The sequence below is a fragment of the Vicugna pacos genome, chromosome 3 (genome assembly GCF_048564905.1).
Source record: "Vicugna pacos chromosome 3, VicPac4, whole genome shotgun sequence".
NCBI lineage: Eukaryota > Metazoa > Chordata > Mammalia > Artiodactyla > Camelidae > Vicugna > Vicugna pacos.
The window spans coordinates 16,898,786-17,966,379 of NC_132989.1; the positions used below are offsets into that span (position 1 = coordinate 16,898,786).

General features: G+C 41.3%; 6 protein-coding genes, 2 long non-coding RNA genes and 3 other non-coding genes across 37 annotated transcripts; 6 read left to right on the top strand and 5 right to left on the bottom strand.

The window, feature by feature from the left end:
* The first annotated feature begins 74,252 nt into the window (after window positions 1-74,252).
* On the top strand, window positions 74,253-177,306 carry DPYSL3 (dihydropyrimidinase like 3). Of its 2 annotated transcripts, none has more exons than XM_015239425.3 (14): window positions 74,253-74,903; window positions 145,859-145,947; window positions 150,696-150,880; window positions 153,329-153,493; window positions 155,609-155,670; window positions 156,580-156,660; window positions 160,398-160,466; window positions 163,923-164,043; window positions 167,886-168,042; window positions 168,729-168,870; window positions 170,063-170,233; window positions 171,469-171,648; window positions 174,990-175,152; window positions 176,558-177,306. In XM_015239425.3, the coding sequence occupies exons 1-14, from the start codon at window positions 74,523-74,525 to the stop codon at window positions 176,644-176,646; spliced, it is 2,055 nt and encodes a 684-aa protein (XP_015094911.2). In that variant the 5' UTR covers window positions 74,253-74,522; the 3' UTR covers window positions 176,647-177,306. The 2 variants fall into 2 exon arrangements, with proteins under 2 accessions (XP_015094911.2, XP_006204542.1); XM_006204480.4 differs by lacking the exon at window positions 74,253-74,903 and adding an exon at window positions 119,162-119,398.
* TRNAV-AAC (transfer RNA valine (anticodon AAC)) lies at window positions 134,284-134,356 on the bottom strand. Its single transcript has one exon. It is a non-coding gene; the product is annotated as a tRNA-Val (tRNA).
* Window positions 177,307-183,297: 5,991 nt separating the features above from the next.
* On the bottom strand, window positions 183,298-294,162 carry STK32A (serine/threonine kinase 32A). The gene is made up of 12 exons (XM_072955474.1): window positions 294,085-294,162; window positions 265,653-265,708; window positions 264,440-264,591; window positions 239,779-239,952; window positions 219,473-219,510; window positions 210,508-210,597; window positions 202,035-202,132; window positions 195,990-196,106; window positions 193,551-193,676; window positions 192,088-192,216; window positions 186,311-186,375; window positions 183,298-185,939 (listed from the first exon to the last, which is right to left on the bottom strand). The coding sequence occupies exons 1-12, from the start codon at window positions 294,134-294,136 to the stop codon at window positions 185,846-185,848; spliced, it is 1,191 nt and encodes a 396-aa protein (XP_072811575.1). The 5' UTR covers window positions 294,137-294,162; the 3' UTR covers window positions 183,298-185,845.
* Window positions 210,668-829,955, top strand: PPP2R2B (protein phosphatase 2 regulatory subunit Bbeta). Of its 17 annotated transcripts, none has more exons than XR_012067318.1 (14): window positions 210,668-210,803; window positions 217,957-218,026; window positions 332,584-332,669; window positions 403,022-403,099; window positions 569,632-569,825; window positions 731,957-732,054; window positions 734,944-735,109; window positions 740,857-740,969; window positions 778,699-778,876; window positions 791,645-791,809; window positions 820,030-820,199; window positions 820,801-820,931; window positions 822,642-822,928; window positions 827,036-827,123. XR_012067318.1 is itself a non-coding variant. In XM_072955312.1 (13 exons), the coding sequence occupies exons 2-13, from the start codon at window positions 218,018-218,020 to the stop codon at window positions 829,513-829,515; spliced, it is 1,629 nt and encodes a 542-aa protein (XP_072811413.1). In that variant the 5' UTR covers window positions 210,676-210,803; window positions 217,957-218,017; the 3' UTR covers window positions 829,516-829,955. The 17 variants fall into 17 exon arrangements, 14 of the variants coding, with proteins under 14 accessions (XP_072811413.1, XP_072811431.1, XP_006204546.1 ...); XR_012067317.1 differs by having other exon boundaries at window positions 822,642-822,856; window positions 827,036-827,122; XR_012067336.1 differs by lacking the exon at window positions 820,801-820,931 and having other exon boundaries at window positions 210,674-210,803; window positions 822,642-822,856; window positions 827,036-827,122.
* TRNAD-AUC (transfer RNA aspartic acid (anticodon AUC)) lies at window positions 232,438-232,510 on the top strand. Its single transcript has one exon. It is a non-coding gene; the product is annotated as a tRNA-Asp (tRNA).
* Window positions 525,693-526,391, top strand: LOC140691614 (uncharacterized). Its single transcript, XR_012067365.1, has 3 exons — window positions 525,693-525,862; window positions 526,029-526,167; window positions 526,285-526,391. It is a non-coding gene; the product is annotated as an uncharacterized lncRNA (long non-coding RNA).
* Window positions 645,973-651,385, top strand: LOC140691609 (uncharacterized). Its single transcript, XR_012067364.1, has 3 exons — window positions 645,973-646,090; window positions 649,877-650,051; window positions 650,985-651,385. It is a non-coding gene; the product is annotated as an uncharacterized lncRNA (long non-coding RNA).
* Window positions 829,956-890,402: 60,447 nt separating the features above from the next.
* Window positions 890,403-896,524, top strand: GPR151 (G protein-coupled receptor 151). 2 transcript variants are annotated; one of them, XM_072955440.1, is made up of 3 exons: window positions 890,403-890,983; window positions 895,181-895,310; window positions 895,530-896,524. In XM_072955440.1, exons 1-3 carry the CDS (start codon window positions 890,957-890,959, stop codon window positions 896,486-896,488), a joined length of 1,116 nt encoding a protein of 371 aa, XP_072811541.1. In that variant the 5' UTR covers window positions 890,403-890,956; the 3' UTR covers window positions 896,489-896,524. The 2 variants fall into 2 exon arrangements, with proteins under 2 accessions (XP_072811541.1, XP_006204549.3); XM_006204487.3 differs by having other exon boundaries at window positions 895,181-896,524.
* Window positions 896,525-899,557: 3,033 nt separating this feature from the next.
* Window positions 899,558-956,938, bottom strand: TCERG1 (transcription elongation regulator 1). Of its 9 annotated transcripts, XR_004186951.2 has the most exons (25): window positions 956,830-956,938; window positions 950,912-951,137; window positions 948,501-948,653; window positions 947,052-947,457; window positions 946,636-946,755; window positions 942,495-942,737; window positions 938,197-938,259; window positions 936,832-937,032; window positions 935,984-936,096; window positions 935,194-935,282; window positions 925,207-925,367; window positions 924,130-924,186; window positions 923,919-923,985; window positions 922,774-922,824; window positions 921,266-921,401; window positions 920,357-920,446; window positions 915,065-915,183; window positions 911,018-911,168; window positions 906,676-906,840; window positions 906,228-906,410; window positions 904,105-904,284; window positions 903,334-903,417; window positions 901,803-901,903; window positions 900,895-900,988; window positions 900,494-900,627 (listed from the first exon to the last, which is right to left on the bottom strand). XR_004186951.2 is itself a non-coding variant. In XM_031671697.2 (24 exons), the coding sequence occupies exons 1-24, from the start codon at window positions 956,886-956,888 to the stop codon at window positions 900,426-900,428; spliced, it is 3,420 nt and encodes a 1,139-aa protein (XP_031527557.1). In that variant the 5' UTR covers window positions 956,889-956,938; the 3' UTR covers window positions 899,558-900,425. The 9 variants fall into 9 exon arrangements, 8 of the variants coding, with proteins under 8 accessions (XP_031527557.1, XP_031527570.1, XP_031527563.1 ...); XM_031671697.2 differs by lacking the exon at window positions 900,895-900,988 and having other exon boundaries at window positions 899,558-900,627; XM_031671710.2 differs by lacking the exons at window positions 900,895-900,988; window positions 946,636-946,755 and having other exon boundaries at window positions 899,558-900,627.
* A 9,767-nt stretch (window positions 956,939-966,705) lies between these two features.
* On the bottom strand, window positions 966,706-966,813 carry LOC116277929 (U6 spliceosomal RNA). Its single transcript, XR_004187361.1, has one exon. It is a non-coding gene; the product is annotated as a U6 spliceosomal RNA (small nuclear RNA).
* A 59,616-nt stretch (window positions 966,814-1,026,429) lies between these two features.
* On the bottom strand, window positions 1,026,430-1,027,903 carry POU4F3 (POU class 4 homeobox 3). Its single transcript, XM_006204490.4, has 2 exons — window positions 1,027,702-1,027,903; window positions 1,026,430-1,027,378 (listed from the first exon to the last, which is right to left on the bottom strand). The coding sequence occupies exons 1-2, from the start codon at window positions 1,027,819-1,027,821 to the stop codon at window positions 1,026,482-1,026,484; spliced, it is 1,017 nt and encodes a 338-aa protein (XP_006204552.1). The 5' UTR covers window positions 1,027,822-1,027,903; the 3' UTR covers window positions 1,026,430-1,026,481.
* Between the last annotated feature and the right edge of the window lie 39,691 nt (window positions 1,027,904-1,067,594).

The window sequence follows — 1,067,594 nt, forward strand, 5'->3', positions numbered from 1 at the left end:
GTCCTACCGGGGAATAAGGTTTTACTGAGACCCAGTTGAGGAGAAGGCGTATGGGGAACGAGGACCAGTGAAGACAAGCTGACTGCCAGCGCCAGGCACACAGGGGTGTGCTCGTAAGCAGGCTCTGGGAAGAGAGAGAGAGCCTTGGTTTACACTCTGCAGATTTCTCTGGGGCAAATGCTTCCACCGTGGTTGATTTCAAGCTACCAATGACAAAATTCCTGAATGTTTAACAGTTGGCCTTCAGGTCTGGTACAAGCCAGCTCAAGTGCATCCTTACCAGTAGTTTTGGAAGGATGAGGTAACTTTCTGCCAATTGGCTACCCTATGAGTGACAGATAATGTGACTTTTCGAAATAGGTATGTGTTTATCCCTATAAAGTGCAATGTGCTCCGTGCCCCACCCCCACCACTCTAACAGCAGTGCTCACTGAGGAGTATGTAAAGACGGAGTGTTAGTGTTACCGAGTTCAAACTGCTGGCTTGCACAACAGGCCAATAAATCAGGAGACGAGGTATTGGGGCAAGGAATAACGACTTTGTTTGGAAAGCCAGCAGACCAAAAAGCCAGCAGACTGAAAAGGTGGCAGAATAATGTCCTAGAGAACCGTCTTCCCCAAGTCAGATTTCAGGTTCCTTTTATTTTAAAAGCGGAGGCGGGGTGGTTGGTTGTTGCAAACTTCTTGGCTTCAGAATCCTTTGTTCTTGCAGCTCTCCACCTAGGTCAGGTCAGGATGTGCCTATAAACCTCCAGCAAGACAAAGGTTGTCCTCTGTTCTGCAACTCTTTATCTCTATGTGAATGGAAAAGTGTTAATACCCTTAAAGATCAGGGCCTTGAGAATGGGCTGTCTTGTTTATTTCAAGCTCTAGGCAATATTCTTTTACAAAAGGTGCAGAACCAGCATGACTAAGCACAGGAAACAGCGCAGGGTTAGAGCTAAAGGAACATATCTAATATGGAGCCAGGTTTTTCTTCCCTCTTCCATCACCACAAATCAACACACGTGAACACTGGTGAAATCTGAATCAAGTCTGCAGTTGGTGTTGTACCAATGTCACTGTCCTGGCCTTGTCATCGTGCTGCAGTCATAAGTTGTTGCCATAGGGAGAAACTACATGGGACTCTGTACTATTTTCCCAACTGTGTTTATAATTATTTTAAAAGTAAAAATTGGGGGAAACCCTCAAAAATATAGGAAAATGTAGAGACCACAGTAAAAATTTCCCCCAGATCATACCACACAGAATGAATCATCAGTATCATTAGGTGGCCGTCATCTTAGACATCTTTCTTTGTGCATACACAGATGAAAGGAGAGGGGCTGAGGTTACTTTTAGGGAGATGGCGTTCTATAGGAGATCCTATTTAAATAATTTCATTATACTTGAATATAACAAAAGAAACTGATGTTCAACTATAAGAATTGGTGAACTTCAAATAGGTTTGTTGTTACCACGCATGCACACGTGCGCACACACGCGCAACAAACACACACACAAAATGAAGTATCACATTTCTTAAATGACCAGACCAGAGCCTGTGGGACCATTTCTTTGGCCCTAAAATTAAGGCCCTTAAAATTATAAGTTGAGTTCATCTATTTCCTGTTCCCAAAGATCATACCACTAAGAAAGGAGGCGTGGAGAAAGCCAGCCCACTACGGTTTCAAAAAAGAATGCAGAAATCCTGAGCATTAACCCTTCAGGACATCTTAGAGCCTTGACCAACAACTCTGCTTTTGTACTCAACTCCCTGCTTTGCTTCACAGCTGAAGTTGTGGCCAATCGCTTCCCTATGGACCCTGATACAGTAGCACAACACTAATGAAAAATAACAAAAAAAAATTGATATTGATACTTTGCCAGTTCACCTTGCTGTGTATTTCAATGAAATAACACAATCACCCTCAGATGTAGCAAATTTTACAATTTTTAAATCTCAGCCCAGTTTTTACCTCCTTTGAATGTCACATCAACTGTATACAACAGTCCAGGCTAGGATTTTACCCCCATTTTACAAGTGGTAACAGGGAGGCTCACAGAAGGTGAGCAACTTGCCTACAGTCCTAGGGAGTAAGTGGAAGGACCGTGGGGTTTTACAGATTCCTGGACTTTTTCCCTTTCTATCACAAGTGAATGGAAGCCTAGTATCACTTTAGGACACTTAAAACCCCCAAGTGGTGAATGTAAATTAATAGTTTGTAATGCACTCAGGAAATTGAAGAGTAAAAGAAATTGAAATCTTCTCCACTATCCCCCATCCCCCCAAAATATGTCAAACCTACTAAGAGGTTGGTAGGATTTTTTAAAGTCAGTGGTATGACATTAATAGCTAATGATTATCCCATCTTACAGTGCAGGATCCAAGGGAGTAGGACACAGGGCAGATAAGATTTTATTTTGGATAGAGAAAATAATAGTAGGTGATGCTTTAAATGTGCCATGGCGCTGTGCTATGTAGCTGTTTGTACAATCCAGTAGTCATAACCTCCATTGAGGTAGACATAATTGTTATGTCAATTTTGCAAAAGAAGAAACTGAAGTTGGAAGAGATCAAGCAGGGAGGAAGTAACAAAGGACCCGGGATTAGATCCCGTGTTCATCTGATGCACAATCTTGCATGTTTAACCAGAGTGAGGCTATTCTCTACCCTGGAGGATAGAGGGAGACCAGACGAACAAAATCCAGGACTAATTAAAAGTACATCTGAAAAACTAGGGGGGGCGGGGGGACCTGAAACAGTAAAGTTGACCTTTAGGATTGTCACATGCTCTAGGCCCCTTTCCCTCATTCCCCTTCTCCCTACAGTTACCCAAAGCCACTGCGTTATCTCCTCTTGTCCAGGTCTCAAGTGGCTCTCTAAAAAGTGTCTGGATCTCATTTAAGATCAAGGACAAGTGACTCTCCTTAGCTTTAAAAGTCCTTGCTCCTGAAGCTTTAGATCAACATTAGCTAATCCTTTGGAAGCTTAAATAGCTTAGTTCTCAGGAACTGGAGTTTGGGGACACAAAAAAAAGTTCTAAAAAAATACGGCATACAGTCAATTGATTTTGATAAGAGTGCCAAGACAATTTAAATAGAGGAGAAATAGTCTTTCTAACAAATGGTGCTGGTACAACTGGATATCTACATGTAAGAGAAAGAATCTGGACCCCTACTTCACACCAGATACAAAAATTAAAATGTATTGTAGGCCTAAATGTAAGTATAAAGCTCTTAGAGAAAAGCTGTAACTCTTCATGCTCTTGGATTAGGCCATGTTTTCTTAGATACGACAACAAAAGCACAAGCAACAAAAGAAAAAATAATTAAACTGGACATGATCAAAATTAAAAACTTTTGTACTTCTAAAGACTGTCTCAGCATAGAAAACAAGTTTACGGTTACCAGGGAGAAAGAGGGGTGAGGAGGGATAAATTGGGAGTTCGGGACTTGTACACACTATATACAAAATAGATAAACAACAAGGTCCAACACAGGGGACTATATTCAATACCTTGTAATGCCCTATAATAAAAAAAGAATATGAAAAGGAATGTGTATATATATATGTATAAATGACTCACTGTGATGTACACCAGAAACTAACACAATATTGTACATCGACTGTACTTCAATTTTAAAAAAAGGCAGTCTCAAGAAAGTAAAAAGACAACCCACAGAATAAGAAAATTTGGAAAATCAGATATCTGGTAAGAGATCTGTGTCTAAAATATAAAAACAGATCTTTCAAGCTCAATAGTAAAAAGCAAATAACCAGTTAAGCAGTAAGCAAGGTATCAAAATAGGTCACTAAAGGAGATATACAAATGGCCAACAAAGACATGCAAAGATGCTCACCATCATTAGACATCAGGGAATTGCAGATCACAGTTAAGATACCACTTCACACCCATAGGATGACACTAATCAAAAAGAAAGGTACCAATAACTGCCGGCAAGGATATAGAGAAATCGGACCCCTCATACGCTGCTGGTGGGAATGGGAAGTGGTGCTGCCATTCTGAAAGACAGTCTGCAGTCCCTCGAATGGTTAAACACACAGCTACCATGTGACCTAGCAATTAGCCCCCTTGGTGCACGCCAGGGAGAACTGATAACATGTCCACACAAAAACTTGCGCACAAACGTTCATAGCAGCATGATTAATCATAGCCCAAAAGTGAAACCACCCAAATATCCATCACCTGATAAATGGATAAATAAAAACGTGGTTTAGCCGTACGTTGGAGCCTTATTTGACAATAATGAAGTAACAATAGATGCTACAGTGTGGATGGAACTTGAAAACTTTATGCCTAGGGAAAGACGCAGGTCACAAAGGGCTACCTATTGTCTGATGCCACTTATATAAAAAGTCCAGAATAGGGGAGGGTATAGCTCAAATGGTAAAGCACATGCTTAGTATGCATGAGGTCCTGGGTTCGATCCCCAGCACCTCTGCCAAAAAAAAAAAAGTTAAAACCCTAATAATAAATAAATAGGCCTATTGACCTCCCCTCCAAAGAAAGTAAGAAAAAAAAAATCCAGAATAGGCGAATCTACTGAGATAGTAAATAGATCAGTGGTAGTCTGGAGCTGGGATGGGGTAGAAGAGGAATGTTATAGCTGAGGGATAAGAAATTTGTTCAGGGGTATTAAAAATACTCTAAAATTGTTGTGATGGATGTAGTACTCTGTGAGCAAACTAAGAGCTACTGAATTGCACACTTTAAAAGGGAATTATGTGGTAAGTGAGTTACACCCCAATAAGGCTATTTAAATATGGCAATGCAGCTGATGGGAATACAAATTAAGACTATGATAAGATGTTACTAAAAACCTAACAGAACAGTTAAAATAAAAAACAGTGACAATATCAAATGCTGTCAAGGATGTGGAGAAACTGGATCTCTCATCAGTTGCAGGTAGAGATGTAAAATAGTGCAGCTGCTCGGGAAAATACTTAGGTGCTTTCTTAAAAGAAAACTGTGCATACACTTACCACGCAACCTACCACACTCCTGGGCATTAACCTCTTAGAAATGAAAACCTATGTCCAAATGAATCCCATACATTATTGTTCACAGCAGCTTTATTTGTAACTTCAAAAAACTGAAATAATCGAAATGTCTTTTCAAAAGGACAATTGCTTAAACAAAATTGTGGTACAACCATACCCTAGAGTATTACTCAGCAATAAAAAGTAATGAACTACTGATCCATGTGACTTGGGTGGATCTTAAGGGATTATGTTGAGTGAAAAGAGCCAGTCTTAAGAGGTCACCTTCTATGTGATTCCATGTCTGCAACATTCTCAGAATGTCAAAGTTACAGAGATGGAGAACAAATTAGTGGTTGGCAGGGGTCAGGGATGGTGGAAGAGAAAAATAGGTGTGGCTAAAAAGGGGTAACATGAGGAAAATCTTTGCGGTGATAGAATAGCTCTGTTTCTTGGGTCTGGGAGTGGTTACAGTAACTTATGCATGTAACAAAATGACATAGAACTGGACATACTTTGTACCAGCATCAGTTTCCTGGTTTTGATGTAGCATTATACTTCAGTATAAGATGTAAGAGCTTACATTGGATGTAATCATTGGAGAAGACTGGGTGAAGTATACACAGGAAGCTGTCAGTACTATCTTTGTAACTTCCTGTAGATCTATAATTATTCCAAAATAGGTTAAATATATGGATGGATGGATGAATAGATGTACATTTGTATCTATCTATGACAGTATAAACACATGGCCATAAATATACATATTTATCTATGACAGTGCAGCTAGCAGATACTCAATAAGTCTTAACTAAATTATTTCTTGAGGGGCTATGTATAAATGTACAGGAAATGCAAGAAAATTCATTAAAATTAGGCACATTACTCCTCACTCCTCTCAGACAACAACACCTAAGATTAAAAACCAAGAGAAATGAGTCTTCTGGAGAAGTTATAACACTTTCCACGCCTCGTCTACACTGGAAATGTGTGCAAATCAGTGATAAACATGACCCACTCACAAAATTTTGCCTGCTTCTAAATGTCCACTCTACCAGCGGATTTTCGTTTCTGAAGCTGTCGAAGTCACGGCTCTGATCCCTCAATCTGGAGGAAATGCCGTGTTGCAAGAAGTCATGACTTCATTTCCTTCCAGAGCAAGATTTCCCCTTGCAGGTTTTCGCACATGTGAAATTCCCTCATCTTTTACTCCACGGGGCAGCTGGTTCCCAGCCTTGGAGTAAATTCAAACGTCGTGGTTCAGAACATGCCAGCAGCTGCCAGAATGATTCTAATCTTTCAGTTCCTGGACTGTTGTGAGAAAGGGTTTTTGGCCAAGGTAACCAGAGACTGACTCCACTTCTCAGCACACACCAGACAGCCTGGGTGGAGGGCTTCCCCTTGGGAGCCTGGCTCCGCTGCCCTTCCATGCAAACTCCTTTCCCGAGGTCTCAGCTGCATGACCCTCATCCCTCACTGGTCATGCCCCTACCCAGCAGGGGTGAAGCAAAGCTCTGTGCACTAGGTGGCCAGACCCAAACCCCTACTCCATTCCTAAGGGTGCCAGGGTCCCACCAGGCCAGGATGGACTCAATAAGGATGCCCTCCCCACCCTGGAACCCACCTCTGATCATCTTCTCACCTCTGATTACAATCCTTCAAGTGTCCCACCCAACTCTGAACCCACCACCAAGCTTCCTGCTACGTTGTTATATCTATTTCTCATCTCCCACAAAGTCTCATACAACTCACATCACCACCCAATTACTATTGTTAACATTATTATTGACCGTCGCTGTTTCACAAAAGCTTACTATGAATTCCAGGGCTTTACATACAGTATTTAATTTAGTCATGACAACAACCATAAATGTTAGACACAATTAGTTTCTCAACTTGCCAAAAAACTTAAAAGAACATTGGCCACAACAGAGGTCTGAATATTTCCAAAGTCCTCGCTTTTACTGTTGCCCCGCTAGGTCTCCCTGCAGTACTGAAGGACGTGTCTTTCCATGGTCCACACTGTGACCTTCAGAGTATGAGACACCTGGGCTTGAACGCCACCCGGTGACTCTTGATCAGTGGCCCTTGCACGGCACGTGGCCGTCTGACCCCACGCCCTCATTTGTGAAAATGGAGGAGGAAAAGAAGACGTGCCTCACTCAACTGTTGTGTGAATTAAATGAGATAGTAATGGATGAAAAGAGCTCAGCGTGGTACCTGACAAGCAGTGGACCCCAGTGGACGTTCTCTCAAGTGAATTAAGGAATGAGCCTGAGGCAACTGGCGTGAACAGGGGAGAAAAGAGACAGAGGATGCCAGTGACGCACAGGAGATCAGTCATATTTGGCTTTGTGACAATGGCCAGAGACACTTGGATGAGGAATTCCCCTGGCTTTCTCCCAGGTCTCTGGGCTGTTGCCGTCTGTAGAGGTTCAGTGCTAATGAGGCCGCACCCACAAAGGCCAGGCCCTTGGGAGCCATTCACTTTGCTTCTATAGGCACCAGTGACATGTGTAAGGCAGCTATTCAAAAACACTGTTTTTGAGACGGTCTTAGCCAAAAATGTTCTATCTGAAGATCTATCTCTCTCTCCCTACTGCTAGACAAAGAGGAAAATGCATATGAAAGCAAAATTTATGGGAACACTGACTCACATCTGTATTGAGTCCAGTGTTTCTGTATCATCAGCACATCAGTGCTGGGACTTTGAGATTCTTCCTACTAATAAAATGGGGGGGGGCGGGAAATAGGGAGAAACCTCAGAAAGGTATTTGGTAAAATAAAGAAGATTTTAAACCACAGAGTAGAAAGAATTTATCTCCATTTTTTAATTGTATAAGCTGTAATACTCACAGCACTTAGCTTGTTTTTCTTTTTCTACTGTGTACCCCTGATGACTTTGTCATGGAACTAACCCTCAGTATGCAGGCAGATATTTAGGAATAACTTCAGTATATCATTTGCTTCATGAAAACCAAGAAACATCCTTGTTATTCTCCGTTTACAGAGGAATAAAATAAGGAACACTTAAGGGAAAGAGATTTTCCAAAGACACAGTGCATTAGACTGAGTGGGGGGGACTCAGGAAGTTCTCCTGATGCAGTGCCAGCAACCTGTGAGATACTAAGTAATTCACAAAAGTTTAGTCACAGCGAACTTTAGGTTACAGGTTAGATCGCTGTAAATACATTAAAAAAAATGGAAATTTCCATCAGCTATCTTTTGGGTTTTTCCACTCCCCTCAAAAGCAAATTACACATCTACATAAATCTAAAACTGCAGTTACTGATTTATCATAAGGATATTAATCTATATATTGCATGTACATATATATATTCTCTCAAATTGAGAGACCATAGCTTCACCATTCTCTTTCTCTGTTTTCCTCCCCTCCTTTCCTCTTTTCCAGCATCTAACACATACTCCCTACATTCTCAGTCCTTACCCAACACCCTGACCTTTAATGCACTCTGTTAACTACAGTACGAAAGAATTGGCGTAAATTAAGTTTTATAAGTTTTTAGAAACAAGTGGATAATAAAACATCTTCAAAACTCAGCTAATTTTTTAAGACCCCCACCTTTTTGGGGGAAGGAGGAGATTATTAGTTTTATTTATTTTTTTAATGATACTGGGAATTGAGCCCAGGACCTTGTGCACATTAAGCATGCACTCTACCATTGAGCTATGCCCTCCCAATTCCCATCCCCCAGAAGCTCAGCTAATTAAAAGCCACTTACACTTTGCTGCAAAGATATTTCCCCCAGAGAGATGGCTGCCTCGTTCAACCTGCTAAGACGACTCAGCTCCTGAGTCTTCAGAATTCCTGCCCTTTCAAGCCACTACTTTAGAGCAATGCCTGCTGTCACCATAATTGTTGCAAAGAAACTTTTTTGGATGGACTAGACATCCTGCTGGCAAACACTTGAGCTGACATCACACATCTGAGTGAGCCAGCTCACAGCCAGCTGCACTCTTGGGAATAATCTGAGAGCAGAGCTCCCAAGTCAAGTCCCTTGGGCCTCCATCCTTCAGGATATGCATGCGTGCACCCTTCCGTTGCCTCACTCCAAACAACAGCCAGCAGCAGCGATGGAAACAACAACCAATGCTTCATATTCAAATGTATCTGGTTAACGCTGAAAGATGTGAATTTCACATCGGCCTGCTCAGAGCCTTTATCCTAATATACATCATGAATTTCCAAATATGCTGATTTTTTTCAAATATATTTGACCCAAGTACCTCTCTTTATAGGATTCAGGGAGGTAACTTACAAAAAAATTTTTTTTGGACTACTGTCTGTGGAAATGTGGTTTGGGAAATTATGTTCAAGCGTCAATGTGTTAAACCAGTGTAGCTTACTTGAAACTTTACAGATGTGTAAATTGTTTCACTAACTTTGTACCCTAGAGTGAGAAGATAAATTGCAGATGCCTTTATTCTCCAAAACCCCTGAATCCCTGGACTTGGGCCTGAAACATTCTATAATTTTTCTCCTTTCCAGGACCCAAGGCCACCTCCCTCCATAAATCTATCCCCAGCTATAATTATAAAAGTCAGAGTTTCATAAAAAGCACAAAATGTTCCAATAAGCCTGCTGCATGCAATACTTCATTTACTCTTCTGGCTGGTCAGCGCTGTGAAATAACTATAATTATTGTTCCCATTTACAGATGAGGGCTCTAAGTCTGATAGGTGAAGGCATTTTCAGATCAGTTTTTTGAACCGAGGCACATTGTAGAGCCGGGATCGTCTACACATGTTCCAATGAGGCGGGCAGCCCCATAAAAAGACCCACAAGATCCCTAGGCAGGGCCGCTGCTCTCCTCCCAGCACTGTCCGGTTCCCTGGCCCATAGGCTTTATCTCACTTTTTTGACTCTAAAGCGGCTAACTTACACCTAGAATTCTATTGGTTCCCTGAGCTCACTTCTGATTGGTTATTTCCTTCACTCCTGATTGGCTATTACTCTCACTTCTGATTGGTCCACTTCCCTAACTTCTGATTGGTCCATTTGTAGTACTTCATTTGCATGGAGCTCACTCCTGATTGGTCTATTTCTACAAAGCTTGTTCCTGGTTGGTCAATTTCTGTTATACTTTATTTGCATATGATGTTGCAAAGTGTAAAACTGGCAGCCTATAAAAGGCCTGTGTAAACCTAGAGACGGGTTTCAGAGCTTGCAGCATTAACTCTTCTAGGCTTGCTGCCGTAATAAACCCAAGTTCTCCAACTTTCCTGAGTGCTGCTTGGTTTCTCACCCGGATCCAGATTGCCGTTACAACTGAGCTGTAACACCGAGCAGTAACACGTTTTTGCGCAACATTTTTGGAGATCCCAGTGAGATTCCAACCATGCCGGCCCCCTTGAGCTGCTGGGACGGCAGAGCAAACTGCCTGGAGGTCAGAAGCTCTGAGAGCGAACGAGGAGGTGCACCACCCGACAATATTCTGTGTCCTCCTTGGTGGAGGTGATTCAGTCCTCCGGGTGGCTGTGCCCCAACCAGACTCAGTGGAGGGACAGACCAACTCACCAAGCAACATGGCGGAATACGGTAGGAGCCCCGGGAAGCGTCCATAGTTAGGTTAGGGTAATCAGGTTCTGTCCAAGTGGACAGAAGAGGAGTCTGATACCTTTTCCAGGCTCCCTGCCAGATGGTAGTCTGACGGGGAGATCTGGTTATGCTCCCCACCCGACGGTAGTTCAACAGGGAGAGCTGGTTAGATTATGTTAAATAAGGGACGCCCTGGTGATAGGGAGGGAATGTGCAAATAACCTCTTATGTGTTTGTGTGTGTGTGTGTGTGTGCGGCCTGAAAAGCATGCGATCAGGCTTGAGTTTGTAGCTCCACGGCATTCTGCTATGGAGTTGGAGTGAGTCCCAACCTGCGGTTCTGTGGTGACCTCATATGGCTCATGGCGGTATCGGCCCCTCGGGGTATTGATCAGAGTCAGCAGTTTATACTGACCCGCCAAAGCTAAGAGGCACCTTCGTCCCCGCGAGGGGAGCGGCCAGGCGGACGCAGCAAAAACCCTCCCTTTGTCTCGTTTGCGACACCGGCACAGGGTGGCTATACAGGGAGGGAAAGGGACATAGAACAGCCTGTGAGTAAATGACCCCTGTGCCCTTAGGGACTAAGATGAGACTACATTAAAGAGGTTGACACAACCTTGTCACCAGTCCCCCAGAATATCCTGTCGTGATTAATCAGCCTCAATATACTTCTCTATCTAAAATTAAGACCACAAGACCTGAACCAGAGGGAGCCAACCCAGGACTGGCTGGAGCTCTCTTTTGAGGCCCCCCTTATTTTGGTTCATTTATTCTACCACCAGCTAGCCATCCTAGCCTCATATTTTGTCAATTCAGGCTATAAAAAGACTATACAGGGACCCCTGGAGCTCATCCAGGCCTGAGGGAGTCTCAGGGGGTTGCCTGCCTAATGTGGAAACCCCAACTCATTGGCAACACTTGCAGCCAAGCAGATGTTAGGCCCAGTGAGGCAGCCAGCTTTTTGAGCACTCCACTGTTTTGAGGAGTGGGACGAAGATACTGGGGTCACAGTCAGTTCTCAGTGCTAGAAGCAGACCCACACCTATAGGCCATAAAATCTGTCGGCTAATAGTAATGGGATCCTCAAAATCAAAGCCGATAGTTCTGGACTGCATGATTAAAAATTTTAAAAAGGGTTTCTCAGGAAACTATGGAATTAAATTGACACCACAAAAATTGCGCACGTTGTGCGAGTCAGAGTGGCCCACCTTTGGAGTGGGATGGCCCCCAGAAGGTACACTAGACCTGTCAGCTGTCTGGGCTATACACTGGATAATCACCACGCCCCCAGGGCACCGTGACCAATTCCCATATATTGATTCTTGGCTAACAAGCGCCCAAACCTTGTCTCCATGGGTCCGGGTTTATGCGAATGGACAGGGACAATATAAGATCCTCATGGTCCCGACGTTAAAGCTGAAAAGAGACAGAACGAGGCCAGTCCTTTGGGGCAACCCTGAAGAACTGCCAATGCTGCCCCTGCCAAAGGTTTCTTCTGCTTCTGCGGCTCCACCACAGCTGCCTCTACCAGACGGTCCACCACTGCCTGTGCCGCCATGGTGGCCCCGGACTCTTAGGCTAGAGCCCAAGGGGTGGAAACACCGTTCAGCCCCACGGGCCGCCCAGCCAGCGGCCACTCTCCAGAGGCCTCTCTGGGAAACCCAAGTTCCCCAACACGTTAACGGCCAAGAGCCCAAGGGGAGGAAACTCCATTCAGTCTTGCAGGTCGCCCAGCCCGGCGGCCACCCTCCGGATGCCTTTCCAGGAGACCCAAGAGCCCCAACAAGTTAACAATGGTGGCCCCATACAGCCTGGCCACTCCATCCTGTACTACCAGCCTTTCAGTACAACGGATCTCCTAAACTGGCGACACCACACTCCACCGTATTCAGAAAAACCCCAGGCAATGATTGACCTCCTAGAGTCCATCTTCCAGACCCACAGGCTGACTTGGGGTGACATTCAACAGCTGCTCCTGACACTCTTCAATTCTAAAGAAAGAAAGCAGATCATAACAAACTAGAAAATGGCTACAAGAGGAGGCCCAGAGGAAACCATCAATGTGGAGGAATGGGCCCGGAATGCAGCCCCAGACACAAGACCAGAATGGAACTCTAACTCCCAAGCCGAACGGGAGGCTCTGCGGACGTATCGGAGGGCCCTTCTACATGGGTTGCAAGCCGCGGCAAAGAAACTAACCAACGTGTCTACGACCACCGTGATGCAAAAGCCAGACAAGCCCCCCATGTACTATGGTGAGAGGCAATTTGGGAGCCCACAGGCATGTTAATCAACCACTATAAAGGACACCATAAAGGGAAATGACCCCATAAACAAAAAACCAACCAGCAGATCAAGCTACACACAAAGCGGCAAGTGAATCGGCCCATGCCCGAGATCTTGGGGCCATCCCAAAGGTTTGAGCAGCACCCAAACCCAAACTGCTGCCAACATCTCCAGCATACAGCTACGAGGAAAACTCCTGGGCAAAAGCTAAAGGAGGATCCGGCGGAAAGGAAGGATGGTGGGTGATGCCTGACAAACGGATATATATACCTGAACGATTAGCCCACCAGATGGTCCTTCAACAACATGAGCTCACCCACCTGGGAAAGACTGCATTAGAGGCCCTGCTGGAATGGTACTGTCTGATTCCTCAACTTCCATCCCTCTGTGCCTCTGTCTCAGCGCTGCCTCATATGTGCTCAGCATAATGCACAATGGGGGTCAACTGGGCCAAGAGAAATCCAGTACTATGGCCAGGCTCCTTTTAAAGATATGGAAATGGGGCTCAGCAGAGGATACAACTACTTGCTGGTTTTTATCTGCACCTTTTCAGGATGGGCGGAAGCATACATACCCAACGCGGACTGAGGAAACAAGAGAAGTAACAAAGGCCTTACTCAGACACATTACTCCCAGATTTGGGCTGCCATTAACCATAGTGTCAGACAATGGGCCCACATTCATAACAAAAATAGTACAAAAGTGGCAAAAAGAGTAAACATCTGCTGGAATCTACATGAAGCCTACAGACCCCGGCATTCAGGAAGAATAGAACGCATGGGCCAGACCCTAGAAAATGAGATGATAAGGCTCGGTTGAGAAACTCATTTACCTTGGACTGACACTCTGCCCATGGCTCTCTTGTGGATACTCTATGCCCCTTGGTCAGAGAATGGATTTTCCCCTTTTGAAATCTTATATGGGACACCCCCTCCCTTGATATTACTAGGAGAAAAAGAGAGGTGGGAAGCTAAGAACTTCATAAACAAATGCATGGTCTCGAAAAAACTGTGGAGAGTCCATAGGTGGGTAACGGACAGGATCCCAGTCTCACTGGGAACAATGTTACACCCATATGAGCTGAAAGATCAACTCTGGATAAAAGATTGGAGAAAGGAGCCCCTCGAACCCACTTGGAGGGGCCCCTACACAATTAAACTAACCATCCCAACAGCTCTTAAAGTTGCAGGTATCGCCCCGTGGATTCATCACACCAGAGTAAAGAGAAGCACCACCACGAGACGAGGACGTCTGGTGAATCAACCAGGACCTCAAGGAGCCACTTGGAATCGGAGCCAGAAACGCCCGCCTCACCTGCCAGAGAGCACCAAGCCTTGCTCTAGCCACGCCCGGAAGATGGCTAGTCAACGCACGGCGGAAGCCTGAGGAACCACCAGTCAAGACGTAAAAAGAGCTGCTGCCCTTAATTTTATTATTGAGTATTGTTACTTTATTACTAGTTGTAGGACTGATAGCCACCGCACCCCAGGATTGGAACACAGGCCAGAAACTAATACCAGCTGTACTCTCTCTCTCTACAACAGAAAACCTAATGGTCAGTGTCTGCTAATAGGAACCATACCTCCCTGTTAAAAATGATGAAACCCCAAATCCTTCGTCTGCTTATAAAAGTAGTTGCTGACGTATCTCTTTCCATGACGGGGGTTCCAATGAGACCCATTCACCAAATTGCATTTGACAAGGACCTACTCCCCAGGAAAAATCCCTGGCCCACACGCTCAGAGCCCTTCTATAGACCTAGCAAGGATTGGGAAAAGAAAAGTAGACCTAGACCTAGGTCCATGCTCTATAACCAGGACCCCCAATTAAGTCCGTTAATAAACAAGGTCCATCACCTTCTTAATGCTAGTAACCCAAAACTAGCAAGTGATTGCTGGCTCTGCCTGCATCCCGGCCCCCTCCAGCATGTAGCCAGCTCAATAGGTCTCTCAGATCTAACCAAATTTAATAGCCTCTGCAGATGTAAGCCCCAAGTCAGTTAATGTACAGCTGGCCCATATGACTCCTGACTGCATCTACAACTTGGAGACAAAACATTCTGTAGGAAATCTGGCCACTGCCCAGTGTGCCCAAACCCATAACTGCACAACTGTTTATGGTTGTATGCCTGCCAAACTCTGGTGCACACCAAGCCCAGGAACCTTTTTTGTATGCAGGGCACACACCTGCCGGTGCTGCCAGCCAGTTGGACAGGTACTTGCACATTGGCCTTCCTTACCCCTCAGATGGACATAATACCTAATAACTAGAGCCTTCCTGTACTCCTGATGGCCCATACTCGATCAAAAAGGGCCATCCAGTTAATACCACTACTCATTGGGCTAGGAATAGCAACTGGAGTAGGGACAGGAATAGCAGGAATAGCCTCATCATCCTACTATTACCAGCAGTTATGTGCTGAGGTCATTGAAGGTTTAAAACAAGTGGCTGAGTCCTTAATGACTCTACAAAACCAGTTTGGACTCCCTAGCAGCAGTCGTCCTACAGAACAGGAGGGGTTTAGACTTGCTCACCGCTGAAAAGGGGGAACTCTGTCTCTTCCTAAATGAGGAATGCTGTTTCTATGTAAATCAATCAGGAATTGTCAGAAATATGGTCCAAAAACTATGAGGTTGGGCTAAACGCAGAAACCAGGAATTAGCAAACTCCTGGGCACAATGGAATAACCTCTGGAGTTGGGCCTCCTGGCTCCTCCTCCTAGTAGGTCCCCTCCTTATGATCCTTCTAGCACTGCTGTTTGGTCCCTGCATCCTTAGCCTCATGACCCGTTTCATTAGCTCACGAATAGAGTCACTGAGACTACAGCTACTAGTTAGTACAGGCCCCTGGACCAGGAAGAACCCAATGATGAATAAGGGACACCACTATAAGTTTGGTGCTCACTACAGATGTTAAAGAGAGCATCAAAAGCGGGGAATGAGGCAGGAAGCCCCATAAAAAGGCCCGAAGGACCCCTAGGCAGGGCCACTGTTCTCCTCCCAGCACCGTCCGGTTCCCTGGCCCAGCGGCTTTATTTCACTTTTTTGACTCTAAAGCAGCTAACTTACACCTAGAATTCTATTGGTTTCCTGAGCTCACTTCTGATTGGTTATTTCCTTCACTCCTGATTGGTCCACTTCCCTAACCTCTGATTGGTCCATTTGTAGTACTTCATTTGCATGGAGCTCACTCCTGATTGGTCTGTTTCTACAAAGCTTGTTCCTGGTTGGTAAACTTCTGTTATACTTTATTTGCATATGATGTTGCAAAGTGTAAAACTGGCAGCCTATAAAAGGCCTGTGTAAACTTATAGATGGGGTCCAGAGCTTGAAGTGTTATCTGCTCTGGGCCTGCTGGCATAATAAACCTGAGTTCTCCAACTCTCCGAGTGCTGCTTGGTCTCTTGCCCGGATCCAGGTTGCTGTCACAGCTGAGCTGTAACACTGAACTGTAACACCGAGCTGTAACACATTTTTCCGCAACACCTTCTCGGCTGTGTGCATCCTAGTGCCTGCAATGACTCTTTGTCATACCTGACCTTGTTAAAAACAAAAACAAAAAACCTGCACATCACTCTTTCCACCCCTGCGCACCTCCCCCATCCAGTGCCTTAGGAACATGTTGGGTGTTTCATCATCACTTTTGTATTTGAATAGAGACAGAAAGCAGCTAAAAGGATCAAGACATCTGCCGAGGGGCAAAGGGGACTGACTGGCTGTCCCTTCCCAGACAAAGGCTGTGTCCCTCTCATTCCTTTGTGAGCTGCTCCACACTTGAGGGATCCTCAGGGAACACAAAAGACTTGGGAAAAGGGAAGAGCAGTCCAGCTGACTGATAAAAAGCCTCCTCTGTGTCCTGTCCCCTTGACTCGGACCCCAGTGAATGCCATTTGTTTAAATAATGATGAGAACATAATAGATACAATGAGGTTGCCAAGAGCCCATCTATTCAGCCTCTACTTGGCTAAAGGGGAAAGAAAAAAAGAGAGAGAAAGAAAAAAAAATCCTCCCTGATGTGGCTATGACATGGTTCACTGGGCTCAGATTTCTCAAAACTGGAATTGAAGCTGGAATCCCAAGATCTATCAGTTCCAAGGAACAAAGAAATTGGCGGACAAACAGGACCTCCCTCCTACCTCAAAGCAAAAGTTGGGGGAGAGGGCTGCTAACTAACTTAGTTATAATTGTCAGAGCAGCAGATCTCAGTGATGCTCCCTTCCTGATAACCCCCGTGCTCGGGGCAGGGTGGGTAATGGGTGATGCGTTTTGTATGGCAGAAGTAGACAGGGGTAAGGAACGCAACCTTTGGTGCTGTTAGATTCAAGTTGGAAGCCTAGCTCTTTCTTGCTTAGATCATGTGATTTGATCAAGTTCCTATTCTCTGAGACTTTGTTGAAAAGAGTGGAGAAAATATAGCTACCAAGTTTTATGAAAATTCAATGATTTACTCTGTCTCCAGTTGGTTGGGATGGAACAATTTTGCTTCTTTCTGGGAGCACAGCACCCACCATCGGAACCATGGATGCTGTATTGCACTCTTGCCGTCTCTACTGTCACCCCACAGCCCAATACTCACCTCCCTGAGTCACATGCCACATAAAAATTTTAAAAAGGAGCATGTAGGGCTTAAAACCCAGTAGAGTAGAAAATAAATAAAATAGAGATGCTGGTGAAGCCGTTATGTTTTGAGCTAAAGTGAGTCCAGAACATTATCCTCACAATTCCCAGAAACCTCATGTAATCTTCAATGTAATCTTCATCCATTTTACATAGATTTTCATTTTCTTTAAACTCAATCTCCTCAATCTGGTTCCTAATTAACTTGTTATTCTCCAAAATATCTTTTTTTTTTTTTTTTTTTTTTTTTTTTTTTTGGTTAGCTTCTCCTCTACTGTTCCTGCGGGGAGGAAAGAGAATTTTCCCTCTTCCCTTCTAGGTTCTTAGATGAGACAAATTAACAAGAGAAAAACAAATAGAAGTTTAATAATACGTAGACCTCCTGTACATATGGCAGATACCCAGGAAAACAGAGGAACTCCCCTAATGGCCCATGACACCACCTTAAATACCTTCAGCTAAAGACAAAAGAAAGATGCTGTCGGGGACGGGGTGGGGTGCATTTAGGGAAGGTTTCCAGGCAAAGCACAGTAAGCAAGGGAATGGTGGTCATGCAGATTTAAGTCCAGGCGTTTTCCACTGATAAAGAGTTTCTAGAGATTTAATCATTCTCCTCTTCCTGATACAGAGAGAGAGAGACACTTACCAGTGGAGATTTCCCTATGAATTTCTCTTAAAAAGGGTAACATCTACTTGGTTTTCAGAAATTCTCCTGCATCTGCAGCTTTTCAAAAATGATCAACCCCAAATAATCAATATGCCAAAGAGATGTATTTCGAGGTGGCTGTGTTTTTCTCCCATTCTTCACTCCCTTCTCTTTTCACTGGTGCACTACCTCCTTTCTGTGTTAGTGGACTCTATTTCTATCAGAAACATACACAAATTATTAAAAAAAAAAAGGATTTTAGGGATCTCATGTGTATTTAAGTGAACCCTGCACCCTCACCCCCAACACACACACATGCACATACAAAAAATTATGTAAAATCAGGAATCAGAGGGGGAAAAAAATCACCAGGTCACAACAAAGAAACCAGCCATCCTCTGCCCCTCCCCCACCGCTGTGGGTTTGCAGAGAAAGATTTGCAACCCTTACACTAAAAAGCTGGGGAGTGTGTTAGGCTCCACGGGAATAAACAAGAAAACAGCAATGGAGTGAATTAGACATAACAACCTGAAAAACTCAAATAGAGGACACCATTTGCTCCTAAAATATCTGGACACGTAAGGCTAGGAAATTTTACCTTGGCCTGATTTGGTCAATTAATTAAACAATTTTAGTTTATCTTTTTCTTTGCCTAACTTACAACTATCCCCAGGCTAAGCCCACCCAGGGTGGTACTTCAAAATAATGGAATCCCCCAATTTTTGATCTCAGTATGAGGCCTTCAGGGCTTAATCACTGGAGTCCAGAATCAAACAGCACTTCAGAATCTGCTCTGTCAGTTTTTATACAAAGAACTTCCTGAGACACAGGCAGGTACCCGACTGACTCAGCCTGGTATCTACCCCCACAACCCCCCCCCCCACGGAACTAGACCAACAACCCTTCAAGGGGCTCCCAGTGAAGGTGGGGCAGCCATTGTTCCTCTGCTCCTAGCTTTGCAAGGGAAGCCACAATGAGTGATTAAGGGTCTGTCCTTGTTGAAAAAGTTATTATAAAGGATTACAAGATGATATAGCTGGCAAGTACCTCAGCTGAAAAGAGGTACAAAAATCTAATTCTATACCCTGTTTTTGAATGCCAATTTAAAAAATTAATATAATAATGATTATGTAAGAAAAATATAAGGTCCTACCAGACTCCTAGAAATGCATATGAAGATACAAACTAGAAAGCCAAGAATTCCTAAGGAAAGGGATGTGAGGGGGTCCAGAGGGGAAGATACTGGAGGGAAAAGAAGTTGAAGCCAGCAGGAGGGGGAGTCCTTGGAAAAGGAGCCTTGGGAAAGAGAAAGAACATGTCTGGCACCTAGGCAGACAACATAGAAAAAGAACAGACATGGGGAAAGTGGATTGGGGAAATGTATTTGAGATGCTAGTGTATTTGTAAAAGAAATGAATCAACCTTCCAGCTGCTGATGAGTGAGCAAGACTGCTGGGGGATCCGATCTCATTTGAGTTATAGATCCTTTTTTGTTGAAGACTTTGAAAAGGCAAAAATGAATCCATTCATCTTTCTAACTTCATTTCCTGGGTCTTCTTGAAGCACAAGAAGCCATGTCATGAACATTCTGTGCTATTTTGATAGCAGTGGAAAGGGGACTAGGGGACATGAAATAAGAGCGGTTGCTTCTCCTCTTAACTAGCTTTTCCTTGATGATCTGATACCAATTCAGCTATACTTCTGTATAACTATACGCACATATCGCTATTCCACACAACTGTAAATACGAATTTTGTACTAAGCATTTTCAGATTTGTACGATCTCTTCTTTATATAAAAGAACTTCTTTATATATAGAAGCTTCTTTATATATAGAAACATACACACAAGCCACGGCCAAGATTTGAAGACATGTTTTTGACTCCTAGATTGAAATCTTTTCCGTTGCACCTATGTGGTTCTCATAGTGTGGACCACAGACCACCAATTTCAGCATCAGCGGGAAGCACAGTAGAAATGCAGAATCTCAAGTCCTTCTCCAGGCCTCCGGGATCAGAAACTGTTTTACCAGAATCTGCAGGTGATCTACACGCACACTTGAAGTTTGAGAAGCTGACATTCCACCATACCCACTCCTCCAAGTAGAGGGCATTCGTGTCTAGCTATGGCATTATTCTGGATATAAAATAGCTGAGAAAAGTTCTGTACACAGTTTGAAAATTCTATGCCGTTAAGACGCCATATGGGATTAAAATGTAAGCTACAAAGCAGGGTGTACAGAATAATTTAATTTTAAAATAAATTTCATATAAATAGGCATGTATATCTATGCAGAGACTAAAGACTGGAAAAATTTAGGTGAAAATGTTCTCTCTGGTGATGGAAATATGGGCAATTTTTTCTTTTCTTTTTTTTTTAAGGTTACTTTGAGAAATACCTTCTAATTTTTAAAAGTTAGTTTTTGGTGATTTTCACTGAATCCAGTCAGCTAAGGGAAGAGAAAAGTAAGGCACAGAAAAGTCACAAATGAGCATAAAAGAGTCCAATGGACTGCCACTACTATTGATGAAAAATTAATCAGTCAATCTAAGAAAGAAGTGGAAGATTTTATTCAAGTCAAATTTGAGAGTTTTAACCCAGGAGGAGCCTCTCAGAAATCTCTGAGAACTGTTCCGCCAGATAGAAGTAAAGGCAAAGTTACATAAGTTTTTTGAGACAGAGGACTGTCCATCAAACGAGGTGTTATTGACAGTTTACATAATCCAGATCTAAGCCTCATCCTAGTGGGTCATGTGATTCTTTACAAGGTCAAGAAGGAGTGCTCTGTCTTAAGGAGTTGTCTTGTTGATGGTAGGAGAATGTTGCTCTTTATGGTTGAGCTGGTATTTCTGCCAGTGGGAGAGGTTCGGTGCATAATGCAGATAACACGATGCACAGTGCGGGGAGAGAGGACACCAAATTGCAGAGAAATCTTTTTATATTTACTTGTCTTGCCATAAAACACGAGTTTTATTTCACACCAGTGAAGTTTTCTAGGATTAAACCCACCAAGCACAGGGGCTCACAAGCATTCTGATGTATCAACCTCCTGCAGCCAATCCACTCCCCACCAGGGAGGGGCTCATGCTTCTGCCCCGCAAGGGGCAGCCCTGCGTAGGTTTCCTAGAGTCTGTTCTTCTCCCCCACAGTGTGAATAATCAGGCATTATGTTAGCCATAACTCATCCAAAACCCAGAGTATGAAAAATTCTGGGCACGTTAACAACAACAAATACTATAAACATAAAGAGATAATATTTTATAAATAGAGGCAAAATCCCCAAATAAACAGAAAAGGAACAGAACACCAACCACCCACATTGTTCAGCCAAAGAATTCTTAACTACAATGGGATCTTGTCTGTGGAGGGTGGGGAAGATGGGAAGCATCAACACGTGAAAGACACTGGACCCAGGTCAGATTGCTGAAGGAAAGGTCGAGTTCTGCTTCCTTCTAGCTGCTTAACCTGGGACAAGTCCCTTAATTCCAGGTCCTCTCTTTTCATACCATGGTCAGCTTCCCAATCCTCCATGTAGAGGATTTACTGAGAGCTTCGATAACTGTCAAGTGTATAAATGTGAGACTTGCCCTGTCGTGCTGGTCTAAGGAAAACCACACACCTGTGTGTCTCCTCCACTCTCACTTCCCTTCTGCAACGCTGTTTCACTTTCAACACCAGACATGTGAGTTTTCCATACACAAAGCAATTCTGTAACCCCAGCTGGCTGTCCTACAATGTAATTCAGTTCTGACTCTGTCTAGTGGGGAGAGTGTCAGATCCCCCAAGTGAAGGGCTCAGTCCCACAAGACAGCCCTCCACCTCCCCTCACTTCCAATGTGAATCTCATGTCCCAGGTTTCCACCTGTACTTCTTTTTTTTTTTTTTAATTTAAGTACAGTCAGTTACAATGTGTCGATTTCTGGTATACAACCCAGTATCCCAGTCATGTGTATACATACATATATTCATTTTCATATTCTTTTTTATTAAAGGTTATTACAAGATATTGAATATAGTTCCCTGTGCTATATAGCAGAAACTTATTTTAAATCTATTTTTATATATAGTGGCTAACATTTGTAAATTTCAAACCCCCAAATTTATCCCTTCCCACCCTCTTTCCCTAGTAACCATAAGATTGTTTACTGTGTCTGTCTGTTTTGTAGATAAGTTCATAGTGTCCTTTCTTTCTTTCTTTTTTTTTAGATTACACATGTAAGTGATATCACACGGTATTTTTCTCTCTCTTTCTGACTTACTTCACTTAGAATGACGATCTCGAGGTCCATCCATGTTGCTGCAAGTGGCATTATTTTATTCTTTTTTATGGCTGAGTAGTATTCCATTGTAAAAATATACCACAACTTCTTTATCCAGTCATCTGCTGATGAACATTTAGGTTGTTTCCATTTCTTGGCTGTTGTTATATAGTGCTGCTATGAACATTGGGGTGCATGTATCTTTTTGAATTAGAGTTCTCTCTGGATTAGAGTTCCCAGAAGTGGGATTGCTGGATCATATGGTAAGTCTATTTTTAGTTTTTTGAGGAATCTCCGTACTGTATTCCATAATGGCTGCACCAAACTACATTCTCACCAGCAGTGTAGGAGGGTTCCCTATTCTCCACATCCTCTCCAGCATTTATTTGTGGACTTTTGAATGATGACCATTCTGACTGGTGTGAGGTGATACCTCATTGTAGTTTGGATTTGCATTTCTCTGATAATTAGCAATATTGAGCATTTTTTCATATGCCTATTGGCCGTTTGTATGTTTTCATTGGAGAATTGCTTGTTTAGGTCTTCTGCCCATTTTTTGATTGGGTTTTTTTGTTGTTGTTTTTGTTGTTGTTATTAAGTTGTATGAGCTGTTTATATATTCTGGAAATTAAGCCTTTGTCAGTTGCATCATTTACAAATATTTTTCTCTCATTCCATAAGTTGGTGTTTTGTTTTGCTTATGGTTTCCTTTGCTGTGCAAAAGCTTATAAGTTTAATTAGGTCCCATTTGTTTATTTTTGCTCTCATTTCTATTGCCTGGGTAGACTGCCCTAGGAGAACATTGCTAAGATTTATGTCAGAGAATATTTTGCCTATATTTTCTTATAGGAGCTTTATTGTGTCTTGTCTTATACATAAGTCTTTAAGCCATTTTGAGTTTATTTTTGTGTATGGTGTGAGGGAGTGTTCTAACTTCACTGATTTACATGCAGTTGTCCAATTTTCCCAACACCATTTGCTGAAGAGATTGTCTTTTCTCAATTGTATGTTCTTGCCTCCTTTGTTGAAGATTAATTGACTATAGGTCTGTGGGTTTATTTTTGGGCTGTCTATTCTGTTCCATTGATCCATGTGTCTGTTTTTCCACCTCTACTTCTGACCTAGGGGCTATGAATCTGAGGTCCCCATGACCCCTCCCTGGGCTCAATTTATTTGCCAGAGCAGCTCACGGAACACAGGAAGTTGTTCACTTACTAGACTACTAGCTTATTATGGAAGGGTATGTCTCAGGAACAGCCAGATAGAAGAGATGCACAAGGCAGGTTGCATGGAAAGGGTTGTGGAGCTTCTGTGCATCCCCTCCCCTCTCCTACCACCTCCAAAAAGCTCATCAGATCTTGCTGTTCGAGAATTTTTAGAGAACTTCTGTCTCCAGCCCTCTCCCCTTCCCAGAGATCAATGAGTGGGACTCAAATTTCCAACCCTCTATCACTTGGTCTTTCTGGTGACCTATCAGGAGATTCTGCTGGGACCCATGCTAAATCACCTCATTAGCATAAAGCTAGGTGTGATTGAAAGGGCTTTTCTAAGATACTCTTAGAAAATTACAAGGGTTTTAGGAGGTTGGTGCCAAGAACTTGGCACAAAGATTCAATATATGTCTTGTTATACCACGGCTGGTTAGTCACCGTTTACTCCACTAAATCGACTCTTTGCCCTTCTCTGAGCTAGTCTGTGCCTTGAGAGGCTGGTGTCTCTGGGCTGTGTTGTCCAGACTCCCTTGCCCACTGGCTTCTGTTGGATTTGGCCCATGGCAAGGAGCAAGAAGAGATTAGAGAGAGGAGGAGGCAGAGGTGAGGGTATTTACTCTCTCACTCCTGCTCCCTTCTTGTCAGATACCTATGTCACCTTAAAGAATCCTCAGGAGCATCAAGCCATCATCTCTACTGTGCAGTGCTGCAGGCTGGAAGGCATTCTCCAGATTTTGAAGGGGTTTTGTGCTAATCATTGAGTAGTTAGTCTCTTATTCACCTTGCTGCCAAACGCTGAGCAGATAAGCCTCAGAACCTTAGGACAGGGAGCAGTTTGGGGCATAATTAAGCCAAGTAGTTCCCAGTCTACGAGTGACAGTCCCCCAGTATCCAAGGAGCTCTGGAAGAGAACACCCAACATGTGCACTTATCTCTGGCATTGTCATCAGTGTCACATACAAAAACTCTGTTGTTTTCCAAATGAGGGTGGATAGAATCATGACAAAATACCAAACCTTGTAAAGGCAGGACTGAACTTACAGGGGCTTGGAAATGATCACACATTCTCAGTGTGATTAAAAGTATAGTTACCATCATGGAGGACCTTTTTTAATATCAAAATTTTGGAAATAAATTCATCTAAGCTCACTTCCAAGGAATTCACTCTTTCTGTCATTTTGATTTATCATTTTAGGTAAGTTATTTTTCCTTCCATTGATTTATTCCACAAAACCTACCTGAACTCTTCATATATGTTCAGCATTGAAATAAACATTTGGATTCTTTCAAAAAGTGAAAGGACAAACAGCGCCTCATGGACCCTATGTTCTAGTGTAGGGACACTCATGAGCAAATTATTCTCCAAATATTTCCTTAAATTACGTTTGTGGCATATGCTTATAGTGAGACATATCAAGGGACGTTGCCCAGTCTCAAGTGTCAGGAAAACCTTCCCTACGGAAGAGCTATTTAAGCTGAGACTTGTTAATACTCTTGAAGGAAACCACTTTGCCCCACTTTGCCCTTCGTTAAGTCTGTGACCAGCCCATGGGACCTATCTGGCACTGTGTACACTGTGCAGCAACTCCCCAGTGACTTGTCCTTGCACTTGGGCTGGAAAGAACTTTAAAATGAGCACTTAAAAAATGTTATTGAAGTACAGTTGGTGTACAATGTGATATAAGCTTCAGATGTGTGACATAGTGATTCACGATTTTTGAAGGTTATACTCCATTTATAGTCATTATAAAATATTGGCTATATTCCCTGTGTTGTACAAATTATATATCCTTGTAAATGACTTATTTTATACATAGTAGTTTGTACCTTTTAATTCCCTACCCCCAATTTGCCCCCACCCCCTGCTGGTAACCACTAGTTTGTTCTCTGTATTGGTGAGTCTCTTTCTTTTTTGTTATATTCACTAGTTAGTTTTATTTTTTAGATTCCACATTTAAGTGAGATCATACAGTATTGTCTTTCTCTGTCTGACTTATTTCGTTAAGCATATTACCCTCCAAGTCCATTCATGTTGTTTCAGATGCCAAAATTCCATTCTTTATTATGGCTGAGTAGTACTCCACTGTGTGTGTGTATGTGTGTGTGTGTGTGTGTGTACACCACATCTTCCTTATCCATTCATCTGTTCAAAAAATAAGCACTTTTAAATTATCATATTCGTTTGCACTCCTGTTACAGAGGGGCATTCTGCTTCTTGCCATGCATATATTTGAAGATGCTCATTTTTAAGACCCCTCATGGGAGATTGCAAAAGAGGATGGTTAAGCAGAAGTCTTATCATTGTGATTTGATAGCATTTTTCTTTCCTATTAAAAAATTAACTTGGAGCAGTTGGCAAGTGTGCATATATTTGTTTACCTTAAAAATGGTTCTGTGTTACGTTAAATAATATATTAGCCTTTGAATCTCAGGATAGTTTCCTCAGAGTTTTCAGTGCAGATACATGATGTTGATTCAGAATCTGGTTCTGGCATGTACTGTGGAGATGATGATTTTTACAAAGTCATCACAGACTGGGAGAAAGGGAGCTCTCACTCTGTTAAAGACAGGGTTGTCAAAGCTCTGAGATTTGAACTTAATTTTGCACTGGACTTTAAATAATTCCTGAAGTCCTCTAACGTTTGAGAAAAAGAAAGTGATGCATAGACAACTGTCTAGTCTCTGCTATTTCCGAAGGCCAGTGGCCTTTCTTGTTACCGCTCAAATCATAGCACACATAACACCACAATCATCAGTGGGCCTCCACACCAGGGAAGTGTCCTCATTTATGAAATTAGGATAATACTAATACTTACCTTCTATGCTTGCTGGGAGGTTTAAGTGAGGCAATGCCAGTAACAGACTTACCGCAATAGCTTGCACACAGCAACAGTGAAAAAGTGCTGGCTGTCATGATTAGCACTGTTACTGTGCTAGTTAGAGAGGGGGCCGTGTCCTCACCCTCACACTCTTAGCATCCACGACAGTGTCGGGCAACCAGAAGATGCTCACAATTTGTGGAATGAATAAAGATATAATTAAAGATCTAGGATGCCCAGAGTTTAGAATCCGGAAATGTCCCTATTGGTTTTTTGCTGCTTACGTCAAGAAACCCAGTTAGGGAACATGACCTCACTACGACCCTGAGAAAAGTGAAAAATGCAGTGGTTTTATCCTGAACAACAATAGAAAGAATGTGTTTCTAATTAAGGGGAAAAAAAGAAAAAGAAAAAAGAAAACTTGACCACTAGCTTCCAAATGCTGGCTTCTGGAAAGAAAGTAGAAAACTCCAAATCTAAATAAAAATCTTCAGCTTCTCCAAGACCCATGCTCAGGGCCATATCAGCTAATGCTCCGGGGGGGAGTAATTTCCATCCGCCAATGAAATTAGCTTCCCTTTGTAAATCCCCTTTTATAGGCAGAATTCCTTTTCGATTTCCTTGTGGTTTTATTCCACTTTGCGGGCTGCTTGCAATATTCCAGTTGGAGGGAGCAAAAGGGAGAGAGGGGGCAAAATGCAGGGTGAGTTCCTCCAAATGTCAGTCTGGGTGGTGCCAAGACAGCTGGGCCCGAAAACCCGCACCCTGGGAGGGGCACTGGTGTGGTAGGGAAGGATGTGAGCTCAGCCTCATCTGGTTTCTTTTAATGCTCGCAGCAAAGGGCCTGCGTTATTGCATTCTTTCTCGATGTCTTACATAAAATCAGATTATTAAGTGCAGAGACAGTCAACTGTTCTCTGTCCTCCTGGCTAGTGGTTTAGCATCACCATGGCAACATCAATAAACAGAGAAGTAAATTAACCTCTGAAGAAGTCTGCCAGCTTGACCGTCCAGATTGCTCTTACTTTCCCTTCTTCAATGCACACACACAGACACACACAGACACACTCACACATACTGTCGTGCAATTGTTATTTTTCTGGTTAAATTCATGTGCCGTTGGACCCAATGGTGACAAGACCAAGATCCAGCTTGGTTCCTGTCAGCCTTCTGTTTAAAAAAAAAAAAAACCTTCAGTTCCTTCCTGTTACCTGCAGAATTAAGTCTGATTCCTTTGCACGGTGTTCAAAGTTCTTGATCTGTTTCAGAGCCACATGTCTGCAATGATTTGTCAATGGCCCCCCTAAACCATTCAAGGAGAAAAAGGTCTGCCTTTCTTGTAAGACTCTTGCCTGGCTTGGCACTTCCACCCATGCCTCCGGCGACCATCTCAGTATCACCAAGGCAACCTTCACATCCACCTCCAACACTGAATCTGAAACTCCCCGTCCTCTCTGTTTCACCTGCCGCCAGCCCGGACCAAGCCATCCCAGGTCCAACCTGGGTGACCTGTGCAGGACTGGCCTCATCCCTCCTTCTCCGGTCCTGCACCATCTGTTTTTGACCCAGCCGTCAGAATGATCTTTTAACACATAAATTGTATTAATTCACTCTCCTGCTCAAAGCTCTTCAGTGACTTCCCTCGCCCAAAGATTAAGTCCAAAGGCCTTACGATGCCCCCTGGGTCCTGTGTGACCTGGCCTGTCCCTGTTCATGGGACAGCCTGCCTCCATCCCTGGTGCTTACCCACCAGAATCACTGGCCTAATTTCCGTTAGTCAAACATGCAAGCGCCTCCCTGCTTTCAGCCTTTGCGTTTTCTCTGAGTCTAGAACCCTTTCCTCTGATCATTATGGGGTTGGCGCCTTCTATTGCCGTTCAGTTCTCAGTTTAAATGTTTTCTTCTTAGAGAACATTTTGATCACCCTATTCACAGTCACCCTCCATCCCTCCTCAACACTATTAAATTGTTGTATTTTGTTTCCTTGATACCACGTAGCCCTATCTTGTGTTATCTTGCTTATTAACTTGATACATTAATTGATAAATCATTGTGTCTTTCTGTTAGAGTGGAAGTAGGGGGACTCTTTGCTCACCACAGAATCCCCAGCCCCTAGTAAATTGCCTGGCACCCAAAAGACCGGCAATAAATCTTTTTTGAGTGAATCAAGAAGTAAGCCTCGTTTCTCAAGACCCAGTTTGTATGTGACCTTCCTTGGGAAGCCTTTCTTACCCACTACTAGCAACATCCTCTCCCGCCCACAAGTATCCCCTACGCGGCATCCATCTCCTCCTTTCTTTTAGGGGAGTGATTTGTACAGCAGCTATTTCTTCTCTATTAAACTGCAGCTTCTTAAAGACCATCTGACTTGTTTTTTATAACTTACCACACCCATCCTTTTACATCAGAGGTGCTCAGTAAATGAACGTAAGTGTTTTGCTTCTTAACCTGGCCATCACCCCACAGGCACAGGCCTGGTTCTGTGCTGGCCCCCGGCTACATGTTGAAGCAGATAATGTTGATTTCTTGGCTACTAATTATAGCAGACACTTTCAGTGACCTCGGCCCACAGCAGCCGTGTGAGCTGGTGAGGACAGGTCTTCGTAAGCTGAAGCGTAATGGCCCGTGTCCCCAGGTGGGTACCACACACGAGCCTCCTTCGAAGTCCAGCAGGCTGTTGGAGAGCTGTCACGGGAGAGCTGTCACCCCCACCAACCAGTGGAGACAGAAACTGGGAGTAAGCGCCTCACTCTCCTGTTCTTCGTGTGGGCCATTTGGGGAGACACTCTAAATAGTTTCCAGATGTCCTGGCAGAACCAGGCCTCTGTCATGTTTGCAGTACCCTCCATAATACACTTTTAGACTGCATTTTTATCCTTTCTTGTGTCAATCTCCCTCTCCCCTCATTCCTGCTTCCTGAGACCACCTTCCAAATAAACTCTCTGTAAATAAGTTCTTGCCACAGGCTCTGCTTCAAAGGAACTCAAAATGAAACATTAACTTTTCCTCTAAGAGTTTCCTTTGTTTCAACAGTGGTGTGGAAAAAACTGAATAGCCACATGGAAAATGATGAAGTTGGACCCTTACATCATACAAAGATGAACTCAAAATGGATCAAAAACCTAAACATAAGAGCTAAAACTATAGCACTCTTAGTAGAAAACACAGGGGAAGGCATCATGACATTGGCTCTGGAAATGATTTCTTGGATATAACACTGGAAGAACAGGCAATGAAAGAAAAAATAGATAAAATGGACTGCACAAAATTTTAAACTTTCATGCATCAAAGGACTCTATTAACAGAGTAAAAATACATCCCAGGGAGTAGGAGAAAATATTTGCAAATCATGTATCTGATAAGGTGTTAATATCTGGAATATATAAAGAACTCCTGCAACTCAGCAACAACAAAAACCAAACAATGCAATTCAAAAATGAGCAAAGGATCTGATAGCCATTTCTCTATAGAAGATACACAGATGGCCAACAAGCAGGCAAAAAGATGATGCAACATCACTAATCATTAGGGAGATGCAAATCAAAGCCATAATGAGATACCACTTCACATCCACTGGGATGGCTATCAAAAACCCAGATTATAACAAGTGTTAGCAAGGATGTAGAGAAATTGGAACCCTTGTGCATTGCTGGTAGGAATGTAAAATGGTTCGGCCTTTATGGAAATCAGTACAGCAGTTCCTCAAAAAACTGAATGTAGAATTACCATATAATCCAGCCATTCCACTTACGGGTATCTACTAAAAAGAACCAAAAGTAGGGTCTCAGACAGATACTTGCATGCATAGCAGCATTATTCACAATAGCCCAAAGGAAAAAGCCACCCAAGTGTCTACTGACGGATGATTGAATAAACAAAATGTAGTGTATACACGTAATGGAATATTATCCAGCCTTAAAAAGGAGAGCAATTCTGGCACATGGCGCAACATGGAAGAATTTCAATGACATTGCTAAGTAAAATAAACCAGTCACAAAAGAACAAATACTGTATGGTTCCACTTACACTGTGGACTGAGAGTAGTCAAAATCACAGAGACAAAAAGTACAACGGTGGTTGCCAGGGGCTGGAGTAGGTGTGGGAGCTGCTGTTTAATGGGGACAGAATGTCAGTTTGGGAGGATGAAAAATTCTGGAGATGGATGGTCATGATTGCGCAACAACGTGAGTGTGTTTAATGCTCCTGAACTGTACACTTAAAAATGATTAAACTGGTAAAAACAAACAAAACAAACAAACAAAACCCCCAAAACCCCAAACTCCTTTGCTGCAAATTATAGAGACAGAAAGTAGGTTACTGGTTGCCTGCACCTGCAGGGAGGGTTGGGGAAAATAGGGAGTAAATACTAATAATGGGTGAAAGGTTTCTTTTGAGGGTCATGAAAATGTTCTAAAATTGACAGTAGTGATGGTTGCACAACTCTGTGAAACACTAAAAGCTATTGGATTGTATGCTTGAAATGGGGGAATGATGTGATATGACAATTATATCTCAGTAAGGTTGTTGTATGTTAAAAAAAAGAAACCTCCCTTGCCATTTGACAACCCTTCTACTTAGGTGTCTCATAACGATCTTGGTCATCCATCACATGCCTCCTCTTCACATCCAAAAATTCAAATGTCTTTCTTCTCCATCAAAATTAACTATGCTGCCTTTCCTTTTCATCCTGCTGTCTAAAAATAATATGATACAGGTTTATGTTTTCTAAAAGCCCTAATGAGTTCCTATGAATAAACACACTTGATAAAGAGCCTCTGAGACTGAAAAGTTTGAACTAATGTGGAAAGTCCAGGAAACCTGGCAGAGCGAGGAGAATATATTTAGTTAGGTGTCACAGCAAACACACTAAGGCTGCCCATGATCGCTTCTCTTTTTGTTGCCAGGAGGAATAGAAACTATCGGTCACAGGGCTAAGCCTTCAGGTTCCAGAAAGGAAAAAGAGAGAAAATGGAACAGAGCTTCCCAGCAGCCTGAGTCACCGGACTCGGCGTTACAGTGGTGTTCCAGATCACTGTGGGTCCCCCAAAGATAAAATCCTAGGAGTCACTGAAGAGCTCGAGATTAGAAGGGGCAATCTGGGCTCTAGGGCAGCCCTGCTCTATGTCAAAGATAAAGCCAGACACTAGTTAAAGTGGTAAGGACAGATTTTTAGTCCTAGTGTCCTACTGCAAATGGGAAGAGGCCCGTGTGAACTGACCTCTACTTGATTCGGACAGAAGTGACTGGGTGTTTTAAAGGGAGAATGAAGGCTTAGGGAGTGTGGTGAGCAGAGGCTCAGGAGAGCCAGGGAAGTGAAAAATTACAAAAGCTGGGAAGGGAGGGGCGGTCCATGTGAAGCCACCTGGTTTGTTGACTAACGCTGCTACCGAAGTTGGGCTCCTCACCTCCCACCGAGGCTGGGAGACGGGGTCCTCTCCTCAGGTGTTGGTGGAACAAACAGTGAATTCTTTTGGCAGCCTGATTTTTCTCAGGTGGGCACTTAAAGGGGGTTAGGGTCATCCTAAGAGTGAGGCTTTGAGCTGGGAGATGTCAGCATTTTGTCCATGTTTTTATAGGCCAAGGTTGAGACCTAGTGATGAGACGTCAGAGACTTGGCTAGAGTTTGGTCAAGGAGGCAATCTGTCATCTGTCACTTAGGAGCTGTGTGATCCTGGGTGAGTCACATATTGTCTCTGACCCCTAGTTGTTAAGACCAAAATCGAATTCTTCTAGGCCCGGTACTGGTACCAATACCACACCCCTACCATAGACTCCTCTTGTCCTGCAAGGGAGCGGACTTGGATTTGAGTCTCATTTCAGTACTTCTTAGCTTTCCATCTTGAACAAGTCATGCAGCCACAGTGTTCACGAATGACCTTAAATGACGACCAATGACCTTTACGAAGACTAAAATCTCTGACTCCTGCTTCACTACATTTCCTTGAATATTCCAAAGGTGTGTATAATGTTACTTGGGACTTTTACTATTTTGTGAGGTAAAGTGAAAAAATTTTAAGTGCTCAAATGTTCTTCAGTTGAGGACTGTTAAGTTAACCACACACTCAAACCTTGGCATCCTAAGCAAAAATTTAAACATAGATCTTTATAATAGACTTAGAGCAAAGGCCGAGAAACACAAAGTAGGGGAGAAAATCAAGCTATAGAAAAGAATTATTAATTAGATCTCACTTCAATTTTTATTAAATACAAAACATATAAATAGGTAATATATGAATATGTACACAGACATGTTTTGTGTGTATAGAAGTAAAAGCTTGGTAGAATTCACACCAAACACTAATATACCTGGACTGTAGACTACTGTGTGTGTGTTATATGAGTGAATGTGGGTCTTGGGAAGTAAATGACAAATTAAATTTAAGATTAGAATCCATCAGTGAGGACACCACTTTTCCTTTCATAATTTAGTTAATTTTTGCCAGACAACTGTGCGAAGTATTTTATATTTAGTAACTCATTTAATCATCCAAACAACCTGAAAGGTGATTATTATTAATACAATTATTATTATTCCCATTTTATTTATTTATTTATTTATTTATTCCCATTTTAAAGATTAGGAAAACGAGGCACAGAGAGGTTAAGAAATTTGCTCAGTATCACACTATTTTAAAGTGCCAAAGTCAAGATTCTACCTGTGGCACTGACTTCAGGGTTTTTCCTCTTTAATCGGTATTTTACTTCCTAGCTAATTGACATAAAAATATAAAATAAATGCTTATCAGAAGAGCAATCTCTAATTTGAAAATGGTTCTTGTGCCCTCATCAAAAGGCCACCATTTACAGATTTCTCCATTCTCCATTTAATATGGGGAAATATTTCCAATATAGGAATGTGCATAGGTCTCTTGTATCATTTTAATACCCATCACTAATATTTGTTCTTACTAACACATAGTTTAAAATCTTCAAATTATCCCTTTGATTTCCATGCCTTTGTATAAATAGTCAACAAACTGAGTGAGGGGGAAATCCCAGTATCTGAAATTCGGAAAAGTGTTGCTCCCCACTTGCTTCAGCATATTGCCCCTGCCTCTAATCTGAGGAAGAGCAAATGTCTGTAGATAAATCCATAAGCCAGAAAACTCATTGTCTGAGAGTAAAAATGAAAAAGACTGAAAATTTTTTCAACTGCTTGAAGACAAAAAGAGTAGTTTAATTAGAATACAATTTCTTGGTTATCCAGCATGCACCGAATAGAAATCGTTCTGAAAGATGACAGGAAAATGTCAGCTCTCTTTGGGCCAATCCACTCCACTTTCTCAGCAAAGAGCATGGAGTTAGCCATTGAAAGGAAAGAGGGAATGGGGACTCAAACATAACTCTCCACCCCTGCCCCCAACACACACACAGACACACACAGACACACACAGACATGGTATATAGCCATCACATAAAATGAACAAGGAAGCTCACTCAGCCGCTTGTCCGCAATCCTTTATTGCATGACATCAACCAGTTTGAAATTCTCACATCCCCCTTTTGTGAAATCACATCCTTCCTACTTCATCTCTCACAGGAAACAATTGCAAAGCATCAATTCTTTGTTGAGTGCTCTGAACATGAAGGATTTATAGGTAGAAGACACGATAAAGGCAAAGTAATACCCTGGGGCCAGTGATGCAGGTAGGCTTCTCTTCTTTTTCCTTTTCCTCTTTCTGCTCCATATGAACCTTGACCCCCTGCCTCTCCCACTTCCCTGGTCTCATTGCTTTGGAAGCTACCTGTTTCACAGTCACATTCCCTGTTCTGTGTTTAATCAGACAGGTTTCCTAGCATCTGAAAATGACAGAAACTACTTTTGTTTCCACCATTTAAACTATTTTTTGTTTCCATCATTTTGATGTAGGAGGGGGTGGGAGAGGTATGGCCCATTTCATAGCAGAAGGGAACAGAATTCCATCCTGCCCAGGGGCAGAGACCGTGAGTCAGTCTCCAGAACCATCTACTCTTCTTTCTGGGGCTAGAGCTAGAAAATGTCTTCCAGGCTACCTTGTGGTTAGTGTCATTGGTTCATAAAAAGCTCCCAGCTCTCATGCTTCCCCTGACTTGATGCTAAAAAATGACAGCAATCAGAGAAGCTAGACGTTGAAGGTAGCAGGGGCATGGAATGGAAGGAACCTGCATCACCCTGTGCAGGAGAGTTACTGTCCAGTCAGAAACACTTACTGTGGGTTTTATGTGGACAAGAAATCAGCTTCTCTTGTATTTGAGCCATTACGCATTTTGCAGTGTGTTTGTTACAACACCTATTTTTGCCTAACTAATACAAGTTTTCTTCCACTTAAAGAAAGACTGATATGAAGAGGCCATGGCTAAGATTCTGATCAGGTTAACAGAAGACTATGATGTCAGCAGGACCCCACAATCATCCATTGTGGTTGGGAAAATGAAGGCCTCTAGATCAAGAGACAGACTGAAAGACCAAGAAATCAAATCAAAAGAACTAAATAGTTCTATATCCAGAAGAAGACTTGTTAAAGTTTTCTAGAGTAATCCAAGAGTGGTGAAAAGGCTCAGAAATGCACATATAGGGCTTGAATATATAGACTGGAGGGATGAAAGGTAAATGTTAAAGAGAGGATGAAATGGAAAAAATAAAATGGCAGCAGTGTGAGGACCTGCAGAGAAGTTGGCCAGTGACCGTTGCTAGCAGTCTGACTGGCAATAGGATTTTAGGAACATGAGAACCTTGCATTACATTTTATATCATCAGCTTTGTTACATGACATAATTCTCTTTAACTAATATGATATATTTCCTTATATTGGCATATTTTTTAAAAATCAAGGAAAATATGCTGTAGGTACATCTGGGTCAAACCTAGCCTACCGGAGAATAGAGTAGATAGAAAGGTAAGAGTGACAGTAACAATTCATCAAAAGCCAGCAATGTGAGAAAGCAATGAATAGGAAAATATGTAAGCCTCCAAGAACTTTTAAGGTTAACGGGAGAATGCTGGATTTCCTACTATTTGTGGATATGTAGTAATGCAAATTATACTTTAACAGTGGCTCTGAAGTTGGACTCCCTGTGATTTAACCCAAGTCTCAACAGTTACTAACTGTGCCTCTTTGGACAAGTTAATTAATTTCTCTGGGCCCTATAAAAAGAGGCTAATACTAGACCCTGTCTCATAGTGGTGTTATGAGGGATAAATCAATAAATTGATGTTCAGAGGAATAAATCAATAGAACCTGGCATATAGTAAGCCTTCAGCATATTTAAACTATTATTATTGTCATTATTTTTACTATTACATCTGGAAGATAATATAGGGGAGTCAGGAATTGGGGATGATCAAAGATTTTAGAGTATCTATTTTTAAGAAGTGATTTATAGCAAGTGACATTTATGTCCAACTGTTATGAGTATGAAATTAGTTGGCAAAGAAAAAAATGATTGCATAAAGAAACATTATTAAAATAAGGTTATTTCCTGCCAAAATGGCTAACATTAAAAAGATTGACCTTTTTTTTGCTCTTATTTTTTTACTGAAGTGTAGTCAATTTACAATGTTAGTTTCAAGTGTATAGCAAAGTGATTCAGTTATACATATACATACATACATATATGTATTTTCCATTTTTTTCCATTATGGCTCATTACAAGAAGTTGAATATAGTTCCCTGTGCTATACAGTTGGTCCTTGTTGTTTATCTGTTTTATAAATAATAATGTGTATCTGTTAATCCCAAACTTCTAAGAATTTACCATTTTTTAATTCAAACTGAAGTTCTTATCTAGTGCCAGAAGGAGTAAAAATGGGTACAACTACATTGAAATGGCTTAGTATCATCCATTAATATTGAGCAGACACAAACCTGTGGTCCAGCAATTCACTACTAGATGTATTCCCAGTAGAAATCTATGTGTCTGGTCACTAAAAACTCCATAGAAGGAGGTTTACCGCAGCATCATTCTCGGTAGCCTCAAACTGGAAACAACCCCAATGTCCATCAAGAGCAGATTGGATAAATAAATTTATACCATGTAATACTACAAAGACATAATAATAATAAATGAATTCCTGCTACATACAAAAACATGGGCAATCTTCCCAAAATAAAGTTAAGAGAAAAAAGGCAGGATTAGATAATTTGAATGAATGAATGAATGAATGGTTTGAAATGAATGGTTCATTTATATGCAATGAATATACAGAGTTAAGCATATACAGTGTTATGACTATATAATGAATACATAGTGTTGAATACTGTATAGTGAGATGAATGTATAGTGTTAGATGTCTGGGTAGTAATGACCCTGAAGAGGCAGGGGTAATGACTGGGAAAGGACACAAGCAAGATTTTTTAGCAACGTTCTAGTTTTTTCCATGGGAAGTGGCTATTCAGGCATGTTCACTTTGCCATAATTCTGCAAACTACACACTTATGATTTGTGCTCTGTTATACTTCAGTGAGAATTTTTTAAAAAGAGGACCCTTGATAAGGTTGGATTCAGGGTCAGTCCCCAACAAGATCCAAGATGGGATTTGCTCTCTGTTTCCAGGATCGCAAACTTTCAGTCTCCATTATTGTTGGAGACGAAACCATAGAAAAGACTATGGCCTTACCACAAAATAATCTAAAAACAATGACGTTTCTTAAAGGCACTAAGCAGTAAACCACATATTACGCTCAGTTCCCCCACAAGCTAATAATTCCATATAACGCTTAAAGAAGCGAAAAAAAGTTCTTCCATTTCCACAAACCTATTTGTCTTACCATTTCCCTTGCTCTGCACAGTGGGAATTTTCTTTTTTCTTTGTTTTTGAATTGGCTAGAACCAATTTGGAATGCATTTGAATAGATTCTTACCAAAAAAAGTGATTTGTGAATTTTTCTATTAAAAAAAGTTTCAAGTTCAGTCACCCAGTCATTCCTACATTTGGGGATACCATTTTGTCCCTCAAAGTATTTCATCATAAATTTAATATTCAGAACTCCCAATTAAAAAGACCCCTCATTTTCATCACTACTTAACACTTGTAGTTATGTAGTTAGTGTGTGTTTGCTTAAATTTCTGTCTCACATACGAGATCATCCACTTCATTGAGACAGAGATTAAATCTTTTTTGGCTCTTTTTTTATATATTCAGGATCTAGAAGATATAGGAATAAAATAAATGACTAAATATTTGTATGAGTTACCAATGTCAATATGTTTCCAAACATTTTTAAGGGAGCAGCCACAAATCTGCAGATCCCGATATATCAAGTATATAAAAGTTAGGGTGCCAGATTGTCTTCAGGTATCTCTATACAGTCCTAAGGATCCTCATAGCAGAGTATGAAGACAATATGAGGACCTAGATAAATAACTGTACTGTTTTCTATGCTGGGTAGAACTCTTCATGTATTCAGCTAGCGGGAAATTTTGTGGATGAATCTAGCAGAACTGCAATACACAAGAGCAAAGCAAAGAGACACTGGACCACTGTGAAGCCATTATCATTAACCTCATCAGTCAACCCAAGCCTATTATTTCGTGTGGACTCTCCCTTTCCATCATTCAGCAATTTGTTCACCCGTGTGAAGCTGTCAAGTAGAATAGTGAAAATAGATCTTTATTTCCCGAACAATTACTCTGTGCTTGTGCTGTGCTAAGCACTTGACAAGCATGATGTTAGGTAATCCTACTTATTATTACCATTTTGTAGCTGAAAGAAGTTGAGGCTAGAACATATTTAAAAACTGGACACAAATCAAATATCTGCTAAATTGGGATTTGAATCAAATTATTGGTTCACTCATTGATTCAGCAAATATACATTTTTGAGTGTCTGCTTTGTTAGATCTGATTCCTATTTATCCCTAAACAACTTCCATATACCACCACCAGCTAAATGCCTATTGCAAAGATGCCCCACATCTTCCCCAAATCCATGTATTCATTTTCTTTTTTACCACGAGTGAGAAGTCTTTTAGCTTACTATTTTAAAAAAATTATCATTAATATTACTCTGAATGACAGTCAATATCAGTCAAAGGAAGGTATGTTTGCCTTGTATGCTATGCATCCTAATTCTACTCCTGAGAAGGTCTATAAGGAGCTAGCCCCATCCTCCCAGGAAAGAGCAGGAATGATGGTCACCTTGACCATGGCCTTGAACATGAAGCTTAATGGAGTAGAGACTGGACAATGAACAGAATGATAAAAGAGAAATTAAACACAGTAGACTCCCAGGCATCTGTCTGTGGTTAACTCTATGGAAAACAAAAAGTGATTCAGGGAGAAATATAAAGAATCTTTTCCATCTTACCATCTACATTCCATGTGAGCCTCTCATCAGCTTATAGTCCAGATGTTCCTTTTCTGAACTTAGATTGTACTTACATTCCTATTCAGAGGACCATTTTTATTTGAAAATCTCCAAGGCTTTTTCCCCAGAATCAGATGGAAAAAGCAAGACAATATAAAATGAAGAGATTATATCAACCAACTCTACAAGAATCCTATTTAGAATCCTCCTCCAAACCAGGCTTTTTTTCCTTATTGGGCCATGTGGTTAGTTAATTAGGAAGAATGATGTTTCTGTTATTTTGTTTTTTGACTTAGAGAATTCACAGATATACATAGAATTGACTGGGATTTGGTTTTGGGACATACACTGTGTAGTGGGGTAAAATTAGCCCAGAGAGATCATTTCAAGGCTTCTAAAGAAAATGTCAGAATAGTGACTTGGATAGGGAGATTGGCTTCTCCAGGAAATGTAGCTCTAATCTCAAGGGTGATGTCTAAGAGCTGAGAAGAGGTGAGAGACTCACATTAGTTCTCAGTAAACTTCTGAGTCCACACAAGGACCTCAGTGGTTGTATATGACTGCTCCTTCTTGTGGTTTGTATAGTGTCCGATGTATAATGCATGCATTTTCTGCTTTTTTGCATGTGATTCTTCATAGGAAGAAGCTAATGAACTTAATACTATGAGATATTTACTCAGAATTACTAGAAGTGATAATATACTATGTAGAAAATCAATATGAAAAGCAGGCAAAATAACATCACTGTAAAATTGATGCTCTCCTATATGAATTCATTCATTCATTCACTCAATAAATTCAACAAATATTTATTGGGTCTCTAGACATGTGCCCAGCACTGTTTAAGGCTTTGGGCTTATAGTAATAATTTTTAAACAGGACAAAACCTTTACCTTCCTGGGGAAGACAAATAAAATTAATAAGTATATTAAATTACATGAGAGAAGGTATTAATCACAATAAAGTAAAATAAAGACAGGAATGGGGTTAGGGAATGAAGTGGGAATGATATAATTTTAAATAGGGAGGTCAAAAAAAGCCTTATTAAGAAGATTGACTGTATTAGTCAAGGTACTCTGGGGAAACATAACCATAGGATATAGATACATAGAAACAGATTTATTATAAGAGATTGGCTCACACATTTATGGGGGCTGAGAAGTCCCAATATCTGCCATCTGTCAGCGGCAGGTTGGGGAAGACCGGTGGCAGAGTTCCAGTCCAAAGTCAAAGGACTGAGAACCAGGAGCACCAGAGTCCTAGAACAGGAGAAGGTGGATGTCTGATCTCAAGCGGAGACGAAATTTATCCTTCTTTCTCCTTTGTATGCTATTCAAGTCCTCAACAGATTGGAGGATGCCTACGGACATTGGTAAAGGTGATCTTTTTTACTCAGTCTACTGATTCAAATGCTAATATCTTCCAGAAACATCCTAACAGACACACCCAAAAATAGTGTTTTGCCAGCTATCTGAGCATCCCTGAGATTTATCAGTTTGACATAAAATTAACCATCACAGTGACATTTGAAAGGCTTGAAGTTGAGTGAAGAAACCATAAAGACAGCTAGAAAAAGAGTGCACCAGGCTGAGCCAATGTCAAGTTCAAAGCCCTGAGATAGAGGCATGCTTGTTGTTTTGGAAGGGACAAGACCACTGTGGCTAGAACAAAGCCAGAAGGGGAAAGTTGTAGGAAGTAGACTCAGAAAGTAGTAAGAAGCCACACAATTTGCTGATATTTGTCCTAGTTTGAGCAGAAAGACATTCAAAATATCATAAATCAGCAGTGTACATATCCAAAGCTATTTGCTTAGGTCAGTTATCAAAAAATAGATACTATTTGATTAATAAGTAAACAGTAATTTTTAAAAATTAAAGATCCACTCCTTGCAAAAATATTTATGAGCCCAGAAAACTCGATGGAGGGAGTATATTTGAATTAGTTTATGACAACATAGAAAGTCAGGGAGAATTCAGAAAACAAATGTAGGACTTTTGATTACACCATCTGAGATACTCATAGATGTATCTCTATATTGCAGAAGCAACGTCTTGTTGAAGGGGTATCTGAGAAAGGATTTCTCTACCATAAGTAATCAAAATGCAATTCAAAATTGGTTTAACTAACAAAGGAGGTGTCTTGCCTTGTATAACTAGAATGTTCAAAGTTAGCAATGGCCTCAGGATTGATTTAATTCAGCAACTCCACAATGTCACCAAGGACTCATGTTTCCATCAGTGTACTTGGCCTTCCATATTGACAATATTATCCTGAGAACGGCCATCCTCATGAAAAAAAAGGCCGCAGCAGTGCCAGATTTCATATCCTCATGCCATACCGTCAGAAGGTGGGAAGAGATGCTTTTTAGACACTCTCTTAGAAGAATGAGGGAGTTTCAGAATTACTCAGCAAAGATTTTCCTTCTGTTTCATTGACCTAAACTGGGTCAAAAGTACATTCCTCATCTAAACCTTCAGCTAGATGAATTGCATGCACCGATGTCAAAGAACTGGGTTGTGATGATTTATTCATTCACTCATTCAGCAAAAATTTATTTAATTGAAGTTTAGTTGATTTACAATGTTGTGTCAGTTTCTAGTGTACAGCATAGTGATTCAGTCATATATATGTACATATTCTTTTTCATTATAAGTTATTACAAGATATTGAGTGTAGTTTCCTGTGTTATACAGTAGGACGTTGTCACTTATCTATTTTATGTATAGTAGTGTGTAAGTTTGATATATAGTAGTTTGTATCTGCTAATTCCAAACTTATAATTTATCCCTTCCTCCTTTCCCCTTTGGTAACCATAAGTTTCTTTTCTATGTTTATGAATCTGTTTCTGTTTTGTAAATAAGTTCATTTGTATCGGTTTTTTTTGTTTCACATATAAGTGATATCATACAATATTTGTCTTTCTCTTTCTGACTTATTTCACTTAGTATGATAATCTCTAGATCCATCCATGTTGCTGCAAGTGGTATTACTTCATTTTTATGGCTGAGTAGTATTTCATTATATATATATATATATATATTCTATTGTGTGCCAGGCATTGCTCTAAGTGCTTTGAATATGGTGATAATCAAAATAAAGATTCATATTATCATGTAGGGGAGACAGACATTAACATAATAAATGAGTGAATTATATAAAAGTTCTGACGGTGATAAATACTATGGAATAAATGGGGGGAAGGCAGGGGAAAAAGAATTGGAATATTAGAAGTTGAAAGAGATGGTTTCAATTGTAAAATGAGGTGGTTAGCACAGGATTCTTTAGGAAGATGGCATCTGAACAAAGCCTTCAAGGAGAGGAGGAAGTTAACTATCAGATTACCTTCAGGAAAAGCATTCCAGGTAGAATCATTAGCCAATGCAAAGACCCTAAGACAAGAGCTCACATAGCACGTTCAAAGAACAGCAGTGAGGCCAGTGGTGTGAGGGAAGGATCAGAGGCAAGATGAGGTCAGAGACCATGGAATCTGATCCTGCAAGTCTTGTGAGCCCTTGTAAAGTCTTGACTGGCTTGACTATTATTTGGAGTGAAAGGGAGGGTCACTGTAGATCTTTTCAGCAGAAAATTACATGATCTGACTTGTTTTAAAAGGAACCAACTGTTTGATGAATTATGAATGGACTCCAGAGGGACAAGAGCTGAAATAGAGGGTCCACTTAGGAGCCTACTGAAGTAATGCAGGGGCTGCTCAGATGAGGGTAGTAGCAGGAAGTTGTGAAAAGGAGTCAGATTCAGGATATGTTCTGACGGTTGAGCTAACAAGAGTTTCTGCTGGGTTGGATATAGGGTATGAAGACAGGCAGGAGTGAGAGATGATTCTAAGCTTTTGGGTCTCAGCAACTGGAAAAATAGTGTTAGCAATGAATGAGGAAGAGAAGGCTCTAGGAGGAGCAAGATTTCAGTGGAAGATCAGGAATTCAGTTTTGACACCTCAGTTTAAGATGATAAGAGGGTAGCTGAATATAGAAGTCTATAGATTATAAGAGTATACTGAACTGGAATAAAAACTAGGGAGTCCTCAGCCTGTGGGTATTATGAGATCATCAGAGAAGTGAGAGATCTGGCTGGGAGGTCAAGTAAGATTACAACTGAGTATGGAGCATTGGGTTTAGCAATATGGAGATTATTGGTGATCATGAGAAGAGGAGTTTTAATGGAGTGATAGAGAGGAAAAGATGTGATAGAAAGTTTACAAAGAAAGCCTGTATCACTTCCTTCCTCCTTGTATGGGAAAATTGTTCTCACATCAAGAAGGAAGTCTAATACTCCTCTCTTTGAATTTTTGTGACTTTGACCAATAGACGTAATGTCCTGGGAAATTACAGTGTACCCAGGCTTATTCAATACTTCTGTTTGGAATGTTCCTGCTTGGAACCCAGTGGCCATAGTGAGAGGAACCCAAGCCACATGGAGAGGCTGTATCTTGACATTCCAGCTGATGGTCCCCGTTGATAGTCAGGGTCAATGGTCAGCTCTGCAAATGAGGCATCGTAGATGTTCAACCCAGTCCGTCTGTTAGGTGACTCCTGCCTCAGCCACTAACTGAGTACAACCATGTTGTGGGTTGGGTTCCCCAGGAAGTAGATTCTGAGGCAGAGAAGTTTCCCTAGGGAGTGCTTTGGGGATGTATACCTATAGAATGTATGGAAGGCAAAAGTGGGAAGCAGATTGACGGAGAAATGAAGTTCCTAAGCAACCCCATCAGAACCTCAACTGACGCTTTTAGGGAATTCTGAGGATGGGATGATTCCTTGTATCTGTTCCAAGTAGTGATAAAAGAGTTGTGCTTTATATGCCCTGTATTAATTGGTCCTTGGATACGGGCTACCCTGGGAAGGGTGTGAGACCTTGGGTGAGGTGACTCTCATGAACTGAGGCTTTCCCTGAAAAAGACCAACAGCTGAGGGCTGTCAGCCACACTCCCAGCAACTGCTGTAATGGGTCCTTCATTTCTGAAGCCAGATCTGATTGACATTGTAGGGATCATGACAAACTTCTTGATAGATCCCAAGGGAGAGCTGCCCAGCTGAGCCCAGTCAACCACAGAATCATGGGAGGTGACAATAAATTGTTGTGTTAAACAAGTCAGAGTCTGGGGATGAGAGCTGGTTAAGCAGTCGTGGATAACCAGAAGGGAAGGTGAAACAAGGCCTGAGCTTTGGAGCATCTCGACGTTAGGAGTCCGGAGAGAGGAGGGGGAGCCAGCAGAAAGTCAGAGGAGTTACCAGCAAAGTAGGGGATAAAGCCATCTGTTGTGGCAGACTTGGCCCCATAGACCCTCATTCCATCCCTCAGCCTCTTCCTCTTGGATCTGTATGGCAGTGGCACTGATCGCTGCAAGCTGGTTTTCCAAGATTCTCATGTTAGTTGTTTTCTGGCTGGGATTAGTTTGTGAAGGGCACTGATGGGAAATTGGAGGGAGGGAGAAAAGGGAAACCAGGTATTTTCTTTCTTTCTCTGATTGTGGCTGTATCTCTTTCCTGGCCCCGGCTTCCACCAGACAAATCCTCCATGTTTCTAGCTTCTGCTGGATCCCTCCAGCCCATGGACTTGTCCCTCCTCTTTGTTCCTCCAGCCTAGCTTGATACTGTGTTTCTGCCGTTGCCAGTCTCTGGCTTTCTCACTTTCTCCTGTTTGACTTTTTAACTCTTTTGTCACCTGTGTCATCAAGGCCCTGAATTAAATTCCTCTTGTCAAATACCAAGAATAATTTGCATATTCTTGATTGGATCCTGACTTGATTTGGTCCTGAAAGCCAAGTGAAGAAAGTCTGTCAAAAAGGAAGGAGTAATTAACTCTGCGATATGCTGCCGAGAGGTCAAGGAAGCTGAGGGCTGAGAACGGATGATTAGATTTCACAAAACGGAGATCACTGGTGACATAACCAGGGGAGTTTCAATAGCGTGGTTGGCAAGAAAAAGATCACTTAGGTTAAATAAGGGACCACTTCTGCAGCTGTGGTAGGGCCAGTCCCCCACAGGACCATCATAGGGAGGACAGAGAATGGATGGGGGGAAATAACTACAGTATCTACTCTCACCAAGGGCGAGGCAGAAGGCTGAGACCACAAGAGGGAATTCATCTCTGTGGAAAGAGCCAGCAACCAAAGTCAGGACCTTCCAGCAAATAAACTCAAGGACTCAGGTGCATGACAAAAATACATGCCAAAGCAGGAAGGTAAAGTCACATAAGGAAAATCCAGAAATTCTGGTTAAAGCACCAGAAAAATTCAGGATCCCTTTGGGGAACAGTGACTTTCAGCTTTCCAAACTTCATTTTTGGAATTGGACAAACCAATTAACAGTATACTGTGGGTGAATTTATTGTAGGAAGTTGTGTAAGTTGATAAAATATGTTTATCTGCAAAACTTCAGAATACAACATTTTTGAGTAGGGATTTCACTTGAGTGAAGCTTATCTGAAGAAATAATCCAAAAAAAGGAAAATGTTTAGGCGTAAAGATGAATACTGAACTAATATTTATTAGAATAGAAAAGTTGGAAGCATAGTTGTTTAGGAATCTGGGAATATGTAGTTCAACTATAGAGCACCCACTCAGAAGACTCATATGAAAACCATTAAAAGTTATGGTTCTACACATAAAAAATACAGATAATTTAATGCTCAGCTTTTAGGATGAAGGATGCAGCATTTATATGCAGAGCATAATTATAACTAAGTGAAAATATGCTAACACGTAGCAATGTGAGGATGGTGAGACCCTCGGTCAGCTTTCTACTCTCTTATGCTTTATTCATTGACCATATATAATTTTTTAATAGTGGGAAAAAAACTCTTTAAAAATAAAAAAATTTCAAGCGATATTAGACAGATAATTTTCTTTGAAGAAATTCTGTGTTTAGGAGACACAATAGAGATGGTTTCTTTTATTCTTAGGATAGACCATATTTTAGTTTATCAGAGCCTTAATCTGAGTTCCATTTTCTTTGGTTTCTGGTGATCAGAACAATATTTAACTTGTGTCAAAGCTGCCTCCCTTTCAGCCTTTTATATCCCATTACTGAAGTGTTTAATTCACTTGTCATATCATAATACTTGAACTGACAAAATTGCTTATATGCAAATGTCATAGCCAACTGCTGCAAGTTTCTGGGATCCTAATTACATAGATGAAAGCTTATGTTGCATGCAAATGGATTGAAAACCTTCACAGAGAGAGGAATAAGAAAAAAATATGCTGTAATAAAAATATCTTTAACACAATCTTTAGGAGAAAAAAATGGGGGATTGAATCCGAGATGAAATTATGTCTTTCAAATATATTACAAGCTCTCGGTCTCAAATTTGAAAGTTTCTGTCCACAAATCTCCCCATCCAGAACCAACACCCTTTTCAAACCACTCTGTTATTTCAAAACCTAAATGGATAGCTTACGAGTTATGCTTTCTTTGTATTGTTGGAGAGTGTATGCCAACAAAAGATAAGGGAGCTCTCAGACATTAAGCTCAGAAGAATGTCAATGTCAACCAGTACAGTACTTCCAGCAAACCCCAGGAACAAAGAAATATTTGGGATTCCATTGGAAATGAAGAGAATCAGACAGTTCTTTTTGCTTCTTGCTTCTTCTTAATGTTAACCAAGAAGCATTAACCAACATTATCTGCTTGGCTTTGATCATAACAACAAAACATTCCAGATATCTTATGCAGACAAGGAGTAGAGGTCTAAACTTCAGTTCCTCTTACATTCCTCAAATTATTTTAAAAGATGAATAAACAGTGGATATGTTGTTTTGATAACCCAAGAGATTCTAATCAGGTATATGAACTTTTTTCTCCAAAATTTAGTGTTTTTCTTTCCCTCAGGTCAGACACTATGTTTTTTCCCACTCAAAATTGTTCAGATTCCTCCTCACCCACTAATAGGTTAATGACCAGCCTAATCCATTCAAGTTTCAACAGTATCTTCAGTCAAAAACAGGGAATTGTATAGCATAGCTTTAAAAGCATAGACCTATGGGTCAAATTTCCTGGATTCAGATCCAGCCTTTACCACTTACTAGTTGAGTGGCCTTAGGCAAGGGCCTAACCTCTTTGAGAATCATGGCTTCATTCCTGAAATAAGGATAACATGAGTATCTTTCTTCAAGGAATATTGTGAGACTAAATGAATGAATACATTTAGAGTGGCCCTTGGTGCATGGTATGTACTTAATAAAGCATTAGCTGTAATTATAATCAGCAACCTTTGTGTCCGGCTCCAGGAAATTCTTTGGAGATGATTATACCCACCCTTCAAGATAATGTGGTGGGACTGATAATTAATCTCTCTAGCTCATTTAAGTGAACATCTGGTAAAGTTTTCATTCCAAACAGTATCATTTGGAATGACTCGGCCAGACCATGACTAAATAAGGCAAACATTCTCTAATTCTACTGTATTGCTGACCAGAAATGTTTTTCCCCCTCTGCTTAGAGCCAGAGACAATGTTGAGACACGGTGGTAATTCATTTCATTTTACAGACAAGGGAGTGGTTAAGCTAAATACATGGAATCCAACTACAAATATCTGGGTAAAATATTTTTTTAAGAGCAGACAATTACAACACCATTCTTATTCTCTGGGAATGTAACCACCAAATCCTGGTTATTTTGTGTAATAATTTCCCTCTTACAGAGAGAAAAGAAGGAGCCAATATAACTGATTAACAAACAGCAATCTTCATCAAAGTTGCACGCTGCTTTGTAAAATGTAATACTTTGTCCACAAAACCTTTGTGCCCCAAGGATTCTAAAAATAGCAAAGACCTCTTTACTCCATAAGAATAAGAGAGATGCAAAGATCTTTGAGGTTGTCTTTCGTTCAACCACCACAGTTAAGACTGATAATTTTAAGAGTGAAGCAGAAAACTGACTTATTTAAGGCTGTGTGGCAAATTTAGCACAAATCTGGAACTAGGACTAGATCACCTAACTCCTAAAGTAGAACCTTTCACACCTTTCCCATGCTTCCCCAAACTCCACTGCCTGCGATTATGAATGAGAGGGTCTGGGCACCTTCACTTCCGGAGAGATATCAGTGTAGGTTTCCTCCTTCTATTGTGTTTTTTGCAAGTTGCAGCCGAAGTTCTTTTCCATCCTGACCACCTGCACACCCTATGTAGCATTTTGGCACTTTAAGTTGTGGGTGTGCCAAAAAAAAATTCCAGTAAGTGATCAACATACATTGTACCTGGGATGATTCTAATGATCTATTATTGAAGACACAAAATAGATCGGGTCCTGGGCTAAATGCTTCATAGGGACGACTTGGTTGACTTCTCACAAGAACCTTATGATATAGTTAATATTATTAACACTCTTTGACAGATGAGAAGATTGAGACTTAGCAAAGTTAAGTCAGTTGCATAAAGTCACCCGAGTGTAAAGTATCAGAGTCTATCCACTTTGATAATCTTACCCCTCAAGCTTGTAGGTAAGTTTTTTTTTTTTTTTCTGTTTTGGGACTATCACTGCCATCCACACATCTATCACTGTCTGATTGTTCTATTTCTTGCTTTAGGTTCGTATGCGTGTGCTCTAGATTTGTTGGCTTAATGCTGTTTTTTCCAGTATCTTGTTTATCTAACAAGAACTTAGACAATAGTTAGGTGTCTGGCATTGTTCTCACATATATATTTACTTCATCTTTACTGCAACCAAGTGAGTTTGGTAAAATTAGTATCTTCATTTTATAGGCAAGGAAACTCAGGCATGTGTGTAACTTGCCCAAGGTCACACAGCTAGTAAATGACAGATTGGACCATAAATTTGCATTATTTAATGTTATACTTTTTTCTCTTATTTTCTTTTTTTTTTCAAGAGCGTATTCTCAAAAGAAAATTTTAAGTAGAAATGTTCTGATAGAAGGAAGATTGGGTTGGCCCAGATTTCCCCTCAACTCTCATCCCATAGTCATCTTCGGGATATACCAAGGATCAGAATCTGAAAACCACTGCTTTAGACTGTAAATCATTTTTTCTTCCTTAGTTATTTCACATAATTATTATCTGTTCTCAACCCAAAAGAATTGTGTTGCCACAAGCAATAACTTGCGGGTGATGTTGCAACCATTTAAAAAGTGATCTTCATAAGGGCTAAGTAATAACATGGCCAGGTGGCTATACTGCAATATTGAATGGAGCAAAGGAACACAGAGAGCAGGCATTATGTGGTCATAGCTGTATAAAAATCCACGTGTCTGTACGCCTTTGAGAGGCTGTGTTAGAGTAGTGGGGTTATGGGTGATGTTTTTCTTGTTCAAGTTTCATCTGAAGCTATTCTACCACCGAAATGAAAAATGACCCCAGCAACATACCAAAACAAAGAAATATTCCTGAGAAAGGACATACCCTTTAACCTAAAGGAAAGACTTAGTTGTAGATGAACTATCAGGATAGCCACTTTTCTCCAGATTATGTTTTTGGGATATCTGTCTCATAATGCTTACTAGCATTTGGCAGATTATGTTAAGGGTGTTGCTCTGGAAAGTTAGTCAAGAGACTGACAAATTGAATTGCGCCCATCCTCTTTAAATAGAATGTAGCTATTAAAATTATTATTCACAGTGAGTATGTTATGGCATAGAAGCATGTTCAGGTTACATAAAAAGCAATATAATGTTTAAAAGGAAAGCAAAATATATTGTGTGTACAGTGTGATGACAATTATAATAAGGAATAATTTAGAAAAGAAAAACACCAAAATATTAAGACTGAGTTGGAGAGAAAGCAGTTGGATCATTTTCCCCCTTTCTTTTTATTTTTCTGTATTTTCCAAATGTTTTATAATAAACACAAACTATATTATAATGTAAAAGTATAAACTGAAGTTTTAAGAAGAATTAAGAACCTGAAGTAAAAAGCAAGAGACTCAGCATCTTATTTGAGGATTCTGAGAGTAGCAGAAATTGTTCACAGTTCCATTTCCCATTTACCCGTCCATGAGGGATGAGAGACTGCAGACACTGGAAGATCATTCAGTCTAAATGTAGCCCTCAGATTTCTCAAAACCGCATGAATAGCTCGTATTTTGCTCTCTGGGGTCTTAGACAAAAGTCAGGTTTCAAAAGCTCATGCACCTTGTGAAATTTTAGGAAAGGGCCTCTTCTCCAAGAAGCCATTTGTTTTTCCTTTTAAATACAGCTCAACTTCAAAGATATTACAAAAATTAGAAAAAGAAAATATTATATTGATTGCATTTTCCATTTGAGACCAATAGAAACACTTCTGTTTAGGAAAAACCTGCACCATCTCAGAAACTCGCAAACCTGGCTGGTTACCAGAACCACATGCGAAGCTTTACATCTAATAGCAGGTGATGGGGCTCGCAGGAGACTGCGACTCAGTAGACAAGGGATGGGGGTCCTCTCTGGTTTGTTTACGCAAACACCTGTAACTAAGCTAAAATATATTATCTTCATATGACCAGCCACATTCTCATTTTCTCTGGGGTGTTCTGATTTTAGCCCTGAATACCTGCATCCCAGGAAGTTCCTCAGTGCTGAGCAAACAGAGCCAGTTGGTCACCCTAAATCATCTTTGCAGACTCCTAACCAGGACATACCTTTGAATCATTTTTAGTCATCGTGCAAACACAGAGAAATGAAGAACAGAAAGAGTGGAGTGAAATCTTTGAAACGTACAACTCATCTTTCTCAGACTTGAAGCCATCAAAATGGTCACATTGGAAAAAAGTAAAACCACTTAGTTTTTTAATCTTCTAGCTTCTTGGATGTTTCTCTTTCCCAATGAACATTTTATTTAAGAGACCATGATGGGGGTTCTTAGCTGTTATGACTCTATTTTAAAATGCCTCTTAGGAAAAAGCCGAAAGAATGACAGTTTTATCCAAAATGTAGGTCCAGTCCTCAACCATCATGGATAAACATTGCCTTTATTTTTGTTTCTTTCTTTTTTTTTTCTTTTTGGAGTTCCAATGGTAAGATAATGAGCTCAAACATTAACTAAAGGGCTTTCTTTCAAAGTTTGAACTGGAATTAAAGCGTCTGGGTCACTTGTTTCATCTGTTGAAGTTGGAATGGGTTGGTATATAAATTCTTGCACTGTGTTACCCTCTTCAGCCTTTGTTCAATAACAATCTAGTTGGAGGTGTAGAGTAAGATCTCTTGAGCATCAACAATGGGAGGAGTGATGTGTGTTATCATTAGAGATTCATTCTATTATGAGAAGCACACACTGAACCATGAGAAATCACACGACTTTAAACAAGCCGCTTATAAATGTAGTAAAGAGTGACTTTTACCCTTTCCGCATCAAATCACAGTGTGGAGGCAAAAAGACCAGTTATTGTTCAATCATTGTCCCAAATAAAGAGACACTATTTTCCTAGGAAAAGCAAAACCCTGTTATTCTTACCTTTCTCAACTCTTTGTCAAAGAGAAGGAAATTATATGGATGTTCTAAAAGATATGATTTCCTAACAAGCCCTATTGACATTCATCCCCAGTGCAGAATCTTGGGGAAAGTGGGCTTATAAAATTTTAATAGCTTTGGCTGTGCTTTCAAGTGTCTTATTTACTTTAACAACAGACTTCCTAACCAAGATCCCAGAGCAAGGAATCTGTTGCTGAATCAGTCTGTCATCGAGCTGGGGCCGAGGAAAATCTGAGGGATGGCAATGCTTTGGTGGCCAGCGCACAGTCAGCAGGCAGTGCTGTGTAGTGGCTTTGCATACCAGTGATCGTGTTCAAATCCAGGCTTTCCCTCTTACTAGCTCTGCAACCGCAGGCAAGATGTTTTACCTTTAAGCCTCCGTCCCCATCTATAAAATGGAGCAAAAATTCTAGCCGCAGAGAGCTTTTTTGCAGCTTGAGTGAAATAAGCAAGGCAGCAAACACAGAGTGGGATGTGAGGTGTGTGCTGGGTGAGTGCTGGTGGCTGATGTAATTCTGTCTCTCTCATGCTCTGTGTTCCAGCCACGTGTGGTAGATTAGTTCCTACAATGAACATATTCAGTCTCGCCTGTAGACCTTCACAGATGTCCTTGCACCTGCAGAAGCTCCCCAGCCCCTCACCTTACTAATTTCATCATCCTTCCTGCTCAGTTACTGGGGGAAGCCTTCCCCACTCACCTAAACCACAGGCTGGCAGGCATAACATTTTCCTGAACTCTCCCTTTGTTTGTCAGAGCTGTCCCATAATAAGCACTTAACAAATGATAATTATTTACTAACATCATTCTTGTTGAGAAACTTACTGTCAGAAATCAAATAAATGGCAGGGGGAGGGGAAACAGCTTTACAAAAGTAATGAATTCTCCCACCTCTTGTGGCAGGTAACCAGGTTACAGCAGAAGGTATCACGTAGCATTTGCCAAACTTCAGTCATTCTTATGCTAACATCAGGGTGTCTACCATATCTCTGCAATATTCATACTCTGCCCAGAATTTTCTTTATATTGGTTCATTTTTTTGTTGTTGTTTAGGTTGATTTGTTTTGAAGAAATATTAAATCACAACCCTTAATGAGAAACTAGTCTTTGGGAACAACCTACCTATTTCATCTCTCTCCTTTTCCACATCAGGGGACTGAGACCTGGAGAAGGGAAGGAACTTTCCTCCAGTCTTTTGCCAAGTATGTCTCAATGGCATGTCAATGGAGAGAATTCAGATTTCCCACTTTTTCACCCGCATCCTTTACAGTATTCCCCGCTGCCTCGTGGGAGTTTCATTCTGGACAAGTCCTGTTTTTGTGTGCGTGACACATTTGGAAGGGACTGGCAGAACAATCCATACTTATTTTTGCTCATTTATAAAGCTAACTAAGGAACCACACTGGTGGTAGCTGTTGCTGGTATAAAATAACGCCCTAACCCAATGGAGTCATTTATGTTTCAGAAACCATGACTGACCGGCGACTTCCTAGCTCTTAAGATCCGCTCCAGTAGCTTCTCCCTACTTTACCAACAAGTAAAAACAATAAAGTTAATTTGAACAAACTTCATCATTGCAGTAACAGTATTGTAATGGAAAAGCTGTTTCTTCTTTATAAAAAGCTTTATTGAGATTAACTCACATTTCATACAATTGAATTACACTATTCAGTGTTTTTAGTGTGTTCCCAGGGTTGTGCAATCATCACCAAAATATAATTTTAAGTTTTTCCCCCCTGAAAGAAACCAACATCCATTACTAGACAATCTCCATCGCCCCACCTTCCCGCTCCCCAGTCCCCTGAACACTAAGTCATCACTAATCTGCTTAATCTACTTCCTGTCTCCATGGATTTGCCTGGACTTTTCATATAAGTGGTATCATATAATACATGGTCTTCTGTGACTGGCTTCTTTCACTTCACATAATGTTTTCAAGGTTAGTCATGCTGTTGCATATATCAGCACTCCATTTATTTTTATAGCCAAATAATAGTCCAATGTATGAATATCCATTCATTAGTTGTTGGACATTTGGGTTTTCCACTTTACGGTATTTATGAATAATGCTGCTATAAATAGCCACGTACAAGTTTTTGTGTGGATGTATGTTTTCATTTCTCTTGGGTGTGGAATCACTGGGTCATGTGGCAGTTCTGTGTAAAGCTATTGTTCTGCCTGCCCCAAATCCTTGACTCTTCCTTCTAGTAACAGTCTTTCCCACTTTCCATTTTGCTGTGTAATTTCTCCTACTTCGGCTACAGTCTTGGTGGAACTGTTGTTAATCAGCTCATCAGAACCTGCCCTGGCCAAGGGGGGAGCATGTGATCCAAGTCCTGTCAATCAGATGCCCTCTCCCTGAAATTTCGTTCTTTGGCAGAAGGACAGTGAGGCTGAGAAAGGGAGGAACTCATTCATCACTGTCCATTCACCTACTACATCACATTCTACCATCTGAATCTCAGGGCTGTATTTATGCTTCAACTTTTTCTTCAAGTATCATATTATACCGAACCCTTCCAAAAAAATTCCTTGATTTTTTTTCCTCTTAAGCAGGTCAAAGGTAGCTTTGTTGCTTGCATCTACCTTTAGCCACATTTTGAATACTTTCTTTGGATAAATAAAAATACATACCTATTTCTTACCCCAAACTAGTCTTTCTTTTGATGCTACACTTGACTCAGTTGACTAACTCAAGTCTTTCCCCCTACCCCAGTCCATCATCCAAGAGGGAAAGGAAGAACACTCTCCATTATATGCCCTGATCCCCAAAATGTGGAATTCAAACAAGTCCTTGAATTCGCCCTGTGTTTCAAAGACAAAAATGCTTATACCAGAGCTACCAGCAGTGGTTTCTTCTTTCTTGGTCAAGTTATAATCTCAGGCTTTCACAGAAGTCTGGTCCCTGCTCTTTCATGTATGTAAGGAGGATGCAGTTAAGACAAGTTAAAGGTTTTGCATACCTTTATCCTGAATTAAACCACAGGCCCACAGAAGGATTCTTCAAATCCAGAGAATAGGTCCTGAACTCTTCTTTCCAACTGTGAAAGATAAAATGCATGTGTAATTAAAGAAATGATTTTGTCCCTGCTATTGCAATAAGGAAAATGTGCATTAATGAAGAGCATCTCAAAGGAAAGGACAGGGACCTGTGGTTTATAGAGGGAAGTAGACAAGGCATCATGTGGCAGAGTGGAGATGGGCGATAACTGAGTCATATGGGAAGGGTTGTCCTTTGAGTTTAGATTTTCCTGATACAGTAAAGCTAAGGAACACTTAGGTGAAATTCAGTGTAGTTCCTTCCTTCCTTCCTTCCTTCCTTCCATTTCTTTTTTCTTCTTTCTATATTTTTGTTCACTCAGGAAAAGTATCTACCTTTATGCTGGGACTAGGGCTCTGGGCTTAAGACAGAGGATCCTGCTCTTAGGTTCCTGTGAAAGGAAACAGCTTAGTAGGTGTCTTGACCTGCATAGGCCGAGGAAGCACTTGGTTTTGAGGCAGATTCTCTTCCTCCTACTGCCTCATTCTCATCATTCGCCTTCCCATGTCACCTCCTCCTCTTGGTTTCTATGCCTTGGATCAAGATGCCATTCTATCTAGATAGCACATCCACATTTCCCTACTACCTCTCAGGTCAGTCTAAATGCCTTTTCCACCCAGGAATTTTTCTAGATTTCAAATGAAGTACATGAGTTGGCTTTGATGGTTTCTACCAAGCCTCATGGCATTTCTTATAGAGGATCTACTTTTTCTTAGTTTTATGGAAGGTGGTATCTAAAAGTAGCTTCAGGGTAACCTCCAGTCCCCTCTTCCCCCTGAATTGCCTCTCCTAAATGCCTCACACAGAAATTCTAACAGGTTCCTGGAGCTGAATGACTCTCCCTCTTTTATTTATATTCTTTAACCATCTGCCTTACTGAAATCATTTGTAAATATCAGCTCCGGTAGTATGTATCATGTGTCTTTCTCCCAGAATGCCTTTCACACCTATTGGGTGTAAGTCTTCCTGGGTTTGAGGAGCAAAAGTGAACTACTTATTACAGGGAAAAACTGCGCCTCAGTGGAAAACTATACCTTGTCTACAGCACATATTTCCAGTGTTGTCTTACTCTGGTTCTATGGGAGTTACTGTTCTGAAAGCTGTGAATAACTGATAGCAAGGTAAAAGAATTCTTGTCTATAGACATGCAAATTATATCCAGTGGAGGAAGTCCAACGGACTCTCCTCCCCCAATGTGGAAGAGTTCTGTTTAGCCTCCACTTTACATTCATTTGAATATTTCTCATCTATAAGTGTGCTTTTTTTCTTTTTTTTAGTGGTGCTTTTAACACATCTCAGGTTTCCTCTTTAATGAATTAATACAATTTTTGACATGTGTTCATATTTAGATCTATATGAGAGTCATAATTTTACCTTTTTTTGAAAATTATATTTTACCAAGATTGAGTGCAGTAAATTGCTCAGATCATCCAGGTTCATTGAAGAAATGAGTTCAGGGGAAACACAGTGTAGTAGTTAAGAATATAGGATTTGCAGTTAGACTCCCTGGATTCAAGGTGTACCCAGATCTACCACTTTTTTTTTTCCCCTAAGCTCTGTGACCCTAGATATGCTGCTTAACTTCTCTGTGCCTCAGCAAACATAACAGTACTTGTATAAGATTGTAAGGATTACATGAGCTCCTCAAACAATGTGTGGCATATAGTAAGGACTCAGTAAATACCAGCTTTTAATACTATGATTTAATAAGGAGACATGTAAGTAGATTCTGGGCCCCAGTAAATCTTATCAGGTTAAAAACAGCAAAAATTTTCCAATCACATGTCTCAGGTATCACAGTCACAGTTCCACGTGTAGCAGGACAAGTTGAGGTGACAGAAAGAGGTAGAATCAAACACACTTGAGCTATCATCTGCCACCTTGTCCCACTTTACAAATGCAAATAAGGCATTAAAATGTTAGCCCTGGGATTTTCAAAACAAAGCCTCTTGGTTGACAGACAATAGGCCCTTCCTGTTTCTCTCTCTCTCACCTTTAGACACCACCTCTGACACCCTCCCAGGATTTCTTACCCATCTCCCCTCTGACTCAAAATAGGAAATGGGCTGGGGCACAATGATCAGGGTTATTTCTGTCTCAGGAGACCCATTTTCAAGGTACCAATTTAGAAACCCTTCCTAGCCAATTCCTGCTAATGTATTTTCTGAGACACGTTGGGGTCCTCTGTGACCTTACATTTTACCATCTCCGTTTCTGGCCAGATGATAACAAAGCTTCTTTGTAAGTATCTCTGATTGGCTGTCAGAAGGACAGAGATTAAAAAAGAAGATAAAGAACCCAGAAATGGTAAGGTAGGAAGAGGAAGTATCAGACTGAACTGGAAAGCAGCCTTTATCTGCACACACATGGCAATTTGTGAACTACACTCAGGAGGAACAAATTTTATCTCAGGTAAACAATCAGAGTGCATTTTGGTTCGGTTTCTTGTTTGTTTTAGGAGGAAAGTTTTTTTTTAGCTGCTTTTGTTTTATCAGTATCAGAACAAATTTTTGAAGATTTTGATGCATAGTTTCAGTTTGAAGTGTCTGCTTTTCCACTATGTGATCATCTCCATAAATAAAAGGTGAAAACCACATCGATTCTTTTTCTTCAAGTGTCAAGATTCTTAATTATGAATTCATAGGCCCTTGAGAGGTCAAAATAGGTGAACATTTGAAACATATATATTTTAATAAATTCTTCTGGGGGCTTTACTTTTGTTAGCTATTTGAAAGGGCTAAAGATTAACCCAAATTTATGACTCACTGATTTAGTGAATTTTTTAAAAGATGGAGTAATGTTATCCTTTCTTCCAGTCAGTAGGCAAAAAGGACAGGCAAGTGAAGAAGGGATTTTGACTCAGCCTTTGTTTCATCTCTCCTCCAAGGCCAGCACTTGGCTTTGAGTGAATGTAATTCAGGGACACAGAGAGGGATTGCAGAAAGCCACAGAGTATGTGATCATTGCAATTTCACAGACTAGCAGGAGACCACTTTTCAAAATTCTCATCTATTCCATGCCATCAAAAAATAAAGAGAATTGGGTTCATCTTTCATTTGGAGAAGTAAGCCTTCAAGGTCAACTAGTTTAGTGAAGTGGACCAAGTTCATTCCAGTGTCAGATAACGTTCTGACTTTTTAGAATGTTTGGAGGGATTTGTTCTCTGATGAGGGTGAAAAGTCACCACATTAAGGCTATCAATGACTCATTGCAAAGGTCAGGGGGGAGAGACTATTCTCTGCCCCTAGCACAGCATAAATGGTTGAATTCATTCTCCCAGTTTCCAACCTGCTTCTGAAATGTCCTGGACTAGAGAAAGCAGAGGGGAACAGGGGATGGGAGAGTTTATTTATTGCTCAGTTTTGTTCCTCAGTAGACAGCACAGCCATATTGAAAAATTTTTTAATCATGTATTTATCAAGACTCAAAAAAGGAAGTTGCTTTTGATGAAGGAATTTCATATTTAGGAATCGTTTACCTCTGAACAGCATCTTTAGAAGTAGACCTGGGCCATCATTAGCTTTAAAAAGTTCTCCAAGTGATTCTAATGTGAAGCCAGAATTGAGAGTCATTGGTTAGAGTCAGAAAAATCTGGTTTTTCACACCGTTTTACTATACATCACTTCAGACTCAAAGCCTGTTTCCTTATCTCTACAGTGGGGACAGGCAACAAATAATATATTAGACTACAATAAATATGGAAAAAGGGGAAAAAAGAAGGGCACACTCTTAAAATGATATGTTAATCCTTTCCCATCCCACAATAGACACTCTCCTCCACAGAGTTATAAAAGTGACAAATGTCTCATTACCATATTCAAATGTAATGAATTTTAAATGACTGGGCTTTTTAAGGTGATTAATTCTGACCAAGCACTTTTTCCTCTTGTCTGAGAGAATAATAATCATTAATTTACAGTAAGCAGGTGATTCACAGTCTACTCACACACAAGAGATTTCCTGGCCAGAGCCAGTGGGGAAGATCAAGCCATCTTGGCTGGCTGCCTGTCCTTCCATGGGATTATTATTAAGATGAAGTGTATGCCCAGCTGAGACAGTTGTCCTAATCACCATGCATCTTCTGAGGATGTTCCCCGATCCCTGCCACATGTCCTTTGTCTCCTTTCTAATAACACGAGCAACCATTTTGGAGAGCTTTCTCCCTGCCAGTCAATTTGTGCTAATGATTTTATGTACAGTATTGCATTTAACCCTCAAAACAGCTTTGTGAATGAAGTCTATTATCTCCATCTTACAGACGAGGAAATAGGCTTAGAAAGGTTAAAAACATGCCCATGGGCACAGAGCTAATATTGAACACACAGATTTGAATTCAAGTCTATCTGGCTCTTAACCGTTACCCTAAATTTCTTCTTGGCCCAGCCAGATTCTGCCTTTTGTTCTAGCTCAAATCAGAAAACAAATAACGTATCCATCTCAGAAAACCAATATTTAGTGTTTTTGTTACTATAATAACTAGCATTTTTGAAGGCTTACCAGGCATCAGGTACTTTCTGTGCCTTCAGCTTTCTATTCAGCCACCTCTTCTAGACTTTCTACACAAATTCTTAAATTTGTAAACTAATGAATTTTTTTACACATTGAAAATTATGTACATGCACTTACATATGTATACCATGTCTACTCACTTTATTTCTCACCCTCTTTGCTACCTTCTTCTGCTCATAGGAAACTATCTGCACTTCCAAGAACCAGCCATGCTATCTCCTGCCTGTGGGGTTTTGCATACAGTCTTCTGCAGCATGCTCCTTCAAGTTCACTTTCCTGCTCCTTACTCATTCTTTCTTTTTTTTTTTTTTTTTTGAGCAAAGGTAGATTTATTCAGAGAGATACATTGAAAGGCAAGAGAAAGGCCACGAGGTGTAGGGATTGGGTGCTCAGATTAAAAGTAAGTATACATTCCATAGTCAGAATGTGGGCCATCTCCGAAGAGAGACAGAGAAAGAGAGAGGGCCTCATTCCTTAGATCTTGGTTTCCCACACCCTCCAGAGATGGCTTTATGTGCCCCATGTCCGAGCTGATCTTTTTGGTAGCACTAGCGTCATATTTTCATATCCTTTATTCAAAATTTATGTCTTCTCTGTGATGTTGGGAGCTCCTATACCACAATGATTGATTCACCAGCTGTTCTTAGCAAAATGCCTGCATATTGTAGAAACTTGGGATTTTTTTTTTTTAAATAAGGGAATTCCAATTTCTGTAATCTGGGCGGCACCACATGCCACATTTCAGAACCTTGCATTGCCAGCCTTCGTGAAGTGTAACTAAAAGCTATTTGGTACAGCACAGCAGGAACATGTAGACCTATTTTACTTGATCAATGACTTTCTCTTTTCTTTTTCAATTATTAGCTTTTCCTGGGCCATTCTCAAACTTTGCATTTAAATTTTTTTTAATTTTTATTTTACTTTCACTTTTATTTATTTATTTTTGTTTTTTGTTTTGGTGGGGAGGTAATTAGGTTTATTTATTTATTTATTTGATGGCGGTCCTGGGGATGGAAGCCAGGACATCATGCATGCTAAGCACACACTCTACGACTAAGCTATACCTTCTCCCCTCAAACTTCGCATTTGACAGACATAGACACATTAGCTAAAATCAGTTTGTTGCAGATTTAGAAATAGGACTAGGGAGCCATTGGAGTAATTAAATTACTAGCCTCATCCAAACTTCTTTTGGTCCTTCTTGATACATGGAACACAAGTTCAGTTCTTTGGAGTTAATGTTAAAATTTAAAGCAGAGTATTTTGGCTTATAAAAAATAGCAAAGTCAAAACAGGATGCTGTACCATAGTGTACAAGATCTTTTTAAGCACCCTTTATAAAGTAAAAAACAATCTAGAACCAGTCAGAGCATTCTAGTGTAGGTTAGAAAAGTCCCAAGTTGCATGACTTGCAATCAGTATGACCTATCACCATTTAGAACAGAGAATCCTGAGCGTTCTGGGGATTTGCTCTTTGGAAAATTCCATCAGTCACCAAACTGTATTCAGGTGTGTGAACTGCCCTTGAAAGGACCTATGAGGTGTGGTGCTGAAAGAACAGTTCCTAGGGAAGCCTTTTCACCTACACCAGCACAGACAGGGAAGTGTGACCTGGCGATCTCCTCCAAGTTAGGAAGCACCAGCAACATGAAACAGAGAAAGAGCTTCAGTAGAGATGGTTTCCAATTAGAGATAACAAAGGATACTGTTTCTTAGAATGTGCCCTGACTGAGAGCCACCTGCCACAGAAATACCTGGGAGATGCATGCAGATTTCTTGACTATATTCAGACTTTTGCTTATCTGTTGTCAAACTGCTGTTTAAAAAAGCTGCACCTACAAATATCCCCAGAAGTGATGAAAACATATTTTACTATGTATTTATCAGCCTGAACTCACTAGAGATCAAAGGTTGACAGAATTTTGCTGTAAAGGGCCAGATAAATACTTTCAGTTTTGTGAACTGAGCAGTCCCTGTTGCAATGATTCACCTCTGCAGCTGCAGTGGGAAAGCAGCCATAGGCAATACGTAAACAAATGAGCATGACTGTTTTCCAATAATACTTAATTTATGGACTTTAAAAATTGAAACATATAATTTTCACATGTCATAAAATATTTTCTGGGTTTTTTCCAGCTTATTTTATTTTTTTATTAAGATAAAAAAATCACAAAACATAAAATTCACCATTTACCCATTTTAAAGTGTATAATTCAGTACTTTTTAGTATATGTATTCACAATGGTGTGCAACCATGACCATGATGGAGTATTTTTTTTTTAATTGAGGTACAATTGGCATATAACACTATATTAGTTTCAGGTGCACAACAAAATGATTTGGCATTTGTATACATTGTGAAACAATCACCACAATTCTAGTTATGAATATCCATCACTGTATGTAGTTACCAATTTTTTCTTTTTTTCTTGTGCTTAGAACTTATAAGATTTACTGTCTTAGTTTTTTTACCCCAAGTATTTAAAAATGGAGAAAACATTCTTAACTTGCATGCCACAGAAAAATAGAAATTGAGTTGGATTTGGCCCACAGTCTGCAATTTGCTGACCACTAAGATGGGTGTCATTAAGTTGGCCATAGTAATAATCACAGAAATTACTTTTGGATTGCACTTAACTTTCACAACATGGATAAAAGATAAAACTTCTGAATCTTCCCCTATGCACTTCCACCATTCCCTTCTAAAAGAAGAGAAGAAACTTTTATTTCAACTTAATGGAAAAAGCCCTGCAAGGGTTATCACCTGCAGAGGAGCTGGGAGACTTAGCCATGTGCACATAAATGAAGTTCTCAAGTCTCCAACTTCAGACCACTTCTGAGCCTCATCATGAGAACTTCTGAGGCCACCTAGAGTCGAAGGGGGCTGCTGATTCTGCAGTAGAAGCAGCTGATGGAGGCTGCCTAGCTGGGATAATCATCTTACTGTGACCACATAGGCAAGAGTCTGCCACTGATCTGCCTCACAGGATTTGGCTTCTCCAGCTCAAATATTCGTGGAGGTTCTTATCCAACTAATAACTCATGGAGATATTCCCTAAGACTTTCTCCCTAAACTTAATATAAATTTCCATTTCACATACACTTCTACAACTATACCATTTGATCCTTACAGCAATCTTGCTGGAACCTTATAGCAACTTTGCAAAATAGATAAGTCTGTTAGGTTTACTGTCCTATTGTGCAAATTGTAAAGATTCAGGCTCTTTGCCTAAGAGCACTCTATTAGTAACTGACGCCGCCTGAAGTAGAATCCCGATTCCCTAATGTGCTCTTCCCACCGCTTCACAAGGACTCTCAAAAAATCCTGCTCAACACAGACGTTTTATTTAATTCAGTATATGTTTTGTTGTCTGTTACTAGGCAAAATGTACTATCATTTTGTGCATTTGTGCTGATGCCTTGAATATTATAGGGCAACATTCTTTTGTTAAAATATAATTTTGAATTATGCGGTCATATCCATGTCCCTATAACCATCCTCAAATATTATACATATAGATATTTGAAACTTTGAACTTATTTTGATTCTTCGATATTTTGGTGCTTAGTGTAGTCTCAAGCAGTAAGTGCTAAGTAGGGAAAGAAGTTGTATAGACATGTAAGAAATGGCTAGGCTGGCCCACTTTTCAACAACTTTCCCAATGGAATAAGAGTATTATTATGAAATCCTCACCTATTAAAGATTCTGGCCTATGTGTCTTTGTGGCAAGTAGAATTCTAAGGTGGCCCCCAACTGTCCTGCTACCCTGGTTGTATACACTTCTCTCAGTTATTTAATCAAACATTAATCTAGGTGCTGCTCTGAAAAGCTTTTGCAGATGCAATTAAGACCATTAATCAACTGATTTTAAATTAGGGAAATTATCCTGGGTGGGCCTTGCCTAATCAGGTGACACTTGGGGAGAAAAAAAATAAGTCAGAAACTGAAAGCAACAGAGATTCTCCTGCTGATCTTGAAGTTGCACATAGCCATGTTGTGAACTGCCTGGGAAGGGGATCACATGGTAAGGACATTAGGGTGGGCTCTAGGGGCTTGGAGTGGTCCCTGGGTGATAGTCAGCCTGGCTGGTGGACATGTAACTGCAAAGAACTGAACTCTGCCACCAGTCAATGAGCTTGGAAGGAGACCCCAAGACTGAGATGCGATCTCAGCCTTATCTGACACATTGAGTTCAACTTGGTGAGACCTGAGCAGAGGTCCCAGCTAACCTCTCCCCAGGTTCCTGACCCTTGAAAACTCTGAGATTAAAAAAAAAGTGTTGTTTAAGCTGCTAAATTTGTGGTAATTTGTTATAGAGCAATGGAAAACAAATACACTCTCATACAGAGAGAATTAAATGTTTCTTCAGGTGCCCATATGTATTATTTACTCTGTTATTTCACCCCCTGCCCTGCTCCCCAGTTAGACAGAATTCTGCTTATCTCATCAGCCACAGATCTAAGCTTTGCTATTGAATCACTGGTTTTCCCACAACTGTTCTCCCTTGACAACAAGAGTTCAACTCTCATCTTAAGCACACTGCAGACTCACTTAAAAACTCTCCCTTTCCGTGGTGGAAATTTGTCTCCCAATTCTAAATCTTTCTCCAAACCCTCCTTACACTCCACATTGAGATTTACTGCTCCAGCCTTCTCTTCACCTCCCAAACCACTCAGCAAGGGATGGGAAATCCATATAGTGGGAGCTGGAGGAGTTATCCTTGTCAGGAGAATTTCAGTGCTTTCCTGCAAAAGCATTGAAGTCTTCGGTAGTAGAACAGAAGTGCTAAAAAGGCTTTCAGACAGCAATATGAAGACAGGAAAAATTTCGGTAAAGGGCACATGCAGAAGTGACGGTGACATCTGAAATCATTCCTAGGAACTCATGGCTATCGGTAAGGTTAATATTGCAAAGCAGGTAGGGCACAATGCACACTTATTTTCCTAATCAAAAAGTTTCTCCCCTTTTATTCAGGGTCCCCCACATTCAAGCCCTGTCCAATCTTCCTGGACTTACCCATTACTAGCCTGCAGGCCCTGTGCTCTCCAGCCAAGCAGGACTGCTCACTGCTCTCCCCCGTTTCTCAGTCTGCCAGGAATGACCTCACCCATCGTCAAAATCCCACTCACTCTTTGTGACTTGCGGTTTGCTTTTCAGAAGGATTTTGCTGATCTGTCATTCTCTTTTCCTCTTATGACACTTACTACAATCTAAGCAGCATTATATTTGAATACTTGTCTTATCTCCTGTACTATAAACTCCCACAACACCTTGAATATTCCCTGGCACAAAATAAGTACTCAATAAATATGTAATGAATTGAATTAATTAAAGAGACTGTTTCTCTTTTGTCACTCCAGAGGGTTCTCCTCGTCCCTTAGCTGAGGGAGAGTGGACTCGACTCAGATATTGTCTCCCCTGCATATTTTAGGACAACAAACAGAACAGATCTTTGGATTAAAAAAAAAAAAGAATGAATAGGCTAATTCAAGAATTCACAGTGTTTTACAAGAACAGATTTCAAAGTGGTTTCTTAGATATTATCCAATGTCTTCAAAGGTAAAAAAACAACAAGCAAGCTTAATTTCTGTACCAACAGGCATACTAGAATTTGGGAAAGAGTACACAAAGGTCTACAGAAATAGTTATATTTCTAATAAAATTGAATCTGCCTTCCCCATGGGGAGTTTTCATTTATGCCTTGTCCTGAATTAAAGACTTCTCAGGATCCAGATGTAAAAATCACTGGTAAAAATCCAAATGGTGAAATTAATCATCATTATATGATTTAAGCTTGTATTTTAATTACTGATTATTGAATTTTTCAGAAGTAATTATGTGCTTGCCTGCCAATGTCAAAAATTATATCTGTAACAGAATAATCCAGCTAACAGTATTGCATCCTCACTGTATTTTGTTTCAAGAGTAATTCCCAAGGTCTACATCCCCTGGACTTACCACAATACTGTAGATGTTTTATAAATCCTATCCAAATCTTGAGTCACTCAAGTTTTTTAATTCAATAATGAATTTTAAGTAAAAATTAAGCCATAAAATAATTATATTAAAGATAAAACACTTCATTAGGTAATTAATCTACTACTATAATTTTTGTGTGGTATTTGACCTCCAACTTTCTTTTGAAAACCTTCTAATTTATGTACTCAAAAAATATATGTTTTTAAGAATTTAGGTTAGCCCATCTTGATATACTCCAGTTATTCCTAGAAAATCAGTCAATCTTATTGCAAAAGACTGAAATATATATTTTTGTAGGTGTAAATTTTATAGCCAAAAAGTTCTTTCTGATACAACTAATGATTTTGTACTATATTATTTGAGTGTAAAGTCATATTGAATAGTTTTTGAAAAGAAATAAACACTTTAGCAAGTTAACATTGTATTTTAAATGTTATAATTCCTAGTAACTAGCCCACATTAAGAAGTATTTAAAAAGTTGTTAGACATCATATAGTCATAACTAAGTAAATTTTAATAGGAACTCTGCTTTAAAATAACAGTCTTTAAAAACTTCTGTATCATTATTTTTAGCATATTTTTATATAAAAAGTTTCACATACACATCTGACTATATCTTTGGTCTGAGATAGCTTTGGAAACCAATGTCTGAGAGGTTTTAGGATTAGAATAGGAAGTAATCTGACTTAGTTTCCCAAAATATATTTGCACTTCAGTTATGACTCAGAGTGATTAGTAATTATTAGCTAGATTTTACATACAGTTCCATCTATAATTAAAAAACAAAAATTAGATATCCTTAGCTCAACACTTGTTTATTTGTTTATCGATTGAATTGCAGAAACTGGCACCAGGCATTGAAGAAAAGAAAACAACAACATTTGTAGAGAACAGTTACAGCTTTGTATGTCACACCTCCTTTTTTTTTTTTTTTAACACCACAGCCTTTTATTCCCATTTTGTTGATGAGGGAACAGAAATAGAGCATTTATGCAATTCCCCCAAATTCTCTGAGCCCATGGTGGACCCGTGATTGTGGTCTGGTTTTGTTGACTACAAATCCCAAGCCTTTGTCAAACATATCACACCCAACGTGAATACTCTGTTATTTCTTCATCAGAAATGGAAATTGGAGCTACACAATTAAATTAATTATCTCTCTACAATGTTTTCCTTCATGTTTCCAATATAAATCACTCTAAGAACTTGAAGCATTGAAGGGATCCTGTTTCCTATCCATTCATCTTAATTATGAAAGATCTGGAAGAATAAGGCATTCCAGGGAGCTGCCTAAACAAGGAGATATTTATTAACTGAAAAATGAAATCAGACAACAGCCGTGGGATAAGAAGGCATCTCTGATGCATTTGTGTTTTCTGAGTCTATATGTAGCTGTAAAATTCTCAATGAAAGAACTATTCACTGTGTTTCCAATTTTTCTCTCCTGTATCTCTGAGTGTATCTGTCATTCATACTCTTGCCTGTCAGCTATTTATGTTGGAGCCAGGATGTTCCCTAGTCTTGTGGAGCCAGCAAATTTCTGTCTGGACTGAAAGGAGCTTCTCTTTTTAGACTGTCATTTTATTTGACTATCTTTCTTTGTACATTACTTAGTTTAGGCTCAAGGGAAAGCTGAAATAAAGTCATCTTTTTATGTGGTAAACGTACATTTCATGTCTGGTGTCCTTGAGCCACTCAAGGTATGATAATATTTCCAATAAGAGCAAAATGGTTGTTTTTTGAGCCTGTTTCTAACAGAGTTAGTATTGATTGTTTCAGAAACCCAGCCATCTGAAGACACCCACCTTCTGTTAGTTTGAGCTGAGTATTTTCTGCCCTCATACATGAATTCTGATCGCCTTTATTTTAGCAGAAGATACCCTAATGTTATTCTACAAGCCTTGGTTTTCTAGGAGTGAGGGGCTTCTGTCTACTATCCCTGACCAATGGGTACTTTTGAAAGAAAGTAATTAAACTAAGACAGTATAAGACAGTAGTTTCTTTGATAAGAAAAAGAGTTTAAAAAAATTTATTTTTGGTTGGGGGAAGTAATGAGGTTTTTTGTTGTTTTTTAATGGCAGTACTGGGGATTGAACCTGGGACCTCATGCATGCTAAGCATGTGCTCTACCACAGAGCTATACCCTCCCCCACATAAGCCTTAATTAAAGGATCAGGTTCCAACAGATAGCAGACCCTAGGAGAGTATGAGAGATTAGTAGAGATCAGTGGTTCTTTTTCTGTTGGAGGAAGAGACACCTAGGGCACTGCGACTCCATTATGGTTTATTGCTTAAAAAATGTAATTAAAATATGATGAAAAGTTAGCATTTATAAATTCTAGACAGTGAGTACATAGGCACTTGTTAAACTACCTTCTGCTTTTCTGTAGTTTTGAAATATTCATTGAAAAGGAAGGGAGGGAGGGAGAGAGAAACAAAGGATTCATTCCTGTTACATTTTTCTCTGCATGGCAAAAGGTAAGGGAGGATTATTTTCATTCTAAGTAATCAGAATAAGATTGTTACAACAATAATGTAAAACCAAAGAGATTCCTTTCATAAATGAGCAAAAAAACAGAAAGAATAACTGGGAAAACAATAAAATAAGTACATTTTTTAAAACCTTGGAAACACATGATGAAGCATTGTGGCTGGTTTTACCCAGGCTGGACAGGTTCTAAGTTTTGTCTGTTTGTTTTTTTCTGTCTCATCCTTTAACTGGATTTTATGTCTGGCCCAGACTTCGAGATTTTCATTGAGAGGATTAAGTTGTACCTGTGGGCCCTCATCAAGAAAGCCAGAGCATTAGAACATTTGAAGTGAGCTCTGTTTCATCATCTTAGTCAGCAGCTACTTCCATATGTCTCCTTCACACTTAAGGCAGAAGAAAAGTCTGCGATTGAAAATGACTTTCAAGTGTTTGAGAGCAGTAATTTTGAGAGCAGTAACATCACAGAGAGATGCTTTATGTCTAAAATGGGGAAGGGAACCCCAACAACTCCCCACAAGTGAGGTGATTATGTCTTGTCTTATTAACTAATCCTTTGGTGGAAAGGATTTGCCTGGAGGACACTTTATAAAGCCCTCATTTCATGCCCTCATCATTTTCTCATCATTTTCTCACTTAGCTATCCAACTGCTGGGAAGCTTTGCATGAGGTGACAACTTGACTCTGATGAGGAACCTAATTTTCCTTTATTTTTGGTTTTCATCTTAGATAATAGGTCTTCATAACAGAGTGCTAACCGCTTTGTTCGAAAATTCTCCATCAGCAATTGTCAACATGCTCAATATGTGCATTTTCATCCAAAATAACATCCTGGACACACATTTAAAAATAACAAACTATAGTTATAAAAAGTTAACTCACTTATTATAGAGATTTTGAGATTTTGGAAAATAGAGAAATGTTTGAAAGAAGAAACTAAAAGGTACTTGATCCTGCAACTTATCCTTTATTAATATTTTTACATATATCCTTATAGTTTTCCCCTAAACGTATAGATTCATGAAATATCAAGAATTTTTTTTTTTGGATACAGTTGGGATTACTAAAAATACTTTATAAGCTGGCTTTAACATGAATACTTTGGTCATCAAATATTGAGGTGAAACTGAATTGTGATCTGTCAGGAAAATTTTTAGAGTGTGATGGAGTTATATTGGAAATTGCAGTCATTTTTAGACATATATACAGACATTATTACAGTGTCAATTTGTTCCTTAAAACCCTGCAAAGCTAAAGTTACAGGGCATGGTCAAGCTCATTATTACAAACTCTCTGTGATATAACTGATATATCTAAATATACTCTGAGGAGTCTGTTTCTGTTTTGTAAATAAGTTCATTTGTCTTTTTTTATATTCCACATATAAGTAATATCATATGGTATTATTATTTCTCTTTCTGGCTTACATCACTTAGAATGACAATCTCCAGGTCCACCTATGTTGCCACAAATGGCATTATTTTATTCTTTTTTATGGCTGAGTAGTATTCCGTTGTATAAATATACCACAGCTTTATCCAGCTATCTGTTGATGAACATTTAGGTTGTTCCATGTCTTGGCTATTGTAAATGGTGCTGCTATGAACATTGGGGTGCATGTGTCTTTTCAAATTAAAGTTTTCTCTGTATATATGCTCAGGAGTGGGATTGCTGGATCATATAGTAAATCTATTTTTAGTTTTTTGAGGAATCTCCATGCTGTTTTCCATACTGGCTACACCAAACTACATTCCCACCAACAGTGTGGGAGGGTTCCCTTTTCTCTACACCCTCCCCAGCATTTATCATTTGCGGACTTTTGAATGATGGCCATTCTGACTGGCGTGAGATGATACCTCACTGTAGTTTGATTTGCATTTCTCTGATAATTAATGATATTGATCATTTTTTCATGTGCCTATTGGCCATTTGTATGTCTTTACGGGAGAACTGCTTCTTGTAGGTCTTCGGCCCATTTTTGGATTGGGTTTTTTTAGTTTGTTTATTTGTTATTAAGTTGTATAAGCTGTTTATATACTCTGGAAATTAAGCCTTGTCAGTCTCATCTTTTGCAAATATTTTCTGTCATTCTGTAGGTTTTGTTTTGCTTATGGTTTCCCTTATTGTGCAAAAGCTTATAAGTTTAATTAGGTCCCATTTGTTTGTTTTTGCTTTTATTTCCATTGCCTGGGTAAGCTGCCCTAGGAGAACACTGCTAAGATTTATGTCAGATAATGTTTTGCCTGTGTTTTCTTCTAAGAGGTTTACAGTGTCTTGTCTAATGTTTAAGGCAACAAACTTATGGTTACCAGTGGGGGAAGGGGATGGGAAGGGATAAATTGGGAGTTCGAGATTTGCAGATACTAACTACTATATATAAAATAGATAAACAATGAGTTTATACTGTATAGCACAGGAAACTATATTCAGTCTCTTGTAGTAACCTATAATGAAAAAGAATATAAATACAAATATATGTATATATTTGTATGACTGAACTATTATGCTGTACACCAGAAATTAACACAACATTGGAAACTGACCATATTTCAGTTAAAAATAAAATAAAATAAATATACTCTGAGAAAATGGTAGACTGATGGTTATTGAGCACCTACTGTGTGTCAGGCAGAGTGTTGAATATTTTGCAAAGATTGTCCCATTCATATACTGCATTTATTGGGTGAAAAATGAGATGTCTAACGTGTGTACTTACAAAGTAGGGAAGAGATAATGTAAGCTCAAAATCCTGCACTTCAAAGAAGGAAAAGACAGAGGGTGGATTTTGATCAGAAATACTTAAATTCACCATTGAGTCAAGATAAACTGCATAACTCCTCTATTTCCTCCTTGTTTTGAGCATGGAGGCACAGCCTTAGTGAGTATTCAAACTTTATCTTCTGTTGGGTAGATTTTTGCCTTATAAGAATGCAGTGCAATGTACTTTGCATAAGGGAGAGCCTGGGCGCTGCCATATTGGGGTTCCTCTGCGCATGCTTACTGCTGAGGAGTTTCTGCCTTCCTCTTTCTTATCAGTAGGTAATAGAAGACGCCTCTGGAGTACATTTCCCTAAAGTTATGATCGGATATGCACTGGGCTCACAACACAAGCCATCTCAATGCAAAGTGGCAAGTCATTTGCTACAGAGTTACAGGAAATGCAAATTTGACCTGGTGTGTGACAAGTTGAAAACTCTATTTTGTTGCTCATGTTATAGAAACAGCACACGGTTTTGGATAACTTTTTCACTGGGAGGTGGCCTAAGGTGGCCATAGACATCATGCTGCTCTTATGTTTGTGACTGTCCTAAGATATCCTCTGCCTTAGTGGGGAGAGAGGTGAGAAAATCAGCATGTGTTGATGGAAGTAATGCCTTTGCTAGGAGGACACTAGTAGGAAATTTCCTTTTTAAATTAATTAAATTTTTAAAATTGAATTATTGTCATTTGACAATGTTGTGTTAATTTCTGGAGTACTGTATAGTGATTCATATATATATATATATATATATATATATATTCCTTTTCATATTCTTTTCCATTATAAGCCATTACAAGGCATTGAATAGAGCTCCCTATGCTATACAGTAGGACCTTGTTGTTTATCTATTTTATACATAAAGTATAAAGTTAGTATCTGAAAATAAAGTAGGACCTTGTTGTTTATCTATTTTATACATAAAGTATAAAGTTAGTATCTGAAAATCCCAAACTCCCAATTTATCCCTTCACCCACCCCTTTCCTCACAGGTAACCTTAAATTTGTTTTCTATGTCTTATGAATAAATAACTTCATTTATGTCATTTTTTTAGATTATGTCATTTTTTAGATTCCACATATAAGTGATATCATATGGTATTTTTCTTTCTCTTTCTGGCTTACTTCACCTCGTATGACAATATCCAGGTCCATCCATGTTGCTGCAAATGGCATTATTTTCTTTATTATGGTATTCCATTGTGTGTGTGTGTGTATATATATACATACACACATATATAAAACAACTTCTTTATCCAATCATCTGTCTATGGACATCTAAGTTGCTTGGTAGGATACTTCTTTATGTTTGTATTTACCTTAAAGTTAACCTCTGCCCGAGAACAGCTGGAGGCACTTAGAATAATCTCCTTTGTTAACACCTTACTTTCGGTCTCCCCTTATGTTATCTCTTTGGAGCCTTAAAGCAGAAGTCTGTCGAGGGGCATTTTTTAAGATCAGTGGCTCTGAATTAGCTAGTAGAGGATTTAAATTCTAACTTGGAGTGCCAGCTGTGATACTTTGGGCAAGGAACTTAACTTGCCTAGGCCTCGTTTTCTCCACTGGTAAAATGAGACAAATAATCACACCCAGTTTATGGGGTTGTCATGAAGGCTAAGGCAGTGCAGATGGAATTTGCAGGACAAAGTCTTACTCAAGGAATGAAGTTCTTAGTAATCCTGTTAGGTGGGTCAGACAAATACGAAGGAGAAAGACATCCAGAAGTTAATAAGTAAGTTGCCTGGCCCAAGTAAACATGGTTGTAGAGCTGGAGTCAGATCAGCCATTCCCGTTTCAGTCTTTGTTGAAAGGCTGCTGTGCTTTCTTCATCAAACACATGGGTGTCTATGCAGCTGTTGACTCTTAAACATGATGTTTTGTTAACAAATATAATTACTAAGCATCTACAGTGTAACAGAGTGGTGATGCAATGTGGCTGTACCAGCCGGGCTCCTCTATACTTGCGCGCCCACATGCGGGAGCACATACAAGCCTGCATCTTTGGTCAGAATGTGCTCCTCTCAAAGGAACCCTTGGACTCTTTGCACGTATCTTGCTTCTAGTTATGATTCTGTCATAAGTTGGGCGTTTACTCAGAGCCTCAGCTTCTTTGCTAGGAAAATAATGGTACCTGACTTGTAGTGTTTTTTTAAGATTAATCAAGACACTGTATGGAAGTCCTTAGCACTGAGCCTGGCACAGAATAAAATCCTAAGAAGTCTCAGGGAATATCTTTATTGTTGCCCTTGCTGATGGTGCCGGGGCCAGTGGTATTTACAGAAAGTCAAAGGGGGAAAGACTTGAAGTCTTTCCTGACCAGTCATTAAAAAGTGGGCTATCTTATTTTCTTCATAGCTCTTGTGACTATCTGACTTGACCTATCTTATTTACTGTCCGTTCCCGTCCCACCTAGAATTATGTTCTGCAGAGGAGGGAACGTACGACAGTGATGGCCATATATAGCAAATGTCCCCCTAACAGTCTATAAATGATTAATGAGTGGAGGAGAGGTTAAGAGCAATGGGAAAGAGGAGGGAAGAACCTAGAGGAGCAAACAGAGAGGGAATGGCCTGTTTTACTGTCTTCTCACATGAATTTCTGGGTCCATCCCCAACCAGCATTGGTTTAAAAGGAGCAGCTGCCCAGAGGAAGTCAGCTTAAGAAATCACGAGTAATTTTGATAGAGCACAGACAGTTTTGCAAGTGCCTTTCTCGTCACTGGGATTAAGTATAACTTGTGTCAATATTCTTGTCTTTGTCAGGTCAGCTTCCATCCCTCAAACCTCAAGGCTGTCACAGGCCTGTCACTGAGATCCCATTTTCCAATAGCAATTCCCCCCCAAACTGGAGTTCAGAGTTTCAGTTCATCAACTTCGGTGCAGATGCCTTCAGAGAATGTGTCTGTGTGCACAGAGAAGCCAGCTCCGGGGCATTAAAGGAATTCATACATATGTGTGAAACAGTTACACTAATGAGTGGCACACAGCAACCTCACTATAAATGTTTCCTGTTGTCACTGTTATTACTATGATTGTTATCCCTTCATTCAAAAAGGATTTCTGGACTAACTTATATGTCTCTAGATGTTCTAGACTCAAGATATTCAAGGGTAAACTCAGCAGACCAGGTACCTGCCTTCATGGAGCTTATGCAGTAGGGAATTCAGAAAATGTAGTTGAGTATGTCTGTTGGGCAGACCAGTGAATGACTGGGCTACCTCAATGGGTGATTGTAGACTATACTTTCTGTGGTGGGGACATGTCCCCATCTGCCTTGGTTACCACTCCAGTATCTCCTGAAGAGCACAGTAGGCACCCAGTTCGTGTTGGATATCTAAATAAATGCATGAGTGAATTTCCGAGAGGGGTGGGTTTAAGGTGGGCATCACAGGTTCTGGGTTTAGGCTGTGTGTGCAAATGCGACACAGGCCCTGCACTTTGCGAACTCTGTTTACGAGGCAAAGTCCGGCTTCGAGTGTATGTGGCTGGATGTGGGGAAGAGGATGAGGTAGTGAGAGCATGCCTATGCATGTGGAAAACCTGTGTGTGTGTCAGGCAACAGGAAAGGCAAAGTCTTTGGTTGTACATTTTGGAGGTAAATCTGGACTTGTGTGTGTGGCCATGTGTAGGGTTCTGACCTCAGTATGTCAGGCATCAGCCAGGGGGTTGTTGTATGAGGACAGGGTATTAAAGAGTACTTTGCAAGGCCTGTCTGTGATCTGCAATGTAATTGTGTATGAGGCAACTGTGTATACGTATGAAGGGTGGGTAAAAAGCAAAGTCTAGGGTGGTATACAGGAAGTAAGAGTGGGTTTAAGTGTGTGAGTCAATTATAGGCTTTTGCGATGGTCAGTGAAGTAAGAGGGTGTGTGTGTGTGTGTGTGTAAACCAATAATCCAGGAGTTCATTATGTGAGGGTGCAGGTTTGCGAGGCAGATTCTAGAACGGGGAGCAACTGTGAGACAATTCTAAGATTAAGATGAGACAAGTCTGGGATTATGGGTAAACAAAGTCTAGGACTGTGAGTCTGGTAAATCTGAGTGAGTGAGTGAGTGAGTGAGTGAGTGAGTGTGTGTGTGTGTGTGTGTGTGTGTGTGTGTGTGTGTGTGTGTGTTGTTATAAATCAGGACGGACTTGGCTTTGAAATCAACCCACCTGAGCGAACAAGGTTTCCATGCCTGAGCAGGGCAGAGAGATTTGTGTTCGTGAGGCCAACTCGGGAGTTGGTGTGGGGAAAGCAGGCTTTGTGCGCACGTGTGAGTGAGGCAAGTTCTCTGAGTGTGAATTGGGGGTTGTTGGGCAAGCGGGAAGAGTGTGTGTGTGTGTGTGTGTGTGCGCGCGCGCGCGCGCGGCGGCGGCGCCAAGTTGGATTTCTCCTTTGATGGGCAACAGGGATGCGTGATCGCGGCAGGACACCTTAGGGTCCGGGCGCGCTGGGTGGTGCGGCCCGCGGGGCGGGCGGAACTCGCCGCCGCTCCGGCCCCTGCGCCGCGCTCGCTGGCTGGGGGCTCGCCGGGACTGGCAGGAACCGGAGCAGCACTGCCGCCTCTGGCGCGAAGGCTCAGGCGCCTCCTCCCGCCCCAGTCACTGTGGCTCGGCGCGCGCTGCCGGCAGCTGCCCTTTCCGCCTCTCGGGAAGAGGACCCGCGGGCCGCGGTCGCGATCCAAGCATGGCCTCGGGCCGCAGAGGCTGGGACAGCTCCCACGAAGATGATCTGCCCGTGTACCTGGCCCGGCCGGGCACCACCGACCAGGTCCCGCGGCAGAAGTACGGCGGCATGTTCTGCAACGTGGAGGGCGCTTTCGAGAGCAAGACGCTGGATTTCGATGCCCTGAGCGTGGGGCAGCGGGGCGCGAAGACTCCCCGGAGCAGCCAGGGCAGCGGCCGCGGCTCGGGGGGCCGCCCCGGGGCGGAGGGGGACACCCCACGCCGGGGCCCAGGCCGGGAGGAGAGCCGGGAGCCCGCGCCCGCGTCGCCCGCGCCCGCCGGCGTGGAGATCCGGAGCGCCACCGGCAAGGAGGTTTTGCAGAACCTCGGGCCCAAGGACAAGGTAAGGGGGCTCGGGTACCCTTCTCCGCCTGCCCTCGGTCCCTTCCCAGCCCGGGGCCCTGTGGCCCGGGCACAACTTTCTCCCGCTCACTTTGCACGGGGATGGAGGACTAGGGGGAGGAAAAGGGAACCCTCCGCTGAGTGCAGAGACCTCCCAGCCCAGAGCTGCATGCCTGCAGCATCTTCGTGCGTGCGGGACCAGGGTGCCTGGGTCCCCCCGCCTCCCTGCCGCACCCCCGGGCCATCGATTCTGAGTGGGTGTGTCAAAGCCGCTAGCCCAGGAACACTGAGTGATTTCCAGCCCTTCTCTCAGTCTGAGTATCTGCCAGCACGATTGTCTTGGTCTCCCCTCTGACCCTAGATTAAATCTCAACTTGGGTCAAGGGGGCAGAGGGCTAACTGGTGCTGGAAAATGGGGTCATTTCCATAGTACCCGGATGAAAGTGCAGGCTGGGCCGTCTCACTCTTCAAACGTCAGGTCTGCCCCTGAAACTTTTGGGTGTGGAGCCAGTAGACTAAACACCCGAATCTCCATGCCTCTCTTCTGTCCTAGGTCAACATTTCACATCTGTGTTTGTAAAATGTATATTTGTGTAGGTAGTTTGGCCCCATACTGGGTACCACGGGGATCCTGCCATCTCTGGAAGAGTATTGTTGTATTTTTGAAAACTGGGGAGCGTATTAAGCGTGCACATTACACTCGCACGAGCTACAAGTTCCCTGCTGCTCTTCCATGTGCCAAAGCCAATTTCTTCTGTATGTATGTTTTTGAGAAACTCATGTCATATTGAGCTGACTTAAGATGTGGCACTGAAATCCAGCTTGCCCTCATTTATTTGTTTATTTCATAGAACATGGAGACCATAGTTCAGAAAATTTAGGGCCTGGGCAGGGTTGGAGTATTAAGAGTTCAAACGGTCGCTTTTGAGTTGGGGAACAGTAGTAATTAGATACCTCACCCTTGTCTAGATAATGACTGCAAAATCTATCTGCATATATTATACTAATATATTATGAATACTACTGCTAATAATATTATGAATGATAACCTGAAATGGAAATGTTTGCCTCAGAGCAATTACAGTTAAAGCTTCCCTTTAGATGTTTTTCCATTAAAATGCAATGAGCCAATCAAAGGACAGCACATCTCTGCACTGTTTGATTTTTGGAAGTTTTTTTTTTTAAACAAAGCTTTCTTTAACTATTGATGACAACAGGAAAAGGACTGAAATTAGTACTGTTTAAAGGTGCGTGGGGGAACTTGGTCAGTGTGCCCTAGAGTCACTGATTTAGTTTGTGATTTTCACATCATCCTTAGAGTATGGGATTCCTCTAGGCCCTGCTCAAATACCCTTTTAGGGAATACTGCTGATATTTTGGAAAGGATTTCCAAACTGAAGAATGGCCTTAGGGAAAGGTTATTGGTTCTCTTTAGGTCTGACATTGATAAGTATTGAAATGTTCCCTTCCTGACTCTCAGGGGTGGGAGAAGAGATGGAAAAGGTCGGTAACAATTGCTGTGAGTCAGTGCTATTCCCTTTGCTGGAACACCCCTGATGTAAGCCAGATAATATGCCTGCTTTGCAAGATTTAAGAATGGTAACTAGAGAAAGGGAAAATGTTCCTCCTTTAAACCCAACAATTCTCTCGTTTTCCTTCCTTTTGCAAACCCTATACTTTGGGCTCCTAATTGAAAAATAATAATATAACGTAAGCATCAGCAGGATTTCTGGTGCTACATGGTTATTTCTAAGTTCGGGCTTGCTGTTGGCTTCATTCAGGCCATGTTATTTTCTCTAATTTGGTTGACTCATGCTGTTAGAAGAGACAGCTGAGGTTATCAACTTCTGAACTTGATTATCCTTGAGAATAAGGATGTGTGTTCAGATTTATCTTTGTGGCTGAAATGCCTAGTGTGTTGGAGGTGCTGGATGAAAGTTTGATACATTAAACCTCCTTAATGAAGCCATCTCTTTTGCTACATAGATGCAAAATCATCATTTGGCCTCTGTTTAAACATTGCCACTTTCAGGGAGCTCACTACTTCAGGAAGCAATTTTGGATGACTTTCCGTTAAAAAAAAATTAAATAAAGCCCAAATCTGTTTGCCTATAATTTCTATAAACTGTTCTTAGTTCTGACCACTGGAAATATATGAATAACTATGTTTCCTTACTCTGAGTTATTTTAATGAGTTTCAGCACGTGGGCTTGTGAATTTGTCAGAAAAGGTGAGGTAATGCCACAGTAACAAACAGTCCCCAAATCTCAATGGCTTAATCAAACAATAACAGTTAATTTTTTGCTCCTGCTTCTTGTCCATCATGGATCTGCAGGGCAGCTCTGCTCATCATTTTCCCTCAGAGACTTAGATTGATGGAGATTCCATGTCCTCACATCCATGGTGGGAACAGCATGTGGCGAATTGCACACAGACTCCTAAACTCCCACACTAGTCATGAGTATGATTTATGCTCATATTTCATGGGCCAGAGCCAATCATTAGTCCATGTCCAACTTTAGAAAAATTGAGAGAGTGCAGTCTTACTGTGATCGTGTAAGACAGTGGTTAGAAATATTTGAGAAATAGCTTTAATATCTCTCCCAGATCTGGGGATGGATTACTGGGATGAAAACTGGCTCAACTCTTACAGATTATAGACCATAAATGTGTAACTGATTCTCTGCACCTCAGTTTTCTCTTTTGCAAAATGCAGATAACAGTGACTACTTTGCACAGGGTACTCAATACATGTTAGTTATTATTACTCTTTGATTTTTACTGCCCTTCATATGTTTCAGGGCAATTATCACATTCTCCCTAAAATTCTCCTTTTTAGCCTTATTCCTAGCTTCTTCAGCTCTGCCTTGTATGAGCCTTTAGCCATTTGGGTTTCCTTTTCAGGTTATACTATATTTTGTAAATATCCTTCTGAAAATGTGGTGCCCAGAACTGAAAACAGTGTTAGAGATGAGATATAGCTGTGGCAAAGCGCATTAGGCTAGTTACTTTCTGTGATTTTTATACAACTATGCTTCTGTAGTAAAGATTACAGATAATAATTCAGCAATCCATGTCCTGCTATTGTCTCCATAGTAAACTTCATGTCATTCAAGCCTTTAGAAACTTTCCCACATAAGTCAGGATATCTACATACTATGCTGGTACCATTGAACTTAAAACAAAACCAAAAGGAAAAAAAAATACTTTAACTGTAAGATTCTATTTTTTGTCCTTCTATAATATTCCTTACCATCTTAGCTCATCTTTCTATTATCATGATAATGTTGAAGCTTAATTCTGTGATACAATGTCCCTTACTCCAGCTTTGGACTGTCTGCAGATTTGATAATAAGTATCTCTTTTTGAGCACTTTCCTTGTTCCTGACATAAATATATATATATATATATTTTTTTTTTCCTTTTTTTCTCTCACAGAAAATGATTTTAAGGAAATTGAAACCCAGGGAATCTAAGTGTTTAGCCCCAAATCACATGGACAGTAAGTGGGGAGGCAGAATTCAAACTGATTTTTGTGATTCCAGAGGCCATCCTTTTTCTAAACCGGGAGGTTACTTCATTATTTTAATTCAGTGAGCCTGACCATTGTCTGTTCCTGACATATTACTATAATGTAGAGCAAGGACAGATCTTCCCTCCACACCTAAGAGAACTTCCTCCTCTCCCTGCCAGCCCTTTATTCAGGATGCTTGGTGATCAGTTTTGCTCAGTCTTTAAGAACAGTTGCTACAAAATCCTTATTCTTCCAATTTGATTCCAAAGCTATCAAAAGAGTTGTTTTAAATATCATGATACAATTAAAATATGCTTTGTCTCTAGCATACCTAGTTATTAATTCCCACCTTAAGAAAATGAATTTAGTTAATAAGCGAATAAATTGTGAAGGGGTTAAATAACAAAAGTGTTGGCACAATAAAAATGTAAAAAAAAGTCACTGAATTATCTTCCAAATGCCAAGTGCCAAGTTTGAGGTGTCACTGGGTGTGGTTGAGGTATCTATTGTGGTTCTGGACCTATTTGTAAACACCTTGTTAAATGACGTATTTACTTCTTTTTTTCTCATGATAGGCACTCATATTGCCAAAGTTCTCCACACAACTTTTTGTTTATAATGTTTTGACAGTCAGTACATAAAAAAGCAATTGTAAGTGAAAAGTAAATATTTTTTCACCATTTGTGGAGCTGGTTTCCATGCATGCAGAATTTTTCCAGCAGAGAGGAAATTACTAAAGGGAAGAGAATTATGATATGTGGTCTGCCAAGAGCAAATAATTCTGCAAAGACTCTATCATCCAGTGAAAACAAAGTAATGACATCATGATTACATGGGTCCATTGATAACTGCCTTTCAGGAGCTGGAGATCATCTCTAGTTCCCTGTTTCTCACATGGGCCACTTCTGTGCAAGATGTTTCTGTGTGAAATCAGCAGGGCTTCTGGGTCTTGGAGGAGAGAATTTGAAACAGATGAGATGTGGCTCTTACCTTTTTACCGTTTGCCATTAGTCTTTTTTTTTTTTTTTTGTCCTAGGCGATGATTTTCAAAACGATTCAGAGAAATCAAAATTTTTCTCCTTACCCCAGACAAGAGAAGACAGCTGGCGTTAGATTCTAGGCTTGTAAAAGCCTCTCTAGTCATCAGAATCCAAACCCCACAGTGTCAGTGAATTTTATAAGGCTGCTCTGACAAACTAAAGTGTGCACTCAGGCTAGGAGAAAACAACTCTTACTTACCTGGCCCTTGGGCCACACTTGAATCTGGGAGTATATTTACTTAGCCAAACTTGGAAGTGTTTGAAACCATTCAGAACTTTAGTTTGACAGGAGGCATTTGAGGAACATAAAAAAAAAAAAATGTGCCTTCTAAGTAATGCTGTGATTGGCAGAGTTCCCTCCAAGTAATGGTCCCTGGAGACAGGGTTTTTGCTGACAGCTCTTGTAAGTAATGTTTTAGAAGGCTGGAGGACGGTCTGTGATGCTTTTCTGAGTGATTTCTGTAGCTGATTCTCTGTATGATTAGGGTCCACTGGGCATTATCCCTACAAATAATGTTCCTATGAGACAGTGGATAACGCTCCCTAGGAAGAGGAGATCTGGCCGAGGAGAATGCAATCCGTAACTGGAAGTTCAGCCCTCCTTTTGCAAGAGGAGGTCGAAGGTCCATTTGGGTGGGGAAGCACTTTTTAAAAATTAAACTTTTAGGGAAATGTAACGTTAAAATGTATCTGCACTCTTTACATGGACTCACATAGCACTCAAAACACTGTTCTACTCTGTCAAAACACAGAGATGAGGCAGAAAAAAAGACAAGTGGATAAAGCATTAGCTTCCTTTAACCAGCTAGATCTAAATTGTAGGCAAGTTATCTCTTTTCTGAGTTTTAGTTTCCTCTTTTCTAAAATGAAGGGGCTGGACCAGATGGTCACTGCTGTGGTGGTCTGTAAGCTTTTCTGATGGTACACCTTCATGCAAAAATTTTTTGAGCATGCTCCCTTTCTATATATGTGTATATATACATATATGTACACAGCACATGTATAATTACATATATGTATTTTTACATAATATGTGCGTATATATACATACATCTGTGTGTATATATATGTATATACATACATATGTATACACATGCACATATATAAAAATTACATATATAAATGATGTAATATCCTATGACATTATAAAATACAAAGAAAAAGTACAAATTAGAAAAGAAGCAATATCATCATGAATACAAATATAAATCCTACTTTTTTTTTCTTGTATCCTGGTGGCACATCCCGCCAACCTAGTTGGTGAGTGCTTGTATTTCTAGGATCTTTGGAACAAAGCCACACCAGTCAGTGGTTCTAATATTATAGCCACTAATGAGTTCATTGTCAGTCTGAGTTCCTCATGGACATACCCACCTTTATGGACTGGTGTCTAAGAGAAAAGTTCAGAACTGTTCAAGGCTTGTGAGGAGGCTGCAGACTGGATGCTAGTTAGTGCTCAGTGTTTTCCTTCCAGATGTATATGTGGGTTTGGGCCAGTGAAGTGTGGACAACAATGGTCCCCATAAAGATAATGAGGAGTCCCCAAATCTCCCTTCATGCACTAATTTTCTCTTTTCCCTTTTATTCAAAAATATTTACTAAGCACCAACTATGTAGGCACACAAAGACTCATATTGAAGGAACAAAGGTGAACCCAATAGATAAGCATTAGGGAAACATAAACTGCCTTTCTTTGTAATTTTTCAGAGAAAATGGCCATTAACACAACAGTGTATTTTTTTACTCCAAAATAGAAGTGGGAATATTCAGTATTCTCTGTTTTTAAACTGTTTTTTCCCCACCACTTTTAAAAACATTTAATAAACTGTATTTCTGAGAGCAGTTTTAGGTTCGTAGCATAACTGAGTGGAAAGTACAGAGATTTCCCACGTATTTCCCACCTCCACGCTTGCATAGCCTCCTCCATTATCAGCATCCTCCACCGGAGTGGTGCTTTGTCACAATTGGTGAACCTGCGTTGGCACATTGTTACCCAAAGTCCAGAGTTTACACTAGGGTTCAGTCTTGGTGTTATACATGCTGTGGACTTTGACAAATGTATGATGACACGTATCCACCATTATAGTATCATACAGAGAGTATTTTCACTGCCCTGAAAATCCTTTGTGCTTTGCGTATTCATCCCTCCCTTTCTTCTGACACCCGGCATCTACACATCTTAGTACTGCTCTACAGTTTTGCCTTTTCCAGGAATCGTATTATATCTAACCTTTTCCAGGAATCGTATAATATCTAACCTTTTCCAGGAATCATGTAATATCTAACCTTTTCAGAGGGCCTTCTTTTACTCAGTAATATGCATTTGGTGAACCAAATACATCTTTTCATAGTTTAATAACTCATTTCTTTTTAGCACTGAATATTCCAGCGTCTAGATTGACTACAGTTTTTTTGTCCATTCACTTACTAAAGGACATTTTGATTGCGTCCAAGTTTTGGCAATTACGACTAAAGCTGTTGTAAACATTCATTTACAGCTTTTTTTTGTGACCATAAATTTGCAGTTTGTTTGGATAAGTTGAGTGTGATTGCTGGATCGTATGTTAAGGGTATGTTTGGTTTTGTAAGAAATCTCCATACTGTCTTCCAAAGTGGCTGTAACATTTTGCATTCCCAGCCTCAGTGAGTGAGTTTCTGTTGCTCTACATCCTCACCAGCATTTGGTGTTGTCATTGTTTCAGATTTTGGCCGTTCTAATAGTGTGTAGTGGTATCTCATTGTTGCTTTAATTTGCAATTCCCTAATGACATACAGTGTTGGACATGTTTTCATATGCTTACTTGTCATCTGTATGTCTCCTTGTGAGGTGTCTGTTCAGGTCTTTTGCCCATTTTTAGGTTGGGTTGTTCATTTTTTTATTGTTTGTTGTTTTAAGAATTCTTCCTTTGTATATTTTGGATAACAATCCTTTATCACATGTGTCTCTTGCAAGTATTTTCTCCCAGTCTGTGCCTTGTCCTTTGATTCTCTTGACTTTTTTTTTTTTTTGTGGAGAAGTCTTTAATTTTAATCAAGTCCAGCTTACCCATTATTTCTGTCATGAATTGTACCTTTGATGTTGTACCCAACAAGTCATTGCCATACCCAAGGTCATCTAGGTTTTCTTCTATCTTATCTTCTAAGGGTATATAGTTTTGCATTTTACATTTAAGTTTGTGATCCATTTTGAGTTAAATTTTGTGACAGATGTAAGATCTGGATTCATTTTGTTGCATGTGGATATCTGGTTGTTCCAGCACCATTTGTTCAAAAAAACTGTCTTTGCTCCATTGTATTGCCTTTGCTCCTTTGTTGAAGATCAGCTGACTATATTTATATGGGTCTATTTCTAGGCTCTCTGTTCTGATCCATTAATCTATTTGTTTATCCATTTACCAAAACCATACTGTCTTGATAACGGAAGCTTTGTATTAAATCTTGAACCTGGATCGTGTTCGTTCCTTAGAGTTTCTCACCATTAGGTCTTCAGATTGTCCATTGCTTCTTGTGTGAGTTTTAACAGATTGTGTCTTTCAAAGAATTAGTCCATTTCATTTGGGTTATCAAATTTATGGGAATAGAGTTTTTTGTAATATTCCTTTATTATCCTTTTAATGTACATGGGATCTCTAGTGATGTCCCTTCTCTTATTTCTGATATAAATAATTCATGTCTTCTCTTTTTTTCTTAGTTATCCTGCCTAGATGCTTATCAATTTTACTGATCTTTTTGAAAAACCAGCTTTTGGTTTAATTTTCTTTATTGCTTTTTTCTTTTTAATTTAATTGATTTAGGTTCTAATTTTTATTTTATCTTTTCTTTCACTTACTTTGGATCTAGTTTGTCTTCCTTTTCTAGTTTCCTAAGGTGGAAGCTTAGACTGTTGATTTTAGATCTTTCTTCTTTTCTAATATATACATTCAATGTTATAAGTTTTCCTCTGAACATTCCTTTAATTGCATCCCACAGATTTTGATATGTTGTCTTTTCACTTTTATTTAGATCAAAATATTTTAAAATTTCTTTGGAGATTTCTTTTTTGACCCATGTGTTATTTAGAAGGATGTTGTTTAACCTCCAAGTATTCTGGAGATTTTCCAGCTATCTTCCTCTTTCTGATTTCTAGTTTAATTCTTTTTGTGGTCTGAGAACAGATATTAATGTGATTTCTTTTCTTTTAAATTTGTTAAAGCATGTTTTATAGCCAAGAATATGATCTATCTTGGTGAATGTTCTATGTGAGCTTGAGAAGAATGTATAGTCTTCTGTTGTTGGATGAAACAGTCTGTAGATACCAGTTATGTCTACTTTATTGATAGTGCTGTTGAATTTAACTATGTCATTATTTTCTGCCTGCTGGATTTGTCCATTTTTGATAGAAGGATATTAAAATCTCCGAGTATAATAGAGGATTTATCTGTTTCTCTAATTCTATCACGTTTTGCCTAAAATATTCTATTTTTAGGCACATATACATTAAGAATTATTGTGCCTTCCTGGAGAATTGACCCTTTTATCACTATGTAATGCCCTTCTTAATTACTGATAACTTTTCTACTTTGAAGTCTGCTCTATCTGAAATTAATACAGCTACTCCTGCTTTCTTTTAATTGGTGTTAACATGGTATGTTTTTCTCCATCCACTTTTAGTTTATATGTACCCTTATATCTAAAGTTGGTTTCTTGTAGACAGCATATAGCTGGGTTATATTTTTTTTATCAACTCTGACAGTCTCTGTCTTTTAATTGGTACATTTATTTAGACCATTGATATTCAAAGTGATTATTGATATATTGGGTTAATATTTACTCAATTTGTTAATGTTTTCTACTTGTTGTTCTTGTTCTTTGTTCTTATTTTTGTCTTCCTTTCTTTTCCTGCCTTTTTTGATTTTATTTGAGCATTTTATATGATTCCATTTTCTCTCCTTTCTTAGCATATCAACTGTACTTCTTTTGTACTTTTTTATTGTTTGCCCTAGATTTTGTGATATGCATTTACAACTAGTCCAAGTCTGCTTTTCGAATAACACTGTACTGCTTCATAAGTAGTGCAAGTCCCGTATAATAACAAAATAGTCCCAATTCCTCCCTCCTGTCCCTTGTATCATTGTTATTATTCACTTCACTTATGTATAAGCCTAAATAAGTAAAGAAATAATTGACTGCATTTTTCCTATTATTATTTTGAACAAACTGTGAGCATATTAGGTCAATTAAAAATAAGACAATTAAGTTTATTTTATCTTCACTTGATCCTTATCTAGTGTTCTTCCCTTCTTTATGTAGATCCGAATTTCTGACATATATCATTTTCCTTCTCTCTGAAGAACTTTTAACATTTCTCAGAAGGCAGATCTGCTGCCAACAAATTCCCTCAATTTTCCTTTGTCTGAGGAAGTTTTTATTTCTCCTTCACTTTTGAAGGATATTTCACAAGGTCAGAGTTGTAGGCTGTTTTGTTTTTTTCCCCTCTCAACACTTTAAATATTGTACTCCATTCTCTTCTTGCTTCCTTTGTTTCTGAGAAGTCTGATGTAACTCTTACCTTTGTACCTCTATAGGTAAGGTGTTTCTCCTCTCTTCAGCTTCTTTCAAGATTTTTTTCCTTTATCTCAACTTTGAATATGATATGCTTAGCTGTAGGGGTTTTGTTGTTGTTTGTTTTTGGCTTAGCATTCTGTGAGCTTCCTGGATTTGTGGTTTGATGTCTAACCTTAATTTGGGGGAAATTCTCAGTCATTCTTTTTTTTAAAAATTGAGGTATAGGCAGCTTACAATGCTGTGTCAGTTTCTTGTATACAGCATAATAGTTCAGTCATATATATATATACACAAGTATATTCATTTTCTTATTCTTTTTCATTATAGGTTATTACAAGATACTGAGTAGAGTTCCCTGTGCTATGCAGTAGAAACTTGTTTATCTGTTTTACATGAAGAAAATAGTATCGGCAAATCTCGAACTCACAATTTATCAGTCGTTATTTCTTTAAATATTGCTTCTGTTTCTTTTCCTCCTGATAGTCCCATGTGTGCACATTACACTTTTTGTAGTTGTCCCAAAGTTCTTGGATATTCTGTTTTTTTTCCAGTCTTTTTTTCTCTTTTCTCACTTTTGGAAGTTTCTTTTATTGTAAATGCAAATTCAGAGCTGCTTTCCTCGGTTGCATCTAGTCTGCTAAGGAGCCCATCAAAGGCATTCTTCATTTCTGTTACAATGTTTTTGATCTCTAGCATTTTTCTGATTTATTTGTTAGGATTTCCGTCTCTCTGCTTACATTGTCTATCTGTTCTTGCATGTTTCTGCTTTTTCCATTGAAACCCTTAACGTATTAATCATAGTTTTTCTAAAACCCCGGTCTGATAATTCCAACATTCCTGCTGTATCTGACTCTGTTTCTGATGCTCATTCAAATCTCTTCACACTGTGGTTTTTTTTTTTTTACCTTTCAGTATGCCTTGTTATTTTTTGTTGAAAGCTAGACACAATGTACTGAGCAAAAGGAGCTCCAGTAAACAGACCTTTATTAACTTGGGGGTAAGATGTGGACAGAGGGGAAGCATTCTGTAGTGCTATGATTAGGTCCCAGTCTTCGGGTAAATCTGTGCCTCTAAACTGTGAACTTCACCAACATCTCAGTCCTTCCTTGACACCCACTAGGATGTTTGGAGGGGGCTGGAGTTGTGTATTTTCCTTCTAGAGGTGGCTAGTGCAGGGTATTGCCTCCTCTCCACCCCCCCATGTAGGTTAGGCTCTGATGAAACCCCAGCAGGTTGGGCTCTGGTAAAATGGTTTCTTCTGAAGGCTGGCCTCTTTAAGAAGAACAGAGGCCCTGATGTGTTTCACAATGGTTCCTCTTCCCCTCTCGCTGCCAGAAGCAGCAGAGGATTTTTCCCTGATGTTCCCTGTGAGGACCAGGTAGGGCTCTTGGAGCTAAAAGGTGCAGAACTATGAGGGCCCTCTGATAACTGGGTAAGTGAGCTCCCCTGGGGCGTTTACCTCTCATCGTCCACGCTGCGCCTCCAGCTACTGTCAGTCCCAGTTCAGGCTTTCCTGCCCCAGCACTGGTTCCTGTGGGAACAAACGTTTGCTTCCGATTTTCTGTTCAGGTTGGTTGTGATTCTTCTCTGTATTCACTTGTCTGTTTCTCCACTTTGGGGGGTAGTGGTTTTCCCTGTGTCCTCTCCGTTCTCCTGGGTCTCAGAGTTGTTGGTTTGCTCAGCTTTTTACTTGTGGTTAGGATGGCGTGGAGACTTCTTAGCTCCTTACGTGATAGACCAGGAACCCTAAACTATTCTATTAAACTTAAATTACTATGGCATCTTTAGAGCACCAACAGTTTTCCAAAATATAATTTACAATAGCTGTCTAGTACTCTGTTGTGAGACACCACCCATTTAATAATGTACTCCCTTTAATTGGGCATTTATTTTACTTTTACTTCCTCTTCTTCTGCTGTTGTAAATAAGGAAGGGGTAGACCTCCTTCTAGCCAAATCTTTTTGTGTATTCATTTCGTTACCATTTCTCAGTGGAAAATTCCCAGCAATGGCCACCTGTGATTGGTCATTTTCAAGCTGCAGGAACACTGAGCGTGGGATGGTTGTTTCCTACGTGAAGCTTCACAGGCAGGGCTCTACAGTGCGTAAAGCCAGGGAAGTGTTTTGTGTAAATTTTATAAGAAAGATGGGTACAGCCTGGACCATATTGCTCAACAGCAGATGAGATTAAGGGGCTGCAAGAGTCCAGTAAATGGGGACAAGAAAAAAGACATGGGAAGAAGAAGATTTTAAGCCTTAACTGGAGAGAAAAACATAGGAAGCAAGATAAATTTGTAAAAAGAAATCCGCTAAAAGAACAGATTTTTTTTTTTTCTCTACCAAAGTAATTCCCACCATAATAATCTCTGGGAATTTTACTTTTCCTTGGGTTTAGGTGCACAAATACTAATTTCAAGATGTGTTCTAATGAAAAGACCCATCTGTGGAGTACCACCTTATGCAAGGCACTGCTGTCTCTAATCCTCACAATAACTCTTCATAATAGGTATGAAATCTGCAGAGTCTGGAAGAGAGACTGAATCTCAGAGCAGGTACGTGACTTCCTATAATCAGGCAACTGAAAATGGACAGTCAGGATTTAAGCTCTAGGAGTAGGATGGTCTGATTGCTTTTTATATACTACTTTGCTGTTCTCCTTACATGCAGTGGCAGGTAAACTTTGGTACTGAGTGTCCAGAGCCTAGAACTGGCTTGGCTGAGAGGATTATCTAAAAGAAAAGGTCTTCTGGGAGGTGAAGGGATGAGGCTTCCAGAATTAAAATAGGAAAGCAGAGTTTGGTCAAGTCCAAAAGCGAACTCAGTGGCTAAAACAGAAAATATTGGAAAATAGGAGGCCCTGGAAAGGGACAGGAAATAGAGCAAGGGAAGGAAAAAATAGAAAGGGACGCTGGTAGTTGTCATGAAATACCTCAAATGCTTGATAATTATTAGTATTGGGTGCTGTGGCTTGCTAGTTGGTTGACCTGATTTAAAGGCATCTGCTAAGGGCAGATGGTTTTCAAAGGATGGTGACTGAAATGGAGCTCAGATCCAGGCCTGCAGGACCCTAGAGCCCACACACCACTGTTAAAGACAGTCTCTTTGGAGGGCAGAATCACTTGGTTTATTTCCAAGAAGCTAGACTATGTCCATAGAGAAAATATACAGTGCTTACATGGAATTGAAAGTGGGCAGGGGAGGGGCTGTTTTCCTTTGACTCCATCCTGTCACGTAGAAATAAATAAAGCCAATGAAATGGAAAGTTGTGTGATAAATGGATACTGAGTGAGGCGGAAAAAAAATACAGTTGATGGATAATGGTATCTCACACAGTTGGTAAGAAGGGAAAACCTTCCCAGAGAGATAGGAAGCCAGTGAGATTACAGGTGAGGAGTGGGGAGTTTCAAGTGAAAGTGATTTGAAATGAAGGCAGTATCTGGCAATGCTTGCTTTTGGCTAAGAGTTTGCAAATAAAGGCTGAGGCATCCCTCAGTTGTCTACAGCAGGAGTCTGTAAAAGTCCGGATAGTAAATATCTTAGACTTTTCAGGCTATAAGGTATCTGTTCCAAGTACTAAACGCCATACAACCAAGCCATCCATAGTCCATATGTAAATGAATGGGTGTGGCTGTGTGCCAGTAAAACCTTATTTGCAAAATCGGGTGGTGCCCTGGATTTGATCCAAGAGCAAGAATTTGCTGATCCCTGATCTTGAATACAAGAAAAGGGGCAGGTGTGTGTGTGCGCGCATGTGTGTTTGCATGTGTGATAGAATGGCAGAGTGAGTCATGGCCACTTGTCAATATGAAAAGATTTAGAATTTGATGTAGATATGGGAACTATGCAAGATAATCTAAAAGGCTCAGAAACTCCCCTCCCCTTTTCAGGAAGTCTGAGGTTGGAGGAGGATGTTAAAAGTAAATTCATATATGGCAATGAAGGGGTGAACAATGCAAGGTATTTTAGAGAATGAAATAAGAAGTGGAGGCAAGGCTTTGTCAGGAACAGAGACTGGGGAAAGGGGGAGGTTGCCGAGGGTAACCTGGATGTGACAATGGGAAAGAAAGAAAGAAAGGCAGTCCGAGCCATTAGGAAAGAGGAGGTCAAGCTTTGCTGGGGTGCTAAGATAAAGGAGAGGTGCCAAGACAGCAAAGAGCTTGGAGCTACAAAGAGGAGAGGGGACAGTGGACAAGACTTCTTGGCGATGTTACCAGAACATGACACTATTAAGTGAACAGGGAGAAGGCAAAGCTCACTCACTCTTAAGACATGTCAACAGATTAAAAATGAGGAGCTTTGAGAGCTAACATATTGGCTTGTCCAATAAAAGTGCGATTAGGAATTTTCAGAGGAAGGGTGTGATTGGGCGGGCGTTTATTACCTTTTGGAAGATGCGTGCTCACTGTTCAGGAAATCTGACTTCTGGGTGGGGAGCTCAGCTGTGGCTAGTTCCACTGGAGGGAGAGTCGGTGGCTTTCCACTCACTCTTTCCTTCATTGATTCTTTCATCCTTTCACGGGTCCAACAGATATTTACTGAGAGTCCACCATGAGCCTCTTCAGGGTCACCAGCAATCAGGGAGATCTGTTGGGTACGTGAAGGGATATCGTTGTGGACAAAGGGATGGCAGCTTCAAAAGTGAGTGCTCAGAAGAAGGCACAGGTTGTGCATTAGACCAGAGGAGGGAGAGGGCAGGAGATGGCTTTTCATGGAAAGATTTCTCCATCCCAAGACAGGTCCATCCAACTAGAGGGCAGGGTCTCAGAGGCAGAAGCAGTTTCAATGATCATTTTGTCTCTTTCGCTTTATAAATAGGAAAATTGAGACCTCAAGAGGGGATTAAGGATGAAAAATAAAATTTATTGAGTGCTTATTTTATGCCAGGCACCGTTTTTTTAAAACAGTAGTTAAGATATACAAAACATAAAGTTTACCATTTTTAACCATTTTAAAGTGCATTTCTGTGGTAGTAAGTACATTTACAATGTTGTACAATCATCACCACTATCGAGGTCTAAATCATTTCATCCCCCTAAAGGGAAACTCTGTCCCCTTAAGCAGTCACCACCTCCCCAACCCCCACTCCCTCCAGACCTTGGCAACCACTAATCTGCTTTCTGTCTGTGTAGATTTGCCTATTCTGGACATTTCATAGAATTGGAGGCCCTTTGGGTCTGGCTTCTTTCACTGAGTGTGTTTCCAGGGCTCATCTGTGTTGGAGCCTCCATCAGTACTCTTTTCTTTCTGTGGCTGTATCCTGTTCCCTTGTATGGATATACTGCACTTTGTTTTTTTTATCCACCAGCTGATGGACATTTGGGTTGTTTCGACTTTTTGGCTGTTGTGACCAGTGCTGTGCCAGGCACTTTGTAAAACACTTCGCACTTAGTAATTTAATTCTCTTCACAGAAACCTCGGAGGCAGGTTTTCTAATGACAGCTATTTTACAAGTGAGGAAAGAGAGATCAGGTCGTGTGCCCGAGTCACACACTTAGAAGAAGGGGGTTCGGAGGGTGGAAGTAAAACCCAGATTTCCTGTTTCCCTGGCCAGCGCTCTTCCCACGCTGCCCACGAGCTCAGCTGCAAGGGCAGGACCTGCCGCGTGCTCCTGAGGACACTGCCTCCCTGTCCATCATAGTCACGTGGGCTCAGTTTATTTGCTATAAATGAGGTGCATTAGACTCCTCTGCTGAAAAATACACAGAAAACGAAGGGAGGACTAGAGATCATTTATAAGAAGTCATTCTTTACTTTAATATTAACTATATAGGACAATTGATTCAATAGCAGGACATAAATAATTTATGGCCTATTCAAAGGGCAGAATACATAGCGCCATTAAGAACAATACCGTGGAAGCCTGCTGGCGTGAGAAAGTGTTCCTGGTTCCTCAGCCCTCTGAAGGAAGGCACTGTCTACTCCTTGGGTAGGAAGACAGGCTCACAGAGGTTCCATAACCTGCAGGAGCTCAAACAGCTTGCAAAGCCAGAATTCTGTCTAAATCCTCAAACCCACCCTCTCAGCCACAACAAAAAAATTAAACAGAAATTTAGCAAAATCTTAGCCATGGGAGAGTGGATTATACTTGTATTTTAGTCTATTTTTTCAGAACACTTTCCACATTGCCTCCTGGGACCCCGCATTGCTTTTGAAATTGAATGAGAGCATCCTGCTCAAGTCAACCTCAAATCAACCTCTTTTACTAAGTAAAAGATGGAACCTCTCATGGAAGAAAATTAGGGGCCCCAACAAAAGCGAGGGATCTCGGTGCTGGCGAGAAACCCTCAGTGGAGGTCCTGTTGTATGGTTGCTTTATCTTCTCCACATTGGGAAACTATTAGTGGATGCTGACCACTCCTTTTTCCTAAATAAGCATTTCTATGTCCCCATTCCTTGCAAAGCTCTTCTGATGATTTGAGAAGCCGTTAATAAACCACACCAAATCATCCACTGTTGTCACCTGGTCTTGGGTGCCATGGTGGAAATTGGAAGCATTCAGTTTCTTAAGTTACGGCCCTCAGTTCTCTAACCTTGATCTAAAATTAAAAAAAATTTTTTTTTCAGAATTATTTTTCTTGTGGTGAGAACTTTTTAAGATTTTTGTCTTAGCAACTTTGAAATCTACAATGTAGTATTATTAACTGTAGTCACCATGCTGTACATTACATCCTCAGAACCTGTTTGTTTTATAAGTGGGAGAAGTTTGTACCTTTTGACCCCCCTTCACCCACTCCTCCCACCCCCATAACCACCAGTTTCTGAATCTATGAGCTTCCCCCCCTTTTTTTTTTTAGATTCCTTGTATAAATGAGATTCTCATTTCTAGTTCCTGCCAGTGAGCACTTGCGCGGGGCCTGATTTTTATCTTCTCTGTGTCATCTCCACACAGGATTTGAGAAATAACCTTTCTTCACATTGTTAATACAAGAACAATATTAGTTTGTTACTGTTTGTTACTGTGGGTAGGAACCATGTTAGGAAAAACTAGTTATTGTTGCTAAGGACTTAGGTTGTTGATACTTAATTCCAAATTTCCCCTTTCAAGTCCCGTCTCTCAGTCAGTCAGCAGTGATGTGTCTCTACAATAGCTACAATATTGTCATCATTTCCATAGAAACCGTCCATAAAGCTGCAAACACTGGATTACCGCCTCCCTGCAGGCAGAGGCAGGAAGGCCAGATGGTCTGTGAAGGGGAAAAGGCCCTCGATGGGACATAAATCACTTGATGCGGGGGTTGTGAGGGGGAAGGTGGGGGGATGGGTGGGGCTTGACAAAGGGGGAGGGGGTGGGGGAGGAAACCACCTTAGGAGGAAGACTGTGTTGGGTGCAGTCTTTGCCACCGGGTGAAATTCCCAAATGAAGTGGCCAGCCGTGTGGGCTTCTTTCCAAGGCCGGTGTCTGGGCCTGGTTATTTGCTTGTAACCAGACGCTAAGGAAGCTGGAGACAGAGATTTCTTCCTGTGTGGGCTGCTGACTTCCCTGGTCGACAGCCACAGACAGACAAACATAAGGCCCTGGTCAGCTCCTATGTGTATGAAGATAGGGATCCTGTACTTCTGTGATGCGTAATGCCATCACAGTGTGCCAGGCTGGACCCTTCATAGGGATCTCTCTTTGGACCTTCACGGCATCACGAAGGGGATGATATTATTATTCCTATTTTACAGGTGGGGTAACTGGGCTTCTCTCACTCCCTCTCCTTCAGATCTCAGCTTCATCTTGAGGGTTTCTAGGGACCTTTCATGAGCCCTTGAAACCAGATGAGGTACACCTGTATGCTCCCTAATGCACCTCTATTTGATCCTTATCAGTCTGTGTTATAAATTCTTATTTACTCCTTTCCCACTAGCCTGGAATCCTTGAGGGCAAGGCCCTTCCACAGTGATTGTCTCATAATTGGTGCTCAATACGTATTTTTGAATGAATGAATGAGATAGTTTCAGTAACTTAATCAAAATTTGTCTTTTTTACATTTGTATACCTGGCAATTAGTGCAGTCCCTCATTTGTAATAAAACCTCATTAAATATTTGAATGAAATGGTGAATAAATGAACATCAGCTAACTCTTTACACAGTGTCTCCAGGAGTCACACCAAGCTTTTCTGACTTCAGGTGCTGTGTTGCGTTAGCTGATAGAAGAGGTCATTGTCGTGTTAGGCCAGGCAATTCAAAGTGCTTGACTTCCTGCCAGCATCCTGGTCCTGTCTGCTTTTAGAAGCTCATCTTATTATATAACAGCTCTTACACTTATTTGAAGCCACCCTCAGCCTGGTGGAAAGAACATTTGTCTGACCGCCAAGAGACCAAGGGTGAGACATGGTTCTCCATTACTTACTGTATAAATTTGGCCAAATCCCTTGGCCTTTCTGGGCCTTAGTTCCTCTATTTTTAAAATAAAATGTTAGTTTGAGTTAAATTTGAGATTTTCTAGTAGCATACCTCTTCTTTTAGGGGAAAAAAAAGTAATCTTATCCATAAACCCAATGAAAGTGGAGCCGCATGGATAGAGGCCTTCCCCAGCTTCAGTGGGAGGTCTGTCCCACCTCCCCTCTGGGCAGCCTCTGAGGAAGGTCACTGGGCAATGAAGTCTCTGGTCAACACAGGTAGGGACCCACAAGAATAGATTATGTTCAGGGCTCCTCTCCTTCTGAAGTTCAAGAATTCTAGAAATACGGGCACTGAGCCCCACAATCTATGTAGTCAGTCCTGGGCCGATGGTATGTCCCATCTGTCCTTACCAATAGGCTGATGGTATGTCCCACCTGTCCTTACCAATAGGCCTTGTGTTGGAGACTTGGGGGTCTTGACTTCTGATTTTTGGACCCGTAACTGCCACTGCCCCAAAGGGTATTACCATTGAGCAAATCAGTTCATGTCTCTGAGCCAGTTTCCTTCACTACACATTGGGGCAGGTATTCCTTCATGGTTGGGTTTTATGAGACTTACAGTGACAACTACCATTTACTGTGTAAATGACGAAGTTCTCAGCAAATTTTGTTGGGAGAGGCGACGCACCGTGGGCTTTGAGTATCCCTGCGTGTTCTTGCTAGTTATCCCCCAAATGCAAGGCTCTGAGGGCTCTTTACTGGGATCATTTCTCATGGTTATGTTTTCAGAGCGCGAGCTTGGGACATGAGGTAACGTTTCCCCCAGACAAAGAGTAGTCTGACTTCAGCTTCTTGTAAAAGTGGTGAATCCCCCAAGCACAGTGTTCTCCACAGCACAGCCCACTGTGTGTGCAGGCATCCGTGATGGGCTGTCTGCATTGTCCCTCTGAGGCTTGGGAGGCGTGAGCCATCAATGAAAACCAACATGAAACTGGCTAATGCTTTTGTTATGAGTAATAACGTCTTTGTCTCTGACCCAGGAGTCTCCTGTCTTCTGCCAGCGTGCATGAAACAGTAACAAGCCAACTTGTTAGTTGTGAGCAGGACAAACTCTCAGACCCTACACAGTTCTTGACATGTTATATATGTATTATATGACATTCATTAAATGATCACCATAGCCATATGCAGTGGGTAGTCTGAGTAATCACAGTTCATAGATAACAAAACGAAGTTTCACAACAAAGTTCAGTAACTCTCCAGAGATCATACAGCTATTTCATGGCAGGACCAAGGTTAAACTAATGTCTGCCTTACTCCAAAGGCAGTTACATTACATTAACTGTAATGTACTTCCTTTCTGAATCATATGATATGAATCATATGAAGTAATGGCTATGAAATCCCTCCCCAATGCTCAAGGATTATATACATATGTTATTATTATTATTAATGAAAATATAATGATGATGTGAGCACTAAGAAATTGATTCATTTCAACACATTTGTATTGATTATCTCCTATGGCCCCAGTTTCCCGTATCAGATAAAGCCGCCTATTTAACTTTTGGGGGTTTTTTGGGGGGTGAGGGTAAGGTAATTAGGTTTGTTTATTTGTTTACTTAAATGGAGGTACTGGGGATTGAACCCAGGACATTGTGCGTGCTAAGCATGCCCTCTACCACTGAGCTACACCCTCCCCCACTAAGCCACCTATAAACTTCTGTGGAGAACCTGGGGTTAGTAATCACCATGCTGCTTACTAGCTGTGTGACATTGGACAGATAGTCCACATCTTTTTTTCAGTCATAAAGATAGACACCATCATAGCTACTTCAGAAAGGAGGGATTTAATACAGAGAATTGAGTATACACGTGTTGGAAGCCGCCAGAGCAAAAAGGAACATAGCAGTTAATTTAGAGATAGTGGAAGTACCAGCCACCCAAGGCTGAGGGAACAGAGAGGTAGGGCTGCCCAGATGGCGGTGCTCACAGCTGCTCCCCTGCAGGGCTGGCACTCAGAGTTCCGAGGAGGGATCTCCCCTTGGCTGCTCCCGATGCCCTTGAGAGGGTGTGGCAGCACACACTACTGTGTATAAAATAGACAAACAAAAAGTCCTACTGTATAGCACAGAGAACTATATTCAATATCTTATAATAACCTATATGGAAAAGAACCTGGAAAAAAATGTATATGTGTAACTGAATTACTTTGCTGTACCCCTGAGACATAAGTCAACTGTACTTCAATACAAAAATTCTAAGCAAACAAAGAAAAGTGAGAGAAGCCGGAGGTTGCAGACTGCGGCTACGGGAGGGATGCTGCAGGGAAAGAGAAGCAGGAAAGAAGTTCTGTTTCCCTCTTCTTGGCTTTCGCTTTTCCATTTTCTGCCTTCTGTTTTTTTAATTTAATAGGAAACTAGCTGGTTACGGGTCTGGGTGATGCAGTTTGCCGAGGTCTGGCTGCGTAGAGATTAGAGGGTACAGACTGTGAAAGGATGGACTTGGGGCCGAGGAACAGCAGGCAAGTAGCAGACACAGTTGCCGTCCCTGGGTCCCCTGTCTGTAAAATGGGGATGATGTCTGCCTCACTGTATTCCTTTGGCGGATTAAAGGAAATAACCACTCAATTGCTTGAGACTGATTGCTAGTGCCCAATAAGTGTAAGCTTTTACTGCTCTGATTATGCTAAGCTTGCTTGAGGAATAATCTGCCACCTTTGCCTGTGTTCCAGGGGGTCTTGGGTGTTGTGCTTGCTTCAGGGATTATCAGGCCAGCTGGGAAGCTGACTTTCCTAAACCCCATGTAGAGAACAGGCTTCAGAACTCAGCAGTTGCCCTTGAGAGTCAAGATGGGAACCCTCTCCCCAGAGGCATTTAATTAGCTGCTTGTCAGAATGGTGTTGAGAGATGCAGTGGCTGTCTGAGATCGGATCTGTGGTTGCTCTGATGTGGGTTTCTCAGTTTCCTTCATTTGTCATCCTGCTTCCTCTCTTTCTCAACATAAAGGCCCCCTCGCCTTTCACTTCTCTCTCTTTCAACCCTTGCTTCAGACAAGATAAAATGTCCTTGGCTGAGGCAGCAAGATTTGCACGCCACCCAGCTCCTCCTCTGTGCTTGAGCTTCCTGCTGGAGCAGCCTCTCACAGTGTACCGCCTGCTCAAGTTTCAGCAACATAGCCTGGTAATTAGGGATTTCGATTGTGGAGTAGAAACAACCAGTGTGCAAATCCCTGCACTATGTTTCATTAACTCTCTGACCGTGGGCAGATCACCTCTCTGAGCCTCAGTTTCCTCATCTGAGATGAGCGTGGGAATTGTATATATATGTCATGGGGTCGTTGGAAAAATCAAAGAAGGTAGTTTGTGTAAAACCCTAAACCCAGCGTGCCTCACGTTTCACAAATCCTTAGTATACGGTAACTATTGTGACTGCCTATCTGCGCTTTTTTTTTCCTTTTATAAATTCCTGAAATACTCAGAGTTGAATTTATTTAATCCACAAAGGTTTGTTGGTCACCTGTGAGGTGCCAGATACTGTGCAGATAATTTGGCGATCCAGAAATGAGCAAGATGCAAACCTGACTTGGTGAAAATAGAATAGAGTTCTGCCTTTAAGGTGCAAACATTTTGGGAAGTGGTGGGGAGAGGGGTTGGTCATGTTCACAACACACTTGCAGTACAGGGTGATCAGTGTTACAGTCGGGATATGCATATGGGGCCACAGGGGCTAAGAGACAGGTGGGAGACTGAACCTGGACTTGGGGGATAGGGAAGGCTTCCCATGGTCCCAGGGCACACTTGTGTTATCCTGGCCAAATATGCATGTATGGTACAGTGATAGGAAATTTATGGGGTGTGTATGTGTGTGTGTTGGTGGAAGGACCAGGCGTTGGGGTCATGGGGTGTTTCCAGGCCACTGATCTGTAAAAGAGAAAGCATAGCATGCATAAGAACTGGAAATCCTGTAGATAGTAGGGGAATCAATTTGGCAAAAGTCAGTGTCAGAGAGGTCTGCCAGGGCCAAATTACACAGAACCTTACAGAGCATGTGCCGGACCACAGATCCTGGGAGCCTTCTTGCATTCTCTTTTCTGCCTCCTTTCCAAAATTGCCATCTGTGTCTCAGACCACACTTAAATCTTATGACCTTTGTCTAACCAACAATCAGTTATCTTCTTTCTTACTAAGACAGTCCTAATGTTGTTGAGGGGGACAGTGTGCCCAGCTTGGAAAATCTCCATTTTCCAGCCTCCCTTACAGATGGAGATACACATAGCTGAATGTTAGTCCTCACTAACACTGCTGTGTACAACCTGGAGATACAATGAAAATAAAAAGTCAGAGTGTGTATTAAAAAGATCTGTGACCCTCTTCTAACAGACCAGTAATTAAAGAAGAAACATTTGAAACTTTGAGAGATGCGCTATCTTACAGAGTGCATAACCCAGGATAAATCCTTTATGAAAAACATTTTTATAAGAGCAGTAATTAAAACGGGAGCTCAAAATGGTAGGACACAAGAGACATGAATTCTGGTTCCAGCTCTAAAAAGTCTAATTGTGATTCTGAATGAGCCAGTAACTGTCAAATAATACAATTCCCTAGGAAGGTGGAAATAAAGTCTCTCCTGCAGTATTATGGTGAAGATCAGAAGAAACATGGTAATAATAATATCACTAGCTAATATTCATTGAGTGTTTCCTGTATTTCAGGCAGTGTTCTAAGCATATTAATGTATCATTTCACTTAAAACAGAACATTATAATAATCTATGAATGCTACCATTTTATAGATACATGAAATGAGGCAGAGAGACTGAATCACTTGCCCAAGTCAGAGAGCTTCTAGTGGGAGGGGTCAGGGTTAGAATCTCTGCCATCTGACTCCAGAGCCCGAGAGACATCACATTCTTAAGACTAATCTCATCGTGTGGTAGAGATTTTGAAAAGCTGTGTACTACATACAAAAGGAAGATTGTTATCACTTCCACAAGTGACTTGCATGGATCACTGAGGCTCAGAATAGATAAAATATGCTAAAACTCATCTTGTACTGGGTGGTGCTCGATATTTCTTTCAAGATGCCAGGGGTCTTTCAAAATCTGACATAGTTTTAGAATCAAAGTTGTCTTGTAGACCATCTTTCTTTCCCTCTGCTTGCCTTTAACATCTTTGACTTTGAGTTCTGCAATTTTAGTAAGAGTGTTTCTTAGAACACAACATATTTTTTGAATCTGAGAATTCACATGTTCCGACAATTCCAGAAATGTCTTAGCCATTATTTTTGGAGTATAGCCTCTCTCCATTCCCTCCCCTTTTATATCTGGAATGCCTGTTAATTATGGGGAGCCATCTCATTCATGTCTAGGTCTCTTAACCTGTCTATTGTATTTTCCATTTCTTTTCTTTCTTCACAGTTAGAGTTATTTGATCACATATACATTCTCACAAGCTTCCTCTTCAGATGTATTTAATGTGTGTCTAACTGTCCATTAAGTGTTTAATTTCACTGGCTGTTTTTTTCATTTCCAAAAGGTATATTCCCTTCCCCCTTCTTAAAATCTGCATTTTCTGTTTGGATAATGTCTGATTCTGTTCCTGTAGTTAACTATTATTTTTTACTGAGAACTTCATCATCTTAAACATACTGATTTTCATTGTATCTGATTATTCTATTGTATGAAGTTTTCAGGGAACTTACTATACTTATTGTGTCTTCTCAGTCTTGCTCATGGTAGATTATGTTCTTAATGTGTTTTGTAATTTCTAATTGTGAGCTCATGTTAGGTGATGTTTTTCTGGAAGAGCCTACTGAACCTGGGTCCAGGGTATCTCTTTTGAGTGGATTTGCTTTTGCCAGATGCCTCAGTGCTTTCTTTGCCATGATCATTTTTAATGTTAATACCCCACGTTTAAGAATTCCTCTGATTTAAAATAAAATCTAAACCTGTGTGAAGATCCTCTCATTGTTTCAAATTCTAATGAGGTTTGCCTTTCAATACCCCATCGAGAGAATGGGCCAAGGCAAAAAAGCTCTCTGTCATCATCCTTTATTAATAAAAAGATTTTCCTAGTTTACTTTTTTCATGGCAGAACCAAAATTTTTGTGGGGCCTCGGTTCCAATCTCTCCCTCTTTGGTGAGGACCAAACAGACTCCTTTCTTATCGTCCCAGAGCTTTAAAATCCAACCCCTTGGTTACCAAGATGGGCAAATTCCCATAAGGCAGCCAACATGTCAGCTCTTCTGCTTATTTCTGTTTGCAGTTCCTATGTTTTTGCCCCTAACTGTGCATTTATATATTTTATATTGGAAAGGTTAGGTTATCTCATCTACTGTATTGCTGTCCTCATCATTATGAACATCATTATAAACCAATTATTTTATGGTTTTAAAAAACTGTCCTTTGACTTGACCCTGGATAACTGAAAGTTTATATTAATTCTGATAAAATCAATTTATTTCTTCTTTTGTTACGTGATTGAGGGACTCATTGGTGTTAGGGATTAATTTTCTGTGCTAAAATTATAGATTAATTCAAATCCTTAATTTAATTTTGAATTTCAAGATGGGATTTATGACCACGTGTAGCTGTATCAGTTCCAGCTGTATCCCACCACTCACTTGGTTCTATGAGCTTGGTCAAGTAACAGAGATTCATTGTGTCTCCTTTTTGTCTTTGTGAAAAGGGCCATAATAATAGTATTAATCTCAGCAGCTTGTTATGAGAATTACGTAACGGATGTAAAACATTTAGAAAAAGTCTTGGGACGTAGCACTTAGTAATTGCACTTGTCATTGTTCTTACTGTTACTATCTGTAGAAGCGGTATAGTAATCATATAGTCATTTCTGAGGATGTGTTCATTGGTGCTACTTTGTGTTCACGCTACTTTGTGTTCATGGCTTTAATCCAAGTAAATTAACTTCAGATTTTTTTCACTCTGATTTTCCTGTCTAAAACCTTTAGGAGTGTTTTCAAGAGTTTGAGTCATCATTCTCATTATGGTAACATGTTAAGGCAATCCTTGATGTGGGATTTCTTCTATAGTTTCTAATTACTTAGATCTTTCCACCCTTCCTAAGGAATCTTGTACTTATTCTTTAATTTAGCTTGTATTTCTGAACTAGCTTTGAGGCTCTGCTTTGTTCCAGATGTTCTTTCCATTCTGTTTAATAATTTTTTCCATTTTGAGCCATTTATTTTGTGAGTTAGGTCTTTCTGGCTAGTCGTTAACAATAATGATCAAGTTGCATCAATCCTAAGAATTATCTCAAAAATATACATGCAAGCTTTCAGGTAAGAGTATCTCCTTCAGAACTCATTTTGACTTCCCTTTTGAAATGCCATTATTTTAACTTTATCTCTTGAAATGATTATAGGTTCACCGGAAGTTGCAAAAAATGGTACATAGAGTTCTTTGAATGAAGTTCTTTTGCTCAGCTTTCATCAGTGGTCACACCTTATATAACAGAAGTGCAATACCAAAACCAGAAAACTAACATTGGTGCAGTAATGTTCACTAGGTGGTAGGGACTCATTCACATTTCACTGTGTGTGTGTGTGTGTGGTTCTATGCAGTTTTTACTCCATGCACATTCATATAATTATCATGATGCATAATACAGAATTGTTCCGTCACTACAAAGGAACTCCCTCTGTATTGTCTACCTACCTCATTCCTGTCCCCTGGCATCCACCAATCTATTTTCTAACTCTGTAGTTTTGTCATTTTGAGGATGTATTGCATAGTATGTCATTTTATGAAATTATTTTTGTTCATTAGTTAGAATGCCCTTAAGATCCATCCTAGTTTTTCATCTATCAATAATTTGACCCTTTTTATTGATGTGTAGTATTGAATCATGTGGATGTACCAGGCTTTATTTATCCCTTCACTTATTGAAGGACATTTGGGTTGTTTCTACGTTTTGGCTATGAGGACTAGAACTGCTATGAACATTCCCATACAAGTTTTTGTAGGAACATTGTTTTCATTTTTTTAGGATAAATGCCCAAGAGGACAATTGCCAAGTTGAATAGTTAATGCATGCTTAGTTTTTTTTTAATTGAAATATAATTGACATACAATGTGATGTTAATACGTATGTAGTCTTTTAGGAAACTGCCATATTAGTTCCTGGAGTAACTGTACATTCCAGTAACAGTGTATGAGAGGACTCCCACTTCTGATACAATGATATTTGCTCCTTTAAGAAACCTCTGAAAATCCAGATTTTAAAAAATAAAGGACTTTTCTGGTGGTGAAAACGTTCTCCATTTAGATTGGGGTAATGGATGTTCAACTCAATATACTAAAATATACTAAAAACCCCACTGAATTGGATACCTAATTTTTTTTATTCAAGTATAGTCAGTTTACAATGTTGTGTCAGTTTCTGGTGTCAAGCATGTTTCAGTCATACATATATGCATATACATGTATTCCTTTTCCTATTCTTTTTCATTAGAGGTTACTACAAGATATTGAATATAGTTCCCTGTGCTATACAGTATAAGCTTGTTTGAATTGGGTACTTTAAATGGTGAACTTCATGGTGTATGAGTTATATCTCAATGAAGATGATAAAAAAAATAAAAGGGTATTACAAAAAGAGTTCTAATTATATTACAAAAAAATCTTACCCCTTCACTAAATTTCTAGCACTTAATAAGAATTTACCAAGTGGCAGGCATTACATGTAATGCTTTACAGTATCTACATCAACTCCTGACCCGTCTACTATGTCACTTAACCATTGCCAACATCTGCATCCTTTTCTGTAGTAAAATTACCTCCCTTTGTGAGGTTTAAATGAAATAATGCATATAAAAGGATTTAGAATGCTGCCTGTCTACTATCATCATCCTCATTATTAAATTCATGAAAAGACATTTTCCTCTTAGCAGTTCATGACTGCCCGGTAACAGTGTTACGAGAAAGTGAACCATGTGTATGAATAAAAGATGACATATTTTCCCATTGTATGTCCAGGAGGGCAAGGGAAACAGCTGACACTTAATGATCACCCACTCTGCAGCAGTCACTGTGTTTACTAGTCACTGTTCTGCACATTTAATCCAAACATTGCTCTGTGACAGCAGTAGTACTGTCCCCACATAATAGAAGAGGAAACAATGCAAGAAGCTTAAGAAAAATTTCCAGTTTTATAGATTTCCCAGTCTCATAAAAGCAAGTATTTGATGTAACCAGGTTAGAAAACCTGGTCTGTGTCCCAAGTTCATGTTTTTCTATTTTTCCAGATAAAAGGAATTGACATAAATTAGACTTTTCTTCCAACACTGCAATTAACTGAGGGTATTGAAGTCCTTGTAGCTTTTTCTCTCCTCTTTATACAGAAACTAATATTTAGCGTGTCTGAGGTTGTAGGTCTTTAAAATATTTAAAATACATTTTTGGAAGAAATTTGAAGGTCTTTATGAGAGTTCAGAAAGAGCCCCAAGGTTTCATTTAACCTGAATTCCCAACTTTTTTTTTTGGAGCTTGAATCAAAGTGAGAATGTGAAAAAGCAGAACTGCTGGTGGGAAAGCCCATGGTCAGAAACACTAAGAAGAAGTGAGATTCCAAAGAGGCAAAGCACCCCCTACCCACTTAATTAAAAAACAAAAAAAGGAATTCCAAGCTAAGAAGGGAAGAAAATTGTTTGCAATAATATGGCAGCGAAACCCTTTCTCGGGGTTATTCACTCATGGATTAGTCTTTGTGTCCTTTCTCTTTCTTCTCCAAACTCCTTTCTCTTTAGAAACTGCCAAGTGTTGTAATGGAAGCAAAGACAGGGACTGTCATGTCAGCCAGTTTATGGAGGAAAAACAACAGAGAGAAGCTGCTTCTTTGTAGTGAGCCTCAAAGACTGTGCCTTAGGTTTTTGGAGGAACTTGGCTGCAGGTTTCTACTGGAAAGAAACAAGGATTTGGAATTTCACTTGGAAAACTTAGGTCTTCTTGATTTCTGGATCAACACAGGAGTGGAATCCCAGTGAGCGCTCTTGCATTAATGTGAGACAGATCTTTGGATAAGAACCCACTGATTGATTCCCAGGGCTTTAAGTGTCCAGCTTCATGTGCTGGCATATTACAGCTTATTTTATTTTCCTTTATTTTATTTATTTTTGTATGAGCAGGAGAAACAAAATCTGGTTCCCGTATGATTGAAAAAACAAAACCGAACAGTCTTGGGTTGGGTTAGGAAGTTCTCTGAACCATGAAAGATGACCTCAAAACTGGCTGAAAAACCCAACAAGAATGAAAAATAGCATGTTGTGATTTCCAGAAGGATGCTGGCGAGATCGACCTCAGACGCATTTCATTTTGCATTGTTATTAATGGCTTGGGAAAAGGCTGTAAACCCATTATGGCAATTGTATCTGCAGATGAGGGTAAATGGAATGGCGTTATAGACACTAGTGAGGAAGAGACATAGTACAGAGCAACCTAGAGAGATTAGAAATTTGGACAGGAAATGAACAAATGAGATCAGCCTGGGAAAGTAGGAACATGCATCTGGAGAAATAAATAATTTGAAAAACAGAGAGGTACTTAAGGGAAGGGTCATGCTTGGAAAGCAACAATGGTAAATAGGCTTTTGAGCAGATATCAGTCTTGGGTGTTTGTGACATGATGGAAAAATAATACTAAGGTCTGGTGTTTAGATGGCCTTTTGGAGTGTATTCTTTTCAGACAAGGGCATTTCCATTATCTCATTTGACCATTGGCCCAGAGAGGTTGAAAGCAAATAATTTATTCTCCATTAAAGAGATAAGGACAGGTTAGGTGAATTGCTTAAGGTCAAACAATTGGTTCATAGGATAAACTCTGCTAAGACTTGGATCTCTTGACTCCCTTATTTTTTTTCTCTTTTCACTACTACACCTTGTCATTATGTTTTGGATCTCAGAATAGTAATTGCGTCTGGTTCAGTAGTCTACTCATCTCTCTCTGATACTGTGCACAATTTTATTTCACCTGAGACTGAGCTTTGATCAGGGCATGAACCCCACCTTCCCCCCCACCCCTGTATTTCTGGGATGAAGGAGGCAGTCTGTAATGGATGGTGGATCTCTGGATTAGGATCTCTAAGGGTGTCACAACTTGAGGATTAGGGGTAGGCAAACCAGATGCCTTCTCTAGTATCATGTGTTTCAGCTGTAGGACTGTGTGGGTTGATTGCTTATGGTCTCATGGAACTGCTCTCTTTGAAGATCAAAAAAAAAAAAAAAAAGAATGAAGCTAGTGCAAATAGACAATCAAAGACAGAGACCCAGAAGCCTGAGAGCTGGCAGGGGAAGGGGAGACATCTCGGCACAATTATGTGTGACACACGGACTGTGAACACTTATTAGCATATGGCGAGCAGGCTGATTTATGTTGTCAAGAATCACCTTTGCAAAACTTACCTCCATCTCGTCTCTTTGAGTGCCTATCTTAATGACTATCATTTTTTTCTTTCCCTTGGTAGAGCTGTGTGAGTTTCAGGGCATCCTCATCTGCCCTTTTATGTGGGCTTCAGGCAGGAATTACAAGATGTCTTTTGCGGTTCTGCCAAGGTCACAACGGCCCCCTTTTCTCTGAGTAGCGCCTCTGTATCTGCATGCATGGGCTCCTTGCAGCCATGTTTATGTCCTGATTCCTCCATCCCTTCTTCAAGGGTTATTGGATTGTAGGGTAACAGTGGACTCAAACAGAGCCAGCTCTTTCCAGTTGGGAGTTGGAACCAAGAGATACTCCTTTTATTCTCTCGATGTGATGAGAACAAAGAAATACGGAGTGACCAAATGTTTAGAAAAAATATGTAGGTAATGTAAATAGAGGCTAGTGAATGACCATGACTCCCCAGGAGGTGAAAGAGACAGCAGCTGACATATCTCGATTCCAGCCTGGCTGGATGCTTACACATGAGTCTTTTTAATACAGTACCCACCCCCACCCCCCCACCCCTGCCCACCAGCTTTTAAAAATTGTTTTGCTAAGATTGTCTTTAACTTCTAGACAAGATGTTTTCACCAAGGGTCAACTGAATTGATACCCTGTTAACATGCAAATGAGCCTACCCAAAACGTTCTCCACCGCAGCCAACCTGTTGGCCCTTCAGGATTCTGCTCCAAGTAGGGTTTATATTTGGTTTGAGTTCGTGCATGTATGTGTGTGTGCATGCATGTATATAGGTAGGTTGGTATGTATTCATCTGAGGCAATTATCTAAGACACATCTCGAGTGCCTTTACCTGTGTGCTAGGTCCCGTGCTGGCAGTGGGGATACGGTAGTGAATAGTCAGAGCCCTGCCCTCAAGGAGCCCTACCCTCATCCTTTTGAGAATCTGAAGATGAAGATGGCCAAGAAAACAGGTAGTCGTTACACAGACTGTCAGCGCAGTGCTGGAAGTTGGCAGAGGCTCAGGGAAGCACCGGGGGTCCCTGGATAGGTGTCAGGGAAAACTTTCTGGAAGAGAGAGTGCCTGAACTGAGTCTTTGAGGAGTGTTTGGAGATTCCCAAGTTAAGAGGGACGATGATTTCAGGGGGAAGGTACAACACGAACAAGCACTTGGAGGCAAGAAACAACATGATGTGAGAGGAACTCCTGGTTCCTAGGGTCACGGGAACATAAAGTACATCTGGAGTGAGGGGAGATGAAGCCACAGAGATGAGCAGAGAGGCCACATGTGGGGAGTTTTGTTCATCATATGAGGAATCTTAGGCTTTAACCTGAGGGTGCTGGGGAGTGGTTGGAGACTCCCACACAGGTAAATGAGGAAGTGATGTTTCAGATGAGACCAGAATAATGATAAGGGCCCAGACTGGTTGAGGTTGATCCAGGCAGAGGGAGCAGACAGTGCAAAAGCACAAGATCTGTAAGGCTCTGGTTTCTGGTTAAAGACCAGGTGAAGCGAGGTATCACCAGCCGAGCTACTAAACGTGGGAGACAGTGCAGAAGGTTCTGGAATCTATGTTGAGTGTTCCTGTCTCTCTAGGAATCAGATCGTAAGACGTAGTAACATGCAGAAGGTTTTCTGTGGGTCGCTCTTGAGATCAGCACCAGTGGACGGGAAGGGAAAGGAAGGAGAGGAAGCAGAACTGGGTGGAGGGAGAATGCAGCCCCAGCCGCTGACCCTGCCGGGAGGTCTGCAGACAGGATAAACCTTCAGCTCTGACCTGAGTGGGACTAAGAGGGCCAGGCCTCAACTCTTCATTGGTTTCATTGGATGTGGGCCACCCTGCAAAGCAGTGCCATCTTGGGCAAGGTGGACCACCTCAGCTGCAGCCACGTGCAAAGGGGGCTGACAAATGAGAGATTCTGCTGGGGCCCTCGAGTAGCTGGGATCATAAGCCCTTTACTCCCGAAGGGGGATCTGGGTGGTCACCACAGGGTCCACTGCAGTGGGGTGGGGGTGCCTGTGGCTCACTCAGGTGGAGACGCCCTCTATGCTGTTGGATGAATGAGCTTGCAGCTGAGACAAGCGGTCTGTCCTGAGATAAGGGTTGGGACGCAGTATCACATCAATGATGAGAATGCTTGACCTTTATGGAGTCATGCACCCTTTTTTGAGAATCTGAAGAAAACTAGAGATTCACCCTCCCCAGGAAAAAATGTGCCCAAATAATTATACACCCACAGAATTTGTTCGGCTTTCTTTGGACTGGGTTCACTCCCTAACACTCTGCATCCTGGGCAACATCATGCAATGTTTTAATTGATCAGATTAATCAGTCCAGTGTCTTGGAGCATTCACAGGCTATTAGATACTGTCCCTTACTTCACCTAATCCTCTTTCCATTAAGTTAACCATATCGCCCCATTTTACAGAGGAGGAGACTGAGTTTAGATGAACTTGTCCAGGGCACTATTGTTAGTGGGCACCACATGGCTTAGAACTGCAGTCTGTGTGACAAGCAGAGTTGGATTCCATTTCTGAGCTCTCTAGAGGGCTCTCTGTGTGCCCACTTGGGCACACTCAGGGTAACAGTGATTCTTGCCAAGCGGAGAGAAAAGCCAGCGGCCCCAGGGACCAGTCAAGCAGGTTTCTGGATACCAACCTCCAGCAGCCATCAAGGTACAGAGACTGACTGTTGGGGAAGGAGAATACACTGCTGGCATCAGGCAGACGGCTCCAGAGTGCAGGGTGGGGGGCCGCTGGCCAAGGCTTCCAGGGTCAAGTTAGCTTGAGGATGGCCCAATGGTCAGAGGAGTTTTGGTGGGGGCGGTGGGGGGAGCACTGCCAGTCCCTCGCTCTGTCCCTGATGATGGGCAGTTGGCTGCCTCAGATATTTTTCTCTTGTGTGGATGTTGTCATGGAGAATAGAGAGCCTCCCTGTGTTCTCAAGTTCATTGGCTACTTAGTTTCTATCTTACTTGAAAAAAAACGTCATATGAGTGTTATTAGCTCTGTCCTTCCAAGAGTCTTTACCACCTTTTTATACTAGTGAATGAGATGTCAGTTAGCAAGACCATAGTAAATTTGTCATCAAAGAGTTAACGAGTCAAATCAGCCTTCTGTGGCAAACATAGTTTCTACCCTTATCTGAGTAGGATCTTTAAGGCAAACTTTGTGTCCTTGTCCCTTAAATCTACTCCTACAGGTGATTTCCAGGGCTCCTGTTTGGAAAAAGAAAGTGGTCCCCATTTTAACTAGTTTTAATTAAAGCTGAGTCAGAGATGTGTGGGTGTTTATAATAATTGTTTTCCATAGTGGCATTAGCTTAAAACTCTCACTATAAGGGAACCACTGTTCTATTAACCATGTTGTTATATGTTATTTTTCGTCATGCAGCAGAGACTCCCCATGAAATGCACAAACCCAGCAGGTGTCAATAACAAAATGTGTTATCTCTGTCCTGAGCAATACTTGGAGTTTTTGGAGGTCACTGTCAATTATTTGTGGCTATGAAGTGATGAAAACAGCACTTGGTTAGTCTTAAAACTATGCATTAATTAATTATGCGTATCTTTTTGGAAGATGCTCAGTATCCCGTACTCTTAAGTCCAGAAAGTCCTTATCTGCTTTGGTAGGTGATCACAGCAGGGAGGCAGGATTAGGATTTGACTGAGTCCTTGGTTGGTCAGGGGTTCTCCTCGTTTTATCCTCACTGTTACAGGACCTAATTCTTCTAATCACGCTATGCAGTAATGACACACATCAGCAACTCCTTTCAAATGAATCAGTTCCTCTTTGTCCTCTGACCCGTTCTTTCACGTTTGTGTCAGCATATCCAGTCACCTGTTTTGCTGACCCATTTTACAGATGAGGCAAGCTCAGGTTTTCAGGCTCATTCCAAAGTCAACTTATTTGAAATGTATTTGGAAAATCCAAGTTTTCCTCTATTTTAGTCTCAGGTTCCTGCCTCTTATGTTCACTGTCTCCAACAAAACAAAACAAAACAAACAAAACAAAACAAAACCAAACCATGAGTACCTGGACCTTCAACAGTAACCAGGTGTTCTACCTGGGGCCAGGTCAGTGATGCTGGGCATCTCAAGGTCTGAAATCCAGCATTTCTCTTGGGATCAGTGCGCACAGGTGACTCATCCTACAAAGAAGTGCTCCTTTGTTGACATACCAGTGATGTGAGAGAAGCCTGTTTCCACTCCCCGCTCCTGAGGGAGTTTGCTCAGGGACACCTGGGACTAGACCCTCAGGCATATGTCTCTGCCATTCCTCCTTCTCTGAAACAACAGCGAGCCAGCCAGAGGCTGATGGGGCCCTACGGCCCCAGAGCATTTGCTCTGGAAATGCTCTGGCTCCGAGTACAGGAAACGGGAGGGAAAAAACACAAAAGACTTGCAGCCAGAGTCCCTTCCTGGAGACGAATGGGAAACCTGGAAAATATAAACTGAGGTTGCAGCCTTGCACTTGGGGGTTGGCTTGTTATTTTGAGCCTCCATCCAAGAGTGAGTCTCACATCCCCCCTCTGGGGGGTGAACTGCTGCTCTGGACCCAGAGAGGTCTGAATCCAATCACATGTGTTTCCATTCAGCCCAAAGGTGAAGCTGACTGCACTTAACCAGAGATCCAGCAGCTCCAGCCCACACTCTCAAACTGGCTTTTAATACAGGGTCAGGCTGTTCTGAGATTCAACCCTGTGCTTTAGGGCCCAGTGGGGGCGGGCTGGGGAGGAGGTTATAGTTCCCTGGAGATAACTCACTGCTCTCTCAGTTCCGAATAGGCACCAAAGTCGGCTTCGAGATACAGAATTTCTAATGCCTGAATAATTCAGTCTCCAAGTGGTCTGATATAAGAAATTCAGGTGACTGTAAGCCACGCAGGTGGCCTAAAAACATGGAAGCCGACGCTATGTGAAGGAAGAGGGGGCAGCAGAAATTATGGTTCATTGGGAAATACATGTTCTGTCCAGTAACTCTAGCTGGTGGGCACCAAGGTGTATCTATGAGCCTAGACTTGTCAAGTTTTCCAATTTTAAAGAAATCTAAATTTGAGTATGCAATCTATACATTTAAAAATCTTGCCTAAATAAAAAAAAGTCACCCCATATAGATATAAAGGAGCCTCACTGTTGCAGGTTGGGATTCCTGAAAAGCAGATGCCGAGAAGAATAAGATGCAAGAAATTTATTAGGGGGTGTTCTTAGGATCGACATCGGGGGAAGGGAAAGGAAGGGAAGGACTGTTGGTTCCTTGCATAGCCTCTATGCCTGTCACCATGTCGTGTCGACTCCATCCAGATGCCTACTCTGCCAACATTGGGGTGGGTGATGATGGAGGGTGGCTGAAGTCAGCTGCCTGAGTCATTTTGTCTACCTCTTTGTTAAGTGCCTCTCCTGCGATGGTTGCTCTCTGGAGGGTATCAAGCTATAATATCTTCATTCTTTATGCCCACTCCCGTAGGTCTGCCATGTTCTTCTAGCTAAGCTCTCCTTTCCCTTAGCCTTTCATCTTTCTCCTTACTGCCAAGAACACTTCAACACTATATATAACCTTGAGCCACGTTTCTTTCAAAGTGGATGCTGAAGTGCATTGTTTGAAGCTCTGGCCAGTTGGGAAGAGATCTGTTGACCGTTGTCTTTCAGTGCCACCCCTGAGTGGGACTGTCAAGTGCTCACGGCCTATTTTCAGGTTGATCTATAGACCAAGCCAACCCAACCGGAAGTTAGGCTTCGGTGTTTTCCTCCTCCGTCAGCTGAGCACAGGTGTACACTCACAGAAGGGAACTGGAGCAGCAGTAGTGCATGACGTGGGAGATCGGAGCGCCCCTTTGGGTAGTTTACTTATGCCTTGCAGCCCTTCTCATGGTTGATTGGTGCTTGGCCCAACTGATCTTATGACTCGGTGGGTCTGACAGAACCCAGCTGATGATGGACGTGTCTGGCTGCTTGGACGCTTCATGACGCTGGTCAGGCCTTCCATCTCTCCCAGGGTCCAGCAGCACTCAAGGACCTGTTTTTCAAATAGTGCCTAATTCTTTGGCTCTGGAGCCCCAGGAGTGTAAACTGTGGTACTCCTGGTGGGACTTCACGACCTTCCCGTGGTGACTTTTCCCACCACAGATACTTCCATTGCTGTAGCATCTATTGGGTCTTTGGGCTAAAGGGGCAGGGCTGTTTATGCTGCATCCTGGATCTGCTGCAAAGCCCTTTCCTGTTCCAGTCACCACTCAGAACTGACAGCCTTTCATGTATAAATGTTGTAAAAGTATTTCCAGATACGGATAAGTTGTCTCTAAAGTCTGATGGACCTCCCAGGCTTTATGCTTCCTTCTTTGCAAGGGATTTGCCCCATGCAATAATCTGTCCTTTACTTGAGAGGCAGTGTTGTGACCTGCTCATAGCCTCTGGACTTTTAAAATTTTACAGGTGTCAGGCCCCTGCATCTTTGTAGACTTTATTTTCTACTCTTAAAAAGTTCATGTATCCTTCATTAATGCTCTAGGGTTCATGGGTCCCACCAAAGCCTTCAATATGCTTGGCACTTCATGCTCATTTTGTCAGATTTGTATGATGTCACCAAAAGAATGTCCTAATGGGATGTTCTTCAAGATGTCGGGACAGTCTAGATCTTTTGAGACAATATTGTGATGGAAGGATAGTAATTGCCTCCACCTGATTTCTGCCACCTGCCTTTTGTTTCAGAGTCCTCGATGAGCCTTGTTCTATGGCTTACTTTCTATCATTAATCTTGACCTAAAAAAAAGCTTACATAATAGTTGCTAAATTTATGCATGCATCATCGAATAAATGAATGAAATAAAATTTCATCATTTGTGAATTTATACGAAGTTCAGTCCTCATCACTCCTCAAAAAGCATCCAATTTCAGCTCCCTGGTTTTCTTTAATGGGTATTTCAACTGAATGGCACATACAAAAATGGTTTTAGTCAGAAAGGGAGCTAGTCCTGTAGGGAATTGAATGAACATAAGACTCTACCCACAGCTGACCCTAAATACTGCAAATCAAAATGTTTTACCCTGGAATGCCTTCTTTCCCAATTTCATGCACACCCATAGCTGTGGGAACCTGGGATTTGTTGCTGGAAAGTGGCACGCAGCAAGAACTTTGGGAAGGCAAAGCCCTCTAAAAATTTCTGAAGTTTAAATAAATGAATCAGATTGTAATATCTCTGTGATCTTCAAGGCAAAATGGTCACGATTTCTTTCTATGTTAGTGTGAATGTAACGTCACCTGTGTGTCTAACATGTGCTGGGAGACGGAGATAAACACACAGTAATCCATCCCTGCCTCCCATCCTTACTGCCTAACCCCAGCCAGCGTGGCCATTCCTGGGGTTTTGGAATGAGCTGCCATCAGAGCTTTTGGAGAAGGTCAGAGGCTTTCAGAATCGTCCTCCACTGAGGAAATGCATGAGAAACTCCATGCAGCAAGAAGCAGGTTTGCATACCTTGCTCATGCTGATAGAAGTTTGATTTGAGAATAAGCTGTGGGAATACTTTTCTGTGGCTCTCAATTTTTTTTTATTTTTTTTTTCTTTTTGGCTTATGTGTTTCGAGGATAGGATTGTTTGTCAGGTTATTTCTGTGTATCTAATATGTAAACGTCTAATAATAGCAGGTGAATCACCGCTTTGATTTTCGTTCTGTGATACTGGAAGTATACGACTAAGATTTCCTTTGTTTGAAAGGTAGGTAAAATGAATGGACCCAAATGACTTATGGGCAGTTCTGAGATTACATGTTTATTCATTCATATTAGAACAGCCTATATATTTCACAAAGGCCTGGTATGTGGCTTTTGCCCTTGCAAAATGCTTCTGTATTTCTTTGGGGTCTGTGTTTTTCTTCATCCTTCAAATCAGGATCAGGGGGAAATGCTTCCCCATATTAATTTAGCAAAATATAAATTTGTTTTTTAAAAAGTAGAACATATTTTTAATAGTCAAAACTGTGTAAATGGCTAAGCACTTATTTTAGATGTTTCGAAGGTTACAAGGAAGACAGAATATTCTTGGCTTTCCCCTCTATTCAATTTTTTCCCCCATTGATGCTACTCTATTCCAAGCCTTATGAAAGAGCTGGAGACGACTGAGATGAATAAGACATGGTCCCTGACACACACGAGTTCAGCAAATAATTATCAGAACATTAAAAATAACAGTAGAAATAGCTGCCATCTAGTTAACTTACTTTGTGCTAAGAGCTTTATATGAATAATCTTACTTAATCGTCCATATATTCGCTGTCCTTTCGTCCCCTATATGTCTCTGCCCTCCCTTCTGTCTTAGTCAGCTTAGATCCCATGCTTTAGCCTCAACTCCCTTGGGTTTCTTTCTCCCTTCTCAGCACTCACCTAGCGAAACCCTTGTTAAATTCCACACGCTGCCTCCTCCCTGCTGCATGTGTGCGTAGAACAGCCACAGCCAGGCTTACGGGGCGCTCTTTAAATTCATGACCACGATCTACAGGGAATCTTTGGGGTTGCCAGGTAATCACACCGTATTTCTCTAGTCTCTTTGCTCTCTTAAAAAATGATTTCATTCCAACTCCTCCCTCCTCTAACTTCTGACACCTTCTCTCCCAGACTGTCGTAGCTAATGGCAGAGAAAACAGACATAGTCAGAAGAGAGCTTTGGTAAACTTCCTCCATGAAATTTCCTGGTCTCCGTGCCAACATACTCTTCCCCTGAGTTCCTTGGGGAGGAACGGTCCTTGCTCCTTGCTAAGGGCAAGCCCTCTGTTTGAACACTAGGTGTCACCTGTGTTGTCTATTCAAGAACCATACCCCAATTGTCCCATTTCTCTCCTGCAGTGTGAAGTTTCCTCTTCTTACTGAATCAGCCCGTTGGCATAAACCATACCGTTTCTCTCATAGATTCCACTTTCTCAGCTAGTTCCTGCTGTGTATCCTCTTCCCCGTCTACCGTAAAATCCCTTGAAAGAGTTGCTGTACTAGGTGTTTCCAAATTCCACTACGATTTTCTCTTGGAAACACTCCAATCAGATTTCACCCCCCACAGCTTCATTAAGACGGCTCTAGTGCTCATACCCATGTAGTAGCTACTCAGGAAATATTACTGGAATAATTTAATACTTGTACAGAAAAAAACAGCCACTGTACGGTGGGCATGAAGATAGTCATTTTATAGGTGCTCTGTTCAAGGTCCTCAGTGATTTCACGCCCTGATGAATTCTCAGTTCCCACCGTCCTGAACCTTTGAACAGCATGTAACAAAGTGAACCCTTTCTCTTCCTGGAAATCATTCCATTTCTTGATCTTCACAACACTATGCTTTCATAGCGTCCCCACACTCTCACTGACTACTGTCTCTGCGGCTTTGTCCAGTGGCTTCTTTCCCCTCAGGATACTTAGAGTCACCTCGCAGCTCCATCTCGACTCACTTCCTTGGTCAGTCAACCAGCATTGCTACTTTAAACCATACCAGCAGGCTGACAACCTCCAAATTTGTGTCTCTGGCCAGCTCTCCCCTTAGCTGCCTAACCTCACGTATCTACCTCCTTGTGCAGCACTTCACTTGGATGTTTAATAGGAAATGTCCACAAACATATTCCTTACTTCCCCCCCAAATTCCCTTTCTCCTACAGTTTTCCTTATCTCACCTTCGTCTATTGAGTTGCTTAGTGTAATCTCTGATTCCTCTTTTTTCTGATAGCCCAGTCAAATCCATCAGCAAAGATTGTTGGCTTTACCTTGAATGATAGACAACATCTGACCATTTCTTACTGCTTCCACGGTTACCGTTTGGTCCCAGTGACCACCATCTCACCTGGCCTTCTGTGACCCCGATATGGAAAATTCCAGCCCATTCCTCAAGACACTGGAATGACTCTGACTTTCCCTGCCCCATCCCTGCTTTATTTATCCCCAGTTCACGTGCCATTATATACTTAATTTTTCACTCTTGATTTCTGCCTTCCTTAGAACGAAAGCTTCAAAAGGGCAGGGGTTTCATCTGTTTTATTCAAATATTTGTATCCCTAGTGCCTAGATACCCATAATAGGCACTCAATAAATATTAGTTGAGTGAATTAATAAACCATCACAAAAACACTGTAAAGTAGGTAGTAAGATGTTCATTTTAGAGATGAAATAACCAAGGCTCAGAAAGCTGAAATAATCTGTGGAAGGTCATGGGAGTAGGAAATGGATAATGGGAATGTGGACTGAGGTCCCTATACTCCAAGGTCCAGATCTTTAAACAGAACACCATTCTGGGTTCTAGTCCACAGTTTTTCTTCTGAACACAATTATCTTTTTTTTTTTTTAAGAAATTCTTTAACACAAGGCTCTTATCTTCTCTTACGCTTGGATGGCAGCTCCTTTCAAAGTCACAGCTCTCTAATCACTGCTCAGGTACCAAATCTATTCTCCTGAGCTATTCTTGAGTCCATTTGTTGCCTTGGAATTGTGACTGGATCATGTTAGTAAAGTGATTCCTCACCATCTTGAATTCACTTGCTCTGAAACCTAGAATCACAAAACTCTAAGAAGCCTTAGAGAATCAAATACAGATTTTTTTAAAAAAATGATGATAATGATTATTTATTTTTAATTGAAGTATAGTCAGTTACAATATGTCAATTTCTGGTGTACAGCATAATGTCCCAGTCATGCATGTACATACACATATTTGTTTTCATATTTTCTTTCATTAACGTTATTAGAAGATACTGAATAGTTTCCTGTGCTATACAGAAGAAATTTTTTAATCTATTTTTTATATAGTAGTTAATATTTGCAAATCTTGAACTCCCAAATTTATCCCTTCCCACCCCTTTTCCCCCAGTAACCATATGATTGTTTACTATGTCTGCGAATCTGTTTCTGTTTTATAGATGAGTTAGATATTCTTGATTCTGGATTCTAATCACATGCCCTTTAATTACAGGAAGGTTCTTATTCCCTCTATTTACTCTTTCTTCAGACACAGTTTAAAATGCTCTTCCATTCACTCACCTAATAATTATTGACCAACTTCTATGGGCAAAACCCTGTTTCACACACTCAGGACATGGGAGTAGATAAAACAGACACATTCCTTGCCCTCAAGGAGCTTAGATTCTAGTGATGAGGAGGATAATAGTAATAAATCAATGTGCCATGTGGTGAAAAGGACTATGAAGATAAATAAAACAAAGAAGGGGGCCTAACAAGTGATAGATGGTGCTCTTCTGTTTTTTGTTTGTTTTGGGGGGATTATGTTTGTTTGTTTGTTCAGTGGAGGCACTGGAGATTGAACCCAGGACCTCATGCATGCTAGGCATGTGCTCTCCCACTGAGCTATACGCTTCCCCCCAGATGGTACTCTTCTGAATAAGTGTATAAAGGAAACTCCTTAAGATCTGGGATATTATTATTGTTGTTATTATTATTCAGCTCTGTAGCACTAGTACTTAGAAAAATAAGAAGTACACACAGGCTAAATACCGTGTGAATATTGTGAGAATGAATGAATGAACGAATGACTGATGGCAAAGAAGAGAGCCCGATTAGGAGGCTACTGCAGTGGTCTGGGGAGTAGCGGTTGGTGTCTAGACACAGAGAGAAGCTTTCCAGATGAAGACAAGGGGTCACAGTGTGGTTGTATTTAAAAGACAGAACCAGTAGTAGTTCCTGACAGATGGGATACGGAGTGCAAACTGGATTAGATTGAAGGAGGTAAGGCCAGGTTTGGATACTGCCAAACCTGTGGCCTGAGGAACTAGAATACAGTAGCCTTGACCGAGGTGTGGAGGTCTATGGATGTGGTAGATTTGGTAGCCAAAATTAATTTTCTTTGGGACCATAAATTAAATCTCTGTGTGTCTCCCTGTCCCTCTCTCATAGTTTCCTGAGATACCCAAAGCCAAGTATTGCCGTGTATCCAAGGAAAACCATTCAGAGTCATTCTACTGTGGAAAACAGCCATGCTGGTTTCACTCCTCACTCTCTTGGCCAGACACAGAGGCATCCTGTGTCGAACACTGCCTTTCTTCTTATTCCTTGAATAAGAAAGGCACAGCCAAGGAAGGCTTTTTTTCCTTCAGACTCTTCTTAGACACTTGATTTTGATTTAAGAAAGAGAAAGATAATTGAAGTGGATGAAAGAGGGGAGAATGGTGTTTGTCGGGCATTTCTGCTGATGGCAACAGCTTGAACCGATTAGCTGGTTATTATGCATTCCTGTGCAGGGCTTCTCACAGCAGTCTGATCCAGAGAAACACATCACAAGTCCTATTCTGCATGGCTTCTTGCATGCAAAACTGACCTCAAAGAGATTAACCGAGTCTTGTAATTTGAAACAGTAGACACACAAAATCATCAAGTAATCAAAAATATGGTATAAACCTATTTAGTAGGCAGTGTTCTGGATTATAATGACAGTAATAGCGGAAGATCATTAGGATGCAAGAAAGACAAAAACCAAAGGACAAACCCATGAAATGCAAAAAAAGAAGGCAGTAGTATTTCTTTAGGATGTAAATGTTCCCTACATATTTTTGCTTTTCTTAAGGAGAACTTGTAAGAGTCCTTCAAACAAGTTTGGGAAAGTAAAATCTATGGGAAGGATTCAGAGAGACCTCTGCAGTGTTGCATAGTATGTAGTTAATTCTCTTTTTACTCAGTTCTAAATATAATCCTGCTCATTTGCATGCCAATCCCCAGAATGCTTTGTAATTTCACAGCTCTTGGCCAGTGCTCTTAAAGCACTTATGCTTTTAAGAACAAAGCGAAATGCTTAGGGCGTGCCTTTGATTTAGTCTTTTTTCCCCCTGTGCTTTTTGCAAACGTACAGGGAGGTGACCTCTGCTTGGCATTCATCCTCCAAGCCACAGTATCACAGAAATGAAGTGGAGAATGCTGTGGGCTTTTCCTGTGAAGACTGCATTTCAGTCCAGTTACCCATGAATAACCGGCTGCTTGGATTAACTCACTTGAGCAGGAGTGTTTAGGGGGGCCTAGCCTGCCCTTTGCTTATGTGACCAGGCTGGTTCATTTCAGGTTTAAGGAATGCCCAAGCTGGAGTGTTCTGAACCCTCTTTCTGTGGCTGCTTTATATAGCTTCTCTATTGCAAAGGAAGCCTTCAAGTTAATGAAAAGATGTCCCGAAGTGTGATCAGTGGCCTGCGTTATAGAAACGTGAATTCAAGATCTCTAACACAGACCTAGTCATGCTCAGTGACATCTACAGAATTTATCTTAGGGGAGGATTCGCTCCACAGGGGGTGGTGTGGTCACTGGAGACTTGTCCTGAGAGGTTTGTATAATTTTGCATGGCAAGCCATTTTCGTTGTCATTGCTGTTATTCAACTGGTGTATTTGGGATTTTTTTTTCCAGGAGTATTAAGGAAGGTCCCCCATCCGACCATAGCCACAGTGGCTCCTTGGCCGTTTAATTGAAGCTGGTAGCAAAAAGCTAGTATGTTCCAGCGCCGAAAGGTCACGTTTTTGCTCCTAATGGCATACTGACCTTTGTCTATCAGCCCTACCTGAAGTAAACTGGGGGCTGTGAACAGCGCACATCGGACCCCTCACAACATCCACGGCTGCGCAGTAGCCGGCCAGGGCTTTTGCTTTTTCACTGCAGGTGTTTTCTACTCTTTACTTACCGAGCAGTGTTAACGCTCGTTCTTCGATTCTGAGAGCCAGGCAGTGAAGTTCCTTTAAAACACATTATTTTGAGAATTATTTTTACAGTACAGAGAACGGTTGATATTAGCGGACACCGGGCCCCCTTGCAGTCCTCCGAGAGTGAGTGGGTTGTTTCTCATTTTCTGACCCGCATTTTCATGGTCTCAGGCTCGCAGCGGCCGGCCAGGCTGCCCAAAGTCTGACCCGTCCTCGGCTTTCTAAGGGATCGCGCCGGCTGTTTATACATCCGGCGACCAGCCGAGGCGGCGCCCAGGCTGCTCTTAACAAAGGCGGCGGCCGCCGCATCCAGCCCGCGCGGTGGCCCAGGAGAGCGCGTTCCGGGAGGGAAATCCGGAGCGGACTCCTTCCCCAAATCAGGGGAGGGAAGGTGGCAAATCCGACCTAGGGCTTCTCGGAGACGTGGGCGCTTTCCTGGGCTTGGCCCCCGGGGCCAAGAGGGCGACGCTGGTGCTTCTCTCCGGACACCGGGGACTGCAGCATCCCCGCCCCGAACAGTCCCTCGCGCCCCCTGGTGGCGGTGGAACGACCTGGCTCCGCCGCACTCGCAAGTCACCAAAAAAAAAAAAAAAGGAAAAAAAAAAGTGGGTGAGGCAGATGCAAAGAGGAAAATCAATAGGGATAAGAGAGAAGAGGGAGGAGTCGCGGATCAGCCATTCTTGTCTTACGGGGTCCCAGCTGGCAGCGCAAGAGAAAAAAAAAAGCTCGGGCGTGAACGCGAGTGGAGGAGGGTGTGTGCGACGGGGGGGTCGGGGGGTGAAAGGGGGACCAGGGAGATTTACTATTGTCTCTGGCAGCCGCCGCCGGAGCCCGGGAGGGGGGCGGAGGCGAGAGGAGGCGGCGGTCGCGGCCAGCGCACCATTCGCTCCACCTGATCTCGGGGCGCTGTGCGCTGAGGAAGGCGCGGGCGAGAGGGAGCAGAAGAAGGAGGGAGGGAGGCAGCTGCTGCAGCCACCGCCGCCACCATGTCCTACCAAGGCAAGAAGAACATCCCGCGGATCACGGTGAGTCGGGCGTCGCTGCCTCTGGGTCTCGATAGCTTGCTTGCTGCGGGCTGTGCCGCGGGCGGGGGCGGCTTGGATCCCGCCCGCTTCCCCAGGCGGGTCCCCGGAGATGGACGAGGACCCCGGGTCCAGGGGGGTGGAGAGCGGCGGTCAGTCCAGCCGGCGCGGCGGGGCGCCACCCAGACCGATCGACCCTGGCGTTTGGGGAAAACAAAACAAAGAGGAAACCCAAACAGTGACGCGGAGAACTTTGGATTATTTATCTTCCTTTTCCACCTCCCCGTAGTTCACAAATAACGCAGGGCTCTTGGCCCTCCCCGGACCCCCGCGCCACCTGGGGTGTGCGTGTGTGCTGCCCCAGGCGAGGTGTGCTTTTTGTAGAAGATTCCTTTTTGCCTGGCAGGGTATACAGAGGTGACACCTTTCCCTAGGGGTACTTGGTAGCCCGACCGCGCCCCTCTGCGAGCTCCAGTCCCGTGGATCTGCTCCCGGCGCCACGAGGGTGATGGGTTCCTGGACCATCCATCCTCACCTTGGCCCCCTCTTGCTTGCATTTACCCCAGTTCATATTTCTGTGCGTCATACTCGGGACTGGGCAGCTAACGTGGCTGTAGTGAGAATGACCAACTTTTTTTGCCCTCGATGCGTTTCACATTTCTGTTGTCATTTCTCCCCCTCATCCCAAGAAAAGCCTGGGTTTTTAGAGCAGATTTTAGTTGGCGGTGCCCGGCGCACGCTGTGTGCATGCCGTGTCTAACTGCCATTGTGTGCAAAACCGAGCCCCCTGCGGGTGTCAGATGCGCTGGGCGGGCGCCTAGGGCGGGGCGGAGAGGGGACAAGCCATTATCAGGTACAGAAGCCGCATCTTCGCGGGCATCCAGCAAGCAGCTCTCGTGGCAAAATACTGCGCCCGGGTCCGGGATTCCTCCCGGATGTACTGAAATGATGCCCCGAATGGGAGGGACAGAGGACAGGCTGAAATGGGCTTTTTTTTTTTTTTTAAAGGGCAAAGCAACACAACAAAACCACTGACATTTGTTGGCCGAGCACGAAGCAGTGCTGTTGTGCTTTGTAGTGAATGGTGTGTGTGTGTAGTGGGGGAATGGGTGGCTACTCCATCTTTGCAAGACGAACAAAGAAAGTGATCAGCTGGCCCCTGGGAGGCTCCGCAGCTGCCCTAAGAGCAGCGCTGTACCTGCAACTGTAGTCCATTTGCCCGAATCCACTAGGTTTTGCTGTGGGTGTGAGTCTGTTGGCACTTGTTCTGTTAGGCTTAAAACAACCTGTGTACATTTGCAGTTGCTCTTCAGGACCTTCTCCTCTGTAGGCAGGAGGAAGCAATTCTTGCCTCTAGTGCACTTTATTGTCAATTGGTTTATTTTTACTGTAGCATCTTGCCTTTTTCATGCACCTGAGCTTCTCCTGACACAAATGCGCCCCACCCCCACCTGCAGTCCACCTGGTCCCCAGGGGAATAGAATTGGAATGAGTAGGGATCCTTTTGCCAGGTAGAGGCATTGGGTTTAAACCTGTCCTCCTTTATCACTACCTGATATCGTTGACTTTACATTATTATGAAGACATAGTGGGTCTTTTATAATTCACAGTATTTTCTTAGTGCCAGTTGTCTTTGCAAAGAGCTGTGGATCATGTTTTTTTTTTAAGGCTGATTGGGACAAACCTCAGCTTTTGTACTTATTTCCCGGAGGAGGGATGAACCTCAGCTCTCATGCTGTTTCTTGTGGAAGGTATGCTGCATATATGTGTTTGCTTTACATCCAGTGTACATTTGCCAGTTCTGTTTGGGAGAAGCAGAGAATAGATTATTTTTCTCTTCCCAGTCTGGAGACTACAATGGTTTTTCTTAAGGATTCAGCCTCTGATACAGTATTGAGGGCCACGCCCATCCTTATAGGTATCTCTTAAGCCACCTTTAAGGAAAGATACAGAAATTTAGCCTTTATGGTAACTGTCTCAGAAGCCCCAGTAAATGTGGCTGTGCCCTAATCCCAGGGCCAGGTTTGCAGGGGGTTCCCTTTTGTTCCTGCCTGGATGCTCTTCCCTGGGGTGCGCCCTTCATTTTCAGTGTGGCTTCCATCCTTTCTCTGTGTGTGGGGCGTGGTGCTGCATAGCAGCCTCTGCCTTGAGGGAGGCTGTGTCTCCTGCAGCTGTGATAGAAATGGATAGTGGTTGTGAATTTCTTCAAGCCAGCCTGCCTTGCATTCATTGTTGAGAGGGATGTGGGATAGTGGAGGCAGAGGGGTACGGCAGGAGGCGGGTGTTGGTCTTTGGGGGCGAGGAATCCATTTGTAGATTTTTCTCACGCTTTGTGTTTGTATTTCCATGAACAAGGATTCTAGTTTAGAACAAAATATCGTTGTAATTTTTGAACACTTGCATATCTATAGATGATTACGGTTATCTACAGACTACAAGGGGTGAGATACCTTTCCTCGATATAGGTAAAAACATAAAAATGTGGACACAGATTTACATATATAGAAAATATGGTTAATGATTTAAATATAACATATATCCCCTACTGTCAATTCTAGTGCCTTTATAAAAATGGTAAGATTATAGAATTGGAGTTGTTACTTCTCTATATTCTTTTCTGTGAAGGCTGCCCCACCCAGTAGCTAAAATGTCACTGTAATCTGAGGACTGATGGGGGCAGTCTTTCTTGCTGAATACCTTTGCCTTTGCAGGCACCGCCCTCTCCCACAATTTGGGGGACACAGTAATATTTTGTTTGTTTGCTGTCTTTTTTTGCTTTTCCTTCCACCTCTTTTTGCTGCTCTCCTGAGAGTGAAACCTTCCTACTACCCCCTCCTACCCCCTCCTACCCCATGTTTCTTGGTTTCCTGGAAGGGAGTATTTCTCTGTCGCTGGTAGGATTGGCTGGGGCTTTCCCTGGGAGTAGTTCAAGTCTCAGATCTCATTGTTGCTTCTCAGGTCATTTACCTGTATGAGCTGCCTGTCCAAGCCCAGCACCAGCTTATGCTTCTAAATGTCAAGAGACGGCAGCTGGGGTGGTCCAGCCAATCAGAGCAGGGACCTGGTGTGGTCACCCTCCTCCGTCTCCTCTGTCCAGCACAGTGCCTGGTACATAGATGCCTAATGAGGATGTTAAATCAATAAAGGAATGAAAAATTGTTCCTAAAGAGAACAGCTCGCAGCTGCTGAGTGTTTTATTTTGTGTCGGGTATTGTGCTATGTGCCTTACGAGCGTTGTCTCATTAAATCCTCAGATCAACACTGTCTGAGAGTTATCCCAATTGTATAGATTTTGTTTTTCTCTGCCTGGGGTCAGAGATATAATTAGTGTCAGAAGCAGGACTCAAATCCACGCACCTGACCGAAATCCAAACGCACATCCCTCATCACCACCCCCTCTTGGTGGCTCTGCTCCTACCATCGTGATGTTAGCCGGGCAAATGGTTTAGAGGAAAGACTCACACTGTCTCTATTTTTTGTAGGACCTGTGAAACTTGTTCTTCCTGCCACTTTTTTTCTTTTTGTTTTTTGAATAATGATGGTCAACTGCGTAATATTTTTTGACTGCCTCCCTGATAATTTAAACTTTTATTTCATTCTAGGTAATATTATTGAAGAAAATCATGGTTTAATTGTGGAGGATAGCTTTACTCTAGCATACATCAATTTAAAGACATTAATGGTAAAATGAAATTGTTCATCTTTACACCTTCTAAAATCATCTCAGGCATCCCCCCACCCCCCAAGTGGTGCACAGACCTCAGGAGTCAGTGATTCTTTGAGACTGGACTTCTGTGGGCATCAGGGATTTGATATGTGGATGGTTTGGTCTGATCTAGCCTCAGGAAATCCTTCTCTCTCTGGGTTTCTGTTGGAATCATTTGTTTGTTTCCAGATCTCCGGGCCAAGAGATTCCATAACATGGTCTGCCTTACTTTTTATGCTGAATAAACTAAGCAACAATTTGGGGGATGGTAGTTCATCATCTCAGCTCTGCAGGTGGAAAGTTTGGGTAGTTACACTCATTGTTTTCCTCTGAAGTAAGCTGCAGCTTAAACCTGCAAGGGAGGGTAGAGGTCTCACACTCAGGTTCTAGTGCTTGGCTTGTATTCTTTTATGAGGGTCTCTGCAAAAACCCACTTTATAGTTAAGGACATTGAGACATAGGCAGTTGAAGTCAGTTAGCCAGAGTTACACAGCGAGAATTTCGGGCAGAGCTGCAAATCACACCCATGTCTTGTCTGACTTCACAGCCTCAGCTGCCTCCCAGATGCACCTGCAGTGGAGATTTTGAAAGGTGTGGATAAAGACCTCCAGAATTCCCTCTAGGAGACAAATCATGGAGAACTGACTTTTTGTGACTACTAACTGGATTGCTGTAAATACTGTCTTGCAGCTAATGCATTTTTGCTGCATTGGAGGTTGTGGTGTATGTGTGTGATGTTTGAGAATTGCTGGAAGATACATCCTCGGTCTGGAACATAACCTGGAGAGTTGGGTCCAGGGGACATAGTCGGGATGCTGTGATCTCATTTGAAGGATGTGATTGTGGGCTTTGTGGATGCCCTGGGAATTTTTTATTGGGGAGGGGACATGCAGGAGCCACATGAACTGGAAGAACACTCAGATCTCTGCGCAGTTGAGCACGGGGCCTTGAACTAGACTAGGTCCTGAGGAAGGGATGAGTGCAACTCCATCCCTGGATCTGTGCCCTCCTTTTGCTTCAGTAGGCATCACTATGGACTGGGGACAAATATTAGGAGATGGAGGACTAGAGCTGGGGACACCAAAAGAAGAGATGTCACCCAAAGCCCCCTCTCTCCGTGTAAGGCATCGTGGAAGGGAAATTTCAGAGAAAAGACAAAAGAAAAAAATATCAAAGGAATGGGAAGCATCTTAGATATCTGATCATGGAAAATCTCAGCGCAAGCCCTGCCTGGGGTGTTCATTCATTATACTTTGAACAGGGATGTGGTTGGTGATTCCCAGCCAGGTGATTCCCCTTTCTCAAACACTAGCAAACTGCCTCAAGTGGATAAGGAACTCTGACTAGCAGTAGCTAAGACGGAGCCAGCTGGGCACGTGAGGGAATTCTGGAGAAATAGATTTCCTGAGAGAATTCAAGTCGATGTGATAGAACTGTCAGTTTATAAATAAAAATTCTCCCTCCTTATCTCACCGGGCTACTGAAAGGCTCAAATGAGGTAGGACTGCGGACAGTGGTCTCTGAACTCCAGATGTATTCAGGATAGGAAACAGTGATTTATTTATAAAATCTTCACTATTTTGGAGTGTGGAAATGAATAAAGGAGGGCTTGATGAAGGTCTGGAGTAGAAAGAGACTACTTAGGAATCAATTTTTTAATGCATATTTTCAAAAGCCAACAAAAATGAACACAGTGTTATATTAAAAACCCTTCTTTGTTTCCTGCTTTAGTTATGTTACCGTGTTGCTCAGACTCATGCCTGTCATTCATGTCTGACAGGCCCACAGAGGCCTTTTGGTCTCTTTGATACAGAGACTCTTCCAACCTAAATAAAGGACACTTTCCTTATTTAGTTCAACTATATTGCTTTCAGCCCTGTTCAGCTTCTGGCCTAGACTGATGTGGGTTTTGGATACCCTTTCTAGCAATTTTTTCACAACTCCCTGTTGAATGGCTTTTTCTCTGTCCTTTCTGCTCAGTTGCAAAAAAATAAAATTAAACTTGAAAAAGAACCAAAAAACTCTTTGGATCCTAAAGGGCTCTCTGTTCTTTACCCACTGACATATTTTGTAGAAATACTGATATCTGCTTATTACATTTGAAAATTTACAAAATGTTTACAACATAAGTAGGTAAGTGCGCTTCTCTTTGACTAAATCAATGCTTCTAATCTCAAGGGGACTGGAAATGTGAATATGCCATCACCTCCCGGGATGGATGCTAATGGGAGGACTGGACTGCCCCCTGGCCACTCCCTCTTCAAATCAGTCCTCTTTTTACCTTTCCCCTCCCATTTTCTGCAGCCAGAAGGAAACCAGTGAGAAAGACCCTGGGCAACCCAGAGAAATAGGCTCCTCTGTTTTCAGACTCTTCTGCTGTGAAATCCTTTTCATCAAATTCAGTATGTATCTATTTCAATATATGAAATAGACTAAAAAAATGTGATGAAATAGGATGGGCTCCTCAGCTTGGCCTCTTCTTTGGCCCTAGTCTGTGTGTGGAATACAGTTCTCTTGAGGAACATTTCTTCTGTTAACTAGATTATAGGGGACCCCATGCTTAGAGAGATGGGACTAAACGTAGTGGAGCTATTATTTATCGCTACCATTTATTGAGAGCCTTGGCACAAATGGCATAGGTTCTCTCATTTGACTGACAACAACTCCAAGAGCTACAGTGACTAACTGTCATTTTACATCCTGGCTAGAGGTTCAGAGAGATTAAGTAACTTGACTAAAGTCACACAGCTGCAAAAGCAAGATCCTGGGATTGATCCCTCCAGATATGAGTTAATTTCACAGGTAGGAAAGCAGTAATTCCTTATCCACAGGTGACTGTCCCCACCCCCTCACCTCCAGCTAGCCACACCTCACACATGGGGCCAGTGTTCATAGGCTGGAAAGAGTGGGAATGGTCAGGCCAAACCTGTCCCATCCCCAGTGGAACAACTGAGTGCATGTCCTCCACATCGCGGTTCATGCCTTGCCTTGCCAGCTGTCTTAGCTGGCTCCTGGCTCTTACCCAGGAGCATGTTTGAGTGCAGGGTGGAAGCTCAGATGCTGTTTTTTGGCCTTGCATAAGTTCGGATCTGGCCCGGAGCCCCTTCTCACTCTCTGTCCCTGTCCTCTGCCCAGATGTAGAAGGAGCCAGGCTCTCTGTTCTCGTTCAGCCAAGCAGAGAAACCCAGGATACACCCAGCACTCTAAGCCAGATGGGGGAGCTCCACTCTAGAAGGGTCCAGGAGCCTGTGGGGACATCCAGGATTCAAGGGCACGTTTCTCTTGGCTAAATTAGTCTTTTTCTTTTTAGTTCCTATGGAAGTGCTGGACACTGAGCTATGGAGGATATGGAGGATAAAGTGAGATTTTATTTTTAAAGAGAGGGGTTCCTCTGCCTAGTAGAGCAAAGGCGCCCCCTTGTTTTGTGATGCAGGGAAAGGAAGAGAGCCCTGGATGGAGTGTCGGCACATTGTGGTCCAGGCCTGCCCTTGCTTCTAATTTATGTGTGACTCTGGGCAAACCCTTAACATCCCTCTCCGATTCTGCATCAGATGAGGGCATTGAACTGGATGATCCCCAAGTCCCTGCCAGTGCAAATGATCCTGTGAGCCTTTATTTTGCCTTCTGTTTTCTCCTGAGATCATAGTCAGCCCTCTACACTTGGTTCCAGATCCACAGAGAGGAGTTCTAATCCCTTCCCGGGATGGAAGAGAGCATAGTGAGGACATGGATGAGGGCAGTAGTTGTTGGCTTAAACGCAGCAGGACTGGCCCACATCTGTGTTGGATAGAACGGTCTTTGGTTGTTTTTTCACCTTTAAAATCCCAGGCTTTTTCTCATTCAGAGAGTAGACTTGATTAAGACTCATTCAGAGAGTAGACTCTGTCCAAGGGAGCAGCAGGATAATGATGATTGATAGGTCTTTTTCTTAGCAGAGCTTGAGTATTAATTCAAAAGAGTATTATTAAACTGGTATCGTGATTCATTTGCTGGCGCATACATTGTCTCTTCTGGATAAAGCTACCATTGAGAAGGGCACAAAGGCGACAATTGCCCTGAGTCTAGACTGGTCAGACCAACACGCAAAGCACCAGGGAGCAGCTCCGAGTCTACATATGGCCCCCAAGCTCTTGTCACTTGCTCTTGCCAATATCTGAAATGCAATGGCTCCCATCCAATGGGAATAACCTCCCCTCAAAGGCCAAATAATGCCACGGACACTCCATGAGGTAGGGATGGTTTTTTTTTCTGTCATTATCACTGATCTCCAGCACTGTGTCTTTGGCATCTTTGGCAGGCACACATGAAGCTCTCTGTAAATGTTTGTTGAATGGATGGATGCATTGATTTAACACTTACTTTGCAGAGATAATTTCAAGCGAGAAGATGATCAGAATGCACATGTATTTTTGCTTGTACATCATCTTCCCTTTCGCTGACAACTTTCTAGAATATTAGCTTTGAAGAGATAAGGCATGTCTCTAAGAACCCAGCACAAGCTCTCCGGGCTGAGAGAAATACAACAGCACTTGAGCAGAACGAGGAGCATTAACTGTGGTCCAGGATCTGAGTGGGGGCAATGTACTAGGGAGTCCATCCATCCCTTGTACTTCTTTCTTCTCAGGCCCCTCTTCCTCTCCTTCCAATTCCGCATCTGGCCTCATTCTCAGCCTGTTTCGGGGGCTACCTGGGTACTTCTTACTTGCAGACAGACCTGTTGTTTCTCTTACTGAAAATGATTTAAAAGAATTAATATAGACCTTTGTGTCTTCTTTCAAAGAGGAAAAATTACACGACAGTTTGAACCAGGATCTAACCTAGATCTTTCTGCCTTTGCGGGAACCCACAGGTCATTCCAGGTGTCAGCAGCCAGTAGACAGGTTGGTCTGCGTTCATGCAGCAAACCCCACCTTTCAGAAGGTTTGGCCAAGGAGCAGCCTGTAGTTCTTTGTCATTCCTCAGGCTGGGTTGGCCATTTTTGAATGGAATGTTTTTATGATTGTGTGTATGTGTTTTCAGTTATAAAAAAAAAAAAGTGATGATTGTAGAAAAATTTACCAAAAAGCCAACAAAACAAGGAAAGTAAAAATAAGCGCCCATGAAATTTTTTCAGCTGATAGGCATTGGAAAGTTTGACTACATCTATCTAGAGTTTTTTCTTACTACTGTGTATGTTGTTTATTAAAATGGTCCCCCATATTTGCTGTTTTATATTCCACAATGTATTATGACATCTTTCCCCGTTTTAAATTTTCTTTCAGAACATAATTTGAAATACCTACATATTACCCCAGTGCTTCAAAAAAATCCCATTTTGCTTGAATTTTTTGGTTGTTCGTGATATTAACAGTACAAATGAGATGGTAGGTTTGTTTTCAGTTTGGCTGGTTTTTTTTAACTGAAGTTAAATTACATTAAATTAAATTTAGCTACCCCAGGGTGAGGAGTTGAGTAACTTGCCCCAAAACTGCTCAGTTTTTGAGTCTTGGACTCTGATTTGAGTCCTAGTGTCTTTTTAAAAAAGTTACTTTTATTTATTTGGGGGAGGGTGGTAATGAGGTTTATTTATTTTAATGGAGGCACTGGGGGTTGAACCCAGGACCTTGTGCATACTAGGCAGGCACTCTACCACCAAGCTATACCCTCCCCTTAGCGTCCTGGTGTCTTTAATCTTACTTTTATATTCTTGTCATCACTCCACTAGCTCCAGCAGTTCTGCTGTTTTCCTGGGAAAATTCTACTTTCCCTCTTTGTTTTCTTCTGCTCTCAAGTGAGCACCTTTGTTTTCTCCCCGCCACCCTTGCTTGCCTCCCTGTCTTGCTGAGGCTGTTGCCATCTGTGAGGTGCACAGTGTCTTAGGACTGAAAGCTACACAGCTGGAGAGGAAATATGCCCGCTCCTCCCTCCACCTTCCCCATGCCCTTAATGACTTAACCTATAAGCTTGGGAGCTGGTTTTAATTTTGCATTTTCTGTGTGTATATGTGTTTCTTTTAAAAAAACTTCTCCCCCTTAATTCTTTCAAGGATACCTTTATTTGAAATTGTACCCTCTTTCCTTCCAAGCCAGTCCCTGCCCCAAATCTTGATGAGATTACTTTGTTTGAGGATATTGCTAAATTCATAGCGAGGTTTCTGGTTTAGCCGAATAAATTGGTTTAAATTATGGCCTTACAGAGAGAGAGGGCTTTAAACAACTTGAATAGTTTTCAAGCAATTGACCATAAGCCTCTGCTTCTAGAAAATTCATTCTAGGTTTATTCATACGGAGAAGGTATGATTTTGTTTTGCTGTGTTTTGTTTTGATTTTGGTTACTTCATTGCACACTCGGTCTCAGATTCTTTGATGTGAGAAATCATGGGGAAAACTTAGCTTTGCTTGGTTAAGGGCAGGATGAGAAATAAGGGGTCCATTATTCCAAGCCTCTCATTTTAATGATTAAGAAAATGTGGGCCAGAAAGGGCAGATAATTTGCCCAAGGTCACGCAGCAAATTCTTTTTTTAAAAAAAGAGGCAAAGGACTCATTTCCCTTGCTCTGGTTCAGTGCTAGTCTCACCTTTTTTTTTTTTTTTTTTTTTTTTTTTTTTTTGTAGGGGAGAATGTGAGGGGGAGTGTGTTATGGGCAGATTTGTCCACTCAAAATGCATGTTTCGAGGTCCCCCCAGGATCTCAGCAGGTGACTATATTTAGGGGTAGGGTTTTTAAAGAGGTGATTAAGTTGAATGAAGCCATTAGAGTGGGCCCTGATCCAGTTTCAGCCTCTGGAACTGTGAAAAAATAAATTTCTGTTGTTTAAGTCACCCAATCTCTGACACTTTGGTATGGCAGCCTTAGCAAACTAACACCAGAGGAAGGTAAGAACAAAGACATTCAAAATTCAGAACTTCAAACTTGGGAAGTTGTCCATGAACTGAAATGGGAAACCCAGATAATTATTACTACTTCTAAGAAATAATGCTGTGCCAAAGCCCATACTAACTTGATTTGGAATCATAGTTTTGTATGTGGCATCTCATTTCACGCTTGTAACATGCCTGAAGTATAGTTATTATTAGCTCCACTTTGCAGATGAGGAAGCAGGCTCAGAAAGTTAACTCATCGAAAGTTACATATTTATGGGCTAAGTGATTGAGTTAGGTCCAAATTCATCTCTTTGTCTGACTTTAAAACTGTCACTACACTGAAGTCAACCCACACTGTTTAGTAACCATTGTTACCGAGTTGCTTAAAGTTAGGAAGAGAAAAAAATGTCCTCTGAAGTCTCAGTGGCCTGGAATCCACTTAAATGATTGAACAGGAACTATTTGGCCCCTGATTTTAGGATAAAAATAGAGATCTGGAAAGTCTGAAAAGATAGTGAAGGTATTCGAGTTTCACTACAAAGGTTTCCCAGTGGCTTATACCTTCACACGTCAAAATGGACAGCTTCACATAATGAAGAATTAACAGTCATTAGTGATGGACCCCAGGCCCCCAGGAAATCTGAGCTGTCGGAGGAGAGTCAGTTACCCACAGCAGGTCACGCTTGCTGAAGCAGGAAACCAGAGCCGGACCTCTGCAACATGAGTGGATGTGGAAGCTCTCTGTGCCGGAGTTTTACAAATAGCTATTTTAGAAGTATTTGTAACAGTAAGACCTGATAAATATGCAATAGCCAAAAAAAAAAAGTCAAATGAGCTTGAGCTGCTGGTAAAACCTCTTGCTACGAGAGAGGAAATAGGAGGTGCTGTAGATGTTGACTGTGGGGGGCTCTGTTGCACCTGCGTCCTCCGTGTTTGAGGACCGTGTGGTCTGTCATCGCTTAAATGTATGAGTTCAACCTACTTGGACTTCATTAGTAAGAAGACACAAGCAGGTTGAGAGGTGGCTGGGCTTTGTCCTCAGCAGATGGTGGGGTTAAGGCCCAGCTCAGTGTGTGCTAGCTGTGCAACTGTGTGGGCTCTGCCTTTAGAATAGACTCTTAATCCAGCCACTTGTCACCATTTTTCACCCCTGCCACCACCACCTGAGCTCGACCCTCTATCACCTAACTGCATGAACCCAGCAACGGTCTCAGTGCTTCCACTTTGCCAACCATAAGGTCATTTCTCCATGCATAAGCTGAGTGATCCTTTAAAAATGTAAATTAGGTCAAGTCACTCCCCAGCTCAAAAATTGTTGCACTTGGGATGAAACCCAGACCACAGTGCTCAAGGGTCCCCATGGCCTGGCCCTGACTGTCTGTCTGGACTCCAGTCCTGCCACTGCCCCCCAGTGACTTGGCGTCAGCCGACCTCCCTTCTTGCTCTCCCTTGAACCTGACATGTTCATCTCCAGCTCAGAGCTTCGGTACTTGGGGTGCCTTGGAATAGGGAGCCTTGGAATAGGGAGCGGTCGTTTCTTTACCTGCGGAGCTCAGTTCAGCTGACAGCTTCCTAGATGTGCCTTCTTTGAAAACCTAATCGGAAGCAGTCCCTGACCCTCTTCTAAGCCTCCACCATCCCCTCACCCTCTTTCTAAATGTCACTCATCATTGTTGGAACAACTCTACCAATTTAGTGACTGACTTATTCTTTGCTGTTTCAACTCCTACAGTTGCAGTGGCAGGAAATCTGTTTTGTTTATTCTTGTATCCCTAGGACTGTGAATGGGAGGCATTTACAAATGTTAAATGAAGGAATGAATGGATGAATAAATAAACAAATGAAAAGGCGTGCTGTCCCTTTACTTTATTTTTGATTTCTTTTTTGTTTGTTTTTGCTTTGGGGGGGAGGTAATTAGGTTTACTTATTTATTTTAATGGAGGCACTGGGGATTGAACCCAGGACCTCCTGCGTGCTAAGCACACTACCCCTTGAGCTATACCTCCCCCGTTTACTTTAAACTAATGTGCTTACCCTGGGCTAAGTGGTCTGGAGAGAACAGGTGTCAAGGAAACTGCGTTATCAGAAGGCTTCTAAACTCTCTGCCCTATGGTGATAGGGACTATGTCTGTCTCCTTCTCCCCTGTGTCACCGCGACCAAGCTCAGTCTAACTTCACGTGAATGAAATGATCAATGGAAGATGAAAAGACTTGGGGTAACAGACACAAGCGATAGCACATAGATGAACACCTGCTGCATCTGAGGTGACTTCTAACTTGTTTGCTCTTTTTTTAGACACAATTTAACACGTGTCACCATGCACATCTTAGTCTGGTATGCAGCAAACCCCTGTAATTGTCAACTTTAGTAGCCCCGGCACTTTTGGAAACGTTTCTAAGCAGAGACATGTCGTAAAAGAATGGGCTACTTTGAAACTATTCCAAAAGATTATTCTCCTGGTGTTAGAATCATAGAATGGGAAATAGTGATCCTTGGGAAGGGAAGAGTGTAACTCATGACTTTGTAGGTAGGGATGAAGTCCGTGGGCCTTCAGGCACAGAGAATCGATCCCTGTGGTGTGGGCATGACATTTGTGAATAGAAAGCAGTCTTGAATATATTCCAGGAGGTGTCTATTGGGTGAAGCCTTCGATCTTTGTTGAAGGTGAAGAAACGTTTTGTTAGAGGATTAATGCCCCTGCCTCCACTAGTCTCATTTCTGAGTTCTATAATTTTTAAGAGGTGTCTCAGTTGGATTTATTTCAAGGGTTCATTTCACTCAAAGTCTCCCTAATCTGAAGTCCTTGTTCTCAGAGCACCTACAGTTTTCTCTGTCAGTTAACTTGGAGAAGTTTGGGGCCTAAGAGTCAAAAATTGTCACTGCTTTAGTAACCACCTGTCTATCAAATGGAAGCAGAGGTGTGGATATGCAGGTTCCTAGGCAGATAGAAGGCTGGGACCCAGAGAATCCGTCATTACCGTTATCTGCTTCTTGTGTCAAGAAAGAGGCAGAAGAAAGAGAATTCCCCATATTCCTTCTTAAGAATTATGTCTGGGTTCTTCTGGAAAGGGAGTTAAGGCACATATGTAAACCGAAAAGAAATGAAAAATCAAGCTACTTTTCAAAATAGAGGAGAGAGTTGGTAGGTGTCCTAGTGAAAGGCGCTGAGAAGATGTGAGTCTGATTTTAAAGACGTGCATTTCTTGAGCACCTCCTATGCACCAGAGTTTGGGCTTTCTCCTGACCACGGTCCTTTGGGGCTGGTGCCGTTTTCCTCATTTTATAGCTAAGTGTGTGATGCCAAAGCCCTTCTCTTTTTCACCATCCCAGCTGGCTGCTCTGGCACTGATTCACCACTTGGATCCTTTAGCTGCAAAGAGACTGATGAGGCCCTTTTGCTCATTGTCCTGGACAGACCCAACCTCTGATGTCTGGACTCCATGGAAGAGCAAACTGGGGCCATCTCTGCTCTTTGAAATGGTCCCTTCCTCCCATGCTGTCTCTCCAAGAGCCCTTTCCGCAGCCTTGTGGTGTGAGCTGGAACATGGCAGCTGCATGTTCTCAACACGTCCACCACGGGCCAGTTTTAGGAAGCTGCAGAAACCAGTGGTTGTGTGCTGAGAACCGCAAACCCTGGGCAGCCCCTGCCAGTTTTCAAAGTATAAGGTCAGACTTGGAGCAGAATCCCTGTGGCCTCCACAAATAGATGGGGAGCAATTGCCTGTCATTTGAAGGTGCCGCTCACACATTCCAAGACCCAAGCCCTCATTCCTCCTCTGGGAATTGCATTCTGGCTGGCTTTCAGATTTAGTGAAAGAGTTTCTTGTTTCTGAGAAGCAAGGGGGTGGGAATTCACTAGGCTTCCCTGTCATTCGAAAGGCCCAGCCAAGCCAGCTGCCAGGCACAAGTGAGCAAAGAAGATAGCTACTTCTGAAAGAGGGGCATGGGTCCCACTCAGTGGACAGCAGCACAGAGAGGTGAAGTATCTTGCCCGTGGTCACAGAGCTATGACCAGAATCCAGGTCCCTCCTATTCTTCGTTGCCTTTCATTTGGTATATCCATCTCAGTGTGGCCTTAATTCAGCTCCATCCATCAGCATCTGACCATTCTCTCAATCACAGGCCCCCATTTCTATCTATGTGCTGTGTGGCTAACCAGCACCTCAAAATTCTTATTCATACTCACACCCCAACTTTGTGACTCACCTTTCTGTCTTCCTTTTTTTTTTTAGTACTTCTATTTCTTTTTTTATAATATCACTGTATTTTAATTTTATTTATTACTATTTTGGGGGGGTGGGGGAGATAATTAGGTTTATTTACTTACATATTTATTTGATGGAGATACTTGGAATTGAACCCAGGACCTCGTGCGTGTTAGGCACACACTCTACCACTGAGCTATACCCTCCCCTTCTTTCTTTTTTTATTTTTTAAAAATTGAAGTATAATTGATTTACAATGTCGTGTTAGTTTCAGATGTACACACACATATATAACTATTCTTTTTCAGATTCTTTTTTACTGTAAGTTATTACAAGGTATTGAATATAGTTCCCTGTGCTGTAAGTAGGTCCTTGTTGTTTATCTGTTTTATATATAGTACTGTTTATCTGTTAATCCCAAACTCCTAAATTATCCCTCCCCTCCTTCCCCTTTAGTAACCATAAGTTAGTTTTTTATGTCTATGAGTCTCTTTCTGTTTTGTAAATAAGTTCATTTGTGTCTTTTTTTTTTTTTTAGATTCCGTATGTAAGTGATATCATATGATACTTGCCTTTGTCTGACTTGCTTCACTTTGTGTGATAATCTCTGAGTCCATCCATCTGTTCTCTATTTTTGTTAATGGGTCCTTCCTGGCCATCCTGCCTGGAAGCCGCGTTCACCTTTGGCACGTCCCTTTCTGTTCCCCCGCAGTTTCCCTCGGCTGTGCGCCATACACATTCTAATCCACACTCTTGCTGTCACCTGGCCCAGAGCAGTCTCCTTATTGTTCTTTTCCTTTTTTCAAAAAAAATTCTTTATTAAATCTCTTTTAAAAGTTATGAAATGGCATATGCATTGTGCAACTAGCAAAATAATAGGTACATAAATTAATTAAGGAAATAAGAAATACAGGAGACAGAGACAGAGGTCAAGTCCTCATCCCTCCTCCCTCTACCTCCCTCCTTCCTGCCTCACCGCATGTTGATAATTTGGTGCACATTCTTCCGGACCTTTCTCCTGCGCACACAAAAACAGAATAGACCTATTTGCATATAGTATTTTTCGTTTGCTTTTCCAAGAATAGTGTCGTGTTTTGCACATTGGTCTGCACTTTACTTATTTTATCTATTTCAGTTTTACATGTTCAAGATACAGCTTTAATCTGTGTCAAAGGTAGCTGCACAGTAATCCATAGTGTGGCTGTATTGTAGTTAATTAAATCCTGTCCTGTGTTTGGATATTCAGGGACTGGGCTAGACATTTTCTGTTTGCCTCTCCAGACACCCTCTCCATGTTTTTCTGCCCCCCTCCATACCCTGGACCTGTCTGGGCTGCACTGATACATCCTTTGCCCTTGGGCTCCTGGCTGGATTTAGTTCACGTGGCACCACTAGGAGATTGGAGGGAGGGTGGGCAGTGAAGTCAGGGTCTCCCCCCACCCCTGATTCCTTTCTGCTGGGTTACAGTGGAGTGGCTGCGTGCCTCTGCTGGAGGTCCCAGGTCCTGGCAAGGCGCCCTCTCCACTCAGCTGCCCTCTTCAGCCTCCTTGAGCCCAGAGGTGGGATGGCTCCCTGCTGTTCAGTGGGGCCTGGATGCTGTGCATCCATTTAATCTCTCTAAATCCTGCCCACGCTTTGTTAAATAATCCCTTTGTTAAACTCTCTTTAATAATCCAGTCTGAGGATTCCATCTGTCTCCTGGCATCTTCAGCTGTAAAGGTTGTTTCTTTTTTTTTTTCCCCTGCCACTTGTTACTACGTTCTGACCCCTTCTGTCCTTTATCTCCAGCGTGACCATTCTGTTAGCTTTGTATTTTTTTTTTAAACCTGGAGATTGTATTTCACTTATTTCCTTAAAATCCTTCCAGAGCTCCCCAGGACCCTTGGGGTAAAGGGCAAACCCGATAACTAGCCATTGTTTGCATCCCCTGTTCCAGGATCTTAAGCATAAGGGACCCCACCCATTTCCAAAGTTTCCCCCTGAAATGCATTTCTTGAATTGGTATATTTAGTTTTCCCAGTGACTGATTATGTGATGCCAGACCCTGTGCCAACCCCCTTAAGCTTCCATGTCTTCTTCAACTTATGGGGGATAATAGCAGATAATTCATTTCATTGAGGGGTTAATAGAACAGAATGTACGTAAAGCTTCTAAGGAGTTTCTGGCATGTAAGAAACATTCAGTAAATGCCAGTTATGAAAGAATGGCTCCCCACTCTCATCAGAATTGCCTTTGACCATACCTGTCTGTCCAGGTCAGCCGTTTTCTCAAGACCCACCTTGACGAATCTCTGTAGACCCTTTGATTTCTACCAGAGAATTTTCCTCCCATTTCTCTCTCTCTTAATTAATAAACTTTGCTTTTCAGAGCACTTTTAGATTTACAGAAAAATTGAGCAGAAAGCACTGAGAGCCCCCGTACGCTCACTCCCTTCACCCTAAACTTTCCTCTTTTATTAACATGTTGGTGTGCTAGACATTTGTTACAACTGATGTACCCACATCGATAGGTTATTAACAGGAAGTCCACAGTTTTACATTAAGATTTGCTTTTCTTTTGGTCACTTCTTTGAGTTTTGACTAGTGCATAATGCCTTGTATCCCCCATTAGAGTATCTTATGAAATCATTTCACTGCCCTGAAAACCCTCAGTGCTCTGACTGTTGGCCTATTCACCCCCAACTCCCCACCTCCCCAGACCACTGATCACTTTACGTCAATAATTTTACCCTCTCTTTCTACTTCACCTTACTCTTTGTGTTCATGGCTTATTTTTCCTACTGTTATCTTCGCGTTCACCGAACATCTCCACAGCCAGCAGTCACACAAGAGTACCTTTCAGCAATGAATTATTAAACCTCTTCATCCCTAGACTCAAAGCCTGGTTGAAATTTCAGGCACTCCTTTTAATGAAATGGGCTCTGGGCTTTTGCACAGGCTGTTGGGCTAATGGGACACAGGATCCCTGTAGAACGTAGCTGGACCCAGTTTCCTAGTCTGTGTGTGGACAGAGAGCTTTCACCCACAGCACATGAAACTGGGGCCTAAAAGGAACAATGCAAAACAAAACCAAAACCCCCAAATAATAGAACACAAACCTGTTATATAAATCCAGACCAAAGATGGCCATGAATCAGATCGCTAAAGCACTGACTTTTCTTCAGTCTACGTTCTGATTCACACTCTGGCTCTGAGCAACACACTTCTCAGGCACCCTGTATATAACAGTAATAGCTCCCTTACATTGGTACTGCAATTTGGATTCACCTTTAATGGGACATCTATGTAATCAGAGCGATGAAGTGGAGGTGGGAGCACGATAGTGGAATTAGCAGTGGTAGTGATATTTGTCATGCCTGCCACTTAGGGAGCTTTTTCTAAGTGCCCAAGCCTGCATCCTGCTCTTTAATTCTCACAGTAGCCCTGAGAGGTAGGCGTTATTTTCTGTACTTTACAGACACATGAATGGGTCTTTCTAGAGAGCTATACCTTCACTCAGCTGAGGAAGCTGAGGCCCAGAGATGGATCAAGTCACTTGCCCAAAATCACACCGTTAAGTGAGCAGCAGAGATGCCGATGCAGCTCTGACTTCCAGACTCCCTTGGGCGGTACCTAAATTCTGAATGGCTGAATGTGGAAACATGGTAGTAAATGCAACTAAATTTTTAAGCTGTGATACGAAAGACATAGTTAGTTCTCTTACTTTTTCCAGGACTATAAACATCATATTCTTTCAATCAGTATGGAAACTTAAAATAAATGTAGCCCAAATAGCAGAGGCAGAGGCCTGTCCCCTTGTCCTGTGAAGCATAGTTCACATCCATGTCCCATCCTAAGGTGGTGGAAATCCACAGTCCCTCCCAGTGTTTTCCGGAATGGTTGTGGGCCCCAGCCTGCTTTGAACCTTGAACTCTCAGCCATGCCTCACCTTGCTTGGTTCTGCTTTGCCAACTTAGGTTGAAAACTTGACCTATTTTTCTTGACTCACTGCCCCCATCAAAAAAAAAAAAATTTATGGCTGGTTTCCATTCAAGCAGCCACTTTTCCATTTTTCCCTCCTGAGAGCCCAGTTAAAGATGTAGCCAGTGTTTTTCTGTTACCCAGATTTGGCACTTCCTATTTAAAAAAATTTTTTAACAACTTTATTGTGACGTAATTTATGTGCAGTAAACTACACATATTTCAGATGTACAATTTGATGAATTTTGATAGATGTAGACACCCATGAAACCACCACCACAATCAACATAGCTAACATTTCCATCACTGCCCAAGTGGTACAAATTTCGAATTCCCAATTTATCCCTTCCCATCTCCTTTACCCGCTGGTAACCATAAATTTGTTCTCTATGACTGTAAGTCTATTTCTATTTTGTAAATAAGTTCATTTGTGTCTTTTTTTTTTGATTCTACATATAAGTGATATCATATGGTATTTTTCTTTCTTTTTCTGGCTTACTTTACTTAGAATGACAATCTTCAGGTTCATCCACGTTGCTGCAAATGGTATTATTTTATTTTTTATGGCTGAGTAGTATTCCATTATACACGCACGCGCACACACACAGGTACACATATATACACACGCACACACCCATCCATCTTCTTTATCCAGTCATGTATTGATGGACATTTATGTTGTTTCCATGTCCTATTTGCTGATCAGGCATCTGTGCTCTCACACTAGACTTACCGCGATCTGCCTCCCTCCCCCACATCCCCAGCCTTCTGACCCAGTGATTCTCCATGATCCCCAGTGACTTCCTCCCTCACTGTGTTGCCCAGTACCTGGGAGGTCCCTGTGCCTCTGCTTGGGGCCCTGTTCTTACTTCTGACAAGCCCGGATCAGCCCCTGTTGGCCCGGGTCAGCCCATGTTTCAAGTGCAGGGTTGCTCTTCCTGCTGCTACGTTAGCTCATTCTAGGTGGTTCTGGAAGGCGGCACTAAATGACACTGAACCACAGTGTGAAGACTTTGGTCCCCTTTGTAATTCTTTTTCTAACCTTCTGAAGAGATCCAGGAAGAAGTCTCAGGGTGGTGCTGCTCTGTCTTGAACACCCCCTGACGCTTGGTAATCTTCTTTCTAACAGAGGTAGCAGATCTGGGCTCATCTTTCAGAACCCATCCTTCGGAGGGCAGCAAAATGTAGCCAGAATTTCATGATGTTTTTACTGTATTCATTCCTAGGTTTAGTGTCTGGTTTTGGTAAGTGACACTGGCTTAGAATTAATGGGAGTGAGACAGCGTTTGCCCTTAAAATACATCTATGTAAGGATAATATTAAATAAATAGCAGTACAGGTTGTGTCAGGATATGTCTAAGATCATGGAAATAGGGTAATAGTGACTGAGGCTTGGGCTTCACTGGCCCAGCTGACCTTCCTGCTTGAGGGTGGGGTGTGGCTCTGTGGCTCCTTCTGGCTGACCCACCCGTCCCGTCCCCACCATCTGGTTCCCAGCCTGTGTATCCATTTATGCTTATCTGTGTCTGGAACCCTGTAGAAGATTGGGAGCCGGTTATCGGGGCCTGGGGATTAAGATGCCATCCACACTTCATGCCCCTACTCCAGTCTCACCCTGGGCAGGCCACATGGCTTGTCTGGCCCTTTGATAATTACATCTTCAGAACGGTTAACGTGAGGTTCTGCTGTGGAGGGGGATGCACACGGTGGGCTTTGATGTTCCCGTGCAGAAGACTGAGCAGCCCCCCTGCCCTGCTTAATACTCTCCTTGGCTCCTGCTTTCTCTGCGTTACTGCTTCTCCCACCTCGTGTTCTGTCCTTCCAGAGCCAAACCAAACTCACTAACGAAAGGGAACACAGTGCTTGCCATTTGAGGTGAATTCTGCTTAGGGGGCTGTGTTTTGAAGGGCATGCCCCAGGTTAACCTGCGTGGTGCACGCTAGATCGTCAGCCTGGGTGATGAGAGGAAGGAGAAACGTCTTTGAGACTCATCTGTAGCCATTCAGGGGCTCGGGAACAGCCACCCTGTACAACAATGCCTGGTTTCAGTAAAGACTCAGAGCCAAGATGCTGTGTTGCTCTTGGAGAAGTCTTATTGTCTCCCTGACCTGAACTCTTTCTCTCTGTCTCAACGGCCCATTTGTCGTTGAGGAGCCTAAAAACATCCATGCATTGGGCAGGGAGAGTGAGTTTGGGGGCAGGTTTAAGCCCTCGCCACCCATTCCCCATTTCTGCAGGAAAAGACCAAGTAGATGGTTATCTCCTCTCAGAGGGTTATTTCCAGAGGAAGGATGACCTGGGGGGCCCTGGGAACTTGCCCAGTGGGAGTGGGTTTAAAAGGAGAAGTCTTGGCTCTACTCTCAGCTGCTGGTGGCTGGAGCTGAGAGCCGTTGCCGAGGGTTGGCTGGGGACCGGCGTCTCTGGAATTCCCTTTATGATGAGGTCTGTTCAACTTTGATTAATATAAGTGTTCAACTTCCAGAATTTAAGTTCAGTCATGATGGTCCAGAGAATAATCACGATGCTGGCTCATGGGAACTAAGCATGTCTAGTTTGCCCAGCAGAATTCAGCCCTTTACATACAGGTTCCCCGTAATCCTAACCAGCACCCTGAGAGAAAGATGTCATTGTCCCCCATGTCACAGATAGAGTGGCTGAAGTCACTTGTCCAAACACAGGTAGTGTTAATGCCAGAATTCAAGCTCGTGTTTGTGCGTCTCACCCAAGGTTGCATACTTAACAGCAGCAGTGGCGTGAGAACACTGGTCTCCGCAGAACCTACTCGGTACCTTTTCCCAAACACCACGCTGCGTCCACTGGGACTCTCTTAGAGAGCCTGCTCTCTCTCTTTCAGTGATGCTGCTTTGGGGAAGAAAACAACAAAGTTCCATCCATGTAGTCTGTCCATCCTGATGTATTCTTAAGAGCGGGAGTGTTTTTAGGGAGCCAAATCTAATTACCCAGATGGGATGTCTTTTAAATAACCACCTGTGCCTTCATCTGGATTTTTAAAAGGGTGTGGAGTCCCCACTGAGGGTCCGAGTCTCTGCTTTGTGATTTGAACACAGGTAATAAAAATTTGGTTTTGGAAGACGCCTTCTCCAGTGTGTATCCTCTTTTTTCTCTTCCTAGGATTAGAGTTCTTATTCTGAGCTGCTGGGATGTCTGCAGAGTATAAACAGATGTACCTTAAGTACTGTTCTGGGGCTGAGTTTATTGGCTGGGAAGAAACCCCTGGAGGACTCTGGTTTCTCTGGGAGCCATAGTCTTGTTAGCTCAGGTAGACGGAGGGGATAATTTGAATTCTGGAAGGTGAAAACTAGGTGAGGAAGACTAACCTGGGAACCAGCATCTCCAACAGGCTTGGGTTCCACATTCCGTCCTTTCATTCTCTAGTCTAGTTTGAATCACAGCTGTTCTTAACAGCATCCCTTGTTACAAGTTTATTTCTTCCTCCCTCTTCTCCCCCCATCTCTGTCTCCATCTTTTCTCCCTCTCTTCCGTCCTTCCTTTCCTTTGTTTCTCTCTGTCTCTCTTCTCTTTTTTCTCCCAAACTCCTCATTTTTTATAGTTGATTTTTCTGATTATTTACCATACTCTAGTGGAGGAAAAAAGGTTGGTATTCAGCAAACTTCAAGGACCCCTGCTACCCTGGACTGCAGATCTGGTCCCTTTGTGAGCGGCATTAACACATTCAGGCCATAAGGGGTGGGTCCAATGCACCAGTTTTGTTAATAGTGGCTTACAAGTTATTGGATTCCTAAAGTTATCTACCGCAGAGAACTGGTCAGCAGTTTCAGCACTGGGACTGTCAGATTCAGTGTCCAACAGAGAGGAGAGCCCTGTCAGAAAGAGCCACTTGGCATAAGGTTCAGGGTCTGTTGCTACTGTGGCCTCAGGTGGAAATCAGTCTGGTGCCAAGAGGTAGATGCCACCAGACTGCCAAGATCTAGATTTAATTCCAACTGGAACTGATGTCCTCTGTCACTTGGAGGAAGTCATCTGTCTCTGTGTACATCTCGCCCTTTGGAAAATGGGAGCAGTAGTCCCTGTCTAGTATGTTTCTTACTTTAAGGCTTTTCACAAAAATTTAAAGTACTGTAAATGAGTAGAATAAATCTAACTAATATTTAGAGGTGTTTACTACACGTTAGTGTGTTAGCTATTGTATAGACACGTGTCTGCATGCTCATTTTCCCCTCTTCATCCCTTGCATTTATTCCTGGCAGCCACCCTGTGAGGTGAGCTCGGTGTTATTATCTACTCCGAGGTAATAAAAAAAAAAGTGAAGTTCTGAGAGGTTAAGTCCTAAGTCAAGATCACACACCTGGTTAAGGGTTCTGCATGATTCTCCCAGTAGTGGGAGGACCTGGCTGGACCCAAGCTTGCCAGCTGGTACGCCTGGCACCCCGCCAAGGCTGCAAGACGGGGTTGTACCCAGCCGTGGTGGCTGTGCAGGACCTCAGGCAGCCAGAGCCCTTGACCTGTGGCTTCAGGCTCTGGATATCTTCATCTTGGGCTCCATATGCCCTCCAGATTATCCCCGTGTGCTCTGGAAGTACCGTTGTTCTTTACATACATCATTGCATGACAGGCATGGTAAGCTCCAGTCTAGACCACTTCACCTCCTCCGGCATCCTCTCACGGGTACCTGGCGGCTTCAGCTGCCGAGAACAGAAAGCAAAGAGCCCCACACAGCCACAGTCTCTGACCTTCCTAACTTTGTTGAGGGTGACTTGTAACTGGAGCTGTCAGATTTCTTCCTCTTGTTGGTGTTTGACTGTACGTAGCACGTGTTACTCGCTCAGGCTGGTCCATGACTTCACAGACAGGCATGTCCCGGCATGAGGGAGGTCCAGTTTTATGTGGCCTGGGACTGGTCAGCCGTTGAGTCATTCTTCAACACCCAGTCCAAGACTTGCCTTTCAGATGCTTCTGTGTCTGATGACAGTTTGCCTAAACTGCCCTGTGTAGTGGCAACCACATGCCTGGAAGGAGTTAAAATGGATAAGAAGCACTTTTATTAACCACTTTAACGTAAGTAAGGGGGACAGGCTGAGGGCTCTTAGGAGCAGCATTTGCTTGAACTCTGTGAGTCGTGGTTTTGAAATCTCTGCTCTGCTGACGAAAGCAAATAATAATATTAATACCGTAGTCCATAGAGTGGGGGTCTTATTCCCAACTCTGAAATCTCGTCCAAGCCTCTACTTCATCTGTGTGCTCCATTTGTTCAGATTTCTGATGATGGAGCCAGAGAACTTTATTGAATTCGCATCTGAACAATTTTGAATAACGCCACCTCAATGATGTTCATTCCACTTGGTTACCTCTTACTATCCCCCCAGTGTACCTGGGGCCTGAGGTAGCTTTTGCCCCTTTGCTGACATTTGGTGCTTCTTGAGGGAAGTGATGCTCCACTGTGGCTCAGGTTTGGATGTCCCTGAGTAAGAGGCTGGTCGTATTTCAGAGCTGGGCTCAGTTCAGGCAGTAACTGGCCCGTTTCCAGAACCCAGCTTACGTCAGTTCTTCGCTAGAAAGGTAACGAACATCAGGAGAGCACTGAGCTCTGAGAGGGAACTCTTCCAGTGACCAAGATTGTTAAGATTATGAAGCTCCTGCCGGAGACGCTTCTGTCGCCTTCACAAACTGTGTCTGGGGCAGTGGTCCCTGGTGCTGGTCTGTGACTTGGTGCTGGGCTGGCTGATGGCTGCATAAGAGCCATTTAAAGAGCTTAGAAAATACACATTTGTTGGCCTACAGCAAGGCCTGGGAATCTGTATTTTTCTCATATGGCCCCCGAGTTTGGGAAGCATAGTCCTAGGACAGCCTCATATAATTTTGCAATTACTTTAAAAATGGTAGATTACAGTAGCCTTCAATTAAAAATTGTTTTTTCCTCAGAAGTCCAATTTTCTGACATATGATATTCTGACTTAGGTGGCCTTTCTATCACATTGTTATAATACAACCTCCTATGTCCCTCCCTTCACCCATGCATTTGGCCAATGTTTAACAGCTGTCTAAGACAGACCACAGGAACTAAGGTAAAAAAAAGATCCAAAGACATAAAAAAGAATGAAATAATGCCATTTTCAGCAACATGGATGGATCTAGAGATTATCATATTAAGTGAAGTAAATCAAAGACAAATATGGTATCACTTATATGTGGAATCTAAAAAAATAAAAAAGATACAAATGAACTTAGGTACAAATTGGAAATAGACTCACAGACAGAGAAAACAAACTATGATTACCAAAGAGGAAAGGGCAGGGAGGGATAAAGTAGGAGTTTGGGATTAACAGATATACATGACTGTATATAAAGTAGATAGAAAACAAGGACCTACTATACAGCACAGGGAACTATATTCAGTACCTTGTAATAACCTGTAATGGAAAAGAATCTGAAAAAGAATATATATATGTATTACTGAATCACTTTACTGTACACCTGAACTAACACAACATTGTAAGTGAACTTCACTTCAATAAAAATTTTTTAAAATGGGGAAAAAAGATCTAAAGACACATGGCTCTAAGGCTAAAGTATTCTGTGGTCTAGCCAGGAGACAGCTGAACAGTCAGCCAGCTACTGTAGAACAGTGTAATGACCTACCCTGCAGTGGGAGCAGGTGGAATTTGCTGGAAAGTCAGGTAGTTTGCCTCCCAGGGGGCAAACCCTTTGCCTGAAGCTTGCCAGAGGAGGGGATGGTTGTCAGATGCCAGGGGAACCTAGGAGAAGGCAGAGAGAACAGCTTTGTAGAGGTCAGTGGAGCAGCTGATATGTGGCAAGAGCTATGTTTCTTAGTTTTGCCACCGTATAAAATCCGAGGCAGTAAGTGACAGAAGCCGGGATGGACATACTGATGGAGGCCACCTCATGAGGGGCTGGGAGACCACGTGAGGTGGGAGTTTGTATCTGATCTCATTAGCACATCTTCTTTGCCACGTATGTGGGTTTTTTTCTAAACACCTCATGGAGCTGTATTTTTTAAAAAAATCCTACCCCCTGACAATACAGCATGATGAAATTTCTTATTCTTATGCAATACCTTGGAAGCAACGAGACTAAGTGGTAATTGGCTATATCCCCAGTGGAGTCTTAGCTTCAATTCTCATTTTTCGTGCCCTGTTCATGCTCTTTGATTTCTGAAGCCAGAAGTTAGCCTGTATGTGGGGCTTCCTTCCCCATAAAACCTAGGTTCCTTTTCAAAGCCCTACTTCACCAATGTCATCTCATGCCTCTTCCCTCCTTGGCCTCTAAGCTCCCTCCGCACTGATCTTTCTCAGGCTTACGAAGAAACAAATCTTCTTCCCACCTCAGGGCCTTTGCAGAAGCAAGAGGTGAAATTCCAGGATAATTTGAATTAGGGGCAAACAAGAAAAACTGGGTCCTCAACAGATACACTCAGCTCAAAACTGAGTGCCCAGAGCACACAGACGTCTTAAGAAAATGGTTGCTGCTAAACTTCTAAAACAGTGACCTGAGGGGTAAGGTATAGCTCAAGTGGTAGAGCGCATGCTTAGCATGCATGGGGTCCTGGGTTCAATCCCCAGTACCTCCTCCAAAAATTAAATAAACCTAATTACCCCCTACCCATGAAGATAAAATAAAAAAATAAATAAAATGATATGATAGTAAATAAATAAAATGTTAAAAAATAAAATAAATAAAGCAATGACTTGGGAGAACCTCGGTGACCACTCTTCTGGCTGTGAGAATGACTCCTGTTTTCCTTCTTTTCTAGAGTGACCGTCTTCTGATCAAGGGAGGCAGAATCGTCAACGATGATCAGTCCTTCTATGCTGATATTTACATGGAAGATGGCTTAATAAAGTACGTATATAGAACCCTTGATTTTATATTTTGGATCTTCCTTAGAGGCTCAGAAAGAAACTTGTTTCTCTTTTGCTGACAAGACCATTGTTTCTATATATCTTATTTCTCCTTCTCCTTAAAAATGAGTCTTTATCTTAGCCCTTCAGTCTAGATGCACAGCATCCCTTAAAGTGGGAGCTAGACTTAGTTCACTTGGATTGCCTGAATGGAGTGAAAAAATCTCAATTCAGTCCCCCAAACGATGCTAAGGGCCAGCTGCGTTGATGGGCACTCTGTGCGTCCTGGAAAAGTGGGAGATGTGACCTTAAGGCTACTGAGAAATGTCCACAGAATACCGTACCCTAAAAATAGACGGCCTAGCGTGGTAGGTACCAGAGGAATTCTAAGAGTTCTAATTAGGATAAGTGATTTAGGAGTATGCAGAAAGGAGAAATCCCTTCGGAGGAAGGTTTTGGGGTGGAGAGGGTATTTCAGCCGAACTTTGACTTGGGGAGGACTTCGATGGGCAGAGCACAGCTAGGATATACCTTCCAGGTAAGATTTCCAATTAGGAAATATAATTGGAATTATATTCCAATGTAATTTTGTTATAATTATATATAAAATATATTTACATATATTATATTTATATATTGTATTAATTATAGTTATATAATTAATTATAATTATACAATTATAGTTATTGGAGTATAATTATATTGGGTGTATATAGGGATATATAATTACTTTACAAAATGGTTTGCTATTGGATGCCTGTAAGCAGCATAGATAGGTAGGCTTCCTTACATCGTGAACTGTAAGAAAAGGTTTGATTTACACATAGCCCTTCATCACATAAAGCAGGGGCCTTCCCCATCCTGATAAGATAGTGTGTAAGACTGGTATATCCAACCCACTCTAATCACCATCCCCAGCCTTGTTCCATTTTGTTTTGATATTAATCCACTTCATTGGCTAGCTTAAAGTTCTGGTGATAGGCAGTTGCTTACTTGTCTTTGAAAACTTGGCTTAAATATAACTTTCTGCGGGTGCTCATTCCTTGCTAGCCCCCAAATCTAGGCTAGCTTCCCCTTTGGTGAGCTTTCAAAACACCCTGTGCTTTTATCAATCATAGCAATTCGGACACTATTTGGTGCCCTGGGGAGCAAGGACCGTCTCTTGTTCTTCCCCTCATCTGCAGTGCTTAACCTAGTACTGAGCATCAAGAGACTTGTGTCAGAGCTGCGTTTTATTGAGTGTATAGTATGTGCTGGGTACTGGTAAATGTTTTACATGCGCTGTCTCATTTAATCTGCCAGCCGTCCTAGGAAGTAAGCACTCTGATTACCCTCTTTTCAGAGGAGGGTAGAGGGGAAGAGGAACAGAAAGTAAATAACTTGCTAAAGGTCGACATTTTAATCAAATACATTGAATGAATGAGTGAGTGAGTGAATGAACAAACAAATGCAAGAATGAAGATATCCATGTTTAGTTCCCTTGCCGATTTGCATAAATACTTTTTTCATATTAGAAGTAAGAAATAAGGTAAGTGATAAGAGTGCATGCACGAAGTCTAGGGTTCAATCCCCAGTGCTGCCATTGAAAAAAAACCAAGAAGTAGGAAAAATGAAAATATCACACAAGCCAACTAATATAAAACAATACTTTCTTCAAAGTAGAAGCCACAATTAATTTTATTTTTTTTCTTTTATGAAAAAGTAATTGTAACTTTTATGTAACTTTTATGAAAAAGTAACAGTCTGCTCTCTTTGGAGGCAGTACATTCCTTCATTTAGACATCTTCAGAGTTAGGAAAAAAATTAATACCTAAAGCTTCTTCCTCATTCCAGAGTTCACGTCAGGCATCACCAACTGATCCTAGCACTTTGCACAGCTGAGCCTTAAATACAGGCTCAGAGTCCGTCTTCATGCAGTGATTCGGGCACCTACCACCACAGTTGAATATGTACGCTGAATCTTCTTTGCCGTCTCTGTTAAAACAGACTGGAAGGCTACTTGCCTAGGATGTTATAGAAGGAATTTAACCATCAGATGCGTGTGTCGGTAGTGGAGAGAAGGGTATATAAATTTACACGATCTTCGTCTAATCCTATAATTTTATATGTCTCCAGCAACATTCTTAACTCACGGAGCATAAACATAGAAATAATTTCCTCCAGTTTTTACAGAGCCGTTTGCCTGTGAGTGTTTATGGGACGCCTGCTGTGTGCACCGCATTTGTCCTCAGGCATTGGACGCACACTACGTCATGTGCTGTGGGGGATATCACTGGGACCCAAATCACTGTGCTCTCTCCCCCCAGGACTTTGCAGTCTTTTAGGCGAACTGAGAGATCTGTCCATGCAAAGCACGTGGCATTACCAGATAGTATCAGTATCGACTATTGAATTAGTAGAATAGGTGAGGTCCAGAGGAAGGAGAGGGCTATTTGAGATTAGGATGGTTATTAATTATAATAGCTGGTGTTTATTGACTTTTTATGTGCCTAATAATGTTCTCTAGGCTTAACACATAGTAACATTTAATCTACACAACAGAGGTATGCAGGAGGCATTTTTATTACATTTTACAGATGAAGGAATTGAGACATGGTGAGGTTAAGTAACTCGGCTGAAGTCACAGAGCTAGTCATTAGCAGAGCCAGGATTTTGAATCCAGACAGCCCACATCCAGGGCAGAGCCACACTCTCAATTATTAGACCTGGCTGTCAGTAGAAACTTGACCAAGGAGGGGAGCTGGAAGCTAAGCCTTCAAGGATTAATGTGACGTTGGTTGGGTCAGTGGGGAAAAGGGGGAAGGCATTTCTATTTCAGACGGGATATTATACTAGTTGTAACTGGGTGGAAAGGCACATACACAGACACACGCAAGCCAGGCAACCCTTCAAGCCCTTGGTTCTCAGTTTCCCTCGGAGGTGAATCAGTGAGGGAGGAAAGTGGAACGCACCGGCCAGGAGCTGGGCTAGGTGGAGTTACAGTCAAGGCTGCGTTTCTTCCCACAGTGTGTTTTGAACTGTGGTGGTTTTGGAATGGCCCAGGCGTGGTGTGGTAAGGTAGAGCTCTTAGAGACGTCAGGGAAGCTTACTGTTAGTTGTGGAACTTGGATTTGTCAGGCCGGGGTAGACTTCTTACTGCCCCATGAGAGTATCTTTCTTGGCTGGGTATGAACAAAAGGGAGTGTTCATGCCCCTGGCAGTGGGGTACAGGTATCCCCAAGGCAGGAGATGTTTCATGAGAACGTAGAGCCTTATGAATCGTAAGTCTACCTGGAATTCACTGGATGTTTAAATCAAGGGTGTGAAATTGCATATCAAACAAGCAGCACTGGGTGGTCTGTGAGGTGACACTGTACTAGGGGTAGTTATATTTATCCTTTGCCCCATGTAGTGTGCCCTTGGCATGGTCACCAGCTTCCTGCCCACCCCAGTCTCCTCCTTTCTTCCTCCCTGCGATGCTCTGAAGCTTCCTGGGTGAAGCTGTGTCTGGTGGACTTTGTCATAATTACCTTCCTTGGCTTTAAGCTTCCACCAAGATACTGACCAGACAAAAGCAACTGGTGTGGGCATCTGCATCTTTGACATCCTGTTTAAGAATCTGCCTTCGGCTGTGACTGATGGACAAACTATCAGGGAAGGATGGAACTGGGAGTGAAGACTGAGGTGCGAAATCCCCCAGACAGATTCCTTTTGTTGTTAGGAGCAAGATGAACCCACCTAGAGGTGAGCCAGGTTCACACGCCTGTTCTTGTAAAATTCATTACCTCCTTCAGTCTCTCCTAGCAGGTCATTATTTTACTCTCTTTCAGTTCTATTGCAGATGTTCTTCCTCACTCTTGAATAAAGAACAAAATGCAAAAGATAATAAAAATACTTATTAAAAATATTAATTACTACCCTGTGTTCTAGACACTGTCACACCACTGGGGTTACAGCACTCAGCCAGGACATATGGTCCCACCAAACAGATACCAGATTGTTTTGTGTCTGTAAAAGTTGGTTTCTGGGTGGACCTGGCGATTATCAGCCTAAGTGAAGTCAGTCAGTCAGAGAAAGACAAATATATGATATCACTTAAATGTGGAATCTTAAAAAAAAAAAAAGACAAATGAGCTTATTTACAAAACAGAAAGAGACTCACAGACATAGAAAACAAACTTATGGTTACCAAAGGTGAAAGGCAGGGAGGGATAAATTAGGAGTTTGGGATTAGCAGATGCACACTACTATATGCAGAACAGATAAACAATAAGGACCCACTGTATAGCATAGGGTATTATATTCAATATCTTGCAGTAAAAAATTGTTACCTTGTAGTAACCTATAATGAAAAAAAATGAAAACAAATATGTGTATGTATATGTATGACTGAAACATTACGCTGTGCACCAGAAATTGACACAGCATTGTAAACTGACTAGACTTCAATAAAAAATAAAATGTTAATAATACTCAGTGGAAGGGTTGAAAATACTGACATCAGAATGGAAAGCTGGGTAGCAAGTGGAAGAAAGTGTTAATAGGCTAAATGCTCATCTTTTAATACAGGAAATAAAAAAGTCTAAAGATTAAAAAAACCTGTTTTCTGTGATTGTATGTGTACCTGTCTTTATTTGTTTCTAGATTGCTAGGCTGCGAATCACTGGCAAAGATTGCTTTGATAAACACATTTAAAATCCTTATATTACTATGTTTGTCTTGGAAGTCTTTCGTTCCTTTAAATTGCCAGTCATTTCACTGTCTCACCAGACAAATTGGAGACAATCTGATTGTCCCTGGAGGAGTGAAGACCATCGAGGCCAATGGGAAGATGGTGATTCCTGGAGGCATGGACGTCCATACCCACTTCCAGATGCCGTACAAGGGAATGACCACAGTGGATGACTTCTTCCAGGGGACTAAGGCTGCCTTAGCCGGGGGCACCACCATGATCAGTAAGTCCCCCGACATTGCACACTCGTGTGAAGTGTGCGTGCGGTCTCACAAAGAGAATATTTAACTAACGAGTTGACCACAGTGCTCTCTGATGATAAGTGGTCCACTTCCCTCAGTTTCCTTTAGAGACTTTCTGGCTGATGGGACCCGGGACAAGCAGGTTAAAGTGAGGGCATTGGTGGCTCCTGTAACTGCACAGAGAGGTTCACGAGGCTTATGATCAAGAAGTCAGCTGCCCTCTCCTCTGCCTTGGAGCAGCGGCTGGGTGTGCTGTGGGCAGGAATCAGCATTTATCATCTCTGGGCCAGTCCCTGGGGAAAGTGGCCCTAAAAAGTTGTGGATCGTGGGCAAAAAGTTACTTCAGAACTTCCAGCTCGGGCCTGAGGCAGGAGGGGGCAGCGAGCGCAGACAGAGCACTGCGACTGGGGCTAGAAGCATCCGGGAGAGCATGAGGATGGACACTTGTGATTCTTGAGAACTCTTAGGAGGCTTCAGTGGCGGTTAGTGGTGTCTGATCTAGGCTGGTATTTTGACCAATTCATAGCTTTAAGATTAGGCAAGCTGTGAGGTTCTTTCCCTTATTTTGTTTTGTTTTTTTGGTGACTTTTGCAATTCCTAAGAACCCTAGGGAGTTACATGCCATTGGATTACTGACAGATAGCATTCCAGGGTGGTCCTTCCTGTCCCAGAGGAATCTGGATGAAATGGCTCCCATCCCAGCCCTGGCCCCCAGCTGGGTCAGCAGGAGCATTGCTGACCACCGTATACATCCACGCGAGGACTCAGAACAGCCTGAGCCATGGACTTATTGCTGTCTTTTGCTTCCTTTTGACGGGAGCACTGGCAGAGTAGGGCTAAGCTCACTGGATGTGGAAACCAGGACAATTGCATCAGGGCCATAAAAGGTGCAATTCTGGGAGACCAGAGCTTTTCTCTAGCCAGAGGGAGGGAGGGAGCCAGCTGACTTCTCAGCAGCCGCCTGCCCACGACAGCCCTGGTGTGGTTCCAGGCATCAGTAACACAGAGCCATGCCTCTGCTTTCCGATAAGTGCACTGGGGCTGCCGGTGCTCAAAGGCTGAGGAAATGAGTGGTCTTGGCCCGGCTTTCTGCTGTCTGGCCGAGGAGCTGGACCTGTTCCGGATCCCGGGCATGTGCGTTAGGCTTGGGCTTCTGTGCTAGGGAGGGAGCAGGAGGGAAGTCGGGGTTCCACGTGGCAAGATAAGGAAGGCATTCAGTGAGCCACAGAAGTGACATGTCCTTCAAAGATAATTTAAAAAAAACCCTAGCTACAGAAAAAGCAAAGAAAATACAGAAATCCCACCTCAATCTTATAGTTTGGCCATCAATTTTTTTTCTATTTAACATAATGAACATACTACCATTTTCACCAAATAACACGTCATGGACGTCTTTCCGTCATTTATTTTTATTCTACCAAATTCACAATGGACCCCTAACATCCGTTTTATGGAATTACCACAGCGTGTGTATGTGACCAAACTTCCCTGTTGTAAAAGACTGTGTTCTGGTTTTTCACTGACATAAGTATATAAATAGTGGCCAACATCTTGAGAATCCATATTTTGTATCCAGTCCTGTTTATGCTTTTAGAAAGAATTTGTAGGCATGAAAATATCAAACTATTTGATACACATTTCAAAATCGTCCAGGAAAGTTGTACCAATTCACACTTTCTCTCGACAGTGGCCATGGGGAACAGTGAAAGTGTAACTTTTGCCTTATCCTCCCCAACGCTGTTGGTGTAAATGTTATTATTTTTAAAAATATTATGCACCATTGCAGGTGCTGCAAGAGTAAGGTGGGGCCACAAAGAAACTGAATTCTTGATAAAACGTTTACGTGGAAATAAGATCTATGGGCCCAGGGTCAGAGTCAGTTAACTGATACCAGCTCTTTCCTCGGGCAGTAACCATGAGGATGTCACTCTCTCGTGCCCCTGATGTAACTTTAAAGCCCCTCCTTCTGCCCATAGAAGGGAGTCCGACTTCGGTCACCAGCAGTGACGCCCGTAGTACTGGTATTAATGGCACACGTAAATGCTCATCCATTGATAGCCAACGTTTATTGAGCACTTACTGTGTGTCAGGCATCAGGTGAAGCACTTTCCATGCATTTTCTCACGTAACCTCTTAACACACTAAGAGGGAAGACACTATTACTCCCCACCCCCACCCCACTTGGTGCCCATTTTAAGGATGAGAAAACCGAGGCTTTGAGAAGCTAGTAATTTGCCCAAGACCGCATAGCTGAGTGGCAGTTGAATCATCAGCAACCTTGAAACTGCCTGGGAACCCTTTCTAAGGTTAATCCTGTGCTCAGGAAAAAGATCCTTTGCCCTCGTAGCCGAGCAAGCAGGAGCAGACCTGTGCAGAGCACACCAAGGGCCGTGTCAGTGAGTCACCCGTGCGGGGCCTCTGTTGTGCAGTTGACCACGTGGTGCCCGAGCCCGAGTCCAGCCTGACGGAGGCCTACGAGAAGTGGCGGGAGTGGGCTGACGGCAAGAGCTGCTGTGACTACTCCTTGCATGTGGACATCACCCACTGGAATGACAGCGTCAAGCAGGAGGTGCAGAGCCTCATCAAGGACAGAGGTGAGCCTGGGCTGCCGTCGTCCCTTCCCCCTCGCTTGTCCTTCCTACACCATGCACTCATCCGGTCACTGCTCCTTGCTGGGAACCCAGGACCTGGGGTCCAGGTGCTTTATCTCTGTTTATGCCATCCTGCTCATTCCTACAGGGTCCCCGTGAGATAGGGCTATCCTCCTTCCAGATGGAGAACCTGGGGGCTCAGAATAAGTAACGCGGGATCGTGCAGCTAGGAAGCAGCAGGTCTACCCAGAGTCCCTGCCATACTGCCCAGTATCCAGGGGCAGCACTGAGCTCAGTAGAGGCTGACATGTCACACGAGGTCACACAGCTAGTACATGTGAGATGAGAAATTTCTAACCTCAATCATTTTCATTCCAAAGATCCAACCGTTGCTATTATGTGACAGTAGCATCCTCGGAAAAGCAGAAAACATTAGTGGGAACAAAGGTGTGTTGTACTCCGGCTAGGAGCTTAGAGTGTGTGTGTGTGTGTGTGTGTGTGTGTGTCCTCTCCCTGAGTACACAACTTAGGTTCCCGCTGTCTTTTTAGATTCTTCTCTGCTCTCCTTTCTATGTTCTGATCGTCAGCTATTTCTCTCTCTCTCTCTCTCACACACACACACAAACCCATATGTGCACCCAGACATGCGACATGCTCAGCATCCCAGGGCAGCCTGGGGGACTCAGGGAAGTATAAGGAATGGCTCCTGCCAAGTGTCCATGAAAGAAGGAATCAGGCCAGTGAAGAGCAACAGGATCAATGCCGCGAGACACAGAGTATTATTATAATAGGAATATTTTAAGACTAATTATGCTGTAATGCAAGTTCTAGTACTATGGTACAAGTACTAATACTATGATAATTATTATAATACTCCTTATTATAACACTAATTTTATAATACGATTATCAGAGAGCAGTCTCGTTCAAACACCAGGAGTGCAGTGGAGGCAAGGTGCTCAGGATCGGGGGGAGGGAGGATGACTTCCCAGAGGATGAATTCTCCTTCCCACCCTCCTCCACACCCCACAGGCTCTGCCCCGTCCTCCCTGATTCAGTGTGAGATTAACCCCTCCCTTCTTTCTTGTGTCCCCTCTCACACTGGGCACCTCAACTAGGGTAGAAAATTGAATGGCTCTAATATCCCTGCCCTTCCGAAGGGCCTGGGTCATTCCCCGGATGACACAGAGGCTCGGGGGAAGGGCGGTGTTGGGAACAGCTGCCCCAAGTTGAGCCTTTCTGGGTAAGGAAGTTCTCAAATTACCATCCGCTTTTGGCGTGGAAGCCTGTGGGCTGAGATGGCCCTAATGGTTGGAGACCAAAATTACCCTCCTTTCCTCAAAATGATCGTCTGTTCCCCTGTCCCACTGATTTCTGTAAATTACTCTGTTAATAGTATATTTGGGGGGAGAAAGTAAATGGCTTGTTCCTTATAACCCTGCTGACTTAGATATTTGAGCACAAGGTGAACCTTGACTTCTGCCCAGCAGCTCTGTTGCTTCCCCGAGGACAGAAGTTCGGTTTCAGTTCTCTCTCAGCCCCAACCCCCCGCCCAGGCCCAGTGTAGATAGCAGACGCTCACAAACTGTGACCCCCGGAGGTCAGCCTTGTGCCAGGCCCAGTGCTGAGAGCTCTACATGTGTTATCTCACTGAAGGTGTCCAACCACCTGACGAAGCAGGCTAGTGTTATTTTTCCATTTTACAGGTGGGGAAACTGAGGCTCATGAAGTTATGTGTTCTAAGCTTACTACCCTGGCATGGGGTGCCCCCCACTAGCCTGCACCCTGTGGGTACACGACACATGTGCTGGGGTGATTCTCGGTGCTGGGTCTTACCCTTAAGCAGTATTGAAGCTGGTTGGCCCTCTGGGATGGGGGATGGTGAAAGATGGGAGGCAGGAAAGAGAGGCAGAAGAAGAGACCATTCTGCTCTGACGTCGTGGGATTTGTCGATTTTACGGGGTGGAGGACGAAACAGAAAACCTCTCTTGGAGAGTGGGAAGCATCCGCATTGCATTGGGCGGGAGCCTGCGATGCACCGGGGCCCTGGGGGCGATGCAATAGGATAGGACGCAGCAGGGTGGTGATAATGTTGTCTTCCTTCCCGTCTCTCTCGCAGGAGTGAACTCCTTCATGGTTTACATGGCCTACAAGGATTTGTATCAGGTGTCCAACACAGAGGTAACGACCCTTCGCTGTGTGGTGTGGGGTATCTGGTTGGCTTTCCTCTTGTTTCCAGTGACCTTAGCTCTTTGAACCTGAGTCACGGTGGTGAGTGTGGGAGGCTGATGGGCAAGAGTGTTTCTTGAAGTCCTTGTGGTCCACACTACATTTTAAATAAGGGAACGGGCAGGGTGCCCATGGCAAGGCAGACGGGGAGCTAGAATTTCCACTGGAGCAGCTTTCTCAAAAGGACAAGAGGAAGGGCGTATCTAAATCTCCATCTGCTGTGCACGCTCCACATCCCTCGTGCACTCAGTCGGAGTGTGAGTGCTCAGCCTTATGGGATTGAGGTGGGTCTTCTGCCTTTTGGGGGAATCGTACCAGCTTGGCTCTGACTTACCCTACAGAATTCATGGGGTGTGTTTATTTTAGACAAATCTCATCTTTTTCAGAAGAAATAGAAAAAATTAATTCCCATAACTCCTGGCTAGGAGATAAAGGGATGTCTGCCTTAAGAGGCTAAGAGATGGAGGTTTCAGCTTTTGAGTGAGCTCATGGCCAGGCTGCAGTGGCTTTCAGCAGTATGTGTTAAGAAGGATTCTGAAGTTCTATCTGAGCTCACAGGGCAATAATTCCATTTCAAATGTGTGCAGGAGGCAGAGTAGAGGGCTCAGTAGTACTTTGTTAGCTGTGTGCCCTGTCTGCCGAGGAGACACGAGAGGGTCCTGATATAGACACTTTCCTAGGGTTCCTTTGCACTAGCACTCCACTCTGGTCCTAAATGTTTTAGTCTGTATTTCTGCCCTGGTCACTTATTTACTCTGGCCGATCCCATTTGTTTTAGTTCTGGCTCTAGTCATTGGCCCTTGCATGAGATTGCTAAAAGCACCGCGTTTTGTGAAGGTGACAGACTCATTTCTGTTTCAGCTCTATGAGATCTTCACCTGTCTGGGAGAGCTGGGAGCCATCGCTCAGGTGCACGCTGAGAATGGGGATATCATTGCCCAGGTAACACGGTGCAGCTCCCTGGAGTGCGCTCTGTGCTCGCGCGAGGGTCTGCATCCCATTTATTTTCTCATTTCTTCAGTGTTGCCGGGGTTCTCTGGATGTGCGAGGCCCCGTTATAAGTACTCTGTTAAAAACAGAACCTGCCTTCAAGGACCTCACAGTCTAGGAGGATGCAAAATGATGGCAAACAGAGACAAGCGAGGGAGAGAGGGAGGATGCTTTAAACGGAGCAGTCTGGCATTCTGGGGAGTCAGAAGAGGCATCTTGCAAAAGGAGGTTTTCAAACTGGGACATTTAGTGGGAGAGCATCGCTGATTCAGTTTTGAAAATGAATCTAAGCTACATGACATTCTCCGTCTTAAAGAAAAACCCTAAAGCGGCATTTCTTAGAAGCCAGAAATGTGACCCAGGACTGCGGAACTCCTGGCCTTAGGTAGTAAAGAATTCAGGTCTTGTGGGGATCAGACGTCCTGCTGGCTTCCTTGAAATCATGTTGAGAAACCTGAGGAAAGAGTGGTGACAGCGAGGGCCCCGAGGCCCAAATTGACTATTTATATGGAAGCAGAAAGCTCTTCTCTCTCCATCTCCTGAGTTGCTTAATGGACTAGGTGCGCAGATGTGTCTTCTCCAGGATTTGGTTTATCGCAGAAGCACGCAGGATTGGCCTCTGCTAGTAGGAGGCAGCCAGCAGAATGTCGGCTCTCTTAGTCCATTTGATGACATTCATAGCAAGAACCCGTTATTCATTCTTTCAATGAGTATTTCCTGAGCGCCTTGTGCCAGACACGAGGCTACAGAGGTACCCCAAAACAAGTGCTTTCCATGGCTCTCCAATACTCGGGATGTACCTTCATTGTAGAAGTTGTCCGGGGCTTGGCCAATGTGGTTGGCAGGGTTGTGGGTACGTGATGAGGCTGACCCTCATCTCAAACCCATCGGCTTCGAACCCCAGGTCTCATGTGGTGAGCCCTGACTGCGGTGAGCCAGGCCCTGGTCCAGGCTCTTGTGTGTTCCCATCTCTTCTTCACCCCGCCCTTTCGAGATGCCGCCCATCCTCCTCGGTTGATCCATGAGAACATCGAGGCTCTGAAGGATGAGGTCACTGGCCCAGGGATCACAGCCAGGACCTGGGAGAACAGGACCTTAGCGTCTAAGGTGATAGGTCTCCGTGGGCATCTTTACCCAGAGATGGTGCATCAAAGACCCTGGGCCCCGCCGGTTCAGCTGCGGGCTCCCGGAGAGGCGGTGCTCCAGCTGTGCAGCTCCAGCTGTTACAGGTTTTCAGACTCTAAATGTCGTCTCCCTAGTGGAGGAGGTGAGCTGAATGGCTGAATGTGCAGTTTCCGTGCGCTTATGACCAAGGAGGTTAATTAGTTAGGCCCCTGACAGCCTTCTCCCACGTCCAGATGATGAAATCATTTTCCAAAGAGGGTCCAAATGCCTTCCTCCCACGGGAGGCGTCCCAGTGGGGTGGAGCTGTCACTCCTCCGCTTTCTGCAAGGTTTCAGTGTAGCAGTCAGACGCCCTTGCCCTCCCTTCAGACGCCCTAACAGCCACACTGCCTGCATCCTCACCCTAGACTCTATGGAGGCCGCGGGCTCCAGCTCACAGCCCTTTTCCAGCTTCCTCTCCTGGCCCCTTAGGACCGAAGTGTATCTGGTTTTCCCCACTCCCAACCTCTCCCTACCTTGGAAAGCTCTGTTCTCAGGAAAAGAGTAAGAGCATTTTTCCATTTGGATGAGTTTCTTGTGTGTGTGTATTAAATTCAGCTCAGGCTGAAAGATTTTATCACCTTGTTTAAATGAAGGCAGGTGCTGTAACTTGGAGTTTCTTGATGCGCTTTATGCAGAGTGACTAAAGAGCGACAAGGGACATTTTCAAAAATTTCAAGCTGGCAGGGCAGTCTGATAGCACGGCATCTTTGGCCATTCATCTAACAGATAGCTACTGAGTGCCTATGCTGTGCTAAGCCTTGGAGAGGGGAGGTGAAAAAGATGGAGTTCTTTTCCTCATGGAGCAAACAGAATTGTGCCGTGACCCAAACTGATGGAAGTACAGTGGTGATCAGTGCTCACACCTCCCTTACCCATGTCACGGGGCATCTGTGGGTCTTTACTGCCCCATTCTTAATCTTCCAGCTGTAGGGACATCACAGCTTTGAGAACAGACCTTCCCAACATGAGCCGTGCACTAGAATCACCCATGGAGCTTAATGAACAATCCCTGAGCTTCTGCGAGTTCCGGAAATCCTGATTTGGGAGGTCAGAGTCGAGCTTGGTCAAGTGTACTTTGGAAAAGTTGCCCTGGTGACTTGAATGTGCTCGGAGACCCACTGCTCGAGTGAGTGTCATCCTGTGCGTGGTCCCTGCGCTTTTCAACAAGAGTGTCATGTCAGACAGAAGACACTTTAACTGAACACCAACCCTTGTGTGACTTCAGCTGGCAGTTCAGAGTGGAAACTTACCCGAGTTTGGAAGAAATTATATTTAATCCAAGCTTCGATACGTGGAGCAGGAGGAATGAAAAGTGGAGGCGCCTTGCTGGAAGTATCAGCCTTTTGTCAAGCTCTGTGGAGCTGAGGCAGTGACCATTCAGCTTCTCGTGGGTGCAGTACAGACGTCTTCCTCCCCCTCCTTTAAAAATTTACATAATTAAAAACAAACCAACAACAACAAAAGAGTTCCTCTTTTCCAGAGAATCCCTTCCTTTTGAAACATCTCATAGTTTCCCAAGTGAGACAAGGCCTGGTTCAGCTCACCCGCCTTCATCTCCAGAAACCCCGGCACGAGGTTCCTAAGAACTGTCCTCGCTGCTTGAGCGTGAAGCCTGCAGAACTGGAGATCTGGGACTGAGGACGTGTGCCAAGTCCCATTAGCCCCCGCGGGCGTTCCCAGCCCAGCCACCTGCTTCTTCCAGAAAGCTGGCCCGATCTGAGGAATTGAGCCATCAGCCTCGAGGAATTAGACAGATCACCACATCTGCAACCTAGTTACACAGAATTTGACCAAAGGGCTAACTCAGGTCATGCTGCTTAGAGGCCTTATTTAGTCTGGTTAAATCCTGAATCTACTTACTAAAGCCAGGCATTTACGGCATGAAAAAGCCTTGAGGGCCTTATTAAAATGCAGAATCCTAGAGTTTTGCCTTAAATATTCTAATTTGATAGGCCTGGATAGGGCCAGACATCACCACTGTTAGAAAAGCAGCCCAGGGGATTCAGATGCAGCCAGTGGATCAGACTTTGGGAAACAGAGTGGGAAACTGCAAGCTCTGTGAATTCCGGGGCCTCATTGCCCTAGTTCAAGTACTTAACCTAGGGCCCAGCAGGAAGCAGGTACTCAGTATGTTTTGTGGGATGAATGGGTTTTAAAATGTTTGAATGAACAAACAGATGAGTTAAGCAAGTGTACTTTCAGAAGTATCTGCCTCTGAAGGAAATGAAAAATGAGTGAACTGGTGTGACTTCTGATGTGGAATGTAGGAAAAAAATTGATATTCTGACAGAATGTCATCCTTTTAATAAAAAGCCACCCTTAAATGCTCCTTTCCTCTTTCAGTTAAGATTCTCCCCTGTTTTGCAATTCCAGATACAGGATTAACAAATGCGTTTGACATTCACATTTCATTCATTGTTTTTCCCCTTGAACACATCTTTAGATGAGAATATACCAGTGTGACTTTTCCAAACCTCAGTTGAGTTCATCTAAAAGCTCTTCTGTCTTCTTTTCTCATTCTAGGAGCAAACCCGGATGTTGGAAATGGGGATAACTGGCCCAGAAGGCCATGTGCTGAGCAGACCAGAGGAGGTAATTTGCAGGGGGCTGGGGTGGGGGAGGGGTGCAGGGCAAGAAGCTGTCGCGATGGGGGCGCTCTTGGTTCGCAGCATCTTCCAGGAGACCTCCGTTATCTCAGTCCTCAGCAGCCTGGCTTCCAGCCCACTGCTCATTTTACATCGCAGTGTTTGGGTTCAGCATCCCGTTTCTTGGCACACACATGCACAGCTTATGAACACACCTTGCTGCAAGGTGGTGGGACCCTTGGAATACCAGGCAGGCATTGGAACGTTTCTTCCAGAAGTCACATCTGATGGGCCCAACTGAAGGCCTCTGAAAAAATTAGAAAGAAATGGAAGGGAAATGCTTACTTCCGACCCCCAGTCTCTTTAAAGAGAATCCAAGTTGGAGGGCACTCCACACTTAGTAGGAGCGGTAAATATCTAAGTCCTTCTTTAGTCACCAGGAATCTCAGAGACATTCCTGTCTGTTCCCTTGATCCGTATGATATTTGAAGCCCTGCAAAATATCAGCCGTATCTCTGGGAGGCTGAATAGGTTTGTCATAGGCACGCCATCCACTGATTGGTGTGAGGTGACAGTGACACCCAGGTGTGGAAGTTTTGCCCACGTGTGAGATGAACGCTGGTGAGTATCTGTGCTGAGCAACTTAGGTACGAATGAACGGTCACTAGTGGCTGATGCCATGTGTCTGGGATGTCAGCAGCCTCGGCGGCTGGCACAGGCATAGAGCTGGGGGCCGGCTGCCCGCATGGCTGGGAGCACAGTGGCTTTGGGAGACCAGCCTGGGTCTGGCACCTGGAGCAAATTCCAGACCCTCCGTGCCAGCAAAGCGAACCCTTTCCTGTTCTCATCCCAAGCCCCACACTGTGCAGCAGGTAGAAGCAGCAGCCAGGACCAGAAACGACAGTCTTCCCGTTGCCCCCTCTGTGTTAGGATCTTGTTAAAAATGAAAACGTAATGTGCATAGAGAAAAGTCGTCCAACCATAAAGGCACAGTGACTTTCCCAAAGTAAGCACACTGTGTAACTAGTTCCCAGATGGAGAAACAGGACGTCGTCAGCACCCCACCACCCCAGACTCCATTGTGTTAAATGATGTTTTTTGTTGCTGGTTGAAATGATTTATCATTTTGTCCGCAAGGATACAGTCACAGCAGTCCTGCAAAGTCTGTCTCCTTAATGCCTTCCCTGGAATACTTGCTTCTACCCTGTACTGCGCTCATTGCATTTAGCAGAGAGAAACATTCTCCTTGCCCCAGTCTGGGTAGTGGGTGTTATTATGTGGAGCAGCTGGAGCTCAGAGGGATGAAGACACTGGCCCTCAGTTCGAAGGACTGGGAAGCTGTTTACCCGGTGTGAGTCTGCCAGGGTGATCAGCACTGTTTGTGAAACTTCTCTGAAATGCCGGTCACTGTAGAGATGTGCTGGCAAGATAGATTTCTTCGGTGGCAGCCAGGGGATTTCTGAGCAAAGTCTATTTTTGTCCCTTGGTTTGTTTTTCCAACCCCCCCACCCTACTCCTCCCTGTTCCCGTCTCCTTTTTAGTAGAAAGCCTCTCAGCTGCAGATCTCGACAACCCTGGAAGCCCTTTTGGGTGAAGTTGGAGGGTGATGTAACCTTCCAAAGATAGTCATGTTGTCAAGGTGCTTAAAACCCTGCAGGAGGTGGGGGCAGAATGAGATCAGACGGGCCAGGACTGTGGTCATGGGGGAGCTGGAGTGGTCAGCATAGGCATAAAAAGGGAGGAGTGGGCACAGGATGGGTAGCCCCTCTTGGGTTAAAGCACACCCAGATAGCATCCTGAGTGATGCTGTGCAGAGAGCTGAAGCAGAGGCATGGAGACGGCCACTGAGCATCTGGGTGCCTCAGGGAGGTGGCCTGCATTCACCTGTGCTCGGTCCAGGGTCTCACCACATGGAACATAGCACAACCTGAGGGACGTCTGCTGGACCAGCCCAGTTCTTAAGAGCCACACCCACCAAGGGCAGCGACTGGTTTGCGTTATACAAACATTGGGCATCTCTCTGCAAGCTGTTTTTGGTATTTTTAAAAGAGTTGGGCTGCATAGCTAACCCAGAGTGTCATACCCGTCCAAAAAGGAACTGTCGCTGATTGAAAGGAAAAATGCCAGCGTGTCTGCTTTGCGCTGACTAATTGGGGCTTTAGGTAGAAATGCAGGCTGTTTCCCTCTGGTCAGAAGCTGTCATCAGCAATAAGACTAGTAGCTAGCCTTCAAGGAACACTCGCCTTGTCCCGGGATGGGCTAATTGCCTTACAAGGATTAAGTCACTTAATCCTCTCAGTGGCCCTATGTGTCCGGTCCTGTTATTACCCTCACTTTACAGACAAGGAAACTAAGCCTTTGGGAGGTTGTGGAACATCTCTGAGATCACCCAGCTTTTAAGTGGCAGAACCAGAACTCAGACCCAGGTCATGAGCAAAGCTGAGCTTTAAGATCTTGCTTTGTTAATAAAGTAAATGAAAACTCATTATTTCTTTTAAAAAATTTTTTTATTGCAATGTAGTTTATTTACAATGTTGTGTTAGTTTCTGGTATACAGCATAGTGATTCAGTTATACATATATATTATTTTTCATATTCTTTTTCATTAAAGGCCATTACAAGGTATTGAATATAGTTCCCTGTGCTATACAGTGGGACCTTGTTGTTTATTTTGTATATAGTAGTTTGTATCTGCTGGTCCCAAACTCCTAATTTATCCCTCCCCTCTGCCCTTTCACCTTTGGTAACCATAAGTTTGTTCTCTATGTCTGTGAGTATGTTTCTGTTTTGTAAATAAGTTCACTTGTGTCATTTTTTTTTTAAGATTCCACATTCATTATTTCTTACTTATTAAGTTCATTGGGGTTGGTTAACATATTAAAAAACAGGCATTCCACACTAGGGAGGGCTGGGGGATATGGATAACAGAAGAAGTCTTTGTGCTGAGAAGTCTGGGAATTATTAGTGTAAGAAATGCCTGCTGGGACTAACCAAACACTGACCACCCATTGCTGCGGGAAAGGACCGAATGCCTAATTGCTTTTACCAGTTATTTTGTACATATTGGCATTGGGATTGTGTTTTGCCAGAGATTCTGTCCTGGACAGACTTGGGGGGCAAAGGCTTCCATCACCTGTAGCTTTTGTGATGATCACAGGGAAAGGAGCGAATAGACCAAGGGAAAACTAGCTACCTTGATGCAGTGCCCACTCTGGCCAGGCGCTGCTCCCCTACAGCAGTCCCCTGCTGCCCTCTCCTGATCTCCACTTCCCAGGTGAGGGGCAGAGGCACTGGGAAGCCAAGCAAAGCATCACAGCTGGAAAGCTGCAGATCTGAGCTCTGGATCCCGGGCGTCTAACTCCAGATCCTCTGTGCAGCACTGTGTTCTCAGTTTGTGGAGGCAGCAGGGTGGCATTCTGGGAGGCTCATGCTCCCCTTGACTCCCGGAGGCTTGTTTTTGCAGCTGGAAGCTGAGGCTGTGTTCCGTGCCATCACCATCGCCAGCCAAACCAACTGTCCTCTCTACGTCACGAAGGTCATGAGCAAGAGCGCGGCCGACCTCATCTCGCAAGCCAGGAAAAAAGGTGATTTGTGCGCCCAAGACTTTGGAGCCCCCATGTTTTTTTGGTTCCTCTCCTTGGCTGTCCTCTGTAAATGGTGCCTATTTTGCTCAATGGCTTGCACTCTGGGAAGCCCTTCATCTGTGTTAGCCCTTGGATCCTTTCTGCATCTTGTGGGGCCCTGGGATTTCCTCTAGTGGTCTTCCTGAGATGACACGGCTTGAATCAGTTCTTTGGTGACTTGGCACGTCTTTTTTTCCCTTTGTTTCATCTTACATTGTCAGTTCACATTATCTGAGCTTTCTAAATGGGCATGTTAGTCAGGATTTTATTGGCTGTAGCAATCAAAGATCCAACTCAAACTGACTTTAACAAACACGTAAATTATTGGTTGAAGGTGCTTCAGGTGTGGCTGGATCAAGGGGTCTAAACAATGATATTAGGGCTCCATCACTCTTACTCCTTTCTGGACTCTGCTTTCCTCTCTGTTGGCTTTATTGTCAGTTTGAATGGTGACAAGAATAAATGCCTAGAGCTCCTGTTGTCCCCCACATTTGGTAGGGGGCATTTTTTCCAACAGCTCAAGCAGAAGTCCCCAGGAGGGCTGTGATTGCCTTGGCTTGGGTCATGGGCGCCTCCCTGAACTAGTATCTGCTCTGTGGTGGAATTGATTGGCCAGGGTTGAGGGCAGGGTGCAGGGATGGGGTCCCACCCCTGAGCCACACAGGTTATTTCAGAAAAGGTGTTGAATGAGTCTTCCAAGGACAACCAGTGGCATGGCCTTCATGACCGAGGCTCTGTCCCCACAGTCTTCTGACTTCTGCGTCTTTCCTCCATTGCTGTTAACTCCGGCGTCCTTTACTCACCTCCTGCTCGGCGAAAGTTCACCCTCATTTCAAAGCTTTCTTTTCTGCTTTCCATTCTTGTCTTCCATGGCACACTCATGGGCTCCCTTGTGAACAGAACGTGGTGGAGACCCAGAGGTGCAAGGCTCTGTGTTTGGTTGGAAGAGAGGAGTGAGTGGGCTCGGCTGTCCGATTGTTACCACTGTGTGCAGGGGCAGAGGCCCAGGAGGAGTGATTCATTTACCACATTCAGAACTGGTCTGTAGAAGTCCACGTGTGACTGACTGGGGTGCCTAAAAATAGTTCCAGCTGACTGACCCCGAGTGTTCGGCTGCCTGGCCTCCTGGCAAAGGGGACCCTTTTCTTATGGGAGGGGAGTCTTCCTAATTATCCCAACAGGCTTGCTAGCTGGCCGATTCTGGGGCACCTCCTGCCTCACCCTGCTCCCAGTAAGCCTGCTGTCTTCTCTCAGCTTTTAAATGTCTCCACAAGACATGGTGTGGTTGCTCCACTGGGTGTGAGTCATCCCGAAAGAAGCAGGAAAGCAGCCCAGTGCTCCTTATCCGTTCTTGGAGAAGGGAAAAAAGAAAGAAAAACGGAAAAGGAAAAGGTCTCCCCATGACCACTGACCAGATTCACCCTCTGGTGCCTTCTGCTGATGGCTGCATCCTGCCTGGGACCCTTTCTCCAATGACCGGGGCTCAAAGATAGAGCACTTCGATTATATGCTGGGGTTTAAACTTCGTGTAGAAAGATTCCTCACCCCGAGCCTCCTGGCTCATGACTCTGGCACAGAGAACTGGTGCAGCTGTGTCTCCAGGGTGGAAAGGAGGCATTGTTTTAGTGATTTAAAAAAATAAACCAAAACAAGGGCTGCTGAGATCGAAGCCAGTAAACATCTCGAGAACTGTCATTCTCAGGCAAAGAGTCAGCGGCATTCAGAGCGGGAAGACAGAGTCTGGCGGGGTTTACTCTTCCCTCCTGACGAGGGTACCATTTCAGCCCCAGGTGTTTAATCCCCAGGTGTTCATTGGCACCTCTGCATGGCTGCTCAGAACCAGTCTCAGGAATTACAATTTACTGAGGACCAGCTGGACGTCCTGCACTGAGAGAGAATTTGTCCTTGTGTAGGATTCACCAAGAACCCTGAGAGGTTGGCATTTATTGTCACCATTTTTCAGATGAAGAAACTGAAGCCCGTCCTGCCCAGGATCTCCTGGCTGGGAGAGCTTGTATTCAAACCCAACTGTGTGATTACAGTCCTTGCCTATTCTAGTCCTCAATCTAAAGGTAGTCCGAAGGGAGAGTTCTTCCACTTTTAAGGTTGTATTTCTCTTACTAGTACCTGAGTGCTTGTTTTAACTTTCATTCTTCTTTTTAAATTGAAGTCTAGTCAGTTTACAGTGTTGTATCAGTTTCAGGTGTACAGTGTAATGTTTCAGTCACACATATACATGTATTCCTTTCTATATTCTTTTTCATTATAGGTTACTACAAGGTATTGAATATAGTTCCCTGTGCTGTACAGTTGAAACTTGTGTATCTGTTTTATATATAGTAGTTAATAGGGCCTAATTAAACTTGTAAGCTTTTGCACAGCAAAGGAATCTATAAACAGAACAAAAAGATAACCTGTGGAATGGAAGAAAATATTTGCAAATGATGGGACTGACAAGGGCTTAGTTTCCAGAATGTACAAACAACTCATACAAGTAAATAACAAAAAAGCAAACAACCCAATCCAAAAATGGGCAAAAGACCTAAATAAGCATTTCTCCAATGAAGACATACAAATGTCTTAACTTTTATGTCTTCATTTCTTTGTGCTCCCGTATGCTTTGGTTTGGTCAGTATTTTTGCAGAGCCCTGTATAGAACCTTTTCACTGTTGCTCCAAAGAGCAGGACTGTCCTATGTGAATCATTGCCGTTGCTTTCTTCTTTTGCCCAAGGCAGGCATTATAAATCAATTGCGAGTCTAATAGGGTGATCAGAAGCACGTGTAGAATTCTCCCTGACACAGAAATCCAGGCAACCAAAACCAACTAATTGGAGTTGAAACAAGCCAAATCCTGAAATCCTGGCCAGAAAGCCTTAAACTTTGTCCTCATGGGAGACTTGAATGGGGAAGAAAGCGGGCCAACCTGGAGAAGCCCAGGGCTGCCCCGGAATCTTCAGCCCAAGATTCTGGCCCAGAGAAGCTTGGTGCCAACCCACCTTCTGTGAGACAGCATTTGCCTTCTCTATCTCTATTCCTTCTTTAAGAAGCTCAGCTTAGATCAGTGTAGTTCCTAGTATCCTTCCTCCCCTCTCCTTGGGCATTTAAGCCCCTCATTCCAAACAGAGTCCAGGAAGCTAGCCTCATCTTTGCTGTGTCTCAGGTTGTTGGGTGTCCACGAGGAAATTACTCTTGGCCTTAGGTTAAGGAGTAACAAACATGATGGAAGAGGTCATGAGGCCTGTCATTGACAGGAACAGGTTTTACTTTGTGGAACCAAAGCATCTCCTTGCAGAGGCAGGATTTAACAGTTCCCAGTGACGTGGGCTCCTATAATGGGAAGGAGTGGGAAATGAAAGGAAATCACATTTATTTAGCATCTCTTTTGGGCCAGACACTTTGTATATGCCATATCCTCTCATTTTCACAAAGCTGAGAAGTAGAAGTCATCTTATTTCATCAGTTCCAGGACCAATTTATTCCACATTTTAACATTTTTGAAATGAGGATCAATCTTAAATCAAAGTATATATATTTTTCTTTTGCCTCAAATTTTAATTTGCCTCCAAATTTGACAGTGATGCTGCATCTTACAACCAGTGGCTTCTGCAGAATATAAAATTGTTCCCATTTCGCAGATAGAAAAGCAGAGGCTTAGAAAAGGTGGGAACATGGACTTGAACCCAGGCCTCCCTGACTCCAGAGCCACAGCCTTGAGTAGGCTCAGGGGCCATGAATATCTAAGCCAAGCCCAGGGCAGCACATATGTAATACAGACTCACTGGCTGTCTCCCACCCCTTCCAGGAAATGTGGTCTTTGGTGAGCCCATCACCGCCAGCCTTGGCACGGATGGAACCCATTACTGGAGCAAGAACTGGGCCAAGGCGGCTGCATTTGTGACGTCCCCACCTCTGAGTCCTGACCCGACCACTCCCGACTACATCAACTCCTTGCTGGCCAGGTTGGTGCAGAATGACAAACAGCGGGCATTGCGTGGAGATACCTTAGGGCCGATGAGACGAGGACTGGAGCCACTCATCCATCAGCTAGCTCAGTGTCTGCAGTGAGGGAGACGCATCGCCAGTTCCCTTGCAGTGCTGAGCACGGATAACTGGCTCTTCCCCGTCACATTATAAAAGATACTACAGTAATCATACTATTAATGGCAATATTAGTTAAGGCATACTGTGTGCCAAGCACTAGAGTGACATTCCACATGTGACCGCATTGTTCCTTGTAACAACTGTGAGTGAGGGACTATCACCATTTTACAGATTGAGCAACTGAGGGTCAGGGAGACGAAATCATTTGCCGAATTTTGACCAGCTGGTCATGACGACCCCTAACCAGAATTCGAGGGAGACGCATTCGCTGCTGCCCTCTGTGGATAAGTCCCGTCACTCATTTGGTTCCTTTTTATTTTGTTACACGAGATGATCTACTCCCACCCCCTCCTTTTCCAGATGGGGTCGCTGAGTCCCGGAGAGGGGAAGAGGTGCACCCAAGTTCACACAGTGGGCGAGAGGGAGAGGAAAGGTTCCTAGCTCAAGTCGTGGCACTTCACATGCTCACGCTAGACCCTCGGTCCTGCACCCCCGGGGGGACCTCTAGCCTCCCCGATCACATAGAGCTTTTCTCCTTTGCCAGTGGGGACCTGCAGCTCTCTGGGAGCGCCCACTGCACCTTCAGCACTGCCCAGAAAGCCATCGGGAAGGACAACTTCACAGCCATCCCCGAGGGCACCAATGGTGTGGAGGAGCGAATGTCTGTCATCTGGGACAAGGCGGTGGTAAGGATGGAGGTCATGGGAGGGCAGCCAAGGCCAGATCAGAGCCAGTGGGGGTGCTGGGCGTGCAGATGAGGCCTCATCCCTGCCGAGGTGTCTCTAGACCCCGGTGGCTCAGGTGGTTTGGGAGTTTACCTTGTCCAGTGATGAATTTGGAGGTCTGGGATTCTGAGGCGGCCTCCTCTAGATTGTTAAGGACTAGGAACTAGACACACAGAGCCGTCATCTGATGGCAAGAATGATCTGTACTTAGAATAATAGTGTATAAAATCTTTATGTTTGGAGGGTTTTATCATCTCTTTTGAAAAGGATGGCTATAAGCCTTTGAAATGAGAAGAGATATAAGACTAAAACTCAAGTCATCAGTGCACATGCACTGGAGTGTGTGATCATCCAGGCTGTACAAGTGATTATCTATCAGTGTCTTCTAGTAAAGCGGCCTGGTTTTCTTTTCTTCATCTACACAATGTAATCCACCAAGTTCCCCTTTTCTCCTTGGCTCCCAGGAAGCTGAAAACTAGATCTTACCCAAGCTTTCTGTTTTGAGAAGAGGGAAAGTATAACTGCTTTTGTCTCTTTTCTTACATACTTAGATTTTGCCATTTTTTACACTGTTACATATTTATGAATATATGTATGTATTTACCTTGGCACTATCTGGAACTGTTAAAAAATAATACATATTTTAAAATTACCAACGTGATACATGCTCAATAAAGAACATCTGGAAACCACAGAAAAGTATACACACAAAAGAAACAATGTCACGCATAATCCCAAACCCAGCTATAACCACTGTTACCATCTGGGTGAGGTTCTTCCATATTTATCCTGTGCGCATGCAAATACAAACACAGTTCCTAAAATATGGACCATGATCATATTTTACTATGATCTTTCTATAATCCTTTTTGAAATTAGAAGAGATAAGTAAGTAAGTAAATGTACGTACATTTCCTGGGAAAAAAAGGCATATTTCCAGAGCAGTAACTTCCAGCTTAAGCCATGCGTTTAACCATTTTGCCTGGGTGATCGCACCAGCTTGCTGATTCTGTAGCTTGCTGGGTGGCTTCTGTGCTCACCACCAGAGGTCACTCTGTATTTCTGGGCCTTTGTGTTCATCCGGCTCTGAGCTCAGAAGCCCTAGACTGATGATTGTGTGTATGTGTATGTGTGTGTGTGTGTGTTTCAACAGGCCACGGGAAAGATGGATGAAAACCAGTTTGTGGCCGTGACAAGCACAAATGCTGCCAAGATCTTCAACCTGTATCCCCGCAAGGGAAGAATATCTGTGGGTTCTGATAGTGACCTGGTGATCTGGGATCCAGATGCTGTCAAGATTGTCTCTGCCAAGAACCACCAGTCGGTAAGGCCTGAGCGGGCGGGCGTGGAGCCGAGCGGAGAATATGGGCAGGGAACGTGGTCAGGAGAGATGGGTGTTGCTGGTGAACAACAGTCAAGTAAGATGGTGTTGAATAGTCAGGCAAGGATGTGTTGTGATAACCAACCATCCCAAATTCCCAGTGACTTAAAACCTCAGCAGTTCATTTCTCTTTCCCAAAGGGGTGAGCAGAGGAGAGGGGCCCATCACAGTCACTCAGGGACGGGGGCTGATAGAAGCATCATCTCTACACGGGCTTCCATGACTGCTGAGGCCAAGGTTTCAGGACGTGGCCAGTAGTGCACTGGCTCCGAAAGTCTCCCGAGACGTCACTTCCTCTCACACTGCCTTGGCCAGAGCCAGCCCTGTCACCATACCTGACTCTAGGAGGGCAGGAAGCACACGGATACCTCATGCCTAGAAAGAGAAAGAATGCGGGAAAATGGCTAAGCATTTCTGATGACCTCCCCATGAGGAATTTTATGTGGAAGATGATAGTTCAAGTCCAGAAAGGGCTTAATAATACTTGTTAGTAAAAATAGTGTTTTTCAGACAGTTATGTTTCAGGCACTGTGCTTTTAATTCATTGAATCTTTGTAACAGCTTTCACCAGATAGACACAATTATTGTCCATTTTATAGATAAGGAAATGGAGATGCAGAGAGATGAAGTAGTTTATGCAGCCAGTAAGTGGTGAAGCTAGGATTCAAAGCCAGACAACTTGACTCCAAAGTGATGTCCTTAACCACTTTGCAGTAATGCCTTGCACTTACTGAATAAAAGAAGGAGGTTGGGAGAGAGCCCATTTGGGGTGGCAGTGGCCTTTGCTTAAACATTGTGTCATATCCCACTATTTAGCTTTGAGCTATTGAGGACTTGTGTCATGTGACCCATCCACCCAGTACAAGACACAAATACACCATCCCTGAGAGTTATCCAGCTTCTCTTTGAACACCGCTAGTGACAAAAATTCACTTCCACGTGAGGACCTTACTAAAGACTGGCTGATTGCCTTGGCTAGGAAGTCCGCTCTTAGCGAGCGCCTGTCTCCTGGGCCTCAACCTACTGAAAGATCGCAGATGCTCTGCAAGCGTTTGCTGGCTTACCTGGTGAATCAGTTCCCAGTGACGCTGAAGGCAGGATCCCAAGCATAGGAAACCGCCTGCCTCTTTCTCTCCCTACTACAACATCACGGACGCCTTCCCCTCGCCCGTGTCTAGGCTGCGGAGTATAACATCTTTGAAGGGATGGAGCTGCGCGGGGCTCCGCTGGTGGTCATCTGCCAGGGCAAGATCATGCTGGAGGACGGCAACCTGCACGTGACCCAGGGGGCCGGCCGCTTCATCCCCTGCAGCCCGTTCTCGGACTACGTCTACAAGCGCATTAAAGCCCGGAGGAAGGTGAGACGGAGGCAGGGCCCAGAGGTGGGGGGAGGGGCTTTGTGTCCCATCCTCCCAAAGAATTTCACAGCCGCCATCTCTCCTAGATGGATGATCACATGGATTTAATGGACTATAAAAAGGGGTTTCAAAAACCTTTTTGGCTAAAGAAGGATTTTTTTCAAATGATTTCCCATCATTTTTAGAGTGCTTTTTAAAATAATTGAACATTTTAATATTTCAAATAATGTCTGTATAGTTTTTTTTTAACGACATTACTCTTTAAGGCTTACAGTGAGAATCAGCACACCTGTCCCATCCCATGTGTGTCTGGTGTTGCTCCATCAGGGCAAATGTTTACAGCTCTTTTAGCCAATTCTGTGGTTCAGATAAAATCTTACTTATGCCCCTGATTTTACATATAAATAAATAGCTTCACACACACAGGTGTATATGTATATGTACATGTCTACCTCCCTGCCTCCCTCCACATTACAGACAGAGTAGCTCTAGTCTGATAGAGGGTTAAGACCCAGGACTCTGTCTTTTCAGCTCCCCCTCCCGTCCCCACAACCAATCTCCAGGTCACCTTCCCATAGGGAAGCCTTGGGGCTCCTCAGAGCAGGATTTGACCAGCCCTGGGGCTGTGGAATTTGAGTCCTGGTCCTGACCTCTTCAGTTAGAGGAGATACAGTCATCTGCGCACATGGGATGGAGGAGAGGGTGGGGAGAGGAGGAGGAAGGGGCTCACTTGGTAAGTCCCTGTGGGCCAGGCCAGAGGAAACAGCTCATGCCCACCTGTGTGCCTGGACCCACCCTAGTCCCCCTGCAGTGCACTTTCCCTGGGAATCGGTCTCTGAGAGGGAGATTTTCATGCAGGAGGGTCCCTGGGGATTGCTCAGGCTCACCCCTTGTGGCAAAATGAAGGAGGCAAGACAGGGCAGAGGGAGAAGTTGGGCTGGGATGCAGTTATAACGAAGGTCCCAGCTAGTCCTCAGCCGGCTGGTCCTTGAAAAGGGTCTGGGCTTTATCTTCACTCTTTCCTCCCAGACCCCAACCTCTACACTAGTCTTTGAATGTGGGCTAACCCCTGGCAGAGGGTAGGTTTTTGGGCCAGGCGGCTCTCTTCATCCCAAGGCAGTTCTTGGGTGGGACTCCACTGAGACTTTCCAACTGTCAGCCCTTTAGCAGCTGGGAGAAGGGGTCTTTGGATGGTGGTGATGGGGTTCGGGGTTGGGGACAGGAAGTGGGTGCACACTACACTATCCCTTAGAGAGAGGCTCACAGGCACTCAATGCATAAGTGCCCCGCCTGACTCCCAGACCCCAGTGAGCCCACTAAGTGGTCGTCTAGCCTAGGTGTGGACCTTTGCAACATGGGAGGGCCTCCCCATCTCATGAAGCAGCTACCCAGCCCTGCCCGTGAGAACCAACTTCTTTATTTTTGTCTCTTTGTTTTCAAATCTGATGGAAAGTGAACAGATAATCCAATCAGTTATAAAAGCCAAAGTGGAGGATTCAAGAATGATGATGGTGATATGAGCATACATTGAAACAAGTTATTCAGAATTCTGAGAAGCTAGATACTGTGGTGCAGATAGCCCCAGCATGATGTGATCGTGGTTGTCCAATGATTGAGCTCAGATCTTGGGAGTCCCTTATAATTCCAGATGTGGGGTTACGGAGGCAGTAGTTGAGAAGAAGCCAGAGAACCCATATCCCCCAGAGTTCAGTGGGGGATATCGGCCAAGTCCATAACCTCCAGAGGAGAGCGAACTTCATTCTACGGGGTCTACCTCCGTGAAGCCACTCAAGCCGCTCCCTTGTGCTCTGGGCACCTGCACAGCATGTGCTCAACCCCTCTCTGAGCAGCTGCATGTTCCCAAAGTCAGCTGTCCTTTAGTCTACATATCCCTGCGGCCTTCCGCTGTTCGTTCATGACAATGCTCTCAGTCCCTGCACCATCTTTGACTCTGTGTGTGATCATTTTAAAGGCAGGCCATGTGGATTCAAATTCCACACTCCCATTTTGGTCTAAGAGAGAAGAGAATGAAACTCAGACGTCCCATATATCAGCTCTTCATTTCCATTCATGTGGCTTAGCTTCTGGATCCCAAGAAATGCTGATGAAATACAGTTACTGGTCACAGTTGTGGGGGAGATACAGGTAGAGTCATCATCCCACCTTAATCATTAGCATCTGCAAATTTGATGAGCTTTGCCTCTGTGCCTGTACCTGAGTCACTGAGAGAGGAGAAGGAAGGCTCAGTGGCCGACTTCCCTGGAGCCTTACAGTGAGCCGTCCTGTGCTGTCAGGCTCCTCTGGTGGCGTGTGCTCCTGGCCCCACCCCTGGTGGAAGTTATGTACTGAACTTACCACTGCCTTGGGTGATCTTGCAGCATTTGTGTAATAGCCTGTGAGCCCCTTTAGGGGAAGCACCCTGTTCCGTGTGACCATAAGCTCTGGTCACACCAGGCCTGGCATAGAGCATGCGCTCGGGTAATGTTGCTGGCAGGCTCCTCGGTCCCAAGGCAAGTGCACAGCCACAGCTGGAGCCAGTGAGTCAGACCCACTGAATGAGGACACTCATTTTGAGGCTGCCAATTCTGATCTGTGCTGAGGAGCCCGAGTATGTAGCTCCCATGGGAGGGTATCCTTGCCAGCACTTAGAACCTCATCTCAGACTGCTACCCCTCCCACCCGCTATGCTCCAGCCACTCAGGTGGTTTTTCCATTTGGTTATGTTTAGTTGGTTTTGTTGATTTCCTCTGCTGGGAACACTGCCATCCACGCCACTCCTCTGCATCCCCCAGCCTCTTTCCTCCCTCCACCCCGGCCCCTCAGCAAGCTTCCTTGATCCTTAAGGTAGAAGCTCATCTGTTTAGAGAAGCCTTTACCTGCCACCTCCATTATCACTCTATCAACACCATACTTCATTTATTTTATATCACTTCTTTCCTTAAAATAACCTTTTTTCCAGTTTTATTGAGATATAACTGACATACAGCAGTGTGGAAGTTGGAGGTGTGCAGCATGATGATTTGACTTACATACATCATGGAATGATTACTGCATGAGTTCAGGGAACGTCTGTCATCTCACATAGATACATTAAGTAGAAAAAATATTTTCTTCCTTGTGATGAGAACTGTGAGAATTTACACGCTTAACAACTTTCATATGTAAGGCACAGCAATTTTAATTATCTTTATCATATTGTAACTTACGTCCCTAGGAAAAAGAACATAATCGTTGTTTTCTGTTTCCCACCACACACACTTAATTCCATGACACATCTGTGCTGCCTAGAGCAGACCCTTGACTGTTAAAGGAGTAAACAGTGCCGCCTTTCTCTGCCGCAGATGGCAGACCTGCACGCGGTGCCCAGGGGCATGTATGACGGGCCGGTGTTCGACCTGACCACCACGCCCAAGGGGGGCACCCCCGCCGGCTCCACCCGGGGCTCTCCCACACGGCCCACCCCGCCCGTGAGGAACCTCCATCAGTCGGGCTTTAGCCTGTCAGGTGAGTCGGACAAGCTGATGGTGACCTTAGTGAAAAGGAGGGGACAAGGAGGGAGGGGGAAGATCAGACGCTGCAGGCTGGTGGGGATCCCGGGAGATAACTGGGGCCACAAGCAGGAAGGTTTACAGAACCAAGGAGGAGCCCTGGTGAGAAAGTAAGCCAAGGTTCAGGTAGGTTAAAGATCAGGTTTAAATGCTGGTCAGTTCTGCTTAGAGATCAAACCAAACCTGGCAGAGGTAGGGTAGAGGTGGAGGGCGGGGTGGGGTGGGGTGGGGCAGGATGGGATGGTGTCCCTGTAAATCTAGCATGATTTTCTACATTAGACTGAGAGCTGTGCAGTATGTTGTGTTTCCTTTGCCCAGGTTAATAGCTCAGGTTATTTTTATGTTCAAATTGCAGTAGCTTCTTCTAGCCTAGGGTTTTAATTATATTCTCCCCTTCCTTGTTGTAATAATAATGCTAGCAGTATCTCCCATTGATGAACATTTACTGCGGGTTCACTGTATCATTAATGTTGTCTTTAAGAACTATCTGATGTGAATAGAAAATATTCAGTTGCTTCACAACCAGTCATCTTAAAACGGGGGGGAAAAGTGTAGGTTTGCATCTCTATGATCAAAATTTCAAAGTGAGGGAAACCAGTTGACAACAAGAGGAAGAGCTATGTAAAGGGGCAAAAACGGTGTTTGGGGGAGGGAAGAGAAGTAAGAAATGGGAGAAATAGGGAAGTAGGGAGGAAAAGACGTTATGGGGGACACAGTGGAGTGAGACAAAGGAAAAGTGCTAGAAGTTGAGGTGACGTCAGAGATCACGTAAGCCAGTTGCCAGAAATTTTTCAGTGTTGTTGCCTTTTGTCATTGCTCCCTGGCTACCCTAAACTTTTTTTTTTGGCTCCTTTCTGAAAGGACGTGAGCACATAGCAGTGGTTCCTTTTAGCTGTGGCCCCAGGCTGACGGTCATCACTCCAGTTTGTGAGACCCTGGGCAAGTTGCCAGACCTCCCACAGCCTCAGTCACCTGCTCTGCAAAATGGGGTAACACCAGTCCCTCCCGCAGAGCATGCTGATGAGGACTGAATGAGGTGATCTGAGAAGCACTTAAAACATTGCTCGTCACCATGAATGTGAGCTGCTATTTTTCATAGCGTTACTCTTTTTCTTATTATCATTGTGATGATGCCGAGAGTCTAGTGAAATCCAGCAAGAACCTGACTTTTCCTGGCAGAGTGTTGTTTTCAGGAGGGTGGGTATGGAAAGTCTGGAATACTGGGCAGACTGGAATGGGAGTTTCTTGGGAGATGAGCAAGGCACTTAATATCTCACACTCTTCAAATTAATCCAGTTTCTCTCTTGTCCACCCCACCCCCTCCTTTTTTTTCCTCCCTGGGAACTAACTGCCACCTGCAGGCACCCAAGTGGATGAAGGGGTCCGCTCGGCCAGCAAGCGCATCGTGGCGCCCCCCGGAGGCCGTTCAAACATCACATCCCTGAGTTAAGCGACCCCCCTCCCCAAAGAGAGGGGCAGAAGGAAGAAGAGATTCTTTTGAAGCCAAAATGGTACACCAATATTTAAGAAGGAAAGCGAATCCAAACAGTTTCGACCTAAAGAATCAACAAGCCTCAAGCCTTATGTTTCTCCAATGTTACGCTCGCTTGCCTAGCTTTACGAATATTGCTTTGTTTTCTGTTTATGCATAGCCTTGATTTGTTTGCCGCCCCTCCTCCCATTTACAATGCATGCAATCAGACAGGCCACTAAGGTAAAAGAGTCTGCTATATAGTGTTGAGAGCGTGTGTAGTGCTGCATCTTACGACAAGGGGACCGACGAAGCTGGGACGTCAGGAAAATGAACAAAGGGGATGCCGGTCATTTGGGGTGCGCGGGTGGTGGGAGCCGAGAACCAGGCGGAGCTCGGAGGGGCTAGGGTAGGGTGCGTGCGGGGGAGGCGGGTGGGTGAGCATAGGGGTCTCGTGTATTGTGTTGATGAAGTGCGTGTATTTCCACGGAAGATGGCCCCTCGGGGCAGCCGTCACGCCATCACGGTTCCCCCGGGGTCTGCGGAGAAGACGGGAGACCCTCGGGTTCCAGAATTCATCACGTCCCCTCCTAGTAGGTTTTATTCCGTGGAACATTTTATTAAAACACCAAAACCCAATCATTGCTTCCACCTGCTTGGTCTGCCGGTGGTGTTTGGTCGGGCCTCTTTTTCAGTGTTGCTTTCAAATACTTCTCTTTTCTTGGGTTGGGAAGGAAGAGGAGAGAGAGAAAGAACTTCCTCTTGCGCCTGCCATCCCTGCCTCTTCGGTGCTCTTAAAAGGCAGCAGCTGGGAGCACAGCGCGGGCCCTGGGGGAGGGGGAGGGCAGCCGCGCTTAAATGACGCCTCCCACCAAACGCGTGCTGGAGACCACCCTCACCTCGCCCTGCAAACCGAGACAGGCAGGCGCACTTGGTGTCACCGAGTTGGGGCTGGAGCTGAGAAAGGCTTCTCTTGCCATTGGTGAGTGATTCTCTCGATTTCCCAAGACCCAGGCGCCTCCATGATGAAATAGGATTTGTTGTTGTTCTTACTGTTGAAAATTTGTTTTCTCGCGTGTTCCCTAACTTGTATTATTAATAGGGAACCTCAGTTTATACGGGAGTCCAGCAGGGATGTGGGAAGGCCAGTCTGGAGCAGAGGGAGTACGTTCTGTGGCCGTGGTTCTGTTTCTCAATTCTGAACATGTTTCCCCTTCCCTTAGCATATCCTTTGGGAGAACTTTTTGTTTCAGTACCAGAATCTCCCCAAACCTCCAGGTGAGTGGAAGGGACGGGCAGCCTTCCCGACATGATGTGTAAAGGGCTTCAGCTTAAAGCGTTAGCATCCATCTTGTCTGTCAGGCCTGAATGTCCAATTCCGTGTACTACCACTTCTGAAAAGGCAGTTTTGGAGCAAGTTCTGTGAGCCTGGTGAGGATCTGAAGAGCCAGACGCCCATATGCAGGAAAAACATATTCAACCTGGGATCATACTTCTGAGCTCAGGGGATCCAGCTGGTGGATCCTGTAACCCTGTGTACTAAGTACTTTCAAGAAAAAAACAAGCCTGAAACACCTTTCAAGTGCTAAGGAGAAGCTGCTACCTCTGCAGGTTTTAGTAAGTTGAAGATCAGAGAAAAGGGAACACGTAGCTAGAAAGGAATTTGGGAATAGCCAGAATTTCCCTAGGAAGCTAATTTCTGTTCTAATCATGAAAATGATGATTTCCCCTCATAAAAGGAGTCTTGCTATTTTTAAGGCTTTTTCATGGTGCCTTTATTTTAAGGGGAACTTAAGTGAAGGGGAGGATGTTACTCTTGATTTATAAATGAAAGATTTGGGGGCCTATGAGTGACAGTTTTGCAGGCAGAGGGAGCTACCCAGATCCAAAGCACGTGTATATGTACCTCACTGGCTGGGCTGTGCTTCAGAATATGTTGCAGTACCAGCCATAACCACCAGAGGGAGGAGAAGGCACGTAAAGTACTCTTGTCCGAGCCCCCATCATCGCGTGTCGTCTGCTGCTCTTACCCAGCCCCCGAGTCCAGCTCATCTTCCCGTGACCTCTCTGCGCCGTGAAAATAAATGGGCCGCGCTTCACGACCACATTGGTTGCCCTTGGGACTTCTGAATGACACATTCAGCCAGAACTTTATATTCTACATGTTTTCCATGCTGTAGGGACAACCCCTACATGCCTTCATGATGGGCAACGTTACCCAGGAAGTCTCCCTTTCTTCGCTTACTGTTAGGAACTTTCTAAGCATGGAAGTTCCTGAGAATTTCAAGAAAACTCCCCCTGTTTTCTTGACTGTGATTTCTGGTTCCTTGTTACTTAAGTTAAAGTTTATATTCCAATGTGCCCTGTTCCGTGAGACCCATCAGAGAGCCCTAGACAAAGGGTTTAGGAAGAGACCGTGACGGCGAGTCACACACAGCCCTGTTGGAATTCCCTGGCATCTCCCCTGGCGGTAGGGGGGCGTGCCGCATCTTCCGTCAGCCCCGAGCTTCCTTCTGCTGTCTCATCTCTTGGCCTGGCCCCTCTCTGAATGCCCTGCCTTCCCCCCAACCTTCTCACGTCGTTCCAACCCCAGCTGGCAGTCACCTGGGAGGGCCACCGTCTTGGGTAGCTGAGAAGGTATTAGTTGAACTGTTCTATCAGCCACCCCACTTGAGATACTTCTAAGTTTTCTAGAGATGGTGGGATTGTAGTTATCCCCAAAATGGGTTTCCTCAAAGTCCAATCAGCCTATGGCCTTTTTCCTCATGACTCCACCCACAGAGTCATGCTCTGCTCCAAAGCCTCAGTCCCAAGCCTGGACTTGGTTCACCCTGAGGAAGCCCTTCCCAGCAGCTTCCTGCCACAAGCTTCCCAGGCCGTTCCCCTGGAGAACTCCAGCTCGAGTCCCCACGTCCACCTGGGCTGTCCCGGGCAGCCAGCATTCCTTGTAAGTTCCCTGCTTGGAGATGGTGTGTGGGTGTTCAGTCCTGTGTCTGGTGAATATGGACAGACGGTAATCTCCCCGTGATCTGTGGTAGCTGTGAGGCGGCTCTGAAGTGTGAAGAGCTCTTTGGTTTGAACCGTGAAAAAAACCTGTGTCTTGAGTTTAGCTGAGATTAAGAAGAAAAAAAAAAATTCATCAAGTGACTGTTACTGTAAACCTGGTTATTAAAATAACTATGAAACTGCAGCTGTCGTCCTCAAGCCTCCTTCCGTGTGTGACGTGCCCTTCTTCCTAAACTGTGACAGTTGCACGACAGGACTGACGGGGTTAGTAAGAGGGGCGGCTCTGATGCAAACAGTTACGCTCAGAAAATCTGGGGACTTTCTGTCTTTTCAGTTCAGCTTGAGTTTTGGCCTCAGAGTTAGATGACCATTTTTGAAACTGTGGGAAATAACTAAATTATTTTTAATGAGTCATCAAGTTTAGTATTGATGTAAAAAATGATTGCCATTTGGGATAAATCTAGTTGAGTACAGAACAGATCCTGAAGTCTTTGTTTGTTTTTGGTCATCTCCTTAAAGTGCTTTCTGCTTCTTCCTAAAAGCCTGGACTTTGGGAAAATTCAAACTAAGCATGTTCCAAAGTATATTCTTTAGCAGACTGTTTCCAAGCGGTCTAATGAGTGTGGAAAAGGATTATTTACTATGTCTGCTCCTCTGAGAGATTTAAAGTACATATTCTCAAGTTAAAGGATCTGTTTTGTAAGTCTTTCAATATTTGTCTAGCTCACAGTTCTCAAGCTTTTTTTGACTACTGAACCCTTCTGTATCATCTTTTAAACTTTCCACTAGACCTGTTAAGACTAAACCCTTTTGGGGTTAACACTCCTGGATCCAGTTACAGTTGATGTGGGACATTTTTCTTTGCAAATGTTAGACTCGTGTAGGCAAAGACAGTTTTTTGGAAAGGGTTTTTTAAAGTCTGGTGTTTTAAAGTCTGGTGTAACTGAGAACTTGAGGGATAGATTTGGGTAGACTTAAGCATAGCTGGATGGAGAACATTGTTTCTTTCCATCTCTGAGCCCTGCTTGCCTTTAGTAAGTGCCTCGTTCTTGGGAAGGCTCTTTCCAGGTAGGAGCAAAACTGGCCGTCAGCATCTCCAGGCTTGCATTTTACCTACTTAGCAACTTCAGGGGGAGAGAGGCTCCCTCAGCAGTGCCAGCCAGGGAGGCTGATTCTGATTGGTCCAGCTTGGTCACATGCTCACCACTGTCCTAGTCGCTGTGGCCCTGGAGATGGGGCTAATTGGCCACACCTGGGCACGTGCCCCACCCCTGAGCCACTGAACCACGTGGACTCTTAATGCAAATTAAGTCAATCTGTGATCCCAGCAGAAGAGGACGTGGATGCTGGGCAGGCGAAAAGAGCAGGTGGCCACGGCTCCAATCACAAGCCTGCAGGGCACGAGTGCTTTGCTCAGCCAAGTATCTGCATATAGTTTGGGGCAGGTGGAGAAGGGGAGCGGGGGTGGTCATTTCTGACAAATTGTTTTTCTGTGTGAACTCCCCTTGGTTTGGCAGCACAATGCTGTCAGTACAGGAGCACAGAAACCACCTCAGATGCTGCTCTGAGCATATAAAGAATTATTTCAGGTTGACACCAGTTTTGGTGATTAATAAGCTTTGGCCTGTGGTCTCATTTTGTGACTCAAACTTAGAATGGATGAAACACCTCTCCCTGCTCGTGACCAGGGTGGCAGCTGAGCCCTGCTTAGGATTAGCGTGGTGTAAAGGGCATGGTCAGTGCTTAACAAGAGCTCAGCCTGCAGGGCTCTCAAGGAGATGAAGCAGTTTTTAAGTTGGTGAAACTCACGTTGACTTTCACACTTCTGCGGACTGGAGGTATTCAGGGCTGAGTCACGGCAACCGGTGGGGAATGAGAACACGGAATAGGAACAACAAGGTCTGTCTGGTTTCAAAGAGCTTTTTGGATCAACATTGCTACCATCAAGCTATCACTCGGGGAACACCAGCCGTGAGCAGGAAATGGGATGACAGGGCCAAAGCAACCTGCAGAAACGAGATCACATCCTTAGGGCTGACATTCCTCAGAACAGAAAGAGGTCTAGAGGGCGCTGAGAACGTGACAGGACACTTAACGTGACCTGGACAACAAAACACTCAGCATGCAGGACTTCAGAGCCCCCAAGACCCACAAGTACCTATCACCAGAGTCAGCTGGCCTGCTGGCTGCTAAGCTACTGTGGGTCCGAGAGGTGGTGAGGTGGTTGGAAGTTCCCTCGATTCTCCCCTAAAGAAGTTGCTTCTGGCTGCGAGAGTACAGAGCTGTCGTTACCCTCCTGTCCCAGGATATGGGCCTTGGGACACCCACCTGCTGCTTGTGTGTGTGGGACAGGACCAAGACGTTGAGGGCTAGGAAAGCAGAGTGCTGCAAAATAGGTGCGTGGACTGCCGTGGCCTTCAGGTCATGGTGAGAGGGCAGATCCAGGATTCTGGGCTGTGCTTCCTGAGGTGTGAATACTAGAGGGGTCAGGATTTCAGTTTTCTTAGTTGTTTCAGCTGGACTGTGATGCACTGTGTTCTTCTAGAACATTTGACACCAGCTTGTCTCTGGTCTAGGAGAGTCTTCACAGCAGGAAGTGGTGACTTTGGGAACCCATAACCCTACCCCTAGGGGACACGATTACACACACACACACACACAAAGCTGACAAAGAAGGGTCAGTGGCTTACTGTGTACAGAAGACGCTTTAATACACGCAGGCGCAATGACAGCTCAGCAGAAGCACGTATTTCCCATCCAAGGGCTGCCCGTTCACAGCAGCACACATAACTGGAGTCTGGGTTTTTCACATCAGTTTTCTTTGTATGACACACTGAGATTGTAAGAAACAGGAATCACAGGCAGACAGTTTCTAGGAAACGGGGATTTGTGTCGACAGAATGCAAACACCAAAACAACTCAACTGTGTTCTTCGTGCTTTTCATTCAGCCTTTGAAGCATTAAAGCCGTCGCATTACTGCATCAGCCAAAAGCAGCAACACTAGTCCCTGTGAGCTCTGTGACCCCCTTTCTCCCTGTGTTAAATATTCATCCGTACAGTCTAGAAAAACCATGATGATAGTCTAGTTGTTTCTGTCCCATCAGAAGCAGCCTAACCACTCAGTAGTTAAATTACTCTAATTAACTGAGCAATGCTCTGCGCAGTTTGACATTGATTTCCTGCCCCAGCAATGCCCTCGGCTAAAACCAGTGCTGCCATCTGGGCTGGAGGCCATTAGCAAAGTATTACCTTCCATGGAGTTTGGGTCATGGTCAGGGTCCCGGGGCCGCCCCACCACCCATTTGCAGTCCCTGTGAACGCGCGGGGGTGGGCGGCCCCACTGCAGCGCCAGAGCATTTGAACCAGGAAGCTCCTGGTCTTCAAAACCTGCTCAGACTTTTCAGATGCTCCACACAGGTAAAGGAGGGAGCTGTGAGGAGAGAGAGTTTCCAGAAATACCAGACAAAAGGATGTAAGAACCACCCTATTTTCTAAAATTCTTAGCCCCGAGCCTTGGTTGTCACAAGCCTTGGTGAGTTATGTTCCACCAAGCAGGGTAGTAAACTTTAGCCCAAGTCACAGCATTAACCAAAGGATCTGATTTCGACGACTAGCAATCACAGTAAGGATTTAGGGATCCTTTTATTTTTTAGAAAACTTTTTTGTCCTGATGCCCAAAATGTCCAGTGGTGGGAGGTGCTTAGAATCAGCTGTTCTCCACCAACGGCTGTAATGCTGCGGCTTTTCTAACCTGAAACACATTGTGAGTCTGTGGTCTGATTAGGACTGGAAATCAGTCTTCTCTCTGAGGCTGTGCTCTGTCAGTGCACCCATGGTTCCTGAAAACCCGTAAAGGTGCCTTAGACACAGAAGCAGGTCATTGGAAGTAGAAACTAGGGATTCAACTTATAGAGGCTGTATTGGGTTCCTATCCCATTATAAACTCTGTAGATGTGGAACAGAGCAGAGGATTAACTCCCATCCCAATGGAGATCCTACCAATCCCGTTGCACTTGGGTGTTTCCTAAAGTCTCTCCTTTGGGATGATACATACAAGGTCATAGCAAGAGGAGGAGCCAGATGGCTGGAGCGATGAGTCAACAGCACATCAGAGCTTGAATTGAAACAAATGAAAGACGGAAGTTGGTAAACACGTAAGTGGCTGCTGACACTCCTGGTTACCAGCCTGGAGGAGGATCTGGTCACCTCCTTATAGCTCTTCTCAACCCATCCCTCCACTTTGGGAAATTGAGTCAGAGTATATACTGTTTGGAGGAAAATCAGCACAGACAAATAATGCAGGAGATATGTAGAGAAAAGGAATTAAACAACACAAGAGCTGCTGTTTACTTCTTAACAAAAATACGGTTACTCTTAAACAGGCACTGTTTCACAGCTCATCAAGGCCAGAAGCTCTGGGCCTATGAGTTGAGCAAGGAGAAAACCATAAATGCTGAGTTAAAGTTCCGCACTGGCTTTCTCCCCCTTTTTGGTTGCCCCACTGCAACCTCCCTTCTGGGAAAGTCCTTTGTAGCTGGCGGCCGTTTCTGTTACTTCTGCCCATTTCCACCTGGCTGGTTTCCCAACTGGGTGCCAGTCTGGTCTCCCGCGTTGCCAGCTGACTGCCATCTCGGTGAGGCCCATCCTCTGCATAAGTAAGGATGAGGTGCGGTGATCTGAGTGGCCAAGAGTCAGCCCCTCATTCTCCCCGTTCATTCTGGACCACTCGGCAGCGCCTGCAGGTTGCCAAGAAGAGTTTCTCTGCAAAGATCTGGGCATCAGGGGAGTGGAGTGAACATGCCTCACTTGGGTGAACTGAACTTTGTGTTCAGCAAATACATAAATAAAACAGAAAGAAAAAGAGTGAAATATCAAGCAGATTTTAAATAAGCAATCCTGCCCGCCACTCTCATCGTAAGTGCAAGTCAGTACTGCTGCTCCCTTAGTCAGCCTCCGTGACCTTGGACCTCTCAGAGGTGTGCGGACCCTGTGGTTCCAGGTGTGGGTCCAGTCTCTGTAAGTGTGTACAATCTCTTCATCATTTTAGTTCACCTGGAGTCAGCCAAAAATGAGACCAAACATTAAAGACAAAACGAACCCCCCAAAATGACCCATTTCATTAGCAAAGGGTCTCGTGATACTGGGCTTCTTTCAGAAAAGATACTCACTTTATGTTATGTATAATTAAAAGGATTTTTCAAGGGTAAATTTTACTATCATCCCGAATTCCCCTCATGCTCGAACTTCGGCTGTAACTCCCGCATAAGGTACACCCTCGGTGTACTACAGGGCGGCTGTGTTTTCAACGTGGCGATATTCTTTTCTGATGCTCTCCAGACACAGGTCTCTGACAGTCTTAAGGGGACAACTAGCTCTCAAGGAACATGCTTCTAGAAGAAGGCAAATAGTGTGCTAATAAATATTCCACAACTGGCTTGCTCAGAAGGGGAAAGAAAAAAGGCCCTGATTTGTAGCATGTCAGTTTCCGTGGTATAAGTACTTCCGCCGTCACCAATTTCAGCCTCCCCACTTCACATCCCTGTGCAGGGAATTGGAACAGATGTGCACGGCCGGCTCTTTATGAGCTGATACAAGCTGCTGTGGTGTCCTGACCCCAGCACACTACCGGAAGGTCCTCAAAAATCTGTGTCACTGCTAATCTCTCCTACTCATTTCTCCTTGAGTGGATTCCTTACTCCTGTTCAATTGGGTTTGGGGATTCTGATCTCTGTGAAGTTTTCTAGCTCTGAAGAGCCTCACCCCATCACCCACCTCTGTCCATTTGTCACAGTGTAATTCAAAGGAGTGGAAAAATAAATCTACATCCAAATCTTCCTTTCAAAATAAAAACAAAGGCTGTTGAGAAGAACAGGATGATGGGAGGAGAAGTCAGAGTCGAGCTCTAGTTTTAACCTCTCATGTCAGAGGAATAAACTGAAGCAGAGAAAGCAGTTCAGTGACTTGCTCAAGGTCACACAGTGGAGACACGAGTTCCCAGAAGCCCAGGGACTCGTCACTGTATCCCGCTGCCCCCTTCCAAAGGTATTCATTCAGTGTCTCAGGTGTGTGAGGTGTGGAGAGGTGAGAATCACTGTCAGCTCCTCCTGACATGGAAATCAGAAGCTCCTGGCCCAAGGTGCCAGGAAGTGTCCCAGGAAGAAGATGTTGACTTCACAGGTTGTTATTCCGGCTGTCCTCTTCCTGGGGGTCTTTGGTTTGTTCCAAGGCTACATTTGCTTGTCTTGTATTAAAATCCCTTTTTACTCTTAAAAGGAAAAAAAAAATAAGGTGGGTTTATTCACTGAAGTGAAAAAGATACAAGCTTTTGAAATGACAGCATTAAGCCCAGCAATTTATAAAGAGGCATGAGCCAGGGTAACCTTAAAAAACACTGACTTTAAATATTTGTAATTCCCCATTCTTCCGCCCTTCCCATCAACAGAAACCTGAAGCCAAGCTATTTTATCTGTTACAATTGTTGAAATCTCTTACAAGAAAAGGTTTCTGAATTTTCCAGATTTTCTGCATCATTTTTGTGATGAGAAAGAATAAAAAATATATTAAAGCTTTGCAAGTACAATCTGGCTGAAACACTCCATCATCGGCTGAGCAGCTCTTCTTCTGTGAGTTACTTACTTTTCTCTGTTGAAAATGATGAACTCCTTCTGGACAGACTCGAGGTGCTTTTGAAGAACGCACGTCTTCCAAGTGGACGTTGGAAAGAAAGAAAGCGGTATAGTTAGCAGGCCATAAAGATCGTCAAACAGCCAATAACCTATTGAATGTCTGTTAACTGAGTGGCCCAAATCGATGAAGACTAGTGTATCTTCAGTGTGGATTGTATCTGAAAGTTTACTGCAGGAGTGAGACCCCAACCAGATTAACAGAGGGGCAAATAATAGGAAAGAAGCAGAGGAGAAGATACGTCAGCTCTCTGCTCCCCACAATGAGGCAGCAAGGAAGACCTGGGTCAGGGCTTCTCAGCTTAACGTTTTTTAGCTGTTGAGCCCGAGAAGAAACCACAGCTTCAAGGCAGGTGGGGACCAGGGTTTACGGAGTTGGCCACCTACTTGCTTCTCATCTCCGGGCCCTCATGTGAAAGGTCTGGGCGTTCTGAAACCAAGTCCCCTAAAACCGAGTTCCCCTGCCAAGTTTATGGTTACCCTCTCTATCCAAACTTTAGTCCCTTTTCTTGTCCTGCCCCTGTTCCCCTCAGGATTGAGGGGTATCAAAGAGAAAGAGGGACTGAAACTGAGCAGGACCCTGTGGGGCTTTCCCAGGTCCAAAAGTCCCTCTGTGTCCCCAGTTTCTTGTTTGTAGACGAAAACAAAAAGGCTTTAGTCTCCTAGGTCTTCCTCAAATTCCAAAGGGCAGGCTTAAGCTGTTAACAGTTAGGGTGACAGAGTCACAGGACTCCTAGGTCCTCCTGCAAGGATACAGGTAACAATCTGATGCATATCTTTGAGTTGTTCTGCAGAAACTAAGACCCACCCCCCAACCAGTGGAGGATGGTGACTGTGTGCTGAGCACACGCGCTAGACCCCAGACTGGTTGGAAACAGAAAGTTGAGATCCCTGAAACTTCACTCTGTTATCTGACCACCAACCAATGAGAAGAAAGTCCAGGAGCTGATCATGCATCCACGACCCTCTCCCCTAACCCTGTCTTTAAACACTCTTGCCTGAACGCCATCAGGGAGCTTGGGTCTTTTGAGTACAAGTGGCCCGTTCTCCTTGCTTGGCCCGTGTATTAAACTTTCTCTGCTCCCAACTCTGATGCTTAGGTTGGTTTGGCTTCACCGTGCATCCAGCACCAAACTTGGGTTCAACAACAGTCCTACTTGGATTTAATGACTATCCTACAGACATGTCTTCACACTGAATTCGGCTGGAACGTTCCCCTCAACAGCTGCACTGGGGTCGATTAACTACACTTCAGTTGTGGGGAGCAGCCTTCTTCATCTGTGACTTTCTCACTGATTTGCAGAGCATTAGCTTGGACACTTCACTGCCTGGCTGTCAGTATCTTTTGATGACTTTTCTGTCATAATGAGAAAGTTTAACCTCAAAGAAAAAGGGTAACAATCATCAGGCCCAGGACAATGTCAGCCCAGACCAAGTGTTTGAAAAGTCTGCAACAGAAAACACCCAAATCACTTCTGATGAATGCCACTCTTCTCTGGGGGGAAAAATCATTCATTCATTTGGATTTTAAATCCAGGAATTTGAAAATCCTAAGTCCTCAAGTACTGGAGAGTTTTTTTTTTTCCTTTTCTGAACAAATATTTAAGGGACAGGAGAATAAAAAAAAGAGAAGGAATTTCAGAGAGGAGGGGAGGGGAGCAAAACAAAAGAGAGAAGGAAGACTCTACACCTCGCTCTTACCCCCAGCTGGGGTACTCGGAACCCTGAGCGTTTCCAGGATCAGCCACTGGGACATGAAGCTACGGGGTAAACACGATCTGATAGCTTCTTGGAGTAGCAACTTTACACCAAGATTTTAGAAAAAATATTATTTTCTTCTTTTGTTTCTATTTTTTTGTATCTAGAAAAAATATTTTTAACATTAAAATATTATACAAAAAACAAAATATACAATGTTTTAACATATATAATATTTTGTGTTTACATATTTTATATATTTATATATATTTATATATTTTATATACATGTATTTCTATACACATTGTATTTCTATACATTTTAGAAATACATAAAATATATGTATATAATATAAACATATATAAGTATATACATATATAAACATAAAATGTTATATAAACTATAACACGAAAAATATTTAAAATATTAATATTTAAAATATTTTAACATTAAAAATCACGATGATAGTCAAATAAAATGCAGATATCCACATGTGTTTTTTCCTGTATCACAGAACTCTGTTTTATTTAAACAAAGACGTGAAAGGCACACTCAGAGATGAGGCTGTGACACGGAACTGCAGACCCCATGAGCCCCGCCCCGGGCCCCAAAGGGCTCACAGGCAACATGTTCTGTTTCCTCTCCTTTGGGAGGAAAAATGTAAGCAGCACAGCTCCACGGACTAGTCAACAGGAGTAGCCAGAAACAGAGTGTGAGGGCAGGAGCGGGGAGCAAACAGGATGGGGGGACTAGTGGGTTGTCCGTGACCGAGAAGGGAAATGTTGGATAAAAATCTTAGAATGTGCGTCTCAGGGATGAGAGAGAAAATAGTGATCAGACTGGTATCAGTGGAGATGGATTCAGAAATGTCTGACGGGTTTAGAGCAGGTGGAGATCTCGGGAGGCAGAAACAGAGGACTTAGAGCATTTGCTCCCACAGCAGGCAGACTGGGTGGTGTGCCAGTCTTTTTGGTTCTTTAAAGGGGTTGACAAGCTGAGAGGGATTAAAGTGGAGAATATTCTGGAAGCAAAAAAACAACAGAGACGTCTACGGTGAGCATGAACAAAAGAAGAATGAAGTTAGAGGTCAGGGGGGAGGTGGAAACGTTAGCTATCTTGATTGTGGTGGTGGCTCCGTGGGTGTGTACATCTATCAAAATACATCCCATTGCACATCTGAAATATGTGTAGTTTGCCGTACAGGAATCATGCCATTAAAAAAAAAGGAGGAAGTAGGTTGGAAAAGTAAAACATAAAGCAGCTAAGTTTTGGCAGACATGTTACACGTTCTAATTGACTCAGATCAGTCTATGAAGTTAGTACCAATACTAACTCCGTTTTGTAACTGAGGAAACCAAGACACAGGGGGAAAGAACCTTAGCTTTTACTCGATTTAATCACATGCTGGATTCTACAGCTTTGGGTGGTAACCTGAGCGGCACACCTGAAGAACGCTTAAAAATCCTGCTGCCCAGGCCACACCCCCAGACTCAAATGAATGAATAAACATGATAATAATATAATCACTTGCTAAGACTGACCCTCACATTTTAAAATCCTTGAGTAGAGAGAAAGTGCTATTTTGAGATTCACCATCCTTCTGATGCTTCTTTGGGAGAAGACTAACTCTTTGTTTTGAAGCAAAATCCTTTTTATTTTTAAACTGAGGCTCTAAGATTAGGAGAAATTGGAGTAAAACGGTGGAATAGGCAGCTCTGGGCTCCCACCCCTCAAATGAAACAGACAAATTCAAGCAGAAACTGTCACAGCCAACATCGTCAGAACTCTGGAAAGCAATCAAAGGTTTATAGCAACCAAACAAACACTGAATCAAGAAAGAAACAACTTAAAAATGGTTATGCATATTTTACCATGATAAAAAAAGTTACAAACAAGATGAAACAAGCAAAAAGATTAAGAAGATGTAAACTCTGATTAAGGATGTAAAGACCTCTATATCATGGGCAGAGCTGCTGCTTGGCGAGTGATTCTGAAGTTGATATGAGACCTGGGAGGAAGAGGAAACTGCTTTTTTTCTTCTGCTTAGTATTAGAAAATGCTGGGGGTTCTGTACTGTGGGTCAGTGGCTCATGGCCTTTTCCAGCAGGGGAGGGAGTTTGCCCCACAACCGGGTGGCTGGGTGCAGGTTAGAACTAGGACGGTGGAGGACCAAAGGGAGACGTCCCATGGGTGGAACTTGATTTTGTAATTCTAAGAACAGCAATGACCAGTCGACCAGTTGACACTGTTTAGTTTTAAACTTTTCTTCTTTCAATGAATTGATCGAAGACTTGTTGAGCCTCTACTGTATTAGAGGCACTCTTGGGGTACCATGAAGGCAATGTGGGTAAGACGGATCTGGTCTTCACCCACAAGAAGCGTTCACTTCAGTGGGCCAGAAAAATAAACGTAAACAAACATATAAATAAAACATTTAAAAACCATGTTAATGTTGCAAAGGAATAAAAAATAAGGGCTGAGAAGGAGAAAGATGGTGAGGGGACCTCATCTTTGCTACATTTAAGGGTGGCATTTAAGGAAGGGAGGAAACCCCTAAGTGAAAATCCAAGAGGAGAACCTTACAGGAAAAGAGAACAAGTGCCCTGAAGAAGGACAAGACTTGCAGTGCTTGAGGGTCGGACACCTGCAGGGCCAGTGTGGCTGGAGAGATCTGAGTGAGTCAAGAATGGTCGAGTATAAGGATGGTGCCGGGAGAGGCAGACAGACCACATGGAACACGGTAGGCATGGCAAAAAGTTACAAATTGCTATCATCTCTAACACTTCAGAAAACTTACAACACAGACGATGTCTGTCTCTCCATGTGGGGGCCTGTTAGCAGAGGAGTGGGCACAGGCAAGCTCTCCAGGGGCATGGGCCTGGAGAAGCCAGTTGGTTATGATATGAAGAAGAACAGATCATTAGCAGGAAGAGAGTTGAAGCGAAAAACAACAGGCAAGAGGGGTCTGTGGCTCAGCTAAGCATTCCTCGGAGGGCCCTAGGAAACACTTATGGGTGGGAATCTGTCAAGAGGCCAGTTCTGTGGACAAGCAGGATGTGGACATTGGTTACTCGACCATTAAAGGGCACAGTGGCCCCTGAGGACTAGGGAAACCGGGGACAGTGAAGATACGCATTTGTTTGCACAGCTATTTTCATCACAAGAGTATGCGTTCTTCCAGAACAGAGATGTCACTGAATGCAGGAATTACATCGCAAATTTATCTATTTTCAGCGTTGAGCACACAATGTGGCAGATAACAGGGATTCAATCAAAGTAGCCTAAATAAATGTATGGAGGGAGGGAGGGATAGATGACCGTTCGTTGAGTGGGTACGGAGGTGGGTGGGTGGATGATGATGTGGATTAATGGATGACCATTAGCAGCCAAGTGGATATTTATTCCTTCACCATCATTATAATACATAGAACCACATGTGTAAAATCCTGCTGAGTCCCTGCGAGCTACTATACTAAAATCTGAGATCTTTAACTGATAGAGAATAATACTGTCAGTTACAAAATTAATTTGAATCAGCCTGAGATCCAGCAGTAGTGCTCAACCACATGGAATTCTGTGTTTTCTGTGAATAGATAGCACAAGATTTTGCTTCTGGCAAAGACCAGACACTCCCTCTAGGGCTGGCTGCTCCCCGTGACTCCTTGATGGGCGGGGGCCCAAAACACCCCTGCCTTGTACTCTGGGACCCGCCCACTGCCTGCCCTTCTAGGGGTGGTCACCTGGCCCAGGCTTGGCCAATTAGAATCTCTCCTAGGAGACGGCAAATTTTAAAGGGAGAGGACAACGAGTGAATCAAGTTAATGGCAGAGATCTGGGGGGGAAGGTTCAGGCTTGCAATGTTGCTGGAGGCCCACAGAGCTGCCCTTTCAGAAGCGGGGGTGTCCAACCCCTCCTCAGATTCCCAAAGCAGCAAAATCAAGGTGCTGGGATGACCTCCCACCAGAAGCTCCCCCAGTGAAATGCAGCGGCCATGAAGAGCCCCGGGACCCTGAGTCGGAGGGGACTGCTTACCTGGGAGGAGTCACATTTCCGCATCTCCTTCTCCTTCTTGGCCAGGCGCTTCTTCTTCTTGTGCAGAGGCTTGGACTCCAAAATCATTTCTTCGAGTTCAAAGGTGGGGTCGCAGTTCAGCCTGCCTTTCTGCAAGGAAGACAGGTTGGTTCGCTCTTTACATTCCTGCATCTTTCTAAAAATAAAACTCGACCGAGTATGGAGACTAACCCTGAGTCCCACGGGGGCAGTCCAAGAATAACAAGCTGGAATTCCCACTCAAAGTTTTTGATAATTTACTGCCAGCATTGTTTTTCATGTTCTTTGATTTTGTAATCTGTTTATTTTTCTGAACTCTCAAGGAGCCCTTCGTGAGTTAGAAAGAAGATCAAGTTATAATTACTTTTCTAAAGTTTGAACTTTGGGGCCATGTTTCTCCAAGTGGGTTCAACGGTGGATCAGAATCTCCCGAGTTGTTTGCCCAAATTCCCAGTTCCCCAACCAGACCTCCAGAATCAGTGCTTCCGAACACCAGGGCCAGGAGACTGCATGTTTAATATGCTCCCCAGATAATTCAGATTCACAAGTAAGTCAGAATCACACAGAAAAGGCCTCTTGAGGCTGCACTGATGGATGGCTCATTGCAGAGTGGCCAGGTAAGTCCCCCCCCGCTGTGCCACATGCTCACCCCTAATTCCTCCCCACTGCCTTCTCTCCACCTGTCACAGCATCTCCCTCTGCTCTTGGCACGTGAAGGATCACACCCACAGCAGACTCCTGGCTTGGGCTTAAGAACAGAAAACTGAATTGTCTAAGAGCTCATCATTCTGCCAGTCTTCCTACAACTGGACGCGTGGAATCAGGCTGTAGGGAGAGAGGAGCTAGAGGTCTCACTGGGCCCCTTGGAGGGAACTTCTGGATCTGGTTTTACCAGCGGGCTGCGGGAAGCCACGGATGTTTCTTGGCCAAGTACCTCCAGTGGGAATTACTTCCCTTTGGCTATTAGTCATAGTGAATATAGTTCCTGGCATAGACCTACCAGAGGTAGAGGGATGAATGGTAGAAATAAATACCTCACCCCAATCCCAACAGCATCCAGTCCTTGGATACTCCCAGGACTCCATGGATACCAATTTCTGCATCTTGGGAATCAGAGAAAACTTTTTTTGTAATTAACAGATTTCTGGAAATGACTATTTGTAGAATTAGGGCTTCTTTCCAATGAAAGTAAGCCGCAAAAGGTGTACGGAGCCAGAACTCCCAACACAGCCCTACACTAGAATCCCAGCTCGGCCACTTGATAGCTGGGTGACGTTTGGTGGCCAGTTTACCCTGTGTGTGCCTCAGTTTCCTCACCTGTAAAATGGGAATCCGGGCAGTCTTACAACACCTGCGTCCTTATCTAACGAGACCACGTGTATATCTGCAAACAGAGTAATATGCGTTGGATGCGAGCTACTATGGATTTCTTAGGGTTGACTTACGTTAGGAGTAAATCCTGGAATGAGCCTCTTCTGCAAAACTGCATCCCAGTTCACATCACTCATGTACGGGAAGTTCTGAATGTCAGACAAGTGAGAAAACCGTTGGTCTGGATTCAGTTCCAGAAGCTGCCGATGGAATACCAACATCAAGGTCATGAGGAAGGTCAAAAGTTGGAGGACAAAAAAATCTTACAGACTCCCTACAGATATTTTCAAGTGTAGGATTGGAGGATATAAGGCAGCATTCTCCTTCCCCAGCTGCATAAACAAGTTACACAGATGACAAGTGGCCAGAATGAACTGTAAGTTGGGTTTTGCAACGTGGTGAATGAAAACAGCTTGTCCTACTGAGTCCAACCTGCCTTTGTTTCCTGATTCCTCTACTTACTAATCATGGGCAGGTCTGTTCTCTATTTCACAAGGCTTGGCTAGGACTAAATGAGGCCATGTCCATAAAGTGATGAAGAGGTCTGTTGTTATTAGGTGGAAAATGTACATTCGTTTTTACAAATGAAATTCATTTCACACTAAAAATTGTAGCTGTTTTTACAGCTAATCAAAATATACTGGGGTTGACACGGATAAGATGTAACTAAGGTTATTGCTCTATTTCTGGGTTTTAGGAACTAGGATTAATTTTTTTTCCCCCTTAACCACCCCACAGCCCAGACCAATAGGATATATCACTCAAGTGGGAAATACTAGTTCCATTTGAGAATGGGCATAGGGGTGACAACTGTGGGTCATCAGGGTATATACTCTTGGGGGAAGAGGGTTGTGTTGGAACTAAGGAAAATTTGCTTATGGAAAATGACCCCCTATTCTTTATCCTTGATATCACCAATGGCAATACCTCTATTCCAAAACAGGACACTTGACCCACAGACAAGGGACACAGGCTTTGAATCCTTAGCCCCCAAAGCGTTTTTCTTTGACCGACAACAACCTGTGCAGATTTTCTCTCTTCAGAAAAAAGCCACGCCCATCTTCTTGGGCTCCTTATTCTTTCTTTCACATAATCGTTCAATACACATGACTGAGCTCTTGCTACCATTGTCCTTAATCATTCTGTTGAAACTTGAAAATTTGTTGGAAATGCTGGACCTCGTTAATTCAAATATCAAATGCTACCACCTGTCAGGCTCTGGGCTGGATGCTGAGGATACCTTGGTGAACAAGTCAGACGTGGGCCCTCCCCTGCGCAGCTTAGAGAACAACGGTCATTAGCCCAAGAACCACACACGTGCAATATAGAAGTTCAAACTGAAAAATACGATGAAGATTGCGCTACATGGGCTAACGAGAGAGGGAGGCTCCCCGAGGATGTGATATTTGAGCTGAGATCTAAAACTGTGTTTCTCAAACTATGCAGAAGGGCTAGTTATTTCTCTTTGTTTTGATTTCCAACCCACTGAAACTAATACATGGTCTTACTGTGCATAGCTAGTCTGGAACTCCACGCTGTGTGCAACTTGTTTTTGGGGTTTGACATCAACCTATATAGGCTTGTACCCTGTTCAAGGAGATGTGCTTTGAGGTCTCAGCAGCATCAAATTCTATAGAAGTTTTCTATGCTTCTCTCAATTCCTCTTCTGGCCATGGAGCTCTGGGAAGTAGTTTGTGGACCTGAACCAGTCAGTAAATCACACTGAATAGTACTGATCTAAGGGAGGGAGTTGGAAGAGCTGGAAGAGCTGGGGAATGGGAGCACTGTTTGAGGCAGAGAAACCAGCATGTGCAAAGGCCCTGTGGTGAGAGACTGATGAATGAAGGTGGGGTTGGGGAGGGGGAAGAGAAGAGGAAAAATAGGGCAAAGCAGTTTATTTATAGTCAAAGGGGGGACAAAAGTCCAAAATAAGACTTGACAGGTAGTTAGAACTTTTATACTATATAAATTATTTTGATCTGTATTCTAAGAACAACACAAAGACAATGAACTTTGCTTTGAACAGATCCCTGTGTTTATGGAGTGTGTAAAAGTGTGCAGGGGCAAACCAGTTATAAGGCAAGACTTGAATGCAGGAGGACTGGGACAGCAGCAGTGGAGATGGAGAGAAGTGACAATGTCAAAAGATATTTAAAAGGTCAGCTATGAACGTGGTGGTGAGGAATGGTTTCTGGCTCTGGCTTGTGTAAGTGAGTGGATGGAGAGGTCAGTCACCGAGAGAGGGAACACTGGAGAAAGTCCAGGAAATACAGAGAGTTCAAGAATTCCATTTTGGGCACGTGGAGTTTGAGATGTCTTTGGGACTTACAAAAGGACACAGGCGTTGCTTTAATGAAGTCATGCGTTTGAAAGCTGTTAGCGGCACAGCCCACTCTGGACACGTATATTATCATGACGGCTTCCAATATTGCACCTTAACTTCTAACCTCAAACCAGAGCACACGTGTCTGTATTTTAATCACTTCTTTTTGTCCTGCAATCTTCCTTCTTACCTTTTTAAGAAGTGACACCATTTCCTGTGACCAGGCAGAAGGGTAAGTCACAAGAGCCGTCTCAAACAGGTGTGCAATTTCCTTGCTGGAAGTGCTGGAGCGAATATGATATGGTCTCTTAAAGGGGAAAAGAAGTGAAAAGAAATAAGAGGCTTCATTTTCATAGGGGAAAAGAAAAAAAATTGTGCTTTGCAAATGTTTCCAAGCTGGTTTTCAACCAGTAAAATCTCAATATCATTTTCATTTTTTTCTCAAAGAACTATTCAATTTATTTAAACAAAAACAGTTCAGCCATTCGTCCCACCTCCCATCCCACCCCTCACCACGTTTCTGGCAACCACCAATCTGTTCTTGTTATCTATGAGCTTGTATTGATGGATTGTCAATATTTTCAAATTCCTTTCAGTTGATTGTGGTATTTGTGTTGCCATATGCGAATGCGGTCCACTGTTTCCAGACTTCCTACTTTATAAAAAGGGTACCAGGGATCTATAGTTTCTTGTGAAATCTCAGAATTTTAAAAGTTGGTAATTCCTCTGGGTCAAAGGAAGCATTCCTGTGGGCTAAATCCACCCTGAGATGCCAATTTGGAACTTTTTTGTAAGGTAACTTATATAAGTATTCATATAAAATATTGGATTAATGCTCAGTAAATGGAACTTTTTAAAAAGTGTTATTTAACTGTTGTTTATAAACAGATCCAGAGTTTTACCATATACACTTTTTTACTAAGTTTGGGATCGAAGGGTACCCAGAAAACTTTAAACTCAATCCAAAATGCTATAAATTCTCAGTTCTATGGAGTAGGGTGGAGAATTTTATGATGAGGCAAAAGTATTTTTATTTCTGAGAGAACCAGGTTCTTCTTTTAATTTTGGAGAAAAAGCAAAAAACAAACTGGTGGCTTTGTTATAGTTTTCACAGACATCCACTAGAGGGCAGCCTTTACCTATGTTAATTTGTATTTTCCTAAAGTACTCGCATTGGGATTGGCTCTCTGTATATGAACTGTGAACACAGTGCCACAGATTATTCCATACATTTTTGCCTGTGGGACCTAGCACCCAGTAAGCTCTCATTACGTGTTTGTTGAATGAACAAAATTTTAATATTAGATTAACCAACAATAAGACAGTTAACATGGATATGAGCATTTATCAAGAGCCTGGTTCTTTCAAGATATTTAATAAATGATTGTGGACCCATGAACTAAATTGGAAGAAATGGAGGAGTTACATTTTTTCCCTTGTTGTAAATCAGTATTAAAAGGTGATATAATGTAATTAAGTGTTTGAGCTCTGGAGGCAAAAGACTGAGTGCTAACCTGGGCCACTCCATTTGGTTTTTTGTTTGTTATCATTTTATTTTCTTTTTTCATTGAAATATAGTCAGTTTACAATGTTGTGTCAGTTTTTGATGTACAGCATAATGTTTCAGTCATACATATATGTACATATATTATTTTTCATTATAAGTTACTAACAAGATATTGAATATAGTTCCCTATGCTATACAGTAGAAATTGGGTGTTTATTTAATTTATAGATAGTAGTTAGTATCTGAAAATCTCAAACTCTCAATTTATCTCTTCCCACTTCCTTTCCCCCTGGTAACCATAAGTTTACTATGTCTGTGGGTCTGTTTCTGTTTTGTAGATGAGTTCATGAGTGTCTTCTTTTTTTAGATTCCACATATAAGTGATATCATATGATATTTTTCTTTCTGGTATTTCTTCACTTAGAATGCTGGGTCACTCAGTGTGAGTTTCAGTTCCTCCATCTGTAAGATGAAGCTACTTCATCTGTAAAAATAAACTGCCTTAGGAGATTATTGGGAAAATTAATGACACAATACATGTACAATTCTCAGTAGAGTGGCTAATATACTGGAGAGATTTTTATCATTATTGACAGAAGGGTAAAAATGATGGTGGATATAAATGTAAATAGCGAACAGCAAGATGAGTCATGAGTCAGGCTGATGTGAAGGAAGGCTTAACTCTGCACATAGTATGGCGGCAGCAGCTGCTCAGGGAACCAGGAAGTGCGAGAGGCTGACTCCCGAAAAAGGAGACTGGCCAAATTTCATTATTTTATGCAAGGTCTAAAATCACTCACCATATATTTACTTCCTTCAAGACCGAACGAAGGACCATAGTTAATTCATTTGTCTCAGTAACGATACAGGAGAAGTAACCCTCATAACTCGGCGTCCTAGGTGCACTGTCAGCATCCGCAGTGTTACTGACTGTTAGCTGGCTGAAGGGCGCCATGGGTCACCACGTGTGGTTCACTGCGTGTTTACCATTAAGAGCTGGGGCCGGTCTGGCACACTCAAGCTTCTGAGGTTATAGGCGAGGGCACACATTTTTTTTCTTTTTTTCAAATTTACTTCTTTAATTCCCAGATGTTTCTAAACCTGCCTCTGAGACATCTAAAAACACAAAATGCTTTGATAAACCACTAAATGAACTAATGAATGCCACAAGCAAATGGCTTCAGCATGTTGTATTTTTTTTCATTTACTTTAGAAGGCCATATGACTGAATTTAATATACATTTTAAATCCTCATGGTCTGTCAACTTGCTAAAAAATAGTCAAATTGCCTTTGTCCTGTGCAATAACTTATTTTTCTAGTTCTAAAATTTAAAATCTATGTTAAGTCATCTACAACCACAACTGTATATTTGTTCATTTACTGAATATTTATGGAATGCCTGCGACGGTCCAGTACCTCTGCTTGGCACTGAGGATGCAATGACGATAAGAGAGATGGAGCTTCTACACTGGTAGCACCTATAGTTCACTCAGTGAGACCGTGAATAGTTACAGAGACTGGACACGGACACACACACGCACGCATGGACTACATGCTATAAAGAAAAACCACAGTGTGCAGTGACAGGATATATCAAATAATTCTAGGGCAGTGTATACATGAAGAATGAGAATATAAAGAATAAACAAGGTGGAAAAAGTAAAATGTTAGCCAGGACAAAGTGAGGTGTTGTGGTAACAGCCTTATTTCAGGGGTACAGAAGCAAAAGAGTTGCACCTAAAGGTGTACAATTAGTGCAAAACGACATGTACCTATCAGAAGCTAATATGGATAATACAGAACTAGAGACGATGTGGACCTTGCCTTTACAGTGGCGATGAGTGCTGGGACAAGAGGGATGACAGCAGTGTCAGGGCTAAGGGACCCATTCATCAAGACCACGGCCAAGCTCAGAGACCACAGGGATGTTCCAGGCACATTTCCCTTGGAAGCATACATTTTTCTGTAAATTAACAATTTGTAAATGTGGAGGCAATTACTGTTTAGCACCCTTCTTCTGTAGTTTAGTTGTGCTGATGGTTGTAACTAAATACCTGCATTTCATTTCTTCTGATTGGCTATATTTTGAAACATAATTACGTGCAGCCTCGCTGGTGAGTTGTTGCTGGAATGTGTCAGAATTGATTTGCAGTGACTTGCTCCTCCATACTTTAAACCTGTATCTGTTAGGTACCCATTTAAAGTTAAATACTGTGGCTGATACTCAACTATATAAAACACTTGCTTCACCTTTAATAAATGCACAGTCTAGTAATACAAAGGAGAGAAAAACTTAAAAATTGATATACCTGGAAGAATTTACAAGGGTAATACATTTGCGAAATGGATTTAATCCTAAAAAATAAAATAGATTTAGGTATTCGATGTAGAAAGTTCTACATTTTATCTTAAGCGAAAAAGAAATCACAACAGAAAGGTAAAGCACACGTCTATTTTTTTCTAAAACAACAACAATAATACTATATATGTGCGTGTATGTGAAAATAGATATTCTCATAAAACAGAAGAGGTTCAGAAGTGAATACAGCAAGCTGTTCATTCTGGAATGATGAGACTGGAAGATCAAAGGAGGGATTAATTTCTTTTTTTTTTTAAACACAGGTTTGTTTGTTTTTATTTGCAGGGGGAGGTAACTAGGTCTACTTATTAATAATTTTTTTTTAATGGAGGTACTGGGGATTGAACCCAGGACCTCACACATGCTAAGCATGCACTCTACCACTTGAGCTATATCCTCCCCTGGGGTTTAATTTCTTAATTGAAAATTTTCTTTGCTTTAGAGGATATGGTTGATGTTGACCTTCATTTCCATGCTTTTCTATATTTCCCAATAATGTTAAATAAGGAAAGGTCTTAAGAGAGTGAAAGTACATAAATATTTGGAAGAGATACAGGTCACTTTAGCCAAGAGAGAGCAGAGAAAGTCTCTTTAGAGAAGGTGCTGTGTTATCCAATGCCATAAAGAACAGGGAGGGTTTGAGTCTGAGAAAGGCCCTTCCTGCAAAAGAAACTTGGGGTCATCTAAAAGTCTGTTTCTTCCTTAGAAATGATCAGTATCCATTAGACAGAAGGCTTCTGCAAAGCTCTACAATCAAGGCACATCCTTAACTTTATTCAAACTCAACGGAGCAATTTCCAAACTTATTCAAAGAATGATTCAAAAAAAAAAATAAAAGACCAGGGTTTATCTGGAAATACCTTTATAGGCAGAGGAACAAGAGGAGAGAAGCCCCTTGGGATGCCTTGAGAGAGGAGCAAGTGAGAGAGGCTGAAATGAGTTTGTCAGGAGTCAAGGTCATTCAGACTGAAGCAAAATCTGAAAAGTGAACCTGGTTCTAAAAGTCAAAGAATGCCAAGCTAAGGTATCTGAGGAGTGTGTGTAAGAATATGTGAGGCACTGGGGAGCGAAGCATTTTTTAAACATGAAAAGTTAGATCTGTGGTCTACAAAAAAGAATGTGCCCTTCCATGTTCACTGCAGCACTATTTACAACAAGCCAAGACACAGAAACGACCTAAATGTCCATCAACAGATGACTGGGCAAAGAAGACACACATATATACATATACACTTATATAGTACATGCTTACGTATTATATATGACATGTACATTTATACATAATATTATATGGATATATTGTAAGTGAATAATGGAATATTATATATAACATGTAACATATAATTTATATGAACAATGGAATATTATTCAGCCATAAGAAAAAAGGAAATCCTGCCATTTGCAACAAGATGAATGACCCTGAGGCCAATATGTGAAGTGAAATAAGTCAGACACAGGGAAGACAAATACTGCATGGTACCACTTCTATATGGAACCTTAAAAAAAGTGAAACTCAAAGAAGCAGAGAATAGAAAAGTGGTTGCCGGGGATTGGAGCTGGGGGAAATGCAAACACATTGGTAACAGGGCACAAACTTTCAGGTCTGAGATGAAGAAGGTCTGAGGATCTAAGTAGAACACAGTCATGGGAGTTGATAACGCTGAATTGATGAATGCATGTATAAATTCAGCAACCTAAGAGTAACTTTTCTTTACCTTTCCTAAGCAAAAGAAGAAAAGAAAAATGAATCTGACAAAGTTAACACGTTGTCAGTTACATCAAATCCCAGGGAACTACCATGGGGTCCAATAATATGGGAGGGAGAAAAAAAAAATTTCCTTCCAAAATTCTTCCCAGGCATTTTCTTAGTTTAAGAAGTGTTTCTTTTAAAAGGAAACTACTCTTACTTGCCGCTGAACCCAGAATCCAAGAGCCAAATGAAAGACAGGAATCCAAAAAGACAGGGCATGAATTGTGTTGTGTTAATAATTCACACTCGCCTTGGGGAAGTGTGTCTGAGTTAGAGTCCTGTACTGTGACTGCAAAATGATTTTCTTTAAACAAACAAATATATTTATACAGGATATGGGGGAGTGAGGTGTATTGATTTCCCCTCTCTGGGAGTTAATAATATCCCTATTGTTCATTTAATTTTATCTGCATAGTTTAATATCAACTCACATGTTTGGTCCCACATGTAGGAGGGTGAATTCATATGTGCAGAAATCCCAAAGGTGGTTACTAGCATCACTGGGCATTGCTGCTTTCCCCTCGCAAACTACTTGATTTTTAGCCAAAAAAAATCCATTTTCATTCTAAAAATGGAACTTGCTGGAAAAGTAACCAAAGAGAAGTGTAACTACCGTACCCGGCCTCTGAGCAGCTCGTACGCCGTCACTCCCAGTGACCACCAGTCAACAGCAAAGGAATAGCCCGCTTCTCTGCTGGAGCTGAACATCTCAGGTGCTGAAAAACACCGAAAGGTTAGGTCAGTTTTACTCCCGGAGACATTAACAAATCCATCTTCCCAACATGCTCCTCCAAAGGCAAACTACCCAGGTAAAGGGTATAAACACTTTCATGAGTGTTTGTCATCCATTGCTAGATTGCTCACTGCAGTCCCAAATTCCTCAATTTTCTAATCTCTCTCATTCATCGACCAGCACACAGGCGCAGGCAGGCGCAGGACTTCGTGGGCGAATTCTTCTCTTACTCAGACCATGCCCCTGTTAAAAAGCTGGATCCCATCAGGCCTCAAAGGGGTGGCTGACGCTGAAAGCAAGAAAGCTGAGAAGAGTTATTGGTTGTCTTGATTGGGAAGGGTTGTGGTAAGGATATTAAGTTGTGTTACTGCTGCGAACGGTGTGCAGAATTTGTCTCAAACTACACGGCACTGGCTTTCCAACTCAGAGTCATCAGTAAGAGGCGAGGGCAGCATTTGCAGCCTGCAAGGGGGGGTGCGGGAGGGGAGTGGAGGAGCGGGAGCTCCCACAGGGAGAAGGTGTCACATGAGCGGTGGCACTTGTACACCTTGTACCCTAGTCTTTGAATTGACTAGAATGAACAGACAATACTGAATCAATCAAGCACTGGTTGCAAACCTTAGCTCTGAAACCAGGCTGTCTGGGTTTGAAACCTGCCTTCACCACTTATTGTGACCTTAAATAAGTCAGTGGGCTGAGCTGGAGAATCTCCATCAGCAAAATCAGAATAAGAAGAAAGTGATCTTTACCGAGGTGAGAAATTCAATGAGAAAACGCATGCCAACGTCTCAGCACACTACCTGGCCCCCAGAAAGAACTCAAAAAATGAGGCATTCTTCTAGAAAGGCGAACATCCTTAATAATGAGAATTTGACTTAGCCAAAAGCTGCACACTTGACCCAAGACCCTGACAGTAAGGTGATGGCTCTAGACAAAGGAAATTGGTGTGTTGTGGCACCTGTCTACAGGTTTGCCCTGCCCAGAGCGCTCGATTTCTAAGCAAAATCCTGTGGGAAACTTCCAATTAGAGAGGTAGAATGTTGACATCTCAATGCCTAGGACTGACCCTGGCTGTCAAAGCCCGCTGTAGCAGAACTGAGTAGGCTTCGTTCCTGGTGAATTCACCTTTCTGCATCACTACACTCTTCCTACAAGTCACAACTCCCCATGCAATTTGTGAGGTAACGGCCCTGACCCCATGGTACGCCCACAGGCTGGACGGCGTGGACTCTACTTCTGCTTTCCCTTATCAGGATCTCACACTAAGTCATCTTACATCGTCTCTCCAGGGGACAGATGACAGATAACTCAGAGAAGCTGCAGAGAACTTTGAGAGATAAATAGACATAGTGCTAAAAGAATACCTAACAGAATCAACATTACCCTATAAAAGCTGTGTATTCTCGTCTTGGACCATCCTTGGAGTTTATATGAGTATAATCCTCTTCTACTTACTCTGTATTCCAGCATGAAGATGCTTGAATATGTATTCATTCACTCAACAAATATTCATGGTGTGCAAGCTACATTTTTGAAGAACATTAAGAAAAAAATATGATGGCAACATACAAAAGCGTAACAGATGGGCAATTCTTTGAGCTCCCAAAGAGCTGAAAAGCCAGAGCAGGGGGATGCTGAGGGCTTCCATCAACCCTGCAGGAGGACCCTTTGCTCCTGAGACGGTACAAATAGAAGTGGAGAGGGTCTGAGTTGCCTTCAAAAAAGCCATTGAGTATTTTGTTTGGTTTTGAAAGCATTTCTATACCTACATTCAGAAAAGTAAATAAAACATAAAAGAAGAATTTAGCAAGCAGTTATAAGCAATTGGCCACGTAACCTTACATAGGTCATGACATAGAATCTTGACCCCACCAGTGAGTGACCTGTCCTATTGACAATGACAGAAGTAACCACTACCCTGAATTTATGTTAGTAATTTTCTCCTTGCCTTTCTACATAGATTTGCTATCTATGTATACATTTCTAAGCAATACTTTAGTTTTGCCTGTTTTAGTAACTAGGTTACATATATATTATGTATGTATGTATATGTAACATCTATGTATGTCTGTATATATAATAGATGTGTATGTAACATATATGTACATGTATTTATGTATATAACATGGGTATGTGTGTGTGAAATCTCACTCCTTGTTTTCTTTAGTGTCTTGCTTTTCTTGTTCAGCATTATGTGTATAAAAATCTATCTAACTCACTGTACATCGTTGGTTCACATTCAAAGTTACAGGAATACACTGTAATTTACCTACTTTTCCCACTGTTAATAGCCACTTAAGTAATTTTCAGTTTGGAGAATTTTGAACCACATTCTCACGAACATTTCTGCACGTGTAAGACCTCTCTAGCCCACACCTCTGTAGGGTACATTTCTGGGAGGGGGAACACAGGGGATGGGCTGTGCATGTCCATACATACTAGATAATGCCCAGTGATTTACTGAGGTGGTTGCACCAATTAACACTGTGACCAGCAATGCGTGGGACTTGGTTTTGCTCCACCTCCTTATCCCTACTTGGTATTAACCAACCTTTAGACTTGCTAGTCTAGTGACGTAATGATCTCTTGTGTTTAAATTAGCATTCTCCTGATTGCTGATAAGCTTGCCCACATTTTAATATGTTTCTTAGCTATTTAGATTTCCATCATTTGGTTTTCAGATTTTAAAACAACTGGACGGTAGATTCTGGTCAGGACATAAAAAAAAAGGGTCCAAAAACTAATAGAGAAATGTAATACAATGGAAATAATTCCTGGAATTTACAAAAGTGATTCTAAATTTCATCCATAAAAATGTATGAATGAGAAAGGATTTCTTCAAAATAATAAAGGACTTGCATTCCATTTTTTAAACTCTATTATAAAGCTATAATAAATTAAGATTGGAAAGCCACATAATATAGATACTAGTTCATAAAAATACTTGGTTTATGAAGAACATATTTCAAATCAGCATGTTAAGGACCTTACTTGACACATGGTCGCAAAATAATTGTTTGATACTGTAACAACAATGAAATCAGATCCTTACCACATATCTTCAGTCAAGATAATATTAATAGCTGGATTAAGAAAAATTAAACTGTAACAATAAGAATATAGGTCACATATCTAAAATCTGGAGGTAAGAAGGTCTTGCTAAGAGTAGCATCAAAGGTAGAAACTATAAAGTAAAAAGACTAATGGTTTGATGTTAGGAACATAGTTCTTCATGTCAAAAATGCCAAAAAAAAGAACAACATCAACTAAAAAGTAGGAAATCATATTTACACAACATATATGATACATTAGAATTTAATATCCTTTATATCTAAAGGACAAGAATTATTTATGTAATCAATAAGAAATAGGAAAAGTGTATGAAGACCCCAATAGAAAAATGGGGAAAGAACAGGAACAGGCAATTTACAAAAGAACTGAAAAAATACAATTTTCATGTCGTAATGAGGTACCACCTTCACTTATCTTTTTGGGAAGATTGAGATATAATTGACAGTGCAGCCCTGGTGAGAATGCAAGGAAGTGGACATCCTCAGACACTTCCAGACCAAATGAGTAAAAATCCTTGCAAACTTGCAGGAGGGAAATGCATCAATGTATACATTCCCTTTGACCACTGAGGATTTATCACAGGAAACAAGTTGCAGTGCACATTTCTGATAACAGGATTTTTTATTTCAAATTTATTTATATTTCAAAGTGAGAAACAACCTAACATTCAACAATCAAGAATTGGTTCAATAGATTTTAATGCAGCCTTCTAACTTGGGAGCATGTGATCATTCAAAATGATAGTTAATATGTGGGCCTGGAAAAATAAGTAGTGTCCGTTGTCAAGACCCGGGCTCTGGTGTCAGAGAGAAGCGGTTTGGGTTCTGGCTGAGACATGCTAATTGACAGGAGGCAGAGAGGCAGCACAGCGGAGTGATGAGAATTAGACTCTGACCTGCCTCACAGAAGGGCCTTTAGCTTAAACAATGTAACACGTGTACTCAGAGCAGTGCTTGGCCCACAGGAAGAGCTCAGTGAATGTTGCCATTATGCGCCCTGAGCCATTGTCATCACCCACTATCAAAGTTCCAGACTTGAGATGTTTTACATTTGGATTTAACTTCGTGCTCTACCAGTTGCTTGCTGTGTGATTGTGACCGTGTCACTTTCCCTGTAGGCCTGCTTGTTTTTTAATCTATGAATAATAGAATAATAGTAAAACCTATTTCATAGGGTTGCTCTGAGAATTTATTAAATTTATTAAAAACTTAGCAAAGTGCTTGGGACAGCAGATGCTCACTGTATGATGCCTATTATTATTTTTATTTTTGGCTTTTTTTGGGGGGTAATTAGGCTTATTTATTTATTTAATGAAGACACTGGGGATTAAACCCAGGACCTCGTGCACGCTAAGCACACAGTCTACCACTGAGCTATCCCCTCCCCCCCGATGCCTATTCTTATTGTTATTATTACATTATAAAGTGAAAATTTAGGTTGCCAAAATACAGTATAGGTGGGGGGCAGGGTATAGCTCAAGTGGTAGAGTGCATGCTTAGCATGCATGAGGTCCTGGGTTCAATCCACAGTACCTCCTCTAAGAATAAATAAATAAATAAATAAGCCTAATTACCTCCTCCCAACAACAACAACAACAACAAAAAAATCCAGTATAATCTGACTTCTAAAAAATGTATATGTGTTTTTGTGTGTATAGAATAAAGCTCTTCCAGGAAACCATAAATATCTACAAGTAGAGAGATGACTTTCCCCTTCGCTTAGTGAGCATTTTACACATTTGTCCTAGTATATGTATTTGTTAGGTTTGGTTTCTAATTTGGAGAAGAATGTTTTCATTGGTTACGCTCTGAGCGATGTGGATAATATTCAGACAGACCAGGGGTAGGGAGAAGGAAGGACTGGAGTGTTTGGAAAGAGCGTGGAGGTAGAAGATTATGAATTAAAAAAAGCAAAACTTCCTTGTTGGGCGGCAGGTGCTTAAGAGCTGGTGGACAGTTCGTCTCCTGGCCAGGGCCTAGGGACTGCAGCATAAGGTGCTCAGCATCTTACATTAGAAGATGTTGATGTTCCTGTGATCTTCGTTCCATACTTCATCCTAGTTTTCTTTCTTTTTAGAATCTCTATTCCTTTCTGGTTAATTGCTAATTATATTCTATGGGAACACGATAAAATGGGTGCTGGGAATGTCTGTTAGATTTTACCAAGTTATTGGGTCCATAATTCTTAAGAAGAGAAAGCAAACTTTCCATCCATGATCTCTCTTAGAGAGCCTCCCATCGAAAAATCAAAGGCAAGGACAACTTCTGGATAAAGAGATAAGTGTTGATACTCAGGTATATGTTTGTTAATTAAAGAAGAAACATTTCTAATAGCTTGGCCTGCCTACATCAGCTTACAACCATTTAAGAACCACAAATAATTTTTTTTTAAATCTCTCTCTCTCTCTGTCAGGGAGTTCTAAAGACAGAAAGAGCTTGCTTTTTTTTTTTTATTTAAGTTTTTTAATAGAGGTACTAGGGATTGAACCCAGGACCTCTCATGCTCTACCACTAAGCTATACCCCACCTCACTGCCCAGAAAGAGCTTGCTTTAAATCTAGGCTTTTTCCATTATTAGCCATGTAATCTTGGGCAAATTGCTTTGCTTCTTATTTCCTTGTTCTAAAATGGTGATAATTATAGTCTGCCTTGCAGGCTTATTGAGAAAAAATAAATGAGTGAATGAACGTAAAACACTTAACATGTTGTCTGGTCCCTAGAAGGCTTTCAATAAATATTAGTCATTGTTATTATAAGGGTGAAGGTGGAGAGGTGCAGGGAACCTTGACTGGATTCCAATTTCCCAGCTCTATGTTGTGAAAAGGCTGGAAATGACAATTTTGAGGAGAATTAAATTATACAGATATTGTATTTAAAATCACTGTTGAGAGAAAAGAAAGATGGTCTTCCTTTACTCCTCTCACCATGGAAACCAGGCCTAGAAAACCCAGATGCACATTTTCTGATTTGGCTCCAAGAAAATAGCCCTTAATGTGGAAACCCAGGAAACCTGGGGAATCAACTCATCAGACCAGCAGGCTCAGAGATTCCTTTTTATCAGCTGAGCACCGTGGGTTTTAGGCAGAAAAATGGGCTGAATTATATGTGCCCATTATTTCTGAAGTAACAAAAGAGACTTTTCCCTCCCACTGATAATTGGAAGCCAGGACATTTGCAGTTGTTCAAATACCATATAAAATAAGGCTCATTTTTCCCCAGAGAAAGAAATCTTCTCTGGGGAAGTGAGGTGGCCCGGCATGGTGGGGTTCTCTTTTCCTTTCTCTCTTTAGTTCCACGAGGAAGAGAGCCACATATTAAAAGGAAGTGGCATTGCTCTTATCCTTAACTTCAAGCTCAAATACTTTGGCTGCAAATGGCATGCCATAGCTAGCAATTCGTTCCACCCCAGAGTTAATTCCACCGGTTTAACCAGCAACATCTCCCACTTTAAAGCATCTCAACTAATTAGGGTAAGAAGCCTGAACAGTTTTGACTTTTCTGTCATCCGCTAACAACTATGCAGTGTTTAGCTGCCCGTTTTTGCTGGGTACGGACAGGGCTCCTTTAATAATAACTCATTCTGTTGCCTAATACAGTTGAATCCCTTTTGCGTATTAAAACATTTACATATTTTAAAATTCAGCCCTGTGAAATATTAAAATGAGTCTCATATCTGAGTCAAAGCTTACCCACCCCGCCAGGCTGGATTCAGCCACCTTGGTGTCGGGATGGACGGCTGAAGTGGCTCTCACACCTCCTCCTCCATCTCAGGGAGAGCACTGTTTGATTTAGATTGTGGAAAGGGAATAGAAGAGGCAGAGGAATCCTAACACAGGTAACCTGCTTGGTCCCCGGGATGATCTCTCTCTAGTGGCTTCTGATAGCTCAAAGTTCATGGTCTGTGGACAAGGCTCACCCCTGCCTGCATATGTATAGAGCTTTCAAACCACCCTATGTTCGGGTGTCACCTCCAGAGAGTCTGATACAGCTGGGTTCTCTTAGGACTGGTGGTGTCGCCATTAGGTCACGCTGACGGGAGCCTCCCTCCCTCCCTTCCAGGCTGCACACCCCTAGGCAGTGGAGGGCCCGCTAGGAAGCTGGACCACACCCTCTGGCTAATCCGCCTCCCTCCAGCTTCCCGACACTCTCACGCACTGCTGCATATCTCTGCCCGCTACTGCCATGGTCCCCAGCAAGACCTGACTCCAAACTACCAACCCACTGTGGCCAACTCCGGCTCTGTGAGCCCAGGGAGCAGTCAGCAAACAAAGTGACGAAAGAATGGAACCCCAGGTGCTTCTCCTCACAGCCACGCCCAGACTCGACAGAGAATTCTCTTGAGCTCTGACTTACCTGCCTTAGGAACAGCCGGGGGGGGGGGGGGGGGGGAGGTACCCGGTGCCCCCAAAGGGCAAGGCTTCTCCCTTTATATCCCTGGGGTGGATGGGAGGTAGGGCTAGTTCTGCTACAATGATGTCTACTCAGAGTTGGCCGCCTTCAACAACAGAACTTAGGATTTGTATTACTTTGTGACTGTTAACACAATTGTGAGACCTACTTGACAATTTGGGCACCTAATGCTACCTTTCAGTCACCCTTTGGATAAGTTTCAAATCTTCAAGCAAAGTCCAGGTCCTCTTCTTTAAAAAGGATAATTCATAGGATTGTTGTGATAAACCTAAAACCAACATTGTAACTGGAAGGCACTTTGCGAACTTTATATAGCCCTGTGCATATTATGCAGTATTATGTAAATCACGGTTATGATAATACTAATGTCACTTATTACCATCTTTCTTATTGCTGCATCCTCTCTGTTTGATTCCATTTTGTTAAACTCGTTTTATTTAGAAAGTCAGCTCCTTAGGCTGGAGCCCCAGTCTGTTTTGCTCCCTGTAAGATCACCAACACCTGAAACAGTGCTGAGCACACAGAAGCAAGCAGTAGGTATTTACTGAATTAATTACTAATATTCTTCATCAGGAAGGAGGGAGTCCTTCCTGATGAGTCCTAAATAACTCATAGAATAGTGTTTTCACATGTAACCCAGGGCCCTCCCGAGTCAAGATCAGACTGGGTGCTTGGCTAAAAGGCGACTCCCAAGGCTCACGTGAGACCTGGGAAACCAGAAGCTGCGCAGGTAAAGTCAGAGGGGGCCTTATTTCTAGCTGCAGGTCCCTGCAGATGACCGGACCCGTTATCACAGTGCCCACAGCAATGAAAAGCAAACCCCTGCGCCGGGTCACGACGGCGGCTCGGGGTGGGGGCTGGGGGGAGGGGCGCCTACCCATGTACGGCTTGGTGCCGGCCACGGCGGTGATGCGCACGTCCGCGGGCAGCGTGGTGGCGACGTTGAAGTCCGTGACGTGCGCGTGCCCTGCAAGAGAGGAGGGCCACAGAGAAGTCAAGCCCCGCCCAGCCGCGCGGCGTGCCCTGCGCCTCCCCCCCAGCTTCTGGAAGCTTCGTCCGTCAGTTCTTGTGCGCACCCGGCAACCGGGTACACGCAGTTAAAAGCTCAATTATTGTATCCTCGAATAGTCTTAAACCAGCAACCCTCCAGCGGCCAGAACCTGACAGGAAAAGGTTAGTGTCTGGTTGTAAATTTGTAGTTAAGCCTCAGAAAGTTTTCACCTCGGTGGTGAAGAGCTTACGCTCTGGTAAATTCTACGTGGGCAATCTTTGTCTGTCGGCAGCATTTTAAGTTGCTGCAGCCTAGAGCTAGCTGAAGTGCCAACTTTCCAGGCACTTCTGACGGGATCCTTTTTTTTTAAAGAGACAGACGTTGTTAATACAAAGCGGACCCGAATACGGATACATATATTTATTTCTTTGCCAAGAAAGAGTTCTTTTTTCTCCTTGTTTTTCCTAAATATCATTAGTAGTTTTTTGTTTTTGTTTTTGTTTTTTTGTTTTTTGTTTTTTGTCTGAGAGTTCAGGTTGTCCCGCAGTGATGCCCAACAAAATAACGCATCAAGGGAAAGCAGCGGGGGCGGGGGCAGGGGGAAGTCAAGTTTTATTTTTAAAGAGGCTGTATGAATAAAGAGCCCTAGACTGGGAGCGAGGACACGTGGGTCGTGCCCGGAATTCTGCGCCTAATACACTGTAGATTTGAAGTCTCTCTACTGTGTTGAACCTGCGTTTCCCTAAAAAAAAAAAAAAAAAAAAAAAAAAAAGTGGACTAGCTGTCCTCTAGGATCTCTCCTCAGTTTTAAATATTCATGGCGACAAACACCGGGTCTCACACTTGATTTCATCAGGGCGCGCACCCTACAAGGTGTATGTATCAGGGTCCTTGGGTTTATAGCGAGGAGTGGGAAAAGGGCGGTGCCAGAAGCTCAGGCAGACCGGCCCGTCCTGTTAGCTGCTGGCACGAGGGTCACCTGTTTTGAGAGGATCTTGAAGTGCTGGCATTTCCATTTGCGTGCTTCTGTGGTTCTGATGAGCTATGGTGGTAACTGGAGAGGATGTCACCGGATTCTTTTTCCACGTCTCACAGTCCACCTCCCCCTCTGCCAACTTCACTACCTACTCCATGAGAGCACCCAGCTTGCTCTAACGGTAAATCTCACTGCTCTTCATCACCAGGGTTTTGTTTTGTGCAAAAGGTGTTTTGTTTTTATCAGATGACATTCTAATAAAGCAAAAGCAGCACTCACTGAGCTGAAAGATGAGGTATTCTTGCATAAATGGTACCAAAAGAGAGGATTTCAAGAACTCACCCTTTTGTAATATTGGTCGTCTCAGTTTTTTCTTTCTCTGTTTCTTCTCCCTGGGTCGCATCCAACGCACTGAATCAATGATTCACAAGGTTTGATACAAAATAGGTCAGCCTGGAGGTTTAGTGATTGAGAAGAGCCTGTTTTCTGGAGTCAGACTGCGTGGCTTCTAGCCCAGGTTCTACCCCTAACTAGCTGTGCCTCCTTCAGGTGACTTATTGTCTCTGTAAAGCTGGAATATAGGAATAGTCTTCTCATGAGGTTGTTGGGAGGATCAGATGAAATAAGGCTGTGGAAGACTTAGCATTTGGCAGGAAGTAAGTATCCAATTGTTTGGTATTTGTCATGATCAGAAACTCCAGTGTCATTTTGCAAAACACACCTGCCCGACTTGACTCTCCTGAGACGCCAGTGCAGTGGGACTGATAGGAGAGCCAGGCATCCACGTTAAAAACAGTAACAGGAAACTCCACCAGTAATTCAGATGGGCAGCCAGGCATGGGACCCTCTCCTTGAGCCTGGCAGGTGTTCTAAGCCGTCTCAGTCCTGAGATTGTCTGTGCTCGTGTAGCAGTAGAAGGACGAGGATGTTGTAGAGCCATTTGGTTTTCTCACTTTAGGCTAGCAAAGTAGTCCCTGTTTTATAGAAGACCTGTTTGTGGCTAAGTTTTCAGGGCTCAGCAGTAGCAGAGCTAGGATTAAGATGTAGAATTTGGTCCAGGACTTCTTTGGTGAGTGATCAATCTCCCCAAAACTTTTTGTGCTATATGAAGAGACCAAAGAGCTGAACAAACTAAAAGAACTACCTTCTGGTTGACTCAGGGTTTAGTTCTCCCGACAGAATGCATAGGAAATGATGGGAAAGAATTATTTAAGGGTCAGGATCTAGCAGAACCTCTAGCCTTGAGCCCTCAAGGTGAACAAGTAAAGCAGAGCTTCACGGAGCCGGTGGCCACCAGCCCAAAGTCTCAATTCCAAGTCCAGGATGCTGCCCTGCTTCCCTCTGCTCACCTTGAGGCTCTTTCTGCCAGGTTCCCTTCTGTGCCAGGTGGGAATGAATCTGAGAGCTGGCCCCCAAAGGAAGGTCTGGTGATTTTATTTATATATATATATATATATATATATATATATATATATATATATATATATATTTATTTATTTATTTATTTATTTATTTATTTATTTAATTGAGGTACAGTCAGTTTACAATATTGTGTCAATTTTTTGTGTACAGCATAATGCTTCAGTCATACATGAACATACATGTATTTATTTTCATATTTTTTACCAGAAGTTATTACAAGATATCAAATATATTTCCCTGCGCTATATAGCATGAACTTGTTGTTTATCATATATATATATACACACACATACATATATGTATGTTAGTATCTGCAAATCTCTAACTCCCAATTTATCCCCTCCCACCTCCCTCCCCCGCTGGTAACCACAAGTTTGTTCTCTGTGTCTGAGAGTCTATTTCTGTTTTGCAAATAAGTTTGTCTTTTTTTTTAGATTCCACATGTAAGTGATATCATATGGTATTTTCCTTTCTCTTTCTGGCTTGTTTCACTTAGAATGACAATCTCCAGGTCCATCCATGTTGCTGCAAATGGCATTATATTATTCTTTTTTATGGCTGAGTAGTATTCCATTGTATAAATATAAAACAACTTCTTTATCCAGTCAACTGTCGATGGACATGTAGGTTGCTTCCATGTCTTGGCTATTGTAAATAGTGCTGCTATGAACATTGAGGTGCACGTATCTTTTTGAATTAAGGTTCCCTCTGGATATATACTTAGGAATGGGATTGCTGGATCACATGGTAAGTCTGTTTTTAGTTTTCTGAGGACTCTCCATACTGTTTTCCATACTGGCTGCCTGAAACTACATTCCCACCAACAGTGTAGGAGGGTCCCCTTTTCTCCACACCCTCTCCAGCATTTATGGTTTGTGGACTTTAGAATGATGGCCATTCTGATTGGTGTGAGGTGATACTTCATTGTAGTTTTGATTTGCATTTCTCTGTTAACTAGTGATATTGAGCATTTTTTCATGTGCCTGTTGTCCATTTATATGTCTTCATTGGAGAATTGCTTGTTGTAGGTCCTCTGCCCATTTTTGTACTGGGTTGTTTGTTTTTTGTTATTAAGTTGTATGAGCTGTTTATATATTTTGGAAGTTAAACCTTTATCAGTCATATCACCTGCAAATGTTTTCTCCCATTCCATAGGTGGTTTTTTTTTGTTTTTCTTATGGTTTCCTTTGCTGTGCAAAAGCTTTTTAAGTTTAATTAGGTCCCATTTGTTTATTTTTGCTTTTTTTTCCTATCATTTGGGTAGACTGCCCTAGGAGAACATTGCTGAGATGTATGTCAGATAATGTTTTGCCTATGTTTTCTTCTAAGAGGTTTATAGTGTCTTGTCTTATGTTTAAGTCTTTAAGCCATTTTGAGTTTATTTTTGTATATGGTGTGAGAGACTGTTCTAACTTCATTGATTTACATGCAGCTGTCCAGTTTTCCCAACACCATTTTCTGAAGAGACTGTCTTTTACTCCATTGTATGTTCTTGTCTCCTTTGTTGAAGATTAGTTGACCAAAAGTTTGTAGATTTATTTCTGGGATCTCTATTCTGTTTCATTGATCCATATGTCTTCTTTTGTATCAGTGCCGTGCTGTTCTGTTTACAGTAGCTCTGTAGTATTGTGTGAAGTCTGGGAGGGTTATTCCTCCAGCTTCATTCTTTTTCTTCAGTAATGCTTTGGCAATTCTGGGTCTTTTGTGATTCCATATAAATTTTTGGATTATTTATTCTAGTTCTGTGAAAAATGTCCCAGGTAATTTGATAGGGATGGCATTAAATCTGTAGATTGCTTTGGGTAGTATGGCCATTTAAACAATATTAATTCTTCCAATTCAAGAACATGGGATATCTTTCCATTTCTATCTTTATTTTTTTCTTTTCCATTTCTTTAAGTCATCTTTAGTTTCCTTACTCAGTGTTTTGTCATTCTCCATGTATAAATCTTTCACTTCCTTGGTCAGATTTGTTCCAAAGAATTTAATTTTTTTGGATGCAATTTTAAAAAGGATTGTTTCTTTACTCTCCTTCTCTGATATTTCATTGTTAATGTAAAGAAATGCCATTGATTTCTGTATGTTCATCACGTATCCTACTACCTTGCCAAATTCTTTTCTCAGCTCTAGAAGTTTTTGCGTGGAGCCTTTAGGATTTTCTATATATAGTAGTATCATGCCATCCGCATATAATGGAAGGTCCCGTGATTTTAAAAGAAGACCTGACTTAGTCTTAGACCTGCTGATTGAGGGACCACTCTGGCCTCTTCCAGAAGCCCAGGTCCTGCGGGACCCTTAGAATGGAGTCTCTCAGCCTGGCACCACTGAGTTCTGGGAGCCAGTTGCACTTTGCTGTGAAGGCTGTCCTGTGCATCATGGATGCTTAGTTGCCTCCCTGGCCTCTACCCACTAGATGCCAAAGGCACTTCCTGCTCCTGGCTGGGACCCTGACAATCAAAAGTCTCTCCAGATATCTCTCCATGCCTGCGGGGAGAGGCAGTAGAGCAAAAGCATCCACAGTTAGAACCACTGCCTTACTGTGAAGTTTTTCAGGTACCAGGCTCAGAATGGCCTGACTGAGCACCCGAGGGGGTGATTTGCCTGTTCTTTCACCTCGGTACCCTGTGGTGCAGAATCACATTAAAAATCGGAGTTCATAGTATTGAGTCACTGAATTTAGTCATCATCTTGGTCATTATTTATCCTCTTTCTCACTGTGCCTGTATTTAGCCTGAGGATCCTTCTCAACACAGCACTCACAGACACCAACCAATTGGTTGGCATTGCCCCTAACTTTTCAGAATTTCCCGAACTCAAAAATGTTTAGATTCTGTGTGCCACTTTTTTTAGGATTCCTATTAAAAACGCATCTCCTTAGGCACTGAGGCTTATAAATCTAATTATCTGGGGATAGGGTACAGTGTTCTACTATTTGTGTGTGTGTGTGTGAGAGTGTGTGTATGGTTTTTAAGGTGCTACCCACTTGATTTTTAGGTACATTTTGGGACTCTGCAGGGGAGAAGCTGTTAAGGTAGCAGGCTTAGTTCTTCCTCACAACCCCCAAACTGAGTTTTTGCCCTTCTCTTGTTCCCTATGACTAGGGATGATATTAAGAAACCTAACTTATGGATTATGCATTAATTGTCATTCTCTCAGATATACCAGAGAGACATTATTGTTCCTTTGTCTGCAGCATTTATTTCCTGAACACTGTAGGGAAAACACAAGAATTTTAGATACTGAAACACTAATAGAATTGGATAGGGTACTTAAGTTGGTAGGATATGAAACATATGTATCAGGGTGGTTGGTTATGAGCCATCCAAGATCTAATGCCATCTTGGGCTCTGAACTAGTGCGTGAGACATTTGGGGAGAAAAGTAACAGGTATGCTTTAAATTAAAAACTTTTTTTAAGTCCAATTCTGATGTGTAAGAAATGTTCATTCACACCAGTGGAAGGAGTCTCCATTTACAGACGAATTTAGCTCCTTTAAATTTCCATCTTTTCTGATGAACACGAACCAATATGAATCAGTAAGAATAAAATAAAGTTTCTGCCTGTTAGTCATGGTGGTGAGTTAAAATATAAGTCACGTGGTGTCATACACAGCTCAGCTGGAGGAATGATTATAGGAGGCATATCAGAGATAAGCGATTATCCTTCACAGTTGCTAACTCCCCATGCAAGAGGAACATGTGATGGTCCGTAAGGTGTGAAATGTTATAAATGTGGACAGAGGAGACAAATGAGGCTTTCAAATATGAGACAGGGAAAATCGCACCAGAAAATACTCCAAGAGGCGGGCACTGGTTTCTGGTCTGTTGGCTTTTGCAGGAGCAGCTCTACACAATGAGCTGGGGAGTGGGGGCCACCAGGAATTTCTTCATTTAAAAGTAGTTAATTATGGTCCCTGAGCAATGCCTGAAAGTCTTAGCTTTTCAGAATCTGAATAAACAGAAAACAGATAACCTCAAGAAATGATCATCTCCAAAAAGGGTTCCCAGGACAATGCTTAGAGTGTGGCTCTCAGTCTTCTTTGCTTGTTTGATTCTATCTCATTCACATATCCAGTCCTTCCCAAAGCAATGTTTCTCTTCTTGGCTGGAGTGATTCTTCAGTTGAGTTTAGGATGGGAATAAAATACAGAAAAACCCACCCCTAAGTCATTGTCCAACCCCCCAAATTTAAGAGTGAAAAGGGTCTTTGTAAATGGTACAGCAGATAACAGGTGTAGACTGGGACTGGCCCCATAGGCAGACGGGAGAACAGTTCATTGTCCCTAAGCAACAGAGTCCCAGTCCAACCAAGAATAAAAGGCCCGGACAAGTGGACTTAGCCCCCTGCACGCATGAAGGAAAGGCAGAATGGGCTGCTGAAAGTGTAGCTGCCAGACAGTAAAGGGTCACACAAAATTTTTTAAACACAAGACCTAACAAGTAGACATACCATCTTTGGTATATCCCTTCTGGAATCAAAAGAATTCTTCAGTAAAGACAGGAAGGTCCCCAGCTTTCACCGATTCTATCTATCTGATACAGACAGAGTCACATAAAGCAAGGTGAAGTCGTCTAAGCTTCCCTCCGTGGGGCAGAAAGCCCCTGCTACCTCATGGGGTCACAGCAGTATTTAACTTTTATTGAGTAAGTTCCCTGTGCACATGGCAATTAAGCACTTTATGAATAGTATTTCAGTGTTTACAACAACCCTAAGAAATAAGAACTTTTGATCCCTGAAGAATCTAAGGAGCAGAGAAATTTTAGGCAATCTGCTAAGACTCTCAGAGCTGCTGAGTGAGCAAACTAGGTTTCGAGCTCAGGCAGTCTGTCTCCAGAACCCACGTTCTTATCGACGATATCCCCTAATTACTCTTTCCCAAGGGTAGTCTGAGGGTAGTTAAACTTGAAGATTAATTCATTTCTGAACCTTTCTCCTAGTTTACCATCACCAAGTTGACAAGAAAATGACAAGGAGAAAGAAGCTGAACAGGACGACCTCATGGTCAAGGTAAGATGAAACCAAGTTTGAGACCTGAAATGGAAGCACTGTTCCCTGGATGGAAGGTAAATCTTGAAAAGGTTTCGATTGACAAGACCTATATGTCTCCATTCAGGGCCCCAACAAATGATGGAGAAATATATTGGGCACAGAAGTGAGTGGTTGAGGGGGAAGCAGGGACAAGCTCGAACCAGGTCTGCCTGACCAGCCTGCGCCTTCACAAGGTTATGTGGGGTTTCTTTGCATCAGCAGGAGAGGGGATCCTGCTTCTTATTTGAGGCAGAGATTCCTGGTGTTTTGATGAAAGTCACCTTCATGATAAGTCTCACCACTGCCCACATTTCTGAGATTCAGAGAATCTGTTCCCCAGTGTCAGAAGCCGTAAAGGGAAGGAAGAAATAAGGCACTGGAAGAAAGTGGAAAAAATCTTTTTAGACAGCTCATAAATAAATGATGACCCTGAGCTCTGAAATCGGAGGTCACACGCAAACGTGTTTCTTAACCCTCTGAGCACATGTGGCAGTCTGGCAAGTCAGGTTTAAAATGCAACTAGGTAAATAAATAATGAGTGATGGATGGTCCATGGAGTTTCAGTCCCACTTGCAAATCCCTTTTGTAAAAGCAAAATGAATACAGAGCTTTGCAGATCTGGGACTCCCTCACCTAGTGGCTTTCTAAAAATCTTAACAAGGATCCTACTGCCTCTGTACCATTTATGCCATGCGGGCTGTGTGTCCTACAAGTCTGCTCTGAGGGACCAGTACATCCCAAATGTACATTAATATTAGGAAAAGATTATACATATTTAATCATTGTTGGTCAAAATTTGTTCTACAGGACATCTCCCATCAGTGTTTCTTGAACATTCATTTATCACCTTCATGGTCACTGCCATATCCGTCTGTCACTTTCATAGCTGGGTACCACAGATACTCTGATCTGCTTTATATGTGTCTTTGAATAAGCTGATTTTTTTTAAACGGAAAAAAATCTTTGAACAGAGACCTTGATCTCTCTTCTGTACATGAAAAACCAATTTGTCCTCACGAGTTGGAAAACATGAAAGTAGATGCAGTGAGAACAAAACAGTGTCATGAATCTCTAGGTAAATACTATTGCCTGCCAAATGCTCTAATCTTAAGGTTTGTTTCGTCTTTATGAAAAAAAAGGGAGATGATTGTTAGAGAGGTATTAAGTCAAATCAGCATCAAAAAACAAACAAAACTGGGGTGGTTTTCTTGAAAAATTCAGTAGGAGTGGAAGAAAATTGTATACTGTTTTAGTATGCCACTGCAGTGAGTGATTGTCCCTCCCACCATAAAATTGAGTTTGCACATATAATTCAACTGAATCGAGCAAGACACTTTTCCCACACGTAATACTCCTTTGCTGGGGAGAATCAGCTTGTTCCGCATGCATGTCATGTAGTTGATTGCAAACAAATCATTTACTTACCATGTTCATCAAGCAAAATGTTGTCAGGCTTCATATCCCTAAGGGAGTAAAAAGAAAGAAGAAAGTTGCTTATAATAAGATGAGAAAGAAACAAACAGAACTAAAGGAGAAAGGTGAACATGCTCAGAAATGGTAGCTCGGGTTGAAACTGTAGTAGCCCCACATTACTCACAGTCTCATTCACTTCTCACAATGAATTGACTAGATGCTTACCACTGATACCCTCAATTTCTAGATCAGAAAACCAAAGCTTAAAGAGGTTTAAGTAATTTAATTAAAGGTCACAGAGCTCACACATGGAAGAGCTGGGCTCTGAACCTGGGTCTCTCTGGGTTCCAAAGCTTAGTATCTTAATGTCTATAACATATTACACCCAAGAATGTAAATATTACATATGGCATATGGCATTTAAATTGTCGTAAGGTAATGGTACTAATCATATTTTCAGCTATGGAACTCTAGAGCTACACTGACGAAGTGAACTTAAAGACTATAACACGACGCAGAGGGGGAGAGGGTACAGCTCAAGTGGTAGAGCCCATGCTTAGCATGCACCAGGTTCTGGGTTCAATCCCCGGTACCTCCTCTAAACATACATACATACATAAATCAATCAATCAATCCTAATTACCCCCCCCAAATAATGAAAATAAATAAAAAAATGTTAAAAAGACTATAAAATGAGAAAGAAAATGTGATTGTATTTTAAACTTGCAGAGATAAGAATCTTTTCTAGGATATGCTATAATGTCTCTAGTTACTTAATAAATATTATTCCTGGGGATGTTAATTGAAGAACTTGGACCAATCTTCCATGCATTGGTGAGATCCTTAAATCCATAGGCGGGAACACAGTCTACCCTCTTCCAATGAAGGGAGTAGTTTGATGGTAAATACTTAGAGGTTTGATGGTAAATACTTGGAGGAATGGCCTGTAGAGTTTTAAAAGTTCTCGTGAAACAAATGTTACTGTAAGCAGTGCTCCGCGATCCAAGCACAGCACTGCAGTTTGTAACAGCCCTCACTCTCCCACTCTCCGGTTTTTACTGCCTTTCCCTAATGGACCGTTAAAACCCTTCAACCCAAATTCACAGAAACCATCAGGGAATAAGTTCTGAAATAGGTTTGGGAACACATTTTCAGCCTAGTCAGGTGGCTTTTATGTTGCTAGAATAAGGTGACCTTAGTCTTTGACATACCGAGGCCATCACAATCCTCTTTTTTTTGAAAGTATTAATGAATAACCAGCCTGTTACCTACAAAGAGAATCTATATGTCACATCCAACAGGCAGGTGTATGGGTGGTTCCATAGACTTTGAATATCTTCTCTGTTGGTTTATTAGGTTCTAAAAATTAGTTCTGGACTCATAAGTGGTCATCTGTAGCTGTGGCAAATGTTTCTCTGATTCAGTGTACAATTTGCTTAAAAATATAGAGTGCAAGGGGATTTTGAATTGCATGTTTCCATGGCTAACCACTTAATACTGCAGACTCCACCTCGACCCCATTGATGAATTTCATTATTTCAAAGATGATCAAGCCCAAACTCACTCATACAGAATAAAGGCCCTTTCCTAATCAGGCTCCTGTGCTTCAGCCACATGGAAGTGCACGGAGTCCCCTGAATGCTCCCTGCATCCCCTCAACTTCTGCTGTTCCTTTGCCTGAATCAGAGCCCTTCCACTACTGCTCCCAGAAAATGCAGATTCATCCCTCACCAATTAGCTCAGATGCCACGTCCTGCAGGGAGCCTTCCATGATCTTCCACTTCTGAGTTAATGGCCCCTCCTACGTGATTTGCATGGTAGACTTATTTCACCATAATATTTATCACACTTAACATTCATTTTTTCTCCAACTGGATCATAAACTTCTTGATGGCAGGGATGGTTTCTTTCTTTCTTTCTTTCTTTCTTTCTTTCTTTCTTTCTTTCTTTCTTTCTTTTTTTGCAATTTAAAAAAATTGAAGTATAGTCAGTTTGCAGTGTGGCAATTTTTGATGTACAGCATAATGTTTCAGTCATACATATACATATGTATATTAATTTTCATATTCTTTTTCATTGTAAGTTACTGCAAGATGTTGAATATAGTTCCCTGTGCTATCCAGAAGAAACTGGTTGTATATTTACTTTATATATAGTAGTTAGTATTTGTAAATCTCGAACTCCCAATTTATCCCTTCTCACCCCCATCCCCCTTGGTAACCATAAGTTTGTTGGTTTTTTGATTAATTTCTAAATCAGTATACAGCAGAGCACTCCAGTGCACCATCAAACACTTTCTGCGATTTAAAGCTCGAGGCAAACCAGGCATTAGGCTCTTGCCGCCTCTTTCAGACCTGCATCCAGTGAGCATCAGAGAGTGTTTGCCAGGTGAGGAGAAGGCTCCAAGGAGCCCTGCCAGGTGAGAAGGGACTTGGGTGTGGCAAGTTGAGCAGAATGATTTCCTGGCTTGAATGTATGAAGGCTTTTTGGGAAAAATGAATTGCTTTGAGCTTGGCACTTTACCAGCTTTCTATTAAATTCCTAGACATCATTTAAAAAATTTATTAAAGCCACGATGTATCATTATATCCACTACTTTCGTCAGAAACTCCCTCAAAGCTTAAAGAACAATACAGAGGTCAGGGAGGTAACACTTTAACAGGTGGTATGTTCTACTTTTCACTCTTCTGTTCATTTATTCTTCAAATATTTATCTACTTTAATAAGTCACTGTGTTATGATATAGGAAATATAAAGATGGATGAGATATAGTTCCCTCCGGGATGCAGAGGATAAGAAAGGTTCATAAGGAACCATGCCAAAAGGGTTTGAAATGGTAAAGGAGCATGTTTATTACTAAATTCAGAGAAAAGGATATGAGGAAAATCTCAGAAAATGTAAAAGAAAAAGTGGACTTTTAACAGAAAAATAAAGTGTATAAGCATAGATTGTAAGTGCATAGTTTCTCCAAAATGTAATGAGATACACTTTAAGTCACTACAGGGTGAACAGTAATATAGTAAGATTGTTTATTCATGTAGTAGGATAAAGGAAATGAAAATAAACCCAGGGGCTATATTAAAATTCCTGCTAGAACAAGTTGAGATTTTTTCTAGCTCAGAAATTGAGCATCACTTTCTCATCTTTTCTGTCTTCTCCAATAATCCTAAATTGTTTCCCTCATTTAAGGCAATCTCTAAGATGGTATCACTTGGTAGTCACCGAATCTGGATATGTTTAGATAATCACCTGGGGGAGCTTAGAACCACATGCACCCCAGCTGTTTCCTTAATCATTCCTTTGTCATCACTCCAGCCTACCCCCTGGCCAACACGACCTTCTGTCATACACCTTTGGTCACCAGCACTGACCCTGGAACTCTAGACTAACAATATATAACACTTCCTGCCTGATGTTCCCATCTGTATGTCTAACAGTCATGATAAATATAAATATAATATGTCCTAAAGAGAACCTTTACTATATCCATTACATCACGCATATACCAAAACCCTCTTATCTCAAAAGCCCCATGTGTGGTGCCAATATTCTACTGTAAAAGTGAAAATCTTGAGATAATTCTTATTTATTTTCTTTCTCTTAACTCGTAACACCAGTCCCACAGCAACTCTTGATAACTTTAAAATATAATGATTGAAAACAGTATGGTGGTTCCTCAAAAAAATTAAACATGAAATTAACACTTGATCCAGCAATTCCACCTCTGGGTATGTACCCAAAAGATGTGAAAGCAGGTATTTGTACACATGTGACACTACTATTTACAACAGCTCAGAGGTGGAAACCACTCAGGTAAACCATCGATGGATGAATGTGGTCTATACATACAATGGAATATTATTCAGCTTTAAAAAAGAATAAAATTCTAATACATTCTGCAACATGGATTAATCTTGAAGACATTATGCTAAATGAAATATGCCAGGCACAAAAGGGCACTTACTGCATGATTCTACTTACGAGGTTCTTAGAGTGGTCAAATTCACAGAGGCAGAAAATAGAATAGTGGTTACCAAGGGTTGGAAAGAGGGGAAGGATTGATGATTCATTGTTTAATGGATACAGAGTTTCAGTTTGGGATAATGAGAAAGTTCTGGAGATGGACAGTGGTGTTGGTTGCACAACAGTGTAAATGTACTTAATGTACTTTGTCACTTAAAAATGGATTATTTTACTACAGTAAAAAAAAATTATACACACACACACACACACACACACACACACACACACACACACACACACACACACACACACACACACACACACACACACACACACACACACACACACACACACACACACACACACACACACACACACACACACACACACACACACACTAGAATGACCACCTCCAATGCTACCACCATCATCTTTCAGTTGAAAGTTGAAACAGTAACCTTGTTCTTGCTTCTCCTGACAATCCATTATCCACATAGCACCCAGAGTGGTGTTTTTCATTACACACATCTTCCCTGCCTAATGTCCTCCATTGGCTCCCAACCCACATGGAATAAACTCCGAACTCTTTACCCCTGGCTTCGTATGACCCGCATGTGCTCTGGTCCTGCAGAGCCCTGAGCCACACCTCATAGTGTCCTCTCCCTGCCACCCACCATGCTCCAGCCACACTGGTCTTCTTCATCTCTTTTACATGCTGTCCCCGCTGCCTGCAGTCCTGTCCCCCTAGACCGTCACGTGGCTTGCTGCTTTGTGTCCTTCTGATCTCAGCTAACATGCCACGTCCTCCAGGTTCTTTCCTGACCACTCCATCTGGAGCGGCATCCCTCTCCACCCTCATTTCGTCACCTCCATCTTATTTTCAGTACAGCACTGTCATTACCTGTTTTCTTCTGCATTTGTTCATGATTTGTCTCCCTCACTCCCACCCCCACTCCATGTAAGTTCTCAGAGGAAGGACTGTACTTTTCTGTACTGTTCAGTGCTGGAGATCCCAGGTTCATCCAAGTGCCCAGAACAAAGTCAGTCCTTAAATAAATAAAAAAATTGTCAGAAAAATGAATGAATCTGGCCCATTGGCTTCTTAAACTTCGGGAATAATAACCCAAGTATTTCTTTTTTTTTTCTCCCAAAGAAGAAAAAATAAAAACAAAAGAACAACCACCGTAACACACCCTCCATCTGTGCCAGATGCTCTGTGGATGGTGGGCAGCTACAAAAACTGTCATTCTGGGGAGTGGTAAAGTGCTCCAGGAACATACACATTCTGTAGGAATCTTTCACTGCATCTTGATTTGATGAAACAGGAGAGGACAGGTCCTGCTGGATCAGCTGATGCCTACTGTGTAACTGCAAATAGCAGCGTGGAAATACAATGCTCCCTGTGGCAGGGTCCAAGGCAGAACCGATATATCTGTTCTCACTTGAATGACTTTAACAAGACATTAGCAGAACTTAATAGGCTAATTACATCCCTCTGTGTTCCTACCCTGGAATCAGGTTGCTCACCCTGTATTGTTGAGAAGAGGGGACAAGAAAATGAGTATATCCAAAACCAGCTCAACTCCTTCGAGGTCCCACAGCTTTCTGACACGTCCACAGTTTGGGTTTGGTTCTTTGCTACATAATGTTCTCCTAGATTGGGTCCTCTCCAAGTTCTGGAGAGGGGAAAAATATTATATGTATAATGTTTTATTTATATATATGTATTTATAGAATATTCCATAATATTGTATTTATTATCTGTATAATATATTAACTAGGGTATCACACAAAGCTGCTGGTCACACAAACAGACCTGCATTAAGAAAAGAGTGGGACAGCAGTGTGCGAGCATGATGGGAAATTCTAAGTAAAAGTACAGGAGGCAGAAGTAAAAAGCTGCCAGGGCTGAGGAGCAGGTAACATCCTCCAACTTTTCTGCCAACTGGATGCTGCTACTTTTTCTTTGTTTTGTTTTAAACCTGAGCTGTAACTGACCTAGTTTCAGGTGTATATCACCATGATTCAGGATTGTGTATTGTGATGTGTGTGTATATTGTGATGTGATCACCAGAGTAACTCTCGTTAGTGTCCATCACTGCACGTAGTTACAGATTTTTTTTTTCTTGTGATGAGAACGTTTAAGATCTACTCTTAGCAACTTTCTGGCCACTTCTTTTTTGTTGTCATTGTTCAACTCCTGCATTTCCCACAGTGTGTTCGAGGGAGTCTTAGTTACAGAAGCCATTACAAGGAAATGAAGTAAAGGGACCAAGGGCTTTTAGCTTGTGTGGATAAGGAAGACCTCCATGTTCGGGGGAAAAGACTGATCAGCAGTGCTTTCAAGGCCACACGAAGAGTTGGTTGAGGAGAGTCTGTAAAAATGCTTTCAAACTGCTGTCCTTCCCATGAGTCATGAGAATGGTTATAACTGCCATTTATTGTCCATGCTGTGGCAGGCACGTGACAGGCACTAGAGAGACAGCATCTCTCTTATCACTCACAGCAGCTCTGTAACTTAGATATTACACCCATTTTTACAGAGGAAGAAGGGGGAGCTCAGAGGTGGTCCAAGATGACAAGTAACAGACAGAGCCGGGATTACAAGCAAAGACTGCAAGGTGCAATCTTAGTTTATATCTCTAATGCTCATATCTTACTTCCTGTAAGGAGAGAGTATGTCCTCACATACCCAGGGGCCTTGGGTATGGTTGAAATTGGTCTGCAGCAAGTTTAATTTTTTCATAGTTTCTATTGTATATTTGAAAATCATGTAGATCTTACGCCCTGCTCTATAATATATCCATGACTCTTTTCATAGAAAAGTAAAATTCCACCTTTCTTCCTGTGGATAAATCTGTTGTTCTAGGAAGGTGAATCCCCAGCAGACACTCCAGTTTGAGAAGTATGCCTATATACCACCATCCTAGAAACTTGGGATTTTTAGCCATTTTGTAGTCTTTTGGAGGCAGAATGTTTAGATAAAAAGGCTTTCTGTCACATAGTTTAGTCCATGCTCATTCATTACCACTGTTTTCTTTAATTTGGATTCACCCAGCTGGAATCCTAGGTCACATTAATGCATTCTGCACCCAGGGAGGCAGGAACAGAGCATTCCAGACCCGAACCAAATCACTCAGAGACCAGCCTGAACTCGGGTCTCCTGGGCCTTCCACTCAACCCCCAGGAGGTTTTAAGTAAGGAGATGTACTAGTTAGAGGAGGGAAAAGAGTCCACAGAGTAAGAGGAACTAGAACAAAACCAGTTGTGATCTGTTGATGGTAACAGATAAAGTCAGGAAAGGGTCTTGTTTGTTCTGTTTTGTTTTCACTGATGAAACTTAAGGAAAGGGGTGGTAGCCAGTTAGAGGTGGAAAGTAATTGGTTTGATTTCATCCCAAGACCCCCAGACCTGAAGATATCCTCTCTAGCAGTAGGAATAATAAACTTGCCACTTGAAACAAATGAACAGTCTAAGGCACCAAGAGAATAAAAAATAAATCTGAAAGAACTTCTGAATCTTTCCAGAACCAACTGTGAACCCATTAGCTTTTGGAAAGTGGGAGAATGTATTCAGGCACTGTGCCTGGCCCTGCCCCACAAAAAGTCACAAAGTAAAACTAACTAGTGCATTCCCTAAGGTGGTTTGCTTTACTATCTTGTAAGTGGTAAAAACATAAAATAAAGTGGCAACACTGATTCTGTATCATGTGTCAGAAACCATGCTAAATGTTTTACAAGTATTATTTCATATAATTTTTCCCTTCTCACTGTCCCCCCCAAACCCCTTGGGAATATGTACTAGTACTACCAGATTTCCAAACAATGGAACTGAGCTCTAGAGAGACTGGGCAGCTTTCTAAGTCATGTAGCTCCTGAACAGTGGTCCCTGGCTTTTGAGCATGGGCTATGTGAATCCAGACCCTGGTTCTTAAGCCAGCAAGGGAGACATAGTGATGGGCTGCAGATAGATGAGTATGTGGTCATAAGGGTAAACAGAGGAAGGGGGCCAAACAGGGGAGACCAGATGTCACGGACCAGAACCCTGTAGGAAAACTCTTGGCAGATACTGCAGCCAAAGAGGGCTTGAGAAGGAATGTAAATGGCTCAGATGAGCAACACTGCAGTGTGGGATGGTTAGTTCAGGCTTGTGTTAATTAGTGTATTAGTTAGAGGTGACAGAAACCCTGACTTCCACTGGCTTAAGCGAAGAGTGTGAGAACACAAAGGGGAGCCCCAGACAGCTGTCAGCTGCTGCAAAGAGCCAGGCTTTGTTGAACATTGGCATTGGACAAGGTCACTCTGTGACTGTGATTGAAGGGAAAAACAGCCATGGATCATGGAACCATGTTTGAGCCCAAAAGCAAGAGCACTGTGCATACCCCAGACCGACCATACATCCCCTACCCTGGCCACCAGGAGTGACTGCTGTGTCTCTGCTGGTGACAGCTTTGCCTACTCCATTCCTCCTGCCTCCTAGATAAAAAACTACTAGGATGACCAGTCATAGAACTGCCCCTCTTTGTGATTGCACCTAAATATGAGGAAAATGATGCTTCCTCAAACCTTCTCCGAATCACCTATTACAGCCTCAATCCTATTCAAGCCATTCCTAATACTCTCTTCTGAGGTGCCCCACAGTTCCCCATGTATGCAGTCTTCCTTTTGGAACAAATGCCAACAAACCTAACTTTGTTGAACAACAAGTGTGATCTTGATGGTCTTTGGCAGCTGGGTATTAGCAAATGTTATGTCTTTCTCATAAATAGTCTGAGGGAAGTCCAGGGTCCATGAATTAGCTCCACACTATCATCAGAGACCCAGCCTCATTCTGTCTTTCCACTCTGCCAACTTAGTAATTTGGCTTGTTGTCTCATGGTCTCAGAATGGTTGCTTCAGCTCCAGACTTCACATATGCCTTTAGGGCAAGAAGAAGCTGAGACGGGCAGCAACAAATGGGTTTATAGTCTTATTAGGAGATCAAAAGCTTTTCTGAAGGCCCGTACAGTAGAATCCCCTTTAGTTCTCATTGGCCATACTGGCTCATGCCCCACTTTAAAGAATGTGTGAAGAGGGAACATCATGACCAATACAGGCCAGTCATCCCCTAACCTGGACTGAGCACAGTGCTATCAAATTGAGGTTCTAATACCAAGGAAGAAGGCAAGGCGAATTTCAGCATCTCCTATGGTTAGGCAGTATGAGAACTCAGTAAAGGGTAGAGACGCTGACACCAACATGACTGAACTCCAGGCTGGTCTTTTTTGACCCTTACTAAATTTCCCTGTGCCCCATTTTCCTCATTTGTCAGGTGGGGATGATTGTAGTAATACTTACCTCCTAGAGTTGCTGTGAAGAGTATATATAGTAATACTTGTAAAGTACTTAGAATGGTGCCTGGTGTACCTAACCAGTCAATTAATGATAGCGCTTACTAGTAAGAGTTAGCTTTACATATGGTATAGTTTGCTGTATTTTATTTAAGTATTATGGGCATATACAATATCCTCTACAAGTATATGTATGTACTTATGGGCAGTCAGAAGTGATATTCAAAATATTTGATAACCAGAACAGCACAGTCATCAGCTAATTAGAATGGACGCTGGTGGAGACGCAGGAACAGGACCTTGAGAGACCTCTGTTGGGCCAGGGAGTTAGCACTTTAGCTCTGGATCGAGGGACTTAGTGGGTGGGTGGGAGAGTAGAGGACAGGAGGAGCGGGTAGGGGGACAGGAAAGGGATTGGGTAGCAGGAAGGCTCTGGCAGCAACCCTTCATCAACCGATATGCTGAAACACAGGAAATTCTAGTATTTTTACAATGGGTATGGCTATACTAGTATATGGAGCTTGTGTATGCTAAAATGTATTGTATCATGTAGTGTGTGAGTGTGTGTGTGCGCGTGCGTGCACATGTTTGTATAGAACAGAGTTGCTAATAGTCTCAACCACAAATGGTCCTATCTAACCCCAGGCGTTACTAGGTTTAGTTGAAAAGCAGTAGGTCCTAGATGTAAAGAGAGTGGGCTTTGGAGTCAGATGGCCCAGTTTTAAATCTCAGCAGAGAATTTACTAGTTCTGGGACATCAGACAAATTATAACCTTGTATAATGTACATTGTGGTTGCCTCTGAACATGCATTCTTTATTCTTTGATTATTTCAAATTTTATTTGGGTGTTTAACCTCTCTGCCACACACACACCCACACACACACACACACACACACACACACACCCCTCCACTGTAATCCCTTTGTTTTTGGAAAATCTATCCCACCCTTGACTTAAAGGGAGGGTTCTGTGACTCACGCCTAACCTACTAAGAGTTATGCCACTCCACTGTCCCAGTTATTGGTTTGAAGATGGGCTGATAATCCAATTTAATAGGAAGAAGAGTTATGCTATGGGCTGAGGAAGAAGCTTCCTTGCTCTCCAGGAGTATCGTGATATACTGGATTTAAAGGAGTTAGCATAGATTTGTGGGCTGAGGTGTTGAATCAAGACAGCCTGCAGGTCTGGCATACATCTGGACTTTCAAGTGTCATAAAATAATAAATGCCCTTTATTTTGTCATCACATGTGAGTTAGGTTTTCTGTTGAGGCCCCCTCTGACTTAGTCCAGTGACTCGACCCCCTGAATCTATAAATTGAGGACCATAAAAGTAACACCTTTTTAGAGCTGTTGTGAAGATTTAGTAAGATGGTGCTTATAAAAACTTTAGTATCTGGCACATAATATTTGTTCAACTAACTTTCAGAAAATACTGAACTAATCGTTAGGAAGTGTCCAGTGCAGGAAGGGCTAGTTGGTGAGAAACTGATGTTAAACTGAGAAGAGTAAATGATGAACAGTTGTTTTCAACTACCACTGAACCTTTGCGAGGTAGTAACGATGATAGATTTCATTTAATGGAATGTGTGAGAAACCAGGATTAGCGCTTTACATACTTTATTCCATATTATCCTCAAAAACCCGATGAAGTAGGTACAGTGATTATCCCCTGTTTCACAGATGAGATCACTGAGGCACAGAGAGCTAAGGTAGCTATCCCACTGTCACCCATTATCATGAGAAGAGTCCGGTCTCCAATTCTTGTTTACCTGACACCAGAGTGATATTCAAAATATTTAACAGGGCACAAACACTGATTAATCAGAACAGGGCACTGACCAGTAAGAACCCTGGAGGCTACTGATAAATTACCAGTCAGACTACCAGTGGGTGATGACTAACAGAAGCCCCGTCTGACCTGAGGTCTTGCTTAGTCCAGCACCCATCAGTGGGCAGCAGTGGAACCACAAAGCTAATCAGGAGTCAGCAGAAGGAAGAACTTTCTAATAATTCGGCATGTCTGAAAATGAAATCGTCTACCTTGCATGGTAGTGAGTGTCCCATCCCTGAACTATTTAAAAGCTAGGAAGACATTTCCTTATTGGGGAGGTTGTGGAAGAAATTCTGCCTTTGGGTGGAGGTAGGACTTTACCGCTGAGTGAACCTTCACTCCAAACATCCCATGGTCTTATAACAGCCCGTAGTTGTTCTGCAACTGTCAGGAAGACAACAGTATGGCTGCTTTTTCTTAGCCATCTCTGATTTCCCAAGCACTATAATAGGAGCTTTTCGTATTTTTCCTTCTTGATTATATAGGACACTATTAAATTGATTTTAACGTTAAAGAAAGAAATCTCAGAGTCTAATTTGCCTAAAGTCCTGCAGCTAGCAAGTGGACAAAGCCCCACACTGAGCCCTGAGCTGACTAGTCCAAAGCCCCGCATCCTCTGTACTGTGTGGCACTCTGCTTTCTAACGAGAATATTGTTTTTTTCTGAATGGTTGTATTAGATGATAAGTATGTATACATATAAATAATACTATGTTCAATGACTAAACTTGAAAGAATGACCCTTCAGCTTTGTACTAAGATGTATGTTAGGCAAAGCAAAACTGAATTTGGACCAAGTCACCAGTTGCATATTAATGAAACTCTTTACCATATAGAAATTATTAAAAGCTCAGCACAGACTAGTTAAATGTTAATCTGCAGATGAGCAGCTCTTTGCCTTTTTCACCTGGCTTTTCACAAAAGGGTGCCCTTGTGTGAGCAGCACAATTTCAAAGCCCCTTTCGAGACTGCCTGACGCACAATACAGAGAAGGCAGAGTCTCCTGTTTTCACAATGTGTAATTCATGCTCATTCATTATTCTGTAGCTTGGGAGCAGGTGCTGAATAGAACACATCAACCTAATACCCTCATTACTACGCTGCCGTTTTGTTTTGGAGGCTCAAGTGGCCCTTCTGCTGTGGGAGTTGGAGAATATTTGCAAGGGCTTGTGATCTACTGAAGGGAAGATTTACCAAAACAAAAGGAAAGGGCGTTTTGTATCCACGCCACAGAAAATGGCAGCCTGAAGCCAAAATCTATTACCCCACTGCAATAAACAGAAAATATTATCAATACACTGAAAGGAACAAAGCCAGCAGCACGTGGAGCAGGGACAATGTAAGTAATCAGATAATCAGTCTACAATTATCTTTGGACTTTTAAGTTTCTCATAATGGACATGCTGCTTTGATAAATTGGAAAAGGTTTAACTTCCGTTAGAGATATTCAAGGGCAAAACAAAACACTTCGGACCAATGACACGTTATTAAAAAGCCACAGCTATCTGAACTGTCTCACCAAATCTGAAATATGAAAGTAAGCAGAGACACTCTGGGCAATGGAGAATAGGTTACCATATACTAAGGCTAACAGATTTGACTTTTTCAGCATAATTTAATAAAGAATTCTAACAAGTTTGTTATCTGGTCTCCCATCCCATAATGTGTTTGAAGCAGTGTGTCAGGAGTGAAGGCAGAGCTGCTCTGAGGAGCACGTGTTAGAGATGCAAAGAATGAAATTTTAGCACTGAAGAAAATTGTAAAAGCACACTGTATTAGTTTGCTAGGGCTGCTACAACAAAGTACCACAAACCAAGTGACTTAAAAAAAAACAACAACAGAAATCGGTGGGGGAGAGTAGAGCTCAGTGGTAGAGCACATGCTTATCATGCATGAGGTCCTAGGTTCAATCCCCAGTATTTCCACTAAAAATAAATGACTAGATAAACCTAATTACCTCCCCCTGATAAATAAGTAATTTAAAAGTAATTAATAATTAAAAGCCAGAAATGTATTGTTTCACGTTTCTGGAGGCTATAGGTCCAAAATCAAGGTGTTATCAGAGCCTTGCTCCTTTAGAAACCTGTAGGTGAGGCTCCTTCTTCTCTTCTGCCTTGCTAGTGTTGGTTTCCTGGCAATATTCAGCGTTCCTTGGCTTATAGACACATCACTGCAGTCCTCCGTCTTCACACGGAGTTATCTCTGTGTCTCTTCACATCATCATCCTACTGTGAATGTCTTTCTCTGTGTCCACATGTCCTCTCTTGGTAAGAACGTCAGCTACATTGGATTAGGACCCACTCTGATTAACTCATTTTTACTTGAGTACCTCTGTAAAGTCCCCGTTTCCTAATAAGGTCACGTTCTGAGATACTGGCGATTAGAACTTCAACATAATTTTTGAAGGGAACATAAAATTGAACCCATAACACATACCAACTAAAAATATATATCTAAACTAATGTTTGTTGCTCTTGGGTAAACAGCACTGAATAGCTCATCTGAACTTGAAGAAGTCTATTATTTTCAGAAGAATGAAACTCAGACTACCTATATTAAGAGGAAGATCTTTGAATCCTACTTTTGCATCTGGCCTTTATACTCAACTGTGTGGTACTGGGCAAGTTAGTTAAGCCTGTCATAGTATCACAGACTGTCAGGTTAGGCAGCGTGTGGGTAACGTTTACTAGCACAGTGCCTAGTTCTTGGCATATGTATAAGAATTGATACCTAGTCTTAAGTCATTAAGAAAATGAGATAGGTATGTACCCGTGGTATAAACTACCCGGTGAACAGAGAGGAATGAAACACCTTCAGCAGCTAGAAAAGCATCTCTCCAGATGGCTCATGCCCACAGCTTCAGAACGCTGGGCTGTCACTGTGTTGGCAAGTTCATTCATCAGAAGCTCCTCTGTCATGCAATGATCATTGACTAAAATGATTAGCTGCAGAAAGATCTTACTTTTTTCCTATGAATTATCATCCCAGGAAAATAAGATGGGACTTCCAAGGTGCTGCAGTGTGTATGAATCAGACGAAAAGGTGACATCTTAGCCTCGGAGGTCCCTGCCTGTAACAAACTGAAGACTTTGGTTGAAACGAAGAATTCTGGTTCACAACTGAGTTGCAAAAAGGCCTTGATTAGTAAATGTGTTAAAGGCTGTTTATCCCTCCTCACTGCCACATGCCCTTTAGACAGTTCATTTCAGTCATACAGCCTTCCTGGGGAGAAGTGGGTGTGTGGTCAAGAGCAGAGAAAGACGTTATACTTTGAAGAACATCATCCTAGCAGTGCTGACAGGAATCACCCTAGACTGTCAGGTATGAAAGAGCCATCCCTGTGCACTTGGTTAACCCTCCTCACCTCTTCCTTGACAGGGACGTTCAGGTCCCTATGTTTAAGGTCATAGAGGAAATTGATGAATGAAGCTGTCGTGAGTCTTACAGCCACAAGTCAATGAATTCTGCCAACATCCTGACTCAGCTTGGAAGTGGACCCCTGCCCAGTCCAGCCACCAGAACCCAAGTTATGGCCAGCACCTTGATTACAGCCTTTCTGAGAACCCAGCTAAGATGTGCTCAGACTCCTGACCTAAAGAAACTGTGAGGTAATCAACAGGTGTTATTTTAAATCATTCCATCTCTGGTGATTTGTTACGTGGCATAAAAATTAATATGGCATGGAGGAAAGGCAGCACATGGCCCCACACCATGGACACGCAATAGGAATGGGGTGGAATAAATTCAAAAGATGCTGAAGACATAATCCACAGCATCCTTTACCTTCCACACCCACCCAAGGATCATGTGTATATTCTGTCCTCATTCATTGGTTCAGTCACTGATTTATTCAGCAACCACTCTGGATTAGACTATGTGCTGGGAATTGGAACACGAGTGAGAAGTACTTTTCATCCAGCAGGGCTTCAATGTAGGAGGGAGAGACAGCCTTTTATAAAGGATGTTGTGATCCAGGAGCTACCATTAGAAGTATGATCAGGACCACTGTGAAGATGCACCGAGTGTGAGTGACATGTGTGTGTGTCTCAGGATACACACATTAACTGCTTGTTTTCTTCATAGTACATGCTGCAGAATTTACATGCCTTTTTTGGTCTAAGTGTTGAAATGTTTGCTTGATCCCCTTTCCCATTATATTATCAACTCTGGATGACAAGGAAGTGGTCTGTCCTTTCACCACTGAAGGTCAACACTGAGGACACTGTCTGGCAAACAGGTACATGAGACATGAGAAACAGCGTTTGAATGGATTCTTATGATAGAAGCATTATCCCTACTTTTTTCTTCACCATCAAGATGCTGATTTCTAGAAGAATGATAAAAACTCCTGGCAAGTAGCTACTTCGGTCCAAGAAGAGATGTGTGAAAACTAATTCCTTTGTGTATTTTACAGAGGCTCTGAGATGGACCCGGGTGTCAGTTACTGGTTTCTACGATTATAGCAAAGAAGACAAAGGTGATGAATAAAAATATCGTCCTACTGGTTTTTTTTTTTGACAATCATACATTTTCTTTTATTCCTACTTCAATATATCTGTAATCAGCAGGAGGTTAACTTTTGCAACTCGCTCTGCTGTGCTGCAATTATTTACACCAGTTGCCTAATTAGATTTTTTTCTTATTCCTGTAGGAATTTAGAAAGCAGTGAGTTAAGGCTTCATTAGAGTAGGGTAATTCTTAGAAGGAGAGAAAAGCAATCAAACATCCACTCAAATGGTATTTTGACCCAAGATGACTCTAGTATTTAAGTTTCCCAAACAATTCATCTCATTAGCTTAAATTCATCAGTGAGTCTTTAACATCGGACGAGGAATGAGTACAAATTTGTCTTTGGACTGTAGTAATTAACTTTCCACCACATTATTCACTGGAGAGACTTGCAATCAGCACAGAGTACTTGTCCCACAGGAAGAATTGTAATGTGTTTAATTTTCCTTATTTTTTTAAAAATAAAAGGAAATAATCACTGTATCCCTATTTTAAAATCTTCCTTCACTGATTTAATGTAAGCAAAGGGGAACATTAAACTAGAAACTGGCCATAATTTAGAAAATAAAGATGATTTTCAAGCTGTACTCACAGAAAAATGTTTGACTTCTTGTCTAATAAGAAAAATGTCTAATTACACAATTCAGAATGAATGGTTACTGTGCAATCCTGTATCTTTTCACAACTATAGAAAAGAAAGATTATAAAATTGAGGAAAATAACCTAAATAGTCAACATATTTAGGAAATTACCAAAAAAATTCAGGTCTGTGGATTAAAAAATTTCACAAACAAAATAAAACAAAGCCCCCTTTATGTCTCACTTAAAATTTATGGCAGAAATAGGATTTACGGTGTTTAAAAAATAAATAACTAAGCTAGACCTTGATGGCACGAAAGTCAACGTGAACAAAAAATTAAAAATCAAAGCCCATTCTGTGTAACCACAGGGAGACAAATGAATACTTTCATTCAGAGTACAGTTCCTCTTAAATGGACTAAACGCTCCTTCCTGCTTTGGTTATTAAAATCCCTTTTAAACACTCTGAGCTCTCAAGACACTTTGTTTTGTTACCCCAGACCATCTTCTCTTCTGAAGTACTTTAGTCTTTCTCACTCAATTCAGCTTCTAGTTGTAGGCTCTTCTGTCGTCTCTTGGTCCTGTGTACGTTGTTATCCCTCGTGCAGCCTGACAGTGGGTACCACGCCCTCCTCAGGGCCACAGCCTTGCTGAACATCAGCAGCGTGGAGACTGGCTAGAGCTCTGCATTTCCTTCACGTGATGCCTCACCTGCATGTTAGCCAAGTTACTTGCTGAACCGAAGTTTCATCCGATGTGAAATGGGGACAATCACACCATCAACCTCCTGGAGTTGTGCACAGACCAAGTGAAATAATTCACCACAAGTGCTCATGAGCAGAGTGCCTGGTGCCCAGGAGGGCCTCAGGAATGACCGACCATCACTGCTCCTGCTCCACGGATAATCTGGAGCCTTCTACCGTGTCCAGAGACAAAAATGTTATTTGAAGACTGAAATTAGAAAGTCACATATTTTATATCTGCACTTTTAGGAAGATGGTCTTTCCTTGCCTGAGGAATCTACTCTACTTAGTTGATTCTTTTTTGTTTTCAATCATATTTTAATACCTTGGAACTCAGGATGTGTCTGACAAGCCAGTCTTCTAAGTAGCTGAAAAATGTTTTGTTTTGTTATCTTAGATTCCATCAAACGCAGCGTGAATTTTGCAGATTCTTTTGAAGAAAGAGATTTAGGAAGAGCATGACAAGATTCAGAAGCCTCCACCTCTTCTTCTGTGCTTTTAACTCTGCCCCAGGAGACCCAGCCTCATACCACCACCATGATGATCCTTTAGGTGCTGCAGACAGAGGGACACTGCTTATTTCAGCTTGTACTTGTTTTTTTAAGCTATTTGATATCATTTCAGTTTGAAATCACTTCATACTGATATCTGATACTCCAAAGGCGGGAAGTCCTGCTTATTAGAGCTCTTTCACAATTAAGGCACCTGCTTGGTCACTACTGTCTTCAAAAGCCCTAATAAGATTGGTGTATGTCCTGATTTCCCCAAAACATTTATGAGTTTTGCCTTGTTGTCCCAGCATAATTATCAACAGCAACTCCTTTCATTCTTAGGAGTACCCTGGTTGGGGTGATAAATGATATGATTACCCAGTGTGAAGACCAAGGTAGGTCTAAAATGTATGGGTTTAATGCCCTGTATTTTAATTTTGTCTTTGCTGTTTGTAAACCTGGGCTTTTAGTCAATTAGTCATCCATGTGATTCAGGCAGTGTTCACTCCCTCAGATTTTTGCCTCATACTGGTTATACAGTCAGAAGTCAAACATACGTGGCCCTAATTCATGGAGTTTACAGCTTAGGAGAGCACACAGACATTAGGTAATTACACTCCAAAACATCATAACTCCTCAGGAGAGGTACAAGATGCTATGATTGCCTGTTAAAGCCCATAGGGAGGCAAGGTGGGACATACAGGCAGTAAAAATACATCTGGATTGTTCTGTGATCCTAAGAGGATGCCATCTCATTTTAACACAGCATTCGTAACATCACCGTTTGTTTGCCTCCCACTCAACTGCCATGGTGAGGAGACATGTCAGTATGAGGAGGCCCTCTGAAGATGGGCACTATGGAATACTGTGAGTGGGTACAAGGCGAGGAGCAGACGCTTAATCCTTGGTTTCTCACTGAAGTGGCAAAACCAGGATGGGAGCAAAAAACAGCAAGGGGGAGAAGGACAGAACAATGGCATTTGGTATTATTAAGTTCCTGGAGGGTGAAAACTGTATACAGTTTTCTATTTTGTTTTTTTTTTTTTGTTGTTGTTGTTGTTTTTCTGCCTTCTTGGAGCATGGTTCTAAGACACGGCAGAAATGCTAACAGCATCTTAACTTGTGATAACAGAGAAAATGAAGCTCAGAGAAAGAAGGCTCAGAACTCAGATTCAAACAGAAACAGGGGAAAATTTAAAGGTGCCCTCAGGCCATTCTGGCTTCTCATAGTCCCTGACTCCTTCTTCCTGACAGGCTCAACACCAGCAACCCGAACAGACTGGTTTGACAATGTCGGGGAGGATGGGGGTGAGCATGAAGACTTTGAGGGGACTGCGTAGGCTACAAATATGAAAAGTTTCTCCCCTGAAAGAACTCGGGGGACCAGAAAGACAAGATGGGAGAAAAATCTCTATATCAACGGGATTCCCAGTTATTGACAAAACACTAGGTGTGTAAATTTACTTCCAAGATCATATGTGATGAACTAGTCTGCTTTCCATTTATCCACTGCCTGAAGATGACATTTCCAATACAAATAAGCCCTTCCAAAGGTAGGAAATTAAATAATAATTACGGAAGTGCATAGCGCCAAGGCCAAAAGTGGGGGGGAAAAGAAAGAATGGCTCCATACAACCTGCACAGAGAATCTATAAAGTATGGTGCTAAATCTTCAACCACAGGCTCTGTACTAGTCCTGATAAATTCCAGAAAAATGTCACTAGTGGTGGGTAAATATTTTATCTAGCTAAATTTTTACGAAAGGAGACATAATCAAACTTAAAAACTCAGTAAATTCTTCAAGGATTAGAAATGACAGTGGCAGAGTCACACGTGTTGATTGTTCATCTAGTGTATCGTTAATTCGTGTACATATCTCATATCTGTACAGGGTAGTCTAGTAGACAGAGCTCTGACTTTAGGATTGGAGAGACTAAATCCTTGGCAAATCTTTGAGCCTCAGTTTTCTCATCTGTATAATGGGGATATTATAATGAAATGTGGAGTCTTCCTTGAGTTTTGAGAATTTAATAAGATAATATATGAGAGTACCTAGCAGTGCCTGGTATATATATAGAGAAAACCAGGTAAAGGATAGCTGCTTTGATGGTGATTAGGTTTGAAATTCTTATAAATAACCTAGATGATAATTTCATGTCTCCAAATCACAGTTACCACATATTTAATACTAGTCTAACTATACCTGCTCTGATCACTGACCACTTACTGTAGAGGTCAAGTGAGATATTATATAGGAAATCGCCATCAAAACTACCAATGTCTTCATAAATGTAAAGTATTAGCCTTTTCTCTCTAATGTCTGTCTAGGTTTAGAGCTACTATTGTTGTTTGTTTGTCTTTTACCCAAAGGCCCCTAGTGAAGGAGACACACTGCTTCTGCTGACTTCTGTTTGCAGCCCACACACTACAGGGACTTGATGTAGAGTGGGTAACAGACAGATGTCAGGACTCACATTTTCTCCCCTAAGAATTTTGTTCCTTTCCATTCTATTTCTTTCCCTCCAAGTACTTCCTCCATTTCTTTTAAAATTAATTCATTTAATATTTATTAAGTTCCTATATGGCCCCCTTTCTTCTCTTTGTCAAGGCTTAGTTATAAGACGGTACCAACGCTCATTGATTCTGGTCTTGTTGTTTTGCAGCTGTGATCTTGGGCAAATTAAACTCAATATACTCAATTGTTTTTTTTTCAAATATGCAAAGTGGGGATAGTAAACCTACCGTAAGGAACTACTGTAAGAATTAAGTGAAGATTAGATGTCCTGCTCAACAAGGACTTGTTGGATGCTGCAGGTTGTGAGTTCCATCCCTTGCATGTGGTCCAAGGCTGTCCCCTTGGACTTGACTGACCTGTGAATGATGCGCTGGCCCTGCAGGTAGTCCAGGGCCATGGCCAGCTCACAGATGAACAGCTTCACAGTGTCTTCCTGAAAGCGGACATTCTGCTGCAGGTGATAACGCAGGTCCCCGCCCAGCAGCAGGTCCACCACCATGAACATATCTTCCTCGTCTTGGAAGGAGTACCTAGAATGGAATTAGAAATGAAAGTGGGTTAAGTACATTTACACACTAAAGAGTCCTAGAGGCAAATGACACCTTACAGATCAGGGCAGAGCATCCCTGAGCTAAGAGGTCAGGCTTTGGGAGTACTGATCATCACGAGGTGTAGACCCTCAGTTTCCATGTGTGTAAAATGGGAATGATAACAATATCTTTCTTCCACACTGGATCACAGTAAAGATGAAACATGATGAGTATTATATTTAATGTTATTCCTGGCACAGAGCAAGCACTCGTTAACAGAGTTTGCAAAGCTATAAAGCCCAGGAACTAAAACCCCATTTACTCACTTATCATTCATGAGCCTATCCTAACTGTACTGTTGCAGGAGGTCTGTAAACTATGAATTATGAGGCCTCCCTGAACCATCTCATGCATATTTTCCCATACTAACAACTTCACTGTGCAGCAAGATTATAACAAACCATGACCCAAATTAATGATAAGAAGAGGATGTGAAAAGGGCAATGAAGAAGTAGATGGACAGTAAAAGGAAGGATTGCACCCAGTCTTTGGGATGAGGATGTGAGGGAAAGCTTTTTAGCAGAGGAGAAACCTGAGTTAAATTGTGAAAGATGGTGACAATAATCGTAACTACAAAATGAAGGTGACATTGCTGACTTTTCCCTTGAGTGACTCCCCCCGGGCAGGCTCTACACTGTCCAAGGGGACCACAGCCCACCCCACAATACTGCTCTTATGCTCCCGTTTTTACAAACGAGGAAATCAAAGCCCAGTGAAGTTTAAGTCATTTGTACAAGATCAGACACCTCACCAACGGTAGAGGTGAAGGGTTCTCCAGGTCCAAAAGCAAGATCCAAAAGAGGGAAACAGCATGGATTTTGCACAGGTGTGAGAAAGAACATAGTCTGGGTTCACTGGAATCACAGGTGTGATGGGAAAGCTTGAGGCTGGAGAGGAAGACTGAGGGAAGATCCCATGACAGGAACTTGTTCACGAGCCTGCAGATGTTGGAGAGACACGGCAGAGCTTTCAGCAGGACATATGCTCAGATTTGGGCTTCACACTTGAAGGAGCATGGGCTGGAGGGGTGGGAGGAGGAAATGAGATCCAGGTGGGCAGAACTGGTCTCTGTTGTTTGCAAAGAGCCTCCTTTAAAAATGTGTTCCTCTTACAATGATTTGTTTTCCTCAAAGCACCAGCATGATTTCTGGTCACAATAAGGCTCTCTGTATCAACACTGTTTTTGACGTATTTCTTTCTACATCACGTCACTGAGGTCACACATTGAAGTTTTATTTGAATCAAAAAATTAACAGCCTGCAAAGCAGTGGCCAGGTATGCAAACCAATTCCTAGGGACCAGTTCTTTGCTTAGGAAACAAATGTAGACTATCGATGGGAGAACTGTACTTAGTACATTTTCTTCTTTATAGCGATCGCTGTGCTAGGTAGAGGAGGAGAGGACTTGGAAACAAAAGAAGAGAAAGCCAATGAAGCATTAATCTGAAGCAGTAACATTCTAAGGAAGACTAGGTCCTTGCTGTCTGCTTGTTCAATAAATGAAGTTTTGTTTACCAGTGAAGACTGATTCATACAGAAGATACCAGAAATTACGTCCCTGGTGGGAATTTAGACAGAAACACAGGAAGTGCTTTGTAAAAATGTGAGAAGAGCATCTTTGGTACTGTCTTTTTTTTTTTTTTAATTGAAGTATAGTCAGTTACAATGTGTCAGTTTCTGGTGTGCAGCACAATGTTTCAGTCATATATGTACATACTGTATTGTCTTTTAGGAACTGAGATTCTGGGACTGGCTGATCATCTCTGTCATAGGTTTAAGGGGTACCAGGATAGATGCCTGGACCTGGGCTCTTTGGTTCACAGTCCTCCCAGCTGCACCACTACATGTTATACCTGTTGGGTTTTACAGGTCTTTCAGGAAGCAACAATGTGCTAATTAATATGTAATGCTGTCTGGGATCTATTGCACCACAGGCTGCCCTTAGCTAATAGAAACAATGATGACTCATGGAATGTGAAATGGGTCTCGTTGAGATAGCTGGCAAATGAGATGGGTGAGGACTGGGTACCGAAAGACGAGAGGATAGAGTACTAACCATAAACATAATTCTGTGCCATTGGAAACAGTGTAGGCAGACTGGGGTAGCATACAGAGCAGTGATCGGCTGCATTCAGCTCCCCACTGGAGGCAGGGTGGAGGTCAGGAACGTGGCGAAAGACCAGAGGACTCCTCTTCCATTACTTTGAACTCTTAAGTAGGGGACAGTGTTCTTATTAAATTCATCCTGAACGGACAGACATTTTTATTGTGGCTTGGGCTAAGCTGTTTTTTTTTTTTAAATTGAAGTATAGTCAGTTAACAGTGTGTCAATTCCTGGTGTACAGCACAATGTCCCAGTCATGCATATACATACATATATTTGTTTTCACATTCTTTTACATTAAAGCTTATTACAAGATATTGAATATAATTCCCTGTGCTATACAGAAGAAACTTGTTTCTTTTTTTAATCTATTTTGATATATAGTGGCTAACATGTAAATCTCAAACTCCCAAATTTATCCCTTCCCACCTCTTTCCCCCTGGTAACCATAAGATTGTTTGCTATGTCTGCGAGTCTCTTTCTGTTTTGTAGATAAGTTCATTAGTGTCCTCTTCTTTTCTTTTTTTAGATTCCCACATATGAGTGATATCATATGGTATTTTTCTTTCTCTTTCTTAGAATGACTATCTCCAGGTCCATCCATGTTGCTACAAATGGCATTATTTTATTCTTTTTTATGGGAATGGTAGTATTCCATTGTATAAACATATCACAGCTTCTTTATCCACTCATCTGTTGATGGACATTTAGGTTGCTTCCATGTCTTGGCTATGGTAAATTGTGCTCCTATGAACATTGGGGTGTTCCCTCTGGGTATATGCCCAGGAGTGGGATTGCTGGATCATATGGTAAGGCTATGTTTAGTCTTTTGAGGAATCTCCATACTGTTTTCCATAATGGCTGCATCAAACTACATTCCCACCAGCAGTGTAGGAGGGTTCCCTTTTCTCCACACCCTCTCCAGCATTTATCATTTATGGACTTTTTAATGATGGCAATTCTGACTGGTGTGAGGCGATCCCTCATTATAGTTTTGATTTGCATTTCTTTGATCATTAGCGATATTGAGCATTTTTTCATGTACCTTTTGGCCATTGGGCTAAGCTATTTTTATTCCAAGAACAGACTGGTAAAGTCTGCCAAGTTAATGACAATGACAGTGTTCGACCATGCGGGGGATTATTAATCAAAGAAAGAAGAAGCCCAGGCAAGAGGCAGCATGCTTCCCTTGCCCAGTATGATTAGACATTTATTTCACCCTGGAGCCAGGTTTGGCTGTTACAAATCATCCTTCTCTTTCAGCACATCAGATCAGAAGCCCTCTATTACAGATCCTATCCTCTCGGAGGGAGAGAAGATAAGTATTTTATTTCCAGACCTATATCCAGTAAAATATGTGGGCATCATACCGTTTGGTGATAACTAGGATATGAAGGTTCATAATCTGATTTTTTAAAAATAAAAAAGTAAGAGCTTCCCTAAACCTTGGCCATTTTGCATTTCCATTGCTTTTTTTTTTGTGATACTCTATCATGGCTTATTTATTTCTTCATTGACAGCTCCAAAATTATTAAGTCTGGTCCCAGTGCATGTGAAATGCATTGTAAAGTCTGCTCAGTAAGAGAAGATAAAAGTAACAGACAACCACCACCCTACCCACCCCCCATTCCATCCTGTTTGACCCAGATTATTGCCACAGACTATTTATAGCTCTCTCTGTGTAATCTTGGACCCTTCCAGTCCGTTCTACACACCAGGCATCTACAATGTGATTTTTATGTTTTCCAGCCTCATAAAAACCCTACACCTTTTTCCATGGTCTGCAGGACCCTGTGTGGTCTGGCCCAGTTTATTTTTCCAGACTTAGCTTGAAGATCTTTTCTTTCCATTTCTCAACTAGTAGTTCATGCCTCCTCCAGCCCTAGAAGATTGTGATGTGTATGGTGTGACCTGGGCCTGCACTCACAATGCTGTCTGCTTATTTTCTATTCAGCTTTCAGTCTCAGCCCAAGCGGCACTTCTCACAGAGACATTTCTAACACCCCATAGCGAATTAGGCCTCTCTGTTACACACCACGCCATATTCCTGTCCACACAGCTTAACAGAATTTGAAAGTGTTTTCCTTTTGGATAATATTTTCCTGTGGATTAACTGCTTTCCTTCGCACTCTGGCATCAGGATGCATGCCTGGTTTTACTCATCCTTGACTACCTGGATGCTGTAGACTCTACAAATAGTCATAGAAAAAGTGACAAATTCCTGAATGAACTAAAGAAAGGAAAGAGAAAGAGCAAGATGAAAACTCAAGTTTGGGTGGTCTGGTAGCCATTCCTTACGTTCTATTTTTAGAAATTAACATGATTACCAAATCAGTTCCGAGAAGTCACTCACCAGCTTAAAACTGTCTCATGAAGGCCACCCTGAGATAAATCTAAATCTGAGCGGAAGAGATCTAACATAATTTCCCATGAGTGTTTTCCAAAGTGTGGCTCATAACCCACCAACGTGTTGTGAAATCACCTTGCTTGGTTCCGACAAGCACTATTTTTGAAGAAATCAGATAGACTGAATAACAGAATAAATGCTATTAACATGGAAAGTTAAACATTGTTTTTGTGAGTATGAAGTGTGTTTCTGTGAATATATCTACTGGGTTGTGATTAGAAGTACATTTCTTCCTGTGGGTGACATGACATTAGGGGAACCTGCTGCCTATTCCAGAACTACTGTGTCAAATCCTCATTCAGACTTGACCTCAACAAGGGTCAGTTCTGATGTCTCCATCTAGCAAAGCACAGGAAGTGCATGGTGAGATTATTTATCACTTCTAAAAGCTCTCAGAATTTGGAGAAAAAGACACTGATTCATTAAAGGTGGAATCACTTTAAAAACATACTTAAGTAAAATACAAATGGAAAATGCATAGGCTTCAGATAAACCTGGGTTTAAATTATCACATGTGAATTTTGAGCAAGTCCCTTAAAGGAAACTGAAACTCAGAGAAGATATTTGTACATTGGAAATAGTTTAATGCACCATGAGGCAAAGGGTAAATTAAATATCATGTTTGCAAAGTAATTAACACAAGGCATGGCACTACAGCATAGTGGTCAGGAGCCTGACTACTTGTGTTCAAATCCCAACTCTGCCCGTTAATGTCTTCATAACATATATGCCCTCAGCATACCCACCTATAATGGTACATACCTCCTAGGGCTGTTGGGAAGATTAAATGAAGTTATCATACATAAAGTGCTTAAAACACTATGTGGAAGACAGCAAGTAATGGGTGTTAGCTATTATAATAACCTTTCTTCTTCCATCCATGAATGTAATATAGTCCTGGTAGTAAGCAGATTAATTTATTTTATGTAGTTCTTTCCTATTATTTTATATGAAGTAATTATATGAAGATATTTATTGTCCATGGTATAATCAACACGGTTCCCATTAATTGAGCTCTTACTATGTATCAGATACCATGCTAGGTCCTTTATGTGTATTATTGCATTAAATTGTTACTAAAAACCTGTGAGGTAAGTAATATCATTATCCTCATTTTTACTGATGATGGGAATTTAGGGTTAATCCTCAAAAAAAAAATAGCAAACCAAATCCATACGTATTTAAAAAATTATACACCATGACCAAGTGGGGTTAATATCTGAAAAATCAATTAATCTAGTACATCATATTGATAGAATAAAGGACAAAACATGATTATCTCAGTAGCAAAAGGAAAAACTTTTGACAAAATACAACACTTACTCATGATAAAAACTCTTAAACTTGGAATAGAAGGGAGCTTCCTCAGTCTGATAAAGGGTATCTGCAACAAAATCTGCAGTGAATATCATACTTTATAGGGAAAGATGAATACTTTCCCTCTAGGGTCAGAAACCAGAACATCTGCTCTCACTTCTATTTAATATAGTGCTGGAGAGCCTAGCCAGTGGAAGAAAGAAAGGACAAGTGGAAGGAAAGAAGGCCGGAAGGTGTGGCAGGCACACTGGAAAGGAAGAAGTAGAACCTCCTTTAATCACAGACAACCTGATTCTGCATATAGAAAATCAAAAAGGATCTACAAAAAACTATTAGAACTAATAAACAAGATAGCAAGGTTGTGGGATATAAGGTTGATATACAAAAATCAGTTGTATTTTTCTAATACAAGCAATAAATAATATGGAAATAAAATTAATAATACAATTGCATTCACAAAAGTTTCAAGAATTGTAAATACTTAGGAATCAATTTAGCAAAGAAAAGCAAGCCACAGAAAATTACGAAGCTTAGGGAGATTAAAAAAGATCTAAATAACTGGATAAACATTCCATGTTCATAGACTGAAAGACTCAAATATTGTCAAGATATCAATTATGCCCAAATTTATCAATAGTCAGTGCAATTCGTATTAAATTTCTAGCAGTTTCTTGTTTTTGAATGAATTGACATGCATCACTTAAAATGATAAAGAAATGCAGAACACCTAGAATAGTCAAAATAATTTTGAAGAAGAAAAAAATCAGAGGACTTTCACTTCCCAGCTTCTAAATGTACTATAAAGCTATAGTTATCAACACAGTTTGGTACTGGCATAAGGAAAGATGTATAGGTCAATGGAACAGAATTAAGAATTCAGAAATATATCTTTATGTTTATAGTCCATTGATTTTTGACTAAGGTGCCAGGAAAAGACAATTGGTTTAACAAATGGTGCCGGGATGATTAGATATTCCTTCCAAAAATGAAGAACTTTGACCTCCACACCATACAGAACAATGAACGCAAATGGATCACAGATTTAACAACAAAACTTTTAGAATAAAACATAGGGAAAAATTTTTAAGACGTTGGATTAAGCAGAATTTCCCTAGAAACAATACCAAATGCAAGGTCCATTAAAAGATTGAAAAATTAGACTTTATCCAAATTCAAAACCTTTCCACTTCAAAATACATCATAAGAAAATGAAAAGGCCAAAGCTCTAATCTGTTCTTAGAAACAATAATCAGTTCATATATGCAAACTAAAAAAAATGTACAGCAACTGTACATATGTATTTACATGTGATATAATGTGTATGTGCAGTTGAATTGTAATAATTCTACCTAATCAAACTGAGAAAGAAAAAGAAAGTGAAAAGGCAGGCAACAGACGAGGAGAAACTATTTGCAAAATATGTAACATATAGGATTATACCCAGAATTTACAAAGGACTACTACAACTTAACAATAAAATAACCCAAAAAAGTGGACAAAGATACGAAAAGACATTTCACTAAAGAAGATACATGGGAAAAGATGCCCATATCATTAGGCATTAGAGAAATGGAAATGAAAACCACAAATGTCACACTCCCCTGAATGGCTATAATACGTGAAACAGACAATAACAAATGTTGGCTCTGGGATGTGGACAAACAGGAACCCTCATAAATCGCTGGTGGGAGTGAACATGGTGCAGTCACTGTGGAAAACAGTTCGTGAGTCTCTCAAAAAGTTAAACATAAAATTACCGTATCACCCAGCAGTGCCGCTCTTAGGTATCTACTCAAGAGAAATAAAATCATATTTGCATGCAAAGACTGGTACACAGATATTTCTTGCAGCATTATTTGTAATCACCAAAAACTGGAGACAAGCTAAATGTCCATCAACTGGTAAACGGATGGACAAAATGTGGTATATCCATATAGTGACATACTATTCAGCACTAAAAAGGAAGGAATCGTAGCACATGCTACATGGATGAACTCCATAAACATGCTACATGAGAGAAGCCAGAAGCACTAGATTGCATACTTACAAAACTGTCAGAAAAGGCAAATTTATACTTTATATATATACACACACACATATATATATATTTTATTATATTATTTATTTTTATATTTATTTTATATTTATATTATATATTTATAAGTATTGTATAATATGTATTATATAAAACTATATTAAATATATATAATATATTATATATATATAAATCTACTGTAAATAGATTATCAATTGCCTGGGGCTCAGGATGGGAATGGAGATTAACTAAAATGGCACAAGGAATCTTACAGGGAGGATAAAAGTTTCTAAAATTGATTTATAGTGATGATGCATCACTTAGTAAAACTACTTAAAGGGATCACTAAATTGTACCCTTGAAATGGGTGAATTTTATGATGTGTAAAATACATCTCAATAAAATTATTGCAGAAAAAAGAGCATATTGATTAGGGAAAAAAGGGGTTATGGTGTAGAAAGGTTAAATATTTGCTCTAGAATCACATGTTAGGAAATTGTGGAGGCAGGATTGCATCTAAACCCACGCAGTTAATACACGTGCTATCTGCAGTTACCAGTAAAGTTCATGAGACAAAAAGCATCCAGTGAAAAATCGGCTGATACAATGGGAGTCCCTGTGTGTGTTATTTTTTGCTTTGACCTTGCTGCTTTTAATATTCTCTAAAAAAAAAATCTAAAGCTTATAATAAAATCCCGTCAGGGACTAGAATAATTATTTAAATGCCCTTCAGTTCAACTCTCAAAATTCAATTTGTATGCATCTTAGGTAGTCTCATTCCAATGGTGGGACATTTCCAATCTTCTGCTAGGGATCTCCATGGAAGTGTTAAAAACCAATGTTGTCCTGTGCACTGAGCTGATGGAACAGTTAACCTGTGTTTTCCAGACTCTGACCAGGGAGTGACCGCCGCAGGGTTTTCACAGGTTAAGAAAAGCATTAACCCTTGTGAGAAGAGACCCCTGAGGAATGGGCAAAGAGTGGGTTAGGCTACACTGTACCGTTTGATACATACCAATTTGAACTTTAAAACCTTTCTTTGGAGCAGTGGCCCAAATTGCTCCTCTTGTGGTTCTGCAGTAAGTTTCCAAAGTGTACCTAGTGTGAAATTCATAAAAAAATAAAACCAAACTAGTATTATTTTACCTAATGAATTTACCATGACAACCCAGAAAACCCAAGGTTTGCAAAAGTCAGATTTCAGTAGTTTATAAAAACCATTCCCAGTTGTTGTTGGTGTGTGTGTGTTTTAACTGAAATGCCATAGCATGCATGACAAACTGAGGTAAAAAAAAAAGGTTAATGGCTTGGATAACATTGGAAACAAGTTGAGACAAGAATCTAAGTTCTCTGTGCTATAAATTTGGAGGGAGGGAATTTACAGTCTAAACAAGCGTGTCTGACTCCTATTCACTAGCGTGTCAGAGGGAGAACATGTCCATCAAGGCTTGGCGAGAGCCACTGGTTGTGTGAACAAGGAGAACCCGGCACTCTCATACGCTCTGGATGGAAGGCAGTTTGGTGAAAGTGCCTTTGAGGACAATTTGGAAATGCCTTTTTAAAAAACATACGGCATGTGACCCTATAATTTCACCCCTAGAAACTTTCACCATGGATATACTTGGAAAATTGTATCAAGATGTACTTATAAGGATACTCATTGCATCATACAAAAATCAAAACAATCTGCATGCCTATCAACAGGCGAGCATGTGAATAAATTATGGTAAATTCATGTTCCTGATTATACAGGAATTTTCAAAAAATAAAGCAGATGTATATTCGGATATGAAAAGCTTTCCAAGGTGTTACATTATGAGACAAAATGAGGGAAAGGACAGTGTTTATACTGCAATATTCATTATAGTACACAGTATACATAAAAGGATATATTAAACATATACACATACAAGCACAAAAGGAAAAGAAACATTACACACACAGGGTGCTATGTGCATAACATTTTTCTAAAAATAAGATAACCAGTTCTCTAAATGGTAGGATTATAAGTCATTTTATTTTTATTTATATTTTTGTATTTAAAAGGCCTAGTAAATACAACAAGAATATTTCTTTCTACTCTGATAGACTTAATATATTCTGTCTCCTTCCAACAAGTAGTAAATAAGCCTAGAGCTCTAAAACACAGTGTAGTGAACAGATACAACAATACTGTATTATAATCAATACACTTGCCTCTTGGTTAGAATTTAATGAATCCAACCACTAAAAAAAGGATCGTTATGTAATGTGACAGAGGTGCTAATTATCACGATGACAACCCTATTATAATACATGTGTGTCAAATTAACATGCTTGCACCTTAAATTTACACAATGTTATATGTCACATATATTTCAATTTAAAAAAGAAAAATGATCCATGTTTTCCCATCAGGAAAGGAACTAACACAGATGAGTCAACATCTATAAACTATTTAAATCATCTAGACTACTAGTTTTCTTCCAAAACTCAATGTTTACAATTCCCTTACTGTTCTCTAAAACAGTTTGCTTTTATTTACCTATTTATTTATTTAATTTTATTTTGAGGGGGAGGTAATTAGATTTATTTATTTTTAGAGGAGGTACTGGGGATTGAACCCAGGACCTTGTGCATGCTAAGCATGCGCTCTACCACTTGAGCTGTACCCTCCCCCTAAAAATGTTTGCTCTTAAAAAAGGAACTTTTATAGAATATTTGGGTCCTCTAAATAGATTTAAAGAAGGTCCATATTTTGTCCCTGGTGTATGTGCCTTTAAAATCTTTTTTATTCTGTAGTTTCCCTGACCAACTTTTCTTTTATTCCTAGTAATTTTTTGTTGAAGAAACAAAAGCATTTTTCCTGTGGCACTTCCACAGTCTGACTTGTTGTTTGCATGCCTGGCATGGCTTTCTCTATGTTCCACAACACTCTGAATTTTGTGAAAATTGGCGGTTAGATTTTAAGTTTTACTCAGATTCAGTTTGATTTGGGGGAGGGAGGAAAGACTGCTTTACAGGTGGTGGTGTGTACTTTGATCAGGAGATATGTAATTAATAAGTCCATCTTTTCATGATATTTCAGCCACTAATCATCTGACTGTCTAGATCTAAAAATTCCTTTGGCGCTGTAATATTTGAATCCTACCATTTCTCATTTATATTTTACCTCGAGTACTTTTCATAAAGAGAAATTGGCTTTCACCAATTATTTCGTTACTTTGAGATACAGTTCATATAGGTTAGGTAAAACAAATACTTCGAAGTCTTTCTTTTACTTACAACTTTTCAAAATAGTTTGTTAGTTTCCTAGAATCCTCCCAACGCAATCAATAAGTTCTTTAAAAAAATCATAATGAACTCATGGGTTTCATGTCATCACCCTTAATGATGTTCATAATGTCCATTCTTTGGTCAGTAGGAATATAGCCAGTTTGGATCATACGTTATTTTGACATGACTCTAGTAGGTTTTGATAGCTTTATGACTTTCTGATATGAAAAGATATTCCTGGTTATCTTATACATTTCCTCCCCCAAACTATCTGAGTGACAGAAGTGTTTGTTGCAACTGGCTTATCATTGTTATTAGGTCTTTTCAATGGACAGAGCTGGGAATAGACATAGATATTTGACGTAAGTGTAGGCACAGTGTACACATACATACACAAATGACACAGAAGATAAATGCACCATAAATTCTTAATGATATTTTCAGTTTATATTCAAGACTATAGCAACTCTTAATCTCATCAGTATTATGCCAGTGCCTCTTACTCCTTACTGAAAATCCTGGTTGTCTTTTTTGTATTTCGGCCAGAATTACTTTGGGGTAGATTCCTAGAAGTGGATTTGCTAAGATAAAGATTTGTTAAAACAAAGGGTACAGGCATATGTAATTTGAGACTCTATATTGCCAAGTTTATCTCCATAGAGGGTGTTATCATTTTGAATTCCAACCAGGAATACATGAGAGCACCCATTTCCCCACGTTCTCTCTCTAGAATATGTTGTCAAACTTCCAGGCGTTTTCATCTTCTTCAGAAAAACCCAACAGTTGAGTAAGAAGATTTGAAACTTATAACGTGCTTTTTCTCTGTCTCATAAGTAGCCTTATAATATTCTCCAAGAGAAAAAAACACACCTTAAACGCCCCCAGCAAAACACACATAAATGACCTCGTCCACGCTTGTGTATCTTGTGTGTACAGTGCATCCAGGTTCAATATTCATACATCTAAAATTCATAAATGTGGAAAATCTAGAGTTTACATAGATCTTTTTGGCAGTGAATAGAATGGATTTGAGGGGCCTCCCATATAATAGTTATGAAACGTGTTCATTAAAGCTTCCTTTTTAGCCAGAAGAAACTTGTATGTACATCTCAGGAGACATGAAGTGTCTGTGTTCATTTCTCCTCTACTGTAATCTTTCCTGACCTCTTCTTGCCGAACATAACTTAAATGCTGTCCCTCTGTGCCCTTCCACAGCACCCAGCCAGTCCCTGTTATAGAACATTATAGAAACCTCACTAGAGAGAGTTGCATTGTATTATATTGTTCATACCAGTAACATTTTTGGCCTGAAGTCCTCATTTGACTGGACACTTTGGGGAACTTGTGCATTCTTACCCATCAGTAACTCCATTATACAGCTTGGTACATAATGGACACTTGTTTATTCAGTGGCCATTTCACAGCTATTTATTGTATATTTATTTACTTGTACAGGGTGCTGAGGCTAAAAGAGTAAACTAAGGAATATGGCTTCCTTCTTAAATCTAATCATCACAAACAAACATGTAGTTATAAAATGCCGTAAGGGCTGTATAAGAAAGGTGCAGGAGACCATCAGAGGGACCTAATTTGATCGCAGGGGGTCATACAAGCCTCAAAGACAGTAATACACTTGTCTGATTCAAACCATAAACTGTAACTTCACATAAACTGAACAAGAATACACAATTTACACAATGAAAAAGACTGGGGATGACTTTTACGCACCACCTGTAACAGGCTGCAGGTTATTTTCCCCACCTGCTGATGGAGTAGCTGATTTTCTTTTGACCTTTCTCTGGACTGAGCTTTGGATGCTTTTGTGATCTGTCAGCTCATCTGTGCTGTCTCTGGAGATGTTATGTATGAAGCTTCTCTAGGGAAGAGACGACTATTACGATTTTCTCCAGAGTCTCTTGAGATAGTTACCTCAGAGAATTAGACAGCCAGTAAACAGGCGATGGGGAAAAGGAGCAATTAAATCAGAATCTTACCCATAGAATTTATCAGGGGTCCAGAGGAAAAATGAACAATTTTGCACTTTGTGGGGATCATAGACCGCCTGCAGAGAGACAGTCTAAGTGAGATGACTTTGGGTCATTGATGGGGTCACAAATTGCCACTTGTGATTCAGAGAGTGGCTAGGCAGGCCCTGACGGGGCCGAGAGGGTTCCAGTTACACATTTTGATTGGCTAGAGGAAGAGTTCCCGCGGCACATGGCACTGTCTGCCCCTCTGCAACTCTAGCCAGAAAGGCAGTTTCTTTCCTTACTGATCTAGCTGCCCCGTCTCAGAATTCCAGGGCAGCGGGAGGACTTCCAGCACTGCTACCAAATACAGAGATTCTTACTTTGCCCTCTGTGCTCTTCTCCCAGTTTGGCCCTTTTTAATGCATCTGACTTCCCTTCACCTGACTAGTGTTTAAGCGTCAAACTAGACCAGCTGAATCTTCAGAAATGTTTTGATCTTTCCCACCTCTGCTCCCATCTCCTGAGGCTTTCCATCCATCTCTAATTCTGATACCCAGTACCTGGAACTCTCCTAGGAAAGCAGGAATAGGCATCATGTCATACTGTCAAACTGGAATATATTAAGTTAAAAGTGGTGATTTTGTTTCACTAAAACATTATAACTCATGAAGTTAAGTGGCTCCTTGAAATTTTTAAAATTGATTTTGCAATTGTGTATAAATTGTAAAGTTTGGTTTCAGATTTTTGGAAGTAATGACACATATATAAGTAACAGTAAAATAAAAGTTAACATTGATTATCTTAAATAATTGGTGGGGTGCAGAGGTGGGATTTAGAATCTAGATTTGCCATGACTTTCTGGTTCTGTAGTTTGGCAAGGAATCAAACCTCTCATCTTTTAGCCTACTTATCTTTATAAAGGGACCAATACTATTCCTATTTTATAGGAAGTAGCATTTGAAGATATATGAGATTATGCATGTAATATTTTAGCACAACAGCTAAAAAATAAACCCTCAAAAATACTAGCTTAGAGTGACCTCACGGATGTTAGATTTTCTTAGGATTCCCCTAGGAATCTACTTCTTGAGCCTACTTCCTCAAAATACACTTTTCAGTTCGTCAGATTTTGTCAGAGTGAGGGTATCTCTCCCAATGAAACATCAATCCTGATTAAACACACCTATATACTTTAAAACAGAAACAAAAACCAACCAATATCTATTAAGTACATGCTAAGGAGAAAAACACAAACAATGCTGATTGGATTCACTTTAAATTTAGGACCGCAAGTCTCAAATAGATATTTAGCAAGTCTAATTCTCATTCGCTATTAAAAATAGAGAATGATGACTCATGTCACAGAGGCAGTGGTACGAGACCTACTTCATCTGCCTACCTACAAATCCACCACCTTAGGGATATATACACTTACACACTCCGCCTTCCCTCCTGGTTCAGTGAGAGAAGTGTTCTGGCTCCTACCTAAGGGCAGCCCATTTGCGTGGGCTCTGAATCACATCCATCTCACCACCTCCAGTAGCTCGTTCCCCTACCTTCCCCTTTCTAGCCTGCAGTACCAGTTCCTTCCTGTTTGCTCATACTCTGCATGCAAACTCGTTTATGCACATTAAAAATATAAACATACACATAATAAAATAAATGTTTATAAATAAAAATATATTAAATTATAATTTAAAAATATATATTATAGTATTTAGTGGTATCTACAAAATAATAGAACATGACCAACTAGGGTTTATTTTAGGATCGAGGTTGTTTTAAGATTGGCAAATGAATGAATTTACTTCACTACATAACAGAAATGATCTCGATTAAAAAGAACACATTTGACAAAATTTAATAACCATTTGTGATAAAAACTTCTAGCAAACTCAGACTGAAAGAAAACTTTCTTACTGTCCTAATGGATATCTACAAAGAGTTTTCAGCAAGCATCATATGAAATCTTGAAATCCTGAAAACCTGCTCCATGAAATCAGGACAGACACACAAGGATGTCCACTATATGCAACATCGTTCTCAATGCAAATACAATAGGCAGGAAAATAAAAGGTAGGAAGCACTAAAACTGTCATTATTAGTTAATGACATGATTGTTAATATCGAAGATCCAAAAGAATCTACAGGCCACCTGGTAGAATGAATAAGATAATTTAGCAAGGTCACTGGACACAAAGTATTAAAAATCAATTGTATTTTGGTAAACAAGCAATAAACTACTAGAAAATTAAATCTGATAAACAATTACTATTTGTAATCATGTCAAAAACATTAAATACCTAGAAATAAATCTAAAGACAGACATGCTAGAGCTGTACACTAAAAACTGATACCAAAGAGAGAAATTAATGGATACTTTAATTATACATATGTGTATGATAAATTGGAAAGTTGAATAGTTAAAAAATATATTAATTCTCCTTGAATTAATCTATAATTTCAATGTCACCCAATATAAATACCAGTAGCTTTAAAATGCAAATGGACAAGCTGATTATGAAATTTATATGGAATTGAAAAGGGCCAACTATAAGATAATCAAGAATAATTATGTTTCTGAATTCTTTTACCAGTCTAAAGCTATAGAACTTAAAGTAGTGTGATAAATGTATAAAGGTACATAGTAGATCAATGGAACAAAGTCTAGAAACCCACATATATATGATGGCGTGAATAATAACGAATGTGTTATTGTGATTCAGTAAGGAAAGCATTAAAGATTCAGTAATGGTGTTGGGTTAATTAGGTATCCGTATGGGGGGAAAAATGAATCTTGACCCGGGATTATAGATCTAAATGTAAAAGCTGAAACCACAAAGCTGCTAAGAAACAGGATAGATATTTTGACCTTGGTATAGGCAAAGATTTCCTAAAGAGGCCACAGAAAGCACTACCCATAAAGGAAAAGATTGATAAGTTCTACCATACTTAATTTCGAGCTTTTTGATAATGGAGTTAAAAAGTTAAGCCACAGGTTGGGCAAATAATTTATATCCATTAAAAGACTTGTATACAGAATATGTAAAGAACTTCTATGGATCATTGAGGAAAGAAGGCAAACAATAGAAAGATGGACAAAAAACTAAAGCACTTCTCAAAAGAGGATTCCAAATGGCCAATAAGCATGTAAAAATGTGCCCAAACTCAAAGTGACCCAGGAAATCCAAACTAAAACCACAGGAGATACCATTACACATTTACTAGAACACCTACATGTAAAGAAACTGACAATATCAAATGTTAGTGAGGTTTTAGAGTAACTTTAATTCTTAAACATTGCTGATGTGAATATAAATTGGTACAGCTTCTTTGGAAAACTGTCAGCTAAACCTACATAAATCCTAGGATCCTGTGATTTAATTTCTAGTGTTATGCCCCCAAATATGTGTACTTTCGTTTACCAAAAGGTACAAACCAGAATGTTAATAGCCAGACTATCTGTAAAAGTCTCAAACTGGAAACAACGCAGATATCCCATTGATAGTGAGATATATAAGTAAATCATGGGATATTCATACAATGAAATGTGATAGACAAGTGGCAATATACTATTGCTACTTGTGACACTGTGAATTAATCTCAAAACAAACAAAAACATTTTGCATTCCACCATCCCAAAATAAAATGACTCAGTTCCTGTATTCTCATGAAGCCACTCCGTTGGTGTTTGGTACAATCGTTTGGAGTTGGCTCTTATCAAGGTCACAACATCTGTATCCTCCCAAGTAAATGGTCAGTTCTTTGTGTCCTTACTCCTGTCTTCTCCGCAGCGGTGGAAATGGTTCACATGCCTTTCTTTCTGAAACACTTTCTGTTCTAGATTTCAGGATGCCTCCCTCTCCTGATTTACCCCTAGCTTGAAGGCCAGCTTCCTGGCAGTTCCTTCTTTGTCTAATTTCCTAAGTTTTCCTCCTTTGTCAGAACAATTAAATGCTCTGTCTTTAGTCCCCAGCCTTTTGATCTCTCTAACCTCTTTCCAAAGATGCTCCCTCCAAGTCTCTGGTTTAAACAGCATCCATACACCAGTGATTCCCATACTCGTGGTGTTTTGGACTTCCCATTGGACTCTGGAACTTCTGATCTTCAGACTTAGCCCCAATTCAGCAGCTCTGTTTGGATGACTAAGATGTAACTCACAATTCATATAGCTAAAAGAGAGTTCTTGATTTTCATGACTCTGCTCCTCTTCAGATCTTCCTACCTCAGTGAATGCCACAATTATTCACCAAGTTGCTCCGGCCAACAATCTCAGAGTCATTATTTATTTCAGTCTTTCTTCTAGCCAAGGGGCAGGCATGTTTTCTGAGCAAGGCCAATTGGATTCTCTCCCAGGACTTTGAACCTTGAGTGGATAATGGAGGTTAAATAATTGTTTGGAGCTGATGCATCCCAGCCGAGACAGCCTTGAGAGCCTGTCCATTAGTTCCCGCTACCTAGAGTCCCAGAACTGCCTTTGTCGCTCACCTTCCTGACACCTACTTATTCCGCTTTACTTGTGTTACTCTGTAAACTACCCCATATCCTTCTAATAAGTTTTTTTTTCGCTTTAATTTTCTAATAGCAACTTGTGTTGTTTGCAATCAAGGAATCCTTTGTAATACTGATGAGTAAATGACTAAGTGAATGTCTACATTATACAGACCCAGTTTCCTGGCCATTAGTCCATCAGTCAGTCAGTCAACAACTATATGAAACAATTACTAGGCATTGGCCACACAATTACACTGTTCTCTGCTCAGGTCTTCTTTGGGGACTGCTCCCTTCTTCCCCACATATCCAAGTTCATCAGGGCCATACCCAAGGACAACTTCTTCCTAGGACAACACTGGTTAATTCAGGCTAACCTCAAGATCCCTAATTTAATCATCTCTTTCTAAGATAACAGAACTGAATACTAGTTAAAGTGGTAAGGACAGATTTTAGTCAGTAATATCCTATTACAGTAGGAAAGGAGTCCATAACAATTGAAATAGAGAAAAAAATTTTTAAACCAGAAGAGAGTAATTTGCAAATATTTTTAAAACCTAGATGAAATGGATACTTTCTTAGGGAAGTAAGAATTACCAGAAGTTATCTTACTTGTTTAAAAAGCTCAAGCAGACCAATTTCCATTGGATAAATAGAGGAATTTATTAAATAACTACCCCCAATAGAAGCACCATGGCAAGGAATGTTCACAGATGAATGACAGTAAATCGTTAAAGATTAGATTAGCTAATGCTCTAGAAATTATTCCAGTGCATTGAAAAGAAAAAAACAGATCTTCCAAAATTCTTTTTTTAAACTAAGTATAACACTGTCTAAAGCAGATAGAGTTAAAAAAATAAAAATAAAGACTACATAGAATGGAAAGAGTCTAAAAGTAGATGTATGTATGTATGTATGTAATGTATAACTCAATCACTTTCTGAACACTTGAAACTAATACTGTGAATCAGCTAGACGTCAATAAAAAATAAAATTAAAAAAAATAGGAAAAGAGCCAAGTGTGAACTGAACTCGATTTTGATTTGGACAGAAGTGACTGGGTACTCTAAAGGGAGAATCAGGGAGTAGGGAGGACAGAGAGCCCGGTGGAGGCTCAGGAGAGCCAGGGAAGTGGAAAATTACAAAAACCAGGAAGGAAGGGTTGGTTTGTTAACAAACTCGACAGAAGTTAGGCTCCTCCCTTCCCACTGGGGCCAGGAGACGGGGCCCTCTCCTTAGGTGTTGGTGGAACAAACAGTAAATTTTTCTGGCAGCCTTGAGTTTTCTCAGGCAAGCACTTTAAGGGGGTTAGGGTCATCCTAAGGATGGGTCTTGAGCTGTTAGGAACAGAGTTGGTGTTTTGTTCAAGTCTTCATAGGTCAAAGTTGAGGCCTAGTGGATAAGAGGGAGTTTGATCCTGGCTGGAGTTTGATCCAGAGCGAATCGTCATCACCAGGTGAACCCAATGCAATCACAAGAGGCCTTAAAAGATGGACGAGGAAGGCAGCGAGTCAGAGTCAGAGATCTTTGGAGACGCGAGGTTGCGGGTTTTGAAGACAGAGGACGGGGCCGGGAACCATGGCATGTGGGTGGCCAAGAAGCCGGAGAAGGTCAGGAAACCGTTTCTTCTCTAGAACTTCCAGGAGGAACACAGCCTTGCTGACAGCTGACAGTCACTGAGACTGATTGTGCACTTCTGACCTCCAGAAATGTAAGATATTACATTTGTGCTTTTAAAACATTTTTCATGCTCTTTTAATGAGGGAAAATTCATTTGCAGTGAAACGCACAGATATTAAGTCTATCATTTAAAAATTTTTGTACAAATACATACTCTCATATAAGAAGCACAATCAAGATGAAAGAATCTTTCGACTGCTCCAGACGTTCTCCACGTGCACCTTCTAGATAATCATTGCTGTGATTAGTTTTGCCTGTGAACTTCACCACAGGCTGATCATGCGGGGCAAAAGGAAAATAATGTCTTCATTACATTATGAAAGTAGCTTTACCATCAAGGACTTCATGTTGTTTTAAGCCAGTAAGTTTGTGGTGATTTGTTACAACAGCAACACGAAACTAGTAAGAGCAGTTATTTCTGAGTGATGGAATATGGTATTTATTATCTTCATTAGAACTTCCTGTATTTCCATATTTTATACAAAATAGGTATGTTATATTCAAAGAGTTTGTTTAAGTTAAAAAAAATTTAGAAGAAAAGACTTTCTAATGCCCCAGCCAGCTCAAGTCCAGGTGCACTTGTGCACTTTGGAATTTGAGAATTGCCTCTGGCTATGGGGGCAGAGGGGACATTCCATTTCTAGGCAGGGCCTCACTGAGTTGTTTCAAGCCGTCATTTATTAAACAGCTGCTGTGTGTGAGGTGCCTTATATACGTATTCTTATTCATAGTGGTTTCTTCTGCTACAGATACTGTTATTCCCAATTACAGATGAAGAAACCAAGAAAATTCACAATGTCACGTACTTAATTTGCAGTTACTTAGTGGTGAAACAGGGATTCAAACTCTGGTCCCTTTGATCTGGGGACCTGCACAGAACCTGGAACAGGTGTGATTAATTGAGTGTGCCAGAGGTGGCAGAGGTCTGAAGGGACAAGAGCCAAAAACCAGGCGCCAGAGCCTAGTCCCTCTGCTAATTCACTCAATTCATTCATTCATTCGTTCATTGATCTTGCACTTACTGTGTGCTGGGCACTGTTGTAGGAACTGGAGAATGAGGCGCTGAACACAAGGTAGAAACAAATCTGCCTCGTGGAGTTTGTATTCTTGTGGGATGTGGATGACAAACAAAATAAACTCCACTTCTTTAGATATTTTGTAAGGGAGTCTCATAAGATGTCCATGGTGGGGGCTGGGGGGAGGTCAAGTGTTGCAGGGAGAGCAGGGGATTTGAAGTCCGGATTCCGGGATTTGAAGTCCGGATTCCTCGATTTGCATGCTGGCTCTCCCAGTTCCTGGCTGTGAGACTCTGGGGAAATGGCTTAACCTCTCTCAGCCTCAGTTTCTTCAGGTGTAAAATGGGAAGAATAATCCTCATCCACCTAGGTCTTTGGGACAAATATGAGGTCATATATGTAAAACCCAAAGTAATAAAACCAGGAAGCTATTAGGGTTGATGCTGGGGTCTGAAGGCTACCCTAGTTCTCACAGTGTCTGATTCTGTGAAGAGATGCTGGCGCTCTGAGTCACAGATGATGGAGTTGCTTCCAGGGAACCCATTTATGGGGCTTTGTTCAGCCATCTGACAGGACTCCCTTTTCACACTCCCAGTACAAGTGGTCCTTTCCACTTGAAACAGACCATCTTGTCTTCTCATTTCTTGAAACCACATGCAGACCCTTGAGGTTGACAGGAACAAGAGAACGGGGGTGAGGAGAGCTCTGAGCTCAGAGGAGGAGCTGTGTGCAGCTGCAGGCTTAATCTCAATTAACAAAAGCCACCTGGGGACCTGGCTGGGCTGGGCAGGACCGGGGTGATTGGTTTGCAGGCTGAGGGTTGCCAGGGCTTTGTTCGAGGCCCCCAGGGAGGGGCTCACAGGAAGATTTTATTTGCTTTTCCTGGATGCCAGCCCTGTCAGGCAGCCTTCACTTTATACATGGCCTTTATCTGATGACTCTGTTCTCAGTAAGGCCAGGTCCATGGAGACTGGGGAGGTTGACATAATTCAGAATGTTCTTTAGCCTTAACACTGCTGCTCCCAGACTAGCAACCTTCCTTCCCTGAAACCCCTCAACATACACACCCCTCTTTGTACTTGGTCCCTTCTCAGTTTACATATTTATGTGCCATTGGACTAAAATCAGCCTCTCAGAGTTCATGATAATGTGGGACAGATCAGGGGCTTTGTTCCTGCTCATCACTGCAACCCCCTGGTACAAGTCTCTGGTACAATTAGGATCCCCAGATTGAGCAAATAAGAATATAAGATGTCCAGTTAAATGAGAAATTTGGCTAATGAGTAATTTTCAGTTAAAATATGTCCTGTGTGATACTTGACATATACTAAAAATCACTGGTTATTTTTCTGAAATTCACATCTTATTGTGCATCCTGTATTTTATCTGGTGACCCTAATTACAATTTGTTGATGATGCTCAGGATATGTATATGCAAATAAAGGAATGAATGGGGCTTACCCATAATCAAAATCAGAAACTAAGTGCAGACATTTTACCAGAAAATACACACTGTTAGGAGTGGTTGTTTTGAGGTGATAGGATTATTGGAGAATTTTCATTTTTCTGTATGATTGTGTTTTCCAAGTTGCAATGAGCAGGACAGTTTTCAAAGATCATGTGTATATGTATTTATATCAACATATACATATACCAATTCTCAACATGAGTGTAAAACCTGTTTGAAAGAGAAAATTTGTTTTTCTTCAACCAGAATTTTCTGAACACATCCCCAGGGGTTAGGAGCTTTTTGAGCATCCATTAGAAAATGATTGAAAGCAAAATTGAGAGACCTACGTAGCATATTAGTAAAATGAAGCACACAATGGGGTTACAGAGAAGTTGAAAAAAAAATAGTATTGCTCTTATGTTAATCAATGCTTCTTAAGAAAATCAGCTCCTGAAACTTTGGGGATGTAAAGATAAGTCTAGTTAAACCCAGGACACACAAATCGTGATTAAAATGAATGTAATATATTGGGGAGTCTTTTTTTCCCTTTGATTTGTATAGTCAGAGGGTGGAAAAAAAAAAAAAAAGAAAAGCTCTTATGGAGAATGAGTTAAAGACTCACCCCCTTCCCTCACCACACACACCACGTTCCAAGATGCCTTGGGACCAAGCACCACACAAACTTGTCTTTGGGTGTCCACACGGGCCATCAGTGATGGGCATGTTCAGAATGCTACACCTTAATGGAGCAAGGAAGCAAAAAACTACCGTTCGTGAGATGCTGACGATGGGCTGGTCACCAGGCAGAGCACTTAATCTCATTTGATTCACCAAAACCACTCAAGTTACACACAGTAACCCTACCTTACCATTTTTTAATCAATGTGACTTAAAAATTATAAAATTACTCATAGCCTCACCTCTCGAAGTGCTGCAAGGTGCTTAATAGTTGTGGAGAGTTACTTACATTTACTATGCTGTATGTACTAAGGCATTAATTAGAAGGAATAAAAGTGCTTTCTGAATTCTTGTATCTCAAGGTTTGAAAGACAAAAGGGATTTCTGCTGTATTTCTGGAATGCTCCCTTCCCAGTTTCGTGTTCTGAATGTGATGCTAGAATCTTGGGGGTGGACTTGTCTGTTCTCTCTCCTCTGTCAGTGGCACCAGGGTTCTACTGTAAGATTCAGTGTCAGAAGTGAGAAGGGCAGAAGAGGATGTATGTTGCGTTATCAGCAAGTCAGCATGCATGGGGGAAGGAATGCTGTCTGGAATGACACCACAAATAGCAAAACCTCTAAACTCTGGCCAGCTTAAAGTCTCATAACACTAATGTTATTTTTTTTTAAGGAGGGGAGAGGGAGGGGAATGGAATGAAACCAACTTTGCCTAATCAGCGATGAGAGACAAGCATGAAAGGGCAAAATGCAAAGTATGTCCTTCTGAAGGGTTCAAAGTCTTAAAAAAAGAAAATTAGTTGAACTTTTTTGTTTTTTAGTTGAACTTTTGAAGAAGGAAAATGTGACTCTGAACAAAGGGAAGATTATCATTCTCGGGGTGAAGAGAGGGGGGAAAAACAGCAATTTGATGATTGCTAAGGATGGGAAAGAAAGTGCTGCATCCATTTAACTCTTTACAAGGCAGCATTTTGAATAAGCCACTCTGAAATACTGATTAAATACACTGAGGCTGAGCCGAAATTAGCCTCCCATGTCTGAGTAGTGCATAAACTCTAATAGATCTATTTCCAAGTCACACAGAACCATCTTCTTCTCAATGGCGGCACAGAGTCTTTGAGTAAATTGTGTATTAAGTGAACTGTATTAATTAAAGAGGGAGGGAGACAGGTCTTATGCACTGATTCCTCCAGTGGAATCTGCCTAGACACACAGTGACATTTCAGTGATTTTTTTTTCCATTAGTATTCTCTGAATAAAGGCTTTTTTTCTCCCCTGTGCTAGTAAGTAAGAACTGTTTGGTATGCATATTTAAATAAGTCACAGTGAATTAGCTTTAAGAACTGGCTCTTAACATAATAGATGCATTAAAATGTAAAGCAAAATAAGTGAGTGCATAAAGACCTAAGAAAAGAGCTGAAAGTAATAGATAATGCAAGCTTCTCCACTATCTTCCAAGCCTTGGATTATGATAATGGCTTTGAGAGCAGATCCCAGTCATTTCACGTCTAGCTACTGACATAAATTAGCTCCAGTTGTGTTAAAACTTCGTTGGTGAGAAAGGCAGCAACGTGCCTTTTCCAACTCACAGGTGTACATTTGGTTCCTTAAGAAATACGCTGCCTGGAAACCAGGTTTGCTGCCAGTCATTTCAAGGAGAATGAACAACCTCATGTCTGCCAGCAATGCCATACTTGGCTCTCAAAGTCTCTGCCCCACAGTTAGTGAAGAAAAATGTCTAATGATGAGAAGACATCTGAACTCACTCGTCAGCCTATGTAATGACAGTGCTTTAAATACTGACCTCAAGAACAAGGGAGAAATAACGGCGGCTGAACTGAGCAGTGTGTATTGGCAACAATAAAATAATTTTGTTTTGTTATAAAGTCAAAGAAATCAAGAACAAAGTCCTGACGAAGAATGTAATGAGAGCCTTGCAGGTGCACAGGTAATCAGGATGTGTTGATGTAACAGGATTTGGGGCTGAAGGTAGGAGTGTCCCATTCAGGGTCCAGTAAAACCACTCACCACAAATTAACCAGGAAGGGATGCTCCAGGCCCTGCATGATCTGGAGCTCCTTGAAGACATTCCTCACTTCGTTGCGTTCCACGCACTTTTGTTTGTTCATGTATTTCATCGCATACATCTTCTTGGTATCGTTCTTCTGCACGATGCAGACCTGATGGAGCCAACCAGAGTGAGAAGGTGATTAGGGAGATGACGGATGATGGAGATAAGATAGAGCTAGACTCGTTCCTCAGCATAGTTTGGAGGCCTTATCACTTGCAAATTCCCTGATGTTCAAGTTGCCACTTAGCTTTGATTTCAGAGGAAAAAAATTCCGTTTTCTTCCCGTGCACTGGGTCAATTTCTAAATTTCTGCTTTCTCAAACAAGTATTCCTGTTTTTGCTTTTGGGGATTTTTGAGAGACAGCATTTTGGGGAAGACAGCTGCCTCAATGTCAGTGGTCTTCTAATGACAAAAGACATCCTTATTCTGCTTTCAGTGACTGAAATGGGCATAGCTCAACTGCCAAGCTGAACATTACTGTTCAGAGAAATTCTGTTGACAACCATGGGTGATACAACCAAAAAGAACTTGAAGCATTGGGGAAACTCTAAGCATGATGTCCATATTTCTGAAATGCTTTTAGAGGTTCACACAGTGTCTGATAAAGTCAACAGCAGATGATTCTAAAATGCAAGTTCCATGTGAAATGTGAAATAGTCTGTTAAAGCATGTCTCCACCAAGAAACTAACCATGAGGCTATGAATCGAGATTCTCATAAAAATTAGACTGGATATGTATATGTTTCATGGTAGGTTTTTTTAAAAAATAAAAATATAGTACAAGTGGGGAAAACACAGAAATCAGGTGGCCTCTTTGCCAAATGAAATGATGTAATTTATGCTGACAAGATAACTGATACTGAAGGTACTGGTACAATCTGAAAATGATGAAATCTTGCTCTTCTCATTAGTGTAGAGAAAGTCTGAAAGTCTAGTGAGTAAACTGATGGGACTTTGAGATAGTTCTGAGAACAGGATATGTTCACCATGTAGGTGCCTGTCACATATTTTCCGGAAACTGTGGTAATTATTTTCTAAAAATCCATGATGAAAACATCTCTGAATTATCATTTTGTGTGGTCCAGGTAATAAAATTATCTGAACACTCTTGGACTTTCTGTTCCCTGAGCTATTATACCCTGCTAGTCGTTAATCATTTGAGGTCTCACCTTCCCAAAACTGCCTTTTCCAATGGCTCGCAAAATTTCAAAGTGGTCGAAGTTGACTGTAAAACAAACAAAAAGAGCACTGTGAGTGATTCAACTGCTCTTCAGTAGCTCATAAGTAATAAAGACTGGGCTAAACTGAAGCACCTTGTTGAAAACAACATTCCAGGCTACCTTAAAATGCCCATTCGTTACTCCAATAGATATTTCTTGAACATTTATTATGTCTTAATCACACTGCTTAGTCCTGGGAGATACAGTGGTAACAGAGCAGAATTCAAATCTCTGCCTTTATGGAGCCTGCAGTCTAGTGAGGGCTTCGTAGAGAGATGCTCATGGATTCAGTAGTCGCAAAAGGAGTGTACAGTTAAACCTCTTGCTGAATGTTAAGAAGGAGACAAGTTGTGGGACTATAAGTCAGTGTAACAGGGGAGCTTCGCATAGGTGCTAAGGTCAGGAGGAGTGTCTCTGAACACAAAGGATTATGAAGAAAACTAGTCCTCTGTGCATTCAGTTCCACTAAGGATCCACACATTAAAAATCTTCTCCTTGCCTGTGTTCTCACTGCAACCATTCTTTCATATCTATGTGATTTCAGTTTTTCCAAGAAGGAAGCTATTACACCTAAGTTCCTAGAATGAGCAGATCCCCAAGGCACAGACATCTAACAGATGAGGATGAACATGAGTATAAAAGTCTACTGTATAAGCTGCATTTAAAATGAGATGATCTTACATCTGCCATTTAAATATTTCCCCTCCTAAACGTTAAGTGGAGAATAATCTACAAAAATATTGAATCATTGTGTTGTACACCTGAAAGTAATACAAGGTTGTAAATCAATAAAAAAAATAATAAAATTACTTTGCCACTCTTAGAAGTCAGAAGGAAGAGATGTTTAGTTTATAGATAGCAGGGTGTCCTGGGTCAGTGCTGATGAAATGCTTTTGGAGGAGAACAACAAAGTGTAGATTCTTCCAGACAGGTGGCAGTCTTTGGTTTCCTGCCCTGATGATCTGCAGAAAATGTCCCACTTTCTTTCTTGGCTTTTGAAATCAGTTCTGAGATGAGCAAAATTCCAAATGAGGGGTTTGAAGAATTTAATCAGAAAAGATTACAAAATACAAGAAGGTACCAGTCTTCTCTTTAAAAGACATATTTTGTCAATTTCAAGAATAATTAAATTAGCTCCTCTTGAAGGAAGGAGCACCTCTCATCTTCCAAGCTCTCTCAGGGTTGAAATGTTTTTATAATATGACTTAATCATCACTTCTGAACTTGCAAGTCACTTTATTTCGGCAAAAAACCCATTTAATCATGTGAGGCAGCATGTCTGTTACAAATAATCCTGGACTCAGCCTGAAAACAATGACAGGACTCTGACAAATAACAGATTCTCTGAGTCTCTGTTTTCTCCTCTATAAAAATGGGACTGACTCTGCTAGCTAAGAAAACACCTTTTTATCTAGGAAAATGCTGATCAAACAATCTACTTACTTAAGTTATTCACTTGACTAAATATATTATCTTCCCAGACTCCTTGAGTTGGGAGTTTTTTTGACCCACTAGATCATAAGCTTTCTGAGGGGAGAGATTACATACTGTTTTGTTCATCTGGTTTTCCTGGCAATTCAAAATCCCTGGCTTGAAGTAGTGGACAGCATCTCTGCATTTCTGAGAGAGCCGGCTACAGGGATTTACACATGACTGAGCCTCAGCAAATAAAGTAAACTGTAAAGATACAAAAGAATCTCCAAATAACCACTGCTTGTAAACATGAGCAGTGTGAGAATTTGGGTCTTGTAAGGAAGTGTTTTTCAAACTGAGTCAAGACCCATCGATAAGTTAATAAAATACATTGAGTGGTAATAAAAATCATTACAAAATTAAATGGAATAGAATGGACTAGAAAATGCCTCAACTGTAGTAACAGCAGCATTGCGCCTGAGACTTTTGTTTCGGTTTTATGTGTGTAGATAGATATGTACTATAGCACAAGATAATTTTGTTAGTGTTTATTTTACTGTGAATTGTGGTCAAAATACCTTAAACACTTTTATAAATTTTCTCTTAAGTTTCAGACTGACAGAACCAAAGCAATGATTTCCTCACACTCATTACACAAGGCTGAGTTTTGCATTATGTACTGTGCAAGTGTTACAGAAAAATGACCACGACAGTTGTAAATAGTGCTGCTGGTAATGGTGGAGCGTATGTGTCTTTTTGAAGTAATGTTTTTGTTTTTCTCAGGTATTTGCCCAGGAGTGGAATTGCTGGGCCATGTGGTGGTTCTGTTTTTGGGGTTTTGAGAAACCTCCGTATTGTTTTCCATGGTGGCTGCACCACTTTGCATTCCCACCAAGAGTGTACGGGGGTTCCCTTTTCTCCACATCCTTGCCAACATTGGTTATTTGTGTTCTTTCTGATGATGGCCATTCTGACAGGTGTGAGATGGTGTCTCATTGTGGTTTTGATTTGCATGTCCCTGATACTGGTGATGTTGAACAGCTTTTCATGTGCCTGTTGGCCATCTGCATTTCCTCGTTCGGAAAAATGTCTGTTCAGTTCTTCTGCCCATGTTTTGAATGGGTTGTTTGTTTAATTTTTAATTGAAGTACAGTTGATATAAAAAAAAAAGACCAAGATTTATTTGTGAGCCCAAGATTTTATCTTCAGCAAATCCAGTAACTCACAGTGATTTCTTCACTAGCAGCCTAGCCTAGAATGCTGTGATGACATTTTGAATCTCCCAGCATATAACAGGTAACCTAGAAGGCATGACATTCCGTTGTGATATTAATCCATTTCATGAACCATGTCCCTTTATAAGCCATTTTAAGCTTTAATGAAAATGATAAAGGATTAGATGCCAGGTTGCTGATAAATTTCTACTAGCAGAACTGCCTTTATTAATGTCAGGTAAGGTCCCAGAAAAGCGACAAGCCTCAAGTTTGAGAGATACCGCATCTTATTTGTGCCTTTATTTCTAGTCAGTCAAAGAAAGACTCTAGTCCAATGCCATGGTGGCTAAAGTCACTTCTCTGTATGATCATACAACCTGGAGAGAAAGCCAATGACAGATTGAAAGTGACTGGAAAATAAGCTCTTATTCCATCCTAATGGTCCTTTCTTAAATGTCCAACAACAGCATCACTAATCTGGAGGAAGGCTGATTGAAAAGGCAATCAAACCTCATAAATTCATACAAAATGAGAGAGAGAGCGATGAAGTCAGAACTGTGGAATATTTTGTCAACAGAAACGCGATGACATTATCAGCATATAGGATTTGCCTAAGGGGAGTATGAAATAGCTTTAAACCTTTGATCAACATATGCAGTATTAACCAGTAGATTACATATGGCCCACAAGCCAAAATGGGCCTGCCATCTGTTTTTGTACCTCCTAGGAGCTAAGACTGGCTATACATTTTTAAAGGATCGAAAAGGACAATAAAGAATGTGCAACAGAGGGGGAGGGTATAGTTCAGTGGTAGAACGTGTGCATAGCATGCACAAGATCCTGGGCTCAATCCCCAGTCCCTCCACTGAAATAAATAACTAAATAAAAAACTTAATTACCCCACCAAAATAAAAGTAAATTAAAAAATAAACAAATTTAAAAAATAAGCAACAGAGACTCTATGAAAACCTATAATATTTACCAGCTGGCCCTTTACAAAAAATTTGCCAAGCCCTGAGATTTGAGAGCACAATCTCTGGAGGCAGACTGCAGGGTTCCAAGCCCAGCTCCTACAATTCATGTCATGTAATCCTGGCAACTTTTACTTCTATGCTGTTTCTTCAGCTATAAAATAGGGATGAAAATAATATATACTACATAGGATTTGTAGGAAGATGAAATGAGTTAACATATGTAAAGTATTTAGGATATGAATTGGAACTAACTTCTTTGACCAGCACTACTGCCACAACCACTTCTTAGGGAATAGAGTAATTCAGAGCTCCCAGCAAGCACCACCGTGAGCCGCTGTCATCACACGTGGATATTAACAGGCAACACGGAGGGAAAGGGCAGCCACCAGTGTCCCTCCTACACGCCTGGGGCTTCAGAGTCTAGCGTGGTGCAAAGTTAACTTCTGCTGTGTTGTTTCCTGGTGTCTTTGTCATTGTCTCATGTTCTAAAACTTTCCTTCTGGTTCATGGAGAAGCTCTCTGGTGTCAAACATAGAAAGATCATCTGGGGACACTGTTAGACCTTGAGTTTTTGTCGGGTTTTGAAGGTAGTGGTTGAGTGTCAGGAAAGACAGAACCTGGTTCTCATGTTCACTGATGGGGCTGGCCAGGGGACGTGGCCTGTGGGAAAGCCAACGGGCAAAAACCGCTCATCCTCCCATACCTTCCTCATCTGCCTCCGAGTCTCCCTTCACACAGTCCTTCTCATCCCAGTCTTAGCCACCATCATGTCAGTATGGTACCCAAAAGGTTGCCGAGAGATGTATCAGATAAATAGGCTAAGTTGAATGAATCCTAATGTTATATCACATGGAATATTTTTTAAAACTAAATAACTTAAAAGGACTTTAGAGGTTTTCTTTTGGATGGGTGCCCATTCTCCCCTCATCAGCCACAGAAATTCTATCTGCATGAGGAGTCTGTTTATGTCTGTTTCCTTTTTATGTCTCATTGTATCCTCACAATAACCTTTAATAGCCTTTACAGATAGAAATGATTAGCTTCAGAGATTAAATAATTTGCCATGATTATAACTAGCATAATGACTATCTTACCTTGGGATTAGGTTCGTAAATCAGCAAGTAGGGCCAAACCTTGTACAGTCAAAACTATACATGTAAATCCTCTAAGAAGGCACCCCATTTGAAAACAGTCTGTCAGAAAGTTCAACACACTTTTGTTTCCCTCGTGTGAGTACCCAGTGAAACTCATAAATTGAATTTAGAGGCTGTCATATGAAAAACAAAAGCTTAAGCACTAAAGTCACCCTCAGCTCATTGGCGGGCTCAGGTTTATTAGTCATGTGGAAAGTCAGACCAGCTGCAGGGACAGTGGTTGTTGTGGCAAAGCTATGCCCAGCTCTTGTGTGGAGGAGTGGATAGAATCAATCCACCTTGATGTAAGTTCATCTACACCTTCCTGATCATGGACCCATACCCTAAATTGCTATCTTTTAAGTTGTTTTAAGGTTATTCTCATTGTATATCCACCAATCCCAGCGGGAGAGTCAGGGGAAGCAAGGTGGGACTTCTTGGTCTCTCCTTTAGAATCACTTGAGTCAAGTCAGGCTTTCCCAAGTCTTTCCCTAAACACAAGGATGCTGATAGTGGAATCCAGTGCTTTGTATTTCTTTTGTTCTGTTTCTCTTACCTTCTCCCCAGTCTCCACATTCTAGTCAATGAACAATGTTGAAGGGAAGGAAAAGGGGGAAACACTTTTTAGACTTGGGTATATCACCCTGACACTTGAAATTTGGGAGAAGAGCGTTCTAGAAAGTAAAACAGAAAATCCATTCTTTTTCCCATTTTTGAGGTAAAATATTTGGAAAATATTTTATTTTTTCCTTTAAAAAAAAAAAGGATTCCTGTCTTAGTACCAAATCATGAACATATGTGAGATTATTGAGAACTTCACTTCTTGATATTTCTGTAACCCTTCTGCTGATGAGTAAACAAGGACACCAGCAGTGCGACCTTAGATAAGTTACTCCCTCTTTTCAAATCACAAGGTCCTCATCTGTAAATGGAGCTAATTAAATTTGACTCACAGGTGGTTTTGCAGATGAGATGCTGTAAACCAGAAGTACAATGTCTGGCCCACTAAAAACTAAAAATTACACATGAGAAAAAGTATGATTATTCAGAGAAAAGTTTAAGTCTTCTTCCCATTCCAAATGTTTAGTTCTATTCCTAGAACTATTCCTGGAACCACTATTAACCAATTCTTGTGTATCCTTTAAGAGATTTTTTTTCTGCATGTGTATATTCCATTTTGACAGCAGTAACAACGTACTAGCCTTCCTGTAGGGATATAGATTTTAAGCCCTTTCTGCATAATATTGCTTCTGTCCTTTCATTGCCAGTACATACAGCTCTATATCTATTTTAAATAGTTCCTTTGTATTTCATTGTGTAAATATACCATAAAATATTTAGCCTACTGATGGACTTTCAAAGATGATTTAATTATCTGCTATTACCCTGAGACCACCACAAACATCCTTGGTCAGCTTAAGTGCATGTGTTGTAGGCTAACTTTATGAAAGCAGAACTGCTGGGACAAAGATTACATGAATTTTCCAATTTAATAGATATGGTAAAGAGCCCTCCAAAGATGTTGCGCCAAATCTCCTTTATCTGGTGATGTGTAAGAATGACATTTGTCCATCGCCCTGCCAACACTGTGACATCAGCTGTCCTTGATCTGACAAGTGAAAAAAATTCTGAATTCCCGATTTACTTTATATAGTTGACTCTTGAACAATGTGAGGGGTTACAGGTGCCAACCCTCCCCTCAGTCAAAAGTCCACATGTAATATGTAGTCTGCCTTCCATACTTGAGGTTCCTCATCTATGGATTCATCCAACGGCAGACAGTATACTACTGTAGTACGTATTCATTGGGGAAAAAAAATCTGCATATTTGTGGACCATACAATTACTGTTCAAAGGTCAACTGTGTTTCTTTAATAAATAAAGTCTTATATCTTTGTACATTTATTTTTTCGAAGAACTGCCTATTCATAAATTTGCCTGTTTTTAATGAGTTATTAGTCTTATTGATTCCCAAGTGCACCTAAAATGTTAAGTCAATTAAACCTTTAGTACATCTCAGTAATATTTTTCTAGGCTGTCCATTTGGCTTTTGACTTTAAAACATTTTTAACAACATAGAAAACTTAAGTATTAAATTCATATTTTATAAAGTCAAATTATATATAGTCAAATGTATAAATCTTTTCTATTTTGTCTCTGGGTTTATGTCTTTTTTAAAAAGGCTTTTTGTTTTTGGTTGAAAGCATGTACTTGGATTTTAAATTGATAGCTTCTGACATCTTTTATAATATAATCTTAGAGTAAATTATGTTGTATCTATTCAAGATACACAGAACAATAGAGTTTCCAGGTTCCAAAAATTCTAAAAAGTCCTGCTACTGCTTAAATTAAAAGGTAAAACAATCGATCATTTCCTTGTATGCAGTCATGCCAATGTGATTGTTAATAAGAGGATACTTTAAAACTTTTTTTAGATTTTTACACAATTTTAAAGTTCACCGCATTTATGGTTATTACAAAATATTGGCTCTATTCTCTATAGTGTACGATCCATCCTTGAGCCCCTCTTTCACCCAGTAGTTTGTACCTCCCACTCCCCCATCCCTGCATTGCCCCTTCTCCCTCTCCATCATTGGTAACCACTAGTTTGTTCTATCTGTGAATGTCTCTTTTATGTTCTATTCAATAAGTGGATACTTTTAAGTGCTTTGGGAGAGTATCCCCTTGAAGCAGGACCTCCATATCTTGCTGATGCTGACTATTTAGTAAACGCTTCACTTACATAGCACGACGTTAAATTCCAATGCGATTTGGTCCCAACTGATACCTTAAACACGTTTGCTGCTTAAATAGGACACTCCTCGGAGCTATGATTCTTTAAAGGCAAAGTCAATTCAACATGGAAACAGTAACTGCTTAGCTGGCCACGTGTCTCCCTTTTTCCCTCTAGTCCAAGAAGAGTGTGTTTTGTGTGTGTGTGTGTGTGTGTGTGTGTGTGTGTATGTGTATGTAATTTCCCACCACCTGTGCAGCAGAGTAGACACTCCAGTGGAGTAAACGTGCAATCAGACATTGCTCACTGAACTCGGTCTGTGTGAACTGACAACAACAAATTTCTACTAATTGCTCCTGCACTAACAGGAAGACATTAGGCTCAGTACTGGGGAGAAAGAAAGTCTAGGTTGCCTGCCTTCATGGGGCTTACAGTCTAGTAGGACAACAAAATAATTAATAATAGCTAATATCTAACCTTTTTTAAGGAATTGCAGGGATTATTGTAAGCACATTATATATATTACCTCAGTTTTTCATTAAGCCTATGAAGTAGTACGACTATTATTGCCATTTTTTTCAAGCTAAGTGAACTGCAGCCCAGAGTAATTAAGTAATTTTTCCAAGGCCACAGAGTAAGCAAGTGGCAGTGTGGTGGAGTCCAGGGCTGCCCTCAAATGCTGTTCTCCACTGCAGCCCATTAAAGGCAGATAATTGTGCCCAGAAAGCAGGACTCAAGTAAAGACCTGCCTTACAGCCACGTCCACATGTCTGTTTCCATTCTGTTTCATAGGAGCTTCTTACTCATGGATCCTGTCTTACAACACTGGTCTCACCAACCACTTGCGATCACTGCTGTCTGTTACTCAGCATATCCCCTACCTCTTGCCAGAAACCTTGATCTGAGAATGGGACTGTGACCCTAGCCATTCCAGTTTACATACTCTGCATGCTGGATTTTCTGACCTGGAAATGCATGCTTCCTCCTATCACAAAGCTTCCCAAACACGAGACTAGAACTGGCGAACGTGAAAAAAAAAAGCAAGTCGGTAGATCCCAGGAAATAAAGCCAACAAATGGAATAAAGTAGACTCACAAGATTGAAAAAGAGCCCTGAGGACATTAAAGTGTGTGGCTTTGTATCCACATAGGTCCTGTTTTGATTACTCTGCAGGCACCCTGATGTTCTTCCAATACACTTAAACATTTTTTTTACTTTCTTAGCAAAACTGATTCAAGTTCCAAATGACACAAGCACCACTGCTGGAGGGAGACCATCAGAGAGTCATGGGGATGGAGAGCAGGAACAGCCCACTTAGTCCGGGGAAAGCAGCACAACATCCTAGAGGTGATGAAAACCTGAGAAAAATGTTGCAAGGAACTTGCTCTTTCTAGTCTTTCTTATTTTTATCCCTGTATTGAATCAGGGTGTCAGAAAAATAATCTCCCAGGAAAAGACATGAAATGCACACATAAATATCTGCAATAGAAAGGAATATATGTACTAAGAGCCTCCATGTGATTCCCAAATGGGTCCGCCCATCAAAATCACACAAAGCACTCGTTTTAAAATGTAGATTCATGAGCCTCATCTGAATCAGACTCTGGAGGCTGGACCAAATAATCTGTATTTTAATCAGCCCCCTGGGGAATTTTGATGGAAACTGCCTGGTACCAGTCTGCAAGACTTTATTTATGAACCACTGCTTTGTACCCTAAAAGCCACAGGAGTTCTAAGGTGGGAGAAATCTCTTCTTACTGTAGAAGATAAAAGAGCTTCAAGGAAGAACAGCTATTTTATCTGGGCCTTGCAGGAAGGGTAGGAGTTCAACAGGTAACCAAGCAGAGGAGAACAGGGAGGATGTATTTACTGACTGAATCAAACCCTAGGGTGAAGAGGCTCTTAATAAATGTATGTCGATTATTTAATTTGATTTCAGTAGCCTTAAACCTCCCTTTCCACCTTAGCCTCCATCTCCATGAGTTTGAAGCAAATTCGTAATACTGTCTATAAATAATTAATAGCCCTCTGTTGCCTGTATCCCACATCTTAGGTCAAAGTTGATCATTAAACTAGTTGTCTATTATGTACATGCATGTAGAGGCACTGTCCAGGTATATAGTATATACATTATCTTATTTAACTGTCACCAAAATGCCATGAGGTGGTAATATTATGGCTATGTTGTGGATGAGTTATAGAGACCCACCAAAAAGGTTACATCTCTCAGGGGTGGAGCTTGGACTTGAAACTGACTTTATGTGGCTCCAAGTTGCTTGATTTTAATATTATGGAAGAGTGCTGGAAGTCTGCAGTACAATATTGTAGTTATGGGCATGAAGTTCTGGGTTTGGGTTTTGGTTGCACTACTTACTAGCTCTGGACTTTAAACTGGGGAAGCTCTCTGAGTTTAAATCTCTTCCTTTGTAACACTGACTACATTTAGCACCTCTTCTAAGGTTATGATGAGGACTAGGTGAAATAAGGCATATCAAAAGTGCGTATCAGGTGTTTTAAGCAGAGTAAGAGCCCAATGAAAGTACCATTAGAACTGTTTTTTCTATTGTTACTAGATGAGTCACTTTGGTATCAGCCAAGAACAATGCTTTTGTTGCCAAAACATTAGGCAAAATGATGTTGGGACATCACACAGGACAAAGAGTACCAAGAATACATCCTTTATGAAGGCAGACACTGGGTGCATCCTCTTCGTTATTGTACCTACATCGCCTGCAGTCATGCTGGGCGTGTAGCACATGCATAATAAATACTTTTTAAGTGGAGGAAGTACCATCACCAAAGTTTTACAGAATATGTATGGCTTTGGAGGAAAGATTTCAAAGATTTTTCTTCTCCGTGTTGATTTCCTAGCAAGTCATCATTTGTAATAGGTACCTCCTAAGAAATACGTTACCAACAACCTATTATCAAAAGGCTTCGTAATGAGCTTATCAATACAGAAGACTCCATTTGAATATTGACAACTTGAGGTCTCACTAAAGACCTTGGATTTACATCTAAAGCCCTCAAGGATTGACTTACTCATTCTTTGAGATCAGAAGTGTTGAAAACGGCTCCTTTTCCACTGCATCAACCTCACAACCAACGACTGTCCTAGGCAAGGACATGGATGAAAACCTCCCCCCACAACAGGAACTGAACGGTAATTAACGGCAGGAGTCAGAGGATATTTGCTTTGTTAGCACTGGGTGATCTTCAAACAGAAGTAAATGTGTCTCACTATGGCAACAGAAAGGTACCCACATTAAATTAGTCTTCCACGAACCTCATCATTCCTTCCATATACCTCCCACTGTCCCTTTGCCCATTTATTTTTAAGAATGGACATTGCATGATTTGCTAAGAATAGAAGGACAGAAAAAAATGGAAACTCTGGTTAAAAATACGGTTCTTCTGGTGGATTTAGCAGATTTTCATTGATGAGGTGAAGGTTTAGTCATCATGCTATTTTCCCAAGTGGAGGCAGTTACCAAGAAAAAGCTCACTTACACCTTTTTAAGAAAGTCACAGAAAAAAGGTAAAGAAGCTCCAGAAGCCATAGCAAGTCAAATCAACAAATATTTGTTGAGCACCTGCGTGCTCAGGACTGGGCTAGGCACTGATGGATAGATAAACGGAGCTTGGGACTAAGTCACAGCCTCAGGAAACTGAGTATGACTCATGCAGCTGTATTCGTGAGAACACAAAACCGGGACTGTCAGATGCCCTAGCCTCGTTCTTGTTCTATTTTGTTCTAGTGTAGGTATCTTTGGACTCCAGTCTTCAATCTTTCCGGAATGAGATGGGTATAAATAAATAAATAGGCAAATAAGGAGACAAATGTTAGTAATTAAGTGTTACATTTGGTAGAGCAAGAGGCTCTGTGGGGTCTCAGGGAGGAGAGCAAATATTGCAGCATGATAATTTTGCATCTTGGTTTTTAGTGAGGATTGAATGCTTTGATGAAAGATAAAAAAGATGATTTGAATCAGACAGAACTGCACTGGAATCCTAGCTGTCCCACTTACAAGATAAGTAGAATTAGGAAGTTTACCGGACTTTTCTGAGCTTCAGTCTCTTGTTCATAGTGAAGATTGTTTTTTGCTAAAAAAAAAAATTAATATGCTTTTCTCATGAAAAATGAAAGGAAAACAAAACTAGCTAAAGATCACCATGAATGAGTATTTTGATTAGTCTTCTGTCTCTTAGACATTTTTATTTTTATCAAAGTTAGGTGTCTGCATCTATCTACATTGATACACAATTTATCAGAGTTCTAAGAGGCTTTTTATCAAACACTGACATTAGTCCTATAATCCACTGACCTCACTCTTCAATCTCTCCTGGCTAAGAAACGAACACTTTTACCTCTTTGAATTAATAAATTTGGTAGTTTCCACCATATCGTCTAAATAGTATAATCTTGTTTTTTCTTGTCAGTTTTAGGCATTCCTTACTAAATTTCCAAGATGGCAGGTGGGCATTTAGCTCACTGTCTTGGTCTTTTGGTCTTAACCCCAACATGGTCCCATATTTCTAACGTAGCTGTGTTGGATATAATAATTTCAGTTAGGTCAGTATTCAATATTTTATTACTATGAATATGGAAATGGTATGCACACCTGACTTGTGTAGTGGACTATAATTAGTTTTCCTTTCTTGCACTTTTTATTTTTGCTTTTCTCTGGGGTTCATAATTGTCTTGTTGACATGTGCCTACTTTTCTGTATCCATTTTCCTAATTCAATCCCAAGAACATTTTTCTAGTTGCCTAAGTTCCCTTTCCACCTTCAAGTGCATCAGTCATGTTGCCATCTTCCTGAAAATGTCTTTACCGGAGCCCTCTGACCTCATCCAGTCTGGACTGTTGATCCTTTCTGCTTCATGGCTGTCTCTCTGGGGTTCTCCCTCCCCACGGTTCTGGGGATTTCCTTCACTCCTCTTCAATGATGGAGTCCCTGTCTGCTGCACGTACTGTCTCCCTCTTTTTTGTTCTACTCTCTTGTTTTTTGTGGCATGCATCCTACAACAGCTTTTTAAGAAAGACTGCATGCTATTTTCTTCTACTTTGTAAGAAAGATAGCATGCTATTCCATTCTACTGTCACTTAAGTGAAACTTTGGCTGAGTGTTGAGTTCTAGGTTAGAAATTATTTTCCCTCAAAATTTTGAGGCCTGGCTCTCCTTAATTTCTAGCATTTTGTGTTACTATTAAGAAATCTAAAGCTATTTGGATGCTAGACCCTCAGATGTAACAGTTCTCTTCTCTGGAACCTTGCAGGACTGTGTACTTACATTAAGTGTTTTGAAACTTCATGATTAGAAGGGCTTATTTTATTTGCTATGCTAAGTCCTTGACAGGCTCATTCAGTCTGGAAAAGTTCTGGACTTGTCTTTTTCCATTAAACTAAGTAGTGACTGTTTCCTCCCTTTTATTTTATTTTCTCTTCCTCTTTCCAAACCTCCTACTATTTAGAACCAGAACTCTTAGAGACTGACCTTTAAATTTTCATATATTTACCTTCTATTTTCTGTCTCTGTTTATTTGCTCATTATTCTGGGAAATTTCCTTAAATTTATCTCTAAACCATCTTTGGGGTTTTTCCACCCGTGCTTTAATTTTCTTTTCCTTACACCAATTTTTGGTCTCTGAATGTTGCTTTCTTGGTGTCCTTTTTTTCCATTCATAAAAATTTGGCTGCTATATAATAGATCTCTCTGATTAGTTTTCCTGAAGTTGTTTTTTCCCTGTTCATTTGCTTTAGGATCTGTCAGTCCTATTAGAAGCCTTTCCCACATGTCGGTTATCTGTTCATCCTTAAGTGGGGAGACCCAAACCCCTGTTGGGAAGCTCTGAAACAGGAGGGCAAATTTTGTCAACAGTAGGCTTCACTCTAGCGACCAATGGCTGGGATGTTGAGTTAGAAAACCTCCAATAAGATCTTTCTTCCTGGGTTGTTCATAGGCTCTAGAAAAAATTCCATCTGGAGTCTTGTCTGGAGAGTGAGGCCTCAGCTGGCAGTGTTAGCAGAGCTTAATGAAAAAACAGGCGGAGGGTCTGAGCACCCAGCGTGCATTCACTTATCCCATCCCTTCCTTCTCCACAAGGCACCGCCGCCCTCAGTGGGCCAGGTCTTTCCCATTAAGGGACCCTCCTCTCCTTGACAGAGCTGTAGCAGGTCATGACCAGCTTTTAAACAGATGTCCAAACAAGCCTCTTTATTTAACACTGCCCCCCCACCAACTTCTAGAGACACGCGACACTGCCACTTCCCAGGGGGCTGGAAGGAGAGGAATGCAATTCATTCACCATCTTTCCCTGGAAGCCTTGCTTCTGTTTTTTCTCTTTCATAGAAGAGACCTGATACTTACCCCACAGGTAGCTCTGTGAGATAAAAGTATAGCAGTAGTAGATTGAGAGTGTAGTAGGTGTTCAATAAACAAGATCTATTTTTGGTTTTTTTTTTTGGAAATGTACCAGTAGGAGTCACAGATAGCCATCAATTTATCATTTATTTGCTCTGTGATCTTGGCTAGTATTTGTTTAAACCATTTTTAGACTCGTATTTTCACCTAAATAAGGGATGGTAGCAGCTTTCTTATTTCTATCTGAGGATTACTTTAAGAGTCTAACTAGAAGAGGATGAGTAAATACCATGGCAGACAAAGCCGCCTCGGGCTGGAGCAGACAGAGATGGCTGAGGACTCAAGCTCAGCCTCTTCCTATGGGGTGAGCCGGGCAGGCTTTCTAATCTCCCGGAGTCTTCACTCTCTGCTCTGGAAATCAGTGTGGCCAATACCTTCCTCACGATTTGTGATGAGGGTCAAGAAAAGTGCCCCATTCTAAGAAGCCCTCCTGGAAGCACTGCTCTCTTCTTCCACCTGACATCCACCTGTCTCTCTGATTCAGTTTTAACTTTTCTGTGTTGACGGTTGCTTATAAACCTACCTCAAGGGTGCCATGAGTCACTAAATATGAATATAAGCACGTTCTTAAATTTGAGGGGACGACATGATCTCCCTGGCTGAATACATGAACTCTTTTTCTAAGGAAAACTCTTTTTCTACAAACTAATCTTGGTATAAATAACAAGGTTCCTTAGAATTCTATTCATAGACCCCATGTTAACAATTTGGGGTTAAAGATAAAACTCAGTGGTAGAGTGTGTGCTTAGTATTCGTGAGGTTCTAGGTTCAATCTCCAGTACCTCCATTAAAATAAATAAACTTAGTAACCCTCCCCCACAAAAACAAAAACAAAAACAAAAAAAGAGGAAACAATTTGATGTCTTCTAAGTGAAAGATGCTCTAAACCAGAATCCTAACAGAGAACCCTAAGTATAAGCCCCTTCCCAAATCAAATGATCATCTGATAGCACTTTTGAACACTCTATATGAAGCAATGTGCTAGGTGTTTCACTTGAATTATTTCATATAATTCTTATTAGCCCCAAAACAGAGTAAAACACTGAGACCTGAAGAGAGTAGGTAACTTGCTCAATGTCATAAAGCTACTAAAGGATGGAGTTGGCAATCAAACCAAGGGTATTGGTTAGGAATTGAGTGTCACTCCCAAAAGATACATAGAAGTCATAAGCCCTAGTACATTATGTAACTATTTGGGAATGATGCTGTTGCAGTTGTAATTAGTTAAGATGCAATTACTTGAGTAAGGTAAGCTAGGCCTCTAAACCAGTAAGACTGGTGCCCTTGTATCAAGAGAGAAGTTTGCGCAGACACAGAAGACCACGTGAAGACAGAGATTGGAGTGATGCTGCCACAAGCCAAGGAATGCCTGGGGTACCAGGAGCTGGAAGCGGGGAGGGAGATCCTCCCCTAGAGGACCCAGAGGGAGCATGGCCCTTCCAATGCCTTGACTTCAAATTCCTAACCTCCAGAACTGGGAAGATATCTCTTGTTTTAAGCTATCCAGTTTGTGGTACTTGTTACCACAGCCCTAGGAAACTAATTTGGAGTGTCTGATGCCAAAAACTAAACTTCCTGCTAGACACGTGCTTTCCACGTGTCAAAACCCAAGAATGGTTTGAGTGAGTGGCATTTTTAAAAAATGTGATGAAATGTTAAAAGACAGGAGAAAGATGGGCTAATTCTAAATCCAACTACATATTCCAAGAACTTGACGAGTAGATGGAAGTGTCCTCCTACTGTTCAAGAAGGATGTTTGAGAAGATTGTCAAGGCAGGCAAAAAAGCAGTTTTTAAAATCCTCAAAGAGAGGGTCCTCTGATTCCTTGGGATCTCCACTGGACCAAGCTCAGCATTCAGAGGAGGGAGATTAATAAGACGTACTTTTGCTGTGTGTTTTTTCTGTCCTTAATTGAATCTGCAGATGGTTGACATTGCTTGCTGTCTGCACATTTTGAACAAAAATAAAATGATAGAGCCTGGCCTTCTAAGCATCCACTCCAGTAAGGATAGGGCAAAAGCTCTAGTATGTCCAGCACTGATGTCTGGGCTAAGGACCCAGGAGTGGTCCTGACTTGAGCTATTAGCTGACTACAGGGTTCCTCTTTGAAGGGAATAGAAGCTTTATCCTCCACCATCATGTAAGGGTAAATGCAGCCCCATGTGGCAAATGCCTACAAAGGTTGTGCTCTACAAGTCATCTCTGAGCAAGTCCACTCCTAGGTCTATATACCAAAGAACTGACAGCAAGAACCCAAACAGGTGCTTGTACACCAGTGTTCACGCAGCATTATCCACCACAGCCCCAGGGTGGAAACAAGCTGTGTCCATCAATAAATGGATAAAAATGTGGTATATGTGTACAATGGAATAGTATACATCTATAAAAAAGAATGAAGTTCTGACACATAGCACAGACGAATCTTGAAGACACTGCTAAGTGAAGTAATCCAGACTTGAAACAAAAAACACTACATGAAAACACTTATATGAGGTGCCTGAAAGAGTCAAATTCACCAAGAAATAGAAAACAGATACCAGGGGCTCGTGGGAGGGGGAACTGAGGAGTTATTGTTTAATTACTGTGCTACTATTTGGGATGATTTATAAGTTCTGGAAATGAATAGTGGTGATAGTGGCACACGTCCGTGCACTTATTGCCACTTAATTGTACACTTAAAAATGTTTAAAATGATGACTTTTATATAACATATTTTTCTAAAGAAAATACTAAAAAAAAGAAAGTCACTTTTGAGCAAATGGTACAAAACTCTACAACTCATTCAAGTGACTTTATTTTTAATTAACAGTCATACTTTGGTTTATTTAGATGGGATTAATCCTAACTGCTTTGAATATTTTGTTGCTATGGTGATGATTTAATGCTCCAAAATAAGGAACATTTTCTCTTTTTTTTTTTGCACCCAAATATTTTTCAGGATTAAAAAGTTTTTAAACATCACAAAAATGCAACTGCAATCTAAGAGAACTTCAGTGTATTTTTAGCACTTAGGTATGTCTGGAACTGTATGTGTATTTAAATAAATTACAGTATGTTCAGGTTGTGTAGTATGTTCTGGTTGCACAGCCACTTAATTATACTTTCAAGAAATCAACAGACTTTTAAGAAATCGGAAAAAATTAACATGATATAAGTGAAAGTGAGTCTGCAAAGTATATAATGCATCATCTCAAATATATCAAATGCCTTTTATGCACAAAGGATATAAAAGTGAACAAACAGACAAAAATTCCTGTCCTCATGGAATTTACTTTCTAGTTAGGGGAAGACACAATTAACAAAGCAATTAAGTCAATTAAAACCAGAAATACAAAGAAAAATACAGTGGGTAAGAGAGAGGAGAGATTCCAGAATGAAGATGAGGGTTTCCCATAGAAACGCCTCTAAATATTAGCAGGAGTTAGCTGGGGGTTGAGGCATTGTGGGTAATTTTTTCTTCCTGATTTTATTTTCCAAGCTTTCCATAACTCAGGTGTACTACTTTTACCATTACAAAACTTGCATTTAAATATACATTTCCTAAAAAGAGCTGCAATATAGTTCACCTACCTTTATATTAGAAACCCCCACAAAATGTTCACCATAGGAATATGGGACCATAATTTTCAGTGGAAATCCACTGAAGAGAGCAAGCAAGCCAATTCTAATTCCCAGTTAGGAACATCAGACTACAAGAGAAATTCTTTTTAATGCTTCAGTCAAGCCTTAGTTTAGGACATTTTTTCCTATGTCCTTGGTATGTTATATCCTGGACAGAAAATGAAGTCGTCAAAGTGGCAATGACTTTAATATTTTATAAAAGTAAGTCAAAATGATCCTACAAGATACCATACAATTAAGTTGATCTAAAAAAGGTTGACGAGATGACCATGATGGTGAAACGGATCGTGAAAGACATGGATGCAGGTCATTGGAATTGTTGGCCTTGGAATCAGAATGAATAGAGGAAGACAAGCAAAGCTCAAGAGTAGTGCTGTACTGCGAAATTAACTCCAGAGAAGAAGAGGTGTTACATCCTGAACCCCTGACACTTCAGCAATAACGAGGCCTAAGGGAACGTGTGAGTTACAGCAGACGTGAAGATGAATGTCACTGAAGTGAAATGACTCAGCTCTCCGAGAGCAGGGTTCAGTGGTAGGCACGGGATGAGTGTCTGATGTATTCCCATTGAAAAGCAGTTCCCCTAGGTTTGTTTAATTTTATGAATTCATTCTGGTTGGCCATCCTGGGAGGACTTCTGTAACTGAATTAAATGAGGCTCAGTTTATATCAAGATTTAGTATCTAGCCATGTGGCTATCTGATTTCAGGTCAGTGGTTTAATTTTCCTGTGCCTCAGTCCTGCCATGCTTAAACTGCAGACTGATCTGATGATAAAGTCCATTATGGTTGTTGATCTCTGCTGCCACACCTAGTAAGAACCTTACATTTTCACATCACTTGCTTCCAAATTGAACTCCACAACATACTCAGTATCTGGATGGGAAGGTTGGGGTGAATGAGATCCCAGGAGACAGTGCCTGCTGGCCACCTACCAAACTGCCACCTGGGACAATGAGAGCCACCACCATGCTGCATCTGAGTATGTCATGGGGGTGCTCACCTCCAACCATCCCCCACATCAGCACCCAGATCTCTGTTGTCAATGAAAGGGAGGGGCTGGGAAACTCATCTAGAAGCCTTCTCAGGCAGGGGGCAATGTGTGAGGCGAGGCTCCAAGTCCTTGGGGCTGGAGGGGAGGGGAGGCTGCCTGCACTGGTCTCATGTAGGTAAAGCCAGTGCTAGTTCCTGGTCACATGATTTCATAATTTCTTCCCTTTATGTTGGTTAATTCGTATCAGCTTAGACTTGCTCTACTATCTCCTCTTCTAAAAAAAAATTCCTCCCTTCATATCGTACTCAGCTTCAGCTCTTGGCTCATTTCTCTGCTTCTCTTTAGACCAGACTTTTTGAAAGAGTTGTGTGTACTTATTGTGTCTACATCCTCCCCGCCTTTACTCTCCTAATTCCCCAGAGTCTGGCTCTTGCCTCCACATCCCGTCTTGAGCTGTCTTTGTCAGTCTCACCTCTATCCTTCTGATTGCCTGGTCCCACAGAAATTTCTCACTTTACTTAACCGTACAGGAGCATTCAACATAAATGACTACTTCCTCCTCCTTGAAATCGTCTTCTCTCTTAAATTTCAGGGCGAATGTTTTCCATTCCTCCTCCCTGGCTGTTCTGTCTTGATTTCCTTAGCTGATTGCTTTCCTCTGCCTGACTTCTAAATATTAGAGTTCGTCTCCTCCTCTGTTTTTACAGACTCTCCCAAGGCTGACTCATCAACCCCCATAAAATTAAAAACACCATCTTTAGATCTCTAACATAGACTTTTCCACTCATCTCTGGACTCACAGTCTCAGCCTCCTACTTGATGTCACCATTTTATGCAAAGTCATTGGATGCATCCAAACAAGAACTCTTGACTAGGCTTAAACATGGTCCCAACCCCCAATTATTTTATATTGAAAATACACGTTGAATAAACTCTCAGTTCTCCATCTCTATTCACTCTCTTAGCTCAGGTACCACCATCTTTCACCTCAAATGATTAAAACAGATCACCTCTTTTTTTCCTATCTCAGCTACATAAATGTCATCTACATCAGACTTATTAAAATTACCATTATATTTTGGGATTTTACAGTTCAGAAAATCCCATCCACCTAAAAAACAAAAAGCAAACAAAAACTAGGGGAGAAAAGGAAAACCAACACTGGGAACCTTTTACTTGCCAAGTAAGAGCATTAACACTGTGGTGGCGATGGTAACAGTAGTAATAATACTCATTGAGCAATTAGTATGTGCCAGACACTAGGCTAAATACTTGTTATGGATAATTTCTTTTTATTCCTACAAAAATAGTTGAGGTAGGTACTATTATTAGCCATCATTTATATATAAGAAAACTGGGGATCAGAGAGACAAATTACTTCTTGAAGTTCTCACTGTGGAAAAAAAAATTCTGTTTACACAGTCCTTAAATACTAGACACACAACAAGAAAGAAGGTGATCTTAGAATTAGAAATTTTACTGGCGTTAGCACTATAAGAAACTTATGTCACGACATTGTGAAATGACTAACTCAATAAAAAAATGTTAAAAGATGGAATTTGACACAACGTTGTAAAATGATTATAAATCAGTAAAAAATGTTAAGAAAAAAATGTTAAAAGAAAAAAAAAGAAACTTAGGACATTGCCCTCATTTTCCTCTTTTTACCATAGACTAAGAAAAACATTGCATCTGTCCACAGAGGGTGTCTAGAAGCCACTGACTGAACGTGTACCTCTGACACCATGATGTTAGTTAAGGTTGAAGGTCCACTCTAGAACATGGTGATCCACTGATGCAGAATTACTTAGCTGGCTCACTAGCCCTTTATCATCCCAAATGGGTGACAGCCAACGGTTGCCACTAATACATGTGGAGCTTGGCAGGGCCTTTAAGGATATATTTGAAACTTCTCCAGAGAAGGCCTCCAAGACCAATTGATGGCATCTGCCTGCATGGTCAGCACTTCCCTTTTATGAAACACGGTGCCCCAGGGAGTCTGGGATTTACTGACACTCATTATTGGTGCCAAGACCAAGCAGTGGGCATCAACAGCTTCTTTTACTGCTGCCTGGACCCCAATTCATGAATTTGCTCAGAAGTCAGAAATACACTAGCTATTTCTTTAGAACAAATCGTGAAGTAGAACAGTGGGGCAGGATGGGGGGATCAATACCCCCAGCCTCTCAGTTGACTAAATGCCCCCAAGAGGGAAAAAATTCTACATAATTACATTTCAAAAGAATTACCGGCTGTACCCGTTTAATGAAACCCAGTCTGTATGGTTAGCTAGTAACACATAATACAAAAATAATACATTTTATTCTCTAAAATGATTTATCAATCCAGGTACCTTAACTGACTCATTATGATGAACCAAGAGAGCAGGTGAAGACTGACTTCATTAAGCATCTACAGAGAACATTTGCAGATACTAACTACTATATATAAAATAGACAACAAGTTCATACTGTATAGCACAGGGAACTGTATTCAGTATCCAACTTATGGTGAAAAGGAATATGAAAACGAATATATGTATGTTCCTGTATGACTGAAGCACTGTGCTGTACACCAGAAATTGACACAACATTGTAAACTGACTATTCTTCAATAAAAATATTTTTAAAAAAAAACATCTACAAGAGAACAGATCGCAGTGTCCTTGCCAGTCCCTCACTCCCTTAAGGCTAGAGGGTTATGACCGAATACGTCAATAGCTTTGGATAGGACAAAAAGTACAGCAGGAGTGTTATTTAATAATCAGCAATTCCTTCACCATAATTTGTTCGTAAGATGCTCTTTGAGCTAAAATGTTCTTTATTTAAAAAAAATAAAGAAGAAACGAATTACCTCCAAATGTAATCCTACTTGGACTAGAAGTCTCCAACACATCCCACAATTAAACAGAGCTTCCTTCTGTTTTACTCATTCACCTGGGTAAACATGAACAGTGCTGCATGGGGAACTTGTGCTGGGGAGACCTTACAGAACAACATCATTCTTTAGCTGTAGAGAGTCTGCATGTCATAATCTGCAGCCATCAAATCGGGGAGGGGCAGTGGGATCCATGGGAGAAACAATGTTTCCAACAAAAAAAAAAGCAGATGTGTTCATGACCTTTTTGTTTCCGTAATTGAGATCCACAGAGTATTACGTGTTTCAAGGGATTAAAAGGTTTTCCACAAAACTGATGTAATTTTGAAATAAGTGAAAAATATCAGAATATTGAGATTTCAAGATTGTAGAACATTTCAGCTTTATCATGCTAATAAGCATTGTGAGTCTCCAAAGGCAGGATGGAACCTTGCTGAATTTGTTTGAGTAGATGCTCCTAAATGTATATTCATAACTCACTGCTCAAGAAACATGCAAATTGGAAGCACTAGCTTAGTCTGTGATGTCTTTTTTCTTTTATTTTTTTCACACTGTTCAAATTCACTTAATATTTGTTGAACTCTCTGCTTCACTTTTTTTCTTTTTCTTATTGAAGTATAGTTGGTTTACAACGTTGTGTTAATTTCTAGTATACAGCATAGTGATTCAGTTACACATACACATATGTATATATTCCTTTTCATATTCTTTTTCATTATAGGCTATTACAAGGTATAGAATATAGTTCCCTGTGCTATACAGTAGGACCTTGTTGTTTATCTGTTTTATATATAGTAGTTGTTAATCGTAAAACCCCAACTCCCAATTTCTTTCCACCCCCTCCTTTTCCCCACTGGTAACCATAAGTTTGTTCTCCATGTCTGTGAGTCTCTTTCTGTTTTGTGAATGAGTTCATTTGTGTCATTTTTTTTAGATTCCACATGTAAGTGATATTATATGGTATTTTTCTTTCTCTTTCTGGCTTACTTCACTTAGTATGACAGTCTTTTTCTTGGTTGTCTAGTTTGTTTCTCCCTGACTCTTCCAATCCCTTGGGATGGGGGAAATAAAGCCATCACAAGTTTTAAGTGTTTGTTGCTAGAAACTGGTGGATCTGAGGTTATTTATGACAAATACCTTAACTAAATGTTAGAACCATTCAAGATAACAACTTTTTTAAGAAGCCAATTCTCACTAGGGAAATTTTCATTTTGTTTTCCCAGTCATTTTAACACAAAAATAGTAAATAATAGAAAACAACTTTACTCAGGTTTGACGGGGGAAAGTCTGAAATTCATTGGTACCCGCTGGGTACCAATATACAGTGCTCGATAGACATTAAAATAACAAAGAAGAGTCTCAAAGTCCTTCATTGCTGGAATCAATTCAATCACCTCCTTCTTTCATTTGGGTTGCAAATCTGTGGCCAGAGTTTTTGGCCCAACATTTTGAAGGACCCATTCCATTGCCTCTGTCACCAAAGAAGATGTAGGAAAGCTGGAAGCAATCACATATCCTAGGAGACAAGTGTTGCCAAATGAAAGTAGAACATTGAGTTTTCAGCAAGTCCAAAGGACAATGTAATAATTGAGCTCTCTCTGCAAACTCAGGGCATGGACGCACTCTTTGTAGAGGCTTTTTACCCTAAGGCCAACTTTTCTTAGTGACAGTACGCCCGAAGAAAGCTGTCTCTTGGTTTAACTAAACCAGCTCTATCACCTCTGCAGTCTTTGTATATTCTTGGAAATACACACTACTTAGAATGATGGCAAGATCTTCTGTTGCCCAGACCCTGCATTATAAACAAATCTACTTTCCCCTATATTAAAGAATTTCTTTTTCTAAATCAGCCTGAAAAATTCAATGACTGGACTTTGAAAATGTTGATTTTTTGATAAAACAAGCAAAAAAAAAAAAAAAAGAATGAAACCTGAAGTACTGCATTCAGATAGAGGAAATAAAGCAGAGAGAATGAAAAAGAATTATAAACATTAAAAACAAGTATCACCTTCACTCCTTTGCTTTCAGAAAACTTACAATGTCTTTCTGTATCATTAATTATTTCTCAGAGTATCCACATGGTAGTTAGGTCTAGGGGGCAACTGTGTCTGTTGATAAAATGGGATTACTTACATAATCATTAGGGCTTTGGCTTCATCAGAAAAAATTAAGTTTATTGATTTTCAACCCAATGAGTTCTTGATTTTGCTTTAAAAAGTACAGTCACCCCAGGGGAGGATAAAAGAAAAAAACAGGTGAGATTATGTTTTTCAGAAGTCAAAATTTGGCTTCTTTTCAGAGTATTTGTATAGGTTTTCACAGAATCCATAAAATCTTCCATCTGTCAATCCAGCTCTATTGATAGAATTATGAATGGATCATTTTAACTATGGTGTCTACATAGTTGCATTTAATCAATTTTGTTTCTTCCAGAAGTTGAAGTACTTCAAAGAACTCATGCTCAGACTCTGATACTAGTAAATAATACTAAGTAGCATTAATTGGGTGGTTACTTTATATCAGACACCTTGCTAAGTGCTTTACTTGCATTATTTTATTTTATCCTTACAATGAACCAACAAATTATTCCCAATTAACTTGCATTTTACATATGAAGAAACAGGCTTACAGAGGTTTAATTACTTGTAAACAAAAGGTTGTTTTTTTTTCCAAATTAATTCACTAGTAATTATTTAGCTTTGGGGACTTTTTCCCATGGTATTTCAAATCCCTTTAGAACACTTTATAATTAGTCAGATCGACTTTGTGTTTGATGGTGGGTTGATCAGGCTATATCCTCTGATTTTTCTCATAGAAATACACAGACTGCCAGTCTGTGACACAGATGTGTATGTCTTTCCACTACCAGAGCCCAGGCCCGTTATTCGAGGTGGTCTCCCACTACTAAAACACAAAACATAATTAGGTAGAAGACAGTATAGTGGGTGATTCCTCAAAAAAATTAAGTATCAAATGATCCAGCAACTCTACTTCTAAGGATGTACTTGAAATAGTTTGAAAATAGGGACTGGGAACAGATACTATTACATCCATGTTCATAGCAGCATTATTTATGGTAGTCAAAAGGTAGAAACAACCTAATGTTCACTGATGAATGAAATAATAAAATGTGGTATATGCATACTGTGGAATATTATTCAGCCTGAAAAAGGAATGACATTTTGATATATGCTACAATATGTGAAGCTTGATAAGTGAAATAAGTCAGATATAAAAGGACAAAAATTATATGGCTCCATTTATGTAAGGTACCTAACATAGTCAAATTCGTAGAGGCAACAAGTTGAATGGTGGTTGCCAGGGGCTGGGGGGAAAAGGTAATTGGGGAGTTACTGTTTAATGGATACAAAATTTCCGTTTGGGAAGATTTAGAAGTTCTAGAGATGGATGGTGGTGATAGTTGCCCCCACAGGTGAATATACTCAATGCCACCAAACTGTACACTTAAAAATTGTTAAAATGATATTATGTACATTATACCAAAATAAAAAAGTAATTAGGACTGAGATTTGCACTAAAATATGAAAGCTAGACCCCGAACAATAGTATAATTTGAGATCTACTTTGTAAAAAATGACTCAACAGTAAATAAGCCTTATTCTGATCAGCAGTGCTTGTGAATCTTAAACTTGGTTTTCACTAAATAAAGGTCAGCATAAGTAACTAATAAAATGATTCTTTCAAGATCAGTATCAGATGGAACAACATGAAATACAAAGTGTCAGGATGAGTTCTAGCAAGAACAGTTTATCTCAAGGGACATCTGGTAACATCTTATTCCTTAATTACCTTCAAAGTGAACCAAAACTTTTTTTTTCCCCATGAGAAAGAAATCTTGAAATATTACTTGGGAACAGTAAGAATTTTCTCTCAAATCTGTATATTGGGAATAGAAAACACTTGGTAGGAAATTGTGAACACTGTTTCATCACATTGTGGGATTCTTTTCAGCAATATTTTCAAAATAATTAAATTGGTTCGTTTAAGTGCCCTAGATTCTGACCCAATTTAATTATTTATATAAAAATAGAGAGATGAAAAATGATATATAGGCATTAATGTTCTTGGATTAGTCAGTGCTTTTTGTTTCTTGGTTAGAAGTTTCACAATAATCAGAATTTTGCCTTGTGTTCAATCCAGAGCTATGAAAGGAGTCAAATCAACTTTGTAGGATTTCCTGGTTAAAAAATAAATAAATAAACGCCCAGGGTGTCATACTTTTCCTTCCCAAAATTCAATGATCTTGTAAACAAGTAAGTTAACATGGCAATTAAATATGCTCCCTTTTCATAATACACAAACGCATACTCATCAGAATGTGAAGATACAGGCAACTGGCCATTTCTGATTTTGTCACTATTTGGACTTTTTCCTGTGCTTGGACTACTCTGCCTGTGTTATTCCATGAGTGGCTTCCTCACATTTTTCAGGCTCCACCCCAGAGGTCACCTCTTCTGAAAGGCCAATCCTGGCCACACCCTATCAGAAGTGGTCTCCCCACCAGTAGTCACCCTGTCTGTCTGCATCAGATTGCTCAGAGCCATGGCCTTGGTGGCACTTTCACACTATCTGAAGTTGTCTGGTTTCTATATCTGTTAACTTGTTTACTGTTTGCTTTCTACCATTAGAACACGAGTTCCTCAAGGGCAGAGGAAGGGCCATCTTGTTTCTTCTTCTGTCCCTCAGCCTAGCAGAGTGACAGGCTCAGAGCAGGTGGTGCTCCCTTCCTACTTCTGCCTCACAGCGGTGTGTGTAAATGGACTCAGAGCCCCGCCCCCGGGAAGTGCAGGCACACTGCTGTGCCCAGCTCTTCTAAGGGTGCTGCTGTGGGCTCATCTCACTGGGCTGGGAGGCTGGACAGCAAAAAGTGGACACCTAGAGTGTTCAGAAAGACCCGCTTGCTTCTTAAGCCTAACTCCACCTCTGGCTTTCCCAGGTCGCTTAAAGGTACTTATGAAGTGGTAACTTATTTCCCATTTGCCATAATCCCTTGGGGCAGCTTACTCAGGCACTCCATGAGAACCAGGGTTGGCTGGATTAATGAAGATTTGGACATCTCTCTGTTTTCTCATCATCATGCTATTCGAAGACTGTAAAATGACACATGTCCCTAGCAAGTGACAAGCAAGAGGCTGGCCTCTCTTTCCTACTCTGTTCTCTGAGGACCAGCTTCATGGACAGCGTTAGTTCTGAATCCATAGGCAACAAAGTGAACCAAGCAAATGAAATCTAAGCCTTCTTGTCTTCCCATTATAGAGATGGAAAATTCAAGGAACATCACTGGTCTCTAGATCCTTGACTTTACAACTTGATAAAGCAAAAGCAAGGCAACAGATACAAGAGTGGGGAAAAGTTTTCTTAAGACCGTTTTCAAACTCTATAATTTCTATGCAATATTTTGTATAGGCAATAATGAGGCACCTTTAAATTGATAGTGAGTAGCTGGGAAAAAGGGATCTTGATTGATCAGATTTTTTTTTAAAGAGTCCAACCAAAGACTCAAAAACTAAGATCATAGCAGACTTCTATTTGCCCCCCCAACCACAGCAAATAGCTAATTCTCTCCTTCTTTTGTAAGAAAACAGAACTCCTTATTTAGAAGTTTCATGGCCACACAAGATAACTAAGTAAATTTCCCAGTCTCCTTTGTAACTTGATACTGCATGTGAATGAAGGTGACAAGCAACAGGCAGATCATGTGCTTAAAAGGAGGGGGCTCAGTCTCCCCTTTCTTCCCCCTCCCACTGGCTGGAATTTGGATGTGGTGGGGAGCCATCCAGAGGCGAGGGTGACAGCAGCACTCGAGGGATGGGAAGAGAAGGAAAGAAGCTCACTTGTCAGAGCCAGAGTCCCCAACCCTTCAGAGGCACATATCACCTGCATTACTTATACCGAAATTGTTACGTAAGAAAGGAAAACATGACCATCTTCCTAAAGCCTCTGTGATTTGTAGTTTCTGTTTCACCCAGCTTTCCTTTGATGTTTCAGATGGTGCTTTAAAATTTTTGCAAAGTGGCTTTAGGAGCTCACAATGATAAAACTTTTGAGTTGAACAAGACCTTCAAGGTTAGTACCCTATCCTCCCACTTTACTGATGAGGAAATTGAAGACAGAGTCCATCAGCTTTTTAAGCCTCACAGGTAGCTGGTAGTAGGGCTGGTGCCCAGATCTCCTGAATTTCAGCTTGTTGTTCTTCTCTCTTGTGGTCAATTAGCAGAACTCCCTGGAAATAACTCTAGGGGCTCCCTCTGGGGAGCCTGAACAACTTATTAGCTGGGAGGCAGGTTGTTTTACAAGATAGCCCATAAACAGCATATATATACAAGGCTGTTCACACTTCTGCTCTAGGAAGGAAGAGGGTCACGGGGAGGCCCATGCCCGGTTCTGTCAGGCCTCGTTCTGGGATGACAGGTGGGTCAGGAGGACCCAGGCCTGCACTTCTTTTCTTGCTGAGCCCGATCTGGAAAGTTTCCCTTTCCTCTGGTAAACCTGATTCCCTTTCCTGTGAACTTAGCGTTGTGGAATTTGTCTAGGACCCTGAAGCATGCCAGTCAGAAGCTCAGAAGGCACCAACTTGCATGACTCCACTCTATAATACTATGACTATCAATTACTGTTCACGTGCAAGTTGATAATACAAGAAAAATTTTTAGAACAACTAGCAGTAGGGGTAACTTCACCTGTCAAGAAAAGAGCACAAAGAACAAACAAATCACATAATTTCAAGGTCTTGTATCCACCAGGCATCCAACCACAGTTCCCTTTGGACAAAGGGCACTGGTACAGTTGTGATTATGAAAGCTGTCCAGGGTCCTGTTAAAGTGTAAGGTAAATCCAGCTCTTAGCATACAAGGTCCTCAGACCCCTGGAGTTCTACCTTTTTAAAGATCTTACTTTGCAATTTACTTACGAAGCTAGGAGCTTCTATTTGAATTCTGCAAATTTTACATTTATACACAATTATCACGTTTCTCACCATCCTCGTTTTCGTCAAACACCGGTGGTTTGCTTGAAGTGTTTGCTCCCATGGTCAAGTCTGCCCAGACCTCTTGGATCCTCCAGTTACATTTTCTAGGCAGAAACAGTCATCTTCACTCAAAAGAGGTCCAGAAACCTCAGCTGGATATCTAGGAGAGAAAAATAAATGGTATCCTTCTGATACACTGTATTCTACGTACCCTGATAACAGACGGTGGCCAAAAATTAACCTAATCTATACCACTGCAGTGGAATTCCTTTTTCTTGAAAACGGTAATTTCAGAAATAACAGAACATCAAGCATCTGGGAGAATGCACTGCATGGCCTCATCAGATGTGGACCTGGACTTACAAAGAAGGGGGAAAGCAAAATATCTTTCTAAGTATGAAGACAAGTTTAAAATGAGGTCAGCAATGCCTTATTTAACTATAAAATAAAAATAATATTTTATTGTGATGCTCCATATTTTTGAGATAATATGTAAATTTTAAACATCTTTTTAATGTGATATCAACAACTTAATTTTTTTCAATCATAAAAAGACATCTCTTCCCTCCTGCCCGGGAACAAGGTATGATGTTTGGGCTTCACCGCACCAGCAGGCTACTGAATTTCACAGAACACGTTTCTTTTTTTCCTTCCCCTGAACTCGAAGATCATAATGGTTGTTACCTCCAAGGCAATTAAATGTGATTTCATGAGACAAAATGTAAGATATTTTCACAGCATAAGTGCTCAGTAATTGTTGGCCACTCGGAAGCTCAAATTAAATGATGTATGTGAGAGCTAAAAAGCCCTGAAAATGTACATTGATGGCTTTGTCCATTTTTCAACATAATTATAAAGAACTTCACTTTCCCAGAAATTGATAAAGAGCAGTAGTATCCAGAGTTCTAGTTCTAAAACTGACAGTGATAATGGCTTTGGGCCAATTACTTCACCTCTTGTCTCTTAAATGGGAGAAACAACTCAGATGCCTGCAAGAGCCAGACAAAAATGCAAATCAGTGAGCTGGATCGGGGGAAGCCATTACTGCCTGGTGGGGACACTGGTGACCTGGTGGATCCAGCCTCCATCTAAAAGACATCACCGCCCTGGGATCTAAAAGATAGTTGGTAAGTGGAAACATGGTTCCAGGGGCTAGATCTTCAGATCTACCTCAAAAAGAGTAAAGATTCAGGTTTTATACAAAACAATGTTTCAAAATTCGTTTTAGCTATAAGGCTTGAGCAAGTCATATGCATGAGAGAAATACAACTCATGGCATATAGTTAATGAGACAGTCTGCATGAGGCAACTAGCACAATGCCTGGCACATAATTTGCAAAGAATTAGTATTAGTTACTGCTGTTTTTAATAGTGACAGCATTTCCTTAGTATGTATTGTTATTATTATTTTAATTTGACACCTGTTGATTTTCTCTTGGACTCTTTGCACATGAAAGAAATACAGATTAGAGTCAGAATTGAAAAAAGTTTCCAAGCAAATCTGGATTAAGGATGAGTTACTGAAAAGGAATTTGAGGAGCCCCTGAGCAAATCTAGAAGAAAACCTCCTCTTCCTATTAGGGAAAACGTAAGTGAAGCCTTCATTTGGGAGGCAGACTCATTAAGGAAATGCGACTTTTCCTACTGAAAGCCAACTGCTGGCAAAGTGCCTTCTGGACTTGCAGAAAAGAATCATTAAATGGAGAACAAAGACAGAGTCAGTAATTAGGAAGCAAGAGATTAAACGGTATGGGAGAAGGGAGGGAGCAGGGAGGGGCAGGTGGTAACAGGTGGCTGGAGGAAGCTGGAGGGGATGATGATGGAGATCATGACAGAAAGAACTCAGTTGTATCTCTGAGCTAAAAAACGAAGGGCTTTTAATTCCCACTCCTCAGGGGAGTGAGGAAGAAGCAGGTGGGATGCCATCAGTGTTCCATTGTGGGCCAGGGAGAAGCAAATGGAGGTGCCCTGTGTGTTTCCTTACTGCATTTAGAGTCCAGAATAAGCAGGGACTAGCGTAAGGGCTGAACCATGGATGACATTCGATAGACTTGGTCCTAAAGAGAACATCAATTTTAAGGAGCTGTCATTGTTAATACTGCATTCTCTAAATTTTGCGCCTAAAGCCTCAGTACATGTATTTTTCACACCACACCCCAATGCTGTCATTCTTACATTTTTCTTCACACTTCAGGCTTTTCTCAAGTAGCCCATCTTCCTGCAACACAAGATGTACCAAGCACTGACCTTGCAAATTGTCAAGTCAGAAAGAGAAAGAATATTATCACAATTTGCCATATTTCTGAGTTCCCTTCTGATGCAGATAGTTTTGTTCACCAAAGATCCAGTGATTTTTTTGGCGCAAAGAAAATGTGTAAACAGGGAACCACTTTTGTGTGTTTAGAGGAGGAGCAGGAGGAGTGGGCCATTGGGTGGTGGCTTTTCCAATGCACCTAATAAACCCAAAACAGTGTAGAATTGTCTTTTTTTTTCCCCTCCCCTTATGGGTAACTAAATGGTAACTCATATCCAGAAAGAAATCAACCTTTTTCTGGCAGCAAAATGGAGACAAACCTTTTCCATGCTACTGAATAGGGCCCAGAAGGGCTATAGGACCCCAGAGGGGCCATATCCTTTCCTGACCTCCTGATGTTAAGTCTGCAGTGCATCATTTTGAGATGTCAAGAGGACAGTCACCACCCATGGAAATGCACATCCTAAACAGAAAATAGAAGAGAAACAGCAGTGTGTCTTATAGGAACACAGGGCTTTTCAGATTCTGATCTGGCCACACACTGGATTATTCACTGCAGACAACAGTTGACCTTTGGCCTATACTTTTCGGGGCTATCAATACTTGAGATTATCCAGGCTGCTGAGGTGCCCTAGGTAAGGAGGTGTCTTCTGCAGGAACTGAAGAATCTATGCTGTGATGGAAGAAAGCTGTGACTTCTAACAGAGCTGTCTAGTTGTATTGCCACAGCATATGCACAGACATAACTTGTTTTGTTTGTATTTGAAAACTGTAACTACTCAAGCTGAGACAAATTTAGAAACTCAGGGGAAAAAAAAAACAAAGATCCTGAAAAGCACCCAAGTCAACACCCCTTGCAGTTAACTATTGTTTATATTTCTTCAGCTCTTGCTTCATCATTTTTATATACTAAAAACTGTGGGTAAATATAATTTCCACCTCAGTCCTCATGCCAAGTTAACTCCCCTTTCATACTTAACCTAAACAGCCACAATCATGAATCTGGTATACCTTTTACATTCCACTTTGGACAGTTTTACATATACAGCATGTGTTTTAAGATAAGCCACCTAAATGATACCATATTTTTCATCCTACTGTGAACATTTCTCATTATACTTCTGTGGTCTAGGCACGCTGATCTCTACTGCTTTTTAAGTGCTTTTTAAGTGCTGCATAGCAGTCCATTGTGTGAACCCATGGCAACTTTATTTGTGTAAACATGTTCAAATCCTTCAGCTTTGCTGGGGGGAAGGGAATCCTGGTGGAGATGAAGCCAACCATCAAAGGCAGCTGGGCTTGTTTAGAAGCTGGATAAGAGAAACAAGCAGAAACATCTCACGCGCTCATCTCCCCCCAGCAAATATTTGTTGAAGTCTGTCTGCGTCTGGAACTGAGTCAGAGGCTAGGGTGACAAAGTGAGGTACAAAATAGCGAAGAAGCTCGGAGTGGCCCAGCCCTATCAGGTCGTGGTGGGTTATCCTGATCGCTTGCCTTCGTCTTCTTTCTCTTCCCTTTTAACTTCCTAGCTTCCCAGCGGTGCCCTTAGAATGCACGGTTACTTAAAAGGAAGAGAATCTAGACCATCACTCACCTAGATCTTGGCGGTCCTTCCACGCCTTCCGAGAATGCTTCCACCCGGGGAGCAGGGGCTAACTGAGAAACTCCGAGAAAGGAGGAGTGAGCAGGGAAAGGCACCTACCTGGCAGGGCGCACTGCGATCGCGAGCGCGAGCGCTGGGCTGGGCTCGGCGGGGCGGGGGCGGGCGGGCACCTGCGGCTGCCGGTGGTTCCTAGTGCCGGCCAAGCGCGCGCAGCTACTCCGGGAGGGGCGGATCCCGGGCCGGGGCGGGGAGCAGGTCGCTTGCCGGCGTTCTCGGGCGCCCGGCTACTCACAATCGGCCAGGCAGCCGCCTGGGCTCCGCGCTCAGCCAGGGGAGGGCGAGGCCGGAGGACTGCTCTGCGAGCTGGCAGTGGGATCCCGCGACGCTTTGGCACGAGTCGGGGCCGCCAGGACGCAGTGCGCGCCCCAACTTCCCGGGCCGAGGTCTGGTTCCCCTTAAGTGACACCCTCCCCCCGCCCCCTCAAGATACCCAGGCGACACTGCTGCGGAGGATGGTGGCTTTGAAGGTGGCGGATACGAGCCTGCGGATCTTAGATGGGGAAAGGCGCGATTTTCTTTAAGACTTTCTGGGGGTGTTGCGGAGATCCAGTACAGGGCTGAGAATTTTATAGGTCCCTACATGAAGAATCATTTAACGGTTATGATTTTATAGATTCCCTCGTTTTACGGCTGGGGAAATTGAGACAGAGAAGAAGTATATCTACCCAGCATAACATCATTAATGAAGAGAACGGTTTCTTGACCCGGGTCTCCTGGCTCCCAGCCCCATCTTTAACATCAATCCCGCTGGAAGTTTCTTTGTTGTCTCCCACGGCAGCTCCCTTGTACTTCCCTTTGTAATAATACTCAATACGATTGAAATATTATGCTTTCCTTCTAACTTAAGAGTCACACACACCTAAGCATTCGGAGATTAGGTACATAGGCTGCTTACTGAAATGGTGAAGGTGTGTAATCTTGGGCAGTTGTGAGGCAGGGGAACTGAAGGGTGTAGGTCTAGTTTGGGAGTGGGGTAGGGACAGCTTCTACTCAACTCCAGCATTCTCCTGCGGCGTGGAAATGCCAGCTCCGCATTCCAAATATTCAGATTTTAAGAGAAGCTAGAAATGAGAACTCCTGCGTGAAATCTCCCATTATTTAGAAACACTGTCAAGTTTTTAAAATGTTAAAAAACTGTATTGATCCAACAAAATGCGTCTGTGGCAGACACGTCTTTTTCAGATTCCCACTTTTTTTTTAATTGAAGTATAGTCAGTTACAATACATCAATTTCTCGTGCGCAGCATAATGTCCCAGTCATGCGTGTATATACATATATTTGTTTTCATAAAGGGATATTACAAAATATTGAATATAGTTCCCTATGCTATTAAGAAGAAATTTTTTTGTTTTAATCTATTTATATATATATATAGTGGTTAACATTTGCAAATCTCAAACTTACAAATTTATCCTTTCCCATCCCCTTTCCCCTAATAACCATAAGACTGTTTATTGTGTATTCAAGTCTGCTTCTGTTTCGTAAGTGAGTTCATTAGTAGTGTTCTCATTTTTTTTTCTTTTTTTTTTTTTTTAAGATTCCACATGTGAGTGATATATGGTATTTTTTCTTTCTCTTTCTGGCTTACTTCACATAGAATGACAATCTCCAGGTACATCCATGTTGCTGCAAATGGCATTATTTTATTCTTTTTTAAAATCCCTGAGTAGTATTCCATTGTATAAATATAAAACAACCTCTTTATCTAGTCATCCATCACGGGACATGTAGGTTGCTTCCATGTCTTGGCTATTGTAAATAGTGCTGCTATGAACATTGGGGTGCACGCATCTTTTTGAATTAAGGTTCCCTCTGGATATATGTCCAGGAGTGGGATTGCTGGATCATATGGTAAGTATTTTTAGTCTTTTGAGGAATCTCCACACTGTTTTCCATAGTGGCTGCACCAAACTACATTCCCACCAACAGTGTAGGAGGGTTCCCTTTTCTCCACACCCTCTCTGGTATTTTATCGTTTGTGAACTTCTGAATGATGGCAATTCTGACTGGTGTGAGGTGATACCCCATTGTTGTTTTGATTTGCTTTCTCTGATAATTAGCAATATTGAGCCTTTTTTCATGTGCCTATTGTTCATTTGTATGTCTTCATTGGAGAATTGCTTGTTTAGGTCTTCTGCCCATTTTTGGATTGGGTTGTTTGTGTTTTTTTGTTAAGTTGTATGAGCTGTTTATATATTCTGGAAATTAACTTTGTCAGTTGCATCATTTGCAGATATTTTCTCTCATTCCATAGATTGTCGGACTTCCACTTTTTGATCTGTCTAGATAGGAAGTTGCACAGAATGCTGGAACCATTTTGGCTTTGGTCACCAGTTTTAGTATCAGCTTATAGGATGGTGTCTGATGCATCTTAAATATCTACTGTTATTATTGAAGGTGTCAGTGGTCACCTGATAGGCAAGAACCCCGTAATTTGCTAATTAAACAATTATTTCAGAGAACTTACCTTCTTTTATTGTGACCTAGCCCCTTTCCTCTTCTTTCTATTACTTCAGCCATGGGCTATCACTAACTATGGGCTAGTGGTGTGAAACTTGGAGTAACCTTGAATTTCAACTAATTCTCTCTTTCCTTTGGCATTTGGGGTCCTGAGGAAGGGATTTACTGAAAGCCACAGAGTGAGCTGGAGGCAAAACTCTGTAGAAACTTACCTTATGTTGCAGCTCCTTATGAAGAACCGTCTGAGAGAGGATCAGATGATATAAACGAACATTCAAAGAGGAATTTGGGTCAAGTTCCAAAAGAAGGCAACCAAATTAAAAAAAAAAAGAGCAAGAGAATTTTTAAGGCATTCCTTTTGGGGGAGAGGATATTATTTTTAAGGTACAAATCAGGCACCTGGCTGAAAATACATTATTTTTATAGAACATCTGGTAGTTTATAAAACTCTTTGTCTTCATGGCACTGGAGATGCACTACAAAATCACTGGGCTTGTATTATTATCTCCTCCTCTCCCCTAGGAGATAATGATATCCATTTAACACTAAGAAAACTGTAATTGCAAGTAAGTGGGCTGTGACTAGAATTAAAGTCTCCGGAAGCCTCCTTTTGGTCCCGGTTTGCATAAAGGGCTTTGGAATCAGGCAGCCTTTCACCCAAATGCCAGCTCCACCACTTAATATCTCTGAGATGTTGGCCAAGTCACTTAAAGGTCCTGAAACTCAACTTTCCAGTTTAGTAAAGGGGATAGTGGTCATTCCTATCCGCTCTGATGAATGGAGGATTAAATGAAATAACGTATATAATAATGCATTTGGTACAGTGCTAGGCAGCACAGAGTAAGTGCTCAGAAACTGGCAATCGTTAAGATAGTCATTTTAATTAGCAGGCTGCTAGGTTCTGTACCAGTGCTTCTCAGATATCTTCTACAAATCTTCTGTCAGTACAGTCACTTTTGCTTAAAATAAAACTAATCTGTCCTAATGTAAAGATTAGGCATACCATGGGTTTTATAGAACAAATAGTGATTCTAATTCCAGTATCATGTGTAGTCTATCAAATGCAGACCTATTTCAAAGAGCTGTTTGTTTTAACCTCCTATTTATTCATACTGTTGTTTATACTTTCCTGCTAATATTTATGTCTTAAACACAGCTGTTTAAGGAGACCGCCATAAAGCAGTCACTTGGGAGACTAACCAGGCTGGATACTTATGACAATCTCTGGAGCCCCCCAGCGGCGAGGAGAATGAAGTAACCAGTAAACCAGTGAGGAAGTTTTGCCCAGATAGATATCTAGAGTTTTAAAACATTTTGTTTTTATAAGTAATGGCTTGCAGCAGAAACATTAATACCACACCAATACAACCATGCCATTCTTGGCTTGATGCTGTATACTGGGTTCCACCACGTTGAGAATAAAGTGATGCTCTTTTCTGCAGTAGACAAAGCCTTATACTGTCCATTCCCTGCCAATTGGTCCAACTGCATCCAGGACCAGTGTTCCTCTGCCCACTCCACTCCAGCCGCCATGGCTTTCTGAAGATCATGCCGAACTTGTCCCCACCCCAGGATATTTGAACGGCTCTTGTTTATGCATGGACATGGTTCTAGACTTCTCATCATTCAGCTATCAGCTCATTTTCCTCTAGTTCAGAAAGATCTTTCCTCAGTTCCTTAGCTGAAGATGTTTCCCTGCTACTTCCTCCATTCTCCACTATACACATTAATTTCTTCTATCTTATTATTTATCATGAGCTGTAATTAATTGGCTTATGTAGGTTCTTTGCTTTCCCCCACTGAATGCAGGCTCCATGGGGGAAGGAATAATCTCTGTCTTGTCCACCATTAATATATCCAGTGCTGAACCAGTGTTTGGTAAATAGAAGTGTTTCATCAAATAAGTAAATGATTGTATATTTCCATCATTCTTTTCTTTCTTAGTTCAGGAGGAAAATACAAAAAGACATATTATACTTCAAAGCAGTAACCATTCCCATGATGTAAGTGGACATTTAGTGGGCAAAATTCAAAACATACAAAGACAAATAAGATATGTTCGCTGGACATGAGGGTTTTATGGTTTGATGGAGGTGGGACTACAGCCTAAGATTGATAGATACCCAGTGGAAGCCCCCTGGGAGCACTGGCTGAATCAGTTTCCTCTGCCTAAAGATGCCGGAAGTTTCAGTAATGTGTATTCATTGTCTTGAAGGATGAATGAGGGGGTCACTAAACAGAGAGCAAGGCCTCCCAGATCTGGAGACTGGAGTCATACAAAAACACTATATTTGGGGAGAACTATAAAATATTTACTGTGACTGGAGACTAAGGAGTACAGAGGGAGTGAGAGAGGATGGAAGAAAGAGCTGAAGAACCAAATATACTATGGAAAAGAGCTTGAAGTATAGACATAATGGCAGTGGGAGGCCCTCAGATCCATTAAGCAGGAAATGGACCTCCTTAGAGTCAAGTTTCAGTGAGATTCCTCTGCCCTCTCCACAAAAGACAAAGCTTTATTTTCTGTTGGCCTGGTATGCAAATTATTCTCACTTACTAAGAAGACGCATTCTCTCTTACAGCAGTAAGAAAATTCTCCTTACTTACAAAATAAATTGTTAGAACCCAGCACAATGTCTCAGATTCCATAAGTTCTCAAGTATGTGTTGAAATTCAGTTTCATGTTCAGGTTTACCTGGTTTGTCCACTTCGATCAATTTAATCACTGTTTGAAACTGTGTATGAAAACCTGAAGTTTTCTTTTAGCTATTATCTTGACAAAAACACTCCATTTTGTTCTTACTTTCATTAAATGATTGACATTTGCAGTTTCTAAACTGCCATTACAAATACTGTAACTTCAAGTTCACGATTTTTTTAACAACCCATTCCTGCAGGGTTTATCATTTGTCTACAGTAGGGGCAGCACCAGCCAGGAGCTGGAGACACGAAGATTAATAAACCAACCCCTGTTCTCAAAGAAGCAAGCATTCTAGTGAGTGCACAATGCGTATCACTCTGTCTTCACCACTCAGCCCTGTGATGTGACATAATTTAATTGCGAGGGAAGGAAACAAGACGTAATGGGAACATTTGATATCTCGTGTCCAAAACAAAAAGATAGACATAGTATCAAATTGTTCCCTCATCTATGCTTACTGGAAAATAATTAACTGAGAAAGAGAAATAGAGGAAAAATGGGTTGAGTGAAAGCACATAAGAAATGAGCAGTCGTGGTGCCAACTGTATATGTATATATATATATATACATCCATGTGCTTATTTATTCCAGAGCATTCACTGAGGCGTGTGTAATTTAATTGTTCTCAAGAAAACCCAGTAGAGCATCATTGGTGAGGAAAAATTTTCTTAGCATCAGGCAGACCTGGGTTTGTTTCCTGATTTTACCACCTAAAGCTTCACGCCCTTGTGAAGTCGTTTAGACTCAGAATCTTGTTTCTTGTTCTGTACAGTACAGATGCTTGTGGTACGTATCCCCAACCAGTATTGTGATGATTAAATGAGATAATACATGAAAACACTTATCACAATGCTTGATGCAGAGAGATACCTAATAATTGCATTATTATTATAATTGTCATTATTATTTTATTATTATACTGAATGTCTCTCTTTTGTATGAAAGGTATGAAAGAATGCCCATCTCACTGTACCATTGTCAGTACTGACCTAAGCTTAAGAGAAACCATTGTTGGGAGGCATGGTTACAACACTGAATGAAATAAGTATGTATGTTAAGGAGTTCATCATCTACTGAAAATTCAGGCAAACTAGCTGGCAATTTCAGTCCTGTGTACTAGGGCTGTGATAACAGAAGTTAGGGTGCTCTGTGAGCACATAAATGAAATGCATAAACTAGTCTAGAGGTGTCAGCAAAGGTGTCACAGGAAAATAGCATCCAAGCTCAGTCCTGGGTTAGATGTGCAAAGGGAAAGGGCAGAGAATGCTCCAGCCCAAGGGAGCAGCACGGGCAAAGCCGTGTAGACAAGAGAGAGCAGGTTGTGTTCAAGGAAACCAAGGAGGTTCAGTGTGGCCACGTTATGATGGAGGAAAACATTGTCCACAGAGGAAACAGCAAGTGCAGTATCCTGGATGTGACAGAGGCGATGTGTATGCCCATCCCTTTGTCTCATCTGTATGGCAAACCCATAAATTCTGGGTTGCTCTTTTCTGTTTTCAGAACAGAAAATAGAAACTCAAATGTTTTCAGTAAGTTTCCTAAACTCCCGGCTCTGGTTTACTGCAAAGTCAATATCCTTTTCAGTGTATTACAGGCTTCCTCTCTGAATGCTATGTGTGCCTGGGTGGATAAGTGTGTGTGTACGATACAATTTTGATCCCTCCTTCTATAGCAAAAATATAACAATCAAAAATGTAACCTTAAAGAGTTAGCTTTCCCATAAAGTTATTTTAAGGCCAGAAGATTTCAACCTGGTTTATCTGATGTCAGCCCCTCAAATTATTTAACGAAATGATCTGTGAATGACAGCTCACAGTATAAAAAGGATTTAATTTCTTCAACCATTTCTGTATATTACAAGGAAAGAAATCAGGAATTCACATCTTGACTTTGTTTTCTACTTCGGTAGTTTATACCTTTCCTATGAGAGATTGGAAGAGTTGCGAACATGAGGGGATGGAGGGAACTTATTCACCTACAAATAGTTTCATTTGACTCTTTAGGACCAGTTCCCTCCTCAGTCTTTAACTCTCAACACACACACACCCTACAGAGTCACATATTAGAATATCCAGGAGCATGTGGGGAACAGGCAGTAGACTTGGTGTTCGCCTTGATAACAAACTAGTAAGTGGTCACCTCCCGTCTCCCCTCTCCTCCCTTTCTCTTGGTGTTTTCCTATTAAGAGTGTCTTTGCAATGAGCTGTGACACAGAATGACACAGAAGTAACGGAAATACCATGGAGTTGTGCTCTGACTGTGGAAGATACATCTGATGAAATCATATGTCTCTTTTTAATGGCCTAGGGAGATTTTTAAAAATCTACAAGTGTATAAATACATATTTTTCATGTTTAGGATGAATGTTACATTTCACTGGAATAATGTATGTGTATTATCTTGGGATCTTTTCCCGAAATTTGTAGAGGTCTGGGGATAGTGTTTCCTCTCCCCCCAAAATTGCCCTCTTTAAACACCAGTATTTCTCAGTCTAACCTACCTGTCCTGTAGTTAGAGATATTTTGTCCCAGAGTTGTTGGGAATTTCTTGATTTTTGGAGACTATTTCTATAAAAAGTTTAGAAAAGAGAAAAAGGAAAAAATCCAGGGTTTCATTCAGACCAGGAAATAGTGAAATATCTTCAAGTGTCTCTGAAATTAGGGCTAAAATGCGGTCCTTTCCGCTCCCAAAGCACAGCCCCATTCAGTGCACATCCATGAAAACTTGCTGTGGTCCTCAGAGGCACTGTCTTGGTTTTCTGTAATTCTGTTTAATTCATCATTTTGTACATTTTTAGATATGGAAGTGATTTACATTTTAACAAGTTACGATACTGAACTACAAAAGAGGGATAGAAGAAAGAGAAATTGTGCATTTTGCTTTTTTTGTATCCCAAAGTAGGCCAGACTTCTGAATACAAGTTGTATTCATGAAGCACATTACTTCTGAGTCAAAATTGTGCTGTATCACTGGTCTACGTAATCATTTCAAAGATACTTCATCTTCATCTTAGGATGGATAGCCATCCTTTGGTGCGTGCTGTTAATAGTTTGGTTTCTATAGAGAATGGCTCAGGACCTAGGGAACGATGGTAAAGATTCAGCATTTTGAAAGGAGGCTGTTAAGAGAACTACATGGAGTACCTTGAAGGTAAATTACTAAAGCAATTTCAGTGTATTTCTCATAGTCAAAAATGCATCCTTTCCAAACGTGTCTGTAAATTGTTCAGATCAGCATGACACAAGTTCACAATGACTTATTTCAAGAAAATTCCAAGTGTGAAACACTGTCCTTTGATGTACTTAAAGTTCACATGATTTTAGCAGAAGTCCAAGAAAGGGTCTTACTGTCCTTTGTTGTGTTTCCCCTGTTCTAAGTAGCAAATAATAATAATAATAATAATAATAATAATAATAATAATAATAATAATAATGAAAGAAAAGAGAAATAGATTAAAACTACCACTACTGATAAATATTTATTAGCATTTTTAATATACCAAGCACTGAGGCCAACATTTTATTTGCATCCTGTCATTCAGTGCTAAAAATACCGATTTTCAGTCAAGAGGACTGGGGCTTAAAAGGGTCAGGGAGTTTTCCCAGAGTCACAGGATAGAAGCTCAGGTAGTCTGACTTCAAGATCTGGGCCTTTCACAATAGATTTTTCCTTCTGTTTGACACTCGCAAATCTGCAGTTAGCATACTGGAGGTCCCCTGTCATCTGAAACACCCCTTGGGTTTAGCTCTGCACCTGTGGAGACATCACTGACCCCAACCTGGGATTGGATTTTCCATCTATTAAACAAAGAGGTTGGACTGGGTGGTTTTTATGGTCTGTTCTAGTGCTGCTATGCTGCGACCAGGGAGCATGTCCTCTGACCTATGGTTAGAGCAACCTACTAACTCTATTCGCCGGGTAGAAAGGGATTGAAAGGGCCACTGAGATGTGTGACATCCAGTGCTGCTGTCAGGACAGTCTGGGGGCAGTCCTGGGCTGTGGGTCACCTACTGCAACGCCTGCTACTTTTACCTCAGTATTCTGGGCACAGCCGTTTATTGGAGAGTTCTTTGAACTCCTTTGACTGGGACTTCCTGTTTCTTAGATTAAACCTTTGAAAAACTGGAGCATAGAGTAGATTACTTGAAGGGACTTGGGCCTGATTTTTCCTCCCATGCATGCTATGCTTGAGTTGTTGGGATAGATTCAGCATCCTTTCCTTTTACTTCAAAATAGTGGGCTGGTTTATTTTGCAGATTTGCCTTTGCACGGTTACTTGAGGAATGCGTGTTGACAAGATTACAGCAGTAGCATTCCATTTGAAATGATAGCCACTGATGAAAGGGAATGGTTTTATAATAATGTTAACTTTGTTTTATTAAACAACTACTCCTCCAAAGGCACTTTGTGTGCACTAAATGAATTTTGACAACAGTGATCCCCGGTAGCTGTTATTATCCGCAGTTTAAGGACAAAGAACTTGAGAAGTTGAGCGACTAATTAAAATAAACCATAAAATCTAAACTGAGATTTGAACCCTTGCACACGCAAATTCAGAGTCTCTATTTTTCCCATACAAATGGTGACTTTGCTGTTCAGAGCAGTTATTTCTAGTTTATTTGAATATGAATGCCGTTATGTTCTTCAAGATTCCCAGTGAAATACATTTACATGTTCTTCTTGCTTCTTGCTTTCAAATCCTGACTTTCTTCCCATGCAGAATCGTGGGATCATTTCTCCAACAGATTAGAAGTAAATGTCTTATGCAGTGCTTTGTGAGTTCCCGGCTTTATTAGAACCGAGTTGTATTTCCAATTCTTGTGAGAGTAAACAAAGATGTATTTTTATCATTAGAATAAACAGACAATGTCAGTAAAAAGTAAAAACAAAAAAACGCTATTTCCATGGATGTAGGTAGTTTAGGCAACAAGAAAAACGTTTTAATGAATCCCAGCATTAAATAGAATGTACAGATTAAACTACAACTTTAAATAATATGAACTACAAAATGTGTCTGTTTAAATCCAGTGTATGAGTCTAGAAAATCCTTAGCTCTGTAAGTATAAAAAATAGAGGCAAATCTACTTCTTGAAATTTAATCGTTAATTAGCATTAACACTCTTTTTGCAGTGTCTACATAAATAAAACTCCAAAATTATGGGGTTATCACAATCATTCTATGCTTACTATGTGAGCGTAGTCCTCAAAAAAAAAATCTATGAATGAATAATTTCTCCTATTATAGTAATGCAGAATCTCAAGTTTAGCCAGATTAAATTCTGTGACCAGGAAATATGAGAGAAAGTATTAAGGCCATATTGGAACCTGAGTCAATCTGATATCACTCAGATATATTATCCCAGAATTATTCTAGAAATTTCTTTATTTTTGAATTATTTCTCTGGGATGTTATATTATACATCATAATAAGCCTAATTAACGAAGACAAGTTGCTACTTATGGCCATATTTAAATTATTCAACACATTTTAATGCATCCATTGTTAATCTAGAGCCCATAATATACGTGTGTAGTAATTGCAAACACCCACTCTCCTCTTAGGCAACTAATTTAGAGTTTGAAAAATGTGTCAATTATTCATTTAATTTTACTACCTTTATTTGATGATTATGGTAAATATGATTTCTTTTCTCAACTTCTTGCCTTTATTGAAAAGCCATCTTTCTTCCAACCATGATGAGTTAGGTTGAACTTTCCTGCAAAGGACAGTTTTCTTCTTAATTAATTAGGTAACTTTAACATTTTACTCTCACTAGACACTTAGTGTGTTTCCTCTACTGCCCAGTTATTTTCTTTCTTCGCCTTTGTTAGTTGTTCTTTTCCAGTAATAGGAACTGAATCTTATCCAAATACCAATGAGAGTTGAAGAGACTGCAAATTAAATTTGAGCTAATGAAATGTTTCTTTTCACATATATGGAGTAATTAACAGCTCCAAAATCCTTTAAAACAAGAAAAACATCATTTGTAAAGATTACGGAAAGCAATTAGGTTCCAAACTAATCAAATGTTGACTTATATCGATAGTCAATATTAAACAGTTTTCATTTGGCCTAAGCCAAAATTTAATCAGAAGCAAAATTCTAGTTAAGTTTGCATAATTTATTGCAGACTCAAAAACCTGTAAAAGCATGTGTAAGCATAATTAACCGATTAAAAAGGATTATCATACTAACATGAAATATAAGTATCAGAAATCATACTTTTATTTAGAGTAGTTTTCCTAATGATTCCTTCCTCCTATCCTATAAGGGAAGAAGGGACTTATTTTAGCTTCTGAAATAAAAGGTTAGAGAAGTTGTTACTTGTTTTTTATAACTTGAACCATGTAATTAGTAAATAGTGAACAATTTGAAAAATACAATAGAATGCATCTTACCAGGTTTCCCAGAGCATTCACTGAGCTTACTTCTTAGCTGGACTATGAAATTCTGACAAATTTCGTATTAAATTTACATTTCACTGATCTCTATCACAGAGCCCCTAATTCCAGGTCAAATTCCTCTCTGTAGTCCCCCCTAAATTCCTGGTTCTTTTTTACTTTTATGTTTGGCATTCCTTTCTTGTAATGAATTTTTAATAACAAATAATGAAAGGAATATAAAGTTCATGATAAAATTCACCTTTTAAAAGTGTCAGAAGATGAGTTTTCAACAAATACATATATTCATGTTGTGCTACTTGCCCTTATTACATAGATACCAATTCTCTTGACTTGGCGTTCGATCCACAATTTCCTCATCCCACTTTAGTTTGTGCTTTTTCTGTAAAGGATCAATTAGTAAATATTTTAGACTTTGTGAGGAGTACATTTTCTGACACAACTCTGTATAGTGTGATAACAGCCATAGACAATAGGCTATTTTCCAGTGAAACTTTATTTATGGACACAAATTTTAATTACATGATTTTTACATATTATAGAATATTATTATTATTTTATTTCTTTCCAATGATTAAAAAAATGTATAATCTATTTTTAGCTCATAGGCCGTACAAAAACGTGATGCGGTGGGTTTGATCCGTGGGCCTTAATTGGCTGACCTCTACTACCATCTAAAGGAACATAAAATCATAGAATTCAGTGTAAGGTCTAGAAAGCAGCTCATCTAATGCTTTATTTATTTTTTTTAATCATATACAGAAATGAAGCTCAAAAATAGTAAAGGAAACTAAGTGGTTAAAAAAATTGTGTGGAATATTAGTGATCTGCTTTGGTCAGTGGGTAGTGGCTGCCTGGAGTCTTGTGTTGGGAAGGACTCAGGTCCAGTCTGTGCCTCGTGGGAGGAAAATCATGTTGTGATTGATGGGTGATGTCTGCCTTGAGTGCTACAGTGGAATCACATCAAAGGAATATTCAGTGTATGCAAATTCGCCTGTTTGTGCTCTGCTAAAGAAGAGGGAGGAGAAGAGGGTGGGCCAAAGAGACAGAAGTCAGAATTGTGTGAATGAATGGTAACTTGAGAATGAGGATGAGAACAAATGAATGAACACTTGACACACCGCAGACTCTTCTGATTACCTTCCACTCAGTGAGTATATTCCTTGATGTGGGAGTAGGTGGATAGGAATTCCTTGTTCCCTCAGTCAGGAACATTACTCCATACAGAGATTCCAGGCTGTAAAATACTTTCTTTAAAAATTGCAACATGTTCCAGATGCAAGCCACCTACCTAATCTGGTGGTAGAAGAAAAAAGCAATATGTTTCAATAAGAGAGAAAATTTTGACCGTGGTGGATGTTTTGCAGCATGTTACGCTGAGTTCCAGCATGGAGTTTTCCCTAATGCAATTTTGATGTGATGCATTTTTTTGCCTTATGTAATGTACTTTAGAACTCATCCCTGTAGAAAGATGTGTCTCTACCGTAGGTCACAAATTTGAATTTCCCTACCAAGCCCAACATAACACTGGGCATTAAAAACTCAACTTTACTTAGTGCCCTCACCCACAGAGGTACAAGTGATAGGAGATGATTTCAAATGCTTAAGGAAGGATGCTGCATTGTCAAGTGTAGGAAAAACTGAATCAATGTATCCTATTCTTTTGAAGTTAAGAATGACTTTCTAGAATGGTGTCTTTACTCATTCCTTCTTCTTCTCAGGCTTTTATATCTGGGGTAAAGAAATAGCAGGGCCAGAGTTTGTTCTTTACCTTTCTCATAACTTTAATGGGAGATCAAACTATGAGTTTACCTTAGTCATTCAAGTGTCTGTTCTGACTGTTTACCCTTGCTGCCACCCTACAGGAGAAATGGGCTCAGAGAAACAGAAGTTCGTGCAATGATCCTGACCTCCAGCAATAAAAGCTCGGGTCCTTGCCCAGGGTCACCCTTGGTCTATGCCTGGTCGGCCGCCCATGAGCTTACTGACCACAATTTACATAATCATGAGTTACATCTGCCGTTTTCCCTTGCTCAGCACTGCTTCTGTTATGGGGGAAGTTGGTTACCAGGCAGAAAGGGGATGTATGTACACAAAGGCAAATAAGAATTCTAAATATCATTTCTTTCTTGGTTCCCAATTTATAGATATTTCTGTAAATCCTTTGAAAAGTACGGAAGTGGCATATTCTAAGTGCAAACTGGAATATTAATCAGGGATTAAAGCTACCTCGTTTCTATTCAGGCTCTGCCCTGTGTGCTGGTTACATCCAGCATCTCTTGTCTGCACATAAAGAGAGTACTGTACCTGCCTCTTTTGGCACAAGGGAGCTGTGAGGATAAATGATACACTGTGCTTCGGTGTAATTCCTTAGTTAATTGCATTGCTATGTAAAAATTATGATAATAAACATTATTGCTCAGACCATTATTTGTGGTTTATGACAGATAGGCTTATTTTCCCCCAATTAGTTCTAATTTTCCAGCAGATACCCTTTTTTTCTTACAGCCTATAACTGTTTGCTAAGTATACTCTTCCAAATTACTGGTTGGGCAAGAACAAAACATCCATTGCCCTTGCTGTATATTAACTAGATAATTGGCACAAATAATCTTTGTGTTATAAATAGTTCCCTTTCATCCCAGATGCAACTAGAAAGTCAAAGAAAATAATGTTATGGATGAAGAGAAGCATTCTTCCCATTTTCTGGAGTGAACACAGTGCTCCCAGTGTTCATTTTTTCTCCTTTCATGATTTCCACTGATACTGCCTAATTGTGCAGCCCTGATCGTTTTCCAAGAAGGCTTGCTAACATGTGAAGGATCATATTTTCTGTGATAAAGAGACATGACAGCTCTCTGTTACCAACCTAAAAATTAAATTATTTCTAATTTTGTTTTCTGGAAAGTTAATGCTATATAAGTCCAGGCAAATGTCTTTCTAAAATCTTAGGGCTTGTCTGTCTGTCTGTCTGTCTGTCTATCTTTGTTTCTTTTGTCTGTCTTTCTTTTATTTTTTGTTGAATTATAGTCAGTTTACAATGTTGTGTCATTTTCTGGCATACAGCGTAATGTTTCAGTCATACACACACAAACACACACACACACACCTTTTCATATTCTTTTTCATTATAGGTTACTACAGATATTGAATACAGTTCCCTATACTATACATACTGTTGGTGGGAATGTAGTTTGGTGTAGCCATTGTGGAAAACAGTATGGAGATTCCTCAAAAAAACTAAAAATAGAGTTACCATATGATCTAGCAGTCCTACTCCTGGGCATATATCCAGAAGGAACCTTTATTCAAAAAGATACATGTACCCCAATGTTCATAGCAGCACTACTTGTAACAGCTAAGACATAGAAACAACCTTAATGTCCATCAACAGATTACTGAATAAAAAAGTTGTGCTATATTTATACAATAGAACACTACTCAGCCATAAAAAAGAAAAAAATAATGCCAGTTTCAGCAACATGAATGGACATGGAGTTCATCATTCTAAGTGAAGCAAGCCAGGAAGAGAAATACAAATACCATATACTATCACTCATATATGGAATCTAAAAAAATCCACACAAACGAACTTACTTACAAAACAGAAACAGACTCACAGACATAGAAAACAAACTTTTGGTTACTGGGGGAAAGGGAGTGGGAAGGGATAAATTGGGAGTTTGAGATTTGCAGATACTAACTACTATATATAAAATAGATAAACAACAAGTTTTAAATCTTAATTTTAAGTTAGTTCTCATTTTTATTGTGGTAAATAATACATAATATGAGATCCACCCTCTTAACAAGTTTTAAGTGTATGGTACAGTATTAATAGCTGTAAGCATATGTCATACAGTGGATCTCTGGAACTCTCTCATCTTGCATGACTGAAACTGTACACATTGTACAGCAGCTCCCCATTTTCCCCTCTCAGCATTTGACAACCATCATTTTACTCCCTGTTTCTATGAGTTTAGCTTCTTTAGATACCTTATATTAGTGAAATCATGCACTATTTGTCCTGTCTTTATTTCACTTATCATAATGTTCTCGAAATTCACCTATTTTTTTTTAGTATATAACAGGGTTTCCTTTTTATGGCTGAATAATATGCCATTGTATGCATATTAAAAATATGCATTTTTAAAAATGCTTTTTAAAAAATCCATTCATCTGTCAGTGAACATTAGGTTCCATGCGTGTCTTGCCTATTGTGAATAACACTGCCATGAACATGAGAATGCAAATATCTCTTCAAGATCCTGATATTAACTCTTTTGCATAAATACCCAGAATCGGAATTGTTGAACTATATGGTAGTTCTTTTTTTAATTTTTTGAGGAAACATCATACCATTTTCCTCAGTGGATGCGCTATTTCACATTCCTACCAATAATGGAATTCCAGTTTTTCCACATCCTTGCCAAAACATGTTTCCTGGATTCTTTTGATAATGGCCATCCCAGCAGGTATGAAGTGATACCTCATTGTGGTTTTAATTTGCATTTTCCTGATGGTTAGTGATGTTGAGAGTCTTTTCATACACCTGCTGGCTATTTGTATGTCTTCTTTTGAGAAATATCTATTCAAGTCCTTTGACCATTTAAAAAATCAGGTTATTTGCTTTTTTGCTATTAAATTGGAAGAGTTCCTTCTATACTTTGTGTATTAACCCCTTATCAAACATATGGCTTGTAAATATTTTCTCCCATTCCATAGGTTGACTTTCACTCTATTAATTGTTTCCTTCTGTATATAGAAGCTTTATAGTTTGATGTAGTCCCACTTGCCTGTATTTTGCTTTTGTAGCTTGTGCTTTTGGTGTCATCAGTGAGAAATCATTGCCAAAACCAATTTCATTAAGCTTTTATACTATGTTTTTTTCTAGTTTTATAGTTTAAAATCTTACATTTAAGTTATTAATCTATTTTGAGTTGATTTTTGTATGTGATGTAGGGTAGTGGTACAGTTTTATTTTTTTGCATGCAAATATCCACTTTACTCAGTATCATTTGTTGAAGAGACCATATTTCCCCCATTATATAGTCTTGGCACCATTGTTGAAAATGGTTTGACCGTATATGCATGGATTTGTTTCTAGATTGTCTATTCTGTACCATCAATCTATGTATCTGCCTTTATGCTAGTACCACACCCTTTGGATTACTGTAGTGTTGTAATATGTTTTGAAATGAGGACGTGTGAGGCCTCCAGCTTTGTTCCTTCTCATTGTTTTGGCTACTCAGAATCCTTTGGGGTGACTTTTAGGATTGTTTTTTATATTTTTGTAAAAAATAGCATTGGAATTTTGATAGAGATTGCATTGAATCTGTAGGTAACGTTGGATAGTATGTCCATTTTAGCAATATTAAGTTTTCCAATCCATGTCAACATGAGATATCCTTCCATTTGTGTAATCTTTCATTTCTTTCAGCAATGTGTTGTAGTTTTCAGTGTATAAGTTTTGCCACTGTGGTTAGTTTATTCCCAAGTATTTTATTCTTTTTGATGTTATTATAAATAGGATTATTTTCCTTAACGTCCTTTTCAGATTGTTTGGTGGTGTTGCATAGAAGTGCAGCTGATTTTTGTATATTGTTTTTGTATCCTACAACTCTTCTTTTTTTAAATTCTAACAGCTTTTTTTTTAGTATATATAGAATTTTAGGGTTTTCTAACATATAAGATCATATCATCTGTGAACAGAGATAATTTTACTTCTTCATTTATGATTTGCATGCCTTTTGTTTTTCTTGACTAATTGCTCTGGTTAGTACTTCCAGTACTATGTTGAATAGAGGCAAGAGTGGGCATCCTTGTCTTTTTCCTGATCTTAAAGGAAAACTTCCAGTTTTTCACCATTGAATGTGATAGCTGTGGACTTTTCATGTGTGGACTTTATTATGTTGAGGTAATTTAATTCTATTTCTAGTGTCCTGAAATTTTTTTAAATTATGAAAGGGTGTTGAATTCTGTGGAATGCTTTTTCTGTATCCACTGAGATGATCATGTGATTTTTGTCCTTCCTTCTATTAATGTGGTGTTTCCTGTTGATTGCCTTGCATATGTTGAGCCATTGTTTCATCCCAAGGGTAAATTTCATTTGGTCATGGTGTAGGATTCTTTTAATGTACTGTTGTATTCTGTTTGCTAAGATTTTGTTGAGGATTTTTGCATCCTAATTCATCAGGAATATTGACCTGTAATTTTCTTTTCTTATAGTATATTCTTTTCTGGTTTGGCATCAAGGTAATGTTGACCTCATGAAACGAATTTGGAAGTGCTGAGAAGGATTGTCATTGGTTCTCTTTCAGTTTTTGAAAGAGTTGAGGATTGTTAATTCTTTAAATGTTTGATAGAATTTCCCCAGTGAAGTCATTTGGTCCTGGGCTTTTCTTTGTTAGGAGAGTTTTGATTACTGATTCAATATCCTTACTAGTTATAGGTGTGTTCACATTTTCTCTTTGTGATTCAGTCTTCATAGGTTGTATGTTTTTAGAAATTCATCCATTTCTTCTAGGCTTTCCAATTTGTTGGTATATAATTGTTCACAGTTGTCTTTTAATTTCTGTGGCATCTGTTGTAATGTCTCCTTTCTTATTTCTGATATTATTTTTTGAGTCTTGTTCCTTTTTTTCTTAGTCCAGCTAAGGATTTGTCAATTTTGTTGATATTAAAAAATAAAAACTCGTAGTTTTGCTGACTTCTTTTGTTGTTTTCCCATTCTCTGTTTCTCCTTTAATCTGTAATATTTTCTTTCTTCTGCTAGCTTTGGGCTACTGTTTTCTTCTTTTTCTCATTCCTTGAGGCATAAAGTTGGATAATTTATTTGAGATCTTTCTTCTTTTTTTAATTTAGGCATTTATTGTTATAAAATTCACTCTTGGTTCTGTTTTTGCAGCATCCCTTAAGTTTGGTATATTGAGTTTCTATTTTCATTTGTCTTAAGATATCTTCTAGTTTCTCTGTTGATTTCACTGGGAGACAACCACTGCCAGGGGTTCTCTTTACCCTCTCACATTAGCAAAGGGATCCTGATTGTTGTCTGACAGGTGTGTGATCCAGCTCTAGAATCTCACCTGAGAATCTGATTTCTTGGGCCAGTTCCAAGACCAACAGCCTAGCCTAGATTCCCCCCAAAATTGGAACACAAGACAAAGGCTTGCTTGCAGGCAGTTTATTTTGGGAAGTGATCTCAAGGGATAGGAAAAGGGGAGAGGAACACTTTGAAGACTAAAGCAGGGAAAAAAGAAAAGATAACAGAAGAGGGAGTTATTAAATTGGTCTTACTGTAGCCAACTGAGGTTGGACCTTGTAGGAACCCTCTCGGGAACCTGTAGAATATTCCTTAGATAGTTTACCCATGGACAGAGGAGAAAAGTATTTACTGTTACATGTTGCTTCAAGATATTATAATCCATAGTAATTTAAACTCCCCTTTAGATCATTCATTAAGAGTAGAGTCCTTTTTATTTTTTACATCCCCAACATCTACCTCAGTGCTTTGAACATAGAGGCTATTACTAAATACTTCTCGAATTCATCAGTGAGTGTGCTCTCCTCAGTAGTTACTCTGAGCAGCGGAGGGAGTTACTGAAATCTGCTGTGTACGCTGAGAGTTTTCCTTGAGCAAAAACTATGGCTACCAATTCTCTGAGTCCATTTAGATTGCTAAAATAAAATACCACAAACTGGGTGGCTTACAAACAATAGAAATTTATTGTTCATAGTCCTGGGAGCTGAGAAGTCCAACATTGAGGTGCCAGCATGCTCACCTTCTGGTGAGGGTCCTCTTTGTTGTTCACAGCCAGTGTCTTCTCCCTGTGTCCTCATATGGTGGGAGTGGCTTGAGAGCTCTCTGGAACCTCTTTTATAAGGGATTAATCCCATTCATGAAGTTCCACCCTCATGACTTAAAGACCCCTAAAAGGCCTTTCCTTCTAATACCATCATGCTGGACACTGGAATTTCAACATACTGATTTTGTAGGGGACACAAACATTCAGACCATAGCATTAACCTGTGTCTCCAAAAAAAGTGTCCAGCTTATTCTTTACCTCCTGACCAAGGCTACCACTGGTGGGATGGAAGTTTCAATGTCTTTCATACTTTTTAAAATCTGTGAATATGTATCATTATCTACAGTTCCTTGTTTGCCTTAAACACACACACACACACACACACAGTTTGCTCTAGAATTAGACTGCCTGGGTTTGATATATCTATATATATAGCTAATATTCTCTGTGTGGCTTTGGGCAAGTTGCTTAACCTCTCTGTTCCTCTGATTCTACACCTATAAAATGACAATAATTCTAATACCTGCCTCACAGGAGTGTTGGGAGAATTATAGGTGATTAACCATGTAACCTATTTTATAAATAGGTATCACCTCTGCAAATGAGGCATTTTGTTGATAATATGTACAAATAAAAGCACTGTTTGGGCAAGGGAAATATCTTCTGTGAATCTCACAGCTCCTGGCATCATCTCAGTAAACATTATCAGGAGCAATGTTGAAAGTCTTTTAACAATTGTCTGGCATGGGCATTGACCAGAGTGTCACTGGTCATTAACCATTATTATGGCCCTACTGGTAGGTACAGGCTGAACAGAAGCATGAAGCTCCCTCAGAACCTTCCCAAAATAGAGCGCTCCTTTGGTACTCTCCTGAGTCCAATCCCCATCTGCTAGTCTCCTGCATCCTAGGGTGGTCCAGGATTGCATGCCACTCTGTTCAGGCAGATTCAGATGGGAGGTAGGCTGCTGAGAGGTTAGTAACAGGTGAGGGGTAGTTGCTTCTGGGCAATAGTATGACTATGGTGAGGAGGGGCCCCCCATGCCACTCTTAGACATTCTTCCTGTGGTTTTAGAGAATTGGGTGTGCTCTGCTATTGAGATAACCTGCATCTCTTTGCCCACACCCATCACCAAAGCCACCTGGATTCTACTCTCCTCTCAGCTAATGGTGGGGCCCCAGCAAGCACAGGACCTTCCACATCCCAGTTGTGTAAGCGCCAAGTCTTATAGCACCAAGCTGTCAAACTCCTGCCATCAGTCTGCCTTTGCATGGCTGTCAGCTGAAGAGGAAAAGTTTCTTTCTTTTTTTTTTTTTTTAACTATTTGGAAGATGTTATAGTTTATTGTGGTATAGCCGATATATGGAAATGTGCCTATAGCAGACATTATTTCAAAAGTGAAGCAGTAATGAGAATTATCTTGTTAAAGAGGCCACTGCATGAGAATAATGTATTTCTTAAATTCAAAATGATAAATATGCTGTTATAAAAACCCTCTCGGTATATTTTAGGCATAAAAATAGGAAATGTTTCTTTTGGTTATTCAAAACAATGACTACAATGGAAAGCTTGTAGCCGCCTGGTTTCTGAAGAGCGGAGAACTTTTATCCACTGCCTCAGTTTATAAAACCAAATGGCTAAAGTATAATTAATTCCCACTCCATCACTGTGGGATAAATGGATGCTTTTGAAAAGAAAAAAGGCAAACTGTTTTACATGATCTTTTTGCATAACATAACCTTACAGGTTCTCATTCAACAAGTAAAAGTTGGAAATGTGACCTTATAAATGTGAATCCCCAAAGACTACTTGGGATCTGTGCTGCTGTATTTTTAAAAGCTTACTGCCTCGTGAGAGAATGAGACAAAGTGGAAAGAATGTGCAGTTTTAAGAGCTGATTTTGTCTCTGGACTGTGGCAAAGTCAGAAAAGCAGAGTCACCATTCTGAGACCATCTACTCCTTCCTCTGTGTCAAGATCTTCCTTGTATACTGTGTAGCCTCATGTACTGTGACACTCTTGAACATAGCGATGAAGGGGTTAGGGGCACATCAAAATGTATTCCCATCCCCGCTCCCACTCCTCAAATCATCTGAGTCAGCTCTGGAGTGGAAAAAATTCACCATTTTTTATCTCTGGGTGCTTTCTAGGCTCTGTTAGCTCTGTCTTTTTAGGCACAACTTCCCATTGTGGACAAAGAGCAAATGGAGCTACCAGAGGTGTTTGCAGTCCAGTTGTTTAAAGAGCATATCACAAAGCCCAAAATGTGGCCATTAGGGATTGGGGGGATGGAAAGCTGGATAGGGGACCTGGGAGATGCAGCCACAATTGGATACCCACATCTCTTTGTCCCATATATGGAGTATGTCAATCCTTCTATAGTAGAATGTGGCCCTTAGTAAAGTTATCCAGACTGGCTTCACAGTCTTTCTGACCAAGCCTGTGAGTTCTATAAATGAAAATTCCATCACTCTTTTGAAACGTTTAAGAAAAAAGTGATAAGGTTAAAAAACTTATTTTCATTATCACAATGTTTGTCAACAAAAGAAAGAGAAACTATTAGCATCTTTATACAAAATCAATTTTTGCAAATATTGGAATAATGAAAATTATATTTTTATCACATACTTGAGCAAATAGGTATTTTATTTTATTTTGAAAACTCAGATTAGACATCATCAAAAAGTCTTGATCAAGAATTGGGTCAGGCTGTTGTTTGGAAGTCTACAAATTGAATATTTACAATAATCTCTAATACTTTGTATTTTATTTTTATAATGATATAAATAATGTGTAATAAAATTTCCCAAGCACATAATCTCTTACATCTTTGAGTTAACTTCTACATTCTGTATAAATGTCTTGGATTAGCAGGTGCAAACTGCTATATATAAAGTAGATAAACAACAAGGTCCTACAGCATAGCACAGGGAACTATATTCAATACCTTATAATAGCCTATAATGGAAAAGAATATGAAAAAGAATCTGTATGTGTGTGTGTGTGTGGATGGATATATATATATATATATGACTGGATAACTATGCTGTACTAACACAACAGTGTGAATCAACTATACTTCAGTAGAAAAGTCTTCCTTTTCTATGTTCTGCCTTATAAGGTGGATTTGAAGCTTTTTGGAGAAAATTTATAAGAATATGCTTTGTGAATCACATTTTCTTGGTACACCTAGGGCGTATTATCTCCTCTTGTGTTACATTCCAAGGAGTTCTTTCCCTTTCCAACAGGCTAGTTCAGGCTCCAGATACTTCATCGATATTTTGCCCTATTGATTTCATACACAAACACACACACACACACACACACACACACACACACACACACACACACTTCTTATTCAAGATACCAAGGAAGCTGGAATATTTCAGAATTAAGTAAACAGAAGGTGGTTTCTATCCCCTGCCCCAAAAGACACAGTCCCCAAATTCCAGTCCCAAATTCTGAACAAATACAACTGCTCCATTGGTTAATAGCCCTTTTAAAACTTTATGTGGCCAACATACTCATTGAATTTTTTCTTTCTGTGACCATGCTTTGTTTTAGCATATAAGATCCCGGAGAGAGGAAGCATGTTTCAGAACCCTGGACAGACGTGTGCACTTGTTGGACGATGTAGATTTTAGCACTCCACCCCAACAGAGTCAGACAATTTACTATAGCTCTTCTGGGTCTTGACAAAGTAGGCAAGGACAGCAGAGCATCATAATCCTGATTTCCATTCAAAAAACGGGCATTAAAGACACTGAAGAGACAACATTTCATAATGGTTCTGTCCGTTCTACTTCTAAAATGTGTACTGAATCCATTCACTTCCCTCTAATTTCATTCTCTCCATCCTCTCTTGTGTAACCTCTGTCTAAGCCATCATCATCTGTCACCTGGACTGTGAAATAGTTACCTAACTAGTCTCCCTCTCTTGATTCATTACAATGTATTGCCCACCTAGCAGCCTGATCCTATGACTTCCCTGATTAGAGTCCATCAATAATTTCCTATCTCACTTGGATTGGAATCCAAACTCCTAACCATGGCTTACTGGGTCTGATGTGATCTGGCTCACTGATGTCATCTCCTGCCTGCTCCTCTGGGCTTACTGTGCTTCAGCCACCCTCTTACTGATCCCTGGGTCTGCCCAAGCTCCTCTATCCCAGCTTCTGTATTTGTGGTTTCTTCTGCCTAGGATCTCTTTCCTCAGATCTTCACATAGCCAGCTGCTTCTCACTCCTTAGCCCTCGACTCCCCTGGTTTGAAAGAACTTCCATGGCCATCGTGATTAAAGGAGCCTCCAGGAAAGACCCCATCAGTATCTATGGACTGGCTTTATTGCCGTCATAGCACCATGTTTAGCATTTGTTCAGGTTTGAAAATATCTTGCTTAACTTATTTGTTTCTGTGTGTATTTTCTGATTTTTCCAATGAAAGATGAACTCCTTCAGAACAGGCAACTTGTCTCCTTTTCGTGCCATCGAATCCCGGTAGGTATTAGAATACATGGCAAAGAGTAGTCAGTCAATAAGTGTTTGCTGAACAAAGGAATACACGAATGAATGCAATGGACTATATCAAGCCCTCTGAAATGGTCACAACAGGTTACTGGGTCAGAAGATCCTGCTGGGAAGGTAGAAAGTAAAGGAGTAGAAATTGCTAAAATTTAGGCTGTCAAGTGAAAAGGAGGTAAAGAAACATTTTCAGGTTTCCTTTACTAAGAGTCAAGCTAGGATTCAGATCTAAAACTGTCTGAGTCTAAAATGCATGGCCATTTTACTGCACAGCACTGGCTGTAACTGGCCAGGTTTCTTTCACTTAAGACATTCTCCAATGGCATAATGGTTAGTATTATGTAATTAAAAAAAAGTCATCAAGTCTCAACTGACTATTCCTGGTGTTTGAGAATCACATTCTTTCTTATAAATATTACTTTTCTTTCTCTGAAATGATTCCAAGTGACTTGGCCAGACCGTGGGTCAGCAGGATGCTGACTCCCTAATGAAATAAAGTTATACCTGCAGTAAATTTCCTCTCTTCTGGACCACAAAGACATGCAAAGAGAAGATGGGTTTTAAAAAAATGCAGTTGGTTGGAAATAAGAAATGAATTCTGGGAAACCCATCTAATTGCCTCATTGGAAACAATCCCAGATTTTTGAAAGTTACTCTTTAAAATAAGAGGAAGATGCTCTAAGAAATTAAGTGGCTGCATATGAACCATGTGATTTCACTGCTCATCTCAGGAATGATAGGCTGTGTTTTATAAGAGGTAAATTCTCTCCCTCCATCTAGTAAGTTCTCCACTCACCATCACAGTCAGGCAAGCCATGTATCAAAGTCTGCAAGTGAATCCACTTATTCTCTGGGCAAGGAATATCTCCATGTGTTTTACTGTTCACATTATGAGCTGTAGATGGTTCTGTCGTGCCAAATACAACTACTTCTTATATCATTTTATGAAATGAATTTCATTTCTCTTTGCTCCATGTCTCCAACCTTATTTCTCCTATCTAATCAGTTATGAAACTGAATCTTAGAGAAAAGTGACTTGTCCAAGATCCCATAGCTAACAGGTGTTAGAGCTGAGACTCAGTCCCATGTGGTGTGACTTTAGAACTCAAACTCTGAACAATTCCTTTATACTCCCTACTTTTAAGGAGCACTGGATTATGATGCCATGTCCTCACAATTGAAAAATACGCTGACTCTTTTTAAATGAGAAAAAAAATCTTACAGTCAGCTGGTTTAGTTAATTTGTTTTTCATTATAATGTTACTGTAAGTGAAAACATAAATTGGGGTATATGTTTCTAAGGCTTAGAGCTCATATTAAACTATAAAACCAAAATATATTTGGAAGTTAAACATAAAAAAGGAATGAAGCTAACACTACTCAAGTTAACACACTTTTATGGGGGATGTGAATCTTGCTTTACTGAAATTAAGCTGCCAGTCCCAGCAGGGAGATGGTAGTGATTCCATGGAGGGAATTTTTTTTGATGTGGCTTGCCTCCAGTGCTGTGGGCTGAGATGGTTCAATTCTGCCACCACTTTTCTCCACGAAAAATACCAAGACACCTTTGTTTGTGATGAGCATTTGGCTGGCATGTGGCTTGAGCTTGACGTTGACATACTGGCTCTTCCTCAGTTCTTTCCTGATTAGCCTGTGACAGTCACAGTAGTGCCACCAAGTACCAATGTGAACATAAGCACAGGGGTGAATGCAGGCACGGAAATCACGCAGCAGTGCTTGCTTAGGAAGTGGCCAACTGGACATTCAAGAAGTGCTGGTAGTCCATGTTTTAGAATATCAAAATAAACGCAAAGTTAAAAAAATTGAGTTGAATGTGAAAACCTAAAATTATGTCCCTGAACACCCCCAAGGGTCCGCAGATCCCAGTTTGAGTAATCATGTTTGCATTTCATCTGTTTGAGTTCAAATGATGACAGTGCCAACTCATTAGCTGTGTAAACCAGGTACACATTACATGATAGTCGAGCTCAGTTTCTCTATCTAGATCATGGGAATGGAAAGTGTGGTGCTGTTCTGCAGGTCTCATGAGTGTTAATGAGTACAATGCACATAGATTTCTCAACTCATAAGATAAAGGATAAGATCAAAGCTCTGTACACATTTCCTAATGTTGCTAATATGATTAGGTGATCCTGGTATATTGAGGAACGCAGGTATGTATACAAGTAACATGACCCAGAGAAAAATTGCTTTGTGTCTTCATAAGATACAAAGAGTACAAAAAGCACAGAGATAAGAGAGTGCAAAAAAAAAAAAAATACTCTCTTAGCATAGATAAGGCAGTGACCCTGGCAAATTCGCACAGTTGGTAGGTGACTAGGCTGGGATTCCAACCTGGATAGTCTGGCTCCGTGGGCTGTGCTTTTGAGTTCTTGAGAGAATTAAAATGAACAAGTTAAAGAGAGAGGGAACACTGGCCATCAGCAGAGCCAGTCCATCTGACTCTAAAATCCCCACACTTAACGCTGTGATCTCCTGCCTCCTGTAGCAAATGCCACAAAAGGCCGAACTTTAAAAAGGTCCATTCAGCCTTGGGGGCACTTCCCCACTCTCCCCGGCAAATACATCTGTTGCTCTGGGGTTCCCCCCACTTTGTACAGCATACATTTTAAGTTTTTTTTTTCTTTTGAATGAAAGATTCTTTAAAATCTATAGTGCTTTACAATTTTCAAGTTTTGCACACACGATTTCATATAATCCCATAAGAACCCTCTTTCCCCCACCCCTAGAGAGCCCCTTTCCTCTTCCCTCTCCTGACAGGTAACCACTAGTTTGTTCTTTACATCTGTGAGTTTGTTTCTTTTTGTTATATTCTCTGGTTTGTTGTATTTTTTTTTTTAGATTCCACATGCAAGTGCTGTCATATGTAGTATTTATCTTTCTCTGACTTATTTCACTTAGCATAATGCCTTCCAAGTTCATCCATGGTGCTGCAAATGGCAAAATTTCGTTCGTTTCTATGGCTGAGTAGAATTCTATTTTACATATATACCACATCTTCTTCATCTATTCATCTGTTGATGGACACTTAGGCTTTTTTTCCCCCCTCTCATTTCTTAAATTTAATCTAATAGTTTCAAGTTCGCTTTACATTTATCGGCATGAGAGCCGAGCAGACATTTTTACTACAATCCACCAGAGGGCAGTATGAGGCAGAGTTTGCTTCTGAAGACAAGTTTGTCTTTTGAGAACCCTAGCCACCTTACCTGGGGGCCTGGGATTCTGTTCTCCACCTTCATTTCTGTTTGGTTTTTGTATTGTTGGCTGTTTTTTTTTTTCCATTGTAAAATGCTTGGAGATGCCCTAGGTGTTCAGAACACTCCTTTTTTCAACTAGGTAGCATGGGGCTGTGGAAACAGTGCTGCATAGAATACCCCAGTGTTCTTTACTTGTGGTCCTGCTTTTGTGGTTCTCTGATCTTTGGAAATCACTTGGCTTCCTGGATCAGGTTCATTTACATAATGAGATGATGAAGTTGGATGAATTTTAAGGATCACTCCAACTCTCACATTCTACAATTTCTAATGAAGGTGCTACGAATCTTAACTTGTGCAAACAAGGGTGTGTAAGAAATGTCACATTTGTTGTTGTCATTGTTATTAATAAGTAGAATGTAATATGTTGAGTCTCTACCTTACTAGACTGATGAAAAATTCAATCTGTCATTACTAGGGCTCCCGTCAACTCTCACCAACCCCAACTGTCTAACAGTCCATGAGTGTTACAGCGCGTCCAAGGTCGGGGGGACCCTGCTCTTGGGGCTTCTGTTTACACTGGTCTCCTGGGGGCCAGCAACTGCTGCTTGTGTTTCTTGCTTACAGGACCCTGGTCTAGGCTGGTAGCCTAGTGCCCCACTTCTCTGGGTAGTCTCAGAGTCAGGAAGGCTCTGACCCCCAGTGGAAAAGATGTGTTAGACGTCGAAGCCTTTCTTTGGCTGCCCACAAAGGTACTTCCTTGCTCCTTTCTCCTGATCATCATTGCTTTTGTGAGCTCACATTTTCAATCCCAGGAGAGAGAAAGAGGAAGAGAGAGTGAGGAGGGATGGAGAAAAGGGGAGCTGTCCTGTGACCATCTCTGCTGGATCCCTGCAAAAATCCTAGGAAACAGAAGTGCAAAGGGCTCGGCTATCTTTATGGAGAGGAAGAGAGAAACCCTAGAACAAAACATGTGAATGTTTCACTAAATATTATTCTTCTACCCATAGGACCAGAGCCTTGAGGGTAGGAGGGGTAGTGTCTTGGGCTAGATTGTATTCTCAACAGTGCCAGAACTAAGCTTCTCAATACATATTGGGAGGTTAATTTTCTTCAGTCGGAAAGAGAAAAGGAAGAATGGGCAGGATTAGATTTTGAACCAAAATGGCAGGTATTTAAGCCAGTAGCAAGGCATGGCTGTGAATCCTGGATCCACAGCTCCCTGGCTGTGGGACCTTGAAGAATGCAGACTCCTCCTCCAACACAGAGGTGCACAAATTTTGCACCCAATTTAAAGGAATTGGTTGATTGCTTGAAACTGGCTTAATACCCCTGCCCTTGGGAGTGTCTGCAGATCCTTTCATGGGGTCCTGTAGCCACACTGGAGAAAGACCCGGGAATTCTATCCTCCTTGCTTGGGAAACTTCAGTTCTGTCCCTCTGTCTACCTGTTCAGATGTCTTGGCCTATTACCTGGTCCTCAGCTTGCTATAGGGCCCTGTGGATTGATACTCTACTGGACACTCTTCTTCCTGAAATCTCTCTTTTCTGTAGTCTTTTTCATCTCATGTGTTGCTCACTTTATAAACTGAGATCTTGTTCCAGGTTCAAAACCCTAAGCCAGATTCACAGCCCTAGACCCCAGACATGGTCCATTAAGTGTAACAAAGTTCTCTGGTACCCAAGTATCTGGACCACGTGCCTTCCATCAGCAGGGCACAGGGTTACCGCTGCCCCATCAACATCAGCATTCTGTCTCTACAGATTTCTCTTACTTGCCCTTCTTTTCTGCTGTTTTTCATTGTTTATTGTGTCATATGTTAATTTTGATAAAAATTCATGATGTGAAGTCTACCCTCAGCAAATTTTAAATGTATAGAACATTTTCTTGTGTTTTTATTGTGTATGTCCTGACTTTAGCATTTTAAAACAGGTTGATTCGGTTGCCTCTTCTGTGAGTGGCCTCTTGAAAAACTTTTGCCCACATTTCTGTTTTTTTTCCTCTTTTTATTAATTTGTAAGGGCTCGTTATATATCCTAGATATTAGCCCTATGTCAAATATACATGTGACAAACGTGTATTTCTAGTCTGCAGCTAAACTTTTCGTTTTGTTTATAGGACCTGTTGATAAAGTTTAATGCGATGAATCTGTCATTTTTTTTTCTTTTTGTGTTGTGCTTTTTGTATCTCGTTCAAGAAATCCTAAGCTGAAAAACAGGGTGGGGTCAAATTTTAAAGAGCTCTTGCTTACCTACCCCCCCCCAATGTCTAAGATCGCTTTTAAAATTTCAAAAATTGGCAATGTCCAACTTAAGGGTATCAGTTGGTTAAATGCCATTGATTTGACTAGTTGCTCATATGAAAGACAATAATGAGAGATTCCTACCTTACGTTATCCACAAATATCAATGCTAGGGACATAAAAACACCGTATGTTGAAAGAAAAACATTTGGAAAAATATATAGGAAAAAGAACTTCTTAAAAAGTGTTTCTTTCAAAATGCAGCCCCCAAGATTGCACCTGCAGTAAGCAAGATGTATTGCGGCAGAGACAGGTGACGGGAGTTGGCAGACACGTGGCTGTCTGTGCATCAGGGCCAGATGACAAAAGGTTTTGACACTAGACCATGAAGTTGGATTTTACCCGGAAGATAACAGACAGCTGTTGAGAGGTTTTTACAGAGGAGAGTCAGGTGTTCATCAGATTTGCCATTTAGAAAGACAGGTCTGGCAGGAAAAAGGTGTAGAAACTGGAAGAGGGAGAAAGAGGATGAAGGGAAAATGGTGAGAAGGCTGTAATCTAGGTGAGAACGATGGGGCCTTAAAATGGGGCAACAGCTGCTGTGTAGGTAAAATAAAGGGTGGATTTAAGAGTATTTAAGTAGATATATTTGTTGGGAGTTCATTCCTATAAACTAGCTTTTTCCTGACCATGAGGAATTGGCCACCTGGAAATACAGAATTGCTGGGGGTGGGGGCGGGCCACATATGGAGAAACCCAAGACCAGATATGAGGGCCAGTCCTGGGGTGAAGAAAACCCTTTCATTTCCTACCCTTTTAAGGAGTTGGAAGAAATGCCTTTCTTTTGTGGGTGCACACTTCTTTGACAACAGCTTTCTAATACTAAAAAGCAAGTTACTCGCTTTTGATAATATTTCTTATTCCAAGGAAAAGAAATGGAGGCTTCTACGGGGGCATTTCCCAGTGAAGGGAAAGATACTTCAAATTCAACAAAGCAAGATGAAACTTAGAACAAACCAAGTTGAAGGAATTATGCTTAATAAATGTTAAACTGTGAAACGCACTTTAGCTGTTCACCTGCAGTTCGTGACTTTCCTGAGTGGAAACAGAACCGAGTGCTCATTATCTGTGCTAGGAAATACCTCCCTATCCTTGCACTGCCCACAAAAGGCATGGAAGGTTAGTGCTTCAGGAAAGGTAACAGTGACAGGGTCAGGAGCACTGGAGGAGGATGCGTTTTCATGCACGTTAGTTGGATGAAATAGCATCGGTGACTTCTGTAGCATGGATGAATTGCAAACTGTATGTGCTAATTTGAATGACGATGTCCTAGAAATACTTACCCATGGGAAGGGTACAGGGCTGTCAAACTTCTCACAGAAACTATCAGGAACTTTAGGGGAATAACACAAATAATACTTATGAAGTTCTCAGCACTTTTGATGGTGTCTATATTGCTCACTGACCAAACTCCCCTATGGCTACTGTGGTTTCTAGCTTCATGTCCACATACCATGTCATCAGTATATACCTCATTGAACTAAATTTAGCTAAATTCTCTAGTCAGGGGAATGCATGTACTGCTTGCTTTAAGCTAAAGTTAACTGAAGGAATCACTGTGCCCGTGGCAACAGAGATTACTTTGATTTTGGCCGTCAGAATCCACTCTGGAACCTGGAGATAAAGTCAGCTTAGCTTCCAAATACAGGACTACCTGGGGAAGGGTTGTAATGGAATCATCATCTGAGTTCCGCTGTGAGCAGAGAATAGGGAGTATGTTATTACTCATCGCATTATAAACACAACTGGGAGAGGTTTGGCGTTTTCTAAAAGTTGCGATAAGGATAACTTAGCTGAAATATAAGTGCAAATTTGAATCCCCTTTGCTTTATCCTTTTCTTTTTTTTTTTAACATTTTTTATTGATTTATAATCATTTTACAATGTTGTGTCAAATTCCAGTGTTCAGCACAATTTTGCAGTCATTCATGGACATATACACACTCATTGTCACATTTTTTTCTTTGTGAGTTATCATAACGTTTTGTGTATATTTCCCTGTGCTATACAGTGTAATCTTGTTTATCTATTCTACAATTTTGAAATCCCAGTCTATCCCTTCCCACCCTCTACCCCCCTGGCAACCACAAGTCTGTATTCTCTGTCTATGAGTGTATTTCTGTCTCGTATTTACACTTTGTTTTTGTTTGTTTGTTTGTTTTTGTTTTTGTTTTTTAGATTCCACATATGAGTGATCTCATATGGTATTTTTCTTTCTCTTTCTGGCTTACTTCACTTAGAATGACATTCTCCAGGAGCACCCATGTTGCTGCAAATGGCATTATGTTGTCGGTTTTTATGGCTGAGTAGTATTCCGTTGTATAAATATACCACATCTTCTTTATCCAGTCACCTTTTGATGGACATTAAGGCTGTTTCCATGTTTTGGCTATTGTAAATAGTGCTGCTATGAACATTGGGGTGCAGGTGTCATCCTGAAGTAGGGTTCCTTCTGGATACAAGCCCCGGAGTGGGATTCCTGGGTCTTATGGTAAGTCTATTCCTAGTCTTTTGAGGACTCTCCACACTGTTTTCCATAGTGGCTGCACCAAACTGCATTCCCACCAGCAGTGTAGGAGTGTTCCCCTTTCTCCACAGCCTCTCCAGCATTTGTCATTTGTGGATTTTTGAATGACGGCCATTCTGACTGGTGTGAGGTGATACCTCATTGTTTTGATTTGCATTTCTCCGATAATTAGTGATATTGAGCATTTTTTCATGTGCCTTTTGATCATTTATATGTCTTCCTTGGAGAATTGCTTGTTTAGGTCTTCTGCCCATTTTTGGATTGGGTTGTGTATTTTTTTTCTTATTGAGTCATATGAGCTGCTTATATATTCTGGAGATCAAGCCTTTGTCGGTTTCATTTGCAAAAATTTTCTCCCATTCCATAGGTTGTCTTCTTGTTTTATTTCTGGTTTCCTTTGCTGTGCAGAAGCTTGTAAGTTTCATTAGGTCCCATTTATTTATTCTTGCTTTTATTTCTTCTAGGAGAAAATTTTTGAGATGTATGTCAGATAATGTTTTGCCTCTGTTTTCCTCTAGGAGGTTTATTGTATCTTGTCTTATGTTTAAGTCTTTGATCCATTTTGAGTTGATTTTTGTATATGGTGTAAGGGAGTGTTCTAGCTTCATTGTTTTACATGCTGCTGTCCAGTTTTCCCAACACCATTTGCTGAAGAGACTGTCTTTATTCCATTGTATATTCTTGCCTCCTTTGTCAAAGATTAGTTGACCCAAAGTTTGTGGGTTCATTTCTGGGCTCTCTGTTCTGTTCCATTGGTCTATATGTCTGTTTTGGTACCAATACCATGCTGTCTTGATGACTGTAGCTCTATAGTATTGTCTGAAGTCTTGGGAGAGTTATTCCTCTAGCCTCTTTCTTTCTCTTCAGTAATGCTTTGGCAATTCTAGGTCTTTGATGGTTCCATATAAGTTTTATTATGATTTGTTCTAGTTCTGTGAAATATGTCCTTAATTGGATAGGGATTGCATTAAATCTGTAGATTGCCTTGGGCAGTGTGACCATTTTAACAATATTGATTCTTCCAATCCAAGAACATGGAATATCTTTCCATTTTTTAAAGTCTTCTCTAATTTCCTTCATCAGTGGTTATAGTTTTCTGTGTGTCATTCTTTCACCTCCTTGGTTAGATTTATTCCCAGATATTTTATTACTTTGGGTGCTATTTTAAAGGGGATTGTTTCTTTACTTTCTTTTTCTGTTGATTTATCATTAGTGTAAAGAAATGCAACTGATTTTTGAACGTTAACTTTGTAACCTGCTACCTTGCTGAATTCTTCAATCAGCTCTAGTAGCTTTTGTGTGGACCTTTTAGGGTTTTCTATATATAGTAACATGTCGTCAGCATATAGTGACACTTTTACCTCTTCTTTTCCAATTTGGATCCCTTCTATTTCTTTCTCTTGCCTGATAGCTGTGGCTAGGACTTCCAGGACTATGTTGAATAGAAGTGGTGATAGTGGGCATCCTTGTCTTGTCCCAGATTTTAGTGGGAAGCTTTTGAGTTTTTCACTGTTGAGTACTATGCTGGCTGTAGGAACATAGATGCCAAAATCCTCACCAAAATTTTAGCAAATAGAATCCAACAACACATACAAAAGATTGTACATCATGATCAAGTGGGGTTCATCCCAGGGACACAAGGCTGGTTCAACATACACAAATCAATCAATGTAATACATCACATCAACAAGAGAAAGGACAAAAGCCACATGATCATCTCAATCAATGCAGAAAAAGCATTTGATAAAATTCAACACCCATTTATGATAAAAACTCTCGCCGAAGTGGGTATAGAGGGAACATATCTCAACATAATAAAAGCTATATATGCTTTATCCTTTTCAACATTCTTTGAATGTCATTTGAACCCACTGAGATTTTGAAGGGAGACAGTGTGATTCCCTTCCTTTTGTAGATGGAGAAAATGAGGAGGAAGAACTTAGAAGAAAGACTGTATTTTGGTTGTGAATCTATGAAAGCGACTGTGACCTAGTGCTCAGTGCATAGATTTTGAAGTCAGACAGCTTTGACAGTTTGGGCAAGTTATTTGATCTCTGAGACTCCATGACTTCATCAGTAAACAGGAATTAAAATATCCACCACTAAAGACTACAGGAGAAGAATTAAAAGGGATGATATTGGCGAAAGCATGGATTCACAGAATGGTTCTGAGGACAGGTGTGTAGAGGGGCTGAGCTCAGGCACGAGGTAGGTTACCTAGGTTCCCATCCCAGCTCCACCATCCACTAGTTGTCATGGCCTCGGTAAGCTGCTTTACTTCTCTCTGAGCTTCAGTTTCTTCGTCTACAGCATGAGGTTCATAAGATAGAATCGACTAGAGTTTCCAGGAGGATTAATTGAGATGGTGAATGTAAGGCATGTAACACAATATCCAGTGCAGGTGAGTGCCAACTAAGATGAGGCTGTGATGTTTTGAACATGTGTTAACAAGGACCCTTGATACCAGAGGTGTGGATGATCTGATGATCAGTGCCCCCTAATGTCTGAAAAATGCCCAACCAGCCCAACAGCTGTGCCTGTATCTCCAGGACCCTTTCCTCCACGTGCGTCATAACCCGGGAGGCTCCTACCTTTTTCTCGTAGGAGTCACATGGTGCAGGGAAACGTATAACATTTTCATTATTTCTGTTTTGTCACAGGCTGGGCTGGAGAGCAAGTTATGGTGTCGCTGCACACCCACATCTTACCGGCTGCTTGGAGGAGAGGAGGCATCTTCACTAAGGAGGTGAGTTAAAACTCCAGCACAAACTGTGCTTCCATTATATCCATTTCCCATGGTCGGGGGGGAGGCTGTGGTGCCATCTTTGTCCTTGTTTGAAAAAGAAAGTAGGATATTTGGTGTGAAACAGGCAGTGCAAAAAAAGGCATGTTTGACAGCTATTTCACACTGTTGGGAAAAGCCCTAGCTCTTCCCCAGAACCTGGAAGCCAGAGTGGAAATCATCTATATGTTTAAAATGTCAGAAAGCACTGAAAGTCAAATGCAGAATTTGTATGCCTAATTTATAGGCCTCTTTCACTTTTTTGGTCATTTGTTTTTAGTCAGTAAGCTCATGGAGGATTGGGGCATTGTCCTGTTTGAGAGTTATTTTCTCCACGAAGTCAAATAAAATATTGTATGAAGACGTGTTTTTCTGAAGCATTTTTCTGATTATATTTGCAGTTTAAAGACATTTCAGCACAAGTGCATAGATTGTTATGATTTACTGTTACTGTAACATTAAAAATGTTGATCAGTTAATCCAACAGATTCGTTAAGAGCTAATTATGCCCACTAGAAAAAAATGAAACAGAGAACAAAAATAAATAAGTTAAAAACAACGGTAAGCCAACAAGTGTTGTGGACTCTTGACATTACAGCATATATCTTTCCACTCTTTTACTTTGCATTTATGTTTTCATGAACATTAAGTTTTTATTTTAAACGGTTGTTGTGTATTGTGGGTATTTGTATGTATTTCACTCTGTTTACCTGTAATATATTCTAAACATCTCTCCATGATAGTATGAGATTTTTTCTCTCTTAAAAGTTATTAATTATTATGAAACATTTTGGACATACAGAGAATATTATAACAAACACTAAGGACCAACTACCACTTAAAAAAAAGTCATGACCAATTCAGTTGAATCTCTTTTCATACCTGCAAAGGTAACTTCAAATCAAATTTTGGGATTTATCATCTTCTTGAACTCTTTGTTCTTTTACGGAACATTTGTGTAGTTTTAGTACTTTTAGTACTGTTTCACTTAGTTTAAATTGTTGCCGTAGTGGTGTTAGATGGTGGTTTTTCTGTAACTTGCCTTATTTATTTCCTCAATATAATTTTTTTCAGATTCATCTATGTTGATACCTGTAACTCTGGTCATTTTTACTCCTGTATCACGTTCCATTTTTATAAATATGCCTCAAATTATTTGTTCATTCATCAGGTGATAGAGATGGTTATACATGTTCATAGGTGGGAAAGTAACCCTGTATAGCTAGAAATGGAATTGGAGGGGTATAGGGTATGAATAGCCTCAAATTAATTAGATGTCAAATTGTTCCCGAAGTGGGTGTATCAGTTTGTACCCATCAGCATGTAAAATATCCTAGTTCTTCAAATCTTCCCCAGCTCTTCAAATGTTTTTGCCTGTCATACAGGTGTGGAATGGTTTTCCATTGTGGTTTTAATGATCACTTTTATGATTATGGGTGAGAGGGAACAGATCTCATCTTTTTTTTGTCTATTTGAGATTCCTCTGTTGCATTGGCTTCGTATGTTTAATCAGTGTTTTAAATTAATTATTACTTATTTTATAGGTAGGTAGAAAATATATATCTGTGGGGGTGGATACACACATATCTGTATACATGTGTGCTAATCATTTGTGATATTATTCACAGAATCTTTGGTTTCTGATATGTATTGTGTCTGTTTTTGGTGTCTTTTGATTAACAGAAGCTGTTAATTTTAATATAGTTGAGTGTATTACTTTTTATTTATGCTTTTTGCGTTTTATACTTAATGAACACTTACTCCAGTGTCAGAAAGTTGGTTTGAGGGTTTGAGTATTCTTTTCAACATTTTGAGGTTTTTGCTTTTCACGTTTAGATCCCTTCCACACCAAGAAGTGATTTTTGGTTCAGTATGAAGTAAGTTTTTTTCCCCATATATGTCCCAGTACCATTTGTAGATAGCTTGTCATTTTCCCTCTGATCTTCAACCCTTCTCTGACTTAGATGGTTTCTGCATGTGCATGGATCTAGTTCTGAGCTCTCTCTCTATTTTGTTCCATTGGTCAATTTATCTAAATCTAACAATGCCATGTTATCTTAATTATGATAGCTTTATAATAAATTTTGATATCTCGTGGTAAAAATCTTCAACCTTGGCTTTCTCTAAAGCTCCCTGTGCTCTTCCTGGGCCTTTGCATTACACATTAAGTTTAAAACCGGCTTGTTAACATTCTGTGGAAAACCTATTAGTAATTTGAGTGGCATGAATTTATAAATTAATTTTAGAAGAATTGGCATCTTTACTATGTTGATTCTTAATTATTTCTCCATTTATTTAAATCTTATTTAATCTTTTAATAAAGTTTCATGATTTCTCTTTAGGAATCTTACATATTTTTTGTTAAATCTATTTTTAAAATAGTACATTGTACTACTAAAAATTACATTAGCTGATTTCTTATTTCTAGTTAAATAATGGGAATAAAATAATAATAAATAATAGAAATGCAACTGAACACTCTTCATTAACAAAATATTTTGTATATTATGTTTTTAATGTAGATAATCATGTCATATCTAAATAATGAGGATTTTGTTTCTTCTCTTTAATGTTAAGCATTATAAAAATAGATTTAGAGGCATGTCCTTAAACAAATTAAGGAAGTTCCCTTCTATTCTTTCTGTGCTAATTGCTTTATCATGAGTGGGTGTTGAATAAAATTTTGTTTAATACCTGATTTGGTGCATCTATTGAGATGAACTATGTTCTCTTTTAATCTCTTAATATTAGGAAATATATCAGTTTTCTAGTATTAAACTATTCCTACATTACTGGGAAAAACATACTTGGTCACAATAAGGCAGTAATTTTATGCAGTGCTGTGGTTATATAGAGCTAATATATTCTTAGGATATTTACATTTATATTCATAAGTTCACTTAGTTGTTAATTTTCCTTGTTCTCACTGTCCTCATCTCAAGTTTGTCTTAGCTTCGTGGAATGAGTTTGGAAGTGTTTTATGTTGTTCTGTTTTTCCTATTTTCTGGAAGTCTGACATTTTCTCTGTGTGTAGGGATAAATTTTTAGTTACTAGTGTAATTTCTTTAATGAGTAAAATCTCTTCACATTTTCTGTTTTCTTTAGAATTAGTTTTGGTAAGCTTTTTTCCCCTGGAAATATGATTTCTAAAATTTATTTAAAATGGACTTGTTATGATTTTTAAATTTAATTGTAGTCATAGGTTGTGTGGGCTCACGGTAACATTGTTTTCTGAATTCTTACATTTTGATGGTCATGTGCCTTTCTGTCCTCTGCTTTTATATTTGAAAGTTTGTTTGGCTGGATATAAAGTATTTGGTTCACATTTACTCCTTGAGTATCTTAAATATGTTACTCCATTTTCTTCTGTCATAAAACCTTGATATGGAGACTTCTGATGGTGATTTGATTTTATTTCCTTTATAGTGACTTTGTCTATTGTCTGTATGCCCAAATATTTTTTTCTTTTTTTTTTAAAGTCAATAATTCTGGCAAAAATACATCTTACTCACTAAACACAGAAAGAGCATTTAGCAAAATCCAATATCCTTTCATGATTAGAAAGCTCAACAAACCGGGAATAAAATAGAACTTCCTCACTCTGATAAAAGACATCTACAAAAACCCCAGAGCTAACATCATGCTTAATGGTGGAAGACAATTCTTTCCTCCTAAGACTGTTACGGAAATGACAGGCCAGCCAAGAAACAAGCACCACTCGGAGGGTTGGAGTACTCAGATTTATTACGCCAGCGGGCTCAGAGGGGCTTCTGCTCCTAAGCCCTGAGCACCTCCAAGACGTGCACCTGAGGTTTTATAGGGTTAAGTACAAGCTTGGGGTATTCGGCCAATAGGCATGCAATAGCTTTAGCAACATCATTATCACAAAAGTAGAGGCAGTGAGGCAGCAAACCAACATTTCAAGGCCAGATATGTCTCTTTGAAAATCCAGCTGGCTAGCAAAAACATGAACAGGGAATCAGCAAACCGACACTTATTAATTTAGATTTACGAGTTAGCCCAGTGGAACTCAGATCAGTAATCCGAGACTTGTTACACTTAGATTTGTGACTTAGCTTGTTAGCCCAGCTGGGCTTTTCCTTCACAAGACCAGAAACTAGTTAAAAATGACTATTCTCACAATTTCTGTTCATCATTGTCTTGGAGATTCTACTCAAAGCAATTAGGCAAGAAAAAGAAATAGAGACATTCAGATCGGAAAGGAAGAAGTAAAACTATGTCTATCTCAGATGACACAAACTTGTGGACAGTAGTCCCCCCTTATGCAGGGGGATACATTCCAAGACCCCCAGTGCAAATAATACTGCAGATACTACCAAACCCTATACATACTGTTTTTTCCTATACATATGTAACTATGATAAAGTTTAATTTATAAATTAGGCACAGTAAGGGATAAACAATAATAATCAATAATAAAACAGAACAATCCTAACAATATACTGTAATAAAAGTTATGTGATTGTGACCTCTCTCAAACTATCTTATCGTACAAATTTAATGTATTTTCCATCTTAATGCTTATCATGCACTGGGATTGTTACTTTTTCAGTCTGAGGTGGGAAAGCAAAACTAGCATGGATTTCTTTTTCCTTCTTTACTATTTCCTGTGTAGAAGTGTTCTTACCATACATGTTAGCAACTTCAGCATATCATTTTTTTTCTTATTAAGTCAACAACTTTCATCTTTTCCCTTAAAAAAAGCACTTTATGGCTTCCCTTTGGCATATCCGAATTGCCAGCATTATCACTCCTGTGCTTTAGGGTCATTATTAAGTGAAATAAGGGTTACTTGAACAGAAGCAATGCGACACCACAATCTGATAACCTAGATTGTAACTAAGTGACTAACCAGTGAGATATGCTGGACAAAGGCATGATTCATATCCCAGGTGGGATGAAGTGGGATGGTGCAAGATTTCATCACACTACTCAGAACAGTGTGCAATTTAAAACTTATAAATTATTTTTGGAATTTTCCATTTAATATTTTCAGACTGCGGTTGACTGCAGGGAACTAAAACTATGGGAAGTGAAACTGCAGAAAAGGGGGGACTACTGTATAGAAAATTCTGAAGAATCTGCTAGAAAGTTATTAGAAGCATTAACAAGCTCAGCAAGGTTGTAGGCTACAAGATCAATATACAGAAATTGATTGTATTTCTATAATTCCAGTGCATATTCCATAAGTGAAATTAAGAAAATAGTATCATTTACAGTAGTGTCAAAATTAATAAAATATTTAAGTATAATGTCAACAAAAGGAGTGCAAGAGTTGTACACTGAAAACTTTAAAACGCTGTTGAAGGAGATTAAAGATCTAAATAAATAGAAAAACATCCTATGTTCATGGATCAGGAGATACAATAGTATTAAGATGTTACTACTCTTGAACTCCCAGTCTGGAGTTCGAAATTTGTAGATACTGAAAGGGATATGTAGAATAGATAAACAAGATTATACTGTATAGCACAGGGAAATACATACAGGATCTTGTGGTAGCTCACAGCGAAAAAAAATGTGACAGTGAATATATGCATGTTCATGTATAACTGAAAAATTGTGCTCTACACTGGAAATCGACAACATCGTAAACTGACTATAACTCAATAAAAAAAAAAGATGTTACTACTCTCCCAATTAATCTAGACTCACTGCGATCCCTATAAAAATCCTAGCTGCCTTTTCCCCCCAGAATTTAACAAAGTTATCCTAAAATTCATATAAAAATAAAAGAGATTCAGAAACAGATAAAATAATGTTGAAAAAGAAGAATAAAGTTGGAGGATTTACACTTTCCAATTTCAAAACTTGCTACAAAGCAACAGTAATCAAAGCTGTGTGATCCTGGATTAAGGATAGATATAAATCAATGGGATTGAACTGAGAATCCAGAAATAAATTCTTACGTTTGTAATTGGTTGACTTTCAACAAGAGTGATCAGACAATTCAATGGGGAAAAGAATAGTCTTTTCAACAAATGATACTGGGACAAGTTGATAGCCACATGCAAAAGAATGAAAATGGACCCTTGCCACATACCACACACACACATAAACTCTAAATGGATCCCAGAAATAAACTTAAGCACTGAAAATAGGTAAATCTTGAAAGAAAATACAGAGGAAAATCTTCATGACATTGGGTTTGGTAATGATTTTTTGGCTATGACACTGGAAGCACACTGAACTGTACACTTTAAATGGATAAATGGATGATATATAAATTTTATTTGAATAAGGCTGTTAAAAAAGAAAGAATACATCTTGGTGATAATGATTCTAAGTTAATTTTGCCAGCTATGTAGTATATCCAGTTAACTTGTTTCCAGTAAATTTTCCCTGAATTGTAGCTCTCAGAAGTTGTTTTGAAAATGAAAATCTGAGAATGTAATATTAAAAGTAAAGAATACATTCAGATATAGGATCTATAGCTATTGTATTACTATAAATTACACATGGGACTTTATAAAGTAGGACTCTCTTAGTTGCAAAATATGGAAACAAGAGTAAAACTCACTTAAAAAATGAAACTTAAATAACATCCACAAGATGTATTTCTATTTTAAAGACAGCTGTAGCCAGGCATTCACATCTTATCATCAGTTACCTGTCTCTCGGCTCTGCTCTGTTTTCCTCTCTGGTCTTCCTTCTTGATCATTTCTTTGCGTGTTGTGGCCCTTGAGTGGTTTTTGATTTGAACTGTACTGACTCAGCAGCTTGATTGGAAAGAAAGCTTGTCGTTTTCAGATTTTCTACAAATCATAGGATTTATTCTGATTGAACCAGGCAGATATCCCTGGTCATTGCCTTGTTTAATGTGGACATGGCTAAACAGTGCTCTCATTGGTTGGACCAGTGTCACATGCTCACACACGGAGTAAAGTAAGGAAGGTCAGATCTCCAAGAAAGAAGGAAAAAGAAGTGTTGTCTTATCGTTAAAAATGGCCAAAAAATACTAGCTAGACAAAAGTAACCAGTGTCCACAAAAGGAAGTTCTGCTTATGCATCATTTGTGATCTTTCCAGCAACTTTCTGGGATAGACAGAATTATCATGTTGTCTTGTATGATACCATGGTCTTGAGGATCTTTGAAGAAATTGTTCTTAGAGCCTCCCAAGTGAGAAAATGTAGAGCTTAGACTAGATATTTTTTTTAGCAGCAAATTCCACTTGGCTTGGATAAATGGCTGCATAATAATTTTTAAAATTCCCTCGAGTCTGATTTTCTACAATTGTTCCCTGAATGCTTTTGGTAATTAACTAGATTTCCAGTTAGTCAGAGATTTCCAGACTCCCATGCTTGAAAACTGACACAGTCTTCACAACAGCGTTACCTTGGAGCTTCAGAAATCTGCCGTTCTCTGTCTCATGCTTGATTGAGCAAGAGCATGAAGCTGCTTGTTGGTCTTCCACACATCTGCTCCTTCCTGTGTCCGTGCCTTGGCCCAGGACGCGCCTTCTCACTGGGACGTCTCCTTATTAGTCTAACTACTACCCATTTTTGTAGATGCATTGCTGTTTCCTCCTGCAGAACCTCTAGGGTATAAGAATAGCCACCCCAGACAGGATTAAGTACCCACCTCCATAGGCCTCTCTGCAGGCTTCTGGCTTAACATCTACCATGAGCTGTTGACATTTCCTTTTTCCATCAGGCACTGAGTTTCTTGTGATAGGGTTGTAACTTCTTATTCAGTGAACTCCAAGATCCGTCACAATGCCTGTTACAGAACAGGCACTCAGATCCTTAGAAAATATATATTGAATAAATAAAAGACTAATTAAAGATAACAAGTCTTTATTGAGGGCCGGGAAAGTTAGATGATAAAAATAATTAGGTAGAAAACTATAAAGGATGTAGAGAGGATTGGCCTGATGAAACAGGTTCACAGAAAGGTGACTTGTTGATAAAATCTGGGAACAGTGATCCAAATAATAGGTAAAGGACAAACAACTAGGTGTCACTAGTATTTAAGTGGAGAAAGAAAGAAAAAATTCTAAATAAGTTTTTTTTTTTTTGACAGTCGAATGGCTTATCCATTTAGAATTTGTCAGGCAGAAAGCTATCACCAGAAGCTATTACATTTTTCTCAGTAAAAGGCTCACTTATCTTGTAAATAATGACAGCCTTTGTTTGAATAGCACTCTAACATTTGAAAAGCTCTCTGGCTATATAATCTAATTCTGTCATTGGGCAGCCATGTCCCGAGGACCTAGGAGAGACATTAGGTGACATAGAGAGGCAAACAAGACTTTGCCCCTGCCTTCAAGGAGCAAAGCCTAGCGACAGAGACCAAGGCACAGAGTTACAATACATCAGGAACAAAGCATTATTAAAGGGGTTATGCACTCAGCATGTGGCCCAAAGGAGGTGAGAACACTACTGTGTGCAGAGGAAAGCAGAAGATTCGCACTGGAGGTGTGTCTTCCAGGGAGAGTGGAGCTTGGGAGACAAAAAAGAGGTGAAGGATATATTCTAGACAGAGAAAGACACACCCAGGAAGGCCAGAATTGTCAAAATGATGGGACTGTGTTCAGAAACCAATAGAAAATGATTGTGGCTGCAAACCATTTGATACTCCTCTTATCCAGAGGTGCAGCCTTTGTCCCCTCCCCTTGAATCTGGGAAGCCCTGTAATCAACAGAATGCAAAAAAGTGACATTGCATGACTTCTGAGGCTCAGTTGGAAAGGTGATGCAGCTTCCCCCTTAGTGCTCAGATGCAGGTGCATGAAACCCTGAGCTCCCATGTAAGTCCATCCCCTTGGGGTTTCTCATGCCAAGGAAGCCATGTCTGGGCATTCAGTTGACAGCTGAGCCAAGTTCCCATCAGGCAGCATCAACAGGCGTCTTGTGAGGGAGCCATCTTGAACAGTCAGCCTAGGCGAGCCTTCAGAGGTCCACAGCCCCAGCCAGCATCTCACTACACCCACATGAGAGACCCCAGCAAGAATGGCCCAGCTGAGCCCTTTCTGATTTCCTGACCTCTAAAAAATCATGAATACAATAAAGTGGCAGTTTTAAGCCATTCAATTTTGGAACCTGAAGTAGGAGAGAAGTTCTTATGGGTGAGGGCAATAAAATAGGTGTTATTTATGCCAGCCTCCCATTATTTCAGTGATGGTGGGCTGATTTTTTCTGGATAACCCTATTGTTAAGTTGTGTATTTTGGGTGGGACCAGCCACAGCCCCAGCCTCATCAGCATTTCCATCCTAGTCACAGTGTCTAGTGAAGGGTTGGGCACACGATCCAAGGCAGACCATCGTGACTTTGCCTTGTGACTTCTGTTAGAGTTAATGAGAAGAAGATGCTCCCTTTCCAGGGGTTTGCTAAATCAGAACTAGTTAAGCCTAAACCTTCAGGGTCGGGCAGATTTGCTATGGAGTGGGAAGAGCCTGATCGTGAATAAAATCATGATGGAGAAAAGCAAAGCACAGGAGGAGGAGAAACAGCTTCCTAGTGAGACTGTTGGAGCCTTTGGACCCAGTCATACCTAGTCTTTTTAGTTTCATAAGCCAATAAGTTATCCTTTGTGATTAAGCCTACTGGAGAGGTACTTCTGCCACTTGGATCTAAAAGGCTCCTAACTATTACAGGTAGGTGAGATCACGGTCAGGCGGGAACTTGGTACCCTACGCTGGCAAATTTGTATTTTATTTTCTAAGTGATGGAGAGTCTTACAATGCTTTTAGTAAGGATCAATAAGATGAGGTGTACACTTTAACAAGATAACCAGCTGCCATGCAAAGAAAGGATGGATGGTGGTGCTAGGCTAGGAACAGGGAGACGGGTTAGAAGGACTTTCTATCAGTCTGGTGAGGACATTGTGATGCCTGAACTAACATAGCCGGTGGGAATGGAGACAAGGAGATTTGAGAGATACTTAACATATGAAGTCGATAGAATTCATAAACAGATTGAGTCTTGGAGTTAAGAAAGAGAAGAAAAAAGGATGAACTGTAGATTTGGGGCACATACACAGGTAGATTGTGTATCAATAATAAAGAATATTAGCTCCATTTTATGTCTGACACTGAGACCCAGAGAAGTTAGATGAGTTGTACACCTCAAGAGATGAAGCCAATCAAGCTTCCAGGCTTCAAGATTGCTGCCCCTTCACTTGTACAAGCCAGTTCCTGTGCTCAGGGTACCGTGGCCATTGCATTCTTAGGAAATAAGCAGAGAACCTGGAGCTGCCTGTTTTTCAGCCCATCAGCAGGAAGGCGATTTCCTTAATGACTTATCTGGGGCCTCGTGCAGCGTCTGTCTTGCTACCAAACAAAATCTGTGCAGCAGGGCATTTGCTCCCGCCCGGCTTCCATGGCTGATTTATCCATGTTCACGAAACATACAGCTGACTCTGTATTCCAAGTTCTGGAGCAGATTACAGACACAGAAGCCTGAAGGGAGAGGACATACATTCCCCGAGATGGACTCTAGATTTGTACTAAAGACCAAAAGGGTGTGATTTTTCAGTATGTACCCCAGAGAAGGAGAAAGGCAAGTGGTAAGGGGGAGATTGAATGGGAGTAAAGACCTCGTTGAGAAGAAAATTTGGAAGAAACGCTTGATGCATTTGGTTTAAAGGCAGGTATAAAGAGATCTTGAGCTTTATCGAAAGGGCAGCAGAGAAAAAAAGGAAGCAAGCTGAGTGCTGGATGCTGGTTCTTACAGTTTGCTTTGCTACTGGGTAGAGGGTGGTGGGGTGGTGTGAGGAGTGCAGGACCCCTGCCTTGAGCTGGGCTTCACACCTAAAGGGGAGGCTGGGTAGCATGCTGGTTACAGTTCAGACCCTACACTTGAACTTGACATGAATTCACCTTCCAGTCTGCACTTCATTGGGTGTATGAACTTAGGCAAGTGGCTTCATGTCTCTAAGGCTCATTTTCCTCATCTATAATATGTGGATAATAATAGTATAAATCTCAGGTGACCTGCCCAGGAGACATTATCCCCTGAGGACCCAGAGTAGGGAGGAAAAGATAAAAAAGGCACAAAAAATACTTTGCCTGATTCTTTGGCTAATAAATGTTAGCTATTAGGGTTGCAATCAGCATCTTTACTCTTTTGAATGATCTTAATAAATACACTTATGGCTTCCAAGAATGTAATTTTGTTTTTATTTCATGGATTCAGATAGTAATAATAAGCACCAGTAATATTAGTGTCATCCTCCCCAGAGGTCTGGCACATGGATCCTCTACTTTGGATCCATCTACTTTGTCTGCATCATAGAGGGGCTAAAACGTTCATGACTGTATTATCTATTCCCTTTGCACAAGAAGATTCCATTTGATTCAGTTTGTTTCTCTTGGATTCAATGACTCCAGTTCAATTCAGGCACAATGTTAGATGCCAGGGCGAGGACAAGGAACAAGCTCTGTGTTTTATCCTGTAGGAGCTCACAGTGCAACATGATTCCAGATCTTTAAGTGACAGAGAGCTGATCTCATGCTCTAATGCTCGGTCAAACGTGATTTATGCAACCCAGAACAGCTTGCTGTTTTGGGTCCGTGTTGAGCGTAATGTTTGGTTCTTAATTTTTGGGAGGAATTTATGAATCTGAGGGAGATCCAGTTGGATACAACTTCTGAAACCCATTCATGCACTCCGTTTACATTTCTGGGAGTCAGTCTTCACAATTTTAAACACTCTTAACAGACTTCGTATGCATTGGAAGAAGGTCTGCTTCTTTAGTTACGTTATGTTTTTTAAGTCCTTTGCTATCCTGGAGCTGCAGTGATCTCATCAGTTAATACTTTGCATGGGAAGATTGCTGTGTGTGTTAAATAAAATAATGACATGAATGTGCTTAGCTGTGTGCTTGTTACATGGACTCTGTACAGTGGATGCTTCTCCTCCATAAGCTTTTACTTAAAAATGTAATTATGAATGGGAAACTGCTGCTAAAATGATCAGTGTGTGTTTCATAGATGTTTGGCAGACAGGACAGCCAACATGATGTTCATTTGGAGAAGCAGTAACTGAGGCTCACAGAGATTTGATGGCTTGTTCAGCCGTCAAAGGACCTGAGGTGGAGTTTTCTCAGAGGACCTCTGAACAGAAGCACAGGTGTTACCAGCAGGCGGTGGCTGCAACAGCCCCAACAGCGCCCCCAGCAGTGCCCTCTGGCCGTCACTTGACCTGATGATTTTTATCAGATGAGAATACTGACATCCTGGACTTGAGAGAAGGCTGTACAAGATAGTGCATTTCAAGGCAGGAAGGAAGAGGCCCTGTATGAGACTGGGAGGACTCTGTGACAGTGAGGTCATGGGTCACAGGGAAAGATCAGAAGTGGGAAGGGTGCTTGTGGACTAATGGAAAGTCCTCAGCCTGAATCAGGTGAATTTGTGCTCTAATAGTCACTCCTTTACCTACTATTACCTGTTTAACTCCATGGAAGTAGCTTAATCTCTCTCAGCCTGTTTTTTTTTTTTTTGTTGTTGTTCTAAAATAGAAGAATAAAACCTTACTTAAACTTCATTGTTAGTAGAAACTGTGACATGTTTTGTAAAGGACCCACCTAGTCCGCTTCCTTAGGCGATGCTCAGTAAACCTAGTTATGGTTAATTACTCTTGTTTTTATTTTGAAGCAAGTCTCAGGTAAACATTTCACCTGTGGAAAAGATGCTAGACTGGGCATTACCCCATCTGGATGGGTTTATAACATTGCCAAAAATTAGGCAGCATTACAAAACTAGGGATAGTTTGACCAAGCCTGAACATCAGTCCATTACATTTTCTGCTGTTTTGAATGAAGAAGGTAATTGCAGTCCATCCCCAGTCCTATTTCAGTCTGGAACCAAGGCCGAGGTTTAAAATGAGAGACAGAAATAGGGCAGTTGGTGACTGAGCTTCAGAGACAGGGTAGAGGTCAGAAAAATCTGTTATAAATAAATCGGTAAAAAATGATCAGATTGAAGATGTGTTTTTACCTTTTGAAGCAGCTGCATTCTGGTTTGTCTGGAAGGTTCTAAATTATACATCTTAGATTGGAGGTAAGGGGACAATTGATTGGGAAACCCTTACTTCTATTCTCACTGAATATTATGTCCATCTTTCTGAGTAAGGAGTAGGGGACATTTGCTAAATTTCATTCTTACTGGGTTCTGGATACAACCAGCTGGATACCAGTCCAGTTGTGACTTTGCAGAAGCCACTTAAATACTCTGTGCTTCAATTTCCTCGTCTGTGAAATGGGGATACTAAAACAGTCATGTGTTTGTAGCCTGTTTGTGAGGATTACATGAAATCGCTTTGTAAAGCGCTTAGGCTGATTGATGTTTGACATTGAATACGCGCTTAGAAAATATTAGGTCACTTTTAAAAGTTACTGTCTCAGAATCACACTTTAGTGTAAGCCTGCGTAAAGTCCCCCATTGACTGTGTTGATTTATCTGCTTTCTGCTTCCCTGCCAAACATTTAAAATGAAAAGATGTAAGCTATGAAGACAGCTGCTGTCCACAGCAACTAGGCAAGGAAAAGCCGCTGTAGTGGCATGGCCTTTAGTGGGCAGGACTTCACAGCAGGACGCGGAGGATGGCAACCCTTGAGAAAATAGACTTAGGTGAGCGAAGTGGGCCCGGGGGCTTCTCAGTGGGAAGTTGACCTCACATGAGATCAGTGTTAGACCTCAGAGGCTGTAAAATCTGCTCTCTGCACCTTCTCCCTTCTTCTTTTTTTTTTAATTATTAAAGTGTAGTTGGTTTACAATGTTATGTTAATTTCTAGTGTACAGACAGCATAGTGATTCAGTTGAGTACACACACACAGACACATATACACATGACATAGCACTGCAGATGTCACCCTTGATCACTGGCTGAGATACTGCTTATCAAGTTCTCCATAGTAAGGTTACTCTTTTCTCCCCTTTTCATACCCTACTCTTTGGAAGGGAGTCACTAAGCATAGCCTACCCTTAGGGAATGGGAAAAACACCTTTTGTGATTAGCTGGTAATAGTAACAACAACAATAACATTTATGAACATGTATTACGGACTTGTTTAAAACTGTGTTCATCTTTCTTATGTATTAACTCCTTTCATCTTCACAACAGCAATGAGGGAGGAGAAAGCAAGGATCCGAGTGGGACCTACCCAATGTGACTCTGCTGGTCATTGCAAGGGCTTAGTCTCAACAGCAGGTGTCTTTGATCAGTTCCTTGCTGCCCACTAGGAGGACATTTAAGTGCTTCGCTATGATCTGTGCAGTCTGATATTTATGTTTTCTACCCAATAAATCAAAGAGTCTCACACCTAGCCATTTACTCACTCTTTCTAGGTTCCTGTGAGTGTTTGGCAAACATCCTTGTCCACGTTCCTGGCCTGTGGTGCCCATGCCAAGGCCTCTCAGATATTCGAGGGTGAGCCTTGCTTCTACTGTCCCCGGACCCATCCACATGGCTCAAAATTTAGCGTGGCCTTGCCTTTCAGCCAGGCTCTTCACAAAGGCTCATCCTTCCTTAAGTGTACACATTGCAACAGCATCGTCTTTTGTCAGCTTTTATCTTTCTTATATCTCTGGTGTCCTTTTGCAGTAAGGAATATTTGGCAGCTTTACTTTAAAAAAAAAAAAAGACTGACTCCCTTTCATCTAGAATGCTTTATTCTATCTAGTTCTAAAATCCCTTGAGAGTAAAAAGATAAGTTTTTCCTGTGAGAATGCTGCCATGAATGCTCCATCCTTGGAGACAAATCTTTGTGCGCGATTCATGACTTTCTGATTATCTTGTGTTTTTATTATCTGCTCCCCTGAACTTAACATGGGTCATTGAGAGTCAACTAGCAGCCTTAACTAAGGCCAAGACAATTGCTCACTGAAGAATAATGATTCTCCCTGTTCCAAGTTCAGAATCTTTTAGCGCCCCAAAGAACACATCCTCTCCACAAACTCACCTTGTGTTTTTATTATAAAATCTGAATTGGCGATGATGCTGGAGATGGCCAGGCACAGAGAGAGTAACAAAAATAGCCTGGGCCCTGAGATGAGACCCCTATCCTCAGTGCGGTGAAACTCGCCCTATGCCTTCCGTGAAGTTACCTCTCTTCCTGTGCCTGTCAGGTGTGGCACCTGACCCCTTCTTGGGAGAGAGAGGACAGCTATGAATGGAACCAGCTTTTCAAGGCCATATGTGGCCTTTTGGAGTGTTAACACTACAGAGGTGGAGCTAGCAGTTGTTGCTGTGCTCCACATGTTCAGTGACAGTTCAGATGGTTAAAAAGCAGAAAGCATGCTTCCGAAGGTGATAAGATGCCCTACTTTGGGGTAAAAGAGGGCTTAATCAATGACAGTCGCTTCCTTTTGACAATTACGGTTCATTTATTACTAGAATTATGTTTGGAGGTCTGACCCGGGTTATTGCATTGGGGCAGGATTTATCTTGCATTTCCCGGAAGACTAAGAAGTCTTGTAAAACGAGTGAAGCTCTCTGTTGAGCAAAGACCATGGGGCTCACAGATTCTTGCTGGGAAGTCGGAGCTGCCCAGCCCAAGCTGCCCTTAATTGCTCCAGCTACAAGAAGTGAAAGCTCCAGTTTCTAGGGAAATGAATGTTTAATGATAAGTAAAGTGCTCGAAAGAATTCAGGATGCAATAAATACTCCTTGGAGGCACGTTTTATGCCCCTGCCCCCACTGCATTTTTTTGCTTCTATTTCAGCACGAAGCCAGATGAACTGTTTGTTTGCTTTTTCCCTCTGAGGCATCTTTCATCTCTGGACTTTGCAGTCATTGGTTGAGTGAGAGGTTCTGATTTAGATACTTTCTGTTGGTTATTCTGCTGTGATTTCAGTCTTGACCAGATCTCATAATTCATGTGCGTCAGTCTGCTTCTGTAGACTACTCACTTACAATGATAACTGTGTCGTGCACTGATGACTTCACACTTGGACCACTCACTCACTTTACACACCTTAATGACGATTGTATGGTGTCCCAAAAGCCTCCAGAGAAAATGTACGGATTAAGGAAAGCTGAGCTGTGGAAGTTAGGAGGGAAATAGAAAGAAAGAGGAAAAATTGCTTTGCAATCTAGAGATCATGTTTTGAATCAACCCCCTGAGGGTTTAAAAACACAGACTTTGATTTTGTTTTTCTGAACAGCCTATTTCTTCTTTTTTTAAAAAACCGAAATATATTCAGTTACAATATGTCAATCTCTGGTGTACAGCCTAATGTCCCAGTCATGCATATACATACATATATTCATTTTCATATTCTTTTTCAATATCATATTGTAAAATATTGAATATAGTTCCCTGTGCTATACAGAAGAAATTTGTTTTTTTAAATCTATTTTTATATATAATGGTTAACATTTGCAAATCTCAAACTCCCAAATTTATCCCTTTCCACTGCCTTCTCCCCAGTAACCATAAGATTGTTTACTATGTCTGCGAGTCTGTTTCTGTTTTGTAATGAGTTCATTAGTGTCCTCTTTTTTCTTTTCTTTTTTTTTAGATTCCACATATAAGTGATATCATACAGTATTTTTCTTTCTCTTTCTGGGTTACTTCACTTAGAATGACGATCTCCTGGTCCATCCATGCTGTTGCAAATGGCATTATTTTATTCCTTTTTTTTAATCACTGAGTTGTATTCCATTGTATACATATACCACAGCTTCTTTATCCAGTCATCTGTCAATGGACATTTAGGTTGCTTCCATGTCTTGGCTACTGTAAATAGTGCTGCTGTGAACATTGGGGTGCATGTATCTTTTCAAATTTGAATAGCCTTCTTCCTAATCATTTACTGGTTAATCTCAAATGTTTATGGAAAGTCTACTTGTGATTGATGGAATATTTGGAGGAGGAATGACTTGCACAGGGTCTGACAAATCATCACATCCCAGAACACAAAACCATGGTTTCCAGAGGAACTGGGGCTGAGTGAGCCACTGCTACCCTGAAGCTGTAGGGCTGCATCAGTGAATGAAACCATCTTGCCCACCTGTGACAAGGATGCCATCTATAGAGGCATGCCTGGTGCCTGGAGTGTGGGCCTGGTCTTGAGGACGACAGACATTCAGACCCTAGCTTGGCCAATTTCTAACAGCAATCCTGAAATGTTGCCAAAGCTCTCTGAACTTCTATTAGATAACAAGGTTAACTTTCTATAGGCACTGTAAGTGGGTCACAGTCAAGTGTGACTTACAAGGAAAATCATGTGGATGAACTTTTGGGCTTCTGCTTCAGTGAATGGAGTATGAAATCAAAGGGGAAGGCCAGGATCTCTGGGGCAAAGCAGAATGGACATTTTCAAAGCTACAGGGAGATGGACAGAAGAGAGAGACTCAGCAGCAGGGCAGGCACGTAGAGAAAATTTGGAGAAACAATTGAAGTACTTAATGGTAGACTTAGTTTAAATTTTGTTGTATGGAATAGGGCACAGGCACTCTCCTCTGTTCTCTATGAAACCTTCGGTAAGACACCTATTAAGTACTAATGCTTTTGAAATTGAACATGTGTGTGTGTTAGTTAGGGAAGCACTGTTCTGAGATAGGCCAGGGTTTGAATCAACCCCCTGAGGGTTTTAAAACACAGACTTTGATTTTGTTTTTCTGAACAGCCTAATTCTTTCTTTTTTTCAATTGAAGTATAGTCAGTTACAATGTATCAATTTCTGGTTGCACAGCATAATGTCCCAGTCATGCATATATATACATATATTCATTTTCATATTCTTTTTCATTAAAGGTTTCATATTCTTTTTCATGCCAGGCAGGCATGAGGCGAGAGGAGTCAGCACACAGGAAGTCTGTCCATTTGCTGCGTGTATAATATGTGCTCTGACCCTGATACAGAGCAGCCAGTCGGGAGATGTTAGCCAATACTACTATCATGTTATATGTGTGGTCCATATGTGTGGTCCTGAGTCAAGAACTATTTAGGAACTGTAGAAATTCTGTGATTCTCTTTTTAAGAAATTTTGATAAATGATAAATCAAATATTTATCAAGTTTATCATGTGCCTGGCACTGTGTTAGATACAATAGTGGAGATAAATCAGTATCTGCTTCTACATCTGTCTATCTCCATAGTCACACTCTTACACACAAACCTTACTTCCCTTTAATGAATTGACAGCCTAGATGTAGAGAAGCTTATGCTACAAAGGAGAGGTAATGAAGAGCACATGAGGGATCTGTTAAGATCCATGGTGTCTCAGAAAGAGAGGAGTCTCTAGTGGTTTTTCTTCTCCATTGAGTTGGGGCAGCCTTCTGAAGGCTCTTCATTGCACATGGTAAAGCTACATTCCTTTCCATAGAACACAAGGTGTACGTGACCTGGGCCTTGGTGACCTTTATGACTTCATCTCCAAGCCTATTTCACTTCCTCCACTTCAGACACCCTGCTGTTCAGAAACAGAAACAGAGGAAATCCCACATTGCCTCTGCCTCAGGACCTTTGCACTTGCTGCTCCTTGCCTGGAGCACCTTGCTCTCCATATCTGAACAACTCACTCTCTCAATTCTTTCAGGGATCTACTCAAATGTTTGCTTTTCAGAGACCCCCTTCCTTGACCTGCATCAGCCATTGCTGTGTACAGACATCACACCTACATCAGCAGCCCTGAGCCCCATCTCTCTACACCTTCTCCTGCAATTTTCCTTCACAGTAGCTGGATCACATCATCATCTAAAGCCAGAAGACAGAAGGGAGGAGGGCAGTTATACATTTTTTTTTTCAAGGTGGAGTTTACCCAGAATTCTGCAGCAGATGTCTACACTTACCTCTATGGCCAAAAATCAAATTTTATCTCCCATGGCTAACCCTAGCTGCAAGAGAAGCTGCAAGAGTAACTATTTAACCTTTCTGCCTCAAATAGATATGAGCAAGGCACAAAGAGGTTTGAAATAGAAGTGATATGAGACAACCGATTTGGCCATCATGGTGAATACTATTTTTATAATCTGCATGTTGCAGATGAAGAAATGGAGGACTTAGCACGTGTTGCTTGTCTGCAGTCACACATGCAGCCATGGCCGAGCCGACACCTGCTGGTGTGTTCTGCCTCCTGAACCTAAGCTGGTCATTACTGCAGTGTGGATGCTATATAATCTCGCCAGTGATTAGCATTTATGCAAATTTTAAATGTCATAAAACTTTAATGTAAGTTCATTGTGTAGTCATTTCCATTGTAAAGGCAGATCCTTAAGAAAAAATTACATACTTGATTGGCTGATCAATGTTCCCCTCTACTGTCCATCCTTCACTAATTAGCTTAAAATTCGTGAAATAGAGATGTAGAGATGGTGAGAGAAATGAATCGTAATGAAAGATTATTGAGGGAGGATGGGAAGAAGGAAAGAGGGAAGAAGGGAAAGGGAGGGGGACAAGACCTAAGGAAGATGAATCAGTGAAGGAAAACTTCTGCTTGTCCAGGGTAATTTGCAAGCCAAAAAGCCACGAATTTCAGGTTCTCCTTTTTTTTTTTTTTTGAAAAAGGAGTAGTGAGGCACATTTCTTCAGCCTTATGCTCTTTTTTCACCCAGAGACTGGCATGAGGCATCAGCTAAGCGGTCAGGGCATCTCACCTCCCAGCCCAGTTACATCCATGGTTAGAACAGCACCAGGCTGCTGACACTGGCTGCTAACTTGGGGCTACTTTGGTAGAACTCTTTTCACTACCCATAGATTGTCTGAAAGATAGGACTCTAGCCAGGGTCAGGAATAATAATGAATAATGAATAATGAATAATGAAAAGAACACTGGAGCAAGTCTATTGGGACTTGAGTCCCAGCTCTGTCACTGTGACCTAAAATGAAAACAGAAACATAGGAAAAGACTCATTGTCTGGGCTTGAGTTTCTTCATCGACAAAATAATGGAATTAGGATGGATGATAGTCAAGATGCTTCCAGCTCTCCTGTTCTGTCAGTGTTTTGGAGCACGGGCAAAGGTCGAGTGTGGATCTGTTCATTTATTATGTGAAATTAGCAGAAGAAGGAGGACTAGGCACTGGGCAGATGAACGTAATAGATGATCGGCCATGTGGTCTGAGTCTGGCTCCTGGATAGGCATCTTTGGTTCATCAGTAAGAGCAAAAACTTCCATTGACTGAATATCCACCATGTGCTAGAGATTTTGTGGGATACACTGAGCCCATTTTTCTTTAATCTTCACAAATTAGATGTCTGCTGTCCACATTCTTCAGAGGAGCAAATGAGGTTAATTTACATGCATATGTCTACAAGGCATTAATCAGCAAGTCATTTCTTGGCAGCTCTGAACAGACCACTGCTTCCCACGCCCCCACCCTTCTCCCCAGGAAAGTCCTCTTTTAAAAGTGCTTTTCTTTGGTGTTGTACACTTAGAACATAAGGGTAGCATTTCTTGGGAGAATTGATGGCATTATTTCCTCAAGGAATAAAGTCACTGACACCAACTCTAATGTCTCTTTGTCCTGCGCCTATTTCTAAAAGCCCTCCGTGTCAGTATTTGTACAGACATATTACTGTTCCAATTTCCATACCATGTCATTCAATAAAGACCACAATAATAGCAGCTCCCTGAGGCAGGGGATAACTAGACATTTTACGATGTCGTCCCGGAGTAAAGCTCTATTAATACTGAAATCCACTTAATTGACGTTCAAATGCAGTTAAGTTAGCACAATATTTTCATAAACCACATGTAGTTCTCAGGTGCTTTGTCCAGGAGAGTGATTAACATCTGTATTTGTGGGCCTGGCAGCCCTCTCCCACTGCCTTCTGATTTGAGTTGGGAAAATACACTTTCATGTGCTCCTTGCCAATACAGGGCTGTCAGATGCATCCGGATTCCAAGCCTCGGCTGATATCAGCCTCTGTGGGTCTTCCTTACTCTTTTTATAGATCACAAGGATAGTGTTCTGTGCTGTTTCCATGGGTCTTAGACAGCTCACTGTTCTGCGCCAAGGCTGCCCTGTCCATTACTTTCCACTTTCTCATAGAACATGAAGAGACTGAAAAAGAATGGAATTGAATGCTAAACTCGCCAGTGATGTTGGCTCAGTGAACTGGCCCCGCTAAAGGGAAGCTCCTGCCAACCTGAATGACTTCTTGTTCCCGTATACCCCATTCAGCCTTGGTCTTTGCCTGTCATGATTTTCCCCCTTTTCACTGGAGACTTTGTTAAAAAGCAGATTCCTGAACCCGAGACATTCTGATACGGTAGGTCTGGGGCAGGGCTGAAGAATTTGCATCACTGACCAGCCGCCTGGTGGTGCTGCTGCTGCTGGCAGGTCATAAATTTGAGTAGTCTTGTTCTTGCATAGTTTATGATAAGTGTAATTAAAGTACCTGTGGAAGGCAAGTCTGGATTCTGATTTTAAGATGGGGATTTTATTTTACTATATTTTTTAATTGAAGTATAGTCGGTTTACAGTGTTGAGTTAATTGCTGATGTACAGCATAGTGATTCAGTCATACATACACATACATATATTCCTTTTCATATTCTTTTTTGTTAAAGACCATTATAAAGTATTGTCTTATACAGTAGGACTTATTTTACATATAGTAGTTAGGATCTGCAATTCCCAAACTCCCAACTTATTTCTCTAACTGCTCATCCCTCCTTGATAACCGTAAGTTTGTATTCTACGTCTGCAAGTCTGTTTCTGTTTTGTAAGTAAATTCATTTGTGTCACTTTTTTAGATTCCACATAGAAATGATATCATATGATATTTTTGTTTCTCTTTCTGGCTTACTTTACTTTAGTATGACAATCTCCAAGTCCATCCATGTTGTTGCAAATGGCATTGTTTTATTCTTTTTATGACTGAGTACTATTCCATTATATATCACTTCTTTATCCAGTCATCAGTCAGTGGACATGTAGATTGCTTTTGTGTCTTGGCTATTGTAAATAGTGCTGCTATGAACATTGGGGTGCATTGTATCTTTGAGAATTGCAGTTTCCTCCAGATACATGCCCAGGATTGGGATTGCTGGATCATATGGTAACTCTATTTTTAGTTTTTTAAGGAATCTCCATACTGTTTTCTGTAATGGCTGCACCAAACTACATTCCCACCAGCAGTATAGGAGGGTTCCCTCTTCTCCACATCCTCCCCAGCATTTATAAGATGAGGATATTATGAATGAGCTGAAACCACTCTTGAGGTGCAAATGAAAACTTTATGCACAAAGGCAAATATTCACTATATCACTTCCTCTTCTGCAGTAATTGCAAGTGAATTATGGACCATACAACATAAGGGAAAATGAAATTAAAAAGGAGTAATCCCAGAAGGCATCTCCAGAAAAATGGTGACATTGAGTTTCCATTTTGAAGGTTGCATAAGGGGCAGATGCCAAAGCCTACAAGTCTTACAAGGTGGGGGTTTAATATGACATCTCCACTCCTGTGATCTCCAAAGCGCTACAGCTTCAAACTAAGAGGAAATGAGAAATAAACCCACTGCTAGTGATGGAACAGCACTGAATGAAAGGAAAGAATAGAATGTACCAACATTTCTTCAAGATTTCGTAACTCTTAAAGTTGGTCCTCATGTAGGTTTGCAGCCAAATTCACATTGCCTGCTGGGCACAAAATACTTCCAAAGGAGAATGTGATTAAAGAAGTTCCATGGTCGGGAGGGGGAGCAGAGTATAGCTCAGTGGTGGAGTGCATGCGTAGCATGCATAAGGTCCTGGGTTCAGTCCCCAGTACCTTCATTAAAACAAACAAATAAATAAAGAAATCGTAATTACCCCCCAATAAACAAAGAAGTCCCAAGTTGTTAGTATCCCCTGGTGATTTCAAGAAGAACTTCAGTTTCTGAAGGAATGAGACCTTGAGCCAAGCTCTCCGAAAACTGCTACAACCAAATTTGCAAGGAACGTAAATTCACAGTCAACCATGCACATGCACACACATACACACATGCAGTACACATGGAAACAGACAACATGGAAAAGAACCAGAAGAAACAACAGGCAGGAAAATAATACTCAGAAAGGCCTATATGATTTTGGAATTATCGATCAGGCAGAGTAATAAAGAACTCTTTTTAATACTGTGAACAAAAAATATTGCAAGCCATATCAGTAAACAAAGAACACTGTGGCCATCAAGTCATCAGCCGCTACCCCAACCCCTGACGGTGAGCAGAGGGAACTCAGGATGCAGACAAGCAGGCAGCCTGTCCTCTGCAGCCACCTGCAATGGTGCACCTGAGGGATGTGAAAGAACTGGAAACTGACACTAGACAGCTAGGTGCCTATCAAAAGAATGATTTCAGTGAGCCCAGACCTTTGCACCTTCCCATGCATAGAAAAGTGCAAAATTCTTTAACTTGAGATATATGGCTTTCTTTAATTAACAGTAATCTTTTGATGTTCCAACTGCCTGGTCTTTGTTGTAAAAACTCCTGTACATCCTGGCTCCTCCCCTACCTCCTCAGAGCAGTCAGTCCCTCAGAGCAAACTGAGGCTGTCATCCCTGGCTCGAGGGGTTCAAGTTCTCAGAAATGTCTGCCGAATGAAATTTAACTCTCAGCTTTTAGGTTGTGCATTTTATTTCCATTGACAGGTTGTTTAAAGGAAAAATGCTTACATGAATCATCTCTGTATTTCCCTATTACTTGCATAATAATTACTTCAGCAGTATTAGTTGACTGAATGAAAAAAACCAGATAACTGCTTCTGTAACAGAGATCCTCAAAATTAAAGGTTTAAGGAGTGTTGGAAGACAGTAGTCAATTACATTCTCCTGGCAACAATCAGTTGGCATCAAGGAGTACCTTACCGCTAGGAGTTACCAGGTTAGTAATCCTATCCCTTCCCTGAGCGTGGTGGAGCAGCTCTTCTCGTTAAAAGGGTTAACCTTTCACAGAGTTAAATATTTAAGGGAGTTCTGAAGGATCTAGGCTCCTTGTTGGCCATGGGTACCTATCTTTTAATCCTAAAAACTTCCTTTAGAACTTGGAAATAAGCTGCTAAGTCACATGACTGTAGAAGGGCAGGAGTGGGTGGCTACCTAGGTATATAAGAAATCTGAAACTTTATGGTTGTTAAAAAAATACTTTTTTCCTGAAATTGAATTTAGAAATGAATTAGACTAAAGTCTTTAAATTTGGGATCCATCGACATTTGGAGGCCCATTACTGGATTTCAGGGAGTCTCTGAACTTAACGTATCATAAAATTTTGCATATTTCTGAGGAGGGGATTGGGAAATGTCATTACCTTCTCAAAAGGGCTTGTGACCTCAGAAAAGATTATAGAAAGTTTTTTTTTCCTTAATTTTCCACTTTTTGAAAAACTGGAGAAACTGAGAGCCAAAGAGTTAAAATGATTTGCCCAATATCACAATTTCACATGCACATTTGCATTTTGAGTGCCAGAGCACAAGTTTATCCATCTAAAATCCCACCTTTAGTTAAGGTACCCACAGAGTGGGTTCTGAGTATTTCTAATCGTGATTTCTCTCTCAACAAATGAGAACATCTCTGAAGTTTCCCAAGCTTCCTCAGTAACTTACCATCCTGAAACCTATTCATGTGAAACGTAATTTCCTTCTTTGCAAGGACGTGACTGCACAGATGCAGGTTTTCTCTACTATACTTGGAGTATTCTACTCCAGACCTCCAAGCCTGCACCCTGCAGAGATCGTAAATCTCTCCGCAAGCAGACACACACCTCTTTTGTCAATATTTGCATGGGGAATCAGAAGAAAGATTTAGCTTTGGCAATTTCTCCTAGTTGGTCAGACAACTCTGAAACACATATTGAGGCTGTTGAGAATTGAGAATTGTCTTTCCCAAAGAGTCATCAGTAGTAGGTTTTCCATTAGTATTAGAAAGACCTTAACAGATAAGCAGCTTTCCTACAGGTCTATTTGCAAGTGTGGTTTGGCAGAAAGAGCACAGATGAGGCCTTCCACTGGCTAGTTAGTGGTGGGACCTGAGTCAATCACTTAAGCTCTCAGTGTCTCATTTGTTAAATAAAATTGAATCACCTTTAAAGTAGATTAGGTATGGTTTTATGCAAACCCAGGCACTGGAAAAGATCCTTGTTTCATTGAATACCTGATGAAAAATGGCTTTGCTCCTAAAAGCCACGCTCTATGAAAAATGTATGTTTCATCGTGGTTTGCCCCCTAAGCGCTTAGAATTGCAATTGTAGAAATTAAACATTTATGCTTCGCTATAGAAGTGACACTCCTGCTTGTCTCACACGGGATTGCTGCAAGGCGGTGAGTAAGTGATAGTGTCTGAGTCTTTCCCCAGGCCAGGGCCAAGTTTTAGTTACTTTGATACGCAGGCTCTACCAGTTACTATTTGTGTGAGTTTGGCTGGTTTTTTGAGCCTCCCTGGGCATCACTTTCATGACCTGTAAAATAGGAATTGTCGTGGTACCAATCTCGTAGGTACCTGTGAAGATCAAATGAGCTCCTAAGTGTAATGTACTTAGAACCACCCTTTGCTGGTTAATCCTCCCTCAGAGGAACCGGGGACAGAAGGCCTCCTGAAAACTAACAGGGCAGCTCTGCTCTCAGCCTTGCCATCATCAGTGAGAAAGCTTTTGGCACAACTGCTGGGCAGAGCTGCTGGAAAGGGAGAAGAGGAACTTGATACATGGTCCCAAAGGGAAAGAGAAAATATCTCTGCGGTGTCTGCAGCCGCAAACTGGCGATGACGGGCGCTGGCAGAAGTCCACCCCCAACCCCAGGAAGACGTGTTGTGGCTTCTCGGGCTGTTTCTGCGAGCTGTCGGCAGAGGAGGTCTTTCTCAACCAAGACCTCCCCCTGATTCTCTACCTCTTGGGCCGGGGGCGAGGGAAGGAATTTATGATACCCTGATCACCTACAGGCTCCCTCATCAGTGATATAAACTTGGGCAAGTTCCTTTCAAATCTGTGTGCCTCACTCACCTTGAAACTGGAAGTAAAGATAGTACCTGCCTCGCAGCATTGCTGTGATGATGAAATGTGTTCATACCTGTCACGTGCTGATAACGGAGCCCGGGAACTGTAGCAGTAATACTGGTTATCACGAGTACTCTTCTGCTCAGGACATAAGATCTTTGGGCATCATTCGGGAACAAATGGGGATTGCACTATCTCTTACTGCAGAGTGGTTTTAATAGCTCGGACCTTGAAGTGAAAGCCCCAGATTCAGTCCCCGGCTCTTCTACTTACCAGTGAAATAACTCTGATCACGTGGATACCTTGTATGAGTTTGAGTGTCACCATCCTACGTTGACTAAGCAACCTGCTTCCCTTCCCCACAGGGCTCCTGTGAGTACCAAATAGGACAGTGGATGAGAGGTGCTTTCCAAACTGTGGAGGGTGAGGCTAGTGGTCTTGCTGTGCCCCAGAGAGTGGGGCCTCCTCCCAGTACTGCAGCCTGCCTATTCGGGGGGGATGCTGAGCTGGTGATTCAGAGAAGGAGCACCTCAGCCATCCCTCACAGCACTGTGAATGCTGAGGATTTACTCAGCTATGGGCTGGTGTCTTTGTCCCCCTTGTGGAGGCAGCAGGCAGTATTAACCAGGCTTTGGAGAGGGAGTATCATTTCCTTTAAAAAAGATCACTTGGCTGGTCTCGCAATCAGAGCTTGGATGGGCTTGGAGAACTGGAGTCTCTTTAGCAAAGCAAAAGATCGTATTAACTCTTACACTTGAACAACAATAACAATATCTGATTGATCTACACATAACTGTGGGTCAGGCACCCCTCTGGGTACTGAGGATTCAGCAGCCCCTGACTTCATGGGGCTCAGCTTCTCTTTAGAAACCCTTCACCTCAAAGCGGAAGAAAGTGAGGCCAGCGGCTCAAAGTGCAGGGACCTGGGAACATCATGTTTTGATTTTGCAGCTGAGCTCGGTCTGCAGCCCAGCATCTCACTTCCGCTCCAGGCTGGCTTCCCTAAGTCAGTGGACTGTGTTACAATCTCACAGACTGAGCAAATTACTCTTTTTTATTTTTCCCTCTGAAGTTACCTGTCAACTCCCAGCCTCAAAAGAATATGGTATACAGTGATGGTAGAGGACCAGATGCCTTTAAAAGGAAAATGGAATCATTATTTTACACTGAGCTTGCTTCTGTGTGCATTTTACTGACAGCATTATTTTTGCCACATTATTAACAAGAGAAAAGATGCCAGGGGCACAGCAGATAAAATGACTGGAAACTTACTCGGCATTGGGGGTGATGCCACAGCCTGTTGGGCCTCCTCTTTTGCTATTTTTCAGTTGCGTCTCTTCCTCTGGCTTGTTGTCATGTTTTTGAAAATTGCTAGACATTCAGAAGCTTTGAGAGGCTGCCTGTGCTACTTTCCATGGGAGGGGTGGTTCTCGGCCTGGACACGCTCTTGCCACTAAGGGAAATGAGATTCCCCAGGACAGGCACCAACTGTTCCTCTCACTTCTCCTTGGGCATCTTCGAAGGCCTTCAGCAAAGCACAGAACAAACAGAAAAAAATAAATCCACGTGGGACATTTTACTCCTTCAATTTTCATTCTTAACTTTGAAGTGTTTATTTACAAGGCATTTGTTTATGTTTGGATATCTCATTTGAAACCATTGCTCTGGGAAAGCCATTTCTCTTAGTAACAGCCACTATCATTGAATACTTTCTTCGGACCAGGGTGGTGGTCAGTGGTTTACCTGCATGAGCTCATTTAATACTCACAAGCTCCTAGGAGATAAACACTATTACCCCCATTTTACAGATAGGGAGATGGAGGCCCAGAGAGATTAAACCCTTGTCCAGTCTGCAGCTCAGTACATATCAGGCCAGCGGCTGGAATACAGATCTGCCAACTCCAGAGCCAGGATTCTTAATCACTAAGTGAGGGGCCACCCGACAGATTTCTCACTGCAGGCGGGGGGAGGCCCACAATAACAACAGTGTGACACATTAGCGAGGGCAAGGCCCCTGCGTGCAGCTTGTGCGTCGTGACTCAGCTCATTCTCTGAGTTCTTGTTCCATTCTGTTTCTCAAGTTCAGTTTTTCTAATGGAATGAATGTGTTCTGCAGTGAACCTGCATTAATTCTTCTTTCATGAGAAGCCCAGGCTGTACTAGTGAAATACAGCCTAAATATGAGACTGTTATACAGGGAATAATGACACTATCTCAAACTTCTTTATTTCTTCCAGTTTCTAGAGGGCCATGACATGTGCGCATGTAATCTTCCTGTATCTTCCTAAGAACCCACAGAGGTTGACAAAGGGAAGCTCTTTGTGGCTTCCCTCTGAGTCACTAGCTTAGGGATGTGTTTTGCAGGCAGGTGAGAACAAATGCAAATTACAGCTTTCCCACATCCCAGTATAGACCTTGAGTGAGTTACTTAACTTCCCAAGCTTCAGTTTCTTTATAGAATGGACATAATAATACCTTTTTGGCTAGGCAGCTTCTGTCATCCCCAATATTTGGTATAACCCTACTAAATAATAATAGTAATAATAATATAAAATTATTAGTTCTGTGTCTTCAAATAACAACAACAATAAAAATAATCAATGTCATTTTGAACATTTGCTAAAATCCAGTCTCTGAATTCAGTGTATAATTCTAGGAGATAAATTGTTGACTCTAAAGTGTAAGATAACTATCATAACAACTAACATTTACTAAGCCTCTACGTACTTAGGGATCTGAAAAAATAGGTCTATTTTTTATTTGTCTCTCTTTTTGATACCCATGGTAGGTACTTTCAGGAAGCAAAGCATGTGCATTCTATGCAACAGAATAAAATCCTACCATCTCCTGCCTCCAGCACTTTTTAACCACTTGGTTTTGACAGTTATTTAGCCATTAAGCTTGTTGTGGGGATTCAGAGAGAGAATGTATAGAAAGAGCTTGGCTCATAGGAATAAAAGCATAATGTTTTAAATGTTATTATCAGCGTCATTTTGTTATTATAATTATGAAAAAATGTTACGTGAAGTGGAAGGTCAAATTACTGAATTATACATGTTTGCACTCCCTCTTTGTCTCTGTAGATATAACTTAAAAAAAAAAAGAAAGAAAAGTAAAATGAAAATCATTTAAACTCGGCAAATGTCATTGTTTGGGTAGCATTAAACACCCCAAATACATCATGTTCTTCCCCCTTTTCTGCAGTTAAATCCTTTTTGGCTGCAGTACTCTGTATTCATGTTTAGGCTCACTCAGACTAAATTTGTTTCCACTGTGAATAGAATTAAATGACATGTTGAAAATTCTCTCATCTCTATTTTCCTTATTAGTTATATAACGTGACATTTTTAAAGAGTGAGGGCTGGGTTGTTTTTTTTTTAACTTTTCACTTTGTGCATTTCAAAATTAAGCAAACAGAATGGGAATTTTATGCCTCAACTATAAAAGCTTTAATGGCTCAGAATATGTATGAAATACTGGTAGTATGTCAGCAGCTCCAGGATTTTAAGTTCCATAAGGAAAGTCCTGAAAAAACCTCTCTTCCCTTTGTCTGGAGGCTGGTACAGTTTTCTGCATTCAGACGAGGCTTGATAAATGTTTAAATGCAGATTTTTAGCTGAATAACTGAATAAATAAAGGAACTCATCTCCATACTCAATAATGAGATCTTAGCACCTAGTTAGGCAGAGCTCTAAAAATTCCAGACTTACTGTGATTCTTTGCAGGAGCTGGACAGTGCAGGAGCAGGCTGGTTTATCGTCATTGTTAGCAACAAACAAAAAATAATAGGTATGTGTTGGAGCCCCTACTATGTGCCCAGTGTGTGCTAGAAGTGTTATATACATTACCTCATTTACTCCCCACCCACACTCTATGAGATTGTTATTACTGTATCCATTTTACAGCTGAGAAAACTAAGGCTCAAAGAGAAGTGGCTTCTATGGTTGCAGAAATGGTCAGGGATAGGACTAATGTTCTAAACCAGGTCTGCCTGACTTTGAAACCATGTTCTTTCTGGGAATGTCACAGCTTTTCTGCCTCTGTTGGCTGGACATTTTCTGCCCCGTTGTTGCATTCAGAACTGAAAATCTCTAGGAATGCAGAAAGGCTAAAAATACCCAACTGTTCTACTCTTTGACCTGCCTGGGGACTGCCTTCAGGGGTCTCAGCTAGCAATGAGTGCCAGAAAATATCATTAAACCCCCATCAGTCCCCTGAAACAGTCAAGCATGCAGACATATTTGATCTTTGAAAAGCTCCTTATAGATCTGAATGGAAAGGTATTTAATTTGCAAGTCCAGGCCTTGGTACATGAGATCAAAGAAAGAGGGAGTTCCCTGGTGGGTTTGAAGATGTAATAAATGCACATGGAGCCAAGTCTAGCTCCCTTCCCTTTGTCTTGCTTTATGGGTCAAGGATCAGTTTTACACAGACACATTGTGGAAACTCACACGGAAGGCATGGTCCATGAATGAGGTTGTTGATTTCTATGTGTGACCCACAGTGCCTTCTGCATTTTAATTAGGAAGTTGGGAACTTACGACCATTATTTCTTCCGCTGAGCTCTCCTTGCTTAAAGTTAATTAAGTTTGCAGCTCTCCAGATGCTCAGCTCCCAGTGCCCTGAGGAAGGGAAGCTGTCTGTGTGTGAAGGCCCCAGAGCTGACAGGAAGAGTCATCAGATTGTTATTCAGCTGCAGGAATGGCCTGGCCTCCTAAGACCTTGCCACTATCCCCACAGCGTGCCACTGAAGGTCCTCTAACTGCCAAGGACACAAAGACAGTAATTCTGTACTCTGGCCTTCCACAGAATGAGGCAGAGAACTGAGAGAGGCATTCTCTCTACATTTCACCACCCAGAGCCACACAGCTACAGCCTGAGTAACAAAACCTATGTGTGCTGAGCATTTATTCCATGTCAGGCAGTGTTTGATCTGGGAAATGTGTCATTCAATGAACTCACTGCATCCTTTCCACATTCCTGTGAGGTAGACTTTACAGTCATCCTCCTGCATACTTGAGAAAATGAGGCACAGAGAGGTTGGTAACTTGTCCGTGGTAACACAGCTAGTAAGACGTCTACTGATTGACCCAACCAACTGCCCGTCAACATCCCAAACTGCAGGAAACAAGCACACATGGAAACCCAAACCAGATCACCTCTCTCTTCTCCACTAGAGGCCTGTCCAAAGTTGAAAGAGGAAACCAAAGAAAGCTATCTGTGGAATTTTTCCTTTGCACTGATTAGGGAGTAAAGTAAACGAGGTATTTTTCCTTTATCCTTTTATCTGTAGAAACCTTCTGAAATTGGTTAGATCACCCCTCAGTAGATAAGTGCCTAAAATTAACCAAATGAAGAAAAAATTAAAATCATTGGGCTTAATCATTTTAAGTAAAATTGGGAACAAAATGAAAATGCTCACTATTATTTATTTAGCATCACTTTGAATGTGTTTTCTAGTGCAGACAGAATAACACAGAAACAATGGCTCTAAATGTTGAGAAAAATTTCCTGGCATGGTACAAGGTACGGTTGTCATTAAAATAATCAGTAGCCAGATAAATAAATATACAAAACCCAATAACTTTCATGTTAGAAGTAACCAAAAAAAAAAAAAACTTAAAAAATCCCGTTTATAATGATAAGAACAACAAAAAATAATGAGGGATAATCCTAATAAATGTATGGGCTATATTTGAATACAACTACATTAACTGTAGAAGACATTAAGAGTGAGCTGAAGTGTTTTGAGGTCAGAAATTTACTTTAAAATGTGTCAAAAATGAGATGGTTTGATGATAGGTAGGGGTTAGATGAGTGAAAGCAAGTATAATGTAAGGTTAACGGCCTGGGGAGGGGGTAGATGGATGTTTACTGTAAAGTTCTTTCAACTTCTGTGCTTTGAAAATTGTTATCATATTGGGAAACAAAACCTGATTTCGATTAGTGTTTAAATGTAGTAACAGCATTCCAGTCTCTGTCACTGTCATTGTTGACTTACCATTCTGTGCCTCAGTTTCACAGTGTAGAACTGGAGAATATTAACTACCGTCTGAGCCAGGAGTGTAAACTCTGCGACTACATGTGACACTCCAGGATCTGCTATACACTGACAATAAATGTCTTAAAGCCACTCAGTACGTTTTTACTTAAGAGAATTATAGGTTGTGGTAGAATAATTATCATAGATCCTTCAAGGCAACTCACCTCTTTTGTTTGATCTCTCAATTGGGGATAACAGCGTATACTCTGTGTCTGTGGGAGGAGGTGAGCTCCATGTCATCCTGGGCCGCCATCTTGATCTCCGCCCTGCCTGTATCTACATTTTAGGCTTTGTAAAAGTCAAATGTGCCTGGGTTTTTTTAAAAAAAATGCAGCTATGTAAATTCCAATGAATGAGAGATGGGAGAGACCAAGTTTCCTTAACTCTCTGTCCGGGAGACATTGATGTATATGTGCACACCAGAAGGGCACTACCCTCTCTTCCAGAGGAGGAAAAGATTATGCAAAAGTATGCTGATCAGGACAGCAAGGTTCTACCTAAGTCCTCTTTTCTTTAGGAGGTTAGTGTCACAGCAGGGACTTGCTGAGAAAGGGATAAGTTTCCTCTCCTGCATTTCCAGCGAGAAACAGTCATTCTGAGGAACAGCAATCTCTAACCATCTTTCCTTTGAGATCCTGGTTATCTACTTCTCCTGCGGTAAGGTCAGTGTGGCCATAGGCAGCCCTGATGAGGAGGGGAATGTAATCTCATTCTCACTTAAAGGCACTAAAATCCACAATATCACCAAGGAAGTTACCTGTTGATGCAATTTAGCATCCAGTCCTTTAACATCTATTCTCCAACAGTCACATCCATAAAGATTTTTTCTTGTAAAAAATCTTGTGGGTGGGCCACTTATTTGCAAGTGGTTGATCAGTTCATCAGATTGGATATAAGACATGGCAGCAGGTACCTCAGTCCCATGGATTTACCAAGTGGAGAATTAACAAAGCTTTCTAAGGCTATGGAAGCTTTCAAGAGTTTCATTCAAGGATGGCCAACTTGACCAGTGAAGGAAAAGAAATGTATCATTGTATATACAAAGCTAGCCAATTCTGTTCCTGTAAATGATACTGCCTTAAAGCATCAATTGTACTAAATTAACTTTACATGTGCTTATATCATCCATCTGTTTTAATTTCACTATAGGTTTCTTAAAGGAACAATGTTACTTTTGACCATAACAGATTAAAAAGTAACAGTGATATTTTTTCTCTTCTTCCCACTACAAAGGCTGCAAATCACAATTATGTGTATGGCTTTTGGACAAAGCAGTCATTTTTAGTTTAAAAACAGGGCCAACATCTATACCTAACATGTACTCTCAGAACAGAAGCTGACTGATGGCTAGACATAGAGTGAGTTTACCTGAGACACCAAGACTTTTCATATTCCAGGGATTCAGAGGAGAAGATGGCCCAGTGAAAGTTCTAGTGTAGATAACACTTCACTCTCAAATATTTTTTCAAAATTTATTGATTTTTCTTCATGATAATAAACTTCATTTTAATATCTGCTCTTAATAATTGGGATGTTTACAAACTCTAGCATTCATTATTCATTTAGTTATTTATTTTGCAAACATTTATTGATTGCTGCATACACTAAGCACTGTGCCAAGAAATGGGGATTTTAAAATGCATAAGACATCACTCCTATCCCCAAGGAGCTTATATTCCAGTTGGGGAGATGACACATAAATAGTTCATTATAATAAAATATGAGACTTGTAAATTTCATGTGGCATTTTATACATTTTAAAATGTTATGTGGGGAGAGGAGGGTATAGCTTAGTGGTAGAGCACATGCTTAGTGTATACAAGGTCCTGGATTCAATCTCCAATACCTCCATTAAAAAAAAGAAGAAGAAAGAATTAAAAATAAACAAAATAAAATATGTTATAAGGCAGCCAAGAAAGCAATTTCGTCTCATTTTATAAATTTATAACACCCTGAGGCTGCAGTTATGACTTCCCCAAAGTCACACAGCTAGTTAAGCTAAAACTGGAATCAAAACTCAGGCCTTTTCTTTGCTAACCCAGGCCTTTTTCTGTCAAAGCCTACTGTCTATATTTAGTGATTATGCTTATTGCTTTAGTTAACTTTGAATATCTACTTTATGCTTAAAAAGGAAGCCAAATCACTTCTGCTTCAAGAAAAAAGCTGACTTTCCTAATTGCAAACTTAACCAAGTACTAGAGTATACATGCCTTGTGCATAGATCATTACCAATTAAAATTTGTAGAAGCAGCTGATGTAGCTAATCTTGCAGGAAGTAATGTGGCAAAAATTAAAGCTTCCCTGCTCTGCATGTTCACATATATGCCTAGAAACGTAGCCAGTTTGTCTTGAAAGAGAAGATCCCACAGGATTTCTTATGTACTCAACGCTCTTATGAGTACATCCCCAGGGTAGAAACCTTCTGGGTTCAATCTTTAGATCTGAGGTTGGCAAGCGAAATCCTTCAGACCAAATCCCGCCCACCTCAACTTCTATAAACAAAGCTTTATTGCAGACAGCCATGTCCATTTGTGTATAAATTGCCGATGGCTGCTTTCATGCTTAAACAGCAGAGCTGAGTAATTGTGATAGAAGTCACATAGCCCGCAAAGCCGGAAATACTTACCATCTGGCCCAATACAGAAAAACTTTGTTAAGCCCTGCTCTAGAATAAAAAGTTTTTTCCACGTTCACACTGTACAGATGAGTGTAAACTGGTGCATACTTTCTAGAAAGCGATTTGATCATCTTTATTAAGAAAATAAAAATGTACGTGGTCTTTAATGCAATAACTTCCGTTCCACAACGCCCTGGTTGACCGGTGATAGGTGATGTAATTATCACTTAGAACTTCCTGCATGCTAGGCATGGTACTAAGCTCTTTACTGGCACAATTTCATTTTAGTCTCCCATTTTAGTATACCAATGAGAAAACTCAGTTTTAAAGAGTTTAGTTTCCCAAGGTCACATCATTAGTAAATTAGAGTATTTTGGCACCCTGATTTCAAAGCCAATTGATCTTTTTTTTTTAATTGAAGAGTAGTCGATTGACAATGTTTTGTTAGTTCCTGGTGTACAGCATGGTGATTTAGTCTCACACACACACACACACGCATATATTCTTTTTCATTATAGGCTACTATAAGATATTGAATATAGTTTCCTGTGCTATACAGTAGGACCTTCTTGTTTATCTATTTTATATATAGTAGTGTGTGTGTGCAAATCCCAAATTCCCAATTTATTCCCCCCTCCCTTCCCTCCAGGTAACTGACAGTTTGTTTTCTATGTCTGTGAGTCTGTTTTTGTTTTGTCAATAAGTTCATTTGTATCACTTTTTAGATTCCACATATAAGTGATATCATATGGTATTTGTCTTCCTCTTTCTGGCTTACTTTACTTACTATGATAATCTCTAGGTCCATCCATGTTGCTGCAAATGGCATTATTTCATTCCTTTTTATGCCTGAGTAGTATTCCATTGTGTATGTGTCACAACTTCTTTATCTAATCATCTGTTGATGGACATTTAGGTTGCTTGCATGTCTTGGCTATTGTAAATAGTGCTACTATTAACATTGGGGTGCATTTATCTTGTCAAATTAGAGTTTTCTCCAGATATATGCCCAGGAGTGGGATTGCTGAATCGTATAGTAACTATTTCTAGTTTTTAAAAGAATTATCATACTGTTCTGCATAGTGTAAAGCCAATTGATCTTAAACACTGTTTGTCACTGTCTATGGGTAAAAAAGAAGAGGTTTAATGATTATCTATTGCTATGTAACTAACAAGCCTGTATTCAGTGGTATAAATAACCATTTTATTGTGCTAATAATAACTTTATGGTTTGGGAGTGTGGGCAGAGTACAGTGGAAATGGCTCATCTCTGCTCTATAATGGCTTCAAAGCTTGGTTTCTCAAATGTCTGAAGATGTCTCAGAAGTCCTCAGTGTCTTGTTTCTTGCTGTTAGCTTGCTTCCTTGGTTTTATTCCACTTGCTTCTACTGGGGCTAAAATTTTCAAGAGGCATTATTCTTATGTTCAGTGCCTGAGCTGGTACTGCTGGGACATCTGGGGCTGGCTAAACATCTCCCTGTTTTCACACGGCCTCTCCATATGGCTAGCTTGGGCTAGCAGGGCAGTTTCAGGGTATTGAGATCTCTTACATGACTGCTGGGTTGCCCTAAAGTGAGTGTTCCAAGAGAATGGAAGTGGATTCTGCCAGTTTCTTACAGTTTGTGCCCAGAAACTGGTGCAGACTCATTTCCACTGTACTCTACTAATCAAAGCAGTCGTAGAGCCCGCCCAGATTCAGGGAGTTGGGGACAGTAGAGTCAAAGAATTGGCAATCATCCTTAATCCGTCACAGATTTTTCCAGAGAAAATACATTTTGAAAACATCGATTATATTACCACCTCAGGGTGATTTCCGATGTACTTATGTTTATTAAAGACTGTGAGAATTCCTGGATTGAACCAAACTACTTCCCACACACATTCAACCATAGAATATTATTTTTGCACTACAACTGTTAATATCCTACAGCACTCACTTTATGAAATATTTTTCTAAGGAAAGACTCTGAAATGGGATAGTCTTACGCACAAAGATCTTCTTTGCACTATTATTTGTGATATGTTAATGTTTACACAGCTCGATGTTAAATATCCGATATTAGAGAACTGGTTAGATAAATAATGTTTCTATAATAGGATATCTTACAGGCATTAGAATTATATTTACAGAGTCTGCCTATCTAAAATTATGTTTACATTGTAAAATGCTTATGCCCTATTTTGTTTGGTTTTGTTTTGTCTTAGCTCTTCATTTTAAGATCATGGTAGGCTCACATGTAGTTGTAAGAAATAGTACAGCAAGATCCTGTGCATCCTTTCCTCAGTTCCCTCAAGGGCACTGTTCTGCACAGCTGCAGTCCAATATCACAACCAAGAAACTGATATTGACACAATCCACTGACCTTATTCAGATTTTACCAGTTTTACATGCACATGTGTATGTGTGTGTTCAGTTCTAAGCAGTGTTGTAATATGTACTTCATGTAACCACCACCGTAGTCCATGTTCAGAGCATTTTCATCACAAGAATCCCTCATGCCACCCTTTTGCAGGCACAGGCACCTGCTTGCCCACTTCTCCTGATAATCACTGATGTGTTTTCCATCACTATCATTTTGTCATTTCAAGAATGTTATATGAATACATACAATATGTAACCTTTTAAGATTGGCTTTAATACTTTTACTTCAATTTTTTTATTGAGACAGTTGATTTGCAATGTTGTGTTAATTTCTGGTGTACAGCATAGTGATTCAGTTATATATATAATCTCTTCTATATTCTTTTTCATTATAGGTTATTGTAAGACAATGAGTATAGTTTCCTGTGTTATACAGTAGGACCTTGTTGTTTATCCATTTTACATATAGTAGTTTGTTTCTGCTAATCCCAGACTCCTAATTATCCCTCCCCCCTTTCCCCTTTGGTAACCATAATTTTGTTTTCTATGTCTGTGAGTCTGTTTCTGTTTTGTAAATAAGTTCACTTATGTCATTTTTTTGATTCCACATATAAGTGATTTCATACTGTATTTGTCTTTCTCTGCCTGACTTACTTCACTTAGAATAACAGTCTCTAAGTCCATCCATATTGCTGCACATAACATTATTTCATTCTTTTTTGTGGCCAAGTAGTATTTCATGATGTGGAATTTGAATTTATTTTACTTAGCATAATTTTATTGTAATTCATCCAAGTTTTACATATATAAATAGTTCTTCCTTTTCAGTGCTGATTAATATTCTGTGATGTAATATACCACAGTTTGTTTACCCATTCAGTCAGTGAAGAACATTGGGGTTATATCCAGCTTTGGGCTATTACAAATAAAGCTGCTGTGATGACTTTGGTACAGGTTTTTGTATAAATATAAGGTTTCATTTCTCTAGGATAAATACTCAGGAGTGGAGTTTTAGGTTGTATGGCTATAATTTTAAGTACAAAAAAACCCCAGCAGAATTGTATGTGAAATGTATATTAAAATATATATCAAAAAACTGGAAACAAATCTCTAAAATATTAACAATGGTTACTAATTGGTGAAAGATTTACAAATATTTTCAAAGCTTTTTTATATTTCTCTAATTTCCAAATTTTTCCTAATGAATATAAATTATTTTTAGACTTAAAAAAGTTTTTTTAAAGATAAGAAATGCACTTAAGAATGGAAGGAAATGTGCTAAAATACTTAAAGTAACTTTCTAAATAATGAGACTAGGCAATTTTCATCTTTAAAATGTTAAAGAATTTTCTGAAATTCGTTTGAGCATGTAGTACTCTTAAAATTAGGATATATGCTGTTTTAAATGGTGAAATTATTCTTGTGTACTATATTCAGATTTTAGTCTCCATTTTTCTATGGATGCATATTTGTGAATAGCGACTTTCAGTACCTGATACTTTTTTAAATGCTTATTTTATTTCCTGTTGCATCTTGAAATTTCTGTTTCGGTGGACATCTTGTGGTACCTGTTACTTTTCCTAAATTCTCCACATCAAGTCAAAAATCAACTTCAGATCTCTTGAAAAATTAATTACAGTTGTTTGGTCCAAGCTTCTGCCCCTTAACTTTGATTACAAAGTTTGAATCTTCCCAAAAGCTATAGTGGCACAATATTTTAGCACAGAGTGATGTCCTGCGTCTAATGGAATTAATCTAAAGAATAAATTAGGGGGAGGGTATAGCTTAGTGGCAGAGTGCATACCTAGCATGCACAAGGTCCTAGGTTCAATCCCTAGTACCTCCCTTTAAAAATATGTATATTAAATACATACATACATACATACGTACATATATACATACATACACATACCTAATTACTTCCCCCGCAACAACAAAAAGATTTTTAAAAATTTAAAAAAGGAAAAATCCAAAAATAAACAAGTAAATAAATAAATAAACAATAGGAAAAAAAAGGAATAAATTAACAGCTGGTAACTTCCTTTGGGTCTTTTTCTTTTTCTGCATCATTCCACCCTCCCCACTCCCCACCTGTTTCTCTTCTGTGATCATATAAACAGATATTTTCTCTGCTTAGGACCCTATCACCAAGCCATCTAGTGACTAATAATAATTTACTAGTCATCTTAAAGTAAAAATTCATCAAAGTTTGATGTTCCTGTGGCTGAGTTTCTAGAGTTGAGTTTTTTTTATCATATAAATAATTTTATCCACCAGAAATGTTAAATTTTGAAACACACCTTTGTTGAATCTTCAATAACGTGCTTTCTCCTGGCTTCCAACTTCATGAGGTAGAATTCATTCAAGATAGTTTACAGTGATTTGTGTGCTGAACATTATACAGTATACTGAACATGGGCTGTTTTCTCTTTAGGGGGAAAAAAAAGTGGAGCTCATGAGAATTGTCTTGGAAGGAATTTACAGGTACTCATTTATTCTTCCTCATCAGAGGACCCTGAACCATCTCTCCTTTGTAGTTAATGGAAGGGTGGTGAAGGCCAAGAGAGTTAAGTGGCTTCGACAGGGGGACAAGAAAGTCAGTGACTCTGAGTCTGTCCTTTCCAGTTCCCATGTTTGTGCTCAGATAGCCTGGTCCTTGAGGGAAAGTGAGAAAAGAATGAGCCCCCGCATTGTACCAATGACATCTGCTTAGAAAAAGCAACACTGAAGCTGGTTTAGTTTCTATTTTCCTCATGTAATTAACCCCTGGGCAGAGAGAGACCATCAGAATATCACTGAACTCTCACTGGGCCAACGGTGTAGAGTTGCTCAGAAGGTAAGATAAACTACTTTGCTCAACCAGTTTTCCAACTGATTCCGTCATCAGCAATTCAAAATTCTTTCCAAAACGGGTCATCTTTCGTAGTATGACTCCAGGGCCCAATTTGTAATTCCAGGGGCCAAAAGGTAAGAATTCAGCCTCATTAAGACATGCAATATTTTTGTCCCTGGTGCTTTTACCAAGAAACATTTCAAGGAAGGGAGTAAACAGCTAATGCTTGTGGAAAACTGAGTTGGCACAGGCTAGAGCTAATCAAACTGGTGAGTAACTTTGTGTTCCCACGTTTCAAATCCCATTTCAAATACGCATTCCCGGGGAAGGCGGCATTGTCCGAAGAACTGTGAAAATGTTAATGTGGTGTAGCCAGCACTGTTTTCTTCCCCCATCAGTGTATGTGTCATTCACTATCCCTGACTTTGTGGCCAAGAGAATGAATACATAATCTAAAAGAAGAGCCAGGTGTCACATGTGTTGTTTCTATGGCTCCTGAATACAGCTTTCTTCTGATCCCAAATTGAAATTTCCTTTGAAAATGATCCTTCCCCCATTTTTAGACTTGGTGTTTATTCCACACCTAGCCAAGGCATGGAGCATGTGACCTAAATCCACATCAGTCCGTGTGCCCCATTGCTTCGGGTAGTGACTGATTCAGTAATGAGCATAAGCCCTAATTAATGCTCACGAGACGCAATGACATTGTCATGGGAATCTTGAGAGAAGAACATCTTTCGCTTTCCGTTAGAAGGGAACAAGACACAAAGGCTGGAGCTGTGACAGCCATTTTGTGAGCAGTGGGACTGAGAATGGAGTAAATATTAAGAATGAGGTCAAGAAACAAAGTAAAACCCTATCCTGTTGGCATCATATGAGCCTTGAATCAAACCATTTCTAAAGGAGAACTACTCCTAGACTCCTCAGTTTTATGAGCTGATAATCCTTTTTCTTTCCTCTTTCTGAAGCCTTTTTTGAGAGGATTGCTATCATTTAAACCGAGTCTTGACCAATACACATAAGAACAAAGAGACCATGTGGCAAGTGCCATGGCAGATATGTGGACTAAGTAAAGCCAGAGTCCAGGAGACCAACGCTTACTTCAGCCCAAGTCATGTGGAAAGGGGACAGTGTTCTCTGGAGAGAGGGTGACACCAGTCCTTTGTGCACCTGTCATCCCTGAATTAATCTCCGCTTTGTAAGGATGTTGATTTCAAGAGAATCATTTTCACACTTTTAGGATCTGGCCACAAAGTATCCATCAGGCAGAAGGAAGAACAGATTAGGATCTAGTTTGGAGGCCTAATGCATAAAAATACATCAATCTCAAAATTTATATTGAATATCTACAATGGATTTTAATTGTGTTTAGAGCCAAGGCAGTTACAAAAGACAAGTGAGATCTTTATAAAAGCTTTTCCCTATCCAAAGTCCATTCCTCTTATTCCAGAATTTCTCTGGGGAAACCTTTTCTCCTCTTCACTTGGCTCAGGTGGTTGGATGGGGCTGACCACACATCTGCAGCTCCAGGGAGGTCATATGATGGAAGCCAGGCCAGTGCAGAGCCCTATCTCCTGGGATATCCGTGGGAGTGTCTGGAGAAAGGCAGCCTCTGTTCTCTGGACTTGGTGCTGTGAGGGTGTGAGCATGGTGCTTTCAATATGAGGGATGAGCCTCCAAGGAAACAGCAGAGATGGAAGCAGACCTGAGAGATGCAGAGACTGGACTCCAGCCCATGGATCCAGCTGTACTTGACCTAACCCTGGACGCTAGGCTACATGAGCAATCAAATACCTTTAATTCAGAATCTTAGTTTATCTAGTATCATCTTAATATATCAGTATTTGGGGGGTGCCTGCTATGTTTACTGTACTGAACTCTGACCGCAGGGAGCTTACTAATTGGGGAGATAAGTCTCACAAGGATGAAAGAATTCGAGCATATGATGATGGCTATTTCAGAGAAGGGAGACCTCAGTGTGAGCCAAAGGCTTTTGGAAGGAGTTGGGACCTGAGCTGAAATGTGAATTATGTGTCACCCATGCTTCGTTTTTCATGAAATGTGTCAGCAGACCATACTGGGCCTCGTTGACATGCATCTGTTTTAACAAATTAATGTTCCAATTCTCAAGCTACTCATTTGGCAGAAGGAACAATTTCATTCCCCGTTATAAGTGGAAGGAGCAAAAGAACACAAGAGAAAGGGAGGATGGAAAAGACATTTTTTAATTTATTTAAATGTGGTAGTTGTAGTGACAACATAGTTGTGACAGCAGTAGTGGAGGTAGGGGTAGGTGGAGGAGGAGGAGGAGGAGTAATGGTAGTAGAAATATGGTGATAGTGGCGGTAGCAGTAATAGTGTTGGTTTTTATTTATTCAGTTTGTACTATCTATCTGGTTGCATTGCCGATTGATATATAAATGCATTTCCTTACAGAATCCTCATAACAGCTCTAGGAAGTGGTTATCATTCATCATCTTCATTCTATAAATGGGGCCAAGATGTAGAGAGGTGAGGTGCTGGAATCAGGGTCACAGAGCCCAGATTTACGTCCCTGCCCATCTAACCTCAGAACGTGTGCATTTAACGACTAATCATTTCGCCCTGTTTCTAATCCTAAAGAGTGAAGTATGTGGCTTGATACCAATAAAGGTGCATAGAATATTTCAAACCTCAGCTTGGAACCAGTTGAGATGTCTTCTAAACGCCCCACCGGAGGCACCTGCTGGACCAGTCCGGGCGTTGGGGATATTGGGAGTAGATCCTGGGGATGAGTATCTGCTAGTGACAAGCAGATCAGTCTTCTTTAGAGGATGGAGCTTCCGCCTTAATTCCTTCATCTTAATGTGTGCATTGACTACTTGGTGAGAATTGTTTATATAAAAGAAGTTTGGGTACAAATGCCAGAGAAATGGCTCATCACTTCCCCCCCCCAAACATGATTGCTTGCTGGAGTGCCATTTTACATTTTACTTGGCAAATACACTTGGAACAGGGAAGTGGTGTTTTGAAAACATCTCTTACCAAACCATGTTTAGAAAATACGATTGAATTCCATCCTTTGGACTTTATTTTAGGTCGCCTGCTTATCCTACTTTACCAATTGCTTGGTTATTTTTAGGTTCTGAAGCCAGTGCCAGCATGTGACAAGTAAACTCAAGGAGAGTTTATTAAATTGGATTTGTAATTGCCCAGCAATCTCGGTGGTTGTCTCTTGAAATCAGCCTTAATACCGTCAGTAATGAGACTTGGGTCAGGGAATCTCTTTTTTCTGTTATTTCTCTAGATTGGTGATGGTGAGGTTTTTCATGTGACTGACACACCGTCTTTACCCCCTGGATCTCTACCCCACCTCAATGATATGGAAGATTTAGCCAAAGAGATACACTATTTCTAAGCCAAGGTGTCAGAGGAATACAATAGCAGGGAACATTTCAGGAAGTTAAAACAATCTGAGCAGAGGGCAAGGCTGGGAAGTGCATGACTGTCTGGGTCTGCAATTTATTGGCTTTGGATAACCTTGAGTCACATACTTAGCCTCTCTAAGCCTCAGTTTCCACTTCTTCATAAATGGGTATAACAGTACCTATCTCTTCGGATTTCTGTGAGGACTAAGTGAAATCATGCTTAGCGCACAGTAATTAGTGAAAATTAGTTGCTATCATCAACATTATTTTTTTAAATTTCAAGAACATGGAGCTGTGAACTTTTCAGCTCATCACTTGAGCTGAAAAGACGCTCCTTTTCCTTCTGCTCAGGCACTTGAAGGCCAGAGCCAACTGATGACTCAGTTGCTGTACCCAGCAGCGAAAACCTGGGAGGGGCAGAGACCAGAGAGTGACTGAGGGGTGAGCTAGGACTCTGGGGACAGGTGCCCACAATTGTGTGGATAATGGTAACAATGGAGGCAACAAAAGCCACCACCAGGAGAACGGCCCTGTTTTCTGCAGCCTGTGAACCCATGTGTCCTTGGTGGTGTTTCCTTTGACAGCCTTAAACTTTCAGGAGGCATCATCTTTTTTTTTTTTTGAAAGCAGACCAACTATAAATAATGAATAAGTGAATAAACAGTCCTCTGGGTACAGTGCCCAGCAGACAAGTCCTCAGCCAGTATCTTCAAGTTTTTTTTTTTAAAGGACTATTGCTATTAATCAGGAAGGTGCCGTGGACTGAATTATGTCCTCCCCTCCCCCCAAATTGCAGCAGTTGAAGCCCTAACTCCCAGTGTGATGGATTTGGAGGTGGGGCCTTTGGGAGGTAATTAGATTTAGAGTCAGCCATGAAGATGAGACCCTTGTGGTAGGATTAGTGTCCTTATGTAAGAAGAGACACCAGTGAGCCTGCACACCCTCTCTCTCCCCTCCATGTGAGGACACAGCAAGGAGGCGGCTGTCTACAAGCCACAAAGAGAGCCCTCACCAGAGTCTACCCATGCTGGCATCTGGATCGTGGACTTCTAGCCTCCAGAACTACAAAGAATACATTTCTGTTGCCAAGCTGCTCAGTCTCTGGTAATTTGTAACGGCAGCCCAAGCCAACCAGGATAGGAGGGTTCTCTGCAGTCACTGATGACAGACGTGCTCCCTTATGCGGGACAGAGGAGAGGGGACCTGGGGCATGAGGTGGCACACGAGCTGGCCCTGTGACAGTCGGAGGATGGTGGCAAAGACCCTGGAGTGCAAACAAGTTGCCCAGGTTCTGAGAGTCACTGGTCAGGTGGAGGGAGCTCTGGCTCTGAAGGGAAACTGACCTGAAGTGCACACTCTGACCGTCGGTCTCGGGGCCACGGGTAGTGTATCCACGTCTCTCCGAGACTCAGTTTCTTGATATTGTAGAGAAGGGTTAGGCGACTATATAGGCTAATAGCCTATATATTATAATAATAGGCTAATATTAAATGAGGCCTGCCACCTTCTATGTACTGTATAAATGTTCACTGTGCCCTTTTCATTTCTAATGGAAGATTTTATTTTTAAAGTGAGGAAAATGATGGGAAGAGGAAGGAAGAGAGCCTTAATGCCTTCTTTAATGAAAATCCCTCAGGTGGTAAATGCAGGGTTAGACACAAGGGCAGGCTCCTCAGACGTCAGAGCAACGGTTTCTGTGGGGAATTGTGTTCATTTTCAAGGGCTGAGATTAGTTGCTGACATACAGTGTTTGTCCACTAAATTATAGTGGCTACTATTATCTCTGTTGAATCAGTTGCAGTGATCTTTGTCACTGTTCCTTAGGACAGACCTGGGATTCCAGTCTGGGTCTCATTACAAGCTGTCATGGGTGGATGTGGGGCACCAATCAAGACCAAAGTATTTCCCAGGAAAATAGGTGCTTCTGCTTTCTCCAGGGTTGAAACAAACTCTTGCAAGAGATACTAGAGCAGTCAGTTAAGCCTCCTGGTCTTAGAATCAAGACTAGCAGCTACTTTTTGTGTGATCTGGTCAAGTCACTTCACCCCTTGGTGCCTGCTTCCTCATCGCAAAGTAGGCTTATGTGATGGTTCATTTTATAACACCTTGACTGGGCTAAGAGGAAGCTCAGGCTGCTGGTAAACATGGTTTCTGAGTGTGTCTATGAGGGCGGCTGTGGAAGAGAGTAGCACTGGAACCAGCGAAGTAAGAAAAGGAGACCACACTTCCCAGTGGGGCAGGCATTGTCCAGTCTGTTAGGCTGAGAGCCTGAACAGAATGAAAAGGCAGAGGAAGGGCCAGTTTGCTTTCTCTGCTTGAGTTGAGACCTCTGTCTTCTCCTAACGTACCCTCAGACATCATTGCCCCTGGTTCTGGGGCTTTCAGCTTCATACTGATAACTTACCCAGTGGGTGCCCTGATTCTCACCTGAATTACACCACCCGCTTTCCTGGGTCCCCACCCTGCAAACAGCAGGTTGTGGGACTTCTCAGCCTCTATAATCATGTGAGCTGATCCGTCTAATAAATCTCCTCTTACCTGTACCTCTATATATCCTATTGGTTCTGTTTCTCTGGAGAACCCTGGCAGCTTAATAATGAGTCCCCTCTTGGAGGTGGTTGTAGGAATTAAATAAGGCAATTCTTGTAAAACAGCCAGAATGGTGCCTGGTATACCGAGGACTCAATACTTGGTAGTTATTATTAACAGTGTTTATTATTGTTCTAGAAAGGTCTTTGACCCCTTTGGCTGACCCATTACACAGATGAGAAATATTTCAGCTCGGCACCTTCCAAGGTTGCCTTTGATTTCTGTTCTAGAACCCAAGGTCATGAAAACTGAGACACAATTTGCATGACCTCGGGTTATGCATTGTTTCCCTGAAGTGAGGCAGGGTGGCATCCAGGAGAGGGCAGCACAGGCTCCCTGCTCTTCCGCCCAGAGAGCTGTTTCCACCTTAAAAGTCTGAGAAGGGCCTGCAGCCTCCCCAGCCAACCTACACTCCCTGTTGGGCTGGGACACAACCAGATTCTGACTGAATTTGTGAAGAGTGGACTCCAAACTCCATGGGAAAATATCCTGTATGTCGACATATGGGGATATATAGGCACAGGGGTGCCTGTTGATGAATAGAAATGTGCACCAGAGATTTTGAAATTGCAGAAGTCTATGGATTGAACCAGAAAAGAGCTCAAACCTGTAGAACGCGGGGCCCTGAGCCACCATCACCTGGAGTTCAAGGCTGTCCATCTTTAGCTTTTATAACTGGAAACAGGTCTATTTGCTAGTGATTCATTCATAACAGCCATTTATTGTAATGCAGTAAATCACCATTTCTGGGGACTTTACTGGGTGGCAGGCACCAGGCTCAGTTCTGGACCCACATCACTCTTTCCTGTTCTCACCACTCTATGAATGAGTTGCTGTCATTATCTCCCAGTGGGGAGACCAGGAAACCAAGACTCAGAGACTAAATAATTTCTACTAAGTCACACGTACCACAAAAGTATGGCGAAGCCCAAAACTGAACCCAGGTTGTTTGGTTCCATACCTGTGAAACATTATAATTAGAAATTCCTCAGAAGATTTTCAAACACATGATTTTAAAAGTATGCTTTGTTTTAACATGATATTTCTTACCACATCCTTTTCCCCCAACTCCTGCAACACCTCTCATGTTTCTTCTGAAAGCCAGTGAATGGACTGGAGTCACCCAACAAAAATTTGCTGTATAGGCAAGCTTTGCCCAAACACATCTATTCCTGCCAGAGAAGGCTACCTGTGGTGCCAGTATCTAAGAAGGTATCATTTCTCTGCTTGGGCAAACTAATGGGAGCGTTGAGCAATTACCTGGAAAATGCAATCAATGCCAGCAGGCAGTAAGAATCATTTAAACCAATAAACTCTTTCCCTCAACTGCAAGGCTCAGGGTAGGGTTTTCTTGGCTTGTCTTTTTGTTTTGTTTCCCATTGGCTGAGCTTTCCAAATAATTGTTCCATCTGTCCACTTCACTTTGTCTGAGTAATCACAGCCCGGGGGGAGGTAGAAGTCAAATGTCAGACATGCTGGGAAAACTAATGTGTGGGAGGCTATGGGAAGAGAAATCATTGTCTGTTCTCCTTCCCTGCAGCTGGACCAGGGATCTGGAAGTCAATTATAAACACCAGTTGCCCCAGGGTGGCAGCTACAGTTTGGGAAGTGGGATTGGAGAGCGATTTGGAAGACCCCATTGTCCGGAGTGTTGGCTACCAGGATCGAAAGTGCTCAGTGATGAGGTTAACGAGAGCCATGAAAGTCAAGCCAGAGATGAAAAGTTGGGAGACAGAAAATAACGGCCAGAACCCGTGTGACAGCTTTTTCCTGTGTCGTTTACTCTGAGCTAGGCCCTTGACTGGACCTTCTATGTACTTGATTATTTTGATCCTCCCAACAGGTCTATTTCACAGATAAAGAAACTGAGGCCCAGAGAGGTCGACTAACTTGCCCAGGACCACACAGCTAGTAAATAGCAGAGCCAGGATTTGAGCTAAGTGAGTTTTAATCCAAAATCCCTTGCTCTTAGCCACTGCTCTTGGCTACTCTAAACTAGGGGTGCTATCAGAGGTAGAAATAGAGTCCTGGAGAGTACAAAAATAAGCCTAAATTATAAAAGCCTGGCTCCTGTTTCTTCTGCATCGATATTATACTACGTGCATTAGAAATAAAATGCTTAGAAGTAAAAACAGATTCAATTTTCATTTTACAAAAGGCACAGAGAGGTTAAGTAACTCACTGAGGCCACAAAGTAAATAGGTTAGTGAAGGATTTGAACCTGGGCTTCTGAACCCAATCAGGGACTGTGCTCTTCAGTATGTTAGGCAGACTTCTCCCTTCTTTCAGACTATTAACTTCCAAGTAAAAGACATGAGCTCTTTCTCTTATAAACTGTACCATATTTCTAAAGATGTTTAGCCACGAATTAAAGTATGTTTGCAAAAATGCTGTATTAGAGAAGGTTAAACAGATTGCTGAAATCTTAGACTTCTCCCAGAATCCAACCTGCTAATGCCCATTGTAAATATCCAAGACAGGGAAATCATAAGCAGAATGTCTCCAACTTATTTGACTATGGAACCGTCTTTTTTTTTCTCAGATAAAGGTTGGACAGTAGTTGGCCAGTGTGTCTGCCATAAATATGGCTTTGCTTCTATGCCTTTGCCTCTGTATAACAGGGTGGAGTTTTCTTAAAACACCAGCACTCACACTCTGCTGCCTAATACCCGAATCTTATGTCGGCTGAGCTGCCAAAGGGGAGCTGGTGAGATCTCTCCAAATCCCTGTCTTAGATGCAACCCATCCCCTTCTGGGTGCAGTGAGTTGCACAGAGATTGTTCTACTCTGATAAAATATTAATAGAAAATTATGACTTCATTTTTTGACCCATCTGTTGAAGGGTTCCTGAAAGGAAAAGTCAACGCAGAGAATTGCCTCTTAGTGGTGGAATTTTAAGCAGGAAGATCAGCTTGTACCTTGGGGAGTGGGGCTTCCTGTAAGGCAGCCTGTAACCTGCTCTGACTAGAGGTGAAACCAGCATGAGCATGACAGTTTCAGGGTGTGATGCTGGAGGTACAGGTTGTATGAGTAGGATGTTCTGGTGGGTTGGGTGAGACCTCAGAGGGATCTCAGAATAAATTTTCAAATTAACATGGGTGGGAAACTTAAAATAAGGTAGCCATAGTGCCATTTAAAATCAAGGAAATACATCTACAGGATTTCTTTTGTAAATATATTTTCTGGGAATTCTCCTTAATTTTATAATGAAATAACATCTGCATTCAAGAACCTGGAATTGCAGTGAAGCTGTGACCTCAGCCAGAGGGAAAGAGAAGACACAGACCCCTGTGGCACCCATGCAGGTGCCGTTCCGTGGGTGCAGTTTGGCTTTCTGATCTGGTCCAGGCAGACTGTGGAAGCAGAGATGCAGTTAGCCCAGTTCCTACCACAGGGAGTTGTTGGGAGGAACCCCAACTCCATACTTTGTCCATTCACCAGTTTGCTAGTTACCAAGTGCCAACAACAAGTCAGGTGTCATGCTTGGTGCTAAGTATAGAGTGGAAAGAGTTAGGCATAGTCACTGTGCTCAGGGGACCATACTCCAGGGCTGAAGATGGATGTCAATGAAATTCACACATCCTATTAATATGATAGTTTTGGCACAGAGGAAAGGGTCATAGTGAAGGCAGGTGATGGTCTATAATGCACATTTAATATCTAATAGGCATCAGAGCATCATGTAGACAAAACACCTCTCAACCCGCTCCTCCTCATCTCAAGTTCATGATAGCTCCATTTTCCCATCTTGGCATCACCCTTCACGCTGGCTTTCTTGCATACCTGACATCCAACACTCCTCATTCACTGCACTGCTACCATTCTCTTCTGTTTCTCACTTGACTATTGTAGTCTCTGCTTTCATTCTTGTTTCTTTTCTGTGCAGCAGCCGGGTTCTCTGGTGACTTCTCATTTCATTCAGAGTATAAGGTAAAAGTCCCTGCCATGTCCTAAGTGTTAAGCCCTGGTGATCTGCCCACCACCACCGCCTCTCTATCCTTGTTACCTGCCGCTCCCCTCCCTCCCCCTCTGTGACTGCACTCATTTCTGCAGTGGTCCCCAAACACAGAGCACTTGCCAGACTTAGGAATTTTGCAGAGGCTGTTCCCTCTCCCTGGAATGCCTTCTCCCAGTGTCTCACTCACTCATTCAGTTCTTTTAGATCTTTGTTCAAATGTCACTTTGTTAGAGGAGACTAATCTGACCTTCTTAGGTAAACTTGTGTCCCCTTTAGCTTCCTGTGCCCCTTAACCAGCTTCTTTGTGCTTCACAGAACTTATCATTACTTACTGTGTCATGTATTTATTTATTTCATGGTTGTCTCTCTTCACATCTCCTAGAATGCAAGTTTCATGAGACCCGCAGCCTTATTTTCCAAATCCCCATATATGCTTTGGACAGGGTTGGCCCTCAAGAAACATTTGTTGAACAATTTATTGAAAGAATAAATGATATAATAAGCACAGCATTCCACCAGCCCTGAAGCTTGGGGAAGGGGCCCAATTCCAACGATATTCGCCTCACTTGGTCTCTCCTGTCTCTGTAATCGCCCTTCCTGCTGTTTGTTTATCACACAACTTTGTGTATGTGTGTGCACAAAACTACAAGAGGCTGAGTTGCGTATGCCCTGCAAAGTGGCATTTCCCTTGGCAACTCCTCTCCCTGAGGAGGATGAATCTGCGTCTGGTTCAGTGGCGTTAGTTCCACAGTTGAGCCATGTGTGTCTGGTCATTCTGGGGTTCTTCCTACACCTGGCTGTTTAGGGAGACACTCTGTCCAGCATCCTGGGCTCCAGCTAGAGAAGAGGTCTTCCTGGGCGGGGGAACTGTGTGACCGAAAAAAAGCCTAAGAGGGGGGAAATTCAGAAAATCAAAAAGCAAGCTGGGGTGGAGGGTTTAGCTCAGTGGGTAGAGTATGTGCTCAACACGCAAGAAGTCCTGGGTTCAACCTCAGTACCTCTACTTAAAAAATAAATAGGTAAATAAACTCAGTTAACCCCCTAAAAAAACCCAAAACAAAACAAAAAAAAAAGATAAGAAAAAATAAAACAGTTAAAAAATTTTAAAAAGCGAACCAAAGCATTTCCTCTTTAATGCCCCTCTTGACTGCCACCTTTTGTACTTGATGTATGTGTAGAGTTTGAAAAAGAAGTCTGATTTTACTAATTGACTATTACTAATGGATACTTCATTTACCAGGGAACGCTGAGGTTCCTGTTAACCTGCAAGCTTCCCTCATACATGTAGGATCGAATTTAGGTCACAGAAATTCCATCTGCCTTTTACAACAGAGGCACCCAATGGAGATGTGATAAGCAGGGAGACTTGACTTCTGACTCCAGCTTTGCTAGTTATGAGCCCCTTCACTTCTCTGCTTTCATTTCTTTGCTTATAATCACTGAACCAATGGGGCTGTGGTGAGGACTCTGAGTCCTGCTTCTCTTGGTGGCCAGAGTACAGCAAAGCTGCAACAGACAGTAACTCTAGGGCTAAAGAACACGTCTAGTGTGCAAAGGGAATTTGGCATCATGTTCGTGCATTTCCGTATGTGTGTCCCTACTAGGTGGTACGTCTGTGGGTACACACATGTGGCAATTTGGAGCTTCAGTTGACAAGAAGCCCGTCAAGTTGGGAGTGCTTTGGTGGCTGTTGGGAGCTTGCTCTGTAATCCTGGAACACATTTAAAATGACCATCCCTTTCCATATTTTTCATGCCTACAGATTCGGAGGTTTTGCTTTCTATTTCCGTTTGCTGTCAGAGCATTGTTTTAGCTTCTAACTTGGCAAATTCTAATTGCTTCTGCTTTTTTTCCATAGCAAGGGAAAAAAAGGAATGTGGACAAAGAGGGTGAAGGACGAGGATAACAAATTCGGCTGTACCTGCTTAGCTGGCTGGATTTCCTTCCTTCTTGTTTTGATGTGGCGCTGTTTGATTTCCCTGTTTGCACATGTGCTCCTTCTTCCCATCCTGCCAACCTTTTGATCGTTTTCTTCCTTCAGCAAGAAAAAAACAAGCACCACCAAAACTTCATTTGTCATACAGTTTAATTGAATTTATGGCAGCTGTCACAAAATAAAATAAAAACCTCACAAATACGAATCCAGTGAATCCTAGGATTAGGTCACATCTGAAGTTTTAGAAAATTCTTCAAGGCATTTATTTGCAAATAGGACTCCATTTGCATATTTCATAAGCATAATACAAATGTATTATTTATCAGGTAGCCTAGGCATGCCTGTTCAAACGAATGGTTGCAAATTCCACCTTCATTTAAAAATCCTCATTGTAAATCCATTCGCCAGCTTGTAGGACAAATGGGCTTTTCAACCCTTCCTTTCCTGATTTATTCAAAATCCTCTAGCTGCCATGCTATGAGTGACCTTTCTTCGGGTTATAGGCCTGTGGATTTGAAGAGAATGGCTTCCAATATATAAAATTACAAAATACCAAATAATTTAAATGTCACCATTGCCCTTTCCCATTGAGCTACATCTTATCTGTCCTTTCCAAAGATGGGGCCCAAAGATGCTCTTGCAGGTCTTTAGGCAGAAGCCTGACCTCAAACTTAGGCAATTTCAGATGTCAGTAACTCTGGAGTTGGGTGTTTCATGCCTCCATAACTTGTCTAACCTTCATGTACTGAGAAGAAATTGAACTGGAGCCGGTGCTGGTTCCTGTTGGTCTCAGAGCCCATCAGCCAGAGAAAACCACCCCTCTCAGATCTGAGGCAATTGATGAGTGAATCATCTGTCCAGGAGAAAACAAAATTAAATAAGCAGGTCATGGTTTGGCTTCTTGCCACTAGTGCTTTATAATTCACCATCCATTTTAAGTGAAGCCAGTATGAGAGCTCCCCCCCCACTATGATTGCTATCTTTGGTGAAAAGTAATTACAGGCAGAAAAATACTGAAAATGGTAGAGTATTTGCTAAAACATCTCTCAGGGCTTCTTTGTGGCAAGTTGTTATTTATTCTTCAGGATACTGGAAGGCACTTTCTTCCTCATAGAGCCCCACAAGGTTCTCTGTATTACAGGGAGTGAGACACTGTGACAAAGAGCAAGTGGCCCTGGCTCCCTTCTGCTTGCCTGTCATATCGTGTATCTGAGTGCTGATTTTTATCCAGTGGAAACAGCTTCTGCCCTGGGATTAAAGAACTTCTCCTTCTAGTCTAATTTCTGATCACTTCCTGATCTTTTAATAAGTGCCAAGAGGTGCTCTAGGTTCTAAAGGTGAAAGGGTAAATAAGATAAAGGTCCTGCCCTTAAAGAATTCAGAGTCTACAAACAGTCTATAATGTAGTGCTGTGTGTGCTTTGATACTTGGCATTTTGGTTAAAGTTTAAAAGCAGTCAGTCAAAAGATATGTAAAATGTATTGTTCTGAACTGAATTACCTCTTAAAATCTAAAAATGACTGGTTTTTCTCATGGAAGAAGTAAAAATGATTGTGTAATTATGCAGAGATAACATCTTCTTTTTCCATTTGTGTGTGTGGGATGGGATTCAGGTGTCACTGAGTAAAGAGTGGCTTCCACAAATTAAAGTTGGGTGTTTTTTTTTTTTCCTGCCCTGAAAAGCCAGAGGCAGGCAGTTGTGTTGGTTCAGTGGCTTAAAGGTATCAGGGCCAAGGGTTCAGTGGTCCTTTTTTCTTGGAATGCCAGAAGACTGCAGTAGCTCCGGTCGTCACATATTATTTCAGAAAAGAAAAAGGGGAGCAGTGGTAAATGGGGGAAAGGTGGCATCTATATCATGAGACGAGAAATATTTCCAGATACTCCAAGAAGCATGTATGAGTCACATGGCCATGCCTCGCTGCAAGGGAGTAGTCTATGATTCCAAGTGGTTTTGTTTGTTTGTTTGTTTAACAGGGCAGTGTGTAGCAATGGACAAAATCAAGAATCTATTAGTGAGGTAGAAGGAAAGGAGGGATATTCCTAGGCAACCAGGAGTTTCTGACATATCATTTTCCATAAGTACAAAATAAAGAGAAAATGTGGAAGAGAGAATAATGAACTATCTGAGGAGACAGTATCTGCTGGAGGAGCTGGGTTTTGATGTAGAAACAATAATCTTATTAGAAGCCAGAACTGTATCAGAAATTGTTTTGATTATGTATATAATTTCAAAGTTAGTTTTATATGAGTAAATATTCTGGTCACCTGACTGGTATGATATAGTGAGAAAATACTCATTGTGTCTAGAGATGGTCTTCTATGGTGACTTACATTTCTACTTCCAGGAATCCTGTAAGAACTTTTTAAAGAATCTCTTGTAGTGCAATTGGTTATAAGCAATAAATAGTACCTCAGGGCCTAGAATGATTGATTTCACCGGTTAACACTGCCTTTTGCAGAAAACTTGGTCTGAGAGAGTGGTATGAAGGATAGATACATTAGAGAGGCCACAGGGGTGATGAGTGTCACAGTGGGAAGCCAGGAACTTCTTAGAGCAAGTCAGTATTTTCACTGGATGGAAACATAAGCAAGGAAAATAATTCTGGTAGTGCTTGAGGGCAAAGGGATGTAGAATGTAAACATAGCCTAGTGGGTTTCTTTTCCTTCCTTCCTTCCTTCCTTCCTTCCTTCCTTCCTTCCTTCCTTCCTTCCTTCCTTCATTCCTACTCCTTCCTTCCTTCCTTCCTTCTCCTTCCTTCCTCTCTTTCTTTCTTTTTCTTTCATCAAGGACTGATCCTATTCAATAAAATAGCTAATCCTTTAAAAATAGTAGAGAGAACAGACAAACTCAGTCCAGATATCAGTTCAGTGCTCTCTGCAGATCTACTGAAGTGAGATGTTCAAACTAGGAGAAGCACTTTAAAAAAAGTTGTTCAGTTTATTGGACTGCTGCTTCTGACCAAGATGGAATAACAGAGACTGGGTTCACCCTCATTTCTGCAACCAATAAGCAAAAGGGCACGATATGTGAAGCAATGATTTTTAAGACACCGAAGGACAATCATCTCTGAGAGACAGGGCAAAATGATGTCAGCCCCACAATTGCCCCAGCTTACAACCATGAGAGAGTTTCCAGACCATGGCGCAAAGAAGGGGAACTCAGGCAGATCCTAGAAGATTCTCTGAGTCGAGGAGATGGAGCTGAGAGTCAGACTGAGGAAGCTGAAGTTTGTAGGACAAGGAACTAGAGATAAGAGATCTGTTTAGAAAGAGAACTGCAGAAATTTTAGAGGCTCCACATCAGTTATTCAGCGGAGTAGTGATCAGTGTATACATGAAGAAACTACTGGGAGCCACCCAAGAAGGTTGGGATGAACAGCACCTGGTGCTCACACAGGGCCCATCCAGCGAACTGAAAAACTTCATCATTCATGGAACAAGTGTGTAAAGTACTCAGAAGGTTATAGCTTCAGGAGTGACAATAATTAGCCCTAGACTAAACTGAGCTGTGGTTCCACTTAATATATCTGAAGAGATCATACTATTTCCAAGTAACTTAACTGCCTCCCAGAAAAAAATCTGAAAGTATTCATAGGGAAACAAAAATATACAGTACTCAACAAGGTAAAATTCACAGTGTCTGTCATCCAGTAAAAAATTACTAGGCATGCAATGATCAAGGAGAATACAACTCATAACGAGGAGAAAAATTAATCATTTGTAACTAACCCAGAACTAACACAGATGTGATGATTAGCGGAGAAGGACATTAAAACAGTTATAACTCTATTACATGCATTCAAATATTAAGTTGAGATACGAAAGAAATAAAAATAGACTCAAATTGAACTAAATGGCAGATTAGACACTGCAGAAGAAAAAATGAGTAAGCTTTAAGACCCAGCAATAGAAAATATTCAAAATAAAATGGAGGGAAAATAAAGACTTTTAAAGGATGAACAAAGCACTGTTGCAGCTTCCAGTGGATTAATCTATATTTAGCTGGAGTCTCCAAAGGGGAAGGAATGGGGGCAGAAAAATTTCTTTGAAGAATTAATGGCTGAAATTTTTCCAAATTTGGTGAAAATTATAAATACACTGAGCCAAAAAATCTCATACCAACACACAATATAAACTGTTTAAACTATAAGAAAGAAAAAACTATTAAAGAAAAATTTTTAAAGCAGCCAGAAGAAAAAGGAGGCATTACATACAGAAGAACAAAAATAGAGATGACAGGAGATATTTTGTAGAAAATGATGCAGCATCATTTTTGAAGTCCAGAAAAGATGAATCTATGTCAACCTAGAGTTCTATACCCAGTGGAAAAAAATATGTTTAAAAACTTTTCAAACATACAAAAGCTACAATAATTCCTATCCAGCAGAACTGTGCTATAAGAAATGTTAAAGGAAGTTCTTTAGGCAGAAGGAAAATGATACCAGGTGTATAGGAAGGAATTTAGGGAACCAGAAACAGTAACCGTATGGCAAAACTGAAAGCTTTTTAATTATTAGTTAAGTTACTTTAAAAGAGAATTGACTAAATAAAATAATAACAATACAGTGTGATATTTGTAGCATGTAAAAGTCAAGTGTACAAGAACAATATCACAGAGACTGGGGGGAGAAATGGAAATATAACACAGGTGTACTTCATTTTATTGTGGCTGGCTTTATTGCATTTCACAGATACTGCATTCTTTTACAAATGGAAGGTTTATGGCAATTTTTTGTCAAGCAAGTCTGTCAGCACCATGTTTCCATAATGTTTAACAGCATTAGCTCACTTCCTGTCTCTGTGTCACATTTTGATATCTCTCACATAGTTAAATCTTTTTATTATTATATTTGTTATAATGATCTGTGATCAGTGATCTTTGATGTTACTACTATGACTTGCTGAAGGCTCAGATGATGGTTAGCATTTTTTAGCAATAAAATATTTTTTCATTAAGGCATGTACATTTTTTCAGACATAATGCTATTGCACACTTAAGAGACCACAGTATAGTGTAAACATAACTTTTGCATGCACTGGGAAACCAAACATTTATGTGACTTGCTTTATCGTGATATTCTCTTTATTGCATTGGTCTAGAAATGAACCTGCAGTATCTCCAGGGTATGCCTGTGTTGTAAGGTTTTTATGCTATATATGAAGTAGTATAAAATCACCAAAAGTCAGACTGTGGTAATTTAAAGATGTATATCATAAGTCCAATAGCAATCATTAAAACAACAAAACTAAAAAATATGAGAAGAGATAGACTGGGATTTCAAAATTGTAGAATAGATAAACAAGATTACACTGTATAACACAGGGAAATATATACAAGATCTTATGGTGGCTCACAGGGAAAAAAATATGACAATGATTATATACATGTTCATGTATAAAAATTGTGCTCTACACTGGAATTTGACACAACATTGTAAAATGAGTATAAATCAATAAAAATGTTTAAAAAAACTAAGAAATATGGCTCAATACTCAAAAATTAGATGAAATGAAGTCATAAAATACCCAATAAACCAAAAGAAGGCAGAAGTGGAAAAGGGGAACAAAAACACAGAAGAGACATATAGAAAACAATAATGTTACAGATTTCACCCTAACTATATCAATAAGCATAATGAATATAAACGTTATAAACACTCCAACTGAAAAGTAGAGATTTTCAGACTGGTAGGATTAAAAAAAAAAATCCAAATCTAACTAGATGCTTCCTACAAGAAACACAACTTTAGCTATAAAGACACAAATAGGTTTAAAGTTAAAGGGTAGGAAAATGTATACCACACTAACGCTAATCAAAAGAAAGCTAGAGTGACTATGTTAATATCAAAATCAATTTCAAAGCAAAGTATATACCAAGGATAAAGAAGGTCATCTTTAATGATAAAGGAATCAATTTATCAGAAAGAAATAACAGTCTTATATGTTAATGCGCATGACAACAGGTCTGCAAAAATTAAAAAAAAAAAGAAAGGAGCAAAAGACAAACCTACAATTATATGTGGAGATTTCAATTTCTCTCAGTAACTGATAGAGCAGAAAATCAGTAATGATACAGAAGACTTAAGCAGCACAATAAGCCAACTTGACTTAATTGACATTTATAGAACATTCCACTCAACAGCAGCAGAAAATACCTTCTTTTTCAGTGCACCTAGAACATTTAGCAAGTTAGGCTATAATCTTGGCTGTAAAATCAATCTCAATAAAATTAAAAGGATTTAAATCAAACAAAGAATGTTATGTTTGACAACAATGGAATTAAATTAGAAATCAATATGAAAAGATCTCTGGAAAATTCCTTCAGTATTTCAAAGCTGAATAGTACAAACCTAAACAAGTCAAAGGTCAAAAAATTAAAAAGGAAATCAAATTATTTTGAAATGAAAACACAACATATCAAAATTTGTGGGATGCCACAAAAGCAGTACTTATAAGAAAATCTATAGCACTAGACAGCTATATTAAGAAAAAGAGTCCCAAATCAATGACTTCAGCTTTCACTTCAAAAAACCAAAGAAGAAAATGAAATCCAAAGTAAGCAGAAAAAAAGGAAATAATGAAGATCAAAGATAAAACTCAATGAAATAGAACAGAAAAATAATACAGAAGGTCAGTAACACCAAAATCTTGTTTTGGGGGAAGATCTAGCCAGATTGATCGGGGGGAAAAAACCCCAACAACCAGAAGATGCAAAATATCATCAGGAATAAAAGAGGTACACCTCTACAGATTCTTCAGATATTAAAAGGATAATAAGAGAATATTGTGAACAACATTATGCCAATAAATTTGACAACTGAGATGAAATAGAAAAATTCCATGAAAGGACACCAAAGCCACTCAAGAAAAAAATAGATAACCTGGTTAACACTGTATCTACTAAAGAAATTGAATTTGTAATTAAAAACCACAGAAAACATCAAGCCCAGATGGCTTACTGGTAAGTTCTGCAACACTTTTCCAAAAAATTGAAGAGGAGTGAATAATTAATTCCCAACTCATTCTAATGAGGTCAGTAGTCCCTGATACAAATTTCTCTCATGAGTATAAATGCAAAAGTTATAAACACAATTTTTGCAATTAACATCTAAAAATATACAGAAAGATAATGTACCACAATCAAATGCAAGATTACTTTAACATTAAAGAAATCAATTAGTGTAATTCACCACATAAATAAAATATTGAAAGAAAAAATGGATCACCTAGTAGATGCAGAAAAAAAAAAAACGCTTGACAACATTTAACAAACATTCCTGATACAACCTCTCAGCAAACTAGAAATAGAATGAAACTTCCTTAACCTTAACAGATAAACCCATTAATGAAAAATCTACAGTTAACATCATACTAAATGGTGAAAAACTGAAAGGTTTTCCCCTAAGTTTAGGAACAAGACAAGCATGTCTAATTTCACTGCTTCTGTTAAAATTTTTATAAGAGGTTTTAGCCAGTGGAACAAGGTGAGAAAAATAAGATATAGATTACAAATAAGCACAGGAAAAGATACTTATTTAGGAAAATGCATATTTAAAACACAGTATGCCACTGTATTCCCAGTAGACTGCCGAAAATTAAAACATCTGCCTCTACAGTGGGCTGATGAGGATGTGGAAGGGCTAGAACTCTGGGTCATGTGGGTGATGGCAATCACTTTAGGAAAAAATCGCTTTAGATTGGCATTTCTTAACAATATTACCAATACACTTACCATAATAATGAACTATTCCATTCCTACGCATTTACCCAAGAGAAACAAAAGCACATGCAAATACGTGCACACGATTGTTTCTAGCAGCTTTATTTGTAATAACAAAAAATTGGAAACAACACAAATTCCAGTAATGGAAAACAAACTGTAGTATATCCATGTAATGGAATGCTAGTCAGCAATAAAAAGGAATGGACTATTGATACACACAAAGACATGGATTAATCTCAAAATAATTATGTTGAGTGAAGGAAGCCAGAAAAAAAAAAAGAATATGTACCATAGGGTTGCATTTATACAAGATTATAGAAAATGCAAACTAATGAATAGTGACAGTGAGCCGATCAGAGGTGCCTGAGATGGGGGGTGTGGGAAGCAAGAGCTGGAAAAAATGGTTACAGGGAAGCAGGAGAAATATTTGGGGGGTGTTGGCTAAGATTATTATATTGATTAAAGTGATATTTTAAGGTGTATACATGTCACAACTTATCAAATTCTATACTCTAAATATATCCTGTTTATTAAGTCAAGTATACCTCCAAAAGCTTTTTAAAAAGAGAGTAGAAAGGGCTACAGTAACCATCTATTAAAGCCTATTAAATACTATAAAACTATTACAAAATAATAATTGTATATAGATAGCAGATGAGCAAAATCTAATGCTTTGATCTATGCTATTTTTTAATCCTATTCCTGAATGGCATGCTAGGATGCAATCGGGAAGAAAGAACTGTATTCTCATTTTCTCAGTACCTAACACAAATATTTACATCTATCTTTTTAAGGATGTTAGGCATCTCCGTTTCCTTTGATTAGTAGAAGGGAGTGGGATTTCCATTCAGGCACTTTCCTTCTTGGGGAGTGTAAAAATGTCTTTCCTTTGTTCAGCAAATAAATTCTTAGGATGTAGGATCCAATGAACAATAAAGAATGAGTACCTCCAGGCTGTCACCAATAGACCAGGATTTCTCCCCCTCTTCCCTTCCTCTTTCGCACTGCAGATCACCTCGAGTCCCTGTAGATTCTGCCTTCTTAATAATCAGTCCAGTGTAGCCACTCTCTTCCACCTCCTTTCCTTCTCTCCCACCAGATGGACTATTTTGACAGTCAGTTTCACCAAGTATACATTTGCTTGATTGTCAATTGAAATCATTCAGTGAATTACACCCGGCAAAATCAACGCAATGATGGTTTCACTGTGATATCTCTACTGGTTGCTGCAGGAAGGGAAAAGTTGAAGTCAAACATCGGACGTATTTACCTTCACTGTTCCTGTTCTTCATGGGCTCACTGGCAGGTTGGGGACATTGAAGGGACCTAGCTTTACTAAACACAGCAGCAGTGGGCGGACATGGAGCTATATGTAAGGTGTGGAGGTAGCAAGTGAAAAATAAAAGCCTCTCTGCTATTTAAGTTTGGAGTCCCCTTGTTGTTAACTGTCTCTAAAGCAACCGAGTATATCCTTGAGATCTGTACTCTAGGTAGAAAGGTTTTTCCACCAAGTTGTGGTTGGTGTGTGAGGGAGATACCCACTCACACTGAGTGCCTTTCTTAAGTCACCCTGGTAGCCTCCTGACAACACACTCAGAGAGGGCTGCACAGCTGTAGGCTCTGTCCGTGTAGTTGAATACACATCTAGGGCCTGGGTCCTGGCCAGTTTCAAAATAGATTCCTCTCTGAGGGAAATTCTCTGGGCAAGGATCATCTCCCTCTCTTGTCTCTGTCTGTCTCTCTCCGCAGAAAGAAGCAGGCCGCTGATGCCAAGTCCATGAAAACAAATCTTTACAGTGGCCTCTCAATCAATAAGGAGCTTTATTTGCTGCATGTCACACCCTCTGTTCATTGTAGTCACGCAGCCGAGCTGGCACAGAAGAGACAGCACAAAGGCTGGCCTCGGCTCTGAAGGGCCCTGCTGGGGCGGCGCAGGAAGAGCTCTGGGATCTGGCTCTGATTCTACTGTGAACTCACTGTGTGGCTGTGCCCACTCTGGGCCTCAGTGTCTGCTGCTTTTAAGTGAGGCAGTTAGACCAAATGCTCTCCAAGGGCTGACCAAATTCAGAAATTAGCTATTACATGACCCTAGAAAGAAGACAAGTTGTACCAGCAGTGGGCTGACCTCCTGGCCTTCCAGTGAGTGAGACCCATGACCTTCCTGAGCCACAGTTGTGAGGAGAAAGGAATGAGCATCTTTGGGGATGTTTAGATACTGGATCTGCACCAGCTTCCTCATAGCGGATGTTGCTTATTGACAAAGTTACCATAGCAACTGGAGCATCATTTGGCACCAGGGTTTAGGAAAGTGGTTAAGGCATGCAATTTAAGAGAAATACATTTTCCTTTCTCACCCATGTCAACCTAATTCTCTCAGTCATCCACTTTAGCAGTTAAATCCACTTCCGTAAAGATCTTTCATTAAATTCAGACAGATATCTCACCAAACCATCACCATGAGAGGTAGCCTGGTGGTAAAAGAATATCTAGTATCAGAAATAAAATGGTCATCTCGGAGTCCTAGGTCTGCAACTAAAATAACTTTACTGTGTTGTGAGTTCTCTCCCTTCTTGGGGCCTTGCTTCCTAATCTATCAAATGGAAAGAATGGACCAAATATTATCTAAGGCATTGTTCATTTCAAATATTCTAGCCAGAAGTTTGCAAATTGGTGGCACAAAGATCATGTTCAGCATGCTGATGTGATGTGTTTGCCCCATGTTGGGTCAACCACACTTTGGATTGATTGACAGCATTTAACAAATTGGGAGTTTTCACATAATAGTCCAGATCTCTGACTCCTTCTGAAAAACAAACAAAAACTCAGCCAATCCAATAACATTGGGCTGAAAACCTCCATGGCAGCTCTCAGCTGGAGCCCCCTTCACACAAGGGTTGAGTCCTCCAGGCTTCACCATCCCCATCATTTCTGAGTAATCACCGACTCACGTCATGTATGAATTCCAGTGAGTATCTTACAACCAACCCAGCCTTTCTCAACCTAACTCATCAAGGCATTAGTGTTTTCAGCTGCTGTTTAGCTCTTTTAGGATAGAGATGGCATGATCCAAACTCTCTTTACATCACTAATGCCATCATTTGGCAATGATCTTGGTGGAAGACAGAAACTGGGTCCAATCAAAGACTGCCCTGAATGAGAAAACTGATAGTAACATTGGCTACCTTGACCTCTCATACTCATCAACTGATCTCACGGGCCTGGGCAACCACATCTATGGGTGATGATTGGAAATGTCACTGACATTGAATTGGTCACATGATCCTCTGATCTATGACTCTCAGCAAGTTAGTAATTCTCTTTGATTTGGTCTTTGAAAGTGTGAAATAAGTTGATTTACAATTAGCAAGCTTCCCTCTACAGCTAAAATTTCCTGAAGCAATATGAATCCCTATGCAAAGACCCATATTTACTTCTTCCTGAGTGTGTGTGTGTGTGTGTGTGTGTGTATGTGTGTGTATTTCAGAGTTGTAAGTGTCTTCTTATTTTAAAGTACATATTTTGTGGTCATTGGTGCAGTGTCGACACCTGGAGTCCTAAGTAGTGATATAGGAACAACACTAGGACAAAAATCAGGAAGACAGGCCTACCTATAGATATAAGGGGAGGCATTCCCTCCAACTCGTTTTACAGCGCAAACTCCCTCTACTTGGAAACTGGCTCTAGGAAACATGATGATAAACATGCTGATAAAACCCTGTAGCTGAAGTTCCCTAAGAGATGCAGTCCCAGATTCAACAGCAGAATTGGCAGTTTAGGGAGGGTCCGTGACAACTCACAAGGAACATTAAGAATTCATCAAAGAATGTCTGATGCTGAAACCCAAGGCCAGAGCTAGAAGCACCAGAAAGAATTAGCAACCAGTCTGTGCATATGGCCTTGATGCACTAGTAAATGCTGCCTCCCAGATGATAGTTTTATTGGGAAGTTTTCACCCTGTGTAGCCTTAGAGGAGACACAGTTACTTTAATAATTGATATCTAAAACTGTACTCCAGCTCAGCCTTTCAAACAAGGCACTAGTTCAAGTGGTGTAGCCTCTCTGGGACGAAGGGCCCTAACTATTAAATAGACAGGCTGACCTTGGGACACTGGGAGTGTTGCGATTTCATGGGCAGGCTGACTTGGGCACACTGGGAATCTTGAAATTCAGACATCCTGGGTGGAAGTCCCAGCTCTGCCACGTGTCCTAGGTGTGACCTTGGATAAGGAATCAAAACTTCCTGAGTCTCGGTTTCTTTGCCTGTACAATGGGGGTATGATGGTACCCTCCTCATAGACTTGTGTGAGAATGGAATAGTCTAAGTGGAATGCTTAGCACAGTGCCTACTTCATAGCAACTAACTGAAAATTTCTCAGCTAGTTAAAAGAGTTAACTAGTTAAAAAAGAAAATTTCTTTTTTAATATTATTGAACATTTTAGATTCTTTGCTGATCATCATGTTGAAGTTGCTTGACTGTGCTCAGCATTTTCAATATCCACAACTCTCAGAGATGGGTACTATAATTATTATTGCCATTTTTAAATGGGAAAACAGACTCCTCATGTTTGGGAACTTGTCTCAGGTCTGAACCCAACTCCAAATCACATCTAACTGCAAAGTGAGTGCTTCTAATGATGACCCTAAGCTACTTTCATAAAACATGCTGTCCACAACAGTGAGAAAAACAGATGGGTGACAGCTCTCCTCTCAAGTGGCTGAGTGAATGAGGGATTTCATGTAGGAGCTCAGGAGAAGTCTGTTGCTGACAATGCTACTTAGTTCTGTGTGTGTGTGTGTGTGTATGTGTGTGGAGGAATAGTTTACAATGTTGTGTTAATTTCTGGTGTACAGCACAATGCGTCAGTCATACAGAAACATACATATATTCATTTTCATGTTCTTTTTCACTGTAAGCTACTACAAGATATTGAATACAGTTCCCTGTGTTATACAGTATAAACTTGTTTATCTATTTTATATATATTAGTCAGTATCTGCAAATCTTGAATTCCCATTTTATCCCTTCCTACCCTCTTCCTCACTGGTAACCATAAGTTTGTTTTCTATGTTTGTGAGTCTATTTCTGTTTTGTAAATAAGTTCATTTTTCTTTTTTTTTCAATTCCATATATAAGTGATATCATATAGTACTTGTCTTTCTCTTTTTCGTTTACTTCACTTAGAATGCCATTCTCCAGGGCCATGCATGTTGCTGCAAATGGCGTTATTTTATCATTTTTATTGCTGAGTAGTATTCTGTTGTATAAATATACCACAGCTTCTTTATCCAGTCATCCTCAATGGACATTTAGGTTGTTTCCATGTATTGGCTATTGTAGATAGTGCTGCTATGAACATTGGGGTACAGGTGTCTTTCTGAACTAAGGTTTCCTCTGGATATATGCCCCAAAGTGGGATTGCTGGATCATGTGGTAAGTCTGTTTTTAGTCTTTTGAGGAATCTCCATACTGTTTTCCACCAAACTGCATTCCCACTAACAGTGTAGGAGGGTTCCCTTTTCTCCACAGCCTCTCCAGCATTTATCATTTGTGGACTTTTGAATGATGGCCATTCTGACTGGTGTGAGGTGGGTGATACCTCATTGTAGTTTCGATTTGCATTTCTCTGATATTTAGTGATATTGAGCATTTTTTCATGTCTCTATTGGTCATTTGTATGTCTTCATTGGATAATTGCTTGTTTAGGTCTTCTGTCCATTTTTGGGTTGGGTATTTTTTTTTTAAGTTGTATGAGCTGTTTATATATTCTGGAAGTCAAGCCCTTCTCAGTCTCATCTTCTGCAAATATTTTCTCCTGTTCTGTAGGTTGTTGTTTTGTTTTGCTTATGGTTTCCTTTGCTGTACAAAAGCTTTTTAAGTTTAATTAGTTCCCATTTGTTTTTTTTGCTTTTATTTCTATTGCTTGGGTAGACTGCCCTAGGAGAACATTGCTGAGATGTATATGAGATAATGTTTTGCCTATATTTTCTTCTAGGAGGTTTATTGTATCTTGTCTTATGTTTAAGTCTTTAAGCCATTTTAAGTTTATTTTTGTGTATGGTATGAGGGAGTGTTCCAACTTCATTGATTTACATGCAGCTGTCTAGTTTTCCCAGTACCAATTGCTGAAGAGACTGTCTTTATTCCATTGCATGTTCTTGCCTCCTTTGTCAAAGATTAATTGACCAAAAGTTTGTGGGTTCATTTCTGGGCTCTCTATTCTGTTCCATTGATCCATATGTCTATTTTTGTACCAATACCAAGCTGTTTTGATTATTGTAGCTCTGTAGTATTTTTAAACATTTTTTATTGATTTATAATCATTTTACAATGTTGTGTCAAATTCCAGTGTAGAGCACAATTTTTCAGTTATACATGAACATATACATACTCATTGTCACATTTTTTTTCCTCTGTGTGTGGCTCTGTAGTATTGTGTGAAGTCTGGGAGGGTTACTCCTCCAGCTTCATTCTTTTTCTTCAGTATTGCTTTGGCAATTCTGGGTCTTTTGTGATTCCATATAAATTTTGATGTGACTTGTTCTTATTCTGTGAAAAATGTCCTGGTAATTTGATAGGGATTGCATTAAATCTGTAGATTGCCTTGGGCAGTATGACCATTTTAACAATATTGATTCTTCCAATCCAAGAGCATGGGATATCTTTTCATTTCTTGAAGTCTTCTTTAATTTCCTTAATCAGTGTTTTGTAGTTCTCCATGTATAAGTCTTTCACCTGCTTGGCTAGATTTATTCCTAGGTATTTTATTACTTTGGGTGCTATTTTAAAAGGGATTGTTTCTTTACTTTCTTTCCCTGTTGATTCATCATTAGTGTAAAGAAATGCAACTGATTTTTGTACATTAATCTTGTATCCTGCTACCTTGCTGAATTCTTTTATTAGTTCTAGTAGTTTTCATGTGGAGATTTTAGAATTTTCTATATATAGTATCACGTCATCTGCATATAGTGACAATTTTACCTCTTTTCCAATTTGGATCCCTTTTGTTTCTTTTTCTTGCCTGATTGCTGTGGCTAGGACTTCCAAGACTATGTTGAATAGAAATGGTCAGAGTGGACAACTTTGTCTTGTCCCAGATTTCAGTGGGAAGAGTTTCAGTTTTTCACCATTGAGTACTATGCTGGCTGTAGGTTTGTCATAAATAGCTTTTATTATGTGGAGATATGTTCCCTCTATACCCACTTTGATAAGGGTTTTTTAAATCATAAGTGGGTGCTGAATTTTATCAGATGCTTTTTCTGCATCTATTGAGATGATCATGTAGTTTTTGTCCTCCCTTTTGTGGATGTGGTGTATCACATTGATTGATTTGCATGTGTTGAACAATCAAACCAAGAGCTGTTTTTCTGAAAGAATAAACAAAATTGACAAACCTCTGGCCAAGCTCACCAAGAAGAGAAAAGAGAGAGCAGAAACAAACAAAATACGAAAGGAAAATGGAGAAATCACACCAATACCACAGAAATACAAAATATCATATGAATACCATGAACAACTAGATGGAAACAAAATGGATAACCTAGAAGAAATGGACAAGTTTCTGGAAACATACAGTCCACCAAGACTGAATCAAGAAGAAATTGATCACTTGAACAAACCAATCACTAGAAATGAAATAGAATTAGCAATAAAAAAATCTCCCTACAAGCAAAAGTCCAGGACTGGATGGCTTCACAGGGGAATTCTGCCAAATATACAAAGAAGATCTCATACCAGTCCTTCTCAAACTCTTCTAGAAGATTGAAATGGCGGAAGTACTGCCAAACTCATTCAATGAAGCCACCATCACCCTGATATCAAAACTAGGCAGACACTATCAATAAAGAAAATTATAGGTCAATATCACTGATGAACATATATGCAAAAATCCTCAACAAAATATTAACAAACAGAATCCAACAGCACATAAAAAAGATCATACACCGTGATCAGGTTGGCTTCATCCCAGGAACACAAGGATGGTTGATTTTTTGTTTTTTTTTTAAATCTCTATTTTATTTCCTTCCTGATCTTTATTATTTCCTTCCTTCTGCTGACTTTTGGTTTTGTTTGCTCTTCTTTTCCTAATTCTTTTAGCTGACAGATTAGATTGTTTATTTGAGATTGTTCTTTTTTGAGCAAAGCCTGTATCACTATGAACTCCCTCTTAGGACTTCTTTTGCTGCATCCCATAGATTCTGTGTGGTTGTGTTTTCATTGTCATTTGTCTCAAAGTATTTTTAACTTCTTTTTTGATTTCATCATTGACCCATTGGTTTTTTAGTAGCATGTTGTTTAGTCTCCATGCTGTCATTTTTTTCCCTTTTGTTTTTCCTCTGCTTCTTCATTTTACTTATATCTCTCTGGCACTATGGATTGTGGAGTATCAGTATCTACTGTGGTTCTGAAGGGGTTTGTTTATCTAACACGGATGTGGAAATAAAACTAAAAAAAAAATATTTTAAAGAAAAAAGATTTGAAAACAGTATAATCAATAACAGAAGAGCGAAACAAAGAAAAATCAAATTGAGACAAATTTTTTAAAAATTAATAAACATTTTTAAAAAAGATTAAAAGCATTTTAAAAAATTAAAAATTAGAAAAGAAAAAAAAATGTGGATGTGTTCCCATGGAGACTGTGTGCTCTTAATAATTTTGTCCAAAGGTCTTTTTAAGTATGTGTGGTCGCGAAGTTTTCCTTCCATGTCTTTTGTCTGTTACCCCTTTGGTTGGGGGTGTGGCCAGTGTCATGGTGGCCAGAGCCTGCCCTGGCCATTGAGCGGGGCCTCATTTTTGTTCTGTGGTTGTTGCTGTTCCTGCTCTTGCCCTGCTGCGTGAACTCCGCTCGCTGGTTCCAGAGGCCGTTGGGTTGTGCCCCCAGTCTGTGCTGCTCCCAGTGCTGCTAGGCAGGCAGGTTGGGCCCCCTCCCTATGCTGCGTCCCTGCGCTGTGGTTGTGCACGATAGGTGGGCGGGTCCCTCCGCCCCTCCCGTGTTCAGTGCGGCTCTGCGCTCCACAGGCGGGCTCGGAGGAAATGGCCGCACCAACCCTCGCCCCTGCTCTGTGGCAGAACTCCGCTCCTGGTTCGTTTGTCTTAGAGGCTAGAGTTTACAGAGGCACCGTGGCAGAACATTCCCTTCTCCCTGGGGCTGTCAACAAACCTCAGTCCCGCCTGTGAGGTTGCGGAGCCCCAGGTACGCGTTCAGGTTTCCACCCCACCCCCGCCTGGGAGCCGCATGCCAGAGAGCATGGTGGCTGTGCCGAGCCCCGCCAGTAATGGCGCCGGGGGTCTGAGGAGACAAAGGCTACGGCGTCCCTCCGCCCAGGGCACACCAGCCGTGTTGCTTTGCTTTTTCTTTTGTACTTTATGGGGGCTGTTCTGCTCTGTATCCCCTCCCAGCCACGGCGCACAGTCCACCTCAGTCCCCCGAGGCTGTCTCAGTGCAGCTGCCCAGTCCTCCGCCCCCTCAGGCAGCCTGTCCCATCCCACCCCTGCCGGTTTGCATCCAGGGCTGGGGGTTGCAGGGACCATTGGTGCCCATTTAACTTAGTTCTGCCACTAAAGGGCTCTTCCGTACAGATGTGAACCTGAGGCTCCCCCTCTGTCCCGCTCGCTGGCCTCTCTGTTAGAGACGCGGAGACCCAGCACAGGAGCGCCATTCTTCCTTTGCCTGTCCCTCCCTGTGGGACCTATCCTGCACTAATTTCCTTTTTCTTCTTTCTTTTTTCCTTTTCTCTGACCAGATTTGTGGCGAATTTTGTCTTTTGAGGAAGGTGATGTTCTGTCAAAGTTCAGTAGGTGTTCTGAGTGGGTGGGTGGGTCCATGGATCTCACTCTGGGTGTATTCGTGGGAGAGGGTGAGCTGCGAGTGTCCTTCTACTCCGCCATCTTGGCCCCCAACCTTGTGTGTGTTTTTTAAAGGTCATTTAGTTTTGATATTTGACTTTTTCTGCTGATATAATTATTCTTAAATTGATAGCCTCTCTCGTAATTTGACTATGCAGTATTCCCCTTAATTGTAGAACCTAGTAGAATTGAAGGGAATATCCATGCTGTTGAGAAGTAAGCCATTACTGGAAATGGCACCTGCCACCTGGAAATGTTCTGGAAAGAGCCTCTTTGACTTGAATATATATCTCAACAAATGTATTCTGTATCTATTAGTATATACATGAGTATTAGATACATATGTTTGTAGGAACCAGAAGTCATAATAAGCCAGAAAATTTAACCCTATTCAAGGTCCAATTTGAATTTGAACAGAAATCCCCATAGAACAAAATAGGCCGTGTTTGTCAGAACTGACTCATCAACCCTGGATTAGCTGCCACCACCCCCACCCTCCTTCTCCAGCCACCACCCCCCCGCAGCCACCACCCCCAGCCCCTCTTCTCCAACCTTTTTTGCTTTCCACTTCTCTCCATTCAGCTCTGACTTTGGCAAGCAGTCAAGAAGGGAACAAGAGAGATGGAAGTTCTCTGAGCATCTGACCCCTTACTGGCTGTTCAGCCATGAAAACTTTGAAACTGGTTAAAAAAAAAGTTGCCTTTCTTTTCCTCTCTGCCCTCTTAACAAACTCCCTCTTTCTCCCCGCACCATCACAGAAGGAAAACAATGGAAAGCATTAGTGTTCCCATGAAAAGGGGCAGTCACACAGGGTGGGTGCTGTAACTGCTGGAGGACGCTGACAGGGGCCGAGAAGCGACAACTCCGATTGCTCCAGCTCGGGCTGGTCCTGGCATGATCAGATGGAGAAGACAGACCAGTGATTTGCAGCAGAACACTGTCCTTGCAGACCAGCCATCCTCCCGGACTCCCTAAGCTCTTCTCTCTGACAGAATGATACCCGGTGTGCAAGTCTCCTTTTAGAAATGCCTAGATAACACTCTGTTTTTCTTTCTGTGTTGGTCTTTTAAGGACAACTGGGAGCCTTACCTAACCGGAAGTGTCTCCTTGTGTCGCTTGCAGGACTGGGGGCTCTCACCCAGGACACACTATGGTGCTTCAGCCAAGTGAAGGGCACTATCGAGATTGGAGCCACGGAAGGTAGGAGAAAGCTCTGCTACCCACCCCTACCCTTTTCCTCGCCTTCCTGGGGTTTGTGCTGCTTCCAGATCAGAAATGTTCATCTTTGCATTCATGTAAGTCCCCACATATCCCTGAATAGCATTCTGAGCTAGAAATGGATTTAGTCATTTCTTTTAAGGCTTTTTGTTGTTGTTGTTGTTGAAGCTTTTTTTATTCCCACCAATGAGGCAGCACTGAAATGAACTTTTCAGTGAAACAGATTTGCAGAGAGAGGGGCGAAACTAGGCAAGTCTCGTTTCATGGTGGGGGGGGCGCTATCAGCTCTGCAGATTTCTGAAAGCAAACACTTCAAGATGGTCAGACATTAGTCTCATCCTTCTGTTCTGTGTGGAAGATGACTTGCCACTATCATGAAGCACATGAGGAAAAGGAAGCATTCAAATCTGACTTGAATATTAATTGTGGGTACACTGAGTCCCAATGCCAGCATGTAATTGTCTTTCTGGCTCTCAGGAGAGTGTGCTATTCCAGGCCCTTTACCTCCTCCTGAAGAACCTGTTTTTAATTCTCTTCATTTCTTTCCTTACAAGCCTGAGTGGGGAAACATCCCAAAGGATGTCTGCATTTCAAAATAGCTGAGTGATAGGCAATTAGAAGGAACTGGAATAGCACTTCTGGGCGTTTGAAATCAAGTTTTAGCTGTCTTAGTAGAATGCAGTCAGGGTTGCCAGAAACAGAGGTACTCAATTGGTAGTAGGGATAGACACCAGATGTGGTGTAAGGTCTAAAACTCATATCCGTGAATAAGGAAGTGAAACGTTGACAGAATGAACTTGAATGTGGAAACTAACATCCATGAATGCATGTGAACTTTTGGGTCATTCTATAGCAGTTTAATTCAGAGTGAAAAATTATTTAAGTAAAAATTATTTTGAGTACTTTGGAAGAGATATTTATCTACAACCTTGCTATAATTCATTTTTAGAAATTCAATATAATTAAAATGTAACATTTATTCTTTTTCCTTTCTGATTACTAAAACTTTGTTCTCAGTGTAGATAACTTTAAATATAACAAAAAAAATCAGAAAATAAATATTGTACATAATTCCACAGATCAGCGCCACTAAGTGTTTGTGGTATATTTTTCTAACCTCTTGACTATGTATATACTCATCAATTGATTCAATTAACAAACAAGATATTGTGAAGGGGACGGGTTAGTATATAATAAACAAAATCAACACAATATTTATTTTTACTAAAGTGGAGTCATAATGGAAATACTATTTTGTAAATAGATGTTTTCACCCAACCATATAGAGTGATCATCTTTCGTATTATGAACAGTAGGGATGCCCTAATTTACCCAAATTTTCAAGATTTATAATACCACTGTTATGGACATCCCTAAGAGCTGCTCTGTGTTTATTTAGGAAAAGCTATGTGGTAGAGTGATTAAGAGTGTATGTTCTACAATAAAATACCTGGTTCAGAATTTGGCCTCACTTCTCATTGGCACAAAGCAAGTTTCCTCAAATTTTTCATGATTTCATTTCCCGATATGTAAAAATGGGATAACAAAATTTACCCTGAGGAACTACTGTAGGAGTATAATTAGACATTTTAAACAACACAGCACATAGGAAATGTTCAATAATTATGATAAATTACTATGATTATATCATTAAGCTACATTCTCAAAAATAGAATTCCTTCATTAAGGTTTATAGAGCTATATTTTAAGATTTTTAAAACTGTTAAGTATCAGTAGGCCTTTAGAGGAACTAATGACTTACAAATCCACTATCAACACATACCAGTGCCCATTTTCCAAGCTCTCCAAATGAAAGCATTTAAAAATTTGATTTACTGTGTCCATTTCATTGACACTTTCTTCTTTTTAAAAATTGAGATATAACTGACATAGATTTGTAAGTTTAACCTGTCCAACCTGTTGATTTGATACATTTATATAACTGATACTTCTTTGACTACTCAAGTGCTCAGAGGATTTCAGGAAACAGAAATTATGAGACACTAAGAGGAAGGAAGTTGAAGTGATGGGAATAGTATGTGCAAAGGTCCTGAGGTTTATATGCTTAGAAAGAGGAAGGATTCTATTTTACTGGGGCATAGAGAACCTGCAGAATCAAAGTGAAAGATTAAACTGGAAAGGTAGGTGAGATCCAGGTTGTGGGTTGCTGGAGGGACAGTAAATGATACTCTATATCCTGTGCCACATGGTGCCACCTGGTATTGCTGAGGCTTGGAAAATTATTGCTGTGCTGCAAAGACCTAACTGAAGTCAGCTCTTTTCAGACAGTGGTGATGAAACTGAATTTTTGGTAAGGTATGAATAGCGCTCAAATTCATTTATTCACTCATTCATTCAAATATTTAATAGGTAATTATTGCATGGCTGCTGTGGGCCAGGTGAATGAGCTGCACGATGTAAAAAAAAATCATTTTATAATGAAAGACTTGGCCAATTAAAAAAGGTAGAAAAATAGAAGGTCACTTGTGGTTTTGATGAACAGTAAGAAAGATATAAGCAGGATGGCATGAGGGAGTTCCTGGAGGAGGTCACTTCACTGTGGGGCATTAGGGAAGGCCTCTCTGAGGAGGTGGCACCTGAGCCAAGGCCTGAAAGATGGACATGTTCCAGCATTCAAAGAACCATGCCTTGGTCATTATAGGTACTAATAAAACAAGTGCATGTACAGGCCCAGTGCCAGGACAAAAGGTGATGTTTTCAAAGCACATACAAGAGCCCATTGTGGCTAGAGTTGGTGGCAGCAAGCTGTGTCTGAAAAGAGGCAGAGAGGCAGGCAGGGGCTGGGTCAGGTAGAACCTTTGAGTCACGTCACAGAGGCTGGGCTTTATTTTGAGAATAGTGGAACACCTTACCATTGCAGGATTTTAAAGATGAAATTAACACTGTTGAAATAATTCTTATCAGAATTCTGATGAGAGGCAACGTGGCTTAATTAGAGGGGAGGAGTTGCAGATGAGGAGAAAAGAAGAGACTCAGGATATATTTGGAAGGAAAGGGACTGGATTTTAGGGAAGAGGTTAAGTGGAGAATTAAGACAGCTTCTAGATTTGGCCTTGAGCGATTGGGTAGTTTGTGGGCTGAGTTACAGAGACTGGGAAACCTGGCAAAGAGGCAGATTTGAGGATTCTGTCTCCCCTCCTGGGTTCAGTAGCTGGGTCTATGAAATAAACTGACATCTGGCAGATTAATGGAAGAAAATGTATATAGATGCATTAATTTTTAATATTATGGGCATGGAGGCCATGCAGGAAAAAAGTGAATACTCAAAAACAGTGAGATTTGAGAGCTTGCGTACAGCTTAATAGGGGAAGGGGAGGAAGGAAGGATACAAGCCTCTCATGTTTAGGAAAGATGAATAGGCCCTTAGAAGAAAAGCTGTAAGAGATGATAGTTTGTGACCAGGTTTGTCTGGGTGGGGTGTCTCCTTCTAGTCTTCTCTCCTGAGATGAGAGTTAATCTTCCCTGGTGGATGAAATTCCCAGGGAAGGGATTCATGGCCACTGAGTTCCATCTTTAGGCAGATAAGGGGGATTCAGAGAGAACTGCTCCGTGCATTTCCTATTGTTTCAAGTGTCTTCAGTTCAAAACAATATATACGAAGGCAGGATATTTTGGGGTAGTATGTCCTGAACTCCTTCAGGGACAAAACTCATGAGCTTCATTTTGAGCCTGTGTGTGAAATGGTTATAAGATATTCAGGTGTAGATACCAAGAAGGAAGTTGTGCCTATGAATGTGGCTTTTCAGAGAGAGAATGGGAGATAGAAATAGGAACTAAGGCAGCATTCGTGCATAGATGGCATTTGGAATCATTGGGCTGGATGGAATCATACACGTCTTGCAGACTGTGTTGACGAACAACTCATCGATGGACAGAAGTTTTCACTGTTCTGCTGGTGGTCAGGATGCCATCTAAGCATTGTTCACTTAGTCTGGTTCTGGGAAGATGCGTGCACTTTCAAAGATGCCCCATGTGCAATTCTTTTTTTTTTAACTTTTTTTATTGAGTTACAGTCATTTTAAAATGCTGTGTCAAATTCCAGTGTAGAGCACAATTTTTCAGTTACACATGAACATATATATAGTCATTGTCACATTTTTTTTCACTGTGAGCTACCACAAAATCTTGTATATATTTCCCTGTGCTATACAGTATAATCTTGTTTATCTATTCTACATATGCCTGTCAGTATCTACAAATTTGGAACTCCCAGTCTGTCCCTTCCCACCCCCCTCCCCCTTGGCAACCACAAGTTTGTATTCTATGTCTGTGAGTCTGTTTCTATTTTGTATTTATGTTCTTTTTTTTTCAGATTCCACATATGAGTGATCTCATATGGTATTTTTCTTTCTCTTTCTGGCTTACTTCACTTAGATTGACATTCTCCAGGGACATCCATGTTGCTGCAAATGGCGTTATGTTGTCATTTTTATGGCTGAATAATATTCCATTGTATAAATATACCACAGCTTCTTTATCCAGTCATCTGTTGATGGACATTTAGGCTGTTTCCGTGTCTTGGCTATTGTAAATAGTGCTGCTATGAACATTGAGGTACAGGTGTCTTTTTGAAGTAGGGTTCCTTCTGGCTGTATGCCCATGAGCAGGATGACTGGGTCATATGGTAAGTCTATTCCTAGTCTTTTGAGGAATCTCCGTACTGTTTTCCACAGTGGCTGCACCAGCCAGTGTAGGAGGGTTCCCACCAGCAGTGTAGGAGGGTTCCCTTTTCTCCACAGCCTCTCCAGCATTTGTCATTTGTGGACTCTTGAATGATGGCCATTCTGACTGGTGTGAGGTGATACCTCACTGTAGTTTTGATTTGCATTTCTCTGATAATTAGTGATATTGAGCATGTTTTCTTGTCCCATGTGCAATTCTTGTGTTTGACTCACCTGGCATGGCATTTCCTAGAATGCGTGATTTCATCTCACGAAGTTTTACACCATGTCATCATAGAACATACTAGAAATTGCCCACGCTAGACAGGACACAATTTCCTGAGATTTTGTGTGTGAGTCTGTGCATGAGAAGAAGTCAGAATTACCTGACTTTTTTTTTCCCCTAAGAGATAGCATATAACCATTTTCTTTCTGATACTATAATTCTAGGCTATTTTTGTTTCTCCTCCTGCAGTTCTTCAATATCTGTCAGTGTAGGTCACTTCATCTTATTCATGGGAAATAAATGTGATGTTTATTCTGTGCTGCTCCATGGGCATAATGTTCTTTCCTGCCCCTGCCTCTGAAAAGATGACTCACATGGAGGGAAGGAGGAGGCTGAGTCTATTGATTCAGTTTCCTAATGAGAGAAAAATATCACTTTGGCTGCTGATGTGAGATGCATTCAATCCACCCTAAACTAAGGACTGATGACTGTGAATACCTTCCTAGCAAAGAGCAGTCCTCTACCTACAGCATTTGCAGGAATATCAGATCTTTGCATTGATGTTTGAGAAATGTGGGAGTCGTAGAAAGGACTTTTCAGCTTCTTTTCAGTCATTATGAATCTTTGCTATCACCCAAAAAGAACAATACTGATTGCACTATCTCAAAGCAGTATAAAGACTATGACCTCATTTTATGGAATGACAAATAACCTTTCTCAGATGCTTATGCCACATAAACGGCACAGGGCAATTGTTACATCACCTCACATATCTGAGCCTAAAAGGTATAAAATGGAGCCCCGCTTGCCTGCTCTTCCCACTTCTGGATATAGGGTGCAGTGGTAGCTGTGATAAAAACTCCCCTTTCGGGAAAAAGAGCTCTCATTTTTGGACAGAGCTTTCTGAACCAACAACCTCAAGCCACCAACACGGGGCCATTAATTAGGCACTAATCTGGAGTCAGATTGTCTCTAATTTTAGGCTGGGCTCAGCTACCCAAGTTAGTGACCTTAAATGAATCACTGAATGATTTTCAAACCTTATTGTGCATGTGAATCATCTGAGGAGGGTGTTAAAATGCACATTCCCAGGTCCGACCCTTAGAGATTCTGGTTCAGAAAGTCTGGGGTGGAGTCAAACAGCTTGCAAATTTCACAGGCATCCCGAATAATTCTAACCTCAGTTGATCCAAGAGACACACTGAGAGATTCTGTTTGTTCTTTCCTGATATCAGAGGGCTATTGTGAGAGCAGAGAATATCAGAGCGCACTCTGAGCTTTTGAAAGGAAATCAGAATGCCAATAAATACGAGGTTGCTGTGCAGTCCCAGTTCTCTGCCCCAGGCACCGAAGGGAGTAAAAACCTCTCCTCTGTGTGTCAAAAGGAAGCCTGAATCTCCTCTCTGCATCCAGTCATCTACAAAGGGATTTCCTAAGCGACTGTACTTTGTTCTGGGCTCCAATCTGCTAGGAGCAAAATTGGTATGATTATGAACAAGTCGCCAGGAGATGAAAGCATTTTTCGCAGCTGTGATGGAGGATGTGTTGACGCAGGAGAGCTGTGGGCTTGCCATGCTCTGAAGGCAGCTTGGTGAGAAGTGGACTTGCTGGAAGCTTGCAGGGCTCTGGTGGGGGGAAGAAAAGCGGGTTCTCCACACAGCACTGAGGTCAAACATCCTGTTCCCTCTGAAGCATTAGGTAATTAAACATTGCCAAGCCAACAAGTGAGAAGAAGCTCCACAGCTGTCCACTTCACCCCTGCCCTAATGCCCGTCACTTTAAATGTGTTTAATCAACAAGCATTTATGGCACACCTACTGTGTGCCTGGCTGGGTGAGCAAGGCACCATTGCTCCCCTTGCTTAAGCAGTTTACACTCTTCCAAGAGCTATCAGCAAGGGGTTGTCCATTGCAATCCAGGATGAGTGTGAAAAGTGCTAGAAAAAAGCATAAGCCACCCAACTTAACCTCCAGTAGGGTGGCAGAGGGAGCCAGGAAGGATCGCTGGAGTAACTGGCAGCCAGTCTGAGACTCAAGGGCAGAATAGGAGTTAGACAGGCTTTTGAGACACATAGACCCAAGTTTTATTTAGGGTTCAGCTCTTCCTTTAGGCAGATTACTCATTGTCCCTGGACTATCTTGAGATCATGCTGAAGGGCTTACTTAATCAGATCTTTAAAAGTACTACATGATACCTGGCCATGGGAGAGTAGTAATAATAATTCTATTTAATCAGACCTCACTGGGCAAGATTCTGTAATAATAATGTTTGATATATTAATTTTTGCTAGAACAATAAGATGTGGGGCAACTTAACCTCATTTTACAGTGGAGGAAATTGAGGCTCAGAAAGTTTAACAACCTATCTCAGTAATACACCTGTATGACCTCAGAGTTTGTGTTCTTAACCAGGGTGGTAGAGCGAGCGCTCCTGGAAAGTCACCTGACACCTACTAGTGGCTCAGTGAATGCTTATTGAATGAATAAAGCCTTCAGGAAGTAGTAAATGTCAACAAACCAAAAGAAAAAAATCACTATTGCCATTAATACAACAATAACAGATATTTTAAGGAGAATAAGATAGTTCATTTAAGATAATCAATTATATCTAATTCAAAAAGACATATGCACCTGCACCCCAGTGTTCATAGCAGCACTATTTACAATATCCAAGACATGGAAGCAACCTACATGTCCATTGACAGATGACTGGATAAAGAAGCTGTGGCATATATATATAGTTGTATATATTATATATACCACAATATATATACATATATATATATATAAAAGAATACTACTCAGCCAGAAAGAGAGTGAAATAATGCCATTTGCAGCAACCTGGGTGGACCTGGAGATGATCATACTAAGTGAAATAAGTCAGAAAGAGAAAGACAAATACCATATGATATCACTTAGATGTGGAATCTAAAAAAATGACACAAATGACTTATTTACAAAGCAGAAACAGACTCACAGAGATAGTAAACAAACTTATGGTTACCAGTGGGGAAAGAAAGAGGGGGGGGTGGAGAGACAAATTAGGATTTTTGGATTTGCAGATAATAACTACTATATATAAAATAGGTAAACAACAAAGTCCTACTGTACATCACAGGGAAATGTATTCAACACCTTGTAATAGCCTATAATGAAAAAAATATGAAAAGAATATATATATATGTATATATAACTGAATCACACTATGCTGTACACCAGAAATTAGCACAACATTATAAACTACCATAAAAAAATCCATTATAGATAAATAGCACTTTTTGCATTTAACATATATGTGTCATTTTTTTTATAACACCCATCGGAATAGACTAGGTATTATGAACCCACATTGCAGGTATAAAAGAGATAGCATGGATGTTGCAGATAGTAGGTTATTCCTCATAGAGATGAAGAAATTAAGACAGACAGAGATAAATTTGAACTTTCCAAGGTCTCAGAGAGACCAGAAGGCGAACTTTTGAATCCTACACCAGCGATTTTTCTACTGCTCCTTTTCCACTACACAGCGTAGATTGATGTCTTTAGGGGTGGGGAGGCCTCTGTTCTAGAAGCACTGACTATGAATTTAAACACGGCTGACTGTCATGAAAATGCACAGCAGTGGTCATGTGGCGGCTCAAGGGAAATCCTTCACTCAGGACGCCTCCAGCTGCAACAGGAAAATTCATCTCCAAATATCTGGAACAGTAAAGGAATTATTATCTCTTTCTTAGTTCTGCAAATAGCTACTAAGTACCTACTGTGAAGGAGAGAGACAATAGATGAAATAATTAAGTGGACTATAAAATACAAGATTATAAGTGTAACTGAGGAAAGTAAAGCAACAGAGGGTCTCGGGTTATGGGTTTTCTCTTTCAAATAAGATGGTCAAGATGCCCAGGCAAAAGATAACATTTTAGCAATGATATGAAGAAGGTGAGAGATCAAAACATGTGGTTATCTGAGGAGGAAAGGTCCAGATGGAGGTAATGGTGGGTGCAAATGCCCTGAGGCAAGAGCTTACCTGGTATGTTCAAGACCTAGACGTGAAGCTGATGTGGCCAAAGTTGAGTGACCAAAGGGAAAAGTTGTGAGAAATGGAGACAGAAGGATGATGACAGGCAGATACGAACAGGAGCCTTAGAGACCGTTATAAAGACCTGACCTGCTGCCTGAATAGTCATTAAATGCTCTTTTTTAAAAATTGAAGTGTAATTGTTTTATAGTATTGTATTAGTCACTGGTGTGCAGCATAGTGATTCAATTATACAAACACACACACAGATGTATATATTCTTTTTCATATTTTTCAGAAAGCGGGGGAGGGATAAATTGAGAGTTCAGGATTAGCAGATACAAACTACTGTCTATAAAATAGATAAACAGCAAGGACCTACTATATAGCACAGGGAACTCTATTCAATATCTTGTAGTAACTTATAATGAAAAATAATATGAATGTTCTTTTTGATAGCAGGTCAATAATAAATGGTAAGGGACCAAGGTCAAAAGTAAAGAGCCCAGTTAAGCGGTAACCCAGTTTTTCACTTAATAAGTCCTGAGGCAGGGAGCCCCCAGAGCTGAATAATTCCCTGGCTGAAGTATAGCATGGAGGACTGAGATCCACTCCATCTTTCTGGTTTGCTGTCCTTGGAATGTCAGCTTCATCCCAAGACAACTGTAGGCATTCAGGGCATTATACTCAAACACAACAATATCCAGTGAAAAGACATTTTTTTAGAACAATTTTTTCCAGATATTCCCAAGCAATTTCTAATGATGTCCCCTTGGCCTCAGTCTGAGTCACAGGCCCAGTTCTAAACTAACACTGAGAAGGAGGATGGGATTAGCCCAGCTACCTTGCACAGATCAGGCTTGCATCTGAGCTTGGTAGAGGATGGTCCTCTCTGAGTAGAGGATGCCATAATAAAATCTGGGCTTTCCAGTGAGGAATAGGGGCACAATTCCAGGTAGTCCAACAACAGCGTTAACTACAGGAAGCAGAGGCAGATATGGCTTACCCAGTTCTGTTGCTACCACTGGGCAAAGGGTGAAGGTTTATTGGCTAGGTCTTTGGAGAACGTCTGACTCAGGGAATGCCAAATGCCCAGCTTCTTTAGGCTGACTGCCTTAAAGCTGGGGTCTGGGTGTGTGAGAAGATAATCTGTCTTTTGTTGTCTTCTTATGTTACTCATTAAGCAAACTCAGCATCAACCCACTTACTGCCTGTGTTATTTGTTAATAGAATTTAAAAGCTGAGAATAAATAATTAAGCACATGGACACTGTGGGGTGGTACCTGGTTTTGTACTTGAAGTTTCAAGTAAGCAGTATGCTTTTTTTCCCCAGTGTGTTTATTTTTAATTTATTAGGTTGAACTCTTTTTTTTAAGAGTGTAGCTACCTTTATAATCATATGTTTAGGGGTAAGAATATTGAATTTCATTCCTCCACTTATTTGGTAAATATTGGGCACTAGGTGTTGAAAACAGCAATTCTTAAAATAGCCAAGGTCTCTGGTGTTACAGAGCTCTCATTGTAGTGGGTGCGGCAGATAATTTAAAAAGCCAGCTTTCACAGACACAAGATAATTTCAGATGGTGACAAAGTCTAAAGAATAGAAAATGTAATGTGGTCATGGCTGCGTGAGGTGATAGGGGATGCTATATGAGATGGTTGTTCTGTGATGGCTTTTCTAAAGAGGTGGCATTTGCATTGAAATCTAAATAATGAGTAGAAGCCAGGTTCAAAAGACGTAGTGGAATACTGTTTAGACCCAGGAGTCATTGCAAAGGTCCTGAGGCAGTAGCAATCTTGACATGACCAGAAGGGAGACCAGGATGACTGGAGTGGTGAGTGGGGGAAGGATGAGTTGGCAGAGAGGAGCAGCATCAAGTTCAGGTGATGCCTTGCAACCCCTGGCAAATAATTTGTTTTATTCTGGATGCACTGGGAAGCCATTAGAGGATTTTAAGCATGGGAGTACCTTGACGTTTTAAGAAGTAATAAAATGGAGGAGTGGTGATTTGATACTCAAACCAACACCCTAGGGCATTTCACCCCAGTGGAGAACTTCAGTAACATAACCTTCCACAGAGTTGTAGTGTGAAAATTAAACCTCATCTTTAAACTCAGACTTTTTTGTTGTTGTTGCACACTTGTTTGTTTTGTTTTTGCTTTCAACCCGGAGGTCTTCATACCCACCTCGCATAGTAAAATGCTGCCTGTGGTCTAGAGCTCACTGTGGTATCTTTGCCCAGGACCACAATAGGAACTAGTAAAATTTTAGATCTAGTTGGTGCCTATGATTTAAACCTAGAAGTGAACACTCAAGTGAGTTAATAATGCTTATATATGTGGTGGTTCAGAGAGCAAGATGTTGAATTTGCTGTTACCAGTTGTGTACCCTTGAGCAGGTACTAAAAAGAATAGATCCTGTATCATGGGGATGCTGCAAGACTTAAATGAGATAATGCATGTTAGTTGTGAGCCCTGGAACCCACATTCAGCAGGAGCCCCATTAACTCTTTTTCATTTTTTGTTATAAAACACACTGGGCTCAGTCAACTCCACTTACTTCCTCCAAAGCCCACCCACACACCTTAGAGTCATCCTTGACTCTGCCTTCTTTACTTCCCTCAACGCACATGCTCATCTGTTCTCAGCCCTACATCACTCTTCCCCCTAAATATCTCAAATATAATCTCTGGGATCCTTTGACCTCTTTCCAACCCCATTGTCACTCTCCTCCTCTGGCTACCATCTTCTCTTCCCTAGATATGGAAGCAGCCTCCTTGGTTTTTCTGTAGCCTCCTTCTTAGCCACCTCCAGTCTGTTTTTCACCCTATGCCTCTGTTAGGTAGTTAGATAAGTGGGGGCACTGGGCAAACGGGTGGAGGGGAGGGAGGGTGGCCCAGAAGGTGGAGTAGTGCCCACCTCCAGCATAAAGGGGCTTTACTTCTAAATGAGTGCCAGCAAGAAACTGGTTAGAACCCGGCAGCCACGACTTCCCAGTAGCCGAAAGGACTTAACCAGGCACCACCCAATGCTCATTGTATTATAATTAACACTGAAGTTTAGCACCACCTCCATAGGTTTTTCTGTACACACCATGGGTGAGGACATGCGCAAAGGGATTAAACATGACTAAGCATTTCAGGGACAAGAGCCGTCAATCAATCAAGAGACCACCTCTAAGGGAGGGTGTAAGAGAAAGGGGAGATAGAAACCACCACTTTTCCTCCCTCGGATCAGTCTGCCTCCTGTTCTTAGAGGTGTACTTTTTCTTTTCTAAATAAATCTTTAAAAATCTTCCACTACACAATGTACCGTCTCCCAACTGCAAACTTATCTTTTGGGTATGACAGGAACTGGGGTCTTTACCTTTTGGGGTAACACCTCCCGTAGTGCTTCTCGTGGGCACGCATGTCACTTCCCTCCTAAAACCTTCCCTGGGCTCCATTGTTCTTAGGATACTTCTAGCCTCACTCCCTGTTTTCCTTCATGTCCCCTGTATACCTGATTCCCTCGCCTCCAGCATGACACACACGTTATTTTCTTTGCCAAAAATATTGTTCACCCTGTCTGTCCCTGGCAAACCCCTACTCATCACTCACATCTCAGCTTTGGTTTCACTTTTCCTAGTAAGCCTTCCCTTAGCCTGAACTCTCAGCCTCACTGCCCTTCTAAGAGGTCCTGGATGTTATCGATCATAACACTTGCATTATCATTGCCTTGCTCCTTGCGTACTCTCCTCCACTAGATCATAGTCTCCGTGAAGGCAGGGCCATATCAATGTGTCTGCTACAACTGTAAGGTGTATAAGCAACCCCAGTGCCCAGCACAGTGCCTGGCACATGCTGGCACATGTTGAATACATGTGCACATGAATGAATAAACATACTATCAAATACACGCACACATGAATGAATGAACACCAGCTTTCCAATCAGTAAAGACCAGTAGACAAAACTCTCAGAAAATTCATTCTAGTGACAAGAGTGATGTTTCTTACTACCAGTCCTACTCCCTGTCAGTAAAATTGGTGGCCAGAATTCCTTCAAACTTAAATAATTTACTGCAGAATAGAGCTGCCGTTTTTCAATGTGTCAGTATCAGTGGCTGCCTAAAGACCCAGGTTAGACCAAATGGCGACAGCATTATATTGTTAAATTGTCAAAACACTTTTACGTATATTGTTTCATGGGATTTACACACCAGATCTGTGGGAGAATGAGGTGAGGACACTGAGACATGAAGATGTAGTCAGAACCCAGTTCTCGTCTCTTCTAGTCAGAGTATTACTTGCCCACGTGATCTTGCCTTATATATGATTAATGTGATCATTACCCCAGCCCTGGTCGAGGCATATTACTGTGAAGCAGTGATTCTCCCTGTTGGGCAGGGGGGTTGCCCTCCAGGGGATATTCAGCAATGTCTGGAGACATTTTATTATCACCGCTGAGGTGGGGAGGGCTTGCTACTGGCATCTAGTGTATGGAGGCCAGGGATGCTGCTTAACATCCTACAATGCACAGGACAGAACAGCCCCACCACCCCAGCCCCACTCCCACCACCACCAAAGAGTTATCCAGCCCCAAATGTCAACAGTGCTGATGTTGAGAAACCCTGCTGTGTAGCAAAGCTCATAGACAGAAACAGAGATGAACAGTAGTGTGGAAATCTCTCCAAGTGTAGAGAGATCGGTGAGTGCACCACCTGTTTAAAGGCATGTAGTTTGAATGAGAACATAAAATACTCTGCCGGCCAAACAGAACGTTTCTGCAGGCTGTGCACTGTGTGCGCAGGGCGGACTCCCAGGGGGACGTCTTCGCTGAATGATCCTGTCTTGCTCTGTACCCCAAACGCCACAGGTAGAACCCTTCCCCTGCCGCCTCCTGAAAGATTTACAGTTATGGCCTCTCAGAGTCAAAGGAAAACTTGGGTTAAATGTGTTTTCCAGAGAAGGCATTAAACCTGATCACTCGAATGTCTTTTCTTGTATCTATAAAGGGTGGCCACAGGGTCGGAAAACTAAGATCTCACTGCCTGGATTCATGTGCTGGGTTGCCTTAAAGTTGTCTAACATTCTCATCCGTCCAACAGGAAATAGTGCTGCCTAGCCCTGGGAAATAAGACCAGATTGGATATCGGGGTTAGAGAAATCCTTCAGAAATACATTCTTATCTTTGCATATGGATTTCTTTTCATACTGTTCATGGTTTAATTAAAACCCAGAGCTGTGCAGGTGGAAAGCAAATGAGCAGTTCCTTTTGAGGAACTGGAAATGCATTCTGGATTTACTTTGGAATGTTCCTCCTTAAAAGGCTTTGAGACATTTTATAGACAGAATAATTGGGTTGTTCTTTGCCCAGATTGGACAAAGGAGGTTGAAGTCCACTGTTTCCAAATGGAGCTAATTAGTGCATAGCCTTAACATAGAATGGAATCTGTTTTATATATTTAAAACATATTTTATAATTCCATTAATCTGGAGTAAATAGGGGAAACAGTGAATTTGAGTTATGAGTCACTATATCTTTAAAAATGTTTAACATAATGTTATTTTCATGTTTATAAAGTAGCATTAAGAAATGTCTTATAATAGACTGACAAATAAATAGAAGTACTCACTATTCATCCCCCAAAGTAATTCTAGAATTTCCTTACTTTCATACTATTGCTCCAGTTATTACTTCCTATCAGAATGTTTTCTCACTCACATCTCCACAGATTTAAATTCTCCCTGTCCTTCAAAGTCTGTCTAAAATGCCACCACCTCCAGGAAGTCTTCTTGGAAGCTGATCCCATGTCCTGGTTAGGTGTGAGAGATTCCTACTCTGCACTGTATCTGTTACTCTCTTATGGCCTTTCTGTAATTTTTAATATATTTATATTTTTCATTTATTTCTTTATTTCTTACCTCCATACTCACCTTTACCCTCTGTGCCTCCTACTCCCACCGTCTTTGGCATCGTGCCTTAGAAAAAGCAAACCTTCAACATGTATTGACTCTCTGGGGGCATTGATGGGTAGGTGTGTGGATTTCGTTAGATTTCCCCCACATGACCATTAGCAAATTCTTCCTTTCAAATGGGTCAGAAGTAAACCTGACTGACCCTGATCACAAATTCAGAATAAGTAGACACAGAAGTTTAGTCTCATCCTAGAGGAGCTGTTCTACATTACACTACATGGGAGAGATTATCAAGATCATGCAGCCCAGGAAGCAGCATAGCATCTAGACGGTGAGGGGGTAGGAGTGAAAAATTAGCACTGGAATCTTAGCTCCTCCCTGTGCTTGCTTTTAGCAAGTTACTTAACATCTCTGTGCAAATTTCCTCATGTATAAACAGATAAAATAATAACATTTACTTTATTCCAAGTTTTTAAAGAGGATTAAATAAGATCTAGGTAATGTGGTTAGAAGAGTGGCTGGACCTAGTGAGAACTCAGATTTGATGGTGGTGGTGATTACGATTCTTAACATCATCTGTTAAAATCAAGTCATATTTCTGTGGCTTAGAATTATATATATATATATATAATATATATATATATAAGCTACTTGCTCTGATATCTCATAATAAATCAGGAGAGTTATTTGTCTCCTTTTTGTAGGTACTAAGTGAGAATTAGTATATAACATTTGGTGGGAATCGTACTTGGCTGTGTTATGCTTTTCATTCTGTGGTCTTTTCAATGAGAGCCAAAATCTTCTGTTGTAACTGACTGGATTTTTGTTTCTTTCTTTGCTACATGGTAGCATCTGCTCTGAATTGAGCCTGTCCTCCATCTTCAAAGTCCTCTTTAGTCTTACCTGTGTCTGCTTGGCTTTAGTCATATGCCAAGAGAGCTGGCTGAGCAACTGGTCCAGACTGCCAATCACAAATATGGATCCGGTCTCCCCTGACTTCTCAGCTGGGTCTGGGGATACCAACCTGTGCCCCCACCGAAGTGATAGTATCGCAGTGAATCAAACACTAAATAAATTACCACTTTAAAATAATCAGATAGTTTACATCATTAAATTAGAAAAGGAAATTGCTCTGAAGGTAAATTGCAGGCTACAGTGGGTAGATGAGAGGAGCAATACCATTTCTTGGCCAGCAACTTGTCTTTCAGGCCTTAGGTGAAATGTCACCTCCTCAGAGAAGCCTTCCCTGACCATCCAAGCAAAGCAGCCACTTTCTACCACATCCTCCATTTTATTTTCTTCAGTCTCCTTTTAAAAAAATGAAGTGTAATTGACATAAAAACATTATATTAGTTTCAAGTGTACAATATAATAATTCTGTTTTTATATATTGCAAAATGATCACCTCAGTAAATCCAGTTAACATCTGTCACCATACCTAGTGACAGTATTTTTTCTTATGATCAGAACTTTCGAGATCTACTCTCTGAGCAACTTTAAAATATACAGTACAGTCTTATTAACTATATTCACCATGCTTTACATTACATTTTTTTTTACATTAAAGTATAGTCAGTTTACAATGTGTCAATTTCTGGTGTACAGCATAATGTTTCAGTCATATTACATTACATCTTCATGACTTATGTATTTTATAACTGGAAAGTTGTACCCTTTAACCCGCTTCATCCAATTTGCCTACTCCCCACCCTCTGCCTCTGGCACCCACCAATCTGTTCTCTGTGTCTGTGAGCTTGGGGTGTGTTTTTTTCATTAGTTTGTTTTAGATTTCACCTGTGAGTGAGTTCCTATGGTATTTGACTTTCTCCGACTTATTTCACTTGGCATAATGCCCTCAAATTCCATCCATGTAGTCACAAATGACAAGATTGCCTTGTTTTTATAGATGAATAATATTCCCCTGTGTGTACACACATACACACACACACACACACCCCTTTTATTTACCCATTCATCCATCGATGGACACTTAGGTTGTTTCCATAGGTTGGCTATTATAAATAATGCTGCGGTAAACATGGGGGTGCGGATGTCTTTTTGAATTAGTGGTTTCATTTTCTTTGGATAAATACCTAGAATTGCTGGATCATTATTCTACTTTTCACCATCTGAAATAACCTTGTTGATACAATGTTTACTTGTTTATTGTCTCTCTCCTTCTTCTAAAATATAAACTCAATGAGCTAAACCTCAATATATTATTTACTGCAGTATCTCCAGTAACATCTAGACGCATGCCTAGTATTTAATAGCTGCTAAAAATATTACATTGTGTGAATGTGTGAGTGAACTAACCAAAAAGAGGTTCCTCTTCCTTCCAGATCAGATTATACCACGTTGTCAGTTTCACACACAGACTGGAGAGTGTGGGGAGGGTGATGGAAATTAGGTCAGAATTCTCTTTTTTGGTTTGACTCCATTCAATCCGGCACATATTTACCAAATTCCTATTATGCAGCAGGCATGAAATTCACCCTCAGGATTCAGCAGAGAAAAGTCAGAGTCCTGCCCTCCTGCCACTTAGCGCCTGGCAAGAGAGTTAGACACTTAACAACAGTTATCAAAGTAATTGAATAGCACTTACTTTGTGCCACATAGAATTCTAAGCACTTTCATGAGTTACCTCATTTAATCCTCAGCACAGACTTACGTGTTAGGAGTGATGATTATACCTTGAAGAAAAAGGCAGATATCTTATTTCTCTTGTTTACTGTTGATTCCTTAGCATCGTGTACAGTGCTTGGCAGAAGTAGATGCTCAACAAATATGATGAAAGATGAATGAATGGAGGGGTGGGTCTAGCTCAGTGGTAGAGCACATACTTAGCATGCACAAGGTCCTAGGTTCAATCCCCAGTACCTCCATTAAAAAAAATAATGAATGAGTGTTTTAAAAGAGGAGGATGTTATTGGAGAGTCTGTAGCAGGAGGATTTGATCCTGTCTGAGGCTTTAAGAAACCTTTCTTTGCTGATGTGACGTTTTATTTAAGACTTGAAAAATGCATAAGAATTTGCTCTGCTTTGACTTGAGGGTAAAAGTCTAGGCAGGCTCAGTCTGACTGATCTTAAATAAATGAATTTCCCCCCGCCACACCCCAGGGTTTAGTTTTCTTTTTAGCAAAATGATAGAGTGCAATGATGAAACTTCCCCAAAGGAGGCTGTAAAAACATGCTGAAAGAGAATGGTCAGGGTGGGCTTCCCACGAGAGTTGGGCTTCCACGAGAGACAGCAGCAGAAATGGCACCAGTGGGAACGGGCTGCTGGGAGGCCTGAGTCCATTGGCCCCAAGGCAAGGGCTCCAGCTGGGACTTGGCAGGACGAAAGTGATGGCTTCTGATCTCCCAGGAGGTCAGTCTAAAGAAAAGCTTGGGGCAGCTGGTCCAGAGTGCAGCACTCAACAGTCTCCCAGTGAATTAGTTTTTTTGCTGTTGGATGTCAGAACCTGGCAGGTGGAAGTCATCTGGGGCCTTTCTTGTCTCTGGGCCAGACTCCCGGCCCTTCTCACATGGCACCTAAAATGGGTCACCTTTATCTTTCCCTCCTCCTAGGCTTCTAGTTCCCCTTCAGAGACCTCTTTCTGCCCTTGGGCCCTCCCTCCAGGCACCTGGGCCATTGCCTTAGAGCCTCCCCCATCCTCATACAGATCTCATCCTCTCCTGGTAGCCCTGTTCTTATCTGTGATGACATTGGGTATATCAGAGTCTAGTTCCACTTACGGACTTAATGACTGCTAACTGTTCACTTGCTATGCCTTCAGTAAGGTAATTGCCTTTTTACAGGGATTTTTTGTAAACAACACCTAATGTGAAAGCATGGATTTTTTTTTTAAATTCTTATTCTTTGTTGAAGTGTAGTCGATTTACAATATTAGTTTCAGGTATATAGCTAAGTGATTCAGTTATACATACATACATGTATATATTTTCAGTTTCTTTTCCCTACGGCTCATTACAAGAAATTGAATATCGTTCCCTGAGCTATACAGTAGGTCCTTGCTGTTTATTTTATATATAATAGTATCTGCAAATACATTGACCTTTGGAGGCTCTATAATCCCAAAAAATCTTTTCAGAACCTCTTCCTGCTGTCACTCGTATAACACTGTATTATAACTGTTTATTAGTCCTTTTTTTTTTTCTGAAAAATGCGCTCCATTAGATTAGGGATGGTATCTTATAGCCTGAATTCCCATCACTCAGCCTAACACTTGATGTAACAATGCGAGGTAGCAACAAATTATTGGACAAAAATAAGACAAGTGATTTAAGACAAGAGTGTTAGAAAAACTTTCTGTTATCCTGACCCTTCAAGCCAAAGCATGAAATGAAGTACCTGACTCCAAAGCTTCTCCACGTGTGAAGAACGAATCACTTGGACTGTTAACTGTGCAGATTCCTTGGCTATCCCCAGGGAGTCTGAATCCATAGGCTTGAGGGCTGTGGAGTCTGCATTCTCCACTTGTGATCCTGGGGCAAAAACACTGCCTCTCCTCTGGGGGAGCTGTTTGTCTTCAGATAAACTATTATATCCTCTCAGCCTGTTTTCTGTAAAATGGGGTTGTTCAGAGAATCAAAGAGAAAAATAAATGTGAAAGCAATTGAACCATTTGTGTAGTGCAGTGCAAACCACCTGCACTGGAATCACCTGTCCAAGGAGATTTCAGATTTGTTCTTTCGCTCATCCTGCATATGGGTAGATAGGGTCCATACGTCTGGCACTCCATCATCATTTTTAATTGGGATTGGAGAAGACATTTTCAGTCATGGCAAAGAGGTACTGGCTGGTTTGCAGTGGCTTGTTTGGAACGTGGGTGCTAGTTACATTGTTCTTTTGTTTCTAATGGAGGAGGCAGGTTTTTGTTGTTTATTTAGTTCTTTGAGGGTAATTATGGGCAGTATTATCTGTGAGTATTTTTTAACCTAGGAAGAAATTGCTGAGTGCCTACCATTAACTCAGAAGATATTTACTAAGTGCCTACTGTTTATCTAATACTAAAATACGCAAAGTTGAAGCCCGTCTATACATGAATTCCATAATATCTTTGCTTGAATAGTGCATTCCAGCTTTATGATGGACTCTAGGTCACTTCATTTGTGCTGTTGAAGGACCTCCCCAAAAATAATTACAAAACATCTTTCAGAAGCTTTCTCTCATATATGTTGATTCATTCACTCATTCATTTGCTTACCCACTGAACTCATATTGATTGAGTACCTACTTTGTGCCAGGCACTGGGCGAGGCACTAGGGGTACAAAGATGAATTAGACATTGATATCTCCCTCAGGAAGTTTACAGTTTCATTGCTCAGACAAGATAAGTAAGTAGATAGAAGATACTGTAATTAAGGGCTGATACTACTGTTAGAGACAGTAGCAATTCAACTGATAAGACACTCATTCTAGGCACTGTGCTAAACCCTTCATATGAGCCGTCCTATTTTGCCCTCCCAATATCGTGTAAGGTTCTATCATTACCCTTTTATTATCCTTACTATATCTGTAATGAGGCTTAGAGATGCTAAGTTGCCCAAGGTCACACAGTAAATCAATATCAAAGGCAGGCTTAAACCCTGGCTGTTTAATTGTAGTACCACCCTCTTAACCACACCTGCCCTTTTGCTGCTCTGAAGTTGGCATATGGCCACAGAAGCTCAGAGAAGTCTAACAGCAACAGTAAGAACAGCCTTCGCGGTGACAGTTTATCAAGTGTCTATAATGTGCCAGGTACATCAAGTGCTTATTACCTCCCTTCATTCAAGAATACACGAAGAAAACCTTGTTCCCATTTTATAGATATACAAACTAAGGCCCACAGGTGTTAAAGTTGCGTTCACATCTCCCCAGCCAGTAAGTGAATGCCCTGGGCTTCCAACTTGGGTCAGATTGACCCCAAAGCCCATACTCCTTCCATTTTTACTCATACTGATTGGGGTTAGGTGTTCTTTGTCTCTCAGGAAGTTACTTCTGGATTTGCTCTTCTGTTGTGAGTTTGAGATTATCCACACAACCAATCTAGACCACTTAGACATTGTTTAAACAGCATCATACTTGGGATGGTCCAACCTTGCTGGGTCTCTGGGTTTAAGGAAGTGATGGGGTATATGATTATTGAAGGACAAATGTTCTGTCCCCACCAGTAAATTTTCATCATGTTGCAGTGGTCCTCAAGTCAGAGAGACAGCATGTTGGTGGAAGAGTGGGTTTACGTCACGGCCTGGACTGACACTACAGTCACTTTATGACTCTTAAGTCTTTGCTCACCTGGGCAGGCTGACACATCGTTCCCATGCTAAGTTAAGTATTTTCAAAAAGAGGAGAGTCCATCAAGGCTCAGAAATTATCCTATCAGATTTCAAGGCCACACTTTTATATTAAATCTTATTTTTAAAAATCTCACTCAGGGGAATATTGGTTTTCCTTTACCATTTAAATCATTTCCTTGTGCCTCTGAATATATCACAAAAAACATTCACCTCTTTCTCTTTATCATGTACAATAGGATACAGTCGTGTTTTTGACAGAAATGATAAATCCTGAACTGATGTCTTGTGCTTACCTTCCTGTGGTAAGGTTTCCAAAGTTATTACTATTTCATGGGTCAAAACCAAACCAGCTCCCTAGTCCAAAGTACTTTAACTTGTATTTGGCGATTGGCCGTATCCTTTAATATTCTCTCCCTCTCCGTCTCTTTCTCCCTGTCTCATTTGCAATCTCAGTGAGAGTTTTGGTAAAGTTGTATAATCCTTGGATCAACTTCCTTGTACCATGTTTTCATATGCCATCAGGGTACACAGGTCGGTGAAGGGCCAGTTCCCCTGGGTTTATCCTCTGTTCTCGTGTTGTGGCTTTAAATTTGTACAGCAAATAACTCAGAACCATGTTATTGCCTGGGTGTGAGTGCTGGCAGGGAAACACAGCCGTGGTAGTGCACAGAATCTGTCTGTGTTAGCCCTCTGTCACCGACGACTCAACCCAGCTTTCGGCTTCACCTAAATGATAAATGGTCCTATTGTTTGGGTTTCGTATTAAGAGAAAAAACGGGACTAAATCGAGATGAAGCAAGGACAGAGACCCATTTCATTGCACTGTACTTTAATATTCCTGAGACCCATGGCATTACGGGTGGCTTCTTTTAACAGCCGTCTCTCTCCAGGGCGGAACACTATGCTGTCTTTGTTTCATCTGATCTTTCAGCTAAATAAGAGATGGTCACTTATCCTCTCGACTCCCATATCCTGCTGTATTTCTGTTGCTAAAAGAGAAACTGACCACACGGGAAAAGGTAGAGGTTTCAGGCAGGGCATTTCAGCGTGTGTTTACAGGCAAGACTGACTTACTCAGCAAATCCTGCTCGGAGGAGCTGCAGCCAATGAAGAGGCTATATCCCGGCTTGCTTGGGGGCTTCTGAGTTTGAGCTGCATGCAGAAATGTAAGGCACTGCTTCCTGGCGCTGATGGCAAAATGGGACCCATCTCCAGTTATTCCTCGGGTTCCCTAGCTTTGCAGATCTGGGAGAGAGCCTCCCTTCACATACTGGTGATGTAGCCAGCTTTAAAGGCCGAGAGAATCCTCATGGATTCAGGAGACTGGTTTTTTATTTAGATTTTTTTTTCTTTTTTCATTTTTTTTGGAAGATGAAATGCTTCTCTCGTTACCTGCCTTACATCTTCAGACCTCCGAATACCATCCTCTCTTCCAGCTGCCACACGGAAGGTACAGATCAGAGAGGGAGAGTGTCTGGGTGGGTGGGAAAAAGTGGGCTGGTGTATGACTTCCCACAGGCTCTGCTGATACTGCCTTCTGTAGCTACTAGCTGACTGTCGTGCCTGGCAAAAGCTTGTATCTAACAGACTTAGATCTGCTTCTAAAATCAGTCTGTCTGCTACAAGGAAAGTATTTTCCCAAGAGCCAGATAATGTTGCAAAGGTGATCTCACAGCTGATACAGCTGATTAGAAAATAATTGGGAAATGTTTTGCCAATTTCCTCTGTTCTCTTTCACATGCAAACAAGTAATTGGAACTAATGTTAAGGACAAAAACATTTCTGTAGGTGCCATTACGTACATTTAGCCAAGCTCTCTGTTTTGTCATTGTCCTTTTAATAACTTGGTGCATGCCCAAGAAAGCAATTAGCAAAATAGAATGAGCTTCCTACATGACTGTGGAGTGTCGGGTGTTGAATTGGTCTGCTCAGAGTCTGTACTTGGGGTGCAGGGCTGGAAGACAACAGCTGACAGTCAGTGCTTGCTGGAAATGTGGTTTGTAGGGGGTCCTAAGTTGATGCCTTAAGGCGAGGATGAACTGAATCTTGTACCAACAGCTCCCCAGTTTCTGGTCCTTTCGGGGCCTCCTCTGCTGCCTTCTAACCTAGCGTGATGTGCATCCGTGTGCGGGGACTTTCTGTGTGCACGTGTGTGTGCCTTGTAAACATTCTTCAACTAAGCACTGCAGGTTTCAGCATTTCTACCATCAGTAGCTGGTTGTGCATCTTCTATGTGTGATATGCCTGTTTCTTTTGATCTGACACATCCTTGGAAAAGATCAATTTTAAGCAAAGCAACTGGCTGGCTGTTTGTCAGCCTCAGGGGTTGTCCTACAAGCGGTCCTTGAGGGAAGAGGGCAGGGGATGGTGAGGAACGGCAACTCTGCCTCAGGTCCGGACTGAGCTGGTCAGCAGTCTGTTCTGAAAACCCACCCCTGTGTCTAGTCCTCACAGGAGGAGCCTGGGGTTGGGGGCTGTGTCTATCAAATGAGAGAAACTGTATTTCACACATAAGGTGATTTTTAATCAGTACCCCCAGGAAAAGGGAGTAGAAATTTGGGATCACCTTTGCATTGAGAATGATGATATATTTTCCATAGACATTGATATTTCATCGATTTTTTTTCAACTGGATATTTTCTTTAAAATTTCATTGGTTGCTAAAGGAGATGGCTCATTGAAAAATCTTTCTTCCCTCGGAGAGAGAAACTAGCATGTTCCTATATATACTGCGGAGAGGTAAGGGGTAGCAGGGGTAGATGTCTCCGGGGGAGCTTTCCAAACACAAAAGACTTAAACTTACATGGAAAGCTGCCTGAATGTTTTCTGATTGGTCCTCTGTCCTCTCCTCCCATCTTAAACTTTGAGAACCCAAACATGTGGTCTGTTCAGTTGCTGTTTTGCCTATGAATCAACTAAAGATCCTGCCTCATATTGACAAAACACCACCATAACAGGAACTTTCTTGAACTCTTTTTAAATCAAATTTAAGTGATTTATTCCGTCAAAGTGGAACCCCCATTTTAATCATGTCAAAACAGACACTCTCTGAATCACCAATTATCATCTGATTTAGGGGAGGGGTAGGGAGGCGTGTCTGTAAATTTGTTGTAAACCTGTTAAAGACAGTGGGCGAGGATAAGAGCATGTGTCCAACATTAACGTCATGGAAGGGGCACTAGGGAACAGTTGAAAAGGCAGGAGTTAAATATCTAGCAACCAGGGCCAGGTCCCTTAATTGCTCTATGCTAAATTTCATCTCTAAAATGGAAACAAAAAGACCTACTCCCAGGATGTTGAGACTTAAAAGCGATAATTAAAGTTGTTCACAAAGCTTGCTACCTGATAAAGTCTGTCCATTTTTAAGTCCCAGTCCCCATGCACTTTCTTAGGTATTCAAGTCTTCTTTATTTGTTATACCATCTTAAGCAATGAGTGGTTTCCTCAAAACACATCTCAGTGTCACCAGAAACTTGTTACACTTATTTAGAGTTTGAGGAGAAAAAGAGGTCAGAATGAATCTGAGTTTGTGTTCTCCTTTTTATATGGTTAGCGGTCATATCACCCAGTAGTCTCTGTCCTGGAAACGTTATGGCTGGGGACTTCCTATTTTATTTAATTGAAAAAGTCGAGAATGAATAACTTGTGTACATCCCCGTGAGTGTCAGATAAATCCAAATGATTCAAACAATCCCCTTAAGAGGGATTCTAGGACAGCTTTAAGGGCTTTCACAGTGCCTGGGCTGCTTCGGGAACGGAACGATCCTACTGAGAAAACAAGCGTTGTCCTCCCAGCTTTGCCTTGACGTCGTTTTCTCAACGCAGGAGGATCCTTGAATCCCATCTCCACCACATGCCAACGAGGTGATGTTGGGTAGTTCCTTCACCTCTCTGAGCCTCAGTTTCCTTATTTGCGAAACATGCGAATAAATACATGTGCAGAACGCCATACACAGGGTGGTGACGAGGATGAGGATGAGGCTGCTAACCAGCCTTCACTTGTGTTTACTACGTCCGAGGCATTATCTAAGTGCACTGTATAGAGCAACACATTGCACACAGGGTAAATCAACAACATGTAGTCAACAAATATTAGTTCTTTTTCCCCTTGCTCTCTCGTTCTCTGCCTCCAAGCCTGTTTCTTCATCCATCACATAGAGATTGGGTCCTCCATACTGCAGCCAAAATGTTTGTTTGAAATAGGACACCACCACACTGCCTCCAACACAAACACACTGGCATTTAACCTCTCAACGGCTTCCCATGGCCTGTAAGGTCCTGCATATTCTGACCCCTGCCTGACTCTCCTGAGTGACCCCAGACACGCTTGATCCTGCCTGATCTCCAGCCACAGGCCTTGGGTTCCGCAATATTTTCTCTCTGACCACAAATTTTGGGGATGAGGCTCTCTCTCTCCCCTCTGCCCCATTCTTTGTTCATTCTAGCCTTCACCTCTTAGCTAAAGCTGAGAAGTCATCCTTGACCCTCAGCTGATGGTAGCTCTTGAAGAACTGGGTTTCTTCCCTTCAGAGCTCCCATCCTAGTTTGCCGTTATGAGCAGACTGGATGAAACTGTTTTGTTAGTATCTGGCTCCCTGTTGGACTGAAAGCTTCATGAGAGCAAGACTCCCATGTGGTTTTGCACTAGAACAAGACCAAGTGTGTAACGGGTACTCGATAAATTTTTATTGAATGAAAAGATGACAAACACCAAGGCTGTTGTATAGATACATCTTAAAAACATGCAAAAAACATTCTGCAAAGGATTAACTCTTATGTGAATGCTGGTTGTTTTAACTGTTGTGGGTTGGGGAGCTTTTGGTGGCCATGCTTGAGGGATCTGCTTTTATTACCATGGTCTAACTTGAAATAAGAGGTCACCAACAGAAAAAAAAAAAAAGAACAAGTAAATAATGTTGATGCACAAACAGGGTTTTGAGAAGACAGTTGGACTGTCTCCCTTCCTCTGCAGACCTCATTAAGGACCCTCCCCCCACAACCCATGCCCCCATAGAAAAGGATTCATCCAGCAAAATGGCTTCAGGACTAGAGGAACAAAAATCCCAATCCCAGACAAAAAGAAGTGATTCCAGATAGGATGAGAGAGGCAGTGAGGTATGAGGCACCTTGCCTGATGTTTCCGGATGGGCCTGGTCTGGCCCCTGATACAGGAGGGCTGTGTTTGTGTTATCTAACAAACGAGTGGAGGCACATCCTTTTCCTAAAGGGTAACGTGTCCTATCCCTGATTGTTTCCGTGCTACAAACTCTATTCATCCTTTATAACTCAGTTTGAGTCAAGTCTTTCTGGGAAGACTTGCTCCACAACTCCAAAGGTGGAGGTGTTGTTCTGAGTCACCTAAACCGCAGTTATAGTGGGAAGAAGACAGGAGAAGGGGACGCACCACAAAGCCTGTGGGTCACTGGCTGCGGCTCTGCAACCCCATTTGCCCATCACGCAGTCTCTTGTATTGGCTGCCATCATCTCCATGTTGCAGATTAGGAAACTGATGCACGCCTACTTCGCCAGAGCCAAGGTTTGTCAAGGGACAGAGCAGAGACCCCAGTCCAAACTGTCTGAGTCAAAATTCAGGGCTCCTGCCCTTTACCTTGTACATTTCCTTCTGAAGGTCAGTGTGAGACTAGCCTTCAGGTTATATTGAAACGGCCTATGTCCGTGTCCGTCTCCTGGTGGCCAGGAGCACCTTGGGCATGGGGATTCTGCCCTATTCATCTTCAGTCTCTGCAGCCTGTTAGGGCAGAGCTTGACTAGGTAGATGCTCAAGAAATTCTTCTTCAGTGAACAGGAGACTGAACAAACAAACTTGCTTATCTTCTTTCAACAACGCTTCTTCAAGAGGAAGAAACTCCTTGAAGCAGAATATCTTCCAAGGACATCCAAAAGCAGGACTGCTGGAAGTCTACACCCACACGCAGAGGGAAAGAATACACATTTTTCTAGCTCTTTACTTTCAGAAGTAAAACATGCCATGTTTTCTGTGTTTTCCGTGTGTGTGTGTGTGTGTGTGTGTGTGTGTGTGTGTGTGTATAGGGATGTAGGTACAGGTGCATATGTGTATTCCTCACAATCCTATGAGGTAAGTACTGTTACTATCCTCATGTATCAACATGAGGAAACTAGCACACAGATAAGTTAGGTAACTTCTCCAAGGTCACACAGCAGTTAAGTGCAAGGGCTAGGATTAGAATCCATGCAGTTTGGTTCCAAGGTACATGCTAAGAAAGGATTTATTGCTATATGTTACCTTTTTACATATCTATGGAATTCTTATATTTCTGTGTTTTAGGAATTCTCTTCTCAGCCCCTTTCACATATTTAGAACCAGCCCACTCTTTGGGTCCACATCAAATGCACTTCCACCCACAGCTTTCCCTGACTACTCATTTTCTCATTGTCACAAATACACACCTACATTTAAAGTCTTCCCCAAAGGAACATTGTGATTCTCTGTAATATAGAAATAACAGTACACCACCTGAAGGAGTTACTTTAAGGATTAAGTGACACAACATGTTACATGGTTTGACACTACTTAACATGTAAAATTTGTTTTACATTTTCATGTGCAATAGATGAACTGTCCCTGCTGTCACCTGAGGCCAACCTGCCCACCCACTGTGAGCTGGATCCCAGCCCTGACCCCTGCCCAGGCTCCCCCACTCCTGCCCTTGGCCCCTCTCCCTCCGTTATCACTATGTCTTTCATCTCTGCAGGATCATGTTTGGCCATCCACAACATGTTGTAAATCATCTCACTTTAAATACTCATCTCATGATCCCTCATCCCTCTCTAGCTACTGCCTCATTCCTCGCAGAAAAATGCCCTGAAGGAGTTCTCTACACTCAGTTGCCATGTCTTTTACTCCAATTTGCGCTTTCCATCCCTCCACCAAAATGGCTCTTGTGAGAATCACCAGTGACCCACTCACTGATGAACCCATTCACCCTCTCCAGGGCCTCCTCCTACAGCTCTCAGCAGTGTCGCCACAGGTCGCCACTACCTTCCTGAGAGAGTTTCTTGTCTTGGCTTCAAGGTCCACCCTTTCTATTTCCTTCTCCCTCACTGGCTAGTCCTTCTCAGACTCCCGTGCTAGTTCCTTATCATTTTCCCAAACCAGAAATATTGGAGTCCAGGACTCAGTCTTCACCTTAATTAGGTAACCTCACAGTCTTAAATATCATCTATTCAATTTCTATCTCTAGCTCCTAACTCTCCCTAAAATGCAGACTTGCACATCTAACTGCATTCATGATATTTCCACTTGGATGCATAATAGAGATCTTGAAACAGAACTCCTGATTGCCTCTCAAGAAAAACCTGTTTGTCCAGCATTCTTCTCCAGCTCAGTTAATGAGAACATCCTTCTCCTAGTAACTCGAGCCAAAAGCCTTGGGGTCATCTTGTATTTCCTTCTGTCTCTCATATCTTTCTTCTAATTCTCTAATAAATCCTCTGACCTTAAATGCTTAAAAATTATCCAGAATCCAATCACACCTTATCACACCCATCACTCAGCTGTTTCTTCATCAGAGGCCTTTCCTGGCCATCCTCTCTAAAATACATCTCTCTTACCCCAATGTTCATAGCAGCATTGTTTATAATTGCCAAGGTATGGAAGCAACATAAGTGTCCATCAATAGATGAGTGGATAAAGGATATGTGGTGTTTATATACAATAAAATACTATGCAGCCATAATAAAGAGTGAAATTTTGCCATTTGCAGCAACATGGATGGACTTGGAGGGTATTATGCTAAGCGAAATAAATCAGACAGAGAAAGACAAATACTATATGTTCACTTATATGTGGAACCTAAAAAATACAACCAACTAGTGAATATAACAAAAAAGAAACAGACTCATAGAGAACAGACTATAACTAGCAGTGGAGAGGGCAGGGGGAGGGGTAGCATGGAGGTAGCGGATTGAGAGGAACAAACTATTTTGTATGAAATAAGCTACACGGATATATTGTACAACACATGAGATACAGCCAGTATTTTATAATAACTATAAATGGAGCATAACCTTTAAAAATTGTGACTCACTATATTGTGACACCTCACTTGTACATCAACTAAACCTCAATAAAAAAGAAAAAATTACCATATAGACAAATGAGAAACAAATCACTCACACACGTTCCCTGTTACTGTTACCCTGCTTTATTTTTACTCCATAGCACTTAGCTTTTCCTGACATGTTATATATCCATTCACGTGTCACCTGTCTTTTCATGCTACAGAATGTCAGCTATATGAAAGCAGAGGCTTTCTCTGTTTTGTTCATTCCTGTCTCCTATACCTAGAACAGTTTCTAGCACATAGTAAGCCTGGCATCAATACGTGTTGACTGAACAAATGGATGTGAGTTAACATTTATATGAAGTCTCAGTGATTAAGTGGGAAGAAGCAGCTCTGACACCAGATGCACCTGAGTTCCAGTCTCAGCCCTGATAATTACCTGCTGGGTGACCTTCAGTTACTTACCTGGTATATTTCCTTCTCTAACAGTAATGTATCAGCATATTATTATGAAGGTGAAAAAATAATGTTGGTAAAACACCGAGCATGGTGCCTGTGAATATTCAGTGAATTGGGCTTCATACTATTATTGTTTGCATCCCCCACTGCATTTAACACAAGTCACCCATAGACGTTAATAGTTCCATGCTGATTGAGTTTTTTGCCTGCCTACATAGCTAGCATTGATTGTGGGTTTTTATATGCCAGACCTTGAGCTAAATGTTTTCTAGTTACTGCCTCACGTAAATCTCACAAAAGCATCGTAAGTATTGTTAAGTGTCCCAGTTTGACAGATGAGGAAACAAGGCACCGAACTGTACAGTAATTTACCCAAAACCACATGGCTAATATGTGGCAGATCAGGGTTTGCACCCAGACTGCCTGCCTTGTGTCTGGGCTCTTAGCTGCCCCATACTATTGCCTATAGTATTTCAGGCATTGTTCTCAGCACATGGAAACTCAAAAGATAGCAAAGATTCATCCCTATTTTAAGACACTGTGGTTTGGCAGGGGAGAGAAAGGCAGAGGCTCACAATTCTAATGGTAGGTTTTAACCCTGACTGGGCATGAGAATCAGCTGTGGCAGAAGCATGGGGGTTTCTCCACCACGGACTCCTTGGAAGTTGGCCCTAGGAATCCTGGGTTTTAAGGTTCTCCCAGATGAATCTTATGAGCAATCAGAGGCAGGAAGCTGAGTCTGTGATCAGCCACGGTCATGGCTGAGGAATGTAGTCAGAGCTCTAGAGCAGAGCTCTCGGAGAAGAGATTGATCCGTTGTAGGTCCCTTTGAAAGGACAGACTCAAATCCTGCAGCTAAGAAGATTTTGCTTTTCGTCAAGATGTCTGGCAGTTGAGTGGCTGTCCTGGGAAAACTCAAGGTCAGTGTCATTCATCCTTTTATATTTGCAGTGGGCCTCTACTGTGCGTTTGTCTGCTCCAAGGTAGCTATGAATTTGCTTCCAGATTTTTTTTATTCAAGTACCAGCTAACACATCTATCTAATACAGAAAAAGTCAATTTCTTGGGCTTCAGTTTTGTCATTTATAAAAAGGGAAATAAAAATTACTCACATACCAAGGAGTTGCTTTGGTGACTAAATATGATAATTTATCCAAAGTGTGAGTGTGGTACCCAGTACAATTTAACAGCTTGGCAAGAATTAACTGTTATTGTTATTAATATGATTCATATTAGTGGATGCCTCTGAAAACAACAAAGCAACTGTGTGCTTTGATACGATGTGGTGATGGAAAAAATCCTGGGCCAGCAGTCTGGACTAGGTTCTGGTCCTTTCTGATATTGGTGTCCTGGGGAAAATGGCTAATAAGCCCACTGTGCGTTGGAGTCAGGCGGCATTATAACAAAGTATGCTTGGTGGTGGTGTCAGATTAAGTGACAGGTGCTTTGTGAAGTAGGTCCCCCTCTTTAATCTTCTCATATCAAATCATTTCACAATGGTAACCACATTTTCAGGAGTTCCTAATAAAATCCATAAAGAATTCAACAATGGATGAGAAATAGGAAGGACAGAAAATAATGTTTAAATAAAAGCCAACGGGCTCCAGGCACTTCCCATGTATTGTTATCAGCTGGAGATAATTATCAAAACAATTCTGCATGGTAGTAGCTGCATCTTACAGGTGGTGTTGGAGGACTGGTGAGATGAAGTATTTGGAAAAGGCTTTGGCTTTGGAATCTGGTCAGCCAGAGTTCCAAACATGGCTTAAAGTGATTTGTCTTCTGAGTATCTGTTTTCTTGACTGGAGAATGGAAGTAAATAACACTTCCTTTTTGTGTTTGGTGTAGGGGTTAAAGGCACTGAGTGGCACATGCCTGGTAGCCATTTAATAGATGGTACTTGTACTGACTGTGACTGTATGTTTGTCCGGTTCTCACTAGTGGGAACGCTAAGCTGGTCTGATTGCAAACTCTGGGCTCCTTCCACTTCATCACGCTCCCATCAGAGAAAGCTTCCATTTCTCATTCTTTGATTCTTTGAACCTGCATCACCTTTACTGGTGCTTGCCTGTGACATATGCTGGTCAGTGTTGTTCTGATTTGTGTTTCTGAATCCATTGTTTGTCTTGTGGACGTGTGCTCCAAGGCAATGCCTTCATTTTGACTCAATTTTATAAATCTAATAGAAAAATCACCGGCGGTGAAATCATCACCATCGTTAGAGCGTCTGGCCCATTAGTTTTCTGAGTCATTGTTTCTTCGCTGGCAGATGGGGCTAAGAGAGAAGATGGGCTGAGAGGGCCAAGGCCTTTGTCTTCACAAAGGTCTGCAGTAGCAGTTAGTAGAAAGGCAAACAGGAGGCAAATAAATTCAGAGATGTGCGTGAAAGCCCAATCTGAATCCTCCTGTTGACGGGTGGGCATGTCACTTAACCTGAAAATTTTAGAATCAGATTCATTAGGCAGTGAACCTCCTTGCAAGAGACATTATTCATTTATTCATTGATTTATTTAAAAATCCAAACACACACTTAAAGACTATCTGTACTGTATGTCAGGTATTGGCTAGACAGTGGGTGTACTGGTGGTAAAAAGAGCTATGGTTCGTGCCCTGATGAAAGACAAATTAATCAAATGAATGTCACCTGTGGCCAGTGCTGCAGTGGTGGGGATATGGGATAAGGACAAGATCTAATAGGGATTTGTAAGGCACAGAAAGATCAGGACACTTTCCCAGAAGTGGTCACTTGAGCTGAGATCTGAAGAATGAGGAAAACTTAACTAGGCAGAATGAGAGAGAATTTTCCAGGCAAAGGGGAGAGCGTGTTTTCAAGGCCTTATCACCAGAGAGTCACAGTGAATATGAGGTCCTGAAGGAAGCCCACTGCAGCCGGAGCACAGAGACCAAGAAGGAATAGGGCGGAGATTGAGGTTATAGAGAGGTGTGACCGTGCATATCTCTGTGATGTGAATGATGGAGTTTGGTCTTGATCGAAAGAGCAAATGATCGAAGGGTATGAACTTGAGGGAAGAAACATGACCCTATTTTCAGCATGAGAAGATTGTTCTGATTGCTGTGAGGAGAATAGATGAGAGCTGTTAAGAGGACGTGGATGTATTTTAAGGAGCTGGCCACTCAAAACAGAGCTCGGTGGTCTCTCGAAGCAGCCCTTACTGTTGCAGTGCAGTAGACCTGTAGATGGTTCTGTTTCCACCCCCTAAATTCCTCCAGGTGTATTTGTGTCTTATTAAAACTGTCTCATGAACATGGAAAGCTGGCCATTGTCTTGACATCCAGACGAAGAAATTGTTATTCTCCATGAGTGATGGCAGCAGCATACTCTTCTGGGTTTTGAGGGGGCAGTAGACATTCCAGGCATTGAAAAATAGAGTGTGTTTGCTGTTCCAGATGCAGCACTGGCAAAGCATGTTGTTTAAAAGGAAGAGATAGGCTGTCTTAGGACAAAACCACTGAGAATGTTTTCATATCATGTTTATTCAGCAAGAAATAGCGGCTACATCCAAGCCTCTGGGCAGAATGGTTTACAGGCTCAGCTGTGCCTGTTCATGTATAAACAGCAGGGTGGCCCTCGCAGGGGACAGTTGGCCAAAAGTCAGTCTTATGAGCAAATGTTAAGAAGCCTTGACTGACCTTAGTTATTAATCCATCCTTTCATGGGCTTATAACCCAGATGATCGAATGTCTAGGCATGTGGGTGGGACCCCAAATGTGACATCCTGCCAGAGCCAAGCAGGTAGCATTAATCAAAGAGGATTGATATTGTCTATCTTGAAATGATGTGTTCCAGTCCTGCCTAAAGGCTACACAACTCAGACATAAATAAATACAGACACAAATAAATAATACATAAATACATACATGCATACTGAGCAAGGAAAACAAAGCCAGTGTCCAACGCAGGCCTTTACCTGTTTTCATCTCACTGAAAAGAGTCATAGGGTTTCTGTTTGAAACCCTCTGATCAGTCTGGCCCTTTGCAGTGTCCTTGAATCTTACCGCAGTACTCCCGACGAGCTTGCTTCCTGCCCAAGCTGGCCGTTTAACTTCAGGACAATGCTGACTATGCTTCCATCTTTAAGTTGAATGGAAATCTATTTGTTGAGAACCATCAGTACAATTCCAGAAGTGCACAAGGATGGTTTGCACGCCCTGTCCAGGCTAAAGATTTCAAGTTGCTTCAAGTAGCCTTCTGTGACTTCACCTACAATCAAGGGGACAATAAAGAACATTTAGGTGCTAGGCCCTTTTAATGTATTAGCTCATTTAGTTCCAATAACAATCCAGTGACAAGGAAATGTTCATTCTCCCCACTTTACAGACACACTCTGAGGCCCAGAAAAGTAAATCAAGTGCCCAAAGTTACACAGTTTATAAGCAGCAGAGGTAGGATTTGAACCCAGGGAAGCTCTGGAACCCAGAGCTTTGTTCTCCTCCCTCCAGTATGGAGGGAAAAGCACAGTTTGCTGTTACAATCTTGCCTCTGACTCTAAGTCCCATCATTTCCCATGGCTAGCTGACTGCTCTTAAGTCTCTGTTTGTTCACCCATAAGTTAAACCCTGCCTCAGTACTGCAGTGAGAGCATTATAAAATGATGTATGCAAAGCAGCACCATGCCTTGCGTGTCCTGGGCACTCATCAAAGGCTAATTGGATAAATAAAGATATGAATAAATAAATGAAGGCCTTCTGGGCCTGCCTTTCCAAGCAAAGCCTTTTTACTTGGCCCCAGTTCTCAAGCAAAATATCTATCTTATGTTGTCTTTGGGAGGTCAGCCAGGAGCAGGAAGTCACAGCATAAACAAAGCACAATAGCCTGGAATGAAAATAGAGGTATAATATATTATCCCCACACATCATTGCTCCCCTTCCACCAATCCAGACGAGCCTAGAAGTAAAGCAATCGAGCTACAAGACGGTGGCCATTCGAATTGTGTCATGTCTCTGTTCAAACCCCACCAATGAATGGTTTCCCATTTTATGCAGGAAAATTTTAAGCCCTTCCATGACCTACAAGGCCTGGGGGATCAGCGTCCCTAGTCTCTCTTGTCACTTTGCTCTTGACTCCACACCATCTACACTGGCCTCCTTGCTGGTCCTCAAGGACCAGGGTCTTTGTACTTGTCATTCCCTCTTACTGGAATATGTTCTTCCCCCAACCACACAATCCTTTCCCTTCTTTCTTTTAAGGCTTTGCACGAAAGTCATCCTTCAGGTAGGCCTTCCTGCCTACCTCACCTGACAAGGCATGCCTCCCCAGCACTTAACCTTCCTTTTAATTGGCAGATTTCCTCGCTGCTTCACTTGTCACCTGCTTGCATTTGTTTATCATCATTTCCCCTCGTTAGACTATCAGTTCCATGAGAGCAGGTGCTTTGAGCCTTTGCTCCCCATTGTAACTGGCATGCAGTCAGTGATGATAAAAATAATAAGTAAATGAAAACAAATGATGAATCATCATGGTTGGCGGCAAGAGCAGGCAAGTGGAGTGACCCGCAAGATGTGTGCCTTCCTTCCTCTAGGACAGTGGCTCTCAAATGCTAGCACACATAAGATGAACTAGAGTGCTTGGTTTCAAATGTATTTTGTGGGGGCTCACAGACTCTGCTAAAATTCTGACTCAGTACATCCAGAGTGGAGCCCAAGAACCTCCATTTTGAAGAAGCGCTCTAGCACCTGTTGAAGAAGGAACCTCAAGGGCAGTCCTTCAAGAAACACTGCCCTAGGATAACAGAAAGTAAAGAAGATATGAGCAACACTGCTGAAGGCTGCGTGGTTTCCTTCCTCTCTCCATATCAGCCCAAGTTGCGGAAACTAGATTTCAAGTCAGGGAGCAATGCTGGTCAAGAGGAAGGGGTAACAAAGGGCATTATTTCATTCTTTTTTATGACTAAGTAGTATTCCATTATATATAATATATATATTTTATGTATATATCTCACAACTTCTTCATCCAGTCATCTGTCGATGGACATGTAGGTTGCTTCCATGTCTTAGCTATTGTAAATAGTGCTGCTATGAACACTGGGGTGTGTGTATCTTTTCAAATTAGATATATGCCCAGGAGTAGGATTGCTGGGTCATATGGTAACTCTCTTTTTAGGTTTATTTAAGGGTTCTTGTAATAACCTATAATGAAAAAGAATATGAAAAATAATATATGTAAATATGTATAACTAAGCTGCACACCAGAAACTAACACAACATTGTAATTCAACTACACTTCAGTTCAAGAAAGAGAGAGAAAAGGGGGGTTAGGTGCACTGTTTATAAATTCCCTGATTCCACATCCCAGTTGGAAACTGCAGGGCTACAGGCCTGCAGGAGATGGATCTTAGAGGTGAACTCAGAAACAAAGGGGCAACACTCATTTCTTCCCTTGCCTGTGCACAGGGTGGTTTTCTGAATGGCTGCTGCAGCCTGTGAGTGGGACAGGGCACCACCTTGGTCCTGGTAATTTGAGTCAAACCAGATGGAGAACCAGAGCTGGCAGAGACAGGGAAGACCTTTTCACGGCCCTGCCTTCCATCTTGCAGAGATACGAAGTGAACTGCCCAAGAACACAGTGCTAATTAGTGTTAGAGCTGGGACTGAAACCCAGTCTGTGGCTTCACTGTGGTGTCTTGACCTCAGTGCCCCTTTGAAACTGACTTGACCCTTCCTAACAATCCTATGAATATGTTAGAATGATGGACTGACCCGAGTAGAGATTCTATATGGAAGAGGGGAAAAAAGCCCTGCAGGCTGCACTGTAAACAGCCTACTTCCTTTGGCACCACAGGCGTGTGTCTTGATAAGCCCTCAGGAGAGAACCAGCTTCGAGGTACTTTTAAATGGCTGAGCAAAGTATGTGTAATGGCCCTATTATTTTCCAGTTTTTAAAAGGAAGCTCATTTTCCTTTGAGATTGGCCCTATTTACACACAGAATCAGTTGAAAAGACTATTATCTGGTATTAAGCTTTCAAGAATATTCTCATAAGTGCTGTCTTACCCCCATTGTGTACCTAATAAGATAGCTCAGAACCATGTAATATGTGTTTCCCCAAATTGTGCCTCTTTAATGCCACTAAGCGATGAGCCAAACTTGACCAGGACTACGGGAGTGGGGGCAATGCCCAAACCAATTCTCCTCCAGTTCCTCCTACTCCAGTCTCAGACATGCCACTGCGCTAACTTGCATTTTTCTCTTCCCTGTCTAACTGACCCCAGCAAAGCTTACTGTACATGCTGGGAACAGCCTCCTCCAAATTCACTTCATTTGCACTCATTTCCAGTCTTCTCTTTAGAAATGGTATTTTTGGCTCCACTTCAGATATATACAAATTGAGATGATAAATGGGAATGATCCTCTAGGTGAAGCAGTGGCCAAGGCTTTAGTTACAATTTTCTACTGATCCTCAGACATGCTCTGGGCATCAAACAAAATTATTTATTTTTTGGTACTGCACTATATCAGCACAGACCTCAGTGAACTGATTAAAGTGTGAGCCTCCTGAGAATGCTCAACCTTCATTTAAAGAACCATGTCCCCAGCAGGACCTGATTTTACAACGTGGAAGAAAGATACTTCCTCTGTGTCTTTTAGCTGCTTAAAAGGTGGGCTCCCACACCTGGCAACTTAACTGAGTGAATAACTGAAATAAGGTATGTTCTCAGCAGCTGGAACAGTACCTGAGACTCAGCAGGAACTTGGTAAACATTTGTTCCATCCTGGTCTTTCACCTGCTTTGTCTGCAGAGACAACTGAGTGTTGGCTCATTTTCTGGTCCATTCATTAAATATTTCTTCGGTACCTAATACACGTTTGTTGTGGTTCCAAATCCTGAGTATCCAGGGGTGTAAAGACAGATGGATCCCTGCTCTTATGGACCTTAAATTCTGGTGGGGTAAGACAAATGATAAACCTTTATGAGCATTAGACCCAAAGTAAGATGGAAACCCAAACTAAACAAGATCAAACAAGGAGATGCAGATAAAATTTAAATGATGACTTTGCAGAGACCTAACTATAGAATACCCTCCAAATCAGTCTTCTGGAAAGTAAGCTTCATACCGGGTCTCCTTGGCAGCCCTCAGAGCATTCATAGCTCATGCTGGGTGCTTATTGGCAAGGATTTCTCAGGTCTCCAGTGCAATCTCTCCTTTGCCAGCTGGTTCTCTAATTCTGCATAGAATAGTGGACACATGTGGCCAGTGGCACGCTCTTACCTAGCAGTAAAGCCCTCTGGGGGAGCATTAATTCCTTCAGATGTTTTTAAAGCCTCTGTGTGGGACCAGGCAGGGATCAGGCTCTGGAGAAATTTCAAGAAGGAAACAAAGCAGCTGCTGCTCCTGGCCTCGTGGTGCTTCCATTCTAGCAGGGAAAACAGATAACCACAAGTAGACATCAGTAACCAGGAACTTTAACATAGTGACCAGGGCTGGGAAGAAAATACAAATAGGATAAATAGCATAGTGAGTAACCTGGGAACGCTGGCCTGATAGGAATAGGGTGGACAGAGAGGGTTTTATGGAAGAAAGACTTTGAGCTGAGGCATGACTGATGGCTCTTTGCCAGCCATGCAAACAGCCCAGGGAAGAGTCTTCCAGGCAGAGGGACTTGCAACTGCGAAGACATGGAGGTAGGAATAACTTGGGGGTCTTGGTGGAATATCATACCCTTTTGTGGTAGACTTTGTAGCTTTCTTTTTTAAATATATATATATATATGTAATTGAAGTATAGTCAGTTTGAAATGTGTCAATTTCTGGTGTACAGCATAATGCTTCAGTCATATATGAACATACATATTCTTTTTCACTATTAGTTACTACAAGATATTGAATATAAGTCCCTGTGCTATACAGTATGAACTTATTGTTTATCTATTATATATATATTAGCATCTGCAAATCTAGAACTCCCAGTCTATCCCATCCTACACCCTACCCCTCCACCCACCCCATAACCATAAGTTTGTTTTCTGTATCTGTGAGTCTGTTTCTGTTTCGTAAATAAGTTCATTTTTTTTTAGATTCCATATATAAGTGATATAATATGGTATTTTTCTTTCTTTCTGGCTTGCTTCACTTAGAATGACAATCTCTAAGTCCATCCATGATGCTGTAAATGGCATTATTTTATTCTTTTTTTATGACTGAGTAGTATTCTATTGTATAAATATACCACAGCTTCTTTATCCAATCATCTGTCGATGGACATTTTGGTTCCATGTCTTGGCTATTGTATATAGTGCTGCTGTGAACATTGGGGTGCATATATCTTTTTGAATTAAAGTTCCCTCTGGATATATGCCCAGGAGTGGGATTGCTGGATCATATGATATGTCTATTTTTAGTTTTTTAAGGAATCTCCATACTGTTTTCTATAATGGCTGCACCAAACTACATTCCCACCAGCAGTGTAGGAGGGTTCCCTTTTCTCCATAGCCTCTCCAGCATTTGTCAGTTGTAGACCTTTTAATGATGACTGGTGTGAGGTGATACCTCATTGTAGTTTTATTTGCAGTTCTCCACTGAAGACCTACAAATGGCCAACAGGCACATGAAAAAATGTTCAGTATCGCTAATTATTAGAGAAATGCAAGTTGAAGACTTTGTAGCTTTCTTTAAAAATAATCATCTCAAATACGTAAGTCCTATCATTCATTATATGTCTCAAAGAAGCATATACCAGTTTTTATACTGGTAGTTTAAAAACTTTGGATCCCAGATACAGTGTCCTTAACTCTACAAGGGAATAACTTAATCATTTCTCCTTGGAGTCAGGTGGCCTGGGTCCCGTACTGAAATTTGCATCTGCTAGCTGAGTGTCTTTCGGCAGCTTACTTAATCTTTCTGTGCCTTATTTGCCGTAAAAGGGGGATGAGAATAGTGCCTGTTGCATGGCAGTCTTCTGATAATAAATGAAGATAATGACCATAAAGTGCTTACCAGCCCATGGCAATTGCTCACAGCATGTTGGCTATTATAATCCCACCATCATTTCCTCTAGAAGTTCACTTTCTTGATCACTTTTGCCCTCTTTTTATTCCACCAGCCACTCATTGAATAGATTCCTGAACAATCCAGTGGAAGAAAATTTCCCCAAATTTTGATGACTTAGCACCATTGAAATCCTTGACTACTTTTCAGTGGTGAGGGCTGGCCTCGTGAAATCCTTCTTAAACTAATTCTAGACCCTAGATGATGCTTTCCTCAGGGAAGATAGTTGGGACCAAACTGCATCAATAGTGCTCTCCCATCATTCTTTTTCTCCTTGCCCTACTTTTTCTTAGCATGTATTGCCACCAGTCATAATATACATGTGTTTATTATGACACGCAACCTACGAGAGAGGAAGCTCTAAGGAAACAAAGACTTGTTTGACTTGTTCAAAGCACCATCCCCAGTTCCCTCTCACAGTGTTCAGACAGTAGCACTCAGTAACTGCTTGATGATTGAATTACATATCTACACACCCCTAGGAAAATACGATGGAGTGGGTTGCTAATGAGTCAAAGAGCCTTGCTTCCAAAAACAGCCCATATTTTGAATACAATCAGAGTTGCCAGCTTCTCAGTGACCCAGGAGAGCAATGATGCACTGGGAGGATCTGATCCAAATAATACAAAATATTACATTCATTTATTATTCATATATTCATTCGACAAACACTTACTAGGTCCTGACTTCGTGCCAGGATACTGGTACGCAATGGTAAATGAAACAGACATGGTCCCTGCCCTCAGGAGATTAGAGCCTTGTAATTAATCTTGCTAATTTTGATAAAAAGTATCTCACCACCAGTTTCAGCAATATCATATTTTCCTGTGAATCTGAAGATTAGAACTTAGAGAATAAAGTAAAACCTCCTGGCAGTGTGCCAGTGAGTGGGCAGTCGGGAAATGCTATTCCTGGCCTGAGTCGTCTCTCCTCACCCCACTCCTGGGGGCCTGGTGGTTTGCAGTGCTGTTGTCCAGATGTCATGCACGTACACTCCCCCGGTGGCACACAACGGTGTCTCAGCCTATACACACACGTGTACACACACACCACCCAGTGTCAAACTCTCAACTGCACCGTAAACCTGTCCTGAGGAACTAGAAATAAAATCCTAGGTGGCAGAAAGAGCATAAGGTAGGTGAGAATGAGGATTTGCCCATCCCAATACCTCTTTCTCCACGTAGTATCACACCCTCGATTTGCCAGCTGCTTGTTTGTGGGACAGACTAGATTGTGTTGAGGAAAAGTCGCTTTTAGAAAGGAGGCGAAGGCAACTACGTACAAGGAAGTTTCAGAGTGTGTGGGGGCAGGGAATCTAGTCTGTATGTATGATCTCCCAGATTCAAGCATGGCTTCCCATCCGACTTGCTTTTTGTCCGCAAGTTACTCTCTTGGAGCTCAGTTTCCCTTAGATAGTGGTGTCGAGAGTCACTCTGTCTTGAGCCTGGTCTGCTCTCGACACTGGGGTGCTATCTAAGTGAGCCTGTGGAATAGCCTCATGCATGGACCATTGATCTCCCAGACTCTTGTGTTGTGATGTAACTGTTTCTTACCTACGTCTATGTTTTTTTCCCCCAAAGAAACTGTAGGTTCCTTGAAGAGTTGTATTTTGCCATGTTTGGACTCTCACGTTAGACTGTCTGGGGTCACCTGACACTACTGCCCACTGACCTGAACAATTACTTAACCTCTCTGACATCTAGTCTGCTCATTTGTAAAACTGGGCTTATAATAATCCCTTCCTCAAAGGGTTGGTGTGAAATTAGGTGAGCTAATTCACAGAAAGTGCTTAGCAAAATTCCTGACACATTTAAATCATGTGATACTATTTGCCAGTGATCTCTTTAATATTTTGCACCCACCACTGGCTGATCTAGACACAAATTAATCCATCAGTAAATTGTTACTGATTCAAAAAACAGCCTTCCTAACGATATGATTGTATGACTGCATTTAATGGATTTGAGGCCAAGGCTGATTATCCTTTTTTATTATATTAAAAAATACCCCACATTTTATACCCTAAGGTATTAAATTAGAAAATAAAAATTCTTCCACCAGAAATTGACACAACACTGTAAACTGACTGTATTTCAATTTAAAAAAAGAAAGTTATGGTACAATCATTAAAAAAATTAAAATTCTAAGTAAAAATGTGTTGAACAAAAGCAACAATTAAAAAAAATGCTCTGCTAAGTGCATCAACATGATTCTAACTTCATGATGCCGAACAACCAGATAGAAAATTTAAATTTTAGCCAATTGCTTAGACATCTGAACTCTCCTTTTCCTTCAGTCTTCACCAAGACAGTTGAGGTTGTGTGGTCTTTTATCTTCCTGAGAGTTTCCTGAACTCTTTCTCTCTTCCTGGTCTCTTCCACTTCAGACTGTACACTTCTTGGTGGTACGTCAATGAGTTTCTGCTTCGCATATAATTTTGTTTCTTGGATAACAGAATGAACTGGTCAAGCTAAGCCCCAAGATTAATTGAGCGAACAGAGTCAGCCTTTCTGATTTTCCTGAACTCAAAGCCTTGAGTCCACTAATTAGAGTTGTTCTAGCAGAAGAGGATGGCTTTGGTTTGCTCTTCATTTGGGGGGTGATGCTAAATTAGCTGAGTTCAGAGTTTGCTATCAAAGTTTTATCTGATCATGTTGATATGAATCTCTCTCTCTCTCTCTCCACCCCACCCCCCACCCACCCCACCATCACTGATGATCGCAAGGACTGTAGAGGGAGTTGAGGGAAATAACAGTGATCCCAAATTTCTCCTTATACTGGTTTCTTGGTTCCTTAAATTTACTTGAGAAAGTAAAATAGAATATTGGTTAGTTTTGTGGCCTTGAGAAAGTAATGGAAACATGCCAAACTTCAGATTTATGAAGTACGGATTATATAATAGGATCTATTGCAGACGGTTGGTGTAATAAATGAGATAATCCAGCACACTGTCTGGCACCAATAAGAGATCAATAGATACTAAATCATTTTAATTACAAGAAGTTGGTAATAGTTCTGTAAAGAGGGAGGATAGGCCAGGGAGAAAATTATGGATTTTAAGCTTACTCCATTTCTTTTTTAAGTAAAGAAAGAATGAACAGAGACTTCCCAGATAGGAGACATTTTGAGCAGCAGTGGTATGAGAGACTGAGTTTCTCCTTTCAGTTTATTCATTCACTTATATGTTCCACAAATAAGTAATGAGCATCTATTGTGTGTTCTATATTGTTTTTGATGCTGGCAGAATGGTAGGGAACAAGATAATCAAAAGAAAAAAATTCAGTAAATAAGAGAAATTCATTTGGCTATCAGAACTGTGAAGGATATAATACAGGACAATGAGATAATGGAAAATGAAGTGGCCATGGATAGGATGGTTAGGGAAACTGGAGGCTTGAAAGCTATAAGGTCTTCAACCACAGAAAAACCAGGGAAGGGGAACTTCCAGACAGAGGGAACAGTAATTCAGAGTGGCCTTAAGCTTGCTATGTTATCATAAAGGAAGCAGGGCAGTGTGGCCAGAGCTTAGTTAGTAAAGCAGAGAGTGGAGAGACCCACAGTCATTATAGAGGAGGGCAGGGGCCAGACCATGTATGGCCTCAGAAGCTATGATGAAGAGCTTGGTTTTTTTTTTCAGGTGTAATAGGAAGCCTTGGGTGATTAAAAAGAGGACAGGGATGGGGGGAAGGTATAGCTCAAGTGGTTGAGCACATGCTTACCATGCACTAGGTCCTGGGTGCAATCCTCAGTATCTTCATTAAAAATAAACCTAATTACCCCCCCAAAAACCCTCTAAAATAATATGACAATAAATAAATAAAAATAATAAATAAAAATATTTGAAAAATTAAAAAAAATAAAAGAGCACAGGGATATATAATATTCTATGTTCTTTCTAAATACCACTTTGGCTACTGTGTGGAGAATCCAGGGAGGCTCTCACAGCTGACAGGAATGGGAGGAAGGAGGCTTGGATTAGGAGGCAGCAGAGGTAATGAAGAGCAAAGAATGGTTTGGGGTGAATGATTTTGGAGAGAGAGTTGATAGGGTTGCCGGTGGATTGGATAAGCAAGTGTGGTGTGAATGAGGGATATGAGTGATATCCCCAGAATGCAGGCTGACTTGCTGTGTAGGCTTACATGTAACCGAGAATGAGGGTGAAACCTCAAACCACCCACATCCCTCCCAACTCCACTCCAGCCAAATGTCATCTCAAGAAACAGAGGCACAGTCTTCTCACCTTCATTCCACAAATAGTCACTCAGTTCCTTTTACTACGCTCTGGAACAAAATATGGGTACTGGCCGAACAGTAGCAAGCAAAACAGACATACCTCTGTTCTAACGGGACTTATATTCCAACAAGAGGAAGCAGACTATAAATCATAAGTACACAGAATGATATATCGAACACCTAAAGCCTCTACTGATAAAAATAAGAGCAGAATGATGTGTTAGTACTTGCTGGGTTGCTACAGTACAATAGTTGTTTCAGGAGGGCCTGTATACAGACTTCTGTTTAAAGGGATTAACTGTGAGTTACGTATTACGTATTGATCAGGGGACATCAAATAGGTCACTGGATATCTGAGTCTGGAATATTAGCAAGAAAACAGAGTTAGAAGAAGAGGAGGTATTTAAAGCCATGAGCCTGGGTGATCATTAGAGGAAAATTAAAGCTTGTTCTCAATAGAATAGAAAGAGGCCCAAGATCAAGCCCTGGGAAGTTTCCAGTATTTATAGGTTGTACAGATGAAGAACCAGCAAAGGAGACTGGGGCATCCACACTTGAGGGTAAAAACAGGGAACTGTGGCATTTGAAGCAGATACGCTGAACCCTCTCCCCCTTTCTCTTCCACTAGCCCTTTATCCTCAAAGAATTTCAGATAATTACAACTTCTTTAACATATGTAATGGGATTTGGCTAGAGTCCAGCATTAAGACCCTGCTTCTCATTAATGTAGGGTGGTACCCCTTCAGTCAGGATTCATCTGGCCCAAGTCATCTAGATGAGTAATTGCTTTGCTGTTGGAGAAAAGTCAAAGCTCTGCATTGTGGAAACTCTCACATCAATTCTGATCTTCCTTCTTTTAAGCCAGCAGGCACTATGTCAGTGATGCTCTCCAGCACTGGCAGAGAGGTGCGCTCTGATATACAAACAATATTTAATTACTCCAAGCAGGCAACATAATGGGCTCTTTACTAGAGGAACACAAACAACAAGAGAAAGCTTCTGGGGACACTACAGCTCTAACCAATGTTGCATTTCTTGAAACAGCAGGCAGATGTTACAAGGATAACGAACAAGGAAGATAGTTTGGTGGGAGTTAAGGGGGAGCAGGGAGAAGCAAGGTAAATTCTGGGGCCATGTCATAGCAACAGATAAAAATCTTGGGCTAAGAGATTATAAAAAATTCAGTAACTCCAATTAAGAACTCGATCAATAGATTTAAGAGGTGTGATACTGGAGCAATAGAGAAGATTACTGACCAGGAAAGTAGGTCAGTAAAATATATCCACACTGAAACAATGAAGTGAAAAAGTATGAAGAATAAGAAAAGAGACTAAAAGTTACATGGAACATAATAAATAGGTCTAATATTTGTAACAGAAGTCCAAGAAGTAGAAGAAAGTGAGATAATGGGCAAAATCAATATTTGAGAAGATTCTGCTTGAAATTTTTCTAAAATTGATGAAAGTCTTTGGGCTACAGATTAAAGAAGTGCTATTAATGCCAAGGAAGATAAATAAAAAGAAAATCATGGTTAGGTCTGTCATAGTGTTTTACTGCTGAAAATTAAAGACAAAGAAAATCTTAAAAACAGAGACAAAACCATACTACCATTAAGAGAAAAGCAGTTGTACAGCTGAGTTTTCAACAGACAATATGGAATCCAGAGGACAATGGCATGACAACTTTAAAAATACTGAAAGAAAATACCACCACTATAGAATTCTATATCCTCTAAAAATGTCCTTCAAATGCAAAGGTAAAATAAAGACATTTTCAAATAAATAAAATATGGGATGATTTATTGTTAAGTAGACATGCATTTTAAAATTCAGAAGTTAATGAAGAACAATGAGAAATACCAGCTATTGAAAAAAATTTAAATAATAACTAGTTTTAAACATTTTAAGCATGAGCAGTTTAAAATACAGGCAAAGGTAACATAAAATGCAGAAGGGAGAGATGCACAGAGTAAGGAAATTAAAATGGTTAAGGGCTGAGCTTTGGAGGGGAAAGAGTAAAGCTCTTAACATAAATTATACTCTAATAATTATTAGGTGTATACTATAATCTGTAGTATAACCATTACTTTAAAAGGGTAAAATAATGTATAAGTAATAAGCTGAGAGAGGAGAAAATTTTAAAATTAAAAAATACACAGTTGATCCAAAAGAGGGCAAAAAAGGATAGAATGAAAAATACAGAGCAAGTGGGACAAGTAAAATACAAATAATCATGAGGTCAGTTAGTTACAGTAAATGGACTAAAAGCAAAGGTTCTCAGACTGAATTTTTAAAAACTGTATTGTAAATATAATAAAATCTCTTAGCAAATACACATAAAAGGGAACATTTTATCCTAATGAGGGGTATCCCAAAAACCCTATACCAAATGTCATACTCATTGGTGAAATGGTGAAAGTTTTTCTGGAGTTTGGAAATAATATAAAGACATCTTCTGTCACAACTTCCACTTGACATTGTGTTAGTTTCTAGTCAGGACAGTAAGGCAAGAGAAAGAAATAAACATGTAAGGATTGGAAAGAAGGCATAAAGTATCATAATTTGCCAATGACATAATTGTATAGGTAGGAAATACGAATTTATAGACTATTAGAATAGATTATTTCACAATGTTTTTAGCTACCTAGTTAACTTACAAAAATTAAGTTGTATCTCTACATAATAGAAACAAACATTTAGGATGACTTTTTTTAGATGGTATGATTTATAATAACAATAGAAACATCAAATATTTAGGATTAAATCTAAAGAAATACATTCAAAACATCAACAAAAACACTAAAACAATTTTTTCAATAGAAAGAAAAAAATGACAAATAATTAGAGATGTCATGTTCATAGGTTAGAATATTCAGCATTATAAAATTGCCAATTCTTCCCCAAATTGATCTACAGAGAATTCTAATCCTAATCAAAATTCCAGAATTGTTTTTGTGGAAATTAAAAAGTTGATTCAAAATTTATATGTAATTGCAAAGGACAAAAAAATGGCCAGTACATTTTAAAGGAGATTGGAGGAATTAACCAGGATTTAAGCCAGGAATTAGTCAAGATTTCTTACAAAGTTACAATAATTAAGATATTGGGCATTAGACATAACACACACACACACAAATAATAGGATATGAAGCCCAGAAACACACCCACATTTATGTGGACTTCCAATTTATGAAAAGGTGACACTGCAGGTCAGTAGAGAAAAGGTAGCCTTTTTAATAAGTAATATTGGAAAAATATGGTGTCTCTTCTGTGAAAAAAAGTCTGGCCCCTACTACATGTACTTAAAACAATTCCATAGGAATTGTTGGTCTAAATGTTTAAACTAAAATAGTAAATTTTTGGAAGATAACATTCATGACCATGGATAAGTAAAAACTTTTTAAATGGGACATAAAAAGTTATAACCATAAAGGAAATATTAACAAATTGGACTACTAAAATTTTGGACTACTAAAACTACAGTTTTCTATTCATCAAAAGAAAGGTTAAGAGACGGAAAAGGCAAATCACAGTGTGGGAAAATAGGTTAACAAAACATGTAACTAACAACAGACTCAAACCCAGATTATAAAGAACTACAAATAAATACAAAAACCTTCACAACTCGGGGGAAACATGGGCAAGAGACTTGAACATGCACTTCAAAAAATAGAATATACAAATGACCAAACAGCACGTGAAATGTGAAATGGCCAACAAGCACATGAAAATGTCCTCAATTCTATTAATTATCAGAGAAATGCACATTAAAACCACAGAAAACTATTACTACACGCTGACCAGAATGGCTAAAATGAAACACCCAGGGTGATTGTGAATGCAGTGGTACTGGAAATCTCATATACTGGTGGGAGTGTAAATTGTTACACCTACTTTGGAAAACTCTTTGGCAAATCCACTAATCCTGAAGATACACATACACCATGACCAAGCTATTCCACTGCTAAGAATATACTTGATAAAAATGCATGCAGATGTTCATCAAATACATGCACAAGAATGTGCACAGCTGTGCTATTCACGATAGCTGTTGGGTCATGTGGTAAGGGTATGCTTGATGTTATAAGAAATTGTAAACCTTTTTTTCCCAAAGTGAATACAAAGTGGTTGTGTCGTTGTACACTCCCACCAGTAGTATGTAAGAGTTCTTGTTGCTTCACATATTGGCCGACATTTGGAATTGCCACTTTTTAATTTTACACATTCTGGTGGGTGTGTAGTAGTGTCTTATGGTGGTTTTAATTTTCATTTTCATTTAATTTTCATTTTCTTAGTGGCTAAAGATGTTCGGCATTTATTCATGTGCCTACTGGCCATTTGCACATATTTGAGAAATACTTACTCAAATAGTTTGCCAATGTCAACAGCTTTATTGAGGTATAGTTGACATATAGTAAATTGTACATATTAAAAGATACAATTAGATAAGTTTTGATATATATATATATACCCATGAAACTGTCACCAATTAAGAGAATGAAGATATCTCTCACCCTTAATGTTTCCTTGTGCCCTTTCCTTCCCTTTCCCTGACTTAGATTAGTTTTCATTTTTTAGAATTTTATGCATGTAGAATCAGACAGTATGGGTTTTTCCTGGCTTTTGTCACTCAGCATGATCATTTTAAGAACTGTCCATGTTGCTGTCTGTATCAACAGTTCAGTCTTCTTACTGCCGAGAAGTGTTTCATTGTATGAACACTTTTATTTATCTATCTACCTGTTCATGGGCATTTGGATTATTTCAAGTTTGGGACTATGACAGATAAAGCAGCTGGGATTATTTATGAACAATCTTTATATGGAGATATTTTTTTCTCTGTAGTAAATACCTAGGAATGGGATGGCTGGATAAAATGACGGGAATATTTTAGGAAGTTGCAAATTGTTCTCTAAAATGGTTGTACGTTTTATAGTTCCACCAGCAATGTTTGAGTGATCCACTTCCTCCACATTCTTTCTGACATTTGGTAAAATCAGTCTTTTAATTTTAGTCATTCTAGTAGGTGTGTAATGGTATCTTATTGTGGATTTAATTATTTGCATTTCCCTAATGACTCATGAAGCTGGGCTTCTTTTCATGCTCTTGTCATCTGTTGTCTTCTTTGGTTAAGTGTCTGTTCAGACTTTTTGCCCATTTTTCATCAGGTTGTTTGCTTTCTTACAATTGAGTTCTGAGTTCTTTATTCTAGATACAATCCCTTATCAGATACATGATTTGCAAATATTTTCTCATAGCCTTTGGGTTTCCTCTTTTTCTTTCTTCATTCATATTGACTATTTTTAGCATAGTATCTCCTCTGTTGACATTAGCTATACCTTTCTGGTTTCTTTTATGGTTGCTCTAGAATTTATAATACGAATCCAGTTTATCACAGTCTGAGTGTTATACCACTTATGTGTAATATATACAGTATTATTCCTTTCCATTTCTGACCTTTATGCAAATATTTCTACATAGAATATATGTATACAAATATGTACATATGTACAATATATGTATTTATAACAAAATTCATTGTTATTCTTTTTTGTTTAATATGTCAAATGTTTGGTCTAGTAAGTTAAATTTTTTAAAAATATAAAATGGAAGAGAAGTCTTTTATAGTTATGCAACTCTGAGAAAGCCTTGGCCAGATGAGTGGGAGCCCCAGAGCAAAGGCTGTCAGGAACAGACAAATCTAGTACCCATGCCTCACTCAGTCATTGGTTTGGAGCATCCCAGGGGGAGCAGGGCCTCAGTGGTGATGCTGTGGTGAATCCTGAAGGTGTGGCAGCTGGAAGATGCAGCCGACTACACTCCTCACAGCTCATGTTCCCTGAAGGGAGAAATGAGCAGAGCCATCCCATAGCTGTCACACAGGATAATTGAACTTAGCATAGGAGGCTGAAGAAGGCTTCCCGAGGACATACTTAAAACAATGATTAACTGACTAACATCTTTCACATGCTACAATGGAAAGACTAGGTATTCAAGTCACATAATGAGAATATCTCTTAGACTAGTCATTAAGGCAAGGGTCACTTGCTTTATTTTGATGGTAGACCTTGGATTTAAAGCACTGTGTGATTTTAGCACATATCCTTGAAACTAATGAATAGATTAAAAAGCAAAGTAAAAATATTTAGTTAGCATTAGCTCTCACTTCTCCATGTTTCCATAGTTACATCATTTTAGTCATCATGAAAGCTAAAAATCTTCCATCTCTCACATCCCCATGTTGGTGGTAGAAACGTTTATGCATATATCTCATTCCAAAAAATATTTACTGAGCACCTAATACATTGCAAGCATTATCTTAGGAACTTTCTCTTGTTTTGGCCTAATAATTTCCTTTGAATCTTTTCTATTTGACTTTCCTTTCTTGACCTCAACAGATCACATTTGTATTTGCAAACAGCTACTGTTGTGAATAGCTTTGATTGTTGAACAGCAGTTATTTAAATGTTTATGGTCAATCTGTTCCAAAACAATATTGAAAGTAGCAGTGCACAGTTTAAGAAATACATAAAAATCAATGGAGTAAATTTATGTATCAGAAGATCTACATTTCTAACCACGTGCCAGATTTTCCATTTATAGTTCTTGCAAATGAAACAGTTTGGATAGTTATAAATACTGACCTCCTGAAACCTTTCTCTGTGAATTATGGTCTTGCATTAATAGACACAGAGCAGTATTTGATTTGTAGGCTGAACTATACAAAGCAAGAACTCAATGCTAATGCCTTGGATCATTCTAATTCATTTTAACTGGCCAAGAGGGAGATGGCAAAAAGTCTTTTATAACGTCATCACCTTCTGTTCTAAGCGTGCCCAGTGTCTGTCTTGACACCTTTTCTCCACAGTAGCTATACCTAGCATTGTGTCTGACACCAGGAGGACATCACTAAATATGTGTTTATAAATTTGATCGTCTGAAGCCAGCATTGAATGCTGCCTAATTCAACCTACCTTGGTTCTCTTCAAAGGGTCCCATGAGAAATGCAGCCTAATACAACAACAGTTACCACATTGCTGGTCTCAAATAATTTAGTTAACTAAGCTGTTTCTTTTTCATCATCATTTCAACATTTACTGTAGGGACTACATTTACTGTAGTTTCTAGAATCTAGAGACACATGGGATTTTTTGTTTAGAAGGCACTTTAGAGATAATATAATCCTGGGATGAAAAACGTAATTGATTTTATTTTTTTAAGCTCAGCAGGGAAAGTATTGTTTTCAATAAATGACATGTCTTAAAGGGAACAGAGGGCATGAGGATATTGAGTCCAGCTATCCATCCTGACACGCAGTCATCAATTTCAGCTCAGCACGTCTAAGCCAGGAAAACGCTGCCTTCAAAGAAGTTCATGTCATGACTGAATAATGGAAAGTACTGTATAATCAGCCAAAATCTTCACTTCTACAAACTTCTGCACTTTGATTCGAGTTCTGCCTTTTGGAGTCACACAAAATAAATCTACTCTTTCTTATTCTATATGATAGAGCTTCATACATCTGAACACAATTTTTCTGCACTTTTTCTTTTTGTTAGCTTCCAGTCTTTCAGCATCTTTGACATTCTTATTTATGATGCTGAAAGTTCTGAAATAGTAACAGCAAAGTGTGCGTGTGTATGTGTGTGTCCTAGATTATAATTAATTCCGGCCTGGAAGGCTTCCTTATATGAAAAGCAGCACTGTCCTGCCTTGACCGTATTCTAATTCATCTTGGGCTTTAATTTCCTCTTGAAGGCATTGGTGCTGCCTTTCCAGTTTGAAGATCCTTCCCCTTGATAGGACAGATGAGCCATGGAAATGCTAGATGCTTCTTCTCTCTCACTGTCATCTGCTAACATTACATCATCTTTTCCAAGCAGCAGGCTTAACCTTTTCTTGTGTGTTTTTCTCCAGGCTCCAAATTAATTTAAAATGCCTTTGCCGAATCTAAGACACCCTTTGTTCTGTATCTTATTTTATGTTGCAGTTGTGTTGGACGCTGTTGATCTGTCCCTGCTTCATGAAATACTCCACTCCTTCACCTTCAGCAGTTTACTTTCATTTGCTTCTCTTCCCTTTCTCTGTGCATTTTTCATGATTTCCTCTGTGGGCTCTTCTTCCTCTGCTTTGTATGCTGTGTTCACCAGGATTCTGGTCTGTACAAAAACTCTCCCCTTGAATGAGTCTGTGCACTCCCAGGGTTTAACCTCTCTGTATACTGATGACACTGAAACATTATCTCCGGCTCAGATTCCTTCCCTGTTTAAGACTCTTGAGCACTGAAGCTCTGGGGTGACTAAAAGCGAACTTATTCTCTTCTTCCCACATGCACAGCCCCTACTCTGCTCCTTCTCATCAATGGCCTTTCTCTGGTGATTGGCATCACCTTTTGAACATTTATCCAAATAGAAACCTAGGTTCCTCCTTCCTCTTATCCAGTTTGTGTGCCAGTCACCAAATCCTTTTGATTGTATTGCCTACGGTTCTTGATTTCATCCCTGTATTTCTATAGCCCTACTTCCCTGGTTAGGCATTTCATCTTTATAGCTTGGACCTTTTCAAGAGCCTCCTGGTCTGGTTTTGTACTGTTGTTATTTGTTTGTTTGTTGCTGTTTGTCTGTTTTGCTTTGATTCTGGTGTTCCTCAGGTCTAGCCTCTACCTGTAGCTGGAAAAATCTGTCTAAAACATAAGCCTGTTATATCCCTACCCCATCTAAAACCCTTCAGGTCTCCCCTTTCCCTGAAAAATTAAGGTCTAGAGCATGGCGCTTAGTTCCATGACTGGACCACAATTCTCTCTCCAGCTTTGTATTTTTCTAGTCTTTGCTCTGGAACAGAAGCTGTAATCATGCTGAAATGCTTGTAAAATCCAGCATATTGTCCTGCTATGTCAGGTCTTCTTACCTCTGTTTGTGCCACGTTTTTTTGCCTGGATAGAATGCCTATTCTACTTTTCATCTTTTGACTAATTTTGACTGATTGCTAATAGTTTAGCTCAGATATCATCTCTGCTAGGAAATTTTCCCCAAACAACACATAAGGACTGAATGTGCTCCAGTGGTCCCATAACACCCTGGGCTTGCCTCTGTTCTTTCACTTACTATGTATGTTGACTCCACATGCATCTGTATGTTACTGTCTCCTCTGTGGCAGGGACCACATCTTGTTGAACTTGATTTTTGTTCTTTAACTAGCTTCCTCAACTTTACATTTCCTTGGGCCTGTTTTAGAGTGATTTAGGGTTGATATTTTCTTAGCTAGTGAATTATTTTTGTACACTGGGAAATATGATAAGAAAACCTAATGCTAGTGATTTTCAAATTCTATGCTAACAATATCTAAGAACTAAAACACAGTCAGATAGGACTGGATTTACTTGCTAGAAGGGGATTGCCCCCTCAAAATGCAATGTTCTTTTTAGTGAGTATCTTTTCTTTAACTTAGAGGACAAAGTCATGATCTTGATTCTCAAATTTATTCTATAAATTTTTACTGAATTCCTAGGTGTGCATAGAGGTGAATTAGACATTTAATTTGATTTCAAAAAGCTTATAGTTGGGCAAAAAATGACACATTTCAAGGAAGAAATGGCGATGTTGGTGATGATGGTGACAATAAATAACATGTATTGAGATCAGACTTATTTGTACTGTCTTGTTTAACCTCATGGTTATATTGTAAGTAAGCTGCATTTTATGATGAGAGAATCAAAACCTAGAGAGTTAGGGAACTTGCTCAAGCCCACACTCGTAGATTCAAAACTCTTAGCCCTGTGCTAGTACTCTCTGCAGTACTGTGGTGTGTTGAGAAGGAGGGTCAGACAACGGTAAGACTCAGAGAAAAGTGAGACAGATGGCTTCCTGCTGGAGGGATCAGAGAAGGCTTCATGGGGAAGGTGATATTTGATCAAGGCCACTCATATTGAAACACAATTAAAATTTAGACGTTCAGAGAGGCAAGGAAAGAACATTCCAGGCAGGAAAAGCATACACATACCAACATAAACCCAGCAAAGCATAAACACAAACAGCAGTCACTAATGAGAACGTGGACTACTGGGAGTCTTCCTGGGTGCCTCCCTTTCTCTCAGAGTCACACCACATCCAGTGGTCAGCACATCTGAGCACCACCAACCAGCTCCATAGCTGGCACCCGGGACAAAGCTACCGCTCTCCTTACTGCAACAGCCTCCCATCCAAACTCCCTGCTATTGCCACTGTCCCATTAAGATGTTCTCCACACAGAAGCCAGAGTTCTCTAGAAATATAGGTCAGACCACAACACCCCTCTGCTCAGCACCCTACAGTGGCTCCCATCTCACTCAGAGAAAAAGCCCAAGTCCTTGCAATGCTCCTACGACCTCCTGGGACGCTGCTTCTACCCCCGCCCCTTCCCCAGCCCATTCCAGCCACTTGGCCTCTTTACTGGATGTGAAGTATGATAGCCATGCTCATGGCCTTTGATTTTCTTCTTCCTTGTGCCTCGAATGCTCCTACGCAAATTTCCACATGGCTCATTTTCTCACCTCCTTTATGTTTTCGTCCATAAGTTATTTTATCAGTAAGGCCTTTAACCACCACCCCATTTGAAACTGAAAATGCCCTCCTATTCCTACCCAGGGACTTTCTTTCTTCTTCAGGTTAGTTTTTGTCCATAACATTTAACACCTTCTAACAGACACACACATTTTATATATATATATATTTTACATATATATATATGTACATATATATACACACATTATATATAATATATAAAATCAAGTTTATCATTTTGTAACACACTGTATATACTATATATAATACTATATATGTATATCCTATATAACACAATATACCATATATAATATATAGATACACACACATACTATATATACCACATATGTGTACATACTATATACACACATATATTATGTAATATGTATACTATATATAATATATAATTAACAAACAATTCATATGTATACATATATGAGTTCATATGATTATATATATATACATTGTTTATTTGCTATTATCTGTCCTCTCCAGCTAGAAGACTTCCATGAGAGCAGAGATTTTTGTTTGGTTCACTGATGTTGCCCCAGTACAGAACACAGTGTCTGATATATAAAAGGTGCTTAAGGCATGTTTGTCAAATGAATGAACAAACATTCATCTCCAGATCCTCCTTTCTCCCATCAATTTTATTGGCTTTGGTGGGATTAATCTTCTTATATCATTGCCCTCTTCAAACATTCTCACTGGCTTTCTGTGGCTCTACAAGGAAGTTCACATTGCTCAGTACGAAAGGCATGACCTCCTACGAACTTTTCAATTTGAGTTTCCACTACTTTTTTTTTTTTGACAGATAAGTGAATACCCCTGCAAAGTGTGTGCTTATGAATGAATACATATCACATACCTTTGTAAAGACTTCACTTTACAAAGTGCTTTTTCGTCTCATTTTATGCTCACAACAATTCTCTATTAGGATGTCTATAATAAGTATTAAAAATGCATTAAATTACCTCCGAGTTCAATATCTTGAACCAAAAAAGTATATAAACAGACTTCAGAAAGTTAGAGAATAATTTCTTTAAAATAATTACATACTTGGGATAGTTGTTAAACTGGTGGTTGTGTCTACATATGCCAAATATCTGGATATAACCTAAAAAATTATCTGTACAAGACTAAAATCCGTTGGAAACATGTAGAGCAGTCCCTTCAGGTTTCCAGGTATTCTGAAATATTTGGTGTGGCTTGCATGTCTTAAAATATTTCTTCAGTTTTTTTTTCCCCCACTATTCATCTAAATGTATGAGTGGGATGTAGAAACTTCTACCACCAACTTTGATTTTTCCTCCTCCATTGTCATTCTTCCTCTGTTTTCCTTTAAAATCACACACAAGCATGTTGAATTCTAAGTTAAGTACTGGAAATTCACAACAAATAAGATATATTATCTACCTTCAATGAAATATTAATTATCTAAGGATCTGTCCCTTACCTCTTTTATAAAAGGATTTAAATAAAGTGTCTTACAGGCGTACACAATCAAAAAGTTAAGAATTAAATAAACAGAGCTAAGACTGAAAAATAAAGTTAGAAAAGTAATGTGAAGCCAGGAAGAGGATCAATATAAAAAATGCATCTCAAAACATTCCGTAAAATGTTCCCTTGGAGTTTTCTCCTAAGCAGGACAAGAGAGAAAACAGAACAGGAATCACTGCTATCAACAAGATTGAAGCTCACCAGTTGCTTAGAAGAAATACATTTTCTCCTGGTCCACAGTCATGGGGACAATTTCTCCAGTGGGTAATAAAGGTACACTGTAGATTTTCTGTCAAAAGCTTTCTGACAGCACTATTGCAATGGGTTTATAAGGATCATTCTTGTACTGTTTATTGGTTCAGGGCGATTGCATACCGAAGCACAGGACGGTAAAGAGGCCCAAACAGCGTGATCTAAGGATGCATCCCTTTGTAATCTGACTCATGAATATTTCTTCCCTTGCTTTCTGTGAGAATTGAGCCGCAAAAAATCAAGTTCAGTTCTCTGAGTAGAACCTAGGGTTCTGTTCTTTTGGTGATTGGTTGAAGTTTGACAATCAACCAGAGTTACTCTGACAGCCCACCAACAGAAACTGGAGTCGAGTGTCCCCTATGGAGGATCAGCAACTTACAAAGGGTGGTGTGAGGGCATGGAGAACTGGAGACTTGGGAGGTGTGCTCTGACAGCCTGCCAGGAACATCATGGGGACGTGGCGTGGGGGACTGAGGAAGGGCCCTTAGATGACACTGGAGCTAGATCTCGAAGGATGGATATGATTTGGGTATGGAGAAGCAGGGAAGGCCATTCCAGGTGGATAAACCACTTGATCGGTACAGGAAGGGAGTGGGTTTACATCGTATGTTGATAATCAGCAGAAAGTCCTGTTTGGTGAGGACAGATGGGGAGCCATAGCAGGTGGGAGGCAGGAGAAATTGTAGAGGCTCCAGCATGAAGCTCTCTGAATGGACACCGAGGGGCCTGAGTTTTCTCCTCTGTAACCCTCTCCCTTCACTTCCCTGGCTCTCTAAGGAAACCAGAGCCCTGGCCCCAGATCTGTAAATTGGGAGCCCTAATTTATTACCAAATTTGACAAGTATTCACAACATTTACAGAAATAATGACTTCCCTATCGAGAGCCAATGACTGTCAGTCTCTCCTTTCTACAAATATTTGTGTCCCATAACACAGTTGGGAGGGCTCTTGGACACTCTAGAAGCACCAGCCATTTATTTCATTGGTGTTCAATAAATAATGAATATTGATCCAATAGGTTTCTCTTGCTTTTTCTACAGACTTGCATTTGAGAGGCTGCATTTCATTATGCTAACCTTACGGGCTGTCCGTTTAGAGTAAAGGAAACGTAAACCCACAAGGGACAAATTGGAAAATTGCAAGGAACAAGTTATGTGACTTGATAAATAATATGAAGCTTTGGGGGAGAAAAAGAAAGTTTCTTCTCAGGTCTCAAACAAGTCAGAGTAAACCTAATCAGAAGGGACTCTTCTGAGGTGATTAGACCAAGAGGCATTTTTTGATGATACCAACTGCTAACAGCATTCAGCCCACATTATGTGCTTTATGTGTGTTACCTCAGTCAGTTACTGTAAACCTATGTGATCGGTATTATTATCTTGACTTTGTGTCTAAGGAAAAACAGAGGCCCAGAGAGGTTTAGCAATTTTCCCAAGGTCACACAGCTTGTAAATGGCAGAGCACAAGAACACAGGCATGAACAGTGGCATCTTGGCTCCAGAACAATTTCTCTTTACTGCCACCCCTACTGCCTCTCCATTTTGTGAAATGTTAGAGCTTGAAGGATCCTTGAAGTCATAGAGCTCAGTGGTTCTCTGCCTGTGGTTATTGGAATTAGAATCAAGTGAATTCACCTTAGATGCAAAATGTCAAGGGCCACCAAAAAAGAAATCAGTAATCCAAGAAATCATATTTAATGCAGTACTTTTTAAAAATCAAAAACTTATAATGAACAAAATACCAAAATGGGAATAAAAACAGGATCTCTGTCTGAAGTCAAGAATGGATCCCTGTTGGGTTCTCTCTCTCTCTGAATGGTACCTTCATTCCAGCCTGGCACCTGGAGCAGCCTCAGCAGCACCTGGGATGTTCTCAGCAATTCTGATTTTCAGGTGCCACCCGAGGTTTATTCAGTCAAACGCTTTGAGTGCAGGATCCCACCATCTGTGTTTTAACCAGACCCGCAGATGATGCTGATATGAGTTCAAGTTTGAGAACCACTGGTCCCATCCAGTGCCTTCACTTGACGGATGTGAGGAGGTTACTTGTTACTGCCAGAGCTTGTGACTTCTCTGTGAGTTTGAGGTCCTTCCTGTTCTACTGTATTGCTCCCCCGCCCCTTAACCAGGTGTGGTTGCCCACTTCCTAATCTGTTCTTGTAAATGGCCAAGCAGGATTTACGAGATTGCCAGGATTTCATTCTGTTTCTTCCTAGGAGGCAGATCAATTTCCAACCGAAGATCATGGTGTTCTCTGTTGATGGTGACGTACAATCAGATAGAGAAGGAACCACATAAGGTCCCCTGGGAAATTGTTTAGAGCAGTGGTTGTCAACCATGGAAGGATGTTAGAATCAGCCTAGGAGCTTGGGGAAAGTGCTAATGCCCAGACCTCACCCCAACCAAGTAAACTAGAATCTCCAGGGATAGGACTTGAGTACTAGTATTTTTTTTTAACTTTTGTGATTGTAATGTATGTCCAAGGTTGAGAACCACTGGGTTGGCAAAAGTGGGAGGAGCCAAGCCTGGTCCAAGGAGATGCTCAGTGTCACTCTTCACTAATCATAAACTCGACATCATCCTTACCACGTTCCTTGTCCTCATCCTCTAGATCGTTCCACTTCGGAATCCTGTCCATATGAACTACACTCGGCTCCTAATCCATCTGCTTCTCCATCCCAATAGCCATAGCTCAGAATCAACCCACTATTGTCTCTGGCCTCTGTACCGTACTTCCTGTCTGCCGTTGGGCACTTCTTCAATCTCTGCCCCACACTGGAAGCAGAGAAATCATTTTAAACCAATAATCTGACTACATAAGTTGCTCCCTCCCCCACTTTAAAATATCTCATGGCCTTCCATTGCTCTTAGGCTAAGACAGCCTTCTTAATGTGCCCACCATGGTTCTGGGTGGTCTTAGCCAGCCTATCAGTCTGCCATACTCTTGCTACATGTCCTGACATATGCTGTTCCCTCTGCCAGGGATGCTCTTTCCTCTCTGCCTTGTTAACCGCGAGACACTTAGATCTCAGCTGTGGTTTGATGTCTCAGGGAAACCTTCCGTGACCTCTCTGAAGAGGAAAAAATCCTCCTGTCATAATCTTTGTAATTGTGATTTTCCTCAAAGAACAGGCAGAGGGGGGTTGAAATTCACCTGGGATGAGCCCTCTCGTAAATTCTTATAGCATCCCCTGCTTCTCTATAACAAAAATAGCAGCGGCAATTTTACATTTATCCCTGTGGCCATTAAATTCACATATTTATCCTGTGATAGAATTGGTGAAGACAGGGGCCATATCTTCTTCGTTGTTCCATTGAGTCCACAGCAGCTAGCTGGTGCTGGGAACACAGCAGGTGTTCAGTAAACATTTGCTCAAAGAATGAATGGATAAGTGCCTAGAAACTGTGGCAGCCCTGAGTGAGTCATTTTATGGGCCTGCGGCATAGGAAAGAGCTCAGAAGCAGAGATTCATTTTTGATTTAGGCTCTCGTTCTTTTCAAGCCCCATTCCCTGTGAAAGGCATTTGGCTTCTTGGCATCAGTCTTTCTCGGAACAGTGTTGTGGGGAGGAAGGGAGGAGGATCAAACTAGGCTTGGAGGCATCCCTCAGGGTCAGTGGGTGATAGGGGAGGAAATGGGGAAGACCAAAGGAGCCAGAGCAGCGCACTCTCTCTTTGTCTATTTCTGGGTAACAAGAAAGAGTTTCATGCCTAAAAGAAAAATAGTTCAAAAACCACTGTGTTAGAGGGAATCTAAAAGCCCATCTGGCTGACAAGGAGGCTCAACTCACACAAAGTTCTGAGGAGGCAGAACAGCTGCTGCAGTCAGATTTCTGGTTTTCTAGAAGGCTGCAAATGGGCATGCCCATTCAGGTGGCTTTTCTTTTCAGGAAAAAAAAACCTTGGGAAAATGACACCAGCCAGCAGCCTCCATTGCATCTGCCCAAGCAAAATACGGTGACAGGCATAAAGATTGAGTCACCCCCCACTTCGGGGGCTGGCAATTTTGTAGGCTTCCCAGATTGTGGGCTCAATTAAGGGTGTTTACTGAGAGCACATTCCTGGGTAGGTGGCTCAGTGTCCCAGCTGCAAAGATGATTGAAACACCTGCTTCTTCACTGTGCTCACCTTGATCCCGAGAGGGCCTCTCCTTGGTGAAGTTCCCCTCCCTCCTCCTCATCTTAGGTCTTTAGGGAAAAACACAATCACAACAAAAGCAAATTTTCTTTTTGTATTAATTAAAATGCCTGTCTCAGGAATATGGTAGTATTTCCCCGAGGCCTTTGAATCAGGGAGGCAATGTGAAGGGGGAATTAAAGCTATTTTCTGCAGTAATGGGCCTTGCCTCCAGCCGTGTGGGTGGGGGAGGAGGAGGGAGGGAGGGAGGAGGCTGCAGCAGGAGATGGAGCTCTGACTCCCTCCCAGTTTCCCTGGAGTCCAAGCCAATTATCTGTTTACATTGGGAATTTCCTTTTAGATTGCATTTCAATCAAAGGTTATAGGGCTTTAAAAAAGAAAAAGAGTAGGTCTTGGAACCCACCCATCTAGATTATGCAAATAAAAATCCCGCACTTATTTGCCTTAATTACCTGACTGTTTTAGACCTAAGGCTCCTGAGTAATTTCTTTCTTCGTCCACAGAGATGTTGCTAGGTTTCACTGAAGTGTCTACTTAATCATAGAAATTAAATTCTATCCATTCTAAAAATTTTACCACATTGTATTACTGGGTTTGCCTTTAGCTCAAAATAATGAAACAAGGAGGATAATGCCTCTTTCATTTTTCTCTCTGTCTTTTCAGTTCATTGGTTCTCCAGTGTCCACATGCACCAGCATCTCCTGCAGGCTTGTTAAAGCAAGGAGAGAGCCAGAGCCAACCCAGAGTTTCCAATTCAATAGGTTGGGAAGACCCGAAAATTTGCATTTCTAATGAGTTTCTAGGTGATGCTGGTGCCGCTGGTCCAGGTTCTACACGTGGACTTCATTTTAATTCAGAAGGGTCCTGGAGGCTGGGGGATCTGGAAGAGTCGAGGAGCACAGGGGCTCGTGGAGAAGTAGAGTGAGGGGGGAGGAGAGAGTAGGATGGGGTGGAGAGTGGATCTCTCCTGAGTTTCCTCTCTATTAATGACACCACCAACTTGGCCCCAAACTGGAAACATTAGCGTCCACTTCATCTTGTTTCTCATTGTCCTCATGAGTTGCCGTATCTTATCAGTACTCTCTTCCTTTCTATTGCCTCCTCTCCCACTGAAGTGCAGGCCCTCTGTGTCCCTATAGCTTCCTAATTCATCATTATGCTCCTCCTGAAGTCAGCAAATTGTTACATCCTCTGAACTCGACTTGCATGTTCACATTTGTGTCTTTACGTACTCTTCCATGCAGACTCTGTCCCAGCCATACCACATGGCTTAGGGGTCCCTGAATATAGCCTATACTTCTGCACTCTGTTTTTGCTTAACCTAATCCCTGTGACAGTGACTTCCCATAGCCACAGTCCTCCCCATCATGTGAGGCCACGGTCGAGCTTTTCTCCATGAAGGCTTCCCAGTCTGCCAGTTAGAGTTGATTTCTCCCTCTCTGATGATCTGGTAGCGTTTTTGTTTGTGACTCTGTCACCGACCTGGCTTAACTATATCCTTAATGAGGACATACTTATGAGCACCCACACACACGTGCTGCTCTCCTCGGTCCTGAAAAATAACTGAAAGTGGTTGTTGATCCTGCTCCCGGGATTTTGCTGACTGCTGCCAAACACTTACCAAAATTGTGACTGAGTGTTTTCATTTTTTACCATGATGGAAGAGTGGAGATTTGAACCTTGTCTCAGAACAAATCAAAACATGACATATTTCACAATTTATGTTGCTGCTTTTAGGAGTGTAGGACTGTTCTATCCATCCACCAGGAACAAATTTTTCCTGCCACCTCTCAAAACTCCAGAAGAGGAAATTTTGCCCTCCTGTGCCCCTACCCATCTTGTATTATGGTCATGATCCTAACGTCTCCCTTAGTCTGGCCTTAGTTCTATCATCTTGGGTATATTTTCTCTCTCCTATCTTCTGCGGCTCAGTTTTACTCACCAGAATAGACACTGCATTAGCATTTTCCTCTGAGTCCCCAGAAGATGATCCCTGATATGCAGTAGCTCCTCAGGAAATGTAGAGTTGTAATTATGGGAAGGCAGGTAGGTAGATATCAAAGACAACCTTTATTTCCTTTCCTCTTCTTGACAGAGTATCACTATCTGCCTCATGAACTGGGAAGTGCCCAGGTCATGTCTGAATTCAAACCTACCACATTCAGCCTTAGGGAATTCAGTCTCAGACTGCAGAACCCATCACAGGTTACATCCCGTGACAGTATCTACATCCTTGGTATCCTGTTCGCAGCAGTGAGTGTGGCTTTTTCCGTAGACAGATCATCTTTTCCTTCGTTCAACAGTTAAGGGTCAAGTATGACTATGTATTAGAAACTGGGACAAGTACTGGAGATATGATGATGAAAAAGGCATGCACTCTTCTTGTTTAATGTTAATACAGATACTGATTACTATGGAAGCATATTGGTGGGAAGTAGAACCCAGTGTGACGATTCAGAAAAGCCTCTCTGAAGAAGTGACATCTAAGTGGAGATGTGAAGAGTGTGTAGGAGGCAGCTGAAGATGGCAGATAGAGTATTCTGTGTGAAGGGCACAGGATTGTGAAAATCCTAGAGATAAGAGATTGGTGACTTAAATCCCTGAGATATCATTGCCTCTAGGAAGTCTCCCCTGGTCCTCCCAGTCTTGAAGTGGAGGCCTCTCCTATATGTTCCCAAGCATAATTCTTCCATTATCACTGCCCTTATCACTTTGCATTATAATTACCTATTTACTTGTTGGTCTTTCCCACTAAGTAGTAAAATCCACAGGACAAGTATTATGTCTGTCTTGACCATTCCTGCATCTCTTGCAGTTGGCACAGTGCTGGGTATGCAACATCTTGAAGGAAATACCCTGCATGTAGCCCTACCACCCACCATTGCTGGGCCTGCCTGCCAACCATCCATGCCTGAAGTGTGGTCAGAGCAGGCCCTGCAGACAAAAAGTCACAACACCAGGGAATTAACACCCCCAGGAACAGCCCCCGCTAAGGACTGTAGGGGTTGATGGGTAAATACGACAGCTGCTCTCTTGCCCCTCAGGTGGGATAGCTCTTAGGTGTGTGTCCTACAGCAGGCTTAAGCTCCCTTGGCTCCCAGCACTAAATCACCTGAAAATGCATTCTTTATTCACTGCCTTTCCTTCCCTTCTTACTTCTCCACTCCTATACCAGTGTTTTCTGGGACCACCTCCCAAACAAACCACTTACAATCAGGTCCTTGGCTCAGCATCAGTTTCCAGAGGAAACCAACTAAGATGGTACCCACCAGGTAATGTGACTTGTGACTCAGCTGCTTGTTTGCTTTATTAGGCAAGTTATTACCTCTCTGAGCCTTTACCCTGTCCCACCTGCTCCTACCTTGCCAGATTATTGCTTGGCTCTGGTAACATAAGGTGCAAGAAAACCTGCTTGAGTTATTATATTATATATTAAATATTATATTTACATCACTATATAAATATAATTATATATTATTATATTGTGCCTTGTTGCATGTCCATCTAACCCAGCTGGGTCACAGCAGAGTAAGAGTTAAATGGCTGTAAAAATTTTTCTGATTGCCTGTCTTGACCTCAGGAACCCCAAATCTGCTCTGTTATTCCTGAAATGGGTCCATACCTAGAGGGAAAACACAGTGCTTTTAATGAGACGTAGTTTCCTGCAGGTCACACAGCTCTGAGGCCCGTTCCTGCTTCCTGGCTTAAATAGCAGCTCTACTTAATCCATAGAAAATGGCTGCTAACCATTTCAGCATTCAAACAGAGGGAGCCAGAATTTTGTTTGTATATGACTCCTTCATGGAAACCAGTGTTGGATATTTCTAGTTACTGTGACAGTGACAATGAAGACATTAATAATGAGGAGGGACAATGATGATAGCAAGGGTCCTTTATTGAACCCTGCTATGGACTAAGGGCTTCACATCTACTACGAATTTACAGCCTCCAAAAAGTCCTGTAACGTAATTACCCTTATGCTCATTTTCACATGAGAATGCTGAGGCTTAGAGAAACTAAACTACCCAAGATCAGACAATAGCAACTTACAGAGTTAAACTTGGGTTCTAAATCCCATGTTCTGTGTGATCCTCATCAGACGCCCCAACATAAGAATACAGAATTAAAGAGTGTGTTGGAGGCAGAGCTACCACACTTTTTCTTGCTCTTACCCCAAGGTAACAGTATCTGTCATAGTACGCAAGGCTGAATGGGAAGCCTAGGCTTCTACCCTCAAGAGTCTGTAATGAAGTGTCTCAACATCCCGACTCGGATGAGGTCAGAGAAGGCCAAGCAGGAACCCAGGACTTTTATCCAGCCAGGTGATAATGAGTGCCCCAGCACCGCAGGGCTGGTAAGGACCACACGAGGTATCTGTGATTCCACCTTCATCTGGCAGTGATGAAGCACCCCTCCTCCTCCCAACCAGGAGTGTGTCATAGGATGCCCAATGAAGAGTCAGGATGTTCACCACCACCCAACAGAAACAAGGCCAGCTCCTCCCTACATCCCCAACATGATGTCACTGAAAGAAAGCAGAAGGCAGAATTCCTTCCCCTCTCACCCAGGGAGGTATCAGTGGAGGCCTATAGAAAGTCAGAACTTCCTCTTCCAACCCCTGCTCCTGTCCAGTAGTACTAAAGAATCTTTCCTCTCAGGTGTCAATGGAGGCAAGTGAGAAACCTGGACTTTAACCCCCAAATGACAGTTGCAAGGCTGCCCTCCTCCCACTTTCCCTTCTGACAGACTTAGGCCTAATATATTAAAGTTATGTTAAATATAAATAGCCTAAATAGACAAATTAAAAGATAGAAATTGTCAGAATGGATTAAAAAACATGACACAACTATGATGTCTATAAGAAACTCACTTCAGATATAATAGTATAGGCAGGCTGAAGGTAAAAGGATGGAAAAAGATGTATCACTCAAACATTAATCAGAAAAAGGAGTGGCTATAGTCTACATCAGAGAAAGTAGACTTTAGAGCAAAGAAACTTACAAGAGACAGAAGGGGATGTTATATAATGATAAAAGGATTAATTCACTAAGGGACATAGCAATATGTCCCTAAATATGTACACACCAAACAACACAGCTGCAAAACATGTTAAGCAAAAATGATATAATTAAAAGCAGAAATAGACAAATACAAAATTACAGTTAGAGGCTTCAACACCCCTTTTTAAACAATTGATACAACAACTAGACTGAAAATAATAAGGATATGGAAGAACAAAACAACACCATCAACCGTTGGGGTCTAATTAACATTTATAGGACACCACCAACATCAGGACACACACTCTTCAAGTACCCATGGAATACAGACCATACTTTATACCATAAATCAACCCTCATCAAATTTAAAAGAATTAAAGTCATGTGGAGGAGTGTGTTCTCTGACCACAATGGAATCAAACTAGAAATCGATAACAGAAAGATAATAGGAAATTTTCCAAACACTTGGAAGTTAAATAATCCAGGGTCAAAGAGGAAGTCTCAAGGGAAATAAATATATATTAAATTGAGTGAAAATGAAAATACAACATATCAAAATTTGCGAGACATGGCTGAAACTGAGAAGAAAATTTATAGTACTAAATTCATACATTAGAAAAAAGAAAAAAATCTCAAACCAATAATCTAAGCTCCTATCCCAATAACCTAGAAAAAGAGGAGCAAAATAAGCCCAAATCAAGCAGAAGGAAAAAAAATAGTGATGATAAGAGTTAAGTAGAAGCAAAGCATCCTGTGTGGTTGACTTGGGGAGCGTATTTGGTTTTCTCTGGTTGGTCCTATGCTGGCAGTAAGGACAAGAAACAGACACTAGGAGTCACTGACGGAGTCACTGACCAAGTCCTGACCATTCTGGGCCATAGGATGCAGAGTTTGTAGTTTGACTTTCCGGGCTGATTGCTGCAGAAGTTGGGGGTCAGAGTTCTGTTTTCACTGTCAGCCTGAATATTCATTGTCTCAGTTTATATATTCAGTCTCTCAATTTGTTTAACATTCTTGAAATGACACAGTTACAGAATTGAAGAGCAGATTTGTGGATGACAGCAGTTAAGGGTGGCATTTAAGGCAGAGGGAAGTAGGTATGGCTTTAAAAGGGGAACATGAGAGATGGGAAAGTTCTGTATCTTTATTGTGTCAGAATCAATATCCTGTGATTTTATACTATACTTCTGTAATTTTTTTTAATTGAAGTGTAGTCAGTTTACAATGTTGCGTCAGTTTCTGGTGTACAGCACAATGCTTCAGTTGTACAAGAACACACATATATTTGTTTTCATATTCTTTTTCACCATAAGTAACTATAAGATATTGAATATAGTTTCCTGTGCTATACAGTATAAACTTGTTGTTTATCTATGCTGTAGTTTTACAAGATGTTACCACTGAGATAAACTGAGTAAAGGGCAAAAGGGCTCTCTCCATATTATTTCTTACAACTGCTTGTGAATTTATAATTATCTCAAAATAAAGGAGCATAATTAAACAAAAAATTCCCAGAGAGAAGAGAACGGTTACCTTCCAAAGAATGACAGTCTGAAAGCTAAATTATCAACAACATTGTGGGCCAGAAAACAATTAACTGGAGTAATTGAGTCAAACTTCTGAAGAAAACAATAAATAACTGTCAGCGTAGAGTACTTTATTCAGCTAAACTCTCATTCAGGAGTAAAGGCCAGATAGGAACTTCTGATCAAAAGGACTCAGAATTTACCACTTAAGACCCTCCCTAAAAGAAGGATTGAAGTATGAACTGCAGTCAGAAAAAAACTGAACTCTGAATAAAGGGAATGATGGAATTACTTACCTCAACAAGTGCTTATAGAGTGCTTACTATGCATGGGGTACTCTGCCCGAGGCTAGACATGACATAGGGAACAATACAAGCACAATGTCCTGCCTGTCTTTGTGGGACTTAAAGTTCTAGTGGAAGAAAACATACAAAAAACAAGGAGCGTGCATAAGAAATACCATATTTTAAATGTTCTGAGCTTATACGGGGATCTTTCTAGATGTGAATGGCTTTTTATTTAATCTATTCAGGATTCATGCTCTCTTGAGTTTGAGTACCCATGTAAAAAAAATTTATCAATCCATCCCTCTCAAATATTGACAGAACTAACAAACACCAAAATTGCTAAGGATAGAGAATGTTTGAATAACACAGTTAGCTAGTGCCAGGTAACAAACATGTACGTGTATGAGATCTTGTCTCTACAAATTAGAGAAATCAATTCTTCTCAAGCACGTATAAAACTTTACAAAAATTGACTACATACTAGCCTCTAATGTGAAAAAATACTACAATAATCAGCATCATCGAGACCACAGTAACATAAAGTTAGAGTCAATGAATAAACAAGAGATAATATTCTTTTGTTTCATATGCAAGTCTCCCTCACCCATTCAGGTCCATGAGAGCCTCCATTCTCTCCCTTGAACCCTCCCCTCACCCCACCTGTCTTTTCACTTGTCTCTTTTTCTCCTACTCCTGTTCCTAACTTTAATCTTTGTGATTGCTTGTCAATCATCAGGGTTCCCTTCTGGATGAGGCTATCAGGGAGGGGAGGGAAGGTACGAAGAAGGCGAAGATTAGAGTACTCATGAGACCATTAGCCCATTTATCCTGCCAAAACTGACGTTCTTTGTGCACATCTGATTCATTTTGCTCAAAGGATTTCCAATTCATTATATTACCAAGGTATCCTTTTCTTACCCTGTGTTCAGTGTGCATTCAACTCTAGTAAGGGAGTTGAGGGTGAGAAAGCATAGATACATGCACACAATTTTATTTGTCTCAGAAAAAGTCATACAACAGACTATTCTTAATTTTTTTGTTGTTGAAATACTTTGTAGGTATCTCTCCGTAACAGTAGATACAAGTCTGCCTCACTTTTTTAAGTGAAAGTATAAAATTCTATTTTTGGATGCCTCAAAGACAAGAAAATCACAAAGCTATATTGAACACAAACAAAATTTACGTATGTGATATATATGTAATATTTGTGTATACATGTAATATATATGTATATATGTGATATGTGTGTGTTTGATCTGAGATGGGACATACTAATGGAGGAGCACACATGTTCAGAAATATCAGAATATTACAAAATATAAATCCTGTCCAAACCTCTTCTCTCTTACTCTCTAATTTTTTTTTTTTTGTAGGGATGGGGAGGTGAAGTGGTATTGATGGGCTGGCAGAGGAGGATTCTAAAAACCCACAGTGAAATTCTTTAGGACGAATGAATATGCAAAAATCACCAAGAAAATGTCAAAAAAGAATATAATGAGAGAGAACTTTGCCTACCTAATCAGAGTACAAAATTAGCCCACATTAAATAAGTCCATATGGCAATGGCACCAGAATACACAAATAGCTCAATGAACAGAAATATTTTCATATGCATTGTTACTTGGTATATGATCAAAATAATATTTCAAGTTGATAGGAAAGGAATAAATTACTCAGTAAATTGTGCTGAGGCAGTTAACTAATCAACTGGGCAAAAAAATTAAATTCAATGTTGGATCCTTACCTTACACCGTATACAGAAATTAACTCAAAATGCATCAAAGATCTAAATGAAAAACCTAAAACTATAAAACTTTTAGAAGGTAAACCTAGGGGAAAAGCTTCATGACATTGGGTCTGGCTATGATTTCTGGAATATTATACCAGAAGCATGGGCGACAAAAACAAAAGTAGATAAATTAAACTACTTTAAAATTAAAAACATCTGCTCATCAAAGGGCACAGTCAATAGAGTGAAAAGACAACCTGTAGAATGGGAAGAAATATTGGAAAATCATCTATTTGATAAGGGGGTAATCCAGAGTATATGTAAAAACACCTACACGACTCAACAACACAAAACCAACAACCCAACGAAAAACATAAGCCAAGGATTTGAATAGACATTTCTGCAGAGAAGATATGCAAATGGCCTACCAGCTCGTGAAAAGATGCTCAGCATCATTCATCGTTAGGGAAATGCCAATCAACGCTGCAATGAGATGTCACCTCACACCCATCAGAATGGTTACTATCAAAAAACAGAATCCAAAATGCAAAAAATAACAAGTCTTGAATTTGTGGAGAAATTAGAACACTTTAGCATTGTTGGTAGGAATTTGAAATGGCGCAGCCACTGTGGAAAACAGTATGGTGGTTCCTCAAAAAATTAAAAATAGAATTTCCATGTGATCCAGCAGGACCATTTCTAAATATATATCCAAAAGAATTGAAAGCAGGATCTCAGATATTTATACATTTATATTTACAGCAACATTATTCACAGTAGCCAAAAGGTGGAAGCAACCCAAATGTCCATTGCAGATGAATGGATAAACAAAACATGGTCTATACACACAAATTCAACCTTATAAAGAAGGAAATTTGGATACATGCTACAACATAGAATGACCTTAAAGACATTATACTGAATAAAACAAGCCAGCTACAAAAAGACTAGTATTATATGATTTCACTTACATGAGGAAGCAAGAGTAGTCAAACTGATAGAAATAAAAGTAGAATGGTGGTGATGGCCAGAGGCTGGGAGAGGGGTAAACAGGAGTCGTCATTTCCTGGGTGGAGAATTTCAGTTTTATAAGATGAAAAACCTCCGGAGAGTGTTTGCCTAACAATCACAATATACTTAACACTACCTAACTGCACACTCAGTAGAAAACGATGGAGATGGTAAATTTTATGTTATGTGCATTTTATCACAATTAAAAAAAATTGTGAAGATTTTAAATAGAATAACCTGAGATCCTTTTACTTCACACACACATTTTCTTAAACAAACAGATAAAGAAAAAACCAAATAAAAAAACCCAAAGGAGTAAAAGACCTAAATGTAAAAAACTATAGGCTTTTTCTTTAAAAAAAAAAATTGTGAAGTGTCTTTCTCTACGGAATATTTTTTTTACTTCAAGGATCTGCATTATTTACTTACTACTGCCTCACAAACTACCCAATGACTTAGCAGCTTAAAAACAACAAGCTTTTATTATCTCAGTTTCTGTGGGTCGGGAAGCTGGCCATGTCTGAGCTGGGTGCGTCTGGCTCAAGGTCTCTCATGATGGTGCAGTTAAGCTGTCAGCCAGAGTTGCATCATTTCAAGGCTTCGCTTGGGACTGGAGGATCCTTTTCCAAGTTTATTCGTACGTTGTTGGCAAGCCTCAGAAGATGTGCTTCCAAGCTAACTCACATAGGCCTCTCTGTGGGGCACTGTGTGGTGGCTGGCTTCCCTCAGTGGCAAGATCCAATGGAGAGGAAGTGACCAAGATGGGAGCCACTGTCTCTTCTAACCAATCTCTGGAGCCTCCCCGGGCCCAGCTGCCCAGGGCAGTGCCACTTCCCAGCTGCGTGACCTGCAACTTGTAACTCATTCTCGCCAGGCGTTCATTCTCTACTGTGTGAAAATGAGGAGAATGACGGACCCTCCCTCATGGTAGGTTATGAGGATTATAAGAGTTAGTGTATGTAAAAGGGCTTAAAACGGCGTAAAGCACGTAGCTAAGTACTATGTTAGTGTTTCATTAACTGTGTGAACTAAACCTATTGCAAAACAGAGCCCTTTATTTTCTGTCTGCTTTGACTTTTTTGTTCTTTCTTTAATGCATTATTACCTTTATTCACCTTTCATCTCCTATGATACTTTCCTGCCCAAATTCCAAATAGATATATCAGAGTTTACTGTTTTTCACTTCTTTGGCTCTGTTCTTCAAGCAAGCAAGCAAGCAAGCAAAAAAAAAAAAATCAATCTGAAAAATATCAGTGTCACTCAAAAACTTACAGTCATCATTTTGCTCTTCTTCCTCTGGGTTACTTGTGCAGACTGAGCTGAGGATGAGCCTAGAACACACCTGTAGGGAACAAGGATCCCTTGCCCTGAAGTCTTTGCACAGCTGGTTTATTCAGATATCCTTACCTTACCAATCGTCCTCTTTAAAGCAGTGGCGATCCCTGACACAGCTATCCTCTCCAAGGACATGAGCACTTGTCTTCCTCATCTGGATTTTGGGTAGAACGTTGCCAAAGATGTTTTTAAATTATAAGTAGATTGTACCACTTATCCCTATTGTCGGTGTGCCCGAGTCACCTTGAAGAATTTTAACATCAACCACTGTTCCCACGCCCGTACAGTCAAGACGCATTTCTCTCCACGTTGGGGATGACTTTTAAGTGGGGAATTGCCAGCAACAGCATCCTTCTCACAACCCTGTTTCTGTAGCTCTAACTGGAGATTTAAAATAATGCTCGTAACCCTGTGTGACTCTAATCATCTCTGTCCTTACCTGTCTCCGAGGCTACAGACTGGAGCCAGGCTGCTGAGATAGGATCAAGGTGAAGGTTGCTCAGTGTGCCAAGGGTAGCTCAAAAAAAAAAACTGCCCAGAAATACTGAGATCAGCTTATATACTCCATAGTGTAAAACATGAGAGGTTGGTTTGTTTCTTCATATGTTGGTTTGTTTGCATGGTTTTTCTGCCTCTATGGAAAGAAAGTGGGGGTTTGAATTTGTGCAGGGTTGAGCCTCTTCTGCTTTTTTCCCTACAACATTATCTATTGCACTTTAAAGTAGTGGAATAATAGACTCTTCAACAAATTGCTGTTTGGGCAACTGGGTAGCCGTATATGAAAGAAATAAAATCAGATTCTGCTCCCTTTTACACCAAGATCAACTCCACGTAGATCAAAGACTTAACCTCAAAAAAGGAAACTATAGGACGTCCTAAAAACCGTCATAGAACAGGTAATATATTTACAAGTGTGATAGAAAACGCATATATCTTAAAGGAAAAAGCTGATCCATTTTATTCCATTAAAAATTTACAGTCAACCATTGCAATAAGCACAACAAAAACATACCAGAAATGGTGAACTGTGTGAAAAGGCTTAATTTGCATTATAGGAAAGGACCTTACTTCTCATATAAGTTGATATTAAGAAGAGTTCAACAGAAAAATGGGCAAAATAGTAACAAAGTTCAGAAAAAATCAGATTTGTTCTTACACATGAAAAGGTGCTCACTCTCATAAGGTAATTATAATTTCACTAAGAGTTCCCTCTTGAGTTTAGACTTCACTCAGTGACTCCTATCCAAAGAATGGAGTATGGAAAATGGAAAAAGAGCAATATTACAGTGGAGAAACCCAGCAGATGCTACCTTAAACCAGATGAATAAGGTTATTCTCTCTAGTCTAATCATGAAAAAAATATCAGACAAACCCAAAGTAAGGGATATTCTACAAAATACCAACTCCTCAAAATTGTCTGTCATAAAGAATAAGGGAAAATTGAGAAAACGTCAGAAACTAGAATAGAAAGACAAGATGACTAAATGCCGTATGTTCTCCTGGATAGAATTCTGGAACAGAAAAGGGATATTAATAGAAAAACTGGTGAAATCCAAGTAGAACCTGGAGTTTCATTAAGAGCAATACACCAATGTTGGTTTCTTAGTTTTGATGAATGTATCATGTTAATATAAGATGTTACTGTGAGGGGAAGCTGGGTGAGGGGTATCCAGGAACTTTCTGTGCTATCTTTGCAACTTTTCTCTAAAGTTATTCCAAAATAATAAAATTTATTAAAGATACATTTCTTTATCTATCAATTTGGCAAAGATAAAAAGGTTGGTATCATACTGGAAATTGGGTAGGAAAACAGTATTTCATACATTTGTGGAAGAATCATAAATTGAAACAGCATTTATGGAGGTCAGTTTGACAGTATCTGTCAAAACAGCTGAACTTCTCCTTTGACTTGGCAGTTTTATTTCTAGGGATTTATTTGATAGGTATACTGGTATTGTGTGAAATGTACAAGATCATTCACCATGGCATTGTTTACTTTAGCAAAAGTCAGAAATAACTTTGGGTACTTATAACTAAGGGATTTCTTAAGGAATTGTAGTAATCCTTTCAACGGAAAATTTACAATTGAGAATAAAAGGAAATTTCCAACATACATTGTTAAGTTAAAGAAAAATTCAAGATGTCCTAGTGTGGATATGTTACCATGTTCTTAAAAAGAGAAGGACATGGGTAATGTTTTATCGTATGTACATTAAAATACATCAGGAAGGGTAGACAAGCAACTAGAAGATATCATTTGCCTCCAGGCAAGAGCACTGCAGTAAGCAGGAGTGAAAGAGATTTTTCTCTGCACACTTTTAATATATTTTGAATTTTGAACAATGTGGATATATGACCTACCAGATATCCCCAATCTAAAATGCTGTGGATTGTAAGATGCAGCATTCTTCCATGTACAGCTAAGAACAAAAAACTGCTCTTTACCTGTAAAAATACCACTGATGATGAGCTAAATCCTGATTTTAAGACATGCATCTTTAGAAGCAATAAATACACAATTTTTAAATGTGCACTTTAGACACAATAAAATGTGCCTTCAAAATAAGACATTAAAAAGTGTTTTCAAGAAGTAGCCATCTGTTATTATATGTGTAGAAAAAGTCTGAGGGAATGTGTCCTAAACAGCTACAGCAAGTATTTCTAGGTAGTCGAATGGGGGTGATTTTTATTTTCTTCTGTGTATTTTCTGTCTTTTCTAAATCCTCTATAAGGATAAAGCATTGCTTTTATGGTCAGAAAAGAATGTTAGTAAATGCAGTGTGACCTAAGTTTTAAGGAGGCACCTTAAAGTCACCTCTAGTCACCTTGTTGATGGTGAGGATGTTTTTAAGAAGTGACCTTAACAGTGATCAGCCGCAAGTTCCCCGTCCACCCCCTACTTAACAGTCTTCATTGTAGGTTCTTCCTGCTGTGACTAAAGTGTTCATTCCCTCGGGTTCTATCCTTCCAGTCTGCTCTTCTTAGTCTGTATATTTTGACATAGAAGTAGCCCAGTATCATAGTTTAGAGTGTAGTCTCTGGTGCCAGATGGACCCATTTCAGATTTGGCCTCTGCGTCCTACTTTGCAGCCTCTCCAGGCCTCAGTTTCCTCATCCACAAAATGGGATAATACATGAGAGCGTGGTTGTAATAATTCAGTGGGTGTATTTAAGGAGGGTGGACAGTGCTGGCAGAGTAAGTAGCCTATAAACTACTTATTCTGACTCATCCCTGGATGATCTCATGCACACACATGGCTTTGGTTATTATCTGTTTGCCAGTGCCTCCCACATTTATTTTCCAGCCCAGATGTGTGTCCTGAGCTCCAGGCGTCTATAGTTGACTACTCCCTGGATGTCACCCTTTGGACGTCCCACAGATTTAACCTGTCTAAAACTCTTCACCCCTCAAGCCAATGACCTGTTTATTCTTCCTTCCCTGTCTCCTACTTCCAGCCATCTCCTGGGTTGCTTTTGTCAGAAACCTCACTGTCATTCTTGACTTCATTTTTATCAACACTTACCCCTCCCACTATGCCCCCCATCACATAATCAATCACCTTGTCCAGCAGATACAGCCTCCAAAATGACTCTTGATTCCCATCTGTTCTTCTCCATCCCCATTGCCATTACCACCGTGCAGACGACCTTCTCTCTCCTAGCTTGTGGCAGCAGCCTCTAGTCTTCCCATTCTACCTCTTTCCCTTCCTGCAGGCAGAATGAGCTTTCTAATGAGGAACCTAATCAGGGTGTCCTCATCTATACAAGCTGTCAGTGAGTTCCCACTCAAGTTGGAACAAGCCCTTTTCCTATGGTCTGTGTGCTGGCTCTGAATTCCTTCTTTCTCCAACCTTACTTCATGTCACTTTCTTACTATGAACACTTGATTCCAGCCATAATAAAATACTGTAAGTTTCTAAAGGGTTCTGTTGTCTGGTTTCACTCAAGACCTTTGCGTAAGTTGCTTCCTCCATGTGGAACCCACTCTCCATCCTTCGCGTAGCTAATACTTACTTTCTTTCAGGTCTCAGGTTAGACGACTTTGCCTCAGAAAGCATCCCCCAAACCCAGCTCTTGGCTGAATCTGCCTCCCAAGTGCTCCCACAGCATCTTGAACTTCTTCTCACAAAGGATTTCACACTCTTTACTAGTTTTTCCCCAACTCAACTGTAAGCTTCTTTTTAAAAATTTATTAATTATTTTTCAATTCAGTAGTTGATTTACAAAGTGGTGTTAGTTTCAGGTACAGCAAGGTTTTTCAGTTTTATATATATGTATTCATTTTTCACATTCTTTTCCATTATAGATTATTACATTATAGCTATTATATAGTTTAGTATTATATGGTTTAGTATAGTATTATAACTATTATCTAATTCCCTGTGCTACACAGTAGGTCCTTGTTTATCTCTTTTATATATAGTTGTGTGTATCTTCTAATCCCAAACTCCTAACTTATCCCTCCCCACACACTTTCCCCTTTGGTAACCGTAAGTTTGTTTTCTATGTCTGCAAGTCTATTTCTGTTTTGTAAATAAGTTAATTTGTATCGTTTAAGATTCCACATGTAAGTGATATCATATGATACTTGTCTTTCTCGGTCCAACTCACTCAACTGCCCTCTTCCTAAGTGATAAGGCTATGCCCAGGCTATTGCATGCTGGAGCTGACAAGTAGTAGCTTGCAAGCGTCCACTGTCAAAGGTTCAGGATTGGTGAGAGCTGGTTGGTGAATACTGCTATTATTAAAGTCCAATTATATGAGCTTACACTTAAGTATATTATACTTCCAATGAAAATCGTAAGTAAAACTTCATCCCTCTCTAATTACTGCATTTTACTATAATCCACGCTCTTGGGACTGTATACCTTTATTCTGTGCATTTCTTCCTAACTCCATGCTCAGTGACAAAATATTGGCAGCTTGACGTTGGTCACGATGGGCATATTTACACATGGGAGTGCCAAGTGCTACAAACCAGGGCTTGGTTTAATAGTTTTGTTGGTTGCCTAGACTCACCACTGTCTACCTCCCTTTGATGTTCCCAGCACCCGGCACAGAGGTGGTGCTTAACAGACATTTATTGAAAATGTATAAATACATAAAAAGATGAATGAACGAACATGAGGAGGCCTAGAATTCCCCTGAACTTTATGACAGCCTGTTGCTTTGGAGGAAAGGTTCAAGCTGCCTGAATTGACGCCCATGGACTGACTGACCCCTGGCCTTGGGGTGCTGCCTGAGCCTCTTCACCCAGGTCTGGTGAACCAGGACAGACAATTCAATAAGCACAGTGTCAGGTTTCCCAAAATGCCTGTAGGTGGCCCCTAAATACCTTTTCATTTGCACGTAATTGGCAGGACTGTCCTAGATTCGGGGCCTTGGTTGCATTCCTTAGTGGTGAATGCCACTTACATAAGCTGAGTGGGCTGTCTTTGAGAAATATCCAGGGCTTGTAGGGGAAATTTTCCTTCTCTCTATCCCTAGTTTGCTTGCCGCAGTGAATATATTTTTGGATTTTGGCTGAATCGGTCTCTCTTTTTGGCCTGTGTACCCCTAGGGAATTGCTGCTCCTACAGATGGAAATTAATTGAAGAGTAACCAAAGGCTAGGTCTGCAAACAGGAAGGGGAAGGGAGTCACAGGGTGCCCTGGCGTGTATCCCTGTCCTGAGCACACCCACCCTCCTCCTCCCCACCCCTTTTCTTCCCCACCCCCACCCTCATCTGTTAGGACTTCAGCAGTTTCTGAGCTGAGACATTCCAGGAAGTGCTGTACTGACAGAGGTGCCCTGAGGTTTTCAGCAGCAGAGCAGATGCATCAGGGTGGCTCCCAGAGAGGCTGTGTGCTGAGGAGTGTATCCTAGAGGCAGAGTACTGAGTTCAAGTCAGGGCTTTGGCTTAGAACCTGGATAACAATGCAGAAGTTTCTGAACCTCTCTGTGCCTCAGTTTCCTCACTTGCAAAAATGGGACTAATATCTGTATAACCTATTTTACGGGGTTGTTGTAAGAGTTAGATCTTTCAAACCCTGCCTGCGAAGTAATAAAATCTTGATAAATCTTAGCTAGTTACTACCTTTGAAGTGAAGATGCAGGAGACATCTATGGACCAATAAAAACCAGGATATAGGGAAGTCCAGCTTAAGATATAGCTTGGGAGCTTGTTCCCAATGCTTAACCAAAACTCAAGTCTCGGTTTTCAGGACAGAATTAAGAAAGCCACGTTTATCCATGTAGCTAACAGAAGGCAGTGTGTTGTAGTGAAAAGAGCAGGACCTTTAGAATTAGACAAAATCAGGGTTTTAAATATGAGCTGAGTAACTCTGGGAAAACTGCTTCATTTCTCTTAGACTCTGTTTTTGAATCTGTAAAATGGGTAAAACTATAATACAGATTACAGAAGAGAGAGGATTAAATGAGATATGGCATTATAGCTGAGCAAACAGGTGCTGTGATTATTGAACTAGGAAAATCATCTCTAGGACCTAGAAATTTCTGATTGCATGTGAGTGATGACGATACCCCATTCCCCAGCAAGGCGACTGTTGAGGATGAAATGAGGTGATTTATGTACAGAGATTAGCTCTATGCCTGGCAAATAGAAACAAATCCATAAACAGAAATGCTGTGACTATTAGGTTTATTATTGCTTTTTTTTAATTCTAAAGGCAACAGAATTTTGAGCACGTACTCTGTGCAGGCCCTGTGTTTGGTGTAAGGTGTACGTCAAGGAATACAGCCCACACAGCCTTGCCCCCAAGGGACTTCCTTCATTCCAAAGATATGGGTGAGAGAAAGGGGTAGGAAACAGAAAGAAATAATTTTAGAAAATGGTAGGATTCATGTAAAAAACACAGGGGTAGGCTGGGTAAGAGTGACTAGGGCAGGGGTGGAGGTGGGGGCACATTCACTTTCATGCCTATTGTCAGAGGAGGCTGCTCTTTGGCTCAGGTGGCATGGCAGACACCAGCCTCAGTAAAGGAACACAGTTCTCCTGTCTTTGTGTCAGTTTGAAAACTGCATGGAGATGGAGGGGAGTCTCAATAAGCAGGAATCCCCAGATTCCTCCGTGGCCAGGGCTTTAAATCAAGAAGCTGAAGGCAGAGTGGACCAAGCAGACAGAGTAGCCTCTTTTGTGAGCAGGTGACCTGATGTAACCCCTACGGTTTCCTTGCCTGCAGGTGGCCTGTCCATCCACCAGGTGGCAGTGTTCAATAATGAACGATGACATCATTAATTAAAGAGGGCCTGTGGCCAGCATTCCTATTGCAGGCCACATAATGAACATTTGCTACGAGCACTAGTTACAGTTACCCTTTCTGATGGCTGTGCGGGACTCCTGGCCTTGGTACTGTGACGGTTTTCTTCTGGATTTTCTTTCCTTTTGTTTTGTGGGGTTTTGTGTGTGTGTGTTTGCCCTTTTTTTTAAATGGAGGTAGTCAGGACTGAACTCAGGACCTCGCTCATACTAAGCACGCGCTCTACCACTGAGCTATACTCTGCTCCCTTCTTCCCTCTTACATCTGAAATAAATAGACAGTGTTTTAAAGTGATATAACTGAGCACACACATGCCCAGGCATTGCACAAACAGTTTTACAAAAATTATGATGTTGCATTGTTGCACCAGCTTTGCAGTGAGTCAAATGAATTCCCACTTTAGCAATGAAGACTCCGGAAATCAGAGACTGGTGGCTAGCCTAGGGATGCACAGCTGGTCCACGACAGCGGTGGGTTCAAACCTAGGTTTGTCTGATGCTATAGTTCAGCGCTGACCCATCACTCTGCCTTGCTTTGTATTTTCTTCTTGATACGAATAATTCTTCGTATCATTATTATTTGAATAATAATGTATCATTGAAACAGAGCAGATTGTCTCCAGGTTAAGGTATCATATTGTCATACATATAATACTGGCGTTAATACTATCAAAGGGAACATTTGTGGGGTTTTTGTTTTATCTTTTTTAAAAACTTATATATATGTATATTTTATTGAAGTACAGTCAGTTTACAATGTTGTGTCAATTTCTGGTGCACAGCACAATGCTTCAGTCATACATGTACATACATATATTCTTTTTCATACTCATTTTCACCATAAGTTACTACAAGATATTGTATATAGTTCCCTGTGCTATACAATAGGACCTTGTTGTTTTTCTATTTTATAGATAATAGTTAATATCTGCAAATCTCAAATTCCCAATTTATCCCTTCCCACCCCCTTTCCCCCCTGGTGACCATAATTTGTGTTTTATGACTGTGAGTCTGATTCTGTTCAAAGTGAGGATTTGTGTAGCACTCAGCTAGCTCCAGGAATGCCTGGAAACTGAAAGGCAGGGAGTAGGATCAGAAACATTTCTCAGGATTTAGGGAAGTGGCAGGCATATAGCCCAAGGACACAGGTTATTTTTTATTTTTTATTAAATAAAAAATGGTCATCATAAGATATCCTAAAGGAGTGAAAGGCAGACCGTCATTATTTTTCTTCTATGGGTAAAGAATGTAAGTCAGAGAGGTAAGGTTGCTGCCCGAGATCCCCCCAAGTGCACTAGAACCACTCTGGAGCTTCCAGGGACTTTCTCATCATCCTGGAAACTGATCAAAGAAAACCTCAAAGCTCTAAAAAAGTAATTGATCACTGGATTTCAGAAAATACATTACTTTCTCTGGTGTACTAGCAGATGGAAGCAAATTAATATTGATTTGTTTAAGGTGTCTATAGCTTGAAAAGGACTATTATCATTTTGTCTCTGGGTGACTGAGTGAGATTAAGGAGATATAAATACACAGTTCATCTGATATTTTGGTCTGTGGCCCCACCAGTTCCATATGTTGAGATGATGATGTGTTGGAACTGGAAGGGGAGTGACAGGCAATCTGGTGTAATGCTTTGATTTCACAGATGGAGAAACTGAGGCCCAGAGAGGGCTGACTTGCTCATGATCATCCAAATAGTTGGCAGCAGGATCAGGCCTAGTTCCCAAAAGAGGCCCGTCTACTCCCTGCCTTCAAAGTACAATTCAGACTGGAGGCCTGTCCTGAGTGGGCCTTTGTGGGCTGTAGCTGCAAGATCTAAAGAGGCCCTGAGAGCAAATAAATCTGGGAAGCATCAAATCAAACAAAATTAAATTTTAACAGGACTTGTCAGAACCTTTAATGTACTAAAAATATTTACCGGAAATCTCCAAGAGGGAATCAAAATACTCACAGTTTGCCCACATTATTTAATCTCAAACTTTTTTAAACTACCACATCTATTCACAGTTCACACAACAGTGTTCAACACAACTGGGACTTAATTTATATCTCAGTTTCCCAAGTGTTTGGTCATGGGACTCCGTGTTTAAGAGTAGCTCCTAGAATACATGTTTTGGGAGCGCCCTCAGGAACTGCTTCACTGAGTCATGGACAAGACAAAACCGTCTTTGAGTCCCAGTGCCCAGCTAGTGCAGAGGCTGCATGTGGAGGGGATCAGGGCTCATCAAAGGAAAGGCAGCCTCATGAAAGGAAATTGTATGTCGTAATGAATTCTCTATCTTTGTGAAACGTTCTGAATGAGTTTTCTTTTTTAAAGGACAACCCTTTATACAGTATTCCAAAAGTCAGCAAAGATGGTAATATTCCAGTACAGTGAGTTATGAGCTAGGGTTATTAGAGCCAGAATTTGGGGAATCTGATACATGGGTTTGCGCTCAGCCTGTGTAATGTGTTAGCCGTGTGACTTTGGGCAAATTTCCCTCATTGATCTTCAGATTTCTTACAATGGGGATAATTACATTACATGAAAATTGGGATAATAACATTCCCCTTGGGGAAAGATGGAGAAAAAAAATTGGAGGGTGCCAAATTTGTGCAGAACAATTGCTGTTGAATGACTTAAGGAGAAAAATGGGACCCCAAGAAATGGCTCAATTAACAAAATTTGCTCAGTTGACTGCTCTGCATAAAGGATAAGAAAATCCAAGTGTGGGTGGAGAACTACATGGCAAAGGAGGCAGGAGCCAGGGAGAGGTGAGGCAGCGAGCAGGCAGGAGCAGGGGAGAGAGGGAGGACCTTGCTCAGAGGAGGGACTGTGGGAAAACTGAGAGGCATTTGCACATGACATTCTCTGTGAGAGCCGCCCGAAGTTTAACCCCACAAAACCTCAGTGGAGACAGCAACTCTCATGCAGAAATTGCTTGCTTGCGTTGGTTTTTCTTTGAAGGTGACTATCACACAGGGATGTTACAAAGACTCAAAGGAAGAACTCTTCAGCAGGGACCTATGCACAGATCATGGGTGGGGTTTAGCTCACTTGATAGAACGTGTTCTGGAATAACTGCCCCATTCCGATTTGTACATACTGAGTGTCTTCTTAAGTTGCATCATCTTCTTGAAGATGAGTCAGCACAGTGAAGGCGACCAGCCGTGGCCTGCTCGTCAGAGGACTGCGTTCTCCACTCAGCTCTGCCAAGAGAGTGTGAGTCCCTCAGGCCAGTGGCTTAGTCCCCTGGGCCTTGGTTCACGCACATGTCAAACCAGAACGAGCAGGCGTGGTGACTTCTGAGACATTGTGGCTTCACAAAAAATGAGTCTGGCGTCATAGAGACCCGAGTTCCAATCCCAGCTCTGCCACTATTTAGTTGTGTGGCTTCTGGCAAGTGTCTTACTATCTGTGAAACGGGTGTGATCAGAATCAATTAAGGTTATCCATATGATTTTGAAATGGTATATCCGATTTGGCCTCCAATTGGTATTTTTTTCTAAGATTTTTACACTTAAGTTTTTTTAATTCTTAAAATTCCTTATCTGATTTTAATACACACATACATACTCTCTCTCTGCTGGATCCTTCTTTCCTTTCCTAAAAAACAAAGGGAAGTATTGCAATCAAAGTGAAGAGTTTGGAGAAGGGTTGGTATATGCGGAACCCTGGATGGACCCAAATAAAAAAACAAGCATAACTTTCTTCACACCTCTGGTGTTTCTAGGGTTCAGAACACATAGGTGTAAAGAAAAGCCCTGACCATGACCAGATACATAAGACTAGGTTAAAAAAGAGCTGAAATGGGAGTTGGGGTTGAGGGGAATGGTGAGGTAATTGAATCTTTCCTTCCTCATTGAAGCTCATAGCTGGCATTTTAAGCACATGAATCTCATACTAGCTGAATAAGCTTTGTCAGACAATTTTTCTTGAAAACACCTTAAATGGTGACTCTGTAATTCACTCAGTTCTCTAGGGACACGCACAGGTGATTACCAGAAATTGCCAAAGCTAAAGTGGGTCACAGACCAGATCATTTTTCTAACTGGGCCACCACAGGAAATCGCTTTGGGTTCGTGATTCATTTCTTTTGCAAAGAGCTCCTCCCTGGGGGACCGATGTCTTCCTGGCTGTGGATTGCTAAGGTTTTAACATCTAGCGCTGATACCAGGCAGAGGCTAGGATGGACGCTGTCTGTAGGTGACTCGAGCAAACTAATTTTCTGTCTGTTTGATGAGTTTTCAGTGGGTTAAAACTGAATATACAAGAAGTGCAAACAGAAATACAAGCAAAGGACATGAAAATGCAATTCATAAAAGAACAAATGCCTAATAATCACGTGGAAGGGTGTTCAAGCTTACTACTACTAGTCAAAGAATTAAAATAATGTGATGCTAATTTTCACCTGACAGGTAAGCGAAGGTTAGAACCAATGATAATACTTAAAGCTGTTAAAAATGGAATCAAATCGATACTTTTGATGAGACTGTACATTGATACCACCCTTTGGGAGGGCAGTTCGGCAATACTTAAAATATGTAGTAAGTTTTAAACACGCATACCATTTGGTTCTGCAATTCTACTTCTTGAATTTTAAGTAAACAATCATAGAAATGTAAGAAGATTTAGCTATGTGCCTTCACACACCCTTCCCTCTCCCTGAGTTTTTTCTGTTATTATGAATAATCCTACTGTCTATGAAGAGGAGATGGATAAAATTATGGTATAGCCACATAATGGAATACTCCGCTGGCTTTAGAAATCACGATGTAAATACATATTCACAGCATATTAAGTTTGAAAAAACACAAATCATACAGCTGGTATTCCTTTAAAAGACAACAATAAAAATAAAACAAACTGAGGCAGGGATCCCGTCCATTGGAGTTCCCAATCTAGCATAGCATTGACACCATATAGCACTAGTGTAAACCCCTACTGTCATCACTGGTTTCCCTTTGAATCTCCTCCACTAAACTTTTTAGTTTCTTGAAGTCAGAGATCACGTGTCAATCCACTTTGATTCTCCAGTCCCAGAAGCTGCAGGCAGTCAGTAACCACCTGTCAGTTGCTGAACCATTGAATGGAGAAATGAATGCCAATAGGTTGTGTTAGGTAGGCAGGTTTTGACCATTTACTACAAAATTTGATTTAGTTTCCAACGATTATGTTTGAAGGCAAAAATCTTACAGTTACAGTTTCTAAATTCCTAAGGCGCTTTCTCTCTAAACTGAAACATAAACCTAGATAACTCAGTATATTCTTCTATGTTTGTTAAAACACCTTGAAAATGTTGGATTTCATTGGATTTAGACTTCTTTGTAAGAACAAAATACAAAATAGGGGGCAGTTTTAAACAGTGTGTCATCAGCTGTTTTGAATGATTTGATCCTACCTCTCCAACCACTTACTGAGTGAATGATCTTGAGCATATGGTTGAATTTCTCTGTGCCTTGGTTTTCTGAGCTCTGAAATGGGGATAATAGAACCCACTGTAGGGGGCTGTTGTATACAGTATACTGAAAGATCTTAGCTCTCAAAAGGTTAGATACTATGGTGATAGTGATGATCTGGCTTCTTATTTGAAACAAAGGGGATGGGGCATTATTACATGCTGATTAATACTGTGGCCTTTGGAGTCAGACAGCACAAGTCTTTATCCTGGCTCTGCTGGTTTTTTTTTTTTTTCTTTAAGGATATTTTTGTTTATTATTGTTAAAGATCAGTTTTATTAGGGTATAACTGACATATAATGAAGTGCACATTTCAGTGAGCTTTGGCAAATGTGTACATACTCGATTACCCGCCACCATTATCAAGATGTACAACATTCAGTCTTTTCTAGACTTTCTTATATATGCAATCATATTGTATATATTCTTTTATGTCTGGCTTTTTATGCTTAGCATAATGTTTTTGAAATTGATTCATATTGTTGCATTTATCAATAGTTCATTCCTGTTTGTTACTAAGTATTACTCCATTGTATAGATTCCATAGTTGTTTATCGATTGTGAATACCATAATTAAAAAAAATTTTTTATTGATGTATAATCAGTTATAATGTGTCAATTTCTGATGCACAGCATAATGTCCCAGTCATGCATATATATACATATATTTGTTTTCATATTCTTTTTCATTTATTGAATATAGTTCCCTGTGCTGTACAGAAGAAATTTGTTTTTTATCTATTTATATATATATTGGGATTAACATTTACAGATCTCAGACTCCCACATTTATCCCTTCCCACTCCCCTTCTCCAGTAACCGTAAGATTGTTTTCTATATCTGAGAGTTTGTTTCTGTTTTGTAGATGAGTTCATTAGTGTCCTCTTTTTCTCTTTTTTTTTCAGATTCCACATATGAGTGATATCATATAATATTTTTCTTTCTCTTTCTGACTTACGTCGCTTAAAATGACGATCTCCAGGTCCATCCATGTTGCTGCACATGGCATTATTTAATTTTTTATGGCTGAGTAGTATTCCATTGTATAAATATACCACAGCCTCTTTATCCAGGCATCTGTTGATGGACATTTATTTTTTTAACAGTTTTTATTTTTTTTTAATTTTTTATTGATTTATAATCATTTTACAATGTGTCAAATTCCAGTGTAGAGCACAATTTTTCAGTCATACATGAACAAATATATATTCATTGAGACATTTTTTTCTCTGTGAGCTACTGTAAGATCTTGTATATATTTCCCCGTGCTATACAGTATAATCTTGTTTACCTGTTCTACAATTTTGAAATCCCGTCTATCCCTTCCCACCCTCTGCCCCCTTGGCAACCACAAGTTTGTATTCTATGTCTATGAGTCTATTTCTGTTTTGTATTTATGCTTGGTTTTTGTTGTTTTTGGTTTTTGGTTTTTTTTAGATGCCACATATGAGTGATCTCATATGGTATTTTTCTTTCTCTTTCTGGCTTACTTCACTTAGAATGACATTCTCCAGGTGCATCCATGTTGCTGCAAATGGCGTTATGTTGTCGGTTTTTATGGCTGAATAGCATTCCATTGTATAAATATACCACTTCTTCTTTATCCAGTCATCCGTTGATGGACATTTAGGCTGTTTTCATGTCTTGGCTATTGTAAATAGTGCTGCTATGAACATTGGGGTGCAGGTGTCATTTTGGAGTAGGGTTCCTTCTGGATATATGCCCAGGAGCGGGATTCCTGGGTCATACAGTATGTCTATTCCTAGTCTTTTGAGGAATCTCCATACTGTTTTCCACAGTGGCTGCACCAAACTGCATTCCCACCAGCAGTGTGGGAGGGTTCCCTTTTCTCCACAGCCTCTCCAGCATTTATCGTTCATGGATTTTTGAATGATGGCCATTCTGACTGGTGTGAGGTGATACCTCATTGTAGTTTTGATTTGCATTTCTCTGATAATTAGTGATATTGAGCATTTTTTCACGTGCCTGTTGGCCATTTGTATGTCTTCACTGAAGAATTGCTTGTTTAGGTCTTCCGCACGTTTTTGGATTGGGGTTTTTTTTTTTATTACTAAATTGTATGAGCTGTTTATATGTTCTGGAAATTAAAGCTTTGTCAATTTTTGCATCTTTTGCAAATATTTTCCCCCATTCTATAGGTTGTTGTTTTGTTTTGCTTATAGTTTCCTTTGCTGTGCAAAAGCTTGTAAGTTTCATTAGGTCCCATTTGTTTATTTTTGCTTTTGTTTCTATTGCCTGGGTAGACTGCCCTAGGAGAACATTGCTAAGATTTATATCAGAGAGTGTTTTCTGGCTCTGTTTTTCATTAACTGTGTGACTCAGGATAAATTACTTAACCTCTCTGAACCATAGTGTTCTCTTTTCTAAGTGGGGTCTAATAGTAGCTCCATCACAGAATTCTTGTGAGATTAGATGAAAATCCTGAATATAAAGATTTAGGACAATTGACTGGGCACTTGGCAAGTGATGATTAAATGTTATTTTAAATAGTTATGATAGTGAAGTCATAAGGATGGCTACAGAAGTAAGATCCTGTAGATCTTTATCGTGCCTTAGATTAAAGATATGTCACACCTGGAAAGTACTCATGTAGGCAGATCAAATAGGTGATGTTCTCTTCAAAAATGAAATGAAAACATCTCTCTGGGATTAAAGTCTTTGGAATGAACATGAAGACTCAATTCAACAGAGTGAAGACAAGGATAAGGGCTACAGATGGTGAAAATAGAGGGTTCTCATGGGGAAAGGAAGGTGTGCTCTCTGTAGATGATGTCTGGAGTTTGAAAGGATGAGGCCCTCAGCAGATCTGTGGCTAATGGCTGCTTGGTGTCATATCTGAGGCACTCTGAATTGGTTATTTGATTAATGTTTTGGCACCAACATTTGGAGAAAGAAAAATAATAAATAAGATATTTGGTGATCATCCCCCAGCTCAATGTCAACTTCTTCAGGGATCTGACCCTTTCCCCCAGCAGTCAACACTACAGGCTGTACCTGCAGTCTTCCCTCCAGGATTCCTTGGGTTCCTTATCAAGAGATGTTACATCTGTGAGACTGAAAATCAGTGAACAAGGAATATGGTTCTTGTATTTCTCCTTCTCTAGCCCCACCGCTAGCCCCCTGGTCTTTGCACAAATTAGAAACAGGAACTCTTTCATCAAGATACTTTGTTGCCATATATCAGAAAATTATTGCAATAAGCACACAAAATTGTAATGACCAGAATGTGATTGGTGTCCCCAAGGTTGAGCAGCATAAAAGCTACAGAAAGCTGTGTGCTAGCTGCTTCTACCTTCTCCCATTGCCCCCAACCTTATCTTCCACTGTCGTAACTCAGAAGCTGTGTTTGATTATATACCATCAGTAGCACCTGCTGAATTTGTGCTTCTCTCTCAAGACTCAGCTTAAACACACTCTTTGAGGAAGCTGTCCCTCATAGCCTTCCCAACTCTGCACAAAGTGAAGTTCTTAGTCTGCCTCTCCTCACGGCTCACGTGGTGCATGGTGCACGCTCCTGCTGTTGCATTTATCATCCTGCATTGCACTTACTGTTTACATGACTGGCTCCCATTCCAAACTGTGAGCTTCTAGAACAAGGACCCCTGAGATGCTCATGGAAATGCAGGTTCTCGAGCCTGACGCCTCATCTCGTTAGTCAGAATTCCTGGACACGGGATCTAGAAAGCTGCAATTCTGAATAAAACTTACCTGGGGCAGCTTATATCCTGTCAATTTCAAAACTCACTTCTCTAGACAGCAAGGCACATATTCGCTACAGACAATGAGATACCAGGCATTATGCTCCACTTAGAGAAAGCAGTGGCTGTTCACAACTTCCCAGTAAGAAATGTTTTTGAGTCCTAAATGTATTAGAAACTCTCGGATATATACATACGCATCTATATTGTTTTCTGGAAATAGGTTAACTCTCACGTCTATGAACTGGTGTGTGTGTGTGTGTGTGTGTGAGAGAGAGAGAGAGAGAGAGAGAGAGACTGGCATTGGGGATTGGGGGAGTTAATGAGAGGGATGGAGAGCAGTCTGAGTTTGAAGTGGTTATTAAAAAATAAGCATGATGACCATATCCTGGGTTGTTTTAAAAGCTGACTGATTGAGTTGGACATATTTTTCTTTCCAAGATCAAAAGACTAATCTTTGGTCAAATAAAGGTTGATAAAATCATGAGTATGCTCTTTGGGGAGTGACCAGGCAATTAGTTTTCTGCGATGACAGCTCCACATAGTTGTGGATCAGATAGGAAAATGAAGAGATGAAGTGCCAGTCAGGAATTCAGGCAGACGTTCTCCATGCATGTGATGAGCGTGTATAGGAGGTGAGATTTTGCAAGGACCTTACAGGAACAAGTATCAAAAGTTTGAACAACAAATACATGGAACTTCAATGCCAGAGATTTGGCTTTATTTGAGTTAATTAAATCTTTTGTAAATCCCAAAGAAGACATGTCATTTGCCTTTGTTCTGAGTTCTAATGACTTTGTCAGTGTCTCTTTAGAAGCCATTTTCCAGGACTTCCTAGGATGACTACTGTCAATGATAACCTGTCACAAAACCAGATTCAGGGACAGAATCCATAACCTATTTCAGGTAGAAGTAAATCAGGGCACCTGTACTCTGAGAGCAAGCTCCTTTGTTTCCATTCTTCTTGTGTTGAGTTTTGAAAAAGATTATTTCTCTCAAGAATTACTTATGCATTCATTGAAGAACTTTATTTCTGCAGGTCTAACATTGCCAGGGGAGGGAGATACAAGATACTTAAGGTGCTTACAGTTTATCTGAGGACACAGGAACTCACGCCTTTATTAGAGAACAATTTAACACCTTATGTAACTGAGTGCTGTGCTCTGCTGACTTGCTACTCAAACTGTGGTCCGAGGACCAGCAGTATCGACATTACCTGGTACTTGTCAGGGATGCAGACACTCAGGCCCAAACCTACTGAATCAGTATGTGCTCTTTAACAAGATTCCTAGATGATTTATATGCAATTAAAGACTTACCAGTGGATTCTTGAACCAGCAGCAAGATGGATGTGTAAGAATCACCTGGGGGCTTTTAATTATCCTATTCCTGGGCTCCAACCTTAGTAGATTATATTTAAGCATGATGAGTAAGGGTGTGAGCTCTTGGTGAAGCCTGCTTAGGATTAAAGTGTGCATTTGCCTCTCACTAGACGTGTTAACAGCCAGAGGATTCAACCTGACTGGGTCTGTTACCTCTTCAACAAAAGATGGAAACGATACCTATTTGACAGGACTATTGGGAGGAAAAGATATTTATCATGGTTCTTGGTATTTAGTAAGCAAGTGAAGAAAGGCTGGCTGTTTTTTAGTCTGAGGGTCTGTGAAGTTTGGGAACCACTACCTTGTGGCAATGTACTTGGTTTATTTTACTGTTTGTGTAATAGGTCTCCTTGGGTCAGAGCTGAGTGATGGAAACACTGAGTATCTCCATCACCACGACACCCTCAACACGTGTACACATGTATGCACTTGGTGAGCATGTTTCTCTGTAGATCTGAACTCTATTTTCCAGTTAGTTTCTAGAGGTCCAGTAGATCTTCTCTGTTAAAAACTGGCGCAGTCGTCTTATCAACCTTGACTATTCTACATCAGCAGGGAAATATTTTTGCTAAAGTGTCCTTAAACACTTGGGGGTCCTGGAGAATTGATACCAGGAAAATATCTTCCAGAAAGAGTGAGGTATTCAGAGTGGGGAATGAAATTGTCCACATTGAGCTCCCCAAGTTGAAAAAAATTTTTCTGTTGGTAAAACCGAACTGTGTTATCTTCTCACCTTCAGGACACACTAATGCAACATGGTATTTATAAGGAAAAGAAAACTGAGTGCACACACACACCCCATCAGTCTCAGAGATACCAATTAGTGGAGCAATCAGACCCCAAATTAGAAATACTAGAGATCTCCACTCTTCCTTAGCTCCTGACCAAACTAGACACTGTTGAGCAGAGCTTCTGCAGTTCTCTGGTAGCACACCTCTATCTCCTGACCTTGCAAATCTTGTTAAAATATCCACGTTTGTTTTTAGTTGTGTAGATTCTTACATAGGAGTTTGTCATTGGACACACCCTCAGTAACTGTTGTCATTTAAACCTATTTTTAAGAGTTAAATTGGAATAATAACTACTTCATAGGATTGTTGTGAAATTAATAAAGACAGTGCTTACTGAAGGGCTCAGTGCAACGTTTAACACAGACTCAGACCCATAAAGGGTGACCATTATACCATATTTACTCCTTACACCATTCCTTTCTGGCAACTCCTCATATTCGGTTTTGTATCATTTTACAACATTTTGTTGTTTAAATGACAAGTATTTGACCAGCTCAATTAACACCTCTGAATTCATTTTTGCCTCTCTGCATTGAAATTATGTTATGCTCCCCCTAAGTTCAAATTAAAATGCTTGTTTCATGGTAATAGGTGGAAACTCAGTTGAGCACCATGCTTGCAGCTGGCTGCTTCCACTATTCCCTGGATAACACTATACCCAGAATGCCTTGTTAGCAGTTTTGCAAATGACCTGCAGTGTTGTATTTCAAACCTATTATAAATCACAAATATAAATACACCTGTGTAAGTGTATGTGAATGTATTTTTAATGCAAGTGCTCTAGGTCAAGTACATGAAGGATGAAAGACTTTATCAGAAGCCGTATGGCAGATTTATTCCTAGTCAGTAGTTTTATTCAGATGTGGATCTTTGAGCATTTCTTACTAGATTTTGTAAATTATAACTCAAGGATTAGTTGGAAGGCATGTAACTATAGACGAGTTATTTGTTTTTGTCTTGTGAAGCCAGGGCTTCTTAATAATGTTTGTTTTTTATAGATTTCATCTATTAACTTCAAATAGGGGCTTTAAAAAAAAACTTTGTAGCTATACCCTCAGACTTACTGTGTTTATTGTCCTCCACCCTCTCACTTATCGTCTGCTGGTTACTACTATTCATTTGGTAACATTGCATCTGAAGTAGAAAACCATCCAGGTGGGCCATTTTCTAAAGATCGTGACTGACATACCTAACAACGAAGGTTAGTCACTTACTCTCATTCGCTCACACTCTCCCCCGACCTTGGTTGTCATCCACCACCAGTCTAGACAACAGAGACTGCTTGCAATGTCATACCTTACAGAGTTCTTCAGCCGCAAGCAACAGAAACCAACTCTTGCTAGCTTTAGCAAAACAGGAAATTGTTAGCAGAACACGGGCAGTTCAGCAAATGGAAAGTCCAGCTGAGGAAGGGCAGGAATCAGGGCAGCTGGGGGTCTAGGCATCTTATTGACTGTCTCATCTGCAAGCATCTCAGAGTGTATCAGCCCCAACCTTCGTTTTTCCTGTTCTTGCATTGCTCAGTTCAAGGTCTAAAGTCTTTAGAGAGAAAACCTAATTATCTTAGCATGGATTACAAGCGAGACATTTTGACTGACAGCCTCCCTCAGACCATAGACAGTGGTGGAGAAGAGATACCTCATCAGGATGTTGTTACCAGTCGAATGAATGAGTGAATGAATGGAGGGAAAACACTTTTTGTGCTGATTACCTGGTTTATAGTCATTAAGTGATCATTACAGAAAATGTAGCCACCCAAAAGAAAAATAAAAAATAAAATCAAAAGGCAGTAAAGGAGGGGAGAGTTATTCTCTTCCTCCCGTGGGAAGATAATGAAGATCATGATAATAATCTTTTTGGTGTATTCAGGGAGGCAGAGTTTTATCTATGGAACTTTAGAATTAGAAAAGTACTGAAGAGAGTAAATGTCATGATTCTCAAACACTGGGGTGAACCAGCTGTATTAATAAGTCACCACAGAGTTTTACAAAAATAGACACTTGAGTCCCACCCTCAAAAATAGTGTAGCATTTAAATCTGGAGTTTATGTCCAGAAGTAAATTTGAAGGACTGTCATTCTAGTGAGTGGAGACCTCAGATAGAAGGGCCATTCACCTGGGCCTCACAATCATGAGAAATATCAGAGTTAGATGGTCAACCTTCTCTCTACATGAGGTTGTATACTCTCACAGGACAACAGTGCCAGGATTGAAAAATGACAACAGTCAGGCCCTTTAATGTTGCATTCATACTGCCTAAATATTTGGGCACTGGGAATTCAGTATTTGTTCTACATCTGTTGACCTGGTGCATGACACACCCACGTAGTATCTCTTTTTTGCACTAAAAGCATCGATTTGTTAAAAGCAAACTTTTGAAATGTGTCATAACTTTGGTCACCTTGTTTTGACATATCTTTTTTTTTTTAATTGAAGTACCATCAGTTACAATGTGTGAATTTCTGGTGTACAGCCCAGTGATGTTTTGACATATCTTTAAGCAAGAAACCTGGCCTCTCTTGGCGTCTGTGAGGCACAGGCCTGCCCCCCACCATAGGGGTACACACATCCCTGATGCTGGACCCAGTACTTGGAGTCCTCCTAAGGATAGTGTGGACTACCTACATGGCGATTCTTCAGCTGCATGTTTATTATCGCCTGTGAGCTTTTAGAAAGTACTGATATTTGGCCTTATCACAGATCAGTTCAATCTGAACTTCGGGAGATGAGCCTCAAATATCTCTGTTTCTCAACGGCTTTCCAGGTAATTCACTGTGTACCCAACTTGAGACCACTAGACTCAAAGTGAAAAATAAATAATTGTCACATACTTTGGGATCAGGGTGAGGCTCTGTGGTCTTTGACATGGCACCAGGAGAGCTGTTCTCAAAGTACATTTGTCCTGCTCATGTCAAAGGCTAGCAAACTCCTAACCGTCTGTAAGAACCCAGCACATGCGTCACCTCTGCCGTGCAGACTTCCTTGACCTATCCAGGCAGATATTACCATCCTGCCTTCTATTCCAAAAATCACCCATGAAGATCTGTTACAAATGCAGATACATGACCCCAGATTTGGTGTTTCAGAAGTTTCAGGGATAAGGTCTGAGATGTTGTGTTTTTAGCAAACTCCCTAGATAATTCTTATGTGCAGCTGTTTCAGGAAGCATCACTCATTCCCACAGTAGGTATTCATACTTCTCTTATTACACATTCACCTAATTATAATTATTTATTTACCTTTCAGAATTCATCCACTAAGCCACGAGCTCCTTGAAGGCAATGGTGTTGTCTTAATTTTGATTCTTAGGGCCTAGCATAATTTTCTCTCAAAAGATGTTTTTGCACCAAATAAATGAACATGAACAAATCCTCAAAACTGCCAAATATTCTTTAATGTCTCATGATTTCTCACAGGAACATAACAAATTTAAGAAAATAAAGTTATAAGGATCAAGTTACTTCTTCTTGCCCTTTCTTTTCCACTTAGTATAATCCTTCTTCTCATAGTTGCATTTATATTTTCTGAGTACCTCTTTTATGCCAGGTAGTATTAGACACTAGAAATATAATAATAATAGATAATGTTTATTGAAAATTTATCATGTTCCAGATATATTACTGAACACTTAACATAGATTACCTCATTTCATCCCCATAGCAAACTATGATAGGTATTAATCATATCCCTAATTTTACAGATGAGGAAACTGAGGCACAGAGAGAACAGATAATGTACTTAAGCCACACAGCACAGGAAGGAATGGAGCCAGTGTTTGAGTGCAAGCAGTCTGGGCCCAAAGACAGCGACTGAGCCTAATGTTGCTTCCTGCCTCTGAATGATGTGTAAAGCTCGGTGCCTGACCTTAAGGAGCTCCTAGCTTTGTGGGAGAGATGGACAGTCTCAAAAAAATATTCTAATGAAGTGTTTAAAGTTTTATAGAGTTAGGGAAAATGTTTGTGAGAATACAGCTCAGGAAGTTTTCAATTTTGCCTTTGAAAGTACTGGGGGAAAAGTATTAAAGACCTCATTGAGAAGGTGAGTTTGGGTTGAACCATGAAAGGTGATTAGTGGAATTTGGCCAAAGGTGTGGACTCATGAGGGCACATGCTGTATGTGCACTTACGGTGGTTCTAAAGAAGAAAATGGTAGATGGTGACCTGCAAAAGGGCAGTTGGGGGAGATAAAACAGGAAAGGTGTGCATAGCCATTGACCTCTTGAGGACCTGGAGATAGTCATTCTAAGTAAAGTAAGCCAGAAAGAGAAAGACAAATACCATGTGATATCATTTATATGTGGAATCTAAAAAAAGACAAAGTGAACTTATTTACAAAAAAGAAACAGAGTCACAGACACAGAAAACAAACTTATGTTACGAGGGGGGAAAAGGGGTGGGGAGGGATATATTGGGAGTTTGAGATTTGCAGATACTAACTACTATATATAAAACAGAAAGACAACAAGTTTATATTGTATAGCACAAGGAACTATATTCAATATCTTGTAGTTACTTATAATGAAAAAGAAAAGGAATATATGTACATATATATATATGACTGAAACATTACGCTGTACACCAGAAATTGACACAACATTGTAAACTGACAATACTTCAATAAAAATGTTTTTAATTAAAAAGTATGATACAAACTGAGTTAAGCAACAAGAGATTGTATTGCCTCATTGAATAGAGTTAGAGGATAGGGATGGCCTTGGGCATAAGGGAATAAAACTTCAGACCTGGTGCTAGGCATCTGTTGTCTTTCTCCTGATCTCATCTTGGCTCTGTCTGCTGGCTCCATTCTCTGGCTGCCGCTCAAAGACTCAATCATTTCATGCTCGAAGCTCGAAGCTCAGCAGCTGAGAGAGTCCACTTTTCCAACAGTTCCAGAAAACCCACAGAAATCAATTTCATTGACCCTGGTTGACCAGATTTGAGTCACATGCTGGTCCCTGCTGTCCTTGACCCAGTCACCAGAGGTGGAATTCACAGACTGGTTTAACCTTAGTGACATGCTTTGCCTGTGGAAGTCATGAAGAAATCACAGCACACAGGGCCAGAGAATAGAGAAGAGATGTACCCCGAAGCAGAACTGGGTATCATGGTCATGAGAAGAGGGAGTTAAGTGCTGGGTGGAAATACAACAAATGTCCAGTGCGCAGTGGAGTGGAAGTTCAGATTTCAAGAGGCCTTGAATGGTGTCTGTAAACCTGCCAAGGCTGTTTTGCATCATATCATGGGATGTTTTTCTCACCCTTAAGCAATGAGCTTTGTCGGTCACTGGCCATGCGGAGATCTCTAGTTTGTTCTTTGGGGCTCAAACTGAGTTGAAAAGCAGGTTTCTGTCTCTCCTTCAGCTGTGAGAATATTCAACACAGAACAAGATCACAGACTGTGCTTTGGATTTCGAGAGAAAGCCCCTCAGGCTCCCTCTGCTGGGTGTTTGCCAAAGCTGCCCAAACAGACCTCCCCACCCCACAACCCCCTACCCAGCCCCCATTCTATTGGCAGCTGCTTCAGAGGGGAAGTGCTGGAGATGGGAATTGTTTAGATGGAAACAATTCTTCTGTAATGGCCCGGCCTCCTCTGGCACGAATTGAGCGTTTACAGTAGTGAAGGCATGTTTTATTTATGTTATTTCCTCAAGACCTCTGGTTAACTTCTCCATTTGCAATGCAAATCAGACATAGAAAAGGTTTCATAAATTCTACGAACTGTTCTCCCTACATCCACATTCGGTGACAAATTGTAATCTCTTGGCCTAGGAGTTACAGTGTGATTTCAGGTAATAAAAATAACCCGTACAGCGCTAGCTCACGCTAATAGACTCACAGTCATGTGAGATGCTGACACTAGGTTGCAGACTCGGGGCTCGGAAAAGGCGCACTACTGATGACACTGTCTTTTGAAGGGGCAGCTTTCAATGGGATATCCTAATTTACACCCCAGAACTCAGAAAGGAGGAACCGATTACCATGAATTAAAGCATCATGTGGCATGTGAGTTCTTCCTGGTGTTCTGATACACTCTGAGGAAAAATTCAGTTTGGAAGGAATTAAAAAGGGGCTTGTCTCTCTGCATCTGCTAGCCCCTACAAGTGGAATGCTGAAGCTGGCAATCGGGGAGTTGTGCTCTACTAGCTACTGGCTAGTTGTGCGTCCTTTTGTGTAAGGCTGTTGCTCACATGGCTACAGTTTAGGAGGGAACACAAGGATAAAGAGGGTTTAGATGAATTGCTTCATAGAACCCTCATGACCAGTGAGTGGATTGGTTCAGAAAATAAGTGATAGATTAGAATTAACCACCCAAGTGTAAGAAATGCCACTCAGCCTTCTGGTCACCCTTCATTCACTGCACAGTCCCACTTCTCTTTGGATGGTAGGAATTGCCAACAGCTGATAACACACTGGCCACAAAGCAGGGGACCATAGTAACACCTTGTTATTAAAAAGACCCGACACGGGTATGGGTTACCACCCTTTCTAGCCCTCAGCTCTTTGTTGCAAACAGTGGTTCTTCCTTCATATTATCAGCAATATTCTTTTTCAAATTAGATTGCCTCACATGATGATTTTCTGCCTTCAAAAATTAGACTCATGTGTGCATTATATAATACCATGTTATCCATGATGACAAGGCTGAAAATGCCTGGCCCCACTGTCCTGTAAACTTTCAGGAAAATAAATTGCTACTTGTATTTCCCATTGACTCTCCTAGTGGGCACACCCTGGAAACCCAGCCCTTAAAAAAGCAGCTGCAGCAGCACAACTTCAGCTCCTTGTCACTGAAAGCCTCTGGGTTGCAGTGGGGAGCAAGGTAATCAGTACTTTGGACTTAGATGTACCTAAACAGCTGTTCTTATTCATGCCATGAATTCTGGCCTCATTCTGGGGAATTAGCTGCTTTCCAAGATAGAAATCTGTTTGGCAGAAAATAAATGTTTGTTTTTAAATGAAATCCATTTGGTTAATAGTTAACCACCCAGTTTTAGGTTGCTTTCCACAATTCTGTAAATAAAATGTGCTGCATTGCCTTCCCCAGTGATAGCTAAAAAGTAGACTGACCCTTTGAGAAGTGAATCCTCAGAATCCAGCTGAGTCCTCATTTCCGTTGGTAATAGTTGCATGTAATGTTTTCTGGCTATTTTTCCTCCTGAGTTAATCAGATGATACAATGTGCAGGGAACATGGAAGTGGGCATTCATCAGGAGGTGGAGAGATTCACCACAGGTCACTAAGGTGCCGTATGTTGGCCTAATTTAAAAAGAAATTCTACAAACTATGGCTTACATGTATTAGAAGTCAGGTTATGTGTCTGGGTAATTGGGTTTTTACAAATCCTAAGTTGCCTGTTATAACATTTCTGTTAGTTGAAGCAGCAAGGTACACAAGGGCACATATAGTTAAATAGCAGGGGCACATATAGTTAAATAGCAGATGCTCATCTGGTCACCAATTTGCAGTACCTTTTCAATAAAAACAAAATATTAGATTCCTCTGAGAAACCATATCAGTCATTTGGATTTTTTTCTCATCCTCATCCAGATGTCCACTTCTCTTCACAGTATTTCTTTAACCTTTAAATACATTTAAAAAAAAATGTGTTGCCTACCAGGGGAGGGGAAGGGGAGGCAAGTAAGATTGAAAATAACTTTTACTGATAAAATCAGCTTTTTCAGGTGCTATTAACTTGGAATAAATCGAGCTCTGTACCGCCTACACAGCCTTCTCACTTATGTGAATATTCTTCCTTTTTTCGTCTTAAATCACAGGACACAATTCTGCTTTCTCAGGAGATGCAATGAGTTTCAATCAAACTATATAAAAACCCAACCAAATAAAATAAAATGCAGGACCATCACCGTAATCGTGTGGAAAGGCTAAGAAGGCTGCTTTATTTAATCTTATGATTTCTTTAAACCTTTCAAGTAATTTAGAGTTTCTCTGGGTTATATAATTTAATAATGAAAGGAAAATAAGATTGTGAAATCTGCCTTTTCTTTCTCTCTGATTTCTCTTCTGTCTGATCTACAGCTTGAAAATCTCTTTTCAATCCCTTCCCTCCAATTAATGAAATAGTTTCCCACCCCACTCCCATCCTGCCTGGAGACACCATTGCCATGGTTACCTGGATACCTCTCCTCAAAGAATATATGTACCAGCAATTCAGCAATTGAGACATCTCAATGTGTCTCACTTAGGAACAATAATAAGACCATTATGAAACGACTTGTAGTGAGAATACCATTGATGTTACAGTCTGAGATTAAAACTTTAATTTGTATTCATTTACTCATTTAAAGAGATAGGGATGAGGAGGCTGATGTCTGCAGTTAAACGGCAAGTCACTGACATGAAATATAGTCCACCCGAGGTGAGGCATTGGGGCAGCCTCTCCTTGAACACACATTGACAAGGCCAAAAGAATAGGCAGAATCTCCTACCAGCCTAATGGAAATATAATAGTAAAAGGCCAGTATGGAAAATGGTGTATTTTGAGAGCAATGTTTCTTCAGTTGTGAGTCCACATGAGGGTCCAGAGAAAGAGAGGCTCAGGGATGTTGTCTTCATTTTATCTGAAACCATTGTCTTGGTAAGCTTGATTTGCAACCTCTCACATGGCTCCCTACAGATTTTCTCTGGGGGAAAACATTTCCCCCTAGCTTTAGCCTTTTTGCCATCGAAATTTTCCAATGCCTCTTGGAACCAGGGGTATGAACCTCAAATCTGTTATAAAATGAGTTGAAAAATGATTTGCAAGTAATTTGAAGTAGTGATAATTAGACCTAAGTTCACCAATATTGCAATTTAAAGAAAACAAAGTAGAATCAATTAAAGATTAACTCTCTAATTTTATATAGTCTCACAATCTCATAGGCTATTTTGAGTGGGAGAGAGAGGGGGTAGTTATAGCAAGATTGCCGAGAAATTCAATTAACTATGATTATCAAGGCTCATAGAGTGAAAGTGCTGCTTATTACTGTGTGCTTAATGTTAGGTCCCTGATTGCTTTTTGAAGATACATTTTTCTGTGAATTAGTATAAGGTCTTATATTGAATAAACCTGATCACTTGGAAAGGGGAACAAGAAACACACTGAATTCCCCATTCACATTCCCAAACCATAACATCTTTAGAGTGAATTAAAAATCAAAATAAAGAAAAGAAACTCAATTGGAATCTCTGGATTATACTCCATACCATATACCAGAAAAAAAGAAAAGAAAAAGAAAGAAAGAAAGAATCTCGATGTGTAGATGTGTCAAAGGTTTAAAGATTAAAAAATCAAATAATGAAAACACAAAATTATGGACAAAATTATGGATTCATGTTTGTTACCTAAGAATATAGAGGAACTATAGTTTAGAATTCTACACAGAACATATTTATAAATATTCATAAATTTAAAGTTTAGTTTATGTGTCTCATTAATAATTGTAATCAATATGGCAAAGCAGGTGGGAGAAATTAGAACTTTAATGCACTGTTAGTGGAAGTAAAAGTTCGTATATCCTTTCTGGAGGATAATTTGGTAAAATGAATTAAGTATATATTTTCATTCTATGTGGACATTTTTTTTATAGGCATTTATCCTAAAGAGGCAATCGTACAAGTGGGACAGAAAAAGAGAAAGAGAAAGAAAAAGAAAAAAGGCATATCATAGCATCATTTATTGTAATTTGCATGAAACAGCAGACAACTTTAACCACCTTTGTCCTTCAGTTTGACTTATTTCTGATGGTAAAGAAAGAAACCATTTGGGCGGGGATCGATCAAGTAAGTAGAGTAGGAGGCTATGGATCTCACATCCCCAGAAAACATCTACATGTGGAATAATTCTCATTGAAAACTAACTGGAAACTGGTGGAAAGGCTCTTATACAACCAAGACTGTAAGAAAGAGCCACATGAAATCAGGTAGGAAGAGGGGAGAAGCAGTCAGGTCAGGACCTGTGCCCCTGGGAGGGGACTCAGAGAAAAAGGGAAATCACACAGGCAGACACCCAAGCTGGGGAGTGAGCAGTTCGAGCCACATATTGGCCGCCCCAGTCCTGGGTTCCAGCACAGGGCAGATGAGTTCCCTTGGCAGGCTGGGGGGGGGGGTTGCTGGGACCAATAGGAGGGCTGGGGAAGTCTGGACTCTGCTTGTGAGGAGTGTGCAAGTGCTGGCTTGCTCCAGAGGCAGGGCAGAGAGGTCGAACTGAGGGCTGCTCCAGTGGCTGCCCAGTTTCCCACAACCACTTCAGTGCATGCCCCAGCCTGAGCTGAGCAAATTCTCCAGCCCCGCTTAAGTCACCTCACAGCTCTGCACCAGAGCTAGGGCAGCCACAACCCAGGAGAGAGCTTGGCTGTGGGCCACAGAGGTGACTTGGGCCCGGGGTGGCATCTGAGTGCAGCAGGGCAGCCATTACTGGCAGTTACACAGGCAGTGCATCAGAGGTGGTCCTGATCCCTGACAGCAGCTGGACCACCACATCCCCTGCCGTGATACATGCTGAGAGCCCACGCAGGCTCTACCTGCACTGCCGTGTGGCTTCACAGCAGGGCAGGAACTGTGGAGGCTGGGGGAAGTAATCAGCTATGATGGACCAATTTGACTCAGACTAGGTGGTAGCTGCCACTGATGGCCCTAGCACAGGCGTTGCATCAGAGGCAATCTGGACCTATGTTCATAGCTGGCTGGTTGCAGCCCATGCCCTGTCATGAGCTGAGAGCCCACACAGACCCTTTTGTTCCAGCACTGCTCCCCTCTGGGGGCAAGGGTACTGATGCTGGGAGAGGGAAGAACACACTTAGAGTGACAGCTCAGACCTGGTCCTCAGAGTTTCTACTCCATCAACTTGGGGTCTGTCCCTGCCCCTAAGAGGGCAGTGATGACTACTGAGCGGAGGGGCAAGCCTCACCTCATGCCTTCCCTAGCCTAGGGATCTGGTCCAAGCCCCTCCATCTCCAGGCCCATCTTCTACCAAGGTGATAGCTATCAGCACACCCTGAGGAAAGATGTGTTGTGTTCACATAGAACCCAGCTCCTCCACTAAAGGCACTGGGCACACACAGACTGTATATGGACACCCCCACATAAAGACACCACTTCAAGGCTGCAATAGATAACTGTTTCACCTAAATTCATAAAGAGAGAAAGTTAAGCAAAATGAAAAAACAGAGGAACTGGTCTCAGTTAAAAAAGCAAAAGAAAACCCCAGAAAAAGTAAATAATAAAACAGAAATAAACAATTTACCTGATAAAGAATTCAGAGTATTAGTAATAAGAATGCTAACTAAACTGGGGAAAAGAATAGATGAACAGAGTGAGAATTTTAACAAGGAGCTAAAAAGTATAAGATCCAGTTCAGGCAGAAGATATACAATAACCGAAATGAAAAACACACTGAAAGGAGGGATAGGAGACTAAGTGAGACAGAAGAATACATAAGTGATCTGGAAGACAGACTAATGAAAGTCACCCAATAAGAACAGCAAAAAGGAAAACAAACTAAAAAATGCGAACATTTTAAGAGCTCTCTGGGATAACATCAAGCATGCCAACGTTCACATTATAGGAGTCCCACACTAAACAACGTACCACTAAAAAACCATTGAGTCAATGAGGGAACAGAGGAAATCAGGTAGAACCTTGAGACAAACAAAAATGGAAACATTACTTTCCAAAGTCTATGGGATGCAGCAAAAGCAGTTCTAAGAGGGAAGTTAATGGCAATATAGGCCTTCCTCAAGAAACAAGAAAGAAACCACTTGGTCTGTATGAGAAACATTTGAAAAGATGTTTACCAGATTGCCAACATGGTTATTTTTGGTGATAGGAATCTGGATGGTTTTTACTTTTTTTTATATATGTCTGTTAACAATTTTACTATTTTTATAACAAGCACATATTCTCATCAGGGGCAACACTAAAGCTATTATGGATTGAATTGTGTCCCGCCAGGAGAGATGATGAAGTCCTAACCCGTGATGAATGTGATCTTACTTGGAAGTAAGATCTTTGCAGCTATAATCATGTTAAAATGAGGTCATACTGAATTAGAGTGGATCCTAATCCAGTGTGACTGGTGTCCTTATAAGAAGAGAGAGACGCAGGAAGAACACAGTTATGTGACAATGGAGGCAGATGTATCTGTAAGCCAAGGAAGGCCAAGGATTGTTGGCAAACACTAGAAGTTAGGAGAAGCAGGAAAGATCTTCCCTTGTAGGTTTCAGAGGGAGCCTTACCTACAACTTGATTTGAGATGTCTAACCCCCAGAACTATGAGACAGTACATTTCTTTTGTTTCAAGTCACCTGGTTTGTGGTACCTTGCTGTAGCACCCCTAGGAAAGCAGTATAAAAGCCATTTCAGTGTTTTGAGGGGAGTTTCCATTTACTCTGTATGTAGTAATGAGATATATCATGTTACCACGCCACACATGGAATCGCAAACCCCGCTATTAACAGTTCTGCATCCAATATACTCATCCGGAATTGAATTCATGGTACTTAGAAAAGGGAAGTGAAATGGCCTCCTTCTTAGATGGGATGCAGATGACACAAACGCTGAAGTGGTTCTGAACATATCCCAGGTAACAGAAGCCTTATTTTCCAAGGCCCCCCAAAGCCGCCTCCTTCTGTGAACCGCAATAAATACCACAAAGCACCTAGAGATCTTTCTCATTGATGGACTGCTTTAAAGAATTGCAGGCCTGCTTATCATAATTGCCATTTTTTCCTCAACCATATTACATGTGACTGGAACAATGAGCTGAAGGGAAAACTAGGTCCCAAGAGTTTTGGCATCTTTTCAGTATCGAAGGTCAACCATGTAGCAGTGAGCCAGAATGCATTGTGAACAGACATATGGCATTTGTTTGGGAGAGGAGAGGGTGGGAGGGCGAGTGTCCTGTTTTCCAGCTGCCTTCTAAAGTCAGCCTGGATTTCTGTAAAATCTTACTGTATCTTATGTAGCTGCATAATCATTTTCTTTCTAAGTGTTCTTTGATCATCTTAAGAATCAAGAAGACACAGTGCTAGGAAACCCACCCCATGCCTCTGACTCTGCTGGATCTCAGGGAAGATAAAATTGAGGCTCTAGTTGCATCAGGAGTGGATAAATGTGCCCAGTTTAGGACTAAAGTCTGAACACAAGGGCGGAGGAACCAATAGATGAGGCACAACTCTGTGGTCAGCCTGCAGCTTATGGAAAATATAACACTGAAGTCACTCATAGCCTTTTTAGGGTAACTGCACTCTAATGCTATTTTAATAAAACTATAACTATTGGTGTGCTCTTATGATAAAGAATTCAGCAGAGTGCAGCCAATTCTATATGCATAAAGAGCATATGTTATGTACCTTGTGTGATTTGGAAGGTAGTCAGAAGATCAAGTATTAGTTAAGAACGTGGGCAGTTTCCAATGATAGAAACTCCAACAAGCTCATACCAAAAACAGGAAAGGGATTTTGTTGGAAAATTAAGGGGTGGAGGTGGCATCCTGTCTCTAGATGTGTCATTAAATGTGCCTGTCCATCACTCTGTTCCCTTTCAGTGCTGGTTCTCTTTGGGTGGTAGCCTTATTTTCCCTCCTGCTAATGGGCTTCTCCCACATGGCCAGAACAAGTAGGATTTGGCTCCAGATTTGTGTTCCCATGGCTTAAAATCCAAGATGAACATGAAGAGAAAAATTCTCCTTTCTCAGTATCCATGTGTAATTCCAGAGAAGTTCTCTGATTGTTGGGTTTGGATTAGGTGCCCATACCTGGGTCAGTTATCCTGGCCAGGTAGATGAAATACTCTGATTAGCCAGGCCTAGATCTGCAGCCAGGAGGCCAAGACACTAGGATTGGCAACCCTATTAACACAATGCAGGGTGAAAAGTTTAAGTTTCTCCAAAGAAGTGAAGGTGCTGTTATTCAGAAGAAGAATAAAGCAATGCAAGAAAGATAAATAGCAAATGCCTACTAAAACACCCAAACATTCCTCCAGTCCAACCCCCCTCCCCTTGACCTAGGTTTCCATGTCATTTGAAATATTTTATTCTTTTGGTTACAACTGTCCAAAAGAAATTTAGTATGCAAAAGAAAGATAGATGATTGTTACATAGATTTCAAATGGATCAAAACTTGCAGAGCTGACAAACGAAATGACAAACCCAAGTCTTATAAACAAGTAAATAAAAATTGATAGCAAAATAAAATTTTTATATAAACTGAGCTTTGAATTAAGGAAGAGTTAGATATATAATGTTTTAAAGTATAAAGAACAGCTTTTTTTTTTAGAACAAACTATAAATCAATATAAAGCTATATTGAAACAATATACCAAAAGGCAACTTGTGAGGTTGAGGATAAAATATACAAGTAGAGTGCATGTTTTGGGGCTTGCCTATTCAAGCAGGAAGTCTATGATTGGCCATTTAAGAAAAAAAATACCTCCTGTTAACTCCGGGAAGAGGTACAATCTAGTATAGCACTTTATCCTTAAAGTGGGGTCTAGGCCACCAAGGCTTTATCTCTCAAGAAATGACCTCATTTATGAAGAATTATAAGCGACTTGCCAAAAACTGTGAATTTGTAGCAGGTGTGGTGCTTAGAGACAGATCCAGAGGATTTTCCTTTTTAGCCATGGTAAAACTTGAGGCTTAACCTTGGCTTCTAATCACCGCCCTCCCTCCCCGTTGTAGGACCTGGAATGTGCCTTGCCTGAGCTCAGGGCCTTACACTCTGCCTCAGACTAAGATGACATCGCAGAGTTGGAGTTCCCAGACCCGTTGCCTAATTGTGGTTCTGCAGTATTTATTTTCTCATGTTTGGTATTGGCTTTTGAGGGAAAACCCCAGGGGATGAAGTTGTATTTCATATTAGGAATCAAACAGCCTTTCCGACACCTTTTAAACAGGGCTTTGTTTGGAACCAGCCCAGCCAGGCTCATTTAGGAAATGAGAAAGATTCCAGAGTCTATACCACAGAAAATGAAGTTTCTAAGTCAAGATGGTTAATTTTTCGTTATCTACTTCCATATTGTTTACTTAAAAGTCTAACTAGTATTTGGTTTCCCAATTTTTGAAAAATTAGAACATAGAGAAAAGAAAAAGATTAATTAAAATCCCTTAACCAGACAGCTCCTGTAAACATTTTGGTATGTGTCATTTAAGACTTTATTCCTATGTAAATATGAAATGTAAGTGGATTTTTCTTTCACAGCAGTAACTTTGTCTTACAACATATATTACCTGATTTTCAAAACTTTATTACCTGATATATAAAGTGTTTCACCATTTAAATATTTCTCTGTCATTTTAATCTATTATATAACTCTAGTATATTTCATATATATATATATATATTTGATGTTAGGTTATTTCTTCTTTAGTTTTTGTGACTATAAATAATTCTTTGATGACTTCCATATGAACTGTTACGTTTATTTCCTTAAGTTCAATTCTTAGAGGTACAATTGCTGAATCAAAGTATTTCCAGAATCTTTAAGATGTGGACTGTTAGACAAATCACAACCTAGAAAGGCATAAAATTTTCATTTCCTCTCACTTTCAATCAAAGTATCATGAATTTTTAGAATTTCTATTTGAGATTGTGGAGAGGTGGGTATCATCACCGTAAATCCTCTCATTAAAGACACACATCTTTCGTATTTAACATATCTGAAATCAGATTGCATCTTACAATAGATAGTGACTTAACATTGTATTAATTTGCTGGGGTGTTTTTGTTTTTGTTTTTGTTTTTCTGTCTTAGTAGCCCATAAAGTAACAGTATGCCCTCTAATCAGGGGCATCTAAGATTCAGTGAAATACGATACTCAACCTAAGAGATTTTTTTTTTTAGGTTTTGGGCCAGCTTTCCTTGCCACCCACCAAGCTTCTGGGACCAGTTGCCCTTGCTAACTACTTTCAGTGTGCTCAAAGTATGTAAATTCAATTCAACTTTTATTCAAGTCGCTGTGCATATGGCTCAGGGAATACAAAGATGAACATGACAGTGTTGAGAAAAGCTTAATTAGGAAGGTCACTGCATAAAAACCATGAAATGAATTTTATCTCAAAACCTTGGTGGAACAAGGCAGGATAGAAATAAATAAAAACATTATCTATACAGAAGCCAGAGAGACATGAATTTTAGAGCATCTGTTCCATGCGTGGCCTTTATTTGATGCAGATAACTGAGAGCTCTTCTGAGTGTCTCCTTACAGTCATCCTCTTCTTGAAGGAGGTTGAAATGGTGCTCACTCTCACTCAGAGAGTGGCTCCTTTCCTCACATTTCTCACCTGGCCAACTCCTGCTCAGCCCTCAAAACTCCATGCAGAGGGCACCCACCTTGGGAAATTGCTCCATCGCTCCTCTCCTCTCTCTCTGCCTTCTGTCAACATTGGTTCCACTGTAGTTAGTACGCTCGACACCACACGTCATAGTAAGCTCCTTACACGCCATCAGGAATTGGGGAGTGGGGTGGCCTAGCACTCAAACACAGGGCTCTGAGATAAGATAGCCTCTGCTCAGTTCCAGCTCTGCCACATCTTAACCTGTCTATCCTTGGGCAGGTTGCTAGGTACCACTCTTAAATCTCAATTTTCTTACCTGCAAATTGAAATTAACAGTGCCTAGTACAAAAAGTTGTTTAGAGTATCAACTCTAATAAAATATATAAATCACTTAGCCCAGGCACTGGCCATTGGAAAACACTGAAAAAAATGCTAACTTACTGGCTATCTGTCTCCCACAACAACCAATGGCCTTTAGGAGGGCATGAAGTGTGTCCTTTATCTCTGTGATCCTGGGTACCTGGCATAGAATAAATGCTCAGTACTGCAAGTTCACGGCGCTCCTACAGAAAAACCAAGCCCGTGGTCTTTGGGGCTAAACAAATGAGACAACAGACTTCTTCTTTTGGTTCAGGAAAGCTTGTTCCCTCTGTGAGCACCCTCCTATCGATAGAGAGAGGTTTTGTTGAGCCTAGTGATGTGAAAAGCAATGGAAATGACTGTGAGAATCTCAATAGACCCATCTTTCTTTTCGAAACCATTCATAGTAATAACTGTCTAGGGCTGGGTTTTTTAATTGAAGTATAGTTGATTTACAACATTATATTAGTTTCTGGTATACTGCAAAGTGATTCTTTGTATATATTCTTTTTTAGATTCTTTTTCATTATGGGTTATGACAAGCTATTGAATATAATTCCCTGTGCTATACAGTAGGACCTTGTTGTTTATCCATTTTATATGTGGTAGTTTATATCTGCTAATTCCAAACTCTGAATTTTCCCTCCCCACCTTTGCCCTTTGGTAACCATAAGTTTGTTTTCTATGTCTGTGGACTCTGTTTCTGTTTTGTAAACAAGTTCATTTGTTTCATGTTTTAGATTCCACATATAAGTGATATCCTATGGTATTTGTCTTTCTCTTTTTGACTTGCTTCACTTAGTATGATAATCTCTAGGTCCATCCATGTTGCTGCAGATAGAATTGTTTCATTCTTTTTATGGCTGAGTAGTATTCCATTGTGTATATATATAGACACACCACAATTTCTTTATCCATTCGTCTTTGATGAACATTTAGGCTGCTTGCATGTCTTGGCTATTTTTTCCTGCTTACCAGGAGTCTTAAGGCTGATAACAAAAAGAAACTATCACGTATTGGGAATGCTTGTATAGGGTCATTGGTTTATTTCACTTACTTCCCATGTCCACTCAGAGGGGGATGTGATGGTAGATTGAGGGTCTTATTAAGCAGCGTGAATGACCAGGACAATGAGTATAATGGTGGATGGACATAATGCCTACAGTGATATTCTGTTGAGTGACTTCACTGCTTATATTTGGGAATCTTTGCTCTCTTGGAACTAAAGGTAAAATTAATCTCTCATAAAGAACAAGTAACTAAGTCTTATCGGGAAGTTACCCCACCCCAAAATGTCAATACATCTAGCTTTGCTGATGCCCAAAATGATGACAAGAGAGTTTACTTTCTCTGAGATGTTATTCCTCATAAGAATGCCATTCATGGCCATAACAGCAATAGCTCCCATTTATTGACTGCTCTGATCTGCCAGGTGGAGACATGTTCCATCATTTAATTTTCCAAGCAATTGTATGAAGTCGATATATCCCTATTATATAGATAAGAAAAATGAGGCTGTGAAGTGAAGTCACTTGTCCAAGCTGATGGGAAAGATAAGAACTCTGAGTCAAGCCTAGCTCTATCTGATTCTAAGCCTATGTAGACCTCAGAAGTCAGGTCTCAACTCTGCATGACTCTTAAGATTTTCTCAGTCCTCCAGCCATATTTTCTTCCATCCTTTTGCAAACTTTATACCTAAGCTGTACCAAACTTCTTTTAGTTCCAGCAACACACCATTAGAACATTTTTTCCCCTCTTCTCCCTTACCTGGCTCACACTTCTGGGGCCTCAGCTGAAATGCCACATCCTCAGAGAATTTATTTCCTGACAGCTCAACACCATCCCCAAATATTGTTCATGGGCCTACTAAGTGCTCCCAGAGGTACAGCCCTTCCCCATATTAGCGTGAATCATGCAACGTAGTTAAGTCTGGTGTAACTGTCTGCATCCTTCATTAGACTGTAAGGACTGAGTGTAAGTCTGTCTGGCTTACTGTCATGTCTTTAGTGCCCCATATCTGGTAGACATTCAACACATAATAAATGCATAAACGAATCAACAGTAACTGGTAAAGTAGGAATGTGTGGCAGTGAGAGAGTGATGACTTCTCATCTGTTTTTTCAAAACCAAAGGCAAGTCTCTCCGTCTCCATCATTCTGAATCCAGGCCAGCCCTGCCTGTTGACAGACATTACCACTTAGAGACCTGGTTCACCTTAACAACACCTCTGACTCAAAAAAATGTGTGTTCTCTTCTCTGATTTCTCTTTCAGCTTTGATGTAAGATCTAAGTTTCATATATTTGGCTTTAAAATTTGAGCTGCAGTGAAACCTAGAAGAGTTGTACATACACACATTCTTTGAGGCCAAAATTACCCCTAGTCACCCCCACACACGTACACACATTTTTTCCCCCTCACTTGTAAAACGTTACCTCTTCTAACTCTTCATAGGGTCTATTTGTCACAATAAGCCACATGCTCCTAGTTTACATGTTTCATTTTGCTTCTATCTGGATGCTTGGAACTCTGCCTGAAGTAGAAATTTCAGAACAAAACAAAGCAATCACTAATATCATCACAAGTATGGTTGATAATAGGTTTGATTTTTTCTTTCAATTTTACCCAAGAATCAGTAACCATACCCAAAATGCTTATCTGATAGAGAATGGAAAAAAAAATACTCTCTCAAATAATCATGAAAAGTCTTTTGATTTTTAAAAGAAATAATTAAGGTGAGGTCTGACCTGCTCACTAATCAGAGGATTGGGTTCCCAGAACAGAGTCTTTGTGCTTTTCTACTTAAGCAAAGAGCAACTTGGGCATTTATCCAGCATACTCCTCAAGGATCTAATATGTTAATTGAAAAAAAATCTTAGGAAATAACTTTACAAGCAAACAATTCAACCAACTGGAAACACATGGGATTATTTTCCAGTCCCTTTTACTTGAAATCTCAGCTGCTGAAGCAAAGGCTATTTTTTTTTAATATTGGAGTTTTTCAGAGAGCAACAGAATTAGTTAACAACTCCAACATAGAATACAATTAGCTTTAATTAAAATAGCATACACTCTAATTCCCACATGGACATTTTAGCATGCTTAATGCTGTTACAGGTAAAGAAACATCATTTCATAGACTGTCCTTCAGATGCTCAGGGCTGCTTTCGTACCTGCACAGCTATAATATCTCTGATGGATTTCACTTTCTCTCCCTTCCCTCCTCCTCAAGGCTTTTCTCTTGTCACACCTCATCAGGAGGCATCTCTTGGCATGTCCTGGGTGGTTAGTTTTCCTTTTCTCGCTGCTCTGTGACCTTGTGTATCACGATCACAAATGTGATGCTAAAATAGAAGACCTCAACTGGAGGAAAGGATGTAGCCACCTGGACCGCTGGACTCTTCACTCTCTTTGTGGCATCTGTTGTCCAAAGGTTTGATCTTAGGTATTTACCGATCCCTTAAAACTAGGATAGAACATTGATGGGTGGGCTGTTCGCTTGACAAGCTCTAAAACACAAAAGGATTTGAATTTAAGAATCCTGATTCCCTTGAAATGATTGTGAAATAAATAAGAAAAAAAGAAATGGAGTGACATGGTGTGAATAGTTCCAGAGTGAGTGGGTTGAGCCAGTCTAAATAATTAAGCACAGACATACTAAGGAAGGTCCAAAGAGTTTGGGACTCTCCTGATGCCTTGGGGAGAATGGTGGGATATATACAAGATTGTTGCTAACAACCAGAGCTGGATGAGCTGCTGGAGGTTATAGAAAAGAGTTTAGATTAATCCATTTATACCCACATTAAAAAGAAACAAAACTCACACGTGTGTGCACACCCATGAACAAATGCATACACACAGGTGTGCCCACGTGTGCAATCACATACACAAGTCATCTTCCATGATGGTCTACACTGAAGATCTGAGCAAGTAACTTCTTTATTAGTCAGCAATTAAGATAATCTGTAGTCAGTGTTCAATTATTCCTGATAAAACAAGACAAGATGAGTAGAATGAAAACCTACAGAGAATCCTCAGACCTCACTTTGGACAATTTCAAACTTTTTTACCACCCAGCCAGACTTTCCTCGTGCTTGCTAATGTAGAGCTAGAAGTGGTCTGAACTTTCTCTCCTATACCAACCCTGTGCTAGAGTTGCTAAGAATAACGAAATGCCTCAGAAGCCAAGAACTTGAGAAAGAAGGAAGATGACATCTGGGTCAAATCCCTACAAGGCCAACAAACCCTGAATCTTTGAGTTGATGCCATTAGGTACCCTTGACTGGACTGAGATGAGTTGAGAAATGCTGCCTATTTATAAAGGAGAGATGAGCGAGAGTATTTCTGAACATTTCCAAAGGAGGCCTGTTGCGAAGAAGCATTCTTGTTAAGAAATCTTGTCCGAAGCTGCAGGGAGGTCAGCTATCCTCTCACCTCCCTTTCCCATTGTGGAGCTGAAGAATAACAAACAGGTCGGGTCTGCCTTCAGAAACATGAAGTTGAGGAACAAAAGCACGCCCACGTTAAACAACTTCATCACGTTGCCGCTTGCCTGTGTGTTATTGCACAAGGATCTGGTTTGAGTTACAGAGATATCATTTTCTCCTCCTTTCAACTATTGTTATGGAAAAGAGCGCTAAAAAAATTATCCTTGGCACCAGAGGGACAGAATTTTCAGGCTATTTTGACAAGGTCAAATGAACACCAGTGAAAATTTATATTCACTGGGCATGTGCGGAGGGTTTTGTGTCTGGAGAAGGACTTAATTATGGTATGATGAGTAATTGAGCTTTTATGAGTCAAAAGTAATAGCATGTAGTGTTTGCTGAGCATTTTCTTGGATATTTAGTTTAGACCCAAGAGACATGTCTCCATCCTCCAAAAAGAGGGAGGTGGAGAAAGAATACACAGAAGAGAATTTTTAGGCAAACGTGTTGACTAAGAGAAATGAGTGTAGGCTTTGACAAAAATGAGAGCACTAGAGGTCAGGGGAACCACAGTGTCATTAACACCCAGGTATATGGACCTTTTCTTCTGAGTTTTTAATTCATATTCTTTTATCCTCTAGGTTGATTATTCATATCCACCTAACCCCACTGCCCTTTTTGGTGGGTGGTGGAGAGCAATGGTCACCACCCCAACCTGGAAACCTACTCAAAACAGGCTGGTCCCATCCCCCTGAATACCAGGGCTCTGATAATTGCATCCGCCTTCCTCCCCAGACCACTGGGTTACTGTTAGAATCTCTCTAGGACCACTCTCCTTCCCATTCCTCCCCAAAAAGGATGATAAATTGAGAGGTCACCCCTCAACGAAGGGTCCAGAGATGTTACTGTCATTGAAAGCTGTATAGGTGCTGTTTCTCTCCTGTGCTTCTCATGATCAGCCACGTGGACTTTTCATCCAATCCTGACTGAGCCAAACTTACTTCTGCCTTTACACCTCTGTCCTTGTTCTTCCCTCTGCTGTGGTGCTGTTTTATTCCAGAAAGATTGTGGCTTGGCTGGGTGCTCGCTGTTCAGCTCTCAGTGCAGGTGTCCCCTGTTCTGGGCTATCCAATCTAAGGCAGCCCTCTATCCCTCTCTATCACATCATCCTGATTTACTTTCTTCATACTACTATCACTATTAGAAAATGATAAAATGATCACTTACTAGTTTACATGTTTCTAATCTGTCTCTTGCCTATAGAACATCAGCTCCATGAGGCCAGGGGCCAGTTTCTGCTTTGGCATCTCCAGCATCTAGGATAACACCTGGTAGATCGTAGGCATTCAGACTGCTGTCTAGTTTAAAAAATGGTGGGAGTGTTTGTTATGCTAGATATTCCAAACTGTGATATAGTTACCGCCTCCATTTTACAGATACAAGAACTAAGGCTTAGAGACAGAAATATAATTCTTATGAATGGCAAAGCCAAACTACAAACACAGCTTTCTGTCTCCGGAGCCCACCCACACTGACAACTGCTCCTCATTTCCCTTATACATGATAACACATAAACCTTTTTTCTTAAGTTTGATGTTGTGTCCAACAAAAGTTAAGACTTTCAGTTTCCAGTCCCACAGTAAGGAGGTTGGAAGTTGCCATTCCACCATAACAGTAAATACAAAACTGAACAGACTGAAAAAAATCAATGACTCTTCTTAGATCTGTGGGAGAGGGGAGGACACGGTGTAAATTGCTGCCCTTAATGGAGAGATAGGCAGATGAATACAGGGAGTCTTGACTTAGCAGAGCAGAGAATCACAAGTGGAAACCACTCTGAGAACCAGTGCCAGGGTGGGAAAGTCTAAACTGTAACTGATGAATTGCTAGAGGCTCTGTGTGGACAAGTCTCAGACTTAAAAACTCCAAGGGAGCCTGGTCATAGGGGGTCCACGATTTTGTGAAATTTTCCTCTAGGAGGTCACCAAAGTTCTCACCATAAAAAGCAGAGAAAAATTCCCTGTCCTTTCAGCAGGAGAAGGGAAAAAGGAACCATTCTGAAATATGCCAGAGCATATTCTGTTCTTCTTAACAAGGTCTACCCTCAGGAGGAACTGGTTAACCACAGCCTAACATCCTGGGGTTTTATCAGAGCCTCACTGACCTGGAGGAAGGGAAACACCCAACTCCAGGCCACTCTAGCCATCTTGTCCCACTGAAGAGGAGAGACAAACTGGTAAACATTAATGAAGTTTATAGCCCAGAGCCAATGGCTCATCAAAAGACAGAGATCTAATCATAGGACGATACAGTGCTTCCCCTCTCCTCTCGTCTCCCCGTTACATTACTGAAGGCCTATTTCTAACAGTTCCTTTTACCCAGTACATTATACCCAGCTATTAAGAAAAGATTACAAGGTGTCCTAAAAGGCAAAAAACACAACTTGAAGAGACAAAGCAAGCATCAGAGCCAGATATGGCAGAGATGTTGAAATGATCCGACTAGGAATTTAAAACAACTGTAATTAATATGCTAAGAGCTTTAATGGATAAAGTAAACAGTATGTAAGAATAGATGGGCAATGTAAGCAGAGAGGTGAAAATCCTAAGAAAGAACCGAAAAAAAAAAATGCTAGACGTGAAAAACACTATAACAGAAATGAAGAATGCTTTTGATGGGCTTTTTAGAAGCCTGGACACAGCTGAGGAAATATCTCTGTGCTAAAGGATATGTTAATAGAATCCTTGAAAACTGAAAAGTAAATAAAACAAAGAACAGAATATTCAAGGACTGTGAGATAACTACAGAAGGTATAACATACACATAATGGGAATACCAAAAGAAGAAGAAAGAGAGAAAACAGAAGAAATATTTGAAACAATAATGACTAAGAATTTCCCCCGATTAGTGTCAGACACAAAACTACAGATCCTGGAAGCCTGGAGAATAACAGGCAGGATAAATGCCCCAAATCCTTCACCTAAGCATATCGTGTTCACACTCTAGAAAATCAAAAATAAAGTAATCCTGAAAGAATCCAGAGAAAGATAAAGTTAATCCTATTTTTTGCCTTTATTGCCTGCAGGACTTCTCAGAACCTTTAATATGCTAATATATCCCAGGACTTGCCAAGATGAGGTTATAATGTCCCATTTAATTTTTTTTAACCATTGACTTCTCTTTTTTAAGAAGGTTCTCTTGACATTTCTTTGAACTCTTTTACCCGTGAAATTTTGGGGGGAACTGTTCTCATATTCTGTCTTTGTTGTCAAAAATACCTACCTATATCAGAACCATAGATCCACCCCGGCTTCATTCATTCAACAAATTTTTTTTGAATACCTATTTTTTTTTTGTTTTTGATTTTTTTTTTGATGTACCAGGTACTTATCTAGAAACTATAATGTCAATGAACAAAACAAAAGTTCCTGCCCTTTTTGAGTTACATTCTAGAGAGGAGGGAAACAGAAAATAAATAAGGGTAGTACATTAAATTCTACCATCCAGTAGAAAGAGATATTCTATGGAAGAAAAAAGAGTGTAGAAAAGGGAGAGAGGTATGTGGAATAGGAACAAGAAAGAATGGCAGTGTGGGAGAGGCAGATGGAGAGGACAGGTCAGCAGTTTGAAATAGGGTGATCAGGGTGGGCTTCATTGAGAAGGTGGCATTTAAGCAAAATCTTGGAGGTGAGAGAATTAGCCACATGGACATCTGAGGTACAAGCATTTCAGGAAGTGGCAACTGCCAATGCAAAGTATTCAAAAGGCCAGTATAGTATTTTCAAGCAGTATCAAGGAGGCCAGCATACCTGGAAAGAAGAGGCAATATAGTGAAAGATGAGATTAGTGAATGAAAGGGGGTACAGGGCCATGTAAGATGTTGTAAGTCATTGAAAATCCTTTTATCCTAAGTGAAATGGGAAGCCGCTGGAATGGTTTGAGCAGAAGAGTGACACAATTAGCCTTACTTTTGAAGAGGATCCTCCTGGCTAGTATGTTGAATATGGAATACCAGGATCGAGGACCACTCTGGATACTATGTTGAGTATAGAATAAAAAAAAAAACAAAGTTAGAAGTAGTCAAATCAGTTGTGATAATCCTTTGATAGCTGTTGTGGCTCAGACCAGACTGGTAGCAGTGCCAGTGGTGAGGAGGCAAAGGGTTCTGATTTGTTTTGAAGGTAGAACCAATAGGATTTCCTGATGGTGTGAGAGAGAATGAGAAGAACCAAGGATAACTCTTGAGTTTTTTGGTATGAGCATGCGAGAGAATACATTTAATATCCATGAAGATAGAGAAACCCTAGCAGGGTGATTTCAGGTGGGGGAATCAGGAGTTCCATTTGGGGCGTGGTCACTTGGAGATGTCCTTAAGACTTCCAAGTGGAGAAGATATGTAGTTAGTTGGGATTTGGGAAAGAGACCTAGTCTAAAAGGATACATTTAAGAAGGGCCAATGAGTGGATGGAATTTAAAATCATGAGAATATAAGAAATTACCTAGGCAGTAAGTGCAGAAGTCTAGAAGGTAAACGGAGCCAAAACAGCAGAGCCCAAGTAAGAAAGGACACCAAACCCAAAGCCTTGACTGCTGGGTGGAAGCAGTGCAGGTAGTTGAAGAATTATAACCTTCAGCTTTGGGGACCTGAAGTTATAGCTAAACCATCCCGTCTCCTGAACCACATGATGGATGCCTGGCATTCTGCTTGAGGAGGGTTCTGGGACCGTGAATCTGGGCTTAGTGGGAAAGAAAGTTGCAACTGATTAGCAATGTCTGCTGCTGTTGTGGAGCCCTGAGTGACAGCAAGCAGGGCAGCATCAGGTAGTTGCCATTCTTTGCCTAAAGGGAAGTCCATGGGACTAAGAACAGAGCAAGTGGTATCTGGAGAGTGTACTGAATGTTTTCAACTAGTTGTGAGTCAGTTTGTCTGGTTTATAGCAATAGCAGGGTATCTCTTGTTGCTGAAATGATCTTACATGTGTAACAAAGATTGTATTGCTCTTGAGCCATTAGCATATATTGGACTTAAGTGCGTGAAAGGGTATCCACAAGAGAAGAATAGAGCAAAATATGATCTGTACCAAGCAGGAGGATCTACAGAATTTGTGAACTTGAGATGCAGATGGGCAGTCAAAACCCAAGGCAGGGTTGAACTTTTAGTTGTGGTTCTTTGAGGAAATTGGGCAAGTCCTCCCCCAAATGCAACCATAATACTGGGAAAATGGACAAATACACTCATTCAGTGCTTTGGAAATCAACCAAGAACATACAACAATCTGAAAAGTGTTCCTGCTTTAAAAATCACTGAACGTCACATCAGAAGAGTGGAAATCCATGAAGCTCTATCCTAGGGCTTCTCATCAACTTCACCCCAGCTTGTAGGTTCTGCCAAGCTAGGGAGAGCCACGATGAGCAGCTGCTTCTCTGCCAATGTTAAGGAGACTCACCCAGCTTGGAAAGGTGGACAATGTGCACACTCACCGAAGCTGGCAATAGAGATCATTATCCTGAGGGTGGGTGAGTGGGGAGGAACACAGGCTCCATCAGTCTGAAGTTGCATTTCCAGCTGGGACAGCATATTCCTGGCTGAGGCTGTGGACGTGTACAGTGGAGACTGAAGATGGCAGAAGCCTTTCACGCTTTTCTGGTTAATCCTAGGTCTGAATGCATGAGCATAGATGACTTGAAAGAGCTCAGCAGAAGTTAAAACCGAGGGAGGCTTGAAAACAGCCTGAACCTGAAGTGTGCTCCACCGCTCATAAACAAGCCCAGCAGTAGAGGATGGAAACCTTGCTGGTTTGAGGTGTTTGAGCGCAGCAGGTGTGTAGCCCTTAGCTGACCATCAAGCTGTACAGACACAGGAGCATCCTCTGGCAAGCTAGATTTAAAAATGAGATGAAGGATATGTATTTTAAACAACTACTACAACCACAAGGTAGCAGAGGCATAAGTGATTACAGGGGAAACATATTTCACAGATTTAGCCCAGGCAAGATACTAAACAAAAAGCCAGCAAAAACAACCTCCAAGGGAAAATATACCAGAATTCAGAGTGGCTGCAATATATTATCTAGAATGTTCTGCTTTTAAGAAAAGAAAATATGAGACATGCCAAGAACCAAGAAAGTGTGGCCTATACTCGAGAAAAAAATCAGTTCCTAGAAATTGTCTCTCAATGTCCAGGTATTAGTAGACAAAGACTTCAAAGCAACCATCTCAAATATTTTTAAAGAACCAAAGGAAACCATATTTAAAGAATTAAAGGAAAGTGTGGCAACAATAGATCAACAAATAGAGATTCTTAATAAGGATATAGAAATTATTTTTAAAGTACCAAGTGCAAATTCTGTAGCTGAAGAGTACAGTGACTGTAAAGAAAAATTTGCTAAAGGGCTCAACAGCAGGTTTGAGAGAACAGAAGAATCACTGAGCTATAAATCAATAGAAATTATCCAACCTGAAGAATAGACAGACAAATGGCTGAAGTAAAATGTACGGAGCCTCAGAACCCTACATCTTGAAAGATCAGGCATAGCAACACTAACGGATAGGGAATCCCACAGGGATAGAAGAGAAGGGGACAGAAAAATTAATTGAAGAAAAGTAATAGCCCCAAACTTCCCAAACTTGATTTTTGAAAGTGTTACTCCACACATCTAAGAAGTTCAGAGAAACTCAAAAGTGATAAATACAAATAGATCCACACCTTGACATATCACAGTCAAATTGTTCTATGCCTGAAATGAAGAGAGAATCTTGAAGGCAAGCATTAATACAGTTAACAGCTGGCTTCTCATCTAAATCCATGGAGGCCAGAAGGCAGCAGAATGACATATTCAGAGTACACAGAGAAACATGCTGTCAAACAAGTATGCTAGCACTGACAACACTATTCTTCAAAAATGAAGGCAAAATACAGACATTCCCCAATACACAATGACTGAGTAAATTTTGTTGCTAGCAGATCTGTCTTGTAAGATATACTGAAGGATGAAGGTTCTTCAGGAAGAGACACCAGAAAGTTAACACTGATCCACAGGAAGAAATAAAGAGCACCCCAAATAATAAATATATGGGCTAGCATAAAAGATTCCATGATATATTTTTCTCATCTTTCCCCAACTTCTTTAAAAGACATAAGATTGAATGAAACAATAGTATTAACACTGTATTGTTGAGCTTATAACACATGTAGATTTAATAAATATAATGATAGCACAAGGAGGGTAAGGGGGGAATGGAATTATACTGGAGAAAATTTACTGTATTTTCCAGAATCAAGTTAGTATTAATGTAAAGAAGGCTGTGATAAATTAAAATGCATATTGCAATCCCACTAAGAAAATAACCACCCAAATGTAGTTAAGTCTCCAAAAGAATTATAATGTCACACTAAAAATATTCGTTCAACACAAAGGCAAAGAGGAATAGATAATCAAAAAAGATAGGAGACATATAGAAAATCAAAGGCAGGTCATTGCAAAATGTCTATTGCTCTTGGGTGATTTTAGTAAAGGGAGAACTAAAGATCTGTGATAGGACGGTCTACTCAATATGTGTACTAAAGTCAAAATGAAAATCCAGGGTCCCTTGTTCAAAAAATACTGAGAATCTCAAGATGATGACTGCAGATCAGTAAGATAATCAAGAGGCCCTTCTGAGTAAAGGGCCCTGTATGAGTCCACAAGTTGCTCACCCATGAAGTTGACCCTAGTAGCAAGAGATTACCATGTCCCATTTGCTCACTCTTTTGATAAACCTCCTTTGGAGATTCAGTTCCTTCTGCTCTAGTCTCCCCTGTTGTCTTCTCCTTTCCCATCCTTAGATCCAAAATCTTCAGCATTTGGGAAGGACCCATCCTTTGCAACTAGAAGTCCAAGAGATCATATCCAAACTGTCACATCAACATAAGGCAGCTGTGATTCCACTTTGCAGATTGTTTTGCATGAAAACCTGGACTTCCCTTATTTGTCCTGGCATCATGGTTTTCTAGGGCAATTGTTGTAAGCAAAGGCAGCATGGGGGTCTCAGAGAAGAAATCATTCTCTAAGTAACTAATATTTATTAATTCATTTGAAAATGTTTTATACATATGAAACCCAAGAAGGGTCTTTGTGGGATTGGGCTAGCATGAGCTGATCTACTTGTTAGGGCAGCCAATACTTCTTGGTCCAGTTATGCAGTGATCTCACCACATCTTCATAATGAGGCTTTATGACTACCATAGAAAGTCTTGACTGGAATGTGGTTCACCAGTGTCAAACACACCTACTGTATGAGATCATAGCCCTAAATCACGCATGCCATTCTACTCAGGCTTTGACAGGTAAAATCTATGTGCTTACAGCTTGTGATAAGCTGTGGTCCCTATGGTCCTTCAGACCATTGTCATACTTGCCATTCTGAAAAAAAATAAGTTAATATTATGATGAGCATGAATCAAGTTGTCACCCAGATATAATATGAATCTTTTAGTTTCCAGTCAGAAAAAAAAAACTGGCTCAAAACAGGCTTCATCAAAAAAGAAAAACAGAATTCAGACTCTCATGTAGCTGAAAAATGGAAATAGTACAAGCTTTGGAGCAGGGTTTGATTAAAGAGCTCAGCTATGTCATCAAAAAGAATTTGTTTCCATTTTTCTTCTTGGTCTTCTGTAGTATCTTGCTTTGTCCTAAGGTTGAATTCACAGTTCCAGAATGATTTCCCCTACCTTCTGAATCTTTCTTGTTTTACATAAATGTCCAGCAAGGAGAAAGTTTCTTTCCTGGGAGTGCTCTTTGAGCTTGGAAACATTTTTCCAGTAGGCCCTGCAAACGTCTCCTTATATCTCACTGGCTTGAACCAAGTCTTCTGTCTTGAACTGTTCGCTATAGCAAGACCAGTGGAGTGTGCTGATTGGCTTAAGCCAATCTGAGTTCTACTCTGGGGCTCAGTGGGGTGTGTGTCTTCCAAGCACAGGGGCTGCATGGTAGAGTTACTGTGACTGGATGGAGGGAGAAGATGGTGGGCTGAGAAGGTTAAACCAGGCAGAGCCCACTCCTCCACACCAATAGGAAGCATTGACTATTGTGAAGTCAGCGGCCACCAGGTCCTGAGCTGGTGACATGATGACATGTGACTGTAGACCCCAGGATGATGAAGAGAGCTGGGTGGAGGTGCCGAGAGCACTGGGCTGCCTCCTACCATCTAGCTTGCAGTCCAACATGTGAGTAACATCAATACAAATGCAAAGCCATCTAATGTGCCCCATTGTGAATATCATCCTGGCAGACACTGAACTAGGAGGTAGAGTCCGGGAGAGGTGTTTATTTTCTGATGTAAAAAAGGTAAGGGGGAGCTTTTATTGACATTTTGACATACCTGGTACTCATAATAACCCTTAACATCATGCACACCTAGGAAAAATACACAGGAAAGTGAAAACTGCAAAGATTCCACCTTACCTACCAAGGGGATCCAGGGGTGAGTTGATATTAAGATGTTCACTTATTCCACTGACGTAGATCCATGTCTGCTGTGTACTTGGCTCTGACCTAGGTGCTATACAGGATGGGTACAGTTTAGCACAGTGCTTCAGAACAAGGCTCTGGAATCTTTCAGGCCTAGAAATGAATGCCAGCTCTGTTGCTTGGCCTCTCTCAGCCTCAGTTGCCTCATGTGTGTGAAGTGAGGAGGTACCTCAATTCAGGCAGCTATTGTGAATGTTAAATGACAAAAATTAAAGAACTAAAAGTTAAATTAAAGCACTCATCCTAGTGACATATTCATCACAATCATAGTCATCATCATTATTATCTATTGTTGTTGTCATTGAAAGATTAGGAAGACTTGGTTTCTGTTCTTTAGATGTCTGTCTAGGAGAGAAGGTGTAAACTGTGTGCAGGTGACTGATGTTGGAGAAGAAATAGAGGAATGAGACGACGTGGAAGTTGGCAGGAAGGTGAAATTTCTTCTCTGTGTGGGGATCTGAGAAGACTCGCTGGTAGGCATTTGACATGTGGAAGCTACTGGGATTGTGCTTAACTTTAGGTGACATCTTTTGGGTCTTTTCTCTTATATCTTTTAAAGGAACCAAATCTGCTGTGTCAGTACAAAGGCTGTAAGAGAAAGTTACATGAATAGCATTGACACTTGCATGAGTTGCCTTCTCTCCAGAGACGGACACTTGCCAGCTGCCTCCACTGCTCTGTGTTGCCTCACACGGAGGACAGGATTATGGTGGCCTGTCCTCGTGGCAAAAGGAGTAGCTGCTTGATTCATGGCTTAGTTGGGGCTATTAGATTATACTCCCAAAGGCATTTGCTAATCTGTTTAACTGAACACGGTCATTTGTCTTGTTTGCTGACTACTTAGCAGATGGATTTGTGATTTTGGTAATTACTCTATGAACGTTAATAAGACATGATATCTTTTATTAATTAGTACTTCCTGTAGTTTGTTTTTCAAAATAGCAAAAAAAACCCAACTAGATGACTTACAAATATTAATGAGTCACAAGCTTCATTTTGCAAGATTAGCACTTGGAGGTTATTCATTCTAGAATGGTTTTCCTCTCTCGAATTTTTTACTCAAGAACAAAGACCAGGGCCATTGTATTGTACTGTGCACCCTAGAAAAGGCTAATTTGGCCCTCTCAGCCACAAACCGTTTAATTTAGCGAAGTGCTCATTTACACATTTTCCATTTTAATTCTCTCTAAAGAGGTTTTGGTGTTTAAAAGGTAAAATGCTTTCAGAGAATCTAAGTTACGCCTGAAGAATAATTTTCTAATAGAAATAAATGAGATTTGGACCTGTTTTTCAGAAGTAGATGGATACTGCTGATGTATGCGTGCGCGCGCGCACGCACACACACACACACACACACACACAGCATAATGGAACACAACAGGAATAGATTGCTAGAAGTTTCATCCTGCTCTTTGGCTCCCTCCCCTGTGGCCAGCCTCTTCCCTTCATACACACACACCCCAGCAAGCCATTGTAAAAAGCCATTTTCTCGTAGCAACTGGCAGTCATGCCATGATACAGCAAAGAACAGCATCTCTTCTGGGGTGACTCAGTTGGAAGTACATCCAAACAAAGCAATCAGGTGGTGGGTTGTTACTGCCCTCCCAGAGGAACTCTTTTAATGACTCTTAGGAGGGTCCACTTCCTTTAAAGATCCAGATGCCTATGGTGCTTTGAACTGCCTGCCTATCCTATTGTTGACAGCTTCACCAAGCCCTTCCTGCCCCCACTGTGTGCTTCACACTTAGCAGGCAGGGCTGGGGTAGGCTTTCTAGTGCATGGGGAAGGCAACCTGTGCTACAAGCAGTTACAGTCCCTGCCGCTGGTCACTATTTAGGGGCCGATGGGACACCCACCTGCTTTTGCACTAAACTTACATCAGCAAATAGACTCAGAGGAGGAGACTGCTCATCTCTCTGTTCAATTACCTTTTCAGGAACTCAAATAAACCCTATTACAATAATTACTGTAACTTTCGTTTATTAAGTGCTGATTAAATGCCACACATTATGCTAAGCACTTTCCACACATTTTCTCACTTACTTCTTGCCAAAAACCTTTAGTAATTGTATTTATAAGCCCATTTTATAGATGAGCAAATTCAGGATTGAGATATTAAATGACCTGTTGAGGTATGAAGCAGCAGAGCTGTAAAGGGACTGCCATCATGTACAAACTGGTCTAACAATCTTGAAAGCCAGTGTTCAATCCAGTGGCCATTTTTTTTCTTATTACCAGCCACAAAATTGGAACTCCTCAGCTTTTTTCATCTTTTGAGTTGCTCTTCTGGCAAAATCTACAAATTAAACATTGGGCTGTTCACCTGACCACGTAGCAAGGATCTGGAGATACTGGTTGGCTGTCCGTGGGGATGTCTTTACAAAGTGTGTCCAGCTGGGACAGGAGAATCGTTCATCCACACCCTGTTAAAAGTATGTGTGAACACAATTGGCTGCTGCCTCACAGCAGTGGATATCGTTGTGGGAGACAGTGGAGATGCTCTCGCATGTCTCATCTGGGTGGTCTGTTGCTCTGGCTCTGTTGCCTAGGCAACCTCTCTCAGAAGGTGAAAAACTCACTTTCTCTTTTTCCATCTAGATCTGTGAGGAGGACTAAAAGAGCTATCGGTTGCCTGTTATCCACTACCACCTAGTTGAGAGACAGTAACAATATTTGGAGAAAGCACACCGTGGTACCCAGGGTGCAAAAAGATTCAAAGTCTCCCAGCTTCTCTCAGGTAGCTCTGAAACCAGATGGGAGAAAGATCATCCCCCTGATTCCCAGCAGCTTTTTCTACCAATTTTTTTCGCTAAGATAAATATTTTATAGTAATTGTCTTTATTTTTTCTGTTAGAGCTGGAGGAAGTTCTGAGAAGGCATTGCCATGGAATGACTGTGAACATGGGTATGAGAGTCAGTCTTGGGTTCCAGCCTTGTCATCACTATTTGGGAACTGTGTGTCTTTTGGCAAGTTACTGAACCACTCTTAACCTGTTTCCTCATCTGTGAAATGGAAATGCTCATATACAGATTTTGCATATACTAATTGATTTCCATGTGTGTATTCAGGGTCTACTCATGTGGTAGGCATTCAGCTAGATGGTAGGGAAACAACTGTGGAGAAGAAGGTATGGTGCCTGCCAGCCTTCACAAAGGTTAAATCTGGCAGGAACGGTTGTATGTAACTAATCACTGCAGCTATGGCGTTATAAAAGAGGAAGCAGAATGAATCATGGAAAAGACAACAAAGAACCCAACCTAGTTTGTGTGGATGGGAAACAGGCTTCCTCAAGAAAAAGATATGCAAGGTCTGAAAGGAAGTTTGAGTTAGCCAGGTTAAGGGTGAAAGAAATATGGTTGCCAGGGAATGTATTTAAAGTCCTATCAGTAACAGGGAACACTAAACATAGAAAGAACCAGAAGTGTTTGAGTACAGATGAGACCAGACCATTCAAGTGAGGTGCAGAGTGGTTTAAGATGAGGTTGAGAGAGAGGCGAAGGGTGGAGTCTTTCCATCCTTGATGGAGTATTAGTGTCTCATAAGCTATGTTAAGACATGGAGACTTTGCCTGAAAGGTAATGGGAAGTCCTTAAGGGGTTTAAATGGGAGTGACGTGTAAAGGAATTATGAGGACTGAGTAAAATAATACACTCAAAGTCTTAGCGTAGTGTTACTATCTAGCCACCTCTTAATAAATGGTGGGTACTATCATTATCATCATCTGCTTTCAGTTAAAAGGAAAAATAAATCCTCCCAGGTACTACAGAAAGAGACTTAAAAGTCATTTGTTATGGAGCAAACATGGTAATTACAGTTTTTTAAAAAAAATTTTATTGAAGTATGGTTGACTTACAATGTTTGTTTCAAGTGTACAACAAAGTCATTCAGGTATACATATACATACATGAATTTTTTTTCTTTTCAGATTCTTTTCCACTATATGTTATTATAAGAAATTGAATATAGTTCCCTGTGCTATACAGAAGGTCCTTGGTTTGTTATTTTATATGTAGTAACATGTGTCTGTTAATCCCCAGCTCCTAGTTTATCCTTCCCCACCCTTTCCCCTTTGGTAACTATAGCTTGTTTTCTATGTCCTTGAGTCTGTTTTCGGTTTGTAAATAGAATTTGTATCATTTTTTTAGATTCTACATATAAGTGATATCACATGATTTTTAAAATATTTTTATATGGCCCATCTTTTTTTTTTTCAGTGGAGGCACTGGGGATTGAACCCAAGATTTCATGCATGTCATGCATACACTCTTCCACTGAGCTGTACCCTTCCCACTGAATATGGTAATCTCAAAAGTCAGGTAAAACCATTCTCAGCGTGCAGAAGAGGTGGGAAGCCCAAAAGTGGAATTCTCCTCCTGTCTATTTTTCCTCCTGATTCTCTGCATCTCTGCCTGGCTCCCTCCTCCGTGAATTCACATGCTTATTAAGCAGTGAAGTCATCATTCTTTCTGACAGTTCTGTCATTTTCATATGGCTTCCTTGCTGGAGCCTGAATACAAAAATGCAGGTGGACCAGATTATCTGTTTTCTAGAAAAGGCAAAGGGCCAGAGGGTGGGGGTGAGAAGAGGGGTACATTCTAACGCACAAAGTTTGAGAGCACACCTGTGGAAAGCTCAGGTCGGTTGCACAATAACACAGATCCATATGTGTTTTAGATGAATAACCTTTGTTTTGACTGAAGGGAGATGTCACATTGCTTGGCATTTTACTATTAAACAAATACCTTGCATCTTTGGAGAGCAAATATCTTGACAGGGCTTGGTGAAAGGTGAGGAAAGAAGAATTTAACAGTTCTAAGTTCATTAGACTGGTCACTTTCCTTGTCCTCGGATCTTGCTACATCTAGGAGACAAAATATGATTGGACCAAAGGATTGAGATGGATGAAGTTGGCAGTCACTGTGGTATTAGAATATGGACTAGGTGCCAGGAGACCAATGATTTATTTGTCATCCTCCTTGCTCATAAAAGAATGTGAAGGGACCACATGGATGAGGTTCTGAAACCAACTGCCATGAATGGTATGTCCTTGGCAATAATTTTGAACCTGTCTATCAATCAGGATCCTTGCCTGTAAAATGAATTTCTTAATTGCACACAGGATAATTGATAGACACCAATGCATAGGACAGTTTTTTTTTTTTGCTCTGAAGAATGTAGTATGAGGAATGACCCTGCCCTGAGGCACCTACAGGCACTTGGTGAGAAAAAAACAAATACAGATCATGACAGTCCAGGAGAGCATACAGCAAGAATCAAAGAGGGGCGACAGAAAACAACATCACGGTTACTCAGGTGAATGAAAGAAGTCAGTTTAGCTGTGACATGTGACTTGTAGTCAGATGAATCTGGCTTAGGATACTGGCTCTGTCCCATACTAGCTGGGAGCATTCATTCATTTATTCATATATCTTGAATGCCAATCATATACCAGATAATTGGGTTTGACTCTAGGGGTACAGAGACCAAGACAGAGAAAGAAGGACAAAGGGAGATGGCTTGCTTTATTTCTCTGTCCTTCTCTGCCAGCTCTGCATACTTGTAATCATTTGATTAACTACATCTATGATGAGACCATACTATACCTTCAGAAAGATAGAACATTCTAAAAAAAAAAAGATAGGTAACATCTGCTTAGAATTTCCTTTTTTATTCTTCTGAATTGGAAAGAACTGAAGTAACTCAGATACCTTTTAAAAATATTAACCTGTTGCGTCTTTTGGTTGTGAATATTGTGGTGTTGATAACAGATATTCGAGTACCAACTATGGGCCAGATGTTGTATGAACCACTTCAAAGTGAGTACAGTTATTTTCCTTTAGGGAGATTATACTAGAGCAATGTCTTCAAAGAGCTTTCTGTGGGAAGCATAGCTTGCCCCAAAGTGTGAAAGCCACGTGTCTGACAAGCCCAGTTTCTAAAAGCAGGACTTCTTTACCATCCTTGGAAGGGTGAGAGGCATTTGGGGTAGGGAGGTGTCCCTTTTCTTAAAAGACTTTTATTGCCAAAAGGGATGAGGAGAGAAGGAGGCAGTAACAGTGTTGAGATGGAGATTTTCTTTGTTTTGTTTTTGTTATTAACTTTTAAATAATTTACAAGGAGGAGACAAGCACAAGAATTGGGGCAGAAGGGAAGGAGCCAACTGCCGTTGATTTTTTTTCTATACTGGCCCAGAATATAGCACAATATATGAACCAAACCAAATACTGTCAGGGAACAAAGGGCAGTTAATCAATGAGTAGGTCATGAAGGAGGTGTAGTGATCAGAGCAGATCCTCCTCTAAGTCTGCACCTGGACGTGGCAGCCAAATTCAGGGTAAAGGAACAGCAGCTTCATGACATTGCCTTAAAGCCTAGGGGACTGAAATGTCACATAGTGGAAATTGTTATGAAGAAATGGCGATGGGGGAAGGGGTATGTATTTGTGTGTGTGTGTGTGTGTGTGTGCGCGCGCGCGCCCGTAGGGAGGATGACTTTGTGCTGATGAGGTGGGAGAGGGGGAACTAGACGTGCAAAGGGCTGTGGGAAGAATGTTTTCAGTTGAATGCCAGAGTAAGCAATATGGATTTTATCCTGAGCACCAGGGGAAGACAATGGAGGATTTTCAGTACAACGGCGTGATCCAATTCACATTTTTTTTCTAAATGTGTTTCTCTTGCTGCTTGGCAGAGCAGGCCCAGGGCAAACGTGGGAGCAGGAAGACCAGTGAGAAGGCTGTTACTTCCTCATGGAGGTGGTGATGATGGTGGCTCGGACCAGAGCAGTGGCAGTGAAGATGGATAAGGCCATGTTTGAGAGCTATGTAGGAAGTAGAACCACAGGATTTGCTGATAAATTAGATACGAAGGAAAGGAGAAGGAGGAAGGAAAAAGTGACATCTTGGATTTTAGTTCTGGAATGCATCTCTTTTAACTGAAACTGAAAATGGCCTTTGTGGAAGCCACTGGTGGTTCTAATGCCTAGAGGAGTGGACTACTTAGAAAGATGCTTTTGAGCTAGAGAGGGACTTTAGGTGCCTGGGGCTCAAACTGTGCCACGTAAGAGACACCAACTCCTACTAGGTCTCTTTGGAGCTCATTTTAGGATGCTAGATCTGCTTTATGCATCTCCAAGTAGTCAAAGAAGATGGCTTTGTTCATAAAACCCAACCCTATAATATTTATTCACCAGCATATGACCTTTATTCTTTGCCAGTGTCCCTATCCACAGATGTTTCATACTTAAGTTAGGGCCAACCTGGCCAACAACATTTTTGTGTGTGACAACAGCTTCATTACCCCATTTGGTATCTATTTGGTCCCCAGATTTGGAGTATTTTCTTTAGTGGGATGTACCAGATCAAGTTTGGAGATAATTGTGAACACATCCTAAAGATAGAGATTACCAGAGATGAGAGATGGTGCCCAGGAAGACATACAGATCATTAACTTTGGGCGTGACCTTTATACAGGTGGTAATAAGGGGCGAGGATGCAATCCAGTGGGACAGTTGTGTCAATACAGCCTCCCTAACCCCTGCTTCCCAGAGGACCCCGTGGATGGTTTCCTCCAGCCCAGGTTACACGAGCTTGATGAACACAAACCACATGGCTTCTTTTGCATTTTGTGTCGCTCATGCTAGAAGGCCCTCTTTAGGGGAAGGAGAACATATACTGCAATAAATCTTTAAAAGTATTGTAACGTTCAAAATGTCAATATTAGTTTGAGATGATTGCATCATTTTCTGAAATAATGGTTTGTGCGAGGGATGTCAAGAATTATAATTAATTTACATATGCATTTAAGTCCACTTTCAAAGAAACCCTCTTTTCTCTTTCAAACATTGGAAATTAAACATTTATACTTGTTGTGATTTCATATATACATAGTTAATATTGCCTCTCAAATCCACCTGCTTGCCACCATATGTCACTCTCTTTGCTGATTCTTCATAACAAATAGATTTGGAGCTAGGTGAGCCCCTGCTGACAATCCTGCCAGAGACCTCGTACGTGGGGATCAGGAAGCTCTGAGCTAGTCCCACGTCAGTAGAACATAAGAGGTAAATGAGACATAGACAGTCTCATTGCTTGAAAGGATGTCTTCTTGCAGTTTAATTCATAAAAGTATTTAAGAGTTTAATCTATTTGTTTATTTTCCTTTTTTATTGAAGCATAGCTGATTTACAGTGCTGTGTTAGTTTCTGGTGCATGGCATAGTGATTGTTATACATACTCCTTTTCATATTCTTTTTTAAGAGCTCAGCTTTAGTTCTTGAACTTGAATTACTGAGTGGTAACAGAAATATATTTATTGCATTTATTTGAGATTATGGCCAAGTTCCTCAAATTCTCCATGTCTCAATTCAATTTCATCTTTTCAGGATAGAGACAATTGTCTAAATCACGAACCGTGCCCTGTGGGGTCTTTGGGTTCAGGGCTCTAAGAGAGTGGGAGGATGCAGGAGTTGTTTTAATGTGACAAGTTTAGACAGATCCTTAAAAACCAGAAATCAGAAGGTAGAGAGGTCTAGGGTGCAAAGAGATTTTTAAGTCTTCCTAGAAACACATACTGGCCTCTGTTTCTTTCCATTCTAACTAAGCAGAGAACTTTCTTAAGTGTTTCTGCCTTGGCTGTAGGGCTAGTTTGAAACTTAGACTGAAATGACCACTCAAATGGGAGACAATAAGCCCCACGGATTTTTGCCTCTCTTCCTTGAACATAAGTCCCCCTCCTCCAAGCCAGTTGCATGTGAAGATGTCTTTTCCAAACCACCAATCCTCCTTTCCCTCTGCCTTCTCCACCTCCCAAATAATGATACCAAGAACAAGCATGTATTTAGCATTATCTTTGTTTTAAGTGGTTGGCTCTCACTGTGCTTCTGAACTCATAGTAAACAGATGCTTGCAGTCAAATATAAACTCAGTCTTGCTTCTAAAACACTTTGCCCTCTGAGCAGGCAGTCTCCACAGGACAACTGCATTTCAAGAATGGCCTGAAATGAAGCGTTAGGCAGGTATCTGACTACAGGGCTGAGCACGTGGTGTTTTTAGCAACATTTCCTGCCTGTGATGTGAGAGTTTCTTGCATACAGATAGGATTTAAACATGTGGAACTCAGTATATAATCCCCCAAAGAGCATGGGATTTGTCTTCTTTCCTAATATTTTTCCATACCAAGGTAGTACTTGCACATTGGTGGTTTTATATGAATGAATGAATGAATGAATGAACAAATGCATGAACGAATAGTTGAAAGAATAAGAAATTGGAGCCAATGTCACATCTTTATGAAAGCACAGAATGCCTCAACATCCTTCGTTCATCTTTTCTGTCTGGCACTGAGAATATTGGTTTTCTTCCCTCTACTCTCTGAGTATATAACTCCTACTATTCTTCAGGTATTAGCTCAAAAAGGTCACCATCTTCAGGAAGTGGCTGTTGATTCCTTAAATGAGAAGATTCCTCTCCTTAGACTATCCTGTCACCTCTCTTAGAAAACTTACCATACACTGTCTTAAATCCGGGCTCTGTGTGTGTAGGTTGTCCCCCACAATGCAGGGAGAACCCTAAGTGCAAAGAGTGTACCTTTATTCTCTATGTTTACCCAGCCAAGCTTAATGTGCTGCCCAATGGAGGTGCTCAACAATCACTAATGAACTAAGAAATATACAAAGAAGGTGACTGCATGTGGAAGAAAATAGGACTGAAGTGTGGCCATGTAGAGAGAGGACTCATTGGGCTCACTAGGAGGAAAAACAGGCAGTAAGAACGTTGATATAAAAGGCAGTGTTCTCCCGCATGAGGTAGCGCACGCTCTGTGCCTGGCTGATAATAGCCCTCTTAAAGATAGAGCAGTGGCAATATTATTTTTATATCATTCATTAAACAATTATTTAAGGCACACTCACTGACACATTCCTGTTCTAAGCATAAATTGTTAATCAAAGCAGAAAAGGTCCCTGCTTTCTTGGAGTTTAACATCTAGTGGGAGAGAGAGACAGTAATCAAATAATCAGACAAATAAGTGCATACGTACCAATTATAACTGATTTTAAAAACCAAGAAAGTATCTGACAGATCTGATCTAAGCCTTGAGGAAATAATGGTTGAAGTGTGATATGAATGAAGTAGAGTTAACTCTGTCAGAAGGTATGGTAAAGCCCTTTTGACTGGGAACAGCCTATACAAAGGCCCTGTGGCAGGCAGAGGGATATGGAGCATAGTACATTCAAGAACCCAAAGGAAGACCAGTGTGTTTACAGCAGAGCTCTCCAAATAAAGTATTAGAAGATATTGCTGGAAAGGTATGCAGAGACCAGACCGTGCTTGGCTTTGGGGAGATGTTAATGATTTTATACTTTATTCTAAAAGGAACATAAGAAACCACTAAAAGGCTGGAGGTAACACAATCAGATTGCATGATACAACATAATTGTTTTAATCAGCTTGTGTTGCCATAATAAAATACCATGGACTGGGTGGCTTAGACGAATTTATTTCTCATAGTTCTGGAGGCTGAAAGTCTAACACCAGGGTGCTGGCATGGTTGGGTTCTGGAGAGAGCCCTCTTCCTGGCTTACAGACAGCCGCCTTCTTACTGTGTCCTCACATGGTTGAGAAAGAACAAGTACCAATCTCTTCCTCTTATCCTATCTTAGGGGACCCTACTCTCGTGACCTCATCTAACCCCTTTCATTTCCAAAGGCCCCATCTCCAAATACCATCACACTGGGGGTTAAGGTTTCAACATATGAATGATGGGTGGGGGTTGGCACACACAACATTCAGTTCATAACAATAATATGCTATTAATAGGAACATCATTGAGTGCTTGCCATGTGCCCGGCAGTGTACTAAGGGCTTTCTGTGGATTATTTCATTTCATCCTCACTACCCCACCATGGGAAAGATGGCTGTTAGTAGCACCCTTTTGCCCATAAGGCAACTGATGTTCAGAAATCTGGGCCAGGACTAGAGTGAAGCAAGCTACAAGCCTCGAACACAGAAGTTAAGGACGGAGGTACTCACTGTCAGGATCACGTCCCAACCTCAGCAGTGAACACCTCCTTTAATTTTGCATACAAGGCACCTTATTTGTCTTACTTTCTCTCAAATCTGGGTTGAGTAACCTGTCCCGGGTGACTTCACAGCTCATAAATGATCAAACCAGGGCTATAGAGCCCCTAAAAATTGTTTCTATCTAAAATTTTGTGTATTTTTTCCCAGTTTTATTGAGATATAATTGACACATATCAGTGTATAAGTTTAAGATGGACAGCATGATGGTTTGATTTACACATATCGGGATATGGTTACCACAGTAGGTTCGGCTAACAGCCATCTTCTCATGGAGATTCAAGTAAAGCAGAAAAGAAGGAAACAAGTTCATTTAAAAAATAAAAAAGAATTTCCAAATGAACACTCTGCTGCCCTCCTCACTGTTGGGCTCTCATACAAATGAAATTATTTACAATGAAAGATTAAATTTCATATGAGGATTCAAACTGTAAATAGCTAGACACAGCTGCAATGAATTCAGAGAGTGAAAACTGATAAAATATAGGATTCAGCCCATGGAGTGAACTATCTCGACATTATGCAGGAGATGAGAAAGAATGAGTCAAATATTTAAAAAGTAAACAGGTTTTTCCCATTAATTTTAAGCCAACAGAATGAAAATTAAATCTTCTAGCTGCAATTAGGTAAATGGATGTCAATCAAATAGAAAACTGCTTAAGAAATTAGCCGTGAGGTAGTCCTTAATCTGTTTGGGCCTTTTTTGTGGGTTGGTAGAAATGTAATCTGTTATCAGCACAGGTATGATTGAATTATTAATAACATTGTACAAGGCCACCTAGAAACCAGAGCTTGGGGACTCTTAAATCTATTCTAATTGAAACAGAGAATCAGCAGACTGGAAAAGACCCTGGCTCTTCTCAAGATATGTCACAGTACGTGATGTGGAGGACACGTGGGGTTTGCCACACAGTGGCAGCTGCAAGCTGACCTCTTGGCAGATTTAATCTGCAAATGGGTTCCTATTTAAGATAGTTAATGCCTTCCATCATTAAGGAGTCTTCCTTCTCTATTTTGGAAAGCCTAGTTAAAGTATTTCATGCCAAGGTATTATGCAGATTGTCTAACTAACAGGAAGATTATGGATGCAAATAAATCAGATTTTAGAATGAAAGGTTTTACTGACCTCTTAAGAGGATAGTAATGCATGCGTAATTGTGAGGAAAATGCTCCCAGATCATCAGGATAAGAAAAGGGTCACATTGTTATTCCTTGAAGTGTATTCAGGTTAGAATCGAAATCCAGGAACACCCCAGAAGCTAATGAACTGAATTCAAGAACTGCTGAAGCTAATACTGAGTAACTCCCTCTTCCTCCTGGTTTTAATGTAGGAAGGGTATCATAGTCTAGGAGGATGGATGAGGTCCTCAAGGGACCTCCAGTAAGTCACTTAATCTCTCAGTGTAAATTTCTGTTGTGGGAATAGTTAGAGGTTAGAAACAGCTGGGGTCACTGACCCTGCTTCTTTCTGTGACCTCCACTGCCCTCTCTTCCCCCCAAAGGAACTCCTCCCCTGCTGTTACTTCTCCATGGACCACCTGCTTTTTCTTTGGTGATGGTCTCCAAGAGCTGATCCCCAGGATCTTTAAGTAAATGCAGGAGGTTAGGAGTATGAGTTTTCTATTAAGGGGAACCTGGAATTGAATCTCAGGTCTGGCACTCACTAGTGTGTGTCCCTGGACAAATTGTTCCACACTCCAGGTCATCAGTCTCTTCTCTAGAACGAGAGAACAATAATATGAACCTTACAGGGCAGAGACCTCTAAATTCTCTCAGTCTGCAGAGCTCTGATGGTCACAGTAACGGGTTCTCAGAGCTCCTATAGCAAAATAAATGTCTAACAATTCCTTTATTAAGTAGTTAGGTTGGAGCAACTTAACATGTATTTATGTCCAAACAATTCAGTAACATTTTGAAAAACTAGAAGAACATGGTTTTTATTTTTATTTATTTATTTTTTAACTGAAGTGCCATCAGTTACAATGTGTCAATTTCTTATGTACAGGACAATGTCCTAGTTATGCATATATACACATATATTTGTTTTCACGTTTTTTTTTTGTTAAAGGCTATTATAAGATAATTGAACATAGTTCCCTGTGCTACACAGCAGAAACTTTTAAAATCTACTTTTATATATAGTGGCTAACATTTGTAAATTTCAAACTCCCAACTTTATCTCTTCCCACCCCCTTTCCCCGGTAACCATAAGATTATTGACTATGTCTGCAAATCTGTTTCTGTTTTGTAGATGAGTTCATAACGTCCTCTTTTTTTCTTTTAGATTCCACATATGAGTGGTATGATACGGTATTTTTCTTTCTCTTTCTGGCTTACTTTACTTAGAATGACAGTCTCTAAGTCCATCCATGTTGCTAGAAATGACATTATTTAATTCTTTTTTATGGCTGAGTAGTATTCCATTATACAAATATACCACAACTTCTTTATCCAGTCATCTGTCGACAGACATTTAGGTTGCTTCCATATCTTGGGTATTGTATATAGTGTTGCTGTGAACATTGGGGTGCATGTATCTTTTCAAATTCGAGTTCCTCCCAGATGTATACCCAGAAGTAGGACTGTTGGATTATGAGTAAGTCTGTTTTTAGTCTTTTGAGGAATCTCTATACTGTTTTCCATAATGGCTGCACCAAACTACATTCCCACCAGCAGTGTAGGAGGGTTCCCTTTTCTCCACACCTTCTCCAGCATTTATTATTCATGGACTTTTGAATGATGGCCATTCTGACTGGTGTGAGGTGATTATAGTTTTGATTTGCATTTTTCTAATAATTAGTGATATTAAGCATTTTTTTCATGTGCCTATTGGCTATTTTTGTGCCTTCATTGGAGAATTGCTTTTTTAGGTCTTCTGCCCATTTTTGGATTGGGCTTTTTGTTATTTGAGTTGTTTGTTTTTTGTTAAGTGGTATGAGTTGTTTATATATTTTGGAAATTAGGCCCTTGTTAGTCACATCATTTGCAAATATTTCCTCCCATTCCATAAGTTGTTGTTTTGTTCTGCTTCAGGTTTCTTTTGCTGTGCAAAAGCTTATAGGTTTAATTAGGTCCAATTTGTTTATTTTTGCTCTTATTTCTATTGCCTGAGTAGATTGCCCTAGGAGAACATTGCTAAGACTTATGTCAGAGAATGGAAAAACATATTTTTAATGTAATTTTTCAGTAACCACGAGTACTTGCTAATGGGGGTGTGTGCATCTGTTGAGCACTGCAACAATTTCTTGAACCTTGGAATCAGATTTGCTCTTCCACGTTGATTTTTGCATCATACTTGGTTTCCATCACGCAGCCACTGAAAACCGTACTTGGCAAAGATATAACATGCAGTGCAATTTAATGTTGGCACTGTGATATCTACCTCAAGCTAATAGTTTTCCTGGTATCTGACAGGTGTGTTTGCCTCTAAAATCTGCCACAGCACCCCATGAGTTTGCTGTGGTACCCTGAGGTGCCTCATGTCACTCTGGGTATGTGATTTTAGGAATCACATTCATTGATTTTAGAAGACAAAATGTGGGAATGGTATATCAAGAACTTATCTTTGGGCATGTTCATAAAATGGTCATTGCTGCTGTCCTGTTCACCAGATCTCCTCTACAGTGGTTATTATTTATAAGGAAGGAAAAATGTGTGAGTTTTTTTCTCCTAGGGAATTCAGTGCAGCCAACCCCTGATCAGCCAGCTTGAATGCCTAACCAAGTGCTACCTACTGTGGGAGTGAAATAGGCCCCCCAAGAACTTCACAGTGTGGTTGGAGAGGCAGGATAAACACAAATGAAACAACAGGAAATAACTTAACAACTGCTCAATAATAAAGTAGCACAGGATTTCAAAGGAGCAGAAAATCAAAGTGCATGGAAGAAGGAAGGAGAAAGGTGGGCCTTGACAAAGGAGCAGTTAGACAGGGCCAGGGAGAAGGGCCCTCCCAAGTAAGGGAACTTGGCAATCACAGGGCTGGTGCTTAACACACTGCAGCCAGTGGGTCGGCGTCTGAGAGCGTATTCACCCACTTGGCTTCAGCCTCTTTTCCAACTTTGTGAAGACCAGACAACACATAAATGCTGTTGTCAGTTAGCCCCAGCTGTAATGACATCAACTCCACAAACGTTCGTGGACTGTCCACTACATGAAAATTCTTGATAGGAATGTGAACCAACCTTGGACAACACTAATAGAGGAAATATTCAAATTTTGACCAGGGTCCAGGAGAAACTCTGGGAGAAAGTGCTGCATGAGCCAGGCCTTCAGGAAAGGGCAGGTAGATGGTTTATATGTCACAAAGGGTCCAGCAACTCACTGGTACCAAAAATGCAACTTTCTTTCTTGATTTTAACTTCCACTTTAGCGGATGGCAGAAGATGCAGTTTTGCCAATTCATGGTAATCCAGTGGCCTTCAGATTTATACCGATAATTTTGGATGTAAACATTTCAACTTAACACACACCCAATCCTCCTTGACCTTCTGCCTTCCTGCCAGAATAGCATCCCTGTTCCAGCCTCTGTCTTCATGGGAATCAGCTGAGGTCTTCTGTACTGACCTGGATTCCTGCAGCGCCTCCTCCCAGGTATAACTCGGTTTGCTCCTGCTCCAGATGTCACTTACCTTTTCTGCATAGGAAGTAACACATATTTGTCCTTCCCAGGTGTCACTCACTTTATCCTTCCTCTGCTTCGGGTATAATTCATCTTGTTAGTCTAACCTGATGGCTCTTCTTTGATATGAATGGGGGTTTTTTTGGTTTATTTTAATCCGTCCTATGAGTTAACCTATGAAACTTTGCTAGTTTTTAAAAAATTGTTTGATGATTGATTGATTTTTTAATAGAGGTACTGGGGATTGAACCCAGGATCTCATGCATACTAAGCATTCAGTCTACCACTGAGCTATATCCTCCCTGAAATTTTGCTAATTTTAAGTGTACAATTCAGTAAGATTTGACAATGGTGTCTTATAACAGTTGCCACAATCATTATATAACATTATGCTGTCCAATAGAAATGTAATGTAAAGCTCATTAAAGCTCATAACGTGATTAAAAATTTTCCAGTAACTGCATGAAAAAATATGAGAAACAGGGAAAATCAATTTTAATAATGTAGTTTATCTAACTTAGCAGATACAAATATCACTTTGACATCTAATCAATATGAAAATATATGAGTGAGGTATTTTATATCTTTTTTAGGTTAATTCTTCAAAATCCATTGTGTATTTTACACATATAAGATATCCCAATTCAGACTAATTTTCACCAGAAACACTTGATTTAGATTTAGATTTTATAAAATTCACAGTTGGAAGATAAATTAAAATGTCCATGTTGTTCTAAGCATACTTAGTTGTCCATTGCAACTTTTCATTGCATTCATGTTAGGCTGAATTTAAATTATATATAATTAAAAATCTAGTCTCTGAGTCATAAGAGCCATATGTCAGGTAGTCTGCAGCTGTCTGTGGATAGGGTGTGCCATATTGGACAGCACAGAGAGCATTTCCATCACCCCAAAAACTTACCTTCTGCTAATGTGAAGCAAGTCCCCTCCTGCCACCCTCTAGCAGTGGTAACCAATGATCTGCCAGTTGTCACCTATTGTTTTGCCTTTTCTATAATGCCACACAAATGGAATCGTACAGCATTTTGTTTCTGGCTTCTTTCGCTTACCACACTGTGGAGGTTTTTTTGTATTTTTAGTGGGGTAGGGGGAGGTACTTAGGTCCATTTATTAATTTTTTTTAATAGAGGTCCTGGAGGTTGAACCCAGGACCTCGTGCATGCTAAGCACACACTCTGCTACTGAGCTACACCATTCCCCCACTAACAAGATTGATTTTGAGATGTATCTGTGTTGCACTTATCAGTAGTTAGTCCCTTTGCATTGCTGAGCAGTGTTAACTTTGTGTAAATGTACTATAGTATTCACCATTTGGCGGACATTTGGGTTGTTCCAGTTTTTGGCTATTGTAAATAAAGCTGTTATAAACATTAAAATTCAAATATTTGTGTGGACATATGCTTTTATGTCTCCCAAAAAAATATCTAGAAGTGGATTGGTGTACATTTAACTTTACAGGAAACTGTCAAATATTTTCCAGAGTGCCATTTTGCATTCCCATCAGCTGTGTATGAGAGTTGCAGTTGCTCCACATCCTCACCAACACTTGATATAGTTACTTTAAGCAGATTTAGCAGGTAGGCAATGCTTTCACTGTGGTTTTAATTTGTGTTTCCCTAATGACTAATCAGATTGAACATATTTTCATGTCCTTACTTGCCATTCATATACTTTCTTTGGTGAAGCATCTTCAACAATTTTGTCCCCTTTTTTATCAAGTTGTTTTTATATTATTGAGTTGCAAGGGTTGTTTTAAATAGGGTGGATACAAGTTCTTTATCAAATATATTAGGTTTATATTTTCTTCCAGTCATGGCTTGGGTATGACTTTAAAAACAAATCTGGTTCCTGATGTTAATGGTATTATCTGCTGCTGCTGAATGTGATCTTTCAGTGACCTCCAGTTCAATGTCCATGCATTCATTTTGACTCTCGGCACCTTGGGTCCACCAGTGTGCTCTTAACTGTCTCTGCTTGTCTCTCAAGGAGCTGGAGGAAATTCTAGCAGTCGCTTTACCCTGTGCTGAGCTTGCAAGATTCCAAGCAGATGTCCATAGTCAGTCTGCATTAACAGTTGTTACATCTGTCACTCAGCCACCATATTGGTTAGACATGAAACTCCTCCATCTCCAAGCAGCTTACAGCTTCCCTGGGCCATAGTTTAGAACTTGAGGCATAAGTTCCTACTGCTGCCTGTGAGATTTCCCACAGTCCGTCTGTAACTTCTCTCACTCATCTGCTCATCACAGGCCTTGGCATGAGGAGCCTTGTCAGAGACTCGGGGACATCCAGCTGGTGGACTTGCTCTTCCCCTCTTCCTGCTTCCTGCCCCGTGGACAGACTTTGGTCTCTTTTCATAATAATGCTCTGATGCAATCAACCTGCATTCTTCCCTCTTTTTCTTCCTTGTAGAATAAATGCCAAGTTTTCAGTCTTCCTGGCATATTTATTCCCCTCTCAAGCACCAGACTCTTAAGATTAATATTCCTGCTATAAGTTATGAAAATCTAGGTAGAAATTAATAAATAATATAACACTTTGGTCTTTCTGGTTCTTCCTAAATTGTGTGTACACAGAGAGGGCTATCTCTCCTCCTTGAATGATAAGCTGAGAAAGAGTGAGAGTTACCTCTTAATTCTTCAAAATATTATTCTACTGCAGTTGGCTTTCAAGGGGGTAGAGAAGCCTCTAAGAGAACAGCCCCTGTATAGACAAGAATATCACTAATAGCTCAGAGACAGGGAAGCCAAAGCATATTTAGAAGATAACAATAGAAATAATTATTATATTGATCATGATATTGGCAGAACCCACCACCTATTGTGAGTGTATGAGGTGCCAACTCTGGCTCGAGCATTTTCTTTCTATTACTCGTTGATCATTATTATCTCCATTTTGCTATTGAGGAACCAGAATTCTGAGGCAAATTCAACTTTCCTGAGGTCAAAAAGTTATCAGTATCTCCACAGTTTAAGTTCCAGGTCAATCTGCCTTTAAAGCGTATTTTCCTAACCATTAGAACAGTGGTTCCCAAACTATTTGAGGACGGCTTTACAACCTTAAATATTGCTGGGGAACCCAAAGAGCTTTAATTTATGAGAGTAATATCTGTTTATATGTACTCTACTAGAAGTTAAAATAGAGATTTTAGAAATACTCCATTACATATTAACATCAATAATATACTTTTATGAAAAATGGCTATAATTTTTTTCAATTAGTAAGAAGAGTAGCTTTGCTTTATATTTCTTGTAAATCTCTTTAATGTCTGGCTCAAGAGAAAACAGCTGATTCTCACAGATGCTTCTGCATTCAGTCTGTTGTGATACCACACATCCTGTAGCCCCTGGAAAACTCCACTGTACACTTGTGACAGAATGAGAGTAAAAAGGCAAACAACATGTTAGTATTAGGAAAGTAGTTTTGATCTGTGGATCCCCTAAAGGGGCTTCAGGGATCCCTAGGGATCCCTGAAAACAACTTGAAAATTGCTACATTGGGATACTTAGACAAATCTATTGATTCCAGGGTAGCGAACATTTATTATGTATAGTGAAGACGTGGGCCGAGAATTGGGGAGTGTAGAGTCAAACCAGGTCATGTGGACGTTGCTAAGGAATGTGGATGTTGTCCTGAAAGTGCTGAGAAACCACGCATGGCTTTTAGCTTGGTCAGAGCTTTGTGTGGGGGAAATTAGTCTGTCAACCTAGTGGGTAGGGTGGATTGGAAAGAGGATAGAGAAAAGGCAACCAGTAGGAACACTACAAGGAGGCAGTGTACCGCAGTACATCTGGAGCCAGACTGCTTATGACTTTTGTGAAAAAATCAATGTATTAATTTATATTAAATGCATAGAGCAAAGCTTGCTCCATGGTAAGCACCACCTGTGAGTACTTGTAGTAATAGTTGTTGTCGTTGTTGCTGTGCTGTTGCTATTATTACTAGTAGTAAATGAGCAGTAATAAAAGCCTGAACTGGGCCAAACTGGAGAGATATTTTGCAGTAATGTTCATAGGAGGTCATTGCTGGTTGGATGTGGGGGTGAGAAAACTGAAAACATTAAGATGGTAATATTTTTGCAATTTGAATAATATAGGAAGTATTTTGACCAAGAGTTGATTCTCAATAAATATTTGAAAGGACAGGAGGGAGGAGAGACGAATGGAAAGATATAGAGCCTTTTGGGGCGAGGAAGGTGGTTTCTGAGCTTATCAATTTGGAGAGACCTGAGAAACATGCACGTGATGAGTTCCTTAAAATGGATGAAACTCAGGGCCCTGTATCAATTCATGTCCCTCTGGTGCTTTCAGGTCTTCAGAGGTTTTTCATCACACATTGGGTTTTATTCTGATTTCTTACAACAGCCTTAGAGGCCTGATATGTAGTGGCTCTACTTGCCTTTCCAGTGTCTTCTTGGGCTCTCCTCCCTTTGCATTAATTTGGCCAGTATTTCAGTTCCTTGAACCCTCCAGGCTCTTTCACTGCCTTGGGGTATTTGAACTACTTTCTCTTTCTTGTAATGCACCAGCCATCACCCCAACCCTTCACATAGCTGGAACCTTTGAATTAACTGAAATATTCACCTCCTTGAGAGCCCTTCCCTGACGATTCTACCTAAGTCTCCTTCCCCTTTTGCATTCTTTTCTCTCACCAAATCCAGCTGTTGTCTTCAGAGACTGAATGTTTCATGAAGACACAGACTTTTGTATTCCATTCATCATTGTTGACCTAAGGCCTAGAGAAGGTCTTCAGATAAAATGTGTATCTGTTTTGTGAGTAAATAAATGGGGTCCTGGAGATAGGTTGAAGTAGAAAGAGCATTAAAGTGTAGAAGAGTCTTTGCTTTGGTTTGAATTTATTTATACTGATATTTAGAGTTAAGACCCATAAGCTGGTGATCCTGAATGGGAGCTTCTTGAGCAAGTTTGAATTCAAAATTGGGTGTGCCTCAACTTATGAAATCTCTTCAATTCTATTTACCCAGATCGTCAACTGCAACACTAAGGTTTGAAAGTTGCCAAGGTAAGAAGAACATAATGCTCCTTTGCAAATGGCAACAGCCTACCCCGTACCCTGAATTCCAATAATGGTTGACTGTCTCCAGTCCCACAACTCAGCTCCTTCACCCTGTAAGCTAGTCAGGCTTTGTGTCTTCAGAGGTCTCATGATATGCTCTTTTTTTTTTTTTCAATGGAGGTGCTGGGGATTGAACCCAGGACCTCATGCATGCTAAACATGAACTCTACCACTGAGCTATATACACCCCTCCAAGAGGTCCCATGATGTGTTCTGGAAGAAGAATGTCAGATTGACTTAAGTACCTTTTCTAACTCTGCCACTTACTCGTTGGGTTGACCTATGCTCAGATCTCATCTGTGAATTGTGAAAATAATTCTTCTCTTGAAGGAATGTTGATGTTTCCAGTAAAGCAGCTAGCGAAAGAATGGCATACCACAGTAAATTTTGGGTTCCTCAGCCATTCAGTCACTTAACTGAGAGTACAGAATTTTTGTTTGAAAACCACTCTCTCTTGAAATTTGAAAGTTGTTGCTTCACTATTTTTTTTTTTTTAGTGACCAATGTTGCTGAAGAGATCCAATGACAATCTAAAAGTTACTGCCATATAAATGGTCTGTTTTTAATTCCAGGAAACTTTTAGGAACCTTTCTTTATCCTTAGTGGTCCAAAACCCCACAGTAATTATGTAGTTGTTGCTCTTTCTGAAATAATTAATACAGATACCCAATTGATCCTTTTGATCTTGAAGACTTATGTTCTTCAATTGGGGGAAATTCTCTTCCACAATATTTCTTGAATAATGTCTTTCTTTTTGAGTTCTTAATTCTCCCTTTCTGGTACTTCTATTAGTTAGATGTTGGGCTTCATAGAATATTTCCTAATTCTATTATCTCTAATATTTTCTGTCTTTATCTTTTGCTCTACTTTTTTTTCTTTAGCTTTACTGAGGTATGATTGACAGATAAAAAATGTGTATGTTTAAGTTATACAGTGTGATGTTTTTATGTACTTGTATGTTGTGAAATGATTACCACAAACTAATTAGCATATCTGTCACCTCACATAGTTACTTTGTGTGTGTGTGTTAAGAACATTTAAGATCTACTCTCAGCAAATTTCAAGTATGTAATACATTATTATTAATTGTAGCCACCATGCTGTCCGTTAGGTCTCCATGGTGAATTTGTCTTTTAACTGAAAGTTTTTCCCCTGTGACCAGTATCTCTTCTTTTCTCCCATCCCCCAGCTCTTGTGACCACACTTCTACTTTCTGTTACTTATGAGTTCAACTCTTTTTTCAGATTCTACATATAAGTGAGATCATGCATTATTTATCTTTTTGTGTCTGGATTATTGCACATAAAATAATGTCTTCCAGTTTCATCTGTGTTGGTGCAAATGGCAGGAGTTCCTTTTTTAAGGCTGAATAATATTCCATTATATATATTGTTTTTAGGGACCAATATATACAGCTGTCCCTCAGTATCCAGAGGAAATTGGTTCCATGACCACCCTCCACTGCCCCACAACAGATACCAAAAAATCTATGGATGTTAAAGTCCCTTATATAAAATGGCATAGTGTTTGCATATAACCTATACACATGTTCCTGTATACTTTAAACCATCTCCAGATTACTCAAAATACCTAATACAATGTAAATGCTATATAAATAGTTGCTAGCACATGATAAATTCAAGTTTTGCTTTTTAGATCTTTCTGCACAATTTTTTTCTGAGTATTTTTGATCCTTGGTTAAATCCGCTGCTGTGAAACCCACAGAAATGGAGGGTCTGCTGCATATCACTTTCTCTATCCATTCATTCATCAGTAGGCACTAGGTTGTTTCTATATCTTGGCTACTGTGAATAATGCTGCAATGAATGTGAGAGTGCAGATGTGTCTTGGAGGTCATAAATTTTATTTCCTTTGGAAATCAGACGTAAAATTGCTGGATCATGTGGTAGTTCTATTTTTAACTTTTTGAGAATCTTCTATACTGTTTTCCATAATGGCTGTACCAATTTACATTTCCCTGAAAAATATATGTTCCCTTTTCTCCACATCCTCACCAACACTTGTTATCTCTTGACTTTTTGCTAATGGCCATTGTATCACGTATGAGGAGGTATCTCAGTGTGGTTTTGATTTGCATTTCCCTGACAATTAGTGACGTATAGCACATTTTCATGGCCATTTGTATGTCTTCTTGGAAAAGTGTTTATTCAGGTCCTTTGCTTATTTTTAAACCAGGTTATTATTTTACTACTGTGTTGCATGAGTTTCTTATATATTTTGGATATTAACTCCTTGTCAGGTTATACCATTTGCAATATCATCCTCCGTTCCATAGGTTGCCTTTTCATTTTGACTGCTTCCTTGGCTGTGAAGAAACTCTTAGTTTAACATAGTCTCACTTGTTTATTGTGCTTTTGTTACCTGTGTTTTTGTGCCCTACTTAAAAAAAATCATTGTTAAGGTCAGTATTAAGGAGATTTCCCCTGTGCTTTCTTCCAGGAGTTTTACTAACTCAGGTCTTAATATATTGAATTGATTTTTGTATATGATGTAAGATGAGGATCCAGCTTCATTCTTTTGCATGTGGATATCCCGTTTTCCGAGTACCGTTTATTGATGAGACCGTCTTTTCCTCAGTGTGTATTCTTGGCATCTTTTTCAAAAACTAGTTGACCAGGTATGCATGGGTTTATTTCTAGGTTCTCTATTCTATTACACTGGTTCATTTCCTTGACTCTTTCTTTTAACCTTTTAATTATTTAAAAATAAATTACCCAAATTTTTTAAATTCTATGAGTTTTTCTTTACTCTCTGTTTTTTCCTTTTTTATAGCATCTTGTTCTTGATTTATAGATATATTCTCCTTTTTGTAAAATATTTCTGCATATGCTGATTAGGATTTATTCTATTCCTAAAAGTATGTTTCCCCCAGTATTTCTTTCTAGTGTTTATCTTGATTTTTTTTTCAACTTTGTATGTTTTACTGAATTGTCTAGATGATCTTAACATCTCCCAGTCATATGTGAGAATGAATCAATGGAATATCTGAATGAACATGAATAGGACTGACCCACTGGCTGGTTCCATAGTAGTGAGCAGGCAGGAAGATGGGCTTGTAGTTTGGAATCCCTGAAAGCCAGAATGCAGAGCACTTCACTTTGAAGACCCAGTACTTGCCCTCTTATCCACTGCAGATGAACTAAATTCATTTTCCAAAGGGAAGAACCTTCTATTACATCCGTCTAGAGTCGGGTAGGGAGAGGAGTTAAGCAGTGGGTCTGAACAGCAGGTGAGTCTCTTTTTCTCTCTATGGATCTTATTTTAGCACCGCCGTTTTTTCACCTTCATCTCCCATCACTTGGGTGTTTCGAAGTACTAAGCCACTCCAGGTTTCTGCGAGGTAGATGGGTGCCCTGCTTGGCTGTGCCACCCCCCACCATCTGTCACCATCTTTCCCTCTGCTTTTCTTCTCCCAGAAACACATGAAGTCCATAGTCCACTTAATGACCCTCTTTATAGTCTCTTCATCATTTGGGGGTTATATCTGCTTTGCTTTTTATTCTCATTTTACAGAGATTTGGGGGAAAAGAGATGCTAGATGTATGTTCAGTTCAGTTCACTATTCCCCTTAATTTTTCCTTTCCTGTCTGTCCTAAATCAAGGAAGACCATTACCTTCTTAAGAAGCTAAGCCACCCTCTCTTAGTTGGTCTCCTTCTATATCTTGAAACTTAGTTTTAAAGTAGAAAAACTATCTTCTTTGACAAGTAGAGCCTCTGCTTTTCCCCAGTTATACTGTTTCCCTGCCTTCAGGTATTGACGACTCCTTCTTATGCCTTTAAATCTTGGAATATTCAGTTTTATTTAATGTGTAGGTGTATAATGTTCTGAGTAATAGAGAAATGAATCACCAAAAAACACAGAAATGGACTTAAAAAATTTAAAAAAACAAAAAGTCCAAAGATTTCTGTATAGTTTCAAAAGTTCTTACAAGATACTTCAAACTCAACAAACATTTTTGACAGAAAATTATTCCAATGACTCTTTAGGTGTTCTTTTCAAAGAATTATGAAGATTACAGCTCTTTGTGGTTTTTCTGACAAATATTTAGTATGAACTTACTCAAACAGAAATTTCCAAGGGAAGATGCCAGTGGAACTATGATAGAGTTGTTAAAAGTCGAGTAAAACTGGGTTTGGACCCCAGATACGCCCCATTCTTCTTGCTCTAAAATAATATCTCTGAGCCTCAGTTGCCTCATTGGTAAGTGCTACTAGTAGCACCTCCTGCATGGGGTGGTCGTGAGAGAGAGAGAGGAATCATGTGTACATAAAGAAATGAAGACAATGCCTGGCTTTTATAAACACCCGTCAAATGGTACCAGATTTGATTTTGAGGTAAACAGCTGTTATAATTTCATTGCTTACCACCTTCTTCAAAAAAGGTGTATAACTCCACAAGCCCCAGGCTGAACTCTCCTCAATGTCTCTCTCAGGCCCTTTGCTTTTGCCTCAGCCTGTTCTATCCAACTCAGCCTTCAGAGCATTATAAAACCGAGTCAAGCCACTGTCTAGTCAATATTGTTTAGCCCCAGTGAACTGACAAACAGCAATGACTCCTCCGGACTGTTTGCTTTGCCATTTTAACTATGTATTGAAGAATCACTGGCTAATCTATGACATGACAGGTTTTGATGTCTCCCAGTTATGTGCACATTATAGAATCTATGAGTTAGAGCCAGTGTCCTTTCCTGTTGGAGATAGAGTTTGTAACTTTTTATTTGCCTACTAAGATCAAGTCCAAGAGCCAGGAAGGTGGGTTCTTTTGACAACATTCACATTCATTTCAAGGGAAGCTGTAAACATATTACTAGGTGGTGTGGAAATACGCTAATGTTGCTGAATTTGTAGGAATGAATTTATTTACTTGAAGCATTCTAGTTGACTACTATTTACAAACATGGGAAAGAAAATTAGTTCTAACTTTTGTTTAACAAACAACTATTACTTATTGAGCCGTACTGTATACACAGTGCTGAACTGAACCAACAAACTGCTGATAAGACTGAGTTTTTAATTCATGCATCCATTTAACAAATTATTTTGCACGTCAGGCATGGTACTGAGGCACTGGGACTCCAATGGTGAATAAACAGCAAGTGTGATTCTGTCCTTTGGAGATTATTGTCTATAGGAGGAAACAGTTACTGTATGAGCAGTCATAGACATAGAGCTACATCTAGTGAGAGTGATGCCAGAAAGATGCCTAGTACCAGAAGGGTAACATAGTAGAGGGGCTGACTTTGCACTGGCAAGAATCCCTCCTGGTGGAAGGATGAGTAATTTGAAATGTGAAGGATACAGAGGTATTAAGTCCAGGTGGAAGGGGAGAAAGCATTCCAGGCAGATGCAAAGGCTCTGCAGTTGGAGTGAGCATGGTGCTTTCAGGGAGTTGAAAGGACAATGCATTTTGACACAGAGGACAAAGGCAAGTGGATTCGGGCGGTAAAGCTCTAAATTCCTTCTATTATAATACTCCAAGCTGCCTTTTTAGTTTTGCTTTCATTCATCCATTTATTCCTTCTTTGATTCATTCAGGCATTTAACAAATGATTGTTCTGTATCATTATTCTGTGGCAAGCACTGTTAGGTATAGTTATAGCAGGGAGTGAGACCACAGTCTCTGGTCCCAGAGATTTCCCAGGAAAAGAGAAAAGCACACCCAGGTGCTGTGGGGTCACAGGGGCAGAGCATTCACCTTGGCTATGGATTATCAAGATATTACTCAGCCGTAAAAAAAAGAAAGAATGCCATTTGCAGCAACATGGGTAGACCTAGAGATTATCATATTAAGTGATGTAAGTCAGACAGAGAAAGACCAATACCCATATGATGTCACTTATATGTGGAATCAAAAAAAATACAAGTTTTATTTACAAACCAGAAATAGACTCAGGGACATAGAAAACAAAGTGTCATTACCAGGGGAGAAAGGGGAGGGGAGGGATAGATAAGGAGTTTTGGGATTAACACATACACATTAGTATGTATAAAATAGATAAACAACAAGGGCCTACTGTATAGCACAGGGGGTGAGTGATATTCAATTTCTTGTAATAAGCCATACTGGAAAATAAATTGAGTATATATGTACATGTGTATGTGTATGTATAACTGAATGGCTTTGCTGTATACCTGAAACTAACATTGTAAATTGACTACACGTCAATAAAAAATAAGAAATTTTTTTTAAAAGATGAGGATGAGAAGGAAGAGAATTTCAAGAAGGAAAAGTGTGTACAAAGGTCCAGAGGCAAAGAAACACTTGACAAGGTGGGAAAACTTGAGAAGCTCACTGAGGTTTCCAGTGTGGACTGTGAGGTCCTGATTGGATGAAATGAAGGTGAAGAAGCAGGCAGTCCTTAAAGGGTCCTTTAGGCTGTGCTAAGGGTCTTGGATGTGTTCCCCCAAAGAGTCGTGGGGACCCACTCGAGGACTTTAGGATGATCATATCCGTGTCAACGTGGAGCATGGAGGATTTGCTAAGAAGCTACTGCAGGGACGTTGCTGAGAGATGATAATGACCCAAGTTAAACTGGTGGCAGTGTGAATGGGTAGATGGGGACAGATTTTACGGCTGCTAGGGAGCTGGAATTTATAGGACTTGGCATCTGACTGGACGTAGAGTAGAGGGAAAGATGTTCAAAATGTCTTTAGGTTTTCTGGTTTGGGCAACTACATGGACAGTGGGTACCATTCAAAAGATAGAAAACACAGTAAAAGGAGTGAGTTTCTTAATCTGTGTGTTTCCTTACCTGTAAAGTAGGCATTATTTTAATCGTCTGGTAGGGTTGCCTGCACTATACGAAGAACTAAATCCCTGGCAAAGAGATGTTCAGTAAAGAGCAGCAATTATTACTGTGTACAAAGTTGCTTAGAAGCCATTAGCCATTGGCAGTAGGAGACGAAGTGGTTACTGAGAATGTCAGAGAAGACATTGCGGGGCTATTGAGCTGGGCCTTGAATGATGAGTAACAAATCACCAGGGCAGAAATGGAGAAATGGGTGATAGGAAAGATTCTTGGCAGAGAGCACAACGGGCACAGAGCTCAAAGTTCTTCAAGGAACTGGAAATGGCCCACTGTTCCTGGAGCATAGGGCTTGTGAAGAAGATGGCGGATAATGAGCTAGAAAGAAAGCTAAGGATTTTGGAAGCTCTATAAAGCCAGCTAAAGAGCCTGTCGCCCTCCAGGCCGGCACTTGCCAAAGTTTTTTCTGCAGAATATTAGTTTCCTGTAGAATGTTAATATGGTCAAATGAATTCAGAAAACTTTGATTTAAACAAAATTAAATTTAGTGCAGGACTTCTCAGGGCTTTTAAATGGGCACTGCCAGTCTCCCACAGAGGGATCTATCTTTTTTTTTTTTTTTCTCAAATTGCATACCTCTTTTCCCAGAACACTGATTAACATCTCAAAAGACATTAATGGTTCTGTGCCATTGGGTTTAGGAAACTCTTCTCTAGGCAATGGGGAACCCTGCGGGGATTTAAAGCAAGAATGAATGGAGCAGACCTATTGGTTGTAAAGATCTTGCTCACTTAGAGAGGAGCGCATATTGGGAGGGGTAAAGACTAAAAAGCCTGGTGGCCTTAAGAAGTTAAAGGAGAGGATAAGACTGCAAATTCATACATGCCAAATAGGGGACAGTGATGGAAGGGACATATACATGTGGTAGTATCATGTGTGTGTGTGCCTGTTTTAATAATGTATTAGACATTTTGTACAAGAGATGCTTGCAGCTTGTAGATTCTCAAGAAAGGCTGTATCCAAGAAATATGTAGCTCTTTATCAATACAAGAGCTTATGACTTCAAGGCTCTTTCGTGTTTTTTAAATTGGAGTATATTTGATTTACAATGTTGTGTTAGTTTCGGGTGTACAGCATAGTGATTCAGCCATACATATATATACATATATATTCTGTTTCAGATTCTTTTCCGTTATAGATGTTGAATGCAGTTCCCTGTGCTATACAGTTGGTCCTTGTTTTTTATCTATTTTATGTATACTAGTGTGTGTATGTGTATCTGTGATGTCTTTTGATCTTTCTGTCATCCTGTCAGAGACGTTTAAAATCAGTTTCCTCAACCAAGTGTCAGAGAAGTTAAGAGACCTTCCTGTAGCTCCAGGGCTGGTGAAAGGCAGGCTTGACCTTATCTCCTCTAACTCCAAGTTTAGGGCTCTTTTCATTCGATCATGTTACCTCTGAGCTAAGACTTACGCTGGAGTTTGGAGGAGACTTAGGATTTGCCTCTGTTGAAAAAGTAAGCAAAATCTTTTTTAGCTAGGAGGAAAAAGTAGGAGAAAGGACACAGGGGTAGGTGTATGCATGACATGGCCAATGGTCTAGGAAGTGCCCCTCTGCTAAAGGCTGGCATCTCTCCAGGAGTCTTCCCAGTCTTCCAGGCGGGACCAGAGCCACGGTCCAGTGACTTGTCTAGTACATGTCCCTTATATACCTGTGCTTGGATTGACGCTCTGCTGTCAGTCTTGAGATGATTACTGTCAGTCTTGAAAGTATTATTTTTGAACAAAGGGCCCCACATTTTTATTTTGGATTGAGCCCTGCAAATTATGTAGCTAGTCCTGCTTCAGATCTCAGTCAAGTGTTTCTCTTGTCCATTTTACATTTTGAGGCAATTCTCACTTGGCTAAATGCCTCTAAATTCTTATATTGTTAATCTACGCTTGATTGGTCTCTTATTTGCACATATGTTTTAGTATTTATTTCTGCCATTGAGGTGTGAGTTCCTTACCAGCACTGAAAAGGGCTAGGGCTAAGCCCACAGCAGGCACGCAGTACACAATTGATGCTAAGTGAATATGTGCCTCCGTGATGAGCCCACTGACAAGAACAGGTTCATCCTCACTTGTAAGGGAACCATGTCTTTGGGTTAGCTGGAAAAAAAAAAAGGTATGGGGTAGAAGAAGCACGTCTGCCAAAACGATTCAAGAATGAGAACCAGAAAAGTGGCGTCCACGTGGATGACATCAGAGCATGTGATAATGACAGTATGCAGTGCTTCATGACGTCAGCTGCCACCATTCAGGTGTGTGTTGTGTGCCATGGATGATCATGAAATGTTTCCTATTTATTAACTCATTTGATGTTTACAACAACCCTGTGGGTTAGATACTATAATCAGTATTTTGCAAATGAAATTGAAGTGTAGTGGGATAAAGTAAATTGTCCAACATCATACTGCTGGGAAATATCAGAGCCAAGGTCTGAACTCAAGCTGTCTGGTTCCCAGAAGTCCCACCTTTGCCTGTTTTCCTCCTACACTTTACTGACCCGTCTTACAAAGAAGTCTCACATCTGGCCTTAAACCATTACTATTAAGTGCTATGCATGTGATAGCTCTTACGACTCTTCAGATAGAAATACACATGGGAGCTGGTGGCACTGTAATTCTCAACCTGCGTTCAATTTCAGACGTTTTTTGGGTCCTAGGTCTTTCCCTTTCTTTTTCTGTCCATGAAACAGACATAATGAGTCAGCATTTGGAAGCAGGAAGTGCTCTAAACTATGTTTGCTTCTGGGGAGAGGGTCCAAAATCTTCTTTCAGTTCTCAAAAGGATCTGTCACCCCAACAAGCTAAAGTCACTGCTCAGGGCCGATGCTACTTTTTGAATGTAAATTCATAAACTCTGGTTGTCATACGTTGTTCTCACCCTTGTAGTGCTGCGGATGCCAAATGGAAATGAGCGAGGTCTCTATTTGAGGGGTGTTTAATATAATTATTTTCACTTGATATTTATTCCATAAATATTTATTGAGTTTTAAAATATACTCAAACTTGCTTACAAGTTCAAGATCCATCTAGCTCCTATATTCAGCTTCTATAATTGCTCTCTCTAGTATGGTAACGGCCAGGGTGTTATCCTTGCTTGCATAGCACTCTGCAGTTATCAAAATGTTTTCCCACGGGATGAGCTGAGTTTACTGTGTGATATGTCCTGTGGCTTCCAAAGGTGCCTATACTTAAAAATTTTCTTCCAAAGCAGGAGAAAGAGGCAGAATGTGTTGGTGTTGGGAGAGCGTGATTAATGCTGATTCTCAGTGAGCATCAGGGCTTCTTTCCCAGACCTCTGCAGCCCTGGGTCAGGGGCCTTCCTGCAACTTGACCCTGGCCCACATCAGGGTAGAAAAATGGAGATGAGGGAGATGAAGAGGAGCAAGGAGCTTGCTTACTTCAGTTTTATCCAGGGCTGGCCCCTGGGTCTCTTTTTTCCCTTTTATTTTTATTGAGATATGATTGACATACAGACATACAGTTTAAGGCATACAGCATAGTGATTTGACTTACATACATCATGGAATGAATATCCCAGTAAGCTTAATGAACATCCATCATCACAAACAGATACCATATTAAAGAAATAGAAAAAAAATTTTTATATGATGAGAACTCTTAAGAATTACTCTCTTAATGACTTTTGTATAAAATGTACAGCAGGGTTAATTATATTTAACATTTTGTACATTATATCTCTAGTATTTATCTTATAACTGGGAGTTTATACCTCTTGACTACCTTCATCCAATTGCCCCAACCCCTCACCTATGGTAACCACAAATCTAATTTTTTTTTCTATAAGTTTGCATGTTTGCTTATTTGTTTTTGAAATATAATTGACCTACAAAAGTATATTAGTTCCTATTATACAACATAGTGATTTTTTTCCTATGCATTTCAAAATGATCACCACTCTAAGTCTAGTTACAATCTGTCACCAACCAAAGACATTTCTTAGTTATTGACTGTATTTCCCACACTGTACATTTTATACCCATGACTGTTTTATTGTGCAACTAGAAATTTATACCTCTTTAATCTCCCTCACTTATTTATTTTTTACCCCTCGCTCTCCTCTCTCCTTATAACTACCTTTTTTAAATGTATCTATGACTCTGTTTCTATTTTGTTATGTTTGTTCATTTTTTTACATTCCGCATATAAGTGAAATCATAGAGGATTTGCCATTCACTGTCTAAAGTATCACTAAACATAATACCCTCTGGTTCTATTGATGTTGTCACAAATGGCAAGATTTCATTCTTTTTAACGGTTGAGTAATATTCCATTGTGTGTATGTATACATCTTTATCTTTATCCATTCATCTGTCGGCACTTGGATTGTTTGCATATCTTGGCCATTGTAAATAATGCTGCCATGACCATAGAGGTGCACAGATCTTTTCTAATTCCTGTTTTTGTTTTCTTTGGATAAATACCTAGGAGTGGAATTGCTGGATCATATGGTAGTTTTATTTTTAATTTTCTTGAGGACTCTCCACACTATTTTCCATAGTGGCTGCACCAATTTACATTCCCACCAACAGTACACGAGGGTTCCCTTTTCTCCACAACCTCATGACTTTTAAAAGAGATGAGTAATTTCTCCCCTTAGAGCTCCATTTATACAGACATAATTCATTGATTAAAGTATTGGGAAGTTAAGCCAATTTAATTGTCCAATAACTTGCTATTTTCCCTCTTAAGAAAAAGTAGTGTGTCTCCCAAAACAAAAGTTGAGAGTCATTGTGGAGGAGTGAGCGTGGGAGCCAGGACACCAGGGTCCATGCCCTGGGTCTGTCAACCACTGGGTGATCTGGGCAAGTCAGTTCTTTTCTGGAAGCCTCACTTTCTTCATTAGCAAAATAATGGGCCAAAATGAATGATTGCTAAGCCACATCTTACCATGAACCTTGTTGGGTATGTGTTTGATACTACCTGGAGTTAGCGAAGTCACAATGTTTAAGGGCAGAGTTCTCGAGACTGTCCTCACTTGTGACATCAACTGCAAGTTTGGAGGTTTCCAAAACTCCCTTCAATTTTGATAATTCACTAGGACTCCCAGAACTATTAGTATAAAGGTATTATATTCATGGTTGCAGTTTATTACAGGAAAAGGACACATTAAAATCAGCCAAAGGAAGGGGGATGTACTGGGCAGAGTCAGAGACATCCCAGACTTGAAGTTTTCATTGTTCTCAGGACACATTACCCTCCTGGCATTGATGTATGACAATATGCATGGAGTATTGCTAATCAGGTAAGCTCACCTAAGCCTGGTGTTCAGAGGATTTTTTGGAGCATTATACAGGCATGACTCATTGATTAATTGCCCACATGGTTGAACTTTGTTTCCAGGTCAACCCAAATCCTCCACCCTACATCACATGGTCTTTCTGGTGTGGCCAGTGCCCCACCATAACTGTTAGAGGTAGCAGCTCCCACCCCAGACAAAGACACTGCTATTAGGTTTGACATAGATTACCTCCTAGAAACCGAGGGCAAAAACCAGACCTCTCTTTGGTCAAGGACATATTCTTTACTATGCAAGAATCTTAGGCTTATTGTTTATTAAGATCCCCTCTTGTTTGATCTTCTTTTTAAGGGAACACACAGTGTTTCATTCTTTCCAAAGGTACATTAAAGTAACCAATGTGTGCCAGACACTGTTCTAGCGCCAGATACAGTACAGAGAACAAAAATATCCCTGTCTCCCTGGAAATTATGTTCTACTAGTGTATTAACCAAAGCCAAATCAATGTATACTGTCAGGTATCAACACAGGGATAGGGAGTACTGGGAGGAAGGGGTGCTATTTTATTTTATATGAAGTGGTCAAGAAAGGCATCTCAGAAAAGTCAGTTCTGGATTGACAGCTGAATGAAGTGAAGCTCTGAGCTATGCTGCTGTCTGAAGGAAGGTGCCTAGGGGATGGCAGGTGCAAAGGTTCTGGGTGGGAGTGCTCTTCCTGGTATGTTTGGCAAACAATAAGGATGCCATTATGTCTATGTGTGGGGTGGAGAGAAGGGGATTGAGAGAAGAGGTGGTGATGCTGCAGGTGAAAAATGAAAAGAAAGAAAGAAAAGGACAGAGGTATAGCTGGAGCCAAATCTTTCCAGCATTTTAAGAAGTGTTACTCTAAATGTGTAGGAAGCCAATAAAGGGCTTTGAGTAGAAAAGTGACATGAAGCGATTTGCATTTAAAAGGACCATTCCGCCTGCTGCACAGAAGCTATTCTGTAGAGGGGTGAAGGAGGGATCACACACTTGTTAGAGTCTATTGAAACTATCATGATGAGATACGATGGTAGTTGGAGGCTGGTAGTGGCCGTGGAGGTAGTGAGAAATGACTGGATTCTGGATGCATTTTGAAGTTAGAGCTAGCAGGATTTGTTGATGAACTGGAAGGATGTGGGGAATGAGAGAGGCATCAAGGAACAGGAGGTGGAGTAGGTATGGTGGGGGTGGCATTAGGGGTTGAGATGCCTGGTGGATACTCAGGGCAATATCAGGTCAGCTGTCAGTGATACCAGTCTGGAGGTCAGGGGAGAGGTTTGTGCTCAACATTCAGTTATGGGATTTTATCATCGAGTGAGTGGCAAGCCATGACTGAATAAGGTCACCTCAGATGCTTAGAAAGGAGGGAGTGCTCAGCTGTATGCACCAAACTGTTTGCATGCAAATGTTAAAGGCAATGGTGCCTCTAATTCAGTTAAGTCCTTGGAAATTAATCCACTCATCATGTGACCACACAATTCTACTCGCTGATCCAATCTGAAAGACTAATAGTTCTCAGCCAGATTCCTATAACTGTACCATTAAATTTCTCCACCTTTAGTGGTCGTAATAGAGTCCAGATGCCCAGCTGTGAAAATTCTTTTTTTTAATAGTGACATCTAGCTATTTGGCTTCTTCTGCTGGCTGGAATTGAAGCCAAAGTTGTTGAACTAAATAGTTGGCCTATTAGGGTGGTGACAATTTCAAGGACTGAATTACACCTTTCTTGTTATCTATTATATATTGTTATGTAGTGGCATCTTAGCACATCTTAGAGTCTTGATCTTTTATCATTCTATTAATTCAGCTTACTAATTTTAGGGGAAATGCAGATTGGGTTCAAATTTACTATTATATTAATATATGTGTATATGTGTAGGTATGTCTGTATATTTTTTCATACTCAGTTTGTATTACTTTAAATAGTTGTCAGGTTTATCAGATTAGTTTCTTAGTGTGGTTTTGGCATTACAGTCTAGTTCAAGTCCTTGGTCGATGAAAATTTTTCTTTAGAAGAATATGATAAAGCTCATTTTGTGAATGAAATAGCATGTTTTTAGTTCCTCTCTACCTGTGCTGTAGTCACTAAGCCTGTGTGGTTATTGAGCCCTAGAAATGTGCCTGGTTCTTAGAAGTGCTGTTAAGTATAAAATGCACACCAGATTTCAAAGACTTGGCATTAAAAAGACTATAAGTATATCATTATTTTTTATTGATTACATGTTGAAATCACAATGTTTTGATATATTTCATTAAATAAAATATTTTCATTTTCAAATTTTTTAATATTTAAAAATACTATTAAAATTAATTTCAGCTGTTTCTTTTCCCTTGTTAATGTGGCAACTTGAAAAACCTACAGTTATGAATGTAACTTGCATTAATTCCTGTTGGAGAGAGCTGTTTTGTGCATTTGATAGCATATACATTTATATCGGGGTCTCTCAGTTTTCTGATGTGCAGAAAATGATTTTTGATCTTTTCTTTTTCTTTTTTTTACATTTTTTATTGATTCATAATCATTTTACAGTGTTGTGTCAAATTCCAGTGTTCAGCACAATTTTTCACTCATTCATGGACATATACACACTCATTGTCACATTTTTTTCTCTGTGATTTATCATAACATTTTGTGTATATTTTCCTGTGCTATACAGTGTAATCTTGTTTATCTATTCTACAATTTTTGAAATCCCAGTCTATCCCTTCCCACCCTCTACCCCCCACCCCTGGTAACCACAAGTCTGTATTCTCTGTCCATGAGTCTATTTCTGTCCTGTATTTATGCTTTGTTTTTGTTTGTTTTTGTTTTTTAGATTCCACATATGAGCGATCTCATATGGTATTTTTCTTTCTCTTTCTGGCTTACTTCACTTAGAATGACATTCTCTAGGATCATCCATGTTGCTGCAAATGGCATTATGTTGTCGGTTTTTATGGCTGAGTAGTATTCCATTGTATAAATATACCACATCTTCTTTATCCAGTCACCTGTTGATGGACATTTAGGTTGTTTCCATGTTTTGGCTATTGTAAATAGTGCTGCTATGAACATTGGGGTGCAGGTGTCATCCTGAAGTAGATTTCCTTCTGGGTACAAGCCCAGGAGTGGGATTCCTGGGTCATATGGTAAGTCTATTCCTAGTCTTTTGAGGAATCTCCACACTGTTTTCCATAGTGGCTGCACCAAACTGCATTCCCACCAGCAGTGTAGGAGGGTTCCCTTTCTCCACAGCCTCTCCAGCATTTGTCATTTGTGGATTTTTGAATGACGGCCATTCTGACTGGTGTGAGGTGATACCTCATTGTAGTTTTGATTTGCATTTCTCTGATAATTAGTGATATTGAACACTTTTTCATGTGCTTTTTGATCATTTGTATGTCTTCCTTGGAGAGTTGCTTGTTTAGGTCTTCTGCCCATTTTTGGATTGGGTTGTTTATTTTTTTCTTATTGAGTCATATAAGCTGCTTATATATTTTGGAGATCAAGCCTTTGTCGGTTTCACTTGCAAAAATTTTCTCCCATTCCGTAGGTTTTCTTCTTGTTTTATTTCTGGTTTCCTTTGCTCTGCAGAAGCTTGTAAGTTTCATTAGGTCCCATTTGTTTATTCTTGCTTTTATTTCTTCTAGGAGAAAATTTTTGAAATGTATGTCAGATAATGTTTTGCCTATGTTTTCCTCTAGGAGGTTTATTGTATCTTGTCTTATGTTTAAGTCTTTAATCCATTTTGAGTTGATTTTTGTATATGGTGTAAGGGTGTGTTCTAGCTTCATTGTTTTACATGCTGCTGTCCAGTTTTCCCAACACCATTTGCTGAAGAGACTGTCTTTATTCCATTGTATATTCTTGCCTCCTTTGTCAAAGATTAGTTGACCCAAAGTTTGTGGGTTCATTTCTGGGCTCTCTGTTCTGTTCCATTGGTCTATATGTCTGTTTTGGTACCAATACCATGCTGTCTTGATGACTGTAGCTCTATAGTATTGTCTGAAGTCTTGGGAGAGTTATTCCTCTAGCCTCTTTCTTTCTCTTCAGTAATGCTTTGGCAATTCTAGGTCTTTGATGGTTCCATATAAGTTTTATTATGATTTGTTCTAGTTCTGTGAAATATGTCCTGGGTAATTGGATAGAGATTGCATTAAATCTGTAGATTGCCTTGGGCAGTGTGACCATTTTAACAATATTGATTCTTCCAATCCAAGAGCATGGAATATCTTTCCATTTTTTAAAGTCTTTAATTTCCTTCATCAATGGTTTATAGTTTTCTGTGTATAATTCTTTCGCCTCCTTGGTTAGATTTATTCCCAGATATTTTATTACTTTGGGTGCTATTTTAAAGGGGATTGCTTCTTTACTTTCTTTTTCTGTTGATTTATCGTTAGTGTAAAGAAATGCAACTGATTTTTGAACATTAATTTTGTAACCTGCTACCTTGCTGAATTCTTCGATCAGCTCTAGTAGCTTTTGTGTGGACCTTTTAGGGTTTTCTATATATAGTAACATGTCGTCAGCATATAATGACACTTTTACCTCTTCTTTTCCAATTTGGATCCCTTTTATTTCTTTCTCTTGCCTGATTGCTGTGGCTAGGACTTCCAGGACTATATTGAATAGGAGTGGTGATAGTGGGCATCCTTGTCTTGTCCCAGATTTTAGTGGGAAGCTTTTGAGTTTTTCACCGTTGAGAACTATGCTGGCTATAGGTTTGTCATATATAGCTTTTATTATGTTGAGATATGTTCCCTCTATACCCACTTTGGCGAGAGTTTTTATCATAAATGGGTGTTGAATTTTATCAAATGCTTTTTCTGCATCGATTGAGATGATCATGTGGTTTTTGTCCTTTCTCTTGTTGATGTGATGTATTACATTGATTGATTTGCGTATGTTGAACCAGCCTTGTGTCCCTGGGATGAACCCCACTTGGTCATGATGTATAATCTTTTTTATGTGTTGTTGGATTCTATTTGCTAAAATTTTGGTGAGGATTTTGGCATCTATGTTCATCAGTGATATTGGCCTATAATTCTCTTTTTTTGTAGTGTCTTTGCCTGGTTTTGGTATCAGGGTGATGGTGGCTTCATAGAATGAGTTTGGGAGTGTTCCCTCCTTTTCAGTCGTCTGGAAGAGTTTGAGAAGGACTGGTATGAGTTCTTCTTTGTATGTTTTGTAGAATTCCCCGGTGAAGCCATCCGGTCCTGGACTTTTATTTGTAGGGAGGTTTTTAATTGCTATTTCTATTTCCTTTCTAGTGATCGGATTGTTCAAGTGTTCAGTTTCTTCTTGATTCAGTTTTGGTGGACAGTATGTTTCCAGAAACTTGTCCATCTCCTCTAGGTTATCCAGTTTGGTTCCATATAGTTTTTCATAATATTCTCGTATGATATTCTGTATTTCTATTTTGTTTGTTGTAATTTCTCCATTTTCCTTTCTTATTTTGCTAATTTGTGCTCTCTCTTTTTTCTTCTTTGTGAGTTTGGCCAGAGGTTTGTCGATTTTATTTACTTTTTCAAAAAACCAGCTTTTGGTTTGGTTGATTTTTTCTATGGTCTTGTTAATCTCTATTGTATTTGATCTTTTCAATACAAAGTTTCACCCTAGAAAGTGTTTCATAACACTAAAAAAACTTTAAAATTTCGTCTTACTACAAAAATGATACGTGTTCTAAATTTTCTTTGATGAAAATATGAACAACAAAGAACCACACATAACCACTGCTAAGTATTTTCATGTATTTCTTTTGCAATACACACATTTTTATAACTAGTTAGTGTACATTGTGTTTTGACTTTTTTAACAACATAGCATGAACATCTATCCTTGTCATTACATACCTTTACATTTTTCTGCACTAATATTAACCTGAAGGATATATCATACTCCTAGAAGTAATAGTGGTTTATGATAGCAGAAATTTTTAAGTATTTAATAACAGCCTTATTGAGATATTCTTTAATTTTTTAATGTTTAATAACAGCTTTATTGAAATACTCCTTTTTTTCTCTTCCAGTTTTATTGGTATATAATTGACATACAGCCCTGTATAAATTTAAGGTGTGCAGCATAATGATTTGATTTACATATATCATGAAATGATTATCACAGTAAGTTCAGTGAACGTGCGTCATCTCATATAGACAGGAAATTAAATAGGAAACAAATTTTCCTTGTAATGAGAGCTCTTAGTATTTACTCTCTTAACAAGTTAAGTGCTAATTGTATTTGTCATGTTGTACATTACATCTCTGGTACTTATTTATCTTATAACGAAGTTTGTACCTTTTGAAACATCCTTTTAAAGTGTACCATTCAGCGGGTTTTAGTATATTCAGAGTTGTGCAGCTATTGATTGCCCTTATGTAATTTTAGAACATTTTCATTATTCCAAAAAGAAATCGCCAAACTATAAGCAGTCACTCTCATTCCCCCAACCTCCGCCCCTGGCAACTAGCCTACTTTGTCTCTATGGATTTGTCCATTCTGAACATTTCACGTAAATGGAGTCATGCAACACATGGTCATTTCTGACTGGCTTCTTTTACTTAGGGTAATATTTTCAAGGTCTACCCATATTGTAGCTTGTATCAGTACTTCATTCCTTTTCATAGCTGAATAATAATCCTTTGTGTAGTTATATCACATTTTATTCATCCATTTAGCAGCTAATGAATATTTGGGTTGTCTCCACTTCGGGGATGCTATGAATAATGCTGCTATGAATATTCATCTACAAGTTTTAATGTGAATATGTTTTCTGCTGTCTTGGATTTACACCTAGAAGTGGAATTGCGGAGTCAAATGGGAACTCTTGTTTCACATTTTGAGGAACTGCCCAACTATTTGTGGCTGCATTATACAGTCCCACAAGCAGGGTGTGATGGTTCCAATTTCGCCACCTCCTCACCATCACAATAGTAGTGATTTTCAACTGAAAGGCTATTCATTCCTAAGAGGGACGGATCAGACTCTAGTGATGGGTGGTTTGGAAAAAGACCTCCAAGATTCTGTTGGGATCTCAACCCACCCAACACACAGATACACACATACAGTGCCAGGCTCCTATTTGTTTGACTCTGGGTATATTATTTATCCCTATTAGCCTCAGTAAAATGGAGATAATAATAATACTTACCTTATAGGGGCTGTTGTTAGAATAAAATGAGATAATGCTAGTGAAATCCTTTGTATAGTGCCCAGTACATAATAGATGCCCAGCAAGTGTTAGCTGTGAATATTATATCAATGGCTCAATAATTTTCCACAAGATGTACATACTGTAATTTGCCTAGACAATTCTATTGTTGGACATTTGTCTTGTATCCAGTTTTTTATGGTTATAAACAGTGCTCTGAAAAATACCCTCATGGTGAAATTTTTGCCCACATCATGATTATTTTCTTAGGATGAATTCTGTAAAGTATTATTGCTTGGTGCACTTTAAAGAAATTTAAGGACATTTCCTAATCTATATTTTTTTTGTTTAAATTATACTGAAATTCTACTTTGAAACATGTAATCAGGTACTAGACAACACCCTTTGAGCTTTGGCTAACTAACCTGGTTTTATAACTCCTCACTGTATACCTGACAAATATAATGCAAAATAAAACTGTCTTGAATAAGACAGCCTAAGTTTAACTCAAACCTGTGAATGAGAAAAGGCTCTCCAGTCTGGACTCTTGGATTTTTGTACCTTTACTATCATTGCATCAATATCCTGACTAGGCAAGCAGAAGAGCTATCAATGAAATTAGGCACAGTGGATGGTTTTGGTTTGCATTTAGGCAAATCCAGGGCAAAAGTCAGGTGACAGTGGAGCTTAAGCAGTAGAAAAGAACGATTCACTGTGAGTGGGCATGCAGCTTTCCTCATGGCGTCAGCTCTAGGAGAATTTAGGGGCCATCAGTCACAGATCCACCATGGCAATTTCATAACCAGCCTGTAGGGGGTGAAACAAAGGCATTAGGTTTCCTCTGATGGATATGGGAAATCTTTATGGCAAAGGTAGGATTTTAAGAGTTATTTAAATTAAATTATTTAAGTTATTTAAATTATGAAGTTTGATTGGATGGTGCAGTATACTGGAAATTGACACAGCTTGGGAGGCAGTGTTGAGGCATTGAGAGGAAATTTGAACAGATAACAGGTATCAGTAGAAAGATATATCAGCAATTAATGTGTTTCTACTGGCATACTGGTAAATGTTTGACTATCAGCTTTCCTCCACACACCACCCCGACCCCACCCCAGCCCCCGCAAAAAAGCCAAAAGCCCTGATTTATATAGGTTTTTAAAAATTTATATGATATAAATATCCCACCATGGCAGATTTCAGATTTTAAGCAACCAATGTGATATCACTCAAAGCAGAGCTGGAAAAAGATGTAAGTAATTGGTACAGTCAGCTTTCTACAGCCAGTACACACCAGCTCCAGTATAACACTGTTTACTCCCATAACTTGCTGTACTGGGATACTTGAGGAAACATTGTACTCAGTGAAATCCATTAAGTATCCAGAATCTAGAATTAATAACATTTTGAGGGCAAGATGTTTTGTTTTCTTCTCCTAGGTTAAAGGCTCACTCGTGTGGTATTTATTACGTGTTGTAACATGCACAAAAAGGAATTGCAAACCTTGCTAGAAACTCAAGAGGTCATTCTCTGGGCATGCAACATAAACCACTTCAGAGAGACAGTTGTACATTCAGGGCTGAGTGATCCTAGAGAGATATTTCATGTGATTCCATGATAGACAAATGTGGTCAGGCCTGAACCTCTGTAATGTGAAAATCAAGAAAGGATAATCCTGATTCCTCCCATTGGCACAGAACTTCGTGGCTTATAAAGGGCTTTTTGCAAGGTGGTAAAATCTCATATGTCCAGTTTCTAGTGCTCATTTAAGGCAGATTGATAGCTGTAACACTCAGGTTTCTAGGTCACTTGTGTTCACGTGAGTGACTGCCTTGTAGTGCCTCTCCCCAACTCTCCCCGATGAAACCCCGATTAGCCACTCCTAGGAGAAAGAAGTGACCTTTTAGTGAGTCCTGGCTACGGGCCAAGCCTGTACTAAGCATTTTCCTTACATTGTCTCTGAAGCCACTCAACAACCTGATGAAGTAGTTCCTATTATTTTCTTCCATTTTGCAAATACAGAGGCTCAGAGATGTTAAACTGCTTGACAAAGGTCATGAAATTCATAAATGTCTGAACTGGGACAAAAAACCCAAGACTCTCTGACACCTAAAGCCTGTATTAAGAATCTCCAGGCTGGCTTAGGTCAAAGGTTTTAAAAAAAAATTGTAGATATTTAATGTGCTAATTGGACAGGATGACCTACAAGGTTCCAGTGTAGGCAGCATGAGCCTGACTAGGGTGAGGGTATATGAGAGTATTGGGGGAGGGGGAGCGTAACAAAGGTGATGGAAAAAAGAATGTGTTCACAGGCTGTCATGCTGGATTGTGTAACTTAAGAAGGCTGTGTATTTGTAATTGGCCTTTTCTGTGTAAAGCACAATCCTGAATGAGGTCAGCCTTTCAGAGTGACCTCCGCTGCCCCTCTTGTAGCTTGTGGCCCCCTTTACATAAACTGTAAACAAGATCATAAGTTCCATGACGACAGAGACTGACAGTACATCTTAAGCACTGCTGCTGCTGAATCTCTCGTCCTATCCCAGGACCTCCCGTGGTAGGTGTGTAAATATTTGTTCACTATTGATAATAGTGAGTAGTTAGTGATAACTGCTATGTGACAGCAGTATATTCTTTCCAAGTATTATCTCATGTAGTCCCCACAGTAACTCCATTAAGTAGTACTATTTTTCTTCCTAGTTAATACATTAAAAAAAAAAAAAAAGATGACTTAGGGAGATCTTGTAACTTGCTCAAGGACATAATAGTAAGTGGCAGAAAATCAGCTTTGCTTGATACCAGAGCCTTGGCACTTAACATTTTGCTATAGTCTCTTGATTTATAATGCATTTGTTCTATTTCTAAGAAAACTCGTATTACCACAATCAGATGATAGAATTTCAGTTCTGTGAAGAAAGGGACTCTGTTCTGTTTTAAATATCCCAGTACCTAAAACAATTCTTGGTGTATATTAAGTTCTCAGTAAATATTTTTGGTGCATATGCATACAGGAATGGGCAGGACAATTATTTCAATAGGAATAGGAGTTACAAGCTAGAATAATACTGGCTCACAACACGTCTTCTTGTTGGGGTTTGGGGGTGGTGAGAATTTTAATAAATGTAGAACTCTAAAACCTAAATACCACTGAACACATTCGGTAATTTACTCCACTTAAGAAATATTTATCTCCATTCAATAAATATAATTGAGCATCTACTAAATGCCAGACACTTAATAGCAGAGTTACAATGGTTGGTTGACAATAGTAAGTAAACTGTTACAAAATGCAAGATTCCACGAAGAAGAAAAGTGGGGAAAATGGTATAGCGATAGAAAATACTGGAGGAACGGACTATGATGTGGTCAGGAAATGCCTCATTGAAGTCGGGACAGTTCAGCTGAGATGCTGAAGAGTGCCAAGAACACAAGGAAGGGGCACAGGGAATGAATGGCATGTGCAAATGCCAAAAGCTTTTGGAAAGAACTTGACTTGGAGGAGGAGAAAGAAGGTCAGTGAGTCTTCTGGGAAGTGGTCTGTGTAGTCCTCTTAGAACCACAGGATTGCACAGGGCTGCCTTCACTCACTGACTTCCTTTACTACACATCATTGTGCTAACACACAAAGTCAAGGGCTGTACTTTTCTTGGTTTTGGTTGGAAGGGCTAGTTCCTCATTGCCCATAGTAAAGACTGGTTCACAAAATAGAACCCTCTGAATCTACTTAATCTACTTAATGGAGAGCCATCTAATTTGCCTTTTCAGAACTCATGTCTCGGGGAAGAAGTGCCCATACTGTTGAATAAAATAAATGCAGGATGAATTTTGCAAGAAACAGGAAAGGGAAGTTTTAGTAAACCAGGAGACTTGATTGATGGAGGGGACATTTCTCCCATTGGTTACAGTGGAAAATTGCTCAAGTGCATCCTGGCCAATGAGCCGAGGCCCACCTGATTCATCTTGCAAGTCTGTTCCAATCTGGCCCACGTTGTACAAAGATATGGAGGAGAATATCTCAAATACCATGCCAAGGTGGCAATGAACGGTCATTTCAAATCAAAGCAAGATGTCTTCTCACCACTTGGAGATGAATTTAGCTTTTTTCCCCTCTTCCCACCCCACACCCGCAATTATGATAATTTGCAATAGAAGCTGGACTGTGTAACTACAGATGAGCTGACCCCTGGAGCCTTGGTGATGGATACAGCTCATGATGTGGAAGAACCAGCCATGGCAAGTAGAGTTGAAGTGGATTAAATCAACTTGCACCACTCTTCCTCTGTTCCTGGAATTTTATATGTGAATTTGGCAGAAACAGTCAAACAAGTACGTAGGACTTAATCACAAGATGAGAATAAAATGAAATCTATTCTAAGCTGAACCCCCCACCAACACACACAGCAAATTATATCAAAGACTATTTCTACTCTCTTCTCCCAGGAGGTTGCTTTCTGGAGGTGGGGACAATGCCATTTTCCACCTGCCAGAAGCCTCTATTCTTCATGGAAATCTAATGGCAATTCCCAACCTGAGTTAAGGACTTGTTTTCCATTTATTTTGAACTTCAAATACTTTCTAAATTGTGTTAGCCGAAGCATTGTATGTATATAATTAACTCACAGGTCCCTGTGGGCTCATCCAGCTAAACCTGTGGAACTTAACTGAGCAAAGCAGTCGCTGATGTCTCTCCCTGCAGTTTCACCCATGGAAATGAGTACCTTCTACAGGAGGAAACCGGGGACATTTCTTTTCTAAAATGTGAGCTGGGTTGCTTCATAAATGACTTTAGTTGTTTCATAACAATAATGATCTCACTTTCTTTCAAATATAGAATTTGTGATTTGCAATTTGGGGAAACGTGTCGGGGAGGTAGGGATTCTGTGTTTTCTTCCTAGTTGAAGTAGAAAGACAGGACTTTTTTTTTTTTTATTCATTGGATCTTTGAAATTCCCTCCGGAAAGCAGTGATTCTCTGTGGGCACAGGGCTCCAACGAACCTTTCAGGTGGAGAGCAAACATCAGCTGTTCCTACGGCTGGGACGGTGGGCTTTTTCGGACTGACTAATCACAGTTAGAAGATCTTTGTGACTCTGGAAAGGGAGAGGTGGGGTGTGATGGCAGGAAAGTTATGGCCCCTTCTCCCCCTTCTATTCCTAGCGCAGAGAGGGCTTCAGCTAGACTATGAAACTCACCTCTCTCTGTGGGGCTTCGAACCGCAGGCCTCGCCCTTTAACTTCATCAAGGGATCGCATGCATCATAGAAGAGAGGGCAACAGGGACCGGGAATGTAGACTTCTTGCCTACCCAAGGGAACCTACTTCTCTCTGCTATTCTGTAGCACAGGTGTCCCGAGAAAGGCAGCAAGCTAGGTACTCTGGGTGCTGGAGTAAACGCCGCCCTCAGCTGCGCGGCACGGGAGAAGGGAGGTTGGAAGCGCTCGTCTGTGCTTTTGCCGTGAACCTGCAAGCTAGCTGCTTGCCGCCCAGGTGCCGCTTCGCGGCTGCGTGCGCCCCACTGCAGCAGAGAGCAGCCGCAGCCTCTGCCTCGGCCACCACTGCTGCTAGGGAAGAGTCCTGGGGCTGCTGACGCGGTTGGGAGGAGCCTCGCCTTTAATGCACCAGCCGCCTCCAGCCGCCTCCTGCAGCAAGCAGCAGCAGCTGCGAGTGCGCGAGTGTGGGTGTGAGGGTGAGTGCGCTGGCGCCGGCCGCAGCGCCCTGCCCAGCTCCCCGCCGGCTGCCGAGCCCCCGCCAGCCAGAGCCATCCTCCCGCGGGACCAGCACCCTCATCCGGGCAGGGCCAGCCTGAATCCTGCCCCTGCCATCTCGCCACTGCAGCTCGGGTCCAGAAAGGCACCATTTTGTCGAGGCTGCCCGCTCTCCCAGGGGGAGGAGGGCCCTATTTTACATTTTGGAGCGGCTGCCAACGAGGGGAACCTGTTGGGCATCTCCCCAGCCCTGCTTGTGAGCGCCTCCGGGGCGGCGGGCGGGACCAGACCTCTCGGGGCACGGCGCATCTTGGCACCCGGAGGCGGCGGAGGCTGGCGCAGCATCCTCGCTGGGAATTGAAGCTGGAGTGAGCGCACCGCGGGAGGAGCCGCCGCAGCCTCGGAGATCCCGAGTGGAGGAGGTGACAGCTCCATTGCCGGGTTTTTATTTTTTTCTCTCTTCGCCTCCCCGTCTCCTCCTCAGGCTCGGACCATGGTGCAGTCCCACTGGCTCCCCTGCCCCCCTCTCCTGTGAGACTGGCTGCAGGGAGGGATCATGGATACTTGTCTGCCGGCTTCTGGTTCCCACGCAAGTAAGCCTGCTGTCAATGGAGGAGGACATTGATACCCGCAAAATCAACAACAGTTTCCTGCGCGACCACAGCTATGCGACCGAAGGTAACGCCAGCCCCGCCGCATTCCGCCGCTGGGGCCGGGCGCAAGTTGCGGATCGCTGTGCTCCGTGGGCAGCCGGGCGTGTGGCGGCGGAGACTTATCCAGGCCCTGGGGCTGGGGCGGGGGCTCGGCTCCCAGGGGCGGCCTCCGGTGCGCCCCACATCCATCCCGGGCTCCGCGAGGCGAGCCGGGAGTATAGCAGCAGGTGGACCCGGCGCCCCCGGGAGTTGAAATGGCCCTCGGGGATTAGGTTTTTAAGGGTGGGGCTCCAGCTAGAAAAATGACCCCCAAAAGGCAGATGACCCCTCGCGCAAGATGTATGCAGGAGTCTTGGGGTGGGGGGTATTGGAAGGAAGGGAGCCCAAGAGGACCCTGGGTTCTCCCCTCCTGGAACCGAATGACGTGTCTCGGTGGCTGCAGGGAGGGCATGGTTTCATTTCCTGCCGGTTCATCTCTCCAGCCGGGTTACCTGCTCAGACAATCAAAAGCCCCGAAGGCTCGTTGAAAAAGGGCGAAGCCTTCCTCCTTGGAAGTGCATTAGCAAGATATAAAAAGGTGGCTGGGGGAGCAGTGTTCTGGCGGCGATCGAATGAGTCTGACACGTGGGGCGAGCAATGCGATCAGTGGGGCCTTTAAAAATCACCATTATGAATTCTGCAGCAGTAGTTTCTGCTGAATCAACAGCCAGCAGAAAGCAAGAGGGTTCACTAAGCCGAGCTTTGCCAAGAGGTGAAATTGTCGTGCCTCTCTCTCCCTCCCCCCCTCCTCAGCTTGTTATGATATTAGCTTGAGTGAGGTTCAGGGAGGCAGGGGAAGTCAGCAGGTGGAATCATTCACCTTTTGTGTGGGACTAGAGAGGAAGCATTTTTTTCCCAGATACCCAAACTTTTGCATTTTTGCTTTCATTTTCTACCTGTAGGCCTTTATCTTTAACTACTCCTGTAAAGTGTTGCATAGTCACAGTGATATCCACGGGAGGAAAATGTGTGAATGTGCTTCAGGGAAGTGTAATAAGGCATGTTAATTTATCCTTCTTATTCTTGGATGATAAAATTTCTGTAGTATTAAATCAATACTAGTAGAGAAATGTGGAAGAATTCAGGCTCTGAAATAAAAAGACACATAATATAACGTCTTCTATAAACGTCCCTGGAAGTTTTAGATAGAAAGAATGCCCAGCACTATTGAAAATATATGATTCATTCATCGTCTTTATTGGTGAGCGTCACATCTATACATAGGTCCGTGGCACTAGACAGATTAAGCAGAACTGTATGAGCTCTGGCCTTCAGGAGCTTGGAAGTGGCTTTTAAGATGTTCAGCTTGTCTCTGCCCCATACCAAGCACCATACTTGCTGATTCTTTTTACTTGCCTGGTGACAGCGTGGTTATAAGATGTCCTTCCCCAGTTCTAGTGCTTTGTCACTGACTCGCTTACCAGGTAGGATACAGTGAGCTCCGTGTCTGAGCGTATCATCCAAAAGAGAAGTTGCCTTTGGGTCTTTCGTCTTTGGGGGGCACACTTTTTTTTGCGTTTGAGGCAACAAAGACAGGGGACTGCCTTTGTGTTTTCTTCTGTACTGCATTGTGCCTGCAAGTGCAGGCAAAGGAAACTTAGCTGGGAAGACGGGGAAACTGAGGCAACGTGTGTAGGAGTGTCATCTGTAGAATGAAGAAGTGAGTTAAACACGGTGTTCCATATTGCTTTCAGGGCCCTAGATACTACCTAGTCTTTGTTCCTGTTTTATGACATTTTTGTAAACTGATTCTGGGTAAAATACCTGGGTTCATATAGTCCAAAATGAGACATGAGTGTATAGCGAAGAACTTTCTAAAATCTTTCCAAATTAGCTTCTCAGATCCCTCCCTTCCCTCGCACCTCTATGGCATGCATGCACGCACGCACGCTCACCCCACATTCAAAACTAAACAGACCTTTATTTCCCAGTAGGCTTCCGATTTCCTTACCTGATCTTACGGAAGGTCTGGAAAGAAGAAAAAAATAGAACTGAGACAATGTAAATTGCCTTTTTACATGCAACCCGTAATTGCATTTAAGTGCTGGCCAGCGTGGGAAGGGTGTTTCCTCTTCTGATGAATACCTTAAAAGTGCTAGTATACCTTGAAGGAGCACCAGATCAGAATATTCTTTGTTAAAATCCCCTTCACTGGAGGCTTGCCCCAAAGTTCTCTTCCCCTTTATTAACTTAAAGCCACTTTCTGGGGAATTTGTTTCTAGGTCCTTCTATAGACTTTCTTTTCTTTTTGTCTCCTTTGATATTTCTGCATTTGCCTATCTTGCCCAGATATGTCAGACATTTTTTTTCCTCCAAAATCTCCTTCACATTTATCTCTGAATTTTTCTTTCCTTTGCTTGGATCATGCCACACTGCAGTATTCTATTTAAAGCTGAAAGGTTTTTGCTGTGTAGTTAGTGTGAAGGACTCTAAGCTCAATTTGCATTGTAAGTGGTAGCTGCAGGCAAGTTCATCCAGCTAAGAGCAATGCAAATGCTAAAGGACACTTTTACCCAAGCTCCTCTCTCTCTCTCTTTCTGGTGGAAAAAGAATGCATGATGTGCATTTATTAGATATTTCCTGTGACTTTTCTTTTCTTCTGAGTATTAAGTTACTGCCCTCCTCTACCTTTTCTTATCTTTTCGTCCCTTTTTTGAAGTCAGTATCTTTGAGTATTTTCTCTTTTCCAAGCACTCTACTGAGCTTTCTCTAAGTAGCATTTCAGTATAGCCAGACCTTGCTAAGTGGGTGTTGTTATTTCCATTGTTGAATAAGAGAACTGAGCAACTAAGGTCCAGAGGTGATATTCATTTGTCAAGGTCACACAGTCAGGGGAAAAACTTGTCTTCCAACTCAAGACTGTCTAAAGGCCATGCACTTCTACTAAGAAATTCTGCTCTGCCTCATTTTCCTTTAACCATTAGCTCCCGTTATGGGGAAGACCACAATGGTTTTATCTTTGTGTATAAAACTCTGTTCCCATCTAGGGTAAAATTCTTTGCAGGGATAGTTTGTAAGTGTGTAAGGGATTATACATTACAAAAAACATCAGACTTGCTAGAAGCAACTGAAATGCTGTCTCCATTAGAGCAGTCTGAGAGTTTTCTAGATTAATCTTTCTACTCCTATTCTGGGGCCACAGACAGAATAAATATTCTCTTTAAGTGGTGTTTCCAGGAATGGCAATCTGGTTAGAAGGGGAAGTCAGGGAACATGTTTTAAAATAACTATTCTGTTCTCAGTTTCCTTAGCTGTAAAATGGAAATAACAGCAGGACCTCTGCCACAGGAAAAAAAAATGTCTAACACAGGGAAAGCGCTCAAGACGGTGTCTGGTACAGAGCCAGACCCGGATAAACGCCCTCGATACGTTATAGCTGCTGTGATTGTTACTTAAGCTGCTCTTGCACTGCAGGCACACTTTCTCCTTGGATTGCTGTTGATTAAGGGGGGTCTCGAGGGGAAGGGCTAGTGGAAATGGCAGAGAAGTCACTAAAACCCACCACACACTCTTCCTGGCTCAGCCACCAGCCATGGTTTTGCTATTTAGCAATTTGCCTTAATGTACTTGCTGGTTATGTGCTGGCAGCCAGTAAGTTTCATCATCTCTCCGAGGCCTTAAAAGACCTCTACTGCTTGTACATATTAAAGGAAGAACAAATTCACTTAGTCCATGTATTGTTGTTATATTAATATATTATAAATGTAGAACTGTTGATTCCTTCTGCCTTTAACTCCTTCAGCAAACATGAGCTGACTTCCTGCAGAGGTGATCCCATTTGTTCCAGTACAGACGTGGGCTCTGTTCTCACAGATCTTTCAGTCTCGTGGAGGAGGTAGACATTAAACAAATACTTTGACACACACACAAAAGTATGGCTGCCAACTGTAATAAGTGATATTCAGGAAAAGCACACGATGCTTGGAGATCATATATAAGGCAGAAAGGTGCATCTAATTTAGATTAGGGTTTCAGGGACCACCTCTCAGTCAGAATTGAAGCTGAGAACCAAAGGATGAGGCAGGAAGTAGCAAGAGCTAAAGACATTTCTGGTAGAAGGGATGAGAAGTACAAAGCCCAGAGATATAAAATAGTCTGACAGATTCAGAGAATGAGAAGATGCCTAGCGCTGAATGTAGAATACAAGAGGAGGAGTAATGGGAATGAGACTGGAGCCTACAGTTTACTTTGAAATGGACCAAAACCAAGAATGATTAATGCTGGGATGGAGGGATGGATAAACAGATAGATGATAAAGCAAGTATCAAATGTTAATGGTAGAATTGAGGTGGTCAGTCAATGGATGTTCATTGTAATTTTTTTTCAACCTTGCTATTTGGTTGTAAATGTTCATAATAAAATATTGCAAAAAAAAAAAAGAAGAAGAAAAGAAACTGAAGAGTTATTTAGGGACCAGGTCACGTTGAGCCTTTGTTGGCCATAAGGAGCTTGGACCTTATCCAAAGATGGATCGAAAACCATTAAAGGATTTTAATCAGGGGGAAAATGTGACCAGGTTTGTTTTTTCAGAGCTCTGGCTGGTGGCTGTGCAGAATAGGGTCATAAGGCTGGGTGGAAGGTGAATAGGAGTGAAAGCAGGGAGATAATTAGGAGGACATACTCTAGGATGGTGGCAGTAGTAGAGATGGAGACAATTCAGTGGATCTGAAATGTACTGTAGAAGAAGAATGGTTAGAGCTTATATGGTGTGATAGATAGGTGGAGATGGAGAAGTCAATGGAGGTGGTATTGAGGATGACCTCCCAGAACCTTGCCATGAGAATGGTTGCATTAATGGGGCTTCCCACTGAGACTGGAAAGAGACTTTGGAAATTGATCAGGCATGTGAGTCATCTGGTCTCACAGTAAGACTCTTAAGTGAGCGGGTGGATATCTGGGTCTGAAGCTCAGAAAAAAGATCTGGACTAGATGTGTAATTTGGGATGTTATTGGCATATTAAAGGTACTTAAAAGCATGTGAAGAGATGAAATGCTTGGGAGAAGAGCACTCCAGGGCAGAATTTCAGCCAATGTGTAAAAAATGACAAGGAAACTGATCTTGGCTCAGTTTAAGGAAAAATTGTAACAAAAAGTACCTCACAATGGAATGCCTTGGTCTAAGCATAGTTAACCACACACTTGAAGTATTCAAATAACACTATATGGCCATTTTTCAGTAATGTTTAAGAATAAGAAGAGACCAGTCTTGGGTGAGGTGAGTTGAGAAGGTCTCCAAACTTGAGATCTGTGTAGTCTGTGAAATGTGACAACTTCTTAGAGGCAAAAGAATCAAAGTGAGAAAGTGAAAGTCGCTGCTTCCTCCCCACCCTCCCCATCCTTCCCATACACACTCAAGAAAGAGGGAAGCTATGATGAATAAAACTGGAAAGGTACATGAAAATGGCTTTTGATATGACGGTGCTGGGAAGGCCTCGGAAAAATAAAAGGAGGTGGTGTCATGATGGAGAGCTGCCTTGCAGTTCCTTAAGTTGCTTTGGTATTTTTATGTAAATGCCAGATCAGAATAGTATTTCCAATGCATATGGATGAATGTTTGAGTTCTCCGCTGTTCTCAGAAAAATTTGAAATGGAAGGTGGGAAGAAGCTGCCTTAAACTATTATAAATGACCTTTCCGGGGATAGGAACTGTTCTGCTACTGAACATAATAACCAGAGTGCATTGAAAATCACTAGCAAGTATTCATTATTAGCATCCATGTCCCTAGGGGCGATCCCAAGCCCTTTATGAGAGCTGGTCAGAAATGTACCAGTGAACCTGGGGTGAATAATATTAGGCCAGTCCTGTCAAAATATTGGTGATGCTCAATGAAAAGAGTACAGCTGTAGACTGACATTCCTAGACTCTGGCATTTGCATTTGTGAAGAAACTAAGGGTCCAATTTGGATACTTAGACAAGGGATGAGAACTAAGTACTGTCTCCTTGAGTACCGTCTGTATTCCAGGCATTTTCCTAGGTGTTTCTCATGTGTTTACTCATTGAATCTCCTTCAGTGACTCTGAAAGAATGGGTGTGTTAGCCCCATTTATCAGAATAAGAAATCTTTAAGTTTAGAGAAGCGAGAAAACTTGGATAAGGTCACGTACTTACATGTGGCAGAACCAGATTGAAACCAGTGCCTGATTCTAGGCAAGTGTTCTTTGCCCACCCCTGTTGTCGCTTGGCTGGATTTTAGTGGGGGGAAATGCAGGTTATGTTCTGCCGTCTGCATACATGCCCATGGTACTTATTCAGTGCTACTCAGTTCACCAGATCCATTTCTTCCCAGTGCAGCACTGCGCATGCCTGGGCCTTCCTCTTTGTCCTGCAGAGAGGAAGCTGAATTTCCCTACCCGGTGCCACAATCCTTGGCAGACTTACTCCTGTAGATTTATTCTACTCTCTAAGAAGAAAAATACTTACAGAATTGAGCATTGAAAGTATGAAAATTAGCTGGATTTTTAGAGCCTTCTCCATGTCCCTCACCTGCTGTCTGGGACATTCACATTGCAGTTCCCAGGCTGGGCTGAGATGGTCCCACTGAGCCATGCAGTCATGCATTCTCCAAAGCTGGAGGCAGCTCATAGAGTTTCCTGGAGCAGAGCAAAAAGAAGTGGGACAGGGGCAGCTGGGTAGTGGCAGATGTCCTTTTGCACATAAATGTGAGGGTGTCTGAAGCCTCATTTTGGCCAGAGCAACTCTCTGGTGGTGCTCCACCCATCTCCCATTAAAAAAGATGAGTTTGGTTTCACTATGCTTGTCATTTTTACCACTAAATTTCCTTCTGTTGCCTTTCCAATAGAACTCTAGAATGAGGCTGAAAATCAGCTCTGACCTAACAAACCAATTCTGACATAACTCTCCCAGTGGAAGCACAGATTCTTTTTACGAGACTGCTAGGAGCTTGTTGTAAATAATCCAGGAACCCTTTCATTGTTATGCTGCAAGTTCACTATGGAAATAGTGGGAGTTATGTGTGAAATCCCTAGACAACTAATTGGTACAAATGGTTTCTTTGGAGCAAAGATCATCATGGGTCCTGGAAAAGGATGGGTGTGTCAGACTCCCATTTCTATGCCTTAGAAGACAGAGACCTGATTGCTTCTAGGAAACGTAAAGAAATGAAGAGGATTTTGTGGGTAAGAGGCAAAATGATGCATGGAGTCTGAGGGTCTGGAGGGGCCTCTACAAGCAGAATTTTCACCTGAGAAAGATGAGGTTTGCTGGAAGAGTGTGCCAAAGAGTGCCTTACCTGTGAGAGGATGCCTTCCAGGTGTACTGGGCTTCATGCTGAGGGCCTGGCAGCCCCCCTCCATCATCATGGCTGATTTCACTGCCTTGAATCCATGAAGTCATGAACCTCAAGTAGTTGCAGAATGGCAGGCCACTTCCTCCTCTTATGCAAGGGTCTCAGCTCTGTGGTCGTCACCAGATGCACAAGGGTGTGAAGCATGGAAAAGCTGTCAAGGGCTCTCATGCGGAGCATTGCAGCAGGATGCTGAGCACTCCCAGGTGGTCTGGAAGGCAAAACTTGGGTCCCTAAGTACAGAATACCACCAGGAAGTATTTTACCTAAGAGGAGAGCTGTACAGGAAACTTGAGGAGAGTAGCATTGCTCATGTAACTTTGCGGAAGTCAGGTCGGGGCCAGGGACACCCAAGTTAGGAGGTCTGTTGGTTCATTACAGCTGTATTGCCTTTCATGTTGCTCTCTGCCTTTATGTCTTTATTTATAAGGCAAATAATGCATAAATGCCTTTTTACTTGAAAGGATTCAGGCATCATAGAAGTAGATAAAGCAAAGCATGAATCACCCTCCACCCTGACAGCCACCCCACCTCCCTGCCCAGAGTTACCATTGTCAGTGTTGCTCTGCTTCCTCAAGCCACCTTTGTGTACACTTTCATACGTTTAAATGTACATGAAGAGATACACACTGGGGGAGGGACTGTTTGTGTAACCGAATGCATACTGCTCATTTTATTTGCACTTTGTTTTCTCTCCCACTCAGTGATAGATCTGAAAGACCTTTCCATGTCAGGACACGTACATTGGTCTTGTTCTTTTTAACGGCTGCATAGTGCCCCTTGGTGTGACTGTACCACAGTTGGATGGATGGAAAAGTGCTTTCCGGTTTTTTGTATTACATAAGATGCTGCAGTGATTGTTCATGTGTATATGTTTTTGTTTAAACATGCTCCTTCCTGATTTTAGCATCTGTAAAGCCAAGATGCTTGTCCTTGTCTCTTAGCAAAGGACAAGAAGGAATCTCAAGTCCTTTTTTTTTTTTCTCTGAATAACCTTGGATAACCTCATGAACTTGAATTTCCTGCTGTAAGAAATGGAAATACCTGGCATACCTATGTATAGGTACATAATATGGTATATTAAACCTCTGTGGATTTGAGTGTTAGTACAGAATCATGTTGATTACTAGCACGTGCAGAGGGCTTGCTGTGTGCCAGGAGCAAACTTTGGGCTTTAAAGTATTTTCTAGTTGCTACTCTCCTTATATCCCCGAAGTGACAAGGTGAAACCAAATGAGATTACTTGTCCAAGGCCCCCCAACAGTAGGTGGTGGAATAGGAGTCATGTCCAGGTCTGTCCATATGTTTTATGTAACATAAAAAGCTAGAAAACACTTTTCCATCCATCCACAAGGGAACTGTAGTATGTGGACGTGCCTGGTTTGTTTTTTGTTTGTTTGTTTGTTTGTTTTTTTAAGTCATGATGCTGACGCAGAGAAATGATTATTCATTTTTTTCTAAAGAAATTCTCCATTGAATCAATCCCGATTCAAAGAGTCTAATTTTTATCTAGAGTTTGAAAATGAGCAGAGGGGGAAATTGGAAGGCTATGTGGTCTTTATGGTAAGCAGTAGTTTGGAATGCACATAAGCAGACCTGGGTGTTATTCCCAGTCCTGCCACCATAATTAGTCACTTTTACTCTCTGGGCTTCAGTCTCCTAATCTATTAAAATGAGGCTGAAGATGGGAGAGGGGAGGCATGCTCTCTATAGATTTTCCAGGCTCTAAGTTTCCATGATGCACTACATCTGTATTTGTGATCATCTAAGTCTGTTTTGTGTGTTCTGACATTGTGCTCCGGGGTGAGTCTGGGGGACACAGACAGAGGCTTTAAATGGCCTGACAATGCCAAGTCTGGCTGTATGTACTGATGGGTCAGATCATCCTTCTGGCAAGAAGGCTCTGGTGCAGCCAAGAAGTGGAGCCAGAAAGGGAGTCGTCTCTTTGCCAAAAGGTGCTGCAGATGGAGGAGCCAGTCTGTCTGGGCGGCCCATGACTTTGAGAGGAGCCATTTGGCAAAGTTGTTGGCAGGAGCTGCCTTGCAGCATGAATGCTGGAGACTGTCCTGGGCTGGAATGAATCAGGGATGCAGCAAAGGTGGCTGGTGGAACAAATAACCATCTGGTGAGCAGGGCGCTGCTCATCTCACCACACTGACAGGGAAGAGTAGGTGCCAGTCAGTGAAGCTGAGTTCTGAGTGACACAGTCTGACAGGCACAAGGGAACATCTCCCCTGCTATTGTGTGCTCCATGGAGGGGGCTGTAAACCCCATGTGAACCTGATTCCTTGAGAAACCAGAAGCCCCTATTTCTGCCACTGTTACTGTTGCAGCAAAGTATGTCACAGCTCAGTTGTGACAGCAATCTGGATCCAGGTGAGAGACCAAGCAGCAATTGGAGAGTTGGAGAACTCAGGTCTATTATGCCAGTGGGCCCAGAGGAGTTAACACTCCAAGCTCTGGACCCCATCTGTAGGTTTACACAGGCTCTTGTAGGCTGCCAGTCTATACTTCACAACATCATATGCAAATAAAGTGTAACAAAGGTGACTAATTAGGAACACGCTTTGTAGAAATGGACCAATCAAGAGTGATAGAAATGAACCAATCAGGAGCAATAGAAATGGACCAATCAGGAGTTAGCTCAGGGAACCAATAGAATCTTAGAGATAAGTTCTGCTTTCCTAGAAGTAAGCCATTTCCAAGTTAAAAAGCCAGATAATGCCGCTGGGCCAGGGAACTGAATGGTGCTGGCAGGAGAGTAGTGGCCCTGCCTGGGGGTCCTGCTGTCTTTTTCACGGGCCTTCCCACCTCATTATAAAATAGGGAAGAAAATTCATCAAATCCCACAAAATTATTTTATTTCTTGCCAGCTGCTATACTAGTGATGCTGAAAAGCGTGGGGATGTATAAGTTCTTGTTCTCATGTATCTTTCCATCTATTTGGGCAGATGACACTCTGTTCTTCTCAAAATGTACTTAATCGATTATACAAGCCAGGCTGGGTGAGTCTGTGCTGTGTTTGCCTCTGTGTTATCACCCGTGGCCGAGATGGTGGAATCCAAGCCTGCCTGGCTCTAGACCCAACTCAAGCAGTACGAGTTCTGAGGCCTTGGACAAGTCACTCCATCTCTCTGAGTATTTTTTTTGCCTATAAAGTATGACAGGGGATGAGGCAACTTGCCCCCTGCCTAACATGTTATGGTTTGTATGTGAGCATTAAATCAATACAAAAGTATCCCTCTCTCACTCCATCCATTTGGGACTAGTAGTTGATGGCAGATTGGAAAAGCTAAGGCAGAGAATCATAAAAATGATATACCTATTTTAAACAGCATTGCCTGATTTTGATGAAGAGCCTGTTGAAGAATCAAGGCTTCATCTTGGAATATGGGTCTGCTGATTTTTCTTGCACAAACCACACCCAAAATGATAAAGACCTTGTCTGGGTTTGGTTTCCTTAAAGTTGAGTGGGTCTAGATACCTGAGAAGTAATCTTTCTACAGATCCTTCTAAATTTTTCTGATTGTCCCCAGTCTTTTCTCTCTTCCACATTGAATTGACAGTTCTTGGTCATCTTTTGAAAGCATTCAACTTCATTTTCATAGGAAACAATCATTCTCTTCCTTTTTACACCATTCTTTTCATCACCTTCCATGATATTTCATTAAATAGCAAGTATACGCAGCATCAGGAGATTTGAGAGCAAATACAGCTGACTCTCAGTAGACATGTAGCTCAACCAGAAGCAGAGGTGTGCCAGTGAGCCAGAGATTTGCCTACTAAGTTACCTGTGAGTACAGGGCAGTCTAGAGACCCATTTTACAGAGGGAATTGAAGGTATTTTTTTCATCCAGTAAGTTAGCTTCTTAGAGTTCTGTTAAAAGAGCTTCTGTTGTAATTATCATGAGGAGGAAGAGCCATCATCTGAGTACCTACAGTGTACCAAGAACTGAGTTAAGAACTCTATATATACCATATATGATATACCTATATATTATGTATACATGGTATATTACATTGGTGTGTATGCATGTATGTATGATAATAGCTGTGTGTGTGTGTGTATCATTTAATCCTCACAACAACCCTCAGCTGTATGTACGATTAAGGCTGAACTGGTGAGACTTTTAGGTCTTATTCACCATTGTCTATTATCCATCTCCTAGTACAGTGCCTGGTAAATAGCACTCATGACATGTTTAATAAGGAAGTGGGAGAATATATGACAAAACGGAGGTTTAGACAAGTTGTGTAATCTGCCCAGTATCAATTAGCAGATTCAGGACTTGAAAGCAGGTCTGTCTGACACAAAAATGTATGTTCTTAAGAAAAAAAACTAGGTATATTATTTATTAATTATTAGGCATTATATATAAATAATTTCTTTTTTACTAAGCTCTTGCAGTATACTTTGGATTCTATTTTGCCCTAAGAATAACCTAATAGGATAAAAATTTGGTATTATCTGCGCTTTGCACAAGTATGTAGGTGTTCTAGAACAGGGTTGGTAAATTGTCCTGTAAAGGGCCAGATAATAAATATTTTAGTTCTTCCTGACCATACAGTCTGTGTCCCTCTGCCGTTGTAGTATGTGGGTATGGCTGTGTTGTAGCAAAACTCTGTTTACAAAACCAAGTGGCAGCCCATGGACCTTAGTTTGCTGACCCCTGTTCAAAAACGTGTTTGGAACCCAGTGAAGTTCAAAAAAGTTGATCTTCCCAGTGAGTGAGTGTGGTGAGGGCGAAAGGGATGCTTCCCTGAACAGGAACAGCCTCGTGGAAAAAGTAGGGTCTTGGTGGGGTTCTGACAGGTGGAGAGGAAAAGCAAAGACATTCCTAATGGAGAATGGAGTCTTGTGTGACCTTAGGAGGCAAAACTAAGCAAGGAAAATGATGTATTGTTTGAGCAAATGAACTGGAGACTAGAGATGTGACAGAGTGTTGATAGTCCCTTAGAACCCCCTACATCCCCATACATCTTCTACATAATGTACCTGCAATTGCTCATTCAGTAGTCATTTTTAAAATTTTTATTATATAGCAGGTACTATGCCCCTCAAAAAACCCAGGTATGCAATTTAAAAAAAGATATATACCCTCCTCTCATTTTATTGCTTGCATTTTATTGGGAAAACACACATTAAATAAACACAGATATAAGAACATGAATATAAATTTAGTTAAATGCTATGTAAGAAAAGAATAGGGGCTATGAGAGAAAAAATATATGCTCCCTGATGAAAACTTGGATTATAAAGAAAAGTGTAAAAAAGAAGATAAAATTTACCTCTAGCCCCAAACATAATCACTATAAACATGCTTGATGCATTTTCTTCTGGGGGTATGTAGGGGTGTGTGTGTGTGCACGTGTGTGAGAGAGAGATGGAGGAGTATAGGAATTATATGTAAAATAGTGTCTTACCTATTTTTATTTTGTTTTGGTCCCAAACACAATACTGTGAGCATTCTTTTGCAACATCCTATAATTAAACCATAATTTTACCAATCACCCAATGCTGGAAGTTTAGATTATTTCCAATATCTTGCTATCATATTTGTGTGATAAATGATTGTATGAATCTAAATCATCTCTCTAGCGATTTTCTTAGAACAGGTGCCTAAAGTCAGAATTGCTGGGTTAAGTGGTAGGAACAATTAAGTTTCTAGACAATATTAATAAATTGTCTTCTTCAAAAGTAGTACCATGAGTGCCTTTGTAATTGCTATGGCTCTGTCCCAGTTTTGTTGGGTCTCTATTTTACTTTACGTTGTCACACATTTTTAGAGTGTTTTAAGTTCATCCCAGGGAACGTATGTGGGGTGCAAATCAGAAAAAAAATCATAAAGACATAACCACTGAGCTTTAATTTGGTCACATTGCCCTTGTCCTCCCCCAAAGCCCTGGTGCTTTTCCCCTTCCTAGTAGGGAAGCGAGCTCAGTGCTCCACCTCTGCTATTAAATACATGGGTGAGTAGCTTGTTCTCTGGGATCTAGTTGGCCCACCTATATTAAATAAAATGACTTTCCTGGTTCCAGGGCACCAGTTGTAGGTAAGTATATGAAACCTGCTGACCTAGAAATGTTAATTTTCCTCAAACCGGTGAGTTGGTAATTGCAAAGAATGATTGACCCAATATGACAACCAGTATGGTTGTTTAATGAGTTAGCCTCTTGTGGGGTTCCAATCTGACATTTTTGAAAGCTGTGTTAACTTTTTCTTGTTAATACTATATATGTGGCTGAATGCAATTGGAACCCAGATAAATCTGTGAGAACTAGACTCTATCATTGGCTCAAGATTAACCGACTCCTCTAGTTTTCTTTCAGATATTGGGAGCATGATTTGATGAAAATGAAACATAGAAATTTTATAAACTACCATTGGGATTACATTTTGAGTGAATGATTTTTAGTCCCTTTCTAAAGTATAGTTGACCCTTGAACAACGTGAAAGTTGATTAGATATAATTTATAATTTATAGGCAGTGCTCTGTACTCCTGGTTCCTCACAGATTCAACAAATCATGGACTGTGTGATACTCCAGTATTTACTATTAAAAATAACCATGTACAAGTAGACCTGCACAGTTCAATCCCATGTTGTTCAAGGGTCAACTGCATTTCATTAGTCTTCGGGTATTATAGTTGGGAGTCTATTTGAAAATACTCAGTTCATCTTGCTTGAGTATTTGGGGCATTTTTCTTTCTCTGAAGTATTTTGAGGTATTACAGTGAGAATACTAAGTTCTTTAAAAATATTTTTTATTTAAAATTCTATGAAGTATTTAAAAACTATACACAGTTTATAACCTAAGTAAGGGTTCAGTAGATAAAATTTAAAGGATGCATGGATGGATGGATGGATGTATGAATGGATAAAGATTTGTGATGGTTAGTAGGAGATACAGTTGCTTCCACTGGGGACTAAAAGTATTAAAAACAGCTTTTAGGAACATCAAGTTTCAATGATGATTTGAGATGGTAATATTAAAATCTTTCTCTCATCTCCTTTCTCTGCTGTCTCTGGGAAGCCAGGGCAAGTGGGATGGAGTGGGAAGAGTATTGGTTAGAGCAAGGCAGATCCACGGGGACATAATTCCAGGAATTCATCAGTACTGCTCATTTAAAAAGAGAAGATACACCAGAGGGGAAAAGAGCTGCCCTGGAACCCTGAGCTACCAGAAGAGACTGAGACAGTTCAGTGCTTCTGACTCATGTCTCTTGCAACAGTTAATATCTAATCCCATTCCCGTTTTGTAGGATTAGCCTGGGTGAAACTAACATACTCAGCTTTGGAAGTCTGAACACCTCTGGTCACTTCATAGGATGTAGGGGGAAAGTTCTTGGTGCAGTTCCATTTGTGAACAAAGTGTATTTCCTTATCGGTTCTCTGACCCCTTGATGGGTCAGAGATCAAAACTTACTAAGGTCTCCCCAGGACCTGAAGAACTCTGTGCAGTGTGGTGAAAATGCAAAAGCAGACTGATTATCATATTGTGCTTCTGCTGCCAACATGCTTACTCAGTCCCTCAGCTTCCTCAACACAATTTGAGATGGAAATTTTCCGATCAGAATTTTTCCTATAAGTCTAAGAAGCTTGGATTTGAGCCCATTGTGCAGGCCAGGTTTTTTTTTTCTTTTTCCAGTTACGTGACAAGCAGGTTGCCTTTGAGTCACTCATATGGTTGGCCTTGATCTAGAAATTGGCACGTGCTAAAAAGGCAAAAAAATATTTTCCTTCTTTTGTTTGACCCTTTAAGAAGATTAGCCTGTGCACAATTTTCTCCTGTGCTTATAAACCTTACTGTTTCCTGCCTGGCCCCTCATCCACCTGAGTCTCTCCTCACTCATCTTCAAACCAAGCAGGCTGGCTGGTGGTGGGGTCCTCACTAACCCAGGCCATTCCTGCTTCCCTGCTCCTATAAACACCCTTTCCCCTTCCTTGATATCTACAGGGCCTGCCTCTCATCCACATTTTCCCATGATGCTTTTCCTGAAGTCCTTGAATTATTTTCTTCTTTTCAGTTGAAGCATAGTCAGTTTATGATGTGTTGATTTCTGGTGTACAACATAGTGATTCAGATATATATATATATATATATATATATATATATATATATATATATATATTCCTTTTCATATTCTTTTTCATTATAGGTCATTACAAGATATTGAATATAGTTTCTTGTGCTATACAGTAGGACCTTGTTGTTTATTTTATATATAGTAGTTAGTATCTGCAGATCCCGAACTCCTGATTTATCCCTTCCCACCACTTTCCCCCCTGGTAACCATAAGTTTGTTTTCTGTGTCTGTGAGTCTGTTTCTGTTTTGTAAGTAAGTTCATTTGTCTCATTTTTTTAGATTACACATGTAAGTGATACCATATGATATTTTTCTTTCTCTTTCTGGCTTACTTCACTTAGATTGACAATCTCAAGGTCCACCCATGTTGCTGAAAGTGGCATTGTTTTACTCTTTTTTAAAATCATAACAACAATCCTGTGATGTCTAGGTTTCATCCCCATTTCATGAATGCTAAAACTGAGGTCCAAGTTCAGACAGCCTGCCAGAAGGAGGCAGACCTAAATGTTGTCTCCTCAACTGGAAAGAAATTCCTGGGATACAATCATCATATCTTTAATCCTTTAGTTTATCCTACAGAGGACAGTGTAGTCCTTGGCATACAGGTACTTAGTAAATGGTTTTTGAAACGGTTTTGAGTTTGAGAGTAAACTGATTATGTCTCTGTAGTTAGGGGGCAGCAGCCAGTTACATATTCTTTATGGGAGTTTAAACTTGGAGCTCCCTCTAACATGTTGAAACCAGGTTGTCTTATCCTCACTAGGGTTTAAAGGTACAGGAGAGGGGTCACAAGATGTGCCATATGATTTTTGCAATCACTTGGAAATTGTACTGGCTAATTAAGATCATAGCCCATTATTTATTTTTTCATCCATTCATTTGTTCTTGTTCTGTTGTTTTACTCTTTAAACATTCAACAACTATTACTGAGCAACCGAAGCCTCATTCATGCCATATGAATTGGTCTATGATGATATCAGTATGAATAAAATATATAAAAAGGTTATTAACATTGGTTACAAGGAAGAGGGAAGAAGTAAAAAAAAAAACCAAAAATTTATAGTTCACCACACCTGTGACAAGAAGAGTACAATTGATTCCTCCTGCTTAAATTTCTGTATATGAACGTAAATAACTCAATGAACAGAGTGGGGAGGTATAGCTCAGTGGTAGAGCACATGCTTAGCATGCACGAGGTCCTGGGTTCAATCCCTCAAACCTCCATTAAAAAGTAAAAATAAATAAACCTAATCCCCCCCAAATAATAAAAATTTTAAAAAGAAATAATTCAATGAAAAGAAAAGCTGCCAAAATATTAATGAGACTTACCTCAGGCTGATGGGATTTTTAGTAATTTTTACTATTTATCTTTATGTTCTCCAATGTATAACAGTTTCCAATAAGTATATGCATTGTTTACATAATAAAAATTATAAAGCTGAAATTATGGGAGAAAATAATTCATAGAGTGTCTGTTATGTGCAAAGAACAAGTTTCTGAATATCTGTATTCACCTGAGTTCTTCCTTTTACTTTGAAGTCACATTAATAATTCTTCAGATGAAAATCAGATTGAACCCTGGAAGAGTGGTGATCAGTGGACGCTAGTAGCTGTGAAGTTCTGTAACAAGAATTCCATTCAAGCTCTCTTAACTGTAGGTCTGGATGAAAGGGTTTTGGCAATGAGCTTGGCCCTTAGGTTCAGAGCTCCTTTGGTCCTGTGTCTTTGCTTAAACAGGAAAGGTAAGGTGATATCTCTGAGCTCAACCAGTCATTCCACAAGGGGGCTGGGAAAGGATATGAATAAGTCAATGAAAATCAATTGCAGTGATGGAAAAGCCATCTAAGAAAAAATGTCCTAGAGCCTGTGGGTCAGAGCCAGCCCCTCTGCACATGAAGGATCTCACAGTCTGTTTATTGACACAGAAGGTGGTTTTAATTACCCTGAAGGAATTTCTGGCATGTTTTGCCAAAGCCAGTCTTAAAATCTTCAATCAGTGGATTAGTGACAACCAGGCCCACTGGAGAGGTCTGCTCATGGGGGCAGCAGGTCAACTGTAGTATATTGCAGAGTGGCTGTTAGTGACAGATCATAGGTATGTTTTATGAGGGAAATGGAGATAGGAAAACACCACCATCCACTGATGAGATGATCTTGGCTTTGGAAGGTATGGTGTGTTTTATGACTGAGATGCCTCAGTTTCCTTCTCAGTCATTGACCATGGTCTCAGCAACCTCCCTAACCTCTGTTTTTGCTATACTGAGGGAAAACTTTAGTAAGATGATCTAGACCAGGAGTTTGAGTGACTAATCAAGCAATCAGCTTTACAGCATTACAAACAATGACTTAAAAATTTTTTTACCTTTCCAAATACAGGCCCAAGAAAAACTTATACTTATGGTCTTTACTTTTACCTATTTGTGTTGACCTCAAAATATTTTTTAAAAGAGCTATAATATGAAAAGCAGAATGATGAGGTCACATCTCAAAGCCATTCCAATATGTCAAATAACTTGAGGGGAAACCATAGTCCAAGGTAAATGCAAAGGCATCAAAGAAATTGCTTCCTTGATTTTTATCTCTTTGCTCTTGAGTCTCTTGGTTGAATCCTCTCAATAAGATGTAAAAACAGTCAGTAGTACTAATGCTATCTTTTATTCATCTCTCCAAGTTTAACTCCAGATGGAATTTCTTTTTCTCTCCCTATATAAATATGCCCTTCTCACTGTCTCCTTTTACTGCTGTTCCAGTCAATCTACTTATAGGCTAAATTTTACTCTCTAATGTAGACTTGCAAGGGTAAATAACTTGGCACCTTGAAATCTGAATGAGGGGGAGGGTACAGCTCAAGTGGCAGAGTACATGCTTTACATGCATGAGGTCCTGTGTTCAACCCCCAGTACCTCCTCCAAAAATAAATAAAATAAACCTAATTACCTCCCCCCACGAAAAAAGAAAGAAAGAAAATCTGAATAGGCATCTAAAGGTGTCTTTGGTAAAATAGATTGAGACTCCATTTGCTGCTGTTGAGCTACCATGAATGTCTTATGTCCCATTTAGTGATGTAGTGGTTTGGTGATAATCCTTTTTGCTTGCATGGAAAGGTTTCTCAGCCTATTTTATATGAACATTCACTGATCTAGGGATTTTCCAAGCTTACAGAGAAGTAAGGCCATTAGAAATGAATCCCTCTTAACCATCAAAACAACTGAGCACATAGTTCCATGGATGTCCTCGATACAGCTGATAATTTTCCATTTTAGACAATCCCCCTTCCTCTTGCCTTTCAGATTAGTCTGTCAGTAAACCAACTTGGCTAACCAGCTTGATATTTTAGCAGCCAAATTTTAGGCAAGGAAGGAGTTACATAAAATAATAATCTCATCTTATACTTCTGATGGGGTTTTGTATTTCTGCAAAATATTTTCACAACTCTTTTATCTACTATGTACAAAGAGTTTGGAGAACAAGTCTCATTTCCCCAATGAAAAAGCAAATCCTGTGAGGTTAATCAACTTGCCCATGAACACATAGCTGGTTTGTGGTGGAGACAAGACTGAGGTCCAGAGATTCTGATTCCTGAAACAGAGCTCTTTCCATGATATTAGAATGCTCAATAAAGTAACTTTCACTGAATTCTCAACTAGATGAAATCTTGCAGTTTGGCAGAAGAATGCTCATTTTTCTTCAGTACCTCTGCAAAATGTCAGCTACCTATATCCTTGGCACAAGGTTCTTTGGGTAGAGCAACTTGGCACGCCATAGCCCTTAGATTGATGGGCTTGGGTGTGTAATACATCTCATTCCTGAGGTCATTCATTGTTACTGTTGCCAAATGGGCTGATTTGGGGACCATACTCCTGACCAATAGTGCAGGCTTCAAAGAGGTAGAGTTTGGCGATTATAAAGATGTAGAGAAGCCAGTGGACTTAGTTGTTTCAAGACTGCATACTGTACCCAAATATCTAACTCACAAATATCTGCCTTTGGAACAAGTAAGAAGCTGTGATCATACAGTGGTTAGTATGCTGTGTTATGGAACAAGTAGGAAAATAGGTAAGAAAGACAATGGATGGATCATCCATTCTTATGGATGATCAACATGGTTCTTATCCCTGGAAACATAATATAAGGGCAGAGAAGTTACATTTACTGAGTGGTTTTTACATTCTCTGTACATTTTTTGCTTCATTTATACTTAACTATATGAGCAGCATTTTTTATTAAAAAGATGGGCTTATTACTTAAATCATCTAATGATAATTACCCACATATAAAACCAGGGCAATAACAGTAACTACCTTCTATGGTTGTTGTAAGGATTAAGTGAGAAAGTAGTTGTACAGTGGTTAGTTCGGTACCTGCATAGATTGACCATTAATTGAATGGTTGTTTGATTGTCTTTAGTATTGCTAGAAGCCTTAAATGATCATAAGTGTTATTTACACAGGTACACCAGTCCTTTCTGCCCTCCAATCCCAACTCCAGATAGTTTAGGGTTACATTAAAAAAAATACTCATGTGATTAAGAACCCTGACTCGAAACCACAGGGTTTGTGTCCTGCCTTTACCAATTGCTAGTTCCTTGACCTTGGGTAAGTTATTGAATCTCTCTGAGCCCAGGTGCCTCCTCTACAGAATGAGAATAACAATGCTTAACTACCTAAGGTTTTTGTGAGTGTTAAATACTACACTGTATCTGATGTGCTCAGGACAGTGCCAGGTACATAGTTGGTAATAAAAGCTAAATAATGTTAGGCTGTATTTTCATTAATGTTAGTTCTGTTATCTAAATGTCCTATAGCAAAATCATTACTGATAGAAGATGGTTGTTTGGATTACAGAACAAAGGAGACAGAAGTTAACACCCAACCTTAATCTTTGATCTGGTATCAGTTCTTGCTGGTGGTGATTGATCCCTTTTAAATAATAAATGTCATCTCGTATAATAATAAATGGAATCTTGTGAGAGTCTAAGCAACTGCTGGCCTTTTCTGAATATTAGATAAAGCATCAGGAAACAAAACCCCATTATCTACTCTATGCACCATCAGTAGGATAGTTTTTAAAGGTAATAGCTTTGAGATATTAAAAAATTAATGATAATTGGTTAATTATAGACCTCTCTGTATTAGTGGTATGTTGAATCTTCCTATTAAGGTTTAATTTAGTTGTTTTTTTTAAAACCTTGCTTTATTTTTAGTAGTTCTTTTATTACCTTATTCATGGATTCTGCTGGAGTATAATCTCATCCCTCTGAACACTTTGAGAGAAAGGGAGCCTCTTGTAATCAGTCAAATGACTTGCTCCTGTTTCTGAATAGTTCCAATTGCTTAAAAGTTGTTCTGTGTATCAGAGCAGTCTCTTTTTTTTTTTTTTTGCCCATTTCTCCTAGCCTTCCACTATGAAGCCTTCCCTCAAAAGCTTTGTTCTAGGTATATGACCATCTTTAACTGTATGAAGATAGCTCTCTTCACCAAAAGCTTCCTCAAAACTCCCTAGATGGGGGGAGGGTGTAGCTCAGTGGTAGAGCACATGCTTGGCGTGCACAAGGTCCTGGGTTCAATCCCCAGCACCTCTGTCAAAAAATAAATACATAAATAAGTAAAAGCTTAATTACCTCCCCTTCAAAACCCTCCCCCAAAACAAACAAAAATCCCCAGATGCCCTATGTCAGTTGTTTTCAACTCTAATGTTATTCGAATCACCTGGAGTGTTTGTTAACTACCAATTGCTGGGCTCCCCCCAGAGTTTCTAATTTAATAGACCTGGGATGGGGCCTGAAAGTTTGCTTTCTAATGGTTTCCCAGGTGATGCTGCTGCCACCGGCCCAGAGCAAGCCTTTGAAAACCACTCCTCTCCAAAACCGGAAGGCAGCCCACTTCCTGTTGCAGAGGCTGAAGCACGGAGAGGTCGTGTAGTGTTGGTGGCGTCACCTCACTAGCCTGGACTTTGACAGGCCAGGAGCCACCTCACACACAGGTTCTAGAGGGGGACGTGGGGAGTGTGTAATGCACCCGTGTGTGGTAACAAAAGTTGAAGCATCACTGCCTCCTGGAGTCTGGATCTGAACCCCGTGTTTGTCACAGGACCCAAGGGAGAACCCAAGACAGAGAATAGTGGCACAATAATGAAGCATGAATTATCCAGATGAAAGCACCTATGGAAACAAAGGTATTAGTATAATTATTTATACCTACTATTCTTCATAAAATAGCAAGATGGAAGTGTTGAATAGTTCCTGTTGCTTAAAAGTTGTTCTGTGAGACCCAAATTCACTCATTCACATTTGGAGAAAAAAAAATATTGTAGATAAGAAGCATTGTTGGACTTACTGTTTTAAGAACTAAGAGAACTCAGAACGTGTTTTGAGGAAATGTATCGGTACACAGCCAAGACAAGTAATAATTAGCCAAAAATTACCAGGAGAGAGGGATTAGGGCAGATGAGAATAGACCCTGCTTTATAGATGCCAGAAAAGTATGTAGAACAAGCTGGTGAACCAGACAGAGGTACTGACTGCTCTAACAAAGAAAAGAGTTGGGATCAGCAGGCGAAGAAAGACAATATGAACTTCTTTCTTTGTGTTTCATGAAGAATGAAAGGTCTTACTACAAGGGTAATTTTGAATTAGGAAGCAGATCTAGAAATCCCTGTGTAGGAAAAACAGTAACTTCTAACCTGTGTTAAATATTTGGAATCCCTCTCAGTATAACCTCTAAATGGTCCCACCTGGATGGGACGAGGGAGTGTGAAGACTTCTGCTAGCTTGTTTTTACTGATTGCTTGAAACTGTGCAGGGAGGCTCTTCAGCTTTTCAGCCTCCACATTTGGCTGTGTTTTGGGGCCCTGGAGAATAACATTTAGTACAAGAGAACTATATATCTTTATTTAAGGAAAAGAATCAGCTGAGATTCTCCCTTGAGGTGGAGTTTGTAACAGAGATAGGGAAGAATTCGGAGACAGAGTAAAGAATAAGACATTCAGAAGAGGAGAGCTCCTTGTAAGAAAAGGAATGGGGAAAGAAGAGTTTCCAAATAAATACTTATCGTAAGGAAATGAAATGAAAGAGATGGACAAAAACTTAAAGGGGGAAGAACACAAAGCAGATGTGTATACTTACATGATGTGTACATGTTTATGCATGGTCTCCATCAGCCAGTGGACAAGGGTGTAGCAGGCGTGGTGTCCCAAGGGGATTATGCAACCTTAGCTTTACATGTTTATAAAGGTTGTATTTCTTAATGTGCTGTTTTATAATAAGACCTTAAGAGACAGGATTTGTGTTTAAATAATACCTTGGGGTGTTTGTGGTGTGAGGTGGAGTTGAGCTCTTTCCTTGCTATAGAAGAATTTACATTTTTTTCTGTCTGACCTATTTGGATAAAGAGCTTACTTACGCCTGTTGTAATTTCAATGTACCCTTCTTTCATTCCTACCAACCAAGTCACATTTTCAACGCATTCTAATATGGTATTGATTGGAGGGCTGAGTTATATTTGGTTTGTCCTCAGCGATGGTACTTCAATGAGGTAAGACTAGATGGATTTTGAATGGATTTCCCTGGAGCTTCCAACTTTTATGTCCTCTGTCCCTCCTCCGAGAGGGAGGGAGAGGGAAGGATTAAATTATTCGGTTATTTGATGATGTTTTTCGAGCCTGCATCACATCAGACTCAAAATTTCCATATTCACTAAAGTTAAAAGTGGGAAAGAGTTCAGAGTGAGAATTTTAAGAGCTGATTTTGAGGAAGAATAGCAAGGATGAATACTGGCTTTTTGCATGTCTCATCAGGTCCAAATGTTTCTGCAAAACATTTTGAAAGTAAAGAGACGGTGCCCTTTTCAAAGTGCTAAGGGGTTGGTGACTATAACCTGTAAGCTTGGTGTGTAGCTTTGTGAATAAGCGTGAGGTATGACATGAATGAGTGTGTGTATTAACCAAATGAAAGTGCCATTATTTTCACAAGTAAAGCTGCTTCCTTCAGAAATGGGGTCCATTAGATTTGGTTAAGATTGCACTGAGTTCTTAATGTGAGGCTAAGATTGTGTAATAGCAGTATGTGACATGAAATTATGGATGATGAGCTCTGATTGCCCAAATTGTGCTCCCAGGAGAAATAATACTCGGGTATGTGGCAGGAGGTTGGTATGAAAGGAGTCTGCCATCAATCCCTCCGTTTATTAAGTATTTACTGAGCACTTACTGTGTGCCTGGTGCCATGCTTTGTACGAGAGATGTAAAAATATGGTACACAAACCTGGACTCTTCTGTTAAGGAACTCATGGCCCAGTGGGGGACACAAGACAAGATCATGGGCGGTTATCCTGTAGTATGAGAGCAAAAAGAGAAAAACTAGTGTGAAGCAGCTTGCTTAGCCAGAGGGAAAGCCACAGAGAAAGGATGCCAGAACAGTATCCTCTTCATCCCCTTTTGATGAAGACAGGAGACTTAAGAGGGGTTGGTCAGGAAGCTGGGAGAATCTTAGGAACAGACAGTGGCAGCCCCGGGGTCCCACAGCTCAAGACTAACGTTACTCCAGCCCAGCGTCTCCCATGGAGAAGAACAATCAGCATATTGATAAATTTTTCTGCTTACACTCCTGAACAAATAAACTAATTGTATCTTTGTTTTTAACCTAACAAATCATAGCTTGATTACAGGTCATTAGTGACCATTAATACATGGAACTGTTTGCATTTCACGAGTATATCTGAATTACACAGTCTTGCCTTTCACATTAGCTCCATCAAGCTTCCAAAGGGAAGCTCCCCCCTTATCGGGGCCTCAGGCGGGACTTAAACAAACTAACAATTAGCCTCTGGAATTGGACTGCGATGCAGAAGAATTCATTATTTTAGTTCATTGTCGATCTCCCTATTGTGGGGCCAGCCATCCCCTTTGTAGTGGAGACATGCTCTTTGTGCCCAAAGAGTTTGCAACTGCCTCTCTCCGAACGTTCTCAATTATTCCTAATGACAGCTAATGCGTTGGCCAGCAACCGAACCTGCTTGTTTGGGTGATACGAGTGCAGACAGTCCTAAGTTCACAACGTGATGGCTGATTAGAGTGAAGAGAAATCCAAGGAGCGTATTGGGGACTGTCAAACATCACGGTGACAGGATCACAGTCTACTTGGCAAAAAAGTGATGGCAGGAAAGATAATATATATACACACATACACACACATACATTCACAGGTCAACTGAGTAGTCCAGAATTTTTTGGAGTCCATTTGGGGCTTTGGATTATCTATATTGGAAGCCAAGACCTTGAAAAGAATTGGATAATTGGCAAACTTTCATTTCATTTTTTGCTGACCAGTCATAGAGGGGTGTGGCATGATTAACAGAGATGAACAATCTCAGAAACATTTAAAGACTTTCTAACACAATGAGTGTCATTTGGGAGAAAATCTATCGTCCATCTCATCTCATGTTCTGTTGCTTCAAAAAATGTCCCCCAGGGAATGCCAGTTTGGACTTCCAACATGCTGCGGCCATGGCATTAGAGAGGTTGCTAACAAGGCAATAAAGGCAGCCCGTATATCGCTGAAACCACTTTTCCCCTTTATTCTAGGCTAGCTACCCAGCACGGTACTCTTGCCTCAGCTCGACAGGTACAATGACAGCATGGAGTTCCATGCAGTTTAAAAATCTCTCTCAGATGAATTATCCTGCTCATCTCTCTATCAACCCTATGAAAAAAGTTAGATTATGAACAGCATAGTTATGACGGAAAATGTGAGGTCTAGAGTTAACTTCTGTTTCCAATTTCTGGTCCCATGCTTCCACTAGCTGATTTCCTCCAAGTATTTCCATTCCATGCAGCAAACATTTAACACATAATTACTGAGGGCCAGTTATGTGCCAAGCACTAGCCCAGGCCTTAAAGTTTGTAATGGTTTTCAAGAGAGTCTTGACTTAATCTGCAAAATTTACAATCTCTCCATAGGTGTCTTTCAGATTCTCTGTGATGTTAATTGCCCTTTGCAGTGCTTATCACTAAAACCCAGGGAAGACTCTCTTGGCATGAAACAGATGAGCTGTTGAGATATGCATCTTTGAGAACAAGGCACTTTGATCCTTCGGGGTACATCAAAACCGGCACTGGAGATTTGGAAGGATTATAATGACTCTTTAGAAAAGATACACCTTGTGTCTTGCCTAGTTTTCTATTTAACCCGAGGAAGTAAATACATATAAATCCTTATGGGAGACCATGACCTTTAAACACGGAATCCTTTAATCCTTCATCAGGTGCAAACACTGTGGTCTACATGATGCCACAGAGTAGTAAATGGTGCCGGTTGTCCCGGTGAGGCTTTTGGATCACTTGGGATAATGTTGAGACAGTAGGAATGATCTCACTCATGTAAAATGTGACATCTTTCTTCATCAGCACTAATCACACACATATCTGAAATTCACTAATCTGAGAGGACTATCAATCTGTGTTGTCTGTCCTGCCCTTGAAGTTAACAACCTTGTGTCTCTTGCTAGGCATTTATCTCAGGGTCTAACACAGTGCCTGATATGTAATAGATGTGCTTAGGAAATATTTGTTGCATGAAATCCAGGCACAGTGATGAGAGCTTGAATGGTATCATTTGGGATTTTGTGAAACAAAGCACAATTACTTGATAACGTGACCTTATGAATTAGGACTAGTAGATGATCAGCACCATGGCTGACCTTTTCTGGAGAGGATTGTTTTTCCACATCCCCTTATGTCCACTTCCACATAATGTCCATTTCAATGCATTCATAACCCATATGATAAAAGGGATCTCCTATTTCTTTAGAAACTGCTAGAGCCTACCAGTGACATTTCTTATACTTATCACAAGGGTGACCCATCAAATTCCTAGTGTGAATTGTCATATTCTTTAGAATCCAAAGAAGAGCTTTCATGTTCAGGAAATCCTTGGCAATAGTGTAGGTGGATCGTATGATCATTTCTCTTTCATTTATTCAACAGATATTTATGGAGCACTTCCTGTGTGCCAAGCATAGGATTAGGTGCCAGGGATATGGAGTAACAGGGCCCTCTGGGGAAGGACATTAATGAAAGATAATGTACAGTTGTAAATGGGACACATGCTGCAAAGAAAGAGTTTGTGGTGCTATGAGAGTGACTCTGACAGGAGAGCATCCCTGGTGAAGAGGTGATTGGGCTAAATCTGGAAGCCATAGTAGGAGTTAGCTGTGTTGAAGAGGGGATGCCAAGATGACCCAGGCAGGGGGAACTGCAGGTACGAGGGCCCTCGTAGGGTCAGTATAGAGTAGAGAGCATGTGTTCAGAGGGGTGAAAGATGACTCGTGCAGCTCGAGTTCCCACAAGGTGGGCATTAGACAGAAGCCAGACCTGGCACAGCCTTGAGGGTACAGGAGCACTTTACTGCTTTTTATCCTTGGAGTCAAGGGAAATGTTAAAATGTTTAAATGTAGGGAAGATGGGGAGCAACAACCAAGTTTGTTTTTTCGAAAAGATCATTCTGGCTGCCATGTAAAGGACAGAATGGAAACGATCCAGAATAGATTTACAGAAACAAGTGATTTGGTTATATGAAACTGACATAGAATCTACATAATATATGTCCATGTGAGGCAGTCCCCATGTAAAGCACATACTCTTCTGAGAGATTCAAGATGAGCCCCTCCATGGTATAATATAGACCTCTTCAAATCTCCTCTGTGTCATGCACACACACTCACCCAGACATAAATTAGCATCGTTAATGCAGAGTGTCACATTATCGCCCAGTCCCCTTCCAGCTGATGTATCACTTTAGCATCTTTCCCTTTGTACTTTACCCTTCGCCTTCAAAGGCTGTTCACAGGTCTTATTTTCCTTCCCAGAATTGTGAGATTGGTTTTTCTGCTGTGCTATTAGAGTGATCCGCCACTTAGAGTCTAATCCTCCATGGCTCTGTGCCTATTTGTCAGGAACTTTGAGAATATATTAAGACATTATACAGGGTGTAAGCTGTATTTTGACAATGATTATGCCTATTATCTATTTTAATAAATGTAAATTGCTGTGGAGAAACAAACCATTTTATGCCACTTGAATCCTTTTCAGGGAAGCCTGAATCCTTTTTTCATAGCTTAGATGTATTACTGTCATTTTCCCTTCACAGAGTTGAATAAACACACTTAAATCAGACCTCTGTTGGTGCACCCTCTTGTACTGTTGCCCTAATAGATTGTTGTGATTTTAGTCTTTGCAGTCCACATTTAGTAACATTTGCAAAATCATCTGTGGTCCTTTCCAGAATTGAAACTATTGGGTAAACTCAGCAGTAAGTCAACATGTGGATTATACATGCCACGCACTATACTTTATACTTGAGGTACAGCCGTGAATAAGGACTAGTGATGCCTTTAAGAAGCTTAGAATCATTGCCCACTGTTGGAGTGGGAATTTACAGATAAACAAGGGCAGGTCAGAGTGGTCCATCTGGTAATGAGTTCGAGTTGGAGACATCAGAAAGAACTCTCGTTTAACTATATAGACATGCATGATTACACAGAAGTATTGATAATTGTGTGTTTATATGTATGTGTGTGCGCGTTTGTATACTTACATGTATTTCTTTCTGTGTCAGCTGAGAGAACCTGAAAGAAACGACACCCCAGTAGCAACAGGCACACCTAGCACCCAGATCTTGATTTCTAAAACCATTCTCCAATAAAAGGGATCAGAAATCCTTGGAGAAATATCTGATTTGGGGACTGTGGAAGGCAGTATATGTTATGAGGTCAGAGGCTCTTACAGTGCCAAAACAAGGAAGTGCTCAAAAAAGAGAAAGAAAAAAAAAGACCTACATTGATGGGAGTATGTCATAGGGACACAGGAGCCAACTGAAAGAGTTCTCAGTGGCTCAAGTGGAATAATTTGAGCAAAAAAATAAAGTGGTATTGGATTATATCTCAAGGCATTAAATAAATACCCATGAATCCATACTGATATAAATAAATGACACAACAAATTAGTATATGGGAGGGAAGAGAAGACTCTCCCACATAGAATGCCAGATAAATGATGAAGATGACCTAGCCTCAAGGGGCATAGCAAATGAGCATAGTTTCCCACTCCTTCAGTGTGAGCTGCTCATAAAGGCTTCTTCCTAAAGAGTAAAGATGAGGGAAAAGGGCAGGGGAGGGGCAGGAAGAGTAACTTTGCAGGGGAGAAACCTGACAAACATTACCTCAGCTAGTGATCAAGGTCCCTGTGAACAGTCTAAGTCATGCTGATAGTGGGCACCCTTGAGAGGATGTGATGGAAATGGCACTCCACCTCTGTGGTCTTCGATCAGGAGAAAAACATCAGACAAGTTCAAATAGAGGAGTGTCCTACAGTCTACCTGATCGCAGTCCTCAAAACTGTGAAAAACTGCCCCAATGAAAGGAGCCTAAGGAAATGGGACAATTAAGTGTGACATAGTATCCCACAGGGGTCCTCAAGCAGAAAAAGGACATTAGGTAAAAACTGAGGAAATACGAATTAAAGTATAGACTTTTGGTAATAATAATTTATCAGTATTGGCTCATTAATGATAACAAATGTACTACAGTAATATAAGCTTTTTATAGTAGGGAAAACTCTGCAAGATGTATTTGGGAGTTCACTGTGCTATTTAATTTTTCTGTAAATCTAAAGCTGTTTATAAAAATTAAAGAATCAGAAGCTTGTAGTGTAATAAGGGAAGCCAGTAAGCTAGTAGGCAATTGTAATACAAGTATAATGAAGGAGGGTGTATAGATTGAGAGAAGTAACGGGACATCTGACGGGTCCTTGGGATCCTGATTTGACCACTTTGGGCAGTTTACTTGACCCTTCTCATATGTTTCCTCATCTCTAAAATGGTGATGAAACCTGGCCTGAGTCAACAGAGACTATGAAGTCAAACTACAGGAGCGCAAATCCCCAGCAACAGAGCCGGGTGATACAGAAAACCTAGCTGGGCTTTATTTGCTCATCAGTAAATAGAATAATAATAGTACCTATCTCAGAGAGTTGTCCTCAGTCTGGGGTAATACTGTGAAGTGCTTAGAACAAGTGCTGGCAGGCTGCGCTAGATATATGTCAGCTTCTACTGCTGCTATAGTTCACAGGTCTATGGTGAAGATGCAGTGGGGTAATCATGAGAGTGCCTGCATGCGCCTACCATGTCAAACCCTCCATCACTGGTGGTGGTGGTGGTGGTGGCGGGTAGCGGCGGCGGCAAGAAAAAGTTCCTGGAGGCCAGGAGATGCCCTTGCCTTGAATCTTACACACCAAACACAGAGGTCTTCTCTAACTCTAAACTGAGCACAGGATTGGAGTTGACGAGATAAAAGGTTGATGGGTGTTGGCTCTAGCAGAAGGAGCAAAGATCCAAAAGTTGAAGGAAGCATGGCACCTTTACAGAACTTTATAGTGTTGGGAAGGGCTAGAGGGTGGAGTCAAGGAGGGAGGAAGAGGAGAGGTAAATAGGAGGGAGGAAGAGGAGAGGGAGGAAGAGGAAAGGTAAATATTTCCCAGCATTATGTCAGGAATTGAAGACTGGATTAAGGATTTGGACTTTATCCTGAGGTCAATATAAAATTTGTACTCTTATGATCACGGTTATGTGAAAAAAAAATCAGTCAGAAAACCAGTTAGGAAGCTATTTCAGTTGTACAGGTGAGAGATCATGGTAGTGACTATCAAAGGAGAGTGAAAGAGTTGGAAGGCCAACAACAGGGCAAGAACTATTTGAACAATTCAGTGAAAATTTTTCTGCCTTTGAGTCAGATGTATTACAGAGTATGATGCCTGGAAAATTTCCTAATGCCTACATACGATTTTTTTTAAAAAGTAGGATAACATTAAGAATTTTAGGCGTGACTTTGAAACATCTACATATTTTTCACCCCTAATACATACCATGGTAGATAATTTTTTAAAAAGTCACAAGCATAGCCAATCAGATTAACTCTGAAGTGCCCTAGACTAGCATCATCCAATAGAAATATAATACAAACCACATATGTAATTTTCATTTTCTAATAGCCACATTTAAAAAATAAAGAAAACAGGTGAAATTAATTTTAATAACCTATTTTATTTACCAGTGTTACCAATGTTTTATTTGCCAACTGAAAAATTGTCATTGCCACATGATACGATCAAGATAAAAATTATGAATTAGATGTTTTATGTTCTTTTTCTTATCTTGTCTTCAAAGCATGTTTGGCATGCACAGTTCAGACTGGCCTCATTTTAAGTGTGCAGTAGTCACATGTGGCTAGTGGCTAACCATATTGGATAGCTCAGATCTAGAACTTGCAACTCCTAATCAGAAAATCTTTTTACCTTTATGCTTACTGGCAAAATTTCTGCAGACAAGTTAATATTTCTGCCTTAATATGTGCACATGGGGTACAGACTTGACCACATGTATTCAAATTGCCTCTTTCTTTCACTCAGTAAGTAGTTACCTAATGCCCACTGTATGGTATTGCAGCATCTCCTCTCTGAGTGCTGGTTTACACACTGCAGTTCTCGTTTTGAGCTGACCCCACCTGGTTCCTATCCATCATGAAGTTTACCATGTTGTCGGGGAGAAAGGCAAAAACAAAACAAAATCCAGTAAGTGAGGTAATCATAAATTATGCTGTGATGAAAACAAATGACTTTTGCTTTTACTTCTTTTGCCTTAGGGGACAGATCCAAAAAGCACTCTTTGATTTATGTCAAAGAGTGTTCTGCACATGTTTTCTTTTGGGAGTTTAAAGGTTTCAGGTCCTACATTTATGTCTTTAATTCGTTTTGAGTTTATTTTTGTGTATAGTGTGAAGAAATGTTCTAACCTCATTGTTTTATGTGTAGCTGTCCAGTTTTCCCATCACCACTTATTGAAGAGATTATCTTTTCTCTATTATGTATTCTTTCCTCTTTTGTTGTAGATTAATTTGCCATAGGTGTGTGAATTTATTTCTGGGCGCTCTATTTTGTTCTGTTGATCCATATGTCTGTTTTTGTGCCAGTGCCTTGCTGTTTTGATTACCATAGCTATGCAGTATGGTCTGAAGTCAGGGAGTATGATTCCTCCAGCTTTGTTTTTTGTTTTGTTTTGTTTTCCTCTCAATATTACTTTGGCAATTCAGGGTCTTTCGTGGTTCCACATGAATTTTAGGATTATTTGCTCTAGCTCTGTGGAAAAGTGTCATGGGTATTTTGACAGAGATTTCATTAAACCTGTTGATTGCTTCAGGTAGTATGGACATTTTAACTTCAAAGCTTTTGCACAGTAAAGGAAACCATCAACAAAATGAAAAGACAAACTACTGAATGGGAGAAGATACTTGCAGATTATATGACCAATAAGAGGTTAATATCCAAGATATATAAACAGCTTATACAAATCAATATCAGAAAAACAACCCAATTAAAAAATGGGCAGAAGACCTGACTACACATTTTTCTAAGAAGACATACACATGGCCAACAGGCACATGTAAAGATGCTCATTGTTGCTAACCATCAGAGAAATGCAAATCAAAACCACAATGATGTCTCACCTCACACCTCTCAGAATGGCTATCCTCCAAAAGGCCATAAATAACAAAAACTGTTGAGGATGTAAAGGAAACTCCTGTACACTGTGGTGGGAATGTAAATTAGTGCAGCCACTGTAGTAAACACTGTGGAAATTCCTCAAAAAATTAAAAGTAGAACTGCCATATGACCCAACAATTCCACTCCTGGAATTTCCAAAGAACTTGAAAACAATTATTTCAAAAGATGCATGTACCCTGATAAGCAACCTAAGTGCCCATCAATAGATGAATGGATAAAGATGGAGTGTGTGTGTGGGGGGGGAGGTGTATGTGTATACACATACACAATGGACTATGACTCAGCCATAAATAATAATGAAATTCTATCATTTGCAACAATGTGGATGGACCTAGAGAGTACTATGCTTAGTGAATTAAGTCAGATAGACAAATACTGTGATATCACTTATATGTGGAACCTAAAAAATAAAACAAATGTATGTAACAAAACAGAAACATACTCACAGATATGGAGAAGTTTAATGGTTACCAATGGGGAGAGGAAAGTTGGGGGAGGCAAGATAGCAGTCTGGGATTAAGAGGTAAAAAATACTAGGTGTAAAATAAATAAGCAACAAGAAGATGTTGTACCCCACAGAGAAATATAGCCATTATTTTGTAATAGTTTTGAATGAAGTATAATCTCTAAAAATATTAAATCACTATGTAGTACATATGGGGACTAATATAATATTGTAAATCAACTTTACTTCAGTGAAAATAAATAAGTAAATAGAAAAAGAAGAAGAAAAAAAAAGGAAAACAAATGAGAGAGACTGAGATACTGGGTACCCATGGTGGAATGGCTTTAAATAATCTCAGTTGAGTTGACCTAAGCTGAGAAATAAAGGATGAAAATGAATCAGCCACACAAAAAATTGGGGAGAGTAGATTAAGTAGAGGAAACAGCATGTGCAAGAGCCCTAAGGCTCTTGAAGGAATCCTGAGAAAATGGGTATGGCTGAACATTGTTGAAGGGAGGAGAGAGGGTCATGAAATGACTCTGCAGAGGTGGTCAGAGGCCAAGTCTTCTGGGACTTAATAAATCATAGTGAGGAGCTGGAATATTATTCTAAGTGCTCTGAAATCGAAAGGATCTTAGGTGAAAGGACTTGCTGATTACAAAGACTGACCTAACCTCAGATCACTGTGTAGGCAAACGGTAAAATTTCAGTTAAGTGAAAGATGGAAGAAAATTTGTTCTCTGTACCTCACAATGTTACTAATGAGAGAAAGATGGAATTAGATATGTAGAAGTTTTATGGAGGCTATATGATGGTTTATAGATGCAAAGTGATGAAAAGAAAGACATATAGGAGCTAAATCCAGCTGGCTTTGTTGGGCTTTCCTTTGCAATGGAATTGCGTTTTTCAATGTCCAGGGTACTTCGTGAATGGCATCTCAATTTGTTTTACCAAAAATTAAGTTGCACAGAGTGGAGCTAGGCAGGTAAGTCTTCCTCTCTGTGATTTCTGGATTTATAGATACATGGTTGGCTATTCCTAAAATGAATGCTTGCAGACGCATAGTGACATCTTGGTGAGGGTCCTGCCAAAAGTTTGTTAGTGTGGATGAAAGAGGAGCAAGAATCCAAAGATGCCAGGGAAGAATATGGCCTTTTATTTGTCTGGCATTTGGGAATATTTTAATATTATTTTTCAAATCCTTATCTCATGGTCATGATGATTCTGTAAAATAAATGAAACAGGCAGAACTATCTCCAAATCATAAAAGAGTAAGCAGAGGCTTTGAGAAGTGGAGTGTTACATGGTCAGTCGTGGTTAAAATGGACAATGAGATTTTATCTTCTAACTTGTGCTTTTTTGTCTTATGAGACAACTCCAGTGACTTCTCTGACCTTCCAATCCAATATAATGCCCCCTTTTCAGGAATGCATGAAATAGGATCTGGGGTCATTGGGACTCCATTTCCCTTGGGACTGTTTAAAACCTCATCCGCTGTACTCTAGCCCTGCTCAGGGAAGGGGGGCAGTTTCATAATCTCTCTTATGATAAAGCAGTTTGATTACAAGCCTCAAAGTAACTGGGTTTATGTACTTCTCTGGGAACAGTCCTCAGTACACTACCAAGTGTCATTAAATAGCTAATAAAAATGATGGATTCAAGACCCATCTTGGTCATTATTCACGGAGTCTGACACCTGGGTAACTTTTAAACATTAAGGACAGAAAAAAAAACTTGCACTTAAAAATTATTTTGATCTAATTTGCTGATTGAGAATCTAGGAGCCAAACTTGCCAACAGTTAGTACTTGATTGTTATTAGCAGATGAGAAACACTGACATGTTTTTTTCCTTCTCTTTGACTTATGGTTGGAGCGTAGCCATTTGGAAACGATATAAATAGAAATTTGACCCTAGTATATTTAAAGTACAGGTTCGTAAACTTTCTGGGAGGAGTGGAGTCAGGAGGCCTTATGAAGCCCTTTGAAAATCTGATGAAAATTTGATGAAATCTAAGGTTATCCACAGGGACAAAAAATGCTTTTAAAAAAGCCGTAAACTTACCATAGGCCATATAGTTTCAGAGAGATCATAGGTTCCCATGAAGTTCATCCCTCAGTGGCTGATCAAGCATTTCTAATCTACAAGATGAAAGAAATTTGAGGTGAATACATATGCATAGCATAACTGAGGCATGGATGTGAGGTAGTTCAAGGGGCCGATAATGTTTCCCATGTGAGAAATGAGAGTGGTGGTTCTGGCTTCAGAATGACGTGGCCCAGAAACATGGATGAAGCCCCATCATCTCAAAGGGCTCACCTTGAAGTCTGTCCAGTCCAAATAGGATTTAGAATTCTAAGAGCTTTCTAACATCAAACCCCTTCCTTCCTTCCCTGATCTGATTCCATTTCTGGCCAGTAGGAGGGGCAGCCCTAGCTGCCCGTGTTGTGACTACCTCTCGCCCACAGGAAAGTTTGGGAGGTAGGAGTGGGGATTTCTCACAATTTGAAAATACAAAGAGTGCATTTAACCTGGGCTTTTCTTTTTCCTTTTTTGGGGGGGGGGGGGTGGGGGTAGGGAGTAGGGGAAAGCAGGTGAGCGGAAACAGAGCCAGTTGGAAAGAGTATACTTCTGAAAATACTGCAATGATACCTAACGTCTTACCCAAGAGTAGCTAATGCTGCTGCCCTTTGGATGAGATGGAACCAGGTAGAATTTGTACTAGTGAGTAATTAAGGAGGAGAGAGAACTCCGTGTGTTCAGAAAAAGGTGTTGTTGCACCTAGCTTCTGCTTTGAGTTTCGGTGCATTCAATTTTTATGTACAGGGAGGATAGAAGACCTTGACTAATCCTCCCTAGTCTTCGAAAATCTCAGTTCAAATCACACTTTTTTTCCCCAAAGTCCTCCTTGACTAAGTTCTCTCTTCTGAACTCCTGTATTAGAGATTCTAATTCATAATTTAATGCTAATGAAACAGAATATTGGCCGCTATTATTTAATGCATGTTTGTCTTCTTTTCCTGCTTGTAGTCTCCCTGAGGGTGGATATATTACATCTCTCCCACTAGAGAGTAAGCTTCATCAGGTCAGGGACACATCTGGTTCTTTTATGACTCTAATTCCATTACAATGTCTTGCATATTATAGGCCATCAAAAGATAATTTTGAATGAGCAGTTCTAATATTCCAGCCTCATTTCTAGCTCTGGTTTCTATGCTACATATACCATATTTACTGGTAGTTGAAGAGAAAGGCAATTTGTTTTTCGTTTGCATAAAACAAGTCTGAAGGACTATTTGAAGTGGTAGAATCTGAGACTAATTTTTGAATTCTGACTGTCATGGTTGATGAACCTCCCAAAATACGTGGGGTATTTGGGTAGTGTCTAGGTTTCATGAAACTTTCTGTTGGTTTTAATTTTTGGTTATGTCCTAGAGCTGTACTTTTAAATCACAAGTTGACTCAAAGGAGAGATTAATTTGGTTATTCTAAAAACAAAGAAAAGAAACTAAGATTTGTCAAGCAACAACTTTACCTAAGCACTGAGCTGAATAATTTTACATCTGTTATCTCAGGTAACTGTCAAAAGAACCCTGCAAATAGTAATGCATTTTCTTCTTTTAGATGAAGAAAGCATTTCAGAGAGGTAAATAATTTACTTAGACATTAAGTAAGTTGTGTGAGAGCTGAGTGTCTGGTCCAGAGGAATCATTCAACTAAATGTTGAATAAAATTTATCCAAGAGTTCTCAATCGGGCAGCCATGGATCCAGTCTGAGTTTGAACCCAAAGCTGTTGGTAGTCGAAGCCCATACTCTTTCCACTGCTGACTCTCCTCTAAATAGAAGTTAGAAATTCTTGTAGAGAAAAAACAGAATCAACATGATCAGCTTTTCATTTGAGCTCTTTTCTCTTTCAACTCAGGCTCCATAAGACTCAAGTATTCAACATTTGGCCCCAAATATCATTTTCCTCTGTCTGTGCTTTTTGCCCAGAGATGATGCTAAAGATAAACTTGATTTCCTGGCAACAACTCCGCCAGGAACTGGGAGCTGTTAGAACACAGTCTTCCTGATACCCTAAGGAAGCAAAAATAAACACTTGGAAAGAAGGGTGAATAAAATTGCTGAAACGGCGACACCATTGGCATCTTAGTCTTGTCTCCTCCTCTTCACAGGGTAAGGGGTTAGTGGCTGTCCAAACATTGCCAAGAGGTCAGCAAGTTAGAATTTTATCATGTTTCATTGTTCCGGTCTGCAGTCTTGTTTTTAATAGAATCCTGGCTCTCCGGGTTGCCGATGACTGTATCACATGGTCAGCAGATTTAAAAGCCTTTTCCTAAGCTATAGTAAAAAGGAGAAGATACTAAATTTTACGGGGGCAAACTCTAGTTCTTACACTTACTCCCAGCTGACACAAATAAGTGATTTTTAATTTTTTAGAAATTGAATCTACATTTTAGGACTCAATTTGAATCTATGCTTTTTAAATTCAAGTGCTGCATAAAAAACAATAAAATTGCTTTTCTGCCACCCCCACTGGCATGGAAGAGATGAGGTGAGCGATATCTGTCTGAAGAAGAGTATTGTATAGGGCCCTGGTAGAACCAGCTCCTAACTAATTAGAAGTTATACAGAGGGAGACTGGAGATCAGTATGTGCAGCAATCTTCTGGTGTTCAGCCTATCAAAGAGCGCAAGGGACGGGCTTGGGAGATGGTCTTTACACCGGGAGGATGGATAGCCAGTTATCGGAAATGCTAAGAGGGTGGAGTCGGGAAGACTGGGCTAAACCTCTTATGCACCCTCTGACTAGAATTTCTTTAATTCTCACTTCCCAAAATGTCCTTTGCCTTTGGGAACTAGCATTTTGCTTTTGTTTCTTGTTTCAAGGAAATCTTATCAGGAGAGACAGAATGGAGGTCCAAAGGATAATATATAAGGAATTGTTTAAGATTTGTTAGACAAGCTAGTACATGTTAGTCATAAATATGTTAATACAACACACACACATACGCACAAACACACTATGAGGATGGGGCAGAGAGCAGACATTTCACGTACCCGGGGTCCTGTTTCCAGCCCTACCTTAACCCTATGCTGTAGTCGGCCCTCATCCCTCCCTCTGTATCTTCTCTCTCCTGTTGTCTGCACCTTCCCTTCCCCGTCCCTTCTTTCTAGCTCTGTGATCTTGGGGACTCATTTAACTACATGTGCTTAATCACGTGCTTTAGCTTCCTATCCTATAAAATAGAGATATTAGTGGCTCCTTGCAAATGCATTCTAAGTGTTAGAATGTATGTAAAATACCAACATGGGGTCTAGCAAGTGGAAGGCAGCTGTTTTTATTTTTCTTTCTTATGTTTATTCAGTAGATAAAGACTGTAACACTAGGTTGGATATATGCTAGGCTCACTTTTAGGAATACAAATATAGGACCTTCTCATCAGAAGCTCACAAAATACTCAGAAAGGCATTCTTTTCCTGCAGGGTGGGACATGGTGCTCAGGAGCAAACTTATCCCAGAACTCAGCTCAGATATCCAGATTCCTCATGAATCAATTTCTGTGATTCCATGTTCCTCTATTCGGGAAGCTATTGTTCCTTCTTTTGAACTTGCTGGAGGTGTGCTATCCAGTGATGTCACCGTGTATGTGGCTGCTGTGAGGTGTGGTTATTTCATTTGAGATGTGCTATAAGTGTAAAGCACACACCAGGCTTCGAACACTTAGTATACAAAATGTACAAATAGCTCATCAATAACGTTTTAATATTGGCTACACATAAAAATGATATTTTGGTTATATTGGGTTAAATGAAATATGAAATTATTTAATTACTAAAATAATGAGAAGCAATAAAAAGTAATCTTTTTATGCTTTTTTAAATTGAGTTATAGTCAGTTTACAATGTTGTATCAATTTCCAGTGTAAAGCACAATTTTTCAGTTATACATGAACATACATATATTCTTTGTCACATTTTTTTCACTGTGAGCTACCACAAGATCTTGTATATATTTCCCTGTGCTATACAGTATAATCTTGTTTATCTATTTTTATACTTTTTAATGTACTTACTGGAAAATTTGGAATCGCATGTGTAGCCCGCATTTTATTTCTCTCGGACGTGCTGTCCCAGTGCTTCACAGTGCCACTTCACGGCCACACCATTTTCTTCTCCCATCCCCCATGTGACACTCGAACATATTTGTCACAGGGATTATTTTCGCTTCTAAATTTTAAACTCCTCCAGGACACCGTTTACCGTTATTGTTGATGCTGCAGTTTGTTGTCATAGCGCCTAACATCATGTCTTCAATACATATTTGTTGAATGAATGGGTGGATGAATGGATGCATGGACGGATAGATGGACAGGAGCAATATTCTGAGGCCTGTGAATATAATGGGAACTTAATCTCCCAATGTCTTTGAGGCAGAAGGCAAGTTCAGTGGCTGCAAACTGTTGAAAAGTCAACTTATCTCACCAAGATGGTATTGTACCAATTACATAAGAAAAGAAGATCTAAGCACTAGGCTAAACAATGTGTCCTATGATGCTTCTGCCTCTGCATCTAGCCCTATGACCTTTGGTGATGACTAGTGTCTACCAGGGACAGTTCTCAGAGTTGCATAGATGTCTGAGTTTTGCAAATGACAGGTATCTGGCTGCTGCTCATTAGGCAAAGCCACAGAACCTCTAAGACACTGTCGTCCCTGAAAGGTAAGAGTCTAGAAGCGGGGAGAGCATCAGTCTCTAAGGATTCATCTCAGGACAGCTGGCAAACAGCACTCCTCCAGGAGCTGCACAGAATCAGCTCAACCTTAACAAAATATGAGTGGAGTCCAGTGAGTTGGATTTTCAAACAGGGTCATCTTGGTCTGACTCAGCACCTTAAACAAAGGAAATGAGAAAATAAAGGCAACTCTTGCCATGGATCCAATACTACAATCTTGACAAAATACCCCGTATAGGAGACTTGCCAATACGTTGCTACCATATGGCTGTGGCTGGGACTTTCTTATCACATTATCCAGAGATATTTCCCAGTGAAGAGCCTTAAGGACTTTGTGGTGGGCTGCAGCCAAAGTAGGTATTGTAAGAGATTTCACAGGAGCTCATACTCCCAAGTAGGTGGGGTGGGGAGTGAGTTAGAATGTTTTCATCCATTTGAGAATTTAGCAACTGGTATGTTGACTGCAGTGGGTTTGTTGGTAGCTGAATGGGCAGGGAGTATTGGGCAGAATTACTTGGAGACCTAAGAGTGACTTTTCCTGTCACAGTTTGGAAAATAATAATGAAAATGAAAATAATAGTTATTGAGTGTTTATTATGTGCTAGACATGTTGTGCAGTATTAAATCTGAACTGTTGCATTTATACATCACAGACAACCCAGTGAGATGGGTGGTGTGATGATCACCTTCTTAACCAAGGCTGAGGAAGTTTTTTACTTAACCAAAGGTCACATAGCTTACAACTGGTAGAGCTGGGATGCTAACGCAGGTCCTAAGGCTCTAATTCACATGATATACAGGATATCTTTGCAGATTTAGCTTCTGTTTTCCTTACCATAATGCAGTTTCTGGTTACTGCCATGAAGAGAGGAGAACATTCTGTTAGCCTCAAGTGCAAATGATGAATCCTTTACTGGTTATCTGCACTGTGCAGTCTAAAGTAGAGGGAAGCATGGTATGGTGGGAGATGCTTAGGGCCAGCCTGGAAACCTGGGTCTAGGCCAGGCTCTGCCAGCTTGCCACTTTTCTGAGCCTCTATTTCTTCATCTGTAGACTGTGAGGGCTAGGATATACTGAGTTTGCTGGTTTCATGTGCTGTTCTGCGTCTCCAGGTCTTGGAAACTTAGGAAAAGGAGAGATGTGAAGCAGTGGTCATTCCACCCCAGGTTCGTTGTGGACACTTGACAAGCTGAAGGTGAACATCTTTTCTAGAGCTAAACCTGCCTTGCAATGCTGCTATCTTGAGCTTGGTGCTGCCTCATAAAGTTGTAGACTAGGAGCTCAGAGCAGTCTCTGCCGTTTCTCTATAACTTGGCTACTTTTTGCAATCTACAGGGTATCTCTTAGTATCTTCCTGAAGGAACATTTTGAATTATTTTCTTTTGAAATATAATACATGAAAAAAATAAATACAATACTAAATGTGGTTATTGTTAGTCATTAAGGTTTTTTTCTACCAAAGTATAACTACAAATGGGCCAGTATGGCCTTAAAATTTTTTGAGATCATCTTTTATTCTGATTTCTGAAATCCGGTTTGGGAACACAAAGCAGAGTTTGACCTTTCTGAAGAATCATAAAGGTTTATGACTTTTCCTGTGGGGAATGCAGCCAGTATTACTTACAGCTCTGGGCCTGGAGAATGAAACTTGATAACAAGGATGTTAGGTGTGTAGACATAGTGAAATATTTATAGCCAAACCAAAACCAAAACAATCATTCAGTTCATCTAGAAAGGCATGGAAAGCAGGGGTTAAGACTTTTGGCTCTTGATTCAGATCGAATCATTCTAAATTCTAGTTCTGCCACGACTTAGTTGTAGCCTTAGTCAAGCCACCCATTCTATCAAAATGTCATTGTCGTCATCTTTATAAAACACGAATGATAATAATGGGGCTTATACCCATCAAGTTATTATGAGAATGAAATGGCTTGTGCATGTAAAACACCTAAGACCTTGCCCTGCACATTGCATGGCCTCAGTTAATGTTAGCTCCTTCTATTATTAGAAGACAGATAATCTACCATGTGTAACAAGTATCCTTTTTTGAATTCTAGATATCATAAAATAGTCTTTTACCATGGAGATCATTAGACAATAGATGAATGTCAGCAGAGAGGTAGTAAGAGCATTTCACCAGGGCCATTTTAGAGCCACATTAGCTAAAACCCTAGCGTAGATATAGAAATGGCAGTCATTTCTTAATCTTAGAGATAAACTGATTCATATAATGATTCATCTCTAATTTCCCTACAGCATTATGTGAAAATTATTTCACTTCTGCACATTGAATATTATTTGGTTCTTTGGATGTCAACTATTGATTCGTAGGAGACGAGGGGGTCAATAATAATAAATGTTTGAAGTTGTCATCTGTGCTGCTGTGGGGAGGATGGGAAGAGAGGGTCGGGGAGAGAGAGAGACAGAAAGACACAGAGACAGACACACGGCTTGCCTGACAGCACTCCGGGGTCCGTCTCTTTACTTGCCATTCACCAGAGCTTCCTATGAAAATGCCTCAGAGGATGGAGACACTCTTTCAACATGTCATCCCCACAGTAGGTCAGGTGCAAGATTTCATAACCATTGAATGCCCTGAAGTTACACACTGCCTTTGAATGCCCTGAAGTTACACACTGCCTTGTCACATTGAAGGCAAAACCTAGGTGGAAAATGCTATGTTTCCATTGCTAGCATCCAAACAGACTAGGGGAATTTGGTGTGATGGTACACACAGGTTTTGTTTCAAGGCAGCCTAAGAACTAGGCTTACTTAGATTCTTGCATGTACTCTTGCTGTGACTAGTGAAAGGCTTAAAGATGACAATGAAATTATTAGCTCATTAGCAAACATTTCATGAAAGGGAAAGCAGAACAGCAAGTTCTCCCTGCTACTTAGGAATGTAGGTTAAAAAAATCCCTTTGTAGCATGTCTTCTGTCGAAGTGCTGCAGGCCAGGTACGTGTGTAAGGTGTTCTGTCGGATGATGAGCTTGATACATTGGTGTTGAAAGCATTTGAAAGCAATGATCCAGTGCGGAAATTTCAGAAACAATGATACTAGACATGACGTAAGAAGCAAAAGCAACCTGTGAAGTATCGGCTGGAAGTATCTGGAAATGTTTTAAGTACTTGGCTCTCTGGTATTATTGAAAACATGGCAATGAGGATGAATGGATCTCCCCTATCTAGTTGGCAGAGAATATTTATGCATACAGCTCAATCGCTTTGTGAAGTGATAGTATGGTAGCAAGTCACCTAATGACCTTGGAGACAATGAATATTAAAGCTATCACTATAATAATTATAAGTAACCAGAAGATACCACTGGTTAATTGTAACATGTGATACATGCAGCCTGGCTAAACAAGCTAGAAGAAGAGTAAACCAAAGTTTAAGATTCAGGCACTGTCCTGGTACTTTATAGACATTGTTACATTTAAGTGTAACATCAACCTTATTGAGTGGATATGATTATGATGATGGAATCATAATAGCTAATTTCCATGCAGGAGTTAACCTGTGTCAGATGTGTGTCCAGTGTATGACATAAATTATCTAATTTAGTTCTTACATTTGTCTAAGGTGTGTGAGATTAATAACAATTAGCTCCATTTTATAGATGAGTGAACTGAGGAATATTGATCAAAGTCTCTCAGCCAGGATTCAAACCCAGATCTTTCTCACTTTTAGAAGCACTGTGCATATAGGAGTAATGAAAATAAAATATAAAGAAATAATAAACAAAAAGAAAAACAAAAGGAAGAAGAAGAAGAAACAGCTATTGAGTGTTGACTGTGTACCAGGCACTGGGCTATATGTTTCATGTAGCATATCTCATGTAACCCTCATAATCCTACTGTATCTATTTATTGATGAGAAAATAGAGACTTAAGAACTTGCCCAGTTTTACACAACTAGTAAGGTGCAGACAGAGATTGTGAACTCAATGCAGCATGACTCTGGAACCTAAATTATTACCCTATTTGCCTGTAATAAAAATGGATAATCATAATTGTAGGACTGTTTTTTATTTTTAAAAAAGATAATGCTGCCCTATAATGGAAGGACAGTTACATGAATAAATGGGGGTTCATGGGCTAGAACTCTTTGGATTGTTTGAGGCATCCTTCTGTTTGAACCTGTCACCTGTGCCTCTTTTGTATAGGTTGATTTTATTTGTTTTATTTTCAGAACTCTTGATATGGTATCTCAATGAAATAGTACTTAACACACCATCCCCCACTTTGCCCGGAATTTCCTTAAAGTAGGCAAGCAGAGAGAGTTCTCATCATAGCCCCCAAAGTCTTAGCAGAGACTCTTGGTTTTAGCTGTGCTTGGCTTGACAAGAACAATGTGATTCTACTGATGCTGCAGACCAGATAAGAAGATATGCTAATCCCTTGCCCATTTTTTAATGATATTGTTTTCTATTGCATACAAGCATTCACATTAACATTTCTATGCTTTAAAGAATAAAAATCACTTTTTTGCAACTTACAAGATACCCCGACCAAAATAACTAAGCCATTCAGTTTTCTGATGAATCACATGTTAAAAATAGTTTTATTCTTATCACTTGACAGGTTATTATAGATTTTTTTTTAAAACAAAGAAAGAATCGGTGTTTATAAAGCTTTGGCCCCAAAGAACCATGACATGACATTAAGCATGGTAGCTGTGTCACTCTTGAGTGTATTTTTCTTCCTCCCATTAGAATAAAGATGAATTAGACCATAATCATGTTAAATCACATTAAACAGGCTTTTTTTTTCTTTTGGTCTTTTCTTTCTATAAAGAAATATCTCTTGTGCTACTCAGTCCATTTTTTGTCCCTTTTTTTCTGTGTTAGAGAAAATATTTCTGATTCAGAAGACTGCCCAGTGTCAAAGTTTATTTTTCCCTTGAATAATCACCAAATTGTCTTATTCCTGATTTTCTTTATTGGGACTTCATTTTGCCAAATCAGGGTTGTTAACCCATCTGGATGTTTTTGTCTTTGTAACCTGTCTAAGGAGTTATTTGAACAACAGAAAGAATGATAAATGACATGTAATTTAGAACCAGAGCTGAGAATTCCAAAGGAAAAAAAAAATTTCCTCAGAGAGTTTGGCTTGCAGTAAAACAGGATTGTCATGTTTTTAGTGTTGTCTGTTTTGTGTTGGAAAAAAAAATAGATCATCTTTTTTGTCCATACAGTCACCCTCTGGTATTATCTCCATCTGGCTGTCTCTACAGCCCTGGGCCTCTTAGCTCTGAGTAAGTGTGTACCAGCAGCTATTAATAGCAGAATCCTACAACAGTCTGCTGTCACAGATGGAATCTGAGCTTCTGAAGACTAAGACCATAAAAACTCATTACAAAGAAAGCAGTGCATTCTTTGGCACTTAATGCAATTAAGCTATCTATAAATAAGGAACATTTTTAAAGGAATATACTGATTCTGGTTTGTGTATTTGGTTATTGATTTGGTCCTTGATACGTAAGTTTTTCTTTTATGATGTTGTAAAGACCTGTGGTAGTAATCGAAACACTACATGTAAAATTGCAAGAGAATATCTTGTTTCAGAGAAAGGTGATGTTTAACTTGAGGGTATAATAGAAAATTCATCTCAACAAATAAAAGGGGGAAAAAACTTTGAACTAAAGAATATACATCATGGATCATAGAATCCACAGAGATATGCATGTCCCTCCAGGAGAGGTTGCTACTTAATCCCTTTAACTGTGACCATTGACCAGGACACCCACCATGAAAGAAAGCGCACGTGCACACGCGTGCGCGCACACACACACACACACACACACACACACACACTTTGTCTCTCTCCAAACATATCCATGGAAACTCCCAGTTCTTTTCCCCCTACACATATCAGAGACTGACAGAGATTGCTCCCTCTAAAGGAACTGTCTTAGTATCTCTAGTGAAGAGTGTAGGAAGAAGATGGAAAAAGGATTAAAATCTATTTCTGGACCCTCTTTCTCTGTGATCCCCTTGCTTCTCCAGTATTTACCAAGAGAATTAAGGGATTTATTAAATCAGATTAACTACTTGTGTCATCTGTTCCACACTCAGTAATAGCAGAGACGCAGCGAGGCTAGGAAAATGAAAACCCAATGCTGTGCATGGAATTGATTCTTTATCAGTACTTACTATAAATGAAAGGGAGAAATTTTCTATTTTCTCATTAGGTTAGAATGTAGGTTTTTTGAGGGAGGGGCCATATTGGTTTTGTTCACTTCTCTATCTCTAACATCTACTACAGTAAATATTATTGAATAAATACATAAATATATCAAGTTAAGATAGCTTATGTGCTCTTGAAAAGAGTGGATAGAAATTCCTTCTCAGCTCTGTGCTGAAACACAATTCCTCAAAATTTTATTGATATAAAACAATTAGAAAATAATGTATTCTCAGTGCCCTTTTCCCTTTTATTTCCATGTCAGTTTTTATGATCCATGCTGCCTTTTTTTTAATATGTAAGAAACAGAATTCCCAAACACAATTCCCAAGCATAAATCTCCTATGGTACTTTGAAAATGATTTCTCATGCCAAATAATATAAATTCATTTAGGAACACAGGTTAATCCAATTGAACTAGGTTTGAAATTTTCTACCAATAGCTGTTAGGTTAGGGGTGAGGATGTGTGCATTCAGTGTAGGATAATAATCCCTGTCAATTCAACTGGCTCATTTATTCATTCCTTCATTTTCCCCAACTATCACATAATCCCTATGATGTGCTTGGTACAGAGAATACAATAGTGTGACCAAAAAAAAAAAAAAGTAGCCCTGACTTCATGGATCTAATGAGGATCCATGAGAGGGTAGGGAGAAAGCAGGACTTGAACAAGCAATTTCACTGAAGTGTAGAAACTGCCAACGTGAGTTAAAATTGTTAGCATCTAATATGAATCAGTCTCCAGTTTCATTAAAGAAATAAGATATAAATGTGTCGATAATTATATTCTATTAATTAATATATGTTAAATTGCTATCTGAGAAAATGGAGAGATAGCCCAGGACAATAGATGATTTGTTGAGAAATGTGTAGTATATTTAGAAGTGATAGTAATTTAATTTCTCTGCATTTCTATGAAGTGGAACCATCTGTGAATACTCACAGAAGAAGGAGAATGTCAGCTGGGTCTTTAGGAATGGAAATGGTTTAAATATATGGAGATAGGATTGCACAATAATGTAACTGTTAGCATTGCTGAGTTTTGATTTCTAATGGAAAAAACAAAAACCACATCAAGTACATCTTATTTGAACCCCTTTATGATACAGCAAAATAAATTCTAATTGGTTTAGAGATGCTGAATTGGTCATTTGTAAGTCAGCACACTCGAGGTTCCAGGAATTTATTCCCTTTCTGATTTGTTGTGTCATGTAATCTGGAGAATTTACCTTGGGTTAGAAGTTATAAGGCAAAGATTACAGTAAATTTCCTTTTATCTCTCTATTCCCCAAAGGGTTCATTTTTATTATTACCTCTAATGTGCCAGATAATTTGATCTCAAGAGTTCTATTCCAGTGTAAGGGACCCAAGAATGTCTGGCCAGCTTTTAAGATAACCCACACCCAAAGTAACAGTTCAATATATGGGGCTGTGGACATGGTGGTTAAGAGAGTAAACTTTGGATTCAAAATTATCCAGTTTCATACTTTGGCTAAAACCACTCTTTGTTGTCTTGGGCAAGTTATTCGATCACTCCTAAATCACTTTATTTACAGGATGAGATTTTGTGTATTTGGTTGTTGATTTGGTCCTTGATACGTAAGTTTTTCCTTTATGATGTTGTGAGGATCTGTAGTAGTAATTGAAACACTATATTTAAAATTGCAAAGGAATATCTTGTCTGTATATTAGCATGCTGATTGGGGCATTGTTTTAATGAATGACAAATACTGGAAAGATGAAGATGACAATGACCTGGAGCTAATTGGAGCATCTATATCTTAATTTTTGAATGTTTTACTGGAATCTGAATTTCAGTTTCCAACTTTCTTTGCCTTCTTCTAAGTCAATCTCTCCTTACATTTATAACCTCAGATTCCTCAGGCAAGGAGATTTAAAAATAGTTATCTTCATTATTCTTAATTCCATAGGCCTGTTCAGAATTGGAAAGACAACAAAAACTTAAACTGTGACTGCTAGGTCAAGAATATTTTACTACCCGTGATACCAAAAAAAAAAAAATGACATGATAAATGCTTATAATTGTATAGCTTGTTACAGTTTTCAAAGCGTTTTGAAATATACCATTGTACTTGACCCTCCCCCAAAAAGGTAGTTACTGGGTAGTAATCATTTCTTTTTATGCATCAGGAAACTAAGGCAGAGAGAATAACTTGACTCAACCAAGTTATCCAACTAGTAAGTGGTGGAGCCTAAATTCGAATCCAGATCTTCCAACATATCCGTTAGTATTTCCAGAACTCTTGAGCTTATGGTCTGTTGGGAGAGATAGAACACATATTACAAAAAATAATGGAAGCAAATGCAACTTAATGTACCTCATTGTGGATTAATATCTAAACGTATGAAGAGTAAAATTGAGATTTTAGTGAGATAGCATAATCAAAGCTTTCTAGGAAATCTGAGTATTAGGAGATTCTGTGGGGTTTTTTCCAAGTAAACATGGAAGTGTGGGTCACTGGACTATGAGATACCATGTCATTTTAAAATATGTCTTCTGCTGAACCAAAGGGGAAAGAGCTGCTTTTTCAGCACCACGGACAGCTCAGCAACTCTCTAAAGGGTTATTCCATAAACAGCATGAACAAAGTCCTGTCTATTTGATAGCATCAGCTCTGTGAAGCCCAGGGGAGCTGACCTGACCTTGTAATGTTCACTCAGTATGGAACGTAAATTTAAAATAGCAGTGGAGTTGCATTAAATGCTTATTCAGGAGGTTTCATTAGTGTCAATAAGCATGACACATTTGAAATTATTGATTTTTGTATTTCTCTCAATTTAAAACTAGGAGAGGCTCAATTAATTACTGTGAAGTGCCTTTATACAGGTTTCTTTCTATCTCTGTTAAAACCTATTTCAATAATTACCAGTCTGTCACAGTTGATTTTAATAAATCTACTTTTTTAGTGTACACCTTTCCTCCTCCCTTTACCCAATGCTTTCTCCCAAACTCAACTATTCACTGTATGGCTAACCATCCTCTGATGATAAAGACCAAATAGAAATCCATAGATTCTAATCATGTAGCTATTGAAGAAGGGGCATTGGGGAGTCAAAGAGCTGACTCATAAATTAGGAAGAGTGGAACAGGGCTGCTATACATGCAATATCTGTCCTCATTGGCCGTAAGACCAAAGAGATGGTTGTGAGGAACATGAAGTGTAGCATCGTGAGTTCTGGACACCATGTCTATCATTTTTTGTGTCATGAATCTCTATCTGATTTTTAAGGCTGGAGTGGCAGCATGAGACTGACTCTATGTTCTAAGCTTTTGTAATAGAAACAACCTCACATTCAATATGCTTTTCGATTTTCAGTAAATTAGGCTGTTACCAGATTTGACATAATTATGTATATCCAATCAAAATCTTGCTTTCTGTAACTTCCTGTGGCATCTTATAAAGAGGAACTTGTGGCTCAGCTGTTCAAAAAGGAGAAAGAGGAAAATATAACTTGTTGGGAGAGAACTTGGAGTTTGTGCCTGGGTTTGCTTTACATGTACATCAATCACTGAAGACCTAGGAAGGAAATGGATTCCCAGCCCTAATCTTTAAGATGGTGCTTGCTTACTTGCATAAGTTTGAGTCTTTTCCAACTCTGCTTTCTAAAATTAACCTGAAATGAAACAACAGGGGCTCCTGTTTTGCTGGGTTTTACAGAGTCACTCTGCTAGATTATAAGTGCTATTACTGTTTCATGGTATTGGGAGAAAAATTCAGAAAGATAGGGAGAAGAACCATCTTACCCTTCTGCTTGAGAAGACTGTGTATCTGTCAAGGCTAATTGAATCAGCTTCCAGGATTTTTAACTTTAAAGTTGATTGGGCATTATGACATTGCAAGTAAAAATTCCAGATCATTTTTAAGTTAATCCTGGAAATCAAACTGCATTACAGATCCCTTCTCCCCCCCTTAATGCACATTTTACTCTTTATGTGGTATATCCTCTAAGTTAACTCTCTGGCAACAGAGCAAGTTCACCAAAAACAAGACATGCAGACTGTCAGATAAAATCTTCAGATTGAAACCAGAGCAGGAGGCTGAGCTCCAAGTTGGAGAAGAAACATGTGTGACCTCTTGGTTCAAATGAGGGGGGTGTCTCTAAACAGTCCCCTTTGCCAAAAAGCTCAGTTTTCTTTGGATATAAAAACAACAGTCCTTTGTTCTCAAAGATGTAAGAATGATGTTTGGTGTTAGCTCACTTCTTCCCATGAGTTCTGATTTTGGGGACTGTATTGCTTTTAGGTTCAAGGATGTTCTACAGTCTAGATTGCTAATGCATAGAAGGATTGATTTTTATGTTTTACTGGTAATAAAAGAAGCTTATTCATTCATCTATTTAGCAAATGTTGACTAAATACCTAGTAGGTACCTGGCACTGTTCTAGGTGCTAGAGATACAGTAGTGAGCAAGATCAACAGGGTCTTTCTCTGTTCTCATGGACATTACATTGTCATGGGAGGAAAGATCCAAAAAGCAAATAATTTGTAGGATGATAAATGGTATGAAGAGATGAGAACAAGTTAATGATACAATAGAGAGAATGGGTAGTAAGGAGCCACTATTAAACAGAATAGAGTGGGAAGTTCTTGACACTAAGACCTAAATAACAAAAAGGTACCAAGATGGGAAAAATCTGGGGAATGAGGACTCTCAGAGAGAAAACAGCAAATGCAAAGGCCTGGAGGTAGTAATGAGCTTGGAGAATATGAGGAACCAGTGGGACTTGAGCATGATGAATAAAGGAAAGGCGGAGTGATAGGAGAGGTAGGCAGATCCAGACCAAGTAGAAGCTTAGAGGCCATGACAGAGTAAGGTGATTTTATTCTGATGGCAGTGTGAAGTTAGTGGAGGGCTTAAAAGCAAGGGAATGACATAATCAGATTTATACTTCCCAAAGAGCTCTTTTTTAAATATCTGCATTCTCTAAATTGGGGAGCCAGTCCTTTTCTTGACATCTTCCTGATTTGTTATTTTACAAATTTCTTTTCTTGTAAAATAAGCATATCTTTACAAGTACCCAGCATAGTGCAAATGACTGGACAATCAAGCTATTTTCATTTGGATTCATTTTCTAAAATATGAGACAATGTTTTACATGTAGTATAACATTGGGAAGCTAAGTTCTAGTCTCACCTGGGCCACTAATATACTATCTTCTGAGCAGAGTTACATATGTTCTCAATTTGCATTTCCCCACTAGTGAAATGGTGAGATTAGTACCTCCCTTGTTTCCCTTGCATAAATCCTGAAAGGCTCTGGTATGAAATTACACTTGAATATGCTTATTTATAAAAATGAAGGAGCTGAAAGTTAAATCCACTCATGCAGTTAAAACATTTGTTGAATACCGGGCACAAGGAGTCTAAATAGTTTTAATAATAATGGTTGTCATTTTATGAAGTCTTACCTAGGTGCTAGGTACTGTGCACTTTTTCGTTTACTTCTGATAATATCTCTATTTCTGAAGTGAGAAAAGTGGGACTCAGAAAACTTACTCTCCCAAGCTGGTAAGAGATGACTGGGATTTTACTCGCAGTCTGCTTTATCTCACACTGTGCTGTTAAGTTCTACTGCCTTTTGGGATTCCAGTGCCAGGTAGGGAGACAAGGCTAACAAATCTTGGTACACTGGGATCTGACAGCCTAGAAAAGAGAGCCAACAAGTTCACCTGACTTCATAGAGGAGGTGTACTTTGAACTTGATCTGGAAGGAGAAGTAAGAACGTCAAGAAATGTTAATGGGTGGTGTGATGGTGAAGGAAGGACATCTCAGGAGGAAAAATAGCCCAAACAGAGATCTGAAAATGGGAGAGAGGGGCATGGGATGGGGAGTGGCAGGCAGGTGTGTGTGACTTGATGATTTGTTCTATTGGATCCATGGATATGTGTGTGTATGTGTTATCTGGGGATAATTTTTGGCGTTAGAGAGTGACGGTTTTGGGTTTGGGTTGTGTGTTTTGTTTTGTTTTGTTGGGCTTTTTGTTTGTTTGTTTGTTTGTTTTGGTGTGTGGAGAGATGGTGTGTTGTATGACATGGTGGGAAGGCAGGATGTGGCTGGAATGACAGACATAGGGAGGCTTGTTTGAAGGCTAGTGCACTAATCCAGGTGAGGAAGGATGTGGGCCAGAATTAAGACAGTGTAGAGAAGTAGACTTATTAGAGCAGTATTTTAGAGATAGAATCAGTAGGGCTTCTATCTATGTCAAGGTAAAGTTGAAAAAGGGATTCAGCTCCCTAGTTGGGCAGTGGTGTAGATCGAGTCCTAGGAACTTAAAGAAGAGGGAACAGGAGCAGATTTGGAGAGAGAATAAGGTGGGAGTAAATTTAGGACTTAATGACTTTGAATAGCCTGACATCCACATGGAGACACCAGTGCAGGGGTGAATTTGGAAATATGGTCCAGAGCTCAGAAGAGGTGTAGCCTAGAGGAAAAGTGATGGGAGGAAAGGTCCCCACACATCATGGCCTTTCTCATCTAGTATTGCAGTGTACTTTTGTGGTCACATCACTCTCTTATATAGCATTTAAAACTCCCACTGAGCATTGGAGATTTTCTGAAGGGGTTTTTCTGCCCTTAAGAAAACATTCAGTTCTCAGTTACCCACAAATGAGCGTCCATGGCAGTTTTTTATTCTGAGCCTGGCTGTTCCCTTCTACCTAGCATAGTTTTAAGGATACGTTGCTTATTTCCTCAAAGTCAAGTCATGTTAATATACACTGATCCGAGAAAAACATAGTTAGAAAGGTAGATCTTATGGGAGAGAGTTACAAGCATTCCACAGTCAACTAGAACTGATTTTCAACTAGTACATTTTCTAAAATTATCTTTTTTTGTCTCCCTATTCTGTTGAGACAATGATCAGTTGACACTTCTGGAATCTCCACTTTCAAAGACAAGTACCATGTTGCAAACTGTATTGTTTCGGCTGTCCAGTGATTGTGTCTTTATCTGCATGCCTCCATTCCCACCACAGTGTCTTACTTACTTCTGATTTATTTCTTGAGACTCCGCCCATCCTTATGTTTTTTCCTCTTTTGCGAAAAATCTTATGGAGACAAAAGGGGAGCTCTCCTCATAGCCCACTGAGAAATTGTCTGTGGAGATAAAATGTCTTTATCTGATGAAGCAGAAGAAGCAGGAGAGCAAGAGCCTGGTGGTGAAAGTGATGAATCAGCTGAGATTTACAGATTTCTTGGCCCCAAAATAGTTCATTTTCAAAATATATTATTCAGAGCCGGGCCTGAGCATGAGAAAGAATTAGAGCTGATTTCCAGCTGGAGATTTTGTGCAGGGGAAGAAAGCCCACATTGATTTGTAGGCATAACTGACCTTGGTAGGAGCGTTTGATTTTCAAATGAAGAGAAGGCCATCTGTTGGTTCTTGAGGGTAGGGGGAGTGAGGCGGGATAATCACTCCTTGCAGCCTGCTGTGCTTTATTCCTGCTCAGAAACTTTTGAAGGTCTGGTCTCAATTCATCTTCAGATATTATGTACTTACAAGGAAGTCAAAAACTCAGTGGTCACGTGTTGGCTCAAGGTCACCCAAGGAGTTTGTGGCGTGAAATGGACTAAAACTCGCATCTCCTGGTTTCCAGGCCAGAGTCCTTTCCCTTGACTACTTGTTAAACCTGCCATTTCTGGCTCTGTGATCTTGCTCAAGTCAGTGAGTCTCTCTGAATCTCAGATTTCTCATTTATAAGGTAGAAATAATGATATTTCATTGGGCCTCTGAGAAAATTAAATAACCTAAGATGCTCGAGAATAGTATCTGCATGTAGTTGGTGCTCATAATATGTGAGTTCCCTTGAAACAGTGGGGCTCATATTGGCAATGCTTCTTCAAGACATTTTCAGTAAAAGCTGAGGTTTATCAGTCACAGCTGTCTCACTATGTGCAATGAGGGTAAGGAGAAAATCATCCATCAACCAAGTGGAGGGAGCAGAGACTGAGCTGGAGGTGTGGCAAAAATCTCCATAATTTTTCTGTGTCTAATTTTTTTTTGCACAGATAAATATTCTTGGAATTCAATTCAATTCATACATTCTCTCAAAAAATTAACTGGACATCCTACGTGCCAGATCTGGTCCTGGGTGCAAAGATATAACAGCTAACAAGACAGCTTTGTTCCCTGCCCTCGTGGAGTTTAAAATCTAGTGGGAAGGACAAACCTGGATAAGATAATCACAGAAGGAACACACAAGCTCCAGGTCTGAAGGCTTATTTGTAACCAAGTCATCATAAACTATGCTGGAATAACTTGACCTAGTCTTGTGGGATCAGGGCAGGCCTCCCGGAGAAAGTGACCTTTAAGCTAAGGCTTGGGGTGAAACAGCCATGTCAGGTAGAGGGAGCAAACATCATAAAGCAAAGCCATGAGGGAGAGAGGCATGCATCACTTTGGAGAAAAGGGAGTAGGGCTGAGAAGCATGATCAAATGGAAAGATGGCATCAGGTGGAGCCAGGAATGAAGTAGGGACCAGATCAGGCAGGACCAACCTAAGATCAAGGAAAAGCTTTTGTGGAGTTTTAAGCAGTGTCCGCTGGTGAGATGATGATGACAGAGTCACCCAAAAGGGCATATATACATTCCTGTTGCTCAGTCTATTTTCCTGTATCTCATCTGTCCTTCGAGTTATTGGCTCCTAACTCCAGAGTGACGTGGAAAGATTTAAGTCATAATCAATCTGAGTTACTAGCAAAGGAAATGAACCAATTCCTTTGAAGTCACATATACTGATAGGAAGTTACCAACCAAGCTGGGTCTGTGCATGTGAGAGGCTGGTTGCTGGTAGATTTATATGCTTTTAATATTTCCTTGGAGGCAGTAGAGTACAGGTGAGATCCTGCTGATTCTTCTTGTCCCACACTCTTTCCCCGTTTGTCAGTGGATACTTACTTGAGGATTCATTTCTTCATTCATTCAACATACATTTATAAATTGACTTATAATCTAGTTGGAGACAGAAGATAGTCAATAAATTGCAATACAAGATCAACAGAGGCAAGAACCATAAAATATTTGTTAAACGGAGCAGAGATTTCAGAGGAAGAGAGGATCCCTTCTAGTTTGTTAGAAGGAGGCAAGAGGTGGGTTTGGATCAGGAAAGGTTTATAGATGAGGCAACATTTGATATGAACCTTGAGGGATGCAGGAGTAAATAGGTAGATATAGGGAGTGCAAGTAAGAAAGAGACAACTTTTGCAAAGAAAGAGAACAGTGAATGAAGATGCAGAGAAAGTAGAGGATGGAATAAAAAGTCCAGCTGAGTTTACACCTATGTGAAGGAAGGTTCTTGAAAGATAAATGAGGGTCAGATGGGAAAAACCTCAAAGGCTTCTAAAGAGAGCTGGTAGAGGTCACCAGTGGGAAGCTATGGAAATTTTTCAGCTGAGAAGTGATATGACTGAAAGGTGAGGAATCTACCAGGGTGTGGAGGTGGAGAGATGGCACCAGAGCTCCTGGTGCCTCAGGCTCATGGCATCAGGCACGTTGGCCTGATGTCTGAATGAATCCGTTGGGTCCAGACCTTGGCAAGCATTAGTACAGCCTAGAGAATTGGTCCCGAGTCCCCCTGCAACCCCACTGTGTGAAAGTCATTGGGGAGCATATCTGAGCATTGGGGAACAGCTGTTTTTTTTTAAAGCCCCCTACATGATCCTAATGCAGCCCAGCATTTGAGAACCACTCTTCCCTTCCACCCTACACACAGGACTTACAGATACCATCCAATCCAGTCAAATTGCTGAAGGACCAGCAAAGTTATAACTGGCTCTTCCTCTCATGTTTATGAACTGGGCCACTTTAGATGATGCTTTTGGAAGCAAAAGCCCTGAACTCAACTAATCCTTTAATATTGATACCAAAATAAATTATTATTATGAAATGGGTGGCAGAAACATTTGACTATTGGTCAGAGATAAAACCAACCCTTGTAGAGAGGTGCACACAGAGCTTTCTGTATATATACACCACGTTGTTAATAGTGATCACTTCATGAAAGTGAGCTTGGGGATGGAGGCAAATTTTTAATTACATGTTTCCATATAGTATTGAAAACATATTTTATAATAAGCAAATATTACTTGAGTAATTAAAAACCCTAGCTCAAGACTTTCAAGCAACAGAAATCATATTTCAGTATGTACATAAAAAGGGGAAAGATAATCCTCTGTCTTCAGTGGTGACCAGGCTACATACACTGTGACCACCTGTGTCAGAGACTGTCCAGGTCAGGTGGTGAGGAAAAAAAACTCTTAGGCTTCCTGGTTAATGACACTGTGAATGTTTACCTTGGGAAAGAGGACCTTTGCAGGATAAGTATCTTAAATGTCGTTCTGACTGAGATTTGGGATGACTCACAGCTGGGAGGAGGAGCCAGCAGAGCAAGATCTTGACAGTGTAGTTTGATGGGCCAAATCTAATAATAACATGAATTGTATGGAGATTGATGCCAATATCTTCCCTGAAGTCTTATAAAGCCACCTGCATGCAGGGAGGGGAGCAGCCCTTAAAAAGCAGCTCATCAGAACAAGCCTGCAGGATCTTAGTTAACTCTCAGGGTGAATCAGAAGAATTCTGTGGGCTGCCAAGAAAAAGGATATATTTGGTGGAAATCTAGTGTCTAGATTGATTTTTAACCAGTGATATGCATCAAAATCACCTGAGAGTCTTTGTCCAAGTATTTTTCCAAATATGCTCAGTCCCCACCCTTCACTCTGACTGTATTCCAATCTAGAGGGAGAAGTCGGGACTAAGCACATGGATTTCAGGAATGCTGCCTCCACATAAGCCTCTGATTTTTAAAAATTCATGTAGATCAAGACAGGAGTCACCTCAGATTCTTCATTGTTAAAGGATCTATAATCTGAAATTTTTAATGAATTTCTGGGGAACACATTTAAAAAAAAGTAACCTGTTTGCCAATTAGAAAAGTAATTTCTGTACAGTATCAGTTTTCATTCTAATTTGAAATCTTACTCAAATTGGTTTTAAATAAAAGAAGGGTCAAGGTTGTATGCAATGTTTTACAATATGACTTCTTCATTTAATATTCTCATATGAAGTTTTTCCTGTGTTCTTCAGCATGATTTTTAATACGAGATGTGCAGACTTTATCAGCGTCCTATTATTGTATGTTGTGTATACACAAGCACGTACTTTTTCACTACTATTAATAACACTACATGCTTGTGTGATACAACACTTGGAAGAGGAATGTTGACACAGTGCCGTGAACAGGATGGTGGGAGTTTCATAATCTGGACATGAGGAACAGATGAAAAAACTTTAATCTGGAGAAGATTTAGCAGGTTTGGAGAAGGTGGTAAATATCGTCCAATATTTGCAGGGAAATCAAACAGAAAAAGAATTCGATTTGTTTTGCCAGCCTCAAAGGGACAATTGGGTAAAAATTGCAAGGAAACAGCTTTCAGGGGAAGGTAATGAATCTTCAAATAATTAAGCTTTGAAGGTCTTGCCTGCCCCATCCTTGGGGATGCTGGAGGGTGAGTTAGTATTTGTAAAGGAAGTAATTGAGGAGACTCAAATTTCTAATGGGAAGGGAAGGTAAAACGGAGTGACAAACTCCACTGGCCCAAGCACTAACCCAACAGTAAATAGGTTTGTTGAGCTAATGGACTCCTCTAAAACAATTTGAATTTCAGATACCTCTGAGCGGAACCTTCACTCCTCAGTTGGCCATAGGCCAGCCCCTCCTCATTTATTTACCTGCCTGGACTCCTGAAGGCATTGAGTTTCCCACCCCTAGTAGATGGTTTGAATAGCATTCATTCAGATGCCTGTTGAGAACCTATTGTGTGCTGGCTTTAGTGCTAGATGCTAGACAAAACAATGACCTTGAAAGCTTCTCTGCCCTCTGGAAGCCTGCAGTGACAGGGTGAAGGAGGAGGGTAGTGTTGAAAGTGGATTAGAAGAAATGGGAACTCCACTCCAGAAGGTCTATAATCAGGACCACTGGTTTCTGCTAACAGTGAGGTGTGTTTTGACTTGCCCCAAAGAGAAGCTTTTGTTACCAAGTTCTCAAGGAAGAAAAGGGACCTTCTCAGAGGCACCACCTTTCCCCTGCCCTCGAGCAGACTGGTGTAAGCAGAGCCAGCTGGCTCACCCCTCGGGGCTGCTGTACAGGAGATTCTGGGCTTGCAGCAGAAGTAGTACAAATGGCTTTTGTATCCCCTTTCTACCTCTTAAGAATGAATCACCCTTGGATTCCATGTAGAGGAGCTACAAAGGAAGCAAGCAGCATTTTAAAAAATTGGTAAATTAGAAAAGTAACATTGTCAAAAAAAAGTAAAAAGGGACAGGAATGTGGAGTTCTTTTTAGCTGTCTCCTTTTCCTTCAGTGTTTATTTCACAAGTGGATGGTTTTACCCGCATTCTGTTGCCCATAACTATTTGAAAGTAGCATCTATTGAGTGTGTATTTAGTGAGACAGGAGGGAAGTGGGCAGTGGACAACCATTAAAAGAATGGCATAGCCTTGAGGTTAGGACGTAAACTGATTAGAGCCACTAGACCCAAAGTGGCGGAAGATTTGACTTCCAGTAGAACTTGAGCCCCATTATACTCTCATTGTAATATATTGGCATGTTAAATGACACACCCACAGGCTCCGTGACTGTTCTGAGGCTGACCATAAAAGGCCAAAAAGTAGGTGGTGGCCAATCCTGGGAATCCCCACCCCTTCCCCAAAATAATTGGAATAATCCTCCCGCTTTTTAGCCTATGAAATTATCCAGGCCATAAAAACAAAATACCCTCCACCTTGGGGCCGCTCTCCCTTCTGAGAGGGACCCCACTCTATCTAAGGAGTGTGTATCTCCCTGAATACGTCTGCCTTCACTTTCTTATGGCTTGCTCTTGAATTCCTTCCTGCGCAAAGCTGAGAACCCTCAGTTGCTGGAGGGCATCCCAGGGACTCGCCCAAGACCTGGGACATGACCATCCTCTCGTGCCCCATTTTCCTGCAACATTAGTACTAGACTGTGTGGTAAGTGTTCTATGTACAGTAGTCCATTTATCCTCATGAGAGTGAGCCCTGTGTTTTGTAGATGAGGAAACTGAGGTCCAGAGAGTCCACACTTAGCACATACATGAGCCCTGCTTCTGTCACTGCCATGTGAGCCTCAGCAGGGCTTCATTCAGCACCATCTGCTGCCTTCTCCTGATTGTGGTGTCTGTCTCCTCTATCCTTTCCACTCCTGTCCCATCTAAATTCTAGCCATCTTGCCAGGGTTCTTCCTCTAGCTCTCACTGTTCTGTCCCCACTTACTCCTGAGTTCTGCTCTTGCCGTCTGTCAAGGTGCCCTTTGTCCCACCATTTACCCTTCCTGCTGTTGAAACTAGTCCCCTTATCTTTTGATTAGTCCACTATTAGGAAGCCAGAGACATTCTGGCCGCAGATTTTCTCATCACCAGCAGAGCAGAGCAGTGGAAAATGGGAGGTTTTGATTTTGTATTAGGAGGTGGAGTCTTAAAAAGGAAATGCTTTATTGATGCAAAGAAGTTTAAAAAATCATCTTCCCATATGGCTTATTTCAACTCACGGAGGACTCCAGCAGCTGCTGGCACTCAGCTGGATTTGGCCCCTGCTGATGAGAGCTACAGACATTTCCTTGCCTCTAAATGTGTCTGCCCCTCGACTTCTATAAAGAAAGCATCTTGTTCTGGGAGCGACATGCTACTTGGTACAAAGTTATAGGAAATTGTGTTTAAAGAAGCTTCTCCTGAGGTTGGGTGTGACATAATACTCACCCTTAGTGATATTTTCAAAAATATTTGCAAATGATTTAAGCCTCAAATTCTTAGTGTAGCATTTGAGTTGGTATATGGGCTGTGTGTGTGTATGTGTGAGTGAGTGAGTGTGACATACCCGTACTGTCTGTTATACATATATACACATACGCATGCAACAGTGCAATGTACTAGAGTTTATTTAATCCTCAGAAGAGCCCTATGAAATTGATGCAGTTCTCATTAGTTCAGTTCAGAGAAGATGGCTCACCCCGCCATGAACAGCTAAGTATTAGAACTAAGGCTCCTCAGGGCTTCTCGTATCCAGAATCTTCACCTCTGGGCCATCCTGAAGGCGAATTATGTTATTTCGATGCTCTAACAACTGGGACACCATGTAATTGTATACCTTTTCAAGCCCTTTCACATATATTTGGATTTTATGCTCACCCCTTGAGGTCAGAGAGCCAGGTTTTAATTTCCTTTGTTTTGAGCTAAAAGGAAACAAAGGTCCAGAGAGGTAGTGAGGCCTTCCAAACATCACAGAAGTAACTATTTCAGAATAAAATCACCATGTTAATTTAACCCAGATCTCCTAAATCCCAGTTTCTTGCAGCATGCTGATGAGAACACTAATCTGGGCTCCTGATCCCCTGGGTTAAATTGGACAAGACGTCATCTCAGCCTCTCCAATGACTAGAAATTCATTTAGCAAATATTCACTGAATTATTACTGCGTAGTTTCGGGAGTTGTGCCAAGCCTTAGCGAGGCAGTGATAGACATTGCAGATAGGTCCTGCATTCCTAGAGCTTAAAGTCTAGCAGGGAAGTCAAATGATTAGACAAATAATTTCTATTAAGTTTGATGTACATGAAGGGAGCATATGGCAGGAGGATGAAAACCATGCCTAAGGTGGAGGTAGGGAACGTAGTTTTTGAGGCAAAACGATGATTTGAGTAGAGACAAGCCAAGGGAAGCCAATATGGACCAATATAGAGAGAGAATCGTAAAGATCTGAAACCAGCAACTGAGAGATTGTGGTGATGTGATAGTCAAGTTGAAGTAAAGAGAACACACAAACTTTGCCGAGAAGCGAAAGTTCTAATACTGGCTTCAACAGGCACCAGCTGTGTGACTTGGGGCAAATTCCTGATCTCTGAGTTTCTCAGTTTGTAAAGGGAGATGTTAATACAAGCTTTTGTAAGGTTAAGCATCAGGTTTGCAAATAATAAATGCAAAGCACCCAACCCAGTCCTGGAAAAAGGTACCACTGCCCACCTGAAGCTTGAGAGGGAATCACCTTCCTGATTTTTTCCTCACCTTACCCCAACACAACAGATAGACTGGCAAGTCTTTTCTGTACTCCCCACAAATATCCTGCCAGTTCCTCCATTTATCCCTATTCCCAAACTACAGTGTGAGTCCAAGCGGCCTTCAACTCCCACCTGGACTAAGAACACAGCCCCACTCAGTCTCCCTGTCTCCCCTCCCCGCCGACCTCCATATCCATTCTTCACCCCTCAGCTGGAATAATGTTTAAAAAACATGAAGCACATGTCATCAGGCTGCTTCAAACCCTCCAGTCACCTCCCCTTGTCCTTAGTAGAAAATCTAAACTCCTTATTAAGGCGTGCCTGCTATACGGCCACCTCCTGCAACGTGGCCTCATCTGGCACTCTCGCTCACAGAGCTCCACCCACACTGGCTAGCTGCTTCACCCAAGAGGGACAGGCCATCTCCGCAGAGAGGGTCTTCTCAGACCACTGTGTCTAAACAAAGCCTCCCGTGTTAATTTCTACCAGACTGCCTTATTTCTCTCCTCCTCAGCCATTATTGAAATTCATCATTAGACATTTATTTGGGTGCTTACTAGAGTAACTGTCTAGTTTCCCTGCTAAGCTGAAAGTGCTGTGACACTGAACTATTCTGTTAGGGGCCCAACAAATCGTAGCACATGGCTAGCACAAGATAAGCACTTGGTAGACATTTGCTGAATTAAAGAAATACAATAAATAATAGTAATTATTGTTCATGAATACCTTTCAGGGAGACTGTTACAATGTGTCTAGTTATGAGCATTTGGTAAGGATTTTCTTCTGTCCCCATTATTTGCCTCAATTTCCGGAGTAGAAAGGCTGGCAGCCCAGGGGAAGGCTTTATACCTGACAGAGAGGGGGAAGGTCATTGTCACTGGGATCATGGGAGAGAAGTGCCCCCAAAGCCCCTTGACATTGAATCCATATACAGTTTCCAGGCAAATCTTTGATACGTTTTTTGCTACGACTCAGGGACCCAGGGACATTCATCACTGGAGAAGTGGGTGCTCACACACACTCCTGGGTTAGCAGCTGGCATTTCTGCCTCGAGGATTTTACATTTACAAGGTAATAAGAAAAGTGGTATTAGAACCTACAGATGGTCTGTCCGATAGAGATAAATGTTGATTGCAAACTCCAGCGTGGAAGTGGGACTGACTAGAAGTGTTACAAGGTAATTTAAGGCCCCATAGCGTGTGTCCCTGGAGATACCTTGGCCAGTCAGTTCTGTTTTATTTCAGGGAGGAAATAAAACTCTGCCTGATTGGACTTTTCTCCCCCTGACAGAAATGAGTAGTGGTCACGATGAATCATGGAGGCCAAGGCTACAGGGCTGGCAATGCACACCGAAGTCTGACTTCCCCTCTCTAGATGTGGTCCCTGGACTTGAAATCAGCACCAGGTCTTAGGGCTTGCATCTTGTTGGATATACAGGATCTCTCAGTTCTTTCAAGGAGGTCTCTTACCACTTAGTGGAGGGGTTCTAAGATGATTTTTCCAAGAGTGTGCATTTAAGAGTAGAGCATTCAGGACTCAGGAATAGGGAATAAAGGACAAGGCGAATAAAGGAAGTAAAGTGACGGAGTAATAACGTTCAGCAATTGGATTGTCTAAAACACTATCCAATAAAACTTGCTCTCATGATGGAAATACTCTAATTCTGTGCTGTCCAGTATGGCAGCCACTAGTCACATGTGACAACTGCATGCTTCAAATGTTGCTATGCAGTGAGGAACTGAATTTTAATTCATATTTGGGTAGCCCCATGGGGCTACTGGTTACCACATTGGACAGCACAAATCTAAAGTGTTGTATGATTGAAAGAAGAGTAGCAAGAATGATGTTTGGGACACAGAGGTTGAGTGGGAGCATGTAAGGAAAGGTGGCTGAGGAGTTTTAACTAAATGACATGTCCCATAGTGATTAAACATGTGCACTCTGGTGTGAGACAGATCTGGGCTCAAATCACAGTTCTCCCAAGTTCCGGCTCTGTGATCTTGAGCAAGTCAGTTTCTCCAAGGTTGACATTTGTCATCTGTAAAATGAGGATAAAAATAGATCCTACTCTCCAGAGTAGTACATCTTCAATAAGGTACTATGAATTATACTAAGTACTTAATACTGTGCTTGGCACAATTTATGTCTTTGCAAATTTGGTGTAGTTTCTTTTTTGTGAAATATACTCCTCTTGTGTATTTATACTCATATCTAGACAACAGTGTTGGTAAGCTTTTTGATCTGAGAGACAGAGGAGGACCAGAGAATTGACTGGACTTATCTGACTATGCAAAAGTATACTTAGAAACAGCAAAATACTGCCGTGCCTCTTTGGCCATGGATAGCAAGCTCCCCAGTATCTCACGGTGGATGTTCTGTGGAAGGGCAAAGTACTGGACCATTTATAGTAGAATTACAGGATGATCAAGCAGGAAGGCATCTTAAGGATCAGTGATTCTCAAGCTTTCATGTGCATATAGATCATCTGGGTCTTGTCAGATGGAGGTCTGATTCAGTGGGTCTGGGTGAGGACAGAGGTTCTGCTGGCCCAGGGGTCCACATGTAGAGTAGCAAGATGATTGAGCCCTAAATTCCAGGGTGTAAGACCAATACCCTATATTCTTGATGAGGAAATGGAGACCCAGAAGGGAAGACTTGAAGGTCATAGGACAATGAGAAGAGGAGCCAAGGCTAAAACTAACCGCCCATGTAACCTGCTCCAGTGTCAAGCGCACTTTTGCACTTCCCCTGGCAACTGCAGTCTCTTGCATTACAGGACACTCAGCAGTTTGCAAGTGTCCTTTGGTCCTATACTTCCTGTTCCATTTGTCAGCCAAGGATAATGAAGGGTGAAGATTCTGCTGCTTGCCCTCACTAGTCCAGTTAGGGACTACGAGTGAAGCTGGAGCCAAGTTTCAGATGTGCCAGCTCTTACCCCAGGGCTGCTGCAATTACAGTGGTGCACCTCTGTCACTCTGTTCTCCATCATGAGGGGCTCCAGACTGGATGTGAGGATGGCTGACAACTTAAGTCTTGGCAGGGACTTAGTGGTCAGTCTGCGTTTAAGATATCACACAGCAAAAAGCAAACAAACAAAGATTAACAAAGGAGTGGAAAGAGTCAAGTGTCTCTTCTATGTTGAAAACACAGGATTCTAGAGCAGTTCTCACCAGGGGAGCAGTAGCAGTGTGCTTAGAGTTTGTGCACAAGCCAGTTCCTGGAGTCATATGTTTTATTCCTGGGGAGCCTAAAATGAATGTCAGCTCCAAGTGGGAGAGATGGAAACGAAGCGCCAGTGTCAGGGAATAGAAGATGTTTCCTTGATCGGCATGAACCGCACTGCTCCTTAAAACAACTCAGTGAGAGAGGTTGGAACTTGGAACAATGATCCTTATTACTAACTCTTAAGTGACGTTGGATAAAGTTGTGTGTGGGTGGGTGGCTGGGTGGATGTGTGTGCGTGTGCAGCCCAGGCGTCCACACACACTTACCTCCCTGCTTTCTCATGTGTTCTGTGGCACACGCACTTCATATTATCCACCTAATTTCATGTATGTGTTGTTAAGATGAGTGAAATGTTCCCTGCAGGTCTCCCAGAGAATTCTGAAAGATTTGGCCTTTATCTCAGTGTTATCTCTTTATCTGCTTCAGGGGCCATGGTAGGGTCAGACACTTTTCTAGGTCTTTGCTATCATATGATTTGGATTCTACGAGATAAATGTCAAGAACTAGGAATTCAGACTGGTTGAGCTGCTGGTAATTAAATGGACTTCTGGCCTCTGCCTTTTAGGTCTGGGTCACAGATGAAACCAAGTATTTTGAGGTCCCAGCTTGAATGAGCTGGAAAACACAGCTTTCCCCTGAGACACGTCCTGTGTGCATAATCTCAGTTTGTTGGGATGCTTTGTGAGACTGTAAGGTATCCTTTAAATAAAATAGCACTTTCAAAACAATTCATTTTTCTCCTAAGGCATAGTGTGTACTCCAGGCATATCTGACTTACCATGTTCCATTGCTATCAACGAATTCCTTCTAAAGGTTAATACCACTACAGAACCAGCTGAATAGGTGGGGTTTGGCTAGTGCAAAAACTGAAGTATACTAGATGATGTCACCTCTCCATCTTCTGCCCAAATATCTTCATAGACAAATGGGAACGATCTATCTGCTTTCCATTTTCAAAACCATTGATTTTTGTGATAATTAGAGAATGAAGTGCTAAACCAGGCAAAATTCTTTTCCCTCTTTTAAAAACTGCATTTGAGGATCCCAGCTGTTCTAATGGCTTTCTCCAGTTCCAAGGGTAGGGGGCAAATACTCCTTGAGTCAACATGCCATCACCGCTGGGCAAAGAAAATAGTACATCTGAGGTCTACAGGAAGGTCTGCAGATGACTTGGGGCTCAAATAACACGGGGTCCCCAAATGGTTTCCCAGTCTTCAACTTTCCATGTAATGAGAGCCGTGGATGTTTCCGAGCACAGTTTGACCTGAGTTCTATTGATCTAGTCATTTGGCTAATCACTCTCTGCGATTAAATCCTACTCCTTGCAATAAAGTTAATCTCTTCCCGGCACATAAAATTTGACCCCCACAGCTTTAAGCGAGGACAATTGCTGTTGTTTACTCTACCATCTTGGGACCCCAATAGCTTTGTTCGGAAGGCCAAAGCCACTCTTAGAGCTTGAGAAATTGCAACCTCCTCAAATTAAAGTGAGAGCACTTTTCACTTCTAGATGCCAAGTCCCCACTAGGCTGCCTCATTCCTACTCGGCCTCATTTCTTCTCTAGAGCCCAGCACAGACTCTGCTCCACTGAACATTATGCTTTTCCTCAAGCAAGCTGCTTTTGTTTATTGTCAAGGCCATTAGCACATGCTTTTCACTTATTCTGTTGGGCCCTTTTTTTGTTCGAGCTCAAAGAGATTAGTGTCTGGTCCATAAACCCATCAATTTCAAAAAGTCCACCATCTCTGCCCTATCTTCAGCTCCATCTTTCTAAGGGACTTCTTGTTGCTTCTAAAAAGAACCTGATCTTGCCTTTCTAAGCAACCTTGGAAGATTCATTCACTGACTTGACAAATATGGATTGAATCCAAAATCACACAGTTTATACGCGGCAGGCTTAAACACGGATGCCTGACACTGTCATTCATATTCCTTACTGTGACCCCAGGCTGACTGGGCTAAGCCTTAGAGTTTTAGGAGCTGCATAGATCACAGGGTTTTGAGAAGCTTAATTTTCTAGATCTGTTAATGATGACTCAAATTAAGCCACATGAATTACCTAGAATATAACATTTTTCAAACATTTATTCTGTTGTTTTTTTCTCCCAATATCCAGTGAATATTTCTCTTCACATAGAGAATTTTTAATTAAATGCCTAATTAAAACTGGTTGGATTCTCACTTATAACAGTTCTCAGTTCTGAATTTAAATTTAATGATGTGTTGAAATATTAATGACCTTTATCTTTAAAAGTGTCTCAGTTGTACCAACGTTAACAAATGGAGCTGATAATACCCAGCACTGTTTTGGAACATGCTCCTACACAAGACATTTGCTTGGGTTTGCATCATTCTAATGGTGCACTGACAAATACCCAGTGGAGGAAAATTTTGCATCACAAATTGACTGGAGATTTGGTCTCCTAATAAATACTTTAAAAGTGCTGTAATCCAAACTGAGTAATAATAGCTGTAAAGCATTTAGAGGAATTGACAGCATTGGGCACGTGTTCTATGGAGTAACATTTGGATCAGACAAAGGGAGCGACCCGTAAACTAAGTTCATTCATACTCTCTCTGTTTATCCTCCCTTCTGTGGCATGAACATTCCTATGGGTCTGGTTTTAGCTCTGCACATCTTATTAATGTTGACAGTGAAGACAGGAGTAAATTTATCTGAAGTTTAATTCTAAGAGCCATATTGGACTCTTTCCAGTTCCCCAGAAGTCCTTTGGGTTCAAAGCATTTGCATAACTCATGATGGTTCTGAGCCTTTGGGGCATAACATGAAGGTTTGGTCTCTAGTGTGTGTGTGTATGAGTGTGTCCTTTGCAGAAACACCTTGGTACATCACTTCCCACCCCAACCATGACTTGGAGCTCCCAAGCTGAGGGGCAGCTGTTTACCCATCTCCCAACAAAACCCTACTTGTAGGAAATCCCATGTCTCATCTGGCTAAATAACTTAGACCATATGTTCAGGTCCCAAAGCTTGGGGCTTTTCGAGCAAGTTCAGATGTGTTTATTTGAATCACCTTGGGGATATTGAAATTCCAAGCACAAGTTCATTTTCACATATCTCATTGTCTTCCTTGGATTTGGTACCTAATGTGAACTTTGGCAGCAGATGGAACGAGAGAGATGATGGTCCGGGAGCACTTACTAATTCTTTTGTGCTCAGGAATACAGACAGATAGTGATAATTTGCACTTCAGTGAAACTTCCAGAGTCAGGCAGTGCCCTCAGGTATTGATTTGCCACCCCCTGTTGAGTTCTTGGGTAGAATTTAATTATCCAACAAATTTGGGGATAGCTATGCCAGATGTTGGGTATGCTGACCCAGACATTTCAAATGGAGAGAGAGCAGGAAAGCAGTCTGGGGAAATGGGACTCAAAACGGGGCATGAAACTGGGGACAGGAAATTTGTGATGAGTTCCTCAGAGCCAGATGTTACTCCTCAAACCCCAAGAACTTTTGGGCATTTGTGAGGATTATTCAGGAAGGTCTGGGAGAAACCCCCAACCCCTGGACTCTGTTAGACAAAGAATCTCATAGTTTAGAACCAGTTGAGGACCAGCTTTTGTCTGTTCACAATAAAACAAAATTACCCAGTGGATTTGAATGACGGACACAGCTGCTCCTCTCTCTCATTGAGGGGGTTAAGTGGGGCCACTTGGAGCACTAACTCATCTTCAAATTTGGGCTTACCTATGGGGAAGTTAGTATTGCAATTATACTTTGTCATTAATAAATATATTAATAATATGATGATAGTAGTTAGGATTGATAAAGCGTTGACTGTGTACCAGGCACTGTGCTAATCACCTATACATCCCTTTTATTCTCATAATAACCTTATGAAATAGCTAATGATAATATGCCCATTTTATGGATGAGTGAGTAAATCTCAGTCTTAGAACATAACTGCTGGTGATCCTACAGTTAGTAAGAGGCAGAGGCCAATGGCCTGGCTCCACGGCCCATGCCTCTCCCACCATCCCTAGGGCTGAACTTGGCTTACTGATGGCGACTTCCCCATCTAAGGATCTGCCCTGCTCCAGTCTCTACTCAAAGAGTTAATATAGGGACACTGTTTTGTGCCCTGTGTCATCCTCACCTTGTCCAAGCACAGATGGTTGGACTGGTAGAGAAGGACTGACCAAAAGGCAGCCAAACCACTAGGCTGACTTGTGACCCCTGATGCGGCCTAGTACCAAAAACAAAACAAAATGAAACAAAACAAAACAATTAGTGGAGGTTATCCGATCCCTTCCACTAGGAATTCAGACTAAAAAATACCACCAAGGTATTTATCTTGGAGAGCTTAAGAGGAAATAAAACATGAGGTCAAGTCGAGGCTGTGAAGTCATAAGGCAGCAGTGAGCAGTGGAATGCATTTGGTGGAGAGAGCCTCAGAGAACACAGAGAAATAGAGGAAGATCTTGAGAAGGGAAAAAAGGAGCCAAGAGCCAGGAATGCCCCTAACCTTGATGCCTTTCTGGTTTCGGTCCATGGGAATCCTTACAACATATAGTTGTGAGAGTGAAGTGGGATGATTTATGTCAGTCACCCAGCAGAATGCCTGATGCATAGTGAAGTTGTCGAGACAAGTCAGCACTATTATTATGTCTGTTATTATTATTATTGGAATTTTCATGGGATTTGTCTTTTACTTGAAAGATGCAAAACCTCCTCTCATTCCCAGCTTACCAAGATGCATACAGCTAGGGTTATGAAAAGCCATAGTCTTCCTTTCATCCTTGAACTGGATTCCTTAACTGTTACAATTTATAATTCAGATTTCATCTTCCGATTATCTTAGTTTTCTTTCGGATCGATTCCACACCCACTAATGAACTATCATGTCGAGCAATGGGGAGCTATTGCCATAATCTGTTTTCCTCCAATCCCCCTTCAGATGCTAATGAGAAGTACCATGGAGACATCAGCCATTAGTATACATGGGCTGGTATAAATCATGGACTATGGATCATTGAGCATCTTTGTTGTAAAACAAATGGCCTGTGGTCAGTTAATCATACAAAGAAACATCTCCAGGGCCTCCTGGCTTTATTTGTAACCCCTAAACCCGTTTGCAGTTTTATAAACAGAGCATCTGTTAAAATATGCAGAAATGACAGTCACAGTCATTAGCAGAGAGCAATATAGTTGTGGCAGATTTTTTTTTTTAAGCTTTTGATGATAATCTCCTCTATCTGTGATTCATGCTTCATTCCCATTCTTGCTGAATCTCTTTTGTTCCCCTCTGTTCTTTTGGGTTACAGCACTTTTAACCCAAGACTGAAAAGTGGACATGTGTTTTCCCAAGCGAGGTTGGCACCGTGCCATTCCACAGTGTAACGAAGTGAGTGCAGCCCAGACATATTTTCTTGCAAAACTGTGTATTTCGGGTATGCAGTACGCATGCACTGGAGCAGCCAGAAGGTGAAAAACCCTAATTGGCTTCACACTTCTTTTATTGACCTTGAAAACTTGCAGTCCTGGCATTTAACCCAAAGTAAGTAGAGCTCCCCACCAACACCACTCCAAATCTCTCATATTCTCTCTCTATGGATTGAAATTTTTACTGTGTTCATATTTAAATTAGCCTGGTGCAGTCCACCTCCAGGATGAAGACCAGGAGAAATATGGTCATTGCCAGGTAATGGCAATGACTGTTAGATTTGATATGACACCCTAGCTTGGTCCCCTCCTTGTTGAATAAAGAGATTATCATTCTGCTTAAGAACTGGGGAGTAGGTAAACTTCCTTTAGCCTTGGCTTTGTTCTGCCTGCCATGGAATGGGAATCAGCAGACATTCCCTACAGAAATTAAAAAGTCACCTCTGAGGGTTCAGTGTGTCCATCACCTATCCTTATCAGTCAAAGCTTTTATAAAGTCTCAACATCACTCTGATTTTAGCCCTAATAGATCTTTCTAAATGGGCCCACAAGGGAAAAGAAGACAATGCAATAAAGTTGCTGAAAGCAGACTCTGGGGTCACATAGACACAGACCTGACTCTTGCCTGCCCTAGAGAAAGTTACATCTCAAAGCTACAATTCCCCGTCTGGACTTTTAATGCCTCTGTCAGAAAGTTGTTGAGAAGATTCAAAGAGGAAACCCCAGCAAAGCACCTAGGCTGGCACCTTGGTAAGTATTAAGTAAATCTTAGTTACTCACCGTTGTTACTTTTTTATTGTTTTTGTTCTTTGGCCCAACACATGGTTAGTTAAGTTAGGTGTTGATTTTAACATCAGTGGGAACTTTGTTTTTAAAATACTGAAAAAATTTAAAGCATTCATTTGTTTGAGAATATCTTCTAAGCACCCACGCCTTGGCTCAGTACTCTGTTCAGTGTTGTGCAGCGTGTGAACACTCATCCTCTAGTGTATCTTGATCAGTCAGTCAGGGGCTCATGGGTACCAGTCAGCACAAAGTGGGTTATAGGGAAGATCCAAGCCAAGGATGTGGAGGCTGGGGATAAGAGAAATAAATTAGCCCTGGAGAAGGCTTCATTATGGAAGCCAGGGTCCAAGAGTCTCAACAAATCTCTCTGGTGACATGTTGGGGAGAGGGAAGGCTAAGTTTCATGGGAAGATCAAAAACAGTAGCCAAATGAGGCAGCAGGGTGGAAAAAGTTGGAATAACATAGGCAAGGAATGGGCCAATTTGCGTTCTGGGGAAATCAAAGAGGATTGGAGGGTAAAAGCCAATTAGAGGATCAAAACCAGACTCACCAAGCCCCTGAAGAAACTGGGGGATAAAACAGAAGGCTCCTGAGAAGGAGGCTAAAAATAAGACAAATGCTTGTCTAGGATAGAGTGGTGACTAAGGGTGACTCGGAAAGAAGATTAATGGCTTGTTTGTCCGTCTCCCAGCCTGCCCCGGGACCAGCCCCAGTTTTCTTCCACATTCATGGCATTTACTGGCACTTGTGGCTGCATAGCTCCCTGCCAACCTGTGAACTCTGGGAGCTAAACCCGGCATCTGCAGGCAGCAGCTTTCTATGCTTTCAAAAGGAAAATTGCAGTTGTGCTTCGGCGTCCTGAGCACCAATTAAAGTGTCAGGCTTTGAAACAAACAAATACGGATAACAAAGAGGGGGATAATGTGTTAAAATTAGGTTCTCGGGTATCCCCGTTAATTTGGAGCTTCCAAGACAGTTACTGCATGTTCAATAAATACCTTTTGACGACAGGCACGCCTGGGAACAGGAGATGCCCAGCAGATAGGTCTCTTGAAGCACGCGGTTAAAATATATCTTGTTTTATCATACTCAGCATGGAGGCAGCGTCTTTCAGCTTTACAGCTCTTAGGAACATTAATCCCTCCAGAGGCCAGAAAGACGAGTGTTATTGTCCTACTGCTAAAAATAGAGAAAAGAAACAAAGCCAGAGAGCTGGTTTTGAAAATCAGGATGGTGAGTTCAGTATGCACGGAACCCCTGTATGATGCTCAGTACACACAAAACCACTGCATAATTAAATAAACTGTGTAAACACCCAGAGGTCGTTAGTGGGGGAGCCTGTGGAAATGAAGAAATTAGCAATAGTGGCATGGATTTTTTAAAAAGCAATTATTTGCTTTATATGATGATGAGAATCCACAGATGGTGCATCTTCAGGTTCTTGAGCGCCTTGAAAGCCTTTAAAGCATGATTGTATTCACGTTACAAATAACAGCCTGTGGGATGTACATGAGCGCCATTTATTCTATTGATTGCATTGGAACAGTGCTTGTTTTTGCGTGGATCATGGTGGCTCATCCGCATGCTGTCAGAACACAGCAGGGATGTCAAGAGCTAACAAAGCATTAACTCCCCAAATTTTCAGAAGAATTGAGCTCATTTTCCACTTCTAGCTTGAAAGGTAGCGTCCCCATGGGATGGGGACACCAACTGGTGAGTTCAAACTGATACTTCCCATTGCCAGTGGTACTGGATCAAGTCACTATCTCCACTACGGAAGACCAGAGTGGACCCTGAGCAGTGGCAGTAAGCACCAGGTGTAGGTACTCACCAACATCCCAGGGTCTGAATAAAAGCTTGGGCTTTCTGGCCAGGTTTAGTCCAAGAATGCCTTTTGGCAATGGTAGCCACCAAGAGGGCCTTCCTAATATTTAGCCTGATTAGTTTCATTTTCTACCCTCTGCTCATAGATGAGACCACCCACATTGTCTATTTGTTCATTCACTTGGCAAGTCTTTATTAAGCATCAGTTATGGGCCAGGTCCTGTGCTAGGCATTTATGGGAGAAATAGTGTCTTTCGTGGGTTATCATTGCCTTGACTTCAGGAATCTTGTCTTCTTTTCCTGTTTCCCCCAAGGTACTTGACACAGTGTATGGCACATGGTAGGCACTCCATTAATGTAAATGAGAAGAAAAAGAGTGGTCTGCCATTTGCAGCTACCAGAGCAGTCAGATGCCAGGGAAGTGGCTTTTTGTCTCTTAATCATCTAACCCTATTCCTACATAAAAATTGCATTGCCCATGGTGAAAGCGAATGGGTAATTTCAAGTTCTGCTCACTCCATCCTTTATGATGGCTCTTCTATAGTGACTTGGCTGTGGGACACTTATATATATGGACTTGGAAGTATGGAAGCAGATCACCAAATGCACCCACTTCACCAGCGCATGTGGACCCGTCAAGAAGATGCCCTTTGTTTTTGTTTTGTTTTTTCATTTCTCAATTTAATAAGATGATGCCACTGCATTGCTGAAATTCTCTTCAGATGGCAGATCATTACAGTGCCATTCTTATGTGGGTGTTAGCATCCATTGGTGTACCACCATTTGAGTCAGCAGTAAAAACCACTGGATGAATGGCTACAGTAGAAGAAGTGAAGCAGAGATGCTTATTAGGCAGTAACTGGGCAGCTGAGTGCAATAGTGAAATGCACAGCGGTAAAAAGCAGCGATTGCCTGTGTGCGTGTTTGTACCTAGATGAGTGTGTGCATAGATAAAAATGGCAATCACTAACAATGGCAGTGCATCTACTGTATGCCAGACACTATGTTAGCAATTGTACGTGTGTCATCCCATCTCATCTTCCTAACAGTCCTTGTGAAGTGGATACTTTCCCTAGCCCTATTTATAGATGAAGAAACCGGTAATACTCATGACCAGGGAACTAAGAGTCCGTGATCTTCATCACGCCACTACACTGCTATCTAAATGTTTACTACAACATGGTTAAAAGAATGGATTATTGATTGATGGTTGTTTGTGTAGGAATGAGAAATTATTCTTTTTGCCCCCATATTTTCACTTCTACAAAAATGTGGGAGAGATAGAGGCAGAAATCACTGTTGTCTTGGTTTTCCTGCTTTAGAAATTAGTCCAAATCCATTTGGTAGCCTCCCAATGAAACCAATAAATTGGATGAGTCAGTGGTTCTGAAAAAATTCTGAAATGAAAATTAAACTCCACTATATTAATATGGTGATTATTCACATCCCTAAAATAGAGGTAATTTGTAAGGACTGTTTTCAAAACCCTAAATAGAAACAGAAAGCAATACAATGTGCAAACATTTGGCAATGGCATTTGGTGTTGGAGGAGATCATTTGTGCAATTACCTTTAGATTCTAACAGATTGGGAATAAATATTAGCTATTTTCCTCATGGTTTTCTGGGGTTACTCAACTGCTGAATTGCTGGAGTCTTCTGCATTTCTGAGAAGCTCTGTACTTGCTTATTTGATCAGAACCAAAAAGGAAGTGGACATTCACACCAACCCACTTGTAGCTCTGCTTTGGCAGTTTTTAGCTAAAGGAGAGTTACTTATTTGCTTAAGTTAACTGCTATTACACTTTGATTGCAGCTGTCATTGGTTGAAGGTATCCAACTAAGCTTGGGTCTCTATTGACAAATGCAAGACAGATCTTGTCTTTTCAATGAATGAGTAGTCAAGACCCACCATTTTCTTCTGTGCAAAGTTCAAGCACTAATTTTATTACTAATATGAATAAATAAGTAATAAGATCAATCTTAGTTCAAATGAGAAATTGATTGCCAGTTAACAAAAGAAGACTAACAATCTTTAGGAAGAGTATCCGACTATTTTTCCAAGCTAAGCTGTAGTCATTACCTGTGTACAAGTGTCTTCCTTCTGCTCTAGTTCTATTTGTGAAGCTTAGATGAAGTAAAGTCCAATTCTTTTGGTCTTTTGGGGTGGAGACCTATTGGTAGATTTCCTATAACAGTGTTTCTCAAAAAGGTGTTGGGAATTTCCTGAGATATGTGTCAAAATGAAATTCCCAAGCTCCATTCAGTATCTACTGAATCCATGTCTAGATTGTTCATCTGAAACCTGTATCTCTTAGCAGGATCCCCAAGTGAAGTTGACTCATACTGACTAAGTATGGGGACCCCTGAGCAAACTGATCTTCCTGTGTTTGAATACAGTAACTTCAGCTCTTACCTTTGTCTTGGCATTGTGTTTGCAGCCCAGTCTAGCTCTGGAGGCAGGAAACTGAGTTCCTTTACTCACATGGCCATTCTTAGATCCTGTATAGTCTCTTCATCACTAATCCTAAACATCTATCAGTCAGTCAGATAATTCCACTTGGAAACAAGTGGCAATATTGAATATTAGTTAGGAGCACAGACTGCCTGGTTTGAGTCTCAGCTCGGCAAGGGGATATGTTTATACACAATTGACATGAGTGTTGCTGTCCAAGTTGCTGTGTGCTCTTGACTTCACTAAACTTTGATTTCCTCAACTGTAAAATGAGGATAGCAATAATATTGAGAGATCATAAGGTCACTGTGGGGACTAAATGAGTTGATTAAATGAATTAAGTCCTTCGATCCACTCTTCTTGTCTATAATGGTCTTCATTATTTCGTCCCATTTTGTGGTTTGAAACACTATCTGTATACTGATAACTCCCAAATTCATATCTTCAGTCTAGTCTTCTCTCCTGAACTCTGGATTTGTATGTCCAGTTTCTTCTTCAGACCTCTACTTGGATGTTCAGTAAAGCATCTCAGGCTTCATATTTTCAAAGTGGGAACTCCTGGTCGTCTTCTAAACAGACCGTCTTCTACCTGCAGCTTTCTCAGTTGGTGGTCGCTTCAGCCTTCTGGTTCCTCAGGCCAAAAACCTTGGAGACCTCCTTAACTCACACTCTACATATAACATATCAGGAAACCCTACTGGCTTAATTTTTCAAATCTACCCAGATCCAATCTCTTTTCACCTCTTCCACTGCTCCCCTACTGATCCAAGCCACTATCCAGCCAGCCTTGTTGCAACAGCCCCTTGCTTCCATTCTTGCCGCTGACCCCCAAATCTATTCTCCATATGGTAGCCAGACTGATTGCTATAAGAATTCCGGTCAGCTCATGTCACCCCTCTGTTCAAAATCTTACAATGACTCCCTGTCTCCTTATGGTGGCCTTTCAGTTTCCTCTCTGACTTCACTCCTGCCGCTGGAACTCACCAGTCCTTAGGGCCCCAGCTCCTGCTGTTTCTTCTACCTGCACTGCTTTTCTCCCAGATACCTGCATAGCCAATTTCCTCACTTCCTTCAGGTCTCTGTTCCAGTGTTTTTTTAGTGAAGCCTATATTGACTACCTGTTTGAAGTTGAAGTCCCCTTGTACCTTTGGGTTTTCTCACCTGCCTTAACTTAGTCTATTATTTTCTTATAGCCATTTTCTAATATACTATATACTTTATCATTTAATTGTTTCTTATATATCTCCCTCCACTAAAATCTATGCTCCAAAAAAATGTGTTTGTTTTGTTCATTGCTGTACTCCCAAATGTCCTAGAATAGTACCTGGCATATAGTGAGTATTCAGTATTCCTTGAGTGGATGAATGCGTGAACAATGCATTGGTGTTGACTTAAAATGTAGTTCATAATTTTGCACAGGTTTTTGTCTTGGCATTTGAACTGTTTGACATTTTTGGTCACTGTATTGGTCAGGAGTCTTTTGACTAAAGGGCTGAAAAAATTCTACTAAAATTGTACTTAATCAAAATTTTGGCACACACAAATTAAAAGTTCAAAAAATACTAGCTTCAGGTAAAGCTTGATCCAGAGCTTAGCTATGTCTCCCTGTTGAAAATCTCTCTGCTCTGCTTTCTTTATAGGCCCAGCAGCTGTTCGAGACTCTGTGTGGCAGAAAATTGGCTGCCATAGTTCAGAGCTTCACATCTCCTTAAATTTTAAGGAAATATTTCCTAATATCTCATTAGGTCTATTTGGATTCTGTGCCCATCCCTAAATCTATTCCCTGTACTCGGTAAGATGGAATACCTAATGGACATAAGCCAAGTAGAGCCTAACTCTGATGTTGAGGGAGAAATCAGCACTGCCTGGATTCTGCTTGAAGATGAGAGAGGAAAAAGTCAGCGGATTGATTGTTGTCATAAGAAGGGAAGAATGCTTGTTGTGGAAACAGCCAGTGGTCTGGTATAATAGTAATGAGTACATGCTTATTAAGTTAAATATGATAGCATAAGGTTTGGAAGAATTCAAGCCAAAAAAACATATGGGAGAACTGATGGATTTCCTCATTCATTCAAGAAGGGGAACAGCGTCTGCAGAAGCACAGAGGTATGAAAACGTGTGACATGTTTGGAGAGCTCTGAGGAGCTGGTGTGAAGGGAAGTGAAAGTAATTTGTTGGAATCTTCTCAGTGTAGCAACAAAGGTCTGGACTTAACTCTCATTGGTCCAAGTTGGATTATTTTTTTTATGCCTGAACCAGTCACTATCACAAGGGGGAGTATGCCAGTTAGCTCAGGCCTTAAAGATACTTGCACCAACAGACACAGCAGATTAGACTGAGAGAAAAGAAAATTAGAATTTTCTTAACAGAAGAAAGGGGAAATGATGCTGAGGAGGTACCAGAAGCAGAAAAAGAACTGAAAGTCATCTCAGACCAATGGACCAAAATGTATCAATATGATATTGACACAACTTTATATGACATTAAATGTGGTGACAAGGTGAGTTATGGTATGAAAATTGTAAAATTCCTTGCCACTTCTTTTTATAAACACCCATATGATTCCACTTAGCAGTTTTTGAGTTATGCATGTGTCCCTCCAAAGGGCACAAGCAGAGAAACTGTTGCGGGAAAATGGGGCCTGAGACGTGATTGTGTCCCAGGTCTTGGGCGAGTCCCTGGGACACACCCTGCCAAGTGAGGATCCTTGGCTTCACACAGGAAAGAATTCAAGAGTGAGCCAAAGTAGAGTGAAAGTAGATTTATTCAGGGAGATTCACATTCCATAGACAGAGTGTAGGCTGTCAGTCTCAGAAGGCAAGAGAGGAGATGGGTCATAATTGGAAAGTGAGAACAGCCTGGGAGGTACACATTTCACAGACAGAATGCTGGCCATCTCAAAAGGTGAGTGGCCCCAGGGTACAAGGGTGGTTAGTTTTTATGGTTTTGATCATTTCATATGCTAACAAGTGGGAGGATTATTCCAACTATTTTTAAGGAAGGGGCAGGGATTTCCAGGAATTGAGCCACTGCCCACTTTTTGCCCTTTTACGGCCAGCCTTGGAACAGTCATGGAACCTGGGGGGGTGTCATTTAGCATGCTAATGTATTACAATGAGTGGATAATGAGGCTCAAGGTCTACTGGAAGTCCTAGCTTCCACCGTCTTGGGGCTAGTTGGTTCTAACCAGTTTATGTCCAATCGTAACAGCTGTGTCATGCTGTTAATGATTATACCCTGTCTCCTTCCCTTCTGTCTCAAAACAAGTCCGAAAAGACAGGTGAGCAGGCATAGTTGAGTCCTCCCATTGCAGGCAGACTTCTCTTCTGTTTCATCTTCCTTTGGGGTGTAAAGAAGACTTTTTTGAGTGGAGGAAAAGAGAACCTAAAAGTTCACTAAATTTAAAGCTTTGAGTGTGAACTATGTCGTTTGCTACTTGGCTTGTGGCTCTAATCAGGAAATTCAGAATTAAAATTTGAAGGGCTGACCCTTCTCCTTGTGTCCATTTTATTCAGTCTAAAACACTATTCCACATCCTTCTCTTCAATGCCAAGTACAATGCAGTGTGGACAGTCATGGTATATAGTACTTTATTCTTATTGGCATTGCCATATCTTTGGAGAAGAAAATGTGACTGGCTTATCAAAGGTGTGGGGAGTGTGAGGATTACCACAGGTGACTTTATCCTTGGGAGGAATATTCAGGCAAGGCTCAGTGCAGGTGTGCACTTGGGTGAAAGGAGACATCAGGTATCTTTCTGCGCTCATTCTGAGACTCTATCTTGGGCTCATCCCCCTTTGCACGCTGCTCTCTGTTGCCTTGCTGACATAATTAAGCAGTCCCAATGCTGCTGCCCCAGTTTCTAGTCCGTGGGTATGGAGAGCTGCCCTCACCGTGCCAGCCCCCAGCATGTTCCCTTGTTAAATTATGCATATGCTAATGGAGTGTGAAAATCAGCCAAATAACAACTCTTTCTAATCACTTAAGGTCCCAAGAGCAAAGAGGCTTTTTTTTTTCTGTTCTCTTAATTTTGGGGTGGTTGTTATGATTTGCAAGCCAATCGGAAGCACAATTCTCTGGGTGTTTCTCCTCTCCCAGTCCCCTTCCACAGAAATGAGGGTAATTGGCATTCTCACTTCTACCTCGAGTGAGAAGAGTCTTCTGGAAAACCAGTGACCCACGGTGCCCTTTTCATTTGCATCTGGGGCTGGATAATCCCTAGTTTTACATTCAAACACAGAGCAGTCCCAAAGGGCAATTAACTAGACTACATTACTTCCTACCCCCTGGAGGGCCAGTGTTTGGGAACATCCCCTCCGGGGACGATGCGTGCCAAGGCCCTTGTGTTGTGATTACATTTTACCTTTGCGTCTTTCAGTCAAGTCCCTGAGTCTTGGTGAGTCCGTCCATTACCCTTGCAGATCTTGTCATGTACTCTGGCTCCCTGATGTGGCCCCTGCCTGCCTGCCTCTCTGACCGCCTTCTACACTCTCCTCCCCATCACTTGCCTAGTACCACCTTGGTCCAATTGCATGCAGCTCTTCCCTCCTGGAAAGCTTTATCCACAGATCTCCATATAGTGACCTCTTCCTGTCCTTCCAGTCTCAGCTGGGCTGTCACTCTTCAGAGAGGCAAATGCTAACCACTGCTCTAATGTTGAACCCTATCCATCATTGTCATACGTCACCCCATCTTTATTCCCTTCAAAGCCCCCATCGCTGATACTGTCCCATTCCTTGGATTTATTGCCTTTTTCTCCTTGAGGGCAGGGGGACTTGACTGTCTCCTCTGCCACAACATCGCCAGGCCCCAGCACATGCCTGGCACACAGTAAATGCGCAGTAAATCTTTTTGCAGAAATCTGTGGTGTTTTGCAAGTGTCTTTGAGCAGTTTCTAATATTGTAGTGTAAGATTTGCTTTTTCTGGCTGTTTCACCCCAGACAGTTTGCTCCTCCAAGGAAGGGACTTTGTTGTGTTAGTATTTGTTTTCCATGTTGAGCACGCATGCTAGTTATGCTGTTAATATAATATAGACTGTTACTTGACTCCAAAATCATTGATGATAGTGACTTTTACTGATAGTTTTATGGGGAGACTGTGGGCAGGGGTACATCACACGAACCACCTTCTCTTTTCTCTCTCCCATGTCTTGCCCATTTGCCCCCCAAGTCTCAGGTATTTTCTCCCTCCTCTTCACCTACACATCCACTCTGAAATCCTCTTTCCCCCTCCTTTGTCCTGAGAAAATCAGCTGATGCCCTCAGATTCCACCCTACACAGCAAAACAGAAGTCTCACAGTGATCTGAACAGCAGTTACCTTTTGTTCCTCAAGCATGCTCCTTGGGGACCTGAGCTCATTCCAACATATTTGAATGAATAAATCACAGCATAGATGTTATCTCGGTCCCAACTGATCCGAGCCCTTCTTTCATTTTATTCATTTATTCAACAGATACTTATTAATGTTTGTGCCAGGTGCCAGGGACACAACATTCAGTGAGATTGATTTCCTGATGCTAGGGTCTCTGGGAGAAACTCAGGAGGATGAATGAATACGGTGGTTTGTTGAGTCTAAACCCTAGAGCAGAGAGATTTGCTTCTGTGGTTGCAGGGGATCTAATGGTAAACCAGTGGGCTGTGTTTCAATAATACCCTTCACCAGGTTTTAAAGGACTTTTCCAAATTACGTAAGGTAAAGATTGTAGGTTTAGCTGCCCAAACTCAACCTCCTGACTTTGAAAAACAGTGATTGTTTTTAACCAGGGTGTGCTAAAGAGAAAAAGTTGATAAGTGTGAAATTTACCATCGCCTCTCAAAGTTGAAGCTGAACTGTACTTTATAGATGTTCAGAGGACTTTTTTTTTTCTTTCTCTTCCAAAACACAAAATAGAGCTGGACTCAGAGGAAGCCAGCATGGAGCCGAACCACACGAGAAAGTCAGAGGCAACTCCAGAAATGCTGACACAACAGCCTTGGAGGCAAGAGAGAGACAAATTCCCACACCAGCTGGGAAAGCAGGCTTCCATGAAGCCTATTCCGTTGTAACGCTGCCTCCTAGAGCAGAGGTGGGAAAAAGAGTTGGCTGCTCTGCTCCTTAACCACGGGGGCTAGAGGAAGAAAACGATTTAATGGTTAGGTCAGAGGTGTTTTGTGTTGTTGAAATAGGACCTTATTATCTTACCAGTCAAGGTTTGAGCTTTAAGAAAGGAAAATATAGGGATTGGAAACTGGGGACCCATGAGCTGAACTCCACCCAGGGATGGCTTTTGTTTGGCCAGTGTAGAGTTGGCCCACTATTTACATATTTTTTAATAAGTTGCCACCATTTAAAAATCAGATGAATTTTAAAATATCCGTATTTTCATCTTCCCTTGAAAACTCTGATCCTCTGGCCACAGTGAATACATAGATCCTTCTTGGCCACAGGTAGCTAGAATCGGGGACGGCTACCCTCCCGTAGATCATGTCTGAGAACTCCAGGCTACCCCAGTCCCCTCCCAGCCTGCTCTGCTCATGGAAGTTACCTGCCTGGCATTTGAGTTTGCAACCCTCAACACAGGCCATGGGAAAGAAAATAACTGAGTGATTACAAGCACTATTTTCATTTGTTTGATTTTGGACAAACCTAAAGTTCAATCCTAGATCCACTACTTAAGAGCCCAGTGACCTTAGGGCAAATCCCTAACCTCCTGATGCTTTAGTTTCTTCATCTGCAAAATGGGGATTTGTTAAGATAAATGGGGATTTGTTAAGATAAACCCTAGAAAGCATTTTGCATCGGGCTGGGGTTGGAATAATCATTAAGTAAATAACACGAGTCATTGTTAGTTTGATCATAAAAGTTCCCTGAGGTGGTTGAATTAAAGAGAATTGTAGAGGTCCTATTCTTACATTGCTCTCAGGAGTCTTTTCTCTTTCTCTAAAGACTGATCTGTAATAAGAAGGAACTTGCTAGGTTACATCATACTCAATTGTGTCTTCATTTTTTGCTCTGCCAGCTTGGGGGGCTGTGGGGAGAGAGAGGAAGCGTCAAACCCAATCACCCCTCTCTGAATGACATTGAGAAGCATTACCATGGATGAAGGATAAAACAAGTTGTGAAAAAAAGTGGAGTTATTAACTAAGAGCTGGGAGAAAGCAGAGGGTAACATAGATATCTTCAGTTGCCTGTAAGTGACCCGGCCCCAGAGAACAGCAAATTGGCAGTGGTTATCAGCGGCTCCTTGGGTGGACTAAGCACTGTGCCAGCCAGAGGTTTCAGGAAATGGCAACATTTTCCTTATCAGGATGTGGGATAAACAGGAAGATGCCAACTTCCTAACTGATACCTGACTGACTATCTCAGGGAGCACTTAACTTGACAACCTGGGTGAACCACAATGATGCATTCGAAGTAGTGTTTACGGAAGCCTGTGCCACAGAAAAGTGAAGAGAAAGGGAGTGGGATTGGGAGCTGTTGTAGGGTCATCCAAAAGCTCAGAAATGGCCAATAGGAGGAAGTTCTTCTCAAAAGTATTCTGTGCACAGGTGGGTGTTTTTCGGTTTCTGTGTGCTTCTCTCTTTGCAGTCCTGGGTTCCACAAGTTGATTCTTCATCCTCTTTTATTCATTTCTGAATGTATTTCTAACTTACGTGCATCCAGTCCTTAAATTTCATGATTCTTACTTGTCACTATTCTTAAGGCTGAACTCAACAGGAAACTGGTATTCTGTAAAGTTAAAGTAATGGAACCTTCTTGCATGAGGTGGAGATATTTACCTTAATCTAAACACAGACAGCGTCTTAATGTCTATTTGGCACTCATTCTTCTTAAGAACAGAAATCTAGGAGAAAATAAATTGTGTTGCTATGTTTGTCAATCTGATCTAGCACTTTAATAGTAAATTTAAAACTGATACATAGTTACATTGTATGTGTTTAGAATTCTAATTCTGAATTGATGTTAATTCTGGTTTGCCTTCTCCTGAAGTTGTGATACTTACTGAAGATGTAAAGAGGATAAATAAGATTGTAGTGGAAGAAATGTTCACTACTTCCAAGGGGGGCATGTCTTGAATTAACTTTCTTTTGGTGTTACTAGTGCTAGTATGTTTCTTACTTGATTAAAATAGGTCTTGAAGAATTTTCATTTATAGCAGTTTTTCAGGGTGATATGGAAACATCTTTGACAGAAAATAATGACTACTTTTCTTATACAGATGCATCAAAATTCATTCTATTGGGAGACAAAAGACTAAACTTCTCACCTTCTTTGTTGTAGTCAAGAGATTCCATGTGAAATTTTAGGTAGGTGGGTGAATAAATGGATAGATAGATAGCTCATCATTGAGAAAAACTTCTTTGCACGTAGTTTCATAATACAGACAAAATTGGAAGTTGGATGCAGTGTCAGGGGAAAATTAGATTGAAACATTCTGTTTTCTTATTTCCATTTAAAGAGTGAAAGGATACATTTTTAACCAGCCTGTTCTCGGCTTCAGAGGTTTTGAGGTATCCTCATCAACCCTTCACCACTGCAGGACATCGTCTTCCTTTGTGGGACAAGTTGTGTAGATCCAGGAATTACCTGCTAACCACAGACACGAAAGGGCACACTCAGGAAGATGCGTCTGCACACTCCTGTCTTATTTCTCCCTGGTGCTCTCGCGATGTGATCACTAAGGCAGAAGCGCAGCTTCTTACTCTTCCTATCCCCCAGCAAGATAAAGACGAAATTCCTGGAGAGCCCTGGGGTGGAAGTGATGCTTCGTGATTAAAGCCCCTCAGAGGCTTCGTCTCCTGTTCATGGGAAATCATCGCAGGGACGAGCATGTGTGTTGTCTGCAATCCCATGTCTGTTGACAGTTGCAAAGAAAGGCGCCCACCTTCGAGAAGTTTCTTTTGTGTTCAATGAGTGTTTTTTAAAACTACAGCCTCTGACATTCATTATTTCTAAAATAACATGGTTCTCACTGACTATAAAAACTGTGGCCTGTAAAAAACAAGAAAAAAATGCAGGAAAGCATATGTGGAAAAAAGTTTAAATAATCTATGCTACTTAATCAACAACTGAAGAGAAAATGATAGGTCAGAAACAAGGGATCCTTAAAGCACTCAGAGATAAGTTCTGTGAACATTTTCTGGGAAATGTCTGTTTCCTTATTCCACACGCATATATATTTTTAACAAAGCGAGGGTTTATGCTGTCCTACACGACACCTTATACAGAGCCCATAACATTTCCAGCAATAACATCTGAAAATCCTTATTTCAGCCTGGTTGATGATTCACTGTAACCTGAGTTATAAATTAAACTTGAGGATGAGACCATGGCCATGTGTCCAGCTGTCACAAAAACAGATCACAAACATGTCTTAAGTATTCCTCTATCACAAGACTTTTCTGTATAATAATCTACTCTGTAAATGTACCTTGATTTATTTAACAGAGCTTCTGTTCTTAGACACTTGGTTGTTTCCAGTTAGTATCGTCATAATACTTACTATACCTGCATACTTTTTGCATCTTTGGGGGAAATTTCCTAAAAGCTGAATTAGGGTCAGAATCTGTGGCAACAGTTTTAAGGAATTTTTTCTGTATTGATAAATTATCCTATTTCCATGTTCCTATCTACACTGCCTCCTCTTCCATCTCTCTTTATCTCTTTCTTTCTTCGTCCCTTCCTTTTCTGTCTCTCTCTCTCTCTCACACACACACCCCCCAAGTCTCCTCAGTTGTATCAGCATTTGATTTAGAGAAATAACCAAGGGGAGTTCAGAAACCAAGGTGGTCACCATACATGAAGCACAGATTGGAAAACTACGAATCAACTCTGTAAAACAAAGTGGGCAAGATAGAAAACAATTCTTGCAGTGTTAGATTTGGAGGATTCCCATGCCCTTCGTTGCAGTGTGTTTTGTGCAATGAGTGAAAAATCAAGGTAAGGTGAGAGCAAACCAAAATTCAGCTAAGAATTGGAGGAGTCAGGTAGTCATTGACAAGTCAGGCTGAAGTATCTAGGACCGTGAGCCGTCTCATTGGACTGTCACTTTGTAAGTCAGGGCAAGATCATGGGTATGCCAGAGGCAGCTGCCTTAGGGGGAACTTCTGCATCCTGAGCATGCTAGATTAATCCTGAAACTGAGATTCTCTAAATGTAAAGAGGGTTCAGAATGATATCTTTATTTGGATTTGAAGCAACAGTGTTAAGACCCTCAGTATCCACATTCTGATTCACTGTGACAGTGGATGGGAAGAATCTGGGTTGGTCCAAAGTTCACTTCGTTCATAGCATCTTCCTTCTCACTTTATTTGAATCTCATTTCAATTTTATCTGGTTCAAAGGAACTCTTTTCATAAAGTGTCACAGTAGGGCAATACCGATTCTGTGAGACATTGTGATGTGATAGATTGAAAGGAAATTTTATTTTTCCATTGGTAATAATTAAGCAGTATATACTTTTTTTCTTACATTTTTGTCCTGTTTTTCAGTTTATGTCACTATGTTCTACTTTCAGGGAAAATGCCTTGCCTGGGGGTTATATGGAGCCAGGCACTCAGACAAAATTTGAAATGCATCCATTTTCCAAATATCCAGATGTTTGTGTTCATGCAGACTGAATATCCAGGTGGTCAAGTGACTGCACGCATTTGGATAGTTGGCATCACACAGGCAACTGTAATGCCCAAGTTTTCCTCTTTAAGCATGTAATTCAGTAGACACACTTTCACATCTGCTCATGATGAGTTTGAGAATTAAGAGAGAGATAGGATAACACAGTGGCGAAGAGCAAAATTTTAGGCTTACACCTGGACTGACTTGACACTGCCAATGCTAGCTGTGCAATTTGGGGCCAGGTTTACCTGGTGTGTCAGTTTTTGTTTCCTTACTTGTAACATGGGGATAATAAATAACACATAAACATTATGGTGATGCTGCCCATGAGAGGAGGTAGTTATATATATAAGGAGGTCAGCACAGTCCAGAGCAGATAGGAGGTGTTCTGTCAGTAGCGTTAACGGGTCTCACCATCACCGTCTGGGATGTGGATGAGAATTAGAAGGAGGTGATTCATTTTGACACGGAAGACTATACCCTCCCAGGGCCATAGATATTCCTATCCTTCTGTGCAATTCAATCAACATGTGTGACGTCTTCACCGTTTTAAATGAGATGAGATATATGTGACTGAGTGAATGAACGAACAAAGTGGATACCAATAATGTACTGTGTTCTAGATAGTATTGGGGATAGACTCTGAAGAATAGAAAGAGAGCGTTTTTTTTTTTTAAAGGATCAGCAACTGAGGAAGAACATCTAACCAGAGCAAATGTCCGCAGCAGGAAGCATGGTGGTTAATTCTTTCCATTTCATACATCAACAGGCATTTGAGGTTCTCTTCTGATCAGGTGCTAGAACAGAGCATGGGATGTTTGGAGGAAATGAGGAGCAATCTCGTTTGGCTCTAGCATAGGATGGGGAGGGGAGGATGCCAAAGATAAAGGCCAAAAATGTCCTACACAGAGTTTGGGTTTTATTCTGGCAAGTTGAAGGAGTCACGTTTGTTACTGGACAGTCAGCCTTTAATGTCTGAACCAGCACAGCATCCTTTGTATCCCTGGCACCATCGGCAGTCAGCTAACGCTGGTTCTCAGGTTTAGGAAAGGAGAGATGATCATTGTTCATTGGTTTTATTGTTATCTTCCTGACTGTAGAAATTTTGTACATGATTTCAATGATTCAAAAGATAAAATATCCCACAGTCAATTCATTGATTTATTCCTGCAACAGATATTTTTTAAACAAGTACAATTTCCCAGATTTTATGTTAGGCACCGATCCCAGAGATAATTAAGGCTTTTGTTTCCCCCGTAGGTCTACAAGTGTTTGGCACATAACAGGTCCAAAATAAAACTGTAGTTTTGTATTAAAGGAACAAGCATTTTACTGTGGGAGAAAAAAAATCTACTCCCCTGTTATATCATTCTTTGTGATTTTGTTTCTAAAATGATTAGACTGGGCCACTCTATGAAATACCTAAAAAGCTACTTAATTTAGTGTCCAGACTCTCCAATTCTAACAGAAACTAAAATGTATCCCCTAGAACTCAGAAGCAGGCTCTGCCTTCATCCTCAGCTTTGTCCACAATGCGTAGTATTAATGTAGGAAATTCTACTGTCTATTCAGACATTGGACTGAGCAGAGGGAGGGAGGCACACTCCTGCCTTTTGCAGGGCCTCTGACTTTCTAGCAGTCACATCTCAAAATCTTCATTTCAGTCTAGCTAATTATGCAGGACAACCTGAGCCAGTAAATTGAACCTGGGGATGAGACTATGACCAAGCGCGCGTCTGTAACATTTATGAGCTATAAGGTCATTGCTGAAAACAGCAAGGAACATAGTTGTAATAGACTGTGGGCCTCTAAGGAAATTATTAATTAAATTTTATCTTCTCCCCGGCATGCTTCAGTGCCACCACTATGAGTCTTTTAGGCCCGGGGAAACTACACCTCGGTAATAACTGGCCTTATCATCGGGCTGGCAGTCATTTAATTACACTCCTTTGTCTGACACCAATCATGAACTGCAGTGTGGGATGTCAAGGTTTCTGCAGATGCCAATTGCATGCCTTGCTGTCCATCAGGCCCCGGGTTCAGATCTCGTGATAGGAAGTCCAAGAGTCAAGAGCAAGCAGAGTAATCCATTTTCTAGAAACAAGATGTGGACAGAGTCCTGTTTCCAGCGCCCTTCAGTTCCTAGAGTTATTATCACCAGAGGAGCTCAAATCACTCTCAAAAGACCAGAGCGAAAGGGATTCAAGTGTCACTGGGTTGACACTATCTAGTTGGAGTGCTATTTTTGAGTCTCTGGCTTAAAGTGCAAGCTTGACTAGGAGAATCCGAGCTGAAATGTCATTTCCAACTACTTTCTTTGAGAGATTTCCCAGATGGCTTGGCTCAGCCCACGAATCAAATGGCAGTTTCGTTGCCGTTCGTAAGTGCCTGTAGTGTCAGCCAGCTGTGTTCCTCCTGCCCCATGCTGGATTCCCCCACCCCGAATGTTTTCTCATCAGCTGGCAGCTCTTCTAAGGACCCACAAAGCAGATTGGAGTCCAGCTCTGTATGTCCATCGACGGGTGGCCCTGCCCCACTAATGGAGATTTAAGCATCTTCATTTCAGACAAGACAGCAGGTAGAGAGTGAAAGGCACAGATGTTTATGCTTAGATTCTGAGTTTTCCGAAATGTTACTTAAACATGCGTCCTGTGGCCCAGCTCTGTATTTTGGGCCATTTGCCCCTGCGTTTTAAATCTGAGCCACTCACTCACCTCCTTTCCTCACAGTTCTCTTTGTTACAGAAAACTCAGGATGGAGAAAGTCTAGGAGGAGTGAAAATTTAACTTGAGAGGTCTTGACTGAATGCCGGAAAGGGGTGATATTTTTATGCCGTCAGTAATATCAAGAATGAATCAGACACAGTCCCGAGGAAGAAAAAAACCAAGAAGTGACAATGCCGACAATAGTCATGACAATTTTTACTCAAATTGCCTCCAAGTAGGCTGTGTGCTTGAGGTTGGCAGCATGTGGGGAAATTATGTTCGCACCTTTATCATGCCTTTCCTAATCGTGTCACGTGTCTAGATGCTCTCTTCAGGGACACTTGGGGGCAGACAGAGTCAGGAGAACATTTTTCTACATAGTTTCATAGAGGCATCTGGCCATTTAAGGTCCATTTCTGGTCCATTTAAAAACCATTTCAATTTCTTGTAGTCACCTATAATGAAAAAGAACATGAAAACAAATGCATGTATATATGTGTGTGACTGAACTATTATGCTGTACTCCAGAAACTGACACAACATTGTAAACTGACTGTATGTCAGTTTAAAAAAAAAAACTATTTTAAGGTGATCACTTTATGCAACCTGAAAAGCTCTCTGGACATTTCAGGCAGGACGTGGATAACAGAGTATTTTCAGTGAAGTCATCATCAAATCAGGAACTGGAATTGTTACCAGTAGTTCTGGGTGGAACCCAAAGGGTTGCCACAGCTTCAGGAAGAAAGAAATGGTTTAACCTTGGGAATGTGTTGTTTGTGTCCGGTTCTCATAGAAGCTTAGACTTTTAAAAGTAGAAGGTAGTTTGGACTCACATCTTGCCCAACATCCTGCCGTTTGTGTAATTCCTTCTAGGATCTCCCTGCTGAGTGATTATCCAATTTTTTTATGAATAGCCTCAGTGCTGGAAAATTTAATGCCTCATAGCAGTGCACTCATTTTTAACAAATGTTTATATCTTTCTATTAATAGATTAGGCAGAATTAGTATATATTAATTAATATTAACTAATAAATTGATGAAGGCAATGTAATCAATTAAATTTTAACTGTTGTAGCTGTCTTAGCCAAAAATCTATCTAAATTCCAACACTCAGAGTACTTTTTCTTTTCTAAATAATGCATACAAAAGTTTTGAATGGTTTTGTATATGTAATAGTATGGTGGTATTACTAATCTCAACAATGAAATTGCTTCTTTATTGTGATAAAATGTATATAACATAAGATTTACCATTTTAACCATTTGAAGTGTACAATTCACTGGCATTAATTACAGTCACAATGTTATGCGTCTACCCCTACTATTTCCAAAAATTTTCATTAGCCCAGACAGAAACTTTTATACCCATTGAGTAGTGGTTTCTCATTTCTTCCTCCTCCTTATCCCTAGTAACCTCTAATCTTTTTTCTGTCTCTATGAATTTGCCTATTCTAGGTATTTCATGTAAGTGGAATCATAAAATAATTGTCCATTTGTGTCTGACTTCATTCACTTAGCATAATGTTTTCATGGTTTATCTGTGTTGTAGCATATATCAGAACTTTATTCTTTTTATAGCTGAATAATATTCCATTGTATATGTATACTACGTGAAACTTAGGTTGTTCCTACCTCTTGACTATTGTGAATAATGCTCCATGAACATTTGTGTACAAGCAGCTGAGTCCCTGCTTGCAATTCCTTGGGGTACATTGCCAAGTCATATATTTCTGTGAATATCCTGTTTCCCCAACAGCATTTGTTGAAGAGACTATTTTTTCTCCATTGTGTATTCTTGGCATCTTTATGTGTGTGTGGGTTTAACTCTGGGCTCTCTGTTCTGTTCCATTGGTCTGTGTCTATCACTACATCAGTATCACACTGTTGAATTACTATAGTGTTGTATAATATTTTGAAATCAGGAATTGTGATGCCTACAGCTTTATTCTTCTTCCTTAAGAGGTCTTTGGCTTATTCTGGGTTTTCTGTGGTTCCATACGAATTTGGGGATTGTTTTCTATTTCTGTAAAAAATGCCACTGGGATTTTGATGAGGATCATATCGAATCTATAGATCTCTTTGGGTAGTGTAGACATTTTGACAACATTGTCTGCTAATCCATGAATGTGAAATGTCTGTCTACTTGTTTGTGCTTTCTTTAATTTCTTTCATCAATATTTTGTAGTTTTTGGTGTGATAGTCTTTTACCTGCTTGGTAAAGTTTATTCCTAAGTATGCCTTTTTATGCTATTGTAAAAGGAATTGTTTTCTTAATTTCTTTTTTAGATACACTGCTAGGCTATAGAAATACAATTGATTTTAATGTGTTGATTTTGTATCTTACAACTTTGCTGAATTTGTTTATTCGTTGTAACAAGCTTTTTGTGGATTCTTTAGGTCTTTTTAAGTATAAGATTGTCATAGTTTTGCTTCTTCCTTTTTGATTTACATGCCTCTTATTTATTTTTCACCTGTTTGCTCCCGCTAGGATTTCCAGTACTATGTTGAGTAGAAGTGATGAGTGGGCATTCTTGTCTTGTTCCTGATCTTGGAGGAAAAGCTTTCCAACTGTCACCATCGAGTGTGATGTTAGCTGTGGGCTCTTCATAAAACTTAAACAGTCCAGAGGAATTTTAGAGCCATTTTCTAGATTTCTACCAAAAAATGCCATTAGAATTTTATAGCAGTTGCACTGAATTTGTATATTACTTTGAGTATGTATACCACATTTGAGTAGTGCTATCATCTATAAAATACTGTTTCTTTCTATCCATGAACATCGAATGTCTTCTCATTTATTTTGATCTTTAATTTTTTTCAGCAGTGTTTTCAGTGTGTGATGTCTTGCATCTCCATGGCTAAATTAATTGCTAAGAATTTTATTCTTTTTATGCTAATATAAATGGACTTATTTTCTTAATTTCCTTTTTGGATTGCTCATTGCTAATGTATAGAAAAAACTGATTTTTATGTATTGATTTTATATCCTGCAGCTTTTCTGAATTTGATTATTAGAAAAAACAGGGGTTTTTTTTTCTGAATTCCTTAGCATTTAGAGTTTTTTAGGTCCATGTCATCTATGGATGGAGAAACTTTTACTTTCAGTTTACTTTCCAAATTGGATGCCTTTTATTTCTTTTTCTTACCTAATTGCTCTGGCTAGAACTTTCAATATCATGTTAAATAGAAGTGATAAAACAGATATCTTTGTCTTGTTCCTGATCTAAGGGGAAAAGTTTTCAATCTTTCACCAGTGAATTGATATTAGTTATGGGTTTTTCGTATGTGACTTTTATTAGGTTCAGGAAATTTTATATCTTCTGTTCCTAATTTATTGAGTATTTTTATCATGAAAGGGTATTAGATTTTGTCAAATGCTTTGCACTAGTTGAGATGATCATGTGTTTTTTCCCTTCATTTCCTTCATATATTCCTTTATATTAATGTATATAGTATATTGATTGACTTTCAGGCACTGAACCACCCTTAAAGTCCTAGAATAAATCCACTTGGTCAGGGTGTATAATGTTTGTAATATACTGTTGAATTCTTTTTCCTATTAAACTGTTGAGGATTTTTACATCAATATTCATAAGGAATATTAGCCTCTAGTTGGGTTTTGGTTTTTTTCTTGTAAAGCCTTTGTCTGGCTTTGGTATCACAGTAATGCTGGTGTCATAGAATGAGTAAGGAAGTATATCCTCCTCTCTGGTGTTTTTGGAAGAGTTTGAGAAGGATTGATATTAATTCTTTAAATGTTTGGTAGAATTCACAGTGATTACATCTTGTTCTGGGCTTTTCTTTGTTTCATTACTGATTCAGTCTCTTTGTTATGGGTTTATTCAGATTTTCTATTTTTTCTTGAGTCAGTAAAAGGAATTTGTTATCTAGGTTATCCAGCCTTCGATGTACAGTTGTTCACAGTATACTCTGATAATCTCTTGTATTTCTGTAAGGTTGGTAGTAATGTTTAATGCGTTCATTTTTTTTTAATATTTGCCTCATTAGGAAGTTTATTCCTGATTTTTACTAAAATCTGGATCCAAGAAGCTTTCTGCTCTTTGGTCTTGGATCTTACTGTATTTTTAATTCAGTTTAAAATAAAAATGTACTACTGGTAGTACTAATAACAGCATCAGTAATAGCTACTGTTTAGTAAAGCTTTCCATGTGCCAGGCACTGTGCGTGAAACAGTTTACAGTCATAATCTCACTTAATGCTTATAACAACCCATGGGGAAGTGATGATCATCTACACTGTCTATTTTTAGGAAAACTAAAACAGTGCAATCAAGTCATTCACCAAGTAAGAGTATTCGAATATCTCAGAGAAAGAAAGAAAAAAAAGAGAGAGATTTCATCTTGCTTGGGTTCATCCAGTGCTTAGGAGTCCACAAAAGTCATGAAGCCTTCAAAATGTATGTTTTATCTCATGTTTTGCCTATAAATATTAAGATTTTTCTTGTGGCTGACATTACCAATTAGCACAGGCTGGGACTGTCTTGGGGTGGGGGAAGGGGGAAGTTGGAAGGATGAAGTATTTGGGGGAAGACAGATCTAGGGGGATAGCCTATCACTGAGTGCTAGAGAACGGACAATCTGGATAATTCACACACACACGCACACACACACAAAAACAAACAAACAAACAAATCTCACAGCAGTTAAAACGGGCCTCTACGGTTAAGATATTTCAGGCAAAGCTGAATCGATGGGGAGACAACTTTTTTCTGAAATAGCTGTGTAGTTGCTTTATTTTATATAGACAGAATAAAACTTAGAAGAGACCACTCAAATGTAGAGCAAACTGAAGGGATGTAAAAGAAAGGAAGAATAGACTTTGATTGACTTTGGGTTCTGTGTGCCATTCAGTCCACTTACTCTGTACTCTTTCAGACAACATTGATGTATTATTTTATTTTATATATTATTCTGGTAGGCCAGAATTCATGATTTCAGTGGATGTGCTAACATCAGGGAGAATGTGCTCTCTTTCCCCTAGTCAGCCAGACACTCAAAGAGGAAATGCAGATGTGAGAGGCCACTTCCACTGCTTCAATTCAAATCCTGATCGTGTAAACCATGGTCTAAAAGAAGAGCATGAAGCCTGGTTCTGCTTTGTGCAGACCTTTTGAGAAGATGAAATGAGAAGTTAAGGGAGAGAAGATACCACCTTCCCAGAATTATATCAGACATATTAATCACAGAAATCCAAAAAGAGTTCCTGGAACACAAACAGTAGTGCACATGTTGGTCACTTCCCATAATCCATTGTGTTTTCCAAGGCCCTCTCCATCAGCTGGATAATACTGTTTAATCCCTCATGCTGATTTAAAATTCCATCAGAGGGAAGTAATGTATTTCTGTTCTGGAGGTTTACTGTGATAAATGCATTGCTGGATTAACTTTATCTTCACTACTACAGAGATCTTTTAGGTGCTAGCACAATTTTAAAATAAAACAAAAACTCTTCTGTTTGAAAATGTGCTTTTCACATCTGAACTCATTTGTGATGTTTATTTGAGTGTTACTTGATGTCTGAAAAGCTGAAATCTTGTCCTTTACAGGCAGAGAAGCCTTAGCAATAAAAGAATTGGAGAATCAGAATCTTTACATGATCTGAGATCAGTCCGGTGTTAGGCCCAAATGACGTTTTCATCCTTATTCCTTATTCCTTTGTGTATTTTAACTTTCTACTAATGAGCAAGGTTGGCTATTCTTAAACTTTGTTGCCACACAAGCCTTTGATCAAAAAAAAAATCTTCCTTATGGATGTAAATAAAGTAGATTAAGGTGCTGGTTGAAGGAGGAGAAAAAATGTCTCACTCTTCTTCATAGAGGCCCTTAAGGGATTCCGGGGAGGCCTTTACAAAACAGGTTTTTGGTTCCATTACTGAAATGCATTCCATTGAAAGGAATTCAAATGTACATATGTATTCCCATAAAAAAGAATTCAAACAACATAGAAGATTATAGACCAGAAAGTTACTATCCCCTCCTTTAACCTCCGCTTCCCTCTCCAGAGGTCACTGCCACAAACAATTTTGTGGGTATCATTAAGGATCTTTTTTTCCATTGAGAAACAGATACATGTATATTGCTAATTAATATATAGTTTTAGGACTTTAAAATATACATTCTGTGTGCTTTTAAGGGCAAGAGTTTTTGTCTTTCTTGCTCATTCATTTATCTCGTGTCTAGAACAGTGCCTGACCTATAAGCCATCAGTAAATATCTGCTGGATCAGGGACTGAATTATCCTGCAACTTGCTTTTTGTATTCAGCAATAGGTCTTAGAGTTCTTTCCTCATCAGTACCTATGGAGCCATCTTAACCTTTTTAAAGACTGCATTGTATTTTATAGTATGGATGTTCCAGAATATACTTAACTCCTTTCCTATGGATGTAATTCTAGTTGTTTCTAATTTTCTACTATGATAAGCATTGCTACAGTGACTGGCCCTATAAATGACTCTTTGTCATTTGTCATGTACACATGAAGAGCTTCTGTAGCATAGCTTCTTGGAAGTAGGGTTTCTGACTCAGAGGGTGCGCACAGTCTGACTTCCTGTAGGTTGGTCCCTGAATTTCTTTCTCATCTCCTATTAAGTGGAAACAGAGGTAGAATTTAGTTGGGGAGTTTTTTATGGGCCAGCACGTGGAGTATATCATCTCCACCCCCAATCCATTGGCTAGAACCCAGTCACATGGCCTCTTCTAACTGCGAAGGAGACTGGGAAATAGTGTTAGCTATGTGCCCAGGAGAAATAGCTTGGTGAGCTTTGAGCCTGTCTGCCAAAGCGAAGGAGGCTGGGGAAGTGTTTCTGCATAATGACGTGCCTGGCTAAAAGTTGATTCCTGCAGAAGAAGCCAAGTCCTGATTTTGGTAGACAACTCATCATTTGCCACTGCTCTGTTGACATTTAAGTTTGTAACCTTTGATATAAATCATTCCTAGGGCAATCCCCTCTATTTAAACCACATGGACCTTTCCCCAAATTTACACTTAACTGAATTTTAGCAAGATCTAAGTATGCTTCAGGTCAAAAGTTTCTCATGTAATTGACCTGAAAATGATTGACAGCACAAGATAGGTCTTTTAAAAACAAAAATTAGTAGCACCTGTTCATAAGGGAGTTATTGTGTTTAGTGATCAGAAGCTGAGACTTTATCATCTGTCTCCAGGTTGTCAAGCCACTTATCATGGCCTTTGAAATTTCTGTATTGGTGCTGAGCGATGAATGAACATCAAAGAGGTTGTTACTGCTCATTCAGTCCTCTTGGCCAGTGACAATGGCCAGACCCCAGGATTACGCCTGCCTTTAGATTTCTGGCACTGGGAGCTTTGGGTCTAAGATACAAGGATGTTTTTAAATGTCCTCCTCCTTCCTCTTCCATCTGATGTTATCTGCTAATAATCCAGCCAGAGTGAAACCTTGGTATGATTTCTGTTTATTTGTATTATCCTTTACACAACCAGAAGTCCGTCTGGGGCTTTTCAAAAATGTTGAGAAGAGAGCCCTGTGGAGCCCGGTGGCCCATCATGCATAAGTAAACTCTGATTTTGATTAATAAAGAATGCCGCTGTCCATATGGGGCTTTGTTTTCTTTTGTGAAGGTAAACAAACAGATTGCTCTCTGTAGGCTAAATTTGGTAGAGAGCTGCAAATCCCCTGTGTAACTGCTTCTGCCTCGCTTAGCTACTTCCTGTCCCCCAAGCACACTCTACTTTCCTGACTCCTGCTTTTGCTGACACCTCTTCCTGACACCAGGTCCCATGTGTTCTCAGGTCCCAGCTCCAATGACACCTCCTCTGTGTTGACACCCTTTAGTCCACATAGCAGGTTTACTTGCCCCCTCTACTCTGACCCACTGCCCTTGACATTTTCCTCTCTAATAGTACATTGTAGGAAATTTGGAAACAAAGAAACATAAAAGGAGAAAACTTAAATTACCCATTAGCACACCACCCGGTGACTTCTATTAATATTTTGGTGTGCACATTTCTAACATGTTTAAGTATATTCCTATGTTCAATGTATTAAGTGTGTTTCTATACAAATGTGTGTATATATATTTTATATATTTGTATATAAATGTATATAGCACATATACTGTATAAAACTGTATTTTATAGTTTTTCCCTTAACAATATATTGTGAACAATTTCATATGCTATTAAGAATTTTTTAGTATACTATCTTACATGTAGGATAATTTAAAAAATATTCTTTATTTACAACAATTTTTTTAAGAACTGTGTAAACAGGGTTTAAAAGAAAAAAAAGTATTCTTCATGCTTTTACATCTAGGTTGCTTCTGATTTTTTTTTTTTTTTTTTTTGGCTAGTGTAAATAAGGCTGTGGTAAATATCCTTTAGATAAATCAGTATATACACCCCTGATTATTTTCTTTGAATTAATTTTTAGAACTGGAATAACTAGTTCAAAGACAAGAGCATGCATATTTCTAATGCTTCTGATGAGCTTTGCTAGACTTTACTATAATGCTTATCAAAATGACATAATTATGTGTTTATCTATTTTTTAATCCCACTTGTCTATAAATTCTTTCAGAACAAAGACTTGCTCATGTTTGTATTTGTATTATCTGAAGTAGTGCCTGACCTATGATAGACATAAATAAATTTTGATAAATGAACAGACAGAAAAATTGGTGGCATGTGGGTGATGGCACTTGAAGTTTATCCACTGGCTAACCCGGACCTGTTTAAAGCAGTATTTCTCGAGGTGTATTCCTTGTCAGGAAATAGCACTTAACCTCAGCTATGGTCCTGGACTAAAGTCCTATCCATACAGTCCTTATGGGTCTAGTGAGGGAGTTGGACAAAACTGGTTAAATAAGAAGAAATCATGATAATTCGTGATAAACACACAGGAAATACGCAGGACACTGTCACTGAATAGTGCAAACTTTAGCATGTAGGAGAATTCCCCTGGAGGGCTTGTTAGTACACAGATGGCCACCTCCACCCCCCATTCGAGTTTGTGACTCAGCAGGTCTGCGGCAGGGCCCAAGAACATGCATTTCTGACCAGTTCTGAGTTGCTGATGCTGTTGGTCCAAACACCACACTTTTTGAACTGCTTCGAAGGGCGGGAGCAGATTGAGGAGGGGGCTGGAAAGGATAGCTCTTTAGGTGGTTACAAAATCTTTGTCTGACAAAATAAAATTTTATAAAGAACAAAAGCTTTGTCTGAAGAGAAGATAGCTATCCTGAGACCTGAAGTGGGGTGGGGGGGTGAGAAAAAGTCTCAGAGACAGTATTTCAGGCAGAGGCAAAAGCAGATGTCCAGAAACAGGAAAGTCTTGGCTCACTTAGGAGCTGAGAGGGGGTCAGTGGGGCTGGAAGGTACTGAGGAAGAGAGTGATGAAAGTCCACGTCAGAGGGGTGGTCTCAGCATCGGACGATGTCAGGCCTTAGAGTCCTTAGAAATGAGTTTGGGTTTTACCTTAATGCAGTGGAAAATCTAGGATTCTAAGCAGTGAAGGAAGGAGACGGTTCATACTTTAAGGAGATCACTGTTGAGAGAGAGAAAGGATGGAAAGTTAGTGGGAGTGGTGTGAAGAGACCAGGTTGGGAGGCCATGACCATGAACTTGGCTGAGAGATGAGGTCGGCATGACCTGGGGAGAGACAGTGGAGATGGTTAAGGAAGAGGAAAAGAAGCTCTGTTTCACCCCCAAAAATCTTTAAGGGCATTGGCTACCACAGATTTTGAACCAATTTTTAACTGCTGGACTTTACAGAGTCTTTAACATGGAAGTGTTCACTGTGAATCTCTAATAAGATATTTTTCCCCAAAGCACCTCAGGGAATTGAAATGTCAGTGGGAGTGAATAGTTGACATCTCTGCCGTGTCAAAGGCTCTGGCCAGCTACTGGCCTCAGCAGCAGAGTCATCCTGTCCAGGAGGAAGATGTGAAGATGTTCGTTCACAGCCCACTTAAGAATCCAGAGCAGGGCAGTCATCACCCTCCTCGCTGTAGTGGGAGGTGGTCTTGGGAGCATGATGGCAGGGGCATTTCTGATATGGACTACTGGCCTCAGGCAAAATAGGAGTTGAATGAAATGTGGTTATAGATGAGATGATTGAAGAGTCTTGCAAGCTCTTTCAATTCCTTGAACAGGTAATAGGGGTGCGTGTGAGGGTTCAAATTTTGAGACTATGAGACACTTGCACACAATCTCACATATGACTGTTTTGTGGTTTCCTCTTCAACCTCGACCTTTAGTGAAGTCTTGACATGTGCAAAGAGGAGCTCAAGAATACTCCCTGAGATATTTTGTGCTGTTACCATTTCTGCTAAGCTCTTCATGGGACCCACTGCGCAGAGGAGAGGTATGGGAGCTTTGGTCAGGTGGGAGTTGCTATGTGACTGTGGATTTAACCTCTCTGAGCGTCAGTTTTGTCTTTCAAAACTGGAAATAACAGATCTCACCTCATGAAGTGCTTATGAGGGTCAATGAAGACATTCAGATAAAGAAAACACATTAGCTAGAATAATAGTTACTAGTATTATTTGAAGGAACCCTGTGTTTTCTGACTCAGTTTTGTTTTTACTTTGCATTCCTTTTTATTGAAGTCTAGTCAGTTTACAATGTTGTGTCTATTTCTGGTGTACAGCATGATGTTTCAGTCACACATATACATCCATATATTCCTTTTCATATTCTTTTTCCTTATGGATAACTGCAAGATATTGAATATACTTCCCTGTGCTATACAGTAGAAACTTGTTGTTTATTTTATATATAGCAGTTAGTATCTGCAAATCTCGAACCTCCAATTTATCCAACTCAATTTTGGTCTGATGTTAAATTGGCTCTTTTCAGCTGCCTGAAGTCCCAGGCCACTGGTTCTCACAGTTCTTCCTACATGGGGTGGTCTTTTACATGGTGTGATATCTCTGGAACATGGCTGTTCCTCTAAACACGTGTTAATTTAGAGAACTTTTCTCTTGTATTTTTTCCAGGCATCTTATTTAAAAGAACTGGAATGAATTTTCTTTTTTGAGATGGAACTCGATTATTTCTTTATCATCAGCAAAATATATCAAAGACGACTATATATGTGTTAGATCAACTTGTGAGCTGATAAGAGTTAGCAAAGACATCCTTCTGCATCTAAGTGAGGCACATATTCAGAAAGTAGAATGAGGGCTTTTCAGGAGACTCCATTGGTTCACTCCTTTTTTTTCCCCTCATTCTTAGTGGCTTAATAATAATCTTTTTTTTTAAGAGAACATGTTTAGGTACCACCATCTTAAACTAATTCTTTAATCACCAGGTTATGACAAATGGAGAATCTGAAAAGACCTATCCCAAACAGCTGGTCTAAATACTTTCCCAAGGTGACCCTCTGCTGGACTTGCAAGTTACAACATAAGAAATCGTATGTGTCAGGGTGACTTAATTATGTGACTTAATTAAAGTCCTTCTGATGTCTCTTTGGGAGAACTAATGAGTTTCTTTTATCAAGTTTATTCCAAGCACTTCCTGAGATGCAAAATCTGAATTAACTATCTTCTTTATAAATCTGATGAGAAAACCAAGTTCTAAAAATAACGTGTGCAGTGCTGGAAGAATCAGATGAAAGCATAGAAGCCAGCCTACTGGATGTGAAGAAGGAATGAATGGTCTCGATGTTTTCAAGTTGGGCACAATATAAATATTTTTTGCATTTTAGAGTAGTACAGATGTCATCAGTAGTAAGTCAGGTGTCAACATAAAGGGTTGGGGTCACTTCCCATTGTGGAAAGCTTATGTTGTTCCCTCCATGTTCAGCTCTTTGGATACAGATCTGACTGTAAAACTCAGAGGAATAAAGAACAGAGAGTAAATTGACCTTATTTCTCTTATGCTGTTAAACCTCCTTATGAAGCTTTTCTTACCAGGATGGTAAAAATCCTGAAAATTATCCCAGTACTATGTGGAAACACACACACTGCCTAGACATGGATATCCCATGTTTACTCTAGCTAAGGAATGTAAAACCATTCAGATAACATAGAAACACTATGTCTTCTAATTTACACATGTGAATATTGGCAGGTGCACTGAGGTTATTATTTACAACTCTGACCTTTTTAAAATTAGTATTAGGTTTTCTACTACATAGAAAAAATTCTCATCTATCTGGAACTTTAAAAGGATATAAATTTGCTATAAAATAGTCTGTATGACACACTTTTGATAAAATCTTCTTACTGCCTCTGAAACCTCTATTTACAACTATGCATTTTCTACCAAGAATTTAATCATTGGCCTCACTAGCTCTTCTTACCTCTGGGAACGTGGAATTCTTCATTGTGTTGCAATGAAATGTGGGATTAGATCATTTATTAATACTTTACTAATAACTATGAAGATGGTTTAAACTAAGGTGGAGTACAAACAAACACACACAGAGAGACATATAAGTGTTTGTGTTTTTTTTCCTTTCTTTCTTTGGAAGGATGGGAATGGTCTAACCTGTTAAAAAAAACAAAACCCAACTGAGTACATTTTAAAGATCTTACTGGTTTTATTTAATGACTCAAGAATTGGGCAGCATCCCATCTAGCAGATAGAATAGAACTCTAAGCCACTGTGCAAAATGGAAGGCTGTTATAGGCAGAATGGGGCAGGGGGAGGAAACAGTAGATTATCTCGTCTCTCTTTGGGGGACAGAAAGGGTCTATCAAGCAGATTCCCTCCCTAATGCTGACCAGGAAATTCAAGACTGACCAGTTAAGATTATTTTCCTGGGAGAGGTGGGAGCGCAGTTAGGTTAAGTACTAAGTCTTGGTTTGGTGACGTGGACTTAGCATAAGTGATTCCATTGAGGACCTGTTGTTTCTTTTTAAACAAATTGCCACTTTTGACCAGACTCTTAGCTTAACTAAGAGGTGTGATCAAAAATTCAGGCAGTAGTGCCCCTCTCAGCCACACCTCTGTTCTTCTCACAGCATTTACTGATTGTGTGTGTGTGTGTGTGTGTGTGTGTGTGTGTGTGTGTTTCCTGAATCTGTGATACTCACAGGTCATGACTTCAGGCTCACAATTTTTTAGTAGGTCATTCTCTTCATTCCTTTTCTGGCATTCCAGTCTTGGGAAGATCATTTGCTTGGTGGTTAGTGGTTGCGAAGATGCATTTAAAGTTTTTGAGAGAGTACAGCATGCCAGGGAGATGACTCTGACTATTATCAGTAGGATCGTTCCCAATGTTTGGGGTATACATCACAGCCATGGTCTCCAAGACTCAATCTAAATCAAATGTGTCAAAGAAAGACTCCATTGAAGGAGTCACCTTTTCAAGCCAATTGGCTTGCTCAGTGATCTTATATAACTGAGTTTCAACTTCCCCAGAAGTGTTAATCCCCAGGTGCACCAGGTGGTGTTGGGTGCAACACAGATGCCTCCTTGCTCAGCTCAAAAATAATCAAGGGCTATCCTATTATCAGGATCAACTTTGGGCAGAGCATGTAAGGATTTTCACTGGGCAACTACTGCTTTAGCAGCAGATTCTGCAGCATCTTTAAGGGTTAAGGAGAGATTCCTGATCATAGCCTCAAGTACATTTACATAAGGGAAGTGGGGACCTGCCAAAGGAAGCAAATCCTGAGTCATGAAAGCTTCCTGGTAGGTTCTAACTCAGTGATGCAAATTCAGGGAAGTTGACCAGTGAGTGATCTCAGTTTGTTTGTGAAGACTTAGGGGCACAGTTAGGTAACTGCAGAGGCATTGCTTGGTTATGTGCCAGCCATTTAGGCATTCAGAAGCCCAAGGGGGAATGGTAACCAACACAGACAAATGTTAAATCCTGTGGGGCACAAACCACTCCCACTAAGGTGGCATTGTTAATGGGCAGGTCAGACTTTTTGATGACAACTCTATCTGAAAGATCACCCTCCTTATCAGTGGCCTGGGGATATGCATGATGGCATTATCTTTCCAGACCAATGCCAGAGCAGTGGAGAGAAAGGTAAGAAAAAAGAGTCTAAAGTATGAAGTCTCAAGCCATCATCTTGGGAGGAAGCAGTCTGCCTCGATGTTGGCTACTTCCTAGTCAGTATGATTCAGGGATCTCCGTTGTTTGCATAGGACCCAGTGTCAGGTGGCACCTTCTTCAGCTGTGAGATGTGGCCCCAAAGTTCAAGTCCCTGAAGTTTGGCAGTCAAACTGCCATCTGGGTAGTTAGGAGGATCAGTTATAGTCCTTTCCAAGGAAGTTCAAGGGCAGTCTTTGTTCTTAGTGATCCCAAATCAGAACAGTGGAAGGAAATTGGAAATGTTAGTTTGGAGAGTCTTAGTTAGATATTTAAGAAAATAAGAATCAGGATCCAGTCCATTTTACAGGTATATATAGCAAAACCTTAAAGACAATAATAGGACCAGAATCTAGTATTGACTAAGGTACAGACATAATTTTTCTCTCTACAATTGCCCCCATTTTCTTAAAAAGATAATGACAGTAAAACTAATTTGTTTACATTAAACTTGCCCTGATTATTTATGCAAGAGCAGCAAGAATAGTGACTGACCATATAAGCTTTGGCCGTATCTCAGTCTGTGCATATCTCTCTCACATACGACATACCAGTCAACACCTTGGTAATGCAGCCAGTGCTTCCAGTTGTGTTCTGTTACAAGGAGAACAGATTCTGTTTGAACTTAATGCAAATAATTAGCTACATTGTCATGACAGAATACTCAAGAGTTTTTAAATTCTGGAGGAATCAGGTAAGGAGATAAAGTAAATATTTCATCTTTGTTTACTAAGGTATACTTTATCAAATTGCTACACAACATAGATAGCTTAAGAGGAAAGGTTTCCTTAAATCTGGAAAAACAAAAATTAAGGAATGTTTTAATGTTTCCAACAACAGCAAAAAAAGACATAAGAAATTAGCGTCATCCTCCTCAGCACATTCAGTCCCAATTAATACTTGTTTTATTTGAATCTAGTTTTTCCATTAGTTCTGGAAATTCCTGCCCAGTTCAGTTTTATGATCTTAAAGTTATTAGAAACCTGTATCTGTCAAAGCCCTTTCCATGAATCTCCTTGAAGACAAAGCACTTCTGCAGGAACACTTTTGCAAAAGCAACAGAATAAAACAGTAACTCTATAAATGACAAAAAGACTTTAAAAATGGCCATGGTTAAATAGGTGATAAGTATTCATTACAATGCAGTTGTCAAGGAAATTCGGTGATTTCTTTGACACACATATTTTCAGATAGATAAGTATAATTGTGACTGATAACATTATACCAAGACATAATTAGATTTCCAGGAATTTGACATAGTTTGTGGAACACTTATAACATACCTAAACAAATAGATCATAAGGAAGGCTTAATATTACTTTTTATTTAACAATACTTCTCATATAATTTAACGTATAGAGTAAACCTAATTTGTTTAACATCTCCCTTTTTTTAAGGAGAGAAAAAGCAAATCTTTTGCAGTTTTCAGGGGACCCTCTGGAAAAATTCCAAAATTAGTTCTAAGTCAAAAAAGACTGTTCAGAATTTGATTTGGGGAAGTTAAGAATTTGTTAAGAATTTTAAAAGACTTTAAAACACTTGGTCCAATAGGATCTTAAGTTACTGTGAAATAATACTTATCCACTTAGTGACAACTGAAGACTTCACAGGCAAATACAGAAAGTTCAAAATTTGAACAATTTCTTATTAAGATGAGCCCAATAATATAATAAAATTGTCCTTTCAGCAAATTAAAGAAAATTAGGCTTTTACATAAGTATATTATTAACATTCAAGCTAACTTTTAAAACCCTTAAAACAAATTCATTTAATCTTATCCAGCTTCACCTCACATAAAATTTTTTTCCCAAGATTCTTTTTCCACAATCCATCCACAGTTTTGTCCTTTGTTTTTTTCTCTTTCCCATTATGAAATAACCAGTCTCTCTTTAGGACAAAATTACTTTCTTTTTTCTCACTAAAAATGCATCTCCATCCCTTACACCCTCTTTTACCAAAAACACACTTTCTACTTTCCTTACATACAGAGATGTTCCCCCTTTTATTTCTAGTAGCTTTAATTATATATCATATACATATATAGGTACATATCTAATATTTAAATAAATAAAATATTTTATGTTATAAATAAAATAATCAACTTTATAAGCTTTAATTATAAATATTATATATAATATATATTATATTAGAATTTTTCACCATAAAATTTTTAATTTTTAGTGAAAATAAAGAAGTAATAAGTTGTTAACTTTGATATTAGCATTCTGTTGCTGAACACATTTATAAACATTTTTATAATTTCTAGAAACATGTTTTCTCCTGGTAAGTTTTTTTTTTACATTTTTTTTATTGAGTTATAGTCATTTTACAATGTTGTGTCAAATTCCAGTGTAGAGCACAATTTTTCAGTTATACATGAACATACATACATTCATTGTCACATTCTCTTTCACTATGAGGCACCACGAGATCCTGTATATATTTCCCTGCGCTACACAGTACAACCTTGTTTATCTATTCTACATTTTGATGTGGCCCAAAACATACTTACTAAGAAACCCAAATAGCTTTAGTGTTTCTCTAAAAGGAGGCCAAAAAAAAAAGGATAAACTTGTGTTCAGTAATTAATACTACAATGTTATTTTATTTAGAAATGATCTAGATATTTAATGACTATTCATTATTTAATTTAACTTAGCAAAACTTTAAGGTTTCAGGTTACCAAAAAGATCTGAAGAAACTATTTTAAAAGTTCACCTAAGAACTTTTATCCTGTTTCCCACTGTTTAATTTACTTAGTGTCAATAATTATGTTTAGATTGGAAGGGACAGACTGGGATTTCAAAATGTAGAATAGATAAACAAGATTATACTGTATAGCACAAGAAAATATATACAAAATCTTATGGTAGCTCACAGTGAAAAAAATGTGACAATGAATATATGTATATGTATAACTAAAAAATTGTGCTCTATACTGGAATTTGACACAATATTGTAAAATGACTATAATTCAATTTAAAAATGTTAAAGAAAATTATGTTTAGAATACCCACAAAAACTCCCTGAGATATTAGACAAAGTCAACCATCATTCCAGGCTGGTTTTCTTGCCCACAAATTCCGTAACAGATAACGTGTACTTATTTGACCAACAAACTCAGGCAGAATAAAGCTGTACTTCTACATTATGTTTAATGCTGATAATTCTAAAGATAGACCTCTTTTAATTAATCCAGCAAACCTAAACCAGCTTTTGTTCACCAGAGGTTATCTCAGATCACATGAACCTGAAAAGCATTTGAGTTAGTTTCTTTTATATTTCTGAGAGTTTTAGGGATTCTTAATTCACAGAGTGCTTAAGTCTCTTCAAGCCAGTTAAATAGGACTCTTTCACAAGTTAATTTTGATAATAACCATCCAGAGGTAGAAAATATAACATACATATAGACACACATAAACATCTGAACAGATGCGAACAAAGACCTTATAGCTTCTGTTTTAAAATTATCACCATGAGTCAGATGTAATAATACAAGACTCATTCCTTATAAAAGAAGTTGTGTCTAAGTTGTTTCTTGTAGATGAAGTAAGTTTAAGTTACCTTCCCAGATGGGTAAAGCTTTTTACTAATATTAGTGGAAAAGACATTTAAAATATTTGTCATTCATCTAAGTTTTTGAAGACCTTTCCCCTTTTGTTTTTTTGTTTGTTTCTGATGAGAATTACCTTCCTGAAGTTGAAAAAGAAATGACCTATATAAGAGATCCTTGAGCATTTCTGGTTTTGCAAAAGATTTGTAAGATAAGGACAGTTACTTTTAATTCCTCAAGGAATTGGCTTGCAACTTAAATGACATCATAGGTTGATCTACCCATAAATCCTTTTGCAGGGGCTTTAGAAGGTTTTTTATTTTTTTCCTTCCTCCTGAGTACATAGTTTTATTTTAGCTTAGGGGAAGATGCCTAAAAATAAATATCTATCGGGCTCTGAATATCAGCTTCCAATCTGGCCAGTTTCTGAGTACAAAGCTACTTAAAAATCTTTTTAAATATCTTGTCAGCTTTTAGCAGGTATAAGCAGTAAATATTTCTGGAAGTTTGAACAACTTCTTGGACTTGAGAGGCGTCTCCAAAGAGAGTGCAAAAGCTATTTTATTTTTCTCTCTTTATTGGATACTATACACAGAGCTCCAGGAAGGTTGATTCTGGTAAGAATTTTCACCCTGTGCTGGCTTTCTGCCAGTTTTTCCAGGATCCCATCTGGAGGCTCCAAGTGGGGTTTAGAGAGTGTAACTCCAGTATATACCAGAATTTGGCAAGGTTTTTTTTTTCCTAAGACTGAATTTGCTTTTTGTTTTGTTCTGTTTTTTATTGAAGTACAGTCAGTTACAATGTGTCAGTTTCTGGTGTACAGCATAATGTCCCAGTCATGCAAATACGTACATATATTCATTTTCATATTCTTTTTCATTAAAGGTCATTACAAGATATTGAATAAAGTTCTCTGTGCTATACAGAAAAAATTTGGTTTTTTAATCTATTTTTATATATAGTGGTTTGGCAAGGTTTTTTCATTCATTTTCGTTTCCCTTAGTTGTTTAACAAAATACTGTAGCAGTTTACTAGAAAATTTCTTGGGAGTCCCATCAGTTCTGGAAGGGGCTCTGGGACCTCCTTTGGAGGTGTATATGAATGTATTCGAGTTAATGTTGAAGAATTCACATAAAATCTTTGAGGACAGTTTTTTTCCATCGCCCTGGTTGATTACAAATGTGACATTGACCCCTGGGCTAGCTTTCTGATGATGAACCCCTAGGAGTCTGTAATGAGTGTGTTCTAGGCGTTGTTTTAGATGCCTAACCTTGGAACCCTGGAGCTGTAAGAACACTATCTCGGCAGATTTCATCTACAATCTCATTCCAAAGTCCTATCCAAGTGCTCAGCTATGGTCGCAAATTCAGTCAGTCTGGTAACTTCCAACCTATTTTTTTTTTTTGTCTTTTTATCAGTCCCCTAATCTCAGGATATAATCTATTGACAGGGCAGCCAGAGCAGGCTGGGGGACCTCTTCTATTGTATGAAACCCAGAATGCCACAGGGAGAGAGCTTCCAGATGGACTTTAAAGTCAGATTCATCCTTCTATTGTTTGCGTGTTTGAATAATAGACCAATTAGTGTGGCAGGGAAGACTAGGAATGGCTCTTAGAAGAGCAGTTGCTATATTTTGAGCTTTTTTTGTTCCATGAGGGGACCATGTTAGGATCTCCAGTATCACCCTTGGGGTTTTGCCATTTTGTTTCCTTCATCCATTCTTGAACGTCACTAGGTCCTACCAGCACCTGACAAAGATCTGGCAGCCTGCTGCTATAGGCCCCTATAACGACTTTTAATTATTCCTAAAACTTGGGGGAATCCTCCTGACATTTAGGAAATTCTTGGACTATGGCCCTTAGATTGGTCTTTGACCAAAGAGTGAAAAATACCTGAGGAGCATTACCTGCAACCTGGGGTGGTTTTATTTTAGTAATAAAGGAGAACATCTCTGTATATAAGGAAAGTAGAATATGTGTTTTGGGGAAAAGAGGGTATAAGGGATGGAGATGCATTTTTACTGAGAAAAGGAAAGTAATTTTGTTCCAAAGAAAGACTGGTTATTTCACAATTGGAAAGAGGGAAAAAAGGACAAAATTGTAGATGGTTTGTGGGAAAGGAATCTTGGGAAAAGAATTTTATGTGAGGTCAAGCTGGATAAGATTAAATGGATTTATTTTAATGGTCTCTACAGTATGGAAACGCAGTTTAGATAGAGAATTAGTAGAATATGAGTGCTTGGGTAAAAGAGAGGAGCAGGGGGAGCCACATCATCCTTACTCTTTCATTTCAGGTGTCTCTCGAGTCTTTAATTTTTCATTAGCCTTTTGCAGTGAATCTTTCAGTGAAGCTATTTTGGAATCTTGAAGCCTTTGAAAGTTTCTGCGTGCCAATTAAAATAGATAGCCCATTCTGTTTGTTTAATTTGGAACCCTTTCTTTCAAGAACACTTCTTAAATGAATGCTCTTGCCTCATTAGAACATTCCCCATAATGGCTATTGTCATTTTAGGTTGTTTTTAGTAAGATTTTGCCATTTTTGTAGTTAACTACAGTGCTGGGACTACAGTTCTTAGACATAAAATAAACAGGTATACTGGAAGGTGGCATATTTAACTCTTTAGAATTTAAGGATCCAATTATTATTATTTTCCTTTTTCCTTTTTTTTTTTTTCAAGCTAAGACTTTGGATCTGTCATAGCTAAACTAATACCTGAAAGAGATGTGCCGCTGAGCTGGGAATTGTGTAATGTTTTACAGTATATCTCATTCACTGCACAGAAGTTTTCTTGATGTTGGCAGGTGACCTAGTGTCAGTCTAACCCATTCCACGACCAACTCACGCTAACATGGGAGTCTTAGAGTTAGGTAGCAGTTCCCAATGGTCAGCAATGCCCAGTGTGGAACTGGGGGTTGGGGAGAGGAATGAATCAGCAAACCCCAAAGAATGGGGACTGTGAACTGATTCCAAACAAATGGGGAACTGCAGCAGTTTTTAACATGGAATCTGGGGACAGAACCAAGGACTGGAGTTTCCAGTCAGATGGGGAATTGTGGACTGAACCAAGGCCTAGGGGCTTGGGCTCCAAATGGAACTATTTGCTTACTCGAGCTGACCTGCCCTGGACTTAAAAGCCCATTAGATTGGGAGCTCGATGCAAAGAGAACAGAACTCAGAAAAAGCGAGAAAGACAGGGAATTCAAAGGGCAAAAGGTACCATGCCTGTGGTTCTCCTTGTTCCCAAAACCATCAGAAATTTGCTCCAGATCTCATTGCTACCACCAAAACTGTTTTAAAAAAAAAAATTTAACTGAGTAAATTTTCAAGAGCTTATTGGCTTTTTTTAATGATTCATGAACCTGGCAGCATCCCATGCAGCAGACAGAAAGGGGCCCTGAGGAGCTGTACAAAATGGAAGGCTGTTAGAAGGAGGGCAGGGACGAGGAAAGTGGGTTACCTCATCTTTCTCTGGGGGACAGACGGGGTCTGTCAAACAGAGCACCTCACTAGTGCTCTGACCAGGAGATTCCAGGCTGACTACTTCAGATTACATTCCTGAAGAAACTTGAAACCGCAATTTAGTTAGTTTTTAAGTCTTAATTTGGTGAGGTAGCTTAGCATAAGTGACTCCACTGGGGACCTGTTGTCTCTTTTTCAACAATACAGATATCTTTCGGCTGGCACAACTGATCACCTCTGGAGAGTAGAGGGACTTAAGTTTTCTTAAGCAGAAGGGCTGGACCTGTGACCTCCACACTGAGGTTACTTAAGACTGAGTGGAGATGCATAATGGAGGGTGATGAACTCAGTGTTACAGACGTAGCTCAAGTGGGCAAGTATGTAATCAGGGAACAGGGACTCTTGGGGAACAGGGAACATGAGAGCCGACAGAGGCCTGCGTGAAACAGTTGGTCCATTAGGGAATGATTAAGTGTGCAGAGGTCAACCAAGGGTATAATAACCAGTCTGGGCCATCTGCAAGAATGGCCTTGTGTATTTGCTTGGGTTGGAAAGGAATGAAGAAATACATCTGAAACACTTGTGAAATAGTGGCTCTTCCTATTCTACCCTGAAGCCAGGGATGTGTCCCAATGCAAATCCTTCCCTTCTTAAAGACACATCTTTTCAGGAAACATTCCCTTGAAACTGGACCCACAAGGCTTTTGTCCCCTGCTTCAGACCTGTTGGTCTCAGCCTCAGGTCCCTGCATGCCACATACCCCATGGCATCCTGGGCTTGTCTGTCTTCAGTGCTGTTGCATTAATCTGGAAGGCCCTGTCTACCTACCAGTCTCATAAGACTGACTTTGTGCTTCCATTTTCTCCATGATGAGCTATTTGCCCATCCCTGTGCCTTCTGTCACTTTGTACATTCTCTCTTGTAAGAAGTCTCTCCTAAGAGTTATTTTAAAATGATTTGTGTTATAGGGAAGGGCTCTTGTCTTATTCACCTTTGAGTTCCCCGGTCCTTAACAAAAAAAGTATGTGGCACATGGTGGATGTTTAGTAAGTATTCTTTACACAGAACTATGGAAACCTACATTGCAACAGCATTTATTTGGGTGGTTAGTCAATCACGTTCACTGCATTTGGCCTTGCTCCCTTCCTTACGAGCAACAGAAAAGCTGGTCCAATAAGCTACCATTTATTGAGCGTCATCCAAGAGCCAGGTCATATATAGGATGCTTTGCAGACATTGCTGCTCCCTAAATTGCCAAAACAGTCTTACCACTCTTAGTTCGCAGGCTTTCCAAATGAGATAACTGAGGCTCACAGAGGCTGAGAAAATTTCGAAGGATCCGCAACTGGCATTTCAACAGGCTGTGTTCTTTCCACTCCTCCGCTCTAGGAACCTGTCACTGTGTGTGTCCCCGTTTATAACAACACATTTCCCTGCCGTGCCCTGGAGCCATTTCTCTTTCCTTCTTCGTGTTTGCTTACTAAACGCTGAGCAGATCATGGAGAAAAAGCAGTTTGGATGTTAGTGATAAGGGTGTGATTCCAGAGTTGAAGGCTGATGTTTTAAGTGTGTGTTCAGTTCAAGTTGTATTGATTTCTCCCCTCTCCACTTTGTTATGGCCAAGTGCTCCGGGCAGAAATCTAACAGAACAGGCTCCCAGAACTGTTCCTGGGGTCAGGAGGGGTCACAGGTCTCTGCAGTGATGTGTGGAATGTGTGGGAACATTAGCCGCATGACAGAGGCTCAGCTAGAGGACTCAAAGTGACTGTGGTCAGAGGCTGGTGTATTCTACACACATGACTTAGTACCTGCCAGCCTGAGGCAGGGCAGACCTGAGCTTGGTCTGGTTTGCCTCCAGGACAGTGATGTTAGTCACCCAGGCCCCTGTGAACCCAGAGCCCCTTGACCACAACAATTCCACTGCATTGTAATTTCTCATCTACATGTCTCTCCTCACTTCTGAGTCTGTTAAACACAAGGATTGGATCTCATGCATCTGTTCATTCATTCGAGTCACAGCTATTAAGCATGTACTGTGCTTCAAATTCTGCCTGATTCTGGGTAGGTAGGGATGAATAAAACGTATTCAGCCAGAACTCTGTCCGAAAAGAGTTTGCAAACATGTGTAAGAAATAGCAACTGAATACTGTTACGAGAACTCTTAGGTATTTTATTTATCTCTGTAGCCCAAAGTCTTAACCTTGCACTTCGAATAACAAGTGTGCTAAGTGTCTGTTGTGTACTGACTATGTCCCTGGCACTGGGCTAAGTGCTTCATTTTCATGACCGTGTTTAATCCTCACAACTCCTTGTATGGAGCTGTCAGTACTATTATTGTCCTCACTTAATAGACAGGGCAAGTGGAACATCCAGGAAACATTTGAGTGAGTGAATTCAGGAGTAGTCATAGCATTGAGCCCAGTGTTCAGTCTTACTGTCTGTTCTCATGTGAAAGATTAGTCCATATCCTGCAGTAAACGCTTCTTGTGTTTTAGCCAACACCGTTGACTTTTTCTCTTCAACATTTTATCCACTCCAGAAATTCTACCAGTCCCAAGAGCATGTCCTATGAAATCATACCATTCCAATATGTTTAAGTGGCCATTTGGAGTCCGAGCTCTTTAAGAAGAGCCATCAGCCTAAGATGTTTTAAGATTAGAAGCTTTAAATCTCACGATTAATACAAAGTGTAGTGTAGTCAGCTCCGCCTCAGCCCCTTCCCTGCCACAGGTCCTGCAGAGAGCTTACTGCGGTTCACTGTCTGACAGATATCTGAGATCAGTGATTCCCACCTCTTTCTCCCTCATCAAGCCAGGGAAATACTAATATTAACAGTCACGCATTGAATAATCAGTACACACCAGACATTGTGCTAGGGACTTCCCATACCTTTTCTCATTACTGTAATTATTATTTCTCATTTTATGGATGTAATTATTATTTCTCATTTTATGAGGCTCAAAGAGAGACTGGACATGGCCCAAATTTGAACTTAGACAATCTGACTGCAGAATCCAGATTCACATTACTACCCTCTATAATTATTTCTGTCAATACCCGTGGTGGACTTCATTAGTAATTCTTCAACTATGTGTGTTAAGGGTGGGGAAAGTGAAGTTTAGAGAGCCCTCCCCACACCCCGAGGTAGTTTCAGTCTGTTCCCCACCCACAGAATCCCAGCAGAGTATGCAGACCATATAGATAGATCCAGATGCAGCCCAAGTTCTGAAGTCTCTCCTGTCCCACCTAGACCCTTGATCTCTTCCTTCTTTAAACTTGGACCATATTTAGATTGAAAACTTAAGTGGTGGTTCACCATGTACTGTCTTAAAATAGCCTCTAACCTTCCACTCCAGTATCCTGCCTGCCCTTTTCAGCTAGAATAGAAGTTGCTAGAGGGCAGAGAGTTTATTTCATCTATACCGTGGGTCGTTCATCAGAGCATCCCACATGGGCAGCTGCCTAACACATTGTGGGAGCACACAGGCATTTAATAAACACCACTTGTTTGCTCTAAAAGAGGCAGGATAGCTTATTGGATTCTGGAGACAGCTAGACTCAGTTTTCCACTTACTAGCTATGAGTAGCTATGTGGCCCAGTGGAAAATTACATAAATTCCAAATACTTCATTAGCAAAATAGGATTAAAATAATACCTTGTATGTGTGTTGGGAATATTAAGAGGGTACATATACAGCACTTGGCATAGTTCCTGGCACATAATGAGCACTCAGTAAATAGTAATTATTAATGTCATTGTTATTACGGAACAGCTGAATTCATTGGGTGTTTGCTGCGTGTTCCATGCTGTGCTGAATGCTTTGTGTGCAATTATCTCATTTAAGTTTTTTTCTATACACAATATAGAAAAGATTTATCCACTTCAAAAAAAACATACCTTTCCTGTTACCCAAAAGTCACTTAAGAACACTGGCTGCTCCCACTGTCCTCAGAGTCACGTTGCAGGTCAGCCAGGCACAAGTATGCTCTTATAACACACTGTCACTGTGTCAAGGTAATTGTTAGACATCTCTCAATAATTAACTACTAACTACAGCTAAAGCACTGGCGCTGACAAATGTTTTGCTTTTTTGTATCAATTAGAGTGGATTCCAGATAATGATGGTGCTCTCCCTCCCTCTCACTTCTGTCCCTGTGCCCTCTCTCAAGTGAAGGAGAAAAGAGAGAAGAAGTGGGTCGTTCATCAGAGCATCCCACACAGGCATGTCATTTGTATGTGTTGCTGTGCAAAATAGGATGAGAGCTGCTAGTCTGGGCACGATGTGCAGCATTAAACCTGTTAGGACCCTGAAACCTTGTCAGGCAAACAGTAGAAGCTGCTTCATTTGCTGTGATCTAGACCAGTATGAACAGTGAGTCCTTCAATGTACCAGTCTGTGTACCTTACCAAGAAATGAGAACAGATTGGCTTTGTTTTGTTTTGTTTCATTTTATCAATTTGGTGCTAAATTATAGGCTATGAGTTTTCTGGCTGTACTATAGAAAGTGCTTTGGTGATTGATAAATGAATCCTGCGGAGCAGGATTTTTAGGGCAGTAGAACTACTCTGAAACTACCATGGTGAAGACATGTCATTATACATTTGTCGAGACCCATAGAGTGCACAGCACCAAGTAAACCCTGATGTAAACTACGAACTTGGGGTGATGACGAGTGTCAGCGCAGGTTCATCCATTGTAACGAAGGGGGGTGCTGATAACGCAGGAGGCTATGTGTATGTAGGGGCAGGAGAAAATTGAGAAATCTCTGTACCTTCTGCTCAGTTTTTGTGTGTGTGTATGTGACCTTCAAATTGTTACAAAACTGCTCAAATAATTAAGTCTCTTAAAAGCAAAAACAAAAACAGAAATCTGTCCAGTTAAACAAACATGAATCGAACATCTGCTATGTGCCAGACTATGGGATAAATGTTGGGGGGCAGCACCAAAATAATTCATGTGTGCATGTACTTGGTGAGAAAAACAAGTACATGTCTTCAGTAAGCTGAAGTCCAGGAGGAGCGATTAACAAGAATACAAACTGCAAAACTTCCACTAAGGGTTGTATGAAGATACAGACAGAGGATGTTGGGAAGAGAAAGGGGGTGGGATGCACCTAATTGAACCTGGAAGGTGAAGGAAGGGAGGCTTCCTGGAGTAGGTGATACTGGAGCAGAGTCTTACAGGCTGAGTAGGAATTTTCCAAGCCCACAGGGAAGGGAGGGAGGAGGTAGAGACAGTTCTTGGATAGACTAGAACAGATGTCATTCTACTGCTTATTGGCTGACACTAAATGTGGTGCTAAGGTGCCGTTAAAGTCAGTTTTAGTTTTCTGCAGTGGATAATTCCTTTCTCCTGGAGTGTAATGAGATTGGCTTAATTATTGTGTGTAAAGCTTTCAGTCATCTCGGGGTAAAAGGTGAGGTAAGAGGAAGAACTATATTACTTATTATCATAGCTTTGCCAGCATCTGATCACATAAGGAAAAATCCCTGAAAGGTCAGTTCTAAGAAGCGGTATTAATCTGGTGGCTCTTGAGCCTTATGTAACTTCCTGGAACAATGCAATAGCAGGGGGAAAGAAAATGACATCAACGTGGAGATAATAACAAATTTAAATCCTAAGCCTTATTGCCTTTACTGCAGCTGCTGTGGATGAGACAAGCTGGAAGCTTCTAAACTTAACTCTGCCACTGCCTGGAAGCTTCTAATTAAAAGTTTTCAAATAAAATCAATACGTTTTGACATAAAGGAGCAGATGGCTTAAGGAAGCAAACTGAAAGACTGCAAGAAGAAAGCAGCAGGCTTTCACTCCATTGGGAAAAACATCACAAGTGGGAGAAAGCAGGGGTCGGAAGTGGACAAACTTCAGATGCTGGAGAGGCAGGGGCAGGGCCTGATCCCCCGCAGATTTAACTGTGAAGTTTGAGCTTGTAGCACAACTAAACCCTTCTGGTGCCAGAATCTATACTTGTGACACGGGAGTGATATTCCATCTCCCACAAAGGGATGCTCGCCCTTCCCTGAGTGGTTTTGTTCATTCTTCCTTCTCTCATTCAGCACGTGGATACCAGGCACCTACCAAGTACTGGTGCTCTGCTGGGGGAACAAAAATCAGACAAGGGTTTTTGCCTCTCGTGGAGTCGATTTAGGACAGACCTCATTAATTGGCTGATTAAATTCAGCCAATGAAAAGAGTTAAACATTGTTAAATACCGTGTAGACACTTGATGTTACTAGGTGATACTGATGACAGTGCTGTATTTGTATTTTAAGAATTTGGTAAAATACCTTGACATGCATCGTAGTGCATCCTCGTGACAAACTGTTGAGGTAGAGGATGGCACTTTTAGCCCAGAGGAAACTGAACTTCAAAGGGTGAGGGTTTCTGGCCCAGAATCACAAAGCTGGTGGATGGCAAAGTTGAGATTTGAACCCAGCTCCCCAGAGGCATGTTCGCATGTTCTTTTGCTGCTGCAGGTTGGAATTTGGGGCAGTCATTTGGAATGCCAGTCATAGGACCACTGTAAACCTCTAATCTGAGGAGCATGCTCATATGAGCAACTCCTGAGAATGCCAACATCACTGATGTGCATATTGACAGGTGGGGGTGGCCTCCCTGGCAGAAATACGGCATAAACAGAACCATGATGTGAACAAAACCACCCGAGGAATAGTGTCCCTGTGCAAGCTCTTTGATTGGACATGTCTGTGCAGCTTTCACTGGGAGCGCCTGGGTCGTTTTCATTCAGACATCAGTCTGCCAGTGTTTACCCAGCTTCAGCTCAGGGTGTAGAAGGGTTACCTTTAACCTCAGAGCTGTGTGGAGAATGGAAATCAGGCTCTATGGTTTTCCTTTGCCTTCAGAAGCCAAGGCGAGGTCAAGGCAATCGGTTCTCCTTGGGTGCAGATTAAGTTGTGGTTATTTCAGGAACTTTCTTGCCATTGGGTGCCACGGGGTAATCCAAGTGCCACTGTAATTTGGGATACGAGAGATACACCAGCATTCCCTCCTGCTATTGCACCTGTTTTCAGATTTCCAAGGTCCATATGGTAAATTTGGGATACCACAAGGGAAGATCTATATGGCCTCTTTGCAAGACATACAACAATGAGTGAAGCCATCTGTGTTTTCTAGACGCCCTTGCATGTCTAGAAGCACTGCCCTCTTCAAGGTCACCTCACATGGTGCTCCCTTCTCTGGTTCTGCACATCTTCCCTTGAACGCTGTTGGCACTTTGTACTTCTCTGTTGGCACATGTCTCTTCAGTTATTATGCTCCAACCCTAGTCCCCCTGTTCCACAATCCTCGCCCCACACGACAGCCAGTACTATCTTTAAATATATGCGTATGTGTGTAATAGATATTTATATAGAATACATATTCATTTGTATCACTTTTTAGATTCCACATGTAAGCTATATCATAGGATGTTTGACTTTATCTGACTGACTGCTCTTGGTCTATCCATGTTGCTGCAAATTCATTACTTTTAATTTAATTCTTCCACCTGAATGCAAGCCTCCTGAGGAGAAGGGACCCATCTGGTACATCCTCAGAGCTTGGTAGTGTGCCCAGCAGACAGCCGCTCAGCAATACCTTGAATGAACGAATGACGAATGTGACCTTCCCAACCTAAAATGCAGCTCATTGTACCCAACAGTAACAGTAGCAGCGGTTACCAAGTGTTCACGATGCACCAGACACTCCCTTGAGGCCTCTGCATGAATTCACTCATTTATTTCTCATGAAAACCCTATGAGGTTTGTGTGATTATTACCAGCCCCATTTTTCAGATGAGAAAACTAAGCAATTAGATCATCTTAAATATTTAACAGGTAAATAATATGCTCAAGTCGACGCAGCTAGAGGATGACAGAGCCAGGCTTCAAGCCCAGGCATCCAGGCTCTGGAGCCCCTGCAGTTACCTTCTAACCTTCTAACCTTCCTGTCTTCCTGTAGCCAAGGTCACATACACATTTGAGTTCCTGGAAAGAAACTGGAAACCTGCAGCAGCAGGGGGAAATGAACAGTCTCACACCTGCTACAGTGTACTCTTTCCCAGCCTGGGGAGGCTACCGCCAGGCATCGTTATTTCTTTAGTGTGTCCATGTGAAAGGACAACCAGAGTAATCTCTGCAGAGACTGGGATTGAAAGAATCATTGTCCCCTCATCAGAAAGCGTAATTAAGAGCCTCTCTGCCCATTAAATGAGGCAGTGAATGCTAACGCACTTTGTAGAGTGTAAAACGCTCTATAAATGTTAGTTATTCTTACTCCCGAGTTCCATGGGACAGTGGCTTATGTTACAGAACTGCTGGTTTAGAATCTTTCAGAAGCACTAAATCTACTCAGTAGTCAAGGAAAGGAAATCCCTCTGGTTTATTCCCTCCCATCATCCTGAAAACTAAACAGAAATTAATTCTTCTCCCATGTTTCCAAAATCCAGGGTCAGAGATATGCAAATTTTAATATGCAGCCTGCTTCTAAATGATACATGAAAGGGATTTTTGAAATGAATGTGCTGTGATTGAATTTCTGGTCAGTCACCCAAAAGGCATTTTGCACTAAGCTCTGGACCCAATTCCACTGAAAATGCATGAAGCTTTGGTGCCTGCAGCCAGTCTAGCCATTGACAGGGATCAGGGTCCTGGCCACAGAACTTCCATTAAACGATGCAGACCCCCAGGCTCAGAGTTGAAAAACAAATTAGCACAAGCCTAAAAGAAATCCAATAAAAAGTTACTTTAAAAATACTTTTTCCATAACCTTAGCCTGACAACGTAACCTCTTTGATTTTAAACTACTTGATAAGAGCAGTGTGCATTAATAGATAACTTGGTTTTCTCAATGGAGGTACCTTTGTCCCTTTCAGAAGAATCTGGCTACTCTGTGGGAGTAAGAATATTGCCAATCAGGGTTGTCCAATTAAAGGTCTCTTTGACCTGCTTCACCAATAGATAAGAAACATGGCTAAAAATACTCACTTATTGTATACAACCTATTATGCTGAGGTGATTTCTAAGAGTAACTGACAGGAGTTGGCTTTCCTGCGTAGGTCAGAGAGGTCCACTAATCACCTTGTTTATTATTAAACAAGTTTGCTAAGCAACTTTCTTTCTTGGTGATGATCAAAGGTAAGCTTCAGCCTTGTCTGACTTACCATGGAATTCCAAAGTAGTGGGTTTTAAATTACATTTCCTTCCTTTTTCTATTTTTTAAAAATTATGCCAGTATTACATTTACAAAGTCTTGTACAAAAAAAAACACACACACACACACAGAAAACAGGTGAAGCTAGTTTCACCTCCCAACCCTACTCTTGAGCAGTAACCACTGTCGCTCTGGTGCATCTCCTTCCAGAGCTTTCTCTACACATTTGTCTCTCTGCATATGTATTAAACTTTTAAAATTTATGTTTCTATAAATGGCATACTAGTTATTGATTGCTGTCACAAAACTTGGTGATTTGAAATAACCTACTTTTAGTATCTAAAACCTTTAATATTCCAAGAGGGAGGAATCCATGGATGACTATACTGGGGAGGTTGTGGCTCGTGGTCTCTCAGGAAGTTGTAGTTAGGATGTAAGCCAGGACTGGGGTCCTTTGAAGGCTGGACTGGAGCTGGAGGATCTGTTTCCCTGATGGCTCACTCATGGCTGTTGATTGGAAGACTCGGTCCCTTTGGTTGCTGGCCAAAGGCTGCCACTTGGACCATTCCACAGGGCTCCTTGAGTGTTCTGACAACATGGCAGCTGGCCTCCTCTAGAGCACGTGATAAGAGAGTGAGAGGGCCCAAGAGACCAAGGAGGAAGCCACAATGCCTTTTTATGAGCTACTCATAGAAGTGACACATTGTCATTTCTTCCATATTCTTTTCATTAGAAGTGAGCCACTCAGTCTGGCCCACATTTGAGGAGAGGCTAATTAAGCTCCACCTGCTAAAGGAGGAGAATCAAAGAATTTCTGGACACATTTTAAAACCACCACATAAGGCAAAGGCACACATGATTCTGTAATTTGCATTCATCATTCAGTCAGTCTTACGATGGACAAATTGTTATATGTGCTATCTTAAGTGTACTGGCTTATTCTTTTAACTGCTGCATACTATTCCACCCTTTATTTATTAATCATTCTCCTCTTGCTAGATACACCTTGAGATTGATTTCAGATTTTCACCCCTACAGATAACACAGCAACAGGGGTGCTTGCTTATACCTCTTTAGCACATGGACCAGAATTTTTCTAGTAAAGATGCATTGAGTGGAATTGCTGAGTTGAAGGATTTTATCATAACAGTTACTGTCAAATTGCTCTCAACAATGACTGTTCACATTTTCCACCATTCATTCATCCCTCACCTGACACTTGGGGGAACTTCAGTAGGTAAAATACCTTAGTGGACTTGCAGATTATTTTGGCCCTTTTCAAGTCTAGGTTTGTGAGAAGTTTGAGAATTATCCCTTTTGACACCCACTCTGCTCATGATTGTGGTGTGTCTGCTTCAGCTCTGCTTGATTTAAGTAAAAATCCAGGAGCTCTTACCTCAGGAGACAGGGAGGCTTAACTGTTTACAAAGTACTCAGAGGTTCTCAGGTACAAGGTGCCCCTGGAGAGCTGGGCTGGCTAGTGTTCATTCCTAACCACTTCCTGTATTCTGGTAGTAGCTGAGAAATCACATGTACCAATCCAGCTTGTGGATTTCGGTGCAAAGGAAATGTCATTTTAGTAGCAACTTTTCCTGGACTCTAGCTGTGCCTTCCTGTTGCAAATTATTGATGCATAAAATCACTGAATCCTCTGGGCCTCCCACCATATAATTTATCCTTCCTTCAAAACTGATCACCAGACTCACTTCCTTCCTTTCAAGCATCTCAGTGTCCTTGGCTGGCAAGAAGCATTAATAGTAGCTACCAACCCTGATCAATAATTAATAATATAAATAATTAACAGGAGTTACCAACCGCCTGACACCTGAACCACACAAAAGGATTTGGCCTGCGTTATTTCTATTCATTTACTGTGCCCATCTCCCATGAGAATGGTTGGCCAGATCCAAAACAGTGTGTCATTGAAGTAACTGTAATTCATTCATTCCTCATAGATTTATTGAGCCCCTACTGTGTATAAGATACTGTGCTGTTTGGTGTGTTTGTGTGGAAAGAGTATTAACATGATTAATCCCCTCAAGAGTTTGAAATCGAATGATAATCATTACCAAGTGTTGATCATTTCTTGTGCACCAGGCACTGTGCTAAGCACTTTATAAACATCAGTACCTTTCATTCTCACAGCGGTCCTGTTTAAGTAGGTAGCATTACTATTTTGCAGGTGTGTCATGATATGGGCAGAACCCTGGTTTTGTTATGAACCAGCTGCTCATCCTCGTCCGAGTTCCTAACCCAGCTGAGCCCCAGTGCCTGAGAAGGCTGGACTTGCTCAGCTCTTGCCAAAAGGTGTTTCTTCTCACAAGAAGCTCTATGAAAACTGGGATCTCTAGTCACAGCATATGCCCTGCTCAGAGATCCCTGAGGACCGCAGTGATTTCTCTTGTGAATCTCAGCTCGGACCCACTTTCCTGTGCTTACCTGATGAGGATGGATCCCCACATTCTACCCTGTCATGCCTCCGGGCACCTTCCCTTCTGAATGCTTAGCACAGTGAAAGTCCACGTTTGTGAGATTGTTTATTGCACCTCCACCAGGGTTCCGTAAGCTCCCTGGGGATGTGGACGGGCTTTTTGTGCTCACTTCTGTCTCCTCAGACCCTGGCACAGAGCTTGGACTAGATAATCGATATTCTTCAGTCCATTAACTAATTGCCTTATTAAAGGTTCTGAAAAGAAGCACACTAAGGAATCTGGAGATTTGTTTAATTTGTCTCACACCATCCAAGTCTCATTCAACAAATATTTATGACCATGTCCTATGATCCAGGCACTGAATTAGGTACTGAGGACGTAGCAATAAAGTAAATCAATATGGTCCTTATTCTCTTGGGGCTTGTGTTCCAGTGAGGGATCCAGATGATCAATTAGTCAAGTAAAAAGAATAAGATAATTTCAGGGGGAGAAGGGAAACAGAATAGTGGTAGAGCACATGCTTAGCATGCACGAGGTCCTGGGTTCAATCCCCGGTACCTCCATTAAAAAAGAATAATAATTTCAGGGATTTGTAAGTCCTGAGAAAAAATTAAACTGAGAGCCCCTAACACGGTGAGGGGTGGTCAGGGAAGACCCTCCAAAGAGGGGACATTGGCCTGCAGCAGAAATTGTGATGGGAGCCAGCCTTGTGAAGCTATAGGCACAGAATTTTATCGATGTCAGTAAATGAATCAGTTGCTCAGGGCAAAACCCTTACATCATCCTCAACTCCTTCCTCTCGTCCTACTGTCGCCTCTATTTTCAGAGTGTTGCAGATCGGTCAGTTTCTCTCTACCCTCATGGCTACTACACCAGTCCAAGCCCCTGCCATATGCCCACTGGACTGTTGTGATAACCTTCTACCGAGTTTCTTAGCCTCCACATCTCCGCCCACTGTCTGCTCTAAGTCAAACCCTGTCACCGCCCTGCTCAAATCCTTCAACTGCTGCCCCTTCTGTTGAGAGTCAAATCCCCAAGGGAACTGGGCCCACAGAGTCTCACATGGTCTGGCCTCCTCTCCAACCTCAGTTTCTGCCACTGCCCTTCTCCACACACGCTGCCCTCCATGCTGCTCCACGCACAGGCCAAGGGCGTTCCCACCTTGGGCTCTTGGTACTTGTGGTTGCCTCTTACTAGAAAGCTCTTTCCCCTATACTTCTGTTGTTTGCTCCATCACTTCATTTAAGTTCTATTCATATATTCACCAGAAGCCTCCCCTACCAGCTACTGAAAATGGCAGTCATTATTTTCTATACCTTAACCTCATCTAACTTTTCTTCTTAGAACTCCTCACTCCAACCATATGTGTTATATATATTCTATGTGTCTGTCTCTTTTCTATTGGAATGTAAATCCCATAAGGCCAGGAACTGACTCAGCTTTACTCACTGTTGTATTACCAATACCCGGGAGAGTGGTCCTCAACCAACTAGATGGATGGATGGATGGATGGATGGATGGACGGACGGACGGACGGACAGATGGATAGATGGATGACAAAATGCAAAGAATTTGAGTCTTGATTTGTTGGAGAAATGTAAAGAAGGAAGGAACTGGGAAGACAGAAGAAGAGGCTGTAGAGGGAGGCTGGAGTCAGACTATCCAGGCCCTTAAGTGATTTTAAGAAGCTCAGAATTACTCTAAGAGGACGGAGAAGCGGTTGACCTCTGGAAAGCTTTTGCTTTGTAATTACTCCTAACAAGTGATATGGCATTTGGAGAAACATTGAACTATAGGACTTCTTCTGTATTAGATTCTGTGATGCCCAGAAGTAGAGCTTTGCCTTGCTCTTTGATCCTATTGGAGTTTGCTTAACATGCCATGGATTAAATAGCACATATTGAATTAGCTACTCTGAGTTACTATGTAAATTCGCTTTCCTGGGAAGCCATCCCTGACGTCTCACAGCAGAGGTCAGGGTCCTCCCACCTGCTGCTCCAGCTCCCACTGGCACTGCAGCTCCCACTGGCACTGCAGCTCCCACTGGCACTGTAGCATGCAGTCCTGCTTTGCGCTGTCTGTCTGTTACTTCTGCTGGAGTGTAAGCTCCTTGAGGCTTGGGGGCTTCTCTTGTTGCCTCCTCAAACCCAGAAACCACAGAGAGACTGCCAGTCATCTGGATCCAGCCCACCAAGGTGTGTGTTTTACCTGTTTTATGTTAATTCAGAGGAAGTACCAACAGTTTAGATTTTTTTACTAATAGATTTCTGGCATCTTTGGAATTTTGTAAGGCAATAATGTGATGTCCGCGATCTCCACGACTAGAGAAACTGAGTAGCAGCTACCCTGCTCCTGAGGGGCGGGCTTTCTCCAGCAAGCCCTGGTGACAGCACCAAATGCTGACAAGCATGCAGAGAAACTTGATCTCTCACATATTAGCGATGGGGATGTGAAATGGCACACCCACTGTGCTAAACAGTTTGGTAATTTTTTAAAAAGTAAATGTGCAACCACCATGTGCCCCAGGAACTGAACTCCTGTTGGACTCCCCACAGCTTCTCAAACCTTGGAATCAGATTGGCCACCACCACCCTTACTGTCATTTTACCTTGATTTTAATGCAGTGCTTGTTTTTTTGTTTTTCTTTAACAAATTATCAAAAATGTTTTTATTGTGTGTTGGTATAAAGGACCAGAGTTATGGCAACAGTTCTCTCAGACTGCTGTTTTGCTGTTTTTTCCTCAAAACTTGAAACACCCTGCAGCATACCTGTGAGGTTGCTGAAATACCAGGGGGCACTTTGATGCAGGTTGGTTGCTGCCGGTCTAATGGTTCACTTCAGCCTTTTCTAAAGCAGAGCAGAGTAGACCCAAGCCAATTGCTTTCCTCCTGGGACCTTCCATTTGGAGTAATCAACCTGCTCCTGGACATACCCATGTCCCCAGCATGGTCTCACGGCTAAACTACCCATCTCGAGGGGACGAGCGTCACCCCACCCCACCCCACCCCGACTCAGCCAAGGCAGAGGAGATGATGGAGACGGATGCTGTGGCTTTCAGATACTCTTTCGGAAGCAAGGCTTGTTCCAGAGATAGTAAGCAATTCAGGAAGCTCCTATTCTCTCAAAATTAAATCCCACAGTAAGCACCTAGAAGGTGACAAGCATAGTCCTAGGCAGTGGGGTCCCAGAAATAAGTTGGGCCTTGTCCCCAGCCCTTGAAAAGTTGGTTCTTCCACAGATGACAGACAGTGTGATGTTATGGAAGAGCCTCGAAGTCAAGAGACCTGGGTCTGAGTCCAGACCCTAATGCGCAGACTTGCTGGGTTGGCCTTCCTGAACCTCAGTCTCCCTGCCTGCAGACTGGGAGTCAGAATGTCTGCACAGCCGCTGTGCCTCACAGGATGGAGTGAGATGAATGCATGAAAGCTCTGAACGGCCAGCACACAGCAGACATTTATATTTGCCACCTTTTTAATCACTGGTTATCAGCCCAGGCTGTTTTATCCAAGGGTGGAAAAGAAATCCAAACAACGCAGTGTGTTTCTTCTGCTTCTCAGAAGAGACGGACATGTCAGGAGGTAGAGGGAAGGAAGAAAATTCCAAAAGGTCATTCAATGTCAGTGAGAAACTTAGGAGCAGCGTTGGAAGCACACATCCTTTCCCTTTCACAGATGAGAAAATGAATGCTCGGGTGTTAAACTGATCTGCTCATCCCTCTGTTTTTGTTTTTGTTTTGTTTTGTTTTGTTTTTCTCTCTCAAATACATCTCTTAAAAGAAATCAACTTTCTTCCCCCCAAATTCTGGCTGTCACCCAGGGGCTGTTTTATCCGAGTGCCACATGTGACTTTTTTTTTTTTTTTACTCCCAGCCCAAAAGCCTTTTCAAAGTCAAAGTTAATATTTCTACACAGATGTCGTGTCATTCTCGGCACCAGTGATAGATGTTGCTTCGTCGGGGTGAATCTGATTGGGGATCTCTCTGCAAGAGAGTGAGGTAATGTGAGAGACCATAAAGCAGCTGTTAATTTCCCTCTCCAAGTGAGGAGGATTATGCGCAGTGGTGGAAAGCCGTTCTCCGGGTCCCCAGCCTAATCGCCTTGATTAACACGCGGCATGGCCATCACAGGTGTAGCACATAATAGCTCTATAAGGTTTTCATCGCCAGGCCAATTAAAATCTGTCATGGAGCCAAGAACTAACAGTGTGTACATCGTACTGCCAAAAGTCAAAATGAGTTCTCTAAAATAAGAACTGCTTACATTTCAGGGACGATTTATGGTTTTCAGCCCATTTACACTTCCTTGATCTCATTTTCTCCTCGTGCGGAAGGCAAGCAGTTTAGGTGGGGAAACCAAAGCTGAGAGGTATCTAGTGATTTACCAAATTACAGGACCTCAGGAATTAGGCCAAGTTGCTCTTGATAGAAAGTCCTTAAAGGATTTCCTGTCCATATGGCAGGAACTAACATTTATAGATCGCTCAACAGTTTACAAAATGCTATTATATTTATTTTTTATTAGGGCTGCCATAATAACTCTGTGAATCAGGACTTCATTAGCCCATTTTTATGCGCAAAAAAACCCCTCAAAACCTTGGAATATTCATTGAAATCCTGCATCTCTTTCTAGAGTTGAGGAAGCGGTGGGTTTGGTGAGGTTATCTCACTTGTTCAAAGGCAGACGGTCACCAAGTGGTAGGATTGGAATTAGAACCCTGACCTGCTGACTCTTATCCAGTGTTCTCTGCTGTCATTCCCTGCGTGTTCTCTCTCTCTCTCTCTCTCTCTCTCTCTCTCTCTCTCTCTCTCTCTCTCTCTCTCTGTCTCTCTCTCTCTGTCTCTCTCAGATGCATTTTAGAGTTATGGGCAAACAAGGAAGTACCAGCAGTGCTGCTGAAAAGACACAGATGTGCCCCCTTGCCACAGCGCCCAGATTTTTTAACAACTGAAGGGTTTGGGGGCAGTGATTTCTTTTCCTACTGCATTGGGAATGGACAGTTTATACTGCAAACTGAAGATAAACTTGACTCCTGGTCTCTTAACTGCCTGATCTCCGTGGTGCTGACCATGTGTGTTTGATGAAGGTACTTCTGTTGGTTTGCTGGCCATCCACCAGAGGCCCAGTGATGCATTTACAGGGTCTGAGTGGCTGTGAGTGGCCACGAAGGCTGAGGATAAATGTCTTCGCAGGCAAGGCAGGCTCAGAAGTCGGTAGGCAGCCTGCTTAAGGGGAAAACGAGCTCTAAGCTGTTCTCAGTCAGAACCCCAAGCACTCTCCCGCAGTAAAATGTGTTATTCTTTGTTTCTGAGAGATGGGGAGTGAGGAGGAAGCCCTCTCTGGCCCTCCTGATGATTTCTTAGGTTAGGCTCAGCCCCTGAGTACAAATGATTGCCTGGCTAGTGTCCCAGGACTGATGGAGCACACAGGACGGTTCCCTGGTGACACGTGTGAGGGTAAGAGTGGAATTTCACATTTCTCACTGCTGGGCAAGGGCAGTATTTTCCACCCATTGTTCATTCTGAAAGCTCTCTCCAGTCCCAACCTGTGCGTTCTCACTGGAGGAGGGAGGAGAATGAATTCGGTGTTCCCTGTGCTGCATTGAAGCCTAGAGGCCAGATTCCTTTCATCTGCAGAGCCAAAAATGATGATTTCCTCAAGAGCAAATGGTTTCCATTGCCTCTTTGGCTGCAATATAGCTGCGTCTGCTCTGCCATTCCATCCTGAAATCTGGGGTGCGGCTCCAGTAGCCAAGTTAACGACATCTCAACACAAATAACTCCTTTGATTTAAAAGAAAGAATCTAAGTTGGAGGTGGGAGAAAATGTCGGGAAAGCCTTATGTTCTGTACTATTTTGTCTCATATTTTAACATATTATAAAAAGGAGCAGGTATCTATTTATGTAAATATGTATTTATTTATAAATGAGTATGTATAACTGTATATAGATAAAACAGAATTTTTTTTGCCATTTTTACAAAGGCATTTCCAAGCATGGTATGAATAAATCTACACTTGGCTTAGCTTAATGCAGTTGAATTGATTTCTGCCTGCTAACCTGTGATTCCCTCTCAATGGAGAAGAATCAATAAGATCAGTTGAGCCCACTTTGGCACATCATCGGTCCTGGTTTTAATCTTGGTAATCTTGGCTACAGACTGTTAAATGCGAAGGCAGATTGACTGGTAGCGATATTTGCTCGATGGTTTTGTGACCATATTTGGGGTGCGTTTTAGTTCATGATTCAGGTTATAGTTCCCTCTCCTTTGGGCTTTGTAGTTTGGTGCCTGTTTTCCCCCTTGTACTACAAAGAGCCTATTGGAAGGATGCTTGGGAAAAATCAGTTTGACAGGGAGGAGAATTGAAATAAAATTTAAACAGAATCAGAAAAGCGAAATTTTAAAAAGCACTATAGAGCCTTAATGCCTGAGAGATTTGAATTGGATTGGACTTGGGAAGGGAAGCCAGAAGTGAAAATGCTGTCAGGGTCACTGAGCTAAAATTAACCCCAGGTCCCTCTCATTAGGCATAGAGGAGCTAGCTCACATTTTGACAAGGGTATCTCACGCGTATCACAATTGGAGTGCATCCTAAATGTGATGCCTTCTAGTAGCAGTAGCCTCATACGACGGTTTATAAATTTTCAGCAAAGTCACATATGTACAGTGTGTAAATCCTACATCATTTCCTAAGTCCTTTCAGTCCAGCAGACACTGAAAACCCTATCAGAGTGGACTGTTGGTGGTTAAAAAAAGAAAAATGATTCTTCCCCCACCCACCCAGCCATTTATTTCCTACCAATTAATAATTCACACCATCTTCAGATCATAAGACTGTTGTTAAAGAGGATTAAAAGATAATATAAACAAAATGCTGAGCATAGAACCTGGTTTGTGTATGACTGTACTAGGTTCCTAGGACTGCTTGAACAGTGTACCTTGAATTGAGTGGCTTAAACAACAGAAAGGCATTGTCTCCCAGTCTGGAGGCTAGAAGTCTGAGATGAGGGTGTCGGCAGGGATGGTTCCCTCTGAGGGCTGTGGCAGAGAAACTGTTCCATGCCTCCTTGTACATTCTGGTGGTTCGCTGGCAATCTTTGCTGTTCTTTGACTTGTAGATGCGTCACCCTGATCTCTGCCATCGCGTTCACATGATGTTCTCCCTGTGGGTGTGTCTCTGTGTCCCAGTCTCTCCTTTTTTTATCAGGACACCAGTCATATTGGATTAGGGCCCACCCTGTGACCTCATCTTAGCCAATTACCTCAGTGATGACCGTATTTCCAAATGAAGTCACATTCTTGGGTACTGCAGGTCAGGACTTCAGCATATGAATTTCAGGGGGACACAATTCAACTCATAACAATTACCATTATTTATTACTGTGTTTTGATCATGGTTTCTTAGCTTTGCATGATTCCCTCTTCATTATGATCTACCCTCTCTATACTGCACATTAAAATTGGCACACACACACAAAAAGGGAATGAAGACGTTAGAATATTGTCGCATTGTGTGAGTATCTTCAAGTAGCACTGGCTAAAAAACTAAGATATCTCCACAACGTCAGGGCATTCTTGGTCCTGGTAGAGGGATCCAGGACAATTGGCCACCCCAATCCAGCAAGGCAGCGGAGCTAGCCATTAGTTACACCCAAAGCCATCCAGAGTTTTGACAATCTCTCCAACGTTGAGGCTCTGGGATCCTTCCACAGCAGGCAGGCAGGCAGCAGCCTGCCCATCTTCCCCAGATGGTGTGGAGTCCCTTGTGCTACTGGCATCATGCGTATTTGAGATTTATTAAAACGCCCATGAAAAAAGAAATACCCTTTGGAGCAATAAAGTCCCAAATCTAGCAATTTCCTGCTGTATCACAGCAAAGTTGCCTCCACCCCCCCCCCCGGCTGTTGTTGAGATGGGTGACAGTAACTCTTCAGAACGTTTTTCTTCTGACACATGCACAACATTTTCCTTTGTAAGAACGTGAAGGTTTGGTTCCTTTAGAGCCCATTACATAGACAGATTGGCCACTGAGATCATTACAAGAAGATAGTCTAATGGGCTCGATTAAGGAAATCCCATTACCTCCATGAAGAATCACCAGTCAGGTGTGACCCCAGACCAAGTAAAAGAAAAGTTTTTTTTTCCTCTTCGCCGCAAAAAGAGAAAGAAAGAAATTTCTTACCAAGAAGCATAGAAACAGCATTTGGTCCACATGTTTATATTTGGAAACTAGGCTGATATCAATTTGTCAAAACAGGATTGTTAAACAAGAATATTTTTTACTCCACTGTGTTTCGAAAGAATTTAGGATGACATACAAGGGTGGATCAGATATGACATGATAGAATAAATTTAAAATTTGGTGGCCTAAAATCGTGGTCTCTCAGTGTTGGAAGCTAACTTTCCAGCACAGGCAGTACTGCCAGCTCTAGAAAACCAGACAGGTGGCCACCCAGCCCTTCCTGATCTCACGTGATCCTCAGCGCCCTGAGGATAGCTCACTGCCTCCTAAGAGAGGCAGTCCCTGGCGTTTTGCTATCAATCAACTCCAAACTGGCCTTGAGACAGGCAATACAGTGGAAAACACATGGGCGTCTAAAAGGGAGCATGCTGTCCTCCGGGATGTCACGTGTGGTTCCGCCCTCCACTCCCCAGATGCTGGGATTTGTGTGGATATAGTACAAGACTGTCAGCTCGCAATTTACACGGGCTCCCTTCCCCTGCCGCCACCACCTCCAACTTCAAATTGTAAGTTCATTTTTAAAACATATATGATCATGTTTTGGAAGGGGAAGCACTCACTCCCACTAAATCACTCAACGAGAGTTAAGAGGATATATTACGCTCCTCCATATCCCAAGCCCTGAGTGTCTGGGGTACATATGTGTATGGAGAAGAAAGGTCACCTGCTGGTTGTGAACTTTCTTTACTGAGTGTGCCTCATCCTTATCAACCAGCTGTTTCCAAAAGCCCTGTGGTGAACATAGGAGTTACCTGAGGAGTTTGTTAAGTTGCAGATTCCCTGGTCCCACCCCTGCAGAGTCTGATTCAGCACAGCCTAGGGCCAGGCCCAGGAATCTACATTTTTTAATGTATTCTTTTGGGGATTGTGAGCTCTGTGGCCAGTGAAATGTCATTTGAAAAGTGCTGTGCTGTCCTATGGTCCTCTTTCTTTTCGAGCATCAATTTTTGTATTTTCACCCGATCATTATTTCTTCAAAATGGAATTTTTTTCCCATGAGTAATGCCTATAAAAGCAAAACATGCTTATTATTTTTTTAAACCAGACAATATAACCAAATCTTGTCAATTTGCCACCATCCAGATAGAATTATCTTAAAAATTTCAAAGGATATCCATCAGGACTCTTTTCTGTGTATGTGTACGTGTGTGTGCGTGCGTGCGTGTGTGTCATCGCTATCATTAGAGAATATTGATTGCTGACCCAAATTCATGAAAGAGAAAGGAAAGGGGGTAGCTTCCACAAAGTCTTTTTCTTTCAGGGAGAATAACCAGTAACTTTTTATTCCTTGGGTTCTGTGACTCTAAAGGGGCCTCTCTCAATGATGATTTCACAATTCCTTGGAGCTCTCGCCAGAACACTCTTCTTTAAAGGACTAGATGAATTGCTAACTCAGAAGACATGAGGGAGATTGCTGTGCTATTCCCACACATCTTTTCCTTTTTCTTGCAAATACTGTCTTCCTACCATAGAACGGCCCTCTTTTACTACCTCTCTGTCTTCACTTGGAAATCTCCATCTGCCAATTCATTTTGCTACCGTTTGTGGGAACTGTCCTTTGCTGTTTCACCTCTGAGAGGTCTTCCCTAGCTAGAAAGGGCTTTGAGAATCCGATGAAAGTGATGAAACCTCGTTCCTGAAAAATTATACACATTTACACCCAAATTTTTGCATGTAATTTCAGGAGGTCCAAGGAATCTAAGTTAAGGACCCCTCTGTTCATACATCCTCAGCAGTCTGAGTCACCACAAATCTACCAAGGAGTCCCACAGACGTCACTCATGAAAATAAGTATTCAGCATTAATCATCCAGCAGATTCTGCATTTGGGTGCTGGAGGTACAAAGAGAAATAAGACAGGAGCTCTGGCTTAAGATGCTCGGAATAGTGGTGGAGGTAGGTGGAAAAACCATGACCATGGAATGTGAGAAGCACTTTAATGAAACACAGCAAGGGCTACAATAATATGTTCTTTAAGCATAATTCTCACTTTTCTCTATAAAACCCTTGATGTCTCCTCTTCCTATTATCAATGAAGACCTTCATCATGAATCTCAAGCTTGCTTCTCCAGTATCATCTGGACATACCTCTTTCTTCTGCCCAGCCCTGGCACTTCATAGTATCATGGCTCCTCTCACATTAAAGGCTCTTTTAGCCCCCAAATATGCCATGCTCTGTGGGTCTTCTCTGTGAGATGCTGTCCCCTCTGCCTGGCATCCTTTTCTTCCCCATCCTTTTGTCCCTTGGTCAGGCTGACTTTCATATGTCCTTTAACACTGGACTTCGGATGCTCTCTGCAGGAAGCATCCCGTGATTTCTCCAAGTTCAAGTTCGATGCTCCCCTTAAACGTTACTATAGCACACTGTACTTACCTTCATTCTTGCCACTCTGTATTACAGTCACTTTCTTCAAATTGTCTGTGTCTTTCACCAGACAGTGATATCCACAAGGGTGGGAACTATCGTGTTCATAGTTCTAGTGTTACTGGCTACTGTATAATAGTTAATAAATATTTGAGTTAATTAAATTACAAATTAATTTAATTTTTAAAAACCTCAGCAGAATCAGTTTTAAGGCTTTCTAGTATAAGTCAGAATGGAGAGCCTCCCTACCTTTATATTCTCTGAGAAGTGTGGTCTATAATTAGAACTTTCACGTCTAATCAAGCTGTTCTTTACCCATAAGGAATCTGACTCTTGGTTACTCAGTACACACAGAAGCAGGGACAGAGCTGAGGCCAGCTAATTAAGATATGTCCACCTGTCATTTGCTTAGCACTCTGCAAAATGCTTTGGGGAGTTAAAGATGTGTGAGTTTCCTCCTTCAAGAATCTATTGTTGGGCACACACGAGTTTCCCATGTGGCATCTAGATAGTATATAATTTACTGCCAAATAGTGTAGTAGAGACTATAAAATGACAGTTATAGTTGCTTCTAGCTCGTCTTTCTGTGACTCTAAGATTTTTTAATTGCACTCCACTGAAATTAAACACTCTTGTAGTGTGAGAGTGGGGATCATGTGTGAGTGGTCTTAGCACCTCTAAGACCAAGCCTAGTCCCCTGGTCGAGTAGGTACCCAACAACTATTTGTCAAACCAGTTACAGTCAAAGGAGAGGAAGACAGCAATAAATATGACATATGGGTAAAGAGTTTCCCATCTATAAGTTATCAGGTTGCGATGAAAGGCCTGTGTATTTAACAAGCACTGGGGAATCCCTGAGCATTGCACTAGGGGCTGTGACAGACACACTCAAATTGAGGAGGCATCAGTGAGAGAGTACAAGCCTCAGAATCAGGCATACCTGATTCAAATCCCAGCTCTTCTGCAGGCTTCCTCAGTAACCTGCCATTCATCCCATAGCTTTGTTAAATCAGGTTCTAGGCAAGGCAACATGACAGGTGTTGCAGAGATAGCATTAAATATTCCCTGCAAACCTGGAGCCTTCAATCACTTTCCTCAGTTTCTTGACCTGGAGAGTGGGGCCAGCAAGGTTTTCTCGGAGAGCTCCTGGGAGGATTAAGTGTCGTTTGTATGAAAATGCTCAGTACCGTCTTGGTGTATAGGAGATACTCTGATTTCATGTTCTCCTGGTGTTATCGATAGTAGCTACCAGAACATTCTAATTCACTTCAGTTCATATCCCACTTGTGGAAGGTACCTTTCTGTATACCTAGGATAGTGGATGATGCCAGGGGGTGGGGTAATGTTGGCAGAGATGTCCTCACTTCTCACAGTGACTATTAGTATTAACTTCGTCATTTGAAAGCAGTGTAAAAGCAGCTGGGCTTTAGACAGACAGGGTTGGATGTCAGCATCATTCCTTCCTGCATGATCTTGGGTGTGTTACTTAATCTCTCCAAACCTCAGTTTACTCATTTATAAATGATGGTGATAATAGTAACTGTATTAGTCGGCTCAGGCTGCCATAACAAATATCTTAGACTGGGTGGCTTACAGTTCTGCAGGCTAGAAGGCCAAGATTAAAGTGCCAACTGATTGACTTCCACAGTGAGGACTCTCTTCCTGGCTGGCAGACAGGTACCTTCTCACTGTGTCCTTTCATGGCAGAGAGAAAGAGAAAAAAACAAGCTCTCGGGTGTTTCTTCTTAAACTAATCCCATCACGAGGGCCCCACCATCACATGACCTCATCAACCCTCATTCCCTCTCCGAGGCCTCATCTCCAAATGCCATCTCATCGCAAGTTGAGTCTTCAACATACCAAAGTGAGCATTCAGTCCGTAGCAGTAACTGTATCATGAGATTGCTGTGGGGATTGAAGGAGCTCGAGCATTCTAAGAATACGGCACGGTGTAAATGCTCACATGTTAGGTTGTTACCATCGCCTCTATTTAGTGTCTCTACATGTCCTCAGTTCCAGAACAATGCCTTGCACATATTTCTTATTTTGTGTTCAATAAATATTTGTTGAATAAGTGAAATAATTCATCATCATCAAATCAAGCAATGACTGATTGTTCCAATTCCCAAACACCAGTGTTACCAGGTCTGGACTTTGTCTCTGAATGTGGATGTGAGAACAGCCTCAGCTGCTGAGAATGGGCCTTCCTGACAATTAATTGTCTCTTGCTTTGCCATTAGTGTCCCTCAAAGTTGACTCCTCCCTCTGGCCACTCTTTAGCCACCCAGCAATGCCTATGGTTTTGTTTCCTGAATCCTGTCATTTTTCCGTTATACCCAACCATGAGACTCTTTTTCCTCCATCCAATTTAATAATATGAAACCTGCTCTGATTTAGAATCTCTTTGGCAGCTAATCGAACCTTGAAGCATTCTATTAGCTCTCTGTATTTGCACTAAGCCCAAACTGATGCATCTGGGATTATTATGTAATAACTTGGGCTCATTTCTGGTCAGTCTATATCATCCCTTTTCATTCTGCGAATCCCCTCAGGGCTCCCTTTCTGTTTGCAAGGGGTGAGAAAAGGGATTAGAAGGGCTGTGGTCGGGGGCTTTGGGGTAGGGGGAGTGTTTGCTATGAGTTATTATCCCACACTTATTGGTATTAAACTGGATTTGACAACTCATAGCCTAGGATTTAAATGACCTAAATCCTTCTTTTGGCAGTCTGGTTTCCCCCGTTATTTATTGTGCTACCCGATTCATTATCGTCGGCATAGTTGGAGGCGGGGCCTGTGGTGCCTTCACAGTCGAATGATTTATACAAATAATTAAAAAGGTGAGGGTTCCCAGCAATGAGATCCAAAGCGATTCTCACTCTCCTCTTCCTCATCTGGCTCAGTTCATCTCCTTCACATTAACCCTTGGCCCCCTGCTTCTGCTCCCAGGAAATCCATCCTCAGCTTCCTTCTGGGCCCAAGAGAGAAATGCCATTGGCAGGGAGAGGGCAGAGTGATGAGAGCTGTGATCTAATTCCAGTAACGTGTATCAGGTCTTTATACAGGGCAGCATACAAACCCTTTCCAGGCATCGTAGGATTTCATTGTCACACCAGCTCCTTGAGGTAGGCATTGATTTCATCTCATTTGACAGCTGAGGAAACTGAGACATGTTGCATGTCCGTCTCACTGGGACAGGCAGAGTGGGAGGAAGAAGGCTTGTGGGCGGGAATGGGGGCTGGGGATACTGCTATGGTACTTTCAGGGGATACTGGTACCAAACGTGTAACGTGCCGGTTAACGTGTGCTTTGACATCAAACCAACCAACTCTTTCACCTCTAAGCTGTGGGGCTGTGAGCATGTACCCATTCTGTGCCTCAGTCGTCTCTTCTGTTAAGTGAGAATGATAAAGTACCTACATAAGTAATCGTAAGGACTGAATGAGATGTCACATAGAGGGCTCCTAACAACACTTCTCCGTCTGTAAAAGGGGTATAATATTACCTAATTCATTTTTCCTTCACAATGACCCTTTGAGACAATATGTGTAAAGCACTTAAAGCAATGCCTGGAGATGCTCATTAAGCTTAGTAGTTGTTGCTACGACTGCTGCTGCCACTACCATCCCCACTGCTCTCACTGGGATTATTATTGTCATGATTCAAACTCAGATTCAGTATGGAAGATGGGTGCTGTCCAACTGCTATTTGCAAAGACCTTGAGGTAGGGTCCTGGTAAGCGGAATTCACCCACCCACAATGGAGATCACGGCTTACACCACTGTAAGAAAAATGACGTGCGTGTGCGTGTGTGTGTTTTGTTTCCCCTGCCCCAGATCTGCCCATGCCCTGCTCAGGCTAGATGCCAAATGTAGGCTTGCCAGAAGGAGGTTTGATCTAAAGCTTCAGCCCAAGCTTAGAAAGGACAGCCTTCATTCAGGAATTTGGTGTCCTGTTGCCTTATCTCTCCAGTCTCAGGCCTTAGTAAGTATACTTTTATTAAGCCATATGTTTCTTGCTGAAAACCAAATGTTGATGGGTAGGCTCTAGAGATCTCATTTATTTAAAATGTGGGGCAAGGGTACCTCTGTTGGGAGCATCTGCTGCATTGAAACAGGATGGAAGTCCCCCCTCCTCCAATTTCATATCTTGCAAAACTATTTCTCTTGACATTGAGCTCAGGTAACCTTTCACAAACCCATAAATGCTTTTTTAATTTTTTTAACCATCCAGCCCTGTGCTTTGGACATACAATGAATTTTATCCCGTCCCATATAACTTGCACTGAATGTGCTACTTGAACGTTTTATAGTTGGATGTAAGAGTCTCTGGATTGCAAAACAGCACCCCTGCGGGTGTCCATTTGTAAAGGAAGTGATGCCAAGAACTCACAGTGGTCTGGAAGTCCAAATTTGGCCCAGATTTTCTCCCATACCCAACACCTGGAGCCAAAAGTAATGCTGAGTCATCAAAACTATTTCTGCAGTGTGTGGATGTCAGTAATTTACAGGCAACGGACAGCATTGTTTTGAACACAACTCTCCTTTGCTGAAGCAGCGATAGCAGAAAGCGGGCTTTAGAGTCAGTGTTCTTAGCCAACGGTGTGGTCTTGAGCCCTAAGCCTCGAGTTCCCCTGTAATGTGTATAGAAGTAAAACCAGTCTCATAGGACTGTTTGAGGATTAAATGAAAGAAATGTATTTCGACCGTGTAGCCCCCTCCCTGACACAAAGCACTCGAAGAAATGTTAGCTATGAGTATTTTGTCTTTTACTAGATTGCATATTCCTAATCTCCTAAATTCCATAAATTATACTAACGCTGTCTTTATTGGTGATTATACTGTGATGGTGATGGTCTTGTTAATGCTGTTATTGTTCATGGTAACAATCATAAACTTGACCTTCATTGGTTTATGAAACCTTGTACATTTCTCCTTATAGTTCTTCAAGGTTGCCCTTTCTTCCTAATTTCAAAGCCACAGTCACTGTGGAAATTTCGAATCATGCCCTCCTTTCTATTTCTGTCCGTCCCCCCTTTCCATCAACTGTCAATTGGTTTTGACTTGCTCTGCGGAGGAATAGGAGTTGCTGTGTTTGGAGCTGAAAGCCTGAGGCATTGGATAGAATATTATAATTTAGCAGCGTGGTAGCGTATGTAGGAAGGAGGACTTTGCAAACATTTTCATGAGCGTATGCTTGTCAGAAATTCTTTTTTCTGATTCTCACACTCACCCCAGTGCTGAGTGGCTTACCTCTGACCTTTCCCCATAACTGAGACACAGAATAATGAATGATGACTTCAGCTGCCTCCTTCCCTCCCGGGGTAACAAATGAGTCAGCATCAGGGCCTTTGCCAGGAGGCCTGAGTCATAAATATCCCTGCAGTCCATCAAAACTCTCCACCAAAGGCTGTTTTTAAACTGTAAATGAGGAAAGAGTCCTTGGCCCTTATCTTAATCATCAAGGCAATAGGAGATATTTATGGATCTAACTTTGGGGTCGAAGAGAAAAGCTACAACCAACGTTATAGATAAATTTGTTTGAACCCATTGTGAGATGATAAATTTCTAATAGACGAAAAACAAAAAAATTTCAGTGAATATACCCTCTCTGCCCCCAAATTCCTGTTGATCATGTCACTTTTTTCCCCCTATCTTTCTAACCTTTGTTAAAGACTTAACAGATGCCAGGCCTGGTGCTAGCTCCTTTATTCATATGATCTTACTGCATTTTCACAACTATCCTATAAAAGGAAAGATTTTCTTCACTGTTTATTGAAGAAGAAATTAGGGATGAGAGTGACCAACTCTCCCTAGATAATAAGCTAATAAGTGGCATTACTGTGCTTGGACCTCAGATCCATCAGACTTCAAAGGCTGAGCTCTTAATTACTCACTTATTCCCTCTGGGAAGCCAGGGAGACAGAAGAGGGAGAAAAGAAAATATAGAAGTGAAACTGACTGTCTCTCTGCTACATAAGATGCTCATGATCTAACAACAGATATAGTATGGCATAGTTAAAGTCTGGGTCAGATAACTTTAATTTTCAATTCATTACTATAAACAGAGAGCCATTAAGCAGATACTATAAGACCCTAAAAAGTGCCAGCAGCAGACTGTGTTCCTGAGAATGCACCAAACACCAGGGACCCAGCAGCACTGCAGATTTTGCAAGCATTTAAAATGCTGGTAGTTGCAATAATTGTATATAGCTGGAAATGCCCCATTTTCATCTTCATCCATGCTAGCTTACTTGAAGTGCAGCCTGCCATCAGGGATGGCTTTGTGATATGTATAATATTTTATTTATGAGAAGATTAGCAAAATATGATTGTTGGATTCACTAATAAAGAGGAGATGGGAAACAGAGCCAGCTGGCATGCCACATGTAGCTCCGGCAGGAAGACATATCTAATCTGTGTTTTTCTCTCTGAACTCACACCTTGTAGGCGCCTGGAGCTTCCCCCTCCCTCTTTCCCCAGAGTGCCTGGAAGACCTCATCAGTGTCTTCTGAAAATACAGAGGGTATCTCTGTCTCCATTTCCTGGCCAGACTTTCTGTGGCTATTCAAACTGCTCTTTCTGATGATTAAAAGTATAGTCTAACCCAAATGTTGGAGTGTTATTTTGTCCAGATGGAAAGGGCAGGAGAGCAGAGTATCAACCAGCAGGATCCAGAGCCCAACAGACCGCTAGAGAGGGGTGAACTCTGTGACCCTGGGTGTGTAAGGAACACGATCTTCAAGCCCCCTTCTCTCCTCTAGGAGAAAACACACACACACACACACACACACTTCAGGTTTTCACTGCTTGACAAGTTGTAAGTTATTAATAAGTTACAGTGAGAAGGGTCCCATTTTCAGATGTTCCATTCATAGGAGTCACACCACTGGGTTGGGTAATGCTGGCAATTAAATCTTTTTTTTTCCTTCCTAATTCTGAGCTCTACCTGGTAATACTCACTAAATTGACATTGCTGCCATCCCTTTCTTTGCTCCTTTTCTTGGGGAGTCATTGCGTCAAAAAAGTGAGTTATTTTGTGATATTTAAAATTATACATGTGCATTTCAGAAAACAAAGAATAGAATTACCTTAAATAAAGCCAAAGTAGAAGTTAAAAACACATAATCCTGCCCTTTAAGCCTTAATATGCTTCCTTCCTGTTTTATGGGGGGGTAATTAGGTTTTTTTAATTTTAATTTTTATTTATTTATTTTTAATTTTTTTAATGAAGGTACTGGGGATTGAACCCAGGACCTTATGTATGCTAAGCACGCCCTCTACCACTGAGCTGTACCCTCCAACCCTGTCCCTTGTTTTGTTTTTTTAATGCATGTGTTTAACATGGCTTAATGTATATGTTAATACTCTTTGAAATGAAGGGACGTCTCTGTGAGCTAATATACTCAGAACTTGTTCTTTGCCACTGTTTTCTATGGACTGGAATTCAGGATACAGCTGATCAGTTTTTAATTTCCTGCAAGATGGTTTAGAAATAAGTTTCACAAGACACCCTTTGCAGAGGTGCTGTTACTGTAGGATGGTCACACTCAGAAATCGGACCGTTGGTCCCTTATGGAAACTTCTTTATGAAGCTACCGCGGTCCTGGCATACTGTACGTCCTAGAGGGATGTGTAAATCCCTCTGTTCCAATATCTATTTAGCCATAGAACTGGTTTTCCTTTTGGAATCTGGAATTTTATATGGTCCTCTGGGCATCCAAAGGATTGCCCAGAGGCATTTAGGAACACTTTGGACTTTGGGCAATTTACACAGCAGAGGAGACTATGGGGACACGCGCTGTAGGGTAGTTCTCTCCAGTGAGATCCCGTGAGCCTGTGACTCAAACCTCCATAGTGGTTAAGGTACTGAGTCAAGGACCAGACTGTGGGTGTGAATCTTGGCCCCGCTACTAAGTGGCTTTAGGATGTTAGACAAGCTACCTCACCTTTCAAAGCCTCAGTTTCTTTCTATGTTAAATGAAAAAAATGGCACCAGTTCGTAGATTTGTTGTGAGGATCAAATGAGTTCATGCATATATAGTGCTTAAAGAAGTGCCTGCATGTTCAGTAAATGTTAGTTGTCAGTGCTGTTGTTCATAACCCGGGATATCTGTGCTCATCCTCAGCCATGCCCCCTTCCACAGGCTTCCCAGAGAAGCCCTCCTGGACTCTCAACTTCCTGGGGGCAAAAATTCTCGTGCTAGAGGACACAGTACCTAGTTTGACGTAGGTGCTCAGTACTTACTTCTTGGCTCAAATTGGCTAAAACCATAGTTTTCTTCTGGTTACGTAGGACCTAATGACGACTTGACTCTGGGCTGTGTTGGGTGGGGATGTAATGGTGCAGAAGGAGGCATCACGGGATGGTCCGATTCATCGTCCCTCTGCTGCCACACAGATTCTTCCCTTTAACCCCTGATTGCCTCAAATTGGGAACCAAGCCAGACTCTGGACAGGAGTGACCATGAAAACCAGTGGCTGTTTTGTTTTTTACTTACATACAATTTCCTCTCTATCCAACATATCAGCCCACTGCTGTTTCACAAGGGAGACCTCAGAACCTCACAGTTACTCTGTCATACTTTTCTCGATATAATCTTCCTTTCCTCTTGTGCTGATTGAGGCTCAAGGGTACAACAGTAAAGTCACAGGCCCTGCCCTTGCAGGGTCTTGTGAGGAAGATGGATAAGTGGGTGGTAACTATTTGTGAGATAAGTTCCATGTCAGGAAATGCAGAGTGCCATGGTTGTCTTAGGAGAGTCACCTACCTGCTTTGAGAAGTAAGGAAAGCCAGTTCCTTAGCTTTAGTAGAAAGCAAGACTGTCCTTAATAAAATACAGAGTAGGGACAGTATTGTGGGTTTCAGGATTTCCTTGGTCTCTATGATATTTTCTGTGCCGAGAAGAGCACAATACACTAAAAATTGGGTTATTTCTTATAACTCAGTATTTTGTGGTTACCTTATGCCACCTTCCACTTATGGAAGAAGTAAGATCATTACCTCTCAAGGCAGATTTTCTAACATTTAGATGCACATGTGCATAGCGTGGCTTCCAGACACCCGCATCCATCTCCCTATGGCTGGTTCGTTCTTCTTCTGAAATGTTTTTTTTTTCTTTCTGATAGTGTAGTGGCAGAAAAATATAGTTTCTTCATGCTGTGTTTTTACTTCCCATTTTTCTGATAAAACTCTATCGCTACAGAGGAAATCAAATCTAATCTTCAATATATTTAGCATGAAAGCAATAAAAAGCATGAATTCACTCCAGAAAGAGCGAAATACAGTCGAGTACTCAAAGGACGGATCACCATGGCAACTGTTTTCTTGAGATTCTGTACTCTCCAGGCTCCGGGCATGACCAAGTGAAGAAAGGAGGGCGAAGGGAAGAGAAGAAATATCCTGCCCTTTCTGTTGTCGCTAAAGTGCGCAGAGGAATGGCCATGAATTATTGATTGCATGAATAGAAGTATATATGAATTAGAATTATTAAAATGTTGTCTTTTAAATGAGCGTGTAAGAACACACTGAGAACTTGTTCCTCGGTGTTCTCTTCTCCTTGCTCTCAAAATCCCACTGAGCAATCAAAGAGCTCTCCTGAGGTCAAAAGTTTGCAGAGAAGCATCAGGAATTAGGATGATTAAAGAATTATGTGAGCTAGAACAAAAGTAGGATGTTTTTGCATATTACTGCCAGATCCACTTGCCTTTGTATAGCATTTCAAGATAGTTATGGTTTCAGAGTTTTTTCAAAGATGTTAAATATGTAAAGATCAGAGGCCAGCTCTTCTTACCTTTGGGACTGTGTTAATGGGGTGTGATTAATTTCCCTAAGGAATTTCCTATGGATTAAATTCACCCTGTGTTTATGGGCATGTGTTTATATCTCACACTGTGCCAATTCTTCTTGCTTTCTACGTTTTAACCAAGATATAGGTTTTTCTCACTCAATCTATACATACATTTAATGCTCTGATAATAACAACTACCATATGTTAAATGTTTCTGTGAGTCAGTCACTGGGCTGAATTCTTCGGATAATAATATTAAGAGCATGGACTTTTCTTCGGATGTAATTGTGTTTCATTTAGCAAACTGGCTAATTCAGTAGATGTTCACTAACAAAATAATTATGTTTCTGTGTAATCCTCATGACAGCCCCATGTGAAAGTCCCCATTTTACAGATGAAAAAACTGAGTTTTGGTGATGACAGTGGATAACCCTGGATCACAGAACCAGTTAGTTACAAAACCTTCATCTGGAACCATGAATAACTCCTCTAAGTCCAGGGTCTTAAGAGCAATGCTAAGTTTTCACCCTGGAGGATGCAGCCTGTCTTTTTAATCTCTATACAGATGCGTAGCTGACAAGGGTCTGGACACATAGGTAAGCCCTCATTGTATTTATAACGCATATATATTTAGAATCTATTATTGTACCAGGCCAATATAAAAATTGAAAATAAGAAAGAAGTGCTCCAAAATAAACAATTGGGATCTTAAAATGAAAAATATGTATAATTTTAAGAAAAATGTATGGAGGTATGTCTGTATGAATGAGTCTACGTATAATAAAAATACTATTTTGAAAATAGAAAATTAAAAAAAAAGAGAAGTTTCTGCCTTCAATAAGCTTAGTCTTCTGGAAGTGTTGGCACAAATAAATGAGCCAGACAAAAGAGTCAGGGGTTCAGGGAAAAGAGAGGTTAATGAGATTTGTGGAGGATCGATTCCTCCTGGTCCTTCAGGAATGGGAGGGGCTTCCAAAAGGTAAGAGAAAAGAAGATAAGTGAACACTGGGTCGGACAGCACAATAAGCAGAGAGGGGGACGAGTGAGCAGTATGAGGACCTGTGAGAAGGTGAGAGCGTGTGATTGAGTAAAGTGAGTTTGGACAAGTAAGTTGACAAGAGGGCCAATGAGTGAAGAACCTTGAACTCTGGAGTAAGGAGGTCCAGATTTGATCCTATCAATATGAGTGAGCTTTAAAAGGTCCTATTTATTTATACTAGTGTATTAATTACTTAGAGTAAAGTATATTATTTCTGTGTTCATCTTGATGATTTTTACATATGTATTCACCCATGTCACTGTTACCCAGATCAAAGTAGAGGACATTTTTAGGATTCCCTGCCCCCTGTCACGTAAATGCTTACCATCACCCAAGATTATCACTGTTCTGACTTAAGGCAAATGACATGATGAAAGTTTAAAGGGAAGTTTAATGACCTCTAGGATGTAGCATGAAGTATGGAGGGGAGAGATTTCAAACAGGGAAACCAAGAGAATGTTATAAGGTTCACAACCCCTCCATCCATCCATTCAGTTAAATTTGTATTGGGCACCTGTTATGTACCAGTCTGATGCAGTGAAGATACAAAAATAACCAACATATGCTCTCCTGATGAGGAGACCAGCCAATATTCAAGCAGTTACTTTACATTGTGATAAGTAAAATAGGAGAAAACACAGGTTGCACTTAAAATGTGCACCTAGCCCAGAATAGGGAAGTCAAAGAAGGCATCCTGGAATAAGACATTCCCAACCTGACTGAGGCTAAAGGACCGAATAGGGGTTAGCCAGACCACAGGAGAGATTGAGATGGAAATGGCTCCAAGCAGGAAAGGAGCATGTACAAAGACACAAAGAAGACAGATGGCATGGCTTTATATTATTCTGTCCGTGGAGGTACTGGGGATTGAAGCCAGGACCTTGTGGATGCTAAGCATGCATTCTACCACTGAGCTATATGCACCCCCACTGCCTGTATGGCCTTATTGGAGTACAGTCTTGAGCAAGAGAAGAATGAAAGGAAATGAGCGGGTTTTGAAATTGGAAAAATAGCCAGACTTAGTAAATGATTTTATATCAGAGGAACCATGTCAAACTGGGTTTTTTCTAACACCAACATATAATTATGGCCACCTACTTGTGCAACAGTCTGCATCCATTGTTCAGAAAATCTCAGATGTTCAGTGTGGCTGGTTTTTTCATTGTTGTTTTTATTGTAAGTAGTCCATCTGGTTGTCAGCCATTTTCTTTTCGAACTTGAAGCAGAAAAACCAGTCAGACAATGAGATTGCCACCATCTTTCACCTACCGCTTTTAAATGAAGCTGTTTTCTTATTGTTTGTACATTCTTTATCTCTTCTCTTTCTGGAGCGGTTTGGGCTGTGCAAGCAGCCAGGCCACCCCTCTCTCTTGACCTGCCCAGCAGGTTTCTTGGACCAGCTTTGAGAAAGTTCTTGGGTTCACACCACCCTTTTTCCCCTCATCCATCAGCAGGTACCTCAGTGAGCAGAAAGTGGGCTTGGTAGCCCTGCAGACCTGAGTAAAGCCTTATCCCTGTTATGAATTTTCCTTGCAGCCTTCCTAAGTCAATGTTTCTGGGCTTCACCTTCCTTATCCAGAAATAACAATGCCCACTGTGTAAGCTGTGAATGATGAATCCACAGTATAAGGCTGCAAGTCCCCTAGGAGAGTGCCTAACACAGAGAAGGCCTTCCAGGATGTTACCCAAAGGTAGTCAGGCAGAGTGCTTAAGAGCAAAGGCTCTCAAGGTAGACTGCCTATGTTATAAGGCTCTGCCAAAGGCTAGCTGGGTTCTGCTGGACAAGTCATGTAGGCTCCTGGTGCCTCAGTATTTTCATCTGTAAAATGGGGTGATAAGAGTGACATCTGCCTCGTGGTTTTATTGTGGGAGTTAAATGAGGCTTCATATGGAATCTGCGGTGTGTATGTGTATCTGTATTCTTTATGAGTAGAGTTCATACTGACATTGATCATTACCATTTTTGCGTAGTACTCAGCCACATCCGTGAGAATGGGAGAGCAGTGCCTACCTTGTAGGGTGGTTGCCAAGAGCAGCTGGTGAAGAGGGGCACGTGGCTCTGTGCCAGGCACACAGTGGGCCCCCGGTAATGTTTGTCAAATGACTGAGAGCAAAGTGCTTCTCAATAAATACTTTCTCTCAGTGTTGCATCTTAACGATCAGTGGGAGCTTCCACGTGGAAGGAAGTGCCAAAGAGGTTCACGGGGTGGCAGCCTGGGCCCAGGCCTGGTGGATTCTGATTATGTTGAACAAAATAGATTCGGATCACTTTCTATTTGGTGCCACTGAAACTGTGCCAATGAGCAGCAAAAATGTGATTTCATGTTGGGGGAGTGCCAGGATCCAGACTTACAATCAAAGCGAACCCTGCCTATTTCCAGCACCCCCTCTCTCCCTCCCCCTGCCATGGGTGTTTCTTACCTCTGAAAGCACTTCTGGATGTTTCGCACAATCAGGTCCCAGATGTTTGAAAGACTTTTGCAGACAAGGTAATCAATCCATTTGGTGGCCAGATGCTGTCTGAGAATTTCCCGGCTTCAGCACTGTGAGTTTCTAAATTCATTAGAAACATAAATTAATTAAATTTAATCAACAGTGGGTGATGCAGAAGATTAAACAGTGAAAAACAAATACATTTCCAACTGGGTCATATCAGATGCAGAGAAAAACACTCCACTTTGGAGTTGAAAGTCAAGTTAACCCTTTGTGTGATACTCTTAAAAAAAAAAAAAAAACCCTGACTAAATCTGAAGTCCCAGATGAGGCTATGGTTCTTCCCAAATAAGGAAGCCCTAGTGGGATCATTGACTATTCAAGAAATAAATTGTGTGTTTCTCTGACTTAGAAGAGTTCTGAGGTGGCATTATTTAGTAACGCACTAATGGGGTGAAAATCTCCACCATTCCCTTATCACAAAGGGCCCTGGAGATAAGTAAGATTCCACAAGGCACTGCTCACAAGGCATAAAGCAATGTTTCCCAGTAGCATTATGTACTCAAGTGAATTTGGAAACAGAGTGAAGCATCCTCCTTCAGTCCACCCAAAAGTACATTACCTGAGTTCAGGGTTCTTGTATATCAATGCTGAGACCCCCACACCTAGAACATTACCTGGCACATAGGAGATGCTCTGTAAACATCTGTTAAGTGACTGAGTTGTGGATGAGCTTCTTTCTCACAGGATTTCTGAATCTTTAATTTGCCAAGATGAGCCCCCAAGATGGGAGAGAATGTCTGAGCTATTTCCCAAAAGTGTTTGATTTTTTTTCTCACCCAAGGAGCAGACTCTCAAGGGACTAGTAACCATTGGATATAATTTAGAGAACTTGGCTCTAAAGCACTGTTGTAAGGCACCTCTGTCTTTTGTCCCTTAGCCTCTCCCCTTAGTCGAAGTGGAGCTAGAGAAGATTCAGGATGAGTAAACTGTGAAGTTGCGGGGTCAGCTTTTGGGTGGGAGGCTTTTCTCGAAGGATGTGCTCAGCTCAGTGGTGAGACCAGCCTTTAGCTGGGGAATTGACTCATCCTACCCTTTGGTTTCCCAGTGTAGACAAATGGCTGAGGCTGTGAGGACAGAGAGGTTGCCTCCTTACTTGTAGCCTTGCAGCAGTATCCAGTTCCAGAGGATACTAATGAACAGGTCAAGCCCAGCAGCCTCTAATCACCTGCCTGCAGAGGCCAAGCAGCATCCAAGGTGAAAGCAGAGAGGTAAAGGAAAGCCTCAGGAAGAGAAATGGGAGCCAACGTTTGGCCTTAAGGTGAGGGATGCACTAGGGGGTGGTGGAGGATGAGATAAATTCAAGACCCTGTGCCGTCTAAAGGAGGCAGCCACTTCCCAGCTCAAGCCAGGAGTGGGAGGATACCAGCCTCATGGTGCCAGTGTTTCTTTTTGCCCAAAGATACTGAGAATCTGGACTTTTTAATATGAACCTCATAATTTTTAAGTGTTGACAACTCATCCCCCAAAAATGAAAAGCTGTGTGGGCTAACATTGCAGTGCCAAATAAAACAACACTGTTGGTCCATCCATTACAATTGGCATCCTCTGTGCTATCTGTCCCTTGGTGTGGAGTTGTGGAGCCTTCCTCTGCCTTCTCTGGGATCCAAAGGGGCGATCCATTTAGAGAAAGAACAGATTATCATATTGCTTGAGTGTCTACGATATGCTAGACATTATGCTCATAAGCTCCTGACCTTCCTTATTTCATTTAATCCTTATAAGTCACCTCCAGAGTGGTACCAATATTATTCTTGTTTATATATACATAGATATATATTTTTTATTGAAGTATAGTCAGTTTACAATGCTGTGTCAATTTCTGGTGTACAGAACAATGCTTCAGTCATACAGAAACATACATATATTCGTTTTCATGCTCTGTTTCACCATAAAAGTTACTACAAGATATTGAATATAGTTTCCTGTGCTGTACAGTATAAATTTGTTGTTTATCTATTTTATATATATTAGTATTTGCAAATCTCAAACTCCCAATTTATCCCTTCCCACCCCGTTTCCCCCACCCCCTGGTAAACATAAGTTTGTTTTCTGTCTGTGAGTCTGTTTCTATTTTATATATATATAAATTTTTTTTAGATTCCACACTTAAGTGATATCATATGGCATTTTTCTTTCTCTTTCTGGCTTACTTCACTTAGAATGACGATCTCCAGATCCATCCATGTTGCTGCAAATGGCATTTTATTATTTTTTATGGCTGAGTAGTATTCCGGTTCTATTCTTATTTTAAAGATAAGGAAACTAAGGTTCATAAAATTTACATAACTTGTTCAAAGGCACTTCGGTTATAAATGGCAGAGCTGACTGGTATCTTTCTGACACTTAAAGTGATGTTGCTAACTGTTTGCTGTATTATTTTTAGGTAAAGTATTATTCTATCCTTTATTTAGTGCTTACATGTATCCAGCACCATTCTAAGTGTTTGGATAAATTTACTCAGTTAAACCTCAATATAATATCCTTCCCATTATACAGATTAGATGATGGGGAGGAAAAGGTTAAGAAATATACCCAAGATTAGCCAGCTAGTAAGAGGTGAAGCTGAAATTGAAAATGGCATTGAAAGACTACTATTGACCACCTTCTAGAATTATTTCTGTAAATAACGCCTTAGGTGAGCCATAGAGAAGGTGCCCAGCAAAGAGTTGGCACTGAACCTCATTTTCAGCTGCGTATACTTCTGCTATCCTGAGCCTGAGGGTGTGGTTGGTGCCTCAGGATAGCTGCTATTTTAGCAGTTTTTCCATGTGACTCACTGGCACCTGTCACTCAAGCAGCCTTCACCGTGTCACGTTGCTAACTCCAGGCATGCAGAGCAAAGGCCCTCAAAGCTGGCTCAGCCACCAATGAATGAACTGTCTAATCCAGAAATCCCTTCCCAGAGATGGGGCGATCCAATTCCAACTGCGTGTTTGTCTGAACTAGTTCACTGGGTCAGGCTTCTTGGCAGAGAAAGATCTTCCCACCCGGTCTCTGGTGCTCTGTTGCCTTCCTGAAAATTGGAAGGACTAGAATTTAAGAATCAGAAGGGTGTGTCTACATTTTACAGTGCATGTGTTTTCATGGATGTGATTAGCTCAGGGAAATGAGGAAGATGAGGCAAAATGGATTTTAAGAATGAGGCAGATATAACTGGTTTTTAAATTTTCAGAATCGCATAGGCCTGCTACATCCATTTCAACTGAAAACCAAAAGTGTGTGTGTATGTGAGAGAGAAACAAAAACAAGGAGGGAGGGAGAGTGCAGTATCAGAAAGAGGATGTGAACCCAAGTGATCAGGCAATAACTATTAACAATTCTAGAAGACTATACTTTCATTGAACATTGACTGAGTCCACCATGTGTCAACCATTGGGCTGTGGGCCAGGAATACCAAAGTGAAAAAATCAGCTATGATCCCTGCCCTGATGAACTTTATGATCTTACAGGGGAGACAAACATTAACAATAAACACCCAACTATATAATGGTGGATTCTGAGAGATGCTTTACAGGGAAAGAATAGGGTCCAGCCAAGGGCAACGGAGAGTGACTAGGCTGTAGAGTGAATGCAGACAGTCAGAAAAGGCCTCTCTTAGGATGTGCTATTTAAGCTGAAATTTTAAAAATGAATAGATGTTAGCCAAGGAAAAGGCAGGAGGGACAGTAGTTTAGGAAAAAAAGAGAGGAGCATGTTTACAGACCCCAAAGTGGGAAAGAGCATGACATTTATGATATCCTGACAGCAAACTGGTGGGGCTAGAACACAGTGAGGCATTGAGTCAGGGAGATGATTTAAGTTGAGGTGTGCAGGTAGGAAAAGGCCAGTTAACAATGTTTCCTCAGTAATAAATTAGCAAAAGGTGTGTATGATCCCAAAGCTTCCTCAAAATGGCTGCTGGTAAATTTTACTATTGATTTAATTTCAGGTGAAGAAACAAGCGGTATATTTGAGACTGTGGCAAGTGTTGAGTCTGCACCTTTAGTGTTCAATGGTTTTATTCCTTCTATTATTTCCTGATAAAGTATTAACATTTAATATCTTCCTATGGACTTTGGAGGAGATAATCAATACATCAAAATCAAGGCTAAGAACCTGCTGTGGTGTGTGTTGGAGAGAAAGGAATTTTGCTACTGCAGTTAATCGTTATTGGCTTTTTCATGCCGTAAGGTTTTTCATACCCTCAAAGGCAGTAACATACGTTATTGGAATCAGTACTTGAAATGTCCCCAAAAGTAAAGTCCTTAGAGACAGGGAAATATGATCCTGTTTCCATTCCTTTCCCATCTGCTGTGCTTGGAGGGAGTGCTTCTGAAAATGGCCTTTGTACTTGACTTCTCAAATGCTGGTTTTATTTCACAGTTATCCCAGGCTATGTGCCTATAGTAATGAACCATTAAAAAATAATAATAAGCTGTAGGCAAAAATAGAGCGTTCGTGACTTTAAGTTTAGGGCAGAACTGTCATATGCATTACACGGGCCAACAATCACTTGTCCCCATGAGAATTCTAAATCTCTAAGTGTGGACCATTTATGTCATGTTTGCTATGCACAGAATGAGATCTTAGATACTGAAAAAGATGCTCTCTATTGAGGAAATAAATTCAATTCTGTCTTCAGGGAACTTATAATCTAGTTAAGGAGACACACACACACAGTATATTTGAGCAGTCTGTCACATTTGTACCATAATCCAGTGTAAAATGAGTCATGCCCTGTAAGAAGATACCAACCAGGTTAGTGAAGTTTTAAATGAAAACTCTTCTTCCTTGGTTTCTAAAGAGACTAGTTTTCAACTGGGTCTTGGAAGGAAGGGGAAAGAGGATGAGTTCTAACAGGAATTTATTGGTAGAGGCAAAGATGTGTACAAAAGGAACTCTGCCTTAATGTAATGATTTAAGGAAAATAGAGCGAGTACACACATAAGTGAGACAGTCAGAGGTAGCATGTGAAAAGCGCAAAGAGTTGCAGAGGTTGTGAGGAGGAAGGGGGGTTTTCCTAATCGGGGAGCTCACAGAAAGCTTCAAGGAGTGGGTGGCATTGGAACTGGCCTCGAAGGATTGAGGTATTCATTTTTCCTTCAGCCACTTACCAGGAATTTTTTGGGAACCTTCTAACTGCTGGTGCCTAGAAAAGCCCTCCAGACTAGAAGAGTGAATTAGTTCCTGCCCTCAAGGGGCGTACTGTCGAAGAGAGAAAGATGTCCGGCAGGCACAAGTGATGGAGAGAATGTCACAGGGAAATGAAGTGACATGACAGTTGGTCAGCAAAGCAACCCAAAGAGTTAAACTTTGCTCAAGGGTGCTCTTGTACTACAAGGAGTTCAGAAGTTAGGATGGAAAAGTTAGGTTGATCCCAGAAGAGCTACTCTCCATGCTAAGAAATACAGCCTGTGACTGTATGTGAAAGATTAAGAAAGGATTAGAAAAAAAGAAATAATAGACAAAAGGGAATGGGGACCAAAAAACAGAAGGCGTAGGAAAAAGAACCAGGAAAGCAGAATCGAAGAGGTAGGTTAAGAACTTGGAACTAGATTCAAGTTCTAATCCCAGCTCCACGAATCATTAGCCTTCCAAGCTTGGGGGAGTTATTTAACTTCTCTACCATTTCTGGACCTGAAAAATGAAGGAAGATGCTGAAGTCATGGACTGTGAGTGACAATTAAATGACGTAACATAAAAACACAAAGCACAGATCCTAGTCAAAGTAGGTGTTTAATAAATGAGGTTGATAATACAGATTTAGGAAGAGGCTATAGGTCTTGTGCTATGCCTGACATGTGGGAGGCCAACTCAATAAATGATACTTTTAAAGAAGAACTGTACTTGTCTAAATGGTGAGGTACTGATATTTTTCTGGGACTGAAATATCTTGAGGCCAGGTGAATAGCTAGTTAATTTCAGTGGGTTTTCTGCCTGACAGCTGCATTCCACTCCCTAAAGTCACTGTAATAAAGGAATGTGCAGTGAGAAGAGGTTGCTGTTAAGACTGACTTCCTGGAAGGGAGATCTACAAATCACTTGGAAAGTTCCTGGCATCATCACCTGGGCCTGGCCATTTGCAAAGTGTCCATAAATCTTCCAAAGGGCAGGAGGAGAGTGTGGGTGTTTTTTATTCCCGCTCTATCAGACTTGTTTCTTTCTGTAAAATATTAGGAGTAATGGGTTAAGTTACCCAAGAAAGGCCATAAGGAGGTCAGGCTTCCTACCCATGTGGAAGTGATCTTGTAGTTGACGCATCATTTTAAAGTGGACAGGTGAGCAGCCTTCTGCCTGGGAAGCAAATACAAGGTATTGGACCTTGATCTTTGTAGCAGAAGAAGAAGAAGAAGGATGTTTGTAGCAGAATAAATAGAGTCCTTTCCACTCTCTTTTCTTTCTTCCGTTTAAAAGAAAAAGGAAGGCAGGAAGGAGGAAAGGGTGGAAAGAGGAAAAGGAAGGGAAGGAAAGAGAGGAAGAGAGGAGCTTCAAAGGAGAAGAGGGAAGGGAGGAAGAAATTTTTAAAAACCAAGAAGTTGATTGTCTTTCATTGTGATCATGTAGAACTCTGAGATACTGATTTATGGGGGAACTCTGACAATACTAAGTGTTTTGAGAATCCTGTTAAACCTTACATGAAGATAGAGTTTCAATAGACTTTTGCTTCCTGTCCATGTTTTGGCTCTGGGTAGGAATTGATCTTGTACAGATTTTATTTCAGCTGTTAGTGGTGGACCAGTCCTGGTTACTGGTGTGTTTCCTCATACATTTGTTTATTCATTCACTGAGCAATCCAACCTTCTTTCTCTTCACCATTCATTTCCCCTGGCTGTTGAAACCTTTTCATTGACATATGCACATGCCATTGTTACTAGGATATTACAGGAACGCTTTCCAGCACTGACTTCCCTTACATCTTCCACCTCATTTCTTTGCTACCTTTTGCAGCACAACTTGAAAGAGTTGTTCGCAGTCACAATCTCTAATTCCTCTCCTCGTGTTCACTCTGAAACTTAGTCCAGTTGTTTCACTCCCACTGTGCCACGGACACCATACTTCATCATTCAAGAGACCACCATGATTCAAGTCCAAAGTTCAGCCAAAACCTTTCTCTTTGCCCATCAGCTGTGTTTGATGTGATTGATACTCTTTCCTCCGCAGTTCACTTGGCATCCAGGATGCTAAGCTTTCTGGATCTTCCTCTTATATCACTGACAACTCCTTCTTTGTTCCTTTCCTGATTCTTCCTCTTCTCCCAATGCTTTTATCCATTGGAGTGCCCCAAGGTTCAGCTCTTGGTCCTCCTCACTTCTTTTAAGACCCTCACTCCTGGAGATCTCATCCAGTCTCATGAGTTTAAACATCATCTGAAATGCTAATAACTCCTAAATTGTTACCATCAGTGCAGATTCCTCTCCTGAATTTTAAACACTTATTTCCAATGATCTACTCAATATCTTCATATATAAACCTCTCATACTTCGCATGCCTGAAAATGAATGTCTGATCTTCCCCCAAATACATGCTTCCCCTACAAACTTTTAATCTGTGATGGCAGTCCATCCTTCCAGCTGCTGAGGACAAAAACCTTGGAATCATCCTTGATTCCTCTCCTTCATACCCCATAACCAAACCATCAGCAAATCTTCGCAAGTCAATTCTCAATATGAATCCACAATCTGACTGTTTCTCAGTACCTTCACTGCCAGCACCTTGGTCTGAGCCACCATCATTTCACTTGTATTGTCTCAATGCACTCCCTGACTCCACCTCAGCCCTCTATGGTCTCTTCTCAACACTATGGCCAGATTGATGCTTATAAAACCAAACTATATCACTCTTCGATTCCAACCCTCCAACAGTCTTCCATTTCATGTTTTCTCACTTTTTTTTTTATTATGGTAAAGTATACATAACACAAAGTTTACCATTTTAACTGTAATTGACCTTTGAACAGCATGGGAATTAGGGGCTCTGACTCTCTGTACAGTTGAAAATCTGGGTGTAATTTAAGTCAACTCACCATATCTGTGCTTCCTGCATATTTGAGGATTCAACCAGTCATGGAGCATGTAGGACTGTAGTATGTACTCTTATAAAAAATACATGTATAAGTGGACTTGCATAGTTCAAACCCATGTGGCTCAAGGGTCAACTATATTTTTAGGTGTCCAGTTCAGCGGTATGAAGTATGTTCACACTGTTGTACCCATTTCACTTTCAGTAAAAGCCAAAGTGCTTGCTGTGATCTACAAGACTCTACGTTATCTAAACCTCTCATGTCTGGTACCATGTTTTCCCGTTGTTTGCACGGCTTCAGCTACACTGGTCCACTGACATGTGCATGTTTCTTAGGATCGTCTCACTGTCTGATCCTTCTGTCTTGAGCACTCCTCTACAGATACGTACATACGGTCTCTTCACCTCCTTCTAGTGAAACCTATCGAACCACCCTATTTAAAATCTAGCCTCTCTCCCACCTCCAGCACTCTTAATTCACCTTGCTCAGCTCTGTTTCAACCCCAGTACGTAACTTATGTTTTATTATTATGTTCATTGAGTCTTACATTTTCTCTACCATTTTCTCTAACATAAGTCCCACAAGGACATATATTTTATCTATTTTATTAATTGATGTATATCCAATACCTGGAATAGCATTTGACACCTAGTAGTTATGTTCAGTGAATACTTGCTGATTGGATAAATGGAATGATGAACGATTCTGTCTCATTTAGTCTTTCCTGGTTTTTCTATGATTTGCGTTATTCATTGGTATCTAAACTGCTTCATGAACATGAAATTGAATATAATGGACTTTCTAAACATCCAATTTTCAGTGGATAGAAAAGTTCAGTAAGGATATACTATAAGGCCTTTGCCTGATGAACGTTTATTAAAGGTTGGGTCATGCTAAAGATAAAAATCAATACATTTATTCATTCTGTCTTTTATTGTTTACCTACTATGTGGAAAGTTCTGTTTCCAGTCTTTAAACTAGGGTCATTATCCAAAAGAGAGTAACATTTTATTCTAATATTCAGAGCACCACAATTCCTAGCCAGAGAGAGAGGAAAGAGAGAGATATAGAAATACTGATTCATAGAACTGTAAATAACACATTTGATTCTAATGCATTCCATTTTTTTGCTAAGACCATTGAAAACCCATCATAGCATACTATCTTATGAACTGTTAGCAACATCTTTATTTTTGTTTGACATAGAAACCTCATGTTTTAGGAGGAAAAATCTGAATCCTTTCCTACTACATCCTTTTCTTTAGGCTCACCTAGAGTTTAGCAAAGGGGCATATTGCATTTAGTGTTCAATTTATCCTTTGGAGAAATACAAGAGATTTCTTGAATGCAGGGATACAGCTGAGATGTAAGATAACTTAAGTTCCAGTAGTGACTTTCTATGGCCCTCTAGGTCAAAACTAGGATTCTTACTCTGTGGCTCAAAGACTTCCAATCTCTTCTCCAACTTTTTTTTTTTTTTGCTCTATCCCAGTCTACCACTACCTCCCAGTCCTCTACTGAAAGCTCCTTGAAGGCAAAGACCAGGTATGTGATGTTTATTAGTATATCCCTGGCACCCAGCCCAGTGACATGCGCATAATAGGTATTCATTAAATAGATTCCTTGCACCTCAGACATATTTGCTCAATATCCACCTTGGGTTTTCTCATTACTACCTGTGTGCCCTCTCTCAACCAGCACCCTATTTCAGTACCTTCTCTTCACCAATCCATCTGCTCTTTTCTCTTCCTGTGATTCATAGGACCCTGCCAATGCTACAGAGGCTTTTTGGGAGAAAACCTCTTCTTTACTGATCAATCTATCTGGTTCTAAAGTCATAAAATACTATGTCTTCCAAATAAGACCTTCCCTTTGCCTCAGACCCCTTAAAAATGTTTCTTACTGTCAACCAGCAGAAGTATTTTGTTCATTGATACTTTGCATAGGGTATCCATTCTTTATGTGTTGGTCCAGGTTGGTGTTGGCTCTTTTTGACTATCATTCAGTAATCAATTTTTAAAAAAGTAAGAAGCACCTATTCTATATTAAGACACTCAGCTAGGTGCTGAGGGTTCAACGGTGAACAAGTTCCTTGTGGAGCTTACAACTGAGAGACTAACAAAGGGATTTAAATGGTTCTGTTACCATTGTGATAAGTGCTAATGGTAAGTGGTGATAACTGTGATGGAGGAGAAGTATAGGAGTGATGAGGCCACATCCCAAAGTGGGATGTCTGGCTTTGGAAAGAAGTCATGCAGGGCTTTCCGGAAGAAGTGATATTAGAGTCAGCTCACAAACATGGAGATCTTTAGCTCCCACAAGACAGGTGCTTGAGTCTTCCTGGCTCAGCCAAATTTTTGACCAAAGACACGCCAAATGGACTCCAGTGTCTGCTCAAGACACACACCCCCCCGCAGATGTGCTGAGCTTTCTCATTTTGGACCTGGGGTCCCACTGACTTTGGGGTCCATCCTAGGTGATCCCATATTGTGCAGATAATAGATCTGAATGATTGACAGAGTTTGTATCGCCTGAGCAGTTAATTATTCTTCGGCTTTTTGAAAGAGTGGATGACAGATGGTAGACACCTTGACAGCAGATTCCACTATAAATCACACAGGCTTGGAGGTAAGTCTGGACTGCTATCAATTTCCCATTGGCTATTTCTGTACTTAGAGGACTTAGGATTTTTAAAATTCCTTTGCCCTTTAGGCTAGTTTTGTTCCACTACTGGAAAATTCTCTCTTCTCAGTGTGGATGTTGCAGGAACTTGTTTTGAATGAAAGGCAGTTGTCTCAAACCTGGTTAGTTCTGGGTATTTGGTCAGTATGGGGAGGCTGTGTGTGCATTTTAATGGGAACAGCATGGCATTCATTACTCACCTGCTTCCTACCATCTGGGTTTTCACAGCTCAGCAAGCATGGTGGGCTTACTACGCATTAGCAGGGAGGAACTTGGCTCCAAAGGAGGGCATGGCTAGATCCCTTTGAAGTCATAATTTTTTGATGGACAGCATGATAAATTGTGGTGGAGGAGGCATTCTATCCCAGTAAGCTACTTTCATATTTAAATGGTCAAAAAGTAATGCATCATTGCCACACAGGGGAAGAGGGGAAAACAAACACCTCAATACTGGGAACTGAGCAAGTGCAAAGGAAAATTGCTTGTGTGGTAGAGGGAAATCAAAAAGTGCGTGGGTGAGTTTGTGCATGGGGATTCAGGACAAGGGACTATTTTTTTCCAGTTCAACATGGATTAATAATCTGGCCCTATGCAAAACACCATGAGGAAAACAAAGATGGAAAGATGTCTCTTATTATGCATTCAGAAGCACGTAACAGAAAATCTATATAGCAGTGGCTTAAACCACTGGGTATCTTACTGTTTAACAAGTTCAGATATAGGCTGTCCCTAAGGTAGGTTTTTGTAGTTCAGTGATGTCACCGGGGACATTGTGCCTTTCTTCCATCTGTCATACTCAGCCTGTCAGCTGGGCCTTAGACTTGTCACCTCATGGTCATATGATGGCTGCTATAGCTCCACATATGGCCACATATAACCAGAGACAAAGGTAGCAGTAGGATGCAAAGAGTGTGTTGGTGCAGCCAGGAGACCTCCCTACACTTGCTTCCTCCCTTTTATTCAGCAAAGAAAAATTTTTCCCAGAATCTCTGCCACCCTGCCCCTCAGCAGACTTTGCTATATGCCTCACTGGCCAGATTTGGGTCACATGGTTATCTCCTAGCCATATGGAAGGCTGGGAAGCAAGTATCTGGGTTTTTCAGCCTCTGCACTGGGAGACAGGCAAGGCAGAAAGGCACTCGGGAGGAGCAGCCAACCAAGAGTGTCAGCACAGTACCTGTCCGTAGTGAGCTTGGTCTATGTGGGCAGGCTGATATTTAAACTGTGTCCATTTTCCAGCACTGTGCTTGCAGTTATATATGAAATAGAAGTTAAGATAAAATCTTGGGAATTGGGGCTGCTGGACACTCCTACCTGCATTCTTTCAATTAAGAGGATTTCCAGCACCAGATTGAAGTTTAAAGCAGTATGCACAGAATTAGTTACATTCAAATGAAAGGAAAAGGATTCAGTATCTCAATACCAGACACTAGTCAGGTGACAGAGGAATCAACTCTGGATCCGACAGAATGTGTATATTAAACACGGTAGGTCAGCATAGCAAGCGTGCAGCATGGGTGTAGCTTTTTCCCCTGCCCTTGGCAGACATAACTAATTGATCATAGCACTCTCCCACCAAGCCCAGCTATGGCCTCTCAGTCTTTCTCAGTATGCAGCTTCTGCCAATAGATCAAAATGGGTAAATAAGATTAGATCCATTGTTATCACTTCTCAGAACTTTATATTTATTACTTCTGTCACTGGGACCAAGCTGAAGGAATATGAGAAATAGTGTCAAGTTGAGTTAAGGCTACTGAATCAAGAACTCAAACCTAGTCCCAGTTACAAGCAAAGGGAACTTTAGATCAAAGGGCAGAAAACCTCGTTTGCGATTCAGATTAACAGAGGTATATTGATGAAGTGAGCTTCCCAGCACTCTAAAAATAGAATTCTAAATAGTGATAATATCTAGACAGTAAGAGTAAAAAATAAAATCTTTGAATCTGACTAGTGAGAAGATGATTGTTGGCTGCAGATTGAGTTATGCCATATGTATAGAGACCAATAGTATTAAGCATCTGTATTTGCACGGCATTTTTAACCTTTGGAAGCTCTTAGATACATATCAGTTCATTTTATTACCATAATTTTATTCATTTTTGAAAAACTGTTCACTAGAAAGGAGCAATAATGAAGGAACTTGGGGGCGGAGGGTATAGTGATTAAACTGTTCTATCTCATGATGGTGGCAATGTAGATACACACTTATGTGCATTTATCCAAACCCATAAAACTGTATGCCACAGAAAGTAAATTTTACCATATGGGGATTAAAAAATAAATTTTTTAAAAAATCTAAAAAGTTACTGAGGTAAATGTATAATCTTATATTTACTTTGAAAATCAATTAAAATTGCTTATAACTTAAAAACTGTTCAAGTATTTACGGTCAAGGTAAAAAAAATTGGAAATACTGAAAAATTACAACACAGTAAGAAAATAATTTAATCATCCACATCCCCCACAATATTATTTTGTACTCACCCTGGCAGACTTTCTCCTATGAATATTTGTGTGTATGTGTTTATAGGAGTTAACTATTATCTTTGGGGCTATTTCATTCTATATTCTAATCATCATCTTGGTGTTAATGGAAGTTTTAATAAGCATATGTTGCTTTACCAGTTTAAAAAGATAAATTTGAAAATGAAGATACTTGAACAAAATTACAATCATTTGACATATACTGTTTCATTACCTGATTCTTTTTTAAAAAATTTTACAGTATACTAATATTTTTAACAAGACCACTTTGGCACAATTCCAGTAGCAGTACTTGGGCATAGCTTCTTTGGCCATAACCAGACTTTCTCCCCTGCCGCACTATTTTGATGGAAAATACACTCCAACACACTATTTCGTATATCAAAACTTACCAAAGAAAACCTTATCCAAGAAAATGGATGCTGACTTTGGGCCGTGAACCGGAACCCAAGGAGAAGTCCACAGGGTTATGTAGATGCAAGGAGTAATTTTAACTCCCACTGGGAAGCCCAAGAATCCCGTTTGTTTAATGATCCACAAAGTCATGGCCAATCTAGCTGGAAGGCCCTCTGTAGCAATGACGAAGGATCCACATGCCACCTCCCCCCACTGACTGCAGGACCCCCTGCCGGTGAATCACAGCACTTCAGCCTGGAAGTGGCCTCCCAAATCCTTTTCAGCACAACTTCCTGGCAACTACCACCGGTTCACCATTGTCACTTGCTGTGAAACCTATTTCCATTCTTGCTGATATCCTTGTCCTAATGGCAGACATTCTGCTATAACTGACCTCATCATCAGGAAGAAGGCCAAACGCTGAGTGGGCAGAACTAGAGAGCTGGTACAAGCAGGGTCAGTGACTTCGTAGTATTAGCTCCCAGACATTTCTGAGATGAACAATAGAACTTCCAGTGGGCTCTGAAAAATAAATTGCATTTCCCTCTCATTTCAGTCCCTGTGATTGATGCTGAAAGGCCAGTGCTAGTAACCTGGTCAGTAAGATCTTGTCCCATCAGGGGACTGGGATTTAAGTCCTAAGTCTAAACTGAGCCATCATTTTATCGAAAGTCACCCTGCTATTTGAAATGTGCATCACCTAGTAACTGTCCTCAGCCCAGTGTCCTGGCATTGCAGAGACTCCAGCCTAGCATGGTAACCATGGGAGACCAGGGCTTGAACAAGGGGATCCTTCCTTTTCTTTAGCCTCAAAACCACATGCATATAATTGCCAAGTCAATTTCTACTATTCAGGTAAATGGAAACATTATATATGTGCTTGCTAGTCTGGAATCTTTGAAGGATGCTGAGATGGATTTTCAAGATGAAAAACTTGCTCTTAGCAGTGCCTATGGAACTAGAAATGGGGTTACCAGGCCACCATCTTGCGGAAATTAAATCAGCACAAATAGATGTGGAGCGGGGCAAATGTCATACCTCCCAGGGTTTCCTTAAAAAATCGTGTTAACTACATTTGACTTCTATAACTGTTCTTGGCTTCCACTTTTTGTTTCTAGTCGAAAACATGCATTTCATCCACATCTTAATAGGACAGAGAGAAAATGTCCAAGTGTATAGCTTTTTGTGTAACAGAGTGATTCAGCTGGGCATTTAAGAGAACGAGTTGTCATTTTGTGTTATCACAAAATGAGCTGTCACACTTATCTTTAAAGGTAAAAGTCCTCTCACTGAACTTGATGAATTGAACTTTAGTTGAACTTGATGAAATGATTTCTCTTGACCATGATTTCAAATGACGTTATCATCTTGAAGTTTGGTAGTTTAATATTATTGCCCTGTCTTCTCTCTATAGTCAACAAAACTTCTTTTGTTTTGAGCAGGGTATGTCTTCGAAGGTAAACTGCTCTACCAAGAGCATGTTGCAAATGCAAGAGTATCGTATCAGAGGTTTCCGTATCTTGAAATTGGAATGTGGGGTGATTCATGAGTTTTGGATCAATTATGAAATAGTCGTAGATGAAGATAGGCAAAGATGGATGGGGCAGTAAAATATTCTGGTTACACCTACTGGCTTAGCACTGATAAATGAGTCAGGAAACATGAAAGTTCAAAACAGGTATTAACTTGAGCTGCAATGACGTATGCTCTAATGGGAGGCAGACAATAGCTGGATATAAACAACTGAATATACAGACCAACTGCCTGGCAGGGTTGAAATAAAGGTAAGGGCTTGGCAAGAGGACCAAGGAATTTTGGAATCCTGCCACGCCAATCACCCTTTCTTTCTCTGACAAGGTTCTCAATGGAGACATAGCACAAATAATGATAACACTTGGAAAACAAAGGAGGCATTTTTATAGCTGGGACCAAGCCTGATATCCCATAGTGCAGAGTTCTCATAACACTGTCTTGGATCATGTGGCTTCGACTGGAGCTTGACTCCTACTTTGATTTGACCTGAGTGAATCTTAAAGAAAGTGAAGACATTTTCGCAGAATCCAGGCAAAAAGACAGTGTGAATGTCATCCCTGGGAGATTTGAGTTTTGTTTTTCTTGGAGTGACATTTTCTTGGAAACTGAGCCAGAGGTTAACCTTGGAAAAAGCTACTTAAGTCTTCCTTCTGATACCCAAACTCACCGAAAGGGAAGGGCCATCTTTTAGTTGTCAATATCCTGGCCCTGGAACCCACCTAGGACTTCAGCATCTGTGTTAACACTGCTGCTGAGAAGAAGCATGTAAACAGCCCTTAAGCAGAATATTAGCCCTCAAGACTCAAGCCTGGTACTGTTAACCCCTCAGGCCTGGTCTCACCATCCCCCTCTCTTTGCTCCCTGCTACTTTTCTGCTCTGGAGGTGTTTGACTCATTCTTTAGCCCCTGACAGAAGCCTGAAAGTGAAAAGAAACAGCCATTGTCTGCTTTTGGTTCTACCCAAAGTCAGGAAGCTTCGTGAAGAACCCCATTGCTAGCTACTCACTGAAAAGCCAGAAGCGGTAACTAGTGTTCGAAGTGTATCGTAGCACTTGAGTGCTTTTCAACCAGGGCATTCTGAGGCCACTGCAAACATTAAACAGACTTCTTCTCTCCCCTGTACACGAGAGTGCTTTGCTAAGATGGGCAAGCTATAACAAAGGAAAGTGGCTGATAATTCACTTGAGTGGCTGGCTTCCCAGCCTGGATGAGCTTCCCTGCTTCTCACTGGGCATTTGTTCTAGAAAAGGGCCTTTTCTAAGCTTATGTCGGGGGCTGAGGAGCCTGGCTGCTTATTTTGTGTATCCTTAAAGGAGTATTCACCTAGAGGGGCCTTCTTGAGTGAATGGGCGAGGTTTCCAGTTGAGGTTATCAATAAGAAATGGGTGCCTTTTCTGAAGGAAGACTCTAGAGACCAGACATCAGAAACTGGTCACCCACAAACCACTTTCAGCACATAGACAAGATTATACGTTTTTTTTTTAATGTTGTGGCACTGAAAAAAAGCAATTGGTTGACAATATATGAAACTGAAGAGGTCATGCATAATACTCTGGATTCCAGCTTCTTTTAAAAAAAAAAAACAGAATAGTTCATGGTCACGGTTGACTTAAGCCGAGTAGCCACTTGTCCCTTAAGAGGGGACACAAGCTTCCTGCTTCACCTGGTTTCCCTCAGTCCGTGTTACCTCGTGGCCCGTTAGGGTTTGAATCTGCTCCCACTGGGGTCAGTCATCTAAGACGCCAAAGCAGAAATCATGAATGATCCTTTTAAATGTGCCGAGTTGAAAGCGACTACAGTTTATGCCTTTTTCTTTTCCTTCAGCACAAAGAATGACCATTAGAAGCGTTCTCATGTAAGGAAAAAGACAGAAGCAAAGTAGAGAATTTCACACTACTGAACTCAATAAGTCAGGCAGACAAAGAGAATCTCGAAATGGTGATATTAAAGTAAGATTTGAGATTTGAATTATTCAGGGGTAATTGCCTTAGTTTTCCACCTCACCGTTTCCCCTTTGCCTTCTTCACATGGACATAATCTTCAGAATGTTCCTCTGTCAAAGGCCACAGTCATAATTCCCCTGCCTCCTTTTTTTTTTTTTTTTTTAACTCATTTGCACTCTTGGTAGCAATTGTTGGAGCCCTGCAGGGGAATAATTGCAGAGGAATTAACCTCTGACATTTTTCTAAAAATAGCCCTAATAAATCCAATCATAGGTAATTTACCTGTCCGTGTTCCTCTGAGGGTAACCGGCACTGAAGAAAGACTTGGCAGGCTGGCATTCCTTCAGCAATTATCTGTGATCCAAGTTCCTGGCGCCTCTGTATTTTCTCTGCTTAGAAATACGGAGGACAGATTTCCCTCTCCCCTCTGACCTCATGACCCTGTTTTCTCATCACTTCTCTCCTGGGGTTGCAGTGAGGTCCTGCTTTTCCAGCAGGGAGTGTTAAGGCTCACCAGAAAAGAGGGAGCATTTTGGGGTCCTTCCTTGAACTTCCATCTCCTGGAGTTTCCCTGATGATCCCTCTGTATTCCGTTTTTGGGCTCTGAGCTTCAAGCATCTCAGCCCTGATTTATCACGGCCTTCTGCCCTCGTTTGAATATCACGGTTGAAACCTGTTTGGGGAAGTTTCTCAGTGGAGAGAAAAAGGACATGCAGGAAGGCCGCAGGCGGGTCAAGAGTCTGGGGTTGGTCGAAATTATCAAAGAAAATTGCCACTTCCCTGAGCCATAAAGAAATTCATTTTCTCTTGCCCAAAACAAAAGGCTCTCAAGGTGCTTTTTTGCTTTTGTTCTCTCCGTTGGTTCCAAGAGCCCACAGGGCCGTGTGGGCATCTAGAAATTTATTTTCCTTCTATTGGCACTTAAAATACAGAACAGAAAATCCTTGTAAATTCCACTGCAGAGACAAAGCCCTAAGCCCTTAAATGCACCGAAAAGTACGTCTATTATCTGTCGTTTGAAAGTAAGTGTGCAGTTACTTAAATTGCCTTTGTCTTCTTCTTTTCAGCTGACATTATCTCTACGGTAGAATTCAACCACACGGGAGAATTACTAGCGACAGGGGACAAGGGGGGTCGGGTTGTAATATTTCAACGAGAGCAGGAGGTAAGTGGCAGTGAATGCAAAATGCCCATTTTCTTCTCTTTTTAAAGGAAGCCTCCTACTGTTCCTTAATCCTCATGTGTCGCCCTTAACCTTGCTGCTTGGCTTGCAAACTAAAAACTGCCAAAAAGTCATTAACATCAACAGTTTCACACTCAGGCTCACAAAACAGAGCCTTTTCTGGGCAAGGTCTTGGTTTTCCAAGCCGGGGTATTGCACATTCAAAATGACCTCACTTCTCATCCGACCTGCAAAATTCCAGGGGTGCTTGGGGAGCATAATGCCCCCTTTGAGCGAGCTTTATCCTCCAGCTGTTGAAATTCAGGGGCTTCTGACAGAATCTAGGATCAAAAATATAGCCTTTCCGCTAACAGATGTGAAAAGGATAACTTGGGTCCGAAGAGAAGAAAATGGTGGCTCCCCCTACCAAAGGGAGTGCAGTCCCACAAAACAACATCTGAGCAAGGCATCTGGCCCCCACTTGACTACAGGTGACACGAAGTTCCCTGCAGCTGAATGCTCTATGTATTATTCTGAGCAGGAGTTCTAATTCCACTGAATTTCAAAAAGCCCGTTTCTTCCTGATACTTGGGTTCCACTGGGAACTGTTTCTCTTTTTTATATCAATTGAGATTTTTTGGTGACTGCTTCTGTTTTGTCAGACTGGAATTATGGCCCAGTTTGATTTCCTTGGCCTTCCTTGGCATGGTCCCGGAGCTTCCAGCAGGCCAGTCTGTGTTCTTGTCACTCTCCCATCTGCTGCCGCCTGCCTTGGAGATTCACCCGGCCCAGCATAGCAGGAAGCCCAGGGCAGGAGGAGGGTTTCACCAGAGACTTCCCTGGCAATTTAAAGCCTGCTTTGTGCCTCAAAGCCATTTGTGTTACACCTCCCCTCAAAAAAGGAAAGCCTCATTTAGAGGTGATATATTTGATAATTGCACATTATTTGCAATTAATTTCTATAAGGGCATTGTAATCCCTCGAGGTTCTGTGTAAATTCAAGTGTTCAGCATTAAATCAGGCACCCAGCCTATTCCGTTGGCCCTGGAAACACGAAAATGTGGTTGGCAAGTAGGAACTAATAGCTCTTCGTGACCTGGAATTTTTCCTGCTTTTCCAGAGCTGCCTGGTGCTAATTGGTCTGGCACATCCTGCACACACTTGACAGTCTGATTTGGATGGTACCAAATCAACAATCTGAAAAATTTATTGTTAAGGTGGACTCGCTCTCTCTGCAGTAAACAGGATGGGAGCAAGTATGGCAGTCTTTAGAGTCCTTTAAAAATTGATTTTCAAACCTTCTTCTTCAATTTAAAAAAAAAATCCAATTAGGTTCAGAATGATGATAAAGAGAAACCAAAGGAGCTATTTAGCATAAATTACCCAAGACAGCATGTCGCCAGCAATATTCCGCTCCACGTTTCCCATTAGCTATTTATAGGTTTCACCTATTTTAATTTACTGAAATATTTGGGAAGCCTGATTCATTAGTAGAATGAAGGGGGACACATTTTCCAAAGGAGGGTGGTTTTGTTCAATCATGAATAAATGTTGAGGACAATAACATGCAGTTAAATGTTGAGCTTTATGGCGAGGCTGGAGATTGAACTGAACACTGAGCTTGAACCACATGACCACATCTAAGTCAGACCTCCTTTCGACTTCCATGGGTGACCTCTGTGAGCGCATCCTCAAGAGGCATAGTCCTGGAGAATTTGCTCAAGGAACCTCAGTGCCCTCACAAGTACCTTTAAACCCTGGGCATCAGCACCGTCACCCATTAGGTTAGTAAGTTGAGACCTTAGTTTGAATGTTCAGTATCCACCTGGAAATATAAATTTTTTAATTGAGCCTTTTCCTAAGAGTTAAGGTTTTACAACAAATGTCTGATAAGACTCAAATTTGAATTTTTGAACATTTTTCCAAAGCCTGATATTTTAATACCTGAAATGAAAACCTCCCCTCCCTCTTTCCCCTCCTTCCGTTTGTCTCTTTCAACACCGTCTTTTCCTCCCATCCACCTTTCTTCTTCCTCTTGCCCCTCTGTGTACACCCTTCCTTTATGTTTCGTTCTCTCATCATTTATTTAGTTCCTGCTGTGTGCGCTTTGCATAATCGGAGCTGGGAGAGCGCCAGCCAGAATGTCTCATTGTTCTCCCAGTGACTCACATGTCACCTCTGTGCTCATGTCTGTTTTGTTACTCATGTTGGGGGAAGGAAGATGGGGGGGTAGAGGGCGAGATCTGCTATCCAGGTTTGCTGCTTAGAAGCTGTGTGACCTTAAAGAAGTAATTTTAATATCTCTGAGCCCCTTTTGTCCATTTCCCTTTCCTGTCCACCACTCAGAGAAGTTGTGAGGATTTGATGAGATCTGAAAAGGCTAAGAAAGGTCAGATGCTATAGCTTTGTGTTCTTGGTGGGGAATTGATACATGTCTGTGTGGGCATCTGCATGGGATGGGTTACTCCTAAGGGTGTCCAAGATGTCCATTAGGACACAGAAAGAAAATATTAGAACTTCTATTTATATTGATTTTAAAATCATGTCCTATTTCAACTTCTGTTTCTTACACATGTATTATGATGTACACCATCCCTTTGTGCTGCAGTTTATGTATATAATTTATAAATAAAAATATATAAATATTGGACGTGCCACTATTGGCCACCAGTGGTGCATGCCAAATGCCTTGGGGACACTGAGCTAAGGAGGATTTCCATGGGTTGAAAAAAAAAGAAAAGAAAAGAAACAGCATTAAACTGCCCATCCCACCCCTCATGACTCTGCTCAAAAAAAAAAAAAAAAAAAAAGAAGGAACTGGTGAGTTTGCAGCTGGCTTGTGTGATTTAATCTTTTGTGTGTTTTTTTGTGTATTTCTTTTCCTTCCTACAGAGTAAAAACCAGGTTCATCGTAGGGGTGAATACAATGTTTACAGCACATTCCAGAGCCATGAACCTGAGTTCGATTACCTGAAGAGTTTAGAAATAGAAGAAAAAATCAATAAAATAAGATGGCTTCCTCAGCAGAATGCAGCCTACTTCCTCCTGTCTACTAATGGTATGTGCAGGTGACTTGTCTTGTTTGGTATTTGCAGAGACAGACTCCCTATATTTCAGTCTCTCTTAGACTCCATTTTCCTTTTCACCTTGCAGGCTGTTGAAAACTTAGAAATAATATTTGCAAGATGCCTAGCAGAATGCCTGGCACAGAATAGGCCCTCAGTAAATAGCAGTTATTCTTTTTTTAAAAAAAAGAATAACAAATTTATGACTGAATTATGTGAGACTTGTTATCTGCAGTATTTGACTAATACAGATTATTTCCAGGTGTTTTTGGAATGTGACTTCCTGTCTTAAGATTCCCTGAATGTTATTCTGGGAACACATTTCAGGAAACTCAACATGCCGTCCTTGTGTGTTTGGCACACTCAATAGAAGTTATTAATCCCTGAATATACTGGTGGGGGGGTGGAAAGCAGATGTCTGTGTCTCTGTAACACAGTCAGCTTTCTCCTAGGAACATAGGTCAAAAAGAGAGAGGACCCTATCAAAGACCTGATCAAGTAATGGTTTCTCTTTCTCCCCTCATGCTCTTCATACACCATGTGTTACTTTAAGGGGAGTTGATGTAAATAGGTCAGAGAGAGAGGATGTTAGGGATTGAATAGGGAGCCAGATTCCGTATTAATTCTGTAAGCCTTTATACAGTGGAATTACCAACCCTAAGGGTTCTGAATACCCTTACTGAAAGAAGCCGTCTATACTCAAAACAATTCAGAATAAAATTATATATGAAAGGGTGCTAATTGAATAGCCTAACAACTAAGACGATTAGTATATACAAATTAAACACCCTCTCCCAAGCAAATATGCGGGGGACTGATTCATTTCACCCTGGGTGTGAGTCTTTGAGAAGTATCCATTTGAATATAAATCAAGAAACAAGGGATTTGCTTTTTGCCTGTCCCCAGTATACATCAAGAAACGGGAATGTTCATGTGTCAAGTTGAAAAAAAATGCAGGCTATGTGTATACTCTGATCAAACATATATTAACATTTTTTAAAGACAAAGGAAACACACTGAAAGGTTTCTCATGATTAATTTTGATTGTGCATTATGGGTGACTTGTACATTTGTCCCTTTTATTGTCTTTATTTTCTCAGTTTTTACACTGAGTTTTATTTAAATCTTATGAAGAAAGAGAGGAAAGTTTTTAATGCATATGAACCAAAAAAAAAAAAGTCCCTCAAGTGTAAAAAGCCAGGGTATAAACTACAAAATGACAGTTCTGAAAAGCCAGCGTAGGGTTATTTGAGCAAAATTTATCTCAACATGACCAGATCTCCACTCATCTGTTTTTCTAGATTCCAAGTAACTTAATTCTTTCTCATAACTGTATTTATTATTTTGTTTACTGTTTTTTTTTTACCTTGATTTCCCGTCCATATGAATTTGTTTCAGTTTCTTCCCCTTTAGTTTTGCTGTTCAAGTTTCACTCAAAGAGTCTACGGATTCAACACTCCTTAGAATGGAAGAAACTTCTGATGATTTTGACTTAATTACTTCAGGCAGAGAAAAAGCATCAGATTATCTTCTATAGTTAGCTTACTTCATATTGTGAAATTTAGCCTATTGATTGTTACAATAAAATTCAAAGACATATTAGCTACTTTGTGGGGGGATGGGAAAGAAATCAGTGAAATGCAATGAAGATTAATTATATAGCATAATGTTCTGTTAATTGAGTTTTTAAATAGTTTTTTGATTAACAGGGATATTATCTTCCCATTTGGGATGCTCTTTCATATGCCAACAGCATCTCAAAATGATTCTTACAAGAAAAATTCCCATGCTCATATGTGGTTTTCTTTTTTATACTAATATTGAGGTTGAGAATTCCCCTTAAGCCAAATAGGTTAACATGCAAAAATTAATGGAAGACAATGGGAATTACTGTATAAAAGAGAAAATGAAGATAGATGGTAAGATTGTGTTTAAAAGCTGCCACATGTAATGATAAACTACTCAGAGAGCCAGCCAGAAGAAAGGAGGAGTCATTACTCATAGTAACAGCCACATGGTCCTTAGACTTTTTTATCCACAAAGCTTCGAGACATTGAGTCAAGAAAAATTGTGTAATAATAAAGTCAAGAATGACTCCAGGCATCCCAACCATGGGGAATTGAATTGAATTCACCATCAATTATCTTTTTTTATATTGTGCTTATCTCATTACAGTTGGGTACAGTTTTTACCTTCTGCTAGAACACATTTCCAGCTTTACAATTTTGAATGAAAAATAAAACCAACGTTCAATTGTGAATCTAGACCTTGAAATAATTTGCCAGATGAAGACATATTGCTTTAGCTAGATGTCTCCTTCTGTCTTAATACCCTTGATGAAAGGAGACAATATACTTAATTTGTTTTTCAGGTTATGAAAGTAATACGTGTTCCTTGCAAAAAAAATTAGAAAATACATAGAAGCAAAATGAAGATAAGAAAAATATTCCTCTCCAAGGAGACCCCCTGTTAATGTCCTTTAAAGAAAAAACCAAAGAGGCATGAATTAATCAGTTTCTTAACAAAAATAAGACAAATTCCAAAAGCTGTTTTGCAACCACATTTTTGATTTAATAATAACACTTAAAAAGAGGAATATCTTCCTAATGGTTAAATATTTCTTCTAAAGTACCATAACGTTTTTGATGGCTGCATAGTAGTCCCTTGTGTGATTTTTTTTTTCCCCCTATAATTAATTGATAAATCTCCTATTATTAGACCTTAATTATTAACTAATTCTCACTATTACAAATTACATATTTGTGGAAATAGGTGTTGGTATAGATAGATAAATGATTAGGGGGAAAAAGCATATTATAAACTATGTATAGCATGTAATATCTATTAAAAGCAGTTATATAATTCCACACACAAATATAATAGAAGAAGATACACTAAATTTTCATGACAGTTATCTTTGTCTAGTAAAACTGAGGGAGATTTTGATTTTTTTACTTTTATGTTCTTTTTCATTTTTTTTCAATTATTTGTACTACCTGTGTATTGAAAAAGAGAAAATAAAATGAGAAATAAAATGCAATATTATTATAGGTTTATACCCCTCTTCAAAAAACGCATAGAAAAAATACTACAAGGATCTGTGCAAAATGTTAACTGTGATTGTCCTTAACTGGAAGGATTTTAGGTTTTTATTCTTTGTGTTTTACCTGTAATATCCCTTATTTGTCCATATAGTAATTTATCATTCATAATAAAAAAACATAGTATAATATAATATAATATAATATAATATAATATAATATAATATAATAAGAAAAACATAAGAATTCTCTTCCAGTTGGCATGGGATACATTCTAAAGCCAAGCAGTAGAAAATATGTGGTATTAAAATTCACTGATTTGGGTTCTTCTAAGCCACTGTAGCAAATTTACTCTGATCTCTGATCAGTAGCTAATCAAGAGACTGTATAAATATGGCCTATGTTTCATTTTCTCACCCTAAAAAGCAGCTCATTATGCAGCCAATATCCAGAGAGTAGGGCCAGAAGGGTATAGATAGAAAGTTCTAAATTCAACCCAGCATCTAGGAAAGCCTTCCTCCCTCCTGTCCCAGTACAAGCTGGGCTGAATACACTCATCTTACACTTAGCAGACTTGCAAGGAGCGCCAGCAGACATGACCAACCCAAGTGATGTCCACATATCAGGAGCCAGAGGCCCTTTTCTGTTAGAGCAGCCAAATCGTTGCTGAAAGCCCACTTCATAATGTGGCTGTTGCATTTCAGGCCTCTTGAGGACAAGGCGTTTGGTGAGGGGAGATGAGGGAGTGAGATTGGGGGCAGAAGAGCAGGGGAATACTAATAAAGGCAGGAAGGAGGGGCGGCTTTCCTCCCGGCAGTATTACAGAGAGGAACTAGGACATGTGACATCATCACAGGATAAAGTGCACACTGTCAGAGCAGCATGTCATTATTGCAGAATAGTTGCCCAATTTGCTAATTCTCATATCACCTGCCATTTATGAACCCTTATTAGAAGCCCAGTGCTGTGTTAAACACTCTACACACAGCATTTCATTTAATCCTCAAAGAGCCCTATGAGGAAGACACTGTTTTCCCCAGCTGACAAATAAAGAAACTGAGGCAGAGAGAACTTAAGTAGCTTTATGTATAAGATCAGAATATTTGGGATGTCCTTATACTAAAAATTATTCATTTATCTGAAATTCACATTTCAGGCATTCTGTACCTTTTTCCCATTTGGCTGTCACTCAGGAAAGACTAGTTAAGTGCCAGCTGTGTGGGAATCCCAGTCCGGGGCCACGTGACTGGCTGGACCTGGAGTGGGGACAGGGCCCTCGGTTGTCTGCTTCCCAAACCTTTGCAGGCACAGAGCCAGATACTGGGGGGGGGGGGGGCACTCGAGTCCCTGCCATCCAGAAGAGAAGTTAGAACAAGTACAAATAATGAATGCAAGTTCTGATAAGGAAGGCCTACAAAGGCATGCAGCCGCAGACATGATCTGTTTAGCCTGAACATGTTGCCTTAAAAAAATGAAATCAAAAGCTTGCAGGTGGGGTGTGCTATCTCCAGCTCCCCAGAGCCCCCAGCACCTTTCACTCATTCCCCTGGCACTGCCTGCCTCCTGTGGGTGGTGAGCCCTCACCCCTGTTTTATTACCAAGAGACTGACAGGGGTCAGCAAGTAGTTCAAGTCCTGGGACAGTACAAAGATAAGAAAGGGAGTTTCCAGCTGGGGACTCAGAAGAGACTGGAAGGGGGAAATGAGCATTTTGAATGCTCCTTCTCATTTTACTTCCCTGAATATTGCTAACAAGATGCGCTGCAGAGGCGAGATTGATTCATTCAGCCAACTAATGTTCCTTGAACACCTGCTATGCCCCAGGCACTGTTGTAGGTGCTGGAGGTGTAGGGTGAACATGACGGACAGAATCCCTGCATCAGTGATTTTACCTTCTAGTGAGGGAGACCAATAAAGAGGTTGTCAGGTAGTGAAAAGGACTGTGAGGAAAAATAAAACAGGAAGCGGGGCTAGAGTGGTAAGGAAAATGTCTTCTTGTCGGTTGGTTGGGAAAGACCCCTCTGAGGTTGGGACATAAACTGGGAGAGCCAAGTCAAAGGACAGGTCTTGTGAGAAAGAGGGTGAAGGGCTTTCCTGGCAGGAGGCGCAGTTAGTGCAAATGCCCTGAGGCAGGGACAGGATTAACATGTACAAGGAGCTGTAAGGAAGCACAGGAAGCAGCAGGGAGTGGGGTGGACAGTGAGATCAGACAGAGTGAGGAAGCAGAGGTGCAGGTCACGGAGGGCCTGTCAGGTCACGCTGGGGCCTGTGATTGGTAAGGAGCGACACTGAAATGAAATGAAATAATAGGACCTATCTCTTAGGGTCTTGTGAATATTAAATTCCCCATGTAAAGTGCTAACATGGCTACACAGTTAATTCTATATATGTCGCTATTCTTATTCAGTGTTCAATAAATTTTTATTGAATGAACCGAATTAATGTAGACGCTATCTATTTAACAGCCCATTGTCAGAGCAAACGTTTGTCTCAGCACAATACATGTTTTCATTTGGAAACACGAGCTCTGGTGTCAGATGTGCTGAGATCGATGCACTGATGCCCTTGACAGAAGCCAGTTTCTGTAGCAGTTCCTTCCATCATGACCTCCACCTCTCCCTGCTTCCCCGCCCCTCCAAAAGACTCCTTTACCAGCTGACTTTCGCTGGCATTTTGATTTCTTCTGGTTGCCCTCCACAGATAAAACTGTGAAGCTGTGGAAAGTCAGCGAGCGTGACAAGAGGCCAGAAGGCTACAATCTGAAAGATGAGGAGGGCCGGCTGCGGGATCCTGCCACCATCACAACCTTGCGGGTGAGCCTGACGGCTGGTTTTCCACCATCTTTCAGCTTCCTTGGCCACCAGGGGAGGTGGGGGGGACAAGTTTGGCCACATACTGGCTTTTGCCATGGGTTGCAACTCTCAGGTGTGAACAGGGGAGTTCAAGCAGAGACCCAACCTATCTGCATCTCTGGCAGCAGCTGGAGGGGCAGGACAGGCACTGAGCTCTGATGGCGCCAAATCCACGCATCTCTTTCTGTCCCCAAGGACTTGCCCACGTGGCCACTGCCATACATTACTGTCTTCTCAGCCTCTGTTCACATCATCGAAAATGTCTTGAGCATCTTCTGTAATCAAGATCCAGGGGATGGGACCACGCAGAGGGGAAGCCGGGGTCTTGTGATTCAAAACATGAACTTCTGAATCTAGCACGCCTGGGTTCAAATTCTACCACATACCAGAATCTCATGTAGTCGCTTAACCTTTTTGAACTCGAGTCATGCAAGTTATTTTTAGTTTTTCCGTATGCAAAACAGGGAACTTAATTACCTTACTATCTGTGGACTTATGAGGATAAAATGCAGTGAGGATGGCAAGCTCTTACTCCATGGCTGGTACTTAAGAAATGGTCTCTACTGTTAGTCTCCCTAACTTCCTTCCTGCCCTCCAGAAATGCACAGTCTGGTAAGGAAAGAGGATGTGTAGGACTAATATGCAAATGACACGATGCTAAATAGAATAAGATAAATGCAGTGAGAGTCGGGGAGTTCCAGTTTTATCAAAGGCCTGAGAAATTTTATTTGGTTCTGGGAGGCCAGGAAAAGTCTTGTAGGGAAATGGTGTTAGAAATGGACTTCTGAAAGCAGACTCTTTTAAAGGGAAGGCTCTCTAGATATAGGTTAAGATGGTTCAGGACTGGGCAATGAGTTTAGTTCTGGAAGTGCTCAACACGAGCGGTGAAGCAGGCACATGATGGGACCAGCCCCGGCCCCCAGGGACCCACAGATCTGTGTAAAACACGTGCTTTCAGATGCCAGCTGCTCTACTAAAGACCAGAAACTGGGACCGGAGACGGAGACGTACCCATGGGGAAAAGAGGTTGTCGCCTGAGGTTCAGAGGCAGATGTGGGAATTGAATGATCGGTGGCTGCCTGATTACCTCACTTGTTGGTTTGTTCATTCATTCATTCATTTGTTCATCCGTTTATTCCATGAATGCTTTTTGAGTACAGACTCTATGCTGGTCATAGTTGTAGGCTGTGTGCACCCAGTACTAATGGGTGCCTGCTCTTCTACTGAGCGTCCTCTGAGCCGACAAGCATTGGCTGTTCTGTTGCCTCTCGTCCGCTGTGCCTTTAACCTGGAGAATAGCCAAGCAGGTCCGCCTTATCAGACTGGTTCGATGCACTAAATGTGCAGAGGTTTTGGCAACTGGAGGACAGAGCAGTGAAGAGTGTAATGCTGAGTCAGTCTGTCCTGGGTCAGAGGTCTGGCTCCATTCCTTTCTGGCTGGTGGCTTTGGACGCGTGACTTAAATTCCTGTGCCTCCAACTTTTCACACCTGCGCAACAGGGCTGAGGGATGGTCATTACGTCCCAGGATCGTGGCGAGGACTTAGTACGATATCATGTGTGGTAAAGAGCTTATCCTGTGTGGTCTCACTCACAGAAAGCACTCAATAATATTAATTCCCTGCTGTTGGTTTAGTATTACTGTCATCGTCACCAGTTTCATGGCTGTCATGACACCCAAGTTATGATAGTAGGCCTGGGTATATGAAGAAATTCCTATTTTTCTCTTCATATGCTTTTTATACTGCTGTTTTCACTCCTCAGGCTTGTGTCTGGTGCCTAGGAAGGAGGCAAGCACTGTGCTGGAGATGCAAAGGGGAGGAGACAGTCTTTCACCCCTAGGACTTCGCAGTCCCGTGGAGGAAACAGATAGATCGGGTGCCACTGGGGAGCTGATGACGTGAGGTTCTGCCGAGATGTTACCTTGCCCTCGTTTGCTGTGTGGATGGAATTTCTCGGATGCTGTCTATGGTCCCCACGATGAGTTTCTGTTGTCCAGGCACCCTATGAATTTCATATATCTGTGTTTAGCCCCTGGGAGAATGCCATCCCTGTGATGAAGGGGTGAGAAGGACTCTATGTAAGTTTCCATTAAAGCAGAGATTGTCCCCAAGATGCCACAGTGATGTTGTGAACTGGACTGGTGCATCTCAAACAGGGAAGGAGGCCCTGAGGTGTGGCTAGGAATCAGAAAACCCCAGTGCTGGTTCTTGCATTCTTAGGAACAATCCATGTGACCCCAGGCCAGTGAATCACATTTCTTCTCTCTGAGCTTGGTTTCTGAGCTGCCGAGCAGAGGACTACGCAAAGTCAGTGGTTTGCCTCCTTGGGTGCCGGTTACAAATGCAGATGCCCAGGACCAAGCCCCACTGACTCTCTTCTACAAGCTGGGTGGTCCCTAGGAATCTGCATTTTTATCATGAGCCCCTGGTGGCTGAGATAAAGGATCTGTTATCCCTGGACTTTTATCATCTCTAAGGCTCCTCCACACTCATTTTTCATGAGCCTCTGCTACTTTTCAATCATTTCGACAGTCATTGTACCAACTCGCCAGACATTTGCTATCATACAGTAAAACTCATACCTGATTTCACCTCATCTACCCTCCTAGGCTTTCAAGCATCCTCATTTCACTGTAAACATCCACACACCGGCATTCTTTCAATGTAAATACTGAAAAGGTCAGCCTCCTTTCTTTCTGATCCCAGTGGTAGAAGAAGAAAAACCAGGCAACCTTGAAGACAACAGATTCAGAACAATGACTCCAAACAGAGAATGAGCTGATGAGATATTAATCAGACCCTAATTTACTAACATGCTCTGCTCTTGAAATTTGCATTGCCAGCAGTTGTGGCTTTTTTTTTTTTTCCTTCCCTGTGCTATGATTACCTCTCACTCACTTTCGTAGTTTCCAGTTCTACGTGGATCTTAAGAGCAGGGAAGTTTAATAATACCCGACAGCTAATTAATCCTCACTGAGTAATGAACCTGTTCTATTTCAGCGCTGGGAGGCTCAGCTTTGAAAGTATGAATGTAGTTATTTTTTTCCCCTTTTTTATTCAAGATAGCCTTTCAAATCCAATCACTCGTTACCCAGAGAGACCATGAGAAGCACTTCTGAGAACACCACATCTCCTGCGCGGTATTAGAACATTGAAGGCAATAAGCATGATGATAGTTTAATAGTAATAGTAGCTTATAGTTGTAAAATACCATTTATACCAGCTGTGAAGCTGTTTTCTTACCTCACCCCCTGATTCATCTTCGACCAGCCAGTGAGGAAGGCAGGACAGGTATTTGGCAGGTGAAAATGCTAGTATGTGATATTGATGGTGTATTTACTATATCTCATGCCACCCACTCACTGCATTAGCTACCTCGTGGGCGACAGGTCACTGTTAAAATACCCATTGAACAGATGTGCCTCACAGAAGTTAAGTTATGTGCCCAAGGTCATGCAGGGCTAACAATCAAACCTTGATCTCCTTTGCTCTGGAACCTGAGCCCTTAAACCTGATGCAGGCTGAGAGGGATAATGACTTGCCCAATGTCTGTCAGCCAGTTATTCCAGAGCTGTCACTCAAAATCAAGAGCTATGGCTCTTAAACTTGGACACATACATTTTGGGACATTTTTAAAGGTTTTGTTAATAATCAGTGCTGTTATTATTCCAGATCAGGATGTGTGGACATGTCTCTCCTCCCTCTCTCCCCCTCTCTGTCTTTCTCTCTCACCTGCACATTCACACAGTGAGTTCCCAGAACTCTGACCTCCATATGGAGAAACCAAGCCCTTGAGGTCTTACATATTTCCACTTAGCAAGATTCTCTGTGCCTTTCTTGCCAACCTCCCAATATCCAGGGGTAAGAGGCCCTCAGAGCCCTTTCTCGGCAGCAGAAAGAAACTCATAGTTCAAGTGACTTAATCAGCCCAGGAGGGGAGCTGGGTGGTGACAGATCACACTGAGCCGACCTCTCTGTGCAGAACGGGCCTGGAGTCATTATTTCCCTCATTGTGGTTGGCTGCTGGTGCCCTGGGAACCGAGGCCAGGTTGAAACGTGCTTTTGAACCAGTTACAGAGTCTAGAAGGTGTGAGTCCCACACTGACTTGCCATAACCTCCCCCAAAATGAAGGAAATGTAATGAGCTTAAGTTTTCTAATGGATTTGTATCCAAATATTCCTTGCAGCTTATATAAATAATAATAATAATACCACGTTTATTGAGTGCTTACTATATGCAGGACTGTGTATCCTTGTATCATTTCATCTGAACAGTAACTGTCCCGGGCAGATTCTGTTATTCTCTCTGGATCATCCAAAGCCTTCCTCCTTCATTCCACTGAAGTCTCAGAGCTGCGCTCCTGGAATTCTCTAGGGAAAATAGCACACTCACATCTTCCCGCTCGCTCTCGGCGTGCGTACCCTGCCCCTTTGGTCTTAGCTCTTTTCCTGGCCTGATGTATCATTTGTCTGCTTCCCCTCTCCCTCCACTAAAATGTAAGCTCCATGAAAACAGGAACCACGCATCTTCTCTCCTGCAGATCCGGCACTGAGAACAGTGCAGGACACGTGGTAGCACTCAGTAGGTGGGTCAAGTGAAGAGATTCCACAGAAGTGGAAACGGAGTTTTAGGATAGGCAAGGGGTCGTCTGCCCAAGATCTCATGGCTAGAAAACGGTGGGGCTGGGATTCGAGTCTAGCCCATCTGACCCCAGATCTGATGCTTTCCATTATGATTCCCTATAGCTGCTTTCTAAGAAGATATTCATTCTTTTTTTTTTTACTTTTTTGTTTCTAATTTATTCTAGTCTACATATGAATATATACATTTTTCCTCAATTTATCCTTTCCCACCCCCTTCCCCCTCTGGTAATCATAAGTTTGTTTTCTATGTCTGTGAGTCTATTTCTTTTTTGTAAATAAGTTCATTTGTCTTTTTTTCTTAGACTCCATATATAAGTGGTATCATATGGTGTTTTTCTTTCCCTTTCTGGCTTACTTCACTTAAAATGACATTCTCCAGTTTCTTCCATGTTGCTGCAAATGGCATTATTTTATTATTTTTTATGACTGAGTAGTATTCCATTGTATAAATATACCACAGCTTCTTTATCCAATCATCTGTCAGTGGACATTTAGGTTGTTTCTGTGTCTTGACTATTGTATATAGTGCTGCTGTGAACATTGGGGTGCATGTATCTTTTTGAATTAAAGTTCCCTCTGGATATATGCCCAGGAGTGGAATTGCTGGATCATATGGTAGTTTCCATGCCTTGGCTATTGTAAACAGTGCTGCTATGACATTGGGGTTCAGGTGTCTTTTCAAATTACTAGTTTGGGTTTTTTTGGGGGGGGGGATATACCCAGGAATGGAATTGCTGGGTCATATGGTAATTCTATTTTTAGCTTTTTGAGAAACCTCCTTACTGGTTTCCATAGTGGCTGCACCAATTTACATTCCCACCAACAGTGTACAAGGGTTCCCTTTTCTCCACATCCTGGCCAACATCTGTTATTTGTGGAGTGTTTTTGTTTTTGTTTTTGATGATAGCCATTCTGACAGGTGTGAGGTGGTATCTCATTGTGGTTTTGACTTGCATTTCCCTGATTATTAGCAAAGTTGAGCATCTTTTCACATGCCTGTTGGCCACCTGGATTTTTTCTTTGCAAAAATGTCTATTCAGGTCTTCTGCCCATTTTTTAATCAGGTTTTTTTTTTAATGTTGAGTTGTTGAGCTGATCATAAATTTTGGATATTAACCCCTTACCTGTCATATCATTTGCAAATATTTTCCCCTGAAGGGAACTTCTTGACAGTTATCGCTAACAGGTCGTGGGATTGACTAAACAAACTTTTCCCAAAGTGGTCATTTTGGTGGAACAACCGGTTTAGCTGCCTGTTCTGTTTTCTAGAGAAATGATGAAACAGACACTGGTTTATGTTTACTAATAATAGCAACCACGTTTATTCAGCCATTCCTAGGGACTAACTCTGCACTGAGCAGGTTTGTGCACATTGTACAATTCATTCTTTATCACAATCCTGTGACTTGTGCATCATGCCCATTTTACCGGTGTGTAAACGGAGGCTCAGGGAGGCGAGCACTGGCTTAAGGCCTCACTGGTAATAAGCGGCAAAGCCAAGAAGGAGCTGAGGTCTGTCTGATCCCAGGACTCCTGCCCATCACCAATACACAGGACTGTTTGTTATTGCATGGTCCGTGATCTAGACAACAATGAGGATGATAGCATCTGACACGTAGAACTTCTCAATGTATTTTAAATCCTATTCATTGAGTCCCTTCTATGTTCCAGGCACTGTGCTAAGTATATAGTACACGGTGAGTCTTACAAAGATGAGTGAAACACACTCTGTCCTCCAGGGCCAAGGAAGGGACACATTGCCAATGGCTGCGCCATGAAGTTCACTAAAGCAGTGTTTTCGAACCACAGTGCCTCTCATGGTTACTGGGGATATGTTTTAGAACAATCACTCGCCTCTTCACTAGGGATCTGGTTCAGAAGGTCTGAGTTGTACCCAGTGAAATGACATCATTGACAAGACCCCTCGTAGAAGACCCTCAGGTGATTCTGATACAGGTGATCCCTGGGACACATTTTGAGAAACACTAGATCGGGTTAGTGTACTGAGACGAGCACAGGAGATTGTCATGGCAGTTCAGAGGAAGAGCAAAAAGAATGAAATGGAGGACCAGGAAGGAGTTTTCAAGATACATGATGGATGGTCTTTTATGCTGAGGGGTCTCATTTGATGCTCCCAAGGATCTTGGGAGACAAATGGGGCATGAATTGTGCTTTCCCTCTTTCTCATGGTCTGGATGTGATTATCCCCATTATAAAAGGGGGAAACTGAGGCTCTGAGAGGCAGAACTGAAAATCAAAGGCTTTCCGTCTATGCTCTCTCGCTGCCTCTCTGGTGACTGTGTGGTGATGCTCACTCCAGGAGGATGGGCAACCCCAGGCCAGTCTCAGGGCAGATTACAGGTTGCGTCAGGATCAGCCATCACCGCCTTAGGTTTTCATTTTGGGCTTATGCTTTGACAACAGAGTCCTCTTAGGACACAGATCCAGTCTTCCCCTACCCATTTTAAATTTTTCTAGAGTTCGTTTTATGATTTATTGCTGCTCTGGGGGCTTAATAGCCAATCCTTTTACAGTTTCATCTTTCCTTTCCTTATTTTTGTTGCAAATAACAATGGAGTGTTTAGCTACTGCAGTGCAAAATCAATCAAGGCTGTTCCATATTCACAGGCTCACAGTGGCACCCGGATGGCCCCTGGATGAGATTAACGTTGCGTACATGTCACTCTGGTGTGGGTAATTTCTCCACCTCCACTCCATCCCTCCCCCTCCTGTCCCGGTGGGGGGGACATTGCGATCCCCCGTTGATTGACTGCCCCGCAAGTGAACACTGGCATGTGATGTGTGTAACTCAGCGGGACGCACACACTCTGTGTTTATGAAAATAAATAATAATTTCTGTTATTGTTATTGATTGCCATCATTATCTGATTCTATCTGTCTGTGTCATGGGGTTTCAGTGATGGGATCAGAACGCACTCCACAGGAACTGCAGGCACTACCCTCACCAAAAAGCCTCTGTGTTTTGACGTGTTTTGCCTTTTGGGGGTGACAGTTGTGGATGTCCCTGCCTGTTCCTTGGCTGATCTTCGGCGAGACAGTGTTAGTTGTGTTCAGGGTGAGGCTTCAGCTGGAATAAGAGTAAAAACAGCAAACATTTACTGAGCATTTGCTGTGTTCCAGGGATGCTGCAAATGTGGGCTGATTTAATCTTCAAGATAAACCTATCTTGTAGGGACTAAAATAAACCTCATTTTCCAAAGCCAGAGAGGTCAAACAACCTGCCTGAGGGTCAGACACTAGTACACGGTCGTGCTTGGACTTAAATTCACGTCTTTAGGATTCCAAAATCCATACTGCTATTCTGCCTCTTGTACTAAATAGAATGCCTGATATATTTGTCTGAATATTCAGTATAAACCAAAAGATAAGTAAACAGGGACTAGAAAGAAAACTGTGAAGGAGACAGTAGACGCTTCTGGAATCTTGGGCACAGGTGGGGTTTCTGTTTTGTTCTGGAGGAAGATGGAGCTGAAAGGATGCGTAGAATTAGATTGTGGTTTACCAGACCTCCTGGACGATCATCAGAATCTGGGAATTTTTTTTTTATTGAAGTATAGTCAGTTTACAATGTTGTATTAATTCCTGGTGTACAGCATAGTGATTCATTTATACATATATGTATATCCTTTTCCATATTTTTTTCATTATAGGCTATTACAAGGTACTGAATATAGTTCCCTGTGCTATGCAGTAGGACCGTGTTTATCTCTTTTGTGTATAATAGAAAGTATCTTAATTGTTCCCAGCTAACTGATTCAGAGTGTCCAAGAGAAGGGCCAAGGGATCTACCCATGTTTCTCAGCTGTATCCCAGGTGGTTCTGAAGATAAACTGGGCTTGAGGACATTGGCAAAGTGACCTTTAAAGTCCCCTCTGAACATGAGCTTCTCTGATTTGATTTTGTAAGATCCTCCTCTGCCTGTTTCCTTCCTCCTACCTCAAGGTTCTATATGGAATAATCTGAGGGCAATGTTATTATCACAACGTTTTACATTTGAGTGAATGAGTGGATTTAGAGTGCGCTTCTGCAAGCCAAGCAGGTTCAGGCTGTGTGACTAAACCTCTGCCCTTTATAACTCAGGTTCTTACCCCCTCTTACTCCTGGTCACATCAGGGGGCAGCCCACCTAACCACCAGCGTGCTGGGGCAGAGACAGTAGTGCAGGCGTCAGTGAAATACCCACTGTGCGCCCAGCCTTCTGCTCAGCACATTTAAGTGCCGTCTTATTGCAGCCTGACGGCAGTCCTGTGGGGTAAGTACTGTTTTTATTCCCATTTTGCAGATGAGTACATTCGATTCAGGGAACTGAGCTTACTTGCCCAAGGGCTACAGCTACTAAGGGACAGAGTCATCTTTTTAACCAGTTTCAGTCTGACTCCAGAGTCTGTGATCTTAATACCGTGCCCCAGTCTCCAGGCAAGGGCTCGAGCACTGACCACATCTTACCTATCGTCTGTAAAATGGAAATCATGGCACATTCTTCCCACAAAGGCTGTGTGAATAAAATAGAGCAGCCTTATGCCTTGCGATCAGTGGGTGTTCCTTCCCATCTTGTCTTTCTCCTAGACACCAGGACTTTCAGGAAAATCAGATAAATATATTGAAAAAATTCAAAGCAGTAGTATGTTTGGGGACCAGCAATCCATCCTGCTTTACTCTGAATGTGTGTTTGCCCTGGCTCTCCAGAGCTGCCTTGGATTCAGAGCACATTCACTGGCAATAAAATATTTTCTTTCATCTCAAAGCTCCCTTTGTTATGCTGCGCTTACCGTGTAGTAATTAGATCCAAGATAAATATAAATATAAGCAGAATCCTGTATCTGGCTTGAGATCAAGTTCTCTTTGTCTCTTGCTCCCAACCCCTTTGGAAGGCATCCATGGCTTCTCGATGTGATAGGAACTAGTAAATGACACTTGGTGACAATGGGAAGCTGAGAAGTCCACTAGCATCAGAAGAAGAAAAGGATCATGTTAGTGAAGGAAATCTTGATGTTTCCATGGCCCCTGGGGCAGTTTGTCTTGAGGGTCCACAGTCAGGAGGCACAGTATTCTAGACTATGACCCACCCTCTTTTCCTAACCTTGGTCAGTAAATGGTCTGAATTTCAGAGATGTGAGAAGGTCGTCCCGGCCAGGGCAGGCTGCTACCCTTCTCCAGGCTTGGCGAGCAAGGATCTTGTCATTGTGTGAAACCTAAATCACACTAACCCAGGCAGGTTTTTCTCAAAAGAGATATTATTGGCATGATTTTCCCCATCGTCTCCTTTAAAGGGCTCTCTGTGTACTTTTAGTAGATGGAAAATCAAGGCATAATTGGGTGATTCAAGGGGGAAAATTATCTCTATTTTCAGAATCTTTCAGATGCAATTATCTGAGCTGTGAATGTCGTGGGAAAGACGTTGTCCCCAGACCAGGTCCTGGCTCTGGTAGCGGAGCTACTGTTGCAGGAGTTATAGGCGTGAGTTCCAGCCCTTGAAATTACTTGTGCATGTGTACGCGTGTGCAGGCGTGCACAGGGCGTGAAGTACCAAGAAGTGCTTTGCTCAGGAAACCTGAGAATGTTAGCACAGCCTGCAGCTGATCTATGGTATTTGTTTTTAAATTAGACTTACTTAACTAGAGGTCAGAACTGTGGGCCTGGGTCTCTACTGCTACCAAGTTATGAAAAGAACTCGTTTGAAATCACAAGAGGAATTCCAGGGCCTCTGCTCACTATCCATAAGATTTTTGTAGAAAATTATTAACGCAAATGGATTTAGAATCAAGTTCAGGAGAAAACACGATCACTTTGATCTTAGGACGTTGCAAACCAGGCTTCAACTTATGCATTGATTTTTAAATACCTGTCCTTACCAGAGAAAAAGATTTTAAAATATTTTCTTAGAGGTTAGTGTATAGAGGAATGTACTTTCTTTTCTTTGGTGCATAAAAATAAGAAATTGGTTGAAGGAAAATATTTTATAAGGGTAGTTTTATGTTAAAGGAGATTGTCGTCAACTGGAAAAATATTTAATTCTCTGGTTTCCTTAGAACGACTGAGCCACGAGGAAAGGCATTTCTACGTGAAAGGTTTAGATTTGTATAGTTTTGAGTGGAGGGGAGTGGATCACATTCTTGTAATTTGTTGCTGCAGTGAGATGATTGGTTGAGCTCCTGTTCTTCACCAGAAGAAAAATGTTAAAAGCAGTTGTAAAAAACAAACACACACACATACATGCTCTCAAGTGTTTCTTGCTCAAGAATATATGAGAAATCATAGCTTAATAACATGTCAACAGATATATTTACTTTGGGGTTCCTCAGGACATTTTGTGTACTAATATATGATATCAAACTCCAAGAAAGTTGCAGGGCATGCAGTATTTTCCACCAACCCTATTTGACCATGAAAAACCCTTTCCTCAACTCATGGGATTACTGTTCTTTTTAACGTTCTACTCAAAACATGGTGTTTGGCCCAGTGCCGGTCCACAACAAGATAAAGAGCTTGTACCCGAATATGAATCGTTCACATCACTAATCCACCAGATAGTTCAGCTTACACTTTTATTTTCCGTAGCAAGACTTCCTCAATGAATGAAGCAATGAGTTGACTCTGGCTTGAGCTCCTTATGTTGTCACGGACCATTAGCAAACAGTTCATGGATCCGTTATTTTGAGTAGTGCAGCTAGAGGCCTCACTTTGGAAAATGCAGTGAAGGAGCTGGGCGGGGGGACAAGGGTTAGCCTGACCGACCGCAGGGTCGCTGCCCTCTTCCTGTCTTCCAGGGGCAGAATCCCGTGAGGGGGAAGGAGCCTTAAGAAAGCCTCCCTCTTGACATTCAAGTTCATTCACATTAATCAGAGCTTCCTAGTCCCTAATTCTGTTCCAGGCACTTTGCATACTTCCTTGTTTAATCTTCACCTTAACTCCATGACCTAAAAATCTATTATAGCCATTTCACAGGTGAGGAAACTGCTCTGTGTGGAGGAAGTAGCTTGTGCAAGGTTGTTTGCTAGCAAGTGGCAGAATCAGAGTTCAACCCCGGCTGCCTGGCTGTAGATCCCCCCTCTTTACCACTCTGGCCTCCCAGTGGTAATTGTTCTCCACCGTCTTAGCCAGCGTGGGCTTTATCCTTCTGCCAGAGACTTCTTGAAGCAGAAACACATTAGCCAATCTAAAAACCATCATTGCTCACACATGTTTCATTGTGTGTACCCTATCATCTGTGTGATCTGCATTTATAAGAAGAAGGTTCCGCATATATAGTTAAGTGTGATCGCTGCCCTTACATGGGGCTTATAATCCAGGGAGGAACCAGCTGGTTCTGAGCTTTTATTTGAAAATATTAACGGCACCAACCATGTGAACCCAGACCTGACGACAGTACAGTCACTCCTGTTGTGTATTGAACACGGCCTGAGCTCCCTCTCAACATTTTCTTTTCTGCCCTGTGATCTCACTTCCTCTAATTATCTGCAGGAGCTGAGAGGTCTGCAGCTTGGAGCTAAATAGGGACATTTTCTGTTTAATGCCAAAACATCCAGACACAAGGTGAAAACTTCATCCAATTACCCTGCTCTTTCGATTCCAAACATACAGATGTTTAGAAACTTCCGAAGGTTTGATTTTTTTTTTTAATTCACTTTCCAAATTCGGAGAGCATCTGAGAAAAGCATCCTGGGGCGAGGTGGGGCGATCTAAGATGATTGATGCAGACCAGGGTGTGGGAGTTCAGGAGTTGTGAGGTTAGATAGTGACATAGACATGATGAAACAAAGCCATGCTTGGTTCCCCTTATTCCTTCCTGTAGGAAAGTCATCTCTGCAGATGAGCTCAGGATGACTATCACACCAGTCCTGATTAAAGCTGCGTTTGCTGTACTTGATGGTGAAATCAATTAAGAACAGAGGCACCACCTAGGTCTCCTGCTTATTCATTTTTTCACTAATTGCACAAGTATTGATTGAGTACCTACTGTACACCAGGCACTGTGATAGGCCCCAGAATGACAGGAGTGAATCTGCATGGCACAGTCCCTGCCCATGACCTCCTGCCCTCAGTCTCTTTTGGTGGAAAGGCCGTGAATCGAATGCCCCTAGTGTAAAACTGACAGTGGGATGGGGGCTGTACTGGAGAGGTGTAAGGTGTGCAGGAGAGCAGATAATGGAGGAATTGGATACATTCAGGAAGAGCAGAGAGTAATTTTCTGAGTGCTTAATAATGGAGCTGAAACAGGAGGTAGGTAAGGCGAGGAGAGGGACGAACCTTCCAGGCAGAGGCAATGCCATAGACAAAGGCCCTGAGGTGGGAAGTTGCACAGGAGAACAGGGGATGCAGTGAAGGCCAGGATGGCTGGAATGCAGGGCACAGGGGGATGTATGGTATCAGCAAGATGCAGGTGACAAGGCAGCCAGGTTATGGCCTCACTGGGGGATTTGCTCCTTCTCCCAAGAGTATTGCAAACCCTTTCTTCACTGCACTGGTCATTTTTTGAAACTGCTCTTCTTCGTTCAAATAGGTAAATGTTCTGCACCTAAGACAGGAGAGACACCAAGGTAAAAAAAAGCTGCTAGCATAACCTCAGAAGTTCCTGGCAGATATAATGAGTTTTAATTTCAGAAGCCAATGGCATTTTGTTAGCGTGGCCGTGTTGCCCTCATGGCCTGGACTGCCGCTGTTTTGATACATGTCAGGGCATGGCCTCCCTGGAGCTCCTCCAGTATCGAGGCGTCCTCCGTCCAAGGTGAATCCTCCCATGAGTGATTGAATTGTTTGGAGGGTCATAGAAGCTGACAGCTCCCTATTACACAAAGGAAAAGATAAGCTTCCAATTAGTCCGGGGGCTGGAGGAAGCCAAGATGGAGTGCACCTGTCAGAACTGCTTACGACATATAAATCATTACCTCAATTTTCCATGCAAGAGTTGGGCCAGAGAGAGAGAAAGAAGGGACCGAGGTTGCGTAGCAGTGCAGAACTGTATTAAAGAACTCTCACTTGGCTCCAAATCAGGATTTGCTCTGCTATCCATGCAGAGAGAACAGCGCCGTGCCCAGAGGAGTGACAGAGACAAATGCCCACTGGCTCCAGGAAGGGGCGATTTGTTTCTCTGGAGTTTCCTAATGACTCCTATCGCTGATTTAGCGATAGCAGGCACCAAAGCTTTCCCAGACTCCAGAGGGGGGCGTGTTTGGTGCTGTGCTGGCTCTACGTGTGGTCCTAGATTTCCCTATTTGTGTCATCACCATGGTAATCATTGGTATTAAAGTGCCCACCTTTTTTTTTCTTTTTTTTTAGATTTTTAATTATTATTATATTTTTTGATGGAGGTGCTGCAGATTGAACCCAGGACCTCGTGCATGCTAAGCATGCACTCTACCCCAGAGCTGTATCCAGCCCCCAACATTACTTTTCTCTTTTTTTTGAACATTTTTTATTGAGTTATAGTCATTTTACAATGTTGTGTCAAATTCCAGTGTAGAGCACAATTTTTCTAAAGTGCCCAACTTTTACAAGCAAGTACCCCGTGATGTTCTAAAGTGACTGGACAACTTTGCATTCCCACCGCGCAGTACATGGGCTCTGCCCGGTTCCACATTCTCATCAGCACGGCGGTATTATTTTTATTTGTTGCCATTCTAGTAAGTGTGTGTTTGTGTACTGCTCTCTCACTGTGGTTTCCAATGGTGTTTTTTGACGAACAGGTATTTTATTCAAGAAAGTCCAGTTTATCTTGTTTTTGTTGTTTCTGTTTGTTGTTTTCTGTGTAGCTAGCACTTTTAGTCAAATTCTTAAAAGCATCTGATTAGATTTACATGACGATTTTATTGTTTTTGTTGCCATTTTCCTTTCTCCCATTCACTAAGAAGAAATCTCTGAGAGCCAGGGGCCAACTGTGGCTAACCTGCTATCCCGTGGTCCAAGGTATCAGGGCATTTCTATAGGCAAAAACCAACCAACCAGCAAAAAACCCAGCATAAAAACCAAAAAAAGACAGAATGAAGAACAGTAAGACAGAAGATACTCAATGAAGATTCAAAAGTTTAAATTGACTGGATGGTGCTCAGATCTTCCCTGCATTTTACGTTCAATAAAATACCAAGTAACTAGCAAAACATGCACACCTGGAAGATTCCATGTGGAGAAGCCCCAGCACAGAGTAAACTCAGACTACTAACTTGGGCCACAAACCTCAAGAAACACTGTCCTGTGCTTCCTCTGAGCTGCTCTAGATGGAGTGAGCAAAACTGTAGGGGAGCTGGTTCATTCTCCAGGACAGATAGAGTTAAGTCTATTCTCAGAGCTTTTGAAAGGGGCTTTGGTCAGTGGCATGGATGTAGAAAGGGGACCATGGGTTTGTCCAGGCCACATATTCCAGCTGCCAATAATGGAAGAGCCTTTCTTCTTTTCCACCATCATGTATTTTAAAGAGAAGCATATCTTCAAAATTACGACACAGCCCATCATGTGTCGCCTGCCAGTTAAATTCTCTAGGACCTAGAAGAGAAATGCAGTGTCTTTTATGTGAGCAAACCTAAAGTATGAGTCAAGCCAGTACATGGAGAGAAATGGGAGCTCAAGGAACACGTCCCATGGATCCTTTAAAATAAAACAAAATAATTGCCAGTGTCTTCAGAATGTGTGAGCAAAATGTTCTCTTTGCCAGGAGAGATGTGAGGCTGACTTCTCTCCTTTTACTTTCTGATAAGGGAGGAAAGCCCACTCTTGGAACCATTTTGGGAGAGAGCCTAATGCAGTGGTTGAAAGACTTTAGAATAACAGCTCTGGATTCAAATCCCAGCTCTGTGCTTGTAAGGCTTTGGGTCTTTTATTTAAGCTCTCCAAGTATCAGTTTTATCGTGCATAAAGTACCTACATCATAGGACTTGTTATCAGAAAACTAGTACTAGTGCAGTATCTGGCTTCTGGTACTGACCATTCAGTAGTAGGTGACTAGATCCTGGTTGGGTATCAGGAGTCTCAGAGCAGGGAGATAACAGGTAAACAGACCCCAGTTGCTGCTTTTGGACAGAGGCATACAGTTCAAGGAGGGCAGGTGAGAGGGAGGAGACTTCTAAACTGATCATATGGCCTGAGTTTATTTGCCTAAGACATAGCAATCCTCATATTTAAGATTCTCTAGTGAATGTTAACATCTCTGGCCTAAAGGAAAATCCCATTCAAGATTCCTAATGACACTTTATAAGCAAAGATAAGGAGATAATGGAAAATAAAACATTGTTTGAATTTCTGTGGGTAAAGTATGTTCCCAACTTACCGTGCCCGTTTCTGAAAGGCCAGGGAACTTACAAATTCTCACTGAGCTAAGAAACGCTATGTGCTTTAGTAGTAACTCTTTCACTGGGAAGAAGGCACAGCCAGGTCTAATGGGAGTGGCCTCAGGGGTGGTGGCATGAAAAAAATGTCTGGTTTATCCCTCCCCCTCCTCTTCCCCTTTGGTAACCATAAGTTTGTTTTCTGTGTCTGTGAAACTAACACAACATTGTAAATCAAATATCCTTCAATAGGGGGAAAAAAGCTTCCTGGAAAGTTGTTAAGAGTTGACTCAAGACTTTGGTTGTGAATCTTCATTTAGATTCTCTCCCTCAGCCTCTATCCGTCAGTCATTACAAATACAGAATTTTCTGCCTAGGTCAGAGGCTCCACTGTCAGATGTTAGATCTTTTGTCTTTATTTTCCATTACCATGAAGAAAAACTTTCCAAGTAGGTCACTTTTCCTTAAATAACAACAGCCAAAAAAGTTCTCTTCGTATTTTCTCCTTCGTCCTGATCACTAAGCAAAAAAAAATCTATTTTTCTCTTCTCGCACAAGCCCATCATCAACCAGTTTAACATTTGCAAATTCAAATACAACATTGAGCACAAAAATTGGCTTTCCAGAAATTTTCCCCTTAATTGGTCTTGTTTTTTTTATAGAAAGCATTCTGCCAGCATCTGTGGTGAGATAGATTCTGAAAAAACAATGGGCCAGGCCAAATTATCAGGTAGAATTAGATTTCTCTCTATTTCTGTTTGATAACAGCACTGTGCCGGTGCATAATTTTTACTGATTATCAGAAGGGAAAAAGCCATCACTCAGGCAGATGAGTTTTATTGGCCTTGGTCCCTTCTGGGGAAGAAAACAAAAATGTATGAGCAGAAGCCTTTGCAAGGGCCATATATGTTGAGAGATTGAAATTCCAAACAGTCTGTAAACTTAGCTTGCCTAAATCTGCAACCTTCAAAGATGAAAATGCGTCCCTATATTTGGTGTCATAACTCAAGAGCTGAGTTTGTCTCATTTTCTATAATTCAAGACAAAAAAAATTTGCATACCTAAAAATATGTCTAGAATAGAATGTCATTTTAAACGAAAGAGTTCTCGTGAAGGAAGAATAAATAGTTGGGTAGAGTCTTGAGTCAGACGCCTTCAAAGACTTGAAAAGTTACAAAGTTAAATGAACACTTGAAACTGAGAAAGCTGCATGTACTGCTTCTACATGCAGAAAGAGACATTCTTTCTCCACCTTTGTTTATATGGTGAACCATAGTATGGTTTCCATTTTCCCTAGCTGTCCTTAATCATCTCCGTTTCTACGAGTGGTTTCCCGTGTCGAGATGGGTAATGTAACTTTCATCTGTGATGTCTGGACAAACTGCTTCCCCTTTCTGTGCCTTTCAAGGCCTCCTCTCACCCCAGGAGTATCCTTGTTGAGAAGCTATTCCTTTGCTTCCAAATCTAGACTCTCCTCCTTTCACAGAAACCCAGTGAGCCCATTCCGTGAACAAATCTTGGTCTTCTCTGACTTAGTCATTATGAGAGTCAGCAATATTTAGTCCCAGTTTCCTGTACTCCAGACAGTTTAAGACATCTGTCAGTATAAAGGGCCAGTTGTATCATTTGATCCTTGTTCGGCATCAAATCCAGTGCCTTAAAAACAAACAAAAATCTGTGTTTTGCCTTTTGAGGACTTAAAAACAAGAATCTTTCTTCGTAATCTTCTTTCCCTGGGAAATTTGCATGTCTTGCCTCTGTAGACGTCTCCGATTGTGAAAACTGCAGCAAATAATTTTCCTCCTTGATGTCTTTTTTTGGCACATTCTTACTTGTCAATCAATAAATACACCTTTGCCAAGCTCCAGCAGCCTGGCTTCCTTCTTTACCACTTACATTCTCATTTTGTGTTTAGAAAAGAGCTCATTATTTTTCTCTTAACCTCCAGTGATGTCTTCTCTTTATTCCCTCCCTTTGTTTTGCTTATCGTCTAACTTAATTCTCAAATGGCACCCATCTGCACCTGCCTCGATTCTCTGCATTTTCCCCTCTCATAACCAGAAGGTAATGAGACTACCATTAGAGTCACGTGCTCCTTTTCTGATCACACCAGGATAAGGAAATGGCATTTAAATAGCAGTAGCAGATAATACAATAGAAGATAAGCCATAGTAGGGATCTCAGCTACTCAGGTAGGTAGTTTTATGCTCGCCGGGATGCATAGGGCTTCCTGTCAGAGCTGTGCCTCGATTTTCTCATCTCAGGAGTGAGGTTAACCATCACTTACTGTCTGTTTCATAGGGTGCTTGTGAGGATTAGATGAGATAAATCATGCCATATGCTTGTTGGGAGGCATATAGCAAGCCCTCAGGAAGCATTAGGTACTGTTATGATTACAGTAAACAAATGTAAAAGACGCAGTCCCACACTTTGGGAGGTTTGGAAGCTGCAGCTATATACGTGGGTGAGAGGGATGTGGTCAGTGACCAGTCAGGGACCCCAGCTCTCTAGAGTGATCCCCCGTTATGTGCACAGGATGCATTCCAAGAACCCCTAGTGGATGGCTGAAACCGCACATAGTACTGAGCCCTAAATATACTGTTTTTTCCTATACATACATACCTACAATAAAGTTTAATTTATGAATTAGGCAGAGTAATAGATGTCTGAATTGCTAGTATCACTACTTTTGTGCTTTGGGGCTTTTATTAAGTAAAACAAGGGTTACTTGAATACAAGCACTGTGCTACCTTGACAGTTAATCTGATCACCAGGAGGGCTACTAAGTGACTAATGGGCAGGATTTGCTAGACCAAGGGATGATTCACATCCAGCTAGATTTCATCACGCTACTCAGAACAATGTGCAATTTAAAAGTTACGGATTGTTTATTTCTGGAATTTTCCATTTAGTATGTTTGGACTGTAGTTGACCGCAGGTAACTGAAACCACAGAAAGGGAAACCATGGATAAGCGGGAACTACTGCTATTTGTTTATACAAATAACACTGAAAAGGCACACGAAATAACATTGAGTGACCTAAGGACAGAGACTCTTGTTTGTTGTCCTGCTCCCAAGACCCAGGATTGTGCTTGACACAAAGTAGGCTACCTATAAATACGTGAGATCAGCATCTACTAATCACCTAACACGTCCCAGGCACTGCAGTGGTCACCTTCAAAGATGACTGCATTCCCCAGAGTCTGGGCTCTGTGTCTCTTGGTACAATACAAAGCTTTAAGTAATACTGAATCGTATAACTGAAGTTTTTCTCTTCATTTCTTTCAAAAATTATTCTGATTATATGAAGCCCAAGGTCTCACTTTGATATTAACATGTTTTAACCCCTCTAATAAAATAACACTTACAAGTCTTGATTTTTTTTAAAACTGAGAGCTGGCCTTAAGCTCTAAGTCTTTCCAGGTGACCATATATAGCTAGAATTTAAGAACAGTTTTTTCATTGTATTTATTTTTGTAACGTTCTTCTGGTTTTCCATAAATCGCCATGACATAAAGTTCCCTATCAAAATTAATGTGGTTAACTAAAAAGCTGATTTACTTAAAGAAAATATTAAGTAAATAGTAGTATAGGTAAACAGATAAGGTAAAACACATTGAAGAAGCACTAGTCTAATTTCCCTGCACTTATCTGGGAAGCTTTTTAAAAATCAAGGTACCCAAGCCCAACTGAGTTTGAGTCTCAAAGTGTAGATTTGGACGATTGTATTTTCTAGTCCTCCTTAAGAGATCTCAGGTGTTTCCAATGAAAAACCAGTTTAGGAATCTCTGAATGAGAAAGTCACCAATTTTCTTTATGTAAAAAATATTTTTAATTCAATCAGCAAACATTTGTTGAGCATCTGCTGTGGGTAATGCTCTGTGCCCTGCGTGCTGGCGATAAAATGGGAAACAATATGGAGGCAGCCCCTGCCACCATGGAGCTTACATTCTAGAAGAAGCTCATAATACTGTGTTCTCTGTGTTTTTGCCCGCCTAAGAATGCTGCTTCCATGCTGAATCACAGCCTGAAAGAATACAGAATCGTCATAACTTTGTGGCACTGTTTGGTTATGTTCCTGGCATGGAGTTTACTGTAGAGAGAAGTCTGAAACCAGCCTTAATTTTACATCTTTTTCTTAATTGAAATATAGTTGATTTACAATGTTGTATTAGTTTCTGGTGCATACCACAGTGATTCAGTTACAGATTTTTTTCATATTCTTTTTCATTATAGGCTATTACAAGCTAATAAGTGTAGTTCCCTATGCTCTACAGTAGGAACCTTGTTGTTTATCTGTTTTGTACATAGTAGTGTGTATCTGCAAATCCCAAACTCCTAATTTCCGCCCCTACCTTCTCCTTTGGTAACTATAAGTTTTCTGTGTCTATGAGTTTCTTTCTGTTTTGTAAATAAGTTCATTTGTGTCTTTTTTTATATTCCATATATTAAGTGATATATGATATTTGTCTTTCCCTGTCTGACTTACTTCACTAAGTATGATAATCTCCAGGTCCATTCATGTTGCAGCAAATGGCATTAGTTTATTCTTTTTTATGGCTGAATGATATTCCACTGTGTGTGTGTGTGTGTGTGTGTGTGTGTGTGTGTGAGTGTGTGTGTGTGTATACACTGCAACTTCTTTATCCAGTCATCTTTCAATGGACATTTAGGTTGCTTCCCTGTCTTAACTATTGTAAACAGTGCTGCCATGAACTCTGGGGTGCATGTATCTTTTCCAGTTAGAGTTTTCTCCAGATATATACCCAGGAGTGGGATTGGTGGATCATATAGTAACTCTATTTTTAGTTTTTTAAGGAATCTCCATACTGTTCTCCACAGTGGCTGCACTAAATTACATTCCCACTAACAGTGTAGGAGGGTTCCCTTTTCTTCACAGCCTCGCCAGCATTTATTGTTTGTGGACTTTTGAAACCACCTCACTGTGGTTTTGATGTGCATTTCTCTGATACTTAGCAATACTGAGCATCTTTTTGTGTGCCTATTGGCTGTCTGTATGTCTTTACATCTTATTTTTGACTCATTTTTAAAGATCTGCATAACCCATAAATCTTTATACTTGAAGTGGAATAACTTCACCAGAGCATGCCTTGGTATTAACCATTCTCTATCAATTTTTGTTGAAATAGTGTACCCTTCAAGCTGTTCAATCTTGGATTTAAGTCTTTGTTTCAGGCAATTTTTAAAAATATAGTTTAAGTATTTTTTTCCCAGTCACTTCTTTTGGTCTCTTCATGACCGACACATACATCGGCTCCTCTTTCTTTCCTGTATCTATAATCTTATTTCTGTTGATTTTTATATCTTAATACTTTTTCATTTTGTTTTGTGTCATTTCCTCAAGCTTATAAACATGCTGATAGGTATGTTTTCAAGATTTTCTTTACGTTTTACTGTTGTTGCTTCAAAGCAGCTTGTGTCACTATAGTTGTTTTATTTTCTCTTTCATTTCCCTCCCAAGTTCTGCTAGCTTGTCATCACTTCCACATAAAAAGCCTCCCAGCTGTTCTTCCTACATTCGCTCACTCTCCCCACCACCTTCAACAATCTGATAACCACTAGCACTTAGTATAATACTTTAAAATTGTAAATTAGATTATTCACTACCCTGTTAAGAGCCTCAGATGGTTTCCCCTTACCATTTAGAATGAATTCCAAAGTCCTTATCATGACTTACAAGGCCCTACTATTGACCCCTGCCTACAAATTATTTGATGAGTTTCTTATATTATTTGGCTCTTTGCTTTGTCCTCTCGATTAGTGAGCTGCTTTTGGGAAAAGATGATTCCATACCAGTATAGCACCTTGAATCTAGTAAGTGTTCAGGAAGTACTGTTGGAAATAGTTATATTAACTCTTTCAAGTATTAGACTGTCTTACTGTAAGTAGATCTTGACAAAGGAAGATAGAAGATCCCAGGAGGATAATCCAATAAAGAGTCTTAAAAGTATCAAGATTTTAGATTCTCTGATGTGGTAGAAAAAGTTATGGTCCGTGAATTCAATTGTGTTTGAATCCTGCCTCTGCTGCCCCTAACTGAATGACCTCATGACTCACTATGGCATTTAACCTCTGAGCCTCAGTTCTTTAATTACCTGTAGAAGATCGATAAAACCATGTGGGATTCTTTGTGACGTTTGAAGGAGTCAGTGGCATATGGGAAACAGGAGGTATTTGAAAAAGAGTTAGTAAGGTGGGCGATTTTACAGAGGCTAGATTCCAATGTCACTTGTAAAAATATCTTAGAAAAATCTCTTAAATCATCCATATGATCTAGTGTACATAGTTTTTATAAACTCTGTGCAAAATAATATGTATGTATAAATATGCATAATATAAGGAATAGTGTACAATATAATGCTGTGCCAAAAACATGAAAGGCCATTCATGAAAAATAGGCTTCTTTAAGCCTTAGCAGCTCATTTAACACATCAAAGTGCTAGGAGATAAGATCCGCACAGGTGATCTGTCTGAAGAAAGAGCAGGTCCACTGCCCACATCTCATACTTACTTGGGTGCCTGGAACCACTGACTGGGATGTGGTTGCAATAGTCAGCACTATTTTAATATGCTTCCTTTTTTTTTTTTTCTGACTTACGCTGAGCATATATAGTTGAATACACAGGTTAATGCCTATGTGTTGCGATTCAGTAGATAATTATTCCTAGAGTAGAGGCAAAATAAGTTCTCAACAGAATGTGAATTAGGTGGAAGTTGGGTGGGGTGATTTGATATTCAACTACAGTGATTTTAAATGAAATGGTTATTTGTCCTCTTCCCTCTGTGTGATTAGTTTTCCCTTCCTTTTCATGGTTAGCCTCAGAGCTTTATGGTTTTGAAAGAGGTCCTCTGCTTTGCCTGTTTGAGAAAATAATTCATATTTCTCCCTTCTGGAAGAAGAAAACAATTAATGGAGTTTATAATCCTATGAGTCAACCTCAAAGACTTGAAGCTCCACCCCTGCTCCCTCCCTCCTGCTCCCCACCACTGTGTAGGCTCACATTTCAGGAAACCAGAGGGCAAAGAAAAGTTTGGGGATGAGTCAGGGACTAGATGGCAACCTTGAAAACCTGAGGGGAACAGGCTGGCTAGAGAGTTCTAAAAGGACAGAACATGGTGCTAACGCACATGGAGAGAACATTCAACCATCCGCGTGTAGCCTGTGGAAAGACAAAGTGAATGTGCAGAAAAGATTCCAGGGTCATAGTGAATAACAGTGTAAAAATGTCAGTTCAAACTAGACCAGGCATGAAGTCACCCAAAATAGCATGTTTTTCCAGAAGTAATTACCAAATCTTATTCAGTTCAGGATAAACTCTTATTCTAAAACAATTTAAGGATTTAGTCTGAAAAAAAACATATGATTGCCACAGAAAGATCTCATAGAACTTGTAAGACTGACAGGGAAGTGGGGGGAAATTAAAAGAGAGAGTTAAAGAAATGGGTTTATTGGTTGAAGAAGATTAAAAGGCAATTAAAACAGCATTCCAGACGAAATAAAATTTCTTTTCAAGGAATAGTGACTGACTGTGCTCACCCTCCTTGAAGAAGAGACTGTGAGAAGGCTAAATTATTAACACTCAGACTCAAGTTAGGAAATAATTCCAAGAAGTCTGGCAAATTGGAGCCCATTTGAAGAAGGGAGCTAGAATTTATTTTTTCTTTAGAACTCTTAAAAATAGCAGATTGTTCTTCACTGGATTGTGTGTATGTAGGGCACGAGGAATGGAGAGGGTTCTAGGGCGATGGGGGTGGAGATCTTCCTTCGGGATGGGGACAGGGTAGATGGAAGTCGGGTAACAAGGGGAGCATTGGAGGAAAGGGTATGGAGGGGAGGATGGATGCAGTAGGTTCAAGGGCAGGGCTGAGACTTCACCAGCAGGGTCTGACTCTTCCAGTCTCCCGGTCTGGTTTCCCTGCTCTCCTTCCTAACCGTGCTGCGTGTTTGGTTGGGAAGCATAATGGAGTCAGGGCTGGAGTGATTCATTGGAGGCCATGTTCAGACTGGTAAACAGACAAAGGTAACCTCTGTTGGCAAAGAGAGAAGAAAGAGCCTGACATGTAGAGAGAAGCAGTTTAGGAAACCGCTGGCCCTTAAGAGAGGCAGACAGAAGGCAGAAAGAAGAAGGGTAGTTCCCCAGGTCCCTAAAAACGTGCTGAGCCCTGTTCCATTTCACATGCTCCATTTTCAGTCCTGAAAGGCTGTGAGATTTTTCTGTCCTACAATAATCCTTTTGGGTTTGGTGTCTCAGTTTTTGGGGGGTTTTTTGTTTTGTTTTGTTTTGTTTTGTTTTAAGTGAGTTTGAGAAGGTTTCTGTTACTTGCATCTAAAGAATCCAGACTAGAATAGAATTTCCCCCACCCTCAGCCTTTCTTCTCTCTCCCGAGTCCTGCCTTCAAAGGCTCGCCATCCCCTCCTCTTTATAGTCCTGGATTGCAGCTGCTTCTCTCAGATTCTCTCTCTCGACCCATTCCTTCACCCGTCTCCTGATCTGTCATCTTCATTACACAGAAAAATCCAATCACCCAGAACCCATGACTCATTAGATTCCTACCACCATCTCCCACATTCAATACGCACTGTTTTCCAATCCTATATTTCACTTCTAAGAGAAAAGGATAAATCCTAGGGAGAGAATTTAGGAAATCACATTCAAGTTCAGAACGGTTAGTAGGATGGAAGAGATCTGACTTGACATGAACTTAACGTGAAAGAAGACCTGGGAATTTTGGTTGACAATTTGATATGGACTGTTACAAAGTCAGTTTTAAGCCACGTAAGTAGAAAGCACATGTCTTGTGTGGAAGAGTACAGGTCCCTCTGTGTTCTGAACTCTGGTAGAGTTCCATTGGGAGAGGTGAAGGAGCCCTAACCATTGGTAGGTTATAAAGATTGGAGTCAAATCTCGGTATAATTTATTGAATGGGGAATGGGATGAGTTGAAATCTGTCCTCAAACATCTGGAGGGCTTTTGCATGGAGGAAGTGGGTAGACTGGCTTTCTGTCCACCCAGGGAACTCTCAGGTGGACTGTTCAGGAAAGCAGATCTAAACTCAAAGGAACAAGGAAGCCATGCTCATTAGAGCTGCTGACACTTTCCCAGGAAGAGTCCAGTGCAGGCTGAAGCATCCCAAGAATCCTGCCCTGGCTGGGCATTAGATGTGAGGACTTCCCTTCTTTTTCTTTTACATTATGAAACTAATGCAGGGTTATAACAACAAGTTAAGTAATACTATATGGTGGCCCCACATGTGAAGGTAACTCGTGTTACTGGTTTGGTGTGTATCTTTCCATACCTTTCTCTATGCCTGCACAAACATATTAACATCAATGGATGGATGTGATTTTGTTTTATTTTTACAAAGTTGAGGTCATCCTATACACACTACCCTGCTCAGTAATGTAAGCAGCCCTGTGGGTCAGTTCACCTTTGAAGTAGCTGCAGATACTCTGTAGTTTGCAGATAGTAACTTATTTAGCTAGTCCCCTGTTGATAGACAGTCCAGTTGTTTCCAGATTTTGCTACAATGCAGTGGTACATAACAATGCTACAATAAGTGATCTCAAACATATATTATCTATAAACTGATGCTTTGCTTTTGTAGGATGATTTCCATTCAGTTAGGCTTTGCTGAGCTGAAAGATGTGCACGTTGTTGTTTTAATAGCTACTTCCAGATCACCTTCTGAAAATCTTGTTGCAGTTCATACTGCCACCAGCAGGTGCCCATTTCCTCATACAGCCTCCAGCATAGAATGTTATCAGTGATTGTAATTTCTGCCCATCCGAGTAGAGATACTACTCTATGGAAGGACAGTATAGGATAGTGGTTGAGGGTAAGGATGCTCTTGGCCAAAACACCCAATTCCCTATCTCAGCTCCAGTGAGCACTAACTTTCTGACTGTAAGCTAAGACACATAACTGCTTTGTATCTCAGTTACCCTTATTTGTAAAAAGAGGTATGATATGAATACCAGCCATAGAATTGTTTTGAGTATTAAATGAATTGCTACAAAAGACTTAGAACAGTAACTGGCATATATAAAATTCTTATAAGTAAAGATTAAAGATGAACAAGATCAATCTTCTGGAAAATTAAAGGTAAAAATATCTTAACTTCCATCTCCTTGACTATTAATAAGATTGAGTATATTTCTATATATTTCTTGGTCATTTGCATTTTGCTTTCTCTAAATTTTCTGTTCATATCCATTGGCCATATGTTTACTGAGTTGTCCTTTTGTCAATTTGGGGGAATTCTATATATTATAAATAGTAACCCTTTCCTGTCATTTTTTATCTTCCATAGATTATTTGATTTTTATCTGTTTATTCAAATCAAAGTATTTTTTTTAAAGTTAACATAAAAACCTCAGTCAGTACAGAACTATAAAAATAATTTTAAACACATATAATCTCATACTCCAGAAGATAACCATTGTTAAGAGTGTGTTGTATGGAAACTCTTCCATTTACCCTCTCCAATTCTTTGGCTTTCACCCTTGGCTGTACATATTCACCTACGGGGCTTTCAAAATGCTAGAATTCCACCTCCCAGGCATTCTGACATAACAACACCACCCATAGGTGAGGCCCAGGCATCAGTTTTTAATAAGAAACCCCATTTGATTCTAATGTGCACATTGGGATGAGAACCAGATGATGCAATCCTGAAAGGTCACTGTCAATTTGTTCCTAAATCGTAACGTCACTAGTAATCACTACCGCCATCTGTTGGCAGGAGGCAGAACAGACAGCTTAGCTGTGCATACAGCTTTGCTCCTATGAAAGACCATGTTTCAAAGTTCTTAGAGATGCATCTTTGTATACATCCACACGTTTTTAGTGTAAGGACATCTCAGGTAACTTCCAACTCTAAGATTCTTGAAGTTTAGATCAAATTTATATTTATCTTCTTGGTCCTGTATAAGTCACAGTAATAAATGGCAGAATATAGCATGGTACTCCTGAGGTCTTGTCGATCTTTAATCATCAGAGATTCAATGATATTTATCCTGATTGTTAATAGGATAAAGTGTGTGGGCAGATTTGAGAAATGCTTTCATCAGTAGCAGTTGAAAAACAAAACAAAAACAATTTTCGTGATTAATCCTAACCAGACTAACCCAGAATTAAACCACTGCCTCTTCCCATCCCATCCCCTTCCCTACCTATAAACATTAATTGAAATTTCCCTCTACTGTGGTATTTTAAGATGTCTCCTTTTTTCCTGTGGAATTACACAATGTGAAACATCAAGGGAAGTAACAGCAAAGGCAGTGAACAGGGAAACACGCTTTGAGAAATAGCAATGTTGGCAGAAAACGGAAGTGTCTGGAGAAAAAAAATAAGACAAAACTGGCAGAATTACAAGCTGCTGCATGGGCTGGTAATTAGATAGTGAGTTTATCTTCTGAGGGAAAGATATTTTTCCTCTCTTTTCTGTAGAGAGGCCAAAAGAAGTCAAAGACACTGAGAGCATGAAATTGTTAGTCTGCCATAAAAACCATCTTTGAGGCATTGGGTTTAAAATATATATATATATATATAAATTCCCTAGGCATTTTTTTATGAGTTGTGTGTTGTTCTTGTAGCTGAAAATAGGGAATAAGTCTTCAAAAGAGATAGATAGATAGATAGACAGACAGACAGATTGATTGATTTTTTATATATAATATATATATAAAGACTTTTAAAACCAGAACATCTTTTTTAAATTTTTTTAATGGAGGTACTAGGTATTGAACCCAGGACCTTATGCATGCTAAGCACACACTCTACCACTGAGCTATACCCTCCCCCTAAACCAGAACATCTTTGTGAACTGGACCTTCTTGCTGTCTGTAGTGGAAGTTAATACTGGGTTTCTTTTATCCACCCTAGATTTAGACTTTCCAGAAAGTTGTCCTTAGGTACTAGATTTCTCAGTCTCAGAACTGTTGACATTTTGGGCTGGGTAATTCCTTGCTGCTGGAGGCTGTCCTGGCCATCCTAGGGCCTCTACCCACTAGATGCCAAAAGCATACACCCCATTGTGGAAAACCAACAATATCTCTAGACATTGTCATATGGCATTTTTGTCCACAGTGAAGAACCACTGATACGGAGGAGGCTTATGGCCCTGGTTTGGGGAAGTGGGTTATCACTTCTTCAAAAAACAATTCACTTAATTCCCCAGACTAAATTAGATCCCCTATTTCTTTTTCATGAAACAGTATTCTTTTGCTCTCTTTAGCAACACACATCTCTTCATATCATCGGCTACGCTTTATAACAATGCATCTATCTTGAGGCATTAATGTCCTTCTTCCCTATTAGACTAAGTACCGCAACTAATCTGCTTTGTTCACTCTGTGCACGTCCCGCCTAGAGCAGTGATTGGCATTTAGTAAATGTTTGTCAAATGAAAGAATATAATTTGAAGATATTTAAGACCCTGAAGCACAAAGCCTGATCTGGTCCAAAGGGGTTTTTCCTCTCAGGCTTATTTAAATCTACGTGACAAAGCCAGGAAGAGGAGAAATCAGGGGCATATTGAGGCTGTTGAAGGGTGTGATCAGGGAAATCTAAAAATTAGATTATTTGGATAGGATTCCCTGGGGTTCTTGGCGGGGTGGTGTTGAGTGGCAGCTTCATTCTGGAAACAACAGCTCTGATATGTCACTGGAAACCGGAGCCAACGCATCACTCCTGCTTTCTGAACTCCATCCACCATTGACCCCTGGAGGAAACAAGTTTTTTGACCAGGGTGAGGCTTCACGCTTCGCTAATTCTCTGAGAAAAAAATGCCCCAAGACCAGGAGAGACGAGCCTTGGGAAAATAAACCTCCATACAGACAGCACAAGAGGCCTTTAAATGCCTCTTTTCAGGTTCTCAAAAAATGGAATTAAGATGCATATTTTTTAAAACGAAAAATGACTGGCATTCTTCCCACCGAAAATGGGAAGTAATTTAATTTGCTAGTGGTTTATTTTCTTTGACAGTCTTTGTACATTCTCGATTTGGTTTGTTACACTGAATTACCCTTCGATAATGGGGACACAGAATGCCAGACTGCCCCCCAGGTTGGTTTGATAATTGGATGAACGACCAGATTGTTCAAGGTTTTCATGACAATGTGAACGGAAGCTATTTGAAAAACTCCTAACCAGAAAAGCCTTCAGCTTTTTTTTTTTCCAACGAAGTTAATTGCTACCCAGTGACCAATCATTCCGCTAGCCACTTCTCCTGAGCAATGCTAAATGCTGTAATCATGACTGAATTCCCTGGGAGGATGGAAGGGATGCCTGAAACACCCGGCCAATAGAAAAAGTCCAAAAATCTTCCCTAGGCAATCTCTCAGAATGGACCATTTTTCTACAGTTGGAAGTTAATGGAAAGAATCCCAGTGATAACTACCATAGGGGCTGGAGTCAGACCGTCAAGCTGGAAGTTATCTGAGATGTCCTTACACCCACTACCTGTATGACCTTGAGCAATTTTAACCACCTCTTTTGCTTCAGGATCTGCATCTGCAAAATGGAAACAGTCTTAGTACCTACCTCTAGGTCATCATGAAGCTTCAGTAACATCGTGCACAGAAGTACTTAGCACAACCCGGGCACCAAGTAAGCTCCCATAAATGTTTCTTGGGTAGACAGTATGTTTCAGACCCTGTGCTAAGTTTCCTCAACAAACCTACTGTGAGTTGCTCTCTGAACACGACACAGGGAGCCTTGACGGGGAGGAAGGTCATGTGACAAGCCCAGGGTCTCATGGCTGATGAGTGGTCCAGCCAGGATTCAAGCCCGGGCCTGCGTGACTTCAAAAACTCTCTCACACCGCACAGCTTCACATGTTGTGCTTGTGTGCCCCCAGAAGGATTCGGAAAAGCCACGTAGCTTCCTGGGCATTTTTAGGTTAGACAACTAAGCACTTCCGTTGTAGTGTTAAGTCACTTCAGAGAATGTGACTTCAGGAGTATTTCGAACACAGGCAGTTTAAAATTAAACTCTTACATCACCTTTTTAATGCATCCCATGGAATTTAAATACCCTTGTAACTGGATACCCATTGATTTCCATTAAAAGAATAACGAACACGTTCTTTAAAAGTCAGAGCTTTATATTGTCCCTTTTTCGTCAAGTGTGTACTTTCACTGCACTTCCCCCAAATAAATGTTAAAAGCTTTTTGGGGATTATTTCTACAACAAAAATAGATAGGTTTTTCCTTCCCTATGAGTGTAGGACTATCAGAGTTTACATTTTTCTGGTGGGAGAGGGAAATAGCTCAGTGTTAGAGTGCATCTTAGCATGCATGAGGTCCTGGGTTCAATTCCCAGTACCTCCCTTAAATAAAAATAAATAAATGTAAAATTTTAAATTATTTGGATTTAATTATCTCTAAAGTTATTAATAGAACACAACTGACCAAAACAATATAAACATGTAATTCTGACAAATAATGATCAAACATAAAAAGTAAAATTTTATTAGAAATTTATATTATAATGAGCTGGGGGCAGTGGTATTTGGGGGAATTTTGATTAAAGGTTTCTGACTGTCCCTCCCTGAAGTGTTTGAGCCTTGGTTAGTGCGCCACATTAGGACTGAGGATGGGGAAGGTGTGTCTTTCTTTTCCAAAGGTGGGAAGGAGAACCTAGGCTATGGGTTATGTCCTGACATGATTTGATTTGGGGAAGGAAAATACATTAAGTTAGAAATGGGGAGACATTTTCCTTTAAAACTGTCCCAGGTAGTTCTGGGGAAGGCGCCACATTCTTCTGTTTGTGGACAGCTGCTCTGCACCACTAAGCTGTGTTGCTTTGGAACAGGGATATTTATAGCAGGACCCAGTGGCTCTCCCATCTTCAAGATGACTCACTCGTTCTTCCTTGACAGTGAAGTCTGGGTGCTTTCAGCTATTGGCTTTATCCCAAACCTGCAGTAATTGTCATTGGAGAGTCACAAAAGATGTCTCTTGAAGGAAGCCCAGGGAAAGGCAAGGTGGCAAACTTGAAGTGAGACTGAAATCTGGAACTTTCTATCCTCTCCTCCAGCTTTACCATTTAGTGCCTCTAGCTGGGATAGTGTGAGCACCCCGCCACACCCAGTTCTCCACCAGGCCTCAAACCTGTGGTCCCAGAGCACCAGAGGCAGGGTTTCCTCGCACCAAGAAAAGGTGGACAGCTCCCGTCTGTTTCTGTTTTAGATCAAACAGACATGGTTTCAGCTTCCCAAAAGGGCTGGTTATGAACAAGCCAGAGTAGGGAGTAGTGCATTGCCTGTCCCCACTAAGCTATGTAAGGGTACTCTGTGTGGTGACTGCCCAGCGCAAAATGCTCAGTAAATGTTTATCGGAGGTTTATCTGGGGGGGGGGGCATAACATTCCTATATGAACTTCCTAATTGATGACATGGAGCCCACCTAACCCCATGGCCTTAATATATCCTGTCAGTCTCAGTACAAAGTCATCTCTGTATTTGGAAGAGCACTGGGGACATCTTTTGAACACCGACAAGGTGGGTTTAAATCGATAGCAGTTTTCTCAAAAGTCCCCATGATGCTGATGATGAGGACTGGACTGAACGACCAAGCATATTCACATGCTTGTCTGCTGAACTCAGTCAGGTGTGACCCTGAGTTCCCAGACAGCTGAAATCCATTCTCATCCTTGTACAAGAGGACAAGGATTCTTGTCCTCTCTTCCTTCTGTGTGACGCCACATTCTTTCTGTTCTTGAGCTCCCGTCTGGCCGTCGCTTCTCTCTCAGAGTCTTGCGTTGAATCTGTCAGCTTCCTGGGGCACTGGAGGTTGCCATGGTGAGCACAGCTGTTGTTTTCTCTCTGTGAAGAGGCCTCACCTCTAGCCTCTCCCCCTGCTGTGTATTTTCACAGATACTGTTTAAAGTGGGGGCCTCGGGGGCTTCCAGGATTCAGCTCTGCTTTCATCGTGTGTCTCTGAAGGGGGTTTTTGTGACTCGCCGCCACCCGCTTATGTGCCGGGAAGACTGTGACGTATCACCACCATGGTCACCAAATAAGCCACATGACAGTGACATTCATTTTGTTAGTAAATGGGTTCTTGGAAGTGAAAGATGATCTTGTCTTTCCCAAGAGGAGAGCCAGGAAAGATAATGAGAAAGACATGAAGGGAGGAAGACTGAAAGAGGAGTAGGGAAGGCAGAAGGAGGGGGAAGGGGAGGGAAAGAGAGCAAGAATGAGGGACTTTCTTACCAGGGAAGGGGGGTCAGTCTTGGGCAGTTGTCTGCACCTCCCTGAGTCCTCATTATCCCCACAGTCATACCTGTGATCTAGCCCTGACTGCTGTTCCTACATCTCCCACCACTGTCCTTCCCTGCTCACTCCTCTCCAGCCACAAAGGTGCCTCACTCTTCCTCCTACCCTCTAAGCGCTCTCCGACCTCAGGACCTTTGCACTTGCTATTCCCTCGGCCTGAAATGCTCTGCCACAGGGAGCCACATGGCCCCCTCCCTCCCTTTACTCAGCTCTCTACTCAAATGGCACCCCCCAGGGACGCCTTCCATCACCCCCCCCACCCCTGCCCCTACACATAGTACACTGTCCATTGTCCGCCTCCTTCCCCAACTCAGGTTGTCTTCAAGGGGTTTAATCAGCATTTGGAGTGAATAACTAAACCGCGGACCCCTACGCCCAGAACACATGGAATCACACACCTGCACATGTGTGCTTTGCTCCTTCCCCTCTGAGCTTCGGCACTTGCTGGCCCTCCCCTCCCTACCCTCCTCTTCTGTCTGATGGATTCCTATAAACCCTTCCCTGCCCTGCTGGTTTAGTCGTCCCCGCCTTTTGCGGACTCCTCCATTACGGCCCAGACCACCTGCACTGAGATGTCCATGCCCGGCTTGTCTCTGCCACACACCAGACTGCTCTTCTGGTCCCAGCATACAGAGTGGCCAAGCAGTGCCAGGCATGAGCATGCACTGTGTGACTTGCTGCAAGTCACTTAACCTTTCCGGCCTCTGTTTGCTCATCTGGACAGCAGAGATCATAATATCCACCAAGCTAAGTCATAGGATACTGACAAGGACTCCCTGATGAATCCCTTAAGTGTTTAAAGCATTCTAAGCCATCGGCTGAGTAAGAGGGTATGAGTGGAGGGTGTGCTGCTTGAGGTGGGGTGGGCACGGGAGGCCTCTCAGGCGATGATTGTTGAACAGAGACCTGAGTGATGTGAGGGAGGGGCCCGGGGGCTCCCTGGGCACCTTGCATCCCGCTGATATTACAGCTGGGATAGATCTCTGTGAGCCTCACAGCAGGTGAGACTCCAAGGCTGCTCTCTTGGGCCCTGGGACGTTATTGATCCTGGTTGTCTTGCCAGCCGGCCAGGGTGCTCATCCTTTGGAATCAGGCTCAGGGTGATGAGCTGACACTGAATCCAGATCGGGGAGACCAATGAGGCACCTGAGGGAGGGGCAGGACTGAATTGCTGCAGTGCAGTCTGGAACCACCTGCCCCCTCCGGGCCCCGTTCTCATTCACAAGCGCAAGGCAGCACCAGCATTGTCTCAGGGATGATTCTAGCCCACAGCCACTGCCAGGGTGGCTCAGAAAAGAGTTGAGCTCCCGGGTAAAGGTCCTGGCTTGCTCCTGGATTTTGTCTGGTCTTTGGAGACTGGCTCCAGCACCTGGTGGCGTGGCAGAGGGAGCTCTGATGAGCAGCAGAAACCTGGGCTGGGTTGTCAGCCCCTCCTGGGTGACTATGGACGTGGCACATCATCTCTCAGGGTCCTGATTTCCAAACATGCAGATGTCTGGGACTGCCTGGGCCAATTGGTCTCAAACTTTCTTTATCCACAGAAGTATTTATTTAAGCCAGATAGGATTGAGAATCCAAACAGATGACCAAGGATGAGGAAGAGGGTAAGGCCTAGATACCTCGGCCTCCCACTCTGCCCCATAGCACACATCCACACACCACGGCCTTGAGAGAGGCTCTAAGGGCCCTTCCAGGAGTCACTGTTCCATGGTTCAGTGTCACATCCATATGGCACTGAGTCCTTCCAGAATGTTAGGCTGAACCCTGTGAAATTACTTAGACGTGACCATTTTTGACTTGCATAAGTGGCATTTTCATATTGCAACATCAGAGTTGCGTTTGCAGCAGTGGCTAAGTGTGTTCCCCCAGGGACCAAAGGGCCCACTTTCAGGCCCTTGACTTCCTCTCTGTAGGACATTGGCCAGGACACTGCACCTCCCTGCACCTCCCCCGTAAAAAGGGCAAACTGAGGAATCTTCCTTGTGAGGTTGGCTGCTGAGAGGGCTGAAGGGCACAGGTGCTCTGACACCGTGCCTCATCCTACAGGAAACCCTCCAGGTTCTGACAGAGAAAGCGCTCAGGGTGGCCGGTGAGCTGACCTCGGGGAACAGTGTCCCACTCTTCTCCCTCCCTGGCCCTAAAAAGAGTATGTGGCCGGAGCAGATGGAAAACACAATCCCAGCAGGGCATCCTAACCAGTCTCCTATCTGGCTTGAACTGCCTTAGTTCCTTGTCCCTTCTTGTGAGGGATGTCCCTGGGCAGTGGACAGCCTGGACCTGGACACAGGAATGGTGCTGGAGTACCATGAGTGACATTTATCCCCTGCCTTCTCTGGGCAAAGCATAAGCACCCCCCCCCCAGATACCTGCATGGCGCTTCCCCATTAAGTGGTACATCGTGGGATATGTCAGCCTGAATTAGCAGGCAGGCCCGTCACGTTAAGCTGAAGCTCTGCACCGGCAGGTCCCACTTTGTAATGCCTCTTGATCTTAGCTGTCATGCCCCCTTCCCTGTCACCACAGCCACGGGAAGCCTCTGCAGACAGCACCTGGTAATGAAGGAGGCCCAGGGAAGAGTTTAGGAGGAGCCACAGGAGGTCGTCACAGAGTGCGTGTCTCCCGTGGCCCTGGGGAGCCTGCTTTGAGCTCCGCTGCCTCTGTGGGCAGAGGGAGCAGCCGGCGCTCCCTTAGGGGTGGAGGGTGGGTATGGCTCAGTAGTAGAACGCATATTTAGCACTCACAAGGTCCAGGGTTCAATCCCCAGGATTTCCATTTAAAAAAATAAAATGAAAAAAAATTTTAATCGAAATTTTTAAAACTTCCTGGGGAAAAAATAAACTCCAGGTGGGGAACTTCTAGATGACAAACTGCAAGAGCTTGGAGTGTATCTCTGCAAGCACATGGAAGAGGTGCCCCACTCAAAAGCCGTGAACACATGTAACACCAAATTGAGATTTCAGAGAGCATTTATCACTTCCTACCACGTATGATACTCAAGTGTGGTGGGGTACAGTGGGAAAGCACCAGCCTTGCAGTCAGGTAAACTCTGGGATCAGATTCTAGCTATGGCTCCTATAGCTGTGCCACCCTGGGCCGGTGACGTAGCTTCTCTGAGCCTGAGTTTTCTCTTTGTAATAGCACTTTGTATTACTAGTATCTATTTCATAGAGTTGTTGAAAGAATTACCTGAGATGGTGTATGAAGGGTAAATGCCCAATACATACTTGTGGGAGAGTCCTAAGGATAAAGTCACTTTTAAAATCCATTACAAACTTAACTCAGATGCACCCTGGATGTTCAATACTGCATCACTTTCCTTTTCAAAGTTCTACTTCATTCATCCTCCAACTTGTTCTCCACTGCAAATCAGGAATGATCTAATCAAAATTTTGGACCTAATCATATCAAAATCATTAGAAATCTTTTGATTTCTTCCAATTTCTCTTAAGGTGATGGCAAAAGTCTTTCTTGGGGCCTGCCTCTTACTACCCTGTACTTCACCTCTCACCAAGATTCCCATCACTCTCTGTCTTGACTATGCTGACCATTCAATCTTTCATTCTTTCCTTACTCACACCTACCACAGGACCTCTGCATGTGCTCTTTCTGCCAACTGGAATATTCTTCCTTTCCCTCCTGGCCTTGTAAACTTCGTACTTTGAGTCATATAATTCATACATCCTCAGCAAAACCTCTCCAGACCTCTCTGACCATTTAAAACTCCCCCTTTGCACTATATCTTCTTTTGGGTACTTACTGCATTTTATTATGAGATGAGTTTGTATATACCACTATGATCTGGACCAGCCATATGAAGGCAAGACCTGGATCTGGTTTTGCTTACTAGTTGAGCCCCCCAGGAGCTTGTTCAGAACTCAAGCAAATGTTGCTAAAAGGGTGAGTGGAAGGCTGAACTGGAGGGCACGTCATCTCAACAGACCCCGTGAACCTTCATGATAATTAGGACACAGTGAATACTTCACATAGTATAACCAGAGCCCAGGACGGGCAAGATAATGGCCCGTGGTCACACAACCTGTCAATGAGAGGTGAATCTATGATCAGAACCCAGTCCTCCCAGTTCTTGCCACCCCTGGGCTTATGCTCTAGAACCATTGTCCAGAACCGGGTGGAGGGCTCACAAAGACTTGCCCTCCCCTCCCGTTCCTGGTTTTCAGGGGACCCCTGGCTCTTCCTGCAGCCACATCTCAAGCCACCTCTGGTTTCCAGCACCACATCTGCACAGGATTCTGTGATTCTTCTGAATTGTTCATTTGATTTTAAAACTCTCTCAAAATCCTTCAAGACCGAGCTGGGAGAATTCTGATGTGTAAAAGGTTATATTGTTGAGGTGACTGTACTTCCCACAGTTTAAACTTGGTTTTCATCTTCTTCCCCTTATCCCCTGGATTGAAACAAGTCCACAAGTTGAAATCTTAGTTGACCACCTGGTATCAGATCAGTCAGGGCTCGGTCGCAAGAGATGACTTCCTTGAAAAGAAAATAGCTTTTGGTCCTTTGATTTTCTTGTTTCTATTAAAGGACCACACCTGCGTTTTGTGTTTGTTTGGTTTGGTTTTCACCTGTCCCCTTTCAGGCATTAGTGTTCTCACTACTTCCTCCAGAGCCAGTTTGCCCAGATGGAGTCAGAAGTGCCCTTGAATCAAAGAGAGAGTCAGAACAGTGATGGGTCCTTGTTCATATTTGCCAGGAAGAGCTTCTTGTATGGAAACTATTTATCTGCCTGATTCTCTGACCTGTGGGGAAGAAAACATTTACTCACATATCGTTACTTGCTCCTTAAACACGTACTTATTGAGTATCCTTTGTGTACCAGTAAGATGACCATGTAACTTATTGTCCCAGCAAGGATCATCAATGTGAAGGTGGTACACCAACACAACAGGTTAAACAAGACTCCCAGGTTAAACAGGATGTCAAGGGATGACCTATATACTAATGGCTGACTTGGGGCTACTAGAATCTTGGGCAATTATATGCTTTTCCAAAATTCCCTTAAGGATCGAGGACAAAGCCAGAATGGGGTCTAGACCATCAAAGCCATGAAGGATAAATTTAAATCTCAGTTGAAATAGACTTTTCTAAAATTTTCTCACAACTTCCTTTTAAAAACATGTTTCAAACAATCTGGAGCAACAAGTCTGATAGCTGATGACCCCAGGGTGGGTTCTAAGTTCCCCTGAGATGAGTCCACCTGGAGGGTCCTGGAAAAAAGCTTAGAATGTAAAGGATGAAATTGCCCATCAGAGCTGAGTGATGGTGACTTTTTTTTTACGGAAGGAGGAAAACTAAAAGGAACCAAAGGAAATAGGAACCATGTGATTTATCAGTCACTTTCTCTACCTTGCAGCTCTTTTGTGTATCATAATAAGGGACATAAACATGCAAGCTCTTTTCCTAGTGAAGAGCTTTTGTCCTGAAGTGATTTGTTTCTCTTGTATCCCAGGTGCCTGTCCTGAGACCCATGGACCTGATGGTGGAGGCCACCCCGCGAAGAGTATTTGCCAACGCACATACATATCACATCAACTCCATATCAGTCAACAGCGACTATGAAACCTACATGTCAGCTGATGACCTGAGGATTAACCTATGGAATTTTGAAATAACCAATCAAAGTTTTAGTATCCTTTCCTTGGGGCCAATAACCAGTTGGCTTGAATCAAGAGTATTCAGGTATGAGCACGCTTGAGGGGAAGTGGAATAGGGAGGGGCAAATCATGACTGAAGACCTAGCACTTGTGGAGAGCTGTTCTCTTTGAAATTACACTGGCATCTGTGACACCCTTTCATCCAGACAAAGTTAGGGAAGCACTGAATTACAAATAGTAGGCCAGGACTGCCTCTGATTTGGACCTCTGAATCAGTTCCTTCACACAGAGGCATTTGTGTGGTGTGAATTAGAACTAGACTTGACTTCATCAGTTGTAAGACCAGACCCTAGAGTTCAGCTTAGGGTTCCTTCCTCTTGTTAATGGATTCACAATTGGCCTGTATGGACAGTTACAGACCACAGGTACACAAGAGATGGTTTTCATTGTATCATAGTAATGAGAATAATCATAGCTGTCATTTATTGAATGCCAGGCACTGCCCTGGGAACTGCACACATAGAATCTCATTTTGAAAAGGGCACATAATTGTCCAGCTTGATGAATTTGCACAGACAGGCCACTCCTGTGTAACTAGCATCCAGATTGGAAAACCAGACTTTATTAGCAGTGCCTACATCCCCATCACACTTCTCCCAGTCTGTACCTGCCAAGACTGCATCTGACATAACAACCTCACGATGTTAGTATTATTATCTTCTGTTAGGTAAAATGTAGAGAAGTCAAAATACTGCTGAATGAGTGTCTGAGCCAGCATTCTCACCCTACTGTGTGGACCCTTCACTGAATATTAAAAATTGATCATTTATTCAGCACCTACCACGTGGTCCATCCCACCCCAAACCTGACCGGTTAATGGTTTCACTACCCAGGCAGCTGAGCAACTGCTGGAAACAATATTGATCTTCCCTCTCATTCACCAGCCTCCCCACCCCCTACTCCATCCATCTGTGAGCCCAGCCTTGGCTTCCTCTAAAATATATATCATATCAACTCATTTCTCTCCAACTCCACTCCTGCCAACCCTTGCTGGAATAGGCCACTCTTCTCTCACCTGTGTGACTGCAGTACATCCTGTCTGGTCTCCATTCTCTCTTGTTCTCCTACATGACACACGTTCCACATAACAGAGTGGACCTTCCAACATGTAATTCAGATATCATTCCTCCCTGCACTAAAACACTCCAGTCTCTTCCCATTGGACTTAGAATAAAATCCAAGTTCTTGACCTTGGACTATGAGATTCTACGATTGTAGCCCTGCCTCCCTCTTTGATATCCTATCACACTGCTCTCCCCTAATTCACTCTGCTTCAACCAACTAACCTCTTTTCTGTACCTGGATAAACCTTGTTCATACTTCCATTCTTCGCATTTGCCCTTCCCTGTTTCTGGAACACTCTCTCCCTGCAGCACACATGGCTAACCAGCTGTCGGCATGTAGACTTCTGTCTCATGTCTCCTCAGAGGCACTTCCTCCCTTAACTCTCAAGTAGCTCCCATTAACCCTCTATCCTTGTTAGCTTCATAGCACTTATCACTATTTGAAATTGTTTTTTGTATTTGTATTTTTTGGGTTTCGCCATATTAGAATGTAAATTTTGTGAGCAAAGGAACTTTGTGTGATCCATTCCTGTATCCTGGTACCGAGAATATTCTGACACACAGAAAGTACCATTTTGGTTGGACAGATCAAGTTTGAAATACTGGTAGGTCATCAAAGTAGAGCTATCCAGTAGATAATTGATCATGAAATCTAACCTGGGAGTTTCACCTTAAGAGTATATTAGTCATGGTGAAGCTCTGAATGTTCTGATGTAAAATAGACTCTACAATGGCTCAAACACATAAAAGATTATTTCTCTTCTAAAGTCCAATATTGATGGTCTCCCATCAGCAGGCAGCCTCCTCCAATCAGGGATTCAGAGATTCAAGCCCTTTCCATCTTGTGGCTCCCCATTGTCACCATGCTTATCTGCGTCAGTCCAGCAAAACAGGATGATTGCATAGGACCACACATGGGAGACCCTTATGAGCCAGGGTCTAAAGCAGTAAGCATTCCATTGGCTAGAGCTCAGTCACATGACCTCCTCTAACCACAAGGCAGGCTGGGAAATGTAGCATAGCTGTTGGACATAAGTAAAAAGCCCTGGTTCGCATACATAGTCAGCTAGTCTCCACCACAGAAGAGTGCTCAGTAGTTCCCCGAGGCTTTTCAGGGAAGGCAGCTGTAAGTTGGTAGTGGTGATTATGGAAACACTGAGCACTGACCACTAAGACCATGACTGGTATCTTGTGTTGATCACAGAGCAGACTCAACATACTGTCTGAGCCCAGGAGAATTTGCCTACAGATTCTGCCTGGAAGTGTAGCTGCTAATAGAACGAATGTGGGTGGTGGTTCCCTTTCTCCCTTGACATCTATTCCAAGAGCCAGAAATCTGCTCAGGCTCAGCTGCTGTCACTCTGAGCTTCTGCTGTCCCCAGCCTAGGTGACATGTTTTCTGAATTTTGCCTCTAGGCTTTCAAGGGGGAGGGAAGTTTCTTTAGGCACGTTAGGAGACAGATGCCTTGGGGAGAATGCAAAGGGGAAATATTAATAGCACAATTTAGGTTATATTCTGCAGATGTGTGACAGCCTGCCAGATGCTGGAATACAAATGAGACCGTGCCATTCACCCTTAAAGCAGCCATATGTAAAATAATCATTGCCATCATGAGAATGATGATAACTGATATCTACATAGCTGTTTTCAACCAGAGCGCCCTAAGCACTGAGCAGAATGTAGAAACTGCGACCCTTTTGTGTATCATCTCTGAAATGCAGCCACCTCTGGGGTAGGAAGCGGCCTTCCTTCAAAACAAACTCAGAAAACGCCAACCTTCACATTGGTCCTATTAAATCATATGGTGTTTATTTAGCACCATTCCTATAATGCCCTTACCCACTAAGGAGACAGAAGAAATGTGGTTTAAGATAGAGAAATGTGGGGTTCCCGAAGTGTGGTATGAGTACCACTGAGGTGGTAGGCAAGGTGCTTCTAAATGCTACATGGGCTTTGTTTTCATAATTATGTCCATGATAATGAGTATTACAAAATACAACTATCATCTCAATCCTATGATTTCACAGATACCGAAAAATCCACTTAAATTACAATATGTGGATATGGAAAGAAAAGTACTAGTAAATATTAAGACAAGTGGTCTTGCAATATGGCTTTTTAAAAAGTCATTAACTTCCAGTGACTAGCATTTGGTGTGACATTGGCATTATGGTTGAGAACACAGTCTTTGGAGTCCAACAAACATTAAATTCTCACCCTGCTCTACTACTTGTTGGCTGTGTGAGCTTTAACATGATTTTTTAACTTAGCCAAGTCTCTACTGTATGATCTGTAGAGAGCAGCTGTGTCAAAGAGGATTGTTAGAATTTTTAAAGGTCTTTATACACACACATATACACATACACATGCATATATTTGTGTGTATATGTGCATATATGTATACGTACATGCATACACATACATATATGCTTAGGGCAGCACCTTGCTAAATAAACGATCAATAAACAGGGGCAAACATAATCAGAAGTATTATTGAAAGGAAAAGGAAACTAGAAAAGTTGAATGTTAGACAGGTGGATTCTAGTCTGCTGAATTCATCATCTGGGTAGTCCTCTCAGTTCTGGACTCCTCCTCTGGTTCTGCAGTCTGGTGTTCTCTGCAGGATGTTTCTCATTATACCTTAGTTACCCTACTCACATGGCATCTCTGAGGGCCAGGCCTTGTGTTTAGCACCGTAACAGAGGGAGGCATTCCTAGCCTCATGGCACTTGGTCTTAAATCCTCTTCCTTCCATCTGTAGCCAGTCTGTCTCTGTTTAGTGTAACAGGTTCTGGCTTAAAGTGATCAGGCTTTGCCCTTAATGGGTTAACTACATTAGAACAATAATAACTCACTGCTATATTAGTGACTTTCTAGGACAAGAGGCAGCCCTAACTTTTCAATAAGAAGAAAATTGCTATAAAAGGATGTCTCTTATTTCTGAAAACTATGGTATACCTAGGATCCTTTGAACTCTGTTCGCAGGACTGAGAATGAGTTGACCTAGGCTCTTAGCTAGTCCATTAGGGGACCTATTAAATACATCCATATCAAGTAAAAGTAAAGTTACAGCTCTCAGCAACTGTATACGGAGCACCTAGTTTGTGCCAGGTACTGCACTAAGCCATGGGGATACAAGAGTGGGAAGAAACAATTTTTTTGCTTTCAGAATGATATTCATCAAATAATCACACTCATGGGTATCTAATTACAAAGTGCAAAAAGTCCTGTGAAAGCATTTTTTTAAAACCTGATAGGAATAAAAGAAGGCTTTACTGAAGAACTGATTATTGAGTTGGGATTTGTAAGAGAAAGAGTATGAGCTAACTTGGCAAAGAGGTGTGGAGAGATTGGGCCATCATGTACAAAGGTCCTGTGGCAGAAGGGAGCATGTTGGAAGAAACTCAAGAAGGCCCTGAGAGTGAAGTAGTGCATGGTGTAAGCAAGGCTGGCAAGATGAGCAAAAGACACACCTTGCATAAGTACAGTCTCTAGGCATAAGACAGAAGATTTCTCTGGGAGAGGCCTTCTAGATTCCAAGGGTACATCGTCTCTGACCTTGGTTTTAGCAGCCCTGTGCATCAGCCTCACTTCTCAACTGAAGAGGCCCTCTTGGAGTTGATTTCCTGATCACGGGACCATATAGTTGCAACTCTTGGCTTCTAGCATCTGTCACTCCATAGTACCATGGACAGCAACCTTCCTTTTAATCCAGTAGGATTCTGCCATGCAGACTCTGAGGGAAGCTGTGGAGCTAATACAAATTCCTCTCCCCTGTTGCTGCTGTGACTTTCATCTACAACTGTACATATCAATCTCAGACTGGCATTTAGTGTAAAAGGAGAGCATCCCTTCCAATGACACGTCCAGCACATTGGCCTGTGTGTGCCCGAGCAGCCCCCATCTTCCCATATTAAATGCAGCCTTGGCAGGTTGCCCCAGACCTGGTGCCTTGCTTGTGTGGATGCTGACCCTGTGTATCGGAGGCCAGACCCAGGGTTTTATGGGACTGGAGATTTCTCCTCCCACAGGGCAAGCCCTTGGAGGCTCGTGTTGTCAGGGGAAAGGGCAAGAGTACCACTCTGCAGGCTTCTTTTGGGCTTCATGAACTGCCTCAGAGCAGTACCACTTAGTAATTGGGAAGGCAGACTCTGGAGTCAGATTCACAGGGTTTGAGTCCAGCTTCATCTCCTAAAATCTGTCTGACCTTGACAAGTTGCTTAACATTTCTCTGCCACCAATTTCCTCATCAGTTAATGGGGATAGTAATGCCACCTTTCTTAAAAGGTTGTTGTAAGGAGGTGATCATGTAAAGCACTTAGCACTTGGTGCCACTCAAATGACTGGCACCAAGAGAAGGCTCTATAAATAGTAGCTGTTGTTCTTTGCACATATCCCCAGCCCCCTGTTCTTACCTTGTTGCTTGGATCCCATTCTCTCCTAAGAAAACCACAGGCTAAATGATCCACACCGTACGAGCCCTGGCATCCTGGTCTGTGGATCTACTATGAGTTTCTGCATCTTAAAAAACCTTGCCTAAGGAAGGCTGCTGAGCCACAAGAATGAATTAAAGTAAAACCCGTAAATATTTATTGAGCACTTACTGTGTGCACTGGAGATGCCAAGATGAATAAAACTCCCTCCCTGATATCATGGCCCACATAATCTAGAGGGTGGATGTATCAATCAGAGTTCAACTAGAGCGACAAAAGCAGCAGAAGAGTGTGTGTGTGTGTTTGCAGGGGGTGGTGGGACAGGAGGTGAGAGAGAGAGAGAGAGAGGAGATTGACTTGTTACAGTGAATTAGCCTTGCAGTTGTGTGCCTGGCCAAGCAAGTCCAAGTTCTGTAAGGCCAGTGGTGGGAACAGAAAAATAGCAAGCAAGCTAGAACACCACAGGCGTAAGCATCACAGGCCATGTCCACACGTGGCCATCAAGAAGGAAGATTTAGAGAGAAGGGAGAGGAGTTGTAGTCTTAGCATCCATTTGGAGTCTCTTCCCCAAGGAAGACCTAAGCCTTCGTTTAAATGCCTTCTGACTGATTAATTCAGGACCGCCCAGTGCGATCTCCCCCTTTGATTAACTTAAGTCGACTATTAGTGCCTTTAACCGTGTCTGCAGAATCCCTTACAGCAGCACTTAGATTGCTGTTTCACTAAATAACTGGGAGAACTTGTGCATATGTGCAAAGTGGCTGCTTCCTCCCTTCTGGCCTCCAGCTTGCCTGAGAGAATATACTTTGTTAGCCTACCGCAACCAGAAGCATTTTAGAAATGTTTAGCCTAACCAAGTCAGCATATCACAAAGCTACCAAATGAGTATGTGGACAGAGGGAGGCAGACATGTAACCGTACTGGGGTGGATGAGACTAACAGCCTTTTGAGCCTGTGTGAAGTAGCAGGTATGTTATGTGCACATCATCTTCTGTAGTTTTCTTCCTCTCTTTGTTGGTAAGTTAGCAAGTTCAAAGGCATTTGAGATCATGTAACTTGTCGCAGGATTTGGGATTAAAATCTAGGTCTATCTCACTCTGTATTCCAGTAAAATGTAATCTATCATGCTGTCTTAAATTACTCAGATAATAATAATATGGGTTAGGTGTTCTTACAGAGGTGCATTCAAGGTGCTGTGGAGAGGCAGGTGGGAAGGATCATGAAAGAAGGGCTAGAACACTTCGTAAAGAAAACAACACTCGTGTTGGCCTTTGAAGGAAGTACTGGGTTTTGGGGATGTTTTTCTAAAATTTCAAGCTCTGTGTCACATGAATAGGAAAGAGGCTGTTGTTACAGGACTTTCTCACATACACACACCCCGTAATCATAAAGGACATCTTATTCCAGCGTCTTTTGCAGCTCACACACTTAAAGGCAGTTACCAGTAGGCACCCTGTGTCTCTGTCAGTCCTCTCATATTGAGCCTAGCAATTGGCAAAAACCTCTGTGAATATTTGCACATTGGCTTTTTTTAAGCTCTGAAGAGAGGACTATTCCTCGGAGTCCTCTTTGGAGATTTCCAGTGTGTTATCATCAGGCAACATGTCCGTTCAGCTCACAAGATCTGGATGCTTTGTAATCATTGCTTTATATCCAAAGATTAAATTCAGACTTTGGAAGTAAGGACTTCAAAGAAACTCATGGTCCCTAAAATGGAATCCAAGTCTAATATGCTCAGTTTTCAAGACCTTGGTAAGGCTGTTCTCCACTCAGTAGACTGGCAGACTTAAAGTGCTATCTTAAAATCTTCAGCTGCTTTTGAACATGGGTACCTTGCCCAGGTAAAGTTAGATTCCACTCTCCAGCTTGGCCTGTGGTGGGGCTCTCCTGTAATTGGTTGGCTTAGAAGGAAAGTTGGGGGAAAACTTGTCAGTATCTGCAAAATCAGCAGTGATAACAGAAACATATGAGGATAGTCACCCTCAAAAGCCCACAAAACTAATGCATGTGAAAGCTGTCTTTTGGAGAAATCCGTGTTTTCTTTGAAATTTGGGATTATTGAGTCTACTGTAAAGTAACCTTCTTTCCATTGTCTTATTTGATCATCAGAATTCTCAGAGGCTAACAGAATTAATAGGATAATACCCATTCTAAGGCAAAGAAACTGAAACTCAGAGAGAGAGAGAGAATGACCTTCCCATGTTCTCTGAGCAAAATGGAATTGGATTCAAAGCTGAATTCCAATCTTTTGACTGTATATTGTTAAATCACAATATTTATCACAATATTATCCTCAACTTTACCCAAAGATGAGGCTCCTGGCCTCTCAGCTCTTTCATAGATGGTTCCAAGCCAAGGAAATGACTTTTTTAACTGTTTGTTTCCTTGATCTAATAAGACATATTCATTGTAGAGATTATAAAATGACCTATAATCTCACTATGTAATTTTGGGGTACATGCAGTGAATTTACATCACAATTTTAACTTAATGTGAGCTGACTCAACAGTAAGGGCTCAGAAAAATAAATAAGGAAATAAAAGGGAAAAAAATTTAATTCTTGATTTATCCAGGAAGCCTTCTCCTGTTCAATCCAAGAGTCACACACACACACCCCTCCCCACTCACACATAACGCACTTGTCTCCCTTCCCTGCTTTATTTTTCTGCATAACAGTGTTACTATCCAGTATACATAAATTTGTTATCGATATTTAAAACCATTTACATATCTTGTTTACTGACCAAGTCCCCTACGAGAATAGAGGCTCCACATGTCAGGGGAATTTTTGGTCTGCTTTGGTCACTGCTATACCCCTTGTACCTAGAAGAGTCCTGGCAGATTGTGAATGTTTATGAAATACATGAAAGGACACATGAATGAATGGACCCAAGCAAGGGTCACTGAAAGACAACTTAGATGCCAGCCTTAGAATCCAATGCCCCTCTAGGATACAACCATATTTCCTCCCACCCTGTCCTCTCTCTCTCTTTCTCTGATGCTTTTTACATGGCTACAATGAAACCGTATATATTTTATAGCTAACTTACCTCACCTAAAATTATACTTGTATATAATAAACATAGAAAATATCTTTTCTTTTTCCACTGAAAACACTACAACTTCATTAAAAGGAAATGTGGAAATCGAATGGATAATTGAAAAGAAAAAGAAACTCATAAGCTCACCCAGATGGAACTCTCACTAGCATTTGGTACTTTTGCTTTTTAGGCCATCAGTTTCAGAATGTAAGTTCTAAATGACATTTTGATCACACTATAGATACAATTTTTCTTACAAGTTTTTTTTAACAGACTTGGAATTCTATTGCACAAACAGTTTAATGAAATAGATCGGAACTTAGTCGTTTCCCTATTTCTGTATTTGTAGGTTGTTGTCAATCGTTTTCTTTGATAACGTTGCAACAGACATCTTTTTTGTAGAAAGCTTTTTCCAAACTGGGATGAAGGAAATGACTTTTGAATGGTCCCCATGCTACCCCTTAGCATCCTGCCATCACCCTCTCCATTCCCTCACCCCACTGCTGATGTAATTTATGGCTCTGGCTTCTTATTTGTTTGAAGCTGATCCCTGAAGGAGTGACCTCCCAGTGTCTTCAATTATTATTTTAAATGATGCCTTAGGCTGCTGCCTGGCACAGCGGTGCCCTCACCTTCCCGCCTTCTGCATTCCAAGCATGGAGCTCAGCTGCCAAACTGGCTGTGCCCCCTCCTGTCCTCAGCGCTGCCTCCAGAGTCCCAGCAGAGAGGCAGATTAACCCCTTTTGTTAGCAGAGGTAATTTGCCTGGGTTCAGCATTAATAAGGAATGCCGTAAGCCATTGAGGTCAGGATGAACAGATCTGTCAAGCCCCAGGGTTAATTTAATAGCAATCTGTTGGCTGTCTGCCTTGTATATTAGCCGTGAATGCTGTGCTCTGTTTTGCTTTTGCCATTTAGTTCTTTGGGACAACGGGGAAATCATTTGGCTAGAGAGCTCTAAAGGATAGGGAAGAGAAAATTGACTGTCAAAATGCATCATTCCATTTTCAAGATAATACAGGGAGCCAGGCATCGCTCAGCTCCTTTCTCCTTCCCTCCCAATGTGAAGGGCAAAACCAATACCCTGGAGGCGTGTAACTCCCTTTAGAACAGCGTGAGGAGGAAGGCTGAGTTTCTAGATGATGCAGATGTGAGATATGCTCTCCTGCCATTCCCCATAGCCATTGCATTTTTGGACACTAGACTCCTTCTCGCACAGGTTTCTGGAATTCAGAAGATCTGCCATCAGTTAACAATTCAAAAAATCCCTTATCATGTTTTTGTCCCAACATGTGGTTCAAAAAAAAAAAAATCATCACATCAGAGGACACAAAAATCCTAGGTCAGATGCTGTGTCCAAGTTCTGGTTTTGAAAAATGTAGCCCCCACAGTGCTGGGTGAATTGAGAGAGAGAGCACAGGCCCAAAGCTGAAGAACTCCCTCTAAGATAAGGCTGGCTCGGTGAGGGCCATTCAAAAACAAACAAACAGACTAAACTAAACAGGGAGATGCTTGAGGGCGAGGGGTGATGGGCAGGCTTCGAGGTCCAGGGTGGGCGGGAGGGCGGGAGGCAGGGAGGTCGGACCCAGGGGCAGCAGCCCTAAGCAGACCCAGTTCTGGGTGGAGTTCTTGATGGTGGGGGCTGTTCCTGGTTTCCTCTGTATGTTTAAGCACTTTATTTTCACATAGTCTAACTTTTGGGCTTTATTTTTAGGTGAGAGAAAAATAGCCGTAGATGTGGCACCTCCCCCTCCCACACAGCCCCGATCCCTTCCAGTTAAGCGTGTTTTCAGAGCTGTACTGGTGGAGGTTGAGAAAGCCGACACCAGATTTTCTTTCCCTATTTTGGGAGAAGAGAAACATGCTCCCTGGCACGGCAGGGTATGAAGGCTCTTTCTGGAGGGTGATGAAATCTGACAGCAGCGAAACACTAACCTCAGCTTCTCCCACACTGTGTCGTGGCCGCAGAGCCCAGGGCGTGGGTCAGGGGGGTGGGGAGGATGTCAGAGCCGCAGCTTGGGGCCGCCGCCCATGGGGCACGGGCTCCTGCTCCACAGACTGTGGTGCAGACTGCAGTATTATTTCTAACTCTGGTAGCAGTTGACTTGAAAGGTAGTATTTTGTGACTCTAGGGGACCTGCGTGCTCTAGAGACCCAAGTAATGTTTGCATCTGGGTTTGGTGAGGGGAACTGTAGTAAACTGTAATGTAGTTCAGTCTCGAGCTAATGTTAGAAAAAAACCCAACAGGATTTATAAGAGATAATTGAAAGGGAGAGAGGAACAACCAAATACAAAGTCATTATTGCATCAAATTGTGTGCTGGAGCATGGGTGATGTTTAATAATAGATGACTACTTTGTTAGTGCCAGTGTAACTAAAAATATCAGTGCATTTACTCATACCTCATCTAAACTCTAGGAGGGGACGAGGCAACCAGCTTCATGGAAAGCATTAAAGACTGTTATCCATCCCGGTCTAATAGCATAGTCTGTGTCAGGTTACTACTTGTTGATTCAGCGCAGTGCTTTCCAAAATGCGATACATAAACTCCTGCCACAGGGTTCCTTTTAATTGTTAAATGCATTGATTTCGTGTATATTATTTAAAATGTAACTAGCTCATTAAACCCATGATTTTATGAGTATTGGATTACTGCTTAGACAAGGCTAAGTTGAAAAAAAAAGGTTTAAGTTGATCTGTAGGAAAAAATATTAAGTGAAAAATGCTACCTGGTGATACACGGGTGGGGCAAAATCACAAATGTGGCTCAAAAGTGAGCATAATTTTGGTCCACAACATCCACATCACAAGGCCTGTTCCTTTGCAGGAAGGCACTGGGTCCTCAGCCCTAGCCAGCTGCCTTCCAACCTGCACCCAGGTCCCCCGAGCCCTCAGTAGGGATGTAAAGTGACCAGCACAGACTCAGTCCCTCAGGCCTGCAGACACCTGACTGAACACATTTGTTTCCACTGAGTCACCTCCATAAGTGAAAGGGCAAATGTTTCATGTTAACACACATGGATGTGGTCTTTAAAAATAGCGCTATAATCATTCTTTTTTTTTAAGTATGAATTTTTTTACTGCAATATGTTTTATTTTTATTTTTTAACATTTTTGTTGAGTTATAGTCAGTTTACAATGTTGTGTCAAATTCCAGTGTAAAGCACAATTTTTCAGTTATACATGAACATACATATATTCATTGTCACATTTTTTTTCGCTGTGAGCTACCACAAGATAGTGTATATATTTCCCTGTGCTATACAGTATGAACTTGTTTATGTATTCTGCATATGCCTGTCAGTATCTACAAATTTATAATTATTCTTGATCAGAAAAGAAAATACTGAGGAGAGAAAAAAATGATAAAACTAACAGTATATTCCATGGGAGGCGAAAACTGTCCCACCACACAACTGGACAGCTTCTTTCTGATACTTAAACTCCCACACGAGCTCTAAAGCAAATCACAACTTATGGAGACTTGAGGGTCCTATATATCTTCAATAAGAGAAATTTTGCATAATTACTAAAGAGTACAAATCTTGCAACTAGGATAAAACCCTAAGACTGCCACTCTTTAGCCATGTGACTTGAGGCAACGTACATACTCTGAGTCTCTGTTTCCACCCTTGAAAAAATAAGGACGAGGAAGGTGCTGATTATAGAGCTGTTAGAAGGATTACATGATGTGCTTTGCGCAGTGTTGACCTGTAGTCAGTAAATGGTAGCAGCTGTTATTGTCATTATCATCAACATATTATTTCAAAAGCTCTAAGGGATTTCATGGAAGAAGATTTACAGTCTGTCACAGATATCACTTCTCAGCCCAGGAGTCTGGGTGAAGATTCAAATATATTGAATTATTCAGTTGGCATGGAACTAGTTTCTTAATCATTATTAGAAAATGAGAAATGAAAGTCTTTGCAACTTGGCCCATTTTAGCATGATGACATAAGCAGGTAACTTTGATATGAATGGGACATCTATGGGTTATGGGGGATGAAATCCTGATGAGGGGCAAGGGAGACCTGAGCTCTAGTGCGGCCTTTGGTAACCCTGGACCTCCTCTGCCTGGGACCAGTAATACCTGCCTGTTCATTCATAGAGTTATTATAAGTGTGCACTAAAATAAGGTGGCAATGGTACATCACCCCCGAGGTCCCCTTCTCCTGGTCCCCTCCTTGACTCGTCTGTGCCAGATATCGTTGACATCAAGCCAGCCAACATGGAGGAGCTCACAGAGGTAATCACGGCGGCTGAGTTCCACCCCCATCACTGCAACACCTTCGTGTACAGCAGCAGCAAAGGGACAATCCGGCTGTGCGACATGCGGGCGTCGGCCCTGTGTGACAGGCACACCAAATGTGAGTAGCCAGCAGCCCAGGGCTGCCGGGGGTGGCTGGGTCTCGGCCCCAACATGTGGGAGGAGAAGGGGGAGAGCCAGGGCTTGGGGGTGATCTCTGTTCCTGCGCCCGACATGCCGGCAGTAAAGACACTACACATGTGGGGCTGACTCAGGAGTCAGCGCTGTATTTGGCGTTTCAGTAAGGATATAACCTCATGTCTAAGTCCACAAACATTTGCTTCAGGCTGTGTAGTTCAGAGATGAATAAGGCATGAGCCCGGTCACTTAACCTTGTGACATGATCTGAATTATGTTTTGAGGTTCCGCGTGCTGCTGTGGGCAGAATGAACCTGCGGAGAGGAAGGGGGAGCAGTTAGGGGATGGTTGTGCCATGCAGGCAGGGAGTGAGGGTGAGCAGGTCAAGGGCAGGGCATGGAAATGGGGAGGAGTGAATGAGTTCGGGACAGACCTTGGCAGTGGAGTTAACCGGACTTGCTGGACTGTGGGAGGCTGAGAATTTACGAGGACTCAAGAGCAGCTGGGGGTGGTGGTTCAGTTAATACTGTGGTGTGTACTTGAAAGTTGTTAAAAAGAAAGCTGTTCCTCTTAATTAAAAGTTCTCAGACCAAGGGAAAAGGAAATTGTAACTGCGTGGTGGTGGGTACTCATTAAACTTGTGATTAGTTTGCAACATATACATACAGCAAATCATGATGTTGTACACCAGAAACTAATACCATGTTATATGTCAACTATCCTCAATTTTTAGAAAGAGCAGCTGGGGGAAGGGGTCCGTGGCTTCTTGGAGAGGGTGAGGCTTTGGGGGAACCAGCACCCTCAAGGTCCCAGTGGTTCTAGTGGGCACCAGGGAAGGGCTTCAGTGGGAGCAGATGGGATAAAGTCCACCAGACTCACAGGCCCTGGGGTCTCACTGGAGTTTTCAGGGCACTGATGGAGCAAAGAAGCTCCAAAGGAGTCAGGGCTTGGAGGCCAAAGGCTAAGACGAATGGAAACGGGTGAAGCGAGAGTCACCTGGCAACAGCAGCAAGGGCTGCGACGGACAGGATGGGCCTGGAGCTGGCAGGGAGGTTTTCTGGAAACAAAATGCTCCCCAGAGTAACGGGGCCTGGAAGGCAGGGGTAATCTGTGTCGTGTCATGTCAGGCTGAATGATGTGCAGCTGCCAAGACGTTCAGGAGGGCCAAGAGCTGTGTTTGTCCGGCCACTCCCTTCTGCTGGGCACTATTTTGCCGCGACAGCTGGCGGTGGGGCGCCGGAGGTGAAGCCCTCTCTCTCCCTCAGGCCCTGTTTCAGTGTTAATTCCTGTGACACGATACGATGACTCCCTGCGTGGGCGTGAGGCCAGGAGAGGAGCGAGTATCTGGGCCCTGCGACCGTTGCCATTTGCTCGTTTGCCGTGAGAAGGACTGCATGGAGGGGCTGGTATGTATGTAATCTGTGTGGATTCTAGAGTCCCACAGACCCAGGTCAAAGCCAGGCTTCGCCCCTTATTAGCTGTGTGACTTCGTCCAACTTGCCTTCACTTCTCTGCGCCTCAGTTCTCTCATGTCAGATGGGGAAGATGCTGACGTCTACCTCATGGGTGTGTCATGGGGCTTATGTGAGATAACTATCAAGAATTGTTAGAGATGTTTTAGTGTTTTTTCACACTAAGTGTGTCTTTCACGTCCAGATTTCAATTCAGATGACCCACATTTCCAGTGCTAAGTCACCGTGGGTAGCCGTAGTTACCATGTTGGACAGGACTGATGTAAGAAATTTCTTTCCTCCAGAAGGTCCTATTGAAGAGTGCTGATCTAGACTGGCAGCTCCTTGAGGGCACGGACTTACTGCTTTGTTCACTGTTGTTTCCCCAGTACCTAAAACAGTACCTGGCCCATGATAAATGCTTAATCAATATTTGCTGATGTGTGTGCTGGTATTGGCCTCTGAGCAGTGCTTACTTATACGCCAACAAGGGGAAATGGTCAAGGCAGAGGGATCAGCATGTGCAAAGGTGCTGGGGCATGAAAGGCCATAATGCTTTTGGAACTGCAGGGTGACTGATAACGGCTGGTATGTAGGAAATGACTCAAAGAAGGAAGAGTTGAAGTTCAGGAGGAATGCAGGAGCCTGTTATAATGGTCATGAAAATGGACTTGAATTTTCTCTCAAAGTCAGTGAACAGCCACTAAAGTAATCAGAGGACTAATATTATTTGAATTATGTTCTGGAGAAGTTGATTAGACTTAAGGCAGAAGGATGGGAGTTGGGTTCTGTCTGGGAGAACAAAGAGACAGGAAACAGGTTGGGAAGAGCCTATCACGTACAGAAGGATTTCTTAACAGCAGCGCTGTGAATTTGGGGCATGCAATTCTTTGCTTGGTGGCTGACCTTTGCACTGTAGGATGTGTAGCAGTATCCCTGCCTCTACACAGCAGATGCAAGCAGCAAAGGCCGGTCGTGACAACCAAAAATGTCTCCAGACATTATGAAATATCCCAGGGTGAAAGCTGCTCCCAGCTGAGAAGAACCACAGATGTAGACTAAAATTCATGGTCAGTCCATCGGCCTGAATTTCTTGTATCTGTGATTTGTCCATTACTGTTAAGAACTCTGAGGGGTAGCATGGAGAGGTAAAGCATCTCTTACACTCAAGCAATTTCAAATTTGGCAGATGCAGCAAGGTATACCCAGGACACCCAAATGAGTGATGGAGACGATTAGGAGTTGGAACACTCGGAGGAAGGTAGGGCTTTTGAGGTAGACCTCACAGGGAATGCTGAGGCTGAGTGATAGCGTTGAAGCACAAAAGGATTTGGCTAGGTGGGGAATGGAAGGGTGTTTTGGACCGTGCACACCAGAAAGGGCAAGAGCCTAAAGTTAATGAGCCATCGATATGAAACCTTTAAAGAGTCTTAGCAAGATGTGTTGGGTGTGGGTAAAAGGGGAAATGGAAGAAATGAGGTCAAATAGGGATGATGGGTCATATCAAGTCAGTCCTGAAGGTCCGAGGCCAAAGTTGACCCCTTCATGTAGTCATTCATTCATTCATTCATTCAGTACCTGCTCTATACCCAGAGTCTGGCTCCTATGGTCACCAGTCTTTCTTGAAATTTTCCACCAAGTACAGCACTCCTAGAGCCAAGCTGTGAGCCTAGCTGTGGTGGAGGAAGGGCACGAGGGGGCATTCCAGCCTCTCTGATGTGCTCTGGACGGCCCAGCCTCTCAAAAGCTAAGCAACACATACCTGGCAGAGGTCCGAGACCTGAGGGGAGGGAGGTGCTGACCTCAGCAGATTTTCTTTCAAGTCTTACTTTTCCATCTTAATATTTCACCTGGATTTGGTATTTTATTCCCATAAAATGACTCCTTTCAGTTTAATAATTATGTTTCTACCCATCCCCCAATTTCAAGCCAAATTGGTGTTTCCAAAAGATGCAGCCTTTGTGGCATCCTGTACCACCTGGTGCACCCCCATATCCTCCTCTTCCCTGATCTCCAAGGATACGGGCATGTTCCCCAGTCTGAGAAGCACAGGTCCTAGTATGTGGAGAGCAATTGGAGATCATCTGTCTGGAGAACAGAGTTATAGAATTTATGTTTTAGGGAAGATTAACACAGTGGTGGTAGGAAGAAACAAAGGAGAATTAGAATATTTTGCTTTAGTCTCAATATGATGGAAATTCATAACCTAGGTAAGGATAGTAGCTATTGAAATCTAAAGGAAGGGAAGGGAAAAGGGAACATTATCTTTTTTCTTTTTTTTTTATTCAAACACTTTTATTGTAGTATTGTTCCTGTATGGTAAACTACATATATTTCAGATGTAAAATTGGATGAATTTTGATAGATCTATACACCCATGAAACCACCACCACAATCAAGATAGCTAACATTTCCATCACTCCCCAAGAGGTGCAACTTTCCGATTCCCAGTTTATCCCTTCCCACTCCCTTTGCCCCCTGATAACCGTAAGTTTGTGCTCTATGTCTGTGAGTCTGTTTCTGTTTTATAGATAAGTTCATTTGTGTCCTTTTCTTTTATTTGATTATTTTATTTTGGCAGAGGGGGAGGTAAATTAGATTTATTTATTTTGGAGGAGGTACTGGGTATCAAACCCAGGACCTTGTGCATGCTAAGCATGCGCTCTACCACTTGAGCTATACCCTCCCCCCGTGTCCTTTTTTTTTTTAGATTCCACATATAAGTGATATCATATGACATTTTTCTTTCTCTTTCTGGCTTACTTCACTTAGAATGACGATCTCTAGGTCCATCCATGTTGCAGCAAATAGCATTATTTTATGCTTTTTTATGGCTATGTAGTATTCCATTGAACATATATACCATATCTCCTTTATTGAGTCATCTGTTGATGGATATGTGGGTTGTTTCCATGTCTTGGCTATGTAAATAGTGCTGCTATGAACATTGGGGTGCATGTGTCTTTTTGAATTATATTTTTCTCTGGATAAATGCCCAGGAGTGGGATTGCTGGATCATATGGTAAGTCTATTATTAGTTTTTTAAGGAACCTTCGTACTGCCCTCCATAGTGGCTGCACCAGTTTACGTTCACCAACAGTATAGGAGGGTTCCTATTTCTCTACACCCTCTCTAGCATTTATAATTTGAAGACTTTAATGATGGCCATTCTGACTAGTGTGAGGTGATAGTTCATTGTAGTTTTGATTTGCATTTCTCTAACAATTAGTGATGTTGAGCGTCTTTTCATGTGCTTGTTGGCCATCTGGATGTCTTCCTTGGAGAGATGTCTATTTAGGTCTTCTGCCCATTTTTTGATTGGGTTGCTTATTTTTTTGATATTAAGGTGTATGCGCCATTTGTATATTTTTGAAGTTAGTCCCTTGTCAGTCACATCATTTGCAAATATTTTTTCTCATTCTGTAGAATGTCTTTTTGTTTTGTTGATGGTATCCTTAGCTGTGCAAAAGCTTTTAAGTTTAATTAAATCCCATTTATTTTTGTTTTTATTTCCATTACTCCAGGAGCTGGTTCAAAAAATATATTGCTGTGATTTATGTCCAAGAGTGTTCTGCCTATGTTTTCCTCTAGGAGTTTTATAGTATCTGGTCTTACATTTAGGTCTTTAATCCATTTTGAGATTGTATATAACATTAGAGAATGTTCTAGTTTCAATCTTTTACAGGTAGCTGTCCAATTTTCCCAGCACCGCTTATTGAAGAGACTGTCTTTTCTCCGTTGTATATTTTTGCCTCCTTTGTCACAGATTAATTGACCATAAGTGTGTGGGTTTATTTCTGGACTTTCTTTCCTGTTCCATTGATCTATATGTCTGTTTTTTGTGCCAGTGCCATACTGTTTTGATCACTGTACCTTTGTAGTATAGTCTGAAGTCAGGGAGCATGATTCCTCTAGCTCCATTCTTCTTTTTCAAGATTCTTTTGGCTATTCGAGGTCTTGTGTGTTTCCATACAAATTTTAACATTTTTTGTTCCAACTCTGAAAAATGTCATTGGACTCTGATCAAGATTGCATTGAATCTGTATATTGCTTTGGGTAGTATGGCCATTTTAAGAATAAAATACCTAGGAATAAACCTACCCAAGGAGACAAAAGACCTGTACTCTGAAAACTAAGACACTAATGAAAGAAACTTAAGACAACATAAACAAATGGAAAGATATACCATGTTCTTAGATTGAGAACATTTTCTTTTAAAATAACTGTGGGGATGTAAAGTGGTAGTAGAGACTGGCATTCATCACACATGGATATGTGTTGTTCAGTATCCTTCCCCTCCAGACTGTAAACTCTGTGAGGACAAGAACTTAGTCTCTTTTGCTCACATCATACTATGAAGGCCTGACATATAAGTAGGTGCTAAGTAAATATTTATTCAGTGTATAGATTTATGCCTGAGGGTTGACATAAATGGCATGTGGAATGCGAACTGATAAGACACCATCCTGAAGGGGAGTGAGGGGCTGGGGGTCACTTTGGGACGTGCTGTCTGTGAGAAACCAGTAGGAGGTATATATCCCTGTTATATAGATACATCTTGTACATACGTTTGTGCACGTGTGTGTGTGTGTATCCATACATATGTATATATATGAAAGCTGTGTTATAAGTATTTGTGCCATGCAATTATGGAAGCTGACAGGTCCCAAGATCTGCAGAAGGACTGTAAATAGTTTTAGTCCAAAGGCCAGCAGAAGAGCCAATGTTTCCACTGAAGTGTGAAGGCAGGAAAAAAAAATCGGTGCCTCCTCTCAAAGGAGTCAGGAAGGAGAATTCAGGTCAGCCTTTTTGTTCTCTTCATGCCTTCAACTGATTGGATAAGGCCCACCCACACTAGGGAGGACAGTCTGCTTTACTCCGACTCTTAATTTAAATGTTAAATTTATTCAAAACCCCCCTCCCAGAAATAACCGAGGATGATGTCTGACCAAATCCCTGGGCACCCCATGGCCCAGTCAGGTTGATACATAAGATGAACCGCTGCACTCTCTGAGGAGGAAGGATGCATTGATCAGAGAATCACAGATGCACGTTGTGACTGTAAGAAGTAGAGTGAAATAGAGGCACATGGTGCTGGGAGGAGATGTGACAAGGACCTTCCACCCCAAGGCAGTGACCAGAAAGCTCCTACCTAAAAGCTAAGAAGTTCCCTGGGGAAAATAGAGGGAAGAGTCATTGGGCACGCCCACACCCAGGGCCCCCGGGGGCTGCTCCTCCCTCCTGCCTGGGTCCCACACAGCCCTGGAGAAGCAGAGCCCAGAGGACAGTCCCTCAGGAGGCCAGGAGCTAGCTGGCAGCCTGCAGACCTCTGCCCCAGCCCTGCCTCCTCACGCCCCATCCCGACCCCAGCCCCGCTCTGAACCACCAGCCGCCAGCCTCCTAATCTAATTAAGAAGCGAACAAAATTCATTTTCCTGACTCGTCCAAAGTACCGACCTTCTTCAAGGCACATCTCCCTTTGTTTGACTGCTGGCAGCGGAGGCCCCTAGTTCCCACCAGCTAGGAAAACAAGTTCAATCTGACCTCGCGCCTGACACTTGATATTGATTTTCTCCATCCTCCTCAAACGCCAGCCTTCTGCCGACCACAGTGCAACTGAGGTGTGCGAACGAAATTGAGACAGTTCATCAGAGTTCAAAATGAAAAGCAACATTGGCTTTCAGAGATGAGCGCTGAGAAGGAGGTTATTTAATAACCGTCGGTGTTTAATCAAAATGCCGAGGAGATCCGTGTTATCAGAGCCGCATATATTAATTTGCATATGTCCCTCACTCTGCATACTCAGCAGGGGTTGGAAAGGATGATTCTCTTCCTCATCTCTCAATTTTTTTTTATATCGCTTCTGGCGGTAGTGACAAGGGTTGTGCTTGCCGTTTGAGATTCTAATGCCTGAAACAATAGGGTGCTGATGGCAGCAGCAATGGCTGGGCTGAATTGTGCTTTTCCCTTTGAATGCAAGTGTATTGGGAGTTGAGTGAAGAAACTGGCCAGGTGTGATGAATGACAGCCAAGGAAATGAGAAGGAAATGAAATCTGAATTCCTTTCTAGATTCCCCCAGGAATCTGGTCCCCACCCATCTCTCCAGCCTCAGCTCCTCGTAGTCTGGCCAGTGCACTGGCCAGCTTCCTGTGCCTCCAAACACACCCAGCCCTTTCCTGCCCCAGGGCCTTTGCACAGGCTCTTCTCTGACCTGGAATGCCCCCACATGCCCACACTTGACTGGGCTGTTCTTACGTTTTAGGTCTCTAGGTAAATACCACGTCCTCAAAGAGGACTTCTCTGTTCACTCGACCTGTACCCGGTTCCCATTGCATCACCTCATTTTATTTACGTATCTCATTGTGCTCAGCTATCGATGTTGGTTTTTCTTCCTCTGCCTCCCTGACTAGAATGTAACCTCTGTAAGTCCAGGGACTTCATTTATCTTACCAACCAGTGCATCACCACTACTTAGTGTGGTGCCCAGCCACGAAGAGGGCTTCACTGAACAGCTGTGGTAGAAGGGCAGGCAGATGAAAAGACAGACTAAAGGAGGTGTTTTCTTTGACTAGAGTTACTGTAAAACCACCAGGGACACAGTGACTTCAAAAAACAAGCTCTAATTGTCTCCCAGTTCTGGAGGCCAAAAGTCCTAGACCAAGGTATCACCAGGGCTGGCTCCATCGGAAGGCCGTGAAGAAGGGATCTGTTCTAGGCCTCCCTCCTCGGCCTGCGGGGGACCGTCCTCTCCCTGTGTCTTCACGTCATCATCTCTCTGCACGTGTCTATGTCCACAATTCCCCTCTTTATAAGGACACTGGTTGTACTGGATTAGGGTCCACCCTCATGACCTCATTTTTAACTTAACTACCTCTTTAAAGACCCGACCTCCACATAAAGTTACATTCTGAGGTACTGAGGATGAGGACCTCAGTTTCAGAATTTGGGGAGGTGGGGACACAACTCAGCCCATCGCAGAAGACCCGCAGGTCATCCAGAGCAGAGTCCCTGGAGCTGACGGTTCCAGGGCTGGGTCCCAGGCTCGCTGGCCACAGGCAGTGGCTGCCAGGGCTGACGCTGTCCTGCAGTGGGTAAGGGTGCAAGGTGATCGTGGACACAGGGCTCTCGGAACAGCCCTGACCATCGTGAGCACATAGTGCACGTGGCCCTTAGTGATGGTGGTGGGAACCGGAGGACGGGGGTGAGTGACATCTGTACGTGGAGCCTCTACGCCTCCCCCATGGTGGTCTGTGTGTTTTGTGTGACAGTGTCTGGATACTTTCCTGTTGTGTGGAAGTAAAAATGCTCTCTAAACAAAGGGGACAGGAATTGATTTTAGAGGCAGTGAGGTGCTAAGAAGCCTGTTTCCTATTCAGAAACCACTCTTAAGGGGAGAGGGTCCTGAATAAGGAGAGTTGGTTTGAACAGCACAAAAGCAAAGCAGCAGGTTGGGAGTCTGGGATTGACAGGTACACACCACTATATATAAAGTAGATGAACAACAAGAATTTACTATAGAGCAGAGGGAACTGTATTCAATACCTTGTACTAACCTATCATGGAAAAGAATCTGAAAAAAATACATATCTGAATCACTTCACTGTATACCTGAAATTAACACAATTTTGTAAATCAACTATACTTCAGTTTTTTAAAAAATAAAATGTTTCAAAAGGAAAAAAAATTCAAAAAGAAAGAAAAGCAGCAGGTGGAATGCGTGCGTGGAAGTGAGAATTGAGATGGGGGTTCCCGGGAAGGGGCGTAGAGATTTAAGCCTCGGTCGCTACCTGCAGACGCAGTGGAAGTGGAGCACGTGGGGAAATGCTTATGACAGAGGTTAAAGTGCCCAGGGTTGCACACCCACCTGGAGTTCTACAGAGTGAAGAGGAGTACGTGTGGACAAAGACTGGGGGTGCTAGTGAAAGCGATGACATCAGGGCAGCAAAATGTGGGCAGCTTTCCAGATTCCCCCCGACGGTGTAGTTTTACTTCTGTAATTGAGAGAAAGTTGGTGGAGAGCAGGAGAGCCCGCTAGGTGCCTGAGCTCAGGGTAGAAAGCCAGGGCTCCCTGCACACACACACACACACACCCCTGACAGGACCTGACCTGGGTACTGGGATGGGCAGGGCAGCGCAGAGCCAGGGCGATGTTTCCTGTCTTGGTCCGTTCAGGCTGCTGGAATCCAGTACCACAGACCGGATGGCGTAAACCACAAACACTTACTTCTCGGTTCTGGAGGCTACGCCCCCTGTGAGGCACCAGCAGGTTCGGTGTGTGGTAAGGACCTGCTTTTTGGTCCGCAGGTGGCTGTCTTCTGGCTGTGTTCTCGCGCGGCCCAAGGGTGTGAGGGAGCTCTCTGGAGTCTCTTGTTTATAAGGTCACTGATCACATTATGACAGCTCCACCCTCATGACCCAATGCCCTCCCAAACCCCTCACCTCCAAACACCACCACACTGGCCTAGGTTTCAGTGTATGGGTTGAGGGGACACGGTCATCCGTCAGTAGCAGTCCCTGGAGGCACAGCCTGGAACATTTATGCTTTGTTTCTTCCCTTCTGTCCAGCTCAGCCGACAGCAGTGAGTGAATTCAGAGACAGGGCCAAGGTAGGGGAGGAAAGCAACGTGGTGTCCACTGTCAGTCCCTGTCCTTAGCCTAACCGGGTGATCTTAATCAGGTTACTTAACCTCTCCGTGTCTCAGTCTGCTCATCACTAGGTATGACTAGTGGCAGCACCTGCCTTACTGGGGGGCTGGTGAGCACTGAATGGCAGGGCCCTGTGGAGCCCCAGCGCAGTGCCTGGCCTGTGGTGAGTGCTCCGTGGTAGTTATGGTTGGGATGATGATGCCATCTGGCTCCGCTCCCACGTGTCTACTAAGAGCAGGAGCCGGGGAGGAGGAGCGGTCGTGTTGATGCAGTAATGTCAGTGGCTGTGAGCACAGCTAACTCCGTGACATTCGCTGTGGCCAGAACGTAAGCCAAGTTCATCCCATCCTCCTGACAATCCTATGAGGGCCATTCTGTTCTTAGTCACACTTTACAGATGAGGCAACCAGCCGAGCAGAGGAATGATACTCCTATGGCCACCAAAGAACAAGTGACAACTGGGCTTTGATCCAGACTCATGCCTCTTAACCAGGACACCAGAAATCCCTACTCAACCAAGATTTACTCAACACCTACTCCTTCCTGCCTTCAGGGATCTTACATTCTAGCAGGAAGGGAGGAAAGAAGAGACAGACAAGTGCACAAATGAATGAGATCATTTCTGACAGTGATCAAAGCTGTAAGAAAACGTAAAGGACTGAAGAGTAGCCGGGGTGGTGCTATTTCCCTAGGATGTTGAGGGAAAGCCTTTGAATTGGGACCTGAATTGTCAGAAGGAGCCAAACAGAGAAATAACATCCAAGTATGAAGACCCTAACACAGGAACAACCGTGTGAGCTCCAGGAACAGAAGAAAGAGCAGCAGGTGGAGACAGGCGGGCTGGGGAAGAACGTAGAGGGTGGGGCTGAAAAGGGAGGCTGGGGCCAGGTCATGCAGAGCCTTGCCAACCAGGGCAGCGTGATAGAAGCTAGTAGTGTGATGGAAGCTAGTAGACAGTTCTAAGCAGGGACACGAATACTCTGTTTATGGTCTTAAACAAATTCTCAAAAAAGAATTGAGATGTATAAATGAATTGCTATGTTGTACACCAGAAACTAACACAACATTGTAAATTAACTATACTTTTAAAAAGGGGGGGTGGTGTTGAAAAGCCTGGAAGCACCAAGCCTAGTTCAGAGGCTTTTGCTACAGTTTGGGGAGAAATGACAGTGGTTCCGATCAGGGTGAGGGTAGTGATGGGGTGGTAAGCGGACAGACACAGAAGGTACTGAGGAGGTAAGGCTCAGAGGACGTAATGAGAGGCTGAAAGTGGAGAGGGGAGAGACAGGGAGGAATCTGAGAAAACGTAGGTTTTGATCTGGAGCATCTGAGGGTACAGTGGTAGCACATACTGCTGACGAGACTGAGGCCGGAACAGGTGTGGTGTGGAAAGACCAAGGGCTCCCTTTGGGATGCATCTGGACTGAGATGCCTATGACACAGCCCATTAGAGAAGTGTGGTAACAAATGGATACCTGAGCCTGCAAGTCAAGGGAGAGGTCAGGACTGGAGACGTAAATTTAAAAGTCAGGAGTATATTACGGTCTGTAAAGTCATGGGATGGTGTGAAGTCACTTAGGTGAGGAGGAGAGGAGAGCCCAGGATGGAGGCCAGCATTTACTAGGGGGGTGGGAGGAAGATGGGTAGCCTTTTATAGGAGAGAGTATGAGCTGCCAAGAAGGGAAGAGGGTGAGTGAGGAGCAGGGCTGTGGGTGGGGGTGGTAGGCATATAAGCCAAGAGAGGAGAGTGATGTAGAAAGATACTGGGATCAGTTATGTTTACGGGAGGTCAAGAAAGATGAGGGCAGAGAAGTGATCATGAGATTTGGTCTCCTGGACATCTCTGGCTATTAATCAGTTAATTTAAGTGGAAACAGTTAGCAGAGTGCCTGGCACATAGGAGGTTCCCATTGCACATTTCCTGGATGAAATCAATCACGCATGTGAACACCATGCTGTGTCATGACACAGGGTAGGTTCCTTAGTTGCATCTTTATTCTGTCATAGTTTGGACAAACCTGCCTCACTCCTCTCCAACCCTGGAGGTCCCATCCTATGGAGAGGGCGTGGCCCAGGCTGGGGACTTGGGGGAGATGAAGCTGGCCATGGCGGGTCTTGAAGTCCAGGGTAAGGAGCCAGGCTTCCTTTTAGCAGCGGCGATGGGCAACTCTGCGGTACCCATCGCCTTGCACTGGCTCCACCAGTGAGTCTCAGACCAGACTCATTGTATTCCAGCAGCAAAGCCCTTCCAAACTGACAGATCTGCAGCTGGAGACTATGCCACAGGAATTCCCTCCCTCGGGTGAAACCCAGGCAGGCCTGCTGTCTGGGGGATGTTCGGCAACAACCCTGCAGTGCACTTGAACCTGCCTGTCATGGACCCGGTGTGAAGACAATCAGACTTTTCCATGCTCTAGAGAAAAGATACAAGCACTTGAAGCCTTAAAGTCTGAGATGTTTTAGTGAACAGTGTAGTCATGGGAGAAACAGCTTGATTTCCAATGCAAATGGGGCAAAGTTTGATGCCTGATCTAACAATCTAAGTCAGAAATTCCATTTTCCTCCAAAGGTGTATAGAGTAGAGTGGAGTGGATGTTAGTTTTGAAGCCCTTCTGGATGTCAGTTAAGTCTCACAGCAGCCAAAGAACATTGGTTTCAGTTACTCCAGTTTACAGATGAGGCACAGAGAGGTGAAGGAACTTGCCCCAGCTCACAGTGAAGGAGCCAAACTTTGAACCCAAGTCTGTCTGCTTCCAAGAGAAGAATCCATTCTTCTCATTCTTCTCCTGGGTATTTGGCAGTAGGAGAAAGAGCATGATCTTTTTCTGACATCCAGGAGGATAATTGCATGGGACCCTTTTATATAATCTCCATGGGCTGGATTCCACGCCCAGCAGTTTCCAATGGCAGAATTGACTCTGCTCTTGCACAGAACAGGAAATTCACTGTCTCATTTGTCACCTTCATCTACAAATTTAATTGCTAGGTCCTGGTTCTATAGGCCACTAGATCCCTTACGAAACCTACGGCTCATTCCCCAGACCTCTGATAGAACGTGTCCAAAGGCATCAGCTGAGGCTGCAGCTGCAATGCATCTTAAAACCTCTGAGGTTTGACACAGTTTCCAAAAGGGGTTCAGTGTTGAGTAGGGGCATAATTAACAGTGTTTATTTCAGGGAAGCTTGGTTAGGTTAAAAAGACAAGGCCCTTTATTAAACTGCTTTTGCCGGATGACAGGATTACAAACACAACCAGACACACACCCTCTGCTCCTGGAGAAAAGCCAGACACTTGATACAAAGAGCAGAACTCCTGGAAACCTACCTCCCCCCTGCCCATCCAACGTCGACCCCATTCAGGCTTAGCAGCAGCGAGCAGCAGAGCCGGCGAGGCCCAAACCACAGAGCAAAAATAGAATCCCTTCCCCCTCTGCCTCATTTCCATTTTTGATTAATTCAACCAGTTCTGTCAAATTAGTCATCCTGGAGACTCCAGTTGAGTGGATTTTCCTAAGAATGGGAAAGCTGATTAATTTTGGAGGCGAGTGTCATTCATTAGCAGTTGACACTTTCCCAGGTCCTGCCCTCCCCCGCCAGGGGTCTTGGATAAGAAGGCAACGGAGGCTGAAACTGGCTCAGACCTGGGGCTGCAGCCCCAGAGGCACACACAAGGGGAAAGGTTGGCCGTGAGGTTGTAGGTGGCTCTGGCTGCTCTGGGCTTGGGACGTCTCAGGGCCACTTGCCTGTCATCGTTGTCCGTGACAAGCCATCACTGGCAAAGCAGTCACACACACTGGGTAAGCATTCGGAATTTGAGGTTCAAGAGAACCTCGGTCAAGGGAGTAGCTGGGAGGAAGTTTCCCCAGGGAGGAGCACTGACCTGACAGCCTAGGGAGGGCTCTGGCCAGGGCAAGATGGGTCTCACAGTAGTCTGTCCCTTCCCACCCAAGGGAACGTCGCAGTTCACCTCTTCTTTGTTTTCGTTTCCTGGCTGCTTGAACAAATTACCACAAACTTAGTGATGAAAAACAACATAAATGTATCATCTTACAGTTCAGAAGTCTGACGTGGGCCTCGGTGGCTAAAATCCAGGTGTTGGCAGAGCTGCGTTCCCTTCTGGAAGCTCCTGGGGAGAATCTGTTTCTTTGCCTTTTCCACCTTCTTGGGGCTGTCCACATTCCTCGGCTCGTGGTCCCTCTCTCCATCTGAAAGCCAGCAACCATGGGACAGGTCCTTCTCACATCCTACCATCCAGACTCTCCTCTTCTGCCCCCTTTTTCCCCTTTTAAGGACCATTGTGATTACATTGGGCCCAGACAGGTAATCCAGACTAATCTCCTTAGTTTGAGGTCAGCTGACGAGCAACTTTAATTCCATCGAATTCTCCTTTGCCAAGAAAGGTAACCTATTTGTGGGTTCTGGAGGTTAGGACGGGGGACATCCTTGAGGAGTCATTATTCTGCTCACAATCCTGTTCAAGTTTCACCAAGTAGGACTCAGTGCCCTCCATCAGAGCACCTGATACACTAGGTGGAAGCAATCTGTTTCCATTTCTGTCTGTCTCACTAAGTGGTTCCACTGTTACGGCTAAAGCTCTTTACTTCTGCCTTCTACACTTAGTATGGTGAAGGTGCTAAATAAATGCTTGCAGAACGGCTCTAGTTGTGCATTTTGATAACTCTGCACCTGGTACTTCTCTTGACACGAAGAGGCTCTCACTAAAGAGTGGCTGACCCCATCCATATGTACTCAGTCCTAGCTTTGGGAATGCTTTGGCATTTGTAGGCAAAGCAAAGGGACAAAGAGTCTATGAAATGATGGTAACCAACCTACTATTCATTTATTTCACAAATATTTATTCTTGCTACTATGAGCCAGGTGCCATTCCAGACACTGGGAAAATGGTACGTCCTGCCTCCAGGTAGATGGAGACAGACAGCAAACACAGAGGTAAATAAGAGAATGTATGAATTGGTGACAGGTGTTTCTGGAGAAGCAGCGGCAGCCAGTGCAGAGGTTGTGAACCTAGGCCTGTGCTTGGCAGGTCAAGTGGCAGAAGGAAAACCACTTTGGCTGCCTGTAGGGTCGTGAGAAGGAGCAGCATGAGGGGAAGTGGGAGGAGGAGGCTGGTGGCCCAGATCACTCGACGGCTGTACACTGAGGGTGGTCACCTCGAACCACCCCGGGGCCTCACGCCTGTTGGACTCTATGCAGAGGACTTGGGAGCTAGGTAACATGGCAGCCCTGTAGGCCAAGGTAAGGAATTTGGCTCTTACTTAGGAAAGAAAATCTAAAGGGTTTTGTGTAAAGAAGTGGCATGATTATACCTGTAAATACATCACTCGGTGGCTGTGTAAAGAATCAAACATCAGGAGGAAGAGGGTGCTGGGAGGAGAGTTAGAAAGCCATCAGAATGGTCCAGGCAAGGGATGGTAGCGGCTTAGACTACAATGGGCCAATCTGGGTTACACTTTGTAAAGTTAACAGGACTTTAAAAAAAAAAAAAAACTATAGATGTGGAAGGTGAGGTTAAGGGAGGAATACAGGATGACTCCCAGCTTTTTGGCCTGAGCACACGCCTCGATGAAGGGCACTGAACAAGTTGGCAAAGAGAAGGGGAGGGACAGTGTGGGGAGGAAGCTCACAGATTCCATGGACTGGAAGATTTATGTTAAAATAGAAAGCATAAAATGATTAAATTGGTACCTTGTGCTGTTTAGCACTTAACCATCTACAGAACCCTTCTCCTCTATTATCTTAATTGATCTGTATAAAACCCCTGGAGTTCAGAGTATTCTTTCCTTTTTATAGCTTTTGGAAATCAAGGCCCAGAAATGACAAATCTGATACACTGACAAAGATCACAGGTTTCTCGTGGTTTTATTTCTTACTTCCTTTCATGAAGTCAGCCACCTTCAGTGCTTGCCCAGCACTGGGGGATGAAGCAGGGAATGGGGACTCGCTCTCGTGTGTAATTGACACACGCTTAAGTCTATTGGCTTATTCAAGCCCCCTTTGCGGTTCACGTAATTGTATTTTGACAGCTCTGTAGGTGGCATCGACAACTGAGTTGTGAGATCTGCTGTCCACTCAGGCAGCTTCCAGCGCCATCCGTGTGGGTCTCTTTTTCTGCTGAATTACTCCAAGCACCTGCCGGCGTCCTGTATCAGCAAGCACAGCCCAGCGGCAGCAGAGGGCAGGGGAATGCCCGCCCCCAGGAGGCTTACAAAGATACTTGCTTTTATCCTCCCTTTTATCTTTAACCTGAACATAAGATTTTTAAATAGGATTTATCTCATGGATGGTCATCCTTAATCCTGGGGTTCGACTAGTTCATCTTGAAATTCTGGTGTCGTGAGAAAACCCCTGTAATGTAGTGAAATTGTCATTTGAAGAGTTACATCTGAGAAACATGGGATCATCACACTTTGGAAAAAAGATGGTTAGATAAGACAAAGCAAGGAATGGGACCATAAATGTGAGCCCAGTGTTGGGCTGAACATGATGGGACGGACAGACTTATAAAGATGCAGTTACTGCTTCAGTGCAGTTGTCATGGTGGAACAAGAGGATATGAAATTATGGAAGGTTTCTGATACAAAGTTCATTTTAAATTGAAAGTGAAATTTAGATCCCCAGCATCAGAGAGAAAATGCCAACCTCATGGTGTTTACGCTGAATATCGTGTTAGCTGTTAAAATGAACTGTGATGTCAAACGTTGTCAGTGTATCCTAGGTGTTCCCCAAAGTTTTGACACATAGCATTTTTCAGTCCCTGTTTACTGAGAATCTTCTGTATTCATGTCATTGTCAGGGCAGAAAAGTACCAATATGTATTACTACAACACATGGTTGCCTGCCCCTAGGAAGGTTGTTAGGTAGCAGAAGCATTCCTGGGAGTGCACCTGAGGTATAATGGAGGCTACTAAATCATACTGAATGAAGGAACAAACGAACGAATGAATGGGACATATTTATAAAAGATCCAAGATCAGATCAGATGTGATATGTGTCTCACAGTACACTAGTGCTATGATTCTTAAACCAGGTGTGTAAATGAAGGCATCGGTGTTAGCTTTTTTCATAAAAGTGAAAATCCTCTTTGGATTTCTTTTAGTTAGGTTAGCAGAAACAGGGACTAGTGTAGGTCTCAGGTAAAAGCGGAATGGCACAAAGCGAATATTCAAAAAGCAACGGATGCCCTGCACATTGTAGTGGCCTACTGTGTTGGTTCTAAGGTCAGACACACCCAGTGTGGGTAACTTGAACTGAGCCTCTGGCACTTGCACTTAACCTCTCTAAGTCTCAGTGTCTCACTCTATAAAATGGGAACAAGAACAGAGCGTGCCTAATTGGATTGTTGTAAGGATTCAACAGTAGTGTTTTATTCTTATCACAGCAATGCATGAGTGCAGAGTTACAGATGTGGAAATGGAGACTCAGAAAAGCAAGTAATTTACAGGAAGTCAAGGACGGAATCATGGGGAGAGCCTAGACTGAAACCCAGATAGAAAGCCCATGGTTGAAGCTGTTGATGGATAATTAGATAATGCCAAGAAAGGCTTTCCGTCTCCACCACGCTGGGCCCGATGGGGGAGGCAGCTGGTAGACCAGGTGCTAGGCGAGCAGAGAACAGCACCGGCATCTCTCTGGTGGAGTCTTGCTTTCAGGAAATCAACATGCGGTGGTCCCCTGGTTTCCTGAGCACCTCCTGGGGGTGACCCAAAGCGCGTGGCATGAGCACTGGTGGAGATGGAGGGATCACAAGGAGACCAGGGTACAGACAGTCCCTCCTTCCCCATGACCAAGCCATTAAGCAGAAGTGCTTGCTGAGGGATCAAGCCTGTATTTTCTCCAGTGATTACGACGTGTGTCCCCTCTCTGCATCCGAACACGGAGGCTTCAAGGTCCCAGAGGCCTGGAGCCGGGGGGAGGGCTTAGCAGGAAATAAGGCGCTCAGTGAATTTGATGACTGTTCTCCACGTTGCCCCTAGTGCGTTGTGCTGGATCCATAAAGAGACATCTCCGCCCTGGTTAATTCTCTGTGACTGGGGAGAGCATACAGCTAATGAAGTCCAAATCAGAGGTTTAATCCTTAGACCCAGTTCAATTCATTTCACTGGGACCATGCCCTCAGAGGTAGGGGCTCTGTCTGTCAGCACCAGGTTGAATGGGGAGGGGGGCGCAGAAGTGGGCTGCAGAACCAGAGCTGGATGTACATCCTGGCTCTGTCTCTCCCTGGCCCGTGACAAAGACCGATGACTCTCTGAGCCTCCTTTCTGCATCTGCAATGCAGGCATGTTGCGAGAGTGAAATGGAGTATCACATCCATGGTGTCAGTGGATGGGAGGCTATTACTCCATCTCCCACAACATGGTAGCTACTACCAGTCCACGTAGGCAAGTTCTAGGAGAATTCAGACACAGCGCTGACTATCAGTGAGTTAGAAGCAATGTTTCCCTGTAGAAGGCTGGCACTGAGGACACAGAGGCACAGCACCGGAGGCATGAAAGGACAATGAAGCAGTGACCAGCCTGCACCAGCATCCCTCTGTGTGATGCTGGGCCCGTGCTAAGGTGGACCCTCCTCGCCCTGCTCTGCCAGGAGATTACTATCAGCAGGGAGCTGCTCCCCTCTCGCTTGCCATGTTTATGCCTCTGACTGTGGTGATTATATAGACAGCCTAGAAAATGGACAGCCTGCATCTTGGGAGTGCAGCCCTGGCCTCGCGGTGCCATGACAACCAGCTTCCCAGCAATCACCCCTAATAACGGCCCCACACTCACAGTCTCCTCCACCTGGGCAGAGGCTCCCCAGGGGGTTTGAGCTTCTCCTGGAGCAGCTGCACACAGCTTCCTATTGGAAACACATTATGAGAGAGAGCGAGCGAGCAAGCAGGAAGATGAGCAGTCTACCCTATGATGTACAGAGTGGTCCCAGGGACCTGGGGACACTGCCATCCTGTTCCTGGAGCTCACTGCTGTAGGAACATATAACCCCACAGCAGGAGTCACACAGCCCCGTGGACATCTTTACCGCTCACCTGCCCCACAGAGAGAGGGACATCACAGAGTGAAAGAGCACATACGAGGGCCAGTTCATGAAGCTAGGCTTCGCTGCTACCAGATTTCTTCATTAGGCTCCTGGCGAGACACCCACAGCCATTCATCTTGTCTGGACTGGAGCCGCCCTTTCTGGCTGCCTGCTGGGAGTAGGGTGCTCAGAGCCCTCGTGTATCTTTCCAGCATGACAGTTCTCAAGAAGACACCTGCCCTACTGGTCTAATGAATGATTAATTCTCACATAGGAAGAACAGTCCGGTCCCCAGTGAGTAAACTTACCTGTGGCTATTAGCCCCAATTCAGCCTTTAGATTGACAGGTAAGCCCTCAGCCAAACAGGTTCCAGCCTCTTCGCTCTTAAGATCACAGGTTCTAGCTGAAGGTCCTTCATGAGAAAGGTCTAAACCCCAGAGCTACTGAGCCCTTAGGATGCTGACCTCACCCTGGGAGCACATGGTCCTTGGGGTCCCAGTCTCTCCACGCCTCCCTTACGTCACCAGTGAGATGGCACTCATTCTCACCCTGGCAGGGCTCTTGTTCTCACTGGTGCCGCCTTCCTGTGGATCCCATTCCCTGAACTAGAATTGCTTGTAAATTCTAAACAAATATATATATTTTAATAATATGGAAGATGGCCAAATTGATCGGTAAGAGGAAGGAAAGGATATCGTGGGCTGAGGTGATCCAGGAAGGCTTCCTGGAAGAGGCAGTGAACCCTGATAGGTAGATAGGAGTCAGAGAAACGAGAGCAAAGATAGATGGTATTCTGGATTGATTGTTGGTAGTCACCAAAGTATATGCTGATATCCTAACCTATGTGATGGTATTAGGAGGTAGGGGCCTTTAGCAAGTGATTAGGTCACGAGGGTAGAGCTGTCATGAATGCAACATGTGTGTCCATGGGGACACAAGACCCAGCACAGGATCCTCACCAGAAGGGTCTATGACCATGCTGGCACCCTGCTCTCAGACTTCCAGCCTCTGGAACTCTGAGCACTCTCTGTTGTTTAGAAGCTGCCTGGTCTGTGGTGTTCTGTGATAGCAACTCGATAGAGGGGAGGGAGCAGGGATCAGGCCCCAGCACATGCGAAGTGCTCCAGAAACATCTGCCACCATTCATACAGCATGTAAACCAGAGGTCACATACTACAGTCTGTGTGGCTCACAGGTGACTTATGTTTGACCACATACTAAAAATCTATACTTGGTTGCTAACAGTGAAACATCAGTGCTCCTCAGAAAAAAATTTAGACTTTGAGACGCTCTGGCTGTGCTGGACCCACATTCCTGGTGCTGAGCGGAAATGGGGTGTGGACACTCTAGTTTGCCACACTCGCTACCCCTCCCTGTTGTGTACCCATGTGTGCTATGTTTGTTTCACTACCTGACTGGCCCCTGGAGGCAGGAATTCTCAGACCCTGGTGCGAACGATAAGTGGGCCAGTCAGGTTGCAGTGAAGAATCTGAGAAGGAGAGAAGTGGGGAGTGACATCGGAGTGCTGATCTAAGGCTGGATGTGAAGGGCCTTGAATGCCGGGCTCAGTGGGTGGGATGGGTGGCTATTGGCAGTTGGGAGTCACCACGGGTGTCTGAGCAGGGAAGTGGCGTTGCTTTGGGGAGAGTTATCCGGCACACAGTAGGACCACATGCAGTCTCCTGTTCTCTTGCTAAATCTTGATGGTCTGTGAGCTGCCGGCTTGCTCTGTCTCTGCATTTGCTGTGTTACAGTGTTCCTGGACCGTGTCAGCCCATGGGTGCAGCAGCAGCAGTGGGATGCCAGGAGGAGAGGGCGGCCGAGCTGCGTTGGGTCACCAGCTCCCTGGGAAGGGGCAAACCTGTCCCAGCCTGCTCGGGCCAGCCTCCCGGGCCAGCTGGAGAGGAGCAGCTGCTGAGGGGAGCAGGCTTTTCAGGGACCTCCAGGGAGAGCGAGCTACCGCCAGCACCGGAGACATAAGAGCAGCTTCCCTGTGGCCCGAGGGAGAGCTCCTTAGCCCTGTCCGCTCCTCTGTGGACAGTACGGGGAGGGAGGAGTGTTCACTTCCCGTTGTTACGGTAACAGGTGACAGCACACTGAGTGAACCTGGTGGCCTAAAACACTGGGAAGTTAGCATCTTAAAGTTGTGGAGGTCAGAAGTCTAAAATGCGTCTCACTGGGTCTGCAGGGCTGGGTTCTTCTGTGGCAGCTCAGGGGCGGGGGCAGTCTGTTTATTACCTTCTCCAGATTCTGGAGGCAGCCCACCTTCCTTGGCTGCTGGCCCCTTTCCTCCGTCTTCAAAGCCAGCAATGGCCGTCGAATCCTTCTCACAGCGCATCCCTCTGACCCTGACTCTCCTGCCTCCTTTCACTTGTAAGGACCCTTGTCATTACGCTGGGCTCAACCAGATAATCCAGCAGAATCTCCCCGTTTTAAGGCCAGGTAGTCAGCAAGCTCAGTTCTCCGCCACGTGACATATTCACAGGTTCTGGGGATTACAGTGTGGGCATCTTTGGGGGGCAGGGGTGGAAATGAGCCACTTTTCTTCCTTTAAGGGGAAAAAAAAAAGCCCCCAGCTATGGTAAGTAAGTGAGCCCGCTCCTTATTGAAGGAAGTGCCCAAGAGCGTGGGGCCTTGTCGGTATAGCTCAGTCTTGTAAACCCAGCACCTAGCAGAGCGCCTCGCCCTACTGGGCAGCCAGTACACGTTGGCTGAAGAGTGTGTGACACGGGTGCTTGTGGACCTCTGGTCGTGTGCCGGGCACTGCACTAGGTGGATTCTTGCAACTATGCAAAAGGGGACTGGATATCTGCATTTTTCAGATAATGAAGCTGGGTCTTAGAAAGTGTGAAAAAATGACGGACAATTCAGCCTGTAAATGGTGGGGCACGGGCTCTAGCCCAAATGTGTCTGACTCTGAAGTCCGTGAACATCTCCGGCACCGGCCCTAGAGACACACCTTAGTGATTCTGCGGCTCTCTAAGCAATCATCTTATCCTCCAGCCTTTCCACATGTGCTCTCTCTGTGCTGCAGTCCTGGGGCCCCACTGTCCCCCGAAAATATTTTTTTTTCTTTTTTTTAACTTTATTTATTTTAAATGTCGGGGGGGCAGGTAATTAGATTTATTTATTTATTTTTGGAGGAGGTACTGGGGATTGAACCTAGAACCGCCTGCATGCTAAGCATGCAGCTCTGCCACTTGAGCTGTATCCTCCCCCACCCCGAAAATGTATTTATGACCTCAGGCCTTGTACTCGTGCTGATTCCCCTGTCTAGCATAGGAAGCACCCCCCAGGCCCCCCAGACGTCACCATCGGGAGTCAGCGGACTACAGTCTATAGGCCAAATCTGGCCTACCACCTGTTTTGGCACAACTCTAGCAAAGAATAAGGTTTTTACATTTTCTAATGGTTGAACAAAAATTTTAAAAAGTATGCTATTCCGTGACACATAAAAACTAGCTGACATTGACGTTTCCATGTCCGTAAGCAGAGCTTTATTGGAACACGCGCTCATCTGTTTCCGTGTTGTCTGTGCTGCTTTCACGCTACGGAGGCAGAATTGAGGAGTTGCAAATGGGACCAAACGGCCCCCAAAGCCAAAAATATTTCCTATCTTGCTCTTTACTGGAGAAGTTTGCCGAGGCAGAATTGAGGAGTTGCAAACGGGACCAAATGGCCCCCAAAGCCAAAAATATTTCCTATCTGGCTCTTTACTGGAGAAGTTTGCCAACCTCTGATCTTTCTGGAGCTTACTGACCATTCAGGGTTCAGCTTGTTATTAAGCCTTCCATGATTAGACCAGCCCAGATCACAGCACACCAGACTGTCTCATCATTTTTGCCCCCCCCCCATGAATTTCTGGTCCAAAAATGGAAACAATTCTTGTCTGGATTAAGAAATTTCTTTGACATGTTATATGTTAACTTTGATGATTATATATTAAAAGACATGATATTTATGAAGTATAATACATGCAGAAGAGTGTGAAAAAAGTTTTAAAAGTCAGGGACCAGTGCAGTGTCTTCTAGATTAATTGCTCCTACTCTAGCATGCTATGTGTTGCATCGCTACAGTGTTCACTGTTGAACAATTATTTGTAGCATTCATGACGGGCTGTATGAAAAATAAGCTGCAAAGGTTAAGCCACTGGGCTTCATTATGTCCCAGTTCAGAGTGCTCTGAGTCTTCATACAGTCTAAGTTCCAGTCTCCAGCCTGTGCCTGGGGACTGTGTTATTAGGCCCATGGAAGTACAGCAGGCACTAATTAAATCTTAAACTTCTTCTCTCCCGGTCCCCAGCTGGGTGAAGGCCAGTGTTCTTGGTCCACGAGCACGCTTAGCCTCCGTGGGAAAGTTGCTGGCCCTTTCTCTCACCAGGCAAAATGATTGGCTGTGTCTTCCGTTTAGTAGCAGTTACTGGCTGCATCTCAATCCGCGAGCCTTTCCTCTCCAGGGGCAAAGCTGTTGCCTGCCTATCTCTGAAGGAAAATTGCCATCTGCCTTACTCTGTAGGAAAACTGCCAGTTGTGTCCCCATTACAGGGAAATTGTCAACCACGTCCCAAACAGGAAAGCATGCCAGGTGTGCTTCTGCAGAGAAGACATGTCAGCAGAAGTCAGCGATTTAAAGCCTGGTGCGTGTATCTGAGCCTCTTCCTTTTCCCTCCCCCTCCCCAGTTGTCTTCACTCTCCCTCTCATCCGCCTGAGTCTTCAGAGCCAGAGCGGTGGTCACGTTGTTCAGCACCAAATGAGAGGTGTTTGTACCGAGGAAGGTGTATTTCAGCTGACAGTCTAGAGACGAGCTACTGTGTGTCTAATGGCCCAGTCAGGAGACCTAGAAATTGATTTAATAACTGGTAGCTCTTAAGATCTGGCCTCAATGGAGAAAAACATGAGGCCTTCGGACTCATTTCATACCAAGCTTGCCTTAAGCAGCGCCCACTGCCCCATTGCCGTTGCCCCCGTTATTCTGGGTACAAGCCTTATGCTGCGTGCTCGACGTGAAAGGTCTCATCACCCTAGAAGTAGGTAGCTACGCCTCGTCTCCATTGGATGGATAAGGACAGTGAAGCTTGGAAGGGGTTAAACCACTTGTCTAAGGATTCATAATTTACAAGCCACAGAGCTGGGTTTCCACCCAGGCCTGCTGAGTTTGGAACCACATGTGCACTTAGTCCCCATACTGTGGAGTGAGAGGAGGCCGGCAGGATCTGCTGCAGAGGCCTCGGGCGCCCCCTGACCCTCCACTGTGGACACGAGTTCCTGTGCGGTGTCCAGGGTGAGGCCCAGAGGAAGGAGCTCCCCACCCGGCATCAGCCTTTACCTGTGGTTGCCCCCCTTTCTTTCTTCGCTTGTCCCCAGACTCCGCAGCCAGCACACTGAACGCCTCCTTTCTGCTTTCGTCCCATTTGTAAGGAATGTGGTTTGTTAGCTTTAGGTTTCTCTAAAGTCTACTAGTTTTCTTAACTCCTCCTCTCTCCTGCTTGTGATGTCAACTCTTACCCAGGATTCTGGGGCCTTATTCATTTAGCCAGTCATCTAAACTGTCTCACATGAACAGCTGTGCGCCGAGGGACCATGAAGGAGAACATCAAATACAAGATAGTTTTTTCTAAATTGAAGCATAGTTGATTTACAGTGTTGTGTTAGTTTCTGGTGTACAGCAGTGATTCAGTTATGCACATATGTTCTTTTTCGTATTCTTTTTTCATTATAGGTTATTACAAGATACTGAATGTAGTTCCCTGTGCTATACAGTAGGATCTTGTTGTTTATCTATTTTATATGTAGTAGTTAGTATCTGCAGATCTCAAACTCATAATTAATCCTCCCCCCTTTCCCCTTTGGTAACCATAAATTTGTTTTCTGTTTTGTCAATAAGCTCATCTGTCATTTTTTAGATTCCACATATAAGTGACATCATATATTTGTCATTCTCTGTCTGACTTACTTCCCTTAGTATGATAATCTCTAGGTCCACCCATGTTGCTGCAAATGGCATTATTTTATTCTTTTTTATGGTTGAGTGTTATTCTGTTGTAGAAATATACCACAGCTGCTTTATCCAGTCACCTGTCCATGGACATTTAGGTTGCTTCCAAATCTTGGCTGTTGTATATAGTGCTGCTATGAATATTGGGGTGCATGTATCCTTTTGAATTAAGAGTTTTCTCCAGATTTATGGCCAGGAGTAGGTTTGTTGGATCATAAGTCTATTTCTGGTTTTTCAAGGAATCTCCATTTGTCTTCCACAGTGGCTGCACCACTAAATTACAATCCCACCAGCAGTGTAGGAGGGTTCCCTTTTCTCCACAGCCTCTCCAGCATTTGTCATTTGTGGACTTCTGAATGATGGCCATTCTGAGTGGTGTGAGGTGATACTTCACTGTAGTTTTGATTTACATTTCTCTGATAATTAGCCATCGTGAGCATCTTTTCATGTCCCTATTGGCCATGTGTATGTCATCTTTGGAGATATGTCTGTTCAGGTCCTCTGTGGGGCTGTCATTTTAAGGCTTTACAGTGTTGCTACACTGACCTCCTAGTATGCCGAACAGCTCGAAAACAGATTCCTAGGTGGAACCTTGTAAACATTCTTTTTATGTCACTTAAAGAGCCTCCGGGGTTCTGTAGTCCTCAGTCCCAAATTGTTAAGAGTCTTAATGAAAGAAATAGGATTGGCTGATACAGAATCGATGCATTCTTTTGATAAAAAAGGACTGACATTTACTGAGGACCTACTGTGTGCCGAGCAGTATACATGCACTTTCTGCAGCAGTAAGTAAAACGTGAGCAGCTGGTAAATGACTGCCTCCAAAGTGCAGTTTGCAGAGCCCTTCCCACCTCCAGCTGTACTTGCAGATGCACTGGGTAGGGGATGACCAAGCCTCAGGGTCCCCATTTCTCTCTCTGTGGGGACATCTATATGGGGCATGCCTGGAGTTTCTAAGTCCCCAGTCCTAATGAGATTACCTCAAATAGAGACTAAGGTGAAAATCTAGTTAACTCTGCAGACACTAGAGTCCAGGGGTCTTCATTAGTGTGGACCCCAGACCAAGAGGTTAGGGCACAGACTGAGACACTGGCTCAGAGACTAATGAGCTCATATTTTTTGGTTTCAAGGGGTTTAATTTTCAAATTCAGTTCTGATCAGGTTTTGTTGTTGTTGTTCTTTTAAGTGATTCTGGGAAAATTAGTACTTTGGTTTGGCTTGTGGCTTAATTGAGCAAGGTTTGAAAGACAAATCGTATTAGATTTTCAACATAGGGTTTGATAGGGACTCGGTGAGTGCATTGAGCAGGCAGGGAAGAGGAAGCCTTGGGGGATGAGTTACTCAAGAACCTGCAGGCTGGTAGCTGGTTCAGCCTGAATTGTGGTAGAAACACAAGTGGAACCATACTCCATTGGTCAAAAATAATTAAAATGTAGGCAAATAAATGTGTATATAACTCGACGTCACAGATGCCAAGCACCCAGAAGGCAAAGATTTTAACATCTTGCTTTGGTTTTAATCAAGCAGTATTTATTGAACATTGATGTGCACTAGTTTCAGTACAAAGATGAGAAAAAACACTCCTGCCCTCAGGAAGCTCCCATCGCAGGTGAGATAAGACTGAGGCATGGATTGTTAAGTAACAGTGTGAGACATTACAGTTTCATTGTGCGGGTACCCGAGCAACTGCGCAAGGAATGGATCAGACTGAGTGTGATGGGGCTTCAAAGAAAAGGAAAGAGCATTAGAGGCTAAAACAGGAGGTAAGAGATGAGGCAGCTGAATCAAGCAGAATTTGAAACAATGGAGGAGGAAGGATGAGGCAGAGCATAAACATGGGACACAGCAAGAGGTATTCTGGGTATCCAGTTTGAACCAGAGAAGATCAGAAGGTCGGTCAGAGAAATGAATTAAGGCAGCTTACAGTGAACTTCTTTTATTCCTGTAAGTGCCTTGAATTCCTGTAAGTGGAAATCAGTTGAATGTACTGAAAGAGTTAAGAACCTGGATATCAGAGCAAATGAAAAATATACACAAAAGACACTGTAGCCACAGTTTACCCCCCTGAGACTGAGGCACAGGAAAGCTAAGTAACTTGCCCAAAGTCACACAGCTAGTCAACAGTGGACTTACCTTAGGCCCAAGGCAGTCTGGTAGCAAAGCCCCACTACTGAACGGCACAGTCCAAGAAATAAAAATGTGTACATCAATATTCATAGCATCATTATTCACAATAGCCAAAAAGTAGAAACAAATGTCCACCAACTGATGAATAGATAAACAGAATGTCATATATCCATACCATGGAATATTATTCAGCCACAAACAGGAACTGATCATGTCACAACACGAACGAACCTTGTAAACATTACACTAACGGGAAGAAGCCAGTCACCAAAACAAAAACAAACAAAAAAGCCCCCACATATTGTATGATTCTATTTGTGTGAAATTTCTAGAATGGGCAGTTCCATAAAATAATAGATGACTGGGTGCCTATGGCTGCAGGAATAGAGAATAGGGAGTGACTGCCAATAGACATAGAGTTGTCAGGGGCTTTTTGGGACGAGAGGTGATGAAAGTGCCCTAAATTAGACTTTGTTAGTGGCAACGTGATTATGTGATTATACTTAAAAAGACAAAAACAAAAAAAACACAAGTATAAAATTTAGGTGAGTACATTTTATAGTATGTGAATTATACTTCCAAAAAAAAGGTGTAAAAACCTTTGTAAAGCATCTAAGATGACTGAGGGGTTTGGGTATGTATGGACAGCGATACCCAGGGACTCACGGGAACGTGACATGGAGTGAGGTACGGAGACGTGGAGCCTGTTAAGGGTCAGGTCTGCGGACGGGCCAAGTCCCGAGCCGGTCCTTCTCTGAGAAACAAAATACAGAAGCCAGTGACCGCTTTTTCTCCTGCCAGGAACTGACAGTCCTGTTGGTGGCACCTTGCATGCTGTAGATTCCAGCCCGACTCCAAGGTAGACTGCCGGCTTTCTTGCTGGCCCAGACATGCTAGCACCAGTTAGTGAGGATGCGCTAAATGTGTTTTGCTTTGCTTTTGTTCTGCAGTTTTTGAAGAGCCGGAAGATCCAAGCAACAGGTCGTTTTTCTCTGAAATTATCTCTTCAATTTCGGATGTGAAGTTCAGCCACAGTGGGAGGTATATCATGACCAGAGACTATCTGACTGTCAAAGTTTGGGATCTCAATATGGAAAATCGCCCCATCGAGACTTACCAGGTACAGAGCACCTTCCACCCATAGGTAGAGTGAGCCCTTCCTTTGTGGGTTCCAGGTCAACGTCTGCCTGCAAAGATTTACAAGGCAGGCGAGTAAAAGACATCTTGAGCCAATGGAACATGCAGAAATAGCAGGTAGGCACCCAGTGCAAGTCTGGCTAGATCCAGCCTAGAGAAAAGAGCAGGAACCATGCCCTGAGGCCCCAGTGTTTATAGGCTGGGGAGGGAGAGGAAGTGGATTTGGCAAGAGAGATGGAAGCAAAGTGCCAATGATGTAGAAGGGAAACAGAGAAGAGTGTCCTGGAAGGCAAGTGAAGAAACTGTCTCAAGGAAGGAGGAAGCCCCCAACTGCCAAATCTAGTAAGGACGGACTGAGAAAGGGCCACTGGAGTTAGTGATGTCTGAAATTAACGGCCACATGTAGGTGAAGTGGGAGGAGTCTGATTGGAGTGGGTTCAAGAGAGACTGTAAATCGAGGATGTGGGCATAATGAGTACAGGTAACTCAAAGAATGCTGTTCTGAGGGGGAACAGAGCAATGGGCAGTCTCTGGAATGGGATAGAGGATTCGGGAAGTTATCCCAGCTCATTTTATGCTAATAGGAACAAGCCAGGAGAGAGAGAGCTCACGAAAGCAGTCAGCTCTCTGAGGGAGTAGATTCCATTGCAGAAATGGCCTTAGATGAGACAGAAAGTTCATCCATCAAAGGAAGAGAGAAGACTAAACAGACGCAGTAAGTTTGTGAATTTTGTGATAGGAACATAGGGATGGTTTCTTCTTAGTGCTTCTATTTACCAGTAAGATCAGAAGCAAGGTCATCAGCTGCATGAGAAGCAGAAGTGTAAACTGACTAGGGCAGCGTTGTCGGGTTGCTCGGGTGTCCTCTTGAGGTTTATTTTATTTATCTGAAGTGAGACTAAGCTGTGTGTGTGTTTTTTTCCCCAGCCACATTCACCTGCTTGGTACAGGGAAGGAAGGCAGAAAGTTAGATTTAACCAGTGATGGGGTTTTTGCCAAATAAGTACAATGGAAGGAGGGAGAAAGGCAAGTCTGTTGAAGGTCTGTAGTAAGGGAGTGGTTGGAATGATGGTTTGCTGAATCTTTGCTGAATCAAAGGTGGGTAAGGAGGGAAATGGAGAATTGATGGAATCAAGATACTAAGGGGAGTGATCGAAGTGAGAGGAGGCAGCAAAGGAGTGATACTTTGTTAAACAACTGCAGTCATAATAATGATAAGGCTCGTAGAAGGACCCAGGAAGCAAAGGACAAAACTGATTGAACTTGTCCTCTTCCTGATTGAAAAATCTGCTACTCCAGAGGCTACTCATGGGACGGCTGGACTTCTGCCCTCGTGTGGCGAGGTGGGGTTAGTGCAGTGCTGCTCCTGTCTGAGGTCCTCAGCTCCTTGGACGTTATGCCATCAAACATGACTTTCTGCTACCCATCCTTCTTACAGTCATCAATGGTTCTGACTCCCTCTGCCTCATTCCTGGAAGCAACTCTTAGTGAGTCTAATATTCTGGTGTCTGTTACCTGGCCTCTTCATTTTCAAAGAGGAGGTTGAGGACTTGGATGACTGAATGAGATCCAGGGGTGCTAGAACAGGGTCTGGGGCCCAGGATTCAAGACCCAGGTATGTGGTTGAGGTAGTCTGGCTACCCCTGGGGTTCAAACTGCATCCCCTGTATATTTAGGGTCTTACTGTCCCCAAGCTCCTACTCACAGCCCTTCATCTTCATCCCAGTTGGCTAGAGCCAATATGAGGGTCCTGCTCTAGCTGCACAAGACAAACCGTCTGGTGTCACAGCACTTAGAACTAGAACCTGAATGGGCATGGCACTGACAGAAGTGTGCCGGCTGGAGAGCCTCGGTTAGCAATCAGTACTTTTACGTTAGGGAAAAGCTTTTAGAACAAAGCTAGCTAGGTGTGACGTGGGATCATCAGCATTTAAGATCTTGGTTCTCAAACTGTTTAGCTAGTGGTAGACTTGGAAATCCTTTTTGTGGAACACTGATAGGTAGCATAGCCCATGTACTGAAGTGAAATGTTACAAAAACTTAACCTGTTTTAGAAGGCATATATCAAGCATTTTACTTACCATCTTTGATGTGATATATAAGCGTAATATACCATACAAAAGTTGGTTTTAAGAAAAACTGCATCTGGAACAGTGTGGGAAAAGACTGTGAGGACTGGTCCAGTAGAAAGTACTAGTGCCTTCCCTGGGCAGGGAGCCAAGTGGTATTCCCGCAGATTTTCATGTATCCCTAACTGATCACAAGCAGGAGGCTGTAGACTTAAGCTATTTTATGATCAGCTATTTTCAAGTCTACCTATAAACCAGGGGTTGGCAAATGGCAACTTGTAGGCCACATCCAGCACCCCTATCTGTCTTGGTAAAAGTTGTTTTACTGAAACCCAGCCCCACCCGATCATTTACAGATTGTCTGTGGCCGCCTTCACGCTACAGTGGCTGAGTCATCATGACAGAGATCGTCTGGCCCACAAAGCTTAAGAGATTTACTAGAAGAACAAAAAATCTTCACCTCGCTAGGCCTCAGAGTAGTCTAGTAACTCCGCAGCACTCGGCCTCCACAAGCGCGTGATTTGATGACCACTGCGTAGGGAGAGTCGGTGTCAGGACGGCTGTGCTCCAGGTAGTAGGAACCTAGAAGAGAGCGAGTATTTGAAACATGAAGAGAGAAGCCACACATAGGATGAGTTTTAAGGTCTCTCTTACTCTGCTCTCTAGATGTTCTCATGTATCTCGCCTTATTCTCTCCTCTGACGGAGAAAACTCCATGTGCTTTATAACAGAGCGTGTATGTGACACGCCTCCACCGAGGTGAATCTTTTCCTGCAGATGCCCTTTAACTGGAAGTGGTTAGGAGCCTCTCAGGACTTCGATGCGACAGAGAAGAGAATAATGGCTCAGACTAGGTTTTCCCTTTGAATCCACCTAGACTTCTCTCTTATTTTCACTTTTATCTCCTATTTTCTTTTATTGAATTATGGTCAGTTTACAATGTGTCAATTTCCAGTGTACAGCACAATTTTTCAGTTAGACATGAACATACATATATTCGTTGTCACATTCTTTTTCACCGTGAGCTACAAGATCTTGTATATATTTCCCTGTGCTATACAGTATAATCTTGTTTATCCACTCTGCATATGCCTGTCAGTATCTACAAATTTCGAACTCCCTATCTTTCTCTTTCTGGCTTACTTCACTTAGAATGACATTCTCCAGGGTCATCCATGTAGCTGCAAATGGTGTTATGTTGTCGGTTTTTATGGCTGAGTTGTATTCCATTGTGTAAACATACCACACATCTTTACCCAGTCATTTGTTGGACATTTAGGCTGTTTCCATGTCTTGGCTAGTGTAAATAACACTGGGGTGTAGGTGTCTTTTTGAAGTAGGCTTCCTTCTGGCTATATGCCCAGGCATCTCCTAGACTTTTATCTCTTAAGGTTTATTAATAAAATGAGTTATTGGTGCTGCAGTTCCTGTAATAACTGACGCACACTTCCAAAGCACACATTTTCATATGTATCACTAACCTGTGATATTCCTTTAAGATAAAAAATGTGAAAGGTGAGTGCCCAGGGCCAGCCCGGACAGGGCAGGACGGGGCGGGGGGCACTCTCTCCCCCCAACCTGAGATTGACTGGAAGAAACCACACAAAAACTATCTGCTTCATGATTCCAATTACATAAAATTCACAAGGAATTTTCTAAAACACACAAACAAGCAGAACTATAATGTTTCAGATATATACTTAGTGGTCACACCACTAAGAAAAACAAGGAAATGGTTATTATAAAATTAAGGACCATGGTGATCTTTGGGCAAAAGGACTCCCTCAGAGCAGGCATTCAGGAGACTTCTGGGAAGCTGGCAACAGAACCCATTTGCCATTTTAAAGGAGTTCCCTTTATAATAATTCACTAACTTCTACATTAGTTCTGTTCAATTTTCTGTCTTATGTATTTCACCTTTTGAAAGATTTTCTTAAAAGCTAAGAGAGGCACTCAAACACCCTGACACCCCAGTCCCCATTTTTTATTTTTACGGGCACACAGCTCCCACTCAGCTGTACACACAGTGTGGCTGCTTTCCCCCTACAAGGGCAGAGTGGGGCAGTTACACTGAGGCTGTGTGGTCCACGAGGTGTAAGTATTTACTACCTGGCTCCTGACAGGAATTTGTCAGCACAGACTCAGTCCTCTCTCTGTCCTAGGACTATCTCTGTTCGGCTTTGTTCAAGGATTCTTAATGCTGATTGGAGATCTTCAACAAGCAGAGGTAGCCCTGTAAACAAAAGTCTCAGATCCGAGCCACTTCCAATACGCCCAGACTGTGGCAGGAGAGGAACACAAGTTCAGAAACAGTCTACAGCCTCGTTCCCGAGCTCAGGGCACATGCCTCACCCTTGCTCCGTGCTTCCTGCCTCCAGTGCCAGGAGCCCGCTGGGCTTCCCTGCCGCCGTAGCACTGAGCAGGTACCCTGATGAGGCCCAGCGCTGTTTGGGAAAATGAACATGGAAGTAATTAATTTGCAGAGTTAGAAATACTTACACTGTCCAAATAACTCAGAGCTTTTCAAATACCCCAAACATCTAATGCAACATGGAATGAATCTGACCTCCTTTCTTCATGCAGTCCTAAGCCCACAGCTGAGCCTCTGAGCTCAGCATCCAGCAGAACCCTGGGGGGCAGGGAGGAGAGGAGCCTGGGCTGCAGGACGGCGGACACTGAACCCCTGCTCTCCACCCAAAGTCAAACAGTGGTTTTTCACAACGTCCCTCTGCCTTCACACAATTCCACCTCCCTCTGGGCCTCACTTCAGTTCATTCTCACAGCTCCCGTCTAGGACCGAGACTCCACGTAAGGTGAGGCAGGTGAGGCCGATGAGGCGGGGCAAGGGGGAGGCAGATTACCAGAGACGGCAAGAGGCTGTGCCCCAGATCTCGAGGCTCGTGGCCACCCTGCTCTCTTTCCTATGTGATGTCACCCTGTACTTCATGCTCCGCTGAAGTGAAGGGAAGGGCAATAGCGACACAGTGAGATGAGTTTAGACAAGAAATGAGACTTTATGGATAAAGCACATGGCTACTCACTATTTCTACCTAGAATAATTACCAGTCCCTACCGGCAAGTCCAGGAACTGGAAACTGAACCCTATATACTACTCTGAGCCTTAACCATCTGCCTATTTGCCATCTTCACCTGAGTTGCTGAATGTAGCTAGAGAAAGATACCCAAATATGCTGACCAGTTTCATTTAAAATTCACATCCTTTTGTCTCATTTCTAGAAAAAAAATGTGACTAATGAACTTATTTACAAAACCGATTCACAAACAGAGAACAAACTTATGGTTACCAAAAAGGAAAGCAGAGGGAAGGCGGGATAAATTAGGAGTTTGGGATTAGCAGATACAAACTACTTTATGTAATAGAGGTAACAAGGTCCTACTGTACAGCACAGGGAACTGTATTCAATATTTTATAATAACCTATAATAAAAAAGAACATAGGTGTGTATATATGTACTTATGACTGAATCACACTGCTGTACACCAGAGACTAACATAAAACAACTATACTTCAACTTAAAAAAATTTTTAATAAAAAATACAATTCACATCCAACAATGTCAAGCAGCCGTTGGTGCCTTCCAAAAATCCTGCACTGTTCCCCAGCCATTCCCCCGACTCCTCACTCTCAGCTGATTACCTTGCTTCCTATTTCAAGGAAACAGACAGGGGAGACCCGCAAACCCCAGGGCCGTGCCAGCCACACCCGCGTCTATGGGACAAGCGCCCCCCGCGGAGACATGTCCAAGTTATCAAGCCCCAAGAGGAACATGCAAACTCCATCCTCCCACTTGCTCAAGAGAGACCCAGGAGCCATCTTTGACTCCCGTTTCCTCTCCACGCTTCACAGTTGCTCCACCCACAAGCCCTCTCGGCTCTCCTTTCAAATATGTCAAGAATATGACCACCTCCCCCCGCCTGCTGTCTCCCTGGTTACGACTGCCCTCCCTGCCTGCGGCCCTGCACTCGCACCCTCTGTCACAGCATAGCAGGCTCAGCGATCTCAGGACGTTACACAGAATGAGGGACCAGTGTGAACTGGTCAGCACACGCTGAGGCCCCCGCACCCCACTCCTGCAGCGGCTCCTCCCCACTACCCCCAGGACACGTGCCATTCCCTGTGCTGGGAAAGCCTCCCCCCAAGGCCACTGAGGGGCCTTCATTTCCTTCAGGCTTCTGCTCCAATGCTCCTTTATCAGGTGAACCCTTGACTACCCCCTCTGGTATAAACTATACCCCCAGGTCTCCCAATCCTTTTTTCCATGTTTTTTTTTCCCTCTGATTTTATCGCCATCTGAAATATCTCACTTATTTACTTGGTTATACAGTCTCCTCCCCCACACCCCAAGGAGAGGAGCACCCCAAGGGTTTTCTGCTCACTGCTCTATCTCAAGTACACAGCATGGTCGAATAAAAGTGCACGAATGGTGTCCTCTAGCGCCTGTACGCAGGTCAGCTTAGAGAATAGGCATCTCCCACTTAATGGACCCTACTCTATGCCACCATCTACGTCAACAAGCCTGTTTAATCCACACTAGCCAGGTGTGCAGCTCACTACCCCATCTTTCTGTACCACGACTGGAAGGGGCCATCCATGCCTGGGTTCAGACCCAGGGCCATCTGATTCAAGGCACACTGGCACTGAGATAAGTAACAGTTCACATCCAAAAAGAAGCTACTCACAGGGAAACCACTTTTAACAACTGATCTCCTTTGTTTCCATCCCCACCAGGTGCACGACTACCTCCGCAGCAAGCTGTGCTCGCTCTACGAAAATGACTGCATTTTTGATAAATTTGAGTGTGTGTGGAATGGGTCAGACAGGTAAGAAAGGTCTGTGTGGCTGGGAACCTTCCAAAGGTGCACCCTCTCCTTGCTGGCCCTGGGCCGTGTACCCTAAACCGGCTGCAACTAAACAGAAATCAAAATTGGGCCTCCAGGGCCAGCAGGTAGCCTGGCGTGGGCCACTGGAGGACCCTTGAGGTCAGTCCTGGAAAGAAGGGAAGGATCTCTGAGACCCTTGACTCCTCTTTCAAGACCAGCACAGGTGACCATTTACCCTCAAAAAGTCCTACCTTTTACACACAGGACATTCCCAGCACTAGGTCAAAAGGTCGAAGTGAAGCTCCACGGGCCGTTTTCCGGCGTGAAGCGTTCAGATTACTGCAAAGCGTGCGTTCTAGATGGAGAATTACCCCCTTGAAGCTGGCAGGACAGACCTGCTGGCCAAAGGCCCTGATGGCTCACTAGCTGCATTCTAGCCGGCCTCACATATCACATGCCCTCCACGTGATGTATCACTGTTTTAAGGATGTTAATTTCAACAGGACTTCATATGACCGCCCCCTAGTTTTGCCTCATGTAACACACATAGCTGATTCTTGACTTCCGGGAGAACTAAGCACCGACCACCACGGGATGGTCCTTGACCAAAGCGGCACCAGCGAGAGGGCCTGGAAACCCGGAAATGCCACCATGACGACGCACTCGGAGACCAGCGCTTTTACTGAGCACAAGCCGGCCCTCTCTGACCCTTGTTGCACTGTCTCTGCTAATGATCCAAAATGAGCTTCACAGGCCTGGAAGGGGTCACCGTGTCATACCGCCCAGCGGGGGAGAGGGCACAGGGCAGACAGCAAAGCCACTGTGCCATGTGAACAAAGGCCCCAGAGGAGAGAAGAAGCTACCCCGGCCCTACTACTTCATTTATTTTTACTTATATGTAATGTATTCATTCATTCATGATTTATAATTAATAGGTTTTCTTTATATTTGTGATTCTTACTGTTCCAGTTTCCCATCTATCTTAACTAAGATTCAAAAACTACTTACTAGGCACTCCACACACATCACATGTTTTTCAATCCTGACCACAATCTGAGAAGGTTGGTTTCATCAACCCCATTTTACAGTTGAGGAAACTGAGATTCAGCCCAGTCAAGTAACCTGCCCAAGCTCAGAAACTAGTAAGTAGTAGCAACTAGAAGAAGTTTGAGTCTGAATCCCAAAATCACCATTCTTTCCACAACATTACAATTTCTTTCCATAACCAATAACCAAGAAAATGTTATTCTTGGTCTAGATGAAGTTGAGATTTTTTTTTTCCCCCAAAAAAGACTCCCTTAGTTTTTAAAAACAACTCGGGTCGTGTTGAGGGAAACAAAGTTCAGTGCGTGGGACGCAGTGAGGCCAAGTGGCTGAATATTTGTGCCCTGGACTCTGGCAGATGTGGGCTGGAGACCCGTTTTAACCACTTGCTAGCCGTGTGACACTGGACAAGTCACTCACTTTCCCCTTCTATGGGATGATAGAAGAGGAAATGAGATCCGGGGTAAAATTTTTGTTTACTCTCTTCCCGAGTGAGACCATGACGGCCTCTATTTTTTTCAGCTAACTTTTCAGAGAAAGCCAAATTTCAAGCTAGTTCTTAGCAGGGGGAGAACACAGGCAGGTGCACATGCTGTACTGTCGACACCCCTCCCGCGTTGCTGATGTGAGAAAACCTTAGCACAGAATCCTGCTGTGAATATGCACGATACACTGATGGCTGTCTTCAGTGTTCCTACTCTCGTAACTTCCCTCCAGCCTCAGAATCCTGAGGTGAGGCGGGTGGGCTGAGATCCTTAAAACCATCTGACTTATTTATGGAGCCAAAGAATCAAAAAGGAATCTACTGATAAATAACCAGGGTTATCACTGTCCTTCATTTCCAAACCAAACAGCTTGCTGCTCTTAGTGACTCCAGAGACACTCAACAGTCACACTGCAATGCCTGCTGCAGTTTTTGATTTGTTTGTTTTCAACAGAACGTACAGTGCCCTAAGCTGGCCACAGCATGCTGCGATTTGCTATACAAAGTCACGACAGAGATGTGCTCCTGCCTCTGTCTACAGCACGCACGCACTCACTCCCTGTTTCCTCTCTGCCTGCAGTGTCATCATGACGGGCTCCTACAACAACTTCTTCAGGATGTTTGACCGAAACACCAAGCGTGACGTTACTCTCGAGGCCTCGAGGGAAAACAGCAAACCCCGGGCTATCCTGAAGCCGCGCAAAGTGTGCGTGGGAGGCAAGCGGAGAAAAGACGAGATCAGTGTCGACAGTCTGGACTTTAGCAAAAAGATCTTGCACACAGCCTGGCATCCTTCAGAAAACATTATAGCAGTGGCGGCTACAAATAATCTATATATATTCCAGGACAAGGTTAACTAGGAGGACAAGTTATTACTTAATCATCTCACATACTGAATACTAGTCAAATACGTTTTTAAATGTTTCTTTGGGTGTTCATTTGATGCATCGACTTTAATTTCCCTAAGCAGGAAGCAATTGGAATAGAATTCAGTGGAGTCCAACTTTCCCAGATCCCCGGTACTGAAACACTTCTGCCAAACCTGATAGGTTCTGGGACACTTCTGTTTAGATTTGACAGCTGCCAGCTAACAGTAATTCTTCCATAGTTGACTTGAATTTCTGATGCTTTTATTGCCCCGTTTTCCTCTGGTGGGTCCAGTGTTTTGTTTCTAGATGTCTGCTGAGATAAAATGAGGTTGTCTGTAGTATTTAAAGAGAAAAGAGGTAAGTTTTTTTTTAATTAAGCAATTCCGTTTGATTGAAAAAAATTCAACAAAAAATAAACACTGTTTACTCTATCTACTCTTAGAGAAATTCTTGTTTTGTGAAAAGTCAGAACCACTCAGCATCTCCTGCCCCTACAGTCTTTTTTTTCCTTCCTGTTTTCCATTTTCTTTCGAACAATTTTCTTTGAGCCAGAGATTGATTCACAAGGCTGTAACGAGGATGCCGTGTGGGAAGGGACAGGCCACACCAACCCAGCCATTTTTTTTTTTCTAAGTGCCATAGAAACAGCCTGAGAATCTGGCTAAGAAACACCATGAATGCTTCAGGGGATGTAAAGAAAACACTTTCTGCACAGGGCTTCTCAGAGTCGGCTTGGCAAGGCCATGTGAGGCCAGATTCCATCAGCTCTTGCTTTTTATCATTTTAAATGGCTCCTCTTACACGTTCCTTGGCTTTTTCCCGTCAACCTTTTCCAGCCTGTTTATTCCAGTGACTGCTGAAGGCCGAGCCCTGGTTGTTTATCACCTGGCATTCTAAACGCAGCAGCAAAGTGGGAGGCCGAGGCAGCACCCCTGACTCCCCAGGAACGGCAGGTCTGCTCTTTCTGGGTGTGCCTCCGAAGCAGTGCCCCCCCCAGCCCCGCAACCGCTTCTTGGGCTTCGTAACCAAAAGTAACAATCCATCTGTCTCCACTGTGGCAAGAACGAAAATGGCCAGTTAAAAAAATGCTGCTTTGTACCGTCTCACCAAATGCTCCTAACTCCCCCTGAGCTCACCCTCTGCGGGCTCTCCTCCTACAGAAACAGAGTCCGGGGGTCCCAGGCACCGACGCTGAAGTGACGGCTGCTTCCACCTGTAGGGGCCGGGCCATCCTTCCCCCGAGATAAGGGTTCGGACATGTAACCCCCAGGAGGTTCTCTGCAGCACACCTCTGGGAAGGAGACTAAATGAACTCGGAGGACGTAGAAATGTGAAGCAGAGGCTCAGGGAGGAGGTACTCAAAGCCGGGCCTGGGCCCTATGTCTCCATTTCTGTCCTGGTGACTCATTTTCTCTGACTTCCATTTGTGAATAGGAAATGGCTTGAGATGAGAGCTTTCCTTTTCAAGAGAGATTTTCTTTGGCGTTGTATATTTATTATAAGTCCCAACTTTCAAGTGTAGTTTGTTTTGGAAGAGAAGAAACAGTGTAAGAACCATATTTCAATTCTAAGCAACTATACATTTCATAAAAGCTCTTGGGCAAGGAAATAACTATCCACTTAAGTGAGCACAATTTTGTAAGATGTGGCTCAATGAAAAAGCACATCTCAAAATTGAAGGCTCACCTGGGTTAAGATATGCCTTTCTTCTCCATGTTCATCTTCCCTGCAATGGAAGCCCCGGTGAAAACTCTTCGGGCAGGATTCCTGGCCTGTGGGGAACCATGTTCTTGGAGGAGACCTGAGAGCATCAGAAGCTTCTCCAACTCAGAGAATGGGGAGCTCGGGATAGGCAGAAGAACCAGTGGGTTACTGTCCTGAGTTTCCTATCACCTTCCTCACAGCCTCATCTCTTCTTTGAGATTCCACTCCTGTGACTGTACCAGGTGACCATTGGGACACATCACTGTTGCCTGAACTTAAGCATCAACCCACCTCTGTACTGCTACTAATTTCACATTTAACTCACCTTTCTTAAAAGCAAGACTGAGCATCCTCCAAAGAAAGAATATTCTTGAAATGTCACTTTCAATGTTTTGTTGTAACATTAAGATAATCACATAGCCATTAACGTAACAAACATGCACTCATGCCCCACCTACAGTCATTTTGTGGTGCCCAGGGCGCATGCTTACCAAACTTCGGGACACCGAGTCACTGATCCCACAGAACATTTTAGCCTTTGGAGGCACTGGAGACTCTCCATGGACAATGGTTCTGCACACACTGGAGTCCAGGGTGTTCCCAGGGCACAGACGTAAACGGTTTCGGGCATGGCTTTCAAGGGCTCACAGGCCCCTACAGCCTATCCACGGCCTCCATTTCAAGGCCCTTACACAAATCCAACAGCCTCAGCACGTAGATGTGCAGTCTGAGATCCAGACAGTGGGAAGAGTTTGCAAAAGCTTTTGGCGCTAAGAGCAGAGGGCTGCCATCCTCCCCTTCACCCCAAAGGATGCCTGAGAGCAAAACATCCAAACCTCTTCAACGGAAACACCAGACACCAACCCCTCCCACACGCTTCAACCGTGCCCTGCTCTGCGCCAGACATGTAAGCAGGTGTTTACAGCTGCGCTCTCCTTCGGCCCCAGGGCTGGTGATTTTCTCAGCGGGTGGCACCTAGAAGCCAGTCCCTTCTCCAGCTGACACTCAAAGCTACTTGAAAGCTGACTTGCCACCTTGTCAACACTTGGCTGGGCTCTCAGAACCCTGCTCTACCGTAACTTTATCCCGCAAGGCCTGCAGCATGGTCGGAGCCATCAGGTTACACTGAAGGATGTCAGCCAACTTCTGCAGACAGGACTCGCAGCTTCTCGAGCTGTGGTGAAGCTCATCCCAAGGCAAGAGTCCGTTCCTGACATTTCAACAAGCGGTTTGAAAGCTGGACTCCGGCAGGCAGCCATGCTTCCTCATCCAGAGGAGGAAGATGAGTTGGAAACAGAAGGAAGACACCAGGCAGCACGAAGCACTGGGAGGTACAGAGCTGAATGGGCGGTAGGAGCCAACTGGCTTCATAATTCCTTAGTGTCTGGCTCCTGCCTTTACTCTTCTATTGGTGGAAAAAAGTCTCCAAACCTCTCACTGGCCTTGTAATTAGCTCAACCATATCAACATGCATTAGGCAACCAGCACGTGGAAGGCGGAACAACTGTCGGGTGGCACAAAGATGCAGCTGAAGTTCTTTCAGCTCACTGACCCGATGATATCCAGTGCATTTCCTTTCCACACTCCAGGGCCAGTTATAATAAAATTTAGACCCTCAAATGCTCAATCGCCGACAACATGGGACCATTTCTCTTTCTTCAAACCTGCAGAGTAACTACCTAAAGCTTCCTTCCTACCTGCCCCCCACCCTGGGCCCCATTCTTTTTTCAGCCCCTCTGCTGCCTGCCTGCAGGGCTCAAGCAGGCCTTAGGAGGCCCACCACCAATGCTTTGGGGGTACACTAGAATCCACAGTCTGAATGAAAGAACCCTTCCCAATTTGTCCCCTTCCATTAGGGCTATGTATAGATAAGGCTGGCGTGTTTTAAAAAATACCCCCCAAGACACAGCAGTTCCCTCGAGGCACCCCTGAGACACATCCACACTGCAGCCTGACTCTGTGCCTCTGCCACACCTTAACCACCCCTTCTCTCTGGACTTCTAAGTCAAGTCTCGGTTTCCCTGGGGATGACTTGCCCAGTCAATGGAAACACAGACCCAGGAGACTGGAAATCCCGGTCCTACTCCTGGCTCTGCTGCTAAGTAACAGGGGAACTTCGGCCCGCCACTCGGCGCCTGCTCAGCCATGTTGCCGAGAAAATGGCGAGAGAGCCATCTGTCCTCACTCAGGGGTGATCAGGAGAGACACAAGACATTCATTTACTTACAACCAATGTGGTAAGTCTAAAGGACCGCAGACAACAGCAGCAACCATCACTGAGGACGTGTGAGCGATCAGCGTCTTCCCTTGACCCCATGAGATCAATGCCAGTGTTACTCCCACTTTGCAAATGAACAAATTGACTCAAGTTTTCAACATAGCCAAAGGCAGACAGCCAGTAAATGATGCAGCCAGGACTCCAACTCATGGAATCAGACACTACAGCCAGAGTTCTTAAAATACTGGTTCTAATATATGACAGTACCTCACATTTCCTGAGTGCTTACTGTGGGCAAGGTTTTGTGCTACAAATCTCACATGCATTCAATTCATTTACCATTCTCCCCCCCAAAACAAAAACTCTAGAGGCACATGCTGTTACGGTTCCGACTTTACACATAAGGAAACACAGGATATAACTTGACTAACTTTATATAGCTCAGAAGGGACAGAGCCAGACATTCTGGTCAAAGTTCTTACCCTCTCTCTCCATCTCCTATTATAGATACAGATGGAAGTCACCCACTAGAAAACAAACAGGTTCCAGTGATGACCCATAAGCTCATCGACATTAAACACCTACTGAGTGCCTGGTACGCGCCGGGCAGCCAGGCCCCAGGCAGGGCGTAGAGTGCCCGAGGTGTGTGAGCCCCCGGCCCCCGCCCCCTAGGAGATGGCAGCCGTACAGGAGCAGCGTGGATGCTGTAAACAAGCATTCACAGTACAACGAGGTGTGTACCAAATGCAGAACTAGTACAGAGAAGGAAGCGGCTCATGAATGAGGACTGCTAAGAAAAAGGTTTTCAGGATAAGTGACATCTAAGGGTTTTATTGCAGTTCACACAACAAACAAAGCATGATATGCATTCACGTAGAGAAGAACATGAATGACGCACTGCAGGAAGGATGGAGATGGCAGAAGAGCAAGAAGCCTGTGTTTCAAATACGTTTCCCACTTGCCAGAACCAGCCTACCCCTGCTTTCTTTCATTCATCCAATACTAAATATTTATTAAGCCCCATATCCAAGTACTGAATTTAAATGTGTAACAGATAGAAGGAAGAAAAGGAAACCAATAGTTAAGGACACATTTTGCAGCAGACATTGGGCTAGGCACTTTTTTATATCCTTACCGTCGCCTGGTGGCTAAATACATTATTCCATTGTTACAGGTGATCAAAGACTCAAAGGGTTAAGTGACACAGTCACCGAGACACAGCCAGAGGTTTCATCTACATCTGCCCTGATCTAGAGCTGGCACCTCTTTCAAGGTAATGCACAGCTACCTTGTCCTCTTTTTTCCTTCTTCATGAGTGAGAACACTCACAGACCATCTCTCTGCGGCCAAATATTGTCTGACAGCTGACCAGGAAAACAAATTTGGTCTGTCACCAAAGCAGAGAGTAAAGTCAAGTGGCTCACAGAGGTCTCCAACCGCTGACTCTGACCTTATTATTACTGTTTAACTTCCACGCCCCATTGGTTAAACTGCTGGTGGCAGAACCAAGGTGATATGCTGTCTCTGCTGATTCCTGCCTCGGATGCTGTCAAAACAATGATTCCTGCAGGGCCAGGAACAGGGGTATAGTGACTGCCAAGACTCCCAGTCCACCCCCTACCCCCAGTTCCCTGAAAAGTCCCCCTGTGTCTCTTGGATGGAAGGCTCCCAGCAGAGCCCCTCCTGTCCACCCATCTCAGAACTCCCAGTTGCAACCCCAGTCACTTGGTTTGCTGCACTGGGTCTGAATGAGTGTGGACAGAGCCTTTCTCCTGAACTCATCCGTGTGCAGACACCTAGAGACCACAGAGAAGTGGGATCAGCCCCGAGCACTGTGATTCTTGCTCTGGCTGGCTAGTGCTACAGTCCCTCCCAGCCAGAGCACTAAATTTTTGTGGAGATCAAAGAGAACCCCAGGGAGGCTGGAGTAGAACTGAGGGAAGGAGGCTGTCTCACTGGCCAAAGGAAAGCAGTATTTTGGCATTCTATTCTATTCTCTCAGCTGGCCATTATCCATTCATTCATTCACTCATTTATTCATTCACTCAACACACACTGAACAACTGACCATGCACTACCTGCCAAGCCCTGTGCCAGGGGGGTCTGGGGAAGCCGTGGTGACAGTCCCTGTCTTCACTGGGCTTCCAGGGTCATGGGAGATACTGGCAAATTCCCAGGCAATGCTAACAGAGTATCTTGGTTAAGAGCCCTGATGCTTGCCTGGATTGAAGGCTAAGCTCCACTACTTGTAAGGTGAAGGACCCTTGACAGATTAACCTGTGTCTCAGTTTCCTTACTGATGAAATAAGGGTAAAAATGATACCTATCTCCTAAAATTTCTGTGCAGATTCCTGACAATAAGCAGTCCATGAAGGTTCCTTGCTCCTGTTTTCCTAGTGCTCAGAAACAGCGTGATGTGTGCCCTCATGGGTATCTCAGGTGCCAGGAAAATACAGAGCAACCCCACCTCATCCAGACTGCAAGCTCCCCAGAGGATGGGATTCCTAAGGTAAAACCAGAAAGTTAAGTAGGAAATGCATTGTCCAGAGGATAAGAGGCCAAGAGTGTTCCAGGCATCAAGATGTGTGAAGGCAAAGGGGCACGTGGTGTACTTAAGAAAATTACAATATTCTGTTATGATGGATGGGTAAAAAACAGGAATGCGACCAACAGAAGCCAGGGGACATAAGGTCAAGGGACAGTAACGCGTGATATGAAAAATACCAACGAATGGCCTCAGTGAGGTTCACACATCACGGAATCTCCAATAGCTAGGCTATGAGCCACTCAACAGAATAATTACAGTTTCCGTAACATAGCAAATATGAATGGTCCAGGCACAGGGGATATATCCTGAGAAACTCAGGTCAACTGTCAGGTCCTCAGATTGGCCTTTCCTGACCCCCCAACTTGCACGAGGACCAAGGCATTCTCTATTCCCCAAAGCATAGAGAAGGGTCTGGCTCATAGTAAGTGCTTAATAAATGTATGTTGAATAAACAAATAAATGAGTGAGGAAGACAGGCACAGGCGTGAAACCCTTAGGGAGCTTACACGATGAGCAGTGTGCCCCTGGGAGTGTGAGTTAAGGAAGGTTTGGTCTACGGCATCACAGGACTGCTCAGAGGAGTCAAGAAATGAAAAAGAAAAAAACGGAGAGCCAGTGAGCCAAGACGCATATCAGAGCGAGCGACCGAGCTCAGACTGAAGCTCCAGTTACCAGAGCATATGTATCCCTGCCTGATGCATTGCCCTCCCAGCAGCAGTCAGCCTTCTGGGACCTCGCAGAGCATGCAAAAAGGCTGACAGCTTACAATCAATACCATGTTCACCGATGCAGCGAGCGGCATTATCACATCCAAGATATTACCCCCACCTCCCAGCTCCGGCACTAAATATTCCCCATAACAAGGCTAAGGGAAGTGACAAGAGCTATTATTTTCAGCCTTCCCACTTGGAAGCAAGAGGTGAGGCAGTCCTTCCCCGGATGTTCTTAGGGGAAGGCAAGCCAGTTCCCCAAAGAAAGCGCTCAGCGCTAAGCCCAGACCTGATACAGCAGGACAGGGATGGGAGAAGATTAGCATTTTCATTTGCCTGGGTGTCCACAACATAGGGGAGGCTCTGTGGGCGGCTGAGAGGCACGACAGTGAATTAGAAGGGGATGGATGGTGAGGTTGGCGGGGGACGTGTGAGGTGTGAATGCTGGATTTCATTCTACATGCCCAAGTCACTCTAATAAAAAAATTTTTTAAAAAAACCTGACTCCCCCCTCCCAGTTTGGCTTTCTTATTTCAGCTTCTCTGACTGTGGCATAATTGAAAGTCATATTTCATCTAGGCTAATGATTTCCAACTCCAAGTGCAGGTGGCTTATGAACAGTCAGCCCAAATTTATCAAAGAGATCAGCCAACAACTGCATGTTAAACAGCACCTATTTCCCAGCAGGGTAAGTGGACCGGTCACATTCCATTGGAGCCACAACGCAGTACTGCTGCCATGTCCACGGAAGCATGGCTTAGTCATCTCTGATGGGACACTAACAGGAAGACAGCCAGGGCTAGGACACTAGGATGGTCTTATTTCTTAACTCCGAGGTTGAGAAATTTCTTTAATGGCAGGCTCCGTTTTTCAGCCCCTCATTTCCTCTCTGACTAGATGAAGGCTGTCACTCTTATTTGTCATATTCTTTGGGGAAAGAGGCAGAAAGGTGAATTAGTTATATCTGGGATGGTTCTGGAAAGAATCAGCTGAAACTCAAAGCTGGGTATATTCATGGAAGATGTGACAAACATCATAGAGGCTTATGAAGTGTCCATCACGGAACAAGAAAGCTCATTTCAAAGCTAACAGCTTCCAAAGTACAGAAAGAAATGGAACGTGGTTCAAAGCTGTCCTTCAATTTGACCAGCACGGCAACGGTTAAGTAACTATCAGTCTCAGATGATGCCCCGAGAGGGACACTGGGAGGCTCCCTTGAGGGCAGTCGTTATAGCTTTCCCGTCTTCTCCAGCATTAAACACATGATGGATTCTTCTTAACACAACGTCACACACACGGCCTCAACATCCCACTGACTGACTCCCCTCTCTGAGAACCTTCCCTGAATTTGTGATCCTTCCTTTTGGAATGGTGGCTGCTTCCCAGCTGCTTAAGGACATAACCTGGAAACAAATGCTGTAAAAATGTTTCATTGTATTTTATATCAGGACTGGAGATCCATTTACAAATTAAAATCTGACTGGCTTGGTTGATAATAAACTTTTATGACTCTACATAAGATTGTAACAACTTCTCTTTTCACCTGCTGGTTATACTGCTCAGTCACGACACTTGGGTGAAATAAGTGTCCTAGAGATGAGCAATAATTGAGCATTCCTGTTTGTGGACACACTTCAATTTGCCCTGGCACCTTCACAGCCAGAGGAGCGGAGTGAACTGCCCAAGGGTACACAGGGTTGCTCCCAGCCCAAGCCCGAGACCAGGTCTTTTGAATCTCTAAGATCAGCCTTATTTCATTGCTGCTTTGACATTTTTCTATGTGCCTAAAATCAATGGGTCTACTCCCACCTAGAGTGACGGTCTTGATGAGTTGTTTTAACTCCTATTCAAGGAGCACTCAGCACTTCTGTTGGCGGTACCGGAGAGTTCCGCAAGTGACGCTGGGAGAACTCCCTCACACCAAGGTTCACTGGAGTGCGTGCCGGCACAGATTCACGCAGGTGTACCCACGGCATTTATTCACCACATTACATATTATTTACCTACAAGATTAAGTGCTGTACATTTTTTGCCTGCCTTCAGAGCTCTTCACCAATTATTCACACCTGGCCACAGAGTAACCTACATAATCATGGCATAATTCCTGTCCTCAAATATAGTCCAACAGGAAATGAAATTCCAAAAAGTGACTTCAATATAGCCCGGTTAATGTAATGGCAGAGATATGCGTGAGTTATGGAGGGTATGCAGAGTTACAGAATCTGATCTCCTGGGGGAGACAGAAATGGAGACCAATCCTAAAGGAGGATGAGGCAGCCACATGACCACGAACATGAGCAAAGGCACGTGGTTGAGAAGCCCCACCTGTCTCTGAGCACTACCAGCAGGTTGATTTCAGTGAAAGGAAAGACTCTTGGTTAGCACTGGCTCAAGTGCTGGTGAGGGAGCAGGGCCCACACTGCAGAGGGCCACCCAGAGAGCTTAGACATCACTCAGCAGCCAAGGGAGCAAGACTGGAAGATGTTAAACAGGAGAACTGACATAGAATTGTATTTCTGAAGACCATCTTGGCAACTGTGTAAATGACACATTTGATAGTAGACAAGATTGAAAACAGGAAGCTGTTGAAGTGGTCCAGGAAAGAGATGAGTGCCTAAATTGGGGATCGGTATAACTTAGAGAATGACTTGATGAAAGCAAAGACAGAAGTTAATAAAGATGCCCAGGTGGATAGCTAAGATGACAAGCAATGGCATGAACAGAGTTGGAGATTAAAGGCACGGGACAGTAGGGTTTAGCTGGAGGAAAAGATAAAGGAGTCTAACTGGGGACATTGGGAGTTTGAGGAGCTAGTGAGGCAGCCAGGTGGAGAGAGAATCCCGACAGACATCGAGATAAAAAGACTTATGACCGAGATGCCACTGATATGCTGGAGAGTTAATTACTAGTGTGTTCTGGCCTTTCTGGAGAGGGTTACATGGGAGGACATAGAGTGAGACTATGTTAGCTGAGCAGAGGGCCCTGGGGAACAACATGTTAAGGAACAGACAGTGGTGGCCACCCAAAGCTAGAGAAGGAAGCATCAGAGTCACGACAAGAATCATGGGCAAAGGATACTATGGAGATAAAGGAGTAGAGCTCCCCCATTGAAAAATCCAGCTCCTATAAATCTGTATTTAAAAAAAAAAAAACAGTAGAAAAGTAATGGACTTGAGGGCAATTCACCAAAGATGATCTCCAGATAATCAACAAACATAAGAAACATGCTCTAGGGAACTATATTCAATATCTTGTAATAACCTTTAATGAGTAAGAATATGGAAATGAACATATGTATACATACACACGACAGGGACATTGTGCTATACACCAGAAATGGACACATTGTAACTAACTATACTTCTATTTAAAAAAAACAAAAAACATGCTTTACTTAGTCATCAGGGAAATGTAAATAGTACTGTACAGCCTCAAAAGGAATGCCATGAGAAGGACTAACACTGACAAGTGTTGGCAAAGATATGGTGCAACCAGACCTCTCATACACTGCCAGTGAGATTACAAACCCATCACTTTGAAAACCAATGTAGCACTATCTACTAATGTTGGAGATATTCATACCCTATGACCCAGCAACACATTCCACTCCTAAGCATACACTCAGCAAGCTGGTGCACGTGCACACCAAGGGACAAGTTCACAGCAACACTCTTCTGGTGCTAAAATTAGACAACACAAATGACCACCAGCAGAACCAGTGTGTTCCTCTCGACAAAACAGAATTCTATCAACAAAAGTGAATGAACTAAAACTCTGAACAACGACATGGGTGAATTTTATAAACCTGAGGTTGAGTGAAAAAAGCCACACAGAAAGTAACTGCTTCATGATTCCAATTACATAAAATACACAAGGAATTTTTTAAAATACATGAACAAGCAGAACTGAAGTATGATGTTGAGGATACATACTTAGCGGTCAAACTGTAAAGAAAAACAAGGAAATGGTCATTATAAAATTAAGGACCATGGTTATCTTTGGGCACAAGGAGTCACTGGGAGGAGGCATTCAGGGGACGTCTGGGAAGCTGGCACAAAATCCATCTACCATTTTAAAAGATTTCCCTTTACAATAATTCACTAAGTTCTACATTTGTTCTATTCAATTTTCTGTCTTATATAGTTCACCTTTGGATGTTTTTAAAAGCTAAGAGAGGGACTCAAACACCCTGACAACATGAGGCTGTTCTGTGTTGGGGAAAGCAGCCCTGACTGCCCATCAAGAGTGCTGGAGGGCATCACTGAATCCTAACACAGGACAGCATGTTTGTAATGATGACTGTGAGCCATCAGGAAAAAAAAATCACGTTAATTCTGTATCTGCTGTTGGACAAGGCATGGAAACAGGAAATACGCAACAGAATAAAGGAAAGTTACAGAGGCTGCAGCAGCTATAGCCAAAAAACCACCACTGTGCTCAACCTAGGAATTGGGTGTAAATTCAAATTCTCACCTTCCCTTTCAGAATTCGTCCTCATCCTCCCATCTTCAACGATCTTCTTCTTAACAGTCCCCAGGAAGAATAACCACTGTGAGTGTCCAGCTTCTAGCAGGGAATAAGCATATGACCAAGAAACAAGGGGTGGAGACACCCCTTTTCCAAAGTATCTGGGTACCTTAGTGAAGTATTTCCATTCACTATTTCCATTTACCTCGCTAAGCAGAAAAATGTGATAAATAGGGCATTATCAATGCAGCCAACATTTGTCTTCACTACCCAGCATTCTGCCCTCTTTCTTACCACAAAATCTCTAGACACTGGCTTCGGGTGGGCTGCTCTCTCCCAACCCCTGGCCACGTACCTTGAATGAAGCTGACCTCCCTCCTCGTCGAAGGATGGAGCCCATCCAACGAGCCCGCCACCGTTCACAGTAGGTGACCTAAGTCAGGCCGATCATGGCCGGCAAGGCTCCATTCTAGGGCTTTGTTTGAGCAATCAGGGAGGCAGACGTGTTCTTTCTTGATGAGTGACTAGAAAGGGATTAGGAACAGGAACAGCTGCAGCCACCTTGCCGCCACTTGCAGCTTGAGAATGGCAGATTGCCAACTAGCACAGGGGTCTGAGCAGGATTCAGTCAACTCTTCCCACCAAGGGTCAGCTAGAAATATTTTAGGCTTCACAAGTGGTACAGTCTGTTCTAACATCTCAACTCTGTCACTGTAGCATAAAAACATCTATTGCTAATATGTAAGTAATTGAGCATGGTTGTGTTCTAATAAAACTTCATCTACAAGAATGGGTGGAAGCAGGACCTGGACTGCAGGCCATAGTTTGCCAACCCCTGGTTTAATATACAGTCTCTGGAAATATTACATACTCAAATCCTGGCTCTGTTACTTGCACATTCCTAAACAAGTTACTTAATCTCTCTACCCCTCACTTGCCTCATGTGTAAATGTAAGTAACAATACCAACTACCTCACAGACTCTTTATGAGGATTAAATGATGACGTATAATGTACCTAAACCAGTGCCTGGAACACTGAAGTGTTGTGCGTGTTAGCTGCTTTCACCTTTATCATTCATGACTACCGTCAATGGTGCCAAGAAAAGGAAACCCAGTCTTTTATCATTTGAGCCCAAGATCGAAATGGGCCAAAAGTTCTTAGCCCAGGCTATGAGCTTCAGGTACATGAGGTACCCGTTTGCTTGAAACAGTGAGCTAGTTTTCTGTCTTATAACTGAAATTACTCCATCTGAATAAATGAATGGAAGCCAGCTAGGGATGACAGTTACCTAACAGCCACGATGTAACCTCCCGCATGTCTGCACCCATCACAGACATCACCAATGGAACACAGCATTCTCTCTAAGCCCAGATAGGGACTCAGACATTACTATGGACTCAAACTCATATGTTGAAGCCCTAACCTGACAAAGTAATGGTATTTGGAGATGGGGCCTTTGGGAAGTAATCAGGTTTAGTTGAGGTTATGAGTGTCGGGTCCTCATGAGATCAGTGTCTTTCTAAGAAGACACATCACAGAGCCTGCTTCCTCTCTTTCTCTCCACCTGCACAAACCAAAGAAAGGCCATGTAATGACAATGAGGCTTGCCATCTGCCAACCAAGGAGAGCACTCTCACCAAACACCAATCCCACTGGCACCTTGATCTCAGGCTTCCAGTTTCCAGAACTATGAGAAATAAATTCCTGTTGTTTAAGCCACCCAGTCTATGGTATTTTGTTACGGCAGCCCCGGTTGATTAAGACAGACATGTTTCCCCTCTCAGAACAAGACCCAAGCAGTCTCTTTCCATCAATCAAAGTCAGTATGTGAAATGAAACCTCTTTATCCCTGCTTTAGGTCATGAATTCCTGGAGCTGATCCCTAGTAATATTAATGAGCTTTGTAAATGTTCTCTTAGTGTATGCTTGGAACAAAGAAAGAAATTTGCCGTAAGAGCTATAAAATTTTAGGTGTGGTTCCATTTTTCACTTCTCATTTATGAGTCTTTATTCTGTTAAACTTAAAATCATCCTCCATTTCTTTTTTCTTTACCAATTACCTCTTCTATTAGAAGATTCAGTAAATGCTATCTGCATGAATGAGATCAGCAAAAGCTTCTAAAGAACAAGTTTCTCCTGTAATACAGGAAGTGATAAAATTAATAGACTTTAAAATGTAGAGTGTCACTGATGAATGGAACGTCCTTAACCCACAGCAGAAAAAAACAATCGCATAATTAACTTGATTTGTTTTACATTCATAGGAAGAGGAGCTTTTGAATTCAGAATGGAAATGAGCCAAGAACCTGGATACTTTCTCTTTTTTCTTTAAAATTTAATTAGCTATGGCAAGCAATATTCCATACTTCCCAAATTCCTAACTTACACGGTGGGAATACCATTTCCACCTCCCTGAAAACTTAGATGCATTTCATTTCAAATCAAAGGAGATACCATCTGTTAACAAAGGATTCCCTAGTGAGTATACAGCTATCTATGAACTGTGCAGAGCAGCAATTCTCAAATATGAACGTGCATCAGAATTACCCTGAGAGCTCATTAAAGCACACTGTGCTGGACCCTTCCTCAGAGGTTCTGATTCAGTAGCTCTGGGGTGGGGCTGGGAATCTGGCCCTCTAACTCACTCCCAGGTGATGCTAGTGCTTGCACATAATTGATACCTCTGTATTACTTTTCTATGCCACATACAACTTACCACAAACTTAGTGTCTTTAAAAAAACACAAGTGTATTATCTCAGTTTCTCTGAATTAGGAGTCTGGGCATGAGTTAGCTGGGCCTTATGCTCAGGACCTCCAAGGTGCCAGAGCTGGGGGCCTCTTCCAAAATACCATGACTGTTGGCAGAACTCCTTTCCTCACAGCTAGGGAATTCATGGAAGCTCTATCTTCAAGGCCAGCAGTAGGGTTTCTCTCACACTTGATTCTTCTCTGACGTCAAGAAGACCCAGTCCCTTTGAAGAGCTCACCTGATTAGGTAAGACCCACCCAGGATAATTTCTCTTTTGATTAACTCAGAGTTAACCTATTAGTAGCCCAACCACAGGATTGCTATCCCATCATTGTCACAGGCTTTGCCTACACTTGTAATGAGAGGATTATATAGGGAGGAAGGGAGTGTACACCGAAGAGTGTACAAAGACTCCTGGGGGTTGTCCCAGAATTCTGCCTACCATAACCTCTATCACAGTACCTAAGCCCACAATATTGAATTACCAATTTATATATCTGCCTCCCTACTGAAAAGTGCCCATTTTACATCTATGCCCCCAACACCAAACACTGAGTGCCAAAAGACATCCATCAACACCAAATGGACAAACTAATGAATTCTATACTGTTATCTCCTAGTGGAGACCTTTTCTTCCCTACTCATTTCAACATCAAGTTGAAGAAGTAAATGACAGATCTGATTACATGTAATGTCATCAGACAGAAAAACTGAGTAACAGCAAATAATATCCCTAAGCAAAATTCTAATAACACGTGGACAATGCTGGTTTCACAGGATTATGAACTTCATGTAATAAATATTCAGTCATTAGGTTAAAATTGGGATTGCTAAAAGATTTGACATAAAGGCTTTGACGCCTCGTCTTGTGCTTGACCAGATTACTTCAATTTACAGCTGTCATTATTATTAATATTCATATTTATCATTTGAGCACTATTTGTCAGGCATTGTGCTGGATGGTTGTAAGTAAACACTGTCCTCTAATGTCCCATGAAGGGTAGAGATTATTTCTCTCTGTTCACTGCTGTACCAGTGTTAACTCACTGTCTGGTCACTAGTGGGCTCTCAATGAAACAAATGTTAAATGAGTTACCAAAAACCCTTGGAAGAAGCTATTAGGCCCATTTCAAATGTGGGGAAACTGATGCTCAGAGAAATTAAGTATGTTGCCTAAGGACACACAGGGAGACAGAATTCGTTCAAGCCCAAATGCTTCGCTCCGAAGTCCACACCCTTAACTTCTCATCTGCAATACGTCACTTCTCACCCGTGGAATTACCCTATCTTAGGAAGTTTTGGCACTTTAAAAACTGGACTTAAGTTGGCCTAAGTCTCTTAAACCAAAGTCTGTCTTTATGTGTACAAATTCTATTTCTTAGAGTTTTAGCCTTCTAAGCAAGCCTCTCTCAAGAGAGGGAGATGGGAAAGTGGACCATCAATTATAACCCAGACCTACACTCATGTAAGTTTAGACCTCAAAACCCTTCTCTTAGATAAAGTCACTCAGGACAAATTCATTAAGGATTTACTTTAACCGTCTACTCTAGATGCCAATGGTTCTTGAAATAGTCGCCATCCTGGAAAAATCAGGCAAAGGTCCAGATCAAACTCCAAGTGGACATTTCAAATCCTTCCCATCAAATAGAAAATAAATCCACAAAACATATGTATGGGAAGTATACAATGGCCTTAAGAGATAGTGCCATCTGGGAGGTTGTATGCTCCAGAGATTTGGGGGTATATAAATAGAAGTAGGCTGGCAGGAAGTATAAACATGATGGTGACTCCCCCATAAGACCCTGGTGAGAAGGATCATGAGACAAGATTGTGACTTTTCTCCTCTGTGCTTATTCAGAGTCACCTTCCAGAGTCCCTGGAAACGAGGCAACCAAACGCTCATTATGACACTTTTTCAAGAGAAATAGAAATGAGTAGGGCTGGAGACCTCCCTTGTGGACACATTCTTGGGTACTGGTGGACTCACCCCTTAACTGTGTTCCCACCCCAGTGGCCACACCCATGGTTGCCATGTTTTCACCCTTTGCCCCCACCTAGTGACCACAGCCGCACAGACCATAGTCCTGTGCAAGATTCTTAAAACAAACCCTGACCCACACGTGGAGGCTGAGATCATGGTGCAGTTTGGCCTGGTTTCCTGTAGGGGTGCAAACTTGAAGGCTGACTGGGAGGTGCTGTACAGTTGCTCTGTGAAGCACACATGTGCCTGCCCACAGGCTATGTGTTAAGAGTCCCTGAGGAATTCAAAATAAGCACTTAGAAACTCTTACAGACCTCTGACAGTAATTTTATGACTATGGAATCTAATTTTAAAAATTGGGGTGTATCTTCTTTTAGTCTAATTTTTACGGTGCTTTGGCACAGACAATTTGAAAAACACTTTCAGAGTGGAAAACAGAGATCCGCAGAGATAAAGAGAGGCAGAGGCAGACATTTGGGAAAGGGTCCTGGGTTCTAGTCCATTCCCGAGGCCTGATGATACCCACGCCCTTCAATTTCAAGAAACCTTCCTGCGTCCTTGTGATGGTTGTTCCTTTTCTGCTGCCGCTTGCTCAGGTGATTTTATGGGCCCTCAAACTCAAGTCCTGTTGAATATATTCAAACTAGTCTCTGATGAGAGAGAGAAAAAAAGCCCTTCTGCAATTTATCCTTGTTTCTAAGAAGCTCTCCTAACCTGAGACTCCGTCAAAGCAAAGCAACAATTACCTTTTCATTCTCATCCTTGCTTAGGCCATTCATTCTAAAGTAACAGGTTTCCTTATGTTGGAATCATGGAGAAGAGAAGAGAAATGGCTGAAACAGAGAAGCGATAATAACTATGTAGAGAGAGCCTACTACGCGCTCTCACTAGAGTGAACAGGCATGAGAAGGTACGTGTGGAGCTCACGCCATAGTGGGAGGAGAGACACAGCCAACAACTTGACAAGTTAAGTCAATACGCAAGATCGTTCCAGAGAGTGACACCTGCAAAGGAAATTACATGTGACGATGAAAACAGACCACCCCCTCAAAACTACCAGCTAAGGCAAGGAGGAAGGCAGGAGAGAGGAAAAACTGGTAATGGTGATGAATATTAATAAATATCATTTACTAAAAACTAACTGTGCCAGGCCTGCTAAATATTTGAAGTACCCTCACAACAAGTGTAGGAGATGCGATTTCATTGCTGTCCCCATTTTACAGATGGGAGAAAGTTCAGAGAGATTCCCTAACTTGCCCAGGATAACAGCTGGGAAGACTAAGATAGTAAGCTAAATATAGCTTAGGCCAAAGCCCATATTCTTAACCTCCGCTGGAGAGTAATGGAACACAAAGGTGAGCCTCAACAGAATTACTATTTGGGGGGGGGGATCACCCAGAACAGTCAGGCTCAGCCATTCTTGCTTCTTGGCAAAAAAGCCCCTGAAATCCCTCCACACACTCACATTCCCTTCTGAAAGCCAATGAATGCGAAGGCTCCCCCTCAGTGAGGCTAGTCAGCATCGGGTAGCAAGCGCCAACAGCAGCCAAGTGCTTTGGGCCACACAAAAGCTGTTTTTGCAGGAAGGATCTCACCAAATGGAACAAGAAAGAAAGTTGGATCTTATGATGTTAGTTCTCTAAGCGGTGGCAGGGAATGGCTGTAAAATGACTACTAAAACCCGTCAGATGTACAAATGGCACGGACCTCAGCTGAACAGCGATTCAGTCCGTCAGTGAATATCTGGACTGGATTTCCAACAGCCAGAAGAGCCTGAGGCTCAGCTCTTTCTGTATAGATGCTAACCAATCCATCACAACCACCGCCACCTCCCCCTGCCATTTAAGCTATGTCCTCCCTCTCTCCAGGGTGTACCTCTCTCTCCCTCCCCCTCATTCTCTTGATAACTTAGTGCATGTGTTTTCTAATAACAGCTTCAGGTATCTGAGGTCATCCATCTTTCTTGACCTTATTGGTAGACAGGTTCTGAATTTAGACCGCCATAACCAGCTTGAGGCAGACTGCCTGACATGCAAGCAATGAGCAAAGATGAACACAAAACTGTGTGCCTTCAGGTGTGGAAAAGATTTATGAAATGATAGCTCTACTGCAATTAAAAAAAAATCCATTTCTACTTCACTATTGTAGAATTTGCCGCAATCTAAGATAATTTTTATTGGATTTATCTGTATGCTGCCTCTGAAATAAAAGTACACTGAAGAAATTAATACTTTCAAGCAGTTCAGTAATATTAGCTCTGTGCAAACACACCATGTGCTATTTATCAAAGTGTTTTTGAGGATGTAGAGAAAAGGGAATCCTTGTGCACTGTTGGTAGGAATGTAAATAGGTACAGCCACTATGGAAAATAGTATGAAGATTCCTCAAAAAATTAAAAATAGAACTATCATATGATCCGGTAATTCCATTCCTATTTATCCAAAGAAAACAAAACGACTAATTCAAAAAGACACACGCACCCCAGTGTTGATAGCATCATTTACAATTGCCAAGATACAGACTCAACCTGTCTATGAAAAGACGAATAAATAAAGAAGGTACAATACATACATATATACACACACAATGGAATATTAACCAGCCATAAAAAAAAGAATGAAACTTTGCCATTTGCAACAACATGGTTGGACCTACAGCGTACTAGGCTTAGTGAAGTAAGTCAGACAGAGAAAGAAAAATACTTTGTATTTCTTTGATTCCACATACAAGTGAAAACAATCAAACATAACAAAACAGAAACAGACTCACAGATACAGAGAACTAGTGGTTTCCAGTGGGGAGATGAGTGAAGGAAGGGGCAAGACAGGGGAAGGGGATTAAGAGGTACAAACTATTAGGTATAAAAAAAAGTTACAAGGATGTCATGTAAAGCACAGGGAATGTAGCCAATATTTTATAATAACCTTGTATGGGGTATAGACTATGAAAATATCGATTCACTATCTTGTACATCTGAAACTAATATAATATTGTAAGTCAACTATACTTCAATTAAAAAAAAGAAAAGAAACCAGGAATGATAAGCAGACAGAACTGCTACATTAGACAGAAGAACGGGAGAGCGTGCAGCAGCCTCCTGAATCAGCTGACGTGGAGCTCGGCATCCTGGGTAGTGAACAAGAAAGCCCTGATCTAGCCATTAGGCACTCAGGAGTGGCCAGCAGTCCTATGAGCTTGGGCCTGTGTTTCCAGCTAAGGGCCAGGCAAAACACCAAGGGATCAAAGGGACCAAGAGCAAAGCCACACCGTGAAGTTCTGCTCTGAAGCGCCTCTACAAGATCCTTTCCAGAAACATGGGACGGGGTCATGCTGCCATGGGCCACTGTGCTCCCTCCTACATGCCCCTCCTCCCTGACCTTTGGCCTCAGTTCTAGTCACACCTGCTTTGTCAGTCGCTGCCTACCTATATGGTTCCTCTCTGGCCTTCAGTATCCTTATTGGTAATATGAACGTACTATCTCTTCTGATGACCTCATACTGATGGAGTGATATAAGTGATGCAAAAGGGCTTTGGAAAGTGTAGTAAGCTACACAGATGGGAGCACTGACTTCTCCCCATTTCTGCCATTCCTGCTTCAGATCCGTTCTCCTATGTCCCATCCCCCAACTGCTCGTTTGATCAAACTTTGTCCCACGGAATCGGGACTACTACTAGTGCTCCACTACTCTGTGCCATTTCGCCTGACCACTCTGCAACCTAGAGGCTGGACCATTTCCATGGTTGGTGGAGCCTACTGACTGGCCCCAAAGGGAGTGGTATGTCCTCTTCATAAAGGGCATTCCCATCATGAGTGGGGAGATGTGGGCAGTGGTGTGAGATAACCACTGCAGCAGGGCTGAGCTTCTGCCAGTTACTCATCTTCACAAGATGAGTCAGCACAGGATGCCACTTGGAAAAATGACACTACCTGCAATTTCCCCATCTCAACCCCAGCCTCCACCTCCTCTTTCTGTTCCTTCTTGCTCCCATTATCCAACTTGCCTTCCTCCCCTGTCTCCTCAATCTTTTACGCCTCAGCCTGCTCCCCAGCACCATCCACTTCTTTCAGCTTTGGACCTGGCCTGTCTCCCTCCTCTGCCTTGTGTCACCCCTTCTTGCCACCCTAATTAAGGATTTCCATGCCTGGGTCTTCCCTTTTTCCCTCCAGACCATCCACTTGCCACCCAGTTCATCTTGCCCTCCTTGCTAGTTACTCCTTTGTCTTGCCCCTACTCCTCCTCCTAGCCCTTCCCTTGGACTCTGGTTCTCACCAACACTCCAGCTACCCCAACCTGATAATTCACAAGTCTCATCCTGGAAAGAGGTTCCTTACTAGTGGGACAGATCTGGTGAAGCTCAGTTCACAATTGCCAGGACTGCAGGTTCCCAGAAGCCTGACCTGGTGGACATACGGAATTCAAGATGATGGCCAGACAACATTCAGCATGCATGGTAAGCTTGGTTCCCTACAGAACCCTTTTTCTCTGATGGTGTTTTCAGCTCTGATCAGATCCTGGTTATCTTGCTTTCTGCATTTTGCCTTCATCTTCATATTCAATCCTCTTCAGATGCCAGAGACACCCCTGACAAGTTCCTTTCTGTTCCTTTCCTCTCCTGCCTGATCAGCCAGCCTGCATGATTCTCTACATTTATAATCAGCTTCTCCATAGAACTTGGTCTGTGGCTACAGAACAAATAGCAAGACCAGTGATAGAAGGCAGAGAAGAGGTGGGAATAGAATGCATCTTATCTGATCTCTGGTGGGTAAGTACTATTGGTTTACACTGGATTAAAGTGAGCTCAAGAATAGGTGACCCCTGAGAACTCACACATGGGGCACAGGGTCCAAGACTCCAATTTTTTCAGCATCCTAGGATGATGGAACCTTGCTAGGGACTTTCTGCCCTTGAGAAACACCTCCTGCAGGAAAAGGATGGAATCCTCCATTGTGTTTTGTTTTGTTTTGTTTTAACATTTTTTATTCCTCCATTGTGTTCTTATCACAACTCTGAAGGTTGAGCCTCCGTCTGCTGCTTATATCCCAGAATGTGGAAGGTAGCCAAGTCTGGAAGGCAAGGAGAGGCCCAGATCCTACCCAGATGATAGCATCAGATGAACAGGTATTTTTTAAGTGCTCTCCTCAAAATGATATAGAGATTCAACGCAATCTCAATCCAAATCCTAAGAGACATTTTGGGAAAAGTTGACAAGCCATTTATATGGAAAGGCAAAGAGCAGGCAATAGCCAGGACTCTCTTAAGAAATGACAGGAACAGTTTCCCTACCAGATATCAGGACTTACTACAAAAATAATAGTAATTAAGATAGTGTGATACTGGTACAAGCAGAGGCAAAGAGACAAATGGCACAGAACAGAGTCCAGAAACAGATTCACATATATGTGGAGGCTCGATTACAGATGCAAGTTCCATGGGAATAGGACTATCTTTTTCAGTAAACAAATTCTGGGGCAACTTGATTCTCATATGGAAAAAAATTAAGCTAGATTCCTCCCTCATACTACAGTCAAACATCTATTTTCAGTAGAACATAGATCTGAAAGTAAAAGGGTAAACAATGCTCTTTTAGAACTGCTATAATCATGGTTGGCTATTGAATACCTGGGACATGCTATTAAGCATAAAATTCGCGCTGAAAATTTAAACACTTGGTATGAAAAACAATAAAATATCTCAATAATTTTTATACTGAAATGTTGAAATAATAATCTGAGTATATTGGGTTAAACATTTTAACTAAAAAAAAATCTGAATCCAGACCCTTCAACCTCAACAATTCCACTACGCTGTCCAGATGTCTTTTTACATGTTTTACAAAATTGTTATCAACAGCCACTTGGCAGAAATAAAGTATTTGTCAAGATCACTCTGAAATCCACAGCAGACCTGTATTCTCCAAGCCAGAAACAGAAGCAAGTTTTTCCTGTGGTTACAAGGCTTTACCAGACATAGGATGTTCTAATCCGTATTTCATAATTCACTTTCAGAGCCCTGAAGCTCTGCTCTACAGTGATCCCCTCCTTTGCTAATTGTTCCCTCACCCTATCTGATGAGCACGTCCATGGAGAGGGTGGGATATTGGAAGTTCGTGGCAGAACAGGCCTAAAGTCCTAGGAGAGCCACCGTCCAAAGTAACGACTGCTGGCGACTCCCCTCAAGGGCCCCAGCCCAGGCTAGTCCCGTGTTTAACACCAGCTTTGCCCCAGGCTGGCCCCAGCTTCCCTGGGGCTGTAAAGTTCCCGTGCACCTCATCCTCTGAGCCGTTATGCTCTCTCCACAAGCATCCCTTGCCCTGGGGTGCACAGGCTCTGCACGGCCCCATGTTTCAAAGAAAATTCTGTAAGGTTTGCCATCCCTTCCAAGAAACGAATTCCAGGTTTCATCTAACAGGAGAGACAGGGTCTCTAGTCGGTCTAAGTAAAGTCAAACCTAGGGCCTTGGGAAGGATGACACCGACCAGAGGCTCTGCTAGTACCAAGAAGTCACTTATTGGACCAAAACCCAGAAGTTGAACAAACAGCTGAAACCAAAGCCTGTGTAAACCCTCTCTTTTTCCACTGAATTATAGTCTAGCTCCCTTCTCCCTGCCAGAGGGAGAATGAGAGAGAGAATTTAAATGAGAATCTACCCTTATTCTGCATGACTCAGAGCCAGAACTAATAATAAATCAGTGGAGGTTGAACAAAGGCAGATTTGAAAGGGTTTTTCTCACTGGTCATGGTATTGACCACAGGTCAGTGTCAATTCTGAATCACTAGAAGCATCAAGCAGAGTTCAGGAAACTGGAGAACCACACGTGGATGTGGCAGAAAAGGGTGCTTTGTCGAGTGGAGCAGTGAGAGAGATTTTAAGGGTTCTTTCAAGAAAGTCTCAATACTTAGTAGAACTCTAGAAACAGTTTGATATTGATACATCCTTAAATTCATACACACACATCAACGCACACACCAAGCCCCGTCACATAATGTCTAAGGGCCTGAGCTTTGCAGTTAGACAGACCCACTTCCACCACTCTACAGGTCATGTGACCTGGAGCAAGTTCCTTAACCTCTCTGAGACTCACGACCCTCATCCATCCTGGCAATAATAATGAAACCTGAATCCCGGAGGAATTGTGAGGATTAAGTGAAATAGTATAAAGAACTTAGAACATGGTAAGAAGTCAATAAATCATAGTTATTAACATGACTGGTCTCTTTGTAGTCCCCAAACATAGCATATTCATTTTTTTCATTTTTCAGATTCATGAAGTAGAATTGTTACAACTTGACTGCACATATACAATGTATTGCATGCAAATACATATACACAATATATTGCACATATTTTTTATTTTACATATACGTACTATTTACTGTTTCTAAAAATGTTTAGAGCACCAGCTTTTTAAACTTACATAGTTATCAAAGGAATAAAACCAACCACAAAATAAGAATTCAAAAAGATACATACATCCCATAGCGTATTCATTTCTAAATCTAAGTCTTTAGTCAGAATGTTCCCTCCTGAAAATCATGTCCACATCCCCCATTATTTCATCCATTCTACAAGGCCCAGGGCAGACAGGGATCATGACTGTAGACTCAGGGAAGGAAATGTAACTCTAATACAGTACTTGCTTCTATCAAAACCTACATTCTCTTTGACCCATAAATTTTACTTTTATTATTATATTCCATACAGATGTATGAGTATATGTACATAAAGCTATATGTGCTCAAGGATATTTATAGCAACACCTTCAGCAGCTGCAAACTGGAAACAACCTAAATATCCATCAAGAGGGAACTGCATGGTCATTTATGGTACTTGCACACAGTGACTATCCTGCGGATGTTAAATTGAGTGGGCAACGCTACCTCTATGGAAATGTAACCAGCAGTCAAACATTAAGTGGGGGGAAAATGAATAGTAGATGTAGTATAGTAACATTTGTGTTTCAAAAAGAGCAAGAAGAAATCCTACATACATATGCTTGAATAAACACAGAATATGTCTAGAAGGGCTTTTAAATAAATAGCTACCTCTGGGAAAGAAAACTGGGGTGCTATGGTCCGGGAGAGGAAAGAAATTTATTCCTCAATGAATATCTATTTGTAGTATTTACATTTTTACCATATGTATGTACTAATTTTTTAAATGTTTCATGTGTATGTGCTAATTTTTTAATGGTTTAAGGTCATTAAAATTAATGGTTGAGCTCCAGCCTCTCCTCCTGGAGGAGGCAGTCCCAGGCTGCAGTCCCAGGCTGCAGCCCCTGGTGGTCTCTCGTCCAAGCTTCCAGAGCCCTGAATGCTCCCTGCTCTCCTCCCCTGCTGCCTTGACTGACTACCTGTGGATCACCCAGTCACCCTTGCTAGATTACAGCTCATAAAAGGACAGCACAAAATTATAATATGGAAAGTACTGTAACAGAGGTCCATGAATATTGAAATGTGGTTTCTGGCAAGCTGAAGAGACTTTGGATTTAAATTGTTGAGCCCCAAGCTCAAATATTTGACAGATGTTCTAAGACCTTATGAAGCACAAAATAAATAGTGCTTTGAGATATCCAGTCCCTCTACCTTCGTTTGCGGTCTGCTAACATCAAGGGCACCAAGATGAGCGTCTCCCCTGTTCAGAATACACCCCTGGAGTGAAGAGACAGTTACAAAGTTTTACAACAGTAAGATGCCCAAGAGTTCAAGCTTGAAATCTGAAAAAGAAAAAACTTCAAGTGACAAGACCTCTCTAGGTGGGATCAGAATGAGTAAGAATCCTTTTCCAGGATTACCAACCTCCTTCCTGCTGCCACAGTAAGACAGACAACCTCCAAGGGAGGTTTTCCTGGACCATAAGAAAGTGACACCCAGCCTGCCAGATTATTTTTACCTAAAGAGCTTGTCTGCTTCTCTCTCAAACTATTCTGTGAGTTTTCTTTATTTTTTAAAGGAGAAGATTTCATTACCCCATTTTCATAGCTTTTTGTCTTAGTTTTCAATTCCATCCAAACTTTCCCCCACCTCCCAGCTGCACACTCTCTGGCTGATTCAGGTGACCAAGTTCTCCTGGCCCCGGTGTGGGGAGTACAGGAAAAGTGAAGGACGGAGCCCACTACATTTCGGTCCTCTTGGCTAATATTCACCAATCAGCCTACATGGGCAGATGGTGCCTCCTTGTCTGTAAAATTCCCGGGGTCCCATGGGGTTCTTTTTCCCAAAAAGCCCCTGCTGTTCAGAGCTTGATGAGAATCTTCATGTCTCTGGTTAGTAAAGGGACCCCAGGTGCTGCTGGAGGAGAGGGGATGCAGAGATTGTGAGGGGCAGGGGCTGTAGAGTAAGACTCCTCTGCCTCTCAGCTCAGGCCCTCCGTCAGGAGAGATCACTGATCTCTGCTTCTGGGAAGTAAAACCAAGTCCCCGAAAACCGAGCTCCCCTCACAAGTTTACGATTCATCTCTCTCTCCAAAACTTTATTCCCTTTCTTTGTCCCCCCAACCCTGTTTCCCTCAGGACTGAGGAATATCAAAGAAAAGGGGGGAGCTGAAACCAAGCAGGACCCCAAGGGGCCTTCCTGGTGACAAGGGTGGCCTCCCCTCTTTTTTGTAGGAAAAAGGCTTTAGTCTCTTAGGCAAGTTCCAAAGAGCAGACTTCAGCGGTTACTCATCAGAGGAGTGATGGGATGCAGAAACAAAGGAAAGGCAGGGAACAACAGTTCAGCAGTAGAACAGAGTCTTAGCGCCCTCTCAAGGGGTGTACGTAACAACCTGCTGTACCTCTGAGCTGTTCTGCAGAACCTAAAACCCCCGTTCCCCAGGTGGAGTGTGGAGACTACATGCTGACCACAAGTACGCAGACCCTGGACTGGCTCGAACCAGAAGGTTGGTGATCAAGACTCCGGAAACACGACCCTGTTACCTCATCACCAACCAGTCAGAAGAAAATCCAGGAGCCACAGCCCTCATCCTAACTGTTGCCTTTAAAAACCCTTCCCCGAAAGCCATACGGGAGTTCAGGTGTTTTGAGCACAAGCTGCCTGTTCTCCTTGCTTGATGCCCTGCAAATGCCGTATGCTCCTTCACCACAACCAGCTGTCAGCAGACTGGTTTTGTTGCATGGTGGGCAAGGAGACCCAAGTTTAGCTCAGTAAAAGAAATGTCTCCAGAAACCAAAACCTCAGTTTTATACGTGGGCTCCTTTAGCTATAGTAGGATTTCCCAAGGATGCTTCAAAGAACACACGTTGTACAGGATGTAAATAAAACAGGCAAAAGATTCTCCAGGCAAGTCCACTGGGACTGGCAGACTTACTTGTTACAGGACTCATCAGAGCCTTTATTGGGCAGCTCGTGCATCCACAAGGAGGACATCTAACACGCAGTATCTCGTTGTTATTGGACAAAGTACATCCTTGAGCAAGTCATTGCATGGCTACCAGTCCTCAAACACCCTCAGGAATGTGCAGTCGCAAGAAATGCCTCTAAGGATCTTCTTTACAAATGTTTCTGTCCAGTTACATCAAGGAGTTGGCAGAAACGTTCTCCAATGTCCTCACCACCTCCGATTTCATGACCAGCTGAAGGTGGCAAAATACCAGGACCCATTATTTCTTGTTTCTGGTGCAAACTACTTTATTCAATTAAATCAAAACACGGGTAAGAACAAAAGCAACAACTAGCTAATTTACTTTTTCCTGAGCTGTATCTGCCAGGTCCCCTACAATGTTTCCTAAAAATCTTCCTAGGTATTCTAGAAGGTGGGTTTCCCATTTCACAGATATGGAAAGGCGACCCTACAGATGTTAAGCAGCTTGCTCCAGCTCGCACGACCCAAGAGTGAAAGAGCCTAGAACTCCTGAACGGCAAGTTATGCAGAACCATCACGTGTGCAATGAAACCCTAGTCCCTCAAGATAGTCCTGGGGGCAGAGGGGAGGCAGTGCTCTTCCTAGAAGCAACACCACAAACATTAGCATCAAAGTGGCTTCCAGAAGACTTTCCACGTTCCAAACAGGGACTAGCATAGGTCTGGGCACTCAGTAGGCTAGCAATGAAAAGCTCTGAATGAGTCACCCTCTGCTCAAAAATATTCGGCCGGCAGAACAAAGCACATGCAGAAGAGGAGAAAGCCAAGAAAGGAGACAGAGGAGACAGGAGTCCAGGGCCCATGGAGGTACACAGCCAGCGAGACAATCCCAAGGCGGGAAAACAGCTGGTTCATTTTATGAACCAAATTTGCCATCTTTTTCTAGATTTGGGGGGAGCCAAAACTGACAAAACTCCTAGAAGCCATCCTCTCTCTCACTCACTCTACCCTCACCCACATTCAATCTATCAATAGATTCTCCCAGTACACAGGAGCTAGTACCAAATTCCAGACCTTCCAGAATAGCTCCTCAGCCCGGCCACTTACTGACATCTTCCCACAGGCCCTACCCTGGGCCAAGCACCACCTCTCACCTTGACAACTGCAGATCCTCCACCTGCTCTTCCCACTCCCATTCCCCCCCCCACTACCTGTGCTACGAACAGTGACCTCCCCACCTCCAACACAAGTCAATTTACGTCATACAGCTGCTGAAAACCATCCAGATGTGCAAGAATACAGCCCAAATTCCCGATTATGGCCTTCCAAATTCTGCCTACCCCTCTGATCATTTCAGATCACACTTGCCTGTCACAATGCCCTCCTTTCTGCTTCTAAAATGACCTAATCTCCTTCCCATATCAGATTCAATTTGCAGCTCCCTTTCACAGAACACTCTCCCCTGAGATCTTCACATACCTGGCTCCCTCCTGTCCTTCAGGGGATGGCTTCATTGTCACCTCCACAAAAAGGCCTTCCCTCACCTCACACCCCATTTCACTCTGCATGGCATTGAAACCAAGTCCCCCTAACACTGAATTTCCCTACTGAGTTTATGATTAACCTCTCTATCCAAAATGTTACTCCTTTTCTGCCCAACACCTGGTCTCCTCAAGATTGGGGAGTACCAAAGAAAAGGGGGGGACTGAAATCAAGCAGGACCTTGTGGGGCCCTCCTGAGTACAGATGCTTTCCATGCCCTCTGTTTCTAGTTTGTAGAAAACAGGCTTCATTCACCCTCTCTGACTTTGCCTAAATTGCAAAGGGTAGATTCAAACAGTTGCTAATCAGGGAAGGGAGGGAATACAGAAACAAAAGGAGGCGCAGTCAAGAAACAATAGTGCAGCACCAAGCAGGGGGCCTGGCTCCTCCTCAGGGAATATACACAACAACACCTTTGAGATCTTCTGCAGGAACTAAGGCCCCCACCCCAGGGGGAGGAGGGTAACTTCAGGCTGAGCACAAGGTTCCTGGAGCACCAGTCAGAAAAAAATCTGCACATGGAGGGAGATAATGAAGACTCTGACCCCCTCCCCTTATGATTAACTTCCCTTTCTCCCTTTAAAAACTTATGGTTGAGCAGAATCTTTGGAGTTCATTTTTGGACACGAGTCTGCCTTCTCCCCAGGTTGCCAGCCTCCTGAATAAAGCAACCTTTCCTTCCCAGCCAACACCTGCCTCTCAAATGTTGGCTTTCAAGTGGCCAACAGTCGATCCTGAATTTAGTAACAGCACCACCCTATTTTGTCACCATTACAAGAAACATTACTACCTGAAATTTGCTGGTGCACCTGCTGTGAACTCATTTTTGGTCTGTCGTTCAGACTGGAATGTAGGCTCCAAGAGAGCAGGGCCTCTCATCTTGTTCAAAACTTCCCCTCCATGGCACATTATTAGGAGCTCACAGAGTAGTTACTGGGTGAATGAGTAGATAGTCCCTGTATTGGTGATTCTTTAAGGGAATGTAATAAGGGAGTCACATCTAGCGGTGGCAAGAAGGCTGGGGACGAAGAGCAGTGCCTGTTGGACCAGCCCTCCAGGAGAAGATGTCACAGCACAGAAGACACAGAAGCTTCACCCAAGGAACCTTCAGAGACTCTGAAGAATGGCTTGGAGGCCCTGCCACAAAATGTGGTGCAAAGAAATGGCAGCTCCATAAGGTTGGGGGACTCAGAATTGTATGATTTAGGTTATCTAATTTAATCTTCACAACCACCCACTGGAATTGGCAGGAGCCCTAAACTCACAAAATGAGGAAATGCAGGTTTGGAAAGGTTGAGTCACTGCCTGGTGGCAGAGTCCTCACACTCCCACACTCCCTGTCAACAACTCTGTATGCTGGGTTGAGTTATATTTACTTGGTGGCATTTGCCATCTTCCCAGATGCCCATTTTTGGTATCAAATGCTTCCTTGAGTCAACTGAAAGAAAACTGCATTTTTCAGAGAGCAAATTCAAGGTCTCAGAGGGAACTTAGCAGTACTGTGTTTACAGATTTATCAGCTCTTTGTCACCTCTGCGAGGCTGATCCTCTGTCTGGTGGAGGGCAAGACTGGAGAAGAAACATCTCTAGAAGAAGGTCGGAGACTCAGGCGTTCCAAAGAGACCACCACAGAGGAACTGGCACTGAATTCCAGAGCTGACAGTGACTATGCCGGGGTTGGAATTTATAACCTTTAGTTTTCCTGGCTCCTCCTAATGTGATTTTTCCCTGCAATGATATCTCTGAGTGATGAATAATTGACATAATATTCAACACGTATGAAGATCGATGTGATCCCAAGGCTATCAATCTATCCATTTTAATGCTCCCTTTGCCCACATCCCTGATGGGCCCAGAGATGAATGGGGGAGGGGAAGTCCTGCAGAGCCTGAGGGTGAAGGTGACAGAACAGCTTCAAATCACAATGTCCCCAGGATTGCGTGGGGGTGGGGAGGAGAACTTGGACTCAGCGGCACCTTGTTAAGACTCCCTGGGGAGCCACTAGTCAGGCACAGAGGCAGACTCCAGTGATGAATAGCACTCTCATGCCTTTATTTCTTAGTGTCTTTTTTTAGTTATAAGATGACTGTAAAGAATCTAGATGCAGAGACATACACACAGATACATACATATGGAGAGAGAGACACACACACAGATATACACACAGATCCATGCACACACAGGATACATACACACATGGACAGACACACAACCTGAGTTTGGCAGAAGCCTGCTTTGTTTTCAGATGGCCTGCTAGGCTGCTCCCTGTTTAGGTTTAAAAAATACTAAATGACTGCAGGGCAAGCTTCATCTTTAGAATTAAAAAGATGGGGAGAATCTCCCCAATTGGGGAAATTTAGTATTTTCAACGTCTTGCATGACAATAAATTCCTTAAAACTAGGTTTTGAGAAATATTCCTAAGGCTCCTTTTCTTCTCAAGAATCATGGGACCAATTCAAGGACAAGCATATGTTGTAATTTTAAGAAGTTTCTCAGCTTCCTTCTGTGAATGGGCTCCCATTTAACCTATTTAACAGTGATGATAATAAAAGTCTTCTGAGCAGTGAGAAGACCAATACATATGGATACAAGATGTTAAGGTCACTGTTACAATTATTTATTCTGTTCCATTAAGTAAAATTTCTAGCACCCCTATAAAACACATTTCCCCGAGGGACCAAGAACACTAACCACATGCCATCCTCTCTCTCAATTCCCCAGGCAGATCGGAACTGCAATGCTGCCACGTGGCAATCCACGGTCTTGAACTTCTCAGTTAGTCTCAAGGTGATCAGATAACTTAAACTCATGATGAATATGATACAGAGTCATCTGATACAATTACAAAATATTAAGAATCTGAGTCATTAGGGAAAATATTATGTTCCCTATTGACAGACATTATCAACCGAACTCTTATTTAGGCCGGACACTACATGAATAGGTTTCATTCATTATCTCATGTAATCCCCACCCCATGCCATGAGATGCACTCTTAACCCTACTTTCAGATGAAAAAATTGAGGCTAAGAAAGACTCAACTGTCCTGTAGGTAAGTGGCAGAACAGAGTTTGGATCTTCCTCCCTGTCCTCTGAAGTTCTGACATAAAGCCCACGTCTTAACAACTACATCATTGTATATCATTTCTAAGTGGCCAAACTCAACCCTATTATTTTAGGGGGAGATGGTGGAGAGAAATCCCTTGTAAGCCTATACATTCTAATATGTGCCCTCAAAAAGCTGCAGTCAACTTTATTTACTACAGTTTCTGAAGTCACAAAAAGGATAGGTTCCATGCTAACAGTCCCAAGGGATCAACCAACAGAACATCAACTATCTTTATTCCCCAGGCAGATCTGAACTGACTGCTTCAGGATATTTGCCGCTAGTGAGCTTCAGATAGTCTCTAAACCCCTAAAGTTACAGTCAAATTTATCTGTATCTACATGAGTTTTTCTGGGATGAAAGTTTACAGCTTTGATCAGTTTCTCAAAGGCCTACAGCACCACTAGACTGGAGACAGACAGTATTTGGATACTGCACCAAGAGAAAAACTCCTAGACACTGCATCTTCCTCAGAATGATGGTGGAGACACCCACAAAATATCAACATTTCAAGGAATTAAAGTTGTATTAAAGGTACATGATTTTTTAACTTTACTAAGAACTGTATACCTGTAATCATATAACAATGTAACTCCATCTTCTTGAGTCCTCTCAAGCTTTATTTGGGACAGCCTAATTTAGAAAGAAAGGAGTCTTCTGAATCACTTTTGGCCTTGGGCAGTCTTGCTGGCACTGCAGCAACACCTAGCTTTCCCTAAGGCACATCTATAATCTTGATCTCTATGACACTACTTCAGGGACAGGAGTAAAGTATCAGTAAATCGAAGCATATTGTTAAATTTTAAAAAACTGAGTATGAACAGCATGCTTCACATACTTCTATTTGTTGTGTTTATTTTACTTTGCGGTTTTTTTCTTTTGTTTTGTTCTAGAGAAGGGGAAGAAGATGAGGTGGCAGCAAGAAAAGATAAATACATTTGCTTGTTTTCATATAAATTGCACGTTAGAAACTAACACTGGCTGCTTCATGGGTTGGGGGGGATAGGGTAAGAAGGAGACACTTAATTGTTCGCTTTTCTAATTCCTGAATTTGAAATCATGTAAATGTATATAGCTTTTAAAAAATACTTTCAAGCCAACTCAAAGTACAGGTTTTCACATTCATTTCCTATTTGATTAAACATCATTTCTATTGTCCTTAACTGAAATACATGCCACTGGAAGTTAAGTAGCTTCTTTCTAAAGTCAACTGGAGGAAGTTCAAGCCCATGAATTGTCATACCAGCCTCTTAGAGCTTAGAAAACTCTATCGACTATTCCTAGACATTTAGAAAATACTACTGCTTTTGGTTCCAAGTATGGCAATCTATACTGACGGAAACTTTTGTTTCACTATTGCCCGACAGCATGATCTTTCTGAAGACTAACCAACAGCGAGATAGCCACACTTAATTTTAGATTTACCTTAAGTGGTGCTACCAAAAAAAGTCTCTCAGGCAAGGCAATGGTCAAGGAACAGATTCCTTCTATGAACTCTAAGTTTGAATTTCAACAGTCAAAGACAACCTATGGTCTATCACTATTCATTCCTCTGACTGGTAAACTTTTTGATACTAATTCAAAAGTTATCTCTACTTCAAAAGTATTAAAATGGAAGGCAGGTAGGAGAAGAACACAAATACTCACTAGCACAGCTAAATTTTAAAAGACAATACCAAGTGTGGCAAGGATACAGAGCAGCTGGACTCCACATACTTCTGATAGAAATGTAAAATGGTACAATTACTTTTGAAAAGTTTGGCAATTTCCTACCCTATGACCCGTAAATTTCACTCCATATTCCAAAGAGAAATGAGTGCATATGTTCACCAAAATACATCTAAGTGAATGTCCATAGCATTATGTATAATAGTACAAGATGGAAATGATCTAAATATCCATTATCAGGAGAATGGATGTACCGTGGTCTATCCATGCAATAGAATACTTCTCAGCAGTTAAAACGGACTACTACAAGCAACAACTTGGATGAAAGTCAAAAACATTATGCTGAATGAAAGAAATCAGTCACAAAAAAAAAATGAACACTGTATGACTTTATTTCCATAAAATTCAGAACTAGACTAAACAATCTCCAGTGACAGAAATTCTAATAGTGATTGCCTCTGGTGTGATTGCCTGCAACAGGGAACAAGGGAAGACTGAAAAGTGATGGACAACGTCTACATCTTAATCCAGGTGACTGCACAGATGTATTTGTCAAAACCATCAAGTTGTACATTTAAGATCTGTGCATTTTACTCTATGTAAACTATTCCTTCATAAAGTAGAGGGAATTCATATGGTTTTCTTTGTGAATACCTAATTCTGAAAAATGAGACGGAAACAAATCTGTGCAATCCCAAAAGCAATGAAATAGGAACTCAGTAAATGCAAATTCCATCTCAGTTCTGAATTTACTGCCTTCACTCTGGCAGTTTGCTCTCTGTTCTGTCTTGTGAAGCAGCTAGATTAGATTAGTGGGTTTGTCCCTAGATCTTAATCTTTGAGGATCTGATTCAAGCAACAAACTCAAACTCCAGAAAAATGACTATTTTGCACTGGATCCCAGAGGGGTAAAAAGTGATCTGAAGGCCGTGTATAGAAGCCAGGGTAGGTAGCCCTGGAGAAATGTTTTCTCAGACTTTTTATTGAATGCTCAGAGGTTCCCTATTTTCTAAACCAAACCAACGGTCACTAAAATACCAATTGGTCCACTGAGGTATGACAATATTTATTGTTTCAGTGAAAAAAAATAAGCATTTATACTTTACTAATATTTACCCAGTATGGAATAAGTAATAGACATGTGATTTATAAATAAATATATATAAGCTAAGATTTCTTGTTCAAATTTTTATATAAAGAGATATATGACCTAAAAAACATGGCATCTCTTGTATTTTAGACCTTCAAGTTTCATTAAATTTACCCACCTAAATGGAGACCCACATATTTTGGAATTTGTTTTTGCTTTTTTGCCTCCCCTGCTCCAGACTCTAAGTTTCTGCTCTTACTGTCAGTGTGCTGTTACTTTTGCACCCTTCCTTTTGAAGGCCCACCCTGGTTCCTTCCAGAGGGAGCCCCTCCCTCACTCTCTGTGCAGTGCTTTGGGTGGAGCCCACCTCTGTGGGGCCCATCAATCTATCTGTCCCCTTGGGCTTAGCAGTGGGGCTGGGGCACTTGACTCAGACGATCGATCCAGAATGAATCCTGGGACTGAAGAGTTCTCCCTCTTTTCCCCAGGACATGAACCTGATGGGCTGCAGCCTTGGAATGGCTGCTACCTTCCCACCCTGAGAGCGAGCACTCATCTGTGTGAACTGAGCTAAGGTACAGAGGGACAGACAGAACCAGGTGTAGTTTGTCTGAGCCTGGATCACACAGTCTGAAGCCAAATTCACTTGAGCACAGGGATATTTTTGCTCAAAGTTGTTTAAATTATATTTTCTATCACATGGAGTAAGAGAAGGAGGTGGGAGAAGAAAGAGGAGGAGGAGACACGGTCCCATTCTCACTTGCTTTCCTGGCAGCCCCTAGCCTCACAGCATTAACATGAGGACTCTCAACATGCCCGTGAATTGGGACGACAGTTTGAAGAATGTCGAGCTAGGAAAAGCACGCCCAGCAGTATTTTAGATGAACAGAGGGAGATAAACACCAAGAATGTATAACCCTCAAAGGCAAAGTTAAATAATAACAGCAAGGTCCACGACCATCAACTGTCAGCGTGTGTCCCACACTGTGTCATTTATTGGTGCCATTGTATTACATTTTGACAAATCATTAAAACTCCACGTAACAAACAAAGAAACGGACATTCAGAGAGGTTACTTGTCAGATGCCATACAGATAGTCAGAGGAAGAGACCTGAAACCAGGTCTACCCAATTTCAAGCCCATGCCCATGCATCCTTTGACTCCTGGAGGTCCTCTACCTCAGAAGCAGGTCCTGTGAGATACAGTAATTTCCAAGGTCATAAGATACAGCTTGTCAACTAAAAAAGATGCATAAGCTGAAAGTTGAAAGATGTTTTATTTGGCAGACTTTCTGAGGACTTCAAGCCCTGGAGGTAGCCTCTCAGATCTCTCTAAGGGACTGCTCCAAAGAGGTAGGGGAGAAGCCAGGATATACAGGAATTTTTGCAGCAAAGACCAGGTAGTCAGAACATCAAAACTTCACCATTAATTAAAGAAAACCAGGTATCTCAAGTTAAGGAATTTAGTGCTTTTCTATGCATGGGAGAATGCAAGAGTCTGGGCTAAATGAAGTAATTTCTTCGATCTGCACCTTAGCGGTCTAGGGTCAGTGTGCTGTTCTTTCCCATCCTGTGTCCCCTCAAGGGGCACTGTGTGGGTGGCTGCAGAGGCTGAGAACTTGGCTGTGGGCAGCGTGCTTGTCTCCATCCTGAGTTCCCTCCAGCTCACCCGCAGGGGTGGGGGTGGTTATAGTAGCTCACTTGACGACTGTAGCATCCTTTGTTTGCTGATATAGCAGGCAACATTTTTCATTTACAAACTCTAGAGTAAAAACTGGGTTCAAGACCTACTTATTCGTCCTTATGTGACTTTCAGCAATTGACCTTCCTAAATTTGCAATTTCTTCCCCTATACAATGGGGTTCATACTGCATGCATCAAAAAAAGTGCCTCAAGACCTATTGTACAGCACAGGGAACTATGTTCAATTTCTTGTAGTGAGCTGTAAAGGAAACAATCTAAAATATATATTTATATGTATATGTATAACTGAATCGCTTTGCTATACACATGAAACTAACATTGTACATTGACTACATTTCAATAAAAAAACTGAAAAAAAGTTGCCTTGATGTTTAAATAACAAAGCAAAAAAAAAGCAAGAAAACCTCCTAGCACAGTCCTTGCCAATCCCAGGGTCTCGGTTAGCGCTAGTCTGAGTCTCCCCTGCCTTGGCCGGGTCACCATGGCCCTATTTTCCCAGAAGTTTCGATGCCAGCCCTTCCCAACCATAGTTCTGAAGAATTCATTCCAAAAGTAAATGCACACGCCCAGCTGCTCTTGTGGGACCCACAGCAAGCACTAAACATGGCAACTCTATCCTTCACTGGCTCCTGGTAATGAATTGTGCTTTTAACCAGCCTGATGCAGCCAGCCCCCTCCCCTTCCCAAGCCGAATCCCATTAGCATACACAGCCCCATTTACTGATAAATGCGTGTAATTTGTTTCCAGCATGTCACTGTTTTATGGCTGCTTCCTGTCTTGGGGCTCCAGTGATAAAGTCTTATGCAGTTGTGTTTTGTTTTTTTTTCTTGTAATTGTAGCTTTGCATTTTAAGAGACAAAAAAATAGTTTTTAATTTAAAATCACTCATGGGTTGGCAATCCCTTGTTGCATTAAAGTGGGGGAAAGAGGGATGAACAAAATGGGCGGGAAATCGAATAGATCAAGCCCAGTAAAGAAAATCAAGGCAGTTCTTATCCATTAAAGGGAGGCAACACCTAGTCCTGCGTCCTTTCTGAAGAACAGGCCATTCTGTTGTCTTTCTCAGATGTTGTGACCCGGCTAAGGGGCCAGGCAAGCAGAGGTGACAGTCCCTTTAGTTGGCGAGTGGAAGGAACAGATTCTGGTATCCAATGTCTGAGATTTGAGCCCCAGCCCTGCAACACACTCATACGTGACCTTGGTCTAGTTAGTTGCCTTATATAAGTTTCAATCTCCTCTCCTGTCAAATAGGCAGAATAACAGCACTCAATTCATAGATGTGACGGGGTACTTGGCTGCAAGCAAGAAGACTGTATTACAATCTACAGATGTCAAGATGTGCACACATGGAGGAGCAGTAGGAGCCCCGAGTGCCCTGAAGACGGGGCAGTACATCTGTCCAGAATGCAGCTACCGGCAGCACAGACATACTCTGCTATCCTGTCTCCACCCTCTCGTCTCTTGGCTCAGGCTCACATTCAAAGAATCCAACCTAGTGCCTGATGGCTGAACTGCCTGCCAGAGGCAGGGAAAGGGAAGGTGAGGCACCCTGGAGTAGGGCTCTGTCTGGATTTCCCCACACAAGGGAGGGTCACGTGAAGACATGCACCAGGGCATCTCTCCCCCATGAGAAATGCCCGCAACAGGATGGTTATGGAAAATGAACAAAATGCACAGAAAGCCCTTAGCCACTTGCTAGAACCTAGCAGATGGCCAATAAATGCCAGCTATTATTATTGCTATAATTAGCGTTATTTTCAGCAACTATCGCTCTGGACACCGGGGGTGATCCAGGCAGATGATAAAGATACTCATTTTAGATGAATTCGTGATGAGGGTCATGGGGAGAGGGCGGAACTACAGACATTCAACATACAAGGCAGCACCTCTGAGGAAGCACTGAGACTATCAAGGCCACTTGTGAACAGGCCTTGAGATCACCGGCAGCCTAGACACCGGCGACCATCATCTGCTCTGCAGCGAAACTGGCACTGTGATGCCAGGGCCTCCCTCGCAGTTCCCAGATTCCACCACACCACGAGCGGGCTCCTCGGCTCTGCACATAACAGTTCTTCTGCTTTAATGACCTGCCTCAAGTCCCATGTGTAGGAAAGAGATCGGAGGCCCTCCTGAGGTTCACGTGCAGTCTCAAACCCCATCATCTAAAATGGATACAGGTAAAGGGACAGACTGGGATTTCAAAATGTAGAACAAACAAAATTGTACTGTGTAGCACAGGGAAATATATACAGGATCTCGTGGTGGCTCACAGCGAAAGAGAATGTGACAATGAATGTATGTATGTTCATGTATAACTGAAAAATTGTGCTCTACACTGGAATTTCATATATTGTACAATGACTATAACTCAATGAAAAAAATGTTTTAAAAATGGATATGGGTACTTTGCATACTGTTTGCATCAAAAACATGGCTGAAGGCTAAATATTAGCCCAGCGTAACTATGCAGAAAATGAAGCCTGAAGGTGGCAATTAACTCTTTGCATCTCTCTGCTGTGTACCATGGAGATTTTTTTTTTTAAGGGCAGAGTTCTCTCGATAGGTTCAAGTCCTATTAGTCAGTGGCTTAGTGCTAAAATTAAAAGTGAACTACTACCTTGGAAACCATGGTTCTGAAGTCATTCTGATGTTGCAGAGGAAGAGAAGTGTTCTCTTAAAAATGTATGGTTTGAGTTGCCTCTGGCAGTCCTAAGCTGACCCTGTATTGTTTGGTCCCTCCTCACAGCCAAGGGACATGATGGTCTGTAAATGATGAATCTGAGGCCTTGAAAGGCTCAGAAGGGCCACTGCAGTTTTAAAAAAGGAAAGGGGAGGGGAGAGAGAAAAAGAAAGAGGAAGGAAGGAAGAAACCAACCAAATTCTATATTCGGTAAAATTTTAGTGATGCTAATAGAAAATTCAGCAGTGAGTTGAAGGTTACTGGAATCTAGAATACATAATTATTTAGAGATGCCATACTTCACCTCCCCACCATGCCAAATCATCCACCTGTCCTAATATATTAAAGCTGTAGGGGGTGGGAGTATGGCTCATGCACAAGGTCTGGGGTTCAATCCCCACTATTTCTATTAAAATAAATAAATGAATAAATATCTAATTACATCCCCCCAAATTTTTTTAATAAAATAAAATAAAGCCGATATCCAAGTTGTGATAGTGGTAACGCTAAATGATAGAAATTCATCAAAATTCACAGGTTAATGTGCTGGGTTGTTATTCCTTCATCCAAACAATCCCGACTCAATGCCCGCTATCTGCCAGGAACAATACCGAGTTCTGGGGCCACAACAAAGAGCAAAGACAATCAGGGACCTCTGGGAATTTCCAGGCTAGTGGAAGAAAAAGCTAATGCTTGTATAACAGAAATGCACAGTAGAAAACGTTACTAGTACTATCAGAGGGGAGGACTACTCAGGTAAGACCAAGGCTTCTCTGAGGAAGCGCTGGCCAACAGGCTGAGACCCAAAGATTGCAACTTGGTACCAAGGTGAAGAGTGGATGGGGGTAGGTGGAGAGGAAGGATATTTTGTCTGGCAGTCATCCAACTTGCCTTATGCTCACTCCTGCCTCAGAACTTCTAAGGTCCCTGAACACCATTATTAACAACAGGCTGGGAAGTATACATGCCCCTAGACCCACCCCTGGCATGCCAAAAACCAGAACAACAATTTCCAAGTCAAATACTATTGATCAAACCTCTATGAACAAGACCATGAAGAGTATACAAATGAGAATGCAGTCTGGTTCATCCCTGCCCTCCGTAATACCCACCTAGTTTTGAAGACAATACAAATTCATAAATAGTTAGAAAAAGTATGTAGGCTGTTCAAGGCAACAACAGAAGGCATATTCTTATTCATTTAACAAATGTTTAGCAATTATTATACACTCAGCATTGTGTGGGAAACAAAAATGACTAAGACTGGGTCAAGAAAGGTAGGGTTCACTACATTCCTATTAGAACGCCCCAAATCCAGAACATGGACAACACCAAATGCTGATGAGGATGTGAAGCAAGAGGGACTCTCATACACTGCTGGAGGGAATGCAAAATGGTACAGCCACTGTGGGAGACACCTTCCAAAGTTTCAAAGAAGACAGTTCCTTACAAAACTAAACATACTCCTACCACATGATCCAGCAATCATGTACCTTGGTATTTACCCAAAGAACTTAAAACCTTCTATCTACACAAAGTCTGCACATGGATTTACAGTAGCTTTATTCATAATTGCCGACACTTGGAAGCAACTAAGATATCCTTCAGTTGGTAAATGGATAAATGAACTGTGATATATCCAGACAAAAGACTGAGCTCTAAAGCCATGGAAAGACGTGAAGAAATCTTAAATGCATACTACTAAGTGAAATAAGCCCATCTGAAAGGGCTACTTCTTCGAAAATCATACTATGTAATTCCAATTAGATATTTTTAAAAAAGGCAAGGTTCTGAAAAAAGGCAAAACTATGGAGAAAAAACGATCAGTGGTTATGAGGAAGTTGGAGCGTGTGAATAGGCAGAGCATAGAGGATTTTCAGGGCAGTGAAAATACTGCGAATGATATAATGACAGACACATGCCATTATACATTTGTCCAAACTCATAGCATGTACAACACCAAGAGTGAAACCTGAAGTAAACTATGGACTTCAAGTGATTATGATGTGTCAATGCAGGTTCATCCTAGGTGAAAAATGTACCATTCTGGTAAGTGATGTTAATAACAGGGGAGGCTATGCATGTGTGGGAGCAGAGGGGATGCAGGAAATCTCTGTACCTTCCTCTAAATGTTGTTGTAAATCTAAAATAGCTCTAGGAAAAAAAAGTCTTTTTAAAAAAAGAAATATAGGGTTTTCATTGGATCTTCAAGGGGAAGAGAAGCTGGACTGATGGGAAAGTGAAGACATATATAGCCCATGGAGACATAATGAAGGAAATAAAGCCAGAGAAAAGGGACAAGATGTCCAGTTCAGAAGTAGGTGAGGAGTTGCTCAAGCTGGCCAACTCTCACCTGCTCTGTACCCAAGGCAGAAAATAACCAATCTCCATTCTACTCTTAAGATTGCAGGAAACTTTCTTTCCAGGCAGCCACTCCTGATACGCTGAAATATGAAATTATCCAGCAAAATAGTGGCACTACCGACAGAAACAAATCAGAGAGGTAGGAGAACTGAGCTTGAAGGGAAACGAAAAAGGTTAATTTAACTGGTTGGTAAGGATGTGTCTAGGAGCAAACTGGTAAAATTCAGCAAGACCTATTAACCTGGGAATCTGCCCCAGAAAGGTGATTCTAGATCAATATTCACTCTTGAGCCCTGTTTGCTAGAGAAAATCACAAACCCAGGCTACTCTGGATGATTATGAATAAGGTCTTCATTTAAGACGCTACATAATTGTGGGGACGATGTAGCAAACTGAGTGAAAGCAGGAGTCTACTAATGGACTGGATTGGGGGTTTTCAAACTTCAGTCATTTGTATCATTGTATCATTCTTGTTAGAGTGTGAAAGAGGTGGTAACAGACATACTAGCAACTAACAAAGACTTTGTCCTTTAAAGATGTAAAGAGAACTGCAAGAGGGTATATATACCTGTGTGAGTTAAATGCTACCTGTACAGGTCTGTGTGCCACCAAAAACGCATCTATCAGACCATTTAAGGCTCACATTTCTGAAACAATGGACACTGCATAATTGGTTAAAACTTACTGAGCCTGTACAGTCAGCATTTTAAAAGCTTTCTGCTCCAAACACGTCTATTAGAAATTACTACCTCTAGTTTACACATGAGGAAAAAAAGGGGCATGAGGTTAGGAAATCTCCCTAGGTCATCCCACCAGAAAATGGTAGATCTGAGATTCAAACCTAGTCAACTTAGCTCCAGAGGCCATCCTCTGACTATAATATGATACAGGTTGGTCAGAGAGAAGCATCTCTATAGGGTGATGTCATGGGAAGGGTGACCTGATGGGTTGCTGAAGGTGTCATAGACAGAGAGGAGCATCTCTGGAAATCCAGAGTTTTGATGGACGGTATATACCCCACAGTTACAAGAACATAGAGAATGGCACTGAACTAAGAAAGTTAAGGTGGGCCCTCCATGGGTGAGAACACTATATGATTAAGGATTTTCTAAGAAAATAATTTAATATAGTATATTAAATACAAATTCAAGATTATGTGAATTTATATGTGTGTATGTATGTATGTGTATGCGTGTGTATATATGTTTGTGTGTGCATGTATGTATGTGTGTGTATACATATATATATATAAAGTGATAGAGAAAGGTCTAAGGTAATATTCACTGCTCAGAGTTTAGTCCAGGAAACAAAAACCACTGTAGATATCTTCAGAAGAACATGATTTAATTCAGGGATGAGACGCTTGCAAAGTCCATGTAAGAGTTAGCTGAATGCAATTTAAAATGCTGTCCGTAGGTTCCTGTGGGGGTCATAAGGACTGTTCACCAAGTCTTCCCAGCTCTCCACCTTCTTGGAACACTTCCCAGCCCCTTTGCGGTTAGGTGGGACTTGGGACTAGTTAGGACCATTGGTGCTTTGAAAGTGACATGTATGGCATGTAGGTCTGAGCACTGAATTGCCAGCACCAGGTCCCTATACCTCTCTGCCATGGTAGCCAGCGAAGACTAAGCTGATGGCTGCTTTGTCAGTCTAGATCTTAGAGTGAGGAGACACAAATTGCAGCTCCTCAGCAATCCACAGCTGGCACGTAGCAGAAACAAGAAATAAAGCTTTGGGGTTGGGAGTTACAGCTCAGTGGTAGAGCACTTGCTTGGTACGCACAAGGTCCTGGGTTCAATCCCTAGTGCCTCCATTATGGGGGAAAAAGAAATAAAGCTTTACTGTTAAAAAAAAAAAACACTTAGGATTTTGAGGTTGGTTGTTACCCCAGCAGAACCTCACCTATGCTGATGGAAACAGGTTCTGACTTCAAGACCATGAACTCCCACAGCCACAGTCCAGAGAGCAGGAACGATTACTGCCAACAAAATGTCAGGCTACTGCTGTTTCCACAGCGACCACCACTGCTAAAGCCACAGCTTCCCCGAACGGTGATATTAAAGAATAAACAGTAACCATCAAGTCCACCTGCTGCCAACAGTCACAGACGCCAGCAGCATGAAACCTCAAGGGGGGCGGGGGGGGGGGCAGATAAAAGAATGGTCTTTGCCTCCCTTCTACCTTCAGAATCTCAAGGACACCTCCTCACCAAGACCTAAACTGCCTCCAGCATCCTAGTGGCCAAAGAGTCAGGAGAATGAGGCTTTTAGCCTTCTAGCCCCTGTGATGGAGGAGGATGGGGACACAGAAGGTAATTGAAACAGACACAGAATGCCAAAACACAACATCTGGCACAGATTCTCAAAGTGTGCTCCGGGGACCCTCCGCAGCAGAACCACTGGGAACACCTACCATTGGATGCTCAGCACTTATGGTCAGAACCTCAGGGGGTCTGGGCATCTGCCTTTCGACCAGGGCCTCAGGAATCCTTCAATACACACTAAAGACTGAGCTCCTCTGGACCACGGCAAAGGGATTTACCTATAAATGTGAGAGGGGGCGGGGCAAGGTTCAAAGCAAAATGGCTCCTACATGAAAATTGTTTTGATATTTTAACGCCCCCTCTAAGGTTCATGGGTTTTTTTTAATATTTTGTATTTTTTATGTAGTTTAAAGGTTCATGTCTCTTGCCTAGTTTTAAATCATATTAAAGTTGCAACTGAGAAAAGTCAGATTTAGACCTCACAGAAGACAAGACCCAAACCTTTCATTTTAAAAACAAGGAAAAGGAAGCTTAAGGTTAAGAATTTTCTGTAAGATGAACTACTTTTAGTGAGAGAATTTTGTGAACCAAAGAAATGACTGAAAACCGGATAAATTAGATTTAACCTCAAAAGACAAGTCTGTCCACCAGACACCTGTCTCTTACCCACAGATCTCAGGAAAGACTTAATCCATAAGTTACAGATGGACAGCCCTCAAGCCACAGCTGTATTCTTCTATTATATACTCTATTATTTCAACATTTGAGCTAACATGTAAAATTTAGGAGATTTCATATTAAAAAACCTACACATCTAGTTTCTCTTGAAAAATGAAAAGAACTAACCACTGGGGCCCACGTTCCCAATTGACTCCTCTAGGAAGCAGCTGCCATCCATTCCTACCCCGCCCCACCTCCAAAGGTAAACTCTGTACTGTGCTACAATCCCCACCACTCCCTACTGTCCCCTGGAATTTCAGGCTGAGGGTCAATGGCCATTATCCCCATGCTTAAAGTAGTATTTCTTACCATAAAGAAAGACTTCTCATAACTCTATGTTGATCAAAAGCACAGAAGCAAATATAGACCAGTGAGGCTGTGTGAGTTGAGACCTTCCCGTTTCATTCATTTTTATTACCAATCCGCTCCAACTTGCCACTCTGGCCTTAGAGTGTCTGGTAGCATTTAGGTTCTTAGGACAGGACTGCAGCCTAAGGTCTGAACTCCAACTGAGGAGAGCCCCCACCTGGCCACCTGTAAGACAACACCCTGGACAGCGCGCTACTTTTATACGCCAGCATGAGAGCACTTCTCTATACAGGATGCCACTGTGCTGTATGTTTGAGGTAATTAGTTTGGCTCAAAAATTTGCAGTTAAATAAATGTTAATGAACAGCTGTTCCCAATAAACAGGATAAATTGAAATTAATAATTGCCGTAATCATTTAACAAATGAATTACCCACTTTTTAAATACACCAACATCACATGTGTGATCAATCGTCAAGCCTGGCCAACCTAAGAAAATTTATTTAGTGGTGAAATGGGGCAAACTCAGAGCCAAGCAGGGCACTGTGCCCCCCAGGCTGATGATACCAAGAAAATGTGTGACGGCTTTACTTACTTTTACTTTAAAAACAGTTAATAGACTTAATTGCTTGCGGATCTTTAAACAACCCAACTCGGTAGTGTCCCAGAAGTAAAAAAACTGCTAGAAGCACTGAGTTCTTGGGCAGTGGGAAGGACATGAGCTTTGCAGGGGTGAAACTAGGCTCAATTACCTCAGTTCCCCCGTCTGCGTAATGGGAACAACAGTATTCTCATAGGGTGATGAGAAGCTTCGCATGAGATCATGTATGTCAAGTAGTTAGCGCGATGTTTGCCATATAACCGTAGCTTATTACATATTCATTTTCCTCTACACCATAAAGGGAAAAGCAAATTCCAAGGAACCAACTTACTAGCAAACTAAACATCGATCTGTTGGAGCCCCAGCACTGATCTTTCACGAAACGGCCACTTACTGTGCCAGATGCTGTTCCAGGCACGATTACCAACGTGACAAAGGCTGTGCCCGGTAGAGCTCCCACCCTGGTTCCTTGTGACGCACGAGAACTTCGCAGCGAGTGCCCTGAGGGACTCAGGGACAGTGGGAAAGGGGTCAGGTGAGTCTCACTGGGACCACATGAACAAGGAGGGAGCATCTCCCCAAGTGTCAAATTAGTGACGAACTCATTAGTCTCAGCAGGCATTTCTTTGAATCTAATATAAGGTCAAAACTTTACAACAGAACATCAACTATGGGCAAAGTTAAGTCAAAACCCTCATCCACAGATGTGAAGGGTATAAAACCAGACAGCCAGTTTAGAGGCAAATCTGGCCACATCTGATACATTTTGTATGAGCATCAACTTCAACCCACCAATTTCACTTCTCAGTAGTCTTCTGGAACATGACGCCTGCTATGTTTCTGAATGTTTCTGAACAAAAGCCTCCCCAAAATTTACACCATGGAATCCTAACATCCATTGTGATGGTATTCGGTGATGGATAAATTGCGGCTGATTACATCATGAGGGTAGAGCCCTCCTGAATGGGATTAGCGCTCTTGTAAGAGACCCACTGAGCTCCCTAGTCCCGCCCAGCTTCTGAGGACACAGCAAGAAGTCAGCAGTCTGCAACCTCACCAGCCACTGATGGCACCCAGACTTAGACTTCCAGCCTCCAGAACTCTTGAGAAACACACTTCTGTTGTTTTAAGCCACCCAGTCTGTGGTATTTTGTTATACCAGCCTGAACGGACTAAGATAACACCCCAATATGCACAAGAAACACTGCCCAAGTGTATTCATCACAGTATTGTCTGTAACAGGGAAAACTAGAAATAACTTTAATGATCACCCACAGAGAAACAGCTAAACAAATTATAATATTTTCACAATATGGAATACTTATGGAACAGTGAGTGAAATGCTATAGAATTTTATGTACTAACATGCTAAAACCTCTAAAACATATTGTACTGAAAAAAACAAGTTGAAATACTGTATGTGGGCTGTAATATGTAAAAATGATGCTTTTATACACACGTTCGCATGACAGACTACTTGTTGCCTAACCCTCCTGCCATTTGATAACAGAACCATGATTTTATTGGTTTGCAGCAATGGATTCAACTATAAGACTACAGTTCTCAAAATCTTTTGCAGCTAAGCATAGCATTATGACTAAATTCTGGTCAATGAGATGAACTCAGAAGTGAATGCAGGTAAGACCTCCCTCCTTCCTTCTGTGTCTGGCCTGGGATGTGGATAGAATGGTTGGTGCCCTTGTTGCCATCCTGGACCAGGAGGTGACCTTAAAGATGGAGACAAAGGACAGAGGATGGCAAACTGGTACCTGGATCCCTGGTGACATGATGGAGCCACCATGCTGCCCTGGACTGCCTGCATCCCAGCTTTCCTCATGCAAAAAAGAAACTTGTAATTCATGTAAGCTCTGTTTGAGGTTTCCCTATCACACACAGCCAAATCTAATCCTAAGTAGCACAGCAGACCAATCCAACAGTCTGCGAAGATACACACTGAGCTGATTTCAGTGATCATCTCTGGGGAAGAGAGGGGAGGGGTTCTGTTACAGAGCGAAGTCCAAGGAAAACAAAGCTCCTTCATATTTAACTTTCTGGAATTCATTCATGTGTTTGTACATCTAAAAATTGATTTCAAAATAAGGGGGAAACATGTTAAATTAAAAAGAGAAAGAGTCTGATGAAGCAGCAGCTGGCAGGGCTCAGGGCCTCAGGTGAGCCAGAGCTGCTTTGTACCACGCTCGCCCACTGCAGCCAGAGAACAGCTGGACCATTACAGCAACCACCTCCCTGGAGAGCTCCTACCTGGGCTGTCAGCTGGGCACCCCCAGCACAGACGCACCACCTGTGGACTGACCACCAGAAACCATCCAGCAGGCAATACGCCTCGTTCCCTCCCAGGAAAAACAAATCCCAGCTGAGGTATTTGTGGGGCTCTGTCGTCGTTAGACGGAGAAATGGAATCAGACTCTAGAGGCACAAGTTAGGTTCAATTACTTTGCCTGTCAGAATTGTTTTCTCTTTGGCGAGCAGTATCTCTCAGTCAGGGGGGAGACATGCAGATGTGACAGAGATGATGCTGTTTTGGCATTTCCTCGGGTGCTGACTGACACCATACACCTCCATCCTGTGTCAGCAAAGAGTCTGGGGAAAAGCTTGGCTTACAAGCTCTGCTGGCCCCGAATACCAGAGAGATGGGGAGCTAATTAGCCAGGTGTAGGAGCACCTGGGGTATGTCACTAAGACTTTAAGTTCCTATTCAATTCACATTCACCAACTTCAGGTTTTTAGCAAGATCAGCAAGAAATCCCAGATGGATCACAGCAGGGCAAAAATGGAAAGTGACCCTCCCGGATTTCAACAGCTCTGTCCTCATTTACTCTCAGATTTGGCCAAATCCCAAACTTAAATAGTGCAACCATCAGCTTCCTCTCTGCCCACATCTGTGAAGCCTGGACTGGGCAGGCGGGTGTTGTTTCAGAGTAAACAGGTCTTCATTTGTCCTAATTCTCAAACCTTCCACACTCTGTCCCCTGCTACTTACTAGCCGCAATCAAGAGAACAGGATCTGCCCCCTCCAAATAGCAAATCCTGTGTCTGCACCATCTGCCGCTTCTGCCCTCTTCCACAGCAAGGAACTGCCCTCCTCCCTAAGGCCAGTCCCCACCATGGAGTCAGATCCCCCAGCCCCTCCCCACTTCCCAAAGCAAGTGCTGCTCCTAAGGCTGTTTTGTCGTCTCTGGAGTGATCATCCTCTCCTTTGTCTCTGCATCACTCCCTCCAACACACTCGTGAGCTCTAGTAAAGGAGAGAGACCAGTGCTGTTCGTGGGAGACTCAATCACAAAAGAAATATCAGGGAGGATTCCCAGAGGAAGCAATGCTCCAACAAGATCTGAAGGATGAGTACAAGTGGGCTGGGAATAAAGGAAAATATCCCAGGCAGAAGAATTCAGAGGAAATGGCATTGTGGTATACACCAGAAATTGACACATTGTAACTGTACTTTAATTAAAAAAAGAATTCAGAGGAAATTAACCTAGTCACATAAAAAAACTTTGTTGATTTTCTTACTTAATCTTCAGAATATTAAACATTGATGACATATTAAAAAAAATCCCAGGCAGTGGGACCCTGCTTGTTCATAGGGTTAACATTCCAACCCTATGAAAAATAGAGGTCATATGGTACTTTGAAATTAATCTATCAGAATCACCCATGTATTTTTACTTGCAAAGATTAATACTGAAGGAGGACAGTCTTTCAGATACATAACAACCAAGTAATCTGTATCTGTTCGCTGTCTTGGTCCATTTAAGCTGCTATAACAATACCACAGACCAAGTAGATTAAAACCAACAGAAATGTATGTCTCACAGTTCTGTAGGCTCGAAGTCCAAGATCAAGGTGCCAGCCATGGTTAGGTGAGAGCCCTCTTTCTGATCACAAATTTCTCAATCTATCCTCACATGGCAGAAGGGGCTAGAGAGCTGTGTGGGGGTCTCCTTGGTAAGAACACTAATGTCATTCATGAGGGCTCCACCCTCATGACCTCATCACCTCCCAAAGACTCCACCTCCACCTCCTAGCACCATCACCTGGGGAGCTAGGATTTCAACATATCAGTTTGAGGGACACAGACATTGAGACTATAGCAAGAGCCAATATCCACATGTGGTTATTTTTACTAAAATAAAATGAACTATCCAGTTCCTTAGTTGCACCATCCACATTTCATATTGGACAGTACAAACAGAAAACATTTCCATCATCACAGAAAGTGCTGTTGGACCTTGCTGATCTAAACCACTGGAAGCAGGGAGGTGGACAGAACACTAAATATATATTTTTGTAAAACTTATAAAAATAAATCTTTGATTTTATCTGTAAATATATTATGTGAATTATAGGAACATCAGTAAATTAATGGCCTATGCCTAATATCACAAATTTGGTAAACAATACTCTTCAACAAACATTTTGACAAAATGCTGATTTCCTTACAAGTAGCTTTCAAATTACAAGTCTCCAATCCTTGGAAGATACTTATTCAAGCCAACCACTGAATATTATTGCCAAGTTCTTTGTCCTTTTTAAGTGAACACTTAGAAATTCAACTTTAGGGAGAGGGTATAGCTCAGTGGTAGAGTGCGTGCTTAGCATGCATGAGGTCCTGGGTTCAATCACCAGTACCTCCATTAAATAAAATAAACCTAATTACCCTCCCCAAAAGATTATTTTATCAATAGAAAGTTGATTTTTTTAGATTATCAGTACATATTTAACTTCAATTTTATGGTTCCTAGTTTGTCAACATTCTCTGTCCTTTTCCCTTATGTCTCTAAGTAAAAGATAAAGAATAACCCTAACTCAACAGTCTTATGTCTGCACCACCCTTCCTCAGTGCTTCAGGTTCCATAGAACTTGCTGCCTGTGGTTTCAACAATAACTTTAAAGCTCTCTGAGAGGTTTAAAATAGTTTTGTTCCAAAGCTGTGAGGTGAAGAAAACATGGTAATTACAAGGCTACGGTGGCTGGACGCAAGGAGGAGGAGATGGTTAAGACAAATCAGGAGAAATGGGCATGGGACATTCTATCTTTAACCTAAGGAGCAGTAAGAGGTCACTGGAGGATTTCAAGGATACAAGGAAGAACGCGGAACAGGAAAAACTCAATCAAATTTGAGTTTTCAAAAGATGACTCTGGTTGTCATGTGGAGAAAAATGACAAAGAAGGGTCTGGAGGGAAGCCAGAGGAAAATGCACATAGACCTCTTAGGAGGAGATCACAGGAGAGCCTGAGGGTTGGACCTGGGTCACCAGCTGGAGGGTCACAACGTCTCCCAAATTACAAGTAAGACACCCTCCTGATAAGCGTGGAAGTAGTTACAGGGCAATGAGGTGGGATATTTGGCAGTCAAATAATCCTCAAAACCTGGAATGTATGGTCATTCCTTCAGCAGTAAGCTTATTGTAAATATTTGTTATAAGTACTTATTTAAAATATTATTATAAATAGAGTAATTTGTTACTTGGAGAATTCTTATCTAACAGGAAAGGCCAACTCCTCTCTCAGGATTCCAAAAGAAAAATGTCTTATCACCTTGAAATTTTTACGCCAATGCAGACTGGCATGACTTTCCCCTGAAATGTTAAAGCCACCCTACCTTTGTTATATACTCCACTCTCCTCCCTGGTAAAGAAGTAGTATAGAAATGTCCTTTCAGAAAAAGACAAATTAAGTCTGGGCCATTTATAATCCCGGGATTCTGTAGGTCTTAGCAGACCACAGGTCAAGTTCAGCCCACTAGTGAACACTTAGAACACTGGCTGTTTGTTTGTTTGTTTTACCAGAATGATGCTTCAAAAAAAATTAAGCAATCAGTTTAAATCGGAAAGTTTCAAAGGAAAATCTGGAGTATTTTCTTCTTCTGAGAAATCCAACCTGGCAACACTAGTGCTTTCTTTCACAAGGCAACCATCAGCCAGAACCGAGTACAAGCGGGTCCTGTCCAACCCAGAACCCTTCTCCAGCTCCCAAACGCCTCCTCCCCTACCCACACAACTTAGGTATCTGAATTCACACAAGTTACAACTCATCGGTATTATCAGCAAGGTACGTTAGTCTCTCGCCCTCTGCTGGCAATTCTATGCAACTGCATGAAGTCAACAAATTATTCCGGCCTATTGATTGTAGAAAATGTTTTCTGTGTGGCTGACCTATTTGCAGACAAAAAGAACAAAAATTCCTGACCTTCTCCCAGCATCAGATGATATGTACTCAAGAAATGCAAATTGAATTTGATTTTAACAAACCACCATTTTAAACAAATACAAATATCTCTTAGTACAGTTTGTGAAGAGAATTCAGAATTATTTATTTACATAACAAAGCGTTAATTTTTTTCCCCCAATATAGTGTTTGAACTAATTTCCCACCATAGTCCTGAATATGATGAGAGCACACTGATTTGGTCCTCAAGTTTCTGCGAGCTACACTGCGCTTAGCCATCCCAAAGATGGTGAGGCCAAACTTGTGTCACAACAGGGTGCTCAGTCCCCACCAGAGGAACCAAAACAACAGGCCCTTTGTCACTGAGCTGCCGCCAAGTGCAACCCTCCATGCAGGGGAAATCACTGCCTCATAGGACATTCCCAGTCTGCATGCAAAGCTATCCTAGCCCACTCCAAACGTTACATACTTTTAACAACTCTAACTTGAAAAACTATATATATATTCAATTAGAGATTTCTGCTCTATTTTTTTTAACCACCATTCTCTTCTAATAGACAAAATATGACAAGAAAGCAAGGCTTTGATTACACCCTGCAAATTCATCACATTCCCAACCAGCAGCAGGAATAGCTAAGGAATACAAATGTCAATTTTTGCAGCCGAACAAGAAGTCTAGAGGTAATTGCCAAGTGCACCTAATCAAAGACTCCTGTGGGAATATGATAAAACCCACAGGTGTGTAAGACCAATTGGAACTAGCAAAGACTGAGATTTATCATTCTTGCTGAAATTCTGTTTCATGCATTTCAAGTACAGCGTGGGACCCCAGCAGAGCTCTGCCCCTTTAAGCAATTAATTAATGTAGAAAAACAGTTTGTCTTCAACTACATATATCTGCTTGCAATGAATGTACTTTAATCTTTAAACTCCCAGTTTCCTGGGAGTCCCTTGAAACCCTTTCGGGGGTTCACAAGATCAAAACTCTTTTCCAACAATACTAAAAAATTACATGCCTTTTTCACTCTCATTCTCTCCTGAGTGTACAGTGGAGTTTTCTAGAGGCTACATGATGAGTGATACCTCCACAGACTGAAGGCAGAAGCAAAAGAGTCCAGCTCTATTCCATTGAGCCAGGCATTAAGCAGATTTGCAAAAATATGGGGAAAATACCACTTTTTCACTAAATTTTTTTGTTTTAGCAAGTATGGTTATTTCTTATAAAAATATGACTTATGTTAACATGTAGTGGGGTGATTACTGCCTCATTTAAGTGAATTAATATTTTAAATTTTTCTCAGCTTTAGTTTATAGTAAGGTAAATACTGATAGATATAATCACATGAACAAAAGCGCTGTGGGGTCAATTTCTAGAAGGGTAAAGGGGTCCTCCCAGACCAAAAAGTTTGAGAACCATTGTTTTAAACAGTTTTGTTTCTGCTTCCTAGATTAAGCAAGCTCTCTGAAAATTGATTTTATCTTAAAGAATCCTCTTTGCATCACTAAAAAGTGCAGGTCTGGGGCTCAGAGTTCAGTCCTCAAAGCTCCAGCAGACCTAACATCCCACCCCCACTCCCCAAACCTACAGTCTTCGCTTTAACTGAGGAATTCTACCATCCCACTTTGCTAAAGACCATGTTTTATAGTGATTATAATAATCCTAGCCCCTCTTTTTTTTTTTTAATTCGATGAGGCTCACCCTTGGCCAGGCATGTAGCCTGCGCTATCGCATTCATGAATTAATAAAAAGCACTCAGAACAGTGCCTAGAGGGTGGTGAGCCCTCATTAATGGTTAGCAATGATGGTGGTGATACTGGTGGTGATGGCTGCACAACTATAATCCTGTGACGGATGTACAAATGAGGAAACTGAGGCACAGAAATGTTACTTGCTCAAGTTCACACAAGTAGTAAGTGGCAGAGATGGAATTCCAACCTACTTCTGTTTGTCTTAAGTCCATGGGCCAAACACTTCCACCACACTGTACACCAGCACTTCTCACGCTGAACCCTGCAGATGAATCATCTGAGGCCCTTGCTAAATGCAGATTCCGATTCCAGGGCCTGGAGTGGGAACTGACACTCTGCATTTCTAACCAGCTCCCAAACAGTACCCAGGCTGCTAGTCCTCAATCCACAGCTTAGAGGGAGATTGTACACCTCCCTTCACGGGGATCTTTAACCATTTTTTAATTTCTGTGTTCATTTTCCTCTGTCTCCATCCGAAGATGCTTATCCTAATTAAAAGTATTTTTCACCCATGTCCCATTTACCACTAGTCCCTAGGCTTCATTCAACTTACATTTTGTCTGAGTCACTGATGCCCCGCAAACACCAGATTCACTCTTTTCTGCATCAGCTGAACTAGTGCTTGGAGCTGTCACAAGGGGGCGCTGCCTGCCCATCAGTAGCTGAGGTGAGGCAGCAGTCTTGGTGGCCTTGTGGCACTGTGTGACTACAGGAACGTTATTGTTAAAAATGGATGGGAAATGGCAAAATTAAATTGCAGGTGGTGACCAGAAGCCTAAGTCTCAAACGTAACAATTCCAACAGCAACAGTCATGATTCAGTGTGCCAAAGTGACATGAAAGTGAGAACTATTCGGCCTCGGCAGAGGCTTTATGACAATCAACTGTGCCTGTTTATGAAAGACAAGAAAACTAAGAATTTGTCTGATTCTAAGAAACAGAATGTTAACTCTAAAGATACATTATAATTGGACTCTTTAATCCATAGGTCACCTCCACACACATCTTGGACATAAAGTCTCTTAAGCAATGGTATCACACCTATTACCCAAGAGAAAGAAAATGGATTTGTTCGTGATGGAATCTAGTAGGATCTTATTCAAAATCACATACATGCAAGATCAGGGGATATCTTTCCATTTCTTTAAGTCATCTCTAATTTCCTTAGTCAATGTTTTGTAGTTCTCCACATGTAAGTCTTCTACTTCCTTGGTCAGATTTATTCCTAGGCATTTTTTTTTTTTGGATGCAACTGTAAACTGACTATACTTCATTAAAAATAAATTTTAAAAAATAAATCTGAAAAACAAGTAAGAAAAGCTAACCCATACTACTGTTTTCAATTAGAGTCTGTCTTGGTCAGAGGGCATGCAATGAAGTGGCTAAGTGCCTAATTCTGGAATCTAACTCCTAGGTTTCAATCCTGCCTCTTTGACTCACTAGCCACGTGACTTTGGGCAAACTTGGTCAGGAGGTCTATGCCTCTCTGTCAAATAGGAATAATAGTAGCTATTTCGTTGAATTTTTTAATGCAATTATCCTACCCATACAGTTTTGCTATTTAACAGAATGTGTGAACAGTTTCCATATCATTAAATATTCTTACATAGTAAGTCAGAGAAAGACATATATCACATCACTTACATGCGGAATCAAAAAAAAAAAAAACCAAATGTTATTTACAAACCAGAAGGAGACTCACAGAGAAAACAAATTATGGTTATCAAAAGGGAAAAGGTAAGGGAGGTATAAATTAGGAGTTGGCAATTAACAGATACATATTACTATATATAAAACAGATAAACAAGGACCTACTGTATAGTACAGGAACTATATTCAATTTCTTCTAATAACCTATAATGGAACATAATCTGAAAATATATATGTATATGTATAATTGAATCACTTTGCTGTAAACCTGAAATTAACATTGTTAATTCAACTACATTTCAATAAGTAAAAATTTAATTCTTAAAAAATCTTTGAGAAAAAAGTGAATGAAGGGCCACAAATGGCAAAATATCTTTTTATAGGTGAGTTGTATTCCATTACATATATATGTATATATATATGTGTGTGTGTATATATATATATATATGCTCCATCTTCATTATCTATTCAACTGTTGATGTGCACTTAGGATGCCTCCGTATCTTGACAATTACAAATAATGTTGCTGTTAATAGCTGGGTGTAGGTACCTTTTTGAGTTAATTCTTATTTTGTGGTTTGCTTTATTCCTTTGATAACTATTTAAGTTTAAAAAGCTAAAGCTCTCAATGTTCTTAGAAACAATGAACAGTAAATATATGTAAATTTTAAAATATATGTGCAGTAGAAAAAAGAGATCAAGTTATGAAAGATATGGGAGAAACTTGAAAGACATATTACTAAATGAAAGAAGCCAGTCTGAAAAGGCTACAATCTGTACGATTCCAACCAAACGACATTCTGGAAAAGGCACAGCTACAGAAACAATAAAATGTCGTGGTTTCCAGGGGTTTGGGGGGAGGGAGGGAGGGAGGAATGAACAGATGGAGCACAAGGGATTTTTAAGAAAATGAAATTATTCTCTGGATACTGTAGTGGTGGCTACATGTCACCATGCATTTGTCAAAACCCATAGAATGTACAACATCAACAGTGAACCCTAATGTAAACTATGGACTTTGGTTGATAATGTGCCAATGTTGGTTCACTGACTGTACCAGATATACCACACTGATGAGGGATGTTGAGGGTAGGGGAATATGTATGTGTGGGTGGGGAGGGCTATGTTCAAACTCTCTGTATTTTCTGCTCAATTCTGTTGTGAACCTGAAACTGCTCTAAAAGAATAAAATCTATTAAAAATAAAATAAAAAATAAATTTAAAAAAATTTTAAACCAAAATCACATATGTGTCTCATTTACTTATAAATATGCATAAAGACGTATGTGGAAGAGTTTTCACCAGGTCATTAAGTTATTTTTACAGTAAATCAGTGTTGCTGCTGAGAGGGGACCACAATGGCGAGATGCCTAGGTTCTGGTCATCATGGGAAGAATAACCACTTCATATGAGAAAGAGAGACAGTGTTTATTATACACATTTTGTACCATTCATGATCCCATACCTCCTTTTGATAACTCATTACCTAGCACTACACTTATTGGAAAGAAAGTCTATTCTGGAGACAGATTAATTCTTTGGAGCTCAAATGCCAGACTACCTGGGCTGAAATTCTAGGCCTATCATTACTAGTCATGTAACCTTGAGTCTGTTACTTCATGCAGCGGAATGCTCAAGACTGAGTGTGAAAAGACCTTAAAATATCAGATGATATGAAGAACTCAAAGGCTCATCATGATTCAATTACCCATGTAATCCCTGTGCCAACACAACATAGGGAATGCAAATGACAGGAGTAAGATTTAAAGCCAATTCAATGATCTCCAGTGTCATTTGGCATTTATGAACAAGGAAGTCTCTTTCTTAAAAATAATTGGCTGGTTCTGAGTAAAAAATATACCCAAGGTTGTTGGGAATGGTCTGGCTGAGATCAGTGACAGGACATCCTAAGGGTGCCCCCTTCTCCCTGTCTTAAAAGAGAATGCTCTTCCACCATTTTAAAGATGCAGATCAGGTGATAACACAGAGTTACTTATGACATAATATACAAAGAAAAAGCCAATTTACAATGGCATCTCATAGTATCCTTTCAAAATTATCTACATGTGCTCTTTCACATCATACACAAAAATAAACTCAAAATGGCTTAAAGACTTCAACATAAGACAACACTATACACCTCTTAGAAGAGAACATGGGCAAAACATTATCTGACATAAATCATCAATGTTCTCCTAGGGCAGCCTACCCAGGCAACAGAAATAAAAGCAAAAATAAACAAACGGGACCTAATTAAACTTACAAGCTTCTGCACAGCAAAGGAAACAATAAGCAAAACAAAAAGACCACATACAGAATGGGGGAAAATATCTGCAAATGATGAGACTGACAATGGCTTAATTTCCAGAATATATAAACAGCTCATGCAACTTAACAAAAACAATCAAATCCAAAAATGGGCGTAAGATCTAAACAAGCAATTCTCCAATGAGGACATACAAATGGCCAATGGGCACATGAAAAAAATGCTCAGTATTGCTAATTATCAGAGAAACACAAATCAAAACTACAGTGAGGTGACTGACCTCACATCAGTCAGAATGGCCATCATTCAAAAGTCCACAAACAAATGCTGGAGAGGGTGTGGAAAAAAGGGAACCCTCCTACACTGCTAGTGGGAATGTAGTTTGGTGCAGCCATTATGGAAAACAGTACAGAGATTCCTCAAAAATCTAAAAATAGACTTACCATGTGGTCCAGCAATCCCACTCATGGGCATATATGCAGAGAGAACTCTAAATTTGAAAAGATATATGCACCCCAATGTTCACAGTAGCACAATATACAATAACCAAGAAATGGAAACAACCTAAATGTCCATCAACAGATGACTGGATTAAATAAGCTGTGGTATATTTATACAATGGAATACTACTCAGTCATAAAAAATAACAAAATAATGCCATTTGCAGCAACATGAATGGATCTAGAGATTGTCATTCTAAGTGAAATAAGCCAGAAAGAGAAAAATACCATATGGTATCACTCATGTGAAATCTAAAAAAAAAGATACTTATTTACAAGACAGAAACAGACTCAGACATAGAAAACAAACTTATGGTTACCAGGGTGGGGAAGGATAAATTGGGAGTTCAAGATTTGCATATACTAACTACTATATATAAAGTAGATAAACAACAAGTTCATACTGTATAACACAAGGAACTATATTCAGTATTTTGTAGTAACTTACGGTGAAAAAGAATATGAAAACGAATCTATGTATGTTCATGTATGACTGAAGCATTATGCTGTACACCAGAAATTGACACATTGTAAACTGACTACTTCAATAAATATATATATACAAAAAAATTATCTATGTGTATAAAATGTATTTGAAAATATGCATATGGAGGTATCTGGGAAGTAACACATCTCACATTTCCTGTGCAGCCTTCCCTCAGAAACCCGGGAACTCTCCTGCCTCTCAGCTTTTAAACCCTTTTCCAGATTCTGTCAGTGACTTATATTCCCTAGAGTTTCAGGGAAGTACCTCACAGGCCACAGCATTAAATGAGGGGGGTCCTTGGAAAATGGTACCGTGATTCCATCCAACACTTGCTTCAAACAGAACAGCTCCCCTTTTATCTGTCAGTTATCGGGCTTCTGCCTATGATTTCATCTGAAAGAATGTTTTCCACAGCTAAACTAAGTGTGAACATCACTGGCCATAACATTAACTTGGTACCTTCTTTATAACACTTCCAATGGTATATAGTTTTATGCAACATTACAGATGATCTTTTTGCCAAAGTGCATGATGTTTTCCCAGAATAGCTCCAAAGACTTGACAGAACCTTAGTCCTACTTCCTTTACTTTCCCAGAATGTCTAGAATATCCTCATTGTTTTACTGAATGATTGAAGAGTTCTTTCACACGGACACCCTTCTCTAGGGCAGCCTGTCGGCTAACCAACACCCAAGACAGTTTCAAAGATGAGGACTCAGTGATCTACAAATTTCAACTGCTTCACCCATTACACCTGAAACTGTTTTACTATTATCTCCCACCACAGACGCACATCCTTTTCAGAAGCATTCTCTAAAGCATTAAACAACCATTCTTCAAATGATATTTGATACCAAACAATTGTCAAATGTAGCAGTATGCTCAAAAGAAATGTAATTATGAGACTGGGCTAAACCCGAACACGAGATACAAAAAACTAATGTAAGGATTTTGAAATGAGTAGGTTATCCAGTGGGCCCAATGTAATCACAAGAATCTATTATAAGAAGGAGGCATTAGGGGTGGAGTCAGAAGAGAGGTGATGATGGAAGCGGAGGGGAGGAGGCGGGAGGGGAGGATGCTGTGTTGCTGCCTTTGCAGATAGAGGAAGGGGCATAAGCCAGGAATGGGGGTGGCACCTAGAAACTAGAAAAAGCAAGGAAATGCTTTCTCACCTAAAGCCTCCACAGCTGGGCTAACAATAAACTAGTACAGAATACCTGAAAACATCTCTCAAGAGACTGATGTCCCAGTGGGAGGCTGATCTGGTGGGAAACGCTGAAACCAGAATCAGGAATCCAGGGTCTCTCTCAGCTCAGCTACTAACCAGTTTTGCAATGACCAGCAAGTCAAAACCTCTGGGGCACTTTCTCTCTTTTACCTCATTTAAAAAAATTTTGTGAAGATAAAAATCATTGACCTCACAAGAATAACTAAAAACTTGCATATCTCCATGTCTCAATTACAACACTGAGCAACAGGTAAACTAACACCTAAAGTAGAAAAGTTTTAAACTTAAAGAATTTCCAGAACTTACAAAGATTTGCAAAAAGGGACTGAAGAGTGGTAAAGGTTTTTGTTTTGGTGCACTCAGCAGAAAAGTTAATTGACAAATATTTTGTACCCAGTTTGAAATATCTGAAATCAAATTCCAGCCTGCCTGTCCCTCCATCCAAACATCTCTCCAAGATCTGCAATACAATATTTCATTATCGGGGATTTTTTAAAAATCTTTTTAACTTTTTTTCCTCCCAAGAGTAAACATGAACGGCAAAACCTACCAACAGAAGCGCTGCATCTCCCATGTTAAAAAGGAGGGCAGAGTCAAGGCTCTGGGGTGAGGTCTTCTCCTTCCCAGTGTGCCCCCAGGAGACCTGGTTCACAGGGGATCTCTGAACTCTGCACATTCCCTCCCCAGCCCATCCAGTCCTGAGATGTCTGAATCATGTGTGACGATGCCATGCCACCTGCTGGATCCGGTAGTCAAGTCATGGAAATAGCTCTAGTCGGTGCTGAGGAGAGTATCCATCATCACATCTACACTAGCCACTCAGGATGGGCAAGAACGTACCAAGAGTAAAACACAGACAAACAAAAACACCAAATTGTACTTTCAATGGGTGAAGTGTGTGGTATGTGAATAAAGCTCTTTAAAAAACAAAACGCAGAAGAATTCACTGTACAAGGTGGTCAAAGCAATAAAATCTTCCTAACAACGTGCTTTTCCTCTAGAGGACAGAACATGTTATTCAATAAGAACCCAGAGCAAACTGTATCCCACAAAAACAAAACAGCCGTAGCCAGAGCTGCACTGATTACATCTAAAGCATGACTGTAACCATTTGGGGCTCATATATAATATATATATTAGCCCTTTACTTGCGGTTCTCCTAGGACTGTGGCTTCTACAACAAGCAAATTGCCTTCACTGTGGGGAAATCAATCCCTCAGACAGTTCTCTCTAGAGCTGTTTTGGATGATCAAGGCCTCTCATTACGTTGTAACAAAAAATCAGAGCCACAATTATAATTTGCATTATAACAACGTAAAAAGGAAACAAACTCTCACAAAGAAAAGAGATAAAAGAACATACATCATCAAATCAACCACAGCTGTGTTTTAATAGGACTAGAAGTGTTTTGGGGTTTTTTTTTTCCCAAGAAAAGAAAGTTTTAAATTCTACATAAGCGGGCACAATGCAGCTACCTCCTTTTCTTCTTACCATACTCTTGCTTTCCAAATTTCATCTTCTGTAAGGTCAAAACACAAGTTCGGGGGGTTGGGGGTAGAGGTAGGGTATAGCTCAGTGGTAGAGTGCATGCCTAGGGTGCATGAGGTCCGAGGTTCAATTCCCAGTACCTCCATTACGTAAATAAATGAATAAACTTAATTACCTCCCCCCATTAAAAGAAAAAAAAAACTAACAAAAAATTAAAAACACACACACAAGTTGTTAACAAAGGTAAAAAACGCCGAGACATTATGAAGAGCAAAAAGCATTCACCTGGCAGCTGGGATTCCTGGATTCCAGCTAGTTAGTGCCCAGATACCAAGGAAACAATGACCTACAACAGGTCATTTACATCTTCTGAGCATCTACCTCCACATTTGGAAAGTTGTGACACAGACTATCCAAAAGGGCCACTTTCAGATCTAACAGTCTCATTTTTAAGGACAAAGTTCAGGTCTCCCGGCTACCGGTTTGTGGAATTTGAAACACACAGGATGGCCGCCAAGTCTGGAGACGTATGTAAATGCGTAATAGATGGTTATTGACGTTAAATAACACAAGATAATCATCTATGTTTCCACACCTGACGCCCACTCTGTAACGAACAGCACAACCCGTCTTCCTCCATCACCTTCCCTACAGTGGATTCAGCAGCTACCTAACCAACCGCAGAAGCAGGACGCCGAGGAAGGGGCTGTTTTGCAGCAGCGGCCCCTCGGACTCAGCCAGACCTTCGCAACACTGACCTTAGAGACGGACGGGCACTCAGCTTGGCGCCTGCTGCCTGGAACGACCCTCCAAAGACACCGGATAATGGAACACGCCATTCAGGGAGGCCCCTCAGCAACGAGGAACTGTGGACAAAAAAAAACGAGCCCCGTCAGAGGACTAGAGAAAGGAAGCTTCGGGAGCGCAAGGCCTTCAGCACAGAGGGCAGGACCAACCGCGTCTCAGGGCCGAGCGCCTGCTGGGCCGGTGAAGACGGCGCCAAAGCGAGGGCTGACTTCGCCGCCGCCCCTGGAGACAGAGCCGCGCACGCTCCACAGGAGACCGCCGACGGCGCCGGAGCCGCGCCAGCCCCACTCGCCCTTCCCGGAGCTCCGCCCGCAGCCGCAGAGCCCGAGGGCCCGAGCATGAGCACTTACTCCCCGAGACCGGAAGTAAGCCATACTGCTTCCGGTCTCTGATTGGAACAAGCTGTTCCCCAGTGTCTTGGCTCCAGGTGCTTCTCCTTAAGGCATCCTCAGCCGGTATTCCCGTGGCTCTGTTATCGCTGCTCTCCTTGTTGGTTCGCCTCGCCACCTCGATGGTAGCTCCTAGAGAAAAGGGACTCTTCTCCCACCCGCGGTTCCCAGGGGCTCTGTACCCCTGTACCCGCTTCTCTGTCCACCCAGGGATCTAGAGACCCCACTTCTCTTCCAGAACTCATGAAACCAGCTCCCCTCACGAACTCAAAGCTCTAGGACCAATTGTTCCCAGACTCTAATTCCATACCCCACACCTGCTTCACATAAAATCCTTGGAGCTGAACTCCAAGCTGTGATCCTAGGCGCTCAGTTTCCCCCCTGGAGATAAGCATCATTCAGTCTCCCGACTCCCATTCAGGACCGAGGGGCCCAAGGTGCCCACTTCCTCTCCAGGACCGAGGGATCCCAGATACCCAGCTCCCACTCTAGGCCCAGGGATCCCATATGCCCAGCTCCTCTCTTGGACCCAGATATCAGAAGCACCCAGCTCTCTCTTAGACCCAGAGTATTCCAGGTTCCCACTTAACCTCCTAGACCCAGGTATATCAGGTCCCCAGCTCCCATTCTAGACTTAGGATTCCAGGTCCCCCAAAAAGAAGAAATGAAAAAAGAAAACAAAAAGAAAAATATTTGAGCTTTATAGTCCCAGTGTTTGCTGAAGTGACTTATACCAGCTTCACAAGTGCAATCCTTGGAGAACAGTGGGCATCCCAGAACTTCCTTTGCGGGGCAGGATAGCCTACTGCTTATGAGCACCAGGTCTGGAACCCCAGCTCCGGGGTCAGACCCATGGGGATCTCTATCCTAACCCTTTCATCAACTAGCTGTGTGACCTACATGCTCTCCCTGGGCAAGTTACTCATGTCTATGCCTCATGTCACCATCTGTAAGAAGGTAGTAATAGTACTCAAGGAGCTGTCATGAGGATTCAGGGCATAGAACACTTAGCACGGAAGTTAGGACTCACTCAGTAAATGATTGTTGTTGTTAATCACTCTTTCCTGGAACTGAGCTATAAGATAAACTTTCCCTAGTCTTAGGGAGAGCTCACACTTAGCTCTGCTTTTATCAGAAGCCAATTAAAAGCTTGGCTACTAATTTACTTTGCCTGGGTTTTTTTGAGTATTAAGCTGCCTGAGGTCCCTGGTAACATAATTTTGTTTTTTTAAAGCCTGTGGCTCAGATTTTCCATTATTGTAACACTCTTTCTCAGATTCCTGGGGGAGTTACTTCTTGACAACATCACAATGGATGGTGGATGTCCCTGTCAGGAAAGGTAGTCTGAGACCCAGCTGGGGCGTTTGGCGCTGGTGGCTACACTGTTGCTAGTATCTTAAGCACGTGTGGAAGTAGAGGAACCATGCTTAAAGCTCATTTCCAAGCTGAGGAAACCAGGGGTCAGAGGCAACATATACATAGAGAGAGAGAGAGCGAGCCAGGGAGAGACTGTGAGAAAGGACAGTGGGAAGACGGGAGACTCAGGATGCTGGAACTTGGAATTTTCTCCCAGGAAGAAAACTCAAAAATTAATTTCCAATTCTCAAATGGTTCAGAAAATAATACGTATGTGTATATGCATATATGTAAGTGTGTTCATGTGTATATGTGTGTGTGTGTGTATAGAAACAATTGTGACAAAATGTTAATAATTGGAAAATCTGAACTAAGTATATAAGGTAATTCTTTGTACTATCCTTGCATTTTTTTCTATAAGTTTGTAATTATTTCAAAATAAAAAGTTAAAATAAATATTCTCCATAAGAACATAGGAAACTCCATCTTCCAGCCCTTCAGGCCAAATGCTTTGTCTCCAACTGGAGCACTGGGGCTTTCTTCCCTGAGTCACTTTCAATAGGTTTGGGGAGAACCACATGGCAGTCTTTAGTTTCTCTCGAGTGTATTAAATATCAAATTCCTATGCTATTGAAGCCTTCTTAAACTTCTTTAGCTTTTTGTCTTCTATATCTTTAGGAACCTCGAGCATCCCACGTTTATAAGCCATCATGTAAAGTAGTATTTTTTTTTCAGATTCTGAACTGATCTCTTCCATGTACATCAGGTAGCACTAGCTGATCGTAGCCTGTAATTCACAAAACGTTCATTTGCTCTAAGTAACACTAGTGAACAAAAAATGCTGAAACCATCAAGTCATCAGTGGCTGCCGCCACTCCACAGTGAAGATAAGCCTGCAGCCTGGCCTCTGCAGCCGCTCACAATGGTGCGCTCTGAAGGGACTCAGAATAAGAAAGGACAGGATACTGGCCCTAGATGGCTAGGTGCTTGTCAAAGGAGTGAATTCAATGAGCCCAAATTGCTCCCTCCCATACATAGAAAAGCACTACATTCTTTAACTTGAGATACCTGGTTTTCTTCAGTTAAGAAGTAATCTTTTAATGTTCCAACTTCCTGGTCTTTGTTGTAAAACTCCTATATATCCTGGCTCCTCTTCTACCTCTTCGGAGCAGTCCCTCAGAGCGATCTGAGAGGTCTGAGAGGCTGTCAACCCGGGCTGAGTCCTCAGAGTTGTCCACCGAATAAAACCCTAGGTTGTGCATTTATTTCAGTCGACACACTCAAGGTATTTCTTTGCATATATCCCCACTCCTTGTAAGGTGATGTGGGGCCTCTTTACCACCAGAAGTGGTTCTAGTGAGATTTTAGGATATTTCATTGTCCGCAGCACTAACTGGGGGTTACTGTAAATTGCTGAGATAAGATGTCACCCCAGTTTACTCTTTCATAAGTACAACCACTTCCCAGAGAAAGGGAAAGAAAACAGAAAAGGAAATCCAGCACCACTGGTGGCTTTCAGTAGTGAGTACTTATTTATTGAGTCAGTACTTATTGGCTGAGTTCTGGGTCTTTGAGGAATTTTTTAATGTTATTCTTAGTTTCCAGAGAATAACTGAGGAAAGCAGAGTCAAGTATCAGAACTCAGAGGTCAGACCCCCAGCCCAGCACAATCTCCACTAAATGACACTAAGCATTTCTGATTCAGCCACAGAGTAGGACACATAATCATTTCAATTCCACAAACCCTTTTCCCTGGACCATTCTGGCTCCTCTGATCCCCTTCAGTGTATCTTTCCACTTCCCATTATAAAATTTCAAAGTTCTAGAATCATTTTATCCAATAATTTTTTCTTTTCCCAACTTTAAAATGTCATTTTCTTTAAAATCTCTTAAATGCCTTCTGCACAGAAATTGTTTATTTTTCTTTTATTTCTCACCTCAGTATATCCTTCAGGAATTCTCTCTGAAAAGAAACCTAATTCATCATTTGGTGGCTTTCATCACTATCACTTGTCTTAAAGTCTTATTAGTATGTTAACCCATTCAAATGCAGTGTGCAAAAATCTATAAAAAATTCACAATAGTAGACTAAATTTACAGTAATCCCTAATTAGAATTATTTTTTTAATACCACTTCTTTCTAGCACCTTTTTTTCATTATCCAGCTCTGTTTGTTTGATCTCAGCCAGGTGTTGATGGGGATGAAGTGGTGGCGAGGGTTGAGTAAAAGAAGAGGAAGCTTATCTCTGCAGGGCGGGGAGAGGGAACACAGGGAGGAAGAGCACCCTCGGTTCTTAGAACAGTGTGGTCCCCCAACCCACTTATAAACAGCCCCTGGGAACTTGTTAGACATGCAAATTCTTGAGCCCTTGTCCAGACCTCCTGGATCAAGCTGTGCAGGTGATTCTGATGCATGCTTATGTTAAAAGAACTGGGTTGTTTAAGATGTGTTTACTGTAGAGATACAGAACACAGTCAAGATTAAGAAACACCTATTTGAAAAGAATTGCCTTGACTGGCTTGAGTATTGAGCCCCCAGGAACATACCCCACTTACATGTATGCTCTCCTCGTTTATCATTGATGGGTATATTGGGGTGGTTATTTTTATTCCACAGGGCTGACAATTTATTAGACTTGCTAATGAGCAGCAACCATGCATTCCTGCTGCCTGTCAGTCAGAGCAGCCAAGGTATACCACACAAGGCGAGAAGAGCTTAGCAACCAACCTTCTTCCACAGTCTGCTCTCAGGAAATAAGCAAGGGGAGGGTCCAGAGGTGTCATTTGACACTGACGTATTTATTTCCTACGCAAAAGAGCCCAGGCAGAAAGACAGAGAAGCTAACCTCTGCAAGGAGCTGGATGGAAAAGGGGATGCTGACAGCTGCCTCGGCAGACTCCAACTCCAGCACCATGAACGTGTCCTTTGCTCACCTCCACTTTGCCGGTGGGTACCTGCCCTCGGACTCCAAGGACTGGAGGACCATAGTCCCAGCTCTCTTGGTGGCTGTCTGCCTGGTGGGCTTCGTGGGGAACCTGTGTGTGATTGGTATCCTCCTTCACAGTGCTTGGAGGGGAAAGCCATCCATGATCCACTCCCTGATTCTGAATCTCAGCCTGGCTGATCTCTCTCTCCTGCTGTTTTCTGCACCTGTCCGAGCTACAGCATACTCCAAAGGTGTTTGGGACCTCGGCTGGTTTGTCTGCAAGTCCTCTGACTGGTTCATCCATACATGCATGGCAGCCAAGAGCCTGACAATCGTTGCAGTGGCCAAAGTATGTTTCATGTATGCAAGTGACCCAGCCAAGCACGTAAGTATCCACAACTGCACCATCTGGTCGGTGCTGGCGGCCATCTGGGCTGTGGCTAGCCTGCTACCCCTGCCAGAATGGCTTTTTAGCACCACCAGGCATCACGCAGGTGTGGAAATGTGCCTCATGGATGTACCTGCTGTGGCCGAAGAGTTCATGTCAGTATTTGGTAAGCTCTACCCTCTCCTGGTATTCTGCCTGCCATTACTCTTTGCCAGCTTTTACTTCTGGAGAGCATATGGCCAATGTCAGAAACGAGGAACTAAGACTCAAAATCTTAGAAACCAGATGCGCTCAAAGCAACTCACAGTGATGCTGCTGAGCATTGCTGTCACCTCTGCTATTCTGTGGCTCCCTGAATGGGTAACTTGGCTGTGGATGTGGCATCTAAAGGCTGGAGGCCCGGCCCCACCACAAGGTTTTATAGCCCTGTCTCAAGTCTTCATGTTTTCCATCTCTTCAGCAAATCCTCTCATTTTCCTAGTGATGTCAGAGGAGTTCAAGGAAGTCTTGAAAAGCTTATGGAAATGGATGATAACCAGAAAACATCCGACTGCCTCAGAGCCTCAGGAAACACCAGCGGGTAACTCACAGGTCCTTCCTGACAGTGTTCCATCTCCAGAATCCCCAACATTCAAACCAGAGAAAGAGAAAACTGGCTCTCCCTCCTCCGGCAAAGAGAAGATTGAGAATCCCATCCTCCCTGATGTAGAGCAGTTTTGGCATGAGAGGGACACTGTCCCTTGTGTACAGGACAATGACCCTATCCCCTGGGAACATGAAGATCAAGAGACAGGAGATTGTGATAAATAGATGACTTTCATAGCAAAACAAATTGCGATTAGTGTATTTATTTGTAATGTTGCTTATCAATATTGTTGACTTTGCCATATGATACATGATAAAATTATTACCATTGAGTTACAAAAATGCTTCACAGCCTGCATTTTCAAAATGTGCAATTTGGTAAGTAGAATATCCTATTAGGAGTAATAATTATGTTTCAGAATTATAACCTGGCTGTCCTAAGATTTAACTGTGTTGTATGAAGTTGTTTCTGTCACAAGTGATTAGAAAGGCCAGCTCTTCTGTCATTCGTCCAGTGGCTGTTTTATTAGGTACCCCTTAGCATCAGTCTTATACGAGCTGGAGAAGGGCTTATCTGTCAAAGGCTAACCTCTTTACCTTTAGTTTCTTCCTGAACCTGCTAACCCTAGCTTCACCCATCAAACTATTTCACACAACCAAAGCTCAAAATCTATTTCCACTATAAAGAGACTTTTCTTGAACATATACATTTTAATGAGTTACCTTCATGTGCTTAAAAAGTGTTACTTAATGAAAATCCATACAGAATTTCCATGCTGAATTTTGCAGAATAAGGAACATCACCTTATTCTAATTCTGGGCTAATTTCGAACCATGGCTTATTTTGGCTAAGTTTTAAGTAAATTCAGACTTCATCTTATACTAAAACCTGCCTCTTTTTAAAGCACGGCAGTGAGCCTTCAGTTTCTAACTTTGGGGATTTTAGTAGCTTAGCACGACATTCTATATTCTAATTTGGAAAAAGAACTTAAAAACTATCCTTCTTTCTCTTCCCAATTAACTCCTCTTCTAAAACAGTAGCAGGAGGCAGTTACTCTTTGACAAGCTGAAAGCAGTCTGTTCCTCCCAACATCTCCTCTCAAGATAAACCAGAAGCTATGATTTAAAACCTATGTATTAATTCACAAAGGTAACCCTCAAATATAAAGATGGTCATCTTGTTAAATGAGTATTAAACTCACCCATAACATTGAACGGGAATCCTGCTCAACTTTTAAAATACCTCAGAGCTTTTAAGTTATAAAGATAATCAAGAGTAATGAGAGAAAGAGAGACAGAGAAATTAGTAGGGAAAAGAGAAAATTCAAGGGGCACAAGACAGAGAATTTGGCTAAGAATAGAAAACAAGGCAATGCCAAAAGAAAAGCAGTAAAATTAATTTTGTGTCCCCAAACATATTACCAGTGTAATTTGAATAAAAGGCAATAACCATTCAATTTACAGCAAGTTAAAGCATACCCAACGAAATATGATGATGATACACTTCCTCCCCTATTAAATATATAATAAGGACATTTATGCATGATTCTTGGTTACTCTGTAATGGAATTCTGGGATACTTTCACTAATTCTTCTCTCTGAAAAAAAAATCTGTATTTAGTACAAGCAATGGAAAAAATATAAAAACATTGTGGATGGAATTTTTCTTAAAAAAACAAGTTCAGTCTGTAGGTTTTTTGGTTTGTTCATTCTTTACAAACGATCGTGGTTTGTTTTTCTAACTCAGAAGGTAAGAGCTGTTTTCTTTTGCTTTGGTCCATTACAGATTCTATTTTAAGGCTCAGATCACATACATTTTGTGAGACAGTAGTTATATAATGGGATTACCTTTAAAACTGTGACAAACTATTTGAATTAAAGATTTCTGTGTTCATTATCTACAGTAAATGTAGGATGTAAAGCTTCCAGTGTTTGACATTTCTACTTATAAACAAATAAAAACAATTATGTTTTACTTCAGATATTCTGGAGACTTGAGCTGTTTTTGTCTTGAATGCTGCTTTTGAAATCATCACTGAGCACAACAGGGCTTCACAGGCAGCTGCGACCTTAATGTTGGCACAGGGCTCAGGACTCACTGACCCACGGATTTCTAAAGAGTCTGCTGACAGGCACCAAATCAAGATGCAGATACTGAAACATAGTATAATTACAATAACTCTCTCATTAAGAACCTAATATATACAAAGTCCTGACTTGATCCCTTCCAGAAGTCTGCCTAGAAAAGTTTGATTTGCACCTTATGTGAAAAAACTAATCCCAAACACAAATGTAGGAAATTAGAATAGATATCACCAAACCATTTTCTTCACACTGTCCTACAGTGAGAAACAGAACGTAGTCAGTGGGCAAACAATACTCTGTGGAATTCAGAAAACAAAATTAAGCATTCGAGAAACTGCACCATTGTAGGACAGCCGTATTTCTTAAGTAGTTGTGTTCCTCTTGGCAAACACTTCAGTTTCAGTCCTGACAGAGCTTCAAAATCACTCAGTGGACTTACAATAAAAATGAACATCAAAAAAAGGGGAAAAACAACAAAAACCCATGTCCTGTTAACTACCAATTTTGTACATTAAGACCCTAGCAGATAATCCAGTCCAGGCTTCTACAAAGAGTCCACGTAATTTCTGTGGCACTTACTATACTTAAGCTAAGCAGCAAGTCACATGGATGTGACTGTCTTATGTGTGGGATATATGGCTGTGTCTGTGTGGACGTGACACACACGGATCTACTGTGTTCCCTCCTGCGTTCTGCTGCAATCATAGCAGGGAAAATAAATTATCCTATTAACATGTATCTTTCTTTAACATTTTATTTATGCAGTAACTCTGAAACTAGAAATCTACAAAGGAACGAAATAGAAGGATCTTTCTAAACTGGCGAGGTAAGGCTAGAAAGAGCAATTGGGAATCAAAGGTAAGTTACGTGAGATCATGTGTATGACACACTGAAAGGAGTCCAAAAAGGTATCCATCATCAATACGCTAATATAAAAAGACAAAAACGAGAAAACAAAAAAAAAATCAGCATCTTCTTGCTATGAAGCCATAAGATACTAAGAGACTGAGCACCAAAATGGTTCTTTACATATTCCTTCCCTTTTAAGCTGCAAATTATTTATTATTATATTCACACCTTTAAAAACGATGTGCTAGTCAAGATTTAAAGTAAGCTTTCTTTGTGCCAAATTACATTTGCCACTGCTTTGAAGAACAGGTTAAAATTAGTATTTATAAATTACATAACAATAATCAGATACAATCCACATATATAAAAAGGGCTGGTTTATTGTAGTTCAAATACATAAACTGAACATTCAAACATCTTAAAATTAAACTTTAGAAACAAAAATTTAACATTCAAACAAGAGTATACTTTACAGGGAACACCCAAGAAAGGTAATTTGTTGTCTAATCCAGAATATTGGTAAAGATCACTTAATGGTGAATAAAGTGTATTTAACCAGCAGTCCTAGTCTGACCAACATGTTAGTTATGACCGTGCTTCCATACCTGAGAAGAATTACTAAATAAATCTTCTCTTAGGCTAAACAACAAGACGTGGCCTATAATCCAAAGGGATAATCAAAGCACATAAGTGAACAAATAAAACGAAAGTGTTCTTTAGAGACAAAGGTAAAAGTATGTCCATTATAATAATCTTAGCCTCTGGAAGATAAGAATTCAATTTTCAGTGTTTTTTCTTTTACCCGCTTTAAGAAACAAAATCAAAACAAAACAAACTCCAACTTAGGTTTTTCTGGAGTCTGTGGTACTTGCATCTTGCAAGTTCAAACCACAAACGCTCTTACGTCTTGCATGTGTAACACTGCTAGAAAGAACGTCACCAAAGGTCACTGATTTCCACACCTCATAAAAGGATGATTTTTAGCTTCAAGATTTTAGATTTACTAGACAGCCTACGTTTGAGTATGTATGTCAGTCATGCCACACAAAGAAAAGCATAAATATTTCCAAAGTGTTCTCTGTTCAGAAACTGTTCACGAATGCTTCTCCGTCTGTTCATCAGATGGTTTTGCAATAGTTTGACTAATGCACATACATGTAAAAACCTGAAAATTGGCTCATGCAAGCGTTTTGAATTAACAGATACCCCTGTGGCAGAGTATTCAGAATTATTTTGTTGACCGTCTCGTAGGCTCTGACGCTGTGGGAGGCGGGGGTGGACCCCGGCGATCCAGGTCATCCACGTAGGCCACAATCAGTTTACGCCTCTCCTCGGGCACACAGTCTAGTACTAGATACCGTTTGTCATTCTGCAAAATTTTTTCTACATCTTTCAGGTGCTGATCCGATTCCTGGATTAGCTTTTTGGATCTGAAATAAGAAAAGACAGCCAAGAATTACTGACTGCTGTTCCTAGGTCTTTCAGAAATGAGCTGGAAATGTCCATCTAGTTCCTAATTGTGTTTTCATTTTTTTTTTAAAGAAAAATTTCACTGCAGTGGTCACCTTTGTAAGTCGCCTCAGCAAAGACTCCAAGGAGTGAAAGGGCCTCAGAAGCTGAATTACCCTCCCACCCCTACTGGCGGTCCCTCCAGATCAGGGCTGAGGGTGGGTGGGTAAATCTTGCCCGTGCTGTACCTGTTCTGTGGATGAACAGAGGACTTCAGTCTGCGGGGCTGCCAATCCCAGCATCTTTCACAAGCTTTCACTTTCACATCTTTCACTAAATTAACTATAAAAATGTAGAAAGAAGTCTTACTTCACATCTAATTTAAAAGCCCAAGCTGATGCAAAACATTAAGGATCCTGACCAAAAAATCCAATGACAAAATACCTAAAAACCACACCCTCAGCACTATCTAGCCTCCCGTGCACATACCCTTTGTTAAGATGTTTCCAATTTTTCTTTTAAAGGAAGAAAAGCTGGAGCATGAAACAAAAATGATTCCTGCCACTGACCGCTAAGCAAAGTGAAACTGTTTTCCTGATGACAGCTTGCTGGGGGGAGGGAACTCCTGGGTATGTTACAGAGAAACCTTGTTTTAAAGCTCTGATTTTATCATTTAAAATTTTAATTTAAAAGTATCCAGCAAACTGCTTTCCTCTGAGGAAAAAATGTTTTTGCTGAGCTTAATTTAAGTAAGATGATTTCAAGCTTGAGAAGGAACACTGAACAGTCTTCAGAGGAGGCAAAGAAAAATGAAAGTGAAGGATTATTTTAAAAAGTCTTCATGAAATATAACTCATATTTGAGAATACTTCTAAAAAAGCAGTGAAGTAAAAATAAAAGTATGTTTAAAAAACTGGATGGGTGGGTAACACAAAATAAGAATTAACATCTGGGCCCTTTCTTTAAAAAAAAAAGAAAAGAAAAAAAGGTAAGGTAGATATGGGTTATTTTCAGCCTGTGATAAAAGTTGGCTTCTTCTTATTCCTAAAAAATTAATAATGTCAACATGTGTGTGAATGCAAGGTATGCTTTGGCCATCAGAGTAAAGACTAGTAAAGACAATGACTGCCGATATGAAACATTTCATTGCACACACCTATATGTTATAAATTTGGTCTCTTTCAAAAGCGTCCTGAAGTCAGCTTTGGCTGTGATGTATTTGTCTCTGATGTATTCTTCGAATTCTCTTTGTTTTTTCTGCAAAAAGACAATAAGGTTAGGGGAAAAAAAAATTCCACTAATTCCAAAGTTTGTATCAATTATTTATTAAACCAGTAATTTATAAGTCACAACATAAAATAATTCAAAAGAAAAAAGTAGTAAGGTATGTTTTGTTCATATAACATTCATTAAAATGCAAAATCTGCAATGTATGTTTTTAAGACAAGAAGCAAGAATGAGAAACCATATAATACATTAGTAGTAGCTAAAACTTGAGGTCTTGCTACGTGCTACACTGTGCAGAAGCTTTTATAAGGATGTTTCCTTTAATCTTCGTAACAACCTCAAGTGGTAGACATTCTTAAAAATAAGGATATTTACGGTTAAACATGCATTCTTACAGATTATATCTTCAAGCACAAAGATAATAATGTGGTATATATAATTTATAACTCTCAGAATTTTAATAAGCTAGTTATATTGAGCTTTGCGCTCAGTAAGGGAGCTTAGTGATACTGGAATAGCAACGACAGGTACAAACTCTGAGTTTTTTGTTTTTTTAAAAAGACCTTATTATCAGTTCTGAACAATCAGAAAAGTCTGTAAGAGACTGAAACTGGGTCTCTCAGCTATCAGTCTACCAGTCTTTCCCAACCATGTATATTCTGTGGTCTGTGCATCTAAAATTCAAACTAACGGAGTATGAGAGGAAAGAATGATAGATCTATGGATATTTAGACTCTAAACCTAGAGGAAAAAACCAGGACAGGAGAACGATGGGAAGAAGGAACATATGGAAGGCTGAGGAATAAAATGGACTGGAGTAAGCTACACTTTCCTTGACATCAATCGCTATTTCAGACCTGTGGTGAGTTCTTTTCCTACACAGGAGTCAGAAGAGGGCTCAGGGTCTACAAACCTCACACCTCTGAGGTCGCCCCACCCCAAAGTCTCTGGAGCATACAAGAACTAGAGATCACATTATGTTGTTCTGCTAGCATGGCTTTAAAAGTCAAGCACTTCGGTAGCATGCCATCAACTGACAGCCTCAGGACAGCTATCTGGTGGGACCTGAGTATACAATAAAAATGACAGCTTCACCAAATCTAGAAGATCCCCAAACACAGGCTTAACCCCAAGGATTAAATTAAAAAAAAATTTTTTTTTAAATGAAGGTACTGCAGCTAGAACCCAGGACCTCATGCATGCTAAGCATGCCCTCTACCACTGAGCTATACCCTACCCCGCCAAGGATTACATTTTTAAAGCTTCTATTGTGCTGTCTTGTTAATATATCATGCCTGGAAGAAAATACAAACTTACAATTCAGATTTATTTCTTACGTGCTTAAAGGTTATTCACATAAAACCATCAACTTCATTTAAGTCAAGATACTAGTGTTGCTGATTTAGCATCCAAATAATATTTACAAACTGACAGTAAATCTCAGACAAAAATCTTCTTACCCTGTCACTGGAGGAGAACTTAATGCACCGAGGATCTTCCTTAATGATTTTTTTTACTTCTTTCCACGTGGACGTTAAGGTAATCTTTGAAAGACAAGTGAATAAAACACATAAATACAACTTGCTTTTATTGAGGGAGTCAAACCGCAGCACATATGGTACATAATATTACACACTGACCTGCAATCTCTTGTAATGCCCAAGCGTAACTGGACTAGTTAGGGACAGGGAAGCAGCTTTAATGCCATTTCTTTTTGTTGGCTTGCCATAAGACTTATTTCATGGCCATACTTTCAAGGTGGCCTAAGACAATCACCTGCAAACCCTGTATCTCATGGGCAACATCATAACTTCTGAAGAAACCATCACCAAAAAGAGATCAGATAAACAGGAGCAAAACCTGAACAACAGAGTGTAAAAACTGCCAAATAAGGGGGCCATGGTACCAAATTAAAGATGGAGGAAAAGAAGGAATCTATTAAATCTAGCATTAGGAGGCATCAATGATCACACGTAGCTAAGGACATTTTGAATTACTATGGGAGCATATAGGAATTCCAAAACTGCAAAAGGAAATAATTTCTAAAGAGTAAAAGTACTATCAACATTTTGCATAAAAAAAAAAAATCAGAGAAGAAAGTGTCATAAACCCCATGGATTCCACTAATAGCTCTAAAGACCATGACACTAAAAGTTGTATCAATGTTTTACATTTGGGAACTATTAATGAAGATTCATCTAGATTAAAACAGAAAATTAAGAAACACTTACCGCAGAAGTTTCATCCAGAAGTTGCCTAAAGTGCTCCCTCTTCTTTTTGGTAAGTGCTTCAATGTGTTCATTAAAAAGCTTCTCTTTCTCCTCTCTTTCCAACAAGGATCCAGATTCCCAGCGGTGATCTTTCCGAAGAGTCCTCCGCGTATCAGACCATGACACATCTGAAGAACGTACCTAAAAATAGAGAACTGTATCTATCACCAGACTTTTCTTTTCATATTTCAACAGAAGACTCATTTATTTGGTTCAGGAGTCATATACATTTAATAAAGAAGCTTCTGGTAACTCCACCTTAGTCAAGAAGTCACTGAAAATTTGCCTCTTGAAGCCAGAAATCTGACCTCCCAGAGCTCACCCAACCAATGCAGTCTGGGTTAGAGGTGGGAAGGATGCAGAGAAGATACCTCCCATCATCTGTGGTCCCTAAGAACGTCAACTACTTGGGTACTCTAGGAGCATTTTACCAACTTCTGCTAAGAGAAATGGGTACGAGTAAGAGAAAATACAATGTCTTATTGTAGCACAAGCAGCTCACCAAAAAAATTTAAAAATTCCTGAGCTCAAATTGGGGCTTATCAACTACATACTGGCAGTGACACTTCCACACATAAGCAGGGATTAACATCACTAAGAAGACAAGATAACAGACCACATGACAGGTCTGGCTGGTTCACCAACCAACAGAAAGGTATGCTTCATGGAGGATAATGGCATTACAAGTTAAGTCACACTGCTGCGAACACTAAGAAACATGGCATGCTGCAAAGACAGAAAAGTAAGAAAGAAGAAAAATATAAAAAACATTTATTTAACCAGCATTTATCAAGCATCTAAAAACATGTCAGGTAAACACTGAGCTTGGCCCTGGAAATACAAAGTAAGTTAAGACACTATCCCTTCCTTCAAAGGGCTTGCTGTTTTTAGAGAAGAAAGGCATGTAAGCAAATAACTACAGTAACATGCAGTAAGTGCTGTAGGGGTATATGCTGAGCACAGGGTGGTAAATGGAACAGTGAGGTCAAATCTGCCTAGATTGGTTGGGATCAGCCTCAAAGAAGAGGTATTTGAGTGTGCTCTTGAAGAATGACAAAGTCTGCCACTGCAACGGGAAGTTTAAAGCTTTAGAGGTGGAGGGACTGGCATGTGTAACGGCACAATTCATTAAATGTAAGCATGGATCATTAAGGGTTAAGTTCAGCAAGACTAGTGTCTAGGGGGCAAGAGAGGAAACCTAAGGGAGTAAAGTCATATGAAGGCAAGGGGGGGGTCAAAGAATGAGCAGTCTTCCATACTATGCTAAGAAGACTGAACAGAGGGAAGTGCCAGGAGTAGGGAAAACCTTCCCCCTCTGCAAGCAGCAGGGAGAGTTACAAAATCATCAGATATGCCTTTTACAAAGACTTCTATGACTGCAACAAAGAGGATGAATCTGGGGCAAGTAGAGGCAGGAGGAGAAAACAGGGAACTACAGTATTTGTCCAGAGAACAAGAAAGAGGTCACTGAAAACAGATCAGCAGAAGCAAGGGAAGAAATCAGAAGAAGCAAAACGAGTGATGAGAAGAGTGATAGGAGAACAGGGACAAAGAGAAGGGGAAAATGCAAGAACAGTAGACTGGTCTGGGGCATTTACTTCAGGGACAAAAAAACCCTACATACCTCAATCAACTCTGGGTAATACAGAAGGATTTTAAAGAAAATTCCAGGTATCTCCTGTGGTCAGTACACTTCCAGTCCTATATCTCATACCATCTACATGTGTAATAATTGATCATCACAATGAGGACACTAAATTATCAAGAAAAAGGTTAAATTATGTTCAGCACATTTATTTATTACAATGGCATGTTAGCGTGTGATAATTTATGATGACCTCCATCAAGAATAAAAATAAAGCTTTGAAAGTGAAAGACTGTGTTTTTATATATACAAAACATCAAACTTCAAAAAATATTAATGGTGCTAATACCAGGTACTCAATTTTAGAATATTTTATAGACACTAAATTGTATCTCTCAGAGGCAGTTTAAAGAATATTAAAATGCCCACTAATGAGGTAATATAACAGATTTCCAATACCCAGTACTTCAGAGGAAAAAGGCAAGAGAATAATGTATACCATATCAGACAGAAGAGCCTTGAAATTCTGGATAGCTTCTTCTCGTTTGTGTTGCTCTCTCTCTCGATCTATTTCTTTTGTTTGTTCTGAACGAGCCTTTTGAACCTCTCTTTCTCGTTCTCGAAGGCTTGCCTCAATGCGGGCTTGCCTTTCAAGCTCCTTTTCTTTTTCTGAGTCTAAATTCTGTAAAAGTGAAATAACATTAACTTTCTTACCAACTCCACCAAAATATGCCTCCACATGACAACCAGTTTGCCAAATACCAAATTTCAAACCTAGTTTTTACAAAGAATGTACCTAAACACTCATTTCAAATTCAATTACTAGAGATTCTATTAAAAATACCAACAAGAAAAATTCCAAACTCCAAACAGTCTCAAACAACCTTGTAACACAATTAAGAATTTTATTATTCCATGGTTATGGTACCAGTAAACACAATGGTTACCTTGGCTATTTTTTCAATGTACTGTTTGAAAAGGTCTTCTCTCATTGATGAACTGTCCACTGCTTTGTAACGAGGATCACTCTCTACTTTGTCTTTTACTTTGCTCCATCGAGACTGACTGTCCAAGTGATGATTAGATAATAGTTCAAAGAAATCCGACTTAATCTATATTTCCAAACAGGTGCAAGATGGGAAGAAAACAATATGCCATGAGAAATTAATCATATCTAGATATTTACAATTAGGAAAAAAGTTCACCTACCTTAAAAATGAGAATAACTTTTTGAATGCACTCAGAGCAGAATAAATTTTAGTAAGAGAATATCTGAATTTCTCTTTTATGAGAAATGTAAAAATTACTACACATAAAGGCCTTCATTTAAAATCTACCAAATTCAACATAAATCATTTTCTCCAATGAAATTATTCAAATATAGGAAAAAACATTTTTAGGTTGATTACAACTTCTGATTTCAGAACTGCCATGTTTTTATAAGGAATATGAATTTGCATTTATTTTTAGCTAAGATTCAGGCTTATAAACTGATGGTAAAATACTTTAACATAAAGATGGCAAGAATAATTTATTTTAAGAAGTAAATAAATAAAATTTTTGTTTGTTAAATAGAGAATTTAGAAATAGTTGAGTAAAAACAGTTTATTCATTACAAAGTTTAAACTATACTGCCAAATGTGTAAAAACAAACAAAAAATGCAGTAAACTTATATTTTGGCTTAAAGAGCAGTGTTTGTACCTTAATATATAAGGAAATTAGAATTTCTATGGTCATAATCATTATTTAAAAAAAACTACATTCAAATTATCTGTACTTTTTAGTCACTGAACAAGTATGCCTTTATCAGGACGTGTCAATGAAATAACATTCTTAACAAATCAAGTAATAAGTTAGTAACATTATATTAAAGTTATTAAGTAATATTAATCCTTCAGTGTCAACATTTACAGCACTTAGAAACTCTCTTCCAAACTGTATTTTTTATTTAATAGGGGAAGAAAAGGATAAATGAGGCCTTTGTTTTTATGCACCTTGAGGACCAGTTTTAAAATTTAGTCTCATTTAAATTTTTGTGTGCTCCTACCAAGGAAGACAACCAAGGTAGCTGAAGTCATTTCAACAAAGGATTCTACCACGTCAAGAACCTCTCCTCCACAGGGATTAGACATGCAGCCTTCTCACCAAGGGAATGAAAACAGAATTTTTGTGTGGGCACAAATAAATTAATCATTCCTTCTGTCTGTTCCAATCCTCTCACTTCTCCCTATAACCTCACTTCTCCTAATAGAAGATTAAAAGGGAAGTTGATGTCCTTTCTGGAAAACACTCATAAGGTTGTAAGAGACAGAGCTTCTGCATTAGAGAATTTTTTAAAAAGCAAGAGCTCATCAGCTGTGGATTTCTCCACTTACTGAGCCTGCCTCTTGACTGCTGGATTAATGAGAAATAACTCATAAATCCAGTTTTCTAGACAGTGATAAACTACTTGATGTAGTGATGTAATTTTTCTGTTCATCTGTCTGTTTTGTACCTGGCAAGATGAATACCAAATTCCTAGATGCACGGGATAACTGGAAGGCAAAATTTACAACATTTATCTTAAATAAAACATGTAAGCTGTATCAAATAGGAATCTTTCTAGGCCATAGGAATTTATATTAACTCAAAAATTTTTCGAACATTAGACATGAAGCCTTTAAAAATGTATGATGTGTAAACAAAGTGAACTTTAAATAAAATTAAACTTTAACTTCCTTTCACTAAGCTATTATCATGACAGGCTATAAATGGCTTACTGAAGCTTCTATTTGTATGAGAAGAATTATTTAACAACTGCATAAACGTCAAAAAAAAAAAGTCAATTACCATTAGGAGCAATTCAAGGCCCTACTGTCCCTATTTTCCTCTCTCCAAAAATGAAAGTATCTTACCAGGTAACTAAGCTGTTTAGTTAAAAAGGGAGAAATAGTTTCCTTAGCCAAATGTACTGCCAAGAAAAACTGTTCAGCAGCTAATTCAAAAGAAAGGGAAAAGAGAAAATGCCAACTTTGTAAGGTTAAGTCCCATATATACAACTTCAAATCTATTGTTCCAAATAATAAAATATTTGAGCCACAATTTAGTTAACAAAAAGTATAATAGTTATAATAATAATAATGTTATCATAAAATAAAAACTTGAGAGCAGCTGGTTTGTTAAACAGTCCAGTAAAAAGAGGCTTTTTTTATAAAATGGAAAATTACCAAAGCTACATAGAAATGATGGCTGTACCCTTTAGCTTAAAAATGGCTATTATGGGGGGGAAAAAGGATTTTACCAAAAGTCAGTAGCTTTCACAGGTTTTTAATTCAGCCTTTAAGCTTTTGCTATCCAGCCACTGATTCCATTATCTCAATGTTTCAAAGACCAGCTGAGGAAATTGTAAGAACAGAGAAACTCCAAAACACCAGCTTACTGCGGGGAGCGTATAGCTCAGCGGCAGGGTGCATGCTTAGCATGCCTGAGGTCCTGGGTTCAATCTCCAGTACTTCCATTAAAATAAATACGTAAATAAATAAACCTAATTACCTCCCCTCAAAACAACAACAAAAAGCAAAACAAAAAAACCGCACAAACACTAGCGTAAATTATTCAAATACAGCTAAAATGTCATTTTTACAAAATGTATTGACAATACACTTCAATCAGAATATATATATATACGGTGAAAGTCATGAAGTGATAAAACTTCATTAACCAGATACTTGTCAAAATGTGAATAGAAAATATACTATATTTAAACCCTTACTTTAAAAATTTCTGCTTTCATAGCCTAGTTAGTAACTGATTTTGCATTCTTTAAAATGAGAAACTTTCATTTTAGTAATTTCCTCTTTTTTTTAACATAATGGTACAAAGCTAAACCTGTAATTAAGAGAATTAAAATTTTACAATCAAAAGAAAATAAAGCTGAACATACTAGGTTTATTTAGACATAATGTCTATTTAATTTCTTATTTTAATTAACATTCTGGGCACAACTCTCTTCACTTCAAAAGGAAAAACACTAAAAAAAATATAATGTACCAGAACTGTGGGAAGCTAAAGTCACCACAAAGAGAGATACCAGTTCTTTCCTCACTAGGGAATCCCATAAATACTTTGCATGTCAGTGACTGACAGCTGTCAGACTGAACTGATTTGCTAGCCGCACAGCACAAAATTGTGAAGTCTATCCACTTGTTATAAAACAGAATACATAAAACAGTTACCAAAAAGTGTTCAGAAAAAAAAAACATTAGTTAGAAATGCAAAGAGAAAAACATTCAATTTGTTTAAAAGTAATTATACAATATCAATCATTTATTTACTTGGCTTTCTTTAATCAAATAGGTTCTTACTAAAAAGCAGCTAAGAATTCATTAACACCATTCTAACTCAACAGAAAAAATGTTTACGTGGAACTCAATCCTGCCCATTTCCTCTGAGAAGCATAATAATTTACCCCAAAACAATAAACTGAAATAATCCTGGAAAAATCCACCTTGAAGCACAATAAATCAGATAATCAGGACATTTCAGTTAGTTTTGACAAAAGTTATTTCACCTAACACTTGCTATTTTCAGTAAGAGAGGCTTCCTCCCAATCAGTGCTGTTACTTTCCTAACAACATTTCTTACAGAGTCTGTAATATCCTAACTGTCTGGAATAAGAGGCAATCTGAAATGTCAAGAATGATTAAGCTTCAGAAGTTCTTGTTCTCCATTCACAAAGCATACAGGGACACTAAGGAGAATGGCTGCATGTTTTGATGGTTCACGCACCACTGGTGCCGTCTCCCCGCCAGTCTGTCTCCCCGGTGGTGAGCTCCTCTCCAGTCCTGACACGGCAACCGAATGACATTTGGAATTCATTAATCTTTAATAGCTGACCTTTAATTCTGATACACAATAATTCATATGTAAGATATGTTTACTAAAAGATTAGAAAGTCACTAAAATGCTTTATTTTAGAGGGCAAAAAAGATAAAGAAGCTTTTTGAAAGTTAAATGTTACTACCTATAAAGAATCTTGAAATCTTAGCAGGCAGGCACCGGTGAACAGTCAGGCCTAACAACAACCAGTCTGGGTTAACTGGGCATCTCAGTATTAATAAAGTTTAAAGGAAACCTATGTAGTTTAGTGATGTTACTAAAATAAGCACTATGGAAGAAAAGTGACAGAATAATATATAAACAGTTGTGATTATTTATGTCCATGAATGAGATTGGAAACACAGTACCAGCTTAGTCCCTTCCCATTTGCACTTCCATCAGTCACATCACCAGAACTAAAACCATCTTACCTTCTCACCTCTGGTCTTCGAATCTTCTTTCTCTTTCTTCCTCGCAGCTGCCACAAATTCATTAAACAAGGCTTCTCGATCTTTCATCTTTTCAATTGCTTTGAATCTTGAATCTTTAGCATGCTTGGCTGCAAATTCACTAAAAGTAGCTCTGTAACAAAATGGCAAGTGTGCTAACTTTGGTAGAGCTATTTCTACTTGTAGAAATGTATAGCAGAAGATACCCCTTTCCCAGTAAGAATATATGCCAATGAGACAATGAGTCCCAACATCTGCCTAAATAGTGAACGAACTACTGAAAGGAGTAAAAAGGGCTAAAGAGTGAAAATGGGCTTAGAGATTTGTACACTAACAGCATGGTGTTAGGGGGATAAACATCAGAGAGCAAAGAATTTGTGTGCTTCAAGAGACTTAAGAGCTCATCTGTTTCCACCCTAAGATGAGGCTGAGTTTTGCTTCCAGCTGTGGCGGAATAACTTACTGAATTAGCTCTCTCTCTGTAAGCTATTATAAAACAGAACAAAATATACAGTGGACAACAGGTAGAGTAACATGGAGAAAATAAACCCCATGTCCCTATGCCTCAGGATAATTTCCCAAAATGCAAAGAGCCAGAGTCCAAGCAGAGTACAGTGGTCCTGATGAGCTAGAAGCATCAAAGATCAGAGCATGGGTACTAAAATGGCAGAGGGAGAAGCTATAGAGGGACCCTAAGAAGAATACCATATAAGAATTCCCCATGAGTAAGGAGACAGCCAAAGCCAAGCCATAAAACAGCAGAGAAAGGCCATTCCCTGTACCAAACTGCTACATGGTTAAGACCAAAAAAGAGAAACTAAACACTGAGTAGTGATGGAAAAAGAACATTATTAGGACTGTAAGGCCCACAAAAGACCCATAAGGGAGACAAAGTTGGAAGGTTGACAAAAAACTTCCACTTTCTGAGATCCACACTAACAACGCATAAAATCAAACCTAAAATTAAAGTGATCAGCCTATAATTGAACTGCCTGCTAAAACAAGAATCTACTCTTCATAGGAAAATAACAGATTTCAGTGTCTCTACCTGTCATCTACAATTTACAATATTCAATTAAAAATCACTAAACAAAAAAAAAAATGTGACCCCTAGAAAAAAATTAAAATAGAACTGACCAAAGATGGCAGATGCTGTTTAAGGTACACAAGTTCTTTTAAACTGTATTAGAAGAATTAAATAAAAATAGGATCAAAGAATTTAAAACATGGTCTTAACAGTTGAACAAATAAGGAGTTTCAGCAGAAATATGAAGAATTAATGTCTATGAGGGCTAAAGAGACTATAAAAAAAGAAGTTTCCTCATGAACAAAAGATTATTTATAAAGCTTTCATATATTTAGATGTATTTCAAAATTTGAAGCTTTCATCTTGCATATAATAAGAATTCAACTCTTATAATAAACACTCTCATATTTAATGTTGTTAGAGGTGAAAAATAAAGCTTATTTTCCTCTTTAAAAAGAGTTATTTCAATACAAAAATAAAACACCTTCTCTTAGGTGTTAAACAAGATTAAATTACAACTTTAATTATAACAAAAAAACTGGCTGAACTGAAGATCAGGAGTCCCACTCACTGCTAACATTTGCTTATTTTAAGAATTGCTAACCAAAGCCAGATTCTAATAATCTTTTATATGCAACTGATATTACTCACAATACCTAGCTTCATTAATTCAACATTATTAGCAATAGGATATACTGCAAACCTGGTTTGAACAATGATTATGTAACCATAATAAAATTTCAAGGTAAATTAAAAATGCATACCCCAGAAAAGGGATTAAATGTTGTCCATTAAACCCATTTTCTTTTCATGATAAATTAAGTGTTTTATAATTTTAAGACAGAAAAAGCAATTATTACAGTGATTAAAGAATAAACTTTTAAAAAAATGTAATATCAATGTATAAAGTGAGAATTCAATTATTTTACATATTTATATTACTTAAAAGATATAAAATAATTTTTCTTAACCAGAACAGACTAAAATAAAGTTTTAGCATTAGATTCCCATAAAGATGTTTTCATGTGACTCACCATTTAAAAACATTGTAACAGGCACGGTATAAGAATCATAAAAGGGGAAGATTGGGAGGTGGATAACAGTTGATGGTAGGGGATGGGGAAGAGCATAGTGTCTAGGTGTTGAACATAAGAGGTATACCTAAAATATCCATTAAAAAAGAAAAAAGAAGAAACAGGCACTAAAGTTAAGTAATTCTCCTGGGTCATTCTTTTCCTTGGAATAAACTCCAGTGCTTTATAAACTCCACTGAAATATCTCAGTAGACAATATTTTTTCAACTTCAAGTTCTTCCTCTTTGTTTTCTGGTACTTACTAAAATTGGTCCTAACCTCTACGCTAGTGTTAAATGTGATTCAATTTAGCAATATGGCACAATGCCCCAAGCGTTAAGGCTCCAGTTACGTGCCTGACGGTTTATTTTCTAAAGTGACCTGAATAGTGCAGATCACTCCAAGAATTCTATCTTCCCCAAAAGAACATCTGTAGTGTACTGTGAAACAGCAAGATGTAATTTTTTTTAAATTGAAGTAGAGTCAATTACAATGTGTCAATTTTTGGTGTACAGCACAATAAGATTTAATTTTTAATGTGTCAAATCCACAAAAGAGAAATCTCGTTGGAATCAATTATTCTCAGACACATAAAGGCTTTAATAAATAGATATATGATGAGACTTCATCTACAAATCTTTCAACATGCATCTCCTGAGAGTAAATCCTTTTTCCTCTATAACCATAAAATCCAAGAAAATAACTAATTCTCTAATATCATGTAATACCAATTTACGTTCAAATTTCCTCAACTGCCTTCTAAGTCTTTTATAAGCCAGTTACAACTGTGCTGACTCATAACCTCACCCTTTTGATCAAGAAAAAGACTAAGACCCCCCAGAGAGTCTGAACCTCTATTACCATATGAAGAATACTACATTTTTCAGTCACAAATACTCTGAGCTTTATTTTCTGAAATCTGTATTAATGCCACAGTAGGTTTCTCTTCATATTCCAAATATAAAATTGTAATAACAAATACACTTCCTCAAACAATACTCTTTCCCATCTTCACTGACAAAAATAAATGTTTAAACAAGATAAATTTTTTTTTATAAAAAGTGCCATTTAACCCAGAGACTCCATGATTCTACCCTACAGTTTCAGAAATTCTCCATGGTCTGAGATATTTAAAACAACTTAATACCTTTACTGCCAAAACTAAGCTATAAATAGGAAGGTAATTCTCTCTGTCCAGACTATTCTGTGTAACACTGGACTGTAGTTAAAATTTCACATTCACTCAAGCAGTTGCTTATATTTTACTTTCCTTATCTGTAAAATAGCTAGGATATGAGTACCAAGTCATATTGTTTTGAAGACTGAATGAGACAAAACACACACACACATACATGCACTTTAATTGCATGCATGTATACATATATATATATGTAAGTTCATACATTTATCTCTAAGTGTAGCCAAAATATACAATAACTGATGCTCTCATTGTTATAATGCTAGGCACATAAGTTTAAAATGTCTCATTTTCTTCGGTCCATTACATATATTTGCTATATATTAATAATCAACTGAAATTGTCAGACAAAACAATAATTAGACACTTAGACATTTTTGAAATGAAAGTCCTTCACCACTTCAATTCAATCAAAATGTTCCTGCTCTGCAATTTATCATGCATAAAACTTAAAGAAAGGGATTTTTTTTTAAATCATTTACCAGTTTCTAGAAAAGGAACTTATTCTCAAAGAAGTTTTCAAAGTAAAGGTACCCTTCTTGAAAACCAATGCCTCATAGAGTACCAGGGATTCCTCTAAAGGAAATAAATTAAGACTAAAGATTCTTAGAAAGGGAGAAACCAATAATAAAGTTAGACATTTTTTATGTCCCAAAATCCAAAAGATAGATTAACTGATCTAGAAGAAAATACATTCATATTTTGATATTTGACAGTAATGAGCCATATACCTTGGATTAAATTTTGCTTCTTCCATCATTTTTTTGAAATCTTCCTTGGCTTGCATTATTTTGTTTTTCTTTTCCCTGCGTTCTTCCTCTGCCCTGGTCTTTACATACTGATCAAATACCTATCACAAAAAAAACAATTTGACAAGTTAAGTCTTTCATATAGGTAATCTAAACATCAAACTGTGGAATCTGCAAAAAAAATATTAAGTAACATCTTTGTCTGAACAATAATTGGAAAGGTGTATTAATTACAGATAACTCAACTATATGCAGGTCATCTCTAACAAGTCTCACTTTTTAAAGCTTCAGCTGACAGACTAACACAAGCACATGAGCCCTCTGTTTAGGTTCCCAAATTAGAAAAAAGTCAAAAGCCCCTTTAATTTTCATTTTCTCTGATTACAAATTGAACTGGTTTATTTTTACATTTTCGAGTAATATAAAACATATAGGAGAAATGAGTCTTTCCAAATCCCTTCCAGAAAAAAAATATTAACAATAGGAACCTATATTTCACATTCTAGAATATTTTCCCCCACTTAGTAATGTATAGTCAAGATGACAAACTGAACATGCACATCTATTTTCTGCTTTCTTCAAATGCCAAAAGGATTTTCTTTTATAAGAACAAGGAAATGGGAAAAAGAGAAACAGCAACTCTGGAAGTTGAAAAGCACATGGACAAGTGATAAAAGATTTGGCAGACATGAGAAAGCCAACCCCAAACCAGCAGTCAATAAAAATAAAGAAAAAACCCAATTTTTAAAATTACAGAATCCTCTAACAGCTCCACAACTGACAGCACCAGGTACCCATGAAGTGAGGAAAGGGTACAACTACAATAAAGCTTTCTAGAAGCAATTTAATTACTAGGTCCCCCTCACCAACTTTATGCATCTGGGGCACTGCCACTCCTGAACTTCAGTTAAGAGGTGAGTGGTTATTCTTCAGAGCAAAGGTGGGCAAATCATGATCTGTTGGCCAAATCTGGCTTGCTGCCTGTTAGTGTACAGCCCAGGAATAGTTCTGATATTTTTAAACAGTTCGGAAAAAAAGTAGAAAATTGAGGACACATGAAAACTAAATGAAATCCAGATGTCAGTGTCTATAAAGCTTTACTTGAACAGTGATGCTCATACCTTTATGTAAGTCTATGGGTGTTATTGCACTACAACAGCAGAATTACACAATCATGGTCACATGGCCCACAAAACATGAAGTATTTATTACCTGACCTCTTATGTAAAAAAATTTGCTGACCCCTGCTCTAAAAGGTAAAATGGTGTCTTTGGAGTAGGGGAACAAAAATGAGGAATCCGGTGTACCAAGCTGAGAAAACAAGGAGTTAAGCAAACAGCTACACACCAAATATCAAGACACAATTCTCTCTCAGAACTAAGTCTTTTCCCTGCGAGACTAGAAGTTCTTATCCAGAATCTGACCAGCCTAAAATTACTTACCTTACCCTACAGGATCTCAACAAACCAGCCTAAGTCACCCTACAACAGGGGTTTTCAACCTCAGCGCTTTTGACATTTTGGACCAGATCATGTTTAGCAGCATCCCTGTCCACGAGATACCAGCAGCACTCTCTCAATTGTGAGAAACAAAAATGTCCTGTAGGGCAAAAAAAAGTCCTGGTCGAGAACTACTGTACTGTACTACAGTAAAGCCAACAATCATGAGAGCCCAGCCAGATGTTAAGAGTACTCAAACAGCGTTTTAGTGTCTCATTCTTAATTATGAGCACTCAGGGTCTACAAAGAAAACTACGGACACTCCCCAATGTGAAAAACAGAGACCAAGACAGCAAAACTAAAAACTAGGCAAGAAAATGAAAAGTTAAAAGCAGAAAAAAATCCTAAACAATTTCATAAACTAACTAAAAGATACTGCGACCATAAAACAAGAAAAATTTCAAGGACGAAGAAGGAACTCCTAAAACATGACAAAAGAAATAAAAAATCTAATGGAAGGGTTACACAATAAAGTTGAGAATATTATGCAGAAAGTTAAAAAAACAACAACAACAACAAAAAAAAAACAGAGGTAGAAAGCAAGAGAAAAAAAGATAAGAAACTGAGGACCAGCCCAGAGTGCAAATTCTCTGTCTCAGAATGAAAAAATAAAGAAGTTGGAAGCAATCAAAAAAACAACACTCTACCTGAATTGAAAGATAGGCGTTTTCACAGTGAAAGGGCCACCAACTGCCCAGCATGATGGGCCCTTCCACCAGGGTACAATCACTGTAAAATTTTAGAACCCTAAAGACTAAGGGAAGATCCTACATGTTACAGAGGAGAAAAAAGAAACACGTCCACATACAAAGGAACAGGTATGGTTTCAAAAACTACATGAGGGGGGAGGGTATAGCTTAGTGATAATGCACAAGGTCCTAGGTTCAATCCCCAGTACCTCCATTAAAAGATAATAATCATAATAATAAAATAAATAAATGAACCTAATTACTTCCTCCCCCACAAAATAATAAAATTAAAAAAAAAAACTTGAAAACTAGAAGTAGAACAGTACCTTCAAAATCCTGAAGGAACAAGATTTCCAACTTCAAATTCCTTAGCTAGTCAAACAATTCCAAATAAGGGTACAGTAAGGTGTTTTCAGATATCTAAGGCCTCAAAAATTTCTCATGCACATTCTCTCAGGATGCTACCAAAGAGATGGAATGCATCAAAAGGCAGTAAACCAAGAAAGAAAAGACATATAATGTAGGAGACAGGTGAACTCCCCCACCGCAAAAAAAAGCAATGAAAATCCCTAGGATGACGGTAGAAAGATGTCACCCTCAAAAATGTCAGATGTACATCAGGTTTGGAGGGCAACCAGTCCAGACTAAAGAAAGCTGGGAGGCTCTGAAAGAAACATCTTCAGGAAGATAAAACACTCTAATATTTTTTCCTAACACATCTAATAGAATTCTGTGGCTCTTTAAATATATGTATTCACACCTCTGAAAAAAGTCAGATAAAAGAAGTATAAAAAAAAATACTTAGACCTCTTTCCAGGTCAGTCTATATATACATGCCAATCTTTAAAAGCTGTATAAACATATATATAATTATCTCACTAGTCCCCTGCTAGGCATGTAGGTCATTTTTCAATACCCTTTAAATGTGGCATTGGAGTATATCATGAAAGTACTTGCTGATGGAAGTGGGGAAGAGATTTGTTTCCAACCCCTCTCTCCTTTCTCAGTATACACTTTACTTGTAAAAGTATTAAATTATAAATAAAATCCAAGTGAATTAATATTAACTTTCTTTTCAGAAGCTGGAGAAAATGTCCTATCTCCTCCTCTGGGATATCCCACACCGAGGTTAGGATCATTCTAAGAGATGAACATCTCACAGAAAATAAGGAATTCTATTATGCTGCCAAGTTTCTCCTAATTATCTGTGCCATGCTTCCCAATACACTTGGTTTTATGTTCACTCATTCCTCACACTCCAGCTTTAAGACTTCTACTCAAAAGGCATGAGAACCGTTTAGATTTTATTTAAAACAGAGCACTGCTTGATACTTTTTCTCTTTTTAAGTATAACTCTATTCAGAAGCTAATAACATCAGCAGCTTAAGAAATGCCTCCAAAATTAAAAGAAAATTTTAGTTCTCAGTATGTACATGGAATTTCACTTAGAAACTCTACACTCAAGTGCCATGGAGAGTAAGTCATAAAAGTTTTAAAGTAAGTCTTCAGGGATATTCAGACTAAAGCAATGTTCCAGGCACCATACAAAGGCAGGAAAAGACAGACAAGATAATTTTAGATAATTGGAGTTCTGAATGCTACAAAAAAGGTAAAGAAGGCAAAGAGATAGGTTAATCAGAAGGCACTGAGATAAGTATCTGAATGCAGTGATGCAGTCAGCTATGCAAACACCTGGGGGAAGAGTGCTCCAGGCAGAGGGACTAGTAAGTACCAGAATGTGCCTGTACTAGCCAAGATGTATCAAGGCCAGTGTTACTAGGACAATGTAAGAAGAGAGCTCAACAAGTAGGCAGCCATGAGTGGAGAATCTTACAGGCCATGAAAGAGTTTCACTTTTATCCTGAAAGAAATGGAAAGCAATGCACATTTTTAAGGCAACGGAACACTGCCTTAGTTTGTCACTTAAACTTTAAAATTAGTCTGGCTGCTATGTGGAAAAAGAACTTGACTACAGAGGAGCAAGAATGGAAGAAGGAAGGCAAGAACAATTAGGGGCCACAAAGATGATGGGTTGATTATGGGACGTTAAATTAGGGTGTTGGGGGGAAATGGTGAATAAGAGGTTGGTTTTAGAACAGTTTTAGAGGTAGAGTTTGCTGACAGACTGGAAATGCGCAATGGTGAAAAGAAACGAATAGAGGCTAATTTATAGGTTTTGATAGGGCCATCAACTGAGGTAAGAATGAGACCATCACAAATAGTTGGAAAAAAATTATTCCAATTATTAAATTATAAATATGGAAGATGGACACTATTGCAACCCATGAGGCCGTGTAGCTCAACAGCACTAGAGCAAGTGGTTCAACGTACTCACCATTTTTCAGAGAGCAGTGTCAGGGTGGTCCAAGCAATTCAGAAATTATCTAAGTTGGAAGTGTGCATGCTTTAGGAGCAGCAATCACTATGAGATGATGTGTGTCACGGAATCACCATGGGAATAAATGGCAACTCAGTAACAAGGCAACTCTAGTTCTAGTAACTTCAGTTCAGCAGAGACCCTGAAGCATCCATCATTTCTCTAAGCTTACAGTGAAAAGACATTTTAACAGATGGCACTTAGAAGATGTGGCCTTGGTGTGTGTGGTGTGAGATATAAACACTCTGAGAGCTGTCTATTTATGTACATCTATACTGGCACATAACAGCCAGGAAAGCTAAAGCATTCAACAATGGGCCTCTCAGTTGGGTAGGATTATAGGTAGATTTTTCTACTTTTTACTCACCTGTTATTTTGCTATTTTTCAATTCTGTTTGCATTATTTGCTCAATAAAAAATAAATCAGTAAACGCATGTGAAATGAATTTTGAAACCTGGACACAACCTCAGTATGTATGAGGCACAAGGACAAAATGTCCATGAGGCAAAAGCCATGTCCATAATGGCAAAAACATCCAAGTATTTCTGAGGCAGAAATGTCCACATCAAGAATGACTATGTTCTAAGGCATGAAACTGTTCTTAAAGTACTGTGTTAGGAGAAAAAGGACGGTACTTTATCTCTTGTAATTTAAAACTTATGTTGGGAAGGGATATACATTTCTTAAATATTGTTATTTTCCTATTACCTGTTTTCTCTCTTTAGGATTGAGCAGTAAGTACCGGGGATCAAAAACTATCTTGTGCAACTCCTTCTCCCATGTTGAAAAAGCAGACACCTTTAAAATAAAAAATGTATTGCCTCATAATTAAGTTGGCTTTAAAAACAGAAAGGTCATATAATTTTTGCTTGAAATCTACAGGACAGCTCCTTAAAAAGGAGACATAATAAAAAACCATACTGAAGTTTCCATCACTAATAAATGACAAGCAGTGGGAGGCTAGCAACAGTAAAGTCCCACACTAATTGGCTCTGAACATTTCTATATTATATAGAAATAACACACACTTAATTACTCATTAAAATAACCACTACTGTGTGACATTTTAAAAATCAGTACATCAGAAAAAGCCTTGAAGATTTGCATTTTGATTTCCCATGCTTGCTCCAATCTTGTGAACAAGGCTGTAATTTAAAATTGAACAGTTTTACCTACTCAAATGAATATGTGAATATAACCAAAAGGTTGAAAGCCCTTCTCAATTAAGCTTCATTAATAGTAGTATCATAAAGCACCAGTTCTCCTTTAACCAAAAGCCATTCTGAAGATATTAAAAGAATTGCATATACCTTACCTATCTCGAGTAGTCCGCCGTTCTGTAATGTTAATACTCGTCTTATATTACTCACCAAAATTTAATGACCCAATAAATGTTAAATGTTATTTGTACTTAAAAGGACAGTAAAATGGCATTTTGTTAAACATGGTATGATTAGCCAAGAAAAAGGCTGTTTGAAAAGAGTACAATAATTTGATAGGCTTCCCTTATCCCCCCCCCACAACATGAGCACTAACCTTAGATTTGACCTTTTAGCAAGACATATTTATATTACTTATACAAAACAGAAATATCTCCCCCAAAGATTGTTTTCTGACCCCTCTCTCTAGCAGCATGTCCTTGAACTGCTTCATTCGGGCCTCCAGAGGGACAATGGCCCTTTCTCGGGCAGCTTTAATTTCAGCTTCCATGGCAGCTTCTTTCTCTGAATCAATGTCTTTATTATCGTCTCTCCTATAAAAAATAAAATATAAGGCATCAACTGACAAAATATTAATAAATAATTTTACTAATATCTTAACATCATCAGAATATTCAAGAATCACTAGTGAGCAGCGTATTTTTGGCAAAAATTATAATGAGGGTTTCAAATAAACTCTAAGGGATAAGCAACTTTCACTAAAATAATAGTAATAATAAAGTTACAATGAGCTTCTAATGATGTTACAGTGGCTACAATGTTAGGAAAAAAGAATAGCTTTAATGTGCTGTCTGTCCCTGACACTAGTTGATATACAAAATAAACCACCTTACTTAAAAAACAAACAAAAAAAACTTATCTAATATTGCAGTAAAACTCTATGTGTTAGACTCAAACAGCACAAAATAAATTTTAGTTCCTGAAATAATACAGGAAAAACAGTATTTTCCAAAATATTCTACATTATAAATGCATAAATTGTTTAATAAAGATTGGTATAAGTCTTAGTAACCTCAAATACTTATTTTGAAAATAAAATTAAAATCTCTGCAAACTTGGCCAAGTGGATATGTGAGATATATACCTTACCTACCTGACATGTTTTTACTCACTTTCTGGGTGGTAAGTTGAGATTTAAGTTGAAGGACAGGTCCCAGAGAGCAACATAGGCCCCGGAGTAGTTAGGTGGAACTAAAACTGTTCATCAGTGACTAAACTACTTCTTGTTCCTCCAACATGCACCTCAGGGCTAAGGGCAACCCTGCTTCTGTGTCGTACTCAAGTGAGACAGTAAACACGAAACTGAGTCACCTCTCAGTGTCTGCACTATGAAGAAGGCCCAGTTGTGTGAATAATCAAAAAAGTAATTCAGTAATATTCAGGTGTGTTTAAGCAGATCTTCCTTCTTAAATACGATCTGCTAAATATAAAAATCAAATTGATTTGTATTTCCTACATAAACTTAAGGAAATCAGGAAAACAGAACATCAGGAAATTCAAAAGCATGCTATAAAGGGAAATGAAGGTAGCCCAGAAGATTTAAATGGAACTAAGGCTAACCCACAAATATAGTGAGAGGTAATTAGCAATTTAGGGAATGAATCAAACAGAGAAGACATAGTCCGTGACCTGCAGGAACTTAGCGAGATACTCTGTGACCTAAGATATGCACAAAACAAACAGGTAAAAGCAATTTGCCAAACAATATACCCTCTTATAATAATTTATTTAAGAACTATTTAAATAGTTAAAAGGCATCCAAGAAATATAACTAATGAAAACAAATAACCTTTATATAAAGAATTACACTAAATGAAAGTGTCACAATACAAACTATCACTATCTATCTCAATAAAAGAAATAAAGAAAAACTAAGCCAGGAAAAATAGGCTTTTAGCTTTGTACCTAAATAGAGAAGCTCGGGCAATCCACATAAAGGACTTCTTTGACATTCTCCTGATAAAAGCAGTTAAAAACCTTACAAAGTTGTCTATAAGAACAAACAATTAAAAACAACCTAAAAGTTTAACATTGTAGGAATATCCAAAATTACGGTACATAAACAGAATGAATACAGTCATTTACAGTAATTAAGAAAACAAATGTCTTTGTCTAGACTTTTTAAAAAAAAACACAAAATCAGCTGATTACAACTAGTAAAAATAATTATACATTTGGTCAAGAACTAAAAAGTCAACTATAAATATGAAAATAGCTGTTGTTACTGTGGTAAATTATGGGGTGACTCTTTTAATATCTTAATTTTTTTCACATTGTTGCCAATAAGGAAATTTTTTTTTAAAAAAGAACCACCCTTGACAGGGGTTGTCTTACTGATTTCTTGGCCATAATTTGGCTGCATTCAATCTGTCCTTCTCAGATAAGGACTATGATAGACCAGTCCCTAATGTCTTCAAACTTTCCTTTTTGCTGCTAAATAATGGTCCCATTCCTCCCCCATCCCCACACAAACACCCTCTACCCCAACCCTTTCACCACCCATAATTAGCAACATTCATATTTTACCGACTCTAGAGCACTGGTCATGCCAATCCCTTCACTCACAGCACTCTCTCTCTCAGAAAAAGCTCATGGGTTCCCTCTTCACCAAGTAATGACCATGGACTCAAGGACTAGCCAAGTGACAAGTATGTAAGAAGAGAGAGAAGGCTGTATATACGTTTACGAGATTTCTGGCATGGTATCCGTTGGGGTCTACATTAGGGAGGGAGTTTCTTTTTTTTTTAATATAAAATTCAGCCCTAACGAATGTCTGAAAGTAATTTATCAACTAACTCCTAAAATACCATTTGGCTTCATAATACATACTTAAATAATCAAATCTTTTGCAAATCTAGCAACAGAAGAGACACCATTTCTACAGTCTAAAGCAAAGCTTTTCAATATCAGGCCTAAGAGAGCAATCATGACTTCTGCCTCCTAACAGCATACATTATCACCTGTCCCAATCATGAACTGACTGCAATCTAATCAACTTTTAAAAGGTAAAAAAATCTACCTAAATTACATAACCTATAAGTATTACTTACTTCCGTTTTTTGGCTTTAACAGGTTCATCTTCATTCATTTCTTCCATTAATTCTTGTTCTTCTTTAACTGTAAGATAACATTTAATTAAACCATCAGGATAAAAATAAGCAAGCAACAATTTAAGTATTTAGGCATGACTCCTTCTGCTAAGCACTATTAACAAATGCATTAACTGTACTTCTTTAAAGCTGCAATTTACAGTTCACTCACTTGCACTCATAGAGAATTGCCACTTTTGGATGGACAGCATTGTCGGGGTCGGGTGCCCTGGCAAAAACATTTCAAATGTTATTATGAATACTTATATGCACTAATTAAACAATCTTTTCCTTTATAATACCTTCTCTATTACCTTCCCTTTCCATTAAATCTTCAATTCATTTTGAAATTTTTATTTATAATGAATGTATTTATCAAATAAATGGATCAAACCCTTATACCTTTAGAACCAGAAAGACCAAGTTTCACTAATTAAGAAATCACTTGTAAGCAGAAAATGTTAGTACCAAGTATACATAAACTATGGAGATTTCTCAATTATTATAAATAACATGTATTAGGATTTGTTTCATTTGAAGTTTTAAATAGTTCATTTATCATGCTTCTATACTACACAAGGGGGTTCTATAAAAACATAATCATCATAAAACAAGGACAAATTACCAATAAAAATAAGCAATAAGGATCATGCACAAATATTTGTGTTCATTCTATATATTGCAATGATGTCTGAATATGTGGTACATTAAAAGATTATCTCTTAATTAAGTTTTTAAGTCTCCATTCTCAGGAATAAGGCTTACCTTCCCTAAATTTCATCAAGTTTAAAAGACTAACTAAGCCTTTGCATTCTGTATTTTACAAATTTTAGTAAACAGTATTTTAAAAATAGTCTGTACAGTTTGATTATTTCTAAAAATACATTACTCATCACAAGAGTGCTAAAAAGCTCACTGAGGAGCATGTTAGTATTACCAATAAGCATGCAGCAAGCATCAGCAGTACCAACATATCTTGGACTAACTGACAATCTTGAAGAGAACAAGAAGTTAAACATATATGTAATAAATATTTTACTAAACATAATTTTATCCAAATTCTCTATTTTTAAAACACCTCTCCTATTACTGAACTCAAACTAGTAAAGCAGTCTATTCTCCATTTCTCAAATATTCTTTTTCTTATATTCCTTGAAAATATAAAGTATCTCTAAATGTTCTCACATTTCCTGCAAAAGTACTAAAAGAATGTTAAAATTAGAGGATAAATTCCTAATTTAAAACTTACTTAGTTTCTTCACTTCTTCCATTCCTTTTTTGTGAGGGGGCTCCTGAATAATTTTATCAACATCTGCCCTTCCAATCAGATCATCAGGTCGGTCCCACATAGAAAGACGGGTGGTAGGATTATAAAAGAAGACCCTCTCATCACCAGTCCAAACAACACACCTATGAATTAATTCAAATATAATTTTCTTATGTTATGGAACATATGTCATAGCTAGATCTTTTACTGTCATCCTATCCAAAGTGGAGGTGATGGTGGGGGAGGAAACATTATTATTATTAGTTATTTATAGAGAGACAAAGATGATTTTTAGAACAGAAGAGAGCTGACTAACTAAGGGTAAAATACTAACTCAACAAATTAATTGAGAAAGCCAGGAAAACAAAGGAATTTGTGATCAGTTTAGAGTGCTCAGGAACTCAGTCTGGCACACTCAATTTTATACTACCACAAAAGACAAGTTTAATAGTAATAAATTAATAATGCTACTAAGCAGTTCTAAAGCTAAAGAAAAAGATCACAGCATCCTATTTCAGGATACTTCTCAGTATTTCTTACCAAATCAGAATTACAAACACATTCTTCAGTGAAGCCTTTAACAACTGATTACATCAAATATTTGAAAATAAAGAGAGGTACTGATTATACTGGAGCCCACTACAGCCCACTGTTCCTGTTAATTACAACGAGCAACTCTGCATCAATACACAGACGGAAAAAAAAAAAACAAGTATGTAAGGACTCTACTGTAAAGTTTTTTAAAAAATAGAAGCATGATGTCAAAATTAGAGAAGCAAGTGCAAGAGTGTAAATATTCCATTTCTCCTCCCTCAAACCTCTGTCCTGAAGAGGCTCTCAGTTGTACAGTGATAGTAGCACAGGCAGCTAAATCTCCGATAGAAATCAGGTCTTTCTGGCCAGATAATCAAAAGTTAATCAATAGCTGCCAAGCCCAAGGTGACCTAGATGTTGATATTATCAGGTAAAGCCTCTACTGTTGAAATAATCAAAGACTTTAAAAGCAGTAATTATAACTAGGCTTCTTTAGATTGAAAAAAAAAAACCTTGAAATGAATGAAAAGACAGTTCTCAGTAGAGAAACCATTAATAAAAGAAAGAATAAGTTACAGGAACCTATGGGACTATATCAAAGTGTTTAACATACATGTCATTGAGATCCCAGAAGGAAAACAGAATACTGGAGGCAGAAAAACTCTGAAGAAAAAGTGGCCCTCCAAATCTCCAACATTGATAAGAAACAAATATTAAAGCAGCTCAGTGAACCCCAAACAGGATAAACTTCAAAAAAAAACCCCAAAAAACACATTTTTAGACAAAAAATAATCAATACGATGAAAATGAAATATAAAGAAAAATCCCTGATAGCAGCTAAGGAAAAATATGAAACAGAACAAACAGGGGAGTAAGTCCAATGACCCTGGATTTTCTACCAGAAACCCACAGAGGCAAAAACACAGAAAAACAACATCTTTGAAGTTTTAGAAAAAAAGAAATGCCAAACCAGAACTCCACATACACTGAAAATATCCTTCAGGAACCAGGGCAAAAAAAGTTATTCTCAGAGGAAGGAAAATGAAGAGATTTCATCTCTATTAGAACTACCCTACAAGAAAGCTTTTCAAGCTGAAAGAAAATGATAACTTAAAAAAACAAAACAAAAACCCCAACACAAACCTGGATCTTTAGCAATGAAAGGAAAACAGAAATGGTAAACACCAAAGATAATATATTTTTTTCCTCTTAAGTTCTTTAAAATTTATATAAGAAATTATTAACAATGCTAGTGGCATTTTCAGTGTACACAGTGGTAATACATATGAAAACTACAACATAAAGGTCATTAGGTTCAGGGTTAAAAAGAACCTATATGGTAGCAAGGTTTCCATATTTTCTGTGAAGTGGTACAATAATAACTCTAATAGGCTATGATGGTTACAAATGTATCCCTAGAACAACTAAACATTAATGCAAAGAGTTATCACCAGAAAGCCAACAGATAATTATCAAATGGAATGCTAAAAAATATTCAAGTAATTTAAATGAAGTTACTAAAGGGGGAACAGAAAAACAAAAATAGAGAAGACAGAAATCAAATAATAGATCTAATCGAAATCCAACCATATGAAAAGTTACATTCACATTAACAGTCTAAACACTCCAATTAAAAAGCAAGAATTGACAAAGTGGATAAAAACGCAAGACACAACTATAAGCTGTCTTAGGAGACAATTTCACATATAAAGCCATAGAAAGGGTGAAAGTAAATGGATGGAAAAAGAAATGCTATGCACACAACATTAAGGCAGGAATGGCTATTTTCATAACAGATGAAACAGACTTGAAGACAAAAGGTTATTAAGAGAGATAAAGAAGGTCAATTCATAATGATAAAAAAGACAATCAGGAACACGTATCAGTTGTGAAATATATAAAAGCCCATTTACAGAGTTTCAAAATAAATGAAGAAAGGATCAAATTAAAGAGAGAAACAGGCAATCTCACAATTATAGCAGATTAGTAAAACTGTAAGCAACTGATAGACTAACCTAACCCAAATGGTACTAAGAAAGATCATCTGAAGAACAATAAAAGTCTTAATGAATCTGAAAGTATAAAAATCAAATAAAGTACATTCTCTGACCACCGGTCAATTAAATCAGTAAGTGAGATATCTAGAAACTCCCCAAATTATGGAAATGAAATGACAGATTTCTAAATAATACATAAGTCAAAGACAAAATCAAAAAGAAAATTTTAAAACAGTAAGAACTGAATGGCTATGAAAATACATGTCAAAATGTGTAGGCTGCTGGTAAAGCAGTGCTTAAAGAAGATCCAATAAAGTTTTAAATGATTATATACTAATATTAATGATCCAAGAATCCATCACAATAAGCTAGAAAAAGCACAAAGAAAACCCAAAATAAGTAGAAAAAAGAAATGAGTGGGGGAAAAAAAAAGATAACCACTCCAAAAGCTGGGTTTTTTTGTAAAGACCAACAAAACTGACAAACTTCCAGCTAGTCTAATCCAGAAAAGGGAACACATCACCACTAGAGGAAAGAAAAATGGGTTATCACTACAAATTACGGACATTTAAAGGACATTAAAATAGGAACAAATTCAACTTAGATAAAATAAGCAAATCTCTTGAAATATACAACTTACCAAAGCTGACAGAAGAGACAAAGAATTGCATAGTCCTATAGCTATCAAAGAAGTTTAACTATCAAAAACCTCCCCCCACTCCCAAACTCTGATCCCAGATGGTTTAACTCTATAAAACCTTAAGGAAAAAGTAGTATCACCTCATACACTTTTTCAATAACTAGAGTAGAAATCACCAATCACCATCCAACTCATTTTATGAAACAAGCATAATAACCTCAACACCAAAACCTAATGAAAACATTGCAAAAGAAACTTATAGATCCATGTGCCGTGAGTGCAGATTTAAAAATCCTCAATAAAACATTAGTAAATCAAATCCACCAATATATTAAAAAGATTAATCTGTCCATTGAAAGATGAATGGATAAAGAAATTGTGGTATATTTGTACAGTGGAATACTACTCACTGTTTAAAAAAAGAATAAAATAATGCCATTTGCAGCAACATGGATGGAACTGCAGATCATCATTCTAAGTGAAGTAAGCCAGAAAGAGAAAGAAAACTACATATGGTATCACTCATACATGAAGTCTAAAAAAAAGGGGGCGGGGGGAGAAGAAAGAGGACACTAGTGAACTCAACTACAAAACAGAAACAGACTTGCAGACCTAGTAAACAATTTTATGGTTATTGGGGGAAAGGGGATAGAAAGGTATAAATTTGAGAGTTTGAGATTTGCAAATGTTAACCACCATATATAAAAATAGATTAAACTGACACATTGTAACTGACTATACTTCAATTAAAAAAAATAATAATTTACCATGACAAAATGAAAATTTTAAAACAGTAAGAACTGAATGGCAATGAAAATACAACATGTCAAAATTTATGACATGGTTTATTCTAGAAATGCAAAGCTAGCTAAACATTCAAAAATCAATGTGATTCACCACAGAACAAAGAAGAAGAACTAATTCATTTCCAAAGATGCAGATTTATGATTAAAACACCAGGAAATTTTTAAAAACCTATAGCTAATATTATAACTGAGGTAAAAGACTGAACTACCTCCCTGCAATATGGAGAACAAGGCAAAGATGCTCACTTTTACCTCTCCTATTTAGCATTGCACTGATAGACCTAGCAATAACAGAAAAATAAAAGGCATCAAAGATCAGAGACTAAGAAATAAAAAGACTCCTCTTTGCAGATGGTATGATTATTTACAGAGAAAATCCTAGAGAATCTGTAACACTGTAATAAAAGAACTTAGCAAGATTCTAGTCTACAAAATTAATATACAAAAACCTTGTCATTCATAAATCTTCTATTTCTATGAGGTCAAATTTATTCATCTTTTTATTTATTGCTTCTAGGTTGTGTCTTTCTTAGGAAGCATCCTCATTCCCTCTCCAAAAATTCAACTATTATGTCCCTAGTGTTCTTACAGTCCACCTGAATACATGAAAGATAATCACCTCTTCAAATTACCTTCCAAGATCTATCAATGAAGGAATGTATTATAACTTTCATTCCCTAATTTACTGTTTTCCATTTCTTATAATATGGGTGACTGCCAACTTTAAGCTAAACAACTTGTTCAGCTAAGCAGGATATTCCACTTCATTTGAATAATCTAACTTTATTAGCTTACCTCTTGCTATCTTTACATGCTGCTCTTCAAATTGCTATCTCTAAGAAGCTAAATGTAAAATACAGTTTCATGTTTCCATTAACTATACTGGGATTTTTTTCCCCTGGTATTTCACAGCATTAGTCTTTTTTTTTTAGATTGATAGGCCCAAATTAGAAGCATTTTGTATTTCCTAAGATCAGTAAACTTTAGTAGTCTAGTTCTAAGAAAGTTTTTAATGTTTTGACAAGTTTTTAAAGGACATGGACCAATTGTAATTTTTTCCTTTGCTTACTATGATTGCATGACAAAGATTTAGCCTGTATACATATGTTCCTGTATAACTGAAAAATTGTGCTCTACACTGGAATCTGACACAACATTATAAAATGATTATAAATCAATAAAAAATGTTAAAAAAAAACCACGAAGATTTAGCCTGCAGTTAATTTTTACAGTCCCGTACAAAGTGCAGTGAGGGCTGCCTGTATTTGCCATGCTTTGTCTGTAACCTGTGCTGGGTTTTAAGTTATGAAGAATTTATCTTTGAACTTACATATTACAGTATTTGGGCTTTTACCTAGAGTGGCACAGGGAATTAACATATATATATTTTATATATATATATAAAATCAATCAATCTATATACACACATGCATACACACACACACATACATGTAGACTGATTGCTGCTGGGCTTCTAAAGTTTCCATTTTTTTACTTCTCATATTTCATTATGAAAAAATTGAAACATACAGAACACTGAAAGAATGTTTTTAAAACAATGAACACTATTGAGCACCTAGATTTTACAGTTATCATATATGCTTTATCACTTAACTATCCTTCCCTCAATCCATCTGCCAGTCTTATTTTTTTTTGATACATTAGATATTGCAGATTATCAGTACACTCCACCCCTAAGCAGTTTATTATGCATATTACCTTTAGCACAGGATAGTTTTGTGACATAAGAATTCTTTGTTCATAAAACGTCCTGACAGCTTTTCACTCCACATTTACCATTAATACCTAGGTATTCTGCAGTCAACATGTTTTAGGAGACTAGCTCTCCATTTTAAAGCAGATATTGCTGTTAATGTGGATCAGTGTTTCAGAAACTTGTACAGAAATTCAACCTTAGTTTTCCCCTAATAAAGTGAAACATCTAACAAAATGGTTTAAGTGTCTCAGGATGGTTCTAATGGAAATTCTTAAAGAGAATTCGGCACTGAATAGTTGGATGAAAATATTTAACACTCACTTCCTCGACCTTTACTTTTAAAACTGATTGTAAAGAGAGATCAAAACTAGAAATATTTTGTATTTCCTAGGATCAACAACCCTTAGTTTTTATTTGGATTCCATGACAAAAAAAGATTTCCACAAAAGACTTCACTTAGCAATAATGATTTTGAGATACATCTATGTTGTTGAATGTATCAATAGTTTGTTCCTTTTTTTTTTAATTTAAATTTATTTATTTTAATTTGTTTAAATGGAGGCACTAGGAATTGAACCCAGGACCTCGTGCAAGCTAAGCATGTACTTCACCGCTGAGCTACACTCCCACCTCCCAACAGTTTGTTCCTTTTTATTGCTGAGTAGCATGCCTTTGTTTGAATATGCCACAATTTATCCATTCACCTGTTGGTGGACGTTTGGGTTGTTTCTAGTTTTCAACTTTTCCATTCCTAGATATTTACTTATTTATAACAATCAAAAACTGGAAACAGCCCAAATAAATTACAAATAAAACTGCTATGAATATTCTTGTAAAAGTCTTCCCGCAGACCTATGTTTTTGTTTCTCTCAAGTAAACAGGAGTGGAATGGCTGGATTATTTATTACATATTCTCCAAAGTAGTCCCACCATTTTGAAATTCCCATCAGCAGTGTATAAGAATTTTAGTTAGTCGCCATCCTCTAAAACATTCAGCATGCTCAGTTTTCGAAATTCTTAGCTATTCTAACAGGTGTGGTTTTAATTTACATTTCTCTGATTATTACTAATAACAGGGAGCTTCTTTTCATGGCTTATTTGCCATTCATGCATTGTTTGTAAAGTACATGTTCACATCTTTTGATTATTTTTTGTTGGATTGTTTTTCATCTTATTGAGGTGTAAGAATTCTTTACGTCAAAGAGTGAATGACAGTATATGTAAAAAGCTCCCACAGATCATTAAGAAAATACAAGTCCTTAAAAAGATGAGCAAAAACTGTAAAGAAGCAATGCACAGCCAATAAACAAGAAATAGATTCAACTACACCAATATTGTGGAAACATTTATGATTTCTTATGAAGTTGCTATATTGCTTGATTTAGCAATTTCACTTCTAGAAGTCAATAAAACAGAAATACGTGCATGCGTTCACAAGGAAATAGTTACATGTAAGGATGTCCTAAACAGCAACTTTTGAAATGCCAGGAACAGAAAGAAAAAAAAAACAAACAAAACCAAAACACACACACACACACACACACACACACACACACAAATGAAAGACAACCTAATCATTTATGTGCAGGAAAATTATGCATTTTCATACAACAGAAAACTACGCTATCACAGATATAAATGTACTAAAACTGCAAAATTTCTGCGACACATTTAGTAAAAAACTGAGGAATAATACTTTTTAAAGACATTATAATATGCATATTAACCACACACACCTCTATACACATTTACATAAACGCAATATAGCACAGAAAGCATATGTACCCAATTTTATTAATGAGGAGGCTCGGTGAAAGTGGAATTCTATCATTTTTTTTACTTCATATGGTTATTTTATATTGTATGCTTTCTGTATACATCCATCTAATAATATATCAGAGCAATGAGAAAATAACTCAAAGTGGAGCACAGGAACTATAGATATGTATCATAAAAGAAAAAGCAAAAGATTTCTACAAGATACCCGACAAGCAAGTAACAAATGTCCCAGAAAGGAGAAAGAAACAGATGAAGAGAAGCATTAATTAAACAAATTCCAAAGGAAAATTTCATTAATATGAGAACAGACTCAAGTCTGAAAACTACTGAGACCCACAAAGATCCATACTGGTAGGGTCTGGACGTGGTTACTGGCTTTCCATGTACAATAAATACTCAAACAGAGAAAACACAATCTATGAATATATTCTTCTAAAAAAGATTGTTTTCATAAATTTGATTTTAGAACTGGGTAAATATTCTGGGCAATTTTTTTTAAAATGAACCTGTGTCAAGTTGGTGGAATAACTATATAGAAAACAATTATTCAAAAATGCTTTAAAAACACAATAATTTGATCATACATCCCTAGAGGAGTAGACCCTAAACACAAAAATGACTAGAAATAAAAACTTAAATAGTCTTCAGTAATCACACTTTAAGTGATTGCATTGGTACTGTTACTCTGTGTCTTGTGTATGAGAAAAGCAAATGAGTAATTATGTTCCTATCACTGGGAAACAGGATTTTCAGAACGGAAGGAGATACTGAATTAAGATAGATGATGAGAGTCATCAAAAATTTTATAGTAGAGTTGAATTACAAGTGATGGTGTGGGGGTAAAAAAAAGTAATGGTGTGAACTCAAGATGCATCTTCAAACGTATCTTCCATCTGTGTCTACCAAAAAGATCTACAAATAATGACTAATTCAGTAGTAATGACTATCCCTCGATCCCACACTAATACCACTTCCCACAAAAAGAAACCAGGGCTCTTTGGAGAAATGGCTGAATCCAGGTCTGAAATAAGAAATACATGAGATAAGCCAGGAATGTCTTGTCAGAGAAGAAAACAAGGAAGGTATCAAAGATAGGATTGTAACAACAACCAAAATAAGCCGTCAGGAGTTAACCTGAAGTCTTCACCTAGCCAAAGGTGAAACATACAAACATCAGTAATAATAATAACTGTCATGGATAAAAACATATAAAATATATTTATGTCTATGAATTTCTAATTCTCAAACTGACACATTATTCTGAAAACATGTTAAGTCCTTTCCTGTACAATTTGTATTTCCAAATAACCAGTGTTAGTAAGGGGAAGTATCTCTTAAGTATTCTAGTTAACAAATGAAAATAGTGACAGAAATAAATTACTACCACTTTCAACCCTTAGTGATGATAGATCTAGGCCAGGTTTTGCAACCTCAGCACTATTAACACTTTGGGCCAAATAATTAATTCATGTAGGGAGCTGTCCTGTGCATGGAGAGATGTTAGGAGCATCCCAGGCCTATACATGCTATTAACACCCTCCAACTTAAGACAATCAAAAATGCCTCTAGACATTGTTCAACATCCACTGCAGGGAGAGGGACACTGAGGGGAGGTAGACAAAATTACTTCTGGTTGAAAATCACTGATCTAGGCAATAATCAGCAATGGCTGCTAATATCACAAAAAAGAGACAACTAGATCCTGAGGGAAAGGGACATCTATGAACTAGTCTTGCCAAGAAGATAAAACTTGAATCTGATCACATCTCTGTAACTGCTCCCTAATTTGCAGGAAACTCAGAAATGGAGAATTCTATTAAACAGTACCATGGGGATGCAACAGCAAAATCCAGACTGTGGGATTCTACAGAAAAAGACACACATTTTTTTTTAATTAAAAAAACAAGGAGGAAAAAGCAAGGACAACAAGTTAGAGGGGAAACCTACAGATTCTAAGATGTAAAGTCAACTCACTGCCATGGGTTGATTGTATATGGCTTAAATAAATTACAGCAGGAAAAGGACAGAAAGCACTAATGTGGGGAAAGAAGGGAAAGGGAGACCCAAACAGAAGGAGGAAAGAAAAAACAGACTATCCAATGCTAAGGCAAAAACACATAATTTTACATAGTTCTATAAACATAATCACAAATGTGGATGTATATACAAAAGCAATTTTAAAACACTTTAAACAATAAAAAGTATATTCAGGATCTTACAGGGGCTCAAATCTATAATCATGAATAATAAAACATTAATAGAGAGCACCATCAGGGGAAAAAGACACCACAGCAATTAAGCAAAATACCATGAACAAGAACCCAAAAATATTCAGTAGATAAAAACATGAATTTGACATATACTTTTTTTTGGCATACACTTTTTAAAAGTACTTTTTTTTTTCCTATTGGATAATCGTGTAATAATCAAGTATGACACGAAAGAAAGAAAGAAATAGGTAAATAAAATAACTTACTAATTAAGCCAAGTACATACCATGGAGTACCAGGAATAGGTGTAGTAGCTACTGGCTTTGCCTTCTGGGCAGCCTTTTCTTCTTCAGTCATCTCCTCTTCTTTGGGCTCCTATGGGAAATGATGTTACTCTCATTAAATTATTATTATAAAACTACACCTGAATATCCCACAAATACAAGAATAATTGCAAGTACCTTAAAGTGCAATCAACATGACGTCTCCTGCTAGCATGGGGGGGGGGAGACTATGAATAGGAACCTCTAAGAAAGTTCTAAATCCTTGCCCCCAAGAGAGAGCCCAATTCCTTAACAGTAGACCCATGAGCAGCAGATGGTCCTATCTTACAGTCTCATTAACCATTCATTAAGAGAAGAAATGAGTAAAAGGGTACAGAAGATCAGGAGACCTCTTCACTTAAGGTCATTTCTTTTTTCTGCTAAATTCCTTACTTATAAGACATGACTACCACTGGTTCCTCATTGAAGAGAGGAAGCTTCCAAAAAGCAGAGCTCTTTTAGTGCTGTTTAGGGATTATTTCACACCTGGAGATAAATTATAACAAACATTCCCCAAACATAAAGTTGTACTTATAACATGTACCAGGTCTGTAAGTCAGGAGGCTGGACATCAGGTCCAAGCTCTAGTCCAAGGCCCTTTCTTTTATACTTTCAAAGGAAAAACTGAATTAGAAACTGTAAAAGAATGCTAACATTTCAGAGATCAGATGTACAGCAATTATTTAAAACTACAGCAAATGGATTTTCAGTTATAACCAATGGTGGCTTCATCAAAGGGTCATGACCCTTTACCTCCTTTATCTCTTTTATTGGCTCTTCTTTAGGGTCCTCCTCCTCTGTCTCCATTGGCAAAGGTTCTTCAGAAGGTTCTTTAATTGGCTCTTTAATCTTCTCCTCTAATTTTTCTATTAAAAAGTTGAAATAATGCCATTCAATGGTTCTGATATAACTTACAGAACTTTCAGAGACTAAGCAGTTAAAATATTCTATTTTTAGTTATTAATTATTAGTTATTAAATTATTAAGTTATTAAAGATAAAATGTTTTTCATTTTAATATCATTGATTTGAATCTAATGTAATGCTCAACTTCAAGTACCTTGCTATCCCAATCAGTAAATTTGTCAGCAGAAAAGAACTACTGATTTCAGAGAGACATAAAATAAAGTCTTTCAGTCATTTCATGTATCATTTGTAGCAATCATTCATTTTGCTGAAAGGGATAAGGTTAGACTAAAGTACTGAGGAACAGAAACAGGGACTTACATACTACAAAAATTACGAGTCCTCTTCATCTAAGACTCCAGTGGCCTAAATTTTTTTCTTCAGAATACACAGATTCCTTCCCTATCATTGCTATGAATCTCAATAAGGACAACAATTATTCACTAGAAAAATCATGCAGTTACTGACAACACTAAAAAATATGTATTAGTATGTATGTATAATTTAACTTAAGATGATAAAACGATAGGCAATCATATAAGCAGCCCTGGATTTTTAAATGAATACATATTTTTCAATTCAGTGGAAATAAATAATCCAACACCGTACTCAGAAAGCCCCTCAAAGAACAATTAACTCAGAATTTCAAACAGTGTTCTATTTATGCTATGTTCCACCAAGTCATTAAAACTATACCTTTTTCCTTTAGCTCTTGGGGCTTTTCCCAGGTTGATTCTAATGTTCTATTATTATAATAGTATGTCTTCCCATCTGCTGTTTTATATTCAGTCCACTCAGAAACTGCTGTTGCTCCAGCTAAAGTAGCAGGTGAAGCTGCAATAGCAACCTGGGGATGTATCATGGGTACGATAGGAGGGGCCATTCCTGGCAATACACCTAAAAAACAATGATAAAAAGTTAGATCCAAGCATCAGATTGCAATACAATATTAAATTTTAAAATATGAACTAAATCTTTCTATTAAATATTAATAAATGAATGAGCCAGGTGAAACAAAGAAAATCATAAAATATGATTTAATTATTTAAATCTACATCCCTGGTTTAGTTCTAATGCCTAAATTCTATTAGATTCAGAAATTCAACCCAAGAAGGACCTTAAAAACAGTCAGAAATTTGGGTCACTCCTATGATGAAATCTTAACATCATAAATTATAAAAATGGTACATTTTCTGCTTACGAATAGAAATATATTTTTATAAAGAATTTCTCAAATTCTAATGAAATCAAGGTAACAACTGTATTTGCTAAGCATATTTCCTGAGGCAAAATTATTTTCTTGCTCTCACATACCTAAAGAGGATATGAATTCCATTTTAAAGTAAATGACTGAAAAAAAATGACTGAGTTTATTATTGAATTTACTTTAATACACTAAGTAATTAAGTCAGATAGCCCTGTAAATTGTCAGTCAGCTTAATCTTTTCCTAAAGGAAACAAAAGTTTCTTGTATTTTTTAAAAGATAAGCCAAGATTAGTATTTTTTACCAGGTAGCTAATATTACAGATTAGCCAATATTACATAAATAAAGTAGCCAAAAATAAGTGAATCGAAAAAATTTTTAAAAACCTCGAATCCCATACTAGAATTTAAGTTTCAGGTAGTTAACTTTGATAGCTTTAAAGTGTTAATTTATACTATACACACAAATATTCACACACATATACTCACTAGCATGCAAGCATAATCACATCACTTTACACATGGAAATGATTTTTTTATATTTAACTTAAAAGCACACATCAAAAATAAAATTAAATGTTATGAATATGAGAATGAAGTTGTTTACACTTATTACAAAAATTAAGATATAAAGTGATCTGACCTTATTTGCTTTTGTGAACCAACAAGCTAATACTACAGGCAATTGGGAAAATTACGTGTTGGCCAAATATGACAACTGCATTTATACTGCTCATTAAAAAGAAAAATATAAAAAAATCCACTTACTTGGGCAAAATAAATAAAAGGATAAACAACAACATTCACTACCATGCCAACTTACAGACAAAACAAACTAAGATGGTTTTAAAAATTACCGGTCTTGGTGGTAGCGACTGTCTTTACATACGGGCAGCTGACTATTTGCATCATTGCTACACCTGTAAAATGGATAAGCAAGCATACGTTGGAAAGCTGCCATTGTATGTCGGCTACCACTGGGATTCAGGGAAATAATTTACCACTACAATTTAGAATGCTATTTCCAATGAAAAAGACCAAGAATGGAGCAAAACTTCTGTCTGACATTTTGTGGGAAGTGGTGCCAAATCTAATGATAACTGATTCTAAATTGTATCATCAATTACCTTTTTATAAACCAGCTCTGACAGTATTTGAAGGAGCTTTAAATTCAACAAAAGAAAGCCCCTTCAATACATATACATAACAAGTTCTTAAGTGGGACATTTTCCCACAGGACATCAAACCCATGCTGCTCTAGACACCAGTGAAAGGCAGATGCAGCATGACACTGACCAGACACTTTCTCTGTGCTGCTGCTCACGGGGAACTACATGCAGAAGCTGAGGCATGGAGCATAACCATGAAGAAGTAGAAAAAGAATAAGATAGACAAAGAGGGCTAGGAGGGAAAGGAAGAAAATAAAGTACGAGATGGATCCAAATATTCTACTGCAAATAAGACTTCAAATAAAAGAAAGGCAAAGATGAAGAGGAGGGCAGAATTCAACTAATGACAAAATATCCACGTGTAGTGCCTGCTCCATGGAACGCCATGGGCTTGGGGCACTGTGGAGGCAGGCTATCACATTAAGAAAAATACAGCCCCTTTAACATCCGTAATGACTACATGGGCTGACTGCTTTAAAAACCTCATTATTTAAGCCAGTTAAAGAAGTAGCATTAGTATTAAAGAATGGAAATTACGTACAGTTCTTAGAAGAATGCTCATCGTGATTCATTACAATGGTGATAAAAAGGGAATGAAAGGAAAAGCTGGAAAACTAAGACTGATTAATTGAAAAAAATAAAAATTAAGAGTGAACTTTTTAAAAAATGTAAAGAAAAACGCAGAAGGCTAAAGGCAAAGGGTTGGGAAATTAAATTTTATTTTCTATTTGTTTCAGCTAAAATAAAACTAAACCTATTTTGGCACTGATGAAATTTTTAAATCATGAACTATTTTCCCGAGGTACATGAAAAGAAAGTTCTCCTAATTCAGAGACGAAAATGAAAATTAAACCCCTGAGTTTGTAAAGAATGTACCTATGTTCACACACACACACACAAAAATACTGCCAATTTTTGAAAAATGCCTTAATCTCTTTAATTATCGTTTCAAAAAATAATATTAAAGCTAAACTTTCCATTAACTCTGAAACTAAAACAAAAGCACTGGATCATAAAGGCATGTTGAGTAAAGGTGTATGCATAGATTTACTTTCCGTGGTATTTAAAGATAGCAATGGAAAAATCCGTTTGGTTAAGGGAGTTACAGCATGCATTAGGATTAAATTAGTGTAAATACTGCCATCTGCAGGACTGCTGAACCTACTAAGGCAGCACTAGAAATTCAGTTGTTAGAATATATGAACTTTATTCTCAAAGGCTGTTCTCCAAAACCATTCCCTAATATGTATTTTAACTTAAATAGAAGAAAATCAAATCTTTTCATATTTAGGCCTGCCATTGTTAAGTATCATTTGTGCCAACACAGAGGTCTTGTATTTGATTGTATGGTCATACATTATAGACCATAATGAAAGGTTATGTGTGTTTCTTCTCATGCTAAAAAGATAAATTTAAGGTATTCTCTGAGGGCGATTATATGCATATTGTGAAGAGTCACAAAATAACCAAACATTTACATTTTTAACCTTCTTTTCAAAAGAAGCATTTGTTCAATTTTCCTACAACTCTATCCTCAAATCATGTTCTATCAGGAAATTAGAAGATTCCACTTAGTACTACTTTGGGTAATTCTGATGTTACTGACCATAAGTTTCTTAAAATTCCAAATAAGATTTTACAGACTAAAAAGCAGAAATCCTATATAATCCTAATCTGATTTACTATCTCCAATTCCATCTCTTATTCCTGTATTTTACCTAACTCTTCCATTCTTTTCTTTCATCTTGTTTGACTATTCCTTCTTTAATCATCCTCATCAGAACCATACATTGCTATTTCAAATGGAATTTAAGGCTCCAAGGTAAATCACATCCAAATTCCTCCTATTCACCTTACTCCCAAATTGATATAAACATTGTACATAAAGCCAAAGGTTTGGGGAGGAGAAAAACAAGTCTTTTTTTTACTAAAGCAACTTAGAGGACTGGATTAAAAGGGGAAATGAGAAAATGAATGACCTTTAATAATATCAAAGATTTTTTACTATATAAACAAATTTTAATATTACTTTCTATAAAACATTAACTTCATCTCCAAAGAATCTTTGGAATCTTAGACAAAATTTTATATAGTATCTAACTCAAGTTCTCTTCCAATTGACCTACAAAATGTCATTAGTGGCTGCCATTTATTAAATGCCTTTTACTGCCAAACTTCATAGGTACCTCATTTGGTCACCCAAAAAGTCACCACCATCTGTTCTCAAATTTAATGATGAGCTGAGGGCCAGAGAAGACCTTGATATCTAAAGACAGCTGTAACTGAAGGAATTATTTATTGTGACAAAATTCCACTTTCTATATGAGTAAGTTTTGCTACTCTGACCCTTTCACTTACTAGTCATATTAAGAACCGCTAAAGCAAAACCGAAGTCCTTTTAGGTGATAGCATTTCAAATACCTCAGGTATGTTACTATGCTATCTCTCAATCTTCTGTTCTCTTTACAGAAATAACTATCCCAGCTCCTTAAGATCACTCAGAATCCATGATTTGGTCTTAATACTGTCACTGACCCTTAAAGCAGACCAAGACTACAAGAGGTGATGATAAATGTCAAGCTTTTATCCATGAACCACTTAATTTCCCACATAAAGTATTTCTGAAGAAGAAAGTGTCCAGCTGCTTAGCTTAAATTTACATTAAGCCTTAGCTTAAATTTAAATTTAGTTTAGAAAAAAGGTAATCCCTAGCATTAGAGAAAACATTTTTGGTTTTCTTCTTACTTTTAAATGATTTCAGTTTCTTAAATATCACATTTTGGGCATTTAATTATCTAACACTACAACAACGTGTAAAAGATTCTCCCCAAAACCCACTAATTCTTGAAATTTTTTATTTCTTTCTTGATAAGGTGTAGTATGTGAAAAGCATTCTTTTCAAAGTGGTTACAAGGAAATAAACAATGAGAGCAACAGTGATAATTAAAATGTGTGCAAATCTAAGATATAGCTGTATTACAACCCTATCCTTGCACAGAAACTAGCACAACAAAGTGGCAATCATAGTGGAGGAAACTGAAATTAGGAGACAAGAGGCCTAGGTTCTATTCATCTTTAATACAAACTAGCCATATGAACTTGATCTAAGGTATTAATATTTTCAACTACAATTCTAGGAGAAGGGACCATGGATTAAGGATTAAATGTGTTTGATAACAGCAAATGCATTCAAATTAGGATGCCAAACACAGTCACTGTTTAATCCTTACAGGAAGAATTCTACTCCACAATCTTTTAAATTCCTTCTCTAGCTGTAATTATTTCCCTCTAAGACAATAAAACACATGAATTCACCATAAGTATGTAAGCATTTAAATGGTGCATGTTATACTTCACAATTGTTGCAAGGGAAACTTATGGTCTCTGTTTTAGATGTATTTTTTTTTAAAGTTAAGTGACTTCTTCCCAGTACAATGTAATTATGAAGGGCACAGTATTTGGATCTGGAGTACACAAGCTCAAATCTCAACACCATCACTTACTAACTATGTGACCATGGGCAAGTAATTTAACTTGTCTGTGTATCTATCTCATATGATGGCTGTAAAAATTAAATGCATTATTACATATAAAGTGCTTAGAACAATGCACAATATATAAATCACTCAACTTGTGTTAGCTATTATGACTGGTAATTTTTTAACTTCATACACTCAAACTCTTAAAAATATTGCATTTAAGAACATATTTACACAAAAAGATGATCATTTGTAATTCACTGAGGCCATTATCCAAAATGAGTGTAGCTTTAAATGTGGCTCTAATTTTAAGACATGTAAACAACAACAAAAAAGGACATTTACCAAAACTGAAGAGAAAAGTACTGCAGTTAGCCATGAATCTTTCAAAAACGTTTCAAACAGGTGAGATTCAAGGCAAATTTCAAATGCAACAGACACATGAGAACAAACTAACTGACAATATGAAAACATAGCTGGAAAGACTATTACAATCTATGTGTTTACCTGGAAGTGGAATTGGCATGCCAGGAAGGGGAACACGAAACGGAGGTACCATTACTGGTGGAAAAGCAGGTATTGCTGCTGCTGGCTGAGGTACTGAGTGAGGAACGGCAGGAGGTAACGTCTGGGGGTGCGGCTGGGGAACGGTTTGCACAGGTGTGGCTGTAGGAGCAGGAGTTGAAACACTAACTGTAGGCGTGGCAACTGAAACAGCAGAACTTGGGGTCTGATCTTGTGTTGTAGGTGCTGATAAAAGATAAAACAAAAATATGTATCACTCCTTCATAAACCATTTTACTATATTTATTCATCATTCACTCATTCAGTAACTAAGTAATGCAAAGGGCCCATTCCATGCACTGCAAGAAATTTTTAACAAGGTCTCTGTCTTCACGAGGCTTGAAAGTAGTTAAATGAAACATAAAAAATAACTAAAATACAAAGTGAAATGGAATAAATGTGTAGGAGTGTATATCAAGACCCAAAGACCATTTCTTACTGTGAGAAGGTACAGAAAATTTTATACTGAGTTGATAGGCCTTGACAGATTAGGATTTCAACAAGGAAAATGACAAAGTGAAAGGAGAAAATAAGTAGTGAGAAAAGCGAGTAAAAGCAAAGAGTAGGAAACAACAAGGAATTGTTTAGAAAACAGAAGGCAAGCAGTCATCCAGTGAAAAAAAACAAAAAACAAAACCCAACCAACAGAAACCAGTGAGTTATAGCTGGAAAGGCAGGCCAGAGGCATAAAGCAGAAGGCCTTGAACAGAAGTCTAATGAGTCTGTGCTTTACTGGGTAGGGAAACGGAAGAACTTATGTAAATGTAGAGAAATGATTTAAAAGAATGAACACTAAAATGTATTAACTTATATCTGTGTACACTTTTTACTTTTTATTGTACATGCTTCGTAAGAGTTTGAAATTTTTTTATAATAATGCATTCACACGTTATTTGTATGACTTTGTGATGTAAAAGGAATACAGGGGAGGCAGATGAAAGCTTCTGTACGGAACAGTAATAACCACTGTTCATTTGATGAATTAACCTGGCAGATACATAGGAAGAAAAGGAAGAACAGAGGTGGGAAAATCAATTTTGACATATCAGAATTGTCCAAGCAAGGAAGAACAGAGAGGAAAAGATATGCAATAACTAATGACTGATTGCACATGAACAAATGGAGTCAAAAACAATTTGGGTTTCTCTATAATTATTTCAAAATAAAAGGTAAAAAAAAGAAGAAAAAAACCCCTCAGGTTTCCAGTGTGAGAGACCAGGAGAGTATGAAATTTAGGGTAATTTGGTTCTGCTAATATATTATTTTTAATATCAAAAGTAAAACATTTCATCCCTAGCAATCACACTGAAAATCAAACTGTGACCCCCAAAATAAATAAAATTCTTATTTTTTTAAGTTTCAGTTTTCAAATACTACAAAACCATTTTTTTGTTATTTATTCATAATTCATCTAGTTCCAAAAGAAAATTCATTTTGGTAATTCACTGGTAATAAATACTTCATCTTTATCTTGATGTAAAGAAAAAAGTCAAACTCTACCTGTATTGGACTAAGAATGAATTTAACAAATTAAATAAAACAGTGCTTTCCCAATCTTTATGCCAATTTTCTAAAGGAAAGCACACCACCCAATAATTCAACTGACAAAATTTCTCAGTATCTTTTTTTCAGCTCCTAACAATGAAAAACTCACTTAGGCTGGGAAGATGTGAGCAATTTCATACTTGTTAATGAGGGACTCACCTTGGCTAAATAGACAGCAGGGCCAAACAAGTATCTTCAGGGGCCCAGGAATGAATTGTTGGTCTAGCATAGACCTAGCCTTAGGGTACAGTATCATATTAATATAATTTTATAACAGTGTGAAAAATACAAATTACATGCAACATTTGCCCAGTCCCATACATATACCATTTAGCATTTGTAGTCTACTGCAATGGCTCAAAATATATCTAATTATTCTTACCAACTTCCCTGAGAAGCAGGATTTAATCAGCATTTTTCACATACTTGCACAGGATGACTTAACGTTCAACTGGGGTTAAAATATAAATTTGCTAATTTATAGTTGCATTTACCCACAGGTTTATACTGCACTTCATAGAATTACATTTTTTACAACCTATTATGGTAATAGTATTTAGTAATACTTGCTAAAATGATAAAAAGCACTATAGTCAGGAAAATAAAGTGAGCTATAAAAGGCATCAAATTTGAAGTGGAAAGGAACACCAATGAATAGGGCAAAAAGCATTCGCTCAACTCATTCCTCTTGATGACACAGGATTTTCCAAATTTGATTAGTGGCTATGAGTCATGAGAGGAAAGGGATAAAGGCAATAAAAGAATAAAATGGGAAGCTGGGGGAATGGTAGTTGGGACTTTATAGTAGGTAAATTCCTACTAACTCCATTTGCTAAAATAACTGGTATAACACTGAACCTCAATATACACTACTAATCCAGCTCAGATCTTAACTAAAAAAGACAAGTGACTATCTCTCTAACAGATGGAGAAACAGTAAGACTGTAGTATGACAACATTTCATGACATTGAATCAAGTGAAAGAAAAACAGGTGTCAGGAATGCTCAGAAAGACAACAACAAAACTGATGTTTAAAGTAGTAAAAAGAACATGATTTTGCTACTCTGTTCTTAGCCAAAAGCCTCCCAATCACTGAAGGGTAGTGCAAAGAATGACAAACAGGAATTCTGAATAGAATGGTTGACAATCACAAGATAGCTATGGTCCTACTGAAGACCACTCTGATACAGAAATGGAATATACAGAGGACAGTTAAAAATTTGAGCTCTCCACCTTCCTTAAAACAAACTACTACTATTTCTCTTTCCTAAGGCAGGAAACAAAATAGAAGCAACACAAAGCCTCCATATGGAACCACACTGCTTTTAATTAATCCCCTTCTCCCAGGACCACTCTAAGTACTGCATAAAAATGGGCAGTTTTCTGCCTTGCCACACAGGTTTTACAAATCCTTGCTTATAAAAAGGCAAAGATCCTCAACCAACTAGCTAGTATCACTGTTAAACTTCCATGTCAGACTTCATCTTAGCTAGAAAATAGCCTTGTAAAGCATTATTTACATCTTCTATTAAGTACATTTTCTCCTAAGCTCACTAGAAAATATCAGATAGGGCCTTTAGAAAAAAACTCTCCATATCAAATGTATCGTATTTACTTCTTCAGTTACTTCTTGTGTCAATAAAATAAAATTTGGATTTAGTTCTATGACTAAATTTCTCTCAAATACATTATTCTTAGAAGGTAAGACACACTAATGATTCCCAAGTCCTTGAAGCCAAAGGGAAACGAACATCTTTTTTCTCCTTATTCTAATCTGTTATCCAAGTAGCAAAATCATCCAAATTATAATCAACCTGTAGGAATAACTATGTATCTTCCTATCAGTATCATAATAAATAATCAAATAAATAAAATCATTATTTAAGTATTTTTGGGCTCATTCTCAGCCTATGAAGCAGCAACACACCCACACCATAAAAAAAAAAACCCCCAAAAAACCCCCAAAACCCCAGAAGTAGGACACATATTAACGACAATCTTTTAAGCAAATTAATAGATTTTTCTTCCCTCATCCCTGAAATCTATTAATCACCTCTCATCTTTTTAGAAACGATGTACCCCTTGGGCCTCTATGACTTCATACTTGAAAATCCTCTTACCTTTCAGACTACTTTTAACTCAACTCATTTCATCTGCCTGCATCCCATTTTAAGACCTAGTCACCTCTAAACAAGATTACTGAAAAATTCTTAAGTTTCTCTGATTTTAATACTACCCAAAAATACTACCAGAAAAATCTTCCAGTTACTGCATTTATACAGACTGCATGGTGCCTGTCTGCCCGCCCCACATGCCTGGTTCTTAAAACTCTTCAAAACCTGGTCTCATTCCTCTTCAATCTATTAACCAATGTAAACCCTCCCACCTGATAATCTCATAAACTACACTTGTCCTCATTTCCTGGCCTGCGTTTATGCTGTTCCCCCCACCTGAAACAACTCTCCTTACTTTTGAACCTACTTAAATCCTACCACGCATCCTTCAGGATCAACCTCAATACCCATGTAGTCCACTCACTTGTCTCTCCGTTTTCGTGAATTCTTATATCTTCTATTTTCGCTGCATAATTTTGCACGCTATTCTCTAATTGTTTCACATGCATTATTCTTGCTTCCTCAATTAGAAAAACTGGAAACTCTGCAAAATAGGGGCCAAGACTTACACTTACTTTGCAAACCCCACAGCACCCAGCATTACTGTTGGCCAAGTTGAACAGCTAACTCTGCACTTCCCCAGTTTAGCTTCATGAATTCCAACAAGGCAAATAATTTCTTGTACTGATGTAAATTTCTGTTCTTTTAACCCCAAAATCTTACTGTCAAAAATGTATTCATCAAGGATAAGAGCTGAAACACTAGGATCATTTCTGAATACAGTTCCTACTCGCCATTTCTCTAGCCCCTACATGGAAACACAGGCTGACTAGTACTCACTTGATACTGTCTGCGAGACCGAAGAGGCAGTTGTTGTGGTAGAAGTGGTAGAGGATGGGGTGGATGATGATGTTGAAGTGGACACTGCAGGTGCTGGGCTACTGGTCGTAGGGGTGGAAGCTCCTACTGCTTGTGCTTGCACTTGCGCCTGCACCTGCGCCTGCGCCTGGGCCTGGGCCTGGGCCTGTGCTTGCGCCTGGGCCTGGGCCTGGGCCTGAGCCTGGGCCTGGGCCTGGGCCTGAGCTTGAGCTTGTGCCTGCGCCTGGGCCTGGGCCTGGGCCTGGGCCTGGGCCTGAACCTGTGCCTGGGCTGCAAGCATAGGTGTCAGTTCTGACTGCTGAATAACCTTAACTCCATCTGGCTTGGTCCACGCAGATTCACGTGTTCGAGCATTATAATAATAAACCTGCAGAGGAATCAAAATCATTAGTGTTAAAGAATCTGCCTGGTATCATTTGAAAATGATAATGCAACTATATTTCATCTTCAAGGGTATTAAAAAAACAAGGAGAAAGTATGTAAAAATTGGCTGTTTGTTTTATTATGGAACTATGGTAATTTTTCACTCCTTTCTCCCTTCCCCCCAATTTTCTCCAATGAGCACACTATATTTTTAACATACCAAAACAAGGAAAACATTGGGTGAATTTTGTGCAGAAAGTTAACAGAGCAGGCCAGAGACTGCTATCCTTTGAAAGCCCTGCTTAAAATGGCCCTTGGCTGGCCCCTGGGAACTTAGATTTCAGGAGGGTTCCCACCATTCCGTAACTGATATGAATGGCTCATTATGCCTAAACTGTTGAGGCAAACAATGCAGTTTATGCTAAATATCTGCCTTCCTTCTGTGAGTCTGGAATTTTAGTAAGTGCCAGGCAGATGGTGTCAGAGATGTGACCAGTCTCCAATGAAAACCCGCAGCCCCTCAACTCATGAGAGCTTCCCTGGCAGACAACACTTCACCCGTGTTTCCACAATTGCGGGCCACAGGGATTACACACATTCTCCGTGATTCTACTGACAGGACTCCTGAAAGCTTATGCTCGGCTTCCTCCAGACTGCACCCCAAGCACCTTTTTCTCTTTGCTGGTATGGCTTTGTTTCCTTTCGCTGCGATTAGTATTAGCTGTGAGTACAACTGCATGCTGAGTCCTGCGAATCCTCCTAGCAAACACTAAACCTGAGAGCTGTTTTGGGGGCTTGCAGCACATATTTAAAATACAGGCTTCCAGAATCACAGGCTAACCTACGTAAGCACTCGAGGCAACTTTATGTCTGTGCAGAAGTTCAATCCAGGGAGCATTTCCTGGAGTCCTGCCCCCCTCCCAGCTCACCCAAAGCTCATTCTTCAAATTGGCAAGAATATAAGTCACTGATCTCAATCTGTCAAAACTCTTGTTTTACTCTCCTATCATCAAGAAGTCATCAACCTAAATATATCTCATAATTTACCTTCCCATCTGGAGTTTTATTTTCAACCCATATCTCCTCAGTAGGAGGCAGTGCTGGAGTACCAGGAGCAGTCACAGGAGGCATTCCTGGTGGAAACATCATACCAGGAGGAGGAGGCATGGTTCCCATGGGTGGAGGCATGAAAGGTGGTCTCTGTTAATTCACAAGAAGTAATGGTCACTTGTGTTTATCTTTTTCCCTTAAATTACTAAATTCTACCCAAACGTAAAGCACTGGGAGAAACTACTAGTTTTACAGTCCATTCAAAAACATTCATCTAGGTTGCATAAGCAATGTTTCTCCATAACAAAAATGATTACTAAAAAGACTGGAGAGAAATACATCAAAACAGTAGCAGTAGTCATCTCTGGGTTATAGCATCACGGTTGAATTTTGCTTTATTCTTTATACTTTAACTGCCTATTCCACATGTTAGGCACTGGATTACTTTCAAAAGAAAAAAACTGATTCTTCTATTTTTAACACCCACCACACTAATGCCTCCACAGCTCACCTGTAATAGGAACCAACCATAAGAGAAAAAGTACTTTACAAATATCACAGGAATAACTAAAAAAGAAAAATCGGGTATACATAACCCTTTATTCTCTCTTTCTACAAGAAAAAATGTTAGCTAGGAAAATATTCATCATTTCCTATTTTTCAAATAATAATAATAATGTAGCTCATCAAAGACATGAACATCAGTAAGTTTAAAAGATACAGTAAAATAATTATCCACCTTTAGGGAAAATAAATGGCATATATTACAATTAAAATTAAAATCTCCTAGAGCCACTATTGATTCAATGTTATCTCTGATGATTCCTTCAATGATTGCTGACACAACCCAAGATCCTGAACCAAACAATTTAAATATAATTGCTATGTCTTTCTTACTAATGCAGAAAAGAGGTCTGCCCTTTTTAAAACAGATTTTGAACAGGGATTAAAAAGACTTCCTCTATAAGCTACAAGGTAACATTAAAATTCAATTATCCAAAGCATCTTAATCTGGATAATAGGATAGACACTATGCTGATAATATGAAACTATATTTCATTTTCCTAAATATCTTTTCTTTCCTACACTTCAGTTTTTCTGGATGCAGTTTAGCATCTTTCAAGCACCAGCACACAGGCCCATGTTCTATGGTACACCCACCTAAAACATAGCTCATTCACCAGAAGCTGGAAATCACTTGGATTTAATGTAAAAACCACACAATTATCCATCAAAACCAAGAAAAAAATCATGTTAGAAACCATCCCATTACAACATCTGATATATCTCAATTAGAGTTACACTAATCCATTATATTTTATAATATTCGATAAGGAGGTTTAACTCTTAAAGGCACAAATTAGAATAAATTCACATGTAACAAGTTATACTAGTCAGTAGGTCAGAAAGTTACTTCTTTTTTTAATCTTGAAGAAAATATAAAACCATTTAACAGTTTGTTTAAGGGAGCTGGAGGAAGGTGGGGGACTATGTTATCAGGAAGGCAACACAATTCCTAAGCAAAGTATTAAAACTTTGTGTTTCTTCCAAAAAACATAACCCTATCTAAACAGAATTAATACCACTTAAACAGTATCTCTATTTTTAGTAAGTTCACTCTTGATTATCTAAGCTAAGAGAAGGCAGGTGATACCACTGTATTTATTTGGTTTCAGAATTATAAAAATTGGTTTGTTAAACTAAGATGACATATATACATACTCAATCAAAAAGAATACAATCTCAAAAGTAGATATTTGAGAGTTGATACCTTCACAACCTCATTTCAGACAATAACTGAGTCTATATACACTAAAAAGGGATACAAACCTAAGGTGAAAATATCAGAAGTTATTATTTAAAGAAATCCTACAATAATTCTATTTGTAAAATTGTAAGTTACCATATTTTTTTCAGTGGGGGGAGAAAAATCGAAATATTGTGCTTACAAAATCCAAGTGTTGCCACTTTCTAGACGCTATCCTAGGCATCATTTCTGGGGAGAATTGCTCAGGATATACATACACACGTATGTATTTAAACTTACTGGCAACATGCATCACTGAAAATAAATTCCTCCCATTCTATATATTAGGATTTCAAACTTCATTTCACATAAAGAAGGATTACTAAAGAAAATTCTCAGCAATGAAGGCAAGTTGGAACTCCCCTAATTCAGTGCTGATTTTTTGCATATATTTTCCTATCACCATCTAAATTCCCCTTCTGAATTTCCATACTAATGACTGTTACCATTACTTCTGGAGCAACACGTTAATATAAGGATGTTCTCTTTAGTTCCCAATTTCCTTTAAACTGAAAATGAAGAATACAGATTTTTAAGGCAAAAGTCATGTATGATATTGACACTAAACCAGCAAAGAAACAGCAATCTCTACATTTTTTACCTGGAGGTGTGGAGGGCCCATAGGTGGAGGAATCCCTCCTGGAGGAGGCATCGGTGGCATATTAGGATCAAAAGGAGGACGTCCAAATGGAGGCCGAGGTGGTGGAGGAGGGCCTCGCATCATACCAAAAGGTGGAGGAGGTCGCATGAGAGGTGGTGGGCCTCGCATCACTGCGTTTGGTGGGGGAGCCGGGCCTCGGAACCTCAAGGCCTGCTGTTGAGCCATCCTGGGTGGGAAAGCAATATATATATTTTTCTCTCTCAAAATAACTAAAATGTAGCCACTAATCTCTAGTTATATTGAAGTTAAAAAGCTCCTTAATAGCAAGTAGAGTTGGAAAGTCATCATTTTGTACCATCGTGGTGAAGACTGTATTAGTAAGAATAATCAATGGACACCAAATCTAGGAGGAAAGTTAGATGAGGGAGATACCTGGATGGTCTCGAAATATCTCCCCACCTGCTGCTTACAGCTGCAAAGAAGGATGAAGAAAACACTATGCAATAGGGAAACTGATCTATTTCAACACCTTGATCAGGTGATTGATTTATTATTATCTAAAAAGGACAAAAGACATTATGTCACTGAGAGGGAGACAGTATCACCTATTCCAGGCAAGAATGTATAAACTCAATCTAATAATGAGGAACTAGTAGACAAACACAAAATGAGGAATGTACTATTAGAAAGTGGGGGAAGGGGGTGTTTTATTCAGAAAAGTCAATGTTACACATAAAAAACAAAGAAAGAGGCTACGGTAATGTTCTAGATTAAAGCAGGCCAAAGAGACATGACAACACAATACCAACTCTAGACAGGATCCAGGAAGAGGGAAGAAATGCTATAAAGGACATTTGGATTAATAGCACTGAAACATCAACAATAGATTAAAGTACTGTATTAAGCAGAACAGGTAAAATTTTAACATTAACCATACTATCTTTATTTTTGCAACTTTTTAGAAGATTGAAATTATTTCCAAATAGAAGGTTTTTCTAGCAAGGGAGGGTAGCAGCTTACCAGATTACTCTTAAGAGATCCCACTAAAGGGAAAGGCTTTCTCTACACTGCACCCTACCCCACTTTCAATCTCTAGCTACACACACTACTTAATTTTCCTCATGGCATGTAAGTAGATGAGCAATATCACATTAAGACGGTATTATCTAGCTCTTCTCATAAGCGCTTCTTAAAAAAATTAACTCTTCCATAGTGCCTACCATGTGCTAGGTGGTGGTGCTCTTTTTAAGTCATTTAACCATAACATCCTACAAGATTTTCTCAGCCTCATTTTACAGATTAAGACACACATGTGTAAAATAACTTGCCCAAGGCCACACAGCTGGTCTAGTGCTAAAGCCAGAATTCAAATGGCTCTTAAACACTACACCATGCTGTCTCTCTAAGCCCCTTTAGAGCAGAAGTTGTCTGTCCTCTTCACATTTATGCCCAGCGCCTAGTTATGCCTGCACATTAACAGGGCTCAATAAGTATTTGTTGAATGAACAATGAGTATCTAGGTGATACTGCACCCAAGCTATCTTAGGAATAGGGTATGTAGAACCTTATAAAAAGGTTTACTGTAACTTGCCATAGTCAGTTACTGAGTACCTATCACAGTCTCCCCAGGAGCTAATATAAATCTCTCCATTATACATGAAATTTACATTCCAGTGCTCAAGAGACGATTAACAAGTATACTCCTTATGTACGACTGCTGATAATCATTCTTACACTCTCATCAGGCTCTTTCAACTTTCCTACATTTTTAACCCTGTGCTTAAGACTACTCTTTCAACCTTCTCTAAATTTTTCAATTCATAGGTCATTCTGATCAAAAAAATCCTAAAAAAGAACGAGTTTGCCTCTAGAAGAGCACTAGGATTGTAAACACATCCAAAACTACTATACCAAGCATATTTAGCCAAGCTTGAAAATGATCCCACACTTAAATGTTAGAAAGTATGAGTTAACACAGTGACTGCAAAAAGGAGTAAGGACTGGATCAAAATAACCAGTCTTTTTCAAATTATATGCACTCCCAAAAGAGCTGGCCCTGTTACTGAAGGAATGTCTTGACTTTTAGGGCAGAAAAAAACTTAATCACCAAGGAAAGATATTCTGTTTCAGCCTTCAGTTAATAATAAACCTTTATCTTAGATTTCCCTTGAGTCTGACTCTTCCGTTTCAAAAAATCTACACTATTTCTTTCTTAACAATTTCATACTCCCTAGTTATTACCTGAAGTTAAGCATTTTAGGCTCTAGAATAAAGAAAAGTCAAACCAGGGCTCTGCCTTTTGTTATCAGGCTATTTATATGTTTTCTGAGCCTGAATATATACTCAGATGTAAATGAGCTGGGGGCAGGAGGACAGAAGTAAAACATCCCACCCTCCTCTCTGTTCAGTGACATAATCCCCATGAATCATTTAGGATACTACCTAGTACACAGCAAACTATTTAAACTATAATTACTTTCATTCTCCCTCAAATCCTAGCACAGTGCTCTACCTGAAAAGGCACTTCGTTGCCAATTTGCCTAGATGGCTTTCAAAAGCCTGCCACTAAAATGGTGACAAAATTCACATAACTTCCTGTCAACAGCCTCAAGTTGCTATTTCTGATGTCAGAGGTGTATAGCACAGATGCTGAGCTCTTTACATACACTGCTGCATCACAACGACCTTACCAGAACCTACAATGAGGATTAAATGAGCTAATAAAGTACTTGGAACAGCGCCCAGCACATAAGTGCTAAGTATTAGCTATTATTGCTGTCGCTATAACATTAGTACAGTAACAGTATTAGTAAGTGTTAAATAGTATTAGCACTAGAAGTAGTATTGTCTATTATTATTACTATATTGTTATTAGCAGCCTCTATATAACCTGGCCCCTGTTGACCTCTTTATAGACTAGTTTTGATCAACGACTTCATTACCTTGAAGCCTTTAAACTCACTGTTCCCTCTGCATGGCAAGCTTTTCCCCAAATCTTTACAGAACTCAGCCTGAGCTCAAGTGTTACCTCAAACTCCTTTCCCACACTAGTCTCTCCCAACCCCTCCCTAGATCACTACCCGATTTAAGTTTACAATTATGAGAAATGCTATGAAGAAATCTGACTTGTGTTTACTTATGTATTATCTCTACCCACAAGTATAGTTTCCCCTTAGGATAGTGCTGCATCCTAGTGCCCAGGATGGTAGGTGTTCAATTATTGCCTCAATTACAATAAGTAAATCCTGTGTACTTCCTATATACCAGGCACAGTTATACAGACATTTGCACTAATCCTTTCAATCCTCACAACAACCCAATAAGATTGTTTGGCACCATTTTTGCAGAGGAAACCATGGTACAGAAAAAGCACTTGCTTAAGGCAGCAAGTGAGTAGCGACACCAGCATATTCTTACTCCCATTGTACAGTCGAGGAAATTTAGACTCCAAATACCTTGTCATAAGTCATAAAGCATTAATAAGCAAACAAAGGCCACAGGTAAAGGATCTATACAAATACGACTCTGAAAGTAATTTTAATGGCCCACAACCAGAAATGGATGGATGGCATTTGGATTTCCAAATAAATTCTCTGTACCATAGTTATTTTGCATTCCTACCACTTTAAATCTTCAGGAAAACAGGTGCCTGCTTGCATGAACAGAAACACACAAAATTTTTTTATAGGAACAAATGTATTTCCCTCAAAGTACCCTGTCCAGGTATGCAATCTTCCCAAGGGTGAAGACAAGACGGAAAACACTGTAATATCGTGAAGACAAGGCTGAAAATACTTTAATAACAGGAGGAGCAAAATTTTTTAATGCTTATATACAGGAAGCAAATTATAGTAAGGTAGACCATAAGTGAGAAGACCTTGGTTTTAATCCAGACCCTACCAACTCAGTGACCTTGGGTAAGTCTCCACACTTGCAAGTGCTTCCTCACTTGACGTGGTTAGTTCAGAATTTATATCAGTCTTAATCAGCATGGAAGCTCCTTGAGGACAACGGTTTCTGGTTTGGTTCAAGACTCTACTGCCAGCACCTAGGTCGGTGGCTATCACAACATACACTTAATAAATGTAGGTCCAATAAGTGAACCATCTCTCAAACTCCTACATTCATTTATTTATCATATATCCACTGAACACCTTACTGCCAAGTATTAAGATAGCAACACGCTGTGAAATACATTCAGGATACAAATACAAAAACTAGGCCCCAATTTCTGCCATGATAGGCCACATAAATAACTAATTTCTCTGAAACCATGAGAAATGCTAAAATAAAGGTCTGTACAATATGCTCTGAAGGTCACTTCCAACTCAACAAGCTGAGGTACAAAATATTTGCAAAAGAACACCTAATTTAAAGCCCTATTCAAATTAGTTTTGCAACAATGCCTAGACTACTATTAATAAAGTTTAAAAGGCTACTCATTGTAAAACTGAAGAAAGATGTCTGAAAAATAAAGGAACAGTTCCCAAATAAATCCCTAAGACTAGCTAAGTAACCTTCTCTAGAGAACAGAATCAGAAACAAACCTTCCATCGCTAATACTGAGCGACCCTGACAATTCTTTCATTGCTCATGGCTAAAGTGGACATACAGGGTTTAAAGGATATGAGATCTAACCCTGCAATAAGACTTTATTCCTGCCAAAGTAAGAATTTGTGTGTATGACCACTCAGAATCTAAAAGACGTGACTTTTTTTCCCTGAAAACTTGAATGACAATGCCCATTTTCCATCTACAATTTCATCTTGAGTTCTAGACAATACTAGAGTCCTCATAACTTCCACTGCTCTTTTTTCACTCTCAAAGGCTGACAATGGCACAACTCAGAATGGGAGCTGAACATTGGAGATGACACGTTCCCGTCCAGGGGGGAAAATATGTATCAGATATACATAAATCTCAGTACTTCGTTTGCCTGAAAACTAGTGACTAAAACATTTTAAAGACACTTCAATTTTTCCCAAATCTTAATTAAAAATCCCACAGGCAGTGAGAAACCAGGGCAAGAAAGGTCACTGCCCTCTTTGGGGCAATGGCGTGAGCAGTCGAATAGGCTCCCGAGCCTGGCTGCCTGGGTTCAAGTCACTTCCTGGAGCCACAATACCCACCAAAGTGACCGCGTTCTACTACCCCAACCTCTAACAGGCTCAGTTTCCTCACCTGTAAGTTGGGCAAGTCACATAAATGAAGATGGATCTAGACTGGGGCCTGCAAAATGCAAACAGCAACTACTCCAAACGGTGGGTGTGAGGATCGGAGGAGACGACTCCTAAGTAGAGGGCTGCCTGGCCCACGGAAGCACGGAGCAAACGGCTGCCGCTATTGTTGATATTCACAAATACGGGATAAGGAATCAAAGGGTAAGAGAAAGGAAGGCCGCACGAAGTTGAAGAAAAGCAAGAGATGGGGGGTAAAGACTGGGACAAACAGGGGACCCCAAGGACCGCGGAGCGCGTGGAGAAGGCCGGGCCAGGTGTGCCGGGCGCTGGGGACTTCCGTGCGGCGTGCAGGGCTTCGGGGGGTAAAGCTGGCCCGCGGGGGCGCGGACCCGGCGGAAGGCTGAGGTCGGCGGGCCGAGGCGGAGGCGGCCCGCGCCTGAGGCGGGGCCCCAAAGCGGCAACGCCAGGCCCAGCCCGTGGGCCGCAAGCCGCGAGGGGCGCCGGGCCCCGACAAAACCGCAGGGAGAGCCCCGAGAAGGCGCAGGAGGCCGCGGCCCAGCCCCGGCTGGGCTCCCTCATTCAAGCCACCTTCCCCTTCCCCCTTCTCCAACCCCATGCGGTCCTGGCCCCTCAGCCGCCACGGCTCCTCGTCCCACCCGCCACCCCGGCTCTCCGCGCGGCAGGCCTAGCCCTGGGAAGCCGGAGCGCCGATATATAAGGAAGAGCAGCGCCTCTTACCTGAGCTCCCCCGGGTTGAATCGCTCACCGTCCCCCCCGTCCCCGCCACGCTCCGCCATTACAGAGGGCCGCGTTCATCCACCCGCCGACTCAGCGTCCTCTATTGGCCGGACGGATCGTCAATCCCGCGCAAGAGAGGCGGAGATAGCAGGGACCTGTAAAATGATTGGTCAAACTTTCCATCAATCCTCGAGATGAGGGTGGTATCTGCTTTATTATTGGTGAAAGGGCCCGCCGACTTTAAAAGCGGTTTGGAGACAGCTAGTTGATTGGTCAGTCCGAGGCTTTATGGGAAACCGGACTTTAGCAACGAGAAACCGCCGGCGCCCTCTTGCGGTAAGCAAAACTAGGTCCTCCCACGTACCGCTCCGCCGGCGGTAGCCACGTGTCTGCCGGCTTCCAGGAAACCCAACTGTGGAGCCATATTGGCTTCATACTGGCTCAGGCCGGGACCGTTTCCACTGCGTGAGCCAATCAACAATCGGCCTGGGTCTCCCTCAAACCAATCACAGAGTTGCTGTGAAAATGAGCTGTTTCCCAGCTTTTCAGAAAATCAGGAGTCTTAAGGCACCATCCGATTATACCCATGTTATAAAATAATATATTACTAACTACAAGAATATCTCTCAAATTGTATTAAATAATTACCTGCAGACTGATGAGTATTATAAGTTGCAGTTATTAAGTAAATTGGGGAAGGCAAGCCTCTTCACAAAGTACAGGTTAAAGGATTTTAATACATCTTTCTGAAATTCATATACCCTGATACCCAGAAGAAATTCTGAATATTTATTTCACTCTTAAAGAAAAAACAAAATAAACAAACAAAACCCTGTTAGGCACTGGGGTTTCAAAGGCACTGGTGAAGATGAACTCTAACATTAAGGAGCTCAAAATTTTAAACTAATAATAGGCATATTTGACTCAGATCTAACCATATAAACCAAGCACTGTCCTAAGTACTTTCCATATGTTATTTGTTTTTGGTCTCATTAAAAGGCTTCATAAGAGGTGGGTACTATGAATAGCCACAGTTTATAGGTGAGACTGAGGCACAGAGAAGTTGAGTTACTGGTCCAAGTTCACACAGCTAGTATATGGCAAAGTCTGGCCTTAAACCCAAGACCGTGTGGCAGTAAAGCCCCATTGTTAAACATTATGATTCAAAAAATTTGAAACCATAAATCTACACAAAAACTTGTACACAAATGTTCATACCACCATTATTCATAACAGCAAAAATGTCCCATCAATTGCTGAAAGAATTAAGAAATATGGTCTATCTATACAAAGGAATATTTTTCAGTCATTAAAAAGGATTAAGTACTGATACATGCTACAGCATGGATAAACCTTGAAAACATGCTAAGTGGAAGAAGTCAGACACCAAAAGCTACATATTGTATGAGTCTATTTATGTGAAATACCCAGATTAGACAAATTTATAGACACAAAAAATGGATTTCTAAGAGGTGGGGGGAGTAACTGCTCATGGGTATGGGGTTTCCTTTTGGCTGATGAAAATGTTGCAGCATTAGATAGTAGAGATGATTGCACAATTTGGTAAATATACTAAAATCCATTGTGAACACTTTAGAGGGTGGGTTTTATTGTATGTGAATTATTGTATTTCAATAAACACCATGCTATACTGATTCCCAGTTAAATAGTCAAAATCAATTAAGTATGATAAAATGTGATAAAGGCCAAACAAAGTTCTGAGCATGATTGTTTGGAGAAGGAAAGTGAGGGTAAAATTTCACTCAATATGTAAAGTTTGAACAAACTAGTTTAAGAGCGGAAGGCTAGATAGATCCCTTTTTCAACATCAGCATGCCTCCCCAAGTCCTGGCCAAATATCCAAACATAATACTAGTAAAGATGGCTCGTAACAAAGTAACCCCCACTGCTGGAGATGATGATCAGGAGGTGGAACACCACCTGTCGACTCACTTTGTTGTTTTTAATTCTGCAGTTCTTTAAATTATAAACGTCATATCATTCCATCCCTAAATACATCAATATGTATCTCTTTTTTAAAAAATCCCACAGTTTTCTACATGTCAAAAATAACATTTTCACACCTAACAAAATTAACAGTAATACCAAATCCATATTCATATCAAGAAACAGGACAAAGGGCAGTTGAATAGCTAAGAGGTTAAGTAACCAAGGTGGCTCAGATAGTAACTTCCGTGTCCAGTTGAATACAGACTCCAGGAGAATAGGAATGCACTCGTGGTTTTTAATCAGTTTCTCCTGAATATAGCTCAGTGCCAGTCAATAAATAAGTCAATGAGCAAATTAATTAAAATGATTATCATTTCTGGTTGATATCAAAAAACATTCTAATATCTACTGAAGACTTTGAGATTAGCTTCAAAATAAAGGGAGCAGCAAGGGTGGAGAGAGAGTGGGAGGGGACAGGAGTGGGTTAGAGATGAAACAAGGTTGACTCTGCCTTGATAACTATTGAAGCTGGGTGATGGGTAGATGAGGGTTTATGATACTATCATCTCTACTTTTCAAATATTGAAAATTTCGATTAATAGAGAAAATATTCTAAGTTCTTGAAACATTAAACTATAGGGAACTGAGTATTTAAACTGATACACAACAAAATGTATCTGCTTACATTTTTAGTTTATAGTCAGATAGCAAATAAGAAAGAGCTAATGATACGAGCTAGCCCAACACAAGCTAAATTGGATCTGTCTCTATTTGGAATAGTGAATTTTCAGACCATCGTGACTCAATTTCATTAAACTCTCAAATCAAATAACTTACTGCCCTTATGCTGCTTATAATCACACTGAGCTGCTTTCTGATAACTTTATTTGCTCTGTAAGTCTACCCATAGAGAGAGGACAGGGATGTCTGGCCCACCTGACAGGTGTAATTCTCTGTAAATAAATTGGCTTTGGCATTCTGGTTTATAGAGATGGATCTTTACGTGCTCAGTTAAAATGAGTGTTCTTGACTTTGATTCCAGTCTTTTTTTGCCAATAAAATCTCTCTGGGGGACTGTAAAGCTAGGAGTACAATCCTTAACCACACATACTCCCCAAAGTCAGGGGTACCTTGGGCACTCTCTTTGTCACTCATATAGTTGAGCTTTTTGTAGGGACATCTCTGGGCACTACTTGCCCTTATTGGATGAACATCTTGTCCAATCCTCTTACTCTGTAGATGGAGCTACAAAAACTAAGGTACACATCACAATATGGCTGTGGTTTCTACCCTCTGCACTTGGTGTCACTGAGAGTCAGTTATCCGGAAGCTTAAAACGTATTTTTTAAACTTTTCATTTTGGAGTAATCTTGGATTTACAGAAGAGTTGCAAAGTTAGTATGGAGATTCTCTGCACCCAGCTTCCCTTAGGGTTAACATATTACATAACCATGGTACATTGATCAAAACTAAGAACAGGAGGGGAATTTTAGGCCACATTAAGATATCTAACTTGGGCAGCCTGGGTTAAGACACAGGGATAACGTCTTCAACCTTACAGTTCAAGTATGTAGTTATAATCACAGGCATAAATTCTAAGTTGACTTGTTCTCGTTTTGGACTTTGGTTTACTCTGTATTCATAGTCAGATGCCTTTGTTAACTAGATACTGTAGGATTTTTAGAACAGAACAGAAATGGAGGAGTGGGGAGATTTTCATCAGCCAAAAGGAAACCCCATACCCATGAGCAGTTACTCCCCCCACCTTTGAATTAGGAAGTTTCCAGAACTGCCATGGTCACAGGTCCCTTTATGCAGAAGAACTTGTTAGGCCAAAGCAATCTTACTAAAAAGTAAATAAGAAAACAAATCACTATTAGTGGAACTCACTGTTACTGAAATGGTACATTCATTCATTGCCTTTCTAATTTCAGTACATTTCTATACTGGTAAATGCAAACAGTATAATGAGACCTAACTCCTGCCCTCAAGGAGCTTATGGTCTAATGAGGAAGACTAAGAAGCAAAAAGTGCAGCACAGGTAAGATTTCCAACAGCGATTAGCTCAGATGCTGGAAAGCCCTGCAGAGGGCCAGGAGACCCAGCCCTGCAGGCAGTGCCCTCTCTCCCTGAGGTCAGGCCGGCTCCCTGGTAGGAAGCATGTGATTGTGTTAGGCGTACCAGATGGGAGGGCATTTCAGGTGGCAGCAAAGCATGGGATGGAGTAAGGACATTTTAACTCACCTCACCATTTTGTTTGAAAGGACATTTCAATGCTGCAAGACCAAGAAGTAAGCAATCAACATAAAGGACCACTGTAGCTTCTCTGTCACGGGCTGCCTGGGTTTGAATCCTGCATTTGCCTCTTACCAGCTGTATAGTTGGGGACAATTTCTTTCCAGTCTTTTTGCTGAAGTTTCCCTATCTTAAAATGGAAATAATAATTATATCTCCCCCAAAGAGTTTCTGTGAGTGTTGAATGAATGTAAGGCCACGTAAAGTATTTAGAACAGGGATCCTAGTATGTGCTCAATAAACATTAGCTATTATCATTTCTATAAATATAATTTCTATTCTTATTATTTGATCTCCTCTTGCTTTCTTTATCTCCCCATATCTGAATCTTTGCCTCTTTGCCTCTGTTTTACCTTGCTCTCTCTGTTACATAAACTGCTCAGTTTTCTCCTTGGTTAGCTAAGTAATAAATACGAACTATTAGCCTGATATCTGATTGATAATGGATATTTCTTGTTAAAAAAAAAGTACAAATTGAAACTGAAAATGGCTAACATTGCATGTGATAAAATGTGAAACTGACTGAAGATCAGATCTTAAATGCAAATCTCTAAAATCTGACCCAAGAAAGTTGGGTCTGGCAGAAATAACAATCATTGAAGAAACTTCTCTCGAACTAGACAATTGGTAAGATCTGATGCCAATAGAAATGCTTTAGGGAACACAGATCTTCACCCTGAAATTTCAATGAAGAGTTAATTTGGTCAGAAATAACTTTAGTGAAAAAAAAACTAATAGCAAAAAATATCATCTAATGTAGAAAACAGATCCTGAAATTTATTGGTATTTGGTTGGGGGATTACTTATGTGGGTTTATCACCATTGAAGTTTGCTTCTAAAAATGCTTTCTCACTGAACACGCAACAATGTTGGTATAATTTTGATAAAGTGTCAAAATGCCATTAGGGCCCAAAGGATTATGGTCAGGCTAGGGATATGGATGAAGATGTGTGTGTGGTGTGTATTCGTGCACACAGGTACGTAGAAGAGAACTTAGGGGAAGTCAAAGGGCAGCATGGCCTGAGAACTGGAGCACCATGCAGAACATCCCTTCATGCTGTCTTAACTGATGGGCCAGAGACAGGGCAGGAAACATAACTTCAAGATAAGGCAGACTTGGGTTAAAAAAGGGTTCCATCCCTCACTAGCTGTCACCCTACAAAAGTTACCACCTCCCCAAGCCTCAGCTACCCGCCTCATCTGAAAAGGAACATGGCAGCAGTGCTCACCTCATGAGCTTGTCATGAGGACGGCCTGAGACAGAGCCCTTGCCAGGTACCTGGCACGTGGTCAGCCCGCACTCTAGATGTTAGCCACCCTTATCTGTTATTGTTCTACTTTGTCAGTGTGTCTGTGCTCCCAGAACCTCATCCAGCTGACAGCCAGCTAGATGAATAGCTTCTTCTGAATAGGGTCCTCTGATCCTATTTCTTTGCCCCCTGCCAGCCCAGTTTCCAGGATCCGAGCACAATGCCATGCTTAGGATATGATCCCAGTGATTTTTTAGCTGTACGTTGAGAGCATGTTGAAGAAAAAGTAATATAAGGGGAAAATGAAAGGGAACTAGGGGTCGGGGCTGTTAGACATATGGGGTGCATCAAAGGACCGCCAGACAGATGGTGAGCAGGGGAACACACCTGGGTGCTAGGTACTAATTAGCTGACAGGTGGGTCAAGGGTGGGAAAAGGCAGGAAACAGTATGTTGTTTATTCCCCATAATCAGAGGCTGCCTGTGGCCAGGTTCCCTAACCTCCCCACTCCTCCTGGCTGAGTATAAGTTAAGAATATGCTCTGCTTAACCTTGAAGAAGCCTTGGACCAGGTGAAGAGGAGCTTTGCTGACAGATTTGATAACTAAGACTTCCAAGAAAGGCTCTGAGCCACTTTGGCCTCAGCTAGCACTCCACTTCCTCTGGTCCCATCCCCCCTGAAACTAGAACACAGCTTGGAAAGACAGCTAGGTGCCCTCGCCGTCACTGTGGCTTCCTCAAGCCTTGGCCCGCTCTCTCCTTGATGAGCCTGCGGGGCTGTAATTCTCATCACCTGACATTTATGGGCGGCTGGATATTAGCAAAAGGTTTTACAGCCATTCTTATGAGGGCTACCTCCATGAGACCTGTCAGGGATAATCACCCAGACTGAGCAGAAGGAAAGAGAGCAAAGGCACTCGCGTGCTATCACCCACCCTGCCCGCCTGCAAAGAGCCCGCAATGAGCCTGCAACAGAGCCTGCAGGTGCCCTTTTTCTTCAACCACATGTCAGAGCTGATTGGCTTGCCCTCGTACCCTTGGCAGCTGTCCATCATCATCTTCCACATCCAACTCATCAATGGGTCCTGAAGGTGCAACTCCCAAGGGTGCCTCTGGTCCATTTCGGCCCATCTCCGCGGCGCCACTCTGGCCCAGCCTGCCTCCCGCACAGCCCTCACTTGGCTCTGCCTCCTGGTCCTGCCCCTGCCCTACCTTCCGTGATCCACACAGGAGGAGACAGCGCAGTCCTCTAGATGGTTATTTCTCTCTTTCATGGATGCACCTTGTAAACTTTCTGAAAAATCTTTATGGATCTCCTAGAGAGAATGTGTCCGATGAAAAGGGGAATCTTTTAAAAAAACAGTACCTTCCTCTACTGGGTAAGATTTATTCTGAAGAAAAATCCAAGTACCTTTACAGACCGCGGGGTCCCTCTGTGACCCCTTCCCTACCCGCCTCTCTGACCTCCCCTCCACACTGGCCTCTGCTCACATACAGGTTTCAGAGGCACACAAGTAGGCTTACATCCACTTCTCAGCCTGCCGGGGAGCCCTAAGCTCTGCTGTCAGCACAGCTGACTGTCTCAACCTCCCAGGCTCAGCTCACCTGCCACCTGCCACCTCCCAGCCCGCCCAGCCTTGAACTGCCTCCTTGCCCACATCACCCTGTTCATTGTTTTCAGGGCACTTGGAACAAACTTAAAATGTTTCTTATTTGTTGACTTACACATAGTTTGTCTCCTTTGTTGGAATATACGTCGTATATTTTTCCCGGTTGCACTACTGCCTAGCACAGAGCATAGGCAAAGTATATTTACACCCGGTAAATATGCTTCAAAAAATTAAATGAAGGAATGAACGAAGCAATCTGCCAAAAAGCCATTCACCCTCTCAAACCTCCTGCAAGTCTTCGTGATAATCAGTAGAGGGCAGCAAAGACCCTGAGTTAGCTAACTTCTGGGTTTACGCCAGAAACAAGAGAACTTTTCCGCCTTTGCCAAATAGCAGCCTCAGGTATATCAGAAATTTCAGGGAAAGTCTTGCCTTAAAATTTTTTTCTTCAATTTGTTTCTGAAGCCCTCTCTCTGAGTCATTTACAGATTTTTTGGGGGGGCAATTTCAGGGACAATTCTCCTCAGGAGATGAAAGCAGATGTTGTGTTGACTAAGCCAAAAGAAAACCCTACGGCCTAGAGCCTGTACCTTCCTGTCTGACGAGTCAGAGTGGAAAAAAAGATGCTCCTGTCATAGCCAACAGCTGTTTGGGACTCAAGGATTTACGGCTCTCCCTTATGGTGTGTGGGGAGGAGCAGATACCAGCTAGGCAGCTGCTGTTTGTGTTTTGAGCACTTGCAAGAGCAGGTTGTGTGTGTGTGTTTACAGTTCTGTCTTCCGCTTCAGTCTGTTTCTGCTCATTTCTGTAACCGTTCCCCAGCCCAGGGCAAGAGCCTCAATGTCTCCTGCCTTTGTGGGCTGCTTCACTGAAAATGCACCCTGAATCCAAGCAATCAGCAGTAGAATCAGCGTCCATACAGTCCTAGAAGGGTGCTTCCATTCAGTCTCTACCTAACAAATGTTGACTGAGTCCTCTAACTTACCAGGCCTGGGTGTGTGCTCTGTGGGTACAGATGCTTCATTTGATTAAAAGAACAGTTACTAGTAAGAACCAGCTGAGGTAGAGCTTCTCAGTCTTGGTGCTGCGTACATTCTGGACCAGGTAATTCTTGGTTGTAAGAGCATTCTAGGATTTTAGCAACATCCCCGGACTCTCCCCATGAGATGCAGGGAGTACCTACCCCCTGAACCGTGATGACCAAAAATGTTTTCAGACACCACAGAGTGTCCCCTGGGTGGGTGAGGATGGGGAGGGGGGCAGGTTCTCACCCCCAACCTTGAAATCTACTATTTTAAGGATCATGGTGGAAATCTTCTAGGGTATCTTTACAGCCTGAGTCAATGACCCCTCTCCCCTGGTTCTGCTCCTCACTCTCCCTTGCTTGTCTGTTGTGACCTTAAGCCTATGGACCGAGTACATTGAGCATCTGACCCAGCTGAATGCCTCTTGGGTTTTTTTCTTTTGGAATCTGCAACTAAGACTGAGAGACTGAGTATCACTCGGGACCTTCAAGGGGACAAAACTTTAAAGCAAATTTAGAAGGTGTGGGCAGATATATGACAAGGTGGGGGACGTGAAGCAGAGACATCCTCCTGCACAGGAAATGAACTAGACTTGGAGAAACACACAGGAAGAGGCAAAGAGGAGTCACCTCCTGCTGGCACGTTCTGGTTTTAGTACTTCCTAAGGACAGGCTCCACTTCCTGCCATGGTAACATTTAATAACATTGATAACTAATTCCTCCTTTGCGCTCAGCCAGTTCTGTCGTTGCTGTTGCTGTTTTTTCTGTGACTAGCGAATGAGCCCTCACGGGTGCATGCCCTGTGGCTGGGAAGTGAAATAATAATCAGAAGACATCAGGCAGTTTTGGGGAGGGTTTCCATCCTTCAGGGCAGCTCCACCCACCTCCGCAAGTGCTCCATTCTCCTTTCTCTACCAAATGGCTTCCTCACCTTCTCTATAGTTTTCCTTGTCTTCACCTTGGCTTGTCCCCAACCCGGTGTGCCAGGGCCTCAGCTCAACTTCTTGCTGTCCATTCACCATCAGCTTGACCAACCGGTAACAGCAAACCCAGGCCGGGCTTCTTGGCTCAGATTCCTGAGTCTGATTGGCTCGTGTGGCAAAACATGATTGGCTGCCCACCCCACAATCATCCATCCTTCCCAGTTTTTTTCAGGCAAACAACCCCAGGTGGTGAATCAGAATTGGTTTGTTAAGGGTAATGAGATGTAAGAGGAATTTTCTGGGGGAAGTGGGGGCTTATGGCAAAGAATTTTATCCTTAATGCAAAGAGGCAAAGCCTGAGGAGGAGTTAGCCCATCCCCTTCCTACCTCCTCTGGATATGTCATGTGAGGACATGATAAATGAAACCGTGACAGCCATTTTGCAACCATGAAGTAAAGCCAAGAGAACTAGCGAGAAACTGACAGAAGCAAGCTACAACATCCTCGAGCTGACGAATTAACCAACCCTGGAGCCATTTACCTTTAGACTTCTTGTTACATGAGATAATTAGGTATCCTTACAGTTTAAGCTACTTTGACTCAGTATCCTGTTACGTGAAGCCAAAAGGATCCTGACCGATACAGTATAGCTCATCTTTTCAGGCCAGGTCACTCAGGTCCCAGGTCACTAGCTGGCTATCCTGTAGATAGATGAACTGTCCTGGAGTCACACACCTACCTCCAACCCATGTGTTCATTCCCCTGTCCCAAACTTTTATGATGAAAATTTTTAAACCTACAGAAAGGTTGAGGAAATAATGCAGAAAACACTGAAATATTCCTCAAAAAATACATGTCTTCCCTGTGCAGGGGGTGTGCTAATCTTCTCTGTATCATTTCTATTGAAGTATATGTGCTGCCCAAGTGAGCATTAGTTTGATTTTTTTGAATATGTAACACGGTAGCATAGTTCAAAGGTCAAAACTACATAAAAATGTAACTCAGAGAAGTTTTCTTCAACTCCTGTACATAACCAATTTTACTGGTTTCTGGTTTAGCCTTTCTTAATGGCAAGCATAAGCAAATATACGTTTGTCCATATAAACACATATATCCTCATTTTGCCATCAATTTTATTTCAATGGCAGTATACTATGTATACTCCTTTGCACCTTATTTTTCACTTCATATTGTTTTGTATATTATACATATGCAACTGTTTCATAGCCCTCGCGTTTCACTTATTTGCAGTCTCAAATGTAATTGGTATTTAGGAAGGTTTTATTTGTATTTTAATGGTTACTTTTATACTGAAGCTAAAACAACCTCAGTCCCTTTCGTCTTATTTTTGTTATTTTCTGTTGGTTCCCCAACAATATTGAAATTAGTTAATAATTTCTTCTTTTCTTTCTCATTCCTGTTTGCCAGCATCTCAGGTAAATAAATATCCTTTCACCCCCATCAGCAGCAAATGTATTCAACAAGTATGTTCTCTATTTCATCTCTCTTATCATTCTTCTAATTATTGTATAACCTCTACATTGCCTGGGCACGTACTCTTTTTACAACCATAATAATTTTATGGGTAAATACGTAACGCCAGTCAATCCTTGGTCCAGTCACCATCGGTCCTAAGGCCAATGTCTTTCCATTTTGGTTGTCCCATAAGCCTTGCTTCAGTAAACTCAGAGGAGCAATATTCTTTAGTTCTTTCACATTTATCGTTTGTGACATGTTGGCTCATGTTTTCTTTCTTTGAATATCTTCAGTACATTACTCTATTTCTTCTGGAATACAGTTTGAAGATAATTATTTCTTTTCCATTTAGATGATTTGATATTTTGACTAGATGCCCAAATGATTTTTTTTTCTTTTTTTGTAAAGTCCAGAAGTTTTTTGAGACAATATCTTGACACTGGTCATTCTGGATTGATTTTCCTAGATACTAGTACCAAATCTCTTTCTCTCCTTTTTTTTTTTTTTTTCCTTGAAATCTCTTTTTGTCTCAGGAAAAATTCTTAAATGTTTGCTTTGGAAATTTAAATTAGTTTTAAATTACTTTTAAATTTCCACTGCTTTTTAGTTTCTTCTTTGTGAGTCTTCTGTTACATATATGTTGGTTTTTTTGTTTGTTTGTTTATCTTCTATATCTACCACTTTCTCTCAAATCTCCTTGATTTGTTCGAATTCCCTCCTTCTCACCTACTATTTATGCAAAGGTGTAATTTGATGCGTTTATTCCCTCTTCTGCTTCTTTTATTTTAGTCTCCATCTCTCAAATGATTAACATTAATTCTAATCCTGTGTTCTCCTACTTCATTTCTGAGCTTCTCTAATTCTGATTTATATAGTCCTTTCTTAGCTGATACTATTTTATTAATTTTTTAAAGCTTAATTTTCAAATAAGTTAAAATTTTCATCTGTTTTATAAGCATGTCTTTCTGATATGTTTTCATTGTTAGACTATTATTCTGCCCTTTTCTTGTTTTCTTATAATGATTTAGGGTTGGATTTTTTTTCCAGCTTTATCGAGATATAATTGACATATAACATTGTGTAAGTTTAAGGTGTACAATGTAATGATCTGATACACTTACATATTGCAAAATTATCATCACAATAAGATTAGTTAACATACCTGACTTAGTGTTGGATTTGAACACAATCTTACTCTATTGTTCATTTTTATATGAATTTAGTTTTTCTTTTATGAAGGAAGGATGACTCAGGATAACTTTTCTAGCTTCATTACTCTGGATTTCCTTCTTCTGTTTTTTTAAATTTTTAAATTGAAGTATAGTCAGTTTACAATGCTGTATCAATTTCAAGTGTACACCGTAATGTTTCAGTCATACATGTACATTCATATACTCACTTTCATATTCTTTTTCATTATAGGTTACTATAAGATAGTGAATATAGTTCTCTGTGCTATACAGAAGAGGCTCATTTGTCTATTTTATATATAATAGTATCTGCAAGTCTCGAACTCCCAATTTATCCCTTCCCACCCCCTTATCTCCTAGTAACCATAAGTTTCTTTCTGTGAGTCTGTTTCTGTTTTATAAATAAGATCACATCTGTCTTTTTTTAGATTAAACATATAAGTGAGATCATATAGTATTTTTCTTTCTCTTTCTGACTGACTTCACTTAGAATTATGATCTCCAGCTCCATCCATGGACCTCATTGCTCCCCTGCAAAGACACTGATACAATGTGCTCTTTAGCTATTGGTAGTTTTCCTCCACCTGCTCATATTTTGAGGTTCATGAGAATATCCTGTTCATCTAGAACAAAAATTTGAAAAAATAAATGTCAATCAAGAGGGAATTGGCTTTAACAATTAACGTAATATCATGTAGTTATTAATAAGATGACGTCAATGATGAATTTTCTATAACAATGTGGAAAGCAGTCCATAATGTATTGTTAAGTAGGAGAAGCAGCTTAAAAAGTTTTTATATTACGGTGTCATTTATACATTTTTTTAAAATATAAAAAATGCATGTGTGTGTATGTTACTGTAAAAGATGCCTAGAAAAAAAAAACACCCCACTGTTTATATGACAGTTTATTCAGGTACTAGTGAGGGAGAAGCTATTTCCACTTTACACATAGGGGTTGTACAGATAAGTAGTGATAAATTTTTTTACTGAGCTCAGGATAGCTTTTAGATCTGGTCATAAGGGGCTCCTGTCTTGGACCCTATGTGTTAGAGAGTCTGAAAATCACAAACACACAATGAAAGGTCAATTCATCAAAGAGCGTATGAGATTGGGTACCCATTCCTGACACAGAGCAGCCATCACGCTAAACACCCACACTGGTGACTGACACTATTCAGGCCACAGGACATGCTTCTCCACATCTCTTGCCCTTTGTCCTGGAAACAAGTGTGACTTTATTCAAACGCCATGAAGAATCTTGGGTTTTCCTGCTGCCAGCATCATGGAAGGATTACTTAGCAATACGAGAAGAATTTGAGCTGTGGAAGCATTTAGGTAAGAGAAAAGACAAATTAATTCATTTGTCAAATCCTTCCTCTTAAATGTTGTGAATGCTATAGATTCTTGCATAATAAAGCACGGCTTCCCAGGAGTGCTGAGCATCTATTTTCTTGCTTTCTTTGAGTTCTTTGAGTTTGTTTGTAGATCTATAAGTACTCATAGATGACTGCAGTCTGTGCAATAGTTACACATGGCAGCCAGAGAACATTTTGCAGTAGTAAACAATATTCTCCTTAAATTATTTTTATACATACTCTAGACATAACATGTTTGAGACATGAAGCATAATACCAATTTTTTTTGCATTAGCAACTGATGAATATTAAATGTAAGAATTACAAATAATTTTATGTCTATAAAAGATTTTATAAGATATAATTACATTTTAAAACTAAAATAAAAGCTAAACTTTATTTGAATAACGTTTGCTTAAATTTTAATGCTCATTATTATTTTTATTTTGTTGTTTAGTTTTAATAGATTATTTTGGATATTTTATTTTATTTTATTTTGGTTAAAAAAATTTTTTTAATTGAAGTATAGTCAGTTTACAATGTCATGTCGATTTCTGGTGTACAGCGTAGTGATTCAGTTACGTATATATATGTATATATTTTTTCATATTCTTTTTCATTATAGGCTATTACAAGGTATTGGATATAGCTCCCTGTGCTATTCAGTGGGACCTTGCTGTTTATCTATTTTATATATAAAATTGTTAGTATCTGCAAATCCTAAACTCCCAATTTATCTCTCCATCTCCCCTCCTTCCCCTGCCCCACAACCACAAGTTTGTTTTCTATGTCTGTGAGTCTGTTCTGTTTTGTAAATAAATTCATTTGTCCTATTTTATTAGATTCCACATGTAAGTGATATCATATGGTATTTTTCTTTCTCTTTCTGGCTTACTTCACTTAGTACAACGATCTCCAGGCCCACCCATGTTGCTGCAAATGGCATTATTTTATTCTATTACTTTAGAATGGCATTATTTTATTAGTATTCCATTGTATAAATACACCATATCTTCTTCATCCAGTCATCTGTTGATGGACATTTAGGTTGCTACCATTTCTTGGCTATTGTAAATAGTGCTGCTGTGAGCATTGGGGCCTGTATCTTTTTGAATTAGAGTTCCCTCCAGGTATATACCCAGAAGTGGGATTGCTGGATTATATGGTATGTCTATTTTTAGTTTTTTAAGGAATCTCCATACTGTTTTCCATAGTGGCTGCACCAAACTACATTCCCATAAACAGTGTAGGAGGGTTCCCTTTTCTTATTTTGGATAGTTTAGAAGAAAAATAACTATTTGAGGAGAGGAGGTCTCTCTCCTAAGGGCTCCCTATTCCTTGAGACACAACAAATAGGAAAAATAATTTTAATTTGTCAATATTTTAACACTTTAATTATATTCTTGATGAAGTATATTCAAACTTGGAAATTTTGGAATAGGATTACATTTTATCTTTTAATTCTATTGATCATTGATTATGAGAACAAGTTGATACTGGGTAGAACCCCCAAAATTGAAAGTGGAGCTCAGAAAATTAAGGGCTAAAAAGATACAAGTAAAATATAGTCAAATGTGGTCTGCTTCAATTTTTCAAAATTGTAGACAGTAAAAGTAGACAGACTTCTGCTAAATATGGCCCACGTGCGGTTCACAAACAGGAATTACAAATTCTTTATTTACTGTATTTTAGTTTACTGAGCAAAACAATGAAAATACACAACAAAAGTATTCTTAGCATCCACGACTCCACTAGTTCAGATGAAACACCTGTTTACTTTGTGTTCTTTACTGATGAAGGTTTTTTCCTTGATCAAAAGAAAAAATGAAAAATATAATTTTTCATATAAAATTCACAATTCAGAAGAAACAGATGCAGTTCTGGCCTGCCCATCAGAAGATAAAGAAATTGCAAGAAAGCTGGCAAATTGGATGAGAAATACGCAAACTTTGGATCTTTACTGTTTGTTGGAAAGGGATCCTGGGAAAAGTCTGTCACATCCTTCTGAAATCATGAAACTGCTTCAGGAAAAACATAAGTTGATTCAAATTATTGGCTGTGAATTTTCCATTGGGTAAACATGGCAGAAAATGGAATATTTCATATCAAAATAAAATGTTCTTCAAATGGAGAAAGAAACTATAGAAACTTTTACATATTTTAAGTAGAAAGCCAAGTATTTTGTTACTATTGTTACATATCTCACAGTCAGTTTTCACAGTTTTGGCCAAGGAAACTATTTATGACCGGAAATAGGTTATCAATTAAAAGAACACAAAGTGTTACTTGCACTAAAAACAAACAAACAAAAAACCCAGCATATGCAAACACAAGAACTGAATAAAAAGCTTGAAACAATAGCACACAGCAGTCAACAAAGAAACCAGTTAACGAGTAAGTACTGATGTAAAAAACTGCTGTGCCATTCTTAAGTAATAGTCATAGGTGTTCCATATTTCACCAAGCTTTGTGTGACAACAGTAGAATAACATTCACAGAAAACAATGGACATTTTCTAGTTTAGCAGAAGAAATAACTTTCAAATTTGATGCCAGAATGGCCACACCTATAAGATAGATAAAAACTAATTTTAAAGATCATATAAAAAAAAGAGAATTCACAATAGTATTAAAAGTGAGAAAAGAATTTACATGTACAAGTTTTTAAAGTAATAATAACTAATTCAACTAGATTATATTGGGACAAATGATATTGAACAACAAACATTCATCATACATACTGTCAGACTATCAGAAGATAAAAACAGAGGAAGTCAAAATCAATGAACCTTTTACTGGTGTTATGCCAATTGTAAAAAGTTGAACTGCAAAGATAACTTTGAATTTCAATCAAAAGATCAATCACTTAGAGAAGGTGAAAATAACAATATAAGTGAGAGTGATTTAAATGATGAAATTAGAATATCTTATAATATTTCTATGATAATAGTTTATCATAGACCCCATCATACTGTTTGAACTTTATATGTAAAATCCATTGTTGATTTCCAAATGTAATGTTAATACAGTAACTTTGTTGGCAATTGCCGTTGCTATTGGCCAAACAGCAAGTTTTCTAAAATTAATTTAAAAATAAAACACAACGACTTAAGAAAGGTAGACTAATTTGACTCGTGTCATAAGAACAAAAATTACATAAAATCCTATTACAACAACATAGTGAGCGATTTTGCTAAAATGAGAATAAGAAAAAATAAATGTTATGCAGTAAATGTATCATCACGTATGAATTACGTATGCCTTTGTTATGACTCATCTGAACATCAGCCAAACAGCAGAACTCCCAGATCTGTGCACAAAATTAAAATTCAGCCAACTTTAAGTTCGATGATACTGTCATATAGAACTCGTTCTCTAGATCTCATTTTAGGTGTTCTTACCACAACAAAATTAAAGAAAAAAGTTTTTAAGGATTAAAAAAAGACCTATATTTGATTTTGTTTCAAAGGGAGAAGGATAGGACATATTTTACTGTATTCAACAGTTGTTAGTTTGTTTATAACTTTTAAATATTTAGACATCTGGCTCTCCATTTATATTTTTGCCCAGGTCCACAAATGTAGGGGTAGGTCTGATTCAGCAGATGCTAATTTTATAAGCAACACCAACAAGAATTATTATTTATTAAGGGCTTATTATGTGCTGAGAACTGAGCTGGGCGCTTGTTTTTTCACAACACCTCTGTGAGGTAAATAGTGTCATTTCATATCACAGCTAGAGAAACTGAGGCTTTAGGGGGTTTAAAGTCACTGCCCAAACACTGTCAAAGCTGAATCAGACACTGACCATACCCGTCCCGCCCTGGGACTGACTCTTAAGGGCTGACAGAGCACCGGGAATGGGCTTTAAAGATGCAAGGCCTCTGCTGAGAAGTATCTGTTGCTCTGTCCCAGTTCATGCTACCTGAAATGCCACCGTTACATACCGATTCCTTTTAGTTTTAAAACCTTTCCAGTCTCTAAAAGAAAACAGTAGAAATGCAAATACTCCAAGAGGGTAAAAGATGGTAACGTGTGAAGCAGGTAGTAATTCTCATATTTTTTCCACCAAAGTAACCCATCAGACCCAAACTGAGTTCTTAACCCCCAGGAGTCTGAAGGCTCAGCCCAAGAGATTATGATCAATTTCTTCCAAGTCTTGTGCTAGCTCTTTAAAATCATGCATGTATTTTTCTCCATACCATATACGTATACATATATATATAGTAATATAAAAACATTTCCCTCCAGATCTTCAAGTAAAAATGATGCTTCAGAAAACATTCTATGTTCCTCTGAGTTCAAGAACTCCTTGGCATACCATCTAGTCCTTTGGCTTGAAAAGCAGAGCCTTAAACTGCTATCTGTGGGCATTTGGATAGGGTTTACCTGACCCTAGCTGGATTAACTACTCCCCAGTCTAGCTCAGGACCCACCATGTTCCTCTTCTATTTTATTCACCTTCTTAAGTTACTCAAATTCTACCTCCAACTATTTTGAAGGAGGTGAGCTCCCTGTCATTAGAAGTATGCAAGGAGATTAGATTAGACAATTGCTTGCTTGGAGAGCTATGGCAGGCAGGTCATAGAGCAATGAATGGAAGAAACTTTCAAATGTGACGCCCTATGATCCTGCAAATTTCTATGTTCTCTGCAGCAGTAATTTCCTGACAAATGTATTCAATTCAGTAACTATTTATTCAGCACTTTTTAAAGTGCCAGATAGTATGCTAGGCAGTAGTGGACGGGACAATCTTCTTGAAACTCAGTGGGCTATGGAGAACTATTAACCAGAAGGAAACTATAATACAGCCCAGGGGCTCTTGCAGGAGTAGCACCATAATTATGGAAGCTCAGGGGAGAGACATCAAGACTGAAACAGTAGAGATGGATACTGGTAGGCTTCCAGGAAGAGGTGACATCTAAACTGAGGTTTGCGGAATAAGTAGGGGTTTGCCCAGGTTCTTCTGGAAGCCCCTGTAGTTGCAATTAATTTCAGCTAGTTTCAAGTCCCTCCTCTGCCCTGCTACGTTTTGTTCACCCATTCTGCTTGTCAACTCAGGCTGTTTAGGGACAAAGGTGCTGACTTTTTCATTACCAATTGTAACCATGAAGGTGTTTAGAGAATAAGTAAGTGGTCCATCCCATATTTACAAACTACATCAGATGGGGGGCTGGATTCCAGGTTTGGGGCATCAAAGTTACTGGGCAGATCCTAAACTCATTTGAGATACTCACAGCTGTTTAACCAAGAGGAAGGGAGGGGGGTGAGTCATACTGAATTTGCCTCCTGGGCTGTGAACACAAAGGAAAGAAAATATTGTTAAGGGAAGAAGCAGGCTCCTCCTTGCAGTAGTATGTGTTTTGGTCGTTGCACAGTAGACAGCAGAGCCAATAATTCAGTCTGCGAAATTGCCAGCGAAAAAAACCAAACCCTTTGAAGTAGCTAATGAATACACTCTTTTTAACTTACTCCGATCTCATCGCTGAGAGCTGTGCAGTTGCTCCTGGGCAGAAGTTTCACTAATGTAGGGATGTTGACTGGCCACTGCATCAAATATTTATCAAGTCACAGATGGGAATCTACAAAGAGTTTGCAGAGAGGTTTAGTGTCTCCCTTTGGTTCTAGGGGAAGCACGTCAGCACTGCAAAAGGCAGGTCCACAAACACACACCTCTCAGCTTAGGCGTATGATTGTTGACCCATTTAAACAGGTTAAATGGGACCCGATTTAAAGAAATTACCTTTTTTTTTCCCCTTAAAGTAAAAGTAGTACATTTTCACTGTGGACATTTTTAGAAAATATCTTTACATAAAAGAAGAAATGAGAACTCGCCTATAATGCTGCCAATCAAGATGTATCATACCAGTCTTTTAAATAATAATTAAATCATCCTGTATCCAATGCTACGTGCCTATTTCACTCTTTTGCTTTACTCATTTAACAGTACATTCTTAACACCTTTAGACAACATTTTGTGTTTTTCTACGGCATATGTTTATATATTTACACACTTTTCTAGTCAGTGTGCCACGGTTTACCCAACCAATCTTTTGGGATTGTGTATTTAAGTCGCATCTAGTTTTCACTATTGTAAGTGATGTTTTTGATAAGCATCCTCATAGTTATTTGTGCCCAATTATGATATTTTCTGAGCAATGAGGGGGAAAGGAATAGCTAGGTCAAGGAGTTAGCCTGATACACCAGTTTGTGTTTCCATCATCGGAGTATGACAGAGGGGCGGAGCTGTCATTTTTAACGGGCTACTGGCTGGCCCATCTCAAGTGAGACGGTCTGTAAGGTCACTGAGAGCTACCAATCGGTCTAGCAGTTTGGGGGTTGGTTTATCTGTATATTTGTCTGTTTTCGTAACAGCCTCCTTGAAACTTGAACTTTTTCCCTCTTTACCAGCTATCTTATTTCGCTCATCTCCCACCTTTATTTAGTTACACTGGAGAGAAAGAAGGATCTCTTCAATGATAAACAGCAGCGCCTGGGTTCAATAAGGATTTATGGCTTGCTGTTCTGCATTGCTGGTAACCACAATTTTAATGCTGGGTCTATCAATACCTTTTTCCTCTAACAATAGAAGGCAAGCTGTTTCCTGCAATTGAAGTCTCCTAGAACAGAGCTTCAGTGACATTTAGGAAAACATAGAGGAGGGGATGGTTAAGATAAGGTTGCCAGCTTTTTATTTTGCCAAGTAAAGATATTGGAACAATCACAAGAAACAATGGTCAGCTACTCTCATCAAGCAATCCCTGAAGAATGAACATTTTAACACACATGCACTCATACTAAAACAAGAAGAACATAAATCCAGAATAAAGTGCCGGCTTACCTAGGAAAGAACAACTGGCCTTCTGGCACTGACAAACACATTGTCCTCTGTCGTCTTCTCACGAAGGATTTGAAAACAGCATCTTGGGTTAGCATCAGTCTGTGGACCCGGACTTGAGAACCACTGTCTTACAAGCTCACGACCATGTGTTCTACAGGGAGCAGGATCTGATGCAGCCATCTTCCTCCCCGGAAAAGAAAAAAGTGACAGAAACCCTCTAATTCCTTCCAGGTGTCTCTTCCTAACTGCTTGGTCTCTGCGGTGTTCCCAGATTGCAGTAATTTGGGTATTGTTTTCATGACTTGCTCACCTCCACAAACCACCCACATATTATTTATTTAGCATTTGTTTTAAGTCAACACTTTCTTAACTTCAAAAATAAATGTATTTCAAAGGGCAAGCCAATGTTATTAGATCCTAGATTGAATTTACCTGCCAAAGGTTCTGAGATGGAGTCCTATACTATCTTGGTTTCAAAAGAGAGAGATTAGCAAGTGAAAGGTGGGGAAGGTAAATCAGCACAGAAGACGTTGCCCTTGGCAGAAGCAGAGGGATTGATGGAGAACTGGAATGGAAATAAACTCACCACGTGAGGTCATGTACACTGATGCTCTGTCTGCATGCCACTGGCAGCGGTCCCACGATTTGGAAAGTACCAGTGAAGTGCAAAGAGAATTGAACTTGGTTTCGAGCCCTGGCCTGGCCACCTGCTAATTCTAAATCCTCAGGCAAATCACTCCACCTCTTCTTAAAACCTCAGCTTCCCCAGCTGCAAAATGAGATGATAATCTATCTAATGGGGATATTGTGACGAATTTTAAAAATTCTAATTACTGAATCAATGGCTGTGTTAGACTTTGGTCTTTGTAGTACATACCTGTGGCTTTTTATCCTCCAGTTCTGTATTAATCATGTCTTTAATTTTCTATATTTTATGATGCTTTGACATCTTGAGACCTTGTGGACCGAAGGAGGAACTGCCTCTCCCAGGGGTAGCTAATTCCTAGAAATAGCAAACAATTTGCCAGTGAGTGCATATTTAATATGTGAGCCAATCAATCCTGAGTCCACCATCTACCTTCTTTTATTAGGCTCCTGCCTTCCAGGACACCATCCTCTACCCTAAATCACCCAGGGCTATGTACCAAAAACTAGGGACCACCCCTGTAGTCCAGAGCCCACCCAAATTATTCAGATTACTCAAACTAGCCAATCCTAAACCTGCTCAACTGTGTACCCTTTCCAGCCCATTCCTTCCTGTGAAAACCACAATAAAGCTTCCCCCCCAGCTTTCCCCTTGATCCTTCTGCCTCCTGGTGCTTCCCACCCCCTAGCCTGCATCCCCGCTCCACGTGCACTGCTGGGTGTGGCATGCCCCCTCCTCTTGGGAACTCTGGGTCACAAACTACTTTTTCTATGGTAACTGTCTCCTGAAGCATAGGCCTGTCCATATCTGAATAAAAACAAAATCCCAGGTACATTTTAAAACAAGTGTCAACCCTGAGAGCCCAGCCCAACTCCAGTCTCAATTCATGATTAAAGAGGAGTTGATCTCATTGTCGGCTCAGGGAGGAATATACAGCTCCTGTCTAAGCCAGTCAACCTGTCACATCACGACTGTCTCAGAGGTGGACATAGGACCACATCAAAGTTGCAGCAAGTCTTTTGCTAGGACAAAAACTTTTGATTTTTTTTTCCCCTACTGGATTAGAAACTGGGAGTTTTAGACCTGGAACTCTGCAGCCATTTTGCTAGCTAGAGGCAAAGCACCTGTCTGATATGGAGACAGCAAAAATAAACAAATGGGACCTAATTAAATTTATAAGCTTTTGCACAGCAAAGGAAACCAGAAACAAAACAAAAAGATAACCCACAAACTGGGAAAAAAGTATTTGCAAATAATGCAACTGACAAGGGCTTAACTTCCAGAACATACATACAGCTCATATAATCCAATAACCAAAAAAACAAGCAACCCAATCAAAAAATGGGCAGAAGACCTAAACAGACAGTTCTCCAGTGAAAACATACAGATGGCCAATATGCACATGAAAAGATGCTTCATATTGCTGATTATTAAAGAAATGCAAATCAAAAGTACATTTAGGTCACCTCACCTCACACCAGTCAGAATGGCTGCCATTTACAAAGCTGTAAACGATAAACGCTGGAGAAGATGTGGAGAAAAGGGAACCCTCCTACATTGTCGAATGTAGTTTGTGTATGTAGTTTGGTGCAGCCGCTGTGGAAAACAGATGGAGATTCCTTAAAAAACTGAAAATAGAGTTACCATATACTTCATCAATCCCATTCCTGGGCATATATCTGGAGGAAACTCTAATTCAAAAGGATACAGGCACCCAAATTTTCAAAGCAGCACTATATATAATAGTCAAGACATGGAAGCAACCTAAATGCCCATCAACAGATGATTGGATAAAGAAAATGTGGTGTATCTATACAATGGAATACTACTCAGTCATAAAAAATAATAAAATAATGCATTTGCAGCAATATGGAAGGACCTAGAGATTATCATACTAAGACAAGTCAGACAGAGAAAGACCAATATCACATGATATCACTGATATGTGGAATCTTAAAAAATGACTCAAATGAACTTATTTACAGAATAGAAACAGACTCACAGACAGAAAACAAACTTATGGTTGCCAAAGGAGAAAGGAGGGGAGAGATAAATTAGGAGTTTGGGATTAGCAGTTGCAAACTACTATATATAAAATAGATAAACAATAAGGTCCTACTATATAGCACAGAGAACTGAACTTAATATCTTGTAATAGCCTGTAATGGAAAAGAATGTGAAAAAGAATATATATATATATAACTGAATCACTATGCTGTACACCAGAAACTAAATCAACTATACTTCAACTGAAAAAAAATGGGAGACAGTTAGAGAAAACAGTGCCAAGAAACAGAGGAAAAGAAGTCAGTTCCTGGTGGCATCATTTGAGCCAACTCAACTCCTGGACTTTGCAGTTACCTGTGTTTAAGCCCATTGAGACTGGGTTTTCTGCACTTACATATAAAAGAATCCTAACCTTCAAGGTTTTCTTTCCCCTTTTCTTGCTACCCAAAGCCACGTTTGGAGATATTTAAAACCGTAACTTGAATTCAACCAGTTCCACACTTAGTTTGTGCCCAGCGCTGTGCTGGCCCTTGGGATGCAACGTCTCAGATGACCTTCTAAGAGCGTCAGTTTAGAGGAGAAGTCAGGCATGCACACAACAAGGAGAGAGTGGAATCGGAGCTTTCGCGGAGGTTCAAGCAAAGGTCACGGTACAGGGAAAGAGCAGTCAAATCTGCCGGGAGGTCCTCTCTCTTCAGTCCTGTACTGGTCACAGCCTCGACTCAGCTGGACCCTGTGGGTGAGCCTCCCACTTCAAGTAGCATCAGCTGTAATGAGTGCTGACACTTGGTGAGGACTTCCTGAGGCCCTATGCCCATGTTTATTTCATTCTCTCTGTTCCTTTACAGGGCAGATATTATTACCTCCATTTGAGAGATGAAGATTCCTCTGTTTCAGAGGCTTAACTAGAGTAAATAGCCCTTCTCAACTCAGTGATAGAACACGAACTCAAACACAGAATGGGTGGCTCTAGAGAGCAGGCCCTTCGTGGCTAAGCCACTCCCTGGTACTTGCGGATAGCTCCTGTGCGCCAGACTCCACCCCATAATCGTAGAAGAGAAAGCAGCTTTCCAAAAGCACTCCTCATTTTACGGTAGAATTTGCCGTAGGGGTCTCTTCCCGTATGGCACATGGACCACGGTAGTCATGTTAGAAAGACCTTTTTACCACACCAGTTATTCCAAGGACCACATCTAGTGACTAAGATGAAGTCCCCCTATGTATGTGCCCCTCCTGGCTCAGGACCCCAACCTTTCCTGTGAGATGTCTCCACCTGGCAGTCCTCTGAGAGATGGAGTAGCCAGGTGCAGCACAAAGTACCAAAGAACCTCCCAGGCCCCGAGATCAGGATTGCCTGCGGTTGGAAGGGGGCAGGCGAGATCTCCGACTGACACGGTCAGTGAATTGTGCCTTTGCTTCCAGCAGAGCACGTGGGGCTTCTGAGGATTTCAGCGTGCCTGATGGAGGCACCAGAGGCAGCCTGAGCCCCAGGCATACTGGCCACCTTGGCAGATTTCCTTTTTAAGCTTCGTGTTGGCTTGTCAACCTCATCATCCCAAACCAGTTAAACAAACAATTTACTAGGCTGGCAGCCCCTCCGGATGCCGCAACTTTTCTTTAAGGGACTGTTGGCTTTTCCATTTTCAACTCCACTTTCATGATTTTCTTTCCAGAGGAAAAAGGGTGCATCTTTCAGCTTGGGTAAGAAGTGTATTATATGAATATGGACATGCAGTTCATATACTGGCTATGAATATTCATAGGCTCTCTTGGACATATCACATCAAATCCGTGTGAGGGAATAAGTATTTCACTTTAAAATCAAAGCTGAATAGGATGCTTTCAAATCATCATTAGGATTTTATTATAAATGAATGCATTTATATTAAATTTGGATGTGAATTTGATATAATTCACACAGTACATAATTAGATAACTAGCTTTCTTCCCTTAATGGTATTTCTCAAAGACCTTTTTATGATCATTTAATTTTGAGTCTATTGAAATAGATGTGAACAGACACGTTGGATTTTGTAACCCATTACTGCCTCCTTTATTTCAAAATTGCTATTTTAGGCTTCTTGACAACTAAGAATGACCTTTTTTTTTTTTCCTCCCTTGGCGCTTTTCTCAGTATTTGGTGAGGGAAAATGGGATGTCACTGCCCTGTCTTACTTGGCTCATTCACAGATCTCCTCTGCATTCAGTGTTTACTCCATCACATCCTATGATTGTCCGGTCATCACGTGAAATGTACAAGGCTTGCTAATGGCAGTAACTGCCCTTCACTGTCGTCTACCCTGTGCCATCCTCTGTGCTACGGGCGGCACAGCTTGTTCAAACCTCACCTTGAGCCTAGGAGGCAGACATTATTTTCTCTCACTTTATAATAGAAGAAACCAAAGCTCACAAAGTTCAAGATATCTTGCCCAGGAAAATTTCTCATGAGGAAAAGAACTGGGTGGTCAAGGAATCCAAAGGTTTATCTTGCCTGTTTCTTCTTTCATTCCCCAGACATCTGATGAGCACCTTCTAGGTCCCAGCCACCGTTCTGAACACTGGGGATACACAGGGGAGTGAGACAGCCAAAGCCCCCTGTTCTCAAAGAGCTTGCGGTCTCCCCAGCTTCCCAGTCAAGCCTGAGTCGTACATCTGGACTCCTGCCCATACAGCGGTTGGAAGGGGCGCGTCTTGGGCATGACTGGGTCCCCCCGGCTGGTTTGAAGCAAACGCTGAGCACTTCTCGGTTTGGTAGGGCTGAGATTTATTTCAATGCTTAGTTCAGTGTCAGCATCCTTGTTAAATTCTTCATAAACATTTGTAGTTGTTGTTTGACATTTAGATGTCCAAAAGAGATGGGTGAGGGGATTACTTCAGATGAAAACACTTCATTCAAATACCCCTTTTAAAGTGTTTCTGCTTTGATTTTACTCTTGACCTTAATTCACTCACCTTCTCCCTTGGTTTACAAGTACCTGACATAACTCTGAGGACGGTTGGGAAGGAACAACTATGTCACACCTTACACAAGCATTTCTATTTTTCCAAGGAGGACGGGGTGAGACTCTCCAGGTCCGGTCCCTCCCCTTCCAAGACTGCCACCATCCTGACAGTCAGGAACTGGCTGGCTTCCCACTCCTTCGTGTCTCCAAAAATCAAGAGGGGAGATGAAAAGAGGATTGCAACGTCTCAGCCCTTGCTATCAGATTTACAGCGCCTGCCTCTTGATCAGCAAAAGAGGGGGGAGATGAAAAAGGCCCATCAGCCCCGCCCGTGCGCTCCTGTCTTTGTCAGAATGGCATCTTCAGCCTCCAAAGCATTTGGAGCGTTCTCGTGGCAGGAAACTAAAATGCTTTTTTCCCAGACATGATAGCTGAGGTCCTCCCCAAGCAGTGGGACCTGTCTGTCTTCCATTGGAATCTTTCATCTTCGTTTACAATCCCTCCTTTCAGAGCTTCTTCAATAATTGATGGCATTCTGAGTGGCACGTCCATGGCATCTGCAGGGCTGAATCAGGGTGGGAAGGACAGAGAAGAGGACGGTGACACTGCTGTGGGACCAGTCTCAGTGGTAGCCTGTGTCCTTTTATCTGTCCCTCCTCTTCCATCTCCCATGCCCAGCTCAGTGTCCATGAAAGAGGCTTGTCTTAGTTCAGGTTCTCTAGACGAAGAGGTCAAGATGGTGATTCCTGTGTAAGTGATGTATTAAAGAACCACCCTCAGAAGAAACATGTATTGGGTTGGGGGAGAGAGAGCAGAGAAAGGGCGAGAAGGAGGAGAGGGCAGGGGAGGGACCTGGGCAAAGATGGGGTTTAGGAAAAGACTGGCTTTGTTCCAATCCCACTGGTAACTCAGCAGGAGAAACTGCGTCTCTGAGGTTGTCCCACGTAGGTAAAGGGACTGGACTGTTATGCTCCGCACCTCAGTCAGCCAAATACCATGCCATTCCCATCCTTAGAGTGGGATGTAAACTCCCAGGCATCTCCCGCAAAAAGGCTCTCTGCAAGCATGGATAGCCCTTTCTAGAAGAATTCAAGTATGTGAGCCGGTGGCAGCCAACATCTGCGCACCTGGGGATGGGTGTGCAGGATGCCTTTACCAAGCTGGGTACCAACTGCATCTGCTACACTGCTCAGGGAACAGTTTTTGAGACCATGAGAATGACTAAGCAGTTCTGTTCATGTCGGTGATATCTCCCTCCCTGCCTCCCTTCTTCCCTCGCCCCCTTCAACAGACACTTATTAGTAAACTAGTCCTCAGGGAGCTTAGAGTCTAAATAAGGAGTCAGACAGTGAACAGATAAATGAATACACACAAAAAATAATGCCAAATTGTGACCACTGCTCCGAAGGAAATAGAGCACGAGGGAAAGAGGATAACAGACAAAGGGGAGAGGCACCTCTGTGGGGTAAGGGAGTCACAGAAGGCTTCTCTGAGTGAGCAACTTGGAAGCTGAGACCTGAAGAGAGGGAAGAAGCCAGGTGTAAGAATGCAGGGCGAGGCGGTTCCAGGGAGGGCAGACAGCAGACACAAGGCCCCCTGAGCAGGGCGAGGTGCGCGTGCTCTCAGCCCTGATGCCAGGCCAGACGGGAGCTGGGGGAGTTTGACTTGGCCCAGATGATGCCGAACCTTGTAGGGAAGGGGCTTAGGTTTAACTCACCTGCATTCAGATGTGCAAAGGAAATGTAGTCTCTATTTCCTCGTGTGGATCCAATTCTAAACATTTCCTAACTCTGGCAGAAATCTGGCTTTTTAATATTCATTGTATCTCGGACTCAGAAAATGCCAGGAGGATCTGGCCCTTTCCCTCCCCAGGATGGCCTCTGGAGTATGGAAGCTTACTCCAGGGGAGGGCCTTGGACCTAATGTGGGTCCTTGCAAGAGTCTGGGGGTCCATTCCAGCCTCCTCTCCTCTTGTGACCTCCCTGCTGCAGACACCCTGTGACTGGTGGAGCGTGCCTGCTTCAGCCCTAGTGGTGTTCTCAACCTCCCAACACCCCAGCCCAGTCGACTGCCCCCAGTTTTGTTCTTGCTGGTGCTGCAGACTTGCAGCCTCCCCTTCTCTCCAATTCAGCCCTGGGCTTGGGGGTCAGACCGGCAGTCCTCAGCTTTACCATGGTCGGTGAGCTTTACAAACAGCTCCACCTCATCCGTCCACCTAACGGGAGATTGGGCACATGTGCTTCACCATCTCTGCCCTCTCAGCTTACCCCCAGCCCCCTGGGGTAAAAGGACTTGGCTTCCCGCTTCTTCCTTAGGTGTGGACTCCCTGTGTCACTTTTTCCCTCCTCCAGAAGTGACATCACCGTTCACTCTTACCAGAATCTGCAGGGGCAGATCAGCTGTTTGAGACTCTTCTTTATGGGAAAAGAATGGCATATTTGTTTACTATTTTCAAATGATTATCCCTGTTACTGCAGTGTGGAATTTGAAGTGACCAAGGATAGATGCAGGGACAGTTGGAAGCCAGTTGATTGTTCTCCAGGGAGGAGCTTCGCAGCTTAAACTGGAGTTGCAGTGGTGTTGGTGAGAAGTGGACAGATCTGTTATATATTTTGGGTGAGATCTGGCCGACAGTCTATTTATCAAGCCTTTACTGAGCACATGCTCTGAGCAAGATCCAGGAAAGACACAAAGATAAGGAGGACATGGTCCCTGAGTCCAAAATGCTTATAAAACAATGGGTAAGAAAAGACACATAACAATTCATCTCATGCTAGGTGAGCCCTAGAGTTGTGCATAAGGAAGATTAGAAGTTTGAATTACTAAGGGTAGACTTCCTAGGTCCAGTAAATGGCTAATGGGTTTCAATACCATCATCCCTATAATAGTCATGTGACCTTGGGTACATGACCTAACCTCTTTAAGTCTCAATTTCCTCAAGCCAACAAAAAAAAAAAAAAAAAAAAGGAGGGGGAGGGGGAAGTGGAGGGGGAGGGGGAAATAGAGAACGGGGGTGTAGGAAGTATAAACTATTGGGTGTAAGAAAGGCTCAGGGATGTATTATACAACACCAGGAATATAGCCAATATTTTGTAATAACTGTAATGGAAAGTAACCTTTAAAAATTGTATTTAAAAATTTTTTAAGTTTAAAAAAAACCTCATGCACACACACAAAAAAGGATGCAATAATAAATCCACTTTACAGGGCTGTGTGAGGACTCGGTGAGATTATACATAAGGCACTTAAGATATGCACTGGCTCATAACATGTATTTATTTTTAGCCAACAACTTAATTGAGCACCTTTATTAGCCATGTACCCTTCTTCACTTCCCTGAAATGCACTTCCCCTGGCTGTATACCTCTCTACATCAATAGAAGGGCTTCCAGACCATTCAGTCTTCCAAGGCAAAGGCAATGTCAATCGGCCTCTAATATCCATCTGGCACGGTCTGCCTGACTAACTCTTACATGGAGGGTGAGGGCTGGCCCGTTATGGAGCCTCTGATCTGATTGGAAAGATTAGGCTCTAAACACGTGAATAAGGAACAGCACAAGGCTTAGTGATTCATTCAACAAATAATACTGAAGGCATCTAGAGTGATAACAGGCTTATTCAATCCTCCCAGCTGCTCTCCCAGGAAGGCATTATAAATTCATTTCATGTGGGGAGAGTTTAGTTCAGTGATAGAGTGCATGCCTAGCATGCATGAGGTCTTGGGTTCAATCTCCATCACCTCTATTAAATAAACAAACAAACAAACCTAATTACCTTCCTCCCAACACACACACACACACACACACACACAACACACACACATACAAAATCCATTTCACAGATGAAGAAACTGAGAATAAGTAATTTACCACGGATCACACAAGTAGTAAATGGTAGATGTTGACTTGACTCCAAAGCTCACACTTGTATGTAAATGTTATCGGCCAGTCAGTAGCTACTTTTAAGTTCCAACTATGGACCAAGACACTGCTGAGCTCAGAACATTCAATTTGGACAAACTTTCAGACTGATACAGAATTGCAGAGGACAGAAAAGTTAAATGTGTGCCACCATGGCTGGGAGAAGCATTGGACACTAAAGGGGTCCAGAACAGCTTGTATGACCCTGAAGGAGGCATAGCGCGTGGCTTAGAAGCAAGGCTTTGGAATCAGACAAACCTGGGGTGAATTCTAGCTCAGCCATTTAACTAGCTGTGTGCCTATGGGCAAGTTTATTTTACCTCTTTATGCCTCAGTTTCCTCATTTAGAAAATGGGAGTAAAAAATCTACTTCTTAGGGTAACAGAGCGCATGAAATGAGTTCATGAATGTGAACTGCTTTGTTAGGGTCTTACCCAGAATCAGTGCTTTAAAATGGCAGCTGCTATTGGAGGAGACTGGATAAAACTGGGTGTAAGTGGCAGCATGGCAGTGTTTTTTGGCACCACTTCTAACCCCGTGAAAGCTTACATAACCATTTTTGTTAAAAAGCACATCTCATGGAGTGTAATAGTAATCCAATTTTTGACCCCTTTGTCCATTTAAATCCGCTCTGTGGCAAGAGTTCTTCTGCCACAGGATAAAAATGTAGGCAGGTCCTACGACTTCTCTGTTTGCTCTTAGCTTTTTTATTTCCTTTAATTCCTAAAACACTGTCTCAGTTTGGTAATTAAAATGCCCAGTCACTGTGTAATGATAAATATATCCAATATGACAGAGTGAAAAGATCAGCTGCCCCGCCTTAGACCTGCAGATGGGGAATGGGATGGGATAGGCTTCTGTACGTACTGCCAATCCTCCACCCCCATCCCTAACTCCTGCTGGGCCAGGTGGGCTGAGGAAGAAGACATAACAGGAGCAGCAAGGTTTTCATGGGACAATGCTAATATTGGACTTGGCAGATGCGTAAAGCTCACTCTTTCTCTCGAGGGCTTTCTTGGGTTCTTTGGAGACCCCCATCAATGTAGATTGCTTGCTTCAGGTCCTTTGATGTGAATGAATGCACTCCTATTCTGGTCATCACTCATGGCTCCACCCATCACCCCTGGGCATCTTAGACTCGACTTCCCAGTTCTTTCTACCAAGACCCCCTTCCTCTTCCGCTGGTCTTCTTGGGCAGAATCTAAGATGGCCCCACGCTGACTTTCTCTTGCACATGGTCCACATCTGATCCTGGGAAATACTCATGTATTCTTTGCTCTGTTAAACTCGAGGAGAACAATTATTTTCGAAGTTTCGGCCGTCCATTCAGTGCCACTCCAGCCAACCTTAGATTTCTCAGACATGTCTCACACCCGTCAACTGTACATCAGAAATGTCAAAGGACTCATTTTAAGATCCTTGATGGTCTTCTTGAAGTCTTTTTCCTTGGGCTTAAGGTGAAGTGCAGCTTCCATCCCTCCCCTTGGGGTGAAGAAATCCTCTTCAAAACTCCTCTCATCTCCAACTAATGGCCCTTTAATACCCTTGAGGTGAGTGAGGGGTCTTGTTCCAGCACCTCACTTTAGACAGCGCCTCAGCCAAAATTTCCCTTTTAATGTCCTATTACACTTACAACTCAGTGAATGAGCTAATGACTCATTCTCCCCTGGGTGGGGTGGGAAGGCGCCCTTAAACAGCCATTACAAGCCCTTGGTTCTCCTCCTAACCTCAGCCCAGCTTCTCCAGGTGACCTTGGAGCAGCCCTTTCATCGCTCTGGGTCTCGAGCTTCTCCTCTCAGCGAAATGGAAATCAGATCTCTGTTCTGGCCTTCTCTCGGGGGAGGTATTGTGAGGCATAATCAGGCAATGCCTATAAAGTGCTTTAAGTACTTCGGGGAAAGACGCTGGCTAAATACCAAATGATAATAATAACACCGTCATCATCATCCACATTATTATTCATGGGTTGAGAGGAGAAAGCGGTTGCTGATGGTGTCTTTGCTCTGTGGGAAGGAGGACTTCAGGCCCCAGGATGCTCTATCGATAAGTCAAAGCCAATAAATAGAGAGCGCTGGAAGTGGAAGTTATCTAGCCATAAAGGCTGAATGCTCATGCCCATGTGTATTTGAAATGACAGCAACTGACTCCACGTCTCATTTAGTATTTTTATAGTTAGTGCTCAGAGCATCTAGCACTGAGGGGAAATTGCATTCCCTTTCTGGGAGATGGGGGAGCAAAGGGATTACATTTTTTTTAACATCTTGAATTTTACTTCCCACCCATCTTCTTAGCATGTCTTTTTTGTAATTTCCCATATTTTCCTCACCTCTACCCTCCATGCCACTCAAACCTGAGTGGAAGTTCTAATCTAGTCACCTTCTGCTAGGAGGTGAGGAGAGAGGACCAGAGGTGAGTCGCACGGGGAACCAGCCTCAGAGCTTGGGGCAGAGAAGGAAAGGTCTCCCACCTCTAAAGCTTTGACCCGAATTCATTCATCCTTTTGTTCATGAAGAAAAGAGTGTCACCTTGCATCATGCACATATTAGGTGCCAGCGCTAAGCCTAGAACAAGAGACAGCCCCTGACCATTTTCAGGTCCATAAAATCCTGCAAAATCTTCAGAGGAGGCCAGGAAGGACAGCATGATTCAGTGAGCATCAGATCTTTATCCAGTCATGCAACTAACCGGGGTTTGTAATGTATTACCTTCAGAAGCCTGTGCCCCAAATGATTCCCAACTTTGCACTTCCTGTTCTAGAGGAGATTTTTCTCATCACCACCTCAGATGAGCAGTGAATGGTCAGGAATTCACAAGATTATTCCTGAATGCACACACATCTTAAAATAGGTGGTGGTAAATACTACGGACTTCAAGTCTGAAAACAGTTTTCAGTTCAAGTCTACTACTTACCTCCTAAATTTCTCTTGCTTCAGTTTCTTTATATGCAAACTGAGAATAAAAATGTCTGTTCCAATGTAATCCAGCAATCCCATTCCTGGGCATATATCTGGAGGGAACTCTAATTCGAAAAGATACATGCACCCCACTGTTCATAGCAGCACTATTCACAATAGCCAAGATGTGGAAGTAACCTAAATGTCCATAGACAGATGACTAGATAAAGAAGATGTGCTATATTTATACAATGGAATACTAATCAGTCATAAGAAAGAATAAAATAATGCCATTTGCAGCAGCATGGATGGACTTGGAGATCATCATACTAAGTGAAGTAAGCCAGAAAGAGAAAGAAAAATACCATATGATATCACTGATATGTGGAAGCTAAAAAAAAGAAAAAGAAAAAGACACAAGTGAACTTATTTACAAACGGACACAGACGCACAGGCATAGAAAAGAAACTTACGGTTACCAGGAGGGAGAGGGTGGGGAGGGATAAACTGGGAGTTGGGGATTTGCAGACACTAACTACTATATATAAAATAGATAAACAAGGCCCTACTGTATATAGCACAGGGAACTATATTGAATACCTTGTATAATGAAAAAGAATATGAAAAGGAATATACGTATATATAGACAATTGAATCACTATGCTGTACACCAGAAATTAACACAATACTGTAAGTCAACGATACCTCAATTAAAAAAAAAAGGCTGCACCGTATATACGTCCCCGAGTTGCTGTGGGGTGGAAGGAGATGATGAAAAGCAGTGGTGTGCTGTGAAGTTCTGTTCAGATGGAGGCTATTATTAATGACCTCTTGTTCACCCTGGACCAAACACTGTGCTGAGTGAACTTGCCGCCTGAGCCTTATAGACCTGGCGATTGGAGTGCTAAGCCCAGGGACGGTTGAGAACTTGGTAGTTTCTGTTCCAGGAATCTGTGGGCACTGGGAGGAAAGGCACTCAGCTTTGATTCTTTCTTATTTTCAAGTTTTATACACACAGCATTTTTGTAGTTATAAATGTAATACATTGGTCTTTGCAAAAAATATTTCAGATAATAGAGAAACATATAAGGAAGAAATGTCAAATATTATACAATCTTAGAACTGTGAATTTTAGGGGCTAGCTTTCCAAACTTTTTGCAAGGTATTCACACAGATAATTTTTTCCAAGTATGGGGCCTCTTATATGCACTGTTTTGCAATCTGCCCTTTGGACTAAAAAAAATATATCCAGGAAAGTTTTCCACCTGCCTTCACTTAAAAGGCTCTCTGACCAGAACTGGAGATCTCTTCCTGAGACATTGCAGCCCCTTTTTGCTGTTTCAGCATCCTTTAGGGTCCCTTTGATGGCAGACAGTCACTTTAAATGGCCACAAAGAACGAGGAACTTCCCCCAGCTCAAAGCAATCGAGACTGGGAATATTTGCAAGCCCCATTTGCTGAGTTCCAAGACTTTGACATCTTGTCATTTCCCCCCTCTTTTTCAAATTTCAAGTTGAAGTTTGATGTTGAATTAAAAATGTTGCCAGGGGCTGCCTGCAGGGCCCTCAGGCTAAAACAGTGGCAGCATCTGCCAGGGGAGACCCACAGGTCCTTCTTCGGACCATGGCAACATACAGCTGGCATCTGAGCCCAGCAAGAAGGAGAGAAACGTGCATGTGCAGGGAAATTCAAGGATCACTACTTTAAAAACAAACAAACAAACAAAAAACCTTGCAAATGCTTACCCATTTACTTGGGTTTTACGATCAAATGCCTATGGGATATTTGTGTTCAGATTTTTCCAAGAGGATGGAGAGAGAGCAGTGACTTGTGGGAGAAATACCAGCCCCCATTAAACATCCCAGGACCCTGGATGAGTGCTGTGAAGGGGACACGCGTGGAGCTAATCAGCAAATTTCTTTGACGCACTTGGACCACTGGCTGAGAGGATCAGAGGAGAAGATGCATGTGGATGTGCTCTGGAAACCAGAAAAGCCTCTACAGATGAAGCCCTGAATTCACCTACATGCTTGTTTCTGCAGAGGGCTGGAAGGGCTCACATAGAACTGGAGACAGGGGTTGTCTCTAAAAAAAGAAACTCAGTGACTGGGAGACAGGAGAGGGAGAGAGACTTACTTTTCACTCTAGGTCTTTTTTTTTTTTTATTTTTGTACCATATGCACCATTTACCTTTTAAGTAACTAACTAAATAAATGAGCTCAAAGGAATCTTGGCTCCGAGGACACATCTTTAGGAGAAATACTCTTTGGTAAAGGCAGCCTTTCCCCACTCCTCAAATCATGTTAAAACCATTGAGTCCTTCACTGAACAGAACTGCTGGCCTCTTTCTTTCCTATAGAGTATTCTTCCTTTGAAAATAAAAAAGAATACTCAAATCAAAGAACCATCCAAAAGTTCCAAGTTCTTATTGTCGTTATGATTTCATGTACCGTGTATTTTCTGATTGTGGAAATCACAGCCTCAGATGGCATTTATAGCTGTCGATTAGTGAGACTGACTTTTGCAAGGGTCTTGTGATTGCTCTGTGTTACTTACTAAAACCTATTTTTCAGAAGTAATGCTATATATAATATACGTCTCGTATACTTAAATTAATGGGCTTACTATATCGTTCCAGCTTGTTCTCACTTCCAGCTGTGCTCCCTTGGATAAATGACTTCACTTTTCTGAGCCTGCTTCTTCGTGTGTAGAACGGTGACTCATAGCAGGACCTGCATCACAAGGCTGTTATGAATTAAATGACGGTGCTCATAAGGGCTCAACAAACATTATTCCTATTATTCAGTTTTTTATTACTACTACCTTGGACAGAACCAGCTGTTGAAACCTCAAACTGATTTGTAGGTATATTGAGGGGGGAAGACGGCTGTAAAAAGGAGTAATAGCAGTGTGGAAAAACACTCAGTGTCTCAAGGTCTATAAATCCTACTGGGCAAATCCATGTAACTCCCAAAAGCAGTACCTTCCTAGGCAGTGTGCCCCTCAGTGTGTCTTTATTCGATGCCCAATTTTCTTCTACTACCCTTAACTTTGCACCTTTCTCTCCCACAAGTCATCTTGCACAAAAACAAGCACAGAGCCAGCCATCATGTTCTACGAGTGCCCGAGATTTCGCTTTTATTGCTCTAGGGTGAGCACTGCTCCTGCGATGACTATGGTAAATTATGAATGCTGCGAGAATCCACGAGGAATATAGAATTGCTTGTCCTTTTTTTCTTTCTTTGAGCAAATAATCATTGAATGTCAGTTAGTGGCAGGCATTCTTCTAGAACCGTAGTTCTCAACTGGAACTATTTTGTTCTCCAGGGGACATTTGGCAATGTCTGGAGAGGTTTTTGATTGTCACATCTAGGGGGCTGATGGCAGCTAGAGGTTCAAGGTCACGGATGCTGCTCACGATCGTACAGCACACAGAACAGCAGCCCATCACAAGCCCGAAGGTTAGTAGTGCTGAAGAAGAGAATCCTTGTCCTAGAAGCTTGGGAAAGTAATATCCCAAAACAGACAGAGACATATAACTTCTACAAGGAGTCAGAAAACAGAATGTTAAAATAATAAGTAGATTAGAAGGTAATATGTACTATAACAAAAAAGACAAAGTTGAGCAAGGGAAAGAGAATCAAAAGTATGGGACAGGGGAGTATTACATGGGAAGGTCAGAAGGTGAGGAGGTGAGATTTGAGCCAGTATTTCCAGGAAATGAGGAAGACTGGCAAATAGATATATGTGGGAACAGCATTCCAAGCAGAGGGAACAGCAGCAGCAAAGACCCTACAACAGAGTGGCCTTCGTGTTCATGCAACAGCAAGGAGGCCAGAGTGTAGAACAGAGTGAGCCAGGGGAGACTGATAGGGGATGAGGTCAGAGAGGGAGCAGGAAGCTAGATCACGCAGGGCTTGTGGGCCATTGTAAAGATGCTGATATTTACCCCAAGGGAATGATTTGAGCATAGACGTGACATGATCTGACTTACATTGGCTGCTTTGTTGAGAATGGCCCAAAGCAGGGCAGGGTGGAAGCAGGGGACCCCATTTGTTAGTAGGCTGTTGTATGAGATGATGACAACCTGGGTTAGGGGGGCAGCCATGGAGGCACTGAGAAGTGGGCAGATCTATTTCGAAGGAAGAACCAACAGATGGAATGACATGAAGAATGACTCTTAAGCTTTTCGGCCTGAGCAACTGGAAGGATGGAATTACAATACACTGAGATGGAGAAGGCTGGGGCTAGAGCAGGTGTGTTCAGGAAGATCAGGAGTTCATCCTTGGACACATAGTTTCAGGCGTCTATCAGACATCTGAATAGAGATGTCAAATCAGCAGAAGGATATACAAGTCTTAAATTTGGAAGAGAGATGAATGCTGGAAATGTTCATGTGTGAGTCAACAGGCTTGAGATGGGATTTGATGAGACAGCCAGAAGAGGGCATGTAGAGAGAAAAGAGGTCCAAGGACTGAGCCCGAGGCACTGCAATTCAAGCTGGGAGAGAAGAGGAGGAGCCTGCAAAGGATGTTGTCAAGAATTAACCAACAAGGTAGGAGAAAACCAAGAGAATGTGTCATCCTGAAAGCAAAGTGAAAAGTGTATCAGAGTGTGCCTGGAGCAAAAGGAGGCAGGAGAAAACCAACAGAGATGAGGCTGGCGAGGCTGGCAAGAGCATGTTAGGAAGTGCTAGCCATTTATACCAAGAGTCTGGGCTTTATCCTAAGGGCAGTGGAAGCACTGATGGGTTTTAAATAGAGAAGTGACATCATCACTTTGTGCTTTGAAAGGTTCATTCTGGCTGCCTGGTGTGAGTAAAGAGTTGGAGAAAAACATCTCTGGGGATAGCAGAACTAGCTAGAAGGATGTTGTGCCTGTGGAGTGAGAGTTGATGGTGGCCTGGAGTAGGGACGTGGTGATGGAGCTGGAGAGAAATGAAAAGACTTAAGAATTGTTTCTGTTGGTTGAATTGATAGGTCTTGGCGATTTACTGTCTTTGGAAAGTTAATGAAAAGGAAGAGTCACAGAAGATGCTCCAGTTTCTGACTTTGAAAACAGGGTGGGTGGGTGATGCCATTTGCTGAAATATGGCGTACAAAGGAATAAATCAGTTTGGAAAATATTGGGTTTTAAGTGTCCACGACATATTCAAAAGAATATTCTTGAGGGCTGTTGTGCACAGGGTCTGGTACTCAGGGAGGTCTGAAAGAGAAGGAAAGAGATGTACATTTAAGAATTATATGCAAATAGATGGTAATGGAAGCTATGGGAGTGGATGAAACAACCCATCACCTGTGTGGAGTGTGAAGAAAGGAAGATCTCAGTCAAAACCCTGAAGAACATCAATATTTTAGAGTTGGGCAGAGAATGGAGCTTCCAAAAGATGCTGAGGAAAGTCAGCTGGAGAAGTAAGAAGGGAAAATCAGAAGAATATGAAGTCACGGGAGCCAAAGGAAGAGGTGCTTTAAGAAGGAAGGAGTTGTCCTGCGTCCAATACTGCCAAAAGGCCAAAAAAATGACGCCTAGGACAGGACCATCAGATCTGACGATGGCAGCTGTGAGGGCAGAAGTCAGACTGCACCAAATTAAAGAGTGACATAGACTTTAAAAACTAAAAATAGAGTTTCCATAGGATACAGCAATCCCACTCGTGGGCAAATATCTGGAGGAAACCCTAATTTGAAAAGATAGAGGCACCCCAATGCCCATAGCAGCACTATTTACAACAGTGAAGACATGGAAGCCACCTAAATGTCCATCGACAGACGACTGGATAAAAAAGATGTAGTGTATATGTACAGTGGAATATTATCCAGTCATAAAAAAGAATAAAATAACGCCATTTGCAACAACATGGATGGATCTAGAGATTATCGTACTGAGTGAAGTATATCAGACAGACAAAGACAAATATCCTATGATATTACTTATATGTGGAATCTAAAAAATTTGACACAACTGAACTTATTTACAGAACAGAAACAGATTCACAGACATAGAAAACAAACTTATGGTTACCAAAGGGGAAAGAGGGGGAAGGATAACTTGGGAGATACAGAATAGAAAAACAACAAGGTCCTACACTATAACAGGGAACTAAACTCAGTATCTTGTAAAAACCTGTAATGAAAAAGAATATATATACATATATATGTACCTCAATCACTATGCTGCACACCAGAAACTAACACAATATTGTAAATCAACTATACGTCAATAGATAAATAAATAAATGACATGGAGATGAAAAATTGTAGACAATAAATGTAAGCAATTATTTGACATAGTTTGCTATGTCTACATGCAAAAAGAAATAAATAAAATGGAGAATTGGGTGCCAGTCTTCACGCAAATTCTCTTAAAAGGTACCTTCATCTTAGGTGATAAAATACCTCAGGGGAAACATTTTCACATGAGTTTCCAAGATAATTTCATCAATTCTCCAGCTTGTTTGAGAACACAGACTCAGCCAAAGATGGTTATTCTAAGTCAGCTCAAATTTCCTTTCCTGGGAAACAAAATTGTGTTTAAGTAGGCCGCACAAATCCATCAGCTACTCATCATTTTTGTGACTGCCTTTAGAAATGCTTTCCAAATTCGTCAAGTTTCTCTTCGACCACTGAAGCATCACGAAATGGAAAGCTTACATAGTAGGGACTCATCCACTAGGTAAAAAAACCAAACAAAAACCTAACTAGTTAACTTAGGCCAAAAAAGGGGAAGACACTTATCACAAGGCCATGGAAGAGCTCACACAAATAGACCCACAAAGCTTGAAACACCCGAAAGGGCACCGAGCAAAGCAGCTTCGGGCATCTACGTGGCAGGAACTGATAAGAACCATCTCTTGAAGGTAGCACTCTCAGGGAACAGTGTGGCCAACTTGGGTCACAAACCTACTTTGTGCAAGAGAGCCAAAGACATCTTGATTGACAGTTTCATCAACACGGGGGCTGGATGTTCCCCCAAGGAAAAGTGAGGTGCTGGAACAGAGAATAGAGGCTGGACATTCGCCACAGCCCCTAGGAGAGTCAAGTCCTGGAGTACCCAGCTGCCTGTAAGACCTGATACAGTCAATCCCTGAACGATACTCATTCAAACCAAGACTCCCTGCAGTGTCACCAGCAACACTCCTTCTTTGGCGATGATTTCTACCTCCCTCTTCCTTCTCTATCTCCTTCCTGGGCTTAAACGTACCGACAAATCCTCAGACACTATAGCAGACCATGCTGTTGTCATCTCTCTGGCCAGTCTTCCTCCTTCTTCCAAATGAGAGTTTCAAATCCCAAAATTCAACCTGGGACAGTGATGGATGGAGCATCTGAGCTCCCCACCTCTCTTACCTGGCTCATTTGATTAGTGGAGACAGCCGAAATAGAAAATTCAGACCCCAAAGTATGTTTTGAGTCGGGATGATTCCATTTGGCTGAATCCCCAGACGGCAGAACTGGAGAGCTGTCAAATACCCACTTTCCTTTGTGCTGGGCACGTGCAGCTGGCTGAGAGTCCTAATGTCTTTGTAGTAAATAAGTTCACACAATTCCTTGTTCTCCAGGACTACAATTGTCCTCTATGCACCCCAGTCATCACTTAATTGTGTGCAAAAAGAAATGTCAAGATCATTCTCTTCTTAACTCATCATGGGGAAGTAGTTGCTGAGCAAAAGACTTATAGGCAAATAAGACTCCTTAAACAGGAGTTTTATTTTGCAAAAAGATGTGTTTCTGGAAAGACACATTTTTTTTTCCCATTCATTTTGCTGTTGTTCAGTTAACTAATACTCATGTCGCCATTGGTTAATGAGTTCAGAATGGCTTCATTGTTGCCTAAGCTTCAGTCTTTAGCAGCATGATAATGTGGCAGTGAAATGTTCTGGCTTTTAAAGCAGCCAGCCTGAGTTTGAATTCAATTCCACTTTTTACTGGTTACATCCCCTTAAGCACATTACTTAGTGTTTTTGAATCCTGTTTTCTATGTATGTAAAAGGGAGTTGGTTCTTTTCTTAGTGAGCAATAAATAAGAACCCAAACTACTGGGCACAAAGTAAAAAATCCAGTGAATTTGAGCAGTTATTATTAGTTTTACTTCTTTACATTTCTGGGCTCTCCAGCTATGTGAAACACCACTTGAAAATAATTCTATAAAAAATGTTTTAATTGTAAAATTAGAAAATGTTTATTGTAGAAATTTTGGAAGATACAGGAAAAGAATAAAGAAAAACACAAAAAAATGACCCTTAATCTCACCTCTGAGGTAACCATCCCTAACACTCTGATTTTATCTATGCATACAGATGCCCTATTTTTGCTCAGTTCTTCCAAGAATTACAAGAACTGTTAATTAAAGGAATCTGGCTCATTTAGGTGAATTCTCTTAAAAGAACTTTTATTGTTGTTGAGGTATTAATATACCATAAAATTCACCTTTTTAAAGTATAGTATTTGGTAGTTTTTAGTATGTTTGCAAGTTATGAGACAATCACCACTATCCAATTTCAGAACATTTTTATCATTCCTCCCAAAAAACCCCACACCTATTAGTAGTCATTCCCTATTCCTTACACCCCAGGCTCTTGGCAACCACTCATCTACCTTCTGTCTGTAAGGATTTGTCTGTTTGAGACATTTCCTGTAAATGGAATCATAGGCTACATGGCCTTTCGTATCTGGCTTCTTTCACTTAGTGTAATTTTTCAAGGTTTACCCATGTTATAGCATGTATCAGTGTTTCCTTCCTTTTCCTGGATGAATAATATTCCATTTTATGGCTATAACACAGTTTGTTTATCCATCTATTAGTTGATGGAAATTTGGATTTATTTCACTTTTTGATTATTATGAACAATGCTGTTATGAACATTCATGTACAAGTTTTTGTGTGGACAAATGCGGTGAATCCTTCTGAAAAGCAAGAACTTCTAAAAAAAATCTAGTGGAACTCTAAAATGCTCTCCATAAATTGTGTTATGAATTGAACTGTGTCCACCAATAAGAAAAGTTGAACTCCTAACCATGAGTACCAGTAAATGTGACCATATCTGGAAGTAGGGTCTTGGCAGATGATCAAGTTAAGACTGCTGTGTCCATATTAAAAGGGGAAATTTGGTCAGATACACACACAAGGAGAAGGCCAAGATAAAGGCAGAGATTGGGGTGAATGAAGCATCTCCAAACAAAGGAAGGGCAAAGATTGACAGAAAAGCACCAGAAGCTCAGAGGCCAGGAATAGATTCTCCATCACAGCCCTCAGAAGGAACCAACCCTGCTAACACCTTAATCTAGGACTTCCAGCCTCCAGACCTGGGAAACAATCAATTTCTGTTGTTTAAACCACCCAGCCTGAGGTGCTTTGTTACAGCAGCCCTGGGAAACTAATACACACTGGAATGAATCTTCTTGGCATCCAAACCAAAGATCAAAGGTCTGGGGTTACTGGATATCTGCTTGGGGATCAATTTCTCTTCCCTTTGTCACCAGGGATGTTTCTAGGTTTTGGCTTCTCCCCCCTCCCTCTTTTTTAGCTCTTTACTGTTCTGCTCTGCTCTTGGTTCTGTAGACCTAATTCCATCTACTGAGCCCTTAAATTTTCTTTGATCTTAAAACATCTGCCCAGCACTTTTGGGGATTAGCTGTTGTTCAGTATAAGTGAGAGCATTTACCTTGTCCCTACTTAAGATATGAGATAATTTTTCCAGTTTCGGTGTTCAGCGACTCAGGCTACTTATGAGTATACACTGGGCATAAGAGATGTCCTGGATTCCAAGGTGTTCCTGGATAAGAAAAGACTCTTAGAGAAAACTTGCCCCCAGAAAGCGTGTGGGAATAAAATATTAGTCAGGGATTTTTTTTTCTATGTCTGATGCTTAAGAAATGCTGATTCAGTTGGAAAATAATTCTGGGGGCCTGGTGTGAGCACCTTACCAGAAAACCAAGTGAAAAATCCATAAAACAAAGAACGGGCAGGGGTGGGGGGAGATTCAGACAGAATGGGGGCTATGAGTAAAGCAAACAATTGGAATGACTTAATTATTATACATTTTAAATAGCAATAGAAGAACAGAAAAATCAATTATGGGATACCATACAATGGAACTCATAAATGAGCCAGAGCTACATGTAGCAACACGGACAAATCTCCAAATTAGGAAGTTGTTTAAAGATACTAATAAAGCAAAAACAATTTTTCAACGTGCATGGGTAAAACATATTCCGCTTCAGCCAAGCAGTTACTCCTGGGGGAATGTGCATAGAAGAAAAAGAGAAGACTGAATTTGGAAGCACTTGGAAAGAGTTAAAATAACAAGCATTCACTGTTGGGTTAAGTTAACGTACATCATCATCCAATCCTCCCAGTGGTCTCAAGAGGTAAATAATTTTCTCATCTCCATTTGGTAAGTGAAGAAACCGAGGCACAGAGAGTAAGGACGCTTTCAAGGTCTCACGGCTGGTGAGCTTCAACTCCAGAGCCAGTGCTCTTAAAGTCTACGCTCTAGGGCCTTCTACAAATGGTCGAAATACTGAATTGCTGGGGATATTGTTATTACAAAAGAACAGAGCCGTTTCGAGAGTCTTCTGCTAGAAACACCTTTAAGAGAGCAGACAGCTTCTTTCTCCAGGAGGATCAGAGCCCACTTGAACCTCAAATACCCCATTTGGCTTAGGGGACAGCTCAGCGCTTCCATAAAGCTGGGAGGGGAGGGGTAAATGGGAACATTTAGCTTTTGTGACTGAACTGTGGGGGCGTTGGAACCCTTCCACCCACTTGAAAAACGGTCGCCCAGCTGACATTAATAGAAAAAGACCATTAAAAAGCTTTATGCTATTCTGTTCTCCTGGTTCTGGTCCCTCTTTGCCTCTGTTGCTGCTGGCGTTTTATAAATTATGGATGCGCCTAGGTGCTGCTGTTCCCCTGCTTCCTCTGTAGTGCCGCTCGCTCCCCGCGCCTGCATCGCATCCTTCCTCTGAGCAAAGGACCGAGCGGCCCAGACCCCACATCGGTGTAATTAGCGCGCCGCGCACAGCCCGGGTGTCAGGGCCGCTTCCCCTCCCCGCCAGCCCTCCGCCAGCCCCTGTCACTCACGCGGAAGGCGGAAGGCGGCCGGGCGGCGGCAGCGGGGAGCGGCCCCTCACGGCGGAGCCGCGGGGTCCCCGCCTGCGAGCCTGGGGTCTGGGGACAACTCTGGAGTTCGGCAGCTGCCTCAGACAGTGTGGAGAGGAGGGACGTTAGTATCTGCCCCTTGACTGGCCCCAGAGAAGGCTTGGAGGAGGGCGTGGCTGGAAGGTGGGTGGGAAAGGCGTGAGGAGGCCGCAGCTGAAACGGATTTGGGGAAAGGCCGCTGGCTGGCGGGATACGCCCTGCGGGTGGTTCCCGGAGGCTGGGGGGTGGTAGGCTGAGGAGCACCTTGTATTTTAACGGATTTGTATTTATTTTCAAGTTGATAGAGCTCGAGATAGAAATGAAAACAGAGACAGAGACAAGAGATGGATCTCACGCACCAAACCCATGCTTACAATTTCATGGACATTGTTGTAAAAGCAGATACATTCTTACGTTCAATTTTAGTTGAAAGAAAAATTAACTTACACACAGGTGACGTGCAAAGATGATAAAGGACACGCAAATCACAGAGAACTGCAAGAGAAGCAGGGATTCTCAATCGTTTGGAGAGTCATGGGTCCCTCTAAGAACTTAATGGGAAAAAAATTTTTTTTAAGAATTTGATGAAAGTAGAGGACTTCCCTGCACCCAGCCCCCAAAATATACACATACTCACAAACTTAGAGTGCAAAGGTAACGGTTTTGCAGATCCCCTGAAGGGCATTCCTTGACCACAAGGGGTATGTGGATCCCAGACTGAGACCCTGTGAGCTATACCGTGAGGTCCTCCAAGACAGGAACTGGGCCTTTTTCCTAACTGTATCCCAGGCACATCAGAGATGCTCAAAAAATGTTTGCTCAAGAAATCCATGAGCTGTAGTTCAAATCCTCTTGTTTTACCCTCCAAGGAGCCCAGAAAGATCAATGAATTTGTCTAAGATCACAAAGCTAAGGCAAAAATCCACATCTCCTGATTCCCAACTACTCCATGGAAGGCTCCTGTCTCCCACTTACCTCTCTCCTCTAAGTTTTTAGCCACCCGCACTACCTCTCCTGCCTGCGTCGCCTCCCGAGTATCCAATTTGTTGGGATTTCAGAGATGAAAGAAAAAGTGGAAGGTGAGAAGGAGAAGCAAGATAGGCCAAAGAGGATGTCAGCTTTGGCCCAGGGCCCTCCCTCCTGATACTTCCCACCCCCACCTGCCTCCCAAGCACCTGTGGTCAATAAAGGAAACAGAGAGGGCCGTGAGCCCAGGACAGCCCACTGTGCTGTTAGTGATGGCATGAAGGAGACAGATTTAATTTCCTCGGGGTGTTCTACCTACGTCCTTTCTCGGATGGTTATGAGATGTACGAAGTTTACATAAGAGACCCGTTAATGCTCCATCTCTGGGGTTAATATTTAATTAGACGGTTTTTAAAAATGAATTCTATTATGGGGAAAACGGCTTCAGTGCTTATTTCTTTCCTCTGGGATGCAGTGTTCAGACACAATTCTAAGCCCTTCGTGGTTCCCATGGAAACTCTGCCCACTGGTGACTCCATGCCGGGCACGGGGCAGCAAAGGCCCAGTGAGGACCTCAGATGTGGGAGACTTACAGGGCTCCTAAATCTTCTTTAAGGGTTCAGCATCTGGCTAACCGCGCATGTCCAGGGTCAGGGACCTCACTATTCCAAACACAGCCTATCCAGTTTTTGAACCATCCTGATGGTGCCGACGCCTTCTGTAGATTAAGATCAAATTACTAGCTTCTAGTGCTCTTAATTCACCAATCTGTGGCCACAGAGACCAAGCCCAACTCCTCTTTCACGTAGGTTTCTAATTATCATCATTATTTGAACACGTACGTGGGTAGGTACTATGCTAAGCAATTTATATACACATCTCACTGAATCCACACACAACCATGTGACATAGGTGTCATTAATGTTCTCAATTCACACATGACCTGACCAGAGCCATTAGTAAATATCGGAATGGGATTCCAACAAATCCAGGTGTCTCTACCCCATGCTTTCTACCATAATGCCACACAGCCTCTCACTGCTTCTCCTCCAGAGCCCTTGAGAATTTGAAGTCAAGACTCGTGTTTCCCCTCCCCTTCCGACTCCCTAGGGCTTCTCTTTCTAGGCTAAAATCTGCAGTCCTTTTAGCCCAAAGTGAATGGTTTCTGCTTCCCCATCATTGGGGCCAACACTGGTGATTCTCCTGTACCCACACTCCACGTGGTCTGTGCCCCACTTCAAGGAGGTGGTGCCCGCATCCCAGCCCAGCAGTTCTGTGGCTAGTTCATTCAGAATACCCTGGGCCTTACATTCCTCACATTTAATGCAGACATTGCAGTGTGAGAGGAAATGAAATTTCTGTTGGTTCCCATTTTATGTTTAGGCTTAACTCAAACCCATATGTATTTTGTTGCACAAAATTTTCTTCTGCTAAACCATGTTTTCCAGTCCTTTGCCTTTATACTTGTTTATTTGGAACTAAATATACGTTTTGAATTTGCACTTCTCACTATTTAAATTCCGTCCTTAAATCTGGTCCACGCTGCCAACATCTTGAGATATTTAAGAACTTGATACTCATTGAATTTTTTCGTAGCTCTCAACTCTGTGCTATCCCCAAATGTGATAAGCCTGCCTTCCAGGTTTCTAAGTTGTTGATAAACAAACAGAAATGAGGAGCCCTGAACTTGTAAATAAGTTCATTTGTGTCCTTTTCTTCTTCTTCTTCTTTTTTTTTTTGGGGGGGTTCCACGTATAAGATATATCATATGGTATTTTTCTTTCTCTTTCTGGCTTACTTCACTTAGTATGACAATCTCCAGGTCCACTCATGTTGCTGAAAATGGCATTATTTTATTATTTTTTATGGCTGAGTGGTATTCCATTATATATATATACCACAGCTTCTTCGTCCAGTTATCTGTCGATGGACTCTTCATTCTTTGAGTCAGTCTTCCTGGGATTGCCTCCCATAGAAAATATCTCCTCCCAAGTTTGTGTCTTGGCTCTCAGGAAATATAAACGGGCAAATAAGAAGCTGGGGCCAGTGAAGAGAGAGAAGGTGGATCATTTCTGTGTGATTTCAGGACTTTACAGAATATTTTATGTTTAAATTCTTTGTTAAGAAAATACATATCAAAAATAGAGAAACTTTGGAACTAGAGAACTGAAGGGGAAAATCTAACCACAAGACCACCAACTTAACAAAATTATCAGTCAGCATTTTTATATGCTGTATTTCTAATTAATTAATTTTAAACACATTCATTTTATTAGTTAGAACTTCTTACATTGATAGCATAAGGGTAAGTTTTCTCTAATTTGTGGATTGCAGGAATCTTAATCCATTCATTTTTTTTCTTTTTTCTTTTCCTCTGGTCCCATGCCCTTTGTTTTTTTCTTCTAGTTTTGTTGAGAAATAACTGACCTACAGCACTGTATAAGTTTAAGGTGTACAACATAATGATTTAATATATTGTATTTCTTTTCCATCTTTCTCTAGGTATATTTTAATATCAAGAGAATTACACTCTCTATGCCACTTCGTATCTTTTTTAACTTAGTGTCTTCTTATTCTTTCGATGTTGTCAAATAGTCCAAAAGCCATTACTTTTTTTAATAAGTAAATGTTGCTGCTTTATTTTGCTTTGTTGTTGTTTTTTTTTTTTCTATGAGGGGGAGATAATTAGGTTTATTTATTTATTCCTATTTAAAGGAGGTGCTAGGGATTGAACCCAGGACCTCATGCATGCTAAGTATGCGCTCCATCACTTAAGCTATAGCCTCCCCCTGCCAAAAGTCATTAGTTTTAATAGCACTGTTTAATAATCATCTCTTTAGTTATTGGTCTCGCCGGGGGTCCTCGACCTTTTGAGGGCTGTGCCTATGTCTTATTTATCTTTTTCTTCATAGCACTAGCTCAGCGCCAGGCACACATTTAAGTGTTCATTAAAGCTCATTAAATTAGAGTGAAGACACCATGGTTTACTTTGGCATTTTTGTATGGCTACACGTGAGTTGTTTCCAAATTTTCAAGCTCTTCACTCATGCTGCTGTGAACATATGGCATTTAAAACATCTTGGATTTTCTATCACCCCTTCTCTCCCTGTGTCTATATTGGCCTCATTCGTATAATGAACTTCGGCAATTCAGTTCCTGTGAAAAGTGATGGAGCGAACAACTGAGAACCTGTTACCTGTTCCGTCGGTTCTGCAGCTCACGAGCAGGAGCAGTTCCACTTGGATAAACAAACCCAGCAGGTAACCCTAACCTTGCCATCCTGATTGGAAATTTCCATTAGGGTTATTCCATGCCAAGTAGTATTCCACAGGTTCCTGGAAAGGACACATTTTAATTTCTTCCATTGATCACAGACCTGAGAAAGTCAATTTACGTACCTGCTGACATCACCTTGTTTTATAAACACTATGCTAATGAATAAATAATAATTCAATAATAGTAAGAGTAGACCAAATTTATTTTTCATCTCTAATATGCCAGATACTTTATATATGCCATCAATCAACTGTCACAGTACAACTCTCTGAGGTAGCTATTATTATCCTATTATTATTTATTATTTATTTTTATTTTCTTAAATTCTTATTTTTTATTGTAGTCAATTTACAATGTTAGTTTCAGTTGTACAGCAAAGTGACTCAGTTATAGACATACACACATATATATTTTAAAAATTCTTTTCCATTACAGCCTCATTACAAGAAATTGGATATAGTTTTCTATGCACATTATAATTAATTTCTGGAGAGCTTTGAGATATATTGCTGTTCCCCTTGAGATTCTAATTCAGTCGAGCTGAGCTGAGGTGTAGGCAGTCTTGAGAATCCCTGAGCCAACTGGCCACTTTATAAATCCCCAAATAAAATGAGATGTACAACAAGTAGGGTTTGTTGAGAATGTCTATTATGATCCCAAGTAAAAAGGCAACTCTCAAGTTCAGTCTATACATGGAATATACTTAACAAAAAATGGGGATTGGAAGACATTGAAGATGATTTGTCTTATGTGTCTGCCTTAGACCAACCTGTTTTGTTAGAGCTTTGCTGTGGAATTCTCAGTACTTTCATCCATCTTTTACCTAATTATTTACGGTTTCTTTGATGACAAGCAGGGGTCTTAGGCTCCATGCTTAGTGCAGGGTTCGAAGGCCTGGGCTGGGTATGAAGTAGAAACAGTACTGGCTGGAGATAAAACCAAGGTGAAGCAAATAATTCCTTCTATTCAGGTCTCACTATGAGAGGGGCAAGCAGAGAATTTGCCCTGAAGCAAGAGGATGGGAAATGTAGGGTCCAGAATAGAGAGGGCATGGAGAACAAAAGGAATGGCCGGGAAAGGTTCCCCGAAGCACTGGCATATAGATAAGGAGGGCTCTTCTAGGCACCCGTGCTATGACCTCAGGTAGGGAGGGAACCATGACGCCACTGAGGACAACGAGCTGGTAGAGGATTCTCCCATCCTTGCAGGAAATTCAGCCCAGCATTTGAAGAAAGAATAATTCTCTTCAGGTATCTTTAGAAGGTGAAGCATTTTATCCCACTGCAAGAGTAGTGTTAGAAATAATTATTGTATCAATTGCCTACTTTTTGCTAGTGTTCAGACTCTTCCATTAACTTCTTTAATCCCCATAATAACTCTATGACTAGTTACTATTATTAGCTTCTGGGCTGGATATGGGCAGTTGGTACTCGGCATCAATTTCCATCTTTCAGGTAGCTTCCTGTTTTGGAGAGGCTACAAAGCTAATGATTCATTTCCAGATGCCCTTGCAGCTAGGGTTCTAGATGCGAGAGAGATTTCAGGAAGTAGATGCACTCAGGCAAGATTGAGAAGGCAGCAAAATAAAGTCAAGAGCAATTTCCTGCTCTATTTGTTGTTTTCAGCTGGCAGAAAGTGTACGGAGATACTAACGTCTCATCTCCAGGTTCCAGAGGCAGTGGTAGTGGTAGCGGCAGCTGGCTTTCATGGTCCAGTGTCCAGATGGGATGTCATGCTGCCAGTGGAGTCTTTCCCGATCTCTGGACAGCAGCCAAGATGGTATTTTCTGGACCTCAGTTGTTTCAGTGGCAAGCTGCCAGTTACTCACTGTCCCAGTTGTGACAAAGGTCATAGCTCCCATGATATTCTGAGAGTCATTCCTACATGCCCAATGTAGCCCATGCCTTCAGCCCTTCAAATAATTTTGTAAGTGCTTCATTCCCAGTAATAAATCTCTGTGCTTCAAAATTCTTAAGGTGATTTCAGTTTCCTGTGCTGAATCTTTTTTTTTAATGGATAAAGAAATTGAGTCTTCAGAGAGTATAAACAGATGTCCAAGATTGCGGAGCTAGATAAAAAAAAAAACAAAACAGATCCAGAATTCTATACTTCATTAGGCAAAACGTGTTCCAGAGCAAGAGTGAAGAATTCATGAGCTATATTTCTAGCAGACTTGACAGAGCAAAGTACTGCAAAGCCGAGTTCACATATCCTCTCTTCCCACTTTTAAACCTATGAGTTGCACTTGTGATTGCGGTAAGTGCTTAACTTAATTGGTTTGCATCCATGCCGGGACCTCTGGGATGCCACTTACATAACTCATCCAGAGTCTGTCTTGCCAATAAGTACGCACAGAGGCCTTCACTCAATAGCCACATAAAACACAGAGCTCGGTTCTCTGCAAGAAGCTACTTGCTTACCCTCATTCTTGGGGTTCAGGGGAACTAAGGGCAAAAGAACAATAGTAACCGACACACAGTGAGCACTTACCATGTGCCAGGCATTGCTCTGTTACTTTACATTATTTTCCGGCGTCATCCTCACAACAGCCCTGGGAGGTAGGCGCGATTATGACCTGCGTCTTAAAGATCGGGACCCTGAGGCACACAGAGATGAATTCACTTGCCCAAGGTCATGGAGCCCGGAAGTGGCAGAGCCTAGATACCAACCCCAGGGCTCTCTTATTTATAACGCTATTCTGCCTCCCAGACACTCTGAGAATGCTTTGTTTTAATTTTGCGCACCACGGTAAACTGTATGAAATCCTCTCTGTAGTTAAGGTCAGAAATAACTAAGCAAACAAACAAATTATGAGCAGTGGCTTCCTTTGGGATCAGCCCTCCTGCACCTTGCCCCTTCTCACCCCAGCCCTCTCAGGATGCAGGCTCTCCCAGGCGTCATCGAGCTGCTGTGGGTTTTCCTATTGCTCTGAACAAGACAAACCAGACGCGGTCAACCTCACTGCCACAGTTGGTGGGGCTACATTTGGTTTCTCCGTCCTTCTTTCTCTCAGTATGCTACAATCACCTCAGACACTGTGGTTTCCCTTTCCAAGAGCATACAGAGCGCGGATCTGTATAGTTAGAGCACACATGTGTGGGCACAGAGAAAAAAATCAGAGATGTTACTAGAAAATGGTTAGACCCTCGGTAGGCTCATGAAAGTTTAAAATCAGAGTAAACATGAGGCTCTCTAATTAGACAGCCCTCTTTCTCCTGCCTAGCACTTCCACCAGACTCCCATTTCTCCTCGAAATAGATCTTCACCAAGGCGAGCATCTTTTTAAAATTCTGCACTACGGAGAGCCAGACTAAGATGGTTCTGTCGAAATTACAAAACACTATACTTTCAAATAGCTGCTGAATTATTTAGTGACTTTACACTGTCCAAATGCTGGGCTCTTTGGGTAGACAATGTCTTGGTTTCCCTCCTATCTCTTTTGTTATGACATTCAGTAAATGGAGAGATATTGCTCTTCTTAATAATTTATAAAATAATAATCCACATTAAGGGAGAAGCTCCTCTGCTGGGTTTGGGGTTTCAGATCGGGTAGTCAGGAGAACGAGGCACTCACCGCTCTCTCCCGGGTCAGTTACGGTGTGGGTGCCGGCAGGCTCGAGCTTCACTTTTCAGGATTCGCTTCTTTCTCAGGTCGATATTTTCTCCTTCTTCTAACTTCTCCTTTACCTTAGAGTGGTTTCTGGAACTGTAAACTGTATTTGCTAGAACTTCTTCTTGGGAATGATCTGATTTGGTCTTAAAGTGAAATATGTTCTCTTAGAAGCTGAAAGCAGGACAATGTGTTTTTGTCATGCACCTGACATTTGAGAGTTTCCCATATACTTTGGCCAAGTCAATTTTCCTCACCTGTTCCAGAAAAGGAGCGACAGGAAGAGAGAGGGGGAGAGGAAAGAGGGGGAGAGGGAAAGAAGGAAGGAGGGAGGAAGGAAATAAAAAGGAAGAAAAGAAGGGGGAAAAAAACCTATTTAAGATGAAGATGGTTGACATGCAATGTTCCTTTCTCTCTGAGTGCACACACCTTCCCTCACCTCTGTGTACCCTTCATTGCAGGATTCACGTGAATTCTACAACAGCTACCGAAATTATTAAAATGAAGAGGCATCCACTCATCTAAGGTCAGAGAGTTCTAAGAAGCTCTGCAAGTTCCTCAGAAGCAAGAATCCTGCCTTTTTTCTCATTGTTTCCCAGCAGAGTTTAGTGAAGTACCTGGCACGTCCCTCCAGTAAATATTAACTCAGTGCTTACAGTCCTTACTGAGGATACACAGATGGGTAAGACCTGGAGAATGAGGACATAAGCCAACAGGACATGTGTGATGAGGGCTATAAAAATGGCGTGTAGCGTGGGAGAACAGAGGAAGGAGCTCCCAACTGACTCAGCCTAGGGGAGACAGGGAAGCGTCACAGAGGAGATGGCGCTGGAGTAAGGACTTGAAAGATGAATGGAATTTTGCCAGGGAGAGAGAGGGAACAGCGTGTGAAAGTCATGGCAGTGGGAAAGAATATGACACAGTGGGGAAACAGTGGTACTTCTGAATGTTTGCAGCAGGGACTCCATGCAGTCTGAGCACCCTGGGTGGAGGCTGCAAGGACAGGTAAAGGAACTTGCATGACATGCTGAAGACATCCTGGGGCGCTGGCTGGAGTGGGGAGGAAGAGGCACTCACTCACATTGCTGTTGGGTGCATTCAAGGCAAATTAGTACTATCTCAAAGTAAAAATGCACGTTCCCTTAGACCCAGCAATGACACAGCTAATAACCAACCCTAGAGATCAACTGTGAAATTACATATGTACAAGGTTACCTGTCACAGCATTCCCTGTAAATGCAGAAGGCTGGAAGAAAGCTTCGACTCCATTGATGGGGATTGGTTGAATAAATTCTGGTACATCCCTAGGATGGAACACAATGGGAAGCTGTAAAAGAAAAAGAGAGAGGGAATAAGCTCCAAGATATATGAATTATAATAAGAAAAGTGTAGAACAGCATGTAGTTTGTTACCACCTTGAGAAAAAAGGACACATGAAAATGCATACACATAATTATGTATTTATACACATTTATACACATATATGTAAGGAAATATATAAGCTTGTAATTAATACAGCTTCTCTGGAAGGATACACAAGAAATTGATAATAGTGTGGGTGGACGGTAAGAGAAGAAGAAGGAATTTTGCACCTTTTTGATTTTGAACCATGTGAATGTACCATCCTGTCAAACAAACTGAACACAATTAAAACAGAAGAAAAAAGGTATGCCGTGATCAGACATGTTTTTCAGGAAGATGAGAACTGTGAGTAGCAACAACCCAAGAGGAAAGAGGTCAGAGGCAGGGAGACTAATTAAGAGGCTATGAACCTATCCAATCCTGAGGCGGCAAAGCCCTGGAGTAGGTGGAGGTGAGCATGGAGGAAGGGAGTGGATCTCAGATATCAGGTGAGGGGATTTTACCTACCCTATTTTGAGCATTTACTATATGCTGGGCACTTTATACACATCGAGTCATTTAATCCCTCCATGGAGTCATTTTACGCCAGCATGAAAGATTTTACTCGCCCCGTTTTACAGATGAAGGAACTAGAGTTCAAAGAGGTTACATGACTTCCCAAGAGTCACCCAGAGAGAGTAAGTGGTGGAACCAGGACTCGAACCCCGAACCCCACGCCACTCTAGGGGCTCCTGTAGCACCAGAGCAAATAACCAGACCTGGAGGCAACTGGCAGTGAATAGAAAAAGGGAGAAACCTCAGAGAGAACACAAAAGCCTCTGGCATCTCTAAAAAATAGAGCTCCTGAGGCCATGGATGGCTCAGGAAAAAAAAACCAGGGCAGGTACCCTGGTCTGTGGGCTGGTGATCAGGGGGATCCTTGAAGGGCATGTGGTTCCCGTGTCCTGAGACTGACTCTGAAAGATTGGGAGAAGCCCAGACAAATCCTCCCAGTCTCCTCCCCGGGGACTCAGCTCAGTGTCAGCTGGGGCCCACTAGGGCAACATGTGCCTCTCCCTCCCCAGCAGGAAGTGCTAGGAAGGGGTTCCCTGGGGGGCCGTTTAGCTGGACTGGGCTCCATATTTTCCTCTCCCGTCTCCCTGCGGTACCAAGTGTGTGACTATTGATTTCCTCCCTGCATTTGTTTTTGTTATCCATTATTTATGGGATCATTTTTCCATCCTTCGTGCATGAAGGCAAATTTTGTGTAAAAATCAATTGAGTGAGCGCCGCCGATGGCTCATTGCGTTTTCTTGGCTTTCATCTCCGAGGCACCAGTTCTCGGGAGATGGAGAGCAGGACGTTAGGGAGCAAGCGCTCCAGAATGGGAAAGGGCGGGGCAGGGATGGGGCAGGGTTCTGAAACCCATCAGGGGTTTTTGGTCCGTGGAACTCACCTGGAAGTCTAGGTAAGGATTAATGTCTGCCTGGGGGCAGTATAGCTCAGTGGTAAGTACATGCTTAGCATGCACAAGGTCCTGGGTTCAATCCCCAGTACCTTAGTTTAAAAAATAAATAAATAAATAAACACCTAATTACCTCCCCTCCAAAAGACAAACAGAAAGTGCCCCTGCACTACAGTGACAGTGCTGAGTAGTTGCAACAAAGATGGAATGGCCACAAAGACTAAAATATTTACTACTTGGCCCATATAGGGAAAAGGTTGCCACACTGTTTCCCAAACTGGGTTCTGAGGAATTCTAGCATCTCTCAGAACAATGGTGACCATTAAGGAAGGAAAGAGAGCGGGGTCATTCCTTGGTCAAATATGTTTGAGAAATGCTCCAGGCAAGATTCATGTCCTGGACATTCTCATTCATCCCACAAAGAGTTCAGCAGTTAAACAGAAATAACAACAAGCCTCTCTGAAAATGTCCCCTGCTTATTTTACTTGTTGATGGGACGCTTTTTATAGTGAAATAGTTTTTATCAATTATCGGTGGCATAGAGACCACAATTTGATAGAAATCCATGTAGTTCATTTCCATCCAAAGGACCCAGGGTTGCCCTCGGGGATCCAAAGACCAGTCTAGAACCTTCTCTTGGGTAACACTGGCATGGAGGCATCCTCATTCTGGGCAGCAAGATCTTAATATGCAAAAGAAGACAGGAGTAGATCAGATATCTCCAGCAGATGGTCTGTGAGCTAAATCTAGCCTGCATGTGTGTTTCGTTTGAGCTACCTGATTTTTTTTTTTTGCCTTCACTTTGAGGAAGGAGAGATAAGGAGATACGAACTTTTAGAAATTAGATTTTCAACTTCTCTTAGAAATTCAGATTTACTGACCACTCATTGGGTTCCTCTTGCCACATGGCAGTCACTGTGGCCGATACTGGATAACTTCTGCCCCCTGTAGGCCAGGCACCTGCCCCGGGGTTTACCACGGTCCTCACTCTCTGCTGCATGGTGCGGGTCATTGTGCTCATCGCCATGACCTTCTGGCATTTGAGTCTGCTACTCTGAAAGGAGAGTCTCAAAGGTTTCATCAGTTACTTTCCACCTATGATTTCAAACGCGCGAGGGCTCTCTCCTCAGGGATAGTGCAAGGGTTCTTTGCACCTAGGACTATACGGTGCAATGAACAAGAATGAACTGGTTTTCAAGGAATGTTCAGTCCCTGTGATTGGAAACTTCATCTATTAGCAGCACTGAAAAGTTTTGGTCTGGTCTGATATTTTCTTAAATTTGAGTATCTTCAAGCCTATGCCATCTTCTTCCCAATGTAACATATTCTTGCCCTCTAGAGAAATGGTACTTAGATTTTGAGGTCACAGATCACTTTGAGAACTTGATAAAAGCTATAGACTTAGCAAGGGTGGGAATATACACATAAAACACATAATTTTTCATACAGCTTCAGGGAGTATGAATGCTCCTTGCACCTAAGCCCATCTCTGACTCTTCCAGGAGTCCTGAGACCTTGGTTCAGAATCCCTGTTCTGGAGACTTCCAGTTCAGGTAGGAGATTGGACACATACATCAGTTGCACTCTCTCCCAAAACCTCACCTTAAAATGATAAGTAAATGATATTTAAAGCATACACCTACAGGGATGAAGAGATGAGAAAGGAGACAATGGCAAAAAAAAAAATAGACACAGGAAAGCAAATACATCAGAGGTTAACTGACCTAATAGACTGGAAAAAGCTGAATCCTAAGTCAGCAGTGAGAAAAGCTGAAAAGCTGAAAAGCAACCTGAAATGCATAGCAATCCTAAAAGACTTGGGAAAGTCCTACAAGTCTTTGGAAGTGACAGGACCACAAATCTCTGGAAGTGGGAATTAAGATGAAGCTGCGAATGGATGGGTTGGTTTGTTTAAGAGGGTTTGTTTAAAGTAGTGGTTAGACCCTCAGATTACCTCACCCACATGGCACAGGCGGGCAGCTGCCTCACCCAAACCTGGCAGAACACCAGTAGTTTATTTACTAGAAAAAAAGTGTTTTTTAAGTCATTGTATCTGAGACACCAATTATAGCTAAGGGTGGAAAGCCATATTGAAAAGAGCGAAATTCAGTAAAATTTTACATTCTGAATGTTGAAAATCCCATTCCTTCCCCCCTCCTCAGCACCTTGAATATCAGCTGCCAGACACATATCCTCTAAACAGGAAATCAAGAGGACAAGCCAGCCCAAAAAAGAGAAAAAAAAAATCTGCCATTAGACAACCCCAAGATCCCAAGGAAATGGCCCAGCCGGCTCACTCTAGATAGAAAACCAAAGTAAACAAGGCCAACTCAGGTGTGCAAAGATCCCAGGTTTTTACCCAGCTAACTAAACAATATCTAACACAAGGCGCAGAGACCAGAACAGACAACAAAAAATAAAAGCACTTTGTTGGGAAGGGTATAGTTTACGTGGCAGAGCGCATGACTAGCATGCCTAGCATGCCTGAGGTCCTGGGTTCAATTCCCAGTACCTCTAGGAAAAAAAATAAACAAGTGAACCTAGTTACCTCCCCCTGCAAAAAATTTAAAAATAAAAAATGATTTTTTTAAATAAAAGCACTTTGGAGGAAACAGACTCCGAAGGAAGAAGAAATTAAAGAGAACCTACCAGTAATATTAGCAATGTAACTGAGTATAACTCAGAGCTATAATTAAAAAGACAGCATCCACGAAGAAAAATATGTTTTTTCTGTAAAGAACAAAAAGATCAGTTAGATATTTTTAGTGAAAGGAGAAATGAAAAACTCAGGAGAAAGGCTGAAATATAGAATTTAGGAAAACATCACACAAAAGAACAAAAACAAAGAGAAAAATTGTAGAGAAATGATAAATAAATAAGGGAATCAGATGGTCCAATAACAAAATAAGAGGCATTTCAGAGGGATGGAAATATGAAGAAAAAAAAAACCAGAAAACTTCAAAGAAACAGTGCAAGAACATTTCCCAGAATAAAAGTTGTGAGTGTTAAGATTGAAAATTACTCAGCAGAATACACAAAAAGAATATGCTCTCTAACCTTCCAGAGATAAAACAGGTTTCCTACCAAAATCAAAAACGTAAATGGCCTTGAACCCTTCAATAGTAACACCAAATACTAGAAGGCGACAGAGAAATCTCTTTAAAATGCTTCAGGAAAATTAATCTTAACCTAGAATTCTATATCTGGTGAAATAATCATTTCAGTGTGAGAAGAGGATAAAGACATTTTTAGACCTAATGGTTTTGGGGAAAAAAGAAACCTGTCTCCACTGTACCGTTTCTCAGGGAGCATGCCTACCACCTAAATGGGGCTTAAACCTAAAGAGACGATATACATTCTGGGAAACAGAGATTCAACCCAAAAAGGAATCTCTAGGATGATGGTGAAGGGGGATCCTAGGCTGACAGCTGTCAGCAGACCTGCAGAGGGCAACTAGCTCATCCTGTAGCGGGCCAGAGACCCCAGCAGAGTCTTCTTCAAGCAGATTAAACTGACAGAACACTTTATGTGTTGGGAAGTTTTGAGAGGAGATTTGCAGAAATGGGAAGAGTCTGAGGTTCATTAATAATAAACACAGAAAACAAAAGAGAGTTAAAAGCAATCGTTATTAATGCCGAAAAAATTAAATATTGTGCAAGAATGGAAAGTAACTATAGTGTCTGACGTGGCTCAGCAGTAAATGTTGTTTGAGAAATAAAACAAATGAACACTGAATACTGATCTACTCAGAATTAAGCTGTAACTATACTGGAAAGGTGACAGGGGTGGGAATTAGGGTAGGGAATGAGACAGAGCTAAATCCTCCTCTCACTCCAAGGAACCAAATAATCAAGGGTTAGCAACACAGACATGATATTGGAAGAGAGTGAGGTCAACAGCAATAGAACCAGCTCAGAGGGATGAACGTGACTGCTCCAGGGAATCGGGGCATGAGGGGAGGATGCCTGGAGGAAAGTTCTTCGCCAAACCGAGCCTTACTAAACTCCCTGAGTCTTGAAACTATGGACACATATAACTTTTCCCATCCTCCCCTTAAGTCTCTGGTGACTCCCTACACTCACACTCAGACGGCAAAGTGTTGCTGAATTCTTCTAATACACGAAATTGATAAGCGAGCAGAGCCTGATGTTTTAATTTTTATTAGTTTCAAGTATATCCTGGTATTCCAAAAGGTAAATGCAAAGAATAAATATTTAAAAATAATAATTTGTTTCCCATGCTCCTCTAGGAGAGTTGTACATTTTTAAAAAATGAGATAGTTCCTTTATCTTTTTCACTGGAGGTATCTAGGGATGAACCATCACCAATGGTTGGAATAAGATGTCATCTCTTCCAATCACACATCTGATACTGCAGAGCTGCCTCTAGTGTCACTCACTAAAATCTCCGTTTGGATCCTTCAAGACAGACACTCATGGTACAGCCCACTCCTTAGACCATGTTGACTGCTAGTCGTCTTCTTTGTATGAAACTGACATTTTTTTCCTCTCTGTGACGTTCACTTCCTATTTAGTAACTCTTGTGGCCCCAGAGAACAAGAGTAAGACCTCTTTCATGTAGAAGTCCTTCAGATTTTACCTTAAAAACACAAGTCCATCATCTCCTACAGGAGCAAGCACAGCACAGCACAAAGAGCACAGCTCTAGAGGCAGACAATCCTGGGCTTTACTCCTAGGTTCTGTCATTTATTAGCTGTGTGATCTTGGACACTTATAAAATACGGACTTACCTAGGTTTGTAATACATCTTAGAAGGAGCAGAACCATGAATACAGGAACACTCCACACCTTAAAATTTCATCCTTTCCTTCTGTCTCCTTTGGGGGTTAGAAGCGTGGTCAGAAGGATAATAAGTAACAATTGCTGGGGGTAGGAAGGAATAAATTGGGAGTTCAAGATTTGTGGATACTAACTACTGCATATAAAATAGATAAACAAAAAGTTTATACTGTGTAGCACAGGGAGCTACATTCAGTATCTTGTCGTAACTTATGGTGAAAAAGAATATGAAAACGAATATATGTATGTTCCTATATAACTGAGGTATTGTGACTGAAGCACTGTGCTGTACATCAGAAATTGACACAACATTGTAAACTGACTATACTTCAATAAAAATTATTTTAAAAAGTGCTCATTCATAGATTTAGCATCAAATATCTGTTAAACACCTATTATTCTAAAGTGATCAGTAGTGATGCTGCTTTTTTTAACTATTATGTACTAAATATGTTTTATACTATGTATTTCTTAAATTGCTATTAAGTCTCATTTTTGCCCTACAATAAAGAGGTTGTACTAGAATTTACTGTCAAATTAGGCTGCATATCAGTGTGCAGGGTGTGGTTGTAGCCAAAGGTTCTGGGTGTTGCAACAATTTACTTCATGATAAGTAAACTAACATAGCAATGGTGGGGAGGGCAAAACAGACAGATGTGTTGTGAACAGAATGCAAAATCCATACAACCTATAATGAAATAAGAATTGAAGGAAATTTTGTGTTTCAAGCTATATATCCAAACTCCAGAATCGGGGGCACTTTGGTGAGGGAAAAAAAACGGAAGAAACATCTTCCTAAATTTGGGCAAATAGTCAGAGACACATGTAGAGATGGTAAAAAATATAGATTCCTGGGCCCCTAGAACTACATCATATTCTGCAGCCAGTGGCTCTCCAAGACTCATCACGGCTCACATTCTAGGATTCCATGTGTCTAACAGTGACAATACAAAGCATCTGAGTAAATATTATTAAAACTTTTTGGTGATGGAAAATCCCCACTGCAACAGACAAGAAATACAAACCTTCCCCTCAATGACCTAATAGCATTAGTAGAAGCATAGAACCATACTACACAAAGCCATAAGGAACAGTAAAATATTATCAGTGAAAAACTCAAAAAGTAAAAGCTATAGAACAGGGGAATTAGGGGACAGTCAAAGGGTGCAAACTTGCAGTTATAAGATTAAGTTCTGGGATGTAATGTACAACTTGATGACTATAGTTAATGATACTATATTGAATATTTAAAAGTTGCTAAGACCATAGATCTTAAAAGTTCTTACCGCAAAGAAAAAATGTTGCAACTATGTAAGGTGATGCATATTAACTAATCTTACTGTGGTAATCATTTTACAATATATACAAATATCACACCATTATGGAGCACACCTTAAACTTACACAATGTTATATGCCAATTACTGTTCAATACAACTGGGGCAGGGGAAAACTATAAAATAGACAGGCGAAATTCTGGTAAGTTGGAAGCAGAAGAGTTGAAGGTGGTCCACGTTCTCATCATTTCACCTGAGCAATGTGAACAGTAACACAGACCCTCAAAAGCTGAATGAACTCACAGCTGCAAGCATTATCTCAAGTCAGAAGGACAGAATAATGAAGATCCGAGAGCAGAGAACAGGAGCCCTGGTCAGCATTCTCTTATCTGTGGATTCCAGCCAGGCTTAGGTGCCCTGCCCAGCCCACAACAACTGCCTTCTGCTCCCCACTGGGTTGAGTCTCCCCAGACCTGCTGATGAATCGGCTTGGCTGAGCCAGAACTATTTCATCTAACAAAATGTTTTAATTTCATCCTGCCTCCTACTCCCACCCTACCTTTAAATTGTAAATGTACAGACCATTGGTGTTTTTATTTTTCCATTGGGAGGTGAGTGTGATGTTTCTGCCACATGGATTTAGAAGCTTCAGTGCTGGGAACCCAGGAATTGGGAACTAACCTTTCTTCCAGCTCCACTTTGTACACTTATCCTTCTGAAAACAAAATAGAGAAATAAAATAAGCCAGAACAAATAGCAAATATAAGTCAAGCCCATGTAACTTATTTGACTATAAGCTCAAATAAGTTACAGCTAGCAGCTTCAGAAGTCAGGTGGTCTGCTCTTCTCATGTTAGTGATAAGAAAAGAGTGGGCCAGAACAGGGAAGTTCCCAACTCAAATTCTTTGTTGGAAGGCTGATTTAAAAAAAAAACAAACACCCAGATCTTGATGCCGAATGTAGTACTTTTTTCATCCTACCACACTACCTCTTGGGAGACTAGCTATTGATCTGAAAAATAATTTTGTCAAAGCCATTTGGAGTCTTTACTGACAGTTGGCTCATAGTCTAAATGACACTTTATTTTTGCCTTCCCTCCCAATTCGCTAAACTGGTTTCAGTATTTACGGGTATTTGACCATAAATTCAGATGGTCACATAAAGAAAATCCTTTAGATCACCTAGTCCAGGTGGTCTTAACCTTGGACCTATAAACTCATGAGTTGAACCCAGGGGATCCACAGTTGAACGTCAAGAAGTCAGTAAAACTTTTGAGTGCACAGATGTGTGCTTTTTTTTTTCTGGGCTAGGGAAACCATTTTCCTCAGATTCTCAAGAAAGTCCATGAACCCTCACCAAAACTGAACTACTATCTAGGTCAATTTCCTCAAGTGGAAACTGAGAAAAGTATAGAGTTGCCAAGATCACATAGAACAGAGTAAGGCCTGGAATCCAGATGTCTTTGTGGGCCTTCCAGGTACCATGTGGCCCATGCTCTGTATACTAACCAGATAGTTTCAATCACCCAGTTAACTCTCTTCCAGTCCACACTTTTCACAAGAGGAATTCACTGAGAGAATATGCAGGGCTCAATACAAATCAATCCTTCCCCGAGAACAATGGCTTCCTCTACATGCCCCAGCAGCTGATCAAGACCACCACCTTGAACTTCTGTCAAGATAGAATTTATGTCCCAGAGGCTGTTGGCTCCCTCACATGTGGGAGCTCAGCTGGAGTTTCTGCAGTCTGGTGCACAATCTCCAGTCTTAAGTGGATTATTAAATGATGTCATCAACATCTTTCCCAGATAGGCTGCTTGAAATGCTGTTTGGAAGGAGGCAGGATAGAACTCAAATCAACCTATAAACTCTCCTTATCTTTGTGAGTAGGCAGTTTTTATACATTCATGGTATTAATACCTCCGAAATAATTTTTGGTTAAAAAAAAAAAGAATCAGAATTTTCAACTGCCATCAGTTCACATTTTTAAATTATTGATTTTATATAAAACTTCCTAGCACATTCAGTGTGGGAGATTATTCAAGATTATTATACCTCTAGTTCCTGATATCATAGCGAGAAGTTAATGCACAATGACTAATAATGACAAATCATGAAATGGCACCCAATATAACATCTCCAGAACATACATAAGAAATTGAGGTTATTTGCCTTCAACATATGGAACCAGGTACCTTGAGTCAAGGGTGGGAGAAAGCCTTTTCACTGCAAATCTTCTAATTCTCTTGAATTTGAATCATGTATTATTTAATCAAAATCTTAATATTTCTAATAACCTTAATATTCAAATAAACATTGAATTTTAAATAGAAATAGTACCCAAAACATATTATTTAGACATAATTAACTGCTAGAAGAAAGAGCTCAAAATGGGTGGCGGAAGGGGTTGGTCATATTGCCCTTCTGTAGTCAATTTTGTAACTATGGGCCTAAATTGCTTTGACAAAATATAAAACTAATTTTTTAAAAAAGAAAATCACGTCTAACCAATTCCTTTTACACGTAAAGAAATTGAAGCCATGGGGGTGGGAGAGACTAGTTTCCCAAGGTGGCAGGGCAGGGATACCCACCCAGGATGCTGTGTCTCAGGCTAGAGCTTTCCTCAACATGGACAGAGACTCTTGGAGGAGCTGGTGTCTAAATGCCTTCCAATCATTGTTTTATTATTATTATTATTATTAGATTAAGACATTTTTAGAATATTTGAATAAAATTGACCTCTCCTCATTCTGATCCTCTGTGCTGATAATCGTACCCTTTTTATTCATTCAATTACAAGCAAATTGACAGGAGACATTTATATGAGGCAGCTTAAACCCCAGCTAATGGAGTGCCTAATGACTAATTGATCAGATCCCAACCCAGAGAGCAGCTCTGAGTGGCCTAAAGGAATTTATGCAATTAGTTTAGGTTTGGTAGAAATTGAGTGCATATGAAAGTAAGCTTTTTATGGTCTTGATTTATGAGGGCTGGACATGAACCGTATCTGTCAAGAGGTGAGCCGCCTGGCAAAGCCCCAGGCACGGGGGTGGGGGTAGGGGGTTCTGCTGCGGGCAGGGATGTTGGGTCCGGGAGCTGGGCTGATGAGGGGAGGGGCCACGGACGGACGACGAAGGGGGTTTGTGAATAGAGGAAAGAGATACTAGCGTTGGGAGTGGGATTTGGGCAGAGAGCTCTTGAGATTATGGTGGTTCCCCCTCTCTATGTAATTCAAAATAAAATCAATATTAAATCCTAAATATGTATTAAGAAGTCCAATGAAATTCTGATTGTCCCAGGATGAACAGTAGGATTTGTGTGTGCGTGAAATTCTAAAACTCAAAAGAGACAGTGCTATTTCGGTACCTGTTTTCCTCTAGTGCCGGACTGGGCAGGACTGGGTCGAAGGACGGAGCAGTGAACTGTCCTTTTATGGGGACAAGTACTCCAAGCGCTGAAGATCGGAGGCAACGGAGAGGGGGAGGGCACTCCGCAGGAGGAGCCTGGGACCAGCCGCCCATCCCTCTCTCCCAGAGGCTCCTCCCGAAGTCCAGGGGGCTCCCGGGCCGGAACACAGCAGAGGGGAAGCCCCCTCCGGAGGCGACAGGCGGAGCCGAGCGAACCCTGACCCGATGGGGGAGCCCAGGGAGCCGGGCGGGGGCGGAAGCGCCGTCGCGGGGCGGAGGGAAACCTGACCTGATCGGAAAAGAGCGATCGAAGGGGAGACTAATTCTTCCGCCGGGGTCTTCACCGGCTCCGTCTGCCGGCCAGGCGGGGTTACCGCCGGGGGCTCCCGCCGCTGGACGGAAGAGAGGAAAGAGGGGAAGAGGGCTCTCTGCGCGCCCCGGGGACTCGGCCCACCCCCTTTCCTGCACTTTAGGGTCAGACTTTCGCACTTGAAGGCTGGAGGGAAGCTGAGAGTGGGTTGTTTGGGAAACAAGTAAACGAACACAGAAAGGAACATGGAACTGAGAGGCAGCGTGGAAAGGCGAGGGGAAGACCCGCAGAGGCGGAGCGCCCAGCATCTCCGCGAGGCCAGCGCGCCTCCTCAGCTTTCACCACCTTCTCTGCCCGCCTTAGTCTCCAGCCAAATCTGACGCGTCTGCTCCACCTCCATCCCTGGCGGTCCCCGTCGCTGCCACCTGCCAAAGTCAGGTCTCACTTGGGCATGAGTGAGACGAAGAAGCGGGGGGCGGGGGGGGGCAGGTTTGCCAGCTGTCTCTACCAAACTGCTGTGTTCACGACTTGCCCTGGGCAAGTTACATAAACACTTTTTGCCTCCAAGTTCTCATCCGTAAAATGGGGTTAAAAATGGAATCTATTCATGATGTTTTTTTAAGGATTAATGAATTATTGCCCATAAAGTGCTTGGAAGAGTACCTGACATACAGGAAGCCTTGAGTACGTATCAGATATAATTACTCATTTATCCGACAAACATTTGTGGAGCGCTCACTCTGCGCCGCCCTGAGCTCGATCCAGGGAGGCAGTGGGAACTGGGCAGACGTGGTGCTTGCTCGCCCCAAGTGATTTCACTGCTGAATAAATTAACAGGGTGCTATCAAGCAGTAATACGGGACGAAGAAAGAAATTTAACAGAGTAGTTTGATAGCGTGACTGGGGAAAAAACAATTTAAGGTAGGAGTCAGCTAAGTCCCTCCGCCCTTCTCTGGGCCTCAGTCTCTCCTTCAGTGAAAACAGACGCTCTGTGTCCAGGTTGATGCATCCAAGCGCCAGGGCCCAAAGGTGGGAGCAGGGCTGGGGAGAAAGGGCCAGTGACCCTATCCCCTGCTCCTCCTCTGCCCACTGGAGCCCTGCCCCTCTGGAGGGAGCGTTGCGCTGAGTCTTGAATCCTCACTGACAGTTGATGCTTGCCAGGATTGTACAGAGGAGGAAGGCTTAAGTCCAAGAAACTGCCCATGAGGGTCAAGCCTCTTAGAGGGAACTATTTATTTGCACCATGGACTCCTGGAAAGAACGCCATAGCTGGAGTTCACAGTGTGCAAAAGGGTTTCTTTTAAGCTTTCTAGCTTGCCTCTGACAACCACATCTCTCACTACTCTCATTTTATATATGAATAGACTGAAGCTTACAGAGGGAAAATGTTGATCCTGCCTGACTCCAAACTCTGAAATTTGCCCTTGCAACATATTCTCTCACTTTTCTGAGTATAAATACTGTTTTAAAGAGAGTAAGTATCCATGAATGCCTACTATGTGTCAGGCCCTGGGTTTATGTGATTTCACTTACTTATGAAAGCAATCCTGAGAGTCTTTTTCCCCCAGTTTTACAGATGAAGGCATGGAGGCTCAGTTTGGTAAATTTACTCAAGTAAGAGGTAGAGTAGGCATTCCACCCCCAGGTTTGTTCACTCCAGAGCTGGAGTTGTTACCATCTCAGCAGGAAAATAAAATAATCCAGGCTCAAAGTCGGGCCAAGAGAGGGTCAGGTACATTCAGCAGGCCAGAGTTCACACCCAATCCTTGGATTCCTCTTCAAGCTCCAAGGGCCCATGTCACAGAGTCCCCCCTCTGTACCCACAATCACCACAAAGTGAGGCAAGGCCTCTTCTAACTTAAACACTAAGGAAACTGGCTGCCTTTGAATGGCAGCTTGAAATGCAGACAACCTTGGCCCTGACCCTATTCCCAGGGAGACTTTTCTATTCTTGATGGTCTCTGTTTCTCCCTACAGTCCCCAGAATCCAGAGAGGATTGAGTTAGAAGGGGTTCTTTCATCTTACAAAACAAAACCTCATTCATTCATTCATTCATTCATTCATTGAACAGATATCTATTGTCTGTCATTTTGGGCCAGACCCTGAGCTGGCATTGGGCATGAAACAGACAAAACTCACACTACCTTAGTCACAGATAGAGGAAGCTCCCGGCCAGAGGTCACACAGCCTGGGCCCAGAAGCCCAGGATTCCTGCCTCTAAGTTCAGCCTGCCAGGGCTTCAGTCATGTTGGCTTGTGAATGCCTGGCTCATTCCCTGTCAGGCCCGTGGTTGCAGCCAAGCAAGTGCCTAGAAGTCTTACCCCTGGTCCACAGATGACTCTCAAAGTCCCACCATGAGAGGCCCAATGCAGCTTTCCACACAAACAGCCCTAACATTGGCCTAGCAGTCTCTTGGCACAGTTCAAAGAAACTCCCAGCTGGGCCTCAGACAGTAAATGTTTTAAGTAGGTGGGACTTGGGAAAAGAAAAGTTGCTCCAGAGTGCTTGTCAATTACTCTTCAAAATAATTTTTGTGAGGTTTTACAGCCAACAGAGGATGCTTAGAGCAATGATGTGACGTGCCCAAGGTCATGTGGTTGGGAAATGACCCACGAGGATGCAAACCAGGCCTGTGTGAACCCCAAACCGGCCAGTACCCAGCCCCCGCCCCGTGCCCCAACCTCCAGAGGTCTGTGCCTCCACCGACTAGTAGCCGAGGCGACTGCACAATTCCGGAGAAACCACAGCTCCCGTTGCTTCCTGAGCTAGCACAAGGAGAGAGGCAGCGGCGCCGGCCCGGCGCACTCAGAGGGTGGGAGAGGGTGGGGCGCGTCATGGACTGGGCGCAGCTCCCGCCCGCAGGTAGAAACTGGTCAAAATACTCGTGGGCCCTGAAGGTTCTAGGCGCCTGAAGCGGATGAGGCACAGAGGCGCGGGGCCCACTTACAACCCGGCGGGACCGGTTCTGACGCAGGCCTTGCATTCAGGCGACTCATCTTAACCTCTCCAAAAAAAAAAAAAAAGTCTCCCAAACTTTTGAGGTTATTAATAAGACAAACAAATAAATAAACAAATATATAACAGCAGGGAACTTTTCGAAAAGGAGATAGAGGCGGATATCAGGTTCTTTCCCGGGCCAGAAAAGCCAAAGGCTCTTACCTGCAGGAAGCCTCTCAGGCCGCAAAGGCGCGTCTGTCTGGAGCGCTTCGTTTCGGCGCGGGGCGCTCACGGCCGCCTCCTCTGTAGCTCGGCTGGGCTCCGGCCCTGTGTTTTATACCACTATAGGCAATTAATATTGCATCAGCCGTATTTTAAATTTTCAAAACCCACAATATAATGTAATGGCATAAGGGCATTTATTATTAAAGGACACCCGATGGAGAGGGAGGTAGAGGAATCGCTGGGGCTGCTGCGCAAGGCGGGGGCGAGGGGCTGAGACTCAAGGGCTGGGGGCGATCCTCAGGTTTGCTTTTGCAGTAGGGGGGCGCACCGCGCGAAGGGGAGACCCACTCTGCTCCGAATTTCAGGCTGGAGGTGATGACCCAGAGTTCTTTGAAGACGCAGTGGGGAAACGTACAGACGACTCCTGGACTTGGAACATTAATTTTTAAATCGTGAAGGTGTTTCTGTGGCTCACAAATAAGATTGTCCACCCCTTTCAGACTGTGTGAAAGAGACAGAAAGAAACCGGCATATGTTGAGCACCTACTGTGTACAGGCATTAGGCTAGGATCTTTGCGGCAGGTATCTTATTAGCAACTCCCCATCCCCACCCCAACACACGCGCGGGCGCGCGCGTGCACACACACACACACACACACACACACACACACACACAAGCCGAGATACACCGTGGAGTGAGAAACCTTTTGGGTGATAGTTCCAAATGAATTTCTGAAGTAACTCTGAAGAAGCCCCAACGGACTCTGTCCCAGTAAGGAACACTTTCTTCTCTCTTTGTATCTCTCTTCTCACCTCCTATCTAGCCGTTTGAATCTTTTAAAATAAGAATGTTTCCTACTAAGAGACAAGTACTACCAGTTGCTTTAAATAAACAATCTTAGGTAGTCCTGACAATACCCTTGTTGTAAGCATTAGCATCTTCATCCTGCAGACAAGCAACGGAGATTCAAAGAAGTTAAGAAGCTGGCATCAGGATCTTTCAGCCAATGGGTGGAGGTATTGGGGGCTATTCCATCAGTCAGGCTTCAAAATTTGTGATGTGGGTCAAGTTAAGCAAACAGACGCTGACAGATTTGAATGCGGGGAAGCGTGGAGGAAGTGCCTGGAAACCCTGAGGTTCAGGGAGAGCTGGGTAAGAAGGTGAGGCAGTCGGGGAAGACAAGCAAAGAGAGAAGATGGCCTGGAAACTGACCTGCCAGAAGTGACAGCCCAGCCCTTCTGGGTTCTCACTTTTAAATCCTTTACAAGGCTAGTATTCCTTGGCCTCCAGGAAAGAAAAGTATTGCGGTTCGGGTTGAAAAATAAAGCATTTATTTTAGAAGTTAATTCAAGGGGTAACGAGAGAAGGAAACAATATTTTATTTGCATCTATTTGGAGAACGAAACCAAAGATCACACAGCAACACACAAATTACATGAAGCAACGAAAGATAAAATGTGATGTGGCCAGAGGGATTAGGGTAAGAAGGAACAAAGTCGGCGATTTAGCCCCTCTTTCCACCCAAAACTGAGCGAACCTCCACCGAGAGGCACCCAAATAAGTGGGATGGAAAGAAGAGGAGTTAAATAAATAATAGTAAATAACGATGCTAATAACAATAATAATAAGAGCGCTACGAGGTGAGACGTGTTGGAAGGACTTGCATATGATTCGCAGAAGTTACAATTACTTTCGAGCAGCCGCCTCTGCGCTGCTCTGGAAGTCTGGTTGGAAGAGCGAGCTGGGGTGAAAGAGTCCTCAGTCCGGCCGGAACACTACCAGTCCCCCGCTCTCCTGCAGGCGGTCATTACCTCTCAAACGCCAACAGAACGTGGCGGATGGGTCAGAGGAGGGACTGGCTGCTGCTTGCAAACAGCTACGCAATCCCAGCATTTTCAGTCACTGAATTGGGCACATCTTTTCTGGAGCCCAGCTTACGGCGGAGAACAGTTTGGAGCCCGAACCTCCCTGCATATTTTCCCTGAATCTAATCCATGCTACCTTAGAAAACTTACGGAAAACCAAAGGATGAGATGGATAAAATTTAGGCGGGGAAGGGAGAATAAGGCTATCCTTTGGAAACATACACTTTCTATGTATCTTATATACTCTGAATAAATCTCTAGTGCATGTTTGTGCCCCAGTTAGACTTTGTATTACTACTTATCTCTTCCTTCCCATCCTTTCACTGCCTCATCTGATCGTGCTTAGCAAAGTGACGCCTTTACCCCGGAGTCAGGCGGTCGGGTCAGTTGACTATCCCCTGTGTTTGGGCTCCCGCCCTGAGGTCGCGCAGTCCAGCGCGCGAGGGCAATTTTCAGCACCACGGACAGCACGAATCCCTCCAGGCCTGCCCTTTATGAATTTTTTTCTTAGCGCCCAAACTTTTCTGGTGGAAAAAATACAACGGAAAGAAGGGAAAGAGAAGGCCGGGAAGCAACCAGGTGGGATAAAAGGGGAAAGTTTGTGGCTTCAGGGGAGAGAACCTGACCTGCTAGGAGCCCCCAGAACTGTTCCCCCACTCTGGAGGGACGTACACTCAGCTCTCCCGGCCCCGAACACCGTGCCCGGCAGCAGTCAGTGGACAGCCGAATATTTCATTCGTTTCTGTTTCTGTCTCTGGTTGCAGAACCAGACCCTCACCACGTTCTTTTTAAGGTCCAGTTTCTCAGCAATGGCTGCGATCTTCTCAGATGAGGGCCGCGGCTGGATAGCGAAGTAGGCCTCTAGCGAGCGCTTCTCTGGTGCCGCGATGGACGTGCGTTTGCGCTTCCGTTCACTGCCGTTGAAGAGCTCCGGCTTGCTGTTTTTCTCTCGATAGGCGGCCTCGGCTTCTTCCAGCCAAGCTTGGAGCACTGGCTTGAGTGCAATCATGTTGTTGTGAGATAGAGTGAGAGACTCGAACCTGCAGATGGTGCTCTGGCTGAGCGAGCCGACGCCGGGGATCTTGAGGTTGGCTAGAGCCGCGCCCACGTCCGCCTGGGTCACCCCCAACTTGATGCGCCGCTGCTTGAAGCGCTCGGCAAAGGCCTCAAGCTCTCGCGGGTCCGACTCCACGTCGCTGAGGCATGCAGGCATGGCGCTGTGCGGCGCCACGGCATGTGGGTGGCTCATGCCCATGGCCTGGTGCAGATGGCCCATGGCGCCCAGGTGGTGCGGGTGGATTTGCGCTGGCATCACAGAGTGCTCGGGGGCACCCAAGCCGCTTACGCTCAGCGTGGGCGAGATGTGCTCTAGCAGGTCGCCCTCGAGGCCCTGGTGCACGGCGTGGTGCGGGTGCGAGGTGAGCGCGGCCGGGTGGGAGATGGGCACGGTGGACGAAGTGGACGTGCAGGGCACGCTGCTCATGGTATGGTAGGTGGCGTCGGGCTTGAACGGATGGTTCTTGCCGTGGGAGACGATATCCACCGCCGCCAGAGCTTCGGCGCGTGCCAGCAGGCTCTCATCAAAGCTTCCAAATATATTACCCTGCAGCTGCAAGCGAGAAGGCGCACAGCACGGTCAGTGGGGAATACTGTCAACTCAGGATTAAAACACATTTTCAAGCAACCGAGATGCCTCTCCTCAAAGCCCAGGTCATAAAAATTAATACGGAGACAGAGGCTCTGCTGGAACAGACGTGTGGATCAGAGACATGAATGAGAGAGAGAGAGAGAGAGCGCGCCGGGAGAGAGCGCGGGGGAGACAAGGAGAGGGGTTCAGACAGCGGCGATTGTTCTGGGCGACATGAAAAAAACATGAAGCAAGTGCCTGTCAAAAAATGTGCCTTAGAGCGGTAATTATGCTCCACTACGTACCTGCGGGGCTGGGAGACATACTCGGCGCATGGCCTCGGAGCCGGAGTGCAGGCTGGAGAATTTGGGTTCTTGAAGCACCGGGTGCATGCCGAAAGGCTGCTTGGCGTTCATGGCCATCATCTTCGCGCGCCTGGCAGGGAGGCAGCGAGGGACATGGATCAGGCTCGTCTCGCTCGCTCGCCGCTCTCCAAGTGAGCGCCGCTCAGCGCCCGCGCTCCCCTCGCTTTCTCGCTGGCTGCCTCCCCTCTCCCCCACCTGCTTCTTCACTCATCTTACAAGCAGCCTGCCAGGAAGGGCCCGGGCGCGCGCAGGCGTGTTCACGCGCCCAAGACTCGCTGGGGCGGCCCGGGAGGCGAGGCCAGGCAGCAGCTCTCCGCTTGTCTCTCTGCACCGGCCCCTGCCACCCCCGCCGCATCATTTATACCCCGGCCGGGCCTGGCCTCTCCTCGTCCGCCCCGCCCCGCCCGGCTCCAGCCCGCAGACCTTCCGGATTCTTTCTTCTTCGAGGACTTTTTCCCCCCCAAAGTCCCAAACCTCTCCATCCTGTCCCAGCTCGTACTGCCCATATAGAAGGGCAGCTCTGGGCCAGGAAGCTGACCTTACTCCAACCCAACACACACACACACACACACACACACACACACACACTTTGTCGGCCTGGCTGCCGCCAAACTGCCCATTTCCAGGGCGCTCCTGGCCCCACGCCCGAACGGTCCACCAGAGTCCAGCCGCGCGGCGCAGCGAAGAGGCGCCTCCAAGAGCCCAGACGGGCTCCAGGGAGGGTGAGAAAATGCCAGAATGGGCCCCAGGTGACCCCCACCTCCCAACCGGCGGCTGGGGTGGAGATGGGGGAAGTAACTGCCTGCCCAGTCCAGGAGGCCTGGGGTTTCCTCCCCGCGGTGGTCCTTCTTGCCTTCGCTTGAGAAAGACAACTTGCCCCTCCCCCGCCCTCCGCCCTACCCGCCAGTCTAAGGAAGATTCCTGAATGTATTTTAGAATAATAAATGTTCAGGACTGCACACCGGCCTTAGGAGTCAGTTCACTTCTGCTGGGCCGCAGACGCCTACAAGCCCCATTCCCCATAACGATAGCCATCATTTTTGAGCTCCTACTATGTGCTAGGCCAGATAAAAAGTTAGCTCATGGTATCCTCACACCCTACGGAACAGGTACTGTTACGCTGTTTCACCGAAGAAAACGAGGGTCAGGGGTTCAGCTCAAGACAACACAACTAGTTGGGGTCAGAGCCATTCACTCACTCGTTCTATTATCCATCACACAAATATTTACTGCTGTCCTACTGTGTGCCAGGCACCGCGTCTGACTTCCCAGGCTCTTAACCACTTGGCTACTTTGTCTTCCTTCCTAAAGTTTCAGGACCTGCGTGCCCCGGGGTTAGTAGTGCCCCGCCCCCGCGTCCCCTCTGCTCCCCTCTCCTCCCCTCTTCTCTCCTCTCCTTTCCCCGCGCTAGTAAACATCGTGAATAATGCATGGGGAATCCTGGGACCGCGCCGCGCCGCCCTCCGGGTTGGGAGTGAAGCCGCGAGCCCAGCTGAGCCCACCATCCCCGGACGCCGCCACCACTCGCCGAGCTGCCTTCCGGTTTCAGGGATCCGTGTAGTCGGAGAGATCGGCCCCCGAGCCAGGGGGTGTGAGTCAGGATTAATCAGAATGTTAACGGGGTTGGGGAGGGGAGGAAGGGACCCCCCCCCCTACCTCGGCCTAAGAGAAAGCAGTGCCAGGTCCTGCCAGTCCTCCTTGTCCGCTTCAGAGCCAGCCCTCTTGCCCGGGACCTGTCCTCCAACCCGGGGAGAGGATCACCCAGGTGCGGGAAGACAAGGGCGGCCCTTTCACTAACCCTTTCTGGGCCTGTCTCCTGAGCTTGAAAGTGGGAACAGCATTGCTGTTTGCCTTCTCGGGTTCTGGGGAAGATGTTTCCAGCTGGAGTAGAACGGAAAGCACTGAGTCAACCTCCTCACAACCTGATGCTTGGGGGTGCAGGCCCTGCCCTCAGATTCAAAACTCATCTCTGCCTCTTGCTTGTGGAGAGGCCAGCAGCCACCTCAGTGTTTGTCCTGCAGTTTCCTCATCTGTTAAACAGACATCACAGTTTCTCCTCCACTGATTGTTGTGAGGAATGCACTGAGAAGCATTTGGCACAGTGCCTGGCACCTTGAAATCATGGAATAAATGTGTCTTCCTCTCTTCTTCCTCCCTTGACTTAAAGAGAAAGCCTTCGGAAGCAGGAGCCGCCTGGGTCCTCCCCCTGGAGAGCAGTGGTTTGTCCGCAGGTGCAAACTGGTTCTTTGCTCTCCTTCATTCGTGAGCACCTGCTTTGCGCCAGACTCCATGGTGATATGAATCACCATGCAGATGTGAATCAGACTGCATCCCTGCCCTCACAGAATCACCAGTCTAAAATCTACTGCAGGAGATTGGCTGTAAACTTACACTGCAGTGAGGGGAAGCAGATCCATACACAAAGACACAGAGCAAAGCTGGTGTGATTCTTGAAACACGGAGTTCGCATCAGAAGCGTGAGCCTCAGGAGGGCTGGGTTCGGGACAGTATGGAAACACTGGGTCTATGTGACCTTGGCTGGGCCTCAATTTACCCACAAGAGAGTGCTGGACTAGACAATTGCTAAATGCTTCCAGGTCTAGCAAAAGACTAGCATTCTGGTTCATGTAAATGAAGCACATTTTGCGCAAGTCAGGCACTTCTCTCCAGGAGCCCTCAACACCCTAGAAGCTAAACGCAGCATTATTTTATCACTCACCAGTATTTAGGAGCACACATTCTTGTTTCCCGCCCAGTGCTAGAAGCCAAAGGGGAAAGGGTGGGGAAAGCTAGGGAGCCTGGGTCCTCCAAGGAGAAGAATCTGTAACTTTCCTGCCTTCCCGGTGCCCTGAGACTGACACTCACTCCATAACACCCTTGTTGTCTGTGAAGCTGAACCTCCAGAAATGGATGGGAAGATCCACTCACATCCATTCTTCTCTGCTTTGTCCCCTCAAGAGCCTGGGAGATACTAGGCAGGGATGAGGTCAGGCAGGGGTCAGAGACAGAGCCAAACCAAGTAGCCCCTTAGGCCTCTAGTGCGACCTTTAGCTCACCAGCCCCCACTCCAGCATCCTGAGGCATTAGGATCACAAATCAAAAACCATGCTTGCATCGGGCAACCTGTGTTCCCTGGGGTTCTCCCACCCTTTCCTTCAAGAGGATTTATGAGCAGCTCTGGGAATCCAGCAGTAAGATGACACCCATCCTTAGGAACCAGTCTTTCTGAGAAAGCCCTGGAGAGGACAGACTGGAAAAGAACGTAGGCAAAGACCACTCGGAAAGCAAGTGGAAGGGGAGCCCCAGAACACAGTTGACAGCATCCTCTACACTTTCCCAGATTCACAAACTTAAATTCTGTCAGGGGCAAGTCTGGTAAAATTAATGAGCTGGGTGTATAAAAGAGAGTACAGTTGTGACTATTGTAAACTAGAGAGAACATCTCCCCACCCTCATCCCCAAGATATTAAGTTACAGCTAAAATACACACACACACACACACCATGTATGACCCAAACAAAATATGTCTGAGGGTCCAAGGAAGGACACATGGGCATTCATGCCAGTGACACTAAAGAGGTTATTTTCTTCATTGTACATTCATTTCAGGATACCTACTGACAGCTGGGCCTTGTGATGGGTTCTGCAAGGAGAAAGCACATTGCTTCAGGAGCTGAGAGTCTAGTGGGGACATGGAACCACTACATACAACCTTAAGTCAGGACACCAAGCACGATGTTTTCCAGAAGAGCTAGCCCTAAACAAATGCTGGGGTGGGGAGGCAGAGGCCTTTTTGCTGTGGGCCAGCGGTTTCCAGCTTTACTATGAGTAATCATCTGCTACCTCTTAAAATACAGCATCCTAGGACCACATACAGAGATTTGGCCACAAGGATGAAGGTCCTTTTTAATAGACAGCCCTGATTTGCATGCAGGTGATCTGGGACCCTCAAATTGAAAAGCTTGCTCTGAGTACTTGTTGTCTGTGGATGCTGATGGTCGTGGTGGTAGTGATGATTTTAAAATCCTGACCTAATTGTGTAAGTTTCACCAAGACACAAAGAGAGACCTTTCTTTCCTCCTTTGAGTCTTTTCCATCTTTCTCTATCATGTCTTGGTAAGAAAATGATGTTTTATGGTCTCTGATTCTTGAAGGACCCTGGGATTTCTTTGACGGTAAGTCTTACCTGTCCCTGTGTCTCCAGTACCTGTGTCTACAGGTATAGGCAACACGTAGGAGCTTAATATAGTCATTTATGTTGAATGAGTGAGTGCATGAATAATATCCTCCCCAGGACTCTAGCCTGTGATGATGGTGACACCAAGAGGAGCCATTGGTGGGGTGGTTCCTGTGTGCCAGGAAGGAAAACATGGGTATGTGCTTTAGAAGTATTGTACACTGAATCCCCACCTCAAGACTGTGAAGTTGATATTATTAGCTCCATTTGATAGATGAGAAAACTGAGGCACAGACTGAGTTGCCCAAGGCCACACAGTTAAGTGTAGTAGAGTGACAATTGGAACCCAGGTGTCTGACTCGCAAGGCCATGATAAAGTTAACGAACATTCTAGGCTGGCACTGGCTTCCCCATCACCCAGGCCCAGGGGCTGATGGAGTGGGGTGAGCCGGCTTTCACTTCTTTCTCAGAAGGCCTTGCTTCCAGAGGCTCGGAGTCTGGTCCCGCTCCAAGCCTGCTTCCGGCTGAGGCCACAGGGGAAGCCAGCAGCGACCCTCCCACCTCCATCCCTGGCCAAGCTCCACCTCCCAGAGCAGGGGAGAGAGGCGAGGGGTGGAATGGGAGATGGCCCCGATAGACCGCCCGAACTCAAGATGCCATAGCGGGGAGGCAGCTGGCGGGGCTGCGTGGCCAGGTGTTCGAAGCCGCCTGCCTCGCCTTCCTCTCTCTCCCTTTCTCTCGTCTCCTTTCACAAACTTCTCACATGTACCCGCCGCCTGCGCAGCTGCTGCGGACTCGCCTGTCGGCCGCTCGCCTCGCATTGTCTGCACGGGGTCCGACGATCCGAGATGCCCAGAGGGACTCCAGAGCCTAAGGCCGAGCATCCTTGAGGGACCGGCACGCGCCAGGAGCACTCCCCTTTCCCTGGGGTCCCTCGCCCCGCGGACCAAGCGCTGGCCCTCAGGCGTTTGGGCTCCACGCACGTCCCTGCCTCCTCAAGGCCTCAGTTTCCTTGAATGAAAAATGAGAGGGCCAAGCCAAGACATTCCCAAAAGCTCTTCTCCAGCATGCATTCCTTCACTGAACACATTTACTAAGTGCCTACTCTGTGGTAGCCACTACATCAGGAGATAGGAATCCAACTGTAAACACAGACATCAGCCCCTCACTCCCACTTACACCCCTCCCCCTCACCTGATGCTTCAGCAGAAGGGGAGCAATGAAAAGACAGCCTCCAGTAATGATAGCTGCCTCAGAGAAAATAAACCAGAGTGATGGAACCAAGAATGCAGGGACAGAAATGGGAGGAGCGACCTTTGAGCCAAGGCTTGAAGGAGAAAATTGAAGATACAGGGGGATGGCAAGTGCAAAGGTCCTGAGGTGGGAGAAAGATTATGGAGGTCAGGGAAGAGCAGGAAGGCTCGAGTAGGGTGTGTGGTGGGAAAGGTGTGAACATGAAAAATGATGGTCAAAAGGAAGGTGCTGGATTTTGCAGAGGGGTTAAATTTTGCTCCAAGGAGGGCGGGGTGACCACCGGAGCATTTAAGCAGGACCAGTGATAGGATGTGAGGTCTACTTCTGGTGGTTGTGCAGGAATTGTGTTCCATGGTCCAGAGTGAAGAGATAGCCCAAGTTATCTGGATTTAGTCCATGGCTCTGTGGAGAATTTGGATCAATGGTTTGAATTCAAGGTGCCACTGTCCAGAAGACTCTTTCTAATAACTTCCTGCCATCAGTGCTTGGCTTGTTCATACTCCCCTCTCCACGCCCAGTGTAGGTTCTTCACCTCTGAGCTCTGGACATTAGAAGATGTATTGCTGTCAGCAGCATGGCCAGCTTGTCCTCAAGAACCAATAAACACATGGTACTATTCCTGGCACCTGAGGGCTGGTTTTGCCTTCCTCTTCTCCAGTTCAGAGGTGCCTCAGAGTTCAGTCAAAAAGTCAGTCCCTCTGTGGCCTCTTTGGTTGTCATCTCTTCCATGGCCAATGTGAGGAGGCAGCAAGGGGTGGTGGTGGACGGAGCATAGGAAGTGTGGCTTCAAACATGGATATGTAAATAACCTGCTCTGGACGCTGGACAAGTCACTCGTGGGCTCTGGGCCTCAGTTTCCATCACAAGAGGGCTAGGGAGACAGGCTCCACAGGCCCTTTCAGTGTGGATATGTCAAGATCCTAAGTGTAGATCCTGGGAAAAGAGCAGAGACCAAATCCATCGTCATAAATGGAAACCACGTTCTGGTGGTTTTGCCATGTGCTCTGCAAACAAAGCAGGGGCCTCTGTTGCTTCGTGTATCCATCAAATGCTTGTTGAGCACCTCCTTTATGCTGGGCACGTGCTAGGTCTGGAGATCCAGTGATAAGCAAGGGCCACATGTCCCTGCTTCAAGAAGCTTAGAGTCTGCCTCTGTTTAACTCAGTCTTCACCATACTCCCTGGAAGTGAGCGTTATCCCTCCTCCTTTTCTGTATAGCTAAGGAAACAGGTTCAGAGAGGTGAAGTCACTTGCCTCTCAGCACACAGCTCACTGTTTCTTGAGCTCTCCCATCCCCCTGTCTGGCTCTGCGCATTATGTTAATCCTCCCAGCCACCCTGTCTCTGAAGTCAGTACTCTTATCACCTCTATTTCACAGAGGGGAGCCCTGAGGCTCGGTCAGAGAAGCTAAGTGTGTTTCTTGAGGTCACACAGGAATCAGTGGCAAGAATAGGATTTGAATTCAGCTCTGCTGCCCAGAGACCAACTTTCCTGCACACATGAGGCAGCCTCCAGGAAAAGGGGGTGAAACTTCCTGTCGCTTCTTCGCTTCCACTTAAGCCCTGGATGCAGCAAAGAGCAGAACCATTAACCAGCCACTGCAAATTTAAAAAAAGAAGAAGGAGAAAAAGAAAGGAAGAAAAGAAACAGAAAAAAGGAAAGCAAGTGAAGGCTTTGCTCCCGTCAGGGGGGAAATCGGCGTCGTGTCGCCTAGCTCCATGCCCTGATTTATGATAAAAAATTTAGAGGAAATCATTTATATTTTAAAGGTTCTAAATAGCTGCATGAAAGTTTTATCTAAAGTGCCACTGTATTTATAGGCAGCTCTTCCATGCTGGAGGTAATTAATAGATGTACAAATCGCAGGGCTCCCGGCTCTCCTGCCCGCAGGGCTGGATGGCGGCGCGGGCCTTGGCACTTGGGGACAGCGCAGGAAGGGGCAGCAGGGGCAAAGACACCTGCACCAAAGCCACCACCCTCCAACCCTGCATCGCCCTTTGGAGCCTCTGCTGGGACCCCTGGAGCCGATTCACATTGAACTAGTGGATGCAGCCCCAAGTCAGGCTGCAGGTCCCAGCTGTCCAACTTCGGGTCCCTTCAACAGTTGTCCAAAAACAGCTCAAAGGCAGCCCCCTTCCCTCTTTCCTGCCCTGCTTCCAGTGCCAGCTCCACTCTGGCGGGTCTATAACTCTGAGAGGTCCTGGTGAATGAAACCCTAGGCTCCCTCACTCCTCCACTCCAACTTTAGATGGACCCCCATTTCCCTCCATGTGCCCCTCACTCAAGACGCCAGGCACTTGTTTTGGAAAAGGAAGCCAGTTGCGAGAGGCCACCGCTCTCAGTTTACTTTAATTAAGGCTGTGAAATATTGATGGTTTTGGCTCGCTCTGTGGCCGCCACACCTTACCAGCCGGGAGAGAAGCCCAGGGATGAACAAGTTAAGGGAGGCCAGATGGTTTCCCTTCAGAAACGCCATACAAACCTCCAGAGGTGTCACCGCCTGAGATCATCAAGGAGCCCTAAATAATTGATGGGTCTTCTGAATTGGAAAAGGAAGAAACCTACCAAACTGGAAACAACAGTGATGACTCATTCAGGGCTGAATCTTCGGAAGTGGGGAGAGGATGTGCTTACCTGGTGAGCTGAGGGTGGAGAGGCTGGGGGACAAGGAGTAGCCACCTTGGCCCTCTTCTTTCACTTGGGTTCCTTCCAACAGAACCATGATGAGCAGCTTTCTGCCTGGAGGTAGGGCATGTAGACCCTTCCCCATCTATGCACACTCCTTTCTTTTCCTTGGGGGATCAAGGGCAGGCATTCTTTACTGAGGAGGAAGCTGTCCAGCTCACTTTTGAAAGCTCTTTAATTTCCCATGCTCTGATAATGTACCACCCCTACGTGGGTTTAAAACAAACTTATACAGTCACCTATTTACTCCAATATTCAATTTGAGCTGGAGGATAAATGTGTGTCTATGTTTTTTTTTTTCTTTTTCTTCTTCTTCTTTTTTTTTTTTTTTTTTTTTTTGGTTTGTCCTGTGGCCCTAAACACAGCACCACTGAAAGAGTCGCCACCCTGGGGCACTGTGGCATTTTCACCCAGTGAAATTTACATGACTTAGACGGGGAGTGATGTGGTGGTGGTGGCAGTGGCGGAGACCTCATCTTCCAAGACCCTTGTCTTCTGTCTGGTCTAACCCATTTGGGGGCACTGGAGTAAGAGATTATTTCAGCTTTTGACATAGTTTGACCTTGCCGTTGACATATGTTAATACATTAGTCCAGAAGGGTTTTACAGATAGCTGTTTTCTCTTTACTAAAATTTATCACTTTGCAAGTAAAACAAAATACAATAAATAAACACTACACCATTCCATTTCTTCCCATGCATATTTATCCATAAGTTATTCTATTTTTCAAACAATTTTTTTTAGTATAACAAATAGGACAATGAAGGTCTGAAGGTCTCACCTTATCAGTGGGGTCAGCATCTAAGTTCTAGTAGATTAGAAATACACAGTGCCTAGACGCTCTTCCTGACTGCTTTTTCCACACATTTTTTTTTCTGTGAAAATGTCAGTTCATCTATTTCTTCTGCTCTTGAGTCCTACTTCCTGAGCAATGTAGAGACTTCTGCATGCACTCACAACAGAGTCTTTTAAAATTCAAAATCAGGTCTGGTGGTAAATGGAAGGATCTGGAAGTGAACGTCAGATTCTAAAGGGCTGTAAGCCTCGCGAAATGGTAGGTGGGTACCTTGTTACATTTCATCTCACATTTATAACCTACTTACTCTCCAAAGACTGATTACATATAATGGGCCAGACTCAGGGCTATAGGAAATGACTACATCCTTTGTGAATAAGTGGTAAGTCTTCCTGATGGTCAAGCCTCTGATTACTGCTCTGAGTGGGAGGTGGCAATGGGGTAGGGAATGAGCAGAGGACTACGGGAGCCAGGGAAGCCTTTTCTGAGTTGCTAAGACCCTAATGAGAAGAAGAACCAGCCATCAGACAATCTCTGGGGGAGAGTTTCTAGGCAGAGGGAATAGTAAGTAAGCTGGGAATGAATCTGTGTGTTCAAAGACCAAGAAGGCGGCTACTGCGGCTGGAGCCAATGAGATGAGGGAGCGGGAGGGTAGATGAGTTTGGAGAGGTGAGGGGATTATATAGGACCTTATAAGCCATGGTTAGAAACCTATGGTTTATGCCAACTGCAGTGGAAAGTTTGAAGCAGGAGAGTGATAAGTATTTTGATAAAAGTCTCATAAAAGGGGACACACCCTGGCTAGAGGCAGCTGGTAGCAGGGAGGTTTTCCAGAGAAAAGGGAAAACCGCTGCTGCTCCCTCTGCCTGGAACACTCCTCGCTGGACAGTCGCACGGCTCAATTTCACATGTCCTTCATGTGCCAGCTCACCTGTCATCGTCTCAGTGAAGCCTTCCCTGAGCACTCCGCTTAAAATTTCAACCATCTCACCCCTTCCACACTTCCTGTGCCCCTTTGCTTTGTCTACATAGAACTCATTATCTTACATAGTTTATATAAGAGATTTGTATTTTAATTTTTAATTAATTTATTGCCTATTTTCAAAGAGAATATAAATGGTGAAGGCAGGAACGTGGCTTTAGTCACTTCCTTTTTCAAAAACACTTTTATTGTGGTATGATTCCTATACTGTAAACTACACATATTTCAGATGTACAGTGTGATGAATTCTGATAGATGTACACACCCATGAAACCATCACCACAGTCAAGATAGCTTTAGTCACTTGTATATACCAAATGTCACAAACACTGCCTCAAGCTCAGTAAATATGTGTAGAATCAATGAATTAACATGAGCTGAGTTTTGACAGCACCTGATTTTTGTAGATGAAGAATGACACTGCCTGTACCATTGGTGAGGTATGTATTTTGAAAAGGTTAGCTCCATCCGTATCCCTCATTCAGGCCCTCTTGCCTAAGGGGAGGGCACATGGCTTTTTGCGATCTAGAAACATATGAAAGGGGCAGGGCCAGTGTGGGCATCACCCTGACCTCACACTGTGCTCCCCATCATTCTGCTCTAGCCCCATGGCTCTCTTTGTGTCATCATGTGAAACCCATTCCCATCTCTTTAGCTTCATGTTCCTCTCTCTAGAATTCTCTTCCCCCATGTCTTTACTTGACTAGCTCCTCCTTGTCATTCAGTTCTTAGCTCAGATGTCACCTCCTCAGAGAGGACTTCCTTGACCTTCCCTGACCACCAATCAAAATGATTTCCATCCACCCCATCCACCCACTGGTCTCTGTCTATTCCATAACTCCTTTTTTGTTTTTCAGCCTCGCTCTCCCACTATCTGAAAATGAGTTGTTCTTTTATTTGTTTGCTTGTTTACCACTCAAGTGCTTTCCCTAGAATATAAGCTCCATGAAGGCAGACAAGGTCACCCTTGTTTTTCACAGACTCTCAAGCGCCTGGCACACAGGAAATGCTCCAAATGTGCGCTGAATGAACACATACATGAATAAATAAGTCAGACAAGCTAAGCCTGGCCTAGAGATGCAGAGTAAGTGATTGGCATTGCCCGGGAAATCCAATTCCCAGTTCCCTCCTCCCCTTTAGACCACGTCGCCTTCCCGATGTATGTGGGAAAAGATACCCGAAAAGATAAACAAGAGGAGCTGAAACTTTTCTAAGCGCAAACTCGAGAGGAAATGCTGAGCTCTAGCACAGGGAAGAGGAAGCCTGTCCCAGCCTTGGGAGGGCCACTGCTTCCTTTGTTCACCGGAGCCTTTGGGTCAAGAAAGCAGATTTCTGACATCATAAAACCGATTAGGACAAAAAAAAAACAAAAAAATTCAACACTGGCTATGACATGACTGTTCCATTGTACAATCTGATCGAGGAAATGTATCTAGGATTACCCAGACAGTCAATTATTCATGAGCTAAACGTCCAGGCATCAATTACCTGGCTTGATGCTCTTATTCATTAAGGAGATTGAACCGCCCAACTTAACAAAGCAGGAGAAAGTTGCTAAGTAACAGAGGTTACCTGACGAGCCCACAACACTGCAACCTCCGACAATATGAGTCTTTTCATGGCGAGAGAGGGCCCAGGGATCACCAGCACGAGAGATTGAGTGGTAGAGCCCACGGGGGCCAGTTTCCGCTTCGGCAAAGGGAAGGGGGTTGAGGGCAGATAGGTTGGATTTAGAGACGTCAGAAGGAATGTTTGAGATCTTAGTGAAATCACCTTTTCCAAATGAGAGCCTTATTTCCTGGGAGGAATAAGAATATTGCACAACACATATTAGTTCATATTTTGTGAAAAGTCAAAGATGCTTACCAAGTATCTAATTTAGCAAAAGTAGACTACAAGTATAACAAAAGAAGTCCCCTGGGTGCTACAAATTCTTGGATTTTCTCTTCAGGAATCCATCTGAGACTGAGTCTAAAAATCCTTGTATGAAGACAGAAATTTATAAACAGGATACATAACTTTATAGAGAGGACACAGAGCTTTATATACCCAACATAACTTTCTCCTTATAAGAACATGTTTCACCATAGATAACAATATGGTCCCCTAGACTCCTACTTTCAGTGCTTGTCTGTATTACTTTTAAAATCAGAAAAAAAAAGATCTACATATTTCCGGATTTGAACATACAGATCATGAGGAAAGGAGTTTGTGATTTGGGCTTCTGCTCACACAGGGGTTGATGCAGTATTATCAAAGGGTTATTTTACTTCCAAACTCATCAGATTGTAGACATTAAATTGTATGTAATTTATGGTCTATCAATCATACTTCAGTAAAGCTCCTTAAAATGAAAAGAAAAGATTTCATACTAAATGAAGTAAGTCAGACAGAGAAAGGCAAATATCATATGATACCACTTACATGTGGAATCTAAAAAAGATGACAAAAATAAACTTGTTTACAAAACAGAAGCAGACTCACAGACATAGAAAACAAACTTATGGTTACCAAAGGGGAGGGGGGGAGTGGGATAAATTAGGAGTTTGGGATTAGCAGATATAAACTACTTATATACAACAAGGTCCTACTGTACAGCACAGGGAACTACATTCATTAGCTTGCAATAACTTATAATGGAAAAGAATAAATATATGTATGACTGAATCACTATGTTGTACACCAGAGACCAACACAATATTATAAATCAATACAGTTCAATTAAAAACAAGAGTTAGGATGCTCCCCACCCGAAACGTACTGTTAGGGGACCCCCTGTGGTAGAAGCAGGACCAGTTCCATAATTCGCAGGGCCCAGTGCAAAATAAAAGTATGCATTGCCTTGCTCCAAAATTATTAAGAATTTCAACATGGCTATAGCAGAGCATTAATCCAAGCCTGGGCGGGGCCCTCCCAGCACGGGGCCTTGTACACCTGTGCAGGTTACATGCCCTTGAAGTGGACCCCGGGCTGCAGGCTTCCCAGTGAGACAGTCTGTGATGGGATCCCAGGCTTCACCTTTACGAGCTGTGAGGCCTCGATGAGTCTCCATTTTCTCAGAGACGGTAATGGAAGCAAAACGAGGCTTAAGTGAGACTAGGCCTGGCACGTGCCAGCCACTCCGTCGGGGTAATTGTCTTTAGTGCTGTGGAAGTGTTAATGACAAGCTAGTGACAGTGAAGCAGGCTCCCCCAGGCCTGGTGCAAAGTGTCTGGGGTAGCTCTACTCAAGCATCCAAACTCCACATTCTCTCTGCACTTGGGCACCACCTGATCGCAGGCTTCAGTGGAATTTACGTCTTACCACAGCTATCAGCACCTGCCAAGAGCTGTATTTTGGCTTGATGTGAACACCTCATGTGAGGTGAAGCTTTTGCAATTTTGATAACTGAGGTTCATTCCGAGCCAACCTAATTTGGCCCTTTCATTCATTCATTCATTCATTCATGCATGATACTTTGATGGTCATTTGTTGGCACTGGGGCAGCAGATAAATTATAAGCAGTTCCTGTCCTCAGAGTAGGGGAATAGGCATGAGGACGTGTGTTCTAGAAAACACAGCCCCAGCCTTTCACAGGGCTGACTTGTGGGCATCAGTTTAGGTCTCAGCCCAAATGCCAGGTCCTCAGACAGGCCTTCCTCCATTCCCCTCCCTAAACAAGGCTGCCAAGGACTCTGTCCCATCAGCCCATTGAAGGCCTTCATAGAGCTTGCTGACTTCCTTACAAACAGCAGGGGCCCTACCTTCTTCATCTCCGTATCTCTCGAACACAGAGAGAGGGCTGGCTCACAGTGGGAGCGCAGTCAGTATCTTTGCATAAGTGAATGAATAAAGTACTGGAGGAACTTGATGGTGCTGGGGGAGCACAGAGGAGGAGCACTGCCTTCTGCCTGAAATTGTCGCTGAGGGCTTCCCAGAGGAGGTGCCATTTCAGATGAGCCTTGAAGGATGAGAGGGAGTTTGACAGGCAGACAAAGGTGGGTAGCTGTTCCAGTCTGAGGGGAAAGCGTCTGCAAAAGCAAGAGGTCCCAGAGAGTTCAGGAACTCGAAACGTTTTAGCCGGACAAGTGGGGGCCAGGTCACAGGAGGGCAGGAATCAGGCCCAGAAACTGAAGTGGGAACCAGATCACTAAAGATGCCAGCACTCAGCTGCCTGCTCTGTGCCAGGCACTGAACTAAGTGTGACGGACAGGACAGTGAGCGAGAGGTATGCAGTCCCTGACTTCAGGGGACTTACCTTCTGGCAGCACTGCACTCAGCTGCCTGCTCTGTGCCAGGCACTGAACTAAGTAAGTGTGACGGCAGGACAGTGAGCGAGAGGTATGCAGTCCCTGACCTCAGGGAATTTACCTTCTGGCAGCAGAGACAGATGTGACATCAATCCATAATGATTTATATTTAATCATTAAACAAAAATAATTTAAAACATTGTAATTAAGCATCATGGAGAAGAGCAGGGTGTGATGCGAGCCCATAACAGGGAGAGCTAACCTGGTCTAGGGATTAAAGAATCTTCCCCACTTTGACTCTTAAATCAGTCCTGGAAAAATCCATTGCCTGATGTCTAAAATTACCTTTAACTGTATGTACCACTGGGGGTACATATATGCTAATGAGTTCAATAAATTCATCCCTAGAAAGAAACACTTGGCTTGATGCCATTTATATAATATTTTAAAGCATGAAAAATATTCTTAGTGTCTATTTGTATCAACATATAGTGTAAAGGCATGTATGGGAATGAAAGACACCAGCATCCATATGGCGGCTCCCTTGGAGGTAGGGGTGAAGTTGAAGTAGGACTCTCACTGGGGAGGCTGCGTTGAATTGTATTTGTAATGTTTTATTTCTAGGCTGGGGATAGATACACAGGTCAATTTTATTCTATATACCTTTTCATATTTTTGAACTATTTCATTAAAAAAAATAAAGATAACTGAATTCTATACTACGTATTTTTTGTTAGTCATCATTACCGCAAAAGAAATTGTAACATCTGTTCTCCAAGAGAGTACAAGGAACGGAAATACGAGAAGAGAGCCAAGATGGCAGAGTAGAGTGACCCCCAGCTCGCCCTCTCCCACAAATACACCAAGAATTACATCTACGAGCCCACTGAATCGCACAGAACACCTACTGAACTCTGGCAGTGTCTCTCACTTCGAAATATAGGAGGATTCTCACAAAATCCAATAAGCAATAAGTTCATACTGTATAGCACGGGGAACTATATTCAATATCTTGTAGTAACTTACGGTGAAAAAGAATATGAAAATGAATATATGTATGTTCATGTATGACTGAAGCATTGTGCTGTACACCAGAAATTGACACAACATTGTAAACTGACTGTACTTCAATGAAAATATATATATATTTTCAAAAAGGAAATGGAAATATGTAGGTGGTACCAATTCTATCACATATTGTGGGCTAAGTAAAGTCCAAGCCCATAAAAATATTTATTAGGTCAAAAACGTTCCCCAGTCCTGCAAGTTCTTCTCAGAGATTCTGTATACAAAACACGAAGTAAGTAATAGAAAGAAATGCTCTTTTCTAAAAATCTGCCCCTGTAAAAGCAACTCTTCTTGTAAATGAGGACTCTTTGGTGACTGGCTGGACTGTTTGTAAATTCTCTTTATTTGGGAAAGAAGCAACTAAAATGGAAAGCAATCCAGGGAAGGCAGAAATAACTAGAAACTCAAATTTTCACCAACAATTCGAAGTCTAGGCACCAGGGAGACAGTGCCCTGATGGATGGCTAAGTGCATTGGAATTGCTGATCCTCTGCCCCAGCATAAATGGCTTTCAGTGGTACCCCTCGGAAGGGACTCCTGGACTTGCATGCATCCCTGGGCTCTGTGACTGAGGTCAAAACTGGTCCAGAGGAGCAACAGTGAGTGGGCTTCCTTGCTGCAGAATATTTTCTCATGCGGCCATGGCGGGTCTCTGGGGGGCAGTCCTTAAAATAGCCAGTGAGGAGTAACTGGACTGGCGGCCAGTTATTGATCCTTCAGCAGAGTGCTAGCAGCTGTCGTCAGCCCAGGGTAATAGAGAGACCATGGACCTGCCCGCCCCCGGCAGAACACATTTCCCCAAATCCTTATCACAGACCCAGAACTAAAAGCCCTAGCTAATTTGCTACCTCAGCAGTACAAGGTCTAATAATATCCTCTGATAAATGGAGATAAATACCGTTTGGAAGATGGACAATGCTTTCTAGATTGACAGTCCAATCCTAGGAGACCTAGAGGCGTCAAGCCATCATCTGAAGTGAAAGTCTATAAAACTCTTTCCCACCCCAGACCAGTGTCCATGGGCCTAGTCAATTGCTAAATCCATTATCCATCCATCCATCCATCAAAACATGTTCCAGTGTCTATCTGTGTCAGGTTCCACTCCAGGTTATGGGATAGGAAAATGCCCAGGATTCTGGCCTGAGGAGCACACAATCAATGTTGACCACATACCCACTGGAAACAGGACTTGGCACAAGATTTCTAAGGAAAGATCGTCCCTTCAGCTTTGATATGCCAAGTAAATGAGCTGATGAGATCAGTGATAAAGGCTAGAGAGTCTTGCCCAGGAACAGCCAATCGATTTATTGTATTCCTGTGTCACTTATACTCAACTGGTGACGGCTGTCTGGAGCATTGTGATAAGAATGAGTTTGAGTGACAGTTCAGGTGGTGGGAGAGAATCTGTTGGTTGATTAGTGATGTCTGGTACAAGTGAAGAGTGAGAGAGAGGTGGAACATATTCATGTTCTCCGGTGCAGTGAAAAGACACTGGGCTAGAAGCCTAGACGCAGACTCTGCTTTTACTTCTATCAGGAACTGTGTATCCTAGGCAAGTTAGTTGCTTTCTCTTTCTCGGTTTCCTGAATCTATAGGACAAGAATGATAATGTACTCTCTGCTCTGTCTTCCTCCCAAGTTTGCTAGTGAGAATCAAATGAAATATGAGAAAGTATTTAATCACCCAATACTTATGCTTATATTGTGGGTTAATATTATTCTGAAAGAATTAGGCTTTAATGGGGAGGAGAGGGCCGTGGGGAGGACAGATCAGCTTGTTTCCCTTTTTTATAGATTTAATTTTGGTTTTCTGTTCTTCACACTACAGAAGGCACTTGCATGAGGTAGGGTCCTTTTGATGTCAAGTAACATTCATAGCACGGGAAGAGTATCATTAAGAATTCCCCTAAAATGAGGGGACAGAGCTCTCACAAGGACCAGGCTCGTGGAGACTGGTCGCCAGTTCAAGTTAAGGGGGTGGTTTATCATCAAATGTCACCCGAGGGCCTTATCCCTCTCTCAGCTGTGGGACTTGGAGTCCCCACAGCATGACACCTCTCACGGTTACTCCCCCACGTGGTGCTGGTGACGACAGCGGCGATGCGGATAAAGAGCTATTGATGCCCTGTCAGGTGCTTGACCACAGATTTACTGAGACGACTTCATTTAATCCTTCCAGCCATCCCATGAGGTATTCGCATTTTAGAGATGAGTTGAACAAAGTCTTCAGAGGTCTTCCAACTTCACAGAGCTAGGGAGGACCATCTGAAAGCAAAATCTGTTGAGGTCTTGCTCACTGCACTCTACTGGGAGTCTCCACGCCAGATGATATAACCACCCAACAAAGAGTAATTCAAGCCCCAGGCCAGGAGTTGGTTGACAGCCCCGACTGCCCCAGTAGCTAGAAGTTCTGTGATTCTAACCCCATGAACACCAGTGGAAAGGACCATTGTCTTAAGGGTTATTTTTATTATCTTTCTGGAACAGGCAACTTGAGGGAGCCGAAGCAAGCACGATTAACCCAGGAATCTTGCACTTCTATTATTCATGATTTTTTAAAAAAATAAAGTGCTTTGGGTTCAGTTCTAGCATTGCAGCAAAAAATGAGAATTTTCCCCTATTTCACTCACATCACCTGTTTCTGTTCCCAGAACTCGTAAAATTTCCATTTTCTAATATCACGTTTTACAGAGGCCTTGTCCATAATGTAGACCACATCCTTTTAGCATTTACATCCTAGCAGGTAAATAACATTAATTTTAAGAAGTTCCCATCATATGCTTCTTACGAACTAGCTAAAATCTATATATAGTGCAAATGCCTGGGCCTGTCTAGACCACCAAAAGGAACTACTCTGCCATAGAACATTGGGTAAAAGTTTGTTGAATCGACAGCCCCCTTATATTCATTGAGTTCAAAATATCTTGTTGAAATGTCACACCTTAAATTGTGTCTAGTTTGCCCACAAAGTGATTACAGGGACTTACAGGTGGACAGTGTGGCCAGATGGAGCTCAGCTGTTCAGCCCCAAATTCAGCTCAAGCTTAGGGGCCAGAATGCCCAGGAAGCTGGTATTTGCCTCCCCATTTATCAGTGTGAAAACAGAGGCACGGACTGTCAAATAATCATGGTAAGAGAGACAAATGTCAGAACTTGGATTTGAACCCAGGGCTGAGTAACTTCAGGGGCTGCTCTCCTGAAGATGCTGCCTCCAGCAGTGCAGAAACCACTAGACTAGGTGGAAATAACTTTGTACCTAACTGATGGGCTCAAGCATGTGCTATGCTTATGCAGTTCTGTAATTAAAAATTCATTTTCACCCTGAAAAAATATTATTTCTCTAAATAATACTTTCTCCCTTCAATTCCTCCCTTTCAGGCCATACTGATCACTCACCTGGGGGTATTTCAGAGAGAGTGGGGACTGTTGAAGGAGAAAGAAAAGTACAAATTTTAAAAGGTTATAGGATTCGGGAGGGCTCTGAGAGAACTTTGCTGGACTCCCACAATGCCCAAGTTATAACTGGAAAAACACAGCTTATCTAAAAAATACTTTTTCTTACGGCATGCTCATTATAGAAACATTAGCCGTAGAGAAAAGCGCAAAGGCAATAAAGGCAATTCACAATCCACAAATACTCTCAACATTTTAGTATGTATCACCTTACTCTTTTCTATCTTCTGGACACCCATATTCATTCATGCAATCATTGATTTCTACCACCTTTCCCCTAAGCTCTCTCCTCCCTCCATGATGCCTTTCCCCAAAAATAATACTACCATTTGCCTAGTTGCTCAGGACAATACCTAGCAATGATGTTTGATTCCTCTTTTGAACATCCCACATCCAGTTCATTGACCAATCTCATCTCTCTCTCTCCCACCTGCCAAATAAATCTAATTCCAAGGTCATCACCCACATCTAGACCACCACCTGCTCTTGCTTTCAAACTGACCTCCTTGCTTCTGTCCTTAGCTCTCTGTCTCTCTAGAGGGTTCTCAAAACAACAACTAGACTGATCCTTTTTGAAAGAGTTTCGTCATATCTCACCCCTGCTGAGAACCTTCCAATAGCTTCCCGTCACACTCAGAATAAGATCCCAGGGCTAACCCAGGGACTAGAAAATCCCCTGTGATCTACTGCTCACCCCCACCACCCCTACGACCTTTTCCGTCATTGTTTCCCACTCCCCACCCTGCTTTCTACACCCCAGCCACAGGAATAGCGGGACCCCACCCCCACCCCGGCTGGAACTCTGCTCGCAAACTGTGCACATGATGACTTGTTTTCATGCAGATCTCTGCTTTCTCATGGTCTCTCTCCCATCAGAATGAAACTCCAGCAGAGCAGGGAACTTTGTTTACCTCGTTCACTGCTGAGGCTCCATGTTCTAGTACAGTGTCCGTTGCAGAAGAGATATGCACGTTGGCCGAGACTGAAAATCACACTAGCAAACGTAAGGCTGCACCTGTGATAAGTGCATGTACTAGTCAGGATAAGCCAGGTTACACTGCAATAACGAAGAACCCCCATATCTCAGTTTACCTCAAATAACAAAGAATTGTTTGTTTCTCTCTCACAATATATGACCATCATACTCCAGTGGGGATGGAAGATGGTCTCTGCCCAGGTCACACTCACACAGCAATAAAGGTTGACTGAGTCCCGATCACTGGACAGTTCCAAGTCCATGGCAGGGAAGAGAGATAAGAGCAAATTGGACTGTTTCTTTAAGTCTTTTACGGGGAATTGATACACGTTTCTGTTCTCACTTCATGGGCCAAAGCAAGTCATGTGGCCACAGTTAACTCCATGGAGGCAAGGGGTGCACGATTTAATCTTGTCCCTAGACCAAGGGGAATCGGAAGAACAGGGTGTCGGCAAAGTCTCAAAACATAGAAGAATCATAATGGACAGTTTGTTGATACTATACTAGTTTGTGATAGAATTATATTTTCTGGTTTCCAGACACATGGATACCCTGCATTTTGTCAGTAGCACTAATGACCCTCACTATGCTATGCAGAAAATGTCCTTTTCATCTATGGTGACTCTAAGGACACAGAATAGGGATCTGACTCCTATTTGTGGGCAATGATACTTGAGCCGAGATCTGAAGGGTGTGTAGCTAAAAGGAGAAGAAAGAGTTCTTGGGCTTTGGGTCTGGGGTACCAGGAGAATGGTAGGAGATGCAGCAAGAGAGGCAGACAGGACCAGGGCTCTGTGCCATGTGTATTTGTGTGTGTGTGTGTGTGTGTGTGTGTGTGTGTGTGTGTGTGTGTGTATTGGGGGGTGCAGTATGCATGTATTTTTTTACAGTGAGTTATCAAACTCAAATTGTTTCACAGACTGTTTTTTTAAACTTACCATTATATCATAAACAACTTTCCTGGTCATTACCAACACTGACACAACTTATTTTTAATGACAGCAAAGAATACCATTCTATAATCAAATCATAATTCATTTAACCCATCTCCTACTGTTCAGCTTCAGAACTTCAATTTTTTCATGACTATAAATGACACTACAGAAAAGACCCTTGTAATTTGGTCTTTGGACTCTTCCACCATTACTCACTTTGGATAAATCACTCACAGTACAATCGCTAGCTAAATGCACGTACACATCTTTTAATTTTTTTTTCTTTAAGTGAATTGACAATTCATCTTCTGAAAAGCTTCTGTCACTCTGAACTCACACAACGAATATGGTGTTACTTTAAACGTTAAGAGCCTTTTATTTTTTATTTTATTTATTTATTTATTTATAAATTGTTTTTGCTTTTTGTGCATTATTTTATTTAAATATTAGTAAATGCCGTGGTTCTTCTTCCATTTGCTCAGGTCAAATACTTGATTGAGACATTTTTTAAAAATTGAGATATAATTGACATATAACATTCTATAAGTTTAAGGTGTACCATGTATTGATTTGATACGTTTATATATTGTAATATGATTACCACTGTAGGGTTAGATAACATTTTGTTTTTGATGGAGGTACTGGGGATTGAACCCAGGACCTCATATATGCTAAGCTTGCACTCTACCACTGAGCTATACTGACCCCCCTAAACGTTAAGACTTTTGGATGTTACTGTATTTCACTATTTTGTAGCACAACACGTTATGCTAGAGTCGAGGCAAAGAGTTTGGAGGAGAGAGACCTCCAAGTGCACAGGGATACTTCATTGAGACAAAGCAGCAAAACTCATCCATCAGACAACAGTTTCCAGTAAGTACCCATCACCGCATCCACAGTATAGATCTCTCTGGCAGCAAACATTCAGGGGCCATATAATTCAGGAGTCATTGTCGAAACAGATCAATGGGTCCAGCATATGATAACAAGCTTCCACCCGCAATTGAGAGCTGGGGAGTCTGTGCTTCTCTTGACAGAGCGACCTGGATGGTGAATGGTAAATCACCATTCAGCCCCAGGCAGGAGGCGGCGCTTACTTTTCCCTCCCAGCCCTGAAGCGGCGGAAGGGGAAGCAGTGTGGCTTTGTGGTTTGATTAGAGGCCTGGGCCATTAGGACTTCAGGTCCTCTTTTGGGCTCTGCCAGTGGCTTCTCCCATGGCCTCGATACTGTCTGTCTCCCTTTTCTTAGTGGTGAAAGAGAGGCAGCAATGCTAGCCGCTTCCACAGAAAGAATACATCCAAATGCTTACAGACTTTTAACACATCTGGGCATCCAGAAGGGACACCTGTTGCCCAGGGCAATTCATTATTTTTAAAGACCACCATTGCATCAGAGATTTTGTTGTGTCATTTTATAAACATCTGGGTTTCATGGTCACTTAAAGAGGGCAAATCAAAATGAAGGCACCGATGAGAAATAAGATAGCTGGAAAACTGTCTTTTCTTTGTTTCACAATAAACCAGTAAGCAAAGTGCTATTAAAATATGAAGCTTGTTAGGTGTATGAAAACAATGTAGAAGAAATACTTCTTATAGTTAGGGAAAGATAGCAACTTACTGTTGAATGAAAAAGATCATGAAAGCAACATGATCAGCATGATTACATTTTTTTAAATTTTGAGCACATACATATGTAAATACATTAAACACAGAGCAAAAACTCTAGAGGCACACACACACACACACACAGACACACACACACAATTATCAAGTGGTTGTCTGTGGATTTTCATTTTCCTCCTCTTGACCAATCTCTACTTTCTGATTTTTCTACAATGAACATGAATTACTTGAGTGCTAAAATTACTTTAAAGTAAGTGATGAATATTTTAGAGGACAATGATCTTTGTGAACCTAAATAGAGAATAAACCGGGAAGCCTTCATATTATGTAGATGGATACAATCCAAAACTGAGTAATATGAAATATTTGTTTTCATTGGAAAGAAGTAAGTAAATCAAGGGGAGAAGGCATTTCCTGACTTGAAGGAGAGATATTCAAGAACCTGATTAGGAGTAGTTATAGAGTTTTGTATCACCACTCAGAAAACTCTGTCTCTAGTTTTATGGATCAGATTCTCTTCCTCTGCAGAGGAAGTAGAATTTAGTTTCAGTCACAGAGCCGATCGCCTCTTCATATTATACCAGCAGTTGTCAACCCAACACCTAGCACCACTCAGTCTCATGTAAGTCTGAGGCCTCTCATGGCCCATCACACACATTCATGTACACCAAGTACAAGCCTGTGGCACCAAGTAACAGAGCTAAGGGGGGCTGATCCATGGCTATGATGAAAACAAGCCTATATATGGCAGCTCTTCTTGTAGACTGTGAAGGGACCCAATGAAATGTTGAAAGAATAGGATGGACAAATATTCGTAACCTGACCACCATCTATTCCCCCTTTTGCTGTTACACACTTGAACTTTGCTTTGGGGAACTAGCCCTTCCTGAGTGGATACAATCTTGGTGGAACTTTCAGTCAAGAGTCCTGCCCTCTTCTGGCTGATGGTTTGGTACAGGTCTCAAGGTAGACCAGGCATGTGTTCTGTCCACGGACACTGTCCTGAGGGGACTGATAAGGGATCTCGCTCGTGACCATTGCAACACCCAAAAGTAGGGTCCCTTCATTCCTATTGCCTCAGAACTGCCTGGTTTCTGCCATTCCTCGAGATTCCCAGTCTTTTCTTCACCTCTGTATGCTACCCTATATTTCTAGAAGATTCCTTTCTTGTTTCACTTAGCCAGATTTAGTTTCTGCTGCTCAAGACCAAGGAACTCAAAGAGACACAAAGTTCCCTTTTCATGGACCACTTTCACACCCAGTCCTCTGAGTCTTCTCCAAGTCACAAGATGATACTGGATAATTAATATATATTATCTATTAATATAACATATATTATTCTATTATAGTGCCCCCCAAATTGCACCCTTTTGAGACTGAATCCACCACCACCATCTGCTATAAGAAGGAAAACATTCTGATACACAACTAACTAATGCAGAATAAACTGAGATCCTGGGAAACAGAACCCAAAGCAATGATGATGGAACAGCAAAAGTTTTGTGACCTCCCACCAAGTAAAGAGCTCTAAAAAGAGAAAGGGGGGTAAAAAAAGCAAAGATGGGATGACATAACATACAAACCACTCTAGGCTGAGACTCCAAGGAGCTGGTACCTAGGATGGAATTATGAAGCTGATGACCCCAGGCACTTCTACGTGACATCCCTAAGGTCTAGAAAGGAGACAGCATAATTCCTCAGCCATCTCTGTCTTTGTCCAAATTCCCAGAAGACAGATTCTGCCCACCAATGACTGCTTTCCCCCAGGCCAGGTGTCCACCAATGGTTCAATCACCTGTGGTCACATAAGGACAAGTTCAAGTCGCATGAAAAAGGACGAAGAAGCCCAGGCCTGGGGGAGGAGAGAACAGTTACAAAAGGCAGGGACGAGAGCTGGGAAAGGGGTGTCCGGTGCAGCAGGGCAATTTTAGAACAAGAAGGGGTGAGAACCAGGTCCCCAGTTCCCACACTAAGGTTTCAACTACCAGACTGTATTATCACTTAGGATACGAGCTTTCTGACAGAGAGGGTCACGTTAGATACTTTCCAAAGCCGGGTCACATTAGATACTTTCCAAAGCCCTGCCAGCTACAGAGCACTGTGGCAAAGTTTAAGTACAGTTTGAGGATTACTTCATTAGTGAACGTCGAATGTTTATCCGCAGCCTGTGTTTCCATGGGGGTAGGCGTGTATCGTGTGGTGATACAGCGTAGATTTTAGAGTCGGATGCCCTGTTTCAATCCTGGCTCTCCAGTGTACCTCCAGTTTCACAGAAGCTCTCCGATGCTGCCTTGTATACTTATTATGAGGGGCACATGAAGTAACCAATGCAAAGCCTGGCAATTTATTTTTACGATATATAAAAATTCTACTGTTATTATAGAAGAAAAAAAGTATGAATAAAAAGCATTTTTCTCTTTCTGCCTGATTTCAGTTTTTAATCCACCAGCCACTCATAATCTGATTATCAACCTTTTGCTGTATAACTGATCTCAGAAATAATTCTTTATTATGATGACCTCTTTGGATAAAGTGGAATGAACAAGACAGAAATCCCAATTTCATCATATAACCACTGATAATTGATTTTTTTTAAGGTGATGCAGGAAAAGGAAGCACATTGCTCTCTAAACCTTGGTTCAGACAGTGAATATTAACACTAAGCAACTCCCTCCCCTTGGCTCCCCCCGCCGCTGCACCCACACCCTCCCCACTTCATCCTTCCTCCCAGCATTGTCCCGGCTCCTGTGATGTACCCTCCCATGGCTCTCTTCAATAGCGGAAAAAAATACACTTTTTATTGATTTCATTTCATATACATTTATGCTGTTGGTTGGCTGCTTTTATGTTACATCCAACCTTCAGAATTCAGGTTGAATATGTCATGCCACGGCTCGCAGGAGGCCTGCAGAGAGAGCGCCCCTGGACTTTAATGGGAGCCGAGTACATTCAAAGGGAGAATTTTGCTTTCAGTGTATTTAACATTGTTTGCCTAGAGTTCTGCCTCCACGGGGGCTAACATCTGTGTAAGACAGCAGGGAGGGGAGCTCCTGGCCTAGGCCCTGCTGAGAACAAAGCCAGGACACCTGAAAATGAAAGGGCTCCCATCCTTCAAAGCTTTCCTAAGCCAGCACTGCTCCTCATTCCCCTGCATCTCTTGACGCTTTTACTGCCTCTGTCTGCTGCGCTGAGCAGCTACCCGCAACATCATTGGGCCAGTTTATAAATGTGCTATAAATGGCATCATATTATAGGCATCCTAACGCCAGTTGCTCTCCTGAATCAGTGTAATGTTTCTGAGATTGATCCCCACGGCTCGAGTTTGTTCATTTTAATAGCTGGAGAGCATTTTATTGTTCATCATGTTTTATTCCTTAAGCTGAGTGATGGGTACCTCCGGTGTTTGTCGTAGTCTTTTCTCAACTTTATAGGAGGTCGGGAATACTTCATGATTTAAAAAAATAAAGTGAGTGCTGTCTTTTGAGTTCTCCTGGATGGGTAAGGCTTCCGGGTAAGGCTGAACCAGCAGGGAGCAGGGGGCAGCTTCCCGCTCACCCACACCCTTGGCCCTGTAGGCTTGAGCCCAGCAACTCAGAGTTTTATTCTGACACCTAGTCATGTTTCCTGAATAGGTATGCTGCTCCAGGCACTGCACCAAGTGCTTTGAGAGGCTGATCTCATCCAGTCCTCATAACAACACTACCGGGATTGGGGGGCGTCACTATTATCCTGTTTTTATGGCTGAGAAAACCAAGGTTCAGAAGTTTGGTAACAGGGCTGACATCTGACGGCAGGAAGGTGTGCAGCCAGGATTCGAGAGCAAGCCTGTCTGACCCCGGGGCTCATGCTCTCGCCAGCGTCCTCTGGTTTTCCATGGTTGGGAGAAGAGAGGATTCCATAGGCTTGACTGGACACTCTCCGTTTGTTCCCTCCTCAAGACACTCTCACCCAGTGGGAAGATGGAAGGAAAGCAGCCTCGGGATTTTAACTCTGCTCAGCCCCTTCTCCACTCTTACTCTAAACTGGTTTGAGCAACATTAGGAAAAGGTTCAAAGTACTAGACACACTACCCCATACCCACCTCCCCACCACTGAACACAGCCCTTTGCCCAGTGTCTGTCCTCCCACACTATGGCTTGGGCTCTACCCTGTGGTCAGCCAAGAGGCCCTTTTGGGGGGCCCTTGAGACCTTCAAGATTTTTCTTCAAGAAAGGGAACCCTCCTACATTGCTGGCGGGAATGCAGTTTGGTGCAGCCACTGTGGAAAACAGTATGGAGATTCCTCAAAAGTCTAGGAATAGACTTACCATATGACCCAGGAATCCCGCTCCTGAGCATATAGCCAGAAGGAACCCTACTTCAAAATGATACATGTACCCCAATGTTCATAGCAGCACTATTTACAATAGCCAAGACATGGAAACAGCCTAAATGTCCATCAACAGGTGACTGGATAAAGAAGATGTGGTATATTTATACAATGGAATACTATTCAGCCATAAAAACAACAACATAACACCTAGCAGCAACTTGGTTGTCCCTGGAGAATGTCATTCTAAGTGAAGTAAGCCAGAAAGAGAAAGAAAAATATCATATGAGATCGCTCATATGTGGAATCTTAAAAAAAAAAAGAACTTAAATATAAAACAGAAGCTGACTCATAGATATAGAATAATAGAATACAAACTTGTGGTTGCCAAGGTGGAGGGAGCTGGGAAGGGATAGACTGGAAGTTCGAAATTTGTAGATACTGACAGGCATATGTAGAATAGATAAACAAGTTCATACTGTATAGCACTGGGAAATATATACAAGATCTTGTGGTTGCTCACAGCGACAAAGAATGTGACAATGAATATATGTATGTTCACGTATAACTGAAAATTTGTGCTCTACACTGGAAATTGACACAACATTGTAAACTGACTATAATTCAATTTAAAAAAGATTTTTCTCAAGTAAGGTTATACTGAGAGTCATTGACATTTTTCTTTTCCCTCTTCCTCTCCTTCCTTCTTTACATGCTAAAGCATTTGTATTATTTAATGCAAGGAGTTAAAATATGCCGATTTCATATTCTCCTGTCGGCATTTCTTTTACTTTTTATTACAGCAGGAGCCTTTAAAATATGGCAGTGGCCTGGGCGCTGAGAAGCCTGTGGGCTCTTGGGGAAGGAGAAGGGCCAGGGTCTTGTAGGTCCCTCCCCAGTGTGCAGGGAGTTCCCTCTGGTGCCCTAGAAACTCTCAAGTTGTTGCAACGGCCAGACAAAAAGAAGTCTGTTGCGTGGTTCTGTAGTCACTTTCTGTAGAAGGCCTGATAAAAGGTAATATAAAAGACATCCGATTCTGTTTGTTTATTTTTTGTTCTTACTTTATGTTCAGTCCAAATTAGCACTGGCTGTGGATGAGCAGCTATAGAAAACAGCTGTTGCAGGACCTAGCTGACAGGTGACACCTCTCAACCGTAACCTTTCCAGCAAAATTATTCCAACAGCCCCGCAGCTATTCACTCTGTTCTGTCGCTGAGTTATCAAACTCCAAACTACTGGATGAAAACAGGAAATACACGTTTATGCCTTGGGAAGAAATCAGCATTTCGTTCATCAGTCAGTTGGACAAGATTGCTTCCCAGACAAGGATCTGACCCGCTGTTTTAATAATTTCAAATGTTCTGAGGACCGCTACTTCTTCTAAAAGACAGCTGTAACTTCGGGCCCTTGTGACAAAATCTAGGTGAATTATTAGACAATTTCATGCTGTTTTGCAGAGTGATTAAAACAAGTGGCCTTGAATGATAGCATATGTTATAAGAAGATGGAGCCCTTCAGTTATAAAAGATGTATCAATCAGGGGAAAGCAAATACAAATTAAAGTTTGATGAGCAATTGGATATTAATTGGTCCTAACTCTGCTTTTTATTGTCACTTTGATGAGGAGTGGATCATAAACATGCTAAGCGATGCTAATAATGTATATTCACTTCAATACAACTTTATGGCGCCATTTATTAAAGAAACCAATATTGCAATGGAGTTGTTGGTGGGCTGGTGTGTGCTCCTCCTGCCGTGTGCCTTCCCCTCATCTCGCCACGCCGGCGCTCAGCCACAGCCTGCCGGCTACACGGCAGTTGCTCAGACAAGCGAGAGTTATTGCCTAGTGTTTCCTTTATGAACCAATTCTAAATTACGGCGGAAACAAATTTCACAGCAAACTAGGGCTTTATACTTGTCTCCAGAGCTTTTTTTTAACGAGTTGCCTGCTGTTTTCCGAATGTAGACAGCAAGCTCGAAAAAAAGGAGTGCTGTCTTCACGTCATTAAGTAGACACTAAATAGACAGGGTAGTGGAGTCCTCTAATGAGCTGACATGGAATGTATATATGTATAGGTATGACAGAAATATGATGCTGTCCACCAGAAAGTGACACAACACTGTAAACTGACTGTACTTCATTAAAAACAAGAGCCAATACCTTTTATATCAAATATAACCCAACGTATTTTTACCTCAAATGTCAAAGTAATTTTTTCCAATTACAAAAATGCAAAAGTAATATATGATCCCTAGTAAAAGAAGAAAATGAAAATTTCCTTTTCTTAATTATAATGGAAGCTCATTAGATAATCAGTTTCATAATGTCTTTCACTCTTTTAACAATCCATTTGGACAATTTTTATATTTCATCTTACCTGGATTCATAGCCCGGTCCTGCCGTCTCTTCACTGTGTGACCCTGGGCAAATTACTTAATCTCTCTGTGCTTTAGTTCTTCATCCATCAGGTGGGGATAATAGTATGCACCTTAAGGATTATTGTAAAATTAAATAAGACTTTTTTTACATCCTTTAAAATTATTACTTAACACTTAGCAATGTACCTAATGTGCTCAAAATTAGTTATTTCTATTACAACATTATTTATCATGAGTGGGGTCTGTTCAGCTATGTTGCCAAACTATAATTTATTTAATCAGTTTACTAATAATGATTATATTTCAGTTTGACACCAACATTGCTCATTAATACCTGTCCCTGTTGCCTTGGGATAAATCTTTAAGGGCCATCACGGCTAAGAAAACATCCAAGAAGTACAGCTTTTCTTTCCTGTAATAGCTGCCATTCCTTAGAACGTTAGCACAACTGTACAGGGGATATACCTGATCGCTACTTTAGAGAGGCACTTACTTCTGTATTATAAACTTATCCTACCAGTTTTGTTATTTTGCGTGTAACTCAACCACAACTTACCTCTGGTTAGGTGAAGGGTAGCTCAGTTTAGCACTAGTCTGAATAATTTCTTGAGAACCTTGGGAAGCCCAAGAGGGTACTTTGTTGATATTTGGTGGAGGGAAGCTTCGCCTATTCTGGGCATAAACCAGGCAAACACTGACGTGCATTTGATTTTTTTTTTTCATAAAAGGAAATCTAACTATTAATTAGGCTAAAGCACTTAGGGAAGTATTCACTGAGCTATTTCCCTCAGAACCTGTATTTTTATTGTCTGCCCATTAGTTTGAACAGATTATTTAAAGGGGATGTGCATTGATAAATAGCAAGGGAGGGAACCAGAGACTAAACTGGGGCAAGGGTTCCGCCCATTGATCATCCTAGAGGAAGCCCCCTGCAGGTAACGTCGCCGAGCTGTTTTATAGCAAATGGAGGAAGGGGATCAACGCAGAGACAGAGGGGACTTCGGGCTTTGGAGTTGGATGAAAAGGCGGGTCTGTTGTAAGAGTTTGTAAATGTGTCAATGTGATAAATAGTTACTATTTGCAACCAACGGAAAAAAAATAAGGCAGGTTTTATGGAAAATGAGGGAAACAGGTCACAGAACAGACCCCTTATGACGGAAGGCCCTTAGCAAACAAAAGACACGTGTTGCGTCTTATTAAAAGAGGTTTTTTTTCCCGCCATCAATGGACTCGCATGTCATAATTTTCCCTCTAAAGTAAATGGCCTGAGTTCAGAATAGGCAGAAAGCTCCCGTTCCTTAGATCTGCTCTTAATTCAAGAAATACATCTAACTGTATGTAGTCTAACAAGCATCGGTTTCAGAAGAAATTAATGAAGAACAGCCATTAATTATTTATGTCCTGAAACAGTAGGTCTGCTAATGTTTCTGCTAATCACCAAAGCCAAACAGATGTATCTTCATAAAGACAATCCTGAATAGAGTGAGTATAGAAGAGGCATAACCAGGGGAAACACGTACATGTACAGCAATGACAGGAAGCAGGAATAGTGGCCGCATCACTGCCCCGAAGCTAATACTTGTTTGAACTGCGAGGCACAATAAAATTATCAGAGCAAGTTCTGTTCACATTTTCCAACACTTAAGTAGTATCTTAAGTGGTAATAATAGGAGTTGAATGTAGGGGCCTAAAACTAATACTGGAAAATGAAAAGAATGAAACTGTTGCTCTTGAAAATAGCATTTAAAAAGCTGCCCAATTTCCACAAACGTTCTCAAAGCAGCTTCTTTCATGGATTTGAAATTAGTTGGAAGGTTTGTACATTCTGAAATCATCTTGCCTAATTCTGAGATGATTCAAACTTCATTTTTGCCTTCACGCAAAACCTACTGGGTCCTTTTCTGAGTTCCCAAAGGTGGTGTTAAAACAGCCCCTGCAGGTGTACGAGTTGCAGTGCCCGAAGTAGCAGTTAAAGTGGGGCCACTTCCGAGAGCTGGGTCCTCTGGAGTTAAACCCTGGCCCTTCCACCTTACAGCTTTGTAACTTGGGCCAGTTAACTTCTCAGTACCTCAAATGCCTCACTGGCAAAATGAGACAATAAGAAGACCCACCTCAAGAGATTACGACATGAGCCCTCAGGACAACCCAACTCATGTAGGACAGGACTGGGTGGGTTACACAGGATTCACATCCTGTCCCGCCACAGCTTTCGTGGCGGATTGACAGCAATGGGGTCTACCTCACCTCCTCACTCAGAGTCTCAGTCATGATCATGTTCCTCATGACCCTTTGAGTAGAACACAGTTCCCTTCACGTTCTACGGAAGGTTTGCCCCTGGTTGTACCCACACGGTGACCAAAGTGGGAGCCAGTCAGAGACTGCTGACCCTGTCCCTTTTCCAGTGCTCCTCTCCCGACCCACACAGGAGCCCGAGGATTAGATCCTTTCACAGGCACTTGTGGTGCTCAGACCTTGTATCCCAAGAGTCACAGGGGCTGACCCCTCTTTAGGAAGGTCACCCCACGTCCTGCCTGCTGAGTTAGGTGCCATCAGAATCTGAAGGGGTCTGAAGGAGGATTTCTCATGCTGCATGCCAGGATCAGAATCCTCACAGCTGGGGCCCAGTAACCTGTAATTTTCAAAGTTCCCCCGGGACCTTCTGGTAGGCAGTCAGGTTTTGGAGCTACTACTCAAAGGCGGGGATTCTCAGCACCCTGTGTCACAGCACATTTGTGTGCCTTGCAACCTTTGCTGTGATTTAAAGAGGGTCAGTGTTTATGAAAGATCCACTGTCATCAGTTAGGGTGGATTTGAGGTCATCCCCTCTAACGAAGCCACTCTCCCCCTACCCGCTATCTCTAATGCTTTCTTGCACAGAGAGAGGACGGAGCTACATGGCGGGTGCATAAGCCAGCATTCTGCGGGAGTCTGGAGTGAGTGAGTGCTACCGATGGGCCGTTAGTGAAAGCGGTTGAAATATCGCTTAACTTACCAGAAAGAAATCCGACGTGGGGGTGGTGGGGATTCTCAGTAGCTCTCACAGTGCACTCACGAGAGCGTGTTGCTCAGGCGATGATGCGTTGCCCACCTAGTGGGTCCGGGCAGACGCTGCCCTGGTCTACAGTGGCCCAAGAGCGTGCTCTCCGACGGGCCAGGATGACTGTCTCACCTTTCACGGAAGAACTTCTCACTGGCGTGCATCCGCCCTCACTACACAATCCACCTCTCTCTAATGCCTCTGCTGGTTTTCTCCTCTGCGCCTACTCAGCTGAGATGGCTTCAGCTGAGGACCACACGAGACTGTAAAGGAGACAGACGTGAAACACAACAAGAACAACACAAGAGCAGTTTTGGTATCCATCCCCCACCGCTTTCCAACACCCCTTGCATGTACTCTTTTAGCATCAATGGACCAGTCATTAGGTTGTGGAATAAAAAGAGAAATAAACACCACAAAGAGAAGAGAGCCTATGACCTTAAACCAAGCTCTCTGGAAGCAGCACTTTGGCTCCTTTGTCCAAACGTGGGGAAAATATGCAGGAGCTCGGCAAAGCGTGCCTGCCATTAGCTGTACCAACGAGATCAAACCCACGTGCAGCCAGAGCTTTCTGTGTCACTTCTGTGTTTTACTAAACAACACAACCTGTCAGGCCATGTAACTGGCACTGCTTTCTGTACACAGACCAACTGAATTCAAAGAGCCACTCATAGAAAACAAACTTGTGTTTACCAGGGGGGAAAGAGGGGGTGGAGTGATAAACTGGGAGTCCAGGGTTTGCAGATACTAACTACTATATACAAAATAAACAGCAAGGTCCTACTGTATAGCACAGGGAACTATATTCAATACCTTGTAATGACCTACAATGAAAAAGAATATGAAAAGGACTATATGTATGTGTGTGTGTGTGTGTGTATGTGTGTGTATATATATATATAAAACTGAATTACTATGTTGTACACCAGAAATTAACACAACATTGTAAACTGACTATTCTTCAATTGAAAGAAAAAGCCGCTCAGGTGTATGGCAACAGTATATTTAGGTCTTTCTACCCACACTGGTCACGATTCCATTTCCCTCTCCACACATTTCTAACCCAAGGGACGTGCTTACTCGCCTTGTGATTTGTAAAAACACATACACTCTCACAGAGGGAAATGGAATTAACCTGAAGGAGAATTACAAACACTTTATAAACCATGGGGAAAAAAGGGGGGTAGGGGGGGTAGGAGTGAAGAGATGAAATATTTTGCTGATTACCAAAACTGGGCATACTCATGCTTTCTGATTTGCCTATGAAGGTATTCCAAAAGACAGTTTTAAGACTACACTTCCATTTAACACTTCTGCTCAGGTATTTTTACTTTAGGACAAATACTATCACATTCAAAAAGCAACGTCCAGAATTGTTCCCGTTACTAAAATATCTGCAGATTGTATTGCAATAACTATTACACCAGCTGGTGAGAGGTAAGAAGAAAACTAATGAGCTAGTCCAGAATTTCTCTCCCTCCCAGTGTTGCCAGCCTCTTACTGCTTGAAAGGAGGAGGTAATTCTTATAAAAATCTGAGCTAATAAGGTTATGCAAAATCAGCTCGTATGGGGAAACAATGTTCCCTCTGTGTTTATCATATAAGTTAATATACTTCTTAAACAAATGGGCAGATGACACTCATTTGTTCTAGGCGCAGTGCAGTAGATGGTAAGTTCTTCAAAAATTCTATAAGTTGCTTTTCAGCATTACTACCAATGCCTAGAGTGTCGATGGCCAATGATCTTTTCCTCCATGAAAGCCTCAAATGCTCAGGTAATCTGTTATTCCAGGGTGACAAGTACTATAATATTGTAAAAGTTTGAATGATTTCATAATTCTTAGGTTTGTAGCCTAAAAGAGCACTGTGTTGCTTATAAGAGAGGCTCGCGTTTCTTCCGCAGGTGCGTACTCTTGGGGGTTACAGTGTGTGCTTAGAATGGAATTCACAGGTGATATTCCTTACCAAGTGGAAAAGGCCTCTTCACCCAGTGTTCCAGATCTAGTCCAGATAAAGCCTTTGGCAAAAATTTCACACCTGCCATCCCCCCATTTTGATTCTAAATTTGAAGTGCAACTCGGCTCCTGGTGTCTGGGTACTCACATTAGGTCAGTCACTGCAACAATAAGAATAAGGAAGAAAAGAAAGAGGAGGGACTCCCAGTGCATTCAGCATGGTGCCCCTGGCGATCTCTGAGACAAGCGTGTCACCGTGACCTTCTCTCTTCTGAAAGGGGAATCCTTTGCTACAAGGAATGGGTTAAAGGTGGAAAATAGAAATGTAAAAACAGTCTCAAAGGAGAAAGTCTCCCTCCAGTCACTCTCAGGTATGAAGACTTCTCTTGGCCAAACTCATTTCTTTAGGCAATTCCACAAGATTTAATAACCAATGTAGGAAATACAATTGTAGTTGAAAATAGCTCCATTCAGACAACTTGATGAATCTTACAAGATCTGCTAATAGTGGTTTATAGTTCACAAAATACTTTCAGGGACATTAAACTCTAACGTTTATTGCAAATTTGTGCACATTAAATGGGTCCTGATGTTATAATGCCCACTTTTCTGAGTAAACTGAGCATTCAAAAGACTAAGTAATTAATCCCAGCTCACACAGGCAGCGAGAACTGGGACCTGAACACAGTACCAAGCAACGGTTAAGAGCTGTGCTTTGAAGTCAGATGTAACGTGGCTTTAAATCTTGGCCTAGCTTTGAGCCTATGACCTGCTTGTGCCTCAGTTTTCCCTTGGACAGGCAGGGAAAAATCACAGTATACCTCTTACAGAGTAAATAAGAATGTTTGAAAACACAGCACAGTGAGTCACATGATGAGCACTGAAATGGTAGCCAGTATTATTTTGCCACCAAGGTTGGGGCTCTCTTTACCCCTGAACTGCTAAGAAACACCCCAGTTGTGGGACGAGCTGCCTGCATGAGACCCGTGGTTCCTCAGCATTCTGCTCAGCGTCCCTCTCTCAGACTGGTAATAGGGACATCAAAAGTACAACACAAAAATGGTAACACGCTTCCTGAAACCAGGGCTTAAAATGTGGGGAAAAAAAAATTATAGAAAGTACATCGGTGAATAAAAAGAGACTTCACAATTCCTTCTCCAAATTTACATTCATTTCTTCTTAGCGCTATTAAAATTGACTGTGGTGAAACCAAACGAAAATTAAGTAAATGAAAGGCAGGAATAAGTTATTCTTTATTACGTCTTCCGGTTCTTCATTTACTCAGTAGCTGTTAAAGGGCTTCTGCATGCAGGCTACTTTATCCTGTCTAACAAAACATTAGACAACTTTAATTTCTTACTTACGGCACACACAAAAAAATTCATCATGTTTCTGGGCAAGAATGGTTAAGGATTATCCTACTGAAATGTTGAACACCATCAAAAGTCTTTGTACTTTTCTCCCACTGTAAGTGTGCAGATTTTCTCTGGATTCTGATTCACTTAGGCCACAAAGAATGAGAAACAAGTGAAGCCATCTACTGTAACCAGTCCTTCCACTCTAAGTCCATGAAGCATCACGCTACTGCAGTGATGATCAATGAAACCTCAAAATGAATAAAAAGGCAATCCTCCTGGGCTGTAAAACGGGAGAGGCAAAACACACTGCGTACTGTTTTTATAGACAATGCTCAAAGTTTTCTGAACATGCCTGAATAAACCAGTTGGGTTCCTTTTTTTTCCCCCTAGGTACTACCATTTCTGAGAAATTAATAGGTGCCTACAACACACAAATGGCTTTCCAAAAATATTAGGGACTCAGCACTAAGCCAGCCATAAAAAGAGAGTCCTTACATAAGTCCTCGCCTCTACATAGATCTTAATCATCTACTTCAATCTTGAAAGACTTTTCTTCAGCTTTATTTACTTTATCAATGTAAATGTGAAACTGGAAAATGTAAAACTAAGAGTGGATGAAACTTCTTTGACATACTTGAGGCCTCGGGAGACCACACAGCACCATTCTATTGCAATGACTCCAAATAATTTTCACATGAATGGCTAAAGTGCAGAAATGTATAATTTACTAAGATTTAAATAAATCACAGGGAGAGAAGTGCTCTAAAGTTATTGGTAGAAATTTTTCAAAAGATAAAAATATATAATTCTAAGAAATTAAGTTCTATGTATAAAAATTCTTCCCCATCTTTAATATTTTAAAACAAAATGTTGATAATGCCATGCTTTTTTAGCATTTGACGAAAGTGAGATTTTTTTTTTTAAATGACATAATCCAAAATTTAGGGGGAGACACCTTTCTAGAAACTTATACTGTTAGCAAGAGAATGCTATAATCATTCTCTTTTGTCTCAGCAACTTCCTTGATACAGTTCCCATACTGGAAATATTCCCAGTGGCTGCTAAATTTGTCAAGAACAAAAAACTTTTTCTGTTGGATCTCTTAGAACATGTCCAGTTTTCTCATGGGCTGTCAAAGAATAAAAAGCTCCCTTTCTCCCAAGTGTGCTAGCATCTTCTTTTCCTTTTTGCAGATGACAATTATTACCATATCATTAGTAGTCAATAAACATCTCGTAGTTGCCAAAATAGCTAAAATTAGAGATCTGCAAGGATTCAGAATGACATTACCAAAAAAGAAATCTGAACATGCAAAAAAATCAAATAACTCTATAAACAATAGAACAATGACATGAATATCAGTTTTATTCACCGAGAATATACTTTTTTAAAAAAAATCTATGGCATAAACATAAACAAACACTGCTATTCTCAGCACTTTTTGCCTAGAAAATTCGGTATACTATATGAAAACATTAAATTAAAGCACATGAATTTATTTATGTACAACATGATTTTTTTTAATGCCAAGGTTAAAAGGAAGAAGGCACCAGAAATATTGAAAAACACAAAGAAGCAAGGTAGAAATACTGCAAGATTATCATAATCCAGTTTGCCACAGGAAAAATATTTAAGACAAAATTGAAAATAAAATAAACATAGGTTATGATACAGCCAAATGATTGCGAAACGGATCAAATTGGCTGGCTGTACATTATGGAGGTCACAGAAAATTATTACTTTAAAATGTCTCCCCGCAAATTAGCATCTATAAACACCGTGCTCTATAGCTTCCAATATGCTACCTAAAAACACAGTGTTGCTCCCCAAGGGAGCCTGGTTCCAACCCAGGGCATATGAGATAGATGGAGCCAGAATGGCAGTGCTTGACAGACACTAATAAAAAAGACCAGTGACATTCTACAGACTTGCAATATTCCATTTTGTTAGAAGCAGCAAAGCACAGCGGTTAAGAGTATAAGCCCTGGTGTCAGACCCATGTTCAAATTCTGGCCCCACCGCTACAGGCTGTGTGACCTCCAGGAAATCACTTAATCTCCCCTAAACTCAGTTCTCAGAGCGGAACAAGGGAGTGCCTTCTTCAAAGGGCTGCTGCAAGCAGAATGCAGACAAACCACTGAGCATTCAATACATGTGCTGAATTGAATTCACAAAAGTGAAGTTTAAAATTATCAAGCAGTTTAACTGAAAATATTTACTTGGCACCATGGTATTACAGGAAAGTCAAGCTTTATTGCTTAAGGAATCCAAGAGAATTACATGGACAAGAGGATAGAAATACTGAAATGTACAAATAACTTGTATTTCATGTTTGGTGTTGATTTCATTACTTTGCAGACTTCATGGTTTTCTTCTATGGATTTCTGAAGATATGACAACCTTCTCCTTGACATGTTCCCAAGCTTCCTCTTTACATTTTAGAAAGCAGAAAAGCTCATTCATGTAAATGTACAAATGACACACTTGCCCAAGATTAAGAAAAGTGGCAAGGATTAGGTAGTTATTTTTACCAGACAGGTTTATCAGCATCTCCTGTTTCTAATGAACCTACAGGAGAATGTGTTTTTAAAAGTGTGAAATTCAACAGCACCATGTTGGACTATGTACAATTTCCTCACAAATCTATCAAACCTCGTTTGTTTTATACAGTTGATAGCTAAGCTGAACTTTAAATGCAAAATTGAAATCAAAGTATAAAAAAATTTGATTCAGACACTAAATACTTGTTGTATGGACTTCATGGGCAGGTTTTTTTTTTTTAAATAAATAATTCTTGCAAACTGCCTTGGATTTCATAAAAAGTAGCACCAATACACTAGTATTACACTCCCTTCCCAGGACAAATAATGACAAAAATACAAAACTGCAGGTAAGTTTAAAAAGTCACTCACAGTTGTCTATGTTAAAAATTAAAAACTATAAAAGACTTTCATGCTCAAGAGCATTAAGTAATCAATAAAGACACTGATATACATTATTCTCACCTTTAATTTTAGACTAAAGGTCAACTTCTGACTCCAGACTATTTTTCCAAACAAAGCAGAAGATAAAATTCTAACATTTTATACTCAAAATAGTACTGACAATGTCACAGCAAGTGATTTAAAATGCAATTCACCCTGAAACTCAATAGGCTACTGTTTTCCAAACTGCAGTTTTGAAAACCAAATTGTGGGTCCTGACAGGAACAGAAAAAATATCTGGTGCATACTGGGTTGTAGAGGTAAGTATTGTCGAGTTAACTTTTGTTGGGTGTGTGTGCACGTGTGTACCGGGTTGCAATACAAAACGTGTTTTTCACTGTTGAGTTGCTGTGGAAGAAAAGATTCATCATTGCTCTAAGGACCACTAAATTTTGCCTTCTGGAGCCCCCTACAGGCTCTAAGTGTTAAAAACTTGAATGCTACAGAAAATTGACAACTCTTGTTGGAGGGTGGTTCAGGAAGTTGAACTCAATAGTTCATACAGGAACAGAGGCTTACATAAATAGGCAGTGTTTGGTCTAAGAACTCAAACTAAACATGTACACAGTCTCAATCTTGAAGCCAAGTCCTCCTCAAAAAAAATTATTTGATCAAGTCTATATTAGCCCTTATTATCTAACTTAAGATTGGGAGAAATACACAAATATCTCATAAAAATAGCTGTCTGGGGGCAAACTAGGAAGAGATGCAATCACAAGGACTTTAGAAAACTTAACATTAACAAGACATTCACTTTTATGAGGTTTTTACAAAGCAGTGTCGAAAAATGAATCAACAGAAACACAGCTAGGCAACTAAAAGGCTTATTTACACACTACCCCCCAGCAAAGACTTGAGTTAAGAATAAAAACTTTTGAACAATCAAGTATTAACCATTATTATCCCAACTCAATTATTTTAAAACTACCTCTATCAAGGTAGTAGAACTCTATGAAGTAGTTAGAAAACTGAAGCGATGTAGGAAATACAGCCTTATTTTCATTGAAAACTAACAGGCTGTTAGATTAGGGCCTTCTTCCCCGGCTCCTCTTTCAAAAGAGGGAAAATAGAAATAAAAAGAAAAAGTAACGATGTTTAACGATTCCTGACCACCACCACCACAAAAATGTTTGCAGAAGCTTAAGAAAAGTGTAGACTAAAACCACAAACATCCTGCAACCAATCATCAAACACTATCCTGACCTTAATTTCACCTGTATCAAGTCACCTGTTCTCAGAAGGCTTGCGATGTTCAGTTAACCTAAGGTCGACTGCAGAACCAGGTAAGAGGCCAAATTGTAGATGATCCTGTAGAAAGGAGATCACTTTGGCAACAACATCAATATAGCATAAACAAAGATGATTTGTAACACATGCAGTAGCAGTATATAGCTTGTTTTTTTTTGATGTTGGTTGGCCCCTCAGGTAGATATTTGAGACTAAAAATGATACAATATGGGCAGGTCTGCCTTGCAAGATAATGTTGGTCCACTTGTTTAAAGCAACCCCGACTCTCTCATCTAAAATGATCCCACATGCTGAGATACATGCTCATGCCTGAAGTCCACTGGAACATAATTAGATGCAGACTAGATAGTATACTGGGGCTTGTGATTCAAAATTAATCCTTGGC

Excerpts from the sequence above, each read along its gene's own strand:
- GPR151 (XM_006204487.3), top strand. The coding sequence starts at position 890,957 with ATGAGCACTTACTCCCCGAGACCGGAA. Across the intron at positions 890,984-895,180 it reads CTTACTCCCCGAGACCGGAA|AGCCCAGGCAGAAAGACAGA; the intron begins GTAAGCCATACT and ends CCTACGCAAAAG.
- TCERG1 (XM_031671697.2), bottom strand. The coding sequence starts at position 956,888 with ATGGCGGAGCGTGGCGGGGACGGGGGGGACGGTGAGCGATTCAACCCG. Across the intron at positions 935,283-935,983 it reads CAATAAAAGAGATAAAGGAG|GAGCCCAAAGAAGAGGAGAT; the intron begins GTAAAGGGTCAT and ends CATTTCCCATAG. Across the intron at positions 911,169-915,064 it reads GAAGCAAAATTTAATCCAAG|AGCTACTTTTAGTGAATTTG; the intron begins GTATATGGCTCA and ends ATTTTGTTACAG.
- PPP2R2B (XM_072955312.1), top strand. Across the intron at positions 569,826-731,956 it reads CCACAGCTATGCGACCGAAG|CTGACATTATCTCTACGGTA; the intron begins GTAACGCCAGCC and ends TCTTCTTTTCAG. Across the intron at positions 732,055-734,943 it reads TATTTCAACGAGAGCAGGAG|AGTAAAAACCAGGTTCATCG; the intron begins GTAAGTGGCAGT and ends TCCTTCCTACAG.
- DPYSL3 (XM_015239425.3), top strand. The coding sequence starts at position 74,523 with ATGGCCTCGGGCCGCAGAGGCTGGGACAGCTCCCACGAAGATGATCTG. Across the intron at positions 145,948-150,695 it reads ATGGAAGATGGCTTAATAAA|ACAAATTGGAGACAATCTGA; the intron begins GTACGTATATAG and ends CTGTCTCACCAG. Across the intron at positions 150,881-153,328 it reads CGGGGGCACCACCATGATCA|TTGACCACGTGGTGCCCGAG; the intron begins GTAAGTCCCCCG and ends TCTGTTGTGCAG.
- STK32A (XM_072955474.1), bottom strand. The coding sequence starts at position 294,136 with ATGGGAGCAAACACTTCAAGCAAACCACCGGTGTTTGACGAAAACGAG. Across the intron at positions 210,598-219,472 it reads CATTTTGCTTGATGAACATG|GGCACGCGCACGTCACGGAC; the intron begins GTAAGTAAATGA and ends CCTCTCTTGCAG. Across the intron at positions 186,376-192,087 it reads GGAAATGTGACTCCTCCCAG|ACGTGCGTTCTTCAAAAGCA; the intron begins GTAAGCAGTCCC and ends TCCACTTGGAAG.
- POU4F3 (XM_006204490.4), bottom strand. The coding sequence starts at position 1,027,821 with ATGATGGCCATGAACGCCAAGCAGCCTTTCGGCATGCACCCGGTGCTT. Across the intron at positions 1,027,379-1,027,701 it reads TATGTCTCCCAGCCCCGCAG|CTGCAGGGTAATATATTTGG; the intron begins GTACGTAGTGGA and ends TCTCGCTTGCAG.